Source organism: Tachyglossus aculeatus, chromosome 13 (assembly GCF_015852505.1).
Source record: "Tachyglossus aculeatus isolate mTacAcu1 chromosome 13, mTacAcu1.pri, whole genome shotgun sequence".
NCBI classification, from domain to species: Eukaryota; Metazoa; Chordata; class Mammalia; order Monotremata; family Tachyglossidae; genus Tachyglossus; species Tachyglossus aculeatus.
Window position 1 is genome coordinate 14,373,421 of NC_052078.1, and position 1,053,259 is coordinate 15,426,679.

The 1,053,259-nt window shown below is 41.2% G+C and overlaps 2 protein-coding genes, 1 long non-coding RNA gene and 3 other non-coding genes across 20 annotated transcripts; all 6 read left to right on the plus strand.

Moving 5' to 3' along the window:
- Nucleotides 1–3,927: 3,927 nt before the first annotated feature.
- CUL2 (cullin 2) lies at nucleotides 3,928–60,921 on the plus strand. 2 transcript variants are annotated; one of them, XM_038755873.1, is made up of 21 exons: nucleotides 3,928–3,956; nucleotides 23,190–23,330; nucleotides 27,547–27,649; nucleotides 30,818–30,912; nucleotides 33,812–33,917; nucleotides 34,284–34,366; nucleotides 36,136–36,232; nucleotides 36,327–36,437; nucleotides 36,837–36,999; nucleotides 37,488–37,612; nucleotides 38,372–38,479; nucleotides 41,014–41,073; nucleotides 41,477–41,605; nucleotides 41,693–41,779; nucleotides 43,161–43,313; nucleotides 43,985–44,062; nucleotides 50,281–50,347; nucleotides 54,967–55,169; nucleotides 56,747–56,848; nucleotides 58,994–59,110; nucleotides 60,320–60,474. In XM_038755873.1, exons 2-21 carry the CDS (start codon nucleotides 23,212–23,214, stop codon nucleotides 60,449–60,451), a joined length of 2,238 nt encoding a protein of 745 aa, XP_038611801.1. In that variant the 5' UTR covers nucleotides 3,928–3,956; nucleotides 23,190–23,211; the 3' UTR covers nucleotides 60,452–60,474. The 2 variants fall into 2 exon arrangements, with proteins under 2 accessions (XP_038611801.1, XP_038611802.1); XM_038755874.1 differs by lacking the exon at nucleotides 3,928–3,956 and adding an exon at nucleotides 4,101–4,185 and having other exon boundaries at nucleotides 60,320–60,921.
- Nucleotides 60,922–85,506: 24,585 nt separating this feature from the next.
- Nucleotides 85,507–85,644, plus strand: LOC119936416. The gene has a single exon (XR_005453744.1). It is a non-coding gene; the product is annotated as a small nucleolar RNA SNORA7 (small nucleolar RNA).
- Nucleotides 85,645–144,473: 58,829 nt separating this feature from the next.
- PARD3 (par-3 family cell polarity regulator) lies at nucleotides 144,474–640,545 on the plus strand. Of its 14 annotated transcripts, none has more exons than XM_038755497.1 (25): nucleotides 144,474–144,593; nucleotides 240,557–240,658; nucleotides 361,561–361,741; nucleotides 388,948–389,126; nucleotides 398,925–399,056; nucleotides 425,361–425,452; nucleotides 427,794–427,805; nucleotides 439,136–439,261; nucleotides 440,643–441,025; nucleotides 445,759–445,898; nucleotides 446,830–446,958; nucleotides 448,174–448,212; nucleotides 454,902–455,090; nucleotides 457,608–457,778; nucleotides 466,789–466,939; nucleotides 473,300–473,489; nucleotides 477,295–477,446; nucleotides 478,495–478,539; nucleotides 484,175–484,402; nucleotides 488,579–488,810; nucleotides 513,564–513,674; nucleotides 521,609–521,863; nucleotides 624,137–624,257; nucleotides 633,255–633,382; nucleotides 638,793–640,545. In XM_038755497.1, the coding sequence occupies exons 1-25, from the start codon at nucleotides 144,474–144,476 to the stop codon at nucleotides 639,184–639,186; spliced, it is 4,002 nt and encodes a 1,333-aa protein (XP_038611425.1). In that variant the 3' UTR covers nucleotides 639,187–640,545. The 14 variants fall into 14 exon arrangements, with proteins under 14 accessions (XP_038611425.1, XP_038611422.1, XP_038611423.1 ...); XM_038755494.1 differs by lacking the exon at nucleotides 427,794–427,805 and adding an exon at nucleotides 427,956–428,039; XM_038755495.1 differs by lacking the exon at nucleotides 427,794–427,805 and adding an exon at nucleotides 427,956–428,039 and having other exon boundaries at nucleotides 477,295–477,443.
- LOC119936420 lies at nucleotides 493,909–494,046 on the plus strand. The gene has a single exon (XR_005453749.1). It is a non-coding gene; the product is annotated as a small nucleolar RNA SNORA7 (small nucleolar RNA).
- A 202,281-nt stretch (nucleotides 640,546–842,826) lies between the features above and the next one.
- LOC119936052 lies at nucleotides 842,827–847,179 on the plus strand. The gene is made up of 3 exons (XR_005453634.1): nucleotides 842,827–842,887; nucleotides 843,498–843,675; nucleotides 847,129–847,179. It is a non-coding gene; the product is annotated as an uncharacterized LOC119936052 (long non-coding RNA).
- A 190,639-nt stretch (nucleotides 847,180–1,037,818) lies between these two features.
- LOC119936430 lies at nucleotides 1,037,819–1,037,956 on the plus strand. Its single transcript, XR_005453758.1, has one exon. It is a non-coding gene; the product is annotated as a small nucleolar RNA SNORA7 (small nucleolar RNA).
- The last annotated feature ends 15,303 nt before the right edge of the window (nucleotides 1,037,957–1,053,259 follow it).

The following is a 1,053,259-nucleotide window of genomic DNA, read 5'->3' on the forward strand; positions in this document are numbered from 1 at the left end:
CAGTGCTCTGCAATCAATCAATCAATCAATCGTATTTATTGAGCGCTCACTGTGCAGAGCACTGTACTAAGTGATTGGGAAGTACAAGTTGGCAACACAGTAAGCGCTTAGTAAATACGACTGAATGACCCTGATTAGCTTGTAATCAGGAGAAGCAGCATGGCTTAATAGAAAAAAGCCCGGGCTTTGGAGTCAGAGGTCATGGGTTCGAATCTCACCTCGGCCACTTGTCAGCTGTGTGACTTTGAGCAAGTCACTTAGCTTCTCTGTGCCTCAGTTACCTCATCTGTGAAATGGGGGTTAAGACTGTGAGCCCCCCGTGGGACAACCTGATCACCTTGTAACCTCCCCAGAGCTTAGAACAGTGCTTTGCACATAGTAAGCGCTTAATAAATGCCATTATTATTATTGTATCTACCCCAGCGCTTAGAACGGTGCTCGGACACATAGTAAGTGATTAAAGAATACCATTATCATTATCATTATTATTTGCCCAAGGTCACCCGGCAGGCAGTGGGAGAGCCAGCACTATAACACGTGTCTCAACTCTCAGTCCCCTGCTGTATCCATTAGGCCGTGCTGCCTCTGGTCACCTTAAACAAGCCTGACCGACAGCCTAACTACTGTTAGAGAAGCAGCGTGGCTCAGTGGAAAGACCCCGGGCTTGGGAGTCAGAGGTTGTGGGTTCTAATCCCCGCTCTGCCACTTATCAGCTGTGTGACTTTCGGCAAGTCACTTCACTTTCTCTGTGCCTCAGTGATCTCATCTGGAAAATGGGGATGAAGCCTGTGAGCCCCACGTGGGACAACCTGATCACCTCGTATCTGTCCCAGTGCTCGGAACAGAGCTTGGCACATAGTAAGTGCTTAACAAATACTGTTAGCAACGGTAGGGAAACGGTGTGGCCTAATGGAAGGGAACTGGGCCTGGGCGTCCGAGGACCTGGGTTCCAATCCTGCTCTGCCCCTTGTTGCTGTGTAACCTTCTATCAATCAATCAATCAATCAATCAATCGTATTTATTGAGCGCTTACTATGTGCAGAGCACTGTACTAAGCGCTTGGGAAGTACAAATTGGCATCACATAGAGACAGTCCCTACCCAACAGTGGGCTCACAGTCTAAAAGGGGGAGACAGAGAACAGAACCAAACATACCAACAAAATAAAATCAGTAGGATAGAAATGTACAGGTAAAATAAATAAATAAATAAATAAATAGAGTAATAAATATGTACAACCATATATACATATATACAGGTGCTGTGGGGAAGGGAAGGAGGTAAGACGGGGGGATGGAGAGGGGGACGAGGGGGAGAGGAAAGAAGGGGCTCAGTCTGGGAAGGCCTCCTGGAGGAGGTGAGCTCTCAGCAGGGCCTTGAAGGGAGGAAGAGAGCTAGCTTGGCGGATGGGCAGAGGGAGGGCATTCCAGGCCTGGGGGATGACGTGGGCAGGGGTCGACGGTGGGACAGGCGAGAGCGAGGTACAGTGAGGAGATTAGCGGTGGAGGAGCGGAGGGTGCGGGCTGGGCAGTAGAAGGAGAGAAGGGAGGTGAGGTAGGAGGGGGCGAGGTGATGGACAGCCTTGAAGCCCAGGGTGAGGAGTTTCTGCCTGATGCGCAGATTGATCGGTAGCCCACTGTTGGGTAGGGACCGTCTCTATACGTTGCAAACTTGTACTTCCCAAGCGCTTAGTACGGTGCTCTGCACACAGTAAGCGCTCAATAAATACGATTGAATGAATTATTTATTTTACTTGTACATATCTATTTATTTTATTTTGTTAATATGTTTTGTTTTGTTCTCTGTCTCCCCTTTCTAGACTGTGAGCCCACTGTTGGGTAGGGACCATCTCTATATGTTGCTGACTTGTACTTCCCAAGTGCTTAGTACAGTGCTCTGCACACAGTAAGCGCTCAATAAATATGATGGATTGATTGATTGATTGAATGAATGAATGAATGCCCTTCAAGGCCCTACTGAGAGCTCACCTCCTCCAGGAGGCCTTCCCAGACTGAGCCCCCTCCTTCCTCTCCCCCCTCTTCCCCCTCTCCATCCCCCCCCGCCTTACCTCCTTCCCTTCCCCACAGCACCTGTATATATGTATATATGTTTGCACGTATTTATTACTCTATTTGTTTATTTTACTTGTACATATTTATTCTATTCATTTTATTTTGTTAATATGTTTTGTTCCGTTCTCTGTCTCCCCCTTCTAGACTGTGAGCCCACTGTTGGGTAGGGACCGTCTCTAGATGTTGCCAACTTGGACTTCCCAAGCGCTTAGTCCAGGTTCTGCACACAGTAAGAGCTCAAAAAATACGATTGATTGATTGACTGATTGACCGTCTCTGTATGTTGCAAACTTGGACTTCCCAAGCGCTTAGTCCAGTGCTCCGCATACAGTAAGCGCTCAATAAGTACGATTGATTGATTGATTGATCGTCTCTATATGTTGCCAACTTGGGCTTCCCAAGCGCTTAGTCCAGTGCTTCCCACACAGTAAGCGCTCAATAAATACGATTGGTTGATTGGATGAATGAATGAATGAATGAATGAATGAGGAGGCCCTACTTCAAGGCCCTTCAAGGCCCTACTAAGAGCTCACCTCCTCCAGGAGGCCTTCCCAGACTGAGCCCCTTCCTTCCTCTCCCCCTCGTCCCCCTCTGCATCCCCCTCATCTTACCTCCTTCCCTTCCCCACAGCACACGTATATATATGTATATATGTTTGTACATATTTATTACTCTATTTGCTTTACTTGTACATATCTGTTCTATTTATTTTATTTTGTTAGTATGTTTGGTTTTGTTCTCTGTCTCCTCCTTTTAGACTGAGAGTCCAGTTGGGTAGGGACTGCCTCTATATGTTGCCAACTTGGACTTCCCAAGCACTTAGTCCAGTGCTCTGCACACAGTAAGCGCTCGATAAATACGATTGATTGATTTAATAAATGCTATAAAAAAAACAAACTTGTACTTCCCAATTGTAGTCCAGTGCTCCGCACACAGTAAGCGCTCAATAAATACAATCAATTGATTGACTGATTGACCGTCTCTCTATGTTGCCAACTTGGACTTCCCAAAGCGCTTAGTCCAGTGCTGTGCACACAGTAAGCGCTCAATAAATACGATTGATTGATTAATAAATGCTATAAAAAAAACAAACTTGTACTTCCCAAGTGCTTCGTCCAGTGCTCCGCACACAGTAAGCGCTCAATAAATACAATCAATTGATTGACTGATTGACCGTCTCTCTATGTTGCCAACTTGGACTTCCCAAAGCGCTTAGTCCAGTGCTGTGCACACAGTAAGCGCTCAATAAATACGATTGATTGATTAATAAATGATCTAAAAAAAACAAACTTGTACTTCCCAAGTGCTTCGTCCAGTGCTCCGCACACAGTAAGCGCTCAATAAATACAATCAATTGATTGACTGATTGACCGTCTCTCTATGTTGCCAACTTGGACTTCCCAAGCGCTTAGTCCAGTGCTCTGCACACAGTAAGCGCTCAATAAATACGATTGATTGATTGATTAATAAATGATCTAAAAAAACTTGGGTTACCCAAGCGCTTAGTGCAGTGCTCCGCACACAGTAAGCGCTCAATAAATCGGATTGGATGGATGAATGAATGAATGACTGACGGAGGAGGGCGCCTGGGCTCCCGGGCCGTTTCCGCGCGGCCCTTGGCTCCGCCCCTCCCGTTCATTCAGGGCTTATCCCGCGGCCGACTCCCTGTGGGGCGCGGTTGGCCCAGTTGGACCCTCGCGGCTCGCCGTAGTTGCGGACCCTACCATTGTAGCGGCTTGGGGGGGGGGTCGACCGGCGTACCGAAGGAAGGGGCGGGGGGGGAGGCCGAGAGGAGGGCCAGGCGAGCTGCAGCCCCGCCGGCCGGCCGTGCTCGGCGGCGGACAGCCCCAAGGCCTCTGCTCCTGCTCCTGCAAGCCGCAGGCGGGTGAGTGTCGGGGGCCTGCGCGGGCCTCCGGACCGGGAGGGGACTGCAGGCGTGCGGAGGGCAGCGGAAGGAAGCCTGCCGAGGGAAGGGCGCCGAGGGCCGCCGCCGGAGGCCGCTCCTGGCCGCGCCGAGGAGGGCCGCCCGCCCGCCCGCTCACCCGCCCGCCTCCAGCTGACAGCCCCCAACGCCACCGCCGCCGCCCTGCCCTCCCTTAGGCCCCCAACGCCCGGTAACTCTATATATCTATATATATGTGTGTGTGTGTGTGCCTATTTATTACTCTATTTTATGGGCTGAGTATGTTTGGTTGTCCGTCTCCCCCTTCTAGACTGCGAGCCCACTGTTGGGGAGGGACCGTCTCGACATGTTGCCGACTTGGAGGCCTTCCCAGACTGAGCCCCGGCCTGCCTCTCCCCCTCTCCACCTTACCTCCTTCCCTTCCCCACAACACTAGTATATATGTATGTATGTTTGTACGGATTTATTACTCTATTTATTTTACTTGTACATATTTATTCTCTTTATTTTATTTTGTTAATATGTTTGGTTTGGTGGAGGCCTTCCCAGACTGAGCCCCTTCCTCCACCCCCACCACCTTACCTCCTTCCCTTCCCCACAGCACCGGTATATATGTATATATGTTTGTACGGATTTATTACTTTATTTATTTTACTTGTACATATTTATTCTCTTTATTTTATTTTGTTAATATGTTTGGTTTGGTTGTCTGTCTCCCCCTCCTAGACTGTGAGCCCACTGTTGGGTAGGGACCGTCTCTACATGTTGCCGACTTGGAGGCCTTCCCAGACTGAGCCCCGGCCTGCCTCTCCCCCTCTCCACCTTACCTCCTTCCCTTCCCCACAGCACTGGTATATATGTATATGTGTTTGTACGGATTTATTACTTTATTTTACTTGTACATATTCTCTTTATTTTATTTTGTTAATATGTTTTGTTTTGTTGTCTGTCTCCCCCTCCTAGACTGTGAGCCCACTGTTGGGTAGGGACCGTGTCTACATGTTGCCGACTTGGAGGCCTTCCCAGACTGAGCCCCGGCCTGCCTCTCCCCCTCTCCACCTTTCCTCCTTCCCTTCCCCACAGCACCGGTATATATGTATATATGTTTGTACGGATTTATTACTTTATTTTACTTGTACGTATTTATTCTCTTTATTTTATTTTGTTAATATGTTTGGTTTGGTTCTCTATCTCCCCCTTCTAGACTGTGAGCCCACTGTTGGGTAGGGACCGTGTCTACATGTTGCCGACTTGGAGGCCTTCCCAGACTGAGCCCCGGCCTGCCTCTCCCCCTCTCCACCTTACCTCCTTCCCTTCCCCACAGCACTAGTATATATGTATGTATGTTTGTACGGATTTATTACTCTATTTATTTTACTTGTACATATTTATTCTCTTTATTTTATTTTGTTAATATGTTTTGTTTGGTTCTCTGTCTCCCCCTTCTAGACTGCGAGCCCACTGTTGGGTAGGGACCGTCTCTACATGTTGCCGACTTGGAGGCCTTCCCAGACTGAGCCCCGGCCTGCCTGTCCCCCTCTCCACCTCACCTCCTTCCCTTCCCCACAGCACTGGTATATATGTATATGTGTTTGTACGGATTTATTACTTTATTTTACTTGTACATATTCTCTTTATTTTATTTTGTTAATATGTTTGGTTTGGTTGTCTGTCTCCCCCTCCTAGACTGCAAGCCCACTGTTGGGTGGGGACCGTGTCTACATGTTGCCGACTTGGAGGCCTTCCCAGACTGAGCCCCGGCCTGCCTCTCCCCCTCTCCACCTTTCCTCCTTCCCTTCCCCACAGCACCGGTATATATGTATATATGTTTGTACGGATTTATTACTTTATTTTACTTGTACGTATTTATTCTCTTTATTTTATTTTGTTAATATGTTTGGTTTGGTTCTCTATCTCCCCCTTCTAGACTGTGAGCCCACTGTTGGGTAGGGACCGTGTCTACATGTTGCCGACTTGGAGGCCTTCCCAGACTGAGCCCCGGCCTGCCTCTCCCCCTCTCCACCTTACCTCCTTCCCTTCCCCACAGCACCAGTATATATGTATATATGTTTGTACGGATTTATTACTTTATTTACTTTACTTGTACATATTTATCCTCTTTATTTTATTTTGTTAATATGTTTGGTTTGGTTGTCTGTCTCCCCCTCCTAGACTGTGAGCCCACTGTTGGGTAGGGACCGTCTCTACATGTTGCCGACTTGGAGGCCTTCCCAGACTGAGCCCCGGCCTGCCTGTCCCCCTCTCCACCTCACCTCCTTCCCTTCCCCACAGCGCCGGTATATATGTATATGTGTTTGTACGGATTTATTACTTTATTTATTTTACTTGTACATATTTATCCTCTTTATTTTATTTTGTTAATATGTTTGGTTTGGTTGTCTGTCTCCCCCTCCTAGACTGTGAGCCCACTGTTGGGTAGGGACCGTGTCTACATGTTGCCGACTTGGAGGCCTTCCCAGACTGAGCCCCCTCCTCCCCCTCTCCACCCCCCCACCTTACCTCCTTCCCTTCCCCACAGCACTAGTATATATGTATATATGTTTGTACGGATTTATCACTCTATTTATTTTACTTGAACATATCTATTCTCTATATTTTATTTTGTTAGTATGTTTGGTTTTGTTCTCTATCTCCCCCTCCTAGACTGTGAGCCCACTGTTGGGTAGGGACCGTCTCTACATGTTGCCGACTTGGAGGCCTTCCCGGACTGAGCGCCCCCCCCCCCCCCCCCCCCCACCTCCTGTATATATGTTTGTATGGATTTATTACTCTATTTATTTTACTTGAACATATCTATTCTCTATATTTTATTTTGTTAGTATGTTTGGTTTTGTTCTCTATCTCCCCCTCCTAGACTGTGAGCCCACTGTTGGGTAGGGACCGTCTCTACATGTTGCCGACTTGGAGGCCTTCCCGGACTGAGCCCCCCCCCCCGCCCCTTACCTCCTGTATATATGTTTGTACGGATTTATTACTCTATTTATTTTACTTGAACATATCTATTCTCTATATTTTATTTTGTTAGTATGTTTGGTTTTGTTCTCTATCTCCCCCTCCTAGACTGTGAGCCCACTGTTGGGTAGGGACCGTCTCTACATGTTGCCGACTTGGAGGCCTTCCCGGACTGAGCCCCCCCCCCCCCCCTTACCTCCTGTATATATGTTTGTATGGATTTATTACTCTATTTATTTTACTTGAACATATCTATTCTCTATATTTTATTTTGTTAGTATGTTTGGTTTTGTTCTCTATCTCCCCCTCCTAGACTGTGAGCCCACTGTTGGGTAGGGACCGTCTCTACATGTTGCCGACTTGGAGGCCTTCCCAGACTGAGCACCCCCCCGCCTTACCTCCTGTATATATGTTTGTACGTATTTATTGCTCTATTTTACTTGTACATATACTCTTTATTTCGTTAATATGTTTGGTTTTGTCCTCTGTCTCCCCCTTCTAGACTGCGAGCCCACTGTTGGGTAGGGACCGTCTCTACATGTTGCCGACTTGGAGGCCTTCCCAGACTGAGCCCCCTCCTCCCCCTCTCCACCTTACCTCCTTCCCTTCCCCACAGCACTAGTATATATGTATATATGTTTGTACGGATTTATTACTCTATTTTATTTGTACATATTCTCTTTATTTTGTTAATATGTTTGGTTTTGTTCTCTGTCTCCCCCTCCTAGACTGTGAGCCCACTGTTGGGTAGGGACCGTCTCTACATGTTGCCGACTTGGAGGCCTTCCCAGACTGAGCACCCCCCTGCCTTACCTCCTGTATATATGTTTGTACGTATTTATTGCTCTATTTTACTTGTACATATACTCTTTATTTCGTTAATATGTTTGGTTTTGTCCTCTGTCTCTCCCTTCTAGACTGCGAGCCCACTGTTGGGTAGGGACCGTCTCTACATGTTGCCGACTTGGAGGCCTTCCCAGACTGAGCCCCCTCCACCCCCCCACCTTACCTCCTTCCCTTCCCCACAGCACTAGTATATATGTTTGTACGGATTTATTACTCTATTTATTTTACTTGTACATATTTCTGTTTATTTTGTTAATATGTTTTGTTTTCTTGTCTGTCTCCCCCTTCTAGACTGCGAGCCCACTGTTGGGTAGGGACCGTCTCTACATGTTGCCGACTTGGAGGCCTTCCCAGAATGAGCCCCCTACTCGCCCTCTCCACCGCCTCCCACCTTACTTCCTTCCCTTCCCCACAGATTGTGCGGATTTATTACTCTATTTATTTTACTTGTACATATCTATTCTATTTATTTTATTTGGTTAGTATGTTTGGTTTTGTTGTCTGTCTCCCCCTTCTAGACTGTGAGCCCACTGTTGGGTAGGGACCGTCTCGACATGTTGCCGACTTGGAGGCCTTCCCAGACTGAGCCCCCTCTTCTCCCCCCCCACACCTTACCTCCTTCCCTTCCCCACAGCACCAGTACATATGTATATATGTTTGTACGTATTTATTACTCTATTTTATTTGTACATATTCTCTTTATTTTGTTACTATGTTTGGTTTTGTTCTCTGTCACCCCCTTCTAGACTGTGAGCCCACTGTTGGGTAGGGACCGTCTCTACATGTTGCCGACTTGGAGGCCTTCCCAGACTGAGCCCCCTCCTCCCCCTCTCCACCTTACCTCCTTCCCTTCCCCACAGCACCAGTATATATGTATATATGTTTGTACGTATTTATTACTCTATTTGTTTTACTTGTACATATCTGTTCTCTTTATTTTATTTTGTTAATGTGTTTTGTTTTGTTGTCTGTCTCCCCGTTCTAGACTGTGAGCCCACTGTTGGGTAGGGACCGTCTCTAGATGTTGCCGACTTGGACTTCCCAAGCGCTTAGTACAGTGCTCTGCACACGTTAAGCGCTCAATAAATACGATTGATTGATTGACTTGGAGGCCTTCCCAGACTGAGCCCCCTCCTCCCCCTCTCCACCCCCCCCACCTTACCTCCTTCCCTTCCCCACAGCACCAGTATATATGTATATGTTTGTACGCATTTACTACTCTATTTATTTTACTTGTACATATCTATTCTCTTTATTTTATTTTGTTAATATGTTTTATTTTGTTCTCTGTCTCCCCCTTCTAGACTGTGAGCCCACTGTTGGGTAGGGACCGTCTCTACATGTTGCCGACTTGGAGGCCTTCCCAGACTGAGCCCCCTTTTCCTCTCCCCCTCTTCCCCCTCTCCACCCCCACCACCTTACCTCCTTCCCTTCCCCACAGCACCTGTATATATGTATATATGTTTGTACGTATTTATTACTCTATTTATTTTGCTTTTACATATGTATTCTATTTATTTTATTTTGTTAATACGTTTTGTTCTGTTCTCTGTCTCCCCCATCTAGACTGTGAGCCCACTGTTGGGTAGGGACCGTCTCTATATGTTGCCAACTTGTACCTCCCAAGCGCTGAGTACAGTGCTCTGCACACAGTAAGCGTTCAATAAATGTGATTGATTGAATGAATGAATGAATTCCTTCATTCTTGTGTGTGTGTGTCCGTATTCATCCCTTCATTCGTGTGTGTGTGTGTGTGTGTGTGTGTGTGTCCCCGTATTCATTCCTTCATTCGTGTGTGTGTGTGTGTCCGTATTCATTCCTTCATTCGTGTGTGTGTGTGTGTGTGTGTGTCCGTATCATTTCTTCATTCAGTCGTATTTATTGAGCGCCTACTGTGTGCAGAGCCCTGGCCTAAGCGCTTGGGAAGGACAAGTCGGCAACATCTAGAGACGGTCCCCTACCCAGCAGCGGGCTCACAGTCTAGAAGGGGGTGACAGACAACGACACAAAACATAGTAATAAAGTAAAATAAATGGAGTGAATATGTACAAATAAAATAAAATAGAGTAATAAATGCGTACAAACTTATCCCTCCTCCCCCTCCCCATCCCCCCTGCCTTACCTCCTTCCCCTCCCCACAGCACCTGTGTATATGTATATATGTTTGTACGTGTTTATTACTATTTATTTATTTTATTTGTACATATTCTCATTATTTTATTTTGTTAATATGTTTTGTTTTGTTGTCTGTCTCCCCCTTCTAGACTGTGAGCCCACTGTTGGGTAGGAACCGTCTCTATATGTTGCCAACTTGTACTTCCCAAGTGCTTAGTACAGTACTCTGCGCAGAGTAAGCGCTCAATAAATGCGATTGAATGAATGAATATACATATATATATACACAGGTATGTATGTCTGTATATATGTGTAGGTATGTATGTCTGTATGTATGTATGTGTATGTCTGTGTCTATGTATGTGTGTGTGTGTGTCTGTGTCTATGTACGTGTGTGTGTATGTATGTGTGTGTGTCTGTGTCTGTATGTACGTGTGTGTGTCTGCCTGTATAATAATGTTGGCATTTATTCAGCGATTATTATGTGCAAAGCACTGTGTGTCTGTATGTATGTAATGATAATAATAATAATAATAATAATAATAAGAATGGCATTAAGCACTTACTATGTGTAAAGCACTGTTCTAAGTGCTGGGGAGGTTACAAGGTGACCAGGTTGTCCCACGGGGGGCCCACAGTCCTCATCCCCATTTTTGCAGATGAGGGAACTGAGGCCCAGAGAAGTGAAGGGACTTGCCCAAAGTCACACAGCTGACAATTGGCGGAGCCGGGATTTGAACTCATGATCTCTTACTCCAAAGCCCGTGCACCTTCCACTGAGCCACTGTGTAGTAATGATGGCATTTATTAAGTGCTTACTATATGCAAAGCACTGTATGTCTGTATGTACGTGTGTGTCTGCTTGTATAATAATGATGGCATTTATTAAGTGCTTACTATGTGCAAAGCACTGTATGTCCATATGTACGTGTGTGTGTGCCCGTCTGTACATGTGTGTGCCTGACTGTATGTACATGTGTGTGTGTGCATGTGTGTCTATGTGCATGTGTATTATAATAATAATAGTGGTATTTATTAAGCGCTTACTATGTGCAAAGCACTGTTCTAAGCGCTGGGGAGGTTACAAGGTGATCTGGTTGCCCCACGGGGGGCTTCCAGTCTTCATCCCCATTTTCCAGATGAGGTCATTGAGGCCTGGCCCAAAGTCACACAGCTGACAAGTGGCGGAGCCGGGGTTTGATCCCACGACCTCTGACTCCAAAGCCCGGGCTCTTTCCACTGAGCCACGCTGCTTCTCGCTGTACGTGTGTATATATCTATAATAGTAATAATAATCGCATTTGTTAAGCGCTTCACTCTGTGCCAGGCACCGTCTTAAGCGCCGGGACTGAGCCAAGCAAACCGGGTTGGGCACAGCCCCTGGCCCACGTGGGGCTCACAGTCTCCATCCCCATTTTACAGAGGAGGGAACTGAGACCCAAAGAAGTGAAGTGACTCACCCAAGGTCACCCAGCAGACAAGTGGCCAAGCCCGAAATAGAGCCCATGACCTCCTGACTCCCAAGCCCGAGCTCTCCACTAACAATAATAATAATAATAATAATAATAATGGCATTTATTAAGCGCTTACTATGTGCAAAGCACTGTTCTAAGCGCTGGGGAGGTTACAAGGTGATCAGGTTGTCCCACGGGGGGCTCACAGTCTCAAGCCCCATTTTGCAGAAGAGGTAACTGAGGCACAGAGAAGTTAAGTGACTTGCCCAAAGTCACACAGCTGACAATTGGCGGAGCTGCCCTGCTGCTGCTCAGCAACAAAAAAAGGCCAAATTGGCAGCTGGTAACCCCCCCCAGGCCGTCGCCCCACCGCCTGTGGGCCCCTCGGGGGGGAGGGCAGGGGTCTGCTGCTGCCCCCATGGAGGGTGTCTGTCTGTCTGTCCGTCTGTACGTGTGGGGCGAGTATGGCAGGCCCGAGAGGGAGGAAGAAAAGGCCGATTGAGAGGAGGAGTTGGCCTCCCCTCGACCACGCGTCCCAGATATTTTCACTTTTGTTTTCTCAGCCGGGAAAGAGTCACCCAGCTGCCTTGGGGAGGAATTTACCCCGTCCCCCGTCCACCCTCTTCCCCCATGACCTCCCGTTGTGTGGGGCCAGGGGCAGGGGCAGGACCAGGGGCCGAGGGAGGCGAACCACAGCCCGGCCCAACCTTTCGCCTCTAGGCCCCCGAGGTGGGCTTCCCTTCTCCCCCTCAAAGCCTGGATGGACCCTTTTCCTCCCTCCCCCCACTTTTTTTTTTTTTAAATGGCATTTGTTAAGAGCTTATTATGTGTGAAACCCTTTTCTAAGCACTGAGGTGGATACAAGGTGATCAGGTTGTCCCACTTGGGGCTCACAGTCTTCACCCCCATTTTACAGATGAGGTCACTGAGGCCCAAAGAAGCTAAGTGACTTGCCCAGAGTCACACAGCTGACAAGCGGCGGAGCCGGGATTAGAACCCTTGACCTCTGACTCCCAAGCCCGGGCTCTTTCCACCGAGCCATGCTGCTATTCCTCATCGGAATAATAATAATTGCATTTATTAAGCATTTACTATGTGCAAAGCACTGTTCTAAGCTCTGGGGAGGTTAAAAAGTGATCAGGTTGTCCCACGGGGGGCTCACAGCAGTCTTAATCCCCATTTTACAGATGAGGGAACTGAGGCCCAGAGAAGTGAAGTGACTTGCTCAAAGTCACACAGCTGATAATTGGCAGAGCTGGGATTTGAACCCATGACCTCTGACCCCAAAGCCCGGGCTCTTTCCACTGAGCCACGCTGCTTCTCTAGTTGAATAGTTCTCAACTATTGAATAGTTCTCAACCAACTGGCCCTCCCCAACGGACACACACATACACACCCACAATGCCCAGACAACACCAGCAACCACTCGTGTTATTGTTATTATTATTAAACAGTAATGTTAAGTTATTATTAACAGAGAAGTTAAGTGACGAGCCCAAAGCCACACAGCTAACAAGTGGCGGAGTCGAGACTAGAACCCACAACCTCTGACTCCCAAGCCCAGGCTCTTTGCACAAGCCAGACTGTGAGCCCCACGTAGGACAATCTAATTACCTTGCATGTGCCCCAGCACTTAGAACGGTACTTCGCCCGATCTGATTTTATTAATGATGTGTATATTTAATGATGTAAATAATTTTATTTATTCTGATGGTATTGATGCCTGTCTACTTGATTTGTTTTTTTTTGTCTGTCTCTCCCTTCTAGACTGTGAGCCCGTTGTTGGGTAGGGACCGTCTCTATATGTTGCCAATTTGTACTTCCCAAGTGCTTAGTACAGTGCTCTGCATGCAGTAAGCGCTCAATAAATACGACTGAGTGAATGAATGAAAGTACCAAGCGCTTAATAAATACCATAATAATAATAAGGGGGATGAAGGCTGTGAGCCCCACGTGAGACAACCTGATAACCTTGTGTCTAACCCAGTGCTCGGAACAGTGCTTGGCATATAGTATGCTCTTAACAAGTACCATCATTATGATTACCATTATCATTATTATTAATCCCCATCTTACAGATGCGGTAACTGAGGCACGGAGGAGTTAAGCGGCTTGCACAAGGTACCACGGCAGACAAGTGGCGGAGCCGGGATTAGAACCCACGGCTTCTGATTCCCAAGCCCGGGCTCTTTCCAGTAAGCCAGACTGTGAGCCCCATGTGGGACAATCTAATTACCTTGTATCTACCCTAGCGCTTAGAACAGTGCTTGGCAGGTTCCAAGTGCTTAACAAATACCATAATAGTAGTAATGGCGATTAAGACTGTGAGACAACCTGATAACCTTGTAACTACTCCAGCGCTTAGAACAGTGCTTGGCATAAAGTAAGCACTTAACAAATACCATCATTATTATTATTAATTAATCCCCATTTTACAGATGCGGTAACTGAGGCATGGAGGAATTAAGTGGCTTGCACAAGGTTCCACGGCAGACAAGTGGCGGAGCCGGGATTAGAACCCACAACTTCTGATTCCCAAGCCCGGGCTCTTTCCAGTAAACCAGACTGTGAGCCCCACGTGGGACAATCTAATTACCTTGTATCTACCCTAGCGCTTAGAACAGTGCTTGGCAGGTTCCAAGTGCTTAACAAATACCATAATAGTAGTAATGGCGATTAAGACTGTGAGACAACCTGATAACCTTGTAACTACTCCAGCGCTTAGAACAGTGCTTGGCATAAAGTAAGCACTTAACAAATACCATCATTATTATTATTAATTAATCCCCATTTTACAGATGCGGTAACTGAGGCACGGAGGAATTAAGTGGCTAGCACAAGCTTCCACGGCAGACAAGTGGCAGAGCAGGGATTAGAACCCACGACTTGTGATTCCCAAGCCCGGGCTCTTTCCAGTAAGCCAGTCTGTGAGCCCCTCGTGGGACAATCTAATTACCTTGTATCTACCCTAGCGCTTAGAACAGTGCTTGGCAGGTACCAAGTGCTTAACAAATACCATAATAGTAGTAACGGCGATTAAGACCGTGAGCCCCGCGTGAGACAACCTGATAACCTTGTAACTGCTCCAGCGCTTAGAACAGTGCTTGGCATAAAGTAAGCACTTAACAAATACCATCATTATTATTATCATTATTAATCCCCATCTTACAGATGAGGTATCTGAGGCACAGAGGACTTAAGTGGCTTGCCCAAGGTTCCGCAGCAGACAGGTGGCGGAGCCGGGATTAGAACCCACGTCCTCTGACTCCTCTGCCCGTGCTCTTTCCATTAAGCCACCCTGCTTCTCAAGCCCTCAGACCCGGGCGCATCCAGGGCCACGCACGGTACCTTCCTTTTATAATGATGGCATTTATTAAGCGCTTACTATGTGCAAAGCAATCAATCAATCAATCAATCGTATTTATTGAGCGCTTACTATGTGCAGAGCACTGTACTAAGCGCTTGGGAAGTACAAATTGGCATCACATAGAGACAGTCCCTACCCAACAGTGGGCTCACAGTCTAAAAGGGGGAGACAGAGAACAGAACCAAACATACCAACAAAATAAAATAAGTAGGATAGAAATGTACAAGTAAAATAAATAAATAAATAAATAAATAGAGTAATAAATATGTACAACCATATATACATATATACAGGTGCTGTGGGGAAGGGAAGGAGGTAAGACGGGGGGATGGAGAAGGGGACGAGGGGGAGAGGAAAGAAGGGGCTCAGTCTGGGAAGGCCTCCTGGAGGAGGTGAGCTCTCAGCAGGGCCTTGAAGGGAGGAAGAGAGCTAGCTTGGCGGATGGGCAGAGGGAGGGCATTCCAGGCCCGGGGGATGACGTGGGCCGGGGGTCGATGGCGGGACAGGCGAGAGCGAGGTACAGTGAGGAGATTAGTGGTGGAGGAGCGGAGGGTGCGGGCTGGGCAGTAGAAGGAGAGAAGGGAGGTGAGGTAGGAGGGGGCGAGCTGGGGAGTTTACAAGGTGATCAGGTTGGCCCCCGGGGGTCTCACAGTCTTAATCCCCATTTTACAGATGAGGGAACTGAGGCCCAGAGAAGTGAAGTGACTTGCCCAGAGTCACACAGTTGACAAGTGGCGGAGCCGGGATTTGAACCGAAGACCTCTGACTCCAAAGCCCGGGCTCTTTCCACTGAGCCACGCTGCTTCCCATTGCATCCTAGTCAGTGCCCTGTCAAGGGGATGGTGAATTAAGGGGTCGCCCCAGGCCCTTGGCTTTAAGTGGAACCTGCCCCTCTCCCAGACCCAGTTGGCCTCGAGGAGCAATGTCCAACTGGATCAGAACTACTGCATCCCCATCCCCTGACGTGATTTTCCCTGCATCCAATACTGCCCTGAAAAGACGTGACCCAGATGATGATGATGATGATGATGGCATTTGTTAAGCGCTTACTATGTTCAAAGCACTGTTCTAAGCGCTGGGGGGATACAAGGTGATTAAGTTGTCCCCACGTGGGGCTCACAGTCTTAATCCCCATTTTACAGATGAGGTAACTGAGGCTCAGAGAAGTTAAATGACTTGCCCAAGGTCACACAACAGACATGTGGTGGAGCCGGGATTCGAACCCATGACCTCTGACTCCAAAGCCCGTGCTCTTTCCACTGAGCCACGCTGCTTCTCTTGTGCTTCCCAGGTGTGTTTGAAACCATCGACCTGACTATTCAAATGGATTTTCCCCAAACTCACACTCTTGAAGGCGCCTGTGGTAAAAGGCTGCTTTTTTCCAGGCTCACTCACACTCAAAGGACTTTTTCAGGGAACTAGGCTCTTCTCCCAAAATACACAATGCATCTGGTTCCTCAACTCATTTTGAGCCCAACTAAAAAGGTGTCCACAGGACATGCTCCTAGAACTAATCTCCGTGTTTATCATCATCATCAATCGTATTTATTGAGCGCTTACTCTGTGCAGAGCACTGTACTAAGCGCTTGGGAAGTACAAATTGGCAACATATAGAGACAGTCCCTACCCAACAGTGGGCTCACAGTCTAAAAGGGGGAAGTTTATGAAATGCAGTTCATTCATTCCTGTCAAAAGATATGTCCTGGGCTAGTCCCCTGCCCATGCTTAGAAATCTGTGAATGATCTGGACTCTTGCAAAATATGTGAAATTCCCTCCTATTCTCTGGGTATTAGCTACGGTTTAGCCTCCTCTCAAGAAGCAGCATGGCCTAGTGGATACAGCACGGGCCTGGAAATCAGAAGGTCATGGGTTCTCATCCCGGTTCTGCCACTTGTCAGCAGTGTGACTTTGGGCAAGTTACTTCACTTCTCAGTTACCTCATCTGTAAAATGGGAATTGAGACTGTGACCCACGTGGGACAGGGACTGTATCCAACCCAATTCGCTTGTATCCATTCCAGCACATGGTACAGTGCCTGGCACGTAGTAAGTGCTTAACAAATACCATATTAAGAATAATAATAATCTCTTCTAGGAGTATAATCACCTTATATTCCATTTGTTCTCTCATCTTACTTAGTATTCTTGTCCAGGAATGTAAGGAAAAAATATTATATTTTTTAGGAGGACTTTAGGGGGAACAATTGATCTTAAGGTCCTTACATTGCTGGACAAATGGACCAAGAAACTTTTGCTCTGATTCTCTTTGGAGCACCATTACATTGTGGAGGTCTTACATTTTAAAACTCAGGTAGTAAAATAAAAACAAGCAGGGATCTTTGAAACAGTAATGGTATTTTAAAATACTTATTATCTCTTGTGTCAGCTGGTTTCCCTCCATCTCTGATATTAACTCAGTCTCTGTGACTTTTTCTTTTCTATTTGATGGTGTGTGTGTACTTTCGTGTCTGTGACTCAGGGAAGCTATGGTGTCTGCATTTGAGAAACTGTTTTAGAGCATGTTTTACCGCTTGGGTGCTTAAAAAAAGAGTTGAGAATATTTTTGTGTAATTGTGCTGGCCTAAATAAGGTAGCGCTCTAGTGTTCAGTGTTTTCCCAAACTAGTGCTCCATAAATATTTTTGTTGTTGCTTCTGTTTTAGTCGGCACTGACATTAATAGTGAAAAACATTACCTTTTTTTTTTTACACATTTATGTTACAATTGGAATTATTCAACCAATCTGTTGTATTACAATAAACCGAGTAGCAGTTATTTATCTGAACAGGTTTTGTTTTCTGCTGGAAATAATTCTGATTTGTTTCTCCATTTGGATTTGTTGACTTCAGTTGAAAGACAGAAAATTCATTTGCTTTTCTCAGAATGAATAAAAACGTATTGGTATGTTGTACAGTGTTGCTGTAAAGGGAGAACTGAGTGCTATCAGTAGGCTAGTCATCAGCTTTCAAAATCTTTTCAAAGAAATACCAATAAGTGCACCTCCTATATGAAAGGAAGTGTGCCACCCAATGACTTTAAAAGAAAAAGATCTTACACCTTGGGGAATTTAACCACTCGCCGCATGGAAGCTGCATTGTTCCTGTGACCTGGATTGTAAGCATTCAGAACTAGGACAGTGCCTTCTGCAAGAACTTTATCAGGTTGTTATTAGTTATTTAATATCTTTAAATAGTTTACTCACTTAGATTTGAGAGTTTAAAGAGCAGTTTTGGACAGACTTCTCAATGATAAAGTGAGTGCAGTGATTTGATGAACTCAGCTGCATTATGTCTGAGCAAAAGCAAATGTTAAAATTTATGTGCTAGACCTGACCAAGTGCAAAATTGCAGAGGCCAAGGGAAAAACAAGATAGTTGTGAAGACAAAGATTTCAGCAGTTTTACATCTGTTTAGGTAGAAAGTAGAAAGATTAGTAAAATCATGGTGAATAAAAGGAAGAGGATAATGAGGGTCATTATGATACCCAATATATACACAGTTCTTTTATTTCTGAGAATTTAAAGTACTTTCCCACTCGGTTGTATTTGCTTTATCACAGAGGCAGGTATTATCTTCATCTTATGGATGGAGAAAATGAAGCCCAGAAAAATTAAATGATTTGCCCAGGATCTCACACTTATCAGTGGCAAAGCCAGCACTTGAATTGAAATTGCCTGACCGACAGATGCTTCATTTATTGGTCTCTGCCTCCTTAAGCCCTCCTTTCCTCTTCTCCCACTCTTTAAACCCTCCTTTCTTCTCCCACTCCCTTCTGTGTCACCCTGACTTGCTCTCTTTTTTTTATCACCCCGCCTTCAGCCCCAACGGTACTTATGTACCTACCTATAATTTTTAATTAATTAATTAATTATTAATGTTAATGTCTATATCCCCTTCTAGACTGTAAGCTCGTAGTGGGCAGGGAATGTGTCTGTTATATTGTTTTATTGTACTCTCCCAAGTGCTTGGTTCAGTGCTCTGCACACAGTAAGCACTCAGTAATTATGACTGACCAACTTTTAGAAGGAAATAGGGGAAATGCGGTGTGAATGTGTCTGCTAATTCTTTTGCATTATACTCTCCCAAGTGCTTAGTATGGTGCTCTACACCTAGTAAGTGCTCAGTAAATATCATTGATTGATTGAAAACTTTTGCTTAATGGTTTAATGATAGTTTGACTTTGTCTTATTATCAGGCTGGAAGTTGTAAAGTTGGCAGAGCCCATTGCCATGAGATTAGTAGTTTGGACAAATTTAAAATGGTAGAGGGTAAATTGGAGATCCTAGAGAAGAATGAGAAAAATGAGAAGAAGATTAAATATGTGGAAAAGAAGTCATATAAGGAAAAGACAAAGAAATTAAGGAGTCACCTAGAGAGGATAAACCAAGTAATGTCTTCATAATGGTCTTCAAGCACTTGAGTGGTTTTTATGATGATCCTGATCAGATGTTCTCCATTTTCATGGAGGTCTGAGGAAGAGAAAGTTGTCTTAAAGCAGGAGAGATTTCAACTGGATCAGAAAAAGCTGGGATGATCATCATCCATCGGGATGATGAACCATTGGACTAGGTCGCCAAGGGACAATGTTGAGTCTCCATCCTTGGAGACCTTTAGGAAAGAGTAGACACTCATCTGTACTGTGTGGCTTAGTGATTCACCTGCCCAGAGGCACAGTACTTGATCAAATGAGAGCTCTCTGGAGCTCTCCTCCATGTTATTTTTTATTATTATGTGATTGTATGATTATTCTTACTGTACAGATTGGGAAATTGAGGGACACAAAGGTTAAGCAATATGCTTTAAGTCACACTGCTTATTAGTATGAAAAGTGAGACCTGATTTATTAATTTCCAGTCCCACAGCAGTCTTAGGCCATTAGCATTGAATGCATGATTGTTGATCATTTCTTGGGAATCCCAAATGCCCCAGTTGTTGCTCCCTGAAAGTAGAAAATGAAGTTATTAGTTAAGCATCGTAGTTTGTTTAACTGGTTCTGATTCATATGATATTTTAATTGTGAACAGAATCTCCAAGTCTGCACTCTCTGTTACGATTTTCTATTTATTTAATTTACTGCTTGTCATCCTTCTATAAAACATAATAACAATTCAATATTTGTATTTAGGCAGCTTATAAAAAGAAATACCTTGCAAACCAAGAGCTAAAGTAAATGGGCTGGATTCACGGTACTCCTTAAACTGCCTAAATACAAAGGTCTAGACCAGAGCCTTCCAATTAAAAGAGGCTTGGCTGTAAGTTTCTCCTTGCAATTCTTAAAATTTTTACTTTGTAATCATTCTGGGGTTTAGGTACAGCATCAACTGTAGTAATATCATACTTGGCAACTGTTGCTCTACATCAGTTTTACAGCCTAGGAAACCTCCATCACTACAGTTTAGGAGGATAGATGTGATTTCTCTAAAAGCCCCAGGTCCTTTTAGGTACAGCTAGGTGTGTGTCACCTAGCCAACATCATTTGTTGAGATGGTTTTCAGGGTGGTTTACTAGTCATTTAGGGGCTTTGCAAAGAAAAGGCACAGTTCTTGCTCTCTAGGCACTTGCAGTCTATGCAGTCTATACATTTCAGGACCTCATGTTTTGGTTGACTGAAATTCCTTCAAGGTGAATGTATTGGATCGCTTTAAGGAAAGAGTTGCATATTGGTTTAGTACAGTAGCAAAATGTTTTATATTGTTGCCATATATAAAATATTATAAATCCCATGTACTGAAAAGGGTGTTGAGTGATATTTGATTTCAGGATTATAATCGGCTATGTCTATCTTCATTTCTCTTCACCACCACTTTCCTTTATCCTGCCTTTTTACTCCTGCCAGAAAATTTATTTCATTAAAAATGGGACATTTGCATCTGCATGACTTTTGGTTCAGTGACCCAAATCTGCAACTATCAACTAAAGTTTTGTCTGACGAGAGTTTCTAATTGTACAGTATTATATATTCCAAATTGTCATTCATTTCCCTCACCCCCACCCCACCAAAATTGCTTCTTTACAGGGAATGTGCAGAATGCTGTTAAAGATCTGTGATTTAAATCTATGCAGATGTTAACACCCTGCTTTTTAATTCTTCACACTTAGCTTTTAACACCTTGTCCTTAAACAAGAGCTTTTGTCTAACTTGCTCAATTTCTCACCTATTTGCATATAACATACTGGCAGCCACTCAGGAATTAGCAGATTTGATGGTAATTAAATGTTGATCAATCAATTAGTGGTATTTTTTTAAGTGCCTACTGATCCTAAGCCTGCCTTTAGAGAACCTGTTGCTGAAATGTTTGATTGGGTAAATCTGGTTTTGCCCTTAAACTATGGTTTCCTGTTCTTATTTTTATTCCAAAAATGTATGTTGGGTTTTTTTTTTTAAATCTCAGATTAGACTGAGAAATAGCCAAAGGCAATGATTAGATTAGTGGTACACTAATGGTACAGTATTTACATTAAAATTTAACTAGGAAAATATATTCATTCATTCATTCAGTCGTATTTATTGAGCGCTTACTGTGGGCAGAGCACTGTACCAAGTGCTTGGGAAGTACAAGTTGGCAACATATTAGTGAACATTTTTATTGGAAGTTTGACTTTAGTTCAGAGCAAACTTGCACATCAGCAAATTTTGCACAGTGGGATTTTATTCCGTATTTACTATGAGCATATGATTGTTTATTGTGACCATTGGCATCTTCTCCAAGAGGCTTTCCCAATTCATTTCTAATCTTACTTTATATCACCCAACTCCCATTCTTGTGATACTGAAGTGAGTGTACCGTGTTTCTCATTATATTAAAATATCAGAAATACCAAATTTCCAAATGGTAGTAAATGCTTGTTGAAAAAGCAAACTTGAAATTAAAAAAAAATGGTCTTTGCCTGGATATTTCAAAGCAAGAGAATGCATTGGGAGGGTCAGTATAAAGATAAATTCAATTTAGCAAGCTAAGTCCTTGGATTTATGACAAAATTAGGTTCCAAAAACTATGTCTTCAAGTCCAAACATTTTACATCGTAACCAGTTTTCCCATCAGAACAATGTTACAAGTTGGGATGGTTCCTGAGCCAAGGCCATATTCCCTGTTTCACCAAACTTACCCAGAATTGTGCATTCAGTCGATGCCTTGACAAATATAAATACATTTGAATATATTTATATTGTAGGAATCGTATTGACACGGAAATCACAAAATAATACAGTTCATAAAAGCGTGCAATATAGTGTTGAGATATACACATATGTATATATGTGTACATATATATGTGCGTCCGTATACGTATATGTGTATATATCTGTCCATTTTTAAAGATGATGCTACAGGTCAGTCAATCAGTGTGGTATTTATTGAGTGCTCACTGTGCACAGAGCACTGTACTAAGATGGAAAGGTCTTATCCATATGGCGAGATACAGGTTTTCCAGGCACTGTCCCTCATGAGCCAGGTTTGAGTATGTTGAAGCAGGCAGTGTTACTAACCATCTGACAAGCATAGACAAAATCCAAACCCTTTATTTGTTTTTAAGCTCATGGGTGGGCCGGATTGGTAAACTTCCCAGGGTTTCTGTATCCCTTTAAGCCAAGCAGACCACTCGGCAGGTTGAGTTGAAACACCTGAATATTCTCTGGGAAATCCCATCATTCTCAGGCCATTGGAAGCAGAGGGGAAAAATGGGAGGAAAGCCCAGGAAAGTACAAGGAGCCAGATGCAGAGGGTTATGAGGAGAGAGAAAGGCCAAACACCACCCGGGCCTTGATGTGGGGGCCACTGGGGCATCGCTACAACCAGCAATCCCAGTTTGGGTCCCACACTGGGGGCCAGTTGAGTGGCGATCCTGGACTGGGCCAGACTGGGTTGGAGGAAGCCCTGTGATGCTGCAGCAGCAGAAGTTATTGCCTGCATCCCCACTCCAGACCCTGGCATGTGGGAGATCCTTTCCTTGTGACTCCGTGGCGACTTCATTTTCCAGCCCCCTCCTTCTCTTTCACTGCTGCTGCCACCACAAAGCAAGAGTGCTGGCGCTCAGTTGGGTTACGCTTCGAAGGAACAGTGGAGAGGATCGACGAGGGGCTGCACAACCATTCCCACAGTGGCTCTTGCCATGGTTGTCACTACAGATGGGCAAGATGGTAGTCTAGCCCTCGATGCCTACCTTTGCAGCCCTGCAGGATGGCAGATCAGAGGCACTCAGGCCAGCAGCAGTGGCAGAGCGATCTGGACCAGAGTAGGGAGGCGGAGAATAGGAAAATGAGAGCAAGGGGGCCTGGGGTCATGAAATCAGATCTAAAGTCAGTGTAAATTCTGAGAGGTTGAAAGCGCTGGTCGTTGTATTTTGGGAAAGTATAAATCGAAGACCTCCTGAGGGTGTTGTAAGCAAATGGGTCTGTGCATCTGTACTTTTTAAAAAAAATTGATGGAATGCCAAATTCATGTCAACATTGTGACTTTTTTCAGACTTCAACACTAAAACCCCACGATGTCCCTGAAACCAAGAGTGGTGGATTTTGATGAAACATGGAACAAACTCTTAGCGACAGTCAAAGCTGTAGTCATGTTGGATTACGTCGAAAGAGCAACATGGAATGATCGTTTCTCGTATCCTTTCTTCAGTTCTTACCTTAGGCATACCCAGCACTTACGATAAACTCTAGGATGCCAGTATTTACAAGTTTCTGAAGTAATCAAGTATCATTTGTTATTGCTTATCTATTTTCTTCTACTGTGGAATGATTTGAGCTGGTTCTCAGAAAAGACGACTCATCACCCAGAGCTGGGTGACATGGCTTGGGTGAGCGTCAGGGAGGAGAGGACTCTCCAACCCCTCCTGGTTTTCCTCCCCCCAAATTCCTCTGTGTTTCCACTGCTACTTTCACCCACGGTCCTATGGCTCCCATTTTTCTTATGCCTAATACGTAGTGCCACCACAGCTGTGGTGGGGCTTTTTACCTAAATATGAATGAAAGGCCAGGCAACTTTTCTGTTAAAACTTTATCCCTTTAACAACCCTTTTTGGAAACATACATGAGAAAGAAAGCGTATCCTTGTTTTTAAATGTGTTCTTCAGCCCAATCTATTGTGTAAGTGTATAAGTGTAGACAGAAATCCCTCATGTGCTCTAAAAGTTTAGATAGTCTGTCAAGTGCCTTAGAATCGCTTGCTGTTGCTAACGTATTAACTACTTGTGTGAAGACAAGCTCTTCTCATGTAATATTTCTATTCGACTTTAATATTTAGTTGCCTCGTTTTTCTTATTCTGTAGGATAAAAATACCTACATCTGCTTATGAAACAGGCCAATCAGATTCTGCTGTTCAAACTCAGAGCAAGTGAGGAATTGCCCTTTGAAGAACAAACTTTGAGAGGTTCTAAAACACAAATATAACACGACTCCATATTTGCGGCATTGCATCAAAAGACCAAACTTTTTATCTAGCTTCATGTGTCTTTTGTAGAATAAGTTTTTTTGAAATTGATGCAGGTTTTTATAAGTAACTATATCTAAAACAGTCATAGATTAGTAAAAAAAAGGATGATGTATTTCTGGCAGGCTCCCTATTCTTAATTTAAACCTTCTTGCAGGTAGTACTTTGACAGCCGTTGGTCAGTTTCTCTTGATTCCTGAGCTCTGCTCCATTTTCTCATTTTTCGGCTTTGGCCTTAGAATTTGAAAATAGAATTAAAATTTAAAAACCTTTTTGCCCAAGTGGTTTTGATGACAGAATCCTTGAAAATTCTTATTTAAAAGAAAACTTTGATTCCTCGATTGAAAAATGTTTCCCAAAATGTGGCCAAATAGTGATGCAGTCATTTTCATATGTGTATCCAGCCATTCCTTATAGCTGATTTGTGAATGTCATGTTTAGTAAGTCCAGACCCTGGAGATCAGCTTTCTTTTATTAGACAAAGCTTTATGCATATATATATATATATGCAAATCCCAACATAAATATATATATATATTAGGATTGGAGGAAAATAAACATTTTACTAGTCCTTCCCACATTTCCCTGGGTTACTCTGACAAAATTCCAACTGTACACTCAGTTCTACAATGCCAGTCAGCATCATGTTCCTGAAGCAGTACATGTTGGTGTTGCACATTCTTTTTTCTCATATTAAATAAGTATTCTTCTATTCTTCTGTAAGTTTAAAACCCCTAGGCAGTTTCGTTCAGCTCCTGGATGTGGACTAATTAATTTGGCTGGATATACTGGATATTTGTCCAAACAAACTCATTGTTGTTCATCATATTCATAGTTGGGGGAGAAAGTTTATTGAAGGTGCAAGTTAATGTGATCAAAGTTCTTTCATTGACTTGCAGTGAACATGTGTATTGCAACCTGCTTGGCTTTTTGTTTTGAACATCTTTCATCTTTTTGCAGTAAAAACACTGTGCATTGCTTACATAATGGCCTTTTTGCTGAAGTTGTTGGTGATGTTTTGTTGTTGAAAATATAATTGCATGTGCACAATTTGCTTTTCTTCAGTTCAACATGCAGCAAAAACTTTACCGCCCTTATTTGCTTCAGTCCCATCATATCATCAGACCAGTGTAGCAGGCTAAATGCATGCGGAGTGACAGTGTATTGGAGACTGATCAACATTAGATGTTAAGGTTAGGATTTTCATATTGTAGACTCAGTGGGGAGGACCTTTCATTATGTTAGGCGTTCTTCTTTGTCTCTCTCCTGAATATAGATTGACTCTGTGGGACAACCAATTGGCTATTTTCTTTAATTTTGATCAATAGTATTCTCTAATAGATGGTATGGCATACTGTTTCAACGCAAATTGATTATTAAAAGTCATGAGAGTAAAGAGAAACACAAAATCAGTAACACTAACTGGTTACTATCACTTTAGTAACAACAAATTTTTAATCCTGATTGAGCTCACTATGGATTAAGTATATAAAATAATTGAGTTCACTTCTCCCATGTCTTGAAGGGAATGATGATGATGATGATGGCATTTATTAAGCGCTTACTATGTGCAAAGCACTGTTCTAAGCCCTGGGGAGGTTACAAGGTGATCAGGTTGTCCCATGGGGGGCTCACAGTTTTAAACCCCATTTTACAGATGACGTAACTGAGGCACAGAGAAGTGAAGTGACTTGCCCAAAGTCTCACAGCAAACAGTTGGCGAAGCCAGGATTTGAACCTATGACCTCTGACTCTGCCTATTTTTAAAAGGCAGTATTGCATTTAATAATTAATATATGGAATATTATTAAATACCATCGTGTTCTGATTGTGTGCAAAGAAATGTTGCACCAAACTGACTACTGGGGATAAAAGGAGGCTGGTGAAAACTGGGGGCTAAGAAAAACATTTGTGTGAAATTTTAGTTGATCATTGTATCTTGGCCCACCCGTAGTCTTTCACATCCTTCCGTTTTCCTCAGTGTGTCATAAGCTTGCTAAAATTTCTTGGCGAAATTACAGAAAAATGAAAGTGCTCTGATTGACTTGGAGACATTCCAAGAGACAGTAGTTTTGGAGAGCTGGAGCAAGGGATCGGACAGTAAATAACTTCTGAAGAAGGAAATAAGGCTTTAAAAAATGGAAGGACGTAGGTTTACAGCAGAGATTGTTTTTGAGCTGTGTTTTTCAGTACCCTTGATGCAACTTTCATGCAACTAAAGAATAGTACGGGCGGAACCCTGGTTCCAAAACACCAAGGTACAGGAAATTCAGAAATTCATTCTCCAGTAATTGCTGACTTAGCCCAGGATCTGTCAGCGCTGCCTGCTGTTACATCAAGTTGTTGTTGGGAAAACTGGTCTCTCCATCTTTTTCTTCCCTTGCCTTGCCCCCATCACGAGTTGTGATTTGGGTCAGCTGGGTTCTCCGTGTTGGTAGGGGCTCAGGAGGGAAGTAGCCCAGCTTTGATTCTTTGCTGCCCTCAGTTGATGCAAAAGAAATCCTCTCAACTGCTGGCTATGCCTCAACCTCTCATTCATTAACTGCTTTAGCTGAGATGAAAGTCTTGGCTGCACATTATTACAAATTTCACCCCCTAAACAGCTGGAAATGCTAGTGTGCTAAAGTGATGCCAGGTCTCCCAAGGCAACAGAGCTACAACTTCGTAGCTACGCCCAGCAGTTGCAAACACAAAAGGGAGAGAGGTTCGTTGACGTTAGGGGCAAGGAGCCCACTGTTGGGTAGGGACTGTCTCTATATGTTGCCAACTTGTACTTCCCAAGCTCTTAGTACAGTGCTCTGCACACAGTAAGCGCTCAATAAATACGATTGATTGAAGGAGAATACTGTGAGGTGGGTAGAGAAGAGGAGGACTGGGGAGACGTGTAGAGGTGGGGGCCGTGTTTGGAGTACCTGGAGTTCAAGAAAATTCCTAGGCATAGTGCAGAAGAAGGGACTAAAGAAGGATCCTGGTGGCGGGCCATGAGCTACTGTGAACTTCCTAATTACCTGTAACATACAGACTTGGTTGTCATGTTGGAAATATGTCAGAGGCAGGAAATTAAATTACATTTAAGTCTATGGGAAAGCATATCCCACAGCTAAGTGGCTCATAATGCACCTTTATTTTTGAGGAACATATCGCATATGTATTGTTTCTTGAGGTACACCTATATAGTGCTTGCCTTTCAGAACTAAGTTATATACCTAACTGCTTTTGAAATAGTGATAATGTATGACAGTTTTGTACCGTTATCAATAAAATTGTGCGTTTTTATGTATAACAGCCAGAAGGATAGAGGTGAGTCATTTTGCATTGACAATGTAATTGAATTTTGCATGTACTATTATGAAAGAATATGAAAATTTATAAACCTTGACCACGACATAGGGACATCTATGCTTTATGTGTGGCCTATCCAGAACCACTTGGGGAAAGGCTTTATGCAGAGACTAAAGTTTTTTTGGAAAATCATGTTCGTCATTTGCACGAGGTAACAAATAATATATTAATGATGTAAGTATATTTTGTAACAATGTTTGGGTAAGATTTTCCAGGATCAGTAAAAAGTTGATGATAGTTGGATAGAAAAAGGCATACCTTTGTTTAGAATAACTAAAATCAAGGATCTTATTTTTACATTCTTTTTCTGCCATCCCATACTCACTCATAGAATGATCCTGGACAAATCATTTATCCTACCTGAATTTTAATTTCTTTGTTCAGAGAAAGATCAGTAAACACTGGAAATTTGACACTTGGGAAGCTGCAGATAGAACAAGATATCTTATTTTGGAATTATAAAAAACAACTTTGGATGATAAAGAATGTCATGGAAACTTCAGGGGATTTTTTTTAAGTATTTTTAAGTATTCTCTTAAAAAACTTTCTTATTACTAACTGGGTGAGATGGTCTCTATGTTCCACTGTCCCTTCCTAAATTGAGCTGCCCTCCTCAAATATGATTTTAAAATAAGTCTTGGATGGGACTGAAAACCATTTCTAAATTAAGCATTAGGCTCCTTAAGGTGACTTTTTTGCAAATTGACTATGACTTTGTTATGACGTACTAGCTTTTCAAGGAGGTAGTTTCCATGAAGTGGTGGAACAAAACCAGTGTTCTGCCTTTTAGTCTGTAGTGCAAAATTTACCTTGTTTATGTGTTCTTTTCTGATAGAGTGAGGGGAATAGTGGGGTAAGATAATTTGCACTCTTTGATCTCTCTATTTTGAAGAGTCATCCAACAACTATGATCATTTAATACATAAGTGGTGTGAATTTAAACAAAGTATTATTTTAAGGAAATCTTGAGTACTTAATCATTGCTTACAAAAGTTGTTGATTACTAATGAAACTGGGCCTATAAGTGAAAATTACTGCTAGGTACCCTGACTGCATTTAAAGAAAAGAAAAATAAAATATAAAATTAAAATTCAATTTTAAGCAAAAGAATAAAGTAAGATTTACAGGGTTAGTGTGGAAGAAAAGCTTGATTTTTCTGTATATCAATAATAAAGTTTACTAAAGGAAAATTTCTTATTAGAGTTTATTTTAGTACACAGTTCTGATATATGTGTTCATGATATAGCGAGATGGAAAAATTAGAGAACAGTAGTGTAGGAAGCAGCGTGACCTACTGTTAAGAGCACAGGCGTGGGAGTCAAGAGGACTTGGGTTTTAATCCCAGCTCTGCCATGTGCCTGCTCCGTGACCTTGGGTAAGTCATTTAACTTCTCTGAGTTTCAGTTATTTCATATGTAAATTGGGAATTAAGATGGTGAGTCCATGTGGCACATGGACCGTGTCCAACCTGATTAGATTATATCTACTTCAGCGATTAGTACAGTGCTTGACACATAGTAAGCGCTTAACAGACACTGTAAATCTGTTTGAGAAAAACATAATCTAGAAACTAGTCCCAATAGTCAGAATATGAAAAAATAGTTCTGTTCATGCAAGTGATACTGCTATGTTTTAATGTAAAAGAGATTGTAGGAATACTTGGCTAAGAGATGGGAAAAATCCTTAATGTAAATAATGGGATCCCCAAAGGATTGGTGGACAGACTAGGACCAGTTGTACTGACTAAGAGGAGGGAGGGAGTGACCTTGAAACCTTTAAGTCCACAGTTAATTCTAAGTCTTTTGGGAGAGGAATCCCATATTACTGTGATGAACTGCAAGAAGATCTCACAAAGCTGAACCCATTGGCAAAAAAGTGAGAGATCGAGCAATCCATCGATGGCATTTATACAGCACAAGCACTTGGGAGAGTACAGTACAAAAGAGTTGGTAGACATGATCTAGATATGCTCCAACTCAAGCTATTGTAAAGTAATGCATCTGAGAACAAACCATCTAAATTGCACTTGTTGGAGCGGGGACTCTGATCTCTGGGCTGTGACCCGGGAAGGGATCTTGGTATCCCTTTCCACCTGAAAACACTGGCCTAATGTGTAACCCAGAGAGACCAATAGAAGGCTGGGAACCACAGAACGACCATTCATTCACTTATTCACTAACATTTGTTGAGCACCTATTTTGTTCAAAGCACTTGAGAGAACAATAAAAGTGAAAGGCACAGTATACCTGCTCTTGAGGATCCTTCAGATGGGGAGATAATCAAACATAAGCACAAAGTATATTCAACATAAAAAGAATGTAGAAGCATGCAGTAAATGCTTTTGGTTGATTGGTGTCATCACTTTAGAAAACCTGATAATTCTTGTCACCAACTCTCAGAGCTAGAAGAGAGTCAGAGTAGGGTAATTGTATAGGGCTAGACTGAAAAGATGAGACTTTCATCTTTGGGGAGAGTCTAAGGATATAATGTGGACGGGGAGAAGTAGAATCAGTTGTTGTTTAACCAATCCCATTATGGCAGACCTGGGGGCACCCAATAAAGGCTGAAGGCCGTGAATTCAAGACATAACAGGGAGGTAGTACCTTTTCCCAGCAGTTAGTAAGCATATGGAATTTGCTCTTGCTTAAAGGTGTACAGGGAGAAAATATCAATAGGTTTAGATAGGGGAAAGTTAAGGATTTTAGAAGTAACATCTTACTCATGAAACTGGATTTTTTTTCTCCAGGTATCATTTTGTGCTGCAGTTCCAGACAGAATACTGCATTATGTTACACTGAGACCTCATTTACAAGTTAATGAAACAGATTGTCTTTAGTGCTGTTTAAGACACAAATGGATTCTCTAAGAATTTTATGTTTACTTTGTCCCATGCAGACTCAGACTTTAGATGACCTTATTCTTAATTATATTAATTTGTAAGATTTGTTTATCTCTATATGGTATTGGTTTCAGCCAGTATTTATATATAGTGTTTTTATAGCAGGTTGATCAGGTACTTGAGTCCAGTCATTTTAAAGTGATCTTTAGAAATCCAAATCCAAAGGTAATGTTGACCTAAGGTATTCTTTTCTATGTATTTCATTAGCTTTTCCAACTTACTTGATAAAATAGTTCACTATTTGGGACATCATAAATGCTATTTAGGACAGAAAATTAAATGCATTTATTCCTGTAATATTCAGAAAGATTTATTTATATATCCTGTAGTTCTTTGCAGCTGTTCTTTATTGGTCTCCATGGTATTTATGGAAATATTTTTTCTTTCGGAAAGACCTAATCAATTTTTTTCCTGTTTTAGAAAGTTTTGGAGTCTGAAGAACAAGTTTTGGTGATGTATCACAGGTACTGGGAAGAATATAGCAAAGGGGCAGACTATATGGACTGTTTATACAGGTAAATGTTGATTTTTAAATCCCCTAGATTATCAATGTAAAGAAATTCATAACAAAACAATTACTTTATTCAATACCTATTTCTCATTGCACCAAGTTAATTATTTGGTTAGAATAAAGCGCTTATTATGGTGCCTTGCACACAGTAGGCCCTTCATACAAGCCATTGATTGATAATACAGAGAAATTCCGATTCATTGGTTAGAATTTTACCTAGTGGTTGTTTACACTCAATTTCTAACTATGTGTAATAGTTGATTCCAGATTTTAGTTGCTTCCTAGGGAAAGGTGTTCAAGTGATTGACGGGGCATGTGAATGCCTCTCTCCTAAGGGTAGGTGTGTGCTTCATAGCAGAAAGACCTGCAGTTTCCTCCTTCGATGTCCTTTGCCATCTCAGCAGTCAGTCACAGAGTGAATTCACATGACAATCCTTTGCAAGATTAATAATAGCTTAGGAAAGGTAGACAGAGAGAAAACTAAAGAAAAGTCAGCATCCCTAATCTTCAATTCAGAGGACTCTTCCCAGTTCGGTTGTCTCATTCCCTGATGATTCTGGGCAATGTAGACCTCTTGCCTTCTGGGAAATGTAGTTCTCAGGCAAACTTCCTATTTCCCTTCAGCTCCTTGACCTCAGCTCTGCCTCCAATAGAAGCCTGAAGAGCTCAGAGTTTACCTACGTGAACATAGGTGAGCACCAGTAGCATGCCACTTGTGCACAGTTAAATTGCGCCTGGTACTCACAGTTGCCAGGGTACTCTTGAAAGTCACCAACACAGGCTAGTGGGCTGCAGCACAACTGGAAACCACTTTTGTACGCTTTATTATACTCTTTACTTTCTCCAAAGAAGAGAGCAGGAACAGGAAGATGATGCCTTTGCCTAGCCTTTATCTTCTGAGTGGATTGCAGCTCCTTTCCTACTGGTTCCAGTCACATTAGAGTAGCCTGGGAGCTCTGCATCTGCATCACAGAGCCCCAGCAGATACCCTAGCTAAACAGGAGACTTGAGAGGTATGGGTAACTGGTAAGCAAAAGATTTTATAGAGATTGTGACCGACTGTTTTGTTAGATAGAAGGAGGAAGAAGGTTTAAATTGGACAAGGTGTGATTTTCGAGTTAGTAGTCAGGTGGAAGGAATCTCTAATTGTAGGGGTTGCTGGACACCAGAATGAGTAACAGTCTGTGTGGTGGGGCCTTGGAATCTTCATCTTCATCCTTGGATCTGTAACAAATGGGAAGAACACCTATCTATCTGGGGTTGCTTAAGGGTAGTATTTCCTGAAACTACTTAGGCAATATGACCCTATGGGGAGAAGTGGATTGGTTGGCTTCCCTATGTTTCTTTCTAGTCTTGTAATTCCTAGATTCTGTATTTGACAAGGAATGTAGGAGAATCTGAGAGGCGGAGTCGAAGTGGTTTAAAAAAAGAAAAAAACCTGAAGAGATATAATGAGTCTTTTGTGGAGAGTAGGTTCATAAATAAAATGATAGTTATTGAAAAACTCAGATATTTTCGTAAACCTTTCACGGGGCATAAATGATGGGGGGGAAAATTCTGTTTTGGCTCCTTCTCACACCTGCAACTTTTTCCTGTCTTAACTTATGCCCAAGAGATCCAGACATCTCTCACTTAAGAAAGGATTTTTTTTTTTTACAAGGTCTAATTAAAGTCCTGAGAGCTTATAACTCTGTGTAGGATTTCAGTGGTGGAAGATATTGGATTCAATGTCATAATCAAAAGAAGATTTCCTTACTTTTTGTTTTGTTTCTGCCCCCAGAAAGATACCACAGAATCCCCTGAGTAGATTTTTTTTTTTAATTCTGTAGCTGTATGGCAACCTTAAGCCTATGTATTTCATCATTTCTGTATATGTGTCCACTAAGCTATTTAAAGCAACTTATTTATCCACATTGGTAAAATTTATATAGATGTACATCTTGACCACCATAAATTTTCCAGTCACTCATTTTCCGTGGGTACCTAGGTCCCAGTCAATTTGATTATTTTAATTTCTACCTAGTGGATGCTGTAAATAACTTAATTTCTGAGATAACCAGTCTTCGAAACTATTCATGAATTAATTATCAATCAATCAATAGTATTTATTGAGTGCTTACTGTGTGCAGAGCACTGTACAAAGCACTTGGGAGAGTACAGTACAACAGAGTGGGTAGACACGTTCCCTGCCCACAGAGCACTTAGTGTGTAGAAGGGGAGTGAAAAATTAATTTGTTACAAATTAATTCACTCTTTTTCAGTACTTAATGAGACAATCTATTGATATTAAAATAAATGGAAATAGCAAGTGTTTTATTCTTCACATTGGTTTTGTATCTTTTTCATAACACTGGAACTTGGGCCTCCCAAAAAGTAAACTACAATATTAGTCTTTTTATTTTTACCTCCCTATCCGTGTTCCTCTGTAGAATGGGATTAACGTTGGTCTATCAGTAATGTTGGGAAATTAGCAAATAGTAGTCAACTCTGAGGTGCATTCCTAGAAGACAAAGCATGTTAAATTAATGGTTTCTTTTTGCACAATATTTCAAGTCCTCAGAATGGTTTGGACCCCTTGTTACTCATTTTTATATCATGCAATAGCAATATTTTCAAATTGCCTTGCAGACTGAAGGTGAGTAGCAAAGTGGAAGTGGAAGGGTACATAATGAGCATGCCTTGGTAGAGAGCTGGAATTATGTGCAGAATTCCATTTTAGTGTGGTTGAACTCTGTCCTGATGCTGGTGTATAAGGCAGAATGGGCTGGGAGGTTTTAGGCTTTGCCTAAGCCTGATCTCTTTCCGTATTTTCTTACACATGAAAGAATCATTCTGAACTGAAGTAATGTGCGTGCTTTATAGTTCATGTATAACCTGATGATGATAATATTTTGGTTTTTCAGGTATCTCAATACCCAATTTATTAAAAAAAACAAATTGACAGAAGCTGACCTTCAGTATGGCTATGGTGGTGTAGATACGAATGAACCACTTATGGAAATTGGAGAGGTGGGTAAATCAGTCACTCAGAAAACAAAATTGTTTATATGTTAACAGAGTTTGATATAGTCTGCAAGACTATTCTGCTGCTGTATGTTGATTATAAATATGAAAAATGGTTTATAACATTAAAATTTATTACTGAGGATAGCAGTAATAAAATCAGTAAATGAAAAACAGATAAAGCTAAGTATGTGCTGTACGAGAAAAGAGGTCCTTGAACTTATTTAAAAGATGAAATTCCAAACCGGTAGTATGATGGTGTTAGTATTTTTGTATAAAAATACTTTGGTTGTGCAATAGTCTGTGTTTGAATTTGAAATCTAGAAGGATGGTGGCTATCACATTTACACCTTTATGTTTTCATCCTGGCAGCTAGCCCTTGATATGTGGAGGAAATTGATGGTTGAACCACTCCAAGCCATCCTCATTCGAATGCTCCTCCGAGAAATAAAGAAGTAAGTATTTTGTTTGTTTCTTGAGAGCTGTAATATTATTTTGAATGGTCTGATTGTAGCACTGCATACATCTGTCTGGCAATTGACTAGACCTAATTTTATTTTGGAAACGGCTCGTTCTGAATTCAGATTTCCGTCTTGCAAATTTTAAAAACCAAATCTCTTTTTAAAGTTTATGAAAATTAAAACAAAAAACTAGCACACAGAATAGTTCCTTACCTGTTAATTGGATGACTGAGTCCTTGGCATAGAGATTAGTTTCTATGCTGGGGTCTCAGGAACCATTTTTATATTCCCTCCTTCCACTGGGTGTGAGGCGTTCAACTAACCACGAAGTGACCAGGAAGTGAATACTTGGTAAATGGAGCCCCAGTCCTAAATTCTGGATCATCAGAGAACCAAATCACGTTTCCAGATCAGGGAAATTTCAGGTCCATTTAAATCAACACTGTATCCAAAAGAGAGGGAAGTTTTCTAACTCCTAATTGCTTGATTCATTCATTCATTCAATCGTATTTATTGAGCGCATACTGTGTGCAGAGCACTGTACTAAGTGCTTGGGAAGTACAAGTTGGCAACATATAGAGACGGTCCCTACCCAACAGTAGGCTCACAGACCACACTGGGCAAGATGAGTTTTTCTGGGCATTCATTTTCTGGCATTTGCTTAAACTGTGGAGCAGGAAATATGGTACCATTGAGCTGACAGGCAGCAGAGAGGACAAGCAAGTAAGATTTCATTATTTTTCTGAGTGCATGCTTAATTTCAGCCTGGTGAAGAACTCTTTTTTTCAGGAGTTTGTTCAAAAATCCAGTCATCCACACAGCACAGTTTCTCTGTTCGTTAACAGCCCTTTGAATGTATAGATATTAAAAAATTTTGGAGGACAACTGAGAAAATGAAGTCACCTTGCAGAAACCCTTTTTTTTAATTTTCCCTACTTTTTCTTCTTCCTAAGAATAGAGGGAAGAGAAAAGTCCCAGGTGCTATAGGTGATCAGGATTTTTGCATGGATATTAGTTTGTCATACTAGGGAATCATATTAATGTGCTTAGTACAGAGTAAGTGCTTAACAAATACCATAGGTATTACTTGGAATAGGAATCATTGAAAAAACAAGAATATTACAGTGGTTGTTCTTTATGTGAATTTTGGGGGATAAACTGTGCAGTCCAGGAGCTCAAAAATATAAGAAGGAAAAGGAATCAAAAGAGAAAATGAAAATAGCTGCTTTTGTGAAAATGGTGATGCCAGAAAGTCATAAGAGTAAACAAATCCTGGACACCAGGGATCAGTGTTCACTAGAGGCATAAGTCCTGAGAGTTAGAAGTACTATAAGTAAAGTTAATGTGTTACTGTTTGAATTTTGTATATCTGCTAAATCAGAATAGAGAAAGCAAAACTAACTTTAATAAAATTGCATATAGTAGTAGAAAGTAAAAATGGACTGTTAGTGCAATGGACATTCTCCTTAACAGCCTTGAGCATCTTTCACATATGCGGCTCTCCTTTTAAGGGCTGTAAAAGTGGGGGCCACTCCACTGATCTGTGGGAAAATGTAGATCAGTTAGCTTGCTCCGCAAGGCTATTCACATATTTTTCACAGTTGGTTCATTCTAATAGGAAAAGGAAAGAAATGAATTCAGTTTATATAATCATTTTTGTAACATTATGAATATTGAAGATATCGGTAGACTGTGAAATAAAGCAGCTTTCAATGAATTACAGCATTATATAATCAACATTTTGATATTGTTACTTATTTTAGTGATCGCTGTGGAGAAGACCCAAATCAGAAAGTAATCCATGGGGTTATTAACTCCTTTGTTCATGTTGAACAGTATAAGAAAAAATTCCCCCTAAAGGTACAGATCTCTCTTGAAAAATATTTGAACAAAGTTTAATTTTATCAAATTACTTCTGCTTGCTTTTGCTCAGAGATGTTTTTTGTTCATTTAGTTTTATCAGGAAATTTTTGAGTGCCCTTTTCTGACTGAAACAGGGGAGTATTACAAACAAGAAGCTTCAAATTTGTTACAAGAATCACACTGCTCTCAGTATATGGAAAAGGTAAGAAGCCTGTTTATGTGAAAGCACGGTATACTGAGAGGAAATTTTCTAGGTGACAAGAGATTTGTTTAACTTTGTTGGCCTTGGAATAATTGCATTGTGCTGGTTTTGCACCTAACCACAGAAGTCACTTGTTAGTATGAAATGAATAGCAGTTGCAGATTTTAAGTTTCTTTTATGTCTACTGAAACATTTTGTGTTGCAACAAATACTTTTAAGATAGAGTTTTTAATGGAAAATTTTCAGTCACTCTTTGGCATTAGTATTTGAGATTAAGGAATTAAAATATGGCTTGATTCGTTTGCTGTTAAAATGCTGCTTCCTTGCCACAGGTTCTTCACAAAGTAGGAAATGGCATGCACATATTTGGTCCCTTACACTGTAAATATATTATTTTAGGTACTAGGTAGATTAAAAGATGAAGAAATGCGATGTCGGAAGTACTTACACCCAAGTTCTTATAGTAAAGTAATTCATGAATGCCAGCAGCGCATGGTGGCAGACCACTTACAGTTCTTACATGCAGAATGCCATAACATCATCCGACAAGAGAAAAGAAATGGTAAGCCTTACTTGCAACTAAAATTAACGTCAGACTTTTGATAGTAATGCCTTTGTGTGTTATTTTCAAAAAGAACGAGGAGTAGCATTATGTAGTGGAAAGAGCATCGTCTTGGGAGTCAGTGTACCTGGGTCCTAATCCCAGCTTTCTCAGTTGCCTGTTGTGTGAACTCGAGCGAGTCATTTCACTTTCCTTTGCCTCGGTTTCCTCATCTGTGCAATGAGAATTCAATACCTTATCTCCCCTCTATTTAAATTGTGAAAGTAATGTGGGGCAGGGACTGTATCCCGCCTGCTTAACTCGTATCTTTCCCCAGTGTTTAGAAAAGAGTTTGACACATTCTAAGTGATTAACAAATATCATCATAATACATTTATTGGAAATGTTCTGTGTAAGATTTAACAGATTTTGATGAAAAGTCTTCTAAAATATGTTTTCTTAATGTAATTTTGTAAAGAGAGTGCATTAAACTAGATTTTTTTTTCCAGACATGGCAAATATGTACACCTTACTTCGTGCTGTGTCAAGTGGTTTACCTCATATGATTCAGGAACTTCAAAATCATATCCATGATGAGGGCCTTAGAGCAACCAGCAATCTTTCTCAGGAAAATGTAAGCTTGACAGTCTGAAAAGTAATTATTTTGGTCATAGAGATCATACAGTTTTTCTTTTGGTTTAGAATTCTTGTGTGATTATTTTTTTTCTTTTCATTTTGGCATTGCTACCAACTCCCTGCAAAAAAGTCCTCAGTCTATCAAATTCTATGCTATTTTGATGAGTTTATTCATGTTCCTTTGAATTTTCTTTTCCTTAATTTGTAATGGCAGAGGTGTGATATGTTCTTCTAAAGTTAAAGGTATTCATAGATAATCAGGTGATTATTAATGCCTCTGGGTAGCTTGGACTTGTTTAGAGGCAGAGAAGGTGAGAGGCCTACACTTTTCTCCATGTGTTTATTCTCCAAAGACTTGCATTCATATCTAGACATTTCTGTGTCAATCACTTGGCAGTCTCTGGAAGACTAACGGCTCTCTTGGAGTATGCTGGTGAAATCAATGGTTAAGGCCAGAATGTTACCGGAATTTGAAGTGCTGGAAAACAGATGTGCCTTCCAGGCACTGATGAGTTTAAATCAATTCGTGTACATGTCTAGGTATTTGGAGAAACTGAAAGTTTTTGACAAAGGTTTTAACTTGTTGACTTTGTCATAATTTTTGCCACTGTAAATCATGTGTAGTAAGTTTTTTGGATTGAATGTATTTTTGTTATTGTATGGAAAATGTTCTTAGAATAATTGCAGCAGACCCTCAGATTTCATATTTTAATTTTAACAAGCTTTTTAATGAATAATTTTGTGATAAATATTTTAGATGCCAACTCAATTTGTGGAATCTGTTTTGGAGGTGCATAGTAAATTTGTTCAACTTATCAACACTGTTTTGAATGGGGATCAGCACTTTATGAGTGCCCTGGATAAGGTAATTTTTTTTTATATATCGAACTGTTTCTACTTGGTGAATTTTGATCATAACTTTGAAATTGGGCATACTGTCTGCATCTGGGAGACAAGTGATAAAATCACTGAATTTATAGTAGTAATCGAAGTGTTCATATCATTTCTTTTTGCTTTCCTTATTGGTCTTCTTGATACCACTTAAGTAAAACCTATTGGTTCGTTATTTGTGCTTTCAGTGACATTTTCTTCCTTTTTGTTTTTATTGTATGTTCACCCGTAGAACACATCATTTCAAATAAGGAGCCATTGTCTCCCCCTCAGTTTTTCTCCCCTCTAGCTATCCTTTTCTTCATCCCTGCTGTCTCTTTTTTTCAGCTTACCTGTTGTTTCAAAGAGTTCACTGCTCCATAACTGCAATGGTGTAATTTCCTCTTACCTACTGAAACTCACTGGTCCAGTGCTGATCCCCTTTTCTCCACTTTTGTGAGCCTTTCTGTCTCCTCTGGCTCCTTATTCTCTGATTCTAAATAGGATGTAGTCTAAGCTAAAGATGACTACAGTTTTCTTTCTCCAACAAAGCTCCTTCTTCTCTTTCCCCTTCATGTCTAAATCCTTTGCAGCATGTCCTTGATATCTGTCTTCATTTCTCGTCGGCCAGTGCTTTTATTGACTAACCTACAATCTGATTTATTACTCTTCATTCTCCCGAAACCGAGCTCACTGGTGTCTCTAATGACATTGTGGCTTTACAAGGCCAGAGATCTTTTCTTTCTCCAAATCCCCCCTTGGGGGATTGTTGGTTACCTGTCATTCTTTTCAAGTCACATTCCCTTATATGGATAATAAAAACATAAATAGCATTTCTAGATCCAATAAATGGTCCTTCCAAACAAATATTCTTTCTCCTTCATTGGCAATAGGATGCTTAGAGGAACTGTGTGATGGTTGCACTCTGTGAATCCCTTCCAGTGATTAGGAACACACCATCTAATCTCCCTAACTTTTCCCTTTACTCTCTTATTTAGATGTGGATGTTCAACAGGACCTTAGGGTACTAACTTTTGGGTAGTGGTGGTGGTGCAATCTCCTGGTACAAACAGTGGATGGTCCTGGATACAGTTATGAAAACTTGGGCCTGAGAACTTGCACAAAGGAATTGAGTCAAGTGTTGGTCGTTTGCATGAGGCTATGCCATTTGTACTCTCCACCAGATGCATTTGGGGACCCTATTACCTCTTGAAGTCCTTCTGCTTTTAGGATTGCAGGTCTATAATCTTCAGTGTGAGAACAGTGAAGATGGAGGGAATAAGAAAGGGGGTTGAAGCATTTAGTACAATGCTCTGCACCCAAAGAGAGCTTAATACATGCCATTAACAGAGAAGTTAAATCATAAAGTTGGAAAGCACCACAAGTCGTCTTCCTCATTTGCCTTTTGGCTTTTGTTTGTCCTGGGTTTAGACAGTTTGTTACTCTTCCTGCCTTTCCTGTGCACTGGTATGGTTTCTTAATAATAGTAGTAATAATAATAATTGTGGTATTTAAGACCTTACTGGGTGTTAACCATGGTTTCATTCATTCAAACATTCATAAACAGAATGAATGTAGTTCCTATCGCACAGGGGACTTACAGTCTAAGAGGGAGGGAGAACAGGTATTTTATCCCCATTTTACAAATGTCACTGTGGCACAGAGAAATTAAGTTACTTGCCCAAGGACACAGAGCAGACAAGGGGCAGAACCAGAATTAGAACCCAGGTAGAGCGCTGGGGTAAATGCAAAACAAGTTGGACACAGTCCCTGTCCTACATGGGGCTCATGCTCTAAGGAGGATTTTTATCCCCATTTTACAGATGAAATAACTGAGGCTCAGAGAAGTTAAGTGACTTGACCAAGGCCACACAGCAAGCAAGTGGTGAAGCCAGGATAAAAAACTAGATCTTCTGGCTCCCAGGCCTGTGCCCTTTCCATTAGGCCATGCTGCTGCTTTTGCCTGCAGAAGTCTTGATTTCCTTTGTTCCTTTAATTCTCCTTCTTTTGTGTTCTTTCTTGTTAATGTCCTAAGCCTGTTCAATTAATTTTCCAAAACAAATTGTTTTCATCTTGCTGACTTCTCTCTTCCCTACCCACCTACTGGGAAGATGGTCATTTTGTAATTGCTTCCACCTAAGTTTCTGTCCATCATTTGATCCTCAGCTAATTCTTCCATGCTGTAAGAATGATATTAAGTTAGTTAATTGATTCCCCAACTTTCTACTCATGAAATTGTCCCTAGAGATCAGATCCCTGATGGACAGTCTGTAGCCAACTATATGTTGCTTTTTTTTCCTCTCTAGTACCTCTTACCAGTCAGTCGCTTCAGATTGTGTCTGTCCCTGCCAAGGCCTGTTTTCTTTCAATTTGAAATATTGCCAGTTTGCTGAAGTCTATCCTTGATTTGCTCCCTCAGGAACACTATATTCACTCCTCACAGGCTCCGAATAAAGCTAATACAGATAGTAACAATTATTTTTAAGGGAAGGGTTCATCTGTTGACTTCTTTTTTGTTTTTCCGTTTAGGCTCTGACTTCAGTAGTAAACTATAGAGAACCCAAGTCTATTTGCAAAGCCCCTGAACTGGTAAGTAAAACAACTGACTTATAGGATTTGTACAACAAATACGCTCACCTTAGTTAACGTCAGCTAGTGCTCATCAACGTCACATTTTCAAAAAAACCTAAGTTAGGTTCTTACTTGAGGCCAGCGCCTACGGACTGTGTAGTTTCACATATAGTTGATGTAGTTATGGAACTGCACAATATTAGCATCAGTGTGGTAGTGTCAAAATTGAGTAAATTATTTATTAGTAAATATTAGTAAATTATTTATTTTCCAGTTGTCCGATCTCTTTAAGATCCTAGACCCCAGGGACTGGGAATGTGGGACTACATTAGTTGAATTTATTCTATATGCATCTGAGAATATTTTGACGTTTACTTGAGATCCTGTTGTTTGATGATAAATAATTTGATTTTTATTTGAGCTGGCCAAATACTGTGACAACCTGCTAAAGAAATCAGCAAAAGGAATGACAGAAAATGAAGTGGAAGATAAACTCACAAGCTTCATTACTGTTTTCAAATACATTGATGATAAGGATGTTTTTCAGAAGGTGAGCTCTGATTCCGATGGAAACAGCTTACAAATGCCCATACATTTTTAAGGAAAGAATTGACTTATTTTTCTTATTTTTATTCAGTTTTATGCCAGAATGTTGGCCAAACGTTTAATTCATGGTTTGTCGATGTCTATGGACTCAGAAGAAGCTATGATCAATAAACTAAAGGTAATGTAAACCATATTCTTTGACACTTATATTTTCAAATTATTTAGCATTCATTTAGTAATAAATGTTCAGCATACACTCAGTTCTTAAACGTGTTGGATAGACAGTTGTTAGAGAATTAAGGAACGTTCTTCCAACAGTGATCACCTATCTGGATGCCTTGTCAGAAAAAGCGGTACCAATCAAAGAGTGCTTTATTATGAGTTTTCCTTAATACAGATTTTGCCGGCAATGTAAATTCCATGTTATCGGACTGTATCCCTAGGTTAAATTTCTGTGTTATCACCATTTATTGAGTCAGTAAATTAAGTAATAGAGTTACTTTTGTCATTACATAGGAAGTTGTGAAATGCTCCTTAACACACTGAATTCCTAACTTCCAGTCTAACACTCTCCTTATGGCTTTCAAGTACTTGCCAGATGAGTATAACTGTGGAATTTCTCATAAAAAAAATCACACAAATCAATTTATTAGAAATTTGTGAACTCATACCCTTTCATAAGGGGAAAGTTTGATTTATTTTATTTCTAATAAATAAATTAGATGCAGTGATTTCCTGAGATTAGTAATGGGACAGTTTTTACTTTCAGATAATGAATTTAAATCTCTCCAGTTTTACCCATAACCAGAAGATTTGACTTTGGTAAATATTAAGACCACAGATGTAAGATTTATTCATATTCTTTCCTTTGTTTCCAAGGGGGCCAGCAGTATTCTCTCCTGGATCTAAAAGATTAAAAAAAAATCTCCCAGATAATCTCTCTAGGATACAAGCAGGGTGAAAGAAAAAACAATACAGACTGGTGGATGATATAAGGCAACTCAGATGAAGCTCTTTTTGGGAAACTTTCCTCCCTGCCCTAAGCAGTGTCCTAAGGGCCAAGATCCTTCAGGGCTAGTGGAGCAGATTGGGGCTCAGTCATGGAAAATTGAGCCATTTACATTCTCCCCATTGTGGAAATCTCTGTTGGCCATCCATCCAACATAGTTTTAACACAGGCTGCCTAAGGAATCAGCCTCCTGGAATTTGCAGGTAGTTTATAGTAAATAACTTGCTACAGAACTAGCTCAGTAGTCATCAGAAAAAGATCCTGTTTTACGCAACTCTTCGTCTCACTACTTGCTAGAAGATATAAAAAAAAAACCCCTCTGTTCAATTTTCAGAGGGAAAAGTATTTCCATACAGGGTCTGATGACGTATTTAGAGCATTTACTTTGAAGAATTCCATGTTAATCATTTTGCCAATTTTTGCAGGGTGGGCAGGCTACACTTTGTAAGAGGAGTAGTATCAATTTTTATGTGGTCCCCAACACCCACTAGGAGGCTTTTACATAATTATTTCTAAAAGTGTGGTTTTTCATTTTAAAAAATCTTTACAGCAAGCGTGTGGTTATGAGTTTACCAGCAAACTCCATCGAATGTATACAGATATGAGTGTCAGTGCGGATCTCAACAACAAATTCAACAATTTTATCAAAAACCAGGATACCACAATAGATTTGGGAATTAGCTTTCAGATATATGTCCTTCAGGTAAGAAAACATGTTTTATGATTAATAGTTTCTATAGTAATAACTTCTGAAAGGTGGGATATTTGAAATGCCATTTTCAAAGATCTACTCAGTATAGTTTTCTGTTTTTGATCATGGCAATAGGATGCTTGGAAAAGCAGTTTAAGAAACAAATATGACATCCATCCTAATGGTTCAGGAACAGTAGATCAAAAGCAGCACATTTTGAACCCTGAGCACAAAAAGTTTTCTTTTACACCAGCAGTAGACTTGTTTAGTGTGTTGCAGCACACAATATGTGAATAGTACAGCAGTGTTTAAGTACCTTAGAGGTCTGGAATTGTAAATATGCCATCTAGAGTGCCTAATTTTTTATACAGAAATGACTTAAGGCACTGGAAAATTTCGGTTCAGCATAGTTCTGGATTTTATCATATTAAAGATTCAGTTTTAATTTTTATTGATACTTCATTATCTACTGCATTTACTGGCAGGATATCTATCCCAAGGCATTCAAGAATTGAGGCAGGAGTTTAGACAGTTTTTATATCCTTCAGAGCCACTGTCTTATAATTGCATGTTTTTGAATTGGTTCAAATCTGGACTGATCAGAGCTATCTGAAAAAAAGTTTATTTGACTTAAAGCGAAACCAAATTTGATGTGAAAATATACTTTAAATTATTTTTTATAGGCCGGGGCGTGGCCCCTCACTCAGGCTCCTTCGTCTACGTTTGCAATCCCTCAGGAACTGGAAAAAAGTGTACAGATGGTAAGTTTGTTACATTTGTTGGAAAGATCAGGGGATTTAAGTGATTTGTATCTTTCACGTTAGAGACATTAAAATCACAAATAGTAGTTCCGTGGTCTGGGAAGCAGCTGAATCCTAATTATCCTGTCAGACTGGTGACTCTATTTCTCTTGTATAACATTTTTAAAATGAGAATAGAAAAATTTGCTCAACCACACAGAGGTATTTCTTATAGCACATTCACTCGTATCTTAGGCTATATTAAACTTGATTTTGATTTTTGAAATTCTGACAAACCTCTGGAAACTACTTTTTGGGATGAAGATTCCTATTATAAACTGAAGAACTGGCTGAAATTTCCGGTTCATTCTTTCATTCAATCAATCATATTTATTGAGCACTTACTCTGTGCAGAGCACTGTGCTAGGCACTTGGGAAATACAATTCAGCAACAAGTAGAGACAATCCCTGCTACAATGGGCTCACAATCTAGAAGGGGAGAGACAGACATCAAAACAAGTGAACAGGCACCAGCAGCATCATTGTAAATAAATAGAATTATAGATACATGCACATCGTTAATAAAAATAAATAGAATTGTAATTATAAATAAGGACATATATGCACAAGTGCTGTGGGGTGGGGAGAGGATAAGGGGAGTTCTCACTTCTATTTTGTGCGAACTTTCCCAATTTGTTAAATGGCTCTCTCCCTAGTTATGTAGTTTTAGATGCCATAGAGAGTCCCTCAGGCCCTAGCTGGGAGCCACTGAGGGACGGAAGCATCAATTTGCTAAAAAAAATTGCAAAGTGGTTTTATTTCTGTGGTATAGTAGCACAAAGGCACATGCATATTAGAAATTATTAAAAATAAACCAGTTATCAAGTCACAAAAGTAAAGTTCAGTTAAAGAAATGAGATCGATGAAGACAAAAAAAATTAGAAAATATAGTGCAGTGTTTTACAGAAGAGCATCTTGTGCTTTCCTGTCTTTTGGGTATTTTACTGCACCACTGCAAAATAGAAATGATAGTAGTAAATTTTTGAGGCTGTTGCTTTTCAAGCACTTTATTATGTACTGAGATATTTTAAGAGAGATGTAAGACAAATATCTTGGTCTAGAAGGGGTGTGAAATAAAGGCAATAATAATAATAATGATGGTATTTGTTAAGCGCTTACTATGTGCAAAGCACTGTTCTAAGCGCTGGGGGGATACAGGGTGATCAGGTTGTCCCACAGTCTCAATCCCCATTTTACAGGTGAGGTAACTGAGGCACAGAGAAGTTAAGTGACTTGCCCAAAGTCACGCGGCTGACAAGCAGCGGGGCCGGGATTAGAACCCATAACTTCCGACTCCCAAACCCGTGCTCTTTCCACTGCGCCACGCTGCTTCTCAAGCATCTATGTTCTGACACCGTCAGAAATGGAATGTACAGGCATTCCTTAGCCTTTGGACACAATTAGTTCCTGAAAACTGTGTCGAAAGTTGAAGTTTCTCTGAGGGTCAATTTTCTCAGTATTCAGAGATAGGGATTGGTTCCGGAACTAAGGCCAGATGAGTCAATCAGTCGTATTTATTGATCGCTTACTGTGTTCAGAGCACTGTTCTAAGTGCTTGGGAGAGAACAGTACAACACAATTAGCAGACATGTTCCTAGCCCACAAGGAGCTTATGGTGTAGAGGAGGAGACGTGCTCTTTATTCACCAAAGTGAACCCAATTTTGTCTCGTCAACGAATGTAGATGAGAGAGAATTTCTGTTGGCATTAGCAATCGTATTTATGGCAGAAGGGAAATTGAGCCATAAATAAAAATATTTTCTTTGTTTTTCAAGGTGAAGGAATTGAAAACAGCCACACTCAAGTTTAGTTACCTTAAAATTTTTTCTAAAATTCAAATAAATATTTTTTGAAACATTTTACTTTAAGTAGTTCTTTCAGGGAATTCATTATAAACATCCACAGTTCTGTCTTAATGTGTGTTTTCACTACATGTTGTGGCTAGAGCCCTGTTAGGCAAGTAGGGAGTGTTCTTCAGCCACGCAAACCCACCACATTTGGGAAAAAACTGCTTGTGTATGTGTACGTGGAACAGTTGAGTACTACATAGTGAGTTTTCCTTAATGTAAGGCTTTTCAGGAATGCAGCCTCTGCATTATAGGAGACCTGTGTGTATAGTCCAAAAGTAATGATATATAGCTGAAAATAACTGAGGTATTTGTTAAATGCTTTCTTTGTGCCAAGTACCGTACTACTGGGGCAGGTGTAAGAGAAGCGCTTAGTACAGTGCTCTGCACACAGTAAGCACTCAATAAATACGATTGAATGAATAACCAGGTTAGGCACAGTCCCTGTCCCTCATGGAGCTCACACTCTAATGGGAAGAGAGAAGAGGCATTGAATCCCCACTTAACAATTGAGGTAACTGAGGCAAAGAGAAGTTAAGTGAGCTTGCCCCAGGTCACACAGTAAGCAAGTGATGAAGCTGGGATTAAAACCCAGGTCCTCTTATTCCCAGGCTCGTGCTCTTTTCCACGAGACCATGCTGCTTCTTAAGGGAATAGAACTGGTTAATAATAATAATAATGATAGCATTTGTTAAGCGCTTACTATGTGCAAAGTACTGTTCTAAGTGCTGGGTAGGTTACAAGGTGATCAGGTTGTCCCACGGGGGGGCTCACAGTCTTAATCCCCATTTTACAGATGAGGTAACTGAGGCATAGAGAAGTTAAGTGACTTGCCCAAAGTCAAACAGCTGACGTGACAGAGCTGGGATTTGAACCCATGACCTCTGACTCCAAAGCCGGTGCTCTTTCCACTGAGCCACGCAGCTTCTCTGTGGTTCTCTGTGAACTGTGGTTCACAGTTTCTTTCAAAAGCCTCATTAGCATATTTGAACTAAGCGGTAATATAGCCTTGTAGGGAAAATATCATTCATATTGTTTCCGTTTTCATTTGGTGAATTGTGTTTTGAGTGGTTTGGTTTTCACCGAAGTAAATGTACATACTCTTCCTTAATTCAAAAAACAATACTGAGCGTGTCAGCGTAGTTGAAAATTGCTTGGTATTGAATTTTACCCTATTTTTTCTGTAATTATTTCTGTTATTTCTAGATGGAAACTCATTTTCATTCACTTGTTTTTCCTTTGCCCATTTGAATTTAAATAAGCCAACACTAGGGGGAGCCTTCTTTTTTAAATGGAAATAAGGGCCTTTTATTTTTCCTGTGATTTCATTACTCCCAAGTGTGGCTATTAAATCTGACCAACTAGCTATTTCTTGCTGCTGTTTGATATTTTTTACATTTTAATAAATTATCTAATCACTGGGGGGTTTTAATCTCTGTTTTCCACAAAAGAATATTGCGGCGGGGATTTAGTCCTGAAGATTTGAGTTTAACCCCCATTATTTCGATTTTAAAAATCTCAACCTGTAGCTATTATATATTTCGTATTTTTCAGATAGTAAAGTTCTGAATACGAAGCTATCTAATATGATTGAAGCATTTGTTAAATATTCAAGAAATATTTGAGGTAGAATACACTAGGGACGTATCCACGCAAAGCAAGTAGATTTTTTTTTAAGAGAATTTTTAAATAGAAGCATGAGGTTTGGAACAAGTCCAGTATAAATATCAATCTAATATAATGCTTTTTTTATGCTTTGCTCAGGCAGACAAAGCAAACATTAAGGAATCATTTCCTACCCGTGTCACCTTGTCCACCTGGCCTACAGAGAGAGTTGCACATTTTTCTACCACTGTTCTCTATCCCTTCTCCCCGTGGGGCCTCAGCCTAATCCCTAGAGTCTGGCCAAACTGGCAACAGGCTGAGAAGAGAATAATAATAATAATGATAGCATTTATTAAGCGCTTACTATGTGCAAAGCACTGTTCTAAGCGCTGGGGAGATCACAAGGCAATCAGGTTGTCCCACAGGGGGCTCACAGTCTTAATCCCCATTTTACAAGTGAGGGAACTGAGGCACAGAGAAGTGAAGTGACTTGCTCAAAGTCACACAGCTGACAAGTGGCAGAGCCAGGATTCGAACCCATGACCTCTGACTCCAAAGCCCGGGCTCTTGCCACTGAGCTACGCTGCTTCTCAATGTGCAACTGCCAGCCGTCCAGGGCAGAAGTTCTCAGCTGGGTGGATTCTTGAGCCACTTTGGGGAACTGCACAAGGAGTCCAGGGTTTAAGTGATCCTTCCTTCAAATCCTCAATATACATATTAGAGCATCCTTAGTTTGATTGTGACAAAAAAATTACTACTAGTAACTATTGCCTCCTGCCCCACAGTTGTTCATGGCAATGAACCAGGTATGTAGTGCTATTAAGACCCAGGCAAATTCCGTGTAATTTTCCCAGTCTGATAGGGTTGCCTTATGTAGATGTGATCTAGAAGTAATCTTATTAGTGAAAACAATTACTCTTGGGTATAAATTAATTTTTGACTGTTGATTCTTTCAAGCCATTGAGGTAATTTTAGCACACCTAGATATGCGTTTATAAAGTAATTCTTTAATGGTCCGTCAATTTATTGTACCTCAAAATGAATAATTTTCACCTAAGGTTAGTAAAATTTTTATTATTTAAATGAAAGGAGAGATGCAGTGTGAATAGTGAAAATTCTGTTATATAGGACTGTGATATAAATTGGTATTTGGACAATAGTTTATTATAACAGTTGCAGCCTCTCTTAGTGCCAGGCACTTTTGCTATTGGTGAAACAAGCTGAGAAATTAACTGCCGATAGCTACTTCTCCTCCACTAGAAACAGACTTTACTTTTGATTTTCTGGGTCCCAGTCACTCCTCTTTTCCCAATTTAACCCCTAAGTTGTTGCAGTCTTCCCTCTTCCAACTCCCTTCTTCCTCTTTCCCAGCTTCTAGCTTTAACTCTGCCCTCTTTCTAATCAGGGGAGAAGGTGGAAGGAAAAAGTGAAGCCATATCTTTCCTGCCCAAACCTTTTGGTCACAAGTGCCAACTCCATTAGGGCAAAGATAGCTATTTTGAGCAGCTTGGATAGTCGTGGATAGCCCTTCCCTCCTTTCCCTTTTGTAGCTGGCAACAGACCTTAAGGAGAATCCAGATGGTGACTCCACCTCTTGCCCCTTGCCAGCGGGAGGAGGAAGAAGATGCCGTCACCTGCCCCAGAGGGAGAAGTCATATGTATGAAGCAGCTTGGGATGGCAGTGGGGAGTAGGGATTTTGGTGCTCTGAAGTCACCCAAGTAGCAGGCACCCTGCAGAGCCGCACAAGTACTTTCCTGCTTTCTAATCAATCTATTTATTGAGTGCAGAGCGCTATAATGAGCCCATGGGAGAGTGAAATAGGATTGGTAGGCACTCTCCCCTGCCGTACCCTCAAGGAGTTTACAATCCAGTGGAAGCCAGGACCTCCAGGCACAATACTGATGCTGAATAGCTTTTATAATGGCCAACGGGGTCTCGGGCAGTGGATCTATCACAAAATCAGTATAGTGAGGCAGGCCTTGGGCAGCCCATGCGTATTTGCGATGGTCGTAGCTCCTAAGCGCTGATCTCAGTCCCACCCAATAATTCACCTTGACTGCCTGGGCTAATTGGGCATCTGGGATATTACTTCATATAGGACAACTTCACATCATTCACTTAGTGCTACTGGGCAGAGTTTCAGTATGTTGGGGAAAAGAAAGTAGAAATAAGGATATCATTTGTTTAAAATACTGTGGAGAATTGAGCACTTCTCCTTTTTTTATTAATACTTGCAAACGCTCTAGATCTCTACTGGGAGTGAGCCAGGGGAGCAACAGGATAAATGATTGCTACCTAAGCAGTTATTCTCTCCTTCAGTCAGGTTATTGGCTAGAGGTAGAACATTTTCCCTTCAGCAGCTCCTGAAGGTGCTAGGAGGCACCCTCCAGACCAGTTCTGAAACCCAGGCCCAAAAATCATTTGTAAAATAGCAATCCACTATTAAATAATTTACTTTATTCAAAAAATGTACCAAGTATCATACATACAGTAGAACTAGGGCACTTAAGTTTTAGCTTCTGATAATTTTTTCATATGGTCATGGTTCAAGCCCCAAATGCATTTTTGAGGGATTCTTTTGTATATATAGTTTCTAAAAATCTTAATTTAGCGATAAATGTTAAATTATATCCCATGGTAACCACATGAAGATACATTTAATTGTATTTATCCTGTAAGTCATGGTACATAGACATAAATTGATTGAAAATTAATTTTATTTTACAGTTTGAATTGTTTTACAGTCAGCATTTCAGTGGAAGGAAGCTTACCTGGTTACATTATCTCTGTACAGGTCAGTATACGTCTAAAGGTGTACATGGACAAAATTCTTCTCTGAGTTCAATTCACTGTATATTTTGGGGAGTGGTTTCTCTTAAATTATTTATCTGGGATTGTATATGATTATGTACGCTTCTACATTTATGAATGCTGAAATTTTGAACATGAAGCTAAAAACCTAGAAAGGGGTATCAAACGCACATTCTTTTTTCCCTTTGGTCTTCTAGATACTCTGTATCCTTTGTCTCTCTCTCCAAACATTCCTGTTGCCTCTTGAGTGCTTATATGGCTGTCCTTAACAATTTGTAAGTGAAATTATAAATGAAACTGGTTTTGAAGGTATTTGTGGCTAAAAAGCTCGATAAATGACCAACAGGTGTTTTTTTTTTCTCTCTCTCTCTCTCTCCCCCCCTCCATCCCAGTCCATACCTCCCTCCTTCTCTCCTTCCCTTGAACTGTAGTTTCAGGTGTTAAAAACCCTAGTGCTTCTTCTGACTCTGCTCTGAGTCCACTGCATAATTTATCAGAAGTATTTATTGAGGTCCTTCTTTGTGCAAACCGTTGTATTAGGCCCTGGGAAGCATTCAGTGGAAGTAAATGATGCAGTCCCTGCCTTCAAGTTGTGTATAATCTTTGGAAGAAAGTATATTAGATTCCCTACAACATGTTTCTCTGCAAATCAGTATAACTGATATAGAGGTGTTCAGCATAAGCGGGATGGAGTTGAACTGAATAGTTTTAATCTGCCATCAGAGCAGCTGTGTGGAAAGAAGGGAAAAGTTGATAACACCCAATTTAATTTTGAGTCAGCACAGAGAAACCTTTCACAGGTAATTGGTTGAGAATGGGATTTGAATTCTGATATATAGATTTCATAGTCTTATGTTCTTACCCTATATTCACTCACCCACATTTTCATCTTAGAATGGAAAGATGAGTGCAAAGCTGCTGCAGAGAATAGGTGTGTGCTCTCTCTCTCTCACACATACGCACACCTCTCTCTCTCTCTCTCTCTCTCTCTCTCTCTCTCTACCTATATATACACCTATTCTCTCTCTCTCTCTCTTTATATATATATATAAAGAGAGAGAGAGAATAGGTGTGTGCTCTCTCTCTCACACACATACGCACACCTCTCTCTCTCTCTCTCTCTCTCTCTCTCTCTCTCTCTCTCTATATATATATATATATATATATATATATATAAGGATATATTTATATATCCTTGGGACTCATTCCCCTAGACACCCACACTCAAATTTCAGAATCGTATGTATTCATTTGCCACAGGTAGTATCGACACATTCACTTTACTGGGCGGTCAGTAGCTACTGGCCCTCAAAGCAGTTTTGCCTGAGAACTTTGAAGGATAGTGTTTACAATGCATATCTCAGGTGGATTCCTTGTGACCTTTCTTGTAACTTTCCTGGGGGTGTAGATTATTTTCAAGTCCCTTGGTCTTTTAAAAGAGTTTTGTTTTTGTCAGCAGTGATACTACTTGCTTTTTGGGCATTGCATGGAGTGGGTTCTCTTTCTTCTTGTGTGGTTCTGCAGCTACCTGCATAGGCAATTTTGTCCCTGGTGATCCTCCTTTTACTTTTCTGATAATGTTCCTGGGTGTGAGATCACTTGGAAGTTACTCTTGCATTAGCTATACTTTTCGAATTGTGTGGGAGTGTATTTTGGTGAATCCTCATAGACGTTTCTCTGGATACTATTTTCCTTAAGTGAATAGATGTGGTAGTTGTATGAGTCGTAATGTGCAACACTTAGTCCCATTTGTTGTGTGGAGACTGGTAAATAGGATTGTGCAGTAGATTAAGGTAATTTCAGAGTGTGGTATTTTGGGCTTTGGTCACTATGTGTTTACTTTTATTTCCAGAAGTTTTCAACCTTCTGCCATTTCTTTTTATCTTTAGTGATAGAAGCTTATTATGCTTACTAATATAGAAAAAATTTTCAGATCTCAGAGCGGGCTAGAACTGAATGGCCCAAAAAAGATATAGCCTTCAGGAAAAAGGGCAAGAGAGGAAGAGAATTCCCAGACTCTCTGCTCTCCTGCCTTTTGAAGCTACAGAGTTGAGCAAATTCATCCCATTGGATCTGCTGAGAGTTCCTCCTCTTCTGTGAAATTTCATTGCTGTAGTAGGGTCCTCAGAAGCAGGGAGAGAAACATTTTTACTACTGCTATTCTTCTCACTACAATCACTTCCTGAAGCACTCTGGGCCAGGAGAGTTTCAGAAATCACTTTGAGGAGGCCGAGAACTTAGTCTCGGCCAGTCCCATGGCATTGTCATCATCATCATCAATCGTATTTATTGAGCGCTTACTGTGTGCAGAGCACTGTACTAAGCGCTTGGGAAGTACAAATTGGCAACATATAGAGACAGTCCCTACCCAACAGTGGGCTCACCATAACCTGAAAAACTAATTTAAAGCTGAGTCATCATGAGCCTGTTTGCTGATTACAATTTGTAGGTGTCCTGAGTGTACGATGAGCAGTAGTTTACATGACTGGCCCAAACTCAGCAGCTCTGATATCCCAAGCGCTTAGTCCAGTGCTCTGCACACAGTAAGCGCTCTATAAATATGATTGATTGATTGACTTGGACTTCCCAAGCGCTTAGTACAGTGCTCTGCACACAGGAAGCGCTCAATAAATACGATTGAGTGAATGAATGAATGAGCATCTCTCTATGTTGCCAACTTGGACTTCCCAAGCACTTTGTACAGTGCTCTGCACACAGTGAGTGCTCAGTAAATACGATTGAATGAATGACCATCTCTATATGTTGCCAACTGGGATTTCCCAAGCGCTTAGTACAGTGCTCTGCACACAGGAAGCGCTCAATAAATGCAATTGAGTGAATGAATGAATGAGCGTCTCTCTATGTTGCCAACTTGGACTTCCCAAGCACTTAGTACAGTGCTCTGCACACAGTGAATGCTCAATAAATACGATTGAATGAATGACCGTCTCTATATGTTGCCAACTGGGACTTCCCAAGCGCTTAGTACAGTGCTCTGCACACGGGAAGCGCTCAATAAATACGATTGAGTGAATGAATGAATGACCGTCTCTACATGTTGCCAACTTGGACTTCCCAAGCACTTAGTACAGTGCTCTGCACACGGGAAGCGCTCAATAAATACGATTGAGTGAATGAATGAATGACCGTCTCTATATGTTGCCAACTTGGACTTCCCAAGCGCTTAGTACAGTGCTCTGCACACAGGAAGCACTCAATAAATACGATTGAGTGAATTTGTTCAAGGCAGGCCGTCTTTGATCTTTAACATTTTCCTGTTTCATCTCAGAAAAGATGACCATAGTAATTATTACAACTGTGATGTCTTGAATGTTTCCTCTCATGTTAAAATCACTTCCTTGTATTGTTTTTCCTGAGGAAAATTTCAATCATTTAAGTGGTTGCAGCTAAATTTGCACTGATGTCAGCATCCCATCTAACTAGCCATCTGGTTTTTCCTCTGCACATGTTTTTATTTCCTCTTTAATTGTGAGACCATATAGAAATGTAAATGTTCCTCACTCCCTGTGACAATTCCATTCTGTGTGTATTTCCTTTCAATAATAATAATGGTGATGGTATTTGTTAAGCACTTACTATTTGCAAAGCACTGTTCTAAGCTCTGAGGAGGTTACAAGTGATCAGGTTGTCCCAAGGGGAGCTCACAGTTTTAATCCCCATTTTACAGGTGAATTAACTGAGGCACAGAGAAGTTAAGTGACTAGCCCAAAGTCACACAGCTTTTCAACAATCATATCTTAAAAAGTTCCCTAAATTGGTACTTTTACTCTTTATTAAAATAAGTCAAGGTAAGGCTTATATAGCAATAGAGGGGAAAAAAGGTTTATATTTTAAATATGCATCTATATCATTAGTGAATAAAGGAGTTGGCTAAAGTTTTCTGTATAAGTAGGAAGGAAATATTTATCATCTCAGTGTATGTTCCTAAGGTTTAATGCTATAATTCACAGTAGAGGGAAGCTCTAAAAATCTAATTCATTCTGGTTTTCCTGCAAGCTAATTTAGAAATGCCTCGTCTGTCAATAATCTCAAGTAACACAGATTTCTTTGGTTTGTTACGTGCATTAAATTATTTTATTACGGACTCCCATTACTTTTAAATCATGTTGTTAATGAGATGCTTTTCTCTTTCATTCCCGAAAACAAATCTGCAAGAAAAATGTATGTTTCAGTTATGCAATAAGAAGGCAAATACATATTAACTAAGATTAATAAGTTTGCACTATGGGGCAGGGAGGTTTGCAAAAACTGAGCTAGGGTAGAGGTCGGTCCCTTCGCATCCAACTGTAATTTTGGGGGCCTGGCCTGCAGTCTTGGGGTTGACCAAGGTATCTTGTATTAGTATGGTGTGTCTCGTGATGTAGATTGACCCACGGAATTGGCATTTGCAGATGAAGCACCGTCTAAGACTTTTGGAAGAACAAACTGTCAAGAAAACTCATGGGCACTTCCCAATTTCAGGGAAGTGCACTGCAAAATGAAATCTATGGGGCATATGTTATACGTTATCATGTTTAAGGTATTGTTGTTTGGGATGTCATTGGAATTTTATGATGCTAATAATTTTGGTTACAATTGTAGGTGAAGTAAAAATGAATTATTTGTGCAAACCGTATGTAGCCATGGTCACAACATACCAAATGGCCGTACTTCTGGCCTTTAACAACAGTGAAAACATTAGCTACAAAGAGCTTCAAGACAGCACCCAAATGAATGAAAAGGAACTGACAAAAACAATCAAATCATTACTTGATGTGAAAATGATTAACCATGATTCAGAAAAGGTGAGTGGCAATAGTTCCAGGATGTTATAAATCTGAAAGGCACATTTTAAATTTCTATCTTGCTGGATTTATCTTCCAAGGTAGAAAATATGAGTTTTGCAAATACTGGCACACTAAATGTGATGCTAAGATAGGACTGCTCTTTTCATTATAGATGCTTTTTTATGCTGTAGCATTTTATTTTTATTATTAAATCTCCTTTTGCCATTTCACATTTTATAGCTTGACTGTGATCGTTCTCAGGGTTTCAAAAGCACAATATCTATTTGTTGCATTTTAGAAACTACTTTAATCTGCCATGGTCCTTTACTAATGTAGGCGACTGAACTTTGTTGCATGTTTGCAAACATTGTTCAATCAGTGCAAATTTATGTCGGCCTGCGTAAGGTGTGGCAGCCTTACACAAGATGCTGCAAGTATAGGCGCGGTTTAACCTTTGCAGTAAACAAACATTCTTCCATTAAACCCTGAAGTTGAGTAAGTTTAATAGAGTATCTGCTTCCCCAAAGTACCATAGCTCCACCTTCAAAGAAGCTCAAATTATAACCAACAGCTGCACTAACAAGAATGTCTTTTTCCTTCTAGCCCACAAATCAATAATAACGTTTTTCCATCAGAGAATTGTGTTTTTCCATGATGAGAATTTATAAGTATCTTATCCTGATCTGCTTTATTTTAATGGAAAGTTACCATTTCTGACCTGCTGCTTATTTTTTTTTCTTGAAATAGTTTTGTGTGAATCAGCTAGTAGCTTGACAGCATGTCTAGATTATTAATGCAACAGGTACTGTTTACCAGGTGTCTTTTGCTATGCTTGAAATGTCCTCTCATATGATGGTTTTCTTGCAAGGGCAATTTTGGGTCTCACCTTCTAAAATGTAGTTGCTTACAATGGGCCAGTTCATCTGAAACAGAGCCAATTTCTCCCCTCGTCCAGTGCGAGAAATGCAGTAGTGGCTGCCACCCATTGCAGACAGAAGGCATAAAGGAAAGTTGCCATTAAGGGGGATCCTGCTTAGTTGACATTGGGGACAAAGAGATTTTCTGGGTTGGTTGGGTGCCTGTAGGAGAAACAGCTTTTTTCCTTCTTGAAGATATTCCTAAGGTATTTGGTGTAGGTACTCTCTGTAGATTCTGCTGTGATTGTGGAACTATACCAATAATCTTAAAGGTTGCTGCAAGCAAAAATGCCATCCCCAAAGAGGATTAAATTAAATGCCTGTTAAATATAATTCATAAGCTCAATAATCAAGACTGGGACTATTTTGTAAGTATTAATATCTGCCCTATGTTTAGATAAAAGTGGGATGAAAATACGGTTATAGAAGAAATTGCAGTCATTGAAAGGTTCTTTAACACATCCTCAATTTAGTTTTGCTTTTATTTATTCTGTTCAATAAAAAAATGCTCAGAAGGTCTTGGCAACTATGTCATTAAATAAAATGTTGTAATTTCCATTTAAAATTAAATGCTTAAATATCTATAGCTATTTTCATTTTTCCTATATTTGTGATCAATGATTTTGGCAAAATTTGGTTATTTATAGTTGGGGGGTTTTTTTTGGCTTTTTTACACAGGAAGACATAGATGCCGAGTCAACTTTTTCATTAAATATGAATTTCAGCAGTAAAAGAACAAAATTTAAAATTACCACATCAATGCAGAAAGACACACCACAGGCAAGTTTTTGGGATTTTTTTTTATGCCTCATTAAGCCTTAACTAATTAGATATGTAAATATTGGGCTTTTTTTTTTGCAAAGGAAAGCATTTGTAAATCACAATGCCCAGCTGTTTTTTTAGATGTTTAAATGCTTTGTATTTTGAACTTCAAACTGAGAGTAGATTTAAACTCATCCTTTTTATAGTGTTCTTTAGCATTTGCTAACATGGCAAACAAACCAAAAGTCAATCGACTCCAAATGATTCAGGAATCAGTCCTGACTTCTTGGCTTTCTCAAATCTGAGACTAGAGCTCTCTGAGCTTCTTGAGCTTACACTGGACTATAAGTAGACCAGTTAAAAGTGGTGAATTTGTGGGAAAGATGTATTTTCTTGCTCAAGACTTTCTGGAATTGCTGATCCCTATTTGAAGCCTGGGGGATGACTGTTTGAAACTCTTCTTGTTTAGTATTTTTTTTATTTTGTTTTGAAATGATTCTTTTAATCATCCATCAAGAAGTTAGGGGCATGGGCTAGTTTCATTTGTTGCACTGCTTTCTAGTGTTTCAGTTCTGGGTCCATTACTGAAGAATATCGCTAACAATTTGTTCACAGCTCACAGTGTTAGGCTACAACAGGGCGTAGCAGACATGGTCTTTGTGGGACATCAGTTAAAGGAGATGGTGATGCATAAAGAGGTTTGACCCAAATAGCCTGCCTAGACTTTGGCAGCTACTGAACCAGTTTAGCTGTTCTGAGTTTTTCAAGGTCCTAAGGCAACTCCATTATGATATGACTGGTTATATCAGTTAAAAGTGCTTCATCCAAATCCTTTCCCAACACAAATAGATTAAAACAAAATTGTGTAATAGATGCAGTTTTCCCTAGTTTATGCAGTTAAATAACAAGTGACTGTAACGAGACCTTAAGGCTCGTTTTTGAATTCCAGTCCTCCATAAAACGCTATGAACATCATCGACAGCCAGTGAAACAGTTGTACTTTACTGCTGTATGCTGATGATGTGAGTCTCCTGCTGAGAACGGCAGATGAGCCTTGGTCGTTATGTTCAGGAACGAGAACCTGTGCGAAGGAACTGATGATTCTGCACTGGACACATATACTAAGGAGACATGCAGATTGCAAACACTTTGCAGAATTGGTAAAAAAAAACCTACCAAGACTTTCAAATAACCAAATTTATACTGGTGAATCAGAGTTCAATGCTGTCACTTGTGTCTACTACCAAGGTAACACAACAGCGTGGCATAATGGATAGAGCACAGCCCTGAGAGTCAGAAGGTCATGGGTTCTAATCCCGGCTCTGCCACTTGTCTGCTGCGTGACCTTGGGCAAGTCACTTCACTTCTGTGCCTCAGTTGCCTCATTTATAAAATGGGAATCACTACTGGGATCCCCATTTGGCACAGGGACTGTGTCCAACCTGATTTGCTTGTATGCACCCCAGCGTTTAGTACAGTGCCTTAACAAGTATGATTATTATCATTATTACAGTCTGTAATGCCTGGATAGACAAAGGAATTGAAAACTGAAAAAAACAACATTATATCCCTTGGGAGACTTCACATGGAAAGTGTGGTCCGCAGCAGTTGTGCGTATCCAAAATGACTGAAATGGTGCATTGAAGTTCTGTCAGCATCACACACGCCTTTCTCAGCATCAAACCTCAAGAACGATCCAAAATAACAGGGTCTAGTATCAGAATTAAGCTTGGCTCAGTAGGATGACTGCACATAGTAACTAACAGCAGAATGTCCAAACAGTGAGTTGGACTTGGGAGACAGTCAACAGAAAGGAGAAGAGATCAGTTAATATTCAGCACAACTTAAAGCAATTCAACACAGCTGGGATAGCTGAGGAACATAAGATGTTAACAGAACAGCCTGAAGTGTAGTAGTCCAAAATGGGGTTACCATTTGAGAGCCTAATACCAAAAGGTATTAATTGGCAGTGTCATCAGACAGCAAATACAATACCTCAGTGAGCAAAGTGAAGAAAGTGTAGTTGGTTTTAGATAAATACCTGGATACAAATCTCAATAGAGCATCTCTTCAAGCTACATATATGTGTATAAGAAAAAATTTGAATGTTAGCTGTTAACTTTTAATGAATTTCAGTCACCAGAGTTTTTTTCCATAATGTAGGAAATGGAACAGACCAGAAGTGCTGTTGATGAGGACAGGAAAATGTATCTCCAAGCTGCTATAGTCCGCATCATGAAAGCACGAAAAGTACTACGACACAATGCTCTTATTCAGGAGGTAAGGGAACTAAGATGTTTATAGAGTGAGAATGTGGATTCTGTTTTGTCAGTTTTCTCAAGTACTGCTTGCGTTTCGGTGGGAGATTTTTGGAGCAGACCCAGATGGGCTCAAAAAAGTCAGAAGAGTTGGGCTACAATGCACAGATACTCAGTACATCCTTAGTGGACAGCTGTGTTGGGGGTTGTTCTTCTGACAATTCCACCGTCAGATTGTCTTTAGAAATGCTTGTGTGCATGACATAAGACACAAGTTTTCCCCTTAACACGAGGCTGGGGATCCGCATGAATCCTGGGTTTACTAGGAAACACTGGGAAAAGAAATATGAATGCTGCTAAGGGTAAAATAGAATTATTCACAACTAGTCATTGAGCAAGAGCTGCAGCAGTAAATTTGTGTAAAGTTTCCTTCTCTGCTGCACAGATTTATTTGCTTTGTGTCCAAGCACTACAGTCATTATCTTTAACACTAATAGATATTTTGTGATGTAACTGTTCTTAGAGTTCCATTTTCAGTTTCTATTTTTCTTGAAATTTAAACAATGAGAACTCATACTTATTTTAAGTATTTTATGTCGAGTTACCTCTATACTGGAGGAATAAAGCACTTAGGTATTTATATCCATTCCTAGGACCTAGGCAAATATTTATATTCCATTTGTACATTGAATTCTTCAACTTTCGTACTGACATGTTTGTGCTACGATTTTTTGATATTCTTGTTCTCCCTCATGCGACCACTATTTGTAAATAATATGTTTGTCTGTCTTCCCCGGTAGATTGAAAGCCCCTTGAGTTCAGGGGTCATTTCTTTCCTTCCAAGCTTAGTACAGTGCTCTGCACACAGTACATCCACCATAAATGCCATTGATTGAGGAGAAATATTCATTTTGGAAAACAACCTTCTTCATCATAGACTTGGATTATCTTTCTTTGATCATCCTCTAGGTTGTAAAGTGATTGTAGGTAGGGAATGTGCCTTATATGTTGCTATATGATATTTGCCCAAGCACTTAGTACCGTTCTCTGCATACAGTAAGCACCCAGTAAATTCAGTTGATTGATTTCTTTTTTTTTCATATGCTGTAACAGCATCTGGAATGTCTTTTGCAGAATAAGGCATCGGTAGCAGGAGGTTAACAAATGGGGGATATATAATACTCCTAATTATATCTGGCGATAACTTGAACTCTGTCTTTCTTTTCCACAGGTAATTAGCCAGTCAAGAGCTAGATTTAATCCAAGTATCAGCATGATTAAGAAGTGTATTGAAGTTCTGATAGACAAACAGTACATTGAACGAAGCCAGGCGTCAGCAGACGAATACAGTTACGTAGCATGATGTTGCCCCTCTACAGGTGTGGTCGCAAGGAGATCATTGCTGTCACTGTTTGGTGTGTTCCTGTGGGGAAGAAGCGGGCCTGTGCCTCCATAATTGGTCACTTGGCAGCCCCTGTTTTTCTGCTGTTTACAACATCACCAGTGCCACGTCATGAGCGTCAATGAAAATGCCTATAGATATTTCAAGCTCATGTCATTATGACATTTCTTAAAACTTTACTAAAAGAATGAGTGAAGTATTGCTGAAATGTGGAAATTTGGTTGGGTACCATGCTTCCCCCCCTTCCCCCCCTCACGTTTGCAGTTGATGTGTTTTTTTTTTAATGTATCTTAAAGGACATAAAGTAAAAAACCTAAATATTGTAATATGACAGATAACCTAATAATTGTATCTACATTAAAATGTAAAAAATGACAAACATGATATTGCTGCTTGTCAAATAAAAACAATAAAGAAATGGAATGCCTCTATGCTAATGATTGCCAGACTCTCTGTGAAATAGCCCCCATATCTATTCCTGAGTCCCGCAAATGGTTATTGCGCTCTTTATCTTTCATCGACATATTTCTGTTTTATTGTAAGACTTTGTCATAATGGAGTTAAAATGGTTTGTATTTCGATATATAATTGAAAAGACTATGTTAAGAAAAGAGTGTATGCTTTATTTTCAGAAATTTCAGCAGTCCTGAAACTTGTTTTGGTAGTTATGTTAAAAACAAGTATAGATTATTAATATAATTAGTAGTAGAAGCGTTTGAATAATGGAGCTAGTAATCTCATCAAGAAGTTTGGCTGATTTCCTGTGAGTTGATTTATGTAATATCCACACCTCGGATGGAATTAGAGAGCCTATTATTCAAAAGTTTCTGATTGTTTTTCTCTTTCATAATTCATGAATGTTGATGCAGAGTTGCCCCTGTATATGTATATGTATATAATTATACAGACAGTCTATCTTTCCAGTGAGCCCTGTCTTTTAAAATACCAGTTCTTGCCCTTCGGGCCACTTCCTCTATGGTCTTCTGCTTGCAGCTTTCTTCTGATCTCATCTCCTATACCATGGGGGTGTCTTGCCCACTCGATATATAAATTTGCATTGTGTCCTATTGTGTTGGAGTTAAGAATTACACAGCACTGAAATAGTATTTGTCGCTTCTAAATCATGAGTAGGAGGAATGCTCTCTAAATGCTGGCTTTTTCAGATTTAAATAGTATTAGGACAAGATATTCCTAGATGTGTTTTCAGTACACATTTTGGATAGAACGCTGTCAGGGATTGTTCTTCCAACAAAGTACATCCATCTGGCAAGAATGCAACGTGATGTCAGAACAGATAATTGTGCACATGCAAATGACTCTGGTCTAAGTGTGTGTACTAAAACATAGGATTCATAAAGAACAAAAATTATGGGAGAACTGAGTGTATCGAATAATATTAAAATGTAAGTACCAGGGAGAAGATTCTGAGCGTTTGAAAAAGTGTATTTTCATTCAGGAAAAAAGTCTTGAATAAGTCCTCCGGTCTTTGGGTTTCTGAAGCTTTTACAGAGAGGATACTGATCAGTTGTTTTTCGTATCCACAGAGCATCAAGCAAGAAGAATTACAGGAGAGATTTCAGGTAGAGCATAAAGTAGGACTGTAATTTGCTGGGGGAATTGAGTCGCAGATACTTTAAAATCTCCGTCTTTAATGTCTTTTAAGGCGCAAGTAAATACCCATTCATCCCTGGTGGTACAGTCATTCACTTTTCTGATAGCAATGAATGGGCCAAATATTTCTCCAGGTCCCAATCTGGAGAAATAGTAGTTTTGTGATTCTGTGGGCAGTTTCCCAAAACTCAACCTAAGAGAGCACCTCAGTTTGGTTCCAGGTTCGCTTCAGTTAGCCTTGAGATCACAACTTGAAATGGCTCGGTCCTCATAAGGTTAAATTATTTTCCACCACCTTTTTGTAGTTCTTATCTCACTGTTCTTTTATCTGACACTCTAGAGCCAGAGCCAACTTGTCTTCTGCAGAGAGCTTTCTCACGTTAAAGCTTTCAGAAAAGCTTTAAGGCAGTTCCTGAAAGGATGGCTTGTTTAGTAATCTTTTGCCTTTTCCTCAAATAAACTTCCAACTGAATTTAAACGTGTTCGTCAACCGGTATTGGGAGCAGCTGTGTCACCCTGGAGTTGGGTGGACCTACGGACTCTGTGTCTTGGAGAATTAGCATCCCCAGAGGAAACACAAAAGGAGATTTTACTGTTCATTGCCATTAAATTTGTTAAGTGGCTTGCGTTTACTTCCGGTAGCAGTTAATAGCTCTATGTGAATATTTTAACATTATGTATCCATGTTCTTCCAGAGATTGCTGTCTAATTCATAAAGTAGTTATCCACCCTCTTCTCTTCTGAATTCACTCTGTGGAAAAGATTGTTTCCACTAGATGGAGTTGATGACTGTTGCTATACACTTCAAAAGACTTCAAAAATGATGTTAGAAGAATGATTTCTTTTATGACAGGTATTTTAGAGAATTGTCACTTTAAAAATGTAACAAATGGCCAATGTAAAGTGCAAATTCATCTTTTCTATATTCATTTTCAGAAAAGGAAGCATCCCATTTGACAAAAAATATGACTCAGATACCTGGTTATTGCTTACTTTCAACAAGAAATTTTCACTTACCAATAGACTGTATGGTGCAAGCATTTCAACATTTAAAAAGATCCTTCATTTTGCAAGTATAATGCTCGTTGCTGTTGTGAATTAAGTCTTGTACTTCTCTCTGGTAGTCATGTCGAATGAGGTTGTAATGCAGCAATGCATTCTTAATGTAAAAGTCCAGCAAAAAAATGCAGCTTGTGCATGGTTGTAGAGATGACTGGCAGATTTTCCCCCTTCTCTGGTCACGTACATTTCCTATTGTCTGAGAGAGAAACACATGTTGGGGTGGTGATAGAGAGAAATGGGGTTAAATTGGTGCAACAGAATATCCCTAGCAAAGGTACAGTGTTCAGAATTAATTTCAGCACACGCCCACCCCCAGGGAGGATAAGGGAAAGACTTTCCGTCTTGTCAAGTTGGGTTAGGCAACTGAAGTCACTGTTGGCAGAGGGATATGGTTTATAGTTCAGTGCTACAAGCCAGCCGCTAAAGAATCCCGACAGGCATATTGTGCAACACCAGCAAAATGCAAATGGGTAAACATTGAATGAAAAATGTAAAATGGAGGAAAATGAATGGATATCAAAATACTGTATTTTTTGTTGTAAACAATGTGACAAGCATAATCCGAAGACTTCCATCTAAAACAAGGCTATTAAAATATGTGTTAGTGATATGTTTTTAGCCTGACTGACGCCACCTGAATTTGAGAGCAAACAATTTTTCTTCCCTTTTGGGAATCAAAATATTTTAATTTGATCCTCAGGTTGATTTCAGTCTCCTGGTGTGGTATGGGGCATCTTTTTGCGGGGTTGCTGATCTCAAATTCTACTGTACGATTCTGATATACATTTATTTGCCCAGCCATAATTCTAAAATATTAAAACCCACAGCTGCAAAGTGTCTTGAAAGATCGCCACTCCATCCCTCTTCTTTATAAGTGAATGGGTGCCATCTAGAACAGATAGGAGTCTATTCTTTGTTTAAAGATGTCCATGGACAACGACTCTATGTAGTCTTGTAGTCCATTGTATCTTCACCCTCTTAGTCTAGAAGTGCTTCCATGTATCTTTTTAATGTTACTACAATTCTGACATCTTCAAGTTTTGGTCAACAGTGATCACCAGGGCTTTCCTAGCGTGCATGGCTGGACGTAATCAGTTTATCTATTTCCTCTTTAGGTATCATTGCAGTTTTCCCTTAAGAACTCTACTGTCAGATGAATTGTGCCTTTTATTTCAGATGATGTTTTTGTAGAATCATTTTTTCCCAACTTGCTAGGCTCAAATTGTTTATGTATTTGAGATAGAAAAAAACTAATGATGAATAAATTACAAAGAAAATGAAACTTTTAGCTCATATGGAATCTTAATTGGGAGATCCAAAGTATTTTCTGCACAATCTCATTCTTTTATCAGATTGAATTTATACTTTAATTAATGAGATAAACTAAGAAACGATGCGATTCACTTGCTAAAAGTGATTGAACAAAATATATGGCTATTCTCAATTTTAAGAGAAGAAAAAATTGTAGAATTTTCATTGAATATTAATTAAAGTATTAAAAATAGCCTATTCACTTTATTATACTGTCCATTAGTGAAAAAATTGAGGTAATTTGTCATGATAGCTCGTCTCTTGAGCCATATTTATTTTTACCTTCTATCATGAAATTTTTGATTGATCCATGATAATATGAAATCAGAGTTGTACAGGTACTGAATTGGGAATAATATAGCCATGTAATAATGTTGAAGTAAAATGGTATTCATGTGACGTTCTTTTATTAGCAAAGACATCTTTGATTTAAATTATTTCCCTGTAAGAAGAAGTGTAATTGTGTTAAGATTTGCAAATTTAAGAGATGATTAGTGAGGAATTGATTATTGTTAGAAAGGTTAAAAAAGTCTGTGGACCACAGCCTCTTTACTAAGAATGGAAATTTTCCTCCCTGGTTATTTTCCCAACATTTCAGCAATGCAGTTATAGAATGAGAAGATTGTTAAAAAATATTTGTTAAACTTGTTAAGCTAAATGCTCTTTTACAAAAAGTTTGGTAAAAATATCGCATTTAAGTAGCATAAACAAATTGCTAAGCCTGTCATCTCGGACAGCATAATGCAGTGGAAAAAGGTCTGTATTGTCGTCCTCAGATTACAGCTGTGTCACATTTCCAAACAGTATAGCCGATATGGGAACAAAAATGCAACAATCTTTGCAACAATAGTGTAAATTTATGCTATTGACTAATCTCCCAGAGACCAAATGATGTCCATGGTCTCTTACCGCCAAAATGTCGCGTTCCTCTAAAGAGTGAAGATATTGAAGATGTGGAAGACAACTCTACCTTGACCAAGAAGTAAATCCATTCAGCATTGTTGTCCATGGACGCAGCAGGAAGAGGAAAGCAGCATGGATTAGTTTCAGTAGAATCGGAACATCACTACTGGACAATGAGTTGCTCATTAAGGTGGGATAAATGTTTGCCTCCATATTTTGGTATCAGTGATAGGTGGATCAGAATGTTAGTCAACAGCATGTGTAGAAGAGAAGGTGGCAGAAGCCCCACAGGGTGATAATTTGAGGCAGGCTAGGCTTTGATTACACATCCTAGATGAAAGAATCGTGAAGTATACAGGAGCCCATCAGGTGGTACAAGCTGTATATGAAGAAAATTTGATGGGCTGGCCACAATATCATGGAGGGTTAGCAGACCCATTTCCTGCCCAAAAGATTGAACTTCACTGGAAACATAGATGTGAGAAACTGAGAATCTGCTGGGCAAATCTAAAGACCAAAAATTTTGGTCAGAGAGGAATGCAGCGGGCTTGAACTGTTGTGGCTTTAATTTGGATTTGTGAAGGAACAAATGAGGAAGGGATGGATGTACTGAGTAGTCTTCAGGGTGCGATTTTGCTCTATTAGTGATGTCTCAGAAAAGTGGATTTTTAGGATTCTTGCAGCAAGAACCTTTGCAGTGGCTTTAGAAGCCATTTCCTTGTTTGATTTGGCCACAGCTCACTCATCCAGTCATCACTGTCATCATCATCATCAGTGGTATTTAGTGACTGCTTAATATGTGCAAAAACTCCTCACCATTGGCTTCAAAGCACTCAATCTCTTTGCCCCCTCCTGCCTCACCTCCCTACTTTCATGCTACAATCCAGCTTGCACACTTTGCTCCTCAGTGCTAACCTTCTCACTGTGCCTTGATCTTGTCTAGCTCTCTGCTGACCCCTCACCCACATCCTGCCTCGGGCCTGGAATATCCTCCCTCCTCAAGCCAGCCAAATAATTACTCTTCCTTCCTTCAAACCCTTATTGAAGGCACATCTCCAAGAGGCCTTTCCTAATGAAGCCCCCCATTCCTTTTCTCCTACTCTCTTCTGTCACCCTGACTTGCTCCTTTTGTTCTTCTCTCCTCCCGGCCCCAAAGCACTTATGTACATATCTGTAATTTATTTGTTTATATTAGTCTGTCTTTCCCCTCCACTCTCACTCTGCACAGACTGTAGGCAGGGAATGTGTCTGTTTATTGTTGTTTTGTACTCTCCCAAGTGCTTAGTGCAGTGTTCTGCATACAGTAAGCATTCAATAAATTTGAATGAATGAATGTGCAGAACACTGTACTAAACACTTGGGAGTTGGCAGATTAATTCCCTGCCCGCAGCAAGCTCCCCATTTGACCACTTGTGTCTCATAGTTTACTTTTGCTGTTTGAGGTTTCATAAGGTTAAAATTCTGATGTTTAAAAATACCCATGTGTTGCCCTTTGAACTCTGCAAAGGAAAGGCCCATTGTACACGTCCACTATACCAGGGGTGAGCGTCTACTGCAGCTAAGGCGGTGACCTGGCAACTAGCTCTGAGGAACTCAGCTTCCTTAAGACCTAGTGTTCTAGGGAAACTATGCAGAGATATGCATCACTACACCATGTCCAAAGAGCTAATGCTAGTTGAAATAAAACAGGTTTAGCCTATACGGTACCACACATAGCATTTAGCCAGAGGGATCTGATGACTCAGAGAAGCACTAGAATTTTAAAAGTTGGAGATGGAAGCAGAGCTATTGCTGTTCAACTACTTGGAAATTCTTCAGTAATAGCTGAACCAACCAATTTAATTGGTTGGAACTGAATTACCTTTGGATTTAGACTTAAGCTTTTATTCTCACTGGGGATTCTGCAACAAAATTTAGGTTATTTTAACAAACTATATTTTATTAAGTTAAAAGGAGAAATGAGTATCATGTCATTCATGGCTGAATTATTCTAGGTTTGGCTTGTGTTGTTTCGATAATATATGTAGTTGTTCTTTGTACTTGAAGACAATGAAATTCGTGTGTCTGCGTGCGCACATGCGCACTTGTCTGAAAAGGCCAATCAAGGACCAGTGGTCTTGACCACAGTACTCACACACAAAATTGTCTCTTGTGCAATCATATTTGTTGTCTGAGGACAATATTGATTTTGCTTTTGCCTTCTCATATCACAGTCCCCTGAAGCTACTGTTCAAGAAGAACTTCCCATTGTCTGAGGCTTTGTCCTACTGCATTCAGGAAATGTTTCCTCCATCCTCCTTTAATGCCCCACTCACTCATTTGTGGCAAAAAGGTGTTTTTCCTTTTTTTAAGTCCTACAGCTTCAGTGCTTTGGTTGCTCTTATTTTCCTTTGAAGATTTGCTTCAGTTTCTTTGGCAAGCTTTTGTTTTTTTGGCAATCCTTATCATCATTTTATATTGGGAATTTGAAGCTGCCCCTTATGCCTGCCAAAACCGGTATAAAAGCAAAGCTAGAGCTTTTCTCAATCTCCCTTTGCAAAATTACTTGAAAACAGCTCCCTAAAGTACCATTATTTTCCGGAGTCCAACAGTCAAGAAGAAAGTCTCCATTCACTACATTCTACACTGGCCGGAGCCTCATTAAAGCAATGTTTTCCAGTTTGGCCACTGCACCTTGACAAGGACACCCTTGAAGATGTCAGAAAAATTGGCAAAAATGATGGAAATAGAACCTCTAAGAGAAAACTAAAGCAATCGGATTGTTTAGCTGCAAGAAAATAAGGCCACAGGTAAGTTAATAATCATCTTCATGTAGATGAAGAGCTTTGCTGTGGAGTATGCTGAAACATTTTATTTATATTCACAGAGGTCTGAACAAGAAGAAATGGACATTACAGGGGATGAAAGGAAGAGCTTCTTGACTATCTGGGCTTCCAAGGTAGGTTGCAGAAACCCTATTCATGGAGTGTTGAAGACGGTGAGTACGTAGAAATGCCTGTCCTGGTAGGTTTAGTCGGTTTCGTGCCAGAGGGTAGAGGATAGTACCAGCACGGTGTTTCTTTGAGTCTCTTACAAGACAAAGTTAGCAATCACCCTCCCTTTTATTTTTCTAGATTATATTTGATGCTGTCCAGCAGAATTCTTATTGAAATAGCCACTTTTGCTAACTCTGAAAGATGAGAGTCCAGAAATATTTATTTGTGGTGTTGGTTCTCCTGCAACATAGGTGTTGCATTCCTGAAGAACTTCGCGTTAAGGAAAACTCAAGATTAGCACTGAATTGACCGAAGCCATGGGCTGCTTCTTTCATCACCACATCGCAATGAATCCAGGCAGAGGTAGGCTGTGGGAAGATTGTTCCCCAATGTTCTGTCCGAAACACACAATGAAAACACAGGTTCTTAGAAGACCTGAGGGTACTGTGTTACCTATTTCTTCCACCAGAGAAATGGGCTCACGCAGACTAGATGTGCTTGTGACAAGGTGGAGCTAAGGCGTCTCTGGAAATCCAAACCTGATGTGCAGCTGGACCTTAAGTCACTTGTTTTATCCCTCTTGTTGTTTCCATTCACTTTAATCCTTCAACAAAATTGGTTAATGATTTCAGTACCTTTGCAGAGCAAATTCACAAGGCTTAGTCTTTCAAGTTTACAGCCAGTTCTAACCAGGGCAACATGTAACATGGGACATACGCCCTGATTAAGCAGTTGCTGACCCCAGAGAAAATATCAAAGGACAAGGAACTCTTAGGATAGCATTTTAAATGATTATCTTCAAAAATAAGCTATTTGAGTTGTATCTCTAATAACTGCCTAGTATGAGAAGCAGCATGGCTCAGTGGAAAGAACACGGGCTTTGGAGTCAGAAGTCATGGGTTCAAATTCCGGCCCTGCCAATTATCAGCTATGTGACTTTGGGCAGTCGCTTAACTTCTCTATGTCTCAGTTACCTCATCTGTAAAATGGCGATTAAGACTGTGAGCCCCCTGTGGGACAACCTGATCACCTTGTAACCTCCCCAGTGCTTAGAGCAGTGCTTTGCACATAGCGCTTAATAAATGTCATCATTATTATTATTATTATCAGTGAACTATCTAAAACAAGGTCCATACAAAGTGTATTTGTAGAAAATGAGCTTGTTTTTAATGGCTAGATGGGATTTTGCAGTCCCATTGTGATTTCAAGTTGTCATAAGAAATTAAGAGTTTTGGAAGCTTGTTGTGGGCAGCAAAAGTGTCTGCCAACTCTGTTGTGTTGTACTTTCCCAACCGCTTCCTACACAGCTCTGCATATAGTAAGCGCTTAATAAATACCATTGATGAGGAAGTTTTCATCCATAATGTTAATGGATTACCTCCAGGTATAGGCACTGTACTAAGCATTTGGGAGAATGTAATAGTGGTATGAAACAGGCTCTGTCTTCCAGGTGCTTGAAATTTAACAAGGAGAGACAGTCACTAGGGATCATATTGTGCTAGTGTCCGATTTGATTTGCTATTTACAGGCTTTAAAGTTTGGGGCTTTTTTATGTGAGAGGATAAAAAGGATCGCTGTCAGCCATCCTAGGGAGGATATGTAGTAGCAGTAATAATAGAAAGAGTATTTGTTAATTTTATGTGCAAAGTGCTGTACTAAACTCTGAGGAAGAAGTTCAGGGATGGGATATAGACCAGATCCCCAAGGGACTCCCAGTCTTATGAATAATAGGGGGAGGTGGGCAGCAACAGGCGCATAAGGGACGAGAAAACAAAAATATGAAAAACAAGGATGATGTTGAAGCAGCAGAGAAGCAGTGTGGCTTACTGGAAAGAGCACAGGCTTGGGAGTCAGAGGTAATGGATTCTAGTCCCGGCTCCACCACATGTCAGCTGTGTGACTTTGGGCCAGTCACTTAACTTCCCTGTGCCTCAGTTACCCCATCTGTAAAATGGGGATTAAGACTGTGAGCCCCCCGTGGGACAACCTGATCACCTTGTATCTACCCCAGTGCTTAGAACAGTGCTTGGCACAAAATAAGCACTTAACAAATGCTATCACTATACAACAGGAGCATCAGGATGAACGGAGAGCACCCAATGTTACAGTGGAAGTCCCGAAAACAATTTGATTCAAAGAGCCCTCTTCTTGCAGAGTGTACTTGCGCTAAAAGCTGTGTACAGGGGCAGCCTGGGCACACATATTCCACCTCACCTTGGAAGCTAATCTGACTTGTGGGAGGCGTTTAGGTCAGGTGGGTTGCATTCTGCTGTGAAACCTCATACTAGCCACTGCAAAGCCCCAACCCCAGTTTGAATAATTAATAATTATGGTATTTGTTAAATGCTTACTATGTGCTGAGCACTGTTCTAAGCAATGGGGTAGATACAGTGTAATCAGGTTGGACAAAGTCCCCATCCCACTTGGGGCCCACAGTCTTCATCCCCATTTTACAAATGAGGTAACTGAAGCTCAGAGAAGTTAAGTGACTTGCCCAGGATCACACACCAGACAAGTGGCGGGAGCGGGATTAGAACCCATATCCTCTGACTCCCAAGCCTGTGCTCTTGCCGCTAGGCCATTCTGCTTCTCAGGGCTCTGATGGGGGGAAAGATCAGAATTTCTGGGGCCAGGAGGTGGGCAGTAGTCGTGATAGGAGAAGGATGGAGCATACATTGACTTTGGTGAGGCCAAGCAGTCAAATGGACTGATTTAAAATGTTCCCATTCTGCTTTGACCGTGTGGGTGGGCAGTGCCATTTATTATGACAAGCCCAACTGCTAGTTGCTCTGAAGTGGTTCATGACTAACATTTCTTTCCTTCTGGGGGTACTTACAAGTTAGGTGTGGTTGTGAAGCAGTGTGGCTCAGTGGAAAGAGCACAGGTTTTGGAGTCAGAGGTCATGGGTTCAAATCCCAGCTCCACCAATTGTCAGCTGTGTGACTTTGGGCGAGTCACTTAACTTCTCTGTGCCTGTTACCTCATCTATAAAATGGGGATTAATATTGTGAGCCCCACATGGGACAACCTGATTGCCTTGTATCCCCCAGTGCTTAGAACAATGTTTTGCACATAGTAAGTGCTTAACAAATACCATTAGTATTATTATTATTATTGTGGATAGCTTTGGTTTTCTGAACGTGGAGAGTGGCAGCGCTGCTGCTATAGTTGGATTGTAGCTGAGGTTGAGAATGACTGCAGATTACTCTTATTTAAAAAAAAAAGTCCATCATTTCACCACAGGATCAACGTCAGTGCCAAGCACCAGAAAATAAACACCTCAGGATTTCAGAGTCTTAATGCTCTTGTAAGTGTCAGGGTACTGCTGACACAGGTGTTTATGTTGTGGGCTGTGTCGTTCATTATTCTTTTCAGTCTCCTTGGAGGTCCGCATCTCTGTGAGTATATGAATGACATTTCATCTCCTTGTGCTTCCCAGAAGGCACAGTTTTCCCTTCCATCCAGGGTGGGGGAGAGCTGATCCCGTTCTGCTGGTGACTTGACAGAAATCAGGATGACAGTTGGGATTAAGTACATAGGAGGTACACCCCACAGATAGTATCTCTTATTCGTATTGTAAAACTTGGGAAGTGGAGGGATTTCTTTGAAAATTCATCTGGATTTTGTGTGATTCTCTGGGTTTGTGTGCCTTTCTTTTGTCTTGAATGGAATTGAATTCCTGCCCCTGTGTGGTGCTTGGTTTTAAGGTGATGAAGCGAGTGATACTTGGGACCTGAATAGTAATAATGATATTTGTTAAGAGCTTTCTATGTGTCAAACTCTGTTCGAAGTGCTGAGGTAGAGATAAATTAATCAGGTTGGATGCAGTCTCTGTCCTACATGGGGCAGACAGTCGAAGTAGCAGGGAGAACAGGTATTGAATCCCCATTTTACAGATAAAGAAACTCAGACACAGAGAAGTTGAGTGACTTCAAGGACGCCCAGCAGACAAGTGGCAGAGTCTGGGTTAGAACACAGCTCCTCCGACTCCCGGGCCTATGCTCTTTCCGGTAGGCGATACCGCTTCTCATCGAAAGATCGAAGTTGGTTAAAGTTACCTAGATAATTACCAACTCCCCCCTTCGTAATTTGCAGGTGCAGCCTTAGCAGAGGAGCCAAGCCTTTTACTGGGAGGAAGGCTTAAGCCACTGTCCATGAGTTGTCCACCTATTTCCAGGAGCTGGGAACACACTCCCAGGTCTTAATTGTCTTGAAGCCGAGAGTGAGGAGTTTTTGCCTGATGAGTAAGGTAGATGGGATACTTCAAGAATGCCTTCTAAAGTTATATGTATTATATACCTGTATATATGTAGATATGTTTGTACATATTTATTACTCTATTTATTTTACTTGTACATATCTATTCTATTTATTTTATTTTGTTTGTTTGGTTTTGTTCTCTGTCTCCCCCTTATAGACTGTGAGCCCACTGTTGGGTAGGGACTGTCTCTATATGTTGCCAACTTTTACTTCCCAAGTGCTTAGTACAGTGCTCTGCACACAGTAAGCGCTCAATAAATACGATTGATGATGATGATGATGATGAAAGGTGCTTCTGGGCCCAAACGTCCTTCCCGGTGTTAGTGTCGAGAGTTTGTCTCTTTGTGGCCACAGAATGAGTGTGTCGCATGGTCTGTCACCCCAGCACCTGCCCAATGTGGTAGATTAGACTGTGGAAGTAAGTGGGACAGGCTCTCCCTCTGGGACCATGAATGCCATGGAAACTGAGTCACATCGAGCTTATTCTCTGTCCCCTGCATTTCCTTGGTTGAGGTCCTGTGGAGGCCAGGGGGAAAACCTGGAACTTTGCATCTCTTTCTGAACGATTGCAGTGCCAAAAAGATCTAGTGGCTTAGCTGTGCTCTTGCTGCATACCAGCTTCCTCCTGAACGGCCCCCATGCTTTAGAGCTGCGTGGAAACACTCAACAGAACAAGCCACAGAAAACCTTCTGGCATCAGCAGGAATGAGTTCCAGTGTTCAGTGGTCGATTTCTTGCATGTAATAAAGCCATTCTGGGTGCACAGTGGAAATTTAGATTCCAGTCTCATGAATGGCTTATTAGCTCTGTTCCTTTTGAATAATCTTAGACGTCCCTTCTCTGCCCCATCAAGCCACTGATTTACTTTTTCCATATTTAGGAAACGAAGCAGGTCCTCTGTTGTCAGGATTCTAACCTCAAGCCCAACAACACCATCCATGCTGGGAAGGATGGTCAGTTTAAGGACAGCCTGAAGTTGCTCTGAAATATAATATTGAAGGTTTTCCTGTTTCCAGTGATTAAGCGGCCTGGAAAACAGTCTCCGAAAAGCAATTCATGAGCTGCTGTAGCATTGTGAGTGCTTTATTTGGGAAAGGCAGTGGGAGAGAACACAGACCATCTTCATGAAATGCACCTAGGGTTTTGGAGGGTTTTAATAGAGAAGGGAGTCTTGGAAAAGAACGCTTGCAGAAAGAGAAAAAAAAATAAGCAGAGCTTCACCATCATTTTAATTTCCTCTGATAGGGTATGTGAGTTGGGAATCTGGGCATGGTGGGATAACCAAAATTGGGTAAAATCTCTCAGCCAGGCATTAGCTCAGTGTGCAAGGTATCCATTACTCTTCTCTTTTATTGGCCAGCCTTTGCTTGCTAGGGCAATTAATTCTTTTAGAAGTAAGGTTAGGAATATTTCCCAGCTGGCAATTTCTTTTTTTCCCCCCTGCTATTCAGTGGATGGTAAATACTATAATTATCAGCCTCCTGGTAGAAGTGAGTTGCTGTAATATGCATAAAACAACCCTTTCAGCAGCTGTGAGCCAAGGGCCAGGCCTGCTAGTAATTAGACTTGAAGAAACAGCCTCCCTGGGATGGAGAGAAGATTCCAGCATTGATCACGATCTGCATTTTGGTCCTTCCTGGTCTATACAAGCCCTCAAGATAGGGACCCGTTATTTCCATCTGGATGGCATTTTTCCAGCACAGTTTCTACTTATATGCACCCTCAGCCCTTATGTATGTATGTTAATTCAATTTATTTGACTTATTTGATTACAGTTTATGAATGCTTTTCTGTCTGAATCAGCCATTACGGTGTAAACTTCTTGTGGACAGAGAATGCCACTTGCCTGTTTTGTACTTCCCAGGTGCTTAATGCAGTGTATTGTACCCAGTGGATGCTCAGAAATGCAAGTTCTACCACATCCACAGCTTTAAGATTTGATCAGTGTAGTTTGAAATTGTAAGCTTCCCGTTCTTTGCTTTTCCTTATGAAAAACATAGATTTGGTTATCTGGTGTGAGTGATTCACTGTAACACCACTATTGAGTGCCTATTTTGTGCATAACTCTGGGAGAGTACAATAAGAGTAAAATACTCAACCATCCTGCCATCAAAAAACTTACACCCTAACATCTTGGCCTCATCCTGCACTTTCATTTCTCTTAGAACATCTGAGTAAGAAGAGATGAAATTCAAACCAGTTCATCTGGCTCAGCATAGATAGTTCTAGGAACAGGTTTGGCAGGAGATAGGAAGGTTTTTGATGATCTATGGACTTTACTTACTCATAGGCCCTTTTTGTGGGTTTTACTTACCCATGAGCCCTTCCTGTCCCATTACGAAGAGAATGAAATATCGGGTCCATTCCCCCAAGGCTTCCTCCCTAAATCCTATGCCTCATCACATGGTCTTGTGTTCTCTGGAAATTTTTCAACTCTTCCAGATTCATGGAAACAAAAGAGAATAAGAAAAGACTCAGGTGAACGGGAGTTAGAGGTGCCCAAGGTGAGTTGCTGGATTTATCAGTCAATTGGGACCACTCACAGAGGACTCTTCCAGAAACTTCCTCCTGTGTGGGTTGTAGAATCTGCCAGGTCTGGGCCCTGCGGTCATTGAAAGAAGTCAGAATGATTGTCATTATTTTTTAACTAGAGATTGGTTCTTGAACAATGATGTGAAGACAGTTAAGTCGAGAGTTGTCCAAATGATCACATAGGCCCAAGCCGTGGAGACAAAGAACCGGCTTAACTCCTCAGTTACTCTGGTAATTGCCTGACAGCCCTGGTATTGGGAAATAGAGTGTAATCTGCCCTCTGTTGTGACAGGCAGGTTAGCGTTGGACAACAAGTGTTGCATTAAAGTATTATTTTAGCCCCATGGCAAAGTTAGGCACTCAGTCATCTCCCTGTAAGATCTTTGGCAGCCACTGGAAACAAGACCATATATGCTTGCTGCTCAAGAGAGCCCAACTGGAGCAGGTTAGGAATTATTGCTCGGGCCACAGCCCAGTTTCACTCAGAAATGATTTTTTGTTGACTGAAGAGGCCTCGGTGCTGGATCCGCCTGGCCTAAGCCTCTATTAATTGTGAGGTTGTTTCTTAGCCCTACCCTGGCTTGTGTAAAATATTGCATTAGTGTCTCGCAGAGACCTAAACACTGAATGTTCATGTGTTTTTGGTATTCCTGTTTCTGGGTCCTTCGTGTCGTATTTATTTTATTATGTCTGAACATTATTTGGTCTAGGAGTTTGTGTCTGTCGTGCATTTTCCCCAGGTTTAAACCCACTGAGGGCTTTCTTTAAGCCTCCACAGCACCTAGTACAGGACTCTGTACCCAGGCAGGGGAGTCCGCGTTTCATTTGAGTGAAGGGGTGAGCTTGTGGGAAGAGCATCAAGGAGGCAGAGCATTGGGATCCTGGGCCTGGGTGGGGAAGGGCAAAAAGTAGAGGCAAAGGAAAAAGAGAAGAAGAGGGAAATGGGAAGGAGGGAGGAAGAAGAGGTAAGATCACTAGCACCACTCTTCCACTTTTGGGTTTTGGCCAAGTAATAGGGCTGTGCGTGAGGGAATGGAGGGAGGCTATTCAGTCTGCTTGGGCACATCTGGCTCAGAAGCAGTTGTCTTTCTCCCCGCTGCTCCACATTCCTTCATGGAGGGGCCGTATCCCCCCTGGAGCTAACGGCCCATGGAACAATATAAGTGCCACTTGACTGTGTAGGCTTTCAGCATGGCTGCTATGGAAGAGACTGACTGACACTGGAGCTGATGGCCCTTCCCTGAGGTCCGGGACATCCAGTGGGTCCTAGTCTACCTCTTTAGCTCTCCTCCTCCAAGAGGCCTTCCCAGACTGAGCCCCTTCCTCCCTCTCCCCCTCGTCCCCCTCTCCATCCCCCATCTTACCTCCTTCCCTTCCCCACAGCACCTGTATATATGTATATATGTTTGTACATATTTATTACTCTATTTTACTTGTACATATCTATTCTATTTATTTTATTTTGTTAGTATGTTTGGTTTTGTTCTCTGTCTCCCCCTTTTAGACTGTGAGCCCACTGTTGGGTAGGGACTGTCTCTATATGTGGCCAATTTGTACTTCCCAAACGCTTAGTACAGTGCTCTGCACATAGTAAGCGCTCAATAAATACGATTGATTGATTGATTTAATCCTCTCAGGGTCATGATGTGCAAGACGAGTGGTCCATGCCCTACCCTGGAGCAAAGCAGAAATTTCTCCACTGCTTACTTCATCCAGGCCAGGCCGGAACCATGTCCCCTTTCCATTGCATTGCCCACCCATGGTGTCTCCATTTTAGCCAGCCCGCTTTCAGTGCCGTTGCCACTTTCTGCTGACCAGGGGCATGCAGGAACAACATGTGGGTAGAGAGGCAGCTTGCCTCAATGAGAGCAGCAAAGACATGGCTCACCCCTATAGGTCCCTGTCACACCCTGCCAACAGATAAGAAGGAGTAGAGCCACCACCTTGGTCCCAAGTCAAGCCCCTGTCCAACTCCTAGGGTTAGGATGAGCTAGCCTCTAAAGATGTGGAGGTGAAACTAATCACATTGCTCTCCGTAATGTAAGTCTGTGGGAACCGTGGCCCTCATAGTGCCCGAGGAGTGGGTGCCTAGGTACCCAATAGAAATTTAGTAGCTATTGTTGTTTGAGATGATTTATTAGTTTCATTCTTAAATGTTGAGAAATTTGACCAGAGATAGAATCTCCGAGTGGGAATGACAGATGAACAGTAGTCCTGAGGCTTGAGGAAGACCACCTGCATAGAGGAATTGATAATAGCATTTGTTTATTGTACTCCCCCAAGCACTTAGTACAGTGCTCTGCATACAGTAAGCAATCAAGAAATACGACTGATTGGTTTGTGCTGCACCACGCATATTCTTCTCCCTGACCGTCATATTCACGCTGGGGCTCCGGAACAAGAAACTTAGTAGGCAAGGGTGCTGTACATGGCAAAGTGCATGCAAAAGGTCTTTTTTTTCTATAACTATGGGGTCCTTTTGTGGCCCAAGTGACCACAGTCTAGTTCTGATGCTTTTCCATAGTGCCATAACCTGGTAGGAGGTTGCCTTTGTAGCTGATGGGGTTTTTAGGGCTCACATTAGCCAGCTATTTTTCAGGATTACTGCTAAGTTCGACCATCTTGTGGAATGCCTTACACGATGCTTCAGTCAGAAGCCTTTGCCACTGATGATGTAGCCCCAGGGGGCAGAACCAGAGCAGTGCTTTTTTCACTGGTTCCCCATCAAGACTGGGGAAATCTAGATAACTATTAGTATGAAACTTTCTCCTTAGGAATTTAGATGTTCTTGCATGTATGTTATCGTCCTTATTCTTACGATATTTCCAGGAAGTAGGGAGTCATCCAGGGTGAATCGAGTTTGAGTCAGATTGTTTTGGGTTTCCTCAGGGGGAGGGGCACACTACTTAGTTCTTGGGGCTTGTAGTTGTAATGAATAGCTAATTCGGGAGTTGAGAAACAAGCATATATTCAAAATTCATTGGTTCTGCTCATTCTGTCTCGGGAAGGAAGGGTGAAAGTGAAAAACTTATCGGTAAGCAGGCTTGTAGAGGTCTGGGGAAGTGAGGTGGGTAGCAGGTGGGTACCATTAGCCAGGGACAAGGGTTGCCCAACCGTAGAGTGAGGATGATGGAAGTCTCACAGGTCCCTGGGCTTGTCAGGGGCTGCGTTCTGCCAGCCAAAAGAGCCAGAGCAGCGGAGTGTGGACCTGCCCCTCACCCAGAGCTGTGCTGGCTCCCAAGGGAGCAGACAATGCTTCTGGCAGCCTGACACACACAGTTCGGGCCCTCTCCTGGGTCCTGGGAGTCATATCCACCCTTTCAGAGGCACACGTATTCCGATTAGGGGAAGCCAAGCCTCCACATCTCTGTGGAGCCCCCAGTCCGGAGCCCTGGAGTTGCAGATCAGTTCCAAAAAGAACCAAAGCAACCTAAAGCTTCTTCTCTCAAGCATCCTTACCAGAATGCCCGCATTGGCACAGTTTGTTGTACCAGGGCACTGTTACAGGGGTTTTTGGGTGAACCTTTCCAGTGGGTTCCAAATCACTTCCGTTGCTGATGAGGATGATGAATTGGGAACTGTGGAGGAGAGTTCCCAAGGGCAGGTGTCATTCCCAGCCAGAGACGGAGAAACCACTGTGTTGTAATTAACTTCCCAAATTCATGGTTAGTCCATTGCCCGTCCTTGAGATCACTCTGTCTCTGCCTGCGAGGCTCGTGGCAGGAGGTGGGTGAGAAGTTAAATGACTTGCCCCAAGTCACAGAGCAGGCAAGGCAGGGCAGAGCCAGGATAAGAACCCAGGCCATGCTAGGCCATGCTGTTTCCCAGATTGAGGGCAGAGGAAAGGGCTGTAGTGTGGGTCAGGAGGATGGGGCACTGATGATTGTGTCTGCCCCTCCCCTCCCCAGCAATATTCTGAACAGAAAGAGCTGGTATAGTCAAGCTGCAGGCACCCAGGAGATAGAGTCAACTTGGATCCCACTGAGGAGTCCCACCACTCCTCAGAAACTCCATACAGAACTCCCAGGACTGGAAGGAGCTAGGGAAATGGGGCAGGATTATGGCCTCTTAGGGTGGAGCGAGAATGACTCCAAGTGGGCTAGAGAAAGGGTGAAGACAAGAGAGCTCTTTCATGCCATCTTCCTTTGTCCCCAGGGGTGGGTAGAGAGGGAGGTGTTGTATTTATGAGGGACACACTGCCATAACAAAGCTCCGGGAGAAAAAAAGACAGCTCTAGGGCACGTTGTGGGTTTTCTGAAATGGGGTGCTGCCACCCCACAGAAATTAACAAGCATTTTTTAGATTGATGTGTCGTCTAGAGCCCAAGGAAGCATAGGTGTAACTCTCGGTGACAGACCCAGCTTGTGTGGTGTGGAGTCGGTGAAATCCTTATTGACTGTTGCTTATCCTTCTCTTTCTTAGACTGGGAAGTGCGGTTGTCCTGCTGGTATTAGAAATACATTTCTTCCCTGACTTCTCTACTTCTCCATAAAAGTTAAAAAAAAAAAAAAACAGTACCGAGTAGCCTGTAAAAAAAAAAAAAAAATGCAACAATGCAGCTAGGGGCAATCCCTGTATTTGGGAGGGATTGTCAGTGAAATATTGGTCTTGGTAGCCACACCCACACACAGTGATAGAAATAGTAATAATGATAATTGTGGTACAAGCACTGTGGTAAGCGCTGGGGTAGAAACAATGCAGTCAGATCAGAAACAGGCAGGGAGAAACAGGTGGAAGTCTCACCATCAGTAGATTCCTATTTGAGCCTGAGGACAGGTATACTTTACATTACGCACATAATATTCTCCATCCTCTCATCTTCCCCTCACACTGGAATCGCTCCCAGGCCCCTCTTCTCCCTTCCTCAGATCCCCCAAATCAAACTCTCAGGTTTAGCCCTCCTGTCTAGCAAGCCTGTCCACCCCTGCAATATTGATTTGTTCAGCTTGCTACTGTGTAAGTAAACTCAGAATGGGACAGGAGTCACCCTCCTTGAAACCAGAAGCAGCGTGTTCTTGTGGATGGAACGTGGGCCTAGGAGCCTGATTTGTCTGTTGTGTGACCTTGGGTAAGTCACTTAACTTCTCTATGCCTCAGTTACCTCACCGGTAAAATGGAGAGACTGTGAACCTCATGTGGGATATGGATTGTGTCCTACTTGATTAGCTTGTCTCCACGCCAGCACTTAGTACAGTCCTTGGCACTTAAATACGATTTAAAAAAAATCACCCAGAAGTTCAAAGCGGCCAAGCAGGTCCAATTGCTTTCAAACCCCTTCAGCCCAACAGTGAGCTCCGCACAAAGGGAATGGTTTGGATCAGAGCTGCAATTTTCTAGCCTAGAAGAATTACGTTTGCGCTTTCATGACACCTTCCTTGTAACTTCTCTGGGAAAATCTAGATTGGGCTCTCTCCCAAACCACTTTCTTGGCACCATACCTCACTTTTAAGATGATGTCTTGGGCTGTAATTATAAAACTAAAAATCTCTTAAAACCTTTTGGGGTTTTGATTTGAGGAGGGTGCCTGGTGATCCTACAGGAACTGTAATCCCTGCCACCTTTGAGTTATTGGAGTGGCAGAACAGAGTATGCCACTTAATATTTACCAACTGTTCACTGTGGACAGTTACAGAAGAACAGCAGAGCTTGGACTGTGTTCTCAAGTGGCCTGCATCCAGTGAACGATCCAAGACCCACATCAACATAGAGTGCAAGGGACAGAAGCTTAGAGACCTAGAAAGATAAAGAGTGCATTCAACCGAAACTCAGTAAGAGCTTACTAAATGCTATTACAACTACTACCACTACTGCTATTACTGCTACTACGTAGTGATGAATTGGGGAGAGTTAATCTAGAAGTCTTTTATGGAGCAGATTACCTTTCAGTAGGGGTCGAAAGGGAGAAAAGGCATGTACTGTTGAATAAAAAAAGGGGAAAGTATTCCATTTTGGGAAATAGCACGTGAAACCCCGTTTCTTGCCCTATTACAATATTCCAGGTCCACATGCTTTCTTCCCTTTTTTGTCCTTTTAAATAATAGGAACATTTGCCAAGTACTGTGCTAGGTACAGGATAATCTGATCCAATTCAGTCTCCGTTCCACATGAGCCTCACAATCAGAGGGGGAGGCATATAGGTATTTAATCCCCATTTTACAGATGAAGAAACTGAAACATAGTGAAGTTATTGACTTGTTTCCCCCTTCTAGACTGTGAGCCCACTGTTGGGTAGGGACCGTCTCTATATGTTGCCAACTTGTACTTCCCAAGCGCTTAGTACAGTGCTCTGCACACAGTAAGCGCTCAATAAATACGATTGAATGAATGAATGAACTTGTACGAGGTTCAGCAGTCAAATGGCAAAGCCAAGATTAGAAACCCAGTCTCCTGACTCCCAGAACTGGGATCTTTCTGCTGGTATTTATATTTATATATATATACATGCACACATAAATTTTTGAGGAGGATGTTCATTTGACTTTCTTAAATCATGAAGTCTTTTTGACTCTGGAGCAACTGCGGTATACTTCCATTGCTAGCTCAGCACCTCACCTCAGTTTTTGTTTGGGGACTTGCGAGCAAATGAAAGAGAGGAATTTGAAACTCTCCATGGGAATATAATAATGAAGTCAAAATGAGCATTGCTAGCAAGGGAAAAGTGCTGAAATATTACTACGTGGTAAAATGGAAATAATCCGTGCCCTGAGTTGGCAGGGTAATTCTAAGTGGCATCTAGGAAGCAGTTTGAACAAACACTCCTTGTTATGGGTGTTTATATGTTGAAGTTCTCTTTGGGGGCAGGAGGGAGTGATGCATTTGGGAACACCCCAAGTTGCTATCTGCTAGGGAGACAGCGAAGTCAGCATAGTATACTTTGCAAACTGCTGTCGAGTTACCCTCAATTAAGTGGGTTCAAACTCACTTCTGAAACAGGATTCAGACTGTGGTGGGCAGTGACTGTGTGACTGAACCATTTGGGACACTGGGTAGTCCACTGAGACTGTCACCCCAAGACCTAGGTGCCAATTTGGCCTAGCAGCTCCTTTCACCCAGGTTTGGAGCTCTGTCATTACCTTTCCAGGTCATATTCAAACCAAACAACTCTTTGTTTTTCCCATTTGAAAGAACATTCAACTGATCACACTTCCCCAAGCATTACCTCATCATTGTTACTGAGGTACCATCTGCCAACATAAATCACTGAGGTCTTGCTTTAATGAGGGGAACTCCAGTGCTCTGCACAGTGAACCCTCCGTGAATACTGTCGACAGACTAACTCAGCATTTGCCCTTTCCTCTGTCATTTATGAGGCTTCTGCCAGGTCAGAGAGCTTGTTGAGGGACAGGTAAATCAGGATTAGTGGTGGGGGTTCAGTGTTCAGAATGATTTCCTAGGCTCCATAATCCGTCATCACCAGCTTTCTCCTTTGGGTGTTTCAGTTCTGACTAATTCCAGGCCTCAGCTTAATGCGCTGGACATAAATGAACTAGTTTTAGTGGGCTTTGAGATCCTGGAATGGTGTATATTGTGGAAATAGGTTGTGTCAGCCTAAGCAACAAGGTAAACTTGCATCGGAGCTATTTTTGGGAGTAAAAGAGGGATCGGACTTCTGATTTTCAGAAAGTATTTTGAAATTATTTAGAAAGCATTTGACTTCCTAAAATGTTATATCCCCAAAATTGATGAACTATTTTAGAGATAAATAGGGGACGGTCAAGAATTCCAAGTGTATAAAAAAGCATCAGCAAAACTCATGAAAGCACACATTCCCTGATCTTGACCTCCTCCAGGATTTTGACTATTCAAACTTGAATATCTATATTTTTATCCACCTCTGAAACCTGATTATCAAGAGCATGGCCATCTTTAATATCACCATGACCCGTGGTTACAGGCTAGGCTATCGATTGATCAGTGATATTCATTGAGGGTTTACTGTGTGCAGAGTACTGTACTAAGTTTGGGAGAGTACAAAACAACAGAGTTGCTAGACGTGTTCCCTGCCTTCAGTGAGTTTACAGTGTAGAGGGGCATGCTAGTTATCTAATCCCAGCTCCACCACTTGTCTGCTGTGTGACCTTGGGCAAGTCACTTAACTTCTCTGTGCCTCAGTTACCTCATCTGTAAAATGGGGATTGAGGCTGTGAGCCCTATGTGGGATGAGGACTGTGTCTGACCTGATTTGCTTGTACCCACCCCAGAGCTTAGTACCAGTGCCTGGCCCATAGTAAGTGCTTAACAAATACCATAGTTATTATCATTAAGAACAGTATGAGTCTTTAATGAACTGCCGATACTGAACTGCTGATACTAACACACTGATACTCCGTTGACTACTGCATCAGCCTCCTCGCTGACCTTTCTGACTCCTGTTTCTGCCCACTTCAGTCTGTACTTCACTCTGCAGCCCCACTAGTTTTTCTGCAAAAGCTTTCACTACACATCGCCCAGGCCTCAAGAATCTCCAGGGGTTGTTCATCCTCTGAATCTGAGACTCCGTATTGGCTTGAACATACTCAATTAGCTTGACCCTCCTATCTTACCGTGCTGATTTCCTACTACAAACCAGTCACACGCTTTGCTCTGCAAAAACCAGTGTACCTTAATCCAGTCTGTCTCACCAGCAACCCCTTGGCCATGTCTTCCTTCTGGCCTGGAGCTCCCTCCCACTTCAAATAAAACAGGCCACCACTCTCCCCACCTATTAAAATCCCATCTCCTCCAAGAGGCCTTCCCCAACCAAGCCCTTATTTCCCCTACTCCCTCTTCCTTCTGCCTTGCCTATGCATTTGCATCTGTACCCTTTAAGCACCCTTTAAGCACTTATTCGCCCCACCTTCATCCCCCCAGGACTCATGTACATACCCATAATTCATTTTATTGTCCATCTCCCATTCTAGACTGTAAGCTCCTTGTGAGCTGGATCGGTCTAACAAGTTTGACTGGCTCCCCTGATTTGCTTGTTGTATTGTTTCTCCAAAAGCGCTTAGTACAGTGTTCTGCACACAGTAAGCACTCAATAAATACTATTGATTGATTGTTTGAGATATTTTGTGAAAGGAAGAAATTGAACATCTTATAGAGTCCTCACTTATTGCTGTGGGAAAAAGTTGAGTTTCAAACGGCATTGCAAGTGAGAACGTCTTTGTTGGGCGAAACGTGGAGTGCAGAGGAAAAGATTACAGGGTTGAAGTTACTCATCACTGGAAGATAGAGGCAATGGCGTTTCTGCAGCATAAACTTCCTTTAGAGATTGACATCCCATAAGTAGTGCTACCTCTAGACTGAAAGCTCTTTATGGTCAGAGATTGTGTCCATTTATTGTTATATTGTACTCTCCCAAGCTCTTAGTACAGTGCTCTGCACACAGTAAGCTGTCAGTAAGTACGATTAACCTGACAGACTGAGAGCCCCCTGGTAAATTAGGGGCCATGTCTGATCTGATTATCCTGTATTTAGCAAAGTGTTTAATAATAATAATAATAATGGCATTTATTAAGCGCTTACTATGTGCAAAGCACTGTTCTAAGCGCTGGGGAGGTTACAGGGTGATCAGGTTGTCCCACAGGGGGCTCACAGTCTTCATTTCCATTTTACAGATGAGGTAACTGAGGCCCAGAGAAGTTAAGTGACTTGCCCAAGGTCACACAGCTGACAATTGGCAGAGCCAGGATTTGAACCCATGACCTCTGACTCCAAAGCCCAGGCTCTTTCCACTGAGCCATGCTGCTTCTCTTTGACACTCAGCCAGTGCTTAATAAATGGCCTAAGCATTCCAGATTTTCTTCCCCAGTGTCTGGCTTCAATGCCAGTTTAACTGCAGACTGGACACTATTTAAGGGACACTCAGGGGAAGCTGTAGAAAGTCAGAAGAAGAGTTTTATGAAATCCGCAGAAGCAGCACCTAGAAAAATCGTTTTCATAGGTATATCACATTTAATTAGATATAGAAAGTCATTTTTTTATAGTTAAGGAATCAGTGATAAATGGGAGATGTCATATAGAATTTAACTCAGTAATCTTTTTTTCTTTTAGTGGAAATATAGTTTTCCCTCCCCTTCAAGATGAATAAAAAACTGTTTCATTTCTTCAAGCCAGATGTCCCCAACACCCCATAACAAATTCAACGCTGACCTTCCTTCAGTCAGTCTTTAATTCGCAAGACAAATGTTGGCAGTTGGAACCAATGGTGGTTATGTTTTAGCTATTGAAATATAACCTTCTTGGATGACGATGAAAGTTCTAAAAAACTGCTTCAGCTGAAGGGAACTAGCCACAAACTCTAATCACTTTATTTAAAAAAAAGGTGGAAGGGAAAGAGCTTTCTAAAGAGTGTAAATAGTGTAATGCCAACTTATTCTCCCCCTCTTGAAATTACACCTGGAGAGTTTCCAGTACTCTACCAGTTTCAACTGTGAGAGGGAGAGTCAAGCAGAGGCATAACCATTCCATTCCTAGCTTGGGCAGTGGCTAGCGAGTGGAAGGCAATCTGCTACAAGTCAAAACTCATGTGTGCTTGAGCAGCAGCAGCATGGGAGAGTCTAGGGCTGAGACTCAAGTTGACTGCATGGAAGAAGGCACTGGTAAACCACTTCAGTGTTTTTACCAAGAAAACTCTATGGCTACACTACATGAATGATTACAGGTGGAGTTGGAGCATTCTGGGAGAGACGAGTCCATGGAGTCGCTATGGGTCGGAGATGACTCGACAGCATAAGACAAGACAAAAGCCCCAAATATAAGAAAGATGTCAAAATGCCCATATGGGTCCCTGGCGATTAGAGGATCAGGTTGCTATGGCACAAGAGCCGACAGGCATTAGATACACAGTCAGTCATATTTACTGAGTGCTTACTATATGCAGAGTACTGTAATTAATTAATTATGGTATTTAAGTGCTTACTATGTGCCAAGCACTGTTCTAAATGCTGGGGTAGTCTTAATCCCCGTTTTACAGATGAGGTAACTGAGGCACAGAGAAATTAAGCGGCTTGCCCAAGGTCACACAGCCTCAAGTGGTGGAACCAGGATTAGAACCCACATCCTCTGACACCCAAGACTGTGCTCTTTCCCCTAGGCCACGGTGCTTCTCTCTTTGCTGCTACTTTACTAAGCCTAGGGAAAGTATGATATAACAGACACATTCCCTGTCCCCAACAAGCTTACAGTCTAGAGGGGGAGAACCCAGGGCAGGATCAAGGCCAGTGAAAATTGCACCGACATATTTTGTTACTCTGCACATTTGTGAAGTCTTTCTGAAGACTACCCTGGCAGCAAGGATCAGGCATGTAACAATGCTGACGATTAGTGTGTTTGGTCTTCCAGTCAATCCTATGGCCTTTCAATAAAGAGGCCAGATGGACAATCTATTAAAAGCAAACCAGGCAGAGCCTGTGAGAATCAGCAGGGACCTTGAAGAAACTTCAGCAGGAAATAATTTGGCAGTGTGCCTTGCGGCAACTTCCTCATTTGCTTACTGTCTGAAGTGGGCTTCAATTTCAAGACCTCTCATTTTGGATATTTTCCTCACAGTTGGTTCTCTCTGGGACTCCCTTTTTATTTTCTTCCTTATGCATTCTCTTAGCCCTCCTTAGTACTCATATGTACATGTGAACTCAGTTCTTTATTTTGCCCTTTCTAGTTGAAAATATTTTTTATGTTTGTTTTGCCTGTTAGAGTATAACCTAACCTAACGTAGTACAGTCCACCACACCAAGTGCTCACTCAGTAAATGATGCTGCTGCTGCTACTATTACTACCACTACTCATGAAAACATTTTCAATGACCAGTGTCAATAAGTTCCTCTGGTTTCCCTATTCTCAGCAGGGAGTTGCTAAGAAGAATCCATAATTGTTCATTTTCATAGTCCTCAGAATCAGATTGCAGTAGGATTTATTGAGCACCTACTGACTGAATGCAGAGCACTGAACTGTTTGGGAGAGTACAGTGGAATTAGTTAACGTGAGCTTTGCCCTCAAGGTGTTTATAATCTAGCTGGAAGAGAGACACTATCATTATTAAAATGAATTAGAGATGAACGACAGATTCATACTGACCAAACAACCCAATGTTAAAAAACTAGCACTCCCAAGAAGCCACCAACTCAGCCCATCAGATTCCCTGGGAAACGTCATGGGAACTGGATATTTGAGTTTTTCTCCAGTCCTTTTGCAGAACATCAGCGAAGTGATGGTGGCGTTTTTTCCAATGCTGATTTGCACCCTTTATTCACCCCTCCCTCAGCCCCACAGCACTTACATGCCTATCTGTAATTTACTTATTAATGTGTGTCCCCACCTCTTGACTATAAGCTCGTTGTGGGCAAAGAATGTGTCTACCCACTCTGTTATATTGTACTTTCCCAAGCTCTTAATACAGTGCTCTGCACGTGCTAAGTGCCCAGTAAATACATTTGATAGATTGATTGGAGGGCTAAGAATAGTCCCAGTGCTGAAAACCTCTAGTTTGTGATTCCCATATGAGCAGCCTTAGCTAGAACCCTAGGGGGATCAGTGTTGATCTTGTCAAGTCTGAGTAGATAGGGCATCTGATTAGCACAATAAAGGATTTGGGTCTATGCAAATATGGATTATTATCCCTTTGTTTTATAATAGGGATGGGAAGTAATGACACCACCTCTATAATTAAATGTCCCATTTCAGGCTTACAATGCTGCCAGCACTGTTTTTTGAAGCCCCATTTTAGCGTGAGGTTAGGCTTTCCATCAGACTCACTCCTCCTCTCCTCATGTCCTTTTTTATAATGGTGGCAGCTGATGGTTGCTTCTGCACTGATTTGACTTTTACACTGGGAGAGGATATGTCCGTTTTTTTAATGGTATTTGTTAAGCGCTTACAATGCACCTGGCACTGTACTAAGCACTGGGGTAGGTACAAGCTAAACAGTTGGACATAGTCTCTGCCCCGCATGGGGCTCACAGTCTTAATCCCATAGTGTTCTGCACACAGTAAGTGCTCAATAAATGCGATTGAATGAATTTTACAGATGAGGGAACTGAGGCACAGAGAAGTTAAATGACTTGCCCAAGGTCACACTGAAGACAAGTGGCATAGCCAAGATAAGGTCCTTCTGACTCCCAGACTTGTGCTCTTTCCACTAGGCCACGCTGCTTCCCTCAGTTGATGTTCAGCAGCTTCACTTCTGTTTCTTAGCAAGGCTGATTATTTTGAGACAGAGCGGCATAAACTGGAGTCTCCTTGCCAATTGAATTTTTCAATAAAACCAGTGGAAGAAAGTAATAATTGTGCTATTTGTTAAGTGCTTACTATGTGCCAGGCACTGTAGTATCCATGGAGATGGATACAAGCAAATCGGGATCGTCACAGTCCGTGTCCAACGAAGGGCTCACAGTCTCAATCCCTATTTTACAGATTAGGTAACTGAGGCCGAGAGAAGTGAAGTGACTTGCCCAAGATCACACAGCAGACACGTGGCAGAGCTGGAGTTAGAACCCATGACCTTCTGACTCCCCAGGCCCATGCTCTATCCACTACGTAATAGGGAAGAGAGAGACCCAGATTCTGATCTCAACACTGCGGATGACAAGGTGGATGTCCATGGGGAGGTTACTTAACCTGTTTCCTCATTTGGAAGATCCCTCTTAGGAACCAGTCCCTATCTTCATGGGACTTGTAGTCTATTAGATTTTGTCACATGTACCCCAGCACAGTGCTTGGCACATAAGGAAGCAATAAAGACCAAAATGAACAAGATCATAAGACAAAATTTTTTGTCTTTTAAATCTGCATAGAAATTCGTGGGTCTTATCAGAGACCTGGGGTGAGGGAAGGTACTGTTTGGGGCCCCTTATCTTGGGGCGCCCTGGCCTGGAAGGGGCTCATTCGTCCAGAGCTGGCAGAATGGTAACTAGCTGTGACCTCCCCACCTCAGGCCTGTGAAGAATCATTAAGCTCTGTAATTAGTCAACAGAGACAAACTGCCAGGCCTCTCATTTCAGAAAATCAAGGATACATTCCTAGAAAAAGGTATTCACAAAGACACTCATTCGGAAGATATGATGAAAGTATTTGTCTCTCTATCCATAAGGAGCATATTGCCATCCAGAATATTGATTTACTGATCATTTACAATATGAATTATCATTAGATATAGAATGAATGCATGTTGTCGGGGGCTGCCCAGGGAAGTGGAGAACTGAGCAATTATTGGGCTTATTTACTCCCTGTGAACAACACAACTGTATAAGTCACTCTCCCAAAGTGGATTTATGTTTGGTATGAGTGATTTGGTTGGGCTGGGTACAAGAAGGAAATCAGCTGAATAATTGAAAGTTCTTTCACTTTCTTTGAGCTGGGCAGACTCAGGAGGGAGGGAGAGTGGGTTGTGTTTGTGCCAGAGCTTAGGCACGGATTTGCACTTGCAGAGGTAAATCACATATTCCATGAGCACACATTGCACTGATAGCTTTGTATTTCTTTTTCCCCCACTGGGTACCAGTATTTTCCATTCCAAAACCTAAACTACATTTCAAAATTGGCTGGGCAGAGACTATTTACTTATGATTTTTGATCCTGGAAAATGTTTGCAAACACAAATCTATAAAGAAAGGTAAAAGGACATTTCAGGGAACCTTTAGTTTCTCTTAAAATTAAAAATTTTCACCAAAGCTTGCTATGATCTTTGATCTATTCCTAACTAACACTTTTACCATGTGCAGCCAAGTCTGAATGAAAATGAGCTGTCAACTCCATCCGCATTAAATGAAATTACAGTAATTCTGCATTCACACTGAAGATCTTCTAGTCAGATGATAAGCGATTGCAAAATAAGAAAATCCAAGGTCAAAATTGCACTTCTGCATTTTTTCTTGCAGCCTTTGATTAAGGTTTCTGTGATCTCTGTACTTTTAAGGGATAGGGTTCATTTTCTGAATTCTGACAAAAGGCACAAATATTTTTGATGCACCCTCAAAGGAGTTTGAAATTTGCAGACAGTGGTAGGCCTTCATGTCCCCAGTTTAATGAGTTTTTAAAATATTTTGTTCGTTTTTATCAGATCTATGGAAAGAAACAAGAAAGAATAAAAGTAACCAAACAGTAAAAGAGAATCTTTGGTATATTGCTTTGAAGGCTCTGGCGGACCCATTCATTCATTCATTCAATCGTATTTACTGAGCGCTTACTGTGTGCAGAGCTCTGTACTAAGCACTTGGGAAGTACAAATCAGTAACATGTAGAGACAGTCCCTACCCAACAACGGGAGACACCTCAGGTTCATCACCGACCTCTGGAAAAGGCTCTTAGCTGTTTATTTTCCCAAATTTCCTGAAGCCACAGCCCTCCAAAATAAATATCTTTGTCCCACTTTCCTGCCATCTGGCACCCATTTCTATTTGACCAGGAACAGAAATCAGACAACAGAAACATGACAACACAACAAGGGACGGTTTTTGTGAGTGTTCAGTGGGGTTGGAACTCATTGGCCTCCTTAGTCACATACACTGCACCTCTAAGTGAAATTTGAGAGTGGCATCTTGGATGCCATACCATACCATGAAGAGCTATCTATATATCTATATTTATGGGTGTTTGGGGATGTACAAAAGGATACATTTTTAATTTTATTCCTGCAGATATATATGGGTGAATACAGATATATGTATATGGATGTTTAAAGTCTATTAATATTAATTTTATTTATGTAGATACATGTATATAGAGATATAAGTGTGTGGATGTAAGAAAGTATATAAATGCATTAATTTTATTTATGTATTGTATTTATAAACTTTTATACATCCACATACACCCATAAATGTATGTTTTTATACATAGTTTGGATCTTTATTCCACCCTGTCTTCCTATAAAGGATGTTATACCAACGCAGGGCTAATCTTCTGGCCAGGGAGACTCCATCACAGAGCCAGTCATCTATGTGACAAGGGCATTAAACCCATCCACTGTCCCCTGTATCACGTATTTTCAATTCAGGGTTGTATTCATTCACTTCTCATTTGTCTCTGCAGAGCGCTAGCTGTCATCATCCTGTACTAACCTTGGAAATTCAGTTCTACTGAAAAAGGCCTGAAAAGTTTGAAACAGGAAATGTTTCAAATGTTCCTACTTCAAACACAGATAGCGTGAACATGAGAAAAATTGTGTACCTTTTAGGAGAGATTAAAAGGCTGAGGTACACAAACTGTAACAGAGAACATTTTTCTCCTCCACTAGGTTGTATGCTCCTTGAGGAAGGAGATAAGCAACCAGTCAATTGCATTTTGTACTTACTCTGAACTTGAGAGTGTCCAATAGAGTTAGTAGCCATAATGCCTACCCTTAAAGAGAGTATCATCTAATGGGAATAGTCTACTAATTCATTTTTACTTTCCCAAGTGCCTAGTACAGTGTTCTGTGTACAGCAGGCAATCAGTCAAATATACCGATTGATTGACTAAAGCCTAAAAGCCTTAAGTGAGGAGCTGTTCCATTCCAAATTATCCCCCAAATCTTGACAGGGCCTTGTTTAACTGGACAAGTGGACTTAATAAATTGTTAATCATGTTCTCCATGTTTGAATGATCCATGTAAGTGAGGCACAGAGAAGTTAAGTGACTTACCTGAGGTCACACAGCAGAAAAGTGGTGAAGCTGGGATTAGAACCTAGATCCTTCCGACTCCCAGGCCATTTCTTCTGCTTCTCTATACCTGTATACCTGTGGGGAAGCAGCGTGGCTCAGTGGAAAGAGCCCGGGCTTTGTAGTCAGAGGTCATGGGTTCAAATCCCGGCTCCTCCACTTGTCAGCTGTGTGACTTTGGGCAAGTCACTTCACTTCCCTGGGCCTCAGTTCCCTCATCTGTAAAATGGGGATTAAGACCGAGCCCCTCCGTGGGACAACCTCATCACCTTGTAACCTCCCCAGCGCTTAGAACAGTGCTTTGCACATAGTAAGCGCTTAATAAATGCCATCATTATTATATATATATATATATATATATATATATATACTCTGTATATAGGGAAGCAGAAACAGAGAAGTTAAGTAAAACACACAGCTTGTTTGGCAGAAAACCTAGAGGAAGAGCCCAGCAAAGCAGTTGAGGTTGTAATTTCTGAGTAGCAAAATAAGCTCCTGGATGTTCCCTCTCAAAGAAGATCTCCCACTGACTTCAAGAGATAACAGGTGAGAAGATAAATCACATTAAGGCCTTCCTTTTATGATCTGCCCTGCTCTATTAGAGACCCCCCTTGAAAACACGGGTCTCTGAGAATGGGACTCAAAAAGGAGGGTTGAGCCATGCTGCCCAGGGAATGCAGAAGTTTTCTCTGCGATCATTAATACTGCTGACTGGAGCTAAGAATTTTCAAAGGACCCCCACAGCCATCCTGTCGTTTGTGCCTGTGATTTGGATTATGAAGTGCAGCAGGTGCTAAGTGTGTATTTGTCCCTAGACAGCTGTCAGATAGTCACTGGGACCACTGATTGCTGTGTTTCCTGCCCTTTGACAATTTGGTCCATATGTCAAGAAAAGAATTTCAGATGGTCTTAGCCAGAAAAAAATAATTTCAAATAAAAGGACTGTGAAGTCATCCTTCACACTTCCCCTTCTCAGCTGGTATTGAACAGTGACAGAGCCAGAAAAAAATAATGGATGGAAGGGCACAGAAAGTGTAAAGGGTACTCCTTAGGGAGAGGACTCATCTCCACGTATTAAATTTCTGAAAGAGGAATCAAGGATGTATTTCCTATTGCCACTCTCGTCCAATCCGTCTGTGTCTCCGGATCAATTGATTCTTGATCAATTTATTCTCTCAGGAACCAGAGCAACATGGGATGAAGAAGGCAGGCAGCTGGAAGCAGGGTGAGACGTGTTTGGCCACTCGGCCCTTTGGCACTTTGTCATTTAGCTGTCCACATGGATAAGCATATAAAGGCAGATAAAGTCTTAATCCCCAAGGAGCTTCTGCACCATGCTTTATACCCCTTTCAGAGTTATTGCTCTGCCTATCATTCATTTCAGCCTGCCTTGTTTTAAGGTAATTTGGTCCAGCAGCTACAGACTGACTGACTTGGCCCAAAATTGTAGGTTCCAAGTGGAGCCTCTCAGCGAGTTCCAGCTTCCTGGGGTTCTGTCTTTTCTTCCTTTGCTGGATTGCTGTTGCAGACGTTATCTGGCTCCGTCCCACGGGAGAGGCCATCGTAAGTCCCAGACTGCACCCGTTCTTCTTGTTGGCCATCTTGCACTGCGTGCCTCTGGGCACAGGGGAGACCAGACGAGAGAGTGTGGATGGCTGGAGGCACACCATCACCACCTCTGAATAAATAAGCAAATGTGCCTGTCATGGTGAGATAAAACTTTTCCTTCTTAATCATTACTGTCTAAGCTGTGCTCACCTGCATGGAAATAGGCCAGGTTAGGTGTCCTACCAGGTTTTCACAGGTGAAAGGTGCAAGTTTGCAAGAGATTCTCTCTCAAAGACAGTCCTGGAAGTAATCTCACCCCTGGTGGCATTATCTTTGAAGCAAAATCAAACTCTACATCCTGAACCTGCTGGGTAAATCGTGGGCATTCAAGGAAATGGTGCTTAGAGCTAAAAAGCTTTGTTTTGTGACCTGAAGGGAACCAGGAAGGTAAAGGTCCTGCTGTTTCATCACTAGTCAGTGCAAGGAGTAACCCTTGTGTGTGAGGGATCACTGGTTTGTTCCAAAACAAAGGGCAGGGGGCAGGAGCTAATTTCTCCTCTGATCATTGATTTTTCTGATCCCTTTGAAAAGGGATTTTCCACAACAGGATACTACTTCCAGCTCCTTCCCAGCTCCTAGAGAAAATGATGTCATTGTCATTATCATAATCATCATCATCATCATCAACAGTGTTTATTGTGCTGAGCACTGCACTGGGTACTGAGGGGAATTCCGGAGGAACAGAGGAAAATATGGCCCCTGCCTTTATGGATTTTCCTTCCAGGGAAGGTGGGAGTTTGGCAGAAGCAGAAGACAAAGCTATAGTTAACTAAAAGTTCAAGGGCCAAAAGCCTTATGTAAATAACAGACATTTAGGCATGAGGTTTATAGAGTCTTATGGGGCTGATGCTTTTACATGGCTGGAGTGGGGATAATTCATATGAAGAGGCATCTTGCAGGAAGCAGGTTTTTAGTATAAATTTTAAAGGGACGAGGGGCAAGGTATTCAGATGACAACTATTTGGAGGAAACAGTTTGTATTATAGATGTTAAACGAGTTATATATGGCATTTATATATTGAAATATATTTCAAATGAAACTGAATGCAGCGTGAAACAATATTGGGATATATCCAGGTTAGGAAGTATCCAGAAGTCCAAGAAAAATACTGTCCAAGGTCTTGGTTGTTCAGGGTGGACAAGAGATTGGCAGTGGGCAAGAGAGGATTGGGGAGAAACAAGAGGGATGAGTAGGTTTAACTTGATGGCAACAACATAGGTGAAGTGGGGTGTAGTGGCAGAAGAGAGTGCGTAAATAGGGAGAGAGAGCCTTGAAAGTCAACGTTGGGGAGTTTCTCCTTGATGTGGACAAAAATGGACAACCATTGGGCATTTTTGAGGAGTGGGGATCTGTGTGCAGAACAGCATTTTAGAAAGGTGATCTCAGCAGCAGAGTGAAACATGGACTGAAGGTAGAGTCTAGAAGGCAGGGAGACCAGCGAGGAGGCTGATGGGAGCGAGAAGGATGATGGAGTAGTCAAACTTATTCATTTCCTCGGAGGAATTCAAGTTTAATCTATAGGCCTATATGCTTGGGTCTTCATAATCTGGGTAATTGTGCATCTTTTTTTAAAATTGTATTTGCTAAGCATTTGCTATATGTCACGCATATAGTAGATAGTAGATACAAGCTGATCAGGTGGGACACAGTTCATGTTCCACAGTCTTAGTCCCCATTATACAGCTGAGGTAACTGAGGCACAGAGAAGTTAAGCAACTTGTCCAAAGTCACACAGCAGACAATTTGGGAGCCAGGATTAGAACCCTGATCCTTTGACTTCTAGGCCCATGGTCTTTCCTCTAGGCCACCTTACTTCCCATGTGTTTGTTTCTTCTCATGTGTGTTTATCATGTGTTCTCATGATGTGTTTATCATCTCATGTGTTTGTGTCTTCTCAGGACTGTCTTCCCAGAATCCTGCTCATGGACTCTTGGTTTAAGGTCAGGCAGATATGGGCAGGACTTTTTCCATAGGGGCTTCCATGGGGGAGTTTACATTTTTGAAGTTATCTTTCCCATGACCTAAGTCAGCCCCATTGTATCAGCCTCTGCTCACGGTGCCAAACCCATCTTTTTGGCTTTCCTCTTGCAGTATAGGGATTTTCTTTTCTTAGTTTGCAGTTCATTTTGCTTTTCCTTTTTCCTCCTTCAACTCCACCACAAGTACGTTGATTAAATTTAGTTCTCGAGCATTGGTGAGGAAATATTTTCAAATACATAATGTGACCATATGACCATCATTACTGGGCACTCAGCAGTCTCTCGACCAATAGTTGCTCTCATGTTGCAGTGCTCATGGGTGAGCATTGCTACAATCTATCTTCATACTTGCTCTAGGGTGTCTGGTCTTACTGAGGACACAGTGCTACCAGTCCCAATATCTCCTGCTAAGAAAAGTGTTTCTTACAATATAAAAAGTATTATTTAAAGGAGATGAACCAGATACCTCTGGGGTAGCGTCTTGAAGAAATAAGGCACTCTTGGGTGTAAATAATGAGGTAATAATTTGTGCCTAATGCTTTGGTAGGGCAAGTTCAAAAGAGGACTGAACCCATTAGGAGTGAGTGATTCCATTCCACCCTGGGATCACCCTGTCTTTTTATTTGTAAATTTTGCTCACTTAGGGAGGATCATAAGTAGGAAATGAACTTTTTTGTACAAGGTAAAATACTGAAAAAAATACGTCTTTCAGAAATGCGATGTGAGGTATAAATCCCAATGCCAACACATGTTTTAGTGAGGAAATACTGCAGAACATACAGTGTGGGTGGTCCTGACAGTCGATCAAGTGACATGTTTTCTCACACATATATAGTGTTTGCATATCTTTTTTGTGCAGTTTCTCCAGCACCTGGTACCAAAAATTCAATCCAGTGTTAAATTTGCTAATGCTTCATCCAGTGACCACCCCAACCCCTTACCCAAAGGGTCAAGAATAACGATGAGCAGGTTAGTCTCTTGGGACTATTGATTGGCTCTTATTACCATAGTAATTTAGTGAGCCCTCCATTTTTTCCAATTTTGCTGCACAGATTTCATGCGTTAGCAACAGAGCTAGGGTTAGAGAATAGCCAAACTGTGACTGTGCTCTGTGGATCAGAGTCCAGCTGTTGAGAAAACCCAGTATCAGGATTTCTCTTCCACTGCCTGCTGCTGACCCAACTCACCCAGAAGAGCCCGGAAGTGAATGTGGTTTCATCACTATAATTAGTGTTGGGTTTTGACCCCCTGAAAGAACTGGTGTGCATAACATGGAAAAACTCCCCAAAAGTAGTAGGTCCCCAAGTAGCTCCCATTGGTTTCCTCCCTTCTTGTCTTCTCCTTCCTAACTTATGTTTTTGAGCTTGTGGCCCTCCTGGAGCTGGGATATAGCCAAAAAACCAAACAGATTTGCAGAGTCATCAAGAGTCAGAGTTTGAACTTAGGTCACCTACTTTGTAATGTTTTTCTTATGTTTCTTTGGTTTTCCTTCCTAACCTCTATGTTCCTGCCAGTTTCTTAGCTTTCAGTAAAACTTTGTCCCACTGGACCCATTTTAAAAAAATCTTATTTGGACCATTCCAACTGAATTTTCGTATTTTCTTCTCCAGCGACCAATCCTTTCAAAGATATCTTTACATTTTATTCTTTGGCAATGACAGGGAGGCCTTCATGTAGTTAATGACATAATGGCTCAGATCAGGTTTGCAAAACCCCAAATCGTTTTTTGTAACCACTGTCCTCAATTAAAAACAGGCCAAAACTTAGAAAACAAAACAAAACACACACAGAAAAACAAAGCATTTGCAATTCAGGTTCTCAAAGAAAAAGGAGACTGACATGGAAAAGCCAAGATCCACTATCTGCTTTCCTCTGATTTTATTCCACTACATAGGGAAAGACACTTGAAGTCTTTGCAAGGATATTTCCCCAGCTAGGTGGTATGGATTGTGTATCAAGAAAACTGTGTTTTAATTGTTTTCTTCAAGAAATAGGTGGGCAAGTCTCTGTCGGTGACATAGTTTCTGTCTCTGTAGTATGAAGGTTAAAAGATGAACTTTCCTGCTACCTTAAAGGGATGTTGAGAAAATAAGTAGGACCAAGAGTCTGGTTCTTTCTTTGCCCCCCTTGCAATGCTTGCTTCTGTATATAGAGAGGAGTTCATGCTTCCCTGGATTCTCTCTACTGGACTCTGTTCTGGAGCTGATGGTTTCCAAAGCTACTGGAAAAGCCAATTCCTTATGCCGATTCCAGAGCGGCTTATGAAACTCCAGCAGAGAAAGCACCAGAGCAGCCAAAGGGAGCCTACAGGAATTTCCAATTGTGTGGCTCCACTTCTCTCTTTGGGCCATCTTTGTCCGTCAGTCGGTCAATCGTATCTACTGAGCGCTTACTATGTGCAGAGCACTGTGCTAAGCGCTTGGGAGAGTATAATACAACAATATACAGACACATTCTCTGTCCACAATGAGCTTACAGCCTAAAGGGGGAGACAGCCATTAATATAACTCTAGCTTTGTGTCCTGGGTCTATCCTCAGGACCTCCCCTGGGAGGTTCCCTCTGGAAGAGACATAGGGGCTGCCATACTACCAGAAGTGTTTTTATATTGTTTTTATTATCATTAAATAACGATAGTAATGCCACCTTGAATTTGAATAGTGCTTTCATTACTTCCAAAATGCTTTCTGTCAACTGAACTCTTTGAAAGAAAGGCTGACTATAAAAGAACGCATTATTGTTTTTCCTTTTTCTAGTCACTAGAATTCTGCCTAAAGGTAGCAAACTGTTCAGAGTGCCTGATACTTTGAACACAGGATTTCTTGTGTTAGGTCAGGACGAAGCCGGAAGGGTGAATAAATTTGGCATCCATGACATTCATTCATTTATTCATTCAATTGTATTTATTAAGCACTTACTGTGTGCAGAACACTGTACGAAGTGCTTGGGAAGTACAAGTCAGCAACATATAGAGATGGTCCCTACCCAACAACAGGCTCACAGTCTAGAAAGGGGAGACAGACAACAAAACAAGTAGGTGTCAAAACTGTCAGAATAAATAGAATTATAGCTATATGCACATCATTAATAAAATAGAGTAGTAAATATGTACAAGTAAAATAAATATACAAATATATACAAGTGCTGTGGGGAGGGGAAGGGGGTAGGGCAGAGGGAAGGATGGGGGGGCGATGGGCAGTGGAGGAGGAGAGGAAAAAGGGGGCTCAGTCTGGGAAGGCCTCCTGGAGGAGGTGAGCTCTCAGTAGGGCTTTGAAGGGAGGAAGAGAGCTAGTTTGGCAGATGTGTGGAGGGAGAGCATTCCAGGCCAGAGGAAGGACGTGGGCCGGGGTCGACGGCGGGACAGGTGAGACCGAGGCACATTGAGGAGGTTAGTGGCAGAGGAGCGGAGGGTGCAGGCTGGGCTGGAGAAGGAGAGAAGGGAGGTGAGGTAGGAGGGGGCGAGGTGATGGACAGCCTTGAAGCTGAGAGTGAGGAGTTTTTGCTTGATTCATAGGCTAACAGGCAACCACTGGAGATTTTTGAGGAGGGGAGTGACACGCCCAGAGTGTTTCTGTACAAAGATAACCCAGGCAGCGGAGTGAAGTATAGACTGAAGCAGGGAGAGACAGGAGGATGGGAGATCAGAAAGGAGGCTGATGCCGGAATCCAGTCAGGATACGACGAGAGATTGAGTCAGCAAGGTAGCGGTTTGGATGGCGAGGAAAGGGCGGCTCTTGGCGATGTTGTGGAGGTGAGACCGGCAGGTTTTGGTGACGGATTGGATATGTGGGGTGAATGAGTGGAGTCAAGGATGACACCAAGGTTGCAGGTTGATCCATATCCCACTAAAAGATTCCTACAGTTAGCCTAGGCAGAAGAATTATGTTAGCAGAGTTGCCTGTTTTATTCAGTCTCTGCACCTTCTCCCCATCCTCTCTCTCTCTCTCCCTCACATGCAGCACTTCCTTCCTCAGGAAAAACCAGAAACCAGCAATCCTAGACCTTAATTTGCTTATTGATTGTAATATTATTCTCTCAGGTCATGACACGTTTGTCATGCATTCCAAGGGAGAAGAACCTCTGAAGTGCTACCCAGTGAAGCCAGATCAGTTGGAATCTCAGCCCTATCTAACCCACCATCTATGATTGCTTTCTGAAGGGCAGTGAGTGAGCTGAGGTTTCATGGAGGAGCACTTTGTATCTGCTTGGCCTCAGCTGGCTGCAGCAAGCCTTTTTAAAAGTGAAAAGTCAACAATTAGAGTTTGACAGGAAAATCCTCTCAACCAACAAATCAATCGTATTTATTGAACATATATTGTGTACAGAGGACTGTACTAAATGCTTGGGAGTGTACTATAAAACAGTTGGTAGATATGTTCATACCGTCTCGAGGAACAACCCCACTCTCCTCCCCTACCCCAACTTATTTTCCTTCTCAGATAATTAAGTTAGGCATTCTGGGGCCTTATGGGACCATCCAGGTCTTAGAAGACAGTTGTTGCTGCTGAAATGGAATTTGTTGCTTTAAGCTCTTCCTGTTACTCTGTGCATGTCCAGGTAGCACCAGCTGCTCATGATTCATCCATGATGAATGTGGCAGCTTCATCCTCACATTCCTCAGCTTGACAGGGAATGTCAGGGGCTCAAAGCAGCTCAACAGGTGCAGGAGCTGGTTAGTATCCATGTCACCCACATGGGCCAGACTGCTCCAAGGCTATTGGATAACACAGAGAGATGGATGGATGGAGGGAAGAAAGGAAGGAGGAAAGGATGAATGCTTGGAAGCCTAGATAGTTATGTAGAGCCCCTAAGGCCGTTCCTAAGGAGCAGTTTATCTTCTCTGAGGTGACTTGAAAATTCATCTTCTTTGTGCTTCCTCAAAAGTTTCTCATCAAATTCAGTTCCTTGCTTGACAAAAATATAATCAGCTTCCTGCTAATGCTGAGGCACTGGTTTCCCCGATGTGTTGAGGTGAATTTCACTTTTCCAAAGTGATTGCTTTTCCATCCACTTAAACTACCTTGAGCAAAAGGAGTAAACTCAAATTAGTGACTAGAAATGGGACTGAGAAAGTAAAATCAAAATTTTGCACAGCACAGCTTCTCTTGCCACATTATAGGACTAGGATGAACTCCCCAAACTTTCTTGCAAAAGGAGCAGGCATTTTGATCCTTTAGGACTCCAATTTGTGGGAACAGGGACCTGCAGAATTCTGAATGTTTCCAGAATCTAGGGGACAGAGGGAGAACCTCCCCTGACCCTGATTTGCAGAGGCAAATCAATGTTAAGGAAAAAACAAAAGCTAGCATAGTTTCGGTGACTTTTGGAAGCTGTTGTCTGATGGAGTTTTAGAGAAAGTTGAGCAATGGCAATTCTTACATGTTCATCTGTTTTTTCTTGGGTCTTCTGGGTAATGTCAATCTCTGTAAATCTTTGTACGTCGGGTAATAAATATTGTGTTTCAAGGACTGGATGATAAATGGGTGTGTCTCAGGGGTCATGAGCAGTGAGACCTTGGCCTTCTGACAGCTGGGAGTTCCAGAGGCAAATAAGTCGGCTTGATGTCAGATTCCAAAAGATACGGCAGCTGAGGGAGAATCCCACGTTCACCTCTTCATTCCCCCGACACATACCATCTGGGTAGGAGGGGGAAGGCTGCAGGAATTCCTGCTCTGATCCCCACACCTCCGAGTCAAGGCAGGAGGTGGAGCGATGTTATCTCCTACCCAAAGTAGAGGCCTCTAGAGCATCTGAGGCCCCTGGGAGAACAGAGCTGGGAGACAAAGGACTGCCTCCTACTTTGGGATTTCCCACTGTGCCTGGCAGTGGTGGGGAAGGCCCATTCTCTGCATGCCCCTTGAATCAGGGAGCACGTCAGGATTCCCCTACTGCTTTCCTAGGCCTTGAGGACTGGGAAGATCATGTGTGTTTCCCTTAATCTTCTAGGGGCATAATGATGTGGAGAAAGCACTGGAATCCTCCATAGAGTCACCATGGCTTAGAGGTGCGATGCAATGCAAGGCTAAGCATGGCATACATCTGCAGCCCCTACCTGCAGGGGACCCACTCTTTCTCCTCTGTCTCCAGTCTAAATACACCCTGGAAAAACATATTGTACTCTCCCAAGCACTTAGTATAGTACTGCTTTCCACACAGTGCTCAATAAATATGATTGAATGAAAAATAGGAAATCTGAAGCCTCCTTGGAGCTCTTCTTTCCCTTCTCTCTCCTACCTAGGTAATGAACCTTACGTGTGAAAGGGATTATGTCCATTCCGATGATTTGAGGAGCAGGAGGAGCTTACAAGTAGCAGAACCAGCAGGAGTAGTAGTAGCAGCATTTATTGAGCTGTACTAAGTACTAGGCACCTAGGAAGTTCAGGATAACAAAGGGACACATTCTCTACCCACAGGAGCTTACATTTAATATGGAAGACAAATAAAAATGTTTTCAACTAGAGCTTGAGAGGGACACGGTTTTCCAGGAGTCCACGCTGTCAGGTGGCGGCAGTTTACGCGACAGCCACAAACCCACTGTCATTTGACCGGCAGAGTTCTGGTTGGGAGGCCAACTCTGCTGTTGGGGTAATTCTGACCCTTTGGCCTCACATCCGGTGGCAGTGTTTTACTTAATGTTCTACATATTTTTTATCTTCCGTCTCATGCAGTTAATTCCCCAAAGAACAGGAGCGTCCCAGCACCTGGGAGAAAGGATCCTCATAGACGGATGTCCATCACAGACACTGAAACAGTCATGCTGACAACAGAAGGTAAGTCCGTCCATCCATCACTGCTGAGGTGGATTAATCACTGTGCCTTCCTGGAACTAATTATTGCCACCCCTTGGAGCTGTGCCACTTCTGCGGCGAGCTCCCTTCTGAGCCACCACAGTCGTGCAAGGACTCCCCCTTCTTCAGCTACCTACTGACTGTGAAGAGCCCATAGGGACTGTAGAGTATACATTTTGATGGGCAAAAATACACACAGGGACTTGGTATTTTCTGAACAGTTTGGTCTCTTTCTCTTTCTTCCCCACTAGAAGTTCGCCACACCCAAACTTTACCACCGTAAGCTGGGGCCCAAAGAACTCCATTATTGATCATCCCATCAGTCATCAAGCACTACGCTTAGATCTGAAGCTAACCAAAGTCCTAGCGTTTTACCTAATCACGTACCTTACACCCTAACTCTGATGTTAGACCAAATCCTGGCCATATCCTTAGCCCTTCTCCTAACATTCCCCTGACTTTAACCTGATCTTTGATATTTTCTTAGTCCTTGATCCAGTCCCCCACCTAGTTCTAATGAGGTTTGAGAGGAATTGATGCTTGCTATTGTCAGTGAAGCGTACATATCAACGCACTACCAGATGTCTTTCTGCCCAGCTTCCATTTCCTCAAGTCCTTGAAGCTCGCTGTACCACCCCACCCTCGGTACAAAGCCCCAGAGCTTTGTCCCCATCTCAGCCACCTTGCCATTGCTCTCAACTGGGGTCCCGGGTCATGCTGGACTTCTCACCCTCAGTGTTCCCAAATAGCCCCAGATTCCATTCATTCATTCAGTTATATATTTATTGAGTGCTTTCTGTGCAGAGCACTGTACTGAGCACTTGGAAAGTACAATTCAGCAACAGAGAGAGACTATCCCTTCCCAAAACGGGCGTACAGTCTGCTCCCTTGCCTTTTCCTGTTTCTATATCCTACCCTCCCTCAGTCAGTCCATTGTCTCTATTGAGCATTTACTGGGTGCAGAGCACTGTACTAAACTCTGGGAGAGTACAGAATAACAGACACATTCCTTGCCCACAACAAACTTACAGTCTAGAGGATAACCATTGTGAGGGTCAGGGATTTCCCACCTCTGCTAACCACAGCAGAAAGGGAAATCCCATGTACTGTAGGCTGAGGAGGCTCAGACTCCTCCAGTGAGGAGCCTTAGACCAGACAAGTTCCTCTCCTCCCCTCCAACAGTGGGGCAGGTCCCTTTGCTCCCAACAGTCAGTCTGCTCTCGATAACCAGACCGAGTCTACAGATGGTGTCTGGAACGCTCTGGAGGGTGCAGGCACACATCTCGTGCTCCTCCAGCCCAGAACGACAGGCAGCACAGAGCAAGAAAGGGGCACATGCTTAGGATGGAGGAAGGGCTGAGTTTGAAATGACTTTATGAACCAGTGTGGCCCCTGGGCCTGGGGTTTATTTGGTAAGAAAATTGAGAGTGATACTTTTTAAAGTGGGGGTTGTTTAGAGTTGTTTCAAGATGGGGAAACAGGCTCACTTAGCATCCTGTCTCCACCCTAGAAATGCCTCTCTGTTGGCCATGGATGGGTCCAGGGTAAGCTTCTTAGGATCTGGGATGATGAGCTTCTTCAAGCTCATGCTTCTGGCTTGTGAGTCTTTCTCTGGGTGCCCACTTTGCAAACTGTACATTGGTTCAGGTCGGGTGGCCACATCCAAGTCAGTCGTGGCGATTCCAAAAACACAAGCTGTTGGTGAAGTCAAGATATTAAACGTGTGCAGAAACATCAGCACGCCATCACCGAGATGAAATCTTCTGACTCAGCTGACTCCGAGCTGATAAACACAGTTGCCGGGTGCTAAAATATTTATTTTATACCAAATTTTGCCTTACAGTACAAACATTGAACGTGCTCAACCAGTCACGCAACTTGGTGAGGACCCGCAGCCCACAACCTGGAATAAACTGAGTGGAGTCTGGAATAAATCAACCTTGAATAAGCATGAATTACAGTGAAATGGAAAATGTGATCCCCCACACTGATACCCTACTTCCTCTGGCTCACAGATGCCAGATATATCACTGCTGTGACTCTAGGATATTTGGGAAGGGTGAGGAAAAGTTTTTCTGCAGTCTGCTGGACTTTTTTGAACTTATCTACAGGAAGTCCTAAGCAGGTCATGTCACAGGTTCAGGGCTTATAGCAACCCCACCTTGCCCATAGCTGCCCACTTCCCTATGTGGACAGATGAAGTCTTTGTCATTATCATTCACTTCTCCCCACTTTGGGAAGCTATTTCCTGCTGTGTGGTTGGAGTGAGGTGGAGGGGGGAGAGGGAGAGGGATTGGTATAGTAATAATAAATGCTTACTATGTGCCAAAGTGCCAAGCATTGTACTAAGCCCTGAGTAAATTCAAGTTAATCGTGTCAGACATAGCTTCAGCCACAGATGAAGAAAGTGAGTCACAGAGAAGTTAAGTGATTTGCCAAAGGTCACAGATCAGGCAAGTGGCAGGGCTGGGGCTAGAACCCAGGTCTCCTTTTTTCTAATCCTCTGCTCTTTCTGCTAGGCCACGATGAGCACTGGGACAAGAGTCTGTGTCTGGCATGGCTTTTAGGAGCCCTCCTGGCTTTGAGGGATTTTTTTTATTAAATTTAAGTAGGTCCAGGTGGAATTGATTGGAAACAGGTGCTGCCCTCCTCCTGGCCATGCCCTTGACTTGATAGGGGAGGGACCCATGGATACTTGGAGCTGTGGGGGTGATAGTGCATCCTGCACTTTCAGCGGCACTCCGTGCTGTAGTTTGGCTCTTTAAATGGACATGTTGTCATGGTGCAGTTAGACAGGAAGGGGCCTATCATTCTAGAGGCTCCTAACCCAGACAAACAGGTGCTGCCTAACTTCAGCCACAGACAGAGTGGCAAGTGGACTGCTGGAGTGTTTGCCTAGGTACGGAAAGGTGCCACATGGAATGTAACAAGGCAAAAACACTCCTTTTAGCTCACTCTGTTGACAGAGACTGACTGTGGAATTATTCAGGCAAACTGTCCAAAGGGGAACAAGAGAAAGGAAGGAAGCTTATTCTTGTAACCCTTCTTGAACTGTTTCCTAGAATCCTCTGGGAATCTTCTGGCAGGGGAAGGGACTTGTCATGCAGATCTTTGGAGAATCATCCAATCGGCGAATGAAACAGAGTTCTGAAATTCAAGAGAATAGGGACTGGACTCTGCTCCCTTTCTGCCATCCTTGGCTCCTGCATGTGCGATGACTTCTTCACCTGGGTCTTGGTGAGTACAGGCCAAGCACACGTACTCAGACTCTCAAAAGCTGGTCTATTTGGACTTAGGTTGTTTCACCTCTTTTGGGCTATCTTTGTATTGAAAACAAATTGCTGTTTTCTTAAGACTTGTATGAAGTTTGCGAATGACTGGGGCAATGATGAATTTTTGCTTGGTTCCTCCACTATTTACCTGATTTGACCAACACTCAGAAACTAACATGATCTTACTCCCCCCATAAATACGTTCGGGGGAGTAATAAAGTCTACAGCCTTGTTGATTGTTCACATTTCAGCAGGAGCTGGATGTAGGAGCAGGATGAGGAACATTGGCCTGGGAGTCCGAGGACCTGGGTTCAAATCCTGACCCTGGCACTTGTCTGCTGTGTGGCCTTGGGCAAGTCACCTAACTCCTCTGCACCTCAGTTACCTCATCTGTAAAATGGGGATTAAGACTGTAAGCCCCATGTGAGACGTGGACTGTGTCCAATCTGATTATCTTGTGTCTACCCCAGGGCCTGGTACAGTGCCTGGTATGTAGTAAGCACTTAACAAATACCATTTTTTTTTTAAAAAAAAGGAGCGGGATGTAGGCATGACTCTATGAGGAAAGAGCAGAAGAGTGCACGGTGTGGATTTGAGGAATGACCGGGATTTGAACCTGCTTAAAATTCCTTCTAAATCCAGATCTAGAGAATCCTTTCCCCAGCCCCTTTGTCCCGAGTTTAGGTGATCAGCTGCAAGAGGGGACTTGAAATTCTCTAGGTCTCAAGTTGACGATGGATGTCCATGGGTGAATGAGAGTTGAAATGCAGGCGCTCTCAGGCCATACTGCAGTTTCCATGGCTCAAAGCCATGCGCAGCCAAACAAAAACAAGGGCTGGAGGCCTCCTGGTTTCCTGCGGAATCAGCTGGTCAGATGCACAGCCAGTGTTCTCCGTGAACTCCACAAGACAGGGAAGCTAGGAAATAGGCACATCTGAACAGAGACACTCATAGAATTGACAAGGCCGAACACAATGTTTTTCTCCTGTGCTTTTAGAGTTGACTTGGAGTACATATTGTCAAAATTTCATTCTGAGTCAGAGGTGTTTAAATTGTATTGCCTAATATTATCAGGGAACTTTTATTCAGTCTGCAAAATGTCCTTAGCAGCAAGGTTAGCCGAAATTTCGGTATTTACTGTTCACTGGGAATGTTACCCTAAAGAACAGATGTGTTGTATTACTCATGCTTTTTTGTATAATGAAAGATAATTTTGCCCATGGTAAATCCAGAAGTACGTTAAATCCCTTCTGGTCATTAGAGTAATTATAAAGGTTATTATAAAGGTTACTGATATGTATAGAAGTATTTAACTAGGTCGTTGCCAATTTTACAACCCAACCGTTAGGGTAACCACATCATGAAACACTGATAAGCTAAAATATATAGAATGCCAAAGTGAGGTCCCGCCCATGCATCCCCTGAAGAAAAGATAGCCTAAAATACCTCTTCTTATAGCTGAAATCCTGTAATTTTGTGGTCTGTGAATTATAGGATAGAAATGAACAAGGCAAATGTTTTTTTTTTGGTGGGGGGGAATATAATTTTAGTGATAAGAACATTATTGTTGGAATGGTTTTATATGTTCAAATATAGCTTTAGAAGAAAACTGTGACATTATAGGTATTTCAGAGTGCGAACTAAAACTAGATGCCCATAGATTTTCCAGTACAGAAGATTAGCTGCTTATAAAAACTACTTTTCTCTTTTCATCAGTGCATTTTTTTTACCTTTAAAAACATCTCTTGTATAAGACTGACTATTTTAAAACTCATGACATATAAACTAGAAAACAAAGGTATTCTGGTTGACTTTTCTCATGTGATATTTAAAACATCTATTTTCAAGCTTTGCTTTTTTATTATTGGCATGACTAGGACTCTGCTATAATAGAAAAAAACATCTGTTAAGAGTTTAATCCAATACTTTGGTGTCTTTGACTGGCCAGCTGTTTCCTAGGTCTCCTTCTAAAATCCGGCTTGACCCATTAAAAATATTAGGCAATATAAGTGCAGTGAAAGAGCCATCTTTCTATTATGACTGATCATTACACTGGGGACGGAGTTAGGATTCTAGTCTGTGGGACGCAGGAATCTGGATTGCTGAGTTTTGATTTTCCATGTCTCCCTCTCTCCCTAGGCTTCTTGCTGTGTGCAGTGGTGGGGGCTGGGGCTAGTGGGCGGGTGTCCCAGCATTTAAAGCTCTGCTTTATCTCGATCACAGCTTTTCTCTTTCTCACCATTTGTGGAGACTTAATACTGGAATATGTGGCCTGTTCCACATGAGTCTCACAGTCCAAGTAGTAGCACGTTTTGAGTTTTTATATTACAGTGGAGGAAACGGAGGCATAGAGAAGTGAAGTGGCTGGCAGAGCCAGGAGAAAAGCACAGGTACTCTGACCACAAGGCCCATGCTCCAGAACACTTTGGCGTTGCCTAACTGCAGATGATTTCCAGGGTTCCACTTAGGAGGTACAAACTAGAGTCTCTTATTAGGTCTGTCTCTATGTCTGTGTGTGAGTTGCTGTCTCTGGCTGAGTGTTTCCCCTCCCTTGTTATGCTCTCTCTCTGTACCTCTCCGTCTCCCCATCCTCTCTTTTTTAAAAATGGTATTTGTTAAATCAGTCAATCAATCAATCGTATTTATTGAGTGCTTACTGTGTGCAGAGCACTGTACTAAGCGCTTGGGAAGTACAAGTTGGCAATATATAGAGACAGTCCCTACCCAACAGTGGGCTCACAGTCTAAAAGGGGGAGACAGAGAACAAAACCAAACATACTAACAAAATAAAATAAATAGAATAGATATGTACAAGTAAAATAGAGTAATAAATATGTACAAACATATATACATATATACCGGTGCTGTGGGGAAGGGAAGGAGGTAAGATGGGGGGGATGGAGAGGGGGACAAGGGGTAGAGGAAGGAAGGGGCTCAGTCTGGGAAGGCCTCCTGGAGGAGGAGGAGTAAATGGAGGAGTACATGTTTAGTGGAGGAGTAAATGTTTAAGTGTTTAGTACAGGTTCTTCACATAGTAAGCACTCAGTAAGTACGATTGATTGATATGCCAGGCACTGTACTAAGCGCTGGGGTAGTTACAACATAATTAGGTTGGAAAAGTCCCTGACCCACACGGGGCTCACAGTCAATCCCCATTTGGCAGATGAGGTGACTGAGGCTCAGAGAAGTTAGGTGACTTGCCCAGGGTTACACAGCAGACAAGTGGCAGAGTCAGGATTAGAACCAAGGCTCCCTGGCTCCCAAGCCCTTGCTTTTTCAACTAGGCTATGCTGTTTCTCTTTGCGTTTTCATTTAGGGTAAATGTGTCAGTGAAAATGTGCCACCAAATCTCCATTACACACTGTGTGCTCGTAAAGATAGATCTTTTCTTTGTTGGTGGTATTCGCAGCTTCTGTTGTTGTTTCAAAGCAAACTCTGTCCCCCAGTCTTCCCAGACCCTCAGTTCAAGAGTAACTGCTCTTCTGATTTTGTTCCAAGAGAAAATATCTGAAGCAAGTGGAGAAATCTTTAACGGTAGCAGTCGAATGTATTAAGAGTTGGTAGTTTTTGAAAGAATTGTGCAAATGTTCTTAGTTTTCATTCTATAGGTCCTTTAGAATGGGGGCACAAGGAATACCCTTGAAGTTTTATGAGCTTAACCATTGTATGCAAAGTGTCCTGGGATTCTCTAGTGAATGAAAGGTGGATGTGAAAGTTATTATCATGCTCTCACTGGAAACAAAGCAGCAGGTTTTCAAAGTTTCATTTCCTAGCCCACCCTGCCTTGGGGGCCATTGGAATTACAGGTTTGGGTAATAGTTTAAGAGTGAGATTCATGGAACTTTTGGATTTTTTTTCCCCACTGCTTTCTTCACTCTCTGCCCTTCTCGTTAGCCCTTCTTGTGGATTGAAATTGGTTCTGTCAGAGTGAACCGCTTCACTTGCTCAGCTGGGGAGCAAGTCCTAACCTGCAGTTTACAAGGTGGCTTTCCTTTTGTTCCCCTCGCTGTTTCCTTGCCTCTGGCTGCATGAGTCTGGCTTCTCCTCTGCTGCCAGTTAGACCTGGGATCCTGGAAGAGACTGTGAGTTGCTAATTATTCTTCATAAAGTGCCCCTGAAAACTCCCCACTCCCTGTCTTCATCCTAGTTACTGTGGTGTCTCTGCTTCTACACCCTGTGCTCTTTATTCCTATTCTCTGGGGTCTTCCCACCCAGCAGCTCCTTTCTTTCCCTTCCCCTTCCTCCCTGTTTCTACTTCTGAATGAGCAGTAAGCAACATCCCTGGAGAAGCAGATGAGAGCAGGGAAAACAAACAGAATTCACTCAGTTCCTCAATAGCACAGGATTACTTTCTTGATGAAGGCCTTATTAAGGAAAATCCAGGTTGTAATGTGCACCCTTGCTTGCAACTGTCCCTTGCAAAGGGGCATCACTTTTATCCAGATAGGCAGGTGCTGTCAGAAGAACATTCCCTAATTCCCTGGCAGCAAGCTATCCCAAACACCTAATGAGGGTGTAATAATAGTGACAGTTCTATTAAGCACTTACTAGGTGGCAACCACTCTGTTAAATGTTGGAATAGGTGCAAACCAATTAGATCAGACATAGTCCCTGTCCCACAAAGGACTTACAGTCTAAGAAAGTAGATATTTTTATCCTCATTTTACAGATGAGGGACCAAGGCACAAAGAAGTTAAATGTCTTTCCCATGGGATGTCCACTGTATGAAAACTGAAGATAAATAGAGTAAAATCTCCATAAGAGATAAATATCCCAAAATATACCACTTTCCACATTCAGAGCTGATAGAGGGGAAATCATTGGCAAGTGTCCAGCAGACCTGAGTGAGCAACTGAGAAGAACCATTCGGCATTTAGAATTGAAACTAGGTCTTTGAAGAGGCCTCCCCTCTCCCTAAGAAGTGTCCAGTTTTCCCCGGAGTTGACCAAATCATATTTAAGAGCCTGGTTAACACATTTGAAGTCATTTAACTTGGAAAGAGGACCACAGAAGGCATTTGCTGTTTAAATCTTCATCTGGAAAGAAAATTAAGGGGATTCCCACTGCTCGGGATAGTGAAATGACCCAGCAGGAATAGTCCTGTTGAATATTTTTGAGGTCTACCAATACTGAAACCTCTGTATGTCTGCCTGTAATAAAATTAAGTGGCAAAACTGTGTTCTGCTCCGTGCTACTCAAAGGACTCTTTGCATAGAGAAATGACCTTTGTTACTCAGTGTAAAGGGTGGATCTTTGAGACTCCCAACCAGTTAGTGGAGTTATTCTCTCCTCTTTAGAACTGGCTCTTCTAGCAGAAAATAGGAAGGTATCCCCGAAGAATCTTGACATCACTGCTCGATCCATATCTGGCATGGAGCTGAGCTGAGGACCCTGGCTACCAAAGGGAGAAATATGCATTTTTTTCCTCCCAAGATCAAATTCAGTAGCAGGGACTTTCTCTTTATCAATCTTACTGGTGTAAGGGACAAATTCTGGGCAATGCAGCTTCTGAGAGATCTGCTTAGCATTACCAGACCTCATCCATTTCATTCCATTGTCATTCATAAGGATGACAGAAGACTTTTCCAATTGGAATTAAACTGTATGCTTTTGAAGACAGAAGACAGGATTTTTCCTGTCCCACCCCTTACACTTTTGGGCCAATGGTAAGAACAGGATAGAAAGGGGTCACATTGATTGGGCAAAGTTTAGTATTCTCTGATGTGGTGGAATTCAGGTTCTATGCCACCTTCTGGTGTCTGTAAATTTGTTTTCCACAAATCTGATCCGGCCTGGGGCTGAGACCATGCAACAGTACCTCGGGTCCATTTGGTGGCGTGAAAAATCACCACTTTTGAATCCTAATTTTGACTTTGTTCCAATTTGGCCTGGAGCAAGCCACCTAGCCTCTCTTTTTCTTTATCTGCCCAGCATATACCCTCAGACTGCCCATGAGGCTTTTGTGTGGCTTAACTAATTAAGGATTTCACACCCCTCTTGTGCCTTCCAAGAAAGCCATTCAGTGTGTACAGCCCAGTTCAGGGGAAAAGGACCCATTTCATTACCTCAGGAAAGCTGCAGTTGGAAATCCCCCAGATCTCCGATTCACACCCTGTCTGCTGTATAAATGTTCTGAATCCTGTTTCTGCCCCCTTTCTCCACCACTCTAGCCACCTGAACACTTTTATATGACTCCACATTCCTGAAACCATATGCCTCTCTCATCACGGTCATCGCCATTTAATATTTATTGAATTTACTCAAGGATATGGGTCTGGACCAGGTACTTTCCCAGGGACAGAAATGGAAACTGATTGACTCTGGGAATTCTGTGTTACTATTAAATCAGTTGGATTATTTTAAATGATTTTCATGTAGAGGGGCCAGGAGGTCTTGAAACAATGTTTTCCTGAGACAGTCCTCCCTCCCTCCCGCTGTACAAGTCTCCTCTCTCACCATTGGGATTGGAAAAATACCTGGGGATCCAGCTACTTCCCTTTCCTCTATCAATCCTCCTTGAATACTATCTCCATTGTGAGGTCTATCCTTAATTGCTTCAAAATGCAGTGACTTACTGTGATGGAAAGATGGGATCAAACTGAGTTGCCCATCTTTCTCTGAACTGTAGAATCCTAGTCTCCTGGCTGCCTATCTCTTTGGCATTGGCAATGAAGAGGCATTGACTACTTCAGCCTTCTCAACTTTCCTTTCCCCCTGTGAGGCTCTCCTCAGCTTGTGGTTACCCAGTACTTAGCATAGAGTAAGCACTTGATAAATGGCATTTTGGGAAATTTAAAAGATTCTGGCAAGTCCAGGACTACAGTTCCTAAGACCTCCTTTCTCAAGGTTGTTCCTAATAGGAATAAAGTCTCTTTGCTCATCCTCTCCTACCCCTCTAGACCCCCTTCCATTTCTGGAGTGACTTTCAGAAAGCCAGCATCTCCTTTAGGCAATCCTCCTACATGATTGTCTTCCTGCCAGCCCACTGAGGGAAATTCTGAGCCCCAGAAGTAACCCCTGAATTTTGCCTGCTTCTACCTTCCAATTTTGGGGCAATGATGAAAGCAGGGCCGAAGCGAAGGACATAATGATGGTCACTGCTTGGTGGAGGGAGAATCAGAATGAGCTATTGGGTGCCCATAGCCACTAGTGACAATTCTAGGGGTGAGGTTGTAGGTTTGGTCATTAGGAAGAGTAGCGCAACGTGATAGAAGGTTGTGGTGTGAAGGTGCAGCACTTCACCTGTACTACACTCCAGGTGTCTCTTTCCTATAATTTCCCTCCAGTCTCAAAAAGTTATCCAACTATTTCCACTGGAGAATTTGAGTCTCCTGCCTCTTTTTCTGAATTTCCACTGCTGTAGAATGCAGAGGTAGCCCGACAAAATGGCTACTGAATGTGACACCCCTACACGGTGGAAAGTCAAAAACAGAATATTAATCAAAGAGGCCAAAGGTTTGTGGGCCTCTGTGGCACTGGAAAGGGTCTGTGGGTATTGGCCACAGTGTCAGCACTGCTAAATGCTGGTTGAAGTGGGTTGATGATCCTGGAAAGAGAAAAACTAGCTTCCTAGAGTGACACTCCCCTGAGTTGAGTATGGGTGTCATGGGTTCTAATCCTGGCTCTGCCATTTGTGTGCTGTGTGACCTTGGGCAACTCACTTCACTGTTCCTCAGTTACCTCATCCGTAAAATGGGGATTTATACTCCGAGCCCCTCATGGGACAGAGACTGTGTCCAACTCAATTTGCTTGAATGCACCCCAGTGCTTAGTATAGTGCTTGACACATAGTAAGTGCTTAACAAATACCATTATTATTATTCCTATTATTTGGTCTGAACAACTGCTGTTGGGCTTCCACTGGCCCAGTCCTTGGGAACAGGTTGGGGCTAATGAGGGAGCTATGAATGTGAAGTCCTACATTCTGATCAATACATTTCCCCAGTAGTGATGGCTTGACCATTCTCTCTTGTGATTTCCCAAGCACTTAGTACAGAGCATTGCCCCCAGGAGGCACTCAGTAAGTACCATTGTTGTTGCCCTCTGAGCCTCTAGAGCCCATTTTATCTGGTGAGGATTTGAGTTAATTTGTTTTCCTTTTCTCGTGGCTAAGGGCATCCAAAGCAGCCAGTGAAGAAGACTGTGTGGGAGTCTTCATAACGTTAAGGGACCCAGGAGCCCCAAGGGGCAGGGGGTTTCCCTTTCCTTGGCATCAACTCATTCCTGGAATACAGAAAGCCATTAAGTGAGGTCAGATTTGGAGGGATCCCAAAGAAAGCCAGGAGGAGCCAGACAGAGTCATCTGGAATAACCCGGACATTTTGTTTTAGTTCTTTATTTTCCATCTCTCGGGAACCTCTGAGGACATTAGAAATCTTTGTTCTTTCCCTGGGCAGTGGATGGTTTTTATTCTTTCCCAATGTGCATAGTAGCATAACCCTAAATTGAAAAAAATAGGTTTTTTTTTCTATCAGTTTAACTTTCTAAAAGTTAGTCACATGTTGCAGAGCTGGCTCTGCTAGTTTTCCAAGTAACTGGAAAAGCTCCGAAATGATGCCATCTGTTCCATCACGTTTGGTTTCTGTGATCCCATTATGGAAATTAGAGATGGGAAAGGCTAGGGGGTTATCTGTTCCAACTCCCTGCCCCGCAGCAGCCCTCCCCTAGGGATACCACCTGGCATTGTGTTCGGGAAGTGGAAAATGTCCTGAGTGATTTACCTGTCACTCCATCCCCAGGGAGATCTTCGCACTCCATTATTTTAGAGGTCCGAGCACTGGGAGATTGTTTTTCTATCAGCCACCTGCACATCCTGCTGCTCCTGCAGGGCCTCTTTTGTAGTCTGTACATCATGTTTCTCCTTCCTTGATTGTACACTTTTGAAATACTTTTGAAAGAAAGAGAAAAAAAAACACATGGGGAGAATAAAGCGTCCACAAGCTAAAGGCTGAATATGCCTGACTCAAAAACTAAGAGTTCCCCAGGTATCGAGAGGACACAAGCAAAGGACACATGTTTGGGAGTCAGAGGACTTGGGTTCGAATGTCACTTCTGCCACTGGCCTGCTGTGTGACCTCAGGCAAGTCCCTTGACCCCTCTGACTCAGGTCCTCACCTGTAGCAAAATGGAGATGGTAATTCCTGTTGTGAGGGCAAAAGTGCAAGTGCTCTGGGAAAAGCATTATCCAAATTTAAGAAATTGTTATTAATAGTTGGGACAAAGGTAAGAGCCTACAAATGGAAATAGAGGTTCATTTTTTTGAAGCCTCATGTCAAGTAGTCATCATGTCAGTGGGCTGTGAAGATTTGTTCCCTGTAAACAGTGACCCCGTTTCAACCAATGCCAGCTCCCGTGGACACATAAGAGGTTCTGGCACCCTCCTCACCCCCATCCAACTTGGGGCTGTGCCGCTATAGAGAGGAGCTTTAAGGCACTCAGTGCTCTCTCCTCCTCTGCAACCTACCCTGCATGCTTCTAATGCCTCCCTACTCACTGTGCCTTCCTCTCATCTCTCCCATCATCGATCCCTTCTAACACCCTCCCTCCTGCTTAGAACATTCAGCATATCACCACTCCACTTGTATTTAAAGCCTTACTAAAATTTCCTTTCCTCTAGAATGCCTTCCCTGACTAATCTGTTCTCTGTTCATCTCCCCAACATGAGGTACATGCTGACTGGTTGCTGCCGTAGAGGCAAGACTACTGCCAGTTTGCAGCAAGTGGCCAGCCCTGTCCCATCCTTTCCAATGACCTTACAAGCTGACCTTCTATGCTCCTCCACTAGAATGTAAGCTTCTTGGGGGCAGGGATCCTGTCTATCAACCCCATTGTAGTGTACTCTCCCAAGCACTTAGTACAGTGCTCTGCACACAGTAAGCACTCAATAAATACCATGAATTGACCGATTGAAGCTGCTGGGAGTGTCCCCAGCACAGAGAGCATCACTGAACAAGGTGCAGGGGTGGGTATGGAGTCTCTCTCTCCCCATGTAAACCCACAGAGGAAGTTTCCAAGGATTTTCATTGCCCTTCACCCCCTGCCAACCCTGAGGGAAAAATAGGGCTCAGGAGGCTTCCTTTCTGAAATCCATTCTGTTGCTTTTGTCTGAACTCTGTCCAAATTTTCAGTGTCCTTCCTGCAGGGTGAAAACTCCAAGAGAACAAAACGTCTTCTTATCACCTGGAGAAAAACTAGCTCCCCATTCATTGCTGCCTTTCCTCAAAATATGGAAACTAATTTCACATTGGCCTTTCGCTGACCTATCATGTTGCAAATTCCAAATAAAAATCACTGCTTTGTCCGTAGACTTGTTTGAGCAGGGTGGGCAAATCAGACTTCAAAATAATCACCCCACAGAAGGAGTGTTTTTGCCAGTCGTTATCCTCAACCCACTTCTCTAACTTCAAGACAACAGTTTTAACTGAAAGAATAAGCCTGCCACATCTTTAACTAAAACTTATGACCTCTTGTGGCTTTCTTGTTTAATGGGAGAGAAAAATGGAGCAACAAGATTAGACTTGAGTGAAGACACGACTTTTGGCACTGTGCGCTGGCTCCCTTTTCTCAGATTCCTTTATAACTTAGGGCAGTTCTTGGAGGGAGTAGGATTTGGTTCTTTAAAAACGTCAACAGACTTCATTGAGTTTGCCATTCATGAGAAGGTCAGCTGCTGTCCTGGAGCTTTCAAGACTGCAAACCAGTCATTGATCAGTTCCCTATAAATTGGGCACCTTGATGAATCAATCAATGGTAGTCATTGAGCATTTACTGTATGTAGACCATGGTACTGAGTATTTGGGAGCGTACAACTGAGTTGGTTGACATGAAACCTTCCTTCAGGGAGCATAGAGTCTAGTGAGTTGGAGAGAGGAGAAGCCACTTTTAGTTCTTAATTCACTTTTTGGTTAGGTTTTGACCCAAGTCTGATTGGGCCAGATCTACCCCCAGACACCACCTTTGTCGATTGCCGCTCTCCTGAGCCACCATTGTCTCTGCCCGGGGTGGGAAACCTGTAGTGCTGAAGATGTGGGTCTGAGTGGTTGGTAAGCAGTGGTGGCCCAAGATGCCACTGCCCATCCACTAGCAGGGGATTGGTTCTGCAGGGAGACAGGTCCAGCAGGAGACTTGCCCAAGCATGCAGTCCCACCAGAAACAACACAAGCAACCCAGCGGTTTTCAGCTGTTTGGGCTTTTTTGCTCTGTTGAAAACCTAGGGTTGCTTCACATGTGTCCCCTTAAGAAGCATGTGGATTGTTAATGGTTTTCAAAATGCACCTTGGTTTTACCCTGTATTTCTACTACTAACAATAATAATAATACCAATAGTCATAGTAATAAATGTGGCATTTGTTAAGCGTTTAGTATTGTGGGGTAGATACAGTATAAGAAGATCAGACACAGTCCCTGTCCCACATGGAGAATTGAGTATTTTAATCCCATTTTTACAAAAGAGTCTAAGTCACAGAGAAGTTGAAAGACCCAGTGGGGATGACTATAAGGATATCACAGCACTTGGAAGCTAAATGGAGGGTGGTGAAAATCTGACAAGACATACAAATACCGATTGAAAGTTATCAATAATTCCACATTATCCCAAAAGACCTAACTTCAGTTCAAACATCTGAATTATTTCACTTATAAATCACAAGCTGACTCTTTTATAAAGTGCTGTCATTTGTAGTAGCCCAATACCACCAGTCCCCACAGTTACTTTTGAGAATAAGTTAGGCCTTTTGGCAGGTGCCTTGCTCTTTAAAGGCCTGTAGAGAGTAGCTTGTTGTGGATGCACTGCAGCAACACACTGAGCCATTTCCCAGGAGTCCTGAAGTGCTTTCCCTAGACCAGGAGTGGCCTTGGCCCCTCAGGGAATTGGATCCCTGGCTGAAGTTCCAGTTCCACGAGAAGCAGCGTGGCTCAGTGGAAAGAGCCCGGGCTTTGGAGTCAGAGGTCATGGGTTCAAATCCTGCTATGCCAAATCAATCAATCAATCGTATTTATTGAGCGCTTACATGTCTGCTGTGTGATCTTGGGCAAGTCACTTAACTTCTCTGGGCCTCAGTTACCTCATCTGTAAAATGGGAATTAAGACTGTGAGCCCCACGTGGGACAACCTGACCACCCTGTATCCTCCTCAGCGCTTAGAACAGTGCTTTGCACATAGCGCTTAACAAATGCCAATTATTATTATTATTTTGTGACCTACGAGAGAGATGCTTAAATTTAATCTTTTTTTCTTTACTGGCTTTCCACAGGGAAGAATAGAGCTGGGATGAAAATTAAGAAAAAAGAAGGGAGTTGTAGAAAAAGGAAGACATCAGTGGAGAAGTCAAGACAGGGGAAAGGAAATGAAATGAACAGGTGAGGTGGATAGACTTTGATCTGAAAAGAATCTCTAAACCTCACTGTTTTTTTTTCCAGAACTAAAGTCGTCTTTGCTGGGGAAATATGTTGCGGTCAGCATCATTGGGTGAAGTGGATGGGCGAGGGGAAATATGTTGCAGTCAGCATTGTTGGGTGAAGGGGATGGGCGAATGGAAAGAAGATGGAGGAAATGGAAGACTGGGGAAGATAGGCACAGAAGCAGTTCCTTACTGGGTCAGACCAGTGGTCTTTCAATCAATCAGTGTAGTGCACTGTGGCCTAAGCACTTGGGAGAGTACAATACAATTGGTAGTGCTGAACCCTGCCCTCAAGAAGCTTACAATCCAGCCCAGTGTTCTGTCTCTGACAGTGGCAAAGGAGATGCTTGTTATGGTGTCCTTGCATAGCATCCATCCTAATGGGTAAGAATGCATCAGCTAACAGCTCTAAATTTTCCCCTGAATTGTCCCTGAATTTGTTCACATCCTATCGAACCCCCTGATATTTTCTGATACTTTCTGTGGTAAACCTCCTGTGGTTTAAGGGAGATATGACTTTAAAAAAAGCGTAGCAAATAAAGAGGACTCAGAAGTGTGGCGGCAGTGAGGGTTGTGACAAAAATACAAATTTGGCAAAAGAAGCTAAGTAGTAAATAAAGTAGGATAGCAGTAGGAAAGAATAATAATCTTTTCCCTATCCTTTCCTGGCCATCTTGTTTTTCTCTTGCCTTTTCTCCAGCTTCTCGCAGGTTCCTGGTAGATCTCAGAGTTCTGAAGAGCAGTTCAGAATGAGGTCAGAAAATAAAAGTAAAAAGATGACTGGCTTGGATCAAGTAGCTAGTAGCAATTCAGTTAGCTTTGAAATGCTGCCTGATGGGTGACGTGGTGGACTGGACCTTAGGGAGCAGGAGAGGTAGAGGGGAGGCTCTTGAAAATTAGGAGAATTTAAGAGAATCTGGAATCGCCATGCCTCTGTTAGAATCCTTCAAAGAAGTCCAGTTAATACATGGACTCAACCCCTTTTTATATTGCCACATGCTGTGAATCCAATCAACAGAAAATTAACTGTGTTGGTGTTTTAGACTTTCTCTGGGACAAATATTTACCCAGGAGTGCTGGTGTTTACACTGTGTAGCTTGGGATTTGGGCAAGCTGGCTCCAGAAATGCGTACTCACGGAGAGCGGGGGGGGGGGGGGGTGACACACCCATGAGAAGGTAGTCATTTTGTTTTAAGCAGCAACAGATAAGCCGCTTTCCCAAACAATTTGAAGCAAAAGTCTGCCTTCCAAGCAGGATCAGCCACTGGCATTTTTTTCATTCTGAAAATGTATAAGTCAGTGCTTCTGACCTGTAGTTCACTTGTGGCTGATGTTTTCATTTTATAGCCTGCTGGAGAATTGGCGGTCTGAGTTGTAGGAAGCTTAGAAATGTACCACTCAAGTGGTTGTTGTCTGACCTACCCTGACATTAGCTATGTATTTCCTTGGACAGTAATGGTAGGCAAGGGATTGTTTGCTGGACTCTTCTGCTTCCAGCAGCTTTCAGAATTTCTATTGCTTTCAGAAGGTGCCCTCAGAAATCTTCCATCCTATTGAAGTCATTCCAGTCACTCCAAATCCCCGAAAATGTATTCATTTCCTGTAATTACATATATGCTTGCTCTTTCCATCACAATATATCGCTAATGTTCTGTGTATCTCTCACATATAATTTATAGCTATCAATTCATCAGTGGTATTTGAGCGCTTACAGTCTGCAGATCACTGTACAGTAAAGTAGGCAGATCCCTGTCCTCAAGTAGCTTATATTCTAATCTACTTATTTGCTGGTGAGTTTGTGTGCCGACTTTCTCCCATTTCATAAATCCCCCCCACCAGAGCAGTGACCACATCCTGTTAGTTCTTTGTAATTTCCTGAAATGTGTAGTTCTGATTGGTGGTCTTTATGCTGGGGTATCCTACACAACACCATTGTTGTTGAATGAAGAATTTTCTAACCAATGAACAGTGGAGGGAATGCTACTCTTACTGAAGAAGCAGACAGGGAATTCAGTTGATTAACATCAGGGCTGGGCATTGGCAGGGCACCCAGACATTTTCCCATTACTGTATTTAGCATATGTAAGCCATCCCCCCTCTCCCCCTCTCCCCCTCGTCCCCCTCTCCATCCCACCATCTTACCTCCTTCCCTTCCCCACAGCACCTGTATATATGTATATATGGTTGTACATATTTATTACTCTATTTATTTATTTATTTATTTATTTTACTTGTACATTTCTATCCTATTTATTTTATTTTGTTGGTATGTTTGGTTCTGTTCTCTGTCTCCCCCTTTTAGACTGTGAGCCCACTGTTGGGTAGGGACTGTCTCTATGTGTTGCCAATCTGTACTTCCCAAGCGCTTAGTACAGTGCTCTGCACATAGTAAGCGCTCAATAAATACGATTGATTGATTGATTGATTGATTGAATCTGTTGGGGTGGGGAGGTTTAGAATTAGGGAAGGTACAGAATTGGGGTCACAGGAGAGCTCGGCATAGTTATGGTGAGCCTCTGGACCAGATGTGGCAGCCGAAAGTCAAATCTTGATCAGGTTGGCTGTCAAAGCTTAGTGGAGTGGCCCAAAGCCGTATTGGGTATCCTCTGTCATGCAGGCTTGTCTACCCCACTGCCCTCAGTGGCTCAAGGAAGTGCAGTCCCGGGAGCCCTCGGGGCAACTGCTCTTAGTCCGTTACCCCAGGGGCACACCCACAGGAGAGCCACCCAGATGTGAGCCTAATCCCTTCTCTAAAGCTGGTCGGGCTTAGTGTTCAGACCCTGGCTTGGGCCACTTGATGTTGATGTTGATCAGGTTGGACACAGTCCCTGTCCCACCTGGGGCTCACAGTCTTGATCCCCACTTTACAGGTGAGGGAACTGAGGCCCACAGAAGTGAAGTGACTTGCTCAAGGTCACATAGCAAAAAAGTGGCGGACCTGGGATTAGAACCCACAACCCTCTGACTCACAGGCCTGCCACCATGATCAACACAATCAATTCCTTGTACTGACAGCACAAGTTCAGTACTGTCAGTAATAATAGATTTCTCTTCTAACTCCACACTCCCAGCTCTTTCTCAAGGCAAGACCACCACTGGGGGAATTTCTAGAGATGTATTCATGCCCTTGGGACCTCTACTGAAGTCATCAGCTGGGTTCTCCGAGGTCACAAGGGAGTAAAAACCTTTGTTTCTCCTTGCTGTGAATTGGAGTTTTATCAGTAATAATGATGGTGATTATCAGCAGAATTAATTGAGCTCCAGCCAACCATGAGCAGAGTATTAACAAATGTTGTTGTTCAAGGCAGAAGCATACCCAAGGGCTTACCGATGCAGAAAAGCCTCTTTGTAATCCAGGTTGAAGGGACTGATCTGGGGGAATTTATTTGTAAATAAGCATTCTTTGTATGTAGGTCTTTAAAAAAAAAAACCCTCAGAGGCTGGTATCATTGGTTTTGGTTTTACTAGATTTCCCTCTTCTTTCAGGCCTTTCTAGAATCCTAGAACTGGGAGTTTAAGCGGTCATCTGGTCTGTCTTTGCTTCCAGGAAGGTGAATTAGAAGCCACCCAGGACAGATGGACATCTATCTTTACCTTCTAGCTTTACAGTAACTTCCCTTAGTGGTCTGTTCTTTGTTTTATCAATCAGTCAATCAGTGGTATTTATTGAGCACTTCCTTGGGAGAGGACAGTCCAACAGAATTAGCAGACACATTGCCTGCCCATACATCTAGTCTAGAGGGGGCCAGATTCCCCCAAAGTTCTTCCTTAAAACTGATTTATGGAGCTCCATCCAAAAGTGGACAAAGTATTAATAAATGTTGTTAAAGGCTCAGTCAGACCCTGGATTTACCAAGGAGCAGCATGGCCTAGTGGAAAGAGTACCACCTGGGAGTCAGAGAACTCGGATTCTAATCCCAGTTCTGCCACTTGCCTGATGTGTGACCTTGAACAAGTCACTTAACTTCTTTGTGCCTCAGTTTCTTTGACGGTAAACTGTGGTATCAGTATGTGATCTCCCTCCTACTTAGGTGGTGAGTCCCATGTGGGACAGGGACAGTGTCCAACTGGATACACTCTATATACCCAGCACTTAGTACAGTGTTTGGCACATAGTAAGCCCTTAACAAATCCCGTTAGAACAAAAAAAGATGATTTTTCCAGCTGATTTTTAAGTCTATTTTCTCTTCTTCAGCCTGAATTTAACAGGGAGAAAAACTGGCCACCAGCTTCCCCACTAAAAGCCTCTTCATATACTTGAAGATATTTACTTCACCCTCCAACTTTCCCTTCTCTAAACCACATAACCCCAGTGCCTGTAATAATTGTGGTATTTATGTGCTTAATATGTGCCAACCACTGTATTTAAGTGCTGGGGAAGATGCGTGACAATCTGTTCTAGTACAACTCCTGCACTACCTGTCACAGTGTAAGTAGGAGAGAGAACAACCATGTCTCATTGCAGCCATTTTTCAGGCCTTTCATTTTCTTTGTTGCTTGTCTCTAGTCAGCAGCTATAGGAAAATAAAACTTTGAGACAATTATTTATGGGGATTCTGACTCCAAACCTCCTTCAGTTGGAAGTGCCTAAGAAATTATTTCCATTTTCTCTTTTGCTTTAGCAAAGATGACCAAGCCTAGGAAAAATATTTTATACTTTCTTTACATCTTATTTTTATCCCATCCTTTCTCCTCTTTATTCAGGAGAAGAAAAAAAAACCGGGAAAGAATCCCATCATCCTAACAGTGATAAGAAAGGATCTGTAATATTAACTGTAATTTGTAGGTCTGGGTACACATTTTTCTCATTAAGATTTAAAGCAGGATGACTGAGTAAATCTTTTGCAAAAAAGCAAGATTGCCACCACAGATGGGCAAAATAATTTTCTCTTTTTCTTTTAAATCCCCAATTTTAAGTGTGTCTGTTTAGTATACTCCCTGGGGCTTGGATAAGCGTGGTCATTGGTGGGGAGGAATTGGGGGGCGGGCGCTGGGGAAGTGCAGGGCAGAGAAAAGGGCAGGGGAAGCAATTGCTTCAGTCCTTTAAAAACTCAGGGACTGCAGTTCTCCCAGGTGAGTTTCGCTCAACTTGTTGCACTTTAAGCGGGGAAAATCCTTAGAACGTGTGTTCTACCACTGGTTCGAAACCAGCCCTTTGGTCTCCCAAGTGGTAAGGAATCTGTCAAAAGGGTGGGTTCCGTGATTCACAATTTCAAAGGAAAGCAACTAATAAAAATCTCAGCCAAGCAATTTGTAAGTTTGGAGTGATGACAGATATCCAGGAAGCAGCAGAAAAACAACCCAACAAGAATGCCGTGAAACAGCCTGAAGTAACTTGGTGGAAGGAATCCCAGAGGAAAGGAGTCTTCTGATACTAGGGCAGCATGGAGGGTTTAGAAAGCCAGTCTTTTCTTGAAAAGCTGTGTTAGAAGGAACAATCTGAGTCTTAAGACCACTTAGAAAGCAGGTTTGTGGGGTCTTGTTTTGCATTTTGGATAATTAGCTAGCTTTAGTGGATTTATCGTGGGATTCAAACAATAATGGGAAGGGGAGACTCCTTGAATTTACCTTAAAATGGCTTCTATTACTCTCACCAAATCAGGCAAGATCTGCACACCTCTAAGCATTGTTAAAATGCATAAGTGCTTGCTTCTGCATTTATGTATGTATACACCTTTGAAATTTCCCTCCATGAAATAAGAAGTTTCATTACAATCAGTTTATTGCAAGGATACAAGGAAACTCCAGTCATCTTGCTTCGGTTTGTATTTTCCTGACAAAGTTGGGGTATTATTGTATGGTTTTCCTTAGTTGCAAAAGAAAAAAACATTTTTTTTCCCTTTGATGTTTTCAGCCCTATATGTTGGTAATGTTTGTGCGGTTTAGATCAAGGCTCCCTTAATTAGCTCTAAAAGGAGAAAAGACTAGAGGGAAACTGATTAGCTTTGGTAGATGACTGTAAATCTCTGGGTGCTCAGTAAGTGCTTTGGTCGATGAGATGATAAATCAGTTTCATCTCAATTTTCTCTTGCATGAGTGAGTAATCTTTTATGATAATTTGCAGTTATATAGCCCTTTTATCCCAGGAGTTTAGAGTGCTACATACAGATTACCTGAATGTATTATGGTTAGGTAAAAGAAAGCTGGGAAAAGGACAATTTGTGGATTGCTGCAAGCAGGGCTGTTTACCTGCACCCTATATCTTAGGGACCTCTGCACCTCTTGGGGGGCAGGTCTTAGTAGTTGCAGTAGCATTATTTATTTGTGGAAAGCACTGTACCAGCCCCCATGGGGGCTGAGCCCAGGCTGTTCAGGGTCCTGCCAAGCAGGACGTGATGTTGGTTCTCATTAATGAATTAATTATGATATTTTTTAAGCGCTTACTATGTGCCAGGTACTGTACTAAGCGCTGAGTGGATACAAGCAAATTGGGTTGAACAGTCCGTGTCCCACATGGGGCTCACAGTCTCAATCCCCATTTGACAGATGAGGTAACTGAGGCCCAGAGAAGTGAAGTGACTTGTCCAAGGTCACACAGCAGACAAGTGGCAGAGCCAGGATTAGAACCCATGACCTTCTGGCTCCCAGGCCCGGGCTCTATCCACTATACCATGCTGCTTCTGCTCAAAATCCAGTGCTTAGTAGTACAGTGCCTGGCACATAGTAAGTGCTGAACAAATACCATAAAACAACACATACCCAGCCCTCCTGGTGGAGGTGAGAAGTTGGGAGTCAACAGGATTACCCAGCAAGTGCCCAGTGGACAGAGCGGCAGCAGTAGATTTCCTGTGAGTTTTACTTTATTTTACTTCTACATATCTATTCTATTTAGTTTATTTTGTTAATATGCTTTGTTTTGTTCTCTGTCTCCCCTTTCTAGACTGTGAGCCCACTGCTGGGTAGGGACCGTCTCTATGTGTTGCCAACTTGTACTTCCCAAGCGCTTAGTACAGTGCTCTGCACACAGTAAGCGCTCAATAAATACGATTGATTGATTGATTGTGAGTCCCACCACTGCCGAATATCAACAGGGAGGAGGAGAAACTAAAGGCAGAACATTAGCTCTTTAAATCCCAACTGCCCCTTCTGGTGCCTTCATCATTCCCTGGTGGGGCCCTAGGCACAAGCCAACCATCGGTGAAGCGAATCATCATCATCATCAATCGTAGTTATTGAGCGCTTACTATGTGCAGAGCACTGTACTAAGCGCTTGGGAAGGGAATTCAGGCCAACAGTCTTAATCACAAGACTATGCCCTTTTTCCCAAGTCAGTTTGCTGCTCTCTGAGTTTTTCACTGTCCTGCCAAAAATTCCATACAAACGTAAAGACAAATTCTCTTTTTTTCTATTTTTTCTCTGCCTTTTGCACCCCTGCCTCTCTAGTCCCAACCCTTTACTCTTTTTAATCAATCAGTCGTATTTATTGAGTACTGATTGCAGAGCACAAAGTGCTTGGGAGAGTGCAATATAAAAGAGTTTATCAATCAATTGTATTTATTGAGCGCTTACGGTATGCAGAGCACTGTACAGAGTTGTTAAACACGTTCCCTGCCCACAACAAGCTTCTCTCCTGCTTCCCCAAGACTCTCTTTACCTGTCTTCCCAGTAATTATAATAGTGTTTTTTTACTGTTACACTACTAAGCGCTGGGGTAAATACAGGATAATCTGGTCAGACACAGTGCGTGTCATATGTAGACTATGGGATTTAATTCCCATTTTATGGATACATATATATGTGTAATTCAGGTCAGAAACAATCTTCCTGTATCCCAGACCTGACTAGAGTTGATCAGGCTTAGTTTCCAGACAGTTTCCACTTGCAGTTCCACTGGCGACAAGGCTCGTCTCTGATTGCCGCCAACATGGCTCAGCCACAGCTTCTCCAGGCTTCCCCTGCCCGGGGGTCTTGGCTTTCTGTCTGCTGTCCAGGAGGCCAAAGACACCAACTTTCCATCTGCCCCTCTGCTCCTCCCTTTCCAGCCCCTCTGATGCTATATGCCTGGGCCTGTTTCCACAGATTTCCATTCCCGATAGGCCCCAGGGCCCCATTCAAGTAAGAGCCAATGGGGAAAGTCCACCAGCGCTTTGCCGTTCGCCTGCCAGCTACCTGGGTAGGCAGCGACTGGGCACTTAGTCACGTCAATATGCTCCTGGCAAGAACCTCTGAACCTATTTTTCTCTTCAGTAGCTGGTGTTTTTCACTCTTTATATGGGTGATTCTCCCCTTCCTGGACAAGAGAAAAAAAATCAATCCTTTTAAAAATTGCATTTTAAAACTCCAGGCCGTACATTCAGTCCCAGCAGAAAAACCACTTATCAGTTCCAGGACTAGAGAGTAATCATTTGGCTCAACTGTCCCCATTGTCTTCATCTTCCCTCTTTCTCCTCCTCTGTCCTCTCCCCTGCTCCTTTCCTTTTTCTCCGGCCTCTTTCTTCCTCAAGTCTGGGGACAGCTGAGGGGACTACAGAATGGGGAGGCTCCTTTTGTGAGGGGTTAAGTGAGAAATAAAAAAAGTTGGGGTTGGGGTTGTGGCAGTGGCTTTGGCAAGGAAGCTGCTGCCACCCTGGTTTCTAGGGAGAGGAGCGAGCAGAGCCATCTGTAAAGCTGGAGGCCAGACCATTCATGAGGGAAGGTGAGGCAAGATCCGCAGAGGGGGAGATGGTTGGTCTGATGAACCCTGAATCAAAACTGCTTCTTGGCTCACCGGGGGTTGATTGGTAGGAGGGGAGAAATGGAGAGGCAAACCAACCGTCTTCTGCTTGGCCAGGCAGACAATTAAGGAAAAATAATATAGATACTCTATACATAGGAATTACAGGCTCAGCTCAGCTGAGGAGGAGATATGTAGTGGCACACCACTTAGCGCAAGTTACAGCATGCATAAGCTGTCTTTTTTTTCCAGGATATCTCTTATAAACAAGGACAAAATTGTGGTCAGCTTTTTCCATCAGGCAGAGGATGTCAAATGATCCTGATTGCTTTACAACAGGACTTGGTGCTGAGGTTGCTTTTACTTGGTCCAAGTATCATTTCATAGGCCACCGGCATTATCATCATCATCAATATCAATAAGTGCTTCAACAGTGCAGTGCACGGCCCAACTGTTGGGGACTGTGGAAAAGATTTGGAAAGGGGATGACGATATGAGTCCTGGACTGGAAAGGGCTCACAATCTAAGAGTGGGAAGGAGGGAGGGAGGAAAGAAGCTGAGGATGGGAGGAGGCACAAACCCAGATGGTCAAGAAGGCTTTAACATAAATTAAAATCCAACAGTTCATAAGTGCTGGATGGTGGTGGGCAGGAAAGGGATAATCACAGCCCTCAGCTTCCTATCTCCCTAAGCAGGATTGTCCTTGGGGATTTTTAAAAATTTTAAGAGAGTCAAGTGCTTATCTTGTGCCAGGCAGTGTACTAAACACTGGGATAGATATGAAATAATCAGGTTGGGGACAATCCATGTCCCATAATTAGACTTTTAGACTGTGAGCCCACTGTTGGGTAGGGACTGTCTCTATATGCTGCCAACTTGTACTTCCCAAGCGCTTAGTATAGTGCTCTGCACACAGTAAGCGCTCAATAAATACGATTGATTGATTGATTGATAATTATTAATTATTATTATTACATAGGGCTTTATCCCCATTTTACAGATGATGTAACTGAAGCACAGAGAAGTTAAGTGACTTGCCCAAGGTCACCCAGTGCCCAAGTAGCCCATTGTGGGCAGGGAAGGTGTCTGTTACATTGTTACATTGGACTGTCCCAAGTGCTTAGTACAGTGCTGTACTTGCAGTAAGTGCTCAGTAAATATGATTGACTGACTGGAAGTAGTGGAGCAGGAATTAGAACCCTGGTCCTCGGGCTTCCAGGTCCAAGCTCTTTCCCCTAGGCCATACTGCTGGCTTAGTGGAAAGAGCCTGGGCTACGTCTCCGCCACTTGTCTGATGTGTGACCTTGGGCAAGTCATTTAACTGCTCAGTGCCTCAGTTCCCTCATCTGTAAAATGGGGATTAAGACTGTGAGCCCCATGTGGGACAACCTGATTAGCTTGTAGCTACCCCAGCGCTTAGAACAGTGCTTGGCACATAGGCAGCGCTTAATAGATACCATCATTGTTATTAAATTTTTTAGAAGCAGCATGGCTCAATGGAAAGAGCCCGGGATTGGGAGTCAGAGGTCATGGGTTCTAAGCCCGCCTCTGCCACTTGTCTGCCGTGTGACCTTGGGCAAGTCATTTAACTTCTCTGTGCCTCAGTTCCCTCAATGGTGTTCAATGTACACTATTGATTAGGAGATAATTATATGTGATTTAAGGCATTTACAGTTTCGTGGGAGGAAACAATGGATGTAAATGGAAAACACAAAATAGTCAAAAGAATTAGAGAATAAATTATAAATAAGTACAAGTTAATCAATCAGTAATGCAAACAAATACATATCTGTTGATGTGGAGAGCATTTTTGACCAGAGGATTTAATCAGGGATCGCCTTCTAGAGGAGGTGGCTTTTAGGAGGCTTAAAAGGAAGTGTGGGTAAATGAGGGAATAGAGGGGATAGAGGCAAGGAGAAAGAGGTGAGCCGTGGCAGCAGGAAATTTGAAAGTGGTTAACAGATAGGGCCTTAGATTGTCAGCTGAGAACTGCAAACCCATTTCATGGTCATTTTTGTGAGTTTGTCCACAATTCCCCTCAAAAACACTGACATAATTATACCCTTACTAATTATCTACCAGGCTGAATGCAAGAACAAAAGCAACAAAGTTACACTCACAGGCTCTTTTCTAATCAGTGTTTCTCTTATAAAACATTGTTTTGGAACCAGCAACATGGGAATATTGTGGTCTGATTGGTTTCAACAGCAGATCCAACTACATCAGTGGAAACAGCCCCTTTGTTCATTGCAGAAGATGTTTTCCTTTGGTAAGCCTCTCCACTTGATTGTATCTCTGAAAATATGAATATGAACTTGGAACCTGGTTTGAATCCTTGAAAATGGTATCAGGCAAAACAAAATCCTACCTTCTGTCAGGAACCATCTTTTGGGTTTCTAAGAACTGTGGAATAGTTTGGGAATATTCCACCCAGAGAAAGATGTCTCCCTCCTTACTAACTTTTCCAAACTTTGATCATAAACCCCAGGAATGAAGTTCTTAGCAGGATTTTATACGTGAAATCCTTGTGGCATAATAAATAGAGATGACTTGAAAGATTCCACTCCATTTTAATAAACTTACCAGACCATTTTCCAAAAGAATCTCTCTCATATAACCATTTTCAGTTCCTCAGGTATTCTCCCTAGAAACACAAATTCTTGATCTTGGATGTATTTTCTAGGTTGCTCATTTTCAGTTGGAACACTTTGTTTTCCTTCGATCATGCCAGTAAACATCCATTGTATGCAGAGCTCAAGCACTGTAACTCAAATTTCTTCTTCTCTATCTTTTTATGGGAAACAGACCATTATTCTTCAGTATTTTCTACAATTAAGTGGCAAACACCGCATCCTCTTTTACAGGGCATTTCAATATTTTTGTTTAAAGAATTCTCTATTTAGATGCCCTGTCTGTACCTCTAGGCTGACTCTTTCATATGAGTCCTGTAGTATTCCTATACTGGACACATTCTTCAATTCAATGGGGATGGCTTCCCCACTCAAAATATTTAAATCTTGTATCAGACTTTCTCAGCACACCCAACTCCCCTATAATGTGGGGGTTGCAAAACCCCGGGTTAAGGAAAACTTGCACTCTTGTGCTCACCTGGTCTTATACCAAGTATACCTAAAGGAGTTGTTTCTTCTGACAGCATAGTGCACTGCAACCAGACTTGCATATCCAAAATACAGTGTGCTGTATCCAACAGGCTCTAATTCCCAAAAAACATTCTAGCCAAAATGTGTAGTGAAAACACACACAATGGCAGAACTGAATGTATTATCTATTCTATGCCCTTTTGAAAATCTTTTTATTTTTAGATTTATATAGTCCTATGAAATATAATAGGGATGGTGTCTATCAACCCGATTTTGTTGTACTTTATCAAGCACTTAGGGTGCTCTGTATATACAATAAGCTCTCAAATACCATTGATGGATTGAATAATAATAATGATTATTATTAGAAAAGCAGTGTGGTATAGTGGAAAGAACATGGGCCTGGGTGTCAGAGGGCTTGGGTTCTTAACTGGCTCTGCCACTTGTCTGCTGTTTCCTTGGGCAAGTCACTAAACTTTTCTGGGCCTCAGTTTCCTCATTGGTAAAATGGGGATTAAACCCTACTCCCTCTTATTTAGAGTGTGAGCGCCATGTGGGACAAGGGACTGTGTCAGCCTGATTATCTTGCAAATACCCCAGCAGTTAGTACAGTGTTTGACACATAAGCACCTAACAAGTACCTTAATAATAATGGTAATAATGATGATGATGATGATGATAGTAAGTGGTATATATCTACTTATTATGTGCGGAGTATTGTGCTAATAGCTGAAAGTCAATGCCAGACAGCTTAAACCTTGCCTGTGTAGAGCTCTCAGCTGAAGAGGAAGAGGGGAAGTGTTATGTGTTGTCATTTACAAATGAGGAAACCAAGGCACAGAGAAGTTAAGTGACTTGCTTAAGGTCACACAGCAGGCAAGTGGCAGAGCTGAGATTAGAACCCAGGTCCTCTGACTCCCAGGCACATCCTCTTTCTCCTAGCCGTGTGGCCTCCCCAGTATATAACATACTTGAAATGTTGTAGTATCTTTAAAATCACAAGGCTAAACGTGTGAGGCTGATAGTGAGAGGTCTTAAGCAGACCTGTGGTTGAATGAGCAAAGAGGGGGTTGTTTTTACTGCTGGCTTGCAGAATTCTCAGGGAACATCTCCAATCCCTTTTGGCAAAATCATAGTGTGCTTTTTTATTTAAAAAAAAACACACACCTCAACATCAAATCTACATTTTGAGGATGCTGTAAAAATGAATCAATAAGCGATTTCTCTGGCAAGTACTTTGCTGCACCAGGCTGGAAAGCACTTTTTTGGTGGAAAGAAATAGGTGTTCCTGCTTGTTTGGTCCAGGGAAATGGACCTGGTCTTAGAGGAATCAGCCCAACTACTTCGAGGCTTAGGCTGCTGCTCAGTGGATCTGCAGATCACTTTGGTCCCCTGAGGACAGGCTATCTCTGCTGCCCACATGTCCTCTATCTTCCTCTCCAGAAGGAAACCAGATAGAAAGGAATTGAGAGGCTGTTCAGACCCCATAAGAAGATTATCCCATTGGCCACTTTGTCATGGAACTCACAGATATTTCAAAATGGTTTTTTAGTGCAAAATTTCTCTGTGTACCAAGTCAACCTGGAAAAATAGCACTTGGCTTCCAGTCAACCTATGCAGGGAGAGCGCCATACTGACCAGGTTTATAATAATAATGATGGCATTTATTAAGCGCTTACTATGTGCAAAGCACCTACGTTTCTGGCACCATAAAACTCTCATCCCTCCTCAGAGTTTCTGAGTTGTTCATCCCTCTGGGAGGCACCATTTCTGGGTTTGTGGTCTCCCTCTGCCAATTTCACACCCTGTTCCATACTGACACCCCCCCACCCACACATGCACACCCCCTTCCTGGCCCTCAGAAGTCTCACAGGTTGGAAATGAAAGGATGAATGCCGCCACCCCCCACCCTGGCCCATTATTCTCAGGCAGCAGTGGACCATCAGATGGTCTTATGAGCCCGTTGGAAATGTGGAAGATGCCGGCACACCACAAAGCCCCCAGCTGCGTGGCAGAATCCATTGTGTTTCAGCTCAAAATGGAAGTATTACAACAAAACTTACAGTTCACCAAACCCCTTTGGTTTGAATGAAAAGTGGAGCTGGCATGGTTTGAACATTAAGAAACATATGGATTTGATTTTTTCTTTAAAAAAAAAAACCCCAACAGTGATTTTGCCCCAAGCAGACTCAGCCCGTGTTTATATTTAAAACATCTTCCACTTATTGTGATTTGAAATTCTTAAAATCTTTCTGGTCCCACCTAGCTTGCCTATCAATGTGGGAGGCAGCAACTATTTTAAAGGGAAATTGGACAAAGTGGGAAGAAGGTTTAATTTTCCTTGAACTTAAAAATCTCTGGAATGACTCTAGAAAAATCCAGATACCTACTTGGGACGTAAACCAGCACATTGAGAGGAGTCCTGTTGGATCTCTTTCTGCAGTCTGCTGTGTGACCTTGGCCAAGTCACTTATATTCTCTGGGTCCTAGTTACCTCATCTGTAAAATGGGGATTAAGACTGTGATCCCTATGGGAGACAGAGACTGTTTCCAACCTGATTAACTTCTTATCTACCCCAGCACTTTCAGTGCCTGGCACATAGTAAGCGCTTAACAGATAGCATGAAAAAACCTCCAAAAAGCCTCTCCTATCCAGACTCTAGGAAAGGATCACTCTGTCATTTCAAATTGTCCATCAAAAATCATTTCCTTGAGTTCTAACCTTTTTCACCTTGTAATAAGGGATTACACATTGAGTAAAATTGAGTACAATATGCAAGAGCTTTGTTTTGCATCTCTATTAGGGATCCCATCTAGACTCCTTTTCTTGTTGGTCCAAGGCCACTCAAATTTAACATGTCCAAAACAGAGCTCCTGGAATTCCCTCCCTTCTCAAATCCCACATACAATTACTCTTCCCCACTTCAAAGCCTTATTGAAGGCACATCTCCTCCAAGAGGCCTTCCCAAACTAAGTCCCACCTTTCCTCATCTCCCACTCCCTTCTACATCACCCTGACTTGTTCACTTTGCTCTTACCCCCTCCCAGCCCCACAGCACTTGTGTACATATCTGTAATTTTATTTGTAGTGATGTCTGCCTCCCCCCTCTAGACTGTAAGCTCAGTGAGGGCAGGGAATGTGTCTGTTTATTGTTGTATTGTACTTTTCCAACCACTTAGTACAGTACTCTACACACAGTAAGTGCTCAATAAATACGACAATGAATGAATGGATGAGGAAATGCAGGACTTCAGCGACCAAGAGAGATCAGGGCTGGAGATGTAGATTTGGGAATCATCTGCATAGTGGGTTTAGTTTTGCAGCCATGATGTAAAATCATCTGTTATAACTCAATAATTGCTAGACATGACAACTTAAGAATAACTCTGACCCCTGAAATCACAGACACTGCACTGCTGCAGAATTACTCAAGGCATGGTCTTTGGGTAGCTTCATTGTTTTGCTTTCTTCAGCAGCAGCTGTGAGATATTCAGGTGATGTCCATTAAAGTGATGATTGAGTTTGCCGTAGAGAACCTCACCACATGACTTGCCTCGTTGCCAATCATCCATCTCAAAATTACAATAACAGCAGGTTTCAGGGGAAAACTTTGTCTTTTCAATAATAAAGTTTTAAAGTGCAATCTATAAAGAAATGAAATTGGTTTTCTTGTCCCAAAAGTGAGCCGCCAGCCATTTTTCTCAGGTCTTAAAAAAATTTCATTACCATCTCCTGGTTACATAAATAAAAATCAATCCTAATCAAAGGCCCCCCCCCAAAAAGAAAAAAAATCTGTAAAATCACTTTACAAATTCTCATCCAGAATATGTTTATATAGAGTCACTGAAAGCACAATATGTGGACTGAGACCAGAGCAGTTTGTGAGCTGTTTGGATAAGTGTTCTTTAAGCAGGCACTGTCCTTGTATAATTTACATTTTAATTATTCTACTTGTTATCCATTTTTAGTAATACTTTTTTTTAAAAAAAATCTACTTCATAAACCTCAAAAGTTGAGGAATTAGCTCAGATTTTCTACCACTTTTTCTCCAAATTGTTGAATTTAGTCTGTCCTTATTTCCCTTGTCTGTCCTCTTGCTTTTTAGTCGCTTCTTGTGGAAAAGTATCCGAATAAATGTTCTGGTATTCTTCCCAGCATTTAGTACAGTGCTTCATTGATTGGAACTACCATCTCTGTCTTCTCACCCAAACCCTATCAATCAATCAATCAATCGTATTGAGCGCTTACTGTGTGCAGAGCACTGTACTAAGCACCGTACACCCTCCCTCTTCATATCTGACAATTACTTTCCCCACCTTCACAGCCTTATTGAAGACCCATCTCCTCCAAGAGGTCTTCCCTGACTACGCCCTCATTTTCTCTTCTCCCACTCCCTTCTGTGTCACCTTGATACCATAATAAGAAAAAGTATTGTTTCCTAAAGAGCCCTGGGTTATGGGAAGATTTCATTAGGGCGAGCATCAATTCAGTGGGAACTGATGGGTTAGTGGATTGATGGATTAAAGATTCCACCATGACATATTTTTCCATCAAATTCCTACATCATTATGTCCACCACTGAGTACTTTTTATTCTATATTATTACTGTCATTTTACTGCTTTACTATAAAGTCACAGTGACATAAGGAAACACAAAATACTCTACAGTACAGTAAGGCTGAATCAGTCAGTGGTGTTTCTTGAAGTCTTATTATGTACAAACCACTGTACTAAGCTCTCAGAGAGTACAGTGCAACAGAGTTGGCAGACCTATTCCCTGCCCACAGTGAGCTTTCAGTCTAGAGGGGGAGACAGGTTGAGAAGTGTAGCTGCACCACAACTTGACTGACACCACGGGCATGTGCACTAAATCTAGTTGCACCAACTTGGGGACACTTATTTCAAAACAGTCTTGTATTGTGGGAAGAAACATTCTCTACTTCTACTGTGTTGTATCCAAATGGTGTAAAGAAAACGTGTTATAACAGAATTAGATATCAGAGATGGCTGAATAACTGGCTTTTACCTTTATGTCTTAATGAAGTATCACATCTGAAATTATGTATAATTTGCTATGCAACCATTTAAAAAAACCAAATGGAGAAAATAAACATTAACTGTAGAAAATATGAGTGACTAGAGGGAGAACTAGGGAAAAAAAAAACCCAAAAACAAAACAGGTAGCCCGCCAAACAGATGAGAAAACTTATGCAATATTAAAGTAACAAGTAATCAAGAGAAGTAATGAAATTGTCTGGATAATTACTCCCCTCACATTGAAGAACTTATAATAATAGATACTTAAGGACCAATATCAAGTGCTTACTCTAAAAGATGGCAAAGATGCTAAGAAGTCCAAGAGAGGAGAAATCAAAAGGAGGTCTTCCGGAATCATTAAAGGAAATTGACATCAGAAATTGAAACTGGAAAAAAGAATCCTAAACTGGGGGTGAACTTCAGATTCAAGATGTGTTGGAATTCTTGTCAAGCTTTTTGCAGACGCCTAAAAGCCAGAACCCCCAACACTTTGGTGGCGAGAAGAGAAAACCTAGATATGAAAATGTCACTTTTTTGCAATATCTGAAAAGAAGGCTCCAGAAGTCATCAAAGCAGCTGGTAATTGGAAAGCACCAGGTACTGACTCTTGAGATTCTTGAGCCAGAAGTTCTGTAACCACATCATGTTTCATAAACCAGAAGAAGGGCCTGAGCGTCTGACATCTGGAAACAGTTTTCTCTTGCTACAAGGTAACAAAACTTTAAACCCAGTGCAGTACAGATCAATGCCATATTTGCCTACCATCTAAGAACTAATGACATCCATTTTGGTGAGAATTTGCTACAGTGCTTAATATATACTGGGAGAGGTGCCCTGAGGCACAGATGTTTCTCCGCCTTCCTGACTCCAGCTGCCTTTGATGAATCACCTCCTGGCTAGGTGGGAAGTAGGGTGAAACTCAGTTGTGGGCAAGTAACCCGTGTTGTATGGTACCCTCCTAAGTGTTAAGTACAGTGCTGTGCATATGATAAGCACTCAGTAAATACCATTGATGATGAGGAGGAAATGGAGAAATGAAAATTCTTCTGTTTCTGGGCTTGACCTTACCGTAGCACATCTGCATTGCTCCTCTCATTTGGAGTTGTGTACCTTTTTTTAATGATTAATGATGGAAGCGTTTTGCTCATTTTTAATGCTAATTTACACCATGGAGGTCCTAGACTCTGCACAGGTGTCAGTTTTTTTTTTTTTTCTTACAGTATTCGCTAAGTACTTAGTATGTGTCAAACACTGTTCTAAGTTCTGGGGTAGTACAAGTTAATTAGGTTAGACACAGTCCCTGTTCTGAATGGGGTTCACAGCCCAAGTAGAAGGGGAGATGGGGAAATGAGGCACAGAGAGGTTGTGGCTTGTCCAAGGTCACACAGCAAGCAATTGGCAGAGTGGGGATTAGAACCCAGGTCCTCTGACTCCCAGACTCATGCTGTTTCTGCTAAGCCACGCTGCTTCTCCAACACAGGTCCCAAGACCAAATTCAGTAAGGCCCGGGCAATTTAGGGCCCGAGTTGCTCCAAGTGTGACAGTTATATATCAAACCAAAGGAGAAAAAAATTACCTCAGTTGTCGCAGGGATGTAAAGCATTCTTAATTATAGTTTTGGGGACTGTTAATTAGGTTATTAGCAAATCGCCAAATAGGAGCACAAACTAAATTGATCATTAACAAGCTTATGATTCAGTTCCCCATTTATAAATAATAGAGATATGAGAATTTATAAGATCAAGAGTCTTTGTTTTTCTGCAGCAGGTAATGAGGAAATGGAACACCGTGCTATAGCTTTCATATGATGAAAGAACTAACCAAGGGCCCTATGCCATATTTCTAAAGGGGGACTATTCCATGGAGACTCACTTAGAGCATTAGGGTATTTAGACTTAATCTCCTAAAGCAGAACACAAAATGATTCTAGTCATGGTTTTGAAATAAAATATGAAGATGAACATCATCTTATTAATTTGCTGTGGACTGATTTGGGACAGGTAATGAATGAATCTTGGAAATATACAGCAAAGGAAAACCTATCACACCTGGGACAGGTTCTTTGATCCATTTAAAGCTGGCAAACGGTTCTCTTTTGCTGGAGAAAGTAATTTTAATATTTACTCAAGGGATGCAGTAAGATCAAGGGCAAGGATGCGTTGCGGTACCAGTTCTAAAATTAGCTATCAACAGTTTGCAGAGAATAAGAGAATGGACTAATACCAGCTTATAAATTTGACACCAAAAATGTGATGGAAACTGCTGTTTTAACTTGTCTTGTGGCAGAGGTGTGGAAACAGATTAACAAATTCTGGCCAGACATTGTTAGCTTGGCAAACCTTTGGCAAAAATTGGAGTTCTCTGATAGTACTCTACCTTTTTTTCAAGAACGTATGCAGAGAAAATAAATAACTAGCCTTAGTTTAAGGAGAGAAAACAAATGTGGAGATTGAAGTTCAGGAAAGGAAATGAAAGCTGGTTATGGTCATGGAATGAGTCTGCTAATTCTTTTGTACTCTACCCAGTGCTTAATACAGTGCTCTGTACATAGTTAAGCATTCAATAAATATGATTGATTGATTGTGTTCTGACCTTTGCCTGGGTTCCATGTGTACTAGTGAAACAATATCTTTAGAGATTGGAGATTAATTGTACAACCACCACTATTCAGAAATCGACACCTAGGGATATATGTCACAGAATCCAGAGATTTTCATCCCAACAGTAGACAAGTAAAATACTATGCCCGTGTTATTACAATAATAATAACTGTGGTATTTGTTAAGAACTTATTATTTACTAAACACTGTGCTAAACTCTGGGGTAGATAACATAGTCAGAACAGGCATAACCCCTGTCTCTCCAGGGGTTCACAGTCTAAGAGGGAAGGAGAACAGCTAATTAATCCCCAGTTTACAGATGAGGAAATTGAAGCGCAGAGAAGTGGAGGCTTACGCAAGGTCACCCAGCAGGCAAATGGCAGATTAAAAATAAGAAATCAGGTCTTCTAACTCCCAGTCCTGGCGCCTTTCCAATAGGCCAGACTTCTTCCAAGTCCGATTGATCTTTAAAGGATAAGTGGAGAAAAAGATGAAGAAACAACAAAAGTTATGAAGATTGAGAAACTGAAAAGGACAGTGTCTTGCGTTTACCTGATAATTTTTCCAAAGCATTTTCACTCATTTACCCATTTTATCCTCACACTATCCCTGGATGTGTTATTAGTTCTACTAGTTATTAGTTCCATTTTACAGAGGAGGAAAGTGGCACAGAGAAGTGAAGCAAACTACAACAGTCCTAGCCAAGTTGGGACTAGATTCCGCGTCCCTCCGTCTCCAGACCAGTGCCCTCTGCACTAGGTCCTTTCCACAGGGGCCTAAGGTTCTTTGTCACTGGCCAAATAATATAAGAAATTACAAGGGCTCCCAATGGTTTCAAAATATTTGAGATGGTTAATGTGTTGATAACTGTTATAGGAAGCACCCAGTAAATACCACTGACTATATGCATAGGACACATCAGTTTTATTTTTGAGTTTACCTCCTACTTTCTCGAACTGGGGCGAATTCAACCTTGCTGAAATGTACATGTGTAAAATCATCATACACACATTCATTCATTCATTCAATCGTATTTATTGAACGTTTACTGTGCGCTAAAGCGCTTGGGAAGTACAAATTGGCAACATATAGAGACCGTCCCTACCCAACAACGGGCTCACAGTCTAGAAGGGGGAGATGGACAACAAAACAAAACAAGTAGACAGGTGTCAATACCCTCAGAATAAATAGAGTTATAGCTATATACACATCATTAATAAAACAGAGTAATAAATATGTGCTTGTCACAGGCCTGTCCTGGTATAAACAACTTGGTGGTTAGTTAAAAGATCTGAAATGAGAAATTCATTTATGTGTTTATTTGTATAATTATTATTTTTGTAATAATAATAATTATGGTATTTGTTCAGCACTTACTGTCAGGAACTGTACTAAGTGCTGGGGTGGATAGAAGCAAATTGAATTGGACACAGTCTCTGTCCCACATAGGGCTCCCAGTCTCCATCCCCATTTTACAGATGAGGTAACTGAGGCCCAGAGAAGTGAATTGGCTTGCCCAAGGTCACACGGCAAACAAGTGTCTGAGCTGGAATTAGAACCCATGACCTTCAAACTCCCAGGCCCATGCGCTATTCACTACGCCATGCTGCTTCTCTGTAAATCGGCCGAAGGAAACTATCATTTCCCTTATGGACCCTAAAATAAACGGTGAAATGGAACACCATATAGTATGTCACGGCAATTCCAAAGACGATCTTCTTCTGGGGAATAAACCCTTCTTCAAGCAAAATAACATGAAGCTGTTGGGAAATTATCGTCAATAGCTGTAGGAAAAACGAGCCTCATTCATCATTTCCGTTTTTTCTAGTCCCAGGCTTGCCTTGTTTGGCCTCTTGTGGAAAAAGACCTCACTCTCGCTGACGTAAATTGACAATATTCTAGAAGAGGCAGCATGGGAAGGTGTGCGTCTGGCTCGCTCTGCCCATCTTTTGGCCTAAGGCAGCCGGGATAGGCCCGACATCGATCAGGGTTGTGCATTGCAGCTTTCCCTTTTTCTAAAGGCATTCGAGTGGTTGATGTTGACAGTACAGTTTTCCAAGTTGGAGGCAGCAGCACTGGAAACTTCAGTTAAGCAGTAGCCTGGGGAAGAAGTCTGGGCCGGGAAAAGACACCTGGGTTTTGGCTTTGAGGGGGCACTTTGGCTGGCCCACCCTTCCCGGGAGGAGCCGGGCCTGGCACGGAAGACCGGCGGGCACTGGATGCGGGGACGGCACCCATCCCGGCCGGGGCACCCAGACATCCTTAGCTGGAAGGGATGGACTAACGATCGGAGAAGGTGGGGGGCCGCTCAGATGTGTGAGAGAAGTTAGCATTGCTAAGGATGTGTTGAGCGGTGTTTGTGTGTGGTTCTGAGACAGGAGGATGGACACGATGACCTGGAGGTCCTTCTAGCCAGCTAGGTGAAAAGAGAGGCCAGCCAGGCTAGGTCTGAGTCCCAGAGAGGAGTAGTATGTAGTAAGAGACTTGACACCCGTCCACATGTTTTGTTTTGTTGTCTGTCTCCCCCTTCTAGACTGTGGACAAGGCCCTGCTGAGAGCTCACCTCCTCCAGGAGGCCTTCCCAGACTGAGCCCCTTCCTTCCTCTCCCCCTCCTCCCCCTCTCCATCCCCCCATCTTACCTCCCTCCGTTCCCCCACAGCACCTGTATATATGTATATATGTTTGTACATATTCTTTTACTCTATTTATTTATTTAATTTATTTCTACATATCTATCCTATTTTATTTTGTTAGTATGTTTGGTTTTGTTCTCTGTCTCCCCCTTTTAGGCTGTGAGCCCACTGTTGGGTAGGGACTGTCTCTATATGTTGCCAACTTGTACTTCCCAAGCGCTTAGTACAGTGCTCTGCACATAGTAAGCGCTCAATAAATACGATTGATGATGATGATGTGAGCCCGTTGTTGGGTAGGGACTGTCTCTAGATGTTGCCGACTTGTACTTCCCAAGCGCTTAGTACAGTGCTCTGCACACAGTAAGCGCTCAATAAATACGATTGAATGAACGCCTCCGTCCTTTTCCCTCTTGCGGACCGCTGGCCTCCTCTCCCGCAGCCTCTTATTACACGGTTTAAGAAGGAGTCCTTGCCAGGGGGTGTGATACTCAGAGACATTTTCCCCTCTTGCCCTTCAAGGGCAGCCCGGGCAGGGGGCTGAAAAGTGACCAAGAGGGACCGGCGGGGGAAGAGACCATCCCCTCCCTCCAGGCAACAGAGGGCTGCGGACAAGACTGCAGAGGCTGAGAGATGGAGAAGAAAAGTGGCTCAATGGAAAGAGCCGGCGCTTGGGAGTCAGAGGTCATGGACTCTTAATCCCGACTCCGCTGCTTGTCAGCTGTGTGACTTTGGGCAAGTCACTTCACTTCTCTGGGCCTCAGTTCCCTCATCTGTAAAATGGGGATTAAGACTGTGAGCCCCACGTGGGACAACCCGAACATTTTGTATCCTCCCGAGCACTTAGAACAGTGCTTGGCACACAGTAAGCGCTTAACAAATGACATTATTATTATTATGAGAGGTGCGGAGTGCAGAGGTCGGGGGATGGAGAAGCAGCGTGTCTCAATGGAAAGAGTCCGGGCCTGGGAGTCAGAGGTCACGGGTTCTAATCCTGACCCCGCCGCTTGTCAGCTGTGTGACTTTGGGCAAGTCACTTACTTCTCTGTGCCTCAGTTCCCTCATCTGTAAAATGGGGATTAAGACTGTGAGCCCCACGTGGGACAACCCGAACACCTTGTATCCTCCCTAGTGCTTAGAACAGTGCTTGGCACACAGTAAGCGCTTAACAAATGACATTATTATTATTATGAGAGGTGCGGAGTGCAGAAGCTGGGGTATGGAGAAGCAGCGTGGCTCAATGGAAAGAGCCTGGTCGTGGGTTCTAATCCCGCTCGGCCGCTTGTCAACTGTGGGACTCTGGGAAAGTCACTTAACTTTCATTCATTCATTCATTCAATCGTATTTAGTGAGCGCTTACTGTGTTTAGAGCACTGTACTAAGCGCTTAGGAAGTACAAGTTGGCAACATATAGAGAGAAGCAGCATGGCTCAGTGGAAAGCACGGGCTTTCGAGTCAGAGGTCATGGGTTCGAATCCAGGCTCCCCCCCATTTCTGCTGTGTGACCTTGGGCAAGTCACTTAACTTCTCGGAGCCTCAGTTACCTCATCTGTAAAAGGGGGGTGATGACTGTGAGCCCCACGCGGGACAACCTGATCACCTTGTATCCCCCAGCGCTTAGAACAGTGCTTGGCACATAGTAAGCGCTTAACAAATGCCATTATATTATTATTATTACCCAACAGCGGGCTCACAGTCCAGAAGAACTTCTCTGTGCCTCGGTTCCCTCCTCTTTAAATGGGGATGAAGATTGTGACCCCCCACGAGGAGCGACCCGATCACCTTGTATCCCCCCCGCCCCCAGCGCTTAGAACAGTGCTCGGCACATAGTAAACGCTTAACAAATGCCATGATGATTATGAGAGGTGCGGGGCGCGGAGGCCGGGTTTGGTGGAGGTGCGGGGAGTGGTGGGAGCGCTTAGTCCAGTGCTCTGCACACAGTAAGCGCTCAATAAATACGATTGATTAATTGATTGGGAGGGTCAGGGCTGCCCCAGGGAGCGGCGCCCACGGGAAAACCCTTCCTGAAAACCACTGTCACTTCGAGACTGTGAGCCCACTGTTGGGGAGGGACCGTCTCTATATGTTGCCAACTTGTACTTGTATATATGTATATATGATTGTACATATTACTCTATTTATTTATTTTACTTGTACATATCTATTCTATTTTATTTTGTTAGTATGTTTGGTTTTGTTCTCTGTCTCCCCCTTTTAGACTGTGAGCCCACTGTTGGGTAGGGACTGTGTCTCTATATGTTGCCAACTTGTACTTCCCAAGCGCTTAGTACAGTGTTCTGCACACAGGAAGTGCTCAATAAATACGATTGATTGATTGTGCTTCCCAAGCGCTTAGTACAGTGCTCTGCACACAGTAAGCGCTAAATAAATACGATTGATTGATTGATTATCAAGTGAAGCGGAGGGGGCCGCCTCCCCCCCCCCCCCCCAACACACAACCCGCCGGGAGAGAGAGAGGGAGGGAGATGGAAAGGGGGCTCCCACATTGAGCCCCCTTCTCATCCCCCCCGCCTTACCTCCTTCCCCTCCCCACAGCACCTGTATATATGTGTGTACAGATTTATTGCTCTATTTTACTTGTGCATATTTACTATTCTGTTTATTTTATTCATATGTTTTGTTTTGTTGTCTGTCTCCCCCCTCTAGACTGTGAGCCCGCTGTTGGGTCGGGACCGTCTCTAGATGTTGCCAACTTGGACTTCCCAAGCGCTTAGTACAGGGCTCTGCACACAGTAAGCGCTCGATAAATACGATTGAATGAATGAATGAGAGAGAGGGGGAGAGGTAGTCCAGTGCTCTGCACACAGTAAGCGCTCAGTAAATACGATTGATTGAGAGAGAGAAGAGAGTGGGCTCAGTGGGCTTAGAGAAGCCTCGTGGCTCAGTGGAAGGAGCACGGGCTTTGGTCATGGGTTCGAATTCCGGCTGTGCCAATTGTCAGCTGTGTGATTTTGGGCAAGTCACTTAATCAGTCAATCAGTCGCATTTATTGAGCGCTTACTGTGTGCAGAGCAGTGTACTAAGCGCTTGGGAAGTACAAGATGGCAACATATAGAGACAGTCCCTACCCAACAGTGGGCTCACAGTCTAAAAGGGGGAGACAGAGAACAAAACCAAACATACTAACTAAATAGAATAGATATGTACAAGTAAAATAAATAAATAAATAGAGTAATAAATATGTAGAGGCATATATACATATATACAGGTGCTGTGGGGAAGGGAAGGAGGTAAGATGGGGGATGGAGGGGGGGAGAGGAAGGAAGGGTTGCTTAACTTCTCTGTGCCTCAGGTCCCTCATCTGTCAAATGGGGATTAAGACTGTGAGCCCCACGTGGGACAACCTGATCACCTTGTAACCTCCCCAGCGTTTAGAACAGTGCATTGCACATTGTAAGCGCTTAATAAATGCCAGCATTATTATTATTATTATTAAGAGAGGGAGTGAGAGGGGGAGAGGAAGAGGGGGAGAGAGAGGGAGGGAGAGAGGGGGAGAGGAGGAGGGGAGGGGGAGAGAGAGAGAGGGTGGGGGGAGAGGGAGAGAGTGGGAGGGAGAGAGAGGGAGAGGAGGAGGGGAGGGGGAGAGAGAGGGGGGAGGGGGAGGGGGAGAGGGAGGGGGGAGGGGTAGAGGGGGGAGGGGTAGAGGGGGGAGGGGGAGGGAGAGGGAGAGCTAGGGAGGGAGAGAGAGAGCGAGGGAGGGGGAGAGGGAGAGGGAGGGAGAGGGAGGGAGAGAGAGAGAGAGAGAGGGGGAGGGGGGGAGGGAGAGGGAGAGAGGGAGAGGGAGAGAGGGAGGGAGGGAGAGAGAGAGAGAGAGAGAGAGAGAGAGGGAGAGGGGGAGAGGGAGAGAGAGAGAGAGAGAGAGAGAGAGAGAGAGAGAGAGAGAGAGAGAGAGAGAGAGAGAGAGAGAGAGAGAGAGAGAGAGAGAGAGAGAGAGAGAGAGAGAGAGAGAGAGAGAGAGAGAGAGAGAGAGAGAGAGAGAGAGAGAGAGAGAGAGAGAGAGAGAGAGAGAGAGAGAGAGAGAGAGAGAGAGAGAGAGAGAGAGAGAGCTAGCTAAATCCCCCCCAGCACCCTCCTCCTCCTTTTCCCGGTGCTCCTCCTCCCTCTCTTCCCGATGCTCCTCCTCCTCTTCCCTCCCTCCCTCCTCTTTCTCCTCCTCCAGCCCCCCCCCCCGCAGCTGTGTGTGTGTGTGAGAGAGAGAGGGAGAGAGGGGGGCGGGAGCGCGCGCGCGCGCCAGCAGCAGCAGCAGCAGCAGCAGGTCCGGAGCGCGCAGGGGCCGCCGAACAGGTGGGCGGGGGCGGCGGGCCGGACCGGGACCCCCGGGACCCCGGAAAGGAGGAGGAGAAAAGGAGGAGAAAAGGAGGAGAAGGAGGGGGGCACCGTGCCAACGCCGGCATCACCCGCCCGCAGAGCATGCGAGAGGGGGAGCCCCCGGCCGCGGCCCCTTGGCCCTGACCCGCGGGACCCAACCCCTCCCTCCCTCCCTCCGGGGGCACCGGGGGCCCCGGGGCCGCCCGGGCCGGAGGACGACACCCGCGCACGGGGACCGGGACCGGACGGGACGGGACGGACACCGCCACCACCACCAGCAGCACCAGCGGGAGGACCCGGCGGCGGCGGCGGCGGCATGAAAGTGACCGTGTGCTTCGGCAGGACCCGGGTGGTCGTGCCCTGCGGGGATGGGAATATGAAAGTTTTCAACCTCATCCAGCAAGCCGTCACCCGCTACAAGAAGGCCATCGCCAAGGTGAGGGGGCCCGGAGGGAGAAGGAAAAGGAGGGAGGGCGGCCGGGATCAATATGGCGCTTCCCGGGAAAGGGGGAGAGGGGGGAAAGGCTGGGAGGGGGGCAGGAGTTGTGCTGCACCGTTCTCCCTCCTCGTCCTCCTCCTCCTCGCCTTCTGTCCCCAGAGTTGCCTGACAGACGGGAAAGTCCCCCCCCCTCCTTCCCGTCCCGGCCTCGGGGGCAGAATCCGTGTCGGAGACGGGGAGGGAAACACGAAGCGAACATGGCTGCAGCCGCCCCCGTTCCTGCTCCACAATGCCTTTTCCCAGCCCAGCCTGGGGGGTCGGGGGTGGGAGAGGTAAATCCCTCCCAACGCCTGGGATAGTTGGGGCCTAAACTCTTTGTCGCCTCCCCTCCCCACCGCCTTGAGTTGGCTAAAGAAAGTTGAGTTTCTCTACACTTCCCCCACCCCGCATAAAAAAGAAAGAAAAAGATTAGTGTGTGTGTGTGAGAGAGAGATTGAGAGAGACCTAGAAGATTAGTGTGTGAGTGAGAGAGATTGAGAAAGACCTAGAGATTTGGGTTCTGGAGTGTACAGCGAACGAAAGCATTGTAGTTCCCCCTCCGACATCCCACGGCGACTTCTACAGTTGCGGGGCGAAAAAGGTGTGTGTCACCTCGTGCCCACGTTTTCGCAGCTAATTACAGGTCGGTTACGAAGCCGTCTTGTTGAAAGGGGGAAAAAAAATCAAATTTCGTACAATAGGGAGCGAGCCTTGAATCGCTTTCACCGGACTTTTCTTTCCTGGGCGAGATTTACTGGAAACACTTTTAATCCAGCCCCAGGCTTTCCACTCCTTCCAGGCCCTGGAGGTTGAAAGACGGGGAAATGGGCTTTTTGTGTGTGTGGCGAGACTTTAGGCCTTGAGTGCGGGACGAGAAAATGCAGTCGACTTTTTCTCCCCCGAAACTCCCTTGTTTCACGTTGTCTTTTGGAAAACAGAACGGCGCCGGATCGATGGAATAGACTGAATTGGAAAAACATTTTTTTTTTCCCCCTTTGGAATTGGGGCGGGGGGAGGGAGGAAGGAGGCGGGTGTTTAGTGTTTTGGGTTTGCTTGATTGGGTGATGGGTTAATCACAAGCAGATCTACCCTTAGAGTCAGTGTCCTGTCTGTGTCGATAATGCGGTACTCTCGACTCGCAAAATTACTGAAAAGCCTCGTTTGGGTGGGGAGTCCTTTGATGAATGAAGTCTCTGCTAGAGTTATTTATAAAATTTACACAAACTCACTTGCAAGAAAAGAGTTTTTCCTTTGATAAGATCTGCTAGTCTCTCACTAGTCAATTTCGAGGTGAGTTATACAGTAACTAGAGGCAGGCTCCCCTGTGTGGGAACCTTTACGATTTTCCCTTTTTGTTGAGGAGACACGTTGTTGAAACATTTAGCTTATTGGAAACAATGTATCGCAACCGTTTCGTATGGCTTGTTACAGTTTTTTTTTTTTTAGCGAAGTAGAGGTGGATAGTTGTATTTCAACTTTTTGCATTATGGGACTTGCTTATAGGTTTTACTTTGAGAAGAACTGAGTTCAGACGTGGTTGTTCCGACCTAATAGTACTTACATTCGAGTTGGGGTGGGGAATGTGGAAAGCAAGAAGTTAATTTTTTTGAGTGGGTAGAGGACAGCCCATTGTCGCAGCAGCTTTCCTTTAAAAGGAAAATAAGCCTGGTCTTTTATACAATCATTTAGGTTTAAATGTTCTAGCTTGGGTTTTATTTGCTTTAAACAATCTTGGGGAAAAATACACATTTACAATGGGAAAATGTTAAAGTGTAACAACTGTTGCATTTCATTTAAATATTCAAGGTCTGAGTCTCTACCTCCCTCCCCCCGCCCGCCCCTGCAGTTGCCTGAATTTAGTAGGAAATTTGTCTTATTTTTTCTCTTTGGGGGCATGGGGAGGAAGAGCAGTCTAGTTGAGCAATTAACCTGATTTCATTAATTAATCTAACCCAGCATTTCTCTTTCTAGTCTAAATCGACAGCTCCATCATTTTGCCTCTTGCACCTTTTTAAATCAAGGTTTGACAGAGCAATCAGTCAATCGGTGGTATTGAAATCTTACAGTGTGCAAAGCACAGTGCTAAGCACTTGGGATAGTACAGTACAACAGAGGTGGTAAAGAAGTTCCCAGTCCAGAAGGAGCCAGTCATGAATGTAAGTAAATTGCCTAGGTGAGGGAGGGGTGAGTGTGGCCTAGTGGATATGGCACGTGCTCCGGAGTCAGGAGGTTCTAATTCCGGCCCTACTCTGTGACTGTGGACCAGTCACTTTACTTCTCTGGGCCTCAGTTACCTCATCTGTAAAATGGGGATTCAGACTGTGAGCTCTGTGTGGGAAAGGGACTGTGTCCAACCTGACTTGCTTGTATCTCCTCCAGTGCTTAGTACAGTGCCTGGCACATAGAAAGTGTTTAACAAGTACTACAATTAATCAAAGGATACAGGCCCAAGAATTGCTATTTGATAGACTGTTTTCCCAAATGCTTGATCAAGTCAATCAATCAGTCGTATTTATTGAGCGCTTACTGTGTGCAGAGCACTGTACTGAGCACTTGGGAAGTACAAGTTGGCAACATATAGAGACGGTCCCTACCCAACAGTGGGCTCACAGTCTAGAAGGGGGAGACAGAGAACAAAACCAAACATATTAACAAACATATTAAGTCCTCCAGTGAGTTCTGAACAAATGGTTAGAGAACTAATTTTACTCTACTCCTTGTTTTCTCCCTTCATTTTCTCCCTGTCCCTCCCTCTCTCCCTCTCTATACAGAAGATAGATGAACGGCATTAATAAAAGACCCAATATATATGCTGTGTAAAAGAGTAACTTGGAGGTGAGCAGAGGAGGTTGTTAAAAATGCTATTATTAAATCACTGTGCTATATTTCTGGAGACTTTACTATGTCAGCATTTTAAGGTTTGCAGAAATACTATTAATCCTTGATAATTCTTTTAGGTAAAATGTACAGATCAGAAGGCCAGTAGCAGTTTTTTGCTATGTCAAGAGTCCAGTTGCTGTAAAATCATTACACAATTCTCACTGGAAGATATTTCAGGGACACGTATCTTGTGTGACATTTTAATTTAACATTATCGATTATTTTAGTCCTCTAGACTGTAACCTCATCCTGTAGACTGTATGCTCATTGTTTGAGCAGGGACTGTGTACTCTCCCAAGGACTTGGTACAGTGCTCTGCACACAGTAAGCGCTCAATGAATATGATTGACTTACTGACTAGTTATTCATTTAAAGGAATAAGAAACATGCCAGTGTTGTGCCCTTCTCCTTCCCCCAGAATCTTCAAGCCTCTCATAAATGACTCTGGCACTTTAGTTATTACTTTTTATTTCTGTCTCCTTTTCACTTTATTATGTAGGAATGTGGCCAAATACTCTTTTGTTCTCAGTAGAAGAGAGCGTTTCTTTTTTTGGCTTGTTAGGGTGACTTGTCATGGATTGTGACATTTCTCCCAACCTGATCGAGTAACAGTGTGGGAAGATGATGTTGAAGGCATAGTAGAATAACTTTTTTTTTTAACATCAGGAAGCATTCTAAATGAGGGTAATGTTTCGTAACTTAAAGTTTAAACTGAAGAATAAATGATGTTGATTGTGACACTTGGGATCACACTAATGGAATAACAGAGTTCTAAAAAGGTTTGAAGAAGGATGTGAAATGATTTTTGTTTTGAAGGAGACTTATGGGAAAAGATTAAGTAGATTTGGCTCATTCAGTATACGCACACAAAAAAAGTGGAAGATAGAGTCATTCTCTCAGATGTATAGCAGCTTCAAAGGAAATAAATAGATGCCTGGAATCTATGGGTGATAAGCGAACAAAGTGAGAGTCTGTAGGCATGCAGCTAAGGAATTAAAAATAAATTCATGGTGAATTACTATTCCGAGAAGTTATGGGCCCAAATCAAACTCTTGTCAAGGTCGTAATAAGAAACAAGCAAGTGGAGGCATTTGGGGATGGAAGAGAGTATAGATGGGATCGGGAGAGAAAAATCAAACAACTTTTTCCATAATAGCTGCTATTTTAGCTCTTCCCTGGTGTTATGGATCCATGTTTGTGAGCCTTATATTACAGCCTTACCGACTTTATGGCCAATCACAGGAAAACAGCTCAAACTATTACAAAAGTCTCTTGAAAACAGAGAGTAAAGCTTCAGAAAACCAAAGCAGAGGTAGTAATGGAGACAGCAATTCTGTTCCTCTGTGTCATTTCGAAAAGACCGAATCAATTTGAAAGAGAGCCGGGTTACGTGCTGCTGTATACGGAGAGACCATATACTTGGTTTTGTCGGAAAAATAAAGAGCAGGAGGAAAGGTTAGCAGATGACTCCTCCTGTTGGAGGACATAGTCTCAGATGCTAGAGGTTCCCCCCATACCACTTCCAGGAAGAGGAGACGGGTACTCCACCTACTTGCTGCCGACACAGAGCCGCTAAACCCGGGCCGGGAGGGTCGTACCAGGCCAGGATCAAGGCTGTTGGCCAGGACAGTGTGGGAATCTGGCAGCAGAACAACTGTGTGTGTTCCGTTTGGCCTCCATTGTTGCTGTCAGTTGGGAACCTTGGTTAGGCGCCAGAGTTAGAAGAAATTATTGGTAAAGTTTTAAGAAACCAAAAGCTCACAGAAGAGGTCCAGGTGCTGCAAAATCTGGCTCTGATTAAATGTGAACATTTAATAAAACCACCATGAACGTGCCGTTTCTTTCTTCTCTGTCCTCCCATCTCATCTTCCCTTAGGAAATGCCCCAGCTTCCCTCGCTGGGAAGAAGAGCGAAGGGGGGGATTTACAGGTGACTTACTCTCAGGTGTAGTGAATTAGGGAGTGTGAGTTGCAGAGCCATGGCAATGCTCTTCTAGACTGTGAGCCCACTGTTGGGTAGGGACTGTATATGTTGCCAACTTGTACTTCCCAAGCGCTTAGTACAGTGCTCTGCACACAGTAAGCGCTCAGTAAATATGATTGATTGATGGGAACTGAATCGAGCTGCTGTCAGAAGAACCAGATTGCTGTCTTTGCTTTCGGGGTTGTAGAAACTGGACCTGTACTTTGTCCCTGCGGTTTCTCCTCTTTGATGATAATGGTGTGGTATGTGTTTAAAGCGCTTGGATGTACCAAGCACTGTTCTGAGCGCCGGGATGGATACAAGCAAACTGGATTGGACACAGCTCCTGTCCCACCCATGAGGGGCTCACAGTCTCAATCCCCGTTTTACAGATGGGGGAACAGAGAAGTGAAGAGGCTTGCCCAGGGTCACACAGCAGACAAGTGGCAGAGTTGGGATTAGAACCCATGACCTTCTGATTCCCAGGCCTGTGCCTTATCCACTATGCCATGCAACTTCTCTTTGGTTCTCTTCCTGAACCCTTGATTTTCCAGTTACCCTCCCCTCTGTTTCAGCCTGGCGTTGTTTTGGGATCCTTCAACAGCTAGGCGAGGGTCTAAATTCCAATTCAGTAATACAACAAGTATTTCTCTCTTCCCCCTTCCTTGTAATGCTTTCTTTGCTTTTCCAAGTGAACAGTGGAAGTACCTTGGTTTGCAGTTTCTTAGCTTTACCAGGGTTGTCCCAGGTGGGGTCATGTACAGTACAGTTGTGTACTAAGAGGGGGCAGAATCTGATTAGCAGACCAGAGACCACGCTTATTGGTTCTCTTGTGTGAGCGATAATGGTTTTTTCCATTTATCCATATGTAAAATGGATGACTTCAATAATGACTTTTCCCACAGGGATTTACCCAGGCTTAATTAAAGGTTGTAAAGTTCCTTGACATCCTTAGGTGTTGGTGCCATTGCCATTATTTATGATTAATTTTCACTTCCACATCAGATTGTGCAGAGGTTTAATAATAATAATAATAATGATAGCATTTATTAAGCGCTTACTATGTGCAAAGCACTGTTCTAAGCGCTGGGGAGGTTAACAAGGTGATCAGGTTGTCCCACGGGGGGCTCACAGTCTTCATCCCCATTTTACAGATGAGGTAACCGAGGACCAGAGAAGTTAAATGACTTGCCCAAAGTCACACAGCTGATAAGTGGTGGAGCCGGGATTTGAACCCATGACCTCTGACTCCAAAGCCCGGGCTCTTTCCACTGAGCCACGCTGCTTCTCCGGGAGGTTTATTTATAAACAGACAGATGTTGCCTTCTCTTCCCCCAGGTAACTCTACTGTATAAACTTTAATATTTAAACACATTTATAATCTACTTTATTAACCAACCAGCCAGTATCCATGCTGCATTATCCACAGTTCCTTACATTCTGGCCACTCTGCACCCTGCTAGTAATGAAGTGAAAGCAGAAGTAGTAATAATATTTAAATGCCTACTGTGTTTAAAGAACTGAACTCCAGGAAAAAATTCATGGAAGAGAATTGGACACGTTGCCTGGCCCCTAAGAGACTCAGAATCTTAAGACTAAGGGCGTAAGAGGGAGTTGGAAAGATGAAGTAATAAAATCCCCGAAACAATATGAAAGGGGCTGAATTGATTCAGGAAGTTTTGGGCAGGAATGGTGGGAAACCTGGGATGATACATGGCCCACCTCGCTCTTCCCCAGTTTGCTTAGACTTTAGCTTGACCCTTGAATATATAGGATTGAGACTTCCAACATAGTCATAAACTTAGTAGAAGATTGGTTTGGATGGTGTATTGACTTATTGGGGGATTTTACGTATCTCTCTGTCTTCGTTGTGATATTCAGGGTTCAGAACAGTAACTTTTGGTGTGGGAGGGGAGTTTTGAACAAGTAGAATGATGTGTGCTCTTCAGTTTCTGTGCTACTGTAATTCCCAGCACATCTCCGTGTGATTAGAAACCTGAAGCTGTGGAAGAGGGGAGGGTGACATAATTTTTTCTCAGTTTGCATAGTCGTGAAGCATTTTGATCTGTAAAATGATGTGTGTTTGTGGTTCTTGGTGGATAAGACCGTAGAGTTCTGTCCAGGGGTGACTGCATCTGTGTTGAGCTGTTAGCTGAGCATGCAGGGAGGAAGCACATTCAAGTGGCAACCTTCCATGCCCTTACTTCGAAGGAAGCCACTGAGAAGAGAGGAGGGAAGTGGAGGTGAGCTAGAGAAAGATGCAGGTGGGGAAACTGGGAGTGAGCGGGGAGGTTCAGATGGGCAAGATCTGTGCCAGGAGAGCTGGGGGAATACAATGAGGGAGAGAGAGAGGGAGAAGCTGGCATGTGTAGAGCAGTATCAAGTCCAGAGGAACCTGGAAAGAGATGGAGGTGCCCATATCCTAGGAATCATAAAAGGCCCTATTCAGAAGTGGTTGTAGCAGCGATCTTAAGTATTTCTCTTGCCTTAGGAGCAATGATAGGAGGAGCAATGGTGGTGGGGAGGGGTAGAGAGAGAAGGGTAAAAGAGGAGATTGTAAGTTTCTTGAGGTCCCGGATTGTCTGTTAACTTTGCAGTGCTCTGCACACATTTTTATTATTATTATTATTAAGCACTTAGTAAATACCACTGATAGATTGATATGAGAGCTACCGAGAAACAGAAGAGAGTCGAGGTTTTGAAGAACCGTGAAGGGAGGGAGGACCCAGTGAGGGGAAAAAAAGCGTTATTGGAGAGGTGGGAGGTTCAGAAGATCAGGTGGGGAATAATAGGAGAAAGGCAGATGAAGGGGAAATGAGCGAGAAAGGGGCAAGGTGTATGGTGGAGGGGCACAGTAGAGGAAGAGGAATTTAAGGGGTGTAGGGGAGAGACTGGGACAGAGGAACCAAGAAAAACACTGTAAAGAACTGAGAAAGAGAAGGACACCATTCCCCATGTAATCTGGACCAAAATTGGATGTTTGTTAGATTTAGAGACCGTTGAACTGGTTCCTGGAGCCTTGATCCTCAGGGGAATGTAGACTGGCAGTATTGTGGAGGCAGGGTGTTTGGCTTCAGGAGAGGAGAGGGTGCCAGGGGGTTACTCATCAGCTACCTCTCCCTGGGGCCTGTAAACCGTGCCTTCTAGGACCGCCCCCATCTGCCAGAGGAATGATGATTACAGTGTGGACCTTCAGGCGGTGAAACTAGGAAAATGAAGGATTAGAGAAGTAGGGGAGAAAGAGCAAGTGGAGCTGTCTCCTAGAATTAAAAAAAAATCGCTGGCTATATGAACTTCAGATGAAAAGTAAAGATTCTTTCCACTTCACCACATGTGTGAAAGCAACTCAAAGCTTCCTTCAGAATACCTAAACTTATTAAACTAAAGTTGTCAGGCACAGCAAAGAGCTCTTTCGCGGTATGCTTCTGCCCCACCACAGGAACCAGAATAAATAGTAAATAAAATGAATAAGAAAGCAAAGCATTTTCTTTTCATTCAGATTGTCAATCTGAATCAAAAGACTTCAATATTTGCATAAATTGCTAATAAGGTAGTGACTCTGTGGCGGAGAGGCTTTGACTACAAAAGTTGATAGCTACCTGACTCACTGCAGACTCACCCTGGTTTATTTATTATTTTTTTAAGATGCTATCTACATCGGGTAAATAAAATACTGAGCATTCGGGGTACTTGCGGCTTCACAGAGTTGCACAGCATTGGAGTGATCTTTAAGACTCTGTACATTTGAAACTACTTGTTAAACACTTCTGGCATAGGAAAAGAATAGAAACAATCAAAATTGTTGATCTTATTTACTCAGTTGAATAGTTTTAGGTTTTAAGAGGAGAGAAATAAAATAGCATCTTAACTTTAGCTGGGCATGAATTATTATATAAATGCAAAATGATTGAGTAGGTCAGCAGATGAGTTAGAAATTATTAGTAGCAGATTTTTTTTCTTGCAGTAGATTAATAGTTTTAATTTTCACTTGGGATGAAATAAAGATAGTGCTTTGGCATATATGCTTATTTCTGCCTTTTTGGGGGTGGTGTTGATCGAGCCATAAATTGTGAGGTTTCAGAAACTGAAATATGCAGTCTTATTTTTTTAATGGAAGGCAATTTTCCAACATGGGTTGAATGTGTCTATATGTATAAGTTCACTAACCACAACTTTATACCAAGTACTGGACCAAGCGTAGTCAACCTGGCTCCTGTTCAGCAAAGTTTCAAGTCTAAAAAGGGTTTCCAGTCTTTACAGTTGTCTAGCACCTGTGGAAAAGAAAGTTAAAATTTATACTATATTAGTTCTTGATGTACTGTTGCACAGGATATGACTAATCACTAAATCCATTAAAGCTAGGTTATTCATTTTGGAGCCTGTGTTTCTTTATTATAGGCCTGGAAAAATGCATTTCTCAGACTAAACAAGTAGATAGCTGTAAGAGAATGTGTATGCTTTTAGTTTTATTGGGTTTTTGGATATTTAAACAGTTCCATCTATTAGACTCAGAGGCCCTTGCCTCATGAAATAGAAGTTGGGACCATTCTGCAATATAATCCTAAATTAGTCATTCTGATTTTCGGGTGACCCAAACAAAATGGGTTTCAAAGCTCCAGCCAGGTCTGAGTTGAGAGTTCTGTGAAGGCCCCAGGAGCCAAGTCTGAACCAGGTTCCCAAACAAAGATAATGAACAGAGTTAGGATTTAATCAGGACCACAAATCAGAAAGGGTCAAAACAGAAAACGCCAAACTTTTGCTTTGTAGGGTAACACATACTGCCACTGAGGTTCAAAACTGCAAAGGTGGAAAGATAAGATTGCCAGGAATTGGGCACCCTCAGGCTGATTCCGTCCTGGGCTGCCTGACAGGCTTTTCTTGGGAAAGTGACTCGATAAAAGGGCAGTCCTAAAACTCACTCCAAATTAGTCTGTCCCAGCTTCCCTTTTGACTCCAGATATCGCCTAAGCCAAGAGAAATAGTTAACCATGGGGAAGTCTTATGGCACGTCTCAACCAGCAGCTGATCTCCAAGCTCCCAGCCCAGCAGCACAGGAAACTTCAACTATCTGTCATCCTCTCCACCCTCTCCTTGGGAGAACTCCTAGCAGTGGGTTTTTCCCAGTATTGGCAGTGGAGCCAGAGTGATTCAACGGTTTCTGGAAAGAGAAGGCAAAATCATCCCCTCTGCACTATGGGATTTGTAGTCCATGCTTTTGCTTCGTTTCCCACAACTGTCGTGCCTGAACTGCTTCAAAAGAATATTTAAAGCACAGTGTTGTGACCTTCTGGTCCAACCTCATCTGAAAGGCTTTGGGAAAATGCAATGAGTAATATCAGTTCATAATTATGCAAATATTGGGTATTCAGGGTTGTGTTTAAAAAAGCTATCCAGAAGGCTAAATAACACAGTGTGATAGCAGAATAAAGATCACAGCATTTTCTGGAGGTATCAGTTTAATGCCTGCATTTCAGTAGTAGTATATTAGCTAAGATTCTGGGGTTTAAACCACAAGTTTCAAGCAACAGGAGTTCAGATGGTAGACATAACCAGAGTCATCGTTATCTTCCTAATAATGATTGAGGATGTTAGAACCGCACCAAAATACAGTCTATTCTTGAGCTAATCTCAAAGGAAAAGATGCAAGATGCCCAACTCGGGGATTGAAAAATAAGGTGTAATAATTTTTTTTAGGCCACTGTTTTACTGTTCTCTGCAGAAGAGCAGTTTCATTTCTATGGCACAGAACAAACACCTTTGGAAATTTAAAAATAGAATTATACTGACCTAACCCTTGAGCTCTGCACCAGCACCTTTACTCCTCCTACGCTTGCAAGCAGCCGCATAAAAAATAAATAAGATGGTTAGATATTCCACTGAGGTATTTTTCATGGAAGGACATTTTTTGGGAGGGTTCGTTTTGCAGTGATAATCAAGAAAATTCTGGTTCACACCTTATGATGGATTTTTGATCCAGGACATCTCTTATATGGGACTTCTAAAATAACTGGGGAAACACTAGTTATTTACCTTTAAAAGAACAGTTGAAAGCCAGAGTCAAAATTTCATGCTTGCCTGGAAATGTCTGAATTTCAATACAAAACCTGCCCATTCTCTTTTACTTATTAAATTGAATTTCACTTGGTAAAATGTGTTAGCTCTTGTGGATTTTTCTCCTGGAAATCCATATTATTATCTAAAGTGGTTTACAGCTGTACTCCCAAGTCAAAGAAGGTACAGTAGTTTTACTATCATCATTTCTTTGCAGCATTTAAGATATTTTAGCAGGTATTTGTTACATATTTCCACTTCAGTTTTTGTGCTTTTGTTACTAACCTGATCTGTTTTTACTTATATATCTACCTCTCAGTGAAAGTAAAAGCAGACCATATAGCCTTCTTTGCCCCTTTTAATGCTTTCATTGTTTGTCACCAACCTCTGCCCACCTTTAGAACTGTGTCTATAGTTCGCCTGCAAGCTTCTTTCATTGGGACTCAACACAGTGCAATTTTAATTTGGGAAAGCAATTTTTAATTAGCAATTCTTCTAGCCTTTAGCTTTCTACACTTTTGTCAGAGAAGACCAAAGAGAAGAGAATATGTAGGTCACTATACAGGACTCATGCACTAGTCAAGTCATCTCTGCAGGCAGGTAGATATAGTTTCTGTGTGATCTTAGTGTAACCTACAAGCTGTAGAAGGTATTGACTTTTTTTTCCAATTCAGAGACAGTTATTTGAGGGGCTTATAAAATGTATAACAAATCGATTGGTTGTGCATTTAGTTGGATTGCTGCCTCCTCTTCTTTCTTTCAAGGCACTTTTCTCCTTCCTGAAAAAAGGTGTCTGGGTCTTTTTGAGCACTAATTAAATTGTAGTGGTGTATGTGAGTGGGTACATGTATTGGAGGAGGATAGCCAATAGTAATGAAAGTAAAGCTTCCCAAATTACCTTAAGCTCCCTAATATGATTTGGTGCTTTGTGGTATTTTGTATGTAAACACATTTATATCATGAGGATAGTGCTTTTGAAAATCAATAGATAGATTTCAAAGAACCTTATTCCTTCTGTGCACATGAGAAAAGGATGTAACATAGTATGTGGTTTGTAATTAGTAACTACATGTTTATCTCTCCTGCTGCTCTTTTAAATGCTTCCTGTTTGTTTACAGTCAATGTAAACATTTGAAAATGCATTTTATAAAATGCTTCCAAAGCACCCAAACATTTGCAAGGAAACAGCAGGGAATTTACTTCAGGGGTTTAAAGAGACTATGTTCAGGGGCACAGGGGTGGGGATGGAAATCTGCCAAAAAAAGAATAAAAATTTTGCGGTCTGTAAATCTTTACTGAGCTGCGTGTTTGTCTGGAGCTAATGGTAGAACCATGGCTTGAACTGTGATGGCTTAATCCTCATTTTTAAGGCTTTTTTTTATAGCACAAATAGTAGACTATCAGTATTATGAACCATCTTAGAAAACCTAGAGAGATCACCTGTACTTCTTAATATTTGTTAATTTTTTTTGTGACCCTTCAATTCCTTCTGACACTGCGTATAGGGTACGGAATCCAACTTGGGCCAGGATAAAGATAAGCTCAACTTGGTGAATAACCCACTTGACTAGGAATGAGAATACTTGAATGCTTGTCTTCGTTCAGCTACTCTGTCACCGTGTATTCTCTGTACCTCCAGGTTTTAATGGGCTGGTGTCTTAGTTGTTCATGTGGAGTGTGTAGGCCTAAAAAAGATTTTTGGGCGAGAGAGGATGAAGGAGGAATGAGCTTGGGACAGATTGAACGGAGTCCTGTAACACTTAGATGGGGGTGGCCTTAGGTGGTCCCCAAATCAACAAAACTCCAAGAAATAAAAAGTGTGGAATTGGTTTCTGAGTTTCTTTTTCCTAAGAAAGCAGAGCTTTCTGCAGTAGGGAATCTTTCTCACCTAGGAAGAACTTGACATCCCAGTGTACACTGTGATGATGCCACCATTTGGGGGTCTTAAAAGGGCCTTGACCTACTCTGAAATGCTAGGTCTAGTTTGAGTCACTTTTGTTTTTGTTATTTATTTTACAAAACTTATGATCTGTGTGGCCTGGAACTTAACTGTAATTACCCACTGAGTTTAGACTGACCAGGGTTGGGCAAGGACCTAAAACTTAGATCCATAAAAGCCTCTATGATGTAGGGATGTGACGATGAAAAATAAGATTAATACAGGATTTATCCATTTCCATTTTAATGAGGTTCAGCTTCTTGATTTGGTGAGTGCTGTTGGAGAGAGTAGAAGGAAGTATTTCCTCAAGTGCACTCTTGCTGAAGGAGATGAAAAGCATAGTTTACAGGAATGCTATTTATAGTTTTATAGAAGACTGTTGCTGAAATCTGATTTGAGGAAATTTTGGAAAGAAGAAAGCTTAGAAATGCCATAGGGAATTTTCTAGAACTTCTTCCTCTTGGTATGGCCAAAAGACCTAAGGGGGCTGATCTTTCTTGGGAAGATTTTTTTCTTGTAATTAATTTGAAACTTTTTAGAGCGGCGGCCAGTAATTTTTTTTTTTTTGTTATAGGTTCCTAAAAGATGACTAGTGTGTTTATACATAAAACTAGATCTAAAGATAACCAAGAGCACTGTTCTGCACATCATTTTGTCAGTGACTTAGCTTACTGTTACATGAAGGAAGCTACCTCATAACTGAGTCTTGCTGATTGATCAGTCAGTGGCATTAAGCGCTTACTGTGTGCAGAACACTGTACTTGGGAGACTATAATACAGGGTCGGTAGACACACACCCTCCTCACAACGAGCCCGTGGTCCAGAGGGGGAGACAGGTATTAATATAAATTCATTACAGGTATGTACTCAAGTGCTGTGGGGATGAGTGGCAAATCAAAGGAGTTGTGTAAGCTCTTCTTTATCACTGTCAGAAAGGCTTTTCTTGTCATCTTAGCTGTCTGGATTCCCAGGCCATAGGGTAGAAAGAGATAATGATGATGATACCTTACATTTATATAGCGTCTTTCTCTGAGAAGTTCAAAGTACTTCACAGGTAATGCTTCATTAATGTTCACAGCATTTCTGGGAGGTAGGTGGCAGGTTAAAGAATTTCCATTTTATAGATGGGTAAACTAAGCCACGATAAGGTTACGACTGCTTCCCAGTCACCTAATGAATTAGGAAAACTCTCCAGGCCTTTGGGGTCTGTCAGACTCCTGTTTCCCCCTTAAGCCCGATATGTAAATTTTGTAAGCCTCAGATGAGACCTAATTTATTGGGGCATATTTTATGATTCAGTAATGTCACACTGGTGGGGGGCAGGGGACAGAGAGTACAGTATTGCTTAGTGGGAAGAAGTGCTGGAAATAGATGGGTAGAATATGACCATTGAAAGATTTTGAGGTGCTCTTGCTAATGGTTAAGGTGTCTTCCTGGCTTTGATTCTACGTTTCTTCTTTCTAGCTCTATATTCAAATCACCATTCATTAGTACCTCTTGGTTACCTAGAACATTACTTTAATCATTTTATCTCAAAAGTGATTTTACACTTGACATTTGTTTTGCTTTATTCTTGGATTGTGGGCTCCATGTGGGATAGAGACTGGCTCTGAGCTATTATACTTATTCCTCACCCCACGGCTTAGCACAGCACTTGGCGCATAATAAGTGCTAAATAAATACCACAACTTTCTTCATCCATTGGGTTTTGCTGAGATGAATTTCCAGCCCTATTTTTGCTGCTGTACTTTCGGCAACGGTTGTTTCCAGTTTGGATGCTTGCTTGCCATATGTAGATGTCACAGCCAACAGGCATTTGCAATTTTTCTCTGGTGGAATATTGTCCTCATGTTTGGTCTTCCTCAACAAACACCAAAATAGGTGAATTCTGTAGGCAAGAGCCCTACTCCTCAATTCATCTGTTTTCCGGTGCCTACCGTAACATCATTATCAAATAATGTAATCTTTGCGGCTGGATATAAATTGAGGTTTTCAGTAGCAAGTAGGCATGCATGCAGTATGCCCAGAGCAAAGAGAATTGCATTGAGTGCTGAATCAAAAGCACTCTTAAAATCAGTAAACAGTAGGTAGGGTGGAATTCTACATTTTTCGCTCATCCCTGTTCCCAGATGCACGTCTCACTTTGTTCAAGTTTCCTTAGAAAATGAGAAAAAATTCCATCAACAACATAGTTCCATGATGGGATATCTTAATTAGCTGTTGGACTTGGGTGTAGAATTATCCAGCCAGCCTAGCGTGCGGACTCTGTTTCACTCTATGGAAGATAGGTTTTGGTTGGCTGTAACTTTTTCTCTTTTCAGCCTCACCCATCTGGAACTTGAAGTTGTGCTTATAATCTCTATGGTGACAGCTGGATAGAGCAGATGTAGTTAAGACTCCTTTTGAAGCCTACAGCATTGGCCAGGGAGTGGCAGAATAATAATGATGGCATTTATTAAGCGCTTACTATGTGCAAAGCACTATTCCAAGTGCTGGGGAGGTTACAAGGTGATCGGGTTGTCCCGTGGGGGGCTCACAGTCTTAATCCCCATTTTACAGATGAGGTCACTGAGGTCTCCTCTGCTGCTGCCAACAACTTACTTTGGCCAGTGAATGAACTGCCAGGTTGAACCTCAGGAGACTACACCCAGTTTCATAGCCTGGAACCCAGATTTTGAAAGCCTGCAGCAACTGGTCAACGACTAATAGTGTTTTCACATGAGCCTCTGGTTGGCTTTTCTTGCTTTCAAGGACTTCCCTAGGCTATGCTTGAAACTGTTGCCAAACTTATGCCCTGTCCTTGATGTTTTTGTATTTCTATTGTTTCGTCTTTCCGTATGTGACTATAGCCAAACTCTCCTCTTCTCTCTTTATATTCAGATTGTGAATTCCATTGGGCGGGGTGGGGGGCAGAGGGTGGCTATGGGCTGTCTCTAATTTTCACCAGTGTATTTTTTCCCAGCCTTAGTTGGGAAGTTGCACAGAGTAGGTGCCTAGTAAATATCAGTACTACTGCTATTTGTACACCTGGAGAAAAAGACAATCTTCTCTACCGAAAATACTTTCACTAGTTAGTCAAATTGGCTGGGACATGGATATTCAAAAGCAAGGGCCAGCCAGCAAGGGCCAATTTCCTAAGGAATATTTTGCCACTGAATATGTTCCATGATGATAAAGTGATGAATAGTTTTTCCAGGAAAAGTGCTGGAAAACCATTATTTTTTCCCTCCTTGATCAATCCTGAAGTGTTTCCTGGACCATTGGGCTCAGTTGTATGACAGTAAGTGTTCAAATGAAAGTAACCTGTTCCGTTAAACCAAAAGATATTACCGGCCAAGACCACAGTGTCCTGAAGAGAAACCTATGTGCCCCCAACATCAGCTGTGTGGTTACAGGGATGTCTAAGGGAGAGTGAGAATCAGAGGAAGTCTGAGGCACCGCTAGACCTTGAAGTACTTAATGTGATGCTGGCACGATTTGGAAAATTTCGTAGACAAAGCCATGCCAGCCCATAAACTGGCTTGCCAGTAGTGCCGCTGGGTTACCGAAGATGCTCAGGGGCTATGGAAATGCTTCAGTGTCTGACAGGTGGGGGCCAAACTCAGTATTTGCCCTGGTTTGGTATTAGGACACATTTAAATTCCTGGTAGTTCCTGGTGGCACACATACATTTCTTTGCCTTAAACTCATCCACTAGGAAGCGATCATGACAGGCTTCACTGAAACCTCAAAGCATGCCTTATGTAGTGCTCTGCAGCTAGTAATGATAAAAGGAGTTGGCCTAACTCAGCGGGCAGTAGAAGGGATATAATTCTAAGTGGAAGGATTTTGAGTCTGTAAGCTCCTTGAAGTCAGGGATTTAAGTCGACCAAGTCTATTGGGTTGCACTCTCCCAAGTGTTTAGCAGCAAGCTCTGAGTAAATACCATTGATGGATTGATTGAGATCAAGGGATGAGAAAAGAAAATGAACAGAGCCTTTTTGGTATTAGGATAAGGTTATCCAGGTGACTTTAAAGTATTTATTTAGTAGACTTATATAAATATAATATTGAAATCAGTGCTTTGCTGATGGCTGGATTGTTTCCGCTTTGAGTGGATTTTTTTTTTTCTGTTGGGTTGCAGGTTTGAGGAGGAGGGAAGATGGATTGGACTGGTTCTGTGTACCCTATCTGGAAATGATTTCTCAACTACTGGATACCATTTCAGTTTTCTGGGTCTTTCAGTGAAAGGCTAGAATTTTATCTCCAGTGCCACGTTCATTAAACAAAAGTTGCATTCCTTGGGATAGGAATGAGCCTGTTTGGGTAGAGGGTTAACTTTCTTAAGGCCTCTCGGCTGTAACAAAACATCTCAATCGTAAATTCATATAAGAGAATGGTAAGACCTGTACATGGCTCTGTTAATGTTGGAGGTTGCACTCTGGACTACTTCTAAAATTTCAATTTCATGGGTGCATTTTTACATTTTCTTATTAACTTATCTATAATATGTTATCTTCATTTAAGTTTCAGAGGATGCTCAGAGTGTGACCTTTGGTGTTTTCTGGATGCCTTAGTGCATTTACCTCAGCTGCAGCATTGCACAAACACTGGCTCTGCAGCAAACCTTCCTGTCAAGGCAAGAAGTCAGCCTGCAAAGCTAAATTCTTAAGTTGGGCAGAAGAAAAAGCTCTTGGAAGCGTCAAAGCATTCCTGGCACAGAGAAGAGAATGCTTATAAATGGAGCTCTTACTTCTTTTCTTCTCACTTCACCTGTTATTGCCAATGCTCAGTGCTAGAGCCAGTAGAATTATTTTAGCATTTTTATTTTTTTCTTGCCTGTGTAACAGCATTGTTAATGTGGATGCACCATGGGGATTGGGTTGATTCCCTGAAGTGAAGCCGGCCAGGGAAGCAGAAAACAAGCTTGGGTGACGTTTGCATGAAGGCAAATACAAATTGAACTTAAAATCTAGAACTCACTGGACAGTTTTCAGAGAAGCAACTTTCTGTGTTAATATTTTAATGGTTCCAATTACTTGAGTGTTGTGTTTATAGCACAGTAACATCAGCCTTTATTAAATGAGACATTATCAGGATCATCAATAATTAAGTAGGAAAATAAATTTATTCAAAGCTAAAAGCTGTTGAGATCCTCGAACAATGTGTCGGAAACCATCTTCTCCATTTCCCACTTGGGTAGATTTAAAATGAATCGAAGTACAGAATCCTTTTTACCACCTCCACTCTGTTTTCTGAATCAATCAATGGTATTTACTGAGCACTTACCATGTGCAGAGCATTGTACTGAAGGCATTGGAATGTACAGTACAACAGAGTTGGTAGGCATGTTCTGTGCCCACAAGGATCTTACGGTCTAGGGTGAAGAGGTAACTCCTGTCTTCCCCCACAAACTCCCTTCCACCCTGTCTTCTCACCCAAGATATTTGGTAGGTGGGAAGGATCAGAGTCTGCAGCCTCAGAACCCTTTGCATATTGGCACGATTACAGCTAAGCCAGGTTTCCTCCGTCTCCCAGACCTTTGTGGAAGTTAGGGCAGTGGACCACCTGACCCACACTTCTTTCCTTTTTGTCCCCTTTCCTGTCTTAAATCCATGGCCAAGGGGGTCTCATATCCAATGAACCTTGGTGGCCAAGGGGGTCTCATATCCAAAGAACCTTGGGGATCCAGGACCTGACTTGATCGTAGCTATGAAGGGGAAGGGAAAGAAACAGCCCCCGCCAATTCCTTTTCTTCATCAATGCCAAAATGGAACTAAAAATACCCCTTCTCCCAGGCACTGTTTCTCCTGCTGCTTGCTTGTTTGTGAGGAGAGAGGGTCTAAGCGGGAGGCGATCTCACCCTCTGTTTCTCATCTTGATCTCTTCTGCCTTTCAGTTGAGTAAGCCTCCAACAATATGGTCTAGATTATGTTTTCCTAGATTGTTGGTGAGAATCAAGGACTTAGGGAAGCTCAGATCGACTGCATGCATTGCTATCCTTGTCTATATGACTTGCCACTCTATCCCTGAGAAAAATGAAATTGGTCTGTCTTGATTCCCACTTCAAAATGTCATTTTGGGAGCCGTCATGAATCTGTGTTTTTCTTGGTTTCAGATGGGTATTTGATTTGCTTTAGTATTTTCTCCAGCATCTGGGTTAAGTCTGTAAGTCTCAGAGCTGTCAGTTTCCCTGTCATGGACACTTCATTTTTCCTCTTTCAGGCTTCAGGGATTATTATCCTTGTCCTCCAAGAGTTCTCAAATTATAGAGTAGCTAGTGCTTCTGCAGTCAAGTCCTTCTTGGGACCCTTTAAGTGCATGTGGTCAGCTACACCATGCATCCAATTTTTTAAAGTAAACCCAGTTCCGTAGAAGGGTGGCTGCAAGCTAGACTGTGAGTTTGTTGTGGACAGGAATGTGTCTGTTACACTGTACTCTTACTGTACAGTGCTTTGCACACAGTAAATGATCTGTAAGTATGATTGAATGAATGGCTGGATCCTTGCATTGCCCGGGATAGACCCACATCCCTCTTTAGTTGCATATCCTTTTTTGACACCGCACACAAGTAGTTTCTTCCGTTAAGGCTGTACAACAAACCCAAACAGGCTCCTATTGCTGAAAGAATGTTCCCAAACAGTATTATAAATGGAAAAACCTATTGAAATGATGAAGATGGAGAGTCTCTTGCCCCAAAGGCTCAGAAATTGCACAGAGGAAATAATTCTAATGGTAGTGATTGGCACAGCGTTGCTTGGTTCTATAGTGCCTTGAGGTCTTCGAAGTAAAGGCACTGTAAAATGGAATAAATAAAAAGTACAATTGGAAAAAAAATCCAGAAGGTTTTGTGTTTCTGGCTCTGATTTAGATAGATGCTTTCCTCAGAGATTTCCAGCTGCTCAGTCAATTAGCTGTTTGAAAGAACTCTGGTTGAATTAGCCCCAAAATGTATATCCCTTGGGTTTGTAATATGATACATGTGATCTTTGAATTCCTTTAGTTTTCTAAAAAGTAAAACCATATTTTAATATCTCTATTTTAATTTTCCATATGCCATCCCATTCTCTGTGCCACTGAAAATAGACTATGAATGGAATGTGTTCCAAAAAATGAACCCCAAAATTCATTTTTAGGTTTTGGAAAGCTTTAACTTTCAGCAGAAGAAGACGGGGTGGAGGGGGGTTTGTGGGGAAAGACAGGAGTTACCTCTTCACCCTAGACCGTAAGATCCTTGTGGGCAGAGAACATGCCTACCAACTCTGTTGTACTGTACATTCCAGTGCCTTCAGTACAATGCTCTGCATATGGTAAGTGCTCAATAAATACCGTTGATTGATTCAGAAAACAGAGTGGAGGTGGTAAAAATGATTCTGTACTTCAATTCATTTTAAATCTACCCAAGTGGGAAATGGATAATCAGGGAAATTAGGGAGCTAAGGTAGGACTGGTTGAGCCTGATTGAGTGCTTTACAGTCCCTGGTAAGGACCTGCTAGACTGTGAGCCCGCTGCTGGGTAGGGACCGTCTCTATATGTTGCCAACTTGTACTTCCCAAGTGCTTAGTACAGTGCTCTGCACACAGTAAGTGCTCAATAAATATGATTGAATGAATGAATATAATAGGAGAGGAAAGTCAGCATTTTCTCTTGGTTAACATATGGATGAAGACTGACACTTTGAAGCCACTCTTCTGTAGAATAGTTTGTACACAAAGACTAGTTTTTTAAAAAAGGATTAGTTTAAAAACTACAAAGTAGTTTAAAAGGAAAAAAGTACTCCCAGTTTAGTTTTAAAAAATAAATTGTCATCGCCAATTCCTGCCTTTGAATGTTTGCCGAGATTGAAATTGGTAAATTTTTAAATGAGCACTAACTCTTGGTGGTAGTTCAAAAAAATGCATATTTTGTTTTCATCCAGTTATTTTCCTTGTGCTAAAGGTTAGAAATCATTCAGTACAGAATGTCGATAGGAGAACCCTGAGAAAACAGCAGTTTTCTCTGTTTGTCAGTTTATTTCACCTTATGGGTATGCCATCTCCAAAATTGTAGCTAGTGTGGTAGTACTGGCTGGGGCTTGGTTTGGGAAATGTGTTCTCTTGCATCTTCCATGAAAATCTGTAATTTTAATCTGTTTAGTACCTGGGTAGATCAGCAGTAGCCAAACCTAAAGTATTTGGCAAGATAGTTGGATATCAACTGATATTTAAATATCAGAATATCACAAGGGTGTTCATCTCCATTGAGAACAGGGCCAGAAGGAGTGGATTTACATTGAAGCAGGAGAACTTGAGAACTGATCTGATCATATTGCATCAATCCCAGCATTTAAGTGCTTAGCAGATGCCATAATTAGTATTATTTATATCACCCTATTTCGACAAGGTAGTTTAGGTGCAATGTAGAATGGATTCAGTGATTGTAAAGCTGTAGTCCATCTCAATTGCATACTTTTTACGTGCATTTAAGGATAAATTTTATTTTCATTACATTTCACAGTGAGCAGGGAACATGTCTAACCAACTCTATTGCACTGTACTCTCCCGAGATCTTTAAATAGAGTATTGTGTACTCAGTGCTCGATAAAAACCTTTTTTTTTTGCATAGTACTTTAAAATTCAGTTGTCATTTTGAAAGACATCGATGGTCACATTCTTGTAGTAAGGTTGGAGGCATATTAAACCTTTACCTAATGACCTTCTATTAGGCAAATAAAACATTTGGGGAGAGTTCTCCTAATTTGTTAATACTGTGATTCATTGATTAATTCCTGTGTCCAGGAAAGATGGATTTAGAAATTGGCCTTTTTTTAGAACCCTGGGGGCAAACAGCACTTTCTTCTTACTGCCTATGTAATTTTTAGAAGCTGATTTTTTAAAAAAAGTCTCCATTTTGGAGTTGTTTTTTTCCAGTCTAATTTCTCTGAGTAGAATAACCTTTTAAAGCAACCATAATCTGTATCCAAACCCTGTAATAAAAGAAGAAGAGAAAGCCATTTTTGAGCAGTCATGTTGTGACATAACTAAAAAAAAGTTAAAATTCAAGTTCAGGCTTGTGACGTTAAGTCTGCACAGCTATGAAATAAGCGATGGGAACTGGGGAGTTTTTTTTTTTGGCGGGGTTTGGGAGGGTTAAGTGCTTTTCTTTGGACTGATCATGCTAGACCAGATCATTACTTTCTAGTATCTCACAGGAAAGCTTAATGCCTCCAAATCCGAGGCTAGTGATACACAGCAGAAAAAAATACCCCTTACTCCCCCTCTCCTCTCGCAAACTCACAGGAGACCTTCTGAACTGAATTGGAGATTTGGATCCATCAATCAATCAATCAGTGGTCTATATTGAGTGCTCACTGTGTGCAGAGCACTGTACTAGACGCTTGGGAAAGTACAAAACAACAGAATTAGCGGACATGTTCTCTGCCCCTGGATGATGCAGGTGGCTTCCTTGGAGTCTGCCCAGCGGATGCTGCCCATTGTGTGAAATTAAGGCTTTACTGTATTTTTGTGTATCTTCCCTGATAGACTGTTAACTCATTGAAGGCAGGGATCATCAATCAATCAGTGATATTTATTGAGCCTCTACTGTGTGCGGAACACTGCTGTGCATTTGGGAGAGTACATGTTCACGTCTCCTTAACTCTTTTTTTCAATGTACTCTCTGAAGCACTTAGTACAGGACTTGGCACAGAGTAAGTGCTCCATAAATACTATTGATTGATAAAACTTTTTTTTTTTTTTTGAGAATCCAGATAGGGCATTTCTTTTGACTGTCTTAGCTGTGTTAGTGGATGCTGTATCTTGGCTATGTGACTGCTCCTGAAGGTGGCATTTCTTACTGTTCTTGATTTCTCCCTTATATTGGGGGGAAAAACAAAACTTTTATTCTTCCCATATTAAGCACACAATAAGATATTGATTGGTTTGTGGCTTCCTTTTACAGAAAGTTTAGAAGCACTTTATTTGGTGTAAGTGGTCAGAAAAGGCAGTTTTCCAAACTGTCTCCCAAAACTATGAGCGCTTGACTGGTGGCTGACTCTGCATTTGAAGGATTCAATCAATCAATCAATCAATCAATCGTATTTATTGAGCACTTACTGTGTGCAGAGCACTGTACTAAGCGCTTGGGAAGTACAAGTTGGCAACATACAAGTTAGCTGGATTCAGAGCTAAAGAAGGTGCCAGTGATCCAGAAGAGAGAAGAGTAGTTGGGTTCTGACCTGAACTGACTGCCACACTTTCTCTATAACCTCTGTCCAGCCACTTAAACCCAATTTCCCCATATTTTAAGTGGGAAAGGTACTATTTTCTCTGTCTCCTGTTTCGTTTCCCAAATCCTTGTGAAATGCCTTGAGCCTCTTGCAAGCAAAAAGCTGCATATTTATGAATCTTCCCTGGCAAGTGCTAGAACACTGAGAAGGTGAAACCTGAATCTCTAGTGGAAGTGAGAAATTGTGATATTGGTTTTTGTACCTAAAAGCATTTTTCACCTTGAGAGGGAATGTATCTTCAGTGAAAGAATTTTTATGGATCCTTTTGTAATCGGGACCAGTTTTTCTGCAGAGATTGAGCCAACTGCATAGCCATAACTAGTATAAGGGTGATGTGATTTAAGGACAATTTACAAATCAAGGACATATATGGAAAAAAACTCATATAATGTCTTAGGAATTGGGTGAAAATTTTATTGTGAGCAGAGTGTGAGGGAGTCTGTATAGCCTCACAACTGTCTTGCAAATTTTCTGGTTTCGTTGGGCATTTCATTTGTGACATGATCAGGTTTTATTGAGTTTTTCAAACCACAACTTGTTGTTACTGCAGCTTCACACCTGTGGTTTTGGTCTCTGCAACCTGTGTAGAGGAGAGGTTGCCTAGTGAAAACGAGATGATTCTTTATGATAGGCAAGGGAGTTTACTCTTTAGGTGGGTTAAGAACACATACAAATCATCCAAATCTCTCTGAATTGCATTGTGTGGATTATCACACAAAATGTAAAAACACCATCACTGATGTATTTTGATGTGATTTAAAGGGTGCTTGACTAGGTCATAGTATCAATCAATCTGTGTGCAGAACACTGTACTAAGTGTTTTAGAAGTATAATAGAATTGGTAGTCATGTACCCTGCCCACACAGAGCTTGCAGTGTACATGGGGGGACAGACATTAAAATAAATTCCAGATTGGGGAAATAATAGATTTTAAAGAAAGGAAAAGAGAATACGCTAATTGTGTGCTTTAGGCATTTTATGCCAGTGTCTGCATATTGAACACTACCATTATTTCCCTTCTCCGTGAACATTCCAAGCGGATCCTTTTACCACTGGACAGTAATCTCAATCAGTGGTATTAAGTGCTTACTATGTGCGGAGCACTGTACTAAACTCTTGGAGAGAGTACAGTAGAGTTGGAAGATACAATCCCTGCCCAGAGACTTGAGGAGTTCGAGAAGCAGCGTAGCTCAGTGGAAAGAGCCTGGACTTTGGAGTCAGGGGTCATGGGTTCAAATCCCAGCCCCACCACTTGTCAGCTGTGTGACTTTGGGCAAGTCACTTAACTTCTCTGGGCCTCAGTAACCTGTAAAATGGGGATTAAGACTGTGAGCCCCCCATGGGACAACCTGATCACCTTGTAACCTCCCCAGTGCTTAGAACAGTGCTTTGCACATAGTAAGTGCCTAATAAATGCCATCATTATTATTATTATTACTAGATTGTAAACTACTCCACAGTAAATAAATACATTGATCGATTGAGACGCCTGCCCTTTTAAGGTAGAAATTGCCAGTTGGGATTTTCAAAGAATTGAGCCCATCCTACCTGATTAGCAGCTTTGTTTCTCTCCATCTGGGCTTTTCATTGCCACCACTGTATCCTGATCACAGTGTGGCTTCTGAAATCCTGTTAGTAGCTGCCTGCCCTGTGACCACCAGACTTAAGATCACATATAGTAGCACACCCTAGGGATCTCGGACTTACCTGGTGCCATTCTTGTTTACTGTCATTGTCTTTCTCCACTATTTCTGCCATTTTTGTGTGTACTGAGCTGATGTCTTCTTGGAAAATATCAGGTTGAATATATTGTGGGAATTTCCATTTTTCCAACAGTTCCTTTTAACTGCCGATTTCATGGAAAGAGTGGAAAGGAACCATGAATGTGAGCTCCTCTTAAGGGACAGACTGAGAAGGGAAGTGGGAAGAGGGTCCATTAATTGGCATGGCAGCAGGACTAGGCCAGTTCTAGGGCCAGCATTGAGCCTGGTTGGATCCCAGGGAACATTTGGCAGAAGAAGGTCATCGACTGGTCCCTAACAAATGCAGATCTCTGGATCAGAACCAGATTAGCTGCATTTGTCTTGTTGAAGGAGGGACCTCCCAAGCATAAAGCTGGCATGAGGTAAGTGAGATAAAGTATGCTAATGGAAATTGTTCACACATGCAGTACATACTGACAGGATTCTGCATCTGACAGATTAATTAAAACATAATAATAACCCACTGTGTCTTCTGTTATTAATTTAATGTAGGTCAGTCTCTGTCTTGGTAGCAGCAGGAGCTCAGATGAATGTTCTTTTCAAAGGAAATTTAAAATTGGGCTTTTCCTCTCCTAGCCCTAATGTTATCAGCATTATTAAATTTTTACATAATACTGTTGAATATTCTGTTCATATTTTAATGTACTGACAATTCTTTGAAATCTGATTTACGGCCGAGCGTCTTCGCTGGAATTTTAATTTGGTTTCCTAGAGTTTTGTGCCAGGAAAAAAGGAAAGAGAAAGGCTTTCTCAGAAGAGGGGGAAGAAAAGATACCCTTGTTTATTTCCAAACATAATACCAAAACAGAAGTAGCTGCTGAAGCTGCCAATAGCAGCAGTAAAATGTTTCTCTTAGGCTTTTAATAAGTACACTAACATAATTATGGAAGGGCCTCAGTCAACCCCGAGCCTATTTTAAGCTTGATATTCTCCTATTTTAATGGCAATATAAAATTCAACTGAAGATGTGTGCGCGCACATACACACATGTCTGCCTGAGCACAGGCTAGGAGTGTTGCCATTTGTATAAGGTTTTGCATCTTTTCTGCAAGCACTCCCACAGATTTAAACTCACAGGCTATTCAAAGCAAGGTGGAATTGAGCTCATTTGGAACACTGGCACAATTTGCAGTTTGGGGTCAGCTCAAAGGAATCTGTTATGGAGGGAAAATGAGAGATTCTTATTCATTTCTGGTTCTGGAATTGGTGGGTGTGGAGCTTGTCTTGCATCTAAGATGACTGTCAGCCTCCTCTGTGGTATTTAGAAAATGAAAAAAAAAGTTGTGTAGATTTGCTAATATAATTTCATTGTAGGTGAAAATATTTCCAGATGTATTGGCATGAAGCTGAAGTGATTTATCATTTGTCAAAGAAATAGGGTCAGAGTATATAAATCCAAAGTTGGTTCTGCTAGCTGTGCTTTTGTTTGAGAGGGTAGACTGTAAGTTCATTGTGGGCAGGGAATGTGTCTGTATATTGTTATATTGTACTCTCTCAAGCGCTTAGTACAGTGCTCTGAACACAGTAAGTGCTCAGTAAATAAGATTGAATGAATGAGAGGGTCTAGTCCTTATTTTTCGCTGTAGTGAGCGAACAGGTCACTGCACCATATAGAAATCAATACCACTTTAGTACATTAGAGAGCGAGATTCTTCTATTTAATCTTTAAATAACCTGGCATAATTTCAGCTATTTCATTGAAATAAAAACAATGCCCCCTGTCAAGGGGACCTGTCACTGCTTATATTGTATTTTCAGTGTATCCATTTAAAAGTAAGGGAGCAGGTTTAAAAAGTTAGATAATTTGCAGATAAGTACAAAAAAGTATTACCAGGCCACATTAACTTCAGAAGATTGAGATTAGCAAGCACCGTTATTCTGGGTGAGTGATTATTTGTAAAGTTTCTTAGGAGCATGTTTCTAAGTCCCTTGCAGGGTGCAGTTTGCAATTTGACATAGCCTAAGCTACCTCCATAGAGGGATCCAGTTGTATTTATTTCTCTTCTGTGATACAGCAGGCTGTTAAATACATGAAGTCCATCTTAGATACCAGTTCTTATGGAAACCTAATAAAAGGTAACGGAAGGGAGAAGAAGACTGTTTTCTTTTGGGAATACTGCCTGCTTTTCCACTTGAAGTCTTGCCTGACTTCCTTTGAGCCTGGGGCATGAGAATATAGGTACAATTGCAGGACTGTATTATGCCCATAAAGAGAAATTCCTTCACACCTGGGGATTAAGTGTTTGGATCTTCGTAAAATGAAATTGCCAGACCTGACGTTGAAACTTCAGACTGGTGACCCATCGTTTTATTCAGGGAAATTAACTGAGAATGAAAACAAATGTTTAAGTACAATCCGGTACTGTTAATTTAGCACCGTATTTTTTAAATCAGGGAAAAACTAATCTTTTTGTAGGTTTAAAATAGAAAACAAGTTATAACTACACATAGCTGGCTTCTCAAATGGGTTCTTATAAATTTACTAAGATTCTAAAGATTACCAAGAAAGATAACCATAGTTTGAGGCTGTAATTTTGACATGGTTAGAATCTCCATCCAATAAGAAACAGCTCTAGTGAATTGTTTTGAACTTTGAATGCAGAAAACACAGTAGTGAGCCATGTAAAGTGATAATGAATCAGTGGAATGATTTTGGCCCCTAAACTTCTAAGATTAGTTGACTGAGGGGATTTGAATTCTTAAAATCTTGGTTGTAAGGGAGAAGAATATAAGATCAAAGTCACTGTTGAAATACCTTGGAAATATCTCAGCCGTGCATAAGATGCATAAGAAGTTCATAAGCTTTGAACTTGTGGATCCTCAGGGAAGAGATATTTAGGCCCTGAAAGCTAATTCACTACAATAACCTACCTGAAATTCTGGGACTCAATCTGACCCCAACAGATTTCAGAATGAAGCCCCCTAAGAGATTTAAAGGCCCAGTGGGTCCAGCAATTGCCCAGTGGGCTGGGGAAACTCATCATCTGCTCCTGCTTGAAGGGTTGAAATAGGGGCACTGGCTGGCCTGAGTGTAAAATAGCAGGTTTTACCCAATCCCCGCAAAACTGTATCAGTCAACTTGAAGTGAGGGAGTAAATGTGAGAGTTAGAGGACCTGAGTTGTAATCTGGCTCTGCTACTTGCCTTCTGGGTTACCTTGGACAGTCAATCAATCACTCGGTGGGTGGTATTTATTGAGTGTTTACTATGTGCAGAACACTGTGCTGAGCACTGAAGAGAGTACACAGAGTTGGTAGATACCCTACCTACCCATCTCTCTGCTTCAGTTCTCTCATTTGTAAATTGTGAATTAATACCTGTTTTCCCTCCCCTATAGACTGTGAGCCCTATGTGGGACGGGGACTGTGTCCAACCTGGTTATCTTGAATTCACCCCAGTGCTTAGTATAGTGCTTAGGGAAGCAGCATGGTGTAACAGAGCATGGGCCTGGGAATCGGAAGGTCCTGGGTTCTAATTCTGGCTCTGCCACTTGTCCGCTATGTGGCCTTGGGAAAGTTGCTTAACTTCTCTGTGCCTTAGTTTCCTGATCTGTAAAATGGGGGTTAAGACTGACCCATGTGGGACAGGAGCTGTGTCCAACCTGATTTCCTAGGATACCCCAGGGCTTAGTACAGTCCCTGGCACATGGTAAGCACTTAACAAAGATCACAGTTAATTAGCAAGGGCTCAGCAAATGCAACTACTCTTTAGTATTTATTTTATATAAAATACGGGGAGGAGTTGAGTTCATGTTGCTCTCTCTTTGGCAGCTTGTAGACTTTGGTGAGGCAGACTGTAATTGGGAAGCAGAAGAGGGGAGATTTGATCATCGTGGTACCCAGCTCCAGGACAGGAATGTTACTCCTCGCTCTCCTGAACTTGCACACTTTTTTCTCCTTGATGCTGGGAGTGGCTGGGTGAAGCTGGAGACCAGTTTTGGGAGGGGTTCAAAGGCCAATTCAATAGACCTAGTGAGCCACACCAAGAATCGCAGATCTCTGGTTAGGGTTAGGAAGAGAGATTTTAAGAATCCGGAAACAGCAAAATGACAAATCTCTTATATTTGCCTTAATGAGCTTTCAAAAGAAATGGTTAAAACTAGGCTTATTTAGGACTATATTATAAACCCCTCCACTAGATAATCAGAACCTTGAGGGCAGGAATCATGGTTAATTATTCAATGGTACTCTCTCAAAATCTTAGTACAGTGCACCGTGCCACTGATTTGATTGATTGATCCACTTTACAGGATGGAATGGATCACTTATTTGGGAAGGGATAAATTACACTTTCCCACCACTCCACAAAGTGGACCTCAGAATATCAGTATTTTTTATTAAATGCCTTCTGTGTACGAAACACACTCTTAGGGGAGAGGGAGCAAACAACCAAGTAAGAGACATCCCTGAGGAACTGACAGCACTGGTGTTATCAACAGATCAATTTTTAAGCAACATGAGAACCTCTTTGAATCTTGAAGTATACCAGGTTTTCGGTTTTAGTGGCAGAATAAATTGATGATGATGATGACAGCAGTAAGGTGTATTTATTGAGAATGCACTTTTGATGCACTAGTTGTATGATTTTTCAGAGTACTTTGAAGCATCTCAAAAAGTGCCAGGTACACTGTGGATTAATTCTGGTCCTCAAATCAGTCCTAAGATTTGGATGATATCGACTATTTTCTATTTTTACAGTCGGGTCTTATAGGGATAAAGAGAGAATACTGAGTTAACTAAAAGGTGCCTTGAATTTTCTGTGTGGGAATAAAGCAGCTGCCAAAAGTTAGAGTGCTTAGAAACTTGGTGACCTTCAACATTGCAGGTTTCTGGTTGCATATTTTCAAAGGCTACTAATGCCACCCCCTGGGTTGAAATACCTAATTGATTTAAAAAGGTTACTAAATCAGCAGTTTATATGTTGTCACTGAAAAAGTGCTTTAAACACCCTTTCCCCCACTGCACTTTTTTTTTTCACAGAAAGAACTTAGTCCAAGGGCTGGTGAAAGATGAATATACATGTATTAATGAGGATTATTCAGCCATTTTATTTCTAGTTGTTAGTTGTTGAAAGTCCTCACAGTAGGATTATTGTTCTGTAATCCTGAACCTCAGCCAGAGGTAGAACATTTTCAGAACATGTGTGGACAATTTGTTGAAATTATAGCCCATATCCCTTTTCAGACAATCATAACAGTCCCAAAAATACATTTTTTGGAAAATAGAATATAGTTTGTGAACTGAATTTCTTGTGTATTGCAATATCTGTGGCTTCAGAGGGGCTAACTCCTGCCAAGTGAAGGCTAAATTGGTTGCTTTTCTGTACGGTAAATAGTTGATGCTTTCAAACTTCAATTTTTAACCCAAGCACATATTAGTATAATTACAGTATTATCCTAGCCTTGGATGGCTGGTTCTACAGTTGGAAAGGGAAGAATTTCATTTTTCAAATGTATTATTAATAAAATGATATAAATGATTTACTGGAAATGGAATAGCAGGCAAGCAACCAGAAATTGGTCCTGTACATTTTTACTGTTACTTAGTAACAGAAAAAAGAAAAGGAACTTGTCTCTTTCCCCATCCCAGCTGTAATTCATGTCCTGAAATCTCTTAATCTTGCCGTGAGCCATAATGTGATAAAATGTCACAAAAACAAGGAAGGTTGAAACTCTTTTCTTACAAAGCTGTACCGCTCTTTGCAAGCCTAGACAACTTGGGTGAGAGATACTCTAGAAATGTTGAAAGAAGGGATACTGATGACGATATAGTTAAGTCTTGGCACAGGGTGGTTAAATGACTAAACTCTTGATCATTACTGTTTAGTGCAGGGTGGCTCTTATTTCTGAAGGCAGTTTAATCTTTTTCTTAAAGCTTTGGTTGAATTTGGTTAGAAAGCTTTTTACTTGATGTTTTCATAACTTTTACCTAATGTTAATAGTGAAAACAAAACTCTGGAGGAAGTTATCATATATTTGAGTAGAGTAGGTACTCCAGAGCTTTGTAACTACTATATGAGCAGTTTTTTAGAATTTGTAATTTTGACCAGGTTTGGGAGTTTATTTTTCTTTGTTAATTTATTTGTTGCTGGCTCATTGATGCGTTATCTTTTGATTTGAACTTACAGGAAACAAGATCAATTTTCTTAATGAAAAATGAAATATATTACTTGAGGGGAGTACTTGATATAGGTTTTGATTTAGTTGCTATTTTAATATTCCTGCAAAGGCATGTTTTGTTGAGGCCAGTGTGCTTGCTGTATTGCTGAAATAGCAAAAAGAAGTCTTCTTCTAGTCATTATTTCTTGTGCTTGCACCTTTGCGATATTGACATTTTTTGACAGAAGTTATAGTAAGCAAAATAAAAGCTAACATTTTTATATTAAAATAACCTTCATTTTTGATTGAAGCACCCATCGTATCATTTAGGGACAGCTTAACTGACTTTTGCTTTGTTTGAAAATTGCTATTGTTACCTTCCAAAACTTTTCCCCAAATCTGAAGAAATTTTGGATTGATGCTAAAGATTAGATATTTTGTTTCCTGGATGTGTTTTCAGTAGCTTTGTCAAAAATATCTTTGATAATGCATTTAGTGTAGTATATAAATGATCAATCAAGCTGCTCCCTGAACTACATTCTTTTTCCATTCAGTCAAAAAGATGTACTAAAATTATGGTTTCCAAGGAATTTATCCATTTGGATTTCACACGAACCATTTTCTTTGTCACATGGAGTTAGTATACGTTCTTGCCTGTAGTAACTATGGCATTTGTCAAGCATTACTCTGTGCAATGCACTGTACTTAGCACTGGGTTGAATACAAGGAAATCAGATTGGACATAGTTCCTACCCTTCATGAGGCTCACAGTCTTAATCCCTATTTTACAGATGAGTAGCTGAGGTACAGAGAAGTGAAGTGACTTGCCCAAGGTCACACAGTAGACAATCAGCTATTAGGAATGTAGCTCACCAAATTTTTTGTAATTACTTTTTTCCTTTGCACTCTGACTCGGGCACTCAGTACAAGCTTTGACTTTAAAAGTCTCGGAGATGCCACTGTTAAGTATGGGACTTTGGCGAGCGACACCTTCTCAAGGTCAAAGTTAAGGTTTCTAATCATATATGTGTAGATTATAGTGACCGTCATGCTTGATTACACTGCTGACCCTGGTTCCTTATCCTTGTATGACTGACAATACTGGCCTCAGTGTGCTCGTAAAGCTTGACTTTTGATGAGGTGCCATGGGAACATACCACTTCACGGAAGATCACTAAGTTTTGCCTGAGTGAAATCCCATAACTATAATAAGGGGTGCATGAGGGTGAGAGCAGCACTCTCTCTAAAAATAATAATAATAATAATGATGGCATTTATTATGCACTTACTATGTGCAAAGCACTGTTCTAAGCGCAAGGTGATCAGGTTGTCCCACGGGGGGCTCACAGTCTTAATCCCCATTTTACAGTTGAGGTAACTGAGGCACGTAAAAGTTAAGTGTCTTGCCCAAAGTCACATAGCTAACAATTGGTGGAGCCGGAATTTGAACCCATGACCTCTGACTCTAAAGCCCGTGCTCTTTCCACTGAGCCACGCTGCTTTCTCTAGCAGGAGAGCTTGCTGTGGATGAATGCAACTTTTGAGCCGTGGTGGGGAAAGTTTCATAGAAGTCATCTGTGGTTTCCAGGTGGTGGAGGAGAAGCAATCTGTGGCGTAATGGGAAGGAGTGTGGCCTAGAGGCTTGGGCCTGAAGTCAGAGGACCTGGGTTCTAATCCTGGCTCTGCCACTTGTCCGCCTTATGGCTAACTTCTCTGGGTCTCAATTTCCGCATCTGTAAAATGGAGATTGATTAGACTGTGAGCCCAAGTGGAACAGGGACTATGTCCAACCTGATTATCTTGTAACTACCCCAGTGCTTAGTACAGTGCTTGGCACATTGTGTACACTTAAGAGCTATCATCATCGTCATTATTATTAATAATGGAAAGTGCACAGGACTGGGAGTCAGAGGGCTGGATTTCTAATCCTTGCTCTTCCACTTGCCTGTTGTCTGACCTTGGGCAAATCACTTAACCTCTCTGCTGTCCTTCCCCCTTAAACTGTGAGCTCCACATGGGACAGGGACTGTGTCCAATCCGATTGTCTACCCTAGTTCTTTGCACATTGTTTGGCACATAGTAAGCCCTTAAATATCACCATTATTATTAAAATAAGGTGTTAAAGAGCGAGTAAAACAAGAAAAGTTTATAGGCCAGGAGATGGGAAAGAGAGGAGGGAGATCTCAGGTATTCAGATAACATTAATTTTTTACACATGTGCAGTACCATTTTTTATTAAAGAAGCCTAGAGTTGTGTCAATCAATTGTATTCACTTAGGGCCTACTGTCTGCGGATAACTGTAGTACATGCTTGGGAGAGTTGAGGAGAGAGAGGAAGTGACCACTTTGGAAGATCCTCAGGAAAGAATAATTCAACCTTGCTTCTAAATATTTGAGTTGCGGACCTCACAGGGGCTCGGTACTGTGGGTGTGTTGAGTGGAGTCAGCAGTTTTCTCTTCTTTCAACGACCAAGTGTCTCCCCCTTCTTCTGCCAGCAAGGCAGGGTGGATTATGGTGTGGCCAAGCAGATCGTACTTGCAGGAATATCGATGAGCCTCTTTTGGCTTCTAGCCCTTAGGAAATATCTAGATAACTACACCCTATTCCAAATCAGCTGCCAGGAGCAGAGGTAGAGAAGCAAGCAGGGCTGCTTCCAAGTCACTCCTTGGTGTAGATCAGCCTACCGTGGTTCACCCTGTTGACCCAGTGCTGATTAGTGGCCCTGGTTTATATGAAAGGACTCAACTCCCATTAGGGGAATTTAGTTCCTTGTGTTGGGTTCAAATAAACTTCCCCCAGTAAGCTCACATATCACTCTGATGGAAACATCTCTGTTGAAAGGGACAGGATATGTGCTTTTGTATCAGTCTGAATTTTAAATAAAACCGCACCCTTTAGGTGTTCTATTAAAAACCAGCCCAGGCTTGTAGCGTCCCTTGCCTAAGCTTTCTGAGCTTCACACAACCTGTCACAAAGTTTAATGAAATCACCGCACACTCATATCCTTTGCCAGATGCTAAGTTTGAAAACGAGCAATTGCTTGTGAGACCAGTTTGGGCTGTCCTGTCATTTTTACTTTCTCCGGGATACAAACGGACTGATCTGCTAGTTTAGGCTCTTTTCTGCTTCTCGATATTCGAGCTTGGAGAATTCCTATTGAGCGGCAAACTCTTGCAACTCTTTAAATGTTCGTTCTGTCTGGTGCCTTCTTCAAAAAACTTCTTCAGCATTGCAAGTCAGCGAAAAATGTACACACGAGGTGCGAAAGAAGGTCTCAGGGAGAACAAAGGACTGGAGAAATGGATTTACACACCTCTTTCTGAATAAACGGGACTTCCCAGGGAACTGTGTTGAAAGCTTTTGGGAGTTTAACTATCGGTGGTTTCAGGTAGAGCACTGCCAGTGTTTGCTAACCGGTTTCAAACAGCACAGGATGGTGTCAATCTGGGCTGCGGACGTGCTGGAGCAGAGCTAGTGCTCTTTGAAAATAAATGATAGCAGTTGTACCTGCTAATGTAAACATGTGTCATGGTGATTAAAGGGCACTTTAAAGAAAATTGCCATTCTCATAAGCGTGCAGTGGTTCGAAAATTGTATTTTTTAACCTTTTAATAAAAGGTGGTAATGATTTGCAACTGATACTTAAAGATTTAATAAAATGCAAACTTTTCCCAACCTAACAGCCTTACTTTTCTTTAGATTTTTTTCTTCATTGTGAATCATGGCTATAGGTCAGTAGTAATAACTAATGTATCGGGACAGTAATGTTTTCCTTCTGAGCACTTTGAAGGAGGCCTTCACATCTTTTGTTTTTTTTTTGAGGTATACAGGCGGCAGAGGATATTCCCATATTATAGATGGACAATCTGAGGCTATTTGTACATGCTTTTGCCCTTTATTCATTCATTCAGTCAGTCATACTTTTTGAGTGTGTACTGCGTGCAGAGCACTGTACTAAGCACTTGGAAAGTATAATACAACAGTAGAAACAATCCCTGTCCACAACAGGCTCACAGCCTTTAGTCTTCCCACCCTCAGTCCCACAGTACTTATGTACATATCTGTAATTTATTTTAATGAATGTCTCTCCCTTTAGCCTGTAAGCTCATTGTGGGCAGGGAACAGGTCTACCAACTCTGTTATATTGTACTTTCCCAAGTGCTTAATACAGTGCTCTGCACAAAGTAAGCACTCAGTAAATGTGATTGATTGCCATTGGCATTCCCGGGATTCTTGGCTGTTTGAATATTGCTTCTCCCATATATTTTAGTATCTTTAAGAGAAATTCAAAAATTGAGAGGGCATGCCTACTGTTCATCTCAAATCGCATATATGCAAACCTTGTATTTTGCTCCTAGAAAATTAATTCTGCCACTTGAATATAGCCTAAGCTGATGATTCTCAAAATAGCTAGGGAGCAGTGCATATAGGAAAAAAATGCTTGATTTTTATGAGTACTTGGCAATATTCGAGATCAGCTAGAATTTCACTCGTCACCTACTATGGAAATTATAAAGTTAAATAAATTCTTATTCATATAGTCAAAGTTGACCTAATCCAGTTTTATTTAAAAATTAATGAAACTAAAATCAGCTGCCCTGTGACACCTATGACCTAAATCTAGGTTGGCACAGGCTGGCAAATCACCAAAAGAGGCGACTGGTGGTATCAGTTATCGGTTTAAGCAATGATTGACTCAAGTATATATGTAAATGCTTGGTTTTAGATGACTGGCTATAGTTTCCTTTTGAAATAGAAAAGTGCTGTGGATCCTCCACTGAGGATTTGCAAGTGGAAATTTACTTAACTTATCCTCTTAATCTCCAGAAGCAAAAAAACTAGATCCGTAGTGTGTGGGAAGTCTTATTTTGATATTTAACCCCTTCTTTCCTCTATTAAGGGTCAGGTTTGTAGGTAAGTCAGTAGGTTTATTGACTAATGGGACACCTATTTTTTGGCTCTCCACCTGTTGCAGTATCAACATGATGGTCCTTCATTTTCTCACTATAATGAGGGTTTCATTGAAGGTCCCACGTGTTGTACCAGTTTCAATTATGTCATAACTTGAGGGACAAGAATTAGAACTTGGATTTGTACCCTTTATTCACTCCCCCTTCAGCCCCACAGCACTTATATACATAACCACAATTTATATTAAGGTCTGTCGCTCTCTCTAGACTGTAGCACCTATGGGCAGGGAATGGGTCTATCAACCCTGTTATATCTTACTCTCCCAAGTGTTTAGTATAGCGCTCTGCACACAGTAAGCCCTCAATAAATATGACTGATCAATAGAACCCTGCCCAAAGTTGAATATTTGGCCCTCAACCTGAGCTGACCCAAGTCTGGCCCGAGACTGACAGATCTTGAAGAATCAGTCTTGCCTGTCCAGAACGTGAACTTTAAAAATACAGTCCTCTTTGCTGGGACATGTTAGGTCTGTGATCTATCCTCTAGACCATGCTGCTTCTCTAACACCTGTCACCAAAATCAAAATAAACTAAAGCTTGAAGAACGATTCAGCAATAGATTTACTGGTTGAACCAAAGTCAGCTGTCTTCTTGGCCGAGGCAGAACAACTCCACATCAGTTGCACATCTTTTTCCTGCACAAGCTACGGCACCTGCTCTTCTTCCTGCCTAATGGGCTTCCTCACCTACTCTCTCCCCTGCCCTCCCTTCTCTACCCACCCAAAGATTTACTTTTTAAATGAAACTTTCCTTTGACTATGCATCTTCCACAACACTTTCTACACTCTCCTGACATCCATTCCAACTCCACCAGCGTGTAAATATTTCACTTCTGTCTAGTTCTCCATTCTTGTGTAGGTATTTGTTGTATTGGGGCTTCTTGAATGCAAGCAGATATGTTTTTTAGAGATCATTATTGTTAAGATGTGAACTTTTAAAAATATCTCAGAATTAGGTTTCATACTGCAGGATTACAATTTTAAACCTTGTCATAATCTGTGGAATCTCATCTACCAGGATAGGAGGATCAAAGAGAAATTTGTGGTTATTTCTGCCATAATAATAATGATAGCATTTATTTTTTTTAATGGCATTTATTAAGCGCTTACTATGTGCAAAGCACTATTCTTAGCGCTGGGGAGGCTACAAGATTATCAGGTTGTCCCTCTTGGGGCTCAAAGTCTCAGTCCCCATTTTACAGCTGAGGTAACTGAGGCACAGAGAAGTGAAGTGACTTGCCCAAAGTCACACAGCTGACAATTGGCAGAGCCAATTGCCATTGTTAAACATTACTGAAACCTTAGGCACAGAATTTAGTTCAGGATGTGGGAGGGAAAAAAATAGAAAAGGTAGATCAAATGGAAAGGTGTATACTTTTAATAATTATACAAGCTTTAGTAATTAAACTAGCAAAAATACATGAACTTCTTTAAACACGTGGAAGCTTTCTACATCTGTGCAAATTACTCAGAATTCACCATGTGAACAGAGGAAACTGCTCATCAGAGAGCTGAAGGACTTGAGGTAGCAGAGCTGTGGCTTCATCTCTGAATTAAGAACTCTGCTCAGCTTGCTACTCCCCAAAGATTCCAGCCTCTGAAAGGCTTCTAAGAAACATAGTCTTTTGGAGTATAGTTCACAGGAAGAGAAGAATTTCCAAATATATTTTCCTTTTCATTCTCCTTCTTTGGGTTGTAGCTCTGTCTCCAACTGAGACTTGGTTATTTCCACAGTCTGGTTCTGCCAACAGCTATTGGCATTTAAAAATTACTGTTTCATTGGGAAGGCAGGATCTGAGTGGGAAGAGGAGGATGGAGGGAGATGGCCAGAAGAAGCCGTCGAGCCCAGAGCCGGTTGGCTGATTGACAGGGTGAGGAGCTGAGAATCGTTCCCTTTGGGCAGTGTTTAAGAGGTCAAGGGAGTCGGGAGAGCCAGATGGAGCTACCGCTAATCGTTCTTAACCGTTCATTTATGATGACTCCTTGGTAGTTATACATTTTGGATGTTAATAAATTGGTCATGTGCAAAATCAATTATTCATTGGGATTTATTAAGCTCTTACAGTGTGCAGAGCACTGTACTAAGTGTTTGGGAAAGTAGGATACAGCCAAGTTGGTAGACACATCCCCTTTTCACAACCTATAGTCTGGAGAGTAACCTAGTGAATGAGATCTACTTTTATAAGAAAAACTAACCCATCAGTCCCCAAGTTGTATGCCCCTGTCACGTGAACTTTTTAAAATCCACCTTCATAATCTGTATGGATTTTTGTTTTGGGTTATCTTTAGTTTTGATTTGCGGGACGGGTCTGTGTCATATCCATTTAGCCCAGTGCTAGACAGTGCTTAATAAATGCCATTATTATTATTATTATTATTATTATTATGGTATGTGTTAAGCACTTACTGTGTTCCAAACACTGTTCTAAGCGCTGGGGTAGATACAAGGTATTCAGGGTTGTCCCATTTGGGGCGCTCAGTCTTAATTCACATTTTACAGATGAGGTAACTGAGGCATAGAGAAGTTAAGTGGCTTGCCCAAGGCCACACAGCAAACAAGTGTCGAGGCGGGATTAGGATCCACGTCCTCTGACTCCCAAACCCGAGCTCTTTTCCATTAAGCCGCACTGCTTCTCATCATTATTTGTATCACTTAACTTCTCTGTGCTTGTCATTAGGATGTGAATTTCTCTAGGGTTGTAGCTGCTGTACGCTTTTCAAAATTCCCCTGATTCTAGTGTGCATTCTGTCCAAAGTAGTCACGCAATAGCAACATTTAATAGTAAAGAAATACATTCAGCTCAGCTGCAGAGGAGATGGGAAGCATTCCCAATATCTCAAATCAATGCCAAACTGCATCTTCTGTTCATCTTTCTCTGACCCTGTTTCCTCTTTGTATCCTATCCTGACTCCCCTACTCACCATCTCCTCCAGAACAAAAAATAGAATAAAAGCACATGCCAAAAGAGAATTACAGTAAAACAAAGAGTTAATTAAACCCAAGAGAGTTCTTTTCTGGGACACTCTTAGCACTTCATACTGGGTTTAGAGAGCCATTAAAACTATTAGCAGGTCATTAGCCCTGACTTGAAGCTAAAGTTCTCACAATCTTGTCCAAAAGGGAAATAGTTTGAATACCTTCTGCAGGCATTTGTAGAAAAAGCAGGAAAATATTGTTCCTTCCATTGCTCACTGTTCTCCTATGGTAGCCTGTTTATACAACTTTAATCACCAGACACTTCTACAAGGTATGTCTTCAAATTACATTATAGTCTCATCCCAGTGAATAGCAATGTGATAGGTAAATTACCTCAACCTGGAGTTCTGGGACAATTCCTTTTAAACTGGAGTTGCCAGTGTGCATAAAAAACGTTTCATGCCTGGGTCCTTTTTTGATCAAGAGTGGCAAAGTATCTTCAGCATTTTTAGGTAACACTGGCAGAGAACAAGATAGGGCCCTTGTCTTTAATCTCAGCTACCCCAAGTAGTATTTATTGTGTGTCTTAATAGATTGGTGCTGTCCTAGTTACTATAGGCATTAGAAGTTATAGGGAATTGGGAGAGGAAAGCAAAGACAAAATTCTGCCTTTATCATATTAAGTTAAAAATGTTGTCCAGACATGGATTCTTCTAAAGAAATTTTAACCGGCCAGTAAGTGATGTTTACTGAGAGCTTACTGTGTGCAGAACACTCTACAAACTACTTGGGAGAGTACAAGACAACAGAGTTGCCCACAACAAGCTTACAGCCTAGAAGAGGGGGGACAGACATTAAAATAAATTACTGCTGTGTACACAAAGTGCTGTGGGGCTGATGGTGGGGTGAATATCAAGTGTCTGAAGGATCTAAATGCAAGCAGGAGGGTGGTACAGAAGAAAGAGCGGGTAGGGGAAATGAGAGCTAAGTTAGGGCAGGCCTCTTGGAAGGCTTTGAAAGTGGGGAGAGCTGTGAAGGAAGTAGTCTAGGCCAAAGGGAGGACGTGGGCAAGGGTTTGGTGGCACGGTAGATAAAATCTAGGTACAGTGAGTAGATTGGCATTAGAGGAGTGAAGTGACTGCGTTGAAGGCTGGTAAGAAATCAGGGAACTAAGGTAGGACTGATTGAGCTGATTGAGTGTTTTACAGCCCCTGGTAAGGACCTTCTAGACTGTGAGCCCGCTGTTGGGTAGGGACCATCTCTATATGTTGCCAACTTGTACTTCCCAAGCGCTTAGTACAGTGCTCTGCACACAGTAAGCGCTCAGTAAATACGATTGAATGAATGAATTCCTGTTTGGTGCTGAAATGAATGGGCAGCCATTGGAGAATCCTGAGAGGAGTGGGGAGATGGGTACTGAGCTTTTTTCAGAAAAATGATCCAGGCAGTAGAGTGAAGGGTGGATGAAATAGGGAGAAGCAGGAGGAAGGGAAGTCAGCAAGGAGGCTGATGTAGGAGTCAAAGTGGGTTATAAGTGTTTGGACCACTGTAGTATCAGTTTGGATGGAAAGAATTGGGTGGATTTTAGTAGTGTTATAGTAATAATAATAACTAGTAATGATGGCATTTGTTAAGCGCTTACTATGTGCCAAGCACTGTTCTAAGCCCTGGGTTTGATACAAGGTAATCAGGTTGTCCCACGTGGGGCTCACAGTCTTAATCCCCATTTTACAGATGAGGGAACTGAGGCACAGAGAAGTCAGGTGATTTGCCCAAAGTCACACAGCTGGTCAGTGGCAAACCCACTACCTCTGACTCCCAAGCCCGTGCTCTTTCTACTGTGCCATGCTGCTTCTAGTGTTGTGAGTGAAGATAGAACTGAAAGGATTCAGTGACAGGTTTGAGCATTTGAATAAAAGAGTTGAGTTGAGGATAAGGCCAAGGTTAAGGGCTTGTGGGACGGTGAAGCAGCATGGCTTAGTGGCTATCTTCGAGACTGTGAGCCCACTGTTGGGTAGGGACCGTCTCTATATGTTGCCAACTTGTACTTCCCAAGTGCTTAGTACAGTGCTCTGCACACAGGAAGCGCTCAATAAATACAATTGAATGAATGAATAAAGCATAGTCCTGGGAGGCAGGGGTCCTGGGTTCTAGTCCCAGCTCTGCCTTTTACCTGTTGTGTGACCTTGGGCAAGTCACTTAACTTCTCGGTGCTTGTCATTTACCTCATCAACAAAATGGGCAGTCAATCCTGTTCTCCCTCCCGTGAGCCCCAATTATCTCGTGTCTAACCCAGTGCTTATTACAGTGCTTGAAACATACTAAATGCCTAAAACATACCACAATTATTATTAATAGGGAGGTTAATGGTGTTGTCTACAGTGATGAGAAAGATGTAGGTGAAGTTGATTTGGATGGCAAGATGAGTTCTGTTTTGGATGGGTTTAGTTTGAGACATCGGCGGGCCATCCAAGTAAAGGTGTCCCAAAGGCAGGAGGAAATGCGAGACTGCAGAGGAGAGAAGTCAGGGCAGGAGGGAAATTGGGGAATTATTCTTGAAGAGATGGAAGTTGAAGCCGCGGAGTGAATGAGTTCTCTAAAGGAGTAAGGGAGTAGGGTAGGTGGAGGCCAGAAGGGGACCCAGAACTGAACCGTGATGGACTCCCGCAGTTAGGGAATGGGAACCCGAGAAGGAGGCAGTTACTGAGGATGGAGAGATAGCCGTGCTTGAAGTGTTTTCCCCTCTCCAGTATTGTGCACCACACTCACATTACATCTTTTTTGCCCACCCATCTAGCCTTCCTTTAAATCTGCGCGTATGGTATCTCTAACCTCCCCTACACATGCAGCAGAGCTGATTTCTTTCCCCTTCTTTTGCTCCCCACCATCTTTACCCCCCAACACACCTCCCTTAGATCAACCCCCACAGTTCTCCACTGTTCACAGAAGTATTGGAACTGAGCCATCTTTCTGTGAAGGGAAGAGCAGGAGAACAAGTAACAAAAGAAAACAACTCCTACATGCTTAAAAGCCTGGGGCACTGAGCAAGGTGCTTTCTTTTCACCTGCTCCTAACTTCTGCATCTTGGTGGGACTCTCTTCTCCTCCTCCTCTTTCCCATCCCCCATTTTCAGTCCCTCTTGTGAGCTTTATTTATTGAACGCTTATTGCGTGTAGACCACTGTTCTAAGTGTTTTCCAGAGTACAATATGACGAGTTGGTAGACATGTTCCCTGCCCAAAATGAGCTAGAGGGGAGCTATGCCTGCACCTCCGACAGTGCTCTGAAGTACTCCTTTCCCTTCACCTCTGCCCCATTTGTGAACTGGTTCTCCATATCTACTGTAGATAATTGTAGTATTTGTTTAGCACTTTGTGCAAACATTGTACTAACTGCTGGGGTAGATACAATATATATAGATCGGATACAGCCCCTGTTGTGCAAGGGATTCACAGTCTAAGTAGGAGGGAAAACATGTATTGAATCTCTATTTTCCAGATGAGGAAACTGAGACAAGTAGATGCTGAGACAGCTTAAAGGAACGAGACGCAGAGAACTAGTGCGCATAAAGCGGTATTTGGAGTTTCAGTAAATCCATGTTAATTTGTACTATGTACAATATGTGTATCTCAAGGTTTACTTTGGAAAACAGACATGTTGGTTAAGTTTCAGGGAACAACAAAAAGCAAAGTCCTGGCATTGTGCTAGAAGTAGGGTCTGAATCAGAATCGTACTTCTTGTGAGCAAGGCAGGTTATCCTGGGTTTTAACCAGACTACCCACTTAACTCTCCTCCAGATGTGCTATTGAGGTAAGACAAAAATAGGGGAAGCACCCAGGCAAACTCCCTTTTCCTTTGGGTGCTCAGATCGTTGGCGCTTTGCGGGGGGGGGTAGACGAGAGAGCAACCAACTCCCTAAATGGCTTGCTGGGGCCAGATCCATCCGCTGAGCGTTTAGAAGGCAGTTAAAGGAATTTTTAATGAGTAACTATAAAGAGGTTCAGCGCTCTCTGAGCTGGGGCCTGGCCTTTGGGTTCTGAGCCTGTAGGGCCAGGCTGGGCTGGCACCAAGCCCTAACCCTGTTCGATTTAGGTGTGTTCAAACAACTCCCCAGCCCTTTGAGGCACCCCCACCCCATCCAGGGTTGCTGCATGGTAGGCGGCTGTAGCCCCATCCCCACCTTGGTTTTCCTGCTCCAACCTAGCCTTTCGCCGGCACAGGGTGCAAGTGAGCGTGGTCCAATTTCAGTTGGCCAGCCTCTATTCCAGTTCCAGTTGTTTGGTCCTTTCAGGACCCCAGAAGGACTGTTTAAAACCTTTTGCTTTCTTCATTGTTCGATCTGTCATCGGCAGTGCCTGCTGAGCAGAAAGCTGTTTTTGAATTTCTTGAGGTAAAAGTTGAATATTCAGTAAAAAAGTAATTTTACCTAGAGATTGATTGTGAACCTACATGAGGGTAAGGCACTGAGTCTGATCTGACTGACTTTTATCCACCTCAGGGTTCGGTGAAGAGATTGTAACTCCTTTAAGGGCAAGGATCAACTATACTCTCCTAAGCCTTTAGTCCAGTGTCCTGCATAAAGTAAGAATCCAATAAGTACTATTTATTGACGTAGTAAATGCTGTATATGCATACATATATATGTTGTTAAGGAGTATATGCATATATGAATGTATTAGCTATAACTAGTTAAGGAATATATGATAATTATAGTTAGCTAAGGAATACATATACATTCCTTAGCTAATTAGCTTGACAGGGAATAAGTCTACTCTGTTGTATTATACTTTCCCAAGCACTTAGAACAGTGCTCAGTAAATAGCACTGATCCCCCCCCCCCCCCCCCCCCCCCCCCCCCCCCCCGCCATTACCTTTGTTACTGCAGCTGCCTGAATAGCTTCCTCAGTGGTGGATAAGGAGACAGAGTGAGTTTAGCCCCATAGTCTTTTGCCCTGGTCTTCCATCACCATGAGCACTATTGATAGCTCCAGAAACACATAACAAATAGTTTTATGCTTCCTGTTTGCCTCCTGCACATCTTTCATCTATTTAGATAGACCTCATCGTTTCTGATCCCCACTCTTCTTCCCTCCCCCCCCCCACCCCTTCCAGCAGTTTGAAGCAGAAGGGCAAGTTTTATTTAGAAGCTACCCTGATAATCTGATAACCACTGTAACTGTAGGCTTTTTGGCCTTATTCTGGGGCTGTTCCTAGAAAACAGTGAGATTCACGGATAGCTTTTACTCAGAGAGTTTTGAATCAGTCTCCCCAAGTGTTTGAATCTGGTGTCTGAATTGAGTCAGTTGTCAGGTTTGACACTTCCTTTGAAGTGTTCCCTGCCTGGGCAGCAGCAGCTGATTGCATATCAGCCTGTTTGTCTAGCTTAGGAGAGTAGCCAGGGTTGAATTAGAGGTGTACTCCATCTAGCCTCTCAACCCTGAAGCTTAGACCTCAGTGTACTTCCATTCCAGAGCTGCTGCTTTCCACTATGGGTCATTTTTCCAGAGGAAAATAACCAGAGGTTTTTAGAAAGTATCAGCTAAGATTATTTGGGTTTATATAAAACACACCCAGTTCTTTTATATAATGCGGGGATTGCATTCTGCAAAACCCCTTGTGCTATATACCATGTCCACCATGAGAATGTGCCCAAACTCTTACTTCTGACACTAGCTCAGTCCAGTTCTTTACTTCTGTTGAAATACTCCAGGGGATGTTTTGGTGTTCTTGAATCCACACCTTGTGCATTGGTTAAATTCCCTGCCCCTAGCCTTATGTTTTACACCATACCAGAGGTCCGTGTTAATGGAACAGTAAAACAGGCCATGTCCTGACTTGTCATTGTTGCAGTGTCTGGTTCTTGAAAGGACTGTTTGTGACCAGCAGAGACTAGAATTCCTAAGAGCACCTCTTTAGGGCTTAAGATATTTAGCTTATGAATTGAGGAGGTTAACCGTTTCCTTGTAAAAGTTAGGACTAATGAGTATGCACATTTATGACAAGTTGGATGAGAAGTTTTTGTGTGTTTTTTTTCTTTAAAGAAATGAATACCTTTTCTGTTGAAACCCTTTGGATTTAATTTATCTTGGATTTTTTTCATTTGGCTTTGTTTTTATTTGCACATCTCTCCTTTGCTAGCTCTTCCCCCTCCTGTCACCTTTTACCTGGGGATTCTCTAGTAGGAATAATAGTTTTTATTCATTCCTTTTTTCATTCACTCATATTGGTTGAGCGTTTACTGCGTGCAGAGCACTGTACTAAGCCCTAGGGAGAGTACAACAACAAGCAGACGTATTCCCTGCCCACAACGTTAGTATTTACTGTGTGTAGAGCACCGTACTAAGAACTGGGAAAGAATACACGGTTGGGAGTTAGACTGGGTGTCTGTCCCTAGGACTGAGAAGGGAAGGAGACCTCTGCTTTTCCTCCACTACACTCACTGTTTCTGGGAACTCCTGTGACTTCAGCCATCGCCTCTGTGCTGATAGTTCCCTAATCTACGTCTACCTTCTCAGATGCCTCGCAAATTTTTATTTCCAATGGCTTTCAGTATGTCTTTTACGTGGCTGACCCACTGGCACCCTGAACTCAGTATCAGTAGAAGCAAACTAATCTTCCCCCCTAGTTTTTCGTCACAGTGGACAGTACCACTAAACTTTCTGTCATGAAAGTTCACAACTCTGGTGTCAACGTAGGCCTCATCTTTTACTTTTCACATGCAGCCTATCTCCAAGTTCTGCCTACAATTTTTCCTCAAAATCCCTTTTCAACTTTACACTTAAGGTCTTGTCTTGTCTAATGTGTCAAGTTGTCTCCGACCCATAGCTACTCCATGGACACATCTCTCCCAGAACGCCCCACCCCATCTGCAGTCGTTCTGGTAGTGTATCACCTCTCTGTTTTAGACACTCATTACCACCTGGTTTGATCACTGCTCTTATTGCCTCCAGGCTCAGGCTAGTCTGTGCTCCCCTACCTGGACTGTCTTCTTGAAATATCATTTTGAACAGAAACCTTCAGTATCTATCCATTTCACTCCTGACACTCACTTCTGACCACTCTTATCAAACTCACTCCTGACCATTATTTTCAAGTCTGTTCACAACCCATCTCCTTCTTACCTTTCTGTACCCTCTTTCTGTTAAACCCCAGCCGGCTCCCTTTGCTCCTCCCAAGCTAATCTCCTAATTGCACTTGACTCTTGCATCTCTTTTACACATCAGGCAAAAACTCCTCACCCTCAGCTTCAAGGCTGTCCATCACCTCGCCCCCTCCTACCTCACCTCCCTTCTCTCCTTCTACAGCTCACCCCGCACCCTCCGCTCCTCTGCCGCTAATCTCCTCACTGTGCCTCGTCCTCGCCTGTTCCGCCGTCGACCCCCGGCCCACGTCATCCCCCTGGCCTGGAATGCCCTCCTTCCACACATCCGCCAAACTAGCTCTTGTCCTCCCTTCAAAGCCCTACTGAGAGCTCACCTCCTCCAGGAGGCCTTCCCAGACTGAGCCCCCTCCTTCCTCTCCTCCTCCTTCCCCTCCTCCCCACCTTACCTCCTTCCCCTCCCCACAGCACCTGTATATATGTTTGTACATATTTATTACTCTATTTTACTTGTACATATTTATTCTATTTATTTTATTTTGTTACTATGTTTTGTTTTGTTGTCTGTCTCCCCCTTCTAGACTGTGAGCCCACTGCTGGGTAGGGACCATCTCTATATGTTGCCAACTTGTACTTCCCAAGTGCTTAGTACAGTGCTCTGCACACAGTAAGCGCTCAATAAATACGATTGATTGAATGAATGAATGAAATCTCCTGTCTCTGACTCACCTTCCCTCTACATTGAAAGGCCTTCCTCTTAAAATCTGGCAAATCTCACCCTCCTCATATTCAGCCCCCTCCTAAGAATTTCCCAGTCAACCCCATCACTCATTAACTACCCACTGCACTCGATGTTGCCGACTTGTACTTCCCAAGCACTTAGTACAGTGCTCTGCACACAGTAAGCGCTCAATAAATACAATTGATTGAATGAATATGTACATCTCTATGTATGAATAACTTCTTCCAGGGAGTCAGAAGAACTTGGGTTCTGATCCCCACTCTGCCACTTACCCTGCTCTGTGACCTTGGACAAGTCACTTAACTTCTCTGTGCCTCAGCTCATCTGTAAAACGGGGATTAAGATTATGAGCCCCATATCAGACAGGGGCTGTGTCCAACCCCTTTTGCTTGTATCTACCCCAGCACATAGAAAGGAGCCTAGCACGTAGTAAGCGCTTAGCAAGGGCCACAATTATTATTCTGTTCCATTTATTTAGTATTTTCTTTCGTTTTCACCACTTGGTTTTTTTCTTGTTTCTATTGTTTCCATCTAGCTCCTTGGGAGTAGGAACATGTCTCCTAAATGTACCGTGTGCTCCCAAGTGCCTAGTACAGTTTGTTCCCTGTACATGGTAGGTGCTCAATAAATATTGATGATGCCGATTAAAAGATTCATGTTGTCCATATGCATCAGGGATGAGACAGTGCTTGAGGCACTGCATAAACCACCATCACTGTAATCATTCCTTCACCCAGGTTCATGTGTGAGATGCAACAGAAGTATAGGCTGATCATTCTCTGAATAAACAAAGCACCAATACAGAGAGTGTTCCCTAATTGTATTGTGTAGCTACACAGCTACAGATAGAGGCTCAGTTATAAGTGTAAATAGTTAAAGCCCATTACTCGTATGACTTCATTATTCACATCACTTTGCCATAGTCCATTTGTCCTAATGCATGCAATTCTTCCAGAAATAGACTTTGTTCCTTTCAAAACCACCCTTTCTGTCCTTAAGCTCATATGCTAACAGCCTTTTCATTGGGCAAGAGTTTTGAACCAAAGAGCATAAAATACCACAAAGAGATAATGGGGGGAAGGCATTAGTCCAGCTTAACATTGATTCTCATAGGGGAATTGATTTGCTTTATATCCTGGGAGGGTAGCTGAAATCATTAAATGCCACCTAGTAAGAAGAAACCTGGGTTAGGTTCCACTGAGAATCCAGTGAAGATGACAGAATGGGCTCTATTCCCAAAATGTCTAACTATTGACTGCCTTCAAAGCAAAAGAATAAAGGGACCCTAAGCTATAGTTTTATTCCTGTACATCAACCTTGGCATATGAATGCTTAGAAATATTTTTCTAGTATTTGCCATTTTTCAAGGTCTAACACGTTTATCCTATCCTTAGTTTGGGTCTGTCAGAAAGAATTAAGCTTATTTATGTAATACACAGTTGGTAAGGCCTGGAATTACAGTAAGCTTGTTGACACATGCACAATGTTTTAAACAAGGATGTGTTTAAATTTAAATGTGTTTAAATCAAGAAACTTGATTTGAGGTTTGGAGGAGGGTAGAATTATGATTGTTAAAGCACCAAAGATGTGTAACAGCTAAACAAAGGAACTGGTCTGAATGAGGAAAATGAACTATTTATGTCATTTAGTTCCATTTCTTTGAGATTGATTTTAGGCCATTATTTTATGATCAGCAGTGTGATTGAGGAAAAAATATGGAACACTCATTAATGTATCAGAACTCTGTGAAAATTCAAACTCCTGGAAGATATTTCTATTTAGTACAATAGATACATAAATGTCCTACAAGCTCTTTTTTTTTAAAAAAAAACTTGCAAGTTACCACAGTGTGAGCCTCCTTTGACTATTGCTTATCTGTATTAGCACTGTTACCCTGACCTTGGTTATGGTAATACATTGCCTTTAAAAATTTTTTTTTCATCATATATTAGTGTGGCGCTGCCAAGTCGGCTACCCTTGAATTAGTTGTTTCATTAATAATTTCCTATACTTTTATTTTTACTGTCAAAGAACCAACTATAGAATGGGTGCAGGTGGTATTAGAATTATATACTTTTTATCATAGGTTAAACTGGGAGAAGAAACTAGACTTTACATTCTCTTGATTAGTTCTCTTAGATCAATATTTACAAAACCAATTTTCCTTCAATTATCAGGGTCTCAACTGCGTGAACCTTGAATGAACTGTGAGGTTGTTTTTTCCCCCTTAAATGGAAATATCACTACGTTTTTTGCTGAAGTGATGTAGGGTAATTCCTTACAGGATTACCATCCTGACTCCCACAAAATGACAGTTAGCTTGCCTTACAAGCCAAAACTGAAAGTGTTGCTTTTTGCCTCTCCCTGCCTCCTTCCTCCTCTCTGTCTCCCCTGGGAAAGTTTTGGTAGCCTTTTATATAGTCTGGTTGTAGTGGACCTTAATTTCTAGAAGGCATGCTCATTTTGTTAAGCCTTTCTCAGTTTAAATTCCCCATTTTGTTGGCCTGTGGCATTCATTTTATTTTCATTTTGTTATCTGGGCTTCCCTAGTAACATTTAGTAGAAACCCTTGATCCTGGTAGCCAACCCTTGACCCTGCTATCTCCCTTGATGTTTATAGTTGTTTTGTACATGTGAAACTTGGAAGCAGCGTTACCCAAGTTTCAGGCACACCCATGCAATATTAAATTGGACTTTCCTGTATATTTCAACCCTTCCTTAACAGTCCATCTCTTGTGAAAGCTCCTTATCTTTTCATCCCTCAGTCTAATAACCATTCTTTTGCCATCTGTGTATGAGAGTAAATATCTGCTAAATTAATACTGTTTCCAGAGAAGCAGCATGGCCTGGTAGTTAGAGTATGGGCTAGGGAATCAGGAGGACCTGGGTTCCAATTCCGACTCCGCCACTTGTCTGCTTTGTGACCTTGAGAAAGTCACTTAACTTCTCTGGGCCTCAGTTACCTCATCTGTAAAATGGGGATCAAGTCTGAGCCCCACGTGGGGCAGCGGCTGTGTCCAGCCTGATTACCTTGTGTCTACCCCAGTGCTTAGAGCAGTGGCTGGCACATAGTAAGCGTTTAACAAATGCCACAATTATTATTTTTATACTTATCAATTGAATGGGCTCTCCATATCATCTTTGAAAATGTTAGGTGCTCTCTTGAAATAATTTTCAAAGCTCCAAAATCATAAGGTTGGCCATCTTTAATGGAGAGTTGTGGGCACAATGACACATTTAAGCAAGACAGTGGTTAGGGTAGAAAGAAGTAGGAATTGAAAATAGTAGACTTATCTGTCACCTTCAGTTTGAAGCTGTTGCTGCTGGTAAGAATAGTCTGAATGCTGAGATTCCTGGGTGCTGCAAAGTCCCAAATAATTATAATTATTTGTTAATATAATAATTATATAATATTAATATAATAATTATTTGTTAATAATAATAATAATAATTATTATTTGTTATTAGAACTGCAGGAGGGACTCCTTACTCCACAGTCTGTGCCTTCCTGGAACTAGAGTTCTTGCGGTTTAAAGAATTGGCTCAAGGGCAGGAGAAAGGCCAGTCAAGCTTGGTGACCAGTGGAGCCCCCAGGCAAATTTGGATTGTCTTTTGGGCTTTCCAATTCCACTTATGTGTAATTTCGTTTCGTTTCCTTGCTATTATGGCTTGACACCCTATTGCCAAAGTCAGCCAGGACTTTGCAGGAATTATTTCAGCTTTACCTGAGAAGATGGCTTGTTTATTGTCTTATTTTTTCCCTCCCCCCGAAATTAAATATAAACTTGGCTACAAGCTAGGAGAGTTTCTTGCTTTGTCAGGTTTCTATTTTGTGTCTTGGTGAATTTGTGTCTTCTACTGTGCATTTTGGGCTTTTTCTGCATAGGCAAGACATTTTGAGGGACTTTTGTAGCAGAAGCAAAAGTCGGGGTGGGGGACATTAAAAATGAGGTCATAGTCCCTTTGGCAGGGGAACAAAAGATGTTGCTGTTGGTGCAAAGAAGAAATATACAGAAATTCCTTTCTGCTTTTATTCTGACACATACTATTTACTCCCACCCAAGAATCCAATTTTTAGAAAGCTTCATAGTGCAGGTATCATCTTCTCTTCCAAGTTATAGTAAATTGAATTTACAAAAAACGGAGTGGCGGGTGGGGAATTGAATTTCAGAAGGAAGATGCAGGAGATGTGAGAGCTGTGTACAAAGAGCTCTGAATTCCCCCTCAAATTTCCTAGTATTGAATTGCCTGAACCAAGTGCTCGGACTGAGAGAACAAGGATAGAAAAATCTGCCGATCAGTTGGGAAGTAATCTGAGAGCTAGTGTCTGTATGTATTTTAGGATCATAGACCACCAATATTCCCCTAATGTTTAGTTCTGAACCAAGTTCAAGACTTTGCACTTTGGTAAGGACTTAAGATAAACTTACCTTGTCTCGATATAGAGAGCCCATGTGACCTGGAGTGTGGACAAGTGGGACTGGAACCTTAAAAGTACAGCGCTTAGAACAGTGCTTTTCACAGAGTAAGCGCTTAATAAATGCCATTATTATTAAAAGTCCTTTGATATTTTCCCATCTGTATTTATGACTCATTTTGTGGCACAGAAATAGGTCACTGAATCTTTCATGGATATCAAGCTCCCAAATGTTATTTGGTAATTATCATTTTGGCCAATTATACTTAGAGTAGTTTGAAAATAAGCGTGTGGTAGATTGCAAGGTCCTTGTGGGCAGGGATCATGTCTACTTATTCTGCTGTACTCTCTCAAGTACTTAGTACAGTGCTCTGCACACTATAAGCACTCAAATACCATTGGTAGCCCTGGGATAAAAGATGCATTGTAAAAAGTGTTTTTCAATGGTAACATAATCTTCCATTTTTGTTCAATGTGGAAGGATAATAATAATAATAATAATAATGGCATTTGTTAAGCGCTTACTATGTGCAAAAAACTGTTCTAAGCACTTGGGGGGATGCAAGTTGATCAGGTTGTCCCACGTGGGGCTCACAGTCTTAATCCCCATTTTACAGATGAGGTAACCAAGGCTCAGAGAAGTTAAGTGACTTGCCCAAGGTCACACAGCAGACATGTGGCAGAGCCGGGATTCAAACCCATGACCTCTGACTCCAAAGCCCGTGCTCTTTCCACTGAGCCATGCTGCTTCAGGATAAGAGACTGATAATTTGGGTACCCACGTTCCATGTCTGCTGAAGGAAAAAGAGCTAAGTTTTCCTTTTCTTCCTAGATTCTGACCACTCTCCACCCTCTCGAACGTTGAAGAGTGTTATTATTATTTGCTTACTTTGTGTGATGCATTGTTCTACGTCCTGGGGTAGATACAGGGCAAACCACAAATGCTAGTAATGGCTCACCCAAAGCTAGTGGGAATTCACCCTGGCTTTGTGGTGGAGGGCTTCATTGGCAATCAGGAGCAACCCTGGATCTATGATCAGAGCCCGGGCTTTGGGTTTATTCTGGGGGTGCTGGAACTTACGGCATTTTGGAGTGACGGGATGTGTGCTGGATATCATGTATTTTGTCGAGAAGTTGACTAACATCTCTCTCTCCCTCTTATTCCTGATGCTTTTCTGTTCTTCTCCCTCTTGCTCCCTCCACCCCCATGCTGTTGTTTTCATTGTTAATTTGCACTTCTTCTTTAGCCTTTAATAATAATAATTGTGGTATTTGTTAAGCACTTACTATGTATCAGGTGCTGTAACAAGCGCTGGGGTGGATACAAGTGAATCGGGTTGGTCACTGTCCCTGTCCCACATGGGGCTCTCAGGCTCAGTCCCCACTTTACAGATGAAGGACTGAGGCCCAGAGAAGTTAAGTGACTTGCCCAAGGTCACACAACAGACAAGTGGTGCAGCTGGGTTTGGAACCCATGACCTTCTGACTCAGAAGGAAAGTACAATTGGAAAGTACAATTCGGCAACAGATAGAGACAATCAATGAATCAATCAGTCGTATTTATTGAGCGATTACTGTGTGCAGAGCACTGTACTAAGTGCTTGGGAAGTACAAGTTGGCAACATATAGAGACAGTCCCTACCCAACAGTGGGCTCACAGTCTAGAAGAGGGAGACAGACAACAAAACCAAACAAGTAGACAGGCATCAATAGCGTCAAAATAGATAAATAGAATTATAGATATATACACACCATTAATAAAATAGAATAATAAATATGTACAAATATACACAAGTGCTGTGGGGCGGAGAAGAGGGTAGAGCAGAGGGAAGGAGTAGGGGTGATGGGGAGGAGCAGAGGAAAAGGGGTGCTCAGTCTGGGAAGGCCTCCTGGAGGAGGTGAGCTCTCCTCCCCATTGATGCATTGTAAGGAGTAAACTCGCAAATACTGATGATGATAATGTGGCAAATCGAGTTATTAGCAACCCTTTTAAACACATTTGAAGACTTTGTATTCCAAGGTAACAAAGATTAGGAAATCTTTCCTTACCATTGACTGCAATGATGGCATCAGGGATGCACTTGTTTTGACCTGGAGTAGGGAAAGAAAGCTATATCTCTTTGTGTAGAAATCACTAGCTGTATTCTTGAAGTCTGCCCTTTAACCTCTGTAACATGTAGACGTTGAGGTGTTTTAAAAGATTTTTCCTTTTACTTTTGGAGTTCAGTGTTTGTTGTTGTAAATGGAAGTATTTGATCACTTAAAACTAGAATTGGTAGGTAGCTCATATCCCTTAAAATGTCAGGCTGTTAACTCTTTAAATCCAGCTACTCAGAATTCAACTATAGATTTTTACAAGAACTTTTAGTGGCTTTTGCTATGGTTACAGGAACATTCATGTGGCACTACTTAAATGCTATCATATTGTGCATATAACATAAGTAATCTAAATGGTTTGCCTATCACAAGCATTTCCGCAGTTCTGTACCTACTGCCAAATTGGTATTGCAGTGTGCATATTCTGACAAGTATCTTATTTCTGTCACGACTGGCTTGTGAGGCAAAGTGAGACCATTACATTCTTACACATCTATACCATTTAGAACTAATAAAGTTTACCAACAGAGAGTTCCTCTCTTTTGGCCTGAGGCTGGCAGCCAGTGAATGTAGCAGGAATTTGATCTACCCCAAAATTTTAAAAAAAGGATTCGTTAAGTGTCTTTGACAGTGGCACATTCTGCTTCCAAATTGGCTAATACCTCCTTTCCATATTCCCAAACTTCAGTAATAATAATTGTTGTAATATTTAAGTCATTACCATATGCCAAGCACTGAGGTAGATACAGTCCAATCAATGGTGTTTATTGAACGCTTCCTGGGTGCCAAGTATTGTACCAGGTGCTTGAGAGAAAACAGTACAATAAAGTTGATATTTTCTCTGCCCACAAGGAGCTCACAGTCTAGAGGGAAGGGGACGTTTATTCCCCAATTTTCCTCCCTTCAAAGCCCTACTGAGAGCTCACCTCCTCTAGGAGGCCTTCCCAGACTGAGCCCCCTCCTTCCTCTTCCCCTACTCCCCTTCCCCATCCCCCCTGCCTTACCTCCTTCCCCTCCCCACAGCACCTGCATATATGTATATATGTTTGTACATGTCTATTACTCTATTTTACTTGTACATATTTATTCTATTTATTTTATTTGGTTTATATGTTTTGTTTTGTTGTCTGTCTCCCCCTTCTAGACTGTGAGCCCGCTGTTGAGTAGGGACCGTCTCTGTATGTTGCAAACTTGTACTTCCCAAGCGCTTAGTACAGTGCTCTGTACACAGTAAGTGCTCAATAAATACAATTGAATGAATGAATGAAGAAGAGCAAACTGAGGCAGAGAGAAGTGAAAGGGACTTGCCCAAGGTTGCACAGCGGTCAGGTGATGGAACCAGGATTAAAACCCACGTTTCCTGACTCCCATCCCTGTGTTCTTTTTATTTGGTCATACTGCATGCTTTTCTCACTAGGGGAATGCCTTTTTTTCTGGGGTGCAGGCCTCCAGTCCAGGGAAAAGGAAGCCACGAGGTTCAAGCTAGAGGTCTTTACTCTTGCCAGATCTGCCCAATTTCTAATTTGGACTCTAATTTGGAAGGTTTCTTCCAATGGCACTAGGGCAGGTCGCTAACAAATGTAACTCAGCTGAGTCAGCAACTGGTGCCAGAGCGCAGACATTGAGCTGGGATTCTTCAGTGTCCTCTGGCTGGCCTCAGGCGCAAAGCAACCTCCTCCTCAAAGCTGCTTGTTGACAAATAGCATGAGATTCCCAAATAGTTATTCTCTAAATGACTTTATTTAGAGGGGTAAAGTGTAGGCATTGCTTTCCACGTTGTTGAGGTGTTTACTAGCCACTCCCATAGCACCCCTCCTGGCCCTTGGCTCCTCAAATGATGCCCCAGGGTTCTGGCTGTGGGCACAGTTCCTCTCAGGGTTTTATTCTGGTTTCATGTCCGGCCTAGCGGAAAGCCAGAACAAAGAGATGGACTCATTATTGTGACTGCTTACAGACTTTGAAGGGGAAACCTGAGTTGCTTTCTGAGCAAAACTATAAACTGTTCTTTGACACTTTACATGGAGGTACTCATTCATTCGGTTGTATTTATTGAGCGCTTACTCTGTGCAGAGCACTGTACTAAGCACTTGGGAGAGTACAATGTAACAATAAACGGTCACATTCTCAGCTCACGAATGGATAGCTGTCAATGAAGGTGACCATCATGGAATTCTAAAGCTTTGGTGGAGGTGGAATTCTGGGCAGGAAGACCCATTGGTGGGACTGTCATCATATTTCTTACATTTTTAGTCACTCTGCCTTCAAATTAATGAACTAGGGAATGAGCAGCCCAGTGCGGGGTCCTGTAGAACTTTTGGGTCAGATTGTATTTATTTTGACAAGTGACTATTGTCACCCAAAGCAGCCAGTCAAATGATGTCATCATTGTTTGATAAGGCAACTTTCTAGGGAATAGAAGTCTGATGAACATTTTCAAATAAAATGGGATAAGTAAGGGCCTTCCAGGAGAAGCCACCTTTCTCACCACAGCTGCCATGTTATAGTTATCTCTCACACCCCCGTCCCCGGCCCTCTTGCTTCCTTTCCTCCCTACCTCCCTGCATTTGGTGGGCTTACAACAGATTGAATTAGGTTTCCCACGTGGTCTTTGGAATGTAGTGTTAGTGTTATTTTTTATTCCATCCAAAGTTGTTTATTTAAATGATGTTTTGTACTTGGAGCAATCATTCCAAGAAGTGATTGAGATAGTCCAGGGAAACATCAAATCTCTTCAGCACCATGCCTTTGAACTAGAAAATTAATCTGTATTAGCACTACTGTTTATTGCCCAAATGACCCCTGGAGATGGTTTAAAGGTTTCCCACCATTCCCCCACAATAGGTTGCAGTAATTTGGGAGCCACCGGTCTGAACAGATGAGATTTCCTGCTGTTGTGTCTATCAGTCATGGGGATTGGCCCATCTCTAGCTATATTTTGCTTCTTTCTTACACCGGTCTCAGCTCTCTCTGGCGAGCTCAAACATGCCACAAAAGCTCTGAGCAATTTTATAAGCTGCAATGAGCTCTTAAGGGCAGGCATCTGTGCCCTTGCCAGATGTCTAATGCTGCTATATATGGTGGGGAAAAGAAAAACATTAGGAAGGTACAGTGATGCTTCCAGATACAGTGCAGGATCCAAAGATTAGTAATGGGCTCAATTTATTCAATATGCTTTCATTCACTCCCCAGCCAATTGTTATCCTGTTCTCTCTGAGGACACTTGGTTTTCCGTTTGCAAAGCCGATAAGAATGTTTGGGCCTTCAAAGTAAATGAAACAGGTCGATTCAGTTTCAGTAACTTGCTTGGCAGTCAATAGCTTGACAGGATGTGTAAGTGGAATCAAAGCTAGTGCACTAATTGTTTTTGTGTCTAGAGCTGCTGGCTTTGCAGTGGGGATAGAGTTTTGAAAGGCATTCCTGAAGCATTAACTTGGTTTTCTTTTGCAGTGGGGAATTTTACACCTCAGTGTTAGGCTAAAATTCACTGTTTTGGGGTTTCTTGGAGTATTCAGGGTCTCTGATTCCTGAAAGAACTTACATGAAGAATACAGCAAGTGATAATAATGACAGAGTATCAAGGCGGATCAACTCCAAAGAGTGAGGTAGGGTGACTCAGGCTTTATCTCTGCCTCTCCCGTGGGCTCACTCTGTGATGAAACTTTGTGGTACCTCAGGTTCCCTGTTTGCATAATAAAGATGAGCAAAATGCTTGTTGATAAAGTAGCTAAATCTTATGGAGATCTTCAGATAAAGTGTTATACACATGCACTGTATTATTATTATTTCTTCATTTGTCACCCATTTGACCTTATGCCACACTATTTTCATAACTTGATTCACGCACCCCATAGCTTGGAGATAGCTTGCCTATAGCACCTGTGTAAACTGTCAGCAAGGTGACCTTACTGTTAACAGCTTTATGGTGTCTCCCTTGCTTAGAAAAGGATTCTGTGTAAAAGTTGAATTGCCTTAAGATTGGGAGTCTGTCTTTTAAGGGAAGGGTATAAATTTGTCATTGGTCTGGGGTAGAGGAGGTGACCTAACTGTTTTATAAAGCTGCAATTTAAAAATTCTCATCCCTCCCCCACAGGCCACCCGCTCCTTTTAAAGTGTGGATTTAGAACACAGAAATGCTCTGATGTTCAAGTTTATCAGGTGTTCTTATGACTTTGAAGCAAGCTGGACCAGTACTAAGCACAGATGAAATTGAATTGGGCAGAAAAGTTGACATTCATTAATTAATTATGGTTTTTATAAAGCAAGCACCTACTATGTTTTTGAGCATTCTTCCTTCGACCTGCCTGTGGATTTGAATTGAAGATTTCTTTTTTTTTTTTAAAAAAAAGTTTTAAATCAGAGTCCATTCATAGTGAATAAAAGGACCAAACTTCCAGACTCAGTATGAGCCTATGCATAACATTAAACCATTCTTTACTGCAATTGCAATTCAAGAGAAAATTTAATCTGTGCTCCCTTCTCTACTAGATGTTGGAAGCAACTGATATAATATCACAAAGCTATCTAGTGGAATTTGGGAAAATCTAGATTTTGTGATATTCATTGCTTCAAAAATGTTTCAGAGCTCTGTATTAAGATTTTGTTGGCTTGAAATGTCTTTCAGATCAGTCTTAAAAGTAGACGTCTGTGATTCTGAGAACATTGTGTGAAACCTGCCCACTAACCCGTACGTAACTTTTTGACACATTAGGGAGACCACAACACTCTGAAAATTAGAAGAGCCAGTTAATTCGAATTTGAACTTAGTGAAATTCTCAGTGTAGTAAAATCATGCAATACTTAATCTGCAAACTGGCTTTCTCATGCAAAAATCTCCAGGTATCTTGCAAAGTTTCAGCCTGTGAACCATGTGTCAAAAGTCATCATTTCCCCTTTGAGATTGCATAACCCACAACTCTTTAAGGTCACATTTTTCAAGGCTCTCTTTGCTGCTTCAGTTTGAAGCTTTGGGAAGTATTATGATAAATCTTTTTGGATCTCAGTGTAGTGATTAGGCATGGATTGCATTTCCTGTAATTTCAGGCCTAACCTAATTCCTAATACCTAACAAATATCTAATTCCACTGAACAAAAGCTCATAATGTTGTATCTGTTGAAATTTGTCATGAATTGAATCACCTTCTTGGTCTAGGAGTGTTTACTGATCATCTAGTATGTGCAGAGCACTGTACTGTTCAGTTTGGTACCTAATGACACTGGTGATTCACTGTAATAAGAACAATGATAATGGTACTAAATGCCTACTACATGCCAGCACTGTAATACTACTACTATTACTACTAATAATAATAATTGTTGTATTAAGCGCTTATTATATGTTACACACTGTTCTGCGTGCTGGGGTAGATACTGGGTAATCAGGTTGCCCCATGTGGGGCTCACACTTTTAATCCCTACTTTACAGATGAGGTAACTGAGGCACAGAGAAGTTAAGTGGCTTGCCCAAGGCCACACAGCAGACAAGTGGTGGAGGCAGAATTAGAACCCACGTCCTCTGACTCCCAAACCCGGGCTCTTTCCATTAAGCCACGTTACTTCTCATCATTATTTGTATCACTTAACTTCTCTGTGCTTGTCATTAGGATGTGAATTTCTGCCATAACTGAGGCCCAGACAAGTGAAGTGACTTGCCAAGGTGACACAGCAAACAAATGGTGGAGCTGGGATTAGAACCCACATCCTCTGACTCCCAAGGCCGTGCTTTTTCCACTAAGCCATTTTGCTTCTAAGGGCTGTACTAAGGGCTGGTGTAGAGAATCAGATTAGACACAGTCCATGGCCCATATGGAGCTCACAATTTAAGTAAAGGGGAATAGGATTTAATTCTCATTTTATAGATGAGGAAGCAGAGGCATAGAGAAGTTGTGACTTGCCCAAGGTGGGAATTAGAACCCAGGTCTTTTGACGCTCAGGCCTGTGCTTTTTCCTTTGGCCCATCACTGTCATTCTCTGGAGTGTTTAACATACCGGAATGCAGATATCAAGTCTGAAATGAATTTCACCCTAAGATTTGATCTCATGGCCACCTTCTTTAAGAGGAGAAGCCTAAGTCATGCTGGCTCTCTCGGAGCTTACAATCTAAAAGGGAAGGTTTAGTGGTTGTGAGTTTTTTAGTTTTTTGCACGAGGGCCCATCAGAGTGCTGCCCTGCCTAACAGATCTGGGGATGGGCCACTCCGGTCCAACCTTCTGGAGACCCAGAGGGATCTTTCCATACAGAGATTTTTCCTCTTTTTTTTTTTTCTTTTGTTCCTCCTGTAACTTGTCCCTGTTGGAGATGCTTTAAAAATAACTTACCTTAAAAATCCCTTGGGAAAAGAAACCAATTATACCTCTTTTGCTTGAGTCTTTGGGGCATATTGGCTTTCCCCTCTAACTAGTGGGAAAAGTGTGCTTACCTAAGATGGCAATCTTGCCTGGAGCTCCAAAACTTGCTCTTCCTCAAGACGTTTTTGGCATTTAAATGCAAACTGCTTAGGGGATAAAGTGGGAGAGTGGTTGTTGGACTTGAATGGTAAATTTACTGAATCGAATTTGGAAAAAAGCCGTGGGACCATTGTAGCAGTAAGTATTGAATAGAGCAGATGTCTTGGTGTTGTGGAAGCAATTGCATCGTTCCATTTGGGGTGCCACCTTATCGTCAGTTCATCCCTGAGCGAAGTGATTTTCAGATTTCCAGTTCAATCTAGCTTGTGCTCTGCGATTAGAAGAAAAGTGCAGGTATATGCATATTCATAGGAATCTTCATAGTAATAGTAAAGGTAGAATCTCAGTATGGTGAAAGAAGGATACATACATTAACAATAGCTAACTATATCCAACTGTACCCCCAAGATCATTTATTATAAAGGCCGTCTTTGTTTTCCCATGAGATTTGGGCAATAGGCCATTCTTTTGGCATTGAGGTACTACCTTAACTGGCTTGTGCTGATAAAGTGTCTTGCATAAGAGAAATTCTTAGGGTGATTTTGAGACTGTTTATTAGGGAAAGTTTATTGTGTGTTTTGGGGAAACTGAGGCAGGTGGCTCCACTTGTGAAGATAGTTCTCTTGATCCTTACCAAGTTAACTGCTAGACTGTGCAGAAATAAGCTAAAAGTTGATTGCTCTATCTCCTTTTGAAGGTGAACTTCTCTGAGGCTTTTGTATCAGAGACATCTGCCAGAAATAAAGGTTAGTTTTTTTTGTGGTTGCAGTATGATAAAAAAGAAATTTTAACCATGTATTGTGTTTCTCCTGAGAACTGCTTTTTTCAGCATTTCTGAGATAATTTTGTTAAAATGCTAAAGCTGCACTAATGGAATGGCAAGGCCACACATTTAAAATCCCTAGGAAGGGAATAGTCTCAGAGACTAAACTTGATCTTTGCAATAATGTTTATGTGCAGGCATATTGAGTCAAACAGATATTTTTGCACTGGCATTTGCAGGTGTCTCAGAAATCACAAGTGTGATGAACTCCTTTTAGTGGGGTGATGGGCAGCTGTTGATATTTTCCTCCTAACCTCATTTATCAAGACATTTCTCTAGCTGAATTCTCAAACCCGGTGTTGCATTTCCACTTAATGTGTTTTGTGCACTTGATTGGCTTCCTTTGACTGTTTGAGACAACAATAGTATAATTAGTGCCAGTCAATTTCCCTGGCCTAAAGTGTAGGCTCACTTCTACAGTTGCAGAGGAGGAAAGGATAAAGCAGGCTTGCAATTCTGTGGTTTCAAAGTTGTGTTTTTAAAAGATGACGAGAATGGTGTAGGTTTTTAAAATGGAAAAAAAAATTAGAAGCCCTCAAATTGTTAGCGAATTGATAAATTCAGTTCTTTAGGGGAGTTCTGTCAAAATTTACTGTTGATAAAGTTTGTAGGATACTGATCCCTTGCAGAATGTGTGTTTTCATTGTGGGCTGTGGCTAGAATATTGTCAGGGCATTAGTGAACGTGAGCTCTTGCGTTATGGCATAGTAAAGAATGGGGAGAAATGGCATGTGCGCAGTTCCTGAATAGGTGATTAATTACTACAATGTAAATTTTTCATAACTGGGGGCTTTGCAAGCCTAGAATAATGAAATGTAGGAAAAAGCGGGTGGTTCTGCACACAGGTAAGTGCTCAGTAAGTACCAATGATTGATTTAATGGTCATTTTGTATAGGCTAGTTCAGTGGATTACTATGGTGAGGCAGCCTTTTTGAGTTAGTGGCAGCCTTTTTTCTGCTCTTGCCCCTGGCTGAAAGGGCCCATTACTTTGTCTCTTTTAAAAATGCCTTTCAGACAAAGATTAAATATTGCCTGTAGTAACCTGGAATAATGAGATGGGAGAGCTGTGTGAACTTCAGGGTTTCCCTGTAATGTGGGTCTTGAGTTTCCCTTTTTGAGCCTTGTATCTCTCTCATCCTTGTTCATTCCTTGATTATCTCGAGTCAACAGGTCACTGTTCTATTCTGCTTCAAGCAAGCTGCCTCGATCTGTTGGGAGTTACTGTGGCCTTGAGGGAATGCACAGATTTGGAGTCAGGGGACTTGTATCCTTATTTCAGCTCTGTGGCAGGGAATATGTCCATTGTATTGTTATATTGTGCTCTCCCAAGCACATAATGCAGTGTTCTACACAAGGTAAGCGTTCAATAAGTAGGACTGACTGCCTGGGCAGGTCATTACAGGTTTCCTTAGCTGTAAAATAGACACTTTGCCCTCCTTTACCACACAGGGCTACTGTAAGATTAAAAAGTCATAACTGATGTGGAAGATCTGGGGGAAAGGTAAAAGGACTGTACAAATGCAGTGAGATTATGTGGCTGTTATTGGTCTTCTAGTTGGTTGTTTTACACTTGGTAATGGGGAGACCATGCCTCCCCACTGGCCACCATGAAGTCAGGATCTGCCCATCTTTTGTTCTGCCATCTTTAGCTGGCCTCCCTGACATCGTCTGGAACCTAAACACCTGCAGATCCTCCTGTCATGCCACTACTTTCTTGGTTCCAGCCTCACATTGCCAAATAGCCTTCCAACCCATATTGCTGAAACAAAACTCTGGAGGTGACAAATTATTTTCCATCTCCTGGTCCAACAGTGCTATTCTGATTTTATTGAAATGGACCCATTCAGTTTTCCATCTGCACAGTCCAGTGTTCTGGTTGTGTTGTTTCTTGGTTGAGGCAAATGTAGCTTAACGTTTTTTCAGTGTCATGGGGCTAGATCTTTTTGGGCATCAGTCATTTGGCCTTCTAAGGATTCATCTGTAGCCTGATTTCATGTGATTGCACCTGTGATGCCTTTCTTATTCTGCAGAATTTTGTATTAAACCTGTTGATCACTGATGAGAGAGAGGGGGAGCCTGTCTATTGTTCTCCATCAGTACTGAACCCCTCAGCCACTGAGTATGATGAACTGCAACCCCATCATTGTTGCAAAAAGCTTTAGGAAGACTATGTCATCCTCTCAGCTCCTATGTAGGTTGATCCATCTGGGCTGATGAGCAATGCGATTTCCTTTATGTGGTGGCATTTAATCTCTGGGAAATGCCTGTAGCTTGTGTTGATTTCAATTTTGTGGAAAGCATTGTAAATAGTGTAAAATTATGCTCAATTTTTTTTGTCATCAGTGAAGCTGAAGCACACAGGTCTTTGGTATTTTCAACATTTTTCTGTTATGTGGCAGGGAGAACGTTGTAGTTAATATTTGAGGGTCCTGAGTCAGGTTTGTTGTTTTTTCTGATGATGTGCTGTTGGAGGTCATTTTTCACTTTCAGCTTTCTCCTCTTCTCCTACTCCCTCCTTGCTTCATTTTCGCAAGCTTCCAAAACCACCGAGAGCTTCTAAAAAGGAGCAAAAGCCAATCAATTATTTGATTTCCTGTGGATGAAAGTGCTAATCATCTTAGAGCCAACCAAAGGGGCAAAGAGTGGGAAAGGGAAGAAGGTTATAAGGAGAGAAGAGAGGGAAGGGGTCAGGGGAGGAAAAGGGACCTGCATCTTTTTCAAGCTGAAATCAATCCCAAGTAGGCTGGATTTGGCTGAATGTGACAGTAACTGGGGAAATAGAATCAGAGAAGCACTATGACTTGGCCAGTGCATTAAATCGTCAGGAATAATAGAATCTAACCAGGAATAATAGAATCTAATTCACTCTGGTCTGTCCTAAGCTGTTGAAGCTCAGCCTGGTAAACGTTATAATTGGTGACCATAAAATGAGAGAGGATTTGTAGCTGATGACAAATGGATTCTCTTATACAAATTCTTCCCGCTCTACCTCTTTTCCTCTTCTCCCCCTGACGCCCCAATCCAAAAAATCTCAACAGATTATTTTTCCAACAGTTAAGAGAATGAGTGAGCATGGAGGTGTAATTACCTTTACCAGCTGGTTGCTGCGAGTTAGGCATGTTGAACTTCTGCCTGGGCACTGTTTGTTTCATAGATAAAAAGGGGACTTTGCTCTGTCGGTCTGCTAACTTTAGGCCTTCTCCTCCTAAACCCTCATTTCCGCTACTCCCTCTCCTCTCTGTGTCACCCTTGCACTTGTGTTTGTACCCTTAAAGAACTTGATATTCACCCCATAACACTTACATATATATCCGTAACTTATTTTAATGTCTTTCTGCCCCTCTAGACTGTAAGTTCCTTGTGGGTGGAGTAGTGTCTTGTATTGCAATCTCCCAAGTCGCCCAAGACAGTAAGTCGCTCAAATACCACTGATTGACTGATTTTTAAAAAGCCACCCTCCCCGATTGGAAGTATTGGTTTTTGGAAATGTTAAGAGGTTGAATAGTTAAATGCTGACAGTTAATTGGATTTGTTGAGATGCTGCTTTTCTAAATCACCATCCATCCCTTGGATTAGTTAAAGCACTCTGAGAGGATTCTTTGGTAGTAATTTGGGATGTAGACGATGGTTTTTACTGAATCAGTTCACCTGATTTTAAGAGCTGAGTGCAGTAAGGTTTCCAGTGGTGGCTTGAGTTCTTGGGTTGGGTAGAAATTGGAAGTGCTTTTCTGTCCAGTCTCATGACCATTGAGTGAACTTTGAGTCCCATTAAAAAGTGAAAGGACAAATTGTATAAATGAGTTACTTTGGCCTCCCTTACTGTTAACTCAATCACCCTAAATAAATATATCTTGGGAACTAGATAAATGCTTAATTTTCATCCTGCTTGAAGAATGTGGACCATAAACATTTCAGTTTTGGAGGGTTTGGGGCATGCAGAAAGTGCTACCAAACTGCTTAACTTTTGAGGCTGTTGGTTGCCAAGCAAATGAGTAGATGTTTATGACTTTGCTAGAGCTTTCTGAGTGGGAGGGAGCCCACACCCAGAACACCACACAACACTGCTATTCTTTTGCTAGCTTCTGTGCAATTACCATTTCCTTCAGGAGCTGAGGGGCTTCTCCCTGGACTACAAGTGGTACCTTAAAAGGCTCAATGCAATTGCAGATCTTGTCTGGTGAAAATATGTGTATTCCTGTATTAACTCTAGACATAACAATATAATGATGATGGATTGATTAGATTGTAAAAATCTAGTCTGTCAGCTCCTTGTGGGCAGGCAAATTGTCTACCAACTGTACTGTACTTTCCCAAGTGCTTAGTACTGTCTTCTGCACACATTAAGTGCTCAATTAGTACCATTGATTTGTTCAGTGCACTGGAATGGATACAAAGTACTCTGGACACAGTCCCTGTCCCACTTGGGACCCATTGCATAAGATGGGGGGAGAAGAGATATTTCATCCCCATTTTAAAGGAGGGGAAATGAGACTGAGAAGTTAAATTCATTGTTGTATTTATTGAGCACTTACTGTGTGCAGAGCACTGTACTAAGCACTTGGGAAGTACATGTCAGCAGCATATAGAGACGGGCCCTATCCAACAGTGGGCTCACAGTCTAGAAGGGGGGAAAGACAACAAAACAAAACATGTAGACACGTGTCAAAATCATCAGAACAAATAGAATTAAATAGAATAGTAAATGTGTATAAGTAAAATAGAGTAATAAATCTGTGCAAATATATACAAGTGCTGTGGGGAGGGGAAGGAGGTAGGGTGGGGGGGATGGAGAGGAGGAGAGGAAAAAGGGGGCTCAGTCTGGGAAGGCCTCCTGGAGGAGGTGAGTTCTCAGTAGGGCTTTGAAGGGAGGAAGAGAGCTAGCTTGGCGGATGTGTGGAGGGGGGGCATTCCAGGCCAGGGGAAGAACGTGGGCTGGGGGTCAATGGTGGGGCAGGTGAGAATGAGGTACAGTGAGGAGGTTAGCGGCAGAGGAGCGGAGGGTGCAGGCTGGGCTGTAGAAGGAGAGAAGGGAGGTGAGGTGAGGTAGGAGGGGCCAAGGTGATGGAGAGCCTTGAAGCTGAGTGAGGAGTTAAGTGACTTTTACAAAGTCAATTTGTGGTGAACCTGGGACTAGAACCAGGTATAAGTTGCTTGGTCTCTCTGTATTTGTTTTCTCACCTCAAAATTTAGGTGGTAATATTTGTCCCTGCCACACACAGATATTGGGCAGTATAAATTCTAACCATTATTTCACAGGTGATTTTTGATGGTGATTAGGAAACTTAGGTTGTAATAGTTTCTACCAATAGTTTGTGGCAAAATTTATGTTAAAATTTGTGTTTACTTCAGGATATTACTGGCCCTTAATGTACTCAGGCATCATTTAACCAGGGTTGGAATTTCCTCGGGAATCCTTGGGCTTAGTGGGCTTTTGCGGCCTCACCTTTTATCCCACCAAGGTCTACCTCTAGAATGTCTGTGTTGTGCACAGCCCTGTCCCTGTAGGTTCACCTCCTTCCTGCTTGGGCTATTTTTGGCCCTGGTATAATGACTCTGTTTGAGGTAACAACATGGGACGGTGGAAGCAGTGTGGCTTAGTGGAAAGAGCATGGGTCTGGCAATGAGAGGACCTGGATTCCAATTTCCACTTTACCGCGTGCTTGCTATATGACCTTGGGAAAACTACTTAACTTCTCCGTGCTGCAGTGTCCTTATCTGTAAAATGGGGATTCAGTGCCTGTTCTCTCTCCTCTTTAGAATCTGAGCCCCATGTGGAATCAATCAGTGTTATTTATTGAGTGCTTACTGTGTGTAGAGCACTATACTAAGTACTTTGGAACAGGACTACACATGAGCTAATTGTCCTGATTCTAACCTAGCTCTTATTACAGTGCTTGACATTTAACAGATATCAGTTATTATTATTATTATTATTATTCAGGAACTTACAACTTGTGTGGAAGCACACAAACAATAATAATTTGCAAAAAGTAGAAGTAGGCAGAACCAGGCCAGACCTAGCAGCAAGACTGTAAGATGGAATAGATGAATAAGTACCCAAATATACGTAAGTGCTAAGGATGGATATAAATCTAAAGGATCAATCAGTGGCATTTAGAGAGCACTTATTTTGCATAAATCTCTGTAGGAAACGTTTGATTGCTAAGGTTGGCAGTGCCACAGATAGAGTTTCAAGGAGAGGCAGGTTGCTGAAAGTGAGTCTGAGATGAGTTATGGGCAGTGGCAGGGTCTTTTGGCACTATCTACTGTAATTAATCAAGGTTCAGCTTCTACAGGCCACCAACTATGGGTCACCATGTAAGGATTTTTTTTTCCAAATGGTATTTCCATCCATACCATAATCACCCTCAGTGTCTGTTGCTCGGATACTCCCATGAAACGACCCTGCAAAAGTTCAGAGAGCTGCCTGCTGGAAATTTCAGGAAGGAGGAGGTCCTAGCTAGGGCAGTTACCCTCTCCCCCTATTTCTGATTTTCTCTTGGTTCCCTGTGAAGCTGTCTACAAGATCACTCTCCAAGGACTTTAGGAATCTGTCTGGGGGCACCAGGGAACAAAAACCAACTGATTATCTGGCAGGTCCATACACCTTTAGAGAACTCTTGGTGCCCTTTCATACCGAAAGAGGTGCAGTTAAGTTGAACCACTATTTCTCTTCATGTGATGCATGACAATATATATACCATGTCCAATATATGGTCACACTTTTCAAGGGGGAGCAATAATCGTTCAAGTATCAGTGCTTGAAGAGTAGCATTCTAGAGCTGGAATGTCTGAAATAGCTCTTTAGAATTTTGAAGCAGATTCTAAATATTGGTGAATATCATGGATGTGATCATATACACTATAATAAGATAGCTTTTTAACGTGATTTGTAGGTTGTTTTCCTTTTCATATAGATAACTATTTTTTAGCTGTAGCCTGGGCTATATTAGGTCTTCAAGACCCTTAAATGCATCTGAAAGTGGCAGTGATTCTTTTAAGGCGAGATTCCTTTTGGAGGGCAGTTAGATATTAATCATTGTGTTGGAGTTTTTCCTACTTGTCTCCTGAAAAATCTTAAGTACTGTCCAGCAGATTTTCAGTTGTTAAAAACAAAACAAAACACGCATACTCAAAGAAGTTAGCTGTGTATGAGCTTAGTCTGGTAGTGAGGTTATTCTCTCCACCCATAATCCTCCCCACATTTCAAGTTTGGGCATTTGGAGAAACACTTGTTCTACTTGTTTCTCATGATTTCAGAAGCTCTTGCTCTTTAACCGCCACTTAAGTTTTTTCGTGCTTGTGATTTCATTATGAAAGTCACACTTGACCAGAAGCTTAATGAAAAACCCCCCACATTTTTGTGTATATATAACCATTCCGCTTTAAAGATGAAGACCGATAAATGATGTTCTTTATAAAAATCTCATGAAGTTATTTTTACAGCAGATAATGCTGCGTGTTGTATTAAGCATTTCTCCACAGAGTAATTTGAGAATTGTTTTTGCATGTAGCAACTATTTTGAGAACTCTGGGCCTTTTGCATTCTGCACTGGAATGGTAAAATGTAGATTTACAATAGTTCACGGCAGCAATAGTTTAAATACATTCTTTCTCCCTTCTCAATGAATAGTAGATAAAGGGAAACAAAGTTCCTGTTTTATTTCTATTTGCTTTGATTATTTTTCTCAGCACTCAGTAGGTTCTCAGTGAATGGTGCTGACTGGGCTATTTTCTTCTTGCTTTATCGTGGTGTGATGGAGTAACAGTGAAGGGGACAGAGAAGAGGAGAAGGCTGTAAAGGAATAGCAATCGGTTTGGATGCTTATGACGCTGAGGAATTTGTAGTTTTTGTTCCAAGATGTGCTGGAAGCACATGCAGATGCAATGCTGGGGACAAAGATTTCTTTGATTCAGTAGGTCAGGGCTACATTTTACTTTTCTCTCATTATTTTACTCTCTTATATGTGCAACCTAGAGAAAGTTTGCAGATTTCTTCAGCCATTTGGGACAGTCCATTCCTCAGGAAAACTTGAAGGTTATGAATGGTATTTTCACCAAAGGTGGGTCATCGGGCAGACCACTCTGGGTGAATGTTTCCAGAAGCAAATCTTGGTGAGAGTGCCTGCCCTAATGGGGATCTTCTCTGCCCATTCCCTGGAGAGTGACCCAGGACAGCCTTGATCCCCTCTGTTCACTCAGTTAATCGTTCTCACTCTGAGCCCTGAACTGAGCAGTTGGGAGGGTACCATTGTATTGTACTATGCCAAGCGCTTAATGAACAATCCAATGGGAACTGCCCGGATTCCGTCTAATGCCATGTATGCAATTTACCATTGGAATATTTCCATCTCCAAGAAGCAGTTTCGGCCATCTTTTCTTCAGCTTGAGAAGGCGGTAGGGTGTCATGACTGCCTCCGCCTAGCACCCAGTGAGTGACTAAGCCATGGCCTCTCCACTCTCTGAAAGCTTTAAATCTCTTCATGCTTGCAAAAGATTCTAATTAATGCTTATATTTTCCTAGGATTAGTACTGTTGAGATCTCCCTGGCCTGGAGTGCCCTCCCTCCGCAATTCGCCAGGCTAGCTCTCTTCCTCCCTTCAAAGCCCTACTGAGAGCTCACCTCCTCCAGGAGGCCTTCCCAAACTGAGCCCCCTCCTTCCTCTCCGGCTTCTCCCCCTCCCCATCCCTCCACCATACCTCCTTCCCCTCCCCACAGCACCTGTAAATAAGTATATATGTTTGTGCATATTTATTACTCTATTTATACATATTTATTCTATTTATTTTATTTTGTTAATATGTTTTGTTGTCTGTCTCCCCCTTCTAGACTGTGAGCCCACTGTTGGGTAGGGACCGTCTCTATATGTTGCCAACTTGTACTTCCCAAGCGCTTAGTGCAGTGCTCTGCACACAGTAAGCGCTCAATAAATACGATTGAATGAATGAATGAATGCCTAGGCTCTGTTGTTAGCACTCTTTCCCCGCCCGATCTTCGTGTACGATCTTTCTTTCCTTTACCCCTTGGTATACAAGGTATATATCTTGCTCCATCCATTTGAATTGGGGATTTTAATGTCTTTATTCATCCTTGTCAGATTACTTTGATGCTTTTGACATTCACACAAAGGGGTTTTTGCAGATTATTGCTCCTTAGGCTGTGATGCATGCATGGGTTGACAGGCTTTGAATTCTTGTACCCATTTCCCCCACTCCTATAGCACTGTCTTCTCTGGGGTTGGGGAGGGAGCCCTAAATGTCAGTCAGGATCCCCATGCCTGCCCATCCCTTCTGAAACCACAATTAAAATGTTTTTCGTTTTTTCTAAGGAATCTGTTAAGTGCTTACTATGTGCTCTGGCACTGTACAAAGTGCTGGGGTAGATACAAAATAATCAGGTTGGATACCTGGGGCTCACAGTCTTAATCTCTGTTTTACAGAGGTAGTAACTGAGGCACAAAGAAGTCAAGTGACTTGCCCAGTGTCATACAGCAGACAAGTGACTAGAGCTAGGATTAGAACTCAGGTCCTCTGACTCCACTAAGCCACACTACTTCTATAGATTACAACAATTCTAACCTCACCGGGACTGAGTGGTGCTATACTTGATCACTGTCCCTTTTTATTGTAGGGAAGGAAGAAGTGAGGTGAGAAAGCCTGTCCCAGCCAGGCACCCCATACTCCTATTTAATTACGACAGCTCGGTGGTGTAATATTGACTCCAGTGTTAAGGGACACAAGAGTTGTTACGTGCAGAATGAGAACCGCCCACTTATTGGTTTGGATTTTAAGGTTAATGACCATTTGTCCCCACCCATCAGATGGCCATCTTTTTTCAAACAACCAGGCATCTTTTATTTTAGTTAGGAATTGGTGGACTCTTCCTTTTATCTGCTTGGGGACTAGAAAAAGTGATTGCCTTCTGGAAGCATGCCTGTGTTCTTGTTGTTCCTCTAAACCCCTCCGGCCCCTCTTCAATAGGGACTGGGTCAGCCTTCAAGCCTTTATAAAGACGAGCCTTGGAGCAACTGCGAACAAGATCCAGGAAAGACCTTCTGTTCACTTATATACCTTTGGAGAATTCAGGTTGTAATAAGGAACCATGACTTATTAATTGTTCCCTACACACACCAAAAAATGTCTCTTGTGATCTTTTCCGCTTTTCATGAAAGGAATAAGGAATAACCCTTGCATGAAAATATGTCCCCTCTTATCCAGTTAATGTGCACACAACTCCTTGGGAATTTAAATTAAAGTGCTTAATCTCTTTACAGGAACCAAGAGGTTTTCTTAATGTATCGTCCTGTGTTCTGCAATATTTTTTCAATATGTGGTCATAAACTTAGTATTTGTGTCTTGTGAATGTGGCTTTAGAGTCTAAAAGAACTTTATTACCTTACTTAGTAGAATAAATCTATTGCAAGCTGAACAGCAAAATAGTTTATACCCTCAAGTTAGCCAAAAATCTCACTGATTTTAAAGTTCTTGCTCCTTTAACTTGGCAGAGAGAGATTAGAAGGATTTGAAGGACGCATGTTATGTTTGTTCTTTCTGAAGTATCTTGTTTGGTTCTCTGCTCCCAAGGTTGTCTTCTGTAGTGCATAATGAAGGATGAGTGGCAACAAAGATGTTTCCCTCCCTGTTTTGAATCTTATTTTGTTCTCCAGTGTTCATTATTCCCCCTTCTAAATACAGGTGACGCTTGGGACCATGGAAAAGGGAGCTCAACGGTATAAACTGGCATTGGCCCTCTGTCCTAGGGGCCTGTCAGAAGTGTTTTAGACCAGAAACAAAAAAAAATCCATACAATATATGTCTCCCATTGTCCCGGGGGCCCCACTATTAACTTGGTGCGGAAAGTAAGAGCCCCCGATGGGTGGATACTGATGAGAGTCCTTTCCTGGGTCTCAGCCATGATTCAAAGATTTGTCAACTGAAATTCATTCATTCATTCAGTCGTATTTATTGAGCACTTACTGTGTGCAGAGCACTGTACTAAGCGCTTGGGAAGTGAACAAATTACCCTGGTGATAGTTTGATACCAGGGACACCTTGCCTCCAGGGAGGTCACAATTCTGTAATAATAATAATGATTAATGTGGACTTCTTTAAGCATTTATTACCTGCCAGGCACTGTACTTAATGGTGGTGTGGAAACAAGAAAATCAGGTTGGGTACAATCCCTGTCCCACATGGGGCTCACAGTCTCAATCCTCGTTTTATGGATGAGGTAACTGAGGTACAGAGAAGTCAAGTAGCCTAGTGGAAAGACCACGGGCTTGGGAGTCAGAAGATGTGGAGTCTAACTTCAGGTCTGCCTAATTTGGGTTGAGTGACCTTGGGCAAGGCACTTGACATCTCTGTGCCTCAGTTCTCCTTTTCTCCCTCCTACTTAGACTATGAGCCCCTTGCGGGACAGGGACTGTGTCCAACTTAATTAACTTTTTTGTATCCCAATGCTTAAAACAATGTTTGACACATAAGTGCTTAACAAATACCATTTCTTTTAAAGTGACTCCCCAAGATCATCCAGCAGACCAGTGGTGGAGCTAGGATTAGAACCCAGGTCCTTCTCACTCCGAGGCCCACGCTCCATCTACTAGGCCACACTGCCTCTCTGTAACATCATCTTGTTGATTTCTGTCCATGCAGGGTGTGGAGTGATTAAGTGCTATTACCCCATTTTATAGCATGGAAGTGGTAAAACACAGAGAGGTTGGGTGTTGCTCAAAGGACTAGTTGGAGACAAAAGTGGAACTCTTTCCCAATGCATTGGGCTAGATAGCACCAAGACTAGATGCCAAATCCTGTAGGTACAGCTGAATTTTTGTGAAAATGGATTTTGTAGGGTCTGAGTAATGGTCTCCCATGATCTAGCCCTGTTTATTGTAATGCCACAAGATGTTATTGAGGACATAAGGATTTTTTTTTCTTAAATTTGTAGCTTTCATTTCTCAATGAGAAGCAGCGTGGCTTAGTGGAAAGAGCATGGGCTTGGGAGTCAGAGGATGTGGGTTCTAATCCTGGCTCTGCCACTTGTCTGCTGTGTGGCCTTGGGCAAGTCACTTAACTTCTTTGTGCCTCAGTAACCTCATCTGTAAAGTGGGGATTAAGACTGTGAGCCCCACATGGAACGACCTGATTATCTTGTATCTACCCCAGCGCTTAGAACAGTGTTTACACATAGTAAGCGCTAAATAAATGCTATTATCCTTTGCTTATACTGCTTGCCTCTCACCCCTTCATCCACCACACCTCAATTTCCTTATCTTCAGAGCCTTCCTCATCTTTGGAGTTCTCCAGAAATCCTTCCTCCTCCAGCAAGCCTTTCCCATTAAATTCACAATAACCCCAGTCCCAGCAACCCAACAGCCCCTGTAGCACTTATTCATACCTATCTTCAGCACTTAGGAACTTCGATTTTACATTATTATCTGATATTTTATTCTAGAATGTTTGCTCTTATCTGATTCTTGTTATCAATCAGTAGCATTTATTGAGCACCATGTTGCACTAAACTAATATGCGGTCAGAGAGTACGATAAAGTTAGTAAGCATAATCCCTTCCCTTCAGGAGTTTACAGTCTAGTGGGGGAGACAGACACTAAAGTATATTCTAGATATGAGGAAGTGATTCAGTACGTAATGAATAAAAGTGGTGTGGGTGTTTGTACTTTTTAGGGTATTTAAATGCTTTCTGTGTATCAAGCGTTGTTGTAAGTGCCGGGGTAGATTCATGATAATAAGGTTGGACTGGACACAGTCCCTTTTCCACATGAGGCTCACAGTCTTAAGTCGGGGGAGAACAGGTATTGAATCCCCATTTTACAGATAATGAAACTGAGGCATAGAGAAGTTAAGTGACTTGCCCAAGAGCACCCACTAGGCAGCTGGCAAATGAGAACTTGACTCATGCTCTTTCCACTAGGCCACTCTGCTCCTACTTCAGGGGTTAGGTGTCATGAAAGGGCAGACTTTGGAGTTGAGAGATGTAAAGTGGGAAGATGAGCTGTTAATTGAGGAAGGCCTCCTGGAGGACTTGTAATTCCAGAATGACTGTGAAGATGGGAGAGCAGTGGTTATTCTCACTGCTCCCCCTGGTTGTCAATAGAAATAGCATGGCCTAGTAGAAAAACATAGTCCTGGGAGTCAGAGGATCTGGGTTCCAATCCTGACTCGGCCACTTGCTTGCTTTGTAACATTGAGCAGGTCACTTTTCTGTGCTTCAGTTTCCTCAACTGCACAATGGGGATTCAATTCCTGTTTTCTCTCATACTCAGACTGTGAGCCCCCATGTGGGACATGAATATCTTTAATTATTATTAATGGCATTTATTAAGCACTTACTATGTGCAAAGCACTACAACTGCAGCACTTAGTATTTGTTAAACACTTACTATTTGCCAAGCACTGTACTATTATTATTGATAATTGTGTTCTATGCGTAGCTCCTCCAGTAGATTGTAAGCTTATTGGCAAAAGTGTCTTATATTTCTGTCATACTTTCCCAAGCATTTTAGTGTCATTCTGTCAAGTGGCATTTATTGGATATTTACTGTGTGCAGAACAGTGTACTAAGCCCTTGAGAGAGTGTTAGCAGGTAAAATCCCTGGCCTCAGAGTTTGCGGTCTAATGGGGAAGACAGACATTAAATCAAATTACAGGGAGGGGAAGCAAAGATTGTAAAGATGTAGATATCCGTAATTTATTTATATTAATGTCTGTCTCCCCCTCTAGACTGTAAACTCATCATGGCGTATCTACCAACTCTGTTGTATGGTACTCTCCCAAATGCTCAGTAAAGTCCTACACACAGTAAGTGCTTGATAAATATCACTGATTGATGTAAGTGCCGTTGTGGTGGGGTGAGTGTCTAAGTACTTGGTGCAGACCCAAGTGCTTAGGTGATGCAGAAGGGAGGGAGAATAGGGTGGAGAGATGAAAGATTAGTTCAGGAAGGCTTCCTGGTGGAGATCTGATATTGGTAGGGCTTTGAAGATGGGGCCATTGATGATTGTGAGGGACAGCGTGAGCAAGGGCTCCACGAGAGATGAGATTGAGGCACAGTGAGTAGTTGGTGTAAGTACAGTGGGGGGTGCTCAGAAAGTGCTCAGTAGATTACATTGCTATACCCTCTTTCTACATTAGAAGCAATCATACTCATTTTATGGCTCTTTTTCACCCCTTCCATATTATACTGATCAAGCACCCAGCATTGTTGTCAGGTAAAACTTTCATTAATTTATAGGAAAAATTCCTAAGTCTAGGAAAAATGAAGTTTTTAAAAAAGGCTTCCTTCCCTGACTAAGGATTAACTTTTTTTTAAGAGCACACTGTCCCTTGGGTCAAATATGTCCACAAAGCTGGCAAATGAATCACAATGAACCATTTAGCTGGCTGTCAAATTACTTTCCTGTTCCTCTTCTGGTAGACCATTCATTGTATAATAAAGCCAATTTGTTGTAGGCAACTTCCTTAGTTTATTTTTAATTAAGTGGGATTTCTTGCACAATCACTTATCTGCAAAATGTGATCATTTGCAGCAGCTCTATCTCATTATGCTAATTTAGCTGTACTATTTGAGAAACTTACTCTGATTAGCATTCAGTCTTTCCCAATCTTTTTCCGAAAGATCAGTCATCGTTTAAAGGATTTGTTACAAAATTGAGATGTAATGTGAAAAGTGGTTCAAAATTTTAATGGTTTGAGGTAAATTTTCCAAGCTAAATAGTACACCCCTCTAGAAGATATTTTCATTTTGTGTTTTATTTGTTGGAATCTGGACCATTGCCCTTGTGTTGCACCACACTGCGGTAGACTTTGTTTTTAATAATAATAATAGTAATAATAATGGTATTTGTTAAGCGCTTACTATGTGCCATGCACTGTTCTAAGCTCTGGGGGAGATACAAGCTTATCAGGGTATCCCAGGTGGGGCTCACAGTCTTAATCCCCATTTTTACAGATGAGGTAACTGAGGCACAGAGGCGTTAAGTGACTTGTCCAAAGTCACACAGCTGAAAAGTGGCAGAGCCAGAATTAGAACCCATGACCTCTGACTCCCAAGCCCGTGGTCTTTCCACTAAGCCGTGCAGCTTCTCTTATGCACTCTTGCTTCTGTTCCCCCCTGCTCTCAGTAAGCATGGTCCTTTGTAAAGGAGATGAAAGAAAAGGCGAGGGATAGAGGATTATGGTCTCTTTCTGGGACAGAGACTCCCAAACTTTTAAAACATTGTGGCGTCTTGCTCCATGTGCTCCCACCAACCACCCCATGACTGCTACCACATCATACCTTTATGTACAAAACTTCCCACAACAGATTGCCTCTATCCCTTGTCATTGAAGGGATAGAGGGTCATCTCTGCCCCTGCTCTCTCCCCCTCCCTCCAGACTCGCATCTCCTCCTGCCTTCAGGACATCTCCATCTGGATGTCAGCCCGCCACCTAAAGCTCAACATGTCGAAGACTGAGCTCCTTGTCTTCCCTCCCAAACCTTGTCCTCTCCCTGACTTTCCCATCTCTGTTGACGGCACTACCATCCTTCCCGTCTCACAAGCCCGCAACCTTGGTGTCATCCTCGACTCCGCTCTCTCATTCACCCCTCACATCCAAGCCGTCACCAAAACCTGCCGGTCTCAGCTCCGCAACATTGCCAAGATCCGCCCTTTCCTCTCCATCCAAACCGCTACCCTACTAATTCAAGCTCTCATCCTATCCCGTCTGGACTACTGCACTAGCCTTCTCTCTGATCTCCCATCCTCGTGTCTCTCTCCACTTCAATCCATACTTCATGCTGCTGCCCGGATTATCTTTGTCCAGAAACGCTCTGGACATATTACTCCCCTCCTCAAAAACCTCCAATGGCTACCGATCAATCTGCGCATCAGGCAGAAACTCCTCACCCTGGGCTTCAAGGCTCTCCATCCCCTCGCCCCCTCCTACCTCACCTCCCTTCTCTCCTTCTCCAGCCCAGCCCGCACCCTCCGCTCCTCCGCCGCTAATCTCCTCACTGTACCTCGCTCTCGCCTGTCCCGCCATCGACCCCCGGCCCACGTCATCCCCCAGTCCTGGAATGCCCTCCCTCTGCCCATCCGCCAAGCTAGCTCTCTTCCTCCCTTCAAGGCCCTGCTGAGAGCTCACCTCCTCCAGGAGGCCTTCCCAGACTGAGCCCCTTCTTTCCTCTCCCCCTCGTCCCCCTCTCCATTCCCCCGTCTTACCTCCTTCCCTTCCCCACAGCACCTGTATATATGTATATATGGTTGTACATATTTATTACTCTATTTATTTATTTATTTATTTATTTTACTTGTACATTTCTATCCTACTTATTTTATTTTGTTGGTATGTTTGGTTCTGTTCTCTGTCTCCCCCTTTTAGACTGTGAGCCCACTGTTGGGTAGGGACTGTCTCTATGTGATGCCAATTTGTACTTCCCAAGCGCTTAGTACAGTGCTCTGCACATAGTAAGCGCTCAATAAATACGATTGATTGATTGATTGATTGAAGCAGAGCTCATCATCATCATCAATCGTATTTATTGAGCGCTTACTATGTGCAGAGCACTGTACTAAGCGCTTGGGAAGTACAAATTGGCAACATATAGAGACAGTCCCTACCCAACAGTGGGCTCTCAGTCTAAAAGGGGGAGACAGAGAACAAAACCAAACATACTAACAAAATAAAATAAATAGAATAGATATGTACAAGTAAAATAAATAAATAGAGTAATAAATATGTACAAACATATATACATATATACAGGTGCTGTGGGGAAGGGAAGGAGGTAAGATGGGGGAGATGGAGAGGGGTACGAGGGGGAGAGGAAGGAAGGGGCTCAGTCTGGGAAGGCCTCCTGGAGGAGGTCTGGCTCAGCCCAGAGGGGTATCGGGCAAGGAGAACATTTTACATGGAGGAATTACAGTATTTATTAAGTGTTTTCTCTGTGCAAAGCACTGTACCAAGGCGGGGAAAGAGTATCCCAAGGAGAATTAGACATGGTTTCTGGTCCCCCTAAGGAGCTCAACATCTAAGAACGAGTCCGAGCCCGGGTGGGGAGAGGGGAGTGGAGGGCGAACAGATACATAGAGGACACCAAAGCAATGAAAACATATCAAAACATTTTAAGAGATAAAAGCAAGATGAGTGGGCCAGAGCATTGTGGCCAGAGGAGCAGAGTTTTCAGGTCCCCTGCGGTTCAGTTCGATATTTTTAAATAGTCACAGCCACAGCTGCAGCCGCGATCTTTCCAAAGGTCTGGAAGTTGAGAAGACCTCACGCTGCTGGAGTTTCCTTGCCTTCCCTGCTGGGAGAAGGGGCCGGCGGGGTCCCGATGGTGTGGGAGTAAGGATTCGTTTGTAGTCGCCCACTCCTCCGGAACCACTCCCCACCATCCTGCAGCTCTGTTCTCCACTTACCTTCCAGTGGCCCCTCTCCTTTCAAGAACAGTGGCGGAGCATTTATTTATGTGTATCAGTGTTTGTCTCCCCCTCTAGACTCGGAGCTCTCTGTTGTGCGGTAATAATAATAATAATAATAATGATGGCATTTGCTAAGCACTTACTATGTGCCAAGCACTGTTCTAAGGTGATCGGGTTGTCCAGCGTGGGGCTCCCAGTCTTCATCCCCATTTTACAGATGAGGGAACTGAGGCCCAGAGAAGTGAAGTGACTTGCCCAAAGTCACACAGCTGACAATTGGCGGAGCTGGGATTTGAACCCATGACCTCTGACTCCCAAGCCCTGGCTCTTTCCACTGAGCCATGCTGCTTCTCTGTACTCTCCCAAGAGCTTACTACAGTGCTTTGCACACAGTAAGCGTTCAAGAGGTACGATTGAGTGAATGAATAAATAAATCCATCGAGCTCAAGAGTGTCTATGATGGTGGATTGCCTATTATGTATGGTATGCTGGCACATGAGTAAGGGAACTGCTTGTAGGGTGGTCTTTAAAGTAAAGGGACTCCTTGTGGGGAATTCTTAGATGCCTGCTAATAATAATAGTAATGATGATGATGATAAGCCCTTACTGTGTGCCACAGGGCAGATAAAAGATAATCAGATTGGGCACAGTCCTTCCAACACAGGCCTCACAGTCCGAGACGGGAGGGAGGACAGGAATTTAATCCCTATTTCACAGATGGGGAAACAGAGATACAGAGAAGTGATTATGTGCCCCGTGTCACATAGCAAGCGGCAGGGTCTGGATTAGAACTCGGGTCTCCTGGCTTCCAGTCCTTTGCTGATTTCACTAGACTCTGCTGCTTCTCAAATGATTGAACAAAAATTTGGGCCTGCCTCCTCTCCCCCTCTTCTCCCCCACCCCAAAGGCATCCTTGTGAAGGTGTTAATGTGAAACTAAGCATAGTTAATAAGCTGGAATTAAGAGAAAAAAACAGAGGTTCCTTTTTAATCTTCTCAGTGAAAATTCATAAGACTGAGCTTCACTTAATGACTGTTTTCGAAATATGTTCTTTGCTTAGATTTGAGTTATACTGTATCTTATTCTGAAGGACACTTGTGTGTGCCCTTTGCTAGAGGAAACACAATTCCCTTGAGTTTCACTATCTTTCCACACACACAGAAACTCGACATTCCTCCCTTATCCCTCCGGGCTACGTATGATTATTGAGCTTTCAGTGTATTTAAATTGAATTAATCAGTAGTTCCTTTTGAAAAGAAAATATTTGCTTTCCCAAAAAAGTACTTTAAATGTTTATTTAACAACACGGTGTTGCACATGGGAAAGTTTCGCTGTTTTTGTGTCCTTATTTTCAAGTCATAATGTTTAGGAAAATTTTCCTTCGTGCTTTTTTTTTCCTTATCCAAATAGGAATGTTTGGGATAGATACTTGAATCACCATCTCCATACTACAAATTTTGCTTGTAGATATTCACTTATTTCCCTCCAACCTTATGATTTTTTCATGACTCTCTGATGTCCATTTTGAAGAAAACACAGAGTCTGATTCTGTTTTTGTATAGAAAATAGTTATACTTTCCCAGTAGATCTGTTAAATAGTGCTCTAAATTTTGTTCTCCATATTTTTTCTTTTTATGGTTTTTTTTTAAAGCTTTGTCTTTCCTCCCATTTTTCCTCCTTGCTTTAGTAGCACCACCTTGTGGTTTTATGCGCACCCAATATATATAAGCGGAATATATAAGCGGAAATGACCTACTGCCGATTGCTTCTACATCGGGCAAGGAGAGAGACCACCTTTGAGCAGGTTCAATTTGGGCCAAGGCCTGAAAAATCTAAATGTTACCCAAAGAATGAAAGAGAAAAGCCTTGATTTTTTTTTTTAAATTAGAGGCAGGGATTGCGTCTATATAATAATAATAATGGCATTTATTAAGCGCTTACTATGTGCAAAGCACTGTTCTAAGCGCTGGGGGGACACAAGGTGATCAGGTTGTCCCACGTGGGGCTCACAGTTTTAATCCCCATTTTACAGATGAGGTAACTGAGGCTCGGAGAAGTTAAGACGCTTGCCCAAGGTCACACAGCAGATATGTGGCAGAGCCTGGATTACAGCCCATGACCTCTGGCACCCAAGCCTGTGCTCTTTCCACTGAGCCATGCTGCTTCTATATACCCTCTGTCCTTCTGTAGATGGGTATACCCTATACTTATATGCCCTATTATACTTCCCCAAATATTTAGCACAGTGCTCTCTACTCAGTAAGTGCTCAATGAATACCTTCGTTGGAATGAAATTTGATTCTGAAGTCTGATTTGAAGTCTTTCCTGCTAAAACAAATGTACTAATTTATGCAGTGCTTTTCACTAAAAAATGAAATCTGACATAACTCTTAGAGACTGAGAAAGCAATCTCCAAAATTTGTATTAAATCCATAGATTTTGTACAGTACTTGGCACCAAGTGCTAAATAAATATAAGAAGTATTATCTCTCCCAACCCTCCTTTCAGAAATATGTAAGTATGAAATAACTGAAAAAGAAGATAGCATTTGTAATCAATATGGAATCATCAGAATATCACATAATGAAGGAACATTAGCCATATATAAACAATATAGGCTAACACCTCAAACAAATCAATTAGTTTTCAAGTAATAGAAATTGATATATCAATTTTAAGGTTAGTCGGGGAAACAAATATATATATTTCTTCTTGCTTTAAATTCCTCAGTTCCTGCCTTGAGTTATAGGATTGCATTTTGAAATGTGACATTGGCTAAGTTTCCAGTTAGATTCTGTTCAGATTTTACATAATCAAGTTGGAAAATTGTCAGTTGGGAGTAGGCGGAAAAAAATGCCCCCATTCAGCAAAGCTTGACATAAGATTTTCTTGCTAAAACTAGTAGATTTGGAAACTAAACTCTGGAAAAAAGATATACAAAAAAAGGCTTAAGTAAAAGTACTTGGGTAGGAGAATCAGCAACCTCATGCTGCAGTGATTATTGTTTGTTCAAGACGACAGCATCCATCTATCTTGTAGAAGAATGTTGCGGACTCTTACAATGTGTGCTACAAATATTTTTTACACAGTAATTCTTTGTTTTCAGAATTCCAAAAGATCTGTGATATGAATGATATGTAATTCAACCATTCTTGGCACTAGATTCTGGGGTGCTGAAAAATAATTGAAGTGGAGTTTATATGATAGGCTGTTTACTATTTTTCTTTGGCACATGAAAGCGTGTTTTTCAAAGGATCCATTTTGCAACAAGGAGGTAGGCACCTCAGTGATTGATAAGATAATTTCTTAATGCTTTTTTTGATAGGTATCTTAAAAACAGGAATGTTGCACTCAGCAACAAGTAATTGGGCATTTGGAAAGTTGATTTTCTCGGAGGCATCTGTAACTATTCTCAAGCAATTATTAATTGTGATGCAGCAATTGTAGCACAAATACTTTTCAGGTAGACAGAATCCAGGGTAATGTACAGTTTTTGACTTTCTCATCAGATCTTCAGAATTCTCAAGTGATCTGATTATGTGACCGAGTTACTGATCTGCGGTAGTGTTGCAATACTCTGTTTATTGGTCTACCTTGAAGTTGTGAGTGCAGTGTTCTTTGGATAATGATCTTCTCATAGAGCACTCTCTGCTGGCCTATTAGAGCTGTAATGAGAACCTACTTTCTGTGGGTATTGTAGCTGATGGACACAGTGGCTTTTGTAATAATAATAATAATAATAATAATAATGATAACATTTGTTAAGTGCTTATTTTGTGCGAAGCACTGTTCTAAGCGCTGGGGGGATACAAGGTGATCAGGTTGTCCCACGTGGGGCTCATAGTCTTAATCCCCATTTTACAGATGAAGTAACTGAGGCCCAGAGAAGTTGTGACTTGCCCAAAATCACACAGGTGACAAGTGGCAGAGCCGGGATTAGAACCCATGATCTCTGGCTCCCAAGCCTGTGCTCTTTCCACCGAGCCACACTAACATGATATGCCATCATGTACAGTGCCTGGCACATAGTAAGAGCTTAACAAATACCATCATTATTGTTATGAATTAGAGTAGTAGAAGCAATAGTTGTATTTGCTGAGCACTTGCTTGCAGTGGTGCACTCTTGGCACATGGAAAGTACAAAATGACCAAGTGAGAAGCAGTGTACTCTAGTGGATAGAGCACAGGCCTGAAAGTGAGGAGGACCTGGGTTCTAATCCCAGCTCTGCCACTTGTCTGCTGTGTGATCTTGGGCAGGTAACTTAACTTCTCTGTGCCTGTTATGTCATCTGTAAAATGGGGACTAAGTCCATGAAGCCTCATGTGGGACATTGATTGTGTCCCACCTAATTAGCATTATCGACCCCACTGCTTTGTCCAGTGCATGGCACATAGAGGAAGTGCTTAACAAATACCATTAAAGGAAAAGTGACATTCCCTTGCCTACAAGGCACACTCCAGCAGGGGAGACAAACATAAGACTATTTCCAACACGTGTGTTAAAAATAAATAATTTGAGTATTCATGTTCATGAGGGTAAGGGCGGTATAAATAAGTTAGTAAATCAGAGAAAAAGTTGTAATTGTTTTTTATTTAAAATTCCAATCAGTACTTTTTTTGGGTAGTGTCAGGGGAAACAAAAATAAGTTTAAAAATTCATCAGCAGACACTTGGCTGGAATAATCTGACCTGATTGCTGCACTGGAAAACATTGCCATCCAGTAGCTTTAAATAGATAACAATCCATGATCCAAAGCAACTTTATTGTACGTTTTCGTTGAGCTGGAGCACACTTGTTTTCCTCTGGAAAATGAAGGGAACAATTTGAGATGAAAGGAAAACAGATTAATGCTATGGAAGAGAAGATATAATTTTCTCATAGATTGTTCCTTTCTCTTTTCCTTATTCATTCATTCAATCGTATTTATTGAGCGCTTACTGTGTGCAGAGCACTGTATATGACACTGGTTCCTTTTATGCTTGGATTAAAGCTCAGTTACTGACAAATGAGATATTAAGCATTCAGAAGATTTTGTTGAAATGATTAGCAGCTTATTGGATCTCCTTTTTTCCTTCTGTCACTAAAGAAATCTGGTACATGGTGTGGCTCAACTGGAAAATGCCAAGCTTACTATTCTGTTCTGTTAAGAAACTCGGTTCTTTCATCTATGCATACAAAAACTCTTTGGCAAATAAATGTAGATCATGCAAGGGAAATATTTACCGAGTCAAAGGGTAGAGCAACTTTTACAACTTGGGCAGGAAGAACTGTGAGCTGTTGTCCACAGAAAGCATGAGGTTCAACTTGCTCAGACAAGAATATGTTACTGTAGTGAATATCTAGTCAAACATTAACTCCGCCTCACATTAGATGAAGTGACCAGGCCAGTTCTTCCTAAGTGTGTATGAATAATAAAGCAACCATATAGCTTGTTACAACATAATTGCAGTTGTAGCTTTCAATAACTTCCTGATAGGACTTGAGTAGTTACCATCTTTTTTTACCAAGCAGAATTTCCTTGTCATTAGATCACGGGTCTGGGAATCGGAAGGACCTGGTTTCTAATCTCCACTCTGCCGCATGTCTGCTGTGTGACCTTGGGCAAGTCACTTCTCTGGGCCTCAGTTACCTCATCTGTAAAATGGGCATTTAGTCAGTGAGCCCCATATGGGACAGGGACTGTGTCCAACCTGATTAACTTGTTATTACCCCCAGTGCTTCCAATGCTGGGCACATAGTAAGTGCTTAACAAGCACCATAGTTATAATAGCAGTAATTATTATTAACTGGAAATTCCATGAGCAAGATTTGCTCCTGACCTTGTAATTTCCATCCCCTGATCCTCTTTGGATTCAGGATACTCCTGGTAAGTGTTATCTGCAGGGTGCCTGTCTGACAGCAAAGAGGAAGGTTGAAGGGGCGAAGCTATTTTTCTTTCTGGGATCGTAGAGCCCCGAGTCAGGAATCATGTCTCTTAGCTAATGTAGCCTTTGAAGTGCTTCGTACTGGGCTCTGCACACAAGGTGTCAATATATTGATTTTGCCATCCCTCTCATTTCAAATCCAAGTTGTTGAGAGTGTTTTTAGAGTTCCTAGTAGACCACTCTATTTGTTTTCTATCCTTCCATGCCTTACTTCCCTCTGGTTTCTTTGCTTCTATCCAAAATTAGGGGTGAGGTGACCAAAAAGGTAATTGACAGCCCTATTGTCTTCATTTATTGGTCATTTTTAGGCATTAAATTCCTAATTGTAATCACCCACCAAGTAAGTTCTATATGATTATTTAATGCACATTTCATTCATTCATTCAATTGTATTTATTGAGCAGTGCTTACTGTGCGCAGAGCACTGTAGTAAGTGCTTGGGAAGCACAAGTTGGCAACATATTGAGATGGTCCCTACCCAACAACGGGCTCATAGTGTAGAAGGGGGAGACAGACAACAAAACAAAACATGTGGACAGGTGTCAAGTCATCAGAATAAATAGAAGTTAAGCTAGATGCACATCATTAACAAAATAAATAGAATAGTAAATATTCAGAGATTGTGACTAGTTCTGTGGAAGAGCTGTAGCTCTTATGCTACAATATCTGACTTGCTTTCTCCCTTTCATTTAGGTTTAAAGTGCATACTCAGAATTTTTATTGCAGCAGTAGAATTAGGCTATCATTTTACCTTTGTTGATTGATCGCCTTTCCGGCTTTGACATAGTGCAAAGGTTTACCAGATTTCTCATTTGGACAGTGCTACCACAAACATTTCTCTTGTAAAATAACCACTTTTTAAAAATTAGACCATAGTTATACTTCTGAAAGCCTAAGTTATACTGTATGAATTGCACTTTGATGTTCAGTTTGGGCAGCCGAGATGATTTCAGAAAAGCTTTAGAAGCTTCCTGTTAGTAGGGAAAAAGCAACCTATTTCTTCAGCTTCATTTAGCTTTGAGAGAAATCTCTGAAACCTTTATTTAAAGAGACAGCATTCTAGCAGATTTTCTATGTACTACTGTCAGAAATGGAAATATGTCTATCTGCGTCCTAGCAAAGCCATTACATTTCCTTTTCCTAAAGAAATGAATATTACCACACGAGTGTTTGATGCCAATACAACCCTAGTTAGTCTCTAGCTCTTGGGTGCTCCTGGAAAATCCTAGGTGGTTCCAGGACCATTATATAGGTGGAATTCTGGTTGAAAAAATCACTACCAAATTCAGAGTACTCAACACTTCTTATTTTTTTTTATTATGGTCTCTCACTGGTATTTGTATCATTATTCAATGTCTAGGAATGATGTTTCCTAGCTAAGACAGATAATATCTGATAAAATCTTGTTGAGAGTGGTCAATGCAGTGCTCAGAATACAAGTGAACAAATGAACTGCAGCGCTTAGCTCAGTTCAGTTCAGCGCAAATGTTCAGCGCTTAGAACAGTGCTTTACACATAGTAAGCGCTTAATAAATATTATAAAAAAAACTGCAGTGAGGAGCATTATGGGAGAGGCTCTTGGAATAGAGGTGACTGTTGCCATGTAGCATGGCGCAAGTTTAAATGAAGAGGTATATTGTTGTTTCTCATTTACTTACTAGATTGTGTCTGTGTCATCTGTTGTCAAACGAGTTAGTGTGTTTCTTGTCGAGTCTTGCACACCTACTATTTGTGCCAGGGCCTTGAAAAACAGGAAGAACCACAATGGATGCGGCCAGGGTTTGTGGGACAAGTTTCGAAATTGATGCAGTGAGCCCTACCCTGCTCCTGGAGCAAAAACACTTTTTTGTTATACCTGGTTCTGAAAGTAAAGAATTGACTGGATTGTTTTCGAAATTTTCTAGCCACTTTCCATTTTACGGTTTTATAGGGGTACTCACCATTCAGCTGTGCTTGCTGTTGCCGTTAAGGATGTGATGGTGCGGCCTAGTGGAAAGAGTGGCTTTGGGCAAGTCACTTAATTTCTCTGTGCCTCAGTTACCTCATCTGTAAAATGGGGATTAGAATTGTGAGCCCCCCGTGGGACAACCTGATCACCTTGTAACCGCCTCAACGCTTAGAACAGTGCTTTGCACATAGCGCTTTACAAATACCAACATTATTATTATTAAAGAGCCCATTTCTGGGAGTCGGGACGTCTGGCTTCTAGGCCCACCCAGCTCTGACCCTGACCCACTGTGTCATCTTGGGCAAATAATTTTGCCTCAGTTTTCTCATCTGTAAAATAGGGATAACAACACATGCCCCTTATCTCACAAAGGTGTGAGAATAAAATGAAATAATCGATCTGAAAGCGCTTTAGGAAAAAGTGTGATACATGTAATTGTTACTACTTTAGATCCCAAGTTTTATACTCTCTGCATTTTGATTTCCTTATAAATTTAAAAGAGGTTCCACTGTGAGCAGCTTCCAGTGGTTAAGAGCAGACGAAACGTTTTAAAATTCCCGGGAGGGCTAGAGAGGGGCAGGAAGAGGAGGGAGAGGACAGCCACAATTGATGTGCACAGCCTAGGATAGTTGTGCCATTAGCTCCCTGGGCAGCTTTGCATACAGCAGTCATCATCATCAGTATTTATTAAGCTTCCATAGCGTATAGAGCAGTGTAGTAGGGAATATGCCATAGAAATATAAGATATAATCAGTCCCTGTTCTTGAGGAGCTGACAAGCTGACACAGATGGCAAAGAGGAGTAAGAGCATAGCCACAAATGATAGAAACAAAAATGGACAATTAAACTAGACAGACAGATGAGCTGTACATGGGAGTTGTAAGGGGATCGCTGGGACCACGTGAACAGGAAAGCCCCATCCTTTCTTGGGTAATGCCTCTTGGAGTCTAGCTTGAAGTACAGGTACTGGGCGGCTTGTTTTGAGCATGGGCTGTGAAGAGGAGGTTGAAACTGGGCCAGATGCTTTAAATAGCAAAGGGAATTTCCTGCAGTGCTAACAGGGTGGAAAGGGTTCCATCGTGCATTTATCACCACACCCTCCTAAATGGATACAGCTCATTGAGGAGCAGTGTGGCCTGGTGGAAAGAACACATACTCAGGGTCAGAGGAGTTGAGTTTAGTCCTGATTCTACCCCTTGCCTGCTGGGACACCTTGGGCAAGTCATTTAACTTCTCTCTGCCTTGGTTTCCTCATTGTGAAATAGAGATTAAATTCCTATTATCCTTTCCCAAAGGCTGTTAACAAAATGTGGGGCAAGGGTTGTGTCTGAGCTGATCATCTTGTATCACAGTGCTTGGTAAATAGTAAGAACTTAACAAATACATGATTATTATTATTGTTACTGCATTCAAACTGGAGTGTTTTTCCCAACCATTTGCTCTTTTATTTCAGTCATGTGTCTAGGGCAACTTGTGTAGATGAGTCCTCTGTAAAGCATGCAAGTCGTGGACTCTGCCCTGTAGGGCTCTAAAAGCTGAGGTAGATGTCATGGATTTGGGCAGGCAAACAAAAAGAAATTCTGAGTCTACAGTACAGTTCCCAGCAACAAGATGCCATTGGGGGAAATCCAGCCAAAGTATTTATACTGACAGCACGGTCAATGACCGGCTTTCACTGTGGAATGTGGAAGTTGATTGTTGGGATTAGGTATGTGGTGGGAGAAATCATCTCACTTCATTTGAGGGCAACTTCCTGGAAAATCACAAAATCTACATGGAGTTTCATCACAGAGGGTGAGAGAATATTTAGACTCTTCATTAACCTTGACCCACTATATTTAATAAGCATTAGATTAATACCCTTAATGATCCTCAGTGTTCTCTTTCTTTACACTGAATACCTCCTCTATTAATGAAGGTTTATGGTTGGTAATTTTATTGTCACCCTGGTACATTTCACACCCAATGATTTTGGCCTATATTTCCCGAGAGCCTCTTAGATTCTTAGCTCCTACAGGTTTTTTGAACCCTTGCTTTTTAATATTGGGTTGCATTCTAATATCCCATTGCATTAGCAAGACACATCACATAACAAAGTTGCACATTTAATTGCTCTGTTTATTGCCACTGCCAACATCAAAGTATTCTGTTGCCATGTATAGTGATCCCTTTAAAGGCGTTTTTGAAGAAAGCTGCTACTAAAACTTAACAGAGCACTCTCGGGAGGGAAATGGAAAGCCTAACACTCTGTCTGAAGGGACAGATAGACTTGTGTGTGACCCTTGGGAAAGCCTGAGAAGCAGCTTTAAAAGGGTCTGACTGAATTCTTGCTCAGTTAGGGCAGCATTGATCATCCCTGCTTTTGAAGTGTCTCCAGAGAGCAAACTTGTCTTCTTTGCTTCACTTGCCCATAAAATGTCTTTGTGTATATGACACCTCTTTTGTGGAACTTGTCTGAGCAACCAGGCCTTCTCTGTCTTGGTGTTACTTTGGAGAATGCCATCACCCGACCCTCCGTGGGAGCTGGGAGCATTTTAAGACCCTGCCCCTGCCCCTGCTCTCTCCCCCTCCCTCCAGGCTCGCATCTCCTCCTGCCTTCAGGACATCTCCATCTGGATGTCCGCCCGCCACCTAAAGCTCAACATGTCGAAGACTGAGCTCCTTGTCTTCCCTCCCAAACCTTGTCCTCTCCCTGACTTTCCCATCTCTGTTGACGGCACTACCATCCTTCCCGTCTCACAAGCCCGCAACCTTGGTGTCATCCTCGACTCCGCTCTCTCATTCACCCCTCACATCCAAGCCGTCACCAAAACCTGCCGGTCTCAGCTCCGCAACATTGCCAAGATCCGCCCTTTCCTCTCCATCCAAACTGCTACCCTGCTCATTCAAGCTCTCATCCTATCCCATCTGGACTACTGCACCAGCCTTCTCTCTGATCTCCCATCCTCGTGTCTCTCTCCACTTCAATCCATACTTCATGCTGCTGCCCGGATTATCTTTGTCCAGAAACGCTCTGGGCATATTACTCCCCTCCTCAAAAATCTCCAGTGGCTACCAATCAATCTGCGCATCAGGCAGAAACTCCTCACCCTGTGCTTCAAGGCTCTCCATCACCTCTCCCCCTCCTACCTCACCTCCCTTCTCTCCTTCTACTGCCCAGCCCGCAACCTCCGCTCCTCCACTGCTAATCTCCTCACTGTACCTCGTTCTCGCCTGTCCCGCCGTCGACCCCCGGCCCACGTCCTCCCCCGGGCCTGGAATGCCCTCCCTCTGCCCATCCGCCAAGCTAGCTCTCTTCCTCCCTTCAAGGCCCTGCTGAGAGCTCACCTCCTCCAGGGGGCCTTCCCAGACTGAGCCCCTTCCTTCCTCTCCCCCTCGTCCCCCTCTCCATCCCCCCCATCTTACCCCCTTCCCTTCCCCACAGCACCTGTATATATGTATATATGGTTGTACATATTTATTACTCTATTTATTTATTTATTTATTTTACATGTACATTTCTATCCTATTTATTTTATTTTGTTGGTATGTTTGGTTCTGTTCTCTGTCTCCCCCTTTTAGACTGTGAGCCCACTGTTGGGTAGGGACTGTCTCTATGTGTTGCCAATTTGTACTTCCCAAGCGCTTAGTACAGTGCTCTGCACATAGTAAGCGCTCAATAAATACGATTGATTGATTGATTGATTAAGACCGAGAAGGGAGCCCCTTCTCTCACACCCATCGTAGACTTTGTGTGTGTGGTCAGCAAGTAGGCCCTGCTGTTGCTGAAATGAGGTCCATCACCCTCCCACTCCAACCTACAGAGACCCATGGGGAAACAGAGTACATGTTGAATGATGACTGTTCCTCAGCCAGGCCCAGGTTACTAGGGTCCTGCTGAAGGTAGGTGAGAATTTCTTTAAGGGCAGGGCGTGAGCGATTAAAATTCCATGGTTATGAGATTTGATTGAGAAGCACCCTGCTCTATTGGAAAGAGTCTGGGCTTGGGAGTCAGGGGACCTGGGTTCTAATCCCAGTTCTACCACTTATTGTTATGTTTGTTAAACACTTACTCTGTGCTGAACGCTCGTGTAGGTGCTGGGGTAGATACAAGTCAAGTTAGGTCCAGTGCAGTCCCTGTCCCACATAGGGCTCACAGTCTTAGTAGGAGGGAGAACAGAAATTGAATCCCCAGTTGACAGATGTGGAAACAGAGGCCCAGAGAAGTTCAGTGACTTGCCCAAGGTCACACTGCAGACCAATGGCAGAGCTGGGATTAGAACCCAGGTCTAATGATTCCCAGGACCTTGCTCTTTTCGCTGCGCCTCTGTATGACCTTGGGTATGTCACTTAACTTCTTTGTTCCTCAGTAAAAAGGGCATTCAGTATCTGTTTTTCCTCCCTTTTAGACTGTAACCCCCAGTTGGACAGCAAATGTGTCCAACTTGATTATCTTGTCTCTTCCGTAATGCTAAGTATATGGCACATAGTAAGCACATAACAAACACCACAGTCAGTATTATTGTTTGGGTTATTAGTTCACTGCTTGGTTCAGAGAGGCAGTGGGAGTTAGAGGAAAAATGATCTGATCTTCCCTGTAAGTTGTAATCACAACTAGTAGATGATTAAAGCCCCAAGGCTGTTTAGACCTGGGTTTCAATTGGTCCATCATCGTTAGCTTTACCCCAATTAAGAGTATTTTCCCTAATGCAGTTTAGTCTTTGGAAAGCGGGTGTGGTGCCCGAGTCACATGTATAGTCGTCTGTAATGAGAGTGGCCTTTTCTGGATAGGGAGCAAGCATTAGGGCACTTGTGAGATTAAATTTCCCATTTTGAAACCCAGCTATTTGTGATTTATTGAATTTCACTGAGGTTTTCTTTACGGGCCAAAATAATTCCTTTTTGTGCAGCGAGCCAATCTCTCAGAGTTAACAAGTAAATACGCAAAGGAATGTTTTCTTTTTCACTCCTACCAAGGCCATCTGGATGAATAACCACAGGGATATGTGAGGTGATAGTTTTGAGTCATTTCCCTGGTAAACGTTAGTGAAATATTAAACCATGCGGGCAAATAATTCTTATCCCATGCAGGTCCTTAACCATGTCTAATCAGAAGGGACAATTGTGATCATTGTTTCTGGAGAAAACAATGGAAACCACATCTTTTTTCTCTTTTACACAAGTGGTTGAAAAGATTCAGTTGACTGTTCTGTGATTTTTCTCCTGCCCAGGTGCTGTAGAGGTAGCAAGGTGGCTGAGAGGGAAATGCAGGGATAAAGTCTGAGTGGAGGAAAGGACTCGTATTCTAGTAGCATATTCTACTAGTGAGTATATTTTACCAACTCTGTTGTAGCGCAGTCTCCCAAGTGCTTAGTACAGTGCTCTGCACACTCAGTAAATGTCATCAGTTGACTGCAGTCAAATCCCAGAAGTGGCAATACTAACTCGATTGGGCAGAGTAGTTCTAATAGTTGACAGCATTTCTCTTAAAGTGCCCTATTAATAAGTGAATCAAATTTTGCACCATTTTGCTACTTCCAGGTGAAACTCGTGCCTCTCGATGGATGTGCATGGGTCAGTATTAAAAATGCAGTAAAGAAACTTGAAACCAATTCCAATGAGAGGACTTCTCACCTGCATTGTTTTGCTTAACATATGTAATACATTATTAGTTATGGATGCATAAGTGCATGGAGTTCATTCAAAATAGTTCAGAACCATGTTCCTTTTCAAAAGGAAAATGTGACCATGTTAGACTGACTAAAGCATTTCAGAAAGGAATTTGTAGGGGTATTTTTCCATAAAAATATATTTCTTGTTTTAACCATAATTAAGAAGGCTGCTTACCAATAGATTTAAGTGTGGTGCAATTTCTTGCTCATTGTGCAAGGAACAGGTTTCATTAATTTGGGGCATTATATTTTCCACACACAAATCATTCCTTTGGCAAGAATCCATAAATGTGATAGTTTAATAGCACATTGAAGAACTTTTACTGTAACGTTAACAGCAGTTGCAGAAAAAAATGTTGGCAACTGCTCCCTCTGCTTAATGTAATTAATAGAGAACTTTTTTGTGGAAAAAATTGGTGTTTCTGATGTTGGAGTGGGTTGCAAGAAAGGTGCAAGTTGCACAAAGCTATTAAATTTGCCCGAATTTGGTGAAAGATAGGCTTCCTGGAATAATTTGTTGATGATGAGAGTTTAATTACTGACTTAGATTCTAACTAAGAGAAGCAGAGTCATCTACTGGGAAGAGCGTAGGTTAGGAGTTAGGTTCCAGGGTTCTTATCCCAGCTCTGCTATTTGTCAGCTATATGACATTGGGCAAGTCATTTAACTTCTGTGCCTCGGTCACCTCATTTGTAAAATGGGGGTTAAGACTGTAAGCCCCATGTGGGATATGGACTATGTCCAACCTGAATTATTTTTGTATCCACCTCAGTGTTTAGTACAGTGCCTGGCACTTAGTAAGCACCGAACAAATATCATTTTAAAAAAACACACAAAAAAGTACCAAAAACCAAACGAAAAATTCCCCAAACCATCAAGGTCAGTAGGACAGAGGCTTTTCATCTTCTCATTGTGTTATAGGCACAGAATTACGTCTTGCAAAATATGCTGATTTCACCCAAAAAGAATAATCCATCCAAGAGCACCAGGAATCCCAGGGATTTTCTTTCCAAAGAGTGTGTCTATGATGAAGTACTTTGAGTTTCCAGAATCTTGGTAGAATCCCTGCCAATACTAACTATATTTACTTCCCACTTCAGGAGGGTGGGGAGGGAGAGAGAGTGCTTTTCTTTCATGACACTAATGTTCAGCAAGAGAACCCTTTCATTTTGCCTCCCATATTGTTGGGGATTTCTTCAGTAAATTGATTAAAAAATATTATTCTACCATTTAGTACCTATGAAACATTTCAACCAAAGGTGCATATTATCAATATATTACTATTAATTGCAGACCTTTTATGTTCAGAGTACTGTACTAAAGATGATCACATTATTCCTTCTCATAAAGAGTTTATGATGTTGTGCAGTAGAAATAAAGTAATTTACCAATGAGGAAGGAGCCCTCAAATAATACAGTATGTAAAATTATATATATATATATAAATAAATAAAAGTTATGAGAAGTAGTGAGAAGAAGATGTGACCTGGGAAGAAGAAAAGTCAAACAGCTGAAGGGTATTAGTATTAGTTCAGTGCCTCCTGTGTAAATATATGTCTGTAGTGTTAACATCCATTTCAAATCTTGGTAGCCACCAGATCCTATTGATAAAATACCTGCTTCAATCCCCCTGGTCTGGCAGAATTGTTGTAGCTTCTAAAAGTGCTTAATGTACTCCAGTTATTATTTACACATTGGAAAATAGATCCAACAAGTATCAACACACAGTACTATCCTGAACTCAAAGTGGAACAACTTAGAATCACTGTTGCTGTTTCTTGGCTCTTGAGCTACCAAAGTGATAAGAGGAATAAACGTGAAAGGACAGGCAGTTCTCCTATAATGCTGGGGTTGCATTCTTGCTAAACCCCACATGAAGGAAAGCTCATGTGACCATTCTCCCAGTGTCTAATGCCATACACATGTACAATTGTTTCTTCTCACACCGCAACTCACGGTATCCAGACAGATTGCATGTTGTTGGAAGATTCTTCCTTAAATCCTACAGAGTTCAGCCAAAAGGTGGACTGAAAGCATGTGTTGTATCAAAACTGTGTGCTAACACAATCTCTTGTAAGAAGCAGAAAATGCAAATCAGGAAAGAAAGCAAAATAATGCTATAAATGTATACATAATTATTGTATTATCTGTAAAGTGCTTACTATGTACTAGGCAGTGTACTAAGAGCTGGGCTGGATACAAGCAAATCGAGTTGGACACAGTCCCTGTCCCTTGTGGGGCTAACAGTCTCAATTCCCATTTTACAGATAAGGTAACTGAAGCACAGAAAAGTGAAGTGACTTACCCAAGGTCACACAGCAGAAAAGTGGCAGAGCTGGGCTTAGAAACCTTGACCTTCTGACTCTCAGGACCATGGTCTTTCCACTAGGCCATGCTTCTTGTACCAAGCACTGGGATAGATAGAAGATAATCGAGTTGGACGTAACATGCATTTGGGTTGGTGGTGGCTGAATTTAAAGTTCTCTGAAGTTATAATGCAAGGCATCACCCTCACCGTTTAGTAGATGATACTTGAAAGGGCCCTAAATCAGAACTGTGATAGGTGCCCTCAAAATCTTAGGTACAGCCTAGGTAGGGCAGAGATTTTCCCCTAAGTCTTTTCTGCTCATATGTTCTGGAGGTTCATCGCTGCAGATTCCGTTGATGGTGTTTTTGGGAAGAGACTAGAAGGAAAATGGTGTAGCCATGGGGCTACTAGGACATATCCTCCTACAAATCTTAGCTATTAATACAGTTCCATGTTCGTCTTAGTACTTCATTACTAAGTACCGAATAGTACTTCAGGTTAACAGTTGCGCTTTATTGGTAATCACATGTTTTAGTTATATAGGCTGTGTCATCCTGAGAATGGATAGGACATTAAGGAAATACATCAGACCAGAATAGGCAAACAAATCATTTATATGAAGAAGTGTGGCCTCATAGAAAAAGCACAAGACAGGAAGTCAGGAAATTTGGATTTTAATCCCAGTGCTGACCTCCCGTGTGCTTTGATCAAATAAGTTAACTTCTTTGGGCCTCAGTTTCCTCTTATGTAAAATTAGGATAAGATACCTGCTTTATGAGGCCCATGAGGGACAGGGAATGTGTGGCTCTGTATGTATCCCCCCTTCCTGTAACAATTGTTTGGCACATAAAAACCTCTGAGTGCTGTAATTATGTGGCAGCACAACAAAAATCACAGAACATCTAGGGATGAAAATATACATGCATAAATTGATTACTGAATGCCTGTTATTTGAACTTGGCTCAGTTTGGAGAATCCTTGATTCTCCTAAATTGTTTGAATGACCGAAAAGAAGGAATTGGTTGTCCAAGGAAGCAAAATGGAATTTGGCTGTACCAACTAGCAATTATCTGAGTTGTTAATCAGCTGAGGGATGAATATTTTTTCTATTGAGTTCTGAATTTTTTTCTCTCTTCCCATGATTGTCCTTCATAATCTTGGATTTTTGAGCCGCCTGTCAGTGAGGGATTACTTTCAAATAAATGTCCAGTATTCCCAATGCTTATTTCAGTATTTTTACATTTACCATGATGACATTGCTAACCCCTGTCCACTCCCCTATTGGAGTGCAAACTTCCTAAAGGCAGAGAACCTGTCATTTCGTTATTCTGAACTTCCCAAGTGCACTTCACCAACAACTACTATTTATAAATTCCAAAATGTTATTAATTATAAATTAGTCACCATAATAGTGCCATTTATTGAGCGTCCACTTGGTGTGGTGCAGTACACATGGTGTTTGGGAAATAAAGAATAACCAAGTGATGCGTGTTCCCCGCCCATTATGGAGTTTACATTCTGATGGGAGAGACAAACGTAAAAATCAAAGGAGAGCTGCAGAATTAGCCTTTTCTTGCTTATTGGACCAACTTAGTGATGGTGTAAATCTAATGTTAGAGACAATTGGTTATATTGGCACAAAGACCAAAACTAATTTCCTTTTGTCCTTCCTTCCCATATTTTCCCCTTAAATGTCTATTACAAAATTAAATGGACACTTGAATTCATCATTACAATCCAAAGTATCCCTATAAAGTCTTTTGGTTTTCCTCTTTGTCCTTTGCCTCCTGAAATTTCAGAAAAAAATGAATTGACAAGTAATGATTCATGAACGATACTCAAGCACACAGTATTTTTTTTTCAAGACACACTAGAGCATTCTAACTTGTGAGACCATTGATTTAGGTAGATTTAGTGACATAGAAATGTGTTTTCCTGGCCAATTTGATACAAAGTTTTGTACTCTGTTGAAATAAGAGACAGAGAATCATCCATTACCATTGTTCACGTGGAGTAGTAGATGTAAACGAAGCATCTGCTTTCATGACAAGCTACCAAATGAAACAACTGGTTGAACTTAATGGTTATAGATGTGTTTAACTTTTCAACATTCTACGTGCCTATCTTTATTGAGAAAAGTGCAATTGAATTTTCAAAATCCTAGAGATATATTTTTTATTGACCAAGTATGAAAATAATAAGGTAGCGTTTCTGTCCTTTCATATAGGAGCCAAATTATTGGATACAAGTGCATCGTTTGGAACATGGTGATGGAGGAATCCTCGATCTGGATGACATCCTCTGTGACGTTGCAGATGACAAAGACAGAGTGAGTATACAATCATTTGCATGAAACAGGCATGCATGGTCTTGGAAAAGACAGTAAACTGGTTTCTCCCCTGAGGTGGGAAAATGCATTTGGTGTATTCACCAAGCATCATAAAAATACTAAAAGCTAGTTAAAACTGGTGGGAGACTATTTTTATGTCAGTGCCCATATCCTGTGAACACCAAGACCTGAGCAATAATAGTGTGCAAATAATGGTAGCGTTACTTTGAAAAGAAGCTCTCAGGAAACAATCTCTATTCTGTTATGTTTGTAAAGTATTTTTTCTTCAAACTCGCAAATATGACAGGAAGCTTGGAGGGAAAATAATCAATTTTCTCAGCATCAGAACTGGAAACGATTGGCAATCGTATTTGATTGCAAAAGGTTAGGATGCGTTTTGTTTTAATAATGAAGTTTTTGTTCGAGATTATGGTTATTCTTGAATGTACAAAATGTTGCACAACTAAAATTCTGAAAAATGAAATTATTTGTATGTTAATACACAGCCACTTACAAATAAAAAAGAACCATTCGTATTTCATATGTTACTAGATGGCTTAAGCTAGTGACCTATTGTGCCCCGCTAAATAGGTTGTTAAATGCTTTCTTCATTTCCTATATTTTATTGGCTTGTTGTATTGAAATAGCTGCCATTTAATGCATTTTTGAGATTTTAATACAAAATCCAAGAACAAATGTGTTCCACACTAGGTTTTCACCATTGGCATCAAGGTTCCTGCTGACCTTGTAAGGTATGACTTTATATAACCTGCTATTCTCAACAGAAGACCTATATATTCTTTGAAGCTCAGGAAAAGCCTGAAATGATCAGATCTCATGTAGTCTTTGTCCCATAAGGAGCTCATAATCTGTTTTATCCCCATTTTCCAAATGAGAAAACTGAGGCCCAAGTAAGTTAAATGACTTGCCCAAGGTCATACAGCAGCTACGGGCCAGACTTTAGACCAGAATCCAAGTCTCGTGACTCCCAATCCTGTGTTCTACCAACTAACTGGAGATTTTAAATGATCAATGATGATGAATTAATCTGCACTGTGATTATGCCTTTTCTACCTGGACTTCAATTCTGTGCATTTTTCTTATCAACCATAATTCAGTGAGTGGATTCTTCTTGATTGATAGGAATTGGAATTGGTCATGTATTTTAGTCAATGTGTGAATATCCAGACTCTTGCCTGCAAAAATTACTCCCTTTGGTGTCAAGATTTTTAGTTTCTGGAATACAAATATCAGAAAACTTATAGTTGTTGAGTTGTTCTTGTTATTAGTCATTGTAATTTTTACATTTAGTAGATACTGTCATCCTCAGCCCCACAGTACTTATGGACATATCCCAATACTCTCCCATTTCCCTTATCTGTAATGTATTTTAATATCGGTCTGCTCCTGTAGGCTATACACTCCTTGTGGGCGGGGGTTTTGTCTACCAATTCTGTTCTATTGTACTCTCCCAAGCCCTTAGTAAATACCATTGATTGACCAGCGAAAACAGAGGTACCATTCAATCAGTGGTATTTATTGAGTGCTTACTGTGTGCAGAGCACTGTACTAAGCGCTTGGAAGAGTAAAACGTAACAATAAAAGGACATATTCCCTACCCATAATGTGCTTACTGTCTAGGGGGGCATTCTCTGCTTTGTAGTATGACTGTGTTTTCTCATGTGACTGAGCCATCAAGAACAGTGAATCCGAATTAATCGGATCAGTGTTGGAAAAGCTGTGCCAGACAATAGGAGAGCAGATAAGATGTGGGGAACTGAGGATGCAAAGACTGGGCTTGGATTGAGGCAGAAGAGGATGTGGGAAGCGGGTGATTTCAATCCCCTTGTCTCTCACCTTCTTCCATCAACAGCAACACATTCAGAATAGAAGGGAAGGATGTTACAAGCAATGCTCTTCCTGTTTCTCTGTCCCCAAATTGCTGAAAGCGTGGTATATGTTTATAAAGAAGCAGCGTGGCTCAGTGGAAAGAGCACAGGTTTTGAAGTCAGAGTTCATGGGTTCAAATCCTGGCTGTGCCAATTGTCTGCTCTGTGACTTTGGGCAAGTCACTTAACTTCTCTGTGCCAGTTACCTCGTCTGTAAAATGGCGATTAAGACTGAGCCCCCGGTGGGACAACCTGATCACCCTGTATCTTCCCCAGCGCTTAGAACAGTGCTTTGCACATAATAAGCGCTTGATAAATGCCATCATCATTATTATTATAAAAATTTGAGTCAAATCACCATAAAAACAGGAAATAGCTCCCTTATCAATACCCATTCATGATTTTTCGGTGTGGCAATGTAATGATCCATCTGGGCTTTCCTGGGGATATTTCATTTGTTTCCCCAGTAACAACATATATAGAGTTTCAAGGTGATTTACTCCCGCAAAATAGGGCTGATGCTAACTCCTCGTCTCACTATGTAAGAGCAGGACCCTGCAAATGATGATGTGCCTTGAGTCGATCCAAGATCCTGAGGTTAATTGCTTAGTAGTATTGCATGCTTGGACCTGCCTCCAGCCTCCTCAGTGGCAAGTGACTCCTTAATGAAAGTGTAGACTCCCTTCTGGCAAGCAGCAGTCTTCCTTGGACTGTGCATTTGTTTATTCTGTTTGGGCCAGACATATTTTCTTTTGAAACCTTGTGGTTCCGGTATGCACTTCAGATGGTCTCATGGTCTGCAGAAGACTTAATTAATCTTCCTGGTTAAATTTTTTTAAATGAAGCCATAGGCTTTGTTTACCAGTTGTGTGTTCTGTGGAATTTCTCTTCCACTCACCTAACTGCATTCTCTAGAGCTGCCTTTAAAAAAAAAAAAATCATGTTTGGTTTTGGATTACTTGCTTTTTTCATGTAAAAGAAGGTGTGAGTTACTCTGGTGAGCCAGATGTAGAACCGCCACATTGATTTTTCAGAGCGATGATGCTGGAAATTGTGAGAGCTGTCTCAAATTGGCAGCATTGTGGACATTTCCCTCTTCTCAACAATGGCTTAATTGCTTGTACTCAATTAACTTGCTTTCTTCAGTTCATCAAGGGCCCAATTTCAATTAGGTTCGTATTCATTTTCATCAGATAATTCAGAGGACTTGGAGGAGATATTCATTTTCTTATAATCGACCACGTGGAAATTGGAAAAAGCCCCCGAGTTTTGCATGTAAATGCATTTTTTGATCTGCAGTGGAAGGTGCTAATGAAGCAGAGAGTGCAGGGGGCTATGTTTCTCTGCACAGTAAACCTTATTGTCCTTGGAACGTATTGAAGAGGCAGCTCACTAAAACCATCCGTCCTCAGCATATCTTTTTCCTTATTCTTCTCATTTAATTCAGTCAGGTGCTATCGTGCCATAAAAAGGAAAGTCAAAAATGAGTAGAATTGGGGAAGTTACAGTGAACTGAGTAAATTGAGCCCAAAATCATGGTAATAATAATAATGATGATGATGGCATTTGTTAAGTGCTTACTATGTGCCAAGCACTGTTCCAAGCACTGATACACTAGCTGATACAATAAGCACTAAGTGTAATATGTGGCAAAGCACAGTGGAGTGTAGGAGAAATGTGAAACTATATGTATTTCTGCATTGGTGATTTTGAGAAATTGATGGGTAAAGACAATTAGAACTTCCTGAAATTTATTTGGGCATTTTGATAATAATAGTACTAAGGTTTTTCATGAACCTGGTTAAATGACATCGATATTTTAAAACACTTTCTAATGGGGGATACCAATAACGGCCCTAGAGATTTCACATGTTACTCTGGACAAGAGTTGCAATGTCATGACATGATATTTTCCAGGTAGAAACATACTTAAGGCTACCCAAACCTAGAACTCTTCTGTTTGTGTAGAGAATTAACTGCGATCCCTTCCCAAGGATTCCCTTGGCTTTCAGATTTAATCTGCTAAAGAAATCTTAGTCCTCTTGATGATCCTTCGGAGGAAGAAGTGGCATACATAATCCAAACAGTAGAGATTCTTAGGCTCCCTCTAGGAAGTGATAGGTGATGGCCTTGGAAAGTCATTAAAATGCTGTGTGAGCACATGTGGACTATACCAAGGTTGCCCTGCATGCTTCAGGCAAGTAAGGAAAATCCCTTTGTGCTTATTATTATTGTGTTATGGTATTTGTTAAGCACTTACTATTTGTCAAGCACTGTTCCAAGCATGGGGGTAGATAAAAGCCAGTTAGCTGAGACACCCTCCCTGTTCCACATGGGGCTTACAGTTTAAGTAGTTGGGAGTAGGATTTAATCCCCGTTTAACAGTTGAGGAAATAGAGGCACAGAGAAGCTAAGTGACTTGCCCAAGGTCACACAGCAGACATATATGGTAGAGCCTGGATTAGAACTCAGATCCCATGACCCCCAGGCCTGGGCTCTTTCCTCTAGGCCGAGCTGTTTGCAGCAGGCCAAGGCCCAGCAGGTCCCGGAAAGATCTTGCACCTTGCCAAAGTGTAGCCAAGCCCACATGGGGCTTCTCTTCAGGTCTGAGTCCTTTTTTGGTTTAGATCAAGCTGTGGATGCTGCTCTGAGTTGGTGAAGCTCAGAGAGAGAGCCAACGGGTGGATTAGTGCTAGAGCATGGGAGGAGGTGGGAGAGAAGTTTGTTTTGAGCTGAAGAGAGCATAAAAAGCTGGGTTTAACTTAGGTCAAAAAGTGTTGAATGTAAAAAAAAAAACCAACACCAAGAATGGCTGATCTGATTATTTCTTTAATCGCTAAAAATTAAAACAAAATATCTCGCCAAACACCAATTCCCTCCCACCCTCAACTACAAACCAAAACTCTTTAAATCAGTTTCAAGCCTGGAACACCGCAGGTGGCACTCTTAAAAATTGAAGATCTAAAATTTGTCCATGACCACCAATGAAGGAAATGGGCCTCATTTCATTTATCATTTGAGAGTGTTACTGTGTTGACAACCCCATTGTCCAGTGGACACCAAGGAGAAGAAAGGAGGAAAGGATTGGTTCAGTGTAACTCAGAGGGAAAGACTTGGACTTTGTGTTGAGCAGAGGGTAGTTCCACAACAAGTCAATCTGACAATTATCCTGTCAGGCAGCCTGGTGAACAGCACATCAGAAAGGGAGATGACAATTATGTCTTGGCAGTGTTTATTATAGGGCGGGGAAAAGGGTTTCAGTATTCATCAGAAATTGGTGTCAGATTTTCTAACTTTGCAAGCAGAGCTGCTGATTGTGCTTTGGTTCCACCTACAGAGCACTGACCCATCTGGTTTTTGTTTTTAACACTTCCATAAACTCATAGCACATACTGTAATTAAATTCTTTTTATTTATGAAGAGAGTTGGACTCATGAACGTCTTTTGTTAACGCAGCAGAAATTAGTGTCAGAAAGAAGGAACATGCTTCTTTTCCAGTTGACTACTTCTCTATTAATACCGTACACAGATTTTTCTGCCTGCATAACTCTTCATTATTTATGCCAGATGAGGCAAAAATGAGGCGGTATTAGCCAATAAAGTGGTAGTATTTCCCAGTGTCGACCTAATTTTCACTCTCTGCAACAAATCATCATAATTCACATTTTTCTGCTAGTTGTTGGTAGATCATAGTCAAAGGGGGTGGAAAATTGAGGGGGGATAACATCTAATTTTGTCTCGTGGTTAGACAGTCTGTGAATTCCTAGACTGGAACTGGATTTTATTGTGTATTGGGATCTGAAATAGAGTTTTGTGAAAATGGCAGTTCATTTAGTAGAGCAGTGCTGAAATGAAGTTCATAAAACATTCATAGTCCTGGCTATGTTAAGTGATCAAATTGCTGCTGAAATTTCCAGTGAGAGATAACAGCTTGCATTTTGCATAGATCTCATCTTAAATCCCTATAAAGTCTCTTTATCCCCTTAATTAATGTCTGGCCATGTATTTCCCTGACAGAGGAAAATTCCAGACTGAAGCTCTTCTAACTCTAAGGGGGTGGAAATAGCTAAATGGAGCTGGGAATTTTAAAATTTTGGGCTTTTAGAATGGGTGATGCATTCCCCCCCACCCCCCCTTCTTAACAATTTTCTTTTTACCCATCTGTTTTAGGGGATATGGCAAATTTCTGGGTGTCTTTTTTTCTAACCAAAATAGAATGGACAGTGCTCTGCACATAGTAAGCGCTCAATAAGTACGATTGATGATGAATGGACTGATTAACCTACAGACTTGCTTCTCTGTGTGTTGCATTTGAACCAGAAGCATCAAGAGATGTATTCTGTGGGCTTAGGAGGTCACATCGATCATGTTAGAATCTTATTAAAAAAAATTAAGGAGAAAAGGAGGATTAAAAGCCAGTGCCGTTACAAAGTGAATGCTTCCAAATGACAGCCTGCACACTGTTTAGCTTGGTTTCAGCAAGATTAGTGGCAGAGTCTCAACATCAGTATTCTGGAATAAACAATTTCCACAGTTGTGGTCAGGCCTGAAAAATCTTCTGGCTTAGTTGCATAGACCCATGTTTTTTAATCAGGGTTAGTCAGCTTACTAGTTGCCCTAGGGACCTGTTCTGCCGAGACTGTTGATTTTGTTAATGGTTTCTCCCTGTCTATGATCTTGTAAATCAGGCTAGGAACCTCTTGAAATTGCTTTGTCTCCTGGATGTAAGAAGAGATCATAAAACCCATTGAGACTAGGCTTGAAGTTAAGGAAGTTAAGTTCACAGAGTGGAAAGAAGGTAGCACGGCCTTCCTCTTGGGAGACCTGGTTAGCATTAGAGAATGAAGTCGACATCAGACATTGGCCAGATCCTTTAGAGTTCCTGCCCACCTCCTTATCTCTTCTTATCTTTTATATATGCTTCATTATGACATTTCACTCCTCCCTGGCTTCTCCCTCTGTGGGGGTGAATTTTGGATGGAAGAGGAGATAAAACTCCGTTTTAATTTTAGATGCTGATTCCAGCTCACCAAGTTATTTGGACACATCCTGGAACTAGTTAGGGTGACTAAGAAGCAATCTTTCTGTTGGACATTATTCATTTGCAAATAAATAATCCATGACCAACAGTTTAGAATTTAAGACGATCCAATTTGGCTTGTCTAAGGCCTTAGTTGACCCAGGTTGGAGCGTTAGCCCAAAGTGAAGGTGCAGTGGGAAGAGGTGGGTGACAACAGCAGTGGCTAAGTGTAGTCTCTTGCCATTGACTTCCTAGAGTTTCAGCCACTGTCCTGCTTAACTCAACATCTCCTTTAGCTCAGTTTCCAGCTGTTTTCTCCGTTACTGACCCCTTTCCCTCCAACTTCTGTGTTTTTCTTTCCCCTCCTGTATGTGCTTGGCCTTTCCTTGAAAGCCCCGTCCCCTGGCAGGGTGAAGTCTTTCACTTTTTAGTTCCCCAGTGGAAAGATAATGGGAAAACACTTGTGATTATTTTCATTCAGTGGCTTTTGACTAATCCTTCTTAGTTGCTCATGGCAGATTTTAAAATCTTTTTTGAGCCATGGATATTCAGAAAAGTAATTCTTCCTTCAGCAAAAGTTATGAGACTCAAGCATCCAGTAAGGTGTACTACTTACTGTGGCATTCCTTCTGCTTTAGAAATGCATTTTCAGTGTGTTTTGTAACCATTAATTAGCCCTCATCACATTACAGTGGAGTTAGACCAGTGCTGTCTGCAAAGAGGCTAAATAACCTATCTAAGATCACAACATGGCCTCATCTACCTAAAGCAAATAGTTATTTTGAAGTAGTTTATCTAAATATTCTATTTCTTCTATGACACATCCATCGGGGCAGGTTTCAGGCTTGCTTTCCTTGTGGATCTACTCGTCACCCCATACATGGTGGTGGTTCGGCCCAGACCTTTCCTTGGGAAGCGTCAGGTTGGTTTTAATAGGTGGGAAATAGACTTATGGAAAGAGTGGCCAATTGTCCTTACCCTGGGTCACATGTTTGGTCTCAGTCTTGATAGTTTGGTTGGGGAACCTTTGTAATCTGCTGTTTTCCTGCTCTCTAGAATAGCAAAGTAGAGAAAGGGAGAGAGGGATGAAGCAGGAGGTATTCAACTTCTCAGGGTGGGGAAATGTGAAACCGGTTAGTAAGGTCAAAGAGAGCGTCATTACTATGAACATAATTGACCTCTGAAGTTAAAAGTTCATTCATATTCAACTTCTAACCATTGCTTCAGCTTGTGCCTGAGGTCTGAGGAAAACTGCCTTTTGGTGACATCCTCTAACTTGTGTATGTAGCTAGATTGGGAGCCCTTGAGGGACAGGGTTTGTATCTAATTCCCACTTGTATGCTTTTTCCCAGTGCTTAGTTCAGTGCTCTGCACACAATAAATACTTAATGAATGCTATTACTACTAATTCTGGAGTGCAAGAAGTAGATTTAGTGTAAACAAAATAAGCCCACTTCATGTTGGGGCCTAATTCCTTCTGTAAGGAGGAAAAGGAGGCTGGGAGAGCTAGGCTTGAAATATCAACGGGGCAGCCTCTAGCCAGTCCAGTGACGTGAAAACTCAGTCCCACAACCAGACGGCCGCACACGGCGTGGCTTAATGGAAAGAGCACGGGCTTGGGAGTCAGAGGTCGTGGGTTATAATCCCGGCTCTGCCACTTATCAGCAGTGTGACTTTGGGCAAGTCACTTAACTTCTCTGTGCCTCAGTTACCTCATCTGTAAAATGAGGATTAAGACTGTGAGCCCCATGTGGGACAAGCTGATTACCTTGTATCTACCCCAGCACTTAGAACATAGTAAATGCTTAACAAATACCATTATTATTATTATTATTATTGTTATTACATGCAGGTTTTGGCCTGATCATTGAAACAACATTTTCTTTAGCCTTTTGGTTTGAGTTAAAAAGGTGCAAGAGAATAGGTGCCAGATCATATTGATATTCTGGATTTTTTTTCATCAACATTTGCTTTGTGTCATGAGCCAGTGACTGGTATCAGATTAGTGATTCAGTCACTTTGACGCCTTTCCACAGGAGGAGTCGCTTGGCCAATCCACAATAATGAGGAAATGCTAAATTAGTGCTGGGCTACACCTCTTTGGAAAGCTGGGGTTACTGTTGTTGACCCAGTGGGAAAAGCATGGCTGAGGGAATCAGGAGCTTGGGTTCTCGTCCTGGTCCTACAAGCAAGGGAATACCTGCCAGAGCCATACCAGCCAGTAGGTATGGATTTTGCCTGAAGAACCTGGGGTTTTCTGTGGGGTCAACATTCCCAGAAGGGACCCCTCCAAAATAAATACCTAACATAGGCACTGAGGATCCCAGTGACTACCTTATCAACCGCCGGCTGGAGCATGATACTAAAACACAACATCAGGACCCTGCTGCTGTTACTTAGGCTTTAAATGGTCCCATCCATGGGTTCTTTGCAGTGTGTTTTACCCCAGACTGCTCCGTCAATTGTTGCACTCCATCACCCGGGGGAGCCCAACTGGCAGAGCCCAGAGGGTGCCAATGACCCTGAGCCCACCTCTTTCACTATAATCAGTTCCTATATGTAGGTTCTTGGTCCCGAAGTCGCATGACTGAAGCGTGTCTGTTTTCTCAATGGCTAACCCATTGCGTTACTGATAAGGAACTAGTTGTGGCTGGCCCTTTCCCCCTTCTGGGCTCATTGTCCTTTTTATAACGCTTCTGGTCAGCTCCTTGTGGGCAGGGATTGTGTCTTTTCTTGCACTCTCCCAAGTGCATAGTGTAGTGCTGTGCATACTGTCAGTGCTTTCTAATCAATATTGATTGATTGGTTGGTTATTTTGGCAAGCCAGATTGCTGCTGCCTTTTACAATCTTACCCAGATGGCGCATATGTTTGTGGAGCAGATTTTGCTGTCCTTCCAAATGAATCCCTGTGTCGGGTTATGAGAAGAAAATCAAATTTAGCTGCTTGTGCTTTAGGTGAATCTTCACTGTTTCACCATTCCATTTCTCTACCTTAATTAGACAACTCCTAATTTAAAGACACTCTTCTTAAAAGAATGTTTGCTGAGTGCTTATTCTGTGCAGAGCACTTTTGTAAGCATGAGAGCACTAAAAGATTAGTTGACTCTCAGAAGCTTACAGCCAATGGGGGAGACAGCCACTAAAAGAAATTGCAGGTAGTAGTAAGCAATAGAGTGTAAAGTTTGTACAAAAGAGCAGAAAGAGTGTGTGTGTGTGTGTGTGTGTGTGTGTGTGTGTGTGTGTGTGTGAACTTACACCCTCAAAGCTGTGTTGTGCTTGCGTTTACTCATCTTGGATATCTGTTCCACCATGTTTTTTCCTGACCTGAAAGAACTATTTCTGTTTGTTTTTTTCTGATTATCTGGAACTTTTGGGGGTATCCGATATATTAGAATTGATATTAAAGATATCTTTACATTAAATACCTGTTTGCCCAGGGAAGGAAGATAGGTGGGAGAGGATTGAAAGACATATAAGAGCCATGCATCGTAACCATGTAGTCATGGCCCTCCCGGGTAGGGCCCCTTTGTACCCCTTCACTTCTTAGAAACTTTTTTGTGGCTCTTGGCAAGCCAGCCAGCTCTTAAAATGGTACTTAAGAGTGTACTTCTGCCTTTCTCCCTTCCCCCACCTGATGGAATTGAAAGGGGTGTGCCCGTACTCTAGTGCCATTTTAAAAATTAGTCTGGCACCAATTACTCACCTTTCCCAAACCCACCCATAAGCCCGTGTGTGGGCGCAAGTGCACGCACCTCCAAGACCTGAGACCGAAAAGACTCATTGAAACAAAACTCTTTTCACCAACAGAATTAGTGGGAGTAAGTTAACGGGGAAATGAACCACGAGGTAACATTTGGCTGGTTAGGATAGGATGGGCCAAGACAGGAAAGCCCTCCATCCTAGTCATTCCCCTGAAGGGAGATTCAGGAATGGAGAATTTGTCGACTTGTACTTCCCAAGCGCTTAGTACAGTGCTCTGCATACAGTAAGCTCTCAGTAAATACGATTGAATGAATTAAGGAATTTGTCCTTTTTTTTTGTCTTCTGCTTCCAGTCAGTGTTTTAGGTATTCCCCATTCTCTGCCCTCTCCCCACCACCCCTGCTTCCCCATGCACAACTAAGCAGGTTACAGGAGCCTTCATTAGGGTTCATTTTTCTACTCTGAGGGATGGTTAGCTCAGAGAATGAATAAGCAACTAGCAGAAACTATCCTCTTATGCTAACATTTGGGGAATTTTTTTATTTAACTAGGTGAAGCTACATCAGTACATGTAGTCCATTCTGTCAGTCACACACAGGGCAGCAGCGCGAAAGAAAGTCAAGTTTGTAAAGCCGTACTCAGTTTGTGGAACGAGTTTACCATGAAGTATGTGCAAGCAATTTTTCCACCTTGCTGACTTTTCTAGGAAGGCATACTTGGCTTTCCAAACAAGCATTCCCAGATATCACCTTCCTTAAAAAGAAGTTGAGTGTGGCTTTTGTAGTGAGAAATGTGCAGGTTTTGAGTAATAATAATCATGATTATGGTATTTATGTGCTTGCTGTGTGCCAAGCACTGTTCTAAGCACCGGGGAGATACAAGATAATCAGGTTGGACACAGTCCCCGTACCACATGGTGCTCACAGTCTTAATGAAGTTGGTGGCTGCTTCCTAGGAAATTATAAGGAAATATTTCCTACATTTATTTGACAACTTTTCCTCCCTCCCCTCCCCCAAGTCAGTAAAACAGGGCTTTTACATTTTTTAAGAAATGGTATTCCTGAAGTTTTGAGGTTTCACCTTATATTCTTACCCCATATCCCCCTTCCTTAGCCTACTCTTTTCCTCATATCCGGCTTCCCCCTAACTGCCCCCTCCCCTAGCCCATCTCCCACACAGAAGGGTAAGCACGGTGCCGGAGCAGCAGCAGACAAGTTTCTCCTCTCACCTGTTTCCAGCTGCTGCCTCCTGTTCATTCAATCGTATTTCCTATTGCTGAGCTTCCCCTGCATTCTGTCAGGGAGTCTGGGCAAGTAGACAGTACTTGCCGGCAGTAGCAGGAAATGCTGTTTCATCCATAATGATTGTGTCCCTACATTGCTCTGAGGTAGCGATTGCCTGTCCGGTCTGCTGTAAACTACATACATTCCTTCTGTGGAAAATTTGAAAACGGTTGTTGGGGTTTGCCCACCTCCCAGTGATTTCTCCCAACTAGAAACACCCTTTAAAATAAACCAAGTAAGCGCTGGTTTTCTTAACCAGAATTTTATAATTGTGGAATCAATCAATCAGTCGTATTTATTGAGCACTTACTGTGTGCAGAGCACTGTACTAAGCGCTTGGGAAGTCCAAGTTGGCAACATATAGAGACGGTCCCTACCCAACAGTGGGCTCACAGTCTAGAAGGGGGAGACAGAGAACAAAACCAAACATATTAACAAAATAAAATAAATAGAATAGATATGTACAAGTAAAATAAATAAGCATTTATTTCCAGTGATAAAGTCTTGAAATCAACCAGTGGTATTTGTTGAACGCTACTGTGTGCAGAGCACTGTACTAAGCACTTGGGAGAGTACAGTACTACAGAGTTGGGTGACACAGTCTCCTCCCACAGGGAACTTACAGCATAGAGGATGTGAAGGAGAAGAGGAGGAATGATTTTATGTATCTGTCAGGGTCAGAGGCAGAAGAGGAAATCATGAAAAATGTAAAATGAGGTATTAAGATTGTGAGCCCCGCTTGGGACAACCTGATCACCTTGTATACCCCAGCGCTTAGAACAGTGCTTTGCACATAGTAAGCGCTTAACAAATGCCACCATCATCATCCTCATGAAAGCAAATGCGTGGAGCTAGACTTGGTAGATCTGACTTCCTACCTGATTGGGTGTAATACCCAATACTCTGCTAAAATGACGTAACAGTAAACAGTAAAATGCCTTGGTAGAATGGGAAAATGTACTTTTTATAGAATTAAGCTTTGTTTTCTCAGGGCCCCTGGATCCCATAGGACAGTTTTTCAAAAGGTAAACAGCAAATTGTGATTATTTAGAATAGTCCTATGTGAAGTTTTTCGTTACCCATATTTTATAAATATAAAAGAATAAAGAAAGCTAGAGCAGTTGCCTCTTCACATGTTGAACACATGCTAGAAATAAGGTTTCCAGATGTTAAAACTTTTGTAGAACAGTTCTGGCTTTATTTGGCTTTTCTGGTTTACGTGCATCTTGAGAGTCCTAGCTTTTTAATATGTGGAAAATACTAATAAGTTTTAGTAAAGGTTTTTGTTCCTATTTTTAGTGGAAATGAAATTCCATAGTACCTCCGTTTTAGTTCCTCCCCTGTGTAAAGTATCAGAATGGAGGAGAGGAAAAAACTAAAGTGGTGAGGTGGGAAAAAGCACCAGTCAGAATGCCTCCAGGGAGACATACTGTGTAATGTGTAGTGCTGCTTTTGTGTAGTGCTGCTTTTAGTGTTGTTAGGCTGTGGTAATGCACAGAGCTCAGAGATTTATCAAATTTGAGGCTGTAAGCCCTTTGTGGGAAGGAAACGTGTCTACCAGTTCTATTGCGTTGTACTCCCTCAAGCACGTAATGCAGTGCTCTGCACACAGCAAGCTCTCAATGAATACCATTGATTGATTATAGATATTCCAAATGTAGGTTTTCAGCCAAAGACTTGTGAAGTAAGCAAGTCTTAGGGTGCACCCATAGGTCAGGCAGTGGTTTATGATTGGGTGAATAAATTGAATTATTTTGGGCCACTGGAATTTAGAGTTTCAAGTTTCCAAGTTCCTTGTCAGGGTTCTTATCCCTGATTGCAGGTCTTTTGGTGTTAATAGTGATGGTCTCTCATCAGCTCCTTCTTTCCTTCAGATGTTTAGGCTTTCGTAGAACAAGGCTGAAAATTTCTTGTGTGTGCTTAAGTTTATTTTGATGACAGCACAAGTACTAGCTCCATGAGGCCACTGGGGCCCACTGCTTCCATGGTGTTCTCTCTGTGGAGTAGAGGGAGCCATCGTTATTTGGACTGGTTCCTCACACTGCTTATCTCACATGCCTCATAAGACCTGCGACTTTCTAAACAACCCTGAAAAGACCCAGAATTGGGTCTTTCTGATCCCTTAGCTCATCAGATTAATTAGGGTACCTGTTAAGTGATTGCTACTTGCCAAGACCTGGGGTAGAAACAAGGTAAACGGGGTGGTCACACAGTCTGCGTAGGAGGGCAGAGGATTTAATCTGTGCAGTGCTCTGCACATAGTAAGTGCTCAATAAATATGATTGATGATTTAATCCTCATTTTTCAAATGAAAAAACTGGGGCACAGAGAAGTGAAGTGACTTGCCTAAGGTTCTGCAGCCGAGCTGGGATTAGAACCTAGGTCCTCTGATTCCCTGGCCTGCACTCTTCACAGTAGGCCCAAGATGCTTCCTAAATTCCATCCCGCTTGCTTCTTCCCAGAAATCCTGCTTGGTTTTCGCCTCCACACTCAAAAGTGAAAAATTGCCACCCCTGAGGGCTAGGTAACATTTTCTTTATTAGCAGTGCAAATGGTCCCAAGATTTGGAAATGTTATTTTCAAAAGAAAAACACAGAAATGTCAACCACAGTGAGAAACTGAGATATAGAGGTGAGGTACTGTAACTTGCGGCAGATTTCTGAGAGATGGCTGTCCCTAGTGAACCTTTATGAAATTGTACTATTATTGCTTTGGAGTTGTTAAAATTTAGCCAGTTATGTTGTTTTTCTGATTTCATTCTCATTCTTCTATGTGCCTGTCTAATCCCATTGAGATGTGGGCTAGAGCCCTTGTCTTAAACTGGGTTCCATGTAATCAACCCAAGTTAGCAGTAATAATCATAACACTGCAGTGAATCCATGACTGAGCTAGGCAATGGTCTGCATCTCCGTCTTCTTGATTCTTCTCTAGACGCCTGACCCATCTGTCGAGGATGTGTCATTTCCTATGCTCTTACTCTTCGTTAATTTTCTTCATCTGGCAAACTGTGGTTTCATAACCTTTAAGGGAATGTAGGCTTCATTCTGATGATTTGAAATAGTTCTGAAAATCAAGAGCCAACAGGGAAATTCTTTCTGGTTTGTCTTGGCTGGGTTTCTTTAATGACTATTAGAGCACCTACCCTGCAGGCCATTAAATGTTAAATATTAATACCTCATCGTTAATGGCAGTAAAATTAACATTCATCCCCCCATTAACCATGTGTGCTAGTGTTCTGTTATGTAAATTATTTGATGATATACACCCTTTCTATGAATAGCTAAAATTTTATAGTTAAAATTCAGGCACCAAGAATGTGGCAACGAACTCGTTCATTTCCTAACAGGATCTTGCTCAAAAAAAAATATGTTAAGCATTTACCTCTATTTGATTAACAAAAGGGGAACTAAAAGAGACTAAACTACAAAATAAAAATAATGTCTCATATTTTGGGGAAAACTCCCAAATCCTCCATCATGTATGTGCATGGCTAAAACTAAGGCTTATAAAAATGAGAGTTTAAGTACCATCCAATTACTAGTTTGTGAATTACTGATTCACAAATGATTGAATCTTGAAGTTCTCTCCTGTGTCTTATTGGTGCTTAAAATATGCCAGTGTATCTTGAGGAATTTACAGGCTGCATGATGATGTCATAGCACAGCTCCAAAATATAAGCATTACCATGGAATTTATTCATTCTTATTTCAGTAGAGAAATGCCCTTGTTGAGTTTCAAACTCACCTTAAATTGTTCAACACTATTATTATTATTGTTATTATTATAATGGTATTTAAGTGTGTACTGTGTGCCAGGTACTGTACTAAGCGCTAGGGTGGATACATGCAAATTGGGTTGGGCACAGCCCCCGTCCCATTGAGGCTCACAGTCTCAATCCCCATTTTACAGATGCAGTAACTGAGACACAGAGAAATGAAGTGACTTGCCCCAGGTCACACAGCAGCCAAGTGGGGGAGCCAGAATTAGAACCCATGACCTTCTGACTCCCAGGACCGTACTCTCTCCACCAAGTACTAATGAAGTACCATTCAAAGAACCTCATCAATGCTTTCTGTGATGATGATTGGGGGAAAAAAAGTCTCATTAGACCATTTCTGTCAAACTTGTTGGAAAATGAATGTGGATATATCTTGGATCGCATCTGATTTTTCTGTCTGACTGAACCTGTAGGGATCAGTGCATCCTTGTGTACTGTCTATCTACCGTCTCTCTGTCCTTTGCAGAGCTGTTAAAATTGCTATTTAAAAAATGAAAAACTGGCATTTAATGTAAAGGAGATGCGGTTCACAAGGTCTGTGTAGTTTAGCGATGAATGAGTTAAAAGTGATACTTAAGGTGGGAGCTCCTAGAGTAGTTTCCCACACCCAAATAGCACTAGGTATGCTTCCACGCCCTAACTCTCCTTGAGCTATCTTTCATTCACCTTTTGTATGCCTAACAGGAATGGGTAGCCACTCCACTGTTGTTCCGCATCAGCATCCCAGTCCATCCTGTTTAACTGGGCGGGATCAGGCTCCCTCTGGTCGCTTTCGGTTCATCCAGTAGAAGCACCTGTCTGGTCCTCAAAAGTGTGTCCTGGAAGGCATCCCGCTGCTTCCTGACCTGTGGAGCTCATTAAGTGAAGCGAACCTCTCCAAAATGGGCCTATCTTTCCTTTACTCTGGGTTTTTTGGTAGTTGTCATCATTGCTGCGGGATGGAGCAACTTTAGCGGTGGTGCTCTGAGAGGACTGGTCAGTGGATTGTTTTCTTCCCGGTTTTGTTTTTGGGTTCCCCTGAAGCTGCTCTTTTCTGATGGGTTAAAATGGCAGACGGATCAAGGAGGAATCCTCAAAAGAAGTATTGCTCTTTTTCGGGGAATTCCCGCAAAGACTCGGTGAAAGCTCTAAGACATTCCAAGTCATTGAACTTGAAAAGAGCCACTTCAGAGATCCGGAAAAGGCAGGTGGGTGCTGAGTTTCCATACAGTTCTCCTTCGAGTTGGCTCAGAGTAATTTGCCCTAGAAATCTGAAATTTGCGATGACAGCACCTGGCTGGGAACGCTGGCTTCCTGGAGAGGAAGGATGGTGGTGATTATTGGCTTTTTCAACCCCAGTAGCAGCATTTAATCAGAAATCTGGCATTCTCTTTTCTGTTTAATAGTGTCCCTGTATAACACAGCACCTCTGGCTGATCAGCAAAACAATGATCCACCTTTCCTTGTTGCTGAATTTTGGTTGTTTATATTTAAGGGTCCTTCCTGTTTACAAATCTAGACATTGGCTCTTGGAACTAGTACTTCCCATTACAGGAATCTCTTTGTAAACATGGGGTCTCAACTGAGACACAGTTACATGGGAGAGGAGAGAATAAAGTGAAGGAAATGGTAAGTCTCTGTTTAATACCCACAGATGTTTACTTAGGAGAGCTGCATCCTTAATGAAATCATAGGGATGGTGTATGCCAAAATATAATGCATAGCAATAATAATCTAGAAATCCCACGCACTCCAAGATGGAATGTTCTGAAATGTATAGTTTTTTTACGGCAAATAAAATAATTAGGAGTATGTTTTGAATATTCTTTTCTATAAATTATTCTTTGAAATAGGATTATAATATTTTCTCAGTAATTTAGAAATCAATTACTCCATTAGAACAGAAGGGTAGGTGGAAATAATAATAGTGATGGTATTTGTTAAGCTCGTACTATGTGCAAAGCACTGTTCTAACCGCTGGGGGGATACAAAGCGATCAAGTTGTCCCACGTGGGACTCACAATCCTAATCCCCATTTTACAGATGAGGTAACTGAGGCCCAGAGAAGTGAAGTGACTTGCCCAAAGTCGCACAGCTGACAATTGGTGGAGCCGGGCTTTGAACCCATGACCTCTGACTCCAAAGCCTGGGCTCTTTCCATTGAGCCACGCTGATTCTTTGCTTCTGGAAAGCAATATTTCTTAAGCACATGTGGTTTTGCTTCCTCCTTTTCAAGGTGAAGGTCTTAGCTGTTTAAATTCATAAATTCATTTAAATTCATAATTTGTACTTCCCAAGCGCTTAGTACAGTGCTCTGCACACAGTAAGCGCTCAATAAATATGATTGATGATGATGATGATGATGCAGCTAATTGAGCAAAATATGTTTTATTTTTTTCTAATACTTATTATAGAGGAAAAATATTCGACATCCTTTATGGGTAATTTTTTTTTTAAGTCAGGGTTCATCAATAGCTTAATAAAGGTGTAGGTTTTGTGGATTTTTTTTTTTTTTACTTAATGTTTCTTGATTGGATAACTGCCATGGATCGTGCATGCCCCCTAGTGGTCCTGGAGAAATATGGCTTTGTTTTGAAATTCAGAAAGTCCTCATTTCAGTTATGAGAGATCTGAGAAATAATTGAATCCGCCCTCTGTACTTCGAGCAGGACTATCCATGTCAGAGAAGTCACCTGGAATTCTCTCAGGAATAATTTCCAGCGTTTAGCCATCGCGACCACGAGATGGGCCATTTCAAACAATGTAACAATGTAAACAGATGTATTGACCGTCGTACACTATATCCCTATACAATGGCAGCAGTGTGTATTTGTGTTCCCAGTGCAGTAGACATTTGAAAATTAAGGGGGAATGTGTTCCAATTCCACCCCCTGTCCCACCAAGAAGTTTCTGTTGCTCCCATAAATGCATTATGGGTGCTTATTAATTGAGTACATACACTTTGTTTCTGGAAAAGCAAAGGCAATCTCTTGAAAAACACGTGCATTATCCAAACTGGTCACGTCAGTCAGTTCATCAGTTGTATTTATTGAGCACTTGTTCAGATTACTGTGCTAAGCACTCATAATAAATAGACCAGTAATTGTGGTATTTAAGTGCTTACGGCGTGCCAAGTGTGTTCAAACAATGTAGTCGTATTGATTTATTCAGTCATATTTATTGAGTGCTCTCTGCGCGCAAAGCACTATACAGTGCAGTTGGGAGAGTACAGTATAACAAAAAACAGACGCATTCCCTGCCCACATATCAATCATGGTCCCTATTTCACATGGGGCTCACAGTCTCCGGGAATATTTACCGATGAATTCACAGTTCAACCACAATCTCCCTCGCCTTGTCGCTGACGTATGGGAAAGGTGGGACCATCTACCGTATTTATTCATTGTAACTTAAAATCATCGTTCCCGTTTTCTTGTTTCCTAAGCCATTCATGTGCCTCTCCTCCTTGGTATTCGGGAATTTTTAGTTTCGAAAAGTCAATCTTTTAGATGTGAAAATTACAACTTAGGTAACAGTTTGGGAGACGAGCTCTACTGCAGCAGTCAGGAAATCAGTGGTGCGCCTCGAACAAGAGGCTCGCCCAGACCGAGGACAAGGAGGCAGAGTGGAAAACAGCGACGGATGCTTCATGTAACCAGTACTAGTTACACAAAAGTCAAGGAAGTCCTGCCCACACAATGAGGTATGGACTAGGATATCCGAGTATCATTTGGTGCGTGGATAGTGCTTCCCGAGTCTCATCTCTGAATATGAAGGATGCTAACATGGATATGGGATAAAAATATTTTTCTTGAAATTGAGAAGCTGCGTAGCCTAGTGGATTGAGCACAGGCCTGGGTGTCAGAAGGACCTAGGTTCTAATCACGGCTCTGCCACTTGTCTGCTCTGCTCCTTTCCTCTCTTGTCATCTGGATGGTCATTGCAGCATTCAGTAGCCTCTCCACCAGAGAGAGAGCAAGGATACGTCAGGGAGGTGAAGCAGAGATGAAACACATTATGTTACTTGAAGTAATTAGGTTTTAAAGGTTGGGGTGTGTTTGGAAGTGAGGGGGTGGGGGAGGGAGGCTATATATTTTGCTATAAAAAGTGATCAAAAGTTGGCTGCATTACTGCTTCGACTTCTGTTGTTTCTGTTGTTATTTCTCATAATAAACTAACCAGGCTGGGGCTTTAGAGTGCATTGCCTCAGTGGGTTTGTTTGAAATAGGGCTGCTGATTCAGGAAGTGAACATCCCTTCCCTTCATCAGTACCTAATAAATGACCGCACTTGATGTCAGAAGGGATGGAGCACTGCACTGATGCCTGTCTTAAAAAAAAAAAATCCAGAACTGATGTCTCAACTGTTAATTTTTTTTTAATGGCATTTATTAAGCACTTACTATGTGCAAAGCACTGTTCTAAACTCTGGGGAGGTTACAAGGTGATCAGGTTGTCCCGTGTGGGGCTCACAGTCTTAATCCCCATTTTACAGATGAGGTAACCGAGGCACAGAGAAGTTAAGTGACTTGCCCAAAGTCACGCAGCTGACAATTGGCGGAGCCGGGATTTGAACCCATGACCTCTGACTCCAAAGCCCGTGCTCTTTCTACTGAGCCACGCTGCTTCCAAGGATCCAAAGGCACCATAAATGTTGACCTGTGTTGTTGTTGATTTGGCTCCTTTGCCATATTTCAGTTTGCTTCAGTCAGATTCTGCTGACTAGAATTTTAATTCCAAAGAGCATTTCACCTTTCTCCCAAACTGTTTTGTAACAGTTTTGTATGAACTGTTTGTGGAAGACATGAAATAACCATAACAATGATGTGATAATGGCAGCCTTAGCCTCTTCACAAACATATTGCTAAATACTTTTGAAAGATTACTTAGCTTCCCAACCACTCAGTTAAAGGTTTGGATATAGAAATAGGTGATACACACTTGCCCCTTGCATCTTTCTGACAATCTACAGTGAAATTACTAGTGGGGGCGAGAAGATGAGCAAGGGTGTGGATGTAAGCTAGACCTCTGTGAAGGGACCTCTATATGCTGTGCAAATTACACATGGCAGAGTTTAGTTGATGTAACAGTGGAGAAAATCCTGGAATATCCAGTTTTATAGACTTTTTTTCTTCCCAGAGCAAAGACACAATTTTTTTTGACACAATATTTTTTCCTTAGTAGAGTTGACCTCAGGTTGTAAGATGGTGCAGCTGATGATAAGGGTATATCTATGAGTGTGTCTGTTGTTGAGCAAGAATCTCTTTGCATGCTCAAACACTGTGCTCATAATAACATAGTAGTGCGTCTTTTCTGGCACCATGTTATTAAGTGGGCATTGCTCAGAAACCAGTTAAGAGGAGAAAGGTATATCCTACTTCCAACTGATATACATAAAAATATGCTCTTTCACTATTAAAAAAAAAAGGCTTGTCTAAAACTCTGGAGCATATCTAAGTTGAATTTAAACCCCCCCCATCCCAGCATCTACAAAATGCGGCACGCTTTCCCCCCCTTTATTGGAGACTAAGACCATTTTGGTTGCACAGGGAAATCCATGCCTGTTTTTGCAGGTAGCCAAGGAAATCTAGATTCAGCACAAGACACAATCTAGGGCTTAAAGAGCAGACTGTTCTGAGAGGTGAGTGACTCATGGGATTTTCACTCCTATGCACAATGGCACCTTCCATTAGCGAGTATAATTGCAAGTCCTCTGTAATTGCTTAGGATGGATTTAAAATTGACCATTTGTTTTGTAGCACTAAAAAGTGGGTAAGGAAAAGTGTCTTGTTTAACAGCACAATTCCAAATCAACAGAATTAGGGAGGTCCTGAGAGCCTCATTACCTTAGGTAATTACAGTAGGTACTGAGAGTTCAAATCCATGGTGGAATATAGACATGGGTTTGTAGGCCATCCCTACCAACAGACCTGTGAACTCTGACTCGTTCCTCTGACTCTGAGGAAACAAGCCACTCCTAGCCTGTGTTTGGCTGTTCTCTGGTTCAACTAATCAGCTATAGTATTTCTTGAGAGCCTTCTTTGTAGCTAAATGCTTGGGAAAGTAAAATAGAGGTAAAGGTGACAATCCCCGCGCAAAAACTGCTTTCAATCTAACAGACTTGAGCTGTAGGTCATTTTGCATATTTCTTAAATTGGCATCCTTGTTTTCCAATCTTGTGTATCATAGTGCATTTTCCAGCTCCTTAAGCTGACCAGGGAAGAATATCTCCTATTGCTCTGTGCTTTCTCAGAGAAATGATGAATGATGCCCCAGTATTGCTGCCTCAAATTGTTACACCTCTCAGTCCTGCAATGGTGGATGCAGATGTTGAACAGGAACATCCGTCTTTGTGCTATCAGCATGTTGCACCTGTTTGTTCTGGCAGAAAGTGTTAAGAACACCAGCTCTGTCAGTTATTTGTTGACACTGATAAATGTGGTTTATGTGAAACAGTTGCAAAGTGACACTTATAGTGCGGTTTATTGCCTCTTCAAAAGGAAAATGATTACTTCTAACCCGTTCTATTTTGAATGGAACATTGCGTGTTCCTCTCGAAATAGCTTTGCCCCTGAAGAAATGGTCATTTTAATGCTTGTTCACCTTTTGGTGTTTGGAACTCATTCCTGACCCCTTTATTGGAAGCAGGATGGGGATTAATGATGACAATAATGTTTATAAACTTTTCTGAAAGTGGAACATTTTGTGTGGGGTTTTTTTGAAAAGTGATGTAAGATTGGGTCAGTTTTAAGGTGTATTTATACTTTAAATTGGGGTCTTAATTTGAGAACTCTTCAGTCAGCAGATCTGTGATCCAATGCTAATGAATCAACACAAAAGATAAGGATAATAGTTTTACCTTCAACCAGCAAAGAGAAGAAAGAGCAATTTACGTAATACTATTAAGTTCAGGGAAATGTTTTTTGAAAGTTCATTCGGGGAATCCGGTTCTGTATCTGGGATCTATTTGTTTGATGATCGCTTTGCCCCTCACTCTTAACCTTCAGCCAGACAGTTTACAGTACCTCAGTCTGCCTTTATGTGGACCTGCATAGAGGCCTGGTATCTTGGTTTGAATTTTAAGGCTTTTTTTCATTCCCGAGTGATTTTTTTTTTTTTTTTTAGCACATCGTTCTCTGATAACATTTAACTCTGTGTTTGTGTGTGTGTGCATGCAAGTGCATGGCCACACATCATCACCTGCAGAATAATCTAAGTTCTTGAAGATGGTTTATCAGAGTCCTACAGGTTGCACTCACCACAGTGGGAGCCATCCTTACCCAGCCAGCAAATTTAAATCAGCCCCAGGGGCAGTGAGGTGTTGGCTCTAAGCGTGGTGGCTCTCAGCCATTTGAGGGAGGGAGGGTTCCTTGCCATCAGGGTAGTTCCTGTGCCTCCCTGGGATTGTAGCATTCTGGGCCCAGGAGTCCCACCCACTGAGCGTGCTATTTAGCATTTGAACTGCCTACCCAAGGGATTCCTCTCTGGCCCACTCTTCTCCTGACCAATGCTCAGAAATGAGCACAGATGAATATGATGGGCCCCAAAATGCCATCCATCCATACTGAATACACCCTAAAGGTGAGTAAGAATACATTGGCATCTCTAGCCTCCAGAGATGAGGCTCAAGGCCCAAGGCTTCCTTTTACCCTTTGACTTGTTCATTGTCATCCTTTCATCCATATTTACTGAGCACTTTCTGTGGGCAGAACACTGTACCAAGTGCTTGGAAGGGTATAATATAACAGTAAACAAACACATTGCCTGTCCACAACGAGCTTGCCGTCTAGAGAGAGCTTACCACTGGTGTGTCTCCCTCTTATCCTGGATATTTATATCCAGTGATACGCTTTTGTATATGTTAATGGGTGAGAGAGGAGGAAATGACTTGCTTTTGTAGGTTTCTTTCTCAGGCCCCTGGGGTTACCTGTCAGGAAATAACCCGTGGATAAGATAGTACCACAAGATGCACCAGAGAGACCATGTACTTGCCAAAAAAGGAGGTCATGACTCCCTCTCCTCCAGCAGGAGCAGGACAGCTTGTGCAAGGAGAGTTCTCATTACATGATACGTACTGTCTGAGATTTGGAATTGCTTCATAATTCACATCTCTCCTTGGTTCACTATTGCTGCATTGGTTTTGAGCATATGTGATGGGCTCCTGTCCTTGAGAGAGCTCATTTTCTAATGGGAAAGGGGGCAAGGAGGGGAATCTTTGTCGCTTGTTATTTGGTAGGGATAATTACAGGCAGAATTAGACGTGCATGCCCCTCATATGTCCTGAAGGTCTACTTTATATAGACATCTTAAAACTTGTCTAACACAGAATCAGTCTCTCATTTCCAGCTTTTCAATTAATTCAGTCATGACCCGTAGCCACAGGCTGCGGAGAGTGACTTTCCGTAGATAATAATTAAATACAGTTGGGAGTGAGCTTCTTATTAATTTAATTTACAAAGTGGTTCCATTCATTTGGATTTTCACTTGAATAGATTAGTTGAGCTGGAATTGAAGGCCGTACCTGATGAGAAAGGAGAACAGAGATTCAGCCGGAGGTGCTTTAGAAGATTGGTAGCATGATACGTCACTTTGGGGACAGGAGCGTGCATGCCTCTTCTCAGAAGTAGTGTATGCAAATTGAGCTAATGGTCTTTGTGCAGAGCCCGTCAGACAGGTGTTCATGTCATGGTTTGTGCTAATTTGGCCTGAAGTTGGCAGGAGAAATATCCTGGCTGAACTCTTCAAACTAACTTGTGAGCCCTGGGCAGAGCAGGGGTTCACTGTGCCTGGAGGGCATGGGGTAGCCCTTTCTTCAAACCCACAGCCCACTTCACCTATGTTTTGTACAAATGAGGCAAAAGCAGTGATCTGCAAAACCCTCATCCTGTGCTGGGAGCTCCATAAACAATTATCAATATTTTCTGAATAGGTTCAGGTAAAAAAAGAAAGACCCATCGTGAATGGTACTTGGTTTTTAGTGTCAGTATTGCATGGGACTTAATGTGTGTATGTGTTTAGCCCTTTCCTTCCTCTCCCCCTCATCCCTCTCTCCATCCCCCACCATCTTACCTCCTTCCCTTCCCCACAGCACCTTTATATATGTATGTATGTTTGTACATATTTATTACTCTATTTTACTTGTACATATCTATTCTATTTATTTTATTTTGTTAGTATGTTTGGTTTTGTTCTCTGTCTCCCCCTTTTAGACTGTGAGCCCACTGTTGGGTAGGGACTGTCTCTATATGTTGCCAACTTGTACTTCCCAAGCGCTTAGTACAGTGCTCTGCACACAGTAAGCGCTCAATAAATACTATTGATTGATTATGTACTGGCATTTATTAAGCGCTTACTATGTGCAGAGCACTGTTCTAAGCGCTGGGGAGGTTACAAGGTGATCAGGTTGTCCCATGTGGGGTGCACAGTCTTAATCCCCGTTGGATGGATGAGGTAACTGAGGCACAGAGAAGTTAAGTGACTTGCCCAAAGTCACACAGCTGGCAATTGGCAGAGCGGGACTCGAACCCCTGACCTCTGACTCCAAAGCCCGGGCTCTTTCCACTGAGCCACGCTGCTTCTCTAAAGGAAAATGGAATGGAAAATGGAAAATGCTTCTTAATGCTTCTTCTGCTTCTTAATGGAAAATGAACAAGTCTTGTTCAGCATAACATGGGAAAGATTAATAATAACAATAATAATAATGATAGTGGTATTTCTATGTGCAAAGCACTTTGGGGTAGATACACGATAATAGAGTTGCATACAGTCCCTGTTCCACACGGGGCTCACAGTGCTTGTACGAGGGAGAGCAGGAATTGAATCCCCATTTTACAGATGGGAAAACTGAGGCACAGAGAAGTAAAGCGATTTGTCCAAGGTCACACAGCAGGCTGGGGTTGAAGCTGGGATTAGAATCCACATCCTCTGACTTGCAGGTCAGTGCCTTGTCTTGAGAAGCAACGTGGCTCAATGGAAAGAGCCCGGGCTTGGGAGTCAGAGGTCATGGATTCTAATCCCACCTCCGCCGCTTGTCAGCGGTGTGACTTTGGGCAAGTCACTTCACTTCTCTGGGCCTCAGTTCCCTCATCTGTAAAATGGGGATGAAGACTGTGAGCCCCATGTGGACAATCTGGTCACCTTGTATCCTCCCCAGCGCTTAGAACAGGGCTGTGCACATAGTAAGCGCTTAACAAATGCTATTATTATTATTAACTGCGGAAGCAGTTTCAATCTGTGCAGTAATTGTTTCAGCTTTTCTTCTAGCCCCTAGATGGCATAGTTTGTTTAATGTAAAGTATTTGAGGGGGTCTAAATGTATCTGATGAAGTACAGTAGTAAAGCAAGGCATTTGTACCTTGAATGCCTTTGGGAAGGCTGAAATAGTATAAATAGTAAAGGATAGAGTGCATTATTTTGTAAATGGAGCCATTTTATTGGGCTATCGTGTATTTTCCAAACTTTATGCTACGATCCCTTACAGATAAATTTAAAAAGCAGTGCTTGCAGATGTGATAATATGCAGTTTCATGTTTTATAATGCTTTATGTCGAGGAGACATCTCTATCATACTTGGAATAGCTCCAAGCACAGGGTCATATGCAGCTGAAAGCTTTTTATAAAATATCACAAAAAATTATGGCAAAAATGTGAGGAAATGGGTCACTGTTTGCCCTGGAATATCCAACTGTCCAGATGTTTCAGCTGCTTCATTATCTATCCTGATTTCTAGCACCTATTTCTCAGGGTTAAGCCCTGCTGAGATGGGGACAGGGTTTGCTGAATACTCGAATATGAAGAATTAATTTCTGTCTATTTCTACTGTAAAATAAGTAAAACAAGTCACCACCCGTTACTTGTCAAGGAAGTGAATTTGGTGTTAAGTGTTCGTTTAGGAAAGAAGGCTGCGAATTTCTTTAATTTTATGCAAATGGATATACTATGCATTAAATTAATGTTTAAAATAAACCCAGTCCTAAATAGTGTGTTTAAACAGGGAGCTAATTATTTTACAGTATTTCTTTATCCGTAAAGCCTAGGACAGAGCTGTGAAAAATAGTCACCTTTGCATAATCTGGCACTGTGTAAAGTGTTATGTGGGCTGAGCACTGTACTAAGTGCTTGGGAGAGTACAATAAATAGAGTTTAATCGACATATTTCCCTGCCCACAATGAACTTACAGTCTAGAGTCTATAACCAATCATAAACAGGGATTTGGGGAGAAACTTCATGTTTAATCAGAGTACTCAGCTTTAGTTCAGTGTTTAACCAAATAGCAGAAAGAGCATGGGCTTTGGAGTCAGAGGTCACGGGTTCAAATCCCGGCTCTACCGATTGTCAGCTGTGTGACCTTGGGCGAGTCACTTAACTTCTCTGTGCCTCAGTTCCCTCATCTGTAAAATGGGGGTTAAGACTGTGAGCCCCCCGTGGGACAACCTGATCACCTTGTAAGCTCCCCAGCGCTTGGAACAGTGCTTTGCACATAGTAAGCGCTTAATAAGTGCCATTAAAAAAAAAATAACCACAAGTCAATTCCTTCTTGTTAAGCCTTCTTAAAAGCCTCGGCTTTACTTTCAGACTCTTTTCTGTCAGAGGGGCTGTCAAAACCCCATTTTGCACCTAATCTGTAAAAAAATGACTATTTCCTAAAGTGGTTTAGATGTTTAATAAAAGTCTCTCTCCGCAACACACTGTCATCAAGCATGCATGTGTGCTTGGGCTCATTGCTTCTGAAATTTTTATGTAGCATCTGTTCACAAATCCAAAAGCATTAACAAGGACTTGATACAGACAGTAGTCTGTACAGCAGGGAGCTCTCATGTCGTTCCTTGACTTCTCCTGCAGGCTCGAGTTATTATTCATAATGTAAATTCTCTCCCTGTTCCCCGCATGTTCGTAATTAATGGAAATGACTACCTGAGGAAGATCTGTAGCCAGGAATAGGTCACCATTACCAGATGTTTAATTATTGTCATTAGGAGGCATTTGGAAATACCTGGCGTGCACTTTAAAAACATAACAATAACTGAATCCCTTAGGATTTTGATGGATTGGTCCCATTGTATTAAGTGATGATTAAAATGATTAGGTGCGTGGGGTTGAAGTATTCATCTTCTGAACATCTTTATCAAAAAGAGGCAATAATTATGCCACCCTTGATATGTAATGCACATCATACTCCTTTTCATTTGTTCACTGATTTTTCTGCAACGGTGCCAGATTTTAATTAATGTATTTGAATAGTATGAAAACTTGTGCATCTATAATTACATCTTCAGTAGCAATATTTTTGAGCTTTCCAGACAATATATTTATCACATAAAAATGCCTGGGAATTAGGGTCAGCAAACTGGAGTCTCAAGTGAATATTGGAATTAAGTGTGATTCTGATGGTTTTCTATCACCAGTGGGAAAAAAATTAAGAAGAACTTGACTGCAGTGGACAGCATATGCAGTATTATTTGTTTTCTCAAAGACTCTGTCTTATGAAACAGAAGTAGCGTGACCTAATGGAAAGGGCACCACCCTGGGAGTCGTAGGACCTGTATATATGTATATATGTTTGTACATATTTGTTACTCTATTTATTTATTTATTTTACTTGTACATATCTATTCTATTTACTTTATTTTGTTAGTATGTTTGGTTTTGTTCTCTGTCTCCCCCTTTTAGACTGTGAGCCCACTGTTGGGTAGGGATTGTCTCTATGTGTTGCCAATTTGTACTTCCCAAGCTCTTAGTACAGTGCTCTGCACACAGTAAGCGCTCAATAAATACGATTGATGATGATGATGACCTGTTTTAATTCCCACTCTGCCACTTGTTTTCTGTGTGAATTTAGACAAGTCACTTAACATCTGTGCCTCAGTTTCTCTGTCTGTAAAATGGGGCTTAAATCCTAATCCCTCCTATTTAGACTATGAGTCTAGTATGGGACAGAGAGCGTGTCCTACCTGATACCTTGAATCTACCCCAGTGCCTGCTGCATAGTTAGCTCCTAGGAAGTGCCATAATTATTATAATTATTGTAATGGTTAAATGCATGACCCAGGGGATGGGACAAGAAAGGTGCCTTTTTCCCTGCTGCCTACCTCCCATAGGTTAGGCATTGTCTCCCCTCCTTGTCCAACCAAGGACCATACGAACCAAGAATTAAGACTTAAACTTCTAAAATGGGAGGAAAAATCAGGTTTCATTGTCTTATGTGATTTGCAACTCCTCCCAAGATTCTCTTCCCCTCATCTCATTGATCATCTTGGCAACCGAATCACTCCTGTGCCTAATAATAATAGCAATAATGATAATGGCATTTATTAAGCGCTTACTATGTGCAAAGCACTGTTCTAAGCGCTGGGGAGGTTACAAGGTGATCAGGTTTTCCCACGTGGGGCTCACAATCTCAATCCCCATTTTTTACAGATGAGGTAACTGAGGCACAGAGAAGTTAAGTGACTTGCCCAAAGTCACACAGCAGACAATTGGTGGAACCAGGGTTTGAACCCATGACCTCTGACTCCAAAGCCCGTGCTCTTCTCCACTGAGCCACGCTGCCTCTAATTCTTGCCTAGACAAGGCTTCTTGTGGGGTTTACTTGCGGGCAGTGAGTGTGGGCTGTGGTTTTTGTCAAATGCAAGAGAAACGTCTATGGAAATAGAATTTGTTTCAATTTGTGAGCCCCTTGTGGGACAACCCGATCACCTTGTATCCTCCCCATCACTTAGAACAGTGCTTTGCACATAGTAAGCGCTCAACAAATGCCATCATTAGTATTTCCATTTTTATTCATTCCAGTCAACATAAGGATTTGTTTCCTCTGGTTCTCTTTGTTGACAGCGGGTTGCTTTTTTTTTAACTTCATTTCTCAGCTTGTCTCTATAACGTCTTGAGGGGCCTTAATACAGCATGTCCTTCAGCATCCATCTGAAGGTGGAATGACTTACTCCCTCTTGTGTACCACACACTACAGAACAGACATCATACCCAGTGATACAACTGGATGAGCTTTCAAATTAGGATCCTTTCCAGAATCCCTGGGATAGTAATATAAATTTAATTCTGTGCTGTACATTGCCATGATTAAGGCCCAAAACCTGTCATTTAATCCTTATTAAAGTAATTCAAAGTATAACATCCCCTTCTGAAATAAGGGAAGAGTTGTCAGATGATTGAGTCTTTGCAGGAAGCTGCAAGTGTAGAAGCTCGTCTTGCTGACTGAGATAGTGATTTTACAACTTTTGTGAAGAATTCTTCCAATTTTGGTTAAACAGGAACGACCGGTATCTCTTAAAGCTTCTTGTTCCAGCTAAGTTCTTCTGGAAGCCTCTGTGCATCTTTGAATTCCCCTCTGTACTGGGGTCTTCTCATCAATCACCTTTATAAAATTCCTCTGCTTCCTTGAAAAAGGATGCAAGACTTTTCAATCCCAAGATTTTAGCAATTTTAGCATGGTGGAGAAACCATGACAACGCAACTACTACTACTACTACTTCTCTTTTGATACCCAGCAATGGTGTATTGGCTTGTTGAATTTTAATATGGTCTGCATTGGGCAAATTTAACTTTATTTTGTCCATCAATATAGACATTTCAAAGGTGAAAATTGAACTACCCGTGTTGCTTCTTCTGTTACCTCCTCTGTCACTTGTCTCTGTCTTAATGGTATTTAAGTATTTACTATGTGCCAAGCACCCTTCTAAGCACTGGGGTGGTAATCAGGTTGGACACAGTCTGTGTACCACTAGGGCTCCCAGTCTTAATCCCCATTTTACAGTTTAGGTAACTGAGGCATAGAGTAGTGAAGTAACTTTCTCAAGGTCACGTAGCAGGCAAGTGGCAGAGCCTGGACTAGAACCCAGGTCCTTCTGATTTCCAGCCTGTGCTCACCTCCTCCAGGAGGCCTTCCCAGACTGAGCCCCCTCCTTTCTCTCCCTCTCCTCCCCCTCCCCCTGCCTTACCTCCTTCCTCTCCCCACAGCACCTGTATATATGTATATATGTTTGTACATATTTATAACTCTATTTTATTTGTACATATTCTATTTATTTTATTTGGTTAATGTGTTTTGTTTTGTTGTCTGTCTCCCCCTTCTAGACTGTGAGCCCTCTGTTGGGTAGGGACGTCTCTATGTGTTGCCGACTTGTACTTCCCAAGCGCTTAGTACAGTGCTGTGCACACAGTAAGCGCTCAATAAATGCGATTGAATGAATGAATGAATAAGAAATAATGATAATTGTGGTGTTTGCAGGAGCTTACTATGTGTCAAGCACTGTTCTAAACACTGGGGAGATTAAAACTAATCTGGTCCTACTTTGTCCCTGTCCCACAGGGGCTTCAGTCTAAGTAGGAGTGGGAACAGATATTGAATTCCCATTTTACAGTTGAGGAAATGGAGGCACAGAGAAGTTAAGTGATTTCCCAAGGTCACACAGCAGACAAGTGGGGAGACTAGGATTAAAATCCAGATCCTCTGACTCCCAAAATCATGCTGTTTCTAAGTAGGCCATACTGCCTGTGGGCAGAGATCATGTCTGCCCACTCTGTTGTATTAAACCTTTCCCAAGAGCTTAGTGTGCACGTGTGCACACACACACACACACACACACACACTCACTCACAACACAGATCACTCAAATACCATTGGTTGATTGATATTTAAGGGACTTAGCCGTATATGAGTGGTCTTTTTTAATAAGTGCCTAACCCAAGCGTAGGACTGTTTTCACTCATGTATTCTGTCTCATTCCTTATTTCTGTTTGTTAGCTTCTCAAGGGCAAAGGAACATGCTCTCATTTAATTTTACTCAAAATGACATTGAATCATAAGGATTTAATTTCTTTCTGCCATGCTTATTTCATTTTAGTGCTATGGAAGGCTGTAAAGTTTCTAAGGGAAACAATAGGTTTGAAAGGCTAAGGAAGGAAATGTGCTTCTGATCTTTTATGTTGTCTACTTTTTCTATTTTATTGGCATTATGCTCTTTACATCACAATCTCCATGTGTTCAGATTCATGCTTTTTAAAAAATGGGTGTTGGTGGCATCTCAGTCTGTGATACTTGAATTCCTACTGTGTGCAGGGCATGATGCTAAGTGCTAGAGAGAATATAACAGAACCAAAAGCATTATAATAATTATGATGCTAATTAAGTGCTTACTGTTTGTCAAGTGCTGTTCTAAGTACCAGGGTAGGTAAAATCAAATCAGGTTGGACACAGTCCGTGTCCTACATGGGAATGAGAAGTTTTCCTACCATGGAGATTTCACCATCTAATCATGGAGATTTCACCATCTAATCAAGGCGGCTGGCAAACATTCTGTACAAATAGTGGGAGCAGGAGGGAAAACAAGGATAACATAGACTGCAGTGTGGGTGTTGGGATGACATCAGATTAAATGACTGAACATACACATCTATGTAAGTGTTGACGAATGGGCAGAAATAAGTGCTTGAGGCTGGCTTTTTGGCTGGTGCAATTTGGAGGGCTCAGGACCATTCAGGGAAGGGCCCCTGGTGAAGGTGAGATTTTTGTTTTAGGAGGCCGTTGACAATGGAAGGGGATTCCAGGCCGAGAGAACAGTGTGAGCGAGGAATCAGACGTGGGAGAGTCAAGATGGAGGGTGCAGGTAGAAGATGAATTTGGGAGGAGCAAACTGGGGAGTAGAGGATTAGGAGAGCAGATTGGGCAAGTGGAGAAAACTGTTGGCCTTAAAGCCTTAAAGCCCAAGCAATTAAATCTGGCAGTGCGAGTTGTTACGTTAACATATGCTCTCGCGGTCGTAAATCTGACCCAATGTAAAAACAAGTCATCAATCAATCAATCAATCGTATTTATTGAGCGCTTAGTGTGTGCAGAGCACTGTGCTAAGCGCTTGGGAAGTACAAGCCGGCAACATATAGAGACAGTCCGTACCCAACAGCGGGCTCACAGTCTAGAAGTCATCCTTGCTGCCTCCTGTTCACATTGCCCTTCCTAGCTTCCTTCCTTCCAGTGAAGGAGGGAATTTCTAGTATTGCACCCTGAGTACACCAAGACATTCAGAAAAGGAAAGTCACATCAATTTAAAAGCCCTTCTTCCAGGATTTACAGGGATCCTGTGCGTCCTGCAGAGAACTTCAGTCCTTTATTTGACTTTGACTTGAACTTAAAATAAATTGAAAAACAGGACTGAATTGTTAATTAGCCGTGTGTTTCTAAAACCCTGTGAACCTTGACTATCAACTTAACAGTGGCTGCCCAGCCTGTTAATTGCTGTGTTTCAAGTTTGCTCTGACCTTCTGGGTTTATTTTCACCGCCCTACCTCTAGGAAGTAGAGTAGGAATATTAGTCCAATCTTGAATCTTGGGGAGTGGGTTTACTATTCTGGAAATGAGGAAAGAGGAGAGGACTTTTTTCCTGCTCGTGCTGTAAACAAAGTGTGGCACCTTCAGGGAAGAGGAGTTTTCCATATGTTCTCCTATTTAAGCATAGCACTTGAAATTTCCTTCCTGATTCACCCATCCAGGTTATTACCATTACAGTCACGTGACTTGTTTTCTTACCAAATTGAGTGTGAGAGCTAACTCTGCGAAACAGGGTTTGAATCATAGAAAATAACGTGGACTGTAATGGTAGTTGTCCTACAGTTACTGCTGGTCTTTTTTCCCTTAATAGCCAATCTCCCTTATACACACCTCTAATATTTTTCCCTGGTTGTTGTTGCAATGAGGGAATGGACTCTACGGCCCATTTTAGGAGACTCAACGGTGACAATTCCGGGAATCAGTCAATCAGTGGCATTTTTTCAGTGCTCACTGTGTACGGTTAGAGCACCAGACTGATTCTTCCACGTCATTGCCCCATGATTTTCTTCTGAGGACCTGGTGAGGAATATATACTATGCCCCCACCTTCCCTGGTGCGCATACCAAGTGCACTGGGGCAGACCCAAGCAGATGGTGAGCCTATCAAATTTCTAAATCATCTAAAAGGGGTGATGCCGTTTCCAAAATTTGTGAGCTCAGCGTATGAAATCCAGAATTTGAAGGGGCCTTAGTACAGGGTATCCTTTAAGCCTGTAATATCACCCTCCATGGTTGACCAAGCCTACATCCTTCTTTTTTGAAGGCGTTTCTTAGAAACCTCCACGACCATTCAACTCCTCACTTCCTATGCTTGAAATCCAGAGCTTCAGTCTCCAATTAATACTCCACAAAATGACTCACCCCTTTGCAAAGCGATGGGAACACCCTACTGAAAAAGAGTGTCATCTGGAGCAGCTCTTGATATGTGTTCTAGGATGAAATGAGTTAATATTAAAAATAACAATACTCACAAACATTTTAAAAAGTTACTTTGAAGAAGACATAATACCGCTACATTTATTAGTCAATCTTCCATTCAAGTTTGCTTTATAGTCTTTAATCTTGATTCCCCCCCCCAATCTAAAATGGTTTCTAAAAATCAAACGCATAGTTCAAACACATGTGCATGCCATATGGTAGCATTTGACTGTATGTGGAAGAAACATCTTTCCACACAAACAGAAATAAGAATGGATAGTCTAAATTTTATTTGTATGTTAGATTTTGATTACAGTTCTGCAGTATCCTAGAGGAACAAACATAAATGTGTGTATGTGTGTGTGTAAATATAGATCCCACAAATTTTGAAGCTTAAGCTTTTAACCCTCAAAGCCATACTCTTTTATTGATATTCAAACTATATGAAACCCCACAAGCTTAGCATTTGCTGTTGACAAAAGAAAGTTTTTGTGGGAGGTTTTCATATTCTTGCTTTGTGTTTAATCAGTTAAAAATAATCAGGCAAAACCTAGAAAATGAAACAAAGGACATATCCATGCCACCATATGAGATGGCAAATGTACACCTGGAATATTGCCTGCTGTTTTTGTCATTGCGTATGGGTCACAACATAACTGAAGAAGGAACAGAAAAAAGCAAGTGAAATAATCAAGGACTTTTAAGGGTGGACTGAAAAAGTTCAGACCCCTCTTTTTATGTATGGGAATCAGCATTAGATTGCAAGATTCTTTTGGGCAGGGAACGTGACTACCAACTTTGTTGTACTGAACTCTCTGTAGCACTTAATACAGTGCTGTCGATACAGTTAGCGTCAATAAATAGCAGTGATGATGATGAATGTGGCCTTTAGCTTCTGTTGTACTTTCGCAAATGATTGGATAGTATATTGCACTTAGGCACTAAATAGGTTATTACTACTCCAATTATTCAAGTCTCTTTCTCATCCATAAAGGTTTTTTTTGTGGCATTTGTTAAGCACTTACTATACGCCAGGAACGTGGTTCAGTGAGAAGAGCACGGGATTGGGAGTCAGAGGTCATGGGTTCTAATCCCGGCTCCGCCACTGTGTGACTTTGGGCAAGTCACTTAACTTCTCTGTGCCTGTTACCTCATCTGTAAAATAGGGATTAAAAGTGTGAGACCCACACAGGACAACTTGACTACCTTCCCCCCCCCCACCCCCCCAGCTCTTAAAACAGTGTGTGGCAAATAGTAAGCACTTAGCAAATGCCATCATTATTATTATTACTAAATGCTGGGGTAGATACAAGATAATTAGGTTGGACACAGTCCATGTCCCACTTGGGGCTCACAGCTGTAGGCATCTGATGAGGTGGAACCAGACCTATGAACATGTGCCGGTAGTTTCATTGAGAGACCATTAATCCATCAATTAGTGGTATTTATTGAGCCCTCACTTTTTGCAGAGCATTGCACTAAAGACTCAGTAGAGGACAATGAAGTTGCAAGACATCATCCTTATCATCAAGAATCTTACCATTTAGCAGGGGAGACTGACATAAAATAAATAAAAAGGAGGAAGAAGGGAATGGAGAGTTAAAGTTCATGTTAATGATAATGAATTGTGGGCCTTTTTGACTATAATTGGCTTCATGCCCCATCTTCTCCATCCTCCTTTAATACCCTCCATTCCAGCCAAGTAAACTAGCTCCTCTAATGCCAACCTGTTCACTTTACCTTGATCGCATCTGTATCGTTACTAACCCCCTCCCCAGTTCCCCCTCTGGCCTGGAAATTCATCCCCCTTCAGATCCGACAGACTACCACTCTCCTTGTAGTCAGAGCCCTACTAAAATCATATCTCCTGTCAGAAACTTTCCTAGACTAACCTCTCATCTCTCCACCCTGTTCACCCTCCCCTTCCACCATCTGTGCACTTGATATTCACCCCTCACCCAGCACTTGCATACATATCAATCACTGTACTAAGTGCTTGGGAGAGTACAATATAAGAGTTGGTAGATACATTCCCTGCCCACAACAAGCCTACAGTCTAGAGGACGTGACAGACTTTACTATAAATACATAAATTATGGACGGTATATAGGTGCAGTGGAGGGAGAGGATAATAAAGGGTGCAAAATCCAAGTGCAAGGGTGACATAGAAGGGAGTGGGAGAAGAGGAAATGAGGAAAAGAGGAAATCATTGTGTCCTTATATTCTATCATTTCCCCTGTATGTAATTCATTTTACTGTCTCCCTCCAGACTCTAAGTTTCTTGTGAGCAGGGATCTTGCCTACCAACTGCACTGTACTCTCCTAAGCACTTAGTACAGTGGAGTGCAGTAAGTGATCAGTCATAAGCATTGATTGAATATGATTCTTCCACCCTTCTTCTGAATCTGCTGTTTCTTTTACTTGTAATGACCTCTCCCATCTATTTTGAAAAACCCTATTCTTCTCCCTTCAACTTTCTACCAAAACCCCTCTCCACTATGAAGGATTCCCAGACTAACCTGATCTGGTGTCATTTCGTTAAACTTGTAGAATCTGTCATTTGTGCTTTTAGGTGTCATTTTGCATTATCTTTCTGTTGCAGGCTTCCCTTACTAAATGCATCTTTGAGCATCCGCACTCGATTTTTCATAGACTGTTTTGGCTACCACAACAAACAGTTTGGATTCAGGTTACCGAGTCTGGGATCCCATTGTGCTTCTCCAGGAATTCCTCAAGATTTCATAGGAAATTTAATTGTAACAGTTTGAAGTTCACTGTGACCAAATAAGTTTGCTGGTTACAGTGAAATATAAACATTACAACTCAGTTCTCTGTCATCATCATCAATCGTATAAATTGAGCGCTTACTATGTGCAGAGCACTGTACTAAGCGCTTGGGAAGTACAAATTGGCAACATATAGAGACAGTCCCTACCCAACAGTGGCCTCACAGTCTAAAAGGGGGAGACAGAGAACAAAACCAAACATACTAACAAAATAAAATAGAATAGATGTGCACAAATAAATTAAATAAATAAATAAATAGAGTTAAAAAATATGTACAAACATATATACATATATACATGAATGCTAATGAACTGTGGTGGGATTCTGCTGCTGGAGGTAGTAAGTCAGGATGCAGTTAACTTGAAACACACGTAAATTACTTCAGTGTTGTGTTCTCCCCAAACACAGAAGCCTTCCTTGACTAACCTCTCTTTGAAATTGAAAGCTGAAGAAAGGTGGCTAGGTATCAATTCTCTCCATCACTAGGTCTTGCCAAACCTGTGGTTTCAGGAATCCAACTGCCCTGCTTGACAATGAAAATCTGTTTGTGTTTTAGCTATCTGTCTTAATCCTTACCTATCTGTGCTCCTATTAGATCATAAGCACCTTAAGTAATGAAACCGGAGCCTTCCGCTTGTAAGCTCCTTGAGGGCAAGGACCAGGACTATTAAGTCTGTTGTACTCTCCCAACTGCTTAGTATAGTGCTCTGCACAGTTTGATTAAAAAAAAAAAACCTTTGACTTATTTATTCCCTGGCAGCTACCCTAATATTCTGCAACTGTGCTATTTGAGATCTCTTTCTCTTCAATCAAACAGGGTATTTTGGGGGCACTTATTCTGTGCCAGGCATTGCACTGTGCTATGCTAGAAACAATAACAATAATAATTATGGTATTAAGTGCTCACTATGTGCCAGGCACTATTCTAAGTACTGGGGTAGATACCAGATCATTGGGTTGGACACAGTCCCTATTCCATTTGGGATTCACAGTCTTAATTCCCATTTTACAGATGAGGGAACTGAGGCCCTGAGAAGTTAAGGACTGACCGAAGGTCACACAGCAGACAAGTGTGAGCCCGTTGTGAGCAGTGATTGTTCCTATTTGTTGTCGAATTGTACTTCCCAAGCGCTTAGTACAGTGCTGTGTACACAGTGAGTGCTCAATAAATATGAATGAATGAATGAATGAAAGTGGTGGAGCTGGAATTAGAACCCATGACCTTCAGACTCTCAGGCCCTTGGTCTACCCACTAGGCTATGCTGCTGCACTTAGTAGGCTCTTAATAAATACCGTTGACTGAGAGATCCCAAAGAGTCATTGATGGCTTTTTGAAATAGAAGATGGATAAAATATGCAAATAAAATTTGCTCGGTTGCTTACATTAGTTTAAGAAGAACACATAATTAAGTTGATTTCTAGTCAGTCAGTAGTATTGATTGAGTCCTTACTCAGTTCCAAGCACTGCACGAAATTCATAGGGAAGTGCAGTGGGGTTGGTGCACAGGATCCCTGACTTCAAGGAGCTTGCTATCTAGCAGGGAAGACACACTAAAATAAATTGTAAGTAGGAGGTAGTAGAAGTTAAGTGTATCCGGAATTGGAGAAGTGTGTCATCCTAAGTGATTAGGTGTCAGGGAAGTGCTGAAGTAGCACTTTGGGGTTGTAGTGTGAGGAGCTGAGAGATTAATCAAGTAAAGCCTCCTAGAGGATAATAATTATGGTTTTTAAGTGCTTACTATGTGCCAGTCACTGTACTAAGCACTAGAGGTGAAGACTGTAGACTTCAGACCGTAAGCTCATTGTGGGCAAGGAATCTATCTGTTTATTATTATATTGTATTCTCCCAAGCGCTTAGTACAATGCTATGCACACAGTAAGTGTTCAATAAATATGATAAATGAATAAATGAATATTGTTCATAATAGAGGTTAGAACTTCCTTCTTTATCATATCATCTATGGCAGACTGATGTTAATAGACAGGCAGTAAGCCATTAATAGACAGGCAGTGAGCCATACCAGCTAGCTACTGCCGAAAGGATTCTGTGGGGTAATGGTAAAATTTAAATTGTCTTGTTATGAATGACCTAGGAGAGATTATCCAAGGTTTTTAAGGGAGTTTGCCTAAAAATACAATTTTTGTGTACTGTTTGGAAGCAAACACAATGTAAATGGATTGTTACATAGAAAAAAAAGTTCTTCTCTTGAATACTGAGTGATTCAATAAGTATATTTTAACGTGAGGTTTCTATCATATTGGACATAGTACACCGCACAGTTATCAATAAAATTGACCATGCACTAAGTTAATTCATATTCTCTAATCAATAGAGATGTAATCATTTTAGAATGTGATTCAGATTAGTGTCCAAATCCATTGTACTATATTTTTCAGGAGGCTTCTTTCTCCTTTTGTGTCTTTTGGAGATGTTACCCACTTGATTACTTTTTTTGTAGAAGTCAAGATGTTAGGGATCCCAAAGCCATTTTCTTAAATTTTGTTTAGGATACTTAGCATAGTTTAACAAAAAAAAAAGGAGCTGGTGTCATGGATTTTTGAAATGACTCTGAAAGCATTATGGAAAAGTTAGTGGGGAAAATGTCATTATTAAAAAACTGCAGTTAGCAAATGAGTGGAGAGCGCAATGTCCTCATGTAACAAGTGACCAGAAAGGACTTGTTTGAAGAATATTCCATTATTGAAGTTAGACCCTATCAATAGTGCACTTTCAGGTTATTAGGAGACGATGATGATACTACTTTGTTTCATTGCCAAATTACTATTATGCTCTCTGAGGTATGAAGTTATATTAATGAACATTTTCAATAAGAAATAACACTTCACAGCATTGCTATCATTTAAACACATTAAAATATGTGGTAATGCAGAAGAAAGCCCTAGGGGAGAGAGATGAGAACTTAGTAGTTTAATTTTGAAGTGCACTCAGGAAATTATTTGGACATTCAGGAAAGCTTCAGGGCAAAATTTCATTAATGAAGTTTATTTGTTGAGCTGAAGCAATGACGTGGATTGCAATATGGTAGTGTACCTGGGTTTATTTGTGGTTATCAAAAATAAAGTTTGCGGCCCATTGAATAGCATTGTTATACTGCAGTGAGCAACATACTGAAGTTTAAAAGGGAAAGTTCTTAGAACAACAAGGCGATACTCACTGCCAAGATGCAAAATTTCATTTTTCAAAAAGGTAAGCACTAGTATATGGCGTATTTATGGTCACAAGTCTTTACCATAACTGGCAGTCACCCTTTTAGTATTTGTGATTATAATTTTTTTTGGTCATGTCCTACATAATGGATTTCTGTTTTCACCAAGGAGAACTATTCAGCTTCCCAGCAGCATCACTGATGTAATAAATTGAAAGTTTAACGTTGTTATGGTGGCCTCAAGTTAATTTCAATTATAAAAAATATATACAAATGCTCAACACCAGGGGAAGATTGTGTTGTGTCAAAATATTTTCTCTGCATTTTTTATGAATAGCTTGTTAATGATGGTTGGGAAACATGCAAAAAGGTGCAAATCTGCTTTTTAAATGACAGGAATGCTATTATTTAAATATTTAAAATAAACTCACTGCTTTAACCTCCATAATTGAGAAAATGTAGTTTGGAACACAAACAGTGGAATGCTTCATATGCCGTACAGTGTTATATACAATGTATAGACATGCCACCCTTGCCAAAAATATTTTCTCCAAAGATGAGTAATAAGGACCACAGCAGATGATTGATCTGTCCAGGAGATCCAGAGGCTTCAACTCTAGAAAGACTGCTTTGCCAGTAGGAACAGAGAACTTACTTCCAGGTGATCTCAGCTCTCCCATTCCCCAGGGGAGTGTAGCATCAGAGCCTGAGAGATGCAACTGTGTTTCATTGGAAAAAAAAAAACCCACACAAACACAACCTTATCTTTTTTCTTAATTTTCGGCAAAAAATGGAACCAGAAATAGGCCTGAAGGGATGAGTTCAGCCAGGAGATTAATAGGTCTGTCTTCCATTTTTCAGCATTTGCTCTTGAGATGCAAACCACGAATAACGATTTCAGAGTTCTATCAGCTCCAGCAGTGTGTGACACGTTTAGTATATTTGACACCTATAAAGTGACACTCTTCCCCTTTTAAGGTGCCCTGAAGCTATTTCAGCTATGTTATGTCTGAGCTGTATCACCAGCTATGCTGTTTGCCTGTCATAGCGACCTGCCAGCTATTTCTGGAGCATAAATTTGGCCCACAGGATGGGTTTTCGTCTTGCGTGAAGGATGTTTCAAACATTACCCATAAGAAAACACTAAGCAGGTAACGTGGCTCAGTGTAGCAGGCAGGCCACACTGATGGGTTGGGCCGAATCCCAATCCAGGGCACAGTCTACAGGGGTGTATTTAGAAGATCAGAAGAGTAAAATGGAATGGGTTTTCACCTTCTCTGGCCTGGTTTTTGTTTTGTTTTTAAGGTGCCCCATGACCTCAGTGTAGACAGAATTGAGAGTTTATACCTCGGTGCCCAAGCTGTAACAACTCTTGAGGAGAAGAGTTTTCTTAAGCTGACCTGAATGCCATACACCAAGGTTTTCCTAAGTAGACCCTCTAGATTCTGCAGTCCAGTTAGAGAGGGGGAACACAGTTATTAAAGCCTCTTTATCTGGACTGATAGAGACTGGCCACAAGCCGGAGGTGGGAACCTGTACCTTTCCCCCCAAATCCCCCCGCCTCCGTTCTTATTCCCTACTGTACTGCAGAGTACCCCACATTCATTCATTTATTCAGTCATATTTATTGAGCGCTTACTGTGTGCAGAGCACTGTACTAAGCGCTTGGGAAGCACAATTCAGCAACAAATGCCCACATGAGGAAAAACAGGGGGAGAGCAGGAGGCAGATGGGAGGAAGAGGGGGACAGGCAGGGGTGGGTGGATGAGGGCAGGCAGGGGGTCAGATGGGGGGAAGAGGAAGGGAGGCAGGGGCGGGGCCCCAGCGGACCCCAGAAAGGAGCAGGATTCGAATCCAGACCCACGCCACCGGAGGCTCGGCCCCTCCCCCCTCCTGGGACCCCCGGCCCTCACCATAATGGAAGCTCCCCACATCCAGGTCATAGAAATCTATATGCCCTCACCCCTCTTCCCCAACACTTCCCTTCTGCCTCTTTTGTACTCTGTGTACGTAACTCTGTTCTCCTTTCTCCCGACACCGCTGGTAGCCCTGTAAAACACAACTCTGCACTAAATAATAATGGTGGTATTTGTTAAGCGCTTACTTTGTGCCAAGCACTGAGAAGCAGCGTGGCTCAATGGAAGGAGCACAGGCTGTGGAGTCAGAGGTCATGGGTTCAAATCCCAGCTCCGCCACTTGTCAGCTGTGTGACTTTGGGCAAGTCACTTAACTTCTCTGTGCCTCAGTTCCCTCATCTGTAAAATGGAGATTAAGACTGTGAGCCCCCTGTGGGACCTCCTGATCACCTTGTATCCTCCCCAGCGCTTAAAACAGTGCTTTGCACATAGTAAACGCTTAACAAATGCCATTATTATTATTATTATTATTATTTGCAGCAGCAGGAGCATTTGAGCAATGGAGAAACAGCATGGTCTGATGGAAAGAGCCTGGGCGTGGCAGTCAAGAGGACCTGGATTCTAATCCCAGGTCCACCACTGGTCTGCTTTGTGATTTTGGGCAAGTCACGTAATTTCTCCTTGCCTCAGTTCCCTCTTCTGTAAAATGGGGATTCAGTAGCTGTTCTTACTCTTATTCAGACTGTGAACCCCATGTGAGACATGATAATCTTCTGTCTACCCCAGTGCGAAGTACAGTGCTTGACACATAGTAAGCACTTAACAAATACTATTATTTTAATGCCCACATTATCATAATAATGATAATAGGATTGAAATTGTGAGGTCAGGGGCTGTGTCCAACCCTGTTATTCTCTAGCTATCCCAGTGTTTAGTACAGTGTTTAACAAATACCAGAAAAAAAAAAGCTAACTCATTGGGTGAGGCACTTGGTACAGTTCAGTAGGAATAAAGTACTTGGTCCTTGCCCTAGAGGAATTTACAATCTGGTTAAAGAGACAAGTCCACACAAATTGCCAAAAATCCAGTATGTATAAAGAGTAAGACCATAGATACGAAGGGCAAGAACAAAATAGATAGCATGTTTAACACTCATAAGAATGTGGAGGTGGCTGATTGGATGACATGACCATGAAGGTGAAGATTAAGCAGAGCATGCTCCCTGGAGGAAGTGGCTTTGAGGGTGAGGGGGTGAAATGTAGTTTTAATGCCTTTAAAGAGCAGGATTTCCATGCAGAAGAAATGGTGTCATAGGTCAGAAACAAAGACAGGACAGACAGAAACCAGGTCACCCTAGTTATACTCACAGTATTAAGGTTTTCATATAAAGAAGAAATGGTACTTATTTTCCTCACGGAGCACACACACGAATGTGAGAAGTAATTTTGGGGTGATTGAAAGAGTTCATATCAGAATGGAACCAGTGAATGAACTGCACTGAATAATCTTCTGACAAACCTTAAGTAGTACCATTTGGGGAATTTTTTTCCAAATGCAGTTCAGGAAGTAATTGCTGATTAGCATTCAAAATATTAAAATTCAAGTCAAGGTTTCTGCTTTCGGGGGTAAGATACACCGATTGCTCAGCAGAGGTCACTCTAAGTTTATGGTTGAGACATTTTAATCAGCAAGACGCGAGCCTAGCATCTATTAGAGAAAATTACCGAAAAGTCTCACTGATGCATTGGCTATTAAAACAGCTCAATTTTCAGTGGTTAGGTTTCTCTTTTGAAGCTGAAAATATCAGGTGTAACAGCAGAGCTCTTTATAAACCTAAAATAAATAGAACCTTGTTCTGTGGCCCTGAGCGTCTAAGACTCTGCTATTATCTGCTGCCTTTCTCTTGGAATTAGGATTCCTAGGACAACATCTCAGTAAGCTGATCCATCTTCATCCCCTGATTTATAAGGTGAATAAAAACACATGTAGCATTGCTTTAAATGAGTTTGAGAGCATACAGATTGTCACTTATTCTTTTTGTACTTCCCAAGCGCTTAGTACAGTGCTCTGCACATAGTAAGCGCTCAATAAATACGATTGATTGATTGATTGATTATTCTGTCATTGAGGTGACATTAAAATAGTTTTGGGTTTTTTTTTGTTAGTTTTTCAGATGGAATCTTGTCCTGTATTTTTGGACTTTAGTAATGTCACAGGCTTACTTGTGGGGATAGGGATTTCTTCCTGACCGAATGGGAGAAAAGAAATCCCGCCTCTGGTCCACAGCCTGTGCCTTCTTGATGGGGGCCGCCTGCCTTGGAAAAAGCTCGGCCCTGCCACTCATGGAGCTCACCAGAAAATGTGGCTAGGGGGCAGAATCACCACGCTTACCGTGCAGTGCTTCTGCCCATCCCTGCTCCTGCCAGTGGTTTTTCCAGATTATCCAACGCAGGTCTGCCTGGGATGTTGTGCATATAGAGCACAGTTGCCACAGGTATCCAGCATCCTCATGTTGCTCCTCTCTGGGAGTGGGGTAGGGGCTGCCTGTTTTCTAAAATCGCTAATCCTTTTAATGTCCTGACTGACACTGCTTCAGAGAGGTATAAGACGAGGAAATTATCTGTATTCTATAAGGAATGAGGAAATTACCAGACTAATACTCAGACTCAAATCTCACCCACCCAAGTGTGGTTGGAGATGGAAAAAATAAGAATAATCTAGACAGTTCTGGCTAGGTTGTTCTTTTCTTTTGCCTGAGTTATCTGAGTAATTCCGGGAAGCCCTGAATTGGTTGCCTAGCTGCTACGACCCTCCATTTCATTAGACTGGATCTTAGCACCCCTTGCAGGGTTGAAGTCTTAGGCTCTTATTTGGAGAGAGAAAGCCCAGGCCAGATCAAAGGACGGGCAGTTTTAAAGTTGAATTTAGACATATAAAGTGCTCACAAGCAAGATTACACCACAGCTTATTCTTCCGTGCTGTGAGAGGGTCACATTGATGGTGTGACTGGGTAGCCATGTATTATTATTATTACCTGGGCGGGGGGATGTCTAGGATCACTGGCAGGGTCTGAAGGTCTGTGACCCAGGCCAGCCTGCTCCATGTTGCTGTTTGTACTCTGCCAGTGGGGTAAAGGAGGAAGAGAATTTCCTGAAGCTTCTCGTAGGTCTGGATGCCTGGGACCCTAGATGTTCTTCTCCCTTCCCACTCCCCCTCCCCTTCCAGGTGGTGTGAAGAGGGTGGGTGCATAGACTTCCAGCCAGAGTTTCCATTCAAGTCTTTTCCCGAGCTTTAAATGTGTGCAGGGAGTCTGGAGACAGTGGTGATTCCCCCTTCCTGGTACTCTTTGTGTTCACAGAGAATGGCATCTGGTCTGTGCCTGATCTGTCTTAGATAGAACTCTTCTCTACACTTTGCATTAGATCCATGGGCCTGGAGTCACGGTTGCACCCTCCCGTCTCACCCCCCAACTCTCACTGGGGGTGAGAAGGTGGGAGATAATTGTTCCCATTGCCCTGTAGACCAGTAGAGATGAAGGTCAAGCTATCTTTCTCCCTTTCCTCTAACCTTTTCTCTTTTGGACCAGGAATTTTCCCCTCTCTTTGAAGCAAATAACGAGCCTTCTGCTTTCTATCTCCTCTAGTCACCCGCCTCACTAGTCTGACTGCAAGACGTTTTGCTACGGTGAAAGTTGGATATCACCACGTTGGGGGCATTTGAGATGGAGGAGCCACAATTTTGCATGGGTGTTGCCTATTTTAGATGACTCTGGCCATGTCCTGTGGGCTCTAGGAGCACTGTTTTGTGTTTTTTTTTAAAAAAAAGATAGCTCAAATTCCCTTCTTCATTTCTCCTCCTTCTACTCTTCAGCACAGGTCAACTTCAGGAAGCTGAGTTGTGCTCCTCGATTGTCTCTCCACCCTCATACCCTTTCCACACCCCAATAAAGGAAGCCATCTCAAATTTTCTTAATTTGGACGTGGAGTACGGGACCAGGCTGACTGATCGATGGGGAAAAAACCCTCTTTATTCAGTCTTCACTCATCTCTGCAATCCTCCCCAATTTGCCAGAACTCCTGTCAGTTTGTGATAGGAGGTTGGAAATAAATGGAATGATGATAAGATAACTGAAACATAGATATGCCTAAATCTTGTTGCCCGTGGGGTAACTGCCTGGTTGTTGGGGAGGGGTAGAGAGGGAGAGGTGGGTATTCTAAAAATGCAAGAAAACGTCTACTTCTATTTTTGACACACCTTCAATCCACTTATACCCATTAGTCTTTCAGGGGCTCTGGAGATACTGTGAGTGGTAAATGGTGTGTCTAAATATCATAGCCGTTTTTCTGAGTTTTCTGCCCCTGGCACTTTTTTGAAAATCAAAGGTGGAAAAAAAGGTCTTGTTTCACCCTTTTGGATTATTGCCTTGTGTATGTCCTGACTGAAAGACTTCCTTTCTCTTCTTGGCAAGGGTTGTAAAGAAAGATCACATTAGTTTAACCTTTGCCTGCTAAGGTGTGGATGAATGAGTTGTGGTTGGAATTTAATTTTAACAGGTTCCATCAAACTGCTAAAAGATATTGAAAATACTTAATATGTGAGGCAGAGGCAGTAAATCACACTCCGGCTTGTTAAAGTACATGTCGTTCAGTGTATGTATGGATTTAGGCGTATGTTCGGACATGGAGACTTTTCATTACTACGCCAATCAAGTACGTTATTCTCACCTCATAATTTCACAATATTAAAAGACTGGCGTACTGAGTGCCGAAATAAGGATTTAACACTCTGCTTCAGCAATTGTCGTCTTTTGCCCATGTTGAAGGCCACTGGACTTTTGACACACCGTAGTGTTTGGTCAGGAATCTCTAACACCGGCCTACACTTTGTACCCTAATAAGATGATGTTATGGATCCAATCTGAGGGTGGGCACATATGTTGCTGGTTGTACTGGGAAGGGGACAACTCATAGGAGAGCAACGCTACAGAACAGTAAATTCCAAGGTAATAGTCTGGGGGAAAAGATTCCATCTCTATCTTGAATTAGCCCGTTAAATTGCTGAGTATGGGAAGATGTCAGCAGTTTCATGACCTTTAGTCTGAATTCTGCTAGGCAAAAGCCTGGAGCTTCAAGAGCGGAGGTTTCTCTTTCCATTGGGAAAGAGAGGTCAGTCCCTAGGAATGTTGTGGGGTGTTATTGAAAGCCATTTGTTTTCTGGAATCCATTCTCACTAAAACACCACTACGTTTCTCCTGTCTCCTTTCACAGGTCTCTTAGGAGACTCATCTCAGCTCTTACACTGAGCCTTTTGGAAGCCAAGTCTTCCAGCCGTTGGAGCCTAGCGTGAAGTCTTTACTCAATGTATTGAGAAAATTTGACTTAAGTGATGGTGTCCTCCATTAATAAAAATAATAATAATAATAATTGTGTCATTTAAGCACTTACTATGTGCCAAGCACTGTTCTGAGCGCTGGGGTAGGTACAAGATAATCAGGTTAGACACCATCCATGTCCCTCATGGGGCTCACAGTCTTGATCCCCATTTTACAGATGAGGGAACTGAGACACAGAGAAGTTAAGTGATTTGCCCAAGGTCCCACAGCAGACATATGGCAGAACCGGGATTAGAACCCACAACCTCTGACTCACAGGCCCGTGCCCTTTCCACTAAGGCCATGTTGCTGTTTCTGCCGAAGACTGGCTATATTAGCCATTCTGATACATCTGCTCAGGCTACTGGAGTGAAATGAGATTTTTAAATAAAACGACTGTGTCTATTAGTGATACGTCCAACTTGAGTTGAAGGTTGTAGTCAGGGCTTTCCCTCTCCTTCCAGAGTGTATTGGGATGACACTCTAATGCTTTTCCCAAGAAATCACTGCTATTTGGTCGTGTGAGGAGCTTGTACAGATATGCTAGTTTACTCTTGCACGTCGAGTACTAGTGATGGACGCCGTACAGTGCCAGTTGCTGTTCGACTACATTCTAGAGAAGCAGTATGTGCTAGTGGAAAGAGCTTATCCCAGGGGAGTCAGGGGACCTGGGTTCTAATCCCAGCCCAACCACGTGCCTGCTGGGTGATCTTAGCTTCTCTGCCTCAGTTTTTTCCTCTGTGAAATGGGGATCAAATGCCTGTTCTCCTTTCTGCTTAGACTGAGGGCCTGACCAGGGTATTTTATTTTGTCTCTCTCCCAGTGCTTAGTAGAGTGCTCATCACATAGTAAGCACTTAACAGATAGCACAGTTATTCAGTCATTCATCCAACCAATCATTTATTGAGGACATATTGTGTGCAGTGCACTGTACTAAGTGCTTGGGAGAGTACGATGTAACAGAGCTGGTAGACCTATTTTCTCCCTACTACAAGCTTACAGTTTAGAGGACTGCAATAAAAATAATAGTAGTAATAATTATTATATAGTGTTGCAGAAACTAAGCCTTTTTTAGTCTTCTCCCTTGAAGTCCCGGTGGCGTGTAACCCACCCTTGTCTCCTCCCTCCATAACAGGGGGGGAAAAAAGTGAAAAGCGCCGTGAGAAGAAGCCTATTTGAGAACTTGCCCTTAAGTAGCACTTGTTAAGCAATGTCAGCTTTAAATAATAATCATAATAATAATAAGAAGAATTGTGGTGTTTAAGCATATTGTGCCAAGCACTGTACTAGCGCTGAAGTGGATACAAGCAAATTGGTGTGGACACACTCCCTGTCCCTCATGGAGCTCCCAGTCTTCATTAATAGGCAGCCTCAGTTACTCTGCAGATCTCTGCAGAGTCCTCTTGCCACCTAGGGGTATTTTCTAAATTTGTATCCAAACATGAGTTAACATATTCAGCCTAAACTGCATAAATACATACCCATTGATAGAGCAGTGTAGTATCAAGAATATACGATTATGAATTTAAACCCAAATCACTCAGAAAACTCTTCAACATTTTTTAAATGTTTTCAGGAGCATATTTCCCAGTAGATCTTATGGGTCTTCTCTTGAGGGGAAGACGGAGTGGCTATGTTTCAGGAGGGGAAAAGCACCCTCAGAAGTTTGATAACCCAGAGAAACATTTTTAAACTAGTGGGTAAAATATATTAAGTACCTGTGGGTAGTGAAATGATAAATGCACTGCTGTGTGACTCCCCGTGTTCGTTTGCTTGACTGATGGACAAAATTTCCCAATTTTATATCAGTACATTAACACTAATATGTTGGTAACCCTTAAAGCCATTACTAATAATAAAAAATTCTGTTTTGAGGTGGGTAGGTTCTTGGAAAATGTAGGGATGAAACAATACCAAAGCTATAAAATATCTTGCCAAGTATTTGACTTTCTTCTTCTGCTTAATTATTTTCAAACCGTACCACCCTGTTTAAAAAACACATTTTATTTAAGAATGTCATGGAAGATTGACTTTCATGTGGTTTTAATGTGCACATTTGAGTCAACTCCATTAAAAATCATTAATATGCATGTGAACAAATAACTGAGGAGCTTCCTTCTCAGACATGATGGCAGGAAGCAGGACCAGCACCTGGAATATTGAGCATATCTGTAATCTTGGATTTATTTTTGGTAGTTTTGAAAACATGTTTAATTGAAACTATTAAACTGTTTAAAGTCATAAGCATTTAGGGAGGGGGAAAAAGCTGTAACTCATTTAACAATAATCAGAAACCTAGTCATGTAGTAGTACTGCATTAAACAGCCCAAAGTTAATATGCATAAATAGTCCTATGTCTAAAAGCATGTGGTCGACTCTAGAGTATCATCAGACAGTAGTGGAATGCAATTCCCCCACATGTGGGAAGATCCTTCCTGCCATATTGTGTGCATTCCTACTGTCGATGTCAATGACAGAGCTGCCCAAAAGTATCAATGATCATTTTACGACTGTTGAGACTAAATTTGTCTCCCCAGGTTCTTGTGCGCCATTTTTTCTATTCCCCTGATTTTTAAACTGCTGGAGTCAAGATGCAGAAATTTCATATTTGACCTTCCATCCCTGGGACCCCACCCTGTTCTCCTCCCTCACTTGGCCAGAATTCACATGGAGAAAATATTTTATTACTGTTGTGCTCTGGAGAACACACATACCCGCGTATGTATCTCCAACACTCATCATCTGCAGACAACTTTTACATAACTCATCTCTAAGAAAGATGATCAGTCTGACATGCAAATGCCAGATTTACAGAAGGGAAAATGTGTAATCTTGAGTCAACTGTACTAGCCCCATTTCAGTCAATAAATAATTTAAACAGACATTTCCATTATCTATCCTGTATTTTATCTCGAGCAAAAACAGTCTCTTTTGTCGTGCTTGAAGATGCTTTATGAAAGGAAGATTCTGAAAGAATGACTAGGTCCAGTATTTTTATATAGTATACAGAAGTTGGAAATTCAGTTTAGTCGCGGTTTGCGTATCTGCTGTTGTGAAGCCCCTGAAACAATTCATATCTTATTGGAATTATTAAAATACACAACTGTGTATTTAGACATTACACTACTTAACTCACCTTTTCTTAGAAAATGAAATTGTTAGCTCTGTGAGACTCCTAGAGTAATTTGCAATTAAGCTTTCAGAAATGATCAAGCACCTGCTTTCTTTTGAACTCCCTGATTTAGGTCCTTCATGCTTCATTATGATATTTTGAGGATAGTTTTTGAGAGCCGGAGTTATCACTTTTGGTTAGGAACAGCATAAATCTGCAAGGCCATATTCCGATTTGTCTTAATGCGTATTTAGCCAAACCCAAATAAACTGATTGGATTGATTTTAATCAGAATAGAAGTGGTTGACTTGAATTTCTGTTCACATATTACTTGAAAAATTAGGCGAGGCATATTTTTTCTTCTGGTGAGCTTCTAGTAGGTAACTGGTGAGACGCTGGCATTCTGGTTAGAGTTGCACATTTCCATTTGAGAAGTGTGAGCCCTGTTTTGAAGCAGTCTTCCTCCTCCAGCTGATGTAGCCAGGAACTCTGACAGTCCATTAGAAATGCAAAGCAGGCTCAAGTTGTGCAAGATACTTAAATTTAAAACAAATGTAGGAAACTGCCAGGTATTGGCAAATTCCAGTTTCTTTTTTGCAATGTGTGGGGAAAATTGCTCACCGCAAAACACCTGATTGATTCATAATGAGCTAGACTTTAACTGGTGCCTAAGACACTCCCTGGTAGTAAGTTAGGTACTTAAAAGTAGGAGAGTCAAACGCCCTGGCTATTAGGGGACCAATTAGAGTGTCCTGCAGCAGTAGTGTAGCCTTTTAGCAGTAAGCTACTAAGTACTAGTTACTTGGTGTTTATTGAAACTCACTGTGTGCACGGAATACTGGACTAGATTTTCTTAGGAATTCCAGATGTAAGCTCATGATGAATTTAACCTCTAGTTGGGAAAACAAGTTCGAACAAACATAAATATGGAAGCAAAAAACGAGGTGCGGGAAAAGATAACATATTTCTTGGCTGTGCACATCATTCATTCAATTGTATTTGTTAAACGCCTGGAAAGTACAATTTGGCAACATATATAGTCCCTACCCAACAACGGGCTCACAGTCTATAAAGAGGAGACAGACAGCAAAGCAAAACAAGTAGACAGGCGTCAATACCATCAAAATAATGGAAGACTAGAGCTAAGTGCAAGAGTTTGGGGATATGCCACGTCTGTTGCGAGCAGATTGTTATGATCAAAGCAAAGGCAAGAATGGGATTGGAGTGGAGGAAACAGGGTGAACCGAGAACAAGACAGTGAGCTTTTAAAGTTCATTGATGTTTAGGTTTTCTTTTTTCTTTAAATGGTATTTATCATCATCATCATCATCAATCGTATTTATTGAGTGCTTACTATGTGCAGAGCACTGTACTAAGCGCTTGGGAAGTACAAATTGGCAACATATAGAGACAGTCCCTACCCAACAGTGGGCTCACAGTCTAAAAGGGGGAGACAGAACAAAACCAAACATACTAACAAAATAAAATAAATAGAATAGATATGTACAAATAAAATAAATAAATAAATAGAGTAAAAAAAATATGTAGTAAAAAAAATATGTGCTTACTATGTGCCAGGTACTGTCCTAAGCAGTGGGGTACAGACAAGCTAATCAGGTTGGACACTGTTGATGTCCCACATTGGGCTCACAATCTTGATCCCCATTTTACGGAAGAGGTAACTGCGGCACAGAGAAGTTAAGCAACTTGCCGAAGGTCACACGGCAGACAAGTGGCGGGGCCGAGATCAGAACCCAGGTCCTTCCGGCTCCCTGGCCCATACTCCATTTACTAGGCCATGTTGCTTCTACACACTTTCTCTGTGTAGAACACTGTACTAAGGGAAAAATAAAATTTGTCAAACTTTACAGCAAAGTTCAGCCTGCTTCCTCTGGGCAAAAATATGTGGGAATATGTACTTGAAACTGGGAGCTGGTAGGGATCATGCCAAAGTGGCCGAGGATAAACAGGATGGCTTGGAGCCTCCTTGAGACCTGTGTTCGTTTAGGGACTCCCACAGAGTAACATTGATGGGGGCGGGAGGTGAATGAACGTAGCCCCTTTCCAGTGTGTTTGTACCTTGGCTGAGAGCCTGCATTCCCTGCCACCTAAAGAAACTGGGAAAGTGAAGGGAAGCAAAATAACCCCACCCAGAGGTCCTGTGAATGAACAAGAAAGGGGATGGGTGGTTTATGAGATTTTTGTGCTTATGTAAACCTGAATAAAACTCGGGTGTGCACGTGAATGGAAAAAGATGAAGCATATCCAAAATTGTTATCAGATAGAAAATGGCATGTTTTGAATATCCACCATTCATCACCTGGTACTAATGCCACTAAGCAAGAGATATTTGTACATCTGCTCAAGCATGTGTCTGTCCATAATATTGTCCCTGTAGTTTTCCTTTACTAATGAAGATAGAGTTCAACTGAATAACTTCTTGGAACTAAAGTCTCGTTTTATTCAGTGTCTATGGAGTATTGACTCCCCCCCCCCCCCCCCCATTCCTCTGTTTTCTTTCCTGGTGTCCGGATGCATTTATTCTCACAGTGACAGTGTTACAAATATTTGCACTAATTGCAGTGTCACTGCGAATTTCCTCCCTTTGCTGTTCTGCTAATGGCAACCCTTTGATTCAGCAAGGCATCAGAAAGACTCAGTCCTAAGGGGCTGCACTACTTCTTTCCAGGGCATGGTTTGTATTGATTTTTACCACCTAGTTGGTAAAATTCTGTCCTAGCTCCTCAGTTAAAATAGAACAGTTAGGAGCACAAAAAGATGGCAGCACTGATAAAGTCGAATTCTTGTGAATCACTAAAATGAAATGTTTTTCATGCATTCATTTTTCACTTTTCTAAATATTTACTGCATATTGTTTTTATATAAATTTAAATTTGGGACTTTCTGTGGGTTACTTTCAAATATTTGAAAAATACAAGTCGTATGAAAAATGACTAAGGCCTTTGAAATACAGGTGTCCAACCAGCGAAGCAGCGTGGCTTAGAGAAAGAGCGCGGGCTTTAGAGTCAGAGGTCACGGGTTCAAATCCCAGCTCCGCCAATTGTCAGCTGTGTGACTTTGGGCAAGTCACTTAACTTCTCTGGGCCCCAGTGACCTCATCTGTCAAATGGGGATGAAGACTGTGAGCCCCCCGTGGGACAACCTGATCAACTTGTAACCTCCCCAGTGCTTAGAACAGTGCTTTGCACATAGTAAGCGCTTAATAAATGCCATCATTATTATTATTATTATTCGTTGTCTCGCTCTGTCTCTTGCTGTCCCCAGGTCTCTGTCTTTTCTTTCAACAAGCAAAACATTGACCTTTTATTGTGTTAGTGGTGTCTGCATAGGGTGGATAAGTTGAAACTAATAACATACCTTTTTTTCCTTTCCTCCAATTTCCACCATGTGCCGTCAAGCTCCTCCCCATCATCGCTCCCGTGGCATTCCAAAATTGTGAAACTTTTGTTAGTCTGCCCCAGAACGGCACCATCTTCTGTTAATCTTCCTGACCACTGAATTGATTTCAGTAACAGTGCTGCCAGAGTTGGCATCCTTAGCTTGCTTAGGCTGTCATTACTTTGTTGATAACTGCCACAGGAAAAACACAGTTTTACTGATTTAGGAAAAGCCGAATAGGTTGTCATCAGAGCTCTGTTGTCCAATCACCCAGAATTTTATATGCAGCACCACTTCAACATCTGTGGAAAAGTATATTTTAATGGATAATTAAAATATACTCAAATCTTAAATTCAAAGACAATTAAACAGGCAGCTATATTGAGATTGCATTGAGTGACATAAATGGATAAAAGCAGGCACCTTCTAGCTAAAGCTGTCACTTTGTCCTTTGTTTGGCACATTGTGCTTTCTTTGAGTGGATGGCGTAGTGATTAGTATGGATGAGGGAATTTTATCCTTCAGTGCTTGAAATTGCTGAGAACAACATAGCGAGTTAAGTATGTACTGACAGCCATAACATTTAGATTTGGGTGAGGTAGCTGGTTTACATTTTAATGAATGAATCCTATTTATTGATTGAAAGAATATTATTTTAAAAGGGTGGGGCTCCCTGATTTTTTGCACTCGTTCCTGGAATCTGGTTTTGAAATTTACTTCATCCACCACTTCTCCCTCTAGTGCCCTTGTAACCCTCCCCTCAATATCCCCATTATTGTAACGTCCAGGCTGGATTTTTAGAAATGGAATTTCAGACCAGTGCATCTTCCAGTCCAGAGGCAGCCCTGTCTTTCCACAGTCCTGCCCCAAAGGAAGTGGTCATGGTGTGGGAAGGCAATTCTCTGGTTGCCAGGTGAAGATATATAGTCACTCTGAGCCCCTTTTTATGTGTCCAGGGGCAGTGCCCCAGCTGGGCTCTCAACACCCTATTTTCCAAGTTACACAACTTTTAAAAAAAACTGCCTTTCTCATATTCCATTACCAAACTGTTACCTGCTGTTTCCTTTGTTGTACTTGGTTTTCTAGTTTGGAAGAAGTATGCATTGTATTCCCATTTTAGGAAGCAAGACGTATTGGCTTACAGCATAGATGTGATGGAAAGTTTTAGTGTGAAGAGAGTAGTAATGGCATCTAATCCTCAATGTGAGCCCTTCTTGGACCATGAGGAATTTGCTATTAGAAGGATAACTTGAACAGAGCAGAAACCTGGGTAGAGAATCACAGTGGTATGTATGTGTTAATTTTTTTAAAATTTAAAAGTATTTTGGATATGTTCTAAGCCTTTATGTTCATTAGCTAATGTATAACAGAAAACCAAGTTTTCACCTTTAGGGAATAAAACAATTAGGTGTTTTTTTGAAAATGGACTGTACCCAAGTTAGGAACTCCAAAGTGGGAAAAATAATCTTAAAATGCACTGCTAATGTTGAAATAGAAAATTTTTTAAAAGCGAAATTAAAATTTTAGCTTGCAGTGTCAAATTTTGTCTTTTTTCCATAAGGAAAATGCATTTGACACCGAAGTCATTAACATGCTGTTTATCAAGGCACTGTTCATGTTGTGTGGAATTCTAACAAGCAGTTTGAATTGGTCTTGCATTTCAAACACAACTTTATTAACCTTTTGAACTCCTTATTGCACGCTGAACACAAAACACAATTGCAAACATAATTGTCTTTAGCTTGTGCCAAAGCTTTTGGTATCATTCAGTCCCTGCCCTGATTTCTCACACTGCTGCTTCATTTATCTGTGAAAGTTGGACAGTGCGCAACTTCATTCCTTCTCGCACTCTTTTAGGACTTCTCCGTTTGTCCTTCAGACATTTTCTAGACTCAGGAGAGCCTAAATTATGTGTGCTTCTTGTTGACTGTAGGCTCCTTGAGGACAGGGGTCATGTCTAACAACTCTGTTGTATGTACTTTCCCCAAGTGCTTCCTACAGTATCCTGCACACAAAAAGTGCTCAGTAAATACCATCGATCCTTCTTTGGTTGACATAGACACATCAGAACAATACTACATCTACTGGATTTTCATGCTGTGAATGTTATTGTAGTCCATTAAATCAACTGTTGCCCATATATTTATGGCCCAATAATCTAACGCTGAAGCCCTATCAGATCTCTCCTTTTCTTTGTCTCATCTCAGCCACTGCTCACGTTCTATAGAATACACTTGCTTCAACAGAGTGAACACTCAGTAAACATAAAGCTAGGCGGTTATTCATTCAGTCGTATTTACTGAGCACTTACTGTGTGCAGAGCACTGTACTAAGTGCTTGGGAAGTTTTGACTGATCTTACTCACCCTGGTCACTCAATTTAACACATTAAAAATTGCATCTCGCTTTGTGTTGTACTTAGTCTGAAGAAATTTTGCAATTTTTGCAAAATAGTCCAATTTTCTACAATTCCACCTCCCAACAGATCCTAGTAAACCTATTGTCAAAGTACAATTTGTGGGACAAATTCATAGGTACTGCTTTTTTTTTTAAGCCTCACAGCTTGTTTTTCCACTTATCCCCATACCAGGTACCCAAGGATTATGCGGTGTTGTTCCCATGAACAATTCTAAATTGTAAACAACACCATGGGCGTCCAACAACACAAATGCTTTGTAATCCAGTTATTGTTTTTTCATGTTTGGTGTGCTTTAGACTAGGCATCCTTTAAAATAAATAATTTTTTCATTTACCAGAGCATTTTATTTATTGTACTACAATCTGATTTTTAACCATTGAATTCCAAAATGGATTAATCTTACTTTCAGTTATGTTTTAGTGAGTTATAGCTTCCCCTCCACCCACCCGTCAGACATGGCTTCTGAGGCCAGTTAATCAATGGTACTTGCTAAGTGCTTGTTAGGTACAGAGCACTGTACTAAGCACCTGGTTGAGTACAGAAGAGGTAGTAGTGGTGGTCTTTGTCCTCAAGCATCTTTCATTCTAGTGAGAAAGACCGATCCTGAAATTACTTGCTGATAGGACAGGATACCTATACATGAGGTGATGCCAGCAACTGGAGGAATCCTATCTCCATCGCAGCACATTGGGAAAACCATGAAAATCAACATGCAGTGAAACGTAGTTTAATCGGAAGAATTATTTTTGGACTCCGAAGCATCATATTAGATCATTAACCCGATCCACAATTTTTCCTGTTATCGTAACCACGTAGTTCCTAAAATAATTCTCATATCATCAGTGCGCTCGCCATCTTTTGCAAGGACTCCCTTCTGGGAAAGGGGCTTACTTTGGAATTGGATTATTTGCAGATCTACTAGCCTGTAAGCTCCTGGAGGATAAGGATCATATCTACTAACTCTACTGTATCATACTCTTCCAAGGGCTCTGCAAAAAGTAATTGCTCAAAAAGTGCCATTGATTGATGCAAGGTTTTTACCTCTAATGATCATTCTTCAAAGTGAATAAACAAATCAGTTGTATTTATTGAGCACTTACTGTGTGCAGACTGCTGTAGTAAGCGCTTGGGAAAGTATAATATAAGAGAGTTGGTAGGCATGTTCCATACCCACAAGGTATTTACAGTAGCACACCTTAGCAAGGTATGTTTTTTTATTGACAATCTCATGGTTTCTCATTTGTTATGTATTATATAATGTAATATAGTGTATATTATATAGTAATAATAGTGGAATTTAAGTGTTTAGTGTGTGCCAAGTGCTTTACCAAGCTCTGGGGCTCACAGTCTAAGTGATGGAGGCGAGATTAGAACCCAGGTCCTCTGACTCCCAGCCTGTGGTCTTTCCACTAAGTTGTGCAGTTTGGTGTTCTCAGAGCAAACTGGAATGCTGACAAATAATAGATCCGGATCTGATAATTTCAAAGGTACAAACTGAAGCAACCTAAGCTTTTGGAAGCCATGTGGAAAGAGCACGGGCCTGGGAATCAGGAGACATGAATCTAGTCCTGGCTCAGCCACTTACCTGTTGTGTGACCTTGGATAAGTCACTCTATTTTTTGGTCCCAGTTTCCTCATTTGTAAAATGGGGACGAAATACCTACTCTCCCTCCTACTTAAACTGTGAGCTCCACATGGGAGAGGGACGGTGCCTGATTTTATCATCTTGAATCTTCCGCAGTGCTTGGCACACAGTAAGTGCTTAACAAATACCACAGTGTTGTTATAATTATTACTGTGTAAGGAAGCCATCAATAATAATAATTATTATTTCCTCACATTGTTTAAAAGATTGGTTTGCAAACCCAGTTCCTGCCTCCCCAAGAGAACTCCATATTAAGGAGGGAAAATATGATTATTTAAAAAGGTCTTATTGGAAAATGTAAATAAATAATCACACAATCCATTTCCTTCTATTATAAGAACACCTGAACAGCAATTCCATCAAATAGCCCAAGAAATTAATTAATTAACTGTCGGGTTATCTGCAGTCACAACCCCTGTGGCTGGCAGATACCTCATCAGTTAACTCATATCTTGGGAGCTATGACTATGAAACACTTTCTGTTTATGAATACACATTTCTCTGGAGTGTTTTTACAAACATGATCGGGCATGTACTATATGCATTTCCTGTATGTGGGAATAGATCTAAGTCGTGGCATAGTGGAAGGGAGAGATTGTATTTCTGATGAAAAATTTGGAAATTTAGGAAATCCTTAAAATTTAGTAACGAATTCATTTGTATTCAACATGTTTAATATGGCCACCATCCATCGCCACTGCAGAAATGACAAATCTGGACCGTGTTATAATTGCCAAATTTGCATATGGGTTCTCATCCCCTTAAGGTAGGGTAAAAACTCCAGGGTCATTGTTCCAATAGCCAGAATGTTTCACACCCTCTAATTGATTTGGGATTACCTCCTTGCACGCACAGTAAGGTGTTGTAATCTGAACTGTGGCATTGGGAGTTGCCTTTCCCATGTCTCAGTGCAGCTTTTCTCCTCCCTCCCATTTCATTGTTACTGACAGAATGGGTTGGTCTTGGTAGGATGAACCCAGGCAAGTTAATATTGTCATTGGGCCTAGAATATTAACCCCTCTGGTTCCCAGAATGTGCCAGTTTGTTCACTGCCAAGAGCAGGATTCAGTCAGAGACAAAGATTTGCTCTTTTGGGACACAAAGTCTGCAACTTTATTAACATCAGAGCACGCAGTTCTAGGCAGGTGGTCCTTGCTAATTTAAACTTGCAATCCACCAAGCTTCTATTACTTCACTTTGGAGCACTTTGACAATCTGCCAGGGACGAGCCATTTTCAGAGCACAATTCTTTTTTTTTTCCTCTCAGATAGATTCCCTCAGGCCCTATAGACTCGGCTTAATTTTGATAGCCATTTTCTGCTCTAGTACTTTATTGTTTTCTCTCCTCCTCAGCTATAAATTATCCTTTCCCAAACAGTGCTTTATATAGGAGGCAGAATCTTGTAATCAGAGCTCTTACACTTCAGAAATCATCTTACCCCCAACCTTCAGTGACTGCTTTTTCTCACTTTTTCAGCTCAGTTTGTTAAGGAACTGTTCTTTTGCCGTATACATGTTACGGGCACATTTGCGATAATAGTTCTTTGCTATCTAAACGTGGAAAGATGTGGTAAAGTGAATTGTGCTTCTAAAGAATTTGGTGAGTGGGGAGTTAGTTTTGAGACTTAGTGCTCTGTTGCTACTTTGAGGGATTAACTACCAGCCTCGTGGCCTTACCGCACTGTGGCTCAGACTGTTACAGTCTGAACTGAACAGTCTTTTAGACTGTGAGCCCACTGCTGGGTAGGGACTGTCTCTATATGTTGCCAACTTGTACTTCCCAAGCACTTAGTACAGTGCTCTGCACATAGTAAGCGCTCAATAAATATGATTGATGATGATGGTGAACTGTTGTATTGTACTCTGAGCCAAGACAGTCCCGAAATACTGCTTTTCTGGCTACAGTACTCTACAGCTCTTGTTTTATTTTGTATCTATTCCTGCCTGGAGCCATGTGTGCGGGCTGGGCTGGAGTAGGAGATTAATGAGGTGAGGTAGGATGGCCTTGCAAGAGGCCATTCCTGACTAAGCCCTCTTTTCCACTCCTCCCACTCCTTTCTGCATCACCCTAACTTGCTCCCTTTATTCAACCCCCCTCCCAGCCCCACAACACTTATGCACATATCTGTTATTTCTTTATTTTTATTAATGACTGTCTCCCATTCTAGACTGTAAGCTCATTGTGGGTGGGGAATGTGTCTGCCTATTGTGCTCTCCCAAGCGCTCAGTACAGTGCTTTGTGCACAGTAAGTGCTCAATAAATACAATTGAATGAATGAATGATGGGGCTAGCTGATTGAGTGCTTTAAAGCTAATGGTAAGAAGTTTTTGCACTAGGTCGACCCCCAGCCCACGTCATCCCCCGGGCCTGGAATGCCCTCCCTCTGCCCATCCGCCAAGCTAGCTCTCTTCCTCCCTTCAAGGCCCTACTGAGAGCTCACCTCCTCCAGGAGGCCTTCCCAGACTGAGTCCCTTCCTTCCTCTCCCCCTCGTCCCCCTCTCCATCGCCGCATCTTACCTCCTTCCCTTCCCCACAGCACCTGTATATATGTATATATGTCTGTACATATTTATTACTCTATTTATTTATTTTACTTGTACATATCTATTCTATTTTATTTTGTTAGTATGTTTGGTTTTGTTCTCTGTCTCCCCCTTTTAGACTGTGAGCCCACTGTTGGGTAGGGACTGTCTCTATATGTTGCCAACTTGTACTTCCCAAGTGCTTAGTACAGTGCTCTGCACACAGTAAGTGCTCAATAAATACGATTGATTGATTGATTAAATGCTATTGGCTTCACTGACTCCTTGGCTTCACTGACTCCGTCCTCTCCTGGTTCTCCTCTTATCTCTCCGGTCGTTCTTTCTCAGTCTCTTTTGCAGGCTCCTCCTCCCCCTCCCATCCTCTTACTGTGGGGGTTCCCCAAGGTTCAGTGCTTGGTCCCCTTCTGTTCTCAATCTACACTCACTCCCTTGGTGACCTCATTCGCTCCCACGGCTTCAACTATCATCTCTACGCTGATGACACCCAGATCTACATCTCTGCCCCTGCTCTCTCCCCCTCCCTCCAGGCTCGCATCTCCTCCTGCCTTCAGGACATCTCCATCTGGATGTCCGCCCGCCACCTAAAGCTCAACATGTCGAAGACTGAGCTCCTTGTCTTCCCTCCCAAACCTTGTCCTCTCCCTAACTTTCCCATCTCTGTTGACGGCACTACCATCCTTCCCGTCTCACAAGCCCGCAACCTCGGTGTCATCCTCGACTCCGCTCTCTCATTCACCCCTCACATCCAAGCCGTCACCAAAACCTGCCGGTCTCAGCTCCGCAACATTGCCAAGATCCGCCCTTTCCTCTCCATCCAAACTGCTACCCTGCTCATTCAAGCTCTCATCCTATCCCGTCTGGACTACTGCACTAGCCTTCTCTCTGATCTCCCATCCTCGTGTCTCTCTCCACTTCAATCCATACTTCATGCTGCTGCCCGGATTATCTTTGTCCAGAAACGCTCTGGACATATTACTCCCCTCCTCAAAAACCTCCAATGGCTACCGATCAATCTGCGCATCAGGCAGAAACTCCTCACCCTGGGCTTCAAGGCTGTCCATCACCTCGCCCCCTCCTACCTCACCTCCCTTCTCTCCTTCTACTGCCCAGCCCGCACCCTCCGCTCCTCCACCACTAATCTCCTCACCGTACCTCGCTCTCGCCTGTCCCGCCATCGACCCCCGGCCCACGTCATCCCCCGGGCCTGGAATGCCCTCCCTCTGCCCATCCGCCAAGCTAGCTCTCTTCCTCCCTTCAAGGCCCTGCTGAGAGCTCACCTCCTCCAGGAGGCCTTCCCAGACTGAGCCCCTTCTTTCCTCTCCCCTCGTCCCCCTCTCCATCCCCCCGTCTTACCTCCTTCCCTTCCCCACAGCACCTGTATATATGTATATATGGTTGTACATATTTATTACTCTATTTATTTATTTATTTATTTATTTTACTTGTACATTTCTATCCTACTTATTTTATTTTGTTGGTATGTTTGGTTCTGTTCTCTGTCTCCCCCTTTTAGACTGTGAGCCCACTGTTGGGTAGGGACTGTCTCTATGTGATGCCAATTTGTACTTCCCAAGCGCTTAGTACAGTGCTCTGCACATAGTAAGCGCTCAATAAATACGATTGATTGATTGATTGATTGATTGCTATTACTATACTACCACTACTAGAGAAGACCACTTCAGAGCTTTTGAGGACAACAGAAAAATGAGCTCATCAAGGACAAAACATGGAATATTGTTGCTGTGTTTTTCCATGGTGGTAAGCCTGTTTTTCAGGTTACAACATGACCGAAGACCAAACCATCAGGACTTTGGGTTTTGTTGTAGTTTTCTCCAAACTGTTGGTCCCATACTGCTTCTTTGGACAAGCTCTGGTGTCCTGCTACCAGGTTTCTTTGGTTTTTATGTGAGTAGTGGCATTTTAAGGACCCAGGTTGTGTATGCCACAGATCCATTGAAATATGGAGACTTCTTTGAGGGACAGGGCCTGGGCCTACCCTCACGATCCTTTATGTACCCCAGTGCTTAGTTCAGTGCCTAGCACATAGTAAGGGCTGAACAAATACCACAATTGTTAGTTATGTCTAAGGGTGGAGCATTACTGTGGGAAGTGAGAATCTGGCTGCTCTCGACAGTCTCTCATTTGTTAGCCCTCTCTTTTTTAAAAAGAGGTGACCAGAAAAGACCAAACTGGGGCTCTTTGAAAGAAATTTGGTCTTGTCTTAATTCTCCCATAACCTTCAAGTAAGTTAGGCTTTCTGGTTTCAGAAATGTCTAAATACCTCCTTGGAGAAATATAATTGCCAGATAAATCATTTTTAATAGTATGTAATAATTCTTTGTGTTTGGAGACTAATAATAGGTGGTATCTCCATAGTTCTGATTGTTGGTTAAGGGAAAGTTGCTTAGTTGTGCATAAAAAGCATGCAAAGAAAATTTTATGCCGGGATATAATTTTAGCCTGTCAGCATTTCCTGCCAGTTTTCTGTGCCAGTTTTGATATATGTTCATTAAGGTGATTCTCCTAAACATTATTTTCACACTTCTGATTTGCAACAGTGTCTTTTACTGTAGCGGCTTAGTATACTTACCTTTTTTCAACCGGCAGTAATATGGTTACGATTGTTCACCATTCACTCATTCTTGGACAGATCTAGGAGTATCGTTTCTTGAGCTCTACAGAACAATTTAATATTTGGAGCCTTCCTTGCTACCGTTGGTTCCACTTTGGCCTTTTCAGGACACACACACACACACACACACACACACACACACACACACACGCAGCATGGCTTAGTGGAAAGAGCATGAACCTGGGAGTTAGAGGATCTGGGTTATGATCCCAGATCTGCCATTTGCTGGCTGTGTGACCTTGGGCAAGTCACTTAACTTCTCTGGGCCTCAGTTCTGTTTTCCCTCCTACTTAGACTGTGAGCCCCATGTGGGACAAGGATTGTGTCCAACCTAATTAACCTGTGTCTACCCCAGAACTTAAAACAGTATATGACACATAGCAAGCACTTAACAAATACCAGAAAAAAATACACATTCACACACACAAATTTCACCACCATCAATGGTGTTGCCTTTGAGTATGAAGGACTAGTATTTTTATTACTCCATGTATATTTTAATGCCAAAAAAACAGGGTACTCTTATTTATTGTTCTTGCTTTATTCTTTTACTTATTATTTTACCAAGGATGACATTCAAGCCTTTAAAGACAGGTTGCCATATTATGTATCCTTTTCTATATAATTAGTAATAGATTAATATAGCTTATAAAACAAATTAATTTTCCCTCTCAGTATTTTTACATATTCTGAGTGACCTGACTTTTTCATGAGTTACATAATCAGTTTTTTCAAACTCTTTAAAAAGTCAATTACAGACATTAAACAACATTGAACACGTTCATATATTCTTCTTAGAAAGCAAGGTCACCCAAATTAGTTTTTTCATCTTCCCCTCTCCCGGATGTTTATTACATGTAGGTTCAAAATATGCACGTAATTATCATTTGAGATGTTCTGGTTCACAAATGGGGACAAATATAGATGTTTAACAGAATCATGTTTCAAATTGTACCTTAAATTGGAAGTATTCTCTTTGGAAGAATGCTCTCTGCAGTGTGACCATTTCTTGTGCCCAACTTTTTCATTCTTTGTGAGGCATATACTTCTCTGGTATTACAAGCTGAGAGCTGTCTTGGAGTTAGAGAAAAATAATGGACTCTTTCATTTAGGTCACTAATGTTTCTTTTTATGGTGTTCAGAAATAACTTGGATTAGAATTCTCTGGTTGGAATTTACGAGTCAGTGGGTTTTACAAATTGCAGTCTGTAATGGCTTTTAATTCAGAGTAAAAGATCTTATTTCACCAGTGGAAATATGTGAGAATCATATATGTGAGCATTCCCTAGGGAAGCTGGAGATAATGCCATGGTCAGCTGAAAGTTGGCAAGGATACCAAACCAAACCTTTTATAGGGATTGATTAGAAGACGGGGTTTCTAAAGGAGGTTTTTTTAGTTTAAAATCCAGTAAAAAAAAAAAAAAAAATGGGAATATTGATTAGTCTTATTCATCCCAGAAAAATGTGTGCAGCTAGTCTAAGATGTCTGAGATTATATAGTAACACCTTCTTTTGGGTGGTCTCATGGAATTGGACACCTGCAAGATTTACACTTAAGACATTAACTCTACAAAATAATAGGTTTGAAGAAAACAGCTCCTTCCCAGTCTAGGGTCTTCTCATCGTTGATGCTACTAGGAGTAATTTGAGATAATTCTGTTGGACCCAAAGACACCTAGTGAGATGATACCAGCCATCTGGTTGTATATCAAGTTTTAGTAGTGTCTGTAGGATTCACATGTTATTCTGCTACGTTTACGGGAAAGACAGGTCATAATTACACAGTGTGATAAACTCTTGAAAAAGAGATTAGAATATAGAACAGAAAAACAGTAGAAACCTTTAAGTTGTGTCGTGCTGTACTACCCATTTCTGAAGACCAAACGTATCATTTTCTACGGTTGTCAAGGTAAATCGTCCTGAGCATGAGTTCTTACAGTTGGCAAACTTTAGGTGATTTGGATAATAGGAGCTTTAGAGTATCTAACCGTGATCTTATAAAGTGAGTTTCAGGTAAGTTTGCCATCTCAAACCGTCTGCCTTGATTTAATCATAATGCCAGTACAAGTGATAAGTCTTTCAGCTTTGTAGTTGGTCACTAACACTGTCCGTACACTCCAAATTCTAAATGGCAGACTCTCTGTTCCTTGTCTGAGTGATCTCTGATAAAACATTAATCATCTCCAGGTTCTATTCAAATCCATTGACAGAAATTGTGAAATGTAATTTAGCTTCGGGAATTGAATTAATGTTTTCTAATAGGTTTGAGCTATTCTGTGATTTATTGGTTCCACTGCTTCAGGGCTTTGATAATCTAAATAGGTGATTACAAATGATACACAACATTGTATATCATAAATACGAATTATATGTCTGGGGAAGACCATAATGTGCATAATGCTTTTATACTTTTATGCATATTGCAACAGTTAAGTAGAATGGAAGCGTGATTGTGGGAATCTGAAAATGTGACTATGTGGATTCGTTTCTAATTTGTATAGTTATTAAGAGTACTTTAAGCCACCCTGGAAACGATTTGTATTTTTCATCGTCTTTTTTCTTCAATCTTATCTTACGCTGGGGCAAACCCCTTCCTCCCTTCACTGAAATTTGCAGTGAAGCCCATCAGTAAAGTGAAAATTATTTACCTTGGGTGCAGAGTAGGTGGTTTAAAGTGTTTCTCTAGGCAGTGGGTCAGTCATTCAATCACATTTGAGTGCTGACTGTATGCAGCACCCCTGTCCTAAGCACTCGGGAGAGTACAATATAGGACAGGGCCCAGGAGGAAAAGTCAGTGCATAATTTCCACTAGACTCAGTACTTTCCTAGGCAAGAAGATTCCACAGGGCTGCCCTGGATAGAGCTTCACAGTGTATCCCTGGTTCATGGCGGGAGGTCTGTTGCCCACAGCTAGAAAAACTATCCCTTGAAGTAAAAAGATCGCAGGGTTTCTACTTCCTTACTTTAAGCTGGGTACAACTGTATTCATGGTCATGGTCCTCTGGCAATGAACAAGCAGGAAACCTCGCCTTGTTGGCATTCCCTATAACCAAGAAACGTTGCTTTAGGAAGTAGGCTAAGAAGAGGGAGGTGGCAGTAATGAAGTAATAATGATAATTGTGGTATTTTTAAAGCTCTTACTATATGCCAAACACTGAACTAAGTGCTGGGTTAGATATGGGGCTCACAGAGGAAGTAGGAAGGAGAACAGTTATTGAATCCCCACTTGGCAGGTGAGGAAACTGAGGCACAGAGAAGTTTAGTGATTTGTCCAAGATCACACAGCAGGTAAGTGGTGGAGCCAGGATTAGAATCCAGGCCCTCTGACAGGCCCAAGCTCTTTCCAGAGCAGCGTGGGCTGCTTTCCAGTTTGCGCAGAAAATCGTTGTAAAATCAGTTGGTTTTGTCAAAAACCACAGTAGCTTTCCACTATCCCAAACACAGCTTTTTCTGCTTCCGTTTTGGAGCAATTTTAAACTATATTTGTTTGAAATGGAAGTTGGTGTATAGGCTTCTAATTGCCGTGTCCAGAGGAGCCTCTTAGGTTAATCGCATCCTGCTTACCATTGTCAGTGGCTGAAAGTGAAGAGGCTAACCTGAGACTTGAAAACGTGACAGAACTGAGATCATTTTTCATTCGTGGTGTAATTAGAGCGAAGTGGCTTTAAAATGTACAGAGAAGTGGCAGGGAAAGGGAAGTGTAAAATGATTGTAGTTGAGTGCTGTTTCCCAGTTGCGTATAAACAAAGTAAATAAAGATAAGGCAATATTAGTCTGCTTTAAGACAATGAAGGTCACTACTGTGAATTTTTCTACCCTGCCTTTAAATGGTTTGTGAATAGATATTTAAGGAAATTAAAATTACCATTTTGATATTACTTTTATTTTCCAGCTACCTGGTTGTTTGTTCAGAGGAACACCTGTCCCATTTTAAAATTAGGAACTACAATCAATCAATCAATCGTATTTATTGAGCGCATACTGTGTGCAGAGCACTGTACTAAGCGCTTGGGAAGTACAAGTGTTTATGGTCCTGGAACTACATTTTGAGGAAGTTAGCATGGCATTGTGGATAGAGTAGTGGACTGGGAGTCTGAAGATTATGGGTTCTCATGCCGGCTCCACAACTTGTCTGCTGGGTGACCCTGGGCAAGTCACTTCACTTCTCTGGGCCTCAGTTACCTCATCTGTTAAATGAGGATTAAGACTGGGAACCCCACACGGGACAGGGACTGTGTGCAACCTGATTTGCTTGTATCCACCCCAGTGCTTAATACAGTGCCTGGAACATAGGAAGCACTTAACAAATGCCATAATAATAATTATTATGAGGTTTAATAATAATAATAATAATGGCATTTGTTAAGTGCTTACTATGTGCGAAGCACCGTTTTAAGATAACTTGATCTTCATTTAAGTTGAACATTTTTCAAGGCATGCTATGCATATCGGTAAGAGAGTTGAAAAACCACGGTCCACCATGCTTTGGGTCCAAAGAGTGCACCCTCTCTCCCCTGCTTTCTTTACAAGCTATTCTGAAGTACTTGTTAAATATAAGTTCATATTATATATGTAAATACCATCACACACTTATGCAGTTTCATGTATGGGTAATTCGAACAGCTTCCCTTGGCTAGCCAAACTTCCTGAGTTTGTTTTGGCAAAACAGGAAATCTGTTTTCCTAAGACAGGGTCCGGAATCCACGCCTCTGTGAATTTCAGGTCCTTTGTTGTCTCGCCTCTGCAGTGAGGAATTGTAGGAAGTGATTTATAGCTGGATTAACAGGGGAGTTTTTCCATTAGACAACTCTATTAAGGAGTTGAGGAGGAAGACTGGGAGTTATGTATCAAGCCTCTTGGTAAGATTGTTGCTTGACTGGAAGCTGATAGGGATCTCTCCCCCTATCTGAGTGAAGGGTCTTGTTCTCTGCTGAAGCTTGAGCAGGACTCCCAGTGACATTGCTGGGAGAACAGTGTGTGCGTGCCTGCGTGTGTGTGTGTGTGTGTGTGTGTGTGTGTGTGTGTGTGTGTGAGATGAGATATGGATATATGAGCTTTTTGCTGATTTACATGATTGCCTCCCCTCCACTCCTTTCTCCCTGTTGCTTCCAGTCCTCCTACTGGAGTTGGATAGTGGTAATGACATAAAACAGGTCACCCAAGCACTTGGCTGTATACCCCTTAAGCACTTGACATTCATCCCACCATCAGCCCTTTAACTATGGATATGTACATAAGTTAATCGCTGTCTTTCCCTCTGGACTCCAAGCTCCTTGAGGGCATTGAATCTGTCTACCAACTTTATGTAGTTCTCTCCCAAGCCCGTAGTACAGTGCTCCTCACACAGTAAATACTCCTTAGCTGCAATTGATTTATTGATAAAATTCATTCCTCCGTGCAAGTATGCTCCTCTTCTGATAGAGATTTTTTCATGGAGTAGCATACATAATACATCATAGAGAGGGACAGATTAGTTCTCTGTGTCTGACTTTCTCAGCCTAAACGATGCAGTTTACTGTCTCAAATTTAGTGCATTAGTACATTCAATTTAGTCCAGGGCTTCCTCCATAGGCCAGTGTAGCTTCCTGCAGGGAGTTCCAGAGACACCCCCCCACCCCCCAAATAGACTGCGAGGGTCTATCCTCTCTAGGTGAGAGGTGGTTAAGTACTTCTCTTCCCCTCTCTAGTCCCCCACAGTTCCTAGAGAATTGCCTCGATGTTGCTTGCTGCCACATTCTGACTGTACGGAGGCTTTCCTGCATATGTGTTGGTTAAGCACTTCGTACAGTGCTCTGCACACAGTAAGCGCTCAATAAATACGATTGATTGATTAACGTTAAGCCCAGGGTTTCAGCTGGTGCAGTATGGCTCCATGATCCATATGAAGCAGTAAGTCCACTTGGGATGCCCCCAATCTCCTCTTCCCTCCATTTCTCGATGTCTCTTTTCAATGCTGTTCATTTATTTGGGGCAGGAAAGGGTTTCCTTTATAAAATACATATAGGATTTCTTTCATCAGCGAAGTTGTTATTTCAAAAGAGATCAAATTGTGTGTTGTGAGGGTGGGGAGGATAGGAGTCAGCCTTTTGACTTGCGGTATCAAGGTATGGAAATTACCTGACAGACTGGCAGTGCCCAGACTACCTCCAGACCTGTGGTAGGGAGAAGGGGCTTCCATGTGGCATTGGTTCATGGGGATTTGGTGGGGGGGTGGGTGGCAGTGAAAGGGGAAGAGCAAAGCCTCAGAATTCCCTTGCATCCTGGCCCAAGTTGTACGGTATGCGGACCAAACTCCCTCTTCTGCTCTCTGCAGTGTCCTGACTCATGGGGTCATAGTGGGTGGGTGGGGAGTGGAATGAAAGTTCAGGCCTTGGAGTGTTTTGTGCAGGTGGGGCCTGGGGATAGGGAGTACAGGGATAAGAAGGGTTAAATGTGGCCTGGAGCTGCCACCAAAGAGAATTGTCATATGTTTGGTGGTGTTGAGTGAGGGTAAATAACTGTGATGTTTGCTAAGCACTTACTGTGTGCTGGGATAGGTATGAGGTAATCAGGTCAGATAAAAGTCCCTACCCAGTAAGGGGCTCACACTCAGAGAGGGAAGAAGAACAGATATTTAATCCTCACTTGACAGCTGAGGAAACTGAGGCACAGAGAAGTAAATTGACCTGCTCTAGATCACACAGCAGGCAAGTGCCAGAGGAGGGGGCGGTTAAAACCCAGGTTTTGTGCTCCCAAGCCTGTGCTCTTTCCAGTAGGACACACTGCTTTTCCACAATAAGATTCCTCCTTGATGACTATATTTGGGCTCTGGGAAGTCTAGACTTCACTAGATATCTTCAGGTTGGCCATCTCATCATCATCAATTGTATTTATTGAGCGCTTACTGTGTGCAGAGCACTGTACTAAGCGCTTGGGAAGTACAAGTTGGCGACATATAGAGACAGTCCCTACCCAGTAGTGGGCTCACAGTCTAAAAAGGGGAGACAGAGAACAAAACCAAACATACTAATAAAATAAAATAGAATAGATATGTACAAGTAAAACAAATAAATAAATAAATAGAGTAATAAATATGTACAAATATATATATATATATACAGCTGTGGGGAAGGGAAGGAGGTAAGATGGGTGGATGGAGAGGGGGCCGAGGGGGAGAGGAAGGAAGGGGCTTAGTCTGGGAAGGCCTCCTGGAGGAGGTGAGCTCTCAGTAGGGCCTTGAAGGGATGGTATAAGTAAATATATCTACTATATTTACTATAGCTTTACTATAAATAAATACACACACACACACACAAACGATTTTTTGTATTAGATGTCCAAGTATTTCAGGGTATAATGGAGAAATTATTTTTTCCGAGCACAGCCCAACTAAGCACTTATTTGCAAATGCAATGTCAGTGCATTGAAGGAGATTCTTGGTAAACGATTAGACTTGAATTACCATTTAGAGGAACATTCCTTGAGAAATTTGTGTAGAGGATTGATTTCTGCAGTTGGTAATCGCTACACCTTTGCAATTTCTCAAATAATTTGAGGAAAGAAGAAAATTGCGTCCTTTTATCTCAGCTCTGTGAAAAGGACTTGTTACCAGTTTTAGAGTCTGAATTCCAGGTGCCCAGGCACACATCGGTGGATGTTTATGTGGATTAATCCAATTTAGGGTGCACATCACAAATATCTGTCGTCAACATGTGCCCCACATTCATATTTTGAGTGAACAGGAAATATTCCTCTGCTGTGATAAGTGTAACTACTTGCATTTAAAACTCTTGAAAACTCCTGAAATAGACTGAGGGCCAGAAACGAAGAGGACGGATAATTTATAGTGTTATCCAAAATCTGCTGTGTTCAAATAGTAGAATTCTTGTCTAATTAGTTTCTTTGTTACTTGCACTCATCTTGCAACAGGTAACTTTAACAGATAAGGTGACATTTGAGACAGTTCATTCATTCAGTCGTATTTATTGAGCGCTTACTGTGTGCAAGAGCACTGCACTAAGCGCTTGGGAAGTACAAGTCGGAAACATATAGAGATGGTCCCTACCCAACAATGGGCTCACAGTCTAGAAGAATAATGATGGTATTTGTTAAGCACTTACTATGTGCCAAGCACTGTTCTAAGCCCTGGGGATGATACAAGGTAATCAGGTTGTCCCATGTGGGGCTCACAGTCTTAATCCCCATTTTACAGATGAGGTAACTGAGGCACAGAGAAGTGAAGTCACTTGTCCAGTGTCACTCAGCTGACAAGTGGCAGAGCCTGGATTAGAACTCACGACAATCTCTATCTTGCCAATTTGTACTTCCCAAGCGCTTAGTACAGTGCTCTGCGCACAGTAAGCGCTCAATAAACACGATTGAATGAATAAATAATAATGATAATGGTATTTGTTAAGCACTTACTATGTGCCAAGCGCTGTTCTAAGCCCTGGGGTAAATACAGGGCAATCAGGTTGTCCCACATGGGGCTCACAGTCTTAATCCCCATTTTACAGATGAGGGAATTGAGGCACAGTGAAGTGACTTGCCCAGGGTCACTCAGCAGACAAGTGGCGGAGCCAGGATTAGAACCCACACCCTGTGACTCCCCTTTCTCTCCCCTGATGCCAGTCTGAGCCCCCTGCCCCAGCTTCGTGCCCCATCTTGTACTTCCCAAGCGCTTAGTACAGTGCTCTGCACACAGTAAGCGCTCAATAAATACGATTGATTGACTGATTGCCCTCTGACTCCCAAGCCTGTGCTTTTTCCAGAAGTCAAATGCATTTTTGGTCTAATTTCAGTTAGGTTTTTTGTTGGGGTTTTCTTTTATTTGGTCTTTTTGTGTAAAAGGCAACTTCTAAGAAAGTGAGGGTTGTGTTAGTTATAACATAATACTCTTGTTGATGATGATGGTGATGATGATGATGATGGCATTTGTTAAGCACGTACTATGTGCAAAGCATTGTTCTAAGCGCTGGTGGGGTACAAGGTGATCAGATTGTCCCACATGGGGCTCACAGCCTTAATCCCCATTTTACAGGTGAGGTGACTGAGACACAAAAAAGTTAAGTGACTTGCCCAAGTCACACAACTGACAAGTGGCAGAGGCAGGATTAGAACCCATGACCTCTGGCTCCCAAGCCCGTGCACTTTCCACTGAACCACGTTGTTATTCATAGGACTCAAGTTAGCATGACTAAACCAGAAGTCCTCTCAGGGAATTTAGAGAAAGGAAAAAAGGAAAAAAATGGAGCCACCCCAAGTGGGGAAATCCCAGCTTTTCACCAGTGCACGCTGATAGCAGCCTTAGTTCAGCATACTGCTGCCCTGCCCCAGACATATATTCATTCATGCATTCAATCGTATTTATTGAGCGTTTACTGTGTGCAGAGCGCTTGGGAAGTAATATATCCACCTTCTGCCCCTACCTCTACCCATTCCTATTGTTTGATGCAGATGCCAGGGTAGTGGGAATAGACTTTCACCAAGCAGGAGTACTACCATTTTTGGTTCCCCGGCTCATGCCTCTCCTGTCAGTCCCAGTGAGACACAGGCCTGGCACATCCATGCCACTGAGTGAAGAGGGTAGTTTGTGCCTTGATGCCCCAGCCGCCATGTCAGTATGGCTCCCTGAAAACAGTGGTGCAGGTAGCCACTGGGTGTATGAACGCTACTTAGAGTATGCAGGGAATAGGGCACACTGGTATAAGGGGATAAGTAACTAGTCCTTTGTGAGCCGCTCGCTCGCAGCCAAAGTTGAGGGAGAGAACGTAGACATGGGTGCAGAAAAATCCAGGACATCTCCAGGGCCTTGTGGGGTTAGTTCCCTGCAGAGATCTCAGTGTCTTCCCTGTCATGTAATCAGGCTGAAAACTTGCATTTGTGCTTACCAAGCAGATCCTCTCAGTTCCTTAGTCTCATTCCTCGCCCTCCATTTTGTCAGCATCATTATGGTAATTAAGGGAACCAAACTGTAACCCTAAATTGAACATAAACTTCAAACTTCTGGGCCTGCTGGGTGTTGTGGGAGGAGGCTTGAATGGCACTTCTGCATTCAACATCATACTGGATTTCTGGTGGTGTAATCACATTTCAAATTCATATCCAATTTGCTGACCCTCCCTCTCTGTCTCTCCCTCTCTCTCTCGCGTGCGTTCTCTCTTCATTCCCCCCAACTGAGTCCCTCTCAGCACTTTTGCCGGCCAGTCTTCTCTCCCCCGCTGAAACATGTTTCTGATTATTTTTCCCCAGATGCATTAGCTTGCATTTTTGCAAGCTGAATCCAACTTTATTTTCTGCCCATATTTCCAACCTCTAGGTCTGGTGCCGGATCTCTTTTCTCATTGGTGTTTGTCAAACCTCCCACTTCAGAATCGCCTGAGAATTTCATTAGTATGCTGCTTAGCCTGCTCTTCCAGATCATTAGAGGAGATGTGAAATAAGACAGGCCCTAACCCTGTAGTTCTCCTCAATTTGATATGCTTTCTCAGTAATCACTACCCTTTATTTGAGATATTCAGGCAGCTTATTATACACGTGACATTTCTTGTATCCAATCCAGATGAATTAATTTGGCGGATGGGGTTTCATGGGAGACTGCTTTAAATTCTTTTCCAAAATCAAGATATTTAACATCCACTGCATTCCTTTAATCAAGTAAGTCTGAAAAGCTATCAACGCAAGCAATCAGGATTTTCCAGCATGATTAGGACGTTAAAACCTTTGGGTCTGGTTCTATTATCTTCTAGATGTTTATTCGTTCTTGTCTATTAATGCTTGTTTCATTATTTTATTAGGGATTGAATTAAATTCAATGGACAGTGAATGTATTTGCTCAGTTGTCTTTCAGCATTTGAAAAATCAGTTCCACGCCTCCACTTTTACTAATTTTTTAAACATCTCCCTGATCTTAATTTTCAAAATCAGTGGCATGGCTCTCACCCCTGCTTTGGCAAACCCTTCAAGTACAATAGTTCCCTGGGTTCCTTTTTGACCTCCCCAGTTTATAGTTGTTCTATCTTACCTCTCCAGCTGTTGGTTGGTGGATGGAATTTTTAGACTGGGTTTTAGATTAGATGGGGAGAGCTGAGGAGCATTATCCTATCCTCTGGCTGCCAAAAGAGACACAAATGACGTTCAGGCAACTGAGCAAAGTGTATAGGAGCCCAGTGGGTAGTTTTGAGAATAAATATCCTTTGGTCATATGTGTGTTTAGACTCCCGTGTGCCTATCTACCGAAAGGCCCTGGGAGCTTCTCATCTCACTGTGGAACTCTCAGTTTTTAAAGAAGCTGTTCTTGGGGATGGCAGAGTAGGAACTGGCCATAGCCTAATGATTGTAGAAGAAATAGGGGAAACAAAGAGCATTTGGGATTTCTCCCTTCCTTTTCCAGTAGATGCAGTGGAGAGAGTATCAGTGAAATGGACATTGCTTGTAGGTGGGGTTGGGGTAGAATCATATCTCCGCTCCATTCCCAAATGTAAAAATAATAATAATTGTAGTTTTTTTTAAGAACGTACTTAGAGCCAAGCACTGTACTAAGCATTGGGGTAGTTGCAAGGCAACCAGATTGGACACAGTCACTGTCCCACACGGGGGCTCACAGTTTAAATAGGAGGGGGGGAAGAAGACACTGAGGCACTGAAGTTAAGTGACTTGCCCAGGGTCACACAGTGGGCAAGCTGTGGAGGCAGGATTAGAACCCAGATCCTCTGACTCCTAGGCCTTTGCTCTTTCCCTCAGGGACCACTGCTTCCCTCCAAAGGCAGCCAGTGAGGATGGGGAAGCTATTAAATTGGACCAAGCCCTCATCGCCAAGCTTAAACTCCTACTGCTCCTTTGGAATGGTGCTTGGAGGAGGGGAGATAGAGCACCCTAGGGGGTTTTGTTGTTGCCTTTCTGCAGAATATTTGATTCGGGGATGTTGGCGGTTAAGAAAGTGGAGGCGGCAGTGCGGGAGGTAGAAAGGAGAGTTTAGATGGGCTGAGCTTTAATGCATACTGACAGGAGTGGGAGTGCTGCAGCCATATCCCCATGTTGGATAAGATTTGGGAAATGCCCAGTGAACAGCTGCTTTTCCTACTTGTGGAGAGGCTTAATTTGCCTTCATCTAGGGAGCCTTTGTAGTCAGATCCGCAGGGAGTAAGTGCTTATCGGCATGGTAGGTATAGGTAAGGCATCATTTTCCTCTGAGATTTCTTCAGTCTTTTGTCCATGTTCATTTTCCAGAAAGAAAATAAATTACTAGCAAGTAATATGAGGGTTACCAAGAATAAAAGCAATGGGTAGGGACCCTGTTAGCCAAGTGACTGCTTCTTACAAAATGCATTTGGATCAGCTCTGGGCAACATGCTTTACAGTAGGAGTTTTTAAAACAATGGAAACTGTCAATAAATCCACAAAATGAAACTTCCTGCAAGTCCTTATATGTCTTACACAGTAATTTGGAGATGCATGGAGCCGGCTTTGTTCATAATTTAAATAATATCTGTCCAGGTGAGGTTGAGAGCGTGTAGCAGTTGTGGGAGAGAAAAATAAAGAGTTTGGCTAGGAAAGCACTATATGAAAAGAGTGAACTTGCTGAGAAAACGCTTTGTAGTCAGCCAGTAAATCAATGGATTCGCTCAGGTTTCTACTGTCAGGACTGGTGACCAGTTTCATTGGTTTAAAACTAGTAGAGTGACGTCCACACATCCTGCAATGTCCCCCTTACCTCAGCCCCACCACATATCCCTTCCATCCTCTCCAGACTTCTCGGCTAATACATAATCCCCTCCTAATGCAAACTTATCCTAATAAGCCACTGCTGCTTCCTTTCTACCCATTTCATAACCTATATCCACATTCACTTCTTCTGACCCTCACTTGCGGGATTCTCCCTCCGGTCTTGGAGCCATTGGTCAGAAATGGTCCTGGCCTAGACTCTTGTAGACTTTTGTAGCTTCTGAGGAACTGACACTGGACTCCAGGCTCTACATCTCCTTGGCCCAGAGTATTTGGTGGTCCCAGAGCCCTCTGAAGATCAATTTGGCCCGCTGCTTCTCCCCATCTTATTTTCAGACCTTGATTTGGGATTAAACTTGCACAAGCTCAGTCCAACACATGGCTTTTCAACATTGGTTATGTGAAAGTGATGTAACAAAGTAAATGCGCAGTGTTTTTGAGCCCTCTCTCATACTGCTAGGTACCTGTTAGAGGCCTCTAAAACAAAGGACTTTGTGCAGCTGTTTATCGAAGAGCTGGAAAGAGGATGAGGATGGTAGGAAGGAAACGGCTATTTGCCGGATGTTCCAGATGCTCTGGGATAAACGAGAGCAGCTCTTAAAAGGATGGACTAAGGGAGAGTGAGAAGGGGAAGTGCAGAATACACAAGGTTGGAGCTGTGCTCTGGGAAGCAGGCGGAAAGAACCCAGCTTTACTGGATCAGTGCATTTCCCAGTAAAGGTTTCATGAGCTGAAATACTAATGTAAGGCTGTTGCAGTGTAAGTATTCTGAAAAGGATTATGCAGATTTCATAGGTAACAAATGATTCCAGGTTAGCCTTTGGAGCTGGAATTGTGAAATAGACATGTTTGGAAGTGTTATATCTTCAGGAATTACTAGAAAGTAAGTGTGTCAATAATCTAAATTTTAGGTTCAGTTCCACGTAAATGAAAGACAATTGCTAAAGAGACCATAAATGAACTAAATGTGTGTGACATTTTTATTTCAAAACGAGAAAAAAATTGATGTGATCTCCTTATTTTTCATTCATATGCCAACGAAGCACCTTTCTCTTGCTAGTCATTAGTATTCAGAGCTCTATCAGACTGCAGTTCGAACTCTTTCACTTGTTTTTGTCATAGAAGATGATGGAGCAAGGTTGCTTAGAAACACTTAGCCACACTCGCACTGGGAATTATCAATCTGTTCTGTATATTCACCTCCACATGCAGGGAGAAAATTGAGTTTCACTGCTGACAATGTTAATTGACTGCAAGTTGTTTTAGTTGGGAGTATATTGTTTAAAAAAAAGATTTCTCTTAATTTTCACTTGTTGCAGGGAAACTTCAGTGAAAATATTGGTGTGTTCTCTACCAATTAAAATATATATATATACACACATTTCTAATTGCATATTTTAGTATTTAGATCCTGACTCTGATCAATCTTCATTGACCGGCTATACGAGGGACTGTCTTTCAGGTTACTGTTTTCGTTTTTCTTTATGCCCTTCATCAGTGCACTAAATCCCCTTCTCTTGAAGTAGTGCTCCCAGACCCCAGCAGACTGGGGATGAGAGAAGCACTTTAAATGTAAGGATGTTGCCAAAATTACTCTCTGCTGTTATTGCCTCAACTAGAGTTTGGCTCATTTAAAGTCCTTGTGTGCCTCTATTCCTCTTCTTTTCGTGTTCTTTCTCATTTCCCCTTACTCCCCAAATTCCCCCATGCTAAAATCTGCAGGGGTTTTGGATGATTTTATCATGAGTCCTGATTTAAGTAACTTTTTGCTCAAATGTCATGTTAAAAGATTAACATCATCCCTAATTCACAACCCACAGTTCTCTCCGGCTGTATAGCTTGGTGAGCTGGAGACAAATAACAACCTACCTCGACTTTACAAATCACGTATAATGCAAGTCGTCCCAAATTTCATGTGATAAAACAGCTCCAAATAAAATGCTTGTTAAATTTAGTAGCCAAATAGCATTTGAAGAAAGCTCTAGAAGAAATGTAAGCACAGATGGAAATGGGTTATTTCGTTGAGGTTGAGTTAACTATTTGAGAGTGCATAAGAAGGAAGAATGAAGTCTTGGTATTCATCAGGTCTGTTACCCATCAATACAGGGGCCATGAAGGTAGGCATATACTGGCAAATCAGAAGAATCAAACTTCTAGATATACCTCTAGAGGACACCCTTAAAATTCAGTTCCTCTAGATTGTTAAGGGTGAGCAAATAGAGACAGAAACTTCAGGATTTTTAACTTAATCATGAATTTGATTTTTACTATTCTGCCCCTTTTCTTTGACCTTCTCCTTTCCTGTTATTGTAATATTTTATTTCATCATCCCCAGTCTCCTGCCTTTTTCCTAACCCTGTCTTTTCCACTAGATTACAAACACACTGGGGGCAGGAATAATAATAATAACCAAACAATAATATTTTGAAAGCAGTTATTATGTGCCAAGGACTGGGCTGAGTGCCGGAGTAGGGAAAAGACAATCAGTTTGGACACACTCCTGCCTCTCTTGAGGCTCATAGGCTAATAACAATAATGAAGATGGCATTTGTTAAGCGCTTACTACGTGCAAAGCACTGTTCTAATTGCTGGGGAGGATACAAGGCGATCGGGTTGCCCCACATGGGGCTTTCTGACTTAATCCCCATTTTACAGATGAGGGAACTGAGGCACAGGTAAGTGAAGTGACTTGCCCAAAGTCACACAGTTGACAATTGGCAGAGCTTGGATTTGAACCCATGACTTCTGACTCCCAAGCCCGTGCTCTTTCCATTGAGCCATGCTGCTTCTCTAAAGGAGGGAAAGGCTAAAGGAGAGGAATAACAGGTGATTAATGCCCATTTTACAGATAGGGAAACTGAGACACAGAGTAGTTAAGAGATCTGCCCCAAGTCTCCTAGCAGGCACGTGGTGCTGCCGGGCTGGAAATCAGGTCTCCTAATTCCCAGTTCTGTGCTCTTCCCCTAGGTCACACCCTTTCTCATTTGTACTAACTGTATTGTGCCCTCCCAAGTGTTCAGTACAGTGCTCTACACACAGTGGTCGCTCAATAAAGACTAGCGTTATACCCTCCCAACAACGGTGGAGTAGACGTAAGCAACAAAAACCAGATTATTTTGTTGTAATTGACCTTCTTTAGGAGTCGGAACTTTCCAGCCATTCCCTGCTTCCAAGGAAAGCACAGCATTCCAAACACGGTTTCCCGCTCATCGTCCCAGTCAGTTTGAGTCCAAGGTGTGACTTCCTTTGTTCTTGTTTGTGGCAGGTTGGATCACTCACTAGCAAAGTGAATTTAATTTTTCCTCTTTTCCTGCTCAAAGCCTTCGAGAGCAAAGAATATACAACCCCTATTGAAGCACTATGTATGAGGCTTGGGGCTTGCGGGGAAGACAGCTGTAACCCAGACCACCGAGCTGACACCTGAAAACATCTTTTTATGTTAAAGAGTTGACTGAGATGAATAGAAGATAATTTCTGCTTCTACAAATAATTCCTCTTCAAAGACAGAGTCTGGGAAGATTGCTGAATCACTTAATGATCACTTAAATTTAGCATTGCTTTTTGAGTCTCCAAATCGAGTAATGGAATCTTCAACAATTCCGGGTGTTATTTTGAAATTAAGAATATTGCTTTGCTTAATAATATTAGGCCTATAGCATCTGACATATGACAACTGTAAAATTCAGAGTTTTTCCATTTAGATTGCTGATTTGTAATGAATTCAGGCTGGGTGCTTAAATGATAGCTGTTTAGTCTGTCTAATTTCCCTCATTTGCTGAATCTGCCCCTTTAGACAGAAAGAATTTGGCTTCCACATAAATATGTTAATATCTTTACCATAAGGAATAAAGTGGTAACAGTTCTGATTAAAATGATCACTCTGGGATCCCAATTGGCTGTCGCTTTGAATTTTATACGACTTAGGATATTTGTTGGAATCGCACCTGTAGCTCATAGATTTTTCACTGTTGCCCTTAAAGAAGTATTGACCACGTATCAGTTCCTCCAGGACAAACACTTCAGATTCTGCTTCTGTGCAGGATTCATATAGGGGTAGGGCCTGCATCTCAGCTGCTATTTTTAATCTAATGGGGTTTGTGTGATTTGTAAAATACTTTTGTACCGAATTAAGTATATGTCTAAGAACTTCTTTGAGTGGTCTGTAATGGTATTAGTCTATGCAGTTCATCCAAAAACCGACCTTATCATGGATGTCAGCAATACTTAAGGGAACGATGTCAGTTGTATCACATTTTTCATTGAGAATCCCCTTTTGTACCTAGAGCAATTCAACTCTAGGAAAATAGTGCTAGAGTGGGAATTTGCTCTTCCATGTAGTCAAAAGTGGCATTCAGAGAATGCCACTATTATTCAGAGAATAATAATGATGGTATTTGTTAAGTGCTTACTATGTGCCAAGCACAGTTCTAAGCACTGGGGGAGATACAAGGTAATCAGGTTGTCCCAGGTGGGGCTCACAATCTTTATCCCCATTTTAAAGATGAGGTAACTGAGGCACAGAGAAGTGAAGTGACTTTCCCGAAGTCACACAGCTGAGAAGTGGCAGAGCTGGGATTAGAATCTACAGCCTCTGACTCCCAAGCCTGTGCTCTTTCCACTAGGGCACGATGCTTCAAAAATATAGTTGAAAGGTACTGAAGGATGATGGAACCCAAACTGCAACAGGGAATTTGGAGGTTGAGGTCACCAGTTCACCTGACGGCTGTGGATATGGGACACGTGAGGCAGTTTTACAAGAAGACATTCCTCTGGGCTATGGCGGTCTTATAAAATGCCATATCTTATAGAATGGCAAATGAGTCATTGATTCAACAGTAAATCTTATGGCAGGAAGGGAGGTCTGAAACCATAAACCTCCTACTTTCCATTTACTCAGTGGTTCAACTTTTTCTAATAACATTCTGGCTGAATCAATCTAAACCTCTCACCTTAATTGCTGCCAAATTGATTTGGCCATTCTTCCCTCCAACAAGAAAATAACTGGAGCCCCCGTAGGGACAGGGAGCTTGTCTAATTCCCCCCCATGTGTTCTCTGACAGCATTTAGTACAGTGGGCCGCTTGCAGTAAGCGCTTAATACCATCACTACTAAGAAAGCAATCCAAATTATGATCTCCCCATTGCCCAGAATGTGGTCTCCTTGCTCTTTGAGTCCGTATTCTAGACTATGAGCCGGTTGTTGGGTGGGGATCGTCCCTATCTGTTGCCGAATTGTACTTTCCAAACGCTTAGTGCAGTGCTTTGCACACAGTAAGCACTCAATAAAGATGATTGAACGAATGTTTGGAGCTTCATCCAAATATCACTTTGCACCAGCTCTGCCAGATTCCTTGTACTTGGATCTGTTCCCTTTTAAGCACTTGATATTAACCCCACCCTTAACCCGACAGCACTCCTGTACATATTTGTAATTTATTTATATTAATGTCTTTTTCACCCTCTAGATTTCAATCTACTAGTGGGCAGGGTACCTATCTTCCAACTTTGTTGCTTTCATATTCTCCCAAGTGCTAAGTACAGTGCTCTGAATATAATAATAACGATGATGACATTTATTAAGCGCTTACTGTGTGCAAAGCACTGAATACAATAAGTGCCCCATGGATACCATTAACGATAAAGTGAATATTACTTTGGAGGAAACACCATAAACTCTTGATCTGTTCCAGAACCTCTCATAGTGCATTACCTTATGTAATAATAATGATAATAATGATGGCATCTGTTAAGCACTTACTCTGCGCAAAGCACTGTTCTGTGCGCTGCGGGGGTTGCAAGATGATCAGGTTGTCCCACGTGGGGCTCTCAGTCTTAATCCCCATTTTACAGATACAGTAACTGAGGCTTAGAGAAGTTAAGTGACTTGCCCAAGGTCACACAGCAGACATGTGGCGGAGCAGGGATTCTAACCCATGACCTCTGACTCCAAAGCCCGTGCTCTTTCCACTGAGCCATGCAACTACTCTAATGTGTAAAACTAGAGACTTTTTCAGTCATTTGCTTATCATAATCGACTGATTAAAATTTCATACTGCAGAAGTTCATTTACATGCAAATTACACATTTGTACCTTAGACACCAATATTAAATACAGAATTTTGGATTAGATGACAAAATACAAACAAACTAAACATCAGAATTGAAACTATACCTACTGATGCAACAGTAGTGTGTTGAAGGAAAAAAAAACTCACAAAAAATGTAAAGAATGGGCCAAATGATTTGTGTGGAAAAATGCCAGCAGACATATTTTGATATTTGACAGCTACTCTCATCTAAAGGGATGTTTTGATTGGGCCTTTTTCTCCCTTTGATACACAGATATGTACCAATTATGGAATCCAAGTAACTATAATTATCCCTGGGTTAATGAGCATCAACATAAATTAAAATGGCTCCCAAAATTCACTTGCACATTTCACCAAATCCCTCTCAGGTAATTTATTCTCTAGTGAGGACAAATTGCAATATCAAAAATAATTTTCCTGCTTGAGGACTTAAAGACTTACAATGTTGGGCTCTGAGTTCATTGGCAGATAGTGATTTGGGGGACAAAGGAAAGTTGCTCAGTTCTATCAACAGCTATGGGTTTTCAAACTTGTCTGAGATCTGCTTTTTGTAGTGCTATCTAATAATAATAATAGTAGTAGTAATAGTTAAGCAATTCCCAGGTGTCAAGCACTGTGCTAACAGCTGAGGTGTGTGCAAAATATGTACAGAAAACTGGGGAAACTGAGGCCCGGATAATTTAAGTGACTTTGCCCAAGGTTATGTAGCCGACAAATGGCTGACTTGGGCGTCGAACTCAGGTCTGTGCTCTTTCCCTGAAGCTCCTTGCTGCTCTCATATTTTTTTTTTACAGTATTAAGCTCTGTTCTAAGCGCTGGAGTAGATACAAGCTGATCAGGTGGGACACAGTCCATGTCCCACATTGGTCACACAGTCTTAATCCCCATTTTGCAGACGAGGTAACTGAGGCACCGAGAAGTTCATTCATTCAATCTTATTTATTGAATGCTTACTGTGTGCAAAGCACTGTACTAAGCACTTGAGAGAATACAGTATAACAACAAACAGATACATTCCCAGCCCACATTGAGCTCACAGTCTAGAGGGGAAGACAGATATTACCATACATACATAAATAAGTAAATAAATTACAGATAGATACAAATAGGCTTTGGGAATGGGAGGGAAGGTGAATGAAGGGAGCAAGTCAGGGCAATCAATCAATCGTATTTATTGAGCACTTACTGTGTGCAGAGCACTGTACTAAGCGCTTGGGAAGTACGAGTTGGCGACATATAGAGACAGTCCCTACCCAACAGTGGGCTCACAGTCTAAAAGGGGGAGGGCAGTGCAGAAGGGAGTGGAAGAGGAGAGGAGGGCTTAGTCAGGGAAGGCTTCTTGGGCGAAATGTGCCTTCAATAAGAAGTTGTGATTTGCCCCAAATCACACAACAGACAAGAGGCAGAGTCGGAATTAGAACCCAGATCCTTCTGACTCTCAGGCCTGTGCTCCATCCACTAGACAACGCTGCTTCTCTGTGTTTTACTGACCAATGGCCTGTGCTGACCTGGTCTATATCATAAGCCACCCAGTTTGGTAGAAGAATCCACTGAAGCAACTGGGCGATTGGGATTTTTCTCAGCATAGCTCACCACAGTCAAAGCTGTTGTCTTCCCTGCAAGGATATCTAACATGATTTACATGTCATGTCTATCTCAAATCTGTTGGATTAGGTGGGTACTCAGAAGATCATTAATAGAACTTTACTCATCAAACTGGCATAAAACACTTTTTTCTATTTGTAGTGTTTCATTTTGAAATCTTGTGATGGACAATATCTCAAATTTAATCTGAACCTAATTTAGAGGATTTGTTTCATTTCCCTCGAGATTCCAAAGTATATTGAAAATACATTTTCTGTGCCATTTATTGACTATATATATGCTCTTTTCACACCATCTGTACACCTTGAACATCTTGCCTGTTGTTGCCATTGATCGAGAAAGATGTCACTAATTCCTAGTAAAATGCTTTCCTTATGCCTCTTTCTGAGTTTAGTTTGCATACCACAGACGTGCTCTCAGACTAAACATTCCACAAACTTCATTATTTTACAAAATCTGCTACAGGATCTGGATTAATACTAGTCTCTCCCACTAATCGTATTGAAATTAAATCAGAACCACATTTGTCAGAATGTGTAAGCCACATTTTCTGATGTGATATCTGCAATATTTATTATGCTTATTCCTGCACTATTTCCAGAGAGAGTAAAGGCTCAGTGAGTGAGTCATATAGTCATTAGATTATTTTCTGTCATCAAGAGACTTTGAAGAAATGGTTTAGCCAAAAATAAATTTGCTGTCTCAAAAACTCAAAAGAGCTCATTCAGAGTGAGATTTTAAAAGTAACCATTTTCCCAAGAACAGCAATGGCATTCTCTTACTCCTAGAAACCATGTTAAGAAGGGTCAAAGATGACTTATAGGTGTCTGTATTTGTTGAATGCCTGCTGTGGTCAGAGAGAGCCTTGTACTAGGGACATAAGGTACATGCAGTAGAAATCAGAGACTTCAGGAGCTTACATTTTAATGCTTAGGACAGACAGACACAAGGTGTAAATATACTTTAGTAGCAAGAGTCATGGTACTAAATACGGTTGAACACACCTGATTAAAAATGAAGTAGGCAAAAAGTGAACATACAGTGGAATAAATAAAGGATGTGTACATGTGGTTTCTGAGGGTGTTAGAAGGGCTGTATATTTTCCCAGGGCTTAGTACAGTGTTCTGAGTGCAGTTAAGTGCTCAATAAATATTATTACTGCAGCTACTCTAACATAACTAAGGAGATGCAATTGATCAGAGAATGCTTCCTGAAGGAGGTGATGTTTTAGGAGGGCTTTGGATATTGGGAGGCCTGGGGTCTTGCAGATTTGAGGTATCTTCTTCCTCTCCCCATTTTTTTCCCTCAGTTGCCTTACCAGCAATAGGGGCTGATGACTGAGCCCTTATCCCAGTATCCTTGAGCTAGTTTGACCATCCTGGACTGAGATACTTTTCAAGTGGTGTGTAAGCTCTGGACTGTAAGCTGCTTGTGGGCAGAGAACATGTCTACTCTCCCGAGTGCTCAGTACAGCACTGTGTACACAGTAAGCGCTCAATATCATTGAATGATTGATGGATTAGAGTGGTGGCAGGAGCTAGAATTTCATCATCAGGGTCTACCTATGCATGAGAGAAATTGCTGCTGAGTTGAGACATCATCATCATCAATCGTATTTATTGAGCACCTACTATGTGCAGAGCACTGTACTAAGCACTTGGGAAGTACAAATTGGCAACATATAGAGACAGTCCCTACCCAACAGTGGGCTCACAGTCTAAAAAGGGGGGAGACAGAGAACAAAACCAAACATACTAACAAAATAAAATAAATAGAATAGATATGTACAAATAAAATAAATAAATAGAGTAATATTTATTTACTAAACAGGAGACCTGTCTTGCACCTTGAAAGGGAGGTGGCCAACGGGCTCCACCAGACCTAGCCTGATTGGGGAGGGCTTTCTTTGCAAGGAGAATGTCCTCAGTGTTACTTTAATCAATCGTATTTATTGAGCGCTTACTGTGTGCAGAGCACTGTACTAAGCGCTTGGGAAGTACAAGTTGGCAACATATAGAGACAGTCCCTACCCAACAGTGGGCTCACAGTCTAGAAGGGGGAGACAGAGAACAAAACCAAACATATGAACAAAATAAAATAAATGGAATAGATATGTACAAGCAAAATAAATAAATAAATAAATAGAGTAATAAATATGTACAAACATATATACATATATACAGGTGCTGTGGGGAAGGGAAGGAGGTATTGCTTTACCAATATATTATTTTACAGGTACAATCAAACATTTCCGCCAACTGAACAGTCTAGCCCATGTGATTTTCCCTGAATTCAGTTTATTAAAAGCACTTATTTTTAAGGTATTTTTCCTTATTTTCCTTGCACCAGTGTCTTTCTGCGAAACAGTGCTCTGCACGTAGTAAACGCTCAATAAGTACCATTGATTGAAAGTTACATTGGAATGGTGGAAAACCTTCAGATGTATTTTTAGGAGTGTCCATTTCTCTTTTCAAACGGAGGTTCCTTTCTGAAGCAGGATTTCAGCGGATTGAAAGTGATCATGCATCACTGTCAAGGAATATTAAATGTAATGAAAAAAAAATCAGCAGTTATGTGTGTTACTCAGGGGACCATCAGCTGGGTTGAAGTGGGACATTAGTGTGGCATTAGTAGATGTCTACTTCCATTTGTCCATATTTCCATTTTTTAGACTGTGAGCCCACTGTTGGGTGGGGACTGTCTCTATATGTTGCCAACTTGTACTTCCCAAGCGCTTAGTACAGTGCTCTGCACACAGTAAGCGCTCAATAAATATGATTGATTGATTGATTTGTCCCCAAATCTCCACATTTGTCAAACCAAATCCTGGACTGGCTCTAGTTGTGTCCCCCACTAACATACTCTGCCAAGCTTCAATTTTGGATCTTCAGTGTCCCCCCCAAATAATCTAAGATCCCTTCTCTAGGGAAAAGGAAGCTGTCCATATACCAAGCTGGCGTCTTCAATGCAGACTTATGAAGTCTTAGAATAATAATAATGATTGTGGTATTTAAGTACTTATTAGGTGCCAAGCACTGTACCAAGTGCTGGGGTAGATACAAGGTATGCGGATTGGATACAGCCCCTGTCCCTCATAGGGCTCACGGTCTTAATCCCCATTTTACAGATGAGGTAGCTGAGGTACAGAGAAGTTAAGTGACTTGCCCAAGGTCACACAGCAGTCAAGTGCCAGAGATGGCATTAGAACCCAGGTCCTTCAGGCCACGCTGACAGTGAAAGATCACCGGCCTGAGAGTCAGCAGACCTGGGCTTTAAACCTGGCTCTGCCACTTAAATGTTCTGTAACCTTTGGCAAGTGACTTTACTGTTTCTTGCCACTGTTTCCTCATCTGTAAAAAGGGATTTTAATGCCTGTTCTCCCTCCTACTTAGACACGTGACCTCCATATGAGACAGGGGCCTGTGTCTAATTTGATTGTCTTGTGTCTACCTCAGTGCTTTGTACCACACTTGGAACATATTAAGCTCATAAATACGGCAGTTTCCACTAGGGAACACAACTGATCCTGCAGATTTCAGCCGAGTGTTGTATACTGTTGGTTATGCTCCAGCAACATGTGTGACCCCACCTTTTTTCCTGTTTTGTGACCCTTTTTATCAAGCATTTTATCATTTATGCTAATGACCATTGCTGCACAAGTGACAAAAAAATAAAATTGGTTATCACATGAAGTGCTAAACTTGAAATGAAAGAGTAATTTGACAGCCCTATGTTGTAAAGCCTCAAATTGTTTATTCATTGAAGCTGGGCACATTAATATCCCTAATCTAATCAATCATTAGTTTCTTCATCAGAAGACTCAGTTCTGTCCATGGCAGTGGCTTTATTTTCTTTTGCTGTTTGTTTGCTCTAATTCCCAGCGCAAATGAGATTTGTGTTTTTATTGCAAATGACCTGTAGATTTGCTAGGTACCAAAATGAGAACTCCACTCCTTATGCAGTAATTGCATTTTTTTTCTTTTGCAAATGTTTGGGTTGTGTACGTTGTTAAGTCTACAGTTAAATCAATTACCGTTCCTCCGTCTCATTCTTTTGTCAGGTTTGAAAAGGTGTTTCTAAATTTTTTTTTTTATTCTGTCTCCCCCTCTAAGATTGTAAGCGCCTTGTGGGCAGGGAGCCTGCCTACCAACTCTGTTATATTGCATTAAGTGCAAATGCTTAATTCAGTGCTTTGAACAGGGTAAGCATTCAGTAAATTCATTCACTCTTTCAATCGTATTTATTGAGCACTTACTTTATGCAGAGCACTGTATTAAGCGCTTGGGAAGTACAAGTTGGCAACATATAGAGACGGTCCCTATCCAACAACAGGCTCGATTAATTGATATAGGCACATCCTTTATTTGTTGGTCCAATTGTGTATGTGCTTAATACTGTTGGTGTGTGTCATGTGTGAGCCACTCCTTTACTGTACTACTCTGATGTCTTGTCTGTGTGTCATAAGATGTCTTCAGGATGAATTGCAATTGCAAGAAGAGAAGCAGCATGGCTTAGTGGAAAGAGCACAGGCTTGGGAGTCAGAAGACATGAGTTGTAATCCCAGCTCCACCAATTGTCTGCTGTGTCACCCTGGGCAAGCCACTTCACTTCTCTGTGCCTCAGTTACCTCATCTGGAAAATGGGGATTAAGACTGTGAGCCCCAAGTGGGACAACCTGATTACGCTGTATCTACCCCAGTGCTTAGAATAGTGCCTAGCACATAGTAAGCGCTTAACAAATGCAGTTATTATTAACCACCCTGAGATGTATAATGTACCTGGTTCTTAACCCTTATATTTAATCAAAGGAAGAATCGGCAGCAGTCATTCCTGCTACAGTGGATAGTTGTTTTTGAAATTCACATGCTAACCCAACAGTGTCTTTTGTCGACCATTAAAATTTCAATGGCAAACAAGAGGCTAGGGGAAAGATGGCTGGAAAACAACTGAAGTAATACGTGAAGGGAATTAGTGGCCTCACTCCCCCGCCACCCCAACCATTTCCCTCTCCCCTATGAGCAGTTGTCCATTTACCAAATTTCCTTTCTTTCAGAAGTACACTGAGAGGAAGAAAGCCTCTTTTGATAACATGATCGGCCCTCCCTATCTAAGCCTCTCCCTCCTCTCATTCTTGTAAAGAATGTTCAGCACTTCCCATTATGTATATTTGCTGATGTTCAAGCCTTAATGACATAAACAGCTGATTATCCTTTTTTTCTTCAGTTGAATTACTTCCGTACAGAATAGCTTAAGTTATTGGTGATGTTAAAAAAAGCGTTGTATCTATCTTTCTGTTAGATGCAGAATGTGTTACTTTTACAAATATTCCAAAGTAATAGCATAAGATCACATTAAAATACTTGGTGCTTTAGCTTTTAAGCCTGTAATTAATTTCCAGGGTACTGAGTCCTATTCGGTTTTGTAAGGCTCATAAGCAACTTGTGCAATATACTTCAAGTACTCGTCCAGATTGTAAGTGCTTTAGATATTCTTACATGTATTGATCCATCTTCATTAGGATTTCTGAACTTGGGAGCTCCCTGATTTCTGTGATTGTGCTTTAGTACATTACAGAAAGCAGCATCAATTTGCCAGTTCATGTGAAAACCCAAGTCAACAGTTTGGGTTGATATGATATTCCAGTTCAATAAAAAAAAGGAAATCCAGGTGGAGTGTAATTTTAACAAAAATGAATAGAAACACCCTGAACTACCTCTTCTACTGAGTCAACTGTGTTCCTGTAAAGGCCCAGAATCTCCATTTCTGTTGAAATTTAATAAATCTATCCTTAAAAATATATATATTCAAGGTGTCCCATCTGCCTTTAGTTTCTGTAATTATTTCAGTTAGAGGAAACTATGATCTTTATTCTCTTTCTCCTCAGTACATAAAGCCATTTGTCTTCAAATTAAAGACCAGTTCCTGTCACATAGTCAACCTATGATAAACAAGGTTTCAGGATAGAAACAAAATTTCTAATGTTCTGGTTGATGGAAATCATCAGAGAATTGAGGCAAACCCAGAAAACTAGGTGTAAAGTGTGTTCTTCTAAGGCCCGTGAAAATATCCATTAATTGAATGGAGCCCACAGTCATGAGGTGTGGATATGGGTTCTGTGTGGGGAATTTAATGGTCAGCCTCCCATTCAGTATTCAATAAGACATTCACTGAAAGTACAGAGAATATTTATCAAAAGAAGAGTCCCACACACATATTTGATTCCTGAAGTTGACAAGTAAAAGCATGTTTAAATAAAGAATACTGATCTTTCCTCACCCTTTCTCCAACCAATCCAAGCAGTAGTTTTGAGTCAACACACAGAGATTTTACAATGTCGGCTATAGAATCCATAACATTTGTCTTTTACTAAAGAGATTGTGGTTGCTAGTCTTCTTAATCCTACAGCAATTACACCAATAGAATGATGGTGAGGACAGATGGGCAGAACATAAATTTTGAAGTGTAAATGTCAAGTATATTGTTCAGTGCTTTCCTGTAAAATATTGATAGCTTAGGGTCCAGATGTAACTGTTGGCTTAGAATTGTCCTTTTTTTCCCCTCAGTTGTGTAATTGAATAATGGTATTGCTTCTTTAATGACCAGCAAAAAGCTTTAAATTAAATTACATTGTAAATAAGTGAATAAATGTGATATTTAAATCTGTACTTAAACTAATTAATGAGTAAGAGTAAGTGCTCCGCAGGAGGTTAACCTGAAGATCTGTTTTGAATATGTGACAGGAACTGGTCTTTAATTTGAAGACAAATGGCTTTATGTACTGAGGAGAAAGAGAATAAAGATCATAGTTTCCTCTAACTGAAATAATTACAGAAACTAAAGGCAGATGGGACACCTTGAATATATATATATATTTTTTTTTTTTAAGGATAGATTTATTAAATTTCAACAGAAATGGAGATTCTGGGCCTTTACAGGAGCACAGTTGACTCAATAAAAGAGGTAGTTCAGGGTGTTTCTATTCATTTTTGTTAAAATTACACTCCACCTGAATTTCCTTTTTTTTATTGAACTGGAAAGGTTTTTTGGTTTCCTAAGTTAGATAATTAGGTAAATACACAAAGTAGAGTAGAACTATAGTGATATACCTGTAAAGGCAAAACAACCTGCTTCAGAGGTACACTTGGCCCATTTTGGCACCTGCCACATTTTTGGAGAATGCTAAGCCAGCTCTCTAACTGGATGGCATTTGAGTCTGTTGCTGCACCTTGTTGCTACCCCTGGGGAAGAAAGAAAGAGAGCCGGAAAGCCTTCTTAACTGGATTTAGCCCCAACCTTTATTTTGGATCCCCAGGGCATGTCTTTTTCTTTTTGTACAAATCCAACAACTGTTGTCCTGTTAAAATGCTAGGCAGCATTTAACCAACTTGTTTGTGTGTGTGTGTGTGTGCTCTCACAAGTGTGAGAGAGACTCACAGCTGTTAAAAGTGTACAATGCAAGTGATAATAATAATAATAATGATAGCATTTATTAGCAAAGCACTATTCTAAGCACTGGGAAGGTTACAAGGTGATCAGGTTGTCCCACAGGGGGCTCACAGTCTTCATCCCCATTTTACAGATGAGGGAACTGAGGCCCAGAGAAGTGAAGCGACTTGCCCAAAGTCACACAGCTGGCAACTGGCAGAGCCGGGATTCGAACCCCTGACCTCAGACTCCAAAGCCCGTACTCTTTCCACTGAGCCACGCTGCTTCTCTGATGGTTTGATGGTTTGTACTTCCTGCTGTTTGGTTCTTGTGGAGCTCCCTGTCGTAGGCAGCCATCCTTGTCTGTTATTTCTAGAGGAATGATAGACAAAGGCAGGGTTGCTATTTGTTAGCTTTCTCCATAAAATAGACATGTCAATGATGGATAAATCCGTAATAACCCAGAAGGTGTTTCTTCATTGCTTCTTATATTTAGCCCATCTTTATGGAGATTAAAATGTATTTTTTACAAGATGACCAAGCTTAATGAAATTGAACATAATTTATGGGTTTTTTTAATGTTAACAGGGTTGGAGTCACTTTTGGTTAAAGGTCCCAACTTCCAAGTGACTAAAAAGACTCGTCTAAAACTTCTGCTTCAATATTGTGTGAGAATCTTGTCTAACTTACAGTTCATTTCAACATTGCTTAAGTATTGAGTAACTACCAATCATTTGGTAGAATTTGGCTGTTTTGAGTTGAAATGAGAACAGCTACATTCATTTTATGTTGAAAGAAGGCCAGAAAAAAAACCACACCAAAATGAAATTTACTAGGCAAGCCCATTTCTGGGTGGAAGTGTTTCCAGTTACAGGAAATATAAGTTTCATGCCCAGTTGATTGAATGTGTATTTTAGCAATTAGAGAAAAGATTCTTTCCATTTTTTTCTGTTTGATTCTTTCAAGTAATAGTGGTAACCTCCGTATCATATCCGTTCCTCATTGCACTCCCGCTGCTCCCTTTGGCTACCATTTTTGGTAATGTGTCTCCAATTGCATTTCCTGTTTTCTTGGGTCTGTAATAAACACTCCCTAGATAATGTATTCACCAGGCATTTTCGTCATTCATTCCACCTGTGGGAAAAATCATTTTGGTCCTCCAAAAGCACTTGGACTAGCTGGTCATTAAGTTTTTTGTGACTATTTTAGAATTTGAATCTATTTTGGGGATTTGTAACAGACCTTGGGTGGCCTGCAATTAAGTGTGTGAAGAAGCTCACGTCTCTCCCGTTTGTCCCCAAATGCCTTCAAGACCCTTGGATAAAATGAAACACAGAGGTTCCTGTTACTTGAGTGACTGTGCAAGCTTTGGTTGTGAAAGTTGCTTAGCTGGGATTTAAAAATATCTCCACTATTCAAGGAAACATGTCTCAGAGAAATGGATAATTTTACTATGTGCTGAGGGCGCTGGGGCAGTTTTAACCCTGTTGTCATGTGGGAGAGAACTCTGAAAACTGAGATTGGATGTTCTTATCCACCATGCCCTTTGCAAGGCTGGAAGAATGAGGGTAATGCCAGTGTGTATCAAGCCCCAGACCACGCCAGAAGCCCACAGAACTATCGTAGCACCCCAACTGTAGCATGACCAAGGGACTTGGATGTAGCACAGATGTCACGTCCAGCTTTTTGAGGAGTTTTATTAGTGAGTCATACATAGCTAACATAAATAGCCCCTAAGGTCTTGGGAACGTGGGCAGCTTACCAGCATTCAAACAGTGTTGATCGTGCTCTAACTCTCTTGGGTGACATGTGCAGCTTCTATAGGCTATCTAAAGTAGGATAGCTGTCGGGAGGTTGGGTATAAGAAATGTAGGATGATATGCTGAAATCCAATTGCAGGTTATACCTGGAAAGCATCAGCAAACAGACCATTCTCTGCATGCAGCAACCAGAACGGAGTGACTTCTTGGGGAGCTAATTTGGGGGCCCATGAATCCAAGGCAGAGTGGAAAAAAGGGGCTGGGAGCTGGAAATAACAGCTGCAAACCAAAGAGTTTGCTGCACAGAATAGAGAAGGGACTTGCAAAGTGTAAAGAAGAGCTTGCTAATGCACACACACACACACCACACCACACCACACCCCCCATACTTCCACACATGCATGTTCATGGAGTTTCGCAGAGTTTGTATACCATGCTAATATCATTGTGCAAATATGGGCTCATTTCTGTAAAAATGCTGGGACCTACCATAGAGGAGAAAAGTACTATAGTTTGTGACTGGCTAAGCTGGATAACCTATTCAAGTGGTTAAAACAATGCTTTTTATCCCACTGTAAAGTTAGGATGGAGACTGCAAAAGGGAGAGGGTGATATTGGCTGAGAAAATGTTCTCTCTATCCTTTCTGTTATTCAGTTCCTAGTTACACTTCTTAATTCTCTAATGCAGTAAAATTCAGAATTCAAATGGCAGCATCCTTTCTTGCCTATTTTGCTGGTGTAATGACTCTCCAGCTACTTTGAGTTTTACAAATACGAAGGATTGCATTAATTTTAGAAGTTGCATTCAGTGTAACATTGAGTGAAGGCTATAATTTTGTCAATCAAGAAACTAGAAATGTTTTTCAAGATTCTTAATTACTTATTCCATATGAATGGATGAGACAAATATTTGTCAGAAGAACATCACAGTGCTTTCCTAATAAGAAATATTTGATTCTGCTGTTAATGTGCGCAGCTATTATCATGGCATGTAAGGGTGTGTGTGTGTGTGTGTGTGTGTGTGTGTGTGTGTGTGTGTGTGTGTGTGTGTGTGTGTGTGCAAGCGCACACTGGAAAGGTACAGGGCAATTTTATTATTTTAGTAAGAAATTTTAAAAAACTATCAGGGTATCAGAGTGTAAGACTTAAAAAGAACTATACAGAAAATCTTCCATGTGAATTAACTACTACAGTGAGTTGTTAGGACAATATAAAGACCTAGTGCATGCTGTGATAGAAAAAGCAGTAGACTTTAATCAACTACTCTGCATGTGTTTCATTGATCACCAGAAACCTTTCAATTCTGTCTGTCACGCAGAGATGTGGAAAATGAAATTATAATATGGTTTCCCTAGTTCCCCTGGCTATATTAAATGAGATTCTGTGCCAGGATAAACAGGAATTGGGGCTGACAAAAGCAGAGCCTGGTTTGGGACTGAAAGATAGAATTCAGTAGGGGGAGTGGTGTTCTTTATAATTTCATCTTGTTGCAGTTAAGACAGCAGAAGGCTCTGTCCTTACAAGTGAAGGGAGCTAGGTATTGCTTTCCCTCTGAACTGTAAGGTCACTGTGGGCAAGGGAACATATCTACTCACTCAGTACACTTCTAACTGCTTAGTAAAGTACAGCACACAATAAGCACTCAATAAATAAGATCAAATGATTCCTGTCTTGGGGATGGCAATGGAGTATAGGGTAATTTTCAACGCTTAGCTCAAGGCCTGACCCGTCGTGATTTTTTTAATTCTGGTATACAGAATATGGTGGGAATTATCACTGATGATATGCCTTATTTTTATATAGTAACTCTAATAACACCCTGAAAGTTTCACTAAGTAACTATTTCAATCTGCTTGCCTCTGAAAACATGTAATACACAAGAAAATGATGGATTAAATTAATGCTGTTGAGTGGGATGGCCTGTTTCTATGTTCATGGACCCATTAATAGCACCTAAAATTCCCACAAAGTACCTTTTTTAATAATCTGTGTGTCTCCCAAAGTGTGTAATGCACAAGATCATGATTATGGGATGAATTTGCCTTCATTGTGGATATGATATCTTTTTGGCTATTCTCTGATTTAGGATTGACACAGGAAACTTTCTCAGTAGTTTAATGGACCAGCCTCCAACTGGGCCCTCATTCTACACACTGCCGGCACCCTCAGTTCACTTCCAATCAATTTTTGACTCCCCTTTTCCAGTCGTGCCCACTTCCTGAATCATTCAACCAGTAGTACTTCCCAAGCGCTTAGTACAGTGCTCTGCACACAGTAAGCGCTCAATAAATACGATTGAATGAATGAATGAATAGTATTTATTGAGTGCTTATGCTGTGCCAAGAATTCTGACAGGGATATGAACCCTGCACTTGATAGGCTATACTTTACCTGCCCTACGACCTTCAGTAAGTTACAGATATTTAACCTTTTTACCTATACTGAAGGGAGAAAGGAAAGTAGGATAATCCCAGGGTTTTTTTTATCATCATTATTTTTAGCTCATACAAGATTTTAAAAGCTTCTCTGCTTTCCCTGCTTAATATTTGAGGATAAAGATATAGTTGCCTTTCGATTTTGACCATCTGACTTTCGTCTTGTTTTTACAATGCAGGCAAATTAGAAGTTAACTGGAGAAGCTGGAGAAGCAGCGTGGCTTAGTGGAAAGAGCCTGGGCTTTGGAGTCAGAGGTCATGGGTTCAAATCCCGGCTCCACCACTTATCAGCTGTGTGACTTTGGGCAAGTCACTTAACTTCTCTGTGCCTCAGTTACCTCATCTGTAAAATGGGGATGAAGACTGTGTGCCCCCCGTGGGACAATCTGATCATCTTGTTAACTGGCCCAGCGCTTAGAACAGTGCTTTGCACATAGTAAGCGCTTAATAAATGCTATCATTATTATTATTGAAAGAAACGCAAAACCGTTGTTTTGAATTACTCAGTTTTAGTTCACTGGAGGCACCGTCAACACTCCATTACTTGTGTGGAATACTAGTTAATGATGCACAAAGTTCAAAATTTCCTATTTTCAATTAGAAGACCCATTAGGTACCAAAGCAGTAAATAATAATTGGAGTTTTCTCATCTTAAATAGGATATACATGTTGCACTTTTATGTTCAAGTGGAAATATGATGCTAGGCTATGCTTTTTAAACTCTTTGTGTTTGGAGAATGCAGTTACCTTTTGGCATTTAACCCAATGTCTCTTCCTGCTTTTTATGTGAAATATTTCCTCTATTTAATTGCTAACATGTTTTTGAAATATTTACACACAATTCTTAGGTGCTAATTGGTGCTAGAATAGCTGATGGATGGCAAACTGTTGGGAATGAGCATTAGCTTAAAGAACATCCACAATAAATTTCTGTATCCTGGACTGGTCTTGCTGGCATTTGTGGCCTAATTGGATTACTGGGTTAGCAATAAAACATACAGAAGTAGAAAGCATTTTGTATGTTTATGCTACCAGATAATCTGAGTATGTCACTGGCTTTATTCTATCTAAACTAACAAGAGTACTTTTGTTCCAAGGAGCACTCTGAAAATTCTGTCAGTTGACTTGTTTAAGAAGTTACCTTCTGTTCCTGTGCAGTTGAAATGTATTGTTCCTGCAAACATGAAAGAGAGGCTACCTTTGTAAGGTCTTCTTTTGATAATGTTCGTCACACTAATGTTGCCTACTTCTGTCTTTTATTTCTATGCAAGAATGAAGGGAGTTTCTGGCCTGGTACATGGCAGTACACGGGCACAGCTTGCTCTACCCCCATATCCTTCGCCCAAGCCCCCTTTGCAGGCTAGAACGTGGCTTGATGAGCCCAAGAAATGGGTGGAGAAGATAAGATAGAGGGATGAGAGCAGAGAAGAGGTAAGGATTTATGAGTCCCATAACTACAAGGGTCTGTTATCCTGGAAATGCTAATGAAGTGAGCGAGATTCAAGCCAAGCCCCAGAAATACCTCAGTTGAACGTGCTTGATGCGACCCCTGCTCACTTTTTCCCTCTCTTCTTTCATTCCTCTCTTCTTCCCCTTCCTTTTCAGTCCCTTTTCTTATGAATTCTGTGTACTTCGATCTTTGAAGTGTTGCATCAACCCTTCAGTTCTTCTCCCTGAATTTCGTTTTTTTGCATGTGGGTCTTCAGAGGCATTGAAACTTATTTCCCATGCGAACAGGCTGTCTGGTCACACTGGAGGGCAGAACTAAGTCCAGAGCCTTCAGAACCCGAAGGAGGCTGGCAATAATCAGACTCTTGAGTTGTAGACTGTAAGCAGGGATCGTTCTGCCAACTCTAGGGTATCGGGGTTTCCCAAGCGCTTAGTACAGTGTCCTGCACACACCCAAAAGCCAAAAAGGAAACATGCACTAAGGAAAATATGCTGCCTTTTTCTTACCTCATCGTAGTGCTTTCAGTCTGTACATGATAAAATGCCACCAAAAATACTGCTACCCAATTCATGTAATGCTGGTTGGCTAACATTAGTGGTAGACATAGATAACACTGGTACCAGTAAGCTGCTCATATGCCTTTAAAAAAAAAAAAACCCTGCTATTTTGCCCCGAGCAGGCAGCACATGCTTCTTGATTTTCAGCTTTTATCAGTGAGACCATTTTGAAATTTAGCCTAGGGATCCAGAGTTTAGAGGATGTATTATCTTGTTAACGTGCCCCAAAGATGTTCGTTGTTAACTTGTTCTTCCGTATTGTTGCTAATTGGTTGCTGTGACATTTCTCAGGGAAGTTCATATGTTTGTTTCAAGTTAATATTGATAAATTACGTTTTACAAAAAGTTTCTGAATGTGTCATTTAGGGGAGGAGAGGAGCTCCTTAATTACCTAAATTTATCCTAGAACATCCAACCTCATTCATCAATACTCTGATGACCTTTATATCACAGCTAGACTTATCTGTCCATTACCAAAAATGTAAATCAGATTAAGATGGGAGAGTGCACTTGTGTTCTTTTAGCCTAAAACTTTTTTTAATGAAAAAACCGATTCAGATGCTCTCATTTGGTGAGAAATCCTTAGTCTTCTGAAGTAGTGTCCCCATGTGGGCAGTGTAATGTGGTTATACTGATGGGATAGTTTATGTTTCTTGTAATGACTGTGGCCTTTTTCAAATCAGCCTCTCACTTAAAACCACTCGGGCCTAAAAAACATATATCCAGTCTTCTTATAAATGCTTCATCCTAGGGCACTGGGATCATTCTCCATATCCCAAGAGATGTGGAAAGTATCACTGCCATTCTGCTAATACATGTTAAAATAATTTCTTTAAAAAATAATTAGATTTAGGCAAGTCTTTATTCTAAATATCCCCTGCTTAGAGAAGCAGCATGGCTCAGTGGAAAGAGCATGGGCTTTGGAGTCAGAGGTCATGGGTTTGAATCCCGGCTCCACCACATGTCTGCTGTGTGACCTTGGGCAAGTCCCGTAACTTCTCTGAGCCTCAGTTTCCTCATCTGTAAAATGGGGATTAACACTGTGAGCCCCCCGTGGGACAACCTGATCACCTTGTATCCCCCCCAGCGCTTAGAACAGTGCTTTGCACATAGTAAGTGCTTAAGCGCTTAGTACAGTGCTCTGCACACAGTAAGCGCTCAATAAATATGATTGATCTCCAACATTGAGGAAAAGTGAAGTTAAGGCTGCTGTGAAGCTTGAATTCATTGTATCATCGATGTACTGTAAGGATTTAATATTGGTACAACATATCACTATCACATTTGCTAGTGAGTATTGACATAACTGAGGAATTCAGAAGTGGGGTGAAAAGATTCCAGTGGAACTCTTTAGCTATTGTGGCTGTCAGGAAGCTCGTGGTGATGCACTATGAAATATCTTGCATGTTTGTAACTCTAGTGAAAAGATAGTTTTTAAGCTAATCATAAGAAGAACTGCTTTGATGTTCAGAAAAGGCTTTGTCTAGCCATCCCTTAAAAAATGAGTTAGGTGGCCCCATCCCTCCTCCAGCCGCTCCCCTGCCTCCACCCAATAATTAATACCAGAACTTTTTTGGAGCCTGGCATTGTAATCTTGCACTCCTGCTGTTTTATTTTTGACCTAAAATAGTTGTCAGCAATGTATTTGCCTCTTTATAGACCTGTAGTGAGGTTCTAATGATATCCAAATATGGAAGGGCCATAAAATCTGTAAGAGCAGTGTTAGATCTGGGAGAAGAGGACATTTTTTCATATTGTTTTGGAGTATATAAGAGGGGTGGTTGTTTTTAGACATTTAGTATGTCATATTCTCACGCCTCTGGGAACAAACTAAGTCTTCTCTTCACAAGAGGAGTGTGTTTGGAATGAATGCTGAGATGTAGGAAGTGTTGGTCAATGAATTCAGTGTTGCCCAGGATTTACTTGAACAGACCATCAATTTTACAATTGGAAAAATGTGTAGGGAAACACAGTAGGACATTTTTCCCACCTTGGTTCCTCTACCCTAGGATACAGGTCTTGAAATTCTTACGCTGACTGACCACAGTATTTCTGCTCCCAACACATGCTGATTGGTTTAGAAGACACCTACCCAGAATGTCAGTCTTCCCTGGGAAATATCAATCAACAGTATTTATTGAGTGCTTACTATGTGCACAACACTAAGCACTCAGGGGAGTTCAGTATAACAGAGTTCGTAGATGTTACCTGCCACAACCAGCTTACTATCCGGGGGAAATAGAGTTGGGATTCAGTAAGAGGCCTTTTCTAAGTGGTCTGCAACCTTGGTAGATTCTGAAACTCCATCACTGATAGCTTAGCCTTGGGATAACTCTGAGTCTGAATCTGCTTTTGGCAGGGATGGGAGGGGAGGAAAGGAGATGAACTGATTTTGAGTTCTAGGCTTAGAGAGAATCACAGTAGCATAAATTCCAATGAAAGTCACATCTTTTGAGTCACCTGTAGTAACCCTGCCTTCCCCACATGTATACATGCATATGTAAATATATGTATATATATATATATATATATATATACACACACACATATATATGTGTATAATGTGGTAGTGACAGAACTTTAAAGGACTCTAGGGGATTGGGTTTAGGAACCTGGAACCACTGGAACCAGGCTGTTAAGCCCTTGTCCTTTACTGCATATGTTTTACGAATGCTATGTGCAAATACTTTATCAGATTTTTTTAAATGAGCTCTAAAATTGTAGCACATAACATTTGCAGTATGTTATTACTTTAGGACAGGTCTGAGTAGGCTCTGTGATTATTGGCATTGTCGAGGGTGTACAATTTTCTATGAATCAACTCAGTAGCAAAGTATCTTTGACGTGTTCAATATTTTAAGCCCTCTAGCATTTTCTGTTTTTTAAATGGTGGCTTTTAAGTAAAAAGTCAAAGCAATTCATTTTGTTTCTAAGTATCCCTTTTTTTGGAAGGCTGATTTGAAGTGAAATGACTGACACCGGGGACTGACTGCCATCAGAAATTTCCCTCCCCCATAAAAAAGTGAAATTGCAGAGAGTCTCACAGTTGGGAGTTGGGACAGAAATTTGCATGCTGCATTTGGATCCTAGTTCAACTAAATTGGTCCATTTTATATTAAATGCTGAATAACCTAATTTTATCAATAACCCGGAAAGGGAAGAAAAAAATTATGGATTTTCTATTTCTAGCTTTTGTGTACTTGAAAATGTAACAGCGGGCTAATTCCTTGCCTTTTCAGAATATTTCATTTGAGTTCTGACAGTAATAACTATGTTTTATTTTGCTGTCAATGGTCCTTCTATGATGGACTTAAATTGTAATATGTTCGCTCATTGTGTGTTGAGGAAAGAATACATTAAATGTCTAAAACAATATGAAAAAAGATGAAAGCCGGCTCAGTTAATTCCAGTGAAAATAAAAGCAATATATTTATCCCCAATGGAACATTGAAACTTGCTGGTGAGATGGGCATTGGTAATTGCTGTGGGCTTTGAAGTGTTCATTTTTCTCCTGGGCCTGTGTTTGTCTTGTATATTCAGTATTTGGACATGACAACTAATTTTTTTTTCCTTTTCTGGACTTTCTGAGAAGTTTATTTCCCTTCAATAATTTGTTTGTCATTTTTATTACTATTTTTATATGTATTAAGGGTTCAGTTTTGTAGCCACATAATGCCTCAGATAACTTTTGCTTTCAATGAAGATATATTTTGAAAGCTACAGAACTAGAAACATAGTTGCGTTCTTTTAGACTTATTGTATGTTTTTATTTGATGTTGAAGAGCAAGGGGCAAATTGAATGAAGTTATGAGACTTTGTGGTTTTTTTCCTGTGGATCCTAAGTCTTGGGGACATATTTTATTTTGGCACTTCATGTAAATTTCTGTAGTGGCCAATCTGGAAAAGTAATAGTTGTGGTTTGGCTTATCCATGTTCCAGAATATTCCAGTCATATCTCTCTCTCCCCCTCTTCTTACCCACCTCCCCCAGACAAAGGCTATTTTAAAAAGGAGAAAAAAACAACCTCATAGAAAGCCCCTGTAAAATCAAGTCCAAAACCATGACAAGTTTGGAAATGCACCCTCACTGAAAATTGCTCTGCCAGAATATGGGAAACTGAGCTGTCTTTATCAACCGCACCATATCCGATCACAAAGGCTTTTATCCTAAAGAAGATTAGTTAGCTTGAGGACTGGAATAGTAGCATGGTGAGAATGGTTCTGAAAGCTTGGCTTCTTTTCAAGGGGTATTTCTTCCCAGATGGTGAACAACTGGAATTGCCAACCATGAACTGTTGTGAATTGCCAGCAATCTTTCAGCTGTTTGAGAAGTTCTCCCCCTCATTAGTGTAATGTTTTGATGCTTGTACAGTGTGGGCAGGCCGGCATACGAGTTACAGCTCACTCCACAAACTCAGGAGGGTACCTGAACTTGAAACTAGGCCTTTAAGAAATGCTTGGCCTGTGATAATGTTAAGATGTGAACTTTTTAAAACGTCCCCTTGATTGTGAATCACATGGCTTCAGTGATGAATCTTGGCAGCTGGTTAGGCCATACTTTTCAATTTGAGTTGAGATTTTGAAGTTATTGATCTTATCCCAGTCTTTAACCTAGTTAAAACTTTTTTTTTCTTCTGCATTCTTGGAAAACAGCTTTCTGTGCTGGTCTAATTCCCAAATCACTTAGGATTCATGATTAGCAGGGTGAGCTTGTACTGAGGCCTTTTGGGTTTAAATTGGCACTCAATACTTTTACCTTTATTATTAGGCAATCATTGTGATTGAGGACATATTTAACCCCCAAACTCAGTGTCAGATTATGTAGAAATGGGCAATTAACCCAAGTAGATAATCTATTCATGAATCATCAGGAGTTAACCCTAGATTTTCTACCACTTATTTGAAAGCAAAGTGAAAATGTACTTCAGCTGACTTAGATGAAGTTGGTTTGAACTTCTGAGTAGCCCAAACCAAGTTTTGCCTTTACTGAGATGGTTTCAACCATTCTTTATGGGCCGTGGAAATGATGCATCAATTGTATGAAGGCCCTTGAGAGCAGAGCGCTTAAAAAGTAGAGTCCCCTGCATTCTGGATGGCACCTGTTAAATATTAATGGTAGAGAGGCTGCTGAGGACACTACTTGTCAGAATTTAGTGAAAACAATGGCAAATACAGCAGCAACAAGTATGCAGGGAATACTTGCAGTTGGGCTTCAAAATTCTTTCCGATTACATGTTCTGTGTGAATGGATGTATGTCACCAGAGAAACTTGGCTTGTCACTATCACCCAGTCACTAGTTTTTTGTTGTTTTGGAGATGGGGAGCCATGCTGTTAGCCAGGAAAGAATTAATCTTCTTGTGCATCATGGAATTGTATTTGCTTTCGAGTTGGGAGTGCCTCGTTCCAAAGTCACCTGTCTAGGAATCATGGGCTAAGAGAGCTGCAGTAGGTTTTCTGATATAAAATACTGTCAACCCTGCAGAGTTTATACAAGAGATATCTGATATTGCTTTTGACGGGTGAACGTGCCAATTTACAAGGGTTTAGGAATTGCAGTGCTTTCCTCTACTGCAGTTTGGATATTATGAGTGAAAAAAAAATCTGTGGATTTATTGTTTAATGGTATTTTTTCGTCATTTGGCTTATCAGTCTAAAATTGTGAATCAAGTTATGTCTCACTTTATAAATTATGCCAAATTAACACACTAATAAAGTGACTTACATTGGAATTGTTAAGAAAAAAAATCCTCTTTGAACTTGGCTACGGAATTAACAAATTCTCTTCACTTCTACTTGTTACGGAACTCTAATGAGATTTTTAGAACCATATGCTATAAATATTATATGGGCCTTTGTAGAATGAGGTTTTCATTTGGTGTTGATCAAAGTGTTTGCTTTTAAATAAAACCTAAATATCAGAAAGATGCTTTTAGAGATGACAAAATTGTCATTATGAGAATGTAGTAGTAGTAATGCGGTTCTTCTTAGATCGTTATTTTATTTTACTTATTTGTTGTTGGTTTTTTTTAGCTCCTTTTATATACCAGATTAGAGGACTATTTGTGCTGGCAGCTGCTAAAAGCCAGCCCTATTTTAGCAGACACAGAGTGGCAGCAATTCCTTCCCTCCCTTCCCCCACCACAGTATCTGCGATGCTTTAGTTCATTGTTAACCACTCAGAGCTGTGGTATTTGAATAACTGATCAGGAAATAGTGATTCAGCCTTTCTCAAGTAATTTACACCCATAGATTGTCCCAGAATCCTTCCGCATCTTTTTTTTTTCTGTACATTTGTATTCTGGAATTAAAGATGTCTAATTATCACTAATAAGGAAATATAGCCACAGCAGAGAAAATTACTTTGAAAATCTTAATGGCAAGGATGAGGCTTTCTAAGAATTTCAAAAATTCCACTTAATTATATAAAGGGTTATTCAGATAAATAGGCACCATTTAAAATTTTAATTGAATAAAGAGGTTAAAATGTTTATTCATACAAAACATTTTCTCCTTTTTGGTAGTAAGCACTCACAAACCAGATTTGAGAAAACACTAAGAACTCTATATTAAATCTCCAAGGAATTTGACCAGTTTTGTGGCACACAAAGTTGGAATGGGTGTTCGTTTCTTTTAACCTATTACAGCCAAAAAATTCTTTCCTTTCCTGCGTCTTCACTGAGTTAAAATGGTGGAAGTGACAGCATCACCACATTAACTAAAGGGATAGGTGAAGGGTAATGTTAAATCGAAAAATGTCAAGAAGATTATGTCCTATTAGAATTTATGAACGTTTCCTTATAGTTTGCCACAGGGTTAGCTGTAGAAATTACTCAAAGAGGTATAGTATATCTCAGTCTTCAAAGTTTGGTGAAATGTTCAAAACTCAGGTTGCGTTTATCTTTTTTTAAGATTAGCCTTTGGGTGGCATTACTATCTTTGGGATTTTCCAGCCAAATGAAGTTCTTTTCCCTTGAGGCCAACAGTTTTAGCATAAGGTTTTACAAATATTCATTCTTTTATTCAGGCTCTCCAATAATTTGCCTCTTAGCTAAACATTCATCATTGCCTGACAGCATGAATTGGGCTGGCTCCCTGTGAAAAGATTGTTCAGGGGAAAAGGTGGTTCATTTTATAAACTACTTGTCATAATGTTATACAGTCTAAGTTTTGATATTAATTGCATTGTAACCAGACCCCTACAAACTTCCCTAAACTTGTTCAATAATTGTTCAGTGGGATTTTACTAACCTCATTTTTGAAAGGAAGTGGTGAGTGTCATCAGCGTTCCACACGTCTGTTCTTGATCTTTTTTTCTACCAGTTTCACTTTTGGCCCTGTTTACCGCCACCTCTGCTCGCCTGTTCTGTTAGTAGACTGTAAGCTCGTCCTCTAGACTGTAAGCTTGTTGAGGGCCAGAACGTACCTAGCAACTCTGTTACATTGTGCTCTTCCAAGTGCTAAGTACAGCGTTCTGCATACAGTAAGCCGTCAGAGCAGACCATTGATTGACTAGTGGATACTTTTTCTGGTTCAGGCTGGTTATTGTGCAGCTTCTAGCTGCTGGGGAGCAGTGGTCTAGTGGATGCAGCACGGGCCTGGAAGACAGAGGACCTGAGTTCTAATTGCGGCTCCTCCACCTGCCTGCCGTGACCTTGGGCAAGTCACTTCACTTCTTTGTACCTCCGTTTCCTCAACTGCAAAACGGAGATTCAAAATCTGTTCTCCCTCCTACCTAGTCTCTGGGACAGGGACTGTATTTGGCCAGGTGAACTGCTAGCAACAGAGCACTTAGAACAGTCAGTCACTGGTAGTTCAGTCAGTGGTATTTTTTGAGCGTTTACTATGTGCACAGCACTTTGACACACAGTGAGCGCTTAAATGCTGTGAAAAAGGGGACGTCATTTATGGCCTGTGCCTATTACATTTCATGGGTTATGAAACTACTCATCACTACCACCCCACAAGGTGTCAGTTGGAGTTAAAGCTGTTCTTGCTTCAAATTCCTGCATCTGATGTTCTTTGCTGAGGTTTCAGTCAACATTGCGGTCTCGTGGCTAGAGCATGGGTCTGGAATTCAGAAAGATCTGAGTTCTAATTTTGGCCCTGCCACTTGTCTGTTATATGACCTGTTATACAACTAAGTCACTTCACTTCTCTGTGCCTCAGTTACCTCCTTGGTAAAATATGGACTAAGATTCATTCATTCAATCATATTTATTGAGCACTTACTGTGTGCAGAGCACTGTACTAAGCACTTGGGAAGTACAAATTGGCAACATATAGAGACAGTCCCTACCCAACATTGGGCTCACAGTCTAGAAGGGGGAGACAGACAACAAAACAAAGCATTAACAAAATAAAATAAATAGAATAGTAAATATGTACAAGTAAAATAAATAGAGTACTAAATATGTACAAACATAGATACAGGTGCTGTGGGGAAGGGAAGGAGGTAAGGTTGGGGGGAGAGGAAGAAGGGGGCTCAGTCTGGGAAGATTGTGAGTCCTGTGTGTCTAACCCATTTATATTATGATTACCCTAGCGCTTAATGCAGTGCATGGCACATAGAAAGTCTTAAAAAATACCACAAATGCCACATATTATTTCCTGCTGGATTGACTGTTATTGTTTCTAGGTCACTTTCCTGTCCTTCGTCTGTTGCACTACCCTTTTTTCTTCAGTCTCTTGAGCTTCCTTGAGAAGCAGCGTGGCCTAGTGAAAGGAGCATGAGCCTAGGCATCAGGGGACCTGGGTTCTAATGCCGAATCCACCTTCTGTGTCATCTCCGTAAGTCCGTGTCCCATATAGAACTCACAGTCTAAGGAGGGGAGAGAGAGCTTGTACTAAATCCCCATTTTGCAGATGAGGAAATTGAGGCACAGAGAAGTTGTGACCTGCCTCAGGTCATGCAGCAGGCAAGTGGCAAGGCTGGGTTAGAACTATGGTCTGGAAAACAAATAAATCTCTCATTTTTCCAATTTCAATTTTAAGCCCCTAAAATTCTGAAAACATTTTACAATTACGAAGCTAAAAAAAGTGGGTTTTGCCACCGTTTCTCTCCTCATTGGTAAGTACGTGTATGGGTTTTGGTTTTTTGCCACTTGCATTTTATAGTTTGTTTCGGTGCTGTACCTCCAGGATATACAAACTTAATATTTATGTATGCTTAATATATCACAACAAGAAATGCATGAAGTTATTGTTTCTGAATTAGCAGTCAGCCGGCTTGAAAATAATACTGTGAACAAAAGGATTCCAAAAGTGTGACATTTATGGGTTTTTTCATTGAGTTGCTTTTATTCTAAAATGAGAATTCTTGAACACTTATTAAATTGTTTAACGGTAATTCTTTTGAATTATATTCGTAAAACTTTCCTGCAGTGTATTTATGTGGATAAAATTGGTTTAATCACCATTAGGCTTTATTAATAGTAGTCTAGTTCTTAGCTTTTCCCAAATAATCAATACACTTGTGAATCTGCCCCCTCCAAGATGTATTACATGTGCTCTTTGTTCATTCTTTCTATTATTTAATGGATAAATTAAGTAGAAACAAGGTGACTTGGAACTTTGTCCCCTAGTTGGGTTTGGAAAAAATGATGGGCCCAGAGAAGAGGAGTGGAGGGAGGAAAAAGAAGAGTAGGGAAGGCGGGAGACTTTGTCCAACCTGATTACCTTGTATCTACCCCAACACTCAGTACAGTGCTTGGAACGTTGTTAGCGCTTAACAAATACTGCAATGATTATTATATGGGAAGAGCAGGAGAGGAGTGATGATGCATCCTTTCTCCTTCCTCAGTGAAACAATCTATCAGTGGTGTTTCCTGCGTGCTTGCAGAGCACCACACTAAGAGGTGGGTTGGGATGGAGGTTCCTCGGTGATGCGGATCCTGGGAAGGCAGCGTGATGATCAGGTAGATCGGAGGGCACTGAGAGGGCCAGTAGCAACACTGCCAGGTGGCAGGTACCTGGAGGGGGTCTCTCTACTATCTGGTGGAGAGGCCCAGGGCATAATCAACAGTGGCCTGCAGGCCTCAGAGCATACCAAGGAACAGAGAAATGATAGCAGTAATACTAGTTATTCAAATTAGTATTATCATTGTAACCCATTTTCAAATTCTGCTTGGGGAGATAGATACCCAAGAAAGACAATAGGGACATGACAGGGGTGATTCAGGTATCAGGTTTGAAAGAAGAAATACAAAATGCTAGCCTTTAGATACGGCACAATAACCAATAGCAAAATCCCCCACAACAATTTTCATGGCCCATTCCACTCAGGATGGTATACACCTTCCATCTATCTGCATCCAGAACTTTCCACCTCAACGCACTCCGTACAAATGACTCAACACATATTAAGTGTTCACAAAATGAGGTAACACAAAACATAAGTTCAAGATAATCTGTTTTCCAGAAGGATCTCTAAAAAAAAAATGTTTTCCCTGGGGTCCCTTATATTATCTGCCACTTGAATACCTTTAATTCTTCATGAGCCCACTGGAAGGCTCAAATGGAAGGTTCCTGTGAAACAGAAATGAACAAAGACAGACATTTTCCAAGTTTTAAATAGCGACCACCCTTCTCTTTATTCTTTCATATTCCATTAGGGACAACTGAGTAGAAATAATAAAAAAGGGATAAACTATTCTGCAGAGACTTAGCCAGAAATGGGACACACGGCTGACTTTTTCTATTCTTAGTCAAAAAGCCACAATGCTGTTGGTTTACTAAGCTTTGAAAAAAAAAAGCAGAATTCTAAACAAAAAAATAGCACTCGTGTCTGGCTCCGGGAACCAGTCAGTCAGAACGGAGTAAACAGTTATGTGCTTTGTGCGGGCCTTGGGGAGAATCTCTGCATCTGAATACCGGGGAGAGGAGATACAGAGGAGCAGCAGGCAGAGTACAGCCCTTCTCAAAAGATAAGCAAAATGATCCAAACAAATGGCATCTTTCCAAAGGAAGCAGGGCAACCACGTTCCTATGACTACAGCAATTGATATAAGGAAATCCAAGCTCAGCCACCTCTTTGGCGTGACTTTACCCTCAGTGCCGTGTTCACCTCCCTTTCTAACTCTTCCAGCAAATATAGGGGCCCTTTCTTGTCAGAACCATCATTCTAAGTGGTTTTTTGGAGAAATGGGTAACGAAGCTGTGGAAAAAAAAACCTTGAGAGGGAGAAGGAAGGGCCAAGAAGAATAGGACACTTGTAAATCCACCGTTCAAGGGGAGGTGTAAGCATTACTGAATAGCCTCATAGCCAAGACCACAAGCTTCTGGAAGTGAAGCAGAAGTGAGAAGCAGTGTGGCCTAATGAAGAGAGCCTGGCCTTGGGAGTCAGAAAGACTTGGGGTCTAATCCCAGCTCTGCCACATGTCTGCTGTGTGAACTTGTTTTTTTGGGTTGTTGTTTTTTCAAATTGTTGTTGTTAATGGTATTTGTTAAGCACTTACTGTGTGCCAGGCACTGTACTAAGTGCTGGGGTAGATACAAGATAGTGATGATGATGGTAGTTGTTAAGTGCTTACTATTACAACCAGGCCATGCTCAATCCACTAGGCCACGCTGCTTCTCGAGCTGTCTGTTGTTCACCTGGCTCTGGCTCTTGAGGAGGGCCCCGGACTCCAGAAGTAGCCAGCAGGGCGGGAGCCCCTGGGTTCTTTACTCCACCATAAGAGCTACCACTGTGCTCCTCTTTACAGGCCCACTGCTCCACAACTTCGTAAATCCTTCCTTGACTTCCCCCGGTGCTTCCCCTAGGTGGAGTGGGCAACTCACTTCACTTCTCAGGGCCTCAGTTACCTCATCTGTAAAATGGGGATTAAGATTGTGATCCCTACCTGGGATATGGATTGGGTCCAAACTAATTGATTGATTGATTGATTCTCTGTGAGCCCCCCATGGGACAACCTGATTACCTTGTATCCCCCAATGCTTGGAACAGTGCTTTGCACATAGTAAGCGCTTAATAAGTGCCATTATTATTATTATTATTATTATTATTCCCTTGCCTTCCCAGACTGAGCCCCTTCCTTCCTCTCCCCCTCGTCATCCCCCCCATCTTACCTCCTTCCCTTCCCCACAGCACCTGTATATATGTATATGTTTGTACATATTTATTACTCTATTTATTTTACTTGTACATATCTATTCTATTTATTTTATTTTGTTAGTATGTTTGGTTTTGTTCTCTGTCTCCCCCTTCTAGATTCTGAGCCCACTGTTGGGTAGGGACTGTCTCTCTATGTTGCCGACTTGTACTTCCCAAGCGCTTAGCACAGTGCTCTGCACACAGTAAGAGCTCAATAAATATGATTGATTGATTGATTAATTAATTTGTCTCTACCCCAGCACTTAGTACAGGGCAGCCATACAACATTTAACAAGTACAATTTTTTTTAAAAAGTGATGAATACACATCATTTTAACAAAACTTCAAAAAGAAGAGTTTAATGTATGAAAAATATGCTCTTTGTGAACCCAAAATAGCCCTTATCCACACATTAGCATTCAACAAAGGGATTTGTCCAAAAATCCTCCAAAACTCTGATTTTTTAAAGTATGTTCTGTTCAGTTTAATTTGCATGTTAAAACCAGGAGATTTTGATTAAAAATGCCCATCTAGGGACAGAGATGAAAAACTTCAAATATTTTCTGATTCGCTTATGTGCCATTCATTAATTCAGTACCTCACAACAAAGGATGTCCTTGACATTAGCCTAAATTATCTCGATGTGCAATACAATACCAATTAAATTAAATTTATTTTAATCAACTCCCAGGGTTACTCATGTGGTAATGTAAAGTAATAGTATTCTATAAAACAACTACCCAAATTATTACAAACTACACAGCAGTGTTAAATAATCCAAATATGAAATAAGGATTTCTAATTGATTCTGTGTAAATTAGAATACCTGACTGTAAACTTTCCAGTCAGCTATACTAAAACCACAGTCTGTAAATTCTAATTTTAATAATGAAGATTGCTGTTTGTGCCACACCATCTAAGATTCTCCAAAGGTGAGTAAATGGCATGCCAGATACTGTCTTTCAGCTTCTGCACCCAGATACCTCCAATAAAATTGCAGAACTGATTGGATAGATGCTACTCTATCTTGTGGATTCATAGGTTAGTATCTCTTCAATCAGTTGTATTTATTGAGCGCTTGCTGTGTGCAGAACATTGTACTAAGAGTTCAGGAGAGTACAATATAGTAATAATGATGGTATTTGTTAAGCGCTTACTATGTGTCAAGCACTGTTCTAAGCGCTGGGGGAGATACAAGGTAATCAGGTTGTCCCACATGGGGCTCACAGTCTTAATCTCCATTTTACAGATGCGGTAACTGATCATCATCCATCGTATTTATTGCACAGAGATGTTAAGTGACTTGCGAAGGTCACACAGTAGACAAGTGGCGGAGGCGGGATTAGAACCCACATCCTCTGACTCCCAAACCCTTGCTGTTTCCAGTAAACCACAGAATTAGTAGATATGTTCCCTGCCTACAATGAGCTTATAGTCTGGCTGTGTTGGTAGTCCTGGTAGTCCAGGTAACTTCCTGGACAGACTGTTCATCACACTAAATTTCATAACACCAGGAAACACCATCTGTATTATTGTGTGCGGTGAACTATGCCTCAGAAGACGAGGCTTATTTCCAACAAAAATGAACCATGTTTAACTGTTCAGGGAATTTAAAGCCAGTAGAGCAACGAAGCATAGTTAGCAATTAAGACAAAAATTTTAAAGAAATTGTCAAGTTAGGGTCTAATTCTGTTACTTTACTTTTTTCTTTGAGAATCAGGTGACTACAAATCCAGGGTCTTGCTACACATATTTATTACTCTGTTTATTTATTTATTTATTTATTTTACTTGTACATTTCTATCCTACTTATTCTATTTTGTTGGTATGTTTGGTTCTGTTCTCTGTCTCCCCCTTTTAGACTGTGAGCCCACTATCGGGTAGGGACTGTCTCTATGTGATGCCAATTTGTACTTCCCAAGCGCTTAGTACAGTGCTCTGCACATAGTAAGCGCTCAATAAATACGATTGATTGATTGATAGTCCTCTTAATTGTGTAGCCCACCGAGATCATGAATGGCTGGATATATCCAATCAGTTTCTCAGTGGACTGTATGTATTCCCAAAGAAACAACTCCTTTCTGTGTTCCTCTAATTAGTCAACTTGCAAACAGGAATAAAACTTCAGATGCAATCATACTTTGATCAAAAGAGCTCCATGTGGGACAGGGGACTGTGTCCAACTTGATTCTCTTGTATCCCAGCACTTAGTACAGTGCTTGGCCCATAGTAAGTGTTTAACAAATAGCATTATTATTAATAATAATAGTAATATTTGTTAAGCACCTACTATGTGCCAGGTACTGTATGAAGCACTAGAGTGGATACAAGTCAATTGGGTTGGACACAGTTCCTGTCCCACATGGGGCTCACAATCTCAATCCCCAGTTTACAGATGAATTAACTGAAGCACAGAGAAGTGAAGTGATTTGCCCAAGCTCACACAGCAGACAAGTGGGGAAGTGGGAGTAGAACCCATAACCTTATTACTCCCAGAGCCATGCTTTATCCACCATGCCGTGCTGCTTCTCAAAAGAGAGAGATCGGTATTTCACCGTAAGGCCTTGGTGATATAAATCATATGTTGGAATTTTCTAATCGTCATTATAAAACGGCACATTTTGACTCTCGATAATGATTCATTTTTTTTTATTTAAAAAAAAGTAAATTTAAGTCATGGTAAAACAGCTGTGCCGGCAAGACACTTTCTAAATTAATTTTGTAGTTGATACACATTGAAAGTGGGGAATAACCACCTCATTTCCAAATATCCATAGCATTAGCAACATACTTTTAATAATTAATAACAAGTAACTTCCTGGACAGACTGTTCATCACACTAAATTTCATAACACCAGGAAACACCATCTGTATTATTGTGTGCGGTGAACTATGCCTCAGAAGACGAGGCTTATTTCCAACAAAAATGAACCATGTTTAACTGTTCAGGGAATTTAAAGCCAGTAGAGCAACGAAGCATAGTTAGCAATTAAGACAAAAATTTTAAAGAAATTGTCAAGTTAGGGTCTAATTCTGTTACTTTACTTTTTTCTTTGAGAATCAGGTGACTACAAATCCAGGGTCTTGCTATAACCAGGGCTCAGAAATTATTTAACTACACTCAGAGTCTTCAGAAAAGGGAATTCACTGATGTCATTTCAAAATGGAAGATTGTCTTATGTGTTGTCATATCAGGAACACAATACATAGTGCAGTTGAACAAGGATCTTAGAGTTGTCTGTACTATAATTCCCAGAGTACACTGCTAAATGGACTACAGACAAGTTAAGACTTCAGTATTTGCTTCACTTTGAATTCATGGCCCACTTCAAAACCTTAGTTTAGCTGGAAAAGATGCCATTTTATTACCTGTGTAGCTCAAAATAAATTTGAAATGTGAGTAGTGAGGTAGGCAACCAGCTGGCAAAAACTCTGTTTAAATTGTAAAATATTATTTCTAATTGCAATATTTTGCCTATATTAACGCCCCATTTAACTGTGTATAGTGTGTCTATTTTGAAGATGTCTCAACACAGAACGAATTAATGTAATTTTTTATGCTGAAATGATAACTGATAGAAAACATAAATACTGTTTATCTTACCTAGGTGCCATTCTGACGTTGTGGAGCTTTTAAGTTTTTTCCTCAGTTCATTTTGGAAGTTTCATTAAAGCAGTCCTTTTACATGCTAGGGAGTGATTTTTTTTCATGCCTTATGTTTCAGAATGAAAATCCTTGCTTTGTTAGCAAGCCATTATTGTGACTCTTATTTTTTAGTTTTATGGGCAGCAAAGAATCATTGGCCAAAATGTGTTTCCTTCCTATTCTTCCTCTTACTGGCCCTTTGAAACAGTAGTAATATTTAAATGAGTTTTTAATGAACCATACTGGCTAGTAAGCCTCAAAGAATGATTAAGTGTCTGGGGCTGATGCCATGTCATTAAAGTCAGCTCAGTCATCAGAAAGCATACCAATTGATTTTATAGTTACTTTTCTTCATGTCTAAGTAATAATTGGTTAGTCTCTCATTAAATTTACTTCTGCTATTTCAGTTTTACATTTGTCACTCATAGGTAAAACAACATTTGATCATTCTAAATTGTAATTAGATTTCCCCCCCCAATCTGAGTTAACCTCTTTATCTAATTAGTAATTTTCAAAATGACTTTCCTTTATCTCGTTGGGTAAACTGTATTTCAGTATTTTAGTAATGACAGCTAAAGTAGTTAGGTGCACCTACATAAACGGATATAGATAGTGGTGCTACTGTTATGAAAATAAAATGTCTGTACAGTGTAACAAGTGAGTCAACTTTTGGCCAAAGGATTTGCATTACTTAAGTAGTATCATTAATTTGAGAATTCAGTAGGTGGAAAGTGTGTTACCCTGTAGAGAAAGGAATTTCAGTGGTAGTCTTGGGATTTCTGGGGCCAGAAATACCATATAGGTTAATCAAGCATGTGTTCATTAAGCACCTGCTGTGTTTATATAGCCCTGTACTGTACTGTTACTAGTCCACTTCAAGCACTTGGCATATCCTGGTTCTATCCCCTCTCAAGTGCATACTTCACTCTGCTGGCCAGATCATATTTCTAAAAAAAAAAACCCCAAAATTTGTTTAGTCTACATCACCCTACTCCTCAAGAACCTCCAGTGACTGATTGCCCACCTACGTCTGCATCATATGGAAACTCCTTACCATTGGCTTTAAAGCACCCGAGCAGCTCTCCCCTCCCATCCTACCTCTCTGATTTCCTACTGCAACCCATTCCACACACTCCGCTCCTCTGATGCCAACTTCCTCACTCTACCTTCATCTCACCATTCTTGCTGCCAACCCCTTGCTCCCATCCTTCCTCTGGCCTAGAACACCCTCACCCTTCATATACAACACACCACCACCCTCCCCTCCTTCATAGATTTATTAAAATCAAATCTCTTAAATGAGGCCTTCCCTGACTGAGTCCTTATTTCCCCTACTCCTTCTCCCTTCTGCGTCACCTATGAACTCGGGTCTGTATCATTTAAGCACTTGACATTCACCCCACAACACTTATGTGCATATCTGGAATTTCTTTTAATGTCAGTCTCCCATCCTAGACTCTGAGTTCCTTAGGGGAAGGTAACTTGTCTACTAACTCTTATATTGTACTCTCCCAAACACTTAGAACAGTATTCTTAACACAGTAAGCAGTCAGTAAGTACCATTGTACTAATTTGGACCTGGTAGATTATAGACAGCGGAGGTAAAATGTGCGATTCCTTCCTTCCCCCAAGGAGTTTACAATCTAATGAGTGTGATTGGTAAATACAGTTATTCACAGTTAGTGGAGGGGAGAGGACAACCAAAGATGCAAGCACCTATCTCATTAAGTATGATATTTCTTCCAGGTTCCAGTGACTGAAATAGTAATGCTGCATTTGTAAATGTTTGTTCATCAGAGGGCTGGGGTCTCTATAAAAAACTGTAGTGGTCTGATATGGCAAATTCAGAACATCACAAAATTTCACCTTGTTTGAGGTCAATTAAAATTCTTTCGTTATATAAACTGCCTGCTCACATTTAGAAGTATGAGAGAAAACCCCAAACTTAAACCCTTGATCTCAAGACAAATGGAAATGTACTCTTGGGTGTGGTTATCCCTTTTAGAAATGAGTTCTCTTGTTGATTATGGGGAATTATTTCAATTTGTGAGTGCATCCCCTGTCTTGCAACTCCACATCCTTTTTTGTTAGGGATCTGGTTATGTGGACATATGGGCTTCCGGCTGTTGCCTCCTTTACTGGGGCAAGTCCAGCATGAGACTTCCATCACCGTCTGCTATTGCTCAAAGCACTTGGTACCAGGGTTGCCTTTTGGGTTCAAAAAAAAAAAAGTTCCAACAGCAAAGCTGTCGGAGCACTGACAAATGAGGCTTAGCAAGTTAATCAAAGTGGTTGTAAATCTGGGTTTATTTTTCTTGGGGCTGAAGGGGAAGCCTTCTGCTCCATCCATTTAGGATTAGCAGCATTTAGATTGGAAAAGTGGACTTCAGAATTGATATGGTTTCTCAGTGCTTTTCTTGATAAGTTTACAAGGAGCTTTAGGAATTGTAAGATCTGACTTGAGGAAATTGCAATTTTCCAAAGTTAGGATCCTTAACTGGAAAATATAAATCATGATAAAAGATTCCCCACGACTTAATGGCGCCAGTGCTTGGTGTCTTGTGCCTGTCATTTTGTCTCAAACTGTTCTTAATTTCTCTGGGTGATGGCTTATTCTTAAGAAGTGCTTCCATACATTCTGACCAGAAGCCACTGGCATCCTTAAAAATCTAGAAGAGCTCACTTTCAAATGGAAGTGAATCACAGAAGTTCTCCTTTTAAATGATCTTTATTATCTTTCTTTGTAGTGTGGCTTAGTGGAAAGAGCACAGGCTTGGGAGTCAGAGGTTGTGGGTTCTAATCCTGACTCTGCCACTTGTCTGCTGTGTGACCTTGGGCAAGCCATCTAACTTCTGGGCCTCTGTTCCCTCATCTGTAAAATGGGGATTAAGACTGTGAGCCCCACGTGGGACAACCTGCTTACCTTGTATCTACCCCAACACTTAGAACGGTGTTTGGTGCATAGTAAGTGCATAACAAATACCATGATTATTATTATTATTATTATTGTACAAACACAAGGACTTTTCCTATTCTTTTGGGATAGACTTATCCTCATTTCTATTTTGAGAAGACTTGTCTCCATTTTTCTGCAGAAGCATTTTGGGTCATTTCCATTTGTGTTCCACTTGAGTTCACTTTACTCTTTCTGTGTCCCTGGTAAAGCAGCATTGTGGGGGCAAAAATCAGAATCTGAGTCACAAGATTTCCTTGGACCTGCAACTTGCTTCTGTTCCTGGACTATGAGCAAGAACTAATTCCGGACCAGTCCTTTTGTAAACTGGGTTTGCTAATACTGTCATTCCTCAAAGTACTAGGAAGCATTAGTCAGGTTCTACCATATGCCTCAGGGCTAGAAGTACTAATTTCCAACTACACTACTCTGGTAAATACTCTGTGGGTGCTGAGATTTCATTGACATTTGATGTTTTAAAAGAACATATCCATTAGTAAAGGGCACTCATCTTCTGTCAGTGGGCCACTGCCATCTGGGATAGATTCTTCCTTCCTTAACCACTCTTGTGTATCTTGAATCTCCACCATTTCTGTTTCCAATAGACCCCTTTTAGGATAGTTATTGTCTAAGCAAAAATACAAAACACCATCTGGGGCAGATGAAGAGGAGGTAAGAGTTGTTTGCAATGCTCTCTCCAAGACCTCAACATTTTCCAAATAGCCCCATAGATCAAATTCAGTAGGAACACTGATGGGTGAAAAATAAAAGCAGGTGATAAAGTAATCATATGTAATTAGCATTCAGCAGGGTTCAGTGAAGCAGCAAAGTGGTGAACTAAAAGCACAAGGTAAGTCAAAGTCAGAGAGCGTCTGCCAACAAGTGGCATTTTCATTTGAGGAACTACGTTAACAAGGAGTTGTGAATAAATCCCAACACTGAGCGTATCTGGTTGTTGGGAATAATGAAGAAGAATAGAAGAAACAGTGTGGCTTAGTTGAGGAGCACTAGCCTGGGAGTCAGAGGGCCTGGGTTCTAATTTTGGCTCTGCCACATGTCTGCTGTTTGGGCAAGTCACTTAACTTCTCTGTGCCTCAGTTACCTCATCTGTAAAATGGTTATTCAATCCTATTCTCGCCTACTTTGAGTCTGAGCCCCTTGTGGAACAGTGACAGCGTTAACCTGATTAACTTGATGTACCCTAGTGCTAAGAACAGTGTTTGGCATGTAGTAAGCACGTAACAAGAATTATTATTATTATTATTGTCTTCAGTACTTAAGGATACCCTTAAATCATTCTTCCCACTCCTGTCAGACCTGCCAAAGAGTCTTTCAACATGACCAGTTACATTTTACCTATGTACTGCCAGATGTCTGGGGAGAAAAGTCTGTTTTTAGCTCTCCTGTTTTTCTTTCGGTTTCTTGACAGCCATGATTTTTTAGCCACCCTTTGTAACCACATATTCATTCAGTCGTATTTATTGAGTGCTTACTGTGTGCAGGGCACTGTACTAAGCACTTGGGAAGTACAAGTTGGCGACATATAGAGACGGTTCCTACCCAGAAACAGGCTCACAGTCTAGAAGGGGGAGATAGACAACAAAACAAAACAAAACGTGTGGACAGGTGTCAAGTTGTCATTATCTGCTAATTATTATACTACCTTTTGGAGCAGGCAGAGTGGAGAGTCCCATGTACCCAACTAACTCTCTGAATGCTTTCAAGGTAGAGTAGGACATAGAATTCATTCAATTGTATTTATTGAGCATTTACCGTATGCAGAGCACTGTACTAAGTGCTTGGAAAGTACAATTCAGGAACAAAGAGAGACAATCCCTGCCCACAATCACAATCTCAATCTCTAAAAAATTCAATTATTGAATTCCTCCTCCCTTCTTTCCGTCCCCTACCAAATGTATTCCTTCACCTATTTCGTTGGGCGGTGAAATGGCAAAGGAGTTGGACTTTACAAAAAAAAAAAAAAAAAAATTAGGGGACAAGTTATAATATCTATTCATTCCAATAATGGCATTTTTTCTGAGGGGGAAAATATGCCAAATTTCCCTAGGATGCCAAACATTTAAATTATAATACAATGATTCTTCTTCCAAAGGTCTAGAATTGTGAGACATGTGTCTACTGGCTTCCTAATATTTTCCCCATTTTAAAAAAGAAAAAAAGATGGGGTTTAGAATGGCTAAATGACTTTTCCATGGAAAAGGCAGAGAATGTGAGGGATCCCATTTGTTGAACTTTTCTTGGGAAGAATTGACTGATGTGTAGGACCAAAGGAGGATCAAGTTTTCAGCTAGTGGAAGTAAAGAGTAGATTGTACTTAGGAAAAAAAAAAATCTTTACAGTAGATCTGCTTGATGGACAACAACAAGAAACCCATCTGTGCAAATTATGGATACTAGTCATCACATAAGGAATTTAAAAGTAGGAATTACCTTTACTTTTTGAAGGGCATGAGAGTGATTTTTCTAATTTGATGTCATTCTTTTTGTAAATCCGTGCTTTTTTGAGCACTCTGGGCAATCTTGCTATGTGCATTCCAGCACTTTTTCTAAAATTATATATCTTCCACAATTTAACATAAAATTGCTTCATGTCTGCACCTGGCATTTAGGTTTGGGTTTAAAAGAAAGCTGTAGAATTTTGTTACTGGCATATTTCAGATCACCAACTGGGATTCTGTCACTGCAACTCAAAAAGCATTTGTTCTTGACTATCGTGATTTTATGGTATTTGCTATTTTTCTAAAAGGGCTAAAATGCTCATTGAAAGTAATCTACATATATGCTATGCATCCATGTACAATATTAAAAATATCATTCTTTGTAATGTTCAAGAAGTGTTGATCATGAAACCTGAATTTCATCTAATCCCCACTATTATGCCAAAATGCTAAAACACGATGGATTTAAATGGGTAGTAAACACCAAACCTGAGTAACAGGTCTGACATAAAAATTAGTAACTGCCTAAATGCAAAAGACCAAATCCAAAAATAGAAAATCTTGATTTACCAGACCTGAACAAATTTTGCTACTGCTATTTTTGTTTCCTGATGGGAAAACATGCATGATAGCAAAACATGCTAGAGTCAATTTGTAGCTTAAACCAGTCACTGTCAAACACAAAGTAGTATGTATTCATCTATATGACAACAAATTTTTCTCTCTTTCTCTCTCCCTCTCTCTGTGTGTGTGTCTCTCTCTCTCTCTCTCTCTCACACAGGCCTTTTATTTCCATCCTCCTTGAAATTATGATTGTTTGATGTTTTTTGGTTCTGCATGTCCTACTGTTCCACCCCTTCCTTTCACATTGTTCAACTTGTTAATCATTTATGTCACCATTGAGTTCTGAGCCCCTTTCTTGCCTTCTCCACAGTGATGTTGATCCTGGTTGTTTTCTTTGTAATGATTTTACTTTCGTCTGCTGTTGGTTGTGCTAATGCTGAAAGTATCATCCTATGTTTCTGAAATTTTAAAAGAGGAAAACCAGCAGGACCCAAAATATCATCAAAGGCAAGAAGGGGGGCTAAGTCAATCGGTACTTTAAGTCCTACAGCTCTTTCTTTGGAGCCACAGTTGCACAGAGGATGAAGTACTGGACTTCAGCAGTGCTTCCTTCAAACCAGAGACGGAAATGCTGTATTAAGGTCACAGGTTTCCCATATACAACAGATTTCTCCCATACCAGTGTACCAGTTTCTCAAAATGGAAATCTGGAAATCCATGTAAAACACATACATGCACACTCACAGGCATACACCCCTCATCCACACCTTCCTCTTCCTACCCTCTAGCTCCTCCTCCACACTGCAATGCCCATTCTTGCTTTAACTCCTTTGAGTCTATTTTTAATTTGAAATCAAAGTTTTATATTAAAATTACTATTTTATTAACTAGTGTTTCACTACTCGTTCAAACATCGGGCACTGGGAACAGTTTCATTCTTGCTGGACATGTGAGTGCTTTAAGGTGGTGAATCATCGTTCTCCAGGAAGTCAACCATTAGTTCATATAGTTCTGTTTAGTCTGGCCATTCGCCTGGTTTTCAGCTGATCTGATCCTATCCAAAACTGATATGGTACAGGGGCATTTTATTGTAAGCATTTGGTCCTGCCTGGCAAGAATAATGGATCATCAGTGGTAGTATGTACGGGGATCTGGGACAAGAATGAAAAGGCAGGGGTTCTGGAATCTCTTGGTGACTCTAAGTTCTTTGGATTTCTGCCAAAGATTCCTTATGGTGTCTTACTGTACACTGCACTGTTTGTGTGAAGCATGTAAATTTACCAACATGGAAATTGCTCATATGCGTTAAGGGAATCCAGTATTTGTGAGTGCCTTTGATAGCCATCCTAGTTCTCCTCTTTGTAATGACTAAAACTTCTAGGCGGAGCTCAGCTCAACTTCAAAGCTGGAAACTGTAGATTAGGTGCAGTTCTAAAGTGCAGTAATTTAGGTCAATCTCAAAAGGACTGTGGATTAGCCTGCTAGAGTTATCTAGGCTTGAAATGGGACACTCTGGTGGCTAGGAGGTAATTCTTCAAAGCCAAATAGTCACACCCACTAGCCCAGAGATACCTAGTAGAATGTGGTTGCATCTTAAACAGTTAGTATGTACACTGCTCCAACCTCAACTATAATTAGTAAGTTTGCCAGACATTGTTTTGTTAATCTTAGTTTTATTATTTATTCCCTGATGATAATTATAATAATAATTGTGGTGTAGGCTAAGTGCTTACTATGAGCCAAGCTCTGTGCTAAGAACTTGGTTATATTCACTCCAGATCAATCAGGTACAGTCCCATATAGGGCTTCCAGATTAAACACAGGGAAAGACCAAGGATTTACTCTCCTGTTGACAGATAAGGAAACAGGCACAGAAAAGTGCAACGACTTGCCCATGGTGTCACCGCAGGCAAGTGAGAGAAGCCAGGATTAGAATTCAGGTCTCTTGCCTCTCAGTTTTGTTCTCTTTCCAAGCAGCTTGGCTTGGTGGAAGGATCGCGGGCTTGGAAGTCAGAGGATGTGGGTTCTAATCCCGCCTCCCCCACTTGTCTGCTGTGTGACCTTGGGCAAATCACTTAACTTCTGTGCCTCAGTTACCTCATCTGTAAAAATGGGGATTAAAAGTGTGAGCCCCATGTGGGGTGACTGATTACCCTGTGTCTACCCCAGTGCTTAGAACAGGGCTTGGCACATAGTAAGCGCTTAACAAATACCATAATTATTATTATTAGGTTACGCTGGCTCTTATAGATCTGCAATGAAAGATTTATTAGAGTATCGATGTGAAAGCCTTCATTTTTAACTATACGTTTTTGTGTTTTTCCTTTACTAGCTTGTGGCCATATTCGACGAACAAGATCCACATCATGGGGGTGACGGCACCAGTGCCAGCTCCACCGGGACCCAAAGTCCTGAGATTTTTGGCAGTGAGATGGGTGCCAACAACGTCTCCGCCTTTCAGCCTTACCAAGCCACAAGTGAAATTGAGGTCACACCTTCGGTTCTCCGAGCAAGTAAGGGAACATTTTCAGTGCTTCTGGCCGTTTCATCTTAATTTACAGGGATGCCAACTTTTGTTATCCGTTGCTGCTACTGCGAATAGAATTCATTATCTGCTCTTAGTGAAAGTTGATTAAAGTTCAGACCTGGGCAAATGTCTGTTGCATACAAGTAAATAAGCCTGTCTTTGATTTAATGGATTGGATAGAGTTTGCTTTGTATTGAAATAAGCTTTTAAACATTCGCCCAAATTAGAATCAACGTAATCTTGCAAGCTAAATACATGGATTCTTCTATCTAGTAGACCACATTTGAGCTCTCTCAAAAGGTAAAAAATAGGAAGACAAGGGTGACAAGGACTGGCAATCTGAAAGTCCCATAAAAATCTATATACCACTGGGTTTTTCTACTTCCATCTTGCAAATAAGCTTCCTTAAGGTGAGTACCATATCCTCTGTAATGAAGGTGCCAAAATTCACATTTTTAGCCCTGTTACTCTACATCCTCCTCCTTTCAGCTATTGTTACAACTCAGTAATGACAGTTGTCTCTAAGTTTTTTAATTCCCTGTGAAAAACTTGCCATTAAGTATGACCATTGTCTTAGGTTTGTTTACAGTATTCTTTGGGGGCAGAAGAGAATAATTATCCTTCAGAGCACTTTTAAAGTGCATCAGGTTTCCCCACATTACTAGAAATTTACAAATGAAATGGTTCAAAGAAATTTATATTCCAGAGGCATATTCCCTTGGGGGAAAAAAAAATCTCAACTTGAGATTGTTCCCTGTTTTGGAATTCATCTTTATTAGAATATATGTGTAACCCATCCTCATAGATAACGTGAAAGCAGCAGGAAGAAGAAAAGCCTTGCCTTTATTAATGTGTGAACCTGTGCTTTCCAGAGATCCAGGGAATTTGGGAAGCTCAGTGTATGATGGGATGTTTAAGAGGAGCCCTAGAGGTCTGTGTATGGGTGCTAGACAATTAAATGTACCACTTACTGAAAATTGCTTTCTATCAACTGGTCCAGAAGCAATCAGAAAGGAGACATATGGTATAAAGTGAAAAGGCTAACTTGGTTTGAAACTCTGTTACAGGCAGAGGTGGAGCGACTCTTATCTTGAATGCAAAAAAAAAAGTCTAGAAACTGTCTGCAGTCCTGTCATTACATGCCCCTCTAATCATGGGCAAACCAGTGATTTTTTAAAAATCTTGAACAGTTTTTTGTTACTTCCCACTTGTCCCATTTCATTTCTCCATACTCACCTTTTGTAGGAAATCCAAGTGGTGTTTGGCCCAAGCCATTCAGTTTCTGCTTTGCCTCCTTGCTAAAGGGGCAGAAAATTATTGCAGATTGCCACTGAGGCTTCCCTTAGGTTGTGAATGTTGGGTTGTGAAGTTTAGGGTGAAATTACAGAGTGCCCCTTTTTATTCAGAAACTCATTTTATTCTGAAATGTTAAGAAGCCCCAGGAGTACTTGACACCTGACTGAAAAAACCTTTGAAATATGTGATGAAAATATAGCACTTCAAAGGTATTTCCTAAGTTTTACATCTCACTCATAAACTCTTTTTTAATTAAAAGAGAAATAGCTCTTGAAACTGTGGTGAGTGATCCAAGCTTTTAAAAAGAAAAAAAAAAATTGTACATGTCATTGCTTCCAAACGCTTAGGTCAAACTCTTCAGTAAATTTCTATCTCTGTTCATTTTAGATGTCTCTTTTCCTACTATCAAAATCATGCATTATTTCAAAATGCCAGCTTACTTTCAGAAATAACTATAAAACATGTGAGAAATATTACCTCCAGTATTGTCTTGGTAGTTTTTAGTCAATTTATGGGAATCTTAAGAAAACATATCCTAGCTAGATATTTCAAGGAAATGTATATTTCAAAGAAATCCAGACTATGGTTGCAGATACCCATATCTCTAATGGGTATTAGACATACCTTTTCAAGTATTTGATTTAAATACATATTGAAAATAGAAGTGATATCCTATTCTATTTCCTTTTTAGCTTGTGAAGTGGAGCATAGCATACAAATGGTATTCTCAGAATTTCAAATAATTACCTTCTTACTGTGAGAGTTCTATTCAGCATATAAAACCCATCCAGTTTTGTTGTAGATGCAGTCTTGATTATTACGTGTTGACAAGGTCATATATCTATTAATTGGATTGGAGATGGGATACAAAATTGCTGTAATTATTGTAATTTTCTAGCTAATTGCAGGGTTGGTGGTGAATATTTTACTTCTGCAAAATGAAAAACAGTATTTCATCCGAAGTTGTTTTGTAGAGTTTTGGACGTTTTGTTTTATGTCTTTGTGGCTTTTTGCCCACAAATATAGCGTCTTTTTGTGTTCTCCTGCGCTGACCTGCTTTGAAATGGCACTGTGCAAGTGGTCTCTGTTTGGGCAGTGACTAAGCTTATTAGGCAGAGGTGGAGGGCAGCTCATCAGCCTCTTTGTTCTGGTTGCCATGTTACCTTCATTGTTTGTTGGAAAATTATGCTGCCCTCCTTCCTGCATTAAAGCGAAGGTTTTAAGTGGGTGAGAGCCACTGTGGATCAGTCTGTTATCCCGCCCTTGCCCCATTCCGAAATAGTTTTGTATTTACTCGAGTGGCTTCTCCTTTGAACAAATGAAGACCTGAAAATCAGTGGGCAATGTTGACATTTTTAATGTAGCACACCATTTCTAGCCCACATTTTTGTTTTTGTTTTTAAATTTTCTAAGCTTTATGGAGTTGTCGTCAAGTTTTTTTTCTTTGGGGGACGTGCGGGCAGGGGAGAGGGCGGCTGGGTTTCTGCAGAGGGGTTGGAAGCTCACTGCAGAAGATTGTTAAAGCAGACTGATGTTTATTCCCTGCTGAAATATAAACTGGTGGCGCAGGTGAAAATTGCCAAACCTAATGAGCAATTTGGCAGATAAGACGGGATGTCAGGCGACAGCAGTTCAGCAGCGGGTGCACTGTCTGTGAACCAGGTTGTTTGTTCCACAGAACGGCATTTAAATACCATAAATAAAATCCCTTTTCACTGATATCAAGGGAAAGCATTTACTTTTTCCTCCTCCCCATATTACTTAAATAAACAGCGATGTAGCTTGGAGAAATTTTGGTGTGAAATTGTTTTGTAAATTTCACTGCTGTATTTTAAAGGGTGGAAATGATTAACAGAGCACATTTTTTCCCCACCCAGGAGTATTCAGCAATAAATGAAGTTTTACAATACAGTAATAAATTGAAACCTATCACCTGGTTCACTGGACCACATTGTTTGGTGTACTTTACATTGAACAATTTCACATTATCATCAAGGTTCTAAATATCTTGCAATTTTCATTGTAACACTTTTTTATTGGACCGTGTATCTGATTTGTGCATCTATGTGTCGGGGAATTTTGACTTGGACTGACCCACATGGTTTTAGAATAAAGCAGCATGGCCTATTGGACAGAGCATAGGCTAGAAAGTCAGAAGGACTTGGGTTCCAGCCCCGGCTCTGCCACTTGTCTTCCATGTGACCTTGGGCTAGTCATTTAACTTCTCTGTGCCTCATCTGTAGAATGGGGATTAAGACTGTGAGCCTCCATGGGAGACATAGGCTGTGTCCAAACTGACTAGAATAATAATACTAATAATAGTACTTGTTAAGTGCTTACTGTGTGCCAAGCACTATCCTAAGCACTGGGGCAGATACAAGTTAATCAGGTTGGACACAGTCCCTGCTCCACATGGGGCTCACAGTCTTAATCCCCATTTTACAGAAGAAGTAACTGAGGCGCACAGAAGTTAAGTGACTTGCCCAAGGTCATACAGCAGGCAAGTGGCCGAACTGGGGTTAGAACCCAGGTCCTTCAGCCTCTCAGGCCTATGTTCAATCCATTAAGCCACCCTGCTTCCCTACTATGCCATGCTGCTTTTTCTTGTATCTACCTTAGTGTGTAGTACAGGGTCATCGACACTGACGACTTGGATTTATACCGGCAGCCCCAGTGGAATGTTGTGGTGGGAAAATCATGGGAGAAAACCATTATATGCCAATCCATTTATATATAATTATACCTTTTGTTTGTATTTGTCTCTAAAGGGAAAGGGAGGGGACACTATAAGGCATCTGGAAACACGAGTGTGAATTAGAGTGACCCACTAGCTAATAGCAGAAGGATATTAGACAAAGTCTTGAAAGTAAAGTGCTGTTGGGGTGAAAGGGATCTCAAGAAATCATCCAATGCGTTTCTCCCTTTCTCCTTGGCAGAGTCATAGCACCCAGGATTTCCAAATGGTTTCTAGCAGTGAATTATCTGGGCCTGAGCTTGCTCAACTTCAGCAATTAGAGATCTAGTTCATTCAGGCCTTTGAAGCTTGTTAGAGCAGCTACTCCGGCTTTGCCACAAATCCAGAAAAATACTTCCTTTATAGCAGTGAATGTATGGCTGTGATAACAAGGGGCACTTATTTTCCTTTTTTTTTTTCCTTTGGCTTTTTGTGCAACCATCAGATAGTCTACTAAAGCACCTATTAAATTTCCATGCCTTCAATAGCTGTTCTGCGAATATATGTTGATGATAATGGATTTTGACATCTTCTCTTGGCTAGTGTTCCCCACTGGAAATCTTTTCACATAAGCTCTCCTGTGCCACTGTCTGGGCCTCTGTGAGGTGCTTTGTGGGTTTTGCTCTAAGTATCATCCCTCTTCTTCTTTGGAATCTCATTTTTAAATATTCTGTTGCTTAGGGCATCTAGTATGCGTGTCCAGTGGTTTCAGGGATTTGCTTGTGATCCAGTATGTTCATCAGGACATTCCCTTCTGTGTCATGGTGGGAATGGGGAGGAGGGCAGAAAAGAATCAAACCTGTTCTCACTCCTGTGGAGTGTCAATAGATCAGTGGAGGCAGTGCCTTGAGTCAGTTGTCTCCAGTGGCTGTCAGAAATGTAGAGCTTTTTGACAGCAGGAAGAGTCCTAGGAGTGGCAAAGTTTCACCCTCTCAACTTCAAATGTTAAATGCTCCCGGACACAGCATTTCCATAACCCTCTGGGCTAAGGGCAGCTAGAGGGTGTATTGGTGCCATGCACTGTGTTGACCTCTGAGGGCCTTGGTGTCCCAGATCTTGTTCCAGCCATGAGTGTTTTTTTGACATGAACACACTAAATTGAACATAAGTATATCTGTCCTCCAAGGGAAGGGGGGATATGAGAGATGTACTGAATTCAGATCATATGATCATAGACAAGTGATCCTATAGGCTACATTACTAAAGTGCTTTGGTGACTAAAAGCAGCTTTTTTTGAAGGTTAAGCATACACATGTTCTCTCTCCACTCTTTTTTAGTATTAATAATGATAATAATAATAATAATAATGATATTTTTTTACCATTTCGACCTGGTATCCAGGAGCTTTCCTATTTGTGCACCTCAGAGAGCCACCTAGGTTTTGGATTATTTTGTCAACATGACAAAATAATCAGGCTCCTGTGCTTCACCGGATTGTGGCTGTGTATATCGGGATCATCATAATCAATTCCACATTGTGAAGGTCATACAAAGTGGAACACATTGCTTAGATTTTCTTCAAGGGACAATGTGTTCTTCTTGGGACGTTTTTAAACCAAGTATACATAGTCAATGCATTCTTTCCGAATGTCTAAATAAATAATGAGTGTAAAGGTGTAAGAGAAGAAATTGAAAGGCAAAAGAGGGTGTGTGTGTGTGTGCATGCGCACACGTGTATGTGTATTAAACTCTGTCAAGGACTAGGGTGAGTGCAAATGGTGCCGTACCATAGCTCACGCTTGAATGAATTCCTTCAAACAGGGTCTCGGTGTCAAGACCAAGGCAAATCTGTCAGTTTTGTCAGTTCCAGTGGGAGACTCCATCATAAGGCCATCTTTGCTCTTCCACATCCCTTTCCTTGAGGCCAGGCTATTGAAACTCATGCATTCACGACATCTTTTTGCCTAGAGAACCAATCAATAAATCATATTTATTGAGCACTTACTGTGTGCAGAGCACTGTACTAAGCGCTTGGGAATTACAAGTTGGCAACATATACAGTCCCTACCCAACAGTGGGCTCACAGTCTAGAAGGGGGAGACAGAGAACAAAACCAAACATACTAACAAAATAAAATAAATAGAATAGATATGTACAAGTAAAATAAATAAATAGAGTAATAAATATGTACAAACATATATACAGAATCATTGTGCCTAAAGGGAAAGACTTCATCCCAGAGTCGGGTGACCTGGGTTGTGAGCTAGACTGTGAGCTCGTTGAGGGCGGGGATTGTCTCTCTTTATTGCTGTGTTGTGCTTTCCCAAGTGCTTAGTACAGTGCTCTGCACACAGTAAGTGCTAAATACAATTGAATGGATGAATGAATGGGTTCTTATTCTGGTTGCATCACTTACCTGCTGTGTGACCTTGAAAAGTCATAACTTCTGGGCATCTTTTTCCCCATCTAAAAAGTGGGGATTAAATTTTTGTTTTCCTTACCGCTCAGGCCGTGAGCCCTATGTGATATGGGGACTGTGTCCAGCATGATTATCTTGCACCTACCCCAGGACATAATCCAGTGCTTAGCACTGGATAATGTCACTGTTATCTTATCACCTTTGGTTGTTATTATTAGAGAAGAAGAATTAGTACAGGATTAGGATTCATTAAGGATTAGGATTCATTAATTCATTCAATTGTATTTACTGAGCACTTACTGTGTGCAGAGCACTGTACTTGGGAAGTACAATTCAGCAACATATAGAGACGGTCCCTACCCAACAACAGGCTTGCAGTCTAGAAGGGGGAGACAGACTACAAAACAAATCAAGTGGATAGGTGTCAATACCATCAGAATAAATAGAATTATAGCTATATGCACATCATTAATAAAATTAATATGGTAACTATGCACAAATAAAATGCATAGAGTAGTAAATGTGTACAAATATATACAGGTGCTGTGGAGAGGGGAAAGGGGTAGGGCAGAGGGAGGGAGTGGGGCGATAGGGAGGAGAGGAGGGGGAGGAGAAGAATTGTCTTCCTTTCCCTCTTGTTTCACCCAAATGTACAAATGCAGGTAGTAAATCAGTGAAAGGGCTTTTTTTTTTCCCAAGTGGGATGTTGGTTCCTCCCAGCAGTGAAAAGTTTTTCCACCCACTCTAATGGAGAAATCTGCGTAGAGAGTGGGGATTTTCATGGTGGCATAGTGCTACATGAGATGAAGCGTGGTCTTGAATTCTTTTCCTGATAGGGTGTCCTAGTTTATAAGGGTGAAATTACAGTGAGAGCAGCACAAGTAGGATCAAATTAACAACCATCATGTCAAGAAAGCACAAGGACTTCAAATCACTAGACTGCCATCACATTTAATTACAATATCTCCATAACATGGGTGATGCTCTTTTTATTTTGTCGATCAGTTTATTTAAGCTCTGCAAAACACAAACTTGGAGACATATGTTTTAATGAGTGGATAAACTTTGAATCCTTAGTAATCAGTCTGTTGGACTCAGAGTATGGATAGTGTTTTTTATATATAGGTATTTAGTAATAATAATAATGATGGTCTTTGTTAAGCGCTTACTGTGTGCAGAGCACTGTTCTAAGTGCTGGGACTAATAATCATATTTGTTAAGCGCTTACTATATTCCAAGCACTGTTCTAAGTGCTGGGGTAGTTGCAGGGTAGTCAGGGTGTCCCCCGTGGAGCTCACAGTCCCTAATCCCCATTTTACAGATGAGGTAACTGAGGCACAGAGAAGTTAAGTGACTTGCCCAAAGTCACACAGCTGATAATAATAATAATGATGGCATTTATTAAGCGCTTACTATGTGCAAAGCACTGTGAATAAGTGGCAGAGTCAGGATTAGAACCCACGAACTCTGACTTCCAACCCCATGCTCTTTCCATTAAGCCACGCTGCTTCTACTTTAGCAATTGAAGTAATGCAGTTATCCTTTTTGGAGTAGTTATCAATTATTTGCTGTACGATTGCAGCCCAGTATGGGGGTGATGAAACAAAATTGCCCACCGTGCAAGAGTATCTCACCATTTGACGTTTGTTTTGCCTAAGGCCGGGGAAAGCGCTGTCCTGGAGAAGCTCAGGGGAGAAGTGACATGGGATTGGGAGAGATGTAGCCATGGGAAGCAGGGTCTGACTGAAGCCCTCCTTTTTTTCCCCTTTCCAGCTGCCCTCAGCTGTCAGATCGAAGTCTGACTGCCGCCGCCACTGTGGCCGACAGCACTGCTGTCTTGGCTCCATTTCCCTGCTGTCGTGTGCGTGTCTCCTCAAAGTCCCTGTCAATCATTTGAGGAGCTCGTTTGCCTAGTTCTATTTAAGGACCCCATAGTAGAGTGGGGAGTAGGGGAAAGCAAATCACTTCTGCAGTGATATCTGTAGAGTTCAGGAATCAGATGGGGAGAGCCATACCGCTTAACCTTTCGGTGCCCCAGTTTTTATAACCATCAAGTGCTTTGACTGGTTACCGGTGGCAACGCTCTTAAGTGCTTCGATAAAAGATGCTGTATAGGTAGGGTAGCTTTTTTCAAAGCAGTGGAACTCAATTCATAAATTTTTCCCTTCCAAGGGTGTCTTTTCAGGTGAATCAAGTGGGAGATTTGCAGTTACTACATAATACCATTTCATTCATCCCTGATAGACTGCTGGATATTAACTAGAGCATTTACCTCATGGTAGCTGCAGGTGTAGTTGATGTTTTCCTCCTCCCTTACAGGACTAAAACAGTATCAACTTCATAACAATGATTATTGGTTCATGATGCTAAGACTGTGAATAGTTGATTGGGGAAGTTGTTTGCAAGCTGAGAACAATGAAAAAAGCTAGAAGACCCGTCTGCTCACTTAGAGGATCTGCCATTAGCCTCATCAGGTAGGGAAATAAATTCTGTTTCACTGGCTTTATGAAGCAGGAGCAGCATGTCAGCATTGGTCGAGTTGACTAGTGTTATCAGCTCTAGCCAGGGTTTATTTCTCCGTACAGCAGCTAGAAATTACGTGTGTGACAGATTTTTTCTTTTACACCCAGAAGCCTCAGGCTCTGTAAATTGCTTAAGGCAAATTCTAAATTGGACAAATCTTGGGTTTCTCCAACAACAGTAATAATGATAGTGAAAGATAGAGCAATACCCAGGTGAACATCAGCTTCTCTTTTTGAACCTTTTACCAGAGTCTTTGTCCGTTTCATTGGCCCATTCAGCATCAGTTTGGGGATTTGAGGCTATGCTCATCTAGTAGCACTCTGGAATACAAACCCTGTTTTCGGTGGACTTTGTCAAACTAAATTGTGGGGTCCTGGCATGTATGTGCTTTTGAGGGAGAGAAAGCAGGGTGATAAAGGATAACAGATGGCTCTGAGTTGAACAGACTTTCTACTTCGCTGTCCTCCAGGTTTTATTTATTCTCACACTCACAAACACACCCAAGAAAAACTGGAAGATGCAACTGGAATAAAGCAAAGACTAGAGAAGGAGTAAAATTGTCTTCTAATTTCTCAGTTTTTCCTAGACGTCAAAAGATTAAGACGTTTCCTCAGTTATAAGAAAATAAATCTATTCTCTGGGGCACAGGGAGATGCTGATGGTGTGTGTTTTGTAGTTTATAAATTGAGTGAGCCTTGATGAGTATACTTACCTCCTCCCTAAATTTTGTGACCTCTGATTATTGTCTTTCAATGTCTTTTTAACAAGGATAGTTTGAACAGAGACTTTTTGCTAGACATGGCACCGAACAAAATGTCATTTCTTGATTATTGTGTGAAAATTGAATGCCACAATCAGCAGCACTGACTGTACTCAAATTAAGCACTTATCTTCCAGAAGGCATGGGGGATTGTACAGCTACATTCTGCCTTTCCTCCACAGAGAAAATGAAAACAATTGCCTCCTGCCCTCTTTCGTCTTTCCCACTCCCAACTTAAAAATAGTGTCCTTTCAGAGAATAATCTTGTCATATTGACTTGTGAGAAAGTAGAAAGTACTTTCTGTTCTGACTGAGTAAAGGGGTGAGACAGTAGTTGTAGCATTTACTGACCACCCTCTTGGGACAGGACACTGCTTAGGAAGTACAGAATAAAGTAATGACACATTCCCTGCCTAACAAATTTACAGTCTAATGGGGGAGAAAGACATAAAACTATTTACTACAGTGCTCAAAATAAATAATTGATGACAGTGATATTCATAAGTGCTGAGGAGGGATGTAAATTAATTTAGTCCTTAAGTGCTAAGGCAGCTGATAGGTGCTGGGAAATTAATTGGGGAAGACTACTGTGTCCCTCTTTTGAAGCCTAGAAAATAGCTTAGGCTTTTATGATTTACAAGCTACATTTTCTTGTGACTTTATTACTTAATGTGACTTTGAGAATAATCTGGTTTAAATTTCTTGAGCCTTTATAGTGGCTTCCTAGTAGAGGTTGCATTAAGTATCAGTCAATCAGTGGTATTTAGTGAGTGCCTTTTCTATACAGAGCACTGTACGAAGTGCAAATGTAAAGTTATTCTGCTGGCCTTAACTCTAGACCTAAAGCTGTACAGGGGATGTACCTTTTAGTATGTGACCCTGGTCTAAGGCTTGGGAGTCAGAGGTCATGGGTTCTAATCCTAGCTCTGCCATTTGTCAGCTGTGTGACTTTTAGTATGTGACCCTGATAGGCATCGTAAATGTAGTTCCAAAATCTGGCACTCGTTTTCCTTGGATGTACCCTACCTGGTTTCCTTGCCTTCCTTCCCACATCCAAGGTCAGAATAAGTCGAGCTAACCACATGACATCGATGATACCTGTAACCTGATTATGTTCAAATATGCCTCATTTTTCTCTCACTGAAGAAACTAAGATTTTAAATCTCAGTAGTATTCATTACAAACGTTTTAAAGTCAAGGTTCATCAAACTAAATAGAGTTCAGTACATATCTAGATTTGCTAATTATGCCATTGTTTCATGTAGTATCCTTAAAGTAATTTAAGTTTCAAGAAGCACCATTTCAGTGGAACTGCTCTAGCAAATCTTCTTTTTGTAAAAACTGAAGCTTTTCTGAATGAAGTATACAAGCTGTTCTTTAAAGAGGTTCTTTCTGTAATCAGCACTGAAGAAAGTGTTTTCTAAGCTAAGGCAGTGGGTTTACAAACTAACACCCCGATCCTTTATCTTTGACAGCAAGAGATAACACATTTTTATTTAGAATTCTGATTGTGTGGCAATATGGCACTTTTCAGGGTTCATTTCAATTTGAATATATATCCACTTAGTTGAGTCATTTTTTTAGTGAACTAGAGAGATTCATTTAGAAGGTTGGTTAGAAAAGGCATTTCTCTGACTACTTTTTATCCTGTGTCTTTATTCCCTTCCCCTTTGGTCCGTGAAGGCCCTGTCCCTGGAATTTGAAAGAACCATTCACAGCGACTTGGGGCCTAGATGTTTCATTCTATGATGTAGATATTTGACGTTAGTCCCCACAGCTGTTTGAGCTGAACTTCCAGACCTGAAAGCTTACTAACAGGGCTGTGAAGACCCCAAATCCTGGGGGTTTTGACCCTAATAGCGCTTTGAAGCCTGCCCCCTTCCAGTCTCCATCCCTCCTCCAAAGCTGGCTCCAAGCTCAAAATGAAAAGTTGTCACCCATGCCTCTAGGATATGTTCCCTAATTTGTGATGGGTAGGTTTAAGCCCCACGTAGTTGTCTTGGATTATTTTTCCCTGGGGACTTTACCTTTGCTTGCTCACAAGGGAAGTCACCTGCCACTCTTTAACCCACTCCGTTATCTGCTCAGTCAGCCTTATGAGGATGTTCTGGAGTTTTTAGTTCTATTTTCTTGGCAAGTCCAACACCCTATAGCATCCATACACTTTGAGACTTCACTGCAAATTCATACTTTGAGATACAATCATTTATGAAGATGTTAAAATCATTTTTCAACCTCAAAAATAGCCCTCCTTACCTTTTATTTCTTAACTTTGAGCCAATTTTTTATCCCTGACAGACCAATTCCTCTAGCCCTATGTTGGCTCGATGATGGGCTATTTCCCCAGCAGGAACATCTCCAAGTGGTGACAGATAATTACTACTACTGCTGCTGCTGCTATTACTGTTTGTTGTTATATTGGACTCTCCCAAGCATTTAGTTCAGTGCTTTGCACACAGTAAGTGCTTAATAAATATAATTGATTGAATGAATGCTAATAATAATAATAATAATAATGGCATTTATTAAGCGCTTACTATGTGCAAAGCACTGTTCTAAGCGCTGGACTACTACTACTACTAATTGGGGTATTTAAACAATAATAATAATAATTATAATTATAATAGTATTTAAGTGCTTATTATGTGCCAAGCACTGTTCTAAGTGCTGGGGGGATACAAGGTAATCAGGTTGTCCCACATGGGGCACTCAGTCTTAAACTCCATTTTACAGATGAGTCAACTGAGGCACAGAGAAATGAAGTGACTTTCCCAAAGTCACACAGCTGACAAATGGCAGAGCTAGGATTAGAACCCATGACCTCTGACTCCCAAGCCCGTGATCTTTCCACTGAGCCACACTGCTTCTCTAATGCTTACTATGTGCCACGTTCTGTACCAAACACTGGGATAAATATAAGATAATCAGGTTGGACACAGTGCCTGGCCTTCTCAGTCAGTGGAAGAATAGTTTTTGAATCCCCATTTCATTATTATCATTATTATTAGTATGAATAATAATAGTATTTGTTAAGCACTTACTATATGCTAGACACTGGACTAAGCGCTGGGGTGAATGCAAGCACATCCAGTCAGACACAGTCCCTATTCCACCTGGTACTCATTGTCTTAATCCCCGTTTTACAGATGAAATAACCGAGTCACAGAGAAGCGAAGTGACTTTCCCAAGGTCCCACAGCAGACAAGTGGCAGAGCCAGGATTAGAACCCATGACTTTCTGACTCCCGGGTCCGTTCTCTATCCACTATAGTAATAATGATTATGGTATTTGTTAAGCGCTTACTGTGTGCCATGCACTATTCTAAGCACTGGGGTAGATAAAAGGTAATTGATTGTCCCACTTGGGACTCACAGTCTTTATCCCCATTTTTGCAAATGAGAGAAGTTAAGTGGCTTGCCCAAGGTCACACAACAGACAAGAGGTGGAGCAGGATTCAAACCCATGTCCTTCGGACTCCCAAGCCCATGCTCTTGCCATGAAGAAACAAAGGCACAGATCATTTAATTGGCTTGCACAAAGTCACATAGTAGACAAATATCCAGTCTAGATTTGAACTCACGTCTTCTGGCTTTCAGGCCAATGTTCTTTCCATAAGGCCATGTTACTCCTCTGACTGCATGTGTGCACATATAGGCCCATAAGTATGTGTAAACATAGTAGAATGGTATACTTCTGGTTGAGTTGTTTCCATTGATGTTTCATTGAGTGCCCTATGTGAAGATAGTCCTGTGCTTTCCTGAAGAAACACGAAAACACATCCTGGCCCCTTTCCCTTGAAGAACTGGCAACTTGTTATCATTCTTCAGTTACCCCTAGTGTATCCAAAAAATATAAAATGGTTTTCTCTTCAGATTAGATCTCTCCAAGTGCTTGATATTGCCTCCTAATTTTGCATTGACAGACTACTTAGGAATATAATTTTCTGGCCTATTCTGAGTTCACCTCACCATTGTTCTTCCTGGCCATGTTTTATAGAGTTTATCATCGTCTGTTAATATAGGCCCAGCTTTTTTATATGTGATCCCATCTTAGGCACTTACATCATGTAAGATGTTTGTAAAGTTCAGCAAAGTTGAAGTATGGCACAGCTAGTCTACTCTGTATTTCACCTAAATTTATTCTCTGAATGCCCAGGGCTATGTACAAGGCTCATGTGGATTCAAGAAAATAAATTCAATATGACAGGAAGCTTAAAACACCAAAAAGCTCTCTGTATTCTGATACAAGGCAGGGGTGGTGGTGCTCAACTCTAAGTCCACTGCATTCCCAGGTTTGAGACATAATCCTACTCACCCAGAAATATTTCTCTATTTTTCATCTGTTTGATTCTCTGGGGGTTATAATTGATGGTTTGTCATCTTTCCTGTAGTATTCAGATTCAGTGAGGAGATCTAGAAAATCAAAGTGACCTGAAAAACAGGTTAAGAATTCTTAAGTACCTTCTCTCACATTGCCACTGCTGAATCTATTTAATTGCAAGTGATAATTTTGGTCATCAGTTGTATTACCATTTATGTTGTTCTCATCTCATTATCAGTTAATACCTCCAGTGAGTGTCCTCTCATACCTGGCCCAGATGGCATGGCAAGAAAAATGTTGGTTGCTTGGTTACCTCTGACCCTCAAAAGACAGGCTATTACAACTGGCTGATCGTAAGCTTCTCCAGACTAAGAAACGAATTTGTACCTATACCTAACTGTAGTATACCATGTACCAGGCATTGAGATAAATATAAAATAACTAGATTGGACACAAGTCCCTGTTTTACAGGATTTACAGTCTAAAAGTATCCCCATTTTTAAAATGAGGAAACTGAGACACAAGAATGTTGTGACTTGAGGCCTATGACAGTCAAGATTAGAACCCAGATCTTTTTATTCCCATTCCCAAGCTCTTTTCACTAGTCAGTGCTGCCTCCTTAGTAAATGAGTGTCCCACAAGCAGTAGGTGTTCAGTGAATATCCTGGCCCTGAAAACATCTTTCAGTGAATTCCGGTAGCTTCCAAATACATGGTCTTTAAATATTTACTAAGACTCCTGAGAAGTGTCTCTCTTTCCCTCTCTCTTCCTAATTACTTCCTCCAGCCCCTTTACTTGTTCCTTTCGATGAGACTTCCTATAGTCACGTTTGTGTGAAACATGTTGAAAAATGGTAAAGTGCATGCAAGAGCGACTGCCTGCCCAATTAGGCCTGCAGTTTACCTGCTGTACAGAGGCACTGATCCACAAAGCCCAGAAAATGGATTACCCAAAGTTCAATTGCAGCTGCCCTACCCTGGGAAATCAATGGTAATGTGATCAGTCTTGTATGGTGGAAAAATTAAGTAGGACAGGATGCATTAGAAGTCAGCTATTTTTTGTGCTTTTTGCACAAAACCCTTATTTTCAAGTTTCATTTTGCTAGGTATTCATCTTCCTGATTGACATGGACTATCCAGAAGGATAGATAGGTGGTTCTCTCCTTAAGAAATACCCAGATGATGCATGGTTTCCCCAGTCCCAAACCTGCCACGATTCCTCCGCTTATCACTCTCCGTCAGTGATTCTGTTCTCAGGGAAGTCCTTTCCTCTGCTTCCAACTCTCCCACCCCAGAGACCATTTCTACCTCTATTATTTCCCCTTTATGTATTTGGCTTCACGGGTCCTTCCATCAATCAATCAATCAATCAATTGTAATTATTGAGTGCCTACTGTGTGCAGAGCACTGTACTAAGCGCTTGGGAAATACAAGTTGGCAACATATAGAGACAGTCCCTACCCAGCAGTGGGCTCACAGTCTAAAAGGGGGAGACAGAGAACAAAACCAAACATACTAACAAAATAAAATAAATAGAATAGATATGTACAAGTAAAATAAATAGAGTAATAAATATGTACAAACATATATACATATGTTTGTATGTATCCATCTCCTCCAATCTCCTCCCCTCTTCCACTAATCCGTGATATTTACCGAACACTTACTGTGTTCAACAAGGCAGTGGTTCTAAATGGTTCTAGGAGGCCTTCCCTGACTGAGCCCCCTTTTTCCTCTCCTCCTCCCTATCCCCCCTGCCCTGCCTCCTTCCCCTCCCCGCAGCACCTGTATATATATTTGTACAGATTTATTACTCTATTTTACTTGTACATATTTACTATTCTATTTATTTTGTTAATGATGTGTATCTAGCTTTATTTTTATTTTGGTGACTTGACACCTGTCCACATGTTTTGTTGTCTGTCTCCCCCTCCTAGACTGTGAGCCCGATGTTGGGTAGGGACCATCTCTGTTGCCGACTTGTACTTCCCAAGTGCTTAGTACAGTGCTCTGCACACAGTAAGCGCTCGATAAATATGATTGAATGAATGAATAAATGCCTGGGAGAATGCATGCGAAACAGAAGACATGACCAAGGGCTGCTTTTCTTATGGTTATTCTTCCTCCTCCTCCTTCTCTCACTTTCCACCTCAGGGCCCAGATCTCTGAATTGTCACTGGCAGTGCTCCTCACTCCCTCAGAAGACTTTGGGGAAGGGTGGCCGCTGATGGCCCTGGAAAATATCAGGCGTGGGTTATGCCAGACATGCAGCCAGCACATTTCTGAGGATGATGATGATGATGGCATTTATTAAGCACTTACTATGTGCAAAGCACTGTTCTAAGTGCTGGGGTGATCAGGTGATCAGGTTGTCCCATGGAGGACTCACAGTCTTAATCCCCATTTTACAGATGAGGTCACTGAGGCCCAGAGAAGTTAAGTGACTTGCCCAAAGTCACACAGCTGACAATTGGCGGAGCTGGGATTTGACCCCATGACCTCTGACTCCAAAGCCCATGCACTTTCCACTGAGCCATGCAGCTTCTCATGCTGCTTCTCATGCTTCTCATGTGAGGATGTCACACGTGCCATTGCGTGGTTGTAGCGGGTTCACCAGAGCCTAAAGCGTCCCTCCAGGAGGACCCTGACCACCACCTTATTCCAGAATCCTTACATTCTTTGCTAAAGAGCACGCACCTGGGCGTCAGAGGTCTTGGGTTCTAATCCCAGATCTGCCACTTTCTTGCTTTGTGACCATGGACAATTCACTTACCTTCTCTGTGCCTCAGTTGCCTCATCTGCAACTGCCTCTTCTCTCCCCTGTTTGAACTCTGAACCACATGTGGTACCAGATTGTCTCACATCTTCCCCAGCACTTAGTACAGTGCTTGATACACAGTAAGCATGTAGCAAATACCACATTTATTATTATTACTATCATTATTATTGGTGCTGCCTACAAGCTGCAGAACTCAGCAGTGGGAACTGAGGTAGCTGGGAGGTTGATCTGAGCCAATAAAAATATGAGCAATAAAGGAATCCAGTGGCCTTAGTTGTTCCAGATCTGAGCCAGAAAAGTGGTCTGGTAAAAGAAATAGGATGATTGCCAGTCCTAGCCTAGAGGCTCCCAGACAGACATACTTTAAGCTCCTTTATAGTCAGGAATCCTGTGTACTAATTCTCTTCAACTCCACCAAGCATTTAGCATATTGCTGTGCACACAGGAGCAGCTCCTCAAGTATTTTGAATTAAAAAATATGAAGATATAGCCAACCTTTTAGCCCTCATAACAGTGCGAGACTGTTAATGTTTATCAGTCAGTCAATGGTATTTATTGAGGGCTTACTGTGTACAGAGCATTGTACTAAGTGCTTGAGAAAGTACAGTACAATGCATCCAACATGCTTCTATTCATCTGAGTAAATGTTTTTGCCATCTCACTTACAAAAGCTGCTGTAAGACATTTTAATAGCCGTGGAACAGTACATTTCCAATATCTTTTTCCAAAAGGTTAACTGTCAAAGTTTACCTCCTGCAGAAATTGAAAGTTTGACATAAGAAGATTGGAACTAAAAGCAGCCAGATCATTTACAGTGCTACTTGGTTTTACAAATAAAAACACAGTGAAAGCTTTTCAATAATGACGGAAAATTTGTCATTCTCTGTTGAGAGTAGTACAGCCTTTCAATTATGAAACAAAATTTGCACATGCTCACAATGTGTGCACACCACACCATGCACATCACAGTGTGGAGATTGGAATTTGGGTGCATAATTATTATACCTAAACACCTACAGACCGTTTTCAGACACAGTCTAGGACATGACTTTAGAAATTGGCTTTGTTTAGTAAAAGTAATATTATTCAATCAAATATGTTAAGTGGTAAGCTACTCCTCCCTGTTATTCTACAGCATAGGAAGGAGTCTTTATGTTTGTATCTTACTACTCATATTTACATAAATAGTGTGTGAAAGTAGCAGTCTTCAATCGTTTGCGTTGAAGTGCTTTTCAATGTTGTTGTATTTGTGACACCTTTACGATTAGAATGTATTTTTTCAACTGTACTGGAAATGCAGCTTTTTTTTTAAGCTCCACTGGCTGAGACTTTCCTTGTTACCTAGGAAACAGCCATTAGATTGAATTTTATTTGCTTGGCTGTCAGGCTGTCAGAGTTAGGGGTAAAGCCCAGAGTTGTAGAATTATGTATGTGCCACTTAAAAATGGAAATTCTGTAATAATATAAAACAAACAGCACTACAGAATTGATCAGGCTACATATTTTATTTTGTTTTTAGGAAAGTTTTTTTTCCCAGAATGAATTGTCAGAAAAGGTTAGTTGTAGGGAAGGATACTAATGGCAGTAGCTGAATAAATCTTTGTGTATCTTCGCTAAAGTGCACCAGGCATCTAGCGTAGATTCCATAATAAAAATCAGATGTCCTTCAACACAAGGGAATAGATAATACATTGATTTGTGACAGAAATGCTTGAGATTTTATTAACCAAATTAGAAAGAGAAAGGGGAATGTTGAGAGAGCCCCGTGCCCTTGGCAATACCTCAGACTGATCTTTGCCAGTTGAAACTATAGTCAAAAGTTCATCCCATTCATTTGAATAACTGTTTATCTGGACTGCTGCTAGTTTGGCTTAGAAGCAATTCATGGTCATCAACAGCAGCAGAGTGTCTACATCATGCAATTCACCCTCCATTCTGAGCAGTGGGTGATTTGACCATGAATGAGACCGAGGTTGATTGTTGTCAGGAACTTCCAATTATGTGAATTACCATACTATAGTCACGGTACATAAAAAATACAAACCATGTTTTCAAACTAATGAATTCAATCACACCCCAGATTAGACAAGATAATCAGAGGGGTGCGTGTATATATACGTGAAAACACCAAAGTTGTTAGTTACCAAAAGAAAATCTGACTCAGTTGTCCAATTCAGAAAACCAGAATGTAACAGTGAACCTCAGGGACAAATGAAATCCAAACGAGGTGGAAGAACTTTGCATCATCCAAAATATTACATGAAGAACATAGGATAGGATGCTTTCGTCGCTTTTAATGTAGAAAAAAGTCTGGGCTAATGGGCTTTCATCTCCAAGTAGCCATTATTAACTGAACTCCTGTCTGTTGTTCTGCGTGATAAGATTTTGATTCTGAGGGAACTGCAGAGAAAGGAAAATGGCCAGGAGACTTTTTGAGAATCAGTTTTCCTCCCTCAAAGCTGTAGAAACAGATGGAATAAGCAGCATTTTAAATGTGCTTTTTAAAAAGTCAGTTCAGACAATACTGGCAAAAGGTTTGAGAGAAATAATAGGGCATTTTCTAAATGAATCACGAGCCAAGAAAGAATGAATTAGTGGAAAAGAGCCATTAATAAATAATGAGGAAAATGAAATTTGTAAGGATCTTTAGTTGAGAAAAGAAAGAACTATGACATATAGGAGTTAATGAAAGCCATGCCAGTGTAAACTAGACAGTGATGATTAAGCAGGTAAAGTAATAATTATAAAAATTGAATATGCAATTCAGAGGGTCTGGGTGAAATGCTTCCCAGGCCATTTGGGGAATTAGCTAATGAACTTTCTGGACCACTAGTACTCACTTTGGAAAGGGGGGGTAGAATACCAGCTGTGAGAGGTTTGAGAACAGAAACTGCTCATAGAAGTCTAGCCTGACAGTTCATGAAATATGACTTCAATCCTTAATAAGCTAATGGAACAAATATTAAAGGAGAATTCAGAAAGCAGCTGGAGAATAGTCTAAATGTGATCAATAGAAATGTGGATTTGCAAAAAACAAATCATATCTCAGAAGAAGTTGCTTGCATTCTAAATTTAATTGCAGGATTAGTAGACTAACCGGGAGGCAGTCAATGTTATGTGAGGGATTTGATAGAGCACCTCACAAAATTATATGTGAAGAATTAATTTAGATTGACTTGGATATGAATACTCTCATAGGGATTGAGCTCATACTGAAGGACAATAAAGGAAAGTTAATGCTAAAAAGGAAGTTTGAGCTGCTGAAAGGTGTATTCAGAACTAGTACCAAAATTTTAGGCCTCAAATCATGGCTAGATCTATCCTTCTGCATTCAACTTGCCCAGCTCTTCCTCTGCTCCCACCATGCAGAGGTGGTCACTAGTTTAAATCCTAGAGTACTTCAAACTACTATCAATCAGTCAATCAATCGTATGTATCAAGCGCTTACTGTGTGCAGAGCACTGTACTAAGCACTTGGGAAGTACAAGTCGGCAACATAGAGAGACAGTCCCTACCCAGAAGTGGGCTCACAGTCTAAAAGAGTGGGCTCACAGTCTAAAAGTCTCACTAGTTAGGGGAGAGTCATTATGACTTTAACCATTAGGCCAAATAAGTTCCTCCTTAGACTGTGAGCCCACTGTTGGGTAGGGACTGTCTCTATATGTTGTCAACTTGTACTTCCCAAGCGCTTAGTACAGTGCTGTGCACACAGTAAGCGCTCTCAATAAATACAATTGATGATGATGATGATTGTAGACTCTTGTGGGCAGGGATTAGGTCTACCAACTACATTGTATCAGACATCTCCAAGTGCTTAGTAGAGTGTCCAGCACACAGTAAGTGTTCAATAAATACCATTGATTGATTGATTCCCACAGTTATCCTGGAGGCTACCACAGTTGTCAAGGGACCTAGGGCAACCAAAACTGCTTCCTTCTGACCTGACCTCCCCTCTCCCTATTCCTGACAATGTGCAGGACATATTCATTCATTCTGTATGTGCCTTCTCAACAGCGGGCCCTCCTGTACCCCGAAGTAGAACATATAAAGTATAGGCACTTGAATTCATACCTAATTTTTTTGTAGTGGTGATAATCAGCACTGCGTCATTAGCACTGTATCGTCCAGTCACCCTGCAACTAACAGCACGCCTTGCAAGACGGTTGTTCAGGGTCTGGGTGCAGCTTATGCCCATAGAGTAGCATATCTCTGTGCCCTCTCAGCTGTAGACCTCATCCAGTTTGTACACTGTTGTGGATGGTGTAAGCGGGTCCTCTGCCATACCAAACTTCGGGGTCGTCAGTGGGAAACTAGGTCTCACTGTGGCCCTGGACACACTGCTGCTGGTGGGTGAATTTCACCATCAGCAGTGGCATCTTCTATGTCTATAGGGCAATAAAAATATCCTATAGTCTTTGCTTATCCTTATTTTACTCTCCTTGCTCTCTCTCTTTACTCTCCTTACTCTCCTTGTTCTTTCGCTCCTCCCTCCTCCCACCACCCGCACCTCCCTTCTGTTCTTTGGTAGAGACTATCGGAGAGCATTTGCTGTGGAGACGCAAGTTACTTGTATGGGAAAGATATTGATCAACTCCGTTTTAGGAAGGCAACCTGCCGTAAAGGTCAGAGCTTGTGATTAGTTAGGAGCTCTTGAGTTGTATTCCCAGCCGTGATCCCAAGCTCTGAGCTGGTCCGTAGTAAATTACTTAACCTTTCTTGCCTGACTCTTTTGTAAAATTGAGCCAGTCATGTTTATCTACCTCTGAGATGTTGGGGAATTAGCTAATTTAAGGATGGCAAATTGCTTTCAAGAAAAAAATAATAACAACGAGCTCTCTTACTAATTGGCTTTTGGGGCTGGATGATGTGGTGTATCCGTTAAATAATGGTGCGAGTCCTTTTAAAACTTTCTCCACTTCATTATTAGATTTATTTCCACCTCTTATTGAAAAGGCACCTTCCGTACAGAGGCCAATCAATATTTACAGTACATTAGTTCTTCAGAGAATTTGACTCTTGTGATTAGGGTTTATTGCTGTTTTATCCAGTCTTCAAAGGAAATGCAGACATCAAACACCGTCAGACATCAGCCAGGACTCAGTGACATTGTGCCAGTCCCATTTGCACTTCATCGGTGATTTAATTATTGAAGAACTTTTTCTTTGATTTTTGCATTTAATTTTTCAGTGTTCGTCCCTTCAAAATCTGAATGTTAAATCACAAGGTTAAATTAAACAATTTTTAATAATTAAGAAATATATTTTAAGGCCAATCTAGACCCTTTCCTGTCAGACTGGAAATCAAACAATTGGGAATGGGTGAGTAAATACAACAGTAATAATACCTCAAGATGAGCAGCACTTTATTGTTTCTGGTTATTACAGAGAAGTTGAGTTAAAATGTCAGAAGAGTGTCTATGAAACAGATCTCCAGAGAGAAGTGGGTTGGAAGAGTAGTTGAGAAGACTACAGTGGTCTTACATCCCCCACAAAAGGCTTTGTATTTAAGCTGTCTTTGGTCTTATTGCAGCATGGGAGTTCGTGTCAAATGTGTTCTAGCACCTGAACTTCATAATTCACTTTGGTGATAAGGTCAGGGAGTTATTAGAAATTTTATTAGCTTAAGTAAGGTCCCATCCTGTATCAAAGCATCATACTCCCCCTTGACAAATCCAGTGGCCTCTACTCCATCCTAATCCTCTTCACCCCCTCAGGTTTCTTCAGCATTTTGGACTACTCCCTTCTCTTCGAAACATAATCTTACCATGGCTCATTGACACTGTACTGTCTTAGTTCTTCTCCTATCTCTCTGGCCACTTCTTCTCCTCTGCCTCCCACCTTCTAAATGGGGGAGTCCCTCAAGGCTCAGCTCTGAGTCTCCTTCTATTGTCCACCTACACCCACTCATTTACTCCCACAGCTTCAGCTGCTGCTTCCATGTGGATGATTCCCAAATCTACATCTCCAGCCCTGACCTCTCCTTTCTCATATTTCTCCTACCTTCAGGATATCTCTACTTGAATGTCCCACCATCACCACAAACTTAAAGCGTGGCCAAAACAGAACTCCTCTTCTTCCTACCTAAACCCTGTCTCCCTTTCACCGACTTTGCCATCTCTGTAGACAGCACTATCAACTTCCCTGTCGCAGAGGCCCATAACCATGGTATTATTTAATCATATTTATTGAGCGCTTACTGTGTACAGAGCACTGTACTAATTATGCTTGACTCTTCTCTGTCATTCATCCCACATATACAATCTGGTGCCAAATCCTGTTGGTTCTACCCTCGTAACATCACCAAAATCTACTCTTTCCTTTCTTACTGGTAGTAGGGGTGATGTCATATAGTAAGCACTTAACAAAAATCTCATATTATTATTATCATAATAATTAGTACATTATAAATTACAATTAATAATACATGTTGCTTTTGTTAAATGCTTTTACTAAGTGCCAAGTACGGTACTAAGCATAAGGTAAGGACAAGATAATCAGATTGGACAACCAGAGGAAATGGTTGTTCTTAAACCATCTGTATTTGGGAATGGTAGTTCAAAGCAGCCTACCATGTGGAGGGAGGGAGCTAATGTCCAGTTTGCTTAGTTCAGAAGGGCTCAGCTGTATCCACTCCCTGATTCTTCCCTGTTTTCACTGGACAGAAGTTTCTAATCCTTTGAGGTATGGAAGGGATTTATTTCATTTCCCTCCGTCCCCCATCATAACTTGCCTCCCAGCCTAGTCTCCAAGATTGTAGGTCATCAGAGAATTTCAGGGTGTTGCCTCCCTGTGCTTTCCACCAGCCTGTCTGGATTCAGAGGTGGTAATTGGGAAGACATGGCTATGGCCTGGAAGAGGTCCAAGTGTTGACACTTCTGAATCATATACCACTAGTGCCTAGGGGACACTTTCCTTGCAAGCATTTATTTGCCTCCAAGAGCTTGATTTTTATTTTTCTATGTAGATTTGGGTCTCCAACCTTTTTTTAGAAAATTAATTTAAAAAAAAATACCTTCCCCAGGCAGACTGGTCTCTCTCTGATTTTTAGTAGCTGGCATTTTAAATAGGTAAAATACTGAATTCCCCATTTTATGCATGCAGTTAAGTTTATTAGAAGAAATTAATTAAACCAAAATGAGTTATCGTTGAACAGTTCAATAAGGCAAAAATATGATCTTCTGTTTTCTGTAAAGAACCTTTTCTCCCCCAAATTTGCAATTGATTCTTATGCCTGCAATTTTACCAAGTATTTTCCTTTTGGAGGTTCACTGAAAAATTCACTTCTGTTGATCATTAAATACAGTGAAGTTGTCTTGAGGTTAAAGATGACTAAATACAGAGGGAAAGATGCCAGAAGAATCCACACTTTTTGTTCTTGGAAATAACAAAGCAATGGATTGATTACTTTTAGAAACTATGGTTATGCAAATTCATTCATTCAATCATATTTATTGAGCGCTTACTGTGTGCCGAGCACTATACTAAGTGCTTGGGAAGTACAAGTTGGCAACATATAGAGATGGTCCTACCCAACAGTGGGCTCACAGTCTAGAAGGGGGAGACACACAACAAAGCAAAACATGTGGACATGTGTCAAGTCATCAGAATAAATAGAAGTAAAGCTAGATGCACATCATTAACAAAATAAAATAAATAGAATAGTAAATATGTACAAGTAAAATAGAGTAATAAATCTGTACAAACATATACAGGTACTGTGGGAAGGGGAAGGAGGTAGGGCAGGGAGTTGGGGAGGGGGGGAGGAAGGAGGGGGCTCAGTCTGGGAAGGCCTCCTGGAGGAGGTGAACTCTCAGTAGGGCTTTGAAGGGAGGAAGAGAGCTAGATTGGCGGATGTGCGGAGGGAGGGTATTCCAGGCCAGGAGGAGGACGTGGACTGGGGGTCGACGGCGGGACAGGCGAGAACGAGGCCCAGTGAGGAGGTTAGCGGCAGAGGAGCAGAGGGTGCGGGCTGGGCTGTAGAAGGAAAGAAGGGAGGTGAGGTAGGAGGGGGCGAGGTGATAGACAGCCTTGAAGCCAAGAGTGAGGAGTTTTTGCCTGATGCATAGGTTGACTGGTAACCACTGGAGTGTTTTGAGGAAGGGAGTAACATTCCCAGAGTGTTTCTGCACAAAGATGATCCAGGCAGCAGTGTGAAGTATAGACTGAAGAGTGGAGAGACAGGAGGATGGGAGATCAGAGTGGAGGCTGATGCAGTAATCCAGTCGGGCTAGGATGAGGGATTGAACCAGCAGGGTAGCAGTTTGGATGGAGAGGAAAGGGCGGATCATGGCGATGTTGCGGAGGTGAGACTGGCAGGTTTTGGTGACAGATTGGATGTGAGGGGTGAATGAGAGAGCAGAGTTGTGAGTGACACCAAGGTTGCGGGCTTGTGAGACGGGAAGGTTGGTAATGCCATCTACAGTGATGGGAAAGTCAGGGAAAGGGCAGGGTTTGGGAGGGAAGATAAGGCGTTCAGTCTTGGACATATTGAGTTTTAGATGGCGGGCAGACATCCAGATGGAGATGTCCTGAAGACAGGAGGAGACATGATCCTGAAGGGAGGGAGAAAGAGCGGGGGCAGAGATGTAAATTTGGGTGTCATCAGTGTAGAGATGATAGTTGAAGCCGTGGGAGTGAATGAGTTCACCAAGGGAGTGAGTAGATAGAGAACAGAAGGGGACCAAGAACTGACTCTTGAGGAACCCCTACATTAAGCGGATGGGAGTGGGAGGAGGAACCCACAAAGGAGACTGAGAATGAATGGCTGGAGAGATAAGAGGAGAACCAGGAGAGGACGGAGTCTGTGAAGCCAAGGTTGTATAGCGTGTTGAGGAGAAGGGGGTGGTCCACAGTGTCAAAGGCAGCTGAAAGGTCGAGGAGGATTAGGATGGAGTAGGAGCCATTGGATTTGGCAAGCAGGAGGTCATTGGTGACCTTGGAGAGGGCAGTTCCGGTGGAATGTAGGGGACGGAAGCCAGATTGGAGGGGGTCAAGGAGAGAGTTGGCATTGAGGAATTCGAGGCAGCAGGTGTAGATGACTCATTCAGGGAGTTTGGAAAGGAATGGTAGGAGGGAGATAGGGCGATAACTAGAAGGGGAGATGGGGTCAAGAGAGGGGTTTTTTTAGGATTGGGGAGATGTGGGCATGTTTGAAGGCAGAGGGGAAGGAACCAGTGGAGAGTGAGCGGTTGAAGATGGAAGTTAAGGAGGGGAGGAGGGATGGGGCGAGAGATCTCATAAAATGAGAGGGAATGGGGTCAGAAAGCACAGTGGCCGGAGTAGCACTTGAGAAGAGGGAGGAGATCCTCCTCTCCTAGCAGAAATAATAGCCGCTAATACCAAATAAAATTAGACATGCAGCATATCCCATTGAATGCCTCTTGCTATAGATGTAGAATGATTTTTACTGTTGATCTGGGCTAGAAGACTTAGAGGGTATATCTTGACAACTTTCCCTTGGCTGATGTCATAGAAGAGTAAGCCTGTAGAAGAAATAGGGTGATAAGGAGTTGGATGAGCTACTGAATACTAGTGCCTTTAAATTTGGCCAGGCTGCCAGCTTTTCCCTCCCTGATACTGGTGGTAGGTAACAGTGACTCATGTTGCCATTCCCTGAGGAGGCTGGAAAACTTGGGCTTGGGAGGCAGAGGACATGGGTTCTAATCCTGGCTCTGCCACTTGTCTGCTGTGTGACCTTGAGCAAATCATTTCACTACTCTGTGCCTCAGTTACCTCATCTGTAAAATGGGAATTAAGACTGAGCGCCCCATGTGGGACAGAGACTGTGTCCAACCTTGTGTCTAGCCCAGCGCTTAGTTCAGTGTCTGGCACATAGTAAGTGCTTAACAAATACCACAGTTATTATTCTAGTTATTAAAGGATACAAAGCCAGGTTCATAATTGACACAAAGGGGTGGGCGGATAGGAGAAATGAAGGGCTTAATCTGGGAAGGCTTCTTGAAGGAGATGTGATTTTAGGAGGGTTTTGAAGGTAGGGAGAGTGGGGGACTTTTTGATGTGAAGGGGAAAGGGGTGATAGGCTCGAAGGGGAATATAGGCAAGACATTCCTACCTATGTGAAAGGTGCCCGGAGGGGCTGTCTGTGTCCTAGAACATAGTTTTCTACCAGGCCTGGAAATCTTGAAGTGTCCAAGTATGGACAGTTTTATAATGCTTTGTCTAATAGATAACTAAGTGTCACTGAAATGGTCCAGGATTGAAATAATAAGTTTGACTTTCTTTTGGACATCAGTTTATTGGTGAAAGAATTTCCATCAAGGGGACTGGCCAAAGTGAACTCTCTTGTAAATTTCTTCCGATTAATATTTTGATTGTTACGATTTAGGATTAACACCTAGCCCAATCTCGTACATATCTCCAAGGGTAGGTTAGTTACATCATTTTTTCTTATGTGTCTTTTCAGATATGCCCCTTCATGTACGGCGGAGCAGTGACCCTGCACTAATTGGCCTCTCTACTTCTGTCAGTGAAACAAATTTTTCCTCTGAGGAGCCATCAAGGAAAAACCCTACAAGATGGTCCACCACAGCTGGTTTTCTGAAGCCAAACACTTCTGGGAGTCCCAGTAGTCGTGATAGGAAGGTAAATGTTTCATCTTCTGCATAATGTCATCTACTTGTACATTGAAACCTCTGTCTTCATCGTCTCCTTAGCCCAGTTCAGCCAACCTTACCCTTTCTCCAGGTTTCATTTTTCTATTAGACCAGCAGGTTTTTCAGCATTAAGGTGACATTGAGGCATTGAAAAAATGGCCTCTACCAAGGCAAAATAGTCTGCATACAGAAGGTTTTTCTCGTTTTTTCAGATGGAGAGGTAGTGAATTTCAAGACATATGTATAACTAAAGAAGTCATCATGGATCTACCACTTTGATGTCATTCTAGTTTCACAACTAAGTAGCACTGTTTTGCAACTTGGTCTTCTGTGGCAGTCTGGAAATGAATACCAGACCACATTTTTTTCAATATTTTGTTATTTCCACTTGTGCAACTGTGTGCCTTCTAAATATCAGCCTTAACTGCACAAATGTACAGTACCTCACTTTTAGTTGACTGAATTTTGCCCACTGACTTACATAGAATAAGACCTGATTGGATCTGCCAGGACTGAAAAATCACGTAATTCACTTTTAATTTTAATTTTTGGATTTCATCTTTTGGTACGTTCATTGCCATCATGTCCTTGATTACTACAGATACTATGCAGTCTGAAAATTATCCCCATAAAGTAGATTAGTTATAATTGGTCCTGGATGATGCATTATCAACAAGTTAGATCCAATTCGTGTATGGTTTTTGAGTTGATGTCTTCACTGGTTTTCACTGGTTAGTATTCATACCTAGAATACTAGATTCCAGTAATAGTATTTGAACCTCCTTCGATAATGTCAGGTGGTGGGCCACTTAATAAATTCACTGAATGTAGGGATGGAATAAAGCCCTATTAAAAGAAAGCACAAGTTGAATGAAATAAATGCTGTTTACCTCTGAAGATTCCCGTTTTTGTGCCTTTCCAACTCATTTTTCTTCCAGATTTACTAAATATGCCTCAGCTAATTAACTTCATATTTAAATTTTATTGTAGAATTCTTTGTTGACAAGTGAAGATTTCCAATTTCATGTTTTTAGTGTTGTTGAAAAGCTGTTCTCTTTTTCTTTTCTTTCAATACGTCTGTTGATAACATTTCTCTCTGGAATCATTTTCAATGAGAATGCAGTTCTGGTTAGCGCCTCGAAATGCAAAATGGAAGTCAAGGATATTCAGGTCTTTTTCAAACCCTGGAAATATTTTGTCATCGACTTATTAAATAAGCGAGGCCTTTTCTGTTCAGTTACTTTCTCTGTAACATCTGGAAGGTCACAATTCTACCCTGAGGGACTTCTGAATGGGGGCAGATGAGTGGGCATGTTAGTAAATGTGATTTTTTGCCAGTGTTGTTTTCATCAATTCACTGTTATCATCTGCACCCTAAACTTTAGGTTGCTATTTAGAGAAGCAGCTTGGCTTAACAGGTAAAGCATGGGCTGAGAGTCAGAAGGACCTGGGTTCTAATTCCTTCTCCACCACTTGGCTGCTGTTTGTCCTTGGGGTAGTCACTTAACTTCTCTGTGCCTCAGTTATTTCATCCGTAAAATAGAGAATTAAAACTGTGAGCCCTATGTGGAACAGTGATGTGTCCAATCTGATTTGCTTGTATCCACCCCAGCGCTTAGTACTGTGCCTGGCACATAGCAAGTGCTTAACTAATACAACCATTATTACTTATTAATGTCATTCCCCATAGTTTCCTATCTATAGCTTAATTTTTGTCTTACTCTGGGATTGATGATGGAAAGAAAAGCTATCCTGGAAGTGTAATAATATGAGGTGGTTTAGCTGATATATCCTGAAATTTTTTTTAGATTTGGGAATAGTGTTTCCTCCACAGTTAAAATTCCAAACCATACCTAAACCAAACCTGAACTCCAATAGGATAAAGTTTAAATGAGTAAAGTGAAAATAAGACTAGAACTCCCAACAGCCTAGGTTGGATTCACTCTCCTATACCTCTTTTCTTTCTTTCTCTCTACTCTCCGTAGCACTCATTAAAATAATTTGTGGTCAGACATTCAGATTGACAGTGGAAAGGGTAGACAGTGTGTACTTTTACTAAAATTTCACAGCACAAATGCTGCTAAGCCAGGCCATGACTTGGCTGTTTACCACCTGGGCAGACCTAACGGTGCTAACCTTCCCGGTCCCGGGAGGCATACCTAGTTGATGACTTTCAGCAGGCTGGTTGCTCATTGAAGAGGTGTTTGCAAGTGACATTACCTGGGCTGTCTACATCTTCTTGATTTCTCTGTATTCTGATGGTTGGCATCACATTGAAACCTTTTTTAGGTGAAGGGGAAAGATGGTGGTATTTAATAATTAATAACTATGGTATCGATTAAGCGCTTACTATGTGCCGGGCACCGTACTAAACCCTGGCATTGATACAAGCTAATCGGATTGGACACAGTCCCTGTTCCACATGGGGCTCACAGTCTTAATCCCCATTTAACAGGTGAGGTAACTGAGGCACAGAGAAATGAAGTGCCCTGTCCAAGGTCACGCAGCAGACAAGTGGCAGAGCCGGGATTCTAGAACCCACATCCTTCTGATTCCCGGGCCGTGCTCTATCCGCTAGGCCACGCTGCTTCTCTGAATGGTGAGGTATCCCTGGTCTGTTGCACATCTCACAGCTGTCCCTGAGTTTCAGCATCTGTTTTAACACCAAGCTAGAAATCGAACTCTTATTTAAGGTTTTCCATGCAGTCCATGTCTCTTCCAGGGAGAGAATATTTCAGCCGGTATGAATAGGCTAAATCATCTTTACCGCCTCTTTGGTCAAACTTAATGTGTCAGTGTCATTGTAAATTAAGAGACAGATATATGGGATATGGGAAGTATTCAAGCTCTCCTTTGGACAAAGAAAAGAAATTGAAGCTCTCATCAGATGCAGCCTTCCATGAAGTTGCAAGGTAAAAGCCTTTGCTTATTTCTCTTGGCAGTTGTATACAACTGGGGAACTTGTGCAGTCGTCGTTCCCTTTCCCTAAATGATGAGAAGCCCTGATTTATTTCATTTATTTTTTTCTTTTCAAGGCAGAAGGTTTCAGGCTTAATCTATGAAAGTGTACTGTACAATTGACATCTAGGCAGACAGCCAATATGCAGCCATACCTGGTTAGGAGAAAAGACTGGGGGATAAATTGGGTTGGTGTTCTTTCTGCTATCTTTCATTTTTTTCAAAACAGAGTTCATGGGATTTTTCTTACCCCTGAGTTGATTTTTTTTTCAGCTTTCCCTTTGTTTCTTGGCACGCATAGTGTCTTGCCAGTACCCCTGACACATACAGACACTTGGCAGAGGGCTCTCCTAATTAAGTCTTTGTCACTTCCTCCTCCATTCCATTAGAGTATTTGAGGTCTTGTTATTAAATTGGTTGTGATAGATCTAGTCATTGGCATCTGAAATAAAAGAAAAAAATTTGACAGCCAATAGCATCTTGCAAGTCCTCAGTAGTTATAAAACTTATAAAGTATTTCGGTGTGAACTGGGCGAGGAAAACTCTTCCAAGGTTGGCAAGTGGTGAGAAATTTCAGATGGATAGAATTTGCAATCACAACAGCTTTTGCACTTGCTGTGAAATTAAATCCCCAATCTGAATTTCTAAACAGATGAAGGGAAAAATCATACCTTCTCTTCTTCTTGATGGAAGATTAAATTCATGCCTTGAGAGAGTGGTCATTTTTACTTTATGCTCAGTGTACCCTTAATATTTGAAGTTGGACATCTTGTTATAATTTCATCCAGTCATAAACTATGCCTAAGTGTGGGTGTAATCATTAATCACTTTTATAAGGAACTCGTGAAGATCGTACTTTTTGGCAGTGTCGCATTGATCATTTCCAGGACAAGACGTCGTCTTTGTTTTCCCCTCTGGCTATTTTTGTTATCTTGAAGGTGATTCTATAAAAGAGTTTCTTCATAACCCAGGACTATTTTTCAATTGTTCTCCCTTGATGAATCTTGATCCCCTACCTGAACATCAGAAGGACCTTTGCTACCAAACCAAGTTCCTTTTTCTGGGTCTTAAACTAGAGGTCTACTGCTTCAGCTACACTTCTTTATCAATTTGTGGCCACACCAGCGTGATGACATCATTACTTCCAAATAATACTGCGGTATCATGGTGAAATTATTGGAATATTCATGGGCAGGGAATGTGTCCACCTTTGCTCCCTGACTGAGTAGTAATGGAACACATGATGATCTTTAACTTTTTTTTTTTTGCAAATTTGGGTACAAGATAACAAAATACTGGGTTTGTCAAACATCTCTGTGCACACACAGCAGATAGTAAATTTTATGCATAGTCCCCAACCATAAATTCCAAAGAATTTCCATAACTGTTGGTTTTCTTATCCCAGCTGTTTGCATTATTCCCACTTGAGAAACTGGGAAATGTTCTTCAACTTCTGCATGGATGCAAGACCATCCTCAAGTCTGCAAAAGCAGGCAGGTGTCTGAAGAAATCATTTTTCTGTTGTACATGTGTAGCATTGGTCTAAGTATGAGTAGTATAATGTGAGTTTTCTATAACATGATGTCCTTCCAGAACATAACTCTTATCTTGTAGGAGAACTGAGACTGGAAATGGCTTTCTCATTTAAATACATGAAGACTCTTAACAGGAAGTCTTAACCATTATTAGTATTACTAATATTATTATGAGCTTTTATATAGAGAGAAGCTGCATGGTGTAGTGGATAGAGCAGAGCCTGGGAATCAGAAGATCATGGATTCTAATCCCGGCTCCACCACTTCTCTTCTGTGTGACTTTGGGCAAATCAGTTCTCTTCTCTGAGCCTGCTACCTCATCTGTGAAATGGAGATTGAGACTGTGAGCCCCACATAGGAGGGGGACTGTACCTAACCCAATTTGCTTGTATCCATCCCAGTGCTTAGTACAGTGCCTGGCACGTAATAAGCACTTAACAAATACCACAATAATAATAATTATTGTTATTATAAAAAACAAGAGGTGTGTCCTTGTATGATTGACAATGAAACCATTTTTATATTTGATTTCAGACCACACTGTAGGACACGTCAGGTTTACATAGGATACTGGTTGCATGGCAGTTCATCACAGCTGCCCAGATTAATTCATTTTTTGTCATGCTTTCGTTGTCACTCAGAAGTTTCTATCACAGACCAGACTGGGATTGTACAACTTTATGAATTCATGTCCATCAGGTGATTAAAATTAAATGTCAGTGACTTTTAGCAATGGTCTTCTCTTTTCATCACTAGTTAATGAGCCACTCATTCATACAGATTAGTTCCGTTCATGGAACTTGAGGAGTAACCATTTTCTAAAGACTTCAATTATCAAAATAAGCAGTGAGTGACAATACGGCTTGTCTCTTCTTTATAGTTGTAAAAAAATTGAAGTGGCCCATTAGCATTTTCTAGTTCAGAACATTAGATTAGTGCCGTGTTTTTCAGTTGGCACTCAGTTGATGATGATCTGATGATAGTTACCCTTCCTAAAATGGACTTAGAATATTGATTTATCTCAGTTTTAGAAAGGCTTAAGGCAAATATAGGCTTCCCTTACCTGCAAAAGTTTTTACCAACTTTGTTTTCAAATATCCATGCTGAGCTTTCTGTCTTGCTGTTTCAGTATATGGTAAAGGGGTTTGAGAAGCCCTGTCTTTTTGTGGTCCATATCCCCCACCGCCTCACTATCTGTGGGCTCTAAACAGCTTTGTACTGTTATTGTAATTAAAATTCATCATTTCTCAGTGAACTTCCTGTAATGGTGAAACTTTTCTGTTTTCCCCTTTAGACTGTAAGCCCGTTGTGGGCAGGGAATGGATCTGTTGTGTCTTCCCAAGCGCCTAGTACAGTGCCCTGTACACAGTAACGTTTCAATGAATGTGATTGGTTGAAGACGACATTGAATTTTATGGCAGAATGTTTTGTGCTTTTTTTAATAGAGTTTGTTAAGCACTTACTATGTACCAGGCACGTACCAAGTGCTGGGGTTGATACAAGCTAATCAGGTTGGACACAGTCCCTGTCCCATAGGGTTCACAGTCTTAATCCCTATTTAACAGATGAGGTAACTGAGGCAAAGAGAAGGGAAGTGACTTGTCCAAGGTCACACACCGGATAAGTGGCGGAGCTGGGATTAGAACCCAGGTCCTTCTGACTCCCAATCAATCAATCAATCATATTTATTGAGCGCTTACTGTGTGCAGAGCACTGTACTAAGCGCTTGGGAAGTACAAGTTGGCAACATATAGAGACAGGCCCTACCCAACAGTGGGCTCACAGTCTAGAAGACTCCCAGGCCCATTCTTTACTCACTAAGCCAAACTGCTTCTTGTTGCAGGGGTTGTGGTAGCAGAAAAAAGGGATGGCAATTTGAGGTGTCAAGAGACCTGGGTTCAAATCCCAGCTCTGTTACTAGTCTGCTTTGAGACCTGGGGCAAGTCACAATCTCTCTGGGTCTCAGTTCACCCATCTGAAAATGAGAATAGTAACAGTTGTGTCTACCTACCATACGGGGATGCTGTGAAGATAAAAATTAAATAATTTGTGTCAGCATCTTTGAAATATCTAAGTGCCATATAAATACAAAGTATTAGCAAGTTTTCCTGTAATATGGTGATACCTGAAGAACCCTGTATCACAGAAAATTCAGAGTATTTAATTAAGCTTTGATACACTCCCCAACCATGCATGTTTTTCTTTTTTTATGGCATTTATTAAGCACTATGTGCAAAGCACTGTTCTAAGCGCTGTGGAGGTTACAGGGTGATCAGGTTGCCCCACGGGGGGCTCACAGTCAATCCCCATTTTACAGATGAGGTAACTGAGGCACAGAGAAGTTAAGTGACTTGCCCAAAGTCACACATCTAACAATTGGCGGAGCCGGGATTTGAACCCATGACCACTGACTCCAAAGCCCGTCCTCTTTCCAATGAGCCACGCTCCTTCTCTAACTTGATATGGCTTCTGTTTGTGTCCCATTAGATGCTTGATGTAAATAGAATTTTCCCTTACTCCTCTGTAGTGTTGTATCCAAAATTCGGAGTGAAAGTACGCATGATTGTATACCCCCTCTAGACTGTAAGCCTGTTTTGGGCAGGGAATGTGTTATATTGTTATATTGCACTCTCCTAGGTGCTTAGTACAGTGATCTGCACCCAGTAAGCGCTCAATAAATTTCATTGATGATTGTGGAATGGAGGATATTATTTACTTTTAAGAGGTTACTTTCATTGGGGGGAGGGGGGGAACTAGCAGTAAATAGTGAAGAATTTTAATTAGTTTCTTTGCTTATGTACATCATATCGTGAGAGGTTCAGTAATTACAGGCCAGTAGATTCATTTTTTTATTCATACACCTCTTTGTGCTTTTACTTGGTTGCCACATTTAAGCCAACAAGTGTATAGAGGAGTGAACAAAATGTACCCTGAAAAAATTAGTCTTAGGTATATACAAAGGTAGCACAAAAACAAGTTAAAATCAGAAAATGTTAAAATCTGGGGAAAATGCTGATATAACCACAGTTTAGATAGTTTAGTTATGGGTGCTTACTGTATGGATGTTTCAGTTTGAAATCTAATGTACAGTCGAACTGTGGAATTGTGATTGGAGTCTGGCATCTCTGGTGCGTTAGTGATTGATTACCATTTTATATATTATGGAGCCATGAGTAACGCTTGTCACAGTGCAATTGGGAGAAAAGCATAAACCTTTAAACAATTAATTATAATTATCGATCCCCATCATTAACTGTCTCATGACACAATGGATGAATTTCCAGTAGAGATGAGGTCTATCAATGTAATCTGCTGCCTACTATTTAAATGAAGTGCATTATCTTGAAATCTCTGATAGGACAAACTTTGAAGGAAATATTAAAAAAACTTTAAATGAGTTTATTTTTAAATATTCCGCATCATGAAGAATCTTGCAAGAGGATTAGAGTTCATGAGTGGATTTATACTGGAATTTGAATCACTTTATTCCAGCATTTCCTATTCATTTTACATCGAGGTACTTATTTGTGCAAAGAGAGCTTCTGCTAAATTCATGAAGCTTCTTTTTTCTCTTTACCAAAAATTCTATAAAGCTATCGAATTATCCAGGTAGACTTTCTAAAGGGGAACAGTTTTTATTTTTAGTTATTTTCTACCTTAAGACTAGTTATTACTTACCTACTGGGTTGAATTACATATCCTGGTAGGATCAGTGTACTCTAACATGCCCGGCTTGAATGGAGTGATGGCACCTTTTTATTTAAATGCAATTGGACATGGATATTTACATGATGGGCAATTTGCAGTTCTTTTTACAGCCCATACTTAGTTGAAACTAGCAATAAAAATCCTCACAATATGTGTGGTCCTTCTGAATTCAGAATCATCTTAATGGGGTCAATTTACACTGTACAAAATGGTTATAAAACTTTCTCTGAAAGCTCCTTTAAAAAGGCAACTTTTAGGTTTTTTAGAATTTATAATCAGCACTCAAAAGTATCTGGATTGTCAAAAAATGTTTAAGTGCTGGGGGAAAAGTTTTCCAAGTAGGTTTACCTCTATTTCGAGGTCCCTTGTGCTTGTGTAACAAGAAACAAAAGCAAAATCATATATTGTGGCTTGAATGTTTGATGAAGTGCTGAGGAGAGAGGGGACTTTTCAAATACCCTCCCTTGGGGAATTGTTCTGTCCCAAGCCTCTTCTGATCAAATCTCCAAAGTGTCATTAAGACAGAGCTACCAGTTGGGTGAAATTCACCATGGAATTTGTTCAGTGGGGCTTTTACCAACATCCTTCATTTGTGTGCGTCAATTCCACTGCTTTATTCCTAAGAGAACTGCGTTAACCCTTCCCTGGTGGAGATTATATTAGAAGCTAGGTTTGCACAGCCCAAGAATATGAATATTGCAGACAAGTGGCAGTGGTGGGGTTAGAATCCAGGTCCTTATGACTCTCAGGCCCATGCTTTAACCACTAGGCCATCCTGCTTCTCCTGACCATATGCCAACCTCTTACCTCTCTCGGCACTGTACAGCTGTCACCATCAACTGCTGGTGCGACTGGTTGCTTGAAGTGGCATAGCTATCCTAGCTGTGTTGTGGATAAGATTTAGCTCAGGCTTCCAAAGCCAGCAGTTTTCTAGGCTAGTTTTCTAGCCTTCCCACTCTCCACTCTTAGCCCTCCCACCCATCATACTCCTCCCTCTGCTCCGTACCACCACCTTCTTTCCTTTCACACTTCCCTAAGCTGTTCTACGGCCTTTCCTTGCTATCTCACCCGTTCCTCTCTCACTCTGAGTTGCCCCTAAATCAGCGTCAAACACTGAATGGGCACTGGACATTTTTCCTGGGTGATTTTTCATCTCTTTTCTCTTACCTACTCTGCAGTCTCATTTATTATTTGCAGTTGAGAAGTCAACTTCCATAGGGGAACTGAAGAGAGGGCAAAATGGCAGGTTAGTAGTAGTGGAAAAACCCATTCACGGGGGAATGACTTTCTGCCCTCCTTCTCCATCATTTCTGAGTGCTCCAACTAGAGAAAAAGCCAACAGAAACCCAGGTCTCTGTAGGTGTTAACTGACTCCTGATCATTAGCTGAGTTCTCATGGTTTTAAATAACAAAGGCAGCTTATTGAACGAGAATAATGATGTGTCTCAGCCACTGGTGTGTTGTCAAAAACATATTTTCTTCTCTTGTGATACCCGCTGTGAATATTCTCTTTTAAAAACCAGTTGCATTGTTCATTTGCAAGATCTGGTTTTTTACAAGGCACCTTTTTGTTTCTTTTGAAATAGAAAGATGAAAACTACCGAAGCCTTCCCCGGGATACTAGTAACTGGTCTAACCAGTTTCAGAGAGACAGTGCTCGCTCATCATTAAGTGCCAGTCATCCCATGGTGGACACGTGGCTGGAGAGGCAAGAACAGGTAATATATATGACTATATATATATTACTCTACAAGCATAATCTTTGTCCTAGCCCATGTTTACATTCCAAAGTAGTTTATGTCCATGCGATTATGGTTTCAGGAAAACGGTTGTAGGACTCAGGAGGGTTATTCATAAATGGACGATCCTCTGTAGATTAGCTGTGACAGATAGTTAAAATCTCACACACTGAAAGTCTCCACCCTCTCATGTCATGGATATCTGCCATAGTAACTCTGCAAGCGTCACCAGTCCAGGCTTCACCCTCTCTATCAGTTTCACAGGCCCGAGAAGCACATTTTCTCCTTCCAGCTAGTGACCAGTCTAATTTCCCTCATTTTGCATTTCCTGTTGTTTGCACCCTTTTATTCCACAGGAAGTCAAGAGGTGATGGTAACAAGATTTTTGGTACAGAGTTGATATTAGTTTACATATACAAGTCAAAAAAATTGGAGAGCACCAATATTTTTTTTTCCTCACCACCTGTTATCCCAGGAGATATACCCTTGGTAAAATATATAAAGTTAATGTTCTTAATGACCACCTATATAAAATGAATAACTTTTTTCTGTTTGTAGGATAATCTACCAGAGTAGTGCAGTTTCTGCAATTTCTGCTAGTCATTAGTAAACTTGTATTTCGAGCAAGGGGACTGAATTATAGATTTTCATAAATAAACTGCCTGTAAAAATTGCTGAGGATTCTAATTTTCGATTCACCTCTTCTGAGGGATTTTTGCCCCTTTGATTTTTCACTCTAATTCTGTAAAAAATATTTTGAAAATACATAACATACTCCCACGCTGTCAAAAGCTGTTTTACATTGCATTAGCTGCTTGATTCCAAATTTTGCAAATTTTTTCTGTGAATACATTTTGAAAAAAAATGATCCATTCATTGAATTTGATGTTAATGAGGCTGTGTGAACCTGGAAGAGCAGGAGCCTTTGGTGATTTCCTATCAGCAGGATAATTAATTAGACTGAAAACTGTTTAACAGGGCATGAACAGCGGAAGGAAGCTCATGAGAATGGGCCTGAAATAAAGTACAGCCTTTTGTTTGTGTATCTGGGCAGGAGGTGTTACCCTGGCAGAGTGAATGCAGGTGGAAAACCTACTTAGGGTGATTTCTCCTTTTTCTCGGCTTTTGAGTCCACTCACCTTCTAAGTGTTCTGTGTGAGCTCTCCGAAGTGTCCGTCTATGTTCTTAAGTCTAAAGAATGGTGTGTACGTGTGTGTGTGTTTAGAAAACAGCATTTTATTTCATAATAAGCATGGGAGAAACATGCCCCTCTATTTTGGAACTATGAGTGTCTTTTGTAGTAAGGTTCCTCATCTGCACATCACTGTTCAGGAAATGACAAACATAACAGAATTGATAATGTTGTAATATTGTGTCCTGTTTTTATACCTGTGCTTATATAACATGCGAGTTTAGAATTTTTGCAGCCTGCGTGGAATTTACCAATTCAAAATTGAGCCTTGTGTCCATCTAATTGTCATTCTGTTAGAAAAAGAGGTCAAATGTTCCACATTTGACGCAAGCACTGGAGTTGTTTACCTAGTTTCTGTTAGAGTGCTAGTCTACCAATTATCTATTGTAGAAGGTAGTTGTAATTGTGTCAGCTTCCCATGGGAAGAAAAAGAACGATAGAATGTTGATATAATGGGTCCAGTGTATAAGGGTAAAGTATCTTACTGTCCTCTCCCTATGTGGGATTGATATGAAAGGAGAAGTTGGATCATTTGTAGCTTCCAAAATTTTAGGCATTGCATTTGGCAAGTAACACAATACAAAGAGAATGCCAAGTCCTGCATGATATCCAGAAATTGCCCAATGGTTCTTTAGCTTCATCTGGCCCAGATGGTATTGGATAATGACATGAATCTCTCAGAAGATGATTCTCTGCCCAGTATTCTTTTAAATTTGTGACTCTCATGATTTCCCCTCCCCCTGTAACTCTCAAAGGAAGAGCAGAGTGCTTTGAGAATTGAAGAGCAGTTCTGCTCTCAGACTGCTTAAAGACTTCGTAAATTTTCTTTAAAGGATGAAGAACAGTGGTAGTTGAAATTGTGGCTAAGTAATTCATATGACAGAAACACGTACAAGGCTTTCTCTGAATGGTGTCCCCTCAGAAGAATTCCTCTCCACCCAGTTATAGTGAGGACCATGGTTTGATATTGAAAGATAACAAGACTGTAAATGAGCTTCCTTTGTGGGGCCTAGAAAAATTTATTGACTGTTAAAATCGACTAATGAATTCCACATAAAGTGGAAGCAGCAATTTTGCTAGGCTAGATTAGAGGTGAGAAAAACAGGGCCCTTCAGGGGAAGCCTTGGAGGGTAAATGTGTAATTGTTGGATTGGGGGTAACGGAGTTGGAGTCCGAGGGAATGCTGTTATTTTCACTACCTCCTTTGTGTCGCCTGCCCTGGGTTCAATTATGGAGTGAACCTTCAAGAAGATGAAAGGATTTTCTTCCTCCTTTCTGTGCCTTATTGGAAAATTATTGCTTTTCCTGTTGGAAGTAATTCTGGGTTACTGGCTTTAGATCTTCATGGAAAAGGTTCTGTCTGATTGGCAAAGAACTCTGTAGAAGGCAGTGAATATTTCATCCATAAAGTTGCATTGCCAAGTTTGCCCAACACATGACCTGCCAGTTCACACTTTTCAGTTAGCCTCAGAGTTTCAAAGTTGGACTGTTTTTGAAAGACTTGCCAACCTCGGAGGGGTTGTCTCTCCTGGCTGTGTGGTTGCTAATTGTGGTAGATGAAAAGAGCTTTGCCTGAAGCACTGCTCTTCCCCCCTTCCCCAAACACTAATTCTCAGGTAGCTCAGCATTGATTCTACTAGCAGAACGTGGTTACTGATTACCAATTTTGTTTTACTGTACTCTCCTAAGTTCTTAGTACAGTTCTCTACAGACACAGTAAGTGCTTGATAAATATGATTGATCTACCTCATGGACGGCCTCAAGTTGTTCTTCAATGAGCCGTCATGCTCGAGCAGTGAAGCATAAGCAGTTTAGAAGACCAAACCTTCCCTTGTAGACTATAACCTCCTTGTGGGCAGGGATCATGTCTACCAACCCTATTGTACTGAACTCTCCCAAGTACTTAGTCCAGTGCTGTGTACACAGTAAGCAATCAATAAATACCACTGGCCAAAAAGTGCACGATCACGGAGAAAAGACAGGGACCCTCTTCTGCCCTCTAAGATTTTCCGATTTTGTTTTGTCCGTGTTTTTTGCTAGGAACTTAACTGAATGTCTCTCTGTGCCACTTATAAGAAAGAATGTTTTATAAATGTGTCATAATTTCCAGTTCAACAAAACATATTTTTAAACAGCTAGATGTTTTAACCAATGATCTTACCTTATGAAAACATAGTTTGTCATTATTTCTTATTTGTTATTCTTAATATAATCAGTTGAAAACCTTGGCCGTTTTTCATAAAATTCGCTGAATAGGTAAATTGGATGAATGGACTTTAAAGGGGTGTTCAAGAATGGATTCTATATCTTCTGTATGCATCTGAAAAAAATCACATATGACTGATAGGCAGTCCTGCATGCTACCAGGAAGCTCTTTAGTCCACTGGCCCTCAAACCTTTAATAATCTCCCGAGAACAGTGAGTCTACATTAATATTCACACTTGGATAGAAAGAATCCGATCAAGTCAACATTATGAATTGGGAAGCTAGACATTGGTTAGAAACTGACACTTAGCAATTGTTCACATCAGCTCTTCAAATGTCGTTTAAACAACATTTTCATTTTTAGATCATGCCCTCAGGTGCCTTTAATATTTCATTTACCCTGAGATGAACCTTTTCTGGTTTGTTCTCAAATTAAAAGGTTCACACTGAAGGAAACCTTATAAGATTTTATTTAGGGTCTTTGATAGCAATGTGAGGGAGAAGGGTGCATGATTCTCACTTCCCAAGTATTTGCATTTGATGTTCAGGTTATTAAAGGGTCAGTTAATAGATGGATCACACTTGGTGGGCAAGTAGATTGTAGGCCTTTGAGAACATGGATCAAGAAATTGCATGATAATTTTCATGTGACAGTATGCTGTCCAAAGATGCAGCCATGTCATCAGATCAGTCAGAACCATGGTATGTTTTTAGTGTCTTTAGCATCTTTGAACACTTTTTTTTCTTGGTGAATCTGGATATTTGCCATCATTGTGGGAAGAGGGATTTGCAGAGAAGCAGCATGCCCTCGTGGCAAGAGCATGGTCTTGGGAGTCAGAGGACCTGTGTTCTAATCCCAGCTCTGCCATTTGTCTGCTGTGTGACCTTGGGCAAGTCACTTCACCTCCCTGTGCCAGTTACCTCATCTGTAAAATGGGGATTAAGACTGTGAGCCCCACATGGGACAGCCTGATTACTTTGTATCTTCCCTAGTGCTTAGAACAGTGCTTGGCACATAATGATGGTATTTCTTAAGCACTTACTATGTGCCAAGCACTGTTCTAAGCGCTGGGGTCAATACAAGGCAATCACGTTGTCCCACTTGGGGCTCACTGTCTTAATCTCCACTTTACAGATGAGGGAGCTGAGGCCCAGAGAATAATATATCCTGTGCCATAGCCAACCAGGATATAAGTAAATTAGGACCTTCTGGAGGCATCGTACATTTCTGGGTCATCAGAGTAGCGGTCCTTAACTAAGCAAGACCTCAGTGATTGTTCTTGGATAAACACCTGTTCAGGGATCTGGTCTGGTGAGAAATCATCCAAATTCTGAGCTCAGGCAACAGGGGAAGTTTGGGGCAGTTACTCAGCAGTCTGAGATTTGAAGCGGTGGTATAGGGAGCCAGAACACCATCTGGCGAATTTTCCACAGTACCCCCTTTCTGTCTCCTCGGCCTAACCACTTCTGACCTTGATTGACAGCTGGCAATCAAATGTCTTCCAACTCTGCCCGAGAAAATGTTTGGAGCAATGTCATTTTGCAGGAAATAATTATGTGTTAATAGTATGTGAGTTTGAATTAGTTGAGGAAGTCTTCTTGAAAACCTGCTGACTAAATATGGCTGTGTAGCTTTTTGTTATCAGCATAATCTCATTTGTATGAATATCAGTAAAAGCAAGTAAAGCACTGACAAATTATCACAGGAAACAAACCTTGTTACTAGTAAAGGTAATCAGAGAATGATAAGTACAGGAGCTTACATGTACTGAAACACAAACCCAAATACAAAAATGAGCACTTTATACAGTGTTTGGCACAGAGTAAGCACTTAACAAATATCACTGCTATTCAAAACAGGTAAATGAATTTTGGACAAAATTATTTATCATACTTATGTTCTTGTTATATAAATGACTTGTGCCTTTGCATGATGTGATTTTAATATATTTGGTTTTAACCATAACTTCTCTAGCCTTCCTGTAGTAGAACAGAAATGGAGGATGTATTTTTCAATTTTGTATCATTTGGAGGAGGAAAGGAAAAACACAATTTTCTACCTGGTGGCCGAAGAGTCAGACTTAGAAAAACATGAATGGTAAATGTATTTCTGTGAATGTGGGGTATCATTTTCTAAATCCCTTCACTACAGTCTAAAGTGCTTTTTGGTGGGGTGGGGAGTGGGGGGGGGGGGGGGATTTAATCAGTCCTGACCTTTCTCTGAAAATTTCTTGTAATTGAATGTGTATTTAGACTATTAAGTGAAGGGTGTTATCAATCTACACTGGCAGCATCACTGATTTTGTGACATAATTGGTAATCCTTTTCTGCTGTGCTGCCATTGATAATACAGTCATTAGAAGGATAAGTGTCACTTAAAGAAGGCCCTGCAAGAGGTGAGGTCAGAAAAAGAGTGAGCCCTGTTTTGACCTGAGTGTTAAGTGAAGTGTCTGAATTCTCTAAAGAGCGAAGAGAGCTCTCTACAAGAATCAACGAGAAAATAACATATTTACAAATAACTGTTAGATTTGTTAGTCCAGATGTTCAAATACATCACTTCTAGTATCTTTTTGTATTTTGTAGTTTCTGTTCATATTACTTTTAATATGCTATACTAAAATGCTCTAGAGAGCATCCCAATGCCTTCAAGTTTGTGAGTTAAAAATAACTTTCAATTATGCAGATTTAATGCCAGAAATATTCCAGATTAAACTTCTTATTTTGAGACACTGTGCTGTATTTTTCTTATGGCATTTGCTAAGCGCTTACTGTGCGACAGACACTGTTCTATGCACGGGATCGATACAAAGTAATCAGATGGGACTCAGCCATTGTCCCACAAGGGACTCACAATCTTAATACCCATTTTTCAGTTGAGGTAACTGAGACACAGATAAATTAAGTGATTTGTCCAAGGTCACACAGCAGACAAGTGGTGGAGCTGAAATTAGAACCCATGTCCTTCTGACTCCGAGACCCATGCTCTATCCACTAGACCATGCTGCTTCTCAAAATAGGTGCAAGAATGATTGTTTGGAATAATAGCACTGTCTGTGGAAAGTTGATCTTTAAAAGGTAAATGAAAAGTACACATTTCAATTTTGCAACAATTTTTTATAGCTGTTACTTGATGGTGTAGTATCTTAGAGGTTTCTTTACTTTGGAACACTTTGCTATTTATGGATCTCAAGAAGAATTCATCTTCTATTAATGCTATAATGTGTTGGTATGACCTATTGTATTTTCCATTGAAAATTAATTTCCCATTCCAAAGTGGAAGAACAGAATTCATATATTTTTTTCTCTAATATATTGAATCTGTTGTGAAATATCTCTTCACAAACCCTAAAAAAGAAAGGTTTACCCTTTTTCCCCTGACAAGGCCTGAATAAATACTCAAATTAGTCATTGACATTGTGTCTAAAAATAAAAAGGTGACTCTTTCTTATGTCCAAATTCAACTATAGTTGCACTTTAGTAAAATTGTTTGAAGGTATCTCCATTGATTTATTTTTGCAAAGTTTCTAAATAAATTCTCATGTTAGATATTTTCTAAAAATACTATAAACTTGAAGATTTCTTTTTTCAAGAAATGGCCAACTTCTTTGAAGGCTTTTTTTAATTACCGTTGTGCCAATGTAAAGGTTAAGTGAAATACATTAGAGAGATTAAAATTTGCCCTGACTCTTTACGTGGTCAATACAGTTAATGAATATAGATCTGAGCAAATTAAGATAATTTATTTCTTTGGTTTACATTATTGTGAAACTTTTTAGTAGCATAGAGCTTGCCCAGGCAAACATTAAGCAACTGCAACTCCCAACTAAAGCAAAGTTCAAGGATTTGCCCAAGTTTTGATTACACCAATTATAAAATTATAAATGCAGAAAATACACCAATTATAAAATTATAAATGCAGAAAAGAGGGAATAGCGTGGCTCAGTGGAAAGAGCCCGGGCTTGGGAGTCAGAAGTCATGGGTTCTAATCCTGACTCCGCCGCTTGTCAGCTGTGTGACCTTGGGCAAGTCACTTCACTTCTCTGTGACTCAGTCACCTCATCCGTAAAATGGGGATTAAGACCGTGAGCCCCACATGGGACAAACTGATGACCTTGTATCCTCCCCAGCACTTAGAACAGGGCCTTGCACATAGTGAGCACTTAACAAATGCCATCATTATCATTATATGAAATGGTTAAGGCCATTTACATCACTAAAAATGAGGATAGTTGCCAGAATGGGAATTATATACTATTTAACCAGTTGTTTTTATCAATCATTTATTAAGCACTTACTGTGTGCAGAGCACTATGCTAGCCTTTGGGAGAGTATGCTATAACAGAGTTAGGAGACATGTTCCCTGCCCCCAGTGAACTTAGTCATGCATTCATTCAGTCGTATTTATTGAGCGCTTACTGTGTGCAGAGCACTGTACTAAGCGCTTGGGAAGTACAAGTTTGCAACATATAGAGACGGTCCCTACCGAACAGCGGGCTCACAGTCTAGTCTACAGGGGAAGACAGACATTTATACAAGTACATCATTTATAATATATTATTTACAGCTATGTACCTTAGAGAAGCAGCAAGGTGTACTGAATAGAGCATAGGCCTGAGAGTAGTCATGGGTTCCAATTCCGGCTCCACCACTTGTCTACTGCGTGACCTTGGGCAAGTCAGTTAACTTCTCTGTGCCTCAGTTACCTCATCTGTAAAATGGGGATTGAGACTGTGAGCTCGGGTGGGACAGGGACTGTGTCCAACCAGATTTGCTTTATCCACCCCATTGCTTAGTACAGTGCCTGGCACATAGTAAGCGCTTAACACATACCACTGTTATCATCATTATTAATAATCGTATTAATAATTGTGGTATCTGTTAAACGCTTCCCCACAGCACCTGTATATATGTTTGTACATATTTATTACTCTATTTATTTTACTTGTACATATCTATTCTATTTATTTTATTTTGTTAGTATGTTTGGTTTTGTTCTCTGTCTCCCCCTTTTAGATTGTGAGCCCACTGTTGGGTAGGGACTGTCTCTGTATGTTGCCAACTTGTACTTCCCAAGCGCTTAGTACAGTACTCTGCACACAGTAAGCACTCAGTAAATGCAATTGATTGATTGATTGATTATTATAAATGCTGTGGGACTGAGTGTGGGGTGAGTATCGAATGCCTAAAGGACTCCTTTAAGTCGTAATCTCTGCAAAGGAATATTTGTGTTCGACCCAGTTTTTCTGGGTGGTTGTAGCTAATAATTGGCCAAATGATAAGAGAAAACCCAGCAATGTCAAATGCTGTGGTTGTAGCTAATAATTGGCCAAATGATAAGAGCAAACCCCAGCAATGTCAAATGCTGAGTAAACTTGACAGAGCAGGGAGCTGAGTGGGAAGGTGGCCAGCTCCTATGAATTATGAATAGCCGTGCAAAGGAAAACCTTAAATTTCCCTGATCCTATCATTCATAATTCTGCCCCTAAGAGTTGCTCAAGCTTTGAAAATTTGGTCTTTGCTTCTACTCTGGCACAGAAAGAGAACTGTAGAAACAGTGAGTCTTAGCTGGAGAAGGGGAGAAAGAGGGAGAAATGGGTGAAGGGAGAATTGGAAGGAGGAGAAAAGTGGAGAGGAAAAGCATGCAACCTTTGTAAATGCACACAAAGATACAAACACAGAGACTTAATGTTGAGTGGTGGAGGGCAGGATACAGACCATTTCAGAATTGGGGACGGGAGTTAATTTAACAATTGGATATAGTAGAGAAAAGAGGAATGGCTACAGTCAGCAGTCTGCAGTACAGTTGGGCCCTAAAATAAGGCGCTTTTTCAGAGAAAAGATTTTGTAGTCGTGGTGTTTAAACATTGTGATAAAAATATCACCAGAAAAAGGCACATGAATGGACTTTTCCTTCCTTAATTGTCCTAACCTCTCTGGTAACCAGTTCCTCCTTTTCTATGATTACAGCATTAAGGTAGAAGGGCATTAGCTTTCAAAGTAATTGCTGTAATTAAAATCACAAAGACCTTAAATAAGATTAAAGACATGCAAAGTTCATGAATGGTCAACATTTAACAGTCTACAGCATTGGAAATATGTACACGTTTCTACCTGGAGCATTAAGCCTATGTAATTTTAATCAGAATAACTTCAACATATGTTTTACCCTTAATATTCACTGTAATATTACAAATCTGCAGGTGGATTTTGAGTTACTATTCCTGTCTTACCCACTTGAAAATTTTTCACTCACACTAAATTCAATCCATATTAAATGAATATTTTCCACTCTTACCTTTTAGAAAACTAATATTAGCAAGAACATGTGTACTGCCTAATTTCATTTGTATAGGATTATTTGTGTATCATGGGGATTCACGTTTCCTTTGTATTAAAGTTGCTAGTTGAGTATAAAACCATTATTTGGTTTTGAGGATCTTTGTGTAACCCATAGAGGCAATATTTTAAAGTCATTGCACTACACTTGTTTACAAAGAACAAGAATTTGCTCTTGTTAGAATCTGGACTTTTTTGGACTTAATTTACATTTTCCTTTTAATTTGTGAGTTACGTTAGGCTTTCTTTGTTTACTTGCACTCTGTCAACCTTAAATTTTTAAACTGTGAAATAAGTAACTGTTGAACTTGGATTCCTGAGTTTCAAATTAAAAAAAAAACTTAGCAATTTTCAGTAATTCATTTTTAAGTTAACATTTTTAAGTTAACATTTAAGATTTTTAAAATTATTTTGGCTTAAATTGGACACTGTTGGCATAAAATGTAAATTTGATTATAGTAAGTGTGATCTTGGCTTCCATTTTCATTTGTTTTTTAGAACCCCACTGGGAATAACTTTCTTGAGAAATTTTTCTGGTAATCATAAACAGACGTTATTCGGTAATTCTCAGAAGAGCATTGGACTGGAGATTTGGAATTAGTGATCCAAACTTTTAGAAGCAAAAACATATTTTTGTAGAAAAGTCCATAAAAATAATTTTAAAAACAAAAAAATGAACTTGATTCATAGTTGGTGGTAATGCAGAGAGTTCATGATCTTAGTGGGGTGGTCTATGTACATGATTCAATATAAATATGTTAATTATTTAGAAGACTGTAATATGTTGTATACATCTAAGGTTGTTGAACTATGTATCACATGGATGAAAAATTTTCTTCCAAACTAACAGTGCAACACTTTTGCTTTCACTGTTATGTTGACATTTCATATTAGCAACTAGAAGATTAAATGTATAAAAAATGAAAGAAAATCATGATTTATAGTTTAGATCATTCTCTACAATAAAGTGCACTTGTAAATGCTTAAAATATGCAAAATCTTTGAATTAAAGATGACATTGCTCATTTTAAAATATACTTATTATTCCCTTATCTGCTTCTATGTTTGAGAGCTAATTTTCAAGTGTGAAATTTGGCAAAAACAAGTAGAATTTTGCTCATTTCTTTATAAAAACTAAATGTGACTTTGCTTGTTCTAGGTATTTTAAACTTGTCACCTGATAGATCTAAAGTTAGTAACTGTCTTCCTCCTTCATATGCACTTTGTTAACCTTCAAGGGAAGTAATATAGCTGGAAAAGTACAGTAGTCATATCTCATTACTATTTTAGGATATTATTTTGAACTTTGAAACCCAACAAGGGTACTCATTAAAGTAGATTAATATGTTTCCTCCATCCCTTCCCTGCAGCCCATTACCCCCAGAATTAAGTAGAAAGACTTGCTTTGATGGACGATTGAGATGTAGTTCAAGACATTTAATTGTACAGTTAAAAATGCTACTTAAGAAAATCGTAGGATATTCATTTCTAAAAGAGATTTAGCTTCCAGAAGTGTGTGTCTGTTTTTATGTTTCTCTAAAATGAGCAGGAAGTTTTTGTGAAGCTCGGTAGTACTATTCTATAAAAATGAACTTGTAAGTTGAACCACCCTTCTTTCTCTTCTCCCCTTCCCCGGAGTTTTCCAGAGGCCTTGTAGGGTTTTATTTGACATCAGAGTTAAAGGCAACAGGGATTTTATTTTATTTTTTTCTGTCATTTTATAGCTGTTAATTAAGGAAGCGAAGTAAAATTTTCCTGGGCTTTGGGATTTAAACCCACGTGTAAGATGCTTCCGATATTCCTGTTCCACTTTGTCCACTGCAGTTTGTTTTTACAGGGATCTTAAATGAGTTGCTGTATCGATTAGGCCGTTGCGTGTGAGTGCATTGGGCTGGAGGTTGAAGTAATGTTTGCTGCCTAATATCCTGATACTCAATAGAACTGGCAGGGCTTTTCTTAACTAGGAAGTAGGCTGGAAATAGTGAGCTGCTATGTCTTTGGTCTGTTATTGCCTAACCTTTCTGCTGTAGCTGGAGCTATCATTTCCCCTTCCAGTTGTTGTCTTCCAGGCCTTTCTACATCTATTTACTCTTGCCTAGACAACATCCAAGTATGATGCTTCATGTAGTATATTATTGTGTTTTTGAGACTTCTGTCATGCCAAATTACATCTCCAGGTACTGTTTAACTGTCTTCTGAGTAGTTCCATGATTGTTGTTTCCATGGGCCTCACAATTGGAGTAGGAAACAGCACGGCCTAGTGGAATAAGCCACTATTTTGCTTTCCTTATTCTGTATTAACTTCAGAAAGTTGGAATTTGTACACAGATATTGCCCACCCTGGGCCAGTGATTGGCACATAACTGTGTAATTGCTCATGCCATGGTTATCAAATGATATTTATTAGAGTGTATGTTAAGGGTGTAGAATGAAAATTTAGAAACGTGAGAAAATTCAGGAACATTTTATTGGTGAGAAACATTAGGGGTATTAGAAGGTACAAAATAAGTTACTATCATTCCTGTCCCTCCTAAACCCCCTTTATTCCCACTATTAGAGACAGTATGTGGGGCCTGAGTGGACCATTGGTCTGACTCAGAAATGGTATTGCTTCTGTTTTTAATTTTATGCAGCCCTGCTTTGAAATGACTAGATATTTTCATTGAATTTTCCATGATCATTCTTAAACGTATTAAGCTTCTAGTTCATAATCAGTGCCCATCAGTATGAACCAAACACTTACATTGCGTGTCATAGTATGCATTACTTTGCATAATAATGTTAAATTTCCTCATTTATTATACTTCCCATTTCATCTGATTCTTCAGGAGTCTCTCTCCACCCTACGTTTCTTCTGACCTTAAATGATTTGGTGTCATTATAGCATTTCAGCACCTTGCCATCCATTTTCTCCTCCTGATTATTAAACATATATTAAGTAACAGGGGTTCTAATCCTAACCCAGGGTACCTCACATTTTACGTACATTCTGAAGGACTTTCCATGTTTGTTTATTAGAAATTTAGATTGCTTGTTTTTCCGTCTGCATCTGTTGTTTGCAATCAAAATAAAGATAGGTCCATCAATTTTATAGATTTTTTTGGGCTCACTTAAATCACTTTTTCTACTTTAACCTTACAATAGTTTAGAGTACATTATGTTGAATGGGAGAGTCAGTAAGACATCTAGCAAATCATACCTACACAGTGGGAAGAATATTACATAATTAGAAGCAAGTTAGTATTTATTAATCTGCTGAGCTACTTTTTGAAAGAGTAGTCTTTGCTGCTTGCTCCTGTCAGTAATGGTTTGGAAAAAAATATTAAGTTAAATATCTTGGAAATGTTTCCTTTTTAAAATTAATAATTATTGTGATACTTCTAAAAGCTTACTATGTGCCAAGCACTGTTCTAAGCGCTGGGGTTAATCAGGTTGGACACAGTCCCTTCACACTCTAAATCCCCATTTTATAGATGAGGTAAGTGAGGCACAGAAAAGTAAAGTGACTTGCCCAAGGTTGCACAGCAGACAAGTGGTAGAGCCAGGAGAAGAACCCAGGCCCATGCTCAATCCACTGTCACGCTCATGGTATTTATTATTATTAATAATAATAATAATAATAATAATGGCATTTATTAAGCGCTTACTATGTGCAAAGCACTGTTCTAAGCACTGGGGAGGTTACAAGGTGATCAGGGTGTCCCACATGGGGCTCACAGTCTTAATCCCCATTTTACAGATGAGGCAACTGAGGCCCAGAGAAGTGAAGTGACTTGCCCAAAGTCTCACAGCTGACAAGTGGCGGAGCTGGGATTATTGAATGCTTACTATGTGCAGAGCACTGTACTGAGAACTTGGGAGAGTATAGTCCAACAGAATTAGTAAACATGGTCCTTGCCCACAACAGGTTTACTGTCTAATTACACCATTTTCAATGTGGCTTTTTATTTGTGTAAAAACTGTGTGGGTAAAATGTTGAAGACAAATTTGAACTTCTCCTTTCACTCTGGATGGAATGAAACTGATGGCACCAGCCCCTTCTACAATCATTAAGAGCACTGTATTAAGCACTTGGGAGAGTACAGTATAACAATAAACAGACTCATTCTCTGTCCACAATGAGTTTACTTTCTATCATAGACCCTGAAGGGATCTCCGAGCAGATGAATGACTAAGCATGCAAAACCTATCATTGGCATTCCTCATTTTTAGATTTCCAACCCTGAGGCCTTTCCTACATCCCTTGGCAGTCGGTTTTAGCATTTAACCCTCGATCGTGGAAACAAAACCATCCAATGATGGGAAGATCTCAGCCAGCTGCCTCCTGCACTGGCTACCGCAAAATGCCCATAGACCCACTTTCCCACAATCTCCCGGAGGTTTCTCACCACAGTGGAGCACAACAGAGAAGATCTTTACTGTTAGTCATGGACAGAAGAAATGCAGGGAACAATATCAAAGTCTCCATTCATTGTTTGTAGATTATACCAGTAGATACAGCAAAATCCTAAAATTCTCCACATTTATAGGACTGGGCGTGTTTCATTTGACGGCATCTATTCTGTTCTTTTTCCATTCCCAATGGAGTAATATAGGAATTTGTTAGGTGCAGCTTTCTTGGGTGTCTTCCATGCAGCTGTGCTGAACAAGGTACCTATAAACTACTTTATAGGCTTGGGGCATCCCACACAGCCTACAAGATATTCAGAGACTCAATAAAAAAAATCTTCAGATTCTGCAAAGGGCAAAAAACTGACGCTTAGCCTACATAAATCCTGCACCCAGCCAACCATGTCAAGGCAACCAAGAGCTGATCACCTACTAAATTCTATCATTTGGGTGCCTTAATATCCAGAGTGGTACAGGTCACATATAAAATAGAAAATCAAATCAAGATTAAAATGTTCTTTGGGAATCTGATAGTATCTAGAGAGCAAGTATATTTTCCAATAATTTAGCCATGATCTTGATTATCAAGCTATGTTGAATGGTTTTGGTGTCTCAGGTCAGAGGCTACATACAGCTCAGATTCACTGAATCTGAGACCTGTGTGGGAGCCACAAGGTCAGCCAGCTCTTCTGTTTCCCTTCATTCATTCATTCAATCATATTTATTGAGTGCTCACTGTGTGCAGAGCACTGTACTTCCGGTAGGACTACACCCCAGACACTCTCGGAAGGTGGGCATGTTATCTTGTTGCTAAAGATCATAAAAGAATCTTACTCTTCATAGTTGAGAGTTTTTATATCTGGCTAAATCCTTGTTTATTGTGCTTTTAGCCCATTTATTCTACGTCAGTTTTACCCACTTAAAATGTAGATATAGAGAACAGCTTGTTGATAAATCTTACATCCTCAAGTTTCAAGGTGAACTCCAATAAGTTATTGCTTGAGTAGATATGACTGTGTTATGCAGCTTGGTTGTGGATTGTTTTATGTTCCAGTGTATACTACGTTCGGTTTTTAGTAGCTGCTTTTTTAGATGTTTATTTAAAGCCGTAGAACTCTCAATTGGTTCTAGTCACCTCAGTCATTTCATATCGTAATTAATAATTGTATTTGTTAGGCACTTTATTCATCTTTAAAATGTGAATGAAATACTTGCATCCCTCCTATTTAGTCTGTGGCCCCATGTGGAAGAGGGGTTATATCTGTTGACCTGATTATCTTGTATCTACCCCAGCATTTAGTAAGTGCTTTGCACATAGTAAGCACTTAACAAATACTGCAGTCAATCAGTCAGTGGTATTTATTGAGTCCTTACTGTGAGCAGAGCCCTGTGTTAAATTTTGGGAGAGTGCCATATGATAGAGTTTATTCATTCGTTCAGTTGTATTTATTGAGTGCTTTCTGTGTGCAAAGCACTGTACTAAGCACTTGGGCGAGTACCAAATAACAATAAACAGACACATTCCCTGCCCACAATGAGCTTATGGTCTAGAGGAGGAGACAGACATTAACTTAAATAGAATTGGTAGACATGGTCCCTGCCCACAAAGACCTTACAATTTAAAGGGGGAGACAGAGGTTAAAATAAATTTCAGGTTGGAAAGATGACAAAGTATAGAGAGATGTTTGCAAGTGCTTGGGGTGGGGACTTTTCGAAAAAGACGACTACATATTAATAACCTCAAAATGGTTTATGAGGGTAAAAAAAATTGTTCTCATGAAAAAATAGTGATTTTCAAAGAGTCAGTTTAGTACACTTCATGATTAACTTTTGCTCATTATCCAAGTGGTCAATTTGATCCATAGTTAAACACAGCCAGTTAAAGCCTTACATTGTGAACTCAGGTGACCAGAGAGAATTTGAGGGTTTTTTTAAGTTATTATTTTTATTATTACAATGAAAGACCTAGGAGATTTAGTTTGGAAATTGCCTAATGACAGATTCAGGCTTTCGAATAGTATATGGTATTTGGTATTCAAAGACCTCTCAAATAAGGGAGGGAAAAAAGATGGTAGTTCTGGTCCTTAGAGAGTGAATAACAAATCCTCAACTGACTTCGAAAGAAAAGGAAAAGGCCAGGTCAGGGTATACTTACCTTTCCTTTGTTTTCTATAGTGTCCATGAAACACTCTAATATGCAGACAAAACTAAACACAGACTTGTAAATACCTTAATTATTTTTTAACATTAAACTGTCACTATAATTGTTTCCCTTAGTTTCAGTCAGGTAAATTAAACATGATCTATTTTTAGAAGAGCTTCTTTTTCAGTCCTTTTCCAATTTAACAGAATGTTTCACAAACTTGCACCGTTGTGGATGTGTTTTTGTATTTCCCGTTGAACCATATCATTTCATTCAATTCTTTACACAAGCAGTTTTAATGAGTTTTGTACCTCAGACAGGTATTTCTACCCTGTAAATATCGATAAAATAGCTAATTTCAATGTAAAATAGGAGGGTTTTTTAAGTCCATGAACAAATCGTGAATTTTTTATTTAATTAAATCCCCAGGGAACAACTTGATCGAACCAAAAAGAAGACCATTATCAGACAAAATTGTGCAATCAAAACCAAATGATAAAATTATTTCATTTAATGAAACAGTTCCGTAGTATCTTTATTTTCTTTTGAAAAGTTATTATTTCTCATATAATTTCGTAGTACATTTTTGAAGCAGTTTGACGATACAGTGCTATCATTGTAAAAAATACAAAATAGTAATAAAACCCTATTATGCCGCAATTAATATTTTGCCTGCAAATCTTTGACTGGTTATGACTTTAATTATTTTAATTTGGCATTTATCCCAGACTTGGGAAATTTTGAAATAATGCAACTGAACATGCATAATACTTGTATGAATTTATTCATCTTGGAAGCTAACTCATTAAGACAGTTAATTTTTGACCATAATCTTGATGCAAACAATTGAATCAGTCATCACAGTTGAATTCACTGGATCACGAAGGCCCTCGATTATAATCTAATTGTTCACAGATAATGTGACCTACTTTTGTTTTTATGAATCCAAGTAGTCAAATGAAGGAATCGGTCAATCAGTCGTATTTATTCAAGGCTTTCTACGGGCAGAACATGTACTAAATGCATGGGAGAGTACAATAGCGATGTTAGGCATGATCCCTCCCTACAAGGAACTTACAGTCTGGAGGGGATGGTGGGGAAATGGCAGAGTATAAGGATATGCCTAAGTGCTGTGGGTCTGAGGTGAATATCTTAGCAGATCCAAGTGCGTAGGCGGCACAGAAAGGATGGTTAACAAGGAAAATGAGGTCTTAATCAGGGAAAGCCTCTTGGAGTAGATAGTATTTTAGTATCACAGTTTCAGGTGGTGAGCCCCTTTCTTATCCCCAGCTCCCACCCCAGAGAACAGGGGCATTGTCTAATTCCTAGTTGCTCTGTATTCTTTCCCAGCACTTAATTCAGTGGTCTCCATACCGAAAGTGTGTAATAAATACTATTAGTATGGGGGGAAGAAGTTCCAGGCCAGAAGGAGGACGTGAGCAAGTCGTCAATAGTGAGACAGAAGAGACTGAGGTACAGTGAGTACGTAGGTGTTAAAGTGAAGTGTGTGAGCTGAATGAATGAATAGTAGGAGATGAGTGAGGAAATGTAGGAGTGGGATAGCTGAGTGAGTGCCTTAAAGCCAATTGTTTTGGAAACCAGTTCTTATTCCCAAATTAAACCTCATTTACTAAGTAAAGAACATACAGTGATACGTTTGCCGGATTCAAATAATAATGAATTGGAATTCGTATGTGATGTTTGGTATCAGACTGAGCCCCTTCCTTCCTCTCCCCCACGTTCCCTTCTCCATCTCCCCCACCTTTCCTCCTTCCCTTCCCCACAGCACCTGTATATATGTGTATATGTTTGTACATATTTATTACTCTACTTATTTATTTATTTATTTATTTATTTATTTATTTATTTATTTATTTATCTTGTACATATCTATTCTATTTATTTTATTTTGTTAGTATGTTTGGTTTTGTTCTCTGTCTCCCCCTTCTAGACTGTGAGCCCGCTGTTGGGTAGGGACTGTCTCTATGTGTTGCCGACTTGTACTTCCCAAGCGCTTAGTACAGTGCTCTGCGCACAGTAAGTGCTCAATAAATATGATTGATTGATGTTTGCGGCATCCCTGGCCATCGATTTCCTCATTGCAGTCTGTGTTGCAGATTTGCTTTTATCCACCCCAGCATCTAGTACAGTGCTTGGTGCATAGTAAGTGCTTAATAATGATTATTATTGTTAACAATAATAATACTAATAAGCAGTTTGTATCAAGCTATCAGTGGCATTTATTGAGCACTTACCTTGTGCAGAGCACTGTACTAAGCACTTTGGAGAGTACAGTATAACAGAATTAGCAGATATGTTCCCTGCCCATAACGAGATTACCGTCTAGAGAAGTGTAACCAACCAGGAGTAGGGTGAGAGGTGTGTAGTATAGGATGTTGAACAAATAAGCCCTTAGTACAGTGCTCAGTAAATATGATTGAATGAAATACGATTGAATTAAATGAACCACTGAACATGCCCAGTGGTATTTATTTAGCCCTTAATGTGTGCAGAGCACTGTATTAAGTACTTGGGAGAGTGCAATATGAGAGTTGGTAGATATGTTCCTTGCCCACAAGGAGCTTACAGTCTAGAGGGGGTGACAGATATTAAAATAAATAATGGCTATGTACATAAGATGCCGTGGGACTGAGAATGGGTAAATAAAGGGTACAAATTCAACTGCTACGGTGACTCACAGAAGAGAGAGGGAGTAGGAAAAATGAGAGCTTTAGCCGGGAAGGTGTTTTGGAGGAGATATGATTTAATAATTTTAATAATATTATTTTAATATGTATGGAGATAAGCAGATTGCTGAATTCTGTTTTAGGAAGAGTAGTAAACAGGCTTTTCCCTATGGCTGAAAGAGCATGGTCAGAAATGTTCTTCCTGCCCCAAGCTAGATCAGTAGAGATAGTCATTGTTCTTGCCTGGGAAGTCAGAGCAGGATGGTTTATAAGATGAAGACTTTTCCACTACAGCAAACCTGTAACCCAAACAGACTTTTCAGTATTCGGAACCAACCCGTCAGTTTTTAAATTACTGCTTTGGTGTTGCAGTCCAGTTGGGAGCCCATGATTTGCACGCAGTGAACACTAATGAACTCTGAGTGTTTAACTTGAGCAAAAGTATCATTTTAGGGAAGTTGTTTCTTGGTCTTTAAACAATGTCAAAATCCTGTTAAGATATTTCAGGAAAATGAATGATTTGCGTCTTTGACTTTATTGGGTCTGGTGTCCACATTTGTAGAATTTCACTTGGGTTGTGTAATTCAAAAGGTTTGGGGCTTTCAGGCTTGGTCTGGTGTAGTGTCTGGCCCAAAGCCATGTGCACAGGAGCACTTAATAAGTACTATAAATGAATAAATTCTAAGTAAGTGATACTACCCATTGTACCTGGTACGAGGCTGGCTATGCTCCAGGAGCTCTTCAGAGTAACTCCACGGAGCCCGTTAAATGAATTTGTTGCTCAATAATGTTTCGGGAAAGGTATCACATAGTCAGATGCACTTAAACATCTGTTTACAAGCTCTGCTTTTCAAGCAGAGGTAGATGTCCATCCCCCTTTTGTGTTTGAGGCAGAGCTAAATTATTTTAATGGTTCAGTTTCGGCCTGCTGCTTTTAACTGGGAAATGGCAGAAATGCTTCCTCAAGGTTCGTCAACATTCCCGTGTCACAGAGCTGGAGTGTGGATCCATTAGGGTGCGGAGGCCAACAATGAGCAATGCTGGAGTGTTCATTGCGATTAGGCTAGCCACTGACGGAACTCTCCACGCTTGTCAACGTGGTGATAGCAGAGTATTATGCAAACTTTTCTGAACTCTGCAGATTTTAGAGCTTATCCCCCTGGGAATTTCTGATCCTATGCTATTTCTCCAAAGCTGTTGCGTTTCCTCCCACGTTCCTGCAAACGTGCCCGCTAATTGTCAGCTGAGGTGATGGGAAGCTGGATGCTTACAGTCAAAAATACTGGACATAACGGAATCCAGTTCCGTATTAGTCCTTAACAGGGGTCAGATCGGTTTGGAACAAGGGTGGGTGAATGGCCACATAGTCTAGGGTCCTTATGTGGAAGTAAACCTTGGGGTAGGTGGCAACCTTATTTCTTGGTTCCTTGCATGGAGATCTCCCCATCCTCCCATTCTGGCTGTTCTGCACCACTGTCTATGCCCAGCTGGGACTGACCCTTCTGAGAGTTACATGGTTGCCCCCAACCCTGTTGCTCCCTCCAGTAGTATTCACTAATCTCCATGGTGATTACAGAATTTGTTCTAATGGAAGGGACTATTAGCTGATACTAATTCATGGGGCTTTTAGCTAACGGATGGGGTCTCAGGCTCAGTGGTGGCTGCTGGAATGGGGGCTTTCTTGGGGTCACTGCTGGTTGACCCCATCCAGGTTGACGCTGTTGCAGCCAAGGGTATTTGCAGCAGGGAAAGGAGAAGAGAGGATCAGTGATGTAGGCCAGGAGCTCTCTCACCTTCTCGACTGGGGGTTTTCTCATCTGGTTTAGCCAGGGCTGTGGCTTCCATGAGGTTGGCGGCTTTGATTCCTGTGCCCCTCCTGTGTCCTGGAGGCTGTGGCTCTTGCATAGAAGAACTTGGATGACTGTGGTGCAGACTGTATTGTGGGATATTTTGTGGGGGTGTGGGATCCTTACCTCCAGGCCCTCAGGCTTCTGTCTTGTGAGCTCTTGCATTAATCTTGCTTTGGCTCAGCACTGGCTTGTTCCAGAGATCACTCCCCCTTGCTATTCTTTGTCCACTCATGTATGAGAGAAAGGAAGAATATCTGTGGTTTTGTGCTTTCTAGCCCCCTTGGGATATGACCTTTGAATTTTCAACCCCAAATCTCAACCCCTGAATGTGATCTCTGTAGTTTATGGCAAAAAATGTGTGTTTCCTGAGAGATGAACAAAAACAAATTATTTCCCTCTTCAAAGTGTTTTCCGTTTTAGGGTGTGTCTCTTGTGCCTTGTTGGATCTAAAGTTTAGAATTAGCCCTGTGCTTTCCATGGAAGCCGCCTCTGCATTGGCTTCTTTTCAGATATGTTTTAACAGAACCGTCGTCTCTTGGCCTTCACAACTGTAGCCACAAAAGAATATCAAGTTTTTCTAGCCAAGACATGGTTTTCATAACCTCCTATAATGTTTTGCATATTTGGGAATTAAGGATGGTCTCTCAGAGTAGTTTATTAGCCAGGAGGAAAGAGTCCTTGGAGCAAAGATTTTGGTTGTTAAGAAGATCATGACCACTATGAAGAGACTTCATATGACACCCAACTTGTGGATGTGAAAGTTACTTGAGAGCCCTTTCAATTATATGGTGGTGACTTGAAGTATAACATTTGTTGTGTTATCAGGGACTTGGGGTGACCAGTATGCTGAATTTATATCTATTTTGGGGGGAAAGTTCAAGGTATTAAACAGTTGTATTTATTGAGCACTTACTGTGTGCAGTGCACTATACTAAGTGCTTGGGAGGGTACAGTATAACAGAGTTGGTAGATACAGCTATATGAAATAATGCTACACATGCTCATGGGAACCAGATCAAAGATTTGAATCCTTTGCTTCTGTGAGATTAAAATACCTGCCATTATTATATTGGTATAGTGTAGCATATTTCATTTATATAACCGTTTTGTGGATTCAGCCCAGAAATTTCAGCTGGTTACTTATGTAAGGGACAGAGCTCTTAGATACTGATGCTATGTCAATTATGATTACGAATGTAACCCGCTCCTAAATTTATTTTACTTGCTTCCTGGTTATCATCTTTTACATTTAGTTTAAAACAGCCCATCTTTAAAATATAAAAGCACATCATATTTGGAGTCTTGTTTACCTTCATAATGCAGTTCTTAGGCAAGTTCGAGATGCTGGTTAACCTTTGAAATGTATTACTTGCTTAGTGCTTAAAAAAGATAGATGGTTAAGAAGCACATATTAGAGCCTCTCACAACCCAGAATCATCAATCTTCAAGTAGCTTGGATTCATGCAGTGCTCTGCCATCCGGGAAGCACAAAGCATATCTACAACTCATAGGAAAGCTCAATGCATCTAGCCTCTTATTTTTGCAGACTCTCAGAGGAAATGTCAATTGGACATTACCAACTGCCTCTCTGCCTTGCTTTAATACCTCTTCAATAATTTAATATATTGTCTGACTCAGTGTGCTGAACTCATAACCCCTCACTTATCATTTTGTTGATTGATGTCTCAGTTGATGCCGTATAAATCCCTACTTCAAATCTCTGTTTACAACATAATAACTCCGGTCATATGAGTAATTAAAAGCATAAATTTGTGCTGATACTGGCTATAAAATGCAGCGGCTATTTTTCCTAACAAACATAATTAAATTATCTCACATTTAAATATGAAAAAAGGATATTTCCAATTCAGATGTGAAAGATGGTAAATCCACATGATATATGTATGTTTAATTTAGCGTTACTGGAAGTAAAACCACCCCATAAAACAGTACTTGAACTGTTTTTTACTGGACCCATGCACATTTCTGATATTCCTTTTAATAAAGTTCTGTGGGCAAGTTTACTTTTTTTTAAAGACTATTTTATATATTCTCATTTCCATTACCGTGCCTAGGTTACTTTAAGAAATCATGGTTTCAGTAACTTAAACAAGCTTAATGCCAAATTTGATGATATTACTAACCCCTTCATTAAGTTATTTGGTCCTGTTGTCCATTTAAATGACTGTGTGTCTGTATGTATCTGTGTGCCTCCACTATGCATAGTTTTTAGAGGGAAATAAAATAGTTGTGGTATTATTGAGTGCCCACTTGGGTCAGTACCCTCTTTGGGAAGTACAAGGTTTACACTCGTAGGAGGCAGTCAAACAATAATATTTGCAACTCAGGTCAAAATGAATGAGTACACAATCTATTCATGAGTGTTCAAGTTGGGTATGAATAAACTCTTTAGTGCTAAATTTGGCTATAGGGATGATGTGAGTCAGGGTACTAAGAAACTAATCTGAGAAGGTTTGTAGGAGCCATTAGGCACATACTACATGCACAGACAGCGCTGTGCAAGGCACTTGCGAAAGTTGGCAAATTTTACACAGTAGGAGTAGGAGAAAAAAGCAGGTAGAAAAAATATGGGAAAAAATGAATGTGCGAATATGAAAGACTCAACAGTGAAATTGATATATTATTGTACATACATCAACATTTGAAGTGTCATTTGGGATGACGTGATCAGGGATTGTAGTAATTTGTTGGGAAACCCCTCTTTAGTGGAGGTGGATTTTCAGACCAGCTTTGAAGATGGGGAAGTCTTTTGCCTGGCAAATTTGAAGACCAGTAGAGTTCCAGTCAGTGGGAAGGGTTGTGAGCAGTGTATTGGAGATGGAAAAGTGGAAATTGGGGTTCAGTAAGGTTCACAGTCTCTTCTAGACTGAGCCCACTGTTGGGTAGGGACTGTCTCTATATGTTGCCAACTTGTACTTCCCAAGCGCTTAGTACAGTGCTCTGCACACAGTAAGCGCTGAATAAATACGATTGATTGATTGAATAAGAAATTCATCTTGGGGGAGGTGGGTTAAGTGTATAAATTGGGATTGAGGATGGAGAGAGAAGGTACATGAAAGAATCACTGGTGAAGAGACTTGAAGTTAATTGACAGAGCCTTTTGTTTGACAAAGAAATAAATTAGAAAGTGTTGAAGGCTCTTGAAGAATAGAGTGCTTTCTAAAGGACATTTTAGGAAGATAATCTAGGCAGAAGTTAGCCTAGAATGGCTTAGTGGAAAGAGCATGGACTTCGGAGTCAGAGGTCATGGGTTCAAATCCCGGCTCTGCCAATTGTCAGCTGTGTGACTTAATCACTTAACTTCTCGGTGCCTCAGTGACCTCATCTGTAAAATGGGGATGAAGACTGTGAGCCCCCTGTGGGACAACCTGATCACGTTGTAACCTCCGCAGCGCTTAGAACAGTACTTTGCACTTAGTAAGTGCTTAATAAATAATAATAATAATAATAATAATAATAATGGCATTTGTTAAGCGCTTACTATGTGCAAAGCACTGTTCTAAGCACTGGGGGATACAAGGTGATCAGGTTGCCCCACGTGGGGCTCACAGTCAATCCCCATTTTACAGATGAGGTAACTGAGGCTCAGAGAAGTTAAGTGGCTTGCCCAAGGTCACACAGCAGACGTGCCATCATTATTATTATTTGGGAGAGATAGGAGGCGGGGAGACAGTGAAGAGGCTGATGCAATAGTAGATTTGGGTGTCATTTGTAGAGAAGGAAACAATGTGGACAGAGCACACTTGCCCTGATGGAAGGGGCACGGGACTGGAGATCAGAAAACCTGGGTTCCAATCCCAGCCCTGCCATATTTCTGCTCTGTGACCTTGGGCAGGTTGTTTGCATTCTCTGGGCCTCAATTTCCTCATCTTTGCAATGAAAGTTAAATAACTGTTCTCCTTCCCACTAATTAGACTGTGAGCCCTGTGGGTGACAGGGGCTGTTTCTGACCTGATTATCCTGTAACTATCCTAGTACTTAGCACAGTACTTGACTTGTAGCTAGCTGTTGACAAATACTACAATTATCATTATTACTATTATTATTATTATAATAAAGTTAATGAGCTCTCCATGATTTTGAGTCCTTTCCAATCCTCTAATTACGGCTTTTAAATGGCCTAAGAAGGATTCCAGAAGTGTTGGCCTTTGCCAACGTGGAAGGCAACTGACCGCTTCAGCCTGGGTCAGAACTCAACAAGACAGAATTGCAGAATCCCAGTTGTGCACCTACATATCAGTCTTGGTTAGTGACACATTTGATTTGAGTGTGGTCACAGTCCTTGAGCTGATGGCTTAGATCCACACTGGGCTTTCCTGTATAGAAATGAGGCACGACTGATCAGCAGGGGCTTGCTCTCTAATCAGGCTCAAATTGCTTCATTCATTCCATCGTATTTATTGAGCACTTACTGTGTACAAAGCACTGCACTAAGTGCTTGGAAAGTACAATTCAGCAAGAGACAATCCCTACCCATGCCAGGCTTACAGTCTAAAAGGGGGAAGACAAGCATCAAAACAAGTAAGCAGGCTACCTCAATAACACGGCCTGCAGACTTGGAGCACAGAATCCAGTCCTTTGCTACTGGTGGAAGGTTGAAGAGATGGAGACAGGAGCTTGGAACTGCATTACCAAAATTTTAGACCATAGTTTTTGCAAAAAGCAATCCATATGTAGTATTTGTGGAGCAGCTATGATGTGCAGAGCACTGTAGTAATAACTTGGGAAGTACAGTAGAATCAGTAGGCATGATCTCTGCTCTCATGGAGTTTGCTAGTAGGGGAGACTGTCACTAAAACGAATTACAGATAGAAGGAAGTGATGTGGTATATAAGATCTCTGCAGTGATGCTATGGGGATTTGTGAGTACTTAAGTGCTTAGGAGGTGTGGAAGTGCTGCCATGAGGATATAAGCTGGGGAGAATAGAAATTGATCGGGGATAGCCTCCCAGAGGAGATATGATTTCAGAAGTGATTTGAAGACAGGGAGAGCTGTGGTCTATCAGATATGAAGGTGAAAGGATGTTCCAGGCTGGAAGAAGGACATAAACAAGTGGTGGGAAAGATGAGAACGAGGCAAAGTGAATTAATCACTATTAATTAGGATTTTGCAAACTTAAATCATTCAAAAAATAGATTTAATTCCAGTTCCAAACCACCATGTTGAGTCATCTGAAATTTAGAAACAACATTTTCTAAAGAAATATTACAGAAAAATGTGGTGCTTGATTTTAGTTTGATTTTGTTGAATTCAAGAAGGAAAGATGGGGCAATATGCTTTAGCTAGGATGGAGGAGGTCAATCCATTATTACCAATTTTATCATTAAAATCAGCACATTCTAGTTGTGCTTAAATGGAATCCACCTAATCCTACCAGGTAAGTTGGAAATAACAAATGAAATGTGAAAAATGGCACTAGAGATTTTTAAATTTCAGTGTTATTCCCTCCCACCTCCAGGATGAAGATGGGACAGAGGAGGATAACAGCCGTGTTGAACCAGTTGGTCATGCTGACACGGGTTTGGAGAACACCACCAACTTTTCACTAGAGTAAGTTGCTGATCATATCTCTCTGGTATTTATTGAGCACTTATTGTGTGCAGAGCACTCTACTAAACACTTGGTAGAGTACAGTACAGCAGTGTTGGTAGGCTTTCCCAGCCCATCAGGAGCTTATAGTCTAGAGGGGGAGTCAGATATTAAAGTAAATTATGGATACATTACCTAAGTGCTCTGGGGAAAAGGGTGGGGTGATCAAATGCTTAAAGGGTATATGTCAAGTGCTTAGGCGATGCAGAAAAGGAGTGGGAGTAGGGGAAATTGAGGGCTTAGTAGGGGAAGGCCTGTTGTAGGAAATGTGATTTTAATAAGGCTTTGAAGGTGGTGAGAGTGATGGGCTGTCATATATAAAGGGGAAGGGGGGTCTAGACTGAAGGGAGGACATGGCTTAAGGGTCAGCAGCAAGATAGATGAGATCGAGATACAACGAGTAAGGTGGCATTGGAGGAGCGAAGCATTCAGACTGGGTTAAAGTAGGAAATCAGCGGGGTAAGAGAGGAGGGGTTTGAACTGATCAAATGCTCTCAGAGAAGTTTCCCAAGTATTAACTCCATGCTATAGTCACGTTCCCATAAGAGAAGTTGTCATATAGAATTGATCCCTCTCCATGGAGATCCAGGAGAGCTTTACCAGTTTTTTAAGAGTAGCTTTTATTTTTTTTTTAGCATTGCAGATCATTATAGGCACCCAAATGTGTGATTAAATGCAGTAGAAGGGATAAGTAATAGAAAATATGTTTGTGCGTTTCATGCTCTGACAAATGCTATTTTCCATTAATATGAAATAGTAGTTGATTGAAGCCTTTGTGTCATGTGTTAGCTCTTTGTATCTGTTTTGAAGCTGATTCATATGCCAGTATGTTATCATGTTGCCCCTTTTTTATTTATTCATTTATCTTAAGCACATTCCAGTATGTATGTCCTCAACAGAAAATACGTTCAGAGTAGTGCATGTCGTGGTGATTTCCTGAAGCTTTTATTTTGGGCAGGGGAGGATGTTAGTTTGGGGATTTTAGGGGATTAAATGAAATTGCATATTCCTTGTGAGTTGTTTGCTTGCAGGAAGAGAGATGCAACATCTTTACTTTTTCTAAAACTTCTTTTTTCATCTCCCAAGTTTTCTCTCTGCACAGCTTGCCCCTTGCAAATATTTTGGGATATGTTCTGCATATAGTGTGTTCTGAGTAAAAACTGTTGGTGATTAATGAAGACACACTTTCAGAACTACCAGTAGGATGTATCACACTGGGCTGGTCTTAACTATGTAAACTGCAAATGAGAACATTGATATTTTCTTTGCACATTTATGAAAACATAGTGACACTTTAGATTTCAGAGAGGTAAATTAAACAGATTTTTGCTGTCGAGGTTTAATTTCATTTTGTCACATGAAGTTTTGAAATAGAAAATGAAAACAGAAATAGCTTTTTTTATTCCTCATGTTGGGGAATGGGATTCTCCAGTTAATCAAAAATTCTGGCTAACTGTGAGTCCAGACTGTCTAAGGAGGGTGATTTGGTAATTATCAGGAGAGCTAGTGAGAGTGCTTAATAAGAAATAAAATCCTTGCAAAAGCTGTTAGTATGAGGCAAGATTGCAAGGAATGAATATCGGTGGCAAGAGAGCTCTTGAAAGGAGAGTCCTGGCCTCCCTCAGGTATTTGGTACTGCTACACTTGGACCGTTCAGTCAGTACAAAATCTGTTGGTAGAGGGAAAATTGTTTGCTCGTCAGATCAGGAGAGCACAGTGCAGCTTGCCTATCCCATTTTTAGGCAGAGCAACCTGGTTTGGAAGCAAAATGAAACAGGAGTGTATTTCTCTTAGACATCTTATGGCTTTTGAAAACTGAATTTCAAATACGTATAGGTATTGCCATTTAGATGGCAAAAAGTTTCATACGTTCCATCAATCAATAGTTTTTACTGAGCATTTATTGTCTGCAGAGCACTGTACTAAGTGCTTGGGAGAAGGCAGTAGAGTTGGTAGGCAGGATCCCCACACTCAAGGAGCAAGAATTTCAACCAGAGTTTAGTCAATCAGTAAGTAATTCATATTTATTGAGCACCTACTGTGTGCAGAGCACCATACTAAGCTTTTGGGAGAGTACGAAGAACAATAAACAGATACATTCCCTGCCCACAACGAGCGTACAGTCTAGAGGGAGACTAGGAGCGGAGGGAGTTCTAGAATTTAGTAGAACTCCCAAATCAGGCAGTAGTAAATCCAAAACATGCAGTTTTATAATAATTGTTTAGTCCAACTAAAACATTAGTTTACATTTATTTCATTAATGTAGTTATTTCTGATGATTGTTCTCCTTTCATGCCATCAGACTAATATTCAGGTATGTAGCATTTAACGTTGCTTTCATCATCATTGCTAATGTTCTGGAATATATTCGTTTGTGTGTTTGGTGGGTTTTTTTTTGTTTTGTTGGTTTTTTGGTTTGTTTACAGTACATGTTCATGTTCCCTCATTCATCATTGTCTCACAGTGATATGGTAAAGCTCGTAGAAGTCTCCAACGATGGAGGGCCACTGGGAATCCATGTAGTGCCTTTCAGTGCCCGAGGTGGAAGGTAATGTATTGTGTAGGATTTTAATTGAATCATAACTTTAGAGTGTTTTATCTTATTCTTTGCTAAATATGTTGATGTACTTACTAGCTTAACCTGAGATATTTTAGCTTCCTTTTTTAACAGCTGCTTTTACATTCATACTTATTTATTCTGAGAGAAAGCATTGAAGATGAGGGAAAGGTGGGTTACAAGTACATTCATTCAGATAATCAAAACAGTTTTCAATATGCACCCCCCAGACACAGTGCAGGTCTTCCCCTGAAATTGAGATTTGAAATATGCTGAGAGTCCCAGCTGGACCCTAATATCTGTGTCAACGGCATGGAACTGAATAGTTTCAAATCTCTGTAATAAACCACAAATATATAAAATTAGACCGTTGCTTTTTTCAGTGTCAGTAATTATTGAAGCATTGTGGCCTAGTGGAAATAACACAGTCAGAGTACCTCAGTTCTAAACCCAGCTTTGCCACCTGCCTACAGTGTGACTGTGGGCCAGTCACCTTTTTCTGCCTCAGTTTACTCATCTGTAAAATGGAGACTCAATACCTGTTCTCCCTGTCCTCTATACTGTGAGCCCCATGTGGGACAGGGATTGTGTCCAACCTGACTTATGTGAACCTACCCCAGTGCTTAGTATAGTGCTTGGCACATAGCGCTTAACAAGTAATGATCATTATTGCTATTGAAGACTTCTGTTAATCCAGTGTTTAATTGTGTCCCTGAAAGTAGGAAAAATGTCAGTTCTTAAAAACTCAGCTTCCTAAAGTGAGTTATAATTCTGTTTTTCAGTGGAGGATTAATTAGTAAACAGACATGGTAAAGTTTCCATTTTGAAAAAATATGTATAATAGAAGCATGTTCCACATTTCATTAAGCTATTCTTTTTAGATAAGTAGGACTTTATTTTAAATATACTCATTACCTTATCTTAATGTTCAATTATTTTACTGTTCAGTTTTATCAGAGAGGAAGGCTTCTAGCACATTTTTAAACATATAACCAAGGATTTCATGTTGAAGGAATATAATGCTCTTCTAAATCCACCTATTCATTCATAATTCCTGTAAGAGTTGATTAAAGACAAATGTCACTTTCATTAAGTGCTTTTCAGACTTGATGAGTAGATTTTTTCCCACCTTTTATCATAGATTGAAAACTTCTTTTTGATTACTTTTTTAGGGCTCAGTTCCTCAATTGCGCCATTTCTTAATTCTTAATACTGGTGCTGGATTTGAAGGACTTTCCCAAACCATCTTAGTGGGATAAAGTAGAATGCCATGAGTGCCTGACAAATGATTCCTCTTTCTCAGGAGGAATTTATGGCTTCATCCTTTGGGGATATTTCTCCACACTGATACAGAGAAATGAGGCTTAGAAGGACCAGGGCAGCTTTGTAATAACATGCAAAGTGGAATAAAAATATACCTTTGCTTTCTTTTGATCAGAATTTTCTGTCGAAAGGAGGCTATTGTAAGGTAGCATGCCACATCCTTTCTCATATTTCATAATGGGCCAAGTTCATCTTAGAAAACCAAACATTTCACTGACAAACACTGAAGATTTTATTGGAAATTAAGTACCCACTTCGATGTTAGGGGGAATTTATAATACAGAAAACAGAATGTTCATGCCATCTCAAGAGAATTAAATAATTCTTTCATTGATATTATTTTGTTGATTATTTTCAGATGATAGAACAATCATTACAATGAATAACTTCAGCAGCTAAGGAAACTCTCAAAGCATAATAGTATCTTAGAGCTATTTGACTTTAGTCCTTTTTACTTGGACAGCTTTCCCGAAGAAAAGTGAGTGTAGTGGATATCCCTGTAATCCAGGAATGGAGTTAATGCAAGATGAGCATTGTTTTACAGGATTATTTGGTTATTCAAAAGTAGGTCATCTTTTACACCACCTGAAAATGTAGTTTCTTCTCTAGGATACATCTTTAAAAGTTAATGCCTGCTGGCAAAAAATGTTTCCAAAAATCTGTTAGCCCATAAAACTTTCCACTCTCATTCGCACTGAAATATGCTTTGAGAACCAAAACTGATGATATCTGTGGTGCTTATTTAAGGCCAGATCTAATCAACAGACTTATTGAGTATTTCCTGTGTGTAAAACACTGTACTAAGCACTTGGGAGAGTACACTACAACAGTTGGGTAGGCGTGTTCCCTGCCCTCAATGAGCTTACAGTCCAAAGGGAGATACAGACATTCAATCTACATAAATAAAAATATGAATACCTGTTATGTACATAAGTGCTGTTGGGCTGAGAGTGGGGTGAATGTCAACATCAGTCAAACTCTAAATGATCAATATAACAGGCCTAACCTGAGTGAACAATCTGTAGAGCACATATATTTTTTTCCAAAATGCTTTCATATTTTATCCTCACACCATTCTTTCCAAGTGGAGAGAAGCATCATTTTAAAGATAAGGAAACTGAAGCACAGAGAGGTTAAGTGGTATTCCCATGTTCAGACAGCAGGCCAGGGGAAGATCTGAGACTAGAATCTAGGTCTGATGCAGGCTCATACTCTTTCCAATAGACCATGTAGCTTCACATGGCAAAAAATGCATTTTAGCCAGTAGACTCATTTCCTCCTTACCAAGCCTTTGACCAGTATTGCCATCAAGTAGAGTTAAGTGTCATTTTTGCCTGGTGCTGTTCAGAAACATAACAGATTTGGAGCTGCTGAATTAGGACACTGAAATCCTTAAACTGCAGAAATCTTCCCTGGATAATCAAGAATGACTGTAACCATCGGGGAATGATACAGTACAGTTAGCAAATGCTCACTTAAAAGGTTCCTTAATAATGTACTTTTTATAATATATATTTTTAAATCCTCTCTATATATTTATAACTTCCCATTAAACAACCAAGACCTTTTATTTAAATACAGTTACGTTGGCTGGTCCTTTCAAAAATATCTTGGGAAAAATGTATTCCCTTGTAGAGCAAATTTAGACCATCATGTATTCTTATGAAGAGAAATAGAAGTGAACATCATTTTGAAAGGGCTAGGAGATAAAAAAATATTTACTTTCATTGCCAAGTTTTTAAGGTTTCAGGGGCATTGTGTGGGTCATTAATTGTTAGGAGCATAAACTATAAATTGGCTATTTGGAGAAGTGATCATTGTTTAGTTAAGTGGAGAAAAATGACATTGCTATTTTGTTACACAATGTTCCCAAAGATTTGATATATGGTTGACATATTAAGGCTATGTCTTGAAATAATTGGCTAAAAATATGTAGTTTGGGAAGTTTTTTGGCCACTCTTCCTTCAGTAGATTTATTTTCTTTCTTCCATGGGAAAAATATAACCCTGGGTAAGTGACTCTGATTCCTGAGAAAAAGTGTTTGGCAGGGGATATAGTGAGCATGAAGAGCTTCTGAGGCTTTTAAAACACAGAAGAAGCTCCAAAGGAACAACCCTTTAGACTATCCGACCTCCAGTCCATTTAATTACTTGCAGATTTTCTGAAAGTACAGTAGAAGCTACTGAATAATTGCATCTTCCTTCAGATGTTGTGAACAGAATTTTCATTCCTTTAGTAGACTGCCCTGAATACTTGCATGAATCTATGATATGGTTTGGAACTCCCCTAGAATATGTGGCCCTGATTTTTGTGCTACATAGCAAGAGAAGTATGAACTTGAATTTGTGACTGTTACTATAGTCAAAGTGGAATGAATGTTTTCAATTTTTCATTAATTGGTAGTTACAATGTATACATCAATGAGTGCTTTGTATTCAAGATATTGAATAAGTACCTTTTATTTCCTCTCTGAAGAAATCATATGATCTCTACGGACCTTTCTGTAAAACTGGGCTAGTTGGTATTGATTGAGCACTTACTATGTGAAAAGCAGTGTACTAAGTGCTGGGGAAGAGTTCAGTGAAAGTTAAACCATGCATAGGCCATGGCCCTCAGGGAGCTCACGTTCTTAAAACGGGGCATCAGATTGAATACAGAAAAACAAATCTGTACGTATTTTCAGTGGTTCTTGCATAATTTTTCATTCTACAGTGTTCATCTATTTCAGTGAAATTTTCAGTATAGGCTTTTCCTTTCACTCGAAAATAAATTAAAAAATGATTAGAATGCAAGGCGAGAGAGTGGGTTTCCTCCAAGAGACACCTAGTTGTAGCCAATAATTTGCATTAGCTGGGCCCTCCCTTTTTTAAATTGGGACCCAGTTCATTAATGGGAAATTAAGTTATTCATTCAGTTGAATTTATTGAGCGCTAACTGTATGCAAAGCACTGTACTAAGCACTTGGGAGAGTACAGTGTAACAGTAAATGGGCACATCCCCTGCCCACAACGAATGGATCTTTGGATATTTTTCAGCCTTTGCCCCTGGTTATTTTCTTCTCTGTCACACCCCTTTGCAGGCACACACATTAGATCCAGGACTACCTCACGGCTAGAGTTCAAAATTTCCCTCCAGTAATGCTCCTCTTCCTCTTCCTTCTAGTCTAGCATTGAAGCTGTTTTGAAGGATTGTAACTTAATCAAGTAGAAGAGAGGAGGGTGTTCTAAGCAGAACAAATTGTTTGTGAACAGGCTTGGGGGCAAGAACAGCAAATGTGGAGAACCATGTGATGATTAATTATAATGATAAGCACTTAAAGTATACTAAGCACTTGAGAAGATACAAATAATCTGATCACAGTTCTCCAGTCCTACAATAGGATTCACAATCTGTGACACAGTGAGAACAAGTGCCTTATCCCCATTTTACAAGTGAGGAAATTGAGTTGAGTGGAGGTTGTACTTCCCCAAGATCCCACAGCAGGCCAATGACAGAGCTAGGATCAGACAACAAAACAAAATGAAAAAAGTAAACAGGCATCCATAGCGTCAACATAAATAAATAGTCTCTTCCCCCCCACCCCACCATACCCCTCCTATGCTATCTCTTCTAAGTCAAACTGCATGAAATAGGATGTAGCCTGAAAAAAATGAGTACTTAGGAAAAGGAGAACCAATTGGTGGAGTGCTTCATATCCAAGGCCAAGAGTTTTCATTTATTTCAAATGGCCCTAGGCCAATCAAAAGGGCCAGTTCCTTTGGAACCCAGGGAGTGGGCCACTAATGTAAAATCAGGCTTCAGCTCTGAAGTTTGCAGAAATGAAGTCCTGCAGAGTGTCTGAGTTTGAACTAGATTCCCAACACACATGCCTATAGTTTGTATCTGTTTCTGAGCTACTCCTGCATACCAGAGAAGCAGCGTGGCTCAGTGGAAAGAGCCCGGGCTTTGGAGTCAGCGGTTGTGGGTGCGAGTCCCGGATCCGCCAACTGTCAACTGTGTGACTTTGGGCAAGTCACTTCACTTCTCTGGGCCTCAATTGCCTCATCTGTAAAATGGGGATGAAAACTGTGAGGCCCTCCGTGGGACAACATGATCACCTTGTAACCTCCCCAGCGCTTAGAACACTGCTTTGCACATAGTAAGCCCTTAACAAATACCATTATCATCATTATTATTATTATTATTATTATTATTATTATTATTATTATTATACCATCAACCTGTTCCCATAGTTGTGAAGAAAGTCAGTTTACACAGTCCGTCCATAGCCTTGGTATGGGTACTCACAGGTTGGATTAGGTGTCTACTTCAGGCTCACCAGAAATTCCAGTAATGTGTCATATTTGGCATCAGATTTGCAAAAATGAGAAGCAGCATAGCCTAGTGGAAAGAACACGGGCCTGGGGGATCTGGATTCTAATCCCGGTTTGGCCACTTGCCTGCTGTGTGACCTCAGGCAATCACGTAATTTCTCTGTGCCTCAGTTATCTCACCTGTAAAATGGGAATTATGTGCATGAGTCCTATGTAGGGCAGGGACTGTGTCCTACCTGGATTATCTTGTATCTACCCCAGCATTTAGTATAGTGCCTGGTAGTAAGTGCTTTTAAATACCATTTTTTAAAAAGTGAACTCTTGGAACCAAATCAGTCCAGTAGCACTGAAGTTAAACTCATCCCAGTGGCTTCAGCTTCACAGGGTGGGACATAAAAGTGAACAAATGAAAAGTAGAGATACTCCCAGTTTTCCTGTAACATGGATGTTGTGGGCTTACAGGACCCCACACTAAGGAACATTAGCATTCTTGTACTTACTGGGTCCAACAGAACTGTTTCTTCTGATATCATGTTTCATAGGCTCCAGCCAGGATTATGTTGCTGGAAGAATGTTCCCTAATTCTGCAGTTCATTTTAACCTAAATATACAGCAGAAACACATAGTTTGGCAGAACTGAATATTCTCAAACAAGCTGTTTGAGCCAAAGTGTGGCATAAAAGCAAGGGTATCAGAGAAAATGTTTAAGTATGTGACAACGTACAGCATCAGATAATTGCATCATCACAACTGAATGTAGGACAACAGTTAATCAATAGTATTTATGAAATACTTCATTCATTCATTGTATTTATTGAGGGCTTACTGTGTGCAGAGCACTGTACTAAATCCTTGGAAAGTGCAATTCAGCAACAGAGACAATGTCTACCCAACAACGGGCTCACAGTGTAGAAGGGGGGAGACAGACAACAAAACAAAATGAAAAAAGTAAACAGGCATCAATAGCATCAACATAAATAATTAGAATTATAGGTACACACATATCATTAATAAAATTAATAGAATAATAAATATGTACATATATACACAAGTGCTGTGGGGCGGGGAGGGGAGTAGAACACAGGGAAGGAGTAGGGGTGATGGGGAGGGGAGGAGGAGCAGAGCCCTTGAGAGGGTACAGTAGCATTGGCAGACAGGATCCCCGCCCTCAAGAAACTTACAGTCTAGCATGGCAAGCAGACAATAAAATAATTGACAGGTGGGGGGAAGCCACGGAGTTAAAAAGTATGTAATACTGATAATTGTGGATTTGTTAAGTGCTTACTAGGTGCCAAGCATGTACTAAATACAGGATAATCACACCAGACACCCTCTCATTACCACATAAGGACCACCCAGTCTAAAGGGGAGGAATGCAGTTTTTGAATTCCCATTTTACATATGAGAAAATTGAGGCACAGAAAAAGTAAGTTAACTTGCCTAAGTCACACAGCAGGCAATTGGCAAAGCCAGGATTAGAACCCAGGTCTTTGGGTCACCAGACCCGTACCCTTTCCGCAAGACTACCCCACCCACTGGTAACTTTGTCAGTCACATCATCTTCAAATATTAAGAGCAACTATATAAATACATATGCACACACGTTCATTCATTCATTCAATCGTATTTATTGAGCACTTACTGTGTGCAGAGCACTGTACTGAGCGCTTGGGAAGTACAAGTTGGCAACATATAGAGACGGTCCCTACCCAGCAGTGGGCTCACAGTCTAGAAGAGGGAAACAGAGAACAAAAGAAAACATATTAACAAAGTAAAATGAGTAGAATATCAAAAAATATGCGTATGAGACAGCTAAGTACTAGCCACTGTTTTAACTTTGCCTCCTCTTAAACTGCAAGAGACCTAACTTTTCTGGCTTCAGTTGCTAGAATTCTCAATTGGGTCTGAGCTTGCTTTCTTCTCCCATTTCCTGAATGATTGGTTGTTTCTATAAACTACCACTTATTTTTTGCTTAAAATCCCTCTATAGTTATAGTAATTGCCATATGTATCAGTGATACATTCATTAGTGGTCAGATTGAGCTACTTACTCAGGGTCTATGTGTGAAATGTTCTGTGAAATGGGGACTCATTTTTGAATCACATTCTAAAACATCACTCTTATGTTTTTACTGCATTTGTGGTGTTTACTCTGTGTCAGCCTTTATTAAGATAAATTGTGATCATTTCCATGCAGCTGGGTGGCAGTTGTGGCGGGTTTACATTATTAAAAGAAAACTCAGACTAACTCAACTAATTTAGATGTCAATAAAACATTTGGTACTTATTTCAGTTTTATCAGTGGTTGTAGTACTTAGAATTGAAATGTTAACATGTGTGACTGGGCTTATTTTAATTAAGTGCATAATTAGGTTAATGAACCTTGTAAAAAAATGTAGTGGTATAAGCATTAATATAATCTAAGCAGTTAAATTTCTAATTATGCCTCCAAACTTGTGGAAAGATTTGTTTTGGAAGCTAGAAGTATATGCTTACACACTCAAACGCGTACACACACACTCCAATTTAAATATTGCTCATGAACTAATGGAACTTGCTTTTGGGCGGAAAATTGCTCATATATTTAAAGTGTATCATTTTATAAATATTAAGCAAAACTAACATGCCTGGGAAGGTTTTTTAAACTCAAATAAAAAAAAAATTCAGACCATTTTAAGCTACCAATCGGTCTTTGAAGGACATCTCAAATGTCTGTTTTCCCAGGCCATCTTGACTGTTGGGGAAACATGAGAGTAGGGAAGTAGACTTAGGCTCCCTTTCTCATTGGTTTCTCCCAGCTCCATCAATTGTCAGCTGTGTGACTTTGGACAAGTCACTTAACCTCTATGCCTCAATTACCTCATCTGTAAAATGGGGATTAAGACTGTGGGCCCCACGTGGGACAACCTGATCACCTTATATCCTCTCCAGTGCTTAGAACAGTGCTTTGCACATAGTAAGCGCTTAACAAATGCCATCATTACTATTATTATTATCACTGGAAATGCTTGTATTTTTCTCTACAGTGTATTGGGGTTGATTTTTAACCTCATTTTTCTGATGAGGAAATAACAGTAGTACTTCATTGTGAAAGGTCATTGTTCCGATTTTTAAAAAATAGAATTCACTCAAGATCCCTATCAAGAATGATGTTTGTAATTCTTGTTTTGGGGAGGAAAATCTAAGTGCCTGTATTAAGGCCAGCAGCTTGGAGCCCAGTAGCCATCACTAAAGAACGATTTGGGCATAGTAACACTTTGAACAGTAGTAATCTTGAAACTTCTTACATGGCGCCCCGATTCAACTTTGACATCTACAGTGCAGTTGACGCACCTCTGTCTCTCTCAGCCATTGGAGAGGTATGGCTCTGCCATTGCTGTTAGACACCATGTTGTTTAAGACTTTGAGCGAATACATGCCGATCAATCCCATTAGAAATTGGGTAAAAAGTGGGATTTTAATGAATGCCAGATGTAGTTAGTATTCTTTCTAAGTAAATAAATTTAATCGAACTTTTAATGGGGGTAAATGTAACTTTGACAGGTAATTTATTTCTGGTTTATATTACTTTACCAGAAGTTAGGATTAAAAATGCCTTTTGCCAGATAAGAGGCCTGGTGTGTTTTGTTGTAAGAAAGACGAATCATGCAGAAAATAAAATAAATCCTGCTTTTAACTCTAGATAATTATGTTGGAATTGATGCGGGTAATATGATCAGACCCAGAAAAACGTAGGGTAATAATAACAAATAAGGAACTATGTAATTAAAGGATATAAATTTGTTAATGTTTCCTGTTGACATTTCAAACCTTAAGAGTAGTTCTTTTTAAGAATATGATGTCACCATAACATTCAAGTGCTTGCTTGTACTGGTGTATATAAGCGTCTAGGAAATACAATCCTGAGTATCATGTGGCTGATATGTAAATATTCATTGACTGAGTTAAACCTGGTTTACAAAGAATATGAAGATGCTTTGACATGACATGGTTCAAACAAAATAGAACCAGGAACGCTTGAACTACCTTTGAACATCTATATATTAAAGGTAAATTTTAGTGTAAGCTGTATTGATCACCAAAATTAGGAATACATTCATCAAGTGTACCCCTCAAGAAAGGTGCATATTAATCAAGGCACTGCAAAGAGTCTTTTGTAAATTTTCAGGTTCCATGAATGACTTGATAAATAGATTGAAAATAATAATTCATGTTCCATCCTCCTCACAGCTCACAACTCTGAGTTCAATCATTCACATTCATTGAGTGCTTACCATGTACAGAGCACTGTACTAAGCACTTGGGAGAGTACAGTACAACAGAGTTGGTAGACACGAGTTCCCTGCCTACAGTCAGTTTACAGTCTAGTGGGTTGGGTAATTCAACCGTTGGGTAATCTTCAGTTTTGACTCTATTGCAGTCTCTTCATGTTCAAATGCAGCTGATGATACCAGCTATCGACATGGGGAAGGAATTCAGATTTAATACTATCAAGTCCTTTGTAATGGGAAGCCACCGCAGACAGTAGAGCAACTTTTATTGAGGCCCCACTTCAGTTTAACAGTGGTGTTTATTGAGTACTTTTGTGTGCAGAGCACTGCACTAAGTACTTGGGAAAGTACATTACAATTGATTAATTATAAATCCTGCCTTCCCACAAGGAATTTATGGACTAGGAGGAGCTTACAGACTAGTGCACTTGAACTGTGCGTTTGGGCAGCTCAGATTAATGAATTACATGTTCCCTGCCCACAAGGAGCTTATACGTTGAGGGAGACTAACCTAAAAATATTTACAACTAGAGTGATCAAAAGAAGTGCATGGACACTGAGGATTGATGTAAAGATGATCATAAATACTAGACTTGGCTGGTGAAATTATATGGCTCGGTGTCCAAAGATGTTTTCCAGGTACTTTTCAGAAACATTCAACCAGTAAATGTTGGTTTAGTTAAGTTTCCATGACTCGAGAACTTTGCTGTTATAAACTAGAGGTCCCCGAGTCCTGTTTTACTTGGTTTGCTTTATCCATCCTTTCTTCCTCCCCAAAAAGATGGAGCTTGCCTTCTCAGCGGACGCCAGTTGGCTTAAATGACAAATCCATGCTACTCGCAGGTTCCATACTGCAACAGTCACTAAGCCATCAGACTAGCTCTGCTTGAAGTAATTGTAAAAGTAGACAGTTGTCTACCATGTATTAAAGGAAAGTTATATACTGACAAACCAAAAAATGATGTCTTGTTGGAGAGAAAGTACAAGCTAATTCTGGTTTAGAATGTTGATATCCTACTCCTTAAAGGGTACGTGGTATTTTAATTTTGCCATGTTCTAGCAGTGGTTTAAGACATTACTTTTTGTATTAGCAAAATGTTATGGTAGCGTATTAAATCACTAGGATATTGTGGACCAAGGAAATATAATATGTAGAATCATTCATTTCTTAATGTTCCAGAACCTTGGGGTTATTAGTAAAACGACTGGAGAAAGGCGGTAAAGCTGAGCAAGAAAATCTTTTTCACGAGAATGATTGCATTGTCAGGATTAATGATGGAGACCTTCGCAACAGAAGATTTGAACAGTAAGTCTGTGTACCCTATAATATTATACCTTTTCATGCTTTAAACAAGCACTACACAATGCAGTCATTTGAAAGATTTGAAACAAAATGTCTGTATTATCTCTATTCAGTGGAGAGATGGAGTGTATTCCTGTCATTATCTCCAAGCAGTGAAGACTTATAGTGCATTCTCGGCCATTACCTTGTCTTTTAAAATTTTAATTAGTCAAATTACTGTACAATTACCACTAAAACATATGTAAAATGTCCATCCTTTGATAGGGCTCATTTCTTAAACACTATGGGCCCGATTTATTACAGCACACTCCTACTTTCATCTTTGAGTCAGTGTTGCTGTTCACTGAATCTCCGGTTTTCCCCGTGAAATTTTGTAATTTTGAAGAAAGCAGTTCTCAAAAAGCAGTTTTCTTCAAACCTAGAATAAGCCCAAATTATCCACCCTGGGGTTCCCCCCACCTCAAAATCCACCCCCGTCCAGAAAAGCCCCTCAACAGTTGTCTCAACAGAAACATGTTTGTGTAACAGAGGTGATGGAAAAGTGGTGAGGTAAAATTTTTCAGTAATTTTGGTCTTGGTATCTAGTTGGCAGGAAGTGATGATCTTGAAAGGGAATTGGTAGGGGTCTTCACTGATAGGTTCCTTAAATTTTTCCTCCCTTCTCCAGCTTGCCAATCAGGGGACCTAGGGAGAAAGGAGGTGGATCCCCATCCTGAAGAAAATTTTACTTAGGGGCCGCGAATGAAGAGCTAAAATGTAAATTGCTTTATTGTTACTGTCCTGCTGCCGGTGTGGAACCAAATACTCACTAAATTATGGATTTTGCCATAGCCTTATAACGTATTTTAAATGCGCTAAATATTCCAGGCAGAGTTTACTAAGAGTGGATAAAGAAGAAACTTAGTTGAAGGTGATGATTGTGAAAAATGTCTTAAGTAAATGGATGAGGTTGTATTTCTTTGACCAAAACCGCTAAGTAGGAATTTCATTTTCTCTGAAAATGATATTTAAGCACGTATTAGGAAGTTCTCGACTGCATAAATTATTTAATTTCTTTTAACATTATCCTTTTAATGCCTATCCTGCCAGTTCAGTGGCCTACATAATGATGCTAATTGTTTCATGTGGCTGGCAATAAGGTAGCATTCACACCTGCTTGTGGTTAATTTTGCCACTTTGACCCTGAACTTCTAATTGAAGATGCTTCTCTACTCTGAGAAAATTTAAGGTTGATTGATAAAGAAGGTATCGGGTTTTTAGTTTTTGTTTGAATCTCAGCTGTCTGTCAGGTCTTATGGCTTAATTAGTATCCATAATTATGCTTATAATGTCTTGTAGTCTGCCAGTCTTAATTTGCTAATTTTCTATTCATTTTGAAACCTAGAGCACAACATATGTTCCGCCAAGCCATGCGTACACCCATCATTTGGTTCCATGTGGTTCCTGCAGCAAATAAAGAACAGTATGAACAACTATCCCAAAGTGAAAAGAACAATTACTATGCCAACCGATTCAACCCTGACACCCAGTATATTGACAACAAGAGTGTTAACAGTGCAGGATTCCATGCCCTACAAAGAATACCCAGGCTGAATAATCAAGCTGAGCAAACAGACTCTTACTCACAACTACCTCACAGTGCGAACTTATCAGGAAAATTGCCATCAGCCCTGGCTCCGGCGCAACAAAATGTCCTAAATGCAAATCCAAACAGTGGTTATAGCACCAAAAAGATAGGGAAGAGACTCAGTATCCAGCTTAAAAAAGGTAAGTTGTTGTTTTGTGTAAGCATGTAAGAACAAGTTTTATATTTGCTATTTAAATGTGGGCCCATGCCAGAAGGGAACACCAATTTATGTGAAGGAGAATGTTTTGACAGAGTGAAAGTAAATATATATGTATCTTTGGGGAAAAGTTTCTGCCATTCACAAACTGTTTTTCCCTACTATGTGCTGGGGTTGATTTTTAACCTCATTCTTTTCATGAGGAAACAATAACAATCGTACTTTATTACAGAAGATCATCTTGCAGATTAAAAAAATATAATTCACTCAAGATCCCTATCAAGAATGATGTTGGTACTCCTGGTTTCTAGAAGGAAAATCTAAGACCCATGGAGGTTATGTGGCTTGTCCAAGGTCACCTGATAGTTCATTGCTGATGCTGAGAATAAAATCCAGATTTCCTGATTTCTAGACTAGGATTCAATCTATAGAAATGTTTACCTTGTATAGCCTGTGAGAGAACAATGAATTCACTTTCTCTGGCTCACTTTGTGGCTCACTTTGTGAGCCAGTGGGAGGGAATACTTAAGCAAAGTCTTCCGTTGTAAACAAATGATAATAATAATAATAATAATAATAATAATAATGGCATTTGTTAAGCGCTTACTATGTGCAAAGCACTGTTCTAAGTGCTGGGGAGGATACAAGGTAAGCGGGTTGTCCCACATGGGGCTCACAGTCTGCATCCCCATTTTATAGATGAGGTAACAGGCTCAGAGAAATTAAGTGACTTGCCCAAGGTCACACAGCAGACATGTGGCAGAGCCGGGATTCGAACCCATGACCTCTGACTCCAAAGCCCATGATCCTTCCACTGAGCCACGCTGCTAGGTTGAAAACTTTTCAACTTTCCAATCAAGATCCACTGACATCCTGGTATATGTGAAAATATACTTTGTTAATGGAAGTGACTTTTTGTTTCTTAGTAATACAAGTGAATATTGAATTTTTCTCATTTTAAAATTATATGTAGAGCCGAGATTTGCAAAGCCTTTCATATTTGGAACAACTATTTTCCTTTCATAAGCACATTTTCTTTCAGTGAACTTCACATGAACTACCAGACTGCTTCTTTCTGGTTACTGAATTTTCAGCTCTATGAACCTGGTTGACATAAGCTCTAGTTGACAGCTTGCTGCTGTTGATGATTCTTCTTCAAAAATACCCAAGGGCACTACCCTGTTTGGAGGCCTTCCAGTTACTGGTTTAATGAAGAACAAAAGTGGCCCCAAATCATGAATCCCGGGTTTGTTTTTTTGTTTTTGTTTTTTTTTAAAGGATGGGCAAAGCAAAATTTAGTAAAGTGGTTGGTGAACCCCATCTTAAGCAGAGTCACGGCTCCCATCATTTAGAGCAAAAGTTCCCTCCTTTTCTGAGTTGGCTGCTGTTACTATACTACAGAATGTGCAGGGTTGGGTTGCTGGTCTTCTAAAATAAGGGACCCTTAAGCAAATGAGGATCTTGTTGATTAAGAAAACAGACAAACCGAAAACCTCAACTTTGAACTAATTTCACAATGAAAATGATACTGTCACTTTTCTAACATTATGTGGTTTTTACTGGCAGAAACCTTCAGTGAATTCAACTCCAAAATAATTATTTTAAAAGCCGTTGAGAAATTAATTTAATTGAAATGGAGTCTTCTTTGAGAACAGATTAAAAAAATGTACATGTAGTGTAAAGTTTTATCAATGAAACATAACATAAAAGCATTATTAAAATCATTATGTAAAAGGAATAAACAGGAAGAATCTTTCCTTCTACCCTTTTCTGCAATTTGTTTAATATAAACTCAATAAAGCCTTGCCTCCCCATCTCAATTTTCATTTGATTACTGTGAGAATGTGCATGTGGAGCAACAAATGAAGCAAAGCGCTTAAGTATACCCCCAAGTAGTTTATTATAAATATGAGTAGAATGGGAATGTTGATTGTCTTTGATTATTTCTAATGAAGGATCTTGTAATAATAGGGGCTTTATAGAAGCCCAACAAATGCATTTTCATTGAAGCTAACAGACAGTGGTTTTTTCTTCAATTATCGTCATTAGGTTTTAAAAAAAAAACCTTCTTATGGTGCATTAAAGCATAAAATAAGTAAGACCAAATTCAAAATCATATTCTGAGAAAGTGTTATTTTTGTATCAGGAAATCATCTGTGAGGATTGTCAGATGAAAAGGAAAACCTCCTTCATTATATTGCTTCTCTTTGACATATTTTTTGAACTATGTCACAAAATGACAAAATAGGTTAGGCCTGAAGTACTTGCTTCCATAATTATGATTTCTTAATATTTATTGCCATTTTGGCATTTTCAAATACCCTGATCTTTCATAGGAATTATCTTTTTAATAAAGTCAGAAGAGAAGGTCAGTAATATGTTTCAGTCAGTGCAGGATGTTTGTTGGCTTTTCTAAATGAAAATTGATATCTATTTATCTTTCCTTTAAAGGTCATTGCCTGAACTTTTAGCATACAGATTTAGGGGTTATTGTTGATATTTTAATAGTATTGAGACTCACACTGCAGTCCGACTTTGTAGTTCATACAAATTAAGATAGCAAAAGTCAGGGCAGATTGATTTTTTAAAAAATTCAACTATTCTATTGAGAAGTTGTTGCGGGGGGCAGGGAGAGGCATTAAGTGCAGATATACCTAAAAATGACAAGTAAATTTTTGAGAATAAGGCTCAATAATAATAATGTACATCATTCACTATGCCCTGCTTGTTCAACAGTGATTGCTAAGATATTTAAATGATGACTCAATTTAGACCAATATTAATGTAAGGAAATCTATTTACCTATTTTCCAGTAGATTAGTTTTTTTGGGTGTAATGATTTATTCCAAATGTATTAAATGAAACATTAAAAGTCCTCTGGTAACAACCATCAGAAAACTAGCTGACATACAATTTCCCCATCTCTGTGCTACTACATATACCTTCCTGTTCTCCTCCTTCCCAAAGAACATTCCTTTCATTCTTCAAATTTCTCCTCTCCTCCGCAAGACCTGTCCAAATTGACTTTATCTGGCTCCTGTCACTCCAGACACTGCAGTTACCTTCCTCTCCCCCTCCTCCCCATCCCCCTGGCCTTACCTCCTTCACCTCCCCACAGCACCTGTATATATATATTTATTTATTACTCTATTTTACTTGTACATATTTATTCTATTTATTTTATTTTGTTAATATGTTTTGTTTTGTTGCTTGTCTCCCCCTTCTAGACTGTGAGCCCGCTGTTGGGTAGGGACCATCTCTATATGTTGCACTGTGAGCCCGCTGTTGGGTAGGGACCATCTCTATATGTTGCCAACTTGTACTTCCAAAGCGCTTAGTACAGTGCTCTGCACACAGTAAGCGCTCAATAAATACAATTGAATGAATGAATGAATGTAAAGCTCTGTAAATATGTGTATTTGCTTCTGTCCTTCATAATCTTAGTACCTCTTATGAGCATATTGACTTCTGTTTGTTTATGTTTCTGTTTTTGTGCTTGGATATTTTCTCTTGATAGGCTTCTTTAGGGCAAGACTTTGACTTTGGGCCCTCCATGACATACAGTGTGTTACAGGTACATTACTACAAATGCTGGACATGCTGGATGAATCTAGTCAAATGATTATTACAAGTGTTAAAGTATTAGATAGTTTGCAAATCATTGTGAAAATAAAGGCTGCAATGCCAACACCTTTTTTTTTGAGATAGTAATATTGCCAGAAGTGAAGCTCTTCTTGCTAAGCAATAAAACCATTGTTTAGAAAATTCCTAACTAAAATACAATGAAATGTCTTCAGGAATAAGTCTTTAAACTCAGGTGAAAATTTGTCTTTATCAAGGACTCTTGCTTTCTCGCTTTGCACATAGTAAGCGCTTAATAAATGCCATTATTATTATTATTTCTCCAGGGAGTCAGTAGATATTTGTCATTAGCTTCTTTTAACTCAGCACATTTTGGTTTGTTCCATATCCGTTATAGTGACATATAACTCTTTTCCTACAGTGTAGTCTGAATGAGACTGCATGTCAAGAAAGCTCCTGAAAAACCCAAGAATTTAAGTGATACAAATTCAAAGAGTAATTTATAAATGCTTTAACTTGCTTAACATTAAGCATAGTTTGATCCTCAGAGATGGCAGCTAGAAAGTGAGATGGTTTCCTCACAGTAATTTATTTATTTTCTGTGATTATTAGAATTTTGAGTAATGTATTTATGAAAATTTCAGTCAAATACAAAAGAAGTTGGCTAAGATAAAGACTAGGGAATGTCTGGAAGTATCTTGCAAATTGTTGCTTTCAAAAGTTTCTCTCAACTCTTCTGTCCTTCTGGGGTTAATTAATGTACTAATGTATAATTACTTTTGTGCTATTGCAGGTTACCATAGTGTGTGTGTGTGTGTGTGTGTGTGTGTGTGTGTGTGTGTGTGTGTGTGTGAGAGAGAGAGATAGTTATAATGTCCTCAATGTATCCATAAGAATCAATCCCATTAAACATTTTTATCAAATAGATTTTATTCATTACTTGTGGACGATAAAGGTTGCTAACAAGAAAATGATAGGTGTGTTTTACCCTCCCTTTAAAATAGATTTATTTGAGTAATCTCACAAATATAGTAAATATAAATTTACTATTCTGTGTGGTGGAATCACTAGTAAATCATTTATGCATGCTAAACTGAAAGTACAAAGAATTAATTCTTCATATTATACCTGTAGGTACAGAAGGCTTGGGGTTTAGTATCACTTCACGAGATGTCCCTATTGGCGGCTCTGCTCCCATTTATGTGAAAAATATCCTTCCTCGAGGAGCAGCCATTCAAGATGGGAGACTGAAGGCAGGAGATCGGCTTGTGGAGGTGTGTTACTAATTTCTGGAAAACATGATCGTTGGGACATACCGCCTGCATATTTTGCTTCAGATTCAAGGAATACAGTAAATTCTGCCTTGCTGCACGATTGCCCTTTGCAAGCTTGATGGGACAAAGTCTAACGTGCTGCCTATATCTAGATTTTGTGTTTGTCAATCAATCAGTAGCATTCACTCTGGGCAAAGCACTGTACTAACAGCTTGGGAGAGTACAATAAAGCTGTTAGATAAGATCCCTTACAGAAGTGGTGTGGCCTAAGGGAAAGAGAATGGGCCTGAGAGTCAGTAGACCTGAATTCTAATACTGGCTCTCCCACTTGTCTGCTGTGTGACTTTGAGCAAATCACTTAACCTCTCTGTGCCTCAATTACCTCATCTGCAAAATGGAGATTCAGTGATTCAGTACCAAGTCTTCCTCCTAGTTAGACAGTGAGCCCTGTGTGGTACTTGATTATGTTGTATCTACCCCAGCACTTAGTGTAGTGCTTGACACATAGCAAATGCTTAACAAATATCACAATTACTGTTATTATTTTTCCTGCCCTTAAGTAGTATAGAACTATCAGGGCTGGCAGACACTGAAATATATCACGGGTAGTGGGAAGAGAAAAGTTCAAAGACAAGTGTTTAAGTGCTATGCCTGGAAGGGTACGGTGGGGAAGGAAAACAAAATGGGGGGAGATGAGGGTTTAACCTTTGGGGGCCTTTAAAATAATCTGGGTCTGATTCCCCACTATAAAGTAAACCTTCAGATAGCATAGCATAAGAACTTTGTCCTTACCTTCTCCCTGGGCTAAATTAATTTGCAGTCAATCATTGCAGATTCTTATTTTGCATGTTGTGTCAGTCACAGCATGCATAGCTTTCATCCTGATGCTGTCTGTGTTGGATAGCTGATTAAAACTTTTTATTTGTCTTAGGTAAATGGAGTAGATTTAACAGGCAAAACCCAGGAAGAAGCTGTCTCCCTGCTGAGAAGCACCAGGATGGGAGGGACTGTGAGTCTCTTGGTCTTTCGTCAGGAAGAAACCTTCCATCCAAGGGAACTGGTACGTGAAATATAGAGCAGCTGAAGGTTTTATATGAATTCATGAGCAAATGATCTGTTTTAGTTACCTGCTGGTAAATGTGTAGGGCATCATTTGAATATCAGAAAAGTTTTCATTTCATTCAGCTTCATACAGACCTCCTTGTCTCTACCAGTTGACTTTAAAAACCACGTGGATAGATGTTTCAAAAATCAAATTATAGGGATATTTTCCAAGACAGCAAATGCTTGTTACAGAACTGCTATTGGATGGACTGTGCTTGAATGCATGCAGACAGGATTATTTCCTATCTGTCACATTCTCAAATTTGCTTTGGAAGCTCGCTGTGTGTCCTGCTGCAAGAACACAATTTTTCATAGCATTTAAAACAAAGCTAAACCAGGATGCTTCAGTGCTATTATATGAAAATAGGAAGAATAGGAGAGTTTCATTTTAACATGAAAGATCCTGACAGCTAAACACTTCATGACTCTAATGTAGTATTTCATTTGATGCTTTTTGAGTGATTTGAGAGAAGTGCAACAGCATTCATATACAAACTACTTAATGAACAGTCATAAATATGTTCCTTCATATTTGATGGAGAAATTCTCACGTTCTGCAGCCTTTCCCCATAACATGTGTATTCACTTCCCGTTTTGGATAGAACACTGTTGGGGGATTAAAGAATGATCTTCTGTCAAAGCATAGCTATTAGGTAAGAATGCAGTGTCATGTCAGTAGAAACACTTATGTGCCAACATGTGATGTCAGTCAAGTTGTGCACGCTAAAACAAGTTTTACGTATCGTGAGGTTCTTCAAGAATCTGGCCCCAGCAATAAAAGAGACCCAGCTGTAGTGATATCTTGTAACTAGAGTGGCATAGTTCCGAATGAGCTGCTGGAAAAAGTTATTCGTTCATCTCCCATCTAAAAATGATATTAGGAAAGGAAGGAAGGACACTGAGCTTTTGATCCGATGAAAAGTAACAGTCGTAAATACCCAGGATAATTAAATTCTCTGGGACTGATTTTACTTTGGCCCCAGCGGAATTCTTAACAGTCTATCCCTACCTCCGCCTTTTGGATCCAGTTAACTAAAATGTGTGGGTTGGGGGAATGGGAGCCGTTTGCTTAATTCTCTTGCATTGCGAGTTTAGGTACTGATGAGTCCTGGTTTGCTAATACATTTTCTTTAAGGTCTTCTTGCATTCAATGCATCCTTCTATTTTTCAGACTGCAGAACCAAGCCAGACTCAGATGCCAAAGGAAACGGTAAGAACATTGTCTTGAGCATCATAAACAGCTTTTCAGATATTAGGAAAAATATATCAATCAGTCAGTGGTATATATTGAGCTCTTGCTATGTGCAGAGCTCTGTACTAGGTGCTTGGGAGAGTAAAATACAACAGAATTAACAGACACATTCCTTGAATTCCCCATTATCTATGAAGTCACTGTGATCCTTCCCTGTTTCATAATTTTTCAAAATATGAAAAAGAAAAAGAAACCTCAGATTAATGTGAGAACCTTATTAGGCAAGAGGAAACAGAGAGTAACATAATTTCTATATATGTAATTGCCTTAAACAGTTTTTTTTATTTTATCATCTTACTGACATTTCAACTGTATTGTACAATTTATGCAGCGAGTCTGTCCTATAGCTAATTCCCCCTAACCCCTTTTACCTTTCTAAAAAAGGCACGTTGATTGGAGGAAAGCCGGGCAAAGGGAGAGAAAGCACATTTAAGTACACTTCTAAATATAAATACAGAATTGGGATATAGGAGTATTTTTTTTTTAGTTCCTTGGCCATTGAGGAAAATATGAAGTTGAGAAGCTATTGTCCAGCCTTGCAGTACTGTTGCTAAAACAGTCAAGCCATGGTAGCGGTAATGATCTTCCTTTGAGAGAGCTACATGTTAAGTTTTTAAACTAAAATGGATTAATGCTGAAATTTATTGTGTGCTTAAGCACTGTGCTAATTGCTGGGGGAAGTAGAAGATAGTATGAGATAATCAAAGTCCTTGTCCCACACTAGGTTCACAATATAAGGAGTAGAGAAAGGCATTTGACATACATGGGCCAGAATCAGAGCTGGGGCCAAAATCTGGATCTCCTGTCTTCCAGTCCCAATCAATCAATCATTTGTATTTATTGAGCACTTACTATGTGCAGAACACTGTACAAAGTGCTTGGGAAAGTGTTATGTAGCAGAGTTAGCAGACAGATGTTCTTTCTGTCTCCAGTGTGAGAAGCAGCGTAGCTCAGTGGAAAGAGCCCAGGCTTGGGAGTCAGAGGTCATGGGTTCTAATCACAGCTCCGCCACTTATCAGCTGTTTGACTTTGAGCAAGTCACTTCACTTTTCTATGCCTCAGTTACCTCATCTGTCAAATGGGGATTAAGACTGTGAACCCCAGGTGGGACATCCTGATTGCCTTGGTTCCCCCCCCCCCCCCCCAGGACTTAGAATAGTGCTTGGCACATAGTGCTTAATGAAATGCCATCATTATTTCCTGGTCTTGCGTCTCCAAAAGGAGCTACACAACCTTTAAGGGTAGATTTCTGAGTTGTGAAGGAGACCTGACAATTAACAAAGAAGTATTTCAGAGTAGCAGGCTTGTGGATTCTGGAGTGACTCTATCCAATTCAAGGCTGGGGGTTCTGACATTTTCATTGGCAGAACCTGGTTTTGTGACAGTCTTCCCATTTCTGTTGGAGGCCAAACTGAGATTTGGAAACTTAAAGGGAAATAGAAAACATTCAGACACATTTTTTATTTTTCTAATGGTATTCAAATGCTTACTATGTGTCAAACATTATTCTAAGTGCTGGAGTAGATGCAAGTTAAACAGATGGGACACAATCCCTTATCCCACATGAGCTCACAGTCAAATGGGAGGGAGAACAGGGGTTATATATATATAGATAGATAGATATATACACATATATATATATAGATATAGATATAGATATAGATATACGTATGAGTTGCAAAGTACAACATTCCTTTGTTGCAATCATTCTCCTCTGCTACAGTTGGGAAGAAAACGCTGGAATGGTAGACCAGTACTGCATTTCTTTTGCTGTTATACTCGTAACATGATATCACCCCAGAAAACCTGCATGTTTGTTTTTGTTTTACCCTGGAGGTGGGATCAGTCTCAGAGCTGGACAAACAAATGTTCATGGTCTTCCATTAGTCAAAGTTAACAGCTAGGAAAAGCTAAGCCTTCAAATAATTGATAAACTTTGCCATCATCTGGTGCTTGGGAACTGTTTTTTCTATAAACCTGACACCTACTTTTCCAGAGAGAGGAGACCCTGGTATGTAGGTGTTTGCATTCTCTCCCCTCTTCCCACCTTTTCTTTTCCAGCTTTCTCTCCTCTCTTTCCATCCCTTTTTTCCTTCTCTCTTTCCTGTTTCTCTCCTTTCCAGCTCAATTTCCACTTTCTCAGACCCCAGGTCATCTCAGAAATGGAGAAAGGGAAGAATTGGCCACCCTCCTCCTGACCCTTAAGGCATCATTACATTACACGTATGTACTGTAAAGATGCCCTATGAAAGTCTGCCCAAATTCCCTCAATTTGAGCTTTTCTCCAGGGGGGATTATTGACCCCACTGTGCTCCAGAACCATTGGGTTACTCCTAGGATGGGCGGAAGGCTGAACCCTTTCAGTGTCAATTATCCGTGGCCTCTGATGGTACCCTCTGAGGTAGCTACCACAACTCTCTTCCAATCTGAAGCCAGCTTCAGCTAGACCTTTATCTAGGAAACTGCACTTGTTATACAGGTAGTTATGCATGACCTGATTAGCTTGTATTTACCCCAGTGCCTAGTAGGATGTTTGGCATATAGTCAGTGCTTAACAGATACCAAATTATTACTCAGATTATGCTTTGCACACAGTAAGTGCTCAATAAATCTAATTGAATGAATGAATGATGCCATCTGCATCTAAATGCCCTAAAAGCCACCGATTCCTTCTGCATTATTAAGAAATAGTTCTTCTCGAAATGGTTATAATGGAAGAGAATAGGAAAATGAGAGAATGTTAGTGGACTTTGTTCATTGAAACAGCCCTTGCTGATGAGGTCTGGTGCATATTGTAGAAATGGGAAATATCAGGATCCCTTTGGCCACTACAAAATCCACATTTATATGAAAAAGCAAAAATTTAGAAAAATAGCCATTTGCTTTGACTGCATATTAAACTTCGGTGTCATGTAGCGCTAAGTTTTTGACCTGGTTCTAAGTGTTTTACCAAACCAAGACCACGGGATATAGATATTATTTGAGTTCTGAAGGATATTGGTAGTGGTTGGTTGGAGCTTGATCAAAACTTTTAAATTATTGATTTCAAGGCACTTAAAAACATTCTGTATAGTATTAGTTCAATGATGCAGAACAGTGGCAGTGATAAGGAAAAGAAAAATATTTATGTTCCCAGGCAGTGATGCCATTCAGGTAAATGAGAAAACAGAAGAATGTAGGTTCCTTTTAGCAAAACTTTTTATCTAAATTAAATTTAAATAACATGTAATTTTTTTCATAAGAATTCCTATTTAAATTTTTTATATTGTTCATTTTATCCAATTGTAGTTATTACATTAGAATTAAAGTGTTAAATCTTATAGTATTTAGAGCATTGCATCTGCTATGGAATTACACTTATTTTAAGCCAAACCACAAAAATAAAGATTTTTTTCAAAGCCTAGCAGTACAGCAAACATGCTTTTTAAGAATCCTAACTCATTCTTTTGGTTGCATACAAAAAATTTTCCATTCATAGTGGGATTAAAATAAAAGTAAACTGCATATCTGTTAATTCAAAAAATTGAAATTTCTTCTTTGTTATTTAGCAGCTGCTGTTTGAATAGTAAAAGAGCACAATCATTGCCAGATGCGGCATTTTAACTTAGCTAATGAGAATAATGAGCCACAGCATATACGTGCAAATAAGACTCCTTGATGTTTATCTAACATGTGGGGAGAAGTGAAAATCCTTAACCTAAAGATGGTCAACTGGAGGTAGAGGATTTGACTTTTTTTCTTCTAAATTTTGAAGGAAAATCAAGGTAAATGGGAGTTAGTTTAGAAGTAGTAGTCTGACTCACCTTATCTCAAATTCCTCAGAAAGAGGAATCTACAGGATAAAACTTGGTGACTCTGGTTTGCTTCTAAGGAAGTAACAGACCCCTCTCCATGAGTGGCTTATTGAGCTTTTCCTGATCCTGTTCTCTTTGCACAAATCCCCCAGGTGCCTCAAATCTACTTTACTAGTCTCCACAGACAAGCTTAGAATCAGGTTGCTGATGTCTCTTGGAGATTGCAAGAGGCGATCTTTGAAACATTGAGTTTCATTGAGCTTTAATTTCTGTATCATTGTTATCATTATTAATATTGTCATCATTGAATTTGTTAAACATTTCCTGTGTTAAGCACTGTTCTAAGTGCTGGGGTAGATACAAGTTAAGCAGATTGGTTACCATCACTGTGCTGCACGGGGCTCAAAGTTTAAGAAAATGCATTTTCTATATGCATTTGCATGTGCCTGTATTACATGCATGTGAATGCTTTTGTGTGAAAAGATGTGATGGGTTCATATTTTTATAGTGTGTCAACATGAGGGCATCCATTGGGAAAAAAATGCTTTACATTCATTTTGGGCCATAAAACTTGCACACAATTGAAGACATGCTTCATGTTTGCTTTTAGTAAGTTTTTATGTTAAGAAAATTCAATTGCCGTTGCCCAATTCTGGATCATGTCTAATACTTCTTCACTCCCAGGACTTTGTCCCAGCTTTCTAACCCTTCCCAACAGAGGCCATGGGCCGTCAGTAGTAGAAATGATAGGAACTTATTGAGGGTTTTCCGTGGAGTCTATCTGTATCCCATGAACTGAATACAGTATCCCTTAATGAATTTACAAGGGAATAAATCGTCTCACTCCCTAAAGGGGTATTAATGGACTTCAGTGTTTTAACTTTTGTAGTATTCTTGAGTTATGACTCTAAACTAGCAGAAACCTACTTGGTGACACTGAATGCGCTTAGTACAGGTCTCTGCACACAGTAAGCGCTCAGTAAATACGATTGAACGAATGAATGAATGGGTCTTGATCCCTTGAATTTTAAAACCCAAATAATCTCTTCTCCTATTGCCCATTGAATTTTTTATTACAAATTATGTAGTTGAGTGGTTTCGTTCATTTAGCTCAAGTCATTTTAAGTGACCTTTCCATCAACAAAATAATGTTGAATGGAATAAACTGGGGTTGCTAATTGTTTTGGACATGGTGTGTGAAAATCCGAAGTAGGTTGGTTTTTGTTATTTAAGGATCACAGTATATGAAGGAAGACCAGTGCATGTTCATTTTAGGTCTGTCTGTATTTGAAGCATTGGATGTTTCCAAGAGATAAAATCATAAAAGCCATATTGGTTTATTGGCACACCACAGCTGTTAATTAAGAGCTTAGAAAGGTCATTGGAAGTTATTGCAATTAGGCTTTGAATGTGGATTTTTTCATTTTAGCATTGAAAATATAGTTTACACGATTTTGATTAGTCTAGGTTTTGTATTCTGTTTCTTCATTGTGGCTTTATTGCTGTGAAATGATGTTTTCCTACAACAAGATCCTGAATTTTCTTAGGTTTTCTGTATCTTATGTTAAATTCATTTTTACTTACATTGACTAGCCAGAAAAGTCCCATGAAGTCTAGTATTCAGAGGACTTCCATGGGATATTGTGACTTCAAACTAGTTAGAGGGACACTTTAAAAATCACAGTAATCATGAGTTCAGATGGCTGGGAAGTATATCTAGGCAATCCCACTGCCATGAGAAAAGACCAATCTTAACTATTTCAGAGAGATGAGAGTTTGCCTTGTGTTTAAAGACCTCCATAGTAGAAATATCACAGCCTCTTCTCTTTTTGGTATTTAACAGTCTCCACTTTCAGAAATTTTTTTAACTTAAAATCTGCATGCTTCATTTCTTGTTCTAACTTCTTTGGATGTGGAGAATGGCATGTAACCAGCTTCCTACTCAAGTCCCTACTTGCAGGAACTCTCAAAGGATCAACCTGACTGGAGGGGCGAACAGTCACTAACAGTCACTAACCTCTAACTTGAGGTTAAAGCAGAGTGTTCATTCAGTAAATATGAAATATGATGAATGGTCACTTTGACATGTTACTAGGTGCTTTGGGTTTTCAGGTATTCTTCGCATAGCAAAGCAAAAAGATGGACAATTGCAGCTCTGGATTTAAAGTGCCCTAATGTTTGAAATTACTGAACATTTCTACTGTGGAAATTGGAGTAAATGAATAATTACATTTATTAATCTTAATCCCTGTGGTTTGACTTTAGAATACATCAACAGATGATGAAATTACTTCTTAAAGCATTTAGGTTCACAGCCACGTAATTGCAGTGTCTCAGGCATGCCCGGTAGACTCATTATTCATATCAACTGGTTTAGGTTTATTTCAGTAGAAAAAAGTGCAAGACAGAAGTGATAACATTTAGTTCCGGGATTCATCTGATAGTGTTGTATAGGCATTACTGTAGCAGGTCTTCTTTTGGAATTTCAGAGGAAATCCTGTAGAGTTTTACATTTAACATATTCTTTAGCACTCACTGATGAACTAATTTCTATTAGGAGGAAATAACACCCAGCTGTTCCTTAGAGAAGCAGCATTGCTCAGTGGAAAGAGCCCGGGCTTTGGAGTCAGAGGTCATGGGTTCAAATCCCAGCTCCGCCAATTGTTAGCTGTGTGACTTTGGGCAAGTCACTTAACTTCTCTGGGCCTCAGTTACCTCATCTGTAAAATGGGGATGAAGATTGTGAGCCCCCCGTGGGACACCTGATCACCTTGTAACCTCCTCAGTGCTTAGAATAGTGCTTTGCACATAGTAAGCGCTTAATAAATGCCATTGTTATTATTATTATTACAGAAAGCAGAGGACGAAGATCTTGTTCTTACACCTGATGGCACCAGAGAATTCTTGACATTTGAAGTTCCACTTAATGATTCCGGATCAGCTGGACTTGGTGTCAGTGTCAAAGGCAACCGGTCCAAAGAGAACCATGCAGATTTGGGGATTTTTGTCAAATCCATTATCAATGGAGGAGCAGCATCTAAGGTAAGTCCCGAGACTCTTTATTTTCTCCTGATTTTTAAAACTACATTCCTGCTACATTCCTGCATTCTTAGTTTTAGAAGAGAATGGGATCTTATCATTTTAGGTTTCATTGAGCTCATCTTTTGAGCTCCACTTTCAAAAGTCACAAGAGGCAGGTCAGATGACAGGAAAAAAATATCAGTAATCACTTATGTAATTAATGGTATTTTTTGAGGACTTTCTGTGTGCAGAACCATGTGCTAAATGCTTAGGAGAGTACGGTACAGCTGGGTTGGTAGACCTGTACCCTGCCCACAACAAGCTTACAGTTTACATGGGGAAACAAAGTTAATATAAATAATAATAATGATGATGATATTTGTTATGCACTTACTATGTGCCAAGCACTGTTGTAAGCGCTCGTGTAGATACAAGGTAATTAGGTTGTCCCACGTAGACAGTCTTAATCCCCATTTTACAGATGAGGTAACTGAGGCACAGAGAAGTTAAGTGATTGGCCCAAAGTCACACAGCTGACAAGTGGCAGAGCAGAGATTAGAACCCACGACCTTTGACTCCCAAGCCCGTGCCCTTTCCATTATGCCATGCTGCTTCTCATAATAAGTAATAATATCCATAATAAATTATCATTTATCCATAATATTATTATATTTTTAATTATAATATATAATTATATTATAATTGTATATTATATAACATAATTACAATGATTATATAATATATTATTATACATTATAAATATTATTTATCCATAATTATTATTATCCATAATAATCGTTATAATAAATTATCCATAATAAATTATGGGTATGTGCTGAAGTGCTGTGCGGCTGAGGATGGAGTGAATACCAAGTGTCTGAGTACAGATTCAAGGGTGTAGATGACACCGAAGGAAGAGGGTGTCGGGGAAAAGAGAGCATAGTCAGGGAAAGCCTCTTGGAGGAGATGTGACCGTAATAAGGCTTTGAAGACGGGAAGAGTGGTAGTCTGGCATGTATGGAGCGGGAGGGAGTTCCAGGCCCAAGGGAGAATGTGGGAAAGGGGTCAGCAGTGAGGTAGGTGAGATCAAAGTACAGTAAGTACATTAGCTTTGGAGGTGGGAAGTGTGAAGGCTGGGTTTTATTAGAAAATCAGCAAGTTAAGATAGGAGGGAGTGAGCTGATTGAGTGCTTTAATAAAATCCAGTAGTAAGGAGTTTCTGTTGGATGAGAGAGTGGTTGGGAAACTACTGGAGATTCTTGAGGAGTGTGGAAATAATAATAATAATGATAATAATAATGACATTTATTAAGTGCTTACTATGTGCAAAGCACTGTTCTAAGCACTGGGGAGGTTACAAGGTGATCAGGTTGCCCCACAGGGTGCTCATAGTCTTCATCCCCATTTTACAGATGAGGGAACTGAGGCCCAGAGAAGTTAAGTGAATTGCCCAAAGTCACACAGCTGAGAATTGGCAGAGCAGGGATTTGAACCCATGACCTCTGACTCCAAAGCCCGTGCTCTTTCCACCGAGCCACGCTGTGGAAATGTAGACTGGGGCAGCAGAAATAAAGGACTGACAGAGCAAGACAGGAGGCAGCGAGCAGGTAGATGCAGTAGTCAAGGTGGGATCACCATCAATCGTATTTATTGAGCACTTACTGTGTGCGCACTGTAGTAAGCACTTGGGAAGTACAAGTTGGCAACATATAGAGACAGTCCCTACCCAACAGCGGGCTCACAGTCTAAAAGATAGTTTAGGGATAGTTTAAGTGCTTGGATCAGCATAGTAACAATTTGGATGGAGATGGAGGGGTGGATTTTAGCAGTGTTGTGAAGGTAGAACCGGCAGAATTTGGTGACAAATTGAATATGTGGGGTGTGTGAAAGGGAAGAGATGAGTTGAGAATAAAGCCAAGGTTATGGGCTTGTGAAATAGGGAGGTTAGTGGTATTGTCTGCAGTGATCGGAAAGACAAGGGGAAGATAGGGTTTGGGTGGGAAGAGGGGAAGTTCTGTTGTGGAAGGAATTGGAAAAGCCTAATCCTTAGGTATCTTTACTCAGAATTCTTCCCTGCTCTCCATCTTCACCCTCTCCCATCATCTTATTCTTCAGTTTACTTTGTTCCGCATTTACATTTTGTTCTTTGTGGTACTTCATTTTCCCATCAGTGTTCCAAGCTGTCCTTGAAAAGGAAGGACCAACCCTGCCATAGACTATTAGTCAAGCTCAAATATTTCTGTCTTGGGATGTAAATAAATCTCTATGGGGTTCTCTGGAAGAAGAAAATAATCACATTGTGCTATTTGAATTAGTATGCTGTTTGAGTAAACAGATTATGATAATGACTTGATTTACAAATGTATAAATGATTGAAAAAGACGAGGCTACAATGGTTGTTTAGAGGTTATTATGCAAGTGTTCAGTTGAGCATAATCCATTAGGATTAAAGAAAAAAAAGTTTTTACTAAGGACACACAAACTTCTTTTGTAGCACCCTATTTAACAGTACTTACTGTTACCTGTTTACTTCCTTAGGACGGAAGGCTTCGGGTGAATGATCAGCTGATAGCAGTAAATGGAGAATCCCTGTTGGGCAAGACAAACCAAGATGCCATGGAAACCTTAAGGAGGTCCATGTCTACGGAAGGAAACAAGCGAGGAATGATTCAGCTTATCGTGGCAAGGCGCATAAGCAAGTGCAGTGAGGTAAGAAAACCCATTTAGGGTTTGAAGCCTTTAAGTGGCTTAGATACCCAATGTAGGTTCATTTAAACTAAACTCTGGTGTTTTAAGGCTTGCAAATTGAAAATCAACCAGAATAATGTCAGAGTCTTTGGAACTTCAGGTTTGGACGTCTTTTCAGCATCTTTCCATAGGTTGCTAACCAAACAGACGCCTACAGTAAGAAATGCATAGAGAAGCAGCGTGGCTCAGTGGAAAGAGCACGGGCTTTGGAGTCAGAGGTCATGGGTTCAAATCCCGGCTCCGCCACTTGTCAGCTGTGCGACTTTGGGCAAGTCACTTCACTTCTCTGGGCCTCAGTTACCTCATCTGTAAAATGGGGATTAAGACTGTGAGCCCCATGTGGGACAACTTGATCACCGTGTAACCTCCCCAGTGCTTAGAACAGTGCTTTGCATATAGTAAGCACTTAATAAATGCCATCATTAAATGCATTGAATTTGGTGCTAGAATGGGGCAAATTTTTTGGCATCTCATTAGATGCAATATAGACTATATGCAGTATATCTTCTATTATACAAACCCACTTGGGACCAGGCATAATTAGAATAATCCAAGGAAAAATTTAAGTGCATTCTAATATGGAAACATGCTGTGTTTAAAATCCCAAATACTGGAGTCAGGCACAGGATTGATAAATAGGGATCAGGTATTTGGGGGCCAGAAAGGCAGAGATTTTTTCATTGACCAAGCAAAGTTGTGGTTAATGCTCAGGAATAAGTCTGGTTGAGGTCTTCAAGTAATCCATACTACATTTTGCAAAACCTCTTGTTAGCTTCTGAGCACCAATAGGGGGAGAGTAGCCTATGTTCTTGAAGAGGTCACTGAAACATTTTTGATTTAGATTACCCAACAATTTGCATAATCAAGGGTGAAAGGAATAATACAAATGTTGGTACACATAATAGCTTGCCACTTTTTAGTAATTCATAATAATAATAATATGTAGTAATAGTAATTATAAACTCTGTTCTAAAACACTAACCTGTGCAGTCTTATTATCTACCTCTAAGCTTTTCTATATCCAGTATTCTCCATTGCAGACTGGATGGTCCTAGTTTAACATACCCCTAAATCAAAATAATTCAAATCCTCGAACCGATTTATTTTTCTGTTAATTTCAGCTCGTTATCATTCACTCCGTGTTGCCAAGGAAGACAGGTTAGCAAGGAAATAGGACAAAAGATTTTTTTTGTAAGGGTATTGGTGGTGTAGGTGGAGATCATTCTTAGAGGAAACAGAGATTGTATTTAGCAAATTTTTTTTTCCATTTTCCACCGAAAATAGGTGTGGACGTAAAACATTACATTTCTCAGCCCCTTGATGCCTTGGGCTTATTGACACATTATTGAGAGAAACATTTCACAGTGAGATAATCACCAAAAAATCATCAAATTTACCATGCTCAACTGCTGAAACAGATTGAAGGAAATACATTGTGCAAGGAAATACACTGAAGCCTAAATGAAGTGTTCTGGCTTCTAATGGTACTCTTTTGGGGGAGCTGAATGGTCTTGTTCTCACTAAGATTTGCTGGTTTCTCTCCAAAGTTTGCAAGAGGAACTGGATTTTAACTTCTATTTCCAGCAGACTTAGAAACATCTATTCCTTTGCAAGGTTGCAGACTGCCTCTTGGATAAAGATAAATAGCATATTCATTGCATTCTCCAGAAAGTAAAATAACTTCGAGACAGTGTGCCGGACTCAGATTTTTGACATTTTGTCTCTGGGACGGCAGTAGGTTCACATACTCAGGCATGACTACAGCTTTCATATTTAAATGTAAACCAAGCAATCCAGATACCTAGTAATGCAAAACAAAATCTCCAGGAAAGCCTGGAGCCTCTTATCCTTTGTATGCCACCTTCTTTCCATTCACCAGCTAGCACTGGTCTTTTGCCAAATTATCACCAGAGGATTATGCCATCTGAAAGGCTTTCTGTTTTGTTTTGTTGGGTTTTTTTCCCTTAAGTCTTGAACCCTATCCAAGGACTTAAGATATGGAATATCCAAGAACAGGGTATTGAGCCCAGATTGTTTACAGTTTTTCCCAGCAGTCAGAAAACAACCTCTGCCAATATCCGAGTGTTGGAATAAAAACACTGAATGTGTCCCTATTGCCCTATAAGGGGCAGTCAGTTAAATTCCCTATTAAATGTCTTTGTGTCGCTTTCATTTCCAAATGTGAATTTGTTAGAAGGAAAGTGATTTAAGGAAAGAAACAGCTGCAATAGGCAGTAATGGGCTTTAATATTCAATATTCCTCCTGGTGTAGTATTGAATCATTTTTACACTTTTCTAGTTATTGCTTTTTCAAAGGACAAAATAAGCATGTAATGTAATTATATCCATAAAATTTTTTGAAACCTCTTAACAAGATTGTTGTGCCTTCTTCCCAGGAGTAGTAGAGGTCCTCTAAATGGAAGGGTACTATTTAATAAGAAGATAGTGTGGGAAAGAAATCCAGTCAATCAATCAATGTTGGTTTTGTTGAGCATGTACTTGGGAGAGTACAATGCAACAGAGTTTGTATACCTATTCCCTGCCCACAAATGCTTACTACACTCTGTTCATTGTGTTCCTTATCTGGATGCTTCCCCTCTTTGTATGAGGGTTGGTGATGTGTCTTTCTGTGTGTATCTATGTCCATATCTGACAGTGTATTAGGCTCTTTGTGTAGCTTTGTCCTATGTGTGCTGGATTTTCTGAGCAACTGTGTGTATTCCACTGGGCAGTCATGAGTGTATAAGAGTATTTTCCTGTAAGTATGTGTTCTTGTGGGCCCAGATATTTCTTTTTTCATGGGACTCTATGTGTGTTTATGTGTGTTTGAATGTGGCATGGTTGTCAGTAATGCTGTCCAAGAGATATCTGGGCTTCTGCTGTTACTGGAGTTTAGTCCGTGGATGTTCTTGGGACCCCCATCCATCTCTAGCCAGCTCTGGGTGTTCACCCTGATTTCCACCCCAATACTGTGGTGGTACGATCCTTATTTTTTTCCCCATACGGCCCATTTGATGCCAGTGGATGGCAACAGTCTAGACTCTGTGGCTGATAGCCTACAGCTTGCTCATGGCTCCTGTCTCTTCCTCCAACTCAGGCCTCGGTGTATGTCAGTGGGCTTGGCTGTGGTAGCAGTAATTCAGGACCTGCAGCTTTCCAGGGTATAATGCTGGTGGCATCTGGAAGGCCAGGGTACGAATGGTAACCTGAAAATGATTGCCTTTCCCTTAGTCATACTCATTTTGGCCCTGGTTAAAATGCCAGCACAAACTCAGCCAAAGGATCATGGCATCCTGCTCACTCCCTTTTCTCTGTTCCCATGAACAGTATTAACCCTGAATTGTTGGTTACCAAATTCCACAACAGTGAGACGGGTTAGAAAGTTCCAAACGAGCAAATAGGGAAAATGTTTTTAGCCAATAAACCGGCCTAGGAAGATGGGCAGACAGAAATTATCCATAGATTCAAGGAGAGATTGGATAAATTCATGCTAGAGTGGTCTACAGTGAGGAAGCATATTGGAGAGAAAAGGAGAAGTTAGATGACCCAGAAGGATTTACATATATTCATGGCCACTAAGTCCATTGTGGAATATTGCAGGAAAAGATAGGGGCGTGATAGAGTGTGCCTAAAATCATATCATGGTTGCCTCTGGCCCTTCTGATTCAAACCTCAAAGTAATATTTCATGAACAAATATGGTGTCTGTATTTGTGTGTGTATTTGTGGTCCCTAAAGAAATGATGAAGGAAGGGAATGAGTAGGTGAGAAATACCTGGCTACAATACCCAAATTGTGTTAAATCTTTCTGCATTACTATGAGAGGTGACAGGGTGGTAAGTTCACAGTTTAGTGATTAACACCCCTGTTATTCTATTAGCATAGACACAAGCCTTGTCCAATTTTGCACTTCCAGATGCATGTGCATGTAGCCACTGTGTACGTTGTAAAAATAGGTGAGATAGATCTGATTGGATTGTCCCCAACGTGCCTGCATTGGCTTGGCTGTATAGTAATTTCATATGCTCTACAGTACACCAGCCCGCTGCTTTGAGGATTCACACTGATGCCTCTGGGAAGTTCCTACCATAGCTTTCCTTTCAGTGCCATTGTTTTCCTATCATGTTTTCTCAGCAGAGAAAATGTGCACCTGCTAAAGGATGATGTCAAATTAGTCTTTTGCAATGAAATGACAATTTAATTTTGTCAGTGTTGTTTTGGAAGATGCAGCCCAGGTGGAAGGAGGGGTGATTTTGACATATTAAAGTTGGCAGTATGCAGATTCAAAGCCAAGAGAGTAATTTTGTATGCTAAAGAAATTGGAAAATGGTGACTTTCTAGTAAGGTTTTAAGTGCCGCCAGTTCTTCTAAACGTGTTCTCGGAGGACAACTTGTGCTGTGCTGTGCATATCTTGTCTTGTGCTGGGCAACTTTTACTTTCAATCAATCATTGGTATTTGTTGACTGCTTACCTTGCATTGTACTAAGCACTTGGGAGAGTACAGTATAACAGAGTTGGTAGCCCCGTTCCCTGCCCTCAAGGATTTTACAGTCTACAGGGGGAGACAGTTATTATAAGAAACTACAGATGGGAGAAGCGACATAATATAATGATATGATCTGCCCATCTGCCCAACTGGTGACATTTCTTTGGTAGTTTCCTGAATGCGTTCAGGTAGGCTAGTTTATCCTATGTAGGGTTAGAGATAGTGATAATCTTCAGGGAAATTGAAATCACTAGGGAAATATAAGGGGCATTATTATTATTACCTTTGCTGTGGAGTTCAAAAAATTGTTATTATTTTGCCATAAAAGTGATTAGCAACATAAATGAACCCTTGGCATTCTGATGTCTTGGAGAAAGAAAGTCACTAAGTATGGGAAAATATAAGGACCCAAAGGGACCAACTTCAAAATATAATATAGGATTTAGGTAAGTAATAGTGGTATGTATTGAGGGCCCACTTCGTGCAAAATGTCATATTAAACCCTTGGGAAAATACAGAAAGAAGGGGTAGGTTCTGTGCCCACAAGTAGCTTCCTGACTTCAAACAGCTTCTCGCTGTGTCATTATCATGATGATGATGGCATTTATTAAGCGCTTACTATGTGACTGTGAGCCCGTTGTTGGATAGGGACCGTCTCTATATGTTGCCAACTTGTACTTCCCAAGTGCTTAGTACAGTGCTCTGCACACAGTAAGCACTCAATAAATACGATTGAATGAATGAATGAATGCAAAGCACTTAGTTATACTAGGCTAGACTAAAGACACTTGAGGTGAAAGAGCGGATTTCAGCTCAGCTTTTCTTTGGAACTAGGCTTTTATTAAAAAAAATGAGTACATTTTGCATTCACATTATTTTCCCTTGTTCATAACGTTTAATATTAACAGTATCCAAATCAGGGAATCACCTGCTTAGGGATAATAAACTCTGAATTGCTTCTCTAATGTGCTCTTACTCTCCTTCAGTTTGTTTTATATTGGCATTCGCTGTGACTGAAACCTCTTTTCTATCCACACAAGTTTACTTCAAACAAGGAGCATTCCTTGTACATATGTTGTACATATTTATGACTCTATTTATTTATTTATTTATTTATTTATTTTACTTGTACATTTCTATCCTACTTGTTTTGTTTTGTTGGTATGTTTGGTTCTGTTCTCTGTCTCCCCCTTTTAGACTGTGAGCCCACTGTTGGGTAGGGACTGTCTCTATGTGATGCCAATTTGTACTTCCCAAGCGCTTAGTACAGTGCTCTGCACATAGTAAGCGCTCAATAAATACGATTGATTGATTGATTGATTGAGCATTCAAGATTTAAAACAAAAATGTGTTTCCCCCGACTACTTTTCCATAGGAATTAAAAGCCATTAGATCATTTGTTAAATATTCATGTAGTTGACTGGGAAATCTTCATTTAAACCCAAGTTTTGAGATGCTAACTAGAATAGAGGAAGGAATCTTTTCCAGGAAAAAGTAAAGGTGGGGTGGGGGGGGGGGGGGCCTCTGTCTTCAAACACAATAATCAGAGAGGTGATCTTAATGTTCTCTCCAGTACAGACTGCAACCATTTTTTCCCTAGGCTAGATGTCTGTGTGATTTTTGTGCAATTCAGAAGTCTAGTCCTGATTCTCATTATTGGATTAATTTTAGGAACCTGTCATAATTGAGCTTTAAATGGGTTTTGTTACCCAGAGAATTGCGCTTTTTATGCAGTTTGGCAGAGTAGTACATTTGTTACACCCACTTAGAGATACGTTGTTATCTTCAGGAAAGTAAGCTATTAATGACAAGGAAGTACCAGAAACAAGAAGACAACAACAAAAGTTTCCAATTACGTGACCAGGAGAATTTAACTTCGTCAGTACCTTAATCTTTCTCACCTCCACCTCCCTCCCTGCCCCAAATACATTGGAAGTTGGTAATACTGTTCTGCAAATTTCATTTCTTTACATCAGGGGTCTTGAATATTATTCAGTTTTCTCTTCAGTAAAGCTGTCATTGTAATCTGCAATTAAGCAAAAAACCTAATAAAACAAATCCTCATTTCACAATTTAAAACTCATGGAGTCTAATTCACTTGCACTGCAAGATGATTATTCTCCTTCAGTTTGACGTGCCTCCAATTGTAATTGTGTTGACCCTTCAGTGCAGTAAATCTCTCTCCTGCTTATCAAACTGCGAGAGATAAGTCTACAGTTCAGAAGGTCATTAAATATTCCATTTATATTAAAGAGATGATAACATCAAACAGAAATAATTTTTTACAGACTATACAACCTCTTCTGAGTAGGGCTCATCTTTTTGAAATGCAGTATGGGTCCTTTTCCTTCCATTCCCCTTCACCTTTCCCCCATATTCTAGCAATACACTAGAACCCAAACGTCATAAAATGTTAGGCTATTGGGTTGCCTTCCTAGCCTCGTTGTGCAGATTGTTATTAAGAGTGTTTTGCAGCTTTGAAGCCAACTTTTTTTCAGGATTTTAATGACATAAATTCCTTTGTCATATTGGATCATGTATAGAATTAAAAGTGATGGTCAGCTATTTTAAAGAACGTTTCAAATTATTTGAATTCCATGCAGTGCAAAGTGACCTGACTGTCTTTGCACAATTAACATAGTGGGTACTTGTTTAACATTCACATTTTTAAAAGTTATTTCCCAGGTTCCAATATATATATATTTATTTATTTTCTTTCCATGCACTGTACTAAGCATTGGGTAGTTAGAAGTTAATCAGGTTGGACACAGTCGACATCTCACTTGGGGCTCAAAGTGTTAATCCCCATTTTACAGACAAGGTAACTGAGACACAGATTAGTAAAAGTTACTTTCCCAAGGTCACAGGAGATGTGTTGGAACCGGGATTAGAACCCAGATCATCTGGCCAGGCCCCTGCTTTGTCACTAGGCCACAGTACATCTCTGTTCTCCTCTGCGTAATTGATATCCGATCCTTGCAGCTTCACAAATTGAAATTTAATGACCTACATTTAAATTCCCATAATATTTTATTTGCATTTCAAAGATGGCCAAACGATTATACTGAGGTAATGATGATGAAGCAATCACGAACCATTTTCCTATTTTGGAAAGATTATTAGATAGCTCTTAGTGTGAATAAATATGAGTAGCAATCTGAAGATCCTAATAAAGTTAAAGTATCAGTTCACCAGTTCATTTAAAAAGAATCATCTAAATGTCCCCCCTACTTGCCTGTATTTTTTATACATCCACTTTCATTTGTTTTGTATGTTTTTATTCCGTGAAGCTGTTTAAACAAAGTCAGCAAAGTCCTTACAATGAAGGCATTTCAGCATCATGCATAGTATTAGTGATTGTCTGTATGAAACTCAGTGATGGAACCTGGTTCGCATTTCCAAAAAAGAAGCAAAAAATTTGAGGGTCAAGACTTCTACCTTACTCTGATGTGCAGGAGCACACTTCCCTTCACCAGAAAGGGTTTAGCTTCAATTTATCTGCATTTCAAATACCTCAAGGGCCATACATAAAGGAGGCAGTCAACAGATAATAATAATGATCACAATAACCCAGATTTTTCATACCGAATTCTGGAAATTGTCCTTTTTTTAAGACCTGCAGAATCCAGTTTCTGAGCCTGCAGAATCAGAGAGCAATCCCTTTTAAAAATAATAATAATAATAATAAATGTTATTGGTATTTGTTAAGCGCTTACTATGTGCCAAGCACTGTTCTAAGCACTGGGGTAGATACAGAGTAATCAAGGTTGTCCCACGTAGGGCTCACAGTCTTCATCCCCATTTTACAGATGAGGTAACTAAGGCACAGAGAAGTTAAGCGACTTGCCTAAAGTCACACAGCTGACAAGTGGCGGAGCCGGGATTAGAACCCACGACCTCTGACTCCCAAGCCTGTGCTCTTTCCACTAAGCCACGCTGCTTCTCATGTCCATTTTAAAATATTGTCCATTTTATCCAGTATAAATGCTTCAGGGTTCACTAAGTTGTCTTTCAAGATGGGAAATGTTCCGGGAAGTTCACAAGAAGAAAAAAGAAAGAAAAAGTTGAGCTCCTGAAGGGATAGGGGCAGCAACTCTTGGTCAGGAACTTTCACTCCACCTTGATGGCTCTGCATCTACTGCTCCAAGAATTCTGAACAGTTTTCATCATTCATCTTAAGATGCTAAGCCGTTTCTGAAACTATGCAGCAAGATAAAACAAGAGTGAGGTGCTTTTAATATATTTCTTCTGCTGAGAGGGTTGAAATCTTGACAGTTCTCCATGGGAGGGAGATGGTAAAGTTGCAATGAAAGTTCATCATTAAGCAGAACTGTCACCACACATTATAATGATATAGGTTGCAAAGTTTTAGCTCATTTGGAAGCCATCCGGGTGCAGGCCGAAGGCCAGTGGTTATAGTGGCCCCATGCTGTTAAATAGACCTTCATTACTGATTCTCTTCTTTCCCCACTCCTATCTCTGTAGCTCAAGTCACCTGGGGCGTCCTCTGGGCCTGAGCTTCCCATCGAGACTGTGCTGGATGACCGGGAACGAAGAATTTCCCATTCCCTCTACAGCGGGATTGAGGTCCTTGATGAATCTCCCACGAGGAATGCTGCCCTCAGTAGGATAATGGGTGAGTCAAGCAGACTGTGCTCACCAGAGCTGGTTTGGTTACTTTGTATTGTTCTCTGAAGGGTCCGATTATGTGTGAGTTGTTCATCCCGGAAGGGGCAGTGGGTTTCTCGAAAGCAATGGAGAAGGCTTGATGCGAAGGCAGTGAGGCAATACGTGGATTGCAAACGAGTTTCGGAGTCCATATCAGGTAGCAGAATCATTTTAAAACCGTTTTCTGGTTTGTGAGGAGGGGATCGTGTATTTTACATTAACCAGTTTGGATTGACTAGTATTTTTGTCAAAATGAAAATTCAACAAAAATAGCTAAATTAGGTTCATGAATAGTGTCTGAGCATTGATTGAGTTTTGCTTTAACTCTTCTTAGGTTAAAAAAAAATTGTACCACGTTGCAGACTCGGGTAATTTGTACAGCGTGGCTCAGTGGAAAGAGCCCGGGATTGAGAGTCAGAGGTCATGGGTTCTAATCCCAGCTCCGCCACTTGTCAGCTGTGTGACTTCGGGAAAGTCACTTACCTTCTCTGTGCCTCAGTTACCTCATCTGTAAAATGGGGATTGAGACTGTCAACCCCACATGGGACAACCTGATCACCTTGTACCCCCCCAGCGCTTAGAACAGTGCTTCACACATAGTAAGCGCTTAACAAATACCATTATTATTGTTATCATTAATAGTATTTTCCCCCCATTTTATTTGGATTTCTACTTTGCAGGCACTAGTTTTAAATTCTTACAACTCATTTTCTGCATCCTTTGTTTGGATCCAGCAACACACTGTCTGCATGGCCCCCAGTGGATAATGAGGTTATTAGCACTTGCTCTGCAGCAACTCAGCTTTCTCCAAGCACAGCCAGTTAATAAAGACTTGCCTTGCCACAGGAGTGGCTGGATTTTCTGAGTAGCTCATCATGGGATTAGCTGGTGAGGGTTTTCAAATTTAAAAACACAAGAAGCTGCTTGATTAAAAAAGCACCTGGCATGAAACATGTATTGCTAGAATGTTGTACAAGATTAATTGTATGGAACCGCCATTGGATTCCATGTCATTTTCAGAACATTTGACATGTGTGTTCAGGAGTCAATTTTTCCTTATGAAACTGGATTGAAACAGGGTCAAATGGAGTTTTCTGTTCCCCCTTTCATCCCTTAGGGAGGTTGTAAATGTCTAGAAGATGTAAAATCCACACTTTCTTGTCTTCTCATTGCTAGAAATTGTATATACCCCATCTTCTCTATTGCTTGGTAAATATTTTGCTTTTGGCCTTTTCAAAGTATGTGCCGGACATTTGGTGGGTAAATATTGTTCTGTTCCCTCAGTGGAAATATAACACTTTTCCCTGACATGTGTGTTAATGAGCAGTATATGTAAAATATTTTGAAGGACAAGCCCTGGTGTGTGAGAGCATGCATGTGTGTGTGTCTGTGGGTATACAAAGTGATACACTGTAATTTCCCCTTTATTATAGGAACATAGGATTTGCCATACCAGATCAGGCCATTGGTCCATCAGTTCCGGTATCCTGCATCCTGCCTCCAATCCCTGATGCTTCAGAGGAAGGCGAAAAACCCAATTCACCTAGTTGCATTTTGAAATGCTGTATAAAGGGGCTGGGGATTCCTGCCTCCCCCCCTTCAGGCTAATAATCCCCCTTAGCACTGAAGCACATGGCTTCATTAGCTTTGCCTTGCATTAACCAAGAACGCTGGGTGGCTTTTCTTTCCCCCCCGCTTCTCTTTCAGAGCTATAATGGGCATCTTAAAATCCAGATATTTCCTGTGGCTGTAAATTCCCTGAGCTGTCTGTATGCTGTGTGATGTAGCGGGCCTCCTCTCATTAGTGTAAAATGTGGAGGCAGTCCTGCCGGCCTCCCATTTTTGTATTATGGGGCAATGTTAAAGAGGTTGCTGTGGCTAGTTCCATCTCAGATTTAACTGACTCTCAAATCTGAACATTTTATGATGGTTTTTCTAAGATCCATTAGAAATTTGGGATACTGAGTGGCTTCCTTAAAACTTTCTAGATAAACTCTTTATTCTGTAAACCAGCATTTGAGACCAACTTCTTGTTTTCAGGAATCCCGTAAAATAAGGAAGGCTATTTATAAGAGCAATAGGAACCAGGACCACAAACACTTCTGGAGTATGTTGCATGGAGAAACCCAGGAAACATAAAGTGCAGCAGCTACAGAAACATCAAGTTACTAATTGGTCAATAAACCCCTACCTAAACAGTGATAGTGATATTTGATTCATACTGTGCTTGGGCACGTGGAAATTTCCACAAAGCCAGAACAGTTTTGGTCTGCTCCTGGTAGAATCAAGTCTTGAAGAGTACCCAATTAAGATAATACGACTCACTCCGGATCTCAATCAGAATTCAGAGTAAATTGTATTTGGGTTGAAATTCTGGCTGGTCAGATTGAGGGTTTTTTGGAGAACAGGAAGAATTCTCCCATGGAATTGATTTGATTGTTTCAGGCTTCCAAGGAAAATGATGAAACTAAATTCCGTAAACAGCCAGTCTGCCTGAGCCATTCACAGAGCTCCTCTGAATTGGAGGTCAATGCAGGTGGCCTCAGTAGAGAGAGATACAACTGCAGAAAGGAGGGGGTTGGGGTCTATGCTGTATCCATGAAAAATCTTGTCCTTCAAAAAAAGGTCAAGTGTGTCTTACCGTTCTAGCAAATGGTGTGACTTATGGCCTTCGGAGTTGCTTAGCTGGTAGGCAATTTGACCTAGTTCCGGCTCTGTAAGGCTAAAAGAGCAGATGACACCCCTAGCCGATGGCTTACATCAATACCGCACAACTCCCAAGGGGTTTTCCTCGTGTTTGGTATATCCCCCTCATTTTCCAAATATGACTTTCCTTTTATCATTCTAAATTCAGATATTGGCGAAGTGGCTCTTTGCATCCATATAAAGGTCACCTTCAATAAGAATACTCAGGACTGTGGTTTCCTGGTAGATTAAACAAAGTACTCTGAAGTCCTGGTGCTGACCTTTGGGAAGTCTTATCTGTTCATACACTCAGCGTCAAGTAAGAAGTGGGTATAAAACCAGTAAAGGAATGATCACACGTTGAAGGTGAAGAGGTAGAAGAATAAATCACTCCAATTAGCACCGTCTCGGGATGCCAGCAAAGCATGGTCTCTGAGCAAAAATAGGGCCCTGGATTTTTCTAACCTTTCTTTACCTCATAGAAAAACTATTTTCCTATTCTGAGAAAACAGTTTCTGTGGCATCTTATCCTAGCATTTCATCTTCTCAGTCACTTAATCTCTCAACTCACCATGAATTTTAAAAGTTTTTGTGTTTCGCGTATTTGCCTCTTGTCAAAAACTGAACTTTGAAAAAAGAAAAATGAATGTTCTTATTTGCTTTTCTGTGTGATTAAAAATCAAAGAGAACCATTTCTGACTTGCTGTAGCTATTTTCCTTGGTTAAGCTTGGTGCTTATAATACCATACAGTGCTGCTTTCTATGTAAATTGTTCCCACTGAATAAACATTTAGGAGAAGGTTAATCTCACATCTTCCAATTTCCCTTGCACTCTGAAAGTGATCTGAATCTTCATGATCGAAACAGTTAGAGGTGATAGTGCCACATTGTAAACCGGCACAGAGGCTGAAGGTAGAAAGTTTGCACTTCACAAAGCAATGCAACTGTGAGACTTTTGCTCTCGACATAAGTTGTAATAGATAATCAAGGAATCCTGTGCTAGTCGGCACCTACTCTGCCTTTTGCTTCTAATTGCTGTTGATTATTAAGGGCCATTATTCAGTCTCCTTTAACAACAACTGCAGAGGAAGAAATTGGAAAATAACGCTATATTACTGTATTCACAGTGAGGGGCACATCCTGCTATTGATTCATGTTCAGAACTTCTATTGATTTCAGTGGGAGTTCTCGACGGTACAGTTACACACTGTGGCTCTTATGGGCTCATAGTCTGAAAAACTCACTAAGGGTATGCATTCTGTAATAGGTCTCTTCCTGGAATAGTCTAGGTGAACTTTGAAGTGGAGTATTTTAGGCTAGATGTACATTAACACTATGAACATTAACCTTTCCATCCCCAAAATGATAGCTGGGCAAAGCATGGCTTTTCATGCAAACAGCACACATTCTGGCAGTGATCAGTTTTTCGCCAAGCAATATTCAATCCTTGTAATCATTTGCACTTTTTAAAAAAATGATGTATCGTAAGGGAGTACAAGTTGGTGAGGACTGCAAGTGTGTCTTCCTGAGTCTACTAATATCACTGGAGTTAATGAGCATTTGGTCTCCTCTGAGCCCTGGAATAGGAAGCTAGATTGAATGTGTTTGAAAAGAAAAGGGAATGTGAAACACATAGTCTTTGCTATTCATTGGTAACAGGGGTATGTATGATGAAAATTAGTTTATATTTATGAAGGGCTTTGATCATGAAACATCCTTTAAAATTAAACAACAATTACCTATATGAAAAAAGTAATTCCGAGGAGCATGCAGAATGATAGAAACCGATTGATTCTAGCTCCTAAATGTCGTTGTTTTTTTAAAGGAACATTAGGCCTGAAAAGATGTCAAATTGTGCCTGCTTTTAACCATTCTCATCTTTAAGATAATCTTTTGAGACACCTTGCAAACTTTTGGTTTTTGTGGGGACAAGTTTAAAAGTACTTCTCCCTTACCCAACCCTGAGCAATGGGATTTAATTTAATTAAAGTAAAGACATTCTAAGTTGTAATATAGGTCTCTGTTCTTTGTGCTATCCTCCGAGTGTGTTTTTTAATAAATCAACTGGTGTACAAAATATATGTCATTTCAATGATATTTGCAATCCAGGAAGGTAAAAATAGATGTTTCATTAGAAGAAAAAGTATGACTGGAAATTGAGAAGTGAGTTATAGATGAGTCCATGACAATTACGGACCCCTCCCCTTCCGCTGTTTTCTATTACTTGAATGTGTAGCCATTGCGTAGCATGTTGTGCAAATTGCTATAGTATTTGTGTGAAGCCCAGACTGAAAGAAGCAGAAGGTAACACTGGGAGTGGAAGGCAGGTAGTGTAGAGAGGGGAATGCAGGAGCAATGCAACAGATAGATCTGCAATTTAGCTACTCCAGTGAATAAACACCACACTTCCAAAATGTTGTGAGCCCATCCCCAGATTTGTTCAGTGTGTACAATATGCCAGGGACTGTTCTAAACGCTGGGCCAGATAGCAGGTAATCAGGTTGGATCCAGTCCTGTGCACATGGGGCTCAGAGTCTTAATCCCCATTTTACAGATGAGGTAACTGAGGTGCAGAGAAGTCAAGTGACTTGCCCAAGGTCACACATCAGACAAGTGGCAGTGTCAGGACTAGAACCCAGGTCCTTCTGATTCCCAGGCCCGTTCCTGGGCCGTATCCACTGGGCCATGCTCCTTCTTTGGTTCCTTTGGTGAAAATCCCTACAAATTCCCTCGTTCACCCACTCAACTACAGGACCTCCTGATGCAGAGAAAGCAGGCAAGAAGTTTATCTGAAAGACTAATTCAGGTACCTAAGTGCATTTTCCTCTCTAAATTGGTCATTGTAGAGGGCCGTGTTCTTTTGCTTAGCAAAAAAAGTAATAAATCTTAACTTGAGAAGCCAATCCTTTTTGGTGATGACTTAGTTGTAAATGTAAAAGGACTTGGAAATCTCCTGGCAATAGGCCCTGTTAAGGTACAAAGTGATTGTGTTTTTTTCTGAAGGTCAAATAGAAAAAAAAAAATCTATCTCATGTCAGCTTTGAAAAATATTGCATCCAGTTTCAATTTTTCTCCTGTAACATTTTTTCTTCTGCTCTTTTTTTTCTTAAAATGCTCGAGACTTTATCTGAAATTGACAACTCAGCCGAAACAGAAATTATTGAGTTTAATTGTGCCTTTCTGTGACCCTTGCTTCTATGTGTATGCTTCTATGTGTATGTGTTTAACTGATTGTATTATTTTATTTTAAATTCACTGTATTTGATTTCTACTATAAGCAAGACAAGTTCTGGTGTGATTCATGAGTTACTCTTTTGTTAATAAGTTACTGGTTATATAAAAAATTCCCCTTAGATTGTTTTTTTGCTTGAAAAGGAGCAGATTTTTTTTCTTCTTGCACACCTCTCCTTAATGTGGAACTGATGACAGTAGTTATTTTAGGTGCCCAATTTTTTTCGTTCTCTCATCACTTTTAAAACTTCCCTCTATATTCTGGTATCTCTGAAGAATTAACAGTACAAGTAATTACATTGTGCTCTGTCACGCCGATTAGGCATAATCTATTCTAATAAGCACTATTAATATGGCATAGTCCTCAGACCCCCATTGACAATTTATCTCCTCTCTTTTCTATTCTATGCAGGTAAATACCAGCTGTCTCCAACAGTGAACATGCCCCAAGATGACACTGTCATTATAGAAGATGACAGACTACCAGTACTCCCTCCACATCTTTCGGACCAGTCGTCTTCCAGCTCCCATGATGATGTGGGATTAGTAACAGCAGATGCTGGACCCTGGGCTAAAGCCACAATTAGTGATTCCGCAGACTGGTAAGACCACAGCCCAGGCCATAAAAAGAATGGTTAATTGCAGTCACTTTTTTTTCTTTGTAAATGGTTTATCACAGTGAATATTTAATCACTGAGCTTTTAAACTATGCTCCCTGCCTCCCCTCCCCATTATTTTCACACTATTATCAGTCTTTCAAGGAAGGAATCCGAGGTAAATTTATTAGGCTTTCATTAGCATTTTGAATGGGGTACTTAACAATTTGGAAACAGTGAAATTTGTTTGCAAGTTTTTCCAAGCAATCAGGAGAAAGTGGTTCTGAATTGATTAAGTGTTTCGATTTCGGTTAGTGGACATACACCCAATCCGTAACTTCAGAAGTCAGTAAAAAAAAGGAAAGGAGAAAAATGAATAGTTTATAGATAAAGTATTCAGACTGAACGTCCTCATACATCTTTTAGACTGTGAGCCCACTGTTGGGTAGGGACTGTCTCTATATGTTGCCAACTTGTACTTCCCAAGCGCTTAGTACAGTGCTCTGCACACAGTAAGCGCTCAATAAATACGATTGATTGATTAGGTGTTTAGAAAAGGTCTGTTGAGGTTTCCTTGCATATACAGGAAGTTATCTTTGAAAACGCAAGGGAGATGCCACTAGCAGTGAATGCTGTTGGTCTTTGTTCTGTTGATATTGTATATTACTCATATATTTATTCTATTGACTTGTGCATAGTGTGTTCTCTTATTGATCTGTTTGTTTGCATCTAGGAAAAGATATTGAGCAGATACATAATACTTGTATGTGGAATTGCCCATTAATTTGCAAGCCTTGTAATTGTGTACATCAATAAGCAAAATAAAAAGTCCCTCAAAGGGACCCTCCTAAGGTTGTAGTGATAATTAATGCCAGCAGTGCGAAGTATTATACCAGAGTGTTCCTATTGCCCCATCTCTGGAGCCTGTTGTGTCTGGATGCATCAGCAAGATTTCATTTAAGCGGTGGGGAATTACCCCTTTCCTTGACTTGCTGCAGTCAGCACTTTCTTTTTTTCCCCCTCCATTGGTTTAATATTGTGTAGTTGATGCCCAGGGAATTGTCATTGCTGCTTCCAACCGTTATTTTAATGATGATCATATAGAGTATCTTTTTTCTTCACATTTCTTCCCTATTAATACTGCAGCTGTTCCCTCAGAATAGTTTCACCTGTTATTTAGGCCTTGAGAAGTCCATCTGTAGTTCAGAAAGAAGGAAGTTTATTACTGAATATATGAAATTTTAAAAATAGAGCCACACTTGATACCGAACAATAATAACTTAACTCTGAATTTTTAGCTGAATGGAGGGAGAAAAAAACTACAGTACAACGTAAAAAAACATTTGAAATCTACAGATGCTTTTACATTTACCATTGTGGTACATGTGTTTTTCACAAAATGAAAGTAACGGTAAAAAAAAAAAAATAGGAATTCGGATTTGCAGTATATATCTTGGGGAAAAGCCTTTAAAGCCCTCTATGAAAAATTGTTGAGATCTTTAGTACAACGATAGGTAACAGACCATATCCGTTTGTGCCTTGTAAGGCACCCTATATGTAAATAATAGACAGCAGCAGAAATAGATTTTTACATTAATTTTCTGCTGCTAATAGTTGAAGGAAGACTTGTAAAATGAAGGTGCAGGTATGATTTTGCTGGAAGGCAAACGGGGTAAAGCTAAGAATATGGACGAAGGGTTATCTAAACAAGAATGGCAGCTGTTCTGAATCACAGCAGAAAATGTAAGCTTTTCCAGCCTGACAATATCTCCCTAATCCTTGATGAAAATGTTATGAAAACAAAGGGGCAATAAGGCAGGATTAATAACTGGAATTTTAATAACATTCAGGGTCAGAATACGGTTACATTCTTTAAAGAATCAGCTGTCATTCTAGCAGTTTTATTTGTTAAATAAGCTAGTTCATAGTATATTGTTTTTGGCTTTCGTCAGTTGGGGTGATAAGAGTTAACTGTAATGTGTCCCTTAGAACTATTTAACCATTGTAAGACATATTTAACTGTTTTAAGATGCGCCTAGATGCGCAGACAAACTCATTGGATTTTGAAGTTTTTTGTGTTTACCATACAATTATCAGTTGTTGCTGGTGAAATACATTCGTGAATAGAATTTTAATTTGAAAGCTAGAGAAATATAGTACATTAACAGTAAATATGAATAAAGCTAATGGTTTAATGGCCCAGCTCTTCTTATGACAATACAACTAGTGAAGGTCATGGCACGTGCCTTTATAATTTTAGTAAAGAAAATCCTCAAATACTTTTGGTGGCCTGGATCTCCCATCAAATTGGAATCTATCACCAGCCAATTAGGAGTTTTGTATTCCTGAAATAGTTTAAAGCCCATTTTATTTCCTTTCCTTTTTTTTTTGTTTGGACTAAACTGTTCTTTGCCTCATAAGGGAGATTGCACTAAGCATATCTCCTAAGCATCAGATTTAAGATATCATAGTAGAACAAAGGAAAAGTCAAGGGAGTCAAATTCTTACCGTCTCTATTTTAAATTGATCATTAGCATCAGAATCACAGCAAAGTGGTGTGATGCTCAAAGTATGTTCTGACTTGTCATTCCTAGATGCTAACTAAATTAAGGAGGACAGCATCTTGAATTGGTCACCTCAAGATTTTTATTGGGTTTGGAAAAATCCAAGACTCCATGTACTGCCATTTCCATTATTTTAATAGTTGAGGTTTGCAGAGGAGTTTTTGTTTGTTTTGTTTGGTTTGAGTTTTTTTTGTTGTTGTTGTTAGGTTCATTTGTTGTCTGTTCCTCAGCAGAGAGCAGCAGTACTAATCTGAAGTTCTCTTTAGTCTCATTCTCAGAATAATTCTTGGTAAATATTAAATGATTAATTTGTGAATGTGTCTCTAGGATAAATCCCAGAGTCCTAAATAAAGCAATGTTGGCCCCATTAAGGAATGAGAAACTTGGTCAGAAGGCCCAGTCAGGTTGATGGATGGAATCCAAAAGTAGTCATACTCCTGACTCATTCTGAATGTACAGTGGCACTTGGATTTCAGATGTTACACCAACAGCAAGGCAGTGTTGCCCTTAGTAATGTAGTAACGATATTTATTAAGTACTCGCTATGTGCAAAGCACTGTCCGAAGCACTGGGAAAGTAATACATGGATAAGATATAGACATGGCCCCTGGCCCCAAGATGCTCACAATCTAAAACTGAAGTGGGAAGGGGTAGTTGGGGACAGACTGTGAGCCCGCCGTTGGGTAGGGACCGTCTCTACATGTTGCCAACTTGTACTTCCCAAGCGCTTAGTACAGTGCTCTGCACACAGTAAGCGCTCAATAAATACGATTGAATGAATGAATGAAAATACAAAAGCCATATATGGATTCCAGGAAGTCATTTCTTTTCAGGTCCTTTTCTTATAATCAAGAAAAGTGATGGAAAATGTCCACAGAGGAAGCTCGTGTGTTCTGCCCATCATTATCCATATAAAACCAGCTTTTGCATAATCCACACTTCTGAGTGCTGAGATCTGTTTCAGTTTGGGGCCAGTAATTATAAAGTGGAATTTTGTTTTTAGGTCAGGACACTAGAAACAGATCTCTTTCCCACTCTTTAATTCCATTCCAGTCAAAAATAGCAAGCTGGTTGGAAGTCAGGGAGCAGACTCCCTTTTTGAGACTTTATTTCTGTTTTTTTTTAATTCCTCTCTTTCTAGTCCCAAACATTCTGTTGAAGACCAAATTTCTGTGGGGAATAGACATCACCTAAAGTGCTGCGTGATCTTAATTTATGCACATTTATTTATTCCTTCTCACCCGCAGCACCCTGAGTCCAGACGTCGATCCAGTTCTTGCCTTCCAGCGAGAGGGATTTGGACGCCAGAGTATGTCAGAAAAACGCACAAAGCAATTTTCAGATGCCAGTCAATTGGATTTCGTTAAAACACGAAAATCAAAAAGCATGGATTTAGGTAGTGAGTACAATCTCCATGAATCTCTGTCTGAACAAGGTTTAAATGCTTTAAAGATGAACTTGATTTCCCGAATGCAGTGCACCATGTCTGTCTCTTAGAGAGAATGAAAATAAAATGTGGTGTTTTGGCATAAATTTGCGTAACTGTGAATTTGGAAAAACTACATCACTCACGAGTGGCATATTTACATGATACGTAATATGCTAATGTATATGTGTTTGTTTAAGGGAGAACACACACAAACACATGCACATGTGCAATTACACCACATTTCTCATTATGGTGGAAAAATAATTTAGAACTAACTCAACTATGACAACTCAATTATATTGATAAATTCCGTGGTTTTTAACGTAGGGAAGTATGTTGTGGAGAGGCACCATTATCTCAATCCATGTCTAGAATCTGATTAATATAGAGTATTTTCCTCTGTGCTATCCTTGAGCCTAGTTTCATTGAAAATATTAGATACCGATGATCTCATGAATTATGCAAAGTTAAAGTAATAGTTTGGTAGATCATGTTTTGCAAAAATTTGGTTATAGTACCTAAGAAGAGAAATTAAAAGCTGTCATTTTTCAATCAGACACAATCACAAATAAAAGGTCTAAATATTTGGGTGGCTTCAAAATCAGAACACAAAGCAAATAAAATAATAATTTACTGCTAATCTGTCAATTGTGATTTAAAAGACCATCATTAATCAAATGCAGCCTATTCATGCTATTCCGAGTTGGTTGTGGATATTTTAAAACTAAAAGCATTAATCTCTCGTGTGAATAAAAAGTGTATCTGTAAATTTTGTGATGCCTTGCCTTGGCTAATTATGGTATGTTAACATGTAATAACACGTGTCTGTGATATATGAAATGACTGACAAATTGCATGATGGCACTACCATTTTACTGAAGAATGTTTGCTTGGTGTTGCTTATTATTTGCATGAAATAGGGCATTTGCCCCCTAACTGGGAAAAAATTGGAATGGTTCTAGCATGTGGAATGTGGGCACTAACTGGGCTAACCATTTTACATTTACCTTTTTAACAGTAGCTGACGAGACTAAGCTCAATTCAGTGGATGACCAGAAAACAGGTAAGAATTGACAGTAAGGCTGTTGCCATAGGAACCTTGGCCAAAGAACTTACCACAATTACAGAACTGTCAATCAAATCACAAGAAAACATGAATATTCTAGTACTTGCACAGCTTTTCTATTGTTATAAGTTATCAAGTCGTACAGGCAAGAGAAATCTCTGTAATGGACAGAGTCTGTGTTAGGAGAGACTGTTCTAAGTAATGGCACAGTTTTTTCTGGAACTTTCAAGTTATTTTTCTTGCTCTGCCACTTGTCTGCTATGTGACCTCGGGCAAGTGGCTTCACTTCTTGCGCCTCAGTTGCTTCATCTGTAAAATGGGGATGAAGAGTGTGAACCCCATGTGGGACAAGGACTGTGTCCAATCTGATTAGCTTGTATCTCCCCCCAGTGCTTAGTCCAGTGCCTGGTATATAGTAAATGCTTACCCAGTGCTTAGAACAGTGCTTTGCACATAGTAAGCGCTTAACAAATGCCATCATCATCATTATTATTATTATTAACCAATACCCTAAAAAAATAGATAAATATCTCCTTTATAGAACAACTTCAGGAATTTCCCTTTATCTGGTAATATAATACACAGCATTCATAAAGTTGATAAACTGGAAAGTGACATATAGTTCAGTTAAACTTTGTTTAATGTTTCACATAGATTGTATAAATATATATGTATGTAATTCATATTAACTTTATGACCCTGCACTAAAAATTGCAAGTCACATGGTCATGACTTTAAATTGCTACATAAATCATTCCTGTAGAATAGAAGACTATTTTTGAAGGGATTTATTTTATATTTAAATGAGTAGTGGCACGTTTAACTTTTTATGTTATTGTTATGAAAATGAATACTCGGAAGATACGTTTTTTGTAATTAAAATAATGCCACTTCTACAATTGAGCCTTTATGAATTATTAATACAAGTTTGCTTTTGACCTATGGAATTCAATTTTAATTATTTTAGCTCCAATATGAGTAGTAACACTACTTAGTGTTAATTTGGTATAATTCACCTTTTAAACCTGCAGTAACTTGGTTTAGCAAGCTTGAGAATTGCGTAGCTCATTTATACACATTCAGATTATTTCAAAACTGCCTTTGGCTTTCCATAGTTTATGAAGTGAAGGATAGGTTGTTAAAAGCATATTCATTAAATCATAAGATTAACTGGACAAGGAAGTAAAAATAATTCATAGTATAATAATAATGATGATAAATTGTGGTATTTATTAAGCACTAACTATGTGCCAGTCTATATTAAGCACTGGAGTAGTTACAAGCTAATTAGGTAGGACACAGTCCCTCTCCCTCATTCGGCTCATGGTCTTAATCCCCATTTTACAGATGAGGTATCTGAGGCACAGAGAAGTGATTTGCCCAAGGTCATACAGCAGACAAGTGGCGAACTGGGATTAGAACCCAGATTGTTCTGACTCCCAGCCACGCGCTCTAACCATGCTGTTGACTAGTTACTAGCATATGACACATTTTTAAATTATGTTTTTGCAGCAGGGCTACTCAAATACATTATTTGATCACTTTTATACGTAAAATGGAAATTAATATTTGAACTTAATGCTTAATGCTTTGGGTTTCATTTTCAAGATGGAAGTTATGCCATGCTGGAACCCCATGATACTTGTAAACTGAGCGTGAAACACTTCTTTAAAAGGTGTGATCTGAATTGTCTTGCTACTTGGTTGCAGTAAAATAAATATTTTATTTCACAAGATAAGCAGTGCTCTGCACATAGTAAGCGCTCAATAAATACGATTGATGATAAGCAACTGGAAAAGGGATAAGCACATTTATTATGATTTCCTTTTGCATAGCAATAACCAGAGTTTTACTGCGACTTGGCCAATAGTAGAAGGCATATAATTCAGTTGAACCAAATGTTTTTGAAATTAGATAAAAGAACATTTTATACATGTCGTGAACAATAACCCAGTGAAAAATAGAACTCATCAGAGCAGCGCTCATAAATCCAGAAAGAAAATCATTTTGACTTTCTGTTATCATTGGTTAAAATTATTGAAACAAATTTGCGTGTTTAGCTGATCACCTTTAAGGCATTATAATAGTCTCGATATTTTAAGCCATTTTATTTTTCTTATTTCCTTACATTTGCACACGATGTTCAATCTGTAGGTGAGAGGTACAATTAGTGGCAGTTGGACATGGCTCATTTATCTGGCTTTGAGTATAGGAAAATGATAGTTGAGTTAGTGTCTCCCCAGTTTCAGTCCATGAATTCAAAAGACATCTTCAAGGCTTCCTCATTTGGAGGTAAAATATACAAGGAAGGTTACGTTGCATAGACCATTGTGCATGTCTCTTCTTGCATGTATGTATCTTGTTGAGTGCATGAGTAAAAGTAGGCTTTTGGATATGCCTAATAATAATAATTTAAGCCCTTATTATTGTTTCAGGTGCCTGTACTAAGTGCTGGGGTAGATACAAGTTAATCAGGTTTGAGACAGTCCCTTTCCCACATGGGGTTCCCAGGCTAGAGATGAGGGAGAGCAGGTATTTTTACATTTTGCAGATGAGGAAACTGTGCCCAGAGAAGATAGTGACTTGCCCAAAGTCATACAGCAGGCAAGTTGCAGAGCCAGGATTAGAATCCAGGTCCTCTGACTCTCAGGCCGGTGCTCTTTCCTCTGGGCCACTCTGCCTGTTGGTTTGATATACTTCTAAGACCTTGATGGAAAATCAATCTCGCAAATAAATTGAACTGCTTCTAATGAACTAAAGTCTCCAGTCAAAGTGAAAGTTTATTTTGTTTTATTTAAATTAAGGGTTTTAAAATTGATTTTTGAATGAGTAGCATTTGGAATCTTTAAAGGTTTCTAAATGTTTTCAGTCAAAAGTTGATGCTGGCAAGAACATTCTGTTTCATCAGAAAATAGAAGACGAATTTGTTGTGATTGTTCCTGTACGTTTTAAATGCATAACTTATGAAAACCACTGGCCAAATTTCTCTGGGGATTTTAACAACTGGATGCATTATATTCACATTCTGTTACATGAGGCATCAACATTCCATTCAGTAGAAACTTTAACCTTACATTTCAAAGCGATTGCAGTACTATAATATGGTCACTGATGAAATTGAGAATATGATGAAATAGCTTGATAGTTACACAATGTACATTGCTTATATGGGGATACTGTTTTTTCCCCTTCTGCAACTTGTCCACATTTATGTTGATAGCCACCCAAGTTCAATAAATAGTTGCACCATTGCTGAAATCCATTATTAGTTTTACAGTCTTACAAGACACTGAGAACATTAGGTCATATCCCAAGCTTTTTCCTTAGAGAAAGCATGACATACATAAATTTTGTTCTCATGATGATCTCCATCGGCCAGCAGGAAATGGGATTTTTTTATGTCCTTTATGAATACAATAGACACATAATATTTGCCATGCAATTACAGCTTGCAAAATAACAGTAAAGCCACTAATTGTTACAGAATTGTATGGAAGAATTTAGTTACAAAGTTGGCATTCCAAAGCTAAATCTCAATGGAAGATAAATTGGCTCCAGCAGAAACCTTTTTCCTTCACTCAGTTTTTAACCGCTGCTCTTTTCTCTGACCATGTTGCGATCCTTCTGTATTGTGCTACCTTGTCAGCAGTTGGAGTAATATTGATAGAAAAGTATATGATTGGCTTCCCATGTAAGAAATTAATGTGTATCCAGTGTAACCTCAGATCAATTGATCAAATATTTATGATACCTTGTGAGTGGAGAAAGGTGAAAAATCAGCTATTTCCATGAAGAGCTAAAACATACTTTTCACAGTACAATCCTACCACTGCCTAGAGTGCTATGCAAAGTTTTTTGTTTATATAAATTCTCTTTCAAACTCATTCTATCCTTTTGCAGATTAAATGCAAAATTAAAAGTACAGTGACTGGCACCTTCAAACTGTTGACCACATTTTAATTCTTCAACCAAACATCGTTGTCTCTCTCACTCATGCCACCAAGCCCCCGTCATACCCATCTGTCTTCTGGATAATGGCATGCCACAGCTACTCCTTAATTATTGGTCAACATATGGAGAGCTGATCTCATGCAGGGATAGAGCATTCAGTTTCTGTAGCCTTTTCATTCTTTGGAACATGAGAAGTGAGGAATGGACCATTGAACTGGCTCCCCTGGCTGGCTTTGTAAAGGTTGTATTTTGAGCCTCTGTGGTGTAAATTAGGCTAACCTGAGGTACTGGCCAGCTTCTCCTGGCTCTGATGTCTAGCATGCATCATCTTTCTGACATGTAAATCGGCACCTCATTCCTTTCGCCAGGACTGAATCCCAATTTTGAGGCTCTCTCTCTTTTTCCATTCCCTTGAATCTCATTTCTCCCAGACAGCTGTTCTTTTGTTCCTACTGACCCTCACACACATGAGCAAATGGGTTTGTGTATGTGTGTTTGTATGTGGGCGCATGCATTCATCCAGCAAGTTACCGGAAGCAGTGTGGCTCAGTGGAAAGAGCGTGGGCTTTGGAGTCAGAGGTCATGGGTTCAAATCCCAGCTCCGCCAACTGTCAGCTGTGTGACTTTGGGCAAGTCACTTAACTTCTCTTTGCCTTAGTTCCCTCATCTGTAAAATGGGGATTAGACTGTGAGCCCCCTTGGGACAACCTGATCACCTCATATCCTCACCAGCACTTAGAACAGTGCTTTGCACATAGTAAGTGCTTAATGAATGCCATTATTATTATTATTATCATCCATTCAGTCATATTTATTGAGCGCTTCCTGTTGTGCTGAGCATTTGGAGAGAGTACAACATAACAGTAAACAGACACATTCCTTGCCCACAACAAGCATACAGTGTAGATGCATACCTATGTCTCTAAATAACTCCTGACTAATCGATAATTGTTAGGATGTGATTATTCTTAAGGGAGTGATAATTCTTAATGAGTTCTTTTTCAAGTCTCCATCCTTCTGGTAATAGTACCATTTAATATGGATGCTTTTTTACTCAACTGAGAATCTAGGAAGAGTATTTGCTGAGGTGTATTAATGTGAATATTTAACTTTTTTGTGCATGGTATTTGAAAATACCGAACAGTTTATAATGAAGTGGAAGAACTAAAGAATGGTCTGTTCTTCGTGCTTTTCCACCTTCTTTAATTAAGTTTTGCTTTGCAATTAAGCTATTTTGGGCAGTCCAGTCCATTTTGATTATTCACATACTATTTGGAGCAAGTTACTAAAACTCATTGAAAAACAGTATTGTATGGATCTAGCAAACGAGACAGAGTTTACCAGTTGCAGTGAAAATTGAGACTCATCTTTTATAATAATGAAATCTTTGGTTCCCACAGATTGTATACTCAGCCTTAAGAAAAATGAAATGTTTAAATAGGTGAAGAAAAAGATGTGACAGAAATAGTTGAAGAGACACAGCTAACACTGTCAGATTCACAGACAAAAGCTTTATGTAGCCTCGATTGTTCACATTGACAAATCTGGGTAGAATTCACAAAAAGCAATAGCAGGAGAAATGATGTAAACAGTGTTACGTGCACCTTCATAGGATTTCACCATAGAAATGAGTAAGTAATGATTTAATTTCATATACTAATCCTAATTTTTGACCTTCCAGGTTCCCCCAGCAGAGATATAGGACCATCATTGGGCTTGAAGAAATCCAGCTCATTAGAAAGCCTGCAGACGGCCGTGGCTGAGGTGACCTTGAATGGTGACATCCCCTTCCATCGTCCACGCCCCCGAATAATTCGAGGGCGAGGATGCAATGAGAGCTTCAGAGCTGCAATTGACAAGTCCTATGACAAACCTGCTGCTGACGATGATGACGAAGGCATGGAGACTTGTAAGTGTGGTGCCTTTACAGAAGAAAATCCTTGATGTCCTCTGACACTCTTGGGGTTCAGTCTGTAAAAAATACTGAATAATCAGTAGCTGATGGAGAGCAACATATACAGTTTTTAGGATTTTTTTTATTGAAGAATCTAATTTCTCTGAATATTTTAGATTGGGTTAAACATGCACTTCGTATTTTCCAAACTCACGACTTTGCAAAAAAAGAATCCATATTGTTTGTACATATTTATTACTCTATTTATTTTACTTGTACCTATCTATTCTATTTATTTTATTTTGTTGGTATGTTTGGTTTTGTTCTTTGTCTCCCCCTTCTAGCCTGTGAGGTCCCTGTTGGGTAGGGACTGTCTCTATATGTTGCCAGCTTTTATTTCCCAAGTGCTTAGTACAGTGCTCTGCACATAGTAAGCGCTCAATAAATAGTGGAACAGTGTTAAAAGCCCGTGAACTTCCCTCATCCTAACATTTGCCAGTCACAAATGAGGAAATCAGGCACATGTTTAAAGGGATTCGTGAGAGAACCCATTTATCCAGTACATTTCTGAAAGCTGCTTATGGACATAAAATCTTATCTCTAAAAAAAAAAAGAGTTTGGAGTAGATCATATGACACTAATTTCTTGCTTTTGCTGCCTCACTGGGGGGAAAAAAGATTGTGTATTTCACAACTTTTTGAATGTTGGGAAATAAGTAGTAAGTGGTTTACAGTTAGAGTAAGACTGTCTTCATGATCCAACTGTAGTGTGTGAACACATTTATTTTTAATTGCAGTTTATGGATCCTTTTACAAATGGCAGTTCCCCTCCAGGAAAATACATATTTAGTGCCCTTTTCAAGTTAGATCTCCTATGTAGTATGCAACTTCTGGTCTCAGCAGTGTTGAAGTAATGAGTTGAGTGCTGTTTTGGGGGCCAATGCATGCCTTGGAGACTAGAGCGTATCTTGTGTTTGTCATCATCTGAAACACATAAGCTCCTCCTGTGGAGATGACCGAGCCCAGCATTTGATCCATCTGGCCTCTCCATGTTGTATATGTCTGTCTGGATCAAGATGAGTGCTGGGTGGGGAGACCTGTAATCTCCCAGGCCCGACCCATGCTTTACAGGTCAGAGCAGCTCCAATCTGCTCTCTCTTCTATGCAAATTAGGCACAGCTGTCCTGCAAGCTGAAAGCGCGTTCCCAAATAAATAAGGCTCTAATGCCAGTAAGTACCTACATGCATAAATAATGGAGTCTGCATAACCCTTTTCTTCTGAGGAACTCAAATTTTTTTTTGTATATATCAGCTCATTTGTCATTGCATTATTCCAAGGTAAGTGTGATAGCAGAAACAAATACTTTAGTAATTGAGTGGTACTCAAAGAACAAATACCTTAAGGCTCTATTAGTTGTACCTTATCTAATTATCTCATTGCAGAAGCTTTGGTGGGTATTGTTCCATTTATGTAGAACTTAAAATGGAACTGATTTTAATCCTAAAATTGAGAAGGCAAATGGGAGGTCATGTTACATCCACCGAGTGACAGTGTTCCTCATTTTGTCCCCCATTTAGTGTGATTTTACTATTGGGCATCTAAATTTTTTCTTGAAATGTGTTTGAGGTAAAGATGCTTCCCAATATCATTGCCTGGCTCTCTGAATGTTAATATAATTCATTTTTACCTAATAAAAATCCCTACATTTTTGTTAAACTGTGCATTTTGTTAAACTAATGATAAAGTAGTTACAGGAATAATGTTTCCTTGTAAAATTGTGCCTTAGTCAACAATTAACATTATCTAAAGCATATAGGAGATTCTGTCCCTGTGAAAACACTTTTTTAATGTATTTTGAAGTAACCCATGAGTTGTAATGGCCATAATCTGATGCCTTTGTAATTTCCTAAAGAGTCTGTTTAACTCTTCTTGTCCTCACTTAGCATAGCACCACATATAGCAGCACACAGATATTCATTTTTTAACCCTTTTAGTCGCATATATTAAGAGAAACAGGAAATCTTCAAAGTATTATTTCCCTGTTATCCTTAAATAAGTCACTGAAATGAAGTTCCAGTTGGCCATCAGTCTTTAAGATATTTGATTTTTAGAGATGTTTTGAAATGTCTGATCTGGAGTTTTACCCTGTAGAACTTAGTTGTAACATCATCACAGATATTCTGAAAGTTGCTATACAAGAATAAAGTGCATAGTAGCCTAGGTCTTTTTAAGTAAAAACCATTTGGTATTTTATAGCCTAATAAGAAAAATGTGTCAGGGATCAGTTTCTAGGGTATAATGACTCTGATTAGTAGTGTATTGGGCTGAGTGTCTGTGAGGTTTTGCTTACAGTGGAGCTTGAATCAAAACACAATAGTGCTTTCTTCACAGTGGCTAAAACACAAAAGCCAAGCTTCTTCCAAACTTTAGGATGACCTAGTAGTCCCACTCCTGCACTGCAGAACTAGGTAACTTCAGTGTAGCAGGCACCTGAATTTTAATATGGCTACATTTGCATCCACTCAAAACATAGTAATTAGGTGTATCGTAATTGCAGAATGACTGCTGCATAAAAGAGGAAAATGTTTCTTCAAGTCATTCTTTCTTGAAAAAAAACTTGCAATATACTTATCTCTGTGTAATCACAGAGGAAAAACATTCTAGTTCTATTTGTGGAGGAGGTTAGGCACAAACCGAAAAGTTAATCGGGAACATGAGTCTGTTGGTTTGAGAAGACGACTGGCTGTGGAGAAAAATACAGTCTGTATAGGGAAAGTAAAGCTGAACAGGACAAGAGGTTGTATATTTATGACTAGTTGTTTTGCAGCTTGACATAGCATACCATATTGCCCATTTACAATTAATTTCTTACCTAGCAAATTAGCCTGAGATCACCCTTAAGTCAAAATCAGTTCTCCCAGTTCAGAGGAGAATATTTTTTATTTGATTTTTTTCCTTCCCTATCTTTACTTGAATGGCCGAAGATGTTCATATCTATAGTAATATAATTTCATCAAAAGTTTAATGGGCAATTAGCCCTCAATTTTGTGTGAAAAGGGTAAACTTTCTGCTCAGGAATAGCAGTCCTGAAAATCTGTTAAAGCAGCTCCCTCTCTGGCTCCCCACAGACTACCCTACTTAGGCCTGCTTTTCAGGTGGGATGAAAGGTGCATGAACCTTGCAACCACTGACAGGGCAGCAGTGCCTATACTGAGGAAGGATTTGTTTTCCTTCAAATGCGGAGAAAAGGAGGAGGAATAATGCAGACTGGAATGCAGAGAGAAGGAGGAGGAATGGTTAGATGTTTTAATTTCATAATGGAAGATTGGGGGCCTTTCAGAACAATGAACATTCAATATCTTGTGTGGGGAAATATTTTTTTGCACACCAGTAAGGTTCAAGAATCAGGAAATCTCTGTTCTTCCAAACCTTATGATGACCTAGAATCCATACATTTGTCCTAGTCCTCCTCCTGTCGTTAACTGGTACAGATAAAACTAATAGACTTCTCTGATATACATGACTTGTAATTTTACGAACAATTGCAGAATTCCAGGTTGAATTTTCTTCACCTGTTGTGGACTGGAAGCTCTTTGGGGGCAGGGGTCATGTCTGCCAACTCCATCGCATTGTACTCTCAAAAGTAGTTATTACAGTGCTGCACACAGTAAGTGCTCAATAAATACCATGGATTGATTAATAGTTGAGATAATCTGAAAAACTCTCTTGAGCACTTAGTCTAGTGTAAGTTTAGACTAGTCTTAGTCTAGCATTGCATAGGTTAATTGATTGTATGGTGATGGAAATATAAAGAGTAACAAAATGAAGTAAATGCATGCCTGTAGCCATGCTGTTTTGAGTAAAGGTCAATGTACCTTAAGGCAGTTGCTACAAAACTGTCGGGTTTGATTTTTTGAATCCAGATGAATTTGTGTCTTGTCTCCAGGCTGAAAGAGCTATTTTGAAGCTCTTATCTGTCCTCTGAATAAACATATTAATATTGGAGTACATATCCCATACACAGCATGGCTCTAATGGATTATAGAATTATTAAGATAGTGGGGTTTTTTTGTTTTTTTTCTGATATGGTTGTTCAGAAAACGTCCAAAGATAAAATGCTCACTTAATATAATCCTCCATTAACACCATGGTCAGCCTTGTCTTTCCGTTTATGTATCTTCTTTCCTGCAGTGGAAGAAGACACAGAGGAAAGTTCAAGATCAGGAAGAGAATCTGTGTCTACTGCCAGTGACCAGCCATCCCACTCTCTGGAGAGACACATGAATGGAAACCAAGATAAAGGGGATAAGACTGACAGGAAAAAGGAGAAAACTGGTAAAGAGAAGAAGAAAGACAGAGATAAAGAAAAGGACAAAATGAAGGCAAAAAAAGGAATGCTGAAAGGCTTGGGAGACATGTTCAGGTAAGTTTACAGCAATTCAGTCCTTAAAAATATGTGGAAAACCAAGACTTAATTTTTTGTTAAGGCATAAATATACCTACCTGGCTTGCTTCTTTTTCAGTGATTTTAGTGACTATGGCTTTGCCTCTGTGACTGATCAATTTCAATCATTGAGGTGGTCTTAGCAACTTTCAAAAATTGGTCTCTTTTCAACCCCTGGAAATAACTGCTACCAAGAGGGAGAGTCAGAGCTTATATATGAGTTTTGAATAGAAGGAAAGATCTTTCCATGACAAAGGCCTATTAAGGCAGCCGTAATTCTTTTTTGAGTGAACAATGGTTCATTATTTAAATGAACATAGAGGTAGAGTTGGTAGTAGCATTTAAAGATTGATTAATGACAACTCTGTGATAAATAGGTACAAATTGAGCTTCAATTAAGCTGTGTCAATTAATTTAATACTTGTTACATTCTTTAGTCTATAAAGATTTCAGGAAAATAAGAGTCTAGCTCCTTCTCGACAGTAGATTTTGTTTGCTAAATTAATATTGTAAGTTTAGTTGGTGCTTTATCAGTGCTAAACAATAAAAATGACAAGTTGTTTAGAAGTGACACTGAAATTCCCAATGCATGCTCACTAAGGTAATTTATAGTCTTCTAGCATTCTGTGCAAAATATGGATGAAGTCTGTAAACACATTAAGGATATATTTTAAAAATTTGAACCCACAACAAAGTAGTTACCAAAAGTAGTTAAACTACATTGTGATTTCCCTTTTAACTTTTTCAAAAAAGTAAGCAGGAGTTCTAATTGGTCATGATATGTTGCCCTAGATTGGTCCTTATAACTGTATTAATTAGGACAATTATGATACTTAGTAACAACTTTGTAAATGCCAAAAACTGCATTCATTTCTGGAGCAGATAATCAGAAGAGACACAGGCTTTGTCCTACTCTGGGCTCGCAATCTAAGACTTAGGGGGAGAGGGCACGTAATTTATTCCCATATTACAGAGAAGGAAACGAAGGCATAGAAAAGTTATCTATCTCAAAAGTGAACACATCTCCATTTCAATGATTTAGAAGTCCTCCTTACATCTAAGGCATTCTATAGTTGTCAGCATGCAAATAGAGTAAACAGACAAAACTGTTGACAACCTGAATCCTTGCCCATTAGCACCTTTGGCGTGATTTGAAGCATTACAGAATTTCATTTCCAGTGCTTCAAAGCATTACGAGTATAATACCTTTTCATCTAAGCTTCTCTTGCTCTTCCTTGTGTTGCTTACTCTGAGAGCCTTTTCAGACAGATAATCTTTCTTCATTATGTTGCATGACCAAGTACACTTATGGGATGGGGTTGCTGTAACTGATGCTTTATTTCAATGTTTGTATGTAGCCAAGGGGCTTTTTATTGCTTCTGTGCAAACCGGATAGCTCATAAACTGGTACCTGCATAATGCACAAAAACAATGCTGCTTATCATCAGTTAAAATCTAAGAAATTTGTATTGGGATCTTCATCAAATTGCAGCATTTTAAACTGCAAACTCCCACTAGAAATCATGGCTTCTCCCTCTTCCCCCCAGAATTATTATTTCCAAAGATTCCCTTCAAGTTTCTTTACGAAGGCTTAAAGTGTAAGGCTTCTAGTTGTTTAATTTTTTTTCCATTTTCACAGAGTACAAAGAATTGGCATTAACATTCGTAATTACTATAAAAAACAATATAAATGTAATCCTTCACGATACAGTTCCTTGTGTCATCCAGCACATTGAATTAACTGCTTGTTTTGGGGAGTTAAGAAGCCAGGGAATGGTGTGCTTCCATGTGTGATGGTTCAGAAAGGCATGTACGGTCAGCTCTAAGCAATTCCTTTCCAATGAGGTATAAAGAAAATTGTTCAGAGTATGTTTTCAGTATCTATAGTCAGAGTGAGGTTCATTATAGAGAGGAAAAATAGTCCAGTTTCATCACAGGTCCCTGAAGTAAATCCTTGAAAAATCAGCTTTGTGGCCAGGTGCAGAAGCTAGAAATATGTTTCTGCTAAATCAGGCTGTTGTTTTGCTACTATTTAAGATTTACTGTTATGAATTCACAGAAGGCCATACTTTTTGGCTTCATGAAATTATAAAGGTTTTCATGCTGTGCAAAATATTGCTCTTTTAAAATGTGTTCAAAATAACCCATTAACTGAAAAGGTGCATTCAATTCTGTTGAATGTTGGCAGCTCTTTCTCTTTTCTTTCCTTACTCTGATGGTGGAAAAATCTTTGGTTAAGAAGAAAATTTGGTTTTCTCACTCGTTTTGGTGCTTCTTTCTTTATCGATATGCTTGGAAGGTTACCTTACCTCATTGGATTAAGTTGAAACTGACTAATATACAGTGGGTCTCTCTTCCTCTTCTGGGTATTGTGTGTTTTGTAGTAAAGTATCTGGTTAAAGTGTTTTTGCCTGCCTGCCTGCCCCGCCTGCCTGCCCTCCCCTCCTCATGGGGCTGGAAGAACAGTTTTGGTCACCATTTTTGTTCATTTCCTTGCTTTTTAAACTTAAGCACATCCCCGTGGTTCTCTAAGCATGTCTATAAGCATAATAGACAATGCAAGGCAAATGAGAATGAAGCAAGCAGTGGAGGAGGCATAGATCGATTTCTTGCTTCTTTAAGGATAAAAGAACAGAAGTATTTGCATCGTTTGGTGTAAGTCAAGTTTAGCAAACCGAGTTTTTGCTGGTTTACCTGCGTAAGTCAGCCGTGCAGTAAAAGTCGATTCTGCTTCTGACCAGAATCATTTTTGTCCTTGGTCTCCATAGGTTGCTTCAACAAAAACACATGATTTCTTTTGCTTAAGTAGGAAGCTAGGTGAGAAAAATGAAATAAGGATCAAATGGAAGGATTTATTATTAAAGATTGTTCAGAGGAAAGGACAGGCAAAATTCATTGGGCATTGTCTCCGTTTTGTTCAGGAAACGTATTTTCATATTTCACAGAATAGGTGGCATTCAAGGAAAAGACTTAATTGTTGATAAACAGCTCTAGGAAAAAAATCTGGAGTCTTATAAATCCCTCTTCTGTTTATAAATTATGGAGTTTGGTGAAATTCAAAAACCTACCATAATTCAGTTTTAATATTGCAACTTTAAGCCCATAAGGGAAGGAATACCAAAGTTAAGATTTTCCCATAGCTTGGGTACATTTATTCATGTTGCACATACTGAACATTTTTGCACATAGGACACTCCTTTTGCTCTTGTACAATTAAGAGATATGCAGTATGCTGCTGATTTATATTGTATACATTGTATATGTTAGGCAGGATATTGGTGGGTCAGATGTTTAATCATGCTAAGTGCTCTTGGTTAAATTCCTGCTGTGTTGTAGTGATGTCCCAGGGAGAGACTTCAGTGTTCATTATAAGTAAACAATGTTATAACTTAGCATTGTAGCACACTAACAAAATTGGAAAGTGTGTCCTAATTCTGGTATTAATCATACATTAGTAAGTGGAAATTTTAAAGTTTAGTCATTTTAATTGTCATAAAAAGCTTTTGGAGGAAAATGTAGGGTTTTACCTTGGTTTCTACAGATAGGTTAGACATCACATTGGAAAGCCGATGCAAATTAAATATTGGCATAGTACCATGAAAATCTAATCCTACAATTACATTTAAAATGATTACGAGGACCCCTGCAGCGTTGCATCTTCCAGTTCTGCAAGAGAAAAGCTGTAATTCAGTTTGAAACCTCGTTCAGTTGATATCAGATACACTGTTGTCTTTTTAAAACATGACTGCTTTCAGAATGCCAGAAACCTGACCAGGTTCAAAAGTATGTTATTTGTAGATGTGAATTATGCATTCCGTCCCATGACTGGGCACTTGGGAGAATAGCATACACAAATTACAGTAACCTATTGCTACCTTCCTCACTCTTACTTACTAATTGTGTATCTGTACCGTGTTTCTCATTTAGCCTTGCCAAACTGATGCCTGAGAAGAGATGAACAGCAAGCGAGATTCAAAAATGTCTTGAGCAGCACATATTGCACAGTTAAAAAAAACAATAAATGTACTTTTAATGAATTCTTAGTGACTGTTTACAAATTTTGTTTACGGCATGAGCAGTTTGGATGGGTTAATAATTTCCATATTGATCAATTTTTTTCCCTTCTATCTGAATTTCAAGCTTGGAGGTTTATGGTGCCACTTGAAATATCAGGGAAAGAGGCTTTTACTCTCATTTTTATTAGCCATATTCCAAAGTGAAAAGTGTCATCAAGAATAGATATGTAGTTAGACTCCAGTGCATCATCAGAAAATGCTGTTGTAACTCATCCCAGAGAAATTTCCATTACCCTGTGTACCCAATGGAGGAAGGGATAGATATGGAAGGCTATGTCCCATTAAAAGCTTGGAGCAAAAACTGTGCTGAGGTGGATAGAGGCTCAGCTCCAAGCACTCTAAGCCACCAAAAAGCAAGCTCATGGATGGGGGAGAAGATGCTGCACTGTGTGACCATGAAGGAGTAGTCACTGTATGGCTACTTGGGGCCAGGGAAGACTGTGTGTCTCCATGTTCTGACAAGGAGATGGGGAGAGACCCCCTGTCCCACTGCTATTCAGTGGTTTGTCAGGACCTTGTGGAGTACAGGTGCCAACTGTTTGGAGATGGCTTCTGGGTGGCGACTGCCTTGCCAAATGTTTTGAACACAGTTCCAGACACCACAAGAGCAGGCTCCAGTCTGTTCTTTTTCAAGGAATGAATATTGCTGTAGGCATAGAGCCTGGCATTATTATTGCCATTCTGGATTTGAAACCATGTAAAACTGAGCAAGCACCTTCTCAACTCCATTATACGCCCAGGAAATCCTTTTTAATTAAAAATAAGTGCAAAGTGAAAGAGGAAGCAGGCTAATAAGATGCTGTAGAGCAGGGTGGAATTCTGTTTAGAAGTGTTTAATCCTTCCAGGGTACAAGAGCAAGCTCCTCTCCCTCTTATACGTGAAAGCCCTTCTATGTTTAGTGGAAAATAAGCATTAACATTATGGGTTGGAATTGTTTGCTTCTGGAAATGTCAAGAATCACAGTTTTATTTTTTTTTTACTCAAACTTAATAACCATATCCCTCTCTCAGGATCACATCTGGGGAGTTTCCAGTACTCTACCAGTCTTGACTGCAGGAGGGAGAATCAGGCAGAGGCCTACCCATTCCATTCCTAGCTTGGGCAGTGGCTAGTGAGCGGAAGGCAATCTGCTACAAGTCAGAACTCACCTATACTGGGCAAAAGCGGCATGGGAGAGAGTCAAGGGTGGATACTCAAGTTTCTGCATGGAAGAAGGCAATGGTAAACCATTTCCATATTTTTACGAAGAAAACCCTATGGATCCGCTACCAGAACGATTGCAGACGGAGGTGGGGCGTTCTGGGAGAGATTTGTCCATGGAGTCGCTATGGACAAGTGCCAAGCGCTTAGTACAGTGCTCTGCACACAGTAAGCGCTCAATAAATACAATTGAATTAATGAATGGGTCGGAGACGACTCGAGAGCATGACAAGACGAATAGCCATATATGTAGTTTAGCGTGATAAGCTTGTCATTGCTAAAAAAAAAAAAGTTGCAGCATAACGAATCTGGCACTAATTTAAGGGACCCTGTTAAAATAAGTGGATAGCAAACTCTGAGCCTTTATAATTGAAATCCAGAAAGCAGTAGCGAGTAATTGTGAGGTATGAAGTTAAAATAAGAAATTAACATAATCTTTTGTGCTTTCTAGTTTGTCACTCTGACAGAAAACAGTGCTCTTTTATTGGTATTCTTATTGCTGGATTTTGTGGAGTAAATCTTTAATTTATAAATGCAAAGTGGGCAGATTGTATGTTTCTTTTAATTTAATTTGAAACAGGGTTCTTTTTTTTAACACACCAAAATGAGGGTCAGGCTGACCTGTTACTAAAGACATATCCATAGAACCTGATAAAGTATTCCTCTAGTATTCTTCCTTTGCCTGTTAGTACTTTTAAATAGAAAACCTTTGACACAGACAGCACTGTATCTGACTGCAAAGCAAGGCAGAGAAGGCACAAAGCATGACAGTTGAGCCATCTAAGGCCCTTTTGACGTTCCTTTAACGTTTCTTTCTCCAAAGACCTGCAGCGTGAATATAGAATGCAAGTGTCAAGAATGACACCTACTTTATAATCTCTGTAAAGCAAACCTTTTCATAAAGAAAATTTTGACAGTCCTGAGATTCTAAGTCAATTTCAATCCTCGATGTTAAAAGAAAGAGGGATTTTTTTTCCACAATTGATGTAAAAATTGAAGGCTAGTGACTGTTCACTCCCAAACAAAATAGGATAAATAAATACTATACTATCACACTATGAAAGATGTTAGGTGAAAGGATCAGTTAATGACAACCACCACAGCATATATCAGAAATATCACCCAAATTTTATTTGTGAAAATCTCTCTATCATTTGGCATTGTGATTAAAAATGTATATAGTCTTACTTATTGTTTTCCTATGAAAGCCACAAAATCTCTTCTAAAGCTAGGCACTTTACACCAACATGATGATTCTAGTTAAACACTGGCATAATTTCAAGGGTTTACTTTGAGATTACAATATAATTATCTTAATCTTTAGTTAAAGATGCATGTCCCCTTAGATATCACTTTCTTTATGCATTTTGAGGTTGAGGACAGAGTTGTTAATGATAATGATACCCCAAGTGCCCAAATAGGTTAACTTGGCATCTTGTCAAGAACCTCCAGTGGTTTCCTATCCATGTCCGCATCAAACAAAACTCCTTATCATTAGCTTTAAAAGCTCACTCCCTCCTACCTTACCTAGCTGATTTCCTACTACGACCCAGACTGCTTGCTTTGCTCCTCTGACATCAACTTACTAACTGTTCTTCCATTCAGTCTCTCTCACCGCTAACCCCTTGCCCACATCCTCCATCTGACCTAGAACTCCCTCTACCTCTTTATAGACCACCACTCTCCCTACCGTCCAACGCTCATTTAAGTCACATCTCCTGGAGGCCTTCTATGATGGAGCCCTCCTTTCCCTACTCCGTCTCCTTTCTGCATTGCTTTTACACTTAGATCTGTACCCTGTTTGGCACTTGATATCCATTCCACCCTCAGCCCCACAACACTTACGTACATTTCTGTAATTTATATATATTAATGTCTGTCTCATCCTCTAGACTAAAAACTCCTTGTGAGGAAGGAATGTGTCAATCAACTGTTGCACTGTACTCTCTACTCTCCCAAGTGCTTATTACAGTGGTCTGCATACAGCAAGTGCTTAATACCATTAATAGAAATAGGGAAAGAGGCCTTTAAAGAAACTTTCCTTGTTTTTCAGATGTGTCTAAACCTGACAGTTTTGTTGGGGCAGGCATGAAGCAGATATCATTTTCCCCAGAAGGGTCTGAACTTCACCTGTTTGCTGGTGGACCATACAGGGTTCTTCTTCAAACAGAGAGGATTTTACGGCTCCAAACAACCTTCTAGATATCCCCCTCCAGGAGATGCAAGGCACCCAGAATAAGCCTTTCCTCTTTGCTCAGTCCCACTTACAAACCTGCGAGGGCATGTACATCCCAAAGGGGAAAGACAAGATTCATTCCTTAGGAATGGTAAGCCTGTGGTGGGCCTGGTATATTCGGATTGGTGGTGGTTGAGGTTTGTGAGTGGGAACATGAACTAAGTCTTTTCTTATATACTAATCCCATAGTCCCTAAAGCAGCAATCATTGTTTCTGATGGTGATGACATTTGTAGATTAATTTGATAGGTGTCCAAACAATTATATCCTCAAAAAATCTGCAGTTTTACCTTTCCTGCCTTTTTTAAAGATACAAGACCTTCATGTATCAACCAACATGAACACCTTTATTAATAATAATAATAATAATAATGATGATGATGATGGTATTTGTTAAGTGCTTATTATGTGCCGAGCACTGTTCTAAGCACTGGAATAGATACAAGGTTATCGGGTTGTCCCACGTGGGGCTCACAGTCTTGATCCCCATTTTACAGATGAGGTAACTGAGGCACAGAGAAGTTAAGTGATTTGCCCAAAGGCACAAAGCTGACTGGTGGATTCGGGATTAGAACCCACAACCTTTGACTACCAAGCCCGTGCTCTTTCCACTAAGCCACCCTGTGACTAGCACTCTTTTGTCTTTTCAGTCCACTTCCAGTGTTGAGAGCTGTTGAACAATATGGACTGCTTTTTATGATGCGCTCAAGAGATTGAACTGTGCCACTGTAGAAGCTAGAAAGATTAGTGATTCCTTTTGCCTGTCTAGGTAGTTTTCTCATGCTCCCATATGGGATACAGCAATAATACAGTTATCTTGATTTTTTTTTACTTCTTGAATAAGATCATAAAGGTTTAGAAAACCAGTATTTGAGGCACAAAAGCACAAGCTTCTTTTCCCCCCTCTCCATTTTCCCCCTTCCCCCAATCCACTTTGCCTTTGCCTCTTTCTCTGCATTCTTTCTTCCCTCATCTTTTAGCGCTGTTGTCTTCCCAGTACCCTAAGCTTCGGCAACTGCCCCTGGGTTTCTCATGATTTGGTGAAGATCCAAAGGTACAGGTTCAAAACCTTCCTTTCTCTGTGTGCACGTGCTTGGCACAATTCTCCTTCCTTGCCTTGGTTCCCCTCAGCTTCCTTCCCAAGAAGCAGCATGACTTAGTGGGAAGAGTATAGGCCTGGGACTCAGAGAATCTGAATTCTTATTCTAGCTCTACCACTTACCTGTGTGACATTGGGCAGGTCACTTAACTTCTCTGTGCCTAAATTTCCTCATCTGTACAAATGGGGATTAAATCCTACTCCCCTACATAGACTGTGAGCCCCATGTGGGTCAGGGACTATGTCCAAACTTATAACCTTGTATCTATCTACCCCAGTGCTTAGAACAGTGCTTGGCAAAAAAAATAAGCACTTAACAAATACCACAGTGAATAAAAAAATAAGCCCAGCTGTGGCATTCATTGTTTAGGTTTTCATTTTGTTTTGTTTTTTGGGTTTTTTTTTCTATAACATGCTCAATAACCTGGTACAGTTTTAGTGTGGAAAGGGAAGACCACGAATGTTGTTGGCTAGCTGATTATGCTGATTTTACCCTGAGTTGAGGACACTCTACTGCTCTCTTCTCCCTTCTTGGTCTCCTCATTTGCTCTTACTTATCTCTTCACTCACTTTGACTCCTACATATTTGTCCATGTCTCGGTCTTCCCCAACAAGTCCTCCTCAGGGACAGCATGCGGGGTTGGACAGAATCCTGAGCTGCTCGGAAGTAATTTACTTTCCAGAGCTCCTGGAGTTGGAAAAATGGATTCACAGAAATCCAGGCAGGAGTCATCAAGAGACTCGGAAGGAATCCAGGCCAATCGGACCAGGAGTACAGTAGGCCTCTAGACAGATACTCCCAAAACATCCATCCATGTTGGTAACCAAAATAGTTTTCTTTTCCCAAGAGCTTAACAAGCCTATTTTTCTTGGCAGTGACATTCTACTCCTAAAGAAAGCATCCTGGATTTCAGCTTTTACCAAGGGACTTTTCCCAGTAGGCTCTCCTAAAATATAAGCAAACATTTTGGGTTCCTTTTCAATGTTTTTTTTTGCATCCTGTTCCAGTGTTGTTGTTCTTTTTATTTTCACAGTTTTTCCAGCCCTCAAACTCTTATCCTTTGCTCAACCAAAACACTACCGATCCCTGAGCATAAGAGTATAAAAAATACCATGTTGAGTCTGGCCAATGAACTGTTACTCTAGTGACAGTTGCAACTGAAGATGTTAATAAGAATGATGTCCCCCCAAACCCCTTTATGTCCCATCTTCATATTTGTGATTTTGCCTGCCATCCTCATCAGCCTGGACACCTCATCTCCGCACAGTTCCTTCACTTCCCTTACCCTGATTAACTGATTCTTCTGACATCGAGAATGCGCCACATGAACACTTTGCTGCTCTCCATCAGTCTTCAGGCCTTTTTCTGGAAAACACATTTTATGACAGATGGAAGGTTGGTGACTGAATGTTGCTATTCAGCTAGCCATTGGTTTTAGGCACCTTGTGAATGATCAAGCCATCATTATATGGTCCTACAGCTGGATCTCAAATGGTTTTTGCTTTTTGCTTCTAGAGGGCTCACTCCACCAATCACCACTAGCAATTTGACGATTCTAAATTCTTTGGATTTTCTGCTACGTGGATTTCATATTTTATTTCCGTGTATGTTTACGTTACTGAAAATCTAGAAAGATTTGCATTTACAATTTGAATAAATTTGTATGTGTATTTAGCTAATCACCACTGCCCATTGATGTGGATTTTCAATTAGTTGTATGTAGTGAGGGTATGTTTTCTGTGGAGAAAACATTCTTGGAATTTTCCAGAGCTTGGCTACAGCAACTTGCTAAACCTTACTTGAATGCAAAGTGGCCTCTTGGTACTTGATGTGTCTAAGTTACTTACACAGAACATTCAGAGTTGCTGTCCATCAGAGAGCTGACCTCCATCACCAGTGTAAAGAAGACTGTACTGCAGTAGACTTGATATGACTTGTCGGCACCATTCTTTCATTGGGCTCCGGTAAGTATATTTGCAAACTAGCAGTAAACAACCTGATGGGGAATAATATTTCAGTTCTTAATGATGAGATCCCATTAAACATTAACTTTTACTGCTCCTTTGCAAATTTGCTTGTGAACACTACAGATCTGGAGTCAGAAGATGCCGCTGCTTGTAAAGTAAAGCTTGCTAAAATGCATTCCCTTAAGAAGCGCTTCTTGCAGGAAGGCTTACTTCCTAACGCTGGGGTTGACGTTCCATGGTTCTTCTGTGTGATCACTTCATGAGGCAACCATGTCACTGTTTTCAAATGGCCAATTCCTGGTTATGCGCTACTATAAGCTGGGGTATTTCTGGTCTTGCCTACAAGCCCAATAAATTCACTGGTCTGCATGAAATTTTTTACCTCGTGTCCACCCATCTGAAGTGTAAATGCAAAGTCAAATACTACTTAAAAGCACTGAGCCAACTTGAGGTCCTTTTTTATGGAATTTGGTATGCACTTACTCTGTGCTGGGCACTATATTAAGGGCTGTGGTAGAGACAAGTTTATCAGGTTGGGAACAGAAGAGATAACTGAGGCACAGAGAAGTTAAGTGGCTTTCCCAAGGTCACAGAGCAGACAAGTAGTGTTTGATGCATATATACAATTTCATGTCACAGTTTTTTCAAATGCAAAAAAATTGCTCTAGAGGTGGCATTTTAATGTATGGCAAGTTCTCAGAGTCTATTTGTTTTGAAAAATCTAAGTAGGAATTAGAACACAGTCACATTAGCAACCTTCAGGCCAGGAGCAGATTGCCCACTGGGTTCTTGAGTTTTTAGGGCACCATTCAAAAATCCCCAAAGCTCCCTCTATCCCTTAGTAACCCCTACAGACTCTGAGCTGCACCAAAAATGTCTCCATTTTTAAGTTTTCATCTTGAAGCATGCTCACTGGGCAACACCCCCATATGCCTTGGACACTACCTCTCCCAAAATTCCCTGGACTGTTAATCTACTCTCTCTGTATTCATATTTCTGACCTCATTGCATCTTGATATCATAAAATTATGGATGCCCAGGTGGGAGATGTTCCTGAGCTTATGTGTTGTCCTAGGTCATTCTGGGTAGATTGAGGTTCTTGTGGTATTTCTCCAAGTGCTTCTTTATATGCCAAGCACTGTTCTAAGCACTGGGGTAGTTAAAAGATAATTGTGTTGATCACAGTTCTGGTCTTCTGAAGCGCTTAGTACAGTGCTCTGCACACAGTAAGCACTCAGTGAATATGATTGAATGAATGAATGAATGGTCCCACCGGGGCTCACAGCCTAAGTAAGAGGGAGAACAGGATCTTGATTTACTCTGGCTATTTAATAAAGTGGTTTTTTTCCCAACATCTTTATGGATGGATGAATCTGTTTTAGAACCCTCTTGCACAACATGTTACTAGTTGATTACAGTAGAGCAGGTGGTGTTATACTTGTTTTCTATTTCCTCTGATTCTTGCATACAGCATGCTTTTTGCTTTGGTATGCATTTTTAAATGGTCTGTCTATGGCTTCAGCTGCTCTCAACAGTCTTATTTAATCATGTGTTTCCACTTGTCCGCAAAACATGGATCATGTTTGACTTAAAGAAATAGCTAATTTTGTTTGTGATCATTTTTAAAGGCCATTTTTCTTGAGGTGTGGGTTAGGCTGTGGTTCTCTCTATTCTTGGGTAATCAAAATTGGGAACCTTGGCTACATATTACAGACTTCTCAAATTAAGCTTTTAGAAGACTTATTTGAAAACTGCATTAATGCTAATTCACCTGCAGCTTTCCCTTTTGTGGTTGTTAAAGGCAAGTATTATTAGCATATGCCCTCTACAGCGCATATAAGAGTTAATGTTTAAAATGTATGAGTTCTAGCTCTAAAATGTTTGAGATGTGGCCGTTATCATCCTTAAACCTCTTCCTTCTCCCAGAGTCTCCACTGACATCTTGAAAGGCTACCATTAGAAATACTATACTTTCTAATAGCTTACTTTCACCAATGTATTTGAAATGCATTTTGAGATCATCTCATTCTAGGGTTGTGCTGCTTGGTCTCTTTATTAGAATACAAGTTGATCATCTGGTAGAGTGGGATTTGATGAGTGTTTTGAGTGGTACACAAATTTTGTCATTTAAATTTTCAGCATTAAAGCAAGCTATAGCAAATAATGTTTTCCATTAGGACAGAAACTTGTCTAATTTGTTTGGCTGTTTAGACATATTCCAAATTGGAAAACTAATGAATTGTAAGAAGTGAAAATGTCTGCACATTTTAAAAGAAGTTTAATCATGCTTTTTCACCGTTTTCCTTGGGGGATTTTACCTTACGTAAACATTTTATGGTAAGGTCACAGTTGAATATGGCCCTCATCCATAAGGACCTTATTATCATGCCCTTTTTTGAGCCACTATTGAAGCTCATATACTATGTCCTGATTTCCTTTGACCCAGCTCTGTAGAAATTTTATTTTTCTTGTGATTTGGAATAAATACAAACTACTTAGGCAAAACTATAATTATTGGGTTCCCTTCTCAAAATGGCCCTTTTAGCAATATTATATCTCCTTAATGCCCTGACTTTGGCCCTAAAACTGCTCTGTAGTCTAAAGAATCAACCTGGAAAATCCAGAGTTTGAAGAAAGGTGTAAAAATTGTGACTGCAGAATAGCTGTGCTGATCATCTGTTTAAGAGGTGGCTTCCGGGTTCTAGCTCTTCATCAATCAATCAGTGGTATTTATTGAGCCTTTACTGTGTATGCTTGGGAAAGTTCAATGTAGTAGAGTTGGTAGACACCATTCTTGCCCACAAAGGGCTTACTCTTTACAGAGCGGAGACAACCATTTAAATAAATCACAGGTAGGAGAAATAGTAGAATATGAGAATGTGTACATAAGTGCTGTGGGGCTGGGATGAGTATTAAATTGCTTAAGGGAATACACAGCCAAGTACACAGGGATCCCAGAGGGGAAGCCGAGTAGGGGGAATGAAAGTTCAGTAGTATTGTTACTGTCATATGCTTAGGGAGCGTGAGAGTAAGTGCTTTTTTCATCCTCCTGCCCCTGTGAGTCAGAGACCAAAACAGCTCCTTCCTCAGAGGAGAAACATTTTGTGAGGAGGGAAATTTTAAAGAGAACTCCCCAGTGTCCAAGTTTCTGAAAATTAGCCCCGATAATCATTTTTCAGTTACTGCTTTTGAGTTCCAATCCTGAGTATTTGTTTTGAGAGAAACTGGGATATTTTTCTCTGTCCTTGGTGTTAAGGATGGGGATAGCTTCACACCAACATTCCTCACACACACCCCAGTCCCAACATAATGAGTGAACTGGAAATGGAGTCAGGTGGATATTCCTGATGAATGAGGCAGATGCCTCGGATTTGAGGAAAAGATTTTGGGGATATCTCCCTAAAATCTCCCTCAATGTCCCTGAATTCCAGAACAACAGGCACTGCTGGTTTTTGCCCTTTGCTCTGTGACTTTAAGATCTCACCCTCTCTAAACAAACTTAAAGCATGATGACCAAATTATCTGGCCCCTTTACTCACATTCACCATGCCCATAATGTGAAGGAAACTTGCCCTTACTCTTTCTCCTAGGGCCATTGGGGGATTCATACACTGTTTGGAAAGTATTTAGAGATCCTGAAGTTATCCTGCAGTTTTATTTCCATCTTGGAGTCAGATGATCCCATACTTTGTTGCAGTAAACTCTAAAAGCTTCATAAACAAGAGCAACAGTTTAAACTAACGGTGCGAAGGGGACGTCTGAGAAAGGAATCTAGTTACACTAGCATGCCATAAAGGGACATTTCCTTGTTTCCTGGTTGGCCTGTCTCATGAACTCATGTCTCTTGTCTCATGCTTCTACAAAAACCTTTTCCTTTACTTCTGGCCACAGTAGGGTCAGAGCTCGCATGAGGTTGCCACCTTTGACAATACTTAGATGAGTGTTCCAGGAGAACAAACAAAGCACGAGCAGGGTATTTAAAATGCTGAAGGATTTGAAGCCAGTTAAGACGGAAAAAGGACAGGTGGTATCTGTGAATGGCTTAGGTCCAAGACCCTGTGTTACTTTTTTTTTTTTTTTTACAGAGATTTGTTAATAAAAGAAAGAGGAAGAGGTCTATTTGGGACAGACCCTTGATTCTGCTACCACTACTCTGATTCTGTCCCATGCATAGGAATCTGAGTAGCCAGTTGGATTGCTCACTGCAGTTCTATCATAAACAGCATTACCTCTAGTACAATCAAAGTTCTAGGATGGTACAATAGTGGTTAATGCTGTTTATATTGAATCAGTGCTCCAGGGCACTGGAAATGGGATTTGATCATGCTCAATAATGAATCCCAGTATGTGACCTCTTGCCACCCTTGTCTTAGACAAAATTAAAATATGGGGAGATAAGCTCCATCAGTGCCAGAATTCAGGGCTCCAACTTTATCCAAGTGGTTAGGAAGATTGGATCATTTTCTCTTCACTCCTCACCTTTTTATCAAAATGGAGATTTACTTTCAAATCAGCCTGGAGGAGGAAAGGAAGCTTGTGCTTGTAATAGTTTGCTTGGTACGACCTTCTTTAGAACAGTTTGAGTAAGGGCCCTATGCCCAATCAATGTGACTTTGCACTTTTTTTCAAATGAAATAATACTGCCTACCATCTTAATTGGCTCTACAGAGAGGACACTCACTACGAAAAGGGTATCAACAAAAATTGTTTCCTGTAATTGACAGAAAAAATGCTGACTGACCTATTAACTTTAACAGATAATGAGATCTTTAGGGAAGTTTTAATGTTTGATAGGACCCAAAAGAAATGTTGGGAATTGATTATTTTGGCTTTGGGTTTTTTTTAACTCTTTCTGTGGTTCTCATCTTTATTCTTTAGTTCTTTTGCTTATTTTTTGTAAATCGAAAGGTTGCGTAGGACATTTGGGATAATTCTCCTTCCCTTACAAATGATTCTTGACTGGATGGACATCTCACTGCTCCTGTAATGGTAAGGCAATACTTAGTACAGTGCTTGTCACTTCGTAATCTCTAAAAAAGCACCATAAAGGAGGAAAAAAAAAACTTAAGCAGGAAAATGTCAGGGCAAAACCCCTACTATTTAACGTTTGGATAGGATTCCGAAGGGGGCAGGGAGAAGGAGAGACAGAGTCATTTCCTTTCACCATCTATCCTCCCAACTTTCCCATATTTGTTCAGAGGGAGAGAAGTTGGGTCACTGCAACATGGAAGTGACATGTTGATCATCGGAATTCTGTGTCCATTGATCTGTAGCATATCACCTTTAATATACTTAATATCACTAGAAAAAATAATTTAAGTTCTAATTTGCATTTTATTGAGAATGTATGACCCTCTGGAAACTTACCAGCCAACTGTGCAAAATGTCTTCTGTAATTTGCCCTCTAAGCATTAAAATCCTGCCGTCAACTCCGGAAGATCAATTTTAAAACAAAATTATTGGAACCATTCGTATTGTTAAAGTGTTTCTTCCTCCCCTTTCTAAGGGGAAAAGGTGTCCAGTAAAACTTTTGTGTCTCTGAAGTGCCAAGATAAATGGAGGTGTTTTTATGGCCTAGGCCTCATTAGCATTTCTTATAGGTCTGCCTTTGGCTAGTGCCATTTACTAGATTGTTCTACTACTCTAGGAAAACTAAAACCATGGTAACCAGATGTACTGTGATTATTTCCCCTGACCTGGCAAAGTGTTGCATTTCACAAAAGAAGCTTAATGGAAATGTTCAAATTGACCCCTCATCATTTGGACTGCTTAGAGCTCAATCAATCTCTCATTATTATCAGAGTTCTTCGAGCGAAGGCAACAGTGATACTATTTTTCATAATCACTCCTTGAGCCAAATGTAATTTGCAATTTGTAGTATTGTATTATGGAACAATATTGCATTAAAATGCACAGTGTAGGAATGGGGAGTGTCCTAGGTATGAAAGGTTAGAGAAGTAGCTGCAGCCTCTCAGAAGCATTTTAAGTGGGCCCTGCTGGCTTAAAAGGCACATAATCAAGTTTTAGCAATACTCGAATTGTTCAGCATATTAAAAGAAATCAGAATTATATGTTGTGTTTACTGTCTTCAACATCATATTTTTTATTTATAATTAAGTCAATCGAGTAAAAGAGAAATTCATATCTACTCTATATTTTGCATGCATTTGCATTTATATTTCAGGGTTATTGGGGTTAGTATGGTTTGATTATTACCTGTGTGAGCATGATCTGAATAAAATAAGACAGATCAACCTTTACCATAAAAAAACCCTGCTTGCATGGTAATTACTAATTGACCTTTTTAACAAATAGGAAGTTGATTTACCCAAGAAAAGCGTGTCATGCAGTATATGAACTAAGTAATGACTGAATAGATTGAATATAATAATTAAGACATGCATCTGCTAATCTTCTGTTAATGAATGAAGTAAAAATTCTGCTTCAGATTTTTTTTTATTTAGGCTGAGCAAATATATGCTTTTGAAATATGGAAATGGTACATATTATCTGATACCAAAACAATCACATATTTTGACTCCCAGACTTTCCACCCAAGAGTCAACAATGACCACATTAGTCTAAGGACAATTGAATCTCGGCTGGTAGTTTTTCTATTTACACATGTTTAGGAGCCTCATGTTCATATTCTTCCAGGACTTCTAAAGTATATCATTGTATTAAGTGTACTAAGCATTATAGGTGAGTCCTTGACTGGTTAAAACTAGTTGGGTAAAGGGGAAGTACACATAGGTCCATTAAATGGACCAAGCGAAAGGGATATACTGTCCTTTATGTGAATATTGCATATTAAACGGCTTTTCCAGCTTTAAGTAAGAGCTGTTTTTTAAAATCACTTTTCTGTTCTTGGATGCCAAGTGACACAGATTTAGTTTATTAAGTCTAATCAGGCTAGCGCTGATGAAAACTGTACAATCAAATAATGGTCCTTCAGTTCCTGCATTTACCTTTAAAGACATTCCCCGCTCAACTCAACTGACTTAAAAATGTATCCCCATTTCATAAAAAGCTATCAAATTGTCGGGTGCCCTTTGCTGAAGCTTACTTCTCATTGATGTTGATTGCCAAGCTGTTTATGCTTAAATAGGTGCTTCCTGCTTTTCCTAATCAGCCTCCTCTTGCCTGACTGCTTCAGTGATGCCGCAGATTTTCAACAGCTACCGAAATTGCTTCTTTGCCATGGGTGTGTTTTCTACAATGTCTCCTGTAGGACTTGTGGCATTTCTTAGGTGGATGAGGCAAGTTGCGCTTCCCTGCAGCCTTGAACCCTGATACTTATTTTAATGCCTTAAGTCTTTGTATTAGCTAACGTCCATCAGCTTTCTTGGGTGTTTGGCACCTGCAGATTCAATTGTAACTCTTTCAGTTTTCTCTTACAATAAAGCAGAGGGTGGGTTTTTTTGGTATTTTTTATGGTATTTGTTAAGTGCTTATGTGTCCTATCAGGTTGGACACAGTCCATGTCCCACATGAGGCTCACAGTCTTTATCCTTATTTTTCAGTTAAGGTACCTTTGGCACAGTGAAGTTAAGTGAATTACCCAAAGCCATACAGCAGACAGATGGCGGAACTAGGATTAGAACCCAGGTCCTTCTGATTCCCAGGTCTGTGCTCTTTCCACAGGCCACACTGCTTCTCTAACTTTCCCAACCATAACTGTTCAGACAGATACTTCACAAGCTTCTGTTTGGACAGAGATACGCCAGTAATTAGCAACGAGAAGTTAGGAAATACTGAAAGACGTTGTGGCACTTCATTGAGGATTTCTGTAGAAAAATCACAGTTAAAAAAAAATTCTACTTTTTAAAGCATGGGAGATCATTTAAGATAATTGGTTCAGAATATTCCACTCCTCTATTTTTAATTATGGCAGATTTTCAAGCCTCTTCTATCTCACGCAGGATATCTTAATATGGCACTGGCGAAAAACCCTTTCACTACACCACCAATTATATTTTGATTTTATTTATACCATTTTGCTGCGTGTTTTGTCATTCTGCATAATTTTTTTAAGTTCTCTAATTTTAGTTACAAGGAAAATCTTATGTTCAAAATGCTAAAATGTTCCAGTAAAAATTTGAATAGACATTGATGTTGCAGAAGAGCCTGTTTCTGGTGTTAAGGCTGAAATTACAGTACAGTGGCATCATATACAGATGTTTCTAATGGAAGTTCTTTTTAAATAAGACCCTAATACCGTGGGACTTTTGTCAATCAATTTTTGCTTTTCTCCATTAATCAACTAATGCCTGATTCTTCCGTAGCTCTTTGTTTTAATGAAAATGTGTGGCAAAGTTAGCAAACAGTAATGACCTCATCAGTAACACATTCATAGTGAAACCCATTTAGCAGATTGCAATAAGATTGTTATAGTAGTATTAAGAAATTGCTGTGTCCTTTATGAAGCAAGCCATGTGGGAGACAAGCTATGCACTCCAATTACTATCTCCTTTATTGTGAACATAAAAGCACAAACTCATTTGGTGCATTGTCGGGAGGGCGGGAAAGTATTTTGTGGAAATGGGAGTATACTCTGGTATTTTTACTCTTTCTTCACACCTACATTTCTGGAAATTCTCTTCTCTCCACCTTGTGTAGAACAGCTCCATGTAGATCTTAGACTCAGGGACACTGGGTTTATCTCGTTCACATCCTGTTCTAAACCGTAAAGAACAGATGGGTGTCTATTGCTGTAGAATGTTCTCCAGTGATAATAATAATAATAATAATGACATTTATTAAGTGCTTACTATGTGCAAAGCACTGTTCTAAGCGCTGGGGAGGTTACAAGGTGATCAGGTTGTCCCACGGGGGGCTCACAGTCTTAATCCCCATTTTACAGATGAGGTAACTGAGGCACAGAAAAGTTAAGTGACTTGCCCAAAGTCACACAGCTGACAATTGGCAGAGCTGGTATTTGAACCCATGACCTCTGACTCCAAAACCCGTGCTCTTTCCACTGAGCCAAGCTGCTTAGAGGCACTGTACCTCATAAGTTTGGGACTCAATGACAAACCTTCAATAAGAAGTCAAAGTTCCTTGTAAATGAAGTCTTGAAAGCAAGACTGTAAGCTCCTTGAGAGCAGGGATCATGTCTACCAACTGTATCTTTCTTTCCCAAGAGTTTAGTACTGTGCTCTGCACAAAGTAAGCACTCAGTAAATGCCATTGAGCGATTGAGTGCTGAGGGTAGGAGAAAAGAGAGGATTGAGGTGTGAAAATTCTTCTATTTGCTCCCATGATTCTTGTAACTGACTGGTAGACTAAGGTGAGGTGCTCAGCTTCATAAGACTCCTCTCAGAGGCAGATGTGCCACAGTGGTCCAGATTGAACCACATGGCACAAACTTACTGGAATTTTCCCAGGATTCTTGCAGACTAGTTGTCTGTCCCCTATTCAATAGTCCCTTCTGGTTTTTTATCATCCGTGACAGTGAAGAGTGTCTTCATTCTATCCAATCAAGCATCTCTCCTGCTTTAATGTTGGTCATCTGTTTGGTGCTTAGTGAACACAGAGAGTAATAGTTGGCATCGTCCCATTTAACTTATACTTGAAGACCATTATTATCTTTATGTTTTTAAGATGAACCGCCCCAATTCCTTTTCTGAAGCAATTTTTCTGCCCTTTGATAATTTTTGTCCTCTATTTTATTTTATTTTATTTTTATTTTATTTTATTTTGTTAGTATGTTTGGTTTTGTTCTCTGTCTCCCCCTTTTAGACTGGGAGCCCACTGTTGGGTAGGGACTGTCTCTATATGTTGCCAACTTGTACTTCCCAAGCGCTTAGTACAGTGCTCTGCACACAGTTAAGCGCTCAATAGATTGATGATGATGATGATGAAGACCTTCTCTAGATCTTTTGTATACTTTGTAAAATGTAATGACCAAAACTGGGCTCTTTACTCCAAGAAGAGTCTGGCCACTGCAGGGATTAGCTGGAGAATTACTTCCTGACTCTTTTTTGTCAAAATCCTTTTGCTACCTTCTGGGACCATGCTGACTTATTTAATAAAGCACTACTATACTGAGGTCTTTTTTCTGTTGATCTTGTGCCTATCCAGTTTATCCTGTCCTCTGCACACAGTAAGCGCTCAATAAATACAATTGAATGAATGAGCGAATACTTGTTTTTAGTCCAAAAATTTGCAGTTCTGCATTTGTCCCCCCTGGATTTTATCCAGTTTCTGTAGGATCATTCCTCCTAATTTTTCTAGGTCATTTTAAATTTTGCAGTTTTTCGAAGTGTTGATGACCATGTCCTTTTTGAGCAGGCTCTCAGTTCCTTCTCCTAAATCATCACTACAAATGTTGAATAGAAGAAGCCTTGCTATCTGACCCTGAGGAGCACAACTTAATATGTTTTCATAACCTTCTCCCCACCCCCTACCACAGGATGATGTTAAACCTTTTCACAGTTATCTGTCACCCTCTTCCTATTCCCATCTTCTGGTTTGTGTTCCAGAGAAGCAGCGTGGCTCAATGGAAAGAGCCCGGGCTTTGGAGTCAGAGGTCATGGGTTCAAATCCCAGCTCTGCCAACTGTCAGCTGTGTGACTTTGGGCAAGTCACTTAACTTCTCTGGGCCTCAGTTATCTCATCTGTAAAATGGGGACTAAGACTGTGAGCCCCCCATGGGACAACCCAATCACCTTGTAACCTCCCCAGCGCTTAGAACAGTGCTTTGCACATAATAAGCGCTTAACAAATACCATTATTATTATTATTATTATTATTTGTGTGTGGTGTGAGTGTGGGAAGGGCAATTTCCCTGGATTTAAACTTTTCTTGAACAAAGTAAGGAGTGTTTTTTGCCTAACTTTTTTTAATGGTAAATCCCGGCTCTGCCGACTGTCAGCTGTGTGGCTTTGGACAAGTCACTTAACTTCTCTCTCGGCCTCAATTCCCTCATCTGTAAATGGGGATTAAAACTGGGAGGCCCCTGTGGGACAACCTGATTACCTTGTAACCTCCCCAGTGCTTAGAACAGTGCTTTGCACATAGTAAGCGCTTAATAAATGCCATTATTATTATTACTATGTACCAGACACTGAACTAAGCACTGCAGCCGCTTGCACTCTTAGTTCCCATTTTGCAGATGAAGTAACTGAGACACAGAGAAGTTTAGTTACTTGACCAAGGTTACAGAGCAGACAAGTGGCAGAGTCAGGGTTGGAAGCTAGGTCCCGTGATTCCCAAGTCAATGCTCTTTTCACTAGAACATGCTATTTCTTTCTAGTAGATCGGCCATAAATCGATGTTGTTATAATTAAATTGGGAAACTACAAAAATAAGAATGTGCCACAGTATTTCTGCTATTGTGTCACCTCACGAGTGTGGAGCTCAAGGTTAAAATCTGATGGCGTCTGATCACAAATTGTAAACTCTCACACTAGATTGTAAACTCCCTCTAGATTGTAAGCTCATTGTGGGCAGGGAATGTGTCTGTTGTACTCTCTCAAGTGCTTAGTACAGTGCTTTGCACACAGTAAGTTCAGTAAATATGATTGAATGGATGAATGAGTAAACTCCTTGAGGATAGAGATCATGTTTGTCTACACTGTTGAACTCTTACAAGTGCTTGGTGCAGTGCTGTGCACATAGTAAGCACTCTCAATAAATATCATTGAGTGATTGATTGGAAACGCCTATCTTTGTTAGTAACAGGTAACAGCATGGCTATGCTGTAAATTGAGCCCCATCTCTGTCCCCTGGAAAGGTGACCTGACTGAATGGGAATATCTTCCAGTAGATAATACAAGAAACATAATTGATCTCTTGAAAATTTTAAGTGTCTTGACATTAAGTGATTGTTTCCTTATGCTGAGTAGCCATTATAACTGGGAATCTGACTTAGAGAGTTCACATTTATCTGAAATTTCCTCTGACCCCTGTTGGAGGAGGAGAATTAAGAAGCTATAAATTAATATGAACTCAGGTGTATCATGGCAATTAAAGGAAATGATGTTACAGCTGCTCACACTATGTTTGTGTTTCAATTGTGAAATAACCTGCTGTTCCCCTAAGCCTTATTTTAAAGAAAACAAAAGATTTATTCATCTAAATAGCATGCTAACTTACACCTATTTAAAAATACTTTAGCCTTTCATTTTTGAAAGGTAGATTCAAATGGAGTGGGTATAGGCATAATGGCTGATGATGGTGGGGCTATGTAAAAGGATCCTTAATTATATTGTCTTAGCATAGAAAGAGCATGGGCCTGGGTTCTAATCCTGACTGCCAATTGCCTGCTGTGTGACCTTGGGCAAGTCACTTAACTTCTCTGTGCCTTAGTTTTCTTATCTGTAAAATGGGGATTAAATTCCTGTTCTCCCTCCTACTCAGATGTGACTCTCTGTGGGACAGGGACTGTGTCCAGTCTAATTGTCTTATATCTTCCCCAGTGCTTAGAATAGTGCTTGACACATAGTTGATGCTTAACAAATGCCACAATCATTATCTGGTGAACTCTAGTAAGTCTCTATAGTCCATCATGTTTCAAATTCAAATTTGCCAAATAATTCCACATTGCCTGTTTAACATTAGCCTTATGGTGGAAGCCTAGCAGAAAATATTCCCTTTTAGAGTAATGAATCAAGTATTTCATAGTAAAACGAATATTTTTGGTACACAAGTTGATAGTGGCATTTTGTAACTAATTCTAGATTGCTATAAATATTGGGAAAATCTCAGTAAGAACACTATTCTTGCTATGAATTAATTGGATAATGAAATAAAGTGTAGTGTTCGGGGTCTGATATCTTCAAAAGAATATTTGTAAACTGAAAGAATGCAAATGCTAAATCATTGCTTCTTTCAGAAATAGACCTTTAGTCATTTTAACAGTAGCTTTGTTATTATTTCCATGCTTATTTAGTGATTTTCTGCACTTCTATTTTCATTCTTACTAATTTATGTAGTCAATTGAGAAAATGTTTCATGCAGCACAGTAAATCAGTTCATGTAAGGGCAAGGTTATATGCTACCATTAGAATTTCTGATTGTTGAAGAACTTTATTTTCAGTTGCTCTCACTATTCACCCCTTTCCTTGGTTCATCTTTTTTTTGGGTGGGGGGGCATAGTGATTCATGGACCATATAGTCTCTTAAGGCATGGATAAGTTCAGAACTATGTTTCCCAACTAAAATGCATGTAAGACCTGGAGTATTTACTTATTATCTTATTCAACGGTTGACCATAAACATATATCTAAATAAATGCTGCTTTGTGGCAGTTCTATCTGAAACTGCATGACCCAAATCAATATTAAAGAGTCTGAATAATGGCCATACTGATTAGTGTGATGTAAGGCTTAATGTAAAGGAACTATGACATGGAAACAATAATAATTTGATGCAAAAATACCAAATGTTTAATGTTTTAAAGAGCTTTGAGTTTGGATTCTCCCATCTGACGAACACAGGGCAGTTTTTGAGCAGTGCATATCCCATTGTGGCCTTTTAGAAGCCTTTAGGGTTTTTTTGTTGTGTTTTTCATACGTGAGTTTCTAAGTGGCGTTTGCCACAGTTAAAAATCTTTTCATTGGACCTAGGAGAGCATTCTGCCTTGAAGCTTTCAATTTAATAGGCACGGAGTGATATAGCAATGTAAATTATTCTTGGTCCTTTAAACCTCACACAAACATTGTCTTGTTTGTCAGCTTTTGAATTATAATGAATGTGTCCAATAAATCTGACTGTGGAATAAAGAAGAATGGCTGCTTTTGGAAAGATTATTAGATAGATGTGGATTATCTTCTGCAGTTCATGAAGAGAGGAAACCATTGCAAAATGTAAAATTTCATCATTTAGTTCACATCTTCTCATAGCTGTTCAGTAATTTTCTGTCAGTTTTCTAAATTGGTCAGTAGTGTCCATAAACTATGTAACCCCAGAGTTTTAGCCTACCATAAAAGATAACTAGAAATAGTGCTCCATGAGAAGTTTTGCATTTTACAGGATGAGAGAAAGAATTAGATTGAGTAATTTATTATGAAATAAAGAAGCTGCGGGCGACCTGGACCTTTGTTCTTCCATTTGTATAAAGCTCACCTATAGGGAAGATATTTTAATCTCAGAAGAACGAAAACTCACTTTGGTTCAATTGACCAGTTAGAATTTTTTGTTATTAACAGGTTTGGCAAACATCGAAAAGATGACAAGATTGAGAAAACGGGTAAAATAAAAGTACAGGAAGCCCTTACTTCAGAAGAGGAGAGAATACGAATGAAGCAAGAACAGGAGAGGTAGATTTCAGTATTTGATTAAACCTGTTTAGCTCAAGGTTCCTTTTTCTTCTTTTTCCAGCAAGAGATCTGCATTCAACTGCATTTTATTTTTTCTCTGTCAAATAATCAAACACTGATGTTTGGTGAACAAATGTAATGAAGTGGGTGAGAAAACTGATCTGACATACCATAGATAGTTTATGGGACCATATTCGGTTCCTTTCACTTAGTTTAACTGCTGTTGGGGCGATTGAGGGCTCTATAATTGCTTTTATCATTCTTTGGCGTTATAAGTCTTGATTTAAAATTGAAACAGTTTATTTTCATTTTGCTTACAGCAGAATAGGTATTAATTTCACTGGTTCTGTCTGAGGAGAAAACAGAACTTAAATTTCATTCTTGCAAACAAAACTGGAATTGGAACTTCATCTTCGTAATTCCCTAGCCTAATAGCCGGTGGATTTGTTACTCAGCCGTTTGCAAGTTTAAAATTGTGGAATTAAATCACAATAATGCTGGGTAGATGTTAATTGATTATTAAAAAAAAGAACCAATGTGATTGAAGAAATTTCTGGCCTGTCAACCTTCTAGGCTGAGAAGACATGGCTCACTGGGGTGGGCGAGGCAGGGGGAATGAAGGGAAGAGCTACTCCCTGCCTCCTCCTCCTCACCCCTGCGTTCACTCCTTGATTAAGTTCCCCTGAGCCTCCTTCCCCATAGCGCTCTCCCTTGAATTCAGCCTTCTCTCTTTTTCCTCTCACCTCCTTTAGATTGACATCTTTCTGGCAGCCATTCAAGGTTGTTTGTTGAAGAATACCCCCAAAGAGTGATTACCTGAAAATCTCTCAGTACTTGAGATTTTTCATTTGAGCAAAGTAGAGGACTGCACATTTGATTATGTGTTTCCACCAGCAAAGATTTTGTTTCAGATGTCCAGAATGGCAAGAATTAAATGTTAACACTTACCTTTCAAAGAAAAAGATATACCTCTTTCTGGTGTAACCTTACTCCACCATCACAATATATCTAAGAGGGATAGAAAATGGTGAGCCCCAGTCAAGGGATAAGAGGCTTGTTTAGGGTACATAAAAAAGCACGTGACAAAGACGAATCCTCAAGATTTTCTGGCTGTCACCTAATGGCAGTATTTCTATATTCAATTTTTGCTCAGCTTTCAAAAGTTGCTTTCATTCATGCTGGGTTTCAGGTGTCATAAACAGCATAATTTTCAAGGATAAAACTGTGTTCTTTAGTCCAGATGAGCAAAGCTGCAAAGATCAAATAATAAAATAAAATTTGTCCTATTTCATGCATGAGCAAAGTGAAAGGTAACAGAGATTAAGTGACTTTACTGATATAATCCAATGAGTCAGTAAAATATGTGGCACTCCAATTAATGATTTCAGAGGATCCACTGACTTCACAGGAATTTTTTCATCCCTCAGCCTACCCACACAGGAAGTTGCTCTGAGGAAGAGGAGAACTCTGTGGCATCATTTTTTACTTCCTCCACTATTAGACACTTATCTAATTTGTGGGCATACAGTATTCATTCTGTATTGATACATTGGCATCCATTGTCCCAAATGAAAAGCAGTTACCCATGAGGAAATTGGATTTTTAATAGAAAACATAATTTTTATTCTGTAATTGCTTGGCTGTAATTCATCAGGGTAATCTGAAGAATACAAAGAGGGCATAGTCACGTGGTGTACAGTATTCACTTCTTTTGCAGTTTAAATGCTAATTAGAACTACTTTGTGTATGTTCCTAAAATAATTTAGTTATCTTGTCTTGCACATTTTATCTATAATTCAAACAATTTAGGAATTATTTTTTAACATAAATAAATGTTTTATGTGAAACAATGATTTTACATAATTGTTCCCTCTTAATTTATCAGTGGCAAAATTCAGTTCAACTTCATTTTGCTTGAAAGCTTGAATCTGTACCTCCAGTGATGAAATACTTCTGGGAACTAGGTTGGTCATAATGATTTTACTATGTATGAGAGGCTCCGAAAGAAATCCTTTGGGGCCGGAGAACAAGTGAATGGTCCATTAAAAAATCAATTAGGCCCAGAAATTTTTAGAGCATTAGCATACTTAGACTTTGTATTTTAATAGTAGCTTTCTTACATGATTATTTTGTTAAATCTTGGGCAGTGTGTTTTTTGCACTCAAAAGCAGAACCAATTGAATATATTTATGTCTGCTATTTCTTAAATGAGACAATAGGCCTTATAGTGGCATTTATTATTTATTAACTTCTTGCTTATAGATTGTCTGTCTTGTTTCAGTTTAATGCTGATGTTTCTTATCCAGCCATTACATTGTGTGACAGGAACTGAACTCTGCCTATAAATTGTTTTTCTGGGAGACTATATACAGGGATAGTATTCTATTCTTATTTAGTACAGATTAGTGGGAAAGTTTCCTCTTTGTCAAAGCACTAGTATAGCTCCCAGAAACTCTATATTCCTGTTTTGGATAACTATCCATTTGGTCCTGGGACTGCTTCCACATACTCCTACTAGGTCCCAGGCTAGAAACAGACGGACATGTGTGTGGATTATCTTCTGGTAGCCAGAAATTGAGGCAATGGAGAACATTGATGGCAATTGCCCTTCATTCTTGAAGTCCAGTTTTGTGTGTTTTGTATTGGTTGGTGTATGTGTTTGCTTGCCAATCTGTCTGTATTTTTGTGGACTGCAGTTATTAGTGTCAAGAAATGGGTTTGGAATGTAAATCTGTTTTGGCTTTGTTTTAATCCTGTTTGAATTTTAATGCTAATAAGTAAACTGTAGAAATATCTGGTCAGAACGATAGAGACTTGACAAAAAAAACCCCAAAACCTCTCAGCCTTTCTGATTCCTCATCTTGGTCAGGATTGGGATAATGCATAACTGGTAATGTTTTCCATATTATTCAGTGACAGGAAATTCTGAATGGTATTCCTTAGATATTTGTATGTAGCACTCTAAAAGAGATTTTTAATTATTTTTGTTGTTTTAATATAACATCCCTCTGGCATTTTCTCCATGAATACAGTTTTTTAAATTAACATAATCTAGTTCCTATTTTGTGTATGTTTTTTTAAGTGTCATGGCTGTTTCCATAAATGATATTTCACAGACATTGAAGGAGATACTTTGATAGCAAGTCAGTAATTAAAATATCCCCTTGGTATTCATTCCCCAAGAAGTCAGTCATTCAGTAGTGAAGTTACTTGTCTCATATCTTTCCTGAGGGTTTGAAGACTGATACTTCATAGTGATAATAAACTTCTCTTCATCTTATTCTGGAACCGTTAGAACTAAAAGCCATTTGTTGTAAAAGCAAAATCCTAATGAATAGAAATGTTTCAAGAACAAAAGTCTTGTGTTTTCTCTTCATCATACATCATCCATTTTAATTAGAGGAAAGACTGGTGAACACTGTGACAAGAGTCTGGAATTAAAATCATTAATTGATGTCAAGTGAAGATAGACTGCTAGCATGAATTTAATGACAGCAGGAAAGATATTAACCATATTACTTTATTTAGGGTATTGTATTAATTTTGGGGTTCTTTTCTACATAAACTCAAATCAAGTTTACCATTTTAATAGAATGGGTTGAAAAATTTATGAAGGAAATTTAAAAGAAATGTGTTTACTCCCTGGTGATTAAACTGAAATGATGAATTCTTTTATTATTGGCTAAAACTTCTAGACTCAAAATTTAAGCTCACTTTTCAGATCACTTCCAAATGCAAAGACTGAATTATGCCATTTCTCACCAGTTAGTGTCTGAGATTCCTGACTGTAATACAGGCCCTTTCCATAGAAGAAGAAAGGTACTGAAGTGGTTTTATATATATATAAAAATATATGTATTTCTCCTGATTCATTTGGAGAAACCAGCTCTTTCAGTTATCAAAATTTGAATTAGTAAGAACTGGTGTTCAATACATAACAACTCCCTTACTTGTTAAAAGAATGATAGACTTCAGCATCCCAGAGATAGTTTGTGACCTCAGGGGTCATAATAAAAGAAAATAGGGAGTGTCATCTTGCAGGGCTGGCCATCTGGAACCATTAAAGTATCAGCTGGTGTAAGGTTTGAACAGCAGGGTACTCTTTTGATATCTTCGGAAAGTTCCCGTTGGAGACCATAATATTTTTATTAGGAAACCCCAAACTTTTTTCCCTTGAGCAAAATATTTTCCTAAAGCAACTTTCTTGTACATGCATAATATAGCATTTTGTTTTTGTTTTTGTTGAGTCAGTTGAGCTAGGTTTGAAGGCATTTTTATACTGAAGTTTCAAAAGATACATTTCTAATTGTAGCTTATATAATTATCTTTTGATCCATATAAATATAAATTTATACAACTTAAATGCTTTCATTACTTTTTCCTGTTGAGATTATGAAAGAACAAGTGTCTTATTAATTCAATCATACTTTCCTGATCATTTTTAAAATGGGCCCCATTTGTTCTAATTTCAGTGATTCTGGTGAGTATTACTTTAGCCCTTTCCCAAGAGAAATCCTACTGCTATGTCTTCATTTGTACCACACTTTTTTCATAGTCTAATGTTTTTATTGCAAGCATGAGCCACAGTGGGGAAACAGACAGATTTTGTAACTTTTGGCATACCTATATATGTACTATTAAAAGCACTAAAATGTATCAATTCCCCTCATATTATGGGTGCAAGGAGGCAACACAGCAATTATGAGGAAGCACGAGATGTATGATTGTTTATTGGATTTTATGTAGTTGTGAGTAACAGTAATGGACAAACTTTTGGTAAATGAGGGCATTTCTTTATAAGTATTTGTTGCCAGTCCATTGTTCCATCTATTGAAGAATTTCTTGGAGATAATGTTTTCAATGCTTATGCCTGTTGTGAAATGGGAGTGATCCAGTGAGCTTTATTCAAAAATGTTCAAGAATGTAATATTGGTGAGTGTGTGAAAGCAAGAATAGAAATATATTTTTTTATCCTTAGTAGAACATTTGTTGAGGATACCTTTTATTGTCTCCCTCTCACATTCATTCATTCATTCAGATGTATTTATTGAGGGCTTAATGTGTGCAGAACTGTATTAAGCGCTTGGGAAGTACAAGTCAGCAACATCTAGAGACGGTCCCTACCCAACAGTGGGCTCACAGTCTAGAAGGGGGAGACAGACAACAAAACGAAACATGTGGACAGGTATCAAGTCATCAGAATAAACAGAAGTAAAGCTAGATGCACGTCATTAACAAAATAAATAGAATACTAAATGTGTACTAGTAAAATAGAGTAATAAATCTGTACAAACATACATACAGGTGCTGTGGGGAGGAGAAGGAGGTAGGGCAGGGGGACGGAGAGGGGGAAAGGAAAAAGGGGGCTCAGTCTGGGAAGGCCTCCTGGAGGAGGTGAGCTCTCAGTGGAGATTTGAAGGGAGGAAGAGAGCTAGCTTGGCGGCTTTGTGGAGGGAAGGCATTCCAGGCCAGGGGGAGGACGTGGGCCTGGGGTCGACGGCGGGACAGGCGAGAACGAGGCACAGTGAGGAGGTTAGTGGCAGAGGAGCGGAGGGTGCAGGCTGTGCTGTAGAAGGAGAGAAGGGAGGTGAGATAGGAGGGGCGAGGTGATGGAGAGCATTGAAGCCTAGAGTGAGGGGTTTTTGCTTAACACATAGGTTGACTGGTAGCCACTGGAGATTTTCTTATTAAAGCCCTTGATGTTTGCTTCTGAATAAGTTCCATTATCATTAAGTATCCTGAGATACTTTCAATGCTTTGAACTGAGGCTAATAGAAACTGTAGTTTCTACCATATAATAATAATAATGATAGTATTTGTTAAGCACTTACTATGTGACAAACACTGTTCTAAGCGCTGGGAGAGATACAAGGTAATCAGGTTGTCCCACGTGGGGCTCACAGTCTCAATCCCCATTTTACAGGTGAGGGAACGGAGGCACAGAGAAGTTAAGTGACTTGCCCAAAGTCACACAGCTGACAAGTGGCAGAACCAGGATTAGAACCCATGACCTCCGACTCCCAATCCTGTGCTCTTTCCACTGAGCCACGCTGTAGCTAATCAAGTTCTTCGACTTAAAACAAACATTTCCTGCTTTCCAAATACAGAATTTGGGACCTCACTCTGATGGGAATGCCCTTCCAGATAAGAAACTGGAACATTAGAATCACACTGAAATACTGATGTAGTCAGTGGGCAATTTTTTGCCTAATCACCAGCAGTGCAGTAGTTAAGTGGGCTGTCAGATAAGTGGGGATAATTAGGCTTCAAATTAACACCCCATTGAGGTGAATGGTAGAGTTCATGTTTCACTTTATGCTGTTCTTTCTATCTGACTGTAGAATCAGAAAGACAGCCCAATGTAAAGTCTTACAATTACCACTTTGCAAGTGTGAGTTATTTTTAGCCTCGAAAATTAGCACCTTGTGGCACAGATCTAAGTATCGCTCAACTTTCTGGACTTCTTTCTGCTGCAATCACAACACTCAATAAGCAATAATCAAATCTCACAACTTCCTTCATTGTGTTCATTGGATGGTATAAACTCCGTCTACTAATGAGCACATCAAGATTGGCAGCCCTGTCTTTCTTTAGCGTTCCTCCTAGAAAACCAGGAGATTTTCTAAGTTCATTCCTTGTTTCCCGAATGAAATGACTAAATAGTTGTTCTCACATTTTGACAGCAGTAAAACAAAGGGATAGGACAAACCAATCCTCTCCCAGTGTAGTATAGAATAATTGGAAACTGGAAAAAATGAATTATGAATTTTATTTTTCAGAGTTCTCCGATACCCATAAAATGTTATGGGATTTTTGCCTCATGTGATCCTAATACTTTAATCAGTAAATCATTAGTGAGAGTTAAAGGACAAATTGAGATTGAAACTGGTGGTAATTTTTATATTTAACACAGCATAAAGGACATATGTGATTTTATTGAGTCACACAGTCTTCATATTATCATTTCTAAAAGCTTTTAAAATTCTAGGCATATTATTTAAATTTTCAAAATGCCTTTAGAAAATTATATTTAAATACTTTCATGATTCTTTTCGATTTGACAGATTCAGGTATTCATTAATTCATTTCTGTTGAGCACTTACTGTGTGAAGAGCACTGTACTAGGCACTCGGGAAGTACAAATGGCCAATGTAACAGCATAACGTAACATAACAGATATGCTGTTTCCTGAATAGGATTTTATACCAAAGTAATGCGTTAAATGTCACTGTATGGATTTTAGACAAGTCTGATTGTTTATGATTTGTTTTCCTTTCCTGGAATTCAGATAATGTAAGATTTTCTTTTTTTGCATTTCGTAGATAAATGACTTTACTGACCTTTACCCCATGATTTCCAAATTCCTTAAGCATTGCTTTAAAATCAAGAACATGGTGCAGAATTCAACTGAGATTTTTGCCATAAATTAAGACTTTATGATGTAGACTGTGGTTTGAGCTATATTATGAGAGCTATTCATGGCTAGTTTATCATGGTTAGCATACCTCAAAACAATGTTGAACCGTACTCTAATCTCCATTGTAACACTTGTAATAATTCCTGGCCTTTCCAAAATCACCAGTGAAGTCAAGAGTGGATGCATGCTGGAGAAGACCTGTATTTGGTGATGTTGGGTCTGATTCATTGGTAATAGTTGTACCCTGGAGGTTGAAAACATAGTCATTCGTGATTCATTACCAAGGGGAAAAAAAGATGTTTGACATGTCCATTATTGAATTATTCATGAGGAACTTGGACATTATCATCACTACCCGAAATATATTCAAGGAGATTTTGAAGATGAAAACATGGATTTTATAAAGAATTTTTGAGAAGTAGATAGGTGAGACAAGTTGCTCTGGAAAAAGAGTTATTCACTGGATGTTCACATGAGAGGACAGTTTTAAAATGTAAACTCTGTTGTAATTTTACAGAATTCAAGCCAAAACACGAGAATTTCGAGAGAGACAAGCTCGAGAACGTGACTATGCCGAAATTCAAGATTTTAATCGGACTTTTGGCTGTGAAGATGATTCAATGTATGCTGGGATTCCTTCATATGACCCTACAAATAGTGGGACAGCAACTCTAAATACTCGGCCCCAAAGTCCTCGAGAAGGCCACACCATGGAAGCTTTGTATGCACAAGTAAAGAAGCCCCGGAATTCCAAGTCTTCACCTTTAGACAGGTAGGCACCGGTCCCCAATCAATAATCAGCTGCAAAATTCAGTTCCATAGAGTTTTTGCCAAGGGAGTTGATTGTTCATCAATTGTTAAAGCCATAACTGCATTTTATTAATGGCTTTTAAAAAGCCTCGGCTTAGAAAAATATTGAGTTCACACAAATCAAGTCATAATGGAAAGAGCAGCACATGTTTTGATGGTTTTTCTAATGATTCAAACATATATCTTCTTAAAATGGCTTTAGACCTCATATGCAACCTTTAGTTTATAACTCAAAAGCCCAACTTGAATTAATCAGGCTCTACATAAGAGGTATTTCATCTAGGGCTGAGTCACAAAGCATTTTGAATTTTAATTAGAGTAATTACTCAAAAACAGGAAATTTTATGACTTCAACTCCAATGTATGTATATTTTTACAAACATTGGGAAGGAACTAGTAAATGAGAGGGTAACTTATTTCAAAAATTAACCAACAACACAGTGATCTGTGATGTGTTTAGTGTCAGAGTGACTGCAAGTACAGTATATTTATTTTAAAATTCTAAGTGACCAACTTTTCAAAGAGCACCCATTTGTGTATCCAGAAACCAGTTACAATCCAAGGCCTTTTTATTTCTTGTCTCCCAAGTGATGAATGCAATTGTTATTGTTCTGTAGAGTCATTACTTAGTTTGCAACAGTAGCTTCACTTGTGAGATGGTCTTTGAACTTTAAAATTGGGGTTGCTACTTAAAGTTATCGGATCGCAAAGTCCCAAATTCCTGTTTCAAGATAGAGCACTGTTTGGTCACAATGGAATGAGACACATATTACCTGTAATTTAGTTATTTGCTTACTGCTGTTGAAAACTTCTACAGGTAACCCTCAGCCAGACCTGGAGGAAACCATTCTAAATAAAATCTCTTCTGTCTAGAAGAGCTAAGTCCAGAAGTGTAATATACTTTCAAAAATCAAAAGCTGGTGGCATTTCAGATTCTCCATTGCCTTCATTTCTGTTCTTTGTGTGTGTGTGTGTGTGTGTGTGTGTGTGTGTGTGTGTGTGTTTATTTGATTCGTAATACAATCCAGCATCAGTTCTCCTGTAAGGTAGGGTTTATATCCTTAACAGTTTTAGTCTAAGGAAAGCTTGTGTTATTGTGCACGTGTGTTCAGTAACACCACATGCAGAGGCACAGCTGTTTTTTTCTGATGCCACAGCACATTCTATCCAGCCTGATATATAACGTTGGAAGAATTTCCCAAATTCCTTAACAGTGTTATATCCAGCATGTGTAGTGAGAATATGCCTTAGGAAGAACTGAGTGTGTTTGAAGTCTACAACTGTCTAAAAATGACTTTTCAGATGGTTTGATTAGCTCTTGATGACTTGAACCCCATCTCAGATGTTTTTATCCTGTTAAAAAGCAGGGCTGTGGAGCTTGAAAACTGTTTGTCTTCCAGCAGTATGCCAGGATCAGATAAAATATAACAGTTTATTTGCTACCAAGCATCCTTTAAGAAGTTTCGTAAGCAGAATGTTATCCCAGAGTGGTTTTAGTCTCACTTGGAAAGAACACAGGCTTAGAAATCAGCAGACCTGGATTCTAATCCTGGCTCTTCCAGTTGCCTGCTGAGTAACCTTGGACAAGTCATTTCATTTCTGTGCCTCAGTTTCCTCATTTGCAAAATGGGGATCCAGTGCCTGTTCTCCCTCTTATTTAAACTGTGAAACCCGTGTGGGATAGGGACTGTGTCTGATCTGATTAACTTGTATCTACCTCAGGCTTCAAAACAGTGCTTGACACATAGGAGGCACTTAACAAATAAAATAGTAATAATAATGATAGTCTAACAGCAAGAAAAAAGTCAATGTGTGTGTCGATGGTGAGGTGGCATTGTTGTTGCTTTAGTACCTTTAGATTAGGTGTGCCTAATTTTCATTTTCAGCTCCAAGGGGGATGGGGAGCAGGGATTTTAGTGGGCATGCTACCAGGGACGGGGCAGGCTTTAAAGAGCTAGTAGGTAAGAAAGCCACCATTTGGGAACTTTTCCACCCTGGCTGGAATCTCTCAGGTTTTGTCAGAGATGTGGGATAAGCATGTCTGGGAGTCTAGCTTGGGCTGCTCTAGGGGTGACCACTCCAAGGAATGGGCACCTATGCATTATACCCTTTTTATTATTTTAATGTAGGTGAGTTTTCAGGTCAATATTGAACTGAATCAGAGCACCTTTCATGCAAGTCCACTTCCCACCAGCAACAGGTTAGTCTCAGCCCCTAAGGTGCTCTGGAAAACTAATTCAGTTCTGAGCCCCTCAGGGAGTTCCCGCTTCTTCCAGTTTGGTCTGGTTTAGTTCAGGTTAGTGCTGGAGCCATGGAGCCACGCCAGGCCTGTGAAATCCACAGATCCAGGCCTCAAGACCATAAGGAATCAGCCTTCTGCAAAAGACCTGTTCTTCTTGCAAGCCCCAGGAGTTCAACCAGAACCAGAATCAGAATCTGCCCTCAGGAATAGAGCAAGACCAACACTGTTCAACTCATTAAATTAGGGGAGAGGGGTATGTCTGCGTGTGTGTGTGTATGTGTGTACGCACTCGAGTGTACTCAGTAACTGCCATTTCGTACAGAATGGATGTGCAGCTTTGGGGTAGAAAAAACCAGACAAGTTGGATCGATTGCATTTTTTTTTAATCTTCATATTTCATGGTAAAGTTGGGGCTTGAATCCCAAATACCACTTCAATCCAAGAAGGATTGGTCTACAGGCATTCTCCATAAAATCAAATCATGTCCATGAGCAGCTTATCCAAAAATTAGAACTTTTCTCATTAAAGTTCAGTTTGCGATATTGCAGATTGCCTTTATAATATAAATGCCCATAAAAATTATCCTCACATTTTTTAAAAAGCAGCAGCTATTGGTATTGGAATATGCCTCTTCTGCAAAGGAAAGGACCCATCCATCAAATCGAATGTGTAGTTTGACATTTTGAAGTTCTTCATTTTAAGGTTTTATGAAATCTTTACCAATTCCAGGCCTATGCTGCTATAAGGAAATAGGGTAACAAGGTTAGCAGCTTCTCAGCCTGCCTTACATCTTGGCCATTTCTAGTCAAATCAGTTTTTCTCCTGTGGAAATAAACAGGAAGTTTTCCAAACTTGACAGTAGAAATTGTAGTAGGTTGTTTTTCTTTGTGGATAAGGACAAAAAAAGTAAAATTAAAGATCAAACAAAAAATGAGGCATGGGGGGGTTGGTTGTTGTTGACTATGTAAAATATGCAGTCGGTATTTTCATATTAATCATAGCCAGGGGAATCATTTTGCCAACTTCACAATCATTTTTAAAAGGTAAAGATGTAGGGTAAAGTTCCTGACCTATATTTTATTTAGTATTCATGAGTTCTAAATTAGTTTTTGAGAATTCTGGTTTATCTAGGAAGAACATAATATACTTTGTATACTAGCAATGAAGACATGAACGTAGCAGTAGTGTTTTTCATTTACATGAAGATCCCATGCAATCCAGTTTTATAGTTAGACAACAATACATTGTTAAGAGATTCCATAGAGAGATAGCCCTAAAGGGCATTTACTGATTCTCTCTGTGTAATCCTCTGCCACCAAAAGTGCATTGTACTCAAATGTAATTGAAATAAAATAGACTCTGTGCTGCTGTAAATCTAGATAGGCTAAAAATAGTAGCCTAGGTTCGCCCAGTTTGCTTAGGACACCTTAATGGAAACATAAATACCATAATCATATGCATTTTGCATGCATTTTACCACTGAAGAGAAAAATACACATTTTGAAAGGAAAGACCTTTCTGAACTGGTTAATTTTTCCATTGAAATTGGAATCCAGTGGTGTCAAAAGACTGTTGGGAGGGAACTAAGCAAAATCAATTGCCTTAGGTAGAGGTGGTTATAAGGCAAATGGACGAATGGTATTTAAAGAATTTAGGGTCATGCAGCACAATTGTATTTACCTTTAGAGGGAGGTCACATTTTATTTTCGAGGAAATATATTTAGTGCTTATCTTGCTACTCTTGGAATATGTGAAAGAGTTTTCGGAGATGGCCAGAATCACTCTTAATACAATTTAGAAATATATCTAGTAGGTTTGGAATAATGGTGTTTCGTGCCATTGTGAAATAAATCTCCATTAAACCCAGTTGGAACATTTGATTGTACAAAAAAACAAAACACAGAAAAACTCGCTTGAAGTAACCCACTAGGATGTTGGCTTTGATAGCATCATCACCATTTCTTATGATGAAATGGTTATATAGGCTAACAGATTATGAATATTTGTATGTAATAATAAGTTGTGCCTATTCTTTTACTTTCTCTGCAGTGTTTGGGAAACTTTGCAGTGAAATTAAAAACTGCTGTTAAGTCAACAGTGAAACAAATGAAATCTTGAACACAATTGCGCCATAAAAATGAACATAAATTATTTTAAATGCCCCTTATTTAATTCCTTTTTGTTAATTAGCAGCACTACCAGAAAACACAAATTTACTCAGAAGTAATGAATGATGCAGTTTGTTTTTTTTTACAATTCCAAGAGTGTTTCCCCATCACAGAGTATAAGCATTCTATAGAGAGGAGCCGGAGCCTATTTTATTGCTATATAACTGTCTAACAAGTGGTATTGAAGTTAATAACTTGCAGAAGGGTATGTGCACATTTGGTTCAAGCATCTCCTCCCATGGCAGTGACCCCCCTGTGTTTACAATGAATAGCTGGCCTCCCTAGGGGTCTAATCTCCACAGATACTTCTGTGTCTATTGATGTTTCATTTGATTTCAGTCTTTTGAGAAAAATGAAGATTCTGCTTTATGTGCAGTCGAATGCCTTTGACCGTACCCGTTCCACAACAACCGCCACCTGATCCCCACTGTCACTTTCGACAGATGGAAATAATATTCAGGGTTGAGGTCCGAAGGATCCCAGGCCCGTTGCATTGGCATTTAGTGTTCCTGGACTGAACTTGTTTTCTCTCTCTTCTTTGATCGTGATGATAGAATATAAAACAGCCTTTAATATAAATTCATGAGGATTTAGGTAGAGCTTTGTTGTGAGGTGTGTTTACCACTACACTTGGGCACTTATGAGTTTGTGCTGAGGAGATTTATCCAGAGCTCAGTCCCAACGTCATTCATTTTTAACTGCTTAGGACTCTTGAGGCTTCCTCTAGGTCCCTTGGATCCTGGATGTGGAACTGCAGACCAATGTGTTATTCTCCACTACTCACTTCACTCCTACACTTGACATTTTTTTCCTACAGAAAAGTATCACAAATCACTCAGAAAGAGATGGATGTTGGCTTTTCCAAAGCCAGGAGGTCTTAAAACTTGTATATCTCTTTTTCTTTGAAAAGAGACACATGGAAAGTTGAGAGAGGCACAAAAGAGGAAATGACTGATGGACTAAGTGATGTTTATTGAGCAGTTTGTGCAGAGCACTGTACTAAGCACTTGGAAGAATTCAGTACAACTGAGTTGGTAGACATTCCCTGTGTACATGGATTCAAAAGAAATATTCATTTTAGCACCCTGATTTTCAGTTTCACTCCTAATTCAATTTTCCATCAACAAGCAGCAACCTTGCACTTTACATGTAACTGTATGGGGACCAAGGTATTTTTTGTTATATTTCCCCTAAGAGATTCTTTTAAGCTAAATATATTATCAATTTCCCCTAGCTAATTCCCAATCAAAGCAAAATACTGAGGCTCTAGATTATGTCAGAGTGAAGGGGGAAAAAATAAGAGATTATTGTTTTGATGATTTTCTCACCTTGGGGAAAGGGGGGAAAAGGACTTTTGACGAAATAAGCTTATTTGGTATGATATACAGCATGAATCAAAATTTGATGGAAGATGAAAAATATTTCCGTTTTAAGAATGTACCGATTATCATCTTTTAAAAATATACTCCATCCATCAAATCTGAGATTCTATCAGATTCCCTCATTTTGCTTTCCATTCATTTGTACTGTTGTAATTTAAAGAGTCTTTCATGTTGAGAAAAATATTAAAGAATAAGGATTGAAAGGAAATGTTGTGGGTTTACCATTATGAGCTATTCTCTTCTGCACGATAGGTCTAAATATATGACTCTGGCCTGGTTATAGAGCATAGCACACACAGGCAAACAGGTAGAGGAAGCAGTGCTTTAACCACTGGACAGTTTTCTTCTGATAGGCCCTTTCTGTGTTCTTTGGAGGTCTGGGGTAAGGAGAAGGGAGGGAAAAACTGGCAAGCTCTAGAGTTATAGTTTTCCTGAATAACAATTCTCTACAGTCTGGGTAGTTTAATCAACTAAGTAAACAACAGAAACCTACCAGCTGAGTACAGTGCTAAGAAAGCAGAAGGCATATTTATACTAAGCTTCCTCTCCCCACTAATCCATCCTCCCTTCTCCGTCTGTCACTTGGAATCTAAGGAAGTATTTAGTGATCTTAGCTCTCTGAAATAGATCAGGGTCTTGTATTTCGGAAACTCAAGACATTTGGCAGAGTTTGTGGTTCTACAGGGAGAACAGTCTTCGGTAGTGTGGAAATTCTAATTCCCTGTTTGGTTGTTTGCTGCTATTGCTTAACTTATTGTTAGTTCATCGGTTTGTTTTGTGATTACCAGAGTGGTGATTTTGAAAGTAGTTTTTGAAGATGATAAATGCTTGACAGAACCAGTGAATAGGCATTGTCTGATTTATCATGGACATATATCTGCTTTGTCACACGTGAATCTTATTGACCGTAACTCAAATTGTAGCCAGCACTAGGGGGGTTTGGTACTAGTAGTTTTTGTCTCACCTTGGTGCAGTGTGTTTCTGCTGAGGTGAGGAAATTGTGCTCTCTCCTGTCCCTCTTGTTTAGATAAGGTGTTCCTAGGTAAAGGTTCTTCTCATCCTATCGCTAGTTTACTTGGGCTCTAGGGATCATCCTCAGGCCTTCCAAAACAACATCAGGGTTAAAAACAGGTTCAGAAAGCAGGAAAACCAGGAATGTTATCTGCCACAAAAGCCTGGGCCAAACTGAGAGTTGGAGCTCCGAGCAAAATTACTAATCCTTTAAGATGGTAAAAATGTCAAGATAAAATTGGACTCATGTCACATTAGGTTTCTCCCTTGTATTTTCATCCCCAAACTAGAAGGCTCATCTCCTCTAAGAGGCCTTCCCTGACTAAGCCATCATTTCCTTTTTCCCACTCCCTTTTGCATCACCCTGACTTGCTCCTTTTAATAATAATAATAATAATAATGATGGCATCTATTAAGCACTTAGTATGTGCAAAGCACTGTTTTAAGTGCTGGGGAGGTTACAAGGTGATCAGGTTGTCCCACGGGGGCTCACAGTCTTCACCCCCATTTTACAGATGAGGTCACTGAGGCACAGAGAAGTGGAGTGACTTACCCAGAGTCACACAGCTGGCAATTGGCAGAGCCGGGATTTGAACCCATGACCTCTGACTCCAAAGCCCATACTCTTTCCACTGAGCCATGCTGCTTCTCTACCACCACCCCATCCTCAGCCCCCCAGAACTTATGTACTTACGCAGCGTGGCTCAGTGGAAAGAGCCCGGGCTTTGGAGTCAGAGGTCATGGGTTCAAATCCTGGCTCTGCCACTTGTCAGCTGTGTGACTTTGGGAAAGTCACTTCGCTTCTCTGTGCCTCAGTTCCCTCATCTGTAAAATGGGGATTAAGACTGTGAGCCCCAGTGGGGCAACCTGATCACCTTGTATCCCCCAATGCTTTGAACAGTGCTTTGCACACAGTAAGCGCTTAACAAATACCATTATTATTATTATTATTATTATGCGTGGCTCAGTGGAAAGAGCACGGGCTTTGGAGTCAGAGGTCGTGGGTTCAAACCCCGGCTCTGCCAATTGCCAGCTGTGTGACTTTGGGCCAGTCACTTAAGTCCTGTATGCCTCAGTTCCCTCATCTGTACAATGGGGATTAAGACTGTGAGCCCCCTGTGTGACCACCTGATCACCTTGTAACCTCCCCAGCCCTTAGAACAGTGCTTTGCACATAGTAAGCGCTTAATAAATGCCATCATCATTATTATTATTATCCATAATTTATGTATTTTTTATTTATCATTGTGGACAGGGACCATATCTGTTGTTGTGTTGTATTCTCCCAAGTCCTGAGTACAGTGCCTTGCACCCAGTAAGCACTCAATAAATGCAATTGATTGAAATTCCTTTCCAATAAATAGTAGAACTAGTAGGGTGTAGTAGTTATGGGTTTTTTTAAAACACTGTGTCAGGTACTGTGTTAACCACTGTCTGGGATCAGATATTGTCAGGTTCACCATTTAAGGTAGAAAGAATAGGCAGATAACCTGATGCTATTTTCAGAGGAGGAAAGTGAGACCCAGAAAGGTTGTGACTTACTCGTGGTTACCTGGCAGGCCAGTGGTAGAGTTGAGACTAGAGTCTCTTGATTTCAACCCTTTCTCTTTCCAGTGGATTACACTGGCTCCCAAAGTGTGAAGGTGTCACTGGTTTGGAAGGCAGCACCAGTGTCTATGGCCACTTAGGTTCTCTTCTGTAAGAAATGGCAGGATTTTTGATTTCCAGGGAGTGGACCATGACCCTGAGTTAGGGATTTGGGGCAGGGAAGGTTACTGGGGATTTTACAGACAGGACCTCTACTTGAGAGGCAGACCAACCCCTAGCAACTAAGGATTGCATTTAGCTTTAATTCTATTTGTTGACGACTTGACACATGCCCACATGTTTTGTTTTGTTTTCTGTCTCCCCCTTCTAGACTGTGAGCCCGTTGTTGGTTAGGGACCGTCTCTGTATGTTTCCAACTTGTACTTCCCAAGCACTTAATACAGTGCTCTGCACACAGTAAGTGCTCAATAAATACAATTGAATAATGAATGAATCAGGGACACTTATGCCTACCACTTTCGGGCTCACTTTCCTAAACCAGTTCTATCGTCATTAACACAACACTAATATGAATGGATAATCTGGGGCTCTAGAGGAGGGATTAGTATTTGATCATTGTCTATATGTCAGTCAGCCCTGGCTTTAATCACTCCCATCCATGTTTTTGGATTCTCTTATTGGGCAACCACTAATAGAGCCCACAGCTGTTGAAGCTACCAGTTTTGCTTTTCCTGGGCTTAAAGGAACTTCCTCAGCTTCTGTGGATGACCTCATTTTGACAGGAATTGAAATAAAGTCAGAGTCTTGGTTGAATGCAAACCTGATAACAAGCCTCTTTTGAGATGAAAATTTGGTTCAGCATGCCACTTCCCAGTGTGCTTCATTTTTCCCAGCCAACTTTGACTCGCCCACATGGTTCCAAGAAGTTTTCTCTGGGATCTTGTATTCCCCAAGGATTCTCTGCCCTCCTTCAACAGAGCCATCCAGAGATGTGTATGGATGACTTGGCTTAGGGTCCTTCCGGTTTTCAAAGGAAAGACAAGACATTCCCCATCCTCAGCCAGTAATGGGACTTACAACATAATTGGTTCCTGAAAACTGCATTGTCAAAATGTAAGTAGCCGAAATTTTTCTCATAGGAACAGTGTTAAAAATGGGAGGGTTGGCTCCTCATTCAAGGCAGATGTTCTGTTTTTGCCAAAATTATTCAGTCAGTTAAAGATGAGTAATATATGCATTCATATATTTATATGGGGTCTATGGTTCCTTGTTATGGTTCCAAATTTAACTTCATCTGAATGAAAATTGATTTCTTGACCCTCCCTTCTAACTCCACACTCCCCTAGTCCACTTTAAATTCCTTTCCCACAAATCCACCAGTTTCCCCACAAATCCACCTGTTCTCCCTCTTACTTAGACTATTAGCTCCATGTGGGAGAGATACTTTGTCCAGTCTGATTAACTTGCATCTACCCCAGCACATAGAACTTTGCTTGAAACATGGTAAATAAATACCAAGAAATGCCACAATTATTATTTATTGAAATGTTTTTCCTTAATACTCTGGCTGTGAGGTCTTAGAAGACAGAAAGTTTCTTGTGTGACCAATTTCTGTGTGTTTGGTGTGCTTTCAGGTTGGATGCAGTCCCTGTCTCACATGGGCTCACAGTCTTAATCCCTATTTTACAGTTTACTGTGACCCACAAGTCATAATACTCTTTTAGGGTCATCCATCCTTAAAGCACAAGTAACTGTCTAAGGAGACCTTTGTGATTCTGAAGGAGCACAACAGACTGTCAGCATCACTGCTGAAGAGCAAACCTCTATCAATAAATCATATTTGTTAAGCGTTTTGTGCAGAGTACTGTAACGAGCACTTGGGAGAGTAAAATATAACAAGAGTTGGTAAATACGTTACCTGCCCACAACAAACTGAGAAAAACTAAGTGGCAGGGGTTTTTTTTTTTTTGGATTTTTTTGTAATTGCTGCCCAAACCTGGCTACCAGCAAACAGCATATCAAAGCCTCCCAGTTCTAGTATCTGCGAACCACCCCACCCCCTTCACTCTCAGCCAAGGTCGGGACTGGAATATGAGAGATCCTGGACCTTATATTTTGTGGGCAAGTTTTCCCATATTTGGGAGATTCTGACTTGGCCGCTGATACAGTACTTGACACCTGTGGGCCTCCTGCAAGCTCTGGGTCTCTAGAATGCTGCTGTGACAATTAGATCAAATGTTCTTAATTAAAAAGCACTTCAATCTGCAGTGATTCGGTGTGGCATTTAATGTGAAATGGTTGCAGGTTCATTTCCAGGCCAGAGGAGTCAGAGTGGCAGATATTGGGAGAGGACAACAGCAAACAGAAACTTGTGTCCATTGTCCCCGGGAGGCAGTGAACTGGGTAGGGTGTGGGGATGGTGGGCTGAGGTTGAGGAGGATCAAGTGTGCAGTTTCTTCTTCCTTTTTTCCTTTCTATATTTAAACGTAATTCTCTGGATCACTTTCCATGGGGAATTTCTCATCCAGGAAGTGGTTCAATGGGAAACAAAATCCTTAAGAATGAAGCCGAAATGTAGGGAAAAAAAATAATTATACGGTTCTTTCCTCTCTCCCCGAACCCTGGTCTCTGCCATCCTTATTTCTCTAATTCACTGTTTGTCCAAGGCCAATTTTCAGGCAAAATGAGGTGTGGGCTTGTGTACTGAGAATCTGGAAGGTTCTTGCCTCACTAGCCTCTTATAGGGTAGTTGGATGAGGAGGGACAGTCTCTTCTGTGGGCATGACAATACAGTATTTACTCTCACCCAAGTGCAACCAGGGCTAATGATATCATTTTAAAAACGAGATGTGAAACCCTTGAGTAAAAATGATCTTATAATTGTAAAGCATTAGTGTTATAATTCCTCGATTCATTAAATCACCCTTGATTACGGGAGGATCAGATGAAATAAACAGGCGGCATAGAGTATTGTGAATGGTTTCTTTATGATAAACAGGGCCTATTCCACAATGATTTTTTTCCAGTGTAGATATAATCAATCTCGTATAAAATAAGCTCTGGCCTTCTCTCCCTCCCCAACCCCTTTTCATAATATATCATTTCCACTCACATTTTGTCCATTTTCTTGAGATCAACTATTTACATAGCTTGTAAAACGAAGTCTCATTATACCGCTTGCTGAGGATAGCTAAATGCCCGTCAAGGAATAAATGAATGCGTTTTGCGTTGTTTTAATTAGCTATGTGTGATTTAAAGGTTGCAGAAATCAAAAAGGCTTATTCATTTTTCATCAATAATCACTTACCTTAATATTTCATCAGAACCTGCTGATTTGCAGACCACCTTCTGAGGTTTGATTCATTATGACTGCAGTCATTTAATTTTTCCCCTTTTTTCTCATTCTGTGTTATGCTGTTTCATCTCTGAGACACTGTTAAGTTGTTTCCAACATTCACAGACTGCTAATTAATGCAACTTTCTTTCCAAAACTGTACTTACAGCTGAGTTGTCAATTGTTTTCATGCATCTTTCTAGATTTTCCTTTCATTAGCCTATGCATCTCAAAATTTTGTATTCATTCGAGTTTACTATATTCAGAAAGTAGAGAATGCTTTATATTTTGGAAAGTTAAAGGCAAACTACCTCTGGATATTTTTATGGCATAATCCTAGAACTTTAGAGAGTTTGACTTTGAGGGACTAATCAGATTTTTATTGTTTTAGTTGCTGATTTAAAATATATGTGTGTGAATTTATATGTTTCATATATATAATGAATAATGTTTAATGAATATAATTTATATTATATATAAGGCTAACAGGCTCAGAGAAGTTAAGTGCCTTGCCCAAGGTCACACAGCTGACGAGTGGCGGAGCCAGGATTTGAACCCATGACCTCTGACTCCAAAGCCCAGGCTCTTTCCACTGAGTCATGCTGCTTTCCCCCCTGCGTTACCTCCTTCCCCTCGCCACAGCACCTGTATATATGTATATATGTTTGTATGTATTTATTACTCCATTTATTTGTTTATTTTATTTGTACATATTCTATTTATTTTATTTTGTTAATATGTTTTGTTTTGTTGTCTGTCTCCCCCTTTAGACTGTGAGCCCACTGTTGGGTAGGGACCATCTCTATATGTTGCCAACTTGGACTTCCGAAGCGCTTAGTACAGTGCTCTGCACACAGTAAGCGCTCAATAAATACGATTGAATGAATGAATGAATGAATATATGTTTAATGAATAACACATTATAATAATAATGGCATTTGTTAAGCGCTTACTATGTGCAAAGCACTGTTCTAAGTGCTGGGGAGGATACAAGGTGATCAGGTTGTCCCATGTGGGGCTCACAGTCTTAATCCCCATTTTACAGATGAGGTAACTGAGGCACAGAGAAGCTAAGTGACTTGCCCAACGTCACACAGCTGACAAGTGGGGGAGCCGGGATTTGAACCCATGATCTCTGACTCCCAAGCCCATGCTCTTTCCACTGAGCCATGCTGCTTCTCTACATTATACACATATGTAATGAAGTATGTTATTTTGGCAGTTTTCTATTGAGGGAATCTATATGCCTACATATGTATATATGTGCATATAAATATATGCTTATATATATGTATATTATGTACAAATCAACATTACATATCTGCCATAAAATTGTAGTGCTGCCACCTAGTGGTCACATCTCTAACTATTCATCATTGCGACTGGCCCAGGCCCTGGAAATACGGCCCACAAGAGACAGAGAATGGTTGAAAACTCTTATTTCTGAAAAGAGACTGTTGAAGTACGAGAATGACAGGAGCGGAAAACCACATGAAGTGGAATGAACTGATTGGTGTCCCTTAGGCCAAGAGTTCCGACGAGGACTTACAGGTTTGATCATCTTTCCAATCTCAGTCATGACTGGCTAGTCTGAAATGAAGAGACGTGACATCCAGTATATGATGTGGTTGCATGAGGATTCCATGCTAGTGGTATAAAGATTTTTGTTTGGTTCATTTCTTCCGAAAATAAATCTAGCCATAGTTAGTGAATTCAGCTTATGCCCTTTTGAGAAGTGACTGTCTTCCATTTTTCCAGCTCATTGGTTTGTATTTTTAATATTTCTTTAAGCTTGTAGCATCCCCTATACCCAACCCAGTGACATTACTTTTAAAATTCATGAAAATTCAAAAGAGATTTAAATAATCTGCTTAATGTAGGATCAGGTGTGTGCATGGGATATCAACCACTGTGAAAAATTATAATTCATTTTCTACTCGGGACACTCTCCTTGACATTTTTGCGTAGCACTGGAATTTTTTGCTAATGCTGCATTTCCATAAAATAAATATTTTGTTCATACATATTTCATGGTTAAATTTAACATATGACTTCTTTTGTCGGGGTTTTTTTTTGTTTTTTTTTTTAAATAAATCTATTCTTTCCTCCTCATAATATTCAATCATCTGGAAAGAAGTTTTCTGGGACAGGATACATGCCATTTCAATGAATTTTCTCATTCCAAAAAAGATGAAATCATCTCTCTCCTTCTGCAAAAGATATTTCTTTTTAACCTGTTTTACAGCCTCTTAGGTGGAATCCCTGCACAAGCAGTAATGTCAGATCAGTGTGTGTCTATATGCTAGGGGTGTAACTGTTTTGCCTCACGGAATGTCATTTTTCTTAATAAAAATTTGAACCCAGATTACAGCATAAGAGAAACTGGCCAAAACTTTAAAAAGTAAGCCACAAACTATAAATTCCACTCAGTGATCCCTTTAGCCACCAGTGAAATAGAGCCAGCCCGTGAGACTGCTTAGCTGTGCACAGCAGTAGTATAGAAAAGTTTATAATATAAATTGAAGAAGAATACCATGTCCAATTCCAAACCCAGGGGGTAGGTAGAAATACTATCAACTAAATCCAATTTTTCCAGGGTTAACAACTCTATCTTAAGAAAATTGCTCAAGGCTACAAACGTTCAGCTCCACAGCATATTTCAGTTTCCTGGGGTGTTGGATTTACACCTCTTCAAAGCAGTAAATTCAGTTGAAGAAATAGGCTAATTTATGAAATGAGCCTATGCCCAGAAAAACAGGTAAAATCAGTTGGGTCATCCAGAAGATCCCCATATCTTCATGGTCAACTATAAGATAAATGGCAAAGCAAGATTGTTGGGGACCCATTTTTAACCCCTGTGTTAAAACAATAATGCTAACCCTCTTCTTGTCAGTATTAAATGGATAAATCCTACCTTATCTTTGCAAGTTGCTAGAGACATTCCATTTTTATCTGGAATTGACCTACTTATCTGGGTCCTGATTCAGGTGTCTACTTCTTGGACTGCCAGCATATCACTGGCTCGGATACAGCTAGGTCACAGAAATTAGTCAAAAACTTATTCCAATATTTTTATCTGTAACACGGCAATTATGAAAAGCATCGCCTAGTAGAACTGTTGACATTGAGAGTTAAAATTGAATAGGGTTACCAGGGCAAGAAATAAGTTGCCTTCCCTTGGAGAGATTTAAGAATAGGCTAGCAGCATAAGTTTCCAAAATAGTTTAGGAGCAATCCTGTTGGTTGTTTGTCTTTCTGTCCTACAGTTCTACTTCTGGAACTTGGTTGCTGATCTTCTGATAATTCTGTTATGCAACGTGGTGCATCCATTTTGTATAGATTTCTCTTCTTTCTGTAACACTCCAGAGATGAGCTTATTTTCTTTGACTTGAAGACTATAGGTAGCCTCGGATCCACTGAATAACTAAAGAGTCTTACTCTAAACCTGTTTACCCTGGGAGTGGGGTTGCTATAATAGTCCCTAAAAATAATTGAATCATGTACTATTTATTTCCTTTCTGCAAAAATCAGGCCTTTTGTGATTAACTGCCAGAAATCTTCAAAGTTTTGTGGAAGCCTTTCTTCATTTTTAATGCTAAGTATCTAGGGTATTGTGAAGTCTTGTGAATTCAATGACTATTAATATGGTTCTTCCAAATGATTTTAGCTCTGACATGTGATTCGCTTAATGTCAAATAGAAACTGAATAATTGAGTTTGCATAATAGAGTTATTTAATTGGTTAAAGTGTTCAGTGGCACGTGGTTTTTGTTCTCACAAACAAGCATAGCAGTTAATTTTTTAGAGTACTTTATGTAACATCACTGACCACTGTACATCTGTCAGCTCAAAGTGACTCTTTTCAGGAACAGGTGTTAGAATGTAGATTATTTTGAAAGCCAATACAAACTCCTCTAGTCTTGCTTGCATGATCTTGCTATTTAGAACATTCAGGAGTTACTGGGCACTGTGTTTAACTAGATGCAACATTCTGCTGATTTCCTTTAAATGTTTCTTGAGTAAGAAACATATTATCCCTTAATCAGCTTCTTTTGAGATGTCTGTTTACGTAAAATAAAGTCATATTCCAATTAGCTTAAATCCCAAGCAATAGCTTTATGTAATTAAGCATTGTTTGAAAACTGTGCAGTTACCGTACTGTCGCATGTAAGTTAAGTCTCAAAAACAACAGGATTTTTAGGTTTGTTGGCTGTTCTTGTATATTCATTAGTGTTCTTCAATCTGGCCCACGTCCAATTTGGTTAGCTACTACATACATCCTCTATCTAAACCTAACCTGGACGTTAATGAAAAGTGGAATTCATATTCTAGCTCTCTTCTAACCCTAAACTTTACTCTCTCGTTATATGAAGAGCTGTCTGAGTTGTGGGGTGAATGTGAGTGGGTTTGTAATCATCATCCTTGAAACATTTTGGTTCCATTGAAACGTAAATGTTCATTAGGTTATTCATCTGCATGATGTTTTGTACGAACAGGCTATGGGACTTGTCTTTAGGACAAGGATTGTAAATGAACTCAGAGAATGCAGGGGCGTGACTCATGGTGATATTGCAAAAGAATATATTTCAAAATAGTTTGATCTTAATATAGTGACAGGATACTTTTTTAGATTCCTGGTTCCAAAAAAAAGAATATCCCCACTAACTGTAAACTGGTTTTACTCTTTTATTTTATTAAATAACCAGGGGTGCCAACTTTTCATCATGAGCATGTAGATGAAAAGGCAGAAGGAATTTTGGTGGCTGGATATGGCGAGGCCTGGAGAATAGGCATCAAAGTGCTATTAAGTCAGAAAGCCACCATTTGGGGTCTTTTCAGTCCTGATGGGACTTGTCTTGCTCCCAGGTCTTGTCAGGGGTTTGGAGTGAGCAAGCCTTGAGAGTTCAAAAAGCTGTGGTGACCATGGTGCCCCTGAAGTGAGCAGCTAAATTAGGAGCACCAGTAAAGCGCAGGAATTAACACAGTGGAAATTCAAATGGATTTTCTCATTTCAAAAATGGTTGCTGTAAACCGAGAATTGGTTTTCAATTGATACACTTCTTTAGCAATGTCTTTGAAGTGATAATCATTTTTCAATCCCCAGAAATGAATGCAGACATTGGGCTGCAATATTTATGTCAACTTCGTTGGTGCTGAAAAAAAATTTTAACTTGTTTTTTTCCCCCATGGTTGTATTTTTCAATAGCTTTTGAAGTTCTGATGATGTTATTAGAGCTTTTTTTTTAGAAGCTGGAAAGTGTATAATGATCCTAGTTCCTTGCAATTTGAAGCTTTTAATCTTGGCACATTGTTATTGCAACTAATGGAGTAAGTATTTAACTGTACTGAGTGCTGGGGGAATGTACTGGATAATGAATTGTGACATAGAGAAGCAGCATGGCCTAGTGTATAGAACACGGGCCTGAGGGTCAGAAGGACCTGAGTTCTAATCCCGGCTCCACTGTATGTCTGCTGTGTGACCTTGGGCAAGTCACTTCCCTTCTCTGTACCTCAGATGCCTCATCAGTAAAATGGGGATTAAGATTGTGAGCCCTGTGTGGGACAGGGACTTTGTCCAACCTGATTACCTTGCATCTATCCAAGCACTTAGAACAGTGCTTGGCACATAGTAAGTGCTTAACAAATACCACAGTTATTGTTATTATTAGTCTCTGTCTCACAAGGGGCTCACAATCAAAATGGGGGAGGGTGGACCCATGGAAAAATAAGAAATATAGGACAAATAACAATTTAGAACAAGTGAAAATTTAATTTCCCAACTGATGACACTCACATCTACAAAATAATCAAAGCTCTCCATCACCTCGCCCCCTCCTACCTCACCTTCCTTCTCTCCTAATACAGTCCAGCCGACACCCTCCGCTCCTCTGCCGCTAACCTCCTCACTGTGCTTTGTTCTCACCTGTCCCGCCGTCGACCCCTGGCCCATGTCCTACCTCTGTCCTGGAATGCCCTCCCTCCACGCATCCGCCAAACTAGCTCTCTTCCTCCCTTCAAAGCCCTACTGAGAGCTCACCTCCTCCAGGAGGCCTTCCCAGACTGAGCCTCCCCCCTTTCCTCTCCTCTTCCTCCCCATCACTGCCCCACCTCCCTCTGTCCTACCCCCTTCCCCTCCCCAGAGCACTTGTGTATATTTATACATATTTATTACTCTATTTTGTTAATGATGTGTAAATAGCTATAATTCTATATATTCTGATGGTATTGACACCTATTTGTTTTGTTTTGTTTTGTTGTCTGTCTCCCCCTTCTAGACTGTGAGCCTGTTGTTGGGTAGGGACTTTCTCTATATGCTGCCAATTTGTACTTCCCAAGCGCTTAGTACAGTGTTCTGCACACAGTAAGCGCTCAATAAATACGATTGAATGAATGAATGAATGGTATGTTCCATATGGGAAGACGTGTATTGTCGAAAGAACATTCTCTAATAACATTGTATGCAAAGACACTGTGAAAACATGGTATATGGAAGGACTATGAGTATTAGCTGTGTGTTGTTGTTTTTATTATACTTGCCCAAACACTTAGTACAGTGCTCTGCTCACAGTAGGTGCTCAATAATTGCAATTGATTGATTAACATATAAAGGACTATAAGATGTATCTTAGTCTTTTCAGTTATATTTTTATATAATAGCATCAGCTGTAAATATGTCTATTCCCATGTCTATATATCAATCAATCAATTGTATTGAGTGCTTACTGTGTGCAGAGCACTGTACTAAGCGCTTGGGAAGTACAAGTTGGCAACATATAGAGACAGTCCCTACCCAACAGTGGGCTCACAGTCTAAAAAGGGCGGGGGGGGGGGGTATTTGTTAAAATATGCTCTATATATGCTTATATTAAAAATGTATATTAGCAATATGTTAGTATTTTATTCATCTTATCTCTTCTATGTAACTTTAGAAGGGGAGGCCTATACTCATGTATAACTTATGTAGATGATGTGTTCTCTTGGATTTTTTTTGTTTTGCTGTTTTTTTAATGGTGTGTTAAGCACTTACTATGTGCTAAGCACTATACTAAGTGCAGGGGTAGATGCAAGCTAATCAAGTTGTACACAGTTCATGTCCCTCACAGTGCGCACAGTATTAATCCCAATTTTAAAGATGAAGTAAGTTAGACACTTTGAAGTTAAGTGATTTGTCCAGGGTCACACAGCAGACAGGTCGCAGAACTGGGATTAGAACTCGGGTTTTCTGCCTTCCAGTCTTGTGTTCTCTCCACTAGGGCATGTTGTTTCCCTAAGGCCTTTCAAGAGTGAAAGTCTTAAAAATGAACTTATTTTCTTTGTTTTATGGTATTTGTTACGCATTTACTGTGTGTCAAACACTATTGAAAGCGCTGGGGCAGGTACAAGTTAATTAGGTTGAACACAGTCCCTATCCCTCATGGGGCTCACAGTCGAAGTAGGAGGGAGAACAGTTATTAAATTCCCATTTTGCAGTTGAAGAAACGGGGGCACAGAGAAGTTACGTGACTTCATCAAGATCATACGGCAATCAAGTGGCAGAGCCGGGATTAGAACCCAGGTCCTTCTGACTCCCAAGTCTGTGCTCTATTCATTAGGCCACACTGCTTCTCAGTAGTTTGGCAGACTTGACAATAGTTTGTTTTCCAACTATATAAAGCAGTGTATTTGAAATGATCCTTCCTATTGCAGCATATCACACTCTGCAAATTTAATTTGAATAATAGTATGTAGTTTTATCCATGGGTGAGCTAAGTACCTATGTGAAACTATGCAAGGAGATTGACAACATTTGAACCACTTATTCATATCTATGAATGTTTTCTCAATTTTCTAAGTTTCACATTTTTAAAAATGTGCTGAAAGAGCCAAATCTCCCCGTAAGGTTTTGATCAGAATGCTACACTGAATTTTGCCAAGTAATGTTTCCAGGGTAATATACACGCCAGGGAACATGCAAAACAAAGGAGAAGAAATCAATCACCAATAATATCCTTCAACAGTCACTAGTTTACTGGCCTTGAAGTAGTGCTTATCCCAATGCAGACTGAGGAAATGGTACACAGACAAGAAGGAAGGACAGAAAAACCACTTTAATGACACATAAATGTACAATCTCAAGTGAAGGCCGTGGGAGCACATAGTAGCAAATAGACCAGCAAAATATGCTCTGAGCACAGTTTGGTGTGTCAGGGAAGGATGGGATGAGAGGGAGAGAAGCAAAGCCTTTCCAGACTGAGCCCCTTCCTTCCTCTCCCCCTCGCCCCCCTCTCCATCCCCCCCCATCTTACCTCCTTCCCTTCGCCACAGCACCTGTATATATGTATATATGTTTGTACATATTTATTACTCTATTTATTTATCTTGTACATATCTATTCTATTTATTTTATTTTGTTAGTATGTTTGGTTTTGTTCTCTGTCTCCCCCTTCTAGACTGTGAGCCCGCTGTTGGGTAGGGACTGTCTCTATGTGTTGCCAACTTGTACTTCCCAAGCACTTAGTACAGTGCTCTGCACACAGTAAGCGCTCAATAAATACGATTGATTGATTGATTGATTGATTCTTTTTGAACAGGAGCTTTGAAACCCTCTGAATATTGAAGACTAACTAGAAAATAGGGGTAGGAACTTTAAGGGGTCAAAGTATCAGTGTGGCAAGGTCAGTCAGTTACACCTTTTTACCCCCTCCCACAAACAAGTATAGGATCTCAACATCAGTAATGACACCTTTAACCATGAAGAGCAACCCTGTATTTGGATCTGAGAAGAGTCAAAGTGAACTTTCAGTTAATGCTGCAGTTTATGTAAAACATTAAATAATCTAGAAGCCCATAGATGTGACAGTTGACTAATTCATTCATTCAATCGTATTTATTGAGCGCTTACTGTGTGCAGAGCACTGTACTAAGTGCTTGGGAAGTACAAGTTGGCAACATATAGAGACGGTCCCTACCCAAAATTCTATTCTATGTCCTCGTTACCTTTAATTAAGTTGGCATTAACCCACTTTTTAATTCCTAATGAAGCTGTTTTATTTTTAAAAATATCAATATTGAGTTTTCAATCCAAAGCTCTGTATATTAAACATGTCATGTTTATTCATGAATATTCAATTCAGTTATTAAAAGCAATCCTCAGTCCTCCTTTGACTAAATGCAGTTTACATTCTAATTAACTTTTCACAACAAGTCTATTACATTACTACCTCTTTATGAATTACACTGAATTGTTCTAATTTGGGGGAATCATTTACCCAAAGAGAGGCAGGGTTAAAGTTTTCTTTCTCCCTCCAAGAGCTTTGGACACCTGTCTTCCCACTTCCTTTTCGGCCATGATGAATTTCCTTTGTTCAGAATAATGATATCTGGTTAAATATCTCTGGGGCACCAGCTTTTAAATCAATTTTAGAGGTGTCCAGCAAGTGGTATTGTTTCTTTGGTGACATATTTAATGTGAGACTTTTAAAAAGAATCTAAATGAGGCATTTTGACGATATTAGCCTTAGTTTTGCTTATGGTGCCCTGAGACAGACTAAATCATTTCTTCATTTCTGGTTTTGTACATTTTGGCTTTTCTTTTAATTCCCGTGCTTATAAGTGCAAAGACCTGCATTTTTAAGAGTGTTAGTATTTCAACCTCTGACTTACCTTCATTATTGCATGAGGACAAGATTTAAAAAACCAGTAGAACCTTTGTTGGTTGAGCCTGAATTTGAAAAGGCTATGAAATGCGTCCGGGGCTCTGAGGAAGAAGTGAACACATTTCTTTCTTTAATTACTCATTTGGGATACTACAATCTGATGCCAAAACTAGCTATCGTTAGATTTGATTAGAAATCAGGAAAGACAGCTGCAGAAACGTAGACCATCAAGGATTGGATTGGTGTTTTTTTTAATTAGAAAGTGCAGAAAGACATCTTTGGAAAACATCTGAATATGCATTTATTTTAATATGTTGATGGCTAGAAGAACAGTGTTGTGTAGTTTAGCTTTGGGGATTTTTCATTATTGAATTAAGTGTCTCTTCAAATTTTCTTGATTTTTCCAGTTTTTTGCAGTTCTTATTTAAACAACTTTTCAATGTAGTATAGCACACATATATGTGGATTGAACTATGACAACATTCATAAACTTAATAATTATTTTTTCAGGCTGAAAAATGACATTTCCCTAGCATAAAATCTAAACCAACACAAGAGTGTGAAACTTTCTGTGCATTTCTGAAAAAAAAGGTCCAAGTGGCAGGTGTAAGTCATTCAGGCCATTAAAATAAGGTGGGGAAGGTTTGACTGTCAGCCATTGGAAGACACACTATTAATATGGTTGTAGATGAAGCTGGAGAAGACCTAATGCTATTTTAATATAATGCTAGGAATGGGGACTTATATTGAGCAGACTTCCTTCTCTGTAAATGGGGATTAAATACCTGTTCCTCCTCCCCTGACCATTTATACTGTGAGCCCCATGTGGGACAGAGGCTGTGTTTGAGCTGATTACTTTGTATGTACCCTGATGCTTAATACAGCACTTGACACATATTGCTTAACAAATATCACAATTATTATTATTATTTCTGTGCCAGGAACAAGACATTCTGCAGAATAAAAGGCTTTTTGAACAATGTTCTGCAGGGAGAACAATTTTAGGATAGGCTGGAGTTAGACCAAAAAGCTACTGCAGCAGCTAGTCTTTCTGAAATGGAAAAATGGTGAGGGAATACCCCAGAACATGGTTTGGAATATACAAGTGGTGACCACAGAAAACCAAAACTGGGAAGGAAAGACCTGTAAGTGGGTTTCCATTAATCTCAAGTACTTAGGTATCCACTTTTCATTTGAGCTCAGGGACAAAGGGGTGCAGGGATTTTAAAGGAAGGGGAGAAGAGGTAAGAAATGGCAGGAGACAGGGTTCCAAGAGCTTCTAGGCCAGAAAGTCACCATTTGTGTCTTTTCAGCCTCAGTTGGGAATTCTGATCTTTGTCAAACTTGAGCAAGTCTGGGAATAATCCCAGCTCTGCCACTTGTCTGTTGTATGACCTTGGGCAAGTCACTTAACTTTTCTGTGCCTCAGTGAGCTCATCTGTAAAATGGGGATTAGGACTGTGAGCCTTGTGTGGGAAGGGACTGTATCCATCCTGATTAGCCTGTAATCTACTCCACCGTATAGTACAGTGCCCGGCACATAGTAAGCTTTTAACAAACACCATTTAAAAAAAAAAAAGCCGTACATGTAATTGGCCCAACCACCAGAGTGGCCCAGTCAATTAGGCTCAAGCATAATATTGGCACTCATTCCTCTCCTTCAGTGAGATCTGCAGAGATGCATCATTTTACTCTCATGCTTAAGTCCTTCTTTCGATTGAGCATCACGACGTAATGGAGGGAGCACAGGCCTGGCTTAATGGAAAGAGCATGGGCCAGAAGGACCTGGGTTCTTATCCTGGCTCTGGCACTTGTCTGCTGTGTGACCTCGGGCAAATCACTTAACTTCTCTGTGCCTCAGTTACCTCATCTGTAAAATGGAGATTAAAGGCTGTGAGCCTCAGTGGGACATGGACCATGTCCAGTATGATTGGTTTGTATCTACCCTATTGCCAGACGCATAGTAAGCGCTTAACAAATATAAAAAAAAAAAAATCAGAGGAACCTAGATTTTTAATCTCATCTTTGCCACTTGCCTGCTGTGGAACCTTGGGCAAGTCACTTAATTGCACTTCAGTTTCTTTATCTATAAAATAGAGATCAAATACCATTCTCCCTCCCCACTGGACTGTGAGCCTCATGTGGAAGAAGGGACTGTGTCTGACCTGATTATCTTGTATCTACTCTGGCAGTGAATAAAGTACACATAATAAGCATGTAACAATTTACTATTATTATTAATTTGGATGAAAAAATTAAAATGAGTTAATTTTCCTAAATACCTGTTAGGTTACCAGCAAGATGATATTAATTTGGGGAAAATTTTTAGTCTTTTCAAAATTATAATGTTGAGGTAATTCAGAGTCTAAACCACAGCTGTGTTCATCTTTAGCTAATTAGTCATGCCCCAAGTTCCAGGGTTCTGTTGAAGTTACTCTTATGTAGAGCAGCTCAGCTTCTTCAACACAGACTACTATATAAGAATCTTTATGTGTGCATTACAGTCAGAAAATGAAGATCACATGTATACAGAATAACACAGGGCATGCTCTTGCTTTAAAAGTTTTAAACTCAAAAGTCACCAAAATATTACCATAGTCATTGTGACACTTAACCAAAACAAAGATAACATTCTGTGCCTACACAATGAATCATACAAAACAGTTTCCTTCAGCCTCAGTTTTCACCATCTGTTTAAAAGAAATCAAAAAAAAAAAAAGAAAAAACCCTCAGGAAGCAAGCTTCTAATCAGTGGTCAAGAGTTTAAAGACACAGACACGTATTTTCACAACACTGAAATGTGTGCAGGATGCTGTAATAGGTTTTGTATTAGCTATAAAGGTTGGGTGAATTGACCTCAGCATCTGTCAGATACATCTACTATACAAGCGTAGGTTTTTTTTTTCCTTTGTAGAATATCATTCTATCTTACTCTAAGCTAATTGCAATGAAAACTATTTTTTCTTAGTTTCCAAATTTTGCTTTTAAATGTATTCTTTTTCTCCTCCATAAAATAATCGTGCATAATACATGTTGGTGATGTATTTGTTCAGTTGCAGTTATTCAGGCTTAATTGATTACTGATTTAATCCTAGACAGAAGATTTTTAGTTCTGCTGGAGGCCTGCAATACATCTCACTATGTATTTGAAAGTATTTTTATCTTTTTTTTTTGAAGTATTATGGTTTCATTTTAACTCTTTGAGCATCACATTTTACATTGCTTGGGCTCAGCTGTGAGGCAGAGTTACAAGTGATCCAAAAAGTCATCTGTGCAAGCCTATGTGGATTCTGCCTTCTGGAAATGAAGATTAAATTTTTGCGGATATGAGCAATTTCTAGTGGTGTTCATAGAAGAAGACATGTATGCAGGTTGTAAAGGAATGTATTTTAAATATGTTCAGTAACTCAAGCTTTTAGTCATTTCAGAGTGTATTCATGATGGAGAATATCTAGTCACTTGTATTTGTTCTTCTTTGTGGTATTTAAGTGTTTACCATATGCCGATCACTGTACTAAATGCTGGGGTAAGTACAGTAAAACATTCTTGTTTTATCCAGAGTTCTAGAGGAATTTTAACAAAGACAGACACATAAGGATTCTTACTGAGGGTGACAGTGTTTAGTAATGCCAGGTGATGATACAGCTGGTTATGTGTGTACAAAAAGAGATTGATGTGTGACCAGTAGTGCGTTGTATACACATGCCATCCTTTGTTTCACACTACAGGCCACTCTGCCATTTTTTCCTGAAACTTGTTTGGTGAATATTGCTCACACTGGTGGGCTTCATTTCTGATTGGTGTAAGCCAGCCTGGTCTGTTTACGGCTACGATTTCCCAGAATGTCTTTATCCTAAATTGTATTTCAGGGTATCCTGGCAATGTGCTTTCTACCTGGCCTGTAGGTAGCAACTCCTCTGGTACCTCGAGATTATTCACTCCCTGTCTATACTCCAGGAGAACTGTATAGCCACAGACTTTAGTGCAAGATATTAATGGTGACCTTCCTTTGCCACTGAATGTCGTGTGACTCATGGGTAGCACTAACGGACAGATGCCCAAGAAATGAGATCCACCATCTTTGGCAGGTCCACATTTCACAGTTTGTTTGTTTTTTTTTTGGGGGGGGGGGGGCAGGGTTGTTTGTTTTTTAATAGTATTTGTTAAGCACTTACTGTTTGCAAGGCACTGTACTAAGAGCTGGGATAGGTGCAAGCTAATCAGGTTGGACACATCCATATCCCACATGGGGCTCACGGAGTTAATCCCCATTTTATGGTTGAGGTAACTGAGGCACAGAGAAGTTCAGTGATTTTCCCGAGGTCATACAGCACACAAGTAGAGGAACCAGAATTAGAATCCAAATCCTTCTGACTCTGAGACCTGTTGTCTATCCACTAGGCCACACTTCTTCTCTGTTTTTACACTACAGTACTCAGTTGGTCTTTTGTTTCCTTGAGGGGCTTTGCTTCACTGGCCCTATCCTGCTAGGATATACCTATGTTATCATTCTGGTTTTATGCCTCTATTCTTATCAGTAACTCAGGGATCATGTGCAACTTTAACAGAATTTATATTGCTGATGAAAATCTAGGGCTGCATATTTGTTTTCCTGGGGTTTGCAATATATGTATTTGGGTTTATCCTAAGTCCATGGTTGTGAATTGATAGGAGGTCCATTACCATATATATATATATATATGTGTGTATATATATCTATATATCTATATATCTATATAGATATATATATATTTCTATATATATATGGTGAGCACTGTGCAGGGGTGAGATGTGACTTGATAGGAGGTCTATTACCATATATATGGTAAACACTGTGCCGAGGTGAGGTGTGAATAAAACATTTAAAACCATCATATGCATAATAAAGCAAGACAACTTAGTGGGTGTGTAAATTGTACTTTTAGCTTTTCTGCACACAAGGTTGCCATCACCTGTTGTAGCAGGATCTTACTAGTGATACAAAGCAGGGAGATGCCCAGATAATTTCACAAGTCAGTTTTATTTGTTTCCCTTTTGACTCTAGTAATCTTATATTCTGAAATCCTGTAGCACTCCTTCCAGACTCTAAAATGACCAAGAGCCTATGCAGATCTTTAATGGGCCACATGTGCTTTCCCATTTAGACTTGTAGAAAGGTTTGCCTTTGGATCCAGCCTCTTTGGACTCTGGTTTTTTGTTCTTTCATAGCAGTCATGAATTACTTTAAAAATCCATATTTGGACATTTTTTTTAAGTTTCAACGGAGGGTGATGAAGGAAATCGCTAAGGGTTGTCAAGGTTTAGTGTAGAACTATCTCCCCAAATGCCTCAGCACTCATTCAATATTGTTCTTATGACCAATGGAGAAATTCTGTGAGAGATTTTACTAATCTAGTCACGGTCACTCTGTATACTTAGAGGATTTTGAATGCTTTTTCCTCTTTAATTCATATTTGGGTTGTTCCATTTCCAGGACCCTCTGAAAATGGGAGCCCACCATGGACTATATTTAGGTTTCATTTGCAAAAATGAATAATTGGGATGTATAGCAATTCTGTTCATTTCTAGTGTTGCATTAAGAGCCAGCATTTTGAGGAAGTTTTCAGGCTATCTATCCTTATGTAAGTTATCTTATGGTTTGCTTCAATCCATAATTAGAGTGGTAAAAGCAGAAGTTCTTTTTCTTGGTCCCATTGCTATTTTTACATCAGGGACAAAACACTTATTGTTTAACTTTACTTATCAACGGACACCACTGTTTTCCACTAAGGTTACATTTAATAAGGAGGTTCTCTTGGGCCAAAAAGTCAAATATATCCCTAATGAGTTCAGTGACATCACTAAGGGTGCTTATAGTCCTTGCCAATAGTCTGCATTGTCTGATTATATTGCATTAGCTTTAGTTGTAGCACAGATGCCAAGGTCAGGACTTTAAAAACCAAGAGATCTTTGAGAAAAATAAAGATTTAAAGCTAAGTTACCCGTGTCAGAGAAACAATGAGCTGCTGTTCTGAGAGTATGATGGAGACTTCGTAACCGGTCATTTCCCTTTATAAAAGCGGATTTTCTATGCAGCTTTTCCCTCATAAAAGTTATGTATGACAACTGGAGTCATGAGAGATGTTCATCTTAAATTGACAGCTCAGGATATTAAGGTAGCAAACTCAAACTGCCACTCGGTCTGTTGCATTCTTGAAGGCATTATAATAGCTCAGCATTATGAAGTTCTAACTTTATGTCCCTAGGACAGCCAATAGGGCATTATTTGAAAATAATATAACTTCTGAAAAGAATAAGAGTCAGCACTCAGAAAGGAAGTTACTCATAATCCAAGGTTTACTCATTTCATAGCTTGAAAAAGGCTTCAAGTCAGTAAAATATGTGATTTTTTTATTTTTCGGAAATTCATCCCAATACATTTACCCCCAGTTTATATCAATTCACTCATTCTTGTCACAGGTGGTTTTTTTCAAGTTTGAAAAACTCCAGCATATTTTTGTGGAAAAATACATCTGTTTGGATCTCCTAGACTTGGCTGAAATAAACAAGGAGTAATAGACATCACAGGGAAGAGTGTATTCTTGTTTGATTTATCTAGTGCACACTTTTTTTCCCCTGTGTTTTTTAGGCTTCTTCCATCCCCAGAAGAGGAAGTGAGTAGCTTGTTTTCCAAGTGGCTGGTTTGCATTCTGAGCTACCAAGCCATAGAGGACCTGACAGCCCCAGAAAAAAAGGACAAAATGCACTTAGGAAAAAACAATTTGAAGAGCAGAGAGAGTAGGTATAGTGTGGCACACTGCTGTGCCCTAGGCTCTGTAGTATTGGAAAATAGGCAATCTGTGTTTCTCCCTCCTCTCCAGATACCTTGGCTATTAGTTCTTTTGAAATGTCTCCTGTTATTGCTTTTCAACAGTAAAACTGCAAATGTATAGAGCAACTGCTAGTTCTGGGCTGATTGTTCTCTATTTTAATCATCATCTGAATTTATACAGGGACCTAACTGAAAAACAAACCCAAATCTAGCCACTTGTTTTTACATGGTCTGTGTTTTGCCAGGAAAATGAAGCAGGATAGTGTATGTACCAGTTTATTATACTTTTGTTCAGGATTCTGGCAGTGTGAAGACTTTTCTGATTTTGGTGGCCATTCTAGATTACAGTGCAAGAATTGTGAGTTGCCCTCTGTGTTAAATGTAGCCAAAGGGCAAATGATGTTACCAATTCAGACCAACCCCAACCTCTGCCAGGCAGTGGGAAACTTTAATTTAAATTTGCCACTTCTGTGTTTGGGTTCTCCTGTTCTGCATCCAGTTGATCAGAGAGATAAATATGTCTAAGCCAAAACAGTGGAATTTTTTAAATGGATGCAAATATGAATATGCATTAGATTCCTTATGCTGCTCTATCCAGGCTAGTGCTCTAAATGGGTTCCATGAAAACAGAAAGTTAAGTGAAAGAATGCTAAACCAAGAACAGTTTCCTATAGGAAAAAATGGAGTGCAGCAATATGTTTGCAAGGCCCAGAAAATATAATACATAGCTAGTCCATTTATTCTGGTGTCGAGGGTTACTCCTTGGAAGTAAATCAGGCACTTGCCACAACTCTTATTAGAGTTTGGATAGGTAGATAATGGACAGGCTTTATAAATCAAGAAATAAATAATGCAGGAGTAATATGCATTATTACTTGTCAAACTTCGGCGTGTTCTAAGGGCTTAGATTTGGTTAGTTCCAGCACCCAAGGAACATGAAATCTAGAGAGTAGTCAGTCTGAACCAATACCATTTCAGTAAATTAAATGGATATTAATGAAAAGATTAAATAGGGTAGTATATCGAATAGGGCAGTATGTAGTAGCATTCATGCACTGCACTAGGCATAGGAGGAAAGTTACAAGAGAAGAGTAAGGCACAGCACCTGCCTTCAAAAAAAGTTGTGAGCTATTTGTGGGGCAAACCTGCTGGTTGAAACATATACAAAAATTTACAGATATTTAGAGAACATCAGTACTGGAAAGATTAAGGTGGAAATGGTGGAATTGGGTCTTTTGGACATCATGGAACAGAGTGAGGTGTGAGTCAACCTGGACTAAGAGGAGGTTTCCTGGAAGATAGGAGATTTCTGCTTATATGGATACTATCCATATCCTGATTGGCCTCCATCCATGTGGAAAAAGAGAGCTGGTTACACGGCATTGGCATATTTACTGGCATTAAGGCTGTCTTCTATTTACTTAAGAAATCACACAAACACCTCCAGTAAGGAACTGGGATATATTTAGGATCTAGGCTTAAGTAGCTGAAAATAGCAGGTGGCTAAGGAAAATGATGTTGGATCAGGCCTTCTAACAGTAGGAATTGGTATCTGTCCAAGGGCTAAATTTGGAAGGAGGTTTAAAGGATGGGCAGTCAGTACCATGGTTGCATTTGATTTTGAAATCTGAAAAAGGAATATTGAATCATAGGTCACAGGTGGTCATTTTCATATTATGGTGAATAATTTCTCCCAATTTATACTAATTTAGGAACACAGGAGCTTAGGATGGAACTTGGCAGTTGTTATATCTTGTGGGTTTAATATGAAGTCTGCATATAGTCTATGTGTTCACAGGTATCTAACTGCCTAGAACTATAAACAGAAACTATTTGCTGTAACACATCTGTTAATTACACCCTTCATTCTCCTGACTTTCTCACCCTCATTATCTGCAGATAGGGACCAGTATACAGCTGGGTGACCAGGGCAGCTGGCTCTTTCTCCCCTGCCTTTACTTTATTCTGCAGTAAAAGAATCCAGCTTAATAAGGGAATGGCTTTTTTTTTTTTAGAAAAAAAAATGCTTCCAAAAAGAAGCTTGTCCAGAAAAATGAGTAAAAAGTTTTAGTGGGCATTAATGGAATTTCTTTAGTGTTGCTCTGAAAGTTTGGAACGTAGAACACATTTTCAGCAGTGGATTGGATTGTTATCTGTCAATATACTAATGGAATAGCAAACATAAGGAGAACCAAGAAATCCTCAGACCATATCCAACTCCATCCTTATTGCCTCTGTTATTCCACTTTCTATTCTGCCAGAGGCTGTCACTGTCAGTCATTGATCACAAAGATGGACCCTTTTCCTCAGAGCTCAGTTCCTTGCTCTTTTGTGAGTGTATGTCAGTGCCACATTTTTCTACTCTGTAAGTGCAGAAACATCAAGTTAATTTAATCTTGGTTCCTTTTTTCTATTTCTCACTGTCATAACCTACAGTGTATGATCAGAAATTCAGGATTTTTAATTCTTCATTGTCAAAGCAAGCATGTTTGGTTTCCTCTATCTACAGGCTGCTCTCCACAATTTCAGCCTTCCCATGACATCCTTTCCCTTTCAGATAAATAAGTATAATCAAACTAAGTAATAACTTTTCACGTCATTGATTCAGGCCACTGATTTTGGTTCACACTACTTTGGCAAGCTGAGTGGTTGCCAGGATGGCATCCCTGAAAGAAGCTTCCGGGGCAAGACTTCCAGGAAATAACTTCCTGTGGCAAGTCACGCTTGTTTAGACAGAAAGGGGAGACTGGAGGAAGTGAAGGTGGGGCTTCAGCAGATTGCCAAATGAGGCACTGAGCAGTTTGTAAATGGCCTTTCGGATACTTCAACCTTGACCTATCTGAATAGTCATTAGCCAGGAACCCCCTTTAAATGTCTTCTGTATTGTTCTAAAGTTATCTGAATTCTCCCAAAGGTTTTTCTTACAAAGAGGCCCAGATTAAGGGCAGCAGTGATAATGATGTCATGCCAATGTGGCTATGTCCCTTTTGATTGTAAAGCCAATCCAGGATTTTAATGATTTTGACCAGAAACTAGGACGTGAAAAAATTCTCCATGTTTGGAGGCAAAACTCCAGTGTTAACCCCCTGTCAAGGAAGGGTAATACACTCTTTTTAGTTGTCCAGAATTTTGGGGAATTCGTTTTACTTACAGGAGAGTTTGTCTTGAACATCGCAACCCAAATAATTGGAGAACTGAGTGAGTATCTAGTATGAAGACTATTATTCTCAGCAATCCTTGCACAACAAGTGGCAGCTAGCATGGGCAAGCCATACATTCTGGAAGTTCCTCTGACTCAGAGATAACTGAAGAAAAGTTAGATGGCTAGATGAATTCAGACTGGGCTGTGCCAGGTCCTAGGATTTCAGCTTGAGGAAGTCATAGTCCATCTTGTTAGGCAGCCTTACACTTTAATTGTTCCAAATAGATTCTGTGACCTCCACCACTAACCTCTTAGAATACTCAGCAATGGTTATAGTCAGGAAATTCTTATATCCAAATTCAATTTTGCATAGTGAAGTTTAATTCCATTTCCTCTTATTCTATCATTAGTGGAGAGTCAAAACAACTAATCATTGTTCTCTATAGCATAACCCTTCATATCCTGAAGTCCATTAAATGATGTTTCCCAGATTTCCACTCTTTAGACAGACTCATCCTAGTTTCTTAAATGTTTTCTTCTGGGTAAAATTTTCCCAAAAGTTAATCAGCTTCTTCCCATCTTTTTTTGAATTGCAGAGCTCAGTAATGGTCAAGGAGGCTTGTGAATGTCTGGCAGGTTCTGAGCACAGAGTCCTGTGCAGCACGTAGCCCATTATCTTATTCTTTTTTATTATTATTATTGGTATTTAAGTGCTTATTTTGTGTCAAGCACTGTTCTAAGCGCTAGGTTAGATTTAAGTTTACCAGGTTGGACATAGTCCTGTCCCACATAGGACTCACAGTCTAAATTGGAGGAAGGAAGATTGAATCCCCATTTTACAGGTGAGGTAACTGAGGCCCAGAGAAGTTGTAATTGGCCCGAGTTTGCACAGCATGTCATTGGCAGAGCTGGGATTAGAACCCAGTTCCTCTGAGTCCCAGACTGTGTTCTTTCCACTAGGTTGGGAAATGCTCAGTATTTAGGTGGACTTGTTTCTTCACCGTGTCAATTAGAGGTACTTCGGTGCACAAAATCTCAATCTAAAAAAAGAATTTGTATTTTGAAGGTTGCAAATTTTAAAGGTGAGAATCTTCCTTTTGGTGAGTTGTAAGGATGAAAGTACTCGATTTTCACAGCACATATAAAAAACCATCAGAAGTTTCAAATGTGGGGGTGGGGGAAGGAAGAATGTCATTTGCCATCATCTCTGTAGTTCCCCTGTGGATGAACATTTTAATCAGATGTTTTTGTACTTTAAAGATTTTCATTTGATTTACAACTTGTAGGAGTGGAGTTGCAGTGAGTAATCAAGGAAAATGCCATAAAGAGGACAAAAGGAAGGTGAAATCTAATGTTAATAATTTAGTTTCAATAACCTTAAAAGGTTTACTGTTCACTTTTAACCTTGTACCCCAAAAAGCAAGCTACCGCAGTGAATCATAAAAAATGTTTCTTTTAATTTGCAAGTCATTTATCTAAGTCCAGCTACAAGAGACTGAAGCATGTGTTAAGCAAAAAGGTCAAAATGACAGCAGCTGTTCAATTTGATTCTGGCCATTTGTGGTTGCTTTACTTATACCTTTTGATTGGAAAGTCGGCGGGAATCTCTTTTAAATTTATGGACTGTATCGCTGTGCCAGGTTTTTCATTGAATAACAGTTTAGACAGGCTTGGCCTGATTTCTAAAGGTACACACTTGGGTAAATGTATCAGTAAGGCAGGAGGAGTTTAAGGTGATTTTTAAGTAGAGTTAGCCTCACAATGAGATTTACAGATGATATTTAACACTGAATGTCAAAACTAGGGGGCAGGCATGGGTTACGATTTCCGAAGGACTGTCAACGCCTGCAAACTAGGGTATTGGCTGCTAAATTAATACAGAGATTTTTTCCCCCATATCTCATTACGGCCCTTATTAAAATAAGCCCTTTCGAACCAAGCCTCCTCCACTACATAGAAAACCTCCAGGTGCCTGAAGGTGTGCTTTTGTTTCAGAGGTAGGTGGGGAGCCAGTACTCAGCTGTAGTGAAGGAGTTAATTATCTGCTTCACAGGGCTTCATCTTTGTTTTAATTAAATATGTGTACATATAGGACTTGATAGTTTGTCCAGAGTATTTGAGGATACCATGCAGTGCTTCCTGTAACAAAGTTTGTTGGTGTTTTGTCTCCTAACTCTCCTCGTGGAGTACCCTCCCTTCCCAACACCCCCAAGTATCACCACCAAAAACCTCTTAGGATTGCTTAATGCTAATCAACAGTTATGAATGAGAGAGGCCAAGGTTGCATCACCTTCAGAAGAACAATAGGTTAACTCATTCTGTATTTAATAGGTTACATTTTAGGCCAGTAGAAGCGATAAAGGAAAAGTGTCAATTCACAAAAATTCAGAGAACATTGATATTTTAATGTAAAATTTAAAAGATGAATTTTTCTCTTGGATTGTGAATATCATGATTACTTCAAACCTGTCACCATAATTCTCTGTTGTAATGATTTCAGGCCGTTTGCTTGGTATTGTCTGATGAAATCCAAAGTGCACAATGTGGAAATCCTAGAGTGGTAAAGCTAATGTGATTTGAGACAGTCAACCAGAGTTTTAAATTCTGTTCCCAGGATCCATATCTAATATGTACATAAGTATCTGATATACTTATAAATGAGTCTCGGGCTGGATTTCTCATATTCTAAAGACAGCCAAGTGAAAAGGGCATCACTTTGCAGCTACTGGATAGTCCAGCATTGAACAAACATTTTTGGATTTTTCAACCACAGTAAGAATGGATTTAAATCTGTGTTAAAAAAAATAATATTAATAGCAATTACTATTAAGTTATTTGTTAAGCATTTATTGTGTGTCGAGCACTGTTCCAAGCACTGGGGTTGATTCAAGTCAGTCTGGTCAGACACAATCCCTGTCCCACATGGGGCTCGCAGTCTAAGTAGGATCTGAAGTGGTCAGTACTGAAAATCCTGTAAGTTTTTGTGGGCCGCAGTCAGACTGGATTCTCTGTTATTTATGCTGCTGTCTCTCTCACTAAGACAATAAGATCCTTCTTGCTGATTAATTGTTCTTGGGCAGGGGGACTCTGTATCTTGCCTGCCATAGTCTCCAAGGATGATTAAAACTGAGCATATGCAACCTTGTATTAAAATCAATGTCAAAATAAAACTTCAGTAGCCAGTAGTGAAAGCACAGAAAACTTGAGCAAAAGCATCTGGAATCTTTAATGCTTTTCATTGTACTTAGATATATTATTAGCACCTGTTGAATCTGTGATCATCATATGAACTTTAGCTTTGTTTAGCATAGGCTTTTTAATAAGTCATGGCTTTCTTCTCTCTTCATTAGCAGAGTCAATCTATCAGTGGTATTTATTGAACTCCTACTAAATGCAGAGCACAATACTGTACTTGGGAAAGAACAGTAGAGGTGAAAGACAATTACTGACCTCAAGTTTACAATCTAATAGGGGAAGCTTGGCAGAGAATGGGCAAATGTAATTCTTCTTGGGTCAGGATTCAGTGTAGCATGTAGCTAAATGTGCCGAATTCTCATTGTTGGCTAAATTAGCTGCTGCAAATAAACTCACATCCTTAGACTGCATGATTCTACCATTTCTTAAACTTTACTTTGAGCAGCGAAGCACCACCTTGCTGGATAGGTCATGTTTTTGTGCCTTCGTTTGGGGAGCAGCCCTACATTTCCATTTCCATTTCAAACCATAATAAAGAAAATCCATCAGTTAAAAAAAGTAAATACAGAATAAACTATAAAATCATACTTCTCTGCTGGCTCCTGCCCCCATTGTCTGTTGTATCTTGTTTGTTGCCACAAACCCCTGAGGGCACAACTCATAGTACTTTCCCAAGCACTTAGTACAGTGTTCTGCACACAATAAGCATTCAGTAAATATCACTGATTGTTTGACCACATTTGATTTCAGCTCAGATTAGTCCTTTTAAAGCCTAGAACAATTCCAGTGAACTATGAAGAATGTTGCTTTCCTCTTCCATCACCTAAGAAATGCCTGTGTTGTGACTCTGACCTTGACAGTGGGTGCGTTGAAGACATATTGGCATAAACCTGTCTTATGTTCTTTTAAGGCCATTTAGGCTGAACCAGTGAAAATGTTTTTTTAAAGGTTCAGGCCCCAGTAATTTGAGAAAACAATGAAATCAAGATGAGATTAGCTTAAGCAGAGGAAAGTGGTCTTTGATATTTCTACTTCTTGATTGTCAAAAAAACCACACACATTAGTTGGTGCCACTATCATCAGAACATGTAGTTTTTATGATCTTTGAAGCCACTGAGTGCAGCTCTGTTTCCTAAGTATACCCAGTTGACATACAGCATAGGGGTTGCATTCTTGAAAAACCTCAAGTTAAGGAAAACTCATGTTATACCTTTTCTGACTCCGTGTTTGTGCTCACAAATCATTTCTCCCGACACCTCAAAGTGCTTTGTCCAAACAGGCTGGTGTTATCAGATAAACACTTCTAATTCCAAAATAACGTTCTAGCCAAGATGCATGGTGAAAGCAAACATCATGGCACAACTGAGTGTACAGAAGCAGGCAGAAGGTTTTAACCAAACATAATTAAAAAGGGGAATTCGTTCAGGACCTAGATCACAATTCAGGATGTTTTAATTTCAGCCTGTTAGATCTAGGCAATGTTAACCCCCTGCTGCTAATTTCTGTAATCTGATGGTGTAATAACTTGGGGATTTTAATGATTATGTGTGTTCTAAAACATAAGGACAGATATTTAGGAAAAAGGAGACTTCTTCCCTGCTGGACGAATGCCATTAGGGTGGAGGCGGGACTTGGCTTTGGAGTTTAAAAGTTTACTTTAGCTCAATACATCTGTACCAGTGCAATTTACTTTTAAAGTGTAATTGGCTGTAGTGTTAAGCTCCATGTCCACTGCCGAGGAAATCACCCTCATAGCTTTCACATGTGAAGGAACTCGTAAGTGCCTTGTTTACACTGCTGCCATTTATAAAACATTTAAAGCAGCTATTCTGCTGAATAAACATTCGAGAGCCTGAAGGATAAGCATATCACTTAAACTTCTTAAGACTAAACTTTCCAAACCATTTCCTGCCAGAGGGAACCAACAGTAAAATTGCAAACTCTGTGCTCTTAGATGAGATAGGCCGAATTAGATTAAGCAGCTTACTGTTGACATGTCTATTGATCTGGGTTCAGCGCAGTTTCCTGTCTCTGCTAGCAGTCAGGTTTCTGTATACAATAGCCGAGTGGTCTGGTTTATGTGAAATTGGGGACTCCAAGCATCAATTACTCCAGGAAGGCAGTGGCATTGGGAGATAAGGCTAAGCTGCTCGCAGTGTTTAAAACTGCTGAAACCCCAGCAACACGTTTGCTCTCTAAAATGCTGCTTATAAATTTGGCGGGTTCTATTTACGTTTTTTCCAAAGAGGTCACTCGGTTGCTCTCTGCAAGTAGCAGTTGCACTAGCGTTGTAAACTGCAGTTGTTAGCTCGGGATGTTTTCTCCTTGCTCAATTTCAGGTATGTTTCCTGAATCCCTGCCTATTTGCATGAAGATGAACTGGGTGGGGAGGCACCTTAATACAATAGTGGTCGTCCAGCGCTGACAATGAGCCAAGCACCGTGCTAAGCGCAGAGCTAGATACCAGATAATCAGATCATGGAATTGATGATGATGACGATGGTATTTTTTAAGTGCTTACTACGTGCCAAGCACTGTTCTAAATGCTGGGGCAGATACAAGGTAATCAGGCTGTTCCTTGTGGGGTTCACGGCTTTAATCCTCATTTTACAGAGGAGGTAACAGACAGAGAAGTTCAGTTCTTCCTCTCTTCCTCCCTTCAAGGCCCTACTGAGAGGTCACCTCCTCCAGGAGGCCTTCCCAGACTGAGCCCCTTCCTTCCTCTCCCCCTCGTCCCCCATCTTACTTCCTTCCCTTCCCCACAGCACCTGTATATATGTTTGCACATATTTATTACTCTATTTATTTATTTATTTTGCTTGTACATATCTATTCTATTTATTTTATTTTGTTAGTATGTTTGGTTTTGTTCTCTGTCTCCCCCTTTTAGACTGTGAGCCCACTGTTGGGTAGGGACTGTCTCTATATGTTGCCAACTTGTACTTCCCAAGCGCTTAGTACAGTGTTATGCACACAGTAAGCGCTCAATAAATACAATTGATTGATTCAGTGACTCACCCAAGGTCACACAGCTTGGGTGAAGCAGTGTGGCTCATTGGAAAGAGCACGGGCTTTGGAATCAGAGGTCATGGGTTCGAGTCCCAACTCTGCCACATGTCCACTGTGTGACCTTGGGCAAGTCACTTAACTTCTCTGAGCCTCAGTTCCCTCATCTGTAAAATGGGGATTAAGACCGTGAGCCCCACGTGGGACAACTTGATCACCTTGTATCCCCCCCCCAGCGCTTAGAACAGTGCTCTGCACATAGTAAGCGCTTAACAAATGCCATTATTATTATTATTACAGCTAATAAGTGGCAGAGCCGGGGATTGGGGGGGGGGGATACAGAGGGATTCCGGCAACGTTTTGTGTAGGTCGCCGTGCTCAGCTGTTGTAAGGCCTGACACATTTTGGGAGGAACACAGACAGCCCTCGTGGGACGGGCCAAAGAAATAGCAACTCTCTTCATTGTCACTTCCACCTCTTCCTCCGCTTCCCACGTGGGTGGCCTTTTTTTTTTTTCCTCCCCTTTTGCAAAGTTGATAATTGGCTCCGTTGAGGGGAAATGGGGCTTTTTCTTTTTTTTTTTTTTTCGCACCACTTCTCACTAAGGCGACAGCTTTTGTTTGCGGAGGCCCTGGAGCAGCCGGTGTCCGTGCTAATTGCTACCGGGCCCAGGTGCCGCCGGGGAGAGGGAGGGGGGCACGAGGGTGTGCCCGGCCAAAGGGGCACGAGGTGCCCCCCAGCCCCCCCGAGCCAGACACGGGGAAGCCGGAGAAGCAAAGAGACCCTCTCTCCTCCTGGAAGGAAGCATCGGGGCCAGTTGGTGCGGGGCAAACTGCAAACATGCCAGGCCTAGCTGCGGACCTGCAGGTAAAATGACCTGGAAGGGCAGTTGGGTGGCATCAATCAATCAATCAATTAATCAATCGTATTTATCGAGCTATTACTGCGTGCAGAGCACTGTACTTAGCGCTTGGGAAGTCCAAGTTGGCAACATCTAGAGACGGTCCCTACCCAACGGTGGGCTCACGGGCTAGAAGGGGGAGACAGAGAACGAAACCAAACATATTAACAAAATAAAATAAATAGAATAGATATGTACAAGTAAAATAAATAATTCATTCAATCGTATTTATTGAGCCCTTACTGCGTGGAGAGCACGGTACTAAGCGGTTGGGAAGTCCAAGTTAGCAACATCTAGAGACGGTCCCTACCCAAAAGTGTGCTCACAGGCTAGAAGGGGGAGACAAAGAACAAAACCAAACATATTAACAAAATAAAATAAATAGAATAGATATGTACAAGTAAAATAAATAATTCATTCAATCGTATTTAATGAGCGCTTACTGCGTGCAGAGCACTGTACTCAGCGCTTGGGAAGTACAAGAGGGCAACATATAGAGACAGTCCCTACCCAACAGTGGGCTCACAGTCTAGAAGGGGGAGACAGAGAACTAAACAAAACATACTAACAAAATCAAATAAATAGAATAGATATGTACAAATTAAATAAATAGAGTAATAAATACGTACAAACATATATACATATATGCAGGTGCTGTGGGGAAGGGAGGGAGGTAAGGGGGGGTGGATCGCCCCGGGGTCGTCGTTCACCCTACAATCAATCAATCAATCATATTTATTGAGCGCTTACTGTGTGCAGAGCACTGTACTAAGCGCTTGGAAGTCCAAGTTGGCAACATATAGAGACGGTCCCGACCCAACAGTGGGCTCACAGTCTAGAAGAAGCAGCTAAAGAAACAGCGTGGCTTTGCGGAAAGAGCCCGGGCTTGGGAGCCAGAGGTCATGGGTTCCAATCCCGCCTCCGCCGCTCGTCTGCTGCGTGACCCTGGGCAAGTCACTTCTCCGGGCCTCAGTTACTTCATCTCTAAAATGGGGATGAAGACTGTGAGCCCCACGTGGGACAACCGCATTACCCTGTATCCCACCAGCGCTTAGAGCAGTGCTTGGCACATAGTAAGCGCATAACAAATGCCATCATTATTACTATTATTCCCTGGGCCTCAGTCACCTCATCGGTCAAGCGCTTAGTTCAGCGCTCTGCACACAGTAAGCGCTCAGTAAATACAATTGAGTGAATGAATTAAAGAGGGATCGAGACTGTGAGCCCCACGTGGGACAACCCAATTCCCTTGTATCTACTCCAGTGCTTAGAAAAGTGCTTGGCAAATAGTAAGTGCTTAACAAATACCATCATCATCATCATTATTATTAATTTATTCTATTATAAACTTTTATACCTTTAACTTTTTATATTAAGCCCCACTTCTCAGTTCCCTTTGCTCTCCCCCCCGCCCCACTACACTTATGTATATTCATTCATTCAGTCGTATTTATTGAGCGCTTACTGTGTGCAGAGCACTGTACTAAGCGCTTGGGAAGTACAAGTTGGCAACATATAGAGACAGTCCCTACCCAACAGTGGGCTCACAGTCTAGAAGGGGGAGACAGAGAACAAAACAAAACATTAACAAAATAAATAGAATAAATATGTACAAATAAAATAAATAAATAGAGTAATAAATACGTACAAACATATATACATATATACAGGTGCTGTGGGGAGGGGAAGGAGGTAAGGCAGGGGGGATGGTGAGGAGGGGGAACATAGATATATGTTTATCTATAATTCTATTTGTATATATGGATGTCTGTTGACTTGCTTTGATATCTGTCCCGCCCCCCCCACCACCCAAACTGTGAGCCCGTTGTGGGCAGGAATTGTCTCTATTGCCATAGTGTAATAATAATAATAATGGTATTTAAGCACTTACTATGTGCCAACCTCTGTTCTAAGCGCTGGTAATAATTATGGTATTTTTAAAGTGCTTATGTGCCAAGCACTGCTCTGAGCCCTGGGGTAGATACACAGTCCCTGTACCAGGTGGGGCCCACAGTCTCAATCCCCATTTTACAGATTAATTCATTCATTCAATTGTATTTATTGAGCGCTTACTGTGTGCAGAGCACTGTACTAAGCGCTTGGGAAGTACAGATGAGTTAACTGAGGCCCGAGAAGTGAACCGACTTGCCCAAGGTCACACAGCAGACAAGTGGCAGAGTCGGGTTTAAAACCCGAAACCCGTGTTCTTGCCACTGAATCACGCTGCTCAATAAATACAAATGAATGAATGAATTCAATCTTATTAAGCACTTACTGTGTGCAGAACACTGTACTGACTGCTTGGGAAAGAATGATACAACAATAAACAGTGACAGTCCCTGCCCACAAGGAGTTCACAGTCTAGGGGGGGGAGAGAGACATCAGTACAAATCAACAGACATTGATACAAGTAAATAAAATGACAGCTATAGACATAAAGTGTTGTGGGACTGGGAAGGGGGAGAGCAAAGGGAACAAGTCCAGGCAACGCAGATGGGAGTGGGAGATAAGGAAAAGTGGGGCAAAATCTGGGAAGGCCTCTTGGAGGGGTAAGTGGAGAGAGACATCTTATGATACTTCCATTATTATTATTATTAATAATAATAATAATAATAATGTATTAAGCGCTTACCATGCGCCAAGCACTGTTCCAAGTGCTGGGGAGATACAAGGTTATCAGGTTGTCCCAGCTGGGGCTCACAGTCCTAATCCCCATTTTTACAAATGAGGTAACTGAGGCACAGAGCAGTTAAATGACTTGCCCAAAGTCATACAGCTGAGAAGTGGCGAAGTCATTTGACAAATGACTCTTGGCATAGCATGATGTTGACAAGGTGATCAATCAGTTGTATTTATTGAGCACTTACTGTGTGCAGAGCACTGTACTAAGCGCTTGGGAAGTACAAGTTGGCAACATATAGAGACGGTCCCTACGCAACAGTGGGCTCACAGTCTGGAAGATGATAAAGGTGATGCCTTTATTCCTCCAGAGAAACGTTCAGGAGGTGCTGTAAACGTGTTAAAGCAAATTATTTTCCCAGGGAAATTTTCAGCTATAATAATAATAATAATGGTATTTGTTAAACGCTTACTATGTGCAAAGCACTGTTCTAAGCACTGGGGAGGTTACAAGGTGATCAGGTTGTCCCACGGGGGGCTCACAGTTTTAATCCCCATTTTACAGATGAGGTTACTGAGGCCCAGAGAAGTTAAGTGATGTGCCCAAAGTCACACATCTGACAGTTGGCGGAGCTGGAATTTGAACTCATGGTCTCTGACTCCAATGCCCGTGCTTTTTCCACTGAGCCACGCTGCTTCTTCTAGGTTATCAGATAGTCCCTCATGGTGTTTACAGTCTTAATCCCCATTTTGCAGATGAGGTAACTAAGGCTCAGAGAAGTTAAGTGATTTGTCCAAGGTTACACAGCAGACAAGTGACAGAGCTGGGATTACCTCAGTACTCTTGTCACTAGGTCACAGTCCTTTAGCCTTCATGATATTTTATGGACTTTTCATTATGTGTTTATTTCAAGAGAGGTCTTCCTCACGCTATAAGACAGGGATAAAGTAGCTTTTCATACTGAGATCTAGGAAATTCCCCACATATGATATTCGGTGATAGAAACCAGACTTGGCTATTTGACAGGCTTGGACAAATCTTGGTAATTTAATTTTTTTCCCCTCAGATTGACCTGCTGTAATTAGTATTAGGTCTGATAAGACTTTGCAACATTTGAGCTAGTCTTTGTAGTTCCAAGCCTAAGAGTGGTAGAAAGTGAATGCTTTTTAAAAATGAGTTTTAGTATTTTATTGGCATAGTTTTAAGTTTTATCTTTTAATGAGATTTTAATTGGTTTTATTGCTGAATTTATGTAAGGTGCCTAAATACCTCTGGCAGAGGCACCTAATAAATAAAATGGATTATTACTATTAAGACTGATATTAAAACCATGAGCACAAAAGAAAAGCACATTAATTTACTGACTGGCCTGACTGACCCTGAGAGGCTGTGGTTCTCTGTTCGGATTTCTGGCTATGTCAAAAAAACCTAGAAAGTGTGATTGTTTTTTTAAGGGCTGTTTTGTGTAGCTTGTAATATCTGCCAGGCCCTTGGGCCCCAAACTGAGTTGTGTAAGAGGGTTTCTCCCTCCGTCAAATATTGCTAAAATCAGCACATCCTGACCATGTCTCTCATCTGATCAATGACTTAGAACACTTAAATTGGGGACTCTCCACCCTTCTTCCATAGGGTCCACTTTCACCTCGTGTCCTGCTCAGTGTATGTGTGGGGATGAAGCTGTTTAATAGGTGAACCTTGCTGTTGTCTCCGATACTTCTGACAGGCCTTTCAGTAACATTAGCAGAAGGAGGTCAAGATGTCACTGCCCATGCAGTCATAAGGGTTGAGTCTTTCTAGAGCTATGGGTCAGGGAATTTGAGCTTGAGTCCCTGACCTGGAATTCCCACCTTGTGGATCCTGGAGTAAGCAGGAAACCAATCAAACCCAGCATACATGGAAGGTTAAAATTCACAAAACAGTGTGGTGAGGGAAAAGAAGTGTAGAAGATCTGAGTGTGACTCTCCGAAAGCCATTAGTGCAAACTGAAATCTTACTGCTATGAAACCGACAGCACATGGGGGGAGGATAAAGGGTACTTGAGAAAAGAGAGAATTAAAATGGAGTGGAAAAAACCCAACCCAGTACAATAAAACAAGGGATAGAGAACATGGTGGGAAAAGAATGGTGAGGGTGTTAGAGCAGTGGATTGCTCAAGGGTGGGTTCATAATTTTCTTTCCCTGAGAGGTCCGGCTCTCAGCCTAATGTGAGATTGGACAGAGGGCTGCCGATGATGATAGGAGGACTAGACAGTTTGGGTATCCTATTGCTTATCACTCCTTTTAGCCCCATCCTCTTCAACTCTCCTTCCCCTCTCCATTGAGCCTGGGGCCCAAAGAGGACTAGCTGCCCCTGATTCAGTAGCTTTGCCACTTGTCAATCTGGCACCATGTGTACTCGGATGAGTCACTTTACTTCTTTGGGTCTCAGTTTCCTGATCTGTAAAAAGAGGATTAAGTGCATCCCCTTAGACTGTGAGCCCTTTTTGAGATTGGGGCTGTCTGACCTGATTGTATGGTACATACCCTAGCGCAGTACGTTGCCCATAATAAGCACAGTTATCAAACACTAACTTCACAAGTGGGCAGTAGCAAACGGGTTAAATATAAACTCTGGAAACTATTAACAAGCGACTCAAGAAGGGACTATCAGTATCCCAGAAAGGTCAATCTGGACTGAATTCTAATATTCTTAGAAATCATATAGATGAGATCATTGCTGGTCACATCATTGCCGGGAAAATGAGTTCTGCCTGCACTTTGAACAGAATGATGGAGTAAATGCAAGTGTCACAGGACTGGTGTTCATTCCGTCTTTAAAATTTGGAAGACACCATCCCTGGTAGCAGTCTCACAGTCATTAATACGTATTGTGCCATTCAGAAAACAGAAATTGCTTCCACTAGGACACCATTGTTTTTTACTGGATAGTCACAGATGGGTTGGAACATCCTGAGCTATTCCAGATGCTCCAGGACCCATCTTGTTTTCCATCAGAAAAGGCCATGTCTTACAAGTGGATATCTCTGTGTTACCTTCTGGAGCTCATCAAATGCCTCATTCCAAATTGCAGCCACAGTCTATTTGGACAATCTCCCATACACTTGGCAATTGCCTTTCTTTCATACATTTGACCTCAGTCTTTGCTGAAAATCATAATGAAAGAAAATCTAATTGTATTCCCATACTCTAATGCCTTAAAAGGGAAATGATTTAAGAGGATGTAAGTTTAAGCAGTTCCTTTCCTCTTGGCTTTGTGTTGTTGCCTAGTTTTGTGAACTAATGTTAGTAATTGCAGCTAAGGGCTGAATACATTTTAAGCAGAGAAACTATTCTGCATTCACATCTTGCATTTTTAACTATTTTGCCAGGAAAAAGTTTAATTATTCTTAGAATACAATGGCATTTTTAGAAAAACACAGAGAATTGGGAATTCACACAAACAAATCAAATCATCAATTGCTTGAAGGACCTCTGCGAACTGAAGCAAAATACATTTGCACAATAATGCGGTCTATTTTTTTCAGTTGAAAAGAAGCTCTTCACAATTGGGAATGAAGTGCAGGTTCTGATAAATAACAAAGCAAAGCATTTATTTCAATCTCTTCACAGCCATCCTCTAATCCTTACAAATTGCTGTGAGATAAACAACTGGCATTATCACCATTTTACAGCTGGGGAAACTGAGTAACTCAAATTCAGGTTTTTTTTTTCTTCTTAGGAAATCCATTATCATCTGATATTCAGACCTAGGAATCCCTTGTTCCTGATGATCTCTTAATTTTCCTACCACTGCATCAGTATTTGTTGTTTGGGCTCCTCAGTTCCCCGGGGCTAGGAGAAGAGGGAGGTTTAAACTGTTTTTTTTAACTTCCCTTCTCCTTTCCCCTTTCCTTTCAATCCAACCCAGAAATGATTAACTTTCCTTCTCAATTACCTATCTCTCTGTTTCTGGGACATTGAGTTACAGATATCTCAAGTAATTGTTCAGGTGTGTCTGCCAAGTCATCCTGTCTATTGAATGTCTCCCAGGCTTTTGATTTGAAATATTTTCCTCTGAAATGAAGTTCATGTTTTCCATTAAAATTACATTTACTAATGTATCTGTATATCATTAGTCTCTGTGGAAAATTTAATACACAGAAATAAGAGTTTAAGTACTGAAAAGCGAAGCGATTCTAGAGTCAACATATATTTATGTTACCCTCCATCTTCAAACTGTCATTTTGGAGTCTGGTTCCTTTCCTAATTTTAAAGTGGTCAAAATCCCGGGTGCTAAGATTTACTCAGAAACGTGAATGAGCACAGTTTAAGTGCTTTAGTCCCCCTTATCATAGTGGTATTCGCATTGATAGACAAGAATCTTTCAGTGGATTTTGAGCATCTCACATATTAAGAAGCTCAATTATCAGAATGCTTGCCCTGTGCAGATCCCTTAATCAGAGCGAATACTGCTCATCCTCCGACTTCCTCTCAAGAGCAGTAAATGACATCATACCATGAGCTGGAGCTCTCCAAATATCAGGGGCTCATCCTGAACCATAGTTGAAAAAAAGCAGCAGTAAAGTCTCTTGATGTTGGGAAATCTGAGTTGTACTCAGAGCTCTGATGTGGGCATTGGTAAATTCTCCCCATGTCAATAAAGGACTGATTACTCGGTCACATAGCTGCTATTTTCTCCACTGTTGCCATGGAACAGCAGACATAGAGAACTGTTGCATCATTCATAACATATTCCAGCTGCTGTCCTTTGCTACCTCTCTTCCCCCCACTTAGTATAATGTTATCATTAATTCCATGCAAAATAAAGCAATTTGGGCAGGGTAGAATTTTGGTTTACATTTGCTTTAAAGCACGATGAGTTGTTAAAAAAAATTCAAAACTTCTTAAAGGTCATGGCCCACGTTGCTTGGCCAAGCTTTTTTTTAAAGGTGGTAACATTTGATGAGAAATTGCTAATACTACTATTCTTATATTGTGCATTTTGCTTTAATTCTATTTGTTCTGACGACTTGACACCTGTCCACATGTTTTGTTTTGTTGTCTGTCCCCCCCTTCTAGACTGTGAGCCCGTTGTTGGGTAGGGACCGTCTCTATATGTTGCCAACTTGTATTTCCCAAGCGCTTAGTACAGTGCTCTGACACAGTAAGCGCTCAATAAATATGAATGAATGAATGAATATTGAACAACTAAATAAATAGTCATGCTAAAACCCCTGTAATTTGGGTCTATGGCCTACATTAGGGCCACCTGCAGGCAATCTTCCCTTATGTGTCATCCTTATTGTCAATTATTTTTCTTTGCCGAAATACTTTTTCTTTAATGAATGCTATTCTGTGTTTGACTTGTGGCCATGACAGAAAGTGAATTTTTTAAAAAGATTTGCAAGAGAATCTTTAGTTCTTGAATTTTTATAAGATTAGATATTGTTTGCCTAGATTATATAAAGCACTTCAAAGAAAACTGGCATTAGCTGGAAAGAATAAGCCTGTCTCATAGAATTAAGAGGTGTATTTTCACATTAGGTTCAGATTTATTTGGGTGCAAGCCAAGTTTGTTACCTTTTGTCCTTTTTGAAGACAACTAGTTGTTAACTGACAGTTTTACCCTTTTTTATGAAAATTAAAAATATGTAATTGGAAAATTACTTTTCCATTATGAGCCAAAATACTTTTAAAATATCACTTTGGATATACCACATGTTGAAACGAAGCCTCTATGGTTTGGGATTTGAAAAGGGTAAAGATTTTTCCATTTTTAAAAATGAGGACTGTTGTTTAAATTCACCCCTTCCAGGCTAACATGTTTTGTTTACCAAACTTGCTTTATTTGAATGTTGAGGAAATTCTGTGTGTTTAGTCACTCTGCCTTGACCTGTAACACACTGTCCAATATTGGATTTATGGGATGCTCATGGTGTTCTCATTTCTTTTTGCACAATTGGAAGTGCTCTCATCCCACACTGACCAGGTGGATCCTCACTTTATCCATCACCAGGTTGTTTACAGTGTTAGACCATGGGAGGCCTGTGATGTATCCAGAGCTCTAGGTGTTTTATACCAGGAATGGCTATTTTATTAGCTCACAAACAAATTGAGACAAGGAACACCAAGGGGCTTTGATCTTTACTAATCAAAAACATTTCCCTGGGTGGCCTGCAAAAAATGCACTTTGGAAAATAGGATGGCTATAGGCAGTCAAGACAGATTTATCCCCATGCTGAAGGCAAAGCATAATTGAAAAATTTTCTATGTTCGAAAATTCATTTAGTTCAGAGGAAAGAGAGGGATTCCAAACAGCATCCAAGAAATAATAAAGCTCTGTCCCAGGCAATTTTGCCAGTCATGATCATTGCACCTCATTTCTTCCATTCCTAACACTCTGGTTACCTCTCCTCATATTGCCACCCACTCTGCTCAATTCCAGATTGGGTCCCTTCCCTCCCACCACCCTTCTGTGGATTTTGACTTTATTACCGTAATTACAGCATTATCATAAACACAGTGTTTAATAAGGACTTACATTTGTGCAAAATACTATACTAGGCAATGAGGGGAATATGTGGAAATTGACTAAGATACAAGTAGCTTGATTATCATTACAAAGAACTCACAGTCAAAGTTACCTGGTCAAACACAAGAGCCAAAACATTATTCAGAATCCCAAATTTCAAGATCAATTAATTGAATTCCATGCATTCCATTTTACATATTGAAAATACACTGACAGAGTAGTTAGAACAGACTGGATTATCCTGACAATTAGCTGTGTATAATTGTTTTGCAGAATTTAGTTCTGGGGCATTGAAGGATTTTTCTTGCTGCAGCTGGTCTGTGTAGTAGATAAAGAAAACTAAATTATTACAGGCACATTTACAAAACTGTTCAGATATAATATACAAGGCTAAATTTAGTCAGATTTAACAAGTTCAACAAGCAGGTGCTAAAAGATTTCATAGATCCTGCTGATTCTCACCTGAATGTACCAATGGGTTCAGCATCAGATGTCTATTAGATCAGAAATTCAAAATCAGATTTATTTCCACTGTTAAGCACAGAGTACACTTAATTCATTTCACCAGGGCCTTTGGGATGCTGTTGATGAAATATACTTATGATGCAAAGGTTCACCACATGTTTTCTTTTCCTTTCTTTTTTTTTTTTTTTTGGTTGATTGTCCCTAGACTCAAATTACTCTTAACATTTTCTATAATGATGCAGGTACAATAGTTTTGCTTAATTACAGTTTTCTCTGTAAAACATCCTTTCCCCTGAGTCATTGAAAGTTTTATTGCAGCTCTTTAATATGATTATCAAAATTAATGGATGCCTAATTAGGCATAGGCGAAACAAATTTTGAAGTTTGCCAAATACTGTAATCATTGGTTCTATTCATGAAGGTGAATATGTCTGAATATATGAATAACATAGTATATATGAATGAATGTTCTTCCCAGGAAGTCCAAAATGTGTGACAAAAACAGCCTTAACACAAGTTGATAGCTGTAACCGTGACGATACAGAGAAATATTGGTAGACAGTGTGACCTCATGGAAAGATCACTGGACTGAGAATCTGGAGATTTAGGTTTTATTCCCAGCTTCCTCACTTACCTACTCTTTGACCATGGACAAGTCACTTAACTTCACTGTGCCTCAGTTTCCTCATCTGAAAATAGGGGATAAAAGAAAATACATGCTTTTCCTTCTTTTTAGGCTGTGACTTCCATGTGCGACCTGGACTGTGTGACTCTGATTACCTTGTAATTGCCCCAGACTGTAGCACACATTATTAGGCACAACACTTAATAGATTCCATTATTGTTATATATTATTGTTGTTTTTATATAGTCACCTACCAAGTCACTGGTTTCAGCAGAACCTAATCTCTTCATTTTCTAGACAGGTGAATTTTTTCCTGAAACCCATAGCCTCTCTTGATGCGATATAGGTTCCTTTTAGGTCAGTGTTTAGAATCAGAATTTTCTGCCTGAGCTATTGGTTATGAATCCATTTCATTACCAACCTTCAGGGATTCCAATGTTGGATCAGAGCGTTTGCTGCTTTTCACGTTGCTGATTGGAAAAACATTCTCCTTGGAGAGTCAACCATTCCCTAAGGCTGTGTGTGTAAGAAAAACATTATAAAATTAAACCATCATGTGACTTTGGCAAGGCAAATGGAGAAATCGGGAAGATAAGATAAGCATTGTGTCTGTAACTGTCAGCAAAGTTTTAGCAGGGCAGAGGACACTATTGGTATGGGATAGGCAGGCCTATGACAGACATCCAGGTGTAACCTCAAATGATTTTGACTCCAAACCCCTGTAGTGTTTTCTGTTGGTCGTATCCAGTGGAACAGTCTGTTTTGTTTTGTTCTTGTTTTATTTTTTTTTAATGGTATTTGTTATAATAAATGCCACTTGGTTCTATACTGTCTTTTTAAAGGGATGTTTCTGAGAAAGAAAGAAGTGTTCAAGGATAAAAGGTGTGACAACTTAAGAAAAAGCCAGAGAGCCCCAAAGTAGAGTTTTCAACCTTATTTCCCAATATGTCAGTTAAAATATTAAGAGCACATGCAAATATCCAGGTGAGGGAATTATAAATGTGTTTGTCAAGAGGAGATATTAGGTTAATGTGCTTTTTAGGGGATTATAAATTTGCTTAGGTCCATGTGTTTTAATTGATTTGTCTTGTTTGGATTTTTAATTGGATATGGTATGTCATAACATTTTTCCATTAGATTACACTAATTTCAACTAGATTCAACTAGGTTTGGTTAGGATCCCGGGCACACCTATCGGAGACTTGCCAGAACCACAAAAATATATTAAGTGATGAACTCTATTATACATCCAGAGATGTTATAAAATGGTTGATAAGAATCATAGTGTTTATTTACACCAAAACAGTACATTTGTCCATGGATAGTGTCTCTTGAGGTTGCACAGGCATGAAGATTGATCTTTACTTTAATATCCTCATTAAAGATCTGGAATGGAGGTGAGATAAGGGTACTGATGTATTTTGCAAATGATACTGTATTGAGAGGTGTCCTAAATACCACAAAGATCAAGAAATTGAACAAAAGGGCCTAACGAGGTTGAAAAACAGGGGAAATGAGAAATTGTGACTCCCAAATGATAGTGTACATTAAATGAGATGAGTTCAAAATGCGATACATCAGTAAAAAATGGCCAGTCTGATTTAGCATGCTTTATATAAAGACATTATGTCACAAAGCTGCGATGTAATCATCGCTTTCTACATGACCCTGAGAAGACCTGAAATACTGAACCCAGTCTAGGTCACCTTATTTCCAGAAATCTGTGGATAAGGGAGTTCAGAGAGCAGCAGCAGACTGATTAAGAGGATGGAGAGTGATTTATGAGAATAAATTAAATGAAATAAGTATGAGTAATTTGGCCAAACATGATTGAGAGCTATTTCATGCAAATCTGGCAGAGAACTTAGATGCTAACATGCTTGTTCTCAGTTTCCCATAGCTCTGCACAATGGGGTTACATTTTATGCACCAAAAATGCCTGCTGCATTTCCTTGTAGAAACACCGATGATTTTTTTTTTTTTAACTAGAAATGCATGTTTGGAGCAAGGCTGGAGGTTGGACGACAGGAGTAGTGGTTTCAGCAGTCAAGAGACAGGGCTGACCTCATCCAAAACATGGTGCTTTGCTACTACCATCAGTTCCTCTGCCATGTCCTGTAGCTGATTTGCTAGCCCCCTCAATGTCCGCTTCTTGAAAAATGTCCCAGGCTCCATGGTATCGTTGAGCAAGTTCACATTGGAATATTCCCATGGGAGGCTCATTGTGTGCGGCTAACAGATTGTTTAAGGGAAGAGCGATCCCAATTTTTTTTCAACTGCAAAGATATGATAGCAAATATAGTTAGTTTTCAAGAGATATAACAGTAACTTTTGGGCTAGGCTTAATCAGTCACTCAGTGGTATTTATCTACACTTACTATGTGTAAAGCATCACAATCAGTGCTTGGGAGTGTACAGTACAACAGAGTTGATAGATATGTTCCCTGCCCACAAGGAGCTTAAAGTCTGGAGGAGGAGATAGACATTTAAATAAGTTATGTGTAAGTGTATAAATGTCATGGGACCAAGTGTGATGTAACTATCAAGTGCTCACAGGTGTAATGACTTGTGCTTTTTCACCTGTCCTCACTTTGTCATAGTAACACCAAAGCCTTTAGGTGATTATTTCAGAAAAAAAGTCCATGACCAATGCACTAACCTGGAATCAGTCAATCAACCAGTGATATTTATTGATCACTTACTATTTGCAGAGCACTGTACTAAGCGCTTAGAAGAGTACAGTACAGCATAATCAGCAGACGAGTTCCCTACCCTTCAGCTTTCGTGGTCATCAATCACTCAGTGATATTTGAGTGATTACTGTGTACAGAGCACTGTATTAAGTGCTTAGGAAACTATAATGTAAAGTTGGTAGATGTGATCCCTACCTAAAAGTAGTGTACATTCTACCCTGGAGAGACAGGCATGAAAATAGATTAGGTAAAGAGGAAATAGTAGAGTGTAAGAATATATACATAGTACAGTGGGGTGGGATTTGTATCAAAATATTTAGGAGGTACACAGCCAAGTGTCTAGTCAAGGGCTTAGTCTGGAAAGGTCTCTTGAAGGAAATGTGATTGTAGGAGGGCTTTGAAGGTAGAGGTTGTGATGGACTGTCAGATATGAAGGGGGAGGGAGTACCAGGCCTGAGGGAGGATATGGTCAAGAGGTCAGTAGCAGGATAGATTAGATTGAGGTAAAGAGAGTAGATTGGCATTAGAGTGGAGTGGGTGGATCGTGTTGTACTAGGTCATCATCTTTGTTGACCCTCCAGGCCCTGTTATCTGAGGACAAGGGGCATTTCAGTAACAGACCAGGATTTGGGATCTTGAAACCTCCTAGCCAAGCTGAGAGGGTGAGGAAAAGTCTGCTCTTCAAAACCCAGATTGCTCTGGAATGTTGTGGGACACCTCACTATGATTTCTGGAATTATTTTAGGAAACTTTGGTTCAAAGTGATTTCCAGAGGCCACATTTGAGGTATAAATTTGCTAAATTGTTTACTTAAGAGAGATCATCTCAAGTGCAGCATCTGTTTTTGCTTTTTCTGAGCACTTTCCATTTTACATAAGGGTGGCTGAAGCACAGGGAGACCACGGGACTGCCGTAGACCACACAATAAGTTAGCATTCCTCAGAAGTGAAGCCCAAGTCCTGCTGTGCCAGTGGCTATCTTAAATAAGCAGGGTAGCAGTAATTTTACAGGAACAGGCCTACGTATGCAACTCCAGTTTGCCTATTTACAATGACTTTTCATTTATACAAACTTCATCAATGTGATAGGAATAATTCACATTTTAGTGATGTTCATTCATTCATTCAATCGTATTTATTGAGCGCTTACTGTGTGCAGAGCACTGTACTAAGCACTTGGGAAGTACAAGTCAGCAACATATAAAGATGGTCCCTACCCAACAACAGGCTCACAGTCTAGAAGGGGGAGACAGACAACAAAACAAAACATGTTGAATCTCAAATTTCACAGCCACTTTCTTCTGGGCAACACCAAATTATTTTCTGCTTTGGGGAGAAAAATGCCTTCTGTAAGTTCCCTCGACCCCCGGCCCACGTTATCCCCCGGGCCTGGAATGCCCTCCCTCTGCCCATCCGCCAAGCTAGCTCTCTTCCTCCCTTCAAGGCCCTGCTGAGAGCTCACCTCCTCCAAGAGGCCTTCCCAGACTGAGCCCCTTCTTTCCTCTCCCCCTCGTCCCCCTCTCCATCCTCCCGTCTTACCTCCTTCCCTTCCCCACAGCACCTGTATATATGTATATATGGTTGTACATATTTATTACTCTATTTATCTATTTATTTATTTATTTTACTTGTACATTTCTATCCTACTTATTTTATTTTGTTGGTATGTTTGGTTCTGTTCTCTGTCTCCCCCTTTTAGACTGTGAGCCCACTGTTGGGTAGGGACTGTCTCTATGTGATGCCAATTTGTACTTCCCAAGCGCTTAGTACAGTGCTCTGCACATAGTAAGCGCTCAATAAATACGATTGATTGATTGATTGGTTGGATATTTGTAAATGCAGCACCCCAGTGAAATTCAAGATGGAAAACTAAGGTTGGGTGTTCCCTCTGCTGACTGGGTGCATCCTGTCAGCAAAAGAAGTCTCTTTACAAAGATGAGATGAAAATGTTGCCAAGGGTCTAGCCAATCCACTGAGATATTGATGCCTTCAGTCTCTGAAAATTAACCAGCTGTTTTTACTGAAATCAGTAATTACAAAAATGAGCATCCTAATCTCAGGTAGAGTTGCGATTATAGGGAAATATGTCTGATTTACTTCAAAATTAAGAAAATAGGGCTTTAGAATTTTATACCGAAATTTGGGCCTCTGAATCTAGATGTAGTAAAAAGGATGCAGCTAATATAGAAAAATTACCAGAGTTAAAATAAATTAGATGAGAATTTGGAGCAGAATTTACAGGATGTGGCACTCAATAGCTTTACTGTTGTAAAATACTTCATGGTTTTTATGTAGCAGCTGAATAGAAATAGTGGGTTCCTTTTTATTTATTTAACTAATTTGAAATGAACTCCACTATCCCATAAATACTCACTTTCTTTAGGCTACTATTAAAGCAACCTTGTAAGTCCTGGAGGCAAGCAAAGTCCATGATTTGTTTCCTCGCCAAAATGATGTTTTTATTCTGGGGAAAATTCATGAATTTCAACTCTCTCCCTTTCTGGGTTTTTCAACATTTCTTGCAAATTGTATGTAAATTAATGCAAATATGCAGTCCTCAGTACCAAGCTGCTTAGAGGTGTAAAATGCATTAAATTAAGATGCTGAGAGAAATGTGCATCTAATTAAAGTATCAGGTAAAGAAATGTTTAAATTTAAATTAGGTACTTCAGTTGGAAGAATTGCTTGTTCAATTCATGAGGGGCTTTTGTGTATTTTAGAGGAGTCTTGTTTTTGCCAATGTTTCCGTTTGTGCTCAAATTAGTTTTAGGTGTGTACCTTGGCTCAGTAGAACTTTGAAGAAACACTGAATCTAGGAGTTGAAATGTAATTGGGAACAATAATTAATATAATAATAATAATGGCATTTATTGTGTTTACTATGTGCAGAGCACTGTTCTAAGCACTGGGGAGGTTACAAGGTGATCAAGTTGTCCCACGTGGGGCTCACAGTCTTAATCCTCATTTTACAGATGAGGTAACTGAGGCACAGAGAAGTTAAGTGACGTGCCCAAAGTCACAAAGCTGAGTATTGGCAGAGCTGGAATTTGAACCCATGACCTCTGACTCCAAAGCCCTGGCTCTTTCCACTGAGCCATGCTGCTTCTGTATGTGTAGATAGGTTTATTACCTCCAGTTCTGCTAGGCATCAGGTCGTTGTGACCAAGGGAGATGGAGGAAAAAGGCCAGTTCCTGGCTTCTCTCTTAATCCTGGTTTCTCCTGAGGTATGTGATCCTCCCCTTAGCTGAAACTGGACATGGGCGTGGGGGGAAGAGAGTGAAGTATAGACGGGTCGTAATTCATAAAAAGCTATTCTTACTATGTAGGCCATTTCCCCTTTAGTACTAGAAGCCGATAATTTCACTTTTTAGTAGGTGTCTGTAACTCTTTCCATGATAGTTATGGAGAATCTGGAATTCAGGAGGGTTAGCTGATTTGCCTAGGTTGCAAGCCGAGTTTGTGGAAGGGAAGAAGTAAAGTTTGATAACTGTCTCTTAAACCTAGCATAATCAGATGTCCCCTTTTTATGGGACTGTCCTGTTAACCATACTGCTGTGGGATAATGAATGCCGTGGTTGCAAGAACACTTGGAGTTAGATTCACCAAGATTTAGAATCACATTTTCCACCAAGTTCTAGGGTAAGCTGGGAAGCAGTTTGGAGGGGAGGTGTTGGGGTAGAGACTCTGCTGACTTTACTGTTGGTTCCTACATGTTTCTTCTGAAATTGGTCCAACTCACCTGCTCAGGAAGTATCTCTTTCTCTCTCTCTCATTCTCCCTCCCCCCGCCCACCCCCTACCCCCCAAAAAACAAGAAGACTCTTCTTCCAAACATTGGGAGAAAAATGTTCCCTTTCCTTGCTTTATCTGTTCCATGAAAAGGTGGATGTCAAAGCCCATTCGAAACCACCTGTTGATACTGTGACAAACTCCCTGGGCATTGCTGGGGATTGCTAGGGTACTGAGAGCAAGGGCTTAGAATTCAGATGACCGCATTGTGTATTCACTCAATCAGTCAGTACTATTTATTGTGTATTATTTCATTTATGTATATATTGGTGAGAAAAGGTTTGACTGAGCTGGATGGTGATTTCGTCAAAGTGCCATAATAACATCTCGAGTTTTCTCACCCTAAAATGGAGGGTTGTATTATACTCTTCCGATCACTTGAGTTCAGTGCTCGGCATGCAGTGAGTGCTCATACCAGTGATTGATTGATTGGCCAGCACTGTGTCCTCTGTACCAAGAAATAACTATTTTGGGGATTGAAAGGATAGAAATAAGTGCTGCTTCTGTATTTCCCACAAGTCCCTAGTACAGTGCTTTGTACCCAGTGGTTGCTCAGTCAGTACTCGTGGTAACAATGAAGACCCTCCCTTTACCTTTTAATTTGACTTTTTGTTAGCAGTTGAGGCTGTGAGCTCAAGTGGAGCTACCTCAAGCAGCGGTAGTGGGAGATGGTCTGATGAGATGAAGGGATGCAGGGAATGTCAGCCCAGAATTTCTCATCTTTGTCATGAAGGACTAATATTTGCTAATATCCTCTCTATTGCAGAGATTACAAGAATGGCATTTTGAATGGGACCGTGGCAGTTCGTAGCGAATCAGTCATACTTACTATGCATTTACAGTGTGCAGATTACTAAACACTTGGGAGAGTACAATATAACAGAGGTGGTAGACACGTTCCCTTGTCCACAAGGAGCTTACAATCTATAGGAATTACAGTATGTCCTCTTTGACAATTTAACCATCTTATGCAGTGGTTCACAGCATTTCCTCTGAAACCCTGATGTTCCAAGGGCCCCATATTTAGCCATTCAAAAATATTATTGAGTACAGGGATGGACATGAAAGGATGAGAATTAGACACAGATCCTGTCCCCAAGGAGCTCACAGTTTAAAAGTTAGAAGGCAGAAGAGGATTGGTGACTGGTACCTAAGGAAAGAGTAAAATTAAAACAGGCAACAGAAAACAAGACTGCCAATAAATTCAATAAGAGTACAGAGTATGGTGAGGGAGCACAGTTTTGAGATACCTCACTATTGAAAGTCCATCAGTCACAACAACTACAGCCTTCCCAACATTCTAGAAATCGGGAGCATTTGTTTCCACTGCATTCTCCCTATTCTGGCTGGACTAGAGTCTTCTCACTCTCGGCTTCAAGGCTCTCCATCACCTTGCCCTCTCCTACCTCACCTCCCTTCTTTCCTTCTACAGCCCAGCCCGCACCCTCCGCTCCCCTGCTGCTAATCTCCTTACTGTGCCTCGTTCTCACCTGTCCCACTGTCGACCCCTGGCCCACGTCCTCCCCCTGGCCTGGAATGCCCTCCCTGCACACATCCGCCAAGCTAGCTCTCTTCCTCCCTTCAAAGCCCTACTGAGAGCTCACCTCCTCCAGGAGGCCTTCCCAGATTGAGCCCCCTCCTTCCTCTTCCCCCTCCCCATCCCCCCCACCCTACCTCCTTCCCCTCCCCACAGCACCTGTATATATATTTGTACAGATTTATTACTCTACTTATTTTACTTGTACATATTTACTATTCTATTTTATTTTGTTACTATGTTTTGTTTTGTTGTCTGTCTCCCCTTTCTAGACTGTGAGCCCACTGTTGAGTAGGGACCATCTCTATATGTTGGCAACTTGTACTTCCCAAGGACTTAGTACAGTGCTCTGTACACAGTAAGCGTTCAATAAATACAATTGAATGAATGAATGAATGATGGGGCTGTGCAGCCTCTCGGTAGCAGGGAAGATTAAACCTTAATGGCAGACATTTTACTTTTGACCGTTCTTTTACTATACATTAAAAAGAGAAGCATCCAAATAAGTTCTCAGAAAAAGCGAATTGACTCATGTAAAATTTGATTAATATAGCCTCAGTGTTTTTAAGTAAATGATAGGCTGATACTCCATGGACTCTGAAACAACTTTGAAAAGCTCTTCATTTTTTACACCATTGAAAACCACTAACCCATACCATGGGTTTTCGTAAGGTTTTCATAATCAAGCTTGTTCACGAAAATTCTCAAATAATTTGAGGGAAGTTTAAGACTTTGGTTTTACTCCACTGTCTCTCTCTTCCCTCTTTTTCTGCTTTTCCCTCACTATTCTCACCCATTCTCAACATTTGCAGTTACTCAGAGCCTTCCCCTCTCCACCTTCAGCCACTGCTCCATTAACATTCTTTCCCTCTTCCCAACCCCTGTGAAACCTCATAGAAAGGATATTGATTGAAGAGCTGCGCGTCTTATGACAATGATTGTTAAAAAATTGGCAGAATTTAGGAGAAACCCAATCGAATGTGTTTTCTATAAGGTCTTATTTTTACTGCAATCACCTTATTAGTTTTGCTGTGTGCTTATAGCAAATATGCATTGGGTGGGTGTATCGACAGACATTAGACTAATACCATATTTTTAAGACATTACCTGTGGCATACTTTGGATTTCTCTGTGTTATCATCACTGGTAAATTTGCACCAAACTTTCTAGGGCTGAATTATGTTTCAAATGTGAAAAACATTTATTTACCAGGGAGACCTCCCAGAGAGTTGAAGCATCAGTAATGCAGTACACATTTAAGAGGTCTAGGTCAATATGATATTCAAATAGAATTTCAAATTGGTTCTGACTGAAACAAAAAGGATTTTTTTAGTATTCTGGGAAGGAAGGCTGGCTCTATGGTGATTCCTTTAAAAAAAAAAACCTGAGAATGTACAATGAGTCCTAACTCAAGAGATTCCATTGTGATTGATCTTGCAGATTTTTTGAGGTAATTGATGATTTTGCCTTAGTTGAGTCTGTTAGTGCAAATAATTATTAATCAATATGCACTCAGCTCTTACTTTAGAGGATAATTTTAACACATGATTTATTCTGAACGTTTCAATTGCACTATCTTTACAAGGAGAAAATCAATTGACTAGTGGTCTAAAGCACTTTAATTATCTGCAGTGTTGTGCTCCTCTCCTATGTGGTTTTACCAGTGAAACTTATTGTCCCATATAGGCCCTGGTAACAGGAAGTTTTTCATTGCTAGGGTAGAAAATTGGACAATTTTTATATTAGTTTTGTTTAAAGTGATTTTTTTAAATGATATTTAAGTGCTTACCATGTTCCAGGCACGGTACCCAAAAGCTGGGGTAGTACCAGAAGCAACATGGCTCAGTGGAAAGAGCCCAGGCTTTGGAGTCAAAGGTCATGGGTTCGAATCCTGGCTCGGCCAATTGTCAGCTGTGTGACCTTGGGCAAGTTACTTAACTTCTCTGTACGTCAGTTCCCTCATCTGTAAAATGGGGATTGACTGTGAGCCCCCTGCGGGACAACCTGATCACTTTGTAACCTCTCCAGTGCTTAGAACAGTGCTTTGCACATAGTAAGCACTTAATAAATGCCATTATTATTATTATTACCAGCTAATCAGGGTGGACACAGTTCATGTCCCACAGGGAGCTCACAGTCTTAATCCCCATATTACAGGTGAGGTAACTGAGGCACAGATAATTTGTGATTTGCCCAAGGTCACACAACAGACAAGTGATAGAGCCAGGATTAGAACCGAGGTAAACTCAACTGAGGCACAGATAGTTTCATTCATTGATTCAATCGTATTTATTGAGCACTTACTGTGTGCAGAACACTGTACTAAGCACTTGGGAAGTACAAATTGGCAACATATAGAGACGGTACCTACCCAACAATGGGCTCACAGTCTAGAAGGTGGAGGCAGACAACAAAACAAAACATGTGGACAGGTGTCAAGTCATTAGAATAAATAGAAGTAAAGCTAGATGCACATCAATTTAATTGATTTGCCCAAGGTCACACAGCAGACAAGTGGTAGAAACATGATTAGAACCTGGGTAAATTCAACTGAGGCACAGAGAATTTAAGTGATTTGCCCAAGGTCACACAGCAGAGAAGTGGTGGAGCCAGGATTAGAACGTGGGTAACCTCGGTTGAGGCTAATGCTTTCGGAAAAAAATAATAAAATCTAATGTAGAGAGACTATATAATTTTTATAGTCATGATTTAAAATATTGTTTTTATCCAGGGGAAAATAGCTAATTTGGGGGGAACTATCTGAACACATAGCTTATTTTTGACACTCTCATGTATACAAATATCAGTGGTAGAAAATTACAGTTGGTGTCATGGAAAGGAGGCTTAAATATGAGTAATAGGAGACAGAGGCTAAATCACTCAGAACATTTTATAAGTTATTCGACTACACTTCCCTGTGTAATTAAGCCACAGTCCTTTTGTGGTATATGCAGTTTGGTCCTTTTTCCCCTCATGTAAGCACTTGCTCTGAGCACCAAGTTTGATACTGGAGAAGCAGTGTGACATAGTAGAAAGAGAACGGGCTTGGGAGTCAAAGGACGTGGGTTCTAATCCCGGCTCCACCGCTTGTCTACTGGGTGACTTTGGGCAAGCCATTCAACTTCTCTGTGCCTGTTACCTTACCTGTAAAATAGGGATTAAGACTGTGAGCCCCACGTGGGATAACCTGATTACCTTGTATCTATCCCAGCTCTTAGAACAGTGCTTGGCACATAGTAAGTGCTTACAAAAAGCAAAATCATTATTATTGGGGTTATATTGCTGCATTTGCACGTGCAAAGGAATCAGACTTCGAAGCCCTTTTCCTTGCCCTAGTGGGTTTGACTCCACAGCCCTTAAAACTCCCATTGGGCATTTTAGAATGAGTTTTCATGGGATTCCCCTTTTACTGCTCATTTCATGCACCCATGGGTGGAAAGGGGCATTTGCTAATCAGCCTCAGGGAGCATTGGGGAACTTTTCAGGGCAGGAAGTAGCTGTAAATATGGCATCCACGAAAAGCAGCAGGGCAGCAGGGGTGAACTCAATGTAATTACTCAAAGTGAGGTTTGGCTGGGGCCTCAGGAAAACCTCTAACATGGCCGTTGAACTTTCCAAGAAGCATTTTAGCTCATCCAAAAGATGTGAGGTTGAGATTTGAAACTCAGCCTGGCAATGGGGATTTCATTTGAATCTTTTAAACTCTGATCTATTTTACAGACTCTGAGAGCAAAAATCAAGCCCACACACACACACACACACACACACACACACACACACACACACACACACACACACACACAAAAAAAAAAATCCATGGGGGCGGGGGGGAATATCTGGGCTGTTGGGTAGACATTGGTCATCTGGGTTTGTAAATCGCCAAGTGTTTTATCACAGGAAGACCTGGGAAAGGCACTCTGGAATATACTTCTAATGAATGAATAAGTCATCTGGGCAGCCTGCCCTCCCCCCCGCCCCGTGAAAAACAGAATCATGCTAACAGTTTGCATTTATATGAGTCTTAGATTGTGGATCTACAAGCACTTTGCAAACTAATCAGTCCCCTCAGTACCCCAGGGAGCTGCAGGATACCCTCAGTAGCTAGTGGTACAGGAGGGTCGTGATGCTTGGCAGAGTGGATGTTTGAGTCAGAGAGAGAATGCAGCCAGCTTGAGCATGGCAGCGGTGAAAGGGGAATTGGCATGAGAGAAAAAAACAACAATGGTAGAATTTTGAAGCCTTCGTGAGAAATAAAACTAGATATTATTAACAGGGATAAAGGTCCATTAACTGTACCAGGGCATTTCTTTACCTATGATTATAGGCAGTTAGATGGAGAGAGAAGTTTGTTATCCTTTGTTGTACCCATGCCTGCCGTTTTATAGTGGACTTGTTAGAAATCCAATTTAAATGTTTTACATGTGCTCATTGCACCTATCCCCAAAGTGGGACTTGTATGTACAGGAATTGGTGATTCTCAAGCTGTTTTTTCCTATAATTTCTCAAGGCTCTAACATCTTCCCATACCTACAACATCTTTACACACCCATGCCTGCTGGGTTCTTTTTTCTGTTTTGTTTTTTGGTTTTTATGCGTTGCGTCTTCAAGGTAGCAGGAGGGAGGGCAGACCTAAGTGAGAGAGACCATCTGACTCAGTTCATACAACTTGCCATTTGCCACTACTATGACCAAATAACTATTCACAGTCAAACACAGTGGTGTTTATTGAGCATTTACTGTCTGCAGAGCACTGTACTAAATGCTTGGGAAAGTATAATATAATATGATCCCTGCCATGAGGAGCTTACAGTCTATAGTTCTGCAGGTCTATCCTTGCAATTCTCACAGGGCTTCTCCAGACCTCAGCAGGGCTCCCAATTTGAAAATATTGCGCTAGGTGTAGGGGTGACCCCTCGACTTGAAAGACAAATCCTAAGGGCAGTCTCTACACTAGTCCCCAATATAATGGAAAAGGGAAAGTATTTCTTAGTTGTGGGGCAACCAACCTTTGATCAAGTTAACACTTAACTCCAGAGCATGTCCGTTCCCCCTTTGGGCAAAGCTCCTGAGAGATTAGTAACATGTAAGTTGATATTCACCAGACTTTGGATTTTTTTTCCTTTGATATTTATTGAGTATTACTGTGTGCAGAGCACAGTACAGTGTGCTTGGAGAGATCAATACAGTAGAGTTGAAAGGCACACCCCTTGCCCACAAGGAGCTTACAGTCTGGAGGAGGAGACAGGCATTAATATAAATTACAGATAGGGGAAATGGGAGAGGATAAGGATATACACAGAAGTGCAATGAGGCTGAGGTAGGGTGAGTATCAAATGCTTAAGGAGTACAGATCCAAGGTCATCGGTGGAGCAGAAGGGAGGACAAATAGGGGAAATAAATCAGTGAAGCCCTCTCGAAGGTGATGTGATTTTAAGAGAGCTTTGAAGGTGGTTTCCTCCCAAGACAGTGGTCTGCATGCAGTAAGCACTCAATGAACACCACTAATCAATGGATTGATTTTATTTGACCCAAAAGAAAGGGTTAGTAGGTAAAATGTGATCCTTTATATGGGCATAATATTCATACATTTACTGTATTTTCACAGTTACCTTCCCTCACAAGGCACCGTATATCTGTACAGAGGTTAAACAAAATTCTTTTTCTGTTGTTTTCAAGAGTATTGCAATACATACAGTTCTCCTGTAACATGTAGGTCACCTTTTTACAAAACCCTAAGGGGGCACCCACATTGTAGACCTCGCATTGCCCATCTTTACATGTGTGCATGTAACTTACATCCAACACTGCGGCATTGCGTGTCCAAACAGGCTTATAGTGTCTGATGAAAGTTGCCTGATTTCTCCCAACATTATAAGCAGAACTACCCGTGTGCTATGTATACATGTGTTTAAAGAGTCCATGTTATTTCTTTCAAGGAATCCAATCATTCAACAAAAGGCAGTAAACGCTCTGGGCATGTTACTCCCCTCCTCAAAAATCTCCAGTGGCTCCCTGTCAACCTACGCATCAATCAAAAACTCACTCTCGGCTTCAAGACTGTCCATCCCCTCGCCCCCTCCTACTTCACCTCCCTTCTCTCCTTCAGCAGCCCAGCCCGCACCCTCCGCTCCTCTGCCGCTAACCTCCTCATTGTGCTTCGTTCTCGCCTGTCCCACCATCGACCCCCGGCCCACATCCTCCCCCTGGCCTGGAATGCCCTCCCTCTGCACATCCGCCAAGCTAGCTCTCTTCCTCCCTTCAAAGCCCTACTGAGAGCTCACCTCCTCCAAGAGGCCTTCCCAGACTGAGCCCCCTTTTTCCTCTCCTCCTCTCCATCCCCCCTGCCCTACCTCCTTCCCCTCCCCACAGCACCTGTATATATGTTTGTACAGATTTATTACTGTATTTATTTTACTGGTACATATTTACTATTCTATTTATTTTGTTAATGATGTGCATTTAGCTTTAATTCTGTTTGTTCTGATGACTTGAAACCTGTCCACATGTTTTGTTTTGTTGTCTTTCTCCCCCTTCTAGATTGTGAGCCCGTTGTTGGGTAGGGACCATCTCTATATGTTGCCAACTTGTACTTCCCAAGCACTTAGTACAGTGCTCTGCACACAGTAAGCGCTTAAGAAATACGATTGAATGAATGAATGAATTATGAAAGTGCCTTAGCAGAATTTACCTATAATCCTATAGTTGATACATCTGACATGGTGACAGCCTGTGAGAAGTGCAGGAAGATATATTTGGTATATGTGAAAGGTCAAACGAGCTAACTTTTAAGATCCTCCCAGCAAGACACCTTTTTACTTTCACTCTGATGCCTGTTGACTTCACAGCCCAGCAATCTTATCCATGTCTTTTAGTAAACCCTATTATTGTAGAGCTTGTCACAATAGTTAAACATTAAGAGGAGTTTTTATTATGCTCTATTTGCTTATTCTACACTGATTTTTAACTCCATTCCTTTATCAGCTTTCTAGCAGAATTATTGAAAATGCTTCTCCATCATTTGGAGGATCTAAAATAAAATACATCAGTGGGTGGTGTGTAACTGTGACAGTCCTGAAAGATCATGTGCATATTAGGTCAAACACAATGTTTCCTGTAGGAACTTCCTGAATTACAAGCTTCTTAAAGCACATTGTGTATTAATGACAAGTCTGTGTATCCATATGTCATTGGGCTGGAAATGACAACTTATTACCTCTTGATGCTAAGAGCAGAAGGGAACTGTAATGCCTTATGTTAACAGTATTCTGAAAATTCAGAAAATCTAATGAACACAGAGGAGGAGTCTTCAAATGACCTAAAAATGTATTATTCAATATATCCTTGTTAAAACCTTTGAAGGCAAAGTAGTCTTTGCACACTGCACTTTATCAATTCTACTCCAGTGCACCGAATGTTCAATCTATTTTTTTTCCAAAGCACTTGACATTGATGGGTTTAGAAGACTGCACTCTAGGCTCCCCTCCTCCACTACTCCTGGCTAATTCTAAGCCTCAGTTTACCCCCATGAAATTTTAGGAATAAGGTAACTAATGAGCCATATTTTCCCAAGGGAGAAAGAAGAAGGATACCAGTCTAATGGGAATTCATTGAGTGATCTGAGGGGGCTGACAAATGCCTGAACTTTTCACTGTTTCAAGACATCAAAAGTGCCTTTCATCTCATTGTAAATTCACCTCATTAACTCACTAACATATTTTTAATATTTCTTCAAGTTATTTCTCAGATATTGTAACTGTAATTTTGGGATATGAGCCAGTTCACTGACTGTGCTTGCGAAACTGTATAATGGGAACATCAAGGACCAGTGGAGCCCTTTTGGAAGGCTTGGAGGTCCTGTTGATAAGGGGTTGGAAATACTTTTGTCATTAAAGTTCTGTGCAGGTGACACAAGATTCATCACATTTGGGTTGTGCTGTTACTTAAACTTACGTCAGGGTATTAAACCCTTTTGAGTAGAAGCAAAGGATTGCCCTGTGCTCTGAAGCCCTTTCAGACCATGGTCAGGACTCTGAAGTGCTATTCAGGGGTAAGGGGACAGGCAGCAAGATTTTAGAGGTTGTGACGCCTGAATTTCCATGAGCTGTTGACATGGATCGATCAGTGGTATTTCTTGAGCGCTTACTGTGTGCACAGCACTGTACTAAGTGCTTGGAGAGTACAGTGCAGTTGAGTTGGTAGACATGATCCCTGCCCTCAGGGAGCTAAAAGACTAAAGTGGAAGATAGGCACTGAAATCAGTTAGCATGTGGAAATGGCAGAGTATAAGAATATGTGCATAAATTCTGTGGGGCTGGGTGTGGAGTGAGTATCAAAGTATCACAGCAAGTGCATCTGCAATCCAGAAGGAAGGGCAAATACAGGAAGTGAGGGCTTAGGGAAGACCTCTTGGAGAAAATATGAAATTAGTAGGGCTTTGAAGATGGAGAGAGCGGTAGTGTGTCTGATAGGTAAAGGGCAGGCCTTCATATAGGATGTTCCCAACCCATTTCTACTTCAAGGGTAAGAATGGAATAAGGGAAGAGTTAAACTGGGACTTGATTGCAGACTTAGTGCTACCCTGCTTTGGTTCTAAACAACCAAAATGAACCCATTCTATTTAGATAGGAATAATTGTGGTATTTAAGTGCTTACTGAGTGCCAAGCACTATCCTAAATGCTGGGGTAGATAGAAGATAATCAGGTCAGTACAGTCCCTGTCACACACGGGACTCACAGTCTAAGTGGGAGGGAGAATAGGCGAGGGAACTGATGCACAGAGAAGTTAAGTGACTTACCAAAGTTCCCACAGCAGACAAGTGGAGGAGCGGGAATTAGAACCCAGCTGCCCTCACTCCCAGGCCCTTGCTCTTTCCCTTGGGCCTTGCTGCTTCTCAGGTTCCTTCCTGTTTCCTCCTAACTTGCTGTTTCACCAAGTAGGCCTTGTGAAAGGAAAATAATAGTGTCATTTAGTTTCCAGAGAATTTCATTAGTATAATTATTTATTGCCACTTTCAATGGACCTGGCTGCCAGCTTTGAACCTGCTTAACAGTGCTTTATTTAGTTGTTACGTTAGTATTAGGCACATCCCAGAAGATGAATCTCAGTAGTACAAATATTTCCAAGTACCTGATATTATGTGTGAATTATGTGGAAACAAGACTAGGTGGATTATGAAGAAATGAGTTTTGAGTTTCATTTCTAGATGTTTATCTTGGGTCGTTAAAAAGATTTTATGGAATATTTTTGTATAATTATCTTGATTAATATTTGAGTGGTGTGTTTACATTTTGAGTTGATTCATATAAAGCTTCATTCGCTGTGCTAAATACTAGTTTTCCCATACTCTTCCTGCAGTGATAGAAACCACAGTCTGTTGAACTCTCAGAAATGGGCTGGTTCTTCAGCAAAATTTTCCATCAAACCATGAGCCAAAGCAGCAGTATCAGTAAGCGCCACAATCTACAAACGCTACCTGCAGCTGTAACTAGAGACTGTAGTTTTGTGTGCACAGTGTAGAAGGATCTGATGAACTCATATGTTCATTCATTCATTCACTGTCGTATTTATTGAGCGCTTACTATGTGCAGAGCACTGTACTAAGAGCTTGGGAAGTACAAGTTGGCAACATATAGAGACAGTCCCTACCCAAAAGCGGGCTCACAGTCTAGGAGGGGGAGACAGACAACAAAACAAAACATATTAACAAAATAGAATAAATAGAATAAATATGTACAAGTAAGATAAATAAGGAGAGTAATAAATCTGTACAAACATATATACATATATACTGGTGTATGTATAGGTATAGGTATATACAGGTACATATATGTTAGTTATGCCAAGGTAATGATCCTTGTGTGGAGTTTTGTGTGTGTGTGTGTGTGTGTGTGTGCATGTGCATGGTATTGTGTGCACTTAGTGGATCAAAGTATCAGATTGTGTGATCTAAGAATTTTTAAAATATTTCCTTACGTCATGAGAGGAGTAAATGATTTCATTGACCTCAACTTAAATTGCAGTTTAAATTTGAATTGAATGTAATTTCAACTTTAAGAAAAGTTTCCCATCCAGATTTTCAAGATAAAGTCAGTTCCCTTAGACTAAATGTTTTCATTACACATTTTGGGTAGAACAGACTGTGGAATTAGGGAAGGGTCTTCCAACTGCCCCTGCCTGTCTGGTCCAGTGCGATGTGGTGTCAGAAGAAATGCTTGTGTGCATGGTAAATGGCTTTACGTGCTTTTTCCTGAACCCATGATTTATGAAGAATGGCATGCCCTACATTCTAGGAGAACTGAGCTTATCCTCAGTCCTAGAATTAAGGAAAAGGATGAGTGTTTCACTCTGGCGTATAGTAGTTCTGGGTTTTAGTGGAAAAGACCTACCACATGCTCTCTGGCAGTTACCTGGAGCAACATGTTGGAACCAGTGATAAAAACGAAGGGCTGAGAGGGACTTTCAGAGATCGGCTAACCCTGTGGCTTGCCTTCTGGCAGAACCACACTTTGGCATCCTAAACAGGTGACTCTCCTATTCTTCTAAGAATTTCCCTTATTTCTCTTCCCTGTCCATTTCCTCATGGAGATGGTCATTTACAATGAAGATGGCAGGCAAGTAGCAGGGATGATAATATACCCCCTGAATAATTGGATTGGTGGGGTGACAGATATGTGGTTCTTTCAAACAACTAGTTGTTTATGAACATTGCTTAGAAACTTGGCTGTCGTCTTTTCTTGCACAGAACGCAAGGAAATGGACTTCCATTACAAAAGGAAGAATGTAGGAAGAAACTTCTTATTTTAAAAGTTGTGATGCTTCGGAAAAGGCTTGTTCTGTAGCTCTTCTTGGAACACTATGAGAAAAGAGAAACCTGTTTCTATGTGCTGGTTTGCAAGTGATCTTGCCTAGAGGGCAGATACAGACCAGATGACCTAAGGCTGTGCAATACAGCCATGTAATTCTGTATAATGGGAGTGAATCATCTCAGCTTAGTAAGTCACCCTTGCCAGAGGTCTGTGGTTGTTAGCAGCTGTCCCCCAGACCAGATCTGAATCTGGAATTCAGTATCGAAATAACAGTTCTTCGAATTACAATGTCCTACAGTGCTCTACCATTATGGGCTCCAGCCTGCCCCACTTTTCTTATGGTCCCATTGTTAGATAAAAACATTCCTTAATCAAATTTTGCTTCACTTAATTATTGTGTGCTAATGTTTCTTAACATGTCATTTTGGTATTTATTGCATTTCACGTTACATCACAAATAACAGAAAATGCCCCATGTTTTGTGGCCAGGTTAGTTGTCTTTAACAGTTATAGTCACTCCAGCCACAATGTGATAATTGCATTCTTGAAAAGGCCTTTGTTAACAAAAAATGGTGCTGTTAACCATTGTTTTGATGGTAAAAAAAAAAAAAAAGGAGTGGGGGTTGGGGAAAGATGGAGAAGGTTCTCCTTGTACGATTCCTCAAAACAAAATGTGGTAACTCATAGACATCTGCTTAAACTATTCTAAACTAAGTTGCCTTCCCAGTTCTACAGCTTCTTTTGATTGTCTACCCAAGATCCTCTTCTACACCTTGAAAATCTGACAAATCGTGAGCAGAGCTTCCTCCAAGATCTGCTTATCACTGACTGCTTAATCTCAGTCCAAGTGGGCAGTGGGCTGAGAGGAATTTATTTCGTTGTAGTTTTTAACTGGGGCATTTTAGCCATTCAGGGGTATGCATGCAATGAAGCATCAGACAATACAAGACCTATTTCAAGGGAAGTTTTAAAGTGGGGTGGTTTTAAAGTACTTTCATACTGTTGTGATATCATTAGGGTGATTATATAAAAAGGATGGTTGTAACCAGAGGTGTACTTGTTAGTTAATGAACTGATAAACCGATTCTGATAACGTAAAATACAACCCTGTTTATAGCATCATCAGTGGTATTGAGTGCTCACTATGTGCTGAGCACTGTACTAAGCACTTGGAAGAGATGGCTGTAAACTTTATACCATCTTTTGTATTAAAATTAGAAAAACTTTGTCATAGGTACTTGAGCACTCAGGCATTTTATGGCAGGTTTTAAGATGTTTTTGTGGCTGTGGATCTTGCTACGAATTTATCTGTATGAAAATTTGGGTTGTGCATCTTAGGTAAATTTCCCTTTGGGGAGGTTAAGTGCCTGTGCTGTGGATTAACTCCTGAACACAAAGAAAATCAGACTGAGCCTTTCCGTAATGTCACTCTGTTAAATATAAGGGTGGAGTGTGGCTGTGGCCTTCTGCTGTGGATCATTAAAGCATCTGTGATGTTCCGTTGAAGTGTGCAGTTGAAGTGTGCAGATTTCTTGCCGTTTCAAGGGATCCCCTTGATCATACCAGTCAGCTGAAATGAGAGCACTGGAGTGCAGTACTTGAGTTCTGCTTAATTGCCCAGTAGGCTAAGCTTGGTGACAAGAAGGAACATCAAGGAGGGGGTCACGGGTCAACCTGAATGGCCAGGGTCCTGGGGAGAGAACTGAATTGAGAGAGAAAGATGACTGCTTTCAGTTTTTGAACATTCTGAATTTCTGGGGCTCCTTGGGTCTTCGAATTTGCCGCCTTAGGATATTGTATGGAAATGTAAGCCTCTGAAGAGGTTCATATCAAATGTATCCCTGAAAGGAGAATAGTAAGTGAATAGCAGGTGACAGGGGTCAAGTTGAGGAGAGTAGCTAATCGTGAAATGTTTTTTTTTAAAGACACGGCTTGCTTCAGCCCAGGTCAAGCGCACACTGATACAGTTTTCACTCTTTGAATGTTTCTTTTGAAATTGAAAACACTCGACCACTCTTCACTTCACTATGTTCAGCTTCAGCTTCACTTCTCTTCACTATGTTTCAGCCTCATTTTAAATCTTCAGAATGAAACCTTTACCTTGGTGATAAAAAGCAACATGGCATAGGTTATTTTATTAACCTCCAAATTCTTCAACTAAAATGCGAACAAGAATAATGTGATTATTGGACAAGCATCATGTAATTACAATAGTCTATGCCTTACTGTATGAGAAGGAGTTTTGAGGGAGGAGAAGTATCACACATTATAGAAGCTTTGTTAAGAGGACAGCTCTATTGTCTGTTCAGAGTAGCTAATCATTTCCTATTGACTATTTGGTAACCCCAGAAAAACCTTGTCAATTCAGTTGCTGGAAGGTGTTTTATTCTGGAGTTGGGGGCTAACATTCATCCCAAATGGCAGGTTTCACCCATTCTTTTGTCCTTTTTAAATGGAAAAAAAAGAGTTTCTACTGATATTGGCAGTACGTTAGTCCTCATAGTACTTTAGAGCTAGAGGTTTCCTCTGAAGCAACTAGCAATGCTGCTGTTCATTGGCAAAGCAAGTGGGTAGGTGGAGCAGGGAACGGTTGCTGAAAAGTGTTACAGGTGGCTGAGCTGCCCTAGAGACAAAGAAAAACACCTTGGTGCCTATTATTTTGGTTGGAAATACATAGTAGAGCTTTTTCCCATAGTGGCAACAATAAACAAATTACACCCCTTTCCATGTCAGCAATTTAAAATGTTGATCCTGGCAGTTGCTAGTAGATTTTCTGCTAACAACCTCTTTATTCATCACTTTTTAAAGGCTTCCCTTCCTGTTCTGGTGTGCCCATTTGGTTCATGCCATATAAACTTTGCATTTCCCTCCTGGCATCATTTTCTAATGTTTCCTTCAGTGTTCCTGTCCTGTATTATTGGTTATCTTAGGTACTCAAGGCTGTCATTTGCATTTTTTTCTCCCACTAGACAAGAAAGTGAAACTGAGTCCACTTTTGGGTGGTTTGGTAACTTAAGAAGTCTCCCTGCAGCTAGCCAAGACCTAATCCACAGGATCTTTCACTATTGACTCTTTCTGAATCTCCTTATTTATAAAAGCATTCATTTCAAATTATGTCAGATGAGATTATTTAATTTTTTGTTAGGAGCACTTATTAAATGAAGTACAAAGAAGTGATCTGTCACAGAATTAGATTATTTGTGATTTATTTAATGTTTGTCAGAAATATGGATTTATTAGTCCATAGTCACATATATAAAGTCCATTTTATGAAGGAGATTCTTCATTGGTCAGCTAAGGTCACCATTTAAATGAGCATCTAAATCCAGTAGGAGGAAAAGGAGTGATATGAGGATGACAGATGTATGGTAAAAGCTCAAACACCTGTTTTCTGTTTAGCGATTTAGGGACTTGGAAAGAATGGACGTAGAGGGATTTAACACTTGCTTTACAAATATAATTTTACTTTAAAATTCTCCATTGTTTAATAAAATTGCTTAATTTAAATCTCTTTTCCCTTGTGCAAACTTGATATTTTCCTTTCAGAGTAAACAAACGACTCTTTTAGACATGGTAAAGTTCAGTATGTTTACTTGTAACCAATTGTCCAATATCGGTCTTCTAAATATCTCATTGTTGGCCTGAAGAACGTTCCCCCCTAGGTGGAATCATATATTATTTTATATTGTTCGGCTGATGATTTCTTACTGCACCTTCTGAAAGGAAAAGTCCCGCCGACCTATTCATTTATGCACAGATTAGTGATTGAGTCTCAGGGGCCCAAGCTCACTTGTGTTTGCTTTTCTGCCCTTCATGGCTATTATCATTTCTATGAGGAGAAAAATATAAAAATCAAGAAGGCCCATCAACGTTTTCATGCTGATGATTTTGTCCTGCCAAATTTTAATGTCAGCTGGAGGCTTGATTCCAACAGTTAAAATATTCTCCTCTACCACCACTGTAGTTAAAGCTCCCACATTTTTCTGAATGAGTTTTGAAATGAAGTAAATCTTGCCAGTTGCACCTGTCTAGTAGGATAGCACATCACCCTGCAGCTCTTTCAGGTGCTTGACCCTTGTTGAGTTACTGGGTATTTTGTATGGGTAAAGCTGAGCACGTTTCTATTTTGCTAATGTGCAATCAAATCCCACAATGCACTCTGCTCGAATTTAATTAGTTCACATTGTATAATGTGATGCAGAAAGATTGGTAAAATTAATAATTATGAGCATATAAATTGTCATGCAGCCTAGGACCTCAAAGCGTCAAATTGAGCAGTATGATTGTCTTAAAATTAATTTTCTAGAGGAATTTGGTTTGTAAATAAGAGATACAGTCCAGTTTAATCAAGTCCCTCATTTCCGTAGAAACTAAGGAAACACAAATTGCCTTGGTATTATGGATATCTACTGTAAGATATAGTTTTTGTTGCAAAAGCCGGGGTTTATTATCAAGTAGAAGAGACCACTGGTTATTCTTTGATCTCTTCATTCATTCAATTAATCATATTAATTGAGCGCTTACTGTGTGCAGAGAACTGTACTAAGCGCTTGGAAAATACAACTCAGCAATAGAGACAACCCCTGCTTATTTATCAGTGCCTGTGAAAATAATGTCAGTGTCAGTACGGAACTAGCTTTGCCATGTAATTTGAAGGATAAAAGCATAGACCATGGTGAAATGGATGAATACAGAGTTCTTTCTATTCCCTGATCTCCCACTCTGGTGTACTATTAGGCCATATGCCAGGATGCATCACAGCTTGGTCTTCTAACCTACCCACAAGTCAAATGGACATAGAAATTGATCCCACTATGAGAATATGATTTTCCCCAAGACTAACAGACATGGAGACATAGTAAAACCATTGGGATCTATGTTGTTTGCTTCTGGGCTAGAACATGCCAATTTTTGTCTGCAGCTGCTTTTAATACTAAATAACTGAGGAGTCAGAGCTGATTCTGTATTTTTAATTGCTTTGGGTTCTTCACATGACGGTGTCTGTGTAGCACCCAGGGCGTAGACTATCTGTAGTAGAGTTGGAAATGTTGGGGCTTTTTTTCTTCCGTATTTGTTTTCTCACTGTTCATGTATAATAATAACTACATTACTTGCAATCAGCAGATATTGTTATGTAAATTTCATAGCCATTAACTATACCTTCTGAGTGGGAAATCTTAATTCTCATTCATGCAGCTTCGCTTGAATTTTTATTTTATTTTTGGTCATAAGGCTAGTGGAAAGCTCAGAAATTTGTAACATATTGTATCATGACCTTTGCCACAGTGACATCATACAGTACTGCTCCAGGCTCTCCTGACTAATTAGGTGTTAAAGCCAATATTCTAGTTTGGTTTGGATTCTAGTAAATTTGGGAATAATCACACCATATGCATCTTTCACTGAATGTCTCACATGGTGATTTGACTGATCCAAAGTGTCCATGGGTGAGTGACAGTAGCTGCAGTAGCAGTTTTCCTGCATGTTTTAACTATTTTCTCAGCATTTTTCTGTTTTCAAAACCCAGACCTCGATTTGGAAGCACTCTTTGTTATCATTCTTATAGTTAGGGCCATGTGTACCCTATTTTGTGGGAAATTTTGTTATTGTTTATTTTTCATTTATAATTAGTCCAACAGTTATATGACGTGCTGTCTGAAAATCTTTTCTATTTAGAAAAATAGGTAACTTTTATTCCCTTCTCTTTGAATTAGGTTCGAAGTTCTGAATTCACAACTGTGGGCTTCTGGTGTTGATGGAATGTATATTTTCCAAGTCCTGTGAAGCAGTTTTTAGAAAGGCAGTCTTTATTTGCATAATAGAATACCTTAAACAATGTAAATATTGAACAGAAACAAATATAAACTATAACTGTAAATTATAATAGTCAAAACAGTTTTAAAATATATGTCAGTGATCCATTCCTTCTGTTCAGCACATGGTGTGGGCATCATTCTGGGTGACTTGCCATTGTAGTAACACTCTCCAGCAGAAGGTGTGTTAAATTTAAGAGTCTGTGTTTAATAATGAAAACAAAGGATGTAGGGGTGGTTTTTCCACGAGCAACCCATCAAATTTTCAGAATTACGTAGATAAGAAAAAAGATATCTTCCCTTTGGGCATTTTTAATTTTCAGTCTTTCTGGAGAAAGAGAGGAGAAAGAGAGAGCAAGTGCGCAAGCGCATAGCACACTCTAGCTTGGAAAGTCAGTGTCTGGGCCAAAACATGATCAAAGCTTATAAGACCATGAAGAATATGGATTAGGAAAACAGCTTTCTGTTTCTCCAAATCTCTCAATGCCAGAAGGATAGGTCACCCCATTGAAACGTAAAGGTAGTGAATGTAAAAAGAAATCCCAGAAGAAACAGCTCCACACCAATGGTAGCAAACACGGGATTCCTTACCACAAGTCAAGCAGGCAGAAATTGTTGAAGTCAACAAGACTGATAATGGATTATTAGAGGAGAAATCATTAGAGATGTTAAAATTATATTTTTGCACTTCAGATAAAAAGAGGAAAAGGAATGTCTTGAAGGTCAACAGTATAGTGTTCCTTTTGGACATTCTGTTGTGCAATCGCTGGAAAAAGAATATTGGGTTGGATAGAGTATTGAGCTGACCAAGAATGGCACATATTCTGTGTTTACATACTTAGAGGGAGAAGAGGAAGCAGGGTGTGAACCTAACTCCTTTATCATCAATATCAAAAGGTTGCTGCTTGAAGTGAGGTCCTATCCAAGTGTGGGGGTGTATCTGAAGAGATCTACCTACATAAAGCCAACAGTTTTGTGTGAAGAAAGAAAATATTGCAGCTTGTGGCACCTGTTTTCAGATCTATTCCTTGTCATATTTATTGAGCACTTACTGTGTGTAGAACATTGTAGTAAGCGCTTAGCACTCTACTAAGCGCTTCTCTTGCAATTCCAATCTCCCTCTGTTCAAAGTGAGTACATACTAGCCCAGTCCATTTGTTGTTTGTAGTCTCTTATAATCAGTTCACTACTGTACTGCAGTTTTTGAAAGTATTCTTTACTAGGCCCAAAACACTTTTGATCAGATAAAATTAGCAGTGGGCAAAAATGGCTGAGAGAGAGAGTTCGTAGACAGCTAAAATTGAACGTTGTTGATGGCGACCAAAAAAGTTGTGGAAATTATGGATGTGCTTCACAAAGTTTTTTCCCCTGAAAAGAAGCCATATGTACAGGACAAACATGAAACGCTGTCCTTTGTGACTTCAAAGAAAATAGTAAGATCAGTCAATCACTGGTATTTATTGACTGCTTACTGCCTACAGAGCACTAAACTAAGTGCTTGGGAGAGTACAGTAGAGTTGGTTGGGTTGACACTCTCCCTGCCTTCAAGGACTTTAAAATCTACCATGGAAACACTTGTAGAATTCTGTGCTGCACAAAACTGGAGTGAGTTAAGAAGAACATGAATAATTAAATGTATTAGATCCTTCATCCCAGCTCTGCCAATTGTCAACTGTGTGACTTTGGGCAAGTCACTTAACTTCTCTGGGCCTCAGTTACCTCATCTGTAAAATGAGGATTAAGACTGTGAGCCCCATGTGGAACAACCTAATTACCTTGCACATAGTAAGCGCTAAATAAGTGCCATCATTATTATTATTATTAAAATTCATTAATAGGTAAATTTTGTGTAGTCCTAAACACTCCCCAAACTGCCTGTGTTCTGTCTTGAGAGGTTCTGGTGGATGTTAATGCTTTCCTTATTCTCCATGATCTTCTTTTTTCTAATTTCATATTGACCCCAGCAGATGGATAAAGAAACACTAGAATTCTCACATTATTGAGATGCTCTCTGGCAGCCTAAACAACTGCACATGGAGGGCAGAATTATCCTGAGGCTCTCTCTTCTTTGAAGGGAAGGAGATGCCTGGTGTAAAGAAACAAAACAATTTTGGTTCAGATGTCAGATGGTACAAATCTGTACAGATTTCTGAAAGTTTGTATCTCAAGTGTTTCTCCTTAACATCAAATAGATGTTGATGTGAATACGTATCACAATTTTAGACTTTACATCCCTGAAGTTATATTACTTTGAAGCATCCATTACCTTCGTATCTTCTAACCCAGTCATGTTTGTACCTTTGAGGTTGGTGCACCTGAATATGCATCCTACATAGGAATGTAGAAATACATTTTAAATAGATTTTTGGGCATATTTTTCCTTATCAAATTTGTTTTCCTCAGTGCATGATTTTTCACCTTTTTTTCCCCTGATGTACCTCTTTCCATATATTTACTGTTGTTACTAATTGAAACACGGGCTCTCCCTTGTGTTTTGTAGCTGAATACTATCATTAACAAAAAGAGCTGCCCTTTGACCTTAACTGCTCCCAGGAGGTTAGCTCTAGTGTTTTGTTGAAACACAAGCTTTGATCATGTCATGTCATGTCATGATAGTACTACTTAGAAATGTTTTGGTGGATGAAGAAATTACATATTAAGAAAAAAGAATAACTTGTAAGCTAAATTTACCTCATGCCTTCAGTACCTGCAGGCAAAATCAAGAGTCCTGCGATGAGCTGCATAAATATTTTATTAAGGACTCTTCTGTGGCAGATATGTTAATAATTTAAAGTATGAAGTACTACACACTGAGTTTAGAACTAGACATTCAGTAATAAATTTATATTCGGTATGAAAGCCTTGCAAATGACTCTCTTGGCACATATTTGGCATTAGAATATGTATCTTCTTGATGAATGATGTCAAGATAAAATATGTCATAATGAGCTTTAATTTTGAAAAGACCTTCTCATCCAAGTACCCTCTTTGGAACAGGCTGAATATGTGTTCGAATTAGATACAAATGGGTTTGGGTTTTTTTTTTTTAAACTCCAGAAAACTAGCGTATGGCTAATATGCAGACACTAGCTGTAGCTCTAAGCTACTAAAGGGTTTGATTGGGCAGAACAGTTTTATCAAGATCATAAGGCTTCTCTGAAAATGTTGGTCAGGTTGCGAAACAGATGATTTTGCTGATTACCAATGAAGCAAAAATCTCATCTTGTCCAACCTTTAAGTAAACTGCTCAGTTTAACCTAAAGGGAACCTATCACCTGATCTTAAAATAAAAAAAAAAAATCCTTCAGGAAATTCTCCCAATTTAGTGGGCTATGAATATCTATTAAATAATGAAGTTATTTGTTAAACGCTGGGATAGATACAAGGTAATCAGATGTGGAACGCTGGGACAGATACAAGGTAATCAGATGTGGAACAACATCCCTGTCCTACCAGGACTCCCAGTCTGAGGGAGGGTATTTTATCCCCATTTTGCAGATGAGAAAACCGAGGCCCAGAGAAGTTGTTACGTGCCCACGAGCACACCTCTGGCAAATACTGGCTCCTAGTCGTGAGCTCCACTAGGCTAAAATGACTGTTTTAGAGTCCATATGAGAGAGACAGTCAGCCATCGTAGAAAGTTGTTCAGATCACTACAGGTAGGCAAGGAGCTGAGTGTTGGCCTATGGAGCTCATGCGCTCCAAACCTGAGATCAACTTATTAAATAGTGGCCTCCAAATCACTGAGATCCGTTAATGTCAAATGGGATGACGGAGTAGCCAGAAAGGTGGTCAGTGACAAGTTTCATTTATCCCAGAGGTAACCCCTTCCTCTTCAAATGTGTGCCACCCCAGTCTCTGCTGTTTTGAATTCTCCAGGAAAGTAATCCTGACTCTCCTTTGTACCCCACCCCCAAAATTGGTTCCTGTGGCTTTTCTGACCCCTCTCTGTGCTCTGACCCCTCTCTGCAATATCTGATCTTGCCATCTCATCTACCAGATCTTCCCCCACCCTTTGCCTCTATTCTATATTTGTAACAAACTTTATTTAGCACTTAGAACAGTGCCAGCGCTTAGAACAGTGCTTTGCACATAGTAAGCACTTAATAAATACCATCATTATTATTATTTTTTTTTAGGGCCAATGCTGCTGGGTCCCACTGGGGAGATTGCTGCTGCTGCTGCCCACCCTAGCTGCTTCTGGGGTTCTAAAGCCGGGGAACTGGGACGGGGGTTAGAGTGAGGTGGAATGGAAGAGGGAAAGTTGTGGCAGTGAAGGACGGGCAACAGGCCTGGGAGAAGGCTCCTCTCCTGGAAGAAAGCTCCTTAAAATTTGCTGCTCTTGACAGGGATCTCTAGACCACACAACAGGAGTTATTTTGGAACAAGGAACCTCAGCTACAGGTGTAAGTGTGAACAGCGAATCTGTGCCTCTGGGCCACACTGAATCTGCAGACTGAGTAAAAGATCAGTGGTAGGAGAAACAAGGAGATCCAGTGAGTAGCTTAGCATGAAAGCTGGGGTGCAGTGGGAGAAAAGTGGATACGTAGGAGGGAGAGAGCTGATTGGGTGTCTTAAAGCCAGTACTCAGGAGTTTCTCCTTTATGTGGAAAGTTTCTAGCCATTGTTAAAACTGAGTAATCATATATCTGAGTAGGAGAGAGCAAATTTCGAAAAGCCAGCTCCTTCAAGGAAGTCAATTTTTAAGTAAACTAAATTATACTTTATTAACCCTGTTTAATATGCCCCATTCCCAGTAAGTTGGGAGTCCTGCTCTCAAGTATTCTCCTTTCATCATACATCCAAGGAAGTTGGTCATGATGTACATTGCCTCAGGTTGGGTTAGACAGGTCCACTGTGTACCAGGCCTCTTTAGTGATCATTTTTGTCTTGCCTTTTAGTATTGTTCAGCCATGCATTTTACAGTGGATTGGGAAGCTTCCTAGTATTTCTTTTCTTGCATCAGTTTATTTTACCCAGACCATGGTCAATATAATAATTGAGGTATTTATGTGCTTACTAGGTACTGTACACTAGGGCAGATACAGCACAGTTCCTGTGCCACATGGGACTCCCAATCTAAGAGAAAGGGAGAACAGACATTTATCCCCATTTTCCGGGTGATAAGACAGTGGAACAGAGAAGTTGTGAGTTGCTTGAGGTCACACAGCAGGCAATTGGTGAAGCCAGAATAAGAACCTAGGTCCCGTGACTCCCAGGCATGTGAGCTTTCCACTAGGCCACGCTGCTTCCCAATAGTATGTATTGATTAGTGACTCTAATGGTAAACAGCCAAGCTCATAAAACTGTGCATTAATTTTTTAAAGTCCCACGGAAATAGTATTATTTCTTTCATATCCCTCCCTGACATACTTAATTTTTTATGTGGCTTATTGCTTTATACAGGGTTTTCTAATAAGCCATTCAGTCCTCTGCTTAAAGTAATGACTACTGTAAGCAGTTAGACTTCAACTCTGTTCAGGAAGTGTCTAGGTAAGATGCTAATGGCCATTCTTCTTCCTTGTTTACTCTGATTTTTTTTAAAAAAAACCTTATTATCTGCCTCTGTGAGTTGCTCCCTTTATTCATCCCCCCTCCCAATCCCAGAGCAATTATAAATTACTGTCTGTCTCCCCTTCTACATTGTAAGCTCACTGTAGGTAGGCAATATGTCTGTTTACTGTTATATTGTACTCTCTAAAGCACCTAATACAGTGCTGTGCACACAGTAAGCTCTCAATGCCATTGAATGAAAGAATGAATGAGTGGGAGTAGGTTTGCTCCTCTTTTAGTTCTTTTGGAACAATTTAAAACAGAAAGAAGTACCATGTACTGGTTGTCTCTGCCATGAGCATTTACATTTGATTGTAGACCAAACAGTTACATCTGACTTCAACTCTAGCCCTTTTCACCTTGCCTTGTTTCTTTTGACCTTACCTAGTGCACTAAAAACATCATTTAGAAAAATCCCAGCAACAGGTGAGATAATCAAGTCTTCCACTGTATTCTTTGGTATGGGACTCCCAAACAGACCCCATGGCCTTTCACACAATTTGAGATGAGGGTTATAATCAATTAATCATTACACTGTCCTTTATCCAACTGGTCAATAACTATGTCCTGTAAAAGGCCACAGTTTACACACTGCCTGGAAATCTAGGCCCAAATACCGTTGTTCTCTTTTTCACAATGAAAAGTAATTGCCTTGAACACCAAAAATGATTACTGAAGATTATACCTTTAAAAGGTAATCTCTGAATCTTGTTCAATGGCAGTATGCAGTCTGTAAAATATAGTGTGACTGGTCCAGCAGTTACCTTGTAGATAATTTCAGAAAGTTTAAATTGTCCTTTATTTTGATAGACCCTTTCGTTAGCCAGAAAGCTTCTGAAATTAGTTTTCTTTCACATTTAAATATGGGCATATTTTTATTGAATAGAGTGGTAATAGTGTTTAGAATGCAAACTCAGTGACTTGTATAAGTTTGGTGAAACTCTGAAAATAAGTTTTACAAAGTTATTGGGACATAAAAATACCTTTCTCAACCCATTCTCTTTTATTGGATAATTCAGGTAATACATGTCATACTTGTACCTCCTCATCCAACTGAAATTATTATTTATCTTGGGTTCAAGGTTAGCAGTGTTTGTAGAGTTCTTAATATAATGCCAAGAGCAGATGCTTAAGAAATACTATTCCAATTTGAATTATATTATGTCTCTCTCTAAGTTTTCATTATGATTTATTTCATTCAAACTTAGGTCCTTTTAGAAGTTCATTTGTGTGTGAGAGGAGAAAAAGAGAAAAGGAGGGAGAGCTGATTGAGAATGAACATATGAAACTTAAACAGAATGAGTTTAATAAAAAAAACTTTAGCCTGTTTAGTTATCACATGACAATTTTAAAGGGGGGAAAACACTTTAAAAAAATGTAAACCTATTTACCGACTGAGCTGAGGATATGATGGAATGAAATTTCCAAATGATTTCAATGTGTAATTTGCAGCGTTGGTTCCAGTAAGTGGTTTCAGTTTGAAAAGGTTTGGTGAGGAAAATTAAGTTTTCAAATAAGGTTTGTGGACCTACCTTTGCGCTGTAATTTTTGTAGGTTTTGAGCAACTCATTAATAGTAAATGTTATGTTAAAGAAAGCCTATGTGGCATGGATAGCTAGCCTCCACCTTTCCCACACCCAGTGAAAGCATAAATAAGTTGACCCTTCTCTTAAACTTCAGATGTTCTGCCTGTCCTCATGCATCAGGAGTTATTCCAAGTGTAATCTAGGTTGTGGTGTATCCCGGAGAAAAGAACGACTGTAGCAGGTTAGGAGATTTAGGTTTTAACTTTGTTCCAGCAAGCAGCGTATCCCTGAGTAAAGGTGCTCCAGGTTCCCCTCTTAAATGTGTATTCCATACTTTCCAGTTACAAGGGTGCTTTTTCCGGATAAATGAGGCAAGTCAGGTGATCTGAGCCCTCCCAACCTCAAGGTAGAGGCAATCTGAAGTTCAGAACATTTAAAAGTAGTAGTGCTGGCAGGGCCAGAGCGCTTATCTGGAATTGGGTTAGTAACACAATTCGAGAACTGATTTCGTACCTAGAATGCAAGTGAAAGGTTTTTCTACTTTTGAACCTACCTTTAAAAATAGAAATACCAAACTTTATCCACACCTCCCATTTGCCCCACTGACTCTCTGCTGAATTGAAAAATAAAATGGAGTGGAAAAGGACTGGGCAATGAGATTTAGGGAAGGTGGGGGGGAAAGTGAATGGACTATTCCATAAAGAAGAGGTATGGCTTAGCGGATAGGGCACGGGCCTAGGAATCAGAAGGACCTGGGTTCTAATGCCGGCTCTGCCACATGTCTGCTGTGTGACCTTGGGCAAATCACTTAACTTCTTTGTGCCTCAGTTACCTCATCTATAAAATGGGGATTCAGAGTGTGAGCCTCTTGTGGGAAAGGGACTGTGTCCAACCTGATTAACTTTTATCTACCCCAGCGCTTAGAACAGTGCCTGGCACATAGTAATGCTTAACAAGTGCCATAATTACTATTATTATCACATCTGCCCCACCCAACAATGGCACTGAATTCATTCTTCAATGCTAAGATTTTCTGGGAGGATAAATTTTGAGTTTAGTTGACACAAAACAGAAAAATCAATTCATGGGGAGGAAAAATGTGTTTGAGTAAAATGCAGTTGTGTACACAGATTTATTGCACCTAAATGTTAAACCCATACGCAGACCAGTTAGAGGCTCCATACTGACTCCAGGAGCTACATCCCAAGCCCACCCAACACAGGATAGCCAAACCTCACTTCTGACTGGTGAACTGGCATGTGTGCTAGTACCTCAAGGCTGCTGGAATACAAGCCCATGCTCCCTGCAGCCTGATAAATGCCCCACCTAATAAGTCGTGTATTTCCAGTCCACTAGCCTGGTTTCTGGGTTCAGTTCAGAAACCACATCTCCTTGCCTATTGAAATTCCAGGCACTGTGAAGAGACTTTCTGACAGTGCAGCCATCCTGTGGAGAGGAATAATTCTCCTCTACAATAAAGGCTTAATTATTCTGCAGCACTTGTCATGTACAGTCACAAAAGAAGAATCTTGTTTCATGTAGTTGCAAAATACATAAATCATTTTTTTTTTGTACTCCAGGGGATACTGCAGTGCAAAGTAAACTTTCACACCGCTTCCATATCTGATAGTCACCGTCGCCACTATTGTTAGGTGCTGTCCCGTTTCACTGGCAAGTCTTTGTCAGAAGGGTCTTAATTGCTTTATGTGTGATAACATTAAACTGCAATAAATTTATGTACGCAGCTGCTCCATTACTGGAGAACAAGTTTTATCTCCTAATAAATTGATGTTTCTTTTTAGTGTCAACTAAAACCAAAATTTACTCTCCAGGAGATGAACCTTAACATTAAATAATTACTTCACTGCCACTAGTGGTAGAAGGTACTCAATGGACAGTTCTAAAAACGTTGAGGATTTTTTTTTCTTTTTCTCCCCCTCCATTTAATTGTTTCTTGAAAGCATAATTGTGCAAAAGCTTTAATTGAAATCAGAAAAGAAATGATGCCCCTTTTAAAGTAGATACTGTAAATAGCATATGATCATTTGCAATGAGTCGTACCATAAGGGAAAAGACTAAAAGCCTTATTTACTTCTAAAGGGGAAAAAAAAGGTTTGCTTCAGTGGTTTGTCTAGAGTCACATTTAGGTTAATGGAACCGAAGCTTAGATTGCTCTAGACTTTGATTAATATTTAATTTATCTTGTGTAGAAGTCTCTGATTTTTGAATTAAACCGAGTACTAATAAAAGACCCAGTTCACCAAAGGGATTACATAAATTTGACCTAGTGTTAGATGATCTAAATTAAAATGGCCAAAGTCTTTATTTTCTGATTATTTCAAATTGTATGTCAAATGCAGTCATTTATTGAGCATTTTGGAATTAGGACAACTTTGTGTAAAACTGGCAGGGCCTGTCTGGGCATAGGTGTAATCTTTTTTTTTTTTTTTAAGTGCGCTATTGTGTTAATTTCGAGTAAAAAAATACTGTTCTGCACAGTTACTTGATCCAGTCAATGTGCGTTCAGAACTCCAGTTAGTGCTCACAGGAGCCACCAAGATTCTGGTCTGAAAGCATCTCTCCAATTGTATAGATGAATAAACCAAAAACTGACTAGGTGGGGGAATGAAATTAAAAGCAATCCTGGGGCAGATGTTAAAATGTGAAATTACCATCCCCCTTTTTTTTTTAATGATTCAAGTCTTCCAACCCATGTGATCTTTTTCCATTTATAACCTGGTCAGTGATGAGCACGCTGACCTTACTGACTAAATACTGATGTGGGCAGAACTTTTCAGCACTTAGAACAGTGCTTGGCACATAGTAAGCGCTTAACAAATACCATCATTATTATTTTCTTGGGAATTGGGTCCCTGCCCTATGTTTAAGGGACAGGTGACAAAGACCTGGTAAGCTCAGTATGTGATCTGCTATCAGGGAAAAGACATAGGAAAGTAAACATCTAGACTAGGCAAAAGAGAAAGGTGCATTTTAATGAGCTTTCCTTTACCTAATCACAGCCAAATATGTTTTTTGTAACACCCCTCCACCCCCAACTCTGGACTTTCTAAGACTTAAATGTCCCTGAGGAATAATCTTAACTCTAGGTCTCTTGCTACTCCTTCCCCCAGTTCACAGCCAGGCTGGGACTTGGCATCAGTTCTAGGACTTATTCCCATGGGGAGCAAAGTCCTGGATTCATAGTTGGAGGATGTCAAAATGAAATATGTCCTTTCATAAGTAGGCAGGGAGGAGACTCTCTGAGGCTTGAAGACTTCTGGATCCACGAGTCCATTCTGGACTTCAGTTATGTATCAGTATATGCTTGCATTAAACATTTTAGGGTCCTTTTTGTTTAGGTGGAATCTCCTCAAGTACTAGGAAAATATTGAGGACTTGAGTGAAAATCGTGCCCAAAGTTACGATTTATCCCTCTGGAGGCCATTAACAACAACTAACAAAATTTGCAGGAAATTAAATCTGATCTAATTTAATTTTTCTAGAAATAATTTTCCAAAATACAGTTCGACTAGTCAACCTTTTCCATCATTTTTCAGGCTAGCAGTTGCAAAGACTTTGTGTACAGTACTTTACCTTAAATCAATTTGACTATTCAATCTGCAGTGAAAAACATGCATTTGTACTAACAATAAAGTGTGAGGTGTACCTGGAGGGACATTACTTGGACTATTTCTTATTTTGCAGTCAGATGGATCATTGAAAATTGGTTTATAACTTGACATCAAGCGATCACAGCTATAAAGTGAACGTGTAAAACCAACCTGCCCTCGTCATTTAATTTAAACAAGCTTATAATTTATTTCCAGGGTCTAAGACGTTGGCTTTTTTTATTATTATTCGTGAATTCATTGCTCATGAAAGGAACTAGATTGACAGTGCCCTGGAGGCTCCAGTGCTCTGTTAGTAGAGGAACTGAGACGATGCAACCAGCTCTGCCAATATGCCAACTTCTCGTCCCAGCTCTGCCAAGGTGCCAAGGCTTAGCCTGAAGGGAGCAGATTGGTCCAGCATTCAGTCATTAGATGGAATTAGCGTGCAGTCCCCCTGGCAGTGCATCAGAAGGACTTATCTATCAAGCTTGTGGACTAGGAACTGGGCTAACATTCTGATCATAAAGAGTCCATAATCCATTGTTAATTTCCTGAGCAACCCAATTTTCAAAAGCCACCAATTTCATTTGTCTCTGCTATCACTAGATACTGGGTCACTAAGTATTCAAATGTTCAAGGCATGTTGTTTCTCTGAGTCAAATGCATGTTATATTGCAGCTCATTGCTGCCCAACTTCTTTGTGTTGGTGAGCAACATTCTAGGAGTCTTTGGTATTCATTCATTCAATTGTATTTGTTGAGCACCTACTGTGTGCAGAGCACTGTACTAAGTGCTTGGGAATTACAAGTCAGCAACATAAAGAGATGGTCCCTACATAACAACAGGCTCACAGTCTAGAAGGGGGAGACAGACAACAAAACAAAACATGTAGACAGGTGTCAAAATCCTCAGAACAAATAGAATTATAGCTATATGTGCATCATTAACAAAGTAAATAGAATAGTAAATATGTACAAGTAAAATAAATAGAGTGGTAAATCTGTATAAATATGTACAAGTGCTGTGGGGAGGGGAAGGAGGTAGGGTGCCGGGGGATGGGGAGGAGGAGAGGAAAAAGGGGGCTCAGTCTGGAAAGGCCTCCTGGAGGAGGTGAGCTTTCAGTAGGGCTTTGAAGGGAGGAAGAGAGCTAGCTTGGTGGATGTGTGGAAGGAGGACATTCCAGGCCAGGGGAAGGACATGGGCTGGGGGTTGACGGCGGGACAGGTGAGAACGAGGCACAGTGAGGAGGTAAGCAGCAGCGGAATGGAGTGTGTGGGCTGGGCTGGAGAAGGAGAGAGGGAAGTGAGGTAGGAGGGGGTGAGGTGATGGAGAGCCCTGAAGCCTAGAGTGAGGAGTTTTTGCTTGATTCGTAGGTTGACAGGCAGCCACTGGAGATTTTTGAGGGGAGTAACATGCCCAGAGCATTTCTGTACAAAGATAGTCTGGGCAGCAGAGTGAAGTATAGACTGAAGCGGGGAGAGACAGGAGGATGGGGGATCAGAGAGGAGGCTGATGCAGTAATCCAGTCTTGATAGGATGAGAGATTGAACCAGCAAAGTAGCGGTTTAGATGAAGAGGAAAGGGCGGATCTTGGCGATGTTGTGGAGGTGAGACTGTCAGGTTTTGGTGACAGATTGGATGTGTGGGGTGAATGAGCGAGCAGAGTCGAGGATGACACCAAGGTTGCGGGCTTGTGAGGAAGGATGGTAGTGCCATCTACAGTGACGGGAAAGTCAAGGAGAGGACAGGGTTTGGGAGGGAAGATAAGAAGTTCAGTCTTGAACATATTGAGTTTTACTGATGTGAAAAAAAACCCAAATTGTTTCAAATTAAGTAACTTTGATGATAAAAATGAATGTACTGTAGTGGTACAAAGAGTAAATATGAACTAGTTGAATTTCCCAGACTGAACTCCTTGTCTTCCCTCCCAGAGCCTGCCCTCTCCCTGACTTTCCCATCACTGTTGACGTCACTACCATTCTTCCCATCTCACAAGCCCACAACCTTGGTGTCATACTTGACTCCGCTCTCTTGTTCACCCCTCACATCCAATCCGTCACCAAAACCTGCCGGTCTCACCTCCGCAACATTGCCAAGATCCGCCCTTTCCACTCCATCCAAACCGCTACCCTGCTCGTTCAAGTTCTCATCCTATCCTGTCTGGATTACTGCATCAGTCTCCTCTCCGATCTCCCATCCTCCTGTCTCTCCCCACTTCAATACATACTTCACGCTGCAGCCCGGATTGCCTTTGTGCAGAAATGCTCTGGGCATGTTACTCCCCGCCTCAAAAATCTCCAGTGGCCTCCAATCAACCTACGCATCAGGCAAAAACTCCTCACCCTCGGCTTCAAGGCTTTCCATCACCTCGCCCCCTCCTACCTCACCTCCCTTCTCTCCTTCTACAGCCCAGCCCACACCCTTCGCTCCTCTGCCGCTAATCTCCTCACTGGGCCTCGTTCTCGCCTGTCCCGCCGTCGATCCCCGGCCCACATCATCTCCCTGGCCTGGAATGCCCTCCCTCCGCACATCCGCCAAGCTAGTTCTCTTTCTCCCTTCAAAGCCCTATTGAGAGCTCACCTCCTCCAGGAGGCCGTCCCAGACTGAGCCCCCTCCTTCTTTTCTCTTCCTTCTTCCCCCTCCCCATCCCCCCCTTACCTCCTTCCCCTCCCCACAGCACCTGTATATATGTTTGTATATATTTATTACTCTATTTTATTTGTACATATTTATTCTATTTATTTTATTTTGTTAATATGTTTTGTTTTGTTCTCTGTCTCCCCCTTCTAGACTGTGAGCCCACTGTTGGGTAGTGACCATCTCTATATGTTGCCGACTTCCGTCTGAGATTCACTTTTTTGTTTCAAAATGTACCAAAATACTAAGATTTCTGCCATAGTCTTTTTGATGGCATGATAAGTGCCCTCATACTCTTGGCTAGTCAAAAAATCATACTTTTTTATTTTAAATAAATAGAGAAATGTAATTCCAACCCATGTAGAAACCTGTAGCTCAAGCTCCTTCAAGATGAAAACAGGTTCTGAGTTGCACCAAGGGGTAGAGAAACACCAAACTTCTTCATAGTTTTTGAAACCAAATATAACTTAGAACCTAGTATTTTTTGCAAGGTTAAGAATCAAGTAAATTAATCTTTAGGATTACATATCTAAAGATTTGAAGGAAGTGGTTTTGTCGTGGGGCTATGAGAAAATGAAGGTTTTGTGGTGATTGTGTAATGGTACAATATTTGAGATTTTTTCCCTGGACCTCATGCCTTATCACCAAGTTTTCCAGACAGTGTCAGTGCCAAGTCCACAGAGATAACATTTTGATGTCAAAACAAAATCTTGTAGCACAAACCTATAGAAACAATGTTTCAGTGACAAAATGAAATGTCAGTGGAGGTCTTTTGTAACCTCGTGTCAAAACAAAATGTCAACTAAAATCCATGGGGACACTATTATGATCTCAAGATGACAGAATATCATTGCTAGTCTGAGGAGATGTTAGAATATGAGGCAAGGCCTACGTCTATAACATTACATCATCAACACAGCAAGGTCAAAACGTTAGCTTTGGAGGGACTTTTGGGGGCACAAATTTTAATATGCAATCTTCATTTATTTATTTTTTGCTAGAAGGAAACTACTGATTTTCTATTACTAAAAAATACAATACAGCAGCCCGAGTATTTTATGCCTTACAGCTAGTTTAAAATGATGCTGAAATCCAAGAAAAAACTAGGATATGCTGAGTTCTGTTATATGCTAATACATAATAGGCTCTAGTTGGCTTTACCATGTAGCTACACCCCGGGTACTCCATGTCAACAGGAGCCATAAGATGCAGTCAATATAGTGGTACAATCTGTTTGTAAAGAGCCGTGCTGAGTCTTAACAGATGCTGTGCTCCTCTCCATTCTTGCTTGTCATCAGGTAGATGTTGGCACTGGCTGGCAGCCTGGCAAACCCGCAGGCATCAACAGTTCTTTGGAAAGTGCACCTGATTTCCTCCCCCTCTGGCTCCCTCTCTCTGCTCAGGAATACCTTGGCTGGAGGACTATGCTAGTCAGGTTTCAAGTGTGGTTTTCCAGGGTTTTATTGCCCCCGAAAGTTCCAATATATGGTCAAGTCCTTACTGATGGCCCGGAATGTGCCAAATTGGGATTTTTTGAGTGGAAAGTCGTTTCTAAGTTAGCAAAATGCCAAGTGAATTGGACAACATGTGGAGGGGGGAGGGGTTTTCCACCCTATAACTCATAAGGGGTTAAATGGGTTTTTATCCAAGTTTTTAAAAGTATTCAGCATCCAAGATATATGCACATGTATCTTTGGTAAACAACGTGATAAAGCCCTTATGATATGAGCCAAATGGTAGGTCTGCTGTCCTAGCCATGGATACAGGACCTTAGTGATCAGATTGCCCTCTCTCTAGATGCAGTAAGCTTCTATGAAATTATAAAACCATATGCTCCCTTATGTGATTTTAAGACTAAAACATTACCCACCATATAGTTCCATTAAATATTTACTTCTGGGGATTAAAAGAAATAGCATGCTCTATTATGGGCGCTGCTACCTCATCCGATACATTCAGTTGAGGGTATTTTGGGACAATAATTGCCTTCGCCGGCATTTTCCCATGTTTGCAGCAGGGAATCTCAAAATTTGTTTGTAGCACCTGTGGGATACACTGAGCTGCTGTAGAGAGGAATGGGTAAGGAGAGAGTTTCAAGGATTTAAAGGTCGATAGTAATGTATTTTGCAGGCTAGGAGAAAGGTGGGCAGCTAGTAAACAGAGGAGAAAGAGAATGAATGGAGGCCTAAGGATACTGTGATGGTTTAAAGTGAGTTGCCAAAGGCATTGAAGAAAAAGAGGAAAAATGGATGGAATAAACTCATTGGAGGTTGGTGAAATTCTGTTAGAAGGCAAAGAACATCTTCAAGTTTGGGAGAGATACCAGAAGATATGCTTGGAAGAGAAGGTTGGTGAACCATGGGCCAAAGTATTAAAGAGGCCTGTTAAGAACAGAGTCCTGAATCAAATTAGATTCAGAGTACCTGAATCAAGAATGCAAGTTCATTTTTTAAAGAGACATTACATTTCCAGTAAGATGTTCAAGCTGTTTTCTGTTTCTTTCAGAATATATTTGAAAGATGTAAGATATGAATGACATCTGTGAGATTATCAGTTATGTAGTAGAATGAATGTTTAAAGGATATACAGCTAATGTTCAATGTCTGTGATAATGAGGGACAGTGGCAGCATCAAAATCTGGAATTTATCACACTAAATCTTCCTTTTTGCATCCAAGTGTCTCGTCCTCAAACTGCCCTCCCCTCACATCTTTAGCCAGAGGTTTCTAATTAGAAGCAAAATTAGTGGAGTGGAATTTGGCAGTTCTTTTCCTTCACTGTCCCTTGTACATGAGCTAATGAGGAGGAAATGGAGAGAGAGGGAAAAAAAGGAGGGGTTGTTTAAGGTCTGGATGAGCCAAAACTCAATCACCACCTGAAAAATTAAATTGACTAATACCACAGTTTTAGAAATTACACAGAAGTAGAGAATAATTTCAGAACTCATGGAAAGCTCTAAGTGCAGTAATTTGTAATGATTTATGGAGATTTTAAAATTAAAAAAACTAGTTTTTATGTGTGACTTTCTTCTAATCACCAAATACATTAATTAGATGTAGAAGTCTTTGGTCACCATAACCTTCAGTCACCATATTTTCCTCACCTTCTGTGGAGTTGTCCAGATAAGTTTCCCTTGAGGACTGGTGTAAAAACAGGATCATCACACACAGGAGGACATTGGAATTCCTATTAAAAAAAAAAACACAACAACAACAACATGGTTTAGTTTTCATATAAAATTCGACAATTAAGCTGTCATTTAAGACAGAAAACAAAGAAAATGTTAGCCTTTAGTTCTATGTAATAGTCCTGTGATTAAAGAATTAAAATAATTGAACTATAATTAGTTTCTACTCTTGTTTGATTAAAAACACTCCCAATACGAACAAGAACATGTTAATTATTTTTATATCAACTCTTTAAACTGATCAGAGTTTTCATAGTAATTTCATTCCTTCCCGTTTTTCACGCTTTCATGAGTAATGGACTTCCCCTCCAAGTCTCAGTTGTTTCCATTTTTCTCTCAAAGAATTGGATTTTAATTTCCTTTTACTCAGATCCAAAAGTACGTATTGCATCTTGAAGCATAAGTTTTGCCTTTGCTGTAACAAGTTAACCTTTTAATTCCCCGAAGTTTTCGTGAATAAACAATATAATCCACATTCTTTCTTCAGCACAGAAGCCCTCTAAAATGCCTCACATTTTCTTGCCACTTATTAGACATGTTCGAGAAGCTCACAGAAGTGGTGAAAAGTAAATGTACCATGGGTGCTAATCCCAAACGATTCTCTCTACTAGCATTTGTAAAGAGGCAGTATAGAGTGTCTTGCTTGCAGGTGGTAGAATTCAGTCTTGGAAACTGTGGATCACCATTGAAAATCAGGGTTCAAATAGAATGAAACCCTGGGAAACCTTATATATTTTTAGACCTTGGGTCAGGCCTGTTACCTTTTCAGTAGGTAAGAAAGTCAGTGGAAGATCAAAGTTTAGATTCCACCCCAGACTGCTCCCTTTATTTTAATGCATTGAAAGAAGTGACAGAGGGTTAAACTGTCTTCATCCCAGCCACAAGAGATAGGTAGGTAGTTTTATTCCATATACGCACACAACTCTTCCCCCCTCCACTCTTCTCAATACACAGAAATAAAAGTTAAAGGAGCATTTTCAAGTTCATGGGGTTCTTTTAAAAAAAAGATTTGCTTGCATCTTTTGTTTTTTGTGGTGAGGGGGAGAGGTGCTTTTTACTTTTGTGCTGTTTTGAATCATTGCAAATGTGACTTGAGAAGATTTTAGCTGTTGAGACGTTAACCTGAATGATTTTTTTCAATGGCCCTCAGGAAAAGCCTTCTAGAGACCACAGCCGTAGACTGTCTGTTTTCACATGTTTATTGCTGGGTCTTAAAATATTTGCTTTTCTTTGTAGCAGGAGTAATTTCCCTGAAAAGTAAAACTAAATTTCTCTCTCTCCAGCATGTGACCAGTGACAGGCTAATAAGGAAGAGTGATGGCAGTAATAAAAATAGGTTGGGTGGGGGGGAGACATTCCTGAGATTTCACTGTTTGTAAAATGATGGCCCTGTTACAAAATGACCACAGAGGGACCTCAAGTGAAATCTAGTCCTGAAAGTTGGAAGAATGTGATGTCGTGAGGTGAACGCCCTTTCAGCCATAAACTATCCTGAGAACTCAGAGCTATCGTAGCAAAAGCGAGTGGTAGAGTAACAGCTTTGGAGACCACCTTTTAAACCCAGAAAATATAGCTGTATGTTTTTAATTTGTTTTGATTTATAACCTTGAAATTGGTGTGAAATAGACAACAAATCACAGTGTCAGAATCTGGAAATGAATTTTATCAGCTGAAGAAAGTGAGGGCCTTTGGGATTTGCATAACTTTCTCATAACTCTCTTCGTATTACAAATGATGAGCAAAAGTGTGAAAATAAACTGGAAATGACATGAAATTTCCTAAGTAGTCAATTTCACAAGTATGTAGAGCTACATACATCCTAGCTTTAAACGTTTTAAATGCAACTAATGTTCACATAAAAAGACATATACACTATATTTACCCCAAACCCCTAAGAGACTCTGAAGAGCTGACTTTCGAGTTTAAATATATGAGAAATATGGGATTCAAAGAGGATATTCTCTATGGTCATTTTCCCAGTAAAGTGGAGAGGGGTTTTATATTTTCATGCAGGGTACAAATAGGGTAAGAGTGAAAAAGAGCTTTTGAAGGAATTTCAGGTGTAGTGTAGATTCTTCAGCATGCAAGAAACTGCCCTTGTTAGAAATTAACTTTGCATGCATAATTAATTTGTGCAGCACATTCCAAATCTACAACTGGAAGAGAAATTGTATTCAGGTGTTTGAAACATATGGGGGATTTACTGTGAATTTATGACCTGTGGTTTGAGTGTAAAACCCCAAGATGCTAGCTGATAAAACTTAATGAAGCTTGTGCAGAGAAGCTATTTTTATTTGTAGTTTGGTAATTGATACATTTCTTGGTTTAACCCGCCCACCTTTCCTCCCTTCTTTCCCCAACTCCCCCCACTTCTCATAAATCTTTTCAACTTTGAAAAAAAACAACAACAATGGAAAGATCTGTTCTTCTTAAGGCTCCCTGGTCTAGTAATGACCATAGTGAACAGGTTCAGAGTTCACTTTCCTCCGGCATTGTACCCTTTTGCTTCCTGGCCTTTTTAACTTGGCAATTTATGTTTCTTTACCTGTATGAGTTACCTTCAGTAGACTCATGGGCATTGGGTGGGCACTGAGAGGGGAAAATGCTGAGTCCTGTGAAATGTGGGGCAAGCGTTCCCATGGTTTCACCCTATTTAACACTCACTTTCTCCTTCCCAAGGGGAAGGGGGCCCAATTTATAAAGCGTTATTGCCACAGATATCTGGGATGATCCGTTATTCCGTACTTTCCCCAAAAGTGAGTCTGCTTTTAAATTCTGAGGAGATCTCCATCCACACTCAGAGTTGAGTGTCTCTTTCCCTCTACCTGTGGATTTAGGAAGACTGCACTTCATTCTAAATTAACACCAGGGGAAACAAACAATGAGCATTCCAGTCAAACGTAAGGGACTTCATTAGTACAATGAGGTGGCAGTGTTTGCTCACTAACTTTCGGCAATTAAGAACCCTGCTCTGACATTCGTCGGTTATTACTGCTTCGAAAGCCAAGGACCAAGAAAGTTCTATAGAGTCCTTGGTTCTCAGCTCACTACAAAATGATTTCTAGATATGAGGGAAAATGTGCCCTAAGTAACCCTTATTCCAAGAGTGTTGATACTGTTTGATAGGGTCTCTTCCCATGGTTTTTCCAGGCCAGTAAATTTTTTCTTTCAGATCTTTTGTCATCCTTGTTCAGCAACTTGTTTGTCTTCATTCTATCACCGTGACAATCTGTTTTGAGAGGCTTACAACTCAGAACATCAATGCGTGACATCACAGTGAGACACTGCTTAATGACCTGAGACTCTGCTGGTCATTGCTGGCTGCTTGTTTCTGAAAATACGTGGCAGGTCTACTGTAGATGAGCTTTGCTTACAGTTGCATTTTTAGTCTTGTGTGATAAACCGGGTCCCTTTTAAATGGCATGTCTGGAAAAGCTGATTTTGAAACTTGCCACTTATACAAAGGAGAGGGTCTAAAAGCTTTGCCTTTGATATTATTCAAGGACAATTAGCGATGGGGAGGAAAGGGGGTAAGTGCTGTAATTTTTCTCCACTGGAAATGTTTGGGGAAAGCAGTAGAACTGGAGGTTGAGTCTTTTACATAATGGCCTGGAATCTGCAGTCTTCAGAATGCATATCTCTCTTGGAAGTCGATAAAGAAGTATCTTTCACTTTAATAGATGGTTTGAAACATCACCATGCTTCGTGTGTGAAGGTTTTGGTCAGTCCGGAAATTCTGGTATAGGAGGGAAGGCCTTGTATACTGAGTGTAGTTCCACTCTGTACATCACTGTGCGTCATCACAGTGAGGTGTACCGCTTGATGATCTGAGATCCTTAGGATCATCACCAGCTTCCTGTAAACTGATAACGGTGACAGCTTTGCTTAGGATTTGAGGTGTATATTTCTGCTTAGGAAAAAATTGCTTTGTAAAACTTGATATAGAATTGAAAAATGCAATGATGGAAACAAAGTGTTCAGTATGGCAAATCCATGCCAGGAGAGTGCAAGGTTTTAAGGGTGGTGTATGTTGATTTTTTTATTTTTTTGGAGGGGGGGAGGTCAGGGGGGTTAAGGAAAAAAAAAAAACCCTCATCGTCAAGTCCAAGACTTTTTTTTTAGCTTCCAGAATTGAAGTGCATTTTCCCTCTGGAGTGTGCTCGAAGTACCCTGGGGAGGCAGACACACCAACAGGAAATGCATTTGAGTGTGTGGGACTCATTATTTTCAAGATCTCAGGCATGCTTTGGGTACATACTGTTTCTTATTTCTTAATGGGAAACGAATGATGCTTGGTTACCTCCTTCAGGCCAGTAATAACAGGATGCCAAACATTGATGTGGATTTCACTAGCAATTAAAATGGAACTTTGTTCCCAGCATCTAACGGGATTGCATTGTGCTAGACAGTGTGTAGGTAAAGTGAAAGCGATTGACCATACAACCTGCTTTGAGTGTACGAAGGCTTTTTTATATAGTGTAATCTTTTCTAAGTGCATGAATGAGAAATTTGAGGGCCGGAGCCATCGACACAGTAGCTGGCTAAGCCCTTCACTGAAAAATAAATTGGACTATATTTTAAACTACCAAGATTTTCATTCAGGTCCATATAACTTCACTCTTACTTGAGGGAGAGGAAGTCAAGAATGAGTTTCCATAACCTGTGGGAGAGGCCTGTATGGGTACTGCGAAGAGGCTGGATAGCTGTGTTCCCGGTGCTTTGCACATAGTAAGCGCTTAACAAATACCATCAATATTATTATTATTATATGTTAGTCTCTTGTTGATTCATCTAACGGGTAACGCTCCATAGCTACCCTTCTACCAGGAAGCAAACCCCCAACTGCAGTGAGCAGCACTGGGAGCAGAACAGACCATTCTAACATAGAAACATGTTTCAGCAATGTTTTTTTCAATGAAGGCTGGTTCTCCAACACGATCATATTTTCTTCTAAACGAGGCTAGCTAAAGTTGTTAAACCCCCCCCCCCCCCCCCAACAATGGGATTTACAGTTTGTTAAAAAGGTTAATGATTAGTTTCTCCACCCCCAACATTGGATCTCCTCACCGAGGCTTGAGGAATGCTTTTCCAGATTGGCCTGTGATTTCCAAAGCTAGTCCCCAAGCTTTAGAACCTCAAAATTCCACACATGGAATTAAAAATTCTGTTTTGAAAAATCTTAAAGTAGTCACTGGTCTCCGTATCTGTCCAGGTACGTGAACCTTCCTAAATCAGGAGTCTGCCACATCGTGGAGAAATCCTGGAAGAGTGGTGACAGGTAGTGGGTAGGCAGGCAGTGTTAGAGACACCAGCAACAAAGGACCTTATTTTTCCAAGTTCCTTGAGGCGGGAACTTTAGTGAAGAGAAGCCACATGTAATGTAACTGGGGACCCCAAACTCTCAAGCTGCATAGAGCTACTCTATTCTGCTCTCCCAAGCACTTCGTACAGTGCTCTAAACACAGTAATTGCTCAAAAAATATTAGCGATTTATCCTGTTACATTGTAAGATCTATGAAGATAGGGATTATGTCTACTTTATTGTGCTCTCCAAAGTGCTTAGTACAGTGCTCTGCATACAGAATGCACTTATAAATGCTATTGATTGAGTGATTAAAGCCAACCCAGCAAATTACACTTGAAAAGGAAATGGTTAGGTTAACACAAAGCATAGGACATAGGTGAATTATGGCCCTGAAGCTTTCTGCTGTGTATAATTGCGTTTATACCCGTGACAGGCATTGTAGGTGCCAGAGGGCCTTAGAACAGAGTTTTCTGTAAAGCTGACTCCAGTAGTCCAGCTGTGATGTTGTGAAAGATATGGGGTGAATTCTCCATAGGAGAAGTTGTTGCAAATGTGAGCTTATTGAAGATTAAAAAAAAAATTGCATCTGACAGTTAATGAGGAATCTAGAGAAGCAGTATGGTTTAGTGGATAGAGCCCGGGCTTGGGAGTCAGAAGGGCCTGGATTCTAATCTTGACTCCGCCACATGTCTGCTGTGTGACCTTGGGCAAGTCACTTAACTTCTCTGTGCCTCAGTTACCTCATCTGTAAAATGGGAGTTGAGCGTGAGTCCCATGTGGGACAGGAACTGTACCCAACCTGATCAACTTGTATCTATCCCAGTGCTTAGAACAGTGCTTGGCACATAGTAAGCACTTAACAAGTACCATAATAATAATAATTATTATTATTATCATTAAGGACCTGTAAACCACGGATGGGTTAATGAATCGCTATCAGAAAGAATCTGCCAAGCTGTCTTCCTCCTCATCCTTGGCCCTATTGCAAGAAAGTACTATATAAGCAGCAGTCCACAACTCTGGGGTGCTCATTCAGGGTGTATTTCACAGGGGAAGTATATTGTATAACCCAAGGAAATTCAGCAAGTGGGGATTCTTTTTACTATTGATAAACACTGAACTACCAAGGCTGGGGGTCTGTCAGGTAAATACTACCTATCCAACCATGCAGCCTGGTTTAACACCATTGGGGGTGGTATCATTAGTGTTTCTCACAAAAGCTAATGAGCATCTCCCTTTAACAAGACACTTCCAATCCGGTGATGGTGGGTGAACATTATTCACACTTACTAATGAATAACTCCCTTGGGCATTTTTGGCATCAAAGGAAAACAATTGATTTATCAGCCTAGTGTAGACCCAGCCAAAACCCCATCTCTTCCAGCCAGCACCCCACTTCCAGACCTCAGTCTGTTGTTCCCAGTGAATCTTAGGGCACCCTGCAGTTCTTGGAGGCCATCATCTTCTATCACTATAGTAATAATCTTTGAATTTTGAAGCACTTACTGTGTGTCAAACAATGTACTAAGCACCAGGGTGGATAATCAAGATAATCAGGTTGGACACAATCCCTGTGCTGTACAGGGTTTAAGGGTCTACCAACTCTGTTGTACTCTCCCAAGTGCTTAGTACAATGCTCTGCACATAGTAAGCACTCAATATGATTTATTGAAAAGGGGAACAGGAATTAAACCCTTTTTTTACAGATGAGGAAACTGAGGCGTGGACCAGTTAAGTGACTTTTTTTTAGTGATGTGTGTTAGGCACTTACTATATGCCTGGCATTGTATGTACTAAGCACTGAGGTAGATAGGAGATAATCAGTTTGTACACAGTCCATGTCCCTCATGGGGCTCAGAATCTTAATCCCCATTTTACAGATGAGGCAACTGAGGAACAGAGAAGTTGAAGTGACTTACCCCTGGTCAACCAGCAGGCACATAACAAAGTGAGGATTCAAACCCAGGTTCTCTTGACTTCCATGTCCATGGTATTTCCCCGAATAATAATAATAATAATGGGATTTATTAAGCACTTACTATGTGCAAAGCACTGTGCTAAGCGCTGGGGAGGTTACAAGGTGATCAGTTTGTCCCACGGAGGGCTCACAGTCTTAATCCCCATTTTACAGATGAGGTAACTGAGGCATAGAGAAGTGAAGTGATGTGCTCAAAGTCCCACAACTGACAATTGGCAGAGCCAGGATTTGAACCCATGACCTCTGACTCCAAAGCCCAAGCTCTTGCCACTGAGCCTTGCTGCTTCACTGAAACCAATTCAGCGTCTGTCCCAAAATCAGTCCGAAAACAATTGTTGTGGGCAGGGTATGTGTCTGTTTATTGTTATATTGCACTCTCCCAAGCGCTTAGTATAGTGCTGTGCACACAGTAAATGCGCAATAAATATGATTGAATGAATGAATGAAAATGTGCCAAGGTGAAGAGACTTAAGGATGAGTTGAGCTTTGTAAAGGAAGTAATCAAAAGAGAAATGGAGACTGGTATACTAGTTATGGTTCAGGATGATTAGTTTCTTACTGCAAGCAGCAGGTGGGTGGGAATTACTGAGGGAGTGACTTCCTATAAACCCCCTACATTGTTTAGTGGGACTGGTCCCTTCAGGGAACTTTAAATATTTAGTATCCAAATTAGGAGCATTCATATTTTCACTCTGAGCCTAATGGCTTCTCACTATTCATTTGAAAAATGTGTGATGTGAATATTCATGAACTCTTTTGGTGCTGCACTAACAAGAGGTGTAGGGTTAAGGAGGTCCAGGATAAAAGCTAAAATTGAAGATAAAAATGCTTCTGGTTAGTCTTGATATAAAATATTTGTCAGGCATCCTACAATGCTCCCATTAAAAGCCATGAGGGGGGTGGGGGAAAGGCACAGCTGGAAAGATGGCAGTGAGATAAATGAACGTTCACTTTGCTATCTCTTTGTCTTATGAAATTAGCCATTCTTCTACACATTTCATTATCATTTAACATAAAAAGAGAATAAAGGGTTCCAGAGATGGGGAATTACCTGGGTGAGCCATTTACAGCAAATTTGTGTATTGTGTTTTAGGACAGTTCAAGATGCTGTGTATAATTTTGAATAACAAAGAGCAGGGCATTATCCTGCCTCACACAGGATATTGGAGAACCAGTTGCAAATCTCTAACCAAATGTGATCTTGAGCTCTGTATTGTCAAAAGTATTACACTTTACAGGCCCATTAACCTTTAATGCTCTCAGGCTGATCAGTTTAAAAGATTTGTCAGAAACAGAACAAAGGGATGACAGACTCTTATTGACTGGGAAAAATCATCAAATTGATTGTATTGACAGACTGGTCAAGAGCCCCCTAATGAAATTGATAGGAATGAGAATCTGACAGATGCCTAGTAGTTTTTTATGATGAAGGAGAATCTCATGTTCATAAAATTTTCATGAATGTTTATATGCCCGTCCCAAATTTGAAAAGTCTCCATCTGAGACCTAGGCCTGCAGAATCCAGTGAGGAATATATGCTGCCACAAACAGGCATATACCCCTTTTAGACTGTGAGCCCACTGTTGGATAGGGACTGTCTCTATATGTTGCCAACTTGTACTTCCCAAGCACTTAGTACAGTGCTCTGCACACAGTAAGCGCTCAATAAATACGATTGATGATGATGATGATGAGGACCAACTGTTCAATTTGAACATAGGGGAGAATAAAATATGGGGTTTTCTTAAGTAATAATAAATGCACGGGGGTATAGTGACCAAAAAATTTAGAAAAGCCAACGCTATAGCAATTAAAAAGGGGTTGGCATACTTTTTCTTAAGGTTCGTGTCATTCTTAGCCTCCAGTGGTTGCCCATTCCTCTCCGTACTAAGAAAATACTCCTGCCCATTGAGTGAAAGGCGCCCCATCAGCTGTCTCCAGCACTTAGTACAGTGCTTTAGCACATAGCACTTAATAGCATCATTATTATTACTTATCCTCTCTCCCCTCCACTGCCCCCCACCTTGCATGATGCATTTCTCTCATGCCAACCTACGTAATATGCCTTGTTTTTGCCTTTCTCATCACCAGTCTCTTGTTCATACTGTCCCTCCTGCTTATCATTCCCTCCCATTTCTCAGCCATTAAGACCGTGAGCCATATAAGGGACTGGGACTGTCTAACCTGATTATCTTGTATCTATCCCAGCACAGAGAACAGTGCCTGGCATGTAGTAAGCACTTAATAAGTACCATAAAAAGATTACCCTGTAGACCATGGCACTCTATCCTTCTGATATCACATCTCCAGGAGGCCTTCCCTGATTAATCCCTCAGCTCCACATCATATTTTTCCCAAGCCACTTTCACTTTAACACTTTCTGGGTCAGTATCCCAACCATTACTCTTACGTATTTATATTTTACACTGTTTATTCCTCCTACATGTAATTTCCTTTATTATCTGTCTCCCCTGCTAGATTGTAAGGTCCTTGAGGGCAAGTATCATTATGATTATTATGCCATTTGTTAAGCATTTACTATGTGTCAAGAACTATTGTAAGCACTGGGAAAGATAAAAAGTATATCAGGTTGGACACAAAGTGCCAGTCCCTCATAGGGCTCACAGTCTAAGTAGGAGGAAGAATTGGCTAATTTAATCTGCATTTTACAAATGAGGAAACTGAGGAGCAGAAGTTAAGCGATTTGCTAGTGTCGAACAATGATTGATTAAGGGTTATGTGTTCCCCTATAACCCCAGAAAAATCAGGTCACCCTTGGGAATAGAACAGTTCCCCTGACCTTAGCATCACTCAGTCTATCCCACTTTCCTCCAACTTGTGCTACATCAGCTTCTCGGTAGCAGGGCCGGCCTGGCCCACTGGAATGCTGGGAAAATCCCAATAGGCAGGTGCTCATTTGACCAATGTAGGTTGTGCTCACCCGCCTGGCCCACTGACCAAGTGCTCACTGCGGGCAGGGCGCTCTGCTAGACCACAGTAATAAAATAATAATAATGATGATATTTGTTAAGCGCTTACTATGTGCAAAGCACTGTTCTAAGCGCTGGGGAGGTTACAAGGTGATCAGGTTGCCCCTCGTGGGGCTCACAGTCTTAATCCCCATTTTACAGATGAGGTAACTGAGGCCCAGAGAAGTGAAGTGACTTGCCCGAAGTCACACAGCTGACAATTGGCAGAGCCGGGATTTGAACCTATGACCTCTGACTCCAAAGCCTGGGCTCTTACCACTGAGCCACGCTGCTTCTCTAACAATAATAATCATATTTGTAATAATAATAATGACATTTAGTTGGGTAGGGACTGTCTCTATTTGTTGCCAACTTGTACTTCCCAAGCGCTTAGTACAGTGCTCTGCCCACAGTAATCGCTCAATAAATACGATTGATTGATTAAGCGCTTGCTATGTGCGAAGCCCAACAATTGCCAGCTGTGTGACTTTGGGCAAGTCCCCTCCTTCCTCTCCCCCTCACCCTTCCCCACAGCACCTGTATATATGTCTATATGTTTGTACGTATTTATTACTCTATTTTACTTGTACATTTTTATTCTACTCATTTTATTTTAATGTGTTTTGCTTTGTTGTCTGTCTCCCCCTTCTAGACCATGAGCCCACGGTTGGATAGGGACCGTCTCTATAGGTTGCCAACTTGTACTTCCCAAGTGCTTAGTACAGTGCTCTGCACACAGTAAGCACTCAATAAATACGATTGATTGATTGATTGTGCTCTTAGCCAGTGGGGGAAGAGTTGAGAGCCAGACCTGTTGATTCCTTGCAGGTAGTGGAGGCCACCTGGGGTGAACTGCCAGCAGCATCTAGAAATAGGAGTTTCCACTTTTCAAGTTCCCTCTTTTCCCTTCCCCAAGGGATGTGCCACTCTACTCTTCTCCCTTTTGAGCCCGAAGTACTACCATTGCTGCCTCCTTATTTCCACATCCATCTTTTCTTCCTCTCTTCTGTCTCTCCTGCTCCCGTGACAGTCACCATCCCCTGCTCCCCAGGCCCTCCTCCTCTGTGTGTCCAGTGCTTTAAAGGAACCAGGTACTCTTCAACAAAAGCTTGGAAGTACTTTGAAGTGGACCAAAGGGCCTGCTTGGTGCTGTTTGGTGTTATTTTAAGCTCTAGCAAAGGGCAGAGTAAACCAGGCTGCAGCCATTACCAGAGGGGGAGAAATGAAGGGCAGGTTTTGGCTCCCTCAGCTTTCTCTGGAGGTGCTTGAGCTCACTGAGAGCTGAGGTAAGAGCTGAGGGCATAGAGTCCAACGCCCATGCAGCAAACCCTTCTTCACACATGCCTGCCCACAAATGCACTCAGATCTCTAGCACCTATTGTGTAGGTCTCTTTGCTTTCGGGAAGCAGCGTGGCTCAGTGGAAAGAGCACGGGCTTTGGAGTCAGAGGCCGTGGGTTCAAATCCCGGCTCCGCCACTTGTCAGCTGTGTGACTTTGGGCAAGTCACTTCACTTCTCTGGGCCTCAGTTCCCTCATCTGTAAAATGGGGGTGAAGACTGTGAGCCCATCGTGGGACAACCCGATTACCTTGTATCTACCCCAGCGCTTAGAACAGTGCTTTGCACATAGTAAGTGCTTAACAAATACCAACATTATTATTATGATTATTATTTCAAGGTGAGGACTGGAAACCTACTAGGCTTCCTCTCTTGCTAGGCACCCTTCTGGCCATTGAAATCAGCCCGATCTCTGGCTGCTGCAAATGGCCGTTTTCTGTGGCAGGCACTCAGTTTCAGAAGTTTTACCACTGATATTTGAAAAGTAATACTTTTAAATGTTGGGAACCTACACCAAGAAGCCTTTTAGGCATGGAGGTAGGTGCATGCCAGGTTGGACCAATCAGACTGTTCATTTTCCCCATTTATGCATTTGATTAAAACACGTCGGATCCAGAAGCCATAGTAATTGCAACATAAATATGCCCACATTATCATTTTATTTAGAGGGGACGGTGATTTAAGTTGAGCAAAAATGTTCCCCCCTCCACAGGAAATCTGTTATACGTATTTTCAGAAAGCACCAATCATAAGAACAAAATGAAGAGTGTATTTTAGATGTTCACAAACTGTTCAGAAATGCTTTCACTTCTAAATTGTGCCGTTTCCCAGAAAATTGCTTAATGACAGAAATTCCCAGGTCAGCGTTCTCAAGCATATCACCATTTACCATTTATTTTAGCAACAGATCAACTCCGAGCAACCACGATCGGATACAGCGTCTGAGGCAAGAATTTCAGCAGGCAAAGCAGGATGAAGATGGAGAAGACCGGAGACGTACCTATAGTTTTGAACAACCCTGGGTGAGTGTTTCATCTCTTCCTACATTGAAGCATCCTAGAGATTCCCCCTCCCCCCTAGAAACAGCCCTCCGCTATGCCCTTGCTTCTACATGGAACAAGACATCTTGAAGCCCAGTACCTTGACCTTTCAACTCCAGACCTTTCTCTTATCTCCATCTGTGCTCCATCATTGCTAATTTCATTTTATATTGGGCTCAAACCATCTGTCCATTGCTTAAGAGATAGCATGTGCTTTGTGACCAACATAGCTGGGTACCATGGCCTTAAGCTAATTCATACCTTGGTTTGGGCCTGAACGGAAGTTGTAGCTGCATTTTATGTCAAGCCACGATTTATCACATCTCAGAACCAGCCAGAGGGGGAAAATGGCCCCTTGCTTATGGCGTTCATCTTAGACAGAATTTGGTAAATTGGAAAGGAAAGAATCTAATGCATACCTGTGGGAAACCTGTGTTTTCTTCTGGGGCTGTATCAGGCTTATACGTAATTTTGACTTTAGGAAACAGAATTATTTTTCCAGATCAATTAAATTGTGGCAGTCCTATGTAACAACATGACATGACTTAATTGTGCTAATCTACTTGCATTGTTCGGAATAATTGACTTAACTGCTCCTACTATGTTTCTTAAATGGGGATTCTTTTGTGATCCGTGATAAACATTTTTGTCAAGTTTATTCTGAAACAAAGGGACAGGGAAGAGTAATGAGAGAGGTGGCAACCTGCAAGAGAAAGCAGCAGCTGCGGATTGAAGTGGTTATTGGTTTGTGCATCGTGCCAACCTGGCAGTATCCAAAATGGATTTGTCATTCATGACACTGAGAGAATAGCTCCATTGATATCGGCGGGTGATGTCATTTTTGATTACTTGTGGTAGGGAATTTATGTTTTTACTAATTAACAGGAATAATGTGTTTACAGCCTGTTTGACCTTTATGTCCTGTTCACTTTGAACATCACCTGCATTTTGAGCATTTAGGCATAACGTATTCCTGAATGAACCAAGATTAATGAGAGTATTTTTGGGTGGAGACCATTTTACTATGCTGCATCAGAATAACTCCAGCTTCCTGCAAGATTGAATCTGGGTACATTTCCCCCCACCCCCTGTTCTCTTCCATCTGGTTTGACTTGATGAGAGGAACATAATGTGATATTCACTTTTGCCTGGCCCTGAGATTTGGGAAGGAGGTGCTGAGAGGATGGTTGCACTGCTTTGGGGAATTGACTGCTCACCCTTTATTTTGGGAGACCATGGGTATCGTGTGCTTGAGAAAAACGTTTGAGGAAACCTTGCACTTTTGAAGACTTAACTACTGCAGGTTACAGGCCAAACTTGTATAGGTAAATGCCATAGCAACTTCAGGCAGACAACTTGGCTTATATTATAGTTTCCTGTAATGAGTGAGCCGGGAATTATTTGGATGATGGGCTGATTACCTTTGCAATGGAATAATTTCCCAAATTAGGGTCAAACCGCTGACCTTGACTTTTTTTTTTCCACTCAAACAGTCGGGATCTTGCCAGGCGGCCCCCCATTCTACTGATCATTTAATGAGCCCAAAGCAACTGTAATTCTTCTTAATGTATTAATTTTCATTCTGATCTTCCATGTGGCCTCATTCAGAGCTGTTCAGTTGTTCAGGCTGCAAACCTTAGCAAGCACCTTTAAGGAGGAGTTGGCCGCAAGGGACCTCAATGAATTCTTCAGTGCCTTCTTCTGCATTTTGACCTCACGCTGAGCTTGGAAAGGCTGAGGCAGTGATCTCACCTCATTTGAATGGCTTACAACCATTTTGGCATTAAGGAACCAGGAACTCATCTTTGAGTTGTGTGTAGTCTTAAAACATGTTTGCCTAAAATTATAGGTCTTGTAAGAAATGCCCCCACACAAAATGCAACCAGATGTAGCAGCTACATGTGAACCTCAGAAATTACATGATTCAGTTCCTCTATGTTTGAACTGGGGGGCTTTGAACAATCCTTGGAGGTCCCTTTCCTCCTCTTTAAACTCCTTAAACTCCTCTTTAAAGGCATTTGCTATCAATCATGTGGAATCAAGTGCACCTGTGCAAGGGGCAGTTACCTGTTAGCCTGGGGAACTGGATTGGATCTCGAAAGGGCCTTGTCTGGTTTACAGCTTAAAATTCAGAAGAGATCCCAAGCCTCTGGAATGAAGGGAACTCTCTGTGAATTTGGATGAAGAGGAGGGAAAAATACATGGGCAGCATATAGTGATATATGGCAGTGGGAGAACATGGTAGAACCTAGGGTGAGACTACTATCACAGAAGTTTTATACAGTGGGGACTTCTGATTGCTTTAAAAAAATTAAATTGAAGGTTGCAGACAAGTACAGTATACTATGAGCATTTTGTAGCTGAATGGTGTCCCAGTGCTGGCTGTGGGGATTGGTAAATGGGCTAATGGAGCCTACATTTGCTCTGCCCCAGGATGGTAGGGACTGAAAATACGAGTAGTTTAGTCCTTCACATGGACAATTGATATAGTGGTAGTGGAAACAGCTGCCTCTCCCTGGCCTTCCTCCCAATTCCAATCAGTTTAATCCATCAAATTAATTGAGCGCTTTGTCAGCTCACGGGACTAAGCACTTGGAGAGTGCAGTATAACAAAATTGGTAGATACGTTCCCTGCCCACAAAGAGCTTACAGTTTAAAGGAGGAGGCAGACGTTAATATCAATTTTGGATATGCACATAAGTGCCATGAATAAAGGATACAAATCCAAGTGCAAGGGCGATGCAGAAAAGAGAGGGAGTAGAGGAAATGGGGGCTTAGTCCGGGAAGGCCTCTTGGAGGAGAGGCCCCTCCCCTTAAATAATAATAATCAAGAATACTTTCTCTTTTTCTCTGCTTTAGTCATTGAGAACATTTCTCCTGGGCATGTGTCTGTCTGGCTTGGCTGCCTGAACTGAATCGCAAGCCCAGTGAGCAGACACAACCTATAACTTTGCCCTGCTCTCTTGGACCTAAAGAGAGGGAGAGAATGGCAAGTTATCTGGGAAGTGAATTCACCAGCTTCCAGAGGCTATCACTCTTTTGGCGGTGTTTGATTATCTCCATTAGGAAGACCCAAGATGGAGTTGCAAAGGTAAAGGGGCTTCCACAATGCCAGAAAAAGGGCTTTTTGCCGCCTCCGCATAAGATCTACCCATCTCCCTACCAACCTTGCAAGGGCGCTGCTTCCCTATTGACCATTCTGACTTGGAAGAAACCAGCGTCTATGGGAGATGAGAACTGAAATTCTGGCCTTTGTCCCTTAAAGAGCTGTAGACTTAGGGAAGTTGGAATGGGTGTTCACAGGTGAGGGGGGTTGTTTTTGATTCCAACTCTGCACATTATTCTCTTTTATTGGCCCTAAACTCATGGTTTAAAATATTGAGGGAAAGGAGTTTAAATATGAGTGGTGGTAGAGAAAGATGAAATGAAGACAAATATGATATTGAGGCAAAAATCTGCATTATAAAAATTTGATGAGGGTCATTTGTATGCTCTGAAGATTTTTCAGCCATTACCAATTAACAGCAGTTAAGCTTTTCAACATGTGAAGCCTATAAGGGTTTAGTCAATACTTTTTCAAGCATCTGATAAGCATGGGACTTGGAGGAACAGTCTAAAATTAACTTTGTCAATCTTAAAATTAGTTGCTTATTTTAAAAATGGACTAAATGCCAAGCTCTTAAAATGTAAAGTATTTATAATTGCCTATTTGATTTAAAATTCACAAATGCAAAGTGATAACTGTGGGTAACAAGCATTTCCCCAAAAATCTCCTGCAACTGCCTTTAAATCAGCATCACATGTAGGACAAATAAGACAAAGAATAGGAAGAACAAACTTTCAAATTGTCAGAAGAACTTCAGAAGGCTTCTTTTCATAATAATGGTCTTTGAAATCTCTCCAGTATGCAAAATGCTATATCTTTTTTTATTTTTATATTCCTTTTCTAGCATGCCCACCCTAGAGGAAAAATATAAAAGGACTGAAATCTTTTGGTTAGGTTCTGGCATTGGCTTTTTCAGGGATACGTGCCTCTGTACTGTTTGTATAATAAGTAAAACACAGACATACCACCCTTTGGCTACTGTGTATTGTATATGGAATGAGTGTTAGTACAAACAGTAATGAATTTAATTTCAAGCACATTTTTATATAAAGCAGAAGAGGTCAGGAAGCCTCCCCTAGTTCTAATTAGCACTGAAACTTGGTCCTTTTAGTGTTTGTTTTTGTTCTTTTGTTTAATAACTGATTGCACATTTGCTATAACCTTCACGTGCAATTTGGAAATTCACTGTGGAAAACCTAAGTTAATTTATTTTAGTAAAAGAAGAATGCTTTCATTTAATTTTTAAGAAACAGTTTAACTGAGGAATTAATTTTTCTTTTAAATATTATTTGACATCAGAAATTAATAGAAAAAGGTGCAGTTCTCATTTCTGTGATTTACACTAATAACTCTGTAAAAACAAGACAGGGAAGAGAGTCAGTACAGGCTTTGGTATTTCTGTTAGAAATCAGATCAAGTTTTCAGTTGTAAATTGAGAAAACATTCAGTACAAGATGTAAAGTATCATTGACATTTAAGCATATCGTGCAGTGGACGAGCATATATTTATACCACAAAGCCCCTGCTGTTATTGCAGCCTTGACTGTTTTTTGATTTAAAAGGTCATTGCTTGTCACACATCTCATCATAAATAAGGCCAGAATTCTTTGTAATTTGCTCTGGTAAAACAAGAGCTGTTGCATGTTTGTTTACTAGTGTCTTGGATATATTACAATTATGTTTAATCGTGTGTTTCTCTGTTCAGGGGTTGATTCTGATTTTATTCTAAAATGCATGATTTGTTCCAAATAGGTGATATTTGAGCTGTTGATAAATTTTTTGCTTGGCTTGCAGTGTTTAATGATCATTTTTAGTGATGATAATGTCACTTCCACAGTTTGGGTTTTATGACTGCCGTAAGACCAGCACTGGGACAGGGATTTGTAGAGAAGCATTGGTATGTTCCTGCAGAACCACAGCTGGGTTTCCTCCAGGCCTGTGCCCCTGTGGGGTTCGGAAGGCAGCTCAGTGGCAAATCTTGTAGTGATTGCCACATGAGGGTCCGCTTTTGTGAATTGGCCAGGGAAGAAGACCTCTGTACCCACAGCTTTTGGCTTTCCCCAACCCACTTCCCAAACCTGTATCTCTTCCCTCACCCTTCACCTGATGTGTCTTTTCTACAAGTTCTATTGAGAAACTTGCAGCCGTCGCTGCCTCTCAATCTGGTTTCTTCTGTGGCTCCGTGATCACTGCTTCCTAGGGAGAGGCAGGACCTGAAGTATGAGGCTCTCCTCTGCCTTGGCCCTCCTCCTCCACCTAATTCTCCCCACTTCTTGGTGTGGTAGTTGGGGACTGTCGGTCATGGAAGCAGTGGAGTTCAGATAAGAGGAAGAAGGAAAATGGGATCTGGAAATGAGTCAGTCATGCAGCATGTAAGAAATGTGCATATGATCTATGGAAGAAGGTGGTGGGTACTCAGGTGAAGAGCTTTGAATAGTAATAATATTACTATTTAAGTAATAGTAATATTTGTTAAGCACTTGCTATGTGTCAAGCACTGTAATAAATGCTGTGGTAGATACAAGCAAATATTTGCTTTGTTTTGTTGTCTGTCTCCCCCTTCTAGACTGTGAGCCCGTTGTTGGGTAGGGACTGTGTCTCTTTATGTTGCCGATTTGTACTTCCCAAGCGCTTAGTACAGTGCTCTGCACATACTAAGCGCTCAATGGCTACAATTGAATGAATGATGATTATTGTTTTTGTTAAGCGCTTACTATGGGCCAAGTACTGTTCTAAGCACTGGGACTGATACAAGGTAATCAGGTTGAACACAATCCCTGTCCCACATGGGGATCATGATCTTAATCCCTCATTTTACAAATGAGGAAACTGAGGCACAGAGAAGTTAAGTGACTTGCCCAAGGTCACCCAGCAGACAAGTGGCAGAGCCGGGATTAGAACCCAGGACCTTCTGACTCCCAGCCCCACACTTTATCCACTAGGCCATGCTGCTGCTTTGAAATAGGGAGAACTGTGTTCAGATTTGAAGGGAAGGGAGTTGCAGACAGGAAATGGGTGTGAGAATGAGTTCTACATTGGAGAGATGAGAAAGAAACTCAGTGAGAAGATTAGTTTGACACGAATGAAGAATGTGAAAGTGGAAGAAGAGAGTGGATATGAAGGAGTCAGAGAGCTGATGGAGTGCAGCTCCTTGTATACAGGGAATGTGTCTACAAATTCTGTTGTACTGTAGTCTCCCAAGTGCTTAGCATAATGCTCTGCACATAGTAAGTGCTCAATAAATACTACTGATTGGTGGAGTTTGTGCTTGATGCGGTGAGTGTAAGGTTACTGAGTTGGAGGTTACTGAGGAATGGAGAGATGTATGCAGGAAAATATTTTAGCAAAATCATCCAGGAAGCAGAGTATAGTATAGACTGGAAAAGCAGTCAGTCCATCTAGTTGGACAACTAAGGGTCAGTTCCCCGACACATTGGCTGAAATCACAAAGCATATATGTCAACTCAATTTCCACATCTGTAATAATGATATTTGTTTAGCACTTACCATGTGCCAAGCACTGCACAAAGTGCTGAAGTGGATACAAGAAAATGAGATCAGACACAGTCCTTCTTCCATGCAGGGTTCACCATCTAGGAGGGGTGAAGAACAGGTATTTTAATCCTTATTTTTATAGATGAGGCAGTTGAGGCACAGAGAAAATAAGTGACTTTCCCAAAGTCACACACAACAGGGCAAAGGCCGAGCTAGGACTAGAGCCTGGTTCTTCTGCCTCCCAGTCCTGTGCTCTTTTTACTAGGTTCTGCTGCCTCAGTCTCATTCTTCATAAGTTAATATGCCCATGTGAAAATTTGCAATTGGACTAATGTTTATATGTAATTAATATCTTTTCAGTTTGCTAATACACAAAAACATATACAGTCTAGGATTTGGGGGTCTCACTAGATTGTATTCTCCTCCAACTTCGTCAATTTTACTCAGTGATCTCAGACTCTGAGCAATTTGAAATAATGGATTTTACAAAGTATTAGAAAATACATATAAAAGGAACAAAGGGGCTTCAACTTTTCTGTATCAGAAGCAAGTGTTCAGGTTTCAAAGAGGCACACCTGAAATTCCTATCAATTCTTGCTTTTTCTTTTTACATCTTTAGCAGGCACTATGCCCCTACTGCATGAGCTGAAAAGATCTGGTAACCAAGCCTCCTATGGAATAGCAGGTCTTTCAGTCGACTGGCAGACATACATGAAGCTCCTGTATGTCCCTTTGCATATGCAAAGCAATGCAAAATGAGGCTCCTTTGAAAGATCAGGGGACGTTGCAGTCTTTCTCTTGGATTATCCCCATTGTCATTTGAGCATGAGCTCTACCAGAAATGCAATGCTATGTCTTTTATTTTTAAGGCTCCATCTAACTGTTCAACACCCCAACGAAGTTCAAGAAGAGCGGTTTTCTGGGGCTGCTCCATTAATACATATTTATCCCAACAAGTTTTGTGAGGCACACCAACAAAGGTTGAGTAGGGGTGGGGGCCATTGTAAAACTTAATCCCTTTGTGGTATCTTTTTGGCTTGGGACTTTTTTTAATGTGCTTGCTTTTACATTTTGTCTTGCATCCTGTTTTATTGTTTACAGTAAGCAACATTATCTACCTCCCTCCTTCAAAACTGAAATGCCGAATAAGATCTTTTGCTCCATTCTGATTTAAGCAAAAGCTGTTGCATCAGGAGCCATTCTTCATAGACAGACTGTGCATCTCGGTTTTTAACTAGTTTACTTTTAACTACATGAGCCAATCCCAGCCCTGGTTTTAGAGGACAATTAAAATATCCAAGGGAATGAATAGTTCACTTGCAGAATGTAAGGCAGCTTTAGAAAAGGCTAGACATTTGTCAGGCAGACCTGACTTGCATTGTCAACTGGATTGCCGGACCAAAGGGAAATTAATACTTCACGTCTTTGATGAAGCAGCCTGATACTTTTTAAAAAGAAGGCACAGACCTCAAGCCAGGGAAAAGCTGCTTTAGTTTCAAACTCTTGGGTCTTGAATTTGGCTCGGTAACTTATCTGAAGTTATCAGTTTAATTTTTGGATCAGGCAGGGTTCCGTACTCTAGTCATGTGAATATTCTGTGGATGCTTCTAATGGGAGACTTTGTTTTGTAATAAATCCTTGTAATCTGAAATAGACTACAGCAATAGAACTAGATTATTTCAATAACAATATTGATGTCAAGTTAGCAAAGTTCTGGTTTATCAATTAATAGTATTTATTGAATGCTTACTACTAAGGTGAACAAAACTATTCTGATTTCTCTTTAGCAAAAAGGAATGGCATAATTCCAGCTAGACTTGTTGTCATCCCGTAGCCTAGGAAGCTGTTGGGGTTTTCTGAGGATGGAAGTTTTACACTTGCTCAATAGGCAATCCCCAACTACCAGGCAGGGCCTGGCCTGTGCAGAGTGTAATTGGAGGGGCATGAAGATGGTAGATTGCCAGTTAATTCTTCACGTCCACAGATTTTTAGAGCCCAGAACAAGTTTCAGGCCCTTGGGCAATTTCACAGAAAGCCAAGATTACAGCCTATGGTTAAAACTGTCCTCTTCCCCTGATCTTTGGCAAGTCCACGTCTGCCCTGCATCCCTCCAATCTGCTTTTACCATCATTTCAGAAGCAGAACGAGGGATGCCTGGACAGCCAACCTTTCTTGAGACATTCTGGCAGTTAAGTCCTCATAAACACCAGTGCCTTTAGGAGAGCAGGTTGCAATTCATCCTGAGTCACTACATTAGAAGTCAAATCTTAATTTATAGGTAAAACCCTTTTTAAATAACTTGAACTAACGTGACTAAACTAGTTATTCCATCCTTATAGTCTTTTTTTTTAAGCACCTTCCTTTATTTTTCTCTTTAGCCAAACACCAAAACATACACCCAGAGTGGACGACATTCCGTATCTGTGGAAGTACAGATGCAGCGGCAGAGGCAGGAGGAGCGAGAGAGTTTTCAGCAAGCCCAGCGCCAGTACAGTTCCTTACCCAGGTAAGATTCTCATCTCAAACCCCGGCTGGCTGTCCAGCCTAGGAGCAGTGACAACTAACAGCGTTCTTCCTGATTTATACACCATGGCCTCAGGCAGAGGAGAGGAGATCTCCAAACAGGAAATAACTTTGTCCTCTTGGTAGGGGGGAGTGGAGATTCCAGGGATCGTGCATGATTTCACGTAGCCTTAATGAGGATTAAGACTGTGAGCCCCACGTGGGACAACCTGATCACCTTGTATCCCCCAGCGCTTAGAACAGTGCTTTGCACATAGTAAGCGCTTAACAAATACCATCATCATCATCATCACCTAGTCCAGGCTTTTGGGTAATGGTGGCCAGCAGGGCAGGGCCTCTGGCCAAAAAAAAAAGGCGCTCTGAAAGTTCAGATAGTTTCAGAGCAAAAATACTTTAACAGCTTGTGCCCCCACAGAAATAGCCAAAACATGTTTCCAGATGTGCAAACCAAAGGGACTTTTGAATGGCTTATCTGCCTACACATTTGCTGCATTATACTGTATTTGAAACAAATGTGTCCAGGTAAATATAAAAACAAGCATTCTGAGTGAAAATAGATTTTGAATGCCTACCTCTCTGGAGAAGAACTGGCCTGTTTTGCAGAAGCTGTAACATCCAACATGGTTTTCTTGTGCGGCCTCTTTGAGCAGCTCACTTATGATCAACCACTCCTGGACAATTTTCCTCTAGGACTCTTGATTCTGCAAGTTGTATTGTTAACAAATGCCAGCATTATTACTATTATTATTACTCTCCCAGCACTGAGAAGCATCATGGCCTAGTGGATAGAGCCCAGGCCCAGGAGTCCGAAGGGGCTGGGTTCTAATCCTAGCCACTTGGATGCTGTGTGACCTCAGGCAAGCTGTTTTACTTCTCTGTGCCTCAGTTACCTCACCTGTAAAATGGGGGTTAAGACAGGGAGTCTCATGTGGGACTGGGACTGTGTCCAATCCAATTTGCCTATATCCACCCAGGAGATTACCTAGTACTCTGCTACTTACCTCAGTACAGTGCCTGGCACATAGTAAGCACTTAACAAATACCACAGTTATAAGCACTTAGTACAGTGCTTTACACATAGTAAGTGCTCAGTAAATATGATTGACAAGAAGTTGTCAATGTTTTAAAATGGCCAGATCAGATTTATTCTAATCGGTATCTATCCAGCAGTAGTGATAAGCGGTGAGATCATTACCATGGCTTCCACTGCTACCTTGCTTTTTCATCTTAAAGATATTAATGAAATAATGTTGGCTTCGAAATTTTCTGGCATTTTTTTTGGACAGAGTGTATGAAGATGTCTAGGCAGCCCTTCCTTCCCGTCTTGAAAGCCTAGGCAGGGGTGTCATAAATCCTGAATCAAGTACTCTTCTTAATGCACTGACTTACTCAAAAGTTGGCACAGGATTCTTATCATCATAACTTGGCAGGTTCTCGCCTCCTTGATGGTGGAGGTCATTCAAGTGTTGTTTGCCATTTCCTCAGGATTTCCTCCAACTCTACAAAGAAGCAAAACCCATATATTCTCTTCAGGCAGTTATGCAGTAGAGCGAATAGGTCCATAGACCCTCTGTGCCTCTAAATTGAAAACTTCTAGCTCTTTTTAGCCTTTAAATCTTAGCCATGATTAAAGGCTTCTAACAACTGGATCATGAGGAAATGCAAAAGAATTGCAGTATACTTCTTTACTACTTTAAATTATTCCTTAGTCTTTGAATTATTTGTATCCAACTGACCAATCCTAGTGTTTATGTTCTACCTGGGTAGAAAGACACCCTCTTGTGTTTTACGGGTGCTCACAGCTGAAGTTTTGTCGTGGTATTGAAAAGCTGCTGAAATAAACAAGGTATACAGTTCCTAGGAGGTCATTTTAGGTAAAGCTGTACGGAGTGGGGGTGCAAACCTTTGGTTGTAATGTAACGACAATTAAGAAAGGACTGTATTTTAGACACTAGAAATGTCAGATTCAGTTGCAGGTTTCTTTTTTAATTTCACATGCACAGTCTCTCCATTATGTTTTATTCCATTCAGTTTCAATTGAAATTGAATACCCCCTACACAGGGCATTTGGCTCTACTTTTCACCCCAAAACTGTTTTAAGGGTCAGGTCCACTACTGAGGAGCTATACATATTAGACATACTTTCCTTTCTTTGAAAAATCTATTAAAATGGAATTGGAATACCTGAAGAGTTGGAGTTGGAAGAGGTTCAAGGTTATAGCTTGTCTACTTTAAAAAAAAAAAGCCAAAAACCTGAACCAAGTCACTTAACTTCTTTGTGCCTCAATTACCTCATCTGTAAAATGGGGATTAAGACTGTGAGATCCATGTGGGACATGGACTGTGACCAACCTGATTATCTTGTTTCTGACCCAGTGCTTACTACAGTGCCTGGCATATGGTAAGTGCTTACCAAATACCATTTTAAAAAATGAACCTCAGAAGAACAGGAGGGCAGTTGGAAAGGCCTAAACAAAGTCAGGCCTCATCCAAGTTTCTGACATGTGAATTTCTTCAAAGACACTAGATCTTTCATTCTCGGATGTTGACGATTAGTAGAGTTTTGTCTAAACAAATTGGTATGGCATTTGAAATTAAAAAAAAAAAACAAATGAGAAAAGTGTGGGTAGGCCAGGCTGATGCAGAACATAAAATAAAACAAATGGCTCGGGCTGTATCACCCCTCTTTTGTGGGCAAGATAAGATGGTTTGAATTAGAGAGCGGTATAGGAGCCGAGGGTGGTTTGTACATTTAAACGGTAATTAGAAAAATCTATGGCAAGGATTACAGTTAAATTTTCAAATGTCAGATGAGAAACATTAGCCAGCCCTCAGTCGAGAGAACTATGGAATTCAAAATTTGCATGGGGCCTGGGAAAGAAGAGGATAGTGAATGTCTCCCAGCTTCATGCCCCAATTATTCCAGACCTCTCCCTCTTTCTTGAATTAACCCTTCTATCTTTTCTTTCCTGGAAAGAAATACCGTTCAGTTGGGACTACTGAATGTCTTTTTGACATTTTTCTCTCTGAGTTTGTTTTTCTTCAATTTCCTTCTTCTTTCTCATTTTAACCCTTTTCCTCCTCTCACCTGCAAACTCCTGCTCTGATTCTTGACATTTCAGCCAACCACATTCATCAGGCAGTATCTGATAGGCAACCAACAGTAGAGGAGAGGTGTAATACTGGCAGCATGCCTGGACTATTGAAATTTTCACCCCAACTGCTATAGTCCAGACCTAGACACTAGTCAGAAGGGGTGAGACATCAAAGTCTTTTGGGACCAGATCTCCTGCCCGAAAGGCCAAGGACTCTGCTCTGTTAAACCTTCAATCCAGAAAATGTATGTGTTCTTCTTCAATGTTAAAAGCACACAGGTTGTAACCTTAAGGGAATTTCTATCAGCTCTGTTATCATCTAGACTGTAAATTTGTTGTGGGCGGGGACTGTATCAACCATGTTGTATTCTCCCAAACAGTACAGTGCTCTGAATAAAGTAAGTGCTCAATACCACTGATGATGGAGGTTTGAACAACTTTTTTTTTTAACAGTATTTGTTAAACACTTACTATGTGCCAGGCACTGTACTAAGACTGGGGTAGATAGAAGATAATCACGTTTAACACAGCCCTCGTCCCACATGGGCTCACCATCTTAATCTCCATTTTACAGATGAGGTAACTGAAGCACAGAGAAGTTAAGTGACTTGCCCACAGTCACACAGCAGACAAGCGGCAGAGCCAGGATTAGAACCACGGTATCGCTTAGCAGTTGTCTTTGCAATTGGGCTTATCTAACATTACTGAGCATCCAGTGAGTGGGGACAGCAAATAGAAACTCAACCAAGGACATACCTTGTAGTCTAGAAATGAGGCAGCAACCTGCTTCTGACACCTAAGCGCTTCCCTCTCCTGCACTGTTCATTGTTCTCACTAAAGTTTGATGATTAATGTCAACTCTCTGATTTCAGGCAGGCACTTTCTACTACCCATCCTTTACGTTCTGTGATTTTTAAAAGTTAAAGTAACTTGGGCTTAAGGCAGATGAACACTTCAGAGTAAGAGTTTTGCCTAGATAAAATTAGTGACTAGTCCAGCCTTCACCAAGTAGAACCGGAGAGCTAAGCTGGAGCTCTTTCAATTTATCATTGTCATTTAGAGGCAGAATATGGTAGTTTGCTGAATTGAAAATCTCCCTCTGTCTGTATCAGATCAGCTTTTTCCCGGCCTACTTTCATGGCCCATCTGACTGTACGGAAGGTTCCAATGGGGGATGAAAAAGCTTCATCCGCCTTTTGCCATGCAGGAGTCAATAAGCCACGTGACAGCTGAGCGATATAGACTGTCGCTAAATGATTTTTCGTATTGATAGATGGAGCAATATGTTGTGTTTTATTGCACAAGTCTCTTCCCTGCTTTAGAGATGGAAATTAGTACCCTTCTTCCACTTTGGGCCCCAGATTGTTTTATTTTATCCCAGACTATCTTATTTGAAATTTATAAAAGCACCCAGAGACTTGATAGCAAATTATAGATGTTTCAAAACAAAGTTTCCTCCAATTAATGGACATTTTATTGCAAAAAGAGTTAATTTATAATGCCTATCTGTCTGATTATTAGCTTACCCTGGGGTGATGGAATGGGTATTAAGTAGGTTATTTTGTCCTTTGGTGGAAGTAGGGTATGTGGGGATGGGAGTAGGGAGGAAAGTGCTTACTGTACAGAACTCCCTAATTCTAAAATCTGTAAGAGCATGTACTCTGAAGAGTGTCCACAGCTGACATGGACAACCTGAAAGCTGGTGCTTTAAGGGTCTGCCTTGTTGCATTTTTAATCAGCTAGGAGTCTAGACTTAAATCTTTCAAAACAACTTGTACTATAATCCATTACGTGTGCTCCATTTTATCTAGTGTTTTGGGCATTATGGTGGCAGCTGTGTAAAATATTTGTTTTGCTTGTTTAGAATTGAATTGTAGCATTTAAGGCGAGCAATTATTGCTGTACACAAGCTGCCAAATTCCCAATGTGCCCCATCAAGCAGCTCGCAAATGCCGCTGAGTTGCAGGAGAGGTGGTTATCTTAGGCAAAATGGAAAAGGTGTCTGCCTATCTAGTCAAAGAGAGAAAGGAAAGGGCGTATTCTGCTTACCGGAGCGCTGATCAGCTGTTGGGCGAGGAAGCTGGCATTTGGGGACCAAGGCTTTAAGGAAGAGAGTTCTTGTTTTTCCAACCTGTGCTGTGAAGGAAGAGACAGCATTTTAATAAAAAAAAAAAAACCTACTCAAACTTTACAAAATTTCTTTTCAGACAAAGCAGAAAAAATGCCAGTTCTGTGTCTCAAGACAGCATTTTAATAAAAAAAAAAAACCTACTCAAACTTTCCAAAATTTCTTTTCAGACAAAGCAGAAAAAATGCCAGTTCTGTGTCTCAAGACTCCTGGGAACAGAACTACTCACCAGGAGAAGGGTTTCAGAGCGCGAAGGAGAACCCACGGTACCTGAGTTACCAGGGGTCCCGAAATGGCTACATGGGGGGCCATGGCTTCAATGCCAGGGTGATGTTGGAGACACAGGAACTGCTTCGCCAGGAACAGAGGCGGAAAGAGCAACAGCTCAAAAAGAAGACCCCTCCCGACGGACCAAACAGCTATGACTCCTATAAGAAGGTCCAGGACCCCAATTTCACACCCCCTAAGGGCCCCTTCCGGCAAGACGTACCCCCCTCCCCTTCTCAGGTAGCCAGGCTGAACCGATTACAGACTCCTGAAAAGGGACGACCATTCTACTCTTGAGGGGGAGTCAAGGTAGATTCTGACGTATGATGCAATAAAGGACATTTTCCTATGAAGACTTGTATTTTGAAAAGTGTTTTCTTTTTTTTTTTCTTCTTTTTAAAGCAGGACGGTACTAAGGAATATCTCTGTTGTCTGTTTCAGTGCCTTTAGCAATGTGGGCAAGGAAGTGATGTCCGTGCCACTAGGTCTCAAGTGTTATTTCCATGGCAGGATTTTTCCATCACCTGACAATCATCCTGTAATTACACTTTAAGCATCTCCCTTGGCTTCCCCGCATCTTAGCCCAGCATCCATTCGCTATCCCTGGCTCATTATTCAGATCTGCAAGATTACCTTCTGCTCTTTCACCAACATGCAGCTTTGTTGCATAAAAAGATAGAGGACCGCATTTTACATCTGTTTTACTCAATTGGATGTGGGATTATGTATCAATCTCTGAGGGATAAAAGATCCCTGAGGACTACGCTTAAAAAATGTTTCATGGTGGAATCATTTACAGTACTTGTTGATCAATATTTAAGTGCCCTGTCTCCTCCCTCAGCTCATTTGAGAAGAAAACCCATCTTTAGCCTTATTCAAAGGCAGGGCAACAAACATTATGGTTTTCAGTAATCACAGGGATCCTTTTTTTTTTTTACAAGTTTACCTTATATCTCAACATTATCAGCACAATTCCTAATGAAGACTATAGAAACATATATTTATAAATACATTTTCTCCATCATGGCCATAAGGCATTCTTCCACTTTCATAACCACAGGGAAAGAGGCCCACATTTACCACTGGTACAGAGGAGTGTGAGTGGGCTGATTAAACTGAATTTTAACATGTGAAAATGGTGTACATGTGAAAATGGTAATTTTTTTAGGTATTTTTTTGGATAGGAAGGTTTAGAGCAGGACAAAGGGAAATCAGACTGTTGATTTTTGGATCAAAAAGCTAATCTGCTTCTTACAATTTGCAAAGTCTTGCTACCATTGACAGTTGCCTTGTGCTTCCATCTACTGTATCTTTGTATTATGATACCACACTAAAAAAACCCTGTAAACTGTATGAATTAAAGATAAGTGGAAGAAAACTGTTACACTTCATACTGAAAACACTACAATGTCCAAAAATAACTAACAAAAAAGATTGCTCTAGCAGTGATATTTTTAATGTGCATATGGGATATGAGAATTTCTGTTGCAGCAGCTGTTTTTACGTTTGTTGGTATGAACTTCATGTATTGTAAAATATAGCTGGGTTGCTAAAGTGCCTGCAAATCCTGTGAAAAAAAGCTTGAGATTAAAGCTCAGCATATCATGTAAAAAAAAAAAAGAGACAAATCTTGTATTGCGTGATTTAAAATATGCCTATTTTTTTTTACTGGCACATTTTATTTTTGCGTCAACCTGTTTTTAGAACATATGTGAAGACTTCTGCAAAGTATCTGGTATTTTGTGCCTGTTTGTTCATGGTTTTGTTGTTAATACAGTGTTTAAAATTGTTACTAATGAGTGACATTGGATGACTATGGCTCTTTTACACAGCATTCCCAAAACTGTGTGAAACAGCTTTCCCTGTACATATGAGATTTAGAATAAAAGTCTGTTTTCACCTTGTTCTCGGTAGTGGTTGTTGATTTTCTGTGGAACCCCCTCAACATTTTTAAAAGCTATAGCCCTTCAAAAGAACCAGCAGTTATCTTCTCAGAGTCCTGGTGAAAATCTCATTTAGTCTGTGGCTATAGAAACGCAAGAGGAATAACCAAACCCCACTTAAACCCAGAATTAGCAAAAAGACCTCATTAAAATAATAATAATGATAGATTTATTAAGCGCTTACTATGTGCAAAGCACTGTTCTAAGCGCTGGGGAGGTTACAAGGTGATCAGGTTGTCCCATGGGGGGGCTCACAGTCTTAATCCCCATTTTACAGATGAGGTAACTGAGGCACAGAGAAGTGAAGTGACTTGCCCAAAGTCACACAGTTGGCAATTGGCAGAGCCAGGATTTGAACCCATGACCTCTGACTCCAAAGCCCGTGCGCTTTCCACTGAGCCACGCTGCTTCTCCACTGAGCCACGCTGCTTCTAAAATGGCTGGGGTTCCTTGCAAAGAGGAAAACACTCACTGTCCTTCGAAAAACACTACAAGTGGGACTACATACATGCAGTCTTTGACCTCCTGATAACTGACTCTCCTGAATGCTGCATGATACTGGAGAACCAATTTTCTCTTAGGAACGATGTTACAGAAAACCCAAACAACTTGCATGCGTAGGGCTGAAATTGGGAGGAAATGTTTTAAAGGACACAGTGAAACTAAGCCTCAGACAATGCTGCGTCCCAGCTGAAAACTGGAAGTAGCATGACCTACTGGAAATCAATTGTATTTGAGCACTTACTGTGTGCAGAACACTGTACTAAGCACTTGAGAGAGTACAATATAACTGAGGTGGTAGACACATTCCCTGTCCACAACAGGCTTCCAGACAGGCGGGGGAGAGAGTAATATAAATTATGGATGTCTACATAAGAGCTGTGGGGCTGAGGGAGGAATGATAAAGAGTGCAAATCTGAGCATATGGGTGATGCGGAAAAGTGTGGGAGAAGAGGAAATGAGGGCTGCCACTATGGCCAGAGGCAGGATGTGGGCGAGAGGTTGGCGGCGAGACAGACGAGGTACAGTAAGTAGGGTGGCAGTAGAGGAGCAAAGTGTGTGGACTGGGTTTTAGTAGGGATAAAGTGATTGAGTGCTTTAAAGCAGATGGTAAGGAATCTCTGGAAAGAGCATAGGCCTGAGAGAGGACCTGGGGATTAGCTCACTTGTCTGCTGTGTGACCTTGGGCAAGTCACTTAACTTCTCTGTGCTTCAGTTGCCTCATCTGTAAAATGGAGATTAAGACTGAGCCCGGGGACAGGGACTGTGTCCAACCTGATTATCTTGTAAAATGGGGATTAAGACTGTGAGCCCCCCCGTGGGACAGGGACTGTGTCCAACCTGATTATCTTGTAAAATGGGGATTAAGACTGTGAGCCCCCCCGTGGGACAGGGACTGTGTCCAACCTGATTATCTTGTATCTACCACAGTGCTTAGTAGAGTGCCCGGCACCTAGTAAGAACTTAAAAAATGGCACTTAAGAAAGAACAAAAACATAGTTGTGGAGAATAGCCCAGTGTGGCATCCTATTATCAAGGAGTGGCTCCTTTTGAGCAAAATATTGTTGAGGAAAGAAAGGCAAGGAGATAAAGTTGAAAACAGCACCAAGTGTGGCAAACATGCACAATAACACAACATGAAGCAGTTTTTTCATATACCTAATGGGGCAGGGACCTTGGATCGCACATTGGACTTTTAACCACAAATGCCCTCTGGTGAATTTCACCATCCATGGTATGTTCTTTGAATATGATGGACAACTATACATATTCCAAATGAGAGGTTGGTTCTTGAACCAAGTTTGGAACCTCTAGTTTTACAAAATTACCAAAAATTGTGTATACACTCAATTATAAATGAGTAACGTAATACTGACTCAGAGGTGTTCCGTGAGAGGATAGCAGACTTACACTTCAATGGAAGTACAGTGGCAGAGCTCAGCTAACCACTCCTCATTCTCCAAACTCTTTCAAAATCATCTTCCCTTTCCCCACCTCCCAGTTCTTAAAATTATTTGCTCATGGCTCTGTGCACCCTCATTGCTGGAGCTAGTGCTATAAAGGAGACTACTGTTAGAAAACCAAAATCAAGACATTTTGAAATTTACACCCTAAGTTGCACACTGCTTGTATCTTCAACAGCGTTTGAACTGCCATCCAGGGGCCATGAGGGTTGGCTTGCAGTTTCAAGGTCCTGAGCCTTGAGCTCCAGCCTAGCTACGTATTTCACTATCACCTGAAGGTGCTCTTGCCTAACCTTAAACTTACTTCTCACTCTTAACTTTCCCATCTCACTCTTTAATAAAACTATCTTCCCAGTCCCAGAAGCCCTCAATGTCTGTATCAATCCTCATCACCTCTCTTTTAATTCTTACATTCGATCTGCTGCCCAATCCTGCAGATTCTTCCTACAGCACATCTCCTGGATCTGGCCCTTCCTCTCTTCCTAAACACCTTCCACCTTGGTATAAGTTCTGGTCATATCATGGCTAGACTATTGTATCAGCTCCTCCCTGATCTCCCTACCTCCAGTCTCTCTCCTCTTTATTCTACACTGCTGCAAGGATCATCTTCCTGAAGCATGCTCAAGACACAGCTTTCTGCTCCTCAAAACCCTCTACAGGGCCCTCTGCTCAAGCAAAAAAACTCCTCAGTTGACATCAAGGCTCTCCACCAACTCACCCCACTCTTAAATATCGGCTCTCTTCACCCACTACTTACCCAGTGAGTTTTGTTCCTCCCAACCTAGCCTTCTAACTGAACCTTGCTCTTGTTAACCAGACCACTGTCTCCTTGCTCACTGTTCCCCCTCAGTTTAGAATTCTCCCTTCCCAAACCTGAAATATTACATTCCACCCAATTCAAAGCCACACTTGCAGCATTTCTTCCAATGTTCTTTCCCTGATCCGCATCATCCTAAACTGCATAAGCCCATCAGCCGTCTCTGACGCACATCAATCAATTGTATTTATTGAGCATTTACTGTGTGCAGAGCACTGTACTAAGTGCTTGGGAGACTACTATGCAACAGAGTTGGTACACATATGTTCCTTGCTCACAACAAAGCTTACAGTCTAGCGGGGTAGACAGACATTAGTATAAATAAATACATTTCAGATATGTACATAAGTGCTGTGAGGCTGAGGGGATGAGTGAAGGGTGCAACTCCAAGTGTAAGGGCACTTAAGTACTTACATACACCCATCCTCAGTTCTTACATATAGACATTTATTCAATTGTACATTCACTTTTTCATTTTGTTTCCTCTGCAAATACATTTATGTTTTTAGACTGTGAGCCCACTGTTGGGTAGGGACTGTCTCTATGTGATGCCAATTTGTACTTCCCAAGCACTTAGTACAGTGCTCTGCACATAGTAAGCGCTCAATAAATACGATTGATTGATTTATGTTTGTCTCCCCTATGAGAGGGTAAGTTCCTGGTGGGCAGGGAATGTGTCTTTTGTTTTTTCCTTCCCTGGCACATGAGTGGGAACTCAATAAATGCTATCACTACTCCTGAAACAAACACAAGAGGTACTTACTTCTCAACTAACTGCTAAGAGAGACCTAGACTGGAAAAAATCTTCAATTCTGATTCTAACCCCAAATCTCGTTCACTCTGAATTAAAAACTCGGCATGTCACTTTAGATAGGGGCACTGTGCTGATTTATGTTTGCACAATATTTTGAGAGTCAAAGGGGCCATCTAAATTTTTAGGAATTTTATTATGAGTTGTTCTCTGAGCAAATATGGAGATAGATAATGTCTTTGCCCAGTAGGGGAGTTTTCCATGAACTAGCAGTAAAGTCATCAGAGTCCTGTGCTTGACATCAGTCAGTTGCCATAGCAATGATTATCCTGTCACAAATTTCAGATTCTATCACAGCAGGATTAACCAAAAGGAATATGGCATGTCAAGTAAATATCCACCTTTTTGATTCTTCTGTATTGGACATAATTAGAAAAGGGAGGTGGAAGAAAGCTGGATGGTGTGGCTAATTCTCACACTGACCGGGAGGTCTATTAGGAATGGCTGAATTTGAAGCTATTCACCTCGACTGTCACTATGAAGCAAAAAAGAGCTAGAGAGAGAGCAGAGTACTTTAAAAAAAAAGCAGGAACCAAATCATACAAAGCTTCGCAGATTGTAACTGACATTCTTAAACTGCAATAAAAAGTGAAAATATAGAGGGTCTAGGTTTTAAAGCAGAAGCACAACCTGCTCAATTCAGTGCTTGGGAAACACACTGAAGAGGGGACTCAGTTAATTGCCTTGAATTAATCAATCGATGGTATTTAATGAGTGCTTACTCTTTGTAAAGAACCGTAGTAAGCACTTGGGAGCATACAGCCTGATAGAGTTGGCATTCATTCATTCATTCAATCGTATTTATTGATTTATTGGCAGACACATGTCCCCTGCTCACACACAGTTTATAATCTAGAAGGACTGTTAATCTGGGGAAACCAACCAACCTAGATTCAGACAAATGCACTAAGGAGGAGGAATGGCTCCAGATTGTGATAGCCTGGTTGGCCAAAGGGTAAACTATGATCTATAAGTAGACAGTTTGACTTTCTCAGCAGTAGGTTCCCAAAATGATTTCCTGAAGAAAGAAGGCAGAAATGCTTTGTCCATTCCTCCTGCTCCCATGCCTGCCATGGAGTCTCACACACCTGGCTTTACCTTAGCAAATGTTGAACCAGTTCAAACCAGACCCTTGTCTGCTCCCTGATTGGCCATTCACTCAAGTGTGAATGCAGGAGATCCCACTGTGTGCATCCAGGTTAGTTTGAGTGTGAAAATCCCTCTTGGGCATTAACAAAATTAGCCAGAATTAGCAATCTTCATTAAAAAGCAGGTGTTCTCTGAGGAACATCCCACTGTGAACCTGCTTGATAAACACATTCTCTCATTCGACCCACATATTCAATCCATCAGTAAAAGCCTGTCAGTTCAACCTTCACAACATCACTAAAATCCACCCTTTCCTTTCCATCCAAACTGATACTACGTTAATCCAAGTGCTGATCCTATCCTGCCTTGATTATCAGCTTCCTTGCGGATCTCCCCGCCTCCTGTCTCTCCCCACTCCAGTCCATACTTTACTCTGCTCCCCAGATCTCCACTTCTCAAGAACCTCCAGTTGTTGCCCATCCACTTCTGCATCAAACAGAAACTCCTTATCATTGGCTTTAAAGCACTCAGTCACCTTGCCCTCTCCTACTACAAGCCAGTCCACACACTTTCTAAAGCAGCGTGGCTCAGTGGAAAGAGCACGGGCTTTGGAGTCAGAGGTCATGGGTTCGAATCCCAGCTCCGCCACTTGTCAGCTGCGTGACTTTGGGCAAGTTACTTGACTTCTCTGTGCCTCAGTTCCTTCATCTGTAAAATGGGGATTAAGTCTGTGAGCCCCATGTGGGACAACCTAATCACTTTGTATCCTCTCCAGCGCTTAGAACAGTGTTTTGCACATAGTAAGCGCTTAATAAATGCCATTATTATTACTATAAAGCCAACCTACTCAGTGTACCTCAATCTCACCTAACTCGCCACTACCCTCTCTCTCGCCCACATCCTTCCTCCGGCCTGAAATGCCCTCCCTTTTCATAGCTGACAGACAATAACTCCCCTACCCGCCACCCCCCCAGCACTTCAAAGCCTTATTGAAGGCAAACCTCTTCCAAGAGGCTTTCCCTGACTAAGCCATCATTTCCTCTTTTCCCAGGCCTTCTGCATTGCCCTGACTTGCCCCCTTTATTCAACCCCTCCCAGCCCCCCAGCACCTATGTACATATCCATATTTTATTTGTATTAATCTCTGTCTCCCCCTAGACTTTAGGCTCTTAATAATAATAATAATAATGGCATTTATTAAGCACTTACTATGTGCAAAGCACTGTTCTAAGCGCTGGGGAGGTTACAAGGTGATCAAGTTGTCCCACGGGGGGCTCACAGTCTTAATCCCCATTTCACAGATGAGGGAACTGAGGCACAGAGAAGTTAAGTGCCTTGCCCAAAGTCACACAGCTGACAAGTGGTGGAGCCGGGATTTGAACCCCTGACCTCTGACTCCAAAGCCCGTGCTCTTTCCACTGAGCCACGCTGCTTCTCTTCCCGGTGTGAGCAGGGATTGTCTCTTTTTATTGCTGAATTGTACTTTCCAAGTGCTTAGTACAGTGCTCTGCACAAAGTAAGCGCCCAATAAATACGATTGAATGAATGAATGAATTGTGAGTAGGGAATGTGTCTGTTATATTGTTGTGTTTTACTCTCTCAAGCACTCAGTAATAATAACGGTGATGGTATTTGTTAAGCACTTACTATGTGCCAAGCACTGTTACAAGCACTGTTGTACAGTGCCCTGCACACAGTAAGTGCTCAATAAATATGACTGATATACTGAAGTCATCTTTGCTGACTTTGGAGACAGGGATCTTCCTGATTTAAGCTCTTCAAAGTCAATATTAACTTGCCCCAGTCAGAAAATGAGAGTGAGAGAGAGAGAGAGATGCTTTAATTAAAAATGACCTTCAAGTTCTGACTATTTATTGGATTGCAGAAGCTAAGGACCCCCAGTGCTGCAATAAAATGGGTTTGCATGACGTCTTGACTAGAACGTTAGGGAATATGGGAACATTAAACTGACAACATGACCCTATTCGGATAGAGCGCATCCCAGTAATGACAGGAATAGTTAGTGTGCAAATATATGATTTTGGAACTATACAAATTCTACGTACTGTACATTTTGAGTGCCAAACCAAACGTTTTTCTTAAAGAGGTGTGCAGGAAAAAACAGATCCCATGTTATAGGAGAACCGGATGAACAGTATTAGCATGTGTCAGTGTCCTAGTCAGTCTTTGGGCAAGTCTATTAGGAATGACCATGAAACAATGAGAAGACAGCATTTAAGCTAATTAAGCATTTCTTGGAAGATTACCCCTCTAAATATCTGAGGCCACATAATTCAAGCCAAAAACCACATGTAGGCATTAGGCCCCATTTTACTGTGATATCCAGGTATTTCAATTTAAAATGGCCTGAATTATCCAGCTATTCTGTATCTACTGACAGTTTATGCTTTTTTTTTTTTTTTTGCTTATGGGAACACTTGGACATGAAAAAGACATCTTTGGAATTGTCCGACACAGCTGTGTCTTTGGACTAAAAAAGCCATTTATATTCTCTTTTTGTTCTTCCCAACTAAGTTCTCATTTCCTCTTCTCTCACTTCCTTTTGTGTCACTCTTGCACTTGGATTTGCAGCCTTTATTCACCCCATCCTCAACCCCATAACACTTGAGTACACATCCACGATTGATTTACTTATATTAATGTCTGTTTATTATTAATATTATTATGGTACTTGTTCAGTACTTACTATGTGCCAAGCACTGTTCTAAGCACTAGGGCAGAGACAAGTTAATCAGGTTGGACACAGTCCCTGTCCCACATGGGGCTTACGGTCTTATCCCCATTTTACAGATGAGGGAACTGCGGCACAGATAAGTGAAGTGACTCACCCAAGGTCACACAGTAGACACGTGGCAGAACCAAGATTACAACTCAGATCCTTCTGACTCCAGGGCCCATGCTCTATCCACTAAGCCAAGCTGCTTCTCAAATGTTTCACCCTTTAGACTGTAAGTTCCTTGTGGGCAGGGAACTCTGCATGCAATAAACGCTCAATTAATAAAACTGATTGATTCCTAGATATTTTAACAATGAAAATAGAAGCCACCCTATCATTTGGAGCTTGGGGACAATAACGGGGACTGAGATTTTGAAGGAGGGGAATAAGCAGGATGTGGCTTGGGAGAGGGAAGCAGGTTTCAAAGAGCTAATGGGCCAGAAAGACCAGTTTGGGATCTTGCCTTCACTGGTTGGAAACCCTTCGGTCTTATCGGAGATGTGGGATGAGCTCTGGGGTGAGCTAGGTGAGGAGTCCAGCACTAAAAGCTACTGAGTTGAAGACAGTGATTTCACTGGCATAATTGGGAACCCATGAAGGCAATGGTCTCATCATCCTGGAGTTGGTGCTAGTACAATGATCTAATAGTCCTCCAAGAATTTCATCAATGTAACCTTTAACCTTGCTAACCTAATCAAATCCAAGACAACATATCACAAGCTTCGTTCTTTCTAAAGAGGCACGTTCCTTGGCTGGCTGCAGGGCCTTCTCAGAAACTAAAGTTTGGCCTCTGCTGGGCGCATCTGATGGTGCAAATATTTAAAGCACAACTTTGAAGATTCTGTCATTAGCAACAGTCAAACATGGCATACGGCCCAGCCAAACGCAAGCGTTAGTGGGGGAGAAAAGAAAGTGCCATAGATTGTTGGCAAATGACAGTAAGTGAAATCAAACAAATCTCGAAACCAGTCGTGACTTTGGCTACTGGCCTGGTTTCAGGGATCAGCTAATCTCTGACATACATTCATTCAGCTTTCTGTGTTGGTGGCACAATACTTATCTCTGTGTTTATGTTCAGATGAAATTGCGGGGGGTGGAAGGGTTTGAGGAGGAATATTTGCCTGACAGTCGGATGTGCCAGATCAGGACTATCAGATGAATGCAGGAGAGTCTTGAGTAATGCAAATCCTCGACCTTGTATCAGTGAAGCTCAGAGTAATCTGATTTACACAGACCTTGACTCTCAACTCTATTTTCAAAACATTCCCTAATTTTATCTCCTGGGCCTGATTTTCTCCATCTCATCCCAATAAAGGGCTCATTCTGGGTATAGGATGATTTCAGAAAGCCTCCTTTTGTATAAACAAAACTGCAGTCCATCACATCTAAAGCTACTTCTGGGCCTCTCCACTCATACTGTGCTGGGTCAATGCAAAAGAGTTTGTGCTCTATAATTTAGTGCTCCAGAACGCTGCGGTGTAAATTTGTACTGGGAACAGAAATAGCAAAAATAGGATTAAAGAAAGTGAAGGGGAAACAAATGATTCATAAGCAAGAGGAAACCATTGGTTAATGGAAGCTGGGTCTTTATGAAAAGCCAATCCAGACAGCAGAATTTCAGAAGCAGATGCAAGAGAGATATGGAATGCAGATCCAAAAGAGAAAAGATCTGGGTGAGATTGGGAAACAATAACAATTTGCAACGAATCATCGGCTGCTTCCAGCACAGATGGGAAAAGCCTGCTGAAAGATGTTGCAAGACAGTTACAGAGGGTTTCAAGCTGGACATGTTTTTTTTTTTAATTCTCAAGCAAAAAAAATCATGTTTGGAGAGAAAAAAGTAAACCTCTTTAAAGGAAGTCTTATCTAGGTCCTATTCCTCCTTTTGTTTTTATATTTTTGTAATGAGATGACATAATAATAGCCAGAAGGAAAGGATCCATCTACAGAGTTCAGTGGAAATGATTGATCTTCCCGGGGAATGAGGTATTAATTATGCCAGGAAATAAATTTTCTGCTCTGAGGTACTAACCAGGACAAAATAAGGTTTATTTCAGATGAGTTCACAATTAAAATAATTCCAAATTCCCCAAAAGAGACAATGCCTGGTTGTTGGTTCAGATATGCCTCCAGGCCTGGATCAGAGGAAGCTGTCTAGAAACCCCAAGGAAAGAAGTCAGGCACTTCTACCACTCTCTGACACTGTGTGGAGTGGTCACATTCTGCCCACAGCCCGGGTGTCTTTGCACTGCCCTGCTCGTTTCCAAATTCATCAGTCCTCTCAATGCTTCTTTTGACATCAAGTTGGTTGAGTCAGTTCAGCCCTCCCTTGGTAGCCACTTTTTCTTCTACCTCACATACCAACATTTTTGACAACTGTGGGCTATTGTAGCTTCCTCCTAAGTGCACTCTCTTGGGCCAGATCTCCACTCACATAGAGAAAGAAAAAACTGGCATTATCCAAATAATTTATCTGGTTTTTCTACAAAATATCCAGATCACCAAGGAAAATGATGTAAATAATTACCTCCAGTCTCCATTTTGTGAGGGTAGTGGCTATAATATTTGAAGGGAATAATGAGTTTCCATTATACTCAGGCTGAGAGTGCTATCAGAGCTTTCTGCTGAATCAGGCATTTCCACAGCCTCCTCTTCATCCCTTCCAGTAAGATGGGAAATGTGTTCACCATTCATTACAGGATGGAATTGATTCTCATCTCCACACCATACTAACATGTTCTGATGAACATGTCACTTTTTAATTGTTGAATGTGGATTAGCGTAAGTCTGCATGCAGCACAATTGTTCAAGGTGTGGAAGGCCCCAGCAATCATAAGTGGTTTAAACTGCTCAATATATATATACATTATATATATTCATATAGTGCATCTTAAAGATATTCTAGGTAGAACAGACCACTTGAGAGAGACCAAAAATCAATGTGCACTTAACTTTGATGACATTTCTGAGGAGCCCAAAACATTTTCTACATACATCCGGCTTAGGTCTGTCTGTATGGGTGTATTAAAATCTCAGACATTGCACCATAACCCTGGGAGACAGCAGAAGACAGATCAGCTTTAGGATGCATCAATTAGAAATGAGATGACTCTCTTGGAGTCGAACGTTTGAGGAGACCATGATACCAAGAGGCAGAAATGAAGAGAGTTTTGGGCATTGCTGGTGATACAGAAGGTGCGGCATAAGGTAAGGAATGGTCTTCACAAGCTCCTGATAAAAGGGATTGCCTCTGTGGTTGGTATCAGACCAGCCTCAAAGACACAACTGAGAGTAACAGCTCAGTCAGTAACTCCCCACAACCCATCCTGTATCTGGCTACTCCTCAGCCTTATCCTCAAATATACTTTTCATGCTGTATTTGTGCTTGGCACCCCTGACCCCTCACTCATGTTCTGCCTCTGACCTGGAACTTCCTCCCCTTTTGTATCCAACAGACAGTCACTCTCTCCACTTTCAAAGACTTATTAAAATCACATCTTCTCCAAAAGGCCTTCCTCGACTAACCCATTTCCCCTACTCCCTATCCCTTCTGTTGCCCTGGCACTTGAATTATACCCTTTATCCATCCCACCATCCCACTTTCATACATATCCATAATTAATTTTACTGTCTGTCTCATCCTCTAGACTGTAAGGTCCTTGTGGGCAGAGACTATGTCTATTAAATGTGTTAGACTGTAGTCTCTCAAGGGCTTAGAGTCATCTGCACACAGCAAGAGCTCAATAAACGCGATTGATTGAGATTTACAGAAATGGGGTTATTGTCTCTGCCCCACAAAGAGTTTATGATAAATGATGTTTCTCGCCTTTCATTCATTCCATTATATTTATTGAGCATACTGTATGCACTGCACTGTACAAGGTGTCTGGAAGCTTTCAATAAGAGTAAGAGACGTAGTCCCTACCTTCTTGGAATTTACAATCTAGGAGGATTAATTAATTAATGACGGTATTTGTTAAGCACTTAGTATGTGCGAAGCACTGTTCTAAGCACTGGGGGATACAAGGTGATGAGGCTGTCCCACATGGGGCTCACAATCTTAATCCCTATTTTACAGGTGAGGTAACTGAGGCACAGAAAAGTTAAGTGGCTTGCCCACGGTCACACAGCTGAGAATTGGCAGAGCCAGAATTTGAACCCACGACCTCTGACTCCCAAGCCCGTGCTCTTTCCTCTGAGCCACACTGCTTTTCTCTAAGATTGTATCTTACGGTCTAAGAGGATCTGTTCCCATGACTTCAGTTCCCATCAATATTGTAGATGACTTTTGAATCCGTTTTTCTGGTCCCAGCCTTTCATCTCCTTTGCAATATTGCCTTCCTTCTTTCCTCCAGTTCATCTACCCTTGAATGTCCCATGGACCTCAAGTTGAATATGTCTAAAATTGAACTATTTTCCTTCCCTTCCAAATCCACTCCTCTGTATTTCCCATCACAGTTGGCAACAACTGAATCCTCCCTCTCTCTGAAGGGAGGATTGCTATTTTCCTTGACTCCTTACTCTCTTTCAACTCTCACATTCAGTCGTTCGCCAAATCCCATCAGTTTTTCCTCCACAACATTTCCCAGATTCAATTCTTCATTTCTCCTCCTAAATGGCTATCACCTTGGACTAGGCTCTCATCATATTCCAGCAAGTCTACTGGGTCAGTCTCCTCACTGTTGGGTTTTGGGGTTTTTTTTGCCCCCAATCTGTCTTCTTTCGAGGCCATACTGCACCCTTCTGTGCTCAAATCAATTTTCTACATGCAATTTGTGAATGTGTGTGTGTGAGAAAGAGAGAATGTGAGTGTGTGTGTGTGTGAGGAAGAGAGAAAATGTGAGTGTGTGTGTGCGCGTGCTTGTGAACACACATACAAGGAACTCTATAATTAAAGCTACCACATTATTGTTGAAGCAGACCAGCCCATCCAGTAAAAACTCACGCAAGTACAAAAGTTATGCCTATGGATAGCCATGGGAAAGATTCCTGATAATTCGGCTGTAAGATTCTGGAGGGCTGTGATCACGTGTCCTGCTGCTACTGTATGCTCCCTAGCACTTAGTATAGCGCTTCACACTCAGTAGGCATACAATAAATACCACTGATGTTAATAAACAGTAATTTCAGTTACTTGCTCACATAGATGTGTGCAAATAAAGAAAATAATTTCAACTACTGCCATATAGCCATCTCAAAAATCCAGCAGAGTCTCTGCAGAAGTTTAGGACTGAGAATGAAAAAAGGAAGAAAGCACCTGCAGTTGGAGGCAGGGGAAGCATATTTTGGGAAATTGGACTGAGTTACTCAGAAGTCAGGAAAGCTCCATTTCCAAGATGTTCAAGAAGCACTAGAGAAGCCTGAACATCTGCTTTCTTCCACCCCTTTGTAAGTGAGCTAGTGGAGACAATAGACAATCAGGGCCCTCAAAGTTATCTCCTCAAACAAGGTCACGGACTGATATTCTGACTTCTAGGTGAAAGGAGGCAGAGGAGAAGAATGTTTAAAACTCAGCTCCTACACAGGAGCTTCAGATAAAGGGCAGGGAGTAGGTCCAGTCACATCTGCTAAACATATTTTGCAGGGAAGGCTCCAGCTGTCTCTCAGCAGAAGCTAGTGACCTGATGGAGGCTAAGAAGAGTCTCCCCTGCCAAATGGATGGATACCAAGAGCAGAAGGAATGTCCTATCTGACAAGAAAGGAGGTGGCCACCAAACTAGTTAAGCAGTTTACACATTCACACTGACAAGGTCATGCTGGAATGTTGACTTTGTCCAGATCGGGCCAGTCTCAGGTCCTGCAGATACTTTTAAACTTAGAGGCTCCTGGAGGAGGACACATGGAGGATTAGATAAAGAGGGTAATCTGCGTCTCTTTCTAATCTTGTCTCTGACCTAGGAGGAGATTCAGGGCAGAAGCCTTGGCCTCTGGGGACCTCCACCTCTCCATGTGGGCAATCAGGGGTTCTGTGCCATCTCCTCTAAGATGTCAAATCGATATGCAATTATATTTATTAAGCACTCGAGAGGCTGAAGCCCTGAAATGACAAGTGCTTGAGAAGCACAAAGGGAGGTTATGATTATTTAATCATATTAACCATTAAGAAAGCATCAAGGATTCAGGCTAAGCTGAAGGCTGCCAACTTTCCTTTGGAGTCCCAGATCGAGCAGGCAGGAGTGCTGCCGTTGTCAAACCCCCGCCTTGCACCCTGGCGTTTAATATTGATAGCCCTAGATGTCAAGGAAGTGCTATGCCTTTGATTAAGTCTCTAGCAGGGGGAAGTGAAGGTCTAAAGTAGTCTGTCTGGTTACTCGCCTACATTAAGGAGGGCTTGGCATTAAGGAATGGGTGTGGGGGTTTGGGCCAGAAATTACATTCTTATCATTGACTAGATTCAGCCTTAATAGAGTCCTTTCAGGTCTTTCCCTTTGCACTGGTCAATTTCCTTTTCCTGAGACTATGTAATTTTTTTTCCAAAATATCATTCTGCACACATCTACCCACTCCTCAAAAACTTCCAATGATTGTCCATCCATCTTCGCATCAAACTCCTTACCATCGACTTTAAGGCAATCAGCTCACCCCCCTCCTACCAAACCTTGCCCATCTCTCGCCACGACCCAGCCTATACTCTTCATTCCTCAAATGCCAACCTCTTTTCTCTCTCTCTCTTTCCTTCCCCCTCCCCCACCCCCCCCCCACACACACTTGCACAGGTCCTCCCTATGGCCTGGACCTCCCTTCTCCTTCATATTCAACAAGCTAGCACTCTCCCCATCTTCAAAGCTCTATTAAAATCACATCTCCAAAAAGCCTTCCCTGAATAAACTCTCTTTTACCTAACCCATTTGCCCTCCTTTCTGCATTGCCTATGCATTCGGGTATATACTGCTTCAGCCCTCTGATGGTCACTCCTCCAGTACTTATGTACCTCTCTAGACTGTAAGTTCCTTGTGGGCAGGGAACATGTCCTTCACCTCTGTTAAACTGTATTCCCCCAAGCACTTAGTACAGTGCTCTGCACACAATATGTGCTCAATAAATGATTGACTGATTATGTGTATCTCCTTAAACTCTGCCACTCTGCCTATTTGAATTTATTTTAATGCTGGTCTCCCCCTTGAGATTGTAATTTCCTGGAAGAAAGGCATTGGTCTACTGACGACCAACTCTACTATATTGTACTCTCCCAAATGCTTAGTACAGTGCCATGTACACAATAAGCACTGAATAAATGCAGATTGAAAAATTGCTCCTTCCTATAATCCAGAAATTGCTGATGGCTCTTGCCCCAGCACTTTGTTCTGACTTGGTTTTTCTGCTTAGGATAGTCTCAGGTTTTGTATTGCCCCAGTGGGAATTCCTCACCAAATTTCTATAGTATTTGGGTAATTTCAAAACCATAATTTGTTTTTTAAGCTTTATTATTTTTTTAAGTTCTTTAAATTATTAAGATGTTATGGTTTACTGGTTTCTGGGGAAGAATCTGTGCTTTAGAATAATTTAATCATTTTCTGTGGGGAACAATCTCGGTAGTATCTGGGGGATAGGCTGAAAAACCTAATCAGTCTTTTCATCATTAATTGTCATGATTCTGTGGTACAGGAGGGGTAAGTAGCAGACAGGGAAATGTTTATCACATATCCAGGTGACATAGATGTAAAAATTCCACAAAAGGGGCATTTTTGAAACGTCTCAAGCCCCTTCAAAAGGCAGGTTCTAAAGGCATAGTAAACCATAATAAGGTGTTAGCAAGGTGAAGTCCGAGTTTAATCAGACACAATCGTATGAAATCACAATGCACATGGATTACGTGAATCCAAATAGATTTAGGGCTAATATTCACAGAGTGCTACAGGGCATGGAAAATTATTGTGAAAATGTACACCTTTCTGTAGGCCTTAGAAGCATTGTTTAAGTCAAATACCCTCCCTGCCCCGACTCCCTTTTCAGACACAGCCAACTAGCCAGACTTCTCACCCCCAAGTTTCAGACAGAAATTAAGGCAAAGGCCTGTGAAGTGACATCATCCATGTCACCCAAGTTGCCACGAAGGAGGTCAGGAATCGTTTTGGGCCCTGACACTAATCACCCTCCACATCTGTGCTGAGGTGACTTCTGAAGGAGCTCTAGGCTTTGCCCGAGTGAGGGATTAGGCTGGACAGGGAACCAGCCTCGGAAGCTTGGTGCTTGCTTTCTATTGAAATGCAGCATGGTTGGAGAAAGATAAGCCCCAGAAATTTGAATGGCTTTCAAGTCACCATCTTATGTTGGCTAACCCTAGGATCCCCGGAGGAGTCCATCTGATCAGACTTTTCCCCAGAGCCTAAGTTACTCCTGGAGATGGTGAGTTCTTCCTGCATCCCTCCCCGAAGAAGATGCGTGCCCATTTATAGATCTGAGACAATATACTGTCTGGTCTCTTGACCATCCATCCTGCATGGGACTCTAGGTTCTTTTCTAGTGATGCACCACCAACTTCACCTTCTTCCTCCTCCTTCGCTTCATAGTCTATGCCAAGGAAATAGTCTAACTCTACCAAAAGACAACATTCTGTGGGGTAAATTACAGACTGGTGAAAACAACTGATAGAGCTGCAACTGAAAACAACTTCTTCCCGACTATCGCCTGAAACTTGTGCCCCTGAGCAAGGCTTGCCATTGAGGAAAGTCAACATGATAATTGATAAGTATGGTATTTGTTAAGCACTCACTATGTGTCAGGCACTGTTCTAAATGCTAGGGTAGATGAAAGTTAATCAGGTTGGATGCTGTCCCTGTCACTCATCAGCCTCACAATCTAAGTAGGAGGGAGAACAGGTATTGAATCCTCATTTTATAGATGTGGAAACTGAGGCACAGAGAAGTTAACCTACTTGCCCATGGCCACACAGTAGGCAAGTGGCAAAGCCAGGATTCAAACCCAGGTCTTCTTACTCCCAGGCCCAGGCCCAACATCTGTCCTAAGGGGGATTTATAATGGAGACAAGGAACAAGTCAATCGATGGTAATTATTGAGTGCTTACTGTGTGCAGAACACGGAAATCAGCACTTGGGAGAGTACAATAAAACGGAGTTAGTAGACATGTTGCCTACCCACAGTGAGGTTACTACAGTTTAGAGGGACCTTAATTTGGTTTCTCAATGCATAGCTATTTAGGATCACAGGAGTGGGTGGAGGTGACCAGATGTTCATTTCTAGCCACGTGACTATCAAATTTACCATTACTGGTTTTACATTTTCTTCCCATCAGTGGAGCTAGTCAGAATATCAAACAGAGAAGATTTCAATCCACCTTAGGCCAAGCACTGTAAAACTCAGCACAGCTGTCAGTATATGATACTGTTAACCTCACGTGGGACCAGGGACTATGTCCAATCTGATGATCTTGTAGCTACCCCAGGACTTAGAACAGCATTTGGCACATAGCCAATGCTTAACAAATACCATCATCATCAACTCTATACCACTAATTCAGGTGATCTCTGGAGAGAGGTCCAACATAATTAACATCTTTCTGGTACTTAGGACTGTACCAGGGATCTGAAGATGAAATTTGGAAGGAACGTTTTTTATCCTGGGCTGGTCTCCGGCCGAAAGAAGTGCGGAACAATTCTTTTGTGAATAGCCATTCACAAAATTTAACAGTTGTTCACTCTCGGTTTTGAAAGTCTGTGTGCATGAATAATTCTCTCATCTTTATGCAGAATTTCTCCACATTTTGTTGATGAAAATATTACTAATCTAATTTCCTATTAAAAAACTCATTTCCAGCATTGCAGAGCTGAAAGGTGCTACCAACCATTTAGTTTTCAATTTACATACAACAAATCCGGTAATCTGATGGGGGTTTTTACACAAGGGTGGCTGCAAGCAATTACATGGGAAGAAATATTTTAGTCCAAGGTTCTGCTCTGTGCTAATTTCATCTGTTGAACTCCCATTGAGATTTTTCCTATTGTTATGTTGCCAACTGATGTGGGTTTAGAGAGAAAGTCCACCAAATGTTGTGCTTCTTCGTTTTAATGCTGCTTGTGCACTAGTATTTTCGTTTTAATTATGATTTGGGAAATTTGGGTTTATTAGGAAGAGACAAAGGCACCAGACTGGAATAATTCATTCCATCTCTTGACTCGGTGCCATGACAACATTCGATATTCTCCAGACAAAGCATCAGGTCTGAGAGGCCAAAGGATAAGGTTTGCATGCTGGCCTCAGCAGAGCTCCACTAGTTGGGCCTGGGAGGAAATGGGGGTCAGTTACCTGTCCAGGTAAGTGCCCTTTGGTGGGACGAAAGGGAACGACTTACGGGCAAGAGCCTTGAGGGCAGCCTGAAGCATGATTTCAAATGATGCTGGAATTCTGGAAGAACAGCTAGCGGACCACCCCACTGGGCAGCCATCGAAGGTTAGGTGGCTCATTCTGAGTGGCTAAATTGGGCTGACTATGAGTGAAGTGGAATTATCGGTAGTTACGAGCTAACAGCAGTGAGAGTGGCAAACCAAAGAGCACTGTCTAAACATAAGCAGTGTGGAAAGGACTGCTGGCCAGCTAATTAGCATTTTCAGCCACACTCTATGCACGGATGGCCAGCCTGTCAGCTGTAGAATCTAAACAGAAAGGTCAGCCACCTAAATCTATCTTTCTGCCCATGTAGATAAGCTGTCTTTGGAGTTGAAAAAAGATGTTGGCACTGAGATTTTATCTCTATATTAAACATACATCTAATACATTACTATACTATACATTAGTATAGCAGAAGAGCACCTGTCTGGAAGGTGCGTTTGAGACTGAGCTCTGCCACCAGCCTGTTGTATGTCTGTGGGCAAGTCATTTAACTTTTCTGAATTTCAGTTTCCTCACTTGCAAAATGGGGATAGTAATACCTACCTTTATACCTACTTCACAGGATGGTTGTGAGAACAATTTGGGAAAAAAATGCTAGATGGGAACTAAGGCATTATTATTCTATAAGGGACTGCTGCATGATGGATAATTCATTCAACATTGTGAGCATACAAGGATGGGTCCCTTTTCCATTATCACATTTATTACTGCAGTGCCTCATGCCTTTTACCATTCTGTCTCTTGGTGTCTTGATCTCCTCAACATATGTGATTAAAAGTCAATCTGTCTTTGATTGCTATACCTCAAACTGGTGGGCCTGCTGCTGAATTCTGCCATCTGAGGTTTGACTTCATTATGACTTTAAAAGATTTCTCCTGCTCTTTTGGTTCGCAACTCGATTCAACTCATGTGTGCCAACTGTCAGGATCTCCAAAGAAGGCAATAATAATAATAATAATAATGATGATGGTATTTATTAAGCACTTACTATGTGCCATGCACTGTTCTAAGTGCTGGGACAGATACAAAATAATCAGGTTGTCCCAGATGGGGCTCACAGTCTTAATCCCCATTTTACAGATGAGGGAACTGAGGCACGGAGAAATGAAGTGACTTGCCAAAGGTCACACAGCATACAAGTGATGGATTAGCACCCATGTTCTCTGACCCCAAAGCCCGTACTCTTTCCACTAAGCCACACTGCTTCTGACGAGTGGCGGGCATCACTTTGATAATAATAATGATGGTGGTATTTGTTAAGCGCTTACTATGTGCAAAGCACTGTTCTAAGCACTGGGGGCAATACAAGGTGATCAGGTTGTCCCACGTGGGGCTCACAGTCTTAATCCCCATTTTACAGATGAGGTAACTGAGACTCAGAGAAGTGAAGTGACTTGTCCAAGGTCACACAGCAGACAAGTGGCAGAGCCGGGATTCGAACCCATGACCGCTTACTCCCAAGCCCGGGCTCTTTCCACTGAGCCATGCTTTGATCCTGGGAACTGAGCTCCAAGAGCTGGAAGCTGGGGCTGTGGCAGTGAGATTTGATTTGAAGTGTGGCCTGCACATGATGGGATGAAACGGCTCAAAAAGTCATCAATCGTATTTATTGAGCACTTACTGTGTGCAGAGCACTGTACTAAGCGCTTGGGAAGTACAAATTGGCAACATATAGAGACAGTCCCTACCCAACAGTGGGCTCACATTCTAAAAGATCGAACTCCTATGGACTCAGCTTAAGGACTGAGATTCAGGACTCAGCCATGTGGAAGGTGAGACTCCAGATCCTCTGGAACCACCTCGCCAAACTACAAAAACACTTATCATGCATACAAAATCCCGATTTGTTTTTCTATTTTCAGAGAAGGAGTATCTCAATGCCTGTTACTTAATATTTGAGCACGTAATATTGAGAAGTTTATACACACCATTAAGAAATAGATAATGTGCTGGAGAGATATGGATCATTAAAAAGCCACAGTTCCAAAAAATACTTAGGTTCCTTCCAGAATGTATATAGAAACTCACCCATGCTTATGTAATATTTATTGGCATCTACAGACAAATTCATAAACTGTATACTTATTCCAGGGCACAAATCATTAGCACTATTACCCCTTGTGTGTTAGAATAACTTGAACTTTTTCAGTGGTATTTTGGATACAACAGTTTAGTTTAAGCAAGAGCTGAACAACAGCATTCTTGTTTTTAGCTTGTGTCACAAGAGTTCCAAATGAAAGTAATACCACCAGCAATACAGTAATCTAATACAGAGTACAGGCTGCTCAGATTGTTAAACAACTCCTCCTGGAAATGCTGGCAAAGTATGCATTGTTCCTTTATCATATTTTCCTCTTGAGAGGTTTCAATTCCGCTTACCCACAGGGCCCAAATCCTTCCCAACCATATGAGTTAAACAGGGAGGAGGATTGCTAAAAATTGCTCAATGACCAAAGCCTGCTTTGCATATGTTTTCTTTTTTAAGCTACCCACCACCCACTTAGCATTTTCAAGAAAATAAATACTGAATTTGACAGAATAATACAAATCCACTAAGCTGTCAGAGCAGGCAGCAAAACCAACCTTCTAATCAACCCCTGGAACCAAGTTTCAGTGCTGATAACACCTTTCCCACATTTCCCACGCCGCAGCATGGCTTAGTTGACAGAGCACGGGCCTGGGAGTGCAAAGAACCTGGGTTGTAATCCCAGCTCTGCCATTTGTCTACTGAGTGACCTTGGGCAAGTCACTTCACTTCTCCGTGCCTCATTCCCCTCATCTGGAAAATGGGAATTAAGACTGTGAGCCTATGTGGGACAGGCACTGTGTCCAATCTGATTATCTTGTATCTACTCCAGTGCTTAGAACACAGTTATTGTTTTGCTGTCTGTCTCCACCTTCTAGACTGTGAGCCCGTTGTTGGGCAGGGACCGTCTCTATATGTTGCCAACTTGTACTTCCCAAGTGCTTAGTACAGTGCTCTGCACACAGTAAGCGCTCAATAAATACAATTGAATGAATGAATGGTACTTGGCACATAGTAAGCACTTAAGTACCACAAGGATTATTATTATTTTAAAGGAACAGTGGCTGAAACATGCCAGTTGTGCGTGATCAAGTTGGAAGGGGGTGAAGGAGGGAACAGTTCACTTTAAATCGCGGTCAGAGGCCGATGACATGAATGGAAGAAACAGACACAAACTGATGAAGAATAATAGGAAAACTGTGGAAGGGACAGGCCGGTTTATCCAGACATCTTTAGGTAGACCTTTCCAGCACACTGCATCCAACTCCGCCCCCAGGGTGAAAAGTGTCTCTTAGAGCATAGAATCTGGCTGGCGAATTTCACTTTTTTCCTGCTATGCTGCGCCGAGCAAACCTGATCTTTCTGATTTGGCACTTGCTCCTCTGGAGAGTCCCCTGGCTGCCTTCTTTTCTTTCATGGGGAATGCTGGCTTCCCCTCATTGGAAGGAACTGAACCAAATTGGAGAATTTATGTTATTGTACACATGCCCAGAGGCCTCTGGGGATCAGGCTCAAGGCTAATAAGGTGAATAGGTAAACAAGGATGAAAATTCTGCAGCATCTGAAGTCAAAGAATTGGGGCAATAGAGGTTTTATGGGACTCCCAGAGATGAGATGCTAATTTCAAAATAGGTGCCAAACCCCAACGCAGCTGAAAGGAAGAGGGGGCGTTCCAACAAAGTCCACAACTGGAACCTGGCCACTCTCTCCTCTTCCGGGAAGGCAGTCTTGGAGCAGAGTTAGCTGGACAGAGATGGGAATGAGGAGGCCAAGAGGCATGGGTGGGGGCCCTGGAAAATGCGGGGGAGTAACCCTCCATCCTGCCAGAATATGTAAGCCTCAGTTATTAATGCCTTTTCCCACTCACTGAGGGCCATGGGCTTCCACTGAACTATTTCATCCAAAGTTCTCATAGAGAGTTCTGGGCCTGGAAGACTGTCTACAGCCAATGGAGAGCACACCTAGGCCAGAGCACTCCCAGCCTGGGGCATGGAGTCAAAGGAAAAGCTTGTTTGGAGAAAGCGGACCTCTTGCCAGGAGAACTGATGAGGTGTTTACTTGGATGGTACTTACTCTCTGACCCAATACAAGAAAAGGAGGATGGACAGGGAATAGAGTCAAAACGAGGTCTGGTAAAAAATTATCGTCATCGTCATCATCATCATCATCAAAGAAAGCACCAAGTGCCTTATGTGCAGAACACTGTACTAGACACCAGGCAGTGTAATACAGAAGTAAACAACACCATCTCCCCACTAAGAGGACCTTGCAATCTACTAGGGGAGATCAGTTGGCATTAATTGTCAAATATACCAACAGTTAGAAGGGGGAAAAGACAGATACAAGTGATAAAATCAAAAGTAATTTTTTTAAATAATGAAGGTGGAAGGCACACTGGTAGGGTGAATTTGAGAGATGAGGGAGTTCCATTCAGGGGAAAAGGTGAGTGAAATGGGTCTGAGTAGGCAGTCGCAAAATAAGGTACAATTACAAGACTGGCATTGGATGACTGAAAGCGAGAGCTGAGGTGTAGTGGGCAAGTAAGAGCCTTGAAACTCATCGGGTGTGGTTTTTTGGTGCTAAGCAAGAACTGGTTAGCCACTGCAAATTTTGAAGATGGGAATTCATTCATTCATTCATTCAATCATATTTATTGAGCGCTTACTGTGTGCAGAGCACTGTACTAAGCACTTGGGAAGTACAAGTTGGCAACATACAGAGACGGTCCCTACCCAACAGCCGGCTCACATTGAACTGCTTTAAAAAAGATAATCTGTGTGGCTGTTTTTAAGATAGACTGAAGAAGGAAGAGGCTTGAAGTAGGAAGACCAAATAAGATAACTGTTTCGGTAATCCAGGCAGGAGGTCTGGGGATTTGATCTAGTGGTCATTACAATAGAGAGGAAGGGGCAGATCCTAAGCCAGGTTTACTAGTAATGCTGTGCAGTGAATAGCTTTTTAAATTTATACTCACATGCATCATGCCTCAGCTAGAAATAGGCAGAAACTGCCCCTATTTTACTGAGAGGATCACTGAGCCAAGGAGACAGTAAAAGGCTATAGTTCTACAGTTTGTAATTAAACTGTATCATCATCATCATCAATTGTATTTATTGAGCACTTACTGTGTGCAGAGCACTGTACTAAGCGCTTGGGAAGTACAAATTGGCAACATATAGAGACAGTCCCTACCCAACAGTGGGCTCACAGTCTAAAAGGGGAAGACAGAGAACAAAACCAAACATACTAACAAAATAAAATAAATAGAATAGATATGTACAAGTAAAATAAATAGAGTAATAAATATGTACAAACATATATACATATATATATATATATATATATATATGTATGCTCTTGGCACTTGAACCTTCTACTTGAATGTGATTTTCTGGGAGGCTTATCTTTCCTAGCTTTTTGGGGGGATGTGTGGGTGGGATTCGTTGCCGACAAATAGGGAGGATGAGTGGCTGAGATGGTCATCCCAAGCACCAGCCCTTCCTGAGACCACCTACGTTTTCTGGTCATTATGTTAGACCCTATTTAAAGGGTCCCAGCAACCATCGTGGCTTAGTGGAAAGAGCCCAAGCTTGGGAGTCAGAGGTTGTGGGCTCTACTCCCGGCTCCACCGCTTGTCGGCTGTGTGACCTTGCTCAAGTCACTCCACTTCTCTGGGCCTCAGTTACCTCATCTGTAAAATGGGGATGAAGACTGTGAGCCCCATGTGGGACAACTTGATGACTTTGTATCTCCCCCAGTGCTTAGAACAGTGCTTGGCGCATCGTAAGTGCTTCAAAAATACCATCATCACCATCATCACTAATACACTAGAAGGTCAGGCTGGAAGTGCCCAATCAATCTAATCCATGATTATCTATTGAGCTTCTGAATTAAAAGACTGTTCTAAGCAGTAGAAAGTACAATAGAAGCACGATACATAATCCCCACCTTCGAGGAGTTTACAGTCTATAAAATGGGCCTCCCCCACTAAATAATTGTGATATTTATTAAGGGATTACTATGTGCCAAACACTGAACTAAGCAATGGGGTAGACACAAGATAATCAGGTCCCGCATAGATCTTCCATCCTAAGTAGGAGCGAGCACAGGTATTGAAACCCCATTTTGCAGATGAGGGAACTAAGGCACAGAGAAGTTAAGTGACTTGTCCAAGGTCACACAGCAGGTAAGTGGTGGAGGCAGGATTAGAACCCAGGTCCACTGACTCCCATGCCCATGCTCGTTTCACTAGGACAAGCTGCTTGTCCACTACACGGTAAGCTCCTTGTAGGCAGGGATCACAACTACCAACTCTTTTGTATTGTACACTCCCCAAGTGCTTAGTACAATTTTTTTATGGTATTTATTCAACGCTTACTATGTGCCAGGCACTGTACTAAGCACTGGGGGAGACACAAGCTAATCAGGTTGGACACAGTCCACGTCCCCCATGGAGTTGACAGTATTAATGCCCATATTACGGGTGATTTAACTGAGGCACAGAGAAGTTAAGTGATTTGCCCAACATCATAGAGCAGACAACTGGTGAAACCAGAATTAGCAGCCAGGTCTTTCTGATTACCAGGCCCATACTCTATCCACTTGGCCATGCTGCTTCTCAATATTCTGAATACAGAAAGCCCTCAAAATATATCGCTGCTTACCTGACTTGAAAGGGGCAAAAATCTTCTATGAATAGTGTGAGCAGTAGCCAGATCAGGCATAAAGTAGGAAGTATTCATTCATTCAATCGTATTTATTGAGTGCTTACTGTGTGTACAGCACTATACTAAGCACTTGGGAAGTAGTACATATATCAATCAATTGTATTTATTGAGCGCTTACTGTGTGCAGAGCACTGTACTAAGGATATATGTATATACCCTACATATATCTATACATACATACATACATACATATATACATATATATACATATATGCACACACACATACTTATATACATACATATATATACATATATACATATACACATACATATATACACATACACACATATATACACACATATACACACACACATATATACATATATACATACATATATATGCACACATATATACATACATATATATGCACACATATACACATACATATATATGCACACATATATACATACATATATATGCACACATATATACATACATATATATGCACACGTATATACATGCATATATATGCACACATATATACATACATATATATGCATGCATATATACATACATATATATGCACACATATATACATACATATATATGCACACACATATACATACATATATATATATACATATATACATACATATATATACATATATATGTCAGGATGAAACAGTTGACCTGTCCAGCCAAAGAAATGCTTGCCCACAATTTGAATAGAGTTTCCCTAGGCCAACAGGGTACAAGCCCCGGAGGTAGCTACGGCTCTCTACCTGAAGGTGGGTGAGGGAGAAGGGCGGAGCAGGAGAAGAGAAGAATCCAAACCTAGCCAGGAGTGTGACCTGTACTTCCAACCCTCTAAAGGCGGGAAGTTTAAGATCCAGTACAAGGGGCAGGCTGGACCAAGGCCCCTTCCTCTGGGACTGTTTCACAAAACACAGATGCATTCTCCCAGAGGTGCAGTTGAGGAGTTTGCTTTGGGGTCCTGTCACTTTGGGGACTCACTGAGCAGTAGTGTGGCCTAATGAAAGGAATACGAGCACAAGCCTGGGAGTCAGAGGACCTGGGTTCTAATCCTAGCTCTGCCACTTTGCTGTGTGACCCTGGGCAAATCACTTCACTGTGCCTCAGTTGTCTCATCTGTAAAATGGAGATTAAGACTGTGAACCCCATATGGGACGTGGACTGTGTCCAACCTGATTATCTTGCATCTATCTCAGTGGTTAGTACAGTGCCTGACACATAGTAAGCACTTAACTAATACCATTAAAAAAAAAAATTCAGTCCCTCAGGTGCCTTCCAAATCCTATAGTTCTTCTGCCCATGGCTGCCTAGGCACTTTAGAGCCATGCTAATTATGGAATAGCTCCAAAGCCTCCCAGATACCCCAGGATTTGGGGTATGGAGAGGAGAACTGAAGGGTCAGAAACTTCCAAAGCCCTATTTCCAAGTTCTGGGCCTAGTCACTGCCTTCTTTTACTGCATCAAGACATCAGGAGTTGAGAAGGGACCGAGGGGCCTCAAGATGCAATCCTCCAACATTGGCTTCCCGAAATCACAGAAAGCTTCTTTACAAGCGTTTGGGTATTTAGCTGGGTAATGGAGTGAACTTTTATTACTAAAGCTAAATGAGCATTTCCTGGAAGCTAGAGATGTGTGTACAGAGAGGAATTCTTAATTTCAATTAGGGAAAAAATGGTTCTATAAATAAAAAAGACTGACATATCTTATGCAGGAGCATGGCATTAAAGACTCTTTTCTGAACAGACTTTTCAGAGTGAAAACATTATATTTTAACCAGAATCCACCCAGAGCAAAACAAACCTCTGGTGCCAATCAACCAACCACAGGGTTAACTCTGTGCAGACAAGTCTTCTGTTTCAGGGCGCATGGACCCTTCCTCCCATCTCCCAGTTTACCCCCAAATCCTAAACATTAGTGTGCCCTTGCATTAGGCTCTCCTACCTACCCTGGTTTCCTTACTCTGCTGCCTCTCTGGGAATCACTGAGAAAACTTCAAATTGAACTCCAAAATGCAGGATTGGAGAGAGTTGTTTGTTTACAGCCTTGTGTCCTCGTTGATATCCCTGCCTGTTATGAGTGCCTGGGGCTAACACAACCTGGAAAATACTGGATGGCGACAACAAAGGTAAAATAAATTGTTCCCTTACACAGAAAACAAAAGTGCTTTTCTCAGAGAACATTTGGAAGGGTCCCAGTTTGTTACAAAACAAGAAACACAAATCAGAGCAGATAAGGAGGATCAGCACACTGCAGATCAGAGATCAGAGGTTGTCAGGGGAACAATTCACATCCTTAAGCAACAGTGTAATCCCAGAAACTCCTAGCCCCCAAAGGAGTCACAGGGCCATGCAAACTTCCAGAAGTTGTTGTTCCAGAAGGTGTTGTGAGTGTCACCCAAGTGGAAGTGATATGGAGCTATTCTGATAAACAGGACTAGTTTGAAACCCTTTCCTTTGACAGCATGGTTCTTTCCGCTTCAAGAAATGTGTGGACTACGTATCTATTGTTTTCTTTCAGAGAAGGATTGGTTTGGCCACGTCCAGCCAGTTGGTGTCAAACCAACCATTTAGCTCCTCACTACCTCCATATTATCTAGAGGCCTTAACAGGCCTAATTCAATCATTACTTTTTTTTTTTTTGGCGGGAGAAGCTTATTGACTGTGGACAGTAATGGGCAGCAGGAGAGGCAAAGGACACCGCCTGATGGGGAAGAGAGAGAGCTTTCTTCCTAGGTGAATTTCAACCACAAATCTCAAAGGATGGGGAAGTCCCAGGCCAGGCAGAGTTTGGCAGAAGTGAGCTCACCCTACAGCTGAAGAAATCATGAAGAGAGAATACTATCCCGTTAAAGCCCCATTTCCCCACTAGTGTTCCCTGATGGGGAGTTCTCGCAAATCTAGAGTGCTCCAGAGGGGGAAGGGATCAATGGTATGTATCCGGCTGATGACTGTGTGATGAACATTGTAGTAAGTGCTTGGAAAAGTACAATACCACAAAGTCAGTATGTGGACTCCTAGCCAGATAATCTGGAAACTCTGGATTATATAAAAAGAGTAGATGTTCCCATTTCAGTGGGCACGTGCCTTTATGCCTTTCACTGGGATGTTCCTGGCAGGGTTGAGTCAATAACAAACTCAAGAGGCTGTAAACTCTTTGAGGACAGGGATTATTTCTACCAATTCTGTTGTATTACACTTTCCCAAGCTCTTAGTACAGTATTCCATAGGTAATGAGCACTTATAAATACCACTGATTGAAAGGGGAGCCCTTTCTGTAAGCATAATCACTCAAGCCCTCAGAATCAATCAATCAGTGGTACTTACTGAGCATTTCCTCTTTGCAGAGCATTGTATTATGGGCTTGGAAGAGTACAATGCTCTGTACTTAGTGGACCTGATCCCTGCCGTTCTTAGACCCCTGCTGTCCATTACCCATTTTCACATGCCGACTCCTCCTCCTGTCTGTTTTCTGCCCTGGTTATAGCCCTATGGCCTTTTTTTTTATTATGAAGCATTATTAAGGTCACCTATCCTCCAAGAGGCCTTACCCCAATTAAGTCCTCCTTTCCCTGGTTTGCTCTCCATTCTGTGTTATCTAACCCCCTGAATCTGCGACATTTGGGTATTTGATATTTGTCCCAACCCCCAACCCCGCAGCACTTTAAATGATATTTTATAAGCTACTTATTTATATTAATGTCGATCTCCCCCTTTAGACTTTAAGCTCATTATGGGCAGGGCACGTATCTGCTAATTCTGTTGTTTTGTATGCTCCCAAGCACATAGTAAACACTCTGCGCATAGTAAAAACTCAGTGAATACCATTGATTGATCAACACTTTGCACACTTGTAGCTCAATCAAGAACGGTCTAAGAACGGACTGTAAACCCATCATCTAGACTGTAAGCCCGTTGTGAGTAGGGGTTGTCTCTCTTTATTGCTGTATTGTACTTTCCAAGTGCTTAGTACAGTGCTCTGCACACATTAAGTGCTCAATAAATGATTGAATGAAAGAACGGAAACAAGGGAGTCACGGAGGGCTTTTCTTGTCCCACATCATTTTCCATCTTTTTGACTTGTGCTTGCCTCTCCCTCTCCACCATCCCCTGTTCTCTCCTCCATTGCTGAGCTATGTGCTGGGCCTCTACTCTGCTTTGGAATTAATCAGGTTGGACTAGGCAGGTTGAAGCTTCAAGTGAAACTCCCAATTCTTCGGGGGAGGTTTCCTTTTGAATCTCCAATCAGCCCTCCTAGGAAGAACAGCCTTTTGTTTCCCAGGAATAAGGGCCGAGGAGCAGTGGACACCATGTGTTCTGCCTGGGGAGGCAAGTGCTGACTATGAGCAAGGAACTGATTCCCAGATAAACCCTCTGGCCACTTGTGGACAAAGTGTTCCTTGTGGTGATGTAGAGTGATGGAAGCTTTGATTTGGATTTTGGATACACTGCTAATCTGCTGAGTTTCATTAGGCTCAACAGTATTGTTTTACTTGCTAAGAAAACTTTTTAAGATGCTGGATCTAATGGCTGCAGTAGGATAATATACCAGGCCAAAGCTATGGTAGAAACAAAGCCAGTTACTCAACAGACCTGTGCTAAGCATAATCCTGGCACATTCGTCAGCAAAATCCTGCACTGTGGCTCCCAAATTGATGATTAATATTCATCTTACCTCATCTTACCCCCATCTTACCTCTTTCCCTTACCCACAGCACCTGTATATATGTATATATGTTTGTACATATTTATTACTCTATTTATTTATTTATCTTACTTGTACATATCTATTCTATTTATTTTATTTTGTTAGTATGTTTGGTTTTGTTCTCTGTCTCCCCCTTCTAGACTGTGAGCCCACTGTTGGGTAGGGACTGTGTCTATATGTTGCCAACTTGTACTTCCCAAGCGCTTAGTACAGTGCTCTGCACACAGTAAGTGCTCAATAAATATGATTGATTGATTGATTGATTGATTGATTACTCAAGCCTCTTCTTAGATAGGTCGCCATGTCATTTGCTTTCTGAGCTACAGCTCAGAACAGTCTTGTTTAATAAACTGTTATTTTGCACACTATTTAGTAATAGGAATTCCAGTACTAAAGATCAGATAATTCTAATGCCACATCCTTTCCTGCAGGGTAATGAAATATTGCCACCTTGATTCTGCTACCTACCTATTATGGGCCTTATCTCACATTCCCCACTTAACAGAAGCTTCTTGGTTTCTTTAGTAGTAAAGGGAGGAACTGATTGAAGATCTTTTCAAAAACAGAACTTTAGTGTCATTTGAAAACCTAAGATTAAAGTTTAATATTCCTAATAGAAATTCCTTTTCATTTTACTTTTCACAATTGAGAAACAATGTTTCACTAAGCCTCTAGGGGATGTGAAGGATTGAAAAAAAAAAAAAGGAAGAAAGAAAAAGGGAAAGAAAAATCCCAGCACTGAGCACCCAGATAAAGTTAGTGTGTTCTTTTCTTTGCAGGAATTAGGATGTGCATGTTTGCTATATTAATTTGCAAGCACAGGATAAATCAAGGGCTAAGTCTCAGTTCAACTCCTTTTGCAGGAAATCAGGCAAGCTGAGACTGAATAATAATAATAGCAATATATGTTCTATTTAGACTGTGAGCCCCATGTGGGACAGACACTGCCATTCATCTGATGAACTTGCACCTACCAACCACAGTGCTTGGAACAGTGCTCTACACACAGTAAGTGTTGGATGCCATAATCATCATCCATTACAATGATGACATTTATTAAGCAGTAACTATGTGGTAATGATAATAATGGCATTTATTAAGCACTCACTATGTGCACAGCACTGTTCTAAGCACTGGGGAGGTTACAAAGTGATTCGGTTGTCCCACGGGAGGCTCACAGTCTTCATTCCCATTTTACAGATGAGGGAACTGAGCACTGTGCTGCGTACAAGGCAATCAGACTGGACACATCCTCGAGGGTGGGAGGACAGGTATCTTAACCCCATTTCACAGATCAGCAAAATAAACATGAGATCCTGAAAATGGTCCTACCTGTTTCTTCATCTATTAGTCCCGCCTTGACACTGAAAACAAGCCACAACTTAAATCAATGCAGTTTCATAAAACAAAGATGTGTCCAGCAGCAGATTTTGATATGGCAGCACATGACCATTTGCCCAGCTGCAAGTTCTTGCTTAAGAATCTGAACTTCTCTGACCTTATTAATGCAAGAGCCCTTTGGTATATGAGGTCGGGAAGACTACCTCAGAGGCTGCAGATTCATTGGGCTACAATTCACGTATATCTATGAAACCTCAAAAAGTCACTCTAGTTTACCTTGTCCCCAACTTCCCAGCGGTTCAATGGTTCAAAAAACGCAATTTCATACAATACAGTTTTCCAAAGAACAAAACTGCAGTGTTATGAAGGGTTTCATTGGTAAGCGTTCCAGGAGATTTAGTTGGAATGTGCTTAATTGAAATCACTTAGAAAATGTAATCTAACAGGTCATTTTGATTGTAAGCATTCTGGGCAGTCCTGGCTTGAACTGTTATTTCTGTAACGTGAACTTGATCTCCATAGAAATAATTTAAAGCAGAGCTGATCCTACACAATAGATGGCTATAATGTCACATGCCTTCTCATAAAATGTGTGTCAGGGTCTGCCTTCGAAAATCATCTTAAGAACGATGAGGAATCTCTTCCTGCCCCCCACAAAAATTTAATTAATAATAATGGCATTTGTTAAGTGCTTACTATGTGCAAGGCACTGTTCTGAGCGCTGGGGAAGATACAAGGTGATCAGATTGTCCCTTGTGGGGCTCACAGTCTTCATCCCTATGTTACAGATGAGGTAACTGAGGCCCAGAGAAGTTAAGTGATGTGCCAAAAATCACACAGCTGACAATTGGCAGAGCTGGGATTTGAACTCATGACCTCTGACTACCAAGCTTCGGCTCTTTCCATTGAGTCATGCTGCTTCAGCTTTCAATGGGCTTGTTCTCCTTAGGAAAAGACTTTGCAGGCTGCATGCTTCTGAGTTATCACCTAGACCTAATACACCTGTGCTGTCAGGAAATCAAGGAATCTTCGAGCCTGTTCAGTTCAAGCTTCATGATAGATTCCTTTGGAGAACAATGCTGATCTCAAGGAAGGGGATTTGAAACCCAAAAGGCTCCAATAAGGCAACACTTAAACCCATAGCACACCGAACATTTCACTCTGGAGCTGAAATCTGTTCTTCCCTCCTCCCAGCCTGCCTCGTGGATGGAAAACCCATTTGGAGTTAATAAAACACTGAACACCAATAGAACACTCATCTCAATTGGCACTGCCAGTAATTCTTTACAGCTGCGCATTAGGTCCAGCTGCTGGAGGCTGGCCTCTTCCTCTCAGGAAGCAGAACACAGGGTGAAGTCGAGTGTCAAATGTGATGATTCCCCAGAAGCTAGGGTGCTGGGGCCCCAGGTGGCTGTGCCCCAGCCTAGTTTTGTTACCAAACCCCAATTCTCTCTCACTTTGAGCTTCCTCAGTGAAAGTGGCTGGGGGAATCTTGAAACATGGAAAGAAGTTAGATGTGAGTGGGAGGGGAGAGGAAGGCTACTTCCTGTGGGAATCAGGTTCGGGCTGTTTCCAGAGCTGACAAAGCTATTCTTCCCCCAGCCAGCAGCATATGCAGAGCAGAGTGAGAGCCTGGAAACTTTTGGTAGCTGAAGCAGATTGACTGAGGACCAGCAGATCCAAAATCCGAGGCGAGACTAATTTCACAACATGGTTCACTAAACCGGGGACATCTGTGTTCCCCTCCTCAATACAAACCAGCTGAGAACCAGAATGCCCCCAAGAGAAATGGGGGAGCAGCCAGCTTGAATATTAGGAGACTTCCAAACTCTGGCCTAAAATTACCGAACGACCTAAGAAAAGCTATAAGACTTCCTTCCTTTCTCCAGTGTTGTGAAATTCAGTGCTCCTAGGACAGGGGCCTACAAAGCCCAGCAGTAAAGACCCAAGCCTGGCAAGAGCCTGAGTAGAAACTGGCCAGTCATTCGGTAACCTCTCCTTCAGGCTTTGTGGTTCACACACCCAGGTGGTCAGCGCCCTGCTCTGCAACAATGGTTGAAAATTTCTGGCCCCACAGAGTGTCAAAAAATTTTCCTTCTGTCCAGTTACATTCCCTCCTCTCCCATCCCCATACTGGATTATGAGTTTTGGGATGCTTTCTAGGTTGGACTCAATGACTGATTAACTTGGAAGTTGGAGCACTACCCAAGTCCTTTCCTGCCACAGCCTGACAGGTTAGATCCTAAACATTCTCTTGGGGCATCTTGAACCTGGGAGAGGGTGCAGAAGACCTTGGTATCTCCCTTCAAGAGAAAAGTGAGTCTTCTTGATAAGCCTAAAGCCAAGCTCTGGCCAAACATCTAATATTCCAGGGGACTGCATGGGTCTTCATTGTCCAAGTTCATCTCACTATATTAGATCCATATTCTTACCCTTCTTGAATTACACAGGCTTCAGTAAATGCACAAAACTTGCATGGGTCTCACCATGTGGAGGAAACTGATCAGAAACCGCAGAAGGAGGGTGAGAGAGTAGAACCATATCTCTTGTGAATTTAAAAGTTATGCTCCGCTTGTTTGGCTGCATCACCCCTAAGCTTCCACAGGCTGGTCCCTGTATTTCACAGGAGTCAGTCTCAATGAGATTTCTGGGAAATGTAGTCTTTCCCAGGAGGGAAATGATCATAACAACTGGCTTCTCATTTCTTCTTCAGTCTGCTTTGTTTACAGTTCCACCAACCTACTCTCCAGGTAAATCAAATTTCCCAACTGCTCTTTATTTGCCCTTCACTAAAATGCCCCCATGCCTCCCCTCTAGACTGTCAGCTCATTTTGGGCAGGGAATGTGTCTGCCAACTCTGTTATATTGTATTCTTCCAAGTGCGTACTACAATGCTCCACACATATTCCAAGTGCTTACTACAATGCTCTGCACACAGTAAGCACTCTATAAATACCAGTGATGATGCTGTAATAGTCTGATGAAACTACAGATCATCCCAAGGGAAAAGTTAGAGTTATTATAAATGCTATTACCTGTCATCTAGATAGGGGCAGGCAAAATATATTGTATCCAAAATCTTGATCTAATCAAGAATTCTGATCAACCCTCCACCCGGCACTTCACCAACATTTTATCAGAGCAGCTAACAAATGGACAGATTTAAGTTTCATTACCCCAATGCTGCATGTCCAGCATAGCTCAACACATCATCAGAAGTGTCATCTTCAAACCAAAGAAAACACTGCAGGTTAGAGCAACTCTTTAACTGTCACGATCACATTTCCCCACAGTAAGGACAGGGCATGAACCTTTCATGCTGTTTGGTGCTCATTGTATTCGATGAGAAATAAAGGTTCTTTTCTTCATACAGTACAAAAGCTGTCTCCATTTCCTGCAATACACTCTATTAGGAACATTTATCTCCAGTTCCTCTTAATTTCTCCCTAAAGTATTTTGAAAAGTTTCTGTAAGTGTCAGAACAGACAATTCCACTGAAATGGGAAAAATGGTATTTACAAAATCCTCTTTAACTGTTGACTTCAGCTTGCTGGATTTTTTTCCCCCCTTCAAATAAACCTTAATGGAACAACTGACTTAACAAAGCATTCTGAAAGCATCAGTCACACAAGATACACCTACACACTCAAAGAATATCATCTGAGCAGGTTTGGATGCTTATTTTTTGTCAGTGACTCCAAATCTGATTCATGGCCTTTGTCTTTGAGATTGGATCCCTTTGCCGACAAACTCACCTCTTTTCTTGGCACAACTGAGCAAGTCCCACACAACAATTCTGAACCCTCAGAACTTTTGTCAAGGCACTTTGACTTCTAAATGGTGACTGGTGGTAAGAATTTATATCAGCATTAGAACTGCATTTTTTTTGGTACTGACTTGTTTAAAGCTCCATTTGAAGTCTGAGAGGGCTGGATCTTTCCAACTAACTGTTGGTTTCCCACAGGGCTCTGTTCTGGTTTTGTTACTTTTCTTGTTCTACATTAATTCTCTTGAACTCTCCCTCAGTGAGCTCTCCTCTGCTACCTTACCTTGCTCATCTCCACCTATAACCCAACCTGAACATTTCCCTCCTCTTAACACTAACCTACTCCCTGTACCTGGATCTGTCTGCCTCACTGCTGATTCCTTACCCACATTCTCCCCCTCTCCTGAATTCCCTCCTTTTTCAATCTGACAAACCACCACACACCCCACTTTCAAAGCCCTACTAAAATCACATCTCCAAGAAACCTTCCCTCACTAAGCCTTCATTTCCCCTCTTTGCCCCTCCCTTCTGCATCTGCATACTTGGGTCTTTACCCACTTTAGCCTCACAGCTTTTATGTACATATCCTCAAACCCTGTCATTTTCCCTATCTGCAGTTTATTTTAATGCCGGTCTTTCTCTTTAGACTGTAAGCTCCTTGTGGGAAGGACTAGGTCTACCAACTCTGCTGTATTGTACTCTCCCAATCAGTACAGTACCCAGTGCTCTGCAGACAGTAAGCACTCAATAAATACCACTGATTGATTGATGGAGGACCTTATCTCCTCACATGTCTTCAGCTAGCATCTCTGTAAGTACGATTCCCTAATCTACACCTCTAAGCTTGACCTCTCTCTCGCTATTCAATCTCATGTTTTCTTTTTGCTGAAGGAACTCTTCACTTGTTTCACCAGCAGCTCAAATTTAACATGCCACAAACCAAACTTCTCACCTTCTATCCTCCTAACTTTGCCACCTCTGTGGCGATACCACCTTCTTCTCTGTTCCATAAGGTGTCATCCTTGATTCTTCACTGTCTTTCAGGTCTCACATTCCATCACCTACTAAATCCTGCCAATTCTTCCTCTGATACATCAAAACATTTCCAGCATCTCCCTATTTTTCTCCACCCAAACCAGCCACTACCCTGGTTCAAGATCCCTTTACATCATATTACATCAGTCTCCTCCCTGATCTCCCAAACCACACTGGATGCTGTTGCCTGGATTAGCATTGTTCAGCAGGCATCTCTCCACTCTCCACTGGTAGAGCTGGATTAATACAGTGACTTTATGGGCTGCGGCCTGGGGCTCTGAATTAAGAAGGTCCTTCCCACCTACCCCCATTCCCAGGAGCCTCAGTTTCCAGCTGCAGGAGCTTCCTGAGATGCTGCCCCCCACATGCATAACCAGACCCTAGACTGTAAGCTTGTAGTGGGCTGAGAATGTGTCTGTTATATTGTGTGGTGCTCTCCCACGCATTTAGTACAGTACCCTGCACACAGAAAGCACTCAGTAAATATGATTGATTGATTGATTGATTGATAGATAACCAGGTCAAGAACGCCTTCCTAAGCCCTGTTCCAGATACTGGGGCTCTTTCAACCATCATTATGCCCCAGGAGCCCTGACAGGAAGATCATGGTGGATGGCAGTGCCAATCAATGAGGGATAAGCTGCCTTCTAGCCTGGGTTGCAGTTGCCAAGTTGAACTGGTTGCACTAAGTGGGAAATTGAGCCCACTGTTGGGTAGGGACTGTCTCTATATGTTGCCAATTTGTACTTCCCAAGCGCTTAGTACAGTGCTCTGCACATAGCACTCAATAAATACGATTGATGATGAAATTAGCAGTTTTGGGTGCTGTTCAATAATAACAATAATGGTGGTATTCATTAAGTACTTCATATGTGCCGAGCATCATACTAAGAACTGAGGTAGATACAAGATAATCAGGCTGGACACTGTCCCTGTCCCACATGGGGCTCACAATCTAAGTGGGAGGGAGAACAGATATTGCAGCCCCATTTTATGAGGAAACTGAGGCACAAAGAAGTTCATTGACAGAAACGGCAGAGCCATGATCAGAACCCAGGTCTTCCGAGTCCTAGACCCATGCTCTATCTGCTAGGCCCTGTTGCTTTCCTGACCTTTACTACCTCTGAGGCCAAATGGTGTTTCCTGGGCAGTCCCGGAGCTTCCCTAGTAGTGGGGGTTGGAGGAGAGTCCCCTGCCACAGATAAATTTTTCCCAGAACACAGTTGCAGGTGCTCCCATGCACCTTTAGCAACCTACTGCCCCTCTCCCTGTCAAAGCCTCTTGGCCCTGACTCCTGCCCCAATCCCATCAGAAGGGATTTCATTTAGCAGCCAAGATGCCGGAGCTCAGCCCACCCTCTGGTGGGTTTTGAATCTTGATGGCAATTTTCTCTTTCTGAGCTACTCCTCTCTCCTTCTTACATAATACTATTTCAGCTCACTTCCCCCACTATGTCCCAGTTGGCATTCTTCTCCAGACTGTAAGTTTCTTGTGGGCAGGGAACATGTCTACCAACTTTGTTGCACTGTACTCTCCCAAGTGCTTAATACAGTGCTCTGCACATAATAAGCACTTAATAAATACCATTAATTGATTGAGACTAGCCTTCCAAGCCTACCTCTTAACTATGTGCACCTTTACTCTTCTACCCTCCAACCCCTTTCTCACCCTGGCCTAGAACTCCCTCATTCCCAAATATACAGCTCTACCCCATCTCAAAAGCCCTTGAATAATAATAGTAATAATAATAATGGCATTTATTAAGTGCTTACTATGTGCAAAGCACTGTTCTAAGCGTTGGGGAGGTCACAAGGTGATCAAGTTGTCCCACTGGGGGCTCACAGTCTTAATCCCCATTTTACAGATGAGGTAACAGAGGCCCAGAGAAGTTAAGTGACTTGCCCAAAGTCACACAGCTGACAATTGGCGGAGCCAGGATTTGAACCCATGATCTCTGACTCCAAAGCCCGTGCTCTTTTCCACTGAGCCACGCCACCTCCTTCAGGAAGCCTTCCCCAATCAATTCTCAACACACTGGGTCATATCAACCCAACAGTACTGTCCTGTCAGCCGCCACTCTGATGAGGAAAGACCACTGTGGAACAAGAACCCAGATCTTTCTCCAAGAGCCATCTTTCATTAGGTTGCCCAGTCTCACCCAATGCTATGATATCAACTCCACACCTGGTCAGTCCAAGTACTATAAGTGATACCACATTTCCTGGGTGATCAATCTTCATCATTTTGCAGTGCCCCAATTAGAGAGGTACATTATGGAAGTGCCACTAGAAGCCTGAGTGAAGTGCGAAGGCCATCACCAATACTTCAAAAACTTGTATATACACAACTACCCATAGAACTTCTGTGTATATATTTTACATATCCTGTTACTTAAGCACTAGTTCATATACTTGTCCTTCTTTCCTTCCTCCTATTTGTAAATCATTTTAGTACTTCGTCTCCCTCTCCTACAGTGTACATTCCATAGTGTCAATAATTATGTCCACTAACTCTATTTTAGTTTCTGAAGTGCTTAGTACAGTGCTTTGCACACAGTACGCACTCAAATATTACTGATTGATAGAGTAGGGTAGGAAAAAAATTTAAAACCCACACTCAACTGTCACATCAGAGTGGGAGAACCTTGAATTCCAAGAAGACCCCTTGCAGGGGTCAGACCAGGGGAAGAACACACATATGAGTGAAATAGCTTACCGCACTTCATTTTCTTCCTGTTTCCTGGACCTAATTGGATCACTATCGTCAAGTGAGAATCTCACAATGCACAAAGTACTGGAAATTACTGGTAGCACCAATTGCCCATAGTGGAAAAATGGGAACTCACTCAATTTAATATACGTGGAGCCCTCACACATGTAAGTGTTCACAGAAATTCTTGATTCCACATTACTCATAGGGTAGGGGCAGCATGCCCCTCAGATGCCACCCTTTCACTTTTCCTGGGCTAAGCCAGGGTAGTGAGGCGACAGGACAATCACACTTTCCCAGCAGACCTCTTTCCTGGGCTAAACCAGTGGAGAAACCTGGGGATCAAAAGAAAAAGAAACAAAGAAAGAGGGGTCTTACCTGCTTCCTGTCTTCCCATCTCTTAATCCTGGGTCTTGATAACTGGGGAATACAGCATCAAACGTAGGTGAACACATCGGATTCAAATGAAGGAGTCTTGGTTTCTCAGCCAGGTTTGGCTCCTGCCTTGCTGGGTAACTGTGCCTTGTTTTTTCCACCTGTGAAATTAAAATGAAGTTATTTGTTACTTATCTTCCCCAGATGTTGGGAGGATTGATGACACCATTGATAAATCCAGTTTATGTTTGTCATTCTATTGGTTATTAAGTTGTTGATATTTATGCTGGACCTCCATCAAAACATTTTATTAGTCACAAAAACATCTTTTCTATTATTGCTCACCTTGGTGCTGTCGCTCTACCTGTTTTGAAGATGAGGAAACAAAAAGCTGTGAAAAGTTGAGTGACAGTCCCAAGGTCATAGCATGGCAGAGCCAGCACATGGACGTCATACTTTCTGGCTCCTCATCCTCTCTCTTCCCCATTAATTCAAACATTCCCTCTGAGGTCCTCAAAGGATGGTGTAAGAGCTAAGTGCTATTCATGATAAATAGATTAGGAGTATTATGAAAGCCCTTAAAATATATATATGTATATATATATGAGCTTGAGGTTTATATTCCTGAGCAGGAAATGAGAGCTAAGCAGAGTGATGAAAGCCCTCTTGGAAGGAGAAAATGTTACTGCGGTAGTGTTGTACCCGCCAAGCAAAATTCTGCTCTCAGAGCTGTCTGACAGATCTCAATGACAATATTCTGCTCACCTTACCTAGCCAGAATTCCCAGTAGAAAACTCTGTTGGGGATCTGAGAAGGGGGAGGAGGAGGAGGAGGATGACTACAGTGATGAGGAGTTGGGTAACATTTGGCCCTAAGGAGTTTTGACAAAGGCAAAATTATCTACAGTCCCTTGTTGGCTTTACTTTGCCCGGTAAAGTGCTCTGCACATAGTACGTGCTCAGTAAATATGATTGATTTCTTCATTCATTCAATCGGATTTATTGGGTGCTTACTGTGCGCAGAGCACTGTACTACGCGCTTGGAAAATACAATTGGGCAACAAATGGAGGCAATCCCTACCAACGGGCTAACAGTCTAGAAGGGGGAAAGGGGGGATTTCTGTGATTTTTAAAAATGGAAACCAAGTAGCAGCATGCTAAGCTTAGAAAAGAGACTTAAAAGGAATGGAGAGAAGGCTTTTTGTAGTACAAAATGTGTGTTTGGTGGAGGTGAGGGTGGAAGAAGCCTAATCTGGCATTTTATTTGGCTTTTTCAATTTTATTCTTCAAAGTCTCTAGTTAGAGACATCCATGTTCCAAGTGGGCTGAGATCACATCTACTTAGCTATGCTGTATTGTGCTCTACCCAGTGCTTATGACAGTGCTCTGCACACAGCAAGCACTCAAATACCAGAGATTGATTTACTGGATGAGCAAGCAAGAATTATTGGCTATGCTTAAACAGTAGCTTTAAACAGAAGAGTGAGAGAGAATCGGTCTTCATCTTCTGTTTATGTGGATCAACTTGGCTATGTTTAGAATGATTTATGATGTTGCCACTCAGAGGGAGTGAATGAGGCAATATTTAACTTGGATTTTGTTTCTTCCTAGTGTAATAACACCAGGAGAAAACCTTAACCATTGGAGAAGTTCAAGCTTCCATAATGTAGATGGTGTGAAACGTGTGAGTGTCCCTAAGTTACAGACACTTGAGTTGACACGCCACAATAGGCCAGATGGCCCAGCAGCACTCAAATTTCAGTGTAAGAAAAGGGGTGCTTCCATCCCATGAAACACATTCCGAGCAGCTGCTGCCCGTGTTCTCTGGGCATGATTCAAGGCCTTAGCTGCCCAGGTCAAGGGTCTGGGGTTGTTGAACTTGCTACCGCTTAAGGTCCGTCAGAGTGACATTATCATGAAGATAGAAAGAGCCACAGAGTTGACCTATTTTCCAAGCCTTCTGTTAATCTTATTTCCAGGGTCCTGGAAGCCATTATCCATGACATTTCTCCAATCTGTAGGCTATCAATTACCGGGATAGCCTGAAGGAGTGCTTGTTTTTCCCTGTGCTTTCAACCTGAGCTTTGATTCAACCTGTGAATTTGTGGACACGTGGAATATTACCAGATTCCATATGATCAGAATTGGTCCAGCTCCTTACATTTTTAAAAATTTCTTCCACACAATAATGTTGGTCAAGGGGGAATTCCTCTACATGTAAAAACATCAACCAGCTTATCAAGTTCAGGAGGAAGCTGGGAAGTGTGTGTGTGTGTGTGTGTGTGTGTGTGTGTGTGTGTGTGTACTTTCACACACAGACTGAAAGTATAAAACAAATGGAAAAACATGTCTCATATTTTATAAATTCTCCTTTCAATATGGTTTCAGTAATTAGAGAAGCAGTGTGGCTCAGTGGAAAGAGCATGGGCTTGGGAGTCAGAGGTCATGGGTTCTAATCACCACCATTTGTTAGCTGTGTGACTTTGGGTAAATCAGTTAATTTCTCTGTACCTCAGTTACCTCATCTGTAAAATGGGGATTAAAACTGTGAGCACCATGTGGGACAACCTGATTACCTTGTATCTAACCCCAGTGCTTAGAACAGTGCTTGGCACATAGTAAGCGCTTAATACATTATATTATTATTATTATTAATTCTTGCACAGGGTCTTCACAATACATTCATCAAATAGTATTTATTATTCCCCAGGATTTGGTGCTATGAGGGGAGTTATACAAAGAAAGTTAAATCAATCAATCATATTTATTGAGTGCATACTGTGTGCAGAGCAGTATGGGAGAGTACAATAAAACAATATCAGCCCCAGTCTTCCAGGTGCTTAATACTCTAAGACTGTCATTTTGGCAGTGCAAATATCATTTGGAAGCAGAGAATGGGGGAGTTTGCGAGGAAAACAAAATCACCTTGTGTGGTTCAAAGTTTTGTTGGAGAAAATGGGAACTGGGAGTTGTTTAAATGAAGAGAGGGTACTAGGTGAGCTGGGAGGAGTGAAGATGTTCCAAGGATAAACTGAGGTTGGGGAATCAGAAGAAGAGTGGGGTTAACAGAGAAGCAGCATGGTCTAAGCAACACAGGCCTAGGAGTCAGAGGATCTGGGTTCTAATCCCAGCTCCACCTCTTGTCTGTTGTGTGACCTTGGGCAAGTCATTTCACTTCTCAGTGCCTCAGTTTCCTCAACTGTAAAATAGGGATTAAATACCTTTTATCCCTCCTACGTGGACTGTAAACTCTAAGAGGCCCGGGTACTGTGTCCAACCCAATTAACTTGTACCTACCTCATAATTTAGAACAGTGTTTGACATATAGTAAGCGCTTACCAATTACCATAACCCCCCCTGAAAAAAACAGGATTGCCTGTGGATGGAAGAGATGATGGATGGTGAGTAAGAAGACGGTTTGGGGAAACTTGAATCAGAGGAGGTTGATGAAGTAGGGAAGGGCACAGTGAAGGAAGGGTGGTGTGGCCACAGGGACAGGAAGAAAAGGCAGTTTTGTAGGGAACTGAGGATTGCCTGAAGGAAGCAGGGCTGCAGACTGGGGATTCTGGGAGCAGAAAGATGAAAAAGAAAAGGTCCTGATCACACTTAGTCTGATCAGATGCAAACTTCAGAGTTCCTTCTCCATACAATCACCAAAATGCTTAGATTAAAAAATGAAAAGGTCCCAGATCTGAGAAACTGCACCATCCCAGCCTGCCTAACCCTGCTTATGAAACTGTGCGGACCCAAACACTGGTTGACCTGACTTGAGATATAAGATGCTGAATGGGAATAATTTCCAAATGCTTTAAGATATGTACCTCTAAGTGCTCAATACACTTTCAAGGAGTTAATCATTCTGACTAGGTTAGGATCCTCATCATGCCAATGAGCCTGGGGTTCTAGAAGAGAGTAGAACCTTGTCGAAGAGTAGCAGCTGTAAAAATGTACATTCATCTATTCTCAAAAGCAGAATAGCATTCCTTTCCAGGACTGGAAGGCAAACGATGAGCCCCCTGAGAAAGCACACACTAGATGAGACATAAATGGACAGAAAAGTCCTATTCTTTTTAAAAATAATAATAATGATGATGATGATGGTATTTAAGTGCTTACTATGTGCCAAGTAGTGTTCTAAGCAATGGGGTAGCTACAAGGTAATCACGTGGGGCTCACAGTCTTAATCCCCATTTTACAGGCGAGGTAACTGAGGCACAGAGAAGTGAAGTGTCTTGCCCAAAGTCACACAGCTGATCAGTGACGGGGTCAGGATTAGAACCCATGACCTCTGACTCCCAAACCCATGCTCTTGCCCCTAAGTCACGCTGCTTCTCTTTTGTCCTGCCATCCATAAACACATTTCCTAGTTCCCTCACCCTATGTCCACTAGGAAATATGCTGGATTTTAAAGGGGAAAAAAAGATCTTTGAGATCCCAATCCAGATTAAGCCCTGTTCCTGGGGTCAATAAGAAATTAAATAAATCCCGGTTTCACCCAGATCCATGTAGAAGCAATAAGACTGAAGCTACCCAGAGCAATGCAAGTCATGGAAGTGAGACATTACACCTACCATACCTGAGAACAGACTTTGACTGGAGATAAGGGAAAGAGTGAATTCATTTTTGCAGGTTGTGCCCTTTCTTTATAGCCAAGGATTTGTTAAAATGTTTTCTTTGTATGATTAATCAGGGTTATGATAGATTTGGGGAAGAAAATTCCATCTGGTAGGGGGCTTGGAATGCCCACATTAAAGTTTTATTCGCGAGTATGTAATTGTGTTAATTAAAATTAAGGAAGAATTACTAGCATCTAGTGGTCTATAAATATGCATGCTCTGTTGGCTTACAGGTGTTTAGTGCTCACTAGGCACAAACGTTACAAGGTGTTTGTGGAGTTTTAGGAATTGGGCATTTCAAGCATTAACTTAAAAGACGTTAGTTGAACTATAACCACTGAAAATCTATGTTCAGTTATTAGATAGGCCAGTCAAATATGATCCTGGATAAATGTTTAAGAATACCTCTTCACTCATATCATAAAAGCTGATCACTCAGTATTATGGTTCTGGTGATTTAATGTTTGTTTAACGCTAAAATCACAGTCCCTGCCCAGGGATCTTATGACCTAGATGAGAGAGACAAGTTATAAACATGGGGAAAAACTTGGGATATGTGCCAAAAACAGGCAGGTGACAACACAGTGCAGAAACCTGCAAATGCTGACAATGACAAAACCAATGTATTTGTGTTCTTAGCATAAGGTCACTTTGGGTTGTAGGAAGGTTACCATAGTTCAAAGTAAGAAAATAATGGATGAGGAGAAGAATGGAGCTTTTAGCAGCTGGGACTTGGCACAAGGCATGTAGGGGTGAATTCCAGGTTTTTTTTCTTGCAACCTGATTGAGTCATTTCTGGCGAGATAAATGCTCTGCAGCGAGGAAACTTTTGGCAAACTTTTTTCTCCTATGCTCCAGAAGATAAATTTCTTGGATGCAGAAGGACAAAAGTACATTTCTGTGGGGCTAACTTCTTTTCCAAGGCATGGAAATAGACATTAAAAAAACTCAATAGCCAATTCCTCCAAATCCAGTCACTTGCTTCTCCTGCCTCAAAGTCCCCTCCATCTCTTCTCCCTGACACTGATTTGGTGCCAGTGGATCTTTGCTAACTGCTGGGTTCTAGGATTCCCTTTGTATGTCCTTCTACCCTGTTAACTTGCTCACCAACAATTCTTTTTTTTTCTTATTCTTTTCTCTCCTTTACCCCCCACCCCCGGCCCCTGCCACACACTCATTTTTAATCTCAGGGGAAAATTGTTTGTCCTTCCTTCTACGTACTACAATCTTATTCTTTCTAGTTTTCAAGTTGCATCTCCATCCCTTTTCCTTTCATTACTAAGTCATTACTTAGAGAAGCAACATGGCTTAGTGGATAGAGCACTGGCCTGGCATCAGCCAATTAAATATGGGAGGAGAGTCTTGGCTCTGCAGCTTGTCTGCTGAGTGACCTTGGGCAAGTAACTTACTTCTCTGTGTCTCAGTTAACTCATCTTTAAAACTGGGATTAAGACTGTGAGCCCCATGTGGGACCTGGACTGTGTCCAACACTATTAGCATGTACCTATCCCAGCAATTAGTACAGTGCCAGACATAATAGTAAGCACTTAAAAAACATTATAAAAAGGTCGCTCCCTAAGGCTGTAGTTTCCTTCTGGATAAGAATAGAGTAGCAAAGAAACAATACTGGGTACATTTTCCTGCTTGCAGATCTGCTTCCATAGATACACCCAGATATCAGAAATCTAGTTCCTTTTGTTTAAGGTCTATGAGACTGGAGTTTACCCAAGTGATTTGGAATGGAATTGGAACTCCGTTAGTGGCAGCTGTCTTTTTATAAATGAAAACAGTTTGAGCAAGGCTCTCAGCCAACTTTCTGTTTTTTCCTGAAATAATTACTGATAGGTATGAGTGAAGCAAGTTTTTTTGTAATGGCATTTGTTAAGCGCTTACTGTGTGCCCGACACTGTTCTAAATGCTGGGGTAGATAAAGGTAATCAGGTTAGACACAGTCCATGTTCCTCATAGGGCTCCAGTCTCAATCCCCATTTTACAGATGAGGTAACTGAGGCCCAGAGAAGTGAAGTGACTTGACTAAGATCTCACAGGAGACAAGTGGCAGAGTCAGGATTTTCCTCCCAAATTTAACTGGCTGGTGCAATTTGTTGGTGCTACTCAAATGTTTGATCAAAAGGGAGAGCAGTCTCTTAGTTAGGGCCAAGCTAGGCAATAGCTGATCAAGGCAATCACCACCTCAGGCACTGAGCTTTCTGTTTTATCTCCCAGCATTGGGCTCTCTCTTCCCTAAGTCTGCCAAGAGAGATCTGGGCTACTTCTCAGAAGGAACTCACGGTGCTCCCTGGTTTTATCCTTTGCGACTCCTCATTCATCCTCCATAGTCAGTCTTTCCCTAAATCCTGTCAGCATTTCCTCCACTACATTTCCATGATCAGCCCCTTCCGTTCCATTCAAACAGCCACCACTAGTTATATACTGGCTCAATTAATGCATCAGCTTCTTTACTGACTTCCCTGCCTCCAATTTCCCTCTCCATTCCACACCACTCTAATTCACGATTGATTTTTCTGAAACATCATTCTGCCCAACTCCTTGAAAACCTCCAACGGTTCCTCATTGCTTTCCACATCAACCAGAAACTCCTGACTATTGGCTCTTAGGCATTCAATCAACTATCTCCTTCCTACTTCTCCCTCTGCAATCCAGTTTACAATCTTCACTTCTCTCAAATTAATCTACTCACTGGGCCCCATTCTGGTCTCCCCCACTGCTGACTCTTGCTCACACTCTCCCCTCTGCCTGGATCCAGCAAGCCACAGTTCTCCCATCTAAAAATCCTTTTTGAAATCTCTTCCAGGAGGCCTCCCTTTATTAATTTCTAATCCCCATGGATTATTTCTCTGCATAACTGCCAGGTCATCATTTTCAATCAATCGATCGAAATTACAGAACACTTACTGTGTGCAGGGCCTCATTTCTATGCTATCTGCACACATTTGTACTCACAACCTTCCACAGTACTTAGTGACATGTATTACAAACCCTATTACTTAAGCACTAACTTATGTACATATCGCCTTTTCTTTCTTCTTCCTGTCGCTAAGTTTAGTGTCTTTCTCCTCTGCTCCTCACCGACAGATTCAAAATCCTCAATCAGTTCCCTCCCTGCTCTCAGTACAACCCAGCCCACCATCTTCACTCTTCTAACACCAAACTGGGCCTGGCTCTTGTGTCTCTTGCTGCCAACTCCTTGTTCACAACTCCCCTCCTGCCTGCAATTCCCTCCTCCTTCATAGCCAACAGACCACCACTCTCCCCATCTTCAAAATCCTATTTCCTTCAGGAAGCCTTCCCCGATTAATCTCTCACATCCCTACCTTTTTCTCCTTCCCTTCTGCATCACTTATGCATGTATGCTCATGCCCCCAAGCACTTTGATACTCAATCCCACCTCATGAGTTCTTATGTGCCTAGCCTTCTACTAAGGTGCTTACTATGTACAAAGCACTGAACTAAGCACTGAGGTAGGTACAAGATAAGCGGGTTGGACACAGTCCCTGTACCACATGGGGCTCACAGTTTAAGGGGGAAGAGAAACAGGTATTGAGTCCTCATTTTATAGATGAGGAAACTGAAGTACATAGAAGTTAAGTTACTTGCCCAAGGTCACATAGCAGGCAAGTGTTAGTCTGGAATTAGAACTCAGGTCCTCTGACTTCCAAACCTGCATGCATTCCACTAGACCATGCTTTTATTGTCAGTCTCACCCATTAGATTGTAAGCTCTGTAAGGACAGGGATCATGTATACCTTCGCTAATGTATTCTGGCAAGCATTTAGTACAGTGCTCTCCACACAGTAAGTGCTCAATAAATACCGGCTTGATTGATTGATTGCTAGATGGAAAATTCCATGGGGGACGGAATCATGTTGTACTCCACTGAACTCACCCAGGTGCTTAATACAGTGCTCTGCACACTGTAGACTGTCAATAAATATAACTGATTGATTGATTGATTCTTGAGAAGGCCCAGAGTCCCAGAGATGGGGAAAGGCGGCTCAGAAGTGAAAAAACCGAATTGCACCAGCAAGCAGCCAAAAGAGCCATGTTGATAGGCTGTCAGGAGGGCCAAAGGCTGGCTGATTTATCCTGGGCCCTCGCACCCCTTTAGGGCTAGTCCTTTCCTCAGCTTTGAGAACATAAGGAAGCACGGAGCTCTAGGGAGCAGGAACAAGTCACGAAGCTGTGATGTCAGAAGGTCAAGCCAGTGGAATGTGCGCTGGCCAGAAATAGGCCTGGACTGGGAGGGCCAACATAAGCCAGGAAACCAGAAGAATCTGCAGGACACTCATGTAAGTTAAGGCTAAGTTCAGGTTATGAATATAGTGTTGGTTATTCTGGTAAAGTACTTTTTCCTTCTGTTTGGGATTGTGAGGTGGGGGCAGTTTTCTCAATTAAAACATTTCTTGGTGAGCACTGGCCAGTTTATAAGTCAACATCTGATTAATCCATGAAGTACAGGACTCATTTCCTGACAGGGGAATAAACACTGGTGACAACCTTCTGCTGCTTATATCAGAGTCTTGGTCTATGACAATTTGCTCATAAAAACTGACATTTGATGCGGAGAGAACACAGCAAACCAAGGGATAAGAGGTGCCAGAAAATAAATTTATTTTCTTAGAAATGCTTGGCTGAAAGTTAGAGGATTTGGTTTACAGTCCTCCTTTTTCACTCTAAAGTTCACTCTATGGTAAATAATCAATCGGTAAACTGATTTGGGGTTGGTGTGTTCCTTTTACTTTTGCTTTTCCTTTAGAGAAGCAGTGTGGCTCAGTGGAAAAGAGCATGGGCTTTGGAGTCAGAGGTCATGGGTTCAAATCCAGCTCTGCCAATTGTCAGCTGTTCAACTTTGGGCAAGTCACTTAACTTCTCTGTGCCTCAGTTACCTCATCTGTAAAATTGGGATTAAGACTGTGAGCCCCCTATGGGACAACCTGATCACCTTGTAACCTTCCCAGCACTTAAAACAGTGCTTTGCACATAGTAAGCACTTAATAAATGCCATTATTATTATCATTATTTTGCAACAGTTGCCAGGGTCTTACATTCATTCAATCATATTTATTGAGCACTTACTGTGTGCAGAGCACTATACTAAGCGCTTGGTTTTTCAGTCACACATGCACCATTATTTGCATCACAAAGAACAGCTACATATAAATATTTTTCAGGAACGGAGTTACCTTTGGTTACGCTGGTAGGGGGGGCAAAGATAATTGTTGATTCCACCTCTCATATTGGATAAGGGAGGCAGAATTTGTTTACCCCATACCCCACTATGAACTGTAAGTGAGCCCGCTGTTAGGTAGGGACCATCTCTATATGTTGCCAACTTGTACTCCCCAAGTGCTTAGTACAGTGCTCTGCACACCATAAGTGCTCAATAAATACGACTGAATGAATAAATGAATGTAAGGGGGAAAGCAACTGGCCTCTGCCCACCCTTTATTTTCCAAATGAAGGAGGCTTATGCCTAGGAATCACTGCTCATTCTGTTCCCCTCTCAACATGGCTCTTGTAACAGTACTAAGGAGATACCATAAAGGAAAGGGAGTAGCGAGGTGGGGGGACATGTGGAGGGATGTTGGCAGTTTTTGCACGGCTGGTCCATCTCTCAGATGCATGTATGACACACAGCTGTCAACAACACCTAAGTGCTGTTCTCAAGGTGGTATACATTCAATTGTACTTATTGAGCACTTACTGTGTGCACAGCACTATACTAAGTGCTTGGGAAAGTACAGTATAACAATAAGCAGACACATTCCCTGCCCACAATGAGCTTAGAGTCTAGAGGGGGAGAAAGATATTAAAATAGATAATTACAGATATGTACATAAGTGCTGTGGGGCTGGGGTGGGGGTGAATAAAGGGAGCATGTCAGGGTAATGCAGAAAGGAATGGGAGGAGATGAAAGGAGGGCTTAGTCAGGGAAGCCTCTTGGAGAAGCTGTGCTTTCAATAAGGCTTAAAGCAAGGAGAATTTCTTTCTCCCCTCTCTTCCCGCCCTTCCTGACTGGAATCTATGTGGGTATCTCTCTGAGGAATCGGCTGTCCCTTCTTCAAACAGTGTGGCCCAATATTGTCAACAATAAATACTTATTAAATGCTCACATCCTCACAGATTCCGACCTGGATGTCATATATGTGGTGCAGACGTAGTCGCTCATCCTCTTAAAATGTGCATTAAGAAATGGGTAATACCTGCTTAGTGATCTCATTCCTTTCTGTTGGTTGTGTCATTTAGCTCCATTTTCTAATATTTCGAAAGGTACACGAATGTCTGAATTGGGGCTCTTTGGGGGAAAGGCATCACAGACTAGAACACAGTGTGATTTGCATGAGTTGGCACTACCTTCGATGTATATCATCTCACAGAGTTGAATTTTAAAGTTCACCAAAATATGGGGAATTGATATTTATTTCCAAATCGCCCTCTCCTGAGGCAGTTCACTTTGTTCTAATTCCAACTGTCGCATTCTGAAGTTCAGCCAGGAAACTCAATTGTCAAGAAATAATCCTTCTCAATCTTGTGAACCAGTTAACGCTTCTAATAGGCAGAACCATTAATATGTTGATTTCCTTAACATAATAATCCTCTGGCAGCCCAAGTTTTACTGATTGATCCCAGCCCTATTTAAAAATGATATTAATAAGCTTCTCTTGTCTCCACAGATTTTACTTTAAAAGTTGGGGCCTTCTGGTTAGTAAGCAAATTTGATATCTTAACTGGCACACTTTCCAACTTTTTCCCCAAGTGTTTGGTAATCTGAACATCGCTGCTACAGATTGCGAGGAAGTGGTCTCCAAACTGCAGGGCCCTGGGTGAGCGAAAGCACTACCATGGCAGAGAACTGTAATCCTAAGGAGAAACTTGTTAGTCTGGGGTTATTTCATCAGGTGAACAGCAGGGAGGTTGAGTAATCTTGCCAACATGCCTGGCAAAAGAAACATTATAACAGTAAAGACTGGGGAAAGCATGGAGAGAGCTGGGGAGGCAGAGGGCTCATGGGATCTGGAGAAAAGTTAAGCATGACCCATCCATAGTAAAGAGACAACTGGGAAGGGTTATACCTTTTGACTACTAAGAGTTGAAAATGGCTATGACTTGGAACAGATAAATTGAAAACTTGCCTCCATGGTAAGAAAACAATAAAAATGATCTGAGAAGCAGGATTTAATAAAGAATACAAAACGGGAGTAAGGGTCAACCTATTTTAACATTTAACACCATTGCCATTTTCCAGAATATTTTTCCTAGAGCCTTTTTAGCTTCTGACCTTGTGAATACAGAAGGGGATTTGATAGGCTGCGATCTAGCAAAAGGGCAATTCCTTGGCCTTCAGTGCTGTCTGAAGGAAAAGAAAAACTGTCGAAAAGAAATAGAAAAAAATTGCAATTTTATAATTGACTTGAGTCTTCATTCAATTTCCATAAAGCTTATCCTCTAAAGGTAAAAGTTGACTATAGCTTTGAATAGATTTTTATATCTTTAAATTAGAATAGGCATTTGGGTGGCCTAGTAGGAAACTAATTTTTCCTTAGTGGGACATTTTCTAAATTCGCTTACTGTAACCTAGGGAAGAGAAAATTTTGATTTTATGTTAATTTAGAGAAGGAAAAAATCTGCTCATATTGAATTTTCCTAGGGACAAAGATGTTTGAGGTAATCTGCATTAGGAATGACCAGTTTGTGCGATTGGAAGATGCAAATCAAGGCAGAGGAGAGGATTAAACTGGCAGTTCCTCCAAGTTACCCCCTCAACTGGCAATCCCAATAGCTCCCAAGTTTGCTGAAAAACTCAGCATTCCCCTTGCTCTGGCTGCTGGCACAGCATGGCTTAGGGGAAAGAGTATGGGCTTGGGAGTCAGAGGTTGTGGGTTCTAATCCCGATTCTGCCACTTGTCAGCTGTGTGACTTTGGGTAAATCACTTAACTTCTCTGTGCCTCAGTTACCTCATCTGTTAAGTGGAGATTAAGACTGTAAGAGCCCCACATGGGACAACCTGATTACCTTGTATCTACCTCAGCACTTAGAACAGTGCTTGGCATATATTGTGCTAACAAATACCATTATTATTGTTATTATTACTATTATTATTATCATCTAGGGAGAGAAAAAGAGAATGGCCAATATTGCAGATGCATGCTTCAAGTGAAGAAGAGGCTTCAGTTTTAGCACAGTAGAAATGTCCAGGATGGGACTGGCCCCAGACTACGGGAGGTTGAGGTAGAAGATGCTCTCTTCTCTCTCCCTGGGGCTGCCTTTGGAAGGTAAAGTCCCCCCCCCACCCTCCCCACAAAGAATAGGGATCCAAGTAGAATGCTGCATGCATACCCAGTACAACATATCTTTCAGCATCAATCAGAATACAGTGAGGTCAGGCAAAGTAACATACAGCTGGCATACGGTACAGGAGAGAACAGTGATTTTCTTTGCCTCAGGGAAGCCAAATATCTAGAGCTGGCCCTAGATCTCATCCCTAAACTCAAACACTGTTGTCTGAGAAGAATGACCTTGGGCAAGTCACTCAACTACTCTGCGTCTCAGTTTCCTCTTCTGAAAAATGGGGATTCTGAAAAATGGGGAGAAGCAGCGTGGCTCGGTGGAAAGAGCACGGGCTTTGGAGTCAGAGGTTATGGGTTCAAATCCCAGCTCCGCCAATTGTCAGCTGTGTGACTTTGAGCAAGTCACTTAACTTCTCTGTGCCTCAATTACCTCATCTGTAAAATGGGGATTAAGACTGTGAGCCCCACCCCCGTGGGACAACCTGATCACCTTGTAACCTGCCCAGGACTTAGAACAGTGCTTTGCACATAGTAAGCGCTTAATAAATGCCATTATTATCATTATTACCAGATATCCCTTCCATTTCGACTGTGAGTCCAAAGTGGGATTGTGTCTAACCTGATAACATTGTACTTACTCCAGTGCTCAGTATGGTACTTGGCGTACAGTAAAGGCTTAACAAATACCACAATTATTATCATTTCACACCACCAAGAGTGTCTATTGACTCCTTGAATGACTCAAATATGTGGACAACTTGGGCATAGTTACTTGTCCCCTAGTGTACTAAAGGAGCATCATATAGCTTCAAATTCCCCATCAACATCATCAATAATAGAATTTATTGACACCAGTGATGTGCAAAGCACTCAGTAGGTCCCTAGGGAACTTACAAAAGAAGTGGAAGATGTAACCCTGTCCTAGAAGTGTTTACAGTTCTTGAGAAGAGATGGAGTAAACTCAGCTACCAAGATGGCAGGGTGTTCTTCACCTGCCAGAAAACATCTACCTGTGGGAAAATTCTTTCCATTTGCTTCATAAAAGTTGAGGAAATGATAAGGTGCACTCTCTATCTCCCTCTGTCCTTGCACTTTTTCTGAGGACGGGTTTAAGGGACAGTACAAAACTTCCATTATGAAGAACCTCATTCAGTCAAGCACTTAGTACTGAGTTATTATCCACAACTGACTTTGAGAAATAGAGACTAATCTTGCCCTTGAAAATTTTGCTTAAAAAAGCTGAAGCATTTTCAAGGCCTAAAGAAGCAGGTAGCTTTATCTGGAATTTAACTTCCCACCGGACACAATTTCCACCACCATCACCAAGCTCTACACACCAATAATACAAGGGCATCAGGCTGAAGAAATTAAATGTGACATCACCAAACCTAGTTCTTGTGATAATCTCTTTCAAAATTAACAGTGGTAAAGGTCTCCAAGAAACCATCAATATGACTTCATGACAAAGATGAATGTAAGCAATACCCTGTTAAGTGTATCCATTAATCACTACTTCTAGATGTTTTCTATGAGTTGGACTTTTTTTCTATGCTTTTTGCCCAAACCTCTGAAAGAACTGTCCAGTTAACTATTCAAATTAAAGTGGTAGGCCTTAATCTTTCCTTTTCTATGGATTTATCCTGGAGTTCCCAGGGAGAGGAGCTGATATAAAAGACATCCACAGGAAAATTACCGATGCTATCATTACTTCATAATCAACACCAGAATAGGGTATTTACTAAGTGCCCACCTGGCCAAAGGTTGGACGAGGGAGTATATAAATGAGGTTAAGCATCTAGAAGCTCACAGTCTAGTCTCTATAATCTGAAAACTCTCCTATGAACCAGCAGAAAAACTGGAAACATCCTAAGGGAAGTAGATGGATCTGTAAAGCTTGTGGGTGGGGGAGATAGAAGACAGCAAGAAAACAAACAATTCAAGAATAATTCTGTTTGAAATTTCCACTGGCTCTTTTTTATAGAACAAATATCATTGGTGAGCTGATGGCATAAGCTCCTGGAGGCAGGGATGCCTACCAACACTACTGCACTGTCCTCTCCCAAGTGCTTAGTCCAGGGCTCTGCACACAGTAAGGACTGCCGTGGCTGTCAGGGACAAACTGCCTGCTCAGTTATGGTACTAAACACAGCCGTGGCAATATGTGGTGAGCACTTTGGCCATAAATTGATTCATTACATGGAAAATCTGTTCATGAAGCTCACAATGCGCTGCAGTTCTCTGGCCTACTTACCCAAAGCACAGGACTTGCATGGGTAAGACAGTGTGAATTCATTCATTCATTCAGTTGTATTTATTGAGCGCTTACTGTGTGAATGGCACAGACCTCTAATACTAAAATCAATTCCTTAGCAGAAGTTGTCAGTTGTGAAATTTCAGAACCAAGGCTCATTCGCTGTTCTCAGAAAGCTCTAATGTTAGTAATCAGTTCCCAGCTGTGGACCCGGCTTCCGACCCGGCTTCCGACCTTGAACTCCAGGTCTGGTTTGCGGGGTGCTCCAAGCAAGGATAAGGAATCCCCTTGCATCTCTATTTGGGACCAGAGTCTTTTGTCACATTTCTTTCTCACATATAATGAAGTTGCATTTCTGGTAACAATGGAGTTCAGAAATGAATCTTAAAAGGCATGCTTGACTAGTGGACCCTAAATAAGTTTGCGATGATTTCTCTACTGTAAAAATATTCTGTCATCATATTATTAATACCTATGATTAACACGGATCCCCCTGCCCACCATTTCTGTTATGGTGGATTTCTTTTTTTTTTTATTTTTGGTTCATCATTATTAAATATTTACAACCTAGAGTGATTTAATGAGTCAGACCTAGACAGTACTCCGATTATGGACATTAGATTAGGTTTCTGCTTCAAGGAGTTTTCAATCTATAGAGGGAGCCAAATCAATAGAAATATGTATGTTTATGCATTTATATAGTCCATAATATGTATACTATGACACTAAGTAGACATGGGCATGAGATCTTTGGGTTTGAAGTTAATCTGGGAAGGCTACCTGGAGGAATTGAAGGGAGATGGATGGCAGTGTGGCAGAGGGATCAGAGAGATTATTGAGGTCCCTTAAAAAACATGTTAGAAACTTTGCCAATAAATTCAAAAGACTCAACAGGGTCAGTTAAAGGCTCTCACGGTCCCTGAGTAAACTCCACCAGATTATAAACTCCTTGTGGTCAGGGATCATGTCTACCTATTCTATTGCACTCTCCCAGGCACTGAGTATTCTGTAGATAGTAAATACTCAATAAAAACCTTGATTAATTGACTGATAGAGAGGTCATGCCCTTTTTGTCTTCTGCAGGTCTTGTTCCCTTTCTAGAGTTCAAGTGTGTTCAATTCCCTCTGTGGACAGGGAATTGGTCACAAAGTTGTTTTGTATCTCCGAAGTTTAGCTCAGTGCATTAAACCAAGCAACATTATCCTGGTGTGCCTAAAGCTACTTTTGAGTAGGAACAGGAAGCTTAGGAAAGGTTAGAGCTGGAAATGGGACCTGTAGGGGAAACCAAGGCAGGTCCTTCCAACAGAGTTGGGGGTCTCTCTGAGCAAATGACCAATATGCCCAATATAAAAAGTAGGATTTGGTTTAAGTCAGTGCTTGTCTTTCCTTCCCTTACACAATTCCCTGGAATTTCATTTAAGCCATTAGATAACACAAGGGGCAATGAGGCAATGTTCAAATGAAACCCAGGAAAGAGGGTCAAAGAATCCACAGATGGACATTTTCCAAAAAATTTACATTGATCCTTTGTGGGAAGCTTCAGTGACCCAAGTAAATTCCAGCATCAGGGCACTAAGATAGCTGGAAGTTCTTCTATTTTATATTTGAACAGAAAAAACCTTAATTACATTTTTCATTTTCCCTATTAACCCCAGGCCTTTTTTCAGAGCTAGCTAACATGCATCTTCTGACACCTCAGAGCCTCCCATTGGCTTTGAAGCATTGAGGATCTTCCTGAGCAAATAGACATAAGTGAGATTTCAGGGTAGATTCTTCCAGCTGCCTGCCTTTGATCACTTAACAATTAAGTGCCCTGCGATTCAGGGAAATGATTATACTACTTTCCCAATGACTTAGTCCTTTAACATGAAAACCATGACAAATGTCAGAGAGTTTATTTGTAAGGCTGAAGAGAGGATAATTCCTTGAGGGAAAATTGAGATTTTAATTATTGACTTCTCAGCAGATGTGATTAACAGGGATTTCTTATGCTCAACAATCAAATCCCAAGCCTGTGCTCTCGCATCCGCTGTTTCTCCAGTGAAATCCCCAAACTGTACCTCACATTCTTAAGACTAACCTCATTAAATCAGCTACTTAAACCCTCGGGAGATATAGCTTGGTTAGGGAAATGTAGACTGAGCCACCTGGTTATCTTTCCGAAGCTGAGACCGTGACTTCATTTCTAGGGGACTGATCACAGGTGACCTAGCCATCCAACTAGCCTTTAGATTTCATTTTGGTACTCAGACTGCATTAGAAGTACATGCCGATTCTTTGTCATGATACAAATTTGACAAATCCACAGATGAGGTTTGGACAGTGGAACAAAGCAAATGGTGTTAGTTCACCAGTGAAGAAGCTAAATGCATAATTTGGCTCCTTCTGATAGTCACCAAGTTTCAGATTGTTTTCCTTTAACCACCACTTTCCATTACTGAGAAAACTGAGGCAGTTAGCCAGAGTTAATCAATTTTTCCTGGATCATATACTGAGTAAATAACTAAACTGGGGTAAGTGGAATAGGTTTGACTTTTAAAGCAAATTCAGTACTGAAATAATACTCTACTCATCCTATAATATAATCACAAAATCCCAATTGAAAAAAACTGAACACAAAAAAATACAGAATACTTTCAAAACCCTCTCTCCTCCCGAGTAAGATGTAATCATGAGAGCAAGTTACCTTTATGGTTTTTAATACAAATAGTGCAATTTAAATAGAAAGTTGGTTTCTTAGGAGGGAGTAAAAAGATAAGATTGCATAATTTAAAAGGCCAACCTATGACACTGGTGTTTGAGTAGGTAGACCACTCTCAGAGATGGAAAAGCCCAAATTTATCAACATAAAATCCTGAATGCATGCGTAGGTGATTTGAACACTCAAATAACAATGTTTTCTATTCTTTCATGTCCAGCATGTGACATTTCCCCACAATAATTTAAGAAAGGGGACCTGACCAATGTAAAGCATCACCTTTTCTACCCGATTTTCTGTAAGATGACTATCAGTCCATTTTGATCTGATAATTCAATCTAGTCCTCTCTCAATGGTAAAGACTAGGACTTTTTCCACCCATTATAGTTTCACTTGCCCCAGGATTCATCAGCACATTATTAGCACCAGGTTCCTTTTACTTCCAAAATTTTTGAGACCACATGACAGTGATAGTGCCAGCTTAATCTTTGTGCCTCGATCTCATCTACCTCACCGCTGACAACTTTAGCCTGGAATTTCCTCCCCCCTCCATATAAGACAGACCACCACTCTCCTCACCTTAAGCCCTATTAAGGTCACATCTCCACCAAGAGGTCCTCCCTGATTAAGCCCCCTTTTCCCCGATTCTCTCTCCCTACTGCACTGTCTATGCACTTGGATCACTACCCTTTGGGTACTTCATATTCACCCCACACTTGGAACCACAGTATTTATGTACATATCAGTAATTTATGTATTTGTTTATATTTTTTGTCTGTTTCCCCCTCTAGACTGTTACCTTGTTGTAGGCAGGGAGCATGACTACCAACTCTTTTGTATTTACACTCTCCCAAGCACTTGGTATAGTGCTCTGCACATAGTAAGCACTTAATAAATACTACTGATTGATTCTACCTTTTTCTGGTATTTAAGCACTTTCTTTTTGTCAAACCACTGTTCTAAGTGCTGGGGTAGGTACAAGTTAAATAGGTTGGACACAGTCTCTGTCCTGCACGGGGCTCACAGTCTAAGTAGGAGAGAGAACAGGCACTGAATCTCCACTTTACAGTTGAGGAAGCTGAGGCACTGAGAAGTTAAGTGATTTGCTCAAGGTCACACAGTAATTAGGTCTGACCCCCAGGCTTGTGCTTTCTCCACTAGGCCATGCTATAAGTTCTTTCCATAAAGAAACTATTTTTGAGTCCTCAGTTGATACAATGTCACTTTATGCACAAACCATACCATATGCCTGCTAATTTGGTATCTGGAGAGGAGTGACTGGCATTTTTAGTGTGGTCAATGAGCATCTAAAGTGGCACTTAAAAGTGGGTGACTAGAAATGGGGTGATTTCTGGGTCCAGGACACTGAAGAAAACTCTTTCCTTCCAAAAGCTATCCTGTGATTATGTTTCAGGTGAGACCTCAGTGACCCTGGCCTCAATGTCTAAATCTGAGGGCAAAGATCTCTAGGGGCAGCCTGACTCCATAACTCAGAGCCTGTGGGTGATCACCAATTAAAATCTCACGGGAGAAAGGCCCTGCCCTCCAAGGAACTGCTTATCAAAGTTGGGACGGAAGCACCATCGGTCTCAGTCAGTGATCAATCAATCAGCCAATGATATTTTATTGTGTGCTTACTGAGCACAGAGCACTGTGCTAAGCAGTTGGGAAAGTACACTATAAGACTGGATAGACATGGTCCCAGCCCACAAGGGATTTAAAGTCTGGTCGGGAGACAGACATTAAAATAAATTACAGATGGGGAAATAGTGTATAAGGGTATTTTCATAAATGCTGTGAGGCTGGGGTACCCAAGTGCTTAAGGGGTACACAGTCAAGTGCATAGTTGATGGTGAGAAGAGCACGGCTAAGGGAAATGAGGGCTTAGGAAAGGCTTTTTGGAGGTTTTTAGTAGTTGTACTTTTTACAGCCCTACTTTCAGTTTCATTTGGGCCTCCTCTCTGCTAGAGAAAAAGGAGGTGATGTCCATCTGGTCAATTTGAACTCTTTACAGAAGCTCTAGGTACATCAGACCTTGGACTAATCTCCCTCCCCCATTCCCTTCCGCTTCCCGAACTCCATCCGCTCGATGATGAATCATTCCCAGCCAAATTACAGATGCTCCCGACATTTCAGCCAAGCCCAGTTGAGTTTTCCAGCTGGCCACATTCTCTTTATCTCACCCACTGATCTGAGTGGCAGCAATGTTCCAGTTTATCATCTACTGTTCTGTACTGTCATTTAGAAATACACACACATCACCAAGTGAATATTGATAAGAAACCTTTGGAATGTGATAAAAATGTGGAGAAGGAGAGATATCTTTCAAATGCGATAAAGACTTTAGAATGTGATGAAAAGCATTTGGCGAGACCATTATTGAGATCGGATCCTCCAAGGGGTACCCCTAGTCACGGGTTCATTGTTTAACCATGCTCTTTTTCAAAGGTTTAGGGCTTTTCACTGTGTTTCTAAGAAAAAGCTCTTTGAAGGTCATGTTTGAATTCCAAGCTGTACTTATTGTCTGTTTTTCCATGCTATCTACATTACCATTGCCTATCACATTTGGAAGCCCAGTATCTCCTTGAGGTAGAATTTTCTAATTCTACTTCTATCCCACCCTCTGGTGTAGTATTTAACTGTGCATGTTGGCTTCTGCTGGTACTGATAAGAGATGGGAGCTACCTAACACTATTACAATGCTGCTTTTTCCCCCCACTTCTCCTGGGTAGTTGAAATGATTACCGCCTCTGGACTTTAGTCATATGGTAAAAAGATAGCATGCCTTTGATTTGTAGTCCTTCCCTCATCACTTGAAAGTAATGGTGGCTACAGAAATTGCCAGCCAGTGGGCTATTTTGGGGAGAGGGAGATGTGAGTTGATGGTTGGGAGTGGGAGTTTGTACGGTAATGCTGCATACTCGGATGCAATTATTTTACAAAATAAATCTGCAGCTCCCTTTTCAGCTCTATTATCAGGAAGTCATCATGTCATCGGGCACACCCAGAGTCGTCAAGCAAGCCTAGGCCTGAAACAACCTGGAAGGGAAAGGTCAGAGAAAAAGGGGGGACAAATGCAGGGCCTTGATCATTGTGCTTCCACAGAAGTAAAATGCAACCACCCAACTGAAGTGTAGGATGCACTGCAGTAGGTATGGTGATACAGGCACATGACATCCCCAGATTTAACCGGATTGTGCATATTTTTGATTTCAGCAGAATGAGACACCAAGAACATACGAACAATATAAATGAACAACAGATATGACAAGAGATAAATAGAACAGATACACAATAGTTAGGTTCACTAACTCATGCATATAGCCCTATTTCTTTCTACCTCTTACGTGTAATCTATTTTTAGTTATTTCTCCCCTGCTGGACTGTAAGCTCCTTGAGGGCAGAGATCATGGTTTTACTGTCTCCCAAGTACTTACAGTGCTCTGTGCCTGCAACAGGCACTCAACAAGCACTACTGATTGATGACTATAGGATTACATTCTCCGTGGAATCAAGCTACTCCACTGTTGTAAATTAGGTACCTGTGGAAAGCTGTTTACTCAAGGAGTAGTTTAAGCCCAGGAAGAATCTGATCCCGACTCTTAAGTGGAGCCTGAGTCTGGTTCAGGATAGTAAGGTGATGATAATGATCATGGCATTTGTTAAGCGCTTACTATGTGCAAAGCACTGTTCTAAGCGTTGGGGAGATACAAGATAATGAGGTTGTTCCATTTGGGGCTCACAGTCTTAATCCCCATTTTACAGATGAGGTAACAGGCCCAGAGAAGTGAAGTGACTCACCCAAAGTCACACAGCTGACAAGTGGCGGAGCCAGGATTAGAACCCACGACCTCTGACTCCCAAGCCCGGGCTCTTTTCCACTGAGCCACGCTGCTTCTCGTGGCTCATAGATGTTAACGTGGGCCTGCCATTGGTCCTGCCTGTTTCTCATAAGGTCAGGAGTAGCAGCTGGCTGGAAAGTCCCACTCTTACTTCAATGGTAGCAGTGCCCCTTGGTGCCACCACTCAAAATATCTCCAGGACTCTGGGAAGTCCCAAATTCAGAGGCCCTGGCCTCAGCAGAGTGCTCCTAGAGAGGACAGAATTGAGGGTCTGTGTCTGCTATGTGAACTTGGGCAAGTCACTTAACTTCTCTGTGCCTCAGTTACCTCATCTGTTAAATGGACATTAAAGCTGCGAGCCCCATGTGGGACATGGACTGTATCCAACCTGATTAGGTTGCATCTCCCCCAGTCTTAATACAGTTCCTGGCACATAATAAGTGCTTAACAAACACTGTAAAAAAAAAAAGAGAGAGAGTTCAGTTCCTCTTGGACTTCATGACTTCCAAAGAGAACACTGGTATCTGCTACCCACATGTGAGACCCCTGTTTGTGACTTGGGGATATTTTAGCCTTGTAGTCCCCAGGATACTATGGCTGTGATAAATCTTCCTATTGGCTGTGGAGGCCCACTGGGGATAGTGGGCTCAGAACAGCTTCCCTTTTGCCTATTAGTTACAGTAATGCTACTAAGTGGTCTAGTATTATGGGCATTAGCCCACCCTGCGAAGGAAAACCAATCCTGACCTCAGGTTCAAGTTGGGACTCAAGATTTTCCTAATTTTCAGAATGCAAATAGATTATAGCTACGCTCTTCTACTAAATATAAAGGCCAGCCTTTGAACTGACTCTCCAGATAGGCAAAAAGGGAATTTATTTTCATATTTGCATTTACATATTGCTAGAAGTTGGCCCATCAGAGAAGTCCTAGTTATCAATCTCCCTCCTGGATGAAGAGGAGTTTGGCTTTGGTTTAGGTCACAAACCAGGGGTAACCAAAGTACATTTACTTCTAGCAGAGATAACCCATACACTCTTTCTGATTCAGTTCCATCCTTCACCCTTCACTCAATAATATTATAGCCCTAGACTGAAGAGAAGTAAGGCAAGGAAAGGAGTGTGTTCTTCCAAAACACACAGACATTAGCATTTTTGGCTTTTACAGGCCAATGTCATCTTGATCTGGAGTCTAAGAAGACTGAGTGAAGAGCACGAGAGAAAAAGATTTCAAAAGGAAACCCAGTAGTCAGGCAAGCTTTACAAGGCACAGAGCAAGACCATGAGAAAAATCTTTCAATTCTTTTCTTTCTTCAAATTTCATTTATCTTTTAAAAAGAAGAAAATGCATTACACTTTCATTTCCCCATCTGAGCATGCATTCCTTTTCATGCATTCCTTTTCTCATAGGCTTTGGATTTTTAAGATCCTTAGATATAGGGCTCGATAGAAATGCTAAGTATTTATTATTAATGATTATTATCATTATTAGGATTTTTATTTTTTTCAGGAACATTCATTTTGTTTACATATTTCCCTGCATTAGTTCATTTTTGCTTTAATGGCAATTTTATTATCATGACTTAAAGTTTTCCCCAATCCTCACTGCTTAATAGGCTACTCTAATGAAAAACTGAAATAATTATTGCTCTTGCCTCAAGAAAATAATCTTTATTTCTTTCTGGGCTGTCAGTTTTCTAGTAAGATAAGATGAGCTTAAATGGAATGAAATTCTGTAAACCTGACTGAACTGGGGAATGCTCAAATGCAGCAAACAATAGACTCCAATTCCTGATCAAAATCAAAACACAGTGCATGGATCTAATTATAAATGGTTGCACCTCTCCTTGACTGTGATTTAGGGCAGATTCCGCTCTCCCCCACCATATATAGAGTGATGATAAATATGATGACATCAGGCCACAGCCTTTAACCTCAACAAAATAAAATTCTTTACAGGACAGATCCATGCTGAAAGAAATGGAAGCAAATTAAAGTCAACAGAAGCTGTCTAAATACTCATCAGCCTAACTAAAACGTTTATTTACTCATTCATTCAATCGTATTTATTAACCACTTACTGTGTGCAGAGCTCTGTACTAAACACTTGGAAAGTACAGTTCAGCAATAAAGAGAGACAATCCCAGCCCACAACAGGCTTACAGTCTAGAAGGGGGGAGACAGACATCAAAACAAGAAGGCATCAATAGCATCAATGTAAATAAATAGAATTATAGATATATACACATCAAAACAATTAAACAGGCATTAATGTAATTAATGCCCTTTTAGGAGTAAGGGCACCTGAACCTAAAGTTACAGTTTTGAGGTGGCATTCTCTGAACTCACCTTTGGTGAGTCAAAGGAGCAAGACACCCCTTGGAGAATTAAGAGCTCCCTGTATGACATAAATGATTACGTGCAGAGGGCCGAATAAAGCTGTTACGGAAGACCTACTCTGAACATTCCCTCTCATTATACTTTTGTCCATACAGCCAGAGAGTGGCTCCCATGGCCATGCTCTCTGGGCAGAGCAGGGAGGAAAGAGCCTGTTGGGTAAAGAGGGAGGCCGGGGAAGGACAGCAGAAGCTCCTAGTCTCATGGATCTGAACTGTCAGGGCCAGGAGACGAGGCCCAATCCAGTGCTACAGCACGAGACCCAGAAGTGCAGGACCATGACAAGTAAGGCAGGTGTAAGGAAACAGAGCTGGGAATTTCCTGAATGTGCCTTTGCAGGTTCTGGGCAGACAAACACTCACACAGCTGGCATGGCCACTTATGCCTCTCGCAGCTATCAGACACAAAGATACACAACAGACAGGCAGAGTAATGTAGTGACATCATATGCATCGTTTGGCAGCAGTCCAGCCAAACTACAATGCTTCATCGGGGTGGGTGAGCCCAGGTCTGTTCCGGAGTTTTTGCATTCCCTTCCCGGTCCCTGAGTTGTGGGACCTGGGAGCAGGAGATGAGGCGGAGGGAGGCTGGGTGCTTAAAATGAAATAGCAAGCATAAAGGCAACCGGTACCGTTGCTGTACTACACAGGGGACAAACCAGCTGAAAATGGGATTACGTAGGATAAAACAGGACAAATACTGTCTCGGTATCGTGTTAGCTTAATTACAGCACTGCAATGCTGACATTCATTCATTCATTCAATTGTATTTATTGAGTGCTAACTGTGTGCAGAGCACTGTGCTAAGCGCTTGGAAAGTACAATTCGGCAACAATTAGAGACAATCCCCACTCATATTCAGCTTGTGGTGGACTACGACCCTCAGAGTCCTTTCCTTTCATTATTTTACAATCACTAGATGTAGTGATTCACTCTCATTCATTCATTCATTCAATTGTATTCTTCTAGACTGTGAGCCCGCTGTTGGGAAGGGACTGTCTCTATATGTTGCAAACTTGAACTTCCCAAGCGCTTAGTACAGTGCTCTGCACACAGTAAGCACTCAATAAATATGATTGAATGAATGAATGAATTTATTGAGCACTTACTGTGTGCAGAGCACAGTGCTAAGTGCTTGGAAAGTACAATTTGGCAACAATTAGAGACAATCCCGACTCATATTCAGCTTGTGGTGGACTATGACCCTCTGGGTCCTTTTCTTTCATTGTTTTACAATCACTAGAGGTAAGCTTTTTGAGGGCAGTGATCATGTCTATCAACTCTATTATACTGTATTCTCCAAAGTATTTAGTACAACGCACTGCACACAATAAATGCTCAATAAATACCATTGATGAAGTGTGCTTTGTACTTATCCATTGGCTTCAGCAACACTGTTCTTTCTTGGTTCTCCTTTCTCTCTGGTCACTCCTTCTCAATCTCTTTTGCAGGTTCTTCCTCACTCTCATCCTCTCACTTCTGGATTCCCTTCTATTCTCCATCTACATCCCTTCCCTTGGAGAACTCATTCACTCTCATGACTTCCAATTCCATCTCTACACAAATGATTTCCAAATTTACCTCTCCAACCCAGACCTGTCTCCTCCTCTGCAGTCTCACATTTCTTCCAGCCTTCAGGACATCTCTGTCTGGATGTCCCACCGACATCACAAACTTAACATGACCAGAACAGAACTCAACTTCCCATCCAAACCCCATCCTTCAGCTATTTTTTCCATCATTGTAAACGACATCATTATCTTCCCTGTTTCACAAACCCATAAACTTGATGCATCTATCATTCAATCTGTCCCTAAATCCTGTCGGCTCTACTTTCATAAAATCGCTATAATCCATCCTTTTCTCTCCTTCCAATCTCTTACTACACTGACCCAGCGCTTAGAACAGTGCTTTGCACACAGTAAGCGTTTAACAAATACCATTATTATTATTATTGATCAAGCACTTACCTACCATATTCCACCTTGACAACTGCATCAGCGTTCCTCACAGAACTCCCTGCCTTCCTCTCTCTCCCCAACCCAGTCCATATTTCATTCTGCTGCCTGGATCATTTTTCTACAAAACTGTTCAGTCCGTGTGCCTGCTGTTTTGCTGTGTTGTACACTCCCCAGCACTTAATAAAGTGCTCTGCACACAGTGAGACCTCAATAAATACTATTGATTGAACTTTAACCTGTTTTTTTAGGACCATTTTTCTAATTCACCAAAACCCCTCTGATCCCTATTCTTGTCTTCCAAAGTGTTAGCAGGCACATCCAATTTATTTTATTCTTAGAATTTGATGAGCATATTTTTGATTCCTCTTTCCAAGACATCAATAAAGATATTGAATAGAACTGGCTCAGGAGTGTGCCTCATGGGATACCACTCGATATGTTCCACATCAATAAACACCATTGATTGAATGAATTGGCACTGGAGCGTTGGTAACTATCTTTGGGTGTAAATCAGCTAGACATACACCTAAAAATAAGGTTAATCCATATTTTTCTAGCAGATTAAAATAAACAAGAGTTTACTGAAATGCCTCAAGGTCATATGGTAGCCAAAATGTCTAACAATATCTGTATTCAAAAAATATTTTTCAACACTTTCACCAAATTCAGCAGTAATTTGAAGTTGACTCCTAAGTTACAGCATCCAATATATTTATGGGAATTTCGAGCAACAAGTTAAGTTTAAAGTTTGATATGATCACACTTTCTCATTAAGCCCTTAAGCTAATGGTTTTCTATAAAATCCTTTGCTTCTGGTGTTTGAAAATCCAATTTACTCTATAGGCTGAATATAAAGGCAAATAGGGACATTGATTTCCCCATTTCATCACCTCAAGAGAACAATTCATAAAGCACGGAAGTTCTAACAAGTCAATCAATAGTCACCACTTAAATAAGAGGCACCAGGGGTAGCCTGTTTTTATAAAAGTGTTCTTCTGAAGATGATGTTAAGCAAAAAGAAAGGAGATGATCCGACCCCTGATGAGTAGTCAATCTCAGATGCTGGAGGAAATAGAGCTGATAACCATATTTAGAGCTTTTCCTGTTTTGGTTCCTGCCCAAGGAGGAGTAAGGAAAACACAAATTCTTAAAAGCCACTTAACAGTTATTAAGCACTTCATGGAAACCAGGCTAAGTAATGCTATTGACAGGGTTTCCCCCCATTATGATTGTACAAACCAAAATTGGTGTTAGCCTGTCTGTCTCATTCAGGCCTATTTTTGGCTACAGCTAAATACCATGCTTGTGAATGATCCATTGCCCAGGCCAAGACGATCACACTCATTAATTATTGCAAATGCTATTATCTTACCCATCCTGCTATCCTATTTCTGGAGCTGGTTACGTAATTTCATCTGATGTATAAAAGGAAACTTTTGACCTGAATTACATTAAAATGTGCCTCTCATCAAACCAGGAAGTTTTTCTCCCCGGCCCCCCCTCCCTCTGCACTTTTTTTCCTCAGCAGTAGGCTTTGTTGGGAGTGGTGTGTAAGTGTGCTGAGGAAATAGGGATGTTGTTTAATTAAGGCTTAAACTGGGTGGGATTTCATGTGATCTCAGATTTGTTTGGTTGTGCAAAGGGATAGTGGGGATGTGGGCTGGCAAATGTCCCTTCATATTCAGGGGGCAGAGGAGAATTTGGGTCTCTTTTGAGAAAAACCCCCAATAATAAATGGACAGATACAGTCCTTGTAGCTTCACAAAGAGAGGACCAGCTTTCCTGTTTCCAGCGACAACAGGTAGCCAGCCTCAGTGGTGAATTTCTTCACTTTTTGGAGTTCTACCAGCTAACTCCTTTTCACCTGGGAAAGTCTCCAGAAACGGTGAACCAGAATGAATTAATGTCACAAAAAATTTAGAGTGTCCAACTGTGGCATTTGTTAAAGTGCTTACTATGTGCCAGGCCCTGAACTAAGTGCTGGGGTAGATGCAAGCGAATTGGGTTGGACACAGTCCCTGTCCCGCCTGGGGTTCACGGAATTAATCCCCCTTTTTCAGATGAGGTAACTAAGGCACAGAGAAGTTAAGTGACTCACCCAAGGTCACCCAGCAGACAAGTGGCAGAACCGGATTAGAACCCAGGTCCTTCTGACTCCTATAGTCTCAAGCTCTATCTCAAGCAGCATTGGCCCATGCTGCTCAGATAAATGGGGCATGTATGGCATACCTGCCTCAGTGATACACACACCATGAAGTTGAAGGAACAACTTCAGATCACAGATTTACATTTCTTGCATTCTACAGCTTGAATGATACAAACTTGCCAGGGAGATGCAATAACATGGGCCTTCTTGAGGTCTTTTTTCCTGCAGCACATTAGCAATTGAAACACTTCAGTGAATAGGAGCTTAAAATATGCCCTGTACTGTTATACCTATTTGAGGAAATTATATTCCCTCATAGGGGTTAATGCTGTCAGTGTCTGTAAGTAACCAGCTTAAATAACCTGACTGGTGAAGGACAAGCTGGGTGAGTTGTTACTCAAGGATGGAAGAAGCTGACATCAGTCAATTAATTTTGTGTCTTTGAACATGCACCCAGGGGCCAAGCTTTGTGGGCCTTTTATAAATCATCATCATAATGTCTCAGTTATCAGCTCATGGTATACTTAAGGGACCAAAATGCAAAAAGAGAGAAGTGCATTGCGCTGTCATACAGGTTTGTGACAATTTAGAGCGAAACAGATCTGAGTGGATTACGTTATAATAATGCGGATTATATCCCAGGCTAGAGCAAGGTCTCATGGAGGGAAGTGGAGAGGAGGGAGCTTGAAACAGTGAGATCATAAGTTGAGACTTATAAAAAATACCCCCTTCCAAGGGACCAGGAGAAAATAAAGGGAAATGAGAAAAGGTTCTAACTTGAAACTCTAGACTGTAAGCTTGTTGTATGCATTTGCCATACTACTCTTCCACGTGCACAGAACAGTGCTCTGCACACAGTAAATGCTCAATAAAATACAACTGATTGATACCTGTGTCTGTATTAAAGTGGGCACCACTGATGATAGGCAAGAGTGACCAATGAATTCCTTTCCTGGTCCTCTTGCCCCTAGCTCTCCATCTCCTCTTTCTCTATTCTTTTGCTTCCTCTCACCTGCCCTGTACTCTTTCTGCTCTTTATCTCCTTCCCTTTTCTCTCCCTTTTCTCCTTTCTTGTTTTCCTCTTTTCATTCTCTCTTCCTCTTTCTCCCCCTCTCCAGCCCCCTCCGGAGTGGGAGAGGGCATGAGACAGTAGGAGAGATTTAGTTGCGGGGACCGTGGGAGGCACTGGTTATTTGAGATTTAGTCACTTTGGTTTCTTTTACCACTGCATGAGAACTGTTTTGCAGTTCAGCTTCAAGACCATAGCTTCCAGCGTGACTGATGAGTCATTCTCCAGAAGCAGCATGTCCACTTTTAGGGAGTGGATGCTGAGAAGCAGCAGGGTCTGGGATTGTTGCATGGAATCTCTGGAAGAACACGTGCCCTCAGTTGGCCACGCACTGAACTCAAGAACTGGTGCTTGGGGCTGTCTTAGACAGAGCTAGACTGGTCCATACCTTGTTCTATTTCACTGCACAGCTTGGAGCAGCAACTCTGTGGGATATGAAGTTGTGGTGTAAGGTTCAGAACAAGAAGAGAACTGGATTGAACTCGAGTGTGCTCATTTTTTCGAATATTAAAGCACATTCTGTAGTCTTTTCCATGGGCTGCAGCAAAAAAAATCAATTTAGAAATGCATTTCCCACCACAGGTTAAATCCATGTCAATGGTCCTTTACAGTTATGGAGATTTAGGGGGCTAATCACTTTAATACAGTTCCTTTGATTGGATTTTGTTGATTTGGAACTTTCAGTTCCTTCAAGCCTCTCTTGTGCAAATGAGTCAAGTCTCCTAGGTATCTTGAAGAATCGTTCAGAAACAGGTCATATGATGGCTGCAAAACATGAGGAGAAGCCTTATACCTGGGGTGGATGGGCTGTTTTGGCTTTCCACTTCAACACTGGATTATCAGAAGTGGGGCTGAGAAATGAAAACACTCAGCTTTCAAATGAAAGCACCATTCTCCAGTGGAAAAAAAATAAATGGGATTTTTCAGAGTTGAATCAAATTTAATGACTTTTTGGAAAGCAAAAGGACTCTATGGACTGAAGAAGATAAAAGGTCATTTATTTTACTTTAAAATCACAAGTTTCATTCCCCTTTTCAAGTTCATTACTCGCTGCACCCTTTATCAAAAGGGACTAAATTGCGAAGTAGCAGTGTAGCAAGCAGTATTTCTGCCACCAGAGTGGCAAAGGAGACTCAGATAATAAATTGTCAACCAACGGAGTGCCAAACACTGCCAGCTATCCATTTAAGATAACTGATCTTGAAGAAAGGAGATATCACTTATCAAAAATGAAAGAGAGGAAAATCGCTTGCCTCACTTTGAAAGAATCCTGGAAAAATCAACTCTACTCAATCAGCATCCGAATCCCTGAGAAAATGCCCTGTCCGTCATTCTGGGAACCGATAAAGCGAAAATGACTAGTATTAAAACTGTTTCCCCACACACTAAGAGGTGGGTTGTCCCAGGTCTGAAGCACTGCTCTCGTCTGCCATGATCCCAAATGGGTCTTCTTTGCCTAGTCAGAGTTCATTCTCTACCATATTCAGATAATTCTGTCTTTTTGTTCTTCCCCCAAATTGTCCCCAGAAGTCTAATCATGTGCAGTGGTTATCCATTTCTCCCTGCAAAAAACTTCTACATACAGGCTTCAAGACGTTCTCTCAGCTGGTTCTCTTACCCACTCTTTCCCCACTTCACCAATCTGTCGCGCAGACCTTTCACCTAAACAGAGCTCCCTCTCCCAACCACTCTACCAAACCACGCCCCTACTCTCTTTCAGAATCCCCCAAGAGGCATTCCCTGACTAATTTTCAACCTTCCTAGTCATCTCACCCCATCAACTACCATAATCACTCACGTTTAGGTATGTTCTATCCCTTCATTTATATATTTACATGGCTCACTTTTCATCATGTGTGCCTATTCCCTTACCTTATTTATTTTTTGGCAAATTATGTCTGCTTACTTCTTCCATTAGATTGTAAACTCCTCATTGGTAAGAGAAGTGGCCTGCCCTAGCGGAATGAGTACGGGCTTGGGTGTCAGAGGACTTGGGTTCTAAATCCCGGTTCTGGTATGCACCTGCTGTGTGGCCCGGGGCAAGTCACTTAACTTTTCTGTGCCCGTTACCTTATCTGTAAAATGGGGATTAAAGATTGAGAGTCCCATTTGAGACATGGATTATATCCAACCTGATTAACCTATATCTACCCCAGAGCTTAGTACAGTGTCCGGAACATAGTAAGCGTTTAATACCATTAAAAAAGGATCATGTATTTTACTTCTATTACATATTTACACATGTCTGACACAGTGGTTTGCATTCACAGGTTCTCAGTGAATGCTGCTACTAAAAAACTGGTTGAGAATCAAGAGCAGCTTACGAAATTACAAAGTGGGCATTAGAATTTAAGGAATATTACCAGACCAGTGGTTCACCCAACCCAGAATTACTTCTCTTGACAGTGCTTACAAGACGCTTGGAGAAACAGTGATGGAAAGCCATTACAATGATTATGATATACTATCTAATACTTTTAATTATTCCCTCTAATAAGCCACTATAGATCAGCAATTCATATATCTAACACGTCTTGAGCCATCTCTCTCATGCCCATCCTTTCCTTCTCATGGATCTCTTGTCTTTACATTTGTCCAAAGGCTATTTGCATCTTGATATTTCCTGTGATAATGAATTCTATGAGTGTGCCAACTGCTGTGTGAAAAGGTTTTTCCTTTTGTTCTTTAATGTTTGTCTCCTTATCCTGGTGACGTGAGATTTGGTGAACAATTCCATATCCACTCTGATCACATGCTTCATGAGTTTGTAAACTCCTATGACGTTCCTTTTTATCCTGATTCAACAGGAATGAATACAGATTACCTCAGTGGGGGCAGTGGAAGTCTTTGGGAGTCTTTGGCAAGTGAGTGAGACTTTTTATGATGTTTATTAAGGCACTTACTATTTGTCAGACACTGTACTAAGCGCTGGGGTAGATACAAGCTAATCAGGTTGGACCCAATTCACGTCCCACATGGGGCTCACAGTCTTAATGCCCATTTTGCAGATGAGGTAACTGAGGCACTGAGAAGTTACGTGATTTTCCCAAGGCCACAGAGGAGACAAGTGGAAGAGCCAGAATTAGAACCCAGGTCCTTCTGACGCCAAGGACCATGCCCTATCCACTAGGCCATGCTGCTTCTCATGGCCTTAAATGTCACATTTGAGGTGACATTTGGTGTTACAAGAAGCATAATGGAACAGCATGAGCTGAGATCTGAATTCTAAACCCATCTCTTCCCCTTGCCTGCTGTGTGGTCTTGGGCAAGTCACTTAACTTCTTTGTGCCTCAGTTTCCTCATCTGTAAAATGGGAATCAAACATCTCTTTTCCCTCCTACATAGACTGTGAGCCCTACGTGGGACAAGGACTGTGTCCAACCTGATAATCTTCTATCAATCCCTGGGCTTAATATAGTGCTTGGCACATAATAAACAAATGCCACAATTATCATTACAATTATTACCAGGTAGAGGAAGACATGTGTGGACATGAGTTATTAGGATACTTAGCATAGGGGGAGTAAATGGAAGAAACTGAAGATAGTTTTGGGGTAGTGGCAGAGGGCTGTCATGGAGGAAAGAGTAGGTGGGGCAGTAGCTGTCTTTAGGGAACTATTCCAAAGCAAAGGGTTCAGTTTGGCTATAAGGCCAGGTTGGATGATTGGAGTAGGAAGAGAGTCTAGTACATTTCATTTTAGTCAGTCATTTGAGGAGGGCCAAACATGGCTTATATTCAAGGCACTGACTTTTATATTTTGGATTTCTAGGGCCAGTTGAGTCGTGTTCTCCTTTTCATCAGCTGTCTCTTCATTTCCCTTCAAATCCCTTTTTCCCCTGCTCAGCAAGTCTGCCCTCAAGTGTGTGGTTTTGCAGTAATCACTATCACCTGGAATCAACTGAATATGACACATCTCAAATAAAGGAGGTATTGTAGCCACGGGCGGAATCCTGTGGTTAGGATTGCTTCATTACTAGAAGAATGATTGCCGTGCACCTAGTAGTCTGATTTGAAAAAAATCCTCAAAAATCAGGTGAGGAGAGCATCTCTGGCTGGCAAACTGAATCCCCGTCTCAGTAGATTTTCTTGACTCCTGTCCAGGAGTTAACAGAGGATAGGGCTACCCAGCCTGGGGAATTTTATTTTTTGGTCATGGTGAGAGAGAAGCAATATGTTCCAATAAAAATCTATGCTAGATGTGTAAAAGGAATTGCTGATACTAAATGAGTCTCTCAACGCATGACCCTCTTTCAATTTATTATTTATTAATTTATTTGAACTGTGCTCCTTATAAGCAGGGAACTTTGTTAGACTGTACTCTCCCAAGCGCTTAGTATAGTGCTCTGCACATATTAAGTGCTTAAAAAATTTGATTGATTAACTGACTGCCCATTCCATCCTTAAATTCTTTCAGGCATTTAATACTGAAGTTGGTGATGGCCTGCCTACTGAATTAGTGGATTTCATAGTAATTATTATGATGTTTGTTAAGCGCTTACTACATGCTAAACCCTGGGGTAGAAATAAATTAATCAGCCCAGGCACAATCCCTGCCCCATTTGAGGCTCACTGTCAAGTAAGAAGCAGAACAGTTATTTAATCCACTTTTTACAGATGAATAAACTAGGGCCCAGAGAAGTTAAATGACTTCCCCAAGGTCACCTAGCAGAAAAGTGGAAGAGTCAGGATTAGAACCCAGATTCTCTGGCTCCCAGGCCCGAGCTCTTTCCAGTAGGTCAGGTTGTTTTTTCACTGTATCTCACTTCTAGGTATCCTGATCCTTCTATTTTAAATACAAAGTTATAATGTGGGTATTTTTACCAAAGGCTGGCTTCACACATTTGGCTAACCTGAGGCAGGGAGATCTTCCCATCCTCCTTCTCAATTGGTATTTCCCCTTCTTATTGATACTGTAGCATTTCCACATCACCCAAATACTTAGGAACTCACCCCTTCCCCTCCCCCTTCATGCAAGTATGCATACAGTTTTTTTATGGTATTTGTTAAGCACTTACTACGTGCCAGACACTATACTAAGCACTGGGATAGGCACAAGCTAATTGGATTGGACATAGTCCATGTCCCACATGGGGCTCACAGTCTTAATCCCTATCTTACAGATGAGGTAACTGAGGCACAGAGAAGTTAGGTGACTTGCCCAAGGCCACACAGGAGACAAGTGGTGGATCTTTAAACTGTGTTGCTTCCTCCTACCTGTAATTTATTTTAGTGTCCGTCTCTGCTGGCCATTATATCATATGCTCTTTGAGGGCAGGATAAAGTCGGCTAACTCTATTGTACCCCCCAAACCATTTTGCTCTGCACAGAGCAAATACTCAATAAATATAGACATCTCTCTCATTCAACCCACATATACAATGTCACTGAATCCTGTCAATTCTTTTACAATATCACCAAAATCCACCCCATCCTCTTCATCCAAACTTCTACTACACTGATCCAAGCACTTATCATATCCCACCTTGACTACTGCATAAACCCCTTGCTTACCTCTCTGCCTTCTGTCCCTGCCCACTCCAGCCCACACTTCACTGTGCTGCCCAGATCAATTTTCCAAAAAGCTGTTCAGTCCACATCTCCCCACATCACAAGACTCTGCAATGGACAATGTCCATATCAAACAGAAATTCCTTACCATCAACTTTAAAACAATCAGCTTGCTCCCTCTTTACCTTGCAGATTTCTTACTACAACCCAGACCACATGCTCCCCTTCTCCAATGCCAATTTACTCACTGTACCTCAATCTCATCTATTTTGCCACTGACTCTTTGCCCATGTCCTCCCCCTGGTCTGGAACTCCCTCCTGCTGAATATATGATAGGCCACCACTCTCCCCACCTTCAAAGCCTTATTAAAATCTCATCTCCTCCGACAGACCTTCCCCAACTAAGCCCTCATTTTCCCTACTCCCTCTTCCTTCTGTGTGTCCTTACATTTGGATTTGTACCCTTTAAGCACTTGATATTCACTTCAGCTTCAGCCTCCAACACTTATGAAAGTATCCATTAATTTACTTTAATATCTACCTCCCACTCTAGACTGTAAGCTCCTGGTGGGCAGGCAAAGTGTCGACCAACTCTGCTGTACTGTACTCTCCCATGATCTTAGTACAGTGCTGTGCATCATAAGTACTCAATAAATACAATTGATTAATCGACTGATTACATAAGCACCAATGTAATGAAATCATAGGGAAGTTTATTTAAACTCCTGAAACTAAAATACTTTCCTGAAGAGACCGAAGGCCCACATCCATTATTCCAAAGTCATTAAATTCCCTGACCCTGAAAGGTTTTTTTTTTTTCCCCAAGCAGCGTGGCTTAGTGGAAAGAGCCCGGGCTTGGGAGTCAGAGGTTATGAGTTATAATCCCAACTCTGCCACATCTCGGCTGTGTGACTTTGGGCAAGTCACTTCACTTCTCTGTGCCTCAGTTCCCTCATCTGTAAAATGGGGATTAAGATTGTGAGCCCCATGGGGTCAACCTTGATTACCTTATATGGCCCCAGCACTTAGAACAGTGCATGGCACATAGTAAGCGCTTAACAAATACTAACATTATTATTATTACTGAAGTTTTAAAATTTGCTCCAACTGTCCTGAGCATCTGTTTTAGTATCATTTGGAATCAAATAATTTGAAACAGGATCAAATCAATAAAAATGATGACAGAAATATGGTCGACACAAAAATCCTAGTGAGGAAAGTTAACTGTGCATTCAGTTGAAAAAAATTACACATTTATCCTGCTCTGCTGAGACTGACTAGTGGGATGGGAGATTCTCAGCATTTGTTCATTTAAAGATAAGGCTAACTCTCATTACACAGCACTGTGAACAGAATGCAAAGATAATTTCTTCAGAGACTGCTCATTTCAGTAAACACATTTCTCTAACGTTATAGGAATTTTGCCTGTCCTTACGTCATCACACATGATGTCAGCGAGGAGGCATCTTAATTTTTCTTCAATAAATTTTTATTAAAATCAGATGGATACCTGGGTCCCAAGTTTGAACACAATGTCTGGTGTGAATTCTGTTTTGCATATTGCAAGAAAGAATCAACACTGACCCTCTCTTCTGATCTAATCATGCCCTAGTAAAAGCCAAATTTGGCTGATATAGATTGCCCCTTTCCATAGGAAACTCAAAATGGTTCCTTAAAATTGAAGTCTGGTGAATTTGCTGAATCTTTAAGATTTCTCTCTCTCTCAATTACAGGAATTTTACAGAAAAACTAGTTTACTGAGGGGACTTATTCTCTGAAGGTCCAAAGAGATAGACAACCCTACCCACCTCTCATTATTTCTTTGCTAGCACTGATATTTAAATCCAATTACAAAGCAAGTTCTTGAGAAATGAGCACGGTGATACTGATTCTCTCTACTACTACCTTGATTTTCACAGGGAAGAAAATTCAGTGTTTGGGATCTAAGCAAGCTGTGAGTAGTCTCTTTTGCTTTTAGCTTTGAAGGCGTGGAAAGTCCTATTATCCTTCGAATTAAATTGGCATAGTTTAATTCATACAGATGGCAATGCCTTGTGCTAGGTACAGCTGTCATTTCCCTCCTCAAATGAAAAGAGGGGGCGGTGGAGGGATGAAAGCACAACCAATCCACCTGTGTCAAATCGGCCCACCTGCAATATTCAGCAACTTCTCATAGCCAAAAGACAAGATTTAGTTCTCTTACATAATCTCATTTCATAAAATGATGCCTCTACTTCTTTGCTGGAAAAGTAGTTTTAAATGTAAATTCAGACCTCCCTTGCTACTCTAAAATTGCCATTCACTAGAGATAATCCAAATTGGTTTGATGAACAGTCCTTGGGAGCTATCAGCATTAAAAACTCTGCAGGTAAGCAATGGAAAGTCAACCTTTTACCCTTGACAGAGTGGATATTCTCTCCACCTCCTGACCATAAAATGCCCTTATACTCATAAAACCTTAAAGGAGTAAGATGAGAGAGAATTATCAGTTGACCTGGTGAAATGCACATAAGGTAGAAAACTAGATGAAAAATGTGTGCTGCACTCTCATTAGTATATAGTAGCAAATGAAAATAACACCATATGAAGCTCAAAATTACATATGGCATCTTATGTTAAAGGTACGTCCTTTGCTTTCTATCATCAATCCACCTGTCCCATTTGAAATCCTGCAGGCAAGCCAGCAGAAAATATGCCCTTAGAACTGTACATCTTCAGGTTTCCAACCTGCAGGTGCATCTGGACAGCGTGGGAAAGGCTGGCAAAAATGTCTTTCTGTGGAAGCTGTCTCTAAAATGGCCTAGCAACACACCCAGAAAATACCATGAGTTACTATTCATTCATTCATTCAATCGTATTTATTGAGTGCTTACTGGGTGCAGAGCACTGTACTAAGTGCTTGGGAAGTACAAGTTGGCAACATATAGAGATGGTCCCTACCCAACAGTGGGCTCACAGTCTAGAAGGGGGAGACAAACTTTATCATCCCTCACTCTCAAACAATACCTCTGTGGCACCAGCGGTGGCTTCCGATACTGATACACACCCCAGTGCAACAATACTTACACAGCTATTATTACACTTGACCATTTCCCATACCCCTAATCAAAAAAAAAACTGTCTCCCTTGTAGACTGTAAGCTACTTGTGGGCAGAGATTTCATCCATCAACTCTGTTGTACTGTATTTTTCCAAGTGCTTAGTACAGTACTCTGCACACGGTAAGTGTTCATTAAATACCACTGATTGACTGATTCCAACCAACAATCCTGAGATAGAACCAGGATCACTGATTATCTCATTGGATTCCTCCAGAAGCTCCCCAAATTTCTAAAAATTCTTATGTCAACAATTTCTTTAAAATGTATTTTGCCCTAATTGTATTGTTTGTGGAACAGCGTGGCCTAGTGCAAAGAACTGGCAGTCAGAGGACCTGGGTTCTAACCCCAGCTCTCCACTGCCTCCCCTCTATGTGGCCTTGGGCAAGTCACTTAACTTCTCTGTGCTTCAGTTCCATAAAATGGAAAATACAAAATCTGTTTTCCCTCCTATTTATATTAAGAACCCCATGGAGGATGAGAATTGTGTGTGACTTGATTATCTTGTACCTACCCCCCAGTACTTAGTTCAGTAGAAGGCTGTGGACAGAGGCTCCTAGAAAGTGCAAACTCCTGTGCAGGAAGAGGAGAATGGGGTGAGGGGTTGATACTCCAATTCCTTAAGTGCCTAATGCATGTAGCACTTGAAGAGTGCAATAAAAGTAAAAGACAGTCTCAAGTGTCTTATCTTTCTCTTCCTTCTCTTTCTCCTGCTCCCCTGATCGCTACACTTACTTCTCTGTGTAAAAGCCCCTCCCGTCTTTTGGAGTTGCAAAAAACATGGGCAGATCTTGTACTAAGTTAAATACAGAAGCTTAATGCTGCTCTATGAGTTTGAATCAGGCTGTTTTCTTCATTTGAGCAGGTAAAATGCATTTCTGAAAGCTCACAAGATGTAGGCGTAATCTCTGATCATCGATAATAATGAGCTTGTGCCGAGCATTAACCTTAGAGTAAACATTTCAGCTCAGTGGCAGAGCCTACTTCAGGCAGCCAGCAAGTGAGGAAACAGCTGCCCGACACATCATCAGAGGGGGGGCGGCGCAAGGGCATGAAAGCTTCAAGTCTCCTCATCACCTGAGTGGGAAGCAGCACCCCTTATTAACAAGAAGCTGGGAGGGAAATGCAGTGGCTCTGGAGCAGGGGGAGGTGAGGCCGGGGTCCCTGGGAGAAATACTCTAAGTCTGGGGGGACTCGAACCTGGACTTCGACAAAAAAGCGTGTTGGCTATCACAGCATCGTGCTGCACATTCATTCGTTTTTTCAGTCCTATTAACTGAGCACTTACTGTGTACACAGCACTGTATTAAGCACTTGGGAGAATACAATATAACAATAAATAGACACATTCCATGCCCACAACACACGCATATCAATGTAGCATAATCGTGTTGGGTATGGAATGGGAAGGGATGGCAAATTATTCCCTGCTCCCAGGGAGGTCCACTGTCCCTTCATCATCCTAGTAAAACATCCTGAACCAAAACTGAGAGAGGGTGAAGGAAGGAAGCAAGGGGACCGTAGAGTCTGGGAGGCAATTTTTGGGGCTAATTTTGATTAAACTAGCTGGAGAATCTGTGGCGTGTGGCAGCACAGGATGCCATGTGGCCGTAATCAGAGTATAGCTGGCATTGGCACTAGCTCTTTACTTCGTGCCTCTATTGTGTGGGCATGCTTGGCATGAACTTGTCTAAAGCATTTGGTTGAGCCACTGAAACTAGAACAATTTAATAATCGCAATAAAAATACCCAACTTTCTAGGGATGTCTTCAGTTGCATATGTATTTTCCCCCCATATTTCTTTCTCATTCTGTATTTGAAACTAATGAATTCCTAAGTAATTGCAGAGTTCACGCCACAGGGAGATAGACTAGGAAGACGGCAGAGTTGCTATTGCAGCAGGGCTAAGGCACTCAAAAGACACACTCATCTTTGCGGGAAGGATTATCTTTTTTCAGGCACTGCAGTGCCCAACATGTGCCTTTTCATGTGCCAGACCAGGCAAATTACCCATAGCCTTCCCCACCAGGTGGGTGGCAGAGTGTATTTTTCTTTTAACATCTCCATTCAATTTCTGCTCCCCTTTTGAACTGTGCAATCTGCCTGCTTTGATCTGTTGTTTCCCTTCAGTAAGTCCATGGAGAATGTTAATGTATTTTTCATTTTAACTCTTAATGGGTAAAAGGCTGAGTTTGGGGGGCATCACCACAGATACCCAGATGTGGCACTGGCTTCAGTTTTAGACAGGTGACACTTCACAATAGACGCAGGTATTCACTACTTCTCTGTCTCAGAAAAGGTATGGGAATGGAAGGCTGCAGGACCACTGCGCTATATGCGAAGGATGAGTGGAGGATGGTGATGGGAGTTGACTTTCTCCTCAGGAGAGCTTTCCAGCAGTCTACCTCTTGCTAGTCAACATTCCCAGCATTTCCCCTGACCAGCTACTAGATTTGAGGTATACAATCACTGTCTGGGAGTGCTGCATTCCACTAAATGGATGGAGGAAGAAGGCGTGGGGGTGGGAGAGTGTGTTTCTCTCCTACATAGAGGGCACTGATCCTGTTAACAGCCTACTCCCTAATGCATGAGTATAACATGTGTCATCAGTAAACACAAATAAGACTAACATTCTCAGAGGAAAGACTCTTGGGTTTCATGTCCTGTTCTTCCAGAAAGCCACTGAGCTTCAGTTTTCCTGTCAGATGAGTTAGATTGGATTAATAATGTCCTCCAATTGGTTCACAAAGCTAAATGGTGTTTTAGTCACACTGTCACCCTCTTCTCTTATCATCTTACTCCACCCACCTCTGTCTTCTCATCGCCCAATCCCCTTAGCCTTTTCTGCTCATTTGTTCTTTCTGCAAATTTAAAGCACAGCGGAAGTATGTTAAAAAAAGTAAAAATAAGGAACAAGACTGAAATATGCAACATATTGGAAAAGTTAGTAATATGCCTGTATCATCACATTTTACTGTTTAATCTACATTGTCCATAAGCTTAGATTTTTGGCTGTTCAAAGGAAGGAGACATCTTGTTTAGTGTAAGCTTAGTGAGGCCTCTGATTGCTAAGCACCTTCTAATTGACTGACCCCCTTTCAAATTAAAGCAAGTGGGTCATCTTTCAAAATTAGATTTTTACCCAGAAAACTTTGTTGTTTACACTTTGTAATTGTGACAATTTACCATGTGCCAAGCGTTGTTCTAAGTGCTGGGGTAGATACAGGATAATTGTGTTGGACACAGTCCCTGTCCCACAGTCCAAGTAGGAAGGAGAATGAGTACTGAGTCCCCATTTTACGGTTGAGGAAACTGGGGCACAGAGAAGCTTAATGACTTGCTCAAGGTCACATAGCAGGTAAGCGACAGAGCAGGGGTTAGAACCCAGGTCTTCTGGATCCCAAGCCCAGGATTTTTCCTCTAGGCCACGCTGCCTCCCAGGTGTGAGCAAAGTCCCCAGCCCACCTCCCGATTCTCTGGAGGTGGAAGCAGTGATTCGAAAAGACCTGATATCTCCATCCCACTCGAGTGGAGGTGGCAGCAATTTCACTGTGAAAGAAGGTGTGGGGCACCGGGGAATTTTAGGACCCTACCTATGATGCTCTGGCCTGCCCCTTCACTATTCAAATTGTCCCAAGGCCTGGAAATCCCCTCCTCACAAATGACCTCTGCACTCCCCACCTTCAAAGCCCTCCTAAAACTGCCACATCCTCTACAAGTCTCCTCCACTACCAGCACCTTGAATCTTTTCAACCTTTCACTCTGATGAATATATCTATTTCCCAGCACTCGTGTAAACATAGTTGACTGAACATTAAATTTCACTGATTCTGATTCCACTGCTTGTGATATTTCTATGCCTGCCTCCCCATTTGCAGTATAAGCTCCTTGTAGAGAGGGCAAAAATCTTGTTCTTCTGTTGTACTTTCCAAATGCTTAGAACAGTGCCACTAGGTACAACATACTACCATTCCTAGTATGTCTACTAGTATACTAGTATTAGGTATTAAAGTAAAACTAGTATTACTGGCATTAAGGTAAAAGTAATTAGAAAAAACATTACTAATTATGGTTTAAATGGAAGAGCTATGAAAGAGTTATAATTAAGTGAATTACCAAAAAGGAAGCAAATCGGGACTAATCTCATATATTTCTTCCAGTAATTTTAGGCCATGAAAATATTCAGATTCAGTGTGTTTACAGTCCTCTACACTGTAAACTCATTGGCAGGGAACATGTCTACCAACTCTGTTGTACCGTACTCTCCCAAATGCTTAGTAAGCGCTCAATAAATACAATTGATTGAGCCACTTGTACAGTACATCTGATGGTTAGATGAATAAAATAGTTGCAATACTTCATTTCTAGCTCTTCTACGTAGATGTTACATTACTGTTTACATATAAACACATATTGTAGGCATAGAACAGTTTGCTACCCCTAGAGAAAAAGATCTTGAAAGTTTTTCCTTTACTCACATCACTCAAAAATCATTTAGACTCCTTAATGACTGTGCAATCTGTGTATTTTTGCAGTCCCAGTAAGTAGCTGTAGAAAGCATTGTGATAACATCAATGGAAGCACAGTATGGTAATGTAAAATTAATGAGCTAGATGGTAATCTCCTTTTTAGGCAAATCACATTTTGTAATCCAGCACACCCTCTCAATTAGTCTGTTGGCAGGAGCTAGAGAATGTGGGTATTGTGGTGAAGTGAGAATTCGAATATATAAGGGAGTGACTTATGAAGATCACTGCAGTTGATAGTCAGAGCACAATCAGCATATATAAAAGGTAATCTTATACTAAGGAGTCTTTTATGGGTAACTTGCAATGCGTATATTTCCTTTAACTCCCTAGTGCAATTGTTAGCAATGTGGATGAAATTTCATTTGAATTGCATTAAGCCAAAAAATAATAAGCAAATCATGGATGATACCTTTTGCAAGTTTCTTTTCTCCCGGCAAATTTCAGTTTGAATGCCTAGCAAAGCTTCTGACTGACAGAGGGCAAGAAGATCTATTCCTCACTCTCCATGGTAATTATCACTTTCATCATAAAGGTTAAGATTCAGTCTTCCCTGCCTAGTGCAACTGAGATCTGAATCTCTTCATAATAAACAACGGGCTGGCAACTCTACTGAGAAAGCTTGTTCCGTGTAATCAGAACCAGAATTCCAGAGTCCCTCAATTGCAAGAGATGGAAATAGCCTAAGAATCTTCAATGGAAAGCAAAATGCAGGCATTCTGCATGGAGAATATATGCTGCTCTTGAACAAAGTGAATAATCATAAATTTTAGGGTTGAAAGGAAGGGCCATAAGATCCTCTATTCAGAGATGTTTGCTTGTTCAGCCAATATGATTGGTAACATAGGGGAGCTGGAATAGCGCAGGTTTTAATTCTTCTGTTTTGCAGCTTTAAATCATTTATTTCTAGAAGTCCTCCTGTTGCTTCGGAAAGGAAGAAAATGTAAAGTGGCCCTTCATGCTAAGCTTTGCAATACGTAAGCAACCTGAATTTTGTACTGATCTAGAGGCACAGATGTCACCAATCCATGCTGATAACTTCTCATCTTTGGATTTGCCTCAACACCAACTGGCAAGTTTACTGTGGCTTGTATTTCTTATAAGCTCATCCAGGATTCACTGCTAATGGGGTAGGTGAACTCTCATAAAAGCCTCACGGCTCCCTAGGCAGCATTAGAATGAAGGAATAGTACTGAGGGTTTGGAAAAGCCCATATTGCCAATCAGTCAGTGGTATTTATTGAAAATTTACTGTGGGCAGAGAACTGTTCTAAATGTGGGGGAAAGTACAATATTACAGAGTGGATAGACATGATCCCTTTCCACAAGGAGCTCTGGATCTACTTGGGGAGGACGACATTAAAATAAATTACAGAGAGGGGGAATAGAGTGTAAGGATAACTGTCTGCAGGCTGGTGTGCTGATATTAGAGAAGCAGCGTGGCCTAATGGATAGTGCACTGGCCTGGAGTCAGAAGAAGCTGGGTTCTAATCCCAGCTCCACCACCTGCCTGCTGTGTGATCTTGGGCTAGTCACTTCACTTTTCTATGCCTCAGTTACCTCATCTGTAAAATGGGGAATAAGATTGTGAGCGCCAAGTGGACATGGACTGTGTCCAACCTAAATAACTTGTACTTCCCCCGGCACTTAGTAATAATAATAATAATAATAATTGGCATTTGTTAAGCGCTTACTATGTGCAAAGCACTGTTCTAAGCGCTGGGGAGGATACAGGGTGATCAGGTTGTCCCACATGGGGCTCACAGCCTTAATCCCCATTTTACAGATGGGGGAACTGAGGCCCAGAGAAGTTAAGTGACTTGCCCAAGATCACACAGCAGACATGTGGCAGAGTCGGGATTCGAACCCATGACCTCTGACTCCAAAGCCCGGGCTCTTTCCACTGAGCCATGCTGCTTCTCTACAGTGCCTGGCACATAGTACATGCTTAACAAAGCCCATTAAAAAGAATCAAGATTTTCAGGGGCGACTTTGGGAAGGGACTAGTAACAACCTGATCACCTTGTAACCTCCCCAGTGCTTAGAACAGTTCTTTGTACATAGTAAGTGCTTAATAAATGCCATTATTATTATTAGTACACCCAGTTCCTATACCGTGGTGGTTGTGTGTCACATCCATTCTAACACTGTGATGCATTCTATCAAGACAGGTTCTCAATATCTGAAGAATGTTCCCTCTTTCTGCTGCCACACTTTAACCAAAACACATAAGGAAAACACATTCAGGAAGAGCTGGGCATAGTTTGGCTACTGATTAACCTTACTCTTGTCTGGTTAATGGTCCCTTTGCATAAGTTGGTTGGACTGAGGATAAAAAACTGTCCACAACATCTGGATAAGAAAGAGATATTTCAAGCTTTTAAAAGTCTCGAAAAATTCACATGGCTCCATTGCAAACTTGCCCATGAAGAATTCAAGGCTTGTCTTCAATCAATAGCAAAACAGCCAGCACTGAGGCTAGGAAAAGCTAAGTGAAGGTAGGAAGGCTTTTTTTCCCCCAAACAGCTGCCCTATTCCTGTCACCATCACAACAACTTTCCAAAATTCCCAGTTCCATCTCCTGGTTGAATACTATTGAGGAATTTTACCTTCTCCTTTCTTCCGCCCACTAGTCTCACAGCCCTACACAATCCCAGAAGTTGAGCTGAACATGATGAAAACAAGCTAGGGAAGAGTAAAATCCAACCACATGAAACCTACAGTTGTTTCCCTTTCTGCCTTAAATTTTGAACCAGCAACAGTTTGTGGAGAGGGTGGCAGCACCCATGGTGGAACTGGAAAAGTGGAAAGGGCTCGCATACGGAAGTGTAGGGGAAAAGCGCCTGAAGTGCCCTCAGCTTTTGGCCTGTTCCTCCAGTCTGTAAGCTCATTATGGGCTGGGAAGGTGTCTACCAACTCTGCTTTACCGTGCCCTCTGAAGCGGTCAGTACAGTGCTCTGCACACAGTAAGCGCTCGATAAATAACAACTGATCGATTGCTCTTCTAGACTGTAAGCTCCTTATGGGCAAGGAATGTGTCTACCAACTTTGTTGTATTATACTCTCCCCAGCTTTTAGTACCATTCTCTGTGCATAGTAAGCACTCAGTAAATATCACTGATTGATTGAATGATTGCTCCCTCTCAGCTGAATGAACATTCCTCCTCCTCCTCAGACTCAGGTCTCTCGCTCACCCTTCTGAGGCTCTTCTCTGGAATTCCTCTCTCCTATTCTCTACCTGGCCATCCTGCCGCTTGATGTGAATCAGCCAGCAACCCCTTCCCCATTTCTGATAACCAACCAACATCTTTGCTAGATTCACAGAGTAGATTGTTTGATAACAGCTGTAGATGGAGTCTCAATTCTGGAACTAGCTCCATTTGTCAATGAACTTGAGGCCAAATTAGTTAATCTTCAGAGACTGGTACAAATCTTATCTGTTGGAGGTGCTGGGTTCCCTTTTATTTTGTTTTCTTGTAGTTGGTGAGAGATATGGTCTCAGTTTGATTTTGTTTCAGCTCCAGGATTAGTATCCTGACTCTTGCTGGCAGTGATTTAGTAAAAAATTATGATTCAAGGTAGTTTTCTGATTGTGCCAGCAGCAGTGCAGAACACAAATCCATATACACTCTGAGAAAAAACAACTAAAATTGGATGGGTCACAGGTAAAGTTGGGCGTCAATAAAGAGAAGAGGGGAAGCTATCAGGAAATTGGAGAAACTCCACAGAGAATTTTGGAAATGTAGGACTGGTGACTAAACCCTGTTCTATGATGAACTGGTGGTGGTTTTTTTTTTTTTTTTGGAATGTGATGTACCAGTCCTCCTTTACCTGCCCTACTTTCCTGGATGTTTGTACATTAACAATTACTACTAACCTATACTTCATGCCTCAAGAACCTACATATCTTTAAGTTATTATTAATTACATATTTATTCATATTAATGTCTTTCTCCTCCTCTAGACAGTAAGTTAATTATGGACAGGGAATGTGTCTACCAATTATGTTATACTGTACTCTCTTAAATGCTTAGAATAGTGCTCTGCACATAGCAAGGGCTCAATAAACACCACTGATTGATCGATAAATAATAATTTGGTGAATGTTGTAGTCAGTCATGCTATTTTATGATGGACTCATGGTTACGTGTCACACCTCAACTACAGGCCAAAAGGTGAACCAAAATCCCAGAAGACAGTGCCTGCATCACAAATCCCATGGCAGGAGAAGTTGGGCAAGAAAACTGCATCACAGGAATCTACTATAGATTAAGGCTGACACGAGCAAAACAGGAAAGCAGTCGATAGGCTTTCAGAAGGAGATTGTCCTGTAAATGCTTTCCCAAATAACTATTTCACTATGTGGTAGCAATCAGTCCAAGGTACCAAATTGTTACACAAGAAAATGTCCACAAGAAAATTATGAACATTGTAAATTTCACAGCAATTTGGAGGTCAGTTAATTTCAGATTGTGCTCAACAGTTCAAATCTGTTAAAAGGCATTCTTATTTAAGCATTAACATTGTACTCAAGTATAAGACAGTATACTCAATGCTTCATTCAAACCTCCCCCCAAAAAATAATAAATAGCTCAGGATCACTAGTCTCCCAGTTGAATGTTGTTTGTAGAAAAGTGTCTCTCCAGGTACTGGTCAACCTTTTCTATTCATTCATTCATTCAATTGTATTTACTGAGTGCTTACTGTGTGCAGAGCACTGTACTAAGCGCTTGGGAAGTACAAGTCGGCAACATATAGAGATGGTCCCTACCCAACAATGGGCTCACAGTCTAGAAGGGGGAGACAGACAACAAAACAAAACATGTAGATAGGTGTCAAAATCGTCAGAACAAATAGAATTACACCTATAGGATACAGAGGTAAGTGCCGTGCTGCCCCGGCATGTAATATCCTGCACTCTTTTCACCATATTGTATGCAGAAATTTCTACCTCTGCCAGTATAATTTATCAACATGGTCAGTGTTTAGTGATAAAAAGAAATGCACGGCCAGGATTTTAAAAAATGATCAAATACTGTACACTAAGGACCTAAAATAGACTTGACCCTATCAACCAGAAATATATCCATTAGCTTAATCTATGTATTGCAGTACAACTTCATCCACACATCTGGGGAAGGATAGCTCATAAAATCCTACACATTCTATTCATATTCTGTAGTAAATACAAGATTGCAGAGAAGGAGGGAGGTCAGGGCTAGAGAAGGTAGGCTTAGTAATTGTCCATGTAGAAATGGTAGTTGAAGCCACGGGAGCTGATGAGCTCTTCAAGGGAGAGAGTGTCAAGTGAGAAGGTCAGCCAGAATAGAGCCTTGGGGGACACCCACAGTTCGGGGGTGGGTGGCAGAAGACGACTTAGCAAAACAGACTGAGAAGGGTTGGCCATAGAGGTAAAAGAAGGATGAGGAGAGACCTACATCTGTAAAACCAAGGTAGATAATGTTTCCAGGAGAAGGGAAGGGTCAACAGTGTTGAAGCAGCCAAGAGGTCAAGGTAGCTTAAGACAGAGTAGAATCTGGTGAACCCTTTTACACCTACCCACAAAATTAATATAAAATCCACTCGCCATCAATGCTTGGATTCACAATAAAGCAATATAAAGGCCTAATTTTTCAAGTTCTCTCTGGAATCCACCAACAGGCCTGATTCAGACATTCTCCGATGACTCCCACCTATTCCCTTCTAGACTGTAAGTTCCCTTCGGACAGAGAACACATCTACCAACTACCAAAAAGTTGTATTTTACTCTCCCAAGTGCTCAATAAATACAGTTGACTGATTGATTCATGATATGATGGATAACAAGGATTGCTAGTCTAAGAACTTTTCCTTTTCAAAAGCATACAACCTAGCAAATGAGTCTAGTAAGTATACAAGCACTTAGTACAGTGCTTTGCACACAGTATGCGCTCAATAAATATGACTGAATGAATGTACAGCAGTCTTGGGAAGGAATGTCTCAAGGAGTCTTGGAAACAGAGGGGCTTACTTCCTTATTTACTATCCAAACCCTTAGGTAGTCTGATCAGGAAGAATGGAAAATGACCTAGAGTGAGAAACTCACCCAGAACTCAAGTAGAGGACCTTCCTAAGCCAGGATACTACTCTTTTTATGTTAAGTCTGGGGTTACCTACAGAACTTGTCTCCTAACTTCAAAGTAACCCAGGAAAAATTCCTAGCTGTGAGCATGGAGCCCTAGAAAGAAACCACCAAAGTGTATTTGGTCTCTTCCCCATCACTCATTCCCTAAACCCTACATGAATACTGGTGGACAAAACCACTCAAGTGCCAATTGAACCAACGGGAATACCTTTCTGAAATGAGGGATCTTGATCTTTATTGTCCATATTAATGCTTAAATAAGAATGCCTTTTAACAGAATTGCAATATCGAGCACAATCTGAAATTAACTGGCCTCCAAACTGCTGTGAAATTTACAATGTTTATAATTTTCTTGCTTTCTCCCACACTGTCCATTATTTACTGAACACTAAAACACACCCACTAACACTGCACTATTGAAATCGTATACTTTTTTTTTCTTTTCATCTACATTTCTTTGATGCCTAAACTTGGAATATTTTGAGTCAAATTTAGCTAGCAGTAATATATTGCCTGTGAGCAGTTAATATTTAGTTTCTATTTTCATGATTTACAAAAAACAAAGGTCATGTAGGTTACTTATGAGGAATTGAGTGAACACAGTCCTTCCACCCTCCCAACCAGAAAATGCTTGCCTAAAAAACTTCTGCTGCCTGTGACTTCAACCTGAAGGTTAATTTATCAATAGACAAACATTCCCTTGCTTAATGAGGTGTGCAGAATCTTCCTTGAGCCCATGTCTGGTTGGCAAATGTTTAAGACAAAGCAGGAGAAGAGACCATGGAACAGGGAAAAAAGTAGACTTCGATGTAAAAATCTTCAAACACCTCCACACGAATGTTATGGCACGTAGTGACATTTAGGCTTGACAAGGAGAGTGAAGAGATCAAGTTGAAAAATGGAATGAGATGCTGTCACACTGCGACTCTTCACCTCCTGCCTAGGGAAGTTTTCAAAGATCTTGAATAGGAAGAAAAAGGCATCGAGATAATCATGAGCACACAAGACACCTCAGATCTGCCCCTGACACTACCTTCCTTAACCCAAAATCCCCTAAAGAGTTGATGGAAGAATTGGAGAGAAACTATCTGATTTGCAAATATGAGCCACCTTCAAGACTTAATTCCCATCCACCTCTTTTTTGTTCCCCTCTCGCTAAATCTGAACTTGGACCTGTATTAAGTTCAAAAAGGAGCAGATGAAAGATTTTTCAGTTTACTTTTCATTTTCCTCTGGATTTCTGACCAGACTGAGGAGTGAAAATACCAAATTACCATGTGAAAGGCTATCCTCCTGGTATTTTCAGCTCTCAGAAAAAAAAAACCCCAACCAGCTTTCTCTTACATCTCACAGAATATAGAGTCTTACCACGTGGACCATGAGGTTTAGATTAGCATCTAAAAATTCTTAATGCTTAATTGAAGCAAGTTAAGTTTCCATGTTGGGTTTGCATATCAATTTTTGGGAGAAATATTCAGACACAATACAACATTAAAGTAGAAAAAATTGTCATTGCTGCCAGAGGGAGAAAGTCGATTTCCTCAGGAATGAGAATTACAAGGAATATAGAAAAGCTAAGAACACTCACACTGTCAATATCTTTAAAGTTGAAAGGCCAAAGAAGTACTTCTGATAAAAACTTTATACCCTAGAAAACTGACAAACGCAACAGGAGGGTAAGTATCAGTTGGTTCAGAGAAAGGAGGACAAAGTTAGTGTCCTGTTGCTAAGCAACAGATTTCCAGGCTGAGTTCCTCTCATTTCTTAAAGGTCCAGTGCAATGTTTTTATTTTTCAAATGCTTTTTTTTGTTTTGTTTTGTCTTTTTTGCAAATCGGAATGAATACACTGCAGAATGAAAGCTTTGCCAAAAGGAACAAAAGCATAAATGCTCACCAAAATAAGGCTGCTGAAAGTTGAGCGGGTACCAAAGATGTGGGTTTTGATAAAAGATTGCTAGAGCTTATTTCTAGAGAGAATAAAATGTAAGAAAGACGGTCCCTGACATCCACCCAGGATCTTGAGCCTAGATGAAAGGCAGATCCTATACAATGTTTATAGAAGCCTATTGTGGAAAAAAAACCCTAATCAAAACAAACAAAAAACCAACAGAAAAAAAACAACAATAAAAGTGGGCCGAAAGACTGGTAATATTTACAATTAAGGGGTACCCATTAGGAAAAGACTGAGTGTCCAACTATAGCAGTCAATAACTGCCACACCCTTGCATGTGAGCAATTTGATATTAGATGACAAAGATCTTCAAATTCAGAATCCACCTCCATGGTATCAGAGGTGAGGGAGGTTCATCAAATCACCCAAAACCTGCCCTCAGGTACATAAACATATTTGAAAAAATTAAAGGGTCTCACTGTCATTCTCACAATACTGCCATTTTATTAGTTTTCCTCTCTAAAAAATCATGTTCAAAGGTGAACCACAGGGAGGTAAGAAAAGCATATCTGGCACATAAGGGATGGGGAAGATTTGATTAATGTAAAGCGAGGGAGTGAACCAGTTCTCAGGGGAAAGTATCTTTGATCAATGATATGAAGGAAGCATCTCCTTTCTAAATTTCTAGGTTCTAATCACTGATAAAGTTAACCAAACAAAGTTTGTACATTCGGTTTTCTAAAAACAACTTCCTATGAAAGCATTCCCTCAAAACGGCTACTTGAAGCAGTGACCCGGACAACTGACTGTGCTTCCTGCCAACAACCGGAAATCCCCTGAGTGAAATTAGAAGAGAGCCATCCACAGATGGCAATGTTGTAACCATCTCAAACAAATTTCCAAGTGACACTTACAATTTTGAAACAACACGTCACATAGATATTAGCACTCTAGTTGGCAGAAAAGACCTTGTCTATCAGAATGTTTTCATTTTAGAACAAAGACTATATTTTTAATGTGAAATGCCAACTGATTTTGCCTTTTGGTAAATAAACAGAATTGCTCTGGGAATGCATAACACGTAGCACTGTCCATCAAGGTTCTAAAATTTCAAAGAGAATATGTCTTTTGGATTAACAATTCATAAGCAAGTATATACCAACAGGGTAAATATTTCTTTTTCATTTTGCATGCCCAAGAACAAGTCCCCGAGAAGAACGTTTCTAATTGACACTTTCTGATGAACAGAGAGGTGAACAAACTTCACCTTTGAACTGTAATGTCAGTTTTTTTCTTGTCAGCCCTTTCTAGAAATATATTTTTTCAGTCCTAATTAATTCCTCTCCAATGAAAAGACAAACACTGGTTTGAAGAAGGATGAAGTATTTGACATATACTCAAGCCACTTTCCCAAGTCAGCTACCCACATGTGCAGTGCTGGTGAGATATTGGTTAATATACTGTGGTCCTTCATATTCAAAGATGAGATGCTGATGGCATTGTCCAAATGTATCAGTGGGATTGAATGCTTCCAGGTGAGATGCAGTGTCGCACCCTCTCTGGGATAAGGATATTCTGCTTACTAGATTGTAAGCTGGCTGTGGGCAGGGACCTTGTCTACCAACTCCATTAAATTGTACTCTCCCAAGCACTTAGTACAGTGTTCTGCACATAGCAAGTACTTCTAGGTGCGCTAAGTGCTGGGGTGGGTACAAGCAAACTGGGTTGGACACAGTCCCTGTCCTATTGTGGGGCTCACAATCTCAATTCCCCATTTTACAGATGAAGTAACTGAAAACCAGAGAAGTGAAGTCAGTTGCCTAAGGTCACACAGCAGATAAGTGGTGAAGCTGGAATTAGAACCCATGTCCTTCCAGCTTCCAGGCCCAAGCTCTATCCACTACACCACGCTGCTTCTCATGCCAGTTTACTGTTGCTTTACCCCAGTGTTCTCAGCTATTTCATTGTTAGTATTGCATCTTGTAGATGTTCAAATGGTAAATGAGGCACAGCTGGGTTCAAACTGACATATGGTGGTTGTATCAGGATGAGTGGGCCATTTTAGGTGGAAGACAGAGATGAATCTTTTAGGCCTGAATCCAGGATGAGGAACTTTGGATCTACCTGCTTTTCTCTGGTGAGAGGTGAAAGCCTCTGGGCTTTTCACTCAACAAGTGATAGGATTATGGAATTTGTTACCACAGAAAGTTATGCAGACCAGAAATATAACAATAGCTTTTGAAGGGTTTGGATGAATTCATGGGAAAGAAGTCACCAGAGGCAAAGAGGAGGTATTACAGTTATTAAAAGACATAGACAGGAGGTTTTATTCTGATGTGTTTGTACTGTTTCTGCTTTATTCTTGTTCTTCTTATGGCTTTCACTATCTGTGAATAATATTTGCCTTCCCATTAAAGCTTGAGCTCTTGAGGGCAGGAAATGGGTTTTTTTACTTCAACTGAATTCTACCGAGCTGTTTTTATTATGTCTCACCCTCAGTAGGAGCCCACTTGATTAATGAATGGTAGGAGGCTCTAAAGCGAGGGTTGATTTGGCTCAAGCCATATCTGGCTCTTCTTGAGATCAAATATGGCTCTTGATAATAGGGGTGGCCTTGGATATTATCTTTGCTCCCTCACCTGTTTACGTAGGACGTAAACTAGCCCACCCTACTCCTTTAAGGCAGAAAGTGGCCATTGTGGAATCAAGGTGGATGGTCTGGACCTTGCTCTCTGCTGGCAGGATGAAGCACCACCCTGGCCCAGGCACTCGGGAGTCCCATCAGTCTCACCGGATGGCAGGGCAAGCTGCTGCTGGTTTTACCCTTCCCCAGCACAAGCAGCTCAAATAGGTCCAGCCAAGTTTCTCCCTCTATCATCTTTTCTGTTTGAATTGTATGACTGGCTCTTTGCAAGCCACCTGTTCAAAGGTATCAGTGGATTTGTATTTTCTGCACAAAAAGATTGCTGAGCCCTGCTTTAAAGGGTTAAATAAATATGTAGAGGGTGCCCTGTGATATTATCGACTTATCATATTTGTTAAGCACTTACTATGTGCCAGGAGCTGTACTAAGCACTGGGGTGGATACGAGCAAATCCCTCAGTCTCAATCCCCAATTTTACAGATGATGTAACAGGCACAGAGAAGTGACCTCCCCAAGGTCACGCAGCAGACAAGTGGCAAAGCCAAGATTAGAACCCATGACCTATCCCCTATGCTGTATTGGGGAGCTACCATGGAGAATGTAAGCATTCATAAGTGCAGGCATCATGCTGTTCCTCCAGGTGTCCTTGGTTGCCACTGTAGGAGACAGTCATTGGACTAGATGGGCCATTGATTTGAGTCAGAATGGTAATGCTTATTTTCTTACTTCTTATTTGAATGGTTTTCAGTAACCCTCCAGAGCCTGCCCTTAATATGTTTGTTAGAATGGAACTTCCCCTGAACCGAAGAGCCAAATTGATTATTTTTATTCAATGGAAATCACAAAAATCATTTAAAATTGAATTCTGAATGCTGATCATACTAAAGCCTCAGTCAGGGAAGAAAAATTTCAAAAGTCCTCCATGACTAATTATAACATTTCAGCATCTGCAGAGCAATGGTATTTTCCCTGTTTCTGGCTTTCTATTTGGACACAATATGATTGAATTTAGCAAAACCTCATTTAGACATTCAATTAATGAAAGGGAGAACCGGCATTTTCCAGAGAAAGAAAAATCACTTTTCCTGTCCTCCCTAAAAAATGAGAGAGAGAGAGAGAGAGAGAGAGAGAGAGAGAGAGGGTTTACAGATGATCAGTACCCTTTAACACTTTTACACTCTATTTACTCTATCTTAATGAGCTATATTTCACACTCATGTCTGTTTAGTATGCAATCTGCATTTTCTGAAAAAATATGTATTTATTGATAAAATTTTGATCATAATCTTTTGTATATTCCTTTCTATTTACAGATAACAGGGAGAAAAAAATGCTTAAGCTCTCATTCTTTTGTATTTGCTTGAATGAACCAGACAGAATGTGTGATTAAATGCATTTTGTTGGGCAGCTCAATCATTTTATTGTAGTTATTGTTATAATTCAGAATTCATGGGCACAGATTTTTATCAAAGAATGGATAGTTAGTGCTGGAATATCAGTTTTGGAAATTGACTTCTCAGTTTCTCAATGGTAAGATGCTTTGTCATGGTGTAATGGAATTAAACCATTTTAAACTACATATATATGTAAAGTGCTTGTTGCCCTTTGATTCGAAAATGATACTATTGATGAGATTGTATCAATGGTTTTGTGTCATGCTGAGAATCTCTTATATTCTGTAGCTATGAAAATACACAGTATTGAACCTTCTCCTGCCTCTTGCTATTCAGTTGAGCTTTGCTCAGACATTGAGGGTTTGGAAGAGAAAGGTACATCTTACCAACTGCGGGACAAGTGACTAAGCTGTTTTCATAGTAGTGGTGATGGTCTTTCACTGAACCATCCACACTCCTCTTGGCTAATCTTCCTAATGCTTCTACTGTACTGTGGCTGAAAGTGACACCAGGGGCAGTTGGTAGCCACAGAACAGATCCAACTCACTCCATGCTATCCAGGGTCATGCCTAACAATTCTGCCAAACCATTTCCAATCCACTCATTTAGACTGGGTATTCACTCTCAGAAGTTGTTAAAGCAGCACTCATTTGCTAGGGGTGTTCAGAATTTGCTGGAATTTAGAAAGCTTCTGCACTTCTTTGTCGAATTTCTCTGTTGCAATAGAGTTGTAGACATGATCGATCCTGCCCAACAGTACATTATGGTGGTGAACCTGACTTCATCATTAAATATTTCTGTTAGGGCTCATTGACTTAAGTTTAGGAAGACATGCACATTGGCCGGTTGCTCCCTGGGCCTTATAGTTTCAGCAGTGGCTGGCTCTGACTGCCCCTTGAAGTTGGATCTCAGATATGGTAGAATAGGTTATAACATAACCATAGCTCCTTAGCAAGACATAGTTGCATGAAATCAACAATACATAAAATCTCTTATTTTATCAGAGCAACATTTATATACAGTTTACTTAATATGGTGCCTTAATTGTAAGCACCTACAGGACCAATATGTAAATTATACTATGAAGGTGAGCAGAATCTGAATATTGATCTTTTCTAGAGTGGACTGGGGAGGTTACATCGGGCAAGGGCCTCCTAGACATGCTCCAAAGTTGTATAAGAAACATGTGTGGTGGTTTTAGCTGTCAATCTGTGTTTAGAAATGTCACCAATAATTTGTTCTCTGGAAATGCTCAACTGTTGGATCCCTCGTGCTAATGGGATCCACTGATTTCAGTTAAGTCCCAACCTGTCATCGGCTCGGTAGGTGGTGGGATATTGAAGCTCTAATGAACCCAATGATAACTTTAAATAGTCCGATTCCTTTTAAAAAAATTATTTGGCAGAAAATTTGAGTTTTCTCCAACTGAACTCTCTTAACCATGAGCCCCTCCCTAACCCCTTAACTGGGGGATGAGCTGCCAGGTTTACACTGGAGAACCACGACGCTTTGTGGAATCGTAGCTTGAGGGAGGCTGGGACATCTGTGAAAGCTTCAGAAGCAGTCCAGAAACTGCAGGGAGAATCAAATTCAAAATGTATCCTGTTAAACTATGTGGTAGTTCTAACAGCAACATAAAAATCCACTTGGGGAAGTGGTGAGCTGGAGTCTGTAGGGTGGCTGCCTGTGATGTTTTGCTTCAGAAGCGGCTTTCTTTGGTCCTTCAATTTCAGCATATAATATAGTGTAGTCCTGTTTCAAATCACAATGGGGGTTCCTTGACTCTTAAACTTCAGCCTGCCCTGTGGTAGGGGAATGAGAGATGTCCCTTAGGAACAACAAGAATACAACTGGATGAATTCCAGCTTGTCGTCTTGTTCTTTGTTCCCAGAAATCAGGCTACTAGTTTTCCCTTCTTAGTAGGACTTCCAGGAGTTGTTAAAGCAGCAGTGGCTATTGCCATCCCTTCGACCCTCTCACCTGACCCCTCATGGGTCAGCAGAATACAGCATTATGACAAAAGGGAGGATGAAGTCTGTGGCCTGTGCTGGGATAGTCCCTTGACACCAAGCCAGAAAAAAAAATCATCTTCAAGCTGCAGCAGTGCAGCTCCTTGGAATAACCACTGGTGGATTACCATTCACTAGAGCCAGGGTTGGTTATGCACTGCCTCTGCTGCCCTGAGTGTTAGAGCTCTTCCAAGAGCCTTTGAAAGATCATCCCTGTTAGAGAGCCTAAAGCCTTCAGGAGAGGCAATAGCAAGGATATTTATTCTCTAAAAGAGCTCATAGTTATTTTAGGACCTCGTATTTCACCATGGTTTTTGCCAGCACAGGTTTTGATACCTAAATCAGTGTAAAAACTCCCTCATTTCTCATAGCGCTTAGTACGGTGCTCTGTACACAGTAAGCACTCAATAAATACGATTGAATGAATACATAACTCCTTCTTCCCTTACATCTCCTCAACGGCCTCCAAAATGTTTTCCCCTTTAACAAGCAACCACCCAAACAGAAAAGTTATACTCAGAAAAGTATTATTAAATCATGGAACTTTTTTTCTCTCAACACTGCTGGATCTTTCCCTTTGGTTTATTGTCTGGCATACAGACTAGTCAAATTTTAAATCATTTAAGTAGGGCTTCTGCGCTTGCTAGAACATAATAATCAGAAGCTTTCTTCTTGGGTTCAGCCTCAATTTTCCTCTTGTCAATTTTATTCAAGTACTCCTGGACTCCCCATCCCCAGCCTGGGCCATTCTAAATAATACTTTTCCTCTTAGTATTTATAAGCTCTAGATGGAACAGCTTAGATATGCTACTTAGCACATATTGGCTTAATCATTTTACTAAATTCTATCAGTTTAGCTCTTTGAAAAACTATCCCTCCTGCCCCTGTACCCACTTACTGCAAACTATTTTCCCCACTTTAAGACAATCACCTCTCTCCCTCCTACCAAACCTTGCTGGTTTCCTACTGCAACCCAACCCACACATTCCTTTCCTCTAACACCAATCTACTCTCTCTCTAACTTGTCTATCGGGCCACTGACCTCTTGTCCATTCTCTTTTGGGCCTCGAATTCCCTCCCTTTTCATATCTGACAGTCTACCACTCGCTCTGCCTTCAAAACCATCCAAAAATTACATCTCCTCCAAGGGGTCTTCCCCTACTAAGCCCTTTATTTCCTCTATCTTATCTTCCCTTTGCTTCCTCTATGAACTTGGCTATGTGCCCCTTACGTACTTTGATACTCACCCCAGGCCCCACAGTACTTATGTGAATATTCTCATACTCTATTTCCCCTCACTGTAATTTATTTTATTGCCTGTCTCCTCCCTGCAGACTACAAGCTCCTTGTGGGCAGGGATCATGTCTACCGAACTCTGCCATATTTTACTTTCCCAAGTGTTCTTATGGTCTGAATACAATAAATACCATTTATTGATTGATTGTTCAAAGAAGTGTTGTCTGAGAAGGAAAGAAAAATATTTCAATAAACATGGAGAATCCAACGGCTCCTAGCACTTAAGGCTGTACTTTTCCCATGCAGTTAAGATCTGCCAACCCAACGAAGAAAAGACTGTTCTGAGATCAGCAAAAACGGGGTTTTGATTGTGGCGGGAATTAGGATGTGGAAAAGAATCTAAAAGGTCACCACCTGCCAGCTTTGGGATTGAGTTGCTGGGATGACTTTCAGGCCTCCTCAGTCCTGCATCTCCCACCACCTTCATTTTTTGTGTGGGGGTGGAGGAGGGGAACCTGGATTCTTTCAAATGACACCTCCCCAGCGGATAACAAGATGATCACATGGAACTTTGCTCAAGGTAACATTATCCCACCACAGCTGCCTGAGTGTGTGCTCCAGTGCACATAAATTAGAGACAAATGGTATGGCAAGGACTATGGAAAAAAAAATGTGAGATACACCTTCAATTAGTCATACTTTTCTCTAGGAAAACTGAAATCAACATAACACAAAACACCAAATTAAGTGATTTGACTCGGAAGTTGGAGTCATTACCATTTTCTGAGAGTTTTTTAAATATAATTTTACGTTTCACTAACAATAAAGACTGAAACTTGGAAGTAGAGCCGTCCAGATACTGAGTAATTCCCTAACCATGAAGTAATGAGTGATTGTTCCTGTTACTGGTTAATTACAATTTGACAGATCCTATTTCAGAGCACAACAAAAGATCAATACTAGGGATAATACCCCCCCACCTCTCTCTCTACTTATATCTCCACATGCCTGCCAGCTTTTCTGAGCTATGCTACCCTATTCTTCTGAATACTCAGTTGCATCATTGAAATGTGGCACCTAGACTAGCTAGTCAAAAAATGTAAGGTAGCCTGGAGGGAATTAATAATAGTAATTGTGGTATTTGTTAAGCACAACTCCTAGGCCCATGTTCTATCCACTACACCATGCTGCTTCTCCAGCCTTATTGCCTTGTTAGCCCCAGATTCCCTAATATTCTCTTAAACCGAAGCATCTAGTGGAAAGAGCCCAGGCCCAAGAGTCAGAAGGTGAAAGTCCTGAAGTCTTGCCCACTTTCACTGGAATGAAGGGGTGTAGCAATGGGAAATGGCTGTAACTTCAACGATGACAGTGTTCGACTTGTGGCGTTTTATGAGGTAGACAGGTTCAGAAGGTATCTTGAAAACAACAGGCAAACCTGGGTAGCAAAGCCCACAGTGGCTGCTGATTCTCAGCATTATGGCCTTACATCAGCACTTGACATGCCCTTCAACATACTGCACATTCCTTACCCCAGCCAGATGAGAAAAAGATGGCAAAGATGAGAAAATGCACAGTGCCATGCAAGCTACACTCACTATAATCAATTAACTTCTGCAGGATCTGGTTCTGAGATTAATCCATCGTTTTCAATGGCAGACTTATTTGACACTGAAGGAAGTTTTCTTTTATAACTTCCATTTAGAGTGTGTGACATTGTTTTAGAGAGGCATCTGTCTCTGGAAACCCTTCGCAACTAGTGGCATGTAAATCAGTTCTTATGGAGGCAACTGCCACTTGTAATATTTCCAGTAAAATATGTGCACTCCAAACTGCACAACATGCAGAAAACAGTCAACCCCTTCCTGAGCTTATTGATAAGTTCCTAGATGAGAGAACCATAATAGAATAGGTTATTAGAGGGAAATATTAAGAATAGTAGAAGTTACTCCTAAACACATAGTTGGCTGTCAAAAGGAGGCAGCAATCACACTGCTTTTCCATCTAATACAGAGGACTGGGAGTCAGAAGACCTTGGTTATAATTCTGACTCCAATACTTGTCTGCTGTGTGACATTGGACAAGGCACAATTTCACTGTGCCTCAGTTACCTCATCTCTAAAATGGGAATTAAATCCTATTCCCTCGGACTGTTAGCCCCACGTGGGACAGGGACTGTGTCCAACCTGATTATTTTGTCTCTACCCAGGGGCTTAGTACAGTGCTTGGCATATAGTGCTTACAAGTACCATAAATAGTGATAGTAATGCCAGGAGCTGTGGGAAGCTCTGGGGAATGTATAATAGATCAAGTATAGTCCCTGGTCCATATGAGGTTCACAGTCTAAAGGGAGGAAGAATGAGGAAGCCCAGGCACAGAGAAGTCAAATAATTTGTCCATAGTCATATAGCAAGAAAATGGCAGAGCTGAGATCAGAACTTGGGCCTCCTGACTGATTGAAAGTAGATTACTGTACTGAATGGGATATTAATCTAACACAGTATGACATTGCTTAGGTTCTTTTATCTCATTATAAGAGAGAGAGAGAGAGAGTGAGAGCGAGAGTGTTGTGTGTGTGTATGTACAGATTGCATATCTGTAATGCAATTAGCAACCCAACAAAATTGCTGCTCACCTTTTGATTATTAGGAGACTATCAGAATTAGCATTAAAATTAGTCAGCATAACTATACTTCTTACTTTTTCCAGATGATTAAGTACATGCTTGATTCTAATTTTTCAGTCTACAATCTTTGGGTGTTTGGTGACTGCTGAGATTGTCCGACACCCTTGTGAGTCTCTATTATTTGGTTTATTAAAATAATGATAATAATAATAATAATGGTATTTGTTAAGCACTTACTATGTGCCAAAGCACTGTTCTAAGCACTAGGGCAGACAGAAGGTTATCAGGTTGTCCCACGTGGGGTTCACAGTCATAATCCCCATTTTACAGATGAGGTAACTGAAGTTCAGAGAAATTAAGTGACTTGCCCAAAGTCACACAGCAGGACAGGTCTGTATCCATTACAATTCTCTGGGTAGCCCCCAGAATTGCGTCATGTGAAAGAGGACACTTAAATAGTACTTAATGAAGGTATGAAGTGATTACTGAAATAATTTAGAATTTAACTTACATAATGGATAGGAGAGCAGAAATTTTGGATAACCTGCCCAGTAACATTACCAATGAGGAGTACAAGTAGATATTTTTTGATCTTGATTTTGAGGTACTTAAGTTTCTATGGTGAAAATATATATCATTAACAGAAAAGCAGTCTGTGCACTGGCTACTAAATTATTAGTTAAACCTGCCATGTCTATTGAGAAAATAACATTAATTCTGGACTCTCTACAGTGCTCTGCACATAGTAAGCGCTCAATATCATTGATGATGATCTATCACAAATGCTACAGAAGTTCAATATATTCCTACCACTAGATTAAATGTAATTTAATGAAGTTTGGCTAATAATCTATCAATTTTTCAATAAGTAGCTCTAATACTACTGTTGCTATTGTTTCCAGATAATTCATATCGAAACAATTGCAGGCATTTGTTTGTCCTAAGAAACTTTAGTTGAATTTTCACCTAGTACTTTGGTGAACAGTCACTGCTGAAGCTTTTGTAAGCTTCAGTTACATTAAAATAAACAAAATCTGCAATACTTTGAACAAACAATTGTAGTAACATTCGTTCTGGTTTAAAAATGCTAAGAATGAGATTATGGTGGCTCAGCAAAATGTTTGAATCCAGGATACATTCAAGAGACTCTGGTTTGCTTCCTATCCTTCACAACTGGGCCAAGAAAAGTAATTGTGGTGATTAATAATATTTGATATTCTACTGTCACAGTACACTATTCAGAACTGGTATAATTAGGGGATGGGGCAGAAAAATCAAGGTAGGAAATGAAAATGGTGTACTACAATTCAACCATTTGTAAGCTAATTGTAGGCAGGGAATGTGTCTGTTTATAGTTATATTGCACTCTCCAGAGCACTTAGTACAGCGCTTTGCACACAATAAGTGTTCAACAAATACGGCTGAATGAACAAATGAATGAACAACCTGGAGTAATATGGTCTTGGGAGGAGAGAGAAGAGATTTCTTTCTCTATAGACCAACTTTGACTAGCATTTCCTAGAAGAGCACTTCCTTGTGTCTGGAAGAGGGTCTTTGAAAAATCATCTGTAAGAAGTAGTAAAGCGGTAAATAGAACAATGTGCTATTTCCAATTGAGGAAAACATTCTAGCGTCCAGGCAGGGACTCTCATGATCCTGTCTCAGGCAAAGGGAGGGTAGAGCTTCTTCGTGAAATTATAATAACAAAGGCAAAACTAGTTTTTAGGTGGCCAAGATTACTTTACGTAAACTCAGAAGTAAAAGGAAGAGGGCGAAGAAGAAGAAAAATGATAAGTGGCCTGGGCAGGGGGTAGGCTGTGAAACCGCAGTAGCCTTTCAGCTCTGTATCTACCTAGAGGAGTTGCCATGGGAACCATTGCAATAGATTAAATATATCAAGGAGACATGATTGTGAGAAATGAGTGGGAAAGAGAAATACATTAATACAAAAACGGTGGTTTGGGGTATGTTTTTTAATCTTACCAATCGCAGGAGAGGCCTCTTAATTCATAAACATCCAATTAGGAGGAAAGTTATATTGAAATTGCTGAACTCTTTTCAGGAGGCTTTGCTCTGAAATTGAAATAGAGAAAAATAGCATTTTAATTTCTCGAGGAAAATTAAATGGTTCAGAACTTTGTGCTGAATCATTCTTTAAGATCCCTTAGCAAGCTTGGCTGTGATGGGAACCTGCTGTTTAGACTTTGCTAAGTTCAGTGACTCCTAGATCTGACCAGATAAAGTGTTTTCAGGCTTCTTGCCCCAGAAGGGAACACTTAACCTCTCATTTTCAGTGCCCTAACATGAACCTTATTTGCCATGCATGAAGCAAAGAATATTTTTCATGCAATTCTTTAGAGAGAGAGAAGAGAGAGTATGTTAAAGGTACGTTTATTTCTAGCAGGAGTATAAGTCATTTAAAATATCTCAGGGAAGGTTATTTGAATGCTGTGATGTTTATTAAGCATTCACACATCCCAGCATTGTTTGCAAAGTGCTCAAACCTGAGAGTTTTCAGGGGGTTAACATTCATCTTACATGTCGGGAGACTAAGGCACAACAAGGTTAAGAATTGGTCAAATTCTTATAACCACCAAGAATTTACAGTTTGTCCCCAAATCGTCAGATAATTGCTCAGTGCCCTGAACTGTGTCCTTCAATCCTGTTAATATATACTTACCTTAAGTATTATGAAAAAAATCACAATACAATGTTATATTTTTTGGTTTAAACAAACTGGATGAGGAGGCTTATGAAAAATGATAGAAAAATATTTTCATCTTTTGTGATTATTCTGGGTCATGTTTCAAAGTAAATCTGGGCTATGAACACACAGCAGTTTTTGTTTGCTTTGCCTTTTCCCACAGCATGGAACTGCACCCTTTATTATTGCTGTCACACCCTGGTGAAGAATAGCTGTGTGTCCAATAAGATGATGGTCCCCAAAGGTTTACTCTGTGTAGCAAACATCCTGTTTTAGTGATCCGTTCTAACAACAGGAAATTTATTTTTAAACTGTGCCCTACCTGCTTCAATTTCAAAAATGCTTTACTAATAAATCTGCTTATATTGCTTTGTTCTGTTCAAAATAAGACTTTATATGAACTCAAGGTCATAACTGCCCTGCTTTTTATCTTTTGAACAACAAATATAGTAATAAACAGGAATGAGCAATAACAAATCTGGCACACATTAAAAGGTTGCTGATCATGACTGGCTTGCCAGCCCAAAACCGGTTAACCGTTCTCATTTTATGACACTTCTGCACTTGTACCTCACTCTGAAATGACAATATTTCATATTCACCAACTACACCGGTCATTACCACAGAGATGCTCTACACAAACGTAGCAGTCCATCGTAGGAAGAAAGCAGGTGGCAAAATGAATCTTAGGTCACTGATTGGTCAGGGTTGTTTCTGGAGCACTTAGCCTATAATCACAATCTGCTTTTATTTAGAAACGGGCAGATTCTCTTTACCACTAGTGGAAATAAAAATCCTTCTTTCCACCACGACATACCTGAACTTTCCTTTATTGAGAACAAATTTGGAAGTTTGCCTGTTACCACAGGAAGTCTAGGTTTCAAAATGTATGAACCTGATTACTTACTCTCTTGGTTCTTAAAGCTCTAACTGTGGGATGAAATGGGGCTTTTAAAATTATATTTTACGCTTCTAAGCAGAGACGTTTACAGATTGCATGACCCTGTTCTAGCTATGTTTTTTCCTCTTTCTCTTTTAAGTGTTGTCAACTGCCACTTTGACTCCTTTCAAACAAGACTTGGCAGTAATGCTGACCACATCAATTTTATATTCTGTTCTATCTGACTCAAGGATATCAGACACTGGTTCATCTTAATGAGGCCTAGTCCTCTTCCCATTACCAGGTTATTTTCCTCAGATAAATCACAGTGTCCTCGTGTGTCATTGGGCCTGTATTATAGGGTAGGTGAAAGGCCCGTGATGCTTCCAAACCCACATGATTCCTTCCATGTAAGACTTTTGACAAAGACATAGATAGAACTAGCTTCATACCAGCATTCTGATGTTGAGCATATTCGTGTTCAATGGGGTTCCCCTTCAGTGTTCGAGGGCTTATTACGTGCTGATGGTCTCTGATTAGCAGCTATGTGAAATCAGCCTTTTTCTATGGTACGGATTTATGCCTGGAAAAAAAAAAGACGGGAAAGACTATTGGGGTGATTTATTGAGTTGATTCTGCAAGGCCCCTCTCAGGGAAAAAAGTTATTCTTTCTGGTTCATAGTTTTCCAAAGGATGATGGATAGAATTATGTCGTCTCCTTAGTGGAAAGAGCACAACTTGGAAGTTAGAGGAGGTGGGTTCTAATCCCAGCTCCTCGACTTGTCTGCTTTGTGACCTGAGACAAGTCACTTAATGCCTCTGAGCTGAGGCTCCCTCATCTGTAAAATAGGGATGAAGTCTGTGAGCCCCACATGGGACAACCTGATTATCTTGTTTCTACCCCAGAGCTTAGAACAAGGCTTGGCAAATAGTAAGCACTTAAATTCCATCATCATCACTATTATTATTATTAAGAATGACTGAATGAAGCATTAATAATAATAATGATGATAATAAAAGTACTTGTTAAGTGCTTACTGTGCTAAGCGTTGGGGTAGATTAACAAATTAATCAGGTTGGATCCAAGCACCGTCCCACATGGGGCACAGTCCAAGTAGGAGTGAGTAGAGTTTAATCCCCATTTTACAGATGATGTACCTGAGGCACAGAGAAGTTAAGTGACTTGCCCGAAGTCACAGAGCAGACCATGTGGCAGACCCGGGATTAAAACCCAGGTCTGGACTCCCAGGCCTGTGCTCTTTCCACTGGGCAGCACTACTTCCCGTGCTGAGTTCGCTATATTTTGAAGTTGGTTTCTGCTTGGCTCCATAAGATGTGCCTATCTTTACAGCACAGCCTTACACCTGCCAGACTGGACTCTAAGAGACCAGAATGGCTGGGACAGAGAGAGTCAGGTTCAGGCTGAGATCTGCCTCGCAAATAAGCAAGGAGGAAATATGGGAAAGGCTAGAGACAGATTTACATTTTCTTCTGCTAAGCACTCAAAAAGTGAGACCAAGGCCTGAGGAAATGTATATCTGATTTCCCCCCGAGGGCCAAATGCCCTGCTGCCTGCTAACCAGAGCTTCAGAAAGGGGCAAGATCCTTCTATGAGATGGCTCTGCGGCAAGCAAATCCTTTGAGATTTCATGGCCCAGGTGGGCTGACACCCGAAATTTCATTGTTTCGGGGGCTTGATTTCAGCTCAGGATAGAAAGGGAATAATCTGGGTTAGGTTGAGTACTGAAAATCCATCTTTTTTCAAGTTCCACCTGCTGGTAGGCATCAAACCACTAGATAAATATCCTTCAGGCAGGGTGGGTGAGGTAAATGGATCCAAAGCAACTCTACTCCAAACTGGAAGTGGGAACAGGCTAGCTGCCTAGGGTTACTTCAGACATTTGGCAGCCTGGATGCAGAAGTCCAACTGGCTGCTCCCTTGTGTGACTTGTGATGTTGTGCGGCAATCCCCGGGACACCAACACAGGGCACCTTCCGGGCAGCAGGAAGGGAACTATCTCCGGGGTCCCTGATAGTGAATGTAGGCCACTGACTCACTCACTCTGAAGCTGGGCAGCACCTGGCTGCCAGCTGGGCTCTGGGAGGACCAGGTATGATGTGCCATGGAGGTCTGGGATTCAGCTAGGGCTGGGCCAGACTGAGTCCTATTTGAACTCGAAAATGCTGGTGGCAGGATTATCAGTTCCATCTGTAAATGCTACCGAAGTGGACACGGGTCCTTGAATTTCTTTTTCTAGATACTTTTCTGCTGATTCATCTCCCTGACATTACTCTCCTACCAATCACTCAATTGCATTTATTAAGCACTTACCATATGTACAGCACTATACTAAGTGCTTGGGAGAGAACCATAAAATAATGGCAGTTATTAAGTGCTTATTATGAGCCATTGCTGTTCTTAGAGCTGGGGGAAGACACAAGTTAATCAGGTTGAACACAGTCCCTGTCCACCATGGATCTCATAGTCTAAGTAGGAGGGAGACCAGATAGTTAATCCCCATTTTACAAATGAGGAAACTGAGACACAGAGAAGTTAAGTGACTTGCCCACGGTCACACAGCAAGCAATCAGTAGAACCTGGATTAGAACCCAGGTTCTCTGCCCCCCAGGCCTGTGTTCTTCCCACTAAGTTACCTTGCCTCTCTTGAACTATAGAGTACAATAGGGGTGGCTGATACAATCCCTGCCCTCAAAGAGCATACAAGCTAAAAGGGGAGATACACACACACACACACACACACACACACACACACACACACACACTAGTTTATAGATAGAGAGGAAGAAGGTAAGAAATGTGTTGCTTGAAGTAAATAAGTGCATAGTTGCTGTGGAGATGCTGAGGTGGTAATTTGGGGATATAGCCTGGGGAGGAACATTCAGGGGTTATAAATTTCAGAGGGGCTTTGAAGATCAGTCTGCTGCGGTCTGGCCTATATTGCAAGGAGGAGGAGCTCCAAGCAGGAGGGAGGGCCTCATCAAGGGGTCAGAGTCAGGAGAGAAGAAAATGTGGCACAGTGAGTAAGTTAGCTTGAGAGGAACCAACAGTGCTGCCTGGTGTGTAGTGGGAGAAGCTAGTGGTTAAGTCAAAGCCGAAGAAATGTCTTAAGGAGGACAAGGCTCAGAAATCTCTGTTTAATACACAGACTATTGGGTAACCACTGATTATTCTGAGGAATGGAGAGTTATGCGCAAAATGGCAATTTAGAAAAAAATAATTCCGACAATAAAATGAAGTATGGACTGAGGACGGTAAAGGCTGGAGTTAAGACCTGTGCGGAAGCTTATGCAAGAGTCAAGTCATGACAAGCAAAGTGCCTGGGCCAGGGAATGGCTGGTTGGATGGAGAAAGAGGGGCAGATCCGGGTAATGCTGTGGACAGAGACGGTGAAATCCCTATCTCTTGGAAATAAGATCAGCATTACAGTCACTTTAGATGGATCTGTGGCAGTGCCAGAGGGAGGGCCTGAAAAGAGGACATGACCAGAGAGACCAATGTGGCACTACCACCTTCCCAATGTCAGCAAAAATCAAGTGAGGTGCATATTTTGGCTGTCAAATCACTATGAAAATTGAGCTAGGTTCTGGTCCTTTCTCCCTCAGGAGCCAGGAGCTGAATTTTTGACCACTCCTTTTCTAAGGCCTGAGATGCACAGCAACCTTCTAGAGGTTCAGAAATTCCCAAGTCACTGCATCCTTTGAATGCAACACAATATAAGGCAGTTTTCGTCCGCTGCTAAACCAGGTTCTGAGAAGCAGCACGGCCTAATGGAAAGAGCACGAGCCTGTGAGTCAGAGGACCTGTGTTCTAATCCCAGTTCCTCCAACTGCTCTGCCAATTGCTTGCTGTGTGACCCTGAGAAGTCACTTAACTTCTCTGTGTCTCAGTTTCCTCAACTGTCAAATGGGCATTCAACAGCTGCTCTCCCTCCTACTTAAGACTGTGAGCCCCAATGCAGGACAGGACTGTGTCTGACCTAATTAACTTGTACCTACCCCAGCACTTAGAACAGTGTTTGACACACAGTAAGTGCTCAATGAGTATCATAAAACAAACAACTCAAATATGGACCAGAAAAAAAAATGATTACACAAATTGTTGCTGACTATAATGGGGAGGAAGAATAAAGTCATCCAATAAGTTATACCATTTTATCCCTCAATTCTATGATTGAGTTTCTGGTACTAGGATATAACACAGACTAAAGCTGTGGAATTAGTTTAGTAAATAACACAATCCTAACTGTTGGAACACTTGAGCACAGGGAGAAACACACACATTTACAAAGCAAATCTCTCCCGTGTAAAATTGGTTATATTCTGCATATACAACTCTTCTTAGCAAACACATGCAATGAACATGGATACAGATACATCTGTGAATAGTTGAGAATCAAATAGTTCTGCCACTTGCACTGCCAGAGTGACACCCCATTTAAATTTTTTCCACAAATGTTTTCCAGATTTGCAAATCCTCTTTGAAGTTTTCCATTTAATGAACCAAATGTTGAAATGATTTTGAGGACAAACCGTGCTGTCCAGCCGGTAGGAAAAGAGACCGCGCTTCTAAAATGATCCTGTAAGTCCCAATACTTAGGTGGCCAAGTCGAACACACCTGCGTTAGAGTCAATTGACTCAAAGTCAGTGAATTGTGTATATCACTGCAATTTCCCTCAGAGGGAGCCCAGTGCTGTCACCACGAAATCAAATTCAACACCAAACAAAGACAACATGTTTGACAATCATAGTTCTCTTTTCTAGAGCTAATGTGATTCTCAAGTCTCCTGACAGGTGTTCAGAAGTCTCCAAGGACCTTTAATAGACCTAGATAAGAGCCTTCGCTTCTGAAGGGGGAAAAAGAATGTCTCAAAACAATTACCATATCAGGTGTAATGTGCAGAAATCTCTCAAACAACTCATTATTAAAATGCAGAGAGGGAAGTGATGACAAGCATCAAAGTAATCAGAATTTGGATCAACTTTGAAACACAGCTACAACATTCGGGATTAGGGATGGAAGCTCCATAGGTGCCAACTCCACTGGGGTGATGGAGGCAATTGCTCTCAAAGCTTTGTGAGCTGGTGACCCATTATTCCTGGTAGGGGTGACCACTGGTCGTCTAGGTTTAAGGCACTCAATTGGCTGTCCCCCTCTGACCTGAAGTCGCTAATCTTCTACTACAACCCAGCCCACACACTCTACTCCTCTAATGCCAACCTACTTGCTGTAACTTCACCTCACTTCGTTTGCCATCAACACTTTGCCCATGTCCTCCTCCTAGCCTGGGCCTCCCTCCCCTTTCCCCTGACAGATCACCACTCACTCCACCTTCAAAGCCCTTCTATATTCACCTCTTCCAAAAGGGCTTCCAAAACTAAGTCCTCACTTCCCCACCCTGTGTGCCCTTCCTTATGCATCACCTCTGCAATTGGATCTGTACCCCTTAATAATAATAATAATAATAATGATGGCATTTGTTAAGCGCTTACTATGTACAAAGCACTGTTCTAAGTGCTGGGGAGGTTACAAGGTGATCAGGTTGTCCCACGGGGGCTCACAGCTTTAATCCCCATTTTACAGATGAGGTAACTGAGGCCCAGAGAAGTTGTGACTTGCTCAAAGTCACACAGCTGACAGTTGGCGGAGCCAGGATTTGAACCCATGACCTCTAACTCCAAAGCCCATGCTCTTTCCACTGAGCCACGCTGCTTCTCCACTTTGCTATGCACCCCTCCTCCACAGTACTTATGTTCATATCCTTATAGTCTGCCACTTACCCTATCTGAAATTTATTATTATATTGCCCCCTCCCCCCGACCCCCAGATTGCAAGCTTCTTGTGGGCAGTGATCATGTCTACAAACTCTATTGTATCATACTCTCCCCAGTGCTTAGTACATTGCTCTGCACACAGAAAGTGCTCAGTAAATACCACTGATTGGTCAACTCTGTTCCATGGAGAACAGCCTCAGAGTTCTTAGTAAAGGTTGGAACTGGAGTTATGGCAGCATCCTAAGGTCCCGGTACTCCATGCTCTAAGTCAAGGGCTATGAGTTCTTCCTCCCCCAACACATTCACCAACTCAAGAAATGTAAGATTGGCCAAAGTGGGAGAGCCTGCTCACGGGCTGAGCATTTAAGATTTTCTTCTAGCTACTGGGATCTGGGGAATCACAGATCTCAGAAAAATTGCCTTCTGAAAACTTCACTAACCCTTCCCTGAAACAATCCTTCTTTCCTCCAGAAGGGCTGGAGGTCCTACAACTCTGAAACACTAAAGTATGGGGATCCAGCAATGATAGGCTTTTCCCCTCATTCAGCAAGTAGCCTCTTGCCCTGTTTTCCTGAAAACCAAGAATGCAGCAAGCAGCAAACTGGGTGAGGTAGGGACAGGAGGCTTCAAAATGAAAAGTTTGGCGGACAAGTGGAAAAACATATTGATGATCCTTGGAAACATTTAGTTGTGCAGAGAGTCTGCTATTTGCTGCAGGGTACCCAAAGAACAGGGCAATCTGTTAGGCAGGAGACAGCTGCACATTTGGAGGGGAATAAAACCATTCACTGACGCTCCCTCTGGAAGCCACAAATTGCTGCTGGAATCCAGAATGCCGTGGAATTCTCTTCATTCCTTTTATGATTATTTACCTGGAGAGTAAGAACTTGGAGTTGGGTCAAAGGGCTAACTGCCTTCCCTTTTTAATTTTAGAATTAAGGACTGTGTTTCTCTAGAGCTGGCTTCAATGCTTACTCATATGGAAGAGGAGTACATCTTTCACTATGAGACCTTTTTTGCGCCTTTAGCACAATGATCCAATTAATTGCTCTTTACCATTTACTGCTGCCTTTTGTGTGCTGTTATCCTGCCTCTTTTGAACTCGAGTTCTTGCTTATCTCAGCCTTTCTGGCCCTGTACAGGCATTCATTTTTCCCCTTTACCTCTGCTCTTTTGGGTTAAGCAGCTCCTTCTTCGTCCACAAAAGCACTCGAGAGTTGTGTAAGACTATGTCACCAGTACACTGTATTTTCCAGATGAAAAGGTGTCATTCATTCCAAACCCAGTGTCAACCTTCCTACAACCACACTTAGCTCATCTGCCATGTGCAATTAAATCTATCACCTCTGTAGAAGTCATGAGACAGCCCTGTATCTGAATTTCATTTACTCTTCTTAAGGGGTATTGGTCTCTGTTTATCTCCTCCCCAAACAATATTTAGCTGCCATCTGAAAGGTGAATGCCTATTAATTGCAAGTAGATCGACTTCTTACTGACAGGTCTTGCTTACCAACACAGAAATAGGATACCTTGTCACCAAAGTTGATGAGCATCTGGAATCCAAAGTTCTGCAGTAAAAAAAAAGGTGGTGTGCAGATACGTCCCTCAGGGTGAGAGAGCCAGATTTGAACAAATAGAAGTTAAGGAATTGAGAAATGCTGTGAGCGTGGTTGCTTAAGGAAAAGAGTAGTCCAAGTTTGCATGGGAATAATGAGAACAAAGCAATAGTGGAAAAACAGGGATTTCTTCCAAAAATACAGTAGGAGCCTGTTAAAATGTGAGTATGGAAGCAAGAGGAGGGCATTAAATACCAGGCATCAGAGCCATGCTGAGATCAAGCAGACAGCAAGAATATAGAAGAATGGAAAGAGGAAGCAGGAGTTGGAGTAAAGCCTTGCTGCCCAACCTATGCCCTAATGGGGGTGTGAGAGAAACACATACGAAGAGAGCAGGAGGGTAAAGGTTGGGCCAGAGAGTTCATCTCTTTTTTAACCTCTTGCTACTATGACCTTATCCTGCATTGGGTCACTAGCTAGATCAGACCCTCTCCTGGCCCCACTAGCCCCTTTGCTGGTGACTTCCATGGCTACTTGGTGGAGGGTGGCAAATCCCTGCTCTTGGGGGAAAAATCCAAACTATGGTCATGTTGCACCTTAGGGCTTTCCAAGACCAGAACTCTAGTTTCGAGTGTTTATGCCCAGGGCTGGAATTTCCCAAACACTGAGGAGCAGAGGAAACATTCTCAGTGGCAGCAGGTGCCGGGAGAGGCCGGGGAGCACCTAGACATGCTCACTGGGAAGCCAGTTTGGAAACTGAAAGTAACCAGAACAGCACATAACTCAGAAGTAAATGCTGTAGCCTAAAGGCCCACTGGGTCCCTTACCTCAGCTAGACATCCAGCCTGTGCTAAGCTGGGGCAAGCTAAACTGCTCAAAGAAAGCTTTCACTGTATTTTTTTTTTGGTAAGAGACCCTGAAAAAATCATGACAGAATAATAAACAGGAATTTCACCCTTAGATCTGAAAATCAAAGACTCTATACTGAGTTGTGGTATTTGTTAAGTGCTTACTATGTGCCAAGCACTGTACTAAGTGCTGGGGTAGTATATGAAGATCGGACACAATCTCTATCCCAAAGTGCTGGGGTAGTATATGAAGATCAGACACAATCTCTATCCCACATGGAGCTCACATTCTAACCAGAAGGGAAAATGAGTATTTAATCCCTGTTTGATGGATGAGGAAACAGAGGACCAGAGAAATGAAGTGATTTTCCCAAGGCCATACAGCAAGTGGGTGGTAGAGTTGGACTTAGAACCCAGGTACTATGACTCCCAAGCCTGTGTTTTTTTTTTTTTTTACACTAGGACATGCTGCTTCTCAGCAGGAAGAGAAGCAGCATGAAGAACCCAATACACTTTTTTCTTGATTTAATTCCTAATATTCCGTGTATTTGTTCTTGTTATAATAAGGTAACCATAACCATAGCATGGTTATGATCTTGTTATAATATGATGAAACATCTCTGGCCATTTTATGTAGTATAGAGCTGTTTTAAAATATTTGCTGTAATGCTGCATGTATTTATTTATGAACACCTGATCAGTACGGGGACAGTTTAGGACCCCAGCTTTGATTTTGTGATTTTCCTGGGATATGGAACAGGCCCTACGGTAAGAGAGAGGCAGGGGAGCAATGACTTGAGTAGCCTTGCCCTCGGCACTCAGCTGAACCTCCCAAAATTTTTAGGGACATGAGATTCGGAACTAATGGTAATGCAGTGTGGGATTGCAGCTCAGTCTTCCCTGAGTGAAAGCAACAGTGGCAGAGGGAATCAAATACCTTTACCTCAGATTCTCAGATATAGACCCTCACAAAGACACTGCAGGTCTGAGGCCTGCCTGGGCTCAACTCAGATGAATTTTGAACTCCACTTGCATGAAGCACACTATACCTTTCCTTTGGCTGCTGGCTTGGTTGGAGGAGAATCAGAGCTCAAAAAACTTCTGGAAACTATTAAATGAGCTGGAATTGCCTTATGTTGCTAAATGGATAGATAGCAAAGAGTTAAGAGTGGATGAGTGCTGAACCTAAGGCATCCAAAACAGACTGATTCTGATAATAATAAAAAACTGGGTAATTGAACAACATTGGTTTTTGGCTATTATTCAAACTTCCAACAATCTGAACTAGATTTTATCCAATATTGTACAGAGCTTTCTATTCTTTATCCTTCCTCATCCAGCTACCCAAATATGAATGCCAAAGTTTTAAGTCTGGGGAGGCAAAGTTCTTACTGCTGATTTCCACTTGAATTAGTATTTAAGTACCAATGTTTCAAAAGTAAAATCATTGGGAATATTAATGACCATTTAGTCACCTCTGGTACATTTGTCAGCATCTTAGCTCCAACCGTTAGTCTAATGGTCTCCTGGGTATGATTGAATTTGGCAAGGTTTTGCTTTGGTATATCTTTTATGGGCATAGGGACAGAGACACTCTCAAATCCTTCTTAGGGCTAAGTAAGGAGAACTTTTGTGGACACTTTCTTTGAATGCATGCCAGAGTGGTGGTTTGACTTCCGTGCTTGTTTCAATTGTTCCTTGTAGAGGTTTGGCAAGCACTTCCCCCTCTTGGAATGAAAACTGATTTAAGGAATGACAAATATTTGATGATGAAATCTGGAACTATTTATTAATGGTGTTTGCAAAATAATAAAATGGATGCAATAATACTTTCCACAAACCTATAATACAAAGGTTGTTGGGGGGGGGTGGGGGGAAGCAGCCATAAAAGTACTTTGAGCTCTTTTGAAGAAAGAGGTGAGTCCCAAGTCTGTTGTACTGTTACTATTACCATTTTTGCCACTGATGTTTCACAGAGCTAGTAGACAGACACTTATCACTTTGCCTTCTAAGAAACGAGAATAAAATTTAAAGGCTTGGAGCAATCACCACTGTCTACACTTTTTCTGACATGCTGTTAGGTTTCTGAAAAACTATTAACACCAGTTGATGAACTGAAGCAATGAACTCAACAAAAGCCTCCAACAACTGGAAGAATGTGTCAGATAACTAACCCCCTGCCACTCTATAACATCTAGATTTTTAAATGGTTTTGAAGTTTCTACTGTTTGAAGAATCATGGCTTAATAATTCTGCAACTCATTGCACATTGGGCTTGACACTATTGAAAGACATGGTTGTTATTCCCTGGGCTTTCCTGATATAATTGTTACTAAGTATTTCTTTAATTTATATCAGGGTAGTTTAATTGTATATTATGGTATTAATATTTTTGGTCCAAGAGCAAGAACAATGTCTATTTAACTTTCATTTTATAAACGATCGTGTGCATGAGTGTAAATTCATTAGGCAATTTAGGATGATAGCAAGAACTAACCTGAATAGTTCAGAGACCCTTATTAATATCATACAGAAGGAAAAGCTGAGGCAAGGAACTTTAACATGGATTCATCCCATTGCTATTCCTCTGCAAAGTTCTTCCTGCCCTTACATTTCCTAAATTCTATGGTCACCCTGGCTCCTTTGATGAATGTGGCAGTTTACCAGCTTGCTTCCTTCTCACCCCTCTGGCTTCACTATTTTCCATTCCAGGGAATGGCAAGTAGATATGGTAGAACCTGGAGTTTACATTAGCTCTAAATTCAAAATACTTTAGAACCCCAAATGTAGGCATTGCATTCATCCACTCAATTAAGTTGGCCACGTGAATAAGCTAGACTCTGATAGAAGCAGTTAGTAGGTTAATGCCCCTCTGAAAATGTCTGACTTTTAAGCCACTTAGTACATTACAACTCCAGAGTACTGAATGATATGCTAGTGATAGGCAAGCCTTATTATGCTTCTGAAGAAAGAGCTTGCTTACTCTACATCACTACTAGGGAATAGCTTACTTGGCCAGACAGCTCAGGATAAAATGATTTTACTGTACCTTCAATTTGGTAATGTTTTATTTCTTCTCTGGTATACCCAGATTAAAAGTAAAAGGAATGAGAGGACTTCAATTTCCAAACCATTACTAGAACTTCCCAAATTAATTTTCAAACTTTCATAAAAGTTCAGTCAGATGTTCTGCATTTTCTAAGACAAGTGTTGTGTATTGCCTATTGGTCTGCAGAACCAAGATTACCAGGAATTTTGAGGAGAAAATTCTCAAGCATTATTAGGGAGTTGTAAGAAAGATGTGTTGCACCTATTTCTAAAAAAGTGTACCTTAAATTAAAAAATAAATATTTTTGAGACATCTTAGCTTTTTATGGCCGAGTACCTCAATCAGAGAAGCAGCGTGGCTCAGGGGACAGAGCATGGGCTTGGGAGTCAGAGGTCGTGGGTTCTAATCCCGGCTTCACCAGCTGTGTGACTTTAAACAAGTTACTCTGTGCCTCAGTTACTGCATCTGGGAAATGGCGGTTATGACTGTGAGCCCCATGTGGGACAACCTGATTACCTTGTATCTCCCCCAGCACTTAGAACAGTGCTTGCCACATAGTAAGCACTTAAATACCAAAATTATTATTATTATTATTATGAACCATGTGAAAGTCTTATTCACTCATTCCTGATCTTTTAGAAACATATCATCATAGGAGATTTTCACAACTTTGTTTTCGGGACCCAATAAAATGAGCCGTTTTTAAGAAGCTAGGTTACTTTAAAAGAAGTGTCTAATCATCCTCTTTCTTAATGAACTGATGTTAAATGAGTCTAAAGCCTTTCTTTAAAGGAGTCTATACTTGGACATTTCAAACCTCATCAACCGAATTTAATCTTGGATATTATCCAGGATTATCTCCAATAGGAAAATGTCATGGGCTCAAGTGCTTTAAGAATTTGAAAGCATTTGCCCTCATCAGGAGACTGATTAAGCTTTATTATCTGCTGTCCAAAAATCTTCAGGTGCTTAGTGACCTGAAGTAAGCTTGAAAATATTTAAGGCTGAGGAAGAATGTGTTTCAAATCGACATACTAGAGCTATTTTCTTAAGAAAGTATGATGGTCAAATTTGACAAGGGCAACCCAGTTTTGAATGTGAGAGTATTATGTGCCTTGAGGTGTCTGCAGAGGGCTTTAGGTAACACAATTTTCAGCAGAAAGCTATGTGGAGATTTTGAATCATCCTTTAAATCTGTAAGAGGTAAATGTCACATTTACAGAAACCAGGTAATGTTTTCACACCTGCTGGAGCGTCATTTTTTTCTGGGTTCAAAAATCACACAGCCTCAGTTTTCCGCTCAAATGTTTCAATTCTCAGGAGAACCATATTGGAGTCTGGTTCTAGAGTTGATCAGCTAAAAAACTAAAGTTTATTCAGTACCCACAAAGGATCTTGATTATTGCCAAGAAAAACAGCGTAGCAGCTGCATCTTTGCTAGTCTGTATGTGGCAAGCTTTGAGAAATTGTTTTAAAACGATTCTCTGCTGCCAAAGATTGGACTTAAGGAAGCACTGAAGTTGATGTTTAGAATCAGGGGGAACTTTAGCTTCCAAATGGTACCTCCCCACCCCAAGCCCCTACCTACAGTTTGTCTACAGCTTCTTAGCCTACAAGATCTATTTTTTCAAAATAAAAACACCTTCATTTTCCAAGAGAAGCTGACAAAGGTCTAGGTGTACCAGAACATGTGGATAAAAGGGTTAACCACAAGTTAGTACTCAGCAAAGTCACTCTATTGTTCCACAATTTGCATCTTATTCACAAAGGGATATTGTTGGTGGGAAATTGTAGGATTAGAATAGCAGTCAGAATTCTGACTGGTTAAGAGCCATTTGGATTAAATATTGGGGACAGATCATGAATGGTCTAAGACTCATTTAGATTCCCATTGTGTAATCTTGGCAAGTTTCTTTACTGCCATTTAGAGTAGGTGTCTGTCTTCTTACATCCTTTGGGATAACCAATAAGTCAAAATATATTTTTCTTTACTTTATCCTGAAGGGCAAGCTTCCCTATCTTTTCAGTAAATTCTGCATGTTGACCTCAAGAGGCAGCTCTTGATGACAAGTGGAATTTTAGCAGCCAAGATAAACAATTTTCTATCAAACAAAAATATTTGGGGCACCAGCAAACCTTCTCAGCTTACTGGGAGGTTTGCTAGGGGGTAGTGGGAATGGAAAGTTAAATCAACCAAGGGATTTCTGACTTGAGAGGTGGCCAACATTTCTTTTGTATCCAACTACAAATTGGAACTCTCAGCCAAGAAACCACATATCTTCCTCAAAATTATATCCAGTCCTTGACCAAACCTCTACATTATTATGTGATATGGGGTGCATATTTTTTACTGAACAAGGCCTTGTGGCATTGTCTCTTGGCAGAAAGGAAGTTGTCAAACAATCGCCCTTTTATATGTGTCAGCTCAAGGCCATTCACATTTATTGAGGGGGAAGTTGAACCTTTACACTATTTCCTCACATTCATCTCTCTTCCCTCCCCTTATTGAAGCACACTCCTCCACAGCGGATCAGGGTTTCAACGAATGGAAGGCTTCTTAAGAGCTTTTGGATCCCTGAAGTAGTAGTATAAATACACAAACTGGAAGATCTTAGTGTCAAGCAAGTCTTATCACGAACAGATCTTGCAAGGAATTTGTGTTCAAATTCTCACAGGCAGTGGAACAATTTTGCATTACTTACAGCGAAAGGTTAAATGAAATGAGGCTGGAGACTGAAGCTTGTTTCAGACATTTGAGCCCTGATGTCCGAGATATGCGGGGGAATTGTCTGTAATTCATATTCCAGGCAAGAACAGCCACTTGGCCCATCCCATCAAAAAGCGCCAATTTTGGAAAGGAGAAAGGTCATCTTTACTCTCCTCCATTTGTAAAATCTACTACAGATGTGAGGTCCTTGTTTATCTCGATTTCTTTTCCTGCAGCCTCAGGTCATAAGCAAATTCATAATTTCTGGCACTGATATGCTTGATAGGCCTATTTCTATTTTTTATTTGTGGAATTATTGAAAATGTTCTAAGATGCAATTATTTCATGTATAATTTTATTTTTCCCATGGCATTTCCCTTGAGTAGATCAAAGCTGTGTGCCACAATTAAAAGTCCTGTCGTCCACAAACAGAATCGTGGGGATCTGTTGATGTTCAGCAAAGAGACAGGCAACCAAGGCTAACAGAAAACAGTGAGAACAAGAGATCGTGAAGTAATTCAGAGCAATATGAAAAAGAAAAGAGATGTAAGCAGAGTCCAGAGTGCCCCCCGCAACTGGAAGACAAAAAAGAATGGAAAACAGGAAGATTTGGGCAACTTACCAAGCATGCTTCTTTGTGAGAAGGCCTGAGAAAGGAATCAATCAAATTTATTGAGCACTTCTTGTGTGTAGAGCAGTATACTAAGTGCTTAGGAGAGTACAACACAACAATAGAATGGATACGTTCCCTGCCCATAGTGAGCTCCTAGTCTACAGGGGGAGACAGATATTAATATGGATAAATAAGTTACAGATATTTACATAAGTGCTGCGGGGCTGAGGGTGGGGGTGGTGAATAATAATAATAATAATAATGGCATTTATTAAGTGCTTACTATGTGCAAAGCACTGTTCTAAGCGCTGGGGAGATTACAAGGTGATCAGTTTGGCCCACGGGGGGCTCACAGTCTTAATCCCCATTTTTACAGATGAGGTAACTGAGGCCCAGAGAAGTGAAGTGACTTGCCCAAAGTCACATAGCTGGCAACTGACGGAGCCAGAATTTGAACCCATTACCTCTGACTCCAAAACCCGGGCTCTTTCCACTGAGCCACACTGAATAAAGAGATCAAGTCAGAGAGATGCAGAAGGGAGTAGGAAAAGAGAAAATGAGGACTGAGTCAGGGAAGCCCTCTTGGAAGAGATGCACCTGCAATAAGGCTTTGAAGATGGGGAGAGGAATTCTCATAAATGAAAACGGAGGGCGTTCCAGGCCAGGGGCAGGATGTGGGCGACAGGACGGCCTTGAGATCAACAAGATAGAGATACAGTGAGTAGGTTGGTATTAGAGGAGCGAAGTGTGTGGGCTGGGTTGTATTAGGAGAGTAGTGAGGTGAGGAAGGAAGAGGCAAAGTGATTGAGTGCTTTAAGGCTGAATGCCCCTAGCTATGCAAATGATGTAGGTAGCAGCTTAAACAAATTCTCCATTTTCCTGAATTAACTTTTGAGTCATTACAGAGTATTTTCCTCCAGCAAAGCCAAGAGATAACCTTTGTGTGTGCACACAGCAGTCAGCACTCTGGGTCCCACATTGGGCTTTTCTTTCACACTTAAACTTATGGAAGAATTTCACCATCAGTGGCAACTTGAGTACAAAGAACTACCACCTACAGGGCATTCATAGAGGCTGCAGAAAATAATTAACATACAATTTTGTATGAAAGCTCAAAATGTGCAATGCAGTCCTGTTGTATCCCTAAATGATTGACAGATGGGCTTAGATTTTAAAAGTGAACCAAAGTTAATGTCAAACACCACTGGTGGCAATTTAATACCATGCAGACGAGCACACTCAAAACTGGGATTCAGAAATTTTACTATGGATGAAAATAAGGACTTCGAGATTATATTTCCGATGGTGCTGCTATGTACTACTGTGAATATCACTTTATCTCTCTGGTAGCCCAGGCTAGGAAAATCACCAAACTATGACCTGCCTCACAGGCTGGTTTGAAAACAACCCCCCACCTCCTCTGTCAGCGTGTTTCCTTATAAGCACTCAAACAAATGCACATGGCTGAGCCTTTCTGTTCTGAGTTTCGACCTCAGTGAAAAAGTTTCAAATTATTGACAGAAGGGTTATTTGTTTGCCTGTAACTTTCAACTTTTTGGTGAGGGTCATTTTACCACAGAAAGAAGGGAGATCCATATTCAAGTGTCATGTCCAGATATGGGAGGGGAGCCTGCATTAAGAAGAGCTATGAGCTGGATGGCCCCGAGAAGCTTTGCAATCTACAAATACCACTCTCCCCAACACCCTGTGATTTGGGCCCTCCATCTCAGGATGGAAAAGCATGGTTGGTAGAGACTGGATCCCAGCTCTGAAACTCTTGCCTCAATCCTACACCCACAAGGCCCTGTCCTATCCTGCACATTACATTTTCTAAGCTGTAATCCTCAATGATTAGCAATTTTGAATCCAACTAACCCTGGGGCATTGGGCAAGCCTGAACTTGCCTGTGTATATTACTTCTTCATTCCCAGTAAGAGTGAAATAAATAGCAAAGATCATATTGTTGGAATGAGATTAGGATGCTTTATAAGCCATCAATGCCTTCAACACTGCAAAAATTGGTTGACGTTCCCTGGTTGGTTTTCAGCCTACCTTTCAGTTGTAGTAATCTTACCTCTGGAGGAACCTGGGTGACCCTTACACCCCAAACTCAGATGAGCTGAAATCCTAGAAAAGGACTCCAAAAATTCAGTTCTAACACTTTCCAGATTATATATTTTTTTGGTAAATCTTGGATCATTTCATTTCTTTAAGGTGTGACTTTCACGCAATACAAAGAGAAGCAGCGTGGCTCAATGGGCTTTGGAGTCAGTGGTCATGGGTTCAAATCCCGGCTCTGCCACTTAACTGTGTGACTTTGGGCAAGTCACTTAACTTCTCTGTGCCTCAGTTACCTCATCTGTAAAATGGGAATTGACTGTGAGCCCCCCCACCGTGGGACAACCTGATCACTTTGTAACCTCCCCAGCGCTTAGAACAGTGCTTGGCACATAGTCAGCACTTAATAAATGCCATTATTATTATTATGCAAACATTGGATCATTTTTTCTAATGGCAGCATTACTATCTTTGTATTGGAACCTCTTTCCCTGACATCAGTCTTCTTAATTAGCCATTAGCTCCATCAAAGACTTTCGATTGCAGTAAATACTTCTGAACAAAGAAGTTGATAATACATCTCCTTTTGCATAATAGGGGACCTTCAAAGATTTTTTTTGCTGCCCCCAGGGTCTGGACTAGAATTCAAACTTCTTAAGGACAGGGATCATATCTACTAACTGTACTGTATTCTTCCAAGTGCTCAATACAATACTCTGACAGGGTAAGTGAGTGTTCAATAAATACAATGGATTGATAGGTTAGCTTGCAAATTCACCCACTGATCTGCATAACAACTTCTTGCAAAGGCTGGCTAACACAGTTTCCAGAGAAGCCTAATGGGAGAGGTATATTCTCTAAAGGGTGTGGACCAGAGAAAAGGAGGACTAATAGAAACCCTAGAGGGGGTTGAAAAGAAAAGGTCAAGTGCTAGGGAGAGTTCAGGAAAGGAAACAAGGTAGACCAGTAGGGTTGGTAGTGTGTCTGGAAAATCATTATCTCTACTTCCCCAACCTGTTCAGCCTTCAGTTCCTTCCAATTCTGTGGGTGAGCCGCAGACCTCCGATGAAAGGGTAACAATTTGTCAACACACCCCAGCTTACCCTGAAGCTATTTTGATGGGACTCATACTTTGGATATGATTTGAATGGCAGCCCAAGGTGATAATTCAGGAGCTGATCATAAACTTTCTACATTAAACAAGTCCTTTTACTTCTCTCCCTAGCCCCTATTGCTGCCTGCTTTTTGTCCACTTCCCTGGATGCCAGTCTTTCCCCTCAGTGGGGCTACAGAATAGAACAGTGCTTTGCACATAGTAAGGGCTAAATAAATGCCATCATTATTATAAGAAGGAGGTTGAGATTTGTTAGTAGGGCTAATTAGAGTTTAGGGTGGGAGGTAGCATCCTGTGAGCAGACCTGGTCCAAATTGATCATCCTGAATTCACTACAGTGTGTTGTGACTAATAAGTGTTAAAAAGTACCATAAACTACTGGCTAAAACAAGGTTTTCAGATTCTTGGTAGATTTCAGTTATCCATACTCCCTCTCTTCTTCCTTTCCAAGATTAGTGAGAACTGAATTTGGTTTTTTAAATAAAACAAATGTTGATTGCAACTTCAAATTCCATCCATTAATTATGGCTGTTGCTCTCTAGAGCAGTTGATCTGTAGGGAAACCACGAGGAGCCAGAGCAAAAGTTCTGTGTTCCTTTTAAATGACTCCCTCTTTTCAATCCCTCAGCAAACTCCTAGACAACAGCTTGTGCTGGAAGAAGGGGCTTTAATAATAATAATAATAATAATAATAATAATAATAATAATAATAATAATAATAATAATGCCATTTATTAAGAGCTTACTATGTGCAAAGCACTGTTCTAAGCGCTGGGGAGGTTATAAGGTGATCAGGTTTTCCCACAGAGGGCTCACAGTCTTAATCCCCATTTTACAGATGAGGTAACTGAGGCACAGAGAAGTTAAGTGACTTATCCAAGGTCACACAGCTGACAATTGGCAGAGCTGGGATTTGAACCCATGACCTCTGACTCCACTGGGCCACGCTGCTTCTCTTTAGAGCACTTTGAAGATGGAACTTCACGGGAACAAGTTCTAGGAGTTGCCAGGACTAGCTATGCTTTGACTTCAGTTCAGGCCTCTCAGTAAACAACGTTAGGCTTTTTTTGTTGCTGCTGTTGTTGCCACTATCTGATTTAAGCCCTTCAAGAAATAATTTTGCTGTACATACAACCTAAGGGCTTTTCTTTTTTTTTAAAAGTAAACTTCCAATTTTTTAAAAAATCCAATGAATAAAATTTCCCAAGCACATCAAGAGCAGATGTTATCTATCCAGCCTTGTGTGGGAGTGGATCTCGTAAAGAAATCATGCCCAGGGTGAGTTCCACAGCCTTTTAAAATATATATAGTGATATATACATATCAAGGGATTTGGGGGGAAGTCTCTGAACACAGGAGGTCTAGTTAGCTAAGTTTGTTTCTGGGCAACAAAAAACATACCATACTTTTTGGCAGCCATGTTACTTTAAAAACTATATCATAACACTTAAAGTGCAAGAGATCATAATCTCCACAGGTCAGTCTGGTTTTCAAATAGAAGAATCTTTCAGTGGTCTGAGAGATTCAATGGTAAAGTGGCCAGTCTTCCTCAAAACATGTGCCACAGTGCATCTAGAAAATAGTCTAATCATCCTGCTAGACAATAAAGGCAGCAGAGGTTGGTCTAGAAAAACAGGGCTGAGCCATGAGAAGAAAAAAAGGAGGTGGACATGGGTGATTGCCACCAAGCTGCTGATGACAGTAAGGGTGTTCTCCCATTTATAACCAGATACGGTATTCAGCAGCCCGGGAACTGTCTCCATACAATTAGGCTATTGTACCTGGAGGGTAACTGGAAAACAGTTGGACCTGAACCTGAAAATTTTCACAAGTGCTTTGAGAAAAAACCGTTTTCTAGGAGTGTGTTTTAATGACCTCATTATGGATGGAGAGATGTCTCAGTCAAGAAGACGTTTTGAGAGAAGAATTAATAACTGCTGCCTTAACAGAAATAATTCTTGGGCGTGGAACCAGATTAACAGTTATGCGGAGAAATAGGTGAGCTACTCAGGCTGTGAGCCCCACTTGGGACAGCGACTGTGTCTCACCTGATTATTTCATATCTACTCCAGCATTTAGAACACTGCTGGGCACAGAGTAAGCCCTTAAAAGGTACCGTAATTATAACTATTACTTATTTAATAAGTAATTAAATGGGTCCCGCCATCGACCCCCGGCCCACGTCATTCCCCGGGCCTGGAATGCCCTCCCTCTGCCCATCCGCCAAGCTAGCTCTCTTCCTCCCTTCAAGACCCTGCTGAAAGCTCACCTCCTCCAGGAGGTCTTCCCAGACTGAGCCCCTTCCTTCCTCTCCCCCTCGTCCCCCTCTCCATCCCCCCATCTTACCTCCCTCCCTTCCCCACAGCACCTGTATATATGTATGTATGTTTGTACATATTTTTTTACTCTATTTATTTATTTATTTAATTTATTTGTACATATCTATTCTATTTATTTTATTTTGTTAGTATGTTTGGTTTTGTTCTCTGTCTCCCCCTTTTAGACTGTGAGCCCACTGTTGGGTAGGGACTGTCTCTATATGTTGCCAATTTGTACTTCCCAAGCGCTTAGTACAGTGCTCTGCACATAGTAAGTGCTCAATAAATACGATTGATGATGATGATGATTTAAAAACTATTACTTTTGGTCCAATTAACTCAGACACATCAAAATCTCTCAGGTAACCACCGGCCAAGGAGGATTAATAGTAATAATGATGGCATTTGTTAAGCACTTACTACGTGTCAAGTACTGTACTAGGCTCTGGGGTGAATGCAAACAAATCAGGTTGGACACAGTCCCTGTTTCACATGGGGCTCACCGTCTCAATCCCCATTTTACAGATGAGGTAACTGAGGCACAGAGAAGTGAAGTGACTTGACTAAGGTCACACAGCAGACATGTGGGGGAGCCGGGATTAGAACCCCATGAACTCAGACTCTCAGGCCTGTGCTGTATCCACTACACCATGCTGCTTCTGGGTGGAGAAGGTGACTCCAAAGCAGTTGAGCAGCATCTCACAAAGGAGAGGTGCTTCAACTTGTCAGTAAATTTTGTAAGGGGCAATGTGAATCTGAGGTGGACTTTGATGAGTCATTTCTACTATACCTTTTGTACTCGCCTACCAAGGGTGAAGGTTTCCAAAATATTTGCTTTTGTAGTTTTGTTTAAATAAAGGACATTGTCTCACTGACTGGCAATCAAAGAAGACTTGTCAGCAAGGCTCCCTTTAGTACGGCAGATACTGTGGGAATGAGAGGTGAAATGAGATGTGGCTGCAGTTCTTAGCATAAAACCCTGCCACCCTCAATTAGATCACCAATTTAGTCCCTGACAAAATGTTCATTTTCTGGATGCAGATACAGACGGTGTCACTGATGTATTTTTTCCAAGACCTAATGTAAATCTCATTCTGCTGTTGCATTTTTAACTCCACACCCCCAGCTTCTATAAGCCCATCAGTATGAATTCCCAGTCCTAGCTAATATTTACAACACCATCCACTTTCATATCACCTGAAAATTTCATTAACGTTCTGTTTACTCCCTCTCTCAGACTGTTAATAAAGACATTGAAGGGGCTTTCTATTTTAGGTCTTACTAACTTGCAGAAATTCAATGTGTCCATAGTTGGTTGCCTCACAAGGGAAGAAAAAACAAAAAACCTCCTGCCTCTGAACTCTACAAGAAACAGCAGTGACTGAAAACAAGCCAAATTCAGACTGGGTGATATTTTTGAAATGGTGGCCCCCTAGAGACATGGCAGCACTTTAAAGTTCACTGAATCAAATGGCAAGAACAACAAGTGGAATGAAACTTTGAGGAGTACAAATTTTTCCTAAAATGATATTTATCCTAGCCAGCTTGATTTGTATGAATTCAATTCAGTACCAGTAGAGATGCTTCTGTGTTTAATTAGAAAGACAATCAGTTATTCATTTCCTTTTTAGATTAGAGAATATATTCCAATGATTGGCTGAATTTTTACTCTGGACTTTTGACATTTAACCTAATAGCCACCAAATAGCTCCAGTTTTTTCTATACCCAATATCCTATAAAAAGTATTCATACTGTATCAAAGTATAAGTCCATTCTACTATCGCATAAACTCTGAACTTGGTTAATATTTTACGAGCCTGTCTTTTGCCTGAGTTTGTTTAGTGTCCAGCAGGTGCTAAGGAAATGTGTATTCTGGGATCAGCCTGCAGGCATCTTTTTTTTTACTTCAGATTAATAAATCTGAGGCTTGAAAAGACCTTCATGGTGAAATTTCTTCCTTATTATGTGTGCACTGACGGAAGGTGAGAATCCTAGACCAGCTGGCAGACACCGCTGACAGGGCAGCAGCCGCAGAAGAGCGCACATGTGAGAAACCGAGTCAGCTTCACAAGTACTTTGAGAAAAACCCATTTTCTAGGAGTGTGTTTTAATGACCTCATTATGGATGGAGAGATGTCTCAGTCAAGAAGACGTTTTGAGAGAAGAAGAATTAACTGCTGCCTTAACAGAAATAATTCTTGGGCGTGGAACCAGATTAATAGTTATGCGGAGAACTAGGTGACTAGATGTATGTTCTCCCAAGTGAACAGGCTGTCCTAGGACTTTATTAATGTCAGATGGACTGTACAAGAAAATGAGTTTCAAGCAGGGAAAGAAAGGGGCAAAAATTTGGCCTGAAATTCATGCTGTTCAGAGCTTGTTCTTATTCTAACTTAATAGGAGCAACTGTCTCATTGTTAGGGTTCTGACAAAATACATGCTTTTAAAGAAAGGGGCTGATTCCACCACTATTTCAGATGCTCTCAAAGGTTTTTAGTTTTTTGTTTTGTAGGTAGGTATCTGTAGTTCTGTTCCCGGGGAGTAACGCTACACTGGAAATACAAGAGGCTGGCAAAGAGTGTACAGTATGTAGGTGAGCCAAAGAAAAGGTACTGAGACTCCAAGTAGGCTGGAATTGTTTCTGGAGTAACTTTTTTTGTGTGAGAGAAAGAGGGTGGGATGGGAAAAAGTGAGAGTTAAAAAATCCGGGAGATGGGTGTGAAGGTATTTTGAGGCAGCACCAAAGACAGGAAAAATATATTGATAAATCCAGTTTCTTAACAATAGATTTGTATTATTTGGTACTTAGAAAGGGCCCTTCCCCATTAGCCTGGAGCAGCTGTTGTGGGGAGGAGGTGTTCACTGAAGAGAGCAGAAACCAGGGAGAATTGAGCTAGGGGTGTACAAGGGGAAGAAAGATAGCGCATCCATCCAGCTGTCTACTTAATATACCAGCAGGAAGCATGCTGGCACAGAGAGAGATGGAAGGACTCCTGTGTTTTTTCTGGTGGGAGAGCAAATCATTCCCTATGGGCTTCAGATCTTATGTAATGATTAGATTTATCCAGTCTGAAAGCTACTGGAGAAATGGAGCATATTTTTATGCCTCTTTTCCAGCTCTCTCAAAAGGCAACCTCAAAAAAAAGAAACAGTGATTGTTTTGGATAAATTCTTAATGTGTGTGAGTGATCACTGCTCTATCAGAAGGACACACTTCCTTAGCCTGAAATACTAGCCTTTTGAGCTGCCCCAAGAAATTGACAGTTTGCACATCCTAGAGTTAGCATAGCATTAATTAAAGCTTCACACTGCACTGTCTGCTTCCTTTGTTACACACATGAGTTTTGTGCTTGCTATAAAAAGTCATGCTGTTTACAAATAGAGCTCAATTCAACATGCCAAACTTCTGAATCAGGGTCCAGACCCAGGCATATTTCTTAATTGTGAGGTCCTGGAAAATGAGGGCTGCCTGGCAGAGCTGCCTAGTGTAATGAGATGTGGAGAGCTACAGAAATTTAATTTCCTATAAAATAGTTCTCCTTAAGCTGTGTAAACTCTCCTTTAACTAGATGTCTGAGAGCCAATTTTTTTTAACTGCAGAAATGATTGCTTGGCTTATGTTTGCCTAGTTAGAAGCTTCTACTAATTTAAGTGTTGCCATCTCAAAGAACAAGACACCTTGTGGAAAGGAATTTAATACTTGGGGTTTGCAGATGTTCATTTTTTAAGTTACTGTTTTATCACTAAGACTGATTAACACTGTTTTCACGGTTCAAAGGTGAAAACGCATTCTTTCCAGAAAGTGCGAGTAACTAGAGATCAGTATTGGCTTTAAGGGAACTAGGTAGCAAAAAGTTTTGGCATGCCTTCTTCACACACTACTCCCTTGGGCTGAGTCACCAGCTTGGAATAGCAGGCATCAGGCCAGGGGAAGTTTGTAGGCCTGGAGTGTTTCTGGAACTTTAAGTCCTAACTACATAAATGACTGTGGTACTCATTAAGGTCTGCCAGTGTGCCAAGCACTGTGTTGAAAACTTTGCTTTGAATTCAGACCATGTTCAGAACTCACTTGCTTGAACTCTAAGCATAAGGTTGAGCGCTAATCCAAGATAATAATAATAATAATACATGGCATTTATTAAGCGCTTACTATGTGCAAAGCACTGTTCTAAGCACTGGGGAGGTTACAAGGTGATCAGGTTGTCCCAAGTGGGGCTCACAGTCAATCCACATTTTACAGATGAGGGAACTGAGGCACAGCGAAGTTAAGTGACTCGCCCAAAGTCACACGGATGGTAATTGGCAGAGCCGGAATTCGAACCCATGTTCTCCAACTCCAAAGCCCACGCTCTTTCCACTGAGCCACGCTGCCCCAAGATCTTTCTGGGAAACTGACACATAGCAATGGTAGCGATTCTTACCCATTCAACCGTATCTATTGAGTCCTGCTTTGTGCAAACCACTGTCCGTTAATGGAGAAACATTAAAATGATCTCTGGTCCTCAGGAGGCTCACAGTTTAAAACGGGTGGGGTGCTAGGGAGTTGGCAGTAGGAACAGTGAGACTGACAAATAAAGGCAAAAAAAAATGCTCACCTCATAGGTCCCTCTACAATTATACTGCACAGCTTTGAAGTACTCACACAACCATTAGATTGTAATGCCTTTAGGCTGACAGAGGCCCATTTTCCATTTTGAGTGTGAGGGTGGACGGCGGGCAAGAGGGGTAAGGGGGCCTGCTACAAAGCAGGCTCCAAAGACCTAAAAGGCCAGACATACATCTTTTGGGGTCTTTTCATCTCTGAATGGAATTTTTTGGCTCTGACAAGGTCTAGATGAACAAGGCTGGGAATCCAGTTCAAAAAGCTGTGGGAGTGACTGACCACATGGAATTGGAACCAATGCTTCCTTTACTGCCAATTTGAGGTTCTGAGCAGTTTTGGTAGGGAAAGCATGATTCCAGCGGTCTTGTATCACTAACTAAACCCACTAAAGTCAGTGGGAATCCTTTTATCACAGGATAAAAATGGGGAAATGGAATTTTGGTCTCTAGTCTTTTTAAGAACTTCAACTTTTGATTCTATTCTGCTGTTGTGTCATCCTGGGGGCTTTATTCAGTCACTTAAACTTAATTTTTCATTAATTTTTTTAAAAGCATTCATTACTTTCCATTTTGATGATACTTTGAAATTGTTTTCCATTTATCTAGTTTATATCCAAATTCGAGTTCTGTTGACAGCTAGGTTAGGGTCTTTTATCTCTCCTTAATGTCACCAGCCATATCCTGCCATCGACCCAGTGAAAAACTCCCAATTGAAATCAATGGGGAGTTCTGAGCAAAAATCAATGACAGGATATGGGGTATACACAGAGTGGTTACTCTTAGTTATCTGTAAGGAGACCACCATAAACGTAAGTACCTTAGGGTAATCCTTTAGACTTTGTTCAGGGACTAAAGAAAAAAAAAGGATTTGTATTTATCGCAAGGGAAAAAAAGCAGGAAGGAAATGGCACATGTTTGTTCAGCATAATTTGTCATTTTCCCACAGTTCAATTAGTGAACATGAATTGTGTTCATAAATTCTTCAATAGTTTTAAAATAAAAGCTCAAGGAAATAAACCAACATTTCTTCAATAAGAGTGTTCTTACAATATAGAAGAAATGCAAATTACCATGGAGAACAATAAAAAGAAGCCTTCTTTACTCACCCTAAGACCCTACCCACCACAATTCATTCAGTAGCCTCTGGCTCACACTTACTCCTCTTGTCACAGAGACTTAACCAGCTTATTCAAAAAGACAGAAAAAAAAAAAGAAAGGCTGATAACACATTTATATTATCAATTTTTAAAGCACTGAAGTGTTTTTTCATAATATTATTTCCTGAGGTGGTTAACACAAAAAATTAAAAGCTTCTCTCTTATGCTCAGGAAAAAAAGTGGACCTTCCTGAATGAAACACATCAAATTTATGCATTCTTTTTCATTTTAGGCAAGGTACCATTCTTCAGAAACTAGAAGTCAATTTACATAGGGGCCATTAACTTGATATTATGACAGCAAATAATATTGAGTTAGTGGGTGTAACTATGACAAGAACAATAGCACTGCATATGTTAACTATGTTATGTGTGTGCCTGTCCTCCACACTTAAATGCTACTAAAACACACACACACCTTCCCATGAAACTAAAAAGGCCACTCTGGGACACACAGTCCTAGTGCATTATTATTATAAATTAAAATCATTATAGTGCTTATTATTAATAATAAGAAGAATGATGGTATGTTAAGTTCTTTCTACGTGCCAAGCACTGTTCTAAGCGCTGGGGTAGAAACAAGGTTATCAGATTGTCCCACGTGGGGCTCACAGTCTTAATCCCCGTTTTACAGATGAGGTAACTGAGGCACAGAGAAGTTCAGTGACTTGCCCAAGGTCACATAGCTGACAACTGGCAGAACCAGGATTAGAACCCACAACCTCTGACTCCCAAACCCATGCTCTTTCCACTAAGCCACGCCGCTTCTCTGCTAAAAACTTACTACATACCAAGCGCTGGGATAGATACAAGATAATCAGATCAGACACAGTCCCTGTCCCAGACATAAAAAAGGTTGTTGTCATGCTTGTTGCTTGCAGCACCTGGTAACTATATGCCTTAAGATGAAATAGCTTCATCCACACAAGACCCATTTTTTCCAGTCACCTTCACAGTATCTCAGCATGTGGAAATCTTCTGGCTCTATTAAGATACCCTTTCCCACTGCGTGACTGGCAGAATGGCCACTTCTTCCCAAAGCAGAAGAGCAATTCAAAAGGTCTCCCCAATAGCCAGACATCATTCAGCCTCGACTATCTTAATCCTTCTCAACCTCTTGGCTGCCTATGACATGGTGGACCATTCACTCATTCAATCATATTTATTGGGCGCTTACTGTGTGCAGAGCACTGTACTAAGCATTTACCACTCCCTTTACCTGGAAGCATTATCAAACCTTGCTTCTTTCTGACACAGTTCTCTCCTGGCTCTCTGGCTGATCTTTCTTCATCTCTTTTGCCAGCTCTTTCTCTACTTCCAACCTCCTAATTTCCCTCAAGGCTCTCGTCTAGGTCTACTTTTGTGTTTTTACAGTCACTCCTGGGGGAGTTCATCCATTCTAGCTTCATCCACTACCTCTAACTTTTACTAGCTCTTACCCCACTCCTCCTCTGCATTTTGCCTCTTCTCCTGCCTCCTGGACATCTTTATATGGAAATCTCACTGGCACCTTAACCTTAGACTGAACTCCTCCTCTTCCCTAGCAAATCCTCTCCTCTATCTAACTTTACTGTCCTAATCAACAACCAGGAAACAATTGCTATATGGTAATAAGTACGACATTTTTAAAAGCACTCACTAAGTATTAGGGAAGCAGCATGGCTCAGTGGAAAGAGCATGGGCTTTGGAGTCGGAGGTCATGTGTTCAAATCCCAGCTCCGTCACTTGTCAGCTGCGTGACTTTGGGCAAGTCACTTAGCTTCGCTGTGCCTCAGTTACCTCATCTGTAAAATGGGGATTAAGCCTGTGAGCCCCCCGTGGGACAACCTGATCACCTTGTAACCTCCCCTGCACTTAGAACAGTGCTTTGCACATAGTAAGCACTTAATAAATGCCATTATTATTATTATTATTATTATTATTATTATTATTATTATTATCAAAGGGTTTCAAAAATTGGCTAGCCAAACTATGGTGCCCTGAAAACAGGAAAAAGGTGCTTTTGGGGGGCAAAAGCTTTGAGGGGACTAGTAAGACAGAGGCAAACACCAAATCATAGTATGGTTGGGCTTTAGCTAGAGTCAAGTGGTATCAAATCTAAAGTACACACACACACACACACACACACAGTGTGTCAATCAGTCCATATTTATTGAGTGCTTATTGCATTCAGAGTACTGTACTAAGCACCTGGGAGAGAATAATGCAACAGTGTCAGTAGAAACGTTCCCTGCCCACAATCTCACCTTTTTTTTTGCCTCTCCTTGCATCACCGGAAAATGTGCTGTCCAATCCATTGAATACCAGAACTTAACTTCCTAGACCTGATAGAGTTTTCTAGTTAAATGTAGAGCTTGTTGGGTGTAGGCCTCATTTCCTGTTCTCCCACTCCCTTCTGTGCTGCCCCTCCACTTGGATTTGCATTCTTCATTCACCCATCCCTCAGTCCCACAGCATTTACATACATATCTGTAATTTATTAATGTCCATCTCCCCCTCTAGACTGTAAGCTTATTGTGAGCAGGGAATGAGTCTACCAACACTATTATATTGATACATATCCAATGGGTAACTGACAGGGTATGGTTTCAACATTATACCAAGCTTCAAGCCAACTGAAGGGGTAGAGAGCACCTATCATCTACATAATTGACAAATATAGGGTTACCACAGAAGCTTCATTCTGCTCTCAAGCCATTCTATCTACTTCACTGGCAAATCTATCAGCAAGTCAGAATTAGAAGCCAGTCCTCAGATTTCCAAGCCATGTTTGCCCCATCACACTTTCTATGGGTGGGATATTTGAGGAGAAAAAATGACAGTAGGATATTCCAATAGTTATTCTTGACAACCAAAAGTGGAGTGTGTGTCTGTGTTAGACACAAATGTCTAACAATTGAGTATTTGAATTGTTTTATAACTATTTCTAGCCACTGGTAGACTCCTCATGATGTCCAAAAGACCTAATTTTATGTTTCCTTTGACAGGCTCCATCTTCCTGCGTATTTCTCTCTCAGAGCTTAGTACAGTTCACACACAGCAAGTGCATAATAAATATTATTAATACAACTACTGTTATTACTGTTTGGCTAGGAAAGTGTAACTACAACCTGCCAGGGTAGAATGAAATGAGCAGATGCAATTTTTAGTATTTTGGGCCCTAACCCTAAATTATTTAGATAGGTATTCAATGACATGATTAAGTAATGCTGTAAAAATGTCTCAAAAGAAATAGACATCACACAATCCCAAAATCAGATTTAAAGGACACGGGGTCAGCAATTTCAAAGCATACTGATAAAATTGTTACCCGAAGCAATTAATCCTGACTGGTAGTATCTAATGGACCAGCTGATGCAGAAAGTGAAGAAACAGCAGGAGTCTCATAGTTACTGGGTTACAGAAGAATGAGGGGGACACCATGATAACAGAATGTTTTCACTTAGAATTTAAGGTTCATAGGAAAGTACTAACCACTTATAGTAGTTTAGGTTGAATAGTAGCTCAATAGCATTTTTTTTGAGAATTTTCTCTTGAAAAAAAGGTTAAAAGGGACTTACCTATTTGACTGTATTTGCCTGCAAGAATGAAATTCCAAGTTCAACCCAATGAACATTTTGATTTACACTTACCCAGTGCTTAGTATAATGCTCTATACAAAGTAAACACTTAATAAATACTGTAAGTGCTTAATACAGTACTCTGCACAGAGTAAGCGCTCAATAAATATTAATGAATGAATATTATTACAACACTTGACAAAGTACACCCACTTCGCTTGGAGTGAAGGCGTTGCATACTTGCAGAAGCTTGGAAAATTCAGTGTAATATGCCTTGTGTCTGATGCTGCGTGCATTTCCACACACTATTTCTTCTGCTGCTGTGCAGCACTGTGCCCACATAGGCTCACATGGTGAAAATAACATTCCCCAATTCCCTCACAGCATTTTAGCCAAAATGTGTAGTGAAAAACCACGTTATGACAGAAATGAGTATTATCCCAGATTTTAATTCTCCTACTAAATGCTTAGTTTGGGGGCTGCCAACCAGAGAAGTTAATTCCTTTCGAACTCATCCTCTACAGACTGACTGAATATACAAAGCGTTTGTGGATACAGGAGTTATTAAGTAATTAGTTTTAGTCCGACCAATGTCTCCAGCTGCCTTTATCATTAGTGCGTATGGTAAAAGGAAAGTAAAGGAGGACTGGGGAGACCTTATCCCTTCTTTGCATTCCAAGATCTTGCCATTTTCAAGAAACTCGAGAGCCTTTGTGAGCTTAAAATGAGACTCATTCTTCTTTCAAGCAGCCCTTAGTTCTTTGACAATGACTTCCAGAATCCATCTTCCAAATTTTAGACTTTCTGAAAGTGATACCCTGAGTTCTAGCCTTTCAATCAATCAATGATCTTGAGTGCTTACTGTGTGCCAGCACTGTACTAAGCGCTTGGGGGAGTACAATACATTAGAGTTGGTAGACATGATCCCTGCCCACCAAGGGCTTACAGTTTGATGCGGGGGGTGGGGGGGTGGGGGCAGATATTACATTTAATTGCAGATAAGGAAAGCAGCAGAGTATACAGATATTTACCTGAGTGCTGTAAATATGGCCTAATGGTCTAACCATCATAATGGTCTACTGGTAAGAATGGTCTAATCATATAATCGTTTCACAGATGGGTAGCCCGTGAAGTCAGATATATTTCAGTGCAACTGACTGGTACTTCCATTAGATCAATGGTATTTATTGAATAATTACTCTGTGCAGAGCACTAATGTAAGCACTTAGACTTGCAATACAACTGATAAAATTTTCATTCAGACTTTTCAAATGAAAATTGCCTACCTGGAAGTAGGCAGAGGCCAAGTTTTAGGTTGGAAGATTACTGCTACAGGGTTAGTACCACAAAAAGAATCCCCGGGCCACAACATTTTGTTGTTTATATAATATAAACTTGGCACTAATGAAAAGATTTAAATTTGTGAAATGGTAAAATTGAGAAATACAGTAAATGCATTGCGGTCAATATGATTACTGAATCAACTGGGTTATAGGAAACACTGCAAACATTAAGAAACAATTAATGTATAATTAATAAGGGGAAAGTTGGATGTCAGAAGAAAAATGCCATTTTGACCATTAGCAGCTGCAGGAGGAAGACCAAGACAGAATACTCGGGGAATCTGTTTAGCTGGAAGAATGCTATAGTAAGTATAAATAGAAGGAAGTGGAGTTGAAGCCATTTACGGTTCGATACTAGCTGCCCAAGAGAATTGACACTAGAAGTAGTCACCAGGTCCTAGGAAGGACATAATTGCTCTTAAAGGGTCATACTTGCTGGAAACTAAAATGATATCCAGCTTCAATAATTAAGTTATAAGGGAAGGCTGAGGAAGATGGATTTGCTTCCAGAAGAATACAAGAGATTTCATGGAGGTATCTTAATTAAAATAATGAAGTTGACCATTGAAATTTCAATCAGGCTCTTTATATTGGTCCAGCGCTCACAAATGAGATTTCAACAAGAACTTTTTGACAGTGGAAACAAAGAATGCTTTAATGGGAATAACCTCAGAAAAAAATTGCTTATTAAAAGAAAATCAGAGCTCCCAGGGACTTCACCAAGAAAAATTATGAGATAAATAGAAAAAAATAAGGGAGAGGAATAGCTAAAGCAGAAGCGCAATGGGTATAGTGGTTCTTTTCACTGCCAAGACATTTTAAAGCATCTCAGCCCTGCTTAGCTAGATCAAGAATGTGATTTTGAAAATGAATGGGCAATGACAGGAAATCTTTTGCAAGTGATTCTAATGGGTAGTCAATGAGACTCCTTCTGAAATCCCTAAGCCCCATAGCATTGTCTGATGTCTGTATGGAAATCATCACACCCTGACCTGTTTCGAACACTGCAGCTAATAAGATTCTTCCACCATTTTAGAGAATAGGAGTGTAAAGTCAAGAAGCAGCATCTTAATAAAGTTACTACAAATTCCAGGTGGTTAATAAACACTGTATTACCTAAGTGCTTATTCCACTAAAAAAATTCCACCTTCATGGATAAAGTCCTGCCATTTTTTTTTGAACAATGGGACTATTTGAAATGCCTCACCATTATGGAATAGGTGTAAGACTTGGAAGGAAAAGTTAAGCAAACAAACTTATAGTCCAAGAGCAAGTGTAAAACCACTGAAATCAAACTTACTCCTGAAAATCATTTCATCCAGGCCATTTTACGGCACAATGTATATAAAAGCATGTGTGATGGTAGCAGAAAATTGACACTGCAAAATAACTGTACTATTTGATAAGAAAGGGAAGCAACAACACAATCACTGTAAATGACTAGTGGATTTATAGTACATATATAAATTTATCCACCCCTTCCTCTTTCCAAAGATAATATATATAGATACAGATATAAGAGAAATAAGGAAAATAATTAACATGGGTTTCCCTAGCCATAAATATCTTTATATTGTGACATAGCATACATGCATACACACACAACTAGCCAGTCATTTAAAACAGCATCACTTGCTTTGCATGAATTTTGTTTGAGTGGTAAGTCATAGTATAAATTAAAACTGTGCCTCTCCTCCAAGTATAGTTACTCTTCACTGCAGAATAGTAGCTGAGTTTGAGAAAATGGCTGTTCTTAGCCCAGCTTTCACTGTATTGTAACTTTCCAAATCACTGTCCTTTGGGGTTGAAATTTTCCATGTTACTTTGCAGGTCGTGAGATGGGTTTGTTTTTTTGGGTTTTTTTTTTTTTGGAACATGAAAAAATTGCCTGCAGCTGTTTGAGTTATTGGCAAATAAAACACAAAATATGCAGTTTCTATTTTTTAATTGTAAAAAACACATTTTCATAGTACCTTCCTCTGAGAAACTAACTTATTAGTCATTTTCTACCTGTCAGAAATCCTAATGTCAGAAAGCAGGTGGAAGGCAGGAGATCCCAAATTCCCTATTACTATCCCCATTTTACAGATAAAGAAACAGATTGAGGTTCTTCTCTGTCGTGCTAATGTCACAGTGTCTGTGGCTGATACATGACTGTTGAGTCTTTACATGGGGCTTGATCAAAGAGAAATATCCAGAAAATATAGGCGATGTTCTACTGGAGGGGGTCAGATAAAGATGCTGAAGGGCCTGCAGAGAGGAAACCAGTGATACCTCTCCCGCCCCCGACCAGATCAAAGGTTACCCTCTCTCATTCACTCCAGATTACCCGAATCTCAGCCAACAAGCTCCCCTCCCCAATACAGCTGGAGCTATTTTAAGCCAACCTAGTGGCCTTTACAGGTGAGAGTCCACTGATGGCCAAAGTGGACCCACTTCATAATAATAATAATAATAGTGGTATTTGTTAAGCTCTTACTCTATGCCAAGCACTGTATTAAGGGCTGGGGTGGATACAAGCAAATTGAGCTGGACAGAGTCCCTATCCCACGTAGGGCTCAGAGTCTCCATCCACATTTTACAGATGAGGTAACAGGCACAGAGAAGTTAAGTGACTAGCCCAAGGTCTCACAGCAGAAAAGTGGCAGAGCCAGGAATAGAACCCAGACCTATCCACTATGCCATGGGCCTGGGGTACAGAGCAGGCAAATCAGCCTTGCAGTCTGGTTGCCCATGGCTAAAGGCCCAGTGTTGGTGGCTGTTCCACTTCAGTAATTACTTGCACTGTGCTGTCACTCAAGACCTATGGGCAAGGCTTGGCCCTGCCATTACCCAGCTTAGGTGTCACAGGCCTTGTGAGGTGGCCTAAGACCATAGGACAGATAGCTCGCTAAAGCCTACCATAGGGGCAGTGCTGCTGTGGCCCATTCTGGGAGGCCAGTGCCTGTTCCACCACCTCACTCCCCTTCCCAGAACTGTTGTAGAATAGCTCAGCAGCTTTTTGTCACACTTATACAATGACATTTAATGAATCAGGGAGAGGCAGCAAGGTCCAACACCATTCGGGAAAGAGTCAAGAAATAAATACTTCTACAGAACAGAGACTCCCACCCATATATGAAATTGAACCCTGGATCATCACATACAAGTCAGTAACATCAAAGGAAACTAACTCCATCACCTTTGTTCATTTTTAGGGACAATCATCAGTGGAGTGAACCGAAGCCATTTTGTATCACAAGACAATTTAAAGTCAGACCAAAAATTGTCATCAAATCCATATAGGGAGTGTTTAGAGAGACATGTGGTCATTTTTCAAGATTAAGAGATTTCTTTGATCACTGGGGGAAAGCCCTGCTCTTTATTGACCACTGTCTTGGGACTTACCTCCTCAATTTGAAAACAAGTAGAAACATTTCACCACCCTACAACAAATTTACACCATCCTGCCCATTCCAAAAAGCTGCACGAGTGATTAATAACTGAAACCATCACTTTTCCATACCCATGGTCAGTGCAACTTGTTTCTGATCCTCCGGAAGGTAAAAATTTCAAAGTCTGTCATGTTCCCCAGATTGTATGAACTGCATGGATGGGGTGATGATTTGCTGGGCTCAGTGGTGCTCTTGAAGCCCATGGATAAGGAGTTCTAATTCCTCCAGCCCCTGGGACCTTGGGCTAATGACTCACTTCAAATTCATCATTTGCTCAGAAAGACCAGACACACTAACCCACCTCAAATGAGCAGAGACTCAGGCAAACTATTTTAAAGCCTTTACCTAGAAGTGATAAATTCTAATTCACATTCAAGTTGCTCATTCTTCCTATTCCACTACATATTAACTGCTAGAAACCATGTGGCTTTTTGTGAAAGCTCTGTGACTGCTGGAATTGGTGAAGGGACCGCAAAATGGGAACCACTCCAGATGTTTTAAAGTGACATAAGGTAGTCACAGACTCCAAACTAGCACCGAGGATCCAGGAGAGCCAGCTCAGGTAGAGCTTCCTGGCAGTAAAATGGAAGCAGGAGCAAAACCATGGAAACTATGACAGCGGTTCTAATGAGTTTAGCCCCATAGACATTCACCTAATGAACATCATGGGAAATATGTCCCTATGAGTTTCTACAGTGCTCTTCTGAAGAAAAAAAACCCACAAAGTACAAACATTTGACCAGCTCAGACTCTGCCCCATAGCATTACAACTATTTTTGGTTTTGGCATTAGGAAAGTGGAGAATTAGAAAAAACAATAACATTACATTCCAGACTGAATGCAGTTTGAATCTGCTTACTGGTGCCAATGTAAAAATTGTGGAACATTAAGATGCAAAAATGTTTGCAGTGCATTTCTTGAACAAGACTTAAATCATGACACATTTATAAAAAAACTAGTGCTTTCCTCTTCTTTGAAGTTTTCTAATTAAAAAAAGTACTGTAAGATTCCATCCACAATAATTAGATGTGGAAAGAACAACTACTGGATTAGTGAGAAAAGCCACATGAAAAGTTTGAAGTTAATTCACTCACATTGTCCAGTCCTCATTTAAGGTCAGAGTTACCAGTTAAAACTCGACCTGGCACACAATCTAGAACAGGATGGCTGAGTGGGCAAGCTGCATTGCCAGGGCACCTTTACTAAAAGACTCAATATCCAGGGATCCAATTAGATGGTCTCAAGGTCCCTTCCAGCTCCAGAATATTTGTTTTATCAACCTGAGCACTACATTTCCACTGAGCTGAACGCAAAACAGCCACTTAGAATACTTTCCATTTTCAGATTGATATGCTGTGTAATGATTTGTTGGTTTTTAAGTGTGTGTTTTTTAATGGTATTTGTTAAGCACTTACTATGGGTCAAGCATGGTTCTAAGTGCTGAGGAAGATTTTAAGATAATCAGGCTGGACACAGTCCCTGTGCCACATGGGGTTCACTGTCTTAATTCCCATTTTACAGATTAGGGAACTGAAGCACAGAGGACTTAAGTGACTTGGCCAAGGTCACACAGAAGGCAAGTGGCAGAGTTGAGATTAGAACCCAGGTCTTCTGACTTTCAGGCCTGTGCTCTTTCCACTAGGCCTCACTGCTTCTCTAATGTTCCATCAGGTCTTAATAATGTTCATTTTACATTTCTTAATGTTTTATTTTTACCTCATGGTTCCTTTGCACAGGGCAATTCTTAGGAGGCATTCATTTGGGCTTTACTGCTCTTTGCATAAGTTTTAGACTTCTAGAGCACTTAGTTAAATGAGTATTTGCTTACTAGAGTAGAATAGATATTTTTGAATAGCTACTAAATAGTTAATGTTCATTTCTCCATTAGAGAAAACTTTAAGGGGAAAAGAAGCTATGAGAAAAGAGGATCCAAAATCCTTACAATCTTCAAACATTGCTGGGTTTTTTTTTTAAAAAAATACAAACAAGAAATGTGAACACTCAGGGGAAAATACGACCTCTGATTACTTATTTCACTAAATCTTTAGAAGTGCAATTGTTTCTATGATACTGACTTCAAAGTCTTCTAATACAATTTAATAGGTAACTCTAACAGTTGGTTGATCTTTTTAGCACTTTCATAAGAAAGAGTAGTAATTTAAGGTTTTTTACCAGATCACTTCGGAGCCTTCTTCCTTTGCAACACTTAGGAGTTACACTCCCTGGTTGGTCTCTTGCATGATATCACAGTGGGGCCTTTGAAATTCTGAAGGAGGCTTAAGAAGTTCATCTTCTTGAATCAGCATTTGCAAGGCATTTTCTTCTAAGACTTTCTTTCTCTTTTTGACTGAATCCCAGTTCTCCTGACTCCAAACCTTCTAGTTACCTGGCTCACCAGACAAGATGCTAAATAAGAACTATAGGACTCACCAACTCCAACCGTGTTTCAAGGAAGGATTCTAGTTGAATTGGATTGTTAATTCGATTCACCTAAGTCTTCAGCACAGCTGATGAGAGTGGCAGATGTTAGTCATTTGGAGCCCAAGCCCAAATGAGTAAATGAAGAAGTATTTTGCAATCAGTATAGAAATGAGAGAATTATAATGAGGCCCCTTATAAATCACAATGTCATTGAAGTTCCCCAAATTACTGCATCTTATGTCTGCTGAGAAAAGATTACAACTAATGCATTTTGTATAAATGTGCTAAATTTAGAATTTTGTACTTTTCTTCTTAAAAGCACTCACTACCTCTTCCCAAAGTCTCTTTCCAGTTTCAGAGAAAATTGGAGGTGGACCTAGTCAGCTGCTGTTTAAATATGGCCTGTCTCATTTTTAGTCAGGTGAAACTGGCCTTTCTTGCTAGTCAGCCTGACTTATCTTTTTTTGTTTTCATTAGGAAACACATATTTAACATCTGTGAGCCATTTGTGACAAAGCAATCAGCCTCAGGTTTTCTTGTGTCTTCTGCTGTTATTTAACCCATGACTAACTCCATGATTTACTAATTTCACCATGACCAACTTCTGAAAGTAATTTTCAGTTTGGGCTGTATCTTACACAGAGCTCTCCTATGAGATGGAAGGCTAACTAGCATAAGGTTGGGTAGGGACCGTCTCTATCTGTTGCCAACTTGTACTTCCCAAGCGCTTAGTACAGTGCTCTGCACACAGTAAGCGCTCAATAAATACGATTGAATGAATGAATGAATGAATAAGGTACAGCTCCATTCCTTAGAGAGAATTAGCATTTTTAGAAGTAAAAACGCATTTGAACTGCACTAGCACATCCTTTCCCTACAGCAGAGCTTCCTTGGAGGGAGTTTCAACCCATCCAATTTTCAAACAGTGCCCTTTATAGTGCTTGAAAGCCAGCAACTCTGGGCTTCTCATTCTGCCAAGTCTTACCAACTTTGTTGCTTTGCTGAGTGGATTTCATGATCCACACCTCAAACTGAAAAATAAACTTAGAGAATGTGGTAAAATCATGATACCTCTTTCAAGCACAATCCAACAGGGAAAAGAAAAAAGCAGAGATGAAGGCTCTCACAGGACAGTAATGCAATTTTCTTTTGTGTATCACTTTTCATACAACTTGAATCCCAAATGCTTTGCAGATTGCAATATGGTTAGAGAGTTAAAGGTCACAGGAGATGAGGGGAAGGGAAATGGAAGGTAGATATCAGAGAAGGCTAATGCTAACATGTAAATAATTACAACAGAACAAAGGATAAGAAAGAGAAAAGAAATTTGAGACAAAGAGGAGACTAATACCATGAAGTAAAAGGTTCAAGTAGTAGGGATAATTTTTCTTCAGGGTCTTTTAGGGGTAAAGCAGTAAAGAAGTGAGAAAAACAAAACTGTGGGGAGGGAGAGTCCTTCAAGCAAACGTAAAAGTAGACCAGGAATTAAACAAGCCATAGTATCTAGCAACATTAAAGGTTGCAGGCCTTGGATGTGGGGATTGAAGTAAAGTGAATCAAAATGAGCATAAATGACATATAAAACCATTGGTTACGTGCTACAAACATCAGGATGTTTATGTGGGGCCCATGCTACCTTGATTTTTAAACCACGTTGAGAGATAAGTCCTAGTCAGGGAATTTGGGCCTACCTGTGCTCTAAGTTGCCGTTATAGCTGGTCCAGAAAGTACAAGAGCATACTTTTTCACTGGAATGTGTCTACCAACTCTGTTGTATTGTACTCTCCCAAGCACTTTCTACAGTGCTCTGCACACCTAACCATTCAATAAATACCATAGATGATGGATGCAAATCCATGATGATTGGCCCTTGGATATCTTTAAAGTCTCCAGTTATATTCTCTTTTCTAACAACCATCATCAGCCTGAATCCATCTGGCTTCCATGAGTGAAAGGAAGGGAAAGTGGACAGTGCCATAGAGGAAAAGAAATCTGATGAAGGCTTGTTAAGGTCTAAGGACCCTCCATCCTGCTTTCTCCAGAATAAAAATGAGTTCGAGTCATTTTAGTGACTCAGTTTGTCACTTGTCGGCTGTGTGACCTTGGGTGAGCCACTTAACTTCTCTGGGACTCAGTTACCTGGTCTTTAACATGGGGATTAAAACTGTGAGCCCCACTGGGACATGGACTGTGTCCAACCTGATTAGCTTGCATCTACCCCAGTGCTTAGTACAGTGCCTGGCACATAGTAAGCGCTTAACAAATACCAAATATATTGCCTTGTGACAATATGGGTAAAAAACAAAATATCATTTTGCAACTTTTTTTTTAGTACCATGGTAGTACCAGAGGCAAGCAGGTCTCTGATTTCACCTACTTTGCTCCCCAAAAGATGATAATTTTCCTCATGTTTTTGACGTAATCTGTTTCAATTCATGGGAGACACCTTTGTGGTAGAAAGCATGGAAGATGAATGATTCAACTGTCTTCATGGAGGTAGCCCGGCTATAGTGCAGCTATGCATATTACTGTCTTCGTAACCCCACTGATCACACCTTCTGTTAAAACAAACGAATGGGCTCCCAAACTCACTTCGATCCAGACAAACAAGGGTTCTTTGGAGAGGTGACAGATACTTATTGTCTCTGAGTAGTTCATAAAAGATAGTAAAGGCCAAGGATTAGGATGGATTTGTAAATCCTAGATTGTAGCCATCCACATGGGAGTCTCCTAAGTACTCTATGTTGAAAAACAGTTGGGCAGTATCTCTCCCTGGATTTGGTGTTCATGTTTCAAAAACTTTAGGAAATCAGTAACTATAGGTTCCCCACACTTGCACTGATTTTTCAGACTGTTTTCAAGGTCTTGGTTTTGGTGTATAGCAGAAAATGGCAGATGGTATTTGGTAGTGGTAGTAGTAAAGGTATTATTGAGCATCAATTGAGTGAAATGCACTATACTAAGCACTTGGGAAAGTGCAACAGAAGCATGAGATGCGTTGCCGACCTCCAAGGAGCTTAAACTCCAATGGGGGAGACACATAAAAAATACACACATAGTAATCCAAATAAATAAATTGACTATGCAATCTGGGGTCTTGAGGAAGGCATGTGTGTGAAATATTCTGCAACCAACCAGGCAAGAATGACAGTTAGTTGGTATCATTGAAAGGCCACTACCAAATCTAATTTTTTTCTGCCAGGATTCGTTTAACCTAGGGACGTGTAATTTTAGTAAGATGGAAACCCGAGGCTTACAGGTGAGCACAGGAAAAACTCAAATACTAAAATTTCAAATGCTGATTCCAGCAGCAACTACCTTCACAGTGGCCCATTATGACAGGTTCACCCCAATGATATGTTTTCAAAAAGAACAGGCATATTGAAATTGAAAGAAAGTGGTGTGCAAAATTTCCTGGTGTTCCTCCTGACAGTTTTCCGCGTCTTTGTAAAAAGAATATTTAATTTTTAAAAAACCGTCGCTATTATTTAGAAACAGAGGGAGTGGGAGAGTAGAGAGAGATGGAGAAATTGTCAGTTCTGAGGACAATGACCAAAAAGGTGTCAAATGAGAGTCTTGCAAAATGAAAAATGTCAGAGGAGAATGAAAAGAAAATTGACCCTAATCTTCCATCATCAATATCTCTTCCAAAGTTCAGTGCAAGATCCAAAGGAGCCAAACTAGTGGGATTTCTTCTTCCATTGTTCATTTATAACAGATAGCAGCATGACCCAGTGAATAGACCAGGGGCCTGAGAGTCAGAAAGATCCGAGTTCTAATCCCGATTCACCACTTGTCTGTTGTGTGACTTGGGCACGTCACTTAACCTCTCTGTGCCTAAATTATCTGATCTGCAAAATGTGGATTAATACTGTGAGCCCCATGTGGGACATGGACTGTGTCCAACCTGATCAGCTTGCATCTATAGCAGTGCTTAGAACAGTCCCTGGCTCATAGTAAGCACTTAACAAAAACCATAAAAAAAGAAAAAAAATGTTATATGTATGTAAACACGTTGACTATTTGATTGCATGTGGCTTGTCCCCATCCTATTTCCCAGAGATTTAAAGGGTGCTAGATCATCATCAGTGGTTTTATGGAGTGCTTACTGTGTGCAGAGCACTGTACTAAGCACTTGGGAGACAACAATACAACAGAATTGGTAAATACGTTCCCCACCCACAATAAGCTTACAATCTAGATTCATTCATTCAATCATATTTATTGAGCGCTTAGTGTGCAGAGCACTGTACTAAGCGCCTGGGAAGTACAAGTCGGCAACATATAGAGACGGTCCCTCCCCGACAACAGGTTCACAGGCTAGAAGGGGGAGACGGACAATGAAACAAAACATGTGGACGGGTGTCAAGTCGTCAGAACAAATAGAATTAAAGCTAAATGCACAATGGAGGCCCGTTGCTGAGAAGCAGCGTGCCTCAGTGGAAAGAGCCCAGGTTTGGGAGTCAGAGGTCGTCTTTTAAATAAAGTACTTTGTACTCTCTAAAACACAAATTCTAAGAATGAGTGATTGCTTATGGGTGGTTAGGTAGCAACACTATCTACCTCTAATATTCTAGTCCACTTACTGAGAACACTTTGGAAAAAAATATGTTATTTGATATCACTGGATTGTTTACTAAATATTCATTTTAATGACAGTCACAGTTGTCTGTATAATAACTCACACTGCTACTGAGCATATTTGGTCTGTGTAATCTAGTCAAAGGCAATGCTATTTATGTTTTCTGTATATTCTTCTCTCCGGCCTCTAATATTGCTTTTCAAAAGACATGCAGAGCTTTCTTGCGGACTGAGAATGAGATCCTGGTATAGGAATCACTATTTGAGACTATCTAGAGGCAAGCATTCGGAAGCTGGATGGGAGCTAACAGTGAGCTACTCTCTGGATTTAGCACGACTTTTCCTCATAGTGGCCACTAGTTCAAGGGTTCACAACTGGTTGGTGCAACTTGGTGACCACCAGCTGAGTCCCTGAAAGTTCTTCCATGTTTAAGATCAAGCCATGTTTGATCTTATTTTGGAGGCATGGGTGGGCTGCAGAAAGTTTTGTTCACGGCATGTCTGTATACGTAGCCAGGGCCTATTTCAGCCTGGGGGGAGCAGTCCGTGCACATAATCCTGATTATGATGATTGGGAGAGGTCGCTGCATAGGCCTGTTTTTGTGGGCTTGACTAGGTTTGCACAGTTGGAGTGAAAAAAAAGAGCATAGCCTCTAAATTGCTATTACAAGGAAAGGAAAAAAAGGGAAAATGAGTTGGGGTAAATACTTTTGTAAAAGGAAATGTCTCAGAGAGAGACAGGAAGTGTGAAAACCAGTCCGAGCTAAAGAAAAACGAAGTATGAGACGTAGTTCACTTGTGAAAAGTGAAATCTTATCAATAAATAAGGTATTTATCATTTCATGAACCATGAAGTGGATCATTGGATGATCAGTGAGGATGAGAAACTACAGGAGCTATTGGGGTTGGAATCCTGAAAAACCAAGGAAGTCTAATCAATAAATCCATCATCAATAGTATTTAATGAATGCTTACTCTGGGCAGAGTACTGTACTAAGTCCTTGGGAGTGTACCACAGAGTGAGTAAACAAGATCCCTACCCAAAAGGAGCTTGCAAGATTGTGTGGGAGACAGATACAGAAGAACTGAAGTGGCAGCAGGGAGAAAAAGTAGGTGGGGAGTTGAGAGATCAATCATGGAAGGCCTCTTGGAGGAGATCATTCAGCCTAAACATGAGCATCACTGAGATTCAGCCAATGTTTCATGGTAGTGAAGTGGAAGCCTGAAGGATGCTTCAACTTCAACTTTGCCTGCCTAGAAAATCCCATAATAATGATGGGAGTAGGTTGCAACACCAGAAAAGGGTATAATAGCATTAGAGTTCGTATTCCGCCCTCTCACCGCACCCACCCCATTTCTGGTCTAGGAACTCTGATCAATCAACTGGGAGAGAAGTTTTGTTTTGCTTAGGGTTTTTTTTAAATGGATAAAAGTTGGATTGCCCTTTGGAAATCTGCTACAAAGCTTTTGGGTTAAGAGGAAGGGGCTGTAAGCCTCCCTTTGGAGTGAGAAATGGGGACAAAGCTGAGCAAAGGGGAAAGCAGGTGAGAGTATGGGCACATATTCCTTATTCCTAAAGCCTTCACCTGCCTTGCCTGGGGAAGCCTGAGGTAGAACTGAAGCTTGTTCTCTGCACTTTCACCTCCGCTGCCAGGAGTCGGGGGTAGCCCAGTGCAGAGAGGCAGCTTTTGGAGGGAGGGTAGTCAGGGTGAAGTTGGCGGTCTCCACCAGGAAACCCTCTACTACTAGATGGATCTCTAGGTAATTCCAAAAAAGCACCTCAGGCAAAACTCAAGTTCTATCACATGGAAGAGTTACATCTGCCACTCTGTGTACTTAGCAAATCACCATCAGCAATCCCTTCCTGAGACACAGCAGTGATCCAGCCAGCCCAATAATATTCTGATTCTTACAGTGCTCATAGGCTATTTGGAGGAACAATGTTACTGTTGCTCTTCTTGACATCCATCCCAGCCATTGTGGATGTGCTGCCTAATATCGCTAAGATTCCTCTTGTAGCCCACTCTAAATCTCTTATTCCTTTATTCTTTGCCTCAACATTTTGGCAAATTGGAGTGTTACAATGTCCTGGTAGTTTCTTGAAAAAACACTTAAAGGAGAAGGATTTGAAAACTTTTGATTTTCTTCCTATCACAAAGACCTGCATGATCCTGGGAAATGAACAGAGACTTCCTCAGGCTCTCCTCAGTAGGTCTGGCACATCCAGGCACTTGTGTCACTTGATCTGTCCCTGCAGGAGAAATCTGATCTTAATCATATCTCAGTGAACTGGGACTCAAAGTTGTGCTGTCAGGTTTCTGGGTCTAATCTCTTTGTGCAAGTTGCAGATGGGAAATGCCATCCTTTCTGATTATAGTCTGTCAAAATTCAAAATATTGAAATTTGTGGGATTCCCAAAAATGCTGTCAGAGAGACATCCAGAAATTGACTGTGTGCACATTCTTCCCTCAAAAGACCCAGTGATACTGCCAAGGAATAAAGTTTAAGTGAGGGGGGAAAGGGGAGGGGGATGTCCTTCAATCATCTTAACAGCAAAACAATAAAAAGAAGGAGAAAAAGGAAATGTTTTCCTGGCCCAGCTGCTTAGCAAGGGAGGGTGAAAGAGGAAGCACTAACAATCATATGTTTCATGGGAAAATCTTTTGAGTAAACAATGGTAGGGGAGGGGAATGGTTCTTTAATGTCCCGAAATATATTTGAAACAAGAATACTGTTGCCACATAGGGCAAGACTAGTAGGCTTGCTTGCTGGGGTAGGTGCTGAGCCCTAGTTTTCTGAACTTCCCTCAGGTTATGAAGTCATTTCCCTCCCAAGTTTCATATAAGCTGACTTCTAACCACTTACACCATTTGGCCAAAATCTCTCTGCTGGGGTTCTTTGTGAAGTTCTCAGTTGACATTCTTCAAGGTGCCCTTATAGCTCTTTCCTGTCAGCACTTGGGTGAATCTCGCTGACACTGTAATGTGCCAGAAAAGGAAACTATCCCTGGAAGTCTATCGCTTTTCGTCTAGGGTATGTGTCGCAGCCAAAGGAATGGTAACAGGGTATGCATAGCTCCCATGCCAATGACCCGGCACAAATGACCATGAGTAAGTGTGTGACCTTGTCCTTTGATTTTGCATGCCTTAGCTGACTCCTGAGAAACTTTCCAGGCCTCTAAAACCATTCCAGCTCAGAGCACCGTGTAGTAATGTTGCTAAAGGTAGGCTCACTGTTCATAATTGGTTGAGAGCTAAAATAAACTCAGCACTGTACTGCTCTGGCAAAGCTTCAGACTGGTTGAGCTACTTGGGCTGCCAGAGGTAACAAAAGCAGGCAGAATTAGAGAAAGCCACAAACCTGGAGCATGGGGACACTGCTTTACATGGTGTGGTAATGAAGGAAAGAAAAATGGGGTGTTCTTAGCAGCAACATTCAAGAACTTGGGGAGAGAGAAAAAGAGGAAATGAACTGGAGTGTGCACTGAGAAGCTTGGAAAAGGAATGTTCTACAAGTAAGGGCCAAGAACCAGGGCGGCCTAGTGGAAAGAGCAAAGGCCCAGAAGTTCTAATTCTGGCTCTGCTGGTGACCTTGAACAAATCACTTAACTTCTCTAAGCCTCGAAGCTAAATGGAGATTTGTTACTTGTTCTCATTCCCCTTAGACTGTGAGCCCCACGTAGTACAGGGTTTGTTTCTGACCTGATTATCTTGTATATACCCCAGTGCTTAGAACAGATTTGGCACACAGTAAGCACTGAACCAGTACCATTATTATCAATCAATCAATCGTATTTATTGAGCGGTTACTGTGTGCAGAGCACTGTACTAAGCACTTGGGAAGTACAAGTTGGCAATATATAGAGACAGTCCCTACCCAACAGTGGGCTCATAGTCTAAAAGGGGCAGGTGGGTCGAAGCTGCAAGGATGAATACAGAAGGGAAGCTTTTGACATCTGTGAACAAAGTCACTACGGCCTGGAAGTCAGATTGTTGTGGGCAGAAACTGTGTCTGTTATATTGTTGTACTGTACTCTCCCTAGTGCTTAGTACAGTATTGTGCACACAATAAGCACTTGATAAATACTATTCATTGATTGAATAAGTAAAAATCCAAAAACTGTCCTGACTTTGGAAAAGGGGAACGACGCGAAATGGCCACTAATCATTACGACCAAAGGGAAGGCTTAGCTGAACAGAGGGAGATTCCCGTCTCGATGACATTAACTTGAAGCAGCTGTTGAAAGCTCCTGGTGGCAATGCAAGAAAGACAGTTAGATTCCTGCAGCCCAGAGGGAAAGCATGTTTGCTGCTGAGCCCAACTATTAACCCAATTTCTTTTTTAGAATTTTCCATACTTCAAAATGGTGTGCCTATAGCAAGCTATTAGGGTCAACATGAGACTCAAGGGTGAAGACACTTCCAAGATAGTTTCATTTGGCCTCATATTTCAGCCCAGTTATATTAACAAAATGCGGGGGAGGGACATGTGAAGCCAGCTAGTATGTGAGTTTAGTCCATTTATCAACAGACTGTAATTTGCTGCAGCTGCAACAAAACTGATCCATAATTATTTGCATGTCAGCCAGAGAATGATCATCCAATGGATGGTCACTGGCCAGTGGAAATTCACAGAAAATTTCTTATAATTCCTCAGAAGGCATCCAGAGGACAAATTCTCACTCATTGGAAGGTGGGAAAGGAGCAGATGGAATTTGTCCTTCATTTACAGAGGAACAGAACTCAGAAAAGTCAACTAAGTTTTCTAGTGTTCCACAGGAACAAAAAAACTAGACTTTTACATCCCAACAGTCTTCTAGATCATGCCACCTCTTCAAAATCAATTTACCTTAATTAAATTTTTCGATTCCTGGGGAGGAAGTGCCCTGCTTCAAAAACTACACATATTTACTAAAGTATAACAGTTTACTTATCTGACTACAGGTAGGGCTTCTAGATCATCGATCAAAGTCATTGTATGAAAAAGACCCCTAAACTAGTCACTGAATTTTTGACTCTCAAGGAAAAACAGTTTGTTTTGTCTACATCCAGCCCACCAGGCAAGATGGCTACTTCTATTGTCTCCAGAATAAATTCTTTGATGGAGTTCCTTCAGCAAAATCACTCCACTACAAACATTTTCATCCACTCCCATTTTTTCTCCTATTTAATTGGACTTCCTTGCCAAGCCAAATGCTCCACTGAAATGCAAAGAAAAAGGGTACAGAGTTATACATCAACACATGCTCAAGGCTGGTTCCAATGGAAACAAAGGTCACTTCTTATCATCCCCAATCTCAACAAATATTTATTGAGCAGGACACAGTACTAAACCTTCAGATTCCCTGTCCTCATAGGAATACTAGCTCCTAAGCAGACATGTATGTAAGACCATACAGTGTAGAACAACTAGAGGTTAAAACAGTAAAGCAGGTGCACAGATTTGGCATCCTTGTCGGAAATAGCAGACAGCCCAAATCTACCATTAATCATAAAAAGTTTCACATTTTTCCATCTTTAAAGGATTTTTCCTTTTTCAGAGTATGTTAGGACTGTTCTTTCGTTATGGAGAGGAGACAGATGAGGAGTGTGTTCCTCTATTTTTAAGTATTTGTGTGGGACATAAGGCCAAAAACACTGTTACTATTGAATTTGACTGTGACAATGGGCCAGAAAGGTGTAGACCCTAATATAATTAATGGGAGATGTACTGACAAAATACTACAAAAATCAGATGTTTTGAATTAAGTACACTCTCCACATTCACATGGACATGAACTACCTTTTAAAGTTAAGGATAGCCAAAAAGTAACTGAGATTTAGTCATTAAGGCAATAGCAGCACTGTATTAATGGGATTGCTGAGATCTTGTTACATACGTTGCCCAGTGGATAAAGCATGGGCCTGGGAGTAAGAGGGACCTGGATTCTGGTCCCAGCTCCACCATTTGACAGCTATGTGACCTGGGGAAAGTAACTTAACATCTTCGTGCCTCTTACCTCATCCTTAAAATGGGGAATAAAACTAAGAGCCCCTCGTGGGACAGGGTCTGTGTCCAACCTGAAGCAGCGAGAAGCAGCGTGGCTTAGTGGCAAGAGCCCAGGCTTGGGAGTCGGAGGTTGTGGGTTCTAATCCTGTCTCTGCCATTTGTCAGCTGTGTGACTTTGGGCAAGTCACGTAACTTCTCAGTGTCTCAGTTACCTCATCCGTAAAATGGGGACCAAGACTGAGCCCCATGTGGGACAACCTGATTACCTTGTATCTTCCCCAGTACTTAGAACAATGCTTGGCATATAGTAAGTACTTAAATACCATCATCATCATCAACCTGATTTCTTGTAACTACCCCAGTGTTTATAACAGTGCCAGGTACATAGTAAGAATTGAACAAGTATCAAAACAAACAAAAACACTCCCTCTAAAAAGGATCTCCTGTGAACTATATTTTACAAGAAAGCTTAATTATAAAAATGGCTTATTTTAAAAAGCTTAATTGATCAGAGCATAACAATTGGACTGTAAGCTCTTGTATACCAACAGTACTGTATTGTACATTCCCAATTTCTTAGTACAGTGCTCTGTGTTCAGTAAGCACTCATTAAATACTATTGATTGATTTATTGACTTTTAGCACCATCAGGGGCAGACTGTCCTAGAAGGGATATGACCATCTGTCCAGAAGCCTGGGGTCTGGGATAGAGGTGACAATAAATCACTGAATATTTCCTCTTTTCCATCCCTAACCTCACCCCTTTTAATGTCATATAATATGTCTCCAATGTTAGAAAACTTCATCCCCATAAGTTCCGGAAAGTAGCCCACCCTGACCAAGTACTAGGGTGACTTTGAATGTCCTGGGTCTTTGAATATGCTTTAGAGTTCTAGATGGGTAAATCTTTCTAATTCACTTAAGATTTGTAATTCCCAAATAAATGTTCCTGGAATAGGACCGATATCAGTGTTTCACAGATTTAGGCCACCTGGTAAAGTACAGCTTTCTAGCTTACTTCCTATCCAAACACTGCCCCTCAGGAAAGGAATCCAGATTCACTTTTCTACTGTTTCTTCCTGGGGTCACTCAGTACATAAGACTTTTCATCCTCTCAACTTGTACAATCCATGTACATGTGCAATTATGTACAATCCAAATATGCTAATTTAGTGACAATTGTTACTCTGCAGGAAGCTGAGATGAGACAACTAAATATGCAATTTTCCTGTTTCAAATGTTCTGTACCACATTATTATCTTTAAATAGAAAATAAGGTACAAACAAAATAATTGGGTCTGAATATTCTTCTATTCCTGTTTGGCCTCTGCAAACTCTTTAGTCTCCAAGCTGTCTAGGAAGCTCTGCTTTCAAATATCATGGGCCAAATTTTCAATTGGTCTCCTCTCCTCCTTCTACATTATTTACAGGTGCATAATCTGAATGCAGAAATTCCAATTTGTTAGTGTAATTATCCAATTTATATGCATAAAGGTGGGCTGCCACATAAATTAGTGCAGCCCCAAATACTGCAGGTGAGGCCAGTTCAAAAGCATGGTTCTTACTTAACACCTTGCTACCTGGCCAGGTCCTTAACAAGCCCAAGTTTTCCAACTGCTGAACATCCCTTGCCTTTACCCAAAGTTTTAGACTGCTGAGGCGTTCGTTTCTCAAGGAGATGGGCGAGGGGCCAAAAACACTCTTCTAGGTATTTCCCCAGGCTACTCCTTGGAAACATTTTCTGATATCCACTGGATCAAGTCTTGAAAGTAGTTCCTAAAATTCCATAAACCTGGGCCTCAATGGTTAGTCTTGTCCCATTCACTTTAACCACCTCCTCCCTCTTGGGGCCATGCCCATCTCCTTTGGTTTGTGCTGCTTCCCCCTAGTTTCTGAGAAAAAAACAGTAACGGCCTACAGCAAGTTCACTCCACGTTTGCTCACAAACACAGATTCCCTGTGAAAAGGAAGCAGGAATGGAAAGGAACAATGGGTTCTAATACATTGTTTCTAGACCACCGGTCTGAATTCTCATTATAAGCCGCCAATGTGGGCTCTTGTTTCCATTCCAATAACTTGCCCTGCCAACTAGCTTCCCTTTCTTCTCCTCTATTCCTATGGTTCCTTAAAGGAACACGGGACAGAGTGCTCTCCTTTATTATCATTTCCATATGCAAAGAGCAGTTTCCTGACCTGAAAGAATAGATGATAGCTCCTAAATTATCTTCCACAAAAATCAATAGGTTTTACTTCAGAGATATTTAGGAATCAGGAGGGGAGCATTCCCATGAATTTCTCTTCCAGACAACTAAGATTTGGGATAAAGTGCACTCAGAAATGCACTTTGCCCCTTGGGTTGTGCTCTTCTCCCAACACTTCCTCCATTTTTTTTCTTCTGATGCTACCATGGTAGTGAAGCCAGAGTAGTGGTGTAGGAAGCTGTGGCTGGGTGGAAGTCAGGGACAGTTGCTCCACGCTGCCAACTCCAGGCATAAAGATAAGCATCAATCATAAGGAAAGAGGTCCACGTGTGGGTACATGTGAGGATGTTGGTTATACCTCAAAGCACATCTAGGTTGTCTGGTTTGGGTTTTTGATACCGAGAATTTGAACAGCTGCAGTTGATAGTTTCAAGTTATATGAGGTGGCTAAATAATTAAAGTGTGCAGAAACACTTGTGCAGTAGGTGCACAGGTCCCCTCTAGACTGTAAACCCACTGTGGGCAGGGATTATCTCTCTTTATTGTTCTACTGTATTTTCCAAGCACTTACTACAGTGCTCTACTACAAGGCCCTACTGAGAGCTCACCTCCTCCAGAAGGCCTTCCCAGACTGAGCCCCTTCCCTCCTCTCCCCCTCGTCCCCCTCTCCATCCCCCCATCTTACCTCCTTCCCTTCCCCACAGCACCTGTATATATGTTTGTACATATTTATTACTCTATTTATTTATTTATTTATTTTACTTGTACATATATATTCTATTTATTTTATTTTGTTAGTATGTTTGGTTTTGTTCTCTGTCTCCCCCTTTTAGACTGTGAGCCCACTGTTGGGAAGGGACTGTCTCTATATGTTGCCCATTTGTACTTCCCAAGAGCTTAGTACAGTGCTCTGCACACAGTAAGCACTCAATAAATACGATTGATGATGATGATGATGATGCTCTGCACACAGTAAGTGCTCAATAAATATGACTGAGTGAATGAATGAATGGACAATAAACCATGAAACAGATTCTTCTCTGACATTATCTGGCATATTTGCCCGGGCTCCCTGCACTTGTCCGCTATCTCAGATTTTCCCCGCCACACCTCTTTGGCTTACAAGCAAGAGCAATCATGGTTTAATGCTCACACATCTACTTCTTAATAGATTCAGTTTCAGTTACGGCCTCAGATACAGCAACTTCAATGTGGATGGGGGAAAGGCACTTCACCTGGGAACCATATGAATTAAGCTAACTTTAAAAAGTGGCATTTGAAAGTCCCATTAAAGAAAACACCACCACCCTGAGCACAATTCTGCATCTGGATCTCACTGCTAAGAGCTCAGTGATGACAAGGGGAGAACTGGCACTTCATCAAATGACAAATAAGTGAATAACATAAGCACTGAAGTTATGCAACACTCATATCTGCTCTGAGCGAGCATCTATAAAACGTCACTCCATCCCAATAGAGGTACCATCTTTGGACTTGGCGAGGTTATTTATAAGTCCTCAGAAAAATTCTTACCCTTTTCACAGGCAAGAATCCAAAGGCCTTGGGGCTTGAAATAAAATATACTCAGCTACCGGATTAAATTTTCCAGTGTGTTTCAAAGAGGATTTTCTCCCGTCTTTTCTTCCTGTTTTTTTTTTGTTTTTTTTTTTTTAGTTCACTGTTATGTGAGTCTAGTCCCGCTCATTTATTCAACAATCTGTATAAATTTAACATCAAATGATTAATGATTTCCCTGCCAAATTCAAGGAGACAATTGCACTTAAAACCCCTGTTATCAATAGCATATTTAAAAGTCTAATTTAAGAATTCCACGCCTGGCTTTTTGATTCACTTTGATTTGCCTTTTCTTTTTTTGCATCGTTTAAGAGATTTTTCTCTAGTCATGTGCCAAGTTCTGCCTAATTCTTTCATCTGCAGGTTTCCAGGAGCTTCCCTGAGCCCTCTTCCAAGTACAGTCACGGGAGCTGGGAAGGTACTGAGAGGTCAAAGCTTTTCTGACCACATTGAAGGCAAGCTCCCTTACCAGACAGGGTATTTTTGCTCAACAGTCATGTGAGTGGAATTTTCTCTGTTGCCTCCTCCTGATAGGGAAAGTGAATTCCAATCCTGAGGCCAACTCTTTGAAGGTTGTGGGAAAAATAAATACTTCAGTGTCTGCAAATAATCCTCTTGCTTCAAGAAAAATATATCTATTAATAAAATAAAAATCCTGTGTAAATATTTCTTTTAAGAGGAGCAATAAAAATGATAAGGCACTTTATGCAAAAGCAACCAGTCAGTTGTAGATGTCCTCAACTACTAAAAATGCTGCATTAACCCCAGAATAAACTTCTTGTCTGACATGATCTCATCAGTCGTGGGCTGTGTGGCAATGTTGACACCAAGGTGCTTCATGCTTTTGGAAAAAGCTTAGCGGCTGCTTCTGCTTCCCCAATGCTCCCATCCTCTCTCCTCTAGGATTGTCTGTGTCCTCAAAAAGTCATTTCTTTAGTCAGAGGCAGGAAAAAGAGGAGGGAGCAAGGAAATTCATTTAGCCACAACTCATTGTACTAAGCCTTATTACTATCATTTTGATAGCCATTATTTTTATCATGATTATCAGACAGAAGTAGCTCTAGTCACCCAGAGGGATAAATTTGTTCCATTTTTCAAGCTTAAGATAGGAGAATGGATGGCTCAAACTCCAGCTCTCTTTATCAGCTTCTAGAGAAAAAGGAAAAACATTTGTTTCACCCAACTCTCATTTTCTCGACTGGGATTCTAAAAATAGCAAGGCTGTGCTCAAAGCACATATTTTCTCAATGGTCCAAAGACAGTGTTTGGGTGTGCAGGCATAACCCAAAATCAGTCCTAATATGTTCCTTAAAAATAGAATATATTCTAAAACAGCTGTATCATGGAATATGTTTTCCCATAGATATACATGCAATTTGTTAGGTTCCATTTTCGAACCAGCCCCGATGTGATAACTGGGCCCAACAGCTAAGTAAAATTTACCAAGTAAATCCCTCTCTGCCTTCCACCTCCCCATGTTCATTCCCTTAACTTGTTCCTTGGGGATTTTCTGTTCCTCCGTACCCCAAACGCGGTCCCCTTCTCCCCAGGTTCCCCATCTCCATGCCCCAGTATTTTATCAGGTACAGTTTAAAACAAAATGGCCATTCCTCACCCCTGGCCAGATTTGTATCTTTCCCTGCTCAACACCACAGATGTACCTTCAGTGGCAGGCCCAGGTCTCTGGTTAGCAACCACAACAAAATTGCAAGTCCTAATGGGAAGAGCACAGACCTGGGAGTAAGTAGACCCGAGTTCTAATCCCAGCTCTGCCACCTGCCTGCTGTGTAATTTCCCTGGTCCTCAGTTTCCTCATACTTAGACTGTGAGCCATGTGTGGGACAAGGACTGTGTCCAACTTGATTATTTTGTATCTACTCCTGTGCTTACTACAATGCACAGAACACAGAAATGTTTAACAAATACCACAGTTATTATAAATTTTGAGTCCTTCAGTGTGACACACCATTGCCACCAGACTCAGTCAGTTCTACCACCGCAACTCTTCAATGCAAATTACACCCTTATGCACCTGTAACACTTCTGAACCTATTGAACGACATATTCCACTATTTACACATTAAGTCATCTCCATACCCATTTTTCCTTTTTCTTCTACGTGTATATTATTTTGTGTCACTCTTCCCCACTATACTGTAAACTCTTTGAAGGCAGGGATCATGTTTCTTAATTCTTTTCTGCCACCCGAAATGCTTTGTACAGAGCTTTGAACATAGTAGGGACTCAATAAAACCTATTAATTGAATGACTGATTGACTACTCCCTCACAGGCCAAGTTCTGATGACTGCAGGGGCTGTAGGAAGAGCAAAGTCCCAAGAGCAGATTTGAAAAATGTGACAGACACTGCAAATAGGAAATGTATTTGTGTGGCAAAAGATAGCTTTTATATCCACATAACATACAATGGATTTTGGTTGTGTATAAGTCTTGTATCCCAAGTCACAACCCCAAATTAGTTCAAATCTGCAGCTGTGTCTTCAGAGAAGCCTGGAAGTCAGGGAACCTGTGTTCTAATCCTAGCTCCACCACTTGTCTGTTATGTGACCTTGGACAAGTCACTTTACTTTTCTGTGCCTCCGATTCCTCATCTGTAAAATTGGGGTTAAGACTGTGAGTCCCATGTGGGACAAGGACTGTGCCCAACCTGATAATCTTGTATCTACCCCAGCACTTAGTACAGTGTCTGGCACACAGTAAGAGCATAACAAATACCATTTTTAAAAAATGATGTGGCCTCAAGGGAATGTTGTAGCTAACAGTGGAGACAAACCTGGAGAATGTTTTTAGAGCCAAGGCTTAGGAAAGAACTTCCTAGCAGTAGCTACAGACCTAGAGAAAACAGATATAACAGCATGCAAAAATGGCATTTCCTTGGGCACAACATGGAAGGGAGTGTCAATCACACACCTAGCTTCTCACCATGTAAATCTCAGCATAAGGAGTTATCTTAAAACCTGAAACCAGTTTTTTCTTTTTCTCTTTCCGTCTCATTCTCTCATTCCTCTGTTGTTTCGCTCTTTCAGTTCCAGTCAGAGGGCACTGGCATTTAAAGTGCTCTACTAGGGGCCTGATGAGTGCCCGAAATGGCACTTGGAGGCCTGTTGTCATGACCCAAACCATTTCGGATTGCTTTGGTGCCTCTTCATTAGTTTAAAATAAAAAGTGATCCTGAATGTCTGTTGCAGCACCCAAAAAGTGTTTTCATACTGCTTTGTTTGGCAAGTGGCACAGATACGAACCGTCTTATTGTTAAAGGCTATAATGCTATTGCAGGGCATGATTAACCTGTGGCATATCTGATTTCACAGTTCTTCAAACAGTATAATGAATAACTTACATACATAATTCACATGCACACATACAGATAAATTCATATACATCCACATGCACAGTAGATGTAGATATTTAACTACCTGTCCTTCAGGTTAAGGATGGTGTGACTGAAGATGAGATTTTATCCACATGAGTGAGGGCAGCAAAAAGACTGATAAAGTGATGACAATCCTATTCCACACTGTGTGAATGTAAGGATTGTCACATGTAGTTCTTTTCACATATTCAACCTTGGTTTAAATGGACTGTTTGAAAATGCATATTAACTTCTTAAAATGAACAGCAAGTAACATTCCAAGCACAACCAATGGTCCATAGGAATACCAGCCAAATCTGGAAAGGGATTTTCCCAAACGGCATAATTTTGTGGAACATTAAATTGGCTTCTTGTGCTTTCTGAAGTTGTTCCTTAATGGCTCTACAGGTATTTTCAAGAGGAATGAAAATGAGCAGACATCTGAAGAACACTTCAGAGGGAAAGTGATTGGAAAGGGAATGACCGGGAGCCCTATGTGGGATGAGAACTGTGTCCGACCTGATTATCCTGTATCAAGTACCATTTTTTTTTTTTTAAAAGTAAGCCCCCACCCGAGTGAGCTGTTGGTTTGCTGGCTGCATATATCTTTGGTAGACACCAACTCCCTTGCTTACTTCCTCAGTCCTGGAATGGGGTTCTCCTCCTACCCTCTCTCCTCCCCCTTTAAATGTACTCTCCCCTGTGGGGAAGACACAGATAGCCTATCAATCCAGGGTATTTATCGACTGCTTTACTGTTTGCAGAGCACTGTATTAAGTGCTTGGGAGAAAACAACATAAGAGAGTTGGTAGATCTGTTCCCTACCCACGAGAAGCTGTGCGGCCTGCTGGATAGAGCACAATCTGGAAGTCAGAAGGACCTGGGTTCTAATCCCCGCTTGCCACTCATGTGCTGTGTGACCTTGGGCAAGTCACTTATCTTCTCTGAGCCTCCGTTACCTCCTCTGTAAAACGGGGATTAAGACTGTGAGCCCTATGTGGGACTGGGACTATTATCTTGTATATACCACAATGCGTAGTACCACGCTTGGCACACAGTAAGCACTTAAATACCATAATTATCATTATTACTAGTAATAAGAAGAAACTTACAGTCTAGAGGACTATTAGACAATGGATCTTTAGAAAAAGAGATGTAAATCTAGGAAGACAGTTTGTGGAAGTTGCTGTACCCTTTGAGAAAAATATGAAAATATGTAGATGAAGTCAGAGAAATTCAGCAAAACTACACTTTACCACCTGCGGACTTAATTGAGTTTGGCTCAGTTTTGGGACCATGCCCATTAAGAAAGTGGGAAACAGAAATTTATCCTAGCTCAAAGATATTTGCTTTCTTTTGATTTTAAGTGGGAGAAATGGAATAAACTTTGTTTATTTAAGGCAATTTCTCCAGTAAAGAAGTAGTTTTTAACACAAGTTCCTTATAAGTTTTTACATCCATGTGTTTTCCCCTGAGTATGAAATCTAAAGGAACCTCTCTGTTTCCAATTAAAGATTTACTCCGGCCATGGAATAAGGGGCATGCGTTCCGACAGCTGGCAGACTATCCATTGCAACATTCATTCATTCAATCGTACACACTATGATTATAGGGATACCTATTCATTCTGTGCAGGGGTACTGGATAGGGTTGTGATCCACCTGCTTGGCAGAAGACAGTCAAACCAGAATTAAAAACCTAGGCCTTTAATAACTAAGTTAACACTCCATTAATTTGAGTGGAGGCTATCCACATTTTCCTAGAATGGTTGTTTTCATTTGTCAAGAAACAGATGCAACAAAACAACCACCCATCCATTTGTTAATGCACTGGATGAAATATACGTGATGACAGTTAAGAGTTGCACCCCTGAAGGTCGAGAAATCATATGTTTTAGAAGGGAAACATGAGTGTGAACTTTGGAGAAATATGCTACAAGCTGCCGGAGAAGCCACATTCCATGCTCTTTGATCTGTTTTTCTATGATGCAACAGCAGGCTACTTCTTAAATAAATACTAAAACTTTGGGTCTTAGTTAACCCTGGGAAGCAGCATGGCCTAGTGGAAAGAGCACAAGCCTGACAGGTCAGAGGACCTGGATTCTAATCCTGGCTCTGCCAAAGCATACTCTGTGATCTTAGGCAAGTCATTTAACTTCTCTGTGCCTCAGTTACCTCATCTGTAAAATGGGGATGCACAGCTCTTAGTACAATGCCTCAGCACTTTGTACAGTGCCTCAACAAATGCCATTATTATTATTATTACTTGTTTTCCCTCCCTCTTGGACTGTGTCTAATCAGACTATCTTGCATCTACCTCAGCACTTAAGTGCTTGGCACCTATGAAGTATTTAACAAGTACCATTTAAAATAAACAACAACATTTAAAGTGTTTAACAAGTACCATTTAAAATAAACAATTTGGGTCAATTCAATGGAAAAAAACTGAAATTTGTCACAGAGAGTTTCACCAATAGTTTATCCCTCATTGTCCTTCTCTCTGTTTTACTACGCATCTCCTAATGTAGTTTTCCTTCAACTCGTGTTGCTCCTAATGGCCATGTTTATCTCCACATGGACTCACTGCAAAGCAAGTGGTGCTATATTTCCCATTAGTTAATCAACTGTATTTATTAATCACTTACTGTGTGCAGGGCACTGAACGAAGTGCTTGGGAGAGTACAACACAGCAATATAAGAAACACGTTCCCTGCCCATAACGAGTTTACAGTCTATAGGGAGAGACAGACATTAATATAAATAAATTATGTATATGTACTTAAGTGCTATGGGGCTGGGGGTAGGAGTGGTGAATTAAGAAAGCAAATTAGGGTGATGCAGGAGGGAGTGGGAAAAGAGGAAAGGAGGGCTCAGTCAGGGAAGACTTCTTGGAGGAGATGTGCCTTCAGTAAGGCTTTGAAAATGAGGAAGGTAATTGTCTGTAGCGTATGAAAAGGAAGGGCGTTCCAGGCCAGGGGCAGGCCATGGGCAAGAAGTCAGTAGTAAGATAGATGAGACTGGGGTACAGTGAGCAGGTTGGCATTACAGCAGTGAAGTGTGCAGGCTGAGTTGTTGTAGGAAAGCAGTGAGGTGAGATGGAGGGAGCACAGTGACTGAGTGGTAAGGAGTTTCTGTTTCATGCAGAGGTGGATGGGCAACCAACGGAGGGGCTTGAGGATTAGGGAAACATGGACTGGACATTTTTGTAGAAAAATGATCCAGGTGGCAGAGTGAAGTATGGATTGGAATGGGGACAGACAAGAGGTTGGGAGGTCAGCAAGGTGGCTGATACAGTCATCTAAGCGGGATAGAATAAATATTTAGATTAACATGGTAGAAGTTTGGATGGAAAGGAAAGGATGGATTTTAGCAACGTTGTGAAGGTTGAACCGACAAGATGAATAGCTTGAATACGAGGCTTGAATGAGAGAGATGAGTCAAGGATAATGCCAAGGTTATGGATCATGAGAAAGGAAGGATGGAGGTCCTGTCTACAGTGATGGGAAAGTGAGGGGGTTGAAAGGGTTTGGGCGGGAAGGTAAGGAGTTCTATTTTGGGCATGTTTGAGGTGAAGGCAGAAGAAAATGTGAGACTGCAGAGAACGAGAGAGATCAGGGCTGGAGATGTAGATTTGGGAATCACCCACGTAGAAGCCATGGGAGAAAATGTGTTCTTCAAGGGAGTGGGTGTAGATGGAGAATAGAAGGGGGCCCAGAACTGACCCTTTAGGAATACCCATAGTTAAGGGGTGGGAGGCAGAGGAGGAGCCTGCAAAAGAGATGGAGAATGAGTGTCCAGGGTGATAGGAAGGGAACCAGAAGAGGACTGTGTCAGTGAAACCAAGGTTGTATACTGTTTCCAGGAGAAGGGGGTGGTTGGCAGTGTCGGAGGCAGCTGGAGGTTGAGGATGCAGTAGAGGCCATTAAATCTGGCAAGAGAGAGATCATTTGTGACCTTTGAGAGGGAGGCTTTTTAGAGTGAAGGGGATAGAAGCCAAATTGGAGGGGGTCAAGGAGAGAACTGGAGGAGAGGAACTTGAGACAGTGGGTGTAGACAACTTGCTCAAGGAGTTTGGAGAGGAATGGTAGGAGGGAGATGAGATAACTGGAGTGAGCCATGGGATCAAGGGATTATTTAAACTGTCACCTAAAAAAATCTTTAAGATCTGCAAAAAAAGCCTGAAGTGAACCTGGAGTAACAAACTATTTTGAGGACAATTTATTCTGTGTGTCCTTCTGTAAGTCAAAAGATATGCGCAATGTCTGAGTTAAAAATGTGAACTGAATTTACTTATCTCCCCACATTAGGATAAAAAAAGGTTTAACACATGCAAACAGCTGTCCTACTTTTCTCAAGTCAGCAGCCTCCTGAATTCCATTACCTGAGTTAGATTTAACGCAATTAAAATAAAGTGAAGAGCTGTAAAATGAGCCAGACAATTACAGAATGGCATTGGGGGCCTCTAGGTAGGAGATGCCTGCAGTTGAAATGAATCCATAAAGTGAGGGCAGGGCAAAGGCCTTACTTGTGTGTTGGCCTTGCAGTGTTCCTTTCGTTGAGCAGCACCTTAGCCTCACTATGGTCCCACTAATTCTGCTCTCTCAGATTGTTAAAGTTGAGAGGCAATTTCGGCTCCTAGTTGGAAATGTTCATTTGTTGGTGATGAAGATGCATTTTCTAAAAGTCTTACCATCTGGGCCATCAAGACTGGTATTGCCTTGTGTGTTTCTCACTCCTTTTATGGAAGGAAGACAGTTTTTTTTTCCTTCTGGAAGCTTACTGATGAAATATAAATTACTTCTTATTTTATCCTGTGAGCCCACTGTTGGGTAGGGACCGTCTCTATAATGTTGCCGACTTGTACTTCCCAAGCGCTTAGTACAGTACTCTGCACACAGTAAGCGCTCAATAAATACAATTGAATGAATGAATATCCTACTGGATACTACAAAGGGAAAATAGCATTGTCAACAAGTAGCATTTAAGTGACTTCTGTGTTTGTAAATACTGCCACTTATTTGGCTTGTTCCCAACTCTTATTTCCTTGGTTTGTTTTCACCCTCTCCATGTACTTGTTTCTGGGTTTCCCTGCCCATTCCACTGTGACCAACTAGGCCCTCTAACTCTGGAACTGCCTCATCATCCACTTCCTCTGTCTATACTGTAGTTCCTTTGAAAAAAGATGGCTGAAGAGCACTTCTGGATTTAAGAATAATTTCTTGAATACTGAGATAATAAAATCAGGGATCATCCTCATCTGGGGCCCCATGAATTCCTTCTAATCATTCAGTTAGACCCTGAAAGGTGCTAGCAGACCTTTTTAACTGCCTCACACGCAGCCATTCAGCACCTCCAGATGACAGCAACCTCCTGAATTCCATTCATTTGCTCTCATTTTCTAATAATCTCACCCCTATTTCTATCTGCCATGTTTCTCATGCTTCTCTCAGCCCTCAGCCTTTCTTTCATCTACTTTATTGCCCTTTCCTTATTTAAAGCCAATATGCTTAATCTTCCTAGTTCTAACTATTCACTCTCTCAATTCCTCTCAGCTGCCATGGGTCTTTAGCATCTGGGATATATCATTACTCTCTTCTCACTTACATCACAGCCTCCCTCCTATGGCCCCACTCCTTTCCCTATTTCTTCCACCCATTCATTATCTCCTGTACTATCCTCCCACTAACACTTCCCTTTCTTGAAATCTCCTACTCTGCTAAAAATGACCCAAAAATATGTTTGTCCCCTTGAATGGGAAACTCATGGTAATTAACTTGAAAATAAGAAATGTGGTTTCCATATCTTAGGCTTACACCAGGTGAGGACTCGGATATGATGCGTGGAAAGAACATGAAACTGGGAATCAGGAGATATGAGTTCTAGTCCTAACTGCACCCCTTGTCTGCACTGTGACCTTGGGCAAGTTTTAGCATCTCTGTGCCTCAGTCACCTCACAAATAAAACAGGGATTAAATACCTCTTCTCCCTCTGAACTACGAAACCCAGGCGGGACAAGTTCTGATCATCTATTATCCACACCAGTGCTCAGTACAGTGCTTGGCACGTAGTATTGCTTAATAAATACTGTTGTTATATAAAGAAAGGAGAATTTTATCCTAGTCATGGGCAAAGCCCATTCAAGGCTGCATTTCAAGTGATGCCGGATGGCTGTCCCAAATATTTTGTCAAGGGGGAGCTATGCAGTGAGGAAGCAGGTTTTTTCGCTTTTAGTAACCACTACTGATGCTGCCAGACTCAGAGCCTGATCACTCAATTTCAAGGGGAATCAAACTCATTCACCCTGTCTTTGGGGGAAGTGGAGTTAGAAAAGTGGGACGTAACCATCTGCACCCAGGCTGGCACAGGTATAAGGTGAGGTCTGGAGTGGTCCAGTAATTGAGGAGCAGTGTGGCACAGTGGATAGATCATGGGCCTTGGCCTCAGGACACGGGTTCTAATCCTGAATCCGCCACTTGTCTGCTGTGTGACCTTGGGTGAGTCACTTCACTTCTCTGTGCCTCAGTTCCCTCATCTGTAAAATGGGGGTTAAGACTGGGAGCCCTGTGTGGGACAGGGACTGTGTCCAACTCGATTAGCTTGTATCTACTCCAGCCCTTAGAAAAGTGCCTGTCACATTCATTCGATCGTATTTATTGAGCGCTTACTGTGCGCAGAGCACTAGTAAGTGCTTAACAAATACCATCATTATTATATTAACTTGGTACCTTTTTAAAGTTTTATAAATGCAGTCTGAGTCCAGCTCATCATGATCAAAGCACAAAACTCTGAGTTGAGCTCCTTTTTGTGGGAGCAGGTTTCTAAGGCTACTTCAATTGCCTCAGATATCCACAGGCCACATAGGGCATGGCTAGGGTGGAAAATTTTGCAATTTATATACCTGTCCATCTCTCCCTGCTCCATACAATCTCATAACACCTTAGGACTGCTCTCGGAGCCACTTCTGTTCTTCAAACTTTCCTCCTTTCATCACTGCATGATGCAGCATTTATTGAACGCTTATTGTGTCCAAAGCACTGGATAAAGCACTTGAGAAAGTATTATATAGGGCTGGTAGACACAATCCCTGCCCACAAGGACTTTACTCTCTATAGTGGGAACAACATTAAAATACATTACAGATAGGGGAATTAGTAGAGTATAAGACTATGTAAATAAGTGCTGTGGGGGCTAGGGTGAGCACCAAAGTCCTTAAGGGGTTCACAGTCAAGTGCAAAGATGACACAGAGAGGAGGGTGAGTTCAATAATTTCTAGTGTAATAAGTTGCTTTGCCATTTTTCCATCCACTGCAAGACAGGATTTTTGCAGGACATTTACAAAGAGCTTCACGAACAAGATCAAAAAGGTCTTAGATTGACAACCTAGTGTACTCCCACAGAAAATAACCTCTGGACAATGCCACTGTTTAAGCACTACTTCTACCCCTCCCTCCTTATTTTTAACCAATGCATGGCCTCCTCTGGGAGCCACCTGTGATTTTTTAAATGGGTATTTTGGCTGGAAATCATCACTTTTGACATTCACCTTCAAGGACCATAACAAAAAACACACCCAACACCAGACAAACACCTGCAGGAATGGGAGTGGATCACTGATGTTGGCAAATGTAATTGCCAGTCTGTGGTTGAGTCAAACAATTTGTAAATGTGTTAGTCACCTCTTAGAGAATGTACCTTTAGCTGGATTGAGTGCCAAGAGATCCCATGCATTTTTTTTAAAATTTCAAAACAGACAATCTTTTGAAAAAGTGCTGACTTCCTTTCAAGGGCAGTTAGGCAAGAGTAAGGAAGAGTGGTGGGTGGGTGGACATCATGGCTCAGCAGGCTATGGTCTTTAGGGATCTGAGTTCAAATTCCAACAATTTCACAAGCCCCATGGGACTGGGCTTTTAACTCACTTTAATTATGATACATGCTGGGCATTTTGGCATCGCTGTGAAGAAATATGGGAGTGTATGCCTACGGTAAAATACTTCTTTTTACATTTGCTTATTTCTGTCTCTTGCAACTCCATTATTTATCCTTGCCTCCTCTCCCTGTCTCCTTAAGTTGTCTATTTCTGACCAGCTATCTGAGGTAAATGGAAACAGTTGTCACACACAGAGATTATTTTCTGTATGGGAGATAAGTGACTGGGGTGTAAATCTATTTGATAATTTAATTCACTTGACTAAATTATGATTCTACATGCACCATTAGTTCAATCAGAAAACAGCCAGAATACAATAGGAATGAACCCTGTTTTTTAACACAAGGCAGAAGACAAGGCTGCACAACCGAGCAGTCAAGTATATTTAATGTTACATTTGTTGTTGTCTTTGAAAACAAACAAATGTGCATTGACGTAAAGCAATCTAAAAATTCAATTCAGGCATACTGACTTTTTCACACTTAGGCATCCGGGAAGAGCTGGGAAATGAAAAAAAAAAATCACCTAACAATGGATAAACGCCAGCCAGTGACTACAATGTACAATCTAAATGCTTTACATACTTCAAGTGTCTACCATAATATTTATTATAAAGAGAGTGATTGGTGCTTGAAATTTTTCAGGGCAGTGAGGTGAGATTTAATGCTTGGGTTTCCGGCAACTCTCTCCCTCCTCCTAAACCCATTCCCTCATCTCCCACATAAAATTTCAGAGAAAGGATTATCTGTACCTGAAAGAATTTCAGGACATCCAAAGTAATTCTTTGCTAGATTCGGTGAATTAGGGAGAAGCAACCTGAACTCTATTGATTAGCCAACAGCAGTGATGTCTACTGAATTACTTCAGAACAGTTATCGCTGAGGGTGGGAATAAGAGTAAATTGTAGTTTGAGGTAAATTTGAAATTCTGTTGCTGGTACATCTTTTCCCCCCAAATGAACGTTTGACTCTTCAGTGAACGGTCTCTAACAAAATTTGGGAGGTTCTCTGCTGACCTTTTTCTCCAGGGCATTGGGCACTATAGAATACAGATACTTAAGACTATGTTCCTTAAGTGATGAAAAAATCTTAGTTAATGCATTTAGGGGAATGATGTAGTTATAGGTGTCAGTGATGCAGATGCCTATAGATAGCAGACTCCTTAGTTTCAGGCTTATTTGGGGGGAAATGTTTTAATTATATCTTTAAGAGTCCCCAATTCCCATGAAATGAGAAAAGCAGTGAATCAATATTGTTACTGTTTGGGTATAGGCTGATTTTATTTATTTTGTGAAGCAATATAAGGTAAATGTAAAAAGACTACAAATAACACAGCAGTGGTATTTATCTCCCTTGTTAAACTGGCAGATTTCTAACCTCAGGACACCAACAGCTGTGTAATCTTTGACTTTTATCTGGCACAGCACCATTTTCAGTTTTCTGGATATGAAAAATGTCTTTCTTATGTTGATGTTTTAACATCACTGATTGCAATCATATTGGTTTAGCTACAGTGATTCTGGGCTGTAAAATCAAATAAATTTCAACAGTTTTGATTTTCATGATCTAAAACAGTTTAGGAGAAACTACTTTCTTAACCCAGATTTGCACTCAGTTTATTTCCAAAAGTTCAGTCTCCTTTAGAAAAAAAAAACTATTTATGACCATTATTTTCCAATCAATATAGCCATCCAAGATTAAAGAGAATGAAAATGAACCCAATAAGTGTCCACAAAATGCATGTTGGTTCTATATAATTGTGTTTATAATTGAGATTTTAAAGAGGACAGGAAGGAAGTCATGGATGAAAAAATACCATATCTGGGTTCTTTGGTTAAATTTGGGAGGTAATAGAACTAATGATTGAAAATGGCATCTAATCATCCAGTGTGTGTTCCAAATAGAATAACCAACATAATGACCCCATCAAATGACAATTACTGGCAGCACAGGATATGGGGAAAAAGTAACTAGAAAAAGATTTTCCTGAAAAAGATGATTCAGGGAGAAAGGACATTGAAAAGTCCACTCAGTTGGCTTTTCCCCATGACCCTCCTCAGCTAAGCCTCAAAAAGATCTGATGTTGGGTGGTGACTAAGTGGGGGAATCTGCAAAATCTCCTTATCCCTTGCTCTCACTTCTCCCCCTTAGCATCCTATGAACAGCTGAGTTCCTGACCTTTTCCAGGACAGATGTAATTGGTCAAAACTTCTCAACATGAATAGTATAACTCCTAACTGTAAGTGTGCAAGAGATTCTCTCTGTAATAGAACCATCAGCTGCATCAACTTTGAACTGAAGGACAGCTCTACTGATGGAAGATAATCTAAGACAGTTATACTGTGGTCACAAACAGCTAGAATAGGATAGAACCAGAAGAAAACAAATTATTGAATTCTTTATTTCTGCACCAGAGTAGTAGTAATAATGATAATTATGGTATTTGTTAAGCAATTACTAAAGAACAAACACTGTACTAAGCACTGAGGAAACAGGCACAGAGATGTTGGGTGACTTGCCCAAGTCCACACAGAAGGCAAGAGGCAGAGTGGGATTATAACCCAGGTTCTCTGACTTCCACCCTGTGTCTTTTCCACTAAGCCACAGTGCAAACTACATTATAGAAAACAATATCTCCTACTTTCTAGAACCCTATTTTCACAAAATGTTTTGTCTTAATTTGATAAAGCTTTAATAGAAAAGAAACTGCGGGGTCTCATTTGGAAAAGATATTTTGCCTCGCCTATCAGCTTAAAGGGATATTAATAATGGTGGCTTTACTGCAGACTTTACCATTGGTAATAATGATCTATTCAAGGAGAAACTGAAAAAGCATGGTTTCTAGTGCAACTGTGTGAGTGCATCAATGAGGGTGTCAATTAAATTGGACTTGTAGAAGCATGTTCTTGGTCACCCTCCATTAATGGCTCCTTGAAATTTTAAGAAGTAGCCCTTTTCACAGTTCACGTACAGTTTGTCACAATGTGCGAATGGGAATCATATGCTTGGCCTTCCTGAGCCAGAGGAAAAAAAAATCTATAATGTTTTCCAGAAATGACACTGTTTTTCACTGTCTCATGCATTTCTTGTCTGCCATTCAGTTCGATACATTAGATTTATATCACAGTAGTTCTTTCCATAGGCAGCATGGAGCTGGTGACTGACATTTTCCGCTGAGAAAAGTGAATATTCATTTCTCTCCTGAAAAGAAAACAAAGAAAATCCTCCTTCCCTGTCTATCCCCTTCTCCAGCGCCTTCTCGCTGCCCAATCTTTGTGACACTAAGAGTAAGCTGTTTTTCTCTGGAACTTAGTCTAAAAAAACAACAACAAAATGCTGCTGCAATATAGTGTCTAGCTGATGTATCACAAACATGTCCATTTAATTATCAGTCACTCACTGGGTTCTGAAATCAACATTGGCCCTTGAAGGGTTTTGCAAAATACGATCTTGCAGTGCTTTTCAAAACAGAAGGAGGCCATATGGCCCATCCAAGCCCATCCACCTGTCTATTTAATATGTGTACCATGGAATTTTTATCCCTTTTGACTAGCTCATCGTTAGATACACTCACAGTTGCACGCTTCATTGTTGCCTTCCTTAGCCCATCCCATACATTAATTACCTTCTACGTGACTATTTTCTCCCCCTCTGAACGCTGAAGGGGAAATGGCTGACTCTAACTTGTGTCTTATAATAGCAGGTGGGTAGTTAATTGGGAGACTAAGCAGTTTACCACTAATTTGCAAGAATATGCGATTTCATGAGTAATTGCCATGTAAAAGGTAACTTGGCATTGGACACGGTGAAGCTAAACGACAGGAAAGCACTAGCTATGCATATGGCATTTATTAGACATGATTCTTGCATCGAGTAACAGAAAAATATCTTTTGATCCAGTGTAAAAACCTTGAGTCAAAAGACTTGGGTGGAGGAATGAAAGAGCAAACAGTCTGACCCCGATAGCTGAAGGGATGCAGGAATATGCTTAGTACAGTGCTTGGCAAGTAGTAAGGACTTAAATACCGTTATTATTATTATTATATGCTGACTGCCAGCACACTAAGGACTGTCACTCATCACTAAAGAACTTTGTGGCCCTCCAATCAATCAATCAATCGTATTTATTGAGCGCTTACTGTGTGCAGAGCACTGTACTAAGCGCTTGGGAAGTACAAGTTGGCAACACATAGAGACAGTCCCTACCCAACAGTGGGCTCCACACTGCTACGGTCCTGCAGAAGAGAATAATGGACCCACTCATCACAGATAAATCATTATGGTACTTTTTAAGAACTTACTATATGCCAAGCACTGTTCTAAGCGCTGGAGTAGATACAAGTTAGTCAGGTTGGTCACAGTGGATGTCCCACATAGGGCTCACACTCAATCCCCATTCTACAGATGAGGTGAATAAGGCCCAGAGAAGTGAAGTGAATTTCCCAAGGTCACACAGCAGACATGTGGCAAAACCAGAATTAGAACCCATGACCTTCTGACTACCAGGCTCATGCTCTATCCACTAATAATAACGATGGCATTTGTTAAGTGCTTACTATGTGCCAAGCACTGTTCTAAGCACTGGGGTAGATACAAAGTTATCAGAGCCCCATGGGGCTCACAGTCTTAATCCCCATTTTACAGATGAGGCAACTGAGGCACAGAGAAGTTAAGTGACTCGCCCAAAGTCACACAGCCAACAAGTGGCAGAGCCGGGATTAGAACCCATGACCTCTGATTCCCAAGGCCGGGGTCCTGTCACTAAGCCATGCTGCTTCTTATCCCATTGATACCTCAAAGTTAACATGTCCAAAACAGAACTCCTCATCTTCTCACCCAAACCCTGTCCTCCCCGTTTTACTCATCACTGTAAACAACACAACCACCCTCCCTGTCTCACAGACGCCTAACCTGCACATTATCTTTGATTCATCTTTCTCATTCAACCCACTTAATCCATCCGTCACCACATCCTGGTGACTCTACCTTCACAACAGTGCTGAAGTCTGCCCTTTCCATCCAAACTGCCACTATGCTGATTCAAGCACTTACATGGCTCAGTGGAAAGAGCACGGGCTCTGGAGTCAGAGGCCATGGGGTCAAATCCTGGCTCTGCCAATTGTCAGCTGTGTGACTTTGGGCGAGTCACTTAACTTCTTTGTGCCTCAGTTACCTCATCTGTAAAATGGGTATTAAAGACTGTGAGCCCCCTGTGGGACAACCTTGTAACCTCCCCAGTGCTTAGGACAGTGCTTTGCACATAGTAAGTGCTTAATAAATGTCATTATTATTATTATCATATCCCACCTTAACTACTTCATCAGCATCCTCGCTGACCTCCCTGCTTCCTATTCTCCTCCATCTATTTCTTACTTCACTCTGCTTCCCACATCATTCTTCTTAAAGTTCAGTTCACATCTCCCCACTCTTCCAATGGCTGCCCATCCAACTCCACATCAAAAAGAAACTTCTTTCCATTGGTATTAAAAGCACTCAGTTACCTTGCTCCTTCCTATCTTACCTTGCTGATTTCCTACTACAACCCAGCCCGCATGCTTGGCTCCTTCAATGCCAACCTACTAAGTATACCTCAGTCTTCTCTTCCTTGTGACTGACCCTTAGCCCATATCTCCCTGTGGTCAGGAACTCCCTCCGCTTTTATATTAGACAGAACTCCACTCTCCCCACCTTCAAAACCTTATTAAAATCACATCTCCTCCAAGAGGTCTCCCTTCACTAAGCCCTCATTTTTCTTACTCCTTTCCCTTCTGTTACCCCTTGCACTTGGATCTGTTCCTATTAAACACTTGATATTCACTCCACCCTCAAGCCCACAGCACTTAGGTAAAGATCCATAATTTACTTTAAGTCCGTCTCCCCTTCTAGACTGTAAGCTCCTGAAGGGCAGGGACTGGGTGTACCAACTTAGTATGGTGCTCTGCACATGGTAAACATTCAATAAATACCATTAACTGATTGATAGTGGTATCTGATTTCCTATTTGACTGGGAGATCTGGACTTAATACAGAAAACTCTTCAAACTTCTAGAGCAGCTTTCCCAGTGTCACCTATGACCTGCTCAGTGTAAATGGCAGGGCAAGACTACCAACAGTGAGGTAGTGGGATGCAGTCAGTACATTAAACACTGAAGCAATGCTCTCAGCAACACAGCTCCACTGGACAGGACACGAAAGAAAACCAGATGGCTGCAGGACAGTTAGGCAATTTTGGTGCTGTGAAGTGAAAGGGGGCCCACTCAAGCCTGAAGAGCATAATAAATACTGAGAAGTCATTGTAAAGCATAAACTCAAACCATGCAAAATAGGAGTGAATTCTTGGCAGATCCCTGCAGCAAACAGATCAGCCTGACAAACAGCAATTGGGAGGGCGGGTTATTCTCCTAGAGCACCAGCTTCATGAAGATTGGGATGCCAAGAGGCAACCCCATTCACCCAGCCAAGATCTACCCATACGCACAAACAGTAGGCAGGGGATTATCAGTCCATCTTTAGTCTTCTTAGCCATTCCCACACACGTGGCTAGGCTCGTAAGATCATGCACATCATCTTTGAAAACAAAGGGCTGCTATATATACACAATTGTGTGCTGGGACATAACTCTTTGAGATACAGAGTACATGGAGGAATTTGGACTGCCATAAATACTCTTATAGAGCACTTGAGGAAAACATTTAGAGTCCAGTACTTGGGCTTTTGACCCAACTCCTGATGCTCTAAAGATTCCGTGCCTAAGTTACATAAAGACTCCCAGTCTCCTTTCGAAAGGAAACAATTCTTTCTGTTAGTATCTCAGTACTTTCAATGAATCAGTTCTCTAATGGGTAAGCACAGATGTTTAGTTCACTGTGTTGGTATCACTAAAGAGGAAGAAAAATAGGGCAATTCTCTACTAAGTGGGGGAGAAAGCTGATAGTTCAGTAGAGAATCTAGAGCAACACAATCTAGGAGATGGATTAGATGACCTACTGGGACTTGCCTATCTGACATATCTACTAATATTTTCCTAAGTTCTTGAAGTGCTTTAACCAAACAGCCTCCTTTTGTGGTATCCTCAGTCTCTAAGTAGTCTGTGACTGAAACAAGGTTGCACGGAGAGTCATGCATGACATCGCCAACTCTGTCAATAATGACCATGAAATCACTTTCCCTCCCTCTGCAGCAGCACACCGGCAAAATAAAAAGAAGTGCAGTAATGTACACGCGCAAATTGCCCTCCATAACTAATTTAAATAGCTTTCCACCCTCAAATATGCAAAACTCAGATGAATATTTACAGCATCCAGGAATAGGTACCACAGGAAAAGAAAAAAAAACAGCAGTGTAATCATTCTCAAAATGCTCCAAACACAAATTGTTCTACTGGTTGTTGCTGGGCAACAAGCCCACTGTAGTATTCAGTCTCAGTAAATGTAAAGCGGGAACAGTCTTTTCTGCCCAGGGCAGAGGCGGAGCTCCAGAGGCGGAGGGCAAGGTGTGAAGAGGTTAAAAGTCAGAGTTAAAAGTTCAGTTTGTTGTGACCCTAAAATCAATTTCAAGTACTGTTTGTGACATTTTTCTGTGTTCTATCACTCTATATTAGTCTAGCTACGAGCCATCTAATCAGACTTCTGGGACCATGGGGCATTGAGGCTTTGCTTGTGTCAGGTCAATTTGTACCCACCAGTACAACATCACCTGTAAGGTCCACCATTATCCTGGCTTCTGTGATCCTCAAAGGCTGAGAAACGCCGGGGAGGGGCAGAGCGAGGACAAATTGCAGGGCTTTCAAGCCATTCAGTGAGCTTAGGGGAAGCCAGCTCTGTGGCTTCCTCTGAATAGAGGGTATTTCCCATCTCATTAAGATGCTTCTCTCTGGAGAGACTCTGCCAGGGACTGGACTTTTCAAAAGCGAGATCATTTAGGTGAGATGGGGCCCAATATCATTAAATGCTTAAGAGGTGCATTTTGTACATCAAAAAAAAAAAACAAAAAACAAAAAACAAACAACCAGTCATTTAAAAGAAAAATGTAAAAAGAGGCCAACCCTCTCCCTCCCTGCACCCAGACCCCCCACAGCCCCTACAAGCTGCTGAACATCATTCAGTGGTACTGAGTGCTAAGTACAGGGAACTGTCCTAAGCACTTGGGAAAGTACAGTACAACAGATTTAGTAAGCACGTTCCCGGCCCATAATGAGCTTACAGTCTAGATGGTGAGACAGATATTCATAGGACATTTGTCTTAAAATGGAAAATGAAATATTCAGGGCACAGGCTAGAAGGTCATCCTTCATGGCACACAAAGCACAGAGTCTGAATGTCAAATCTGGAATGATACAGCATAGTAAAGACAGTTCCCTAGAGGGACTCTGGACCAGATATTGAGGGGTTTTTCTATCCCAATTTCCATCATGCTAGCTCACTGGGGATCAGTTCTACTACTTTTCTGGGACTCTACTCTCCCAATTAAAGAGAAAACTAAACAAAACACTCCAGTTTGCATCCAATGATGTCGTCCCGATCAATGTGTGTTACAAAAATTCAAATCATGTCAGGGCTCCCACTGTGCCTCTGCTTTAATTAATACTTCTCAGGGAGTGCAAACAAATTGTAGTATTCAAGGCTGAGCTATCATGATATAAGTTCCTACCCGCTTGGAATAGGCATGCTATGATTTGGCGGGGTAGACAATGTTATTAAGATGAGCCAGCTGCCTTAGGGGTATTCCTTAATGGTCACAGTTCTGCTAGTGAGCTGAATATTTGCTTCAATTACTTCAGCAAAAAATGACTGCCACATTTCTGAAACATCTGAAAAGCCCAGTTTACAACATGAACCAGGGAATAGATGAACCTAGAGGAGATAAAGCAATTTCTCTGCAGGAATGTAGCCCCTTCTCAGGAGGATTTTCAGAGCTTCTTTCCAGGTCACAAATACCAAGAATCTTTCTGGAGTTATTTCTGGTCTCTGTTTCTGGCTCTGATCTCAAGTAAGAAGTGAAGAGGACCCATGTGAAACAGAACAAGTAGTTCATCAAATTAATTTGATCAGGAAAAGAGCTTGGGTTTGAGTTTGGGGTGAAAGTTTAGATTGGTATTTATTTATCTGAACCCATTCCCAGTCGCTTGGGAAGATTCTATTCCTGGAACTGCCTAAGAGGATAGCAGCAATCCTTCATCTTAAGTGAGATTACTAAGGCTGAATCTCTAAGTGCCTCTAAGGTGGTGAGCAGCCCTATGTGACTATAAGACTTTATTTATACGGAGCACAACCAACCCAATAAGACAAGTGACAGCCATGTTAAAAACAAAGTGTCTGAGCTCTTCAGATGAGGTGTGTTCAGCAGAATGTACCAAAGCAAAAACATGGGGCTGCAGTGTTGAACTTGCAAGGGTGGAGTTGGAGCATCAGGGAACTGATATGACAAAGCAGCACACTGCTTTCTGATTTCTCAGTCTGTTGTATGGGCTGTCACTACATATCAGGACAGCAGATCTCTGAGAATTAAAGCTTCCCCCAAGGTGGGAAGAGCCAACTGTTCTTCCACCTGGTTTTGAAGAAAATTCAAGGTGGAGAAATCTCAAGTAATTTTTCCCTAGACATAAATTGGAAAGACGCACAAATGATTGCTCTTGATCTGCTCTCATCAAACCTTGCCACTTCTGCTCTGGGGGCAGATGGCCACCAACCTCCTTTCTTAAAGGGGAAAGAGACTTCCATTATTTCAGGACTTTGTGTTATTCAGGTAAAAATGTATATCAAAGGAGACAGAATCCCTCCTTATCTCCTTCCTACCCAATTTGGGGTTAATCCATCCCACAAGTCTTTCATGGGAGACCCAGACCAAAAGGGTGCATGTCACTCTGACAGCTTTTTTTTTTTTTTTTTAGGACTTTATAGGGACCTTAGATCCACATCCCTAACCAGTTACCTTGCAACTGACAAAGACCTCTTGTTGTTCTGAGCATTGGTACAACATAGCAATCATTTCCACCAACTCTGTGTAATGCCTTAGTCTGGGGATTCCTCCAAGCCTGCACTCTTTCTTACATTTAACTTCCCTCCTTCTCTTGTGCCTTGATCAGCTACGTGTTATGTTGTCCCTCCGCAAGTTGCCTGTCTGACCCTAGAGATGACCCGCACTGGAAAAGACATGCCCACAAAATGACTTTCTTTCTTATTCTCTGGCTAGGAAAGGCATGACATGCTCTGGACACTCAGATAGTTCTCTGGTGAGCAGCTGTAGCTGTTCTCTATGAAGCCTGTCTCAAAATCAAAGGTATTTATTGAGCACTTACTGTGTGTAGAATACTGTACTGCATATGTTGCCGATTTGTACTTCCCAAGCGCTTAGTACAGTGCTCTGCACACTGTACAGTGTGCAGGAAGCAGTGTGGGGAAGCAGCGTGGCTCAGTGGAAAGAGCACGGGCTTTGGAGTCAGAGGTCATGGGTTCAAATCCCGCTCCGCCAACTGTCAGCTGTGTGACTTTGGGCAAGTCACTTCACTTCTCTGTGCCTCAGTTACCTCATCTGTAAAATAGGGATTAAGACTGTGAGCCCCCAGTGGGACAACCTGATCACCTTGTAACCTCCCCAGCGCTTAGAACAGTGCTTTGCACATAGTAAGCGCTTAATAAATGCCATTATTATTATTAGTAGTAGTAGTAGTAAGTGCTCAATAAATACGATTGAATGAATGAATGAATGCTCCTTGGGAAAGTACAATACAGTCTAGAGGGGAGGCTCAGAGTCACTTTTAGAAGCTCTGTCTCTTCACTCACATAGAGCCCACTCTCCTTCTCAGTATGTAGGCCAGCTACCTGTTGCTGTTGCTTCCCAGAAGCCACTGTGTACGTTTCCCTGCTTGGTGTCCTTCAGTTAGTTTGTAAAATGTCTTTTGGATGGAAGCAACTAATATGCATCTGTCCTGGAAGTAAGACCACACATTACAGAATCACTACTCTGTTATTCAAAGGGAGGTTTATGTTCTCCATTGGCCTGCTATCTGATTTATTTCAATATGTTTACTGAAAGGGTTGCCAGAGGTCATTTCATTCCATTTGTTCAACAAGCGGATGAGATTTGACCATGATATGCCAAACATTCCAACTTTGGTTGGCAATACTAAATGACTTTAATAAATGAAAGAGAGATTTTGGCATAGGCCATTGAAGGAAATAAAGAGTACTGCCCTCCCCTCTGTTGTCGCGTATGATATATTCCACTCTAATTGAGCCTTATGAATGAAAAGGATGAGTAAATGGAATCCTGATTTGTATATCTCCAATGAGCTATTACAGAGGAAGTCTCCATGAGTTTATGGATCCAAAAAAACCTGCATAAGGAATATCTGAAATGGGTTTAAATGTTTTGTAGTCTCCCTGACATTGCTGTAATTTGATCCTTTCTGTAGAAGTAATAAAGCAAGAAAATTAATCACTCAGATAAAATTATCCGAATGACTTTTAGTGGCTCTAAGTATTAATGGAGAACTAGCATTCAAGAAACAGGTTGGATAGAGACAAGAATCAGAACTTTTCAAGGTTCCCAGATAGCTGAAGTAGGCTCTATATGGTTTCATCCCAGCTTTTATGACAACAAGGATGTGGGATAGCATTAAAGTATGAAATGTATTGCATGGCAACTGGATGTGCAAACATGGATACATATCCCGGAGCATCCATATGCCCCAGAAGTCCCTTCTGCAAGTGGTCAGGCTACGCAGAACCTCCAGATAGCCAGGTACTTCAGTGAAGAGAAGGCTAAACTTCTAAGCCCCAGACACGGAGGAAGAGACACAAAAGTGGGGATGTCATCACGTCCCTCAACACTGCTGCCCTACTTCTGTGCTTCACACTAATACAGGGCTTTCCAAGTCCTTTTTCCCAAAGAAGCAATGTCCCTGTGGTCTCAGGCCTTCACCCCCTGCCAGCCAGTCCTCCTCCATGCCCATTTATCCTCGTGCACAAGGAAAACTACTCAATGCCTACTTTTTCTGGAACCTACAATTGGCACCTCTTCTGGTGCAAGCAGAAGAGTGGAAATTCTGCTGCGTCTGGCTACCGTGCTGTGCTTCTTTACTCAAGTCTCCAGCAGCAGCCGCTGTTAGCAGCTCACCGCAGATTTGTTCAGTACTTGCTCCAGTGCCCACTGGGGCTCATCCCCAAAAGGCACCCTGCTTCCACAACATTCTTGGAGCTATGCCCATACAGAACCCCCCATCACAAATTAAGCAAAATTGTCACCGAGGCCAGAGCCAAGGGAGTGGAACTGCTGAAGTGGGAAAGGAGAAAAACTGCACCTGCTGCTCCATCTGCTCCCAACCAATGGCTCTCCAAAGTTTGTATTCGTGGGCGGCTTCTTGTTGTGCACCCAACAGAGGCACAAACTCCAGAGAGCTAGTAGGGCAGCAGCAAAAGGTGCTGTTTCTCGTCTCATGAGAAGCCATGTGACTTAGTGGAAAGAGCCCGGGCTTGGGAGTCAGAGGACATGAGTTCTAATCCCCACTCTGCCACTTGTCTGCTGTGGGGCCTTGGGCAGGCCACTTAACTCATCTGTGCCTCAGTTACCTCATCTGTAAAATGGGGATTAAGCTGTGAGCCCCATGTGAGACAACTTGATTACCTGGTATCTACCCCAGCGCTTAGAACAGTGATTGGCCTATAGGAAGCGCTTAACAAATACCATAATTATTATTTTTAATTATTATTATCCTCACTCAGTTCTGGCCTCTGTTACTCCTCTTGTGACTGGGATACTTAGAGTTTCTCATCTATTCAGAGACCATAGCAGGCAATCATCAATAGCAGAAAGAGATGCTGCTGATGTAATTACTACATAATGACAATACTCTGCATGATACTTGGCAGTGCCTCCAGGGGCACGTGGGTGCCAGGTTGAGGGGGTGCCAAAAGAAAGGAGAAAATCCCACAAGACTAGGAGTCAGGAGGCCTGGTTTGAATCCAGGCCTCACCTATTGCCCACTGTACCTCGAGCTTGGTCTATCAATGCTGTCCTCTCACCCACATCCTGCCTCTGGCCTGGAACTAGACTGTGAGCCCATTGTTGGGTAGGGATCGTCTCTATATGTTGCCAACTTGTACTTCCCAAGCGCTCAGTACAGTGCTCTGCACACAGTAAGCGCTCAATAAATACGACTGAATGAATGAATGAACACCATCCCTCTTCATATCTGACAGATGATCATTCTCCCCACCTTTAAAGCCTTATTTAAATAAAACTACTTCTTCTCCAAGAGGTCTTCCCAGACTGAGCCCTCATTCTTCTTCTTTCAGTCCCTTCTGTATTGCCCTTGCACCCTTTATTCACCTCACCCTCTGCCCCACAGCATTTATATGTCTGTCTTCCCCTCTAGACTGTGGGCAGCGAACGTATTTACCAACTCCATTGGTATTGTCCCAAGCACTTAATACAGTGCTCCGCAAACATGAAGCATTCAAAGATGATTGATTGATTGGCCGTGTGGCCTTAAGCCAATCACTTAAGTTTTCTTTGCTACAGATCCCTCACCTGCAAAATAGGGATTAAATACCCACTCTCCACCCCTCATCTCTACCCTTAAGACTATAAGCCCCGAGTGGGACAGAGACCATGCCTGAACTGATTATCCTAAATCTACCCCAGCACTTAGCACAATGCTTCACACAGAGGACGTGCTTAACAAATACCACAATTATTATTCTCTGACTGGGTGTTCCTACATCCAAACCTGCATCTTTTGTGCTCAATCTTGAACACTGTGTTCAAGAAACACATTTCCCTGTGTTACCTTAACTGATGAACACAGTGAGAAGTTGCATTCAGAGTGACCCTAAAGATATTCCATTCATATTCTTGTTGTTCAATGGTTAGGGATACACTGAAACCCTAACTCTTACTGCATTCACCATATTGACTGTACAAACGACTGCTAGGCAAAGGATAACAACATTGTCCAGACTTGTTGAAAGTGACTGACATTCAATAGACTTGGGTTCACCATTTCAGGATGTTTATGATCCACATTTCTAAGTAAAACCAAGTGGGGCCACTTTATATATGGTTATAAGGCCGGGAGTACATTAAGAAAGGAGGCCCAAAACAGATAATTCAGTCCCCCAAAACTACTTACTAGCAATGAGCCTTAAATATTATTTGATCTTTTTGGGTTTTAAGGTAAATAGACCAAACAACATTTGGATGAACTTTGAATAAGGACTTGATACAAACTCAACCCTTTGTGGTTCAGTTATTGCTAGTAATGATCAACCCAAATGAAGTCTTTGCAGTGAAGATAACATCCTTGAACTAGTTGGAATATCATATTTAACCTCTCGGCCCATATAAATGGTCCTCAGAGCATAAGATGGAGCAGCTGTGTTAATAGAAAAGTTTGTTCCTCCTGAATGCTTCCATTTTCATGTATTGGCTGAACTCAGTTATCTGAATTGGGTGATTTTTTTACCCTCCGCCCCTTCTTTTATCATCTTCTTTCCTTGCTTTTATTTTCCATGGGGCAAAAATGCCTTCCTTCCCTCTCACATAAAGTTAAAAAATGGTGTGCCAGGCATCTTCCACCAAGTTCTCTCAACTGCATCTGTTTTCCCCTCTGGTCTTTTTTTTCCCCAAATATTTGAGCAAACAAGTAATTTTTACCAAGATGCTGCAGATGGAACCCAAACAAATCACAGGCTTCAAGGACAAGGCAGTAAAGAGTGGGTCTACTCTCACAAAACAGGAACAGATACAGATTGAAATTAAAACAATCTTTTTTATTTTAAGTGGAAACACTAGCAGATGTCATGGGTAACATATGGAACCAAGAGCCGACAAATAAAGGGAGTTTGATTTTTTTTCCAGTTACCTCTGGCTGTTTGTGAGAACAATTAAGCTGAACAGTTTATCTTTTTGGGTGTGTGAAGCATTAAGCTGAGTACAAGACTTTATGAGAACCACCCTTAACATTCTTTAATCTTAATTCTGTAATTTAAATATCACTTGCCAGGTTGGGTTAAAGGACAGCACCTTTAGTTAGACATTACTATATGATAGATTAATCCTAGGTATCTCTTCCAGAGTGCTTATCATTGCAGCACAACACTAAAATGCACTCCCTCTTTTTTGGTCAGGGTTTCTGGGTGAAACAGAAGAGCCAGGCAGCAAAATACATGAGTATGAGTTGTGAGTCTACAAGGTATTTGCTACTCGAGTCCTCACAGGTTCTTTGTTTATTGTTATTGTTCCCTATCAAGCCAAAGGGACATTATTCAAGAACCTGGGTGTTGTCCTACTGATTTCTCAAAATAATGTTTTTATCCATTTCCGTCATAACAAAAAAAACCCACAAACATTATTCCACTTACTTTTCTGTAGGTAAACAGAAGCAATACTACTGCAAAGGGACTGCAGGAAATGATGGTATTATTACAAAAAGTGAAAGGCCAATGATACAATATGCTTCCTTAAGTAGTTCACTATGTGCTGTGACAAGAATGAAAGCATTCACTACCACAGAATTGTTTCTGGGGATAAAAGCTGATTGACATTCAAGTTTGTAATATTGCTCATATGTAGGGAAAAATGGGATTTTGGATAGTGACAATACCAGTGAGAGTCTTTGAAAGGCATAACCTTATGAGGAATTTCTTTTAGAACAAACTAGTTTATAAAAGTACAATGATCTCTATTATTGGCGGAATGTATTTGTGAATGAAGTGGCTTTCAATGAGAAGAAATCCATTTTAACAGCTCATTTATTGATGAAACTGAGTCTGGTCTCTATTTAGAGTGCTTTCTTGGATCAAGACAGGGAAGATGCATCTGTCTGGCCCAGAGAGATAAAAGAAAGATTTCTCATAAAAAAAATTTTATGGCTTCTCTGCCACTGGGTCTTTGATGATCTAATATTGGAAAATCAGGAATATGGGGAACAGAAAGAGAGCATATACCCTTTTCCTATTGATGTTGGACTGTGTAATGAAAGTCTTATTCAGGTATTAATCAAACAGATTTGCTTCCCCTTTTTTCCATGATTCTAACTGGCTTGAAAGGGTCATCCCTACTACTAACAGGAAATGGCAGCCCAAGGAGTGGTTCCAACAACTAATCTCACAGAAAAGCAAAGAATCCTTTCAAACAAATCCAATTTCTTCCCAAACCCTAGAATCCTAGAGATTTCAAATCTGAGGGGCTGTCCTGAAGACTTGCAAAATCCTAATGGTCCTTGATTATTATGATCCAACTTCAATTATCATGAGCACATTTATTTTTCATCTAAGTGCAAGACAAAGTGCTCAGTTGAAAAATCTCAGCCGCATACTTCCCTAGGTGTCCAGACAAAAGGAGAGAATCAAAATAATTTAACCAAAGGCATTAATTACATGCCAGAGAGCACAGTCTGAGATGATTTCCTGGAGCTCCATTACAGCTGGGAGAGATTTTCGTTTGGTCACCAAAGAAAATATTCATAAGAGCCAAGGCCCAACAATTATATTGTTCCATGTTGCCCTTTGTCCTCAGAGAAAACTATCTGGTTTTTAGATCTCCAGTTCCATTCTACCAACAATGATGCTGTTGGGGTGGATTCATTGCTCTAAGAAGGGAGAGAAAAGTCAGGGTGCTCCTAGATACCTGGAAATGTGAATTTTTTGAGAGGAACAGTGGGGCTCAGTTCTGAAAGAGCATGGGAATGTAGTTCATTCTGAGCTCTCTCCATAATATGTCTTTGTCCGAATGCCCTAGTGCCAAGGCGAGAAACAGAAGAGAAATACGGTAGTTGCTTTCATAGATCTTTGGTATCATCATCCCACTTTGCCTGTGTTCCTTCTGCAGAACCAGACAAATTGTCCATTTCTGTCTGAAGGGGGGAAAAATATGTCCTAATTATTTTTAGGTCTTGGATAAAATATTCTCTTCTCCCTACAGTTACCATACTAATCCTAGTAATGCCTTTTAAACAATTAATTTTTCTTCCCACAAGCAGTCTATTCTGAGGTTTGTCCAGAATAAAGTGACCATTAGAAGACATTAGTCATGAAATGAGACTCCCTAATTACTGAAATAGGCAATAAACAACAAAAAAAAAAATCAGAATTTCTGGAGATCAGTCCCACCCAAGTATGGTGTCTGCTAAACACTCCCTCACCCCTTTCTGCTTTTCCCACCACATAAAATGGATTTTCAAAGCACCAAGGTTTTATTTTACCTGCTATTTTACCTTCACTTTATGAAAAATCCCTTGATCTGTCTACTGCCCTCAAAAAGGCTTATGAGGGGGAACTGAAACATAGACAGCTTCCTGTACACTCTTTTCTGCAAATACAATAAAACCTGGATGTGCAGATGGACTCCAAATGGTGCATGTCCAATTGTGAAACACTGGAGTTTTTCTACTTCTTAGCTGCGAGCACCTTAAAGGCAATATAACTGAGGCGTGTTTTGCACCAATAGCTTGCTATACTTTGCTTTCCGATTTCTGACTCCAAAGTGACTTTGGCCTGCTGTTAGTTTTAAAATCACTTTAGTAATGTTGGGACCTGGGTTTCCTTCATTTTCTGGTCCATTTAGGGTGACGGGGACTGGTGAAATTTTTCAGGGATCAAACAAAGCCACACTGCATTCCTTCAGCTGTTCAGAATGAAATGCTTTTGAGGGAATATGTTCGCACATCCTCCAGGTAATCCATGCTTCACATGTAGTTTGAGGGTCATGGCTTTAATGTCTGCTTTCTGTAGGCTACATAACCTCTATGTCTCCCACCAGAGGAAGTGCAAATGCTCTAGGTAATTGTGTGTCAGGTGCGAAACATGGGTTAGAGGCTTTCTGCATTTACTGCTTTTATCTTCCCCTCCTCAAACAAAGCTTGCTGAATGCCTTGAGCTTTCACCAAAAAAAATCATCTAATTCTCTTACCTAGGCAGTATGAGCTCCAGAAAGATCGAAAAGGGAATCAAAAAGGTCAACGTGGCCTTCAGGAGACTATAAGACCACTGTGGTGTCCAAATATCTAGTTATAGAATGAGGCAGCATGACCTAATGGAATAAATACCACTGACTGTTTGGAAAAAGCATGAGACTTGAAGTCAATGGACCTAGGGTCTGGCCACAGATCCACCAACCTGCTTGCTGTGTGAACTTCGGCAAACCACTTAATGTTTTTGCAACTCAGTTTCCTCATTTGAAAAATGGGGATAAAATATCTCTTTTCCTTCTCTTTTAAATGATGAGCCCCGTGTGAGACAGGTACTGAATTTAATCTACCTTGTGTCCACCTCGGGCTTAGCACAATGCTTGGCACATGCAAACATTTAATAAATTCCATCAACAGCATTAGGACTCATAGTAGCAGTGACGGTATTTTTTTGAGCCCCCACTGGGTGCAATACACTGCATTAAAAGATTCGGAAAGTATGACAGATGCACTCAATGACTGCAGAAAACCCATTCAGTTCTTGGAGCAACATGATCTATGAACTCTTTCAACATCAAATAGTAACGATGTTCACCATAAGCTGCTGAAACACAATCAGCTCCCAAACTCTGAAGGCATGCTCAGAACAACACAGCTAATTCCTCTAGGTAAGTCACAAAAGGATCAAAGCAGGATGCCCAAGCAGCGGCTGAAAGAAGGGAAAGAGGTCAAATGCAAGCAAGCCCAGAAGGCAGAGTAAACATTTTAAAGACATGGTGAAGCCCAGTCTCAAACAGTGTGACAAAGTGGACGCTGGGAGACCACTAGAGAAGGCTGACCAGAAATTGGGAGAATCAATTACATTCATTGACTGCTGTGTGCAGAACACTCTACTAAATGCTTGGGAGAGTACAACATAACAGTGTTGGTAGACACATTCCCTGCCCACCAGGAGCTTATGGTCTAGAAAGGGAGACACATTAAAATAAATGATGGATATGTACACTAGTGCTGAGGGTGGGATGAATAAAGGGTACAGCTCCAAGTGCATGGGCAACACAGAAGGGAGACGGAGTAGGGGAAATGAGGGATTAGTCGGGGAAGCCCTCTTGGAGGAGATGTGATTTTAATAAGGTTTTGGAGGAGGAGAGAGTAGTGGACTGTTGATATTTGTTGGGGGGAGGAGGAGAGTTCCAGGCAAGAGGCAGGATGTGGGCAGGTCTCTAGACTGTAAGCTCATAGTGGGCAGGGAACATATCTACCAACTCCATTCTACTGTACTCTCCCAAGCACTTAGGAAGCACTCAATAAGTACAATTGACTTATATGGGCAAGGGATCAGCAGCAAGATAGACAAGACTGAGGCATAGTATTTAGGTTGGAAGAATGCCCCTCCAATCCCCCTCCTAGAGCCAAGCTTTGTGATGTTTGGAACGTGAAGAGACACAAGAAAGCAGAGTCAGACGATGTGAAATGAAGACCGACTCTTGCTTGTAAACAATATGGGTGGATGTGTTGGATCTTGCATTGGTCTTCTGCATGCATGGCTACAACCTCTCCTTCAACTGCACCATCTTCAAATACACAGGGCAGCTAAATTCATTCATTTAATCATATTTATTGAGCGCTTACTGTGTGCAGAGCACTGTACTAAGTGCTTGGGAAGTACAAATTGGCAACATATAGAGACAGTCCTTACCCAACAACTGGCTCATATGGTAGAAGATTAGAAATGGCTAGCACTAGACACATTTAATGCCAAGAATAAATGAAGCTGAGTAATTTTTTCCTTTTACGTTTCCCTCTCAGGGTAATTCAGATTTCTTGGATAATGTACATTTACGTGATTATCCAAAAGTATCTTTACCATCTAGTGAGGGACCCAGCACAGAGAAAAGAGTTTCAAAAAGAAGGGATACAAAGGAATGGAGTGCTTTCGATTCCAGATTACTGCTCTGTGTCAAGTCAGAGTTTCAATCCAAATGAAAGCATATTAACTTCAGAGCTCCAATGTAGTTAGACATACTGTACCCTACTTGCCTAATGAAGTCTTTGATGTGGATTTGCCCATGGTTGCAGAGGCACCATACCTTTAATCATAGGAAACCAATGACTGATGGTCAGTAAATCATACAATTCCCTTTCATCTCAAGATGCTTATAACGATGTTTTAGAGGCAAATACCTAGATGTATTATCTTTGCCTTTATACCAGATTTCATGCAGGTGTGTCAATGCTATTCTGTTTCCTTCACCCACTGCTGGAAGAAAAGTTCCTCTACGTAAAGGAGCCTATGTTCTTCTTCCAAATATTTGCAGAACCACTCGCTCATGAGAAAGCTCACTAGGAGAAACCTCTAAAGTTTAGGGAACACTGGAGGGGTTCCCCTATCTATAGCAACTATACCTCTTTACAGATTGTCAAATGCAGAATACTATGAATTCATCATATATTAATCAACTATACCCACCAGGGATTTTCTGTTCATTGCCTTATCTGTTAGAGAAAAATTCACAAGAACCACACTATTCCATTTATTTTATGGTTATAAATAATCAAATACAATTTGCAACTCTGTGGTTTGTAATGCACTCAGATTGACTTCGTACATGATAGAAAAGAAGACTTGGTTTTGCCAAAGACTGGAATTCCCTAGGTAATTCTCGCTCATTATGCAGGGCACAGTACAGTTTCAGAGACCTCTCTGAAAACCCAGGGGAAGACTGACTCTCATTAGGCATGTCCCAGTGAGCACCGCTGATGGGAGTTTAGATTGTAGTTCAGATCTGTGGGCTTGGAGGACAGTGATCGGGATTTCAAAAACTGAAATTGGCTGAGTACCGTCTGCTGCAGGTTTTTCTTTTCATAATCCAAAAAGCCTTTGATGCAAAGAATAAACAGAGTGCAGTAATGCAAAACTGAAGATTTTTAGAATGAATCTCAAGTGCTAGATAAATGGTCAAAGGTTTGTTTTTTACAGTTCGATGGAGGCTTATTTCAGGGATGGAAAAAATGTATTTTAGCAATTTAAAGTTGTTCAGATACTATTGCATGAAAGTTTCAAGGAGAACCCCAGTTCTAGAGTCTTAGTGCACACCTCCTTGTGACATTTTCTGGTGCAGCATTCTCTCACTGCTCTCCAACGTCTCATGACCGTGGTAGAGTGAGCCATGAAGAACAAGGCTGTTAAAGCTAAGTCTGAATTTGCCTGGAATGCCTGTTTCCCTAATGAGGGCAGGGTTCTTAGAGTGTCAGCCTTGCTACACAGATCTCCCACCCCAAAGTTTGATTGGGCATCAAATTACATGTGATTTGTCCCCTAGTCAGAGATGAGACACTGTACAGAAAACAGGATAACAGGAGGACCCAGGCAGCAGGGAGAAAGCAAGCTGGGCTGAAAGTCATGTAAAGAAGGGGAGGCTTTTCCATAAGTACCTGTACACTGCTTAGCCAAGTGGGATGTGCCTAGGGCATAAAAGATATCAGAATGAATCCTGTCTCTCGTTTCTACCTTCATTTTAAGTTGCCATGGAAATAAGTGTTGGTGGAGGATTGAGGGTGCATTCACAAACTCTTGTGTTCTCTTACCTGGATGGTACAGGGAGGGAGGTTAGTGGGAGTGTGGGGGAGAAGAGAGAGCAGACATACTGAGAGACAGTTAAAGGATGGGGAGAGAGAGAGTATGTACATACACTGGGAAATGTTGGTGGGGTCAATATGAATTTGTGGCTAGTAACCATTAAGGGCAAGAGTAATTTCTTTTTCTGGCATTGATTAAGCACTTATGTGTCAGGAGTGTACTAAGTGCTGGGGTAGAAGCAAGCTAATGAGGTTGGACTCAGTCCATGTCCCACATGAGGCTCGCAGCCTTAGTCCCCATTTTACAGATGAAGTAACTGAGGCACAGAGCAGTTAAGTGACTGTCCCAAAGTCACGCAGCAGACAAGTGGCAGATCCAAAATTAGAACCCAGGTCCTTCTGATTCCCAGCCCCATGTTCAACTCACTAGGCTTCTTTTTGAGGCTCTTTTAGGAGAACTCTGTTGATGGGCTAGGCTCACCCAGCCCCTTGCATATATAGGCAGGGTGACCATTTGCCCAGTTACATTCTGGAGTTGGGTTTTTAGCTGGTGTGTTTTCCTGCCTGGTACTGATTTGGTACCAGCTATCCAAAAAGTTTTACTGATTTACTTTATCTACCCCTCAAAGCTGAGAATGCCCTTGGCACATAGTAAGTGTTTAACAAATATTAAAATAATAGTATATAATAATTAGTAAATACTCAGCTGCCCTGTCTTAGCTCATAGTAGTAGTAGTAATAATATTTACTAAGTGTTTACTGTGTGTCCAGCACTGTACTAAGCACTTGGAAAGTATACATAAACGGGAATTAGATTTGGATTCTGTCCCTCACAGGGCTCACAATCTATGAAGCATTGCTTTCACAGGCACTACTGAAGTGGGTGTGAGAGGAGCATGTTCCATGCACCCGCCTCTGAATCCTGCAGCTTGGAAACATCTCCCATTTCCGGGACTTGAGAAGGGAACACAATCGGGATTCCCTCTGGGGACTCGCTTTAAGTTTTGCAGGCTTCCCTCTGACATCAACATTATGTGGAGTACCAATAATGTACATTTGTTATTACTTGTTTGGCGAAGGCATGTCTCGATTTTTGTGGATTGTCCCATATTTCTGGAAAGCTCCAGATATGGAAGTTGCCTACTCCTTGCCCCCCTCCCAAGGGGAAAGTTACTTAACATAAGATGTCAATCATTACTTTGGGGGCATCACCTGTTCCACAGTCAACTTCGGGGGAGAAACTGGGCTAGAAGGCTGGAAACCAGAAACATTGGAATGGGTTGCGGGTGGCGGGGCGGAACAGACCCAAGAGGAGGGATCAGATCCTGCCCGGTTTCTGATTGCTGTTTGCCAGAATGACAGAGTCAGTTCGCTGACCTATCAGGGAAAGGCCAGTAAAAGAGTTGCTAAGAACATACAGAGGAGCTTCAGGTTTCAATTAGGAATAAGCATAAAATCAGGGATTGGTGTCTATTCCCGGATCTAGTTCAAGATTCTGTTGCTCAACTGCTGTTGCTGATGAAAACTTTAACCATGTAAATATTAGGCAACCATTTATAACCAGAGAAGCAGTGTGGCCTCATGGAAAGAACATGGGGCTGGCAGTCAGAACCTGGATTCTAATCCCAGCTCTGCCACATTTTTTTTAACGGTATTTATTAAGCACTTACTATGTGCAAAGCACTGTTCTAAGCACTGGGGAGGTTACAAAGTGATCAGGTTGTCCCATGTGGGGCTCACAGTCTTAATCCCCATCGTACAAATGAGGTAACTGAGGCACAGAGAAATGAAGTGACTTGCCCAAAGTCATACAGCTGACAAGTGGCAGAGTCAGGATTTGAACCCATGACCTCTGACTCCAAAGCCCATGCTCTTTCCACTGAGCCACACTGCTTCCCCTTTTCTGCTGTGGGGCCTTGGGCAAGTCACTTAACATCTCTGTGACTCAGTTATCTCATCGCAAAATGGGGATTAAGACTGTTAGCCCAATGTGGGATGTGGACTGCAGCCTACCTGATCAGCTCGTATCTTTCCCAGGACTTAGTACAGTGCCTGACACAAAGTAAGCACTTAACAAATACCATTTTAAAGCAAAACCAAAACAAAAGTGTGTGTCTGAATTATTGGTCTATGAGGGACCTGCTAAATCCCAGAGACTTGGGCATAAAGAAGGGATGGGCAAGTGACATTCCCTCCCAATCGCAACAGCTGACCTGTGAGGTGCAGGACTGTTTGGATGAGCCCTCAAGGCTTCCTATGCCTTTCAGGGGTTTAGCTCTAAGTGAGAAGGGATGGTAGCAGCAAACAATTAGGGCAATCTCACAGTGCACTACCACAGAATCCCAAGAGAGTTCCTACCACAGTTGCAAATTGTTGGAGACACTAAAACCCTAGTCTTTAAAGCCAGGTATTCAACCATAAAAAATGGCCAAAATATCTTCAATTGAAACTGTCCCCTCACCCCTCATGAATTCTCCAGGGCAGCAAGGATGTGTGCCTCAGTAGCAGAAGCAGCATGGCTCAGTGGAAACAGCACGGGCTTGGGAGTCAGAGGTCATGGGTTCTAATCCCAACTCTGCCACATGTCTACTGTGTAACCGTGGGCAAGTCACTTAACTTCTCTGGGCCTCAGTTACCTCATCTATAAAATGGGGATTAAGACGGTGAGCCCCATGTGGGACAACCTGGTCACCTTGCATCCCCCCCCCCCCAGTGCTTAGAACAGTGCTTTGCACATAGTAAGTGCTTAACAAATGCCATCATTATTATCCTTAGGGAATGCTCCAGATACGTTTGTCCATACTGCCAGCTGAGGAGCAACCAGGAATGCAGCTAGGCAAGTGTAAAGTCTCTATGTTTACCCCTCATGACCCTGGGGCAGACAGACAACTCACCACATTCCCCAGAGAATTCTGGGTGGGCTGCTTTCCCTCGTCTCTCTTCATCCCTGCTCCAGGCCACACATCCCCTTTGCAGATTGCACACACCAGAGATCAAATACCACTGATTGATTATCCCTTCAACCACTCACCATAATGGCGGGGGAGTGAGGAGACATTATCCCACACCAACTTCTCAGGCTGAATGAAGGGTAGCTTGGCAGAAGCTATTACAAAACTCATTTTCAAATATGAAAAAGACAAGAATAGAATCAAAGAGACTGAGGAGATGGGACCACCAAGCTAAGTCTAGGTCACTGTGACGAAGTGCAAGAAGAAGGGCTTATTTAATGCCTTTGCATTTGTACCGGCCTCCCAAACAGGCCCTCTCCTCTAAATTTGTCAGGCTCCTTTTAAAAGCTGTTTATATTGCCTGTTTCTGTTATTGTTATTCGTTTAGTAATTCATTCTGCTTATTCTTTGTCTAAGGAAACACTGCCTAAATTCCTCTGCTGCCTCCCTCTTAGCTAAAGTTCATGCTGCTTTCAATCATTCAATTGTATTTATTGTAAGCTTACTGTGTGCACAGCACTGTACTGTTTGAGACTACAAACATTCCCTGCTCACACAAGCTTACAGTCGACAAGGGGAGAGCCATTAATATAAATAAATTACATTACAGATATGTACCTAAGTGACAGGTGGCTGGATGAGGGGATGAATAAAAGGAGCAAGTCAGGACAAAGCAGAGGAAGTAGGAGAAGAGGAAAGGAGGGCTTAGAGGGAAGGCTTCTTGGAGGAGATGTGTTTTCTATAAGACTTGGAAGGCGGGGAGAGTAACTGTCTATTGGATTTGAGGAGTGAGGGCATTCCAGGCCAGAGGCAGGATGTGGGCGAGGGGTTGGCGGTAAAATAGATGGGATCAAGGAACAGTGAGAAGGTTAGCAAAGAAGTGAACTGTGCAGGCTGCGTTGTAGTGGGAGACTCTGCCACATGCCTGCTGTGTGACCTTGGGCAAGTCACTTAACTTCTCTGAGCCTCAGTTACCTCATCTGTAAAATGGGGATTATGACTGTGAGCCCCATGTGGGACAACCTGATCACCTTGTATCCCCCCCAGCGCTTAGAACAGTGCTTTGCACATAGTAAGCGCTTAACAAATGCCATTATTATTATTATAAGAGAGATGAGGTAGGAGGGGATAAGGTGATTGAGTGCTTTGAAGCCAATGGTGAAGATTTTTTATTTGATGCGGAGGTGGATGGGAAACCACTGGAGTTTCTTGAGGAGTGGGAAAACATGTTCTGAATGTTCTTGTAGAAAAATGACCTCTTGCTTGTGTAATCACTAGCTCATAACAGCCTTGCAACATCTCTCCCCTATCCTCTTAAGACTTCCATTCCCTGCAACGTGACCTCCTCTTAACCTCTCTCCCTCTACTCACAATAGGCCTGGCTGATTTGGATATCCAAGCCAACTGAAACACTGGCATCTGTGTACTCCTAAACAATATCACCAAGATGAGGAAGAACTATTCCTTACCGAGAACTGGATGACCATGTTTATATATGTGTGTGGTAAAATTTTCCCTGATATATCTGATTTTCAAAAATTGGCTGATCACTGCTGACATTCAATTAATTACAAAAGGAATTTGCACTGACTGGAATTTATAAAAGTGAAGTTACTAATATGCTAGCTGTACGCAGATATTTTGCTCAGACAGTAGTAATTAACCACTCAATCAGATCAGAGGTCTACACAGCTTGTGCTGCTGTAGGAGTTAACAGTTGGCGGCATTCTAGCACCCTTGCTGAATAGTCTGCAGATCAGAAAAATTGCATTCTATACCAAATAGCTTAGTAGGCTACCTGCAGCCTAGTTTGGGATACACTCTTGGATGACTCCACACTAACTCACTGAGCGCTCTGCCAGTGTTGGGAACACCAGGCAGCACAGCCACATGGGCCTGGGAATCAGAAGGACCTGAGTTCAAATCCCAGCTCTGCCACTTGTCTTCTGCGTGACCTCGGGCAAGTCATTTTACTTTCGGGGCCTCAGTTACTGTATCTGTAAAATGGGGATTAAGATTGTGAGCCCTATGTGGGACAGGTACTGTCCAACCTGATTACCTTGTAACTACCCCAGTGCTTAGTATGGTGCCTGGCACATAGTACATGCTTAACAGAGAGCCCTGGCTTGAAATTAGGAGACCCATGTTCTAGGCCTGGCTCCTCCACTTGCCTGCTGTGTGACTTTGGATAAATCACAACCTCTCTGTGCCAGTTTCCTCATCAATAAAATAAGGTTAAAATGCCTTTTTTCCCCCTTCCCTCTTAGGCTATGTGTTCCATATGGGATAGTGACGCTAACAGATCTGATTATCTTGAATCAGCCCCAGTGCTTAGCACATCCCAAGCACTTAAGATTATTGTTTTACCCCAGAAATACTGTCTTGAGCTGTCTGGGAAGTTCAGTATGATCCTCCTGTGCTGCCTAGTAAATATTTTAAACACTTAAATTGGATCCAGAACAAATTAACGGGAGGTAAGGTAGCCACCAACAGCCCATGCGTTACTGAACACGGAGATGTAGGTCATGCTGAATGTGTTGTCAGGAATGCAGCTTAACATGATGATGTTATTCTAAACATTTTACTGAAGTACTTTTTTATATTTGTTAAATGCTTTCTATAATAATAATAATGATGGCATTTATCAAGTGCTATGTTCAAAGCACTGTTCTAAGCGCTGGGGAGGTTACAAGGTGATCAGGTTGCCCCATGGGGGGGCTCACAGTCTTAATCCCCATTTTACAGATGAGGGAACTGAGGCCCAAGAAGTTAAGTGACTTGCCCAAAGTCACAGAGCTGACAATTGGCGGAGCTGGGATTTGAACCCATGACCTCTAACTCCAAAGCCCGGGCTCTTTCCACTGAGCCACGCTGCTTCCACTATGTGCCAAGGACTGTTCTAACAGCTGGTATATATACAAGGTAAGCAGGTTGGACACAGTTCATTTCCAACGTGAGGCTCACAGTCTTAATCCCCATTTTACAGATGAGGTAATTGAGACACAGAGACACATTGAGACAAAGGCCCAAGGTCCCATAGCTGACAAGTGGCAGAGCAAGATTAGAACCCTGGTCCTTCTCACTCCCAGGCTCATGCTCTATCCACTAAGCCATACTGCTTCTCAAGACCTTCAGAATTCTTCCAACCCTAGGGCATTTCTTGGTGGATGGGGGAGTAGATCCCTAAATCCCCCTTTCCCAATTTCCTGACGAGCCTCTGTGTTCACCTCTCAGGTCCCTCTGAACACTGCTACTGATGAACTCCTCTGCATGCTTAAAATAAAAATACCAAACTAAAGCTGTGCCAGAATCGCCCCTAGCTTCATTCTTAGCATGCTGCTCGGTGGCATGCTAACATTTTTTTGGTGTGTGTGTGAGGCCAGATGGAAGTCAATAAGTCCTGGATCCCTAGAGAAGCAGCACTGTCTAGTGATAGAGCATGGGCCTAGGAGTTAGAAAGACCGGGCTTCTAATCCCGGCTCTACTATCTTTCTGCTGTGTGACCCCGGGCAAGGCGCTTCCTTCTTTGTGCCTCAATTCCCTCATCTATGAAATGGGGATTGAGACAGTGACCCCATGTGGGACAGGGCCTGTGTTCAAGCTGATTAGATGGTTTCTTCCCAAGCATTTAATACAGTGTCTGGCACATAGTAAGCACTTAACAAGTGCCTTAAAAAAGGTAGCTAGTTCTGGGAGACCCTTCATGAGATCCTAGCAGCCAGCCTGAACCTTGATCTGGAGCTCCCAAAGTGATACCAGACTGTGATGGACTCTTCTTCCTTGACTAGACTCAATTTGAACCCACAGACTCAAAGCCTCCCTATTCACCCAGCCTCTAGAACTACTGGCTATGACCAACTCCAGAGAAACCCTGAATTTAGACCTACCTTCTGGGCATGTTACTTTTCTTTCCAGTACTCACTGGTAATTCATCTGACTGCTAAAGACCTCCACATCCCCTTATCTGTGGTTCAGGGAGCCAACTCACTTCGATTGTGAGGTCCTCAAGGGCAGCCATCATGCCTACCCACTCTCCCAAGCATTTAGTACAGTGCTCTGCCCACAGTAAGTGCTCCATAAGTTCCAGTGATTCATCAATTTATTACAAAAGTGTGCCCAGTACCATTTAATCTGACAATGAGAATAAACTGGGAACTGGGAGCTAGAGGAGGAGCTAGAGAGTTTCAGAAAAATGAATTCTCAAGACTCTAGTACCAACACCTAACGATGAAGGACATTTTTCCATCAAAATGTTGACTATTAATTCCTAACACTTTGGACACTATCCCTTGTATCGTTCTATCAAGCAGAGTTCATTTGGATTGTCTTACAGATCAAAGTTTTGTGGGCATTTGTTATGGCATTTACTAAGTGCTTGCTGTGAGTCAAGCACTATGCAAAGCACTGGGGTAGGTACAAGATAAGTGAGTTTCCATCTGATTTCTGAGGTGGTGTCCATAGGGTGATGTAGCTATGTGGTTCCTAGACATCCTGAGTTCTTAACTGTCCCTTAGGTCCTGAGTCTATGTTTTTATTTAAGTGTTTCTTCCATACACACCATCCTGTACCACTTGGGAAATTTCCATCTTCTTCTGACATTTCTCCCCACAACTTCCTTCATGAACTCAAGGGCAGAGATTTAATTCAATATTTTTAGCAATATCTGCCTCCTCTGTCAATAAATAAATCTTTCTGTTCTCTTCGAGAGACCTCTCTGTCTCTTCCTCTGACCCCTCATTCATTATATGGCTGTGCCCTTTCAGGAACTTTCTTGGGGATCATGTTTGGATTTGGCACAGCAGAAAGAGCTGCCTCAGGAGGGCTGAAAGGTGGTCTCTCAAGGTCACTATGGGCCAAATCTTTTCCCTTTCCCTCTCCATTGGATAAACAGAAGACTCCTGTTTCCTGTTCTGCCAATGCCCACAGGGAGAAGTGGCCATCCATCTCTTCTGAAGGGAAAACATTCCATTATTGGTCATTTTGGAGGGAGAAATGGTTTGGAATTCAGTTGATGGAGTACACACTCCTCTTTTACACAGCAGAGACAAACTGGGCAAATGAAGATACCAAACGGCTAACATTTTTTCCTCCAAGATTTTAGAAAAGCTCCAATATTTTATTGTTTCTCTGTTTCACCGGGGCCCAAACCACCTAATTAGAAAAATGATATTTTATATCGAAACATTTCGTTTTCAGGGTCTAATGAAAGAGTGCTACTGCTAATGGAAGGATATCAAGGTTACAGGTAATTAATGCTTTTGCTTCAGCTGCACTGAATAAAGTTCTGCCTCAAAGGCCTACAAACATATTCCATTCTCTACATGGATAGTTTCACAAAGGCCCTGTAAAACACAAACGCAGTTGGATGCTCTTTAGAAAAAGGGACACCCACACATTTTATTCTCTCTACATTTTATGAAAGAGCTTCCCCGCATTTCCCCTGGTGGGAAAATTTCCAGGTACCAGGAACAAAAAGGAACAGAGGTAATAGTAATAATTATAACAATGATGGCATTTGTTAAGTGCTTACTATGTGCGAAGCACTATTCTAAGCGCTGCCTGTTGTCCTAAATTTGGCACCCAGGCATTACTCCTAAGGAATCAGGTCAAAGGGTAGACCTTCCTTTGGCCTGTGGTCTCCAGAAATGGGACACAGAGAGCCCATTTGTTCTATTATCTCATTTTCTCAGCCTTCCAGCAACCTCCAGACAGGCTATGGATTGAAACAAAACAATCTTAGATATTTCTGCATAACTTATGCAAACGTAAGCCAGTGATATTAAGTGGCTAATTAGTATTGGTATCTGGTTCTACAATAACCAAGTACCTAAAACAATGTGCCAAAGTCTTGTTCAGTAATAAGGAATTTGGTCTATAGACCCTGACAGTGATCATTAATTTAGCTGAGTTTTGATTTAATATTTGCATTAATGTATTCTACTATGTCTGAGAATATGAAAGTAACACCTGGTGTGCTCTGTGCAAATGCTTCTCTGCTTCAGGAAGAGAGCCAAAGGGGACATGCGCTTGAACCAAGAGCATCATTATAAATAGGCTCCAGGGAATTAATGCCTGGGATCTCTGAGAATGAAACAAACAAACAAAAAAAGTTAGGGAAAATGGACCAATAAGCAAGTCTTTCTTTTGTCCAAAATGTACTATGAAGGATATTTTGTATCATTTCAAATGTTTTCAATAGAGCACCAGGTCTCCATCGCCTCACTTCAATCACAGGCAAAAAAAAATTTTGTTAACCATTTATAATCTGTCAGCAGGGCCAGTCAGCCCAATTAAAAATAAATGCCTATGTTCAGGGCTTTAATTTTGCTGATATCACTAGGCTGTCAAAAGGTGAATGTTCCTCATAGACTTGTATATGCCAGAGCAGGTCATGTCTTTCTCTGTACTAGACAAGGGCACGTGGAGAAAATGAGTTTTTATTTCCTATTCCTCAAAGCAGTTTCTTTTGTATCCAATGACCCTATGATCATCATTCTCCTCCTTATGGATAATTGAGATTTGGCAATTTGCATGGTTAGCTTATTACACTAAAGTCTCCAAGATTCACATGCAGAGCAACAGCCCCTTTCCCAAGGGGCTGGAAAGCTGAGCATGCTCACAAGAAGCAAAGCTGCTGGATTACTGGATATGAATGATGCTTCCTAAACTTGCTTCAAAATGAATAAAGCAAGATAAATTGACTTTTTGTATTTCAGAGCACAAAAATACCAAAATCCTCTTCATCCTTGATTTTATTCATGGTCCTTTTTTATTTAGTTTTGCAGCTGAAACACTCTCGTTACTTCCAGTGTTTTCCTCGGGTAGAGCTAATAACCAATGAGAAAAGAACCTTTCTTACAGTGACAATCCCTCTGCAAAACTCATCTAAAAACTGACTGGAAATTGTAGGTGACATTTCTGGTATCCAGTATGCATTTCTGAGAATTAGGTTTCTCTCTGGGAGTTCAAAGGAGCCAAAGAATTTCTCTCTTGCCACACTCCTAGGACTGCCTATCCTCACTAGCAATAATCAGTCCCTGACCTGGAAGCTAGAACTAGTAATATGCAATCTATGAATTCAACATACATCTAAAATACATTTCTGGTTCAACAAGAGCTGCTGAGTATTCAACTAGGCTTCTCAGGTGCAGGAGGAGAATGCAGGGGTCTGCTGAACTAGAAATCTGGCTGATTGATACTCTGCTAAATGAGCTTTGGAGCCTTGCCAGGAAGAATCAAAACAGAAAAAAAGTGCTCTTGGTCTATCTGCCTTTTTGGCAAACTATATGTAAAATGCGTTTTAAAAACCGACAGAGACATGTGTTTTTATTACACATGCACTCATTATATTCCAGCTCTATAAAGCCCATTAAAACCAACATGAAGTATTTAAAATCAGTAGCGATCACCTTGGTTGGTTACTGATACACAAGATCAAAAACAAATTCTGAAGTGAAGATGAAGGTGCATTAATAAAATCAGGAACCTGAATGAATTATTAGTGATTACTTGGTGTTCTATTTTGTGAGCTGCCTAAACCACACAAATAAGCTTCAAAGTACGCAATGATAGGAAGTGTTGATAATAGGCAGTGTCTCAAGGATGTTTAGGAGGTTAATACTTTTTGTGCAAAGCCCTAAAAAACAAAAAAAACCCAACTATGTGCATATTGTTCACGTCTGGCATGCTTGACGGTATATAATTATAAAAATTTGGATCAAAATCTGCATTTGGAGGCAGCCCACAGGGTTCACTGCTTTCTTGTGAGTTTTACAGTTTCCAGGTCATGGAACTATGGTAGGAACCTCAAAGTCATGGACGTGCTCTACACTAAAGATCACATTCTTACAGGAACAGCTAAGGACCTTTGCATTGTATAGGTCCAACACAGGTAGTTTCAGATTGTTTTGCTACTGATGAATCAATATTAACCAATTCAACCTTTCTCTGTTCTTTGGGAAGTGGAATGTTAAAACTGACCTCTCTCTTTCTCTACTTCAATAATTCACAAGCTACGACAAAAGAAATACCATTTTTAGAGCCTTATTTTTCCTTTCAGATGAACACGGTTATATGGTAACAATGTATGAAGCACGGGGATGGGGATGGGCGGGGGCGAAAGGGGGTGGAGAGAAGAGGCTTAGTGATAAATAGGTAGCAACATCTGAAAATGTGAGATTGCAATGACCTTTTGCTGTAGTTGACCTTCTGTTTATTAAGCATCTTCAATGAGCTCAGGCTGGAAACAACAAAAATATACACTGACCCTCTACAAATTTACCTCAACACAATCTACACATATGGTACATACAGCAGATTCAACTACCACAAAATATTTATTATTAGCTTTAGTCTTCTGATCTTTTCTTCCTAATTTGATAGGCACTCCATGTATGCTGATGACACTCTTAACGTTTGTCTTAATTTAGTCGAGATGAAACCCAGGGGAAAGCTTCAAAGCCATTATTATAATACATGTCCGTGACCTTGCCCAGAGATCTTGGGGAGAAGAAGAAGGGATTGAGAGTGTGGAAGAGGGACTCTAGTGACATTGGCAACATTGTCACTAGGGCAGCGGTGGGAAATGTGGCTCAGGAGACTGGAGGGGAAAGGTGGGAGAAGTAGAAATGTCATCACCCAAAGCCATGAAGTTCCGAAAGGAATTGGGGTCATGTCATAGAGCTGGGTTCTAATCCTGACTCAGCCACTTGTCTGCTGTGTGACCTTGGGAAAGTCACTTCACTTCTCTGTGCCTCCGTGACCTCATCTTTAAAATGAGGATTAAGTCCGTGAGCCCCATGTGGGACAACATGATTACCTTGTATCTATACCCAGCTCTTAGATCAGTGCTTGGTACACAGTAAGTACTTAAATACCATTATTATTATTATTATTATTACTTGCCACAATCCCTAAAATACAAAAGCCTGTTGGCCATTTAAAGCAGCACCTGTCCAGGCGTAAAGTCAGGCAGTGTGTCTCCCAAAAATCAGGAAGTTGGCCCAAAATAAATTTAAACTTGATCTGGTCTTTACTGGAATCAGTATTTTTGGGAAGGAAGATGGAGGAATCTGAGTGGATTTGATTGTGGCAAGCATCTTTTTTGAAGTATAGAAACCCAACTGTAGACAGTCGACAGACAGTGTGGCTTGTGTCAAGAGGACTGGGTGACATCAGTAACTGGATAAGGCTCCTCCAAGTGCTTAGTTCTGTATTCTGTACACAGTTGGCTCTCAGTAAATACCACTGATTGACTGATGGGCTGGATGTTTGCTAAAAATGATGTAGCTGGTTATCTCCCTTCCCAAACACACTGAAACAACTCCTATATCACTGTCTGTAGATAGGAAATGAAATGATTCAGAGCTTTGTCTCATATCTAGACTGTACGCTCGACCTCTAGACTGTGAGTTGGTCATGGACAGGGAATGTGTCTCCCAACTCTGTTGTACTGTACTCTAAGTATTTAGCTCAGTGCTCTGCACATAGTATATATATATATATATATATTGCCAATTTGTACTTCCCAAGCGCTTAGTACAGTGCTCTGCACATAGTAAGCGCTCAATAAATACGATTGATGATGATAGTAAGTACTCAATAAATACGATTGACTGACTGATACCTGAAACCAAGGCTGGGAGAGGTCGGAGAGTCCAAGTTACTAAAAATAACCCTTGTTCTTTGTTGCTGGCAAACCCTAATTTCTATTTCTAGCCTCCATGGCTCACCCAGGAGGACCAGGAAGCACTAGAAACCTGGCTTGCAACATTTCCATACATCTTAATAGAATCACGGGCTTCAACTACTACATTTGGAGACAGATATATAGGTTTCAGTGAGCAATCCTTTCACAGAGCAAATGGTCATTCCCTGGCCTTGACAGTGCTGCCAGGGCACAAGATTTCCTATAAGGGAGTAATACTAAAGTATAGAACGAATGTCTGTAAATGACTGCAAATGATCACAAAGAATTAAGATTATATAAAGTTAATCATCTAATGCCCTTGAATCAAGCACCTAATGGCACTGAAATCTATTCAATCTCCTCTCTGCCTCTATTCTCATATCTCCCAATACAACATCCATGCTCTGCCATTCACCCACAGGACAATCCACCTATTCATTCTCCTATTCTCCACCATCTATCATCAACTTTCCTCAACATTGCACCCCTCTATCTTCCCCATCCACCCACCTTATTTTAATACCAGTCCCCACTCCCATCCACATCTTTCTGTTCCTAAAGCTTCCTAAAAGCTTCCTTCTGCTCTGATGCAGCCTCTCATTTCCTTTGTTCTCGCCTTTTCTCTTTCATTTCTCATTCATTTTCACTTGCAAGTACTCTGCCTTTCCCTCTTGTCTTGTTCTGTGTGTTTCCTCTTGCCGTTACCGTTCCCTTTTTTGTCATGCTGGTTTCTGTCATCTTTTATTTCTCTTTCCCTTTCCTCCAATATTTATTTCCTTTTCTGTCCCTTTAACCCTCTCCCCTTTTCTCATCCATACTTGTTTCTCTCCCTGAAACTTCCCACCGCCTCACTCACCACCCTTGGAGCCACTCACCTCTTGAGCAGTTTCCCAGAGATGATGATAATAATAATAATAATTTTGGTATTTATAAGTGCTTACTATGTGCAAAGCACTGTTCTAAGCGCTGGGGAGGATACAAGGTGATCAGGTTGTCCCATGTTGGGCTCACAATCTTAATCCCCATTTTACTGATGAGGCAACTGAGGCACAGAGACGTTTAGTGATTTACCCAAAGTCACACAGCTGACAAGCAGCACAGCGGGATTTGAACCCGTGACCTCTGACTTTCAAGCCCATGCTCTTGCCACTGAGCCATGCTGCTTCTTAGAGATCTCATCCCACTGGGAGACTCAGGCCCCACTGATGCTGAGCTGCCCAGGACTAACTTCTTCTGCAATGTCCATGGCTCTCTGCTCCCAGGACCTGAAACTAAGCAACCAAATGGCAACTGTTGTGCCCACAGGTATATGTTTTGCTCACTTCTAGCTATCTTTTTCCCAGCAGGCAGGCATCGCAACTACATTGGCAGCAGAGGACTGGAGGACACAGGAGGAACAGTACTCTCCCCCTTGCAATTGATGCAGCAAAACCTACCACCAGCTTCATAAACCAGTGCGGCCCCCGAACAGGTCATTCTACCAGGGAAATGACTTGCTGGCCACCAGAGTAATCCAATAGTCCTCTGAAACTATTATTGGATAATGGCAACCCCTCACTGTTCATTATCTTAGCAAAGGAACAGTAGAGGCCTTGGCATGCTGCCTAATCCAAATCCAGGAGACTTTGTGCCAGACTCCTCACGCAGGTAAAACTCTACCTGTTTTTAAAAGACCTCCTCATCCCCCCTTAACCACCCATTCCAGTACTGAATACTCCCTATTGTTGGGATCTTTTTTGACACCCAGCCCAAAATGATCATACTGAAAATGAAGCTGGTTTATTCATGTTTTGCCTTCACTGGGAAGAGAGGCCAGTTGGTCACCACTTGATATAATAACCCCTCAGCCATCTCTTCTCCAGGCTAAATAACCCTGGTACCTTTAGCCCTTCCTCATCTTACATTTTCAAACCCTCTAATCATCTCTCAAAGATTTCCACATTCCCTTGAAGTCATGCGTCTCATTTAGGCACCAGACTCTAGTCAAGGACTAAACAGACTTGAGTGCAGCGTAAGGTTAACCTTCTAGTACTAACACTGTCTTGTGAATGCTCATTTTTAATACATCCCACTATCATGTTTGTTTTTTCACAAAATCACAGCACTGCATTGATGTCTCATGTTCAGACTGTGGTTCCCTATGTCCCCACATCTCTCTCTCTGCTATATTCTTCTTAGATAACTTTTAACTGGTAATAATAATGATGATGGTATTTGTTAAGTGCTTACTATGTGCAAAGCACTGTTCTAAGTACTGGGGAGATACAAGGTGATCAGGTTGTCCTATGTGGGGCTCACAGTCTTAATCCCCATTTTACAGATGAGGGAACTGAAGCACAGAGAAGCTAGGTGACTTGCCCAAAGTCACACAGCTGACAGTTGACGGAGCTGGGATTTGAACCCCTGACCTCTGACTCCAAAGTCCGTGCTCTTTCCACTGAATCACGCAGCTTCTCACCCCATCTTCTACCAGTGAGGTTGGTCTGAGCTGAGCTGATCATCCCTCCTTGTTCTCCCTTTTGTGCCAAGTCTGCTGCCTCCCACAGACAGGTTACACTTAATATTAGTAGGGTAGGTATTCTATCTCCTTGAAGAAACCCACAGAGAGACACTGAAGTAGTGTTTGTGAACACGGCCCAGTTTGTTCTTTATGTTTAGATTTCATCCACTTCGATAAACACTAGTGATTGATTGGGTAAAAATGGGAGATAAACAAAAAATCCAGCAAAAACCTCAATAGTCAGCTTTTCCTTCAATAACTAATGAAGGGCAATGCTTTCTCTTACCTTTCCATTGTGCTTAAAATTATTTCCCTTCATGTCTTTTATAGGTGGCACTTTTTCTGCTTAAGCTTTTTCAGATTTCACACTACAAACTTTATCTATTTCTTAATACTGTAGGGAAGACTGAACTTCCTGTGGGTTTCTCCCCACCCGCCCCCCCCCAACTCCCACTAGCAGATTCTAGTGTAAGCCTGGATTAAGCTAGCAATTTAGCCCTGAATCACCTAACTCCATACCTTCAAGAAGGCAAATGATGATTTCCCATCAGCTCAAAGTGAAAATCTGAACAACCTATTCAGTGCTATTGTTTCAAAACAAAGCCCTAGGAGGAAATTCCACCCTGACTTCTTTCCTTTTTTTTTTCCTGATGAAGAGATAAGTTGTTAAGCATGCAGCTGGTTGCACTGGAAAGTGAATGGTAGTGAACTTCCAGTTCTGGTTGCTGAGCTGTTCACAGCAGCACATATGTGCCGCTTCCATAATGCTCCAGCCCCAAGGGAAGAGAAACTGACAGTTGGCCAAGGAAGAACCCTGATGTCAACTGTCAAAGCAGCCAATAGTTTGCACTTCCAAGCAAGGGAAATGAGGTTAAGAAGCAGCAATTTGGGAGGGTGGAGTGTGTGTGTTTGTGTGGGTGTGTGGGGGAGGGGGAAGAGACAGTATGTCTAAGGGGAAAATTATCTTAACTAAGAGGATATATTTATTGGATAGTGATCTTGCTCCTTGGCAATCCAAATACAGTTCTTATAAAGGAGAAAGAGTAACCATTAGCTACATATTATTAGGATGATGGTAAACACTATACTTATCCTGTTTGGCCTCAGGATCTCTGAGACGCTACTATATCCCTCTTTGTTTCTCCTCAAAAAAAGTATCTTCCCCATTCATTTTGTCCTCCTATTGCCCATAGAGGCACTACTACTGAGTTGGGGTCAAAATCCCAAATTGGAAAATTGGAAAAGGCTGAGAGCAGTTTTAAAACGAAATGTCAACATACATTTGGCATATTTTTCAAACAGAACCCAAACATTGAGGCTGAAGCATATGCAAATAAGATAGTGATGTGAGATTCATATTTATGTCTTGTATCAGTGTCTTCCTTAGCATACCATTAAAATGCAAGCGCAAGAATCTCAGTGTCACTGCCCTCCACTTCATGTGTTGGCTAAAAGCTGCTTTGCTCCCATTTCATTTCAGGTTCTTTCTCACCCAGTTTTTTTCCCTGAAGACATTCCTCCGAGTCAACGAATGGCCCAAACCACAGCCTCCGGGATCCATTTCAACCAAATGACTCAACTACCAACTATTTCTTAAAGTAAATGAGTGGCATTTATCAGTCCTCTCAGAAAACCACCTCACTGAAACCTTCACTTTTGTAAATATTTTTTCTTCTCTACTTTCCTAGTTCTAGGGAATGTCATCACACCCAATTTATTGAGTTTCTTTATATTCTCATGAGGCAGGAAAATTCAGGGGAAACACAGAAGAATTATATGTCTGTCATGCCAAAATTATGTAGATTTCTACTCATTTTTGTCCTAACACTGGAATTTTGACAGTAAATTAAAATATCAATGGAATTTCAAAAGGGCACGGTATTTCATATGCCAGCCACAATACAATGCCATATGACATTCAAAGCACTACTGAACCATGTATATTATTTTGTCAGTACCTGGTTACTGTCTTGTTTGCCAGGGGCACATTCTCAAGTCTTAAACCCTGACACTCAGCTCTTCCTCACAGAGTTAACGTTGAATTCAGTGGCTGAAGGTAATGGGAACACCACAGGGGGAGGAAATCTGGGTCTCTGTCCTCTGAGAAGAAAACCGGGGCCTCTTTGAAAGCACTTACCCGCTCTTCAGGGCAATGTTGGTTGAAGAAAAATGTGAAGAATGAAGAGCAGCTTAGATGTTGATAAGATGAACTGAAAAGGAGAGGAAACAAAAAAAGAACGAGAAGATTAGTATTATATGCTACACTCAGGAGACCTTTTTGAGGATGCAGAGCAGCCTAGTAACATTACACACTGACTGGAAGTTTGAAATCCTTAAGTTCTGCTGCTGCCTTGATCATAAGTGTAGTTTGAATGATAGGTACATTGCCCAGAACAGAACAATTGAACAGCACAGAAGAGACACAGGGAAGAATGCATTGGATGATTTGGGACTAATTCTTGATATGAATATTATTTTTCTTCAGAGAGAATTAACCTGAACCCCCAGTTTAACCCAACACCTTCTTTATAGCTGTCCAATCAATCAATATTATTGAGTGATTGCAATGTACAGCACTGTACTAAGCACTTGACAACCTGATCACCTTGTAAATTCCCCAGCGCTTAGAACAGTGCTTTGCACATAGTAAGCGCTTAATAAATGCCATCATTATTATTATTACTATAATAGAGTTGGTAGACATTTTCTGTCCACAAGGAGCTTACAGCCTAGAAGGGGTGACAGGCACTAAAGTAAATTAAATATATGTACATAAGTGACATGGGCCGAGGGTACAAATCCAAGTGCAAGGGCAACACAAAATCAATCAATCAATCAATCAATCGTATTTATTGAGCGCTTACTATGTGCAGAGCACTGTACTAAGCGCTTGGGAAGTACAAATTGGCATCACATAGAGACAGTCCCTACCCAACAGTGGGCTCACAGTCTAAAAGGGGGAGACAGAGAACAGAACCAAACATACCAACAAAATAAAATAAGTAGGATAGAAATGTACAAGTAAAATAAATAAATAAATAAATAGAGTAATAAATATGTACAACCATATATACATATATACAGGTGCTGTGGGGAAGGGAAGGAGGTAAGACGGGGGGATGGAGAGGGGGAGAGGAAAGAAGGGGCTCAGTCTGGGAAGGCCTCCTGGAGGAAGTGAGCTCTCAGCAGGGCCTTGAAGGGAGGAAGAGAGCTAGCTTGGCGGAGGGGCAGAGGGAGGGCATTCCAGGCCCGGGGGATGACGTGGGCCGGGGGTTGATGGCGGGACAGGCGAGAGCGAGGTACAGTGAGGAGATTAGTGGTGGAGGAGCGGAGGGTGCGGGCTGGGCAGTAGAAGGAGAGAAGGGAGGTGAGGTAGGAGGGGGCGAGGTGATGGAGAGCCTTGAAGCCCAGGGTGAGGAGTTTCTGCCTGATGCGCAGATTGATCGGTAGCCATTGGAGGTTTTTGAGGAGGGGAGTAATATGTCCAGAGCGTTTCTGGACAAAGATAATCCGGGCAGCAGCATGAAGTATGGATTGAAGTGGAGAGAGACACGAGGATGGGAGATCAGAGAGAAGGCTGGTGCAGTAGTCCAGACGGGATAGGATGAGAGCTTGAATGAGCAGGGTAGCGGTTTGGATGGAGAGGAAAGGGCGGATCTTGGCAATGTTGCGGAGCTGAGACCGGCAGGTTTTGGTGACGGCTTGGATGTGAGGGGTGAATGAGAGAGCGGAGTCGAGGATGACACCAAGGTTGCGGGCTTGTGAGACGGGAAGGATAGTAGTGCCGTCAACAGAGATGGGAAAGTCAGGGAGAGGACAAGGTTTGGGAGGGAAGACAAGGAGCTCAGTCTTCGACATGTTGAGCTTTAGGTGGCGGGCGGACATCCAGATGGAGAGGAAGAGAGGGAGGAAGAGAGGGAGTGGCAGAAATAAGGGTTTAATCAGGGAAGGTCTCTTGGAGATGTTATTTTAGTAAGGCTTTGAAGGAGGGGAATGTGGTGGCCTGTTGGATATGAAGGGGGTGAGGGGGTCACAGATCAGAGGGAGGATACAAGAAAGTGGTCTGGGGCTGAGATAGAAGAGATCGAGATACAGTGAGTAGGTTGGTATTAGAGGAGCAAAGTGAACATGCTGGGTTGCTGTATGATAGATTTTTAGAACAATCACTTGGGTAACAGAGTGAAGTATGGATTAGAGTAGGGAGAGACAGGAGGCAGGGAGGTCAACAAGGAGGCTGAAGCTGTAATCAAGGAGGGATATGGATTCATTCATTCAATCGTATTTATTGAGCGCTTACTGTGTGCAGAGCCCATTGTTGGGTAGGGACCGTCTCTATATTTTGCCAACTTGTACTTCCCAAGCACTTAGTAGAGTGCTCTGCACATAGTAAGCGCTCAATAAATATGATTGAGTGGATGAATGAATACTAAGCACTTGGATAAGGATAAACAGTAGCAGTTTGGATGAAGAGGGAAGGGTGGATTTTAGTGATGTTGTGAAGGTAGAACTGACATAATTTGGTGACAGACTGCAGAGGGGCGTTGAATGAGAGAGATGAGTTGAGGATAATGCCCAGGTTATGGGCTTGCGAGACAAGGCAAATGGTAGTGCTGTATATAGTGATGGGTAAGTCAGCAAGAGGACAGGGTTTGGGTAAATGTCCATTTGTGATGGTCTCCCCCGTCAGCGCTGATGGTTAAGTCTGTCAAACTTTCAGGACTGAGACCCTGAACAGAGGAAGTAACTGTAGTCTTAGTACCTTGCACAGTACCCATTCTCATTCCTGCCGGTCATATTTCCGCAGGGGCACACACCACCATGAGCAAGTAAGTGGGCAGGGGTGTAGCATATCACAAAGTACATTTGTAGTCTTTGCCCATGCTAGCCAGCTACAGGCAGAACCAGAACTACAACCCAGAATCTTGATTCCCAGAGCAATGCTTTTTCCACTGTACCAACAGCAGGGCCAACTGCACATTTATATTAGGCATGTGTCAAGGGAGCGGTTTGGCTTTGAAAGTTAGGAGAACAATGCAGTTTAGAATCTCAGTCTCATCTTCAGAAGGTCCATTTTGAAGAGAGGATTTTTTTTTTACTTACTCTTCAAACAGGAGGTGAGAAAACATGCTTGACTGGGATGAATAGGATCTGCCTGGAGCGGGTAAAACCCCACGCGGGGTTGTATGTTTGTTTTTGTTGGTTTTTAATGGTTGAAGTACATGTTTCAGAAACAAATCAATATGTATTCCACAAATAAAGCAAGAGCAACTGAAAGATGAAGTTAAAAATATTGCACCAAAGGGGCTTCGGGCAGTAGAGTTTGTTTGAAAAATATATCTATATTGCCTTACGAATTCATTGTAACAACAGGCTCATTTTTACACCGAGGACATGCTGATTACTGTCCTGTGGTTTTCAATTAATAAGTTCATAGTTAACAATTTTTAAGTACACTGAATCATGTAAATTTCTGTACCACAGCAGCTAATTTATTTGTTTACTGTAGTATAGAAAGCACAACATGAATCTGTTCTGTAATCAACCCCAAGTGCAAATACAAGTTTTGTGAGGGACAGGAGGGTAAGACCATATAAAACGAAGGATTTAATTTTGTGGTATCTTTGAGCAACTCAAACTGGGGTGGATTTCCGTCTTCCACCCTAGTCCAAAGGAACTAAAATCTATTATTGCTATGGTCACCCCTCAGTAGTTGAAGAAGAAGAATGGAAGCCCTTCATATGCACAATTGCCTGTAATACCACAATATCTTTTATTTATAATGTCCCTATTTTTTCCCCTGAGAGCTCTTAACATGTTCACAAACACAAGGATCATTACCAGTATTTATTACTGGATTTATTTACCAGTAACAGCTCACTTGGACATTATCTTTACATTGTGTACATTTGGATGTTAAAGAAGGCACAAATGGGTTACATTTTCATGTTATCCTGCATCCTTCCTCACATCCAGACCTTTATCCTGAACTTTACTTCATTTCTAAGAGGCAGACTGGGCATTCTCCAGTTACTGTAAGCTCACTGTGGGCAGGGAAACATGTCTATCAATACTGTTGTACTCTCCCAAGCACTTAGTACAGTGCTCGGCACATAGTAAGGGCTCAATAAATACCAATGCTAATGAGTAGTCAGAGAGAAGGGGCTAGATTCTCCATTTCACTGCACAGTGCACATGCCTGGAGCACGAAAGACTCTTGGTTGAGTCTAGGAAGAAATTCCTTTTCCCTATCCTCCAAAGCCAGCTAACTCTTCCCATTGGGTTCATTTCTCAATAGCATTTATTAGTGTTTACTATGTGCTGAGCACTGTACTAAGCACTTGAGAGTGCGAGAGATTTAGTAGACACAATCCCTGCCCTGAAGGAGCTTACATTCTAGCAGAGGAGGTAACCACTAAAACAAGTTAAAGGTATGGGAAGCAACGGAATAAAGATTTGTTCTTAAGTGTTCAGGATAGAAGTGGTGAGGCAAGGTAATGTTAAGAGAGGTGGGGTGTTGTAGGGAAAGGGCCCTTGTAAGCACTCAATAAATACCATTGATCGATTGTTTGAAGAAGTCAATCTACCTGAATGGAAGATTGAATATTTAAATCTGTAAAATGAAAGACAGAATCAAATCCTCTGAATCAGCAGACAACTCTTATATGCAGTTAATTTTAAAAATTTGAGACTTAATATCTTTGGGGTAACCACTGTAGACTTCGTAGTCATGAGACCTTTCCTATATCTCAGTGCTGAAGGCACAGTTAGAGATCTAAATACATTCCCTGATATTATGCTGGCCAGTAACACACTAAATTTGGATCACATTCTTATGTAATCTATTAATGTTCACATTTTAGCCCTGCACAATATGGACATTTATAAATGTTTTGGTTCTGAAACACCATGGTGCCTGACTTGAGACACTGAACATTTGGTGGCCTCTTGGTCTGCCCCTTAAAAAAAAAAAAAAATCACATAATGAAGATAGAACATCTTTGACCTTTCACATAGCAATCTTTCAAAAGCTACTGCCACCACCAACATGTTTGCCCCATCTGTCTGCCTTCTAATTTGGCTTTGTTGTGCAGTGGGAAAAATGGTCAAAGTGCAAATGAAAAACACTAAAACACTATGGACAGAAAAAAATTGGAATAATGCTCTTAGAGTGTTTCACTTTTGAATGGTATGAAATGGAGGGGATAAAATTCAGATTCCTGGTTGGGTGTGAATACCCGGACAAGAATCAGAACAAGAGACCATCAATTTTCAACTCTTCAACAAAAACTACCCACCAGGTAAACTAATTATCCTTTTGGAATGGTATTTGAATTCACTCCCTCATAACAGGTCACACCTGGTTCTGTCAGTCCTTGCTTTAAAACACAAACTAACTCATTATAGTTTGCATTTTAGCACACGAAGAATTGTTTCCTGACAGTGAATATATTCTGGAAAGGGACTTCTCATTTTTCCCATTAGAAATTTGAATAATTAGGATAATTGGAAGATTGGATGATGGGCAGAATGTTCTCAGAGACTTTGAAAATTCCCTAGTTCAAGTTCCAAAGATCTGGAACAATTAGTGCCAGACTTGGGGATAAACTGTTTGATTTTTAGTCTTCTTGTTAACAAAAAGTAGTTTGTGGGAGTGGAGGAAGAATGGGAAAGTCCCAGTATTGGAACTGAATTCAGCCCAAGAGTAAAGTCCTGTCATCCCAGACCAGTGATTTTCTAATTACTCAGCAAAGCTACAGCAAGCTAAGAGCAACACAGGGGCCTCTGTTAACTGTTTTCCCCCCAAGCACTGGACTGCAGCAGCGAACTGGTAACTAGCACTGCTGTAGGTTCAAGCATCCATCATCTTCTTTAGAAGGTTCCTACTGTGATGGAAGTGATGAGGTTTTTGGACATCTGTCAATTAACCACCAGACTCATTTAGATAGACTGACAACCTATTTTATCCATTCCATGAAATAGCTTGCTGTTGGTATGGTCAGCAAGAGAAGACTCTAGAGTGGAGAAGTGGAGCTGGAATTGGACTGGAGCTAGCAGAGTTTACTCCAGAGTTGGGACAGCTGGGAACGGGAGCATAAGATATGAGTCAGGAGCTTCCCAAATGGGCAAATTGATGAAACGCTAGTGCTGTGTGTAGGGATTAGCTGTGTTTAGGCAGGCCTGTCCAACTTGGATTCTGCCTGACCCCCACACAGTGTTCCCCATCTTCTTCTCTCCAAAAGAGAAGGTCCTTGTGAGGCCTATAGATTATGGCCTCTCCCTGCCTCACTCCAGTGTAAAGGGAACATCCAGGCTGCGTACTGCATATTATTTGTCTCTAGGACAAGCAACAAATCAGAATCAAAATTGGTGAAGGGATGAACACCTCCTTTATAGCTTCATTACAGTTAGATGCAGCTGAAGAGCAGGCAGTAACACTGCTGATGGTGTGAGGAAACTCAAGTTTTGAGTCCACGGTCAGCAGGGTGGGAAAAGGGGAAAAGGCATCCCAAGCTTTCTTCAGAGACATTCTGGGACACATTACTGAAACAAGCAGCCAAGATACTTGTTGCCAAGTTGTACTTTCCAAGAGCTTAGTACAGTGCTCTGCGCACAGTAAGTGCTCAATAAATACAATTGAATGAATGAATGAATACTTCCAGGAAAATTTACTAACAACTCTTTTCTAGAGCACCATGGAGTTGTCTTTTTGGACTAGATAATCCCTGATTCTATGGACCACCAATCTTCTCTTTCTCAGTGGAAAATTATTTTCCAGTGCCTGGGCCTGATTTGTAGGGGCAATGGAACAAAATAATAATAAGTGAAATATCTGTGAAGTGCTTACTAAGCACTGGGGTAGATACAAAATGATCAGGTCAGACTAAAGTCTCTGACCCCAATAAGGCTTACAGTCTAAAAGGGGGAAACATGAATGTAATCTTCATTTTACAGATGAAGTAACTGCGGCACAGAGAAGTTAAGTGACTTGCCCAAAGTCACACAGCAGAGCCGGGATAAGAATCCAGGTCCTCCGAGTCCCTAGTGACTGTGCTCTTGTCACTAGGCCTCGCTGCATCCAAAAGCTACAGACACACCATTAGACTGTTACACTCTTTAAGGCCAAGGAATGTGGAGACTTGCTTCTACTGTACACTCCCAAGCACTTCGGACAATGCCTTTACACAGCAAGCAGACTGATTGACTGAAGTCAGCTACCAAGGAGCTAATAAGAAGCAATGATCACTATCCAGCCCTCCTAGTCAACAATGTTTATGGAGTGCCCACTGAGTGAAGAGTACAGAGGGGAGTTATAAAAGAAGAAGAAAAGCCCTAAGCTCAATGATCTGTCAATCTAATAACATGTTTTATTTACCCTGCCTTTCCATGCCAGATGGCCCAGAGCATTACGCATAAAACAATGAAAATATAAATATACAGAACTGGAAATCAACATAAAAGAACCACCTTCTAAATTAAAAGCTGGGAGGCCTCTGTGAGTAACAAAGTGTTTGTAAAATGGTTATGGATCTCTGAAAGATTTGCTTTTGACTATAACCTCATGGGGGCAGGCATACAGCCTTCCTCAGTGAAAGTGTATTAGGTAAGGAACTATGTAATGCACATTTTTACTGCACACAATACCACATATATTGCATTTGAGGACAGTCTCAACCCTGAAAGTTGACATATCTATTCTATTACATATCTACTCTATTTTATTTTGTTAGTATGTTTGGTTTTGTTCTCTGTCTCCCCCTTTTAGACTGTGAGCCCACTGTTGGGTAGGGACTGTCTCTATATGTTGCCAATTTGTACTTCCCAAGCGCTTAGTACAGTGCTCTGCACATAGTAAGCGCTCAATAAATACGATTGATGATGATGATGATGACGATGACATTGTTCTAGGGCCTCTGAAAGTGGTTCATTCCCCTAATGGCCTACCAAATGTCAATCTTCCTCTTTGACAGGCTTTAGTGGATGTTCCTGAACTGTCACAAACAGCTCTACTGTGCGAAAACAAAGCAAATTAAACAAACAAACCTCACTGGTTTTTGAGAGCACCCCTGGCTGTTTCCTCTGGGCCAGAGAGAATCAGCACCGTTGCTATAACAGGCTCACAATGGACATGTATAATTTGCACCTGCACTTGTTCTTACTTCTAATGATCAGGTTCTTCTTTTGATAATTAGCCCCTTAAAGCAATGAGAAAAATACGCTTAAACCAAAAAGTACTTTCCTTTCCTCTTCAGTGAAGGAAACTAGACAACTTTCCAAGGTCAAAGTCTGTATCCAAAGACATAAAGAAATGCAACTTCCCTTTAAGAGGTAACATATTTTGGACCGTTTTTTCCCCATGTTAATCAATCTCCAAGTTACGTAACTACTGTTTCTGGTATTACGTCAAATGTGAACTAACGCTATCACAAGTAAATTTAGAAGTCCAAAATGAAAGTGAAACCTGGATAGAAAGCTCTCAAATTTCATTTTGATTTTAAACAGGTTTCCTAGAGGACAGAATGGTCTGATGAATCAAATACTACTGAAATTTGAGACATTCCTCTAAGAGAGGGCGTGACCTACACAACAAGAATGCTTTATCTTACTGGAGCCTTTTGGCAAAAATAGAACTACTGATGATGTTCACTGGAAACCTGAGTGTAATGCATTGTACTAAGCATTTGGGAAGTACAACAGAAGCATGAGGCGTATTCTGTGGCCACAGGGAGTTTACACTCTAATGGGAGGAGATCAGAAATAGAAATAGTCACAGGCGGTTCAATCAGAATAAAACTGAATGTTCAAGTAGATATAAGGGCTGATGATGGCATCAATATATAACTGAAAGAGTAAGATGAAGGGTTAACATTTGGGAGGTTGTTAGGGGAGGCTTGTTGGAGGAGGTAGAGTTTTGGGTGGGTTGAAGGGGGTGGATTTTGGGGTGGAGGAAGTTTCAGGCCTTGGGTCAGTGAAAGCATGGGGTTAGAGAGTAGGGAACAGTCAGGAGGTAGCTCTCTAGGAGCAAAGGGTGTGATCTGGAAAAGGTGGAAGCACAGAGCAGTTATTCTGGCTGTATTTCTACAAGTGCATTTTCCTCCTTGTTTAATGCAGTTCCATTCCTTCTCTTCTTATTGAAACTTCCCTTTGCACGAGGTAATCCTGATATCCTTAGCAAAGGCTGAGTCATTAATTAATGAATAAAATAGACTGTACTGTAGGATGAGAAATGTGCTCATTCGTTAATTTTTGGCTTTTTAAAAAAATGAATTCCCTTTCATTCATTCAATCGTATTTATTGAGTGCTTACTGTGTGCAGAACACTGTACTAAGCGCTTGGGAAGTACAGATCGGCACTACTGAAAAGCTCGTCAACTTCCCCATGGAAGTGCCATTGTTGATCTTTGCATCCCTACTGGTAGTATATCCATAGGCAATATGGTGGATAAACATCTAATGGCCTAGACCTTATTCCAGCCCTTTCTGGCCCTACTGTCAACCTTAACCTTGTCCTCAGTGTGACTTCTGCATGCACCTCAACTGCACTGCCTTCACCTGCTCTGGGCAAAATTCTCCAAAATGCAGGCGAAAGAAGGTGAAGAGTTACAAGCAGGGTATTAGGAAAATGCCAAGAACACAGCACAGTGTGTTTCATTATTTAGGGTGAATCCCTTTTCCTCAAAATCATTCACCCAGCATGAGTTGTGAGTGACACCTTCATAGGTTCATTAGCCTTTTTGTTAGTGATAATTAAGGTGAGAGAAGTTGGAAATGCAAAAGTGAGAAAAATACCCTGTTCAGCAACATCAACATCGATTTCTTCAGTAGCATCAAAATTGCAAATTCCCTTGCAGATAATATGTATCTTTCACCCTAATAACAACATTGTCTCGAGTATTTAATTACCAGGTTGGTGCGTCTTTCCTTAAAACTATTAACTTTCAACTTTTCTGAGCAAACCACCCTACTCAATAAAAGCTAGGCCTGGGGCAGCATGGAGAAGTCTTCCTGTGTCATTTGACAAGATCTATTTGGTGGGACCAAATTAGACTTACTTCCCAGCCTCATGCTTTAGGAGTGCCTGGCCTTCACGGTTTACAGAAAGAGGAAAAAAATAGCCCCCACCCCTCCCTCATGTCAGTGTAGGGGATATTTCCCTAGGGATGGCACAGAGTGAAAGTCAAGGGTGGGAGAAAAAGCCCAATGCCATTTAGTTGCTCGTCTCCAATTCATCTAATAGAAAGGAAAAGAAGAACAGTACAAAAGGTTAGAAGGGTCAAGTGGCAAAGATCATTTCTGCTAGTAGCTCCTCTTTGCCAGGGCACAGACCCTGAATGCTCCCACACAATGACAAAGAACTTGCCGAGGATGGATGGCTCACCTCCCAGTACAGGAGACATTAGTTAACGATGTTGTTCAGGACTCAGGGTTTCTGATTAACCACTTGGAGCTGTGGAGCTCTGGGAGAGTTTTGGGAGACCTTGAAGGTCACCACTAGCAGCTCCCTGGGCTCCCACCCCTCCATTAATAATGATACTACTAATAATAGTAAGTGTGGTATTTGTTAAGCAGTTGCCACGTAACAAGTACTATAGTAGGCACTGCGGTAGATACACGTTAAACAGGTTGGATACGGTCCCTGTGCCACAAGGGGCTCACAGTCTAGATAGGAAGGAGAACAGGTATTTGACTCCCATTTTACAGATGAGGAAGCTGAAGTATAGAGGAGTGAAGTAAGTTGCCAAAGGTCACACAGTAGGCAAGAGGATGAGCCTCTAGACTGAGCTTGTGGGCAGGGAATGTCACTGTTTATTGTTGTATTGTGCTTTCCCAAGCGCTTAGTGCAGTGCTCTGCACACAATAAGTGCTTAATAAATACAACTGAACAAAGAGCCAGGCTTAGAACTCCGGTCATCTGACTCTCAGGCCCATTCTCTTTCCACTAGGCCACCCTGCTCATTACAAAGAATTGAGATCAGAAACAGATGCCCTGTTCTCACAGGAAAATAAAAATCTCCCCACTCTTACTTCAGGAGAGGAGCTGAGAGGACTGAATATGGATGCCCACCAAGAAGGAGAGAGAAAGATATTGTCAGTCAATGACTTACTCCTTCTTGACAATAACCAGGTGGCTGGATTCTTCCCAACTGCCTACAAAGGTCACCAAATTCAGAGCATCAGAGAACTGGGACAGACTAAGTGAATAGGTCCAAGAATGTCTACCTCATGATTTTTATCTTTGTGGTTATTAATGAGACAGCTTATCTGCAATTCTATGGGGAGTGACCACTAGGCTCCGGAAGAAAAGGCAGGTGGAGAATATTCAGGTGATTTTTTTTTTACAGGCCAGAAGAAAGGCTTCTGACAGAACGGACCCACCCTGGAGATTTTACAGATGAAGAAAATGAGGTACAGATAAATTAAATGACATCATTACAACTGGCAGGTGGCAGAGCTTTCTGGGTGATGTTGAGCAAATGATTAGGAGCACATGGGCATTTCCTATTGGGCAAATGGGAAGCAGCATGGCCTAGTGACAAGAGCATGGGCTTGGGGTCAAAGAACATGGGTTCTAATCTGGATGTGCCACTTACCTGCTGTGTGACCTTGGATAAGTCACTTAACTTTTCTGTGCCTCAGCTACCTCATCTGTATAATAGTGATTAAGACTGTAAGTCCCAAATGGGTCATGGACTATGTCCAACCTAATTACCCTGTATCTCTACCCCAGTGCATAGAACAGTGCTTGGCACATAGTAAGCACTTAATACCATTATTAATATTATTATTTAACTTCTCAGCCTCAGTTTCCTCAGTGTGGGTCTGGCTAGCATAATTTATATAGAAGAGAATATTCTATATTCCTCAACAAAAGCTAAATGTTCAGGGAAGGGGGCCTCAATCCCAGACAGGATCCATTTCATTAGAAAAAGGTAATAGCACCTTTAAGAGTGAAGAATACTTCAAACTAAGTCTTGAAGATGGATCAACAAAGTCATTGAGTATTGACATCAAGTTCCATTTAAGAATGATTATCATTATTACTATCATGTTATTTGCTAAATGCTTATTATGTGACAAACACTGTACTAAGTGCTGAGGTAGATACAAGAAAATCAGGTTTGGCACAGTTCCTGACCTACATGGGGCTCACAGTCTAAAAGGGAAGATGAATAAGTACTTAATCTCCAGTTTTTAGATGAGGAAACTAAGGCAGAGTGAAGTTAAGTCACTTGCCCAAGGTCACACAGCAGGAGAAAAGCTGAGTCCATACTAGAATCCAGGTCCTTTGATTCCTAGGCCTGTGCTCTTTCCACTAGGTCACTCTGCTTGCCTAGTATAAAAATTCAGGTAGAATAAAAAAATAATAAAATATTATATTAAATCACCCTAACTTGATGATACCCACTCTAGTGTACTTCATTGGATAGGTGGTGTTGCTAAGCCACTTGCCATAGCACTGGAAGAGCTAATGTGGAGCATATTTTTGAAGAAAAAAAGGATGACTTGTAAATTACAGACTAGTCAGCTTTTAATCAATACTTGAGGAACTGTGATAATAATCATCAACACATTATAACCTCCTAGAGTGGACAAGGTAGTAAGAAACGACCTACATGACTTTGTGAAGAGGAAATTAGGCCAAACCAGTAAAATTTGCTTCAGTAATGGTAACCGGTAATGCAAAGTGAAGCAATTTTTGTAACATCCTACTTCAGTAAGGATTTTGACTCAATTCCTAGGACATTCATCAAAAGATGATAGAGCCAGGAAGTTATCAATAAACTATGATACGCTGAGGGGGAGGGAATCATTGATAAGTGATTCTACAATGGTCAGTCATAGTTCTGTATCTGGTATTATTCTTGGATAACATGGATTAGGTCATCGACAGTGCACGATTGGTTAGACCTGCTAACCACGTAGAGGCAGGAAGTCAGCTGGAAACACAGGCTCACAGAGCCAGAATAGGAAAAAAAATACAAGCAAATGACAAAGATATAAAAATGGAAAGACAGAAAATGTCCTAAAGATCAGAAAGATCACAATACTTAATTAAAAGAACCATTATGGCTCAAGGATATACTATCAGCAGAAGGATATGCAGGCTGATATGTACAAAAGAGTCTTTCTACTACACTCTGCACCGTGGGATGGGGGCTGGTGACTGCCTGCTTAAGCTTAGAACCATAGGGTGAAGGCATTCACGCTGTCCCCACCAAGGTAGGCAGCTCTAGCTAGCCTGCCCCATTGCTTGGAGTCACAGATGGAGTTGTTGACTCTAACCCTTTTGTCCTCCCCACCTACTCCCCCACTCCCAGCAGCTGGCAGGATGCAGCTCCCGGTCCAGTCCCAAAGTCTCTGAGGCTCCAGTTGTACTGACCGGGCTGCAGGGCTGGGCCAGACCCTCCTCTAGTCTCCCCCAGCCTTGGCACCCATGAGGCTCAGCCATTCGGAGCTGCTGCCCCCATTCCTAGGATGCCATCTCCACCACTCACCACATCAGCAAGTGATCATGGCTCCAAAGCCAGCCCAGACCAGTCAGGGGAAATCAGACCAGGCTGAGCTCCAGACTCAGCTGGCCCACTGTGGGCTGCCCCAGTGTCTCTGCCATTTGCTGATGATGGTGGAGGGTGGATGAGCGTGGCCAAGGGCTGGGAAGTTTTGGCTAACACAGCCTTCACAGAAAGTCCAGATAGCTCATCTGTTCAAGGTCAGAAGTGAAACAGGGGACCAAAGGTGAGAGTAGCTATGGTATGACCCCTCAGTTAATAACAATAATAATGATATATATTACGAAGTCTTGTTATCATTTTGTTATTTGTTAAGCAAGTACTATGTGCCAAACACTGTTCTAAGTGCTGGGGTAGATAAAAGGATATCACTTTAAACACAGCCCCTATTCCACATGGGGCTCACACTCTGGGTAGGAGGTGGTGAGCAGTGGGAGGTGGTAAGCAGTGGAGATGCCAGCCTAGGAATGGGTGCAATAGCTCCAAATGGCTAAGCCTCAAACGTGTCGAGGCTGGAGGAGACTAAAGGAGAGTCTGGCCCATTGCAACAGATAAGGAAACAGAGGAACAGAGACGTGACTTGCCCAAGGTCACACAACAGACATGTGGCAGAGCTGGAATTAGAACCCAGGTCCTCAGACTCCCAGTCCCATGCTGCTTCCCTAAATCCTTCAGTTACATGAACTTGAGCCAAGCAGCAGCAGTGGAAAAAGAGGAAGAGGAATCCAAAAGGCAGAAAGGGAAAGCTCGCTCATTCATTCATTGATGAACAGTGTACTAGAAGCTTGAGAAGGCACAATACAAGAAAGAGACATGGTCTCAAGAACTCATATTCCTCTCCCGGTACCCATTTCTTTCTTCCCCTCTTTCTCCTCCTCTCTCCAACTGTCTTCTCTCTCTCCCCAACCCCCTCAAAGCCCAGCCCAAAGTTTGTCACTGCATTAAAAATATAAAGTTGGCACCCCTGCTCTACAGTATTCAAATTCTTAGAGTCTTTCTTAAAAACTAGAAACCAATGTGATTGGAAAAGATTAAAAGAGGAAATGGAAAGATAATTAAAGGGATGGAAAAGTAGGTTATATTAAGAAAGTTTAAAAGAATTAGAATTATTTGTCCTGGAGAAGGGAACCTGGATTAATTCCGGTCTTCAAGGGGATAAAGGAATTTTATGGGGAAAAAAAAAACCCCAAATTGACCAATCGTTCTCCATATGCACAAAGGCTGAAACAAAAAGAAATGAGCTTAAAATGCAGTGAGAAATGTAATGGACTTAAGAGCATCTTGATGAAATACTGGAACAAACTACCGAGGTTGTGGAGTAAAAAGAACTGACAAATCATTGATCTGGATGGTTTAGTTAATTCACCTGCCTGGAGGCAGAGGGTTTGACTAGATGATCTCTTTGGGTCCCTTCCAGCTCTATGAGGCTATGAATCGCTTCAGACAGACTCTGACATGCTAAGTTTCCTTCCTCTCTCCCCTCCCCAGTGTCACAACCAAGAGCAGCCTTGGATATATAAAAGACAACAAGCTTAGGTAAACAGCTAAATTCAACTTTGTGGGATTTCAGAAGGAAAGTGTTGCAGATACTTGCAAAATCATCACCCCATTCTGATTTAAGGTACACTTGTCCCATAACTCCCATCGACTTGGCCTTAACATCCACCTATTCTAAAGAAGAACAAATTGAGTTCAGTACGTTTCTAATAGGGTAGATGATGACTACAGGATTTAGTTTCTGGATTCCAACATGCAAACAGCTGCAAGGAAGCCAGCGTGTCTTTGCTGGAATTGGTGTCATTTCTTGTTTGAAGATGACATCCTGGTTATTGCATCTAGATGATTAGGTCTCTAGAGAACAGTGAAGAGTAAAGATGAGGTTGGGAAGGGATTTGGGCCAAAGTATTCATTTTTTGTTAGGAAAAGTTACAAGAAAAGGATTAACACCTGCAATCAGGGAACATGGACTCTCACCCCTTCACACCTCTTCACTTCCTTCTCGCTTGTATTGGGGCGATGAATGTGAGGTTTAGAACCATGACTTCTGGAGACCTTCAATTCATTAAGATGAATGTGACAAACTACTGAAGGGGATAAAATCATAAACAGACAAATTTTTAAAAAGACACAATGGACCAACTTCTAACTTTAGGTTGGAGTACTATTTCTATCAAGATTCTTTTCCCAGTCTGACCTAGGAAAAGTGGCTGGCAGATAAACAGGCAACACATCCCACACCTCTAAAGAGTTGAATATCAACTTAATCCAGCAACAGCTAGAATTTGGGGAAGTTCCCTAGCAGAGTATGGAGTGTGAATTTGGTCAGCCAGCCTCAGGAGGCTTGAAACATTCTGTCAAGTACCTTCCAGTCTCTAAAGGATTTTTTTCCTTGTTCCAGGTAACTCCCCAGCCCTACTAGTACTTTATTTCCTATCCACCAGTTGTGGGGAAACAAATCAAGAGGAGATATTACATTAGGCTATGAAATAGTTCAATCAATCCATGGTATTTACTCAGCATTTACTGGGGGCAGAGCAGTGTACTAAGCACTTAGGAGAGTACAGTAGAACAATACAATCATTTTGTAATGGTTTTAGTCTTTCCCTTGCAGACTTAAAACCTCCAGGTACATGTACATACTTTACAATATCTGCTGAATGGACTTTTTCAGTGTATTATAAGGAGAGGGAAAGAGCAGGACTTTCATGTTGCTCCACAGTTACTCTTCTGTTCCCTAGTTGACAGCCCACTTACATAATGAATGAATTTCTCCATCTCATGGATGGACTCAGTGTTCACTCTGCATGTGCCTTAGCCAATGTGAGTGTCTTGGGGATCAGATCCGGGCATTTTCCAGGTGCAACAAAAACAGTCTCCTGTCTGAGTTACTAGGGACTCTGGTCTCAGCCAGGCATCTGTCTTATTGATTTAAAAAAGTTTAGTCTTCAGTGTTGACACCATGCTATTCTTCAAGAGGTGCTGTTTTTCTGGATAGTGTCTTGGAGACAATAGGCATAGCAGTAACCCAGCAGTACAAATGTAATTGAAGTAGCAGCATGCTGTTTGAACTAAATGAAGGTAGATATGGATGAGGTTGCAAAATCTGTGGGAGTGAGGCCCATAGACTTGTTTGTGGCCATTAACTTTCTCTCCTTTATCCTTTTCATCATGTCCAGGAGCTTTGTTTCAAATGAGTAGCCTGTGGCAAAAGGCTGGGAAGATGACAATTCAACAAGACTTCAGCCCACACAGAGAAATGTGTGACAAATTGTCCTGACAGGGCTGCCTATAGAATATTAGTAGCTTGCTAGAAAAGATGGGTGAAAAATGTCTTGGCTTTGATCCATGTTATACTAAAATTTAAAGTTTGCAAGAGAATCCCATTCCTTGCTTTGGAAACTGATCTTTGCAGAACTCCTCATGAATAAAGAAAATTCTTCCTAGATTCTTCACAAGCCCGCCAATGAAAACCCAAAATTTTAAAAGAAAGAAATAAAAAATAAATTAATTTTCTCATTTTTGTTGTGGGAAGATAGCTCTGGGCTCCATGAGTTCAGTGGGTCTCCATTACTCTTCATTTGTTGTGTCACAGGGGGAAAGAATGGAAAGAATTCAATTTAGCAAATGTAACATAATTGGATAGCCCTCAGAAAAGAGTGCTAGATATTCACCATTGTTCTTTTGTGTTCAGGTCATCACCTGACTGAATAATACAGACATGAATGAAAGGTCCTTCATACTGAAGAAACAAAGAAGCAGCTAAACATTGATGGAGCACATTGACACTGGTTGCCTAATAAATATGTAACAAAATGGAAAATAAGAAATGCATTAGAGAAGTAAGAAGGCCAAGATACTGGCTTCCCAAAATGACTTCTGGTGTGACAATGTGCCAAAGGAAATGAGTAACTTATGTGGGCGGCAGTATGTCAAATGTCATGAGTAGGTGGTTGGCTTTCTTCTACTAATTTTCTAAGCCTGTCTTCAAGGACTTTACATTTTGTTGGGAAAAATGCGTTAGGTAAATTGCAGTTTGCAATAAACCAAAGCCCTTTTGTGTCAGTCCTGTAAAGTTTCCTGACCAAATTTCCTGAGCCCCTAAGCTTCAGGTAGGGGTAGAGGACATGGGGAACACCTGGCTTCATTCCTTTTGGAACTTATCAAAATGAAGTCACTTTCCAAGAGATCTCACTACTTTCCCTGTACGGAGAAAAAAAAAAGATTTCCTTTCGTTTGGTGAAATATGCCAGAATGTTTCAGTGGCATCTTATTTTGCTCTTTGAAAATAAAAAAGGTGAGAACTTTTATAGATCATTGGGAAAAATACACTCCAGGCCTGGCTGGTATATATCTGTATCCTTCGCAATACATATTACACATGGATTAAGAATGAACCTACCCAACAAGGTTTCCATTCCCATCCCACAAGAAAATACATTTAAAGAGATTGCATCCCGGGTTGTCTTGAGGGTGATAGCCTTGCAATAACTTGGGATCATGAACTGCCACAAAAAAGGGAAACTTTCCAAATCTTGGTCCATTTTTACAAGAGATTTTTTTTTCCCACAGACTGGGATTGTTGGGGCAATCTTTCATTGCTTTTCTTTTTTGTTTCCATTGCCTCAACTTTCCTAGATTTTAGTTGGAACAGAACATAAAAGGGATAAAATACCATGAAAAACACTGTTTTGATCATTTCAACGGGCCAGAGACAGGAAACACTAGAAATCATGAGAGAGCGTGTTCTGACGAGAATTCCAGCCGAGTTTGGTTGGATTTAAACTAGTTTAAATAATTTGTGCATAATCATCTGGATTTACTGTGTGCAGATCCTGTAAGAATGAATATCTATGAAATTCTAAGGTTTCGTTTTTCTTGTGCTGAGTGACATGCCAACCTTAACTGATATGACGTTAACATCCTCTTATCTTAAAGAGAAAACCACTATACGTACCTGGCTTGATCATCCACTTCGAGACCAACATTGAACACATAGTTCTAGCAACTCTGCATAAGTGCTTAGTACAGTGCTCTGCACACAGTAAGCACTCAATAAATACGATTGAATGAATGAAATTGAGCAAAAAATTGAAGAAACAACAGTCCAAAGTCTTTGAATAAAGCTATTCTAACTCCACCAGGGGAGCTGTTTCTGTGTACTGGTCTGATCACATGTACTTGACTAGCGTCGTAACGGGAAATATTTTGCTTTCATTTTTCTTGTACAGGGTAATATGCCAACATTAATTGATATGATGCTGTCATCTTCTCACCCCATAAAAGAAAATCACTACAAGTGGCTGGCTTGATCTTTGCTCATAGGAGACTTTATAAAAGCTCCAACTCTGAAAAACCAAGGTTAGGGTTGTTAATCACTCTGTCAGTGCTAAAAGAATGTTTTCTGCTACAGTCACTCATTGACCTAAAAAAAAACTGGAAGAAGATTCTCAACTCATGTGTTCCAGGGGCCATATTCTTCTGTAGGCTGTGGAAAAAAATAAAGCATTTCCTAAAGTGTGAACATGTGCATGAAAGAGCCGAGAGGAAGTATACTCTGCAATAAGACAGGCTACCCAGATGTTCTACTGACCTCTCCTCACTGGAATCTGATTGACATTTGGGTTGGTTTTCTCCAGCTGTTTGGAAGAGCTACATGGGAAGTCAAGCCTTTCCCAAGATATGAGGGGCCACCTGCAAAATATCTTCTTCATTACCATTGGGATTCTCATTGTGTGCATTTCTAAGATTCTGGATTCCTCGTTCCATGCTTCAAGAAATGTTTAAAAAAGGATTATGGATTTATCAGTCACATTAGATCCCAGAGCTCCATCATTTCCTTTTTAATGCTGGTAGGACTCTACCATTTCCATTTTCAATCTTCAGTTACAAGTCAGTTTGGTCTGGGGAAATCGGGGGATAGGTCTAGAAAATTAACAAAAAGCATAAGCAGGAGTCTGTGTGCATATATTAGAGAACACATGGTATATATGTGTATTCCAGATGAAGAAATGCCGTAGAAAATACCAGTGGAGCCAATGGAAACACTCACTAATTAGAATCATTCCTGGAAACTATTATTTCAGGAAAGTAGTTATTCTGGGAAATGTTTCATATAGCCAATCCTCTAGCTATTTATGTTTTTACTTATCAGTTTTCTATCTCTGTAGCCTTGGCTACCAGTAATCTCAGAAAGCAAGGACAACAAAAACATTAAGGAACATTAGAACAAAAACCCACCAATAGCCTCATTAGTACAGTGCTCTGCACACAGTAAGCGCTTAATAAATACAATTGAATGAATGAATTGAAGCCACAAGAACCCAAAAGAACACCTACATCAAGCTCACATCCATCCATTAGGGGTACACTAGGCCAAAGTACCCTAAACTGGGCTAGAACCATGCTAGCAAGTTGCCCCAGATATAGGGACCCTGAGGCAGGACCCTTAAACACCTCTTTTACTTCTCAGCTTCCTTTACTGAGGACAAAGAAGCTCCAGCTCACAAGCTGATTTAAACTGTTCCAAAGGAATGTAATGGTAGCCCAAACCTTTTGGGCATCAGCTGTTCAACAGAACACATCTTCTAAGATCTACAGCATGCCACTCAATCTAATAGGGTGTTATTTAATGAACATCAAATCCCTTGAGGCAGGAGAAAAAGTTGCCTTTTTTCTTTAAGTTGCCTGAAATGCATATATGCAAGAGTCTTCTTGGATACATTCAAGTTCAACCCATATATTAATCCACTTGAGTTTTGGGCCTAGGAGTATCTGAAGTTATAATTCAGCCCATAACATTTGTTTTTGCTATGGGACATACACACACACACAAAGTGATATGTATGGGAAATATACACATACATTAATTTATAGAGGTGATATAGAACATTTCACCTTCTGAGAAGTCAATTACATAAAAACATAAAGGTGCTAAGACCTACTGAAAATTTAAATCAAGCTCACAGCCTCATCTTTAAATATTGTCATAACTGTTTGAAAATATATTCTGAGGAAGATTATTTTATTTGCCTGTTTTCCTGTACCTTTTCCATGTAATTTATTATTTTTTTTTCTTCAGAGAAACACTGCTTTTCTCAAGTAGGTTTGGGGAGGCCACAGACCACAGCTTTATATCATTAGATTTGTTGTTCTCTTCCTGGCTTCCGGACAGCAAAGTCCACGTCACCTTCAGAAAAAAATCACTCACATCCACCCAAAGAAGGGGACAATAGCACTGGCCAATAGAAGCCCTAGTTGTGAAGCCCTTTGGGAGCATAGGAAACTAAACTCAAAGCTGATTACATTAGCATACCAGATTTTAATCCCTGACATGGATGAAGAATGTGGTACTGGAAAAGGCAAATGAAGGAATGGGGGCAAGGTCCATAACTCTTTTGCTCCAAATGGGCTTTAGTAGAAGTCTCTTGCAATTTCAACATGTTGCATTAGTTAAATAACTCAGCCTTTTCCTAAAGTCAGTGTGTCCCTGTTTCCAAGCGTGAATACCCTGTACTTCAGCATGGCACGCGTTACTCAACTAAAATAGGTTATTTTTGTCTTTCAGAAACTGTAGTCTTGAGGCCTCAAGGTTTCACTTAACTTATTCCCCACATCATCTGCCTACCCTCTCTCACTCAGACCTCCCCTGTTTACAAAGAGCTTCTGAGACTAGGCAGGGAGCCACATCCTGTCAGCACCATGTAAAAGGTAAAGTTTCCAACCCACTTTTGGTTCCAGGGGGCCAGAGAGGCTAGCTATAGCTGCCCATCCTATCCAAAAGGCCTTGGTGATGCCCCTCTTCTCCATGGAATTGGCATCTGCCCAAATCCGTAGTAATCCCTCTTTGTGTGGGATGAGGATGGAGCCTTCTTGCACTCTTCAACAGTACTGTGCTAGCCTCTGTGGAGCCAAGTAATTCTTTTAGTGACAAGGGAAAGAGTTTAGATTGGAAAGGGCCACGAGGTAATTGGTTTTTGACACCTTACCTCACTGGTTGCTCTTATTTTTGAAGCTAGTGTTTTTTGTCCCATCACAAACGTCTGGAGGCATCACTTTATTAGCTGTAGATAATGAATTTCTTGCTTTGCTGCACCTAGTTTTTCATCTCAGTGCTCTGCACATAGTGAGCACTTAATAAATGCCATTATTATTATTATTATTATCTAAGTTTTTTGGGTTTTGTTGTCTTTTAAGGCAAATGAAACTGGATAGGTGGCAACAGTCTCGATGGTGTCTAGGTAGCAGCAGTTCATATGGATGCTTAGAGCTCTGGACTTTGCTTGAAAAGGGAAGCTGAAATCCTCTCATGGAGCTCCTCACGGGAATTTGCACTCCCTGGGACTTAGATATTGTCCTGCCTGATTTCAATTGAAAAGATTTAAGAAGGGCACAAATTTATGATTTAGTTCCATAATTAAAAAGGGAGGAAGGATGAGGAAAGAATGACAAGACAGGAATTATTTTTTCAATGTTCCAAAATAAGGTAGGGGTGCTCACCCCTAGACTACTTCAGAGATTTTATGACAAGTGTGGATTACTGTAGATGTCATATCATTTTGCTACAGTTCTGGGGGACATTTAGTTTCCAGTCTGTCCCAGGTTTTTAATCATCCCAGGAAAGATTTAAAACATAAGGACACGATCAACAGACAGTTTGTGAGGATGGTCCTTAGCCTTTGACGATGACAAACCCCCGCGGCAATGCTGAGGTTGCCAAGTGGTGCCTCCTGGTTTGTTTTAACCCTCCTGTCAAAAAAAAAAAAAAAAAAAAACCTAGGCTGGGAGAGAACATATTTTAAGGCTTCAGTCTTACCTCTTTAGTAAAGTCTACCAGGATGTCCTCTCAGATGATGACAAGGTGCATCCCAAATTACTCTAAAGATGGTATTGATTTTCCTACAAACAATAAGTCCACTCACAGGAGGGCCTTAAAACCCCATGTTGTCATTTCAGCAAGTGTTACCATGTAATGTCAGTAGCTTTGGTTTTTATTTAATTTTGTGATTAAAGTTTTTATTGATTTCCCTGCAGGGTAGAATATATCAATATCTTTGGTTTCAGAGGAGCATTCAGCAACAAGAAAACATAAAAGGGCTCAACCACAGAAGCAGGTGCTTTATTTTAAATTTATGAAACTGCCACCATGAATCCCCAGATTGCTTCTCCAGTAACACCTTTCAATAGAACAGCTCAGCCCCTGAGCCTGGAAACAGTCCCCCAGGTAGCAGCTGGTTTGCAGGCTTACAGTTTTAACTTGAGAAATGCTTATTTAGTAGTTGTTAGGAACTATTGATGATGATACAGGAAGCTAGTATAGTGAATTCCACTCAATGTGCTTGTGCATTGGGTCTTTTTCTCGAGGTTTTGCCCTGCGTGGGCTTTCACTGTTCACTGCCTGAGAGAATTTCTTCAGAAGGTACTATAGTAATAGGAATGGTTCTTTGCGAAGCACTGCAGCACTTGGAATCCCTTCTGGAACTAAAGTGTGGCCATGGACCAAGAGATGCAAATTCTACAGCATCTCCACACCTGGAAATTCAGAGGCTTGGAAGACACAGTGTGGCCAAGTGGACCGAGCCTGGGCTTCAGAAGGATCTGGGTTCTAATCCCAACTCCACCATGTATCTGCTGTGTGACCTTGGGCAAGTCACTTTACTTCTCTGGGCCTCAGTTACCTCATCTGTAAAATGAGGATTAAGACTGTGCGCTCCATGTGGGACAGGGACTGTTTCCAACCCGATTTGCTTATATCCACCCCAGAACTTAGAACAGTGCCTGGCACCTACTAAGTGCTTAACAAATACCGCAATCATCATTATTATTTTGTTTACTATGCTTCAGCTTCCTCATTGATCTCCCTGCCTTCGGTCTCTCTAGTCCATACTTCACTAAGCTGCTTGGATCATTTTTCTGAAACAGCTTCCTGCACGTCTCCCCACTTCTCAAAGATCTCCAATGGTTTCCTTTTCCTCTCCATATCAAGCAGAAACTCCTGATCTTTAAGGCATTCAACCATTTCTCTCCTTTCTATTTGTTCACTCTTCTCCACTAAATCTCAGTTTGCATGCTCCTGTATATATACCTGTACATGTATGTATACAGGTATATATACCAGTATATATGTATATATGTTTGTACATATTTATTACTCTATTTTACTTGTACATATTTATTCTATTTATTTTATTTTGTTAATATGTTTTGTTTCGTTGTCTGTCTCCCCCTTCTAGACTGTGAGCCCACTGTTGGGTAGGGACCGTCTCTATACGTTGCCAACTTGTAGTTCCCAAGCGCTTAGTACAGTGCTCTGCACACAGTAAGTGCTCAATAAATATGACTGAATGAATGAATGCTCCTCTTATGCCCAAAAGTTCACTGAGCCTCATTCTCGTATCTTCAATCAGTAAGCATTTGCTCATACCCTCCCTTTTCAAATAATAATATAGGTTAAGTACTTTATATGAGTCAAGCCCTGTACTACATGCTGGGGCAGATGCAAGACTGCACGCTCATTGTGGGTAAGGAATGTATCTGTTCATTGTCATTTTGTATGCTCCCAAATGGTTAGTACAGGGCTTTAAACAGTGCTTACTTTAAATAGTAAGTACTCCATAAATATGATTGACAATCAGGTTGGACACATTCCCAGCCCCAAGGGAGCTCACTGTAAGAGGGAGAACAGGTATTGAATCCCCACTTTACAGATAAGCAACCTGTGGCCCAGATAAGTTAAGTGACTTGCCTAAGGTCATACAGCAGGCAACTGTTGGAACTAGTATTAGAATCCAGGTCCTCTAACTCACAGGCTTATGCTCTTTCCACTAGGCTGCATTTCTCTCCCACATCTTCAAAGCCCTTCTGAAGTCACAGGTCTCATAGGAGGCCTTCCCCGATTATTTCCCCTCTCTATATTCCGCAGAAGCTACTTCAGCATTTCCATGTGACCTGTGGTACTCATACTCCTCAGTAGCACTTAATATCTTTATGACTTCCTCTTACCTGTAATTTAATGTCCTTCCTCCCTACTAAACAGCAAACTCCCTGAGGGCAGGGATCATGTCTATTACCCTCACAACATCCACCCTTTCCTCTCCATTTCAACTGCTACTATGCTGATCCAATCCACTTATGCTGTCCTGCCTGACTACTGCATCTGACCTCCCTGCTTCCTGTCTCTTCCCATTCCAGTCCATACTTCACTCTGCTGCCCAGATTATTTTTCTTAAAAAACCAAACAAAAAAACAAACACATTCAGCCCATGTCTCCCTACTCAAGAACCTCCAGTAGTTACTCATCCTCTTCGGTATCAAACAAAAACTCCTTATCAACAGTTTTAAAGCTCTTAGCTTGCCCTCTCCTACTTTACCTCACTGATCTACAACTACACAGTCCAGCTCACACAGTCTGCTCTTCTAGCTCCAGCTTGCTCACTGTGCCCCAATCTCATCTATCTCACCACCAACCCCTTTCCCACATCCTCCTTCCTTTTATGACAGACCACTTTCAAAGCCTTATTAAGGCCACACCTCCTCCAAGAGGTCTTCCCCGGTTAAGCCCTCTTTTCCCGGGCTCCCTCTCCCTTCTGCATCTATGTACTTTAATCTGTGATCTTTGGGCATTTGATATTCACCACTCCCTCAGCCCTACAGCACTTAGGCCCATACCTTTAAATTTAAATTATAAATTATTTATTTACATTAATATCTGTCTTCCCCTCTAGATTATAAATTCACTGTGGGCAAGGAATGTGTCTACCAACTGTTTTATTACACTCTCCCAAGTGCTTAGTGCATTACTCTGCCCACAGTAAGCATTCAAATATACCAATGATATGAATCCCATTGTACTCTCCCAAGTGCTTAGTACAGTGTTCTGCTCACAAGACCTCAAATAAATACTACTGATTGAGTCTACCAATCAACATCACAGCCTCAGTTTCACAAGTTGACAGAATGAAGATCTTTAGTTGTTGGAAAAAATAACGGGTAATATTGACCTTGAAAAAGCAAACACCCCTGAAGTACCATCTCCCAGTTAGAACCAGGGTGTCATCATACGCAACCAATGGCATGGCACAAGGGAAAAGCAGTCAGGCCAGGTTGTGAAGCTTGCTCGCCTCACACAAGTTTGCTCATCCCTTCATTGAGATTTTTGCAGTGGTTGACTGACACAAGAGGCACCTATTTCTGCTCTCAAGTTGTGTCAGAATCTGGGAGCAGAGTTTGTGGCAGTAAGCAGAACTCCCTTCACTTCTAGAAAAAAGAAAAGAAAAAACCACAGGACAGAGAAATCATTCCTGATTTCTCAGGGTTGCAAAACAGTTATTTACCTGACACCAGAGAGACTCAGTAGTTTTTCCTTCTAACGGAGCACTCCTTCCCTTTCACTTTAAATTCAAGCCCACTGTACAAAGTCTATAGTGGAATTATTTTTGTCACACAGAATCCAGAAAGTGTAATTGAATGCATTGCAGTCAGAGCACAAGCTAGGAAATGGAGTTAGATGGCCTTTCATCAATAAAAACAATATAAAAAAGTGACCACGGTATTTTTGCTTCCAGAATGAATTCCCCTCTTCTACTTCCTCCTTCTGCCTTGAGAAAAAACAAAAAAAATCACATAAAGAAATCATTTTACTAGAATATCAGCCTAAACTGCAGTCTGTGTTCATAATAAAACTTTCCGAACTGTTGACTGGAGGCAGTGCTAGTCCTTCCCATTCAGACCACCAGAGACTTCATCATTATATGGTTCTAGTTTTTTTTTTTTTAATGTGATTGTTGGAGTCCAGCTGTCTGGGAATGGAGGACTGTTGAAATCTACGCAAAATCCTCCTATCTACTCTGCTACAGATCACAATCCAGAGCTATTGTGAACTCTCTATAGCTTATGAGCTCTTGTCTTTGGTTCCCACATTGCCATGGGAAATCAGCCAGACACAGAAAACCCCACCCCCTCTTTTTTCCACATTTTAGGCCCTGCTATAAGTAACCCCAGAGCTTTTACATGTGACTTGGGTGACAGCACATCAGTGCCTGTGGAATTTGAAACTTTCTGGTAAAATTAGTCACCCAACAGAGTTCTAAAAAAAAGTTTTGTAAGAATGATGTAGTTGGAGGAATGACACACAGTTTAGGGACGTTGGCCCTGAAGGAAGCAGACAGCTCAAAATTAAGAAAAAAGTTGGATTTCAGGGCACAAGCAGAATTCACCCCTGTCTTGCAGCTGTTGTGAGAAAAAACACTGTGGAAGCCATTGGTCTTCTTTCAAAAGACCTAAGAAGAGGACTAACAAAAAAAAAAAGAAAAAATGGCAGTGTGGTGTTGCTTGGGCAGCTGCCAAGACAAAGAAACTTTTAGATTTCTAAGGACAAGAGGCCATGTGAAAGGAATGTTCCTTCTTTCAAAGAAACACCAAGATGTAGGAGAGGCGTTTTGTGTGTGTGTGTTTGTGTATGCATGTGTGTGTGCATGCATGCACTTGACAGCAACATTAGCGTTAAATTAAAACAATTTAAAGTGTGGCAGGAGAAAACAGGGCAGGGAGACATCTCTAAATGAGCAAATGAACAGTAAATTGGGAATTAGAGGCAGAAGTTTCTCAAAGCGAATCAGAAACATATGGAGTTAAGAAATGGAGAGGGCCACTGAAACAGCAAGTATACATGATGCTTAGAATTTCCTCCTGTGGAACAAGAGGCAGGAGGGGTGTGGCAGAGGAGCAGGAAAATTGGATTCCAATCAACCCAATAAAGGGGCTGGCTGCCTAGGCCAGATGGCCTGATACCAAATGTCTTCTGTTCTCATGACAGAGACAATCGGTCTCGGGATGGGGAGCAGAGGAAATCAGAATTTTATACATTCTACAGTGAGTGGAGCGAAACCACTGGAGCTGGCCAGCTCCTCTGTCTGTTTATTTACTGGAGGTCAAATGCCAAGGTTCCTCAACAGGAAATGAGCGAGACACCAAGGAGAAAATTTCAGCAATTCAGGAGGAAACCATAGATCCTGGCAACAATAGGGAAGGCGAAGGAAAACAGGGGGTGGGGGTCATAAGGGGAAGTGTTTGTTTAACGTTGATATATTAAAGGTCAATTAGATTTTTTAAAAAATAAAAAATAAACCGCACGGGCAATAAGGACAAAACTTTTTTACAACTAAAATGAACATGTCCCAAATGCATTCCCCTTCACCAGAAGATTTATCCTGACTCACAAAGTCCAAAGAGAAGAATAACTTTTTGGTTTGATGTCCTTTCTCTAGTCACAAGTGCCCACAGGCGATATGGAGGGCCTCAGCAATTTAAAGAGGGCACTATTTCACTCTTCAGACCTGAATGAGTTTAAAATACTTAAATCCTACTCCCTGACCCTGGACTAAAAGTGTCTAGCTTGAAGACATCAAGCTTCAGTAATATAACCACCTAACCCAAATGAGACACTATTAGATTGACTACATGTTCAATTTAGCCAGGAGAATTCAGTCAGTTTTTTAAAAGTTCACTAATTTTCTGGAGTTGGGGTGGTCCTAGTTAAATAGGTCAGCCAATTTTCACTAATTCTTACTCCCTAATCCCAGTTGCTCTTGCCCACTTTGAAAGCCTGCACATCCATATCCACCCTGGAATATGCTCAGTTTAAGTCCACAGAATTCTGGTTTGTGCAGCACCCGTGTACCGGACTGTTGAGGGGGCTTTAACGCCATGTCTCTCTCTCCTCCTTCTTGCTCTTGTGTTGTTGAGAGGAAGGGGAGACCAAACCTACTTGGGATAGTGTCCGATATCCTGATTTCCAACAATAATTTGGTCACCTTAAATATTATTATTACTATTATTGATTGCAACGTCCTTTCAGCAACACCCACGAATAGCAATTACCATCAACAGCATCATCTTTAAACACAAGACTATAAGTATCCACTTATTTATATAAGTCCCCACTGTTTTACAAGTACACTCTTATTCTAATGATAATAATAATGAGCCTGATTCTCTGGAAAGAGCCAGCACACATTTACCAGAGAAGCAAAGTGCTGATAGAATAAAAGCCAAAAAAACCTCAACAAAACAAAACTGAATTTTCTATCTCCCCAGAATCTCACTGATTGTCATCATCATTGTTACCATCATCAAGCAGCATTCATTAAGTTTCCATCGACGCTTGGCATTGTGCTGGATATAGTCTCCATACATGGAGTAAAGTACTCATGTCAAAGCTGCCCCTTTAAAGCCAATGGCAACCATAAGTACTGTCATTATAACTGACTGTATTTCACAGGCTATTTTAGATTATAGGGAAAAAAACCCAACAAAAAACAAAACGGAACAAGTCAGTCAACCTGAGTTGACTTCAAGGTTCCCCAGAGATTCCGGAAGCATTCAGTTGCCAGAAGCTGGCTTTCCCTACATAAGGATTCGGGGACACTACTTCATGGATTCCTGCCAGGGGACATCTCTGTGGGACTCAATGTCTTCTGTAATTGGGACTGAATGCTAGTGAAGATTCATACTATTACTACAAGTAGTAGCAGTAGCAGCAGCAGCGCTTAATGGATAGAGCATTGATCTTGAGAGTCAGAAGGACCTGGCTTCTAATCCCTGCTCCGCCACTTGTCTGCTGTGTGACTTAGGACAAATCACTTAACTTCTCTGGGCCTCAATTCCCTCATCTGTAGAATGGGGATTAAGACTGTGAACTCTCTGTGGAACAGGGACTGTGTCCAACCCGATTGTCTTGTGCTTAGAACAGTGCCTGGCACATAAGAAGTGCTTAACAAATACCACAGTTTTTATTATTACAAAGTTTACAAGATCACTAAACCCCAGCCTCATTATTACCAGTCAAGAGCTGAAGAAGAAACAAAAAAGAGGGTATTACAGTCTCTGTTTTTCACCCCCAGCACCTTTGTCCCAATTTGACCATATGAAAGAGTCTTTAGAGACTGTTTTGCTCTGTGTTAAGTACAATTCGGTTTGTTTTTCTCTAAATTGTGGCAGTTTTTATCTTTTACAGCCTGTGTATAAAATATGTACTCTAAAAATGTGATTGTTCAAAACTCGGGAAAATGTATTAGCCTAAAAATGCAAGCTATATGTATACCATATTGGTTATATGGCATATTTTAATCACTTTGCATATATGCTTCCTCTTGAACTACTGGCATCTCACGAGTTCATGCTCTTTAAATGCAAAAACTCCTGGATAAACTGAGTCTTTAAAAAAAATCCAAACAATACACTTGTAACGCTACATCGAACAATTGTTCCATTGGCACACCTTCCTAATGGTTTCTTTATGCAAACGTTATAGCTTTTGTCCCATTTGCTGGGATGGCTGTTTCCAGTACATTTATTTCACTGAAGGCTGCTGTAAGCCTTTTAAAGAATTCTGAAGATTGGCCCCTTCCCTCATGCTTCAGGATGTGCATTTACATGGAGACCTTGTATAAACTATCAATGGGGCAATATAAATGGGGCGTTCTTTCTGCTTAAATGCTGTTAAACTCTACTGCTAAAATGCCAAACATGTGCAATCCATTTCTTCCGATTCATTTAGAGATCTTACTAGAAACACAGAATCAGACCTATCTCACTACAGAATCTCTGGCCCAGTACCTTTGCTTTGTTTTTCCTGAATACTGTTTGTTTTGGGGCAAGCTCAAGGAGATGGGGGCTGGTAAGATGTGTCCTTTACTTGCCCAGACTGAGGAAGATGAGGTGGTGGATGGGACTTTTTCCTCCCTCTCTTTCATCTTAATATCATGATCCAGTTATAATCATCATACTCCCTTGTAGCCAGAGGGGCACAAGGTATAGACCAGATGCTGCTGCAGAGGGGAGAAATCTCTTCTTCCACAAACGTATAATCCTCCAGAGTCGATCAAGTTGTTTCCTAAGAACCAGAAGGAATGACTCCTCTATGCCCACACAGGGAAGCTGCTGGAGTAATAATAATAATAATGTTGGCATTTGTTAGGTGCTTATTGTGTGTCAAGTATTGTTCTAAACACTGGGGTAGGCACAAGGCAATTAGGTTGTCCCACACGGGGCTCACAGTCTTAATCCTCATTTTACAGATGAGGTAACCGAGGCACAGAGAAGTTAAGTGACTTGCCCAGAGTCACATAGCTGACAGGCAGCAGAGCCGGTATTAGAACCCATGACCTCTGACTCCCAAGCCCGGGCTCTTTCCACTTGTTGATTCAGGCCAACCTGTCCTCAGCTGGCACCCCAAGTCATGCATCAATCTGCATACTCGGGATATAGGTAGAGATGCCTCCCTCAATACAAGGGAGATGTTAAAGTTATTAGAAGGCTCAAGAATAGTTTAAATTGATTCATGAATGATGGACACATGAGAGGATATCAGTGAGAAACATTAAGGATAAAGTAAGAACATTTTAAACCGTGGAGATGGATAGCAATGTGGGCAACTATAATGGCCACACACACACACACACACACACACACACACACACACACACACACGGCAGAGCCGAGGTTGCAGCAGTGTCTGATAGGCAGATAAGAAAGGGATGGCAATTGCCCCTTTATGGTCATTTTGGACCACCAAACATATCCATAGTCCCTTGAGAGACAGTGCTATGGCAGATGGAAGGGAGAGCCGCGTAACATCAACACCTTCTCCTGGCTTGGCTATATTTAGCCAATTACTGCCTGGGAGCTTTCTGTAACACCATCAGAGCCCTCACCAGGAGCAACCCAGTGGATCACTATCTCTCTTTTATTAATATAGTCTTAGGCCAGACAAGAGAGATAGGTTAAAAACAGTTTGGATTCAAAAAGGTCAAATAAGAGATTTCATGTTGAAAAAATACTTCCGCATGTTTCCGGGAAAATGTAAAACTCTGAAAGTGCTTAATTTACGGTTGTTGTGATAAATCCAAAACAATAAACAGACAGAACCCCTTACACCAATATTTCTAGACAAAACAGTTTCAAGTTCAAAAACATCTGAACTTCAGAACACATCACAATCTCCAGACCTTTGTTCTCAGTTTGCCCATCACTAACTGTACAGCTGTGCCCCTATCATGGAAACACGTTTTATTTATTTAAAAAATATGGTCACTGGGGACAACTCTGAAAGCTCCACATCTCATTTCCGTGAGGATCCTGGGGGATCTCACAGCCATGTGATTGTACATTAACTCGGCAGTTCCCTGAACAGTGCGTGTAACACAAGACATTCCATCAGAAATAAGTCAACATCAAGCAGTTACAGTTTCAGTTCTTTTGTCCAAAGATAAAAAGTTTCCTAAAGTGTGGCAGTGTTGGTTGTGATTCCAGTCTACTCTGGCTTCATGAAATTCTAATTCCCACATCCTAAACTTAGTTTGGGCATTTTAAGTGATGGGAAGAGAAAGGAAACAAGGTTTTGTAAGGCTAGAGCAGTCAATTGCATACTACTCTAGAAATATGCCTTATTTTCAGTTAAGCTTATATCCAATAATGACTACATCTCTTGGATTTAAAGCTTTGAGGATACAATGGTAACTCACTAATGGTGGATAAAATGCAATCAAAAGGTGTGACCATCGCCTACAATTTTTCAAAAAGTAAAAACAGATCTGGCTTGCAGAAAAAAAAAATACATATACTGCCGACAGGCAACCTACAATACAGAATTCAGGAAAAAGAATAGTCATCCAAATTGCGTTTTGGCAGAAAATTAAACTTGATCATTGTTTACAGATAACAGCAATGTGGTTGTTTTGAACTAGCTTAGTTAATTCAATTTTGAAAAATGATTCTGTAACTTGCACAGGATTTAAGAATTTAACATAATATAGGAAAGGCCAGTTTCACTCAACATACTTCATTTGTCAGGCTGGTATGTTTTTTTTTTTTTTTTAAGAACAAAAGAAATTGAGAGTTCTTCCAAACACTTGGTAGAGTTCACTATCTTAACTTGTTCCTTCAAATTTTAATGGTGGACTTCAATATCCTACTCTAGTGTATCTTCACAATTTTCACTGTCACTAATCATCCCAAGATTCCAGGTCCTTGAGCCCTATCTCGATTAAGTCTAAAGAGTTTCATAAGATTATAGTTTAGGGAGCACATGAGGAATGTGTTATGCATTTGTACACTGGATTTTTCATTCAACTTGCATGGATTGATGTGCACTTCTCAGAGCATAATGAAATGTATCAAATTAGTTCCTTTTTACACAATGAGGGATTTGTTTGCCAAATCCATATTTTATCTGCCAGGTTCCCTGTGTCTCTGTATCTGAATCTCAGGATTTTAAGGCAAATTACGGCCTTTTCTCAGCAACTGTTGGGTTTTTTTGGGGTGGGGGGGGCTTCCCACCTATTTCAATGTTCCAGTGTCAAAGAACGACTGGTGGGGTACAATTAATTTCCCAACCTCCATTTCCGTTTGTGCTTTTCTGGGCTTTGGCTGGTTGACTGAAGCTCAGGTGTTCCTTTGTGCTGCTGTGCCAAGGCTGCTCAGCCCAGTCAACTTTTCCCCCTCTGCACCAGCCTCATGTGGTTACTATTTAGAAGGACTGCACTAATATGGAGTGAATTATGGGAGAGTGTGCAGAGTGATTTATTCCTTAAGCTGAATGTGCTTTGGGCTGAAATTACTTTTCCTCTCCTTGGCACATGGAAATCCAGAGTGTCCCCCTCAATCCATCGCCAAGAAGATTGGAGAGAAAAAAAAAAAAATCAGAACAGCTGCTAGGACAGCCACACTAGGGAGGCACCTGAACACTAGCAATCTGTGTGCTTTGAGCTATACTTTACGGAAAGGAACTCTCCTCCCACTTTTTTTTACTCTGGGCATCCTTAGGAGTCAAGACAATTAACGTGAACACCCAAAAGGCTATGGCAGATAGCTGGGGAGGTCAGAAAAATGCAGTCAAAATTATGACTTTCCTAGAAATGTGCTAGGGTAAAGTGAGTGAGCGAAACTAAACAAATAGTGATGTGATTTGGAGAGAGAACAGGTAAAGTGAATTACTCAGAAGATGGGGAAAATCAACACCACCAACAGTACCTGTCACCTCTCAGAGATTTTTAAATAAACTCTATGGGCTTCAGTAGTCCTTCACCCTTGCTAGGTTTAATTTGCCTACTGACCCGGTGGGGATACCAAGTGATAAGAAGAAACTTTGACTTCATCTTGAGTTCAGGAAAGAAGCTATGAGTTTCTGACAATGCAGTTGCCTCAGTCTATTTTCTCTGGGAATGGACCACTAGCCCTTAGGATGTCTCAACCTGATTCCCCTTTATCCTTCGTCTGAGGCTCATGAAGAGAAGAAAGACATCCTCCACTACTTTTGTAGCTATAACCAAAAATAGCAAGCAACTATTAGCATAGCTTAATAAACGTGTGAGTAGCAGGTTAAATGATAAGTACTGCCCCAATTCTTGCATGCCCTCTGGTTTCCCTCCCAAGTAGTGACTTTGTAACTAGATTTTTAACCTTAAAGCCCTTCTACACTGCTCAGTGGCAAGTGTACAAGTGTGAGACATTCTCCTTAGTTGGTTTGACAGCTCAGTCTCACTTCTATAAAGGAGGAAGAATTAAACTCAAAACAACTTTTTACTCACCCAAGAAATGTTGTGAACTTTACAACTTCAGAGTGCATAAAGCAGTGAGAGTGGGCACTACCACCCCTCATTAAAGTATAGAAAGCAGATGCTTGCCACACCCATCATGCCAGAGAAATGGCCAGTGTATGTTCTTAGAGGAATAGCATTATTAACCTAAAACAATATCCCTAGAAATCCTTGGTTAATTTAAAAGAATACCTAGACAATAAGAAATGCCATCACTGGATCAGACCAACGATCCAACAAGTCCAGTGTTCTGTTTCTGAGAGTGGCAATAGATGGATCCATGAATATATAAATTGATATGTACAATAAGCAATTTGGAAAGTTATGAAGGCATACTACTGAGGCGATGCAAAATAGCTGAGATGATGCCGGGAAGATGTAACCTGGTGAGAAAAATGTTAATTGGAGAAATCCTCCTAGAGGTAGGATTTCAGAAAGATTTTGAAAGTGGGAGAGGTGAAGTTTGGTGGATTTGAAGGGGGAGAGAGAAGTTCTAGGCCAGAGGAAGGGTGTGGATAAGGTGTCAGAGACTAGAGAGCCAAAAGTGAGGCACAGCAAGGAGGTGATCTGAGGGAAACAGAGGGTGCAAATTGGGGTGGATTAGGAGAAGAAAGTGGGTAGGTAGCTGGGAGGGATTTTATGGGGTACTTTAAAGTCAGTAGTTTCTTTCTGATGTGGAGGAGATTGGGTAATCAGAGAAGCACCATGGCCTAGTGGATACAGCACAGGCCTGGAAGTCGGAAGGACCTGGGTTCTAATCCCAGTTCTGCCACTTGTCTGCTGTGTGACTTCGAGCTAGTCACTACACTTCTCTGTGCCTCAGTTCCCTCATCTGCAAAATGGGAATTGTAAAACCCATGTGGGACAGGGACTGTGTCCAAGATAATTAGTTTGTATCTACCCCAGCGCTTAACACAGTGCCTGGCACAGCGTGAGGGTTTAACCAATTCCATTTTTTAAAAAAAGTTTTTTTAGGGGAGGATAAAATACAATGTAGAAAGATGATCTAGGCAGCTGAGTGAAGTGTGGACTGGAGAGGGGGAGAGGCAGGGAGAACAGTGAGGAGGCTGACACATTAATCCAGCCAGGACATGATGAGTCAAGATGGTGGATGCTTGGCTGGAAAGGAGGAAAGGGATCAGGAAATAAGGAAAACCATGAAGAGTTCAATGACCAACTGAATATGAGAGTTTTGCAGCGTGGCTCAGTGGAAAGAGCCCGAGTTTAGGAGTCAGAGGTCATGGGTTCTAATCCCAGCTCCGCTACGTCTGCTGTGTGACCTTGGGCAAGTCACTTAACTTCTCTAAGCCTCAGTTACCTCATCTGTAAAGTGGGGATTAAGACTGTGAGCCTCACATGGAACAAACTGATCACCTTGTATCCCCCCCAAGAGCTTAGAACAGTGCTTTGCACATAGTCCAGTGCCCTGCACACAGTAAGCACTCAATAAATGTGATGGAACAGTAAGCGCTTAACAAATGTCATCATTATTAATGTCAAGTGTAAAGGATTCAGAGTTACAGGGGATAGTGGTGGTATCACTGAGGGGAAAGTTAGGAGGAGTAGATTTGAGAAACAAAGGGAGGAGTATGGTTTTGGACATTGATTTTATGGTGCCAGTAAGATTAATTTGAGTACTTAAAATGTCCCTTCTAAATTCTAGTTAATCAATGGTTTACGTGTTTACTCCATGTAGAGTACTACACTAAGCACCCGGAAGAGAACAACAGAAGCAAAATACAAGTGACCAACATAGTCACCAGAACTATCTACTGATTATCAGGATCTGCTGTTCTAGAGACTCAAAATGTTTTCATATTCCCAACTTTCAGCCTGTTTGGATTTCACTCTTCATTATCTCCTTGTTTTATTACCTATGCTGAACCCCTATACCCACAATACTGTCAAGTCATTCAGTTGTCCTTAATTTTCTTTGGGAAAGAAAGGATCTTTCTTTGGGTAGAGATAGAAAGCTCTACCAAGTGTTTGGAACTATCAAGATCACACAGATCTTGATTTTAGAAAAAGGAGGCAACCAGATTTTCATTGTCTGAACCTCTGTTGAGTTTTAGGTAATCATAGCTGTAGAATTACATGTTATCACTTGCACTGTGTGAATTCATGCTACTCTGACCCTCCAATAGCTCATTAGAAACCAAGATAAATTTTCACAAATCAATTGTTGAAGATAAACAGCGAATTCTGTTTTTTGTTGTTGGTTTCTTAAAAATCACGCTATAAAATCACCACCTTTTGTTTCTGTACATGAGAAATTTGTTCACCTTAATCCATTTTTTATTATTCCTCAAAATCTCTCATTTTATGTCCCTGGTGTTGCTGACAATAAATCCTCTCAAAAGCGTAGCATTATTGTCATGAGGTATGTGTTGTACAGTATGGTCACTTCTTAGAGTTAATGAATTAGTAAATTAGCAAGTAGTGATTTGAAATTAGTTAATTGTCTTAACTTAAAAAATCTATGCATTAATGAAGCCCATTAACTAAAATAATATTTATTGCCTCTACATTTTAGTGCTTAATGTAAGATGAGGGAACAGAAAGAATGTCTTTTTCTTTTGCACTTATGCCAACTAGGAGTATATCAGCATCAGCCCCATTTAGGATCCTCAGATAACCTTCCACCTACAGGTAATATATTCCTGCTCCATTTTCACACTGTTGATTATTATGGTATATGATTCTACACCATCCACTATTGACATTTCCTGCATTTTGCTCATTAATACCGTAGGAAAATCAACTATATACCTGTAATTTTTCCCATTATGGAGAAAATTCTTAAACTTCATCCAGAATAAATAATAATGCTACAGAATCTTTCACTGGGCACTTTCTAGTCCTTAAGCCACACAATTACAATGGCAAATGCCACTATCCCCATTTCAAAATTTGAGACTTCATAAGCGCCTTATGGGCAGGTGAGGTGCCTACCTACCCTGTCATATTGTACTCTCAATAAATATGAATTGACAATGATAATTTTTTTTCCATAGGGGAATAATGATCTCATCTAAATAGAAAAATAAAAATGGCTCCAAAGGTTTAGTTAATACATAGCAGTGGAAAATGCACAGGGACCAGTAGTATGCCAAACATTAGGTAGGAAATATATACATTTTTCTGTATGACCATAAGTACACCACTAATTTAGTGGGAACCTCTCTGTAAATAGTCCTTGAACTGCAATACCAAAATTATCTGGGCAAGTCACCAAACTATTTGATAGCATTCACATTAAAGGTACATTTTCAAACAGATCTCTGAGAAAGCCATCTGGAAACATTTTGCAAATGGTAGCTCCTTGTGGGCAGAAAGTAAGTCTTTTGCTTATGGTACTTTCTCAAGTTCTTAATTCAGAGTACTGCACTCACTAGGCACAAAATGCCACCACTATTTTTACACCAGAAAAAGAAAAAAAAATAGGTCCCAATGATTCCTCTGGATATGCATTCATGGTCAATACAGATTTTCAAAGGACAAATCCTCTCAATCAATAGCATTTGCCTCTGATTCGAGAGACAAAGTATCACCTTCAGGGATGCATGCCTCACTTTGAATTCAGACCAATCAAGATTATTGAGCACTTACTCTCTGCAGAGTACTGTATTAAGCACTTGAGAGGACACAACAGCAGTAATGGACATGATCCTTCCTTTCAAGGAGCTTACAGACTGTCCCTTCCTGCCCCTCTATTTCCCCATGCAAGCAGTCTCATTTCCTCACCTATTATCGGAGCAGTAGTAAATAACAGTGACCTGCAATCTAGAAGTACTGGAAGGGATAAGCAATTTTCATTACTACCTTAGATGAAGCTTTGGTTTTTTGTGTTTCAAAAGTATCTTTGCTTTTGATTACTCTGCATGTGATCCTGTTGTAAGTGATCCTTGATCAACAAAAATCTGTTTATTTAGTTGGTACAACATAGTTATTCCAGTTGTTGAAAATGAAATGGGAAAGACAATTCTAACAGAACACAAAGGACTATTGTTTCTCTTTTTTGACATTTCAAGATGCAATTAAATCAATGCATTTTGGGTTTCCACCAAATTACAATATTAAACCTAGGCCTTAGTCTCCACATTCTCCAATCTGACCTGATTTCTGGGTGATATCACAGTAAACTGGCCCTTGGGAAGAGTCCACTGGACTGTAGACTAGGTCTTTCACTACACTTCTACCAGGCATTTTCCAATATAGCCCTGGCATGTATATTTATTGGGTGACAAGAAGGTGAAATACAACATTAAAGAATGAACTCTAGACAGTATTTGGTAGCTGACACCTTCTGAAACTAGAGGAATACTCCATGTTACCCTTTTCTGCTTTACAGCAGCACCTCCTATCAGAACACCTTTGACCCTACATTACAGCGACACAGTGTGCTGGGCTTTTTACATGGCTATTTACACATATCTAGAACTACACATAATTTACAGGCACCCTTTTTCTGGGTAGGTGGGGCCTAGATTCAAGTATTTTTCAATATAAATCCCAGACAAAGGTTCGTTGAATTCTACCTTGTGGATAGGGTTGTCCATCAACTGTTATACTGTACTCTCTCAAGCGCTTAGTACAACACTCTGTACATAGCAAGCACAATTGATTGATTGAGTCTATGTGGTTAAGAAACAACAAAGAGGCCTGGCACCCTGTCAACCCCAAGACATACACTGAATAACCCCACCACCACCACGTGCTTTCAAATAACCATACTGGGAGCGGTTTTTAGATTATGGTTTAACCCCTCCTAATTTATCTTGATATAAGGTGCTGCATTCATTCTGATAACACTCACATACATTTTATCACAAGGTCATTTGCAGGAAATTAAAAGTTCAGTACTTTATTTATAGCTTTTATGCTCCTTTTCTCCTCCTCCCCCAATGGTAAGTAATCTTTAGGCTTCTTAATAAATTCACTGATGTACCGATGGCTATACAAGCGGATGTGATGCTGTAGATCACCTAGAATATATCTTTATGTTTACCACTTGCATCCCTCTGGGATTACTGTAATGGTAGAAGCTATTTATTCTTTTACTTTTAATGTTCTTAGGCAGAAAGCAGAAATGCAAGTTTAATAGCATATTATTTATTTCAGCATCTCAAGAGGCGAAGGATAGAAGAGGATGGAAATGTGTTTATGAATGTAATATACTTTGGATTAAGGCATGAGTCTCTTATCATGGATAGCCTTGTTACAGATGTTACCAGCACCTGTTGAGGATGAAATGCATTAGAGCAGTGCCTTACAATGCTTTACATTTGGGGCTTCTGTCTGCACGGCTAGTCTAAACCCCTTTTCTCAAGGGCTTCTATTGCAGCCTTTAAGATGGCTGGAACTTGGCAAGCAAAAATTCCAGTTTGGGAGCAATCTCCCTCTCCCCCCGGCCCCAATCCACTCCACTGCTTTATTTCTTTTCCAAATCAGCCTGGCTGTGTTTAATCTTATTCAGGTTTTTCATAGTTTTAAAAAAAATATTGCCAGTAAGTCTAATGTTTTTCAAGTTTGGTTCCCATCAACATAAAAAACAATTCAAAGCAAATAGTGACTTCACAATTGCCTGGAGCACCGCTCTCCTCCAACCCTGACTTCAGTTGGAGCAGCCCAGAGTTAAGGTGTATTAGGGATCCTGGCCTTAGTGTTGCACAAACCATTTCTAGAGGAAGGGAATCCATGGTTGAGTTATCACAGTGGCCTCTGGAAACCCTTAGCACACTTCCAGGAGGATCTTAATTGTTCACAGGCAGCAGAGGGGACAACACAGAGGGTGGTTTCCTTTTCCCTCTCTCCTATCATCTTGCTGAAGTACCGCTAGGCCAATATGTCATCTCTTCAAAATCCTCGGATTCCCTGTTCCTCTTTGTATCTAGCAAAAATTTACAAATCGTTTTCAAACTCTCCACCATCTGGCCTTACCTTACCTATTTGCTCTCTTCACCCACTGCCTCAGCTCCTTCCAAGCCAACCTAGCTCCCAATTATCTTGCCTCCATCGTCTCACTCACATCTAGCAGTCCCATCTACCCTCCCCCTCGCCCCCTCCACACACACCTACCCACCCACCCAGTTTGGAACTTCCTCCCCAAAAAATCAGAACACAGTTCTGCACACATCAAAATCCAACCTCCCCCTCCAAACAAGCTTTCCCCAATTAATTTCCCTGTTCCCTAAGCCATATCATTCCTTCAGCATTCATGAATGCATTTACATCCTTCTCAGCAACCGTGCATATATAGTCAGTCAATATATCAATTTTGACCCCTCTAGTTGTAAATGTTTATCTTTGGCTCCCCCTTTAGAGTGCAAGCTCCCAGTGGGTAAGGAGTCATCACTTTATTATTTTGTGCTTCTCAAGCCTCTAGTTCAGTGCACCACATCACGCAGGAACCCAACTCCTTACCCCCTTATCTTCTATGTACCAACAGATGACTGTCAATCATGCTTAATCTACGTTCTTAATGGTATTAAGTGCCTACTATGTGCCAGGCACCTTATTAAGCACTGGGATAGATACAAGCTAATCTAACTGGACACCATCCATGCTCCATAGGGGGCTCACAGTCTTAATCCCCATTTTACAGATGAGGTAACTGAGGCACAAAGAAGTTAAGTGACTTGCCCCAGGTCACAAAGTAGACAAGTGGCCATCTTCAGAGCTAAAATTAGAACATGTCCTTCTAACTCACAGTCTGGGCTCAATCCACTAGGCCACGCTGCTTATTTTCCAATTATCTGTGACAGAGCCATAGATTCCCCATGGAGAATTATGGCCATCAAATCTATCCACCTGCCTACTTCTGGGATGTTTTGGCCCAGGAAAAACACAACCCAGAAAATACTTCTCCAGGCAGTCCGGGCTCTTACTGTCTGGGAGGAGCCCTTTACCCCAGTAATCACTGCCCTCCACCAGTTTGCCACAGCTAATCTTTTGCATGTGATTAAAGTCCCATGAGGATCGTCTGAAAGGCCATTTCAGAGCAAAGCTTTTCCCTCACCTGTGCTCTCTTTGGACCTGCTCTAAACCTCGGTTTATTTAAATGGGGCCTGAAAGAAGGATTAAGACTATTGGGAAGACTTGCTATGGTCCAGAACAAAGGGGACCGTAAAAAAAAAGAAATAGCTGCACGAATCATAGCATGAAGATAAATTCTTCCATGACTTTTTAAAATGTTAATGAATGCCCTAACCAAACAGCATTTGTTAAGTGGCCACCTGTGCAAACGTTTCCACTGAAATAGCAATGATGTGACCCAGATACAGCAGCATAGTATAGGAAGGTGGGAAAGAGCAAAGAAAACTGAGAAACAGCAGGAGAAATAGGCTGACCATTTTCTAACCTGAGAACAATAAGAGAAACAAAAACAGCCCAAATCTCCCCATCGCACACCCCTCCCCTCGGGGTACGGTGCCCCCCCACTGACTTCAAAGTTAACTGCTGTACACCCACTACAGGAAATAATATAGCAGGAAGACAGTGGTTCTTTAACATAAACAATGACAAGAAACTGGATTTAGAGAATTTAGGTTTAATAATGTAAGGGAGCTTTTAGTAAAATAGATGATTAAATTTTATGAGTAAAAATGAGATTTTTAGCTTCCAGAGTGTCTCCTTAAACAATGTTTTTAATTAGTATCCTAGTTTTGTTTTTTCTTTATTAGGAAAGTGCTGCATTTAGGCTGACATTAGAACTCTCCTAGAAATAAACAGTTTCCATAAAAGCAAAATTTCTTCATAAGATCTTTACGATAATGTTGGGTAGGAAATAGAATAGTACCTAGGGGAATTTAATACTGTCAAGAGTCTATTTCAGTAATATGTGACGCACTACTGTATAATATACACTGTCTCTGTGCTGGTTCTCATAAGAAAAGGAGTGGAGAAAAATCAAGCCATTTTCACTGATTAAAATCAAAGGTACTTTCTTGAGTAAATAAATCATCTTTTTAAAAACGCATCCATTTTCCTGTCAACCAAACACACTGGCAGTTGTTGAATTGGTTTTGCTTGAAAGCACAACTTGACAGTCCTCTAAAATATAAACAGGCCTGGAAATGAAGGAAACTGGATCTTTCTTCTGCAAAATGAAGTTTCCCTCTGGGGCAATGGGGAAGGTAAAGGCGCCCCCCCCCCCCCCCCCCTTATGCTGATCAGCACTGTTCCTCCCTCTCCGTTCTGGAAGGAGGGATGAGCCTGGACAACAGACTTCCGATCTAACAAAGCCTCTAAAAAAGCAGATTCCCCAACAGCAGCCCTTGGGCAGGCTTTTTGCCTTGTGGGTACTGCTGATACCCTCCTCACCCCCCCTCACTCCCTTAATGACTCATATGTAATATAACATTTTAGTGTGAATGTAAGCATTTTAATATGAAAAGGATTGATTTTGCCCCTGACATGAGATTCTAATGATTGGAAACAATATATTGATTTTTTTTTTTAATTAAAGCCATCTTCACACTCATAATGGAAGGTCCTGCCCTTTGTGAAATTTATACCCATAGCACTGGGTGATGCCTGCAATTACCACTCCCAATGGTTAGCAGGGCATATGGAAAGGAGAAAGGCTATTTAGGACAAAATGGTGTTTTCTTTGTTATAACTCAAGGTCAGAGGTTTCTGTAAAAAGCCTAAAATATGAAAAGGTTCAGGCAGTGGGAGTTGAAAGTATCAAGAATTGTAGTACTTAAATCAATCAATCAATACTCCCTCTGCCTATCCTTCCAGGCTGCCAACAAGGGTTTTAGTTAATCTAGGGGTAATGCACCATTAGCAATGTGGATCCAGGAACTGATAAACTCAATGGGGTGCGATATAAATTAAAATGGGTTCTTACCTCTTCTTTCAGACTTCTCCCGACAACAGTGGCAGATGGGTCGGTTGACTATTCAGCGTGGCTCAGTGGAAAGAGAACGGGCTTTGGAGTCAGAGGTCGTGGGTTCAAATCCCAGCTCTGCCAACTGTCAGCTGTGTGACTTTGGGCAAGTCACAACTTCTCTGGGCCTCAGTTACCTCATCTGTAAAATGGGGATTAAAACTGTGAGCCCCCGTGAGACCACCTGACCACCTTGTAACCTCCCCAGCGCTTAGAACAGTGCTTTGCACATAGTAAGTGCTTAATAAATACCATTATTATTATTATTATTATTATTATTATTATTATTATTCCCTGTTGAATTCATCCTCGGACAAGTGACCTAACTTCTCTGTGCCTCAGTTTCCTTATCTATAAAACCGGAATTAAATGTCCCCCCCACGTAGGACAAGAGTTATGTCTAATTCAATTTTACCCACCCCACACTTAGTACAGTGGTTAGCACACACTAAGTACTTACCAAATATCACAGTTATTAAACAGCAACATCTGCTGTGTGACCTTGGACAAGTCACTTAACTTCTCCGTACTTCAGCTATCTCATCTGGAAAATGGGGATTGAGACTGCGAGCCCCACGTGGGGCAAAGGGTGTGCGTCCAACCCGATTTGCTTGTATCCATCCCGGCGCTTAGTACAGTGCCTGGCTCATATACCATTACCAAATACCATACCAAATACCATTATTATTATCATACCTGCTTTCTCTCCCCATTAGATGGGGGCCCTTTGTGTTGGGGGGTGGGGGCAAGCCTGTCTTCTGATCTGCCTTTCCAGGATCAGGAATTCATTAGTACAGGGCTCTTCACACAGTAAGCACCATGGTTAACACCGGTATTTAGCACATAGTAAACCCTTCATACCTTCCTTATTATCAGAGCAGAGCAGCAGCATGGCGTAGTGGATTATCATCATCATCAATCGTATTTATTGAGCGCTTACTGTGTGCAGAGCACTGTACTAAGCGCTTGGGAAGTACAAGTTGGCAACATATAGAGACAGTCCCTACCCAACAGTGGGCTCACAGTCTAGAAGGGGGAGACAGAGAACAAAACTAAACATACTAACAAAATAAAATAAATAGAATTGATATGTACAAGTAAAATAGAGTAATAAATATGTACAAACATATGTACATATATACAGGTGCTGTGGGGAAGGGAAGGAGGTAAGATGGGGGATGAGGGGGAGAGGATAGAGCACGGGCCCGAGTCTGAGGTCCTGAGTTCTAATTCTGACTCTGCACTTGTCTGCTGTATGACCTTGGGCAAACCACTTCACTTCTCCGGGCCTCAGTTCCCTCATCTGTAAAATGGGGATTGAGACTGTGAGTCCCACGTGGGACACGGACTGCGTCCAACCCGATTTGCTTGCCTCCACCTCAGCACTTAGTATGGTACCTAGCACATAGTAAGCACTTAAATACCACAATTATTATTATTTTTGGAATAGTCCACATGAAGCCCAGCCTGAACCCTTCAAATACAACGCTCCCACTCACCACTTGGGCTGGAAACCTTCGCAATCAACCCAGTAAAAGGCTCGGTCAGGTCTCCTCCTTTTTAAGTTCCCTCCCCGGAGAACTGGGGATGAACGGTGGCATTTCGGAGGGCGAAGGACGACATTTCGTGTGTACCTCCTGCACATTTTCTTCTCGACTCTCCGTCTGGCCCGGGGCTTTCCCTCTTAGAGGATTTGGGTGGGGGGCACAGGGGGATGGAGGCCCGAAAGCCCCAGCTGAAGGCTGAGGCCTCCAACCCACGTGAAAAAGCAGGCGGTGGCTCATTTGGGGCACCTGGCACACAGGGCGGGGCTAAACCAGTGGGGTTTTTTTTAGCTGTGTGTGGAGGTGTTCTTATTGGTTTGTTTTTTCGCTTCATTTTTAAAGGCAAGGGCACGTTCAGGCCTCTCCATCCCGAATACAATTTCGAGGTCAGAGGAGGAGGGGGCTCACGTGGGACCGAGACCCCTAAAGCTGCGAGCTGTTGAAGCAGCCTAGTGGGGAGAAAATAACTTCCAGGAAACTTTCTGAACTGCGGTAAGGGGCTTTCCTTTTCCTTTAGGTTTACTTTAAGCCTCGGGGCAAATCTGTCTTTTGTTTGGCCTCGGTTTTAAGCGGTAAAGAGGGAATCCCCAAATAAACAATTTAAATCCTCTTTAGTCACAAAATGTAAAGTACTCAGTATAGCCATCCCCAAAGTAAACAGTGCTGGCTGATTCAACTTTTCATTCATTCATTTAATCGTATTTGAGAGCGTAGCCCACTCTTTTAGACTGTGAGCCCACTGTTGGGTAGGGACTGTCTCTATATGTTGCCAACTTGTACTTCCCAAGCGCTTAGTACAGTGCTCTGCACACAGTAAGTGCTCAATAAATACGATTGATTGATTGTAGAGCACTGTACTAAGCGCTTGCGAAGTATGTCGGCAACATAAACTTTATCCACTCCACACTTAACACAGTGGTTAGCACACACTAAGTGCTTAACAAATTTCACAGTTATTAAATGGCAACAACATAATAGTGATATTTGTTAAGCACTTACTATGTACTAGGCACTGTTCTAAGCTCTGTGACCTTGGGTAAATCACTTAACTTTTCTGCGCCTCAGCTACCTCATCTGGAAAATGGGGATTGAGACTGTGAGCCCCACGTGGGACAAACAGTCTGTATCCAACCCGATTTGCTTGTATCCATCTTGGTGCTTAGTACAGTGAAGTGTCATGAGAGATCTGCCTGTAAAACTTTCAATGCCAAACTGACTCCTCCTTCACCCTTTTTTCTACCTAAACTGGGCATTTCTGATGAATTTCTTCTGATGGATAAAATGGCTTTTCTCATGCATCAGAATTTCTTAAGTAGAAAGTTACAGTGTTCTGCTTGAGACAAATGTCGGGAACTCTAGGATTTCTTCTATGTTTGCAATTGTTCAACCACTTTTTTGTTTGGCTTTTGAAATGGAAACACCGCTCCTGGGTAGAGTTAAACCGACTTGGTTTCTAACCCATTATATTCCTGCAACAATACCTCGAGTATCTGTTATATTTGTAAAACTGGCTGTTTTTGTAAATATCTCAGCAAGGTTAGTAAGGCCAAAGGGCATCACTGACTGCTACCTTGATTACCACCCTGGAAGCATAGATAAGTGATATTAAGTCTGAAGCATGTGTGTGGAAGTCTCAGTGAACATTACTCCCTGTTTACCTGAAGGATATCTGTCCCTTTCCAAGGAGAAGGCTTGATATCAGAAGCATTGTTGTGGTAGGTTTACCTTACTGGGCCAAGAAAAAGCAGAGGAAAAAGTGTGGGGTAAGTGAATTGGCATTGATTAAAAGACTGTTCATATATGTGACCGGTGCTTCTTAATTAGTTTGGAATATTAGGAGGAAAAAGGCTTTGGTTTGATCTGGCTGTATCCCATACCATAAACTCCAACCATCAGCAAAACGTCTGACTTGACTGGCTGATAAATGGAAATTCTGTTTTGGAAAAGGAGTGGGTAGGAAGGAGGAGAGATAATAGAGGTAGGGGGTTATTTTTGCAACAAGGAGTCTTTTGTGAGGGAGGCTTCCCTCCCTCCCCCCTCCCTAAGGTAAAGGGCCCTTTGGACATGTTTTCCTGGATATGGTTCATACATTCTTCCCCACCTGATGTTCAGGCAGAAATGTGCTTAGTAACTTATTATAACACTCTACAGTGCTAAAGCCACATGGGGCTGTAATCAAAGACCCCTGAGAAGCTGTTTGGTTTTGTTCTGTCTCCCCCCTGTAGACTGTGAGCCCACTGTTGGGTAGGGACTGTCTCTATACGTTGCCAACTTGTACTTCCCAAGCGCTTAGTACAGTGCTCTGCACACAGTAAGCGCTCAATAAATACGATTGATTGATTAAACAACCCTTGCTTAATACACTGACTATGAGCTGCTGTGTTACCCTGTGGCTAATATTCGGACTCCAAAATAAAACCATATCTAAGAGCAGGAACAAAGTACTGGGAGCTATGGGTGGGATTTTGTTTCTTCCTTGAATATGCATGTGAATCCCCATATTCTGCAAGTAGGTTTTCCTCCAAGAATGTTGCCCCTTGAGCTTTTGTTTCATTGCACAACTGACATTTTAGAGTTTGCAGGGGCAGTGGTGACTTTTTTCTTTTAATGCTTGCTAACCAATAAGAGGGTTGATGCTAGGGCCTGAAGGTACTTGTGCTAGAATGGAGTCTGAGCCATTAGTTTTGGTTGTAGAGCAGCCCAAGATTGGAGCCAGCTGGAGTCATGGAGCCATGTGGATGGATCACACTGAAATCTCTAAGTCCCCTAACCCTGTCCCTTTGTAATGCCAGGGATGGCCACTGTTACTGTGGTCACTTCTGGCAACCAGCTCCATGAAGTTTCTTTTGGAAAATCTCCATGATGTCATAAACTAACTGGATATGGACATTTTATGTTCTGTTCTCATCTCTCCTGGATAGGATTTTCAAAAAAGATCAGGAGTAGGTTTCCATAAGTAAAAACACATTTGGTTAGTTAACTACCAGAACTTAGAATTAGATGTGATGGTTTTCCAGAGTTTGGTCTGAAAGGACATACATGAAGGAAGGGGAAAAATAACAAAATGACCTGGGAAGTTTCTAGCCTAATCTTGCTTTATAACCAAAATGTAGGCCATTGCACTATTTTCTACTTGCTCCCCTCCTTTGGCCCACCCTTTTCTTAGAACCTGCCACCCACTATGCACCCTTCCAACTTTATGCTAACTCCTTTTTACCCTTCCTTCTTGTGACTGCAACCCCCCTCACCTTGTGCTCTAGTGGAAAGAGCACAGATCTGAGAGTCAGAGGCTCTGGATTTTAAGCTTAGGCCTGCCACTTAATATTAATTGATAATAATTATGGTATTTAAGTGCTTACTATGTGCCTGACACTGTATTAAGTGCTGGGGTGGATACAAGCAAATTGGGTTGGACACAGTCCCTGTCCCATGGGGGGGGGGGGGGGGTCACAGTCTTACTCCCCATTTTACAGATGATGTAACTAAGGACCAGAGAAATTAAATAACTTGGCCAAGGTCACACAGCTGATGGAGTCAGGATTAGAACCCATGACCTTATGACTTCCAAACCCAGGCTCTATCCACTATGCCATGCAAGTCTTGGACACTTGCTGTGTGATCTTGGACAAGTCATTTACAAGGATGAAATTATTCCACCATCGTGGGCTAGTAATCCTAGGTTTTTGTGATGCTGTTGCATGGGGCCTGGAAATAGCCCCTTACAAAAGACTTTCTTGGTGGAATAGGCCTAATAGTTGGTAGGTCAAAATGTTCTTATCTGGTGTATTTTCTGGGTCTTAAAAACACAGCTTGTAGCTTTTCTTTCTCATCCCTGCAAAAACTACTTGGATGTTGAGTTCATCCACTGTCCTCATGTATCAGTGCAGTACTCAGAGGTAACTGGCCTGCATAATGGGTGGTTGGCTGCCAGATTCCTTCTTTTCAAGCATTATCCGAGTTTAATGAGTTGAAACTCACAAGTATAATTAGCATGAGGCTTAAGATACTACTCTGAACTTAATTGAATTTAATTTACAGCTTGAACAATTACATTTACATGTTCAACCAAATGTTTATCTTTGTTTTTAAAATCTTTGCCTACCCCTATCCTCTGGGCTTTTTCTAAGCCCAAAGAGCACTTACTGAGGATTGAGGGTGCAAAAGTCCTGGCTTTTCGAGGACTGCAAACTGATTGTAACATGTGATCCTTGAATGTATCATAAAAGGCTGTAAGCTTTTCTGATGTTGGCAGAATTATGGGCTCTTGAAAAGCATTTAGCCTTAAGCTTTGAAGGAATGTGGGGCACTGTTGCTTAGCACAGCAACCTGTAAACCCATAGGGTGGAAATACAGTACTTATCGTGCTAAAACTGGGGAATGCACTTGGAGAGGAAAGGTGGTTTTTGTTTTAAAATTACAAGTGGCTCTCCTGAGCTCACTGCTATGACCAGCCACCTTGCTAGGTAGCCCCCCCCCCCCGCCCCCCCAGTTAAGTAACCCTGCATTGCAGGGCTTGCATACTTTCTGAGGTTTCATAGATAATCACATAAAAGTATCTTAATGGGGGTGAACTAGTGCTGAGGAGAACAGTATTCTGCTGAGTTCCTCCTGCTCTCTGGCAGTGAAACTCCCAGGGATAGGCAGGGTGTATGTCCCTGAATAATAATAATGGCATTTATTAAGCGCTTACTATGTGCAAAGCACTGTTCCAAGTGCTGGGGAGGTTACAAGGTGATCAGGTTGTCCCATGTGGAGCTCATTGTCTTAATCCCCATTTTACAGTTGAGGGAACTGAGGCATGGAGAAGTTAAGTGACTTGCCCAAAGTCACACAGCTGACAATTGGCGGAGCTCGGATTTGAACCCATGACCTCTGACTCCAAAGCCCGGGATCTTTCCACTGAGCCACACTGCTTCTCAACTTCAGGGCACCTCAAAAACATAAGGCCTTAGATGCACATGATAATAATTATCATATTTGTTACATGCTTACTATGTGCCAAGAACTCTTCTAAGTGCTGGGGTAGATACAAGGTAATCAGGTTGTCCAAAGTGGGGCTCACAGTCTTAATCCCCATTTTACAGATGCGGTAGCTGAGGCACAGAGAAGTTGAGTGACCTGCCCAAAGTCACACATCTGATAAGTGGCAGGCAGAGCAGGGATTAGAACCCAAGACCTCTGTCTCCCAAGCCCATGCCATGCTGAGCTCTTTCCACTAAGCCACACACATTCAGATAACAGAAATCCCTTTCAATTAGCTAATACTCTGGAGTGATAGAAATTGAAAATGTGTGAAGACTTCTGACTAGTGGTGATTAGAAGCAAGATAGAGGTATTGGCCTCTTCCATTTCATGGAGCAGTCCTGTGCAGAATTAACTGAAGAGGATGTTCAGAAGGAAGACTAGATGAGAAGAAAATTACTTTAATATTTTGGGTGCAGGACCAGTAGAAGGCACGTGCAATGGGATAGAGAAAATGCAGGTGGGACTGAGTGCAGTACATTGCACGTAGTAGGTGCTAAGTAGTATTACTATTTCTTTGTGGAGTTGGGAAGCAAGAATGATTCCAGCACTTGGAAAATACCATCAGAAGTCAAAGTGATCTTGGTAAATTGAAGCACATTAGAATATTAATTAGATTGTGAATTACATAAATTATAAGCTCACTGAGGCCAAGGAATGTATATGTTGCTGCTTGGTTACCTCTCTAATGGCTAATATGGTACCCTTCTCAATACTTAATGTTTGAAGTGGTAGAAGTTAGCTGTAAGGTAATAAAAGGGTTGGAAGTTCTTTAAGCAGTTTAAACATCCCCAAAAGGACATCTTGCCTATCCTCTCTTTTGTTCTCCAGCTATCTGTAATAAACATTTTCAAGAAATGGACTTGTCAATTAGTAAATTAAATTCAAATCAACACTCGAGAGCTGGATTCAAACCTCGGGCTTGCAGCTGCCCATTTCTTCTTTGTCTAACAATGGCCACTATGTAGGCAGGGTGGGTCGTGGAATGGCTCAAAAATAGCCGAGTGCTTTTTTTCCCCCAGTGGGAAGTGCTCCTTCCAAGAAAGACTGACCCTAGTAACCCAAGCCTTATCCAGTCTTCCAGACTGAAAATCCCAATGAGTTTGGTCTGAAAATGGGAAATGAGATGTTGAGCTGCACACTGTTATTAAAAATGGGGACAGCCTTTTAGAAATTACTCCATCTGTTCTTACCTCTTCGGTGCTAGTTGCGAGGAAACTGGGCTTCCTTCAAAGGAAAACAGAGCGCAGTCTATTTTCCTCCTATAGAGCGACTCCAACTTCACAAGATATTCGGAGAAATCCAAGGATTCAAAAACCATGTGGCTAAGAGCTAGGCAAGTCATGCAGCTTCCTGGAGTTCACTGCCCTGCCCCATCGGGTTGAACAGGAGCAGTCAATGGGCATTGTGGGGTGAAGGGGGTGGGGGCCCTTAAACCGTGACCTGGGGACTTCAGCAGCATGAGCCCTTGGGTTTTCTGTCCAGCTTGAAGCTAGGATAGGACTTTAACACTTGTCATTTGATTTAACATCCACTCCTTGATCATCTCTATTTTCTTCCTATGATGACTGCACTTTACCCTTCCATTCCTCACCCCACATACTGAAATGACTACTTTCATTTCACTTTTTCCCTTGAAGTGATTTTTGACAGCTGTTTTTTTTCTTCCCTCTTTCTGCAAAGAAGGTGGAGTGCTGTAATAATGATAATCCTGTAGTATAATAGTCTCAGAGTTGAGCAGTGTGTGTTGCTTTGGTCAGGCATGTATTTTGCTCCAGCCCTCTTTCTAGCTTATCCTAGAGAGACTGCATCTTCTAAGGCAAGTTGCTTGCTAATATATTTTTTTCTTTATTTCCTTTCTTTTAACAGACATATTGTAATTGTATACAATGCCCTGGGCAAAACTTAATTCATTTCCACTGATTTACATTGTAGTACATGCACTGATGGGGATAGCAGTTTGAAATGAAATAAGAGCAAAAGCCTACACAGCCATTAAAAAACAAACAAACCCCAAACACTGATGGGTTGATATCTAGCTCATACTGTGAAGATGGTTCTAATTATCTCACCTGATTTTTGTTAATTCACTTAGTCCTCTCTCTTTTTTTCTTTAAATACTTCAGAAAATGGCAGCTGAATCAGGGTTTTCAGCTACATCTTTTTAAATATTGTCCTGACGGCCTCAGAGTTTAAAAAAACCTCACAGTTCAACATGTTCCTAAACTTATGATGACACCAGCAGAGGCTTATGGTTCTCTGCCCAGTCATGTAAGAATGCATCTGAAATTGAACTCAGACAATAACAGGCTTGGAACTGAATCTTACACCTTTTTGAATAAAGTAAATGGTTTTCTCCCAAGATTGTGATGTGTAAGGAAGATAGTTATTGCAGGTGTTGGTGTGCCGCCGTGCAACCTAATCTTGGATGAATCCTGCAGCCATGACTTCTTTTGTTTGCCTGACGTGCACAAACACAAAGAAATCACTTCTGCTTCTAAGCCTTTCTGGCACAGACTGAGTGCAGCATCCTTCTATTTGGCACAAGCTCATGGACTCCCTGGGGTGGGGTGATTTCTAATGGGTCTTTCCCATCCTAGCATCCATACCCTCTAAATGAAGTCTTCAAAGGACTCCTGCTGCAGTACTATGATCATAAACAAATGCCAGAAGAGGAGGGAAAAGTGATAAAGGGGACATGTGCAGGAGCATCGGGATGCTTATCCTGAACTTCTAATGATGGCGAATTAAAGCAGAATGTCATCGATTCAAAGAGACTCTTACATCTGTTGTTCTCCCTCCTACTTAAACTGTGAGCCCCATGTGGGACACCGACTATATCCGATCTACATACACTCTATCTACCCCATAGCTTAGTGCTAGGTTTGGCACGTAGTAACCGTGTAACAAATACCACAATTAGTATCAATCAGTGACATTAAGCATTTACTGTGTGCAGAGTATGTTAATAAGCACTTGAGTATAATACAGTAAAGTTGATAGACACGATCCCTGCCCAGAAGGAGCTTAAAGTCATTGTCTCTTTACTGCTTTATTGTACTTTCCCAAGCATGTAGTATAGTGCTCTGCCCACAATAAGCGCTCAATAAATATGATTGAATGAATGAATACAGGAGGAGGCAGACCTTAAAGTAGATTAAGGATAAAGGAAATAGTAACATGTAAGAATATTTACTTAAGTATTGCAGGGCTGGAGTGAGTGTCAAAGTGCTAAAAGGGTACTCAACCATTATATGGTTTAAGGCAGAAAAAAAGAAACTTCCACTTGCCCTGAGAGGACAGCATTCCTAACAGTTACATGCTTAGGTCACAAAATGGGAACAGGCCATTCCTGCCACCCTTCTACCCATAAAATCCCCATCCTCTTTGGGTTTTGGAGGCTAGGCTCTTCTTTCCAGTCAAGACAAGCAATCAACCGAAATGACGATAATGCAGAAGTGAAGAGATACAGCCACATCCGAAAGAAATGCCAGAATGACAGTTCTGTCAGACTCTTTCAGTCTCTCTGAGGAGTCGCTGGTGACTTTCTTGGTAAGGTGTATGAATCAGTGCAAACATCTTGCAGGGTTTCAGCAGTTTGGAGAACGTGGATGATCAGTGGTTGAAATTGGTGGTTTCACAAGCCATATCGGTGTTCCCCAGATGTCAAGTGGTGCTCGGGGAATGCAGAAAAATCTTTCTTCCCTCTGGAGACCTCAGAGAAAATCAAGAAATGCCTTCCTATCCGATCCTCTCAACTGAATGCTTCACTGATCAGGATAAGCGGGAGACAAACACAGTAATGCCAACATAAAATGACTTTTGGAAAGCAAGATTTGATCCGTTGAGCTGAATGATCATTATGAACAGTAATCAGTAAAACCAAATTCCATAGTAAATGGGGCATTGCTTTCCTCATCCAGGAAATTTGTGTAATGGTGGGCCCAGGCAAAAATGTTGCCAGGGAGAAGCACTATTTTTGCATTGGCCAAGAGGAAGCTGCCATCAGAAGCAAATTCTGGAAAAATTCCACCTCTAGGTGCAGTATTAGTTGAAGTCATTTTGTTTTTCTCTTGTATTGTTCTTGTTGGTGAATTCACTAGGAGGAGGGAACTGATCTTATTCATAGAATCTAGGCAGTAGCTTTTGGCTTCTAGCTAGAGACAAGAGCAAGCAGATTTGGATGGCTGCTGACAGCTGTTTTGTATGTGTTCACATTATCAGGACAAACACATGTAAACAAGATGAATAAATAATATGCAAACTTAGTATTCTGTTACCCCAAAGCTATCTTTTCAGAAAACCTAATGTTTCTAAATCTTTTTTTTTAACCACATGTGCTGAAACAATTAATCCTAAATCGGAGGGAAGATCCGTATTTTTTAAATATCTATTCCCTTTGGTACTATCTGTGATGTAAGGATTTATCTATATGATGAGCAATAACAGTACTTGAAATGTGCCACCAATGTTTAGGGATTTTTTTAAAATACATTCTTTGATTTTCCAATAAGCTCATCAAAGCCAGAATTTTTCAATGGGACTAAAGGCGTCTCCGTTTTCCAGCCAAAACTTCCTTGTTGTTGGCCTCCAATTGTTGGCATCTGTGTCACAGAAAGAAGCATCCACAGTATAATGAGCTACAGTGAAAACCCGGCTCTTCTTTCTGTGCACATAGAAATTATGCGTTTAACTCCTGGGTGCACTGGAAGGGAAAGATAAACAGTTTTAAAGCGACAGCAAACTTTCTTCCCAAAAGGAAATGTGAGTTTAAATTTTCTACCTTGAGACAAAACTGATTGGCAAAGTAACCTTGCATGAGATGCAAATAGGGAACGGCTTCTCATTAAGTACCAACTAGATCGTGGAGGGTAGATCCGATTGAATAGAACTCCTAGTTCAGAAGAAAAAGCAGAGCCCCAAATATAAAGCCAGTTGAATAATTTATCTTAAATTTCAGAAGGATTTGGTTCTCCACCACTGGAATATGAGGTGGCATCATTTGTTAAAATGATAGTTTGAACCCCTTTAAAGACCAATTCTTTGAGAGCCAGGGCTAGTTATGAAAGAGTCCCAGACCTGCCCCTCCTATTTCTGCATTCTCTAACCTTACCATAGCTTTTTACTGCCTCATGGAGCCCTTTGCGTTAACAACAAAAATCATTTTGGTTTCATGCAGCTGAAAGGACCCGGGCAGGCGCATTATGGCCATATGCCCAATATGGGTGGAATGTTGAGTATAATGAACCAAAGTAATACTTATTTTTTTAAATTAGGCACAACAAATGGATAAAGTGAACTGAATTCTAAAACCCAACTACTAATGCATTGTTAGGTTTGTAATTTTGAGCCCTCAGTTGGGAAAGGAAAGAATTATGGCTCTTTTTGCTTTGTGGCATAAAGTTACATATTGAAAGGGCCAATTAAAAAATCCAAGATTCACACTAAGTTCAGAAAGTGAGGCTGCATGATTCTGATAATATTTCTGGTTTAGATGATTGGAAATAGCGTTCTTCAGAATTTTTTTATCAAATGGTTTTGTAGAAACCAGACTTATTAATAATACTCACAGAAACAAATCTATGAACTCTTTAGTTGCCCTTTTCAACTTTCTATCAACAGTGATAGAGGCTAGGTGGTTCTATAAAGTATTCAATTTCAAAAATGCCATGCCACCATAAGCAGCGGAAACTAGTGCTTAGAACAAGTGCTGTGCACTTAGTAAGCGCTTAATAAATGCCATTATTATTATTAGTTCAAAGAGCATGGGCCTTGGAGTCAGAGGATCTGGATTCTAATCCTGCCTCTTGGCCATTGCTGCTGTGTAACTTTGGGGAAGTCACTTGACTTCTCTGTACCTCAATTTCCTAACCATAAAATGGGAATTAAATATCTGTTCTCCCCACAGTGTGGGACAGGGACTGTGGCAAAACTAATTAACTTGTATCTACCCCAGAGCTTGACACATAGTAAACACTTAACAAATACCTTTTTTTAAAAAAAAAAAAAGTTCAAATTTTGGTGTGAGGGAAGACTCTTTGGTTGTGGGCAGGGAATGTCTATTTGTTGTTATATTGCACTTTCTAAGGGGCTTAGTACAGTGCTCTGCACACAGTAAGTGCTCAGTAAATATGTTTGACTGAAAAATATGGTTTTTAGGTGTTTTTGTTTTTCCATTTTGCAAACTTCCAGAAGTATGTGCTGTGTGGGATAGTGGGCAACATGTGTATTGATCTTGCATTTTAACTTCTCTCAAATGGATTAATTTTCTGCTCCATGTGCCAAGTACCACATTTTCAAAAGTTTAACTAATTCAAAACTGATGTTTTCAAATACACATATTCCTCTCTGAAAATCATTTCTATGGTAGATTTTTTTTTAATTAGGTCATCGAAAAAAAAGCTTTCGTAAAATGGAGGCTTTTTTCCCCATTTCAGCTCAGATGAATATAGAAAACTTCTATCTGAAAGTACAGGTTCTATCACATTGAGGAACGAAGAACAAACATTGAGATAAATGTCTCGCCATCTGCACCGTGATACATTTTCTACCCGGGGTGCTAAAATAGGGGCTTTAGGGGAAAATGGGCTTCAATAGACTGGTGTCAGTCTAGAAAAAATTGCCATTCGTGCCCTGCCACAGAGGTGAGACTCAATGAGCTCCATCTCTTTGCCATTCATTTAACTGTTAATCACTCTACCACTGCATTTGTCTGACCAGTTGGCCAAGAAACAAAGAATGATACCAGATAGACACCAGTGGATGACATTAGACAAATGAGAAACAGATGTTGAGGTCCAGAGGTATTAGAGAGCAGGATGCAATGAATGACATCACAGATGTCAAAGGCATTCAGTGACCCAAAGGAGAAAAAGGCTACAGACCCTGAGTCCTATCCTACCTGCAGCAGGAATTAAAAAGGGGAGTGAGAATGGTGGGGAGGTAGCGTTGCCTAGTGGAATAATCTGCCTGCGAGTCAGAAGGACCTGAGTTTTAATACCAGCTCTCTGTGCCTCAGGTACTTCATCTGTAAAATGGGTATTAAGATGGTGAGCCCCATGTGGTAAATGGACTGTGTCCAACCTGATTAACTTGTATCTACCCCAGTGTTTAGCACAGTACCTGTCATATAGTCTGCACTTAACAAATACTATTAGAAAAGGATGTCACGGGATTTCACCCTTAACCCGAACACTAGATTTTAAGCTCCTTGAAAGCAGGGATCATGGCTGCTAACTCTTTTATATTCTCTCAAATACTTAGTATGGTGTCCTAAACACTGAATTTTTGGACGTAGAGCAGGACAAGGTACCAAAAGTCATGATGTTATATCTGGGATTTTTTTTCCAGGTTCTAACACCTAGTTCCATTATTCAAGAACAACAGAGAATCACACATCTCTAGGTACACTAAATACAATTTCTAGCTTTTTTAAAATTAAAGCAGTTCACTCTTAGCAGACTGTGTTCTCACATCTCCAAGTGACACAATTTCTGTGCATAATGGAGTTTTGGACACTCAGCCAAATAGAATAAATTCTGACAGCTGTCTAGAGACTCTGATGGGCAGGGCTCACCCCTGTATTGCTAGTTTTATCTACAGAACATTTTCTCTGGGATTCAAATCCTATCAGGTTCAGCTACATCAACCCTTGCTCTCTACTGTTCTCTGTGAGTTGCATTCAGATCCTTAATACTGCTTTGGGATTGCCTACCCTTTTCTTTAAATTTAATTTGCCCTCACTTTTTCGCTGTTGGTCAACTTTTTAAGGTAAATCTGAAATTCAGATCTTGGTATAGGTATGTAGAACTCTAAGGTCTTTTATCAAAACTTTGCCCTAAAGGGTCTGAAAGTTTCAGATTGTTAGATCTCAAAACAGGGTTTAATGATAATTATGGTGTTTAAGTGCTTAACTATGTGCCAAGTGTTGTTGTGTAGGCCCTTTGTTTTCTATAATGTCATTGCAGTTCTGTGCTGCATCGTTATTAGTCTTATGCTCAAGGATAAGGTACCTTGCCCACACTCTCTTCACATAAAGACTGTGAGCCCACTGTTGGGTAGGGACTGTCTCTATATGTTGCCAACTTGTACTTCCCAAGCGCTTAGTACAGTGCTCTGCACACAGTAAGCACTCAATAAATACGATTGATAAAGGGAACACTCAGTAAATAATGTTGCTGGCTTCATGAAGGACTGAAATTCTGTCAAGATTTAAGAAAAACCTTTGGCTCTTTCCTGTGTTCTCTTTCGAGGAGGGCAAATTACTTTGTACCTTACCTTGGTTAATGGATATGCAAGTGTATATATTTTAAATAGGCCACAAATCTGTAAAACCACTACAAGCTATTATTTCACTTGGTTTTTGGAAATGACCAATCCCCAGTCTGTAGCTAAAGCAGCATGGCTTAGTGGAAAGAGTATGGGCATGGAAGTCAGAGAACGTGGGTTCTAATCCTGGCTCCGTCACTTATCTTCTGTGTGACCTTGGGCAAGCCACTTAACTTCTCTGTGCCTCAGTTACCTCATCTGTAAAGTGGGGATTAAAACTGTGAGCCCCACGTGGGATAACTTGATTATCCTGTATCAACTCCAATGGTTAGAGCAGTGCCTGACACATAGTAAGCACTTAACAAATACCATTATTATAATTATTATTATTAAAGAGAAAGATATACTGTAACAACAGGTGAATCAGTGGAGTAATTCCCAGCTTTTTCTATGGTTTCATTGGGTCTGTCTCAATGGATCCCAGCCTTAGAATTAAGGAGCAGGGAGCCAGTCATATCTTGCTCTGCAAACTCTTAAAGGAAAAACCTGCATGAAAGTGAGATCATCTCACTGACATCTAAAGAATAAGAAACCTAAAGGGCTCCCAACTACTTGGGAAGTGACAGGCCAGAAACAGTGAAGTGAGAATCCCAAATCTGCTGAGGGAAGAAGTAAATTGGTAAAGTATGAGCAAGCCTTTGCTTCTAGTAAAATCCTCTACTTGCAGCCCTTATGCGTAAGACATTCCTGGTGAGGAAATTCTCTGCTTGGAAGAAGTCAAATTCTAAGAGCCATGCTAGCAGACAGAAGCAGGGATTGGTTAATGCAGACAAGAACTGGACTTTGAAGTCACAGACCACTGATGTTACTTTGGAGCTTGCTCCATAAACCTGTGGTTTCTTGCAGAAAAAGCTATGAGGCACTGCTTCAAAAATGTCATTGGAGCAGTTGATCATTGCAAAACCTCCCCAGCACAAAGACAAGCTTGACAAGCAGAAATCAGCAGAGTGGCTGCTGTCCTGGTACAAAGAAATTGGCAAGACCAGGGCATAGGGAGGCAGGTCAAAAACAGAGACAGGCTCAGTGTGGCACAAGTCCATCAGCACAACAATCAGTTAAGAGATGGTGTTTATTGAGTGCTTGCTATGTGCGGAGCACTGTTCTAAATGCTTGGGAGCATACAATACAACAGGGTTGGTAAGCACTATCCCTGCAAACAAGGAGCTTACAGTCTAGAGGGGAAGACAGATACTAAAATAAATTACAGTTACATGCATAAATACTGTGGGGATAAGGGTAGGAGAAATATCAAGTGTTTAAAGGGTATAGATCCAAGTGCACAGGCGATGCGAAAGGAAGGAGGAATAGTGAAAATGAGAGCTTAATCAGAAAAGGTTTCTTGGAAGAGATGTGATTTTATAATAAACGTATTTTGGATTTCTCCAAAGGGGAAAGTGGAGGTCTGTTCTTATTTGTAAATAGTTCAGGAGGGTGGGTCAGTCCCATGTCAATCCTCTCATCCACAGTCACACCCATGGATCACCATCATTAGCATCATTTTTTAATATGAAATATATAGTTACAACAACAAAAAAGCTGCCTTGTCTTTTCTTAAAACTAGAGATTAAATTATTTTATTATGGGGCCAAATGTAATACTGACGAAACTCCTGCTTCCCTGGAATTTGCACATCCTTCGCAGATAGCAATATTTCGATTCCAACATGAAAGGATTATGGACACTGAGAGTTTAGTTTCTGCATCCTCTTTAAGATTTCATTTCTCCAGGTTACGATTTAAGTAACAATGAAACGAAGAGTGGTTGTGAAAGGAAACGTTCACGTTCATGGTAGCAGTTTCCTCTAGTACGTAACCCACTTGATCACGAGGGGACCTACAAACAGCATGCTATGAAAATGTAACCTGAGAGAGGAATGCTGAGGTCACTTATGGCAGGGCAGAGCTACCTTTCTCCACTCTGGGGCGGTTGTGGAGGGAAGATTCCTGAATGTTATCAGAGAAACCCTGCTCCATGGAGTGGTCTATTTAACATAGAAACATCACTGAGTTTCTTGAGGAAAGAAGAAAGGTTTCACAGTGGTTGTTCCCCCGAGGTAATCTGAGTAATATAAAAATTGGCTGCACTCTGACTTCCCCGCATGGGTGGTTTGAGTTGTTTTTCCACTCAGGAAGTCTTGAGTACCGAAACTGCTGAATACAAATAAAAGTTGTGGCCCAGCTTCCTACCTCCTTCAGTTCTTTGGCTTTTTTAAGAATTATTTGAATAATTGGTTTAGGAGCTTTGTGCCACTGGGGTATTTGGCAGCCTTTCTTTCAAGTGCCTTAGAAGGAATGCCTTGTAAGTGATACCATTGCTTTCCTAAGAACATGGGGCAAAATGGACAATAGACATGGTAGAGAGACACAGGAGGGAAAGGGTAAGAACATCTGAATTGTTCTTAAGTCTATCCAGTAACACCAAGACTACCTTTATACCCTTTGATATAATTAAAAACCTTTCAGCCTGACTTCATTTGTATGACTTTCCCATTATTTCAATAACGTATTTCTTCCAGAATGCTTAAGTTCTGGGAAGAATGTTGCTGCATCAGAAATGCTGAGTGATTCTTGCTAATGCTGTTCCTGGAAGATAATAACTTTAGTGCTGCCTTCTAGTCTGAAAATATTGTAACCACCCTACTAACATTTTGTAGATATTCATCAGGATCTGTATTTCATTGAATAAATCATCTCTTAACAATCATTATTTTGGGGTGGACGTGACATTGTACTCCTCATAGCTTATAGAAACTTTGTTACATTTACAGCACATTTGATCCTATTTTTACCAACTCAGAAGAACACTACAGAAGCTTTTGGAAAGATCCAAATTACACTGCATTCCATTATAACTGCGTAGAGAGCTAGATATAGGGTCTAATTAACTCAAGATGACACTGATGGTAGCCATAATCTAGTGGTCCTGATAAAGACTAAAATCTAAGAACTCTTAAATTGTAATAAGCTCAGAGGGAATGAAACTACTGTTATCTAAATGCCATAATTAATCAAATGCAAGACAGGTTCACAAACAAGTCGTAACATCAAGCGAAAAATCTCATAGGCCCAGCGTCCCTGAAAGAAATATGTGAGAAGAATGAATGACCACAGGATACCTGAACAGCTTCTAAAAGTATATTGAAATGGGAACGCCCCAAAACAGGGAGGGCAGAAACAATTTCTACAGTGAAGCTCTATTCTGAAATATGCAGTGTTGCAGCAGACTGAGAGTAGCAATAGGCATGTGAGAGCTGTCCAGAAACTTTGTGAAGGTTGTAATTCAAAGAGGCAAAAATGAAACACAGCATCAGGAGCAACAGATAACATGCCCTCCTCTGTAGCAAATATGACCTTTATGAAATGAAAGGAAGTGTGGTCATGATCAATCTAGTTAACCATATTTATGCATAAGGGTGGATTTGACTTGTAAGGGTGAATTTGTGACATCAAACATTGACAACAATTCTGTAGGTGGGACAGGCTAAAAGAGTGGTGGACATCTTAATCTGGTCATGGGGTCATGACTCATTGTGGCATTGAGACAGGAGAAACCTTAATCTCAGAAGTAGCTCTTCCTACAATGCCTACACCCTCAAACAAAATCATGTCCCAGTATGTTGTCCTCAAAGGATCTGATCTAACTAGCTTTGCTTTTTTTCCTTAGTGACAAAAGTAGGGAAAAGTTGAAATCTGATTTGAGCATATCCCTAGCAAACCACGTAGGTAAGTCCATCTCCAGTTCGATGGTATCACTCCCAGGTGATAACTGCAGATTCAATTCTCCATAAAATACAAAATGCATTTACTAAATGCAGGAACACCAGCTCAATCATCATCACTCAACTTTGTGTAGGATAAGAAGTAGTAAATGCAGTTTGTCTTGGAGAATCTATAACTCAGTGGTAATGCACGTACTTGTCTAGGAAACATTCTGCCGTGCTTATTGACTGTGGTTTCTTTTCCTCAGCCCTCTACTCACCCAAATTCATCAATCAACAGTGGTTCTTATTGAACATCCTTTTTTAAATGGTATTTAAGTGCTTACTATGTGTCAAGCATTGCTCTAAGTGCTGGGATAGAAACAGATTAAATCAGGTTGGGCACAGTTCCTGGTCCACATGGCGCTCACAGTCTAAGTAGGAAGGTGAGCAGGTATCGAATCCCCATTTTACAGTTGAGGAAACTGAGACACAGAGAAATTAAGTGACTTGCCCAAGATCACACAGTAGGCAAGTGGTGGAGCCAGGACTAGAAGCCAGGCCCTCTGACACCCAGGCCCATTCTCTTTCCATCAGCGCATACTGCTCCTGAGAGCAAAGCACTGTATTAAATACTTGGGATAAACTTAATCCAGTGGGGAAGATAAAAAGACAAAATGGGTTTACAAGTAGTGGGGGCAAGAAGTAGTATAACTATCATTGTAGTAGAATAATTGCCAATCAAAGTGGAAGTTGTGTAAAACAGTGTAGCTCAGTGGAAAGAGCCCGGGCTTGGGAGTCAAAGGTCGTGGGTTCTAATCCTGACTCCACCATGTGTCTGCTGTGTGACCTTGGGAAAGTCACTTCACGTCTCTGAGCCTCAGTTCCCCCATCTGGAAAATGGGGATGAAGACTGTGAGCCCTGCGTGGGACAACCTGATCACCTTGTATCCCCCCCACCCCAGTTCTTAGAACAGTGCTTCGCACATAGTAAGCACTTAACAAATGCCATCATTCTTATCATTATTATTATAAACTTGAATGACATGTGATTGAACAGGTTTTAAATATGAGTTGGCATAAGAAACCTATTGTTGAGGCAGTAAAGTTGGCTCCTGGTAATGGAGGCCAAAATCAAACATCGATTGCAAGGTGATGATCATGGTTGTCAAATATAGCAGAAGAAAGCTGGCCAATTGTCTCGTCACCAAATTCTGGCCATATTTTAGGCACAGACACTCATTCCACATTTTACATGGTTTCCCCTATTACTTCTAGGACTACAAAGCCTGTCCCCAACTGGCATTAGTGTTCTGGGAATAAGATACCTACTCTTCTTACCTCTTAACCTACATATTCGATGTCACCAAATCCTGTCGGTTCTACCTTCACATCTGTACAGTCCACCCTTTCCACTCCTTTCTGTTACTGTTATTATACTGATCCAAACAGCTTTCATATTACACCATGACTAGTGCATCAGCCTCCTTGCTGAGCTCCTAGTGTCCTGCCTCTCCCCAACTGCAAAATGTCAAAGGGGAGGGATGTATAGGCAAAGGCATTTCTGTCTCCTTGTTGGCATTTTGAGGCATCTTTTAGTGTGTGTGTGTGTGTGTGTGTGTGTGTGAGAGAGAGAGAGAGAGAGAGATGCTGCTTTTGACCCTTATTACCTATAATGCCTGCCTATGCAGAGCAATACATCACTGGACAATGAAGGAACAAAATAAGTCGGGGAAGAAGAGGGTGTTTAAAGGCACAAGACAGGAAAACATACCGGAGAAGGAGGCATCATAGAGTTGCTGTTGGGGCAAAGTGGGATAATAAAATTTAAGGTAGGGAGCATGGAGTATGACTGCACCCATAGGTGGGATTGAAGAATGGTGACCAATAAATATGATTGATTGAATGCCTGTCAATCAATAAATGGTACTTATTGAGTGCTTGCTGTGTCTAAACACTTGGGAAAGTACAGCAGAACAGAATTGGTAAATATGATCCCCACCAATGAGGAATTTAGCCTTCCAATCTCCCTGATCTCCCACCAAACTAAGACGACTAGTTGGCAGGGTCCCTCCATTAAAATGTAGGCTTCTTGTGGACAGGAAATGTTTTAACTCTCCAAGTGCTAAATATAGTGCATTGCATCCAATGGGTGCTCAGTAAATGCTATTACTACTCCCTATACTGAGAATGGAAAATCTGTGCCTCTGATTATGGAATGAAATTTAGTAGCCCAAATAGTGCTTGAAAGCTTTTTGCAAGGCAGTGTAAAGCAATAAATGATTATGGAAATTTAAGTTCTATAATTGGTCCTGTTTTCTCACCTCTGTGGATCACTTCAGAACTAGGGAAAAAACTCATTACTGTTGGCTAGCTTGTGTTATTGTAGCGAGGAAAAAGTATCTGTCTAGTGCGGGTATTGAATCCAATTAGAAAATAATTTGTGTCAAGAATTTTGGATTTTATTTTCATCAAAAGTCAAATATACACTGAAGTATAGTCAGAGCAGTCACTGTGTCGAAGTGACACTTTCTAACTGGATATGTCTTCACTCCCCCTCTTGTCTGAGTCAGACTGCCTTGACACAGCAAAGTGAGTTTTTACTTCGACTAGCTCTCCAGATTAATGCAACTCTGGAGAAAGGTGCTCATGTCTAATCTGCCTCATGAATCATCTCCAAACATGTCATTTAAGTTCCTGCCTTGGGATCTTTACTATCAAGGATGTTTTCCATGTTTATAGATGATGAGGCAAAAAGTAATGAGCATAAATTGCCGCAGGAGGGATTTAGCGTAGGCATTAGGCAGAGCTTCCTGACTGTAAAGGTTAAAACATGCTGGGAGTTCATGACATCTCCCCACCTCCTTCCTTTCACCCATCTTTCTTGGTCTTCCCTTTCTGTCCTTTCTTCTCCTTCCCCATCCCCAGAAATATGAAGCAAGAGTAGACAATTCCCCCGGGCAGAACTAGGTGCAATTCAGGAAACTAAAGGGATGTGGACTAGAAAGCCAACACTTAGAGATTTCAAACCAAAGTAGCTTTTATTTTTCTGATGAGTTTGCTGTATGCTTAGTCATAAAAACACTGTTTTTTAAATTGGACAAATCTGATTAAGAAGTCACAGGGAATGGAAACCTGCATCCTCCACACTGCTTGTTAGTCATCCTGCAAATTAAATAAAGAAAAAACACCTAAAAAAGTACTAGAGGAGGGAAAATGGAGACTGCCAATTGCAAAATGGCCACACACCTTTCAAACAATGCAATGTAGGTTCTGTTCAGTGGTGCTGCTTTGTTCTCTGCCTCCTTTTGAGGAAATCGCTTTAACATGGCATTGATTCACCTCGATAAGTGTCTGTCGTCTGTAGTTTTAAGTGCCGCCTGATGGAAAGGCGCCTGGTTAGTAGGGTGGTGGAAAGTGCTTCTGTTGTTTGAATTCCCTACTGAAGTGGAGCTTATCTTGATTAAGGGAGCCAGTAGCAGGCACTCTGAATGTTCACTGCCCAGTGATATTCTTTAACGTTTCCTATACAATGTTGATGCATTTTTGAGACTGTGAGACTGACCGAAGTCAAGAAGTCAGGCAATGTTGTGGTTCCTGCTTTAGGGGTAGGAAGAAGTGTGGATTGAATTATTTCCAGGGGCTAGAGGAATTAAGGTTCTGGTCTCTATTCTGTCTGCCTCTCCACAGCCCTAGAAACAACCTGTTTGCTCAGGTCCTCAGTTTCTGTCTGTACGATGAGGTTTCACAGATCTGTTAAGAAAATGGTGTTCATGTTTAGGAGGTGGTTTGGAATGACAGATCCCATGTAAAGATATGTTTTATGTGAAAAACAATGCAAAATAAAAATATTTGTATTCAACATCCATTGCTTAGTACAAGTTTCAATTAGTGATTGACATTTGTAGCATTTTTGAGTTGTCTGCTTTGAGGATCTATTATGTAGTTTAAACATTTCATATATGTGTACCCCATATACACCCAGTTGTGGGTTTAGGTAAATTTAGTCCTTTTTTTTTTCTTAGCTCAGTGACAGGGCTATATTGATTTGGTGACTGGAAGATGGATAGATATGGGAAAAAAATGAAAAATAAGCCTTCAAATCTGAATTTGCACTTCCTCTTGAAGGTGGAATTGAATCCACCCAAAGGGATCTTGTTTGATCCTCCTAGAGAAGGCCATAAGAGTTGTAAATCCACACTATTACCAATAATGGATGTTTTCCATGTCAAACAGTAATATTTGTCATTCTGGAGGTCGCAATCCCTTCTTAGCTCAAGTTCCACTGGGGTCATGGAGACCAGAGCTTCAGGATGCCAAACAGCTGTTTCATTCTGGTGATGGAGATGGCTTTTTTTTAAACCCTCTTCTATCCATTTCTTTCCATAGCCCAGATATTAGCTTTCCTCTAACCCTTCCCATTTATTGTTTATGGTGCATACTTATTGAGCATCCACCTCTCGCTCATTCCAGTTCTTCTCCATTAACTTTTTCTAAGCAACCTACAGGAAAGATGTTTCTGGCACTAGATAGCACATGGGATGCCAGTATAAACTAGAAAGTGGGCTTGCCGCAGGAATCTGGGCTTCATATGTGCAAGATGCTTTGATTAACAATTGACTAGCATCATTTTTGTGACTTCATAAGGAGATAATTTCCCAAAATACTAACAGCAAATATATAGTGATAGTTGTTGGCTTCTTGGCAGTAGCATTGGGATTACAAAATAGAGGGAAGGGAATTTAAAATAAAAATTTAAAATAGAGGGAAGGGAAGAATTCCAAGACACCATGGAGTGATTTAAGTTGACTTGTTGCACCACCACTCAAATGTCTAAATCAGAACTTCTTTTTCCAGCTAAACCCTTTAGGCCAACTTTCCCATCTTGTCAGTAACACCTCCTTCCCTATAACCTTGGTGTCATCCCCAATTCCTCACTGCCTTTCAACTCTCACCATGAATATATGGCCAAATCCTGTTCTTCCTTGCATCATCTTCCCCCCTTCCATTCCTCCCAAACTGCTACCTCTCTGGGCTTTTCACAGCTAGGCTAGTGCATCAATTTCTTTGTTGGTCTCCCTGCTTCCTGCCTCTCCTGTCATCAGTGTGTACTGCATGCTGCTGCATGGATCATCTTCTGAAAGCAACCTCTCCGCCAACATATTTCCTCTCCTCAACACCTTCCATTGGCTTCTTGTGTCTCTCCACATCTAGCCAAAACCATGCACAGTCAGTTTTGAGACTCACCACCAATTCACTCCCCTATGCTTATCTGCTGTCTTCACTATTTTCCCATTCTCAAGTTTTAGTGGTTCTTTGCTCTAGACTCTTCCTCATTCATGAGAAGCAGCATGGCTCAGTGAATAGAGGATGGGCCTGGAAGTCAAAAGGACCTGGGCTCTAATCCCAGCTCTGCTGCATGTCCACCGAATGACCTTGGGCAAGTCACTTAACTTCTCTGGACGTCAGTTACCTCATCTGTAAAATGAGGATTAAGACTGTAAGCCCCATGTGGGACAGTGATTGTGTCTAACCTGATTAACTTGTATCTACCCTATGGCTTAGAGCAATGCGTGGCATATAATAAGCACTTTACAAGTACCATAATTATTATTCATGGTATTCTCCCCCAGCTTGGAACTCCCTCCCCAAGTCCAACAGACCACAGCTCTTCTCATATTCAAAGCCTTCCTAAATACCTCAAGATTAAGACCTCAACTCCTCCAACAAACCTTCCCCACCTTAATTTCCCATATAAACCCACCAGTCAACTCTACCACTTAGGGACTTAATTATTGTACGTACAATTAATTATTCCTTTATTTTGTATTTCCCAAGAGCCCAGTGCAGTGTACCAAATGGGTGCTCAATAAATATTCCTACTAATTTAGTGCCTGCTCCCTTGCTAGAATGTAAACTCCTTAAGGACAGGAACCAGATCTACTTGTTCTCTTGTACTGTCTCAAGCACATAGTATAGTGCTGTGCACTCAGTAAATACTACAGATTGATCCTGGACAGACTTCTGGAAAACAATATTAACCACATCCTCCTGGAGTGCAATATCACTTGAGAAAGATACAACCCAGCATACTAGGTCTGTGTAGCATGACAGCTTTAGAAGTGCAGGAAACAACTCCAAAGCCTCCCTACTGAATTCCCAGACCTCATAAGAATATTTTACACCATCCAGGGACTTGGCTTTGAGAGATTCTAAGCAACCATGGCTACCCCAAATGTTTACCAAAATTCTAAGGCTATGGACTAAAAGCAGGTCAGAATTGAAGACTCCTTGTGTGACCAGCCATGTCAATGAGTCATATTGATTGAGCACTTACTATGTGCAGAGCACTGTACTAAGCATTTGGGAGGGTACAATACAATGGAGGAAAAGAGTTGTTTAAAGGGCCTGTCCTCCGTGAAGCCATGGTGAGAATGCAACAAGGCATTTGAAAACACTTCTGATATCACTATGGCTAGTTTTTAAAACACTCCTGGTATCCTAGGACATTTTAAAACTCAGTGGAATAACATCATCATCATCGAGTATTCTCGAGACCATTATCTAGAACTGGTATCTGAAGACCCATATCAAAGACCTGATTGTGAAGCACTTCATAGAATCAGACCAATTGTGTGGACTGAAAACAGGTCTATATTAGTCTGCACCGGCAAAGTCCTACACTTGGCAACACAGAACTGAGAAGCCTAGTGGGTAGAGCATAAGCCTGGGAGTCTGAAGGACCTGGATTCTACTACCGACACCTCCATTTATCTGCTGTGTGACCTTGGGTAGGTCAGTTCACTTCTTTGGGCTTCAGTTATCTCATCTGTAAAATGGGTATTAAGACAGTGAGCCCCACATTGGACATGGAGTGTGTCCAACCTGATTAACTTGTATTTACCCCAGCACTTAGTATAGTGCCTGGCACATAATATGTGCTTAAATACCATAAAAAAAAAACAAAATTGAATGCTATCAGTGCATTCTGATTTTACTTTAAATTCAGCTGCCTAGCAATTTGCTGTATCACAATGCATGGATAGGACAAAGCAGAATTTTAAAAAGTCAGTATATTTTTTTGGAAACCGAAAGGTTGATTACTGCCAAAAATGTCATGCCAAATTGGAGATCTTCAAACCTCTGTGTGACCAAATTGAAGAGGCTGGAAGAATGGGGTTCTCCCACATCTAACTTCTTGAGTCATTTCATCAGGGTCACCCCTAAGCCGTAGTACATTTAGATGGCAAAGATAAGAATCACCAGCAATGAGGCTCTTGAATGCAATCTGTCCATCAGCATTATTGCAACAAAGCGTTGTCGGGTGGGATGTGTGAGAAGCAGCCATGTGAGTAGCAGAATACCCAATCAGCAACTGATTTGTGAGGTAAAATTGGGCATTTGCAAATATGAAGAAAAGTACAAACTCTTTAAAGACCCAATGAGATTGTTTTAAGTCCTAGTGAGAGACAGTGGTGTGTAGCTATCAGGAAGAAGACTGTGGACTATTATTACATTTGCTCAATGTAGAATGATTTCCACGAATTACATCTCATCACTGAAATTGCTAGTTACATAAAAATGATTAAACTTGAGAAAAGATCACTAAGAAAAGTTGCTCCTTCATACCTGTCAATTTTTAAAGGATGTCAGACAACCATATGACTTAAGTTTTTGTCTGCCTGGATACAGCTTGATCAGATGAATTCTTGAGGTCCCTTCTTTGACCTACTACTCTCTGATTTTATAATTCTATAGCTTGAGAGACCCTCTGTTTCTGAACTTAGCTTAAAAGAAGATATTTTTTTGTTTAAATGAACCTGTTGCTTTCATCTTCCTTATACCTTAAGGATTAGTTAACTTACCTCTAGTTGGAGAAATTGTATCCTGTTTTTGTTAGGTCTGTGGAATCAGCTTGGCCTCTCAGTGCTTTACAGATGGGTGAGAACTTCCAGATGGGTGTGTTCCTTTGTTTGGTTCTTATCTGATGCTTTTGGGCATGTTTTACCTTCCTCTTTCCCCATGACCACTACACAGTAGTGGATATGGAGTGTTATTCTGGGATAGACAATATTCTTGGGAAGTGTCTACTGCTCTATCAACATTTTGTTCCTGTCCTTGTGTGCTCTCTAGAATACAGGAAGTGGACAAAGGTGACTTGGTGCTATTCCTCCCTCTCTTTAAAAATAAAACAACAGCAACAACAAAAAACAGTGAAGCATTCAATCAAGTTAAAAGAAAGATATCAAAATCCTTAGACTGTATCAAGCATTTAATTTGTGATTGTTCACAGCTTACACCCCTCCTTGGAGATTTTGTTGTGTTTTTTTTTTTTTAAGAAAAAAGCTGTCTTGTTTTAATTCCTCTCTCCATCTGAAAGGAACAATAGCCCCTCTTTTATAATCATTCAATTATCTCTCCTGCTGTTCCAGAAAACCAGCATTAAAGAAAAAAAAAAGACTCTGGTACAGCTCAAGGGCAATTAGTATTAGGAGGTGACAGCGTTCTTGGAACAGCTGTAAAAGTGGCTCCAGGAGGGAATTCGGCTTGGGCTGAAAGACGCTGTAGGTAGTTTGTACACCATACAGCAAATGCTTTATGCATGAGAAATGAAAGATTTTTTTCATTGCACTGGATAATGCAATTAAAAAGTACACCACCAGAATCCACCCAGTGACAACTTATTCAATATTGTGCTCGAGACCCAGGGGCCATAATTGAAGTCGGAGCTCAAACATCTTGATCAGCAGGTAAGGGAGGAGGGATTAGATTTGCTTCCTTGTGCAGATCTCGCTAATGGAGCATGGGGACACATACTCATTCACCGTGTTGAAAACTATTACAGAAGTAAGGTTGTGGGGAGCCGGGGGAGATCTGAGGGATTGCAGTACAGCAAAGCTGGTAAATAGCCAGCTCTCCATAGCAATGGATTTTTTTTCCCTCCAGTTTTTCTGTGCTTTTAAAACTCACCTGCATCTTCACATCAGCTGCAGTAGGGAAAGTGCCAGTCTCAATTGTCTGCTGGAGAAAAAGGGCATGCTAGGTGGTATCCAAAATTCAGACTTGCCTCTCTCTTGATGATTTTTTTTTCTGATTGTTCTGTAGCACGACCTTTAGCCAAGTATTACCAACAGAGCACTCTTTATAAGGTCTATGATGCATTCTGTTGAATTATTTTTTTGAGAACTGCATTGGGATGAGGTGATCTCTCTAGATAGTTGCAATGTGTGATTGGCAAGTGCCTTGTGGAGCAAAAAGGGACTTGGGTTATGGAGAAATAAATGGGACTGGGAGAATGGCAGCCTGTTTGCTGTGACTTTACTTCCCTCAAGATCTGCTCCTGCATTTACAACTGTTTTGCTTCCATGGAGAAGAGTTTCTTGGTCATATGCAAATCCAACTGTCCTACTCCCTCCAAATTTATTCCCAGGTTCAAGGAGAATAATTGTGTGTCTCTAATTCAAGGAGATTACCAGCCCAGGCAGTAGTCCAAAGGGATGAAATAAAAGGCTCTTCCTGAAATGAAGGCAAAGTGGGAGTTGTCTCCTCAGTTCTTTTCTGAACAGCTACAGTGACTGAGCACGAGAGAGAGGCAGAGTGAGGATGCTGAAATTAAGCTCTGACAGCTACGTTGAGGAACACTTTAATCCATATATGCTTGCCCAGGTAGGCCTCCTAATTGGATTTGCAGCCTGGAGCCTTACTCACCTACTCTAATCACTTAATTGGCATTCTCCTTTACCTTTTAACTCAATCAGGGCTATGGCTATTCAAGATAATTTAAAGTTTGGGTAACTCAACAAATTACATTTACCTGTCTAGAAAGATGTCCATCCAGTTTGGGGTTTTGGGTTTTTTTTTCTTGTTTTTGTACAAAAAAAAATATTATATCGTCACTTAAACAAGGTTTGTCTAAATGAACAATCACTTGGTTTAGATCAATCATGACCTAATAATCATGTTTCCATCAAGCTGAAACCATAATGTTCAAGGGTGAGTCACATTGCAGAATTCTTCTTCCCATTGAGCACACAACAGGGTCGAGTGCCTCATGCCCAGAGGTTCTGATAGTGCTCATTGTGGGCAGGGTATGTGTCTGTTATTCTTATAGTGTACTTTTCCAAGCGCTTAGTATAGTACAGTACATCTGCAATCGCTCTGGTAGTGTACCCATAACAGAGTTTTTTTGGTAAAAATATGGAAGGGGTTTACCATTGCCTCCTTGCAGTAAACCTGAGTCTCTGCCCTCGACTCTCTCCCATGCTGCTGCTGCCCAGCACAGGTGAGTTTCGACTTATAGCACATTGCCTTCTACTCGCTGGCCACTGCCCAAGCTAGGAATGGAATGGCTATGACTCTGCCTGACTCTCCCTCCTGTAGTCGAGACTGGTAGAGTATGGAAACTCTCTAGGTGTGATGCTGAGAGGCTAGGGAACAGGTCTACCAACTCTCTTATTTTGTACTCTCCCAAGCGCTTAGTACAGTTCTCTACATACAATGAGTGCTAAATAAATACCATTCTTTGAAGTAAGAAAATTGGTGTATGATTGGAAATTAAATGCCTAGTAAACAATCTGGCTGTCTCTTGAAATGTCCATTAAAAAGCAAGAGTAAGCCTCTTTTGTTTTAAAAGAAAAAAAAATCTAACAAAGGGCATCATTTTCTAAGAAAACCAAATATTTTTCTTAAAGCAAATTTTATTTTCCCCAATAGTTGACAGAAGCAAGCTGTAAAATTCTGAAGGAGTTTAGTCAGCTGTGCAGATTGACTTTTGAAGTGTGAAATAAACCTTTACTTAACAGATGTCAAGACTGTGACTTTGTGAGATAATGACAGTTTTTATAGTAGGTTGGTGGCAGTATTTCTAAGGGGTATGAATAAAATTTCAATGCCAAGTCTTGAGGAAAAAATGCCAACATGATTATTAACAATTGACTGAATTTAGAAAATAAAAAAACTTAATTTTTATGATTAGGCTGCACAAATTCAGTATATAACAGGAGTATCTCTTTAAAAAGACAGTCTATTCCTTCAGGTAAGAATTAGGCCAAATCTAAAATCCCAGCTTCCAAATAAATATCTTTGTGAATAGGGTTGATTTAAGCTAAATACAAAAGCTTCAGGCAAGGGAGCTAACAGCCATGGAGGAGTTTTTAATCACTGTGTTCAGAAACAACCCTTCCAGCAGCAGCAGTTTATAGAGAAAACAGCTTTCTGAGACAACTTGTATTGCCAAACCCAATCAGACTGAGACAGGGTCATAAGACCTTAGAGCAATTGTCAGAATTGTTCTCATTTGGCCAGACTTCCAGACGAAAACCTGGATTCATATTCAATACAGAAAAGATTATGTGACCAGTAGATCGGCCTTGACGTATTAGGACAGAAGTTGAAGGACAGGAATGTAAAATCCCATTTGAGCCTTCCCAAACACCTCTTCCTCCTGTGCATCACAGTTGTGAATTGCTCTACTTGCATTGAAGAAGTGGCAAGTACATTTCTTTATGCTGTGGTAGTTCAGAGGGTTTTATCACTGTTCAGGAGGCAGTTAACCCAATGATTCCCAACCTGGCTGTGACTAGGTGGAATGACGCGGGAAGCCTTGGGTATGGGCTCATTAGGTGGAATGCCGGTCTCCCTCAGGATTTTTAACAGCTGTATTCTCCGAGCCTCTTTGGCTCTTCTGTATATGGCAAACTGCATTGTTTGGCCCAGAGTTGCCCTGAGCAGCTGCCCATTTCACTTTTTATCCCCCGCTCCTCCTTCCATTCTTCCCAACATTGTACCTCATCCTATGGGTTGTTATGATAAAAAACAGTTCAAAGAGCCAGCAGGCTAAAGGGAGAGGCTGGATAAATAACAATAGTATAGAAAATGGAAATATGCAAATACGATATAGAACATATGCCCAACACTGCATAATATATGCTTATATTCACAAGAACAGAAATAGCTTGGCCTAATGGATAGAGAATGGGCCTGGGAGTTGGAAGGACCTGGGTTCCAAACCCGGCTCTGCTACTTCTCTGCTGTGTGACCTTGGACACACTTCACTTCTCTGTGCCTCAGTTACCTCATCTGTAACATGGGGATTAATACTGCGAACCCCACGTGGGACAGGGACTATGTCCAAACTGATTAGGGGGTAACTATCCCAGTGCTTAGGATGGTGCCTGGAAAATAGTAAGTGCTTAGCAATTACTTTAAACAAAATCTGCGGGTTTAATGGACTGTTTGGATCGACTGAAACCAACTTGGGTTAATTTGGCAAGGCTTCATTGAATAAATGAGATTTTAGTAATTTTTGGTAAATAGACTTAATTTAACAGCTGAAATGCAGAAGCAGCGAGGTCTCAGGGGAAGAGCACAGACATGGGATTCAGGAGACCGGAGCTCTAATTCTAGCACGGCCATTTTCCTGCAGGGTGACCTTGGTCAAGTCACCTAACTTTTCTAGACCTCGGTTCCTCATCTGTAAAATGAGGATAAGATAGCCTACTCTCCCTCTCCCTTAGAATGTGAGTCCCATGTGGGACGGTAACTTTGACCCTTTTATATTTTATCTATCTCAGCACTGAGCACAGTGGGTGGCATATCTTGGGTGCATAGAGAATACTTCAACTTTTATATTCAAGCCTGTACTTGCATTCTTTGGTTTAGTGCCTCCTGTTTGCCATCTCGAAAACATCAAGAATTGCATTCGTCGCACGCTGGCTGAGGGCGCTGCAAGTGTGCTAGCTAGCACTGTAAGGGTTTATAAAAGGCCAGATGGGCACACTCCCTGCCCTCAAGTACCTCTGAATTAAAGGGATAAAAGGGCCACACCCCACTCTCCCTACAGTTTAGAGATGGGTTTGCCAAGCCCTTTCTAATCCTCAATGGAAGGTGTTGGGTAGGGACTGGGAAGCCGCCCTGGGCAGGCAACAGCTAGAATTGGAATCGTTCTTGTACTAATGAATAGTTTGAAGATTCCTGCCTACAGCAGCAAGAACTGTTTGGAATTGCCAGGCAGATATTGAAAATGTCTCCCTTAGGAAGCTGCTTTTATAAAGATAGCCTGCTACAGTAACAAGGCACGAGAAAGTGGACCGAGGGAGAAATTTCACGTTTACTGTTGGACCTAGATTATTTGGTGCCTCAATTTAAACCCAGCCCTTCACATTCATCTCTCATTGACATGCTTAACTTATTTTCCAATTGCAGCTTAGGGGACAAAGACCTGTAAATCTGCTGTTTTAGGGAACCAGCCGCAAAGGTAGCTGTCTTGGAGAGGGGCAGGCAGCAACTGCTTTCTCCTCTCTTCCCTGCCCATTCCTTCTCCTTTCTCTCCTTTAGGGCAGGGAGATGTCTACATAATCTACTGTATTCTCCCAAAAACTTAGTGCAGCCCCCTGTACCCGATAACCATTGACAACAGATGGAGAAAAAAATCATTTTAAATAATCTAAGGGGAGGGGAAAGGGGGGTCTCTTATAAAGTTCAGTCTGTTACCTTTTGAGGCTTCTAAATTGGGTTTTCTCTGGCACTCTGTGTGAGCCCTAATTATCACCTGCAGACTCAATGGAAACTAAGGTCAAAGGCCCCTGGGTAGTCTAAATAAACCAAGATGAGCGCCACATCACTACAAAATCTTCTTGTGATGATTCAGAGTCCTGGGCATTAGAGCCTCCATACTGAAAGCGTTTTGAAAGGAAATGATGTGTCTATTCAGCTTGAAGTAAGATTGTCACCCTATTACCGCTTTTCCTGAAATCTCCGAGGAACAAAATTGCACACCTGATTAAACACTTCGTCCAGGGTCTCGTTGAATGTTATGACAAAGAGCTGGCAACTACTACAGTTACAGTGATCCTCAGATGGCTCCTTTGTTTGCACCTCTGGAGCCACAGGAGATTACAGCTGATGGTTTGCAGAAGAAGCAGGAAGAGAGAGAGTCCACAAAGGGCTTGGACCCAGGGGGAAGAATAAAACACATAGACACAGCCCCCAACCCTTCTGCCTTAACAGTGGTGAAGGCTATGAAAACTTTCGATGCTTCAGCCATTACATCTGCAAAGTCAAGTTCAGAGAAATTGTTTCAGATTGTTGGCAGTGTAGTTAATCCTGACAGTCTGCAATCCCCTACAGAGTTGACAATTTCTTGCCACAGAGGGTTTTCTAATTACTTTGCAGATAAAAATCTCTCAATTCAGAGGGAGATGGCTTCTCAACAGTGGCGGGGCCATGCCCTGAGGTTAGGCATGCCCCTGCATTTGAAAGTTGGATTGAAGCTTTTCTACTTTCTAATCTCTCTCTCTCTCTCTCTCTCCCCCCCCCCCCCCCTTAAACCCCCTCCCCTTATTTCTGGACCGTTAGAGGCCCTCTGATGGGAGAGAGGAAAAACAAATAACTTTACAATGGGGAATAATAAAAAACACTAACAGTCATGGCAAACTTTCACAGTAAACAGTCTGTTTCCATTAGAGGCCAAACAACCATCAGCAAACAGGTTTATTAGCTCCCATCTCTATCACTGTATCCCCACTTCCCACCTCATGTTTGCATTTAAGGGATAATTCCAGAAAAGCTGCTTGTGCAACTATTAATCAAACTATAATTTAGCTTTCCTTTCTTTTGTTTTGCCTTCCCAAGAGACAGAGTGCCTACATGAGTCACCGAGAGAGACTGTGAAAGCTTCCAGAGGTTTTCTTTCCTAAAACCAGGATTAAATTAGACTATTGGCCGAGCTCCATCCCTGGTATTCCATCCAGCGGCCTCCTCCATCTTCAGTCTCTACTATACAGACCTCCAGATCTTCAAGGCTGCCAATTACTTCTTACAGCCAGCAACTGCCCTTAGCATTTGTTTTTACATGCATCCTACGCAATTATGTATCTGTTGATCTATATAAATCACTCACTAGCTCACACCTATTGGAAAGAGCTCATACGTGGGAGTCAGAGGTCCTGGGTTCTAATCCCAGCTCTGCCACACATGTGTCTGCAGTGAGACTATGTCCCACATAGAGGTGAAAGATGCTTAATCAGAGTACAGCAGTGGGAGACAAACATGAGGCTTTAAATGGGGTGAAGGCAACAAAGAAGGACAGCAGTGATGCCGTTGGGATTCTCCCTGCCTCTGTGCAATTGTACTGCTGTGCACGGGTACTGGTTCCCCTAATTCAGAGAGGAAGGTGGGTTGGGGATGATGGGTGTTGATTTATTCTTCCTTCACCTACATTGTCTCTGTCTAAATGGCTTTGCTATGCTCTCAGTTCCTGAATTCCCCCCAACCTACTCCCATCCTCTTACCCTGCAGAGTCAGTCCTGTCCCTCCCCAACTGCCAAGGGGAGATGTCCTTGAAAGGACTTGGAGCAACCCTTCCTCTACCATCTCCTTTCCCTCAGTCCAGAGCACTCCCCATATTCAGTCCACATTGTCCTCCCACAAGTCTTCGCTGATTCGTTCCCAGCACCTCAAGTCTACAAATCCCCAGTGATCTCCAGCACTTATGCATTTACTTTTACCCATCCACTGCACTTTGGTATTTGTTGTTCATCTGTACATTCAGTTACTGATTTTGGTTACTCTATTTGTAAATCTTTTAATTCCTGCCTCCCCTACTAGGGTATAAGTTCCCTGTGGACGGGTCCACATGAGGACCCTGGGGTAGAATAGGGGTGGAAGAACAGGGCTGGGGGTGCAGAAGCCTAAAAAAAGTATTTTTCAAGCATGATCAGACTCAGGATTTACAAGGTGGGCCTGGGGTCAGTCTCGGGGCGTGTTTTGTTGTCTGTCTCCCCCTTCTAGACTTGGGTTGGGTAGGGACCGTCTCTATATGTTGCCGACTTGTACTTCCCAAACACTTAGTACAGGGCTCTGCACACAGTAAGCACTCAATCAATATGATTGAATGAATGAATGTGATTCACCGAGATCAGATCTATGAATGAATGACCTGTGATGATTGGAGAGTTGTCCTGTGGAGATCAAGCCCCAGATGGGCTTTTCTGTCAAAATACCATCTTCAAACACCACACTTGGCTTGTACAGATGTGTACTTAAACTAGTCCTGCCTAGAGGAGAGGTGATCTTGCTAGAGGTGATCTTCCCTCCAAAGATCACCATACCCTGGCCCACCTCCCACGAAGCTCCAGGTTTGGTTTCTGAATATAAACCCTGTTTGTTTCAATTGTTGAAAGCACTCCTCTTTTAACAGAGGGAAGCCAGAAAGCCATCATTGTACTCTCATCTCTGTCATCTAACTAAAACCTGAGTTTGAGCAATTGCTTATCAATCCCTGCACTGGAATAGTTTTTTTTCCTCTCTCTACTAAGGGCCAAATTAAGTATTGACTTAAGTTTTCAATATCTGGGTGGCTTGGGTCCTACTCACTTGATACACTAATCTTGTCCATACCTAATGGCAGGTTGAAAAAATTTCATGGCCCTAATGATCTCTATTGTACTCTCCCAAGTTGTTGGTCTAGTGTTCTGCACACAGTAAGTACTCAGTAAATGCCATTGATTTCCCAAGCACGTAGTACAGTGCTCTGGACAAAGCACTTAATAAATATGATTGAATAAATTGAGGAGGTGGGAATTAGTTATTAAGAGAGCTTTGAAGTCTGTTATGTGATCTGGTGGAGTTAGAGAGTTAAAGAGCACTGGCCCGGGAGTCAGGGGACCTGAGTTCTAATCCCAGCTCTGCCTCTTGACTGCTGGGTGATCTTGGGCAACTCACTTAACTTCCAGTTTCCTCATCTGTAAAATGGGGATTCAATATCTGTTCTTCCTCCTGCTTAGACTGTGCGCCCCATGTGAGACTGTCAGACCTGATTAATTTATATCTACCTCAGCATTCAGAGAAGTGCTTGACATGTAGTAAACGCTTAACGAGTATTACTGTTATTATTGGCACCTTCTGGGGGACTGATATTTCCCAGTATAGCAGCCACAGAACAAGAAAAAATGAAAGATTGATGGTGAAGAAAAGCAAAAGTCGCTTCCTCTCAAAGACCACCTCCTCCGAGTACTTTAATGTCAAAGCCTTTCTGGGTTTATAATTTTCTGAAATTGGTTGTAAAACTTGTTCAGAAATGAACTAAGATTTCAAGGATATGACTGCAGGATTCTTAAATCCAGGTTTCAATGGAACAGAATTGTTGATTATGACATTTGTTAAACACCATGATGTACAAACCTTGGCTAAGTCTGCTCTGGAACACAAATCCTTTAAAGAAATGGTCAATGGAGAGTAATTCTTATTGCTTCTGGCAACAAAATTAGTTAAAGATTCTTCTGAAAAAGACCTCAGCCATGCTACAGCATCCCTGGTCATAAGGCTTAATGAATCTGCCGTCAGTCAGGGCCCTTATATTGTCATGTCACTTTCACCTACACAAATGAGCACCACTCACTTCTGGCCCTGACTACATCTGTTCTTCAAACCTCAGTTCAGAGTGAAGAAACAGAAAGATACCACCCACGTTGCTGCACTTGCTGCTCTACCAACTGTTAGCAATTGCATGGCATGCTTCCTGCTCTCTTCCAACCACTTAGTTCAGAAGTTGTGGAGAAGGAGGCTGACAGGTAGAAAACGATGCCGCTGTTGCCAGACCCCCTCTTCTTTGCTTCTCTCTTCCCCACAGAGTGATATATTGTTTGTCACTTTCTGGAAGAAGATGAACATGAAGAAAAAACACGAAAAGAAACAGAAATTTCTAGCCAGGCTGTGGGCATACCGCAGAATTACACGCGGGAAAGAGCTTCAGACATGTCAGTCAGTCCCTCCCCATGCCTTTAGAAAGGATGGCACCTAAACCACTCAAGAGAAACGGGTGTCACTTTTAGAGATGGAAGAGTTTCCAAAGCTCCCCTTGGGTGATCATTCAGGGCTAATGGCCTTTGAAGTGGTAACACATTTTGCTTGTATAGAACCTACCTTGTTTAAAACACTTTTCCCAAATGAGAGTTGTATGTGAATACTGTCAATAGGTGTTACCTCCACATCAGAGATAATCTGAGTCCTGTAAATGCTAATGATGATGGTGTAATATGCTGAGGGTAAAACCCACATCTCATTTTTAAAACCTCAAATTTTCTTTGGTGGATGGCCCCAAAGCCACTTGACTGTTTCCCATTGTAATGGAAAACTTATGCCACATCCTTAGTTTGTTTGAAAATTTGGTAATTGCCACTGATTGATTGTTTGCAAAGAAAGGTGGCCCTTCTGGCCAAGAATGATTCATTCATTCAGTAATATTAATTATTATTATTAATAATAATAATAATGGTATTTGTTAAGCACTTACTATGTGCCAAGCACTGTTCTAAGGGCTGGGATAGGTACAAGGTAATCAGGTTGTCCCATGTGGGACTCAAAGTCTCAATCCCCATTTTACAGATGAGGTAACTGAGGCACAGAGAAGTAATGTGACTTGCCCAAGGTCACACAGCAGACAAGTGGCGGAGGCAGGATTAGAACCCATGGCCTCTGACTTCCAAGCCCGGGCTCTTGCCACTAGGCCATAATTGAGCTCCTACTATGTGCAGTGGACTTCGCTGGGCTTTTGAGAGGCTATAGTAAAAGTAAATGACAGTCCCTGCCCACTGGTAGCTTACAGTCTAGAGAAAGAAAGAGGTTGTCAGACAAACCTGTATTGGAAGCAAGAGGAAATCCTTAGCTGCTGCTGTAACAAGCAAGAGCACAGAAAACATGAATAAATGAATAATTGGATGGAGTATGAAGATATATTGCAGAAGTGCTAAGGGTGGCTGTTGGGATGACTTGAACAGGGTAAATGGAAATAGGAATTGACTCTTGTGCAATAGAGAGGTATGGGTTTCTAGGAGGGTTTTGAAGAGGGGAGGGACGTGCTCTGGATGACCTCCAGGTTCAGACCCATCAATGAGTGCTCTCTTGCAGAAGTTCTCTAGTGGCAAAATTCACATTTGGACGGAATAGTCGCTGGCTCTGTTGGCAGAAAAAACAACTCTCAAATTTCCCAGTGCTTAGAACAGTGCTTGGCACATAGTAAGTGCTTAACAAATATCATCGTCATCATCATCATTATTATTATTATTTGCCATTTAATGGACTTTGCTATACATCCTCATTCTGAATATATGAACAGTGGTTTTCTTCTGCCTCAATGTGTCATTTAGACTTCCTGTTTACTGTTCATTTGAATAATGGAAAAGAAACAGTTAAAGCCCATATTTCTTTGACAAGTTATCCTTTTCATAGTGAAGAACCCACTCAGAGAATGTGTGTCATGACCAGAGAGAATCACAGACACTAAAGGAGACAGCTTCAGTGGGCCAAACCCCAACCCTCTGAATTGGGCCTAAATCACACCAGGCAGATAAGTTTCTCTTCTTAAAGTTCTTCAGGGAAGGAGAGGTCTCCAACCTCTCTTCATAACCTCTTCCAGCCCATCCATACAAATTACATAGGCCTCTGCCCAAAGCCTTTCCCTCAACTTCATGATCCAAATTTCAAATAGAAATATCTAGGCATAGTGGCTCTCTGAAAATTAAACTTTTCCAGACCCTTCTGTCCACAATTACTTTCCTCAGAGAAAGTTAAGCACTGTAGCCAGCAAATTAGACAGGGGAGGCATTTTCATCCATACAAAAAAAAAAATCACAATTGGAAACACACAGCAACTTACAAGGCAATCTTGAAGCAGTCCTTCCCCTATGGCCATCATTATTGGGTGGTAAGTGGCTTAAATGAACCTGAAAGCCTTGCTTAATATTCGATTCACTTTATTTGGTGCATCTTGCTAATGGGTTCAGGATCTGCTGAGCCGTCCCAACAGCTAAGGCAACTGGCCCTTCGCTCAGGTATTAGCTATTTTCTTGGCTAGGGCAGTAATAACCCTATGTTTTCTTCAGTACCTTACCTAGGAAAACACGTGCAATTCCAGGAACCCAAATAAAAAAGGGGGAGATGTAAAGATGGGAGGGAAACTTCTTAGCCTATGATTTTTTTTGCTAAAACCCTCAACCTGCGGGGTGAAGAATAGATGGGGAGTCTAAAAGTTGAGATTTCACCTGGGCAGTCCACCTGCTCTCCCAATCAAAAGGCAGCCCTTTCAAGTTTCAGAGATGCTCCTGATGTCAGGGAGTTTCAAGGAGGCTAGCAAATAAGAATTCTCTGAGGCTTACAGTTCTCTCCGACTTCATTTGTTCCTTTGTATGAATTGTTCCCAGCAGTGCTCTTCACAGTCAAAGACATTTATGGGCTGAGCATTGACCCTAATGCTCCTGCTATAGTTTTCATGACTGCTAAGTCCTTTATGGTGAAAACTTCCAAGTAGGACCGTCTCCTCCTTCAAACATGGAGCTGATGACAGTTCCCCTCAGGCACGCAGCCTGGATTGTGCAGCCTTTATTCATTACTGGGAGGCAGAAGGCCATCCTCCCCAAGCAAGAATGAGAAAGACAACCCAAGGTGATATGCTTGCAACCCTGCTGCTGCTTCTGCTGGCTCTTTGGAAATCCCTGTGCATGTTTTTCTTTTGCTTCTTCAGCCAGGGAATGTTAGTTGAGTGTTGGCTAGGAACTTGTTTGTGGTTCTTTTGTTTCTAATTTGTCTTTTCCAAGTAGGCAGAGTTCTCCTGTCTTTGCTGGGGTGGCAGCGAGTCTTTCTCAGCCGATTCCTTTGCCATCGGGTATTCTGCTGCACATAGGTGGTGGTGCTCAAATGGAAGGTGTTAGGGCGGAAGAGGTTTAAGGAATCACAGGGTCCTGAAGATTTTTTTGTGAAAACTGAGCCTGAGATCTTCTCTACGGTTCTGGATGCAGTCCAGCTCGGAGAATATTTCCCAGGTGAATTTCTGTGGTACCAGAGGGGAGTTTAAAGACTTTGATCTCTCTCTTGAGGATGTTTGAACTGGAGCACTCTTTCCTACAAGTTGTGCATGAGTTGTGGACAAGCCAGGACAAGCAAGCAATTTTGCAATTCTATATTTATAAACCCTGTCCCAGTGAGAGACTGACAAAGCCAGTGCTCTGTTGTTAAAAAAACAAAAACAAGAAGTTCTCTTCAATATGCCTCCTCCAGTTTCCTGAATGTATTCACACTAATGAACTGAAGCCACATCCTCAGAAGAGTTCATTATATTCAGGTTAGTGCTCTTTCACTGACTGAGCCTAGTTCTATTTCACTGTCCAATGCAGCAATTAGCACTGTGCCTGAAAGGTTATTGAAGGAAAATAGTGAAGCAAATATAGCATCAGGCCCGTGCCAGGTGAAGAAATGTTGTCTCAGGTTGCATTTCCCTCTGGTGGTCTAAAACATTTAGGGGATAAATTATGCATTAGTCTTTTGTTTTGATTTACTGGACTTAAGATCTCATTGTGCCACTTTTCCACAGACTCCAATGTTCCATGTCAGAGTTACAGCAACTTTAGGCTGCTTGAACCCTCTGTGTTTCTCAGTCTCCTTAATGACTCAAAGATTTTCAGAAGGAAAGACACTACTTAGGGCAACGGCTATAGAGAAATGTCTTGTAATTTCCCCAATTCCAAATTCCTCAAGAGGAGCAAGACACCCTATGTACAAGCATACTCCCACTTCCATTACCCCAACAACCCCCATATGCTCTACCTCTCTCTCCCTCCTTCCATCCCCCCACACATACGCTTTCTGGCTGGAGGCCTAGAAATTTCCATTTTCATGTGAACCAGTGAAATCACCATTGCATTGATTTTTGTTTTCACATTTTACATGGTGGTGCACTCTAGTTGGTGTAGTTGAAAAAGCTCCCTTTGTTTTGGGGGGCCCTATTCTTTACTTAGTATTCAACTCTCTCCCTTGTCTTTATTCAGCTCCACGGGTTTCCTGTCTCCCCCCAGTGTTTCTCATTAGTTTTCTTCTTTCCTGCTGTCCAACCCAGAAGAGACTATAGCTGTGTAATGCCTGGCTAAATATTGATTTTTTTTTCTTCTTCCACTCACCTCCTTCTTCCAGCCCCTAGAGAGTGAATGGATGTATTCTGGCCAACCCTGTGCATGAGGGTCAGTACCAGAGAGGCCTGAAAATTTATCTTTGTTTTTGGATGACCTCCTCTATTGTGGTTTCCCATCTCCAAGAGAGCAGGCAGATTCCAGTGATTCTGGGCAACCTCCAAGGTCTAGAATTGGGCTGGACTGCCCAGACTTTCCCCTGGCCAGAGTGACCTGAGGGCTAGCCTCAGTTCAGAGTCACAAGTCACCCCCCCCGCCCCCCGCCACCCAAAGTTAAGACAGAATTCATCCAGACTCTGGTGTGGGGTGCAGAAGGTGGCAAGCTAATATTTGTCCAACTCTTCTCCCAGCTGCTGGTGATTGCTTCATCCTCTTTTTGATGCAGCTACCTTCCCCTTTCTCTCATTTTTTTCTTCCTCCTTTCCTGCTCAAAGTATGATTTCTTTGGTGGTCATCTCTCTTTCATCACCTAGAAGAGTCATTTTCACCCAATGCTTTTTTGGTTGGGTCTATCCTCAGAAATGCATTTTCCCCCATTTCCTTCCAAATGCTCATTCACTTCCTTTCTCTCCCCGCTCCACCCCCCGCCCCCCCCCAATCACCACCTCTCTCATGGACTTTTTTTATTCTGAACTCCCTCCCCAATTGCTATTTCTTCATTTCCCCATTTGCCAATTTGGCCCTCATTTTCCCTTGTGACTCTAAGAAAGAAGCAGGAGTCAGCTAGAATGAGAGAATGTCTGGGGGAGGTGAACAGCCTCAAAGAATCTCCTTCCTGCAGGAAAGCAGAAAGCAGCACTCTAGATACTCATATTTTTGTAGCCAGTTTACAGCCAAAGCACTGTCATGTGAATGGTAGAGTTTACACAGGACGAAACAAATGTTCATTTCATAAAAATCCAAGTCCGTATGTTTCTGAGCACCAGGGGTACTTTCTGCCTCATTTTCAAGTAACACCCAGGAAATTTGCAGTGTCAGTTCTTTTCACTTCTGCTTTTCATTGCTTTGTGGATGTGAAATTGAATCTTTAGGCCCAGATCTTGACTGGCCCAAGAATTTGCCTGATTGATAGTGCTGCCTGGAAGAAACAAGGAGAGAACCAAAGAACTCCTAGGCTATCAGTGCATTGAATTAAATAGAAATTGGGTTCTTTTCAATTTCGCTCTATGAGCTAATGCCTTTTGTGTTTGAAACACTGAAAATCTTTGAGAGATGGCAGAGCCATGGAGCAGTGAGAGTCATTGGCAGATGGGAGCGACTGTGTCAGTCAGATGAGAAGCAGAGTGGCTCAGTGGAAAGAGCACGGGCTTTGGAGTCAGAGGTCATGGGTTCAAATCCCAGCTCCACCAATTGTCAGCTGTGTGACTTTGGGTAAGTCACTTAATTTCTCTGTGCCTGTTACCTCATTTGTAAAATGGGGATTAAGACTGTGAGCCCCCCGTGGGACATCCTGATCACCTTGTAACCTCCCCAGTGCTTAGAACAGTGCTTGGCACAGAGTAAGCACTTAATAAATGCCATTATTATTATTATTATTATGAGATGCTGATGGAAGGGCTCAACAAGAGAGCTCTGAGGTGGACCTTGGGGGTCGTGGCTCTACAGAGTTGTCCCTGCTAATATTGGTTGGCACTGAAGGTTAGTTTGCTCCATGCTGATTCAGCTCAAAACCAGATACTTCTAAGGGGAAAAAAATCTATTAAAAAATAAGTCTTTTCTATAGCTAATTTGTCCTCACAACATCACTGGCATTTCGGAGAATAGATCCAACATCTCTAGGAATAGGAATTGCTCTCCCTTGGAAATTGAGGAACAGAGGGGTTGAATGACTTTCCTAAGTGAGTCAAGGGAGATCTGGGATTAGAATCCAGAGCTACTGAATCCCAGATCTTGGACCTTCCCACTAGACTATCCTGGGTTCTGCATTTGCTCGAGACAGTCATAATCCAACCAGTTTGAGAGATGCATCACTTCCTTCAGATCAATCAATCGTATTTATCAATCGCTTACTATGAGCAGAGCCCCATACTATGTGCTTGGGAGAGTACATTACAACAGAATTAGCAGACATATTTCCTGCCCATAACAAGTTTACAGTCCAGAGTGGAAGGCAGATATTAATATGAATAAATAATTTAAAAGAACAGATTCAGAGAAACAGCGTGGCTCAGTGGAAAGAGCACGTGTTTGGGAGTCCGAGGTCGTGGGTTCTAATCCCAACTCTGCCACTTGTCAGCTGTGTGACTTTGGGCAAGGCATTTAATTCTTCTGTGCCTCAGTCTCCTCATCTGTAAAATGGGGATTAAGACTGTGAGCCCCACGTGGGACAACCTGATTACCTTGTATCTCCCCCAGTGCTTAGAATAGTGCTTGGCACCTAGTAAGCACTGAACAAATACCATCATCATCATTCAGTACTACAGCCTTGGATCTGGTGATGAAGTCATCACATGGCCTTCCTTTGCCCACCTAGAATCCATTTTATCATTCTGAGGAGGGAGCGTGGTCATAATTTTAAGAGCTAAATGATATTGAATGAGGCCGAACTTTTTTATGGTATTTAAGTGCTTATTAGGTGTCAGGCTCATACTAAGCCCTGGGGTAGGTACAAGATAAACAGGTTGAACAAAGTCCATGTCTGAGATGATACAAGGACCAAAATCTTGAGCTGCTAGAGAGCAAGGGCTCAGCAGAGCAAGGTGTTTTAATAGCCTTCAAACTGGGCTGGCAGGAAGACTATAGAGAAGGGAGTATGGTGCAAAGGTACAGGTTTCACTTACACATCTCAGAAGTTATTAGGATATTCTGGAAGGAGACTGGTTCCTCTGCCATTAGCAGAAAATCCCCACTCCACTGAGGATGTGGCCAAAATCTCCTGAGGAGAGTATCTAGTAGAAGTGTACTTTAATTTCCTGTGCTGCTGGCCTTGGTTCTTGCAGAACAGGTCCTGGTTGAGGCCATATTGAAGAGTTTTAAGTGGCAAGGATTTCTCTGTGCTTGAATTATATCCAGAGTCAAAAGAAAGCTAGGGAGAGTTAATTTGTAGATTATTTTAGATCAATTTCCTAGCCACTTCCCCACGCAAGCCGCATGGCAAACTACGTGGTGTCCAGTGTCTGGAAATCATATCCTCAAGCTTGGCCCTAGCAGCTTTGAAATTTCATGGCTTTGGTAGTTTTGGTTGCAATTTGCCCCCATTTGTGGTTCCGATTACATCCCAACTTTAGGCATTAGAGAAATCTGCTTTGGTCATGATCACTTGGGCCTTCAAACTCTCCACTGGATCCTAGTGGGAATTTCTAATCCCATTTCTTTCTTGGATAGCTCTAAATACAGGATAGTTCATTTGGGGTTTGAACCTGTCGTGAATTCCCCTTCCTCTGGAATACAGAGTCGGTTTCTAGGTGATTTTTCACTTTCACCTGTGGGCAGTCATGGAGCCAAATAAATCAGAGCTGGAAGGGCCCTATTAAGTCATCTAGTCAGTCCTCTGAATCCATGCCTGCTCTCAGTACATTCTCCAGTGCTTTATCCAGTTCAGTTTAAACCCTTCAGAAAGGATTTACAAATGGGCTTTTAAACTAAAGCACCTCAAGATGAATTTCTCTGATCAGTCACACATTGGCAATGCATTATTTGGGTGTGTAAAATTGGAGTTTGGTGAGGTTAATTTCTTCTCCCCGTGCTCCCCACCACACACACACCCTCCCTTGAACTAATTACTGAAGAAAGTGTTTGCAGGCCTGGGACACATCTCATAATAATTCATCGCAGTCTTGTATTTCTTCAAAGTAAGAACTCATAAATCTCTTAAATGACGACATAATCGGTTGCTACAGGAATGCCTGTGGTATCACAAACAGAGGATTACAACCTCAGACTACAGGTTAACTGAAAGAGATTCATTCTGTGAGATAGCTGTTTTTACTTGGGATGAATCATCCTTTAAGCTCTTTCTAGGCCAGGTGTTTGCCACAGCATATCAGACTATGGGTAATTGTCAGGTGAAAGAGTCAATACTCTCCCATTGGGTAGTGTGGGAACCTCCCTGGTTATTCATTCTTTTTGTTTGTTTACTATAAGATATATGCAAAAAGGCTTTTCAGAGTTTCTCCTCTTATTTGAAGTGACAATGAGTATTTTTTAACACTGAATGTAGAGGGGATCTCTTCATTTTTATAGCTTGCAACATTATCCTTAATTTTCCAAACTTTCTTCATGATATATTTACTCTCAAATATCATTCTCTTAGCCCTAGCATACAATTCTCATATTGGACATACAAATCCAGAATCTAGAAAGAAAGCATAGTAAGCCTTTACATTTTTGAACTAATGAAATTGAAAAGAAGAGCAAATTAGGTTCATGAGGTAGGTCTTTAAGGGGGATTTAAATTCCACTGATTGCTATTTGGAAGTGAGGAACATCCAGTCAGCAGGTACCAATGTTCTGAGGGCTGTGAAAACACACAACATTAATGTCTGTGCAGCTCGAGTCCCTCATTTTAAAAAGGGGAATGGTGAAAATCCTGGTCCCTACCATTCTGAAGTGAATGTGTGCTGGCGTATTTTGTAGAAATCCCCGAGCAAATAAGGTAGAAAATATAGACTTTAAACTCCAGAGAAAGGCTTTTTATATAAGATAAATTGGGGTGTGATTTCATGTTGGCAACTTGCCTGAATCTGAATTTCCTCCAACCCTCCGTGAGGTGAAAAAGGGACAAATAACCATATATTGGGTGAGCTAGTTGCCTGTTGCTGAGACTATCTCTGCAGATATGCATGGTCATAGAAGCCCAGTGTGAAGCCTAAGCATCCATGCCTCATTTTGGGTCACCATTGTTCTAAGTGGGCAGGGGCAGGTGGGGAGAAGGGATGGCTGCAGCACATTTCTGTAGATTTTTCTCACCCCACTGTGCCATCTTCCTAGCTTTGTACCCTAGTTAGACCCCAGTTCTGCCAACTAGTAGACACACCTCATTATCATCTGCATTTATTAAGCACCTACTGTATTTAGAGCATTTGAGAGAGTACAATAAAAGTAGGCAATACCATGTCCTGCCCTCTAGAAGTTTACAGTCTAATGGCTCAGGCTGTCATCCACAGAGATGCCTTTAGTCCCAGATTCCAACAGATGCCATATGTAGCTGCTGGAAACACACACAACTTTTCCATGACCACGTTCTCAATGATAAAACCAAGAGAATACTTTCCAGTTGGAAGTGAAGAGAACCTGAGAAGCAGCGTGGCTCAGTGGAAAGAGCATGGGCTTGGGAATCAGAGGTTCTGGGTTCAAATGCCAGCTCTGCCACTTGTCAGCTGTGTGACTCTGGGCAAGTCACTTAACTTCTCTGTGCCTCAGTTCCCTCATCTATAAAATGAGGATGAAGACTGTGAGCCCCACGTGGGACAACCTGATCACCTTGTATCCTCCCCAGCACTTAGAACAGTGCTTTGCACATAGTGAGTGCTTAACAAATGCCATCATTATTATTATTATTACTTTGAAAGCAAATCGGGTCAAATTAACCCTTTTCCCCCCCATTGGAAGATACGTTCTGTACCATGGGGCCCTTTCAATCAAACCCACGTGGCTTCTCTGGTCTGTTTCTTGACAGTCCATCAGCCCCAGGTTAGACAGTGTAGCATTTATTTTACACGAATCCACCTGGTCACATGTTTATGTATTATTATTTATATTAATGTCTGTCTTCCCCTCTAGGCTGAAAGTACAAATCTATTGTACTCTTCCAAGTGTCTAGGATAGGGCTCTGCACATAGTGAGTCCTCACTGAATACCATTGATGATGATGGAGATCTGTCTGCCTCATTTCCCCAACTTGGTCCTCCATCACTTCTCTGTTTGCTCTGTCCACATTGTGGATATAAATATGTTCTTACCTTAATCACACCTGCATACTGAACAGGTGCACACACACTTATTGAGCTCACATTCAATTTACACATTGATTTCTAAACTGTTTGGGGAAAATAATAGCATTTATCTGACTTGGTCTTGCTTTTTCATCTTCTTGGAAGTTTTACAGGAATCCAGGGCCCCAGCAATGTTTGGGTTAGTCTGTCCAGGGAAAATCATAAAGCAGAATGTACTTCTAGGTCCAAAATAGTTGCTAAAAGCTATTTGCTTTCTGGTTTCTAGGAGACAGCGTGACTCATTTCTTTTTTCCCCCTCTGTCCACACCTCTAAACCATTTATCACCTAGCATATTGGATCAAGACTGATAAAGCCTCTTGAAAAAATTATGAAGTATGGTGTGCCAAAAAGATGAGGAGGAAGGAAGTGGTGGAACTAAAGTGCTTGCCCAAGATGAGGTCTACCCAGACAGCATCCCATAAGGTGTATCCTCCCCTTCCCTACCACAATCCAGATGCATAGCTGTGCTGAGGGGATGCCTGTTAGCACCAGCAATAAGGGTACACATAAATCCCCATGTATTTTGTTCACCATTTGAAATGGGCTGATAGTTGCATCTTCAACCATTGCCTTATTTCCGGCTGTTTAGGACCTCTGTCCCTGTTCCTTACTAAAATGATCCTAGCTCATTTGTAAAACAGGACAATAAAATAGACTCTCTTCTTAAGACTGGAACACTGTTGGATTTCCGTAAGTATTCAATAAGGGCACGTGGAAAAAGAAATCATATTTGAAGAACAAGTTGGATAAATGATATTTTTTCCTACAAGAAGTTGAGGAATCAAAATGTAAATTGAATGTGAGATTAAGAAGTGTGTGTAGACATGGATTAGTATGCAGGTGTGGTAAAGACAAGAAAGTATTTATGTATTAACTACAAAGGAACAGTCAACAGCTATAATGTGCAGATTGATTGTGAATAAAAAAGATAGCTGTTTGAATGTATTTTCATAACAACAAAAACTTATCAAAGATGAGGCCTATGAATGTAATCTTCACCCTGGAGGAAAAAAAAATCTAATAGTTGAAAAAACAAAACTAGGAAATCGGGTGAAAAACTAATTTGGTGAGCACTGGAAAATGTCATTATCATAAAAATAATGGAAAGAAGCTTTAAATATTATTTACTTTGTACACAGTGAAGAGCAGTATTCGTTCCTAGAGCTGTTTGTGCAGGAATTCACGTGTTAATAGGGATTTCAAACAGAACGTGTCTAGGTAAGAACCTCAGATAACAATGCCATACTGGTTCCTTACTGAATGAATGTCTTCTAAAGGGCCATTTTTACTAATATGTCAAAATGTAAGGGATGGAGCCAGGTGAGGTGAAGTGCTCTCTTCCAGTTCTCAGAGAGATACCGGGACATGGGAAACCCAACCCCCTTTCTTGTTGAAGAATGAGCTTAGGAGCAAGGATGCTGGAAAAGAAGGGAAGCGGTGTAGGCAAGTGGAAAGAGTACGGGCCTGGGAATCAAAGAACCTGCATTCTAATTCTGGCTCCACCGTTTGTCTGTTGTGTGACCTTGGGCAAGTCACTTAACTTCTTTGTGCCTCAGTTCCCTCATCTGTGAAATAGGGATTAAGATTGTGAGCCCTGTGTAGGACAGGACCTGTGTCCAACCCGAATATCTTTTATCTACCCCAGTGCCTGGCAAATAGTAAGCATTTAACAAATACCATGATAATAATAATAATAACTATTATTATTATTATTATTATTATTACTGTATGATTTGGGACAAGTCACTTCACTTTTCTACACTTTAGTTTCCTTATGATGATGATGATGGCATTTATTAAGCACTTACTATGTGCAAAGCACTGTTCTAAGCGCTGAGGGGATACAAGGTGATCAGGTTGTCCCACGGGGGGCTCACAATCTTAATCCCCATTTTACAGATGAGGTAACTGAGGCACAGAGAAGTTAAGTGACTTGCCCAAAGTCACACAGCCGATAAGTGATGGAGCCGGAATTCAAACCCATGACCTCTGACTCCCAAGCCCGTGCTCTTTCCACTGAGCCACGCTGCTCCTTATCTGTATAATGGAGATTCAACTGCCTGTTTTCCCTTCTACTTAGACTGTCTCTTGTGGGAAAGGAAGAGTGTCCAACCTGATTATCTTGTATCTAGCCCAGCGCTTACAATTGTTCTTGGCATATACAGAGCACTTAACAAATTCCATGTTTATTAAGGGATTTCCTTGAGAGAAAGTTACACAGCTACTCCTGGGAGGGTTTCTCTCATCTTCCTGAGGGTGACCTTGGTTAAGGGCAGTTTGATAACAGGAGGATAAGTCAGCCCCGGAAGGTTATGCCATCCTCACCAGCATATTTCTCTGCAAATGTACTGATACAGAGGTTGCCGTGGGCAGCAATAGATGTAGAGGCTCTATATTGTCTCTGAGGCTCTCTATGTGGACTCCTCTTCAAGTTGCTGTGGTCAGTGTTTCATCCACATTTCACTAGACTTGTTCACGGTGTCTCTTCCTATTGGGCTGCAGGCTGCCCGGCTTTACTAACTTGACTGTTAACTAGCCTGGTGTTCCTGTGCTGTTTAAAATGAACGTCATGAGCACTTTGTAGCTCAGGGATGCTCACATCTCGTGTTCATCTTTGTCTGCAGGAATATCCTTAGGCAGATGAAACTGGTGTCCTGTCTGAGGGGTGGGGGGACAGGTTGAAGGGCGGAGGTTCCCATCTCTTCCATTTCTCTCTCTTCCGCTAACTGGCCAAATGAATAAAGGAACTCTTCTGCGTCCTCACACCCTAGTGACCCCACCCATTTCAGCAAGCTGCTAAGTGCCAGTTCGCAGCTGCTTCAATTCTTTTCCTGTTACTGTGGCAGCTTCCCTGAGTCACATTGGCTGTAAGGGGACCCAGACTTTGCCCCAAGTTAGCCTTTGAAAATGACAGCCTTCTTGCTTTTTTGCCCAGGAAGTAAATTGGATGGATTCAGGTTTTTATTAAAGCGGCCTAACAGTCCAGAAGTTTCTAGGCTGGGAAGGGTTTCCAGCCTTTTTTTCCTTCTGCCTTGGCAACCCCTGCTCTCTTCCATTTTGATGGCTTCACAGTTTTTCCTGTATTTGGGGTGTTTAATCTTAATGATGGTCTGACTTCCCTCAAAGTTGACACTATGTCCTGTTTGCCATGTTTGGTCCTAGTAACATCCTGGCTCGTATTTTTCTTGCAGAGATACTGTTCTTGATTTCATAAAACCATCTCTTGCTCCTCTGACCACACAGCATCGGGTAGACATTATGGACTTCCAAGCATATTACAAATTATCTTAGTGCTGTTGCAATGCTTCAGCACCATAACCTGGAAACAGATACCTTGAAAGCCAATGCAGTCTTCACTGCCCATATTAGACAAGTATTTTTCGGGATTACTGATTTTGACTAGTGGGGAGGGAGGGTTTCTTATGGAATGCTTCAATCAAAGATATTTGCTGAGTGATTTTTTGTGTTCAGAGTACTGTTCTAGGGATTTGGGAGAGTACAATTCAATAGTTAATATATATGATCCCAGTTTGTGAGGAGCTTACATTCTAAAGGCAGAGACAGACATTAAAATAAATTGCCAATAGGAAAATGCCATTTCCTCATGTGCTCTGTACATAGTAAATGCTCAATAAATACGATTGAATGAATATGCACATAAATGCTGTGGGGTGAATATGAAGTGCTTAAGGGGTACAGACACAGGTGCAGAGGCAATGCAGAAGGGAAGGGAAATAAGAGTTTAATCAGGGTAGGCCTCTTGGAGGAGATGTGATTTTAGGAGGGCTTTAAAAGTGAGGAGAGTGGTGGTCTGTCAGATAATGAAGAGGAAGCCTCCACTTGCGGAGCTGGGTCTAGGACTCTGGCCTCCTGACTCTCAGAGCTCTGAACAGTCCCCTGGATCTACAGCAGGGCTAAGGAGATTGTACTTGCAATAGTACAGTACAGGCAGGAGAATTCAGCTTTGAAACCTCCCAGCATAGTGGGCCAGGTCTTTCTGAGGAGTGACTTAACACATGAGTGGGATGGAGGCATTTGGGGAGGTGTATTCCCTCTTTGATTTGGGGTCTCCTTATTCGTGGGCCATTTTCAAGCTCTTTCCCTTCACCTAGAGACCAGGGAAAAGTTGATCATCTAGGGTGGTTCTGCACCTTTAATTCCTTCCTATATGTAGATTCTAGAAAAGTCTCAACACAAGTCCTACTGTGATAGGCTGCTGGAGCTACTTAGCACTCAATAGGCGATGATGGTGTCTTCATATAAATCCCTCAGCTAAAGGAACCCTGGGAGTCAGAAGGACTTAGGTTCTAATCCTGACTCCACCACAGATCTGCTGTGAGACCTTGGGTAAGTCACTTAACTTCTCTGTGCTTTAGTGACCTCACTTGTGGAATGGCGAATAATACTGTAAGCCCACGTGTCCAACCTGATTAGCTCGTAGCTACCCGAGTTCCTAGTTCAGTGCCTATCACATAGTAAGTGCTTAACAAATACCATTTAAAAAAACAGAACAAAAGACCCAGTTGATTAAGAAGGGTTAATGCCTCTCCCAAAGTGTACCTCTTCCACCTACTGCTCCCAGGAGTATCTGGAGCCGTACAACACAAATTCTCCACATCTGCTGGTCACTCATCCTGGAAAGTGCTTGTCTTGAAAATCAGCAAGCAAGGGTTCCTTCTCCAGGCTCTGCCCTAGTTGACACAGACATACACAAGAAAAGGAAGTGTGGAAACGGATCTGACAATCTTTATAGACAATCAGTCTCCAATTGTGCAAGACAAAGGGGCCAATCTTGGTGGGAGACAACTCTTCTTGAAATATCTTTGGAAATCAAAATACAAAGCCCCATGATTGGCTGACACTGATTTCCTACCCAGGCCTAACAATGCCCACTTTGCCTTTGTTCCTTGTTTTCCTTACTCTAATGTATTCCCTCCCACGATAGTAAGTCGGTGCCCAAGCTGTGCCTTTCAGGGTCATTATTATACTTCTTAGGAAGCTAAAGCTCCCAGCCTTTGACCTGATGCTTTAGCATACCACCTAAGGTGTATAATAATTGCCCACAAATGCACGGTCTGTCATGTCTTATTGCTTAAATGAAACCCACTTCCACAGTCGGGTGAAACGAGAGGCGGGGGTATCTCTCCTGCTATTTGCATCAGCACTTATCCTTGGGAAGTGCTGAATCTCAGTGCTGAAAGGAAGTGTAAAACTGATCAATTTGGCACCTAATATGGACCACTGCTCGCACTAGAATGCAACTCTGTGCATTAATGTAGATTAGGATATAACTTTTTTAATTTGGAGCCTCATTACCCAGTATAAATAAAAATAGAACTCAAATTATATCATCTTTAATTGCCTTTAGACAGAGTGCTGATTATCACTGAGTTTTAAACCATGTGGTTACCGTGGAGCTGGCAGGATTTGTTCTCAGCTTCAGAAAGGAAATCACAGAAGAGCTGTGGGTATCGTTAAAGTGGTCAGACAGTTGAGTTACAGCATCTTTTTGGTTAGTGTATCACCTGAGCAGGAAGAGAATTGCCAGCTTCCTGAATGGGTTGGCAGAACTATTTTAACAGCGTGTCCGATCCAAATAATGCATCATCTTGCAGTACAGTTTTTGGTGGAGGGAACATATAGCCACTTATCTTAATGTAGGAAAAGGCAGCCCCCACTTATTGCCACTGTTACCAAATCCTTGACAACGGGCTCGCTGCTTATTTAAGGCTGGCAGAGCCAGCTGGAGTTGCTAAATCTTTTAGCATCCCTTGATACATCTGATTAAAGCAACTGATCAATACTAAACTTTGAGAAAAACTAGTGTGGGTATGTCACAGACAACATCCCATGAATAAATAACTTGGATAATGGCATTTGTCTTTCTATAAAACTCATCTATAATTTAGCAACAATAATGTCCATTAAAAGAACACCTAGTATGATCACGGCCAAAATAAAGAGTTAATTGGTTTCTATCTTCTGGGAATTCTTTCAAAATAAGACGGGGATGGGAAAGTGCTTGCTGACTGTTTGTAATGAATGTGAAATGGTCCTTTTGTGGTTGTAATGGTGACTTCCTACAATGACTTTCCAAAGGCCTTTCCAAAATCTTCAATAGAGATTTTTTTGGTGACGTCATCATCATGTATTGATCAAATCAGAATGAAGGAAAGATGGAATTTACTGTGCTCTAAATGCATGAACTCACTGAGTATGAAGTAGAGTGAGTATAAATGATCACTGGGTTTTCATAATCTCAATGAGTCATTCTTAAGGTGCTTTCCTTCATGGTGGTTGTGTGCAGATATCTGCTGTTCAGTCTAGCCTAGCCATGCCTCACTTAGTCCTGGTTAGCTGGGTGTAGCTCCCTCCCAGGCACTGGGAGACATTTCCATTCATTCATTCATTCATTCAATCAATCATATTTATTGAGCACTTACTGTATGCAGAGCACTGTACTAAGCGCCTGGAAGTACAATTCGGCAACAGAGACAATCCCCACTCAACAAAGGGCTCACAGTCTGGGACTCAGACCGACCCTGGAAGAATAGAGATGATAGCACAGGTCAGAAAGAGGGAAAAGCCATCTCGGTGGTATGCTGACAGGCAGCAGGCCAGAAGTCAGGTATCATGGAGCCTGTCTCTATGAAGTAGCTACAACCAAGTGGTTGGACCTAAGTTACGTGACTAGTCGGGGTTGGAAATAATTAGGCACTCTACTTCAATAAATAGGAACATCTTCTTCAGGATGACTCTCTCCCTCTCTCTCCCTCTCTCTCCCTCTTTCTCTCTCCCTCCCTCTTCCTCTCTCTCTTTCTCTCTTTTTCTCTGTCTCTTTCTCACATTCTGTCTCCAGAATTTAAAGCTGACATCCTTGCCAGTATACCAAACTTTGTACTCAAAGGCTGATTCATCTCCTGATTCACCCAAGGTTGGGGTGTTTGGGAATTACTACTGAGTTTATCTCTCGTGAGAAGATATGGGTGGCATTCGTTGTGGGGAGGAAGGGAATCCTATCAAGTACTGGGTGTGCTTACATGGATACCCTAATTGCTATTTAAAATAAACTAAAGTATATTACTAACATCCTCTAGAGCTCTGGTATCATTTGCTAGTATTTATGGCCTACGATCAAACAGGAGCAAGGCTATAAATCATTACCCTGAATATAATATTTTTGTTTCATGAAAGTCTGAGCTTTCAACCCCAAAGCAACAAATCAGTCCACTCCTTATTGAACCTGTCACAGCCCCATCCTTGAGTAAAACCACATTTATTACCATTGTCAGTTGCCTAGTGTGAGCAAGCAGGAGGGAGGAGAGGGGAATATAAATATCCAGGGAACAGTGATGCTTTCGGAGGGACAGCGTGGCTGAAGAGAGACACAGTGCAATGTGGAGATTTTCACCCCTGGGTCATGGTTTGATGGCCTTACAAACTAATGTGGGAATCAAATTTCCAGCACACTAAAAGATTCAGGTCATTAACCATCACCCACTTTGAGAGACTACAAGCACAGGCAACCTGTTCTTGAGAGTGGAAGTTGAACTTTCACCCCTGAAGCTGAACCCTAAAAGCTCTTAGAGTTTCTTTGAGGACAGCAAGCATGTCTGCTTGTGAGCTGTCTCTTGCATTCCTTCCCATCTCACTCGCTCTCCTCCTTTCTGTCAATCAAATGTATTTGAGTGCTTACTGTGTGCAGAACACTGTACTAGGTGCTTGGGAGAGTACATAATAACAGAGTTGATTAGACACATTCCCAGCCCACAAGGAGCGTCCAGTCTAGAGGGGTAGACAGTCATTAAAATGAGTTATGGATATGTACGTAAGTGCCCTGGGGCTGAGCGTAGGGTGAATGAAGGGTTCAAATCCAAGTGCAAGGGTGATGCAGAAAGGAGAGGGAATAGGGGAAATGAAGGCTTAACTGGGGAAAGCCTCTTGGAGGACATGTGATTTTTAATAAGGCTTTGAAGGTGAGGAGAGTGATGGTCTGTTGGATATAAATCAGGGAGAGGGTTCCAGGCCTGAGGCAGGATGTGGGTGAGGAGTCAGCAGTGGGATAGGTGAGATCAAGGTACAGGGAGTAAGTTGCTGTTAGAGTGAACGTGCTGGGTCATAGGAAATCACCGACTAAAGATAGGGGGCATGGTGATTGAGCCTACTCTCTCCTCCTTCCTCTATCTTACAACATGTTGCATCATATTCTATCCCAAGAGAGGGATGGCTATGCTGGTCCATCCTGTGGAAAGGGGACTTGAGCCTCCACACTGCCCTAATTAATTCACTTTCTTTTCCAAATAATTTAGGAAGTGATCTTTCCATCCCAAGGGGGAAGGGGAAGGTTACACCCACTGTGAAGGGAGAAATCACTCAGATCAAACCAGAAAAGCCAGCTCTCACCCTAGTAAAACAGTCTCAAGATGTCAGGCCTGAGGCCCACTGAAACATAGGTCACTGGTGTTTGCAGGCCCAGATCCCATGTAGTAGTAGTAGTAAATACTAACACTGTGTGTAGGGCACTGTACTAAGTGCTGGGAGAGAATACACAGATGGGAATTAGGCATGGTGCCTGGGAAACGCTTTTTTCCTCCCTCACTCTTGTCCCAAGATGAGACTTTAGAACAGCCTCCATTTGAGGCTGAAGGCAGCAATGCATGGACATAAACCTTCCCCCCAACACCGCCCCCCCCCCCCCAAAAAAAACAGCCTCTACTGAAGATCTGACACAAGCTGTTTTAATTTATAGCACTGACCTCCTAGAGCTGCATTAAAATTTGAACATTATTTACATGTTTATAAAACCAAGATCCAACATTTTTACTCATTCCTAAATGACCATAGGAGCTCAACTGCTTCCTCAAGAAAATGAGGAAAAATCCAAAACGTATATAAAGAAGCAATAGAGTCTAGTTGATTAAATTTGGATTGGTAGGGAGATAACCTAACCCTTACCGTTTGGTTTATGTGCCTTAGGGCAGTCTCAACCTCCTCATCAATAATGGAAGGCAACAATTATGATTTTTCAGGTTCCTTTACAAAACTAACACCGGGGGCCTACAGTATGTGCCAGGCCACCCTAAATCATGAAATTTAGCACTCTGTGCTTAGAATTAGTCTGAGGGCAGGGCCCACCCACATCCTACTGATGCCACCGGTTTAAGGCCCACCTCCACAGAAGCTATCTTCCCAATCTTTAGACCATTGAGAAGGTTTCGGTATTTTCTCACTGAGTACCGGCAGAAGCAGCGTGGCCTAGTGGCTAGCGCAAGCGGCCTGGGAGTCAGAAGAACCTGGGTTCTAATCCTGGCTCCACCACTTGTCTGCTGTGTGAACTTGGGCAAGTCACCTCACTTCACTGTACCTCAATTACCTCATCTGTAAAATTGGGATTAAGACTGTGAGCCCTCTGTGGGACAGGAACTATGTCCCACTCAATTATGTTGCATCTACCCCAGGGCTTAGTATAGTGCTTGGCACATAGTAAGAGCTTAACAAATACTGCAATCATTATTATTATTATTATTATTATTATCATTATTATTATTATATGCCTGAAACCATATGGTACCAAAGACCTGTCCCACTCCCAAGTACTATTAACTTTTATATGTTTTACTATTGCAATAGGATTATATTTTTAGGTTTAGATATATTATCCCCACTACAGACTGTGAGCACTTTTTGTTTCAGGGACCTGTCAATTTATTTTGGAGTAATCACCCCAGTGCTTAGCACAAAGCTCTGTGGTGGTACTTTATAAATGTGACTAAGTAGCCAAGTCTGTCCTTAGCTGTGGGTCTTGGAGCTGTGGAAAATTTAGACTCCAGGAGAGGGGAATACAAAGGAATTAAAGGTTTTGGGGGAAAAAAAAGCTCTATGAGGGGAAAACTAAAGAAATGGGGTTTACTTAACAACAAATGCTCAGAGTCCTCCTATATATGGAGGATAATTGCATGGATATGAGGTAACTTTTCTTTGCTTCGTTAGGATATGCGTGGTACAGCAGGAGGGATTTAAGGTTGATGCCATGAGGAACTTCCGAACTGTTCAGGAAAACAGAGACAACTTGATTAATGCTCCCGTTCACCAGAATTTCTCAGGTTGTATGTATATAGCTTCCCACCAGCACAACTAAAAAAAAAAATGCACTGCAATCTTTACCTGTTAGCTAAGAGGTCAGAGTGGGAGGAGCAAGTGACAACTGACCACCCAGAAAGGGAATTAATATTGTCTAGCGGAAAGAGCACGAGCCTGTGAGTCAGAGGACCTGGGTTCTGATCTTGGCTCTGCCATTTGTCTGCTGTGTGACTTTGGGCAAATCACTTCACTTCTCTGAGCTTCTGTCTCCTCAATTGTAAAAATGGGTACTCAAAACCTGTTCTGCCCCCTACTTAGACAGGAGGCCACAGGGAGTGTGTCCAACCTGATTAACGTGTATTCATTCATTCATTCAGTTGTATTTATTGAGCATTTACTGTGTGCAGGGCATTGTACTAAGTGCTTGGAAGTACGAGGTGGCAACACATAGTTATCTACCTTAGTGCTTAGAACAGTGCTTGGCACATAAGTACTTAACATATATCATAATTGAATTAAATGGAAATTAAACAATATTTATACTTTTTGTTCTCGACAAAGCATTTAATACAATGCTCTGCACACAGGCACTCAATAAATATCATTGATTTTTAGGAAATTGGTAAACAACTCCTTTGCATGAGATTTAAAGATATCTAAATATCAAAATATATCATCCTCTGTGCCTTTTAGTAAAACTCTAATTAGTGTTCTATCTAGAAGCAGAGAATATACTATATATCTCAAGGTCCTCTTGTCCTTAATTCTAAAGTTGGGCCTGTATACTTTATATCTTGCCTCTGTTAGAGCAGCTCAAAATCCTTTTCAGACATTGCACAAGTCGCTCCAATTTACAGATGAGAAAACTAAGGGAGAAAGTCCTCCCATAATTAGCAGCAGCCAGGAAAGAGCTTGGTGTGGGCAAGGAATGTGAATGTTTATTTTTGTCATGTACTTTACCAAGTGCTTAGTACAATACTCTGCACACAGTAAGTGTTCAATAAATACGATTGAATGAATGAGTGAACCTAGCTCTTCTGTTCCTTGCCTTAGCATACCGGCTTTTCACTCTTGCTGTCCTTTTTAAGTAAAGCTTGAAGATCTAGTTTAAAAAAGCAATGACTCAACTGGAAACTTAAGAGATCAAACAGTGAGTGCTCCAGAGGAGTTCCCTGTGGTCTACTGTTATCAAGACCTTCTGTATCTCTCTCCTTTCCTCACCCTTTTCTATCACCTTACCCTCGATGCTTCAGCAATGCTATGCCCCCCTTCAAACTCTCCACTCACTTCCTACTCAGTCTTCGTTTACTTCTATACAGATCCCTTCCATTGTACTTTCTCACTCCATTTAGCTCTATTTGGAGCTGATGTACTCTTGGCCTCTTTCACCAACATCTATCATTCCTGACATATTTCTGCCTTACGCACCATGGCACGCTCCGTAGAACAGTCTACCCTAATTCCACCAACTGTCTCTTTTCTATTACCACCAATAGCATTGCCTTCCTCTTTGTGGGGATTTCCATTCATCCTAAACACACCCAAAAGCCATTTTCCTATTCTCCATCAGTCTCTCAACAACAGGGCCCTCCAAAAAAGCAGAACCCCCACAGAGGACTTTCATAAAGCTAAAGAGTAAATACTCCATACTTTCTGCATGTTCTGCCTAGGAATATCATGGGCACTCAGTAAATATTAGATGATGATAAAGTCTAAGCACCTGTGGTAACTGCCTTTAACTTTGAGCTGTTGAACAGGAGAAACAACTAAAAGCCTCCCAGATTAAAACTGAAATCTGAAGTCATTTTTCAGCTAGAGCCAAAGGAAAAGTGCTGGAAAGCTCCAGAGAGTCTGTTATCCCAAGACTGCCAGCCCTAGTGATACAGAGCCAAGAAGTTTTGATAACCTTTGAATACAAATTTGGTTGTTTCTCTGAAATAAAAAATCTTCACAATTTTAATATTACGCTCTATAGCATTCATGTGCATGTCTTTATGCTTGGTTTGCCTCTCCTACCCATAATTTATTTTCATGTCTTAAACTTCATAACGTTGTACTTTCTGTACCATACATATCATTGTAAGGTTCTGCACACCTTAAGTGTTCAATAAATTCCATTGCTTGATGGAGGCCTGTCTCCCCTGCCAGATTGTAAGATCCTTGAGGGCAGGAATTGCATCTACTTATTCTATTATTGTATTCTCCCAAGTGCTTAGTGTAGTGTTATGCAAAGTAACCTCCCAAATACCAGTAACTTTGCAAAATTGAATTTTTCAGCATGGCAGCCCCCAGACCTACTAAATAATGGAGGAATGTAGTTGGCTCTCCCTCTGGTGGGATCTGCTTCTTATTATTGTTATCCCATCTTCCCCCTCAATCTCGTCATATCGAGTGGTCCACCTATCTGCCCTCGCTCCATATTTTCTGTCACTGGAAGCCTTCTTGAAAGAACCGTATTTAATTCTGGATTTTTGCCTATTCTCTCATTAGGGTTCCATCAGTGTTAAGTGCTAATTGTCCACTCCTGTTATAATTATGACTTAGGGTTGGGAACTCTGGGAAAATGTTATTTGCTAAATGGTGCTATTTTATTTTGTATGTTTTAACTTGCCAAGGCAAATACAGGAGGTTTGAAAGTACCTGTTATCTCTTGGGACCATCATGGAAATGAGGTGCTGTGCCTCATGAGTTCTTGGCAGTGCATTTTGTAAACCAAAAAAAAAATGTCATCCATATGGTATACAACATCTCTCAAGTGAAAAATAAGTCTCTCTGAGCTGGGGCGTTTGGGGAATTCTAAAGTCAAACTGCAAGGAAAAAATATGCTATTTTAATTTTGGCCTTAAAGCTTCCTCTCCTGAAATGTTCTCAATTGCTGTTAACTGGCAGGCTCCAATTCAGAAAACCCTGCTTATGTTCTCATTTGCTTAATTTTAGAAAACTCACAAGGACACTCCAAAGAATTAGCAAGCCTTTCCAAGGCAGCTTGGTAGCTCTGACAAGGTAGGTCAGTGCATTCAGGACATCCATACGTTGAGCCTTTCACTGGGGAGCGTCATTCCCCTTGCTAAGAAGAGACCAAACTGGTAAGACTCCCACCACTGGTAGAAAGGTAACTCCATCTCCTCTTGCTTCCCCTCTTTTCGGCACCTGTTCCCACAATGGAGAGACCTGTTATTGTTCAGCAGATGGTACCGTATATCACCAAAGACTTCGTAACAGCTGGGAAATGTGTATTTCATTCTTGACGCTTGGTATGGCTAAGACGTTAGTGGAGTAAATTGAAATTCTGTATCCAGCTAAGACAATTTGTCAGTCTTCATTACAGCAAGCTGTGTGGCAGCACCGCTGGAGTTTAAGGGTCAGTGTGGCTTCCAATTAAGACTCCCTATTTAAGGCGGATTTATGTTTGGTCCATTTCAGAACACGTTGGACTGCAACTTATCATTTAAGTTGTCAAGTTAGAAGCACTTTCTTTTTTAGTGAGGGGGCTTTAAAGTCATTAATTCATTTGTTTAAGATATAAAGACATCAGTGAATGCTTAAGGATAACCTTCATCCAGATGTTTTCTGGACATATTTGACACCTTCAAAGGAGAAAGGATCTAAGTTCCTGACTTTTTTTTTTTTTGCTTTAAAATGTGTGCGTGTCAGAGAACTTCATCCTAAAGGAAAGAGCACACTGCTTTTTGAGGCCATTCAAAGTCATAAGCCAGGAATTTTGAACTAAGCCCAAGTCTTTTGGTGGGAAAGTTCCTTAACTCATGGCAAACACAACTTCCTGTTCTTTAGAAAAAGGAAAGAAAAAGCCTTATTAAGGGGGGAAAAACACTCAAAAAGCACCTTGAACATTAATTCTGTCTTCAACGTGGCATTTTGATGATGTCAGTGCAAATGAGTCAATAACATATGGAATATATTTTCCTTCCCAAAACATGGCTTGAAAAAGAAAAGAATTTAAAAAAAAGTTTGGCAAAACACACCAGGGCCTTTGTGATCACCCTGGTTTGCAGTCTGGAGTGGCAATATACTTCCTCTGTAAATGAGGGTAGTGGGAGAGAACAAGGTGGCAGTCCATCCCACAGAGGGTGAACTAAAAATATAAAAACTCGATTGTTTCAACTAGCAGCCCTCTCTTATGTAGACTCCTATCTTTAGAGTTAATCCTGTTGTTTCCACTTGGGGTCTTTATCATTTCAGGACAGAGTTATGGAGTGCTTGTTCAGAGAACAATGAAAACCTTCTAATCATCCCTATTTCCTCAGATAACCTGAAGTTCTTTTCCCCATCTCTCCCATAAAACCAACAAAGGTAGCAATGTTAACCTAGTCTTTTCTTTAACATAAAATGGAGGTAAGAACACCAGACTTCCTGGAACCACAACAGTTCCATCTCCCAGGGACTGAGTTAATTCAAAGTGTAGCTGATTGTCTATTAGTCAAGTGACCCTGGGCCCAACTGGAGTCCGGGTGCACTGGAGATGCTAGAGAGGGGGTTAACGCAGCCCTTTGACCCTTCCCAAAGGTAGTCTGCAGGATGATCCAACATTCCCCTCACATCCAAAGGGGTAGGGTCAGAGATTCCACTGTGTCTTCTGTTTCACTGTTGCCAAACCCCGGATCCTCCTCAGTGTTATCAAGGGCTTTTGTATGATCCATTAGGTATTGGTGATGATTATGAATGTTTCCCTCTATCTGTACTACATTTGGGTCAGAAGCCATAGTGTCAGTTCAGAGAGTGTGCAATTAAGCTCTTTGGACTTCGGCTAACATTTTGCCTGCTATGCCGAACAGCAAAATAATTGGGTAGTTTTCACGGTATCTTTTTTACTCTTGAAGTTGGTGATAATGATGCTATCTTAGAAGTCTTGTGACATTTCCTTGTCTTTCAGGATGTTGAGCAAAAACCCACATAGACAGTTCAGCCATGTTGCCTATTTGATTTTTAGAATTATGCAGTATGGCCACTAGAAAGACCTATAGTTTACTGTTTTCCAGGGCTTTTACAACAGTAGAAACGTTTTCAAAAATTAAAGTGAAGATTGTGCCTTCATGACTTGGCAAGTTCTGATTGGTTCATGGGGCCTCATATCACAGTGAATAAGAAATTTTTAGAAAAACATCCAAGTATTGTGGACAGTGTCCAGCTCTCCAGCTCTGTGATTAGGATGGAACCACCTTCATCCTTTAGAAGGTGCTGTGGAATTTGTATGGGATCTCCCTGGACCTTCTGAGTCCTACAAAATGGAAGCCCTGCTGTTTACCCAGTGGAAACAGTACTGCTCTGGGAATCAGGAGTCCGGGGTTCTAGTCTCAGTTCTTCCTGCTTTCTGTCATCTTTCTGACTGAAGAAGAGCCTGGGACATTCCATGAGGCAGACAGATTCAATAGGACAGCTAAAAAGTAGGTGGCTAATATGAGCAGCGAAGAATGCAGCAGCTCCCATGACAACGATTTGCAAGACCATGGTTCTTTGGTATACCACTGGCACTAAGCATGAACTTAAGAATGCCTTCCAATTCACTAGTTGCACTCCATCCCTTAGTAAGGGTGAAGAAGTGTGAGTGGTGCTATAATTAATAGTAATAATAATAGTAACTGTGGTATTTGCCAGGCACTGTTCTAAGCACTGAGGTGGATACAAGCAAATCATGTTGGACACAGTCCCTATCCCATATTGGGCTCACAGTCCCCATTTCACAGATGAGATAACTGAGGCACAGAGAAGTGAAATGACTTGCCCAAGATCCCACAGCAGACAAGTGGCGGAATCAGGATTAGAACCCATGTCCTCCTGATTCCCATGCCCATGCTCTGTTCACTACACCATGCTGTTTCCAGTCTTGTTATGATCAGTACTGCTGGCTCTGCACAAGAGAAATCTGGTTTAAGAAGTCTCTGTAACAGCAAAGTTCTTCAGAGAAGGCAATAAGGGATAGTGATGGAGCATCTGTTCAGAGAGCACAGATGAGTATTTTTTTTCTCCTCTGAATGTGAGAGCCTGTATTAACAAAATCCACTGAAATCAAACCCAGGCTCCATTTAATTTTGGTGGTCAAGAAGTCTCATCAAATGAGGAAAGGTTTTGAAGTTTGGTATGAAACAAGTGTCTCAATCAGAGCTGGCTTAATCTCAGGGTGAATGGAGCCAGATATAGTAGGGTAGAAATAGTCAAAACTTTGGCTATCTTCTTCCCCTTTTCCTCTTTTCCCCTAAGAGGAAATGAGTCAGCTGAACCGAGATGCAGAAATGGTGTCATTCTAGTAAGTCTGAAACACATAAAGGCCCAAGAGAGCGGTCACATGTCTGATTTATCAGCACCAAACTCAAACATCAATCTAGGCTTAGCTGGACACCAATGGAAGGGTTGCAAGATTATCAGAGTAATAAGGCAGGGACTCTTTGTAGCACTCTCCATTTTTTGCTGTGGGATTCTTAGAGGCCTGAAGCTGGTAGATAATAAAACAGTCTGGGAGAGCTGCAAATAAGCTTTTACAGTGGTGCAATCTTGATAAACAAAAGCGTTGATCAGAGTTTCCACTATGCCTCTGATTGATAAGGAAGTAGCCTGGCAGTGTTCTTTAAAAGATAAAAAGCAACTTTGTAAACTCGGCTGTGATCTTTAAATGGCATCCAACTTATTCTAAAGGGTCAGTGAGGTTGGAAACGTAGAAATATCTCCATCTATGGTCTGTGTTTCTCAAGGAAAAATTAATGTTTAGTCTAGTAGTGGATAATCTCTGAGTGTCTGGAAGTTCAGGCTGGATAGAATCTGTTTCCACCCAGTTCAGATACTTGTCCAAACTTACTGGCTCTAGAAACTAAGTTGAAATGAAAACCTCCCAGGATATGGTTCACAATAGTTTGTATTTATCTTCTGTACTTTGGTTAGGATAGGAGTGTGGAGGAATTTCCTTTGAGGATTCCTCCATCAGCACAAATGCATGTCAATGATTAAAAAAAAAAATTAGGGCAATTTAGATAGCCAGCCTCTTACATATATCAAGACTTGGATTTGGTCTGGTTCCAGTTTTGAGAGAGGTCCAGATTGATGATTTAGTTAATTTGACCCAAACCAGATTTCTCTAGTTGGGATGTGATCGGTAAGATTTATATTTTACAAAGAGAATCTTGTCGTTTTCTACTTAGATGCTCAAAACTAAGGGGAAATAGTTTCACGACATAGAAGAGCTTATGCCAGTCAAAAGCGCAATTAGATACAGTGATAGGAAAGATAAATTGAATTATCTTAGCATGGTATTAAATGATAGGTTAGAGAATACATTCCATATTCAGTGACTAGTTCATCAAACTTCCAATCCCTAAAAATGAATTTCTGCCCTTAATCCTAAAAGTCAATCTCTTTGCAAATTGCTGCCGCAATCTATGAGTGCATCAGACTATACTTCATAGAATCAAGAGCGGGAAGAAATATAGAGGTCATCTTGTCTAGCCCCTGCTTCAGGATTGGTGAATGTCTACATCCATTTATAAGCAGCATGGCCTAGTGGAAAGAGCACAGAGTCAGAGGACCTGGGTTCTAATCCCACTATGCCAAGTCACTTAACTTCTCAGTGCCTCAGTTACCTCATCTGTAAAATGGGGATTAAACCCTCCTCCCTCCAAAATAACAATAATGGCAATTGTGGTATTTGTTAAGCACTTACTGTGTGACAGGTACAGTGCTGGAGTAGAGCCAAGTTAACCTGGTTGGACATAGCCCCGTCCCACCTGGGGCTCATAGTCTCAATCCCCATTTTATAGATGAGGCAATTTAGGCCCAAAGAAATGAAGTGACTTGTCCAAGGTCACACAGTAGACTGTGAGCCCCAGGTGGGACAGGGACTGCGTCCAACCTGGTTAACTTGGCTGTACTCCAGCACTTAGAACAATGCTTGGCACACTAGTACCACAAATATATACTATACCAGAATTATTATTAATCTTTCATCAAGTTGCATGTTTGTCTATTTTCTTCATAGAGGTTCCAGAGATGGTGATTAGCAACCTCTCCAAGTAGTTTTTAGTTACTCCAATAGGATTCTATGTCCATGGAAATGGAGAAAATCTGATCATCCTCTTCAGTTCCTCTCTGCAACAAAAAGGAAATCTTGACCACTGATTTTAAGGCACTCAGTCAGGTCTCTTCCTCCTACTGATTCATTCATTCAATCACATTTATGGAGTGTTCACTGTATACGGAGCACTGTACTAAGCACTTGGGAGAGTACAATACAACAACAGACACATTCCCTGCCCATAACGACCTTACAGTCTAGAGAGGGGGAGACAGAAATTAAATAAATAAATTACAGATGTGTACACAAGTGCTGTGGGGTCGGGAGGGGAGAATAACAAAGAGAGCAAGTCAAGGGAGTGGAGAAGAGGAAACTGGGGGCTCATTCAGAGAAGGCCTCCTGGAGGAGATGTACTCTCCGTGGAGACCACTGTGGCTTCCGAGGCAGCTACACTAGCAGTTGCTTGTTAGTCTGTGGTGCCATGACACAATATCAGTCTACTTGCCATGTGCGGCACTTCTGCCCACCTATTCACTCATTCCCCTCCGTGGTCCAGTGGGAACATAACTGGCAGAGTCAATGGGTGCATCTGGTGCTGATGAGTCACTAGCAAGGTAATTCATTTCTGCAGATTCTTGGTCCAAGGTCTTCGTAAGTGGCCCGAGACTCACCCGATTATTTATAATGGGAGACTCCATCCTTCATATTCTGGAATCTCATCCTTTTGATTTCCATTTGGGCATCCTTTTGCCTTGGGCCCCAGAGTCCTGGCTCTTTTCCAGCTCCCCCATACTCCTCGCCATTTTCCTCCATCTCACTGTTCCTCTTTCTTCTGGCCACATGAAGGGGGGGGGTCATAAAATGGACCCAGGGAATGGATTTCTATATGTACTTGATGGTCTCAAAGCAGCAAGGAGCATTCCAATTAGGCACAAGGAAGAGGATTTTAATTATATGGGCCAAATGAAGCCAAGTGTTTAGCTTCAAGCCTGTCTGAGGCAGGTTACCAGCTAGATGAGGAGCCTTCAACTCTAGGATTCTATGACTGTGGAACACTCAGGGTTTCTTAATGAGTATTTTCATGATGCATTTTGAATAGAATGTTGTTGTGGAATTAGGGAATGTTCTTCCCTAATACATGGCTGGATAAAACCTAATGCAATGTCAGAATAAAAAGATGTGTGCGTGTGTGGTCTTAGTAAAGGCAGAAGTACTATTGTATTTTTCTAAATGTAGGGTCCTGCAAGGATATGCAACCATAGTTTTAAAGGATAATTGAGCTTTATTCTATGATAAAACTGATTCAGAGTTCCTAAGCTATGTAAAACTGGAAGCATATAATAATAATAATAATTATGGTATTTTGTTAAGCCCTTATTATGTGCCGGGCATTGTACTAAGTGCTGAGGTGGATACAAGCAAATCACGTTGGACACAATCTCTTTCCTACTTGGGGCTCAGAGTCTTAATCCCCGTTTTCCAGATGAGGTACTGAGACACAGAGAAATGAAGTGACTTGCCAGTGGTCACACAGCAGACAAGTGGCAGAGTGGGATTAGAACCCACAACCTTCTGACCCCCAGGCCCATGCTCTATCTGTTATGCCGTGCTGCTGCTATTATTAATATAATTACAATAATACATTATTGTAATAATAGTGAGAAGAAGGTAAGCCAGAAGTACCTGTGTTTTTTTCCAAAGTCCCACCTCCTCTGTAAAAGCTTTATTCTTTTTTTTTTTCACCAGGTGCTCCCCACCCAAAATTCTGCATCCAGAATTTTACCATCCCTTTTGCCCACGAAGGCAACACCGTTTGCATGAGTATTTCCTTGAAACCTAAGACATTTCAACTAGTCTAATTTTTTTTTTCCTCCTGGGCCTTGTGACCCTAAACTAAATTGGTCTTACGCTCACAAAGAAAATCCAAAACTTTTAGTCACCTGGCCCCGAGTTAGGCTGATAAATAAGTAAACAAATAAATGCAAATTGGGTTCTTCAGTGGAGCAGTTGCTCAGAAGCAAGCACTTTGGCTGCAGTAGTTTTCAATATGCTTTGGATTGATTAGGGTACTTTGGCCTTAATGCTTACAACAGGACTCCAATGAATCATTTCTAAGGAGGTCTGACATGCGGTGTATTTGAACTCAAATTCTCTGGACCACACTTTTAAATGGATAGTCTAAGTTACAGGGCCAGGGTTTTCTAGGGTGCAGTTACCTTGGTTGCCAGGTATCAAGGATGGAGGGACTGCCTTGGCCAAATAGCCCTTTAAAAATCCATCCAGGTTTTATGAGCAGAGAATTTCAGATCTTGGCTTTTTGATCATTTTGCCCCCAAATTTCAGTGGTAGTCATCATGGTTTGCATTGTTACTGTGTTGATATTGTGCTGTCGGAAGTTGGCCTTCTGTCAATTAATCTGACACCTCCCCGAGCATTTGTATTCCCTTTCCCTAATGAAAATATATCGGCCCACCGTTTCCCCCATGTTCATTACCGGGAACTCGGGCAAGACGACGGCTCCAAGCCACACGCTGAACGAATGTTGTCTCCTCAGCCCCTTCTCGTTGACACGTCAACCTGGCTTTCCCTATATTGGTAAAGTAGAAAGTGAAAAGTATGCTTCCATTAAGAGATCATTTCCCAAATTCTACAGCTGCTAGCCTTCACTAAACATGACTGGAGAACCATTTTATAATAGTGGGTCTTGGACTTGCAAGCGGCAGCAGCTAATTTTCATTCAAATGAAACAATGAGAAAGAGGCTGTTGGCTGCTTTGTTAGGAGTAGAATCACTCAGGCATGGCAATCAGCTTGGACCCAAAATGAGCTGTCTCAGATGGAGTGGCTCACTTTAGCCCAGTAAACAATGACCACCTGCTATTCTTTCAAACTGCATCCCGAGGCTAAGGAGCACTTTATTATTTTAACTAGCATGCAGCCTCCGGTGAAGGTCCCGGAGGATATCAATCAGCAAATTTACAGCGTGTAATGATATCAAGTAGTATAGAAGACTGGAATGTCCTAGAGTCCTTTTCATAAAATATAAAGTCAAATGGAACTTAAATCTTTAAAGAGAAGAAAATATGTTCTTGCCCCTAGGGAACTAAAACATGCAAGCAAATTGTAAGTGACTTTTAAAGTATACAAGAAGATTGCAAGCTCTATTCATAGGGAAAAATAATTGGCACTTTATGTCAGTATTTTCCATGAATTATTTGAAAAACAGATAAAATGTGTCATTTATAGGGAACCATTTCCCACTGTTCATCAAAGCTCTTTTCTACTGAATAAGTAATCACCTTTCACTGGTGATTGGCAGACATATGTAGCTCAAAAACTTGGGAGTTGTATAAAATGCTGGGGAGCAGTTATGTATATGCCCTACAAGTTATGTATGTACCAGAGAAGCAGTGTGGCTCAGTGGAAAGAGCATGGGCTTTGGAGTCAGAGGTCATGGGTTCAAATCCCAACCCTGCCACTTGTCAGCTGTGTGACTTTGGGCAAGTCACTTCACTTCTCTGGGCCTCAGTTCCCTCATCTGTAAAATGCCCCCTGTGGGACGACCTGATCACCTTGTAGAGAAGCAGCGTGGCTCAGTGGAAAGAGCCCGGGGTTTGGAGTCAGAGGTCATGGGTTCAAATCCCAGCTCCTCCACGTGTCTGCTGTGTGACCTTGGGCAAGTCACTTAACTTCTCTGCGCCTCAGTTACCTCATCTGTAAAATGGGGATTAAGACTGTGAGCCCCACATGGGACAACCTGATCACCTTGCATCCCCCCAGCGCTTAGAACAGTGCTTTGCACATAGTAAGTGCTTAACAAATGCCATCATTATTATTATTATTATTATTGTAACCTCCCCAGTGCTTAATAAATGCCATTATTATTATTATTATTATTATTATTATTATTATTATTATTATTATTATTATTACCATGACCACCAGATTCCTTAGGAGGAGAAATTTCTTTGAAAAACAATCAAATTCAGTGATTTAACCCCTTAGGGTAATCATGCGCTAGCTCTGATCTAAGGTCTTGTCTTGTCTTCCGACCCATAGCGACTCCGTGGACACATCTCTCCCAGAACACCCAACCTCCATCTACCCTTGTTCTGGTAGTAATAATAATAATAATATTTGTTAAGCGCTTACTGTGTGCAAAGCACTGTTCTAAGTGCTGGGGGGGTACAACGTGATCAGGTTGTCTCACGTGGGGCTCACAGTCTTAATCCCCATTTTACAGATGAGGTAACTGAGGCACAGAGAAGGTAAGTGACTTGCCCAAAGCCACACAGCTGACAAGTGACTGAGTTGGGATTAGAACCCATGACCTCTGACTCCCAAGCCCATGCTCTTTCCACTGAGCCATGCTGCTTCTCTAGAAGCATAACCATACACTTTTCTAGCAGCATATTCATAGGGTTTTCTTGGTCAAAAATACGGAAGTGGTTGACCATGGCCGCCTTCTACGCAGTCAACCTGAGTCAAATTCTAAGGGCCTGGAGAGACTTACAAGCAATCATAAGCCTTCACTGCACATTTCATGTCTGCATCTGGAATTATTGTTCCTTGAGTCCTGGGGTTGTGAAATGCTTTTAGGATGCCTGACCTCCTTAAAGGAATATAAAACTCTGATTCAGAGGAAGGTAATTTGTTGGATGGTGGAATTAAAGGGTTTTCCCTTTTTTTTTTCCTCCTTTGTTCTGTACAAAATATAGAAAACAAGGCAAAAAAGATTATTTTTCTGGAAAAGAGGATCTGAAGAGATTTAGAGATGCTCATGGCTATGGGTGAGTGTGGTCAGCCACTTTAGAGGTAAATATTTTCTTGCTTATTGGCAGAAGCATCATAATAAGAGTGGGTGTTTGAAGTTAAAACCCTGAATCCAGCAGTGATGTTTCCAAATGTTTCTGTGACCTTCCCCGGGCAGCCCTGTGACACTAAACCAAGCCAGTGCTTAAAATGTGTACCACATTCAGATGTCGACAATCTCTATGTATTATCCTAAGGAATTATAGGAGAGGTTTATGTAACCCACACATGTGGCCATTTGAAGAAACTTTGTCATGGATTTTTCCACATGAATCTTTTCATGCTCTAAAAATTCAGAATGAGCCCCACTACCTTGAGGACGTCATTTTTATGAACTTAACAGTATTTGTGTTTGGGGTTTTTTTTTTTTTCTTTAAAGCTACCATTTCTTTTAGTTAAGTGGGTGAATGAGAAGGGGAGGGCCTAGAGATTCATTTCCCAATCAGTCAATAGTGTTTATTGAGCAGCTACTGTGTGCAGAGCACTGTAGTAATCATTTGGGAGGGTGCAATAGAGCTAGAATATATGATCCTTGCACAATTTAATGAAACTGTCATAATCTTCTTCCTTGGTTAGTTTTCCATCTGACTAAACTCCTGGCATTTCAGGGGCTCAAAATTCAAAATGGGGGCAGTCAAGTCGCCATGGGAAGAGAGGGTAGGTTGTAAGCCTGTTATTTTAGCAACCCCCGCTCTAATGATTTGGTGTCTTCAGGTCTGAAAAAAACCTGAGGAACAACGGTTTTTAAAAAGCCATAAAAAATGAATAATGTATAGTTCTAGTAAGACGTCTTCTGGGCGAACAGAAAATGCACTTATCAAATCGACCTGGGTCTCCTCAACAGTAGATGAACAAAGAGGCTTACACAAGAGTGCTGCCCAGGACGAGCAATGTCGTTCACAACATTTGAAGGTTTCACTCTCTGGCCATGGAATTTGGAAAATGGCCATTATAATTGGGGTTGGAGGGTGAGTTCATACCCTTCATTAACTCCTGTGCCAAAAATGTCTACATGTTAATAATATCTCTGCCCAAGTTATTACATTTTTTTCTGCGAATTACTGGGCAATAAAGATTTGAACATAACTCACGTGATACAATAATGGAATTAATGTAAGTGAAGATGTAATGGGTTCTTTGATTAACAGAGTAGACTGTGTAATATACCACATTTTAATTAGGGGACAGACATTTTTTCCTTTCAACTTAGTGGGCTCAATTCATATTGCATCCGTTTAAGGTAAAATTTAATTAGAGAACACCATGCCTAAATGGAAATTCTCATGGAATCTTCATTTCATCCAGCTGGGCTGAGAATGTGTCTATCAATTCTGTTGTATTCTCCCAAGCGCTTAGTACAGTGCTCTGCATACAGTAAGTGCTCAATAAATACAATTGATGATTTTATCTTTTCTCTAATGAGAAAGGTCCTTTCCGATAGCTGCAGTTTCTTTGATTCTCAGTACTAAATTCTGAAAATCAAAGCCGAGCCAAGGTAATTGAGGCAGGATTGTTTTGCAAAGAACCGTTTCCATGTCCGTTCTTTCCCTTTATCCAATTCAGACTCCTCACATCAGAAGCAGAACTGGAGAATGCTCAAAAATAAATACTTCCCATGATGAGTTATTAGTGTCCAGTAACAATGTTGTATTTCTAATTATACTATTTAGGGTACTAGGTGTCAAGCACTCTAAATGCCGAGGTGGATATCAGGTTGGACATAATTCCTGTCCCTTAAGGGGCTCTCAATCTGAGATGGAGAGAGGACAGATGATTAATGTTCACTATGTCAATGAAGCCCCGAGTGGTGGAGTTGCCCAAGGTGTCACAGCAGGCCGGCAGCAGAGCTGGGACTAGAGCTTAGACCGGTATTGACCTTTTCAGTCACACAGGTGAATTTCTCCATAAGTGCTGTCATCTTTGACTATATAGGACAGTTGTGTATGTAATATCCGTACATTTACACAGACGTCCGTCATAGCTGGAGACAACTACCAATGATGAAGTTCACCTATGGTGTGTTTGTGTGAGACCTACAATGCCAGCCACATTGCACACACAACAACTGTCCCTCATGTGCCATCATGTTCGTTGTTTGTATAATGCCTAATGCCATATTCAATTTTGCCTACTTGTCTCTGAGATCTGCCCATTTCTGGGTGAGATGAAAAGGAGTTGCCACTGGAAGATGGAGAAACAGTGTGGTCTAGTGGAAAGAGCACAAGCCTTGTAGTCGGAAGACTTGGATTCTAACCCCAGCTCTGCCACTTGTCTGCTGTGTGACCTTGGGCAAGCAACCTAACTTCTCTGTGCTTGTTACCTCATCTGTAAAATGGAGATTAAGACCATGGGCCCCATGTGGAACATGGACTGTGTTCAACCTGACTATTTTGTATCCATCCCAGCACTCAAAGTGCCTGGCACATAGTAAATGCTTAAATACCACTGTAAAAAAACCTTACCCATAGTAAACGCTTAACAAATCCCATTATTACTATTATGAAATTTCTGTTCAAAAGTGCCACTGTTTTCTTGATTGCAGTTTGTCATGCTGGTCTGTCAGTGAGATCGTAAGGCAGGTGAGTGGTCAGAGCTGATGAAAAAGGAAATTTGGATACATCTGCAAAGAGATGGCAGTTGAAATTGTGGGAGCAGTTGAGCTTCCCAAGGAAATAAGCATGGCTTAAAGGAGCAGAGTGCCCAGAACAGAGCCTTGAGATACAGCCACAGTTTAAGGATGCGAGGAGGAAGAAGAACAGGTAAAGGAGCCTGAGAAGTAATGGTCATTGAACCGGGAGAATTATCGGGTCAGGGAAACCAAGGCAGGGGAGTGTTTCCAAGAAAAGAAACTGGTCAGTAATAATGAAGGCCACCGAGAGTTCAAGAAGAATGAGGACAGGGCAGAGCTCATTAGACTGGACCAAAAGGAGATCTTGGCAAGCATGGTCTCAGTAAATTGAAAGGGTCAAATGCCAGATTGCTTCTGGCCAAGAAGAGAGGAAGTAAAAGTCGCGGGTTTATACAACTCATTCAAGAACAGAAATGGGAGGAGGAAAATCTGATAACTTGAGGGGTGGGGACAAGAGAAGGCTCTTTATTCTAAAGTATATTGCCAAGTTAATATTCTAGCATTTTCAACACTTTAAGGCCATTTTTCAGAACACATGCATGATAATCATTTTGTTCATTTTTTATGAATGAAGAACAAAAAGGTTACGTAGCTTCGCCAAAGTCATAAAGTCATTGGCAAAGGGAACATTAAAACTCCCTGCCCTGGCTAAGCTTCAGCCTCATGGCTCTCACCCAGGTTGGTAACTGCTAGGGACTGAAATACTAGAAAGACCTCGGTTGACACCACAAGTCAGCAAGAGCCAAGTCCATGATATCCATATCATTCCTCCACTGCTGTTGGTCTTCCCAGCTGAAAGGGGTAGTCCCACCATCTCCCTAATGCCACAGGAGTTAACCCTTGTTGTGCCCTTATAGCATCAGTGTCCACGCCAGGGCTACTAGCATCTGTGATAGAGAGTCTTTCATGAATCCAAATATTCCCCTGGCCTCTTATAAACAGCAGGTGCTTTCCAGAGATGCCAGCCCCTGGCAAAGACCAGAAGAAACATAGAGCGTTTGAGCCTAGGGAAATCAGAGATACATATGATTAGAAACAGGGGTCATTTCCAAGCTAACTAAGATCTCTTAATGGACTTGGCAGGGTGTAGGGGAAAAAACAAGAAAGCGGAGAGTAGGAGGCAATACTCATACAAATGAGGCAAAATCTTAATTTTTAACTTTAAATGAAGAGCAAATTTGAATCTCAGCCCTGGGTTCTGGGAGTGAGGTTCAAATTTGCTCTTCATTTTGTTATGCACTGGTTCACCCATTCCTAGTCATTATTGAAAGCTATTCAGGTTCAGTTAACACAGCATATTAAACATTATTATATTTAAGGGGCTGTCTGTATCCTGTAAAAATCTGCATTGTGCTCTAAACCAAGGATAGTTCACCTCTGCCGCACCATGGGCTTCGCTTCCAAAGTCCCAGAAGCCCAGTGGTTGTGCTTACTTTGCATGTACATTTACATAAATCTTTATTATGCTGGGTTTTGCAAGCTTAGAATATGAGCTGATTGTGTTGTTTGCTATGAAAGTCCAGTTGTGAAAATAACATGTGAAGGTTATACCTTTCCAAAAGAAAAAAATGGTATGTTGTCTCGGAAGGTGAATAAAACAGTCTTGCCTTGAATATTTCATTTTCAAATTAATTCTACTCAATTTGTGATTTGAATTGGAGAAACCTAGAATTAAAGAACTGAAAGTGACCTTGAGTAGCAGCCTTGCACCTAAACTATTCCGGGCAGTAGAAAATCTATCCTGTTTGAAGTACACATAAGGTTGACTTCTGACCATTATGTAGTTACTACTGTCAATTAAAAAACCTACTCTGAAAAAGCCATCTCAAGGTGCATTTTATCTTTAGTAGCTCTAAAAATGGTTTAACTCTTGTTAGAAATTACGAACATTTTTTGTCAACCTGGGAAATTTTCAAAGAGTAGCATCCAAGGTAGAATCATGGTCAGGAATTGGGTCTTTTATAAAGTTCATTAAGTTCTGATTTAAAATCCCTGTCCAGTGGATTGGAGGTAGCATTGATGATGGATTTAGGCTATGATGAGGTGATTCTTGGGTTTCAAGGTGGGAAAGGTATGGGGTTTTTAAGAGCTATGAGTCCTATGTGGGACAGAACCCAATTATCTTGTATCTGCCCTAGCACTTAGAACAGTGCCTGGCGCATAGTAAGCGCTTAACAAATACCACAATTATTACTGTGATTATTATTGATTTCTCAGAAATTCCTGACCCATGCACAGGAGCTTCTGATAACCTACCAACATACTTAATTCACTTTCCCTATTTTCCCCCATTTCTGCAATGCCTACACATTTGAGTCAATACCCCTTAAGCACTTTGATTTACACCCCCCTCCACCACACTTATGTATGTATCCTTGCGGACAGGGATTATGTCTACCTATTCTATTATATTGCACTCTCACGAGTGCTTCAGTCAGTGCTCTGCACATAGCTCTCAACATATGCCACTGATTGATTGAACACCCTTGATGTCTTAATGGAAAATATTTTCACACAGAGTCTTGGCTTGATGTAAGCAGAGTGAGGTGAGACAATATTCTTGGACTATTTATGCTAATTTCTAATAGCTCCTGTTCATGCCTTGAGGAAAATCTACAGAAAATTTTGAGTATTTTTTAAATTCTGTTGAGAATTTATGTGAAACCATTGTGGTTTTCTGAAAAATGTTAAGATTTTTTCTTCATCAATATTTTCACAAGTGATGTGTTTACAAGGTGAGAACTTTATTAAAGAACCAGAACATTGGTAAACAGGATAGACTTCAAACGCATGGTAGATTTCTTTTGATCACTGTTTTATTTTGCCTTTTTTTTTTTTTACTTTTTCGAGTACAATATGTGAGACCCCAGTATGAGACTGTTTGCTCAAATCCTTTCTCTTTTAATTTATTTTTCCACCTGGTGAGTTGTACGTACCTAGGAGGCTGTTCTTTTCTTTTTTTAAATCCCCAAATAAGCAATTCCCAGATAAATTGCCAATCCTTTTTTTGAAATAATTTGTTCAAGACCCTATTTGCTATCTAGTCCTGGCAAACGAAAATAAAGCTGAAAATCTAAGAGTTAGTAAGGCCCCGGTATTGACCTGCAAGGAAAGAAGATATGCTTCATTTATACAATAGAAAGTCAGTTATGCAGTCAAAGTGGGATACAGGTTGGTTCAGGTAACTGAATTTTGGATAACCAGTTTTAATTTTTTGTTTGTTTTTAATAATATTAAGTACTTACTATGTGACAAGCACAATTCTAAGCACTAGGGTAGATATAAGCCACAGTCCCTGTCCCTTGTGAGGCTCACAGTCCTAATCCCTATTACTACTATTGTAATTTACCCCAATGAAGTTCCTGACAGAGTGTCATATACTTGGTTCAGCATTTATCATAAACATAGCTAAAGGATATGAAGATGAATAGCTGACTTTTTATTTGATTTAGCTCTCATTTTCCTCTAACCACCACTTACCTCTAGGACTTAACAGTTGCCTCTTTCTGGCAAGGATAAAATCATCTTATTCCTAATCTTGTCTAGCACATATCAAATAATGGAATATAATAGATTGGAGGAATTAGCATGCCATAGAGAAAAGGAATTGCAAATTATTTTCCCTCAACCAAAATATCACCGTTTTTTTTCCCTGTTGTAGCAGTTTGCCAAAGTAATGTATGAGATTCAAGAGTTCTGCTTTGAATTTCATGGGCTCATTTCATTGTCATTTTTGTGTCTTTTGGGACTTATTGGGAAATTAGAATGGCTACTTTTTAATGAAATTAGTTCTTATTCCATAGAAATTTGGAGAATTTAGAAAGTTAGTTTTTCTTGGTTTATGCTTGGTGTTTTATTCATGTTTCTCTGTGAACTCTCTTACGGGCTATCTCAGATCAACAAAACAGCCCAACCCCTCAGAAAGACATTTAGGGTTTGATTCACTTAATGAGTTACGATTGCTCTAGAAGACCACATTTCTTTAAACTAGCATCATGGATCAACTGTTCTAAAAAAGTATTTTGCCTTGAACATTTTGTTCAGTGGGACCATTCGACTACATGTTGTCTCATTTTCCTGGTGTCACTAGTTAAGTGGTCTTCAATTGTTCCATTTTCGTTCTGTACCCAAGTAATAGTCAATTCTACATTGTGTTTACGTTTATTATGCAGGAAACTAGCCTGCCCTATTTCAGGTTTTAAGCACATTATTAACACTGAAGCAATTCCTCTTTAAAATTATTAGTCTAATTTCTTGTATAGGTTCTAAAGGGAAGCCTTTTTAGCTTTCTACTTCTCTGGAATCTCAAAACAAACTGGATGCTTTACTCATTACTTTTTTATAATTAGACCTAAAATGATTCATATTTTATCCATAATTCAACAGATCCCTCCGATTATTTTCATCTAAGGTGCCTATTTCTGTCCATTATAGATAAAGCAGTCAGCCATATGCGACATAAAGCTCGTCTTAAGAAAAATAATTAGGCATTTAGAGTGATATTTAGAATTTCTCCAACTGCCTGACAAATAAGGAATAATCAATTCACAGGAAATATAAACATCTGTTGTCAAACTGATTAAACTAGAGGAGAGGAAAGCTAAATTATGTCTTAGTCATTGAAGATTAAAGCCAGCTCTCTAACAGTGAGATTTTCAAGGGTTTAACCAACAGAAGTCAATGCCCATTATTTTTTGGTTAGGTAAAAGTGTTTTCAGCAATTTGTGGACAGAGCCTAAGATTATCTTTAAAAAAAAAAGTGGGTTATTCCTGTTAGTGTTCTAAATACATTTGACCACAGGCCACTGGAGCAGATAAGTATTTTAGCATGTGCACGCTTTGCCATGCGTAACAGCTAATGACTAGAAACCATGAACTGAATCACCAAATGATAAAGACTACTTGTGTATTTCATTATTGCAATAGGAAGTGAACTTTTATTGCCTCTTTCCATTTGTAGCATGAGGACATTTTTATCTATGTTGTTGGTGCAGAGCAGGTAACCTTTGTGTGTAATGTTGTGCTAATGACCACCACAGAGACCCCCTTCTGGAACCACATGGTGAATCCCATCTCTCAGCTACTATAGTCCTAACCTGAACTGAGAAAACCTGCCTATTGTTCTGAATTATTTGACCTATTGTCCATTCCAGACTAAATAAATAGGTGCTAGCTAACTTCATTTCCCTGAAATTGCCTATTAAGACTATAAATATAGATTTAGCAGTTGGGGGGAAGTGCTTTCTGCAAGAAAGCTGGGTATCTGAGCTGCAATCTTGGATGGAAGAGCCCAGATCTGCTTTTAGCTTCCCAGAGCATTAAGAATTGATTTTTATTTAGAGCGCTGAAGTTTATTTTTAAGGTAGGAGGGTGCCAGAAAATGTTTCTCTTAAACCTGATCATGTAGTGTCAGATGAGGGAAGATTACAGAGATTTTTAGTTTGGGGTTTTGACTCTCTGACGTCCCCATCATCCGTCTCATGTCCTGAGTTAGCCTGAAGTCTCAGTATCTGTACCTGTTCCCCAGTCAAGACCTCCCTGTTCTATGGGGGACCTGGGAAGGGGGGGTTCCTCAAGCCAAAGCTTTTCCTCTCTTTTTCCTTCTGGCTGCACTTAAATTATACTGGGAGAGGTAGCTACCACGCCTCTCCCTGTCTTGGTCACTGATCGCACTTCCCCCTTGCCAAAAGGTCCAGGTGGCCAGAAGAGGTACTCAGCCCTAGGAAAGATGCTCACTGTCACAGGGTTAAACACCCTGCACACTTCCCAGATTCTCAGTCCCAACACAAATGAAGTTCTGATTGCCCACCCTCTCTTCCTCAGGTTGCCCAGTGTCTCTTCCTCAGGCCTCATTGCTCTTAGTCCCAATTTCTTGTGGGTCCCTTGAGCCTCTTATCTGGTTGTCACTCTTGGGGCCATTTACATCCTGTCCTTCAAGGTCTTTCCTAAGGAGCAAGTGAAGCTGCCTCATTTTTTTTTTTCCCATGGTGTTTTTTTTTTTTTTCCAAATCAGGAAATTCCATGTCCATGCTGTTTCCAGTTTCTGCAAATGTATTTATACCAGGGAGGGAGAGGGAAGTTTGAATGGCATCTGAGGGCTCATTTTGCCCTATGAATGACTTCTAGTCCTTCACCAGTGTTTATTAAACCCAAGCAGTAACCCTTTAAGGTAACAGACTATTTGGAGAGATGGCTTAGAGATTTAGAGATTTGAATTTCTAAAGAGGCGAGAGAGTCCCTGAGGACTAGACATTAGAAACTTTGAATTGTGTTTCCAGTCTCATTTCCAACTCATTGAGGCACTTCAGTGCCCTCTCCTTCCCACTGAGGGAACGGTGAGAAGCAAAGTGACGTTTAAAAAAGAAACACCCAAACAGTTCTGGCCTTCACCCGAAAGCTCTGAGATGGGGTCACAAAAGAAGCATGTGATCAACATGAATGAGAGAGGAGGAAATTCTACCCTTTCCACACATACGAAGGCAGTGTGGCCTAGTAGAAGGAGCACAGGCCTGGGTGTCAGAGTACATGGGTTCTAATCCTGGCCCTGCTACCTGTCTGCTGTGATAACTTGGGCAACTCACTTCACTGCTCTGTGTCTGTTTCCTCATCTGTAAAATGGGGATTAAATCCTCCTCCCTCTACTTAGACTGTGAGCCTTATGTGGACAGGGACTGTGTCCAATCAGAATATCTTGTATCTAATCCAGATCTTAGTATTGTGCTTGGCACATAGAGATTAACAAATGCTATTATTATTATTATTAATTATTATTATTAAGTCCTGCAAATTATTATTAGTATTAATACTAATAATAATATGCAGAACTTACATTTTCAGCAGAAAAAGCACTCCTGTGGGAATCAGGAGACCTGGGTTCTAGCCCCAGTTCTGCCTGAAACTGGCTAACCTGGGAGAACACCACACATCCACTTTGCAGTGTGCTCACTCATGTCTGCTACTCACTCATTACTCTCTGAACTGCGAAGTGAAATGGCAAATGAGAAAGTGAGAGTGTCACTGGGCAAAGCACTAGCACTGTGATCAAGTCTTCTGTACAGTTTTTGGTTTTTAAGTCTCAGGATTGAATGCCATCATCAGTGCAATCAAAAGTTTTTATTGGGCACCTACTGGTGCAGAGCATTGTACTAAATGTTATACAGAGTACAGTAGAAATTAGTAAATACAATCCCTGTACCTCTGTGTACAAAAGTACCTTAGTCTAATGTCGGAAGGGAGTAGAAATAACCAAGTGCTCAGGAGACTCGGAAATGCTGGTGGCAGGTGGGGTTAGATGTAGTAGGGAGAGGAGAGATCAGGGAAGGCTTCCTGGAGGAGGTGTGATTTCAGAAAGACATCTTCCATTGTTTCAGGACATTGTTCCATCTAGTGTAGGAAGGGCCCCAGTGTTGGGCATTATGACTCATGCAGCCTTCCAAAGGACTGAATGTCACTCATCCAGTAGCTACCCTGCATGTCACATTTCCACCTTTACACATTTGGGATGATCAAACTCATTAATATTTATGAAATACTTTGGGAATCTATGGAAGGGCATTACTGAATGAAGAAGCCCCTTTCAAACACAGCCTATTTATAGCCCTGCAACATTAGCTGGGTCCTCTTGTAATGCATATGGCCATTATGGGTCATGCAGAATAAACGTGGAGATTTACTGATATCGTAGAAGGAAATGTGCACCCACCAAGGATACCCAGTGTCAAACAGTCAGTACTTTTGGCTATTGTTTTTCCCAGTCAGTAATTGAATGTATTTAATTTGCTGTATTGGCATAATTTGAAGAAAGCACACTGCCCTACTAGGAAAGTAGGGAATTGCTAAGTGGTTGTTAGATGTCATTCCTGGTCCCATATAATGCATAGCTGCTATGGGCAATGAATAAGCTTTGCCCATAATGAATCAATGTCATTCATAATAGCTGTTTGTAAGGAGAGCAGCAGTATTAGCTTTCCTCTTACAATGGCCAGGTTAGTTCATAGAGGAGGCCACCATGAGTGAAGGACATACCAGGCTATTAAGGCAAGTTAATATATTAGCAAGGGAATATTCAATTTTGATTCAAAACTTTTAAAGGAGGCATTTGATAAAATGAGCCTGGTTTCTAAAATAGGCTCTCTTTCTTAGCGGGCAAATAATTTAAAGGATAGTTAAATGATTAAAGGTTCAAGAGGGTGAAACATTCACATCTAATAACAATGTACAGATACCCTTGATTTTTGTAGCCAGTGATAGGCACTCAGTAAGCGCTCAATAAATGCCACTGATTGATGGATTGCTGTAACTGGGTGGGTATTTAGTGGATATTTGGCCTAGTGTAGAAGGGAATTTGAGTACCATCTGTCTTTTCAGCCAAGTTCACATTATCAGAAGCATTCTCTTCAAATCCAAAGAGGAAAGATCTCGGGCTTGGGAGTCAGAGGTCATGGGTTCTAATCCCAGGTCCGCCACTTGTCAGCTGTGTGATTTTGGGCAAGTCACTCACTTCTCTGGGCCTCAGTTACCTCATCTGTAAAATGGGGATTAAGACTGTGAGCCCCACGTGGGACAACCCGATTACCTTGTATCTACCCCAGTGCTTAGAACCGTGCTTGGCACATAGTAAGCGCTTAACAAATTCTATCATCATCATCATTATTATTATAGAAACACACCCATGTAACTATGTTTTCAAAGATGGTATCCAAGAAGCAATATGATCTAGTGGAAAGATCTTGGGACTAGGAGGCAGGAAAACCCTAATTTTAGTTCCAGTTCTGCCACTGACCTGCTGGGTGACCTTGGGTAAGTCATTTCACCGTTCAGTATCTGTTTTCTCACCTGTAAAAGTGATACCCCCCAGACTCCATTCATTCATTCATTGTCATATTTGAGTGCTTACTGTGTGCAAAGCACTGTTCTAAGCACTTGGAAGAGTACTTAGTACAACAACAGACACATTTCCTGCCCAAAATGAACTCAGTCTGAAGGGGGAGACAGACATTAATATACATAAATACTTAAGTAAACAAATCACAGATATATACAGAGTGTTGGGATGGGAGGGAGGATGAATGAAGGGAGCAAGTCAAGTCAACGCAGAAGGGAGTGGGAAAAGAGGAGAGGAAGGCTCATCTCATCTCTGGGTACAGACATAGGCAGCAGAGACACAGAAGAAAAGTGCAGCAGAGAGCAGTGATGGTAGAAAAACTGAAACTGAAGAAGGAAGAGAATGAAAAGAAGCAAGGTATTTTCTGACAGTAAAGTCTTGGATGGTGCAACCCATATATTGATAACTCTCTGCAGTAAGGATTGGGTGGTCCCTTAATGTGACTGATCTTAAGATTTTCATATTCAGAACGGCAACTCAGCTCTATAAGTCCTGTGTGCCCTCCCAGAGAGATTGGGTCTCCAAGCAAGGAGATGGGTGTCAGCTAGGAGCCTCCTAGAGAGTTCATAACTAAAGGTCTGGGGGGGGGGGGGGGGGGGGGGGGGGGGGGGCCCACACACACCCATTGAAGGATTTCAATGTCACCCACCCCCCGGCCCCCAACCACCACCCAGACCTGGGCATTCTTGCCCTATAACTCTAACTCCATGCTGGAAGGAACTACTCTTGCTCTGCTTCCAACTCAGACCCATGGCTTCAGGAGGAGAAGGGTATTTCTGACCCTTATTTTCCCACTGGGGTCTGAACTGTTAGAATTCTCTGCACCCAACCCTGGTTGACAGTGTGAGTCTGGCATCCCTGGCCACACATTTATTATATGCAATAGGTTTGGTCCTGATCCATGTGGCTACCTGGAAGTGTAGGATTTCTTCACTTTCTATTTCCCAGTGAGCAGTATGACTCTGGAGTGCGTTAGAGAAGATGCTGAGCTACAGTCACTTTTAAATTTGTTGTGAAATATTTTATACCTTAGTCCTTTTTCCTGTTAAGACCAGCTCAAGCCATATGGTCTGAATGATTTTACAAAGGGGGTCAGACTCCAAGAATGCCTTCCTCCCCACCCCCCTCCTTCCCTCCTACCAAATCCCCACAGTATCATTCACACAGTGAGGCCAGCAAAAAACTAGCCCTAAAAACTAGTCCTCCCGGCCCCCACCCTGATACCTGAAATGTGAACACCTCCTGTCGAAAGATTGATTTCCTAAACAAAGTAGACCATCCCCTGGGAAAAGTTTTTAAAAATCTGTGGAAGACATGCTGATATTTTAAAGAGGCTAACTTCGTAATACCCCTCACTAGGGAGAGGAAACATTTAGTTCTGTGACTGCGAGAGAACCGCGTTAATACTTTCAGGTAAAGTGCGGCCTAGAGCTACTTTGACGCTGCCTTTTTCTGTAGTCTTAGAGGGGTTGCTTTAAATCCTGTTCTGGACACTTTGTGGTTTAATTTTTTTTTTTCATTTCCAAAAGGGGTCATATGTGGACCAATTAAGTTAATGTTTGCTTAGCACTTGAAAGATGAAAGGGCCTGAATTAAGTTCCAAGTATTATTATTATTGTCATTACTATCGCACAGCCCAGATGGGCTCAGATATTTAGTCAGATTTCTAGATAATAATGAGATTACTTCAGACCAATCTAGAAACTATGCAGTCTGTAAAGATTAACGGAACTCACCATTAATGTACTGCATACTGAATCTCGGGTGACTTCAAATTACCCCTTATGCCTACGATTTAATTTAGAAAGCAATAGGGGTGGCTCTAGGGAAGCATATTTCTGGTTTCCTTTGCCCACTGAAAAGGCTGTCTTCCCAGTGGCAGCAAGCTGTCAACTTGGATAAGTAGAAGGGTGAGAGGGTGGGGTGGGAGGGAGGTGGTGAAGATAGGGCCAGCAGGGAACAACCAGGGAAGCCAGAACTGCAGAGCATCTGGGGAAAGTCCTTGAGGCAGCTCCAGACAGGAGAACAGTTTGAAAATAAATCAGCTGGCCCTAAAAGAATAGAATCAACTCAGCCTGTTCTTTCCAGTCTCCTCCTTAGGTTTGCATGGAAATTTGGTTGGGGGGAACTCTGTATCCTGCTGCTTCAGGCAGATGTTTGTGGTCTTTATCTAGGTCAGGATTCACAAATGCAAACCACCAGGGGCCTTCCATGAGGTCAAAGAGAGACATACCCAGAGCCAGGCAGAGACAAACCCAGAGACAATGCAGGTAGAGGCGGCGATAGGTCCCGGAGAGACAGAGACTGACAGAAACAGGTAGAGACAAGGATGGGGGCAGATAGGTAGAGACACAGAGACTGAAAAGGAAAAACCGTAAAGAGACAAACAGGCGGTCAGTGGGAAAAGACAAGAGTTATTTTTAAATGCCATGAATGTTTCACAGATTTCTGCAAGTTTTTCATTATTAGCCTCATTGTTGAAAGCCACCAAAACGTTGTGGTTTCAGATGCAGCCATAGGAAACGTTGCTAAAAGTCATGAATCAAGGAGAATCGGAAAGAGGTGGACGTGGCAAGGGCGGGACAGTTGTTGGTCAACTGAGCAAATTTAAGGGGCCATAAAGTATGTCTGAAGGCTTTTTTTGAACCTACTACCAGGGTTGGTTTAAAATATAAAAAATAGGACTATGTTTTCTGCGTGGCTAATTAGGTTTGGGCTATTCACCTCTAGCTCTGTACATCTCGAGACCATTTCTTGCGATATTAAAGTAAAACCAACTGGACACAAAAATCACTCATTCCTTCGGAACTTAAAAGTATTTCCTCTTGATAATGCAATCATTCTCTCCAGGGCTTATATAAGGGGATTGTCCATCAAGTTCATTTCATTTTAAGGGCAAAGAGGACATTGCAGGTTAACAATTATACAAGTTTTCCCTGGTGTTATCTTCCTCTGTAAACACCGACCTGTATTTTGATGAAAACGACCCTGAGCACAAACTAAGATACATTGATATTAGTGGCTAAATGTTTAACCTGAAGCTTGAAAGGTGCATTCGCAAAGCCCATTGCCCCATAGGTGTATTTTATCTCAAGCTCTGTGCCCTCCCATTTGATAGTTATCTAAAAAAATTCTTGTACTATATATTCAATGACTTTTGAAAATGAACTCTAGGAAATTACTGAAGCAACTGTACCTTTTATGGATGTTGTTTTAAAAAGATGATAGTTCTTTTTTTCTTGGTGATTTTCCTGGTTTCTGCTACATCATGACCAGGGAATTAGCTACTTTTCTACTTCTCCCCTGCTCTGCTCTTTCATCAGTCAGTCAGTGGTATTTATTGAGCACTTACTCTGTACAGAATACTCTATTAAATGCTTGGGAGAATACAGTAGAGTTGGTAGACATGTTCCCTGCCCACTAGGATCTTACAGTATAGAGGGGGAGCTGCTCATGAAAATAAATTGCAGATAAGGGCAATGGCGACTTTGAAGAATGGGGGAGAGGCTGAAGAGCAGCTTTCCCAGATTAGGGTGGGACAAGTCTGTGAAGCAAAAGTTCCTTCTCGTGGATCTCCACACTATGTTGTTACTTTGGAGGGGAAATCACTTGGATAATCATCCAGAAATACTTGTGATTTGTAAAATAAACCAGGCAGAGACTCTGTATTCTCCTCCAACAACTCTGAATTTGCAGGTCCAAGTTTTGCTGTCTATACCTCCCCAGTGAACACAAGGACTTGTGTCCAGGGCATCCCTAGAGCTATTGTTGAATTACCACATGGCTTGTTTTCTCTGTGTAGACTTTGGTTTATCAACTGTCTTGTCTTTTCCCTCCCTCCTTCCCACTAAAGAGAGTCATCTTTAGGGTTTGGATGCAGAGGAAGCTACCTGGAAAAAAACAAAAAAAACCAAAATCAACTCCTCCAGTTCAGGGGAACTTGTTTATAGTAAATCCCAGGAAGCATTGTAATTAAACTGTGAAATGTAGGTAGCTCCTCCCAAACCTTCCCTGATGCCTAGTCAATTTTTGCCATTTTCAATTTGCCTGGTCATTTCCCCATGTTCTAGTCAGGATGCCTGGGACTTTGTCTCTCATAAGAAGACAAGGAAAGAAGGAAGTAAATCAAGGAGTTCGCTTCCTTCTTTTTTATGGTACTTGTTAAGGGCTTACTATATGCCAAGCACTGTTCTAAGCGCTGGCATAGATACAAGGTAATCAGGTTGTCCCACGTAGGGCTCACAGTCTTAATCCCCATTTTACAGAAGAGGGGACTGAGGCACAGAGAAGTTGTGACTTTCCCAAGGGCACAGTAAACAAGTGGTGGAGCCAGGATTAGAACCCACATCCTCTGACTCCCAAGCCCAGGCTCTTTCCACTAAGCCATACTGCTTTATTTCCAGCGTGGCCTGTGAGTTTTTCCTGTCATTCCCAGACTGGTGGATGGCATAAGGAATGAATTCCAAACAGCTTCAAGAAGAAGCTGGAGAGTTTCGGAATTGGCTCATGGAAGAGCTGGTTTACAAGAGGAGCCCACAAAGGTACAAATTTGAAAAAAAGATGTAACCAAAAAACCATTAAATCCATAATATGCTATAATGCTGAACTTCGGTCTATGTGCAATGTCGCTTTTACACCTTGGTATCTCTATGCACAGAGGAAATACTTGGCAGGACTTTGAAATGTGTTTGCCATGCACTTTGTTTCAGTAGGCATTGCTGTGCCTGGATTTCACTGTGCTCTGAAACTTCTGTATCAAACTTTGCAGAGTACCGCATATCCAAAGGGTATGCCTGAGAAAATGGTAAACATGGGGCATTGCTGTAGAGAAATGACACAGGGCAGAAATAGATGTTGCAAATCAAGCATCATTCCCTTATTTTAATTATGCAGCAATGAGTCTGAATCCAACATCTTTAACCGAAAGCTGCCAGCCAGCACTAGTAAAATTCATATATCAAATAGTGCGAGAAATCACACATATCAAGCTAATCTTACAGTCCATATGTATGCAAAACACCCACCGAAATCATAAGATAATGTAATATTGAATCCAACCGATAATCCTTTTCCTACATAGATAGCACATAAATAGGATGTTCTGAGCCTTCTGTCTCCCTTAAGTAGGCATAATTGTCAAATGCAACTTCCGACTGTAACCTGAAGTGACATGTGTAGGCATATGTCACAGCCAGAGGACATACTGAACCAACATTCTTTATTTAGGACTTATTTTGCTAGATCACCATGGTATCTAAGAGCTCATGCAATCTAATTAGGGTAATTTCAATTTCTTTTGTAAGGGAGAAGGGACTCAGTTTTTTTCATCTTACTTTCACCCAGGGCCATTATTGATTTAAATGATGATGAGATAGCAAAATTTTCCATGCGAGGGTAGATCTTTTCAGCCACAATAAAGCCAGAGTAGGTCCCATCCTACATGTCCCCTTGCAGTTTTCCCAGGGAAACAAGTGGGGAGTTTCAAGTGATTTGCCACTATGTTTACCATTGTGACGTAGTAGTTTTTGTAATACCACTACCTAGGTGGTTGTTGCATCTTCGTTTTTCTCTTTTTATTCCCTTCCCAATTTTTTTCTTGGGTCCTCTGTACCAGAGGTGCCCAGTAAGACCTGAAAGAATCCTTCAGTTCCAGGGAGGTGACAGGAGACTTGGCGGGCACCTAAAGTCATTGCCAGACCTCAGTTTGGAGGTCACTGATCAAGCCTTCAATGCCCCCAAAGATGTTGAATTAGGCAAAGGCAAGAAGCTGGAATGTGTCAAACTAAACACTCCCTCCCACATGGCAAGGGACAAAGGGTGACCACCTCCAGCAGGCATCCTGGAAATTACTGCTCAGCACTTACTGGGTTGAAACCCTCCCCCCCGCCCACTCCACCTCCTTCACAAGCAAGGGAAAGCAAAAACAATTTCAGTAGGTTGTACGACTTGATTAATTTTATTTTATTTGACATACTTGGGATTAGAGCCTCTTGCACTCAACATGCAAATTTCTGAGAAAGAATATGCAAATTAGCATTTTGACCCCAAAGCCTGGCACTTTGCTTAAACAGGACTGCAGCAGAATATAAAATAACACTTAGCAACTTGACAGAAGTTCCACAAGCACATGGAGGGTCCAACCCTAAAACCTTTTTAAACAACCCCCCCCCCCCCCCCCCCCCCCCCCCCCCACACACACACATTATGCAGACTACTGGATTAGGAATGATACCCACAAGGGGTTTCAGGTAAATAAATATTTAACTGGAAAAAGAAATGCTTTTCATAAAGAAAAATCAATCACTTGAGTCCATAATGCATTTCTTTTTGAGCCGGCCATCTTTAGAATGAGGCAGTGCTTAATGATTTTTTTCTGGAGAATAAGAATAACAGAAAGAACCCAAGTATATTAACTTCAATCTAATTTGTTGATCATCTTGCTCTTGTTTCTTCAATTTCTCTCTCTCTCTCTCTCTCATACACACCCACACCCACACCCACACACACACACACACACGTATCATGGAATGTTGAAATTAATAAAAATTGTTTAGTAAACTCCTCAGAAAAGCAGCCCTTACCTGGAATATGTCATTGGCATCCAGTGTCTAATTTTTCTCCCCTTTTAGTCCCAAGGTCTGCGGTAGTTTTGTATTTATCGCTCTGTGAAGCTGGGTTTCACTTCACATTTTCTTTATGGTCTTATCACATCATTTACAAACACTTTATCTTTGTTACAGAAAATAAATGAAATTCTAGGCTTTTGATGAAATGTCACAATGAAATGGATGGTCCAAAAATCTATATTTAGATGACTGACTCCTGTTTGGGAAGAGATGATAAATGTTTCATGCATATAAACGGAAGGATGATGGAGTTAATGATCATACCCTAACTAGGGAATGCTATTTTGGAATAATTAAATGGTCCATCATTTGCAAGTCTAAATAGTCCACTGTTAGTTCATCTTTCTGTCTGTCAACAGATTCTTTCATTTTATATGGGAAATTTATCACTAAAACAATTGAAGTGATAGGAGCTTACCATCAGAGTGTTCCAGAATAGCATATTTCATAGGCTAATCCATATCTACACCTTAGGAAAACTGAATTTATGTATAGGTCTGCTTCATAGATGACAAACATGACAAGTATTGTTTGAAGGTTTTGGGGAGAATTTCTTTCTAGGTGCTGAATGAAAATTGCTCAAAAGAGTACCTGAGCCCTTTATCAGGGGAAAAATCTTTTGGAACCAAATATATTTTAAAAATACTGCATGACCAAAATAATCACCAACAGTGCATCACTGTTCTTTTCTATTAATCAAAATTTGGATGAGTTGTGATCCATAAATGAAGCTTAACATGATGTCTAATTTGTGTAAACTTGACTCTTTTTGTGAGAACAAGATCAATTAGTCATCGTACTATTGAGTTCCTGAGAACTATTGAGAGCACTGTACTATGCATTTGGGAAAGTACAACAGAGCTAGAAAGCATGACCCCTGATCACAAGGAGTTTACACTGTAATGGAGGGGAAAGACACAGAATGATTTACAAATATACGGAGTGCATACAGTTTTCATTTAAAAAGCATTTTTGCTTTAGAATCAGAATTTAGCTAGTTACATCCCGAAAGCTGTTTTCAAAAGACAAACAAAATTCATTAAAATGGGAACAGTGTACTTACTATACTAGCAATACGTGTAAGTAATAAATCACTCTTGCTTTAGGTTAATAGCAGACTCACACATTATCACCAAATAATAGTTTGTTTTTTTTAATGAATTATTTTTATACACCCACTAGGTAAATATCTAGGTGTATGTTTTACTCTACAAGCTAAATGCTTAGTGAATCTCAAACTTAATCTTCTGGAGTTAATCACGTAAGGTATGTGACATCCCCTATTAGAGATAAATTCAAATCAAAGTGTGTTCAAATGAGGAGCTTTTAGGGAAAACAAACTGCCAAAGGTTCAGTGCTATGACCTTCCAGTAGAAAAATGGAAATGAAAATTAGTGTTTCAAGTGGACAGAGGCCTGGATTCTTCAGCATAAAGTTATCTGGTGGAAGATTTGTTTAAATGGCTGAAACAGAAATGTTCAGAGCCTTTCCTTTCATTATGTGTCAGGAATAATTCCCTTGGGTTGAGGATTTTTTGTCCTCCCGTGAAGATGTAAAATAACTTTAGATAAAAGGAAGAGCATTGACAGAACTTCAAGAAATGGGTATTAGCTGATTTTATAAAACAAATGGATTAGTGTTACTTGTTCGGAACAAATATAGGTTTAGTTTGTGTAATTTAGTTTTGTTTTTTAAGAAATTTTTCCTTATCCAAGTTGATAGAATCTCTTATAATTAAGTCTTCAGGGGGAGTGACCTATATTTCATTGCCCTCAGGCAGGGGTGAGAAAAGAGTAGGGCTAGGGTGGATACAATTTTCAGGAAGGTGGGTAAATTTTAAAATCCTACCACGGGATTTTCCTTTTTTTTTTTTTCTGGAACCATATTTCCACAAGGAAAAACCTAGGAAAGTAACTTAAAGTGTACCACAAATTGCAGAGGGCCACACTCCTTCTTTCCTTTCCCCACCCTGAGTTTATCTCCACCTAAAATTACTATTGTGACCAGTCCGGAAACAAGGAGGTTAATTTTTCAAACAGAATATGGGGTGCAAGAATCTTATGTTCATAAAACATTCAGTGCAGGCAGGAGATGAACTAATACAAAATGACTCTTAATGATTATTCAAGTGAATCAATGCTTCTTATCCTCTGTAAAGTATGTCCCAAAAGCCACTTTTACTAATCATTCTCATTTTTTCTGTTGGTAAGGGTTTCATGATCATTGCGACACGGTGCTGTGGGAGTGCTGATGTAGAGAATCACTACTACTACTACTACTACTACTACTACTACTACTACTCAGAGTTTAGAGAAAGAAAAATATAGTAACAAAAATGGTATTAGACACTATGTGTCTGTGCTATGTGCTATGAGCAGTAATCAGGCAGACAAAATCCCTGGCTCACAAGAAGGTACCACTTGCTTGAAGCTCCCTCACCCTTCAAATACCACTAACCACATCTCTGTCCACCTTCAAAATATTATTAAAATCGTATCTCCTCCAAGTGGGCTTCCCTGATTAAGCCCCCATTTCCCCATCTCCCTCCTGTGCCACTGAGACACAGACTGAGCCCCCTTTTCTCTCCCCCTCCCCACCACCCTACCTCCTTTCCCTTCCCACAGCACCTGTATATATGTTTGTACAGATGTATTACTCTATTTTACTTGTACATATTTACTATTCTATTTATTGTGTTAATGATGTGCATCTAGCTTTACTTCTATTTATTCTGATGACTTGACACCTGTCCACATGTTTTGTTTTGTTGTCTGTCCCCCTCTCTAGACTGTGAGCCCGTTGTTGGGTAGGGACCGTCTCTATATGTTGCTAACTTGTACTTCTCAAGCGCTTAGTACAGTGCTCTGCACACAGTAAGTGCTCAATAAATATGATTGAATGAATGAATGAATGTCACTTTTAGGATCTGTACCTGATACTCACTCCACTCTCAGCCACACAGCATGTATGTAGAAGCACAGCATACATGGAATCTAAGCGCTTAATACAGTGCTCTGCACACACTCAATAAATACGATTGAATGAATGAATGAGAATCAGTATTGCCTAGTAGATAGAGCATGGCCTGGGAATCAGAAGGACCTGGTTTTTAATCCCAGCTCTGCCACTTGTCTCCTGTGCGACCGTAGGCATGTCACTTCACTTCTCTGTGCCTCAGTTACCTCATCTGTAAAATGGGGATTAAGACTGTGAACCCATGTGGGAAAGGGACTGTGTACAAACCTGATTAACTTGTATCTACCCCAGTGCTCAGTGCCTGGCACATAGTAAGTACTTAACAGATACCATTTAAAAAAATGTACATATCCATAATTTATTTCAATCTCTATCTCCCCCCTCTATATGGTAATCTCCTTGTGGACAAGGAATGTGTCAATACAAATATGTTGTATTGTACTACCCCAAGCACTTAGTACAGTGCACTGCACTCATTAAATGTAATAAATGCCATTTGATTGATAATCTGAGATTGGGAAGCAAATATCTTATCTCATTAGGGCAACAGCAGACAGCCTACAATATGACCTTTGAGACTTTCCCCATGCCTTTATTAGTCCTGTGAAGAGCAGGAGAATTTTTAAAAATACTATGAAGTGGGGAAAATAGAGAAGGCGGTGGAGAAGCTTCTCATTTGCCCTCAAATGTAATTTTCATGACATTTTAATGCAGTTTAACTGTATTTTAATATACTTAGTTGATGTATAGTGGTTGATTACAGGATAATAATCTAGTGGGTAAAAAATTTCTATTTTCGTTATGTGCACAAGTGAAATCCTCTTCAGCCAATCAAATTCGAGCTTTCATTCAAGGCATTTTCTTAGCACTTTTATGAGTAATTTTCAATTACATATAACAGGAAATGGCAAGACAATTTTACTCTTGCAATTTTCTTTATCATGTACCAATAAAACTATTAAAAAATAATTTTCAGGTCATGAAAATGAATAATTTAAAAGCAACAAGGAAAGCTTTCACTTTAATAAGTTCACAAGATGTCAAATTTAATGATTTATTACAGATTCTTTAGCTAATTTGGTATAATTAATTTGAATAAGGAATTTTTCATTGCCTAAATATCTTGTTTATGTGTTTCTTTTCAATGATGAAATAGACTGATTTGTAAAAGATGTCCTTTAATTAATTCCAATGGGAGTACCTACCAAGGAATATGCTGACTGGCTGCATGTGACTAAGGTTTCCACTATTCAATGACTGCTCTAATTTTGTGATGACAATATAGTGGAGTAATGAAAATCTGAGCACAAAAAATTCTTCTTAATTTCATTCCCTAAAAGGGCTTCCATAAATCTATCAATTTGGAGGCAATGCCTCTAATTTTATTTTACTTGTACATATTTTTGTTTTTATTTTACTTGTACATATTTTACTTGTACATATTTACTATTATATTTATTTTGTTAATGGTGTCCATCTAGCTTTATTTCTATTTATTCTGATGACTTGACACCTGTCCACATGTTTTGTTTTGTTATCTGTCTCCCCCTTCTAGACTTGAGCCCGTTGTTGTGTAGGGATCGTCTCTGTATGTTGCCAACTTGTACTTCCCAAGCGCTTAGTACAGTGCTCTGCACACAGTAAGTGCTCAATAAATACGACTGAATGAATGAATGCCACTGAATTTCCAGCATTTTGCCTTGATAAAAATAACTATGACATTTATTAAGCATTTACTCTGCTAGCTGCAGGTGGGGTAGATGCAAGGTTATGAGATTGGACACAGTCTCTGTCCCACACAGGACTCACAATTTATTTTATTCCCATTTAACAGGTGAGGAAACTGAGTTTAAGTGACTTGCCCAAAGTCCCAGAACAGGCCAGTGGCAGAGCTGGGACTCCCTCCTGTGTTTCCTGACTCCTCGATTCTTGCTCCTTCCATGAAGCCACAAACATAGTTTTCTCCATCAGCAGAATGCAAGGTGGTGTATCTAAGGCTACACTGGCCCTGGGAGATAAGGTAAACTTGATTTTTATTCCTTTCCCCACATAATAATAATAATAATAATAATAATGATTATGGCATTTATTAAGCGCTTACTATGTGCAAAGCACTGTTCTAAGCCCTGGGGAGGTTATAAAGTGATCAGGTTGTCCCACGGGAGGCTCACAGTCTTAATCCCCATTTAACAGATGAGATAACGGAGGCCCAGAGAAGTTAAGTAACTTGCCCAAAGTCACACAGCTGACAATTGGCAGAGCCGGGATTTGAACCCATGACCTCTGACTCCAAAACCCGTGCTCTTGCCACTGAGCCATGCTGCTTCTCACGTGAAAATATCCTTTAAAAAGGAATAAGTAATATGAGTTTCTACATCTTGCCATACTCCTTTCAGGTGAAGTTGTGTTCAGGGCATGGCTGAATTTAATCAATACTAATAATATTATGAGGGGAGCTGGCTAAATAATCTCTGTAAAACAGCAAAGCACCTAGGATAGCACTCAGCATTCAGTCAGTCATAGTTATTGAGTGCTTACTGTTTATTTGCAGAGCACTGTACTAAAGGCTTGGGATAATAGGTAACATAATTGGTAGACACGTTCCCTGCCTGCAATGTGCTTACAGTCTAGAGGATAAATGATTTTGAGATGTTGATTACCCGGGTGCTAACTCTTGGATTGCTGCATATAGCTTAAGGAAACTGTCAATAGATAAAAGTGCTACCTGTGAATCATAGCGGACCACAAAGTGAGTTTGCACTGCAGGATTTTTTGAAAAGGAGCATATTTCTGGGGTGTACCAATGGAATATAATATACAGAGGCATAAATTATTTTGTGAGAATTAGGAAGTGTTCTTCAACTGGGAATATGTCACCATCAGTGAAACAGTTGAATGAAACAACTAGTGGTTAAACTTTGGCAGTCAATCAGTAACTGTCGAATCACCAACACCCCAAGTGCTGACCAAGCCAATCATTAAAACTAAACCCTAAACCTTAATTCCAGTCATAATATTGTTTTTTGGTGATTGATGTGACAATGACTGAGGGAGTAGGGTGTGATGTCTCAATAATGGAATGCCCAAATACTTGATCTAATGTCTCTGAATAGCTTTTGGTTGTGATCTGCCTGCCTTCTTAAAACCTACCTTCCCCATTTCTTTTCCAAGTCTCTGTATCTATTTTCCTGCCTTCTCCCTTCATTGATATGTTTATTTCATGCTCACTAACAAAGATACCAAGTGTAGAGAGCCTGAGGCTGGGAATCAAAGACCCAAGTTCTAATCACTGCTACTGACCTGTGGGACCTCGGGCAAATTACTAAACCTTTCATTATTTTCCTCCATGAAATGGGGATATGATATCTTCTCTCCTTTCTTCGATTGTCGGACAGAGGCTGTGTTTAATGTGTTAACTTGACCCCAGAACTTAAATCAGTGGTTGGCATTTAGTAAACATTCAAAAAATACCATGATCAGAATCAGCACATTAATGAAATAGTATTATCATCATTCATGTTGTTGTTGTTTGGCCATTCCTAAATAGTCGTATTGTTTACTTTGAGTATCCCAAAATCAGATGGGAGGATGGAGTCATTGAGATTCAGGAAGGATTTGTTGTACATAATAGAGCAAGATATGGTTCCATGAGAGAGAAGCAGCATAGCCCAGTGGATAGCTCACAGACCGGCAATCCTGGCTCCTCTTCTTGTCTGCTTTGTGACCTTGGGCAAGTCACTTAACCTCTCTGTGCCTCAATTGTTTCATCTGTAAACACACACACTCATCTGTAAAATGGGGGTAAAGACTGTGAGCCCCATGTGGGATGGAGACTGTGTACAACCTGATTAGCCTGTATCTACCCTAGTGCTTAGTACAGTACACAAAGTAAAAGCTTAACAGATACCATAAAAATGAAAAATGGGGAACTGATCTGACCTACACAATCATTATGGGCAGCTAATTTCCATGTGTTGATCAGATTCCAGTTGATTTTAAAAGCTGATTTATCTCTATCAAATTCTCTTTAAATCATCCTTGTCTAAAATGGAAGGATGGGGAAGGAGGCAGGGAAAGAGGGAGGGGGGTAGTCCCAACCCAATCTCTTCATTCCTTCCAAATTAAGTGGTGAGGCTGGAACCTAGCAGCCCTAAGAGGTCGGGGTTGGGACTTTAGCTAGAACCTAGGGAAGTGGCGAGGGGGCCGGCAAGAATGAGGCCAGGGCTATGTGGGTGAGCAGCCAACCATCTCGCCCTCCCAATGTTCCCTTCTCAGTGGTCTCACAGCCACCTCCAATCCAGGCTGGTGGGAGAGGGGTGGTGTGGGAATAACCAGCACTCTTTGAATGGAACCCTCAAACCCTCAAAGACAAAGATGATTGCCTTGTGCAAATCTAGTTTGGAAAGATGAACAACCTCCTCTTTTTTGGAAAGGAAGTTGATCCATTAGAATACATACAGCAGTCAGGGACTTCAAGGAATTAAGGGGAAAATATCATAAATTCTGGATTTTTGTTCTGACCAATCTGACACTTCCTTAATAAATGTACCCAGTGGAAGACCATTTGTAAAAATGAACACTGTTTAATTCAGTCTTTTTATGAGTCTGTCTGTGTCTAATCAGTATGTTCTGCCATGGATTGGTCAGACAAAAGCCAGATTGCCATATTATTGGATCCTACACATGTTTTCCGCTCTCTGGCTAGAGAGAATCTAAAGGTAAGACATGGGGAGAGTCTGAGTGGGAGTGACTCCCTCATAGCACTAATTCCTTCCCAAAATTTTTGTTTGCTAAACTCCATCCCTTCTAAATTCTTTCCTCCACCTACTTTTCCCATCAAGCTGACAACAGCACCATCCTCTCTGGTTCTGAAGCCCCCAATGTTGGTATTATCCTTGATTCTTCACTCTTTTTCATTTCTCACATCAGAGCATCATTACATCTTCTAGGTTTTTCATCCAAGCATTTTCCAGATCTGCTCTTTCCTCTCCATCCAGTGATCACAGTCATGGTTTGGAGACTGTATCAACTTTGTCACTGGTCTCCTTGCCTCCAGTTTCTCCTCTCCAGGCTATACTTCACCACTTGTCATCTTTCTCATCTGCTTTGCACAAGTTTCTCCACTCCTCAGAAACCTCCAATGGTTACTGTTTCATCTTCACATCAGACAGAAACTGTGGACCAATGGCTCTAAGACTCCATAATATATCTCCCTTCTACCTACCCACTTCATTCTCCTTCCACACCCCACCTCACACTGACGTCCTTCCAAACTCACCTCACTGGGCCTCATTCTTGAGTCTTCCTCCTTTGACCCCTGGCTCTCACTTTTCCTCTTCCCTGGAACTCTTCCTCCCTCCGCCCCCTTTGAATCCACCAGACAACAGCTCAAAATCCCTGTGAAATCTCACCTACTCCAATAGGCTTTCCCCACTTAATTTTTCTTCTCACCAGATAATGTCCTCCCTATTATCTCAGCATTTTTGTACCAACTAGGCAGTTTTGTGCACTATACTTCCCATAGCATTTAATTTAAACATATAATTTAAATCTACCAATATAATTCAAATCTACCTGTTGAGCCATTCTTCCTAATCATTAATTATAATTATATCTGTTTCCCCCCACTGCAAGCTCCTTGTGGATGGAGATCACTCTGCTTCTATGGTACTCTTCCAAGTTCTCACTACAGTGTTCTAAATTTCTAGGTTTTTCATCCAAGCATTTTCCAGATCTGCTCTTTCCACTCCGTCCAGTGATCACAATCCTGGTTTGGTCACTGTATCAGCTTCGCCAGTTTCACACTTGAGACATTCAATAAAGTGACTTGATTTGTTGTCGCAGCTTTAAGTTTACCCTGGAAGATAGCACTGATTTAAATATCACCCTTTTAGATTACTCAGTGCAAATTGCAGCATGAAATGCAAGGGAATAGTGAGTCAGACCACTTCCAATGGAAGAAAGAAGTGCTTTTCAAATAAATATGAAATTGGCTGAAGCATGACCAACTGCCAATGAGATCTGATTTTATTCTCCAGTGAGGCTTCATCCCTTATTCCTCCGAAGTACAGCATTAATAAATTGTTCTGGAAAACATCAAAGTTATTTGAAAAGGTCCATAATGGCATATTATTTCTCTATGCAAAATGGCTGTTTAACAAGATTGCCTCCTTGAACTTTTCACATGAATAGGAAAGCCAATCTCATTTACTAATGGAGGCTTTATGGCAGATGCTTTTTCTGCCCTTGTCTCTCTTTACCAGTATTTTATGGAGAATAATTTACAATTTGTGTAAGGGTAGGAAAACCAGGAGCACTAGGTGACATTCTCAGAGCTGCCATATGGCAGCGATATCCCAAAGCTATACTTTAAAAAAAAAAAATCCATTTCACTTGCTATCTCATAAAGTCCTGTAGATTCTTTCGGTAGCACCTACCAGTTGGTTACATAGGATGAATTTAATAAGCAGCATGGCCTTTGTCCAGAAACCATTTTCTTAGTGACCATGCTTACATCATTTAGGCTTAAGAAAGGAATGAATTCATATGGAATCTTCCCTCATCATTTTTCATGATGTGAACACTGAGAGGGTGATATAGGTAATTAGGTCTTGCTGCTTCTAGTGATTATTCAAGTGAGATAAGGGGAGAGTAGAAGGAACGGGATAAATAGTAGAAAACGTCCGAGGAAAAGAAAGCATGTTAGTGGGGAACCATACCTATAGCACTGATGATTGTGTAATTGACCGAGTTTGGGCACTGATCAGGAATCCGCCGCTATTTCCTGAACCTGCCATCCGTAGAAAGAATTCACTTGACATCACAGGAAATGTTTCATGTACTCTATTTGGGGAATTCCTGTGTAATTTTATGTTAAATGGTTGAATTCCCTTGTGCCCTAGAGTAAAGATGTTTTCAATCCTAAGGATGAGAAAGGAAGAGGAGGAGGCACAACTCCCTAAGTAACAGGATAGAAATGTAAAGGAAGGCAACTGACCTATAATTAGACTGAAGCGGGAAGGGAGCTGTTGATATTGTTTAAATGAGTTTTGGAGGAGTTTGACTCTTGGGAAGGTGTATTCTTCAAGGCAAATTAGAGCCTATTTTTTCTGGTTTCTGTTTTGAATGAATTCCTTACTCTCACTTTTTCTGAAAAGTGAAACCGAATCACCATTAAATGTTTCTACTGGGATATAAATAAATAATTTTTCTGATGAATGCATAGTTTTTCTATAAAAATCTTTTTAAAATTGATTGCAGCAATTGCTTGCCTCAATGAACAAATTACAATTTTATACTGAGAAAAATAAGGTACATTTTTGCTTAAATTGTAGGAATTTTATATAATACTCCATGTGTGTCTGTCTTATTTTTGCGTGTGAGAGAGAGCGAGAGAGCAAGAAAGTCACTCTTAGATTCACGTTTTTGGCCTTTTGATTATTCTTAAGGACTTTGCTTCTCAATGCCATTTTGTCCTGGAAAAAACAAATTCATTTTTCTGCCCCAACATAATTTTACCGTGCCCATGAAATAACAGGGAGAAGCAATCAAGGTTTAGAATGGACAATAATCTCAAATCTCTTACTGTTTTTCTTTCTTAGATTAAGACTCTCCTTTATCACTAAAGGAAGGAGGACTAGAAAGGCCACACTCTGCTGGCCTGGAAACTGGAACACCCAGTTTCTATTTTCAGTTCTGGAACTATTTACACCCTGGATGGGTTCCAGGACAAGTCAGTGCCTCACTTGCAACACTAACCATCACAAAATAGCCTCTGGCCCTCAGGTAAACCTCTTTTTACAGTTTTTTCTTCATTCATTCAATCACATTTACTGAGCGCTTACTGTGTGCAGAGCACTTTACTAAGCGCTTGGGATGTACAAATCGGCAACATGTAGAGACGGTCCCTACCCAACAATGGTCTCACCTCTCCTGTTGCCTCTCTCATCATCTTCCCTCTCCATGAGCCCCCTGCTCATCCTCACTTACCAATCTCATTTTCCTGCCCTTGTGACCTTGAGGATTTCAGGGCAAATTGCAAGGGAACAAAATGTCAGAGAAGGGACAAGGAGCCACAGTGGGGCAGGGAGGGAGGGAGCTCTGGGGTTGGCACAAGGTGTGTGCTCAGGTTACATGGTAAGAGGAAGGTGGTTGCACTGGGGAACTGTGGGTATTATGGTGTTTGTTACACACTTACTGTGTGTCAAGCACAGTTTGAAGCACTGGGATAGATACAGATTAATCAGGTCAGGCACAGTCCCTTTCCCACATGGGGTTTGGAGTCTAAGTAGGAGGGAGAACAGATATTGAATCCTCATTTTTTTTATACAGTTGAGGAAACTGAGGCACACAGTAGTCGAGTGACTTGCCCAAGGTCACAAAGCAAGCAACTGGCAGAGTCAGAATTAGAACCTAGGCCCTCTTACTCCCATGTTGCTAGTGTAAGTTTCAAAGAACTACAGAGAGATTGGAGTGAATGCAGAAGGTGTGGGGAAGGAGGTGAAGGGACAGTGAGCTGCATGAAGAAAAATAGAAAAGGCTTGGCTGAGCAACAGGTGGGGCACTACTTAAAATGATGTCCAGCAGGCATCGATAAGAAGCAAGAGATGCCAGGCTGTGGTGAAATCATTTACTGCAGAATTAAGGCAGGCAGGCAAGTGAATATGGGAGAGGATGATGCAAGGATAGAGCAAATAATGAAGAAATAAAGATTTACCTGGGTGGCAGGTGGTAATGATAAATTCCCAACCACAGAGGTGAGACCCCATTCTCCACCTGCTTCTCCTCTTTGTCAAAGGTCTGTGTAGGTGAAGGGAAGAATTGGTTGCCCCCCTCTAGGACTAGGATCCTGACAATATCCTGGAGGGCCCAGAACGCATCTACCAACTCTGTTGTATGCTCCCAAGCACTTAGTACAGTGCTCTGCACACAGTAAGCACTCAATAAATACTACTGATTGATTCAATGAGTAAAGCAGTGTGCCTGGCCAGAAGGAAACCAAGAACTTGCTGCCCCAATCGATCAAACAGTATTTATTGAGCACCTCTCTGTATGGTCTTATATTAGTGCATATTACATTTGAATAAGCAACATGATCCCTGTGTTCAAGGAGCTTCTAAATGAATGGGGAGGCTGACAGAGCCATTCACAAAATGCCAAGGCTCTTGATAGCAAATATATGGCAGGAAAAATAGGTACTTAAATTTATGTAAATCGGGAATAAGCATAAATGCTAGGATAAGTAAGCTAAAATGCTAATTCCTCCTCTCTCCCCGCCTATGGGCACTCAGTTTTAGAGACCTGAATGCTGGAAGTGATGGGTGGGTAGAATAATAATTCTCCCCCTTTCTTGTCTTTGTAAATCAATCCTGTCTCTACCCTGTTTTCCCATCACCCCCCTTTCCCTCTCATCATGGATGGAGAGAATCAGCTCAGTAAAATGCCTGGAAACATAAATGAGCTCCCAAATGTTCTCTATCACAGAGGCATCTCATCAAGGGCAAAAAAAAAAAGACTATGTCCCTTTCTTTCAAGAATAAGATAATTTGTGGTATTTAATGTTGTAAAGAAAATTTCAGCCCCCCTCCATTAAAACAAAGTATTTGTTCATCAGGTTGGGTAGTACTTTCATCCTCAAACTGTCAAGATGATAAAGGCATCAGCATATGTTTAAATTCGTATCTTTAGAAAATGGCATAAGGTGGTTGTGAAAGAAAAACAATGTTTTCGAATTGAAGTTTTACTTTTCATTCACAGGAGCAGGTGAATGTGAAAATAATGGGAATTTTATTTGGTTTAGAAGATCTTTATAATGAGCAAATGTATTTTCTGACATGCTAATTTCCGTGGTTAAGGGTGAAATATCCAAATAACATAAATATTCAAAGACTTCACTGTAATGTACCTTATACGTGATATACATTATGTGTATATACATATATATATACACACCCACGTGCACATACACATATATATGTGTGTGTGTGTATATATATTGAGTTTTGAATATATATATATATTGAGTTTTGAAGTGAGAAAGTATTAGCAAGGTTTGTTTTCACGTATATTGATGGACTATGAAGGTCAGAGAGAGATTGATCCTCAGAGACTTGTAAAAGTTAGAAGTAATTTAATTAGAGTTGTCTAGATCTGAAATATCTTCTAATCCATTTATTGCTAGTGGGAAAATGTGTCTGTATTGTCAAAAACAATTATGTGTTTTTGTAACCTGCAAGAATGCCACAAACAACCCTTTCTCTAGGAAGCAAAGGACTGTTTTAAAATGAAGAGCATCCTGATGCTTTGTTTTGTTGATAAATGGCATTTTTACTGTATAAATCTATGAATCAAAACCTAAAACTCCAGGGTTCAGTGGGTGAGTGGGCATGAATTTGGTTCCTCACAACCCAAAGCAAGTAGACTTGACAACCTCATGCAGGAAACACTGCATGGTCTTGTGGTCCTTCACAGCAGGTTGCATTTTAATGTCATGTTACTCACTGGGGTAATGGAACCCACAGTGTTGAACAGAAGCCAACATGATCCATCATCACTGATGACATTGTACGGGACATTTAAAGAGATGGGATTTTCAGACACACTGAAGTTTTCAGGCTGAAAGCATTTTCCATGTGCACACAACCTGTGTCACCTGGCATAGCTTTTGGTTGCATTTTTACTATGCATATCAATTCAAGGGTTATGGAGAGGTCAGGTAACCCAAAACTCTGATTAGCCATTTCCTGGGACAAAAGCTAAGTGACAGATCTAAATGGCTGTAAAAGCAAATTGGGTAGCTTACCCAGGGGGCTAAACAAACCAGGCAGTGGAAAATATACTGACTCTTCACTCTGGCTTGAAGTTTCTCAACACTTTGTATGGTGTGTGTCTTATTCAGGCTGGACCTATGTAAGACAAAGATTTATTTTTTTGTCACCCACATTGGTCTCCAAAATCCACTCCCATAGCGTAACTGATGGGCGATATCATTAAAATGAACAATTAATAAATATGGCTCACTAGCAAGGAAGGCTCCTTATTCCCAGAGGCCTTGGATTGTGTTTAGTGACTAATTGCATGAGGAGTTGTATTACCTGTGACCTTGAAGTTAGAGCTCTTATCTTAAAGGGAAGCTGTACTATTTGGCAATATGCTCCATGAAAAGTAGCTGTGTTTACATTCTAAAAAAATCAAATTGTAAACCAAAATTGCACACCAATCAACTCCCTTTGCTGCATACCATCAAAAATGCCACCGATTACTTCCTAAGAGACCTTCCAATGAGTGTGCACTGTGTTGCCATCCATTATTGAGCATTGCTTTTTACAGGATAAAAACATGATGGCTTTGATTTAGTTGGCAATGGAATGTTTTTGAAAGACTGTTATTAGTATGGTATTTTATAATAGCATTTATTAAGCGCTTACTATGTGCAAAGCACTGTTCTAAGCGCTAGGGAGGTTACAAGGTGATCAGGTTGTCCCACGGGGGGGCTCACAGTCTTCATCCCCATTTTACAGATGAGGTAACTGAGGCCTAGAGAAGTGAAGTGACTTGCCTAGAGTCACCCAGCTGACAAGTGGTGGAGCTGGGATTTGAACCCATGACCTCTGACTCATTCATTCATTCATTCAATCATATTTATTGAGCACTTACTGTGCGCAGAGCACTGGACTAAGCGGTTAGGAAGTACAAGTTGGCAACATCTAGAGACGGTCCCTACCCAACAGCGGGCTCACAGTCTAGAAGGGGAGACAGACAACTAAACATATTAACAGAATAAAGTAAATAGAATAAAAGATTCATTCATTCAACCGTATTTATTGAGCGCTTACTTCAAAGCCCGGGCTCTTTCCACTGAGCCACGCTGCTTTTAAGCGCTTACTGTGTATCAAGTACCGTTCTAAGTTCCGGGGTAGGTACAAGTTAATCGGTCAGGAGACTCCCACATGAGTCTCACAGTCCAAGTAGGAGGGAGAACATAGAGGTCGAAGATTTAGCTCGACAGCCCCCAAGATGGAACACTTTGGCATCAAGGAGATTGCTGTATGATGTGGGTTTTTAGTGTTTTCCATGAGCTTCTTTGGGTAAATTGTTTGGGCAAGGCCCTGATTTATTTTGTTCAACAGGCAGCCCTTCCTCAGCTCCGCACTTAAGACTCACAGAAGCCATTTGAGTTATCTTTTGCATTCCTTGGGCCTGAAAGGCCAAGACATGTAAAAGGTTTAAAACTTTTTACCAACCCAGAATGTCATTTGCTTTGTTAGGAGAAAACAAAGGAAGAATTAAAAGCCGCTAATCAGTCCCGGGTGTGGATTGGTTTGGTTTCAGATGGCTCTAGGAGGGCTGAATGCAACGCAGTGATTTCACTTTTGAGTTCCAAATTTGCCATATGGGTTCAGATGAAAGTGAAAGTCATCGAGTTGGCTACTTTATGAACCAGATACAAGTGAAAGTTTTGTTTTCTTAAAGAGCACATGTTTCCCAAAGCTCATTCCGTGTTAGATTGACAAATCATTCATTCAGTCAGACTTATTCAGTGCTTACTGTATGCAGAGCACTGTACTAAGCGCTTGAAATCCTTTCTGATATTATGTAAATAATTTGCAGAAAGAGGTACAGTATATCTCTATCTTACAGCACAGATTTCAAGTCTATAACACCAACTAACCTGATTGTCCTTTTACAGAGTTGCAAATTGCAATGATACCAGAGTATTTATAGTGTAGAATGTTGATGAACAATACTTTGACTTTTGGAGTTTTGATGTTATTCTTCAGACATTTATATGAATAAATGTCATGATGAGCAATGTTTCTGGAAACTTGCTGGACTATTTTCCAAACTGGGAGATATTTTTATTTTCAGGCCTGTTGCTTATTCTTCTGGAAATAAAACTATTTTTCTTCAGCTCACTCTTAACCCACACTGATCAGGGTGGTACGAACAGTTGTAGGCATAAGTCAGGCCCAAGGATTTTTGCTAAAGCAGTTTGCACAGCTGCAAACAATAAAATAGAGCAAAGGTGACAACCCACCCCAGTCTTCTGATAACACATCAAAATGAGGTTATTAGAATGATTAATTCACATTAGTGGCTATTGAAATAACTGCAGACTTAAAACCTAGAAATCCTATTTCTGTTTCCAAAGGAAGGTTTGGTCACCAAAGGCTGCTGAGTAACTGAATAAGAGCCAGCCTATGATGTGGAAGAGGGTCCAGGGAGAACAAAAGATAGCAAAGCTTATATTGAGCTTCAAGTCTCCTCTCTGTAACTGAGAGAGAAGCAGGTGGAACATTTTATTCTTTCAGTGACGGCAAAGAACCATCCCTGACCTGCTGGTAGTGTTGGCAGATACTGGACTTTTATCTCCTCCAAAAGGCAACACTAGAAAGCCAAGTACAATAATAGTAATAATACTAATAATGGTATTAGGCACTTATTAATCAATCAATCAATCGTATTTATTGAGCGCTTATTTTGTGCAGAGCACTGTACTAAGTGCTTGGGAAGTACAAGTTGGCAACATATAGAGACAGTCCCTACCCAATAGTGGGCTCACAGTCTTATTATGTGTCAAGCACTGTCCTAAGCACTGAGGTGGATACAAGATAACCAGGTCCCTCTTGGGGCTCACAGTCTAAGTAGGAGGGATAACAGGTATTGAGTCCCTGTTTTGCTGATGAGGGAATTGAGGCACAGAGAAGTGAAGTGACTTTCCCAAGGTCACACAGCAGACAAGTGGCAGAGACCATATTAGAACCCAGGTCCTCTGGTTCTCACCCCATGCTCTTTCCACTAGGCTACCCTGCTTCTACGGTCTTTTGCATTCAATAGCAAGTGTTTTGGATACTACACAAAGTAAAAGAAAAAAATTAGTATAAAGTCTGAGCTAAACCTGTAAGAAAACTTTTATAGAAGGCTCTCAGGGAGCCCTGTAGTGACTTGGCTATCTCCCTTCCATCCCCCATTAACTTAACTTGAAATGCAGTTGCCTGCTGCTTTAAGTAAAAGAAGAACACTATTGCAGAGAGGCCACAGTAGGAATTAATCAGAGGAAGCAGCAACATAGCTGAGAGAGAACATTTTATTTATGGTAATGAGCAGCAAAAGTAACACCAAACACACAACCAAAAGAAAACAATATATAAGTACAAGAAGAAGACATAAGCAACTAAGAGGTGTCTCAAATCACAGCAAGCATTCTGAGCCTCAGCACGCAAGAATTCCCAGATTTTTCTGGGTCTGTTTCATTCAGGCGTATTATGATGAGTTACTAAATCCATAGTCATAAAGAGATGTTTCCAGGGTCACCGTTTTCGGTCACTCTCAAATATGAAGCAGTGTGGCTTAAAGGAGAGAGCATGGCCCTGAGAGTCAGAGGACCTGGGTTCTAATCTTCGTTCTGCCGCTTGCCTTCTGTGTGACCTTGGGCAAATCACTTCACCTCTCTGTGCTTCAGTTCCCTCATCTGGAGAATGGGGACTCATTACCTGTTCTTCCACCTACCTAGATTGTGAGCCCCATGTGGGACCTGATTAGCTTGGATCTACTCCCAGGGCTTGGGGCACTGCTTGACACATACAAAATGCATAACAAATACCACAATTATTAGTATTATGATGTCTCCAATGGTGGAGTGAGCTTTATAGCAATATCTTCTAGACCCAAAAAGATTGGTGTATGAGTCAATGCATGTATTAAATTGAAGTAACAATCAAGAGAACCTTAAGAATGCAAAACAGTTTTGAAGAGTTACAAGATCTTTCCCTGCCACTCATTTTTAACCAGTGGTCTTGGGTCTTTTTATTCCCCCAAAGGCAATTTGACATTTATACTGCTGTCATTGTTGGGTACTTCAAAGGTGCCAGAATGAAACTTCTCAACCCTAGTCCCCTAAGCCCTTTTTTAAACTCCTCTGCAGCATGCTAAGTGCAGCAAGTTGTAAAGCCTGAAGAGTCCAACCTAAGCCTCACTGTGGGTTAAGGTAAACGAAGTACTCTCTGACTGCTTTCCCTCATGACAGGGTGACCCAAACCACTGAGAGGTGATAGTATAAAACAAATTCCTTGGCTGACTGTTGGGGATCTTGAAGAAAAGGTGTCCAAAGAAATATGAGATCCCCAAAGTGAAGGTCAGAGATGTCTAAACATTATCTACCCAAGGCACCTCCACATTGACTGCACTAACCTCCCTCATTCATACTGAAAAGCAAGTAGAACTTGCTCTTAGTTTGCCTACTGCTGAGGTCACATTCTTTCTTACTCCATTATTACTTTGTGCTTCAGTTGAATCCTTTCTCCTTCATCATCATCAAAAGCATTTAATAAGTGCTTTAATAAGGTCACAGGGATATGCAGGGAAAGTTAGGCACAGGGCTGTTACAGCTTAAATTTGTCAAGTAGCATTGGGTCAGATACTGTACCAAAGGATCTAGGAAAAGGTACCCAGAAAATTTTGAAAATCTAAATCACATTAACTTTCAGAAGTACCAGATCAATAGTGTTTGAGGTGATCCTCCTTTGAAGTTCATTCTGTTCTGCCTTTGAGCACCTTTCATTCTTCCACAATCTCAATCATCTGTTTGGGTTCGCCTATCACCCCACCCTCCACTTCCTCAATATACCCCCTTCACTTCTTCCTCTGACTTGCAAAGATTTTTTTTTTCTCAGACCTCACACAGTGGCATGAGCCCAAGTGGAAAACCACTTCACTGGCTTCCTTGCTGAGCTGTCTCCTTCTCGCCCTCATTGTTGTTAACACCTCCCCACTTCCCAGGTCTCCCATCCTCTAAAGATCTGCTTGACTTCCACTTCCTTCTCCTGCCACATACAGGGTCCCAGCCTGCTCTCACAGCTTCCTGTCACCCGTTCTACAAATAAGCCTCTTTCTTTCTCCCCACCTCCAAGATTTTAGCCCAGGATGAGATCATTTCCTGTTTGGACTATTGCAACTCTGACTTCTCAGTTTCACCCTCACTAATCTCTCTACTTTTACCCCTAAAGTACTACTGCCAACTTGGAGCTTTTACCCCTTTTTTACTTTGCTTCTCCAGACATTTTGGGTCACTTCACTCGCATTCCCAATTCTTTTAAATGTCAGCAGGGCTTTTACTAAGTTACAAGGAACACTGTGATCCTCTCTAGATATTTTATAATGTTTCATCTCTTCCACCACCTTCCTTTTGATTTACCCCTACCCTGGGTAGCTTGAACTGTCTTCACTATCCTACCGTTGCCAATAGCTTCATTTCTTTTCATTCATCTTGTCTTGGATATAAGTCCTGTGAGACACTGAGGTAGGAAGCAATATTGTCACCTGGTAGCACTGGCTGTTATTACAAAACCACTTTGGGTTGGAAGAATAGATTTGTGGTGCACTAAAGGCATTGTTACTCATTACTGTTTCTTTAAGAAAACCTTAAGAAAATTCCATGACCTGGGACAGGAAATGGGGAGCCCTGGAATAGAAGTGGAGGAAATGCTGTGTTGTGGATACTGTTTGTAGGGACAAAACAAGAGGTTTCCTGAGACCCAGGTGAAGATAAAGCAGAAATAAAAATGACTCCCTCAGCTGCTTCCTCAGAAGGAATTTTCACACCACAATATTCAAGTGATTTCTTGAGGTTGATGTTCTCAAAGTAACCAGCATTTAAACAGGCCATGGTATAAGAAGGTCTTGGTTAAGAGGACTTTGTACCTTGAAATCTGGATCCCTATCTGAGGACCAGAGGCCTTCCTAGCCAAAGAAAAAGTATTCTGCCCTAAGGATATTAGAAGGTAAACAATTCCATATTGAGTTAAACCAACAATCCATCCAACCCAATTTTTTTTTCTCTCTCTCTCAACTTTCACACCTGTCTAGAATCTATAAGCCTTAGGTCTGTTCTACTTTTTTCCTTCCGGAACAGCTAGGTGTGGTCACTGACTGGGAATATACTTCCCAAGCGCTTAGTACAGTGCTCTGCACAGAGTAAGCGCCCAATAAATATGATTGAATGAATGATTGCCCTCCGAACTCCAAGGCACCTCTCTGTTAATTCAAAACTGAGTGCCATAAGTTGTGTTCTGAGCATTACGTGGGTCACATACATGTGAAAAACGTTCTGCTGAGTTCTTTGTGGGGGAGAGGGAGACTTGCTCCATCCCCATTGCTTCAGGACCACTAGTTTCCCTTTCCCGATGAACCTGGGAACACAGGTACCACTCCCAAGCTGTGGGACTTAGTGGTGCGAGGCGGTGGGAGGCTGAGCATTGAAGATGGAAATCCTGGCATAAAGGTCGCCATGTCAGCTGAAAACTGGACTGGCCGTTATAAAACCGGATGAATGCTCCCTGCGTGTCTATCTTTAACGCAGTTACCAAGCCTAAGCATCATGACAGGGTAACATCTTCTACAGTCCTCAAGATTTACTCAGAGTGTAATGCCATATAAAGCTTATGCAGCTGCCAGTGTTCCATGTCTGCCCTGTAGTCCAGTAAAAATGACTTTTTGGCAGAGTCAGTTAGCATCCAGGGTGCTGCAAAGTGCTGAGCCCCCACAGCCACTCCTGAGAATCTGGTCACAGTTGCTCACCCTGGCTCAGCTTTGAGCTTTTTAATATATATTAACAAAATCTAAATGAGAATTTTCATTGTGGCAATATCACTTTCTTCTGAGAGATAGGCAGGAAAAGCAGCATGACCCAATACCAGCTGCAGCTTTAGAGCTTTGATGGAAGGATGCAAGCACTGCTCTTTATCCCTTTATGGATCACAAAGGCCTGAACTAATTAGTACTTATTAGAAAGCCAATTAGAAATACATTTTATTTCTCCATGTGGTGTAAATAGAATACACTAAGGTTGGCTGTGGATTTAGATATGCACTAGAGCACTAATGCTACTCTGTTTTCTGAAGAACATTTGATCGCTCTTCTAAATCTTTTCAGAGTGGCCCAGTCCAGCCTGTAGACTCGGGAATACTGTTTACCACATTTGAGCAACTGCATGCTCTTTGAGTTTGGTCTTCGTGGGTGGTGCTTTTGACTGGCGGGTAACTGTATACACCCCAAGTTTGGCATGTGTGTGCAGTGCTATTGGCTATTGTGTAACTTTGAACTCCCCATATTTGACGTGCATGTGCACTGTTATTGACTTATACGACAGCAGGTTGCTTGGTTTGGTTTCATAAAGCACCTTACATGGTTCTGGTTTCATTTGCAAAAGCTGTGATGCAGGAAGACATGAGCAAAGCATGTTCAACGTTCAGAATGCAAATGTGGAGGCTACTTTGGAAAATATTTCCCGAGATTTTTTTTTATAGCTTCTCTGCAACCAAGCTCTCAGAATTGGGTAAGTGTGAACTGTGATCAGGCTGGCCTTTACCCACTCTGCAATGAGACTGAAACTTCTTGACTTCAATTTCTCTGTTTCTAAAACATTCAAAACCCTTATGGACTTATGAATCAGATATTCTAAGAAATCTCTGAGGATGACTTTTGTAGGTTGACATACAAATATGTAACTCAAGCAGAAATACTCAGTCTGTCTTGGGGTGTCCCTGACCTTATCCCTGCCCCACTCTGCCTTCTTTCTTCACTAGCCTTCCTGGTATTTCTGCCAAGACCAATCCCCACTGTTTTCTTTTACCTCCTTTCCTCCTCCCCTTTGCCCTTGCTAAGGTGCCATTTGTCCAGTTTTATCCTAGAAAATCTGGTTTCCAGCTAGTCGGTCCCCTGTTTGGTATGGATACAGCAGTGGATGCCTTTACAGCCTGTATTTTTATTGCAAACACTCAGCCTCCCTTTCCCTTGAGTCTTGCTGCCAAGTTCCTCAGCTCAGAAGTGAAGCACATTTTCAAAAGGGTGTGGGAGGGGAACAAAAGGATCCAGAGCAAGGCGGAGGAATCAGGGGTTTCCACAGAGAAGTGTTATAAGTTCTGGTGCCTCATATGGACTACTGCAAAATGGCACATGCTATGCCTAGCATAGCATGTGTCCTCACATGCACCTGTGAAGCATCTACAAGGGCATCAGGGGTCCCCTAGCCTGGGTCTGGTACCTCCCTTCCCGCAGTTCCTGGCAGTTGCCTCCATCTGGCACAGCCAAGCAAAACACCTAGCAGCAGTGACCTTGGCAGTCACAAGAATGTTTCTGTATATGTAGAAGCAAACGTTCAACCATTGAAGTCAGTAGTGCAGAGTAAGAAGCAGTAGAGAAAGGACAATATAATCCCTGTCCTCTGGGACCTTCCAATATAACAGGGTGTCGGGGGGAGATAGACATGAAATAATTTACAGATAGAAGGTGGAATGGAAACATGAAGTTGTGGATGAGTGGGTGCTTAAATAGTAGAGAATATGTAAAAGTGGTTGTGAGTATGGAAGAGCTTTGGTGGTAGTTGGGAAAATCTGACCTGAAGGGAAGGAAAATGAATTAGACCAAGTCTCCTGAAAGAAATGAGAGGTAAGAGGTGGGTTTTGAAGATGGAGAGCTGTGGTGTGGTGATTTGAAGGAGGAGAGAGTTCCAAGTGGAAGCAAGGAATTGGAAGTAGGAAAGTCAAACAATGGTATTTATTAGTGCTTTCTATAGGCAGAGCACTGTACTAAGTGCTTGGAAGAGTACAATACAATAGAGTTGGTAGAAATGACCAAAGGAGCTTAAAGGCTAGTGGAAGAGCTTACAAACCAGTGGAGTCAAGAAGGAGGTACAATGAGAAGATTATCATTAGGAACAAAGAGTGTGAGCTGGGGTGTGATGGGAGAGAGAGTGGGTGATCTAGTAGAGTGCCTTAAAGACAATGGCCAGTCGTTTCTGCCTGATGCAGAGAGAAATAGGTAACCATTGAAAATCTCTGAGGAGTGAGCAGACGTGCACAGTGGCGTTAGACAGCACAGTGAAGCATGAATTGTGAGGGAAGAGGCTGGGGTCAGAGAGACCAGTGAGATGCTGATAGATTCATCTACATGGCATGGTGGTTGTTTGGACAGAGAAGAAAGTGTGGATCTGGGGGATGTTGTCAGAAAAAAAAACTGGCGGGAGAATTGAAAGAGAGTAAGGAGTCAAAGGTAATACCAAAGTATTGGCTTTAGAAACCAGGAAAATGATGTCAATTTTGTTGATGGTTTCGATGTTGTCCATTGAGAGAGAAAGTTAGGTGGTAGAGAGGATGTGGGAGGGAAGATGAATTCAGTTTTAGACTTATTGAATTTCAGGTGCCAGTGGGAAATCCATATGGAAATGTCCTGAAGGCACAAGAAAATGTGAGTTTGTAGAGGAAGTGTGAGCTCGGGGCAAGTGAGAAAGATTGGGAGATCTGCACAGAGGCAGCAACTGCAGACAGAGAAGCAAATGAATTTCCAAGAGAGTTAGTGTAAATAATAATAACTGTGGTATTTGTTAAGCACTTACTCTACGCCAAGCACTGTTCTAAAGTGCTGGGGTAGTTACAAAGTAATCAGGTCAGACACAGTCCCTGTCCCCCAGTCTCAATCCCATTTTACCGATGAGGGAACTGAGGCATAGAGAAGTGAAATTACTTTCTCAAGATCACACAGCAGACATGTGGTGTAGCTGGGATTAGAACCCATGTCCTAAAGCAAAGAGAATAAGGGGCCTGAATTAGTTCATCCTTAGTTAGGGGTGGGAAGCAGAAGAAGAGTCAGTGAAAGAGACTGAGAAGGGTGGTTTTGTTTTGTTTTGTTTTCGGTATTTGTTAAGCGCTTTACTGTGCACCAGGCACGGTTGGCCTGAGAGGGAAGAAGAAGATGAGAAGACAACTGCATCAGTAAAACCAAGGTTATATAAGTCTTCTGGAAGAAGGGAGTGGTCAGTAGTGTCAGAGGCGACTGAGAGGTCAAGAAAGATTAGGTGGAGGTCCTGCAGACATCTCCAGCTCTACCTGCGTCCTTAGCTCTGCTTTTGCTTTTCTTTCCATGAATGCTCACTTCCTCCAGGCTTTGGGCCTAGGATTCTTGGGTTCTCTGCAGGTGACTTCCCTGAACCTCTTGCTCTTGAGCAAGGTGGCCACTTCTCGTGGGCCTCTTGTTCCTTTCCAAATACAGCCCCGTGTATATTTGAACTTCCTCAACCCAAAATGTGTTTCCCATATAAAAGAAACCAAACAATGACCCAGTGCTCCCCGGCAATTTTATATTCCTAAAATTTATCAGTATCACTTTCACTTTATTTTCCCCCAATTCCTTAAACTTTGCTTTGTTTACATAATTGTCCCTCGGGATATCTGCCTTCGGTCTTTTGGCACTGAGAGGCCTTCTTTTCGTCCTCCACTCACCAATCATTCTGTTATCTCTTTTTCATATCCTGCCTTCTTCCAAGTTCTTTTTTTCTTTTTCCTCTAGAAGGATGTTGACCCCTTACACAATGATTGTAAGTGGAAAGATGAAACATAAAACTTTTTCCCCTTTATTAAAACTGGAACATAAAATCATCGCTCCAAAAAATAGCTCTCGGTCTATCAGTCCTCTTTTATTGTGCAGCCCTGTATATCATCATTCTGTGACTTACCATGCAGAGAGCCCTAGTTTTCCCTGTGTCGTTTCTCTTCATTGCTCCTGGATACCAGACATTCTGAAAAGAGTGGTGGTTCTCACCCCTAAATTATCTCCCTCATTTGTCTCTTCCTGTACTAAGCAAAATTTACTCCATCTCTGAACCTGCTTTTCAAATGTCCTTGCCATGGCTAAGTTAATAGCAGCCTTTAACATTGTGGTCAGAAAAATACACCTTCCTTACTTTGGATCCCATGTTCTCAGTGCTTTCTTGTAAGTAACCTTTATTTGTTTGGCTTAACCTTACTCCCTGCTTATAACCAAACTCCTAAGGAGTGGTATGATTTGGGACACAAGGATCATTTTTCCCACAGTATCCAAATCCTTTGTGAGAATTTTGAGGCAACTCTCATTTTTTCAGCTTTGCTCAGAACCAATGCCATTTTTTTTCAGTTCTCTCTCTTTAGTTAAGCCTTCTCCACTTTGTATTTGATTCCAAATCTCATGCCCACCTATCAGCTAGAATGTCAAAGCTTTGTCTCTCCCCATTACAGTAGTATGCCTCCGCTGGACAAGGCATGTGAGGAGAATAGGTGAAAGCGAGATAGCTTCTCCCTAGGAAACTGAAATAGGAGCCTGAAAGCATAGAGTGCAAAAGAAACATTGTAAAGACATAGTCGAGCAAAAACCTCAGATGGTATGGCAGAACAGTGGAGTTGGGAAACAGCAGCAGAAGACATCTAACACATAGTAATGAACTATTATTATTATTATTATTATTATTGATAATCGTATTTGATCACTTACTGTGTGCAAAGCACTGTACTAAGTGCTTGGGGGAGTACAATATAACATCAGACACATTCCATGCCCACAACAAGCTCACATGAAGTGATTATTAGGATGGAGGCATCTATAGGATTGTGACACAGAAGGGAAAAAGGAAAACAGTGCCAGGCACTGTAGCAAATGCACTCTAGCAAATACAAATGCACTGTAGCAATGCAGCAAGGAACAATTTTTGCAATATGCACTAACAAATAAATTCGCACCATCAGTAGCACTATTGCACTCATGCTTTCCGTCTTCCCTTCTTTCTCATTCCATTTCTCATTCTTTCTCATTCCATTTCTCATTCTTTCCTTCTTTCGCATTGTATTTTATACATATATATTCACACGTGGGTGCTAAAATGTGTAGTTCTGGTGCTGAGCACACCAAATGTGAAAATCTGCATGTGTGTGGGTTCAGCACCATAACTACACATTTTAGTGCCCACAATGAGAAGCTAGTACTCCCAACCAGAAGCAGGTTTAGGAACCAGAGCAAGTTTTTTTTCACCTCCTTGGCCAAGCTGGCACTTTTTTGTGGGAGAAGAGGGAAGGTCAGAAGTTCTACTCCTTGAACCCCCACCCCAGAATGAACCTGGAAGCTTTGGTTTTAGGATCTAACACTGCCACAGATTCTGTCCAGGGAGGAGGCCATCGAAGGGATGGAGCCAGAGTTGAAGGTGAGCTAGAATGGATGGGAATGCTGCCCCTGTAAAACATGAATGATTTCAAAGCAGACTTTTTTTCCCCATTGCTGCCGAGCCCCTTTCTGCATGATTTTGTAGATGGTTGACAAATATGATTGGTTGCTCTGGACCAGGGTCCCCATGGCGGCACAGGGGCTAAACTGTCCATCACTGGTCTGGAGATCACCTAGTTCTGTGTGCAGAGGTGTGGGCCTAAACCCCCTCCCCCCATTCTTGGAGTGAGTTTGACATGACCCCTTCCTTCCATAGCTCCTTCCACATTCCATCCCAACCCTGAAGTTGCTAGATATCAGCTTGCTTAGGGCTGCCAATTTTTATGCCCTCCTGGCTTTGTAACATGTACAGCTTCCCAGCATCGTGTGTGTGTGTGTGCGCGCGCGCACGTGCACACACACACACACACACACACACACATACTTGAATATACATTAGGGAAAAAGAAGAAGGGCTACACCACATTGATCAGAGCCAAAGACCACTCTCCACATACAGTTCCTCTCTGGCACTGAATACCTCCCTCTTTTGGTACCTAGTCAAGTTTCCTGTGAGAGTATAATCTCTGGTTATCTTCTTTCAAAGACCCATGTGGTACCTCCCTGAGCCTTCTGTGTCTTAATATTGTTAGCATTTTAGCCTCCTGTTTCTAATTGGAACCTGCCATTGTTTATCCTTGTCCTAATCAAGTGCCCAGCTGCGGTACTTGTCAGATTCTGACGCCTCTTCTGCAGCACCCCCCCACTTTTTTTCTTTTTATCATTGCTCATACAGAGTCCTGCTGCTTCCCCTCTCACTTGGTCATTCTTTTCTCTGGGCTTGCTCTGGAGAGGAAACTGGTCACTAATCCTTCAGTGTCCAGTTCTATAGCATAGGCCCTTCACTCTGCCTCTACCGCTTTGGCAGTCACCCTCAGACGGGGTGTTTTTCACCGGAAACTGTACTGGCCTTTTCTTGTCTTTAGTCATGGAAAAGGTCAGTTTTAATGGCCTTCATTCCTTGTGTGCTAAACTACCTGGTGCTTTTCTGTCATCCTGTCTTCTTTTTCCTTTGTAACCATTTTAATTTCCTCCTCTCCCCTTCCACCTTTGCAGTTCCCTCTTATTTCTCTCTGTTCTTAATTGGGAAACTTTGTTCCCCTTGCCTCTAGGAACAAGCCATTCTATCTTCCATCTAAGAGGCCCTGGGTGAGGTGCATTTTGGTAGATGGAGTGCTTCACCTGTTCTGACCTGACTCACACAATTGTAAAAAAAAAATTGCCCTGGTTACATAAGGTGAGACTTTGTCTGGCCTGATTATCTTGTAGCTACTCCAGTGCTTAGTACAATGCTTGGCAAGAAGTAAATGCTTAGCAAGTATTTATTATTATTATAAAATATCATGTCTGCATGTATGCTGATTGGCTTTTTGTACTCCTCACCTAAAGGAATTAGGCTGGAGGCAACAAATATTTTCCTTTTATCTGTAGGTAAGGCTGGTGGTAAATAAGAATCTGCAGTAGCTTTTCTCTGTCCCCAGATAAAGGTTTCTGAGTAGAAAGACTGCAGGTTCCTCTTGCCACATTCAGCTTCGTGTTTTTATGGTCTGTGCTGCCCACAGCCCAAGAGTGTCCACTATTTTGTTAATTCCTAACATTGCATTTCTCTTTAGTTAACCAAACATGCTACCTCTGATCATTTCTAACAATAAGCAGTGGGTTAGTGGTTTATTGGCCATGAGAGGAAGGAATGGGTGTGTATTGCAGTCAGGGAAATGGAGGCTCAGAGAGGTTGTGACATGCCACAAATCCCAAAGAAATCAGTGGCTAATCTGGGACTCAAACCCATGTCAGTTGACCATGTTGTCATTCGAGGGACCAGAATGAAGCCTCTAATAGCTATCTTTGGGGCCCGTGGTTTCTTTTTGGACACAGACAACTGTCCATGGAGCCTCAGTGGGGTGTCCCAGGGGCTGAGCAGCTCCAGCCTAAGTCCCCACCTCACCACACCGCCTCTTTCTTTTTTTTGTTTTGTTTTGTTATGGTATTTAAGCGCTTACTATGTGCGAGGCACTGTTATGAGCACTGGGATAAATACAAAGTAATCAGGTTGGACACAGTCCAAGTCCCACATGAGGCTCACAGTCTTAATCCATTCATTCATTCATTCATTCAATCGTATTTATTGAGCGCTTACTGTGTGCAGAGCACTGTACTAAGCGCTTGGGAAGTACAAATCGGCAACAGAGAGACGGTCCCTACCCAACAACGGGCTCACAGTCTAGAAGGGGGAGACAGACAACAAAGCAAAAGAAATAGAGCAAATCAGATGAGGTAAGTGAGGCACAGAGAAGTGAAGTGACTTGCCCTAGGTCACACAGCAGACAAGTGGTGGAGCTGGGACTAGAACCCCTGTCCTTTTGACTCCCAGGCTTGTGCTCTACTAGGCTATGTTGCTTCTCTTTCTTCTCACGTCCCCCAAAGCTTTGTGAAATTCCCTTCAAAGAAATGGAGAGAAGAAACAGGATAATCCTTTACTCAAGTTGGGAGGATAGTGGAGGACAGCAGTGAGGGAGGTGCTGATCAGTTCCGTGGGGGTGATGGGGCAGGCAGTGAGCACTACAGCACAGGATTAGGAGTTGTGTGTAGGGAGTCACGTTGGACATTGTGGGCAGGAATTCACTCTGAGAGACCAGAGTTTGAATTACCACTGACCATGCCTCAGCAAATCCTCAATTCCTGCCTGTGAAATCCCAGGCCAGATTGACTCATGGGCTTCTATCTACTGTTTTCCACAGGGGAGATAATAAGAGCAATAATAATGATGGTATTCGTTAAGCACCGACTGTGCCAAAGACTATTTTAAGCACTGGTGTAGATATAAGGTTTGCTGCCATTTATCTGCTGCATGGGGACAGGGTAGGGGCCTGGGAGTCACAAGGTTTGCTGCCATTTGGTTTTGTTCTCTGTCTCCCCCTTTTAGACTGTGAGCCCACTGTTGGGTAGGGACTGTCTCTATATGTTGCCAATTTGTACTTCCCAAGCGCTTAGTCCAGTGCTCTGCACATAGTAAGCGCTCAATAAATACGATTGATGATGACAGGGTAGGGGCCTGGGAGTCGCAAGGTTTGCGGCCATATGTCTGCTACATGGGGACAGGGTAGGGGCCTGGGAGTCACAAGGTTTGCTGCCATTTGCTTTTGTTCTCTGTCTCCCCCTTTTCGACTGTGAGCCCACTGTTGGGTAGGGACTGTCTCTATATGTTGCCAATTTGTACTTCCCAAGCGCTTAGTACAGTGCTCTGCACATAGTAAGCGCTCAATAAGTACGATTGATGATGACAGGGTAGGGGCCTGCGAGTCGCAAGGTTTGCTGCCATTTATCTGCTGCATGGGGACAGGGTAGGGGCCTGGGAGACACAAGGTTTGCTGCCATTTGGTTTTGTTCTCTGTCTGCCCCTTTTAGACTGTGAGCCCACTGCTGGATAGGGACTGTCTCTATATGTTGCCAATTTGTACTTCCCAAGCGCTTAGTACAGTGCTCTGCACATAGTAAGCGCTCAATAAATACGATTGATGATGACAGGGTAGGGGCCTGGGAGTCGCAAGGTTTGCGGCCATATGTCTGCTACATGGGGACAGGGTAGGGGCCTGGGAGTCACAAGGTTTGCTGCCATTTGGTTTTGTTCTCTGTCTCCCCCTTTTAGACTGTGAGCCCACTGTTGGGTGGGGACTGTCTCTATATGTTGCCAATTTGTACTTCCCAAGCGCTTAGTCCAGTGCTCTGCACATAGTAAGCGCTCAATAAATACGATTGATGATGACAGGGTAGGGGCCTGCGAGTCACAAGTTTTGCTGCCATTTATCTGCTGCATGGGGACAGGGTAGGGGCCTGGGAGTCACAAGGTTTGCTGCCATTTGGTTTTGTTCTCTGTCTCCCCCTTTTAGACTGTGAGCCCACTGTTGGGTAGGGACTGTCTCTATATGTTGCCAATTTGTACTTCCCAAGCGCTTAGTCCAGTGCTCTGCACATAGTAAGCGCTCAATAAATACGATTGATGATGACAGGGTAGGGGCCTGCGAGTCGCAAGGTTTGCTGCCATTTGTCTGCTGCATGGGGACAGGGTAGGGGCCTGGGAGTCACATAGTTTGCTGCCATTTGGTTTTGTTCTCTGTCTCCCCCTTTTAGACTGTGAGCCCACTGTTGGGTAGGGACTGTCTCTATATGTTGCCAATTTGTACTTCCCAAGCGCTTAGTACAGTGCTCTGCACATAGTAAGCACTCAATAAATGCGATTGATGATGACAGGGTAGGGGCCTGGGAGTCGCAAGGTTTGCGGCCATATGTCTGCTACATGGGGACAGGGTAGGGGCCTGGGAGTCACAAGGTTTGCTGCCATTTGGTTTTGTTCTCTGTCTCCCCCTTATAGACTGTGAGCCCACTGTTGGGTAGGGACTGTCTCTATATGTTGCCAATTTGTACTTCCCAAGCGCTTAGTACAGTGCTCTGCACATAGTAAGCGCTCAATAAGTACGATTGATGATGACAGGGTAGGGGCCTGCGAGTCGCAAGGTTTGCTGCCATTTGTCTGCTGCATGGGGACAGGGTAGGGGCCTGGGAGTCACAAGGTTTCCTGCCATTTGGTTTTGTTCTCTGTCTCCCCCTTTTAGACTGTGAGCCCACTGTTGGGTGGGGACTGTCTCTATATGTTGCCAATTTGTACTTACCAAGCGCTTAGTCCAGTGCTCTGCACATAGTAAGCGCTCAATAAATACGATTGATGATGACAGGGTAGGGGCCTGCGAGTCACAAGGTTTGCTGCCATTTATCTGCTGCATGGGGACAGGGTAGGGGCCTGGGAGTCACAAGGTTTGCTGCCATTTGGTTTTGTTCTCTGTCTCCCCCTTTTAGACTGTGAGCCCACTGCTGGCTAGGGACTGTCTCTATATGTTGCCAATTTGTACTTCCCAAGCGCTTAGTACAGTGCTCTGCACATAGTAAGCGCTCAATAAGTACGATTGATGATGACAGGGTAGGGGCCTGGGAGTCACAAGGTTTGCTGCCATTTGTCTGCTGCATGGGGACAGGGTAGGGGCCTGGGAGTCACAAGGTTTCCTGCCATTTGGTTTTGTTCTCTGTCTCCCCCTTTTAGACTGTGAGCCCACTGTTGGGTGGGGACTGTCTCTATATGTTGCCAATTTGTACTTCCCAAGCGCTTAGTCCAGTGCTCTGCACATAGTAAGCGCTCAATAAATACGATTGATGATGACAGGGTAGGGGCCTGCGAGTCACAAGGTTTGCTGCCATTTATCTGCTGCATGGGGACAGGGTAGGGGCCTGGGAGTCACAAGGTTTGCTGCCATTTGGTTTTGTTCTCTGTCTCCCCCTTTTAGACTGTGAGCCCACTGTTGGGTAGGGACTGTCTCTATATGTTGCCAATTTGTACTTCCCAAGCGCTTAGTACAGTGCTCTGCACATAGTAAGCGCTCAATAAGTACGATTGATGATGACAGGGTAGGGGCCTGCGTGTCGCAAGGTTTGCTGCCATTTGTCTGCTGCATGGGGACAGGGTAGGGGCCTGGGAGTCACAAGGTTTCCTGCCATTTGGTTTTGTTTCTGTCTCCCCCTTTTAGACTGTGAGCCCACTGTTGGGTGGGGACTGTCTCTATATGTTGCCAATTTGTACTTCCCAAGCCCTTAGTCCAGTGCTCTGCACATAGTAAGCGCTCAATAAATACGATTGATGATGACAGGGTAGGGGCCTGGGAGTTGCAAGGTTTGCTGCCGTTTGTCTGCTGCATGGGGACAGGGTAGGGGCCTGGGAGTCACAAGGTTTCCTGCCATTTGGTTTTGTTCTCTGTCTCCCCCTTTTAGACTGTGAGCCCACTGTTGGGTGGGGACTGTCTCTATATGTTGCCAATTTGTACTTCCCAAGCGCTTAGTCCAGTGCTCTGCACATAGTAAGCGCTCAATAAATACGATTGATGACAGGGTAGGGGCCTGGGAGTCACAAGGTTTGCTGCCGTTTGTCTGCTGCATGGGGACAGGGTAGGGGCCTGGGAGTCACAAGGCTTGCTGCCATTTGGTTTTGTTCTCTGTCTCCCCCTTTTAGACTGTGAGCCCACTGTTGGGTGGGGACTGTCTCTATATGTTGCCAATTTGTACTTCCCAAGTGCTTAGTACAGTGCTCTGCACATAGTAAGCGCTCAATAAATACGATTGATGACAGGGTAGGGGCCTGGGAGTCACAAGGTTTGCTGCCATTTATCTGCTGCATGGGGACAGGGTAGGGGCCTGGGAGTCACAAGGTTTGCTGCCATTTGGTTTTGTTTTGTCTCCCCCTTTTAGACTGTGAGCCCACTGTTGGGTGGGGACTGTCTCTATATGTTGCCAATTTGTACTTCCCAAGCGCTTAGTACAGTGCTTTGCACATAGTAAGCGCTCAATAAATATGATTGATGATGATGATGATGATATAAGGTAATCAGGCTGTCCCTCGTGGGGCTCACAGTCTTCATCCCCATTTTACGGATGAGGTAACCGAGGCACAGAGAAGTTAAGTGACTTGCCCAAAGTCAAACAGGGGACAAGTGGTGGAGCTGGGATTAGAACCCATGACCTTCTGACTCCCAAGCCCGGGCTCTTTCCACTAAGCCATCCTGCTTCTCTGATAGTTTATTAGATAGTGTCTCTGAGACACTTGCTCCCCACACCACGTACCACCCACGACAGTCGCCCTACTATGCCAACTTGTACTTCCCAAGCACTTAGTACAGTGCTGTGCACACAGTTAGCGCTCAATAAATACAATTGAATGAATGAATGGCATCATTGATGCTAAAGCCCTAGACCATAGAGAGAGGTCTAACCCATTGGCAAAGGCAGCAACCACAGACATACGAGAAGCAGCATGGTTTACTGGAAGGAGCACGGGTCAGCTGTGTGACCTTTGGTAAGTCACTTAACTTCTCTGTGCTTGCTACCTCATCTGTAAAATGGGGATGAAGACTGTGAGACCCAAGTGGGACAAACTGATTACCTCGTATCTACCCCAGCGCTTAGAACAATGCTTGGCCAATAGTAAGCGCTTAACAAATACCAACATTATTATACCCAAACTCAGCACCACGCACTACTGTGGAGGTCAAAGTAGCAAGACACAGACCTAGGAAAAGTCAAACGGTGTTACCCAAGTCCCAAACCAGATGTCCAGAATGGGGAGGGGCCAGCCTAGTATGGATTGTAGCTGCAGGATAACAGTATCAGGATCAAGAGTATTTACTGATTGCTTACAACATGCAGAAACCTGTTTTAACCAATTGGAAATATCCAAAAGAAGTAAAAGAGGCAATCCTTGCCCTCAAGGAATTTACAAACTAACAAAGATGGAAGACGGAAGACGGCAGACATAGACTGACAAATGCATAACACCAAAGCTAAGAGTGAGATGACCACTGTGCTTGGTTAAAGGTAAACATTTTGGAGAACAGCTAGCCCGATTCAGGCTAGTGAACCACAATTCCCCAAGTAAGTGCCTGAATGTTTATCAGGATAATCCAGCACTGAAGAGGGCAGTCTGTCAAAGTTTAGGATTGGGGCCTAGAATCTGTGCCTGCATGGTCCAAAAGCAGCAGTAAATCAACATTCGAGCACTTAAGCACTTTGATAATCACCCCAGCCCCACAGTACTAATGTAAATATTCTTATACTCTACTATTTCCCCTTTCTGTAACTTATTTTAATATCTATTTCCACCTGTAGCCTGTAAGGTCCTTATGGGCAGGTATCGCGTCTACCATCTCTTTTGTATTGTACTTTTCCAAGTATTCAGTACAGTGCTCTGCACACACTAAATGCTCAGTATGTACCATTGATTGATCGATTGATTTATAGAGTGACCATGGAACACCTAGCACCATGCTAAGCATTTTACTGTAGTCTGTTAATACCCTTTCGCTCCCCAGTAGCATTTATGTCCATATCTTTAAACTGTGTTGCTTCTCCCTACCTGTAATTTATTTTAGCATCTGTCTCCCCCATTAGATTTTAAGATCCCCGAGGGCAGGGATCATGTCTGCCAACTCTATTGATCTCTCCCGAGCACTGCTCTGCCCATCAATAATCATTTAATAAATGCAACTGAATAATTGGCTTTCAGAGAGTGAATACAAACCCCTTTTGTCTATCTTTGGGATTTTTTTCCACAATTTTTTCTTGGCTATAACATGCTGTAATAATAATAATGGCATTTATTAAGCTCTTACTATGTGCAAAGCACTGTAATGTTGAACATCCATCCCAAGAGCTTGATGCTGAGCACATTTTTCTCACCATCTTCGGTGTGAAAGTGTCCCTCTTTCTCTCCCCATGAAGCTGTTCTTTGTTTATCCAATAATAATAATGGTGGCATTTATTAAGCGCTTACTATGTGCAAGGCACTGTTCTAACCGCTGGGGAGGTAACAAGGTGATCAGGTTGTCCCATGTGGGGATCACAGTCTTAAACCTTTTCCGACTGGATTACTGCATCAGCCTCCTCTCTGATCTCCCATCCTCCTGTCTCTCCCTACTTCAGTCTATGCTTCACGCTGCTGCCTGGATCATCTTTGTGCAGAAATGCTCTGGGCATGTTATTCCCTTCCTCAAAAATCTCCAGTGGCTACCAATCAACCTACGCATCAGGCAAAAACTCCTCACTCTCAGCTTCAAGGCTGTCCATCACCTCGCCCCCTCCTACCTCACCTCCCTTCTTTCCTTCTCCAGCCCAGCCCGACACCCTCCACTCCTCTGCCGCTAACCTCCTCACTGTGCCTTGTTCTCGCCTGTCTCACCATCGACCCCCGGCCCACGTCCTTCCCCCTGGCCTGGAATGCCCAATAATAATAATAATAATAATGGCATTTATTAAGCACTTACTATGTGCAAAGCACTGTTCTAAGCACTGGGGAGGATACAAGGTGATCAGGTTGTCCCATGTGGAGCTCACAGTCTTAATCCCCATTTTACAGATGAGGGAACTGAGGCCCAGTGAAATGACTTGCCCAAAGTCACACAGCTGACAAGTGGCGGAGCTGGGATTTGAACCCATGACCTCTGAATCCAAAGCCCGGGCTCTTCCCACTGAGCCACACTACTTTCCGCCCTCCCTCTGCACATCCGCCAAGCTAGCTTTCTTCCTCCCTTAAAAGCCCTACTGAGAGCTCACCTCCTCCAGGAGGCCTTCCCAGACTGAGCCCCCTCCTTCCTCTCCCCCCTCCATCCCCCCGCCTTACCTCCTTCCCCTCCCCACAGCATCTGTATATATGTTTGTTCATATTTATTACTCTACTTGTATATATTTACTATTCTATTTATTTCATTTTGTTAATATGTTTTGTTGTCTGTCTCCCCCTTCTAGACTGTGAGCCCGCTGTTGGGTAGGGACCGTCTCTATATGTTGCCAACTTGTACTTCCCAAGCGCTTAGTACAGTGCTCTGCACACAGTAAGCACTCAATAAATACGATTGAATGAATGAATGAATTCCCATTTTACAGGTGAGGAAACTGAGGCACAGAGGAGTGAAGTGACTTGCCCAAAGCCACACAGCAGACAAGTGGCAGAGCTGGGATTAGGATCCATGACCTCTGACTCCAAAGCCCATGCTCTTTCCACTGAGCCATGCTGCTTATCTATAATGTGTGTTCAGGAGAGAAACTTTTATACAAGCTATTTTGGGCAACTGAAGGGCATAGATGTAGTTATCCTTTCACCCTTCGAAACTATCCCTTCTTATAGAAAAGGGCTGACTTTCACTGATCTTTTCCATGTTGCAGTGAGTCCTTGGTTTTTAGTGTCAGAGGTTTTCATTTGAACACATTCATGTGGGAAACTACATATAGAAAAGAGAAAATAGACTTTGAGTCCTGATCTCAGTGTGATTTTACTGTCTTCAGGGAGGAAGGATGGGAAAGTGAAATTCTAACCTTCATCCCACCTCATGGTCCTCTTTCGGTGACCTCACCTTCACCTCCCTAAATTTGGTGGTGGTTGTGGGGACATAAGTAGCTGTCAGCATTTGGCACCAAGCCCACACAGGATCAGGTTACCTGAGATGCAAAACCCTCTGGATTTGCTCCGGGAAAATCATCCCAAAGAATTCCCCCAAAGTGCATCCCAAAATGAAATTCCCTCCAATGGTGGTTCTCTGGAACAGACCCAGGTCTCTCCAACCCCAGATGCGAACTGTCATCTCACATCCCAGCTCCAAACTGGATTAGATATGTGACAATCCCTTACAGGCACACCTCGCTGGGGCAATCAGTCAGCTCCCACTGCTTTGTCTACAGAATGGTGATGGTGATTCTGTAACTTTTCCTCCCTCCCCCAACCTCTTAGAGAGTTTATCCATTTGCTACATTTCAATAGACCAAGATCACGTTTATCCCTAGGGACCACACCTCTTCCCAGCTCGAGTGTTAGAGCTGTTTGGTCCAGGAGAAATGGCCACTGCAGGTTCACGTTGACCTCTGGAGACAGTGGCGCTCAGCCTCAGATCCAGGAGTGGTTTAAGGAGTGCAAGTACGACTGTACTGAAAAGTAGTTCTCTTCCTTAACCACCCCCCCAAGCCCTTCTTGACTTCTGCTTCACTGATACATGGCACCACCATTCCCAGCTCTTCAAGCTTTTAAACTTGATTACCCTTTATCCTTTACCTGGGCCATTGCCAAATCTTTCCAGTTTTTTCCTAGAAATATTTCTTGGGTCAGTTTGTTCCTGTCTCACTCAGGCCCTAACTTCCTGGTGCCTTAGGTTACAAATGTCTCCTCAGCTTCCTCCCTGCCTGCAGGCTTTTCCCCTTCCAACCTATCCTGCACCCAACACCAAGAATCAAGTTACTCAAAATGCTCCACTCATCATGATACACCATCCCTACTTTTCAAATGTAGAGATGCATGATTGTGACCTGAATCATAACTCATGAGTTGGATTTAAAGATGCTCAATCAACTCCCTGCTAAATCCTACTTTCTTAATCTCCTTCCCCTCCCAGAACACTCCAACTCAGGTGCTAATTACCTAACAACTGAACACATTGTTTGAACTCCCTCTGCTTAAAGGGCCCTCTTCTCTACTCTCTGCCAAACCATGACTGCTCTTGTTTTCAAAACTCACATTTTCCACGAAGCCTTCCCAGACCAAGCCCATCTGGCTCCAATCACTCCAACAACCCTTCAGCACTTACCCATATCCCTGTAAAATACATTCATTTGCTCCTGTCATTTTTGTTTATGTTTTTTTGTTTATTTAAGAATTTCCCAAACCCTCTTAGATTGTAATATCTTCCAGGGAAGAAAGACTTCAAACTCCCCATGGTACCTAGTAGATGCAACATGCACAGATATCCTTAGCTGGTACTTTTTAATTGTATTAATAGATATGAGCATTTTTTAGACTCATAGGTGAAGGCATTGTGTAAAGGAAAATATTAAGGTATTAGTTATTTTTGTATTGGTTGATTGGGCGCATATTCAGATCTGATTTTATTTTTTAAGATCCTTTTCAAGTGTATTCATTTTTCTAAATGTGTATCTTGGATTATTCTAATCTTTTATTTATAACAAATTAATTCCTACATTTGATATTTATTTCTTAAAATGGAATACATACAGTAGCACTGAGAAATTCCTTAAACTACTTCTTTTCTGTAGGAGTTTTACTAAATTTCAATACGTAATTATCTGATTGGATGTTTTCACAAAATTTTAAAAATACATTACCATTTGAAGCAACTCTTCTCGCAACACTCTTACACTGTAAAAAAATATATTATGATTGGAGTCATTAGTAGCTAATTTTGAGATAAATTTGCATAGTTCTATCTCAGGGGTATTCAAGAGAATATAGATTCATTTTATATAGAAAAATTTGAATATTCATATTGATCTTAATAGTCAGAAATTTCTATAGATCTTCACAGTACTGTAAAAGAGATTGAATATAAGGAAAAAGGAGCAGCCTGGCTACTTCCAAAATGGCATTTAGGTCAGAAGCAGCATGGCTAAGTGGAAAGAGAATGGGCTATGGAGTCAGAGGTCATGGGTTCAAATCCCAGCTCTGCCAATTGTCAGCTGTGTGACTTTGGGTAAGTCACTTAACTTCTCTGTGTCTCAGTGACCTCTTCTGTAAAATGGGGATTAAGACTGTGAGCCCCCGGGGGACAACCTGATCATGCTGTAACCTCCCTAGCACTTAGAATGGTGTTTTGCACATAGTAAACGCTTAATAAATGCCATCATTATTATTATTAAATGGCAACAGTCTAACTCAGGGCAAATGACACAGGAAATTCACCAAAGGAGGTGGGGAGGATCAGGATGTTAATTGGTTTTTGTTTGTTTGCTTGTTTGTTTATTCAGTGAGACTCATACCCGTTGGAATTGAAACCCAGAATACCAACCCACTAAATGGTTCCAGCCCCTGGAACGAAAATTTGGGTTTTAGTGCAAGATCCAGTTTGGAACTGAAGTACATTCTGTTGTAATAGCAATTGTAGAGTTTATTGAGTACCCACTAGCCGCAGTGCACTGTAGTAAGCACTTGGGAAGTGCTAAACAAAGAAATGACACATTATCTTCCCATAGGCTGCTTATACTCAGAGTATGCAGACATAAAATTGTTTTCATGAATAATCAAAATTAATAATTGAATAAATACATGTATTAGTGCTGAGGTGGGCATAAATAACTCTATCAGTGCTAGAGATATCTGATGGGTTTATGTGGCCTGAGGTTCTGGGAATTCATCATGGAAAACTTATTGGAAGAGATGGAATTTCAGGAAGGCTGAGGTCTGTTGGATCGGACAGGGTTGGTACATCAAGTAACAATTTGCCAGCAAATCTAAATACCCGAGAAGTATCAGATATTAATTTCCATCATGAATCTTTATCTCCAGCTCTGTGGTTGGATTCCACAAAGCATGGAGTTTCCAAACATCTTGGGGAATTCTGGGCTGAATTCTGGGCTTTGGCTTGGAGATCCCATTGGAGTGGTTTGGAACTCTTCCGTGTGCCATCCCAGCCCCAGTCAGTCAATCAGTAGTATTTACTGAGCACTTGTTGTGTGAAGAGTACTATACTAAGTGCTTGGAAAAGTACATTATTATGGGCTTGAGAGTCAGAGGATGTGAGTTCTAATTCTGCTCCGCCACTTGCTTGCCTTGTGACCTTCGGCAAGTTACAACTTCTGTGTACTTTGGTTTCCTCACTGTAAAATGGGGATTCATACCTGTTCTCTTTCATACTTGGTCTGTGAGCCCTATATGGGATAAGGTCTTTGATCAACTTGATTAACTTGTATCTTAGAAGAGTATTGGGCACATAACACTTAACAAATACAATAATAGTAATAATAATAATGATAGAGTTGGTGATGTGACTCCTGCCCACAAGGAGCTTTACAGCCTACAAAGAGTAGATTCCAGGTAAGGGAAATAGATTGAGATGGGGGAAATGGCTCCCAGAAGAGTTCTACAGAAGAGCATCCCAAAAGGGATCAGTTGCCTTCTGTAAAACCAGGCCACCAAGCAGCTGCTGTGGATTTACCCATCCCTTGTCTACCAAATGGTAAACCACGACTCACTATTATGTGGTGTTCTTTTCTTGAATGTGGCTGACACTAGGATTGATTGGGTCATTTTTTTATCACCCACTACCGCTGTTTATAAGGGACTTCTTTAGGCAGATCACCAGTGACTTCTGTATCAGATTGGAAGAGTTATCACAAGCTACAGACCCTTGTCTAAGCTGGGTAAGAAGAAAAATAAACTATTTGGAATTCCCTCTGCATGTTATTCACCATCTCCCTACATGGGTTTGTGCATAGCATGGTGCTTACTACAAATTCAGCCCAGTTCTCAGCTTTATGTTGAGGAGGATACGAGCAACCTTCTCTTCGACCTGCTCTCAGATGCCCTCCTCATGCTGAGCTGGGATGCCTGCAGTGCTGTCATCAATCTCAGATCATACCTGGCTGTCGGGCTTCCTCAGCACACCCTCACAATATTCTTGGGCCAAGAGGGAGCAAAGTCACCCCCGACACTGGGATCCTTGCCTACAGAATGAGGGCAGAGATTTTTTTTTTTTTCCCCTAGGGCACACTCATGTGGGCCGTATATCATACACTCATACTGGCTCACTCTCTTCCCTGGCTCCCAGATATTTCAAAGGATGCTCAGGCACCAATTTGAAACTCTGTTTCAAATTGCCTCATATTTTTGGACTGGAAATTAAAAATTGAAATGACTTGGGAGGGATAAAAGTCCCCCCTCTTTCCAAGCTTGACTCTGAACAGCTGAGATCCTAGTGGAATGAGATGTTATCTGATTCAGATAAGCTCCAAATGTTAGGTAACAAGAGGAGCATTTGAGAGAAATCAAAACTAAAACAAATGTACATGAAGTCATCATAAAATTAGTATATATCTTGGACTGAAACATAATTCCATGTATGAGATGTAATGAATGTGAGCCCCTTAGACAGGTGCCCTGCCCTTTCTCAACTTTAGGTTCTCTTATCTAATACAATTGTGTGTGGTGTTTCCTGGAATAATAGAACAATTGTGTGTAAAGAGGAAGAAGGAAATATATATTGTATATTATTATATATAAATGAAACCTGAGGCTGTATGACCAATAATGAGAATTCTATCAGAATGTAAGTGACATCCGATCAATTGTGTTCTACACAAACGTGGTTATCTTTGGATATAATGAACACACAATCTAGTGGGAATTCTTCTACCTTTCATAATGAGATTTTCTACACACTGGCTACCTCAACACAGGAGCAAGCCCTGATTTGACTTGCAAAGATGCCATAAAATAGCCTGCTTGCTACATTAACCTACTACATTTTTCACACTGTCAACCAACTCTCTGTGTACCCTACACAATTGGGCCAGAAGTTAGAGGATAACTTTTCTCCTCATAAAGACCCTCTGCATTCTCTATTGCATCAGAAAATATGCCGAGAGGCCTGGAAACGGATTCTATATGTAATGATCCATACTCCTACTGTATCGGCACTGTAGACAACAATAATGGCAACAACAGAACCAAAGATCCACCAGATTCTCCAGCTTGTTTTAGCCCACAGCAAAGGGTTTGTCAGAAGCTTTTCCAGCTAAGTACTTGAAATAATAAACTTCACTTCCATAGAAAGACCACTGCCTCTGGATCCATGCTAGCAAATGATCCAGAACATTGAAGCCAAAAAATATACTGTCTTAATCCAAATATTTCTAAGAAAAGTGTGTTTTGGGGACTGGAGTATATGAGTAATGATAAAGACTAACATATATCTGAATAATGAAGAATAATTTGAACTTGAGTTAATGAGGTAAATGCTTCACAAATATAAGCCTGACTTGAGTCGTCAGTATAATTTGTAATAACTATTCTGTTCCCTTGAATATGGCTGGTGATATATATTCACAGGGTAACATGTTACCCAGCAATACATCTGAATGCCAAACCTAGGATGTTTCTCTCTGGGGACCCAGAACTGCTCTCCTTGCTTCTGAATCTTTGAATTGTCTCCCAGATACCACTTCTCATAGGGGACAGGTGGGAGGACTTAAGTTTTTTCTGTTTCTACCTCCCCTCCCCACCTTGCATCCCCTCCTCCCCCCATGGTCTGATGGGGTACCCTGCAGACAACTGCCTCACTGGCTTACCCCTGGCACCCAGTTGTGTTTGTGCTTGAAGGGCAATTTCAAATTCCAAATCATTCTTTCTTCTCCCTCGCCACTCACACATCTGTTAAGGAAACTTCCAGCTTTGTTGAAACAATCTTCCCGCTGGCACTTCCCTTGCTGTCTTCTGCTTCCAGAAGCCAGTTTCTTGGCATATGACCACAGGCCCACTAAAGTTTTAAGAGTAATATTTTTTGATTAAACGTTCAGTTTCCTCTTTGTAAATTCCAGTCAGACCCAAATCATCTTAGCTCAGTGGGAGAGAAAGAGTCGGGGAGCTGTAATCTACCTTAAAATGTTTCTTGGCCAGAACCCCTGTCTAATTTGTGTGATGCATTACCCTAGGATGTTCTGGAACACCATGCTGGCCTACTTGCCTAATTTATGCAAATTACAAGCATATATCGGCCCTTTCTTATCATACTATCAGATGGTTTGAATTTTTGTTTCTCTCTCTTTTGGTTTCTCGAACACATAAGAAAACAGTAAACTTCCTACCATCCCATTAAACAACATTTTGCTAATCTGTTGCTAGTACATAAGCCCTTTGCCATCTTGGAAAATGTTTTCCGCATTATGTTCCAGCATTCAGAGCTGTGTTTCAAAGTGTCTTTTTTAATCTACTTTATCTTTGTGATAACCCTGAATATTGTTTGTGAGTCGGTTATTCGGCTCACATTTCCCAGGGCTTTGAGGAAATCTCAATGGAGAAAGAATGCTTGAGGCAAAATGAACTCTTAACTTTGTGTCACTGAAATTCTTAATGTGAGTGTAGAATGAATGCAGCCTGCACAGTTTTAAAATAGTTAGAAATACATATGAAATGTAAAAAAGAAATGACCTAATTTTCTAGTTGAAAAATGAAAAGCGATTTTCATTTTCTCCAAAAAGCAAGTCTGCCCATTGTAACATCGAATTTGACAATTTTAGTTAGCATTAAGATAAGGTTGGTGGTGGTGCTGATGGAATCCCCTCAAAAGTGACAGATCAAGCCTCAGTCTTAGGACTTGGGAAATGAGAATCAGCAGGGAAAAATGGATTCGAGTTGTCAGTGGCTTGGCCAGAACCACTCACACTCTCTCAACACTGCCAGTTATTTTCCCACTAGGGCAGGGGAATTCCCAAGTGATTAGGCAGGCAGGGGTGTAGCACATTGTAAAGGGCATGGAGAGGTTTTTTCCTGCACGCATCACAGCTGAAGATGTTGTGGTACTTAATGCTGTGTCATAAGTCCATGACTCCCAGGCGGTTGTCTCAGTAGCCCTGTGGTTTTTGCTGCTCACATTATCCAGCTGTTTTTCAGAGTTCCTGTTGGGCCTGTCCCGCTCATGGAATACCCTAGGTGGTTCTTCAGTCAGAAACCTTCACCACTGGTAGAGTAGCCTCAGCTGAGTGGGGACCAGAACCCAAATTTCCCAAAGCAGTCCATGGAGTCAATGGACCAACAGCAAGATTTAATGAAGATGAAATTGCAAAATGAATGGATATGTTCAAAAGAGAACATCTTCTCGTATATACTCAGCAAACCATTATGAATTTTGACATTCAAAAGTTAGGATGATCATAGCCTCGTGGAAGAAGCCCGGGCGTAGAAGTCAGAGAACCTGGGTTCTCATTCTCACCCTGCCACTTGCCAGCCGTGTGACCCTGGGCAAGTCACTTAACTCATCTGTGCCTCAGTTTCTTCAACTGTAAAATGTTCTCCCTCCTTCTTAGACTGTGAACGCCATTTGGAACCAAGACCGTGATTAACTGGTATCTACCCCAGTGCTTAAATACAACAATGATAATAATAATAATGAGTCATGATATCTTGATTCGTCATGTCAATACAAGTCAGGATGATGACGAGTCAATGTTCATGTTCTTTTACCTATGCCTTTTCTGGGCCAAAGAAGTACTGCCTGCCATAATTTTGGTTTGAATTAGAATGATTTTAAGATAAATGAAAATGTCTTCTCCCTTTTTTCACCTCAGTGATCACTTTCCAGTTCCCCACCCAGAAAGAATGACTTCCAAAATACCTTTTTCTTGAAATCAGTCCCCACTATCCCTATGCCAAGTTTAGCATTTTTCAAATGCATTTTTCTGATAATTCCAGTCTAAAATAACTGCTTTCCTTAGGATTTTCCTTTTTTCTCCTCACCTTTGGCTTTAGTTAACAAAGCTGCCGCTTATTCCTGGGTCCAACCAATTTTTCACAGCTTAATTCTCAAATAATTATATTTAAAATCCTGAAAGAACAGCTACAACTGCTTAGCTATTTTCTTCTATTTTTAAATCACTAGTTATTACCGCTAATCAGGTTAGAATGTTTTTATTTAACACTGTGGAAAAAGGGCTTAGGGTATTTAATATTCGTCCCTTTATTTCTCACTCAGATTTTCAGAAAACCACTAGGATTAAAATGCCACAAAATGTTTGGAGGCTGTGCAGTTGAATACACCCCACTTTGCACTCTCTATTCTTATTCACCTACTGATTCTGTTGCTCTCAACCCTCCCACCACTGACACCCTGCTCACTCTATTCCCTGGCCTAGAGCCCCTTCCCACCCCTTTGTCCCCCAGCAATCTGCCAGAGCACAGCTCACCCCATCTTTGCAGCCCTCTTAAAATCCAATCTTCACCAAATAATTCACAGCACCTCCGTCGCATCAACCCAACTACCATCCTTAGCATTTATGCATTTTACTCTATCAGTACTTATGAACGTATATTTTTTGTACTCAGTTATTCAGATATTTTATCTGACTATATTCATACTAATTGCCTTGTTCTTCCTGTTATTCACACCACTTGGAAATTGGTCTGCTTGTTTCTCCATTAGATTGTGAGCTCCTTGCAGCATGTCTTGCTTCTGTTATACTCTCCCAGATGCCTAGTACAGTGTTTTGCCCTCAATAATGACCATCAATTGATTGATTTAAGATGCTAACTTTCCTTCTCTCCAGTTCAAGAAGATATGCATGTGTTCTAGTCATGATCTGCTTGGAATAAGCCACTTTATTTTGAAAAAATTATCGTCTGAACTATGGAAATCTGAAAGATATACACGCTGACTCCCCAGTAGGTTAGTCTGCTCATTCATGGAAGACAGGGAACCTGGGTTCTGAAACCACCTCTGCCACTTGTCAGTCACTCAGTTAGTTGCATTTACTGAACACTTACTGTGCAAAGAGCATTTGTCTATGTGACCTTGAGCAAGTCACTTCACTTCGCTGTGCCTCAGGTACCTCATCAGTAAAATGGGGTTTAAGAATGTGAGTCCCATTTGGGCCAGGGACTACATAACAGAGGCCAGGAAAACTTTGCAGATCTGTCTTGTCCTTTAATTTTTGCCTAGAGCTGTTTTAAAGTTAGTTCTCTTCCATTGGTGTCATATGTTAGTATTGTATCATTTAAGAATAGCATTAACCACATTTATTGTACAGAAGACTAGGCCTTGAGGAACATACAGTAAAAAGTAAAAGATATTTTTCCTGCCTTCAGGGTCCTTATGGTCTAGTGGTTCATGGTTCTGTGTTATTTTTTAAATTCTTGGTATAACATCAAAGTTCTAATTAAAGTATTTAGGGATATCTCAAAACATTGAACAGGGTACTTCAGATAAATACCAATTTTTCACCTTCCACCTCATCCACAAAGCCACTGTGACTTGAGAAATTGAACTGGAAAACAGAATATCTATGTTCATCCCAGTTACCTGGAAACCTCTGCTCCCAGTCCCAATTCCGATGAGAGGAATCTTCTTGGTGGCGGTGGTAAGAGTAGTATTTATTGAGCCCCGACTTGGTGGGGTGTATTGAACTAGGAGTTGGGGAGGTCCAGGACAGTGAAATGACATATTCCCTATCCACAAGGAGCTTACACTCTAATAGGGGAGACAAACATAAAAATAATTAAAATGAGAGAAGTAGAAAATAAATTAAGCTGGCATATATACATGAGTACTAAGAAGGATATAAATAATTTTCTAAGTTTCTAAAGTTAGCTGAAAGGATGATATGGCTCAGGGTTCTGGGCAATTAAACGGGAAATGACTGTTAGAGGAAGTGCGATTTTAGGAAGGTTTTGAATGTGGGGACAGCTGTGGTCAGTCTGATATGGGGAGGGAAGGAATTCCAGGCTGGAGGAACAGATAGAACAAGAGGATGGAAGGGAGAGGACCAAGAGCAAGATGTGGATTAAAGAGTGGCTTGGGAGAAATGAAGAGAGCAGATAGGTAAAGTGGGGCCAGATGGTGGAGAGACTCCACCAATTGTGAGGAGGTTTTCTCTGGTTATTTCCATGCTCCCCTGCTCCAGAATGGGATTAGAGAGGGACAAGGAAACATAGGGAACATGAGATGTCAGCTGAAGATTTCCAGGTCTCAAAGACAGTTTGGGTTGATTCAGCCAGACCTAAAGCTCCCATTCATCCCTGCGTTTTATCTCGAAAAGGACCATTTGTTACACCATGTTCCAATTGGCTCTTTTCATGAATCAAACCTGGACTGTGGAGAACTTGTCTATTAAACTGTGCCTGTGTAAACAGAGTGGTAGGCATAAGTGATTATCAAGATTGTTATATTATCAAGATAATTATCCAGATATCCCTAAAACTGTGAGCCTGTGGGGGATATGGATTGTATCCAATCTGCTTACTTACCCCACTGCTTAGCACAGTGCTTGGCACAAAGTAAGCACTTAACCAATACCACAATTCTTCTTCTTCCTCTTCCTCCTCCTTCTCCTATATCATTCAGGCCTCTAAAACCTTGTCACATGAAATATTCAGATAATTGAGGGCAAAGTGTACATATGCCTGAAATATGCCATGAGAGACTTGTTAAAAAAAGTCTGGAGATGTGATCTAATCCCTAGCCCCCTAGCCATTTTTTTCCTAGTCCTATCTTCTAATTGTTCCTGTCTCAAAAATGAGTCTCCCTTTCTTTATTGTTATTGTTCTTAGTGCTTAGCCTTTCATGATCATGAGCACATCAGGGACATTCTACAGCTATACACAGAGGGCAGGGACATAATCTAAAATAATTCAGACTCCCTTTAAAACAAGAATCAGCATACCAATCATACCTACAGTAACACAAATCAATTTCATATACTGCTGATGCACAACAAATCGGTTTCACGCATTCATACGTAGTTTTAAATACGCAAATAACCTGTAAGTTCAGGTTAATCACTTTTTACAATGTCATTTTAAATACTTAAGAAAGAAGTCATATCTAAGAGTACCCTCTTAGGCTCTCTAGGTCAGAGTTTATAAACTGATTGAACATATACAATTATTCACCGTCTAAAAAGATTGTCTTCCTTTGTCTTTGCTTAATTTCCGTTACTGATCATTTGATCATCACTTTCTAGGGCTTTCAAAGCTGTTATCTGACTATTTCCCTTTCTGACATTTTTTTTTATCCCAGAACAGTTCCTCTTGAAGACATTTTCATCAAAAATGTAAAACCCTATGAAAAATTCAAATGTTTTTGGTTCACTAGAATCCCTCAGCTGGAATAATATCACATGTCTATTATATGTAAGGAGTGTACTCTTTAGGTATTTTTTAGTTACAATCATAATGATCTCAAAAGTTCTAATTCCTCTTTTTCAAGGAAGTACTTTTATTCTCATCCGTCATTATTTTGCTTCATTATGGTGTTGTAGGCTCTTTGTTTTCACTAATGAGAATCCTAAACAGTTTTCAGTGTTTCAAAACACCCAATCCAGTGGCAATAAGTCAAAAATAACATACTTTTATTTTTTGTAGTGTCCTATGATTGTGACACATGAGATGTCACTGTAATCTTAGGAGCAAATTATAACAACACCCATTGTAACTGCTTTTATGTTTGAAGGATCTGAAACCCTAGAAAGGAAGACACCATTCTGGTTAATGATTGTTCCAGGTAACAAGGAGGTGCCTGTTTCCTAGGGTATTGTGGTTAAAACCTATTTTAGAAACGGGGACTTAGCTGGGTCCTTCCATAAGTAAAAGTACAAATGAATAAATTAGAGGGGGCTTTTGAAGTGAGAGCAGTTTTGAATTTTCTGAGTTCTTTTGTTAGGCAAACTAAAAATTACAACACCCAATGGGTGTTTCTTTATGTGGAGATCCCTGTAATAATAATAATAATAATAATGATGGTATTTAAGCGCTTACCATGTGCCAAACACTGTTCTAAGCGCTGGGGTAGATACAAGATTATCAGGTTGTCCAATGTAGGGCTCACAGTCTTAATCCCCATTTTACAGATGAGGAAACTGAAGCACAGAGAAGTTAAGTGACTTGCCCAAAGTCACACAGCTGGTAAGTGGCAGAGCCGGGATTAGAACCGGGTAGAACAGTGCCGTAATAATAACAATAATGATGGCATTTATTAAGTGCTTATGTGCAATGAACAGTGGGGCTGAATGACAAGAGAATACAGTTTAGGAGAGGAAAAATATTCTTTATCTGGGACGATCAAGACTGGAAAGAAATGTGATTATATGTGCCATGTATTTACTTTCTGTAGTTTATCTCAAATAAGGAAACAAAGCTGGTCAGCATTGCTTGGTGTTGGTTTTTATTTTTAGTCTATTTTACTCTCTGGTTTTTAAATAAATTTAACAGAGGTTCTAACCTCCACGGCTATGAGACAATTACAAAAGCTTAAATTTAGCCCTGCTATTTCAGAATGGAATGGAGCTGAGGATAAAATAAAGGCATCATAACAAAACAATCCCTGAATAAATCACATTTGGCTCCAGAAGAATCTATTTTTTATCATATTGTAAAATTCTGATTTCTTTTCCTCAAAGAGTTGATTATAGTTGACAGCATTGTCATTCTGAGGGCAACAGGTCAAAAAATTAACATCTTTAACTCATGAACCAGAACATGTTTCAGTCAGCCAACATCCCAGCATTATACAAGCAAGAATTTTGGTAGCAAATGATAACTCCATATCCACCTTTTTCCAGAAAGACTTCCCAGTTTTTTCTATTCCTTGTTAAACCTATTTGATAAGCTCTGTGCACCTGCTTTTTAATTCAGTATTCATCTTATTGTCCACTGGATATGATCTAGACTTGAATATTCCTGTGTTTTTTCTCTCTGGTATGTATTGTGGACTCAGGTCTGTAAGAAGAACCAAAAACCTTTAATAGAAAACCATTAATAGACTATGCCATGATGTGGTGAGTGTGGGTCGGCGGGGTATTAGCTGCTTGAGCACACAAAGGGTAAAGAACTAAGCAGCGATGATGATCTTCTGGTGACCAGAATGTGAACCAGAATCACTCATCACAGAAGGGAACTGTCAGGATAAAAAAGTGGGCAGAGAAGGTGAAGGACAAAAATTTGATTAGACAATTACTGTTTGCTTGCTGTGGTCCATGTAAAAAGTGAACTGAGGGAAGAAAACAAAAAAAACCCAACGTGTACTGCAAAGGTTTGCAATGTATTCCCATTTCCATTTGGAACGGATGAACATGTGTTAATCATTAGAGCTTGAAGCGGATCCCAGACTACATTATGATATAACCACAGACGTGAAAAATGAGGCACTCTGCCCACAATGAGTCTGAATGCTTAGGATGACAACGAAGACACCGCTCACACTGTGTAGCCAAGAGAGCCGTCGAGAGGGACAGGATGATGTCTTGAGGCATTTTTAAGGGAAGACAGAGATGGATTTTCCTCAGAGCCAGCAAGATGCTCTCTGGCACGCAATACATAGGTTTTGTCAGAGAACTCCAGATGGATACTGAGCGTAAGATACTAAACACAGCAACAGCATACTAGTTGGACAGATACCTGACAGCATTGGAAGAGGCCTGTAGAAGATCTCCTTCATTAAGCTAATAATAGGCCAGTTTATGTAGTTAACCGAAGCCAAGGGCTGCAGATAATTTTACAGAAAGGAGAAATTTTAGCTACCATGGCAACCTGGACAACGACAGATCTTCTGGATGTGACAGATTCCAGTCTGAATTACACAAAGTCACCATAAGCCCACAAAGCAAAGTGGATTTAATTAGTTGGTAAGGCTGGGAGAGAACAGAAAGGATAGCAACATTAGTCCTTTATTCTCTTTCCAAACTACAGTATCAAAGCTTCACTGTGTTGATCATTCCCGGGGAAAGGGAACTTTAGCTGCAACCCCATGCCAGCAGAGTGCTCGTCTAATGTGAAATCCCAGTATTTAAAATCTTCCTAACTTCTGGAGGATGTCCCAGACCTAAATTACGGCTAGCTGGGTTTGTTTTCTATGTGCAGTGGCTTCATAGTATGTATTCGTTCTCCTTCACCCATCATCCCTCCATCAATCCCCAGATCCATTCCCTTCTAATGTTTGTCTCTAAAAGGACCACAGTTTCTCCATCATCAAAGGGCACTGATTAAATATCCACATGAATGTGAAGTTGTGTTGGGCTGTAAACCTAATTTATTATGGACTTGGGCCCTGTCTAGTTCAGAATCTGAAAGACTCCTTGGACACAGGCACAGAGTAATAATAATAATTTTGGTATTTGAGTGCTTGCTGTATGTCAAGGACTGTTCTACGTGCTGGTGTAGATACAAGTGAATTAGGTCGGAGTTTTAAAAGGGCTTGCAAAAAAACGGGCTAGTTTAAGAAAGAACACACAATTAATTCCCTCTAGACTCTAAGCTTCTGCTCTAGACTATAAACTCCCTTGTGGGCAGGGAACATATCTACTAACTCTGTTATATTGTATTCTCTCAAGCTCTTAGTACAGTGCTCTGCATACAGAAATGCAGTTGATTGTGTCAATCATTCAAGGTCTAGTTGAGAGAAGGAAGAGAGAAAAATGTGTTCTGGTAGGGAGGTTTTGTGAAAGGCGCTTAGTACAGTGTTCTGCACACAGTAAGCGCTCAAATATGATTGAATGAAATGAATGAAAAATTAATTAGGTTTTTGTGGTATTTAAGTGCTTATAATGTACTAAGTACTACTGTACCAAGTGCTAGGGTAGATACAAGCTATCAGACTGGACACTGTCCCACATGCAGCTCATGGTCTTAATCCCCATTTTACAGATGAGATAGAGGCACAGAGAGGTTAAGTGACGTATCCAAGGTCACCCAGCAGACAAGTGTCAGAGCCAGGTTTAGAACCAGTTCCCTCTGACCCCCAGGCACGATCCACTAGGTCACACTGCTTCTTATTCAAGTGCTTAATATGTGTCAAACACTGTTCTAAGCACTGGAGTAAATACAAGTTCATCACATCAGACCCAATCCCTGTCCCACATGGGGCACACAGTCTAAGTAGGTGGAAGGATAGTTTATGTAGTCTCTCCTTTGCAGTAGGACTGGAAGCCTTGGTGGAGACAGCAGCCCCATATCCTTGAGGAACAACAGGCCCTAAGTATGTGTCATTACTTCCCTGCTTGAATGGGCACATGGATTTCTGGACCTGAGTTATGGGAAGTGTGGCAAATGCATACTATGTGTTTTGCGGTCCTGGTGGCCCCTCCACTACTGCTGGGCAAACAGAAAGAAAACTCATCTGCAGTGGGAGAGGGCACTGCACCTAGTGGGAAAAGCATGGGCTTGGGAGACAGAGGACTTGGGTTCTAATCCCGACTCCGCCATTTGTCTGCTGTGTGATCTTGGGCAAGCGTCTTAAATTCTCTGAGCCGCAGTGTGGCCTAATAGCAAGAGCACGGGCTTGCAAGTCAGAGGTCATGGGTTCGAATCCCTCCTCTGCCACTTATCGGCTGTGTGACTTTGGGTAAGTCACTTAACTTCTCTGTGCCTCAGTTATCTCATCTGTAAAATGGGGATTAAGACTGTGAGCCCCACATGGGACAACGTGATGACCTTGTATCCACCCCAGTGCTTAGAACAGTGCTTGGCACATAGTAAGCGCTTAACAAATACCATCATCATCATCGTCATTACCTCATCTGTAAAATGGGGAATTAAAACCGTGAGCCTCCTGAGGGACAACCTGATTACCTTGTATCTACTCCGATGCTTCGAACAGTGCTCGGCACATAGTAAGCCTTTAACAAATACCACAATTATTATTCTTATTATTACCTCCCTCCCTCCAAAGTGCTGGGCATGCACAGTTGGGCAGAGACACAGAAGAGCAGTAGGTAGGTTGAGACCAGGCCTGATGAAGCCATTCTAAAGTGCCCTTTCCCAGACTTGTTTTCCTAACAACCCCACAAGCTTTCTCTTCTCCCTTTTTAAAACATTCCCCAGCCCTGGACAGCATTTTTCTGACCTTTTAAGAAAACTGAAACCTAGGTCTCTTGGAGGCCTCTTGCTGATGTGCCACTTCTCTGTTTTATTACTTTCCTTTTAACAGGACATGGTGGGCTGATTCTTCTGCCATAATCCAACCCCCACCCCCACCCCACCACCACCACCACCTCTCTCCTTCTGCCCCCCAGAACTCTCTGTTGATCTCCTCTCAGCCTGAGGTTAACTTTGATATCAGCAGGACATCCATGTGCAGGACAGAGCCATAGGCCTCGGTGCAGGCATTCCAAAAACAACCTCTCACCAGTCCCTCACAGAGGACTGCAATCATTCCCTAGGTTGTATATTAAATAATGCTGCTTATGCCTCCCAAGGACTTATTTTCTGACCCAGGTAAAGCTGTGGGCCAATTCAATTTTATTCATCACTTCCAATTAATTTGTCTCATTGGCAATTGGGGATTTTATGAGAGTAAGTCTATGCAGAACATCTTTTTTTTCCTGTCTTCCCTTCTCTCAATCCTGAGCTCATCATTATGCATTTCTTTAATACACACTCAAAATTCTCTTATCTTGGCCCAGCTCTTTGTTTATTTATCTTATTGGAAAACTATGTTGTCTGGTGTCTAGTCTAGGATGAAAGGTTAAGATTTCTTGGCTCCACTATTAACATTTCCTCTGACCTCAGATATATCACTTTATTTCTCTATGGTTCAGTTTACCCATCTGTAAAATGTGTATTTTAAATAGTCCCTGTGAGAGACGTTGGAAGACTTGCTCTGTTTATGTTTGTAGAGGCCTTTGAAATTGTGGACAGAAAGGCATGAAAAGAGTGACTGCAGGCACCCACCCATCCCTGCCCAATTCTAGAGATGATTGTCGGCCCAACACAAAAACTGAAGACCTGGCCGTACATGATTAAATGCTGGATTGTGAATTCTTCACTTTCATTCTGCTCATATTCCCTTGGCCTGTTGTACATTCTATGCAGCCTCAGTTCTTCCCTCCCTTTGGTGGAGTTTGGGCTAGTTAAATGAGAGATGACTCTCCCTTCCAGTGCTTAAGGCAGGTGAAGCAAAACATAACCCACAGTAGGGATAACCAGAGGCAGAGTGAGAAGGAGCCAACATTCCTGCAGCCCCACAATTTCCTGGGATGCCTTCTGACCTCCCTGTATGTGCCGCTTGTTCCCCCAGGAAGGCTCTTTCATTGATCTTTCAGTATTATCCCTAGGGTTTTGCCACATCAGAACCACTAATTTTATCAGGTAAGCACCTAGAAGGGAAGATGTAGGTCTGTCTCCTGTGAGCCGTATAGTTTTGAGGGCTAGGTCAAACTCCAACATCTTGGTAGAAAGGGGGAAGAAAATTGAGTTTAACCATCCAAATAATATCTGAGTCTTAGGTAGGTGTTCAAATCCTACTACAGCATAACCATTTTGTCAAAAAAAAAATGCTTGTAGAGTTTTCTATTTCTGTTATGATTATTCCACTAAGGTTCAGTCGTTCTTCCTTTAGTCTGCCCAGCTTCACTGAGTAATAGGGCAAAATAACTTGCCTAGTAAGGTGCCATTCTTGAGGGTGCTGCATAAATATTGTCATGAGAGAAGTGGTCTGTTGTCACATTTCAGGTCTTGAGTGCAAAGCCCAAATGTTTTACTAATGCAGGAATTGGGTTACCAACAGTTGGACTAGATCCAAAAATGATTTTTGTTGTCATTTGGTGCTAGTTTCAGTAAACACAATCTAGGGAAAAATAACTCAACGAGGATTAATTAAAGGGGAAAACCAAAATGTAAAGTATTTCAGAGTTCTGAATTAGGGTTCAGAACAGCTGTATTTGTTACTGTTATTATAGTCAACCTTTCCAGATTATAAAACTAGGGCACTACAAAGACATTTTAAAATCTGGACTGGAAACCATTTCATATAAAACAGAATTGGCACTCTTGAAATAAAGCCCATCAATCAGTGGTATTTACCGAGTGCTTACTGAGAGCACTGTATTAAGTGCTTGGGAGAGTACAACACAACAGAGTTAGTAGACATGTTCCTGGACCACAGTGAGCTTACAGTCTAGAGGGGGAGACAGACATTATTATAAATAAATAAGTTACATATATGTACATAAGTGCTGTGGGGCTGAGGCACATAAATGCACAACTGCAAATCTATGAATCGGTGGGTTGGTGAATCTTTTTGCAACTAATAGTTGGTAATTCTGCTCATATGTCAGCCAATATTCCTATTTTATTTTGCCTCACTCTTTAGAATTAAAACTATTGGATGAATGCCCTTGACCCTTCACTCCAATTATTTAACTACCAGAACTGATACCATGCTTCCCTAATGTCTGCTCTTCTGATGTAGATGGGTCAATGAATTTCTCCTATAATGCTTGCAAATGGGAGTCGATGCTTCTCTCCGAGAGGCAGGCTCAAAATTACTATGCAAGGGGGAGGTTTGAATTTGATTCATAAACCTTTTGGAGGAATTCAAATTCTCTGAGATAGATGATGGCCCAGATGGGCCCTCACCCTCTCACTTCTAGAGAATTTGAGGTCTTTGAATATTTTAGGGATTCCTTAACCAAAAAAATCAATGACTCCTCCCAATCACCCAGAGTGTCAGGTTAGGTTGCATCCTTGAGATGGGCTACAAAACTGGTGCCTATGCCCTGCCCCTGCATCAACATGCTAAAGTGTGTTCAAGTGTATAGCCTGTTTCTTGTAAGAAGCCCATAATAATAATAATGGCATTTGTTAAGAGCTTACTATGTGCCAAGCACTGTTCTAAGCACTGGGGGGATACAAGGTAATCAGGTTGTCCCACATGGGGCTCACAGTCTTAATCCCTATTTTCCAGATGAGGGAACTGAGACAAAGAGAAGTTAAGTGACTTGCCCAAAGCCAAAGTTGACAAGTGGAGGAGCCGGAATTAGAACCCATGACCTCTGACTCCCAAACCCATGCTCTTTCCTCTGAGCCAGCATGCACTGCAATCCTAAGCAGAGAGCTGAAATGGGAAGAGAAGCAGCATGGCATAGTGGATAGAGCACAGGCCTGAGAGCCAGAAGGTCATGGGTTCTAATCCCTGCTTGGCCACCTGGCTGCTATGTGACCTTAGGCAAGTCACTTCACTTCTCTCGGCCTCAGTTACCTCATCTGTAAAATGGGGATTAAGACTGTGAGCCCCACAGGAGACAGGGACTGTGTCCAACGTGATTTGCTTGTATCCATCCCAGCACTTAGAACAGGGCCTGGCACAAAGTATATGTTTAACAAATACTGGAATTATTATTATTATTGGTTAGGATCATTGCCTAATGAGTCAAGCATTTTTAGCCTTGAACATCTGCCCTTTCCTGCCTACTACTCTAGGGGCCCCAGTCTGGCAAAGGAGACAGCAATAGAAGCACCAACAGTAGAACTGTGACAGAAGAACGACACCTAGCACATTCTGTGAAGACAAGGCCTCTACCGTCATGGTTGAGCAGTCTTCAGTGAGTTACTTAGTGAGAAAGTTTAGGAGGTTAGGTGGCACAAGCCTATCCATCCATTAGTCAAGGAGGCCCATTCTCATAGGGTTCCATTAAGGATCCCTGATCATTATGTGAGGGAATACTGGACTGGACAATTCTTCAGAAACTATGGTACTGATGATGATGACGATATTGGTATTTAAGTGCTCACTATGTGCAAAGCACTGTTTGAAGCACTGGGGTAGATACAAGGTAATCGGATTGTCCCATGTGGGGCTCACAGTCCTAACCCCCATTTTACAGATGAGGTAACTGAGGCACAGAGAAGTTAAGTGGCTTGCCCAAAGTCACAGAGCAGACAAGTGGCGGAGCCAGGATTAGAGCCCACATCCTCTGACTCCCAAGTCTGTGCTCTTTCCACTAAGCCAAGCTGCTTCTCTTATTAGTTTCACGAAGCTTACATATGCCAAAGACAAACACACATTTGCATAGTTAAAATAAGCTTTTCAGCTATTTTTGGTTTGGTTTGGTCCATTTCCTTTTTCTTGTTTCAGAAGAGAGGGAAGAGAGAAAGGTTTGGGGAGGGGGTGTATGCTGCCAATATGGAATGAGAACCAAGAAGCTTAACCTCCCCAAGAAGATCATTCCTTCCAACTCTACTCAGTTCCAAGCTGATTGACTAGTGGTGGGAAGGGCTTGAGGTGATTCTGGGCCCATCAGTAGAGCTAGTATTCTTTCAGCATGCCAGGTCTTCCCCTACCACATATCAAAATTGGAACTGCTGCATCTGAATCACTTGGGGAAGAATTTTAACTTGTGTTATGTTCCCACAATGTGATAATGATCTTGTTCTACCATGAACCTGATAAACTCTTTGGTCACTGTCATTGAAAATATTTGTTTTTTTCCCTTCATCCGACAGCCCCCTTGTTACTTTTTGCCCATTTCTTTGTGATTGACCTTCTGGGATCTAAGGAACACCCAGCCTCTTAACTTCCCCTCATAGAATGGCAGTGGAAACAGACCTTTAAAAAATCCCCATTAGCGGTGCTCTGGCTGTTACACTTCATCAAACCTAACATGAATGACCCTGTGGACCCTTATTTCCTGATTCCCTCATCTGTGGAACTGACCTTGTCCCTTCCAGATCCTAAAGGAAATCTCTTGTTGATCAGCAAAAGCCCTCTCTCCCCACCCCATTTAGCTTCTCTGACTGTTATATGAGAGAACAGGAGCTGAGATGACATTTCAGTTTCTCCACTCTTAATTAATCCCATTAATTAAAAGGAGAAGTTATTCCATTTGGAATCATCTAAACCCTAGGACTTAATACTCACAAATGCCATTCTTGAATTTTAAGCAACATTTGGTTGGCCATAAGTGACTCTTCCAGCAGGTTTATAACTTCGTATGCAACTGTAAACATGTTCTGGTAAATAAATAACCTCAACAAGCATATAGCCAAAAAGCTATTTAGCATTAGCCACAGAAAATGACAGCTCAAATTATGATGGAAAACCTCTAATAAAGTACATGAAAGATGACTGAGAAGGTAAGCTGATCAGTAATGAACGCAGAGCAATGCGGCATTTACGAAGATTGTTTTGTTCACGTGATAAGTGCACATGACCAAAATGCATTATGTTGGCAGCTTGTCTTCTCCTTGTCGATGCATACTTCTGGGAGTGTATTGAGCATGCACTCTATGTTTTACTCATTTACACTGCATTATTGATTTTAAGTGCAACCATCACTGAGCCTGTAGACCCTTGGGATACAGAACAATGCAACACTGAAGAAACAGTTATTTTCAGTGGGGCATAATTATAGTTATAAACCTGCCAGTTTTCCCTCAGCACGAGAAGAATGTCTTCCCAGCACACCATCAGCCCTGGGGCTTGATGGATGAAGAAAGGCCAGAGGCATGGCAGTGCTCAATAAATGCTATTGATGAAGGAGAGACACAGATTCTGCAGGCCAAATTGCATCTCCTGTCTCCACATCCAAACCCAGGGCTTCTCAGCAGGCGGGGTCCAAGTTGAGCTGTGTCGCTGTGCTGCACACAAGGGAGAAAAGGATTAAGACACACCCAGAGCCACTATGTCTCTGTAGGTCAAACTTAACACTTATAGTGGGCTGGGAAATAGAGTCCAGGAACTTGGAGGAACATAGGTACTTTCTGCTTCTTTTAAATTAGCTTATGAAGATGGACAAAAATGTATCCATACGCAAAATAGATTTTCCAGCCATCAACCCTCCGTGGGACATAATGAAAAAATGAGGAGAATCAATGGATCATTTTTCTACTTGTCTTGGTTAAATGTTCAATTTCCTTCAAGGGAGGGAAGATGGTAGGGTGGAAAGTAGAAAGGTGAGCTGCGTGTCTAGACCCGAGGGTGCAGAGTGTTGGCAAAAATGGCCCTTTAGTCTGCTTCTTCCCTACTTTGTCTCCTCTTTTTCCAACACCACCCTCCCGCTTCCCCTCCTCCCTGTCAGTCCCTTGCTTCCTTGAAAATTTCAGGGTCTAGGGAGGCAAAAGACCCAAAGATTTCGATTTATGTTTGGTAATTAGCAGAATGACTTTATATAGATAACACCATTCTTTCCCATAATACACATTTCATCACTCAATCAATTAATCAATGGTATGTATTGAGCACTTACTGTGTGCAGAGCACTGTTTTAAGTGCTTGGAAGAGAACAATTCGACAGAATTGATGGTCATGTTCCCAAACCCACCATCAGTTTGAGGAGGTGACACATTTTCTTTTACAAAATCTGATACATTGAAAAATCTGACTATAACAATAGTACTTGAGCACTTTCTTGATTTTTTTTTTCTTTCACCATGTTACAAGATAATATCATTTAAATGTTGGTTCTGATATTCAATTTTCTAATTAAATATTTTAAAATTCAAAAAAGGGCTAGAAAAATTAATTAGCAAACCAAAATGATTCTTTCAAGTAAACCTCAATTTGAGCAGTTGATTATGTGCAATGTGCTGTTTTCCTCTGAGAGCAGGAAATATAGACAACTTCAAAACAGGAGCAATGTATTAGTAAAGCTATTTACCTGATAGACCAGAGCCAGTCTGAGGAAACTTTTCTAGTGTGTTAAATAGGTACTGCATTTTAATACCTAATAAAAATCCTCTTGGAATTTCTTTAAAAACTGTCAAGTTGCATGCTAATATCCTGAATGGGTTTAATTTCTCTAATTTTTTTCATAAAATAAAATAAATTAGAATAGACTAAGGACTAATTACTTGCCATGCTTCATTTTTCTGAAAGTCATTTTGGTGTTGTATTAAATTCATAATAAGATGACTTTCAAAGTAATTTTTACTTTAGAATTTAAATGTCCAAACCACTTTTTCAAGGATTATTTTTCACCTTTCTACTTACTTAAATTGTTCCCCAAAATATTATTTTGGAACCCTTCAGACTATTGTGTCCAGTTCACGAGGAGGAATATGTGCTTGTTTGAGTTTAAAAAAACATAAACAAAAACCAAACAAGTTTGATATAATATGAACATTTTAGAAAATAATGTAAGATTTTTGTATACTTAGAAATAGGTCAGTTAATCTAATTCATTAATAATTCAGGTCCCAAAGTGGAATTTTTTTTCTAGAATAATCTCACTGTCAATTTGGATTGGATTAGGGAATATATTATAGGTTATGTAGGTTATATAGGTTTTCTAACAGAATATTAATTTATACTGTTAATATGTCTACATGAAGCAAGTCTGAGGACCAGACATTTTCATAGAAAAATGATTTTGGTCTATATGTCTGTATGGATCAAAGGAAACACAAACTCCAGTTTATCAATAAAAATTCCAGAGCCATGCAGTCAAACAGTTAGTAAAGACTCAAACACTATGGATGCAGCCAAAATTTTAAAAATAAAATCTAATTGATAGTCTATATATTTGGGAGAAGGGCTTTAAATGTGTAATTCAAGGAATAATTATCAGGTGGTGTTTTTTGTTTGGATAAAACAAGGCTTAATTTTTTTAATTTCTGGGTTTATTTTAGCTTTTATTTTTATGATTTACATATAGCAGCATCTGCACGGCAATTGCTGATATTTGCAAATGACACAAGTGGCTAAACAAACACTCAACAACATAACTATTTGTTGACATGCAATCAGCGTTAAACTTGATTAATTTAAGATATTGGACTCCAGTGTCAGTCTAGAACTTAAAAATATTCAAATCCTGGGTTTGAAGTGAGGACTGCAAATTCAAGAGAGAAAAATGGCACACAAAGAATAGAAAACCAAAAACTAACCATTGCTACCAGTTACCCAAGGAAATATCTGACTTGTAAAATGACCAAACATTCTGGATGTCACAATCATGTGCAATCATGTACATGTCAGTTTGCTTTTGTGATAGGGGAGACATTGTTAATTTATTTGCCAAGGTCCTAAATTGACGAGTCTACTGTGGCAGATTTAGATTGGATTTTGCCAAGGACAATATTAAATGTATTATTTTAATGTAATTTTGATTTTTTTCAGGATTCCCTATAATTTAAGGAAACGATGATTTGGGGAAATGAAACCAAATTCAATCAAATAAACTCCAGAATAGCTATATTTCATCAATTGGTTCTATCGTCACCAATAGAGTAATGGTAATGGTGTTTATTGAGCATTCATCAGATGCAATTCACTATACTATGCACTTGGGAAAGTATAACAGAAGCACGGGACACGTTTCCTGTCCATGGGAACATTCTAATTGGGAAGCCAGACAAGAAAATATTTACAGGTAAAGCAATCAGAATAAGTAATTGACTGTACAGCTGATTATACATATATTCCCACAGCTGAGGCAGGTTGTAAATACATATGTAAGTGCTAGAGGTGGCTGGTGGGTTGCTATGTCTCAGGGTGTTAGGAGGTAATCAGGGAAGGCTTGTTGGGGGAGGTGAGATTTTAAGAGGACTTGGAACATGGAGAGAGCTGTAGTTTGTCTAATTAGGGAGGTCCAGGTTGGGGAAAAGCTGGCTCAAGGAGCTAGAAGCAAGAGATTGAGTGAGATGTATGGTTAAAATACTGTCTGGGAAAAATCAAAGACAGAGAGCTGAGTGGTAGCATGTGAAGAGAGGTCATGGGTTCAAATCCCAGCTCCGCCAATTGTCAGCTGGGTGACTTTGGGAAAGTCACTTAACTTCTCTGTGCCTGTTACCTCATCTGTAAAATGGGGATTAAGACTGTGAGCCCCCCGTGGGACAACCTGATCACCTTGTTATCTCCCCAGCGCTTAGAACAGTGCTTTGCATGTAGTAAGCGCTTAATAAATGCCATCATTCAAGAGAGCTGATATGCAAAATGGGGCAATTTTGTAGAGAGTCTTGAAGCCAATTGTGAGGATTTCTTGCTTGATGTGGAAGGATATGGAAAGCCGCCCGAGAATTTTGAGGAAGGGAAAGATGTGTTTGGAGTGGCCAGGGGTTTCAACCATGCATAAATTCATGGATTGTCTGTGTAAGCGACCTGTGTATGTTTTTATTTATTTATGATGGCATTTCTTACGTGCTTACTGTGTGCCAAGCACCGTTCTAAGTGCTGGAGGGGGTACAAGGTAATCAGGTTATCCCACATTCATTCAATCATATTTATTGAGCACTTACTGTGTGCAGAGCACTGTAGTAAGTGCTGGGGAAGTACAAATCGGCAACATATAGAGACGGTCCCTACCCAACAATGGGGTCACAGTGTAGCAGATGGGGCTCACAGTCTTACTCCCCATTTTACAGATGAGGTAACTGAGGCATAGAGAAGAGAAGTGACTTGCCCAAAGTCACACAGCTGACAACTGGAGGAGCCTGGATTAGAACCCATGACCTCTGACTCCCAAGCCTGTGCTCTTTCTTCTGAGCCACACTTGTGTCCATAAAGCCCATAAAAATAATTCAGTGCCTGTAAATAGGGGCAGCCACCCACTTGGATAATGATGGGAGGAATCTCGTTAGCTCTGCACCCTGGTCTGGAGGCTTGTGATAGAAAACTTGGTGGCAGGATGAGACTTTATAGCATGTTAAAATTTAATTTTCTTTTTATTCTTTTCACACTGCCAGTAAGGACCCTCATTCAGTGGGTTGTCAGAATTAATGGAGAGCTTTACTCTAGGGATATTTTTCCCATAAAGAAGTTTGTTTTAAGTGGGGGAAATGGTCAAATCTCCATTTTACTTTACATGAGGGATTTTGATCTGATTGTGTAACTAGAACTGATTTTAGTCATTTCAGAAAATCTGGTTCTCTCTGAAATTTCAATTTATTTGTATTTGCTGCTGGCCCAGTAACCACAGCTCTTCACGGATTTGAATCATCTGAAATATTTGTCTGTATTCTCTCATATTCTCCCATATTCTCCCAGTGTACAATTGAGACTTAGTTCTTTTTACCACCATCTCCCTTTTCTGTTTCAGCCTTTCTTTGTCAGGGTGGAGAGTGGGGAGTGGGCTCCATTTCACAATGAGAAGCCATTCAGTTCCAGCGCTTTGTTTCCCATATAGAAGCAGGCCAAAGAGGTGTGTTAAACTGAGCCAAATTCATACAAAGCAATGAGCTAATAGGCCTTTTGTGGCACCATGGCCCCATCCTAAACCCTTCTGCACTTCCAAGTGTTGCGTTGTGATGTTATTCCATGAAAACCAAGGGCAGTGCATGAGCAAATATCAAGTGGAAATTTCAGGTGCAGTTTGTGTGACACTTGAAGAAACTGATTGGCACTTCACTTCCAGCAAAATGCAGTTATTCTTTTGAAGTCATTTTTAGGGGTAAAGGGGTCAGTTCTGGATAAGGGTTGGCTGAATTTCTCACTTTCCTGGAGGCTGGTGTGTGTGGTTACCTTCCTCTTCATTGCACTACCCACCCTCATGTGGCAATTCCCGCCTGAATGCTCTTATTTATTAGCAATTTTTCTTTCTTAGGACTTATCCCTTTTTTCAAAGCCCAATTTCTTTTCAGGGAAAAATACAGAATAATAAACATGGACAAGGCTGGTGAACTTTCAGTAGCGAGATGGGTAAAAACATCAAGTAAGGGAAATGATAGGCTTTCAATGTGATATAGTACTGACAGGATGAGGTTTCTTCTTCCTTTTGGCTCTCCTGACAAGTACTGGAGTTTTCCATGATCCTGTGGGTGAATCTGCATTACATGAAGGTTGAAAATAGTTTACAGAGTCTACCTGTTATTTAATGGCTCTAAATATGAGTGAACTTTTTAACCAGTTAATAAAAGGGAGCTGGGCAAGGATACTGTCTGTTCTTTAAAAGCTCTTGTTCTAGCCTAGTTTTTACACCCAGTGAAGGATTAGAAGCCAGTATTTTTCATTGCAATTCATCACACTTAACTTTGCTATAGGCAGGTGGATCTTATAAAGGCAGGACACCAGTTCTCAATGTGCTTAGCCTCTTGATGCTTACTGAGAGGGGAGACTGCATATTTAGCGTCAATAATGTGCTGGCAGTCCTGCCTTCTTCCCATAGCCTGGTACCAAACATACCTGAGTCTGAGGGCCATTTGTGGTGGCAGTGCAGTAGAAGGACATAGATGAGAGGATGGGAAAGTCTGAAATGTTGTAATCATGTGGATAAATGGTTCTTGGGGAGGTTCCAAGGAAGGACTGGCAGGATGAGTTTCCCTAATGAAAAATGCGCTGGTGTCATCCCCAAAAACGTCAGAGCTCATGGGCACCCAGTGTCAACTTTGCTGTCCTCAGAATTGTGACTGAAGTGGAAATGTCTACTGGGAAATTTCATTTGGAGTAATTGAGTTTCCCAGTGTAGACACAGCAACTCCCTGAATGCTCGCTTTAGTTTGGTATTAGAGTGTGGTAGATCAAGGAGCCCCTTCTCAGGGTCACACCTGGAGAGTTTCCAGTACTCTACCAGTCTCGGCTACGGGAGGGAGAGTCAAGCAGAGGCATACCCATTCCATTCTTAACTTGGGCAGTGGCTAGCAAGTGGAAGGCAATCTGCTACAAGCCAAAACTCACCTACGGAGGGCAGCTGCGACATGGGAGAGAATCGAGGGTGGAAACTCAAGCGTACTGCGCGGAAGGCGGCAATGGTAAACCACTTCCGTATTTTTACCAAGAGAACTCTACAGATACACAACCAGAACGATTGCAGATGGAGAGCAGGGCGTTCTAGGAGAGATGCGTCCGTGGTGACGCAATGGGTCGGAAACACTATGGTGTCGCTTATGACTCGACGGCATAAGGCAAGATCAAGGAGTAAATGAATGTTAATAAAAATCTTCAAGGCAGGCTTTTGCCTTACTTCCCCACATCACCCCTTTAAGGGAAGTTCAGAATAGTTGATAGGCTATGTGTGATGAGAGAGGAGATATTTAAAACTATAGCATCAACATGTATACACATTCGGAGCACTAAATAAATATTTTCACTGTTCGGTGGTTAATATATTTTGAAAGTTTTATCAGATTAAAAATTTTATCAGAACAAAGAGAGAAAGCTTTCAAAAGGATCAAAAGAATATTCTCTCCTTCATAGCTTTGTTTGCCGGCAAGGTAAGGTGATGAATACAAATTGTAGGAACTTCAATTCTTTATTGAAATAGAGGGTTTTCATAAGAAACACTATATATAAAATATAGCCATATGAAAGCTGGATAGTTATAAAATATAGTTGCATGAAGACTGAATTTATATAAAATACATTTATACCAAAGCTGGCTACATATAAAACATGTTTATATGAAATCTGGATACATATAAAATATAGTCATGTGAAAACTACTGTCCCTTTTAGTCATGGGCTCAGATAAAAATGAATCTTTAAAATTTTGACACGGTCAACCTTATGTCTGCAAGTTAGGTGCTGATTTAAAACACCCTTCTGAATCACAATTGAGGATGCTTTATAAAATCATCTTTAGTTCATCATTTCCTCCTTCCTTTCCTCCATTTTTCACTTTTTCTCTCTTCCTCCCTTCCTCTCATTCTTCCTTTCCTCCTTCAGAGGCTGCCCACCCTTGAATACTTTATCCTGGAGGAAGAGCACTATCATGTTCAGACAATAGGCATAATTTTTAATATACCTTCCTTCTGAGTGCCACATGTGTTTACCATTGCTCAAGTAAAACTAAAATCTACTTCTGAGTTTTACCCACAACACATGAAAACTTAACCTCCTTTAAAAAAAATCTGTTAACGAAAACAGATTCACTTTGATGCAAAGGGGGTAGGGGGAAGGGTGGACGGAACAATCACTCTGAAAGTGTGCCAACTCAATAGTTGCTCTAAGGTCAACTTCAATCCACTGGGTACATTTTTAGGAACTCTCCATCCCGCAGCTGTGTTTCAATCATCTTTAGAGTAATGCCATTCCCCACCCCCTACTCCAAGTTACTGAATTGTAATCAAAAAGACACAGAGTTGAATGTGCTATGAAATATACATTATGTTCTATTGTGTAAATGTATAATTACAGTACTATACATGCTAGGGCCGGAGATTGTCTGAAGACAGAAGAATAAGATAGAGCTGAGGCTAATCCTGGATCAGATCCAACTGTCAGCTGAGCAAACCTGATCTTATGCCAGAGACAAAAACTACTGAGAATTGGAATGGGTAAGATGTCAGATCAAGAGCTAGGTGAGTTAGGTTTAGATTAAAGGGATCGATAAGAATGGAAAGTGAATACATCTCAAACTTCAGTGTGATTTAGAATGATAATTTTATGTATTGCACTCTAAATTGTAGAAAGTTGATCAGAATGATCACTTTGCCATCAGGAAAGAGATGACATTGAAATTTAAGAAGATTAAAGCAAAACCTAATAGAGATATTTTGGTAGAAAATTGCTCATTATAAAGCATCAAAATCAGCATTTATTGAGCACTGTACTATGGCCAAAACCTTAGTAGGCTCAAGAGCCATAGACTCTTGAAAACACAATAGCTTTCATAATAACTAAAAAAAGGTTCATAATTGTTACAAAATCTAGCTGTTGGTCTTTCTGTTGGTTAGATTGCCCATAAATCAAGGCCAGTGTTCTTATTATAGTTTGTTATTCAAAACTGTCAAAATACTTACAAGTAAACTATATGAGCACCAAACTAGTATACTGTAGTCAAATATGGTTGATTTGTATAAGGCACAGGGTTACCCATATCGGCTTGGTAAATGTTATGCACATTACACAATATGGAATGACCAAAATAAACTTAGGGGTGGAATTTATAGTTTGAAAATATTCTCTAGTGGAGAAAGAAATGTTTTAAAAAAGTATTTGTAATAAAAAACATACTGTAAGGATAAATACTTGAGTCCAAGTCCTTGAATTACAAGATGGAATTTCCACCACTAAACAAAAGAAATGAAGAGGGCTTTTGTTGGTGCCAAGATGCTAATAATAATTGTGTGGGAATTTTCTGGGGAGCATCTTAGAAATGTAACAGTGCAGTATGACAGAGCTGAAATTTACCACTGGTCTGGGAAATCAGGTTACTGGAAGTGGAGTACGTGCAGATTTGGAACAGTCTGTAGTGTCTGATAATGCCAGGATTTAAGCTAAGAATTTGGCCTTCAATAAATGACTGGAGAAAATAGCTACTTATCTCCCTCCTCTTTTAAAAGAAAAGTACTAAGAAGGATATGGGTTACTGGGTAAAAGAACAAGACCCCAACGACAAGATAAGCTATCTGGCCTAAAAGCGGACATCTTTAAGCTCACAATTGTCATTGTGTGTGGATCATATCAAATCAACACCAGGAGAATTTAGAACTGCTTCAACCCCAACTGATATCATTGGAAGTGTTTTTCCTTTAAGCTCTGGTTTATGGGCCCCAGCAGAGTCCAGTCCCCTTTCAGTGTTTGGTAGCCATTAGGGATGGAAATTGCCTGGTTGTGAGATTGACAGACAATGGGTCCTACACCAGCTAGGGGACCAACGGGGATCTGACAAACTATCACATAGCCTCTATTTTCGGACAGCTGGATATCTCTCGGGTTGTTTTTTTTTCCATCAGGCAAAGCATACCTGCTCGAGTCTTTGTAGCGGTGACTTTCGATTAGGGCAAAGACTTCTTCATTACCTATTTCATCGGGCTTATTTTATAAGGATATACCCGGGGAGCATGAAATGGGAAGCTTCAGAGGTAACAAGGTTTTTAGAAATTGGGCTGTCTTTCTAGCCTGGAGCAGAAAGGTGGGGTTGCTAGGTGTCTTTATTCAGCTCAGTTTTTACAAAGAAGCCAGAATAGATTTGTGAATGGAGATATTGACACGTTATAACACAGCAGCACCACTTCTCCGTATCCAGGTTTCTCTAGACCATAAGCTCCTTGTGGGCAGGGAATGCGTCTGCCAACTCTGTTATTATTGTACTCTCCCGTGTCAATAGTAAAGTGCTCTGCACACAGTAAAAGCTCAATAAATACAGTTGATTGAGTGATAGATTGGGTGGTCCCAGAACTTTACTGAGCACTAACACAAATATTTTTTTGACCATCTAAGGTCAAATAAATTTGAGTTTGTAAATAATTTGAGTTTACAAATTTGAGTTTGTAAATAATTATAATCATAGGAAAATTTACAGCAGACACTAGTCTTAAATTCTCCCACATTCAGTGGGGATGTAAGTTCAAATTTGGAGAATTGTAAATGCCACGTGCATCTCACCACTTCATATTCATTTGAAACTCCTTGGCACACAACCACATGTTCCTGTACTTAAGCACCCTTTGAAGTGTCAGAGAATATAGCTCTTCTATGCAGTGCCTTAATAGCTGTGATTAAATTAACAGTGCTGTCTACAGAAGTTAGCCAAGTGCTAGGTCCATCCAAAAGACAACACAAGAAAAGTAAGAGCAGGAACTGGAAAATATTTTGATAATCATTTTCAACCAAAGATACTCTTCCCTCATTAAAACTGGGAACAGGAGGGCAGAAATCCAGTTTGCTGATATACTATCATTAATATGTAGCAACACGTGGGTGTTTAAAATAGCATGTTCAAACTTAAGCAGAGAAGCAACATATTGTTTCCCTAAATATGGAGAGAAACAGAATGTTGCTGCTCTATATTTTCTCAACAGACCCTCTCCATAGAATTTTCTTCTGGTTAACTCCAAAGGTGTCCAAACACTTCCTGTGTAAAGTACATACTTCCATTCCCAGCTGATTATGAATGCTGCCTTGGCCTTTCCTTAACAAACAACAGAGAAGTTTTTGTCATCTATAGGCATACCCTGGGTAGTGGTTTCTTCATTATTATCATTGTTTATTGAGTGCTGACAGTGTGCTCTGTTCAAGATACAGAGAAGACACAGTTCCTGCCCCAGAGACTAACAGTGAAAGTTAAGCAGACAAACAACTCAGACATAAAATACACCAACTGGGAAGGTGGTCAAATCTCAGAGATGCAAAGGATCAAGTTTGCTTAACCTGCTTTGTGTAACACCTACCACAGCACTCTACGCATGCCGACAGTTATGATATTATTTGATGGTGATAAACCCATTGTAATACTTGAGCATACAGGTAATCATATCAGCCAAGGCAGTTATTTGCCTTCACCATTAAGGCTTCTTCTTGCATTTTCTCATACAAGTCATCACTTTAAAAGTTAACTTTAATAATTCGGCAAAAACTAAACACAGTCACAGTCTCTTAAAGTAAGCCGGAAAGGTTGGCATGTTCAGGCATAGTCTAAATATGTTTCAACGTGTCCAGGCAATTCTTTGTTGCATGAGGCTTAACATTTCTTATTAAAACATACTTCACAGGATTAGAAAGAAATATATGCTGTGAGTCTTACTTTCAAGAATAGAATTATGATTGCAAGGCAAATTTATAGTCATTATTGACCCATCTGATTTCTTAAATTAGTCTGGATTTACAGAAGGGAACTATCTACTGACTGGATCTTACAGGATAATTCTCAGTTTCAGGTTATTTAGGGCAACTAGAAGTCAAGAAGGGTTCTTATTAATTCCCCTAAGGATAGAACCACTTTCATGTATTCCAAATGTTCCCCGTTGATATGTTATTTCAGAAGAGCTAGAATTGTTTAACCATTCATATGTCTGCCTCAGATGTCAGCTCGTGGGAGGCAGGGGCCATCCTGTTTACCTTGCTTGTACTGAGCCCAGCATAGCACTATTATCATCATCTTCAGACATACTAAAAGCTTGCAAGCATATGGAGCCAAGCTCAGGCGGGTGCTTCATAAATCCTTTTTCATGCTGAAGATGATTACTGAGGAAAATCATATACATACATATATATATATATATGTAAATGCTTACAGATAAATGTAGAGAATAAGGCAAGGTATAATTAGGCTTGTGTAAGGTAATTATCTTTCAAATGTAAAGGTAGATGAATGAGCTGCAGTGACACTATGTCAGCTTCACACTCTACACGGTCTAAAAATAGAGATTATTGGCAATCAGCAATTTTGGTCCATTATCATCCCTATATAAGAAGAAACAGAGATGGATAATTCATCTATATATACACCAGCTCTGTGAGTTGTTTCAGAAAACATACCAGCCTTTCACATTTTCATTCACCTGCCAGCAAATGCTGGCAAGCTTAAACAAGTTGGGAATCCAGGATGTGGAAAACAGCTATAGAGAAATCCAGATCTTTCTTCCTTCCACCCTAGTAGCTAAAAATGGCGGCCAGAAGTGGAATGTGGAAAAAGTTGTTTTCACAGCTGGTGAGCAGGCATTCCCACTGTCATATGCATCAACAGCGTATGCACATAGTATGTACAACATAGGTACATGTATGCTGGCAATATTATGTGAGAAATTTACCGTTCCATTTCCATGCTTCTCTGGTGCACTAAATCCTTATGACCTGAAGGAATATCTGTTCCTTTAAAAACTCTTAAGAAACACTAAATAGTTTATTCATTTGATCTAATTTCAATACTTGGGCAGCAAGGGCCAGTCAGAAATATTGATCTGCCTATGATACAGAATTTGATCTGGGTTAGATATACTATTTGAAAATTCTACCACAGTCTATCACCCAGGTAAAATTTAAAGGGATCATCCAGTATCCGACCCTAGCTACCTGACTTTATAATATACGTACATCTACAGTTTGTGATTTATTATTTTGCAGTTCCTTAACTTTAACATATAGCATTTTTTTTCTGTTCCACTTTTCTTAGAGAATCAAAATATCAAGTCTATCTTTGGCTTCCTTACTGACCTGGTGAGTGACTAGAGGCAGCACCATGAGAGAAGCCGCCAATGGGATAGCGAGGTGGTGGAGGTTGTCAATTTGAAAAATTCAGAACTCTGCAGATTTTTTGGGCGGGGGAAGAGGGATTATTTTCTTGCCTCATGGAAGCCAAGTGACTGAAGCCAGGTCTGGCCTTATCACGTTACTTTCTCTTTGTCCAATTTCTTCATCTGTGAAGTAGAGTTTAAAAAGCTGGGCTTGAACTTTTGCATGGGGTCTAGCACAGTGCTCTACATCAAAATGGGCCTCAGTACATCTGGTTGCATGGTGGTGGGGAAGCATTTTAAGATTGATGAATATTTATAAGAAGTTCAGGAAACTCAGTGGCATTTCAAGGCCTATAATGAATAATTTGCTTAGAACCTCCTCACACTTCTGTGTATCTATAATTTAGCTGGAATTTTCACTACCTTTAATGGAAGTTCGTGCCCATGTGCAGTGATGTAAATGGGCTACGGATTGAACACTTCTTAAATGCTTTTCTTTGGCAATGGATTTTACCCACGTGTTCATTTTCTTGGTGGGTGGTATTTATCACAAATGGCAAAAATTCCTCAAAAGGCTACAATTCTGTTGACTCTACTTAAATGTGCCACTTCCTCAAGTGGTTCTTGCCCTGCTGTGCTATGGAACTAGAAGTTACAGAATTTGGCCATATCCTCAGGATTCACATACATGACCAGCTTCTTTGAGGCAACTGGAAACGATTCATGGCTAGCCATGAACTACTGTTGGGTACTTACAAGACATTAGTTTGGCCACGTCGGGGCCCCCACTTTCTCTTCCAAAAAACTCAAGGATATTTGTGAATCTCTCCGAGGTAGGGTGGCCATTTGTCCACTTTTACACTGGACAGTCTCATTTCCACTATGGAGAGTCTCTCCCCCAACCCCACCTTGAGGGCTTCTAGCTAGTCTGTTGGGTAGGGACTGTCTCTATATGTTGCCAATTTGTACTTCCCAAGCGCTTAGTACAGTGCTCTGCACATAGTAAGCGCTCAATAAATATGATTGATGATGATGATGATGATGAGTCAATGGGATTTATCGAGTGCTTACCGTGTGCAGTGGAACCAATTCGCCCCCAGACTCCTGGTCCCATTTCCAAGGACTTTCTTGCATTTTTTAGAGTTTTTCTGGCCCAAAATGGGCCTGATGAGGTGATTGCAGGTCCCCACAGACACACACTGGTTCGGGCCTGAGGCAAAGCTCCACACTGCAGGACTAGACAGTTCTCCCTTCCCTCTTCCACTCTTTCTTCACCTACCACCTGAAAACTGTAGATAAAGCTGGGTAGGGGGGAACAGTAGGGAGGTGGAGAAAGTTAAGAAAAACATCTAAAGTCAATGTAATGTCCACTGATGAGAGCCCAGGCCTATAGATCTTCCGAGTCAAAAAGACCCCATTTTTCCCCTCAATAACTGATATTTGTCTGAATTTTCATTTGCATTGTGGCTCCAGAAATCTGGCATGAAAATTAATGAAACACAATTTTAACAATGAAAAAGGTATATGTTTTTAACTATTAAATGCTTTTCTAAAGCATTTGTATCTTTTGCAAATGACTTAGAATAGTATTCCATAAAGCTAGGAAATATAAAGAATACTGTTGGTTTTGCCTTTGCTGAAGCTAGAATTTTGAAAGTATCTTTTATTGTGCCTTGAGGATTTTTTCCAGAGAACATTTGCTATTTTATTAAAATGAATACAGCACTCAGTGTGAAGCATTTTAAAAACTCATTTTGCATTCTAATACCTTTTCTTTTTAACTTCAGTCACTGACATAATTTTCTAAAATTACAATTTAATTCAATTGAGAGGCATCTTTTCCCTTATAGTTTGATGATTCTCATTAGATGGCATTTTCAAGTTCCTCAAAATTTGAATGGCATTCCATTTTATTTTACAGCTCAAATTCATTTAAAAATTTCATTTTAATAATTCTCTTTTTTAATCAACTGATTTTATATTTGGCTCTTAATATGCTGTCAATTTCATTTTCATGCAAGCTTCCTAAACTAAAATTCAAGTCACTAACTCGGCCCAAAGTAGTAAAACCCTACTTCTCATTGCCCTTTTAATTGGTTTAGATTAGGGGTGAATGTTTTCTACTCATGGTCTCCTACTCATTTACTATGAAACTTTTCTGTTTTCTAGGGAGCAGGTATTATAGTTCAGTTTTAAAACCATAAAGAAATATCTCTCCTCTGTGCCCAAGGTTCATTTTATCAAAGCTTTTTTTCTTAAAGACCTTATGGTAAGATAAGGTCTCATAAAGTAAAAGATGGTTCAGCTTTTTATTTTTTCTCTGACACCACTTTAAAATGGATACATATAAATAGGATATATACATATATAAAGGGGCCTTGGTAAAAATACCCTGAGTCTGATTCTTCCAGAGCCTAAAGTTATTCCTTAGCAGCACGGCCTTGTGGAAGAGCAAGGATTTGGGAGTCGGAGGGTGTGGGTTCTAATCTGCTGCCTGACCTTGGGCAAGCCACTTCACCTCTCTGTGCCTGTTACCTCATCTGTAAAATGGAGATTAAGATTGTGAGCCCCATGTCAGGGACTGTGTCCAACCTGAGTAATTATAATAATAATAATGTGTGGTATTTGTTAAGCACTTTGTGTCAAACACTGTACTAAGCACTGAGGTAGATATAAAATAATCGGGTTGGACACAGTCCCTGTCCCACATAGGGTTCACAATCTTAATGCCCATTTTACAGATGAGGTAACTGAGGCACAGAGAAGTGAAGTGACTTGCCCAAGGTCACACAGCAAACAAGTGATGGAACTGGGATTAGAACCCAGGTCCTTCTGACTGCCAAACCCCATGCTCTTTCCACTAGGCCTCGCTGCTACTCTAAGTAGGAAACTTTGGTTGAAGTATATACGCTTTCAGCTCTCGGGGGGTCTGTTCGTTGATTTGTTGCAAGCATTGATGCCTATTCTTCAGCAGTGCACTGAACTGTTTCCTTCACAATGTAGTCCAGCATATGGATAATGCATTGTTTTTTCAGGCACACTGGCCTGCATGAATGGGCTTTATTATCAGGAATGTTGTCTTTGAAAACAAAGCAAAGACCTCTGGTAGGTAAGTCGGACTTAAATATAGATATTAGAAAAGTGCTTGGCACATAATAAGCATTAAAATACCATACTTATTATTGTATTATTTTTATGTTCCTACTCTGTAGATAGATGTAAAGGGCAAGGGCGAGAGAGCATATCTTAGTGGATAGAGCACAGGCCTGGAGTCAGAGGGACCTGGGTTTTAATCCCAGCTCCACCATTTGTCTGCTGTGTGACCTCGGACAAGTCACTTCACTTCTCTGTACCTCAGTTCCCTCATCTGTAAAATGGGGATTAAGATTGTGAGCCCCACATGGGGCAGGGACTGTGGCCAACCCGATTACCCTGTATCTACCCCAACGCTTAGTACGGTACCCGGCACATAGTAAGCACTTTGTAAATATCATAAAAAAGAGGGAGACTAGTCTTCCTAAAATATGCAAGGAAAAACCTTAGGCACTGAGAGAACTGGGTTCAAGATTGTTGTTTATCATTTAGTCAGGATAGTGGTTTTTCAAAAACAGAACTAATTTCATTTTGAATTTTAACCATTTTTAATTTCTTGCCTATTATGCTTGATTTATATCAACAGTTGTTTTTGGTTTCTTTTGATAATTACAGTACGCTTTCCATTTTGAATTTGCGTGATTCCTAATGTGCTAAATTTAAATATCCATTTTCTAGCAAACTAAAATTCATTGAGAAAAGAGGTCATAATAGCCTCTGGGGCCAGTTTAAGCTTTCTATATTCTGGATTTGATTTTATTGGTTAAGAAAGGAAATAGGAAATTAACATTCACCAGCAAATGCCATAAATAATAATAATAATAATAATAATAATAATAATAATAATAATAATAATAATCCCCATGGTAAGACAGCTTTCGGGCAAATTGATGACCTGTATGCGATCAGTTTTAAGATTTCAATTTCAAGATTTTTGAGACACCAGCTATATCATGGCTTCACCTGCCTTCTTTTCCAGAGAGGCCAAGCCGGTGCCACTCAAGTATGGGACAATTCCCGGAAAAATGGGGCTACTGCAGCGGAAGAAAGGACATTTCCATTAACACGGCCTGCTCGGTGACCGTAAAAGGCTGACGGAAGGTACTGAATTCTTACTAGTACCAGTAGGAATGGCGGTGGCTCAGACAGGGCCAGAAGGATCTGAGACAGTTAGCTCCCTGTGCCTTGGCCCTAACACAGATTCATTTGGTGATGGAGGCTTTACAATTACGGTTTTGAAAATTCCACTCATCCTGTTCCTCTGGAGGCCCTCTGGTGGGTGAGGGGGAATAGTGGAAAGACCTAGGATGGAGAATTAAACACCACTTGGGCTACCACAAACCTAAAATAAACCCTTTACCTTAAAGAGAACCAAGAGTGATCTTGAATGCAAGCATGCAGATTATCCTCCTCCTCCCTTTTGTAAAACAAACACCAGAGCAGTTCACTAAGGGTTTGGAACAAGCACCATTCATTAGTGGTGTGGAATAGTGACAGAATCTCAGAGTTTACCCCTCCAGATATTCTAAAAATATTTTTAGTACAAATACGTGTAATATAATAATGAAACAACCCAATATGTTCACATTTACCAACATATAGCCCACGAGGTGTGTACAGGTTTTGAGGCTGTAGGCCGCTAAACGCGATGGAAGAATCCCAGGTGAACATGCATATGCTTAGCCCAGATCCTTACTCAGTTGATCTGCATTTGGTTCCATCCCCAGGTTCGGTGGTTAGTGACTACATTAATGGCAATCAGAGAGTGGCTTTCACTGTGTGGGAAACCGGAGGGGGAGGTGGGGGGACAGGGCTGGCATGCTTCTGGAATTATTTCTTCTGCCTTGTTGCCTTATGTTGGAGGGCTGGTGCTCAAAACATGGGTCTTTTTTGCTGTTGGGAGGGACAGGCCTGGGTGTCAGAGGAACTGAGTTCTAACCCCAGCTCCACCACCTGCTTGGGTCAAATCACGTAACTTCTCTGTGCCTCAGTTTCCTCATCTGTAAAAAGGGGATTATATACCTCTTCTCCCTCCCCTGGGACTGTGAGCCCCATGTGGGACAGGGACTGATTATCTTGAATCTACCCCAGTGCTTAGTACACGGCTTGGCACATAATTAAGTGCTTAGTGAATATTATTATTATTACAGTGTTCCTCCCACAGTGCTCCTAATAAATACTGTTGAATGAATAAATGAATGCTCCTGTAGAGCTATGGAATGTAATGGGAAGAAAAACATCTTGGAGTCGAATGTCAGGAAGGAATAAGGTGCTTCTGAAACAAACTGTGTAAACTGAAAATGTGACTGAACCAGTGCATTGTATTTATGCCTGAACTAAGCACTAGAGCCGACTGTGTCCAGTAGGTCTGCATTTCAGGCTCGATGAGTGAAGGCCAGGGCCTAAGACTGACCTTGTTCAGAAGTTTGTGAGGATCGGGAACAGAAGTCAAGAGTGGTGTACTCCTCTGGGGTGTCTTTTGGCTGTAGATCCCAGAGCACTTTGGCCCTCCCCGCACAGCAGTGGAAGAGCCTTGGCTGGGGAAACCGTGTATTTCTACAGAAATACTCCAATCATCGGACAAACCAAACCACTGGCAGAGCTGGGGCAGGAAACCCATGGCCGCCCTCCCACAGAGGGAGGCCAACCGCGAAGTTGGTTTCATGTCCACTGGTGCTTGTGCCCCGGGGGGCATCCCACGGTGGCTCACATCCGGTGTTGTTCAGTTGGTGGCACAAGAGGCTGAGCAATGCGTAAGAGGAGGGAAATGGTTCGCCTAGGATTTCCAGGGTTGTTTTTTTTAACGTTCCGGGGTTTTTGTTGGTGTTGATTTTTCCTGGGAAAGCGGCAGGGCCGTGGGGCGGGAGGTGGAACAAGGCAGCGGATGGCAGTGCCTTCATAATGCCCGGGCGGCGCCGTGGCTGGGCAGGGGGACCAGACGCTGGAAAGGAAGCGAATTCACCCCCGAAGTCCTGGGCGGGTCCCAAGGTGGGAAAGGGTCGCCACCCCTCACCTTCGGCCCTGGCTTCTGCCTGGGAGAGGACGGGGCTTTCTATGGAATCAGCCTCCTCTCTGATCTCCCATCCTCCTGTCTCTCCCCACTTCACGCTGCTGTCCGGATCATCTCTGTGCAGAAACGCTCTGGGCATGTTAGTCCCCTCCTCAAAAATCTCCAGTGGCTACCAGTCAACCAATGCATCAGGCAAAAACTCCTCACTCTCGGCTTCAAGGCTCTCCCTCACCTCACCCCCTCCTACCTCACCTCCCTTCTTTCCTTCTCCAGGCCAGCCTGCACCCTCCTCTCCTCTGCCGCTAACCTCCTCATTGGGCCTCGTTCTCGCCTGTCCCGCCGTCGACCCCCGGCCCACGTCCTACCCCTGGCCAAGCTAGCTCTCTTCCTCCCTTCAAAGCTTTACTGAGAGCTCACCTCCTCCAGGAGGCCTTCCCAGACTGAGCCCCCTCCTTCCTCTCCCCCTCCTCCCCCTCTCCATCCCCCCGTCTTACCTCCTTCCCTTCCCCACAGCACCTGTATACATGTATATATGTTTGTACATATTTCTTACTCTATTTATTTTACTTGTACATATCTATTCTACTTATTTTATTTTGTTAATATGTTTGGTTTTGTTCTCTGTCTCCCCCTTCTAGACTGTGAGCCCACTGTTGGGTAGGGACTGTCTTTATATGTTGCCAACTTGTACTTCCCAAGCACTTAGTACAGTGCTCTGCACACAGTAAGTGCTCACTAAATACGATTGATTGATTGATTCAAAGCCCTACTGAGAGCTCACCTCCTCCAGGAGGCCTTCCCAGACTGAGCCCCCTCCCTCCTCTCCCCTTCCCCACCCCCCCCGCCCTACCTCCTTCCCCTCCCCACAGCACCTGGATATGTTTGTACAGATTTATTACTCTATATATTTTACTTGTACATATCTACTATTCTATTCATTTTATTTTGTTAATATGTTTTGTCGTCTGTCTTCCCCTTCTAGGCTGTGCGCCCGTTGTTGGGTAGTGATCGTCTCTGTAGGTTGCCAACTTGTACCTCCCAAGCGCTTAGTACAGTGCTCTGCACACAGCGCTCACTAAATACGATTGAATGAATGAATATGGAAAGGATGAAATGGGCTTGGAAAGGGGGAGGGGGTGATGCCCCCCTCCCCCGGTGCCCCTAGAGACTCCTCTGCCCGGCGGCTGGCTCCTTGGCGAGGCTGCTGGGCCAACGGTCCTTTGGAGGAGGGGAAGGGGTTGCCTGGGGACACGGGACCTGGGTATGCACCGGCCCTGGGCATGCACCGGCCCTGGGCATGCACCAGACCTGGGCTTGCACCGTACCTGTGCATGCACGAACCTGTGAATGCATCTAACCTGTGCATGCATCTAACCTGTGCATGCATCGAACCTGGTCTTGCACCGTTCCTGGGCTTGCACCGTACCTGGGCATGCACCATCCCTGGGCATGCACCGGACCTGCAGCCAGAGTCAGTCAATCAATCAATCAATCAATCAATCAATCGTATTTATTGAGCGCTTACTGTGTGCAGAGCACTGTACTAAGCGCTTGGGAAGTACAAGTTGGCAACATATAGAGACAGTCCCTACCCAGCAGTGGGCTCACAGTCTAAAAGGGGGAGACAGAGAACAAAACCAAGCATACTAACAAAATAAATAGAATAGATATGTGCAAGTAAAATAAATAGAGTAATAAATATGTACAAACATAAATACAGGAGCTGTGGGGAAGGGAAGGAGGTAAGATGAGGGGGATGGAGAAGGGGACGAGGGGGAGAGGAAGGAAGGGGCTCAGTCTGGGAAGGCCTCCTGGAGGAGGTGAGCTCTCAGTAGGGCCTTGAAGGGGGGAAGAGAGCTAGCTTGGCGGATGAGCAGAGGGAGGGGACTCCAGGCCCGGGGGAGGACGTGGGCCGGGGGTCGATGGCGGGACAGGCGAGAACGGGACAGGCAAGAGTCCTTGCCCTCTCCGGTGCTTGGCACCGGCAGCAGCGGGTTCTCTCTCCTACCCCGGTTCCAGGAAAATGGCAAGAAGCCCCGTGGTCGCCCCCAACCAACAGCCCAGCCAAGCGTAGCCTCGACCCCCGGGGAAGAGCTTCCTCTCCCCCCTCCCCCCCAAGCTCGTTCATTCATTCACTCGTATTTATTGAGCGCTTCCTGTGTGCAGAGCACTGTACTAAGCTCTCGGGAAAGGATCATTCAACAATAAGCAGTGACACTTCCTGTCCACAACGAGCTTACAATCTAGAGGAGGAGAGAGAGAGACAAAGATGCAAATAGACAAAATGACAGCTACGGACAGAAGTGCGGTGGGGCTGGGAGGGGGGGAGAGCAAAGGGAGCAAGTCAGGGCGATGCAGAAGGGAGTGGGAGATGCAGGGGGGGTGTCTGTTGTCTTATCCTCCCCCGAGCGTTTAGTACAGTGCTCTGCACACGGTAATAAGCGCCCAATAAATACGATTGAATGAATGAAAGGTGGGCCTGGAGTGGGGGTGCATGGGCTGGAGGGTGGGCGGCCTGCCGCACGGGGACCGAGGAGGATTCCGGGGGCACAGTGGACCCCGGGGACAGAGGGGCACCTCGCGCTTGGTCTATTTCACCTCTTTTTTCCTCCCTCCCTCCTTCCCTTCCTTCCTTCTTCTCCGGCCCCGCCTGGCCTGCTCTCTTTTCGTCGCCCTGTGGCTGCCCAGCTCCCACTGCAGCCCCGGCCTCCCAGGGGGCTGGGAGCCACGCCCCTCCGACTGTTCCTGTTCCTCCTCCTCCTCCTCCTGTTTCTTCTTCTTTTCCTTCTCCTCCTTCTCTGGGCGGCGGCAGCTCCAGCAGCGGCAGCAGGAGGCGGTGGATTTCGAGTTCCAAAGAGGAGCCGCCGTCTCCTTGGCGCTTCACACTTCTCCCTCTATCCTTAGGTCTCGGTCTCATCTCCTCCGTCTCTCCTTCTCTTGCTTCCCTCTCCTCCCAGTCTGTCTCTCTCCCC

Coding starts and splice junctions, on each gene's coding strand:
- CUL2 (XM_038755873.1), top strand. CDS start 23,212: ATGTCCCTGAAACCAAGAGTGGTGGATTTTGATGAAACATGGAACAAA. Junction 23,331..27,546: donor ACATGGAATGATCGTTTCTC/GTATCCTTTCTT, acceptor ACCACGACATAG/GGACATCTATGCTTTATGTG. Junction 41,606..41,692: donor ATAAGGATGTTTTTCAGAAG/GTGAGCTCTGAT, acceptor ATTTTTATTCAG/TTTTATGCCAGAATGTTGGC.
- PARD3 (XM_038755494.1), top strand. CDS start 144,474: ATGAAAGTGACCGTGTGCTTCGGCAGGACCCGGGTGGTCGTGCCCTGC. Junction 466,940..473,299: donor TGCCCTCAGTAGGATAATGG/GTGAGTCAAGCA, acceptor TATTCTATGCAG/GTAAATACCAGCTGTCTCCA. Junction 633,383..638,792: donor CAGTACAGTTCCTTACCCAG/GTAAGATTCTCA, acceptor ATTTCTTTTCAG/ACAAAGCAGAAAAAATGCCA.